Source organism: Anopheles gambiae, chromosome 2 (assembly GCF_943734735.2).
Source record: "Anopheles gambiae chromosome 2, idAnoGambNW_F1_1, whole genome shotgun sequence".
NCBI classification, from domain to species: Eukaryota; Metazoa; Arthropoda; class Insecta; order Diptera; family Culicidae; genus Anopheles; species Anopheles gambiae.
The window spans coordinates 42611633-43616922 of NC_064601.1; the positions used below are offsets into that span (position 1 = coordinate 42611633).

At 43.9% G+C, this 1005290-nt stretch overlaps 50 protein-coding genes, 2 long non-coding RNA genes, 4 other non-coding genes and 1 pseudogene across 103 annotated transcripts; 28 read left to right on the forward strand and 29 right to left on the reverse strand.

The window, feature by feature from the left end:
- Positions 1–4109: 4109 nt before the first annotated feature.
- On the forward strand, positions 4110–26926 carry LOC1271536 (protein tipE). Of its 2 annotated transcripts, XR_009764761.1 has the most exons (4): positions 4110–4414; positions 12644–14806; positions 23958–24462; positions 25732–26926. XR_009764761.1 is itself a non-coding variant. In XM_061643845.1 (3 exons), exons 2-3 carry the CDS (start codon positions 14031–14033, stop codon positions 24025–24027), a joined length of 846 nt encoding a protein of 281 aa, XP_061499829.1. In that variant the 5' UTR covers positions 4110–4414; positions 12644–14030; the 3' UTR covers positions 24028–26926. The 2 variants fall into 2 exon arrangements, 1 of the variants encoding a protein (XP_061499829.1); XM_061643845.1 differs by having other exon boundaries at positions 23958–26926.
- A 29482-nt stretch (positions 26927–56408) lies between these two features.
- LOC1271537 (growth hormone-regulated TBC protein 1-A) lies at positions 56409–59463 on the reverse strand. The gene is made up of 5 exons (XM_310355.7): positions 59170–59463; positions 58138–58433; positions 57920–58066; positions 57662–57844; positions 56409–57591 (listed from the first exon to the last, which is right to left on the reverse strand). Exons 1-5 carry the CDS (start codon positions 59187–59189, stop codon positions 57236–57238), a joined length of 1002 nt encoding a protein of 333 aa, XP_310355.7. The 5' UTR covers positions 59190–59463; the 3' UTR covers positions 56409–57235.
- Trnav-cac (transfer RNA valine (anticodon CAC)) lies at positions 58578–58650 on the reverse strand. The gene has a single exon. It is a non-coding gene; the product is annotated as a tRNA-Val (tRNA).
- A 417-nt stretch (positions 59464–59880) lies between the features above and the next one.
- On the forward strand, positions 59881–60636 carry LOC1271538 (probable Golgi SNAP receptor complex member 2). The gene is made up of 2 exons (XM_310356.4): positions 59881–60017; positions 60091–60636. The coding sequence occupies exons 1-2, from the start codon at positions 59884–59886 to the stop codon at positions 60590–60592; spliced, it is 636 nt and encodes a 211-aa protein (XP_310356.3). The 5' UTR covers positions 59881–59883; the 3' UTR covers positions 60593–60636.
- LOC1271539 (uncharacterized) lies at positions 60530–61886 on the reverse strand. Its single transcript, XM_310357.7, has 2 exons — positions 61758–61886; positions 60530–61695 (listed from the first exon to the last, which is right to left on the reverse strand). Exons 1-2 carry the CDS (start codon positions 61806–61808, stop codon positions 60676–60678), a joined length of 1071 nt encoding a protein of 356 aa, XP_310357.4. The 5' UTR covers positions 61809–61886; the 3' UTR covers positions 60530–60675.
- A 2044-nt stretch (positions 61887–63930) lies between these two features.
- Positions 63931–80874, forward strand: LOC1271540 (enolase-phosphatase E1). Its single transcript, XM_061643391.1, has 8 exons — positions 63931–65238; positions 68248–68430; positions 70139–70557; positions 77502–77994; positions 78112–79240; positions 79319–79508; positions 79595–79831; positions 79906–80874. Exons 3-8 carry the CDS (start codon positions 70395–70397, stop codon positions 79953–79955), a joined length of 2262 nt encoding a protein of 753 aa, XP_061499375.1. The 5' UTR covers positions 63931–65238; positions 68248–68430; positions 70139–70394; the 3' UTR covers positions 79956–80874.
- Positions 80875–81173: 299 nt separating this feature from the next.
- Positions 81174–88102, forward strand: LOC3290908 (uncharacterized). The gene is made up of 4 exons (XM_559587.7): positions 81174–81870; positions 82142–83376; positions 83447–83573; positions 83644–88102. Exons 1-4 carry the CDS (start codon positions 81745–81747, stop codon positions 87733–87735), a joined length of 5580 nt encoding a protein of 1859 aa, XP_559587.7. The 5' UTR covers positions 81174–81744; the 3' UTR covers positions 87736–88102.
- Positions 88103–88142: 40 nt separating this feature from the next.
- LOC1271541 (uncharacterized) lies at positions 88143–90286 on the reverse strand. Its single transcript, XM_310359.8, has 4 exons — positions 89862–90286; positions 88698–89768; positions 88417–88619; positions 88143–88347 (listed from the first exon to the last, which is right to left on the reverse strand). The coding sequence occupies exons 1-4, from the start codon at positions 90117–90119 to the stop codon at positions 88281–88283; spliced, it is 1599 nt and encodes a 532-aa protein (XP_310359.8). The 5' UTR covers positions 90120–90286; the 3' UTR covers positions 88143–88280.
- A 3307-nt stretch (positions 90287–93593) lies between these two features.
- LOC1271542 (EF-hand domain-containing protein 1) lies at positions 93594–96589 on the reverse strand. The gene is made up of 3 exons (XM_310360.8): positions 95586–96589; positions 95117–95301; positions 93594–95037 (listed from the first exon to the last, which is right to left on the reverse strand). Exons 1-3 carry the CDS (start codon positions 96332–96334, stop codon positions 93947–93949), a joined length of 2025 nt encoding a protein of 674 aa, XP_310360.8. The 5' UTR covers positions 96335–96589; the 3' UTR covers positions 93594–93946.
- LOC1271543 (uncharacterized) lies at positions 93614–272358 on the forward strand. The gene is made up of 11 exons (XM_061640981.1): positions 93614–93929; positions 96923–97028; positions 97187–97343; positions 98211–98576; positions 99025–99361; positions 99434–99573; positions 99814–99873; positions 261711–261836; positions 262055–262219; positions 262930–263044; positions 271223–272358. Exons 2-11 carry the CDS (start codon positions 96943–96945, stop codon positions 271834–271836), a joined length of 2166 nt encoding a protein of 721 aa, XP_061496965.1. The 5' UTR covers positions 93614–93929; positions 96923–96942; the 3' UTR covers positions 271837–272358.
- Positions 102828–232512, reverse strand: LOC11176136 (uncharacterized). 8 transcript variants are annotated; one of them, XR_009764523.1, is made up of 14 exons: positions 231058–232507; positions 202181–202278; positions 164913–165003; positions 161325–161591; positions 124489–127166; positions 123052–123194; positions 121828–122003; positions 121533–121698; positions 120432–120531; positions 117225–117743; positions 114816–115028; positions 113436–113902; positions 110618–110830; positions 102828–109861 (listed from the first exon to the last, which is right to left on the reverse strand). XR_009764523.1 is itself a non-coding variant. In XM_061640974.1 (12 exons), exons 4-12 carry the CDS (start codon positions 125428–125430, stop codon positions 109828–109830), a joined length of 2760 nt encoding a protein of 919 aa, XP_061496958.1. In that variant the 5' UTR covers positions 125431–127166; positions 161325–161591; positions 164913–165003; positions 231058–232503; the 3' UTR covers positions 102828–109827. The 8 variants fall into 8 exon arrangements, 2 of the variants coding, with proteins under 2 accessions (XP_061496958.1, XP_061496959.1); XR_009764526.1 differs by lacking the exon at positions 202181–202278 and having other exon boundaries at positions 113436–113887; positions 231058–232512; XR_009764522.1 differs by lacking the exon at positions 202181–202278 and having other exon boundaries at positions 231086–232507.
- Positions 161905–163076, reverse strand: LOC1271545 (chymotrypsin-2). Its single transcript, XM_061641002.1, has 3 exons — positions 162966–163076; positions 162487–162905; positions 161905–162292 (listed from the first exon to the last, which is right to left on the reverse strand). Exons 1-3 carry the CDS (start codon positions 163021–163023, stop codon positions 161981–161983), a joined length of 789 nt encoding a protein of 262 aa, XP_061496986.1. The 5' UTR covers positions 163024–163076; the 3' UTR covers positions 161905–161980.
- LOC11175851 (uncharacterized) lies at positions 232577–237425 on the forward strand. The gene is made up of 2 exons (XM_003436576.2): positions 232577–233708; positions 233788–237425. Exons 1-2 carry the CDS (start codon positions 233562–233564, stop codon positions 235318–235320), a joined length of 1680 nt encoding a protein of 559 aa, XP_003436624.2. The 5' UTR covers positions 232577–233561; the 3' UTR covers positions 235321–237425.
- LOC133391046 (putative cyclin-dependent serine/threonine-protein kinase DDB_G0272797/DDB_G0274007) lies at positions 259074–260368 on the reverse strand. The gene is made up of 3 exons (XM_061641001.1): positions 260275–260368; positions 259470–260114; positions 259074–259287 (listed from the first exon to the last, which is right to left on the reverse strand). The coding sequence occupies exons 1-3, from the start codon at positions 260321–260323 to the stop codon at positions 259181–259183; spliced, it is 801 nt and encodes a 266-aa protein (XP_061496985.1). The 5' UTR covers positions 260324–260368; the 3' UTR covers positions 259074–259180.
- LOC1271549 (uncharacterized) lies at positions 263308–265560 on the reverse strand. The gene is made up of 4 exons (XM_310368.8): positions 265330–265560; positions 264908–265116; positions 264597–264792; positions 263308–264516 (listed from the first exon to the last, which is right to left on the reverse strand). Exons 1-4 carry the CDS (start codon positions 265370–265372, stop codon positions 264233–264235), a joined length of 732 nt encoding a protein of 243 aa, XP_310368.7. The 5' UTR covers positions 265373–265560; the 3' UTR covers positions 263308–264232.
- On the reverse strand, positions 266153–275901 carry LOC1271550 (uncharacterized). Of its 6 annotated transcripts, none has more exons than XM_310369.8 (5): positions 275094–275470; positions 270409–270619; positions 268537–268823; positions 267604–267731; positions 266153–267527 (listed from the first exon to the last, which is right to left on the reverse strand). In XM_310369.8, exons 3-5 carry the CDS (start codon positions 268808–268810, stop codon positions 267261–267263), a joined length of 669 nt encoding a protein of 222 aa, XP_310369.6. In that variant the 5' UTR covers positions 268811–268823; positions 270409–270619; positions 275094–275470; the 3' UTR covers positions 266153–267260. The 6 variants fall into 6 exon arrangements, with proteins under 6 accessions (XP_310369.6, XP_061496989.1, XP_061496990.1 ...); XM_061641005.1 differs by having other exon boundaries at positions 270405–270619; XM_061641006.1 differs by lacking the exon at positions 275094–275470 and adding an exon at positions 274690–274705 and having other exon boundaries at positions 270405–270619.
- Positions 275902–275917: 16 nt separating this feature from the next.
- LOC1271551 (uncharacterized) lies at positions 275918–277412 on the reverse strand. Its single transcript, XM_310372.8, has 2 exons — positions 277240–277412; positions 275918–276941 (listed from the first exon to the last, which is right to left on the reverse strand). The coding sequence occupies exons 1-2, from the start codon at positions 277376–277378 to the stop codon at positions 276400–276402; spliced, it is 681 nt and encodes a 226-aa protein (XP_310372.3). The 5' UTR covers positions 277379–277412; the 3' UTR covers positions 275918–276399.
- Positions 277413–277674: 262 nt separating this feature from the next.
- On the forward strand, positions 277675–278762 carry LOC1271552 (zinc finger protein with KRAB and SCAN domains 2). Its single transcript, XM_310373.7, has 2 exons — positions 277675–278128; positions 278211–278762. The coding sequence occupies exons 1-2, from the start codon at positions 277816–277818 to the stop codon at positions 278609–278611; spliced, it is 714 nt and encodes a 237-aa protein (XP_310373.6). The 5' UTR covers positions 277675–277815; the 3' UTR covers positions 278612–278762.
- Positions 278691–280410, reverse strand: LOC3290909 (uncharacterized; annotated as a pseudogene).
- A 957-nt stretch (positions 280411–281367) lies between these two features.
- Positions 281368–282474, forward strand: LOC1271553 (uncharacterized). The gene is made up of 3 exons (XM_310374.4): positions 281368–281796; positions 281874–281906; positions 281992–282474. The coding sequence occupies exons 1-3, from the start codon at positions 281478–281480 to the stop codon at positions 282378–282380; spliced, it is 741 nt and encodes a 246-aa protein (XP_310374.4). The 5' UTR covers positions 281368–281477; the 3' UTR covers positions 282381–282474.
- A 45-nt stretch (positions 282475–282519) lies between these two features.
- Positions 282520–283926, forward strand: LOC1271554 (very-long-chain (3R)-3-hydroxyacyl-CoA dehydratase hpo-8). The gene is made up of 3 exons (XM_310375.8): positions 282520–282779; positions 282856–282976; positions 283057–283926. The coding sequence occupies exons 1-3, from the start codon at positions 282709–282711 to the stop codon at positions 283558–283560; spliced, it is 696 nt and encodes a 231-aa protein (XP_310375.5). The 5' UTR covers positions 282520–282708; the 3' UTR covers positions 283561–283926.
- LOC1271555 (very-long-chain (3R)-3-hydroxyacyl-CoA dehydratase hpo-8) lies at positions 283767–284983 on the reverse strand. Its single transcript, XM_310376.7, has 2 exons — positions 284726–284983; positions 283767–284600 (listed from the first exon to the last, which is right to left on the reverse strand). Exons 1-2 carry the CDS (start codon positions 284803–284805, stop codon positions 283973–283975), a joined length of 708 nt encoding a protein of 235 aa, XP_310376.6. The 5' UTR covers positions 284806–284983; the 3' UTR covers positions 283767–283972.
- Positions 284984–285463: 480 nt separating this feature from the next.
- On the reverse strand, positions 285464–286675 carry LOC1271556 (large ribosomal subunit protein eL30). The gene is made up of 4 exons (XM_310377.8): positions 286473–286675; positions 286338–286393; positions 286102–286247; positions 285464–285770 (listed from the first exon to the last, which is right to left on the reverse strand). The coding sequence occupies exons 2-4, from the start codon at positions 286356–286358 to the stop codon at positions 285587–285589; spliced, it is 351 nt and encodes a 116-aa protein (XP_310377.7). The 5' UTR covers positions 286359–286393; positions 286473–286675; the 3' UTR covers positions 285464–285586.
- Positions 286676–287005: 330 nt separating this feature from the next.
- On the forward strand, positions 287006–297800 carry LOC1271557 (YTH domain-containing family protein). Of its 4 annotated transcripts, none has more exons than XM_061640978.1 (8): positions 287006–287436; positions 287719–288275; positions 288360–288384; positions 291183–291310; positions 291383–292698; positions 292770–293500; positions 293599–294047; positions 294136–297800. In XM_061640978.1, the coding sequence occupies exons 2-8, from the start codon at positions 288255–288257 to the stop codon at positions 294226–294228; spliced, it is 2763 nt and encodes a 920-aa protein (XP_061496962.1). In that variant the 5' UTR covers positions 287006–287436; positions 287719–288254; the 3' UTR covers positions 294229–297800. The 4 variants fall into 4 exon arrangements, with proteins under 4 accessions (XP_061496962.1, XP_061496963.1, XP_061496960.1 ...); XM_061640979.1 differs by having other exon boundaries at positions 287014–287498; positions 287668–288275; XM_061640976.1 differs by having other exon boundaries at positions 287014–287498.
- A 1636-nt stretch (positions 297801–299436) lies between these two features.
- On the reverse strand, positions 299437–309565 carry LOC1271558 (uncharacterized). Of its 12 annotated transcripts, none has more exons than XM_061640963.1 (12): positions 309446–309565; positions 307558–308303; positions 306345–306777; positions 306136–306268; positions 305882–306027; positions 305433–305582; positions 305163–305333; positions 305018–305082; positions 304855–304937; positions 304123–304327; positions 303466–303579; positions 299437–302558 (listed from the first exon to the last, which is right to left on the reverse strand). In XM_061640963.1, exons 2-12 carry the CDS (start codon positions 307695–307697, stop codon positions 300389–300391), a joined length of 3810 nt encoding a protein of 1269 aa, XP_061496947.1. In that variant the 5' UTR covers positions 307698–308303; positions 309446–309565; the 3' UTR covers positions 299437–300388. The 12 variants fall into 12 exon arrangements, with proteins under 12 accessions (XP_061496947.1, XP_061496953.1, XP_061496952.1 ...); XM_061640969.1 differs by having other exon boundaries at positions 307558–308293; positions 309446–309541; XM_061640968.1 differs by having other exon boundaries at positions 309346–309472.
- Positions 309566–309626: 61 nt separating this feature from the next.
- Positions 309627–310806, forward strand: LOC1271559 (NADH dehydrogenase [ubiquinone] 1 alpha subcomplex assembly factor 3). The gene is made up of 2 exons (XM_310380.3): positions 309627–310025; positions 310105–310806. Exons 1-2 carry the CDS (start codon positions 309967–309969, stop codon positions 310616–310618), a joined length of 573 nt encoding a protein of 190 aa, XP_310380.3. The 5' UTR covers positions 309627–309966; the 3' UTR covers positions 310619–310806.
- LOC1271560 (PHAF1 protein CG7083) lies at positions 310786–314678 on the reverse strand. The gene is made up of 5 exons (XM_310381.4): positions 314416–314678; positions 313386–313468; positions 312716–313323; positions 312402–312635; positions 310786–312307 (listed from the first exon to the last, which is right to left on the reverse strand). Exons 1-5 carry the CDS (start codon positions 314483–314485, stop codon positions 311917–311919), a joined length of 1386 nt encoding a protein of 461 aa, XP_310381.3. The 5' UTR covers positions 314486–314678; the 3' UTR covers positions 310786–311916.
- Positions 314679–317997: 3319 nt separating this feature from the next.
- On the forward strand, positions 317998–326007 carry LOC1271561 (ubiquitin carboxyl-terminal hydrolase 20). Its single transcript, XM_310382.8, has 6 exons — positions 317998–319426; positions 320087–322320; positions 322403–322673; positions 322752–323114; positions 323181–323826; positions 323899–326007. The coding sequence occupies exons 1-6, from the start codon at positions 319361–319363 to the stop codon at positions 324606–324608; spliced, it is 4290 nt and encodes a 1429-aa protein (XP_310382.8). The 5' UTR covers positions 317998–319360; the 3' UTR covers positions 324609–326007.
- A 5049-nt stretch (positions 326008–331056) lies between these two features.
- LOC1271563 (influenza virus NS1A-binding protein) lies at positions 331057–351280 on the forward strand. Of its 2 annotated transcripts, XM_003436581.2 has the most exons (9): positions 331057–331830; positions 333092–333243; positions 346267–346385; positions 346549–346632; positions 346709–346849; positions 347410–347748; positions 347840–348128; positions 348235–348997; positions 349184–351280. In XM_003436581.2, the coding sequence occupies exons 1-9, from the start codon at positions 331820–331822 to the stop codon at positions 349860–349862; spliced, it is 2577 nt and encodes an 858-aa protein (XP_003436629.2). In that variant the 5' UTR covers positions 331057–331819; the 3' UTR covers positions 349863–351280. The 2 variants fall into 2 exon arrangements, with proteins under 2 accessions (XP_003436629.2, XP_061519500.1); XM_061663516.1 differs by lacking the exons at positions 331057–331830; positions 333092–333243 and adding an exon at positions 338192–339417.
- A 1513-nt stretch (positions 351281–352793) lies between these two features.
- LOC1271564 (conserved oligomeric Golgi complex subunit 2) lies at positions 352794–355455 on the forward strand. Its single transcript, XM_310386.8, has 3 exons — positions 352794–353093; positions 353172–354910; positions 354990–355455. Exons 1-3 carry the CDS (start codon positions 352992–352994, stop codon positions 355306–355308), a joined length of 2160 nt encoding a protein of 719 aa, XP_310386.7. The 5' UTR covers positions 352794–352991; the 3' UTR covers positions 355309–355455.
- Positions 355444–356872, reverse strand: LOC1271565 (dnaJ homolog subfamily C member 17). Its single transcript, XM_310387.6, has 2 exons — positions 356392–356872; positions 355444–356308 (listed from the first exon to the last, which is right to left on the reverse strand). Exons 1-2 carry the CDS (start codon positions 356467–356469, stop codon positions 355460–355462), a joined length of 927 nt encoding a protein of 308 aa, XP_310387.6. The 5' UTR covers positions 356470–356872; the 3' UTR covers positions 355444–355459.
- A 70-nt stretch (positions 356873–356942) lies between these two features.
- Positions 356943–357823, forward strand: LOC1271566 (proteasome assembly chaperone 2). The gene has a single exon (XM_310388.4). The coding sequence runs from the start codon at positions 356943–356945 to the stop codon at positions 357672–357674; it is 732 nt and encodes a 243-aa protein (XP_310388.4). The 3' UTR covers positions 357675–357823.
- Positions 357824–358263: 440 nt separating this feature from the next.
- Positions 358264–361348, forward strand: LOC133392060 (uncharacterized protein K02A2.6-like). The gene has a single exon (XM_061649897.1). The coding sequence runs from the start codon at positions 358694–358696 to the stop codon at positions 361346–361348; it is 2655 nt and encodes an 884-aa protein (XP_061505881.1). The 5' UTR covers positions 358264–358693.
- Positions 361349–363586: 2238 nt separating this feature from the next.
- Positions 363587–673391, reverse strand: LOC1271567 (protein winged eye). 10 transcript variants are annotated; one of them, XM_061647327.1, is made up of 17 exons: positions 672874–673383; positions 642212–642735; positions 642043–642149; positions 428368–428708; positions 394527–394657; positions 393233–393358; positions 391132–392109; positions 387552–388173; positions 386738–386890; positions 373206–373322; positions 372389–372609; positions 368673–372257; positions 368374–368596; positions 365913–366709; positions 365630–365818; positions 365398–365559; positions 363587–365304 (listed from the first exon to the last, which is right to left on the reverse strand). In XM_061647327.1, exons 3-17 carry the CDS (start codon positions 642078–642080, stop codon positions 364879–364881), a joined length of 8109 nt encoding a protein of 2702 aa, XP_061503311.1. In that variant the 5' UTR covers positions 642081–642149; positions 642212–642735; positions 672874–673383; the 3' UTR covers positions 363587–364878. The 10 variants fall into 10 exon arrangements, with proteins under 10 accessions (XP_061503311.1, XP_061503312.1, XP_061503314.1 ...); XM_061647328.1 differs by having other exon boundaries at positions 365913–366679; positions 368673–372260; XM_061647330.1 differs by having other exon boundaries at positions 368673–372260; positions 372389–372564; positions 672874–673382.
- On the forward strand, positions 530253–531825 carry LOC133391838 (leucine-rich repeat-containing protein 40-like). Its single transcript, XM_061648276.1, has one exon. It carries the CDS (start codon positions 530391–530393, stop codon positions 531642–531644), a length of 1254 nt encoding a protein of 417 aa, XP_061504260.1. The 5' UTR covers positions 530253–530390; the 3' UTR covers positions 531645–531825.
- On the forward strand, positions 559045–559116 carry Trnap-cgg (transfer RNA proline (anticodon CGG)). Its single transcript has one exon. It is a non-coding gene; the product is annotated as a tRNA-Pro (tRNA).
- On the reverse strand, positions 573156–573227 carry Trnap-cgg (transfer RNA proline (anticodon CGG)). The gene has a single exon. It is a non-coding gene; the product is annotated as a tRNA-Pro (tRNA).
- Positions 673392–681085: 7694 nt separating the features above from the next.
- Positions 681086–698325, reverse strand: LOC1271571 (uncharacterized). 5 transcript variants are annotated; one of them, XM_061645271.1, is made up of 9 exons: positions 697579–698325; positions 697184–697509; positions 686086–686538; positions 685670–686008; positions 684047–685528; positions 683671–683971; positions 682693–682962; positions 682166–682354; positions 681086–682098 (listed from the first exon to the last, which is right to left on the reverse strand). In XM_061645271.1, the coding sequence occupies exons 3-9, from the start codon at positions 686214–686216 to the stop codon at positions 681928–681930; spliced, it is 2883 nt and encodes a 960-aa protein (XP_061501255.1). In that variant the 5' UTR covers positions 686217–686538; positions 697184–697509; positions 697579–698325; the 3' UTR covers positions 681086–681927. The 5 variants fall into 5 exon arrangements, with proteins under 5 accessions (XP_061501255.1, XP_061501254.1, XP_061501256.1 ...); XM_061645270.1 differs by having other exon boundaries at positions 698240–698307; XM_061645272.1 differs by lacking the exon at positions 697184–697509.
- A 2578-nt stretch (positions 698326–700903) lies between these two features.
- LOC1271572 (uncharacterized) lies at positions 700904–703131 on the forward strand. Its single transcript, XM_310394.7, has one exon. The coding sequence runs from the start codon at positions 701067–701069 to the stop codon at positions 702801–702803; it is 1737 nt and encodes a 578-aa protein (XP_310394.6). The 5' UTR covers positions 700904–701066; the 3' UTR covers positions 702804–703131.
- Positions 703132–704698: 1567 nt separating this feature from the next.
- On the reverse strand, positions 704699–708402 carry LOC1271573 (uncharacterized). The gene is made up of 4 exons (XM_310395.8): positions 707875–708402; positions 705789–705899; positions 705261–705713; positions 704699–705189 (listed from the first exon to the last, which is right to left on the reverse strand). The coding sequence occupies exons 1-4, from the start codon at positions 708040–708042 to the stop codon at positions 705034–705036; spliced, it is 888 nt and encodes a 295-aa protein (XP_310395.7). The 5' UTR covers positions 708043–708402; the 3' UTR covers positions 704699–705033.
- Positions 708403–710296: 1894 nt separating this feature from the next.
- Trnas-gcu (transfer RNA serine (anticodon GCU)) lies at positions 710297–710378 on the forward strand. Its single transcript has one exon. It is a non-coding gene; the product is annotated as a tRNA-Ser (tRNA).
- A 598-nt stretch (positions 710379–710976) lies between these two features.
- LOC133392005 (uncharacterized) lies at positions 710977–712173 on the forward strand. Its single transcript, XR_009765419.1, has 2 exons — positions 710977–711716; positions 711787–712173. It is a non-coding gene; the product is annotated as an uncharacterized LOC133392005 (long non-coding RNA).
- Positions 712174–712898: 725 nt separating this feature from the next.
- Positions 712899–714444, reverse strand: LOC1271574 (mitochondrial potassium channel). The gene is made up of 2 exons (XM_310396.8): positions 713784–714444; positions 712899–713694 (listed from the first exon to the last, which is right to left on the reverse strand). Exons 1-2 carry the CDS (start codon positions 714267–714269, stop codon positions 713239–713241), a joined length of 942 nt encoding a protein of 313 aa, XP_310396.8. The 5' UTR covers positions 714270–714444; the 3' UTR covers positions 712899–713238.
- A 305-nt stretch (positions 714445–714749) lies between these two features.
- On the reverse strand, positions 714750–716305 carry LOC3290912 (mitochondrial potassium channel). The gene is made up of 2 exons (XM_559624.6): positions 715434–716305; positions 714750–715352 (listed from the first exon to the last, which is right to left on the reverse strand). Exons 1-2 carry the CDS (start codon positions 715902–715904, stop codon positions 714897–714899), a joined length of 927 nt encoding a protein of 308 aa, XP_559624.6. The 5' UTR covers positions 715905–716305; the 3' UTR covers positions 714750–714896.
- Positions 716306–718011: 1706 nt separating this feature from the next.
- On the reverse strand, positions 718012–762528 carry LOC1271575 (protein fem-1 homolog CG6966). 5 transcript variants are annotated; one of them, XM_061649730.1, is made up of 8 exons: positions 726200–726472; positions 723770–724301; positions 722472–722832; positions 722163–722381; positions 721894–722080; positions 721175–721811; positions 720855–721094; positions 718012–720769 (listed from the first exon to the last, which is right to left on the reverse strand). In XM_061649730.1, the coding sequence occupies exons 2-8, from the start codon at positions 724109–724111 to the stop codon at positions 720584–720586; spliced, it is 2172 nt and encodes a 723-aa protein (XP_061505714.1). In that variant the 5' UTR covers positions 724112–724301; positions 726200–726472; the 3' UTR covers positions 718012–720583. The 5 variants fall into 5 exon arrangements, with proteins under 5 accessions (XP_061505714.1, XP_310397.8, XP_061505712.1 ...); XM_310397.8 differs by having other exon boundaries at positions 723770–724388; positions 726200–726346; XM_061649728.1 differs by having other exon boundaries at positions 726133–726342.
- On the forward strand, positions 727563–728675 carry LOC133392006 (uncharacterized). Its single transcript, XR_009765420.1, has 2 exons — positions 727563–727923; positions 728025–728675. It is a non-coding gene; the product is annotated as an uncharacterized LOC133392006 (long non-coding RNA).
- On the forward strand, positions 738626–740029 carry LOC1271577 (uncharacterized). The gene is made up of 2 exons (XM_310399.7): positions 738626–738722; positions 738795–740029. The coding sequence occupies exons 1-2, from the start codon at positions 738672–738674 to the stop codon at positions 739329–739331; spliced, it is 588 nt and encodes a 195-aa protein (XP_310399.2). The 5' UTR covers positions 738626–738671; the 3' UTR covers positions 739332–740029.
- A 1467-nt stretch (positions 762529–763995) lies between the features above and the next one.
- LOC1271578 (proline-, glutamic acid- and leucine-rich protein 1) lies at positions 763996–766909 on the reverse strand. Its single transcript, XM_310400.5, has 2 exons — positions 766677–766909; positions 763996–766591 (listed from the first exon to the last, which is right to left on the reverse strand). Exons 1-2 carry the CDS (start codon positions 766779–766781, stop codon positions 764135–764137), a joined length of 2562 nt encoding a protein of 853 aa, XP_310400.4. The 5' UTR covers positions 766782–766909; the 3' UTR covers positions 763996–764134.
- A 757-nt stretch (positions 766910–767666) lies between these two features.
- LOC1271579 (holocytochrome c-type synthase) lies at positions 767667–769072 on the reverse strand. The gene is made up of 2 exons (XM_310401.8): positions 768885–769072; positions 767667–768742 (listed from the first exon to the last, which is right to left on the reverse strand). Exon 2 carries the CDS (start codon positions 768738–768740, stop codon positions 767904–767906), a length of 837 nt encoding a protein of 278 aa, XP_310401.2. The 5' UTR covers positions 768741–768742; positions 768885–769072; the 3' UTR covers positions 767667–767903.
- Positions 769073–781544: 12472 nt separating this feature from the next.
- LOC1271580 (transcription factor cwo) lies at positions 781545–809692 on the forward strand. The gene is made up of 4 exons (XM_061640759.1): positions 781545–783764; positions 804722–804845; positions 806043–806376; positions 806452–809692. Exons 1-4 carry the CDS (start codon positions 783706–783708, stop codon positions 807801–807803), a joined length of 1869 nt encoding a protein of 622 aa, XP_061496743.1. The 5' UTR covers positions 781545–783705; the 3' UTR covers positions 807804–809692.
- Positions 809693–811019: 1327 nt separating this feature from the next.
- Positions 811020–814409, forward strand: LOC1271581 (bromodomain-containing protein 8). The gene is made up of 2 exons (XM_310403.8): positions 811020–811290; positions 811362–814409. Exon 2 carries the CDS (start codon positions 811364–811366, stop codon positions 814310–814312), a length of 2949 nt encoding a protein of 982 aa, XP_310403.8. The 5' UTR covers positions 811020–811290; positions 811362–811363; the 3' UTR covers positions 814313–814409.
- A 433-nt stretch (positions 814410–814842) lies between these two features.
- Positions 814843–820312, forward strand: LOC1271582 (uncharacterized). The gene is made up of 5 exons (XM_310404.5): positions 814843–816612; positions 816904–817600; positions 817668–818009; positions 819586–819884; positions 819963–820312. Exons 1-5 carry the CDS (start codon positions 816495–816497, stop codon positions 820127–820129), a joined length of 1623 nt encoding a protein of 540 aa, XP_310404.5. The 5' UTR covers positions 814843–816494; the 3' UTR covers positions 820130–820312.
- Positions 820313–820360: 48 nt separating this feature from the next.
- LOC1271583 (RNA exonuclease 1 homolog) lies at positions 820361–824615 on the reverse strand. Its single transcript, XM_061649444.1, has 8 exons — positions 824311–824615; positions 822970–824237; positions 822648–822870; positions 822148–822577; positions 822003–822080; positions 821242–821835; positions 820897–821156; positions 820361–820816 (listed from the first exon to the last, which is right to left on the reverse strand). Exons 1-8 carry the CDS (start codon positions 824408–824410, stop codon positions 820737–820739), a joined length of 3033 nt encoding a protein of 1010 aa, XP_061505428.1. The 5' UTR covers positions 824411–824615; the 3' UTR covers positions 820361–820736.
- Positions 824616–824868: 253 nt separating this feature from the next.
- Positions 824869–827207, forward strand: LOC1271584 (acyl-coenzyme A thioesterase 9, mitochondrial). Its single transcript, XM_310406.8, has 5 exons — positions 824869–825207; positions 825292–825356; positions 825581–825826; positions 825904–826242; positions 826320–827207. The coding sequence occupies exons 1-5, from the start codon at positions 825023–825025 to the stop codon at positions 826967–826969; spliced, it is 1485 nt and encodes a 494-aa protein (XP_310406.8). The 5' UTR covers positions 824869–825022; the 3' UTR covers positions 826970–827207.
- A 534-nt stretch (positions 827208–827741) lies between these two features.
- LOC1271586 (uncharacterized) lies at positions 827742–957958 on the reverse strand. Of its 3 annotated transcripts, none has more exons than XM_061649441.1 (13): positions 957847–957958; positions 928549–929032; positions 894541–894873; positions 894040–894183; positions 891651–891845; positions 889883–890143; positions 889632–889752; positions 888123–888457; positions 887855–888028; positions 886760–886879; positions 886497–886530; positions 865483–865645; positions 827742–831187 (listed from the first exon to the last, which is right to left on the reverse strand). In XM_061649441.1, the coding sequence occupies exons 2-13, from the start codon at positions 928598–928600 to the stop codon at positions 829112–829114; spliced, it is 4008 nt and encodes a 1335-aa protein (XP_061505425.1). In that variant the 5' UTR covers positions 928601–929032; positions 957847–957958; the 3' UTR covers positions 827742–829111. The 3 variants fall into 3 exon arrangements, with proteins under 3 accessions (XP_061505425.1, XP_061505426.1, XP_061505424.1); XM_061649442.1 differs by having other exon boundaries at positions 886760–886876; positions 957580–957942; XM_061649440.1 differs by having other exon boundaries at positions 957580–957941.
- LOC11176076 (uncharacterized protein DDB_G0283357) lies at positions 842190–855077 on the reverse strand. The gene is made up of 2 exons (XM_061649445.1): positions 850622–855077; positions 842190–844674 (listed from the first exon to the last, which is right to left on the reverse strand). Exon 2 carries the CDS (start codon positions 844330–844332, stop codon positions 843445–843447), a length of 888 nt encoding a protein of 295 aa, XP_061505429.1. The 5' UTR covers positions 844333–844674; positions 850622–855077; the 3' UTR covers positions 842190–843444.
- A 5478-nt stretch (positions 957959–963436) lies between the features above and the next one.
- Positions 963437–966543, forward strand: LOC11175969 (uncharacterized). The gene is made up of 5 exons (XM_003436587.2): positions 963437–963836; positions 965380–965581; positions 965655–965801; positions 965911–966081; positions 966164–966543. Exons 2-5 carry the CDS (start codon positions 965531–965533, stop codon positions 966338–966340), a joined length of 546 nt encoding a protein of 181 aa, XP_003436635.2. The 5' UTR covers positions 963437–963836; positions 965380–965530; the 3' UTR covers positions 966341–966543.
- Positions 966544–1005290: the final 38747 nt, after the last annotated feature.

Here is a 1005290-nt window from a genome sequence, read left to right on the forward strand (position 1 = left end):
ATCGTACAGTGTTATCGTTTCATTTTATGTTTCAGACTTTTTTCAGTTTTTATTCATAAGAAATATATTATCCCGAGTACATTTAGTTTGATAAATTAAGGTTGAGTGTTGAATACATGATGAGTGTTGAAGTCATGTTTTTTTTCTATCAAAATGATTTTTGAATGCTTCTCGAAATATTTTGGATCGGTTTTTTTAAAATAAATGTAGTTTTTTTATTCGTGAGGAATGGTTCAAAAATACCGTATTGCTTGCCTTTGCCTTTGCTAGCCTTGACAAAAGTCTTATCAACGGATAAAACAAATAAATAAATAAAAAAGTGAAGCAAACAATCGACATGCAGAGCACGATAAGAACGCCAAGAAGGTCACGGAGAAGACGTCGCGCGTAGTGGCAGACGTATCGTGACTAACCACAACGGCCCCAGGACGATCAAGTCTTGACTACTGGCGAGCGAGGTAAAGTAAGTGATGCTGTACGCCACACCTATCATGCCTGGGGCAATTGAGGTCTGGGAGTGTCGGGCGTTGCTGCGCAGAGTTCAGCGAAAAGCCGTTCACAGGGTGGTACGGACGTTCCATACTGTTAGGTATGACACGGATTGCTGGACTCATCCCGATCTGCTACGTCGTCCGGAGAGGCGCCCGAGCCCATCATCCACACGCCAAACCGAGTGGGGATGCGAGATGACATCCGGGCATCGGAGAGGCAGACTATCATCAGTGGCGGATAAATGGTATCGGAGGCCCTAGGCGGTAAGACGAGTTAAGGCCCCCTGGTAAATGGTGTATGGTGTCCGTTGGGGGGGGGGGGGGGCACTAAACTGGGTGTTGTGAGATTGAACAGTAAACTTGAAATACCGTCGGGGGCCCCTTCGATCATCAGTCACAGGTCCTAAAAATTTTGCTGAGGGGGGAGGGGGGGGTGCAAATAATTCGCCAGCCTCGGGGCCCTTGTCGCTAGTACTCTGTCCATACTATAGAATGCTGATCTACGGGGCCCCTAAATCGGCGAGGCCCCAGGCGAGCGCCTAGTCCGCCTACCGTTAGATCCGCCACTGACTACCATAGATTGTTGGCAGGAGAAGTATATGAGTATCTATGTGGTAAGGGTTTCGTGTCGTCTCCGGACTCTCAGTGTCGGCGTTCCGGAGAACGCGGAACACGTGTTGTTCGCATGCCTGAGCTTCTCCGCAGTTCACCTGGAGCTTCTGAGCCGAACTTCCCTCAACTCCACCAGCATCACCGCGGATAGCTGCCCGCGGCGCTTCGGCTGCGACAGGCACTGCATAGGGCAAGGCAAAGCAATCCTCCGAGAGATGGCGAAGACAACAGTTACACTGCAAAACTTACTTAAATGTTTAAAGCCGTTGAGCTCGTGGTGTAAATTAAGGTATTATTATTTAATTACATTTATATATTTTTAACAACTTCATATAATACGATAGTCTAACAAAACTCTAAACAGAACTCTACAACCGTTTTTGTTGTGTTAACAATTATTTCAGGTACTTTGTTAAAATACTAATAACTGTACTCAATATAAATATGATACACAATATAAAACACTTACAATAGTCACGACCATGCTTTCAGCTGCTCACGGCGCTCTGGCACCAATGTATCGAACCTCGACCCTGAAAAATGTATGGAATTTGTATCGAATCTGACTAGTTTGTTCGAGCTGACTAGTGGTGTCTGTCCTCCATATAACTCTATACGTTTGTTCGAGTCTAATGTCTTATTCGATTGGTGCCAGAGCGCCGCCTTAGTGTGCGTACGACAGTGTGCGTGACTGCCACGGAAATTCCAGGGTTCGACACGACTGCACACAACAATTGTATTATCAGAAGGACTAAAACAAAGGATGTGTTGTGCATGCATACGACAGTATATGTAAAACATGTAACTTTTCGTATGAAAACGAGATCGCAGACCTAAATAATCAGATATTTATTCGTCACAGTGTAATAGCATCAATGATGATGGTTGACTAGATATAACAGAACTTTTTTAAGTGTTCGGATTATGTTCAAGAAAAAATATGCTTTTTATTTTGTACTAAGTAAAAGTAGTGAGAAGAATACGATAGTTTTCTTATTGTCTTTTTACCATTAGACATTTTTTTATCTCTAATCTACTCTTACAGGGTTTCCCACGATTTATTGGTCAGTTCCCATGATTTTTTGATGCGTTCCCACGATTTTTTGATCGTATCCCATAGATTTTTGGTTCGTTCCCATAATTGATTGGTATCGTCCGATTGGATATCAATACAAATAAACCAAGAAATTATGAGAAACGGCCAAAAAATCGTGGGAACGCACCAAAAAGATATGGATACCAACCAAAAATTTATGAGAACCAACCAATAAATCGTGGGAAACCCTGTAACTTAAATGTAACTGAAACTTATTCTACGTACTATGTAAAAAGTTTTTCTACGCAAACATTTTTCAAATAAAAAAAAAGTCTCAAGATAACAAAGATCAACGTTTACCTTAGAGATGAGATAATAATCAACTGCATACTCTGCAAAAATCATGTACGATACCATGTTGTTACTTTTGAGTATATCGCTTAACAGCGCCGGGATTGTCATCTATTCAAAAAGGACAGTGGGAAAATTATGCACGGATGAATAACGGTGGAAAATGCCACGATTAACGCACCAAATCCAAATTCCGAGCGTGCGGGTAACACGCAGCGCTTGAGGTGTGGATGCTGGTGCCCACAACAAAATGCCAACAATCGCTTGAGCTGTTTGTGCTGTTTCTCCGGCATAGAAAACGCAACGATCCGGAAAGTGTCCACTGGATGGCAAGTAGCGTTTCGTCCGTGCAGGTGCGCATGGCGAGGAGAGTTTGTGTGCTCCTTTGCAACGCTTACGGGCAACAAAACCGGGGGCCGTTACCTTACTAACTGCCACAAGTCAAACGCAAAGAACGGAACAACAAAAAAAAACATACTCTAGCCAAATCACCACCGCCAACTGTTATGAATCGGTATGCCGCCGTTGCCGACACCGTCGCAACGAGGCGCACCGAAGGAAAAATCTCTCAATGAAAAGCGAACCGTGCTGGTGGTGTGCAGTTGTATTGGACACGGCGGGTGGCCAGACGAGCCCGTGGGTCGATGTATTGGTGTGGAAAATGATGCCGATGTGCGAGGTTGTGTATTTGCAGGACATCGTGGCAAGGATATTCGTGTAAGCTTACCCATCGTTCAACCGAACACACCTGGAAGGATGAATGATAAACAGCACACATTCATACGGCCCTGTTATTGTGTGCTCTGTCTGTACACACACACATGTACATACAGTACAATGCTCTACACACCCATAAAGTAGGGGAAGGAAGCTCAAACTTCACCGATCAGCGGTAGCAAGCAAAAAAGATTAAATTTTGTCATTAAACAGTTTCATATCATAGTTCATGTATACTACTGTGTAATAGCGAATAAATTTGTTGAAAACGTAACACAATAAAGTTGGAAATAACGTACAGAAATTTAACCGAAAGAGCTTTTTGGAGCTTTTTGAGAACAATGGAGCAGCCTGGTAGTTGATTAATTTCACATGTGAGCGAACGAAAGAGAGTGAGCGCCAAGAGGGCGTGAGTGGTATTACAAAAAAAAAATGAAAGATTGCAACCAAAATTGATGAAAACTATTATTATTTCAAAGCATATTTTACTCGATATGTAGGCGTATTTCGATTTTATAAGCTTGTTTGCTTGATTTTATTTTTATACAGGAGGGACGGTATTGCCCATTTTGCTTAAGCTTGACTCTTGATAACACATACTAAAAAAGCATTTCGCTCCGGAAACATCTCTACCAGAACGAGCAATATCTCTTCTGTTCGGGGAGTTGCTCTCGCCTCTCAGTCGAGCTCTCTCATAACTGACCGACGCTAACATCACACATACACACAAAACAGGTGTATAAAGCTTGTGGTAGGATTAAAGAAAACGCGGATCGCGGGTGTGCTTGCTCGTACCGACGACATCGACAATGACTGGCATGTATGTGTGTATCCTTCCGCGCCTGTCGCGATACGTCGGCCACACATGTCGATGTCGTTTGCGCGGGTGTATCTGTGGGCCAGACTAGGACACCGTACTGGGGAGCGGTCCGTGGCCTCGAACCAAACGCTGGCGAGCGTTCAGTCTTGCGTTGCGATTCCAATCCGATGCTCGTCGGCTAGAGTACCGTGGTCGCGTGGATGTCCTTCTTTACCGTTTCGTTGTCGCCAGTGCCATTCTACTACCGTCGCCCCCGTTATCAGGACCATCGTTGCGCTGGTCCCGTAACGGTGCCACAGGCGACGCCATCGCTCGCATCGAACCAAGCTTTGAACAGGCTGTGCAGTGTCCAGTGCAAAAGGACGACGAAATAAGGGAACACTCTAGGTGCGTTTCTTTTTGCGGTAATGCTGGTGAAGCTGGGTCGATTTAATTGACCTCGGGTACGATAGTATGCTGCTTTGCTGGCAGTTTCCAACAGTGCTGTAGTCTTCTGTGCTGTAGAGCAAGTTTACTAATATGATTACATTGGAAGGGCTTTTATGTGGCGTCGCTGCTTTATCCTACATCGGTCGCGAATGCGTGTGTCTTGTGCGAATATTGTATCGCCGTATTTAGCACGGTGAAAAGGAAGCTGTTCCCAGTTTGGGTTACAAAAACATCCTCCAAGAACATCAATTGCTGGTGTTCCAAAACTGGATATGATTTGGTACCAGCTCCCATAAGCCACACGTCTTTGATCAGAGACACACGGAACGCCTTGAGGGTGGAATTTGTTCCATTCCTTCCTTAGGGATGAGACGGTGTGTAAATGTGCTCGTGTGCTCGAAAAACCCTTCTCGAACCGAAACGTTCCCAGCTTCTTCTCCGCCATCCTGCACACACCTAGATATAGGTGTGTGAGAGCAAATGGAAAACTAAATGTCGCCGTACCTTGCGTTCAAACGTTTGCCAATATTTAAAGACACTTCAAAGGTGATAAAGGGTGAGGCAGTGTTTTGCCTCTCGGTTCTAGGTTCATTATTAAATTGTGTTTCTTTTTGTATTTTTTCGTTTGAACGCACTACCAAGTGAGCAAAGTTATCTAATGTCTTCGTTAGTTTCAGCTTCTCCTCAAAGTTGTACAAATGGTTGGAGAGTGTAATTGAATTCCGGTGTCATGTGTGTCATCCGAGTCTGGATCGCCGATCCGACTCCATGCCAAGGGCGAATGCGACGATGCGATCTTTGTGTGAATATCCAACAGTGTACCTATACATAGTTGTGTGTTTGTGTGTGTGTGTATTTTATACTACAAGCGATAATAACGTGTGCATGTTTGTGTGAAGGTGCGTTAGACGTTTGGTGGGTGTGTAACATCAGTAAGGAGCGATTTCTCACCTGATGATGTGTCCACAGGACGGGAGCCGTCAGAGCAGGGATTGTAGGATTTGATTGAGCAGATTGAGCAAGCAGAGGGCTAGCTGTTATGTTAACAATTGGATTGGGAGTTTTAAAGTGATTAAAAATGCCTTTCATGTCATTGGTATGCTCGTGGGTGTGCGTTTTATTATTTTACCTTTTTTTGTAAACTGATAGTTTCATAAAAACATTTTTGTAAAGCTGTTTTTATTTTTTTTAATTAAAAAAGCACATAACTCCTCAGCATGTTTTCCAGAAAAAAAGGAATAAAAAAATGTACAAACCAAGACGAGGGCAGACAATTGGTATTTTCCCAGATAATTTCAGCCGCTTGCACCGTTACCGTTGCTCAAAAACAAAGGAAAAGGAAATGGAAAATACCAACACTTGGAAAAAAAGGCGAGTGAAGTGAAGAAGGAAAAAAATGGATTCGGTTACACAATCACTTTTTCCCACCCGCAATCGCTGCTCGAACACGGACGCACCAGATGGTGTTGGTTCGTTGCCACGCGCCGGAGAGCGCCGGGGAGAAAGCGCCCGAAAGCATCCCAGCGAAAGCTTTCGGCGTTCGGGCGTGAGTGAGCGAGACCTGCAAAACGAGTTTTACATTATTTAACCCGTCCCTTCAACTTCAACTAAACAGAAATGGTGAAACGGGCTGCAGTGCCTTTAACCGTTTCTGTTTCAAGAAGAAAGAAAAATACGATGGCTCGAAAGCAAGTGCTCGATCGTATCGGGCAGAGCGAGGGTGCATCGTTAATCGTCGTTGCCCTTTTCGGACTTTTCGCACGAACGGGGATGGGGAAGGAATGCTTCTGGCTGACAAAAATTTGATTAATTGCTGTGAGCACTTTCGGTCCAAACACGGGGGGAAGTGACTATTAATCGACTCGAACTGTAAGCAGTAATGATAAAATTCCATCGACATATCAGTGGAAATGGGGATCAGCTAAAGTACTGTTTTATGGAGCAGATATGCTGTAATCTTAAAGCGGGCTTATTGAACTCCCTCCTTCCCCAATGCTCTTGTTATAAATTGAACTTTAAGTCGCCTGTAAGTACCTTTAGACTATTTATCTGTTAGTAGCCAACGTCAGAGAAAATAAAAACATGAAATAACTTCTCTTGTAAACGATGGTGACTGCTTTTCTGCCACAAAGGACCGACGTTCCGTTTTGGACTTTCTCCTTCGGGCGTTACTAACATTAGACTGGACCGTGTGCCGACTTTTTCTTTGATCTGGTCGTTAATTCTTGGGATAAAACATGAGACTTCCTGCATTCTTAAGGGCCTTTTTCTTTTCCTTATTGTTGTACGGTATGGCTGAATTGTTATACTTGGTTTTAAATACTTTACGAGATGCTCTTTTGGAGTACGTGTCTGCGTGGATTTTAGTACCTTCTTTTTTCATGTTCATGAGTTTCGTTTGTTTGTGAGTTTTTTGATTGAGTGATTGAGGTGATAGAAAATTGAACCAAGTAATCGATATTATTAATTCATTAGATAATAAATTGACAAACAGTTAAACAGACAATTTTACCAGTTTTAATAGACAAATCTCTTTCAGTACTGCAATCCAGCTAGACCTTACCATATTTGCTGTGAAATTAAATGAAATAATTAAAAAAGTGTATTTCTTATCCATTATTATTTATCTTTCCCCCACTTTTAACACTTACGAGAGGTGTGCAGTCAGAGAGGAGCAGTGTTGCTAGCAATCCAAAAAAGGCACATCACATTGAAAGCTCAACGAAGCAGAAAAAAATCAAAACATATTTCTAAATAATTTCAATTCACCGTTTTGCACGTTTGCACAATTGCATGCTTAACAAAAAAAATCGGCATTTGATGGACGGCTAAAGGCACACAATAAAGGGAAAAATCAATACCTCACCTCGAGCCCGAACATCCTTCCGGGGCGTAAATGGAACAGTACCGAAACCGGAGAAAGCGACCAGCAATGGAAACGCGCAAACAACAACAACAAAAAATGTAGAAGGACACAGTGTAAAGCGTATGTAATGAAGGTTGGCAAAAACACGGTGCACAATGCATCGAGCGCATCGAACGAAAACACAACAAACAACGATCTGCCGTTGCAATGCCGTACGCTAAACGCACAGGAGCCGTTCATGGCGATGGGTTTGACAGGTTCGTTGATAAGGCCAGCTTCACCAGGAAGTATCAACAAACGCGTGCACGGTCGGTCGTACGCCGTCCCAGGCAGGCAGCCATTACTCGGTGGGTGTGATTGTACCAGGGCGATTATGTGCCCTTTAGCGTTAGCAAGCACATGGACTGGAAAAGCAAGTTGACTGGCAATTTCTGCGTCAAGGATTTTAACAAAAAAGTGCAATATTCGTCATCATTTGAAGGAAATTTGCATTAGCTTTCGGATCTATTTTTGCTAATGAATAAGGTTTGTTTATCTTACTCAGTTTAAAAATTAACTGAGAAAATTTGATTTACTGTAATGTTTCGAATTACGGACACTTTAGGCTTTTTTGGCATGTAATAATTTCATACTAATTCAAGTTTAATCGGTCATACTCCAGCTGCCAATAATTTTATTTGAAACATTGCAAAACTCATTAATGTTCCGAACTCATGATTTGATGTATGTTCCGGACAGCTATGAAATTTCGTCAATAATCTTCACTTTCACACACGCACTGCACATTTGTCTGTTTTTGACTTATTTTGTCAGTCATCCTCCTGGAACTACAGGACTACGGTCATATTGACAACGGGGCTTGGATGCAGATTTTCACTTGCATTCGTAGATGCATTGATGCTGAAGTACTGCTGCGCGATTCGAAGATCTTTCCCGTAGACCATCTAGGCATTGGGCAAATTTATCTTCAAATCGTTGTTTTATTGTTATCAATGCATCCCTTGTTATTATCACTGCCTAAAGCATATTTTTGTACAATTAATCACAATCATATTCAAATAAAAAATCTTGCCTCAAATACCGGACAGCATTGAAAAGGTGTTTTAATGAAACTCAGAGAATGAAATGTTGATTGCGTTGATAGCTACTTCTACAGTGGATTCCATTGTACTTCAATGCATCTGGATCAGATTTATAGGAATTATCGAAGAAATTACACTAGCGTCGGTTTTTATCAAAAATGGTATAAATGCCTCCGGTCGGTGAATTGATCGACAGAAAATATTAATCAGGTCAGACACATTTTGAATTGGTTCTAGTGCATCATGGCAATTTTGCAAAAATAAAAAGCGGTATTGCTAGGGACTAGATATCAACAAATTCAATAAAAAAACATGACGCGTGTCCGGAGTTTGAAGCTGTTCTTAATTTCAATCATTGAATAATGAAAAGCGGGCGTGTCGTGAGCAATCAGAAAAAAGTGCATTGGAAAAATTAAACTTGATATTAAGGCTGGAGTAAGGCACCCAACATTACAGCCCACGAATTACTAATCTTGCATTAGGAGCACGCATCTCGCCGTACTATGTAATGTCATTCTATTTTCGGATTCATTTCAATGCGAAATTGAGTCACATTGTGTCACGTAATGAACTGATAATTATAGCTTTAACCAGAAATAAACCATCAAAATTTGCAAAACATATGCAGCGGCCCCAGTACGAGGACCAAACCAGCACCAAACATAAATAACTCCCAACACTTATCCTGTCCCGATGCAACCTCATTCTGTCACTATTGGGGAAAAGGTGAAGCACACACAAAAACACACACAAACACACAAACAAACACACACTCAGAGCTTCTCGAAATTCAGATCAACATAATCTAATCATCGGACCGAAACTTTTGGCCTCCGGTTGGCACTTTTCTAATGCGCTTTTAATTGCAGCAGCGCTGCAGCCGCCTGGAAGCTACGATCAGTACGATCTGATTCTGTCAAATGTCGGGTTGACACAATTATGGAAAAGGCGAGGGAGTATGGGATCGGAAGTAGTACCCCGGGCGAGTTGATACGGTGCCACCAGTGCAATTATCATATGAGCAGCTGGGTCGGTGCAATGTTCTCCGCTAATTTGCGATTGATGGATATGGATGAAGCCCAGTGCAATGCTAATAAGCTTTTCATATGGATTGAAATCAGATCGATCATAGTTGGTGGCTAATTGGAAGCGAGGGTTGAATTTAGTTATTGTTTCGAATGATCCTATTGTTTGTTAAGATGTTTAAAATTTAATGTTCAAATCATTAAACAAACATAGATAACATGATATTATTAGTTTTTGCACTGTATTCTTATAAAATGATAAAATTTTGATTGTTTATATACGTAAAATTGAATGATATCAGTTGTTATTTTTTTATTAGCTTGTGTATTTGTAGTAAAGCTACGTAAAAAACATCGTAGAAATCTTCTCCTTTGTACGTAAACACATCTCAAACACAACTTTTTATAATATGTAACACTAATATGAAGGGGCGGCATCTTGGTACTGTCGTCAACTCATATAACTCAATAACATTCCCGTGATGGGTTCAAGTCGCATAATAACCGCCGCCCCGTAGCAAGGACCTGACTATCTGCGCTGCGTGGTACTGAATAAGTCTTGCAAGCTTATATAGGCCGGCATGTCCGCGTAGGAAACTGAGAACTGAAATGCAAAATCTTCCGTTATGATCATACTATTTCATTCCATACCATCAGTCAAACCCCTTAAAGGCATCACTAGTGAAGAATTTCCCAACTGGAATTGAAGGTAAATTTATTTGCCAGCAGCGACGTCTGCAGTTAAAGCACCTGAGGCTCTACAGAGATCCGTCTAATGGTAGAACGTTGATTAAAAATGTATGCCCCCTACTGCGGTCATTGTGACATATGGAACTGCCTTCAGTGCCGGAAGGAGGTGATTTCTTTTGCTGCAGCTTTGCTGACAGTACGTGAAATTTTAAATTTCTCCAACACTTTTACTTAGTAGAGAATCTATGGTGCATCCCACCGCAAAAGGATATAAACATTTTATATGAAACTTGTCACCATAGCTGTGACAACTTTGCCATAATGTGCCTTTTGCCAATGGTTTAGATCGAACAACTAGCTTCAACTGGCGTCGACTAGCTAGGCGTATGTATTATAATAACTGTTGACAGCCCGAAAGCAAAGCTCACCACAAGGAGATAATAAAACCACACAAGAGGTCGCAAAACCCTTTCCAACGCTGTCCTACTTTCCATTGTGTCTTTAAAAAAGAAATTATACTTGATAATAAGGTTGCAGTTTATACTTCCTCGCATACACGGAGGCCCACCCAGACCCAGGCAGCCCAAGCGCTCGTATAAACTCCCAAACGGGCCAACAGTTCCATCTTTTGCTGTTCCCTTCTACCACAAAATATCCTAGCAAAACAATGGATTATTCATGCAGTGTGTTGAATGTGAGTGTGTGCGTTTATCCATTGCAGTCGTCAAGACATGGCTGAAATCGCACCAGAGTTGGTGGGCGATAAATCGTACAGATGAAAGCAAATCCCACGAGCCTGCCGTTCGGAGAAAAGGATAGAACAGTTTAAAAGTGGAATCGACGGAAAAGGAAATCCAGTAACAGACTGTAAGTGGGAAACACACACACACATCAAGAAGTAAGCGAGTATGTGTGTGTGAAAGATAGAGAACCCAAGTAAAAAAAAAGAGTTAATAAAAAAGGGCCAAACGGAAGTGCCACCAATTGTGGTCCGGAAGAGCCACTATCGACGGTGTGCTTCAAGTTTGCTGTAGGTCTGTAACTTCATGGCAGAGTGCTTTCATCGCAGCGGCTTCTTGGCGCGCTCTTCCATACAGAGGTTGTGTGTGTGTGTGTGTGTGTGTGTTTTGGCGAGCGTGCGAACATGTGGGTGGATCGTTTGTGGAAGCGTGCAAACACACAGTGTCCAGCTTTACGTGTTTTGGTGCGCCTTTCGCGTTGGACCGAGGGCCGATGCCAAAACGGCCCCGTGGAAGAAACATAAAATCAATATAATAATCGTAAAAGAAACGAGGTTATACATCACGGCTTGACCACATCATATCGTTTGTTTGTAGGGGAAAAAAAGAAGGAGAAGAACAAGGGGAATTGGGTGATATTTGTGGGTTTGTTCATGTCGTTTTGTTTTGTGTTTTTAGTTTTACCCGACCGCTAAAGTGCATTCGTTGGACGTTGAAAAGTTAATGAGTTCAAGCGATTCAGGCACGGAGAGAAGAGCGCTTAAGTCAATCGATTGCTCGAAAGTTGTGCTTTGTAGGGTTTAAAGTTTGGTTTCATAATCTTACTCGATACAGCAATCCATTTATCGCAATCTCCTTTGAAACATATAACCAAATAGTTACTCATACATTAAAGGTACACCAACAACGGCAAGCTAAGCTCAAAAAAGTCTATTAGTGAACAATTACCCTACTGCGTAGGGTTGAAGGAAGAAAAAAGAAAACAACAACACACGATGCCTGCACAAAAACACGAAAGGACACCTTCCGACTCGGCGAATCCGATTACGGTGAACAAAAAGCGAGGCTTTGGTCCGCAAGTCGACGGTAGAAAATCTCCCGAGGCAACAACGGCCAACCCCAGTGCCCGCCCAGGAGCGGATCATTAATGAAATCAAACCTAAATTGTACGTTAATTAGCTGTCCGATGGGGCGACGGGCCGTTGTCGTAGTGTGTCTGTCACCGTCCAGCATCGAGGCCAATATTAGCTACCCGAGAGCGATACTCGTTCTCTTTCTCGCCCTTAGCTGCTCGGTCTTGGGGCTCCACGAGTTTGGCAAGGACGAAACGGGTGCAATTTTTGCCCCCTTCCAGCAACAAATCATCGTGAGCGACCAGGCGTCCGCTTTCGGTATGGGCGCGTTTTGTTGTTGTGGTTGTTGGTGTGTGTTCTATTCACGAAGCGCGCAGATTGCTGTGGCGTGGTAACATTGGTTGTCTAATTTCGCCCGCACCAATACACACAAATGCCGTACCATCCGTTAGGACTGGTTACTACGATCGCAACAAAAGAAGGTCTTTTAAACACCGTCGAAGTTTGAACGTCGAACTGAAAAGCTTGTTTGCTCAGAAATGCATTCTCGTATGCATATGTGTATGTGTGTGTGTATGCGTGCGTGAAAAATATTTCTATTTTACGTATTTTTGGTGCCATTTTCTAGTTAGTGCTAAGTGAATGGAAAGGATGTAAAAGCGATTACTCTAACACTGCTAACACGCCATCCTATAATCTATTCCTTTGCAGGCCGCAGCGACCACACAGCCAAGATACGAGCAGACGAGCGACCGAGCCAGAGACGCGAACCTCGGAAGCAAAAGCTTTCCCGTGCTGAGCAACCTGAGAGCGAGAGCGACGAGAAAAAGAGAGTAACAAAAGCGTACACAAAACAAGTGTGTGTGTGTGTGCGTTTGTGAGAGAGAGAGTGAGTGTGAGCGGGAGATAGAGTTTGATTGTGTTTGTGTGCAATAAATTCGCCTACGCTCCCTCGCCCTAACTGAAGAGCCTCTCCCAACAAGCTGACAGCGTGTCTGACAGGTTGTGGGTGAATAGCGGTGCTAGTGTATGTGTACGCGAGCCCAACCGTGTATACAACAGTGTGAGCCTTGATAGTTCGACTCCAAACGATCGCCCTTCGGGAAAACGCGACCGGAGTCGGAAAAGTGGTGCGTGTGCCAGTGCTAGGCGGCGAGGGCGTGCAAAACATCAGGCGCCGTCCTTCTCAACGTCGAAAGATGATGTTTTATGGCTAGAGAAGTGAAAAGAGAGAGAGGGAGAGCGAGAGAAAGAGCGTGTGAGCAACAAAAAAAAGAAATCAGTGCATTTATTTATGTTAAAGAAAAAGCTCTACATATGTATTTGTCGTGTGTTCTGGTGTGAGCGTGCTGTGTAGTGTGTGCATTCAGATCAAGCGGTTCCAACTCAGTGGGCACGCGTGCCTGTATGTGTGTGTGTGTGTTAGTTTGTGCATGTGTGTGTGTGTAAGTGTGTGTAATTAAAGCAGCGATTGATAGTTCAAAATCACTGGTCTGCAACACCGTTACATCCAGATGATGAGTTAAGCCCGGCTCAGGAAGGGAGTCGTCTAGTTGTTTTTTCTTGTTCCACTGCTTCCGTCTGCTTTTGTGCCCTTTCTGCTGGGTGCTGCCTGGTGTGAGCACGTGCCCGTTTGCTGGACCGTGTGGGGGAGGCGGCAGAAGAGTAAGCGAACGTCCGGTTCCCGGTAGAGAAAGAGCCCGCACACTCGGCACACGCGGCTAGCTGGCGGCACCGGCTGCCATCAACTCCATCCCTTCCTCGAGCACCCGGGGCCAGCACCACCAAGAGCAACACGGCTTGTCCTTGAGGGGGATGTTGTGGATCGTAGGCATACTACTTCCACTGGCAGCAGCAGCAGCAGCGGGTGTACTAGCGGATGCCGAAGCAGCAGCAGCAGCACCCTCCTCACCATCGTCCTTGAGCACCACCGAGTCATCGCCGTCGTCGTCGCTGTTGTCCAACACCGCGCCAGCGGACACCGGTGCCTGGTGTACCGTGATCCAGCAGCAGCCGCAGCCCCTGTACCTGCCCGTCCACCGACCACCGTCCGGTCAGCAAACCGCCCGCGCCACCCGTGCATGCCGGTGCGACCACCATGAGGAGCGATAGTTCGGAACTGCTGCTCGAGCAACAGGCCGAAGAGCTACGGAAGAAGAAGCTGCTCGAGCTAGCGGCGGCGAAGAAGGCGAAAAATGGGCCGCCGCCCAAGCGGTCGCTGCGCGAGAACGCCTCCTTCTACACGACGTCCGGGCTTGCCTTCCTGTCGGTGACGGCCGGCGCCTCCCTCCTCTTCCTGGTGCCGCTGTACGTCGATCCGGCCATCTCGACGCTGGTCGGCGACTTTGTCGAGCGGCCGACGATGTGCGTGACGACGCGCCGCGAGGACATGACCGGCCTGTTCAACTGCTCGTGGAGCTCGTGCCGGGAGGGCTGCACCTCGGACGTGTTCAAGTGCACGCACATCTACGTGACGTTCATAGACGATCTGAACTTTACCTTCCCGTTCAACGCGACCCCGGCGGAGCTGTTCAACCTGACCGACATCGAGCGGTCGGAGGAGGCGATCCTGCTGGTCAACATCAAGGGCTGCGGCTACCCGCCCGCGGTCAAGTGCAAAAACTTCACCGACCTGTACGGCTTCGAGGGGGCCGTCTTTCCCTGCTACTACTCGAAGCAGAACAAGACGGTCGTGATGACGGCGTACAACCGCGAGGACCAGGTCAACACGATCATCCACTTCTTCGTGGTGCCGTTCATCGTGACCGTCGTCTCGTCCGTGTTTCTCTGCATCATGCACTGTGATTGTAGGTGTAAGAAGGAGCGCCGGCGGCACCGCCACCGGCATCGTCGGCCTAGGATAGAGAATCTCAGGTAAGCAGCAAAGTATGGGAGCGGTGGGTGGTGGTGTCGGTTGGTCGTGCGAGGGTGCGGGGGGAATGAAATTTAATTAAGCCGGCCACGCAATGCTAACACCGTCGCGGCATGGGCGAAATTTTACTGTGCGTCACGCCAAGCCGGTTGAAGCCGGTTTAATGCAATTTAGAAGGCTGTGCCTGTGTTGTGGCGAAAATTATTATTTGTCGAAAGGCTCACCACAAAAAGGGGAAACGAGGGTAGTGAGTGGAGGGGGGATGGGTAAGAGGAGAAGACATTCAAATTTGTTCAACAGGCAGACGAATTAACTGCTTTGTTTGAACTTTGACGCAGCTTTAGTGTGAAAGAGAGTGCATTTACTGTGGTTTTGGAGGTATATTCGTGCTATGGAAGCTTTGGTTGTTATTTTTATACTACATCACAACCATTTTTGCATCTTTTTTTACGCTACATACTATGTGCAGGCATAATAAAAATCGTAATTATTAAAATAGAAATAAATAAATGGTATCTAAATCTTCACGCGAGAAATATAGCCAGTAGCGTGTTAACAGTCTCTGTTTACTAATGCTTTAAACTTAAAAAATGGCCTAAAATGTAGAAAATGTAATGAAAAAAATTGTTTCGTTTGTCTGATGTGTCTCATGTTCGTAACTGATTTAATTGCCGTATTAGCTCACCACTTCGGTCAACGGTAGACTGCTCGTGTTGTGGCGTTTCGCAGTATTTTTCGGCTCCCCTGTTTTGTTTCTTTTTTGGCGCACCGTGTACAATTCCCTTCCCCAGCTTGCCTTTGTTTAAAAGCGTCACGTAGCGAAAATTAAACAGGAAATAGTGTGGCTTCCTGGTGCTTTGTCACATCGCTAACGGTGCTGTAGGTTATGGGTTTTGTTTTTTTTTTGGCGTTTGGTATTCTTTTGTGTTTGTTTTTACTCGGTTTGGTTTCGCTGGTTACCACAGTTGATTTGGAAGAACCGGTGAATGTTTTATATTCGATGCGGAACTGTTGGTTTGCAATTTATAGCAGTTCGTTAGGTTCGCGGCGGGAAAAGAGAGTTTAGTGCAACTTGGAAACAAAGAACGTATTTTATTGGTCCCTACGGACCAGAGTAGAGGCTGTTGTGTTGCGGCTCTCATAAATTTAACGTTTAATATGGATCTGGCATACTTCAGCTGGACAACCAGTTGCTTCTAACTGTTATTTGTCACTGCTCACCTTACTGTTGGAAAAGGTATTCCTTCCTCTCTGTTACGAAATGACTAAGACTACGGCATGGGGACATGTATTTTAATGAATTACATCAGCTGTTAGCAATAACAGCAAAGAGGTTCATAACATGATTGCCGTGTAATATGTTTAATTTACGTAATCGTTATTTATGCGCATCATCGTGTTTTGACAAATTCAAATTAGGTGTTGATATTAGTATTTTTTCATCTTTTCGGGGATGGTTATATTTAAAGTAGTGTATATTATCTTGCTTCTCTTGTGTTAGTATTATTGTTTGTATCAGAACCTGATTATCAGTAACTGCTTTGTAATTGTAATCGTTGTTAGACCATTTTTTTAGCATATTATCAAATAAAGGTAAACTTTGTGATAGAGAGATAATGAACGTTATGGTCTGTTATATTGCTTTATTACTCTTTTTTGCATACTTTTTTATTTAAATGTAGTTTCTTACAGTTTAAAAGACAAACTGCATTCCTCTACTACTTACGCTGAAATTACACACAACACATCTTTTAATTATATTTTTGCTACTAGAAAACCTTCATACTGCGTTCAAATAGAAGTGCATGTAAAAAGATAAAAAAATGATCGGTTCTAGTGTCGAGCATATTTGAATATTAGCATGTAAAATATGTTGTACAATACGGTCTAAGTATTTCGATTTGAGTTGTTCATGCAAAATCATGCAAAAAAGTGCCCCTATTTTGTTAAAATCAAATCAACACTTCCAACATTGTCTTTGAGCTAGTTGTTAAAATATTTTCAATGAATCCAAAGGTCTTTGAAATATGCTTTATAGATGTAGTTGCAAAAAGAGTGTTTTTTTAATGAAATTATTGTTATACAATTATGTAGTTGAGTAATGGCATAAATTGATGTTTTGTAAAGCTGTACTGAACTATCTAACAGATAAACCCACAATCATGCCTTAGCATTTTCTTGTCAGCAGCAACGGTGATGTGTAAACTTTTCCATTCGTTTCTTGCACCGTAACAGACGCCTGCATATGCTAATACGATTCCTTACTCCACTTATACACCAAAAAACGTTCGAATTAACTTCAACCTTTTCTACCATACCGCCTGGGGTGCTGCTAGCTCCAATTACGAGATCAAAATCGGACCGCTTTCTATTAACTTTCGTTCGACGCATGAAGCTAGTGCTAAAAATAAAACAAAAAAGGAACCACAAAGTTAGACGCTTGTGTTACGTGTAGGATGGCGTGGCCATGTTCAATGCTGCCGGTTGGGTATGAAATATGAATCACGTTGTGGGGTATGTGCGATCAGCAACAACACACCTGCATGGGATTTGGGAACACTTTCCGATTCACCACCACACAAAGCACGCGTTAGTGTTAGTGTGTGCGGTGTGAGGATTAATTATTTTTCAACAAGTTCCTTAAATGCTTTCGAAAAGTTAACTTGTGCCCTTTGAAATTGTTTCGACCTTCGCCCAGGACCGATGGAGTGCATCTGCGAGCTGCTATGCATAGCAAACGTGATGTATTGGGGCACCACGCGTGTGAACTTACGTGTTAGTAGGTGGAACCTTCATTATTCTGAGTGCTTCCCTCGGGAAAGTGTTACAACGTCGATTTTTCATCGATTATTAGCAAACGGAAAGTCCTCTCGCAAAGGTGGGGGTTTTGCATCTTTTAGCATTTCAAAGCACCTGCAGTAAAGAAAACGAAACTGCAATCGTGAATTGCACTCCATCCGTCCAGTCCTCTGCATTGCTCTGGAGAGCTTTCACTCCACGCGGGCTGCACTTGACCCTAAATCCTAGGCGCAAACACACTCACAAACTCATACACAAATTTTAGCTTTTTACCTTGCCACCGGTCGACATGCTGGGTGATTTCCCGACTTGACAAACGTTCGATTGACTTCACTGTATACGAATACAGCGCGAAAGAAGGGTGGATGGAAATCAGAAACGAAAACTCCTTCCAAATTCGTTGACAAAGCAGCGGTAAAATGCAGGTACGAGGAGTGGATTGAACCTGGAATGTTCGCTCGCTTTTTGCTTCCGTGTTTTGCCGTGGTTTAGTTGGTGACGATTGTATGAGTGTGTGTGTGTGTGTTGGTGTGCATGCCTCACGATTCTGTCCCACCTTGTCCCATTCGCATTCGTGCCATGTGGGTCGATGCTTTTCGGGGCGGAAAGGTTAACCCTGTGCTGTGCCGGTGGCGGCTGTCGAAAAGTGGATGACAATCGCGTGACAGTGCCCTATAACCGCACCAAATGAACAGCCGGCCCATGCAATGCTGGTGGATTATTTGTTATTTCATTATGGTTAATAGGGCGGTGGCGGTAAGCACCACTCGGTCAGTGCGGTTTACCGCTCTCAGCTGGAAGGTCGTTCGAGTTGTTGTCGGGGGGAGGGTTGTTTTTTTTTAATTTTTGACAAGGATGAGGACATTTCTGCCCACCGTGGCCTTCACATCTGCCTTCCTTTCACAACTGCATACACTCACACATACACACTACACGTCCTTAAAGCACAGTCGACCGCCAGAGTGTATGTTTTATGTTGTGCTTTTTTCACCCCAAACCCTATTGTTGGCACCGAGCCGCAGTTCCAAAATTTGATGTTGCTTAGTTGTGGCCACACACACACACACACATACACACACACACACACACACACACACACACACACACACATACACCTTTTTTGCTGCCGTGCATAATGAGGAACCTCGCTGAAGTGGTGCTTGCACGAGCACGAGACCATAATTCCCATTCCCGAACGCTACAACTGGCCTGGAGTGGTTTACTGTTTCATTGCTGGGGTTCTTGTGACCTTCGCACAAAGAGATGAAGTTGTTCATTTTGTCACCAGCTATCCTGCAGCCTGCAACGCTACAACTCCTTCCCGTTTGTTGTCTGCGGGACGGGTTTGGCGGCAAACAGAGGCAGAAAAACACGTGGGCCTGAATAATGGAGCACTCACTCACTCACTTGAGCAGGTGACGCTGCTGCATGGGTCGCCTGATGGGTTCCAGGGGGAGTACAACAAACGCTTGCGATGCGAACGTGTAACTTGTTCGGTGGCTACAAGAGAGTGCGCAATTGTGGTAGGCCTACAATGAGTACTGCGAGCGGTGGGATAGGGGTAGTAAATTATCCGATCCGTAGCTCGGAATGGTGCTTGAATTTGATTCAAAAGGTTTGGCCGACGAGTGATAAAACATATCATTAAAAGGAACCGGGCGGTTTAATGATGTTGGGTTTAGTTCGGGACTGTTGTCGTCCCTGTGGCACATATATCAAACGGGGGATAAGCAAACTACGATAAGAATAGAAAGTCATTTAAGTTGCTTTTTGAATCACAGCGAGTTTCTCCCGTGATCTGTGATAGTTGGCACCTTTTCTCAACTCTTGGTATGACACCATGATGTGTCATAAAAAAAACAAAATCAAAGTGTCCTGCAAGTCTGCCCAGAGTATTTGGTAAAGTTGTGCAACTCGTTATATTTGATGTTTTGTTTTTTAAATAAAATATGCAGTCAATTTCATGCATATCAAAACGATTAAGCTTACGAACAAACACGTCCAAACACGAAGCACAATTTCTAGAAGGCACGATTAAAACCTATAAGCAATTAAACTCACAATCATGTTTGAATCCTAAACAAATGTCACATATGCACGATTAATTCACACTTATACAATGAAGTTTACTAACCTTTTTAAAATAATATCGTTCCTTCGTGCTTCTACTAATCTGTTGAAGCTGGTTTGCGTTAAAATTTGAATTTTTATCCACCAATGAAAAGCCGCGTACGTGCTGATGTCCCTTTATTGCAAGGCAAACTCCGTACTCTCCGAACCACCGATTAGCAACGGGGAAAACATTTTGTTCACGTACGCGCGTGCTGCAAGCAACAGCCAGCAACACTTTCGGTACAAGTAATGTCCCTTAGATCAGTGCTCTCCAACCTTTTCAGGATCACGGCTTTTCATATATGTCTACGGCGGCCCACATATATTGAAACTTTGTTCAAAGCATCATAATTAAACATGTTTAATTCTTATTCTAGACATGGCTGTTGAAAATATAATCTTGATCGTGGAGAAAAAAAAGTACAATATATGGTAACAAGTTTTTCTTTCCAAAAAATCAATTCCTTCGAGGGCCACGTCTGCGGGCCACGGACCACAGGTTGGAGACCACTGCCTTTGATGAGCGAGCCAAGGCACGTACCGGATGGCGTAATGTGCAGGACAGTAGTGGACACGAAAATTACTTGAGTAATGGTCAAAATACATCAATTTGGTTGATGCTCAGCCTCTGTGCTAAATATTTACACTCACTGATGCAATGTTGCTCGAGCTGGAGCGATTGCGGACGACCAGCAGCAGAACGCAGAAATTTGCTAAACATTGAGTGTTAAATCATAAAATATTAGCTCTCATCAGTCGGATCGATGGATGTGCTTGGGTCGTTGATGTTGTTGCTTTATTCGTTGATAGGGCAAGGCTTTTTCGCTTATTGCGCGTTGTTCTTTCTTTCCTTATTCCACGTTCGGGCGTTCCACGTAAAATCTATTGCCATTCATATCGAACACTTTAACGTGGTAAAGACTTCATTAGAAATTCTCTACCAGTACGCCGGCATTGCTATTGCCCTACTTGAGGAGAAAGTATAATGTATGTGTGTATGTGTGTGTGTGTGTGTGTGTGTGTGTGTGTGTGTGTGTGTGTGTGTGTGTGTGTGTTGTGAGATACAGTGAAACGAAAATGGAGCGGAAGGAACCATCATGATGATTATGTTGGTGTTCATGTTCACGTACTGAGGTTTCGAAGGAAAATCCCTAGGAAAACCTTGGCTTCCACTGCCCCTGACGATGATGGTGATGATGATGGTGAAGATGATGCGAATGGTTCAATAACGGTGTTCGTTTTTAAGAGCCTGCGAAGAAGCCCAGGATCTCATAGTACCACAAGCAAGTAGACCGTTTTCGGATGAGAAGGTGAAAGATGAAGAAAAATGGTTGGATGCAAATAATGCGCGCTGTGGCGGAGGCGGCGGACGGTGGAAATGTGGACAGATAACGCGAGAAGGAAACCCGCTTTGGGAGAGGACCGAAAAAAAGACAACGTTAGCATTTAGGCGGCGTTTAGGTGAAAGGAGGGACGTTTGATAAGTTCCTTTTTTCGAAATTAATCTCCCGACCGTACGCTGGGAATGTGAGCGTTAACGATGGTTGATAGTAAGGGTGATAAATTCGGCCATTGCGGTTGATGTTGCTTTGGCTTCGTATTGCGCTAAATAGAATGCTATAAAAAGATGAGCTTTTTCTCCAACAAACAGAACGTGTTATACGGCAAAACTGTTTTTGATTATTTAAATAGAAAAGCAACCAATTGCATGTAAGACCTTCACTAAGTTAAGAAAAACAACATGGAACATGTGAACATGGTTCATTTGTTTGCCTTTTATACAGTGAGTCCAAAAAGTATTCGTCTTGCTTAATATTTATAAGTATACACATTTTGCTAAAATAATAAGCATGAAAATATTGCAAATGGCAATCATACATGTAAAAATCTTTTTTTTTTTTAAGTCGTTTGACGGACGCTCAAAAAGTATTTGTCTACCTATCTGGTGAATCATTTACGCTGGCCAAACACTACGTAGATGTGAATGAAATGTATGTTTATGATTCTGTTGGTGATTTCATTCAAAATTAATGAATTCCTTAATCTTCGTTGAATTAATGAAATTAATGAATAACGGTCAATCTAATGGGATAGGATAACAGGAGCGGTTTATTGGACAACATATCAAATCAAGCCCAAGAATCAGCGCATTTAGCGATGGCCAATACGTTCAGGCGAAGAGGTGGTTATCATTTTGTTGACGGGCTATTTTGCAATTCATTCTATCTGGATGGTTTGATGGTTTGAACGAATGAATTGTTACGAAAATGTATTGTTTGAATAATACCATCTGCAGATAATGGTCAAATCTGGTAAGAAGCATCACACACTACAGGAATTAATTTCAAATAAGACTCAATTAACAGATTGAAACAAGTTTAATACGTCGAGGTCGTACGGCCCTCGTTTAGTAGAGCGAAAACAACCTAGTGGGATGTCGCAGCAAAGTCACGTGTAACGGTAGCACCCTGAAGCATCATTATAATAGGGCTAAGTAAGGACAGATGTGCTAGAAAAATGATTCAAAATAATAGGAAAAGAGATTGGGAAATATATTATTACATGTTTTAAGTACTTTGAGTCCCAATTCTGCAAAATTCTATTCTGTCCCAATTCCCAATTCTGTCAAAAGACTTTAGTTACATGTCAAATGTATTGCAATATGTTAATACTTTTAGCAAAACGTGTCTATTGATGGTCTCTTTAACAAACCACATAATTACATTTCCCGACTCATGCATATAGCGGCCATAATTCGCCTTTTTCTGTAAAATATTCAACTAGACGAATACTTTTTGAACGCATTGAATAAAGTTATTTCATCAAAAACATCGATGAACAAAAGCAAATCGCTTGAAAACGCCTAGAGCAATTGCTGCTCAAACAAGGTGTCGCAAATAATGAATAATGAAGGTTAAATATCAAAGAAATTGAATGTAATGCCTGTACAGGATATCCTGGTTTAGAATCTATCCAACAAAGCAAATAAACGAAAAAAAACAACAACAGCTTGAAAACCACACAAAACCCAAATTGAGACGAAAGTGATGAATAAAATGCTGAATAAGAAATAAAGGTAGGAATCGGTAACTCCAGAAAAAAAGAAACCAATTTCAACTGATACAACGCGTAAAGAAAATGTCGGAATGCTTTCATCCCAGCAAAACGGTAAAAAAGAAGCATACCTCAAGTGTCTTTGTTTGCGGCTGAAAAACATCATAAAAACACAAACATAATTCCACTCCAGCGAAAGCACACGAACAAAGCGCATGTTTCATTTCTATCGAAAAAAAACAAGGTGAAACGCGTATTTCGCATCATTTGATGGGACAAATTTGCATTCCAAATGCAAAGCGGTAGGAGAAGAGTATTTCTCCTACCTTTCCCGCTAACCGTTTGGTGGTGTGGTTCAACGATGGACCGTATCACCGAAAAGAACTAGGAATCACTCAGCACACACACATTTACACGCAAATCGCACCCCGCCAACATACCTCGCAGGCAGGGAGCCGTAACCAACAATGACAAAGATTTTGCGACGTATTTCTTTATTAAAAACATATTTTCATTGGCACGCCCCAAATCAAGAACAACTTCATTTTTGGGTGGACATTTTCGGGGGTGAAAGATGGCAGGAAAGGAATGAAGGTTTATGATGTATCGCACGGCATCCGTGGATTATGTAGCAATCCCGAAACACACACACACACTCTCACCAAACAACACATGCAAATGGAAAGCAAGCTACCAGCGACTGAAAACAGTCCGTACCACAATACCGGAAAGCTTCGAAGTGGAAATCATAAAACACGTGCCTTTAGTACGATTTAATGGCAGATGGCATGCGAAGGGGCTATTCGGCAGATTAACATCGCCACTGATGGGGGTCGATCGTGACGAACCATTTTTGGAGGGGGGGGGGGGATGGATTGCGAACGGCGTGGTTCCACAACAGCGATGCAGTCACACCAATTTTAGGGGGGAAACTCCCATTGTTCTGCATATTGTATTGCATACAGTGGAGAGTAGGTCCTCGTCCATTTTACCGAAATTGGCCCACATCACCATGGCCATTTGTTTTCTTCTTATTTTTCTCCCATTCTCCCAAAAAGTGATGATGCTCGTGCGCTTACTGAGTTACATTTGCTTGAATCACTTCCCAGCTAGACTTGCTTGGAAGACCATTTGTACTAACCATCTGATTTACGTTTTCCCTTTTTTATCCGTTTGTGCTTTCCACAGTGATTCATCAATATCGACACGAGTGGACATGCTGACACCGGCGATCGAAGTGTACAAGCCGCCACTCTGACACAAGGACGACACCCTCGAGAGCAACCTCGGCAACCCGTCGACCAGTAGCGACCTATGACGAGGCATCCTTTCGTGTCCGCCACCATCATGCTGCGACGTTCCACACCGTTCCCTCCGATCGCGCCAACGGCCCATCCGCCTGCTGCTGGCCGTTCTCGCCCTACTCGCCGGAACTGTCGTCCCGCTCCCATCAATGCACACGCCGTGGTCGTGGCTGTTGCCGCTGGTATTGCCGCTCGCTGGCAGCAACAGCAGCAGTGGCACTGCTTCCGGCCCCCAGTCGTACGCTTCCCGCTGCTCCTCATTCGTATACGAGCCCATCGTCATCGTCAACGTCGGTCACGATCGCCAGCCGGCCGAATGGTGCGGAACCACGCCAACACACGGCACTGGTGGGCAGGTTGGATCATAGCGTTGGCTGCATGGCTGAAAGGTAGGTGTGGTCTGGCGGGAGTGATCCAATTCAACCGCAAAAGGGCAACTCGTGCGCTCGTTCGATGGATGGACAAGGAATAAGAGAAACCGCCATCGCTGGCCGATGGTAAAGGGTAGTGAGCCGAGCTCAGCTGTACATACCGTTTCGCATTGAAAAACAAAAAAAAAAAAAACAAACGCACTCACAAATAAACATTCGGCATCACCATCAGTTCACAGGCGAGTCAACTGCGGTGCGTCTTGTGTTGTTTCAGTCAGTGTACGTACGAATACCGGAGCACCAGTTTGCCAGTTTGCTCATTCTGGCGACGTCAGAAATGCTTCCCCAATGTCGGGCCCCTTGCCAACCACGTGATCGGCAGTGAAGCTGAAGGCACAGAGTAACGATAATAAATATGAGCCCGCCGCACAGCGTGGCATGGATATTTCCTAACCCACCCTGCTGCACTACGGCCGGATGGTTAGGAGTAGCGGGTTTCCTTTTACATCCTTTTTGATTTTGTTTTGTTGTTGAGCCTTTCGCTTGCTGAGCGAAAACGTGACCTTTTTTTTTGTTGTTTGCTCTCGTACCCCGTATTTTCGACGGCCGATTGACCGATCACGAACGTCTGGTCGTGTATCGGCGACTAGTGCAAAACCCTTCGCCTTACATTAGGGATCGTTTTCTTAGACAAGCACTTAGAAAATAGAATGAAAAAAATAGAAGAACAAAACGTACACATGAAAAGACCGGCTGCTGCTAGAAGCGAAGGATGTAGTTTTGCTTCTTAGACCCACTTCATCTACCCTCACAATCCTGTTGAAGCCTTTCTTCTACTGCTGTTGTGTGTTTCTTTTCTCTTTTCTTCTTTGACCTGTTCGACCCATCCTTACAGGCACGAGCTCACGTTCGTTACTCGGATAATTTGCAGTTCCAAAACCGCCGTTTTGCTGTGGGGCGTCCACGGACGTGCACCATATTGGAAGTAGCCACTTTAGATAGGCCGATAAGTATTCGCAAATGGTGCAATTCGTGAAGACCATATGGCAAATATCAACCCAAACAGATGGGTGAAGAAAATGGGTGGGAAGGTGCGAGGAAGGTACTACACAGAACGGACACCCGTTTGGTCAGTTTTTGGGTAGGAGCACTGAGAAAAGGAAGCACACACTAACGGTCGAATGCATGTGTTTAGCGCGAAAAAGGCTTGCAAACCTGTACTTGAGAGGTTTTTTTTGGTTCTTTGTTGCTTTGCTAAAGCCATGTTATTTGTCCTTTTTGTTGCAGTTAGCCTGGCGTTCGCATGCAGGAACGGGGTTGAAAAGGGTGTAAGCGTGGGAGCGATTGTTTGGAGCTGTCGGGTCGTTCGGCAAACAACCACAACGCGAGTTAAGAGCAACCATTTTCAGCTCGTTTCATAAAATCAAACGCATCAAGCAAGGGCTTCGCACGACGTGCGAAATTGACCAAGACACAAAGAAGTATCGGGCGCAGCATAGGTGGCCGTTATATAATGGATAAGCGATCAACATTTGTGCGTGATAACAACACCAGTTTACACAATAGAGACAAAAAGAGCGAGCGTACATGGCGAGCGAGCGGTGACAAATAGGAATATTACAGCAACGTAAAAGCAGCAGCAGCACACACACACATACACGCGATAAGGATTAGCGAAACAATCTCTTTAGGGTGTCAAATTATGCACGAAAAATACAAAGCAAAATGTATGTAAAATCTAATGCGAAGTAGAAATGTGAATGCTAAACAGAACGAAAAAATAGAAACGCTAAAAGATAACACAAATTACATAACAACAAAAACGATAAGCAAATACTAGAAGGCGTAACGAACGTTGTGGCGTATTTCCTTAACCATTTTGGGGCGAGAGGCGAGTAAAACAAACCAAAAGAAAACATCAAAAGAAACCCAGTCACGGAAGCGAGACGCCATAGAGCGTCATTACTATTAAGAAAGGGCGCGTAGCGTTAAAATAAGTAAGCAAACTAGCTAAGAAGTAGCTATATAGTAGCAAAAGCAACAAACCGATAATGTAAGTAGGTATGGGTGTAAGTGTTTATAACCAATGAATGCATAGTGAAGAGGAAGCAGGCAAGTAAAATGATACAGTTACAGTCCAACTCATACACGGCAGTTTATTTTATTGTTGCTTTCATAAGAGTAATGAAGGTGTGTTTAGAGTCTTGTTACAATGGAAAAGGAAAGTATAGGGCCAGATAAAAACAAAATCTGACGTTAGATAAGAAAATATACTTTTTTTATAATTTGGTCTAGTCATGTTTTTTTACGTTGCTTGAATACTTTTTTGTTAAAACGTTACGTTGTGTTACGTTTTTCGGAAAGTGTGTTATGCATTACTGTTATACTGAATATTCATAATTGTTAGTACATTTATTCCGAAGCATTGAAAATGTTGGAACGACATTGCACTTATAAGTGATAAATCTAATTATTGCTCAAATTATTTCCTTTTTTCTGGTTAAAGCCTTTCATATTTTAACGCCCTAAGCTTACAAAAAGAACTAACAAAAGAAAGAATCACACGAGCGGTGGCCACACTATTTGTTAATTACTTCAGCTGTAACTATACGATTTTGCGACCAACCTTACACAACACTGTTTCGTACGATGTTGAGCCGCATGTCAATGAGAAACAGGCACTACACTATCTTACCATCGCATGGATCGATCGATCGATCGATCGATGTAACGCTCAAGCCAGGAAAAGCGTTGTTGTTCGACGGTAAGGTCGGTGACCGAATCTTTATTAAAGATTCAACAGTGGAATACCCACGGAGCTCATATTTTATAGATCCCGATTCGGTTTGCTAATAACTGTTTTGTTGCGCTCATTTGTCATTTGTTTGTCTTTCGTCGTGCTTTTGCTTTCATTCAAGTTGCTGCTGGTCTGTTCATTCATTTGGATTTGCTTACAATAAATTCCTTTTGTTTCATATCCTATTCTCTATCAGGGCGTTATGAAAGTGTTTTGTTTCTCCTAATTGTTCTAAAGAATCCAGCTCCAGATAAAGAGCAAGCTCTTTACCCAATCATTCAGCTTCAGCCCTTCTGAATGCTTCTGTCGAAAACAATACGCCCGTACTAGGCCCGTTGAAGTTCCGGCTCGCAGTTCCGAAGTAATTAGAGCCAATTTGTCAACAGCCACTTCACCCCACCCCTTGCTTTTCACTCTCGTCGCACGCACACAGAAGGGTTCAATAGCCACCCTTCATTGCTCCGTGACAGCGTGGCTTGTTTTGCTCAAACACTGTATTGTTTTGTTGATAAACATGCTTTTACCATCAACGATGGTGCCGAATACTTTCTGATGATTTTCTAATCAGATAACCGTTGGTATGCTTCTGGCGTGCCCTGAAGCGGAACATCAATAATGATCGCTTGCGTACTGCCAGTACCACCGGCTGTGCTTGCCAAATCGCAAAGGCAACAGATTGTTACGGTGTTCTCATTCTTCATTCACAGCGATGGATGGACTGGTCCGGATGGCAACGGACGGCATGATGATTGAGTGAAACAAAGGGAACCCATCTGTAGCGCAATTCGCCCGCAGTAATGAGCTTTGCTTTCATAATTGTATTATATCGTTTGTCTTTCTTTATCGTTACGGATCTACTTGGCCACATTATTTTCCAATTTCAGGTTATTAATTGGACAACACAAAAATGCTTTACATTGTAAATTTAATAAAAATAATGAATCGTATTTTTTTTAGTTTGTCATTACATTTCTTTCCTTCTCGTAATTAAATAATGGTTTGGTTCAGATAAACTCTCATCTCACCACAAAACAAAAATCCCTTACAGCTTGCCTGTTTGCGTTACAAATACGTTAGGGTGGCAAAAAACAATACACACACACACGCCATTGTTTAATGGCTCCGCAAGGATACGATATGATTCTACATTTTATGCGTTTGCATGCTATGGGTCGTGTCGGTTCCCATCCAGGCCTTGTTCGACGGCTATACGGTCGAGTTTATTTGCCCCCCGAGAGCAAACGCACGTCGGCCTGGTCGGTCGAGCGATGTAAGTGGCGGACACAAATCGTTGTCGTTTTAAATCAGTTTAAAAATAATTTTCTACTGTCACATTGGGACGAACGATAAGCTTTGCGTAATCTGCAGCCAACGAACACGGAATGTGTTTAGAATGGATGAAGCTAACTACTATTTTTAATTGGTCTCCGGAGATGGTGTTTTTTCGTTGTTGGTTCTGATTCCAACCTACCGCAAAAGTTACAGGCTGGAAAGTGGCGAACGAACGTTGGTTAGAGTAGAGCAAGGAGCAATGAGGGGCTTTATTTGATTTCTGTTTTTTTCTTTGTTTTTTTTTTTTAAATATTACCCTTTTCTGTGACAACTAAAAACAAACAAACATAATTTGTGCATGACAATATACAAAGTAAAACAAAAGAAAATATCTAGGTGTATAAAAGTTAAGGAAAACACAAACAAATGAAGAAATAAATCCTAAACCAAATAAGGCGGTAAACAAAACGATACACACAAATCTAGTCACACTTATGGAAGAAAATCAAACCAAAGCGAAATGCCCAGATACGTGTGTGAGTTTTCGCTTTTTTGTAGGATTGTGAAAAAAAAAACGGCACAGGCTGGGGGAAAATTTTGATACGGCAACAGCAGCAATGTTAGCAGTCTGTGGGAAATGGTAAAGTTACGAGGTCATTAAAGCATCGAACACATACAACCATGTCAAAGTCATGTCCTAATTGTGCTAATTGTGCCCGGCTACCCATACATCCCGCATGCTGGTCATATTTCGGACCGAACCACGTGACCCGATGGAGGCGCCTGATGATTTGTAAGCAGTATCGATTGGTTCGTTCTATTTCGTTTCGTACTGTGCGGTTGTGTTTTTGTTTGTTATATATTTGATTTGTTTTCATTTGTTTTATACATAAAGCTACAAAAGGTTTCAGCACACAAATAATTTCATAATGCTTGAGATGCGTATTGTACGGTGAGATGCTTTTTTATGATTTTACTCTTATAAGATACAATACGCTTAGCTAACAATCATGCAGTGCAAAATATTTTGCCAACAATTAATTTACTAATATGTTTTCTGATCTAAAGCTAACTCTCTTCGCCTTGTAAATCTCTTTATAAGCATCTTCTGAGACCAACCAGTTGATGTATACTAATATGTCGATCTATGAAAACAAAACAAACTAAGAATGAAATTTAATACTACATGTGGGAAAAAGAGTTTACGTTAAATTCCCATACGTTTGCTTCCATCTTCCTTTCCCAATACCGGCAACAATGATTCACAATTGTCTCCATGCTAGTACCACCCCGTCGTCACCACTGTGTCAATCATGTTGCGTGAAGAGAACTTCCGACAGTGCATGCTAGTCTTAAGTGAAAATTGCACTAAAAAGAGCAGCATTTCAGCGTGCTTAGTAGCACGGAAACGGCATGTCTACCGTCGTCTACTGAATGCCCTCCACTATTAAGTCCATTCGAGCCGTTCGTATTAAAGACCCTTAAATCAACACACACACATATCCACACATACCAACTGTCCTGGTGTGGTTCGCCAGTTTTTCCTGCTTCGCCAACCGGAAGCTTTTTCAAAAAGCGGGAGTTGGCGGCGGGGCTGCCGCACACGGACCTGCAACGGGTCAGCTGCACGAACGAGTTGCGAATGTGAAAAGTTCGCAAGTCAATTCGTTGAAAAGAACCCATTCGGCTTGAGCTAGCGAAAGCCCCCCACACACAGACACACACAGAAGAGAAAAGATTGTGGTGACATTTCTGTGCGGACTAATGTCGACAAACGGGCGGCTTATGGGTTGCTTGCTAAAAGCCTCGTGATAGTCAGGAGTTGGCCATACCGAAAGAAAAACAACGAGCAGAAGAAGCAATGCACATTTGTAGGAATTGGACGAGCAAACAAAAACTGAAAAAGGGCTTGCAAGAAAATAAAACCACATCACCATCTACTGATTTCCTGTTTTTGCTTGCCCAGAAGAATATGGTTTGTTTATGCGAATGAGTTCCGTCCCGGAGCAGAGCTCGTCTGCGTGTCTCCGACGCATGGGACGGGCTGTGTGTGTGTGTGCCTTTCTTTATGGAAGTAGCAAAATCCATAAAGCCGGAACGGCCACACAACACCGAAAGGCGGGAGTTTCACGATCGAATTGAGATGGAATTCTGTGAAGAAAATTAGGTCACATGCCAAAAAAGCAGGACCATTTACATACATACCAACGCTGGGCTGTTTCGAATCGGGGTGCATTAAAGACACATTTGTATCAAAAACTTCGGACGCTTCTAAAAAGCCACACACTGCCAACGACTGCTCTACGGCTGGTCGTCGTGAGGTACGGTTTGGTCGGTTGCGTGTTTGGACTTTGTTTCATGGCGGACACGCTCCGAACGCTCCGAGCAGTATCCCTGTGTTTAAGTAATTTTTAACCTTGTTAAACTTTTTAAACCACAAACATCCTGCCGTAGCACTCTGGCCACACAATTTCCTCGCCTTCTCTCTCCATCTCACTCTACGACATATTTCACCTTCCTTCACCTTTCGGTCGGTTGGTTGGAATTGTTGATGATGGAAGTTTGTTGCTGTTTTGTTTTGCCTGTTTCCGATTCTCTGCTCTGCTTTTAATTTGATGACTTCTGCATTCTGGTCGAACGCTGAAACGCTGGAATAAATTATTCGACCATCATATGCTGGTCAAGTCCCAACGAACTCATGCCCCAGGAACGATTTATTGACTGTGCGCGGGCGGTGCGGTTAAGCGCTTTGGGGTTGTTTTGGGGGATGAAGTTTTTTTGAATTGTTTCTGCCACTGCGGTAAGGGATGAACGGATATGGCTGAGAGCTGTGCTAAAGTATAAAAAATGTACCAGACTGGCAATCCGCTTCTGGTGGGAATTTTCTTTAGCATTTTTAAATTGTATTTAAATGAATCGATTTAATTCGCTTTTAGTAGTATTAGAAAACTTTTTAAAAAACGTATAAAGTAGTATTGAAATTTAACTTCAATACCTACTTTTCATCGTGAAGTTTGAATCTTCAAATGTTCTTTATAATATATCCGTTCCTTCCAAACACTCGAGCAATTAGAAGGTTGGTGTCGTCTTGCGTGAATGCCATAGTCACACCGAACACTATGAAAGCCACTAATGGACCGAACCTTCCTAACGTCAGTTGTGGCATCTTCGTATCAAACTTTGTACCGAGTGTTATTGCAGGAAACGGACAACCCGCACGCCATGCTCATCCAGCCCCAAAGTGTTGCAGTGTGTATGACTGTGTGACCTGGCGTCCCTTGCGTGCCTGAATGTCAACTGTCCAAAAGTCATCTGTTGCCCTCGCCAATCGTCACATCGTCGCACCCTTCTTGCGCATCGTGCGCTGTGTTCTGTGGTCATGTTCAAGGCGTGTACACGGACAGGTCATTCATTGTTTTCAACGATTTAAAGCGTTTGCAGCACGAGCTACACTCACAACAGACGACGGAGAAAGGGAAACCCGGCAACTCGCTGGCTACCCGTTCGAGCCTTGGTGTCGCGGTATCGTACGACACCTGCTGACCTGCTGCTGGTCAACGTACGAATCGGGACGTTGTTAACCCAACAAATTAAACCATTCCACGTGATCGAACCAGCAGCCAGCGAAAGGTCATGCCGAGCTTTAGGCTTGATTGTGCACAGCGCAATCGTGCGAAGTGTGTAGGAAAGGATGCACATCGCGAAACGAAAACAAACGCGTAATCAGCAGCGATTCGAACGGTGGTGCAGCGCGGCTGTTGAGTGTTTCAAATTGGCGTGTTAATTTAATGTATGCATCGCTTTTTTAATTTTATTTACATTCTGTTGCTACTGTGCTATGCGAGAACACGTTTGACGGAGTATTTGTTCATTTACATTTCATCCCATCGACAGCAACTGCCGGAAACGTAAAGTTATTCTGCTAATTTACAAGACGTATTCTGTTCGAAATTTGCTTGAACACAAGCACCGGAGCACCGAACAAAACCAAAAACTATACAACACGTTCGTCTGGCGTACAAGGCAAGGCGCAGGATAATGAAGCAATTTCCTTTGACACTATTTTACGACATAATTGAACTTTTGGAAAGTTAATTACGTATCCATGGCCATGTCATGGCAACGGGTGGCAATTTGGCCACTGTTACCCAGACTGTCGTACCACGCTTTGACAGTGCTAGTGGAACGTGTTACGCCTTTTGGTGAGTTAATTTTGCCTTATTTTCTAAATCATCCTAACGCCAGGGAGTTAACCAGAGTTCAGTGCGTGTGACCAGCGCTCAATCCATCAAACTAATTGATGCTTCCATTTGATATTGTTAAACTATTGATGCATTCGACGGAGCTCGTTGTTCGAAAGTGGCTTTGAGGTACCGTATGTTCGCCGTACACCAACGATGGAAGATGATTGAGGTTTACGATGAAATAATCATAACCCTTCCCGCAGTGCACCGTACACTGTTTACTTTGGCTGAATTGTAGTCCATAACGGAAGGTGTAATTATACTGAAAGCACCCCAATTTTTTCCCGCGTTGTCGTGTTGCTGGGTGCTGGGGAAAGAGTTGAGCGTTTATTTGTCCAAATTATAAAACTACCCCTTAATTTGTACTAATTGGAAGTATCAACCCATCCCAATCCATAGGGTGGATCGAAATTTGTCATACGGGTGGATTAGTCTTCCACTTTCTCCCGGCAAACAACTTTGGTTACGATGAAATATTTAGTACTACGTTGGTGTAGTCTGCGAGTACTGGAACATTGCAAGCTCTGTAGTGGTGGTGCGAGACACGCCTGCTCAATTATTCAAGCTCGCGTACCCATTAGAGTTATTGAAATCGGGTCCTACGCCGTTCGTATAATCCGTTGGGGTCACAGTGAAAAAGGACCGCTAATAATAGGTCCAAAGAAAAATGTTTATCAAACAAGTTCAATTAAACGTATCTCTTGATTGAACGGTTTCTTTCGATAAAAACACTCAAATTCCATTGTGTGTTTGTTTGTGTGTGTGTGTGTGTGTGTGAGAGAGATAGAGTGTGTGAGTGTGCGTGTTTTCCATTTTTAGAAACATGTTTCTAACGCCCTACCGAGCAATCAATACAAACAGCAATGCTTTCCCTTGTTCTGAAAGCTCCCAGAAATCAATGGGATCCATCTCCTAACAAAAGCTCCCCATTGTGTGCACTGTGCAACCTTCACATCGTGGGGTTTGGTGAGCGTCTATTGTGGCATTGAAAGTTTCGTTAAAACCACTTAAACCGTGCCTTGACCATCGAGCTGCAAATCGGTAATCGATTGCTTCCTTCACTGCTCGTAAGACGCTTCGCTTCAGGGTTGCATCGGGGCGAATGCAGCCCCGAAGTGCCGGCGAGCAGACAGTAGGTCAGCATTCGATTTCACACAGGCCAACCTGCACGATGACCTGCATTGACTGATGTCGATTTTACTAAGTGTAATCGGGACCCGGTGTGGGGGGAGGTCTTACTCTGACGCGTTCAACCTTTCGACAAACACAGCCAATGCTGCAGCCATAATTCAGCTAGCGGAGCAGTTGGATACCTTCGAAGTTGGATGCTTCAGGGAGAGGAGGAAACGGCAGGAGTGGGCATCAATTGATTCGACCTTACAGTGCTGCCGACCGCAGCAACCCACGTGTACTCTATTATTTAACGATTATTTCCGTCGGAAGGATTGTCTGATTGCTTTTGTGTGATTATTTTTTCAGCAGAGATTTTCCTTCGGATTTTTGTCCGTGGTACTAGCAAGCGGGAAATACAAGACACGAAAGCCAACAAAGCCAACGCATATTCCGCTTGCCGGGTCCGGGTCTATTATTAGCTGTCGGAAGCATTTTGGAGGTGCTGTTAAAGCATGCAGATACACCGTAGCCGGATACTTGTAAAACGCTGGCTGCAATGTCTGTTTCGTTCAGGGAAAAGAAAGTAAGCTTACAAGCAGATTTCATTCCGAAATAATAAAAAAAACGGATATGATAGTAATATTTAACATCGATGGCTTAAAATATCAACACTATTGAATAATTCACCTCTCCCCCCAATATCTCTGTGACGGACGATTCCCAGCATGCAGCGTGGTTGGAGTTTTCCACACCGGTGCTGAACGGCACCACGCTCTTCAATATGTATTTTAACACAGGCAAGCGCAGGATAAAAATCGTACCAAGCACTTCCCTTCCAGAAAAAGGAGATCAAAGGGTAAAGGGTGCTCGCGTCCAATGGGTAGGAGCGTTTATTTATATTTAATAGTGGTTCTAATTTAATATTCACATTGCGTGCCCAAAGCTTCGGCATCGCTAGCGGTGGGCAGATATGGTCAGTCGTTCAGGGTAAGCTTAGGCTGGATGTGACAAAAACACCCTCAGCTCCACCCCCGTGGTTACCGTGTGGTTCTACCGAAAGCGGGAGAGATTCGATCCAGTGGTGGTGAGCATCGACATGTTTCCATTATTGATCAGTGAACCGGTTGACTCCGGTTCTACTGACGTCAGGGTGGGGAAAAATGCCTGAAAAGGTAAGCTAACAAACTGACTAAAAAAACAGTGGTAAATCTGGTCTGCGCGTTGGACATTTACAACGATTTCCTAGCCTTTTCGAGCTCAAGGAATGACTAGAAGCGGCCTAATTGTGATCTGCCTACAATTCTGATAAACACTATGTTCCTACGGGAAAAGCAACATTCTGCGCCGAATGCTTGAAACAGCCTCGATCGAACCAACTTCAAGGCAGTGCGTTTTGTAACGAACTTCAAACAAACGTATTTATTGCCATTTTACAGTACGTTGCGCGCAAAAATAAACTGTCCTCCAATCGCGCCATCCCATGCGAGCGTTTATTTTATGGGCCATTATGAGTCCTGTGGCTTTGGTTTATTTCTCCGCTTCTTCTAAACCTCCTGCCTCAGTGGCACGGGTACGGTTATTGCTATAGGTTTTTTGTTTTGTGTTTCACTGTTTTATTTATTTTTTTGTGTTCTGTTTTTTCCTCACTCCGCTTGATGAGTACCTCACACAACCTGTTAGAGCTTGACAAACATCTGCTGGGGAGAACGCTTCCGAGCAGCGTAACTTTCGTCATCATCAAAATCAACCAACTCCCCCGAGGCCAAAGCGATCTCGTTGTCTTTTTTGTTTTATTTTTTGTATGCTTCTCTTCTCTCGCTGACAACTGTTTGGATTGTGCTGGGTGGTAGAGGGAAAGATCTAAAAGGTTGCAAATTGCGTTTCGGGCTACACCAGCCTTGCACAAGCACTACGGGAATCGAATGGACGAGTGTAATTAAATTAACCCGACACAGACGCGCATTCGTCGTTCGTCTGCATTCACTTCGGACATCCGAAGCAGTCCAATCAACTGTCAAATGGTTTGAAATTTGATTAAAGATAACATCAACAGTGCACGTATGGAAGAGTACGTATGTACCCCTTTGCCTCGGAATGGTTATCACTGAGCGTTGTTTTTGCATTGGGATATAACTTATTGTTTTCTTTTTCTTTTCTCGTTTCTCCATAATATTGAAATTGAAAAAATAGCATTTAAAGCCTTTGTTGGATTATTCATCATTGGAAGAGCATCGCGTTGTATCCCTTCCTTTACTTTCGATTGTTACCAATCTTTGGTTGGTGTATCTTAAGCACTCTCGCATCGTACAATAGCTACATCTCAAGAAAGCTTTTCTTCGTTCAGGATGTTTTTATTTAAATGTTTTAGGTTTAAACAAAACTGTCTTACCAAATTAAATGATTTAATAAATGAACAACTGAAAACTCCCGCAAAATACACAAACCAAATACAACACCACAACAGGAAGAACGCTAGATACGTTAATGATAATAATGATCCCGAAGCACCTATAAAATATCGTAAAATCCCACTGAATACCCTTTTCTATCGTTTCTATACCGAGATATGTACATGATGTCTAGCGTAGTGCAAGAGTAACTATTGAACCAAGACCCGATGATAACCATTATTTGCGTTAAACTGTACGGTAGAAATTCAATAGTAAACATTGTATGGTCGATGCAGTTCACCCGTAGACGAGTTGTTTTAGAGCCATTAGTTACACCGTTTATGCTGAGTACTGTGAGAACTGGATGCAACAGTTGATCCTCATTCGTTACCATTTATGATAAACCCTTAAGGCTTCCTCTACTCTTAATGAACTACCCGAACACAAACACAGCAGGTAAACTCACAGTATCCCACTGATCATTTTACACAAAATCAACAAACAATGCTCGCTGTGGGAACAAGATGGCCCCAGTTCTATGGAATATGATTTAACATAATGTTAGTTTCATTTAGTACGTAACCGCTTTGAACGCGCACGGAAGCATTCCAACAAGATCATACAATTTATCCTTGATAGCAATCACTGAAGAGAGAGAGAGAGCGAGAGAGGGTTCAGTAAAGAGCGCGATGAAACATACAACCTACACGATTAAATCATTGAACCGTGTGTTGAACCGTGTAACTTTCGCTAGAACGTACCAAAACAACCAAGCAAAGTAAGCAACGCAAAAAGGAAAAGCGAGCGAAATTGGCCTTAAAACATAAATCGAACGAATATTGAAAAACTCGAACCATTGTGACGGTGACATTTTTTGCATGGTATATGCGTTTGTTTATGTAAAATTTAAAAAATAAAAAACTGTACTGTTCTGTAGATGGTTAGGGCAGTCATGCAGATGCAAAAGACAATTCTTCCCATAGGCACATGCGCGCGTGAGTGGACGCGACTTACTATGCACAGGTGATTTGTAGAAAAATAAACTTGTGCAGTTTGGGGTAGATGAAGTTTGCGAACCAAATAAAAAAACCATTTCTAACCCGCAAAAAAACAAAACAATTGCACTGCAACACCCTTACAGGTGTATTTTTACAGTGTTCTTCTTGTTTGTGTCGCCGTCCACGGGTGGCCACAACACACTCCACCTTCGGCAGCGGGCCGGTGGTGGCCCGTTTTGTCGGGAAGTTTATAAGCAATTGGCAACACCCACGAGGTGAAACACCCAGCGTAAGAAACAGTAACACAACCAAACAAGCGATATGAGGATAGAAATCATTACAGGGGGAAATATTTTCAAATGTTTTAAAATTGGTAAAACGAATGCGCAACGGACAGCAGGAGCGGCAACAACAATGAAACAATTTCATTATATAAACTAACAACAGTAACAGAAGAAAAAAACATACAACAATAAAATTAAAGCGATTTTGCATGGAATGTAAAAACTAAAACGCAAGAAATTATGTTAGTGATCGTGATCGAAACAAGAAAATAAATGAAATGGAGAAACAAGAAAAGGAAAAAACCGTAAAAAAAAGACTAGTAAGACGTACATGTAATTGTAGCTCTTCTGTGCTCGGTAAATCATGAAGCAAACCCCAAATAACAACGGTACCGAGTGGTACCGCAAGCACGACTGCCGATAGATGAGTGGCGCGATGGGAAAACATAGTACCCAAAGAGACACAGCAAGGAGAAAATAAAATAAAATACACCACTCCAACATTGGAAACCGTACGCAGGGGGGGAAACAATCTTCCGCAACAATAGCACCGAGGGGTGTGCGAGAAGTAACATGTAAAATGTTAGTAGCAAAACAGCAAACCAGGCAACATACGGCTGTACGCGTCATTTCTTGTTACACCTTTTCCCCTCACCACCACCACCACATTCCTCTTTCCTCCTCATCTTCCTTTTCCGCATCCTTTGCCGTCCTCTGTCACAAATGCCCGAAACGTTTCAAGAGCGAAAACAAAAACAATCTCGTATGATGAGTGGCTCAAAGCTCGTCAGTTTTTTTAGTAGATAAGCGAAGGAAGTAAACAAAAGAAAACTATGTGCAATCTACCAACATAGATGCTACCGTTGAAACAAACACATACATGATACGTGATATATGTTGTTGATCGTCAGTAGATACCAAACATAAGGAGACGGTTGAAATTGGAAGCGCACTGTTAGAGTAGCGGCAACAAAAAAGACAGGAAGAAGAAAAAAACACAAAAAAACAATAAACCAAAACTTAAGCGGTGCGCCGTCAAGAAGAGGAAACAATTTACTATAAAATAAGTGCATGTGTATAAAGGAAAATAAACACTAGAACGAACAAATCAAACGTATGTATCGGTAGTAGATGAGTAGTGCTAAACATTATCACAATTAACCCAGTCTAGGTGGAGCATTATTGTCCCGCCCCTGTCCAAAACCGAAGCCATGGGTCAAGCGGTCAGGCTAGTCAAAACCCGACGAGGCAAACCAAAACGTGAACCAAACTCGTTAGAGCTGAACAAAGCAGGCGAGTAGCGCCATCAACTACAGCAACCGTAGCCGTAATACACACGCCGACTAGAAAAAGAAAACTCGTTCCCCTACAACCATCTCCATAGCTACCATTATGCGTCAAGGTCATTCTTTGGGGAATGCATTGAACTTTATCCCCCACCCGTTCTCCTTTTCCTCCTCTTCCTCCTCCACATAACGTATTAGATAATATTCACTGTGAGCCAAGATGTACGATGAAGGTGTAGCTAAACTATATAATATACATAAATATGAAACACTCCGGAACCCATGATGCAGTGTAGGAAAAGAAAAAAAAAACACCCCAAACTCTCCCCATTCTCTCCGCGTGCATTATTGCCTAGCCCGGGAAGAGAAAGGTACAATTCGGTAAAATAGAGAAGGACGTGGGACGTTGGGTGCGATAAGCTGCCTTTCCCGGTGCAGCATTCACTGCAGTCGTTTGCGTCGGTGTATCGTTATGACCTAATAACCGTTGCAATGTGCTGCAACATACTACACTGGGGAGCATGGTGCGACAGTGTGACCATATGGTTTTTAGTCGATAAGTTAGGAAAACACATTTTTTTCGCTCTTTTGTAAAAAAAACTACAGCAACAACAACAACAACAACACAACCAAACATTAAAAAAGCCCCAAAACAACCACCATGTTGTGGAGTTAACCGAACGAACGAATTACGGGATGGGGATAGCGATAGTTAGCCAGGTGGTGGAATGTTCTCCCAACAGAAAGAAAGGATGGTCACTACAGAGTGGGGAAGAGTGTGAGAGAAGGATGTAGAAAAGGGCAGGTGTGATTGATCACAAAGTTTGGGTAGGGGCGAACAAAAATCAGAACACGTATTTATAAATCAATTGACCAGAAACCGGTGGGCGGTGAAGGTGCTGGGACAAGGAAAGGTATAGAAATGAAGCAAATAATAAAAACAAAATACCGATAAAAATGGATTTACTTGGGTGTGTGTGTGTGGCTTGAGTATAAAATACAGTTCCGTAACCGAATGTATCCGAACAATCGTAACTTGTTTTTTTGCAAACGTATAGTGACAGGTAAGTGTAATAAACATACATACACTTTTAGGTCATTGTTTCATTTACACAGCTGTGAGATTCTTTAACACAGGCAGTGGTGGTGGTTTTATTGCGGTTGATCAAAATTCCAAAGTTTAAAGTTCCTGCTTTTGTAATGTATGTCGCTAACATTGGTTTATAATTGATATTTTTCAAGAAAATCAAAAAATTATTCATAAAATTATATTATTTTACTTAATTGCAGTTATTTACATAACACGCAAACAATTCCTTTTCAGTTTTTTGGCTCCTAAACAATAAAACCCTAGAAAATACTGAGTACGCCGGATTCAAACTTGACAACGACAGTTTCATACTTTACAACATCAGAATAGAGTTGACTGCGTTCAATTGAGGGTTTACGACGCCAACACTTGACGAAAACCGATAACTAGTTTACAATATCGAATTGGCTATGAAAACCCTGTAAAGCGATTATAGGTGGTCACTATATTCCAACCCGATTGGACAGCGTAACCGTATGAATGAAATAGTCAACTCGTCGGTAACTGGTGAGCTTACATTTACTGCAATATATGGAGCTGATCGTTAAATTATTGTTTGTCGTTGCAATGGCTACCAAACTGCACTTCATCACATTAAAGCGACCTAAAATATCGCAGTTCTTCACCATCTTTCTCTACAATGTCTTCAAGGTTCAGGATTGCCTAAGATTGGAGCAGGATCCATCTAACAAGGACGATTTAAATTAACATTTAATAATTCAAGAAATAACGAATGTTGAGCAAGCCTGTAAAATGTTATGCGCGAACAAATATTGCGTGTGATTGACAGTAATCATGCAAATCGTATGCTGTTAAACTTGGCCAGAATTGAAGAGTTCCCGATCTCAAGTCCCTTGGGTCGAATAAATCTTCCACGTTTTATTTGAAACCGCAATATTGAGTATTGATATCTCCAATGATTGATTGAATTCTCATAACCATGTTATTTCATATACGTTTTATACTCATTATTTCTACCTTACATTTTAATATCTTCCGCAATACCTACTTACATTTTTTGAAGCCGAACAAGGGGACATTACGTGATGTTTTACCAGCCAAGGAAGAACATTTTCATCTGAACATCAATACACTCGCAATTTATTAATGAAAAGAAAGAATGTAAATTAGTTTCATGCATCTACTTCAGCATTCTTTCCAACCCAAAATAAAATACCCTGCATTTATCTCCCAAACTGTGCGAAACAAAAACCTACAGTAAAGACATGACGCTGCCACAAGTCAAATAACGCTGTGTGCGTACAAGCTTCTCTTCGGGCTAAAAGAAGAATTGCTATTGTAATTGTATCTGTAAGAAAGGAATGTTGGCTGCCCAATTGGAATGGCTTAACGATTGGACAGAAACTGAACTCATTATTCCCCCCCCCCCTCCCCCTCCCCCCACCCCCGTACAATGTCCGAATATCACATACGCGCAGTACACATTCAGCAGCATAATGCTGATTGATGATCTCGAAAACGGCACGAAGTCGTGTACTCGCTTTTATGTTAACTTCCCTGCCGGTGGGGATTAATATTTTGCAAGTTTCTTTTTTTTGCAACGTCCAGCTGCGTCCGGTGCCGTTCGTTAGTGTGGCAATACCGATGAAACCGTCTCCTTCGTTGCTTTAGAAACAATTGCCGCAATCAATCTTATTATGTGCCATTTAGTATATCCTTTATTTTCGGTATGTTTCGGCCCTACCGAGGAGCTGACGAAGGATATTATGAGAAGTTATTACGAAACCAACTCAGTATCAGCAGTACCGTTAACGAGCGAACAACTCACAGTCATACGGCAAGGTATGACAAATTACGGTGAACGAAAGTCACAAGTATGGAAGTAATTAAAAAGCATAAAACCATATCGTTGCATCCGTCAGGGCGATGAGTTCGTTGTGATAAAAGCTAATTACAAACGATGTATCTTATTTGGGTTATCTTTGGTGGGACGTACTATTATTAATTAATTACACAGTGGAGAGATAAGGCAATAAATGCAGCAGTGCAGAAGCTTCTGACTTTGTTTAGGTACTATATAAAATTTTTAAATGATTTTCTTCAACAGAAAAAATAGATCAAAATAGTGGCATACATATTTGCGCTACCAGCAAGACCGGTCGGCTCATATTTAAAATGCAAAAAAAGCATACACGACAGCGTAAGCGGATGACCGTGGGCGGATGCTCCCGTGATGACAATATCCCGAGAGCGATGGCATGCAAGAGCTCGGCAATGCAAAAACGCATTTGCATCTTGCTATGGGAAACCATTACCGCGCCACTAGACCCATTCACTAGCAGCAGTTACGGTGTGGGCTAAACGTTCATTTATCTGATTGCAGCAGCAGCAGCAGCAGCAGCAACGGATACATTTTGATAGCAAACCTTATCACTGTTTGTCTGCGTAACCTTTTTTGTGTGTTACACCAGTTTATTACCACGATATGGAAAGTAAGAAATACGTAAATTTCTATGGAGACTTTAATTTTTAGCTTTTATTTTTGGCTCAACAACCGTTGTCGGTCAAGGCCTGCCTGTATCACTTGTGGGGTTGGCTTTCATTGACTTGTGGATTACCCCCGTAGCAGGATAGTCAGTCCTACGTATAGCGGCACGGTCTATTTGAGGCTTGAGCCCATGGCGGGCATGTTGTTAAATCGTTTAACAATAATTATCATAAAAATATAGGAGACACGCCTGTACCTGGCCAGATGACCGATGTTTCTAGTGTGCGATGAGCTTGAATGTTAATTTATGCTCAGGAATCCATCAGGCGCCCAAGGTTTACCCGAAGCTATACAATATATATATGTGCGCAACGATGCAGTGGGTAGTTAGGAATGGTTCACATTCTGTTACTGCTACCCGATATGTCAAACGAACGCTACATACGGGCAAAGTCTCAAACGCTTCTGGCAACGGGGATAGCCGGGTGCTGAGAATTTCATAAAATGTGTAAAATTTAATAAACATACGACTGGTGGGCGACAATACCGCAACGGCCTTTGTCACTCTGCAATGGCGCAGCAATATGCATCGTTCGTGATACGCGCCACTAGGAAGGTATTTGTGCCGGCACCGGAGGGATCGCAGAGAAGGTGAAAGAGGAGCTGGAAAGGTTTGGAAAATTTTGCCCATTTTCCACGATACACGTTACACTCCTGGGCCTGGCGGAAGTTGTCTCCCTTCAAGCGAGGGGGTAAACACGGAGCATGATATGAAAAATGATACATTCCCGGAAGCTCGATAAGCTTATTTTGAAGCAGGGAGCACGGGTTCGGAATGTGTGAAATAAACATACAGGGCAATGGTGGGAAGGTGGAAAAAGATTTTCAATAACATGCAATAGCAAAGTATTGCAATCCCTTCACAAATAGCCAACATTTTGCTGCACTGTCATAGTTCAATGCTGTTATGAACGGTTCCGTATCATAATATGCGTGTGTGTGTCGTTACAGTGAATTAATTGTATGCGATTTAGCTTGCCGATAAGGGACGGATTTCAACTGCATTCAATTATGGCCTTCGATCTGGGTAATTGTTTTCGATTTTGATAAGAGCGTGTGTTGGAGTGTTTTAAAAGATGTTTTTTGTTATATTTCGTACAAAACTCAGTTTTAGGCAGGTTTATGTTTAGTATGGAATTTAAGGCATCGGAGATAGGTTATTAAACATCCTTAATAAATAAACTAGAATAGACAAATTTAGACAAATTCAATATATTTAATACATTTTATTACTTTTTTCTGATTTTCTACGATTGTTAGCGTGAATTTATCGGCAATTAACGACATTCAAAAAATATAATTTGGTAGAAAATTCTTCTTCTTCTTCTATGGCTCAACAACCGTTGTCGGTCAAGGCCTGCCTGTACCCACTTGTGGGCTTGGCTTTCAGTGACTAATTGGTTCCCCCCCATAGCAGGATAGTCAGTCCTACGTATGGCGGCACGGTCTATTTGGGGATTGAACCCATGACGGGCATGTTGTTAAGTCATACGAGTAGAAAATAGAGAAGTTTAAAAAAATCCCTAAACAGATTAAATTACCTTTTGTTTGGTAATTCAACGTGTTTAACATTTTCATTTACCCGCTACCACTTAGAGTTACTAGTAACGTACAATACAATTTTTTTTTGTCAATGCAAGGAGTTCAGAGAACAACGACATTTTTAAGGCAAATTAATAACATCTCAACATCAGCATAATGTACAACTTAGTGTTTACAATCGCATTACAGCAAACAATATCAAATTATGGAAAACAAATGAGCCCCTACGTAAGGTTTCGAGCAAATAATTATGAAAACCGTTGCAATTATTACATTAAACTGGATGCCTCGCTTGCTGTTATTGCAGCAACATATTTGACCTACTTTGAAGCCATTAGATTACGCGCTATTACCATTCACGTTTAAATATTTTAAGTGAAACATCATTTACACGCAACAACAGTGTATACAACCAACAAATTGCAACCCTTTACCCACATGTGCCTTTGCCACATCAAATGTGGAGCACATGAATAAGCGATGGGGAACCGTTTGTGTTTCACCCGGTATTCCTAATGTCCAGTGGGTGAGGTGGAGGAGGAGTGGATGCGCGATATTTGACCGACAGCTGTACCAAATGGCATCCACTAAGTTTGTGCGGGTGCATGCGGGTTGAGAAATTAGCTTCGGCTGCGTTCATTAAACATTGCTCAAAAGCCCCACACACACACCAGCAACATGCCATCCAATTGGCCAAGTTTAGCCACACTCGCGTCAAAATGTGACAAGAATTGTGGCAGCAGCATAGTTGCATTGCATTTGGAGGGCATGGTGTGGATAATTTTTCCCCCCCAAATCAAACTTGACCTGTTTTTTGTTCGTGTGCTGTGTTTTGGAAGATGTCTGTCTCAATCCGCACAGGGCTTTATGGTTGAGCCCGCAGGAGGAATTAAATCATTCGTATGAAAGCATAAAGATGCAGAAACAACACACCAAAACAAAGAAGAAACGGGAAGCTACATTCGTTTGTGCGGGTAAGCGGAACATTGAGGAACAAAAATCCTCGGTTTTGTTCGCCAGCTTCTACATCGTTTGTTTGATAACCGTTTATGGGTGCCTTGGGAGCAACATTTTAGACATTCAGAGTTGCATGCGCATGCAGCGTTTTCGTGTTTTTTTCCGATGAACTGTACCGCTGAAAAACACGCAACTGTGGGACATGGTCGCCATATGGTCAGCTTTCCGGTGACCATCATGTGTCGTTTATATTCAAACATTTAGTGGACGATGGTATATATTTTGAAACTGTAAGTCACTGATGGTACTAAATCAGAGACAAGGAATTGATTTAGAACATTATAAAAGGTATGGTGTGTTTCAGTCATAATGAACGATCTCTATTAACCCTTTTCGATTGTTTAATTATTATGGAAAAGATTTTTTAAGCGAAACATCAAAATACAATCTTTGTCAACGGTGGAAAATGTCTTATAATAAATGAAGAAGAACTGTAAAAATTTATTGAGTCAAATAAATCATGGGATAAACTGGTAATGCTTATGAAGTTTATTAGGAAATCAAATAGGTAACTGTGTTTTATCATGTGTTTTATATTGTATAGTTAGTATAATTTAACCCTGTCACTGGCAACCAAAAAAACATCATATTCCAGGCAAGCGGGCTATCCGGTTGCTTATAACTTATAAGTTATAAGTTATTACTTATACTTATAATACTTATAGCTTATAAGTTATACTTATAGTTATTAGGCTTATAACTTTTGAATGCGTAATCCAATATTGATGCAATATTCTGATAAAAAACTAAATAAACTAATGCAGTTTCTATAACTGTGCATAGGATTGGTTCAGCTCGCTACCGTTTTTTAGTTATAGCTTTTCAAAGTTGACAGGATTTTTTTGAAAATAATTACAAAATGTAAAAAATATTGTTTTCAGTACTTTACAAAATTTTCACAGCAAAATGGGTCCAGTTTGAGTTACATTTGAGTTACAGTTTGAGTTACTGTATGTTACACGTTTTGTATAAATTTTTCAGGTTTTTTCTATGAGCCATAAAAAGGATAAAGGAGTTTTGATTTTAATAAAAACCGTTACATTATGACCCTTGCTTTTAGAAAGAAACCAACATCAAATATATTTCAGACACAATGTTTGAATTCAGTCTCTTCACAATATATAATCAAAAGGTGTTAGAAAATTTAATTCTTAAAAACAGTTTAATTATACTCGAAAAAATCTACGAAAAAATCCAGAGAAAGATGGCTGTGGATTACACGCATATTCCAAATTTCAAGTTAATCGGATTCCTAGAATCAGATAAATGAGCAATCAAATTCGATTTGGCTACACGGGTAGCCGGTTGCCTGGAATAGGGTTTATATTATGACACATTCGGGTGCGTTTATAGTTCATATCGGGTATATTTGTATGAGTGTTATGATATTTAGTAGTTTTTGATGTTGTATAGTTTTCTGTATTTTTATATTATGTACATTCGTTTATTTGATGAAATTGCTAAAAATAAATGGTGCAGAGAGTTTCATACTAAAGCGCATGAAATTTTGCATGAGTTACCATTGAGAAATAATAGTGATGAAGCAGTTGTTGTACTATTAGAATAAGAAAATCAGCAGTACATAACTCAAGATAGTTCAAGATATAGAAAATGGATTTAATGTTGTTGGAATTGAAGATTCTGTCCAAGAAACAGCAAATCAAAACTCAACATTTATCTGTTCAGATACTTCAGAGACTATTTAAATTTTCCATTGGGGAAAAACGTCACACATTCAATTAAAATGAGAATGATTTTGGATGCATAAATACATTATCTGACAGTCATGGTATGTGTTGTCCATGGACATTTTCAGTTAGTGTCTTATACAAGAAAGTGTCAAATACGCCTTACAAAATAAAAGAACTTATACAGTCAGCTTTGATGAAATGAAGGCATTTCTGGGCATGCATTTTGTGATGAATTATCATATTTTACTCTAATTACATATCTGAACCATTACAGGTCCACTGATGAAGACGTGGTTGTGCCTTTCACTGCTACTATATTAACACTTTGACCGCCGGCCTGACGTCACAGTTTGCGAGTGAGCACGTAGCGCATGACAAGAGAGCGATGAGAGCGACAATTGTTCGTGCGACTATTATCACTCTTTTGTTTCATTTCGATAAGCGGCGTAGCACATGTGTTTCTCGTTCTCTCTTTCCTACCTCATTCGTTATCAAGAGAATTGGTGAGCGTCAGATATAGGCATGGGACAATTGTGCGAGACCTATGCCGCACACTCAGTTCATTATAGTGTGCGGTTGATCGCCGCACGCGAAAAAGTGAACGGGTAGGTCTTCCGCACGCATACAGAACTAACTGAAATGTGCTCTGAACAAGATGCAAGATAACTGTCGGTGTCATAGACTGAACGAAAAAAAAGCATTCGTTTTGGGTCGGCAGAATTTGTTACACACAACGACACAAGAAGATCGATCGCACTTTGCGCGAGAAAGAATGCACATATTGCTAGCGTGGTCAGATTGATCAATCGCACACAGCCGAACAAAAAGAACTCCTGCCGCACACTGACCCCTGAGTGAGTGCTGAGTGAGAAAGAACACTCATAGCCGATGGGTCATTCGCACACAGCCGCACGCATGTTTGGTTGGGTCAGTCGCACACATACCGCACGCGTGTTCAGTTGGGTCAGTCGCACACTACCGCACAAAAAGAACTCTTGTCGCACACTGCCGCACGCGCGTTCTGTTAGTTCGGTCGCTCACTGCTGCACGCGTATTCAGTGGGGTCAGTCGCACACTACCGCACCAAAAGAACTCTTGTCGCACACTGCCGCACGCGCGTTCAGTTAGTTCAGTCGCACACTGCCGCACTCGTATTCAGTGGGGTCAGTCGCACACTACCGCACCAAAAGAACTCTTGTCGCACACTGCCGCACGCGCGTTCAGTTAGTTCAGTCGCACACTGCCGCACTCGTATTCAGTGGGGTCAGTCGCACACTACCGCACCAAAAGAACTCTTGTCGCACACTGTCGCACGCGCGTTCAGTTAGTTCAGTCGCACAAAAAGAACTCGTTAAGCGCACAGCAACATAAAAGAGAAAGCTTGTAGATTTTACTCGTTTAGATCAGCTTTCGTTACTGTTACGTTCGCGATTATTCAATTCGTAACGGACGTGTCAAATTGTAAATTCGCGTGGTGCGCGATCACCTTAATCTAGAAACCGGGTACGCTACGTGTAAAAGCGGAATAAAAATGCGTCACAAAGACTAACATGCGGCACTCACGCGTACGTACACTTATGTGCTAATTATCCTCGGAAAAGATACACTAACACCCTAAAAATGTATGGGCTTCCGGGGGTATAAAAGGGACCGAACTTTTAATAAACAAACCATTCGGATTTTGCAACTCTAAGAAACCTCGTCTTTTTTAACTTTGCATATTCGGATCAAGAAAGAAATCTCTCATCCCTCTTCACCCCCTTCTGCGGCATAGGCTCCTCAAATTACTTGAGAGAGCAACTAGCGGGAAGGTTAATTATTGGTGTCGAACGGTTGAGAAGATCGCTGTTACCCGAGCGGGTTTGACTTACAAGGCTGCATCCTTCGCGTGGCCCACAGATCCGTTCGCCGTCGTAACATTTGGTGGCTCCAGAGAGGAATCTTCCTCACATTTGTATGGTAGAGAGATTTGCCCGTGGTATGAAAGCTTCCACAAATTCTCTAGCCCTCCACATTCTCACCGAAGAGAAATTTCTTCGCTCCTAGACGAACCTATCCTCGCTCCAGAGGAAGCACTCACACTAGGAGGAAGACAGCATCGCTTCCGACAGGATTGCTTCCGCTCTCCACCTACGCACTCACGCATACGGCTCCACTAACACGTGTGCAGCTCCAGCGAGCCGCGTATGCGATACGTGAGAGAGCACTACGAGAGAGCTCCAAGGGAGAGCCCTTTACGCACCGTTGAACCAGCGCGACATCGCACACCCACACCACTGATAAAAATCTGTGCACTATACACGCACACGAACTCATCGGCACATTAGCTACGTCATGACTACGAAAAGAAACCTTACCCCGTTCGTCGATAACGACAATGGTAGCTGCCGCTTATGCAGCCGGATTGATGATCCCAATATGGTCCAATGCGACGAATGCGATCGCTGGTTCCATATGGCATGTGCCAAACTGAACCGGTTGCCTAAAGCAGACGAACCATTCTTGTGCATAAAATGCACAAAAGACTATGCTAAGATTAAGGCTCCAGCGTCGACTGGCTCAGACCAAAATACGGCAATTGCAGCCCTAATCGAAGCGCTTAAAGGTAGCAGCTTAGATACAAACACATATCTCAAACGCTTGACCTTTGATCAGCTACCTGATTTCGATGGCAAGGCCAAAGAATGGTTGAAATTCAAGCGTGCGTATGAGGAAACGACTAAGCAGGCTAAATATACAAATGTTGAAAACATGACCCGGCTTCAACACGCCCTTAAGGGAGAGGCGTATAAATGCGTGCACCGTCTATTTCTCGAGCCAGATAACGTGCCGGAAATAATTACGAAGCTCGAAGAGCAATTCGGCAGAGCAGAACTCGTGTACGACGAGCTGCTTAAAGACGTGCAAAACATACGTGTTGAAAATCAGCACAAAATACCTGATTTGTCCGACGCGATTCAGGACATGATCACTAACATAAAGGCAATAAATATGCCTATGTATTTACAAGACCATCGCCTCGTAAATGAGTTGGCTTGTAAACTGCCTACTGATAGGCATCTAAAATGGATCGAATATAAATCCACCAATATCAAACCGGGTGTTCTTCCATCGCTGGAAGATTTTGGCAAATGGTTGCTGCCTCAAGCAAAGGTACTTAAAGAATTGCCAAAACGGCCAGAAAGGCCAAAACACTCGATGAACGTTCACCAGTCTTCATCGCACAACACAAAAAGACCGTTCAATCACAACCATTTTGGTAACGCACAAAACAATTCACCGGCCACTAACACATACGCAAGAAATGCAATAGATTACACCGCACAGAATTGCACAGCCGCACGAGAACGCGGCCCACATCCATGCGAAGAAACGCATCACCGTTTGCACTTCACAGCCGATGCGGAGGAGAATTGTCATCAAGAACAAAAAATACTTTACCAAATTGTTCCGGTCGTGTTACGCAACGAAGGTAAAACGCTGAAAACATTTGCATTGTTAGATTCAGGGTCATCATTTACGTTGATCGAGGAAGAAACAGCTAATCAGCTTCAGTTAGAAGGGCCGACTGAGCCGATTACGATGACGTGGACGCAGAATTTGTCCATACGAGAGAAAGAAAGTAGGAGAGTAAGTTGCCTAGTGAAAGGAGAGAAGGAGAAAAAAGAACGGGTCTTGGAAAAAATGAGAACCGTGAAGAAACTCCAGCTCCCGAGGCAATCAATCAATTGCAACGTTCTCAGAGAGAAATGTCCTCATCTGAGAGGAATTGACATCAGCGATTACGAGAGCGCAAGGCCAACCATACTAATTGGTCTCGATCATAGCCATCTACTAATACCACTAGGGCGCAAAATGGGCCGAAGCGACGAACCAATGGCAATCAAGACCAAGCTGGGTTGGACTGTCTTCGGGATGAACGTGAAAGGACACGAAGCGCCTCATAATCAGCCGATGATCCACTACGATGCAGATAGTACGATGATATCAAAAGAGATCGATCGTGGAAAGGAAATAATCCAGAAACCGTTCGTGGAAACGGTACCGAATCGAGCTTGGTCCGAGGACCAGCGTATCGCGGAACCAGATGAAGAAGATCGCGGTATATCGATCCCCGTACTTCACCATCATGAAGCTGTGGTTCCAGATTCTTCTATGGCACCCTTGCCATTGTGTGGAACACATCCCCACAACCCCTCACCACTACACACCGGTGTAGATCATCTTGAGCCCCCTGACATCACCACGCAACGATTTGTCGAGAGGGAAGTGCGACAACCCTGCCCAGGCGAATCGGCAGCGGTTCTGATGGAGATGAGGATCAACCCACAACCATATGTACATCCACCGCTTACCAACGAGGAAGACGAGATCCTGTCGAGACGAGGAATTGGCTCCCTGACTACAAAGACTCTTCGACACAGGGGGAGGCCCCACCGACGGAGGGCTTTGCTGCGGCCTGCGATTGGGCTAGCGAGCAACGCAGGCAGCCAGTGAAATAATCGCTCACTTTTTTTATTTTCGTAATTCACGAGAATGAATTACGAGGGGAAGGATGTTACGTTCGCGATTATTCAATTCGTAACGGACGTGTCAAATTGTAAATTCGCGTGGTGCGCGATCACCTTAATCTAGAAACCGGGTACGCTACGTGTAAAAGCGGAATAAAAATGCGTCACAAAGACTAACATGCGGCACTCACGCGTACGTACACTTATGTGCTAATTATCCTCGGAAAAGATACACTAACACCCTAAAAATGTATGGGCTTCCGGGGGTATAAAAGGGACCGAACTTTTAATAAACAAACCATTCGGATTTTGCAACTCTAAGAAACCTCGTCTTTTTTAACTTTGCATATTCGGATCAAGAAAGAAATCTCTCATCCCTCTTCACCCCCTTCTGCGGCATAGGCTCCTCAAATTACTTGAGAGAGCAACTAGCGGGAAGGTTAATTATTGGTGTCGAACGGTTGAGAAGATCGCTGTTACCCGAGCGGGTTTGACTTACAAGGCTGCATCCTTCGCGTGGCCCACAGATCCGTTCGCCGTCGTAACAGTTACAAATCAACTTAAGATAAATTACTGTTTTACCAAAAATTTGAGAGCCTCTTAAAAACCAGAAATTTTCAAATTTTCTGCATGAATTGTTATACATAAATGGTTTAATGTAAAAACCTAGTTACCTAGTTATGCATGAACCGCGTATCTCGGACTGACTGTATTTATAATTAAAAATGCAGCATTAAAAGCAAAATTTTCTGTTCTTGCATTGCCTATGCACTATGATCGCATCTTACCAATGCGATCGTAGTGTTGACAACAGTACATGTTCCCGCGGTGGAGGTGTGTTGATTGCGTGCTCTCAGTCTCTGACGTCACGGGAGCACACAACGGTGCATCCATCGCTTGAGCTAGTGTGCGTTGTAATACAACTAGGTAATTCCCGACTATTCATCATTGCTGCATACCTCCCGCCTAGACTTGTCGCAAATGCTGCCACGCTCCGTGAAATCGAAAATTGCATTCGCTCATTATGCTCAACTATGCATCCCGGAGACGGTTTACTCCTGTTAGGAGACTTCAACCAACCTCTCGTCTCCTGGTCAGCCGCTCAGCATGATCCGGATTTGCCATTTCTGCATTATGAGCCACGTACGCGATCGGCTCTCTCCGCTCTGTTTATGGACGAGATGCATCATAGCGGACTCTTCCAGATCAATGGTCATCTTAACACCAGCGGACGCGTCTTAGACCTGGTGTTTGCAAATAATGCTGTTGCTTCTGTTTGCCTTCCGCTTGAACTTTGCCTCACCCCGCTGTTAGCAATTGACACCTATCACCCGGCGCTTGAGTTGGCCATCCCGCTACCACGAGAGGAATCAGCCGTTCCTGCGCTAACATCACGCCTTGACTACGCGCGGACGGACTTTAACAGGCTCCTGCCGATGATCGCCTCGTTCGCGAATGTCTTCGATTGTTCCCATTACGCCACTCTTGACCTCGCTGTGAAAGATTTTGAGCGGTTCATGTTGCAAGCCCTGAATGAATGCACGCCGGTGAAACGACCTAAACGAGGCCCCCCTTGGGGTGACAGAACGCTGCGCAGGCTCAAAACGGCTAAAGCTGCCGCGTATCGCGATTATTTGTTGCGTAGGTGTCCCGCTGCATTGCGCAACTATAACACTGCGCACTCTCTCTATCGGCGCTATAACAGGTTCCGCTACCTGGGGCACGTACGGCGTACGGTTTTGCGCTGCCGTGGCAATTCACGTGTACTGTGGAACTTCGCAAACAATCGTCGGAAATCCTCTGGTTTTCCTAGCTCCGTCAGTTACAACGGGCGCAACGGCAACAATCCGTCTGCTGTATGTGATATTTTTGCCTCGCGCTTTGCCGCCACCTTCCTTCCAGCTGTAACTGATGAGAGGCAGATAGCCGACGCATTATCAAACGTACCGGTGGATGCTATGGCCCCAAACTTGCCGATCATCGATGAGTATTCAGTCTCGAAAGCGATTGACAGGCTGAAATCTTCGTTTGCTCCAGGGCCTGACGGTATCCCGGCTTCCACGCTTAAGCGTTGTGGCACCACCTTCGCGCCTATCCTGGCCTCGATTTTTCGCGACTCGCTGCGTTCGGGCATCTATCCTGCCTGCTGGAAAACTTCGTGGCTTGTTCCAGTGCACAAAAAGGGGGACAAATCAAATGCATGTAATTACCGTGGCATTACATCGCTTTGTGCCTGCGCTAAGGTCTTCGAGCTCCTAGTGTACGAACCTCTCCTCGCAGCTGCCTCGAACTACATTAGCACAGCTCAACATGGATTTGTCCCTCAGCGTTCAACCACCACCAACCTGGTTGAGTTCGTTAGCCTCTGCCACAGGACCATCGATGCCGGCTCGCAGATCGACGCAGTCTACACGGACATCAAGGCTGCCTTCGATAGCGTTCCGCACGCCTTGCTGCTCGCAAAGCTCGAAACGCTTGGTCTGCCTGTGCAGCTGCTGGCCTGGATGCGCTCCTATCTTACTGGTCGCACATACTGCGTGAAGATGGGACCCCATACGTCGCGCCGTATCGATGCTTCTTCTGGGGTGCCGCAGGGGAGTAATCTTGGACCGCTGCTGTTTGTCATTTTCCTGAATGACGTAACACGGTTGCTCCCTCCTGACGGCCACCTACTGTATGCAGACGACGCGAAGCTGTTCCTGCCTATCCGCGACCGGTCAGACCAACTCCGCCTTCAAGCCACTCTAAGTGCCTTCCAGTCATGGTGCTCTTTGAATGGTCTTGAATTGTGCGTCGAGAAGTGTGTTGTCGTTACGTTTGCGAGAAAGCGGTGCCCCTTAGTGTATGACTATGCGTTAAATGGATCTACCATTGGTCGCAAAAGCTGTGTCACGGATCTAGGAGTGCTCCTTGACGAAAAGTTGAGCTTCCACGACCAGCTAGAGCACGTTGTCACTAAGGGTAACCAATTGATCGGCTTACTAAAACAAATAGCACGAGACATCACTGACCCGATTTGCATCAAGACGCTATACTGTGCTTTGGTGCGACCAGTGTTAGAATACGCTTCTGTAGTATGGTGGCCTACAGCTGCTCGTCCCCTAGCTCGTTTAGAGTCGATCCAGCGCAAATTCACGCGGTTCGCTTTGCGCTCCTGGAGTGTCCAACTTGACTATGAGGGACGCTGTGCGTTGCTTGGCATCGAGACGCTGAAGCAGCGGAACTGCAACGCTCAGAGGCTGTTTGTCGCGGGACTTCTTGACAATCGGATCGACTCGCCCGCGCTTCTTTCGAGGCTCAACATGTATGTCCCGCCGAGATCGCTCCGAGCTAGATCGCTACTTGACGTGGAGGAACGCCGCACTCGCTTTGGCTCCTCTGATCCGTTTATTCGTATGTGCCGTGAGTTTAATGTCATTTGTGATCGTCATCAACCTGACATGTCGCGCACCGCATTGTTGAATAGTATTCGTGTCGTGCGACCTTTTACATGTTAATTATGTTACTTAAGACTAAGCGTGACAAATGAATGACCGTAATGTGACTATCTTATAATGAATGAATGTAAATGAATTCGCTTCAAGTGGGCCACTTGCGGTCCGTTGAATTTTAATAAATAAATAACAAATTACAAATAACAAATAATCTCGATAAAATGAAACATGATATTTTTAAAAATGGTACTTAGCTCCAATTGAGCGACTGACCTACCGCACGCGTTCAGTTCATCATACTGAACGAACTACATCGCACGCGTTCACTGAAAAGAATCAAATTGCCCAAGCCTAGTCAGATACAGAGCTGAGCGGTGAACAAAGCCGTCGTGCGATTTCATATGACGCGGCGCTTAAAGTGTTAAGTGTATGAATGCAGAATACCGAGTAGGAGTAGGTCCGCTTTTGAGGAGCCTCGAGTATCGCCATCATGGAGCACGATGTCTTCAAAAATATCATAAAATTAATTGTACATGTAGAATGCAATGCAACTAAAGCGATCAAGACCCTCTTTAATTTTACCTGAAAAGCTCGGTATGAGAAATCAACGCAATTTGCCAGTGCACAACATGCAAAAAACAGAAAAATAAGGCAATGGATTGACAAATTTTCAAATTATGTTATATTAAAACTGACATTAGTTGCACTATTAAAACGGTTAAAATATTATTCGTATATTAGGAACGATGCATTTTATATCGGTTATTATTAAACAACGAAATGATGACAATGAAAATGAATGAATAATTACATTAGTTAACTTTCTCTGGAGATCTGCAGTTTTGTCCGTCATGGCACTAACAACAGCTTACCATTACATCATTACTTGAAGTTCATTATCAAAAAAAAACCCCTTTTGCTGCTTTTATATTTATGTGAAAGGAGAATAAATTCTTAAGGGGTTGCTCTCACTCAAAATTACCCGTTCATATTGCAAATTTACGAACAATGAGTCAGCTGATTTTCCTACTACCTTGTAACTCCTTCCTTTGCGGTCGTTACTTGCGTCCGATGCCTTTGCACTAAATGATTCGCATTTCCCATGTGACTTCCCCATGTGGGTCTAGGTGCACCTACCGATGGGACTCAATAACAGCAAAAAGTAAAAACATGCCGTGTCAGAAAACCTGCACCCATCGTTTGCGGTGGACTATCTTGTCTACTATCTTGAAGAAGACAAAGGTGTTGGAGGAAGTTGTTGCGAATGTTTCGTGCCATATTTCGTGTCAAGCGCGGTGTGCTAATCATTGAATGCTCTAGCGGATTCATTAAATGGTGGTTAAAAGTTGGACAGCTGTAAGTTGGTTGTTTTGGCAAGCTTAGTTTATGAATGTTGCTTCCTTTTTTGATAATACTAATTATGTTTGCATGCGCTTCTTAATTCAAGAACCTAAGGGCTTTCCGCCTTAGGGCTGTTGAAACTTGTTTGCTGACTTGGTATTATGGCACACCTCCGATGTGGATTGAGAGATATGAGTATGCCAAAAATAATTGCCCACGAGAATAATCGTTAAGGCGGGTCTAGCGGTACCATTTCTTACTATATTTGCTTAATCATTTGCTTATTAACTTTCAAAACTTTTAGCGTGCTGTTAGTCGTACTGTCAAGAGACCCTTAATAATATATCTGAAAGAGCGATGTGTAGTAAAATATCTTTGTACAAACAAAAGAGACTGCAATGTCATCATGTTAAGCACTATCGCCAACCAAAGGAAACCCTGCAAATGAGTTTACGTAAAATTCAATATTTATTATCAATGTTAATGCATGTTTTTAACGCAGAAAATATGATATAAGCTGCACCATGATATTATTGTTCATTTTACTGTTTACCGCGTAAACGTTTGAGCTATTCTACTATCTGGCAGTTTTGCATATGAATGCATACGGGCGATAGCTACAATTCTTTAATAGCTTCGTGGTAGCGTATAATAAGGTACTCTTTCTTATGCCGAAATGGGTTTTTGGTAAACAACTATTCTACAGGTATTACAAGATTTGATCAAAGATTATGTAGTTTTGTTTGAGTATCGGAGTATAATTTAATGATTGCGAACCAAATGGTACATGATGTGACTAACAGAAATTCCTTTCAAGTGTAACCCAGATCATAAACAGCAACGGAAATTAAATGAAATGAAATTGGCGAATATTTGGCTTCAGCTAAATGCGTTAAATGGATCGCAAATAGTCGTTCTAACCATATTTTTATGAGAAAACATTAATGAGAATAATAAAATAAAATAATGTGTATCCCGTGTTCTGTACAAACAATAGCGCACCATGACTAATCGTGTGGATGAATTATAAAGAAAATTGTCACTTTGTTTTTAAAGCGTACGTTGGTAGTGTCTACAATAATAATAGTTTTTCGCGGGAAAAATGTTAACATGCCCCTCAACAGTTGTCCGTGTTGTAAAAATAGTATATGAGCGCTTAAACTTCGCCCCACAGCACCCTTATAAAAGTAGGTTCACGGGCCGCACGTGCCTGCACTTTGTGGTCTACACTATATTCAGTCTGTATCTCTTCTGAATATAGCTCTCCAACCCCTAGGAACCTTTGCTCTTGTTGGCCATCCGTTCGGTATAGAACCGCTGCCGTAGAGCATCCAGCTGGGAGCGGCGTAAATTACCCGGCACCTTAAAGATGCTCTTCATGAACTCATGACAGTCCATGAGTACGTACGATTTTTCCAACGAACGAAACAGCCCGATCAGCGTTGAGATGTCGTCAGTCGCCAACAGATCCTGCCGTAAGCGCACAACGATCGTTAGGCCCACGCGGAGCAATATTTTGTTGCCCTCGAGAAACAGACAGTCCCATATCCGGAGTACGGTCTCGGTCGGTACTACCTCGGCGTACAGGCAGATGAACCATTTGGTTGCTATCACTGGCCAGGGTAATCCTAAACGGTAAGGAACGGAAACGATTAGAATTTTGATTAAACTCCACGGGAACATTGCATGTACACTTACCCAAGTCAAAGATGTGCCGATGGACGTCAGGTGCCCGCAGCCGGATTAGTTCGCTCAGCACTTCAATATCGGTAATGAGGTTATCCATTGTTTTTGTATGATATAGCGGTACGATGTTCTCAACAACCACTTTTAGTAGCCAGAACGAGGATACTTCATTCTTAGTCACTAGCAACAATAAACCTAATAGCAAAAAGGGTGAAACATTTGTTAGAAGAAAACCATCGCGGTAACAGGCACATGACTAATTTTACTTACCAGCAATATAGTTTAGCCCCTGACAGTAGCCGACAGTTCGATTGTGGTGAGCAAACGCAATCAGAACGTTGTACAAGCTTACCTGATACTGCTCAAAATGGATATTGTCCGGAAACGTTCTTGGAAGATCGAGTTTAATTTGATCCGCTAGCAAACGAAGAAGAAGTTAGTGTTAGAAAATGTTAACAAATGCATTACATTCGTTCTTTTTTGCTTACATATCTCCTGATCGAATTCGTATGTAAGTAGCGTCTGGTAAAGATTTGGTTCCTTTTGCTGTAGGTCTTTTGCACCGGACGTTTTCATCCACACCTCTTCGCGGAGCGATCCCGGAACGCCCTTGCGCACGAAGCGCTTTAATTTGGACCGATTCTTTAGCATGTCCGCACTCTGGAGAAACTTTTGCCAGCGCATGCTGCGTGTTGTAAGCACGGAAAGGTAGCTGGACATGATGTTTTCATACGACTGGTAGTCGAAATCTGCCTCCCGTTTGAAGCCATATTCATCCACGTCACTGTAAATAGAATGCAAATTAAAAGATGTGATACTATTACAACCAAACAATAAAAAATAAACAAAATCAAACCATCAATATGAATTAAACTATTTGAAAAAAAAAAACACATACACGTCAATACAACAACACAAAAAGTACACATGTTTCCGCCCGGGTTCGAACCGGGGACCTTCTGCGTGTGAAGCAGACGTGATAACCACTACACTACGGAAACGCTTCTCTGCCCTCACGCTACAGCCATACAAATTCTTTCACCCGAACGCCTTCACGCGTTACCAAGCGCACGCAATTATGTGGCGCCCATTCAATTGTTCTGTGTCGTGCGGTGCGACGCGATGAACCGAGGGCTACACAAACTGTATTCAAATCTCCCCTAATTCTAAGGGAAAGTACATTGTACAGTTTGCTTATGTAACAACGCATTATTCATTGTAGTTGGAGCGCATTGTTCATGATAGGTGTGGTAGTAAACCTTAACCGGAACGAAATGTGCGAAAATTGGTTGGCAGGTTTTTATCACCCCATTATACAATTGCACCGCATGGAGAAGAGGTGGTGTTCGTTTACTCATGGCATGGGCGGCACAGCAAGAATGTACGAAAGAGCGATAAGCTATAAGCTAATTTACATTTTATATCCAATGCACACACGTACGATGCATGAAAGGTTTATAATATAGGCAGATAAAGAAGAATTCACAGCAAATGAAAAGCAAAACAGTATTCTGACTCACCTAAACTTAGACACAGCCATGTCGTTTTGGTGTCTCCTACGCACGGCACTACACTTTTCGTATGCGAAACTGCACCTACCACGAAATCAACGAGATCGTCTCCAAAACACGAACGCACTGGTTTTTTTTACACTTTTTTTACACTCATTCAAGTGCGGACAAATATGAATACTGAAAGCAATAGAACCCGACCATAGCTTTATCACCGCCCCTGTTTGCAGTTCAAATCATCACAATTCATCAGCTGATGTCTTGATAACACTTTAATCAATCAGATGCACCGAGATGGTTTCCTTAGTTTTTACATATCGTTTTAACAAGTTGATTTTCCGCTTCTTCACGCGTTACTCGTCTGCGTGGAAATCTATACGCCTCAGAAGGCCAACCATTTATCTATCACAGACCATTATTTTAACTGTACTTTTCTTGCACTGCAAAAGGGAAAATAACAGAGCCGCACGAACTTCAACAGATGCTCGGTACGCGCAAAAAAAAGGTAAACATGCATTTGACAGTTCTCGCTTGACAGTTTGACTGCGTTTTCGTTTACGTGTCACAACAGTGTGCGTGTTGATTTCGCGCAGAGTATGTTCTAGTCGTGCCGATGTTGCGGTGTAAATCGCAACAAATGTGTTAATTTATCCGAGCCGAAAAGTTATACAAGTACTGAGCATCGGACAGGTTGAACATTCCCCACACGGGAGAGCCGCCAGCATGGAAGCCCTTTACATGCAAACCAATAGCCTAATCCAGGAGACGCAGCAATGTTTCCAGCGGCTGAACGATACGCGCTTTGCGTCGAGTGAAATTGAACACGACATCGAAATGAAAATCACTACAGTAAATGGGTATGGTGCAAATGCTCAGCTAGTTACTAGCTTAGCTAGATACTAGTTTCATCTAATGCTCCTCACGTTACAGCAACTGCGATCGATTGGACGTGCTGCTGTTCAAAGTGCCCGTGGCCCAGCGTCAAAATGCGAAAATGCGTGTGGATCAGCTCAAGTACGACATACGGCATCTGCAGGCCGCGCTAAAGATGCACCAGGACAAGAAGCAGCGCCGCGAAACGGAACTGGCGGAGCGGGAAAGCTTGCTCAACAAGCGGTTCACCGCCAACTCCGAAACGTCGATCGATATCGATTACTCGCTGCAGCATCACAATTCGATGCAGAACGCCCACCGCGGGGTGGATGAAATGATCTGGACGGGCTCGAACATTCTGGACGGACTACGGACCCAGCGCGAAACCCTGAAGGGGGCACGAAAACGAATACTCGATGTTGGCAATACGCTGGGCCTGTCGAACCAAACGATGAAGATGATCGAACGAAGGCTGGTCGAGGATAAGTACGTGATGTACGGTGGAATGTTTGTGACAACCGTTATTATTTGTTTAATTGTGTACATTTGGATTCTTTAGCGAACGCAAAATAAAATAATGCTTTTTGCTTTCACGCGCATGATTAGTTTCCGTGTTTCGCCCTCCGGATGTTTGTTCGGCGTTCAAAAAATGATGAAATTGCTGTCCGTATTTTCGTTCGTTTCGTCATCTTTCGGCAAGAACTTTGCCCACTTCGAGGATACATTACCAGGTGGACTTGAATGGTGTGATCTGTTGTCCTTGCTATTGCCAGATGGAGTATTCGAGATTGTTGCTGCTGACGTACTTTCGTTGGCCGAACGCTTACCAAAATTCATGAGCGGCGCTGTGGCACTAGGTTCTGAACATTTTCTTTTACATGGCTTTTGCGATGGTTTGTAACTAGCAGACGGTGGGTCAGCATTGGCCGTTGATGGTTTTGGCACCGTTTCCGATCGATCTTTAAATGAACGATTGTTACTGCTTCCTTTACGATGAAAGTCTGGCAGTTGCATGGAGCTAGCCCCTGGAGCTTGAGTCCAGCTTTTTTGAGCACCGTAGTTGTGAAATGGTGTTGTATTACTTTGCCCTCTCTTTGCGGAACGATTTGGGTAGAATACGGGATTCTTTTGTTTAGCTTTCCAAATGTCGCTCGAAGAAAAATCACTCGGAGAAATGTCATCCATGTTTAAGGAGAACTGTGCATCAGAATCAGACGAATCATGCTGAGCACTTGGATAGTTACTCCATGCGTTGCTCTGCTTCACCGGACACCCGATACGTTCGCGGTCAAACGTGGTGCAGGACACGTTTTCCAGTGATTCAGAAGCGTCCAAAGCATCTGATGGGTCGTCGTTTTCCTCCTTTGTAAGAAATGCGGCCCACTTGCTCGGACCTTTCGATGTCGTATTGGTGCTTTCGTTTGTGCCATTTCCCAACATAGCTGGATCTAGCTGGGTCGGTTGGGGCAGTTGTATTTTATTTTGCAACACCAGTTCAGCGACCTCCGCTTCGCGTTGATCCATCTCCAGGTGTCGGACGGAGAGTTGCTGCACCATGCTTCGACAATCTTGGCCCGTTCCACGGAAGTATTCACGCGCCAGCGATTGTTTGGCGCCACACATTTTGCACGCCCATTTGTTGGCCTTTTTCACAATGTCCACCTAAGAGAAAATGAACGCAATTTTAAAACTTTCATTTGCTATTGCATTAACCTCCAGCTTGCCTGATATTTTAAGCACTGGAAGCAACGAACAACTCGCAATTCTTGAGGCATGTTATTGCCGCGTCCTGCGCTGTAGCTTTGTTGATCAAATTTGGCGGATTCATTTGATTACAGGGGTCGTAACATTATCCCACGTTTTTAACCCTGATGAAGACAAGCAAAAATATCCTCTTTCGGAAACTGGGCTACTCGTGTAATCGGCTATTTTGAGGCCGCTGCTAGACACAACAAAAAACTACCGTAACGAAAAAATTGCCAGATGAAATGTAACGCATTGTAATGCTCCTTTTTTCGGTCGACAGATTTCGGTCCTCCCGTCGGCGAGCGAAATTCTAAAGGCCGGGGGATATTGTCCGTACTCGCTAATTTAATTTCGATTTTCACTAGGCTGACTAAAGCATTTTTCCAAACAGTTTATAGCCACTTTAGAAAATATAATTTTTTTTTACATGTTTTTTTTTTTTTTACTTAAACTGGACTGTAAAAACTTTGTAATTGATATTTACCTATCAATTGTTGTGCAAGTATTTCAGCTATTTTAGCATCGAAAAATGATGAAAATAATACTTTATTTCCCAAGTGCCGCAAATCTACTAAATGACCACTAAACGGGTTCTAAACGACACAAATTTTCAACCTAATCGGACTATAAAAAGACTTCGTTTAGCAGACGACAAACGACTCATGCATTCTAAAAATAGCGAAAAAGCTGGTGGCGCTCTCTGTTGGTGGGATACCCCAACCAGTTGAGCTTCATCGGTTGGAGGAGAGCTTTCTCATTTCCTCTGTACTGTTGTATGGTTTCGCATTGAAGTTATGTATCGCTAGAACTAGAACGGCGATACGATTGTTTAAATACTAAACTCCAACGGAAACCACCAGCACTGAAGCAAGTAAGATTTGAATAATGGTCGTTGGTGTTGATACCCACGTATCTGACCACACGACTATCCATATAGATTTTTGCTCAGAAAGTTAGAAGGCTATATAGGTCATGATAAGATGAAACTTGTCGAAACACATTTCAAGAAAAGGATAGCAATATAATGATGACTTGTAATACGCCATCTATTGATCAAACCAATGAAGCTGTGGAGCTTTCATTTTTTTTCTATGGATATTCAATTTTTCAGTCGTTTACCCAAATAGCCCGTACTTTATAGCTGATTTAGGGCTGTTTAACGAAAAATCGTTCCAATGTCGTACTTTGTGGCTGATTAAGAGATAGACGGCACTTTGCGGAACTATCCCAAATAGCCAGCTCGTACTTTATAGCTGATTTAGGGCTGTTTAACGAAAAATCGTTCCGATGTCGTACTTTGTGGCTGATTAAGAGATAGACGGTACTTTGCGGAACTATGGAGCTTCTTAACAGGCACATGGTACTCTTTGGAACTTTGCGGCTGATTAGCACTATGTGTAGGGTTCACGATGGAACTTGAAGGCTTGTTAAGAAACAGTTCTGAACTTGGTGGAACTTTATAGCTTTTTAATGCATGACATCGGTTCAAGGTGGCTCTAGTCAAAGTGTCAAAGACGGACGCCGGCAATAATCTCATTGCTGCTGCACAAGTTAGATTCGTTAATTGAAGAATGAATATTGAGGGAAGTGATTGTGAATTATCAGTAAATTGTGTAAAATTTTATGTAATTCATCAATACAAAAGATTATAAAAAATACATATGTGTTTAAACGAAACAAATCTTGTTGTTTATTTCATCGATAACGCTTGCTTGAAAATAAAACACAAAGAAAAATAATCCCTGGCATCGTGGCATAAGGAAGCTGCTTAGGCGCTGTTTGAAAGACCCACATAGAACTTTGATGCTGTTTATCTACTGCAAAAGGCGAATTAGAGCAGCGATCTTTAGCGTACCAAAATGAGCTGCTTAAGCAATTCTGGCTATTTGGGTTGAAAAGTATTTTTATTAAAAAAATGAGAAATTTGACATTCGCGGATATTTGAGTTACGCGGATTTGCCGGGAACGCAGAAACCGCGTAACTCGGGAACAGACTGTATTTATTAAAGAGAATGTATTTTTAAATATCTCATAATTTCAAAATTTTTGAAACACTTCAAATGCATATGCAAATGCGAAGAATTGCTCAGTCTTGAGAAGTAGCGAAAACCCCTGTATGACACGCAAAAAAAAGGTAAACATGGGTTTGACAGTTCTCGTTTGACAGTTTGACTGTACAGTTTCAATGGTGCCTTGCAATTCGCTTATACCAAGAGCATCCGTGATATTTATTTATTTCGCTGGTGCGTTAAATTTATCTAGTAATTTATTCTAATAAAAGTACAGTATAAGCATTCGCCCGGCAAAAAATTAGTTCCAACACCATCATCGAGCGATTGTTTACACTAATCATACCCCCCGTCGAAGGGAAATTCCCCATACCGAAGTGTTGCTGTGTGTGGATAAAGTATTTTCAATGTGATGCATGCGGAAAACTAGTAACTACGGAGCGGACGTGGAAAAGCGGCGATGGTCGCGTTTTCCAACACATACACACACACTGGCTCGCAACGCATCTTTACAGCGACGGTGCCGTGCGTGCTCTTAGTTGTTTGAGTTTTTCGCTCAGAGTTTTTTTTTGTTTGAGTTGCTGCTTTCCTGTACGGCCGTGAAACGTTGAATTGGCCAGTGCGCGGGTAGGTCACGATCTCTGGTCGTCGGGCGAATTCGTTTATAGTTTGTAGCGACCGCGGCAGAAGTGGTTTATCCATCCTCTAGAACGGGTTGGCCAACGCACGTGCGGAAGAGATGTAATGTACAGCGGATTGGAAAGTGGTGTTACGGCAACAGGCAACGGACCGCCCCGTGCTTGAAGGGGGGTCTCGAGCTCCAAAGTAGGTCTTGTGTTGTGTGGTCGCTGTGAAGCGTGTGAAATTGGGTGTTGAAACGAAGTGATGCGAGTGGCGTTAGATTGTGCAGCTACCGTGTGATAAGGTGGCAGTCGAAGCAAACGAATATTGTGTTAATTTTGTATTAACCAACACCGAGAAAGCTCTCGTTCCGGGGTCCGATCGGAAGTGTAATGGATGTGTGAAAATTGATGAAAAGTGTACAGAGATAGAACAATTTCATCAGTGCGTGTGGGATTGTGCATTTGTGTGAATAATTTTGCTAACGTGGCTTCAGCGGCAGATATCCCATCTCAGTGATTCGCTTGGCTGCCTATCATTTTCATCGCCTACTGTACGGCACCAAAGGACCAGGCACCTTGAGTTGATATTGTGCTGTGTGAGCATTATCAACACCAGCTCCTCAAACACACCGATTCGCGAACGGAAAAAAAGAACGGAACAGTTGGGCTGGTACGAAATTGCCAACCCCGCGCGCTCCATTCTCAACCTCGCAAGCCAAGCTGGATAATTCAATCGTAAATCGGTACCTGAGCGCCGCGGACGACGACTTCGTGTACTGTGTGGATCTGGACATCCGGCGCTTCGTCGAACGGTCTAACCCAAAGGCGTAAGTATGCTGACCTTCTTCCTTCCCCCGCTCCCCCTTCATTTCATACTGCATGATCCACGCGGATCCGGTCGAACATGTTGCGGTTCCAGAACGCGAACGTATGGTGTGGTAGCGCGCTGCGGAAAGGCTAACGGTATTTCTTCGTTACCAGTTTTTTTTCCTCCTGGGTCTTTTTTTACGGTTGCGATGCCTGGAACTTGTTTGTAGCGAGAAGATGTATGAATGTATGTGGAAGATGTTTTCATTTCCACTTTAAATCTTTTTTATTATACAATTTAAAATCTGTTGAAGGTGATAAATGTATCAAAACCAATTTACGAACAAAAACGAACAGTGTTTTCCTGATAAAAAGTTTACTTAAACATTACTTTACTACATATAAACTACATTGTAACATTTAGATCACACTTTGCGTCTATTTTGTTATAAAGATGACTATAATTCATTGTTTTTATTACGCATCGGATGTCGAAATGTATCATTTTGGACGTGACGTAATTTATGGATGGCCGATCTCGTGGTACAGTCGTCAACTTGCACGACTTAACAACATGCCCGTCGTGGGTTTAAGCCCCTAATGGACCGTGTCCCCATACGTAGGACTGACTATACTGTTATAGGTAAATCAATAAGTCACTGAAAGCCAAGCCCACTTGTAGTGTACAGGCAGGCCTTCAACGATAACGGTTGTTGTGCCAAAGAAGAAGAAGTAATTTATGAATGGAACTATGGAACATTTAATTGTATAAAGCTTGTAAACAGTTTTATCGTTTTTTCCCCATTTAACGAAATATTCAATCATAATTCCTCAAAACATTTAATATGCATTAAATTGCTCTTACAAATGGTAAATTAAAAAAAAAAATGTGAAAGGTCATCAAGAACCTAATTTAAAAACTAAACTTAGGCTGTTTGATTTGCGATCCCGTAAAATGTCATTGTACTACGAAAACTTTGGCAAATTATCTTCTCCACATTTGATACGCAAAATAGTACATTGTTTAGTTCGTTTATTCAACCAATGATTATATTACCACATTGCTCTGCTGCAGTTGGTTGGATCGTACATATCGTACATTAGGTTATGATTCAATTTTGCATCTGCTAAAACATTTCCCGTCCTACTTGCTGGAAAGCAAACAAAAAACAAACAAAACAAACAAAGCGGCACCTCAACAAATCGCTCAACAATCAATCAGTCAAATGTACGGTTTCTGTGGCATGCTTTTTCAAATCATTATCGATTGTTGCGATTTTAGTTGTAATTGGCTGATCCGATTTTCCGCGACGCGCCCCCATTGGTTTGGGCAAACAAATAAAGGCTAAAATACCAAACACACCACCAAAATGAGGGTTAGTTGCAAGTTGCACAACTGTGTTTGGTCTTACCCGCACCGACGGGCCACTAACGAGACCGACGGCCCAGCTTGAAAACTGTCCATCATGCAAATTTGCCACAGGAAGAGATAAAGTTTAAGTCACTGTATCGCGCCTCATTTGCTTCCTCTGGTTGTGTGGAGTGGTGGTAAATTGGTGAAAAAATTTGCATAATCATTATCGCGCAAATATTTCCATTTGGCGCAATTGAAAGGGATTGACGCGCTGCTACGGTGTACGGCACCACGATTCAAGAGGCCTGTTTTTGGCCAATTTTCGTTTCGTTCAGTTTGCATTTGCGCTTGATGGTTTGTGTATGTGTGTATGGCTACTAACATAAGCCGGTCTCGTACTCGTTTCTAGTGGTATTTTAATCAGACACGTTGCTATTTATCGTTTTCAATTGCCCCCAAAACAGCAACAAGGAAGCGTATCAATTAACTTGTTTCGTTGTTTGTTTTTTGCATAATTTGGTTAACACATAGGAATATCCAAAATTGAATTCGAATCATATTCCCAACAGCCTCATAATCGGTCCGATGATTGGTGGATAAAACGTCTCAATCGCTTTGTGCGACCGTTTGCACTCTGCAGGTCTTAGTGCTTCTTTTTGCTTTACCAGTCGCATATCCGAGCCGAGGGCATTGCATTGCGAACTGATTTGGAATAAATATTTATAACGAAAACCACATGGCGTAGTGGTGGTGGGGAAAAAGCAACGTAACTGGCCCAAAAATCGCCCGTTGTTTTGCGTTTGTTTTATTTTGTTTCATTCCCGCCCCATCCTGGCCGGTGACTCGGCATGATGAGATCATTTCTTGACGCACCAGAAAGAAAGAAACGGTCGGAAAAGCCAACGATCGAATCGGCCATTCTTAATTAGGTGCTAGCAAAGTAAAAGCAATCGCGTTTCGGGTTAATTATGTGTTTGTGTTTTTGTTTCTAATCGCTATTGTTGTGTGAACCGCTGTGTTATCGCTTCTTTCACCAGGGGTTTCCACATTCGAGTGCGATTGCTTTTGCTAGAAATGCTTCTTTCCGGTGAGCGAATCTAGGGAGAAAGGTGTTAATTAGAGTAGGGCAAATGATCCCTTCGCTGTTCGTTCAGGCAGATAATTTAGATGCATCGAGCATTTTATCCTATAAACAAGGGTGAAGGGCATATCAGCGCGATGGTTGTTGTTAGACGAAATTTGTTACATTTAAATGAACATCTTCTAACGATTGGGGCGGTCCCGTGGTACATTCGTCAACTCGAACGACTCAATAACACGCCCGTAATGGCTTCAAGCCCGGAATGGACCGTCCCCCCGTAGTAAGGACTGACTATTTGGCTACGTGGCATTGAATAAAGTCTTGACAGCCTGTATAGGGGGCGGCATGTCCTCGTAGGACGTTTACGCCAAATAGAAGAAGAAGAATCTTGTAACAAATTAAACTAAACAGTTGAGTGATAAAAAAGGCATAATTTCTGTAACGGCTGCTCTTAAAGGTATAATGGAATTGATGCAGTTTTTAACGCCATTTATTGAATTTAGTTTAAATCTTACTAACTATCTAATAAGATAATAGTATCTTTAATTGTACGTTTTCATTCCTCTCTCTCTCCCTCTCATCCCGGCCATATAGTGTACTGATCTTTCCGCCGTTCAGCAGCTACCGCCGATTCCTGGTCCACAGGGTTTGCGCAAGTAAATCGTTCAGCCAGCATGACATCGTGACGTTCTCCATTGGCATCGGTACCGAGCGGCGCACGGTCGTGTGCTTTCGCCATCAGCTACTTCAGGACGTCAAATCGTCGGTTGGAAAAAGGTGAGTCTGGTCGGTTCCGACACTGCTTTCCCAGAGGATCCGCCCGATCAAGCGCAAGAGTCGTTTTCTTTCGACAGGATTAATTTGTCATCGCAAATAATGCTGAAAAAAGCAGTGTAGCACTCTGTCAAGGGTAACGACCCGCACCCACGTCTAGCCTGGCTGTTGAATTCTATTTTTACGTCTAAGCTGCATGGTTGGTTGGTATATTTGGGTGAAATAGACTTTTCGCTATAAACAAAGGTTGTACTTCATTCATCAATCTCAACCAGTCTAGCGGTCAGGACAAAGGTCGGCAAAATGAGTCATGTGAGCCGAGAGGTCAGTCTGTCTAGTCCACTATTTTCACGTGCACAATATTTGCTCTTTCAAAAGTTTTGAATGCAACCTTTGGATAGAATACACACTAATAGCAAGCAAAGTATTCCGAAGAACCAAAGGAACGTGTAAAGCGTAGAGGTGTGGGTATCCAACATTGGTCTTGAAATATAATTTTCTATTTTTAACTGCGTCGGCCTTCTTTCTTCGAGGAGGATCATTGCAAGAAATGTTGTATTTCGCAGGTGCGTTTCCTTCGATTCGCTTGAGTTTGTCCTCTACATCAGTGCTCTCCAATCTTTTTAGGATCACGGACCATATGGCTTTGAAAATACATTTGCCGCGGCCCATATATTGAGGGCATATATTTTGTGGACTTACTTCCAAGATTTTGTATCAAAAATATGTTTAAATCTAGAATAAGCCTAGCCATGCCTGTTGAAAATCTAATCTTATTTTTCAATTAGAATCACATTATTACGGCTTCGGCCGTATTTTCGAAGAAAAAAAAATCTTGACAGCGAAAACAAATGCACGATATTCTTTGTAAGAAATAAGCTTTTCTGTTTAAAAAATCAATTATTTCGCGGATCACTTCTTTTAACGCTACAGACCACAGGTTGGAGACCAATGCTCTACATTGTCGGCTGACCATCTTTGCTAAATTTTTGTAATTTCTCCTGAAATATTGCAACGTATAGCAAGAGTCGTTGCAAATCGTTTCGAGTATGGAAATAGATCTTGGCATCGATTTGATAAATAGTATTAAAAGCACTGTGATTTATTTCTATTTTATCGAAAGCGAAACTGGGTTACTTTCTGAAAATAAAGTACTTCATTTATACTCGACTATCGATCACCTGAATCCGATACACTATAGAGTAAATTATGGCTTTCTTCGACCGCTTGGTAATATCTTTGTGTCGAAGAATTCATTCCAATTCAGGTTACACTCCGACTGGCCCAGATAGTTACGCAAGGGTAGCGCGAAAAGGATCGGCTTGTGACGTGGGCTCGTCTAGCGTACGTGCTCCTCGGGTTGGCACGATGCACGGTTTGTCTGGCGTGTGCTCTGGCGGCATTGGGTGCGTGCCGTGCATTATGCCGCCTCGAAAGCAACCACCGACCTCTGTGGGTGATGCGGGGATGAGTCCGGCCGGATGGCACGGTGAAAGTGGCACCCCCCAATGTGGCCACACGCACTGAACTCGACCTTCAAGGCAACAAACAAATGCCGACGGAGATTCACTGACCTTTAGTAGGAGGAGGAGGTTTGGTTTTGGGGTTCACTTAGTAAACGCATCGGTTCGAGTGTTGTGTGTTGGCAGTCTCATTAATGGCAGTACCATGTTTTTTTTGCATTTGTTTTCCTTCCCGCACGAACGATCAGCTTCGAAGAATCAACTAGCAGCGAAGCAGCTACACCTGCGCCAAAGACCCAACATTACACCAGCTGGCGTAGTTCAACGACTCCTCCAACCGGTGGCACCAGTACCGTCACCACAGTTAGTAGCGGCTGTAGTGGTAGCAGCGCTCCCGCCACAACCACAACAACCGGCAGCATCAACAGTGCGTTGGTGAGCGGGCAAAGAACAGGAGAAAACCGAATCCACCCGCAGGAAGATCAGCCAAACGGCAACAACGGAATGGGCACTGAAACGATACTGCTGCCGAGTGGTGGAGCTGTCGGCGTTCATCATCAACAACAACGACGACAGCAACACAGCTCGACAACCACCACCACCAACCCAGCACCACCACAATCGTATCTTATCGATGAGGAGACTGCATTTGGCGACAAACTGAAGGGTAAGTTGAATTGAACTTTCTTTGCTGCATATCTGTTTGGGTTGTGATACAGTTTTACATTAGGAAAGTTTGACAAATTATGACTTTTAAAAAGAAATTCATGTGAATGTAGCTTTTATCTCAGTGGTACAGTTCTTACAATGAAAGTAATACAACAGAAATTAGTGCAGAAGCATAGATAACTTCGGAGTGAGAAAACTATTGATCTAAATGTGGTGAGAAAGATGCTGAAAATTGTAGAATAGTCATTTTTTCAATAATTTCTCTACCTTTTCTTTGTCATTTTACTACTGCTTACATGCTATATCCCTCTACTATTAGTCTAATAACGCTCTACTATACCTTTCGTTTACAATTCTATTACGTTGTGTTGGTTTTGCACTTTTCTTCTTGGTCAGTGTCGGTCTCGCCTTAATTTCCGTCTCACGCTCTGCCAAATTGCTGCTACTTTCGCTTTCGTTCGAGATTCGTTTTAGTATTGTTTTTTTTTGTGCCAGTGTGCAATTTTGGTTACTAAACTGCTGTCGATTAATCAGTCCGGTTGCGTGCTTTACGGTGGAAAACTAACGGCCTTTGCTCATTGTTATTGCGCATAGCTTTTCTTATACTTTGCTTCGGGAGGTTTTGCTCAGCAGTAGGTCCTGTTATACAACGCGAAATGGAATGTGGTGGCGATTAGCAAAAGGTGCTGTTGCTGTTCGATAGCGTGTTTTTGCAGAGATCTCGCTGAAAGATGCAACATTTTGAGGGAAATTTACTCTTATTTACTTTAGAACAATACTGAAGATTTTGGATGAAATTTAATAAACTGGATATTGGATACATATTTAATTAATTTTAATTTGTTTATTTGTATATTGGGTTATACTGATATTATCTTTAATTCCTGTCTGCAAACTGTATAAGTAGGGGTGCAAATACCCGCCAGCGGCTGTTATCTGATCAAGTAATCTTCAAGCAAACATCAACTAATCAAGATAACAAATTCGGATACATTGCGTAGCCTTTCGCTCCTACGGGAACTCGAGACGCAATGTTTTCAAACGACTGCTCCCTCCCCCTCTTCCCCTATCCATTTCAAACCTCCCCAGCATCTTACGTGCGAACGGATGGTGTTGCAGCTGGCTGCACGAAAGGTGATCACATTACTTCACGCGATCACGGCACGATCACTTTTTCCGTCGGCCGGCCGATCGGCGTCGTCATGCAAAGTGGGCCACACTTCACACATGGGTCCACAGAGCGCAGCATTGCGTTACGTGCGGCCGAGATAGTAGGGGAAGGGTTGAAACTTATTACGAAATATGGTTACCACGCTGCTGCATCGGCCGGGTGGCGCTGCGGTGGTGCTGCACGGTAAGCTGCTTATGCGCCGCGGTCTGACCCATTGGCACAGCGTAGCGTTGGGACGTCAACCGGTAGAAAGCAAAAGCGTGGCAATGCTGCAAACCGCATCGTTTGCACCCCTGCACCTTCCCTAACAATGTGGCGTAACAGTTTGAGTCCTTGTACCTAGTAGTTGCAGTTTGCAGCAAAGTCGCTTACGCTTACGCTCGATCGTAGCTCGCCGTACTCTTGTCCCGCGCACTTGTGTGTGTGTGTGTGGTGCGAAAGGTATGTTACAGTGGTTTGGATTATCAGTGGATTATTCAATCGCCTTATGAGTATTTTTTGGCTTTTTAATAGCCCCTAATGCAAACATTCCTTTCCTTTAACGTGTAAAATCTCACATAACGAGCAATATCATTGGTGTTCGGGATACATTGTTTTGGAGCACATCTAAAATAAAGATCAAGATCGGTATACATTGAGCATTTCTTTAAATTTGATTATCGCTCAGGAAAATTAGAGCTTCGATGCTAAGCATCGTGTAATGTAAAACTATTACCAGGATGTGTCGTATGATTGTGTAAGGCTAGAATGTGGGGTATATTGACGAATGTGTCTTGTGAACTCTGCTGGATCTACTTGCTGAAGAAGGCAAAAGTCTCCCCTGCCAATTGCTGTCAGTTTTCTGTCAGTTCTGTCGGTCGATTAATTCTAATACTTAAAATCTAACATTCTTCTTTGCAAGCCGTTTGTGGCTTGATTGCTGTCAGTTGGAGGAGCTTAGTACGACTACATACGAGGTGTGCAAGTGTGTTGTAGATATTATGCCAAGGAATTTATCCTTATTCATGGTGAAGAATATAAACCACGACAAATTAGCAATTAAATGCCTAACAGCACAACAACAAACTCTTATTAGACACAAACCAAAATAGATCATACCGAAACGAAAGTTTTTGGGAAATTTTGAAGAAAATATTTATCGACATTCGACTACTTTTTAAATAATTTGTAATTTTTAGCAGTATAGTGGACTAGTATCGTGAAATAGTGAACTATACATATTATTCCCCCGATACTAATAATGGTATTTTTTCCTATTTGCCTTTTTTATCAGCATATTTGCGATGCAACCAATTATTTCATTGTTCGTACAAATTATATAGGGAAAATGCTTCCCATATAGCGAATGTTTCGTATGACGACTGGAACGGATTAACCTTGTTATGAGGAGTCCTACTGAGTATTTTTTAGTTTGAGATGCTTGTTTTCTTCTTCAACTGTTTGACTATTTGGTTTTAGCACGCACGAACTCAACAACAAGCCTTCTGTTATTCTGAGATTAAAGTGTAGAAATTAAATTCGTAATCAGTGACGTGTTGATAAAAGGAATGTTGTAGAAGTTAAGATATTCTATTTCCTACTTTTTCTAAAGATGTTACATTTTAACCGATCTACTTAAAAAGCATAAATAACCGTCGACGGATGTTATGTTGCTTCCACACCTCTGCATATTGCTCTCGCACACCAACGCATCGTACAAAAATTCGTACGGACGGTAAAAACACACCAACTCACGCTTTTTGCACCCTCGTAATTACCACCCTGTATCATGCAGTGGTGTGCGTGTACAGAACGCTCTCGTTAGGAAGGGGTAGCAGCAGCAGCAGCATACCCCCTCGACCGCAGACAGGCAACGGCAGCAGCAGCAGCACAATCCATCCCACCCCTGTGTGCTGTGGTGTCCGTGAATGGAGGAGCTTCACAGGCGAAACAGTCAGTCAGTCAGTCAGTGAGTCTGTCGTCGTCGTGCAGCTTGTTTGTGCGCCCCCCGTTTGTCGTCGGTTGCTGGGAGCGCCGCACTGTACGCGTCGTGAAAAGGGAAAGGGAACACCGCTACGGCACAGAACAGCTTGGCCAATTCGTTGCGGCGGGCCAGTTCGCTTTTGCCCGTTGCTGTGTTTCGGTTGTGTGTGGTGCGTGCCGTTGTTCGCGATTCGGCTCACCTTCCTCTACCTCTGCTAGCAGTTAGGCGTAATACGAGTGCGACCTTTTCAACCTTCTCGCTCTGGGGCTCGAGGGCTGTGCAAAGCGTTTTTAATACAGTGGTAAGGATTCCTGGTGATTAGTGCAAATAAATGAGTTTTTAGAGGTTTGCTAAAGGTGAAAATAGATATCGTTGCTATGTGTATGTGCTTCCCTGAAATGGGTAGCAAAGGTGATTTTTACGTGTGTGTGAAAAAGAACAGTGGAAAAAATCTACCCCATATTGCTGCTATTGGTATTGGTGCAGCAGTAGCAGTAAGGGCGACCCAGCGTGTGTGTGTGTATGTATGTGTGGTGCATTCCGGCAGATGACAGAACGTGTGCGTACGCTTCTGCGCAGTGTGCGCACGGCTCGTGGCAGGGAGAACAAAGAAGCTCTGGCACACGGTTGTAAGAACAAGGAAACAAAAACGTTGGAATTATTGTACGCGCTATTGTGAAGTTTGATTCATTCAAGGGTCGCTGTTTGTTTACAAACAGCAGTGCAGGGTTGTGTTTGTGACTAATGGGTAGTCGCATAACGTTTCCATTTTGTGAAGTGAATATATGGAAAAAATCAAACCCATTAAATTATTCAACTCAAGAGTTGTCTGGGCATAGAAGAAGCGGATTGAAGATTTAGTAAATCAGAACTTTTAGCTCTTAAAAACCTCAACACTGAAACAAACATTTGCAAACCATTTATAAGCCACACACTTACTTATACAGTTAGATTTTCGCTCTGCTGTTCCCTGCTTCACACTGACGGCGGGTAATATTTAGCACGCCACTAAACAAAACACACCGAAAAAATAAAACAAAAGCCCTTTAATGTTAGCACACACACACACACACGCTCGCATAAGCACGCACGTCCTTTCTTCAGCATAAACCTGCCCGATGAAGGCGTCAAAATGTTGCCTCAATTAGTGTGAATCCGTGCTAATAATTATCACCCCATTCCCCTTTACTTCCCCGGAGCTCTGCTCCTTTCCGCTGCTGCTGGCTCACACCGGTGTGTGCACCACAAACGAATAAACCCCGGAACCGGCATAATAATCAACATCCCCTCAGCTTTTCCATTGTGCGCCGCTCACCGCCCCTTTTCTTTGTAGCGTGGGGAAGCAGGTGGAAGCATCAGAAACGGAAGTAAAGCCCGCCGGATCCGCTAGACCGCTCCACAAAAGGGAGGCCCCTTTAATGCCGGCTCGCCCTCATTGTAGTCACACGAATCGTCGGGCTGCGCGAATTGCCGATCTAGAAGCGAGCGGCATTTTAGATATATATCGCGTGTTACAGCGGTGCAACAACCATCCGGAAGCAGTGCAGCATCGAATGCTCGCTCTGAAAGCAGAGCGTGAACGAATCCATAATGCATGTGTTTGTGTGTGTGTGTGGGCCGGAGAAACACGTTTACCGAAAACGGCGCGATCCATGTGGTGACACTTTTGTGCACATATTATTAAAAATACATATACGTTTATCGAATAGGAATATCTAAACACTAGACAGCGAAGAACGATACGGTGCCACATTAGTGAACTATTACAAAACAAACCCAAAAAAACGTAAACAAAATGCATGCAACAGTCGCTGCAAGCTGGGCGCTAGTGATTACAGCATCGCCTACTACTAACGGCCGTCTGAAATGTGAACGAGAAACAGGTGGATGAAAAATGGACCTACTTGCTACTTGGCCATGCTTTTACGTAGAGGAGCCTGCGTGCCCATTTACCTGGCTCCATGTGTCTATGCATGTGTATGTGTGTGTATTTGTTTATGTCCATGTGACAACCGAAACCGGTGTTTGGAGGATGTGAAAATGAAAAAATGGAATCCGCGGCGTAGATTGCCTCGCTGGAATGCTGTCAATGCTGTTCCGCTGCCCACAGCTGGAATGTTAAGCATGTCGAGTAAAAGGAAAAGTTTGTCCCAAGCTTGCCTCAAAGCTTTGAAGCGTTCCATAATGTTTCTAATGTGTACCTTCAAATGATTGATGATAAAGGAAAGCTTTTTCGCTTGAACCTTGCGAAAAAAAACCAAAATCGGTTAAATTTGAAGTGACATTTATGTATTGCTTTAATTTACTGAAACAGTTGTGGTGTGCCGGTCGTGCTCTTTTCATCAACTCTCGTGATTCACCCCGCTGTGAGTGGTTTAAAATTCTCCAAGCATCGTCCCCTGCGCCATACCCTTTTTGGAATACAAAATAGTGTATGCCGTGCCACGCGGGGTAAATTTACGAGCTTGCGAAGAATCGATGGCTTTTTGCTTGCAGCAATCGGAGCCGATCTTCTCCGCAGTCCCCCCCCCCCCCCCCCTTCTCCTCGTCCGGCAGCGAAGCTACGAAAAGGAAATCGAAAGTGTTTTAAGGTCAAGCCCGCGCGGTTAGATAATGGATTTTTTGGGTTACACCGTCCATTCACATTTGCCAGCCCACAGCAAGCGTTGTTGGCCGACTTTAGCGCGTTATTTTTTTTTTTTCTTCTCTGTTCATTTACCCCTCGTTGCTGATCAACTCCCAAATGTGTGGACCTCTTTTTGGCATGGGTAAAGGTAAAGATGTAACCGGTGCGGTGGGTAGCGCCACAGAGATGAGAAGCCGTAATAGTAGCGCGGTAGAGCCAACCCAACACAACAGCAACAACAACCATAACACACACACACAAAAAATGCGCCAACATTTTGGTGTGGAACGTAATGGTTGGAAAGTTGGTGGTGTTCGGTCCCAGTGACCGCATTTCATCGGTAATTGGTCATTTTCCTTCCTTTCGCACGCCGTTCGTACGGGCTGGCACAGTAGTCGATGCAGTCCTCCTGCCCAGGAAAGTTCACTTTCGGCTGCACTACACACACACACACACACACAAACCCATAAAACACACTGGATTATGGAGGCGCCAATACGCCGCCACCCACGACTGGCGTAATGATGAAGCGGGAAAAACGGTTCGCGTTCCGATAGAGCGTTACCAACGCAACCACCGCAATTGCACAATCTGTAGCACATCGCGTAATGAATGGAACCTAACAACGGTCGGGGCCGCATGGTGGGCGCGATGGGCTTTGGGCTGCATAAGAAAAGGAGTTTTTTTTACGTTATCTTGGCCAGCGCAGCTTGCAGAGGGGAATTTAAATGCTAGCTTAGTCTTTTGCACCATTCGAAGGAAGATTGAACGATGAATGCAAAGTACGATTTGCTGCCGAACATCGCTTCCATGACAACGGTGAACGGCAAACAATGCCAGTCAAGGCCAACACTGTGAAGGAAACACGCACACGCTCTTATACGCGCAAAAACACATGGCAAGCGGTTGTCGTCAACACGTGGCAGTTGGTTGGTGGTTATGCAAACGAAACCAACCAACTTCAAGCACGTCCACTCCTCGGAAAAGGAGTGGCCTTCGGTACATGAAGGTTTTACCCGGCTAGATGTGTCATGGTCAGTGTCCCCATGACCAGCACTACATGTGGTTAATTAAAACTCCAATTGAATCTTAATTAAAGTAGACAAAACTATTAACAAAAATGCCTCAACACCGTGTGCAACGCCAATAAAACTTACATTTCTTTTTGTGCTACTCGCATAGGTTTGCCGACCCATCCAGACACGTACGGAGATACGCAGCAGCAGCAACCAGTTGGCAGCAACGGTGCCGGTGTAAAGTTCCCTCCCGTGGTCGGAATTTATCGTCCACCGGCGGCAAGGCGTGCACTGAAGCTAGCGGAAAACGTGGTCCACCAACTCGCACCGCCGGCAGCCTGCGAGCATCCGAACGATTACGGTCATTTGCGGCCTTCCGCACAGCATCATCCACAACCACCGGCTCACCATCAGCAGGCATTGCAGCTTTTGCTGCAGACCGCCACCACCGACTGCACTGTGCCGGATAGAGCATTAAGAAGCACACCAGATTCCCGAGAAGGCCATCTGCCCGAAAAGGAAACAGCGGGAGCGGACGAAAAAACTAGCACCAGCCGTGGGCAGGAATCGCAAACGCGCGTACCGGACACTGGTCGGGGGATAGGAAGTGACAGTGCCGGAAGTAGCAGCGCCATCGCAGCTACCTCGCCAACTGCAAGGTAAGTTATGGTGAGCCTTGTAGATGCAACCGGTGCGGGATGGAATTTGCTCGCAATAGCGCATTTTTTTCTTGTGTTTAGTTTTAATTGACCGAATCTTTTCATCCCCCGTTTTAGGACCAACCGTCCCCATCGTGAGCGACGCCCGGACCGTGCCGTCTACGTTCCCCGTGCGCGTCGTAGCTTAACGACACCACCGGTAGTTGCCGCAGCAGCCCATCCGCAGCCGTCCGTTCCACCAGACGCGATCGATGGCGGCAACGCTGACAAAGTGAACACATCCCCAGCCAAAGCATTGTTGCGCACACCATCCAGTCGCGCTCAGCTGCCCGAAACTGGTGCCTCGTGTGAGACGGCGAGCGCAGCCACTGCCTTGCCACTACCTGCAACAGCGTCTTCCAAGGATCCGGAAGGATTGAGAGCGGCGGACAAGGGCAGAACGAAATTGTCGGTACAGCCAAGCGGCACTACTGACGCACCACCCTACTGTGATACTGTGATAGACGTTCCGTCGGACGCTTCCGAAGCCGTAGGAGCGGTTTCATTGGAATCGTTTAAAAAACGAAGCCATAGCTTAGAAGTGCAGCAGCAGCAGCAGCAGCAAGCGGAACAAAAGCCAGCACGCCCAGTGCTACTGGAACAGAACGCCCCACCGTGCCCGGAAGAGCCGGAGTTTCGCTTGGAACGTAGCGCTACCGAAACGGCCGCAACGATGCAGCGCAACAATCAACGCAATCGTAATGTGCGCAATGGGACGATGGCACCGGCACCCTTGAACGCCAGCCTGCTGATCACCACCGATCCGAACGAGGCGACCGAAAAGATCGATCGCGATGAGAAGGAACTGCGGCGGGCGTCGCAGGAAATCAATCGTAGCAATCGGCGCATCATGAAGCAGACGTTCAATTCGGACGTGCTGGAAATCGGCGAACCCACGCCGGTACCCACGGCAGTGCAGAAGCCGGCAAAGGCGAAACGCACCGTTGCTGCTGCCGCCCCGGTGGCTGAGGGCGAAGGGCAGAAACCGACCAAGGTTGAAGTGGGAAAGCTGGCCAAGGATGCCTCGGTACCGAATGGTACGAGCGCGCCTAAGGGCGGCAGTGTAGCATCGACGGAGGAGGAAGAGGAGGACGATTGGGAATCGATGTACGACGACAATGGTGACTGTTTAAATCCGAAAATGCTCGAAGAGCTCACGACGGCTGTCGGGAAAGTGTCGATCGAAACGCCTCAGTCGGACTATAAGGTAAGCTGAGCCCGGTAAAATGCTCTACCGCACGCGTGTATTGACCATTTTTCGCTTTCATTTCTATACTTCCCACAGTCGTACGAAACCAAGCAGGCTATGCTGAACGAGGAAGAGTTTCCGCACGTGCTGGAGGTGTCCAGCTTTCCGGCCGAGTTTAAGACCCAAGATTTGATGATGATGTTCTCGCAGTACAAGGAATCGGGCTTCGACATCAAATGGGTGGACGATACGCACGCGTTGGCTGTGTTTAGCAGCTCCCGAATTGGTAAGCCTTGAGGGGAATGGTGAACGGCTACGATTGACTTTGTGTTACACGATAAAATTATGTGTTCTTGCTCTTTTTTTAAACAGCTGCCGAAGTACTCACCACTGGCCTTTCGTTTGCACGCGTGAAACCGCTGGGCGAAGCGACGGCCGAATCACGCTCGAAGGCACGCAAATGTGCCAGCTCGCTGCAACCGTACCGCCAGCGTCCGGAAACGTGTGCCGCCATGGCGCGCCGCATGGTATCGTCGGCGCTCGGCGTGAAGCTAAAAACCGCCCCGGAGGAGCGTGAAAACGAACGACGTGTCCTGCGTGAAGCCAAAGGTAGGGAAGGAAGGCGCACCATACGCTCCGTGTGTTTTACACTTTCTTTCTTTATTTCTCCCTTTTCGGCACAGAACGGAAAAGACTTGCGGCAAAGCAACGGGATGAAATTTGGGACAGCTAGTGGTCGCAATGTAGCGAGCTAGTCTTCACCCCTGCCGGACCTTCGCCAACGGGTTGAACCTGTCATTTGTCACGTCTGTGCTGCCACGGTTTGCCATACCTTGATATGGAAAGCAGAATTGTGTAGTTTTGTTGCCGCGAAATGAGAATCGCGATCTCATTTGGACTGTTTCTTATTTTAGTGTACTTGGAACGAGATTTGCACACTGTGGGACTGTGTTACCGATTACTGTAACATTTAAAAGTGGCCAACTGTACGGGTAGAACATGTTTCCCCGGGTGTACTAGTGTGTGTGTGTAGCGGTGCGTATATGGCGAGCGACAGTAATGGCATGATTGTGTATGCATTTTTTTATTTTATTTTATTCGATTACATATGATATGAGTGATACATAGTGGTGGACTAGTGGGAAGGGTACAATCATGGTAATAGGACCACAGCAAAATGATACCGTAGTACAAGTGATGATAACTCCAACGGGATGCAAGTGGGAGATTGCAGCATGTATGCATGTAGGCAATTCGTTTGCAGAAGTATTACAGTGTTTGGTTCACCGGCCGGTACAGCAATTATGCATTAGAAGAGGGAATGAGAGAGTTTAATTTGTACAGTCGTATATATTGCGAGGGAGGGCAAATCAAGTTCACAAGTCACGTTTGGAGCGGGTTGATTGAGACAAGATTGCAAAAGATATATTATGAACTACTGTCTACAATAGCAGTAGCAGCTAGCTGAACACGTATGTTTGCGATCGTGCACACATAAAACAAACTCCGTATATACAAGCTGTGTAATGTGTGCGGCGTGGCAAATTTTACCAGCTCGCTCATAATGAACGTTTATATCTCTTATTTACAAAGCATCTATAATCTAGAGAAATGATCCTAATAAAGAATCTATTTGAGATGTTTAAATGTAACTTGCGATCGTGGTCTTTTATTTTCTTCTTAAACGGATTCGTCTTTCACTACACCAATCGAATGTGTATAGAAATAGTTGAAGGAGACACATAGTATAACTTCAAACATGTTAACAACTTTGGACATTATCCATTATTTTCCAAAAAAGCAATCATCCCAATTTAGGTAAAAAATCAAATTTTGAATTTTGAAAAAGTTGAAAAACATCGTCGTTACAAACGTGTAAACACACATTAATCTCGCAAATGTCAGTTGGTCTGAATGGAACATAGCGCCTCTAGCGGCAAACACAGAAACTATGGCAAGCTGCCAAACACGAGCAGGACGCCAAAAGTTTCATAGCCAACAAACTGAAACATTCCGTAGCTGTGCGAGACAAAATATTATTTCCATTTATTTTAAAACATATTTTCTTATTGAACTCTCAGTAAACGCTTAAAAATTCACACAAAAAAGGATTTTTCAGAGCAGCTATCAAAACAACATCCGAGCAAAAGAAAGTGAGTTGTGAGAAGTGTTTACCAGCGAACGAACGAGGTGCATAGTGTGGTCAACGTCAGGCGTGTGTACCTTCAAACAGCGTGCCGTTGCGTTCCAAACTGCGGTACGAAAGCGGAGACAGAAAAAACCCAAAATATGGACACAAGGAACGCGTAAACATCAATCGAGAGCCGCTGCTACCACGAATCAACGCAAATAACGACACGCAAAGCAACCCCCGGTAGAATGTGTGGTGTGTTTTCCCGGTGAAGAACGGTGAAGCATCGCGTTTGACCGTTGCCACATGCTTATCGCATTCGACCGATCGCAGGACGCGCAATTAGACGGGAACAGCTGCGTGCGTGCGTGAATGCATTCGCGAAAGCGTCATGTCCGTTGGCGTAACCGTGCACGATGTGGATCCGCTGTCGTCGGCAGGGGCCAACCCGCTGGCCGATCTCGAATCCGTGCGTAAGATCGCGAACGAGAAGCTGCGCATCCGTCGGCTAGTGCAGGTACGTGGGGCGGCGACGGTGTCGAAGGGAGAGGGGACGCCGTTTCCATTTGGTGCAGGCAAAGTGGCGCAATCGTTGACCTCGTTTTTAATGTTTGGGCACTATTTGGCTGGTGACGTAATTGCTGCGTGCGCTGGTCTGGTGTGAATTGTTGTGGTCACTTGTCTGGCGTTTAGGTCGGGTGGTAGTATTTCTCACATTTATCACGAATTAACGTGGAGTTTTTTCTTTCTTCCCTGATCACTGCTGTTCGTCGCTGTGCCTTGTGCAGGTTCGCGAGCAATCCAAACAGCTGGCCGCAAAAGTGCGCCAAAACTATCAGCTGGCAAAGGAGAAAGAGCTGGCCAAAATTGAGCAAACGAAGCGGGACGAGGTAAATGCGTGGAAGCGGCAGCAAATACGCCACCTGCAGGATGAGTACGCGCGCAGCGTCTGTGAGGTTGGCGAGGCACACCGGGCAGCCGAAGCCGCGGAAGAGTGTGCGGTGTGGTTCGAGGAGAAGCGGGCTACCCAGCAGGCGGTTGCACTGCAGCGGGGCAAAGTGGCCGAAGCGAACGCTGCCCGGGAGCGGGAGCGCAAGGAGGCGGAGAAAACGGCAAAACAGCGAAAAAAGCATTACGTGCCGACGAAATCCATTGCCGTGCAGGCATCGATACCGGTCGGTGCACCGGAAGTGATGCAACCGAAACATGCCCCCCTGCCAGAGGACTGTGATACATCCAGCGAACCAACGCCCAGCCCGTACGAACAGTTTCGGGCACGAAGGAACCCTTCCACGATGCAGGGGAAACCGCCGCCACCAACGAGCCTGTCCGAATCAGAGGACGAGTCCGCTTTCTTTGCAGGCACAGGTACGGGCACACGGCAACTCGACAAAGAGAACATCCCGCGAGCGGGGCACGAGTACAGTGCCACCGCGTTTACCTCACCGAGTGACTTACGATCGCACCAGGAACAACCCACCCGACGACTGCTGCAACCGTTCACACAGATAACGGAGCTGATCCAGCAAAGACGGCAGCGCCAGCACACGCCAGCGCTGGACGTTACACGACAGCCGGTCGACGGTGGTGCATCCGGCTACGGCACTCAGAAAACGGTCCAGTTTGACGATCTGAGCGATAATACTCTTTCCTTTCCCACAAGCACAGTGCTCACCCATGATAACGATGCCGGTGGACCGTGCGAATCGCCGCGAAAAATGCCTCCCCGGAAGACGGTGACCGCGGCAAAGGGAGTGCAGCAATTAGCCACTACCGTTGGAAGCAAGCGTGGCAAAGCGGTGCTACCGGCAATGTCGGGGAGTAGCAGCAGCACCACCACCGCCTCATCGAACGCTGCGTGTGCGAAGGTGCAATACTACGATTGTAATACAATGTACCGCCGGGAGTACGATCAGCCGGTGGGTTACGTGCAGCGCGAGGAACGCCGGCAGGACGATCCGACCGGGATGGAGGAAGCGAATCGTTACGAACTGCTGCAGCAAGAGCTTGCCAAAGCGCGAAGGTGAGTAAAGTGAGCGGATTGTTCGAACTGTCTACGGAGTGCGACTACAAATGTGCGTTACCCTTTCCAGCAAACCGACGGTGGATCGTACCAAACCGGCCCTGGAAAAGCAGCAAACGCGCAAGGATTACGAGAAGCTGTCCAAAGAGTTGGACAATCTAACGCGCACGGAAAACCGGCTCAAAAGCCAAGCAGTTGTGAGTGTTGGCGTGTGCACGGATGGAAGTTTCCGGGTCGAATTTACTAAAATTTCCATCTTTATTTCAGCCCACTAAAAGCAACATACCGTCGGAAGCGACGCTCAAGCAAAGGGCCGAATCGCGCCAGCGCAAAGCGAACGAAGCGATTGAGCAGTTGCTGCAGCAGCGTGCCCTCGTAACGTGCCCGATCGTGCAGAGCCAGCCGGACGACGCTGCCCGCCGGCCAACCGTGCGGCCGTCCGTGGTGAACGTGGCAGAAACGAGGTACGGCAGCAGCGGGACGAACCGCCCAGAACGGAAGGACATTTCCACCGACAGCTGTGCCTCGATCGTGCTGGACACGTTCGACCGCCCCGGCATACCGCTGCCCTCGGAAGCTGTCGGCGGCAGTGGGGTGGACAAAATAGCGAAGCTAAAGGAGCTGCTGGAGCAAATCAACGAGCAGCGCCGATTGCTGACGGAGGATATTGCACGCGAAAAGGCGAACGAAGCGATGAAATTGGCGAAGGATGGCGCAGCCGATTCGGAACCGGCCACAAAGCAGGAAATTGATCGGCTGGAGCGCATGAAACGGCGGCAGGAGGAATTGCTCGAACAGCAGCAGTTGCTGCATAAGCGGGAGCGCGAAGTGGAGGAGCTGGGCCGCCAGCTGGAAGAGAAAATGGCCCTGCTGCAGCGGAACAGGCAGAAGCAGAAAGGGGAGCAAACGTGTAAGAAGGAGGCAAAGAACAACAAGCCGAAGGCGAAGCAGCCGAAGACGGTGCACGTAGAAACGAAGGGTGAAAAGGGAGCGATCGATGTGGAGGTCGTTGAACCGTCGTCTATCGCGAGCAGCAGCATCAGCAGCGAGGTGAGCAAGGACTCGTGTGAATCGGTCCAGGAGCGGAGAGCGGGTGATGCACCGGTCAAGATCATCATCACGGTGAACGAGAAAGCGACAGCAACGAAGCGGAAGAAAAAGGCTGCAACTGTGCAACAGAAAACATCACCGGCAAAGGTAACACGGGAAGCTAAGGAAGTGGAGAAAGTGCATCAACCCGCAGCAGCACCGGAAGCGAGTCAACCGATTATGAAGCCCTTGCCAACACGAAAAGACTCGTTGCTGCAAAAGGTAGCCAACAGGGGTGGACCATCGACGCAAGTGGTCGACCTGTCGCCGGGCAGTTCCTCGACGACGTCTACAGTGTACAGGCCACTGCCACCCAAGATCGGTAGTTTGAAGATCTTGCAGAAGCACGGGCCGCCGGGTGAGAGCGAACCGGTCAAAGCAAACGTGCCAGTTGCCTCGAGCGGTACGGCCGGACCAAAGTATCAGCTGCAGAAGGGCGACGATCAACGCAGGCAAAACCTGCCAAGTGGGGCGAAAGCAGCGCAGCCAGCGGTCGGAGAAGCGAATCTAAATCCACACCTTATGAAGTACATTGTCCGCTTGCTCGGTATGTCGCGGCAATCGATCGACCAGCTAGGAGTTAGCACGACGAGCGTTTCCACGCCAAACGAGTCGGTCGTGAACGTAACCAGCAATGTTGGTGGTGGAAAGCAGGTGGCCACCCATCCCGCTTCGCCTATCGCCCCGAACGAGCAGGAAGTTGAGCGGATGCATCGGTTGAAGAAATTTATCGATGAAAACTACAACTTCCTGCAGGAGATCGATGAAACGCTGCGCCGATCGGATCAGTCCACGCTGGGCAGTAGTAGAGGGACGGTGGTGGATGGTGATTGTATGATTAATGACCAGCAGTCTTCGGCAGAGGCCGATATCAGTCGGGTGGAAGGGATCTGGATGGAGACGCTGCGACGCCGAGAGCGGCGGATGCACAAGCAGCAAAAGAAGGTCAGCGAGGTACCGTTGTCGAAGGCAAAGGCGAGTAGAAAGCAGCCAGAAGCTAGTCAGCACATTTCCATTTCCGATACAGTAAATGCGGCAAACAGGGAGACGTTGCAATCCGCTTCCCAAACGGCCGTCGCACCTGCACCACCAGCAGCAATGGCACCACCGGCAGCGCTACCACCATCTTCAGCACCAACGGTAAAGGAAGGCTCTTTGAAATCCATTCTGAAATCGCCCAAACGGGACACTCCACCAGCCAAGGTGGCAAAAATCATTACGCCCCAGGGCCACGTGGAGGTGATCAATCTGAGCGACCGGGAGGAGCAGGAAATTCTCGAACGATACTCCCAGCTGACGGAACGTTGCAGCCAACGCATCACCGAGCTATCGCAAATGATCAACCAGGTGCGGGAGGAGAAGCGGCGCCTGATCGAGGACAGTTTGTCGTCCCTGGAGCAGCAGGAATCGACCAAGTACATGGATTTACCGGCCGCGATCGGTGCTAGTGCTGCTGGGCAACCGTCGTTACCATTGCAGACGGAAAAGAGTACACCCCCGGCCGTTGCATTGTCACCACCCGGTGCTCCGGCTGGTTCCAGCGCGGCACCGCTCGGCGGAACGGATGATCCGGTCAGCGAGGAGATTGATAACATAATCTCCTCCAAGCAGATTGGGCTCAGCAAGGATAGTGGTATTGCGATGTCGCGCCCCCTAACAGCCTCGGACATACGGGAAAGTCCTTCCGAAGAGGGCAGCCAGGGCAAGGAGCCGCTTCCGTTCGAACCATTCCTGAAAGACATTCCAAAACCGACGGTAGTGGAGATGAGTGCACCACCACCGAAGGGGGGACAGTTGTCAGTCGGTGTTGGGGCGCTGCGTCGTAACACGCCGCCCGTTGCGATAGCACGATTCAGCCCCCAGCTACCGGATGAACTGCCGATGCATGAACTGTCCACGATCCCGGAAGTCGACACGCCGGCAGTCGCCACGACGTCACGGGTAAACGATCTTTCAACGTTATCGGCTACGACGGCCGCCGAGCATCCAGACGCTGCCGAACAGGTGCTGATAGAAGCGCGCAATCGGCTGCTGTTTAACGAGGCGGCCACGGCCCCGGACATTGGGTACGATCGGTTCCCGAACTACGAGGAGTACGTGCGGAGCGCAACATCCGGCACGGGCACGGCATCGTTCGTACGCGTGGAGCTGGAGCAAACGACCGACACTAACGAGCGGTCCGAGCTGCGGCTTGACACGACGGAGGACCGGGTAAACGATCGGCTAGCGTACAGGAAGTTCCCCGGCACTGCACCGGCCTTTGACCTAACGGAGGATGGGGAAGCGACGCTACAGCCGGCATCAGGGGAGAGCACACACAAATCTGCTTCCGACACATCGCTGCCCGATGTGGTGGCCGAGTTGAGGAAGTGGAACATCATCGTAAAACCGTTTAACAATTCGCTCGACAACTCGAATCGATCGACACCGCTGTCGGAAGCGCAAGAACCAGCTAAAGCGATGGAGCAACGACAGCAGCAGCAACAACCTGCAGATAAAGAACTTCCCGGGCCGCGTCCCAAAACAGGACAGTCGCGCAGTGTTCCGCAAAAGGAAACAAGTTCGTTCCCGCTGCAGCAGTTGTCCGACTCGTTCCAACGAGATCTAGAGAACGTGGCCGGCCTACGGTGGGGCTCGTCGATGCTGAAGCGCACCCAGCAGGACCAACAGTCGAGCGACTCATCGCCACTATCCTCGCTATCCGATGGGAAGAAGGTGATCATCGGCCCCAATGATGATACCGTCGCGAACGATGCCGACGGCGCTGCCCTGGGCAAACCACTCAATCTGGCGGAATTTGTAATGCGCGAGCTGATGGTGCGCTCCCAGTCCGAGCTACAGTCGCTCTCGTCCGTATCGTCCAGCTCTCAGGGTGGTTCGCACAGTACGCTGTTACGGTCGCTGCTGAATCTGAGCCGGCTGAACGAAAGCAATTCCCGCTCGAGCCCGATCCGGGAGGAGCTGCTGATGCATACGCCTACGGAGGGCAAAAGCATACAGCGCACGTCCACCCCGGTTGCCAGCAAATCGACCGCTAGTGGAAGTAGCCTCCGGATGGGAGGCGATGCCGGTAACACGGACCCGCTGGCTACGAACCGTACCGAGACGGGGCTGTTTTCGGGCGAATCGCGACTATCGTCCGTACACTGGAGCTCGTCGTCCGGCAACTCATCGGACAGGCAGGAACCGTCACCGCAACAAGGGCGGCTCACTGTACCAGCCGTTCGGCTGGAAAGGCAACCGTCCACGTCGAGGGGGGAGAGCGCATAGGAACTCGAATGTTGTGCCGAGTGCAGGAGCGGATGTGCCTTTCTTGACATGTTTTTAAAATTGATGCAGTAGTTTAAATTGTTTAATTGGTGTAACTATTTTTTTTTTATCTAAAGTGCTGTTATATGAAAGCGCCAAGCAGAACTGTTACTGATTGATGTACACTAGCGTAGCTCAATGTTTTTAATTATTTATAGTACTACGACTCAATTTGTTATTGTTAATAAGCTCTTTCTTTACTTTTTTCTACATATTATTACACTTGACGCATGATTTAGAAAGATAAGAATTGTACGAAAGACGTTGAGAGAAAATGAGATGATTTGTAGAATAAACAATAGGACGTACACTAATAGCGCAATGCATATTTCAAATCTATGTTTGACTAAATATTGAATTGAGCATTTTTATTGTTATTTATTAATGGACCGTTTTGCTTATATTTTTCGTTTCGAAGCCATATTTCAAAAATTACGTACTTCAGGACAAGGGGAACAAGGAATGCGTTGCAGTAAACCGCCTCTTATCACTGAAGGGGTGCACCTTCAGAATTCCATCGCTACCGAGTAGATGATGAATGTTCCACCATAAGTCCCGGTGATCAGCCATTTTCTGTTGGAATAATCACAGTAATTATTATCTTGCAGTAAGATGATGCCAAGTAACACAAGCCTCTCTTACCCATTGGCGGACATTTTGATAAGATTTGGGGAGCCTTTCAACGGTACGGATGGTTCCACCGTGTCCACCTTGCCACTGCCGATACGGTACAGCTCTAGCAGCCCGTTTCCGGTTGGAGAAAAGATGTACTCCGTATCACTCGTGCAGACAATGCGCGTTTTGAAGGGGAGTGGCATTTTTATGATGAGTGTTGGAGTGGAGTTCTGAAAACAGAAGCTTGGTAACAATTCTTACACCCTCAGAAATGCTCCCCGATTCCCCGCACCCCATTCAACACTTACGATACTATCGGTGATATCATGGAACAACACCTCGCCGGTCAGATCGCAGCTAATGAGCAGCTCCTGGCGACGATTTTCAATCTTCTGCAAACTAGTTACGCTAAACGAGTGACACTTCAGCTCAATCGTGCCTGGCGAGAAGAAGTTTCCCTTGCCAGCCAAAGTGCTCGAAACAGCGGGCGAGGAATTGACCACAGTGCGCTCGGCGGAAGTAGCTGTACCACCCAGCGGAATTAACTGCGTGGTAGAGCAGAGCAGCAACGATCCATCATCACATCCCACCACGAACTCGGTGTTGGAGGTGGCCAGTATCTGCGTCAAAATGAGTGCCCGCCCGTTAGCGGACGGCACACTGAGCTTGAAGACTTTATCCTTCACGATCGTTTTTCCAACGCGCCACAGTATCACGGTACCGTCCGTGTGGGCCGTAAGCAGCGCGTAGTCCGATTTGGACATCACGTTGTAGCGTGCCCATGCCATATCCACCACCTTACCGCAGTCGGTCGTTTCCGAGTGTAGCTCGGCGAAGGAGTTCCGCTCCACCTTCAGGTTCAGCTCGTAGTGCCAGATGTACACGTCCCCGGACACGGTCCCACCCGCAAACATGTCCCGATTGAAGGGGTTCGTTTCGAGCGACTCGATGCACGCTTTCACCGGACTGCTGCTCAGCTCGACCCACTGTACGGAAGCACCGTAGTGGTCCCGCTTCGGGCAGAACACGGTAACGGTCGAGCTGACATGGTCACACCATGCTGCGTGGTTTGGGCTGCCGGCGACCACCAACAGTGGAGCGTCCCGCGTCAGTATGGACAGCCATGCAGCAGCACCGACGTAGAATGGTCGCTCGACCGCGTGGTCCGGATTTAGGCTGCGAAGGGTCAGCTCCTGATGGCGACACACCCGGTAGCGCTCGGAAGCATCGTACAGATTATCATTGCAATCAAACATCGGGGTCATACCGTGGGACAGCTCCTCCTCCACGATGGGCTGTACCTTGCGGATGAAGGAGACCAGCTTGGAGTCATCGTAGGTTGCAAACTTTTTGCTCCGCGGGGCACTGACCGTTTGAGTCTGCAGAAGGAGATATGGAAGAATGGGAAGGTGTAAGCAATCGGACACGGCATTGCAATTCATTTACACGTATTTTGCACGGTCGATACTTACAGCAATTTCTTTCCGTTCCTTCGGTTCCGTAGTACCATCGGTGGAGGTTGGAAATGGCCGAGGATCTACCCCGATGTCATGTTTGGGAAGAACTTGGGGCGTATCTTCACTGCGTGTGGATTCAAATCCAACTGGTGCATTGGATTTTAGTGTAAATTGAGTGTGCTCCATACCGACTGAAAGCTGCGAAGAATGGCTTGTGTTTTGATAATAACAATTTTGTAGGTCAAACTCTCGACACCGGTTTGTTGTGACCATGCTTTCCTATTGCTATGGCAACGGCAAGCGGCGCCATAACCGTTGCAATAAGCGACCACTGTTGTATTGAATAAAGTGCTGATTTTGTTCACGAAGTAAACGCATCCAACCGAATGCTGTAAAATTTTATTTCATAATTCTCTGGACAAGAAAGCAAAACCATCCAAACACACTACAGGCCACATCGTGCAAAACGTTTGTTGCCATTCAAATAAAACCGCCACTAAATGGTCACCCTGTGCGATTCGAATGACATTTCGGCGACACAGTGGCTGTGCTCAGAGTGACCAGAAATACCGATTTATCTATATTCCTACCGATTTTTAATATGCCTACCGATTCACAGATGACCGCCCTAAAACCACCGACAAACCGACGTGACACTTCGAACAAAATGAGCTTCAAAAGTTGTCTCCTTATTTCAAATGAAAATACGTTAAACACTAGCGCCATCTCTATAATGATTCGCTTACTACACTGACACAGAGAAGAAACTGCTAAATGCCCCAAGCGCCACAGATTAGGCTTAAACGACTGGAAAATTGAATATCCATAGAAAAAAAATGAAAGTTCCACAGCTTCATTGGTTTCATCAATAGATGGCGTATTACAACTCATCATTATATTGCTATCCTTTTCTTGCAATGTGTTTCGACAAGTTTCATCTAATCATGACCTATATAGCCTTCTCACTTTCTGAGCAAAAACCCATATGAATGGTCGTGTGGTCAGATACGTGGGTATCAACACTAACGACCATTACTCAAATCTCACTTGCTTCAGTGCTGGTGGTTTCTGTTGGAGTTTAGTATTTAAACAATCGTATCGCCGTTCTAGTTCTAGCGATGCATAACTTCAATGCGAAACCATACAACAGTACAGCGGAAATGAGAAATCTCTCCTCCAAGCGATGAAGCTCAACTGGTTGGGGTATCCCACCAACAGATAGCGCCACCAGCTTTTTTGCTATTTTTAGAATGCATGAGTCGTTTGCCGTCTGCTAAACGAAGTCTTTCTATATTCCGTTTAGGGAGAGAACTTGAGTCGTTTAGAAGCCGTTTAGTGGTCGTTTAGTGGATTTGTGGCACTTGGGGCCCTTTTTGTTTTTCTTCGCAAATTCCAATGCGTATTGTTTTATGTACTTCTCATATCTTTTGAATTGATTTGGAAACTTATAAAATGATTTTCCTGGGTGTTTTGTCCAATAATTCTCACAAAATCGGGCCTCACACTTCCTTCGCAATTTGTATTTAGAAAAGTTGTTTACATCGTAGCAGCAGTGAACAGGGCTTACTTTGACAGAAGTGATCGCCTCACTGGTAAATGACAGTAGTTTCGTGAGGGACACTTTTGTAACGCCAGTGTCACGTCGGTTTGTCGGTGCTAAAACTACCGATTTTCCATTTATCCTACCGAAAATCACAAATATTTGATTTTTCAGTCGTTTAAGCTTAATCTGTGGTGCTTGGAATACTGTTTCAAGGAACGCTATCCTCCCCTACCAGCATTAAACGGCTTAGAAGGCATTCAGAATGCATTTAAGGCGTTAGTCGCCTTAGAAGGGGAATAAAGATTTCAACCGAAACTTTCACGGCTGTAACGGGTTCTCTTCGAAATCTTTCAACTTTTTGATTCAACGAGAACAGATAGCTTGCCACCATCTTAGCTTGTTTATATACTGGTTTTGCACCCTCACTGATGTAACTGCCAAATAGAGCAGTGACAACGCTTTTGGTTCCGAACCGAGAAAGCGTGTGTTCAAATCCAGATTTTTATGATCTTTTTTCTGCGTTTATTTCTGTTTAAATTAATTTTTTCTTGCTATGATTAATACAAACAAAATTTTTGTGAAGCAAAATAAAAACAATACCTTATGAAAACACATAATAATTACACTATGTTTACCTTTCATTATTAGGATGGGAGAAATATGTATCTCATTTCTCCTTATTTAATAAAAGTTATCAAAATGAGTTTGATATATTAACACCTTTCAACGGGTTGGTCTTTAACAACCGAATAATGCAGACCATATTTAATAAAGTGAAATAGCTCAGAGCTTAACGCAAGAGAACATAACGGCTGGTATTATTGAATCCGTTCGTAGCGGGAACGTACGGCGCTCACATGAAATTCTAGGGATGGCAACACATTTCTTGAGCCCGCTCTTACAACGCCGCGATGAATAACTGTAGCAACCATCTAGTACGTTAGGAAAATGAGTGTCGGGACGTACGCCGCCGCTACGAACGGATTCAATAATACCAGCCAACACGTAAATCGTGCTATCGAATCTCACGCACATATCTGGGAACACTACAACAGCGCAGTGCTGAAGACGCTTGTAAGGTTTTCTTTTGACAATTGCAATTTCAAATTTCAAATTAAAAGCGAAATTTTTCAATGACATATTTCAAAGGCATTTAATTACTGCTAAATGCACTGCTGATCGCCTTCAATTCGCCGGCGATTACAAGGCGATTAGAAGGCATTTAACGGAAATTTGCGGGTAGGGATATATATATCTAAGGTATAAAGAACTTGCCACCACTAAGAAGAAAATGTGCATCTTAGTCCTTCTTTGGCTTTGAATTCCTAGTACAATGTTCCTAGTGAAAGGATGTGTAGCGACCAGAGCGCCATCTGGTGCGCACACCTAGAACTACAGACAGAAAATGTTTAACGGGCTAGTTAGGCAGGGACTGCGCATAAAGCTAGAGCAGGACAAACAGTGATAGCATGCTGCACCGCTGCTATAAAAACGGTGGCTTGCTCCATACACGCTCTCTCTCGTCCTAAACGTTTCCACATCGACACGCGCATATCCGTCCGGCTTACCCAACACTTCTTCTCCGGCAACTCTCGAACGAACAACACTAATTTTTGCGTCTCTCCCGAACTCACCGTTCCGCGGCTTAAAAGAAAAAATAAATCGAATTCTACCAAAAACGTAGTTCGCAAAGCGTGTTGCGTGTCTCTTTAAAAAATTAGGGACCACTTTTGTGGCGCCCCTAAAACTGGTGACCCCGACGTGATTCGCAACCCGCCGCGGATCACGTCGGGGTCACCAGTTTTAGGGGCGCCACAAAAGTGGTCCCTAATTTTTTAAAGAGACACGCAACACGCTTTGCGAACTACGTTTTTGGTAGAATTCGATTTATTTTTTTCTTTTAAGCCGCGGAACGGTGAGTTCGGGAGAGACGCGAAAATTAGTGTTGTTCGTTCGAGAGTTGCCGGAGAAGAAGTGTTGGGTAAGCCGGACGGATATGCGCGTGTCGATGTGGAAACGTTTAGGACGAGAGAGAGCGTGTATGGAGCAAGCCACCGTTTTTATAGCTGCGGTGCAGCATGCTACCACTGTTTGTCCTGCTCTAGCTTTGTGTGCAGTCCCTGCCTAACTAGCCCGTTAAACATTTTCTGCCGGTAGTTCTAGGTGTGCGCACCAGATGGCGCTCTGGTCGCTACAGATGCATATTCTCGTGAGATGGAACTTTTATTTTACGCATTAGCACTCTCTCCCCTCTGAGTTTCGAATTTTAACCTACCGAAAACTACAGATAAAATATTGTGCTCCTACCGAAATCCGCCAAAATAATCTGGCCACATTGGCTGTGCCCGATGCCGGCTCAGAAGGTAAACAAAAAGTGTACGTGAACAGCTGACGAGCAGCCGCGTATGCGCGTTTCCGAGTGTGTTTTTGTGTACGTGCGTGCGTGTGTCTTTTATGTGTGTGTAGTGCAGTGTTGTGTATGTGTGTTTAGAATCCTTTTGAAAATCCTTCACGTGCACGGCCAGTTCAAACGACGAAAGGTAATCGTCTCTCCGTCTCAACAGTCGTCTTGAAAATGGACCGACTTTGAGCCCTTCTTGGGCGAGCCTTGTCGTGAGGATGTCGGATCTTCCGGCACGTTGTACGCCTGTATGGCAAGCTCGTCCGGTTCGTTGGTGTGGTACGCTTTCCGCAGCTCTTCGTCGGGAATGATCGGATGGGGGCAGGGATGTTCCGGCGGTTCGGCAAAGGGAGCTGCTTGCGCATCTCCGTACGGTACCGGTGAAGCGCGCGGTGAAGCGATCGGCGCAGGCGAAGCACCGTTCGAGTCACCGATCTGAAATCCGGCCAGCCGTTTCTGCACTTCGCCCTGCTCCGATGGGCCGTCACTTTGCTCCAGCTTCTGGTACTCCTCTTCGGTCGCCCGTCGCAGATCGTCCTTGAGATGGCCTTCGGCCAGCAGAAAGTTACGCACACTGTCGATAGCGATCGGGGAGAATATTTCCGGGTACGCCTGCATGTACCGATACACGTACAGGTCGGCACTGACGATTTTAAAGCGATGTGCAAATACCACCACCGTCGCGCCGATGTGCAGGTCCTTGGCCGTGTAGTACTCCGGCTCGTCAGGATTGCACCCGGGAAGCCACACTTTGCGAGGGGACAGAAACCGTCCCCCCCGAATGCCTGAATTATCGACGGACGATTCCATGATGGTAATCGTCCCGTCCGCAAGCGACAGGCTGAGGACGAACCTGCGTATCTTATCCTCCGGGTGGGCAGTATCCAGCACACAGCCGTACCGGAGGAATTTGTTCACATTCACCAGGTACGTGATGACGTCCTTCTTCGGACTTTTCGGCACGAGGCTGTGGTAGGAGGCTAGCGAATCCTCGGGCGTACCGAGCCCAAGATAGCTCGGCACCTCCAGCCGTGGCGCACGCTTGGGCGAGCTGTCCAGCCGTACCCGGTCCGGCTGGGTTAGCTTGAGAGCTGTTTCGTAGTAGCAGCGCGTGAAACCGTCACAGTCGAGTAGTAGAAATTTGCGGCCGTAGACGAAAATGGTTGAGCCGACGATTAAATCCTTCGGCGAATAGTACTCTGATACTTCGGCATCACTTTTCTCCAAGAAAATGGAAGGGTGAGAAACTGTGGAGTTGGAGCAGGAGCGACAAAGGCGTAAGGACAAAATGGGGTCAAATGTTGCTCGATACATTGTGTACAATACCTGGATTTTCTTTCCAATTTTTCGGGAGCTTTTGCTTGCGCAGCAACATTGGGAAGTAATCGCGCCCTTCTTGGTTCTCCTTCAGCTCTTTGATGGAGACAGTATCATCTTCTAGGTAGTAGAACAGCTTGTACGTCATCAGTTCGCCTCCTTCACGGTCCCGCTCATCCAATACACAATCGAAGCTGTGAAGAAGTGGTTAATTTAATTGTGAATATTGAACATATGGTAATATTGCAACAAGTAGGACAAACATTGGATTGGCGAATTTCAGAATTTTGTCGTAGAAATTCATTCGATTGTAGAAAAAAAAATGCATCGACCGTATCATAACGATACGATGGAATACAAAATCCGATAATACATCTTGCAAACACATTGCAATCATTCGAAGTGCGAACATCCCATCGTACATCAGTACTACTGCTGATAAGATAACCCACGTGTAACGACCCACACGAGTACTTACTGCAAAACCTTTCCCTGATATTCAAGATACTTTCGCAACTTATCGTCCGGCACGGGGTACATTTTGTGATGCCGGAACGTTTGCCGCTGGCTGATGGAGCGTTCGTTCATGGCCGGATCCGGTGGCAGCAGCTCGATCTCGTTCAGCTCGATACCGTTGCTCAGCAGAAATTCCTTCGTGTACGCATCGCAATCGGTGATGTGGAACACGTACCCATGCATCTCCACGTCGATGCCAATGTTCAAATCCTTCCAGTGGTAAAACTCTTCCCGGTCGGCATTTTTCAGCTTGCGGCCCCGCCGTACCAGCCGGCCCTGGGGATAGCCACAGTTTTCGATCGTCGGCTCCAGCACGGTCATCGTGTCGTCCTCGAGAAAGTAGAGTATGTGCACGTACCGGATGCGGAATGTTTCGGTGGCCGACTCCGGCACTGCCTGGCGGAAGAACGCATTGAACTTGAGCGTCTTCTGATCGTACAGCACAAAGTGGGGCCGGTACGGTTTCACCGGCAGATGGCGAACCCGACCGTACGTCAGGATCGGATCGTACAGCACCGTATCGTTGCCGCCGCCGTTCGGCTCCGGACAGAACTGGATCGAATCTTCGTTCAGCCGCTCGCCCCCGAGACCACACTCCGGACGGACCGGAATCGGGTAGCCATTGACGTACTTGAAGCTCTGCGGTACGTGATGCTTTTGGCGCAAACGGTTGGCAAAATCGTTCCCCGGCAACTTTGGCAAACCCTCCATTACGGTGCCCTTACTTTGGAATTGTTTGAGCCGAACGGATTTTTTCTTGTAACGAGTATATAATTAAAAAAAATAAAATGCGTAATTCTAAAAAAATCCAACTGATCTACCGACTGCGACCCTGCGAACTGAGTGTATTTTGTAGAGGGTTGCTTTTTTCCATCGGAAAACAAATAACAACGAACGGCCGTTTCCATGCGAAGCTGCTGCCATCGTTACGATCGAAGAAATCCGTGCCATTGGTAGGAAGGGCGCATGCTCATATTGCCACACCTGTTGCGCTTTTATTTGCGGGTGAAAAAAGGTACCGACTGTTATGGAACTGAAGTAGACAGAGTGTTTATCGTTAGAAAGTAGAAATGGTATAAATTTGTTGTTTTTTTTAACAATTATTCCAACTACACGAAGAAATGTGACATTTTTCTTTTAAATTTTTAATATCTCCGTTTTTTATAGATGGAAATTTGTAGTACGTTGTATTTTTTTCATTTTTTATAATATTTATTTTTAAAAATTATACAAGTTTGTAATTCTTACTTTTAGAATAATCCTACCTTTACTTACTTCGTTGGTTTACAAATTCTGTAGCTTAATTATCAGCCGGCGAAATGTTACGCGTAGCAGCAGCTGCTTTGTTTCGTTCATCCCGAGGGTACTGTACAAGCAAACACGGTACAACCCAGGGCCGTATTAGGTAAAATACAAGTAAAAATAGCACCACCAAATAAATATACTAAACGCCGTCCCCTTTTTCTTTCTCTCTCCCTCTCTCTCTCTCTCTCTCTCTCTCTCTCTCTCTCTCTCTCTCATTCTTCCAATTCGGACGACCGGAAATGGTGCAAACGAAAACAGTCCGTCCCTGATCGACATCGCACCGGAAGTACGTGATGCCCTCCGGCACACGCCACAGTCGGTAGTGGCATTAGAATCAACCATCATTACCCACGGAATGCCGTATCCGCACAATCTCGACACGGCACTAGAGGTGGAGCAAATCGTGAGACAGCAGGTGGGTGACAACACTTTAGAGGTGGAGGAGAAAGGGGTGGGCAAGCGGAGCGGTAATACATAAACTGTGGCCTTGCGTTGGAACTGCAGCAATTAGCACATCTCCCTGGTGGGCTAGCGTCCTTTCAACCGCAAGCGTACGCTACTGTTGTTAGCGTATTATGTTTTTTTTAACATTAAAGCCAGCAAAAGATGGTATCAGTAGCGTTGCTTTCAGGCAGCTCGTTCTCATTCTCGTTCGGAGGACAATTTAGGTAGTCTGTGGTGCTTGGAACCCGATGGGGACCTGTTTAAACGGAGGATGGCGTTCGACTGCAATTTCGGTTACTAACTGAGTTTTAACTACTAACAAAACCGCAAACCGCACCGACCCCATCACCACCACCACTATCCGCAATGCACCGGAGTGTGAGGGGGATGGCAGTATTGTAGCGGTGGCCGCACTCGGGGAATTCACAGCTGGTGGATGAAAAGGTTCCCGTGCACTAAGAACCGACCTCAATGTCAAGCACAGCAGGAAGGACAGGGATTTTGGGCAGTCGGTGCATTTGCTGCTTCCAAACCGCAGGATTCAATTAAAAGCAAATTTCAGCTACACGGGATGCACCGGTTTCGTCGGGTCGGGTTAGTTCACCACCGGAAGGAAGGTGAATTGCAGCGTATAAAAAATGAAGAAAAGGAAAAAACGCAAAATGTCTGAGTTACGTGTGCTGGCTAAGATTTTAGTACACCATAGCAGCAGCCACTGCAAGCTTCAGGATTAACTTTGACCGACTTTAACAACCTTCCACATAATGCTTGGCCTTAGTTCCATTGCCCGTTACGTGGCAGCGTCAGCTTTGCTAAATGTATCGTTCACTATTCGCAGGGTGCAGTTCCCGCCACGATAGCGATTGTGGGCGGACGTATAAAGGTGGGCCTGGCGGAGGAGCAGCTGCGGTTGCTGGCTCGAGCCGATAGTGGCACACCAGCGGTGAAAACGTCCCGCCGGGATATGGCGTTTGTGATGGCGACCGGGCGCAACGGTGGCACGACGGTGGCGGGCACACTGCTCGTTGCCGATGCCGTCGGCATACGGATCTTTGCGACCGGTGGCATCGGCGGTGTGCATCGCGAAGGTGAGCGCACGATGGACGTGTCGGCGGACCTGATCGAGCTGGGCCGCTGCCCGGTGGTGGTCGTATCGAGCGGCGTTAAGTCAATCCTGGACATACCGAGAACGCTGGAATATCTGGTGAGTAGCTGGGCCTCCGGTTATAATACGGTGGTCTACGGGAAGATTCAGGCTAAGCAGTGCAGTGCAAATGATTTATCGCTACGGTTTGCTGCCGTGCACTCAGCACCAAAGCTATCCCCGGGGACTATTTAACGTCATTTTACTCGTGAAGCGCTGGTAGGATGTGGTCCGCCCGGGATGGGATGCAGAATTATAAATCTTCTTCAGAGCGGTTTCGATGAGCAGACTATTATAGTAATTGATAATTCGAGATTTATTACACTACCCAGCTCCCGTAGCAATGGGCTGCATGGTTGCGATATTTAGAGTGCCGATTCATTAAAATCATATCATTCTATGCTTTTCCTTCGTGCAGCTTTAGCGGGGAATGAAATAACATTCTTTCATACGGCGTTATACTTTTCCTTGGATTTTAATTCGTCCATCCACCATTATCCTATTCTAGGAAACTCAAGGCGTATGCGTTGCCACCTACGGCAGCGAGGACTGTGAATTTCCTGCCTTCTACACACGCTCCAGTGGTTCGAAGGCGGCCTACAATCTAACGAGCGCAACTGACGCTGCCAAGATGGTGCACATGAACCGGGCGCTTGGGCTGCGGTCGGGAATTGTCATCGGTGTACCGATACCGGAACGGTACGCGATGGATGCCACCGAGATGAATGCTGTGATCGCGCAAGCCCTCGGCGATGCGGAACGTAAAGGGATATACGGCAAGGAAGTAACACCGTTCATACTTTCCGCCGTTTCGCAATTAACGCGTGGGAAAAGTCTCGAGTCTAGTAAGATTATACCATGCGGTACCATTAGGTGGGTTTATGCGAAATTGTTTGTTCTTGTTTTCTTGCTTTCAGATATGGCTTTGATAAAAAATAATGCCCGTGTTGCTGCGGAGATTGCGGTGGAGCTAGCACGCATTGAAAATGGTTCTTCAACTCCGGCCAAGCAAACCAACAATGCTAAAGTGGATACGACTAACGGCGTTGGCGCTCCGGTTAGTTAAGCTATGCGTTTTAAGACTCATATTCCACAAAAAAAGCAAAACAAATTAAAATAAAGCAAGAGCTATGGAGGGTTCGTTCATGATGATATTGCTTGTTGCATTCTAGATGCACGTTACATTACTGGAAAGAACTTACCTATAGTTGCTGCAGTAAGATAGACAAGAAACAGCAAAGAATGTGGTTAAATTAATGAACGGAATTTTAATAATTATTTATTCTCTTCTTTTAAGCTTATCATCGGCGGTTCCGTAATTGACATTTGTATCAGCGTTCTGGAGGACGACATAAAGGTATGTAGTTGGGTGTATGTTTTTTTTTATTTCATTGAGAATTGCAGTTGTACAATTTTCTTTTGATTTAATTCGGTTCCAGCGCAAGAAAAAACAGCATAAGGTTTTAAATATTTCAATCGTCTTTATTTCAAATTGTTCATTTCATCTGGTTGTTTATTTTTGTTGTATTGGTTTTTTCTTAACCTTTCTCTCGTTCTATTTCATTTCTTTCTATCTTGGTTACCTTCTCTTGTTTTGTTACGCTTTGTTTCTGTGCATTGTTCGTAGGGTTATGTACAAGACATCATCATCGTTATCATCAGTTTGAATATAACAGAATTAATTAGTTTCTTCACTATGCATTGCTACGCTCTGCGCACTTACTGTTTCCCTTTCTCTAGAATCGATTTGTTTCCTTTTACCCTCCATATGTTTACACGCGCCGAGACGTTTCGTTACTATCGCCGGAACGATAAAAGCTATTATGGCGGATGGCCCAGATCCATTCCTCACTAGCTGTGGTGCTCGCTTATCGCTATCGGTTTATGCAAGGTTTACAATAATTACAACAGAGTTTTACTGTTTACGGTTTAGCGGAAGGAGTTGTGTATCCCCTTTTGTCTGTTTAGTTTAAATTGATAATATCAGTTTATACTAGATGTTTATACTTTTTTGAATGAACGAGCAGTAGTTAGCGGGTTTTAAATTGTATTTGTTTTAAAGTTTGTATGCTCCTTACCCTCTTCGATTTTATATTAGATTTATTACTGGACTAAAGTCGATGTATTTCGCATATACATTACTCTACATGTACCACACTCACATACACACTCTGGGCTTACATTTGTAACACATCCCACCCAGCGGATTCTTCTCTAAGTTTAATCTTCTCTAACTTTATTTAATTCCTTCCGGTTTTAATTCGTACACGGGCTTTAGCGTGTTTGTTTAGTTTTGATTTGGTCGTAAACATTAAACGTTTATTTTAGAAACATGCTAATTTGTTTTTTTGTTTTAATATGAATTCCTTCCAAGGGCGTTCCGTTTTTACTGTTTTGTTTCGATTTTTCAACAATTTGATTTATTTTATGTTCCGATTTTCCCCACTCTATAAGGTTATTTTAAGCCGATAAATAGTATATTGATATAAAAGTGGCGTCCCTTTTTCTGTGGAAAGCATGTTTCCATTCCCGTACACTCATTGTACGGTTCGGGTCTGTGTTCCTGGTAGTGGGACGAGCATGGACAATGAAAATAGCAAAATTAATCAATTTACCCAATTACTCAGTGATTCGCTTGTTCTACTGTTTATTCGGGCGCATGGGTTCCCGATACCTTTTTTTATTGCACATTCAAACTTATCATTTGCGTACATTGTAAATTAAATGCTTCCACCTGCCACCACTTGCACTTGCCTGTCTCTGCACATTTAGTAGATTTTTGTTTTGTTTTGTGCCAGCTCGTTTTTTAATCGACTTCACCGTACAAGTGGAGCGTTAAATTAAATTTTCAATTTACAGAATGTTTATCAGCCACGCGCTGTCCCCGTCCAGGGTTCCCGCGTGTCTCATGAACGAGCAACGGAAGTGTAGCAACAAAAAAGGGCCATCGTAGCATTGAAGATAAATTCCGCCGTCGTCGTCCGTTGGTGCAGTGTCAAAAGCGCGCTAATGAGCCGAGGAATAATGCATTTAATTCGCTGTCCATTTTGATTTCATTTCACGGCCCATGCCGTCCCATCAAATCTTGCCGCGTATGAGGAGGGGTGGATGGACGGGTGGGGGGGGGGGGTGTGGGGGGGGTGTGGGGGAGGTCTTGTAATCGCGAGCAGGTCGGCTCATGTTCGGTACATGTTTTATAGCATGTTTTATCTTGCTGTTTATCTCTCTTTTTTTTAATCGATTTGGAGCATTCCTACCGATTAGCTGTTTGTTATGCAGCGATGTAATTAAACGATTATGTTTTTATGGTAGCAGATGAGAGCAGGCTAGTAAAAAAAGTAAACAAAAATATATGTATATTTTTTCATCAATGTAATCTACATAGCTGCAATCTTTATTCCGGCACTCTGCTGTTCCATGACTGCATGGAAATGTCCCAATCAGATTAATTTGGCAACCTATCGCTGCGAAAGAATGCTCTTTTATTTGTCGATTGCATCTTCCGTTACATGTTATACATTATCTCGTCTGTAGGACACTTTTGATTATATGTTCTCCCTACCGGCTGAATCGTTTGCGGGTTTGGATGGTGTTTTTTTTTTTAATTTTGTTCGGTGTCCTATCTCCTACATATCCGTTGGGGTCCTGTTTAGTTATGCGAGCGTATGTCTATGCTTCATAAGTCTCATACAAACGGTTCTTATCATATTATTACGCCAACCCGCACATACAAACACGCACGTACTGTTACAGGCAAATCGTGCAATATACAGAGAAACGAGTTAACAGTTCATTATAGACTCTGGAGTAGTGTGTAATCTATCATTCAAGGAATTTTGTTGAAATCGCGTAACCCTACCACGGAAATACGGGTTGCACCTTCCCCCCCGTGCATGCCTGTAGTTTGTTCTGAATTGTTAGCCCTAATCCATTATGCCTTGTACCTTATCTGGCTACCGCATTTAAACATCTACTCTTTGCATGTTTCTTTCCTTACATACTCACACACGCACAGACACGGATGGAAATAAGCTTTCCAGACGTGTTCCTTTTCTAGGGCCTCTAATTAGTGCCTAATTGTAGCTTACCTTTCAATTGGAATATCTTAAAAATCGAGTCAACAAATTATTAAAGCCGCTATCTAAATATCAGAACGAATATAGTGTACGTGTGTATGATAGGTTTCTGGGTATTCGACGAGAAGCCACGGCGAAGGAGATTACTACCGGAGTGTGTGTACCGTACAGGCATCCTGCCGAGTCTCGAGAGTATGCTTGTAGCGTTGTAGATGCCTCCACGAGCCTCCCTCCCCCCCCCCCCCCCACTGTCCCTTACAAGTACATTCCTGTGCGTCTTGTTCACCTGCTACTTCGTGGTCTGAAGTACGTCCCTTTTGAATTTCAGAATCTTGTTTTGTGTTGTGTAGTAGTTGTGTGTCGATGTGGTTGTGTGCTGGCGATGGCTAAGTTTATTCGTTAAATCCGCTTAGTTTTCCACCTACATTGGACCTTCTTTGCACTTCCACCTTAGTATATTTGGTATATTTGTGCACACACATACACACATACATAACACACATTGGAGAAAGGAAATCTTGACTATGCAGGATTTATATGTCTTTGTGGTCGGTTTGTTTTTGGGAGATTGTTGGTGGATGTTATCTGCGCCTACATATTTACAAAGCATTCCTCTCTAAACAAATATTTACAAACCGACGGTCGTATGATCTCCGGGGGACAACACACTTATATGGAAGCCTTTTAGGTAATACGTGGTGTATTGTTTAGTTTCGTTATTCTAGCGTTTTTTCATATCTTTCTGTCGTTTCTGTGGTAATGAACCATGATGGAGGATAAACGGTTGTGTTTGGAACAGAAGCGAGTAAAGAGGTGGATTTCTAAAGCAAAGGTATAAGAGATTTTGGGTTTTCAATTGAAAGTTTTGTGTAAAACCAGATAGCAAAGCATTAAACATTAAACGCAGCTGTGCAATTTGTGAAATGGATTAACAGATACATAAAACTGTGTTGTAACACAGCACGCTTTCTAAACATTCAACACCCCCAGGAGCATGCATTGAGTTGTTTGTGAGCATTATTTGGTACATCCTTCCGACGGTTGGCTCAAGCCGTACAGGAAGATCCTTACGGCTAGCTTTTTTATGCCGGCCATATGAAACACATAACCATGAGTAGTAGGTTTCTTGTTAATGATTCCGTGCTTTGTTGTCGCCTTTTTCATTCGCTTTCCACACTTACTGGGATGCTTAATATCCATACAAAACCCACATGAGCCCGCAGGCTCACCCTGCATACCACCGTACCACGGTCGTAATGGTATACCTCAATTGTTGCAGGGATTTGCTCTGCTCTTTTTATGCTTTTAGTTATCAAAAATAGATTTCCCCACTATTTGCACCACTCCCTACACTTGCACCCGATGGAGCGAGCGACAACAAAAACACAAAATATATCTTAAGGCACGTTGTCAATATTTCTAATGCGTTAATTTCTATGTTAATGCTCGGGTTTGTGTGCTGTGTATAGCTTCATTTTCTATTCTTACTTTTTGCGAAGGATATTGTGTGGTAGGAGGATTTTTGTTTGCTAGCAGAATCTGTAACGATGTTAAATGTATAGGAACAACAGTATGGTATGGGTGTATGTGTGTTTGGTTGGTTATATTAAAGCCCGCAGGCAAACTGTCTGTCCGAGCTTTCATCGTACCGTCGCACGTATCTAAGTGACACGGTAGCAATTTAGCACACCAGATAATGTGGGGGGTAATATGGAGCTAAGTTCGTAAATTCTCAGCGAGCAAATGGCAGGATGGGGAAGGTCCCATATGTTAATACACTTTACAAGTGTTAAGAAGAAATCTGATAACAGACAAAACAACCCAGCGTGTAAAAAATCCCTTCCCGACAGGAAGCTTGCTTTTTGATGGTTATGTTACACAAAGCGGGGTTTCCCGTTTCCCGAGATAGGGTGTTAAATGATAGGAGGTTGAAACTTTTCACCGGGTAACCGGGATGGAAAAGGGTGAAATTGAAAAGCATCGCACACATACGCTGCAAACAGGGTTGATATTGTTTTTACGTCGATTTTGCCCCGCATTGCAGTGAAAAGCGGAGGCGGTAAAGTATGTTATCTTTTACAGTTAAAAACCACCACCCTGCCCGTATCGTAACGGAGCTTTCCTTCTGACGCACAGTTTTCTTGGCAGAGACTGTGCTCCGTTGCCGTGCCGTTACGCTTCTTGCATTCAATCTCCTATTTTTATGTTTGAATTCGAGCCACACCCCATTCGCAATCAACACGCTACGGTCGTGCCGTGATCTACCTTAGTTGTGTTATTGTATTTAGTTTGTTACTCTGTTGATCGATTTTCGTTCGTTTTGTTTGAATTGTTTCAAAATTATGTACAATTGTTTAAAGCAATCTTCCAAAGCAATTTTATGTTTGTCTTTTTTCATGTTTGCTTCAATAGGTCATTGAAGCAAACGTGTGTCACGATTGCACGGTGTGAGTTGTTAGCTGGTTTTCTTCGTTCATGCTCAAGCTTATTCGACGACTTTGGTTAATATTACCTGAATTAGAAAAGAGTGTATTAAATTATGTTAAAGCTGTTTAAAGCTCCGTTTATTTATGTAGTTCTATTTGTAGTTATGCTATGTAGTTCTGTAGCTCTGTTCAATCAATCTAAAGCAATCGAAAAACGAAGTTCTTCCATACCTATAATTATTTGTACGATATATTAATTAAAAACAATGCACATAAAACAACTGTTAAACCAACACATTCGTCTAACTGTTACACAAGTAAGCTCTGTATAGCAGAAGAAGTACCGAGCTAGCAACTGCATATCGTCAACGTGACTACCATCTTCTTCCCATACTCAGTTCACATTTGGTTCGCTATATATTGATATACATACTAACTTCTTAGTCTCTTAATGCGTATATTTCTATGTGCTATCGGTATAATTATCTTATCACTGTATGACTATTGTACCACGATGGTACGATATGAAAGGGAGCAACATTATATCAGTACGTCAACAGTGGAAACCAAACAATTGCGTAGCGTAGTAGCGCTCGCTGAGTTGATGCAGTTTTGATTCGGATAATTACATATGTCGAACGATACACCAACCAGCGAGCTGGTATGGTACCGGTTCGGGTTTGGAAATCTTTACGTTAGGTCCGTTACCGTCGCGTTTAGATGAAGCAGCTTCGCGTCCATTCTGTTTAAACACATCAGGTTGCGAATTTTATGTATAAAAATGAAAACCATTTCAAAAGGGAAGCTTTGTTTTTTAATCATTCTTTAGTTGTGGTAGGTAGTATGATCTACAAAGTGCTGATGTTTGAATGGGTTTAGCATGGTTTTAATTGCATTATGTAACACATACATTTGAAAACGATAGCGCAATCTAAAACGCAAAAAGTATGTAAAGCAGAACTTTATTTGTTTGTTTTTCTAAAGCGTTATATGTTTCGAATACAAAGCATAACGCTAACCCTTTTAAAATAGTGCAACAAGAGTAGTAGCAAAAAATATGAACGACAAAGGCTCCATGTTTCATGGGATTGAAAAAAGTAACAATCTCAGAAACGCTGAAAAATATAGTTTCCGACAGCGACAAATGCCCCTGAAACATAGCAATCTTATTAAATGTGCGCCTTCTATTCAGTAAACATTAAACAAGCGCCTTCCATTCAGTGGTGGTACATAATAGAAAATTAAATCCATGCTAGTGTTACGTCTGTGGTAGGTTGTAATGTTTTGTTTAATTTAAACTGAAAGTATGTACTCCACGTAAATGTACTTCCCGAACCAAAATAATGCAGATTGTGTTAAAATTAATTCAGTAAGAATTGAATCTCAAACGCAAAGTTCGATAAATATTTAGAAGATAAATAAATGTGTATTTGCTTTACTCATTGGAATAAATTTGGATGAAAATAACAAAAACACATTGCAATAACAATAACTAATATGTGCAACACATTGTTTATGTCTGGATCTAATGCTCAAAACAATATATAAGCAAAGAATTCCATTATTTTATCGAACATTCGATTCGAATCCGTGTTTTAAACGTAGTGCATGTCGCATTGACTTTGAATTTATCATTGTCATTGTATTGACAGACGTATCAAACGGGCATAGAGTGTTTGCTATGTTAAATTTTCGACGAAATGATAGAACAACAATAGTTAAATAAATAGATAGTTGCTTGTTTTGAATATCTGCAAGGTGAAGAATCATGCATACTATGAAAGCAGACAGCAGAGAGAAGTTATCTTTCCTGCTTCCTATCGCTTAGCCGCTAGAACCACCTCCTACATCCTTACCACCAATATCTATGACGATGAGCTTCTTACCATATATTGTTCTGTATTTCTATCGTTATATTTTAAAGCGCATAATATCACCGTGTTTAATGTGCCAAGTATACTGTACACAACGGTCGATTACAGATCTATTATGTATCAATAATCAGAAATCACCAACCACGAGCTCCGAGCACGATTTCTTGCTCCTTGTTGGCCGAATGCCCGCAGTGGCAACGCCATGCAGTTACTGCTTTTCTTGTACTATTCTAATTTATAGTTATCTACAACCAAAAGGGGGCCAATACTTCCGTTCGGTAAAAGGTGCATCTCACCGAATTGCTTCGAATCGATAACGCGAATGAGCTCAGATTAGAGGAAAGGAAATACTACATTGTTTTCATCGTATACCATATAACGAGGTTGGCAGCAGCAATGTGTTTGATGTCACGGAGCCCGTGTGAGAAAATATCCCACAAAGGATTTTTACACAGCGCCTTCAGCTACAGTACCATCGGACACAGACACACAAACACACTCACATATACACACATACACATATGCCTAATTATATGATAAAGGGCTCAATGAACAATTATCCTTTTCTGCATCTTGCACATTCGTTTTATCGCTCAGAAGCATTTAAGTGCCTGGGGCTAGCAGTACCATCCAGCCTGGAACTGGAATACCGACCGGAAGGTTACTGTTCCGTAGTTGGTCTTCGTTATGTGTGTCTCACTTCGCAAACATCCCCAGCAAAAGGAACAAAAAAAAAAAGAATCAAATCCTTCCGGCAAATGCTGTTTTTTTACATTTTGCTTTAAAACCACAACTGATGCGTGTGTGTGTGTGTGTAAGTGAGGGAGAAAGAGCGAGAAGAAGTAGGTGAGAGACGGAGGGACAGTGAGTGCACTTTTTTCGTGTGCAACATTCTGCGGCCATTCGGTCCAGCATATCGCTGTGAGGATTAGATTATTTCAATTTGTATTCCGCCCACGTCGAACGGGCACAGGACGAGCCGGGAACCCGTGGCGCCTGCAGCCACGAGTGTAGCGAATGGTCAGTTCGCCACCGGAAGTGAGGCAACTGACTAAAAAGAGGCCGGAAAAGATGGCAAAGTTGCTAATGTCTGCTCGTCCGCTGGTACACCGTGCCGGTGCCGTGCTTCCCAGAAGATGCTGACCTGAATTATTCTCTCATTTTATCGTGGTGACGTAAATTGTTTTCGTATCTGGCGCAAAGTTGCCTTTATTATATTTTTTTTGTTAGCTATTCAAACCATTTGTTTAAGTGGTGGAAAGCACATTATTATTAGCTTAGCTTGCCTGAACAGTTAAAGAAAGCTACCGAAGTAGTAGTACATTCTTTAAAAAAAGAGGCCAGACCACACGCCGTCGAGCGAAGTATTTTATGTGTACGTTCGGCAAAAGTGTAGAGAAACTTTAGAGAGGACTGCCGTTTTGATTTTTTTACCATAGTTGCTCTAAGAAATATCTCTTTATTTACCAACCCAAGGTGGAAGTGCATGGAAGGCGTGTCCTGTCGTCAAACGTCATTGGTCAAACCATCTTTAGTGTTACTGTCGGGAGGGCGTTTTGTGTTGTTTAAAGTCATTTCCACGGACAATTCGTTCACGATCAAGCCATAGTTTAGAAACATTTATGGGTACTAGTAAAGTACCGTGCGTCTCCATCGCTTCAGTGCCAGTTTCTCTGGCAAACTGGCAGCTTACAAGCATCCAGATGGAACAGTTGAAACAAGCTAATGCTTGCTCTAGCTTCTACCAGCATCTAAAGGGTAAGGTGTATGAGAATGATAACAATGGCTCAGTATGTTTCGGCATGCCCCAAAACCCTTAGTGTACACACACTCATACATACCCCTCAATGGCACGTGTTTGTTACCGTCTGTTGTTGTTGTTTTCTTTTAACATGACTAACTTAGCTTACCTTACCACACTACTTTACGCAAAATGGGTTTAATTTCCTATTTTAAAAAGGGGATAACACTCATCACTTCTACTATTCGCACAGCTGATACTACCGCACCGTTTCGCACTGTTGGTTTGTTCTGGGGTTTGAATATAATGTTTGCCTGATATTAGCCTATCGCATCATCACCTGGAATCACAAAGGAACGTACGCCAAGGCAGACATACACACACACACATACATCGCTCATGCACAATCATTTTCACCATGTTCTGCTGTGTCCGGTTTCATCTTTTGCAACATCACACTTATAACCACGTGCACGCTGGCAGATTGGTTAGACTTACCCCGTAAGCATGCGTTGCTGTCCGGCATTACGCAGGTTGCCGGGTGTGCATGTGTACTATTGGTCCTGTCTAGGGTGAGGGGGTGATGGGGGAGTTTGTAGCTACCTACTGCTTCTAGCTGTGTACGAACAGGGAGTGGGGGGGGGGGGGGGGGAGCTGGGGATCGGAAGGAGGGGCGCGACTTATCTAAATATCTTCACAATCACAATCGTTGCTATCGGTTGTTTCCGTGCCGCGGTAAAACCGAACGCCCTGCTCCCGATCGTACGTGATGCGGGAGCGTTGCTGCTGTCGCTTTTTGGAGCTGCTGCCCGTGCTGCCGGCGGGCCCTTCCTGGTCGGCGGCACGCGACGCACCGCTCCCACCCACCGAGGTGATGCTGTGCAGCCGGTTAACGACCGTACACTTGACCGACGATGATGAACCGCCGGTGGACGACGGGCCACCGCCCCCGGGACCCGGTCCGCTAACCGACGAGCCGGACGTGGCCACCGTGCTGCCCAGTATGGTGGTCGCGGTGCTGCCGGTCGTGTTGCTGGTGACCAGGCGCGAGCTGGCACTGCCCGGGCGGGCGCCCGGTTGGCTTCCCCCGGTGTCGTCGAACTCGTTGGCCGTGGGCTGCTGTCCCGGGCGGGTGGCGTTCGGGCGCGATTTGCGCCACCGATCGCCGAACAGCTGCTCCAGGTAATACCGTAGTCAGATTTTAGTAACCGTCGGTGCATTCAGAAGTCTGTTGCAGGGTCGGCAGGAGGCAGAAGGAGAAAGAACGGGCAGGTGAAGGGATAAAAAGAAGAATTTATAATCGATTAGTCGGGTGCGTATGCTTTGCAGCAGGGCGAAGAAACAAAACCGTAAAGATCGTTAAACTAGTAGATTGGTAACATGTAACACAACTAGTCAGCATTACAGCACAGTATGCACATTGCAAAGCGTAATTGATGAAGCGTACTGAGATGTGTTTGAGGGTACGTAGTGCGTAGTGTGTGGTAATGTTTGCGAACAAATTGCGCGGCTTCAAGCAGAACTCTAAAATACGTACTATTATGTGTATGGAGCATAGCACAATGAGCGTCGTTCTGGCAGATCCTACTTTACATACCGAGTGCGTGGTTTGCTTTGTGAGTAAAAGCATCTACAAAAGCGTTCAAATGCGTTGCATTATGAGTTATTGTATAAAAAGGAACGTGTTTTTTTTTTGTTTTGCTTCACCACACTATTTACTAGACCGTGCCGGCTCGGTAGTAGTGCAGTATGAAGGTTGTTTGAAATGTTAGTCTTGTTACGCGATTGCTATTGTTACAGCAGCGTTAGCCTGCGTTAGTTATACTGCGGAACTATGCCCCATGTATGACCAGCGCAGCTCACAACAGTGAACGCGAGTGCACCAAACGCTTAGAATGTTTTCGAACGTAAGCAGCTCCTCCCCAAGCTCTCTACTACCTTCGAAGCTTTCGAAAATTGGCACGTTGCAAACGGGTGCTACTACCTCTTGCCGGCTTGGACGGTGCTGGTGGCGATAGGGTTTATCGTGCGGGAACGCTTCCCGAGCGTGCGGAGAATGCGGCGACCCAGTGAACGGGTGCGGCCAGTAGTGCGTCACAAGCGTAACGCCAGGGATCACGCTTCCTGATAGAGTCGCGGCGGGGCCTGCTGGGCCGGCTGGTGCTGGACGAACTTGTTCGAGCGGGTGCATTTGTATCTCGAAAAAGAAGGAGGAAATGAAGACAGGAAGACAGGAATGGTAAATGTGTGGAGTTTTGGGGGTGGCTGGCGTGAGCTTGCTTGGTTGCTGGACAGATTTTAGTACGCACAGATAAAATGGCACCGTGTTCGTGATGAATGGATGTGGAATGGGTGTTTTGGAAGTGATTTTACAGGGGTATGAACTCGCATTGTCCACTGGTACTCTTTGCATTGGGAAAAAATATTCAATTATTGCAAAAATACTTTCTGCATGAACTGGGGCAAAACCTGTACTGCAAAAAGTGTCAATGTCTTACAACTTATTTTTTGGAACACGATAGATTCAAATGAAAAATGTAAATTACCACATCACTCGATACAACTTCACATGTCTGTAGCATTTTATTACACCCCTTTTTATTCAAACCACTATTTTTACCATATGAACCGAAAAAAATTGTTACTACCGAAAAAAGAGTGGTTTTTAATAGCAAAGTTCGTATATCTTATAGAATCAATGTTCCGGTTTTAGCGGCTAAGCAAAGTAATAGAGCGTAAACCCGATTCGTGAAGCTGTGTCTCGAAATTCAGTATAGAAATACTAGTCTGACACATTAAAGAAAAAATGTGTGTTGACATAAAACTTTACTTAGGCTTTATCCATCAATTACGTACCACTAAAAGGGCCATTATGTGATTCGAGCGTTAGAGAAAAGTGTCAAAATGCTGATTTTGTATTATGATGCGTGTTTGTCAACTCGATTTGTTTCTTTTACGACATCTCTAACTGATGGAAGGATATGGTTAATTTATACTACACTAATTGCCAGTAATTTAACAACATGCCCGTGTCATGGGTTCAAGCCCCGAATTGACCGTTCCCCCATACGTAGGACTATATTGCTATGATAATCAATAAGTCACTGAAATCCAAGCCCACAGGTGGTACAGACAGGCTGGCCTTGATCGATAACGGTTGTTGTGCTAAAGAAGAAGAAGAGTTGCCAGTAATTACATTCACAAAAGAAATGATTATTATTTACATTAAAAATACATTAAAAATAAGTGTGTGAATAATACAATGAACAATGAGGGGATTATGTGAAAATTGTAGCACCGTTTCACTTCAGGACAGATTTGAAAAACAAAACTGATAGAAAAGGCTCCAAAAAAAAAGAATTATCTTCTTCTTCTTTTGGCTCAACAACCGTTGTCGGTCAAGGCCTGACTGTAACACTTGTGGGCTTGGATTTCAGTGACTAATTGATTTCCTCCTATAGAAGGATAGTCCGTCCTACGTATGGCGGCACGGTCCATTTGGGGCTTGAACCCATGACGGGCATGTTGTTAAGTCGTACGAGTTGACGACTGTACCACGAGACCGGCTTTATACCAAACTTAAAGAATTATATCAAACTTAAAAACGGGTTAAACTATAAAAAAACATTTTTATAATGATTCTTGTGCTTCACGTTAACGTTTGTTTTGCAAAATAAGAACATTGACAGTGCAATTTGGTAGCATTGTCTCGGGTCATTGAATGAAATGTGCAACGGATCTTGAGACTTCTATAATACGGATAAAATTTCCGTTCGTTTAAAGTGGGTTTGGTTTACATTTTTCCGTTTGACTCAGATGATTGCCCGGAATGAGTACTGATGTTGTACAATTGTTAAACATACTGCGTATTGGGAGCATTTTCAATACCGCATTGAATAATATGAAAAAGTTCTTCTATGCCGTAGAGTTGACCAAACAATATTATCCTTGCATTAGAATAGAGATGAAGCAGTTTTTAATGATCGGTATAAAAAAAATCCACACAGTCTGCTAACCTGACTAATTTTAAAGCCAATCTATTTGGAAGCACATTCAAGAGGGAAAACTATAATTGCTTTAAGATAAATTTGAAATCGATCTAAATGTTTCTGCGTGTCTAGTGGTTTGGCTCGATTTTTGTTTCTACACATTTCAACATCTTGCCGCTGCTCAGCCACAGTGGCTGACTACACAACCGACGCGTCATAGCATTCTAATGCGAACCGATACTGTTTGCTTTATCGTTTGTTGCCTCATGCATTCTTAATAGCAAAACTCTGGCACTGTTAAATTGTTTACTGTTTGGATCAAGTTCTACCGGGACGAATGCATCTATCACAGGTGTGGGAAAGGACGCCTACAAATACTCTTGCACTTTAGCTAGTCGCACATCATTGTCGGAAGTGTTCATGCCTAAAGGATAATGGTGTCTTGATCGCGCAATGGTAATAAATAGTGTGTGTGTGTGAGGGTGTTGTTGTGTATGTCTGCCAAACTATACTTTTGAGTTCGGTGCGGAAAAGGAACGCTCAGTCTAAACACACTACCAGAAAGGGTAAATCGGGGGGTGTACACATTGGTGCTTGATGCTTTCACTTCGAACTGGGTGTAGAGTGTAAACGCGCACACATACACGAACGCCATCGCGCTCATTGCGACAGTGGTGGTTGTGTGGAACGCAGTGTGTGCAGTTGAAGGTGTACGTCAGGATGAAGAGTGAGGTGTAGAGGGGTTTAGGGAGAGGGGTCAGAAGAAGGTTAGGTGGGCTAGACAGGTCATGCAAAGCAGGCAATTCCGCTTACCTGTAGGTGGGCACCTTGGCGTCGAATTCGCACAGCTCGTAGTTGTTATTACCGTTTATTGTCTTGGTCGTGCCGGTTGCGGTGGACAGCAACGATGGACCGTTGTTGTCCTCCACCAGCAGGGCACAGTTGGAGTTAGTATCCGACTCACAGCCACCGGCACCCCCGGCCGGGCCTCCGCCTGCACCCGTCGTGGCACCACTGCTGCCCGCCAACGAGGACTGGCCACAGATGTGTTGCGGCTGTTGTTGCTGCTGCTGCTGCTGCTGCTGCTGTTCGTTAATGCACGTGTAGAGCTGCTTGTGCTTGAGCAGCTGTTTGGGAGTGTTTTCTTGCGTCAACAGTGATTCCCGCTCGCTTTCCGCCGACCCGACACGTGTCCTTTCGCGGTCCCGATTGCCTACCTTCGGTTCCGCATGGATGCCACCATTGACCGATGTGCTCGTCACTTGCTGCAATAAGGTAAACTGTAGCACACGATATACGCACACAAACACACATCACCCCCAAATGAAGATGCGGATTTGGAACGACATTTGTTTTTTTTTAGTGGCATCCGGAATTTTCGATCGTAAAGGTGATGTGTGCCGGGTATTTTCAATCAATTTATCAACCCGATAGAGGGTGCAATCAAACGTTTTAGGTTAAATATTTGGGTTCGGTGCAGGGTAGCGGAATTTTGTGAGAATGTGGATTGGTGTGGATCGGCAGGTATCATCATATCGCATTGGTGAATCAGGAATCGATCCCGGTTGCACGGTGTTTAGTGGATAGTGTTAGTAGTACGGTAATCGATTTTATTGTTTTTACGTGGCATTGTTGGTTTTAATTGCGAGTGCGTGCAGACGGTGTTGCGTGCGGGTGTTGTAGGCGCATTCGGCGGATATTCCACACCAAGATCGTGCCAGGTTGCGTGCGAATGGCGTCGGTTCAAGAGAGAGAGAAAAGTTTTAAAATTGAAATCAATGAATTATACATTTCTTATATCATTGTGGAAAATAAATATTGGCCGGTGGCTGTAAAATTTGGCAATTTCTGTCAAATGTTTATTTATTGATGAAAGTAGGAATGAACAAATGAATTGAAAACTTATGTGATGTTTTCCTTTTTGAAATCGCAATGAAATATTTTATTCAAGTTTCCAATGTATTTTGAAGTCTGTACTGCAATCAATTAAAGTATTGTTCTAAGGTGTAATTGATTTGGTAATTTAGATTTTTTAATGAATTTTTATCCGGTTTACGTTTTTGAATATTGATTTTCTTTCTGGTAAAAGAGAGCCTGTGCTGTGATTTTTCTTGAACGGAAAAGCTATAGTTGTTAAATGTTTGCTTGGTAGCAAATGCTTCTCACAATAACAAACCGTTAAGCGTAACCTACCTGCTGTATCTGTTGCTGATCGCAGTCGACACCGTTGAGGATCGCGCCGGACATTTCCGTTTGCAGCAACTTGATCTTCTGTATCATTTCCTTGATCTCATACCGCAAGATGCCAAGGAAGCATAGCTTCAGGAACGCTATCACGCAGTAACCGAGAACAAACAGTATATCAGCTGTATGTCGCAGCCAGGACACGATTCGTTCAGCGCAACCCTGTCAAGTAGAAGGTGGAAAGTGTAAATCAACAAGGAAAGGCTTGAAGCATTGAAGTGAAAAAAAACATCAATAATACTTAAATCCAATTAACCCTAACTTGTCACTAAAGCGCGTAATACAACTATGGACTCTGTGGAATTAATTTTGGTCATTTTTCAAGTAGATCTGGTGCTCTGGCACATGTATTTCCGCAGCTGTCAATCGTGGCATCACGTGCGTTCATGCACGTGAGAGCCCAGTGCATACGCTTGTTTTGGTAGCAAGAAAAACATTCGACCATTGCAATGAAACGTAAACCATTCGCAACCGTTGTTGGTTTTTTGAGGACATGCCATTTTCTGGGAATTTGAATACGTCCCCAATGAACACGTCCAGTGCACGTGCGCCCCATGGTTGATTATAATGTATCGAAGTGTGCTGCACCTCGCGCACCGAGGAAATATATATGGCTGGTGGTGTATTGTTGTCGATAGCGCTCAGCCCAGCTGAATAATCGATTGTGCAAGACGGAACGTTCGCCGCACGATGGAGTGTGCGAAATGAAGTGATGAATACTATTTCTGGCCACTTGCTGGTTTACCATGGTGCGTGTGTATATGTGTTAGCCATTGTGCAAAAGGGAAAGCAACATGGCGAGTGTTAGTGCTGTCCCGGGGTTCAGCAAGGAACGATTTAATTAAAAGCAAACATGGCACACTGCAAAAGTGATCGCGAACAAAAGCTCACACTGTTGGGAATGAAAATATGTCTGGGTGGAAAAACAAACTCCACTGCAACAACAATATACCAATAAACGAAATAAATCGAAAGCTGCAAGTGCGAAGCTCTGTACTACGTGGTACAGGGGTGAGTGGGGCTGCTAAAGTCGTAAAAGAAAATCGAACTGCCGCTGTTGACGGCGCGATGTTGGAAGGCAACCATCATCCGTCATGGATCGAATAAATGGGGTGAAGAATTCGTTTGTTTGTTTTTTTGTTCTCGCATGGTTCGCTTTTTCTAGCACGGTGCAAGCAAAAGCAGCAGCATCACCGGAAAGTGCAATAAATTGCATCTGACGTTTCTTGTCGTCCGTGCCCCTCGGTACGGTTTTCATCGATCTGTGATTTCCTTTTCCAGCGATGGAGCTGCTTCGTTTGAGTTTTGCGGTGCACAATTTTCTCCCGTCGGAACGGTACCGTATTCGTGTATATGCGAATGCATTTTCACTGGCCTTATTTTATGTTCCATTTGTTGCAGCTTAATACTATTCTTTGTGCTTCGGCCCGCCACATCCTCTGAAAGGCCATTCATTTTGTGACGTTGGCCGTCTGTCAGACTTTTGTTTTACGCTTTTGTACTGAACTGGGTTTTTGTGTATGTGTGTGTGTGTGTGTGTGTGCAGAACTAGGTCTCCGTGCCTGATCGTAAACTTTTTCAATGCAGAGATGTCAAAGTCGTGATATCGATGTGACATTAAAAAAATTGAATTGAAGAATGATCGATCAAACAATCTCACGAGTCTATCTGTTACGTCTAATAAGAGTGATTGTTAAATCTTCATCTTCTATGGCACAACAACCGTTATCGGTCAAGGCCTGCCTGTACCACTAGTGGCTTTGGCTTTTAATGACTTATTAATCTACAGTCCGTAGCAGACCCCCGTACAGACCCCCATAGCAGGATATGGGGCTTAAACCCATGACGGGCATGTTGTTAAGTCGTACGAGTTTACGACGGTACCACGAGATCAGCCATTTGTTAAATAATAAGAATAATGTTATTGTGGTATACATGTGTACATAAATCGACAAATTTGTGATTGTACAATATGGTTGCAGAAAATAATTGTATATTTATGTAGAGAATTGAATTAGAATAACTAGTCATCATGTCTTGTTATCAATCATGTTGAATTATGAACACTTGTGTGTGTTTGACAGTCCTGGCCGAAGGGAGGCTGTTTTTATAGCGCCAAGTTATTCATGGTAGTCTTGAAAAAGTCCAATACGTGACCAATTGAAGGACGTTTTCAATTATGACGTTTTTTTTATTTGACGGCGAAGCTTGGAGCTAGAAGAGGAACACAATTTGTATTCTTGATGTTGACAGCCTTAATTTAGAAAGGAAACGAAGACCCGCCCTTTCTACACCAATAGCTTGTTTCGCTGGAACAGATTTAATACAAGACCGTAGATCCTAATTATCATTTCTTACCTGGGGATATACAGCTCGGCATGTGACGATCGTTTTGATTTCTTCCGTTTCGCCCCCGGAAACTGAACTGGCACCGGCAGAACTACCGGAACTGCTACCGGTCGTAGAGCCGTAGCTGGTGCCGTGATTAGTACTGGAACTGAAGGTACTGCTACTATCACTGGCGCTGGTGCTACTGACTGCAGACTGGCCGGTCCCAGGCGCGCCCTCCTCGATGATGACACCATTTTGCTGCTGCAGTGGTTCGGTGCTTGCTCCGCTTGCACTGCTGCCACTGCTGGGAGCCGTTATTAGGCTCCAGGAGTCACTGAGCTCGCTAAAGTTCCGGTTCATCAGCAGTGTGTCCTTTATCGTACTAGCCGCCAGCTCGGTAGCGGCAGCGACGGCCGCCGTTGGGTCCTCGCCGCCCCGAAATACGATGGCGGAAGCGAGCGGACGCCGTCCTATGCTGATCTGCTCCGTGATGTCGGATGTGCAGCAGGACGTCGGGTATGTACGGTTTGCGTTGAGTGCAAAATCCTTGAAAAAATAAAATAAACTCAGCTTTAGTAAAAGATAACCAAGCAATACAAATGTTAACCTAGCATTCATCATTATATAAGGAGAAGTGTTTTACAACTTGTTTGTAAACCTTTTGAAGGTATCTATAAACACTCAAATTGCTGTATTGCTGTATGGTACCAATAGTTTAATTATTTTATGTTTGTACTTTGTATCGTTCATACACTAATTGGTTTCGAACTGTTGTTTTCCTGTTCGAACAGTTTCTTCTTTTCCCTTTCAAGCGTCAAATGCTTTTGCTTTGGCTTCCTCGGCCCGCGAATATAATTATTAAGGATTATTTTCCTATCCAAACGTTTAATCCACTCGGGTTGGATCGTTTGAAAAATCGTAGAAAACAGCTCGGTTCGACCCTCATCGTCAGCTTTAGCTGTGTTTGAATTAGTTAGAATCGCCGTGGGAACCAAATCCAAGGGTGTATGGTGCAAGCCTTTGCAGTGCGTGGGGGAAAAGAATCCCTGGTAGCACAGGGAAGGAGGAAGATAATCTGAAGGTATGAAGTAATTAGCGTACCATTGAGGTCACGTTTTTGCTTGAACAGGAGAACTGCATGGTTGAAAGGAAGTGAAATAAATTATTCAAAACAGTTTATACTCTGTGAGGCAATTGGAACACTTATAGAGTACATAACTTTTGTGAAGTTAAATACAATTGATCACAAACTTCCGGAAAAACTGCTTAAATACATCTTGCATCATCCTGTGCTAAGCCCTTTAGTGGTATCCGAGAGATTAAAATGTAGATTAAAAATAACGCTTATGGTAACGGATTACATGTTCAACCGTTACACACATTAGTCCATTTAGGTATCAATGTATAATAAAAAACACACACACACACAGTCATCTGCATATGCTTCTTTCAGCGAGCAAAAACTCGTTTCCAATTATGCTCTTTCAATCTCTCCTGTTTACACACAGTAATCGGTTTGAATGAGGAGGAACATGCAAAGGATTAAACACGGTGGTAGGTAAATCCATTTTAACACATCCTTCCGGCTGGCTCACATTTTACATACAATTGCGACTGAAGCAGAGTGGCCTGTTTTTCTATCTCTCTTTTTCTCTCTCTCTTTTTTTCTCTCTCTCTCTCTTTCTCAATCAACCACAGCTCTACCATCTTCCGATCGGCAAACGATTGGTATTTGTACAATGACAGGAAAAAGGTACTGCTTTTTGGTCTTGCTGTTAAGTTCGAACCGGAAAAGAGCACATTTTGTGAACGTATAGGGTGGATTGTTTGTTGGGCCATTGGAAAGGAGTGTCGAATGTCGCGGTGCAGGGGACTGTTGTGTATAGTTTGTTCAGCTTGCGGTCGTAGTCAAATAAAACGTTTAACCAGTGCCATGTAAAACAGAGGGCCCTCTAAAATTGAACTTTTAAGTGGGAAGAGCGTGATCATAGAATGTACAAATGGAGTGGTTTATCCTGATGACCCAAAACCGAGTGCACTACGCTGTGCTATGCATAGTACCCATCGGACTGCCGGTAGTGCTTTAATTCATTGATTGAATGAGAATGGTTATCGTTCTTTAACAAAACAGAGGTTGGCGTAACACATTGTATTTGCTCCTAGTAGTGTCGAACAGTACATATGGTTTGAATCATTCGAGTTACCGACAACGAAGTGCAATGCTTAGACATCGAGTTGCATGAGCAGAACTAGAATAGCTAATGAAATTTACTGTTGGCATGGTGCATGATGCAATGCAGCGAATGTTTTGCCAATATTGGAGTAAAGGGTCGGTAAATTGAATGTTTGGTTGTGTTGTTTGAACTGAGCGATAAAGGCTCAGAACATTAGTAATAGGCGCTAATTTCAACTTTATTTCGATTACTCTATTGAATTGAAAGATACTTTTAACATTGGACGCTTTTCATAAACTAGAAACTAAATTGTCAACAAACTAGGCTTTTTCATTTAATTGATTGTAAGTCACAAAAATATTTTGGAATTTGAATGCCATGCTCCTAGGTTCTGTGGTTAATAATTAATAATCTGTTTTACTAATGCATTATAGTTGCATTAAACTAAAGTTGTTGAATTTACAAAATTTGAAACTTCAAAATTTGAATTCCAGAAAAGCAATGATGCCAAAAGAGATGTGCCCATGATATAGAATATCATATGTTATTCCATGTTCTTTTGGCGCATTGAAGGTGACAACTTCTTTGTACGAATTGTAATGCTATGTAAATTGATTTACGAAAAACTTTCATCAGCCTGCTTCGGTTGCTGGGTTCTAAATATAAGCTTTAATTGCAGTTAATAACAAATCGCAGCCCGACCCCAACTTCACCCTTTGAACTTCACCCGTGCTCCGGGCAAGTGTATGTGTTTGTGTGGTTGAATATATCTGCATCTAGATTAAGAGCTTACAAGCATTCCAACAAATCCAAGAAACTAAAATAACTCACAACCACCACCAACATTGACTACCCCTTTTTCACGTTCGTAGACACCCCCTCTACCCTTCTGCTTCAATTCATACATGCTTTACGTAATACACGGCTGTCGGTGTCCGGAAGACCCAGCACCGAACAGCCAGCACCGAAAATAATACGATCCCAATCTTAATACCGCACTCGCACTGCCGCTTAACACGCGCGCAGGCTTGGTCCGACACGAGCCTCCAGCCATACTTACTTGCGGTCCAGTGACTCCGCAGCATCGGCCCTCGTTCTGTAACCGGTCCCATAGCTCCGTCAGCTCGGGCGAATTTCCATATTCATGCGCTAGCCGGTATCTGGAATGATAAAAACGGGAGTGCATCAAGTACGGAACGTAAACACAGCCGAAAGTTACAGCTAACTCTTATGGCCGCGGGCTCTGGAGGAAGCTTGTGGCAAGACCGCGTGCGGCAAGTGTTGGGTGAATTTTGGGTAGGAAGTAGGTGGATCGGTACGACAAGCGGTACGAAACGTGAGTTGCGATGAGCAATATGTTGAACGAATTTCCTGGTACTAAAATTAATGCAACTCAAACGCTCCCAAAGTCTATGGCGCCTTCCATTTGATACTTTTGTGCGCATAGGAAGAAACAATATTCTCGCTTGTACAGTGTACCCCGATCGTGAGATTACAGACGTTTTTACAGGGGAGGGGATGGCGTAAAGTGAATCCGTTCTTTGGTCCCGGATGTGGTGACGGGTTTTATTCGAGCAGCGAAAGTTTTTGCTGTTCGTAATCGGTTTTGCGTATTTTTAGACATAAAGCAGTTGCCATTTGGAGAGGCGGCTTCACCACAACGGTACGGATCGGCAAACCGGTGTCGTGTTACCTAGGCCACATAAATTCGGGAATAAATGTCCTATTTTGAAGGGATCTTGGGTTTCGAGGCTTTTGGAAAGAATAAACAAACAATCTCGAGCGGTGGAGGGGGATGAAATATGATTGCTGATGTTATTGTGGGAGTACAAAAATGATGTAAAAATGAGACTATACTCTATAATGGTATATGTTAACAACGGTATTTTGTTGAATGCATTTTTGGCAGTTTGAATAATTCATTAGTTTAATTTGTAATTCATGGCACAGCCAATAGACATATTTAAAACTAATTTTGAAAATAAGTTCTAACATGTTTCGGAATTTATTCACGTTCATATGTCTGCTCCATAATCGTCCTCAACGAAAAGCTAACTGTGTGAAGTTTATATTGTTTTGGACTATCATAATAATACAGTGACACGTTGCATTTCGATAATATAAATATTTAAAACATTTAGTGCACAAAGCACCCACTTACTTTAGCATCGGTTGCAGATCGTGCATGACTCGATCGAATTTGAACATCCAAAAAATGCCTAACATTGCGTCCCCTATCAACAACACGAGTAAAAGTAACCAGTAAGCGTTTAACAATTTCTCCGACAGTCTTAAGGCACCGAGACACCCTATCAGTTGTAGGAAACCTGAAAAGAAAACAAAAACGAGTAAACAGATAAAACGAATATTCGTTATTTTGTTATGCTCATCATGTTACATATATATATCGCTACATTGATAGTAATTGGCGCCATCCTTCGTTTTACCATGCGTACCTGATTGCACCAGCAGAGCTAAGTAAGCATAAATGAAACTGGGCTGCGTCAGACTTAATCCGTTCACCAGCAGGCGCTTGTAGTCGGAGAGTAGAATCTTACCAGCAACGCCACAGAATACGATGACTGCCATCAGGAGCACAGCGTTGCATGTATATATCCACAATCTGTAGTACCTGTGGTCGAAGGAAGGCAACAGACAAGTTTAGAACATTTATCATTAATTACTTAGTGCTTTGTTTCATCTACGATTAGAATAATATGTGGAAAGACGAGATTTAGTTTTTGTTGAAAAATTATCAGAGAAAACTATTTGACTATGAGCTTCAGACAGATCTCAGTTGAAGTTGTTTGAATACGATCTAAAGTTAATTCACAAAATGGTTCCTAAAAATTCTAATTTGAATATATTGTAGGTACGTCAATAAACCATTTCGTGTTTGTCAGATTCTCAAGAACGCGAAGCCGAGAATTCTATTATGGCATCACCTGCAAAACATTAGTTTATAATACGATACACCATTTTTCGGTGCTATTAAAATGAAACATGGCCGCATTGGCAATTTGAATTGAGTGTTTGTTTTTTTCGGAAAAAATACAACCACCCACGCAAATCGAATTCTGAAATGCTATTTGTCGACAGACAGGCGAGACACACAATAATCATCCATTATTGCTGGTACTACAACACGTGTTTAATGCTCACACACATTTGTGAAGTAAACAAAACGCGAAACGAATGTGCTTTGCACACAGAAAAGATGGAGCCGAGTGAAATAGCACGCTTGGGTACAGAATGAGGTATGATAGTATTTTTGTGAGCTAACTCGTTTTTAATTGGAATATTCTTTGCTACGGGTGCGCGTTTCGTAGTGCTCGATGCATGTTTACGATGTTTATGTTTTATTTTTATGTTAATTAAATTAAATTTGTAGCAATCATAACCATGCTGTTCATTGCTTGTGACAGCTGACAAATGGTTCTGTTTGTGAACAGGAAAGGTGGATTAGCATCAACATTGTTTGCCGCTTAAACTTAAACAGTGTCAATGTAATTTATCAATACATTTAAATCTACACACAACATTTGGTTATACAACACAAAAATAAAACTTAAAGAGGAAAAGTCAATGCAAGCAACTGAGCAATGCAAGTGAGATTGTAATAGAAATTAAAAAATCGAATCAATGTTCATGTTCAGGGTCTGTTTCGTCTGACTACTTACCGCATGGCCTTAACGTCCGGCGAGTTACTCTGTAGCCCGGCGGGGGTCATAGGACTCATAGGGTTCGAGTTGGTAATTTTATTGGTAACTTTAACTGGTGCAGGCACTGGGCTAAGGTCGTTCAATATTGTTGCCACAGGTACCTGGAAAGAAGAAATTTGCAAAGAAATGATTGTTTACAAGTTGTTCAACTGTATTTCTCATAAGCTACAATCATTCAGACTTCTTTTTTAAATAATTCCGTTCTTCTTCTTCTATTTGGCGTAACGACCTACGCGGACATGCTGGCCTATACAGACTTTCGAGACTTAATTCAATACCACGCAGCCATGCAGTCAATCCTTGCTACGGGGAGACGGTCCATTCTATGCTTGAACCTATGACGGGCATGTTATTGAGTCGTTCGTGTTGTACGACTGTACCACGGGACCGCCCCCTCCGAAATTGGGGTTATTTACGATATCAATGTTTATGGAATTTGACGTTTAGAAGTTGTATTTTAAGTTTGCATTTGTGCTCAAAGTTATTATTCTGATAAAATAAGGCTTGTTTATAAATTACACCGTTTCTATTGTTCAAAGGCTCCTGGCACTGGGCGGCTCTATTTTATATTATTTTTGTGTACAGCCTTTCCCCTAGTCACGCGAAAATAGCCAAAATATACTTGATTAATAATGTTTTTTTTTATTGAATTTAGTTCATTTATGTAATTTTTTACTTATTTAATGCAATTCGTGAAGAAAATTCGGTTATTAATGTATTTTTTGTGACTTAAAACTTTTGGAAAAATTTTAAGTTATTTTTTATTTCACAATTGATGGAGAAAATTGTACTGATTTGACATATGAACTGTCAAGAATAAAAAATCGCGTAACTCAAATTCGCGTAACTCTAAATTTGCGTATTTACTCTAAACTGTTCTTATACGATATTTCTGAATGGTCTTACAAGCACAATGTATACTAGAATAATTTTACGAGAATGATTTGTGGGTTATTATTTATGAATAAAATCGGTCGTACGTTGATAAATAACTTTAATGAAATACAATCGAAATGTTGCCATTATTTTCCATTGTAAGTTTAAATCAGATTGAAATAAACTTGCGCCTGTTTGCGTTTAATATAGTTATATTCCGTTTCTTCTTTGGTGCAACAACCATTGTTGGTCAATACTTGCCTACCATATTATTGGGTTTGGTTGTCAGTGAATTATGAATTACCCATAACAGGATAATCAGTCCTACGTAGGGGTCCATACGGGGCTAGAACCCATGACGGGCATGTTCTTAAGTCGTACGAGTTGACGACAGTACCACGGTACAATTGCAATAGACTATCGCAAAATATAGTTAACATAACCACAAAATTTAGTAAAATGTGTTTAACTACACTCCTCAGAAATACGCCAACAATAGGGTGATATAGAGATTTTTACCTGAACAGTTGGCGGTTTCCGAAAGTTGTTCAGCTCGGGTAGCAGAAACTTGGATTTGTCCTTATCGTTGGCGTCGGTCTGTTGGTTAACGTTGAGATTGGTAGCGTTGTTGCGTTGCTGCTGTTGATGTTCGGGCGGGGCAATCGAGCACGTGGTTCTCGTTGGTGTCGTGATCGTTGCTGTCGTCGTCCTTGTTGTCGTCGTTACGGCTGCAGTCGTCAGCGTCCTGATCGTGGGCCGAACGGACGCGGTAAGGACCAGCTCAGTGTTAATTTTATTCACCGGTTCAATTGGTGGCTTTGTGAACTCGACCGACAGTTTCCGTATGTCCGCTGGCAGACGGTACTCGTTCGGCTGGGAGATGGTGCAGAGCGATATCGGTGTTATCGTTGACGGAATGCTTCTCGCGTTCTGGTCGATAATGACTGCGGCTGTTGGGACAACGGTTCCAATAAGCGGTGGTACGGTCTTGTCGATCTTTTCCTTTGCTCGATTCCGAATATTGTTACAGTTCCGATCGACGTTGACGTTTTTCGATCGATGGCGCTGTCTACTGGAGATCTGATTCTGTTGTTCCGAAGCGTCGATTAGAAGGCAGTTCTTGGACTTAGCGTTGTTGTAGTCGTTTTTAGCGCTGTCCCTACTGTTGCGTCGGTTATTTTGTTGTTTGTTTATACTGCTGTTGCTGGTGATGCTGCTGCTGCTGCTGCTGCTATGACTCTTGTTGCTGGCAGTAATCGTCCCGTGTTGAGGAAACTGCCCTAAATGTTGCTGCTCTGTCTGTTCTAGCTGATGCTTTTCGGTTTCAGTAGTCCGAGGTTTACGGTGCTTTCGGTTGCTGATGTTGCGTATGAGTTGATTGATGTTGATTGCCTTCTGGACCGTTTCGGCGTGCCGTTCACGAACGGAAGTTGTTGTGCGAACTGACAGCATCACAAACATAGCCCGTCGGTTTACAATTCCAACACGTTAGCATAATATGCTAAAGGTGAGATTGATTTGTGGCAAAGTGTTTTTGTGTGTGTTTTTATATTTTTATGATTTGATGAAAACTTTCACTTTACGACTTTTTACTTTCTATCGTACACACAAACACACTCACACACACATTTTAGAACACGGATGTTATATTCCGTAACTGCCAATAATAACACCTTAGTATATTTTCACACCTAACTATTTGTCTCACGCACTGTGTTGGTTTGTCTTCTACACTAGCAGTAACTCAGTGCTAATTGGCTTATTTTGTCTTCTTTCATATTCCGTTTGCACTTCATTCAATGTACATAACCGTTACCAGTATTACACTCTACAGTTCGATATAACGCTGCTTGAACTGAATATACACTTTTCTATTATACGTTTTTCTATGCACGTAACGAACTGTTCGTTTCTTGGTTCACGCTATCTCATACAGATGCCAATGATTTGTGCCGACCAACATCAACATTGAGTTACCTTTTTCTTTATGTCTCTTGTTCAAACTCTCGTTTCCACTTTGAGACACTTACTTATGGCAATGACAATTGGTTGGCTCTCTTTGGCTCGATGTGAAGTTTTCGTTAGGATAGCTTTCCCTTCCCAAGAATGGTGTTGAATGCAGTAGAAGTAGTAGTAGTAGCTTGTAGTGTTGTATACTTTACTTATGTGCGTCAGGAGATCGAGAGAAAAGTGAAGCTGCCCTGTAGAGCGCACAAAATAGCAGCGACAGGCGTTGTCCGAATTCAAAATGTAGTTTGCACTGATTGTAGCTTGCACCCCCGTATTAGCTTCGTGGGTACTGCATTAGTTAGACGCCTTAGAGCTGCTGCTGATCAGTGTGTCAAAAATGTGACTGTTCTTCAGCTCATCAACTCAACTAGCACTGTCACTTTGCAGAATGTTTGAAAAGGCAAAGACGATGTATACGTGTGCGTTTGTGGTTCGTGCTGAAAAACTGTCCTTAGCCGTTGAAACTGACCACGTATTTTGGCGTGCTTTACTAAATTGCTCTTTCGGTAAGCCTGCAAAACCGAGAGGAATGTCGATAGTGTATGTGACTGTGAGCTAGAGAGAGAGATAGATAGACAGAGGTATAGACTGAAGAACCAAACTCGGGAAGGGATCACAATCCGCCGTGTTGATATATTCCTTTCATACACTTCACCGGTTCCTGCCACCGTGTGATGTTGCCGGAATTCTATGTAGTTTTAAATTGGATCGTATATGTTGCTGTCTGTACGGCTGTGTGTTCTGATGGTGTGTAGTCGCACCTTTCGAAGAGTTAATGGTTCACCTAGCCACCCAGTTCACCTTTGCCACGCCAATGCTGCTCTTGACGGAGTGATATTCTCTTGTTTGCCACTAGCACGAAAGCATCTGTACCAAGTGAAACCGTGTGTGAAGATTTTTATCATTGGCTCGCTTTCCAGTGTTATGTCACTTCTTTTCGTTCGCCAAAGTGTAGACAATTAAACGACAGTCGCGACACGATGGTATTTAATTATTTTCACACCCGAAAGCAGAACCCTTGGTTCGCCGAATATCGGACGAGTCGTGTCGAGGATCGTGTAAGATGATTTCTTTTATTTTTTAGTATTTTCATAGCTTTTGTCACATATTATGGGCGTACTGGTGACAAACTGCACTCGTTGATTATGGAGAACAGTGGTATTAAACGGTTCGTGCTGAAGGTTTGACTGTAATCAGAAAAGAAATAAAAAACTAGAGTTAATTTTGTGATACATATACACCTATATACTCAGGTACACGCTAATTATTGTTATAAATTGTTTTGCAATAAACTAAAATTCATACATCTATTTTAGTCATTTTTAAGCATCTTATACATTAAGCAAAGAGAGTCATGGGAATAAATTATTAAAACATTTGTACATTCGTTCGGTTGTCAGTAAATAAAAATCATCGAACACCTTAGTAGATAGAAGTACTTAGACCATTAGGCCGATCTGGTGGTACAGTCGTCAACTCGTGAGACTCAACAACATGCCCATCATGAGGTCAAGCCTAAAACGGACTGTGCCTCCATAAGTAGGACAGACTATCCTGCTATGCGTAATCAGTAAGTCACTGTAAGCCAAGCCCACAAGTGGTACAGGCATGCCTTGAGGGACAACGATTGTTGTGCCAAAGAAGAAGAAGAAGATTACCATTGAAAACCAAAATAGATTACAAAAGGTGCGAGGGTAAAACAGGTAAAACACGTGAAACAATATCATCGGAAATACCAGCTATTGCGCAATTTTAATGTGCTACTACAAATGATGCAGAGATTGCTTCCATGCCACTTATTCAATGACATTCAATGTAGGTTTAAATTCATTTTGTTTTTGAACGAGTTTTTTTTTTATTCTGCAAAAGGTTAAATTGTTGAGTTTGCTATTATGCTGCAATGAATAACGAATTAACTCATCTGCGTTTTCTGCGCCAACGGTGGATAATGAATAATTGTTGATGGGCGGAGAGGGGATGTTGAAAATTCGAGCGTATGATTTTAATTTGCCATGCTAGGGATCGTTTCAATTAATTGTATAAACATAGCGAAAGGTTGAACAACAATATTTTTCAAACCGTTGACAATAAAATTATGATTTACGGCTTTTACGTAAGCGCTCAGTAGAGGCAAAAAACATGAGCCACTAACGTTAGGTAATGAAAGGTGGGCATGCCACTGCAATAACAATGCAGTGTGTAAATAAAGTTTGGAAAAACGGAAAGGTAGTGTCGATAATTTTCCACAACTTCCGTACAGCGAGGGAAAAATATGCTGCCAATTGCTAGCTGCACTTGTATATTCACACTAACAGGTTATGGGGCTTGTTTATACTCCGTCAGCTGCTTAATTAGCAGTGTAAACTAGAATGAGGTGAAAAGTTTGGTGGTACAATGAAAATGTTTTTCCTTTCATCGGTTTCGTTGCTGTATATTTGTTTTGTTTTGCGAATGTATTGACTGATGGAATAGCGGTGGGATTGCTCGTGTAGCAATCGTTGCAGTATTGTGTTTATTTCCCTGTTTCATTTTGATAATGCTAGTAAGATAATTATGCTTCATAGGGTTGAAAATGTATCGTACCTTGTCAGTGTGCAATAATTTGTATCAGAAAATGTTATTTCCTAAACAACTAAATAACTAAAACCTGGTTCAACGTTTACTTGCGTCTCCCACTGAATTGGTATGCGAGAAAACCATATCTATTCATAAAACCATACGATATTCAAATCAATTTATTTACTTACTTATCCGGCGCTACAACCGCTTTGCGGTCTTGGCCTGCCTCAAGAGTGTCCGAAACCGGTTACGGTCTCGCGCCTTCGTCTGCCAGTCCGTTATCCCGGCCTTAATGGCTGACGCCTCCACGTCATCTTGCCACCTCAGTTTGGGCCTACCACGCCTCCTCTGTCCTTGTGGACGGCCTAAAAAAACTTCACTCGTCCGTTTCCATGCGTACAACATGGCCAGCCCACCGGAGTCTGGCGAACTTGATACGCTACACGACAGTGAGGTCGCCGTACATCTCGTATAGCTCGTCATTATAGCGGCTCCTCCATTGTCCTTCCACACATACGGGGCCAAATATCCTTCTGAGCATCTTCCCCTCGAACGCGGCTAAGAAGGTTTCGTCAGATTTGGACAGTGTCCATGTCTCAGAGGAGTATGTGAGTACCGTTACTATATATGTACTATATAGTCCCAGCTTCATCCGACGCGACAGGTTCTTTGAGGTGAACCGTTATTTCAGACTGTAGAATGACCGGTTGGTAGCCAGCATCCTTGAGCGCAACTCTGCTTCCATGCTATTGTTGTTGCTGACCTTTGACCCAAGATAGGTGAATTGTGGGACAATTTTCACCTATCTGTACGTCACGCCTACGTAGATTTGGATTATTTATTGGTAGAGCCACTGATGCCACCATCAGTTTGGTCTTTGCCTCGTTAATCTCCAATCCGAGGTTCTCTGCCGCCTGCTCGATCCTTTGGTAGGTTTCTGATACATAGAGCCGCAGACCAATGATGTCTATATCATCAGCGTATGCCAGGATCTGGGTTGACTTATGACTCATGGAAGATGGTTCCCGTAGTCTCCACCCTCGAGTTGTGGATGGTTCTCTCTAGCGCCAGGTTAAATAGGAGACAGGCAAGCCCGTCTCCCTGGCGCAGACCCTTGGTGACAGCAAAAGGTTCTGTGAGTTTTCCATCCACCCTCACCTGGCAAGTGACGTTCGTCATAGTAATTCTCACTAGCCTTATCAGTTTGGCCGGGACTCCAAAAGAGCTCATAGCATCATACAGTTCAATCAAGCAGATCAATGATTTATGTTTAACTTTAAATTTAGCGTAATAGATTAATCTTCTTTAACATGAGAAGCTATGAAAAAATGACGAACAAAATTGATTTGACAATAATGTTTCAGAGTAGGATGGATTGTAATGAATGCTTAAGAGATTTTAAGACAATTATGTCTCATATTGCCATACAGTTTTTTGTTTCATGGATCGTAATATGATCAGATTGCGCAACGCTTGTGTGTAGTATAGTAAGTGTTCAGTTCAGGTTTATAATAAATTATAATGGATACGTAGGACTGACTATCCTGATATGGGTAATCAATAAGCCACTGACACCCAAGAAGCTCACTTCACTAATGGGTACAGGCAGGCCTTGACCGACAACGGTTGTTGTGCCAAAAAAAGAAGATAATGGATTCAAGTCGTGAACAAGTAAACATTTTGTAATTGCAAGGTATGACAATCATTCAGTTTAGGCAGAAACTTTTTCATCTCAATTTACCGGGCTTTCGATGATATTATTGACATATTCAGTTTTTGATTTGTTCAAGCATGTTATTGACCCTTTCAGTGAGATATTGAAATGTTCGGGAGCAGGTGTTGACATATTGATGTCTATTGTATATCAATCACAGATCGATAATCAAAGAGGTAAAACACGTGCCGGAAGAAATTGTGCGTGCGGGCTGCAACGATTTCAAATGGTGTCTACGGGCCGTTATCAAATGCAATCGTGAAATATTTGAAACAAAAAAGTGAAATGAAAGTTTAGTACTAATAGATGTCCTTTAAATCAATTCCGAAGATAAATCAATTTGGTTTTAATTGTATTACAAGAACAAAGTGTATCACTTCCCCGATGCCACCATGTATATGAAGTCAATGAATGATATGCAGAAGTCGGTTGGAGGGTGAAACGATGATTATTCCTTCAATCAGTTGGATGACATGAGTTGTTTTCATACCGCTGTTAGATTTAAGAGAGCGATATATCTTCATGTAATTGATTACGTCTTGATACGATGCGGTCGTTAGTGTTAGTTGATGGCATCAATGAGTCGCATTTAGTCCATGTGGATCATGCAATTGTGTTTCAAGTTTTCTCGTCCTTAAGTCCTTCTAAAGAAAAGTTTACAATCCAGTATTTTACACTCGGAAGTGGAAACTCGTTACGCAATGGAAACGCTCTAAAAATGTATTGAAATGTGATTCTCACGTAGAACGAAGAACAGTAAATGATCTGATTCTCAAACATGTAGTACGGCAAGACACGCTTCTTCATCGTGTGCTAAATAATCACAGTAGCTATCGATCATGTGTTTTTTTCATTCAAACATCAAATCGTTCATTTTTCGGTAAAACCAATATGGTTTCTTCTTTTGGAATGTCATATTTTATGGTATTGTGGGTGGAGTACAGTTTTCGTATTGTTAACGCACATAGGTAACCCCACAACTAAGTTGAAATGTTCATTTAAAACAGCCATCATCATCATCATCGACAACAGCATCAACGTCGTTATCCATTGTAATGGATAACATCTAGAGTTCACGAGGGACTTTTACTTCACTCTTTCCTTTACCCGTTTGCAGGCTTCAAAAACGTATGCAAAATTTAGCAATTATTCAGCTGACGATCAAATGTCATTTCCTGCGCTGCTACAATATCCTTCCGATCCAATCCATTGCCGTGTTGTATCGAACCAAGACAGAACATCCTGAACCCAAAACGGGCAACTTTCTTCCATCAATTGTCGATAGAAAGTGTATTTACGTACCTATTGAATGAGATTGAGTGAAATCCCGTCGGAATTAGATCGATTACGTTTAAAAGCGAGTTTAAATGTATGTGCTGTTATCAATTTTCCTCCTCTCCCACAATCGCTTCAATGGTTGCGTGTGATATAGTGGTGGCGGATTGTTGGCGCCGTTTGCAGCTGATATTAATTATGCCGCAAATTTTGGCTGGCAGCGGTTTCGATGGATCTGAGTCCCGTGCCGTGGCAGTTCAGCAAATATGTGGCAGATTTATGGACTAAACGTGTGTCCTGGTTTGTCCCATTCAGGCGGCAGGATGTAGCGGGAATGGGAAGGAAGAAATGAGAAGAAGCGTCAGGAAGGCACTAAATTTGGCTGAATGAAATTTAAATGTTGAATAAATCGACCGTAAGGAATCATTGCCAGATTTGGAATTGTGGTTGGGTTGGAGGGTACTGGTCGTAGCGTGAGTGATGTACAATCGCTTTGACATAAATAAAAGGTGCACCGAATGGTACACGCTCAATGGAACTCATATTTCAGTCTGCATGTGTGTTACCGTAGAGTCAAAAAGTGGTTCTGAACGAAGATACTCATCTGTCGGTATTCGTAAAAGGGCTCACTGATTTGAATTTCCACTCTTAATGGCAAATCTTTCACTGGTGGTCTTTTTATGGGCTTTCGCCATGGACTGATTTATTGCACGATTGTCGTACTTTCCATTCATTCGATATTTTCTTTGCTCGGTTTAATTTTGGTCGGATCGCCGTTTCTCGTGTTTTTTTGTTTGAGTTTCTTTTGCTAGAGTGACTACCATTAGAGAATAGCTAATATATATTTAATATTAAAATTAATTTAAAATGACTGGTGGATTGTATTACTGAAGATTGTCATATAATTTTGCTGTATACTATATACTGCACGTAATAAACGATTGTGCAAGACAGTTTTCTAATTAATATACGTCTAAGTTAGTTCAATCATTGCCTGAATAGGCCTTGGGCCTTGGGCTTGTGAAATCGATTCTCACTGGCACATGCTCACTAGCTTCTCCATCTAGGTGAAAGGAAGATGCTTTGACATTTCATTGATTGCTACAACGTTTGTTCGCTCTTGACAGTTTCCCAGAATTATAACATCTTCTCACAGCCACTGTGCTGTGTACATACGGCGCAAAGCTGTCTGTCTGATCCAGACAGAGAACGAGAGAATCCCGTTTTACTTGCGCCGTCCGTGTTGGGATAGGAAATGGTACCCTTAATTTCCGGAACCGTGCGGAAAATGGATCCCAGATACACATACACACTCACGTGAAGGCAGCCAAACTCGTGTGATTGTTGTTGATATTGTGGAACATGTTGGTAAGAAAATGGCCCATCCTTCTGCCATGTGGTGTTTCTATTTGCGTCTGGGATGTGAGCAAGCGGTAGAGACAAGAAAGACGCAAAGATTCCTGTTCTTTAAGCAAGAAAAAAAAGTTTTCTTGTAAACCACACTTCATTTTCAGAAACCGAATGGATGGCTTGTCTCGGTGGACTTGCCTCGCAGTGGCTTTTGATTGAAAACGATTTTCCCCCTAGGTGACAGCATTTCAGCATTGGGTTTTTCTGGACAGTTCATCACTATTTCATTCGATCCACTTTGCGCAAGCATGTTTTTGGTGCAGGTCACTGTTTAAAGCTTCCCATTCTTGGCATAACCATGTTCTGTATCAATTGGGATTTATGTGCGGAGATTGTTTTCGTTCAGCTGCATGGGATTGAGGCTAGATCTGAAGCTAGTGCTGGAAAGCCAGTAGTATTTCACCGGCCTTGTTCCTTTGCGAGTTGGTGATGCAGTGTTTTAGGTTATTTGTGACGGATTTCAATGACATTGATACCAAAAGTAGTTACAGTAGTTTTTAGAAATTGCTTGAATGGTGTGCAAATCTCCCTTCAGGGGAGAGTGATTGGCTCGATGCAATAGTAAATGAAAACAATAAAAAATAGTACTACATTTAAAAGCTGATTCATTTTATCATTCATAATTTGCGTGTTTTTTTTACTTATTTGAATGTTCTCTTCGTATTTCCGCTGTATGCTGTACGAAGACAACATTCAATCTTTGAATATTTTAAACTACATTTAAGAGTTTATCGGATTGAAATGTTTAGCAACTAAAGCTAATAAGGACGTTTTCATTGCCATTCGATTCATGAATAGTTTATTTGAATTTGAAAGAAAAAGACTGTTTCTATTATTTCAATGCAACAAAATCTTATCGACAAGAGGTATAATGTGCAGTGCATTGTTTTTCGTGTCAGTGTTTACGTTCACATGCTCATTTCAGCCATCAGTTGTAGATGTCAATGACGTAGAAAGAACAACACATATCGTACTCCTTGTACGATACATATCATATGCCTCCGTAAAGAAGATTGCACCATCATCCTCCATAGTCTAAAGCTATACAACACAACGGTGGTGTGAAACAAATGGTGTTTGTGCGGCTTTAAAATGTTGCCTGAGCTAAAGCGAAAGATGTTTTGTCGTTTCAGCAGCAATACGCGTTAGTTGACGTACCTTCGGAACAAGTGACCATTTCTCAAGAGAGGAGAAAAATGAGACACAGCACATAGAGACAGAGAAAGAGAGAGAGAGTATAATGACAGGCTGCCATAGCTGCATTGAGGCCGTTGTGTTGTGATGAAGCTGTTTATAGTCGGGGGAGTTGGTGGTAGGATATGCCCACACATGAATGGTGTCGTTGCAGATGAAAGATGCTTTTCATTATTCCATGCATGCATGCTTTCTCCATTTGTAAGCAGTGTGTTGTTGGTTTTGAAGATACAGACACCAGCCGCATCCCCGCCCGGGTGACAGCCGGGTTGTTGCCGCTACCACTACTGTTTTTGAAACTTTTCGCAACAGAAAGGCCTTTGTATAATTTCTTAGCATATGTTAGGATTGGCTTGGAAATTGAGATGTATGTGTCGTTACTCTAACAAGACCCACAGAACAAGATCGCTAGCAGTTGTAAAGAGCGACCGGCTTCCGGCGTTCGGCAAACGCACCCGACGTCTTCATTATGCTGTGATTGTTGTGGTTTTGTTTCCCATCCTGGGGATAGTTTTTCTTACTGCTCAATGATGCGGAAAGCTTTTGACCTGGTACAACACAGACAAAGGGAATGTGAGCCGAGAAGGAATTCTGGTAAAAGTAATTTTCATTAATTTGCATTCCTCCTTTCTATGGTGGGCGTGTGTGTTTTCTAATTATCTCACATTTTAGCATTACTGCATATTGATTTTTCTAAGAAATTGTGCGAAGAGTTTCAAAAAATGGTAACTGGCATGGTTTTTTCATGTGATTTACTAAAACAGTACAATGATTATTGAAGTATAGTAATTAGTATTACTTTATAAATTGTATTTTTTCTATATATTTATTTGTTATTGTAACATATAAGACTATTACATGACCTATACTATTTGCTCGGTGTAAAGACGTTCGGAACATGATTTGATTTTTTAAATTTCCAAATTCAACTAGTGATTTGACTGAGGAGCTATCTAAACAATGTTAAAAACCTCCGTTGGGTTATTACGATATGATTGTTTAAAGAAATCAAAGTACAACCAGAATTCAATAATTGAACGCGTTTTAGTCAAAGTGAGTTGATATATCTAGGTGGGTTGATATATCAGTGCAATTTGATGTCTGAAAAAGAAAATAGGAAGAAAACCTGGTTTGACAGTTAGATCCATTACAAACTGAGTGCTTTGATGATTGTTCTATATTCTTTTTTCTAAGTCAATCCTAAATTTTCACAACTTAACACGATATTTGAGAACAATCGGAGGACTGTTGAATGAAACAAATGGATATATGTGCAGGCACTCTGATAAGTTCCTCACTTTAAGTATGATACCGTATTTGGTTCGGTTGGTACACTGTTCATTGCTTGCTGGCTGAACAGATTCAATAATTGATGCCTATATATCAGATTTTGCGAAGGAAATGTTTTGTTGGAATCCAATAATCTTAGATCATCGTTTTAATCCAAGAACTGGTCGTCACGTGAGTTTTCTGGTTTTTTTCATCGTGCTACATCTGAGTAAAACCACATACCATTTCTGCGAGTTACCGTATTAGTGAGGAAGAACACCATAAGCTCACCTGATATATACACTCACTTTGGTTTTAGTTGAACGCTCGATAGTTGGCTGACAGTCTGATAAATGATACATTTAAAAGGATGCGTTTGTATGGGAAACCCGGTTTTTGAAAATTTCCGTGCAGGTCGGTCCGTCCAGTGTACTTTGAAAATTTTTCATTTGACAGCTAGGGAATCCAAAGTTACTTAATAACTCATACAAAGTCCTTAACAACCCTTACCGCGCGGCTATATGAGGTGAAATATACAGCGAAATGGACAATTTGACAGGTGAAATATCTGACAGGTACAGCTAAAGGGTTGGGGAAGACACAAAATCCGCTTTCGAAATTCTATTAAAAATAATATCTTCTTAAGCAGAACATTCCCTAATTCGAAGAAAATATGAACTGTTGACTGAAAATTGACGAAGTACTCGATATTGAAGTTATTTAATGGATTCAATTACGATTTTGTGTACGTTCTTGTGTTTACATTACACATCAGCTGGTTGCTGTGATGCTTTATCCGTCAGATATTTCGCCTGTCAAATGGTTCATTTTGCTGTATATTTCACTTCATGTGGCCTCGCGGCTACTCCCTATCTGCCAATCTCCATAGAAATCTCCATCCATCGTGGCTACCAAAATCAGAGTTAAGAACACACCTGTAGTCTATCTAGACAGGATGAAAATGTCACAAAAATCTCATGGCTTGTCGAGAAAAATTTCGTTTTTCTTCGTATGGAAAAACGTACCTACTTAAAAGCTCATATTCAATAGATGGCAGGGAATCGAAGTTCAATCAACGATTTCAGACTGTAGTTGTGCAATGAAAAATGATAAATAATCTAGAAGCAAATCAAGTAGAAACAACGCGATAATTTTTAATACTTCAATAGTCTGACTTACTGAACTGTACGGAAAAGATAACAATATAAAAAACAATATAAACTGTTGATAATGACGTACAATGCTGTACACGAAGGCAAGAGTACGAAGATGAACTCGTTTTATGATCATTTGTTAAATATTTTTAATGGTTTTTTAACCGTGTTACCATCGATAGCTAAAAATATCCGGCCTTAAGCTAAACTATACAAAAACGAACAAATGACTATACAGAACTTAAATCGTATGACTTTTTGAGCAAAGAAGCTCATAGAAAAAATGCAAAAGATAAAAAATTGAAAAAGATAAAAACATAATTAACTCACTTTAATTGTATTTATATATGAAAAATGATACACAATTGTTCAATGATGATGATGATGATAGTAATGATAATAATGAGATTACATTTTCTGCTTTTTCTGATTTCTGTTCCAATTGTAATTATGGGTTGCTTTTACGTTTGAACCTACGCATGAGGAAAAATCTTACGAATTATTCTAAGTTACTTTTTGAAAGAAGGATAAATTTTATTCAAATGTGTTATAGTAGTGATAGCTAGTTTATCTACCGCCTTGGTAATACTAATCGTAAATTCACTGCGCAGATTTTATGTCCCTCATTTGTCCTCCGCATGAAGGAAAACGATACGCATACAGCAAGGTGATTCTTTTATTGTTTACAGAGTGGAAGAGATAATAAATTGAAAATAACTTTGTCTGGGTACATCTGGAGAACAGGCTTAAAATATTTATTGTAGTATTTTATAGTATTTCATGGCCTGTGTATAGTATATGGAACACTGAATGAATGTTTTAACTATGTTTCGATTATCAGCTTGGCTTTCATACCACATATTGCTATTTCAATACAGGTTTTGATGGCTACTGGAATTCGGGTACGCAATATATGCAGTCCCACCCCTTTGGCTCATTACAACCAACTCGTGCTTCATTGGATGAGTTAAGTTTGAAATTCATCCGCCGAAAAGGATGATAACATAGGAAGCACAGCATTGCCCGGAGCGGCATACTTTACAGCAAAGTACATCGTAACTTGGTAAACCGTACTTCGCTCCCAGGACAGGCAAAACCAGAACAGGGAGAGTAACTCCGTAGCTATTGTCGACTTCTCCATCGACGAGCTGTGGCAATAAAATTGTCGTAAAGTGAACTTGGCTCCGTTCGCCTTTTATTATCCAAGCAATTCCTTGAGGAAATCGATAAGAGACGGAAGCTCTGGACTCGTAAGTAGACAGCGGGCTGGAGTGACAGCTAACATTACTACCACTGCGATTTTTGAGCTGCACATCACAGCTTGTTTCGTTCGTCGCGTGCTTTGTACAGATGATGCTGATGTTGATGGCAATGATGTGGACGATGATGATGCTGTTGCTGACGGTATGGAATCAGTTTTGTAACGTGTAGGTGAAAATATGAAAAGATTCTGGAAAGAGATAAGCTACTTCGTGAATTGCGACCGGACAGATGCGAGAAGCACGGAAACATTAAACTTTTGTTAGCGTATGATGTGTATAGTTGAAGTAACGATACAATGTAGGCTATAATTTTTGGGCTCATGATAAACGCTTTGGCGAAAAGGAACATAATTAAAAGCTTTAAGTAGTTGTTTTTAAAGAGGATCAATACAAAAAAAGCCGTGTTGCTTAACTACTTGAAGTAGTTGTTTGTAGACTGTAAGACCTGTAAACCCTTGGAAGTAGTATATCTAACCATATTATATTCCAATCATATTTGGGATTCGTAGGAACATTGTAGGAAGAATTTGATAAGTTTTTTTTTTTTTATTTGCTTGTCAAAAACCTTATCATGCTATTTTACGTAAACTTTGGGACTACAATAGTACCTACATCGAAATCATACGGCCCTGCAGTAAAAGGTATATTTTTAGAGTAGAAGCCGTCTTTTAAAGTGCAATGTAGTCCAAAGGTAATGAAATAGCGATATTGACCGGTGAGGATTAAATGGTGATAAAACATTGCAGCACCAAAGGCAGAGAAATTAAATTCTCACTCTGAGGCAGGCAGACTGGCTACTGTAGCCGAAAAGCAAGTTCTTAATTAAGTATATACAGTGAGTTTGAAATAAATTTCTTCTTGCTGGCTACAGATCAGTTTCATGATTCTTATGAGTTTACTGCATAGTAAGTCTCTACCCGGCGGCGTAGCAAATAGGGTCCCACACCAACAAAGACAATATCTCCTTCCTCTCACCCGGAAGCGGAAAACAGTTTTTTGTTCAGTTTGCTCAAAGGTTTCCGGTATCAGGATATCGTGTTTAGGTGTTTGTTGTTTGCGGATCCACCGGTTAGTGCGTAAACTTTGTCTGACAGGCGGTTTTCGTGGTCGATTGGCCATCTTCCGAGTGGTGGTTTGTGAGCAATATTTGCGCAAGTTATCACCGTCAACCATTGAGGGGTAGGGAATTAAAGCAGCAGTACCTACGCAAACCATACCGGAAAAGGGAACAACAAAGCAACAAAATCTAGACGAAAATCTCGATACGTAGCAGCAGGTCCCATTCACGCCACCATTTACCATCGTCATCATCGTCATGGTCGACGATTTAATGTTCCAACGATTTATTTTTCCGATGCGAGAGAGGTAAGACCGGTAAGGTGTGGAAAAAGGTTGTCCCCAAAAATGGAAAGGTAAATTTCCGCTCAAGATGTTTGCCGAAAAGATTCACGGCGCTAACCGCTATGGCATCCTTGGTTGACATTGCAAATTCGCTCTTTCCCCCTTTTTGTTTTTTGTCGTTTACGCGATCATTTCATGAAACGTGAGACACATTTTTCGCTGGACTCGTATTGCCCCTACTGCACACGATGAGATGGCGATCTCGGGATTGAAAACTTACGAAAGCTTTAGGTTTTTAGGTAGACCCATTCTCGGCTGAACACCAACTTATGGGTTGGTTAGAGCATTCGTACCATTGAAGTTCGTATAACTTTGTGATTGATGATTGTCGTAAATTTTTTGAAAGCATTTTTTTAAATTTTTTTATCGATACAGGAAAGGTGAAAAATTATAATAGGCAGCAATTGTGAGATTAAAAAAAATATTTGTTTTTTTTTTTTCTTTTTACAGGTATGTTTACAGGTTTTACAGGATTGTCCGGTTGATCAGTTATATGAAATGGCAGTGAGTATATAACTTTTGTTTTATTTAATTTACTGTTTGGTATTGACTTTGACTTGTTGACTAGGCTGTATTAATTGAAACATAAACTTTATGTTCTTAGTACAGAATTAGGTTCAAAATAAGTTGCATCGAGCTTTTATTCAACAACTATTATTCGATTTACTATAATTATTGGAATGGTACATAGTTAAGGAAGGAATTGAAAATCTTTCACAATAAATACAATGCTCAAACAAGTACTGAACTATAACAAAACTTTTTTTTTTAAATTTCCAAATAAGTTTCCGTAAAAGTTTAAAAACATCATTTTTGTTAAGTAACTTAAGAATAAAGTTGAATTAAAACATATACGAATCATTCCAATCCTGGGGAAAACAACCTTAAGGTATCTGTCTGCGGTGGTAATAGCGAAGACGATATGGGATGTTTATAGTTACATCACTCACATTCGTCACTAGGACTAATTTGAAAATTATCGAGACAGTTACGGAAGACGTCTACTGCTACTGGCCTAATTCAATAATATGATAACTACTACTAACTAACTAATAACAACTACTTTTTATTGAATCATAACTACTAATGACTAACTAATAACAACTACTTTTTATTGAGTCATTATCAACATCTTTTCATTATTCAATTGAAAACAAATGTATACACACTACAATATGAATGATAAATCTGATAGCTCTGACAAAAATCATGATGAGAAAGTTGGTATGGTATCATTTCCTTACAGATTTCCTAATAGTTACTTTTAACCATACTTTTTTTCAATCCAAACTGTTCAATCGAAAGCTTACAAAACTGTAATAATTCGTAGAAATAAATTAATATTTATGTCTGGAAAGATGCGTTATTTTCAACAAACGTAATAAAAATATATTCGTGCGTAGTCTGGAGCCCAACTACCGCTTCTTCAATTGCTCGACTTGAGGCGATTCAACGTAAGCTCACGAGATATGCTCTACGCCTACTTCCCTGGCAGGATCGCAATAATCTTCCTCCGTATGCTGCGCGGTGCCGTCTTTTAGGCCTTGAACCTCTTTCGGTTAGAAGACGCAATGCACAGTGTTCTTTCATCGCTGGATTGCTAAATGGCTCTATCGACTCATCGCCTTTGTTGCATCGAGTCGATATCTATGCACCATCCCGAACACTTAGGTCTAGAGAAACTCTACGGCTCGCTCAACCCCGTTCCAGTGCTGGTCGGTCAGACCCTATGTTCCGCATGTCGGCTGTCTTCAACACTGTCTCGGATTGCTTCGACTTCGACATCTCAACTCAGTGCTTCAAGGAACGTCTCCGGCTTTTGCCGTGGCCGCAGTGAATTGCGATGCAAATCTTGTTTTTGCTATGTATTTTTTTTTATTGGACTGTTACATCTTAATTAGGCCATACGGCCCGTTGAAGATTAATAAATAATAATAATAATAATAAAAACAAGCTCTTATCGGAAGGTCGAATACAAAAATTTTGACAAGTAAAGGATAGTACTCTAAAAACATCACACCTCTGGCAAGTTCTAATTACAAGTACAGTCAGATGCCATAATTTGCATTTAGCGATGCATTTTGCGGCCGGTCTCGTGGTACAGTCGTTAACTCGTACGACTTAACAACATGTTGAACATGGGTTCAAGCCCCGAATGGACTGTGTCCCCATACGTAGTACTGACTATCCTACTGCAGGTAATCAATAAGTCACTGAACGCCATGCTCAGTAGTAGTACAGACAGGACTTGACCGTCATCGGGGTTGTTGTGTCATAGAAGAAGAATAGAAGATACAGTTGAGCGAGCGGGGCCATCCCAACATGTATGTTGCATGCGCGTTTGAAACGTCACTGATGTGCAACCAAAATGCGATTAATTTTCTGCCAGTTTGCTGCTTTCCAGGTGTTTTCTGTACCAATGGGACTAAAACTAAACGAGATACTCTCTCGGAACGGGTAAAGTGTTGCAATCGATATCGTGCTTCCTTTGTGATAGTCGATAGTGTGGATAACAAGCTCGTATGGTAAACTCTTTCCAGGCGGGATTGACCTTGCACGAGTCAAATCAGTGCGAACGCGTCCTGTTCGCTATTTGCAAAGGGTACTAGTTCAGATTCGCATGTCGAGACCTACATCACGTTTCGGTGTCATCACTTGCAATAGTGGAATGGAATGGGTTTGAACCGAGACAGCCATAGAATCGATCGGAAGTAGCTTTCCGTTTTGCAGGGCATCATTTTTCGGGTGACGCGCCGCTGCTGGCGTCGCAATGTGCCACGTGTGTTTTATACGCCAAATTTAAGCTCACCCACGTGAACGCATCCTTTGACGGCTTTCTGCCGTAACGGGGACCATGGTACACGTTCGAAATCAGTGCCTTCGTATAAAATGATGAGTGAACTAGGATGAGCAATGCCGGATGTCGCACGAAGCGCGGGCAGTGTGCAAAGTTTAACATTGTTGTAGCACATAGCGTGCCGTGGCCGGGAGCAAACGGGAGAAACTGGTTGGAAAATGAAACCATGTGCCAAATCAAAAACCGACATTGTGGAAAATTGGCCCAGCTCTTGTTTGTCGGCAGTTTGCACTCACGCGGAATATTCTCTCGCACACCCACCCACACACACACACACAGCAAACGGATCAGCGTTATTTGTTCGCCTGCTTACTCACACAAGCGGTTTGCAACGTTGGGATGGATCAATTCGGTCGGTAGCTTTTAATAGTGTTTTAGTTTTAAAAAGAGCATTGCAGAAGAAATGGTACAAGTGGCATCGCTCCACAGGATAGTGGCGAGGCATGGCAAAAAATCCCTTGGCGAGCGACTTTAAGGCAACCATGTGAACGATGCAAATTTCGATGGAACCAATCCACTCGCTCTCCGTAAAGTATTCGCTGTGTACCGTGCCATGTGATAGGGGTTTTAATTTAACTTTTTTTCTCTTGTTACTCGTAGGTTTGCGTTTCCAATTGGTGGATATTAAGATGGATAAAGTTAGGCAAATAGAAGCGAAATGTGCGCATCCCCTGGGTATTAGCAAAGCGTCACAAATTCCTTAGATTTTAAAGGAATTCCAACTGGGTAGTTTTTGAATGCATTTGGAAAGTTGATTGATCATAAATGATGAATATGTTGGCATTATTAGCTAATATGTTGTCACTTACTTAAAACCTGTGTTTAACCAAATTATATCTTAAATAATCATTTCGGTTTGTGTGGATGCATTTCGTTCATAAAGAAACGAAAATGGAATCTTCAATTTTTAAATCTCTTATATGGTGTTTTCATCGTTTAACAAAACACACACCAAAAAAATACACATTTCAATCGTTGGACTTAGAGAGCATTTTTGTGGTAATGCTTTGAGAAATAAAACACTTTTCTTGCCTCCGGGTGACTGAGCAATTATTCTGGAGAACTGCTGCAGATCGGCTGGATTACTCTAGGTTGCACACAATCCTCTCGGTGTATCATAATGAGTTTTTAATTTCACCATCACTTTACCGCGCGATAATGATGATGGTCGCTGATGCTTTTGCGAGTGCTCATAGCATCAAGAAAGCCGATAGATCATGCAACGAAGACTGCTTGAGCTGTGTAGCCCTTCTTGAGCAAGTTATCCTTCATGTTACAGATGCTACAGGGCAGTGGTTTTTGAGCAAAGATTCGTGCTGCATAAGATGCACAACTTGATCCCACTGCCGTGCACACCTACCAGTGGAAGAGTGGCTCCCAATTTTATGATGTTGTAAGCTTTGTTTTTATCGCACAATGCAACGCAATTAAGAATTCTGCTGAAGTTACGAGGCTGCAGTAAACGGAGATTATTTTTAACAAGGTTTGGCAGGAACGGCATAGACTGCTGCAATGAGCAGCTTGAATGTGAATGGTTTCTAGTGGTGTAGAGTGGCACTTTTTAATTAGAGTATTAAAAAAATGCAAATTATACTTTTTTTATTTCCATCCTACTCCTCTTCCACATTTCTACTATTTGTCATCAATTTATCAGTGCATGTCAGGGCAACTCTTATTCTCATGTTAACATCCTGAAGTCGTAGAGTGGCTTTCAAGTATTAAACTTGTAACAAACTGAGCTGAAAGCGGGTTGTCTGACTTCCTTATATACCAAATATATGGTATAGATCGTAGTAGTCAATATACAGTGAGTCCAAAAAGTATTCGTCTAGCTGATTATCTTGCAGAAAAAGATGATTGCTGAGGTAAAAGTAATGATGAGGTTTGAGAAACAAACATTCATTTCTGAATATTTATTTTGCTTAAAACTCAGTATTAAAATAGTGCAACAGCAATTAAAACACGTAAACTAAAACTAAAACTAATCTAAAATAGTCGTCTGATGGGCACGCAAAAAGTAATCGTCCACCTAACGTTTGACTCATCTACGCTAGCCAAACATTACGTAGGCACAAATATAAATGTATTATTATCAATTTGTTAGTGATTCGATTCAAAAGTAATGCATTTCTGTTGTTTTAATTGCACTTCGAGTGGTCAAAGACGCACTAAAGGTGGGAAAGGAATGGAGCATGATGTCAAAAATCGTATTCTAATCCTAACCTATCCTAATCATTTTAGAAGGTTGTGAGAAACCCCAAGCCTTCGTTTGATCAGCGTTTGCCCATTTTTCTGGCACCAATTGTGTGTCAAACTGTTGACTAAGCTGCCAGGAAAGTAGAGCTAGAAAAATGATTCAAATTGATAGAATAATAGATTGGGAAATATAATCTTACATGTGTTAGGTATTTTAAGTCGCAGTTTTGAGAAATTATACTTAAAAAGTACCACGTGTTTTATTACCAGTTGATCGGGAGAATATACAGAAGATTGTCATTTGCACATAAAACTAAACCAGCAGAAACCAAGCTGATAAAAACGGCTAAGTATGAGAGTCTACTTATGATGAGTCTACTATGAGTATATGATGTCAGTTGCCAATGGTGATGATGATGATGATGATGATGGTCCCACCTTTTCCCCGTCATAGGGGAATCCATTTGAGATGGACAAAATTGTCTTAAGATATTTTTATATAAATTACTTTAGAAAAATATACTTATTATAAATATAAAATAAAATATACTTATATATACTTAATATTTAATATCGAGTGGAAATTAAACGAACTCTTTTTGGACTCACTCACGAATACTTTGGATTCCATGAATATTGTATTGTATTGTATAACGACTTGTTTCATGTAATCCATAAAATCGCTTGAATTATTTGGAAATGTCTGTGTACCGAACTGAAACGAGCTGAAGTGTAAATCGAACTGAAACATCATACCAAAAGTGCAAATCTCTGGCATTCTGCAGCACGTGTTCGTGTGCGCTGCAGAATGTTTCGAATTTTTGGTTCAACGTGGCCATATCAACGTAACAATAGCAACGCAGCCGTAGTTTCCCGCCCATATCCTTTCGAGGCGCAGCTTACCCGTGCATTGGGATCATTGAATTTGACGATTTAATCCGTGTGCTTACGGGAGTTGGCTCGTTTGCGAAATGTAGCTGAATTCGGGCGCAATACCACCTTTTATAACCAACTGCAACGGGTAGTGCTGCATTCAATCGCACTTCGTTCCGATAGTCACCGATCATATCTTGCGTAGTGTGGGAAAAGGATCGGAAATATTCATGTATTCAGTGGTGAAAGATAAATTGGATAAATTGCATCGTTAGCAGATAATTTAATTTCCCGGCATTACCACATCGATATGAAAGGCTTCTGTATTTTTTAAACATAAGACTCGATGCTTTGTGCGACACGCTGACATCTCTGAGATAACAGTTGATGCATTGATGATTTGAATTACGCGTTGAAACTTTCGTCTGATTTCGTGTACAATATTGCAAACGCTTTAGTGCTCAAGAAATACTGAGCTTTTTTTTGTTCATGGTCATTTTTTTCATTTTAATTCACGTCGTTTTTTCACACTATCTTATCCTTAAATGTTTGCAGGGGTTGCTGCAGAATTACTCGCTAAATTTCATACATACGTAGTGGGAAACTGTAAACAAGTTCCTTAATTAAATCATAAAACTTTTACCACCTACTGTTGGTAACGGTGCGACAAGCGTAACTAAACTGGCTGAAGAGTGAAAACACTGAACGAAGCGGATGGTCAGCAAATGGTCATCGTTTGACCAGTCAGGCTGGCAAGTTTGTTAATGAATTAGGCTGTAAAGCTTTGTACAGTGCATAACACCATCATAAAAGTTGGGATCGCTCTTTTCTGTGATGCAGTGCGCTCATGAAACACGGACCGTCCGCTGTGTACCAAGATAATCAGGAGTAGTATGCTCAGAGCCAACCATAAGAGCAGCTGTAATTAAGTTATAGCTATGGGTTAAAATACTTTACCAACATTAAAATGTAACATTACTGTTTCCTTCAAATTTATTTCCATTTATTCATGTTTAAGGTAAATACTGAAAAACATGACGCATATGGTCTTTTCTTTAATTTATTATGCATGTAAAATATGAACAAAGACATATGAATCAAGTAGTTGAATGATACAAGCTTGAACTTTACTCGCTTTTGAGAAGCATAGACTTCTGATGAAAATATTATTAAACAATAAACTATGTTCAGCTAAAATTAATTATACAATAGTTGTTCTGCGTTTACATTGTATGCTTCATGTATCTTCAATCTTTAGTCTTGGTGCTGTCTGAAGTATATTTTCAACATTACAACGAAAATAAAACAATATTGATGTTGCAGTAAAACCGGCTACACGCACCATATTCCAACACGTAACCAAAGTAACAAAAAATCGGATCACATTACTAAGCGAATGTTTGATCAAACTGCAGCAAAACAGTGCTACCAAGAAAATACAAATAATCAAAACAAGAGCAGGTGCTGTCACAAAACGGAGTGAGAATAGAACGGGCACGAAACTGCACCTTGTTTTGTGGCAGAACTATGCACAGAGTGGCACAAATATTGGAAAGAATGAGATTGAGGTCTATACGGCAGGCAGGGTAATTTTAAAATGTATGGCTTGGAAAGATGGTTCAGTTTGTAGTTCGTTCTCTGTTTCTAGGAAACCAAGCAATCGCTGTTGTAATGTTATTTGGTCACGCGAGAGACAAAGCGCTTAGCGAGGCGTAAAGTTTGCAGGCTCTAATGGAACTAGCATAATGTGTTTCCTAATGCAAACTGTTGTGTGTTGTTTTTGCAAAATGGGGAAAAAACAGAATTCAACGGCAGCACTTTTCCACTGTTTGTTGCTCTGTTATAATATAGCAACTTACGCTCTCTTTTACTCTCGCCTGCCCTACTTAAGGTAGTACCTTTCATCAAGCGGTCGGAATTTGAGGTATGAAATTTTAATATTTCTTGCAAAGGGCAAGAAGCAGCACGCGGCAAGTATTTCAATGGGTAGGAAGAATATGACTAGAGTGATTTACATTATGTAACGAAAGTGAACCGTCGGAAGGGTAGGAATTTGCATGTACTGTGCAGCTGGTCTGAAAATAGGTTTAGCGTTTCGTGTATTTGGTTTGATTATCGTCAAGAAATCAACCGGGCACCGACTGACTTGGATAGTTGCTTGCTGGGCAAAATGTAATTAACAAAATGGTTAAGTCAATGCTATTTGAAGAGAATTTGTCAGATGATGGAACCATCCGGAATGGTGGAATGCAATTGAAGTTAGTAACATTGTAGGGTTTGTACATTATGAAAGGAGGATTGGATTGTCAGAGCGGAATCATGGACAAACATCACGAAGTATAAAGTTTAACGTTCTTAGCAGAAACTGGGTTGTCAGAATTAACATATTTTCAATGTATAACGTAAGGATTGCTTTGGAAGCATAGAACCATGCTACGCATCATACAATATTGTCTTGTTTGATAGCTATATAAGGTATGTTAATACGGGTTAAGTTATTGCATTAAAACCAATCGTTAAGAAATGGCGATTCTGCTACAGATTGATTTAGAAGATAATTTATCTTTTCAATTTTAAAGAGATCTTGCTTGCTCTGTCGTGGTTTCTTCATATCAGCAGAGTCCTGAATTATGAGCTTTCCATTTTCAACAGGTTGTGTTGGCCAATTGGTTGTAGTTCACGGTTATGAATATGTAAAATTGTCTGCTGCTGCTTCCTTCGTTTCATGATGCGCGCACGTAACGGATGGATACCGTTATTGCATGCATAATTTACGCATGGCGCATCGTACACAAAAAGGCAGCTTTTATTCAGTTTATGCATGCAAAATCATATCTTGGACTGTTAGCAAAAAGGGCTACTAAATTGGGCGCAGCATGATGAGCCGTGGCTCAGCGTGGAGAATGCTTGTGGAAAGAACCATCTCAGTTATTCCCGAGGGATTTGAGCTGGGAATGCGGGAAACTGTTGAAAAACTAACAATTTCAAAGTGTTCAGCAATAGATATTTATGTTCAGCATAAGATCTTTCTGTATGCCTTGTTTGTGTAAAATTTTGGATATGCGGTGGCACATTTTACCACTCCATACGACGAGGACGTGTCGGAATAGGAGTTGAATCCCATCCCATTGCAGAGCAAGTAAGTAGAGTTTTAATGGTTATTATTTTTGTACTGCAATAAAATATGTTTCATAAAATCTACGGAACTGACAAACTGTTAGATATAATTGTATAGTGCATATAGTGCAGTAGGTTAAAAAGGAAATTTTTTAAACTATACCGGGTCTCATTTCATCGAGAGTCTACATCAACTTAACTTCTCGCCAAACTAACTGCTCAGCAAAACGTTGGTCGAATATTGATTAAGCCATTTAAGGTGAACAAAACACACGCTAACTTTCTTTTAACTGTTCGCAGTGTACCAAGCTTAAGAAAGAGCCACACGTGAAGGAAACAAAAGGTGGCACCTTTTCGCGATGTCATAAAAACGTGTGTGGCTGTAAAAAGAATTAATACCAGCGCAAAAAGTGTGCGTTTGTATATCGTGTGCTGGCTTTATCGTGTGTTTGTAGAAGGAGTAGCTTAACACCAAACAGTTTCACCATTGTTCTATGGTTCCAGTATGGCAGGGAAAGAAGCAAATGCTGACCGAAGTATTTAGCATGCTACCTACTTTCATCTAACTAGGCCATCGGTAGACGAGAACCAACCTTCGATGCGTAAACCCAGCCGTAACTTGCAATCCATTTGTTAGAGCACATACGCCGTACCTAGCGAACGGTTTCAATGTGCTGCTGCTTCGACTGTACAAGTGACAGATTTAGCTGTCAGATAAGTGTGTCGCACCCCATACCAACCGGTTCTGATTGCTGTGAAATGCTGTAAATTAATGTGTAGCAGTTAGTGTGCGTCTCTGGGGCCACCAGCCATGCAGTGCACGTAAAGTGCTGGAAAGCAGCGTACGGTCAGCTGCTAGAAAAGTCATGTGGGGCTGAACATTAGAGTGCAGTTTCATTCCCATGCCTCCAGTTGACCACGAAAGTTCAGTTGGTGTGGGTCAAGAGAGGAACATGTGTGTGTGTATTTTTTTCTATACCTCCCACCACACAAAAGCTTCATTATTGCGGACGCTTTGTTGCAGCCGAGGTTAGCTGTTGTAAAGTTCTGCACACCGCTTAATTTTCGCACCGGGAAAAGGGGTAGAAATTTCATGGACCGTAACTTATTGTTCGATTGCCGTGCACATAACTTACGCCAGATTTACGGAGGAGCATTTGCCAGGAACTGAAAAGCATAAAACTTTCCAATCAGTCTTCCGATGAAAACGGCAGAAAAGCAGATGAAAACCGACTCGATCGTTAAATGGAGAACCAGAAAGAGAGAGAGAGAGAAAAAAACATGCTTTATTACAAACCAGTGCTCTTGTGACCATTCGCATACGGTGTGAAATCGTTGATGGCAGCAAGATGGAAGGTGTTTCTTCTGTGTTGAATGAAACACTTTGCAATTAAACTTTTATGCTTTTCCGGTTCTGGGCAAAGTTTACAGCACAGATGAAATAGTCCGTACGGTGTTCGATTTTGCAGCGGTCTGAGATAACCTGAAACAATTTTAAACCTTAGCTTCCAAATAGTTTCATTTGTAGAAACGTTGCAGAAAAATCTATCAAGATGAAAAATGCAATTGAAAACCTTTTGTTATTCACAATTCATTTGGAAACAATTTTTACAAGTACTACTAATGTGGAAAGGCTGTATTCTTTTACTGTTGAATGAAACACTTTGCCATTAAACTTCAACTTAAAACGTTCCCATAATTCTGAGCAAAGAGAAATAAACAGTAAATATGCTTTAAAACATCTGCTATAAACAGTCCATTCTAAAATAAAGCATGATATAATATTTCTCGCTGTTATCGCGGCATATACAGGTTTGTTATTCCATCATTGATCTCCCCTTGAGAACTGATCTTCCTATTCGACCGGTCTGGACGACTAAAATAAAAAATGAGCAAAATGATCAGTAAGAATATAATACACATTGAACCAATAGGTTGCTAGGTAGACTGTCAGTCATTTATTCTAAAAACCTGGAGCTTTGATGCAGATTGTGATGCAGTACACCCTATAATAAAAACCATGAGCAGGGCTATTGCTTTCTAATATGGTTTCGTTGCTGATGCACACCGATGCTGCTGAGAGTATGTTCACTATTGTAGTCTCCCATTGTAACCGGTGCGAGTCTAGTAAAATCTCATTGGTACTTTGTGCCAGATTGCAGAAAACTTCCTGTACGCGATGTCGTCGTAAAAGCGAATCATAGTGTATCCAAAGATGCATTGCCGGAAGAACCTGCAGAAAAGTTTCACCGTCTGGCGACCATCCCGGGGGCTAACTATTCTGCTGATGCCAGGAAGCTTTCTGTGGGAAGATTGTTTGTGCTACACAGCACGCATACCATCACTCCGGGAAAGGAACGAAGCTTACGGGATGGAACTGTCCCGACCGCAAGATGATGGGCGTACGTGGTCCTAAGAGGTGTGAGTGAAGTGTATCATAAAGTATACAATATCATACCGTCATTAGCCGTTCCGCTGGTTGATAGTCTGGTTGGGCTAACGAACGATATAGAAACAACTAGTTTCAAAACTTCTGAAAAGTGGGTGGTAAGCTCTTAGGCATCATCCATCAACTACGTAACGCTAAACTTGCACATTTTCGACCCCCTTTCCTCACTCTGCAACAACATGCAAAGTTGGAAGAAACCCTTCCTCTAAAATTGAGTAACAGATTGTGACTACACCCACCTATCCCACAGTTTATATTATTGAATAATATCGGATGTTTTGTGCATTCTCAATCAACATGTCTTCATAACTGCAAGTCTTCATAACCTTGATAACATGACATTGACTTACGAACAAAATCAGTACTGTTTGCAGGAATTTTGGCTGTATTTTTTATATATCCATCAAACTACGACCAATATCAGCTGTGCCGAAAAAGGGCTAACTGGTTTAAGTCCATCCTCTGTTTGTTTGAAACGAATAGGGTTTGAAAGGAATTGGATTGGTATTCCACCCGTTTCCAGCGTTATAGTGGAATTTTGAGCCACTTGTTTCGAGTCGCGTGCCGGTACCTGCGAATCGCATGTCACTATCAACAAATGCGTGCCTTTAAAACAAAATACGTTGTCTCAGTGACGGAATGCAACGTTACTGCGACGATCTTTTGGTAAATTTTTCTTTCCATTCGTCCGTGGTAACCAAATTTAATCGTGGGTTCTATGTTCGTGTGAACCGGCCACCTTGCAATGACGGACTGTTCGGCTAGGTGGTGCTCAATAAGTCGCGAAATCCTGTTTAGACCGACATAATCGCATAAGTTGTTAAATCAAGAAGAAGGGTCATCTTTTTGTAATAATTTTTTATTCGCAAAATGTTTTGGGAACATTTTGTTTTGCGTTACGTAACAAAAGTTTAACTTCTCTCCTTTACCCGTGTAACAAATCATAACGTTTGACGACACTCCCTCTCCCGCCCATCAGTGTTACGTAATTAATGGAAGACGCCTTAGGCCGGCGTGTTGTTGATCTTTTAATACTACAGTCTTTCCCCGAGATACGCGTTCCAGTGACATTCGCGTTACTCGGATTTTCGCGTAAGACGAATATCACGTTTTTCAGCCAAAATATGAATGATTAAAAACTATTAATGATTGAATTCAATAATGTAATTACTTATTTCATACAATTCGTGTAGAATAGCAATTTCTGTGTATTTAGCGATTTAAACTTAGATTGAACTTAGATCTCAATATTGTATAAATTCGATGTATGAACTGTCAACACTCATAATTCGCGTAACTGGAATTCGTGTACCTCGAGTGTCGCGTAACTTGGGGAAAGACTGTACTTGGAAGCGCGCAATGGAGCGCTCTGTATTGTACACAGTTGCAATGGACGGTGGGTTTTCCCCAAGGTAGGTCTACTTGTTTAAATGCAGCTGTCCAAGAATACGACATTGCTAGGACCATTTTAAATTACAATACTTTCAATTTAAGCAATGTTTGGTTTCCTACCGTTATGATGTACATAACCATTGGCGATAAATTGCAATGCAATGAACGCTGGATGTGTCAAATTAACCCTGTTGGTGCACAAACATATCGGCAGATCACGACGAGATACGAAGATGCAGTGTAACCTTTTTATGTCGTAGTCTAAAGTGGGCAGCAGGAAGCTAAAGTCTTGTTTGTTTGACTGCCAGCTGATGAACATGGCCATCAGTTCACACATGTCCGTGCCTGCCCGCAGTCATGGAGACCGGAACAGGTGCTATGCTAAATTGGCAGATCCGGCAGGAGTTTTCAGCCGATTGCTTTCGTCTTGCTGTAGCATCACGTCAAGCCTCGGGCAACGGATGTAACCAGTCTGTCAGAGGTCGGAAAACCTCTTTACGCTTCGACAGACGTCCGTCGAGGTTGATTGATTGGGTTTTGCGTTGGTTCTAGCCCGCCGGTTCATATTTCAACCCCGGGAAAATCCCTCAACAACTGGGCCTTAGCCACACACTTCGGGTGTAAGGGTGATAGCATGCAGACAGAGAATCGCAATGAAAGAGAAGGATTCCTTTCACCGACATGCTTAAACTCAAGGGTTTGCTGTTGAAATGGGGGTAAAAAAGGGTCGAAGGTGAACTATCCTAGATAAATCTTTCTTCCATTGACGATTCGTTGCTTCGGTTTGAAAAATGGTTGTGCCTGTGTAAGAACGAGCTTGCGCATCTCTCACATTGCCATTCGTTGCAAATCGTGCAACGATGCATTTGACTGGTCCGGTTGGAAAGCATTGAACTATGGGCCAGTTTAAGCGGTCGATCTAAGAGAATAGGTATTTCATAAGACTAGTTTTTGTTCTTTCCCTTCATTCTCCTAAACCACACCAATCTATTCATGTTTCTGCTGAGTCGTCAATTTTATTCCTTTTTTTATTTAATTTTATACTGCTCGAGTGACGTATAAAGATGAAAGAAACATTCTCTCAAAATAGTTATGAAAGTTAAAATATGGGAGTTGAGCAATGAGCATCAACATTGGCAATTCATCGTTTCGTTCGAAAACTATTTTTCATGTGTAAACATTTTTTTAACGTTCGAACGAAGGAACAGATCGGTGCTTTTTTGCATGATGCATGATGGCTGAACATTGACTTCAGCTGGAAAGCTGGAATGTATTTCCAGTTACGTACGGGTATCTTTCAATATCTTCAATATCTTATATACTCTTATATACTTATAATATATAATAAGTTATATACTTATATACTTATACTTATTTACTTATATACTTATAATAAGAACTTTCAATATCTTATATACTCCTTTTATGGATAATCCTTTTCACAATAAAAAAATCTAGGATAGATAAAGTGGAAGATGCCAATCGTTTTAAGTGTTATAAAACTGATTATTCTGTCTTACCATTATTACATCAATATGTTGCATCTTTTCTTTCTCGGCGATTGTACGATGTGCAGATACACTTTGTGTATAAATTTTATCGTGCAAGCTTTCATTACATTCAATAACACAATATAAAATTCATCAGAACATAAACGTTGCAACTTGCAAGCATCCTGAAAAGCAATCGCAATAAAATAACAAGTCCATAATTTAATTCCATATTCCATCGTTATACTCTCGGCACGTATCTAACAACGCTTCTTCCGTGCCTGCTTGCTATCGTTCCCATTTGCAAAAGTGTCCGAGATTGGCAGCGTACTTGTGCTTCAATTTACTGTCTAATGACTATACATGGCTTCCGGCACAATGCTTCCTTTCACATGGCGCAGTTCGTCATATGCCAGAAGATATTTCAAATCACCTCTCTAGTCCGTATTTGGCGCTGCATGTCGGTGGACATGGGAGGAACGCAAAAATGATTCGCCGTCTGATACCATCATTCTGGGTCGTAGCAGCTGTTATCGTGTCTGTTTGTTGTGTTATAGCTCTAGGTAACTTTTTTGTTAACTCATAAAACAGAGAGAAAAAAAGACCATAAACCACGGATATTGCAAACTTTTAATAATAAATGATGAAATTATTTACTCGCGCAACGAGTATCAATAGAGTCGTGCCAGTGCAAGCGCCCATCAATATTTGATTGGTGTTCGCTGTTCGATTTATTGACGACATAGGTACATCCCCAAAATTTTGGTGTCTTCTTCTGGTGTTAATTGAACGTGTTGAATGCTGAAGCGCAAAGATGACCACGAATGAAGCTGTGGAAGCTAGGGCTAGAATGGATGCGAGAAGATTATGATTTAACGGGTATTTGTTTTTTCTTCTCTGTGTCTTATTCGTATTCATAAAATTATACTCCGGATAATTCAAATAACCAAACATACACAGCACACACAGAGACGCACAGCAAAGGGGCACTAAGTTGTTTGCTTGTTTTTATTGAAATTGGTGCCAAGCTTTGGTTGAATGAATTGACGAAAAGCTTATTTTTGTTTTAGCTGAGAATGCAGAGAATGTTTTCATTTTAACGTTTTAAAGCAATTTCATAATATATTGAAGACAATCATAGTAAGTAATATCATATTAGCAGTAAAATCATTCTTTTAAACAACTATAAAATTGAATATGAAACAATTTCCAAAAGATTTCATGTATTTCAGAGTGGAGCAAATGTACAATTGTAATTAAATAATTATTTTAAATTAGCAATTGTGATTGTGATCAGCAGGATTGTGGTCCGGAATATTGAAATTCAAATTGCTACAATCAGCACTTAATTAATGTAAGTGGTATCATGCAACCTCCGATACGGCTTGTTAAGATATTCCATACGACGATATGTACGTGAACAGTTAAGAACAGTGTATCTGCCTCGTACTGGCAGAATAAGGTACTTTGCACAACTTTCAACTGCCAAGATTGGACGAGCGTTGAAGCAAGCATTGCGTTCTGGGCAAGAGTGAGCATACCCATACACCATGCCTGTAGTTTAGTGGCTTTAGAGCCACACGTGTAGCTGCAACAGTATGCCGAAAAGTTTGCTCTATCTTTTACGATGCCTTGATTTTGCATGCTTCTTGTTAGTGTGAAGGAATCACGTTGTGCAATCACGTGTCGGCAAAAGTTTTCAAGCTCATCTAAGTTTGCACAATGTACAGTATTAAGTTTTGTGATGACATGATTAGACGGGCTATTGAATGACCTTAAAGAATGAGTCATGGTTTACAATTTACACTATTTACTTAGCAATTGGAGTAATTACATTTCCTTTTATCTAATGTGATTACTTTGCTATTATCTATTATTTAATGAAGATTAGATCCTATAGAAATGTTTAAAACTGTATTGATCTTATTGTTGGCGCTCTCTTTTGTAGGGAAATTATATCACTATGTAGCAAATTCAATAGAAATAGAACTATTTTATGTTAGTACTTGTATGAAATTGCGTTTTAAATTGTCCATTTGCTACATTTCTTTGACTCGGATGATCGAACATAACGTTAAGCTAAGCATCCCATCAACACTTAGCAAAGCAATCAACATAAAAGCACCACTATCACGCTCCATATTGTCCATAATTTACTAAAACTGTAGTGTGTTTGACAGGCGTATCAGTACCCCATTACGGTACCACTACGCATCTGGCGTACCACCATGTCTATCTCACTGTGAAAGGATGTTTAGAATGCAACGATTTTACAGCGTTTGCTGCTGCTACTGCTGGTTTGGTAAAATAACATGTTTAACTTGTCGATGCTATCGTGGATGGCCTGGGACGGATTACTGTAGGGTCGTAAAATGCCAGCTTGTGAGGTAACTTTAGTTGTATCTGCGATATATCTTGCGCGATAACAAGAGCCGCATTGCTATCGTGTTGGGACAGCTTTTCAATCCAACCGCAATCCATTTGTGCTCAGTTTATTGGAACTGCTGGGTGCAGATTGGTAGCAGGATGCAATCCAACCACTACAATGGCAAATTTGTAGAAACCAAACGCTTAAAAACAAATGCATTTTTGTTGGTGTTGAGCTTTACATTGTGGTGTGATAAAATTGTAAAGTTATAGATCGATTCGTTCTCGACTACATACTTTGCTCGAAATATTAACGTAGTTAGAGTTAGAGTTAGAGTCAAAGTCAAATATGTTTGATTTCGGATTATGCAAATTTTATTTTCAGTCGAACGCATAATATGGTGTCAAACTCTCAGAATAATCAAGTAAAGTTAATCGTAGAAGGGACTTTTGGAAAGTTTAATACATAATATTTTAAAATAAATCAGCCTGCTAAATGCTTGATGTTTATGGTATACTTTAATGGATCTCCTTCAAATCTTTAAACACAATCATATTGCATATTGTTGTCGTCACGTTATTAAAGGGTAATCCCACGTAGCGGAACTTGGGGCAAGTGTGCCACCTTAAGCATTTCAAGTTATAACTCACTAAAACGTGTTTTTCAAAAGCCGATTTATATCTCATAACCATTTTACATCTATTTCCTCACTTATAAATGAGTTTCGCTTGAAAAAAGTGCAAATAAAACAGTTTTTGAAGCGTTTTAAAAAGGGTCCAAAAAGACGTTGTTTTTTGGGCTATGGGGCAAGAGTGCCACTCGTATGGGGTAAGACGGCCACCTGGTTAAAATAGCCGTATTTCTTAGATAATAGGAAATAATTACGTTTGTACCACTAGTGTATGTATTCCTACATGTATTTAGTCACCAATGAACCCTTTTTGACCACCAACTGTACCACAATATGGTTTGTTACTGTTCTGTTTTTCTGGCGTGGAATCCGCTCACAATAGCGCACCATTCCGCAGCATGCTACAACAATGTTTACATTTTTGACAGCTCGCGCCTATGAAAGATGGTGGCACACTTGCCCCAAACAGAGATGGCACACTTGCCCCAAAAGTTGTAACTTTTTTGAAATTGAATTTTTCAGTGACAAAAAGAAAGTTTTTTTCAACTAACCCCACAAAAAATTTCACGTTTTCTCAGCTATACGGTGGTGTAAATATTTTCTCGGTTGATTGTTCGCATGATTTTTGAGGGCTTATTTGATTGGATTCAAAAATTATAATATTTTGCTCAATTTTGAAACTCAATATAAATCACAAAGTCCATATAATACAGAGGTCGATGCATAGCTCGATTTTGGTCCACCATTTTGAAAGCTTATTTTTGACAGTTAGATGAAAAAGCGTTCACAAACGATTCCAAACAACCATACACTTTTTAGGGCTAATTGTGCATTTTGTACTCAAAACTTAGTTTAACTATACATTTCTTTCTCATGAACGTGGCATGGAGTAGTTTTTTCAGTAATTCATCACTTAAAAATGACCACAATCAGAAATCTGGCCTCTTAGCTTTGACCCTCTTGAGCTGCACAAGATTTCGTCGTAATTTCGGGCGCTGATCTTGTTGTAATTGATAATTTCACTATACTTATATCTTTTCTTGATATTCGTCAACTTTTTAAAGTACAATATTACAAACAAACGATGTAAAAATGGCCGAAAATGCTTTCAGACCACTGCATGCACAACAACTAAAACCTCAATGTATGCTACGATGAAACTATTGAAGCTTTTTCATCCAGCTGTCAAAACTTTCCCACGCTTTTTGATCAAATGTTCTGGACGACTCGACCGCTGTATTATATAGACTTTGATAAATCAGTTCAAAACAATGGGGAATATCGATTGGTCTATATGAAATTCGGCTCAGTATACCTGGTCATTGGAAAGGAACCAACTGTATACACAATTGATCATTAAACTAAAGTTTTTAAGGAAAAATGCTTGGTGGCACTCTTGCCCCGTATGGCACACTTGCCCCAAATTCCGCTACACATGTTTTGATGAAACGAGTAATCAGGTGTTTTTAATAAAAAACAAAACAAAACCGAAATAATAGTTTTTGGATATGTTGACATTGGGCCCCTTTCCGTTTTTAGATCGTAAGCTGAATTTTCCGCCTGTCAGCTGTTTGCATTGTATAGCAGTTTTCGAGTAGCTATCAAAGTGGGTATAGTATTCAGGTGGGCTTATCCCAAGGTGTATGAATTTAGAAGGCTGATTTTAGCACTTCTGCTACTGTATGAAGATTTTAAGAATGTTTTGTGTATTCGTCAAGCTACCAAAAAGCCTGCTTGAGAAAAAGTTTTCAGCCGTCCTGTCAAAAAGTGACTGCCCTGTCCTGTCCTGTCAATGAGACTTCAAATTTGGTTATGAAAAATATGCAATGATTCCATCTAGGATTTTGAATTTATTTGAGCAGGTACTCGAATCTAATTCTAACTTTGAGGCTATAATAATCTAGGCTGAAAATCGCAGGCTAGTTTTGTGTGTGGTTTTGTATGGAGTGTTGATATGATTTCAGCCTCCAACTGTCAAACTCCATATAGAAAAGCTGACTAGAATCGTGTAGGGCCCCATTGTTGTAAAAAAAACTTTTTTGTTAGTAAAATACAGTATCCTCATAATCTCGCTGGCGAGGTGTCAAATTTTCAACTTCCTCTACAACCATGTGCAAACCGCTTAACATACTTCCGGTTTCCGGTTGCTCATGTAAGGCCAAGACCATTGCTTAAGTTTCATGTTAATAGTCAAACGATCTAGTCTGCATTTTAGGATTTTGGTTATAGCACTCACAAACCCGTTCATATGCTTAGGTAGAGCTAGCATAGCTTTTTTTTTTAGCTACACTATTAATGTGAGGAATGTTATGGAACGAAGACGAAATTGTAACATCGTATATTTGTGCACGAGCTGTAAACGATTTCCGTTGATAATTTTCCACACATCCGATCAGCAGCAAGAGCTTTGTCGAGCAGAGCTTGTCGCTTGCTGGCCGGTTGTTTTTACGGTGGTAGTGGACCTTTCGCGAACAAACGGTCCCCAAAATCGATTCGTCGATAAGAAGCTTTTTCACAGGAAAACTTAGTAAGGCAAACTATCATTCGACTTTTTTCCTGTCGAATTCATGTAATCATACCGACCCGTACTGCTACAGAATGGTACAATGACACAGTTCTATATAGCAAAAAAAGGATAAAGATTTTCCTCGAACATATTCCGCCTGCAGTTGATAGTTTTCTCAACGTTCTATGCTTCATCATTCGCATCCGGGAGTCGTGCAAAAGGAACTAAGGACAGTGAAACCCTGCAATGGTCCGCCGTTTCCGCACACGTTTTGTTCCATTGTTGGAAGAAAATCTCTTCTTTGTCGAAATTGGTGCCGCTTCTTCTCCTTGCACTTTGCTGCTTCCTCCTCCTCCAATGTTGTTCAGGAAGAATTTATGGTTTTACACCACCATCCGATAGAGCTGTTTTTGAAGTGGTCAAAGTGAAGAGATTTTCTCTTCCAACCCTTAGCACACTCCCACGATGCATTTCCACTTTACGCTTGACAAAAGCTTTCACCATGTGCTTGAACCGAGCCTTAGAGTATGCATGCAAGAAGGAAAAATAAAGTTTCTACTATAAAGCCATTAGTGATTCATTTCAACTTTTTCGATTCGATTCACCCCTTTCGCTATCAGTGTGCCCTTGTCTTTCATGCGATTGCCCTATCGGTTTATTTTCTTTCTTCTTCTTGCTGTCCTGCCAGTCAGTGTGCTGTCGATTATCGTCGAAGCGCCGACAGTTGTCCCTTATTCTTTCGGGAGAGGATATCAATCAATCGCAGGCCCATAAAGGAAGGCATTGCACTCCAGGATGGGCGAAAAATGATATGAAGAAGATTTATGAGATCTAAGTGTATATTTCTCGACTTGTGGCTATCTCTTCTCTATAATTTCTTTTAAGCGCTACGTCCAAAAGAGCTTGTTTAATTGTGGAAAAAATAATGCATCTTTATTTTTAAATCTACATTGAATGTTGTATAAAAAAGTACAGCAAGAACATGAATAAAATATATTGAAACACTCCGAATTCTTACAATTTACAACTGTATCTCGTGACCTTGTTCTTTCCCATGGTGTGTTCATAAACTTTTGCAAGGATGCATTCATCGCTACACACAGTGAAGTGAACGAACTAGTGTAAATCGTTAGTAATGACTGGAAACGAACCGAACAATCGCTCAATAGCCGCGATTGCGTTCTGGACGCTCAATGATCGGATTCGTTTTATGGCCGAGTGATTGGGTGGCACGAACAGACGCAAACTTAAGGATCCGTAATCGTTCTGCTTTCAGTGCAACCACATTAATCATTCGTTCGGTGGGAAGGTATTTGCACCATGAATGACACGAACGCTTCACCCGAGACTGTGAAAGGTCAAGTTGAGTGCGATGAAGTGAGAGAGTTTTTATTGCAAACTTCCTTTTTCGTGATTAGTTTTATCTTCGGGACGTTATGTTCAGGAAGTTCAATCATTCAGCACAAAAAACCCTAAACTGTATGCGAATACTTTCAGTCAAAGTTTAGCAATCTAGTTGGAAGTGATTAAAATAAATCGTTAGTAAACTTTTCTTTTTTACAGGGCACTAAGTCATCATTCATAATAAATTTCCTTGGTTATCATCGACGTGTAAAAGATGATGAGATAATTGAAGTTTGAATGTACTCTTCACACCATGAATGAGATTTAGCTAGGTCGTAAGGCTAGAATCTAGCCCTCGGTAATTACAATGATGATTATTGTTATGGCTGTCATTACGAACCTGATGGCAACAGGTGCCTCGTTTGCGGTACTGTTAGAAATTGGAATATTTTGATAACGACTCGGTACGGATATCTGCAGACAATTGCCTCCACACTGTGGACTGGGAGCACCATACCTTATGTCACATGGAAATGTCTTGTATCTTTGTGAATAATATTACCTTAAAGGCCCTTTTTATATTTCTACATCTTTTCAAATTGTATTGTATTTACAAATTGTTTTTATTTCCTTGTAAAAATATCCATGTCTCGAAAAAAATGAAAGATTCTCTCAAATATTGTTTTTTGTTTTCATCAATTTGTTTGTGCTCAACGACTGTAAAGAATCGCATTTGTAAAAAATGGAGCTTTGAAGCTGCACATGACGGTACGGACTCCATGCGCCATGTGTCCTTTCTAGTATCAGTCACTTTATTTATAGATTGATGTAGGCGGATTGCCCTCCATCATTGCGTACCTGGCGAGAGAAAATAGCTGTCTTACCTTCTTTTTTTGTTAATGTTGTTGTAGTTATTGTTGTTTGTTGGTTTTATTCCAGGTTCGCTTAGCGATCCTTGCCGTAGTCTCGTATTCCTTTGTCAATTACGAAAAGGGCTGATTTGTATTGGATCCGGCTCGAGGACCTAACCTCCGTCCACTGGAATGTCCCTCGGCTTGGCCCCTTACCGCTCTGATACGTTGGGTATTCACTTCTGAACCATGAACTGGTCCTTCGGCCAGGACTTGGGGGCATTTTGAGGACGAACGTCACTGCAACGAGGGGAGAAACGCCGAAACAGGAATGTTTAAAAAAATTCAATCAATACCGAGCGCTCCGCTGTCATAGAATGTAGGAAAAGGAATGTAATAAAATAGGCAGGCAATAACGCTTAAGCAATAACGATAAGTATGTTTTAAAACGTAGTGTGAAGCATGTTAAGCTTAGTTGGAAGAATGTTTAATAGCAACCTCATGTTTAAAGCTTCACATTCAATTTCCGGAGAGTTTGGTGTTTGGAAACTGTTCGGAAAAAATCGAATCTGTGTCAAGGCTTTGAATGGACCTGAATCCGCCTTGTTGTGAGTACGTTTAGGTAAAGTTATTTATTAACCACGGAATATCTTCTTCCTAACTACACGTTTGAAGTACTTCATTTGCTTCTATCTCAACCACAGCGTGACCGATGCAATCCACGATAAATGTGAATAGACTCGTTCGTAAACATCCGAAACTTCGGTAGCGCAGGGTACGCGAACAAAGGATGCGATGCCGTGCAACATTCCGTCGTAAATCAATGGTCCACCCGAGTCACCGGAACATGCTCCTTGGCCGAATGGACTGGAGACACAGATCACGCTGTCAAAGATGTTACCCGAGCCAGGACGTTCAGCTCGACATTCTTCCATTGTGAGTATGTTTACGTTCATGTACTGCAAATTGTCCAGAACTTCAGCTGCGCCACTGTCCATGGTCTAGAATTGAAGAGATTTTCGATGGAAAGCATATTTTTAATCGAAAATGAAGTGCATTCGGAACCCGCTAGATAATCGGTATTGGATGAAAATCAGTTTGAAACTAATTTAAAATGTGTGATTCAGGAACGGTGTTCTTAAATATCAGCGCACATTCGCACCGTTCTGTACCACTGGTACCCACGAATACTTACATTCGATCTACCCCAACCAGAAATGGAGGCTCCCGTTGCGGAAATCAAATTCGTTGATGCTAAACCGATCGGTTGCGTGTGCTCATTGAACACAATCGGCTGTACAGTCTGTATCAAACTGATGTCATTCTCAATCGTATTTGGGTCGTAGAGCGGATGGTTTACAATTCGCATCGTACGGTAATATACTCCGCCCGACGCAAGCTTGACACTGCCTACGTACACGTTCAGATTGGCCGGTTCCATTCCAATAGTACAGTGTGTTGCTGAGATAATCCATCGTGGTCCAATGATGGAACCACCACAGAAGTGGAAGTTTGGTGGGCGTCTCAGAGACACCTGGTGCGGAAACTGTCCCTCGGTAGCATCATATCCTCCAACGATTCGACCACCTTTGGAACCACTGGCCGGTAAGACAGCTGCAGTCGAGAAAATTGATTGAGCGAAACGTTCAAATTTCATAGTCGCGGTATACTTACGACTTGCGGCCACCAGCCCAATGAGCAGCGCAAATGTGAATGCTGTCACTCCAATCATCCCTAACCGAATGCTTTATGGCGTTACGTACGGGTGGAAAATCCACCAGACAGGTGTCACAAATATATACCAGCACGTATATAGAGTTCGATAGATAGGGCCGCGAACAGATAGCGATAATCTCAATACGTTTATTGCACGCACAATTGCAGCAATTGCGATGCGAAAATGAAATGAGAAAACAAACTCGTGCTCATGCTCAACGTCACTCACAGGCCCTAGCTTATGCGTTTCATAGCCACCGGAAATGGAATCGTCGGCACCGTAAGGCTCTTGCTTTGATCTGGTCGAATTATCGTAACGACAAAATTTTACGATGTCATCCAAATCTACCTATCTGCTATCAATTGTCGTTACTTGCTGATAAGTGACCTAGCAGTAGCTTCAGACAGTAGGCGAATGATTAACCTATATGCCAGTGTTTTTTTAGGTTGTATTTGGCAATGTTAGGTGTTTTATGAGCCTTCAGTATTATCATTTAGGAAAATGCGAGAAATTATAGACACCCCAATCAAACGGTGATAAGGTTAGTTAGAATGAACTAATAAGGCTAGTTAGAATGATTATGACCAACGTCATTTATCAGAGGAAGGTGGATGAAAAACTCATTTTGCTACCACCAAAGGTCTGCGCCAGGGGACAGGCAAGTCCGTCTCATATTCAACATGGCGCTAGAAAGAGCCATCCGGGACTTGAGGGTGGAGACTTTGGAAACCATATTAGTGATTCCAGATTCTGGCATACGCTGATTATATAGACAACACTGGCACATCTCCTATGTAGCCGAATCCTACCGAGGGATCAAGCAGGCGGCAGAGAACCTTGGATCGCAGGTAAACGAGGCAAAGACAAAACTGATGTTGGTAACACCAGCCAACCTACAAATTCAAACATACATAGGGTTTACATACAAATAGGTGAAAGCATCGACCAAGATTTCACCTATCTTGCGTCAAATATCAGCACCAACTTCTTTCTTGGGTTATGTTTCAGAGTATTGAACATAACTGATATGGTATATGAACGTTTTGGTAAACGTCTAAAATTCATTTTTTTATCATTAATTCGATTCAAATGATATGTTCATGGTATTGTTAACAAAAATAACACAACTGATAAAATAACATCAAATATTAAGATGTGTTGGTTTTTGTACGGTATCATATTTTTAAGATTTTCAAGAGTTTCAGACTGTATTTACTGCAACCAAATTCTTTGTCCCGCAAATTTCGTAACACAACATGTGCTAAATATCAAACAATAGCCTTCTTGGTGATAGTAGATGTAGAATTGATCTTAAATCCACCTCGACGTAGATTTGTTCCTAGATTATCTTTACCAAGAATTACACATACACGGCGAAGTAAAATGTAGACAAAATGATTCGTATAATATGCTATTTACAGCACTTTCGATATTACTGTTGCAATAATCATGAAAGGATTACCTTAACTATCCATTCTTCAATTAAAAAAACACTTCTTGTTTCAGGTCTGATCACAAAGAGAATGAAATTAAAAGTTATAACAAGGAAAATAAATCACTTCAAACAAATAAAACATTAAGCGAAGACGAGAAAATTTTAGTAAAATGTGTTCTAAAGATAAGTCTTATGATAATTTCTGCTTATACACTGTTTTCGGAACAGGCCGTATTACTTGATGATATTTTTGAATAGTGAAAGAATATTGACATAGTAACACAAATGTGTGAAATATTAAACATTTCTTGTTCATACATATATCTTTGAAAACAATTATGTTTGGTATCTTCAGCATTATTGTTTGTAGTTAATGTTATGTATTGGTTTCAATGTTATTGAGTTTTAAAAATTTGAAACTGCTGGCTCCAATAAATGAAACAACTAAATCATTAAAATGTTTACTTACTTTCACGAAAACGTTCCGTCCTTGCTGGCGGTCCGTATCGTGCGCCATTCGGGGGATTTCAAATCGTGGTTTTGGTGAGCTTGCAATGATTCTGAAATTTATAAAGAATGATATATTTTTAAATAGTATTTTTGGTAAACATGAATCGCCTAAATTGATTGTTAGAACTTTGCTGAATATCACAACTATCTTTTTGATAAATATCAATACTGATATATTGCATCGCGTCGCTACTCAATGAATTCGCATGACTTTTAGATCAAGCCAAAGGCATGTACTTGAGTGTATGATACATATTTATGAACATTTTATGGCGGGTACACCAATAAGAGGAGGAATTAAAATTTTATGCCTGAGACTCGTTGCTCGCTCCCATTATGTAGCAATTGGTAGTGGCGATTTTGCCAGTTTCCCTGCCTTATGCGATCGTCCGGTCGGGCGGAACGACCTATCTGCTCGTTTGCTGGGCCGAAAAAAGACGTAACACAGCGTAATTATCACCACATTTATCGTCCCAACCGGAGCCCCTTGAGCTTGCTGATGGATGTTTGGGTCTTTTATTTCCCGTTGGTCCTGCTTTGATTCACGTTCTTTTTTGTTCATTTTTGGAAGCTTTGGATCGTTATTCGCGAGTGATTGAAGATTGTGTATTTTCGGTGTTATGGATCCATCGTGGTGTTCGGTATACACCCGCTTGTCTCGTATCTGGACCACTGACTGATTTCCCTAAAGGATGTGCTGGAAATTTAACGAGAGTGGATTACTGTAAACATGCGTCCCATTCCATGGGTCGCCTTATTCCTTATTCGCCAAGTCTTTGGGGAGTGAGAAAATGGATCAAGAATATTTGTTGTTCAATTCGTTATTTGGGTGCAAGGAATGGTTGGTGCGATTTTTAGTACGGTTTTGTGGATCAAATTTATGTGCCTGCAGTTTTCCATCTTCGAGCTTCCTACTCTTTGGACGATGAGTGTTGTTCGTGATGATTATCATCAATTCCCAACCAAGCTAAACCGAAATGGTACGGGATACATATATACCGGATAACCACCACATGGAATTACTCTTTCATGCTATTAGTTGGCCATGGCGAGTGCTTCACTCAGCATACTAAAGCCCGCAACAAATAGGCCAGACAGAAAAGTACAATTTTATGGATTCTTCGAAACGACACAGAAAATATAAGCCCAGGCTGTGAAAGTATCGTAAATACTGTAAAAAGAGAAGGGAATCGATGTTACGATGTTGCCTCAAGCGCCATCAATATACACCCTGCCAGAATAGCGCTTTGATGTTCCACCTCCAGGAAGATACATTCGTGGTCGACTAAAAGTCGAAATAATTTTGACTTTGACTGTTTTTATGGCATTTCGTGTAAAAGCGAAAGATATGTGTTAGTTCTGGTTCAAACGAGTAAATTGCCAAGAAAAAAATTGACTGATAGGCATATTATAAGCGTACACATGTTTTGGCTGTTGGATATTTGGATAACATTTTTCAAAACCAACCGCGTTGAGTTTCTAAACCTACTGGAAACGAAATTACAATCAATTTACTTTAACACATAGCAATGATGTTCAACACTATTATTTACACGCGAGTCAGGCTAAAACCATTCAATACTCTTTACGATCTAAAGATGGCATCTCGCCAGCGGGACTTTATTTGATTTCATGATTTTGAACCCTGCCACCAAGCTTGGCTTTGCCAAATATTAGCTGACCCTTGCGCTTCCACCAGCACGCTGTCTTCTTTAATTCCACTTGGCACTTGGCGGGTAAAGATGATCACCTTGACCTTTTATTACTTTTGTTTCGGGGGACTGGATTACTGGAGGAACAATCGATTCGTGCGCTGAGTCAAAGTTCTTGAAGTATCATTAATTTTTCCCATTTCAGCTATCCCACCCCAGGGCATGGAATGTGCTTTTGTTGAAATATCTCATCTCACTGGGTGGCAGGGCGTGTCCTACAGGCGAGAATGGCTGAGATAAAGAATCCGTTCCACAACTCTGTCCAGCGACGGTAAGAGATAAGTCCCCGATGGTGTGGGGTTAAGTCGAACTTTAAAATTATTGGCCACAAATCATGCAGCTTACGATGGTGGTTAACTTTAAGCCCTAACCATAAGATTCAATTAACGGGACTGAGAAGAAGTAACTGGGGAGTGGCGGGCGGAGAATATGGGCGTTTTAGAAACTCGATGAATTTTATAACAGTTTTTAGATCTTCCAAGCTAACGTCTAACGTAACGCTCAGACACCAAATGGAAGTGCGTTATATGTTTCATTACCCACATAAAACGCGTGAAATCATTTGAAATCTACAAAAACATATTTCCCATCCCCCATAGATGGTAGTATAATCGGTGCTTAAATGAGATGGATAGCAGGGCCGTTCGTCCACATCGTTCGGGGTGGTGTGAGATTTTCATAATTTTTTGCTAATGGTTGGTCAGGTAGGCTCTAAGCGTGTTTGAGTAAGATAAGATGCTGTGTCTTATGTTATTCAAGTCTGCATCCACACAGCAATATTTTTGTAGACGTTCCAATCTTCCTTTGTTAAGTGTTGCATTTGAATGAACAAATACACTACCGTTTGGAGTATCTAAAACAGTGAAGAGTTAATATTGTGTAGGAAATCTAAATAATACCTTCGTAGTTTGCCTTTCCAACCTGTTGAAATCAGAGAAGTAGAATAGTCGAAAGTGTACCCTTTTTTAGATTTCTATTTACTCAAGCATTAGACATTAAAGAGTAAAACCTGTACATTTCCCTCGAAACACTATGCCAGATGATATGATAGGCGGAAAGAGCAAGAGAGGGCTTGAAATTAAATTATTTAAAACGATCCACATTGCTGTACACTGACTTTCCAACAACAACAACAACAACAACGTGTCCCGTATGTGACCGGTAACAGGCATTGCTGCTGAAGGTTCTCGAATCTCGGGTCGGGTATTTTTAATGTGTTATCCTTCCGTTCACATCACACCTTCGTTATCACTCACGCGGTGAGGTGAATTTAGGCGGCACAGAACTTGAAGCTTCTCTAATGAACCGAAAGGATCATGCTCCGGAGCTGGGCAGCACGGATATGTGCGGCGAATGTAATGAAGTTAGGGTTTGGTCAACCATGAATAATATATTCATTTTAAGCAGGGTGATGCTTTACCCGGAAGCGGTTATAGTTGGTAGTACAGTTGGAACGAGATTGCTTTTTAAAATAAAACTATGCGAAATGTGCTATCTAAACCTCAATCTGTGCTTGCCGTTTCAATTTCGTGAGTTGGAATGAAATGTTTTAATTTGAACATAGTTCCATGCGCTTAAGTTTATTATACACATAGGCAGACACTACCTTACCAACCTATACGTCTAAATATATGCCTAAATTTGTCTAAAACTTTTCAAATGAATCATATATGAAACCCTTTTCTACATCAGTTAGTCCTTTGGGGATAATAAATGTGGTCAAATATAGTACGAATGTTGAGGTTGTGGTGCCTGCGAATTGAATTATTCAGTGCCTTGAGTCAGCGCAATTAGATTTAATATAAATAATTCAATCGGCCGTTTGTCATCCCCGGGGCTCTATTTCTCCCACTAATGCTAAATTTGATAGGTTTTTTGTGCATCACCAAAGCTCCACTAAAGGACACCGGTAGGTTAAATTGAATTGTTCAATCCACGTAGCCATACTAATTTGCTTAACGCGCTGCTGCTGACGCACTTCTCACCTTGCTCACTTTACGTAACTCAACATAACTATTACACAATAGCATATTAAAGTATGATCAAAATATCCTAACTACGAACGGCCCATTATGTGTGTTTCCACGTCGTTATTATTTGGCATAAATTAACCTCTTTATTGATAGCGAATGAAAGAGCAACTTTGAAATGGCTCCCACTTCCGAAGGGTTCGCACAATTGATTCTTATCGCACCAAGCAACGCGGCCGATTAAACGCTTCGAATTTATGGTTACTCAATCAAGTCACACGAACGCGAAGCCACCGGGAAAGAGGAACGGACCAATATCCCTCCCCTGGACCAGTTATATGAAACTTCCCATTAAAGTGGCTGTGGTGTGGGATCCTGGTTTCCGTCAGCGCGTGCTTGGCTGCAATTTGAGCGCAAGCCTACAATCAATTTCTCAGAGCGCTAGCGCGCTGTTCCTCGCGACCCGTTTTGCGCCCGTTCCCAAGACCCTATTACAGTCACTGGGTAGAATAGTATCCTTGGCAGCGTTTGATGTTTAGCTGCACGCGTTTAAGAGCTTTCTGTCCCTTTGTTAGAGCTTTGTTGTAATGTTCATACACTTCAAACAGCAGTGCGCGTAGTAATTGGCTCAAGGATGCACGAATGGTACACGTGGTTTTGTTCTGGGGCATATGATCCACATACACGATACTGTTGATTGAGTTTAAATATATCTTCGGGTTTTTTACTTGGCTGCAAGGATTTGGTAATGAAAAACTTGCAAAAAGTTTACTTCTAACAAAGGCGCATGGTAGTTGGTAGTAGCTTTGTTTTAGGCTCGTTAGGCATCTGAAAATAAGATTTAGAGGCATTGTAATTTGTAATTTGACCAACGTCTGCATTTTTCTTTCGTTGATGTGTTTCGTGATTTGAAACCATTCTCGGTACTTTTCACTCGTTTATTCCATCCTGTTTGGACACCGTCGTTATGTTGAAAAGTTGCGACCGACCTTACAATGTGCGATCGGTAACGAGGTTTTATTAGTTTTTTTCTTTTTTGTCCGTTCATTTCCGAGAAGTATACCTCGGCGATGCAATACGCAGAAGTATATTTTGGTGATTCGTAGACGAAGTAAGAATACTGTAACGTTTTTTTCTCTAATTAAATATTTTAGTATTAATATATATTTTAATGTTGTGTACGTTATATCAGAAGATAACCCAGTAATTACTGATACAACTTATAATAATTTATGCCATACAACTTTAAATCTCACCCACACTGTGTCAATCCTGGAGTAAGCCACTGGTAATGTGTCGATTATAAAAGTCTGTTTATCTTTTTTTGGACGCATTTTGCATGACACGATTTTGTGACGCATTCTATCTGCATCGTTATTACCGATGTTTATGATTTTTCTCCTTTTTGCGTAACGATCCACGCGATCATGCTTTGGAGATTTATTAGGTACCACGTAGCCGTATAGTTAGTCCTTACTACGGTCCATCCGAGGCTTGAACCGACAACGGGCATGTTATTGAGCCGTGCGAGTATAAGACTGCATCGGAATCGTCCCGATGATTATCAATATATCATTAATAATTCATGGCCACCCGTAGATACGATCAATTTCACATCAATTTTGTGCGACATTGTAGAAAACGATCTTACTTTGAGGAGTTCTGATTTCCATTTGATATGCAACCCCTCTTCAAACACCTCTAACAAAACCTTCACTCCGGCTGGTGGCACTGGGAACAAAATGTAACGCAGACACTTTAGATGTCACATTGACAGTCTAATCAATACGATTTATACATGTTGCTACCGTCGTGACACCAACCGCTGGGACCTTTTTAACTAACGATGATTTTGGATGATTTTATGCCTGAACATAAACGCAATCCTAATCACGGGTACGCGAGCTCCGGTCCCGGTACCGACATTTCTATTTCTGAATTCCGAACAACCAACAACACCATCAAACACAGACAAAGGACCAATGCTCCAATGGGGCATGTAAATGCACGCACATCCTCGCACTTCCAATGCGCACCCCGGCGCCGGCAGATTCCGATGGACAAGCAATCGGGTTTTATGGGCCACCATTAACGTTCGTTGTGTGGGGTAAAGGCTATCTTCATACCGTCGGAATCGTTGATTGAGTAGAGCATACAAGCGGATGCCGTGCATGGGGGTAAAAAAGGACTTGATTGACATTTACTTTTCCCCAGAACGTGTGATACCGGCTGAGCGTGGAGCTTTGTTTAGCTGAGCGAGCGATGATAGTGGTGGAAGGGGGCGAGGGGTATATGTGTTGATAATGCGTCGCGATTGGTTGGCAGGTGGGGGAGTCGATTAACGTTTGTAATGGTGACTGTCGACGATCTGAATGATTGGAAAGGATTTTTTTCGTCTCCCGTCCCTTGTACACAGCCCATCAGTGTGCGTGTGTATGTGTGTGTGCCTTGTGCCGTAAGCACCTACGCAAACACATGGGCTCGTCAATTAGAGTGGGCTTTATTTTCCAAGCTCAGCATATATTGTACCGGATTAACATTGTAGCCGAAACGATATCGGTAAGTACGGCGGTTTACCATTTGCCAGTATCGTCGAGTGGGCTGATTTGGATATTGTGTTCTGTCATTATCGGAAACGGGTTGGACGCATACTGCTAGAGCTCTCTTCCGCCCAGAAACATCATAAACCAGCTAGCAGAATCAGAGTTTGTAGACTAACTTGGAGCAAGCTGCTACACATACGCACCATATCCGCTACTGCTGTGACGAGGCAGAAATGATAAACGCTTCATTAGCAAACCGCAGTCCGGATGAATCGCAGTGTACAAGCGTGCATTTGCATTTAGTAATGGAGTGCTGGAGCTAGGACAAATATATAGTCGTCCTCCCACGCACGGTTGCGGAATGCGGCAACATAATCGATGGCCACACATCATCAAACGAGCAGCGGCACGTGTGGAGAATAGAGGATTGGACCATTCCGCTCCCTGTCAATGGAAAGCAATTAATATCCCATAATTGGCGACCATTCAAGGTTAGGTCATTCTAGCGACGTGCGCCCGTTTAACCATTTCAAGTGCAGCATTCCAAGTGTTAGATCAATGCATAATTATGCATCCACATAATGTACTACAAGCTCTCCGTGGAGTTTTTTTTATCGTCTACTTCGCCTACCAACTTTAAGTGATTGAATGAGGGGCATTTTTCGATTTTCGAGCTGAATGAATGTTATGTGTGAGCACTATTTTAGGCTGTACAAACCCATCTAGTTTGATTTCTTCTTCCTGATTTTTGGTGTAACGACCTGCGAGGTCATGCCGGACTATACAGGCTTCCGAGACTTATTAGTATCACGCAGTCGGATAAAAGGTATTTGTTACGAGGGAATAGTCTGGTAGCGAGTAGTTTGTGGTTTGTGGTAGTTTGTGGCCGGTCTCGTAGTACAGTCGTCAACTCGTACGACTTAACAACATGCCCGTCATGGGTTCAATCCCCAAACAGACCGTGCCGCCATACGTAGGATTGACTATCCTGCTATGGTGGGGAATCAATTAGTCACTGAAAGCCAAGCCCACAAGTGGGTACAGGCAGGCCTTGACCGACATCGGTTGTTGAGCCAGAGAAGAAGAAGAAGAAGTCTGGTAGCGAATCGATTCTGTCCGGCCTTATAGGTGCCGACGAATCTATTGAATATTGAAATTGTTATCACCGGGCCACGTCCCTATTTACCTTGCATTAACGAGATTTACAAAAAATATATAGGCTCCTAGTATATTTTAAGCCAGAATGCTGACATTTTCAGCCTGTCGATGGAACAGTATTCACCATCCGGGTTGTATCCATATGACAGTTGCGGTCCACCATATTGAATGTCGGCGATTATTTACAAACAAAGATCCAATTTAAAATTGTTTCTTGTTTCTGTTTGAAAAACGTCAAAACATTTTTTTAAACCTAAAAAATCCATCCAAACCATTTGTAACCTTTCTTGATGCAATATTTATCCTTCAACAAAACAAATTCATTCCTTTACGAACGAAGCCGATCGTGCCTGCAACGAATACACATTTAGATTATTATTTGTTTACACATTTTCAGGCTAAAATAATCTAGGCTTAACATCTTTGGCTAGTTTTGTGTTTAGTTTGTGCCTGATTTCAGCCGCCAGGTGTCAAACTTCATATAAAACAACTGGCTGATATCGTAAAAGCCCCCACAATAGGGAATGTTTATTTATGCATCTCTCTTGTTTTGTGGTAATTCATATGAATTTCTTATGTTTATTAATGGGAGGCCCATTTTCTGAATTATATAATTTGTTTGTGTAAATATTTAAAGCTTAACAGAATGGCTTATTCGGGCTGTTTCACCTGAAAAGAAAATATAATGCTTGGTATGGATTTTAAATCATAACATAGTTTGTTAAATCGTGCTAATTATTTCGTGTAATTATTTACGTGTCATTCGGAATATGTGTGTTTATTACATCGTAAATTATCGTTTAAGAAAGAGAAATTGCTTTTTTTGCACAATTTCTCATTACTCTCCACTCTTACACACAGAGTTTACACTGCCCAATACAGTGTTTAAAGTTGTGTTTGATTTTTCGCTTTACTGTACTGCAAACGAATTTGAGGAAGTATGCTCGATGGTGTAAATATATTCCCTCCTTTTCAGGGCACGGTTGCACAATTTTAATCATGGTCGGTACTTGAATCGAGTTGCTTGTTTTGGCGCTTAATAAATCATTTTAAGCACTTTTCGCAACCACATTCTTGGGCTTTCTAACTAAAGCATCTACTAGCTTTGATAACGTGCCACCATTATTTTCGTATGAAGAGGAATGGTTTTGCTTATCCCATCAGTACGGGAAAATATTATTAACAATCGTTGTACGGATGCTCCAAACAGTGTGCTGGCCTTTCTTTTCAATTAAAGTCCATGTTCGAAACTGAGGAGCATAAGAAATCTGGTTGCTAACAACATTTTGGAAGGTTAAGGAGATGTTCCCTTTACAGCTTCCAGGAAGCAACAAATAAGAGCATTCCGGCCATGCTCGACTACGGTATCTTGCCAACAGGCTTTACTTTCCTCTTTACAAAGAATAACGTATGGCAACCCCATCCATCTGCCAGGATTCCAGCGTTCAAGAGGATGCGCAAATGGGATAGCTTTCTACAGTACGGGAAGAGTGGGGATGAAATTTCACAAGAGAAAAATAGACCTGTCATTTATAATCGCTTCCATTGGATCACAAGACTTGTTCAGTGTGTTGCGTTTTGAGTCTTTTTGGTCCAGCGAAGCTTAAGGTGTTTTATGGTTTCTTCTTCCATAAACAGGTGTCTCTCTACGCTTGACTGAATCGAGCTGACCTTGTTTATCATTTCGTGGTGCGTTGCAACACGCGCTGCCAAGGAAACGGATTCACCTCTTGTTAACGCATCAGCTTATTGAGTATTTGTTGCACTGTTGTCGACCCGTCGGTTGTTGAGCAAATTGAACTTTGCTCGAGTTCCCAACCCCCCCCACCCCACCCACCCCCCCCTTGGACAATCTTGTTTTGTGCTCGCACAAAGCCTTCCAATTTTTCGGGAAAGCAATAGAGTTCGTTAACGTCTCATACAGCGCCGTGCGCTTCGTCAAAGTGAAATTTGCTTGTTTACCGTGCTGAAAATGGTATTACTTTGACACGGAATGTAATGCCATTTCGTCGTTCAGCAAAGCGAATTTGTCAAATAGACGAGCACAACATATTGGAAGGAGATTGTTAGGGAGAATCATAAAAAATGTACCTATATGTTAAAGGATACGGTTAAGGTCTCTTCTGTGGTAGCTTACGTTTTGAATGTGATTGTGATACTTTTTATGAAATTGCAATACAGCTGTTTCGGGTGCTGTTTGACATCGAATGAGTATTGGTGAGTAACAGTGAAAAGAGTCTCTTTTCTTTCTCCAGGCAGAAATACATAAACATTGTGATATACACACTGTAATGTGTGGCCACAAACATCACAAACAAAGAAAACACAATTTTGTCAGAGTGCTTTTGACCAATTTTGGAAAAACATTTTTCATAATGCAGACATTTTTGTCGTCTTTTCATAAGCATATAACAAAAAAACAGTTTCAAAAACTGTAAATTCTTTGTAAAATTGTATAATTGTATAATTGTATAACTGTAAGTAGTGGACACTTTGTTTTGTCGTTCTCTGTATGAAGATTTAGTTGAACAGAATAGTGATGACCTTTAAGGATGAAGCGTATATGTTAGGATGTCATATTATAACTAGCTTTATTGAAAGGATTTTGCACAGATGAATTTCAATTACTTGTATTTAAGCTTAAACCCCAATCTCTCCAATATTTTTTGCAATATTTTATTACTTTATGTGTTTAGTTAACTTAAGCAATTAGTTTCACTAGTTTAATTAGTTTAACAATTTGCATATCCTCTACCATACGATGCTATGATAAACTTTCAATTTCATTTAACTGTCACTCTGGCTAGACATTCCATGTATCAGTTTACATGCACCATTAAGCATGTCTAGTTATCTCTTTGTGCAACTAAGTTGCTTTCAACTAAGTCAACGATTGTTTTGTATTTTTTGTTCATGTAACGAACATTGACCTTTAACATTTGCATGTACACTTAGATCCTTTTTTTGCTGTTGAAAGTCGCAGATGGGAACTACAAGGAAAAAATAGGAGTACTGACTGCGAGGGAAGAATTTGAGTGCTGTATTCTAATTTTTCGTCCAAATGATTACTCCGAGACACTCCGATTTCGTTTCAGCGCATCTTCAGAGATACCGAGTTCGACTTTAGACGGTGGCTGTTTTGTTCCATCCCATGAATCAGCACATTCGTGCTAAGTGTTGGCAAGAATCGATTCGACAATTCATTCGTCGGACGAAAACAGTAAAAATGCCTCTATTTGTCGATCGTGTTGTGTGCGGAATTGTTTGCAATTTGGTTTATTCATTCCTTTTGCTTTCCTTTTCTTGTATTGTTTTGCTTGCTCATAATATCACCTGGAAGCGTTTTAGTATTTGAATCTGCGTCACCGACACACTGCTTGGAAAAAGAGAGTTGACCTCGAGTACATTCTGCCGTAAACCATCGGTCAGATGAGAGGAAAGGTACTGAAATTTTGATTTTTCTTTTGCGATAAAAACGCACATCAGAAGTATCTCAGTAGAAGGCAAACGGTGGGGTGTGGCATGCAAACAGTACTACGCAAAAAAGTAGCGAGATTTGGGCCATATTTTTGATGGAAGAAAAGCGAAATGGAATAACCGGGTAAGAAAACTCCTCACGCAGGAAACACTTATCCACGCAGGTACATATACACACAGTGTACAGCGTCGTCGACTATTTCATGCTGGGAACGGCAGAAAAGTTACCGCTCCCGAGAGGGCTGTAAAGTGGATTAAGGGCCCGGTCCGTTTATGCGGGTTGGCATTTCTAAGCAGTTACGGTGTAGCAGCAGTACAGCTACCAAACGGATGCGGATTTTTCCTTTACGCTCACATGTTCTCACGGGTACTGCCTGGGTTTAAAGCACAGACGTGCTGAGCCCGCAAATCGAATTCTACTGTAGCGAGCTCGGTGTTTTGATCTTTAAGACGACCTGTTCGATCGCGCCTGTGCCAAGCATAGATGGGAATGAAGTGATACTATCTGTACGATGCGATTTGCACACAACGACAGATGTGATGATAAATTTTAAAACGTTTTACAGCATATTATTCGGCTTTATTATGTCAACCGGTTTGATATGTGTTGAATGCCGGAATACGAGAATTAAGATGGAATTTATTGCTATTGAGTCCCAAATTGCATGATTGGATTTGAGTGCATAAATAAGTTTGTTTATAGTTTTAGTTATTGCATGTTCATAAATGCATTGAGGTAAGGGAATACACCGGGTGTATGTGGTGTGTTTGGGAATTTAACTGGAATTAAAATTGTAACCGAATTTTGCTTTAAATCGATTGTTGAATCTACCCAATAAACTATTAGCTTCCTGCAGTTTTTTGAGAAGTCTTTGTCACTAGGAAGTTGGTCCGGATGGGAATCAACTAAATCGATTCTACATATACGGGAAATGGGACATCTAACAGTTGACTAAATAATTGATTAGATTTACTTAAATTAGGTTTTTATAGTTTATGGCTCATTTTAACAAAAAATGATTGTCATAAAAGTTTTACAATATCTCTTTCTGCAGAATTTAAAAAACTGTTCGAGTTAAAGATTTTTTTTTTATAAAACTGTGTATTTTGCTAAAAACGAGCATTCAATTCCATTGTTTTTGTTTAGTAAGATGGTTACAAAATCAGTAAAAAATTAGTAAAGTAAAGGCGTTCTTTACTTAATTTCTTCTAAATTTATTTCTGTTCAACGCTTTATATCTAATAGAACAATAACTGACCAATAACAAATTGTGGTTGGGAGCGAAAGTGTGTTTCTATTTCTTTGTACGCGCTCTGGAGCGTATACCTGTTCAGTAAATATGGTGCATCAATTTCATTCTTTAACACTTTGACCGCTGGCCTGACGACACAGTTTTTCGAGTGAGCACGTAGCGCATGGCAAGAGAGCGATGAGAGTGACAATTTTTCGGGCGATTGTTATCACTCTTTTGTTTCATTGCGATAAGCGACGTAGCGCATGTCGTTCTCGTGCTCTCTTTCCTACCTCATTCGTTCTGAAGAGAATCACTGAGCGTCTGATATTAAGTTTAGTGGTGAGCAAAGCGGTGGTCAAAGCGGTGGTCAAAGCGGTGGTCAAAGCGGTGGTGGATAGAAAAGAATATTTGTTGAACTTTTTTTTAAAGAATCATCCGGTGTCTTAGCTTCAAATTAATGCAAAATCGTAATCGTCCGAAATTAAGTTAACTATACTGTATGTGGTTTTTACACATTACTCTTGTTTAATTTTTAAGGAATCATTCAAGACACTTGGTGCCCAAAAGGCAAAAAGTAAGAAAAAGACTACGAAAAAAATAACAAAATCGCTCTACCAACAGGCATCAAAAAGCAAGTTCATGCCAGTTCTGACACTTTTTTGGCATATTGTTTTGGGAAAGTATCAGGTCGAGCCACTCTTTAGGTTGTAGCTTAAAACATCCAACTTCAGCAAACCGTTCAAAATCATCTGAAATCAGATATCAGCATAACTACGTGTTACTTTTGATAGGGTGTTGCAAACGATTCCAAGCTTCCAAGTACCAAGCTGACAAGATAGACTACAGGTTGACCTATGGCTCTCATTTAGGTCGCTATAATAAATGGAGATTTCTATGGGAATTGCCAGGAAGGGACTAACATTTACTAAGGAAATGTATAACACCTTGCACTTCCCGACAAACCATTTATGGTCATTGGTTAATCCATTTATTGCCATTATTTTTGCGCACTAAATCCCGTTAGTTGATACAAAACTATGTCAATTTTGAAAATATCGGAGCCCATGGTCAATTGAAATTAATCTGCTGAAAACGTTCTGTAGGATTGCACGCATACATGTACGCCATCCTCACAGTCACAGTTACCATCCTCGTCGAGCGACACGTTAGGATTGTGATAGTGGATGTGAACATCATTAGATGCGTGCGCGGCTGATGCTAATACACTGGCGGCAGGTCAGTTGCAAATCAGAGGTGTGTTCGGATCATTCCATCAATAAAAATTGATATCGCTTTATCCATAACTATATATCATTGTTTGGTTTTTCTGGAATATTTAATAATATGTAATGAAATTATATGTTATTTATTATTCTTCAAATCACATTTATTTGTTACCTTCTTCTTCTTCTTCTTTGGCTCAACAACCGTTGTCGGTCAAGGCCTGCCCGTACCCACTAATTAAGTGAGCTTGGCTTTCAGTGATTTTTTGTTACCGTAGCAGGATAGTCAGTCCTACGTATGGGGCACGGTCTATTCGGGGCTTGAACCTATGACGGGCGTGTTGTAACGTCGTACGAGTTGACGACTGTACTACGAGACCGGCCTAAATATGTTACCATTGATGGTAAAATGTCGGCTATGGTCTATTAAATGTATGAACTGTTTTTGTGAATCCTCAAGCCATTTTTATTCGAGCATTATCTCTTTGTTCAGGTGTGATCGTTTAACACATTCACTCATTAATTTGCATTCCCGGAGGGAATGAATATATGTTGTGCATATCATTGCACCACACCAAATACGCAGTTATTTCCTCATCATCCAACGACCCTTTCGAAAGGGTGTGATTCACACTGTCCCAAACAGGGCAACAGCGCATCGGAAGGATACAATTACAGCGACACTGTGGGCCGGCATGGATGCGCTTCTATCGTGGCTGTACCGAGGAAGCCTTAATAAACAAAGGCGTCTGTTTAATTCATATACACCTGGAAAGCACACGACCCACCCATGGCGACTCTCTACCACGACACCACTAAACCGACCAACACTCTCCTTGGCAGCGATCTTATCAACGCGGATCGGATTATAGTTTCACGTAACCTTGCCACCCGTCTGCAAGTGATTATTATTGCTAGAGCTTAGATTATAGTGTGGTGTTAGGCATAGCAGCGTGTTCCGGTTCACACGCATACGCTACCAGCCGCACAATAATACACCCAGGTAGGCCTGGATGGATAAGTAGGAAGTTTACGCCCGTTATGGTTAATCATAAAATATGCTCCGCTACGCTTGGTGTCTAGTGGTTGCGAAAGGTGACCACATGTACGCACGTATAATTAAGCTAACACCCACATTCTTACCCCCATCGCACTCATTGGCTGTGTATCGGTTTTCCATTCATATTTACTCACACTAAGCCAAGGTGGGGAGAATGGTTGCACAAAGTTCATGTTCTGATTAACCTGACCAGCCGTTGCCTGTCGTCATTATAATATCCAGCTAAAGAAAATGAATGGCTTTCGATTATAATTAGATCGCTTGGTCATGGGTAGGTTGCTGCTGTGGCTGTAAACGAAAGTGGAATGAAGTGCGTGCGTTTTGGGAGCCCGCATTGCCATAGCCCCTTCGTGGGATCTACTACGATGGCTTGCTATGTATAGCAAGAGGTAAGGTGGGTTTCACAGGTTTTAGCTTTCAGACCTTTTTGCACCTTTTTTGCACGTCGTTAATAAACTCTCGGGCATCCTACATCAATCCCCACTGGAAATGAAACTAACTACACTGGGCACAAAGTTTACACAACGGTGGGTGGAGTACCATTTAGCTGAAATATATATTTTTAACCATGAAACTTGATATGATGATTATAAGCTGATGGTTAGTGTTGACTGTGTTTACCTTTTGCTCTTTATTCCGCGAATACATATCTCAAGAAATAATAAAAATAATTATAATAGTAATAATAATTAAAACTAGAAACTAGTACTTCGCCGATGACCGTTTTTGACAACATTCCTTGTTTTAACTAAGCTGTTTTAACAAGCTGATAACTTATTTTTTAAACCATTTAATGTTGCTAAACTGAACGTTTGTTTCCCTAACATTGTTAAAATTTTGATAAAATATAGCTTTATTCTCAATACTAAAACCTCGCGTAAAAGAATAATACACTAAAAAGCAAAATGAAGTACTACAAGCTATAGTGAAGTTGTTACATTGCACAATTTGGTGATGATGAAATTCTGATGAAACTACTTGATATTCTTCATAAAATCTCAATCCTCTTTTCGCTACGAGCACTCGATACAAACAAAAAAAGACACACTGACGTAACAGAGAAAAAACCCTACAAAGTTTCACCCTTATTGATATTACATCTTTGCCAAGCTCTCGAAAAAATGTTCTGCACTGAACCGAAAAGAAAAAAGAAACATGTCAGAGAAGATACGCAAACGATAGTAAGCTGAACTCAACAATGACTTTTTTGCTGTAGTTTTCGCTACTTTCGTCACTTCATTTCCGGAAAATGTACAACATCATCAGTAAGCATAGGATAAACCCCGCTCTACTGTTGAACGATATTGGTCCGGCGTTATTCTACGCTATTTATGAAGCTACATGGAGGCGCCTGGTTCGTTGTACGATGTCGTCAGTGCTGCTCGGTCGATACAATATTTGCTATTGAACATCCAACCATCTCAATCACTGTTTGCAGATATCTTATTAGTCTACGTAACGTATATTTTGTGTGGTTAAAAATAGAGGCGAATGATCTTCCATAAGCTATTATAAATTTTCTTTTAATGAAAAGACTAGGCTGTGTCTGTTGTTTTACGGGGTTTTTTGTAATCATTTTGTATGTTTATTTGGTTTCAATTTTAGTGCCATTTAAAGGGAAATTACTTCTTACCTACTACTCTCTCATTTACCATTTTGCCAACAAGAAACCCCCGCTCGCAGAAACTTTGGGAGGCGTGGGAAAATAATATTCATCGAATTGTACCATTTTAACGAGCTCAGGTGCAATAGAAAAAGGTTCTAATGTTAATTAATTTATGCGCGAACCTTTTTTTCTGTTTTTCCAAGGAAACGGTAGAAAACGGTTTTGGTTTCCACCTTTTTTGACATTTAGTATAAACTTAACAAACATGATTATGTCGTTTACAGTGCAAACCTCGACTGCTACAGGTTTTGTTGGTTTTTGCAGGGCCTACCGAAAGGTTCTGTTTAGCATAAATTGGATGTGAATTAAGAACAAAAAACCGTTGAGACAGAAACGATTTGCGCTTAAATTCTATTCACAGTACATTATAATTTTTAATTGAAATCGCTTCGGTTCTCTTACCTTACGGTTCGTTTCTCCGTTTAGCTGAGATTTGCTTGCTGAGATGATTATTTAAGAAAATCAATGATTGCTTATTCAGTCATTTACAGTGCCTTAAGTTTTAAGCTTCTTAAGGTTGTTCATTAATTTAGTTGTAGTATATCGCTATTATATTTTTATGACACATACTATAATTATAGGACTTCTGGCTCAACTGGGCATGTTTTAAAGTAATCTTGTGTTCCTATTTGCTATTTCTATACTTGAATGTATTAGTAAGATATAATATAGCAGAACATACATTTAAAACAGTTTCGAAAAACACCGTCTATTAGCCAATAAGCCATCAGTACACATTGTGAAAAACAATTTGCAAAATGTTATATTTTATTTTTACGAGTGTAACTTATAAAGTTCGAGAAAAGATTTGAAACAAATCAGCAACAGAAACTGGCTTAAAATTTGACATTTAAGTATCGCACGTATGAAATGCACCCCAGAATTTCATACAGCTGCTAGTATTTTGTATTATTCTGTTTCAGTTTTAACGTTTTGCTACATGGAATAGGGACGAACTTTCGCCTTAATTCTTGGTGTTCGCTCACCCTCATAAGAAACAGCAACTTTCAGGAAAAGTTTTCGGATTGAGGAAATAGTATTCCTGCACGTTGTTATGTGATCTCATTTCTGATTGACTGCCAACATGTTGGAACGGCATATTTGATTGGCAGTGTACACGCCAGTGTCGTTACACTTTTTCTTCCCTGCAAGTTGTTCAATAGCACCCTTGTAAAGTTGGTTGCAAAATGAATCTACCCAACACGTTAGTCGGGGTATTCATTCGTGTCTCGGCAAGGTACAGTTTTGGACTGGAAACGTGTGATTTCCTCGCCACTGTAATCGTAACAATACGTACGTTTGATCCACTTTTTTTTGCTCGATTCTTCCAATACAACTTTACAACCGTTCTCTGGAGGCGTACATTGAATGCGCAACGGCGCACAATTTTCACTCTGTACGTTCACATTCGCATGGCTAAAAATTGCTGCAGGGCAAAAGTTTCGCTCGTTTTTTGCATTCGTTGGCCGTGTGTACCAACCTCGAACGCTCACGGCACGTCCATTCGTTTTCAGGGGTGCTTAGTTACGCTTAGGACTTTTAGACAAGCTTTCGACATCGGCTCGAAAGTTGTACCGTACATACATCACCAATGAGCGTTACGTTTTTGCACCGGTTCAGGTCACATCGGGTGAGTTGCAAATTTTTGTCAAGTTGTTGGGTGTGTCATCCACGCAAAAGTTTTTGCAGAGTGTTATGAAAATCATATCACAAGTAGCGTTAAGTGCGATGAAAAAAGAAAATGAAACCAAATGCACCTAGATCACGTGTGCTGTAAACATTCGGCGAGGATTCTTGTTACATTGCTCTTTAATTTAATTTATTTAAACTCATGTTTCATTTCATATTGTGTTGCTCTGTCTTTTATGTTGTTTTTCCTAAAAGAAGCAATAAACTCAAGCAGACTAGCCAAGTTTTTACACTTCTACAAAGCTGCCGTTTAGCCAACTTAAGCAATTGACGCTGCATCAACATGTTCCGTGAAATGTAAAAAAAAAAAACAAATTCTTCTACCCAAATATTGCTCGTTTTGCACAAACACTGAAGATATTTCTTTAGCTCACATAGTACAGGCACATTTTTAACTAGTGTGAAGCAATCTCCGACAATCGCTAGAAGGATCAAGTTTGCTAGAAAAGAGCTTTTGTTGAAAGATTACGGTAATGCAGGGGCAGCAGCAGGACTTTTTCAGTCGTATATGGTGTGTGAATTGAGAAAATTTACCATACTGCATAGTGGATGGAACGTCGGTGCAAGGTTATCATATATAACACAAAAACTACCTGTTTTGGAAAAACTTTTTTTGTTTTTATCAAATGCATGTAGACTCATTTTATCGTAGAATAATATGAAATTGGGTTTAAAGTACTATTGTATTCTACAATTAATCCAATTATTAAAAGTTAAGTTTCCAAATAGTTGAGCTTTTTTGTTTTACAAATTTATTGACACAATTATTTTTAAATGATTAAACACTTGTATCACTTTTCATAAAACGATGTTAAGGAATAATCTTAGTGTGCTATAAACATAAATTGTCCCAATAAACTTCCGTTCCTTGATAACGGGTAAAAGGTGTTATAAAAATAATAAACAAAAATGATAGTTTCTGCGAGAGAAAAGTAAACCTGTGCGTTCAATCATAGCGGAAAAGAACAGACAAGGACAGGGAAGTTCTTTTTCCTCAAGATGAGAAAAAGTTTCTTTGAAATTTACGATGCTATATGCCGAAAAACTAAGCCCCTTCATCTCTAAGAAGAGGCTGAGAACTTTTTGTGGTTTTGATAGAACCACTGCTTTTTCGTCTTGTTTTTCTCTACAAGCAAGAACGAAAACACTTCCCTTTACTTTTCGTACGTTTCCAGTTTTTTTTTGCTTTGGGCCGCACACAAACATACAACAAACCAAGGCTAAAGCTCCTAGTACAAGGTAGCAGGAAGTGAACCATCGAGCATTCTTAAGCACTTTTCTTATCTACCAGCACGAAAACATCTAAGTGGCCTTTGTTTTGGTCTGGGTTTTTGGTGTTGCTTAAAGCTAGTGACACGCTGCGACCATGATACAAGTGCTCTGTTCGTAACATCGATAACTAGATGTTCGACTGGTTGCAGGGGAAGAAAATGTGCTGAAGAACAAAATATTCACCGAACCGTGTTGGACAATGTACAAACAAAAGGGGAAGTTGAAGGCGAAGCTATAGTTCACTCCAACCATTCCACTCTGCACAAACAGAGCAACGATTTGTATTTCCTTTCGCTTGAATCCTTATACTTTTTCCCCTCCGCTACAAATACCTTTCCCAGCTCCCCAAAACGATTGCCTTTTCGTTTGTAAACAAACCAATTCGTCCATTGGCCTTCAGTTGCGAGGCAGGGGAACGCAGTCGGAGAATTGTGCGGAAGATTGGAATCAAATATCGAGCAGAGTAATGGGAAAAATCACGTTTGCCCAGCTGTGAGTGAAGCTGAACGAAGGATTTTCGGCTTACTGGTTAATGATTGCCGACCAGGTGAGGGTACTGTTGTGAAGGTAAAGTTGTAACGCTTTGGCTATGTATTTAGACATTTGAAGAACAGTTGTGCTTCATAGAAGGGTATGTGATCGTGTGGGTAAAATTTATACAAACCAAAAGCAAAATAGTTGTTCTGGATGGGAGACGTAAGGAAAACATCAACGCCACAGTACAGTGAAATAGTGATGGTACGCTTCGATATGTTTGTTTACACAGGCAATGAATTGATGTAGAAATGAAGCTAATGTGTTTGTTTCATCTTCTTCACAAATATTATGATAACTGTGAGCAAAATTCTACAGCGCAAAATAAAGTACATATATTCAGAGGATATCACTTTGATCGATTTTGTCTTTTGTTTTACGTGCCAATCTCAACTTTCTGGATATAATGATATTAACATCAGCCAGCAAGCATGAACACGGAGAAAAAAAAGATGTATTTTTATATACATACTCAACATGTAAATTGTTTGATCTTTGATAAGTAAGGGTAAATAATTAGAAATGATGTTGCGGACACGCTTTGATGTTCTCAATCAACTGTCAGCAGCCATGTCACCATACACTCTCACTGTAATAGCTTTGAAATGTAAATATGCTAAACGATTCATCTCCACAAGTCTTGGAACCACTCTCACACAGGCTCGTTGTGTCGTTTAGCATGTTTTTTTTTACTTTCGTTTCCCATTTGCGACGATGGCATGATGATTGAATGTCATGGCACATCGGGAAAGGTTTCTATTTTATCAGATTTTGTAAGCTTTATGCTACCACACCCTCTTTCTGCAAAATTCCATCGAGGGTTGAGAAATAGAACAGCAAAGTTCTCGGTTGTAAGAAACTTTGCCTAAAATCTATTTGCTTGCAATGAAACGAAAGATCAACAATCTTTTCGCAGCGTAACGAAAGCATTTATTTTACTTTTCTATACCGCCACAATCTGCTTGTGTCAACGTGTTGTCTATCTACAGCAAACTTTCAGAAAGCTTCCAAACTACCCAGTTGCAAAGGATGAGTAATACTCATACGATGTTGTCGTTCTTGTTAATTTGTAAAAGAGAACATCGTACATTCTAGGAAGTATTTCAGTCAAACCAAATGAGTCAAGAAACATGTTTTTGATTTAATGAAACGTGTTATTTGACAAAGTATTTTGAAATTTTTTATTTAATAAAATATCCCTGTGCAGAAGTTTTTGTTTTGCCTTACATTTTTTCCACTTAATTCGTATGAATGATTGTATGTATGAAAACAAACATGCATGAAACTTCCAGTGTAGTTTTTGAAAAGAAAAACGGATAGTTATTTATACAATAATCTAAAATTCCCCATTTTACCACATTTTACCACGATTTTGTTTGAAATGTATAAACAATGAATATTGTTTTTTTTATTATTATTTTGCTTTTATCACTGTCATAACTTGGTAATTTTATGCTGCAAAAACCCAGTAGGTTCGTTAATATTGTTCGTTTCATGTACAAATTCCACGCCACAAACGAATTACGCTTCCCCTACCTTCATAAAACGTATCGTAAACCAATCAACCGTCCGCTCTGGAATATACCTGAAATGGAAACAACATTGGATCATTAGTAAAATCGCCTAGAAAAACATACACACCACGATCGACCTGTTGAAAAATAGAATCCGCAAAACAAACCTAAACAATCTCAGTGCGTAAATCAAGCTTTAATTAGTGTGGTATAAAAAAAAACCCCGACAGGGTTCCGATATTTGTGTGTATGTGTGTGTGTCTGTAAATATATCAGCAAAAATTGATTCACCTTTCGCCACTCGGTCTAATAAAACTGACTCTCTGAATTAGGTGTGCGAAGAAATAGATGGCGGTGGGTTTCCCGAAAGAAGGGGAAAACACTTCCCCGGGTGGCCAACAAATTGGACGCTGGTGTTGGAAGATGTGATCATATTTCTTTACGCTAGCCACATTTGCACCTTCATCCACCCCACAGATTATCCCCAGGCACGGATGGTACTTAAAGTTTCAACCACCCAATTCCCGAGCGCCACCGCACACCCCATCCACACCACAGCAACATGATCGTAAATTGTGCGGATCGGTGATTATTTATTTGCTTTAACGAACGTCTGCCCAACTCATTTGACCGTGCAACGATGTTCGGAGTCGGACGTTGCTCACTGTGGCCGGGCTAACACGATTCGGTTGTTCGATTGGAGGGAGCGGCTCATTGGCAGCTCATTGGGTGGTAAGTAATTTTCCCTAATTTATTCGTTCGATTTTGTTTTCATCCGCCCAATCCGTGTAAGATGAGGATGCTCGCGCACGGGTGTCTGTGTAGTTCGGAAAGGCAAAGTCTGATTTTAATTCATTAAGATACATCAAAGAAATCGCCTCGCCAAGGAAGAGTCAACGAAGAAGAGAGTGAAGTGAGCAATACCGGATTGCCTGTTTGTTAAAATGGATGGGAATGTGATATTCAACATCTTCAAAGTGATTTTCTATTACAGATGTGTTGTACCGCTGATGAAGCTGATGATTGCGATCAGAAAGCGTTCCACAGACTATGCTGTTAAGATAATTTTATCTAAACAGTTACTATATCTTTTTTTAAATTTTGTGTCAATAATTTGTTATCTACTGTTCTCGGTAATTATATATGTTTTTTGTTAAAAAAGCATAGTTTTTAGGTAATTAATTATTCATCCATTCTTCTGACTAACTATATCCATCACAAGAAAATAACATTTGAATTCATTTTTTGAGCACACAATTATCGAACATTTTCCATTTACTACCACGTTATTCCTTCCCAACATAATTGCCCTTTGTTTCATTCGTAGCATCATATTTGCATTTTGTTCGATGTTAAACATTTTTCCACGTAAAACACAACCGTGAACGAGTAACATTTTCACTTTGATGAGCTCGCCGAAGGCGTTGTCTGAAAACACAGTTGCTTAAGGTACTTCAGTCGCATCGTGGCACCGGTACATGCTAGAAGCATGCAAAGCTCTATGACATTGCTTTGAAATGAGCTCACTTACTGTGTCCTTCGCACAGCTAAAACGCTCAAGCACAGACTGTGTAGGTGCCTGTGCTCGAGTGATACCATTCTCGAATCTCCTGTGTGCATATGTGGTGTGTTTTTTTAAGTGTGCATACTTAATGGCCGGTAAGTAATGTCAGAGTTATACGTCAACACAAACGACCGCTGCTGTAGTACTGTCCTGTTGGAGGTTTTTAAAAAGAGACGAGCACAATAACTCCACTGCTCATGAATTATCACCGAGCAGAAGTGAATGCGCTTGTATTCTGCTATGCATTTACGTCTCGTCTTCGTTACATCGCTAGCAGTTGAACATTTCTATGAAGTGGATTTCGTCGTACCATGATCAATAAGTTGGTTGACGCAAGCTTTGATTTGGTCGTGCTCTACGACTCCAAGTTCCAATATTGATTATAAAACGATCGCCGAATTCTATCCCCTCAACTAATTTAAGTTATAAGAATAAAACTAAAAGAACATTAAAAAATTTATCTCTACACTACGGCACAGTACACCAGTCGTATGCATTATATTGCGTTGTTACATTGGCTTGCTCGTCGTGGAGAATGTTTACTAAATCATTACCAATACTGGCAGTTAATTTTCAACATTTTAAGCTCATATTCTAAATGAAATAGCAGTCAATGTGTAGTATTACTATTATGTGTAAGTATAAATAAGGCATATGCAAGGAAATTCTACCTCGTTATAAAGATACACGATGCAGATTCCTAGGGAATGAATGCCACATTAAAGCAACCTAAATCTGTCACCTTTCATTTTTTGCTCTTTCACGTAATTCAGCAACAAGAGACAGCAGACAGAAAGTGTGTGCACATAAATTGTCAGACTACCAAGAAAGATATTCCATAAGCCTATGCAATGTGCTACCACTTTGGGACCGAATGAGCCATTCGCGAAAGTAGAAAAACCACACTTTTTGTGACGTAAACCATGAACATGTTCACCGTGTACAGTCACATTTACAACGAAATGAAGATCTCGTTGCCAAAGTGTCCAAGGAGATGGTAAAAGAAGACTGTATGAGAAAGAAATATTACACAAGCCATAGCATGGAGGAACGTATACCTTCTACACACGCAAAGCACAGCAGCATCGCCGTAGTTCCTCACGATTTGCGATGTTGTTACAGTGCTCTTTTCGATGGGTGGAAAAGATTGTACCCATTCCTCTGGGAAAGTTTGCCTAACTACCTGGGTAAATTCTCGACAGTTCTTCCCGGGGATAGCTGGAAAACTAGGACTTCCTTTCGCGACAGAAAACTCTAAATTCTCTTGCTTGTTGTTTGTTTGCGAAAGTTGCTATTTAGTTACGTAATTTTAATCACAACGCGCTGCAAAACTTTTGGCTGGCGTTACATGATCGAAAAACTCTTTATTTAACGTGAATGAAGTGGATAAACTGTGCATTAAATGTGGTTAATAATGTGGTTAAAAGTGAAATTTACTTCGAAGTCAAGTGACCAAGTAGTATAATAATAAACCAAAAAGATGGGTACAAGATAACTTTAGGTGAAACGATTAGGTACATATTTAGGTGTCGTGTTTATGTTTATGCAGACAGGTGTCGTGCTTATGCGAAACCATTGCATTAAGTAAATATTTCCATGTAAACCAAATATGTTCCATATGTAATTTTGTGTTATAAAATTATGAGTTGTTTTTATTGTATGCCTTATAACAATATAAAACCATTTAAAAATTCCAAAAATAAATTTTAAAAAATTCAAATTCCAAGGAGCAGAAACTTAGATCAAAATCATAAAAAAGCAGAAGGTTTGTAACTGATGTACAAATTATTCTCGTAACGTTATAGATGTTTTCCTTGATTTCCGTTTGTATCAGTCAAATTGTACAATCGTGCACAATCGAACAATTTAGAACTGACAACCTCTAGAGTGCTAGCTGTTTAGTTGTCGTTCAAGAAACACGCCATTTTGTGTGCGCAGTTTATGTTCAATGACCTCGAATATTTAAAATGTAAAGTTGCGTGTACTGTTACACCTGACATTGCATTATCAGACAGCTATTATCTGCTGCATGTCCATAGCTACTGACATCGGCTTAACGTTGCCCTTTGCGCTACGAAAAACTGACCCTGGAAGGGGGATTAAATGGCATGCTCTAAGTTTACTCACGACATCAACTATTACCTTATCCAATTACCTCGCTTCTCACTCGTTTTAATGCACTAATCCTTTAAGCAACACTTCCTGTTTGCCTACCAATACACCAAGTACATTCAGCGCGTTATTCGGTACCTCATAAATGTGTACCGCAATCGGTGAATTCCATTCCGAAAGGTAATATCATTACAAAATTGCATTCTTTCCTTGCTTCCCGCTACAAGATGCATCCATCATCAACAGCACGCTTGGAATTCATTTGCTCGTTAAAGTGCACTGCTTTGCCTGCGCACGTGAAAAACTCACCCACTCCCTCTATCTCAGACCGTGCGAAATAGCTTCAGCCCGGAACAACGTTTCGGTGCAATAATTTATCACCCAGCTGCTGCTGCTGCTGCTGCTTGCTTCGTAGTAGCATTTCTGGCAATGGTGCCACACCGTGAAAGAAACGATGGCAGCGAAAACTGTCAGCTGGAAAGATTCTTTCGCGAAACACAATTTCACACCACACAGCGCACAGGAAGCAAAGAGTGCCGGGAATGGGACGGGAAGGAAGGAGACAAAACAGATGTGTTTGTATTTCTACACTCGAGGAGCAGAGGAGCTTGGATGGAAGCAGAACGTTTGCTGCCATCTTTAGGTTCATCGCGTACTGCACTACCTTTTCTCTTGCACGCTAAGCACCTTCGCGTTCTGTTCTCTCCGGCTGCGTCAGATGCAGAACGAGAAAGCTAAGCTGTTTACACCTAGGACCTTTGTATGCCCATTTTCTGCCGTCTGCATTCGAAGTGGTTGTGGAACTATTTCCTCATTTCGCTCATTCTCGAGTACGCGCACTGATAGGTGTCGACTGTCAGGTTTGAGAGTGTTTCTCTATGGAGACAAGGAAACAAGCTTCGGAAAAAATCGCCACGACAATTGGGATGATGTAATTGTGACAGGTCAAGTCTTTTTAAATGGCAGCCAGCTGTTTTTGTTTCAAATCAACCTTTTTCCCTTGAATGTGTGCTCCCTGGATGTGAGCAAACTTTAACCAAAATATCACTTTTGCATTTATTGAAATTTTACGTGAGCTATAATATATATAATGAGTTTGAAATTATTATTCCAGTTCTCTCGTTTAATGTCCAGCGTTTCGATAATATTATGTAGTTCTTGCTGACAAGTCAAATCCCCCAATCATCTTATTTGGCATAACAACTATTGTCGATCTAGACCTACCGTAACTTCAATTGGACTTGGCAAAATATGAGTCAATTGGTTGACTCAAAGCAAAGAAATCAATCCACGGAACAGACTCCAAAACTCTAATTACAGTTAGAACTTTCTCACGTTAGTTATACTGCTATGTTTTCTATCAAATAATGCATTAACAAATGTTTAGACAAGTTGTTGTGTTAAATTTAGTACAAAGTTTAACTATAATATCTATAAGTTTAACATTCTGCATCAACTAGTAAACCTAGCGTAAGCAGGTTAATCACTACAAAAAGAGAGCTTTTCAAAGAATCACACCAACGCTAGCTGCCATGAAGCTATAGCGCGCCAAGTTCATTAAAATAATGTACTATTTGTACATGTTATGACCGCGTCGATTATGCAACGTACATGATAAAGGTCAACCATTCATCACAACGCCAACGTCCCTAGCGTCGGCTCGGTTTATCAGTGCGGTGGGACTGCTTCCACCACGATGTTGCTCTTTGTTGACCCATTTGGCTAATAAACGATTTAACAATCCAAACAGGGCCGCCCGGTAAAGATAAATGCGCCATGATTAAAGTTACACAAAGCGAACTCAAAATTACATTTGGGCATTATCTGACCCGCAATCCGACTGCTTTCTTGGCGCTAGCGCTGCCGTCTAGTCGCAAAAAGCAGCCGAGGCTTGCTTCTTCGGAGGTAGCAAGTTTCCTTGGGCGGCTTTTTAGGCGCTTGATTAATGGGTCCTAGACACGGCAGCGGGAAGTAGGCGCAGGCTCTCGATCCTTTGTGCGAACGGTATTATCACGTACGGCACATTTGTCACTGTGGCGATTCTGTGGCTTCTTATTTGTCGGCAACGTGCATGGAGAGAGAAAGAGAGAGATAGAGAGAAAATAAGAAATGTTGCTGTGATTCTTTTTCCAGTGCTCTGTGTAGTTGTCCCAGACGAGTTGTATTGTTCTATAATTTGTTAATTTGTCGTAAATTTTGGTATAATTTCAATCATTTATTAGATAATTTAGCTGTAAACCATTTTCAAAGCTCAACTATCGCTATTCTAGTATAATTTCTTGCAACTTCGTACGATTCATATGACCCACAATACCTACTAAAATACAAAAACCTAAAGATTAAGCGATGACTTAAACAGGTTCACACTGCACACACACACGCTGGCGAAGTGATTACGCTCATTAAATCACTTTAATGCGTTGAGAATTTAAACTCCAATTACTTATACTCCCAGCCAAGAGAGTTGAAGCGCTGATCCCTGCCGGACTATCCAGGCGCTAATAAACTGTAAATCACACAATTAGACGTCACTTTGGTCCCGTGCGAATAATTGAAAATCTGTCACTTAACTCTTGCACTACACATACGCCCCTTCGTTGCGAGTCCTCTCCGCTGAGGGTTCCTGTCTGATCGCCAAGATTCTCATTTAATCGGTCAACTGAAGGTGCAACTAATACCCGATCCCACGGCTGTGGCTGTCACATGGAAGGTAGGTGGGCCCGCATTAGCTCCCCAGATTCACTGGCAAATGTCATTTGCCTGCTTCCTTTGCTGGTAACACACGGACCTGCCGTACGTACAAACACGGCCGTACGGTGCATAAGTGTCATTATTAAGTTATTTGGACCTTGGTCACCTTGGGCGCAGTGCTTGGCCCATAAATAATTCAGTTATTTCCACTGGCACTACTTGCGTTCAGCCATCTCCATATGCAAGCAGAGCAGGGCGTGGCGGAATGGAGTACGGGAGTAAAGTGTGGAAAGTAAACGGTCAACGGTGCAGTATTTAAATGGTACCGTTTATGAAGGACTGCTTCAGCATTATGTAAACGAGCCCTTCAGTTGGATGGGTCGAGTACGTTTGCTTATGGATAAGGAAACATTCAAAATTATCTAGACGGTCTGACCTTTACATAACATATTGTTTCCTGCACTGTTTGCATAATGTTAAAGTGAACAAAATAACGCATTCAAACGTAGTTACTTTAAAGCTGTCACAACTATCTCCTACTAACTAGAACATTTGTAAATAGCTTTGTTCATTATTTACTATGCTAAAATTTAACTGTTTCTTTTACCTAACAATAATATCTCATCTTTCAATATATCCTCGGGCACGCTTCAACAACAGTACAACACATTTATGAACTGCAATTCCTTCCCGCAGGGTAAACTCTTTATATGCAGAAGTCAGTGTTGGGAAGCTATCACAAGCTGTCCGTTCTGCATGAAGTCTCGCATTCGCCTTCAAGCGCAACCCGGCATCTGAAGCTGTTTCTTCCTTACCCACAACAAAGCGAACCAAGCCCTCAGCTCTTCAACAGTCAATTAGCGTTGAAGTAGCGCCGGATATTTCCATTACCGGGTCACCGGTACCGTCCGGCAGGTAGTTAGAATTTTCACGGTCGATAGTCTCGCTGCAATGTCTACCGCCAACGCTGTCCATGTCAGGGGGATATTTGCCCCATTCGAGCAGTCCCGCAGCCCCAAGTCAGTCCAACTGAGATAGTAAATGTTGGCGCCCCCCGCTTGAGCTGTAGTAGTACGAATTTTGCTCTGATCACTACGGTCGCAGCTCTTTTTCAACGGCGTTTCAAGCAATCGTTCCACGATTCCGGGTGAGTGGACTGGCTGGCTACGTGTTCAGCGTAGGCCTGAACGGTACTTGCCATCGGATAGATACTACAGGCTGATGCTTCACAACCGATTAACATTATAATACGCTCAATTATCATACAAATTCGAGATATGCTACCGGTACTTCACGGTTCCGTTAGCACGCGTTAGTTCCGGTCGGGCGGTCGTGCTTAAGGCGATTGCCTACCGGCAAGGCTGGCATGGCTGTTCCTTGCGGGCAAGTGTGAATTGTTTCGTGTCGGAGGGCTTCTTGAAACACGGGCTTGGGTACAAAAAAGGCCAACACAAGAAGAAGCGTCAACACCGTCGATCGGAACAGGAGCAAAAGCAAGAGCAGCGTTTCTCACCGTATCGCGCAAAAAGAAGTGCAAAAGAAGTAGACACATTTGGTAGATTATGCATGGTCGTGTACATTGAGCCCTTTTTTGGGGCTTTTATACATGTGTTAGAGGATGTTAAAGGATAAAGCTTCAACCAATGTATTCCTCGTTAAATATTCTATTTGCAAGAACGTAGCAGCAAACAAGAACATGGAACATTTTAGAAATAGAAGACATAAATGTGATGCAAAGAGATCAACCATGCCATACGAACCATGATGATTTAATGTCGGTCGATTATTTATTATTTATTTATTTATTTCTTTATGTATTATTTATTCCTGTTAAGATCAACGGACTTATAACTAATTGAACAACAACATGAACTAATTGGCCCTATTAACCCACCCTAACAACATCCTATTTTTAAATGACGGTCCTGATAATTGGGCATTGTATATATGTTAAGCCAAGGTAGAGTTTTTAACTGCTAGCCTAATAAACCTACGCCGGATCAATTCAATTCCATTCAGTGCAAGGGACTCAACTTACTAAGTTGAACTCAAGAATACAGTGAAATCTCTCTAAGATGTAGTCTCTTCAAAATAATTTTTTTCTTTAAGATGAATATTTTGACGGTCCCGTCTTATTCCATACATTTTATGTCTCTTAAAGATGAAGAACTTCCAAAGGTGAACATGCTGTAAGATGCATATACGATTTGGCAGCCGATATTCTCTAAGATAAATTTTTGAACGACAGTTCACAAAAATGTTGGTCAAAGCATGCCATGTTTTTCCCGCGGTTTCTGGGAGACTTCATAGCAACATCTTAATTAGTTTTCCTCAACATGAATATCTCTCTAAGTTGACGGTCCCTTGAAGATTCACCTTAAAGAGATTTCACTGTATAGCGAACCGAGGATGTGAAGATTGCTCTTAAGCATTCCCAATAATGGGTCACTTAAGTCTTTAGCATTCCTGATGATGAATCGTAACATACGATTGGCCTCGTCAATAAGTGACTGATAGTGACCAGTAGCGTTCCAAGGTCCTGGATGACACAAGTACGAGCTTGATAATGGTTGTCAAAGTAAATGTAAAATCAACCTATAAAACGATATAACAATTCCTTTGTATATTTTATTAGCAATACTTCTTATGGGCTGTTTCAATGCAATACTTATAAACTGCAAAGATTGTAAAGATATATGATACGATCAGACCGCTAAACATACAAAAAATTGGGCACTAAATGCTTCTATCAAACCAGACGTTTCTACCGTGTGCTGTTTATTGTACCCGTAATACTCTCGCTATCATTATTACTTATCCTACGAAATAATTGCTCGTGTTTGATTACTGTAAAGCTCTTAATGGGTTCCTAGAATGCGCGCTGCCTACAGATTTTACCCTTTTGGTCTCTCCTATTGAGACGAAAATGGCCATAAATTTGAATTCGTTCATTATAGCGTTCAATTGAGCTTTGATGTTGAAATACCCTGTCGATGGTTTCAAGGGCGTTTCTACTGCCCGCTTCCCTACGGACACCGATGATGTTTTACTAGCACGGTAAGCAAGTTTTCTATCGATTTAGCATAGGCTGCAAACAACGACGTTGAAACTATCCAAACACTCCCACACTCTCGCGTTTTAACAGCTAGACCCGTGTTCGTGGTATGTGCCAAGGGATATATTTTGTGTCAGAAATTGTTGCCCCGAACTACGATCCCTCGCGCTCTATCTCTGTGGGAGCAGTTTGCTGAGGGGTCGACCTGTTAGGTAAACTTCATTAATAATGCAACAGCCAATCTGTACGGAATTTATGCCACCCGCTGTGAACCCGGGATCGTCTTTGGACCCAAAGGACTTGGCGCGGTGTGGGCAATGCTCTATGATTGGGGCTCACTTTCACGAAAGTGTGCTTGCAAAGGAATTTTAATTAGCGCCACGACCGTTGCAACTTTTCGCTATTTGAGATGATCACCGGACACCCCGCACACTCGTTTGCTGCGTCGCTATTTCCTGATACTTTTTCTCCGTGGGGTGGAAAATCGATCGCCTAATGAAACTGGCAAGATTCCTGCCGAGACTCGGCCACTCACTATAATTGAGTTTGTGTAAGAACTATCCGCTGGCCCAGGAACAATAAAGTATTGTATAAAAAAAAGTTGGTCAATGCTGTACGACAGGGTAGTGCACGTGACCACATTCGGTGCACTTTTTATGACTTGTTGGAAGAAAATCATTGATGACATTGGGTAAGTCAGCGTGGCTCAGTACTTCGCGATGGAATTGTGTTACCTGTGATGTGTTGATCGCTTTGACAGGGGTCTAACAGCACACCTGCAGTTAGGCAAAGCAGAAAGCAATGAAAATCCAACATCGACAAATTAGAAACCGAGTGTGATAGAGACGCAAGATGGAAAAAGAAAGTTTTAATTAGATTTAGCAAATTTATTTCATTCAATTTTTGAAACCCACCACCACGTGGAGTGAAAAAACTGCGATAAACTGGCGAACAAAATGAGCTACATGGCGAGCGTATCCCGTAATGGACAGCCGTCGAAACTGTTTCTGTTTTTTTTTATTATTACATTTTTGCTGATGTTGTTGTTGTTGCTATTCAGGAGGGAAATAACTCTCGCTACGCGGCAACATCATTTCCCATTAGCCTTCTTTCACACTTTTCCAAAGTTTTCGGCTCTCTAAACCATGTTCAATCCTCCGCTCATCTTACTCTTCATAGCGATAGGTAGGTAAATCTGCTGCTAACGCCATACCTGTGTTTGGCTTACGCAGCTTATACTTTCTACTAGTTTACTCTGATGTTTTCGACGAAAGCTTATGGACAGATTTTTTTGGAAAATTAAAGCATCGGTCAATGAAGTCATGAGTTGGCGTGTGATTTGCCACACGTGCCACTCGTATCGTGCCATCAACAGAAAATCTAATTTGGAGCAAACAGTTTGCGCCAACGCCAGCGCAGCTTTTCGATTCATCATTTATGTTGTTACCTGTGCTATGAACATATAAATATGTATCTCATATGTATTTTTACATCGTGACATACAAATGATGATACGTCACACTAAAATCGAAATCTTTTCGAAATGAAAAAGCGTTTTATTCACACAGTATTAGTCGTCTTAATTTTCATAAATAAATTTATGTTAATAAATTATAAAAATAAATAAATAAATAAATAAATAAATAAATAAATAAATAAAATTCAATACGATGGACGATTTTAGCAATACTTTAATGATAAAAAATATCACTATTAAAAATGTTGTACGTTTATCAGTTTCAATCGTGATATGTTACATAGTTTAGTACTGTAGTACATGATTTCACATATTTTTGAAATTTGAATTCAGTTATGGATTTTTAACAGTTTAGAAGCAAAGAACTAACTCTAGAAATGTCCTCCATTTATCTTTCCAGGTAAGCTGCACACCAGTCATGCACGCAAAGATTACATGTCACACGTGAGTAGCAACGCTTTGCATTCCAGTTCGCTGAAATTGGCTTGGCCGTTTCTTTTCTGCCATTATCATGGAAAACGTGCAAAAGCTTTTAATTAAATTGTTCCTCAGATAGTTCCAGAAGTGTGTGCGAGAAAAAAAATACTCCTAGTAATCATTTTATGCCTCCCGTAGAAGAAAACCATTCCATAACGGTTGGGACGGTGGACGCACTAAAGCTATGCTAAAAATGTCTCCATTAAGTGAAGCCAGCAGCACTAGCGCTAACCTCAAACGGTTTCAAACCTGGCAGGAAGAGCAGAAAGCTTGGGCTGGTGTGGGCTGAAGTGCTGAATTCAAACGAAAGTGTCCACCAGTCACTCCAACGCACGAGAGTGTCGTGCTGCGCCGGTGGGCATCGTAATAGCAGCCTGCCTGAGAGACCAAACGAATGCCCCTAGCCCACGGAAGCCATAGCTTACGATCATAAATCAGCAAGACAGAGAATTAATTTTACGCCAGCATTTTCCGTCCCGGGCCCTGCGGTCGTTCGTCCACGTCGATATCCGGACCGGATGTATCCGATTCCAAGCCGCTTGTCCGGGCAGGGCCTAGGGAAACTATTTGGAACCGAATCTTGGAGAGTGGGGGACAGGGGGAGCGACTTTCGGAGTTCTCGTTGGACGCTTTACGAGGTGTTGGTTTAGTTTTCCCTTCTCGGAATCAATACTGCCTATCCGGACAGAATGGTAGGTCGAGAATATCATCGTGAACATGTGTGTGTGTGTGTCTTGCATAGAAATAGAGCGTCTTAGTAATTTTACCACAACCGTGACGATGTAATTTGTCAGCTTAGCATAAATCTATCTGTTGCCGTCAGCCAAGCGCGTTGGTGTTTAACCGTGGCCCTGGAAAAGTGTAGAACAAGGCATGTATATCATCGTGTTTAACATGTTGACATTTTTTGGAATAGAATTCTCCCTTTACCAGTAGTTATTTAGAATGGAAAAGTAAGAATACTTAAAATGATCTCATCACAAATGTAAAAAGTATGGGTTTGATGTACAGGTGTGAAAATTGCATCCCAAAATGTCACCTCACACTTTGGTTAATTAACCTTCGCAATGCGTCCCTCAAAGCAATTCGATGCTTTTTTTGTTGGATCAATTAATCATGTTGACAGATTCTCAGCAAAACAACTATTCGTGATATGATGCACGCTTGTCCCTCCCTCCTGTTGTCATGGTTCACTTTTAAGCTTAATGAACCATTGAAATAGACCAGTTTTTTTCTACCACACTTTGCCACACGAGCTATTATTGGTGCGAGATTGCTGGTGCTAGTAATTTTTTCTCCAGAAACCCAATCCAGGGTGAAGGTCGTAGCCGAGGGTCATTAATCAATATTTAGTTTTCGTCCACACCCGGTTCAGCTAGCCACGCGTGTGAGGCAGGTCAGCAAATGGAGGCAATATATCACGTTAGCTAACTTGATGACTTCCACTTTACGATCAGATTAGATTTCCGACAGTGAGGAACGTTCCGGTGGTGGTTTACTTTTTGTGGATGAATTTATATATTTATAATTTTTGAGAGCGGCATAAAAATGAGCTTAATTAATTGGGCAATCCGAGGTGTGGCTCTCGAAATAGATAGCTAATATGTTTCAAAAATGTGCTCGGTAAACAATGTCGTACATGTACAAGGAGATTATATTTTGTTGAGTTTTCTTCCTTAATTTACATTGCAATCTATTCTAAGAGCATAACAATGGTCTCATTTTTGCTTTTTCGTTTTTGTATTTTAAATCGTTTTCTATTTTAAACTTTTTTTGCGTAACGAACTTCGCGGTCATGCCGACCATGTTCAGATAGTAACCAGATGATAGTCAGTCCTGGCTGCGGGCGAAATTAAATTAATTCAGTTTCGTCGGATCTTTGCTGACAGATGTTTGTTCTCGGTGCATTTCCTCCCTGTGTCTTATGCCGGTAATACTCGGATAATTATTAAAGAGATTCATACTAGCTGTTCGTTTTATTACAACTGACTATTGCTTCATGCTATTACTGTGATCTGTCTTTACATGTTGTCAATTACACGCGTTTGCTAGATCTACATTAATTATACTCACTAGATGGTTGTTGAACTAAAACTTTGTCCGGTTCTTCAGGTGAGATATATTCATTTGTTTAAGGTATAATTTGAACGCACCACTATACCGCTGTATTGCATGTCTTCAAGATGACCACAAGCTGATAATCAAGGCTTGAAGCCTTGAAATGAGTTGATGCTTTTAATCCTTTCGCAACCAAAACCTTGCATTATCAACATGCCCATGCTACATTAACTGCACCTGCCTCACGTTACTAATTGCACAACTTTTATTCAATAGCCACTCCGCTTTTGCTTCACGAAAACGAAACGAAAACGAGTGTCATCAGTTTCAATTACCTGGCTAAATTTATTCACTGCAACGAATTTCTTCCTTCTCCGTAATCGCATCGCCGTCCAGATAGGTATCACGTTGTTTAAGGATGAAGGACGCAAAAAAGCAGCGAATCAAAGTCTGTTTGACCACTTAAGCAAATTATGCCTCCCACGAACAGCAGCTGCGGGTTTGCCTCTGACCACGACGATGGCACATTGATATTCATTTTTATTCTCTACCTTTCTTCACTACCAGTACCTTCGCTACCGGTCGACACTAACCGCAGACAATCCTTACACCATCTGTACAAATACGGCAAGACACGAGAAAGGATATTGCAATTAAGTTTTAATCAAGAAACATTACTCCAACTGTTGGCCGAACGTGCTCGAACGTAATTTTATCGGTTTTGTCATTGCAACCGTCAGGGGCTAGTCATCACACGTTCAGCTTGATGGACGAGGAAACGTGGTTAGAGGCTTTTGACTTCCACGCGGATGTTACCACCGGGGTGGAAAAGTGATAAACGAGCTATCAACGTTCTACGCACACAGGCATTTCCGCAACATCCGCTGACAATGTGTCATTTTGGCAGATTGCAATAGAATTGGGGTGAAAACAAACGACATGAAGCATCATTTGAAGCCGAAATGTGAGAAGACCCACACCAACCCACCGAAAACGAGACAAATTTCTTAACATTAACACAGAAGAAGAAAAAAAACAGAACAAAGTAGACAGAAATGGCTAAACACGGGATGGTTTTTGCCTTGTTTAATCTACACTCAATTTACTTTTCGCTGTATTGCTCCCCTATCTGTTCGCCTCATTCTTTCTATTTCTCCGCTTGTCAAGGGGACATTCCTCGAAATTTGTCGATGGTCGAATTTCAATTATCATTTCCGACTAATTTATTACTTCCAACCGTCGACGGTTAGAAACTCCACCCTGTCCACCCATACCGAGAATGGTCATGTTGGCACCGTGGAGCCATAACGTTTAGGTTTTTCAACGCATTTTTTTTTTTTGCACTGTCCTTGGGGTTGGGGTGAGAATGGTTAAAATATCTCCACGTCAAAGAACAGCCGCTCCCGGGAGCCCGTGGACATTTGGGTACGGCCATCGTCATCTCCCTTCCCGCAGCTAATTTTCTCATCAGTATTCACGCGTAAAAGCTGGCTTTTCATTTTATGCCTATCGGGGTTTTGGCCTCTGTTTTTTTTTTCTTTGCCCATGCCGCCGAAAGGACTGCGTGAACATTATGTCCATTATTGTGGCGCTTGGCTAGCGATCTTCCATCACCCAGACGCGCCCTGGTCAGCGCATCATTTGCCTAACGGACGTGAGTGAAAAGGCAGCAAAAACCCCGAAAGTCTCGTTGACGGTGGCCATGGAGCATTGTACTCACGGAGAGACCGTTCGTCCTACGTAAGACGAAAACAAAAACCTTCCCTCGGCGATCCAAAAGATGAATGTGTCCGAATGTGACAGTCCTAAAGAAAATTGTTTCTTTTTCTGGTAAATGGTAGCATAGGCAAGGATCTCTGTACCGCCCTTTTTGGTATATGTGTATGTGTGTTTGTGTGTGCTTTTTGTTCCATCGAGCCCAACTAGGAGTTTTTCCCTTCTCCGCATGGTTCTAACGCCCAATTGGAACACATTTTGCCGTAAAGGGAAAAATACGAAAGACGAAAATTAAGTCAAAAGTCAGTTTTAGCCAAAAGGAAAACTGCAAGAATAACACGGCGCTTGTATAGCTATGTGTTTGTGTCTGTGTGTGTGTGTATGAATATCCTTTCTGCTATTCTCTTGGGACGGTGTTGTAGCGCTGTTTATTCGTTTCATTCGTAAACGTCACTAAGCGGCGTACCATCGCTTTTGTGTATAAATTGGCAAAAGTTTGCGCGGGGACTGTTTGGAGCAAAGTGGGAAGAAATGCAAAAGGAAACCCATTTTTCGTTTACTTTTGAAAGCAATTTGTTTGCTGTATGTGTGGGTGTATGTGTGCGGCTCTATTCAATGGCATTGTTTCTAGAATCTGTCCTGGTGGAGTAATTGCACATTTTCTTTCTTATATTGTTGTGCCTGTGTGAAGAGTGGTGTCTTTGTTCGTATCATCCAAGTATTGCGAACAATCTCGTTGCCTTTAACGAACTAAACAAGAGGTAGATAAATTAAATTACCAAAATTGGTTTTAAATTGGACGCTGAAAGCTTAATTGTTCCGGATCATTAGTTGTTTGGACAACGGAAAGCTATACAAAGCAGAGAAAACAAGGGAAATAATTATGCTTTGCAAACATTCATTATCAAATCAATGTTTGACGCACACACTCATAGAAACTCAAGAAACTGCTAAATACAAACCATTCCGCACAAAATAATTAAAAATACATAAACCTAATTGCTTTTCTGCGAGTGAATAATACCTTTGCCAAAACTATGTGCGAATACGGTTAACTTTTCCTATCGAACCAACGCTGCAAACATGATGTAATTGGCATGCAATACAATTGCATGAAGGTACCTGAAAACAAAAATAGAAAGAAGAAAAAGAACCATGATTAGACTCATTAAAGAAACATAAACTTTGGCAAGATTTTTGATCGATTTTTCCGTACGTCCTGTTTTGTCAGGATGTTCCCAGTTTCCGGCATACCGAAACCGGAACTCAAAAATATGATAAAAAATTCACTCATGACGCGACACAACCACATTTTCATTGTTTGCATGCCATTTCCATGTGAAAGCAGCACCATTGTGAACGTTGTAAGTTGGCTCGGCTTTTGCGTCACGACCGTCCCTGTCCTACGGGTAGCTGGATGCTTTCTTCCCAAGCGACACCCTTTCCTGCCCGCTAAGCATGACATGCTTCTACTTCCGTATGCGCAGGGTGGCACGACTGCAGTGCGAGGGACGTAAGCTACTGGAGATTTGCCGAATGGTATTCAAATTCAATTTCCCGCTTACATGCACATCAGCCCGTAACATTGACTGGTTTCGATGGAACCATCGATGGAACCGACAACCTGATTCCACTACGGACGGACGGAGATGAAAAATCACTAATCGAAACACGAGCCATGTGTGTTGCTGTGGATATGTGTGTGTTTTGTTTTGATTTTACTTTCTTTCCCACCCGCGTACACTTATTCACATTGATTGGAAATTTTGAAATCAGAAAATAGATATAAAACCACACACGCCTACCACGTTGGTATGAGATCCGGTGTCATTTGCAGTCAAACAATGTGAACTGTTTTTATTTTACGCCCACACTCATTTACTAGGAGTACAGCACGGAGGAAACCTGTTTATGTAATACTATAATGCCTGTGTTTTTTATCATAGGGAGACGGGGGAAATCAAACATTTGATACAGAGACGTGAAAAATTGGCAGAAAATATGATTGAAATTTGACGCGATTTTAATGAAGCTTCCAACCAATCAACAGTGCATTACTCGGTAGAGAGTAATTATCGTTTATATTTGAAATTTATTTAAAAAAAAAGGGCTACACCTGAGCGCAATTCATGTTATGCAGCACAAATTGGTTGCACAAAATATAAATTCAACTACCTATGCTCTTTACAATACACGGAACAATTATCACATGCAAGAACTCAAATAACATATCTTTTTATCAACGTGAAGCATCATTTGCTATACATTTCGTCTGACGTCAATCGTAAAAGTTTAACCAGTTATCAAATTACTTGCGCCGTCTAACGTAGCTACTGCTGTTTTGCACAACAAACTAAAAATAGCTTGTGATAGTCTCTTTTTTGCTTTTATTTTACATTATTCTCGGAACCAACGTTAGATATTTGGACCATCTTTTATGATAGAAACCCCTCCGGCTGCTGAATCTGAATATGAATTTTTCGCCAATCCCTTCACGTGAAAGGATGTTGGTTTGGTTTTGTTTTTTCTTCTTTTTACAGCAGCCAAAGCGTATTCGACAATGTTACAGGTATCGTAGGGAGGAAATAATTTAATGATGATTAAATCTTGCACAAGTCGTCTTACACCACCATAAAAACAACATCCAAAAATTAAGCCAATATGCTTTTGCTGCAAATCAACACATCGCACCCGACAGAAAATTTAAACCAAGGAAGACAGAGGGGCGTCGGACAGGGCGGAAGATTACATTATTATCAGTTCAGGGAAAATACGTTCACTACAGCATCGGCAGAAGCATGGCACAGCTTATAATCTTTATAGCTCGCTTTGCCTCATTCCGGTGTAAATCGGTGAATCACATCTCGAACATTTCGTTACGAAACTATGCTCGACTCATGACGCGAGATGAAAAGATCCGTTGTTGCCACGCCAGCGAACCCACGGCGAGAACGCGGAACCCGGATAGAGCGTATTTTCCAACCCCTTACTCCGGTAACTGGAAACCAGCTGGCAGCATCAATTAGGTTCATTCGGCCAGTTCATTATTTTGTGCTCAATAATCCTTTTGCAGGCGCATCTGTGGGCGGTTGAATTGAGGAGCATGATGAGCGAGATCTAGCTTGTGGGACTGTCCCCCGATCGACCGAACTGTTCAACTCGTTCGTACCGAGTGTCTTGTCTCTCGCTTCCTCTGAAATGTTGATTTGTCATGCTGCTTTGGCAGGAGCTCCTTGCTGCCGACACAGCACCGCTTGGCGTGATATTTATCTCACGTTGCGATGGTGTTGCATTCTGAGAAATATTCAATCAAAATGCGCACGTGTTGTGCGCCCGCTGTTCGGACGGGGTTTTCTTTTGTTCGGTAGAAAATGTCGCTACTTTGCTGTGCAGAGCATGGACGTCGTCATGTAGGTTGTTCCCACGAGAGGGAAAAATACTAGGCACCAGGGATAAAAGTCAACCGAGAGCAGTGAAGGAGTGAACGGGCAGTGCTCAAAGGGAAGCGGCAAATGGGGCTCCGAGAACGGAGCACCGAGTCACAAGGTCGTCGTTTTTGTGTACACCATTCGAGTCGATGGTAAATTGATTCGTGAATAATGAATGTGGAAACGAACACGGGCAAGAAAATGGGCAAAGCATAAACTCTAACGAGGGTCACACTGCGGCACACTGAGTCAGATGTGTAGGACGGCTCCGGACGCACCGAAATTGATTTGATTGGCCATGTTGTTCGTTGGTTTTTCCTACTATTGCCTATTACCTACAAGCTAATTTCACATTCAATTCTAAAATTTTGCAAAACTAACGAAAAATATAAGCTATTAGTTTTACTTCAAATTAATGCTAAATATTTGTTTAATATTCAAAACACAAAATACTGTATGCAAGTTTCTATTACATTTTGTTACTGCACTTCAATAATTTCGTGTCTTGTAATTTCACCGTATTGTGCGTCTTTTGATTTTTCCTACACAAATACCAAATACTAATCAAGTCGAATATCCTTCTGCTAATACTTATGAACCATTTTGCTTTAAAACCCACCGACTAAAGATAAAGACATTTTTCAACAAAACAACTCCAATTGTAATCTCTAGATTGCTCATCTAAATGCCAGCTCATTTAAAGAGACCAGAAGCCGCAAACTAACCAGCATTAAATCGCCAACCATTGAGCTTTATCGAAAGCTTCTCATCAGCTATGCTGTGTGCCCCTTTTTAAGACGTTCAGCCAAATAGAACCGCACACTCGGAAATCTTTGATCGTGTTGAATCAATGCCAAAAAAAAGAGAAAGGAAAACGTGAAAACACTTCAAATCTTCTCTTTCCGCTGTAAATCCACTAGCCAAAGCACACGGGCACCGAGAACCTTAAGCCGATCGAAACGGACACACGCTCGTTTTTGACTGCTGCTGGAATGAAAAATCGATTTCAATTAATTCCGCGCCGCAAACGTCATTAGGCCAGCGAGCAGCACCGCGTGTTTTGTGACTGCTGCCTGTTCTGGCAAGGACGCAAGCGAGCACACACCGTCAACTTAACGGACGATGCTGATTCTGGTATTGATTTTGCTTCTCGTTCGCCTTTTGGCTTCAGTTAACTTGGCCGTGGCTTCTCCGGCCTCCGGTTAATCGGCGCTAGTTTACCGTTTGAGTGAATCGGCTCATATAATTTTCTTATTTCATCAGCAGGACATCGAAGAATGAAACCAACCATCGTTTCACGATTTTAGATCAGTTTGATTATTGATGGAATTGGAAGCTCTGTAATTTGCTACATCTGAAAAGTGATGAGGCGTATGCACGTAGATTTTCGATGGTTAATGTAATGTGTCCGATAAATGGGATAAAATTATTGTTCATTTGGCAGCACTAGGATGATCGATCAGTGATTTTGTAAGCAACGATTATGGGCATGGTAATGAAAGGGAATCAAAAAGAGCTTATTTTATTTCAAAAGACAACATATGAAAAGCTAAAAAAATTACATCTTCTGTATGATCTATAAAAACACACCCTTTTGAAACGAACATAAATAGCAAGATTTGCCACGAAATCCAAATTGTATTAAAAATTTATCACTTTCAAATTCTGCTTTCTAGAAAGTTTTGTATCCGGCTGTACACAAAAAACTTTGTGCCTTAAAATCCTATTTTAGTTTGAAATATTAAGCAGCAATTGATTATAAACATCAGCACAAGCATGAACATCGAATGTAAACAGAGTGCAGTTGAGTGCTTTATAAATTATGCCAAATGAAAATGGATCATTATATTCTAGCATCCTTCACAACTTTTAAGGGCCACAATCTAGAGGCACTTACAAGGACTTTTTAAAGAGCAAATAAATATTGATCATCTGGCCACACTGCCCAACTTCCGCAAAGCGAAATGACCTAATTACATCAGGCCCTGTTAATGAATTCTTACGATAAAACTTGTTTTGTTTTTCATTGAGTTCTTAAACCATGCTGTCAATTTTCGAAAAAAAGGAACATGTTATAATTATTGTTATTTATTTTTTGATTGGGTGTGCTTATTTATAAATTTATTTCAAATATATTTTCACTCGGTTTTTGCAAACTAAACTTTCATTCCTTTAAATTGAACTAAAACCGGATACAAACTCCACGAGGAAAATGTTTCACTTTCGTGATACAAAATGCATTCCCAACATATTCATCGTCATATACTTCCACCAACATTTTCCCTCGCCTGCAACAACTCTTACAGCAGATTGTACTTATCCCAACACCCGTTGCTCACAGTTGGACGCGACAAACCAACACCCAACAGGAAGTTCGGTCAACTTATTCTCAAACCGCTGCCAGCTTCATCATCATCATCATCAATATTGACGGTTCCGGGACCGTTCTCTGTGTGCTATTGGATTTTTTTACCGTGCCGCACGCGCATACCACGCTTTTCCGTTCCCTCCCTACCCATATATTTCACTATCGTACAAACTCGCTTCAACAATGGAGACGCCTGGTGTCCAACGGATAGTTGGTGGAGGCGCCTGGTAGTGTGTAACTTTACCACAACATTTCAATCACGCCTGCTCTGAATATGATTTCCGCTCTCGTTGATTGTTCGTAGTGATAGAATCGTTTTTGGTGCTCTAGCGTATTGTATTAAAGTGTTTGTGATTTTGTTTTTTTATGTTTACCGCTAAATGATGACATAATTTTTCAACAACCGCACTCGAGAACAAGCACTCTTGAGTGAAACTATTTTTGTATGGATTTTTTTTTTATTTTACCCACTTTGTGGATGAATTTTACTGCTATGTGTTGTTTTTTTCTTTTGCTACAGGCGGTTGACCCGTACACTAGAGGCTACAGATTTTTTACTTCGATTAAAACCGATCACGTAAGTGATGCTAACGGCGCATTTCGATTATGGCATAAATCTTCTGCCTCATTGAATAGCACTGGTCGAGACCAGAGATGTATGTTTCGGCACCGCGTGACGCTTCTGGTGAGCTGAAGTCTGAGATGCCCCAAGGCTGCTTCGCCTTCAAGACACGGCTGCTAATGAAACGTGTCACACCAAGGAGTCGATATAATAAATCAAACGAAAACGTGTCACCCCAAAATGTAAACGCACTCACGTATCGGAAACACGTAGGCCATCGCTGGTACGATACAAATAAACAACGGGCGGCGTTTCCTTTCTTTTTTGGGATATTTTTTTGGGTCTGTGTGCTTCCCGCCAGGAATCTTTACTTACCGCATTACCATTAGACCCTTTATTTTATTTTCATTCATATTTTTCCCCAAAAAGCTGCCTGCTGACCAGCTGCCATCGTAAAATAGGCAACTCGATCTTTCTGGATGCTGGTAACACAGGCAGGCGCTCAGAAAAAAAACAAGTAAAATAAGTCTCATCGCATTTTGGTGTCGCTACTTGTGCTTGGCGACAAACAGCCAGCATTGAGCGGTGCCTGTAAGCCTGCTGTGGAGCCAGTACTTCAACAAATCATACTGCGACACAATGATGTAACCAAATATCAAACAAGATTTTCTCTTTTTTTATTCCTCGCCGTCGCTCTCTTCTTTGGTTCTGTTAGCAAAAGCTCCCCAGGCGGTTTTTCTGTTCGATTTTGTTATTTATTTATGTGAAGGATGTGAAGAGTTTTTTTGTTGATGTCCACAACAGAGACTGCTTTTCCAGTGTAATGGTTTGACATTCGAGTAGAAAATTTGGTTTTGAACTTTAGGCTACGGTTTTTGTTCCTTGTTTCTCGAAATTTTTCTTTTCGCTGAATTTATAAACCGAAAAAAGTGAAGCATGAATAGAAAAGATTTTATTTTTCAGGGCTTCGGTATATACTTGTTGAGACCTTGTCAGACAAATGTTGAGCCCAGACAGCATATCAGATGAATAAGTCAGTTCAAATTATTTTTTTAATCTTATTTATCGATGCATACCGTTTGTTTAGATCATTCCAGCTATGGTCGTTTATCAGAGCATTTCGACTGATACACGATTTGCGTTAATCTTCCTTGATCAAAATTGTTATTTATGCTGCTCTATTGTTATGCTCGATATATTACTCACGCTGACAATTCGACATTCCACGATGCTAAAATGTTTGATTTCAATCGACAAATTGAATAGAATGAAAATGGGACTCCTTCCGGCTTTCACATTCGGTACTGTATGCAGCATGTCGTCATCCTCACTATATACAGTGTGTCAATATATTTTTTGTTAATATAAAAGGATCTGAATTCAGTCAGAATTTTGGCAAGAACGGCCAAAATGATCGTTATTCTAAATTTATTTATTTTTTTTTAACAAAACATAATTTTCAACGCACATATTTTTAAACATGCATTAAACAAACTAAAGTGATATTTCAATTTAAGGATTTTTAATTCTTTTTGAAGAGGTCCAATTGAATCGCATAGACAATTAACAGCTTCTATCTAACTACCGGCTGATAAAACTTCAAAGAGATGCCAAAGTATCAGCAAAACTGTTCCTCGCTTCGTGTGTCGAAATACTTCAAAGCAAAAAGTGATTGATAAGATATTTCCCAGCAGAGCACTGCTGCCAAAGTTGGATGCCCTGGAACAGTTTAGACCACAGGCATTTGCTACCGGCCATCTGTTACTACCGTCGCTTGCTCGTTGCTCCTGAACGGCAAAGGTAGCACCAAATCTTCCACGCGCAAAGGTAACCTGGTGTTAGCGAGAGTGAGAGCTTTGCGTAGACAATAATTAATCGTCAACCGAGATTGGAAGTAATTTATAATCACCCCGTGCTACGGCCCTAGTGAGGCGTCCCGGAGGAACCAGAAACAGCACGCTCGACGGTTCTCGATGGCTCGATGGAGCGCTACACACAGCACTGCTGGTGCCGTATTTGTCTTCATTAGCTCAGTTCTGGGTATGGCGCAATCAGAACAGCGTCTTATCATGCGACTTAATGAAGCTAAAAATATTACCATATTTCGTGTGCTGCGTTAAGTAGGACGCTTGCTTTCTTTGATTAGGGTTAAATGGAGATTGCGCCGCATGATGAAACGCATTTTGTAAGGTTAATGTTGTGGAAATTTTCAATACACACAGCACTTTTGAGATTCAATTAGTATGAACGCACTATTCAATGTTAAACATCTAGGATTTGACTTGTTTTTATTTTAAACAAAATCTTTAAATATTTGTACAATTTGACAATAGTAGAAATATGAATTGAAATATGTTTCAAAAGAATGCTTTAAAAATACAAGTAAAACGGTAGCTTACTTGTAGGCACCTTCATATCTGCGCATATTGATACCTACATAACAACTACCTAGTTTTTTTTTTACAAACACACATTGGTATTATTTGTTTTTCGCAGTAACTAGTTCTTTTCGTGTGGATTGTCCAGTTGAGTACTGTTATTTTCTTTAACGAAATCTTGAAATACACAACCAAAGACGTTTTACGAACATATACAAATACACACACACATACGAACGTTTCTCGTTTATAGGTTCCACGTGCAAACGATAAAAACCATGTTGTCAGCTACTAATACTGCTAAAACCTTTCTAACTCATCGCCACCCATCCGTGAGCAGCAGAGGGCTTCCCGATATATTGTCTTCCTTGTTCCATCCCGCGCCAGTCAAGCCGCCGTCACTGTGTCTGTTTTTGCAGAGTGCGGCGCAAAACTATAAATGTATTGTTATTTCGCAAATAAAATTTCCCGATCTGCTGGTGGTGGTAGCACGGCCGATGAATATCTTAGTCGCGGTCTCCATGGAGCATAATAAATTTATCCCTGGCGCTATGCCAACGCGTGCACACCCGTGCACAGCCCAGCAGCCCGGCAGCTCGGTGACGTGGGCATAGAGGCGTGAGATCGACCTCATATCGGCATTTTGTTGATTTTGTTGAACATTCCCGGCGTTTATTTACCCGCAGCTACCGGTTTTTTTTTCGGATGGACATTGTATTTTGATTGAGGTCGGTTTGTAGAGTTGGTGAGATGGAAATGCTATTTCAATGGCGATTTCATTGCCGTGGGTAACAATAAAATATAGCAGTTTCATTTGACTTTTGAATGTTTGGTAACGTTAGGAAATAAAATTATTTTACTTTGATGCCTCACCCTGTCTTGGATTTTAACAGTAAGATTATTTAAATCACATAAAAGTAGAATATATAAGAATTATGGTAAAAAATTATGTCGATATCCCTAAGGTGACGAGCACAACTAAGGAACCAAAACACCTAACCCACATCAAACCATTTAAATCTTTCGCACAATCTATCAGATAATGCAGATGTTCGTTCTCCCAGTGTGTAATTGTGTCATCAAGACTCACAGAAGATATAGACTGCCAAAAAGTAACTTTCACTCTGAAACATTATGACATTGATGGGATATTGTGCTATCGACAACATCGCGCTCAAAGAAAAGAAGAAAAAAAACTGGCCACGAAGCAGAAATAATTTTCGATCAACTCACACAACGTAAAGAAGCACAAAATGTGGCTTCATTAGGTAAAGAAGAAAAAAAATCCGGAAAAACTCGATTCGATTGTGTTTGATATTATGTATTCAGCACTTCGCCGCTCTTCACCAAACGCAGAAGAGGGGAGCAGCTCTCCGGCTTCAACTTGCACTTCAACTTTTTCCGATTTTCAATCGCCTGAGTCGTGTAGGGAGGACATTTTCTTCGGCCTGCTGGTAGGACCATACAACAGCCCATTGTTCGGCTGCGGGCGGTAATAAAATGCTGGCCACAAAACTGTCTCCTTTTTCACCCAAACCCACTACAATATCTTTAGCCGGCCGCCCCAACACGGAACTGAACTGAATGAAATCTAATCTCAATCATCATTTCGAAAAAAAGCCATCAAAAAGTCCGGCGAGCTGGGCGACTTTTTTGCCCCACCTTTTTCTTTACAACTGCTCCCCAGCTTCCACATTCCCGTCTCCCTGCCAGTGGTGCAAGAGTATGAAAACTGCCGGGCGAAAAATTGACGACTTCGGGATGTTGGAGGCCAAGTGAAACGTAAAGCTTGGGTCCCATTCTTGCAATGCTTCCGACAACTCGACGTTCGCTTCGCCGGTTGGCCACAGCGCGACACCTAGAGCCAACCGTTTCCGAGCGCAAAGTTGGCGAACGTGAACCATCTCAACAGTCTGTCAATTTCTTGGCCGAATGAACCAACGCGGCACGGATGATGCGGGCCACGATCGGAAACCGACTGGAAGGAAGATATTGATGGGTATTCCGCTTGTGCATTGCTTTCTGAAAACGGTTCTTCCCTCGCCCCTCCTTCCCTCCCACCCCTCAATCAACAGCAACACAGCATCAACAGCAGCGGCAAATCATCATTTCGATGACACGGGACACATAGACATAAAAACGTCAATGAGCAAAACGCCCGATAACGTCGGGCGGAAAACGAACGGAAACAGGGCATCGCGGCACTGGGCAGACATCGTGCCTCCTCACCGTCACCGTCTTTATGTGCTTTTGCGTGAGTGTTGAATATTAACGCTCATAACATTACCTTCCTTACTGTCTGCTTTCGAAACGTGTGGTACCAGCTTTCAGTACCAGATGAAGCTATTTTTGCCTTTGTTTGCTACTCTGTACATTACATTTTTAGGGCTCTAGGACCAACCCGACGGTCACACCCAGCGTGTTACAGTTGACGAAGGACAGAATGTTACTTTTTTTACCACCCCAGTTTAAGCATTTCTCCGGGAAAAGCATTTCAGTTCCCTCTCTCCATCTTATGTACCGTCATCTGATGCTGCGTGAAATTCCTCAAAACTAACCAAACAACGCAGAGTCAACCGACCAGTACTGACGGTGTATACGCACGTGGCCACTTTACCACCGTCGCGCAGTGGCAGTATGTGTAGCAGCAAAGTACTTTCGTGCTGTTAGCAAGCTTTGTGTGTATGTGCGGTCTTGCACTGGTAATAGAGAGTGGCCACCGTGCGAAAACTCATCAAAACTCGCCGAAAATCGCACAGAATTTGTTGAACGCGCTACACCATGGAGATAAGCGGTATGGACACTTCAAAACGCAGCCCCCTTGGTTGGTGTTTTTTTGTTGTACTGTGGGTAAAACATTTTCTGACTTCAAAAGGAAGATGAAGACTACAACAATAAAAACAAACACACACAATGCTCAGAAGAAGCACAACCAAACTCGCCTACGCGTTTGATAAAGCTTACCTGAATGCTTCCTTCCTGGGTTTATGGTGTGCCATTCGGTGTGTGTGTGTGTGTGTGTGTGTGTTTTTATGTTTAAGGTGTGCTATATGCGTTTGTGAGTGTTCTGGCGTGCATGACAAGTTCAAAGGGCACGCGAGCGTTCTTGGCATTTCGTTTCGCTCGTTCGCTGCTCCGCCGGTTCAGGTGTACAAACTTTTATTCATAATTTAGTACCGGTCGGATGTTGTTTGAACGTTCTTACTTCACTAACTGGGGCGGTAGAGCAAACAGAATGCGTTTGCCACTTTACGCGGTGGCTTTGAATGTGCGGTAGTAAAAAAAAAAGAGGGCATACGTACTTACGTGCACATCTGCAAAACCATACGGTGGCTGAGTGAACCACTTAAAAAAAAAGAATCTGCGAAAGGGGTTAGCCGAGGGGGTGACTGTAATGTTGCGCGCTTCATAAACTAGTTTGCGGAACATCAAAACACTGATAAAATCTTACCCTTCCTTTACTTTCCTGCTGCTTGAGAACCGGGCAGCGAGACAAGGGCAAACCATTCGTGGAGAAGGCAAATTGATTTTCCCCTTAGCGTGCAACATCGTAAGCAACACATTCAAACGTACACACATAACATAATTTCTCTGAACAAAAAACCAAAAAAAAACACATGCATGATATTGCGAAACTTTTTGCCCCCGTCGGGGTATGCTCGTCTGTTTTTGCAAGTCTTCATTCACCCTCACCCGGCTCTAAACAAGGAGAGGAAACACAAAATTTTAAAAATTGATAAGACGCTTTCTGATTGCTGCTTGCTGTTAGCATCTCGCTCGTATGATCTGTCGGATGTAAGCGCTGAAAAGCGTAAGCAACGTGTGTAGAATATTACTATAGTACAGTTGCGGCGCTCTCTGTTGCCACGCTTTTGCTCAATCAACTTACGACCGTTGGAATCACTAAACGAGAAGCGACAGTCAACGAACCGACCAACACAGTAGCAGGAAAAAAAGTTTAAACAAGAACCACCATACAATCAAACTTCCACACGCACAACAAAGTGGGGCTTGTTAGGGCTTACACTTTCACTCGTGCTCTCCTCCACCTCATCTCCCCTCTCCTTCACCTTCTTCCTCGGGCCACTTAAAGCTGCTCAGGTGTACGGGAACGTTCGAATGCCCTTGACGCACGCTCACCCTGTCCGAGTGTACGCCTGCAAATGGCACTGGTATTTGTGTGCACAAAACAACGTAACGACTCTGCTGTATCATGCGAAATGGAAATCGCTAGTTTTTTTTATTTGCCCGACCGTTTTTTTTTTTTTTTGCTGGTGTAAAATTACGTGCCAAATTGAGTGACTTTACGGATTGCGACTGTTGTCTTTCGGTCCGCTAGCCGTTTCTTTTCACTTTGCTAAATATTCGAGCGAGCAAGCGAATTTCATGTTTGCTTTCGTTTGCTTTGATCAAAAGTTTGAGATGCGGGAACGGTTCTACGTTACCACCCACCCACCCACCCATCCACCAGTGCACCCGTTGTGCACAAGAAGACAAAGAAAGTTCAACGGGGTAGCACGGGGAATCATCGCGAATGATGCGCGAGAAATGATAGCGAAAGTTGTGCCCGACATGGGGTCGGTGTATTATTATTAACTTTTGCGCTTTTTCGGGGGTGATGAAGCTTTACGATTGAATCTTGAATGGGTTGGGCGTTGATGCTGTGATGTCGTGCTGCATATACATGTTTAGTAGGGTAATTTAGGGATGTTTTTTTTTTATCTTACATTTATTTTGGCAATAATATGCCACTCTTATGTACGAGTATTGTGCGACACCTTTATACCGCACTGCTCTTTTAGTACCTTCCAACGGAGTAAACATGTTTGGTACCAGCAGCCTGTACAGCACGTGCACGATATTTATTTATAAATTGTCGATTTGGTACACAATCGAGCTCCTGTTGTGTTGCTTGTTGAATTAGAATATTTAATTCATTTAACAAGCATATCTCCACTACGCGACCATACTCAAACTGATCGAAAATAAATGTATATAGAACCAATGGTGGAAGTGCTCCGTAAGAGTTTAAAATAATTGTTTTCTTGTTTTACTCATTTTCTTATATAAAACATCCTCATTCAAATTGAAAAAGATTAAAAAATCGCATAAAAAACACAACCCATATACACTAATAGAATAAATAAAACGATTGCGCAAATAAAACTGATGCGTCTAATCCAGCTTTAATGAGACTAAGTACTGACTAAACTACAAAAACCTACCAACTTACGAATAAAGCTAACTTAACTCTTTTACATTCATGATGATCCTGGTGAACTAGAAAGAACTTTACGTAAACGATCAAAATTTCATTATCTCAAATCGTACAACGTCAAATAATTCACCTTCAACCAACCACCATCAAGATAAACCAGCTGTCCTCGAGGGATGACGGTCAGAATAATGCGATCAACTTCCGAGCGTTTCTCCCCTGACCACAAACATCGTGAGCCATTTATTTCGTCCGTGATTGACTGTTCATCAAACATCGGACAAACAAACAAATCGTTTCAATTTGTTTAGACGTCCGGTGCGGTGTGGGGCGAAAAGTTGAGCGTGGAAAAGAAGGACAACGAAAAAACAGCGTAATGTTGCGGCTTTCGCTCATCTGATCAACTTTGTTCCGAAACATCTGTCCGGTATTATTTGTAGTCATTCAATCAGCTGTGAATGTTTGAATACTTTTACTTTTAATATTGTGTTTTGTTTTTTTTTCTTGTTTTTTTCTTCTTATATTGTCAATTCTATTGTGGGACACGCTGTGTTTTGAAATGTGATTTAGCCTGTCCATTTGCATTCCAATACGTTGCCTGTCTTCATTCCCATCACACCCGTTACGTGCGAGGAGAAACCTTAATCGGAAGCTCAACTTACCGGTGGCACATCGAGTTGATTGTATATGATTCGATTAAATTTATACACAAACAAAAAATGACACAAACACAGGTTATACAAATGCAAACAATCACACGAACGACCATCCCCTGGGAAGGGACGCTGCCACTTCACCGATTGTGACAAACGAGGGAAAAAGGTGAAATTCAGCAACATTGACATGCATTCGCACATTGCTGGAGTTTGTTTCAGTTTTTCTCTCTTCGTGTTTTGTGATGCATATTTTATTGCTCTAGTTTTTACTTTGTTTGACAAAAACAAATCGCAACAAAAACCGGAAACTACGAAAATAGTACCGTGTCCACTTCATGATACGTACGTTTGTTCAATGTATTGTGCACAATCAGAACGATCGTCGTGTTTATCATACTGTTTGCCTTTCGTTATGCTTTTTTTTTCTAAACATCACTCTCAACGCTGTCACTAGCGGGAGCAAATCAGCAGCAAGATTTGGAATATGGTCATTTTTTTAATGTTAGATTTATGATGGAGAAAACGTGTGCTGGATACTGTCAGAGCCACTTGAATATGTAGGACATATGTCGTGATTGTGTATTTGTGACAAGATAAAAATAATTATTTTTAGCTTTATCGCTCATTCCAAATGGACAGACTAAGCCCTGTACCAAAATCTGCCCATCATTCTGTTGACTCTACTCTAGCAATTGGGTAAATTACACTCCACCAAACATCATCGGTTCTGTGACATCCAATGTCAACTTTCGGTCTGCTTTTTTTTTTGCTCTCTCGAATGTACTTTTCACCAGCACTGGATCAGAACCAAGGCTTTGATTATCTAGAACACTATTTGTGCTACCATCCACCCTTGATAGCCACCACAGCGCAAGAGGAAAGGAGAGAGAGGGAGAAAACGACTACCCATTCACGATTTCATACGTCGAGTGTTAGCAGTTTTTCCTATTGTTTACCCAAAAGTCCCAGAGGAGGCTGCAAACGTCAAACATGTGAAGCATAAATTAAATCAACCCAACACCATCACCGTTCAACAGAGAAGTGAAAGCACGAGTGAGAGAGTACGAAGGCGGTAAGTGCTGAAGCTAGTCAGAGAACTGAGCGAAACAACGTGTATAGTAGACAAAAGGCACAGATGACAGACAATGGTGACGATGATCGAGCGAAATACAAATGCGTCAGTCCTGTACCGCTCCTGTATAATCCTTTCGCCGGCGGTCTAGCAGCTTAGGAATGCTGTCGTGTTGTGCGGAGGGTCAGGCAAAAGGTAGGAAAGAGAATGGGAGAGGAGGGTGGGATTAGTGACGGGTAACGTTGTGAAAGAGGATAACGCTGACGACGGTGATGAAGATTGCGATAATGATGATGTCACAAACCGTCGGTCCCGAGGAAGCCGACGTCTGGTGGCGCGGAGATCAAGTTTCATCAAATGATGGATAAGTTTCGAGCCCCGTAGCCGTACAAGCAAATGCATACGTAAGCACGACTGCTACATCAAGTAACGCCACTGGAGATGCGCAATTATTGAGCCTTAAGCTCAACGAAAAAAAAGAGTTAATCTTTTTCGGGTTTCGGTCCTTGTGAAACGTATGTAATGAAATTATGTGTGCATTGTGCGACAGTGGAAAATTGAAACTAATGACTAATTGTGAGTCATGCTCTGATTTCTCTGAGATTTGTTTTTATCTTTGTATGCAGGAAAACTAAAAAGTAGAACATTTGTGAATTAATCTCTTCTTCATCTCGTATCGTCGTTATGACTCTATGTACGGTTACGATTAGCGGATAGAGCTGTACACCGTGGGTGTGGAAAAGTCTATAACAACAGGAAATCATTCTCATAAACAAATATCAAATTCTTAGTTATTCGGAACGACTAGTTGGGGTGGTCCCGTAGTAGAGTCGTCAACTAGAACGACTTTATAACATGCCCGTCACGGGTTCTTGTCTCATATGGATCGTTCCCTTGTAGCAAGAACGGACTATCCGGCAGCGGAGTACTGAATAAGTCTCGAAAGCCTTATAAGCCGGCATGTTCGCGTTGGAAGTTACGCCTAGTAGAATAATAAATTGAGGGACCCTAAAATATATTTTGAAAACGTACTGTTTTCATAAAGTGTATTGGGACATTGTGTAAAGTATACTTGGATGACACCGTTTCTTGAGTTATTATTTAAATAAAAATTGAAGACATTTCTCAAAATCGGGGAAAGATAGAAATGAGAAGTTGAAGAAATTATCAATTGGATTTTTTCAACATCATCAAAATTTTATTGTAAAGAAATACAACGAAACGCTATCCAACGAAACGATCGTGATCATAATATTTTCCGAGAGTAATTAATAGAAAAAATACAACACTTGTTTTTCACCACAAACATTTTTTCTTTAATCCCAATTGGCCATGATCCAACAGTTTTGGCAACTCAACCCACCCATCATCAAAACCAGCCCACAGTGCTATGGCGGCATAGCTCGCGCAAAACCCAGGCTTGAGCTAAAAATAGGCGCCCTACATTCTTCCCTCTGCCCAAGAACCTCTTATCAAACAAATAAAAACGAACCGAGAAGATACTTTCCGCCGGTTACAAAGGCATATTCAGCGATCCTTCGAGATGATTCCGTATCATTACCATGCGGCTCAACGCCTCCCGATGGCTCGTACGACACTACCGTTCCTGTAATCCGTGTACCATCCGAACCGACAACTCTAGTGCCTGCTTGCTTCGGACTCTCATTGCCATCAAACTTTTCGCAACGAGCGCTTTGCGCTCTGACCTTTTGCTGCTGCCTTTGTCGAGCCTTTTCAATGTAGTTGCTGCACCTAACCTCGTTACGTCGAGAGATGAAGCTATCGATCCGGCCAGCAAGCTCCTGCCAACCGAAGAATCCTTTGTACGTGTCTTCGTCCCCTTTGCCCCATACTTTCTGATTCAATGCTCTACGTAGTACAAACGTTCACTGCCACCGGCACACAGGCACAGAGGGGCAGAGCTCCTTAAAGACTTGGTGGGTTTGCTCTTGAACAAGGTTTTCCAAAAACCGTGTCTAATCTACACCGAACCTATGGCAATCGAGGGAATGGTCATATTCGTCTTTATGCTTCGCATTCTTTTTCAATCCTTCATGCGAAAGGCCGGCTGACCTTCTGGTCGATAGCCCTTGCATCAATGCTTCATTTGCTTCTTTTTCGGATCAGATACGACCGCTTCTTCAAATTCTATTCATCCACTGCATCGGTACTGTTTGACTGCAGGAAGCAAAACGACATCAATAATGAAGGTACTTTCTCCTTCCGGATAATCCGAAGGAATGGACTAGGAAAATAGCAAATACATGAAAATGGTCCCTATTTGAATCAGACTAGGTTCGTTGATCTTCCGACAAACGGTTTCTTTGTCAAACGCCCGAATGCCTTGGTGGCGATATTGAACATTCTACTCCATAGTGATACCGAATGTGTCTTTGTTGCGAATTTTCGATTTCGAACGTCTGGTTTACTCCGCTCGTGTTTTGTGGACTTTTACACACGGACAACCTTCGCCTTTCGGTATGTATTATTCATACCAAACGTTGTAGTGTAGTGTTGTGAGCTTGGATATCTGCTTCTAATAAAGACGTTGGTGAAATGGACAAAGTGCCCCTCACAATACTACACCGTGTCGTGTATTTTTTGTTTTTTTGTTTTTACTTTTACACACACAATATCACAACCGTTTCAAAGTAATCAAACACGTCTATAACCACCCACAACGTCCACAACATTTTAGAAATGAAAACAGTGCTGTCATTCCCATTGGAACGTATTTCTCACCAATGTGAGTAAAAATTAGGGACCTAAGGAACAGAAAACTAAACAATGTTGTCCCATGCTGATAAATAAATAACTTTTCGCAAACACAATTCTTTCCCCTGCGCGAATGGTGCGGTTGCTGGGCATGAAAAACAGTTACAATTTTCTCGCGTATCTCCCTCGGGCAGAAGTTTTATTACACTTTTTTTTTGTTACGCCACTCATTCCGCCCGGAAGAAGGAAGGAAAAGTGCCACCTCATTAGCTGAGCAAAATTGGAAGAAAGCAAGCAGCAGCAACAAAATAAAAAAAACACAACTACTGTGCAGAAAAGGATCACGATTTTGCAGCCTTCCCGAAAAGGTGGCATCTCGGTAATTGGAATGGTAATAAAATATCCATCCATGGCGGGACATGCCGGGATTGGACGGCAGTTGGTCGGTTGTCTCGTAACAAAACGTGGCATAAATTTGGATCGGTTAGTGGGACTGCATGGGGGGGGGGAGGGTGGGAGGAGTAGCGGTTTACTTTATTTCGATAGGACTGTTTCGCTGGTTAGTTGTTCTTATTCGTACCGCATCGTCCGGGTCGTAACTAGCCGGGATGTTTGTAGCAAAAACAATTTATGCCAAGGACATACGGCAGCGAGATGAGATTGTTTTTCCATACCGTGGTCCCGCCGTGCGCAAGAATAGTCGGTAGGATGCTACTATTTATGGGGTCTATTTAATATGTTTAATTAGCAATCATAAAGCGCTTGGAATGCGGTAATTATATAAGAACGGAAACTATTTTTAGCTCTCGCGTATAATGCGTTGTTTGGATGCTGCTACGATTCGAGAAGAGCAGTAGTAGAAGCTGGCGTAGTGTACGCTTCGAAATGGACGACTTTAAGATGTTCAAAATGTTATTTTCAAAATAGTCAAATATTTTTATGTTCATTTACTGGCTCTTAGTTATATCTTCCCCGCTTGTTCATACCTTGAATATTTTGGATGTAACTCCCATTCGTTAATAAAAGTAAAGAAACGTACAATAAACCTGCACAACAGCAAACGTAATAAAACTTAATGCAAAACCATACTTGTAAAGAGAAAAAGTACATCAGGAAAACAATTACATTATACAAGGTAACGAATTCCTAAATATTGTGCAACGAAATACTACATTGCTCCTATCTATTGTTATCGAGTTCAAGGTAACTTTAGGCAAACCTCCTCCATTACTTCATTTTTTCTTTTCATTTGGCAACTACCTTTCCCATCATTTGCATCACATCGCAGAAGCATTCCCTTTTGTGTATCGAATCCTCTAATAATGGAAAGGTTTCCCCCCCCCCCCCCCCCTTGCTGCTGCACCACAGTGAACTTTTGTATATGAAGTTGGTGCGGCATCCGGTTGCTGAATATATGTCTTACTCTCTCATAGCTGTTCGTAAACTTTCACCAAGTGCAGCAGAGCGGAGGCTGATGCTCTTTCGCCGTAAGGCGCGTATTTAGGATGTGTCTGTATCAAAATGTTGAAACCATCTTCTAACATAACATAACTGCTGCGTTATATGTTTTGGCTTACGCTCGTGTAAGCCCTTGCACGACTGGGTGCACCCATGTATGCTCCTGGTTCTCGTACAACATGTCAGCAAACTGTGCGCGTTCATTGTCCTCTACCCAAAACAAAAGATTCGTTTCAGATCAAAATAAAACATGTAATGGATGCAAAACATCGGCTGTAAATTACCAAAGTAAGACTAACAAAATGCTAATGTTTAGCTTAGTGCATACTGTAGAACATCTTTAAAGACAGCAGATGGTCTTGCTTATTGCGATGCTTCAAAGTATGTTACGACTAAGCTTTCAGCTCATTAAATCGCTCATTTCAGTCAGGTAGAAAGAGGGCAAACAAAAACTTTCCCAATAAATCAAACAAAGCTTCTGGCAGGTTCTTCAAATACTCGGGAATTGCAATTTTAAGGCACCTCCCTACCTCTCGTCCCTACGGTCGCACTATCTCTTTCTTACCACCCTCAACAACATTGTGTCCGAAAAATCCATTTTCCTGGGATTATCTGCTCATCCTCGTGACATTAAGGGATTTTCCACGTACATGGTACTGCCGATCCATCCGCCCGTCCATTCGATCCCTGCCCGCACCGTACCGTTTCAAATCCGAAAACAATTTCCCAACAATGTCTCTCCGAAACGCCAGGTAGCTATTAAAAAATATCCTACAGCATCTTCATCCCATCCCATCGGCTCGTGTTTCGTACGAGAAATATCTATTACGCGCGCTGCAATTACCGTCGCGCAAAATACCCCACAACGGTGGCCACTGTCTCCACCAAACCTGCCCCACCCTGTAATGGCCTGCAAAACAGTTCAATTCCAAAATGATCCCCCATACTCTTGCAACAACCGTAACTCTCGTTGGCTGTAACAGTTCTGCTTATCTGCTCACCCACTTGGCAGTTGGATTTGTCTTTCTCTGTTTCTCTCTATCACGCTCTATCTTTCTCTCTATCTATATATCACTATATATCTCTCTTTCTCTCTATCTCGCTCTCCCTCTCTTCCTCAACTGTAACTGTAACTGTAACCGTGCAAACGGTTCACGGCAACTAGATTGATATCGGGATGGAATGGGGTTGTTGTATCGATTGCAAAAAATAGACACGAAGCCGCGTGTGTAGCGTCTGCCACAACACACCACGTGTTCACAAATTTCCTGTCACCGGTTCAGTTTGACAACATACTCACAGTGCACCAGACGGCCACACATACATATTTGCGAGAAGAAGGTGCATAGTAAGATGGGACGAAAATCTCATTTCATCACCCGGATCACATCAACCGTAGAAAGGTGTGCAGGGACGTTCTTGGGCGAGGAAAACGAGGTGGGGTGCGAACCAAGCACAGGCAGAAGTTGTGTGTATGTACACCTGTTTTTCTTTGGGGTGTGGAATTTTCCGAATTTCTTCCCTTCGAAAACGATCGAATGGACGACAACCCGACAGCGCCGTTCCCGGTATCGGTGAAACCCGACCGGTAGCATGGTATAAACCCTTCCCGTTGTCCACCGTTTCGTAACTACCGCCAGCCGTTCGCCATTGCCTGGAGCTCCACTTCCTCCTAACGGTATCATCGGACGTAAAATACCGCGGGTCTATCAGTTGATGAGTGGATTATTTTTAACCAGCTTCACGCAACGGCTCGACACACACACTTGGGATGGGAGAAATGAGACGGACAGAAAGAAAGTGGCAGGTTGGATCGAGAGGGGAAGGTGTACAGGAAAGTCACCCATGCATGCTAGTGGTGCGGCTAGAGGCGGCTATGGAAAGAGTTTTATTTAGTGCTAAAAATAAAGGCTAATGGGGGTTTGATCTTTTTATAGGCAGTTCTCTTCTGTACTGCAGTGCGTTCGCGTGCTCGGTGTACCGTGTGCGCTCTGTACCTTTCTATTTGTTTGGTCTAATCCAAGACAATAACATCTCCCGTCCATTCACAACATCACCAAACAATAGACTGCTTTCGGTGTGTGAAATACTCGATCGAAATAATATAGTTCAGTAATAAGGTTTTTTTACTATTTTGATCATTTATTAATGAATACTAATACCTTTCACGGCATTCCTCGTCGGCACGAACCGTAAAATGACACAATGCATGCACGTCATTGACCTCGCGTGCATGTTAGTAGCCAACGTTCGATCGATATTTCGATCGATAACGAAACCATCTGTTATATTACTAAGCCTAGCGAGGGAATCCCTTTCGCAGGCTTAGCACTTTTAAGCTTCTTCTCGAAAAGTTCACTCGTTTAAGCCCTATCCCTACCATCAAATTGAGGGCACAGAAGGTTAAATTACCAACGATTTTGTCGCTACTTGCCTGAACCGCACACAATCCCCGCTTTGTGCCATCGCTTCGTTAGGGACGCAACTACAGATTGCGGTCAAGATGAGCTATCAAGATTTGAGGAATTGGAAACGACGGTGGAGGATTGTGACGGAGGGAAAAGGATAACAAGAGCGGATGATGTTTGATGCTCGTGGTGCCTGTTTTACCAGCAGGCGATCCGCTTCAATCCGCTCAAGCACCACGCGCATGGAAAAGCTGTCGCTCATTTGCATGGGATCCCGCTGGTCCTTACGTTGCCTTGCCTCGGTAAGATAAGACATTGACTTTCATTGATTTATGCCACCCGCGCGGACCATTGTGGCATTGTGCGGCACGGACGGCCACTACCCCGTAGGGTGTAGAGATGATCGAAGCGATAAATATGCTAATATCACTACTTTCCGACACTTACTTATCACTGGATGTGTCGATTTTTTATTTTATTTATGGTTGTGCTTGCTGTTTGAGAAGCGAAATACTGAAAGCGCGTTGGATTGAGACTTGGTTTAAATTTGCGGTAAAAGGGTAGTTACTATGCTTGCACTGGTACCGTGAATGGATGATGTAATATATCATTTCCGAATTCAAATGACTTTGTTGGAGAAGAACGTTTATTTTCTATACAATATTTATCGTACCTCGGTGATTTACTTTCCTTTTACCAAAAAAGTACATATTAACAGAGTTCCCATGGTACCTCGCACGACTTGACAACATGCCCGTCGTGAGTTCAAGTCTAGAATGGACCGTTCCATCGTAGCAAGGACCGCCAAGGTCGTTACACTAAAAAAAAGAACAAGATTAACCAGTAAACTATAGTCGATAAGTATTAAAAATTATCAACTAGCGGTTCCGTCGGTCTTCTTCTTCTTCTTTGGCTCAACAACCGATGTCGGTCAAGGCCTGCCTGTATCCACTTGTGGGCTTGGCTTTCAGTGACTAATTGATTCCCCCCCCCCATAGCAGGATAGTCAGTCCTACGTATGGCGGCGCGGTCTATTTGGGGATTGAACCCATGACGGGCATGTTGTTAAGTCGGTGCTATCACTAAAAATACAACATTAAAATAAAAGAAATTTCGACGAAATTAAATTGAGTAAAGATGCAAAATAGTTAATCACACGTGGGATTTGTATGATCTGCTGGTGCTTTCAGTGGAATCGGTAAAAAGGATTTCTTTTGAAGATGATGAAACATCTTGAAAATCACCCCTCCCATTCTGACATGAAGATAAATTGTCCCTTTCTCTGTCCGACGTCCCTAGTAGAGTGACAGATGGCAACAGGGAAAAAAACCTCTCGATCTAAAACGTAGACCAACCGGTTCCAATGCCGACGGAAAACCGACTTTTGATGAGGGACAACACTACGCAAAAGGTCGTCCTGGTGTCATTTAACGTCTCCCTTCATTCTCTGTCTCCCTCAGCCGCACCGAGTGGGAAGCAAAACTAGTGAATGCTTTCTGATGGATTTTTTGTCCCCTGGGAAACAAAAGATCCTCAACCTAACAGCAAACTAATTTGCTTCGGAATCTTGCTCTTGTCGCTGTTTCAGTTCCGTCCCAGTATTGGGCCCTCTCACCCTTATCCCTCCCGTTTGCCGGGCTTCTTCAAGGGACAGCACAGATTATCATAATAATGATGGGTGGTTTTCTCGGAATGGATTTGCGGGCATTGGGCAAAGCGAAAATCAAATGCGACCATCCCATATACTTCCGACGAGCGCTCTAACGATGACACCCTTGACGGGGCGGATTTTCGCAGAGACATCGGTGCTGATGGACGGGCCGTGGTCCGAAGAGTCTCGCTGGAAGTGAACTAACGAAGATGTTGTTGACAAACTCGTTCAGATTGTCCCCATCATACCGGCTGAGGAATGACAGTGGTGGTGATGGGGGGTGGGGGGGGGGTCCAATAGATTTTCGTAATGATTTTCGGCCCACCGAAGAAAGTGTTACGTATCAAAGGCAAAAGACGGTGTGTTATGAACTATTCATCCACAAGAGCTTAGTAAGAGCCTTAAGCCAAAACGGAAATGTTTCTATTTGCCTTGGGCACGATATTCAATCGGACGAAGGGAAGGAAAACAGATAAAACAAAAAAAGAAGTTTTTTTATGTTTACGGAACGACCAGAATCAGTTACGGTGATATAGTTGTGAACGACCTTTCATAGCATCGCTCAGGAAACGTATCCTGTTCTGTGAAAAGCTGTAAATTGGAATATCCGATGGATGTTGTAGGCTTTCGTGGAAACCACAGATAAATAGACAGAACGCTTTCCAATCGATCAATGGTGAATGAAGCGAATGCCCTTATTGGTGTAATTCAATCTCATTTGTATCCCGGGAAATGTTTGGGTATAATTATTCGTCATAGATTATTATAGAACTGCAATTATGACTTGCTCGTAATTCGTTCGTTGATTTCACAAGCCGCACATGTTTACTACTGTGGCGATTTGAACGTTTACGTTGACCTCGTTTTGAACTGACCAGTACCAGCACGGTATAGTAATAATCATAATCATGATCGTCATTATTGTTCGCTTCCAGCACACAGCCAGTGGATCGACCATTTACTCAGCTTGCATATCGGACAAATCGAATATATTTCCATCTCTGTCGGCAGTTGCGCCATAAACGTCTGTAATGATATTTACGATTGCAGCAAACTTTTATGCACCTTTCGATGCAGCTGGAGATGTGTGTTCAGTATCATTGACCGGGTGCCAAAAGTCATTACTTGTTATCGCAATCAAATGGAACTCCCGTGAGCGTAAGTTACTATTCGAGCGTTGGACTCATTCGATCGATCGTACAATTCATGTTCGGAAAGTATTAGCATTAGTTAAAGTCGCTGATCAAACATGATGAGTTAGAATATCTTAAAATGTCATTGGGCGAATTGTTTTGCTATAAATCAAAACTCTCTAATTTTTAAAATCCTGCCTGCTGTATTTTGAATGACGATTACTTTAATAATTGAATTAATTGAAAATGTTTGAACTGATAGTGGTTGAAAATACTTTCTTTTCTTTTCTTTTGTATAAACAGTTTTTTTACGCAAAACTTATGATGTAATACATTTAAAGATGTATATGGCCCGCAAACTTACAGTAATCTTGAGACAAGTTAATACCATTGATAAAATAATCAATCAAACATTGTATCTGGCAATACTTATAACTATCATTTCCGTCAGTTTAAAAATATTAAGTTTAATTTAGTTTAATTTATTTTGTTTTGGCAATATAAACACAAAAACACGCCTTGATTTGGAAAGTGTTCTACAATATTTCTCATTTTAAACTGACATTTTAAAATGCACTTCTACGTTGAAGCCCATTTCAAAGCATGCTGTCAAAACAATCAATAAATCAATCATGACCACACCCCACCGTCTACTGGAGCTTTAAACAAATGGCATGTGTAGATTGGACGCAAGCGGCCCGCAGCTCGTTCAAGTCGCTTTGCGTCAGTGCCAATGCACGGCGTTTGCCCTTTGCCTCGCAGTCCCGCAGATTGTCATAATCCATCATCGTAAAAATATTGTGTAATAAACATAACCTGCTGCCACTTAATGGCCTACCGTTTCTTGGTATCTTTGTTTTGTTTTTCGCTTTTGGCTTGGTCAGGCACGAAAACACTCCGGCACAGTGCAAACGTACTAACAAAACGGTCAATCGTTTCCAGCTACTGGTCCCGTGTCCTGTTCAATTTGACGTTCGCAATCATCGATGGATAGATGTTCGCGTCTCGGACTACCACGACCACTACCGGACCGGGCAGGGACACACCGGTCACGACATCTTTGCCAGACAGCAGTGTTGGTTTTGCCTTTTGCTTCTCCACTTCTACAAATTGTGCCCTGACTAAATCTAGACCGCGTAGTTTTTATAACCTGTGGTCGCTACGTTCGCCCCATCATCGAAACGACTTGTTTAACGAAGGGGAAAAAGCTGTTCGATCAACTGATAAGCGATAGTGCCGTTTGTTTGACAAGAAAAAACTACTGTCGTCAGTTTTTGCTACCAGTTCACGTTCTTTTTTTTAAGGTATTCTTATGGTGACCTAACGAGCTTCAGTTAGCCAGTAAACGTGTGCGTTTCGTGTCTACCTTGTCTTTGATAGAGAGAATAGTTTATCATAATTTTCCAATATTTCTTATGGCTGATTCTTTTCCTTTTTCGCTCTAATTACGTCACTATAAATGAGATGATAATGGGGAGGTGTATGTTTTGTTGAAGCTTTAACATTGGATTATGTAATATTTTGTGTATCAGGAGGACAACAACTACAACCAGCTCATTGGAAGGATATACTGAATACATTCATTCAATACATGTATATACATACACTTATTTAATTATTAATTTGGAAAATTATGCCATGGAAATTATTATTATATACCTACAAATATTGTTTATTTATTTATTTATTTTAATATCCAGGCGATTAATATCCAGGCGTCTCCATCACCAGGCGTCTCCACCATAAGGCAATACCGCTATTAATATTATAGATTTATTCGACAATACGGCCGAAGCCGTAATAATGTCAATTTAAATAAAAATAAGATCTTTATTCTACTAGGAATTATCTTTATATTGGCAGCTTCGATGTTTTGTTATCATTCAAACACAGCACTTTCAACATAATTAATCCTCCTGCCATTGAAATAAATTGCGTGATAAGACTAACTCTCAACCGAAACTGTATTAACTAACACTAACTAAGGGTCACACCGCTGTGCCACTCATAAAGTATCTCATTCACTTAATCAATAACTTTGTGACATTGCAGCAAACCATCTGCTCCAGTCACACGGAGCCATTTTCCCATATTGTTTCCCCTTCGTCCCAGCACTGAGTAAAACTTTTTCCCGTGCAACGAAAAATTCTTTGAAAGTAAAACATTGCAGGAGCCTCACAGAGTCCACAGTTGAAGTGCAACGCGCTTGCACCGGTAAAAAAGTAGAATGAAACTGTTTGCTTCTTGCGCTGTGCCGCAATCGTTGTTTGGTGCAAAAGTTTCGTTTTGTTTTGTATCTTTTTTTATTTGTGCCTCACTCTTTCGGTGTCATGATCTTCCCCACAGTGGATGCAATAAACTTTATATTAATACCATTAGCGAAGGTCAGTTCCGAGGAAAAAGTTTGACGGAGATAATAGGCAAGGGACGAACTAAGGAATAGGTCATACCCGCTGCGCAAGAAGAAAATAAGATAAACTTTAAATACTACAAGTGCCCAGCATGGTGATAGTTGGTTAGTTTTGTAGAGTTCTTACGCTGATTGTAAAATACAAGGATTACTAGTAGGCGATTTTTGTAACGATATTACCTGGTTAACACATGTGTAGCTAATAACACTATTGCGCTATGATACGATTATTTTAATCGACTATCAAACAGCGCAAATTGGCTTTTGTATAGCTTGCCATGTTCGTGAATAGATGGACAAAATTGAAAACTGCCCCATTATGTGAAGTAATTAAACGTTTCATCAGCCGATCTAAATTACGATCTGTGATGTTGGGCCAATTTACACCCACGAATGAAAACTTTATGACCAACGATGGATGAACCTTTCCGATAAACGGTTTTGATAAAAACTGTAACAAAAAGCTTTCATTCTAACGACCCGCTTCTCATAGATGGTTAATTAAATTTAAGCTTTCGCCCTTACAACATTCACTGTAATAGCGTGTACGGCAAAATGAGCATTGGATTTATGTCACGCTTGATCGAATCAAATTTTATGATAAAGCCTTTTTAATCGCACTCAATTGTATTTTCAGCATGGAAATAGGTTTGTTGAATTTAAATACTTGACTATATACACATCAAATGCATTTGATGGAATGGAGGAGTTGTGTGTTTTCTTTTCGGAACAGATTTATTTTTATTTTTAAAAGCCTTGTTTCATACAATAAGCATAGAAAGATACAATCAGTAGAAAAGAACGCTGCTAAAACACTCGAAATCTATTATCTATAATATAACACAAAACAAGATGTATAGAGAAAAACCATTACCGAAAACAAACGTAAATTTGTTAGTCTGTGAGCCACACTGTGCATTAACATTCAAGCTGTGTACGAGTAGAGATTTGCCTCGAAAAATACAAATCACCTTATTACAGCACAAAAGTGCACACAAAGGCACTGTCCAGACGATCCGGCCAAATCACTACAACAAACCATCGAGACCGAGTTCGTTACAATGGGTCCCGAGGCAGCGGCCCCAGTTTGACCTTGTTTTAACCATCCTAGTCCTACCATACCACCACCCCGGAGAAGGCAGCAAAGGCGAAAGCGCACAACCGTCCTCATTCTCATTATCAATGTCTTTATCGTCCAACGCTGGGGAAAGTGCTTCATTTGCGCGGCACTGCTCGACCCCATCGGGGTGCACCATGCTCGAGGGGCGTTGGTTAACCATCCCACAACATTTCCCCCGGACGGCAACCGAAATGGTACCCAACCACACCCCTTTCGGCTGTGTGGCAGATAATGACCGAACCGATTTAACCTCCAGCATCTTGCGACTGTCGAAGTTGCTTTCACTTGTCCTCGTTGTGATGCGCTTTTTGCGCTACCGTTTGCTCCTATCAGCTGATGTATTTGCCTTGATGAATCGGATGGGATGGTACGAACGAAAATGGCTAGATTTAGATGTGCGTTTCGTTTGCTTCTTGAACACTTGCGTCGAAATGAAAGTGGCGTGGGCAATATTCAAACCAAACCAAGCGTTATGAAGCGTTATACCTTTCGATTCAGCGCGCTTCTGGATTGTGTTGCTTTTTTTGTCTTTTGACAGAGAACAGACCCCAAACCAAACCAACAGACACACACTGCAGTCTCAGCTCATGAAGGCTCAAAATCACTTCCACCCCACTTTTGCGTACCGACAAGACACTTACGAACATTAGCAAGATCATGAAAATGTGGAAATGTGAAAAGTTGTTCAATATGGCAAAGCGCACCAACAATCCGGCAACACATCGCCGATTGCAGATCCGTCTGCTAATTGTTACACGAAACTTAAGCTTCCTCGCCGCGATTCCGACCCTTGCTTTCCACCCCCTCGGTCGCATCCGGGCGACCGTCCGATGTGAGATAAAGACGTCCGGCATTAAGGCGATGCCACACAGTGCTTTGATATTCTACCCCGACCACCATTGCCTGCGCCAGTGTACGCGGGCACGTGAAAAGGGTTTGTGGTTTTACTCTTCCTGAGACAGAGGGGCAAGCGCTCTGTGGAAGAGGGTCTCAGCAGCAGTTGCAGGGGAAGATGAAATATCCTTTTAAAGTCCGCCACCGTTATCTCTCGCACGGATGCGATTAGTATCCCATTTCCGTTTCAACGAGTGTGGCACGATCTCGTTTTTGGACCCTTTTTCGCTCGGTGCAAAAATACCTGCCATTTTGAAGGAGCCAAAATCTACACCATCCAGGGAAAGAACGAGACGAGAAGGGAAAAGTGTAGGAAACTCCGAATATAGAGTCCTGCACGTTTCTGGAATCTGTAAAAGGTGCGCAAAGCTTCTGTGTGTGTATGTATGTGTCTAGGGGTTTTTTTTCTCCATCCTGTTGTTTTTGGGTGTACCTTGTTAGAAGAGGTCGAAGGAAATCACCTTGTTGTTTTGTTTTATTTCTCTGCTTGAAGGTTGAGGAAAATCCTTTTCGTTGCGGTGTTGTAGAAATAAACGGCTGCACAGTCGTGTACTGTTTGTACGTTGTGTGTTTCTTTTTTTACATTTACAACCTTAGCTCGTTCATCTCTTACGCACGCACATCGCCAACAAACAGCGGAAGCACACAGATACACACACCCACAAACAAACGCACTCAAACACACGCACTCGCCAGTTGTCTTGGAGTCGGGTCTGGCGGCCCTTTTTTGGTCGATAATTGTTGAATATTTGATTAGATTATTTTATTCACCTTCACACTATCCTTCGCACAATGGCGCCCCTGCCCGGACTCTACAGCGGGTAACAGGGTGTGGCAGGTCGTTCACACACTCCAGTTACCTTCACCGCACCAGATCGTTACACTAATTACACTGCTGGAGAAACATCACAAATGAAACAATTTCTTCTCTTCCCCAAACTCTTCTACCGCACAGAGATCAACGGTTGATCAGCAGTGAGTAATCTTCACTCGGAACAGCGAACACGATACACGATTTTTATGCACGTCGTGCAACAACACACTGCTGTGCTAAACTCACATAAGCTCTCACATGGCGTCGCACAGTGTTGCCGATTCACCGTGCGCACGTAAATGGAAATTCCAAACCAACCATCCAATCAACCCCCTTTTATCGTTTCGTCGCCCAGTTGATCTCGCTGGATTGTTTCACAAACACCTCACCGACCTTTCCACTGGAATTTTCTATTTCGTAATACACACAAACACACACCCACACTCGCGCGATACTTGTTTTGGATTATCCGCTGTATTTCACTTTACTCTCATAATTAAAGGATGCAGCCATTTTTGCGTGAACGCGATCGATCCTCGTTTCATCTCAATGTGCGTATCTATGTGACAGCGCAATCAGCGTATCAGCTGGTAGCAACACATTTCACTCCCGCACATACACACACACAATACACACAAACACTTTATCACATACCCACGCAGGCTGTTTTCATTCGCATTCACTTCACACCTTTTCTCCGCTTGTACTGCGTTCTTTTGCTTTGCGAAACACAGGCTTCCAGAATTACAACGTTTACACCTCAATCACTTGGCCGCGGTCCGAGAGTTGTCCGCCGACGTTATGTATGAACCTATGCATGCGCCGTGTTGTGTTTGCATGTGTGCGTGCGTGTGTAGATTTTCTTTTTGTCAGTATCTCGTCCTTTTTCACGTCCGCTCGACCGCTCGACGACGAACCGCAGCTGAACGTCACTGAAATCGAACTGAAGACGGTATGCGCCCGAAACGCGTTTGGTTCGCGTGCCACGCCGTACGGCGCGGCGCCAGTTCGTTTGCAGAGCGAAATTCGGACCGATTGGGCCGTTTGCTCCCGAGCGGCGTTTGTTTCTCCCGCGCTTACACTCTGGCAAACGATGGCGTGTGTGTGTGTGTGTGTGCACACGAGAGTAAATAGTGTGAACCGCAGCAAAGGCATGCCAATGTTCAGTGCCGTATGAGATGCTGAGAGCATGGGAGGGAATAATCGATCTGCTCACCGTTTCTGCGCTCACCAGTACTCTTGCTTGCGTTCCGACGAACTGCTCGAAAGAGTTTCATCACACACCATAAGGAACTGCTCGAAACGCAAGGATATACCGGTATTTGCTTTGGTCGGACGTGGACGGATTTCACAACTACACCCAAATCCAAACAGATGGACGGACAGTTGGTATGTGAATATGAGAGTTCTATTCTCACCACCTCAAATCCCCCTTCCTCTTCTACCTCCTATGTTCTTGTCGTTCTGCTGAGAAACGGACGAAGCTTGAGACGCTGTCCCCTTCGCACCCCCGACGTCCCCGTCTCGGTTGACTCTAAAGGACTGCTGCCGAATTTTACACGCGTTTGTTTCTCCGCCCGCTGAAGTGGGTTGGCCACTTGAGGTTAAGTGCCGTTGTCAGATTGCTTTCAAAACAATTGTTTGGAAAGTGCTGGGAGGAAAATTGTCCATGCGTACCCTCGCGCTCTCCCGCCCACATTATACCCGTCTGCGCTCTTTCGCAGATACGTAGCGCAATTTTTCTCTCCTTACCTCGGCACAAGAAAGGGCACCACCACTTGTTTAAAGCACAATGGCAGGCATTCTTTCCGGCAGAATAACTCAAACAGACGAAATTGTTTTTTAGGTATGGTAGAATACACGAGCCAACACACAAAACACACACACACGCAGACACTTACAGAGCCAAACGTTTTAAATTCAGAAGCTCAAGAAAACATTTTTGCCCCAAAGCACACTTAGCGAACGGTTTGTTACCTTCGTTGTTTTGGAAGCTGAACCCTCAGATAAGTAGGCTATATTTAGATGCTTGTCTCGGGCAGACAAACAAACACAGAAACACACGCGTACTTTGCAGCGTACACACGTGTGCGAAATGCATCTGGTATCGGTGTTGGTCGAGGATGGGAAGACTTTCGGCATTGTTTTCGCGGAAAAAGTTAACCTCCGCCAAAACGCGCCTACTCGTGGATCAGCTTAAAACGTCCTGTGGAGTATTTTTGGACCCAACGATCCGCTCGCCCAACATCCAAGAAGCGAGAGCGTTGAAGGTAGGGCGACAGAAGACCAGAAAGCAGCCGCTTTTTTATTTCGTCATGCACCCTCTTGCACCTCTTTCTCCAACGGCAGATTCTACGGCAAATCGTCACCCGGTCTCAGCGCCACATCGTCCAGTACATACCAGAACGGGATGCCATTCTCGAGTGCTCGCTGATTTTGGTGCAGAACTATGTGGCCCATCTGCGGTTACGACCGAGCCCGTTGAAACGGTTCCGCCAGGAGCCATTTGCTGACGCGAAGGTGCTCTTCCAGGCGGCCATCGATCTGCTCGTGCCGGAGATGCTGGACGAGGTGATCGACACGACGCTGAAGTTTCTGCAGACGGAAAACCTCTGGCAGGTGGAGTTTATCTGCGTAGAGATATTGATGTTCGTGCTCGAGTGTCGTTCGCCATCGGCCCCGCTGCTGTCGAAGCTGATCGATCGGATCGAACGCTTCCTGGCGCTCTCGGACATCGGCCAGGTACGACACATGCTGTCCGTGCTGCAGATCGTGATCGTGTCGCAACGCTGGGATCTGATGGAATACTCCGAGCTGTCCAAGCTGGTGCGCTTCTACCACAGCAGCGTCATGATCGGTACCAGCCGCAACCAGATCTACGAGCTACGGCGTGGTTTCGAGAAGTGTTTGAAGAACCTCATACCCCGCCTCTCCATTGGCGATCTGTACTCATTCTTCGTCATGATGCTGCCGCTCGTCTTCGACACCGACATGTCGGACGAGGCTCGGATCGAGTTCGGTTCCACGGTGGAGCATGCCGCCTCCACAATGACTGTGTACGACCCGCGCAATCGAATGCATACGGCCCAGGTGAGCACGTTCATCGTGGAGTACCTGCTACGATGCATCGCTTCCGAAGACCCGACACGCTCCATTCTGGCCTGCAAGGTGCTGACGAAGCTGCTCGAACGGGGACAGCACAACCCGAACCAGTTTCAGTCGCCCACCATCTTCCACATGGACACGTACTACGAAATTGTGCTGGCGACCGATTTCGCCCCGCTGCAGGAGCTGCTCGTCGAGCAACGCGTTCATCTGGAGCAAGCCCTGCTGCAGGCGATAGAGCGCCACAGCCAACGGAAGATGAACGTGGAGGTGTTCTACCAGCTGCTCTGCACGCTGCTCGTCGAGGCACCGAGTGGATTCACTGCGTCCGCTGTCAGCTGTTTGCTGCTGAAGGTTCAGAAAATGTTTCTCAACTATCCTACCGATCCTGATTCGTCGATGCTCGCTGATCAGCAGCAGCAACAGCACAACAATCGAATTCACGCCACGATAATGGCGGTGATGACACTGATCAATTGGATCCATCGGTCGGGATCGATGAACGCGTACATTACGCAGGTGCTACACAATCGTTTCGACCACGCTCCGAGTCTTAATCCGCCGCTGCGGGAGCGCTATCGATACGCGCCGCACCACGTGTCCTGGTACGAGCGTAGGCTCTTCTTTGACTCGCTCGAGATTCGGTACTGTCTGTGGAAGTGTTTCCGCATCTCGGAGGAGAAAATACCGAAACCGGCTCGGATGCGCACTCGGTCGTACAATGATCCACGACGACGGCTGGACGGGGGAACGTTGAATGTGTTTGCTGGCATGTGAAGAATGTGATGTTTGTGACAAAATCATATACAAAAAATGGCAAATTCACTGTTACAAATTCCTATACAAATATGTTTGCATACCGTACCTTAATACACATTTATCTATGAAACAGAGTAAAATAGCGAATGATAAACCAAAAGCTCATAATGCCTCTAGTACACGATGCAGGCCACAATGTGGTACACACTGCACAGCCCCATTGTTGGTAGTGCACAACATGTGCCGTAAAGTAACCGCACAGGAATCGGCAAAAAGCGGTATCGATCCAATAGACAACAACCACCAACAGAGCACCATCGTTAAGCCGGTTGTGTTATGTTGCGGCAAGTGCAACCCTTGCCACATCGGACAAATGAAGCGAAGCTTGTGAAGAGATTAAAAATCCCATCAATTCCAGCCAGCTCTGGGCACGAAAATTGTAAAGCCCCGCGGAACTTCAACCGACTGGGACGCACGAAACAGCACAAAACAATGCGCCCGAAACGACGACATGGAAAATGGGCCCACCCGATGATTCCAGTGATCCAGATCAAACCCGAAGCGTTTGTACATCCCGAATGGTGCAGTGCCAATAATTGAATCAAACGAACTCGACCAAATCCCAGCTGCACGTTACACGATGCGCTGCTTTAAAGGTGTAGTTTCAGTTTTAATAATTTAAAGTAATATCTCGGTAGTGGCGGCCGCCGGTTCTGCCCGTTTCCTGCTCGCTGCAAGCAATCGACACATCGGTCGGGGTGTGTTAATAATTCACAGTAATGCGATCTGATATGATGTTACGGCCGAACCGGTCTCCCGCTCGAACCGTTGATCGATGATTGATTGTCGAAGGAAGGAGAAGCATTTTCACCCCACCAAAGGAAAACTATCCGGCGATACTGGCTGCACTGCGATCTGATTGCTCGCCGTTGGAACGTAACGAATTACAAAAGTTTTCCCCGGCTGGGAATGCAACCGTCTTCGAACCGTCACGCCGTTCCATATCATCTCATACAGCAAAACAGTAATGCTTCATGGGAGCAAAAGAAGCGACCCGGACAGGGAAAGAGCGGAGCGAACAGAGTGAGCATAAGATGCTACGAAGAATAAATGTGAAAGCTGGTGGCTAGTAACCGTCTGCAAGCGGGAATCGTCTTCCCGGCACTCAAAACGTTGCCAACGGTAAAGACGCACATGGGTTGGCAATGGAAACCTCCGAATGCGACCGGTCGGTGCGCACTGCAATGAGCATAAATCAATCAGTGTATGAATATTTTAGTACAAATTCATCGGCCCGGGCGGTGTGCGGTTGTCGTGCCGTGCAAGGCCCAGGTGCTCGGCACTGTTGTACTGTTTGTTCTGCCTTTCGTTAGGATGCCCCGGCACTCATTGCCAATGGCCTCGTTCCGCGTGGAAAGCGAACCAGTTGCCGGCGTTCAATGGTGGCGTTCGTTTCTAGCGGTCCTGTGTTAGTGAAACGATATTGTTATTGAAGCGTTATTAAGAACAAATTGGCAGTTACTAACTCACTGTACTGCATTGCTGATGAGATTGGCTGTAGTTGAAGGAAAGCATCTTAAAGGTTTTGCAGCATTGCTATTGAAGGTGAAATGCTTCGATTTATTCTTCTTGTGAATTGTTAACCTATGATTATGTGATGGAAAAGTAAAACCAACGCCGCAGCAAGGCTTAAAAGAGCAGGACGTTACAACCATTAAAATTTGTAGTGCACAGTTTTGCTTTACAGCTCGTTAAAACTATCCCCTTGGTACTGACGGAGCCTTCGGCGGTGAAATAGCATCCCGTCCAATAGACGACTAATGGGAGTCGTGGAATCGACGTTTCGGTATTGATTTTCCAATCAGCCAGCCGGTGCGGAGCACTCATTCAAGCATAGTTTGCACTCACCATACGCAACTCGATCACATTTCCCATGCCTTCGCTAACAACGTACCTACGTGGGAGGAGCGGCAACGATTGATAGCAATCGACCATCAACTGACTTTTCAAAGCGGTGATCAATTGAAAGTCAACTATCATGCGTGAATGTGCGTGTGTGTTGCTATTGAGTTACAGCCCTTTACGAGTGTGTGTTACATAATGCCCGTCCCGGCATTGTTAACATTGAGAAGGATTTTAAGTATGGGCTACCACTTTTACAACGCTTTTTGCTCACTGTTTCAAGAAATTATATTGCAAAAATATAATAAAAACATTCGCCAATCGCCATTTGATTATTAATAGGAAAAAAAACAACCAAATTATTTTATTATAACTAGATTATTCTCTTTTTTCTACTTTAAAAAATACAATTAATAATATATATCTATCCATACATACATAGAAAAAATGTGTTCATACCCATTTATATTTCAAGTTCACATTTCTGGCCAGATTTTAATCTATGACCACATAAAGCAGTTGTCATTCAGTAGTCAAACAATACCCTTTTGCTGGTCGTTTTCAGCATCATCTGTCATCATATTATTTCTTTCCTATCTGCATTATGTTACCTATTATTGTTAGGGATTGGGTATTTTCGACGTATTTTGTACCATCATTAATCATAGCGTCAACACATGATTCACGCTAACGCAGCCAAAAAACTGCACTGCGATGTATGTACCTGCATTCCTGCTGGTAGTGATCTGCTAGACGGGTGGCGTGTAAGGGTGGCGAAAACAAGTATTAATAAAATCACGACGATGCTAATTAAATCGTTAGCTCCGTCAAACACAAAGCAGACGATCGTCTGATTCGCCGTCACGAAGCCATCGTAGGTCGGCGTTGGTTCACTGACGCATTACCCACCCGGTCCAATCCCTACCCGACTACCGTACCGTTGCATCAGTGAGGTTGTGTTTTCCCACTTCGAGCAATCTCACAGCTAATCGGTAGCATTGTGTTAGCAATGGCAGGATTAAGGGACTTTCGAAATTTTAGGTTATAAATAAGAACTCGTAAATGAGCGAATGAGTCTGACGCGTTGATAAAAAGGGGATGCCACTTATATAGGGTACGGGGTAGGGTACGCGTATGTGAAGTGACCAGATTATTGGTGACTGTGCTTGCTGTGTTTGCTGTGAAGATAACAATACATATTTTAGGAAACGTAATTTTTATACTCAGGCGCAATCGAATGTTAGGAAAACAGAATTTTAATTGATGAAAATCTAAGAAATTAAATTGTAAATGAACTCAAATGTAATTTGTACATAAATGTGTCGTTTTATAGCACTGAGTGGACAAAATACACGTTACTTTATACTGATTTGTATATTACATTTTATTATTATTGTTTTATTTGGCCAAACAAAATGAACTTGCCTTTTGAACTGGCCAATAACAGACGCGATTAATTTAATATATCGATCAATGAAATAATAATACATATCATTACTCTAATTATTGTGATTGTCTACCCCAGTCAGTTAATAAATAGAAATTGAAAGGATACACCTTAATTGAAACATTAAACCAACGAAATCAAAAACCGCGTCAAAGGCACCACCTCTAAACATTTCTATCTCTAAACGATTCAAGTTTCAATTTCAACCGCAAGCAACAGTTCGCTTGGTTTGCACACTGCCCCTCTGGGACACGCACCAGTTAACCCCCTGTTTTTTTTTTACACTCCCAAACGCATTTGAAGGGAAACCCGTATACACACACGCACACGACCCAGCCACATGGCAAAGGCATGCCCTCCCGTTGTGATCGTAATTAAGCTTGGTGTAAATATTTACCGGTTCAAGATTTTAGTGGCTTTTCCCGAGGGATTGCGTTTTGGATTTACGTTTCTTTCTTTACGTGACTTGGTACACACACCTTGGCCCACCCGGTCCCAACGTCCGCCACTCCGCGCCGTACAGCTGCTGATTGCCGAGTCTTTGTACGGCCCCGTTCTCCCTTGTTGGTTTAGAACTCACGCTGTGCAGCTGGGCAGATTGCAGGTACCGCCGTTACGATGATCCGTTACGAGCCGTCAATACAGGGCACCTCGTGCGAACAAGCGGTACACAACTAAACACACCACGTGGTGGGAAAAGAGAGGATTGAGGAGTGGGTGAACCTTCACCAATCTTCATCACAGTGGAGAGTGTTTTTTTACATGATTGCATACGAAAGATGTGCCAGTGTGTGTGGCTGTGTGTCTTCTATCCAAGCAGGTTATACAGGGATAGTATTGCCATACCAACGATTTGCCCATCGACGACGTGGTTTGGCCATCAAGGGAGACGAAGAAATGTGTACCGAAGATCGTTTCGGACAGCCAACAACGGCAAGAGGCGAATGACGCCGTTCGGTTCGCTCGGTTCGCTGGCGCCCTTTTTCCACCAATTTACACTTCGGTTGGTCAACCTGAACGCTGCGTTCGGAAAACGTTTGCTCTCATTTTCTTTCCGTTTGGTTTAATTTCTTCTGTACACAAGCGCGTCCATCTACCGACTGTCCACACCGGTCCACACTGCTTTCCGCTTTCCACGTGGCGAGCTAATTTGTGTGCGGTTTCAATGGGTGTCATCGTCGTTTCATTTTGTCCAATTGGAGACAGCACCAGCTCTAGCAAACGGTCCTGAAACGCTAATTACGCCGCGTGCCGTGGACGCGGAGACCTCACCGTTTCGTTTTTTTAATACTGTCATAACAACAAATTGTAAATTAATTCAACACACCCAATCCTCCAACCGCACCACTTCCGGGCGTCCAGCTGTTTCCTTTTTCCTCTGCACCTTTATCGTGCTGTTGATGAACGGTTCTCCTGCCAAAAGCCGTTTTTCCTGCTACTTTCTGCCCAGCGACTGGAGGAAAAATTGGACATGACAAACTTTTCCACCGTCGATCGTTTCCGCATCATTCACTTCTGGTTACGAGGAGTGGTTGGTTTCACTGTTCCGTTCCTTTCCGCTTCGCCCGCATTTTTGTATCGCATGTTGGATTCGTCAGATGAAGTTGGAAAGGTTTTTTATGAATGTTTTCCTACCATCGCTGTCATGCTCCCATCGGCTAGGTGGAGACGCCTGGTGGCGTGTTTATGTTGTAGTTGGATTTTTTGTTTCTTCTTCTTGCGCTTTTCCCATCATTTACTCTACAGAGCGAGGCGAGTCAATCGATGATGGCCATCAAACAGCCTGCTGTACTTGTTTCTGTTGTTACTGGTTTTGGGATAGCAAAAAAATACACTGATACTCACACACGCTCTCGCTCTGTGCAACAAGGAAAAATCGTGCGGGAACCACTCGCACATGGGCCTTTGCATGCGCATCGCAGCGTACGTGTCAATAAATCAATCGAAGCGAAACGAAAATTACCGACCGCGGATGTGCGCTCGCTTGGGAACCGTGCTGCACCTGGGCTACTGTTTAGGGGTTGGTTGCCTTCCGTTCCAATGGCAAACCACTGTCGATCGGTTTTGGTGGTAAAGTTTATCGATTCGGTGCTAATGAGAACGCCGCCGTTTGACTTTCTAGTACACGCTGGTAGTTTGTGTAATGCGTTTGGGTGTTTTTGTACTAACATCGCTTCGATGCATCGGAAGTTGTTTTTAATCATTACAAGCAGGTTTGCAAGTAATTTATGGTACGGTTGGAGGTGAGCTGAATGAGTAGACGTTTATTCAAGCACTCAGTAGTAGAAGGACTAGTTTTGTTGCAATTTCATCGACATTATTTTGAACGTTAAAATATCATTTAAACTTAAAATAAAATACTTATGAATTAATACACGATTTGGAGCCTTTGATGCTTTGAAAACCATGGAGACAATAATGCTTCTATAATCGTTTTGATAAATAAAAATCTTCGTCTTATCTGGAACAAATAAAACGAGTATTACTTAAAAAAACAGGAAAAATCATTAAAAGTAGTAGTAGTGTTTGGATATAAAGAATCAAACGCACCAAAAGGCACACGCCTATATAAAACTATAAAAACAATTAAATGTAGCAGTAAAAAAACAAACGTTAAAAAAATAATCCAAACGAACCACAACATTTTCCTTTCAAACCCTCACTCAAATTAATTATACCTGTAAAACATTTGAAAAACAGTGGTAAACTTCATACACTGCTGGAGTATAAACTTCCATGTGCACAGGTTAATTTACCACACGTTCGTTCCAGTAACCCCCACATTTGAAAAAGGTCACAGTTGGATATCGCATCAAAATAAGTATGGGAAAAAAACTTCTTCATATACCAAAATAGAATTAAAATAGCTACCACCTCCGTTCGCCATAAGACCACGCATTCGAGCCCTTTGCTACCGTTTGGTTTCACTTCGCTTGCGTTCGTTTACACTCGAACGGTTCAATAACAATTTTTTTTCACTTCTACCTCTCCCACATGGACGGTCCATAAAAACACGTGGTTCAGCTATCATGTCATATCGTGCTAGAGAGAGAGGGGGGGGGGGGGGAAATTGGGGTACACTTTCCCCGTAAGACACGATCTTACCCTGACCGTAGCCAAATCTACTTTACGAAACAAATCTGGCAAACCAGCCCTTCCTAAAGGACGGAAAACACGCAGGCAGGCGGGTGTAAAACAACGTAACAAAATGACCCACCTCCAAGAGCCGTCGTTGTTTGTGCCAGACGCGCTGTTCTGGTGGCGCGTATTGCTGTTCTTGATTTGATTTGACAGTAACTCGGTACCTCGCCGCACCCGGGCTTGCGGAGCTTCCGGTGCAGAGCGAAACCTTGATAAAATGACAAGTGTTTTGGTTTATGTATTTGTTTGTATGTTTCTTTTCGTGCTGTTTCTGCTGCACTTTGTTTTATTGGTTGCGATGGGAAGAAACTTTAACGAGGGAGCCAAAGAATCATTCGTTGCTAGAAAAATAAGTCCTTCGTGAATGCAACGAAACGTGAAATTGAAACCAGATTGAGTTGATGCAAGTTTTTTTCTTCTTTTTATCCTTCCATTTCGTTTGCTTGCTCTATACTTTTGAAGCTTTTTTCATTTATTATAAACTTAATGGAATATAACTTGTGAGAGATCCTATTCATATTGAATTTCATTATCTGTAAAATCCTATACAACCCTAATCTACGTGAAACTTTAGTATTTTAATAATGCAAACATAAAACAAATGTTACATTACCAATGTCAAGAAGCAATTATGGTACGATGGATTGCGAAACCAGTTTTACTTTTTGCTTCAAATTTGCAAATAAATAGAGAGAGCAGCGTGCAACATGAGAGAGCAAAAGCTGCGTGAATGTCGCCGCTAGCGAATGACGCTAGAGAATCAAAGAGGGAACCATTTGCAGCAACATATTCTGCCGTGAGTAATAAGAGTGCTTTTCCCAAAAACAGCTGTTCAGCTTAAAACCGGTCTCTTTCATTTTTCGTATTATCTCTGCGGGTAGTTTTTTTTCCCTCGCGTACGTAAAATTGGGAAGTAATCACGACGACACTTTCCATCACGGCTTGAGAGCACATTGAGAGCGACTTGTTCTATTTATGAGCGCACATTTACAAGTGGATGGAGAGAGGGAGAGAGAGAGAGCGAGCGAGCTACAGAGAGAGAGAGCGAGAGAGGGAGAGAAGCAGAGAGCACAAATCGTCTTCCTTCACCAATACATGGAAACAGCGTTGATGATGGATGGAAAGTTTGAATTTCATGGCCAAGGGCTTAGCAAGCGATGGCACCCGTGTGGCTATTATTGATTGGGCTAGCGACGGTATCGTACCGTGGTAGATCGAATGAAAACTCGCTTTTGCTATTGTCTTGCGTGCAGATTTCGAGAAAATTCGATTTTGGGTGTAGTGTCCACCAATACCCAACACAAACACAGAGGCATTGCGGGAGAAACAAGAAAATAAGGTAACCTTACAAATACTGAAGCAACAAGTGGTTTTTCACACTGTTTCGTGAGTGAAAGTTGCACATGATGCTGCCATCCTAATTCGCAGTAAACGCACATCTTACCAACAAAATGGTTCGTTTAAAGCTATTGCAATCATAATTCATCCACATTTTCATGCACAAATGGCAAAAAAAAAGATTCAATTACACCAGCCGGAATGATTATCATTTGTTTATGACATTCTTATACTGCTCCCTTGTTTGCCAGGAACCGGTCATAATAATAAATTGTTTTATGTACTGCTCCTTCCCTTCGCCTTCACTCTCACTTCACTCTGTTAGTGGCCAATAAAATGTTTGACCATATTCGGTAGCAAAACGGCTAGGCTCATCAGCGCAGACTGAAATTCTAACAAAGTTACCCCACATATTCATCACAAGCGGTTGGCGAAGAAGGGGGCAGAAAATCGACATTAAACGAAACATTGCCAAACTCATCAATAGCACCTGTCACCGTTGGCTAAACCGGGAATTTCGCTTGTGGCTGTAGCCCTTTTCCGGGTGCATTCACCACTCAATCATAGCAACTGCCGCTCCCATGTTCGGGGTACGGGAGTACAAATATATGGCTCGTAAAAGTGATGTAGGTCAAACGCAGGCTGATCCAATTACTTTAATGAGCCATAAAAGCTGCGCTGTTCCCTGCCAACTGCCCCTTTGGTGTCGACCATTCAACAACGCGCAACGGGGATGTGTTGTGTGCAGTCGGGATAAAACTGTTTCCCCCAAAGCGGTTCCTGCTTGCTTGGACCAATAGTCCTTGATGTGCCCCGAATACTGCCCAAGATCGGGACCCGCGTGAGGTCAGATGCTAATTTGAACATTGAAACGCGAGTCCAGTGAAATTTTATCCCGTCCCAACAAGATGAGGAAAGATATGCGAAGGAAACGAATCAGAATGTTTACCCCAGTGGGCATGGTGCTGTGTACTAGTTGCTGTGGACTTGTTCCAGCCAATCGGTTTGCCATTAGCGACTGGGTGGGAGACTGTTTTGTAATTTTTATTCACCCTTTTGTTTGTAATAGTGCCAGAAAGTGGAAAATAATTGTTCCCCAAAGCTGAAATCTTTCCATCGCTATCGTGTTATTGCATTGACCGTCGCCCGAATAGAAAATGTGAGACAGAAATTCCCTGAAAGCTTTCCTACTTTCTTTCATCCGCTTTCCACTATTCCTTCTCGGGAGAAAACAAAGAGAGAAAGAGAGAGAGAGAACCAACTGGAGGAAAACAGTAGAAACGTAGAGGACTATAATTCACAACCTCATTTTTTGTCCTAGCCGGTGGTGGAACCCGTAAGGAGGCGGAGTATTCTTGAAGGACGTGTCCTTATTTTATTTATGGCACTAATTCATCGCATCGTTCAGCTGATTTGAGCCGTTCGCTTTCCCAGCCCAGCAATGGTTGGCTACCCACATTCCCCCATCCTCTCCTTCCCAAACCAAATCAAACAAAAAATTCCCGTTCCCACGCAGTCGGTCACACATACACATGAGCGCGCTCGAACGAAATATCGGATTTAATCCTTCTGGCCCCACGGCTGGAGAACTGGAGCCCACTTCCGCCCCAACCACCCCGCTTGCTCCCGTAACTGGACAATAATGGGAGGTTTATTTATAGGAGCAGCTTGCTTTCCCGTCTTTCCTATCCTAGCGAACTGGAGGCTCGAGTCGATTGTACACACATACATACGCACACGCTGATACACCCATGTTCAAACCCATTAAATAATCGGATTGAATAAGAAAACGAAAACAAGGAAGAAGGACGGGAATGAGGGATATCGTTGAACCTGATACAGTAATGGGGGATTGATTACTTTGAGTCAATTTTCTTCGATCATGCTATTTGTAGAATGTGGGATGGGAATAGGGACTTTTCCTCTACGTGATTCATTTGTCCTGTTTTGTGGTCAGTTCTTGCAGGCCATGAATACGTTTTGTACTGTTTGTGCTAGTAATTTGTGAAGCGGAAAGAGAAAAACGCGAGCGAGGGGATAAAAGCATGCACTCGTACTGAAGAATATGTTTCTTTCCTTTTCCCCAGAAAGTTCCACGGAATTTTAGGGGAGCTTTTCATGGAAGGGAATTGTGTGTTGTTGGCTGTAGCAGCTCGCTTTAAAATAGTAACACAAAACAATTTAAATTTTTAATGAATGGTTCACTTGTGGGTTATAAATAATGGTGTACCAAGAAACCAACACGTAAGCAGTGGAATAGACAGATCGGTACAACGGAAAAAAAACTAATACCTTTTTTGTAAATTATCTGTCTTTTCCTCATTATTTTTTAATTTGTATTAATTGGAAGTAATTGCATTTGTCGACATGCCATTAGCAAATCGTATCCGCAACGAAATTCTTTTGATCTAGAAGTTGCATATTTTCACCCGTAACCGCACAAATGTGTGCACTTAAAATCTCGCTTTCCAATAATTATAAGGCACGATATGGGCGATGGCGCAGATCCATACAGTACGAACAGGGATTTAAATTGGATTTTGCTTTTTACATCTCTGCCCAGAGGGTGCAAAGTGTTCGTGCAAAGCAAAACAATTACGTTTGGCACTGAGAAACACTGATAGAAGTGTAGAAGCTTTTGGTTTGATGGTACGGTTGCTGCTGTTGCTTCTGTAGTCACTTCCCCGCGAGACTGCCACACCATCCTTGAATCAGCAGAAGCGCTGCATCCTTGAACTTGCGTTGCGGTCCATATTGGCCCCCAGCCAAACGAGCTAGCTCTAGCCAGTAGGGCGCACAGCTGAAGGGAAACTACTGCTCAACTGCGTTTGCAACCAGTGCGATCCACTGTGAGGCAATGTCGGTATGTCGGTGCGAAGGGAATTATATGTATATTTTTGTGCACACTGCACTTATTTCTGCGTCGTGAGGGGTGCACCGGTAACCGATGGTAAAAGCGATAAAAGTATGCAAATTAATTTTGCTGGAACATTTTGTGAAACCCTTTTCTGGTGCCGGCAAATAGTTCATATGTGGTCGTGGTAGTGCTGATGGAATGAGTGCAAAAGTTATGAGAAATCAATATTAATCATATGTTGTTGAGAGAATCAGCAACAGAGATCAATATGGCATAAGATTTGAAATTTTCTAGTTTATGTTCCTTTATGCTGCATATTACCATTGAAAGTATGTCTGGATATTGCCAATCAAACGAACTATCTTATATTAATCTTATATTAAGTAGTGTGTGAGTGACTTATGACACATACAATTACACCAGAAATCAATTACAAATCAATTCTACCTCAATATCGAACAATAACAATCAAGTGTCTATGTGTCCAAATCAAAAACAATACATATTTTAAACCGAGCATGATGTGCGAAGATCCATATCCTGTTGTCTATAAAAATATCATGTTGTTCATTTGTTCATGTTGTAAAATTTCTATATCCAAGCGCAAGCGGGTAAATGTTTGCACATTCTCTCGCACTATCATATGGATTTGTAAAATGGCGAAGACAACGTAAAGTAACTTACAAATAACTTGTATAAAAAAGCTTCTTTCGTATCTTAACTGCTTATTACGTATCGGCCTTCTACGATCGTAGAATTGTCAAAATGCTTGAACATTCCAGTGAAACCTTTCCCTTTCAGTGAAAGAAAAAAATAGTTTAGTTTTTGCAAGGACTACAAGGTGCAAGGTTTTGGAAAGGACTTAAATACGATACAAATGGAAAGATGAGTAAACAAGTTTAATGTGTAAGATAGTTAACAGGTTAAGGTAAAAAGAGTGCAACATATAACAAAAATAAAACCTTGAATGGATTTTCACGATGTATAACACGATCCATACCTCCTTTACATTCGTTAAATCAGTTGAAATGACCGTCATGAAATAGATTTAACAATGCTCGAATACATTGGTGACAGTTTCAAGTAACTTTCACATCTTCAGTATGATATACGTATAAAGGACATTGGCAGAGAACGACGTCATACTATTGACCATTTCCTACAATTCCTTGAATAAGCTATATGATCCTTGCAAAGCTCCTTGCGCGTCATTACAACAAATTTAACTTAATACTGTGCTTAACTATTATTAGGACATACCTATAAACATACCTATTAGGACATACCAGAACTAAAAAGAATGATTTACCTGTACTGATTCTTATGGCTTATCATCGATTAGCTTTAGCCCTCTATAAATTGGTACGCTGTTCCTACAAGCTGTCACACACTTTATCGTTGTATTTAAAAAGATTAATTTAAACATACCGCACGTAAAGCTCCCCCATGATTCACGTGCACTCATTCACCTCCGAACGCTCTGAACCTACCACGCTCGAATAAACTTGTCCAAAAGCAGCCTGGCCAAACGCATCTCCCTGTTAGCATTATCTATTATCGTTAATGAGAAAACTTGTCTCCCATTGGAACGTGCTCATATTGGTACAAAACACAGAAACATAAACTAGTAAAATATACCGATCTACGATGTACACACACCCACATACACACAACCACGCTGGACCGAACAGGCCAAGGTCGGTTATCCACGTTCCAGTCCGGCATCGGAGCGACATCTCTCGTCCGTGCATTTCACCATAAAATACTTTACAGACTATTTCGAAGCGACCATCCACACCACCCCATAACCTCCCGCTTATGGGGTCAATGTGTTCGTGCATGTATGTGTGTGTGTGTTTGTGTCCGTAAAATGGTACTCATTTTACGGGAACTGCAACATGCAATGGGAAAACTAGCATGGAAAAACAAAAATGGTGTCCTCCGACAGGATCATCCTGTGACGCAACCTCGCCAGCCTTGTCCGTTATACGGCTCGTGGAAAACCCGTTGACATTATACCTCAATCCTTGCCCTTCCTTTCCTTCTCCCGTTGTCTCTACCTTAAATAATACCAGCCAGTGTGTATTGGACGGTGTGTGTGCTAGCTCTAGTCAGGATCGAAAGGAAAAATGTCTCCCAGTGCCTGCTCATCATGCATCGATCCGTTTTTGAAGTCACCGTCGATATCGGGGCTCAAGCAGGTACCACACTTTGTGGTTCGCTGTGGCACAGTGCCAAACCGACTTGCACCACGGGGTCTTGGAAGTTCCTACCTCGGTTCACGTAAACGATTCGCAGGATAACAATAATAGTGACGTTGCATTGGTCACGCAAACGTTCCACGATCACGCAGAAATGTACAACATTCTTGACAAAGTTCGATCCAATTTCCGGGCCAGCGATTTCCGTCCATCGCTTGGCTCGAGCAAATTCACCCCTCCCAAAGCTTCTGTAGCTGCGGCATCTCGTCTCGTCGTTGAGTATTATATAGTGATTGATACTGTTTTTCTTCATTTTTATACCCTATCCCCCAGCACGTACGGTACGCTTTCGATGTTGCGGCCTTTGCTGTGCGGGCCTGCCTACACACCTGTCCATCTCTCGGGGGATTATTAGCGAAATAGATGCCATCAGACAGTGACGAGAGCAAAGAGAACAAAAACGGGTCCGCGCAAGGTGACTCAACGAACTGCGGAGAAAAAATAGACAACAAATAGATACTCCAGCCATACTGTGAGCTCGGGAGATGAACTCTTCTTTTTGTGCAACCGGTCGCTGTCTCACGTCTCACGGATGTGTACACATGGTCAGGCCGATATGCGATTTGCGAAACAACCCGGTAATAGTTTGACAGTTTGATAAATGACCAATCCGAGTAGCTTTCTTTCCGAGTACAGGCGACGACACCGAAACAATCGGGGGAAAACACCTTTCCTCGCATAACAGTACGCCCGATTACGTACCTTGAGTGAGGTGCATCATGTGATAAAGCAACAAGTCTTTTTTTTATATGGCTATTTTATAGCAAAGAAAAGCAAACATCTTTTTTCTGTCTATTGGAATCGAGCAGTAAGGAGTATCTTTATTCTATTCTATTGTTTCAATACAGGGGTTTCCAAGTTATTTTCGAATGTAAACATTGTTTTTCGCCACGTGCAAGAATTTACGGAATTTTCCAAGTCACTATCGAATGTGCACATAATTGTTCACCGCCTCCAAGATATTTTTCAACAACTGTCAAATGGTGTATTTGCTTCATAATAAAAAATCAATTCTTCCACATGATTTTCAACACATCACATAGAACTTTCAAACTTAATCCAGCTTGTGAATGTGTTGAAAATCATGCAATAGAACTGAAAAATGTTTGTGATGCAAATCCAACATTTGACAGCTGTTGAAAAACATCTCGCAAGCAATGAACAAAGTTGTTGGCATTGGAAATTGATTCGGATATTTACATTCAAAACTTACTTGAAAAACCCTGTATCCCATATCACTCTGACATTTCAATTTCATCATTCATTTCATCATAATAATTTTTAATTTCTTCACCATAATTTTCAACCCTTCAACGGTCAACCGGTGATGACATTCGGCTTTAAACCCCGGTGAAAAAACGATGGCAACAGACCGTTGAAGTGGTGAAAATTATACTGAAGAAATTAAAAAAATATCACGATGGAAATTAAATATCAGAGTGATGTGGAATAACATTTTGCATGCGGTGAAAAACTATGTTTAATACGAAAGTGACTTGGAAAACCCGATAATATCACTCAACATCTCATTACCTATAATTAACATTATCCAAATATTAACGATCGTTTACTATTGCATTGCATTTCATTTTCCTCGGAGCAAATTGCGTGCAAAGGCTTAACGGAACAAATATTATTCTCATATCCTTTCCAACAGTTTGCCTCGGAAACAACATCAAATCATCCGTAATTTTCCCATATCAGTCCTATCATTTCGAATTGTATACTGACCGGATATCGCATCCGGAGGAGCGTAAGAACTGAAACCGATCAAATTGCAGCATAAATTACTTCCGCTTGTGGACAATTTGTACCGCATGCGGTTGAAGTGAGCGTTTGGCATTATTTATTCTAACCAGGATGAGCCAAATTTTAGGATAAAGTTAAGTACGCTTGCAGACGACAATACACAGAATTGAAGCGAGAAAATGTGAAGCATTAACATTTAGTAAGCAGCAGACTGACCACACTTTGACGATTGGTCTGATTTGGACTGGTGCCAGCAGAGCGACGTATGTCCTTTTGTTTATGAAAACTTCTACAACGAGTTTCGCACACTTTCATTAAAATATAAACAACCGAGCAGCGAACCGACGAGCGCGTTAGGGTGCACAAAAGTTTTGCAGGTCCTTCCAGGATTTCCCATCGGTACAAAAAGGAACGGACGAAGTGTACAGCAACAACACCGAGTGGAGCCGTAGCTTGGCCTACAGTTCAACCTTCTCGCTATGGTCGACGGTCAGCTCACGGGACTGGACATTATTGTTGCCTTATGAGTTTGCGAATGAGTTTGCACAGGCCGTCTATCATCCACTAACCGGCCGGTATGGATGGAGGATGTGACTGTGCAATTATTTTTAACGGCTTCCTAGATTAATTTCCACCCGATAGGCCACCCGTTAACGAGCAGTCGACACTTTGGCTGGCCGTAGGGGGGATTCTTTCACTTGCTTTAGGTTGCTCTGTGATAGGCTGTTTTAGGATTGTAAAAAGTTTCGTGACTCGGAAGCTCTCGCCCATTGAGAGTTTCAACAAAAAGCTCTTCGCGGTACATTTACATCGCTAGCAAATAGTTGCTAGTATATCTGTTGATTCATTGTTAAATATAAAACTTAAAAATGATTAAGTAATGAAACTATTAAATTACAATTTGATCATTTAGAAATATCTAGGTTAACAAAAATACTCCGAATTTAAATATGCTAACGACAACCAATACTCATTTAAATGGAGTTAAATTGTGTCGAATATGTCGTTCTTATTACAATTTAAAAAAAAGCACACCAGAGTAAAATACAGACGCTGGTTTATATACATCAACTTTGCTGTGCGCTATAAACAAATAAGCTTTCCTAGGCGCTATAACCAAATGGTCCAGAATTTTTAGCAAATGGACATTCAACAAATATCGATCAAGCAAATAAATATCGATCAAGTGTATTAGTATATTTTATTGTATAAATAAAATAATTGCTTCATTAAGTTTATGATGCAAGCGGCAATAACTTGTTGTAAAATAAAACAATCAACAATGACGCAGGACATGATCCACAACCAATTCAAAACGATATGATAACAATTTAAAAAAGAAATAGCCATAACATTGCACTCAAAAAACATTATTTTAGAACGCGATTTTAACTACATCATATAATTATCATTGAATTGCTTTGTTATAATACTAGTTTATTATGTGGTATTGCGTTTTCTTCATCGTTTTTTATGGATTTGTTACACATATACATTTGATATTTGGAAGAAACGGATCATATTGATAAATAGGAAGCTCTAAATCCTTCCCATCAGGTTCTGTGAAGTTTACAGCAGGTTTTCTCGTAAAACACAACATAACAATACTTTCAATATTAAAAGACTTACAGTCTCGCCTTACACGAACCAGCTGAATCAAAGCATATTTAATAAGAAACCCCAACCCTCAAATTCCCCGTTCCCCCAATACAAAATTAAAATCCCTTCTGCTTCTCAAGAAAAAGGTTCAAAAAGCAATAAAAGCCCTGCATCAAAAAGCTGTAACCAGAAATCGTAGAGCATGTTCGACTCTTCACGTTAATGGAAAGCGGTTTTTTTGCGATACTCTTGCCCCCTTTGTTCCCCAGAATGGCTGCTGGTCTTTGCAGCAGCTGAATGCCGGACGATCGTAAAAACATAATATTAAAATCCCAACCAAACAGCACGATGCATGTCTGCATCATTAAAAGCAGTTTGCCAGCTCGTTAGAGTATTGAGGCGAACCCAACACAAAAAATGTACCGCGGTCACATATAAATGTTCGATATTCACTACCACTATCCGTACCTCTTTCACCCGTCTAGTTTGTTGCCCAAGTGTTGCTAGCAGTTTTTCCTCCGATCGTGTTCTATCGTCTTCGACCCTTTCGAGCTAGTGGATGTATGCAATTTTCCTCCTACTACTGGCATGAGTTTTCTTTCTCCCAGCTAACTTTCACCAATGGAAAACTATTACATAAAAAATATCAATTTTTCATTTCATCATCCTGGGACGAAGCCAGGATGATTCGTTTCCCTCTGCAGCTCCTCTACTCATCCAATTTTACAGGCATGTTTTTTGTTGTGCTGTTTTCTCCGTACGACATTTCCGTTTATCTTACACCACGCAAGCAGCAGCCAAATCTGTTCAACTGAGAGCTTTTCTTCCACCCTGGTGTCTCACTGAACGAAAGTTTTTAGCTTCCTGCACACACTGAAGAATGGATGATTCATCGGTTTTCTCTCACTCTCCCAGGTTGCAGCCGTTTTGAGCCGTCCGCCGTGCACCCGCCTCCAAAACACTCACAGTCAAGTTTTATGTTCAGCACAAACGGTTCCCATAGTAATCAATATTAATGCCAACGTATGTTTTATACATCATCGTATGCTTTTTATGTCCTCAGTGCCCATTTCCCTCCCATGGTGCGGCACACGGTGTAAAGCCTAGACACGAACAACCCAAGTACGAGGAGCGTGGACACGTGCAGCCGTGCGGCTTGATCAGAACGCCAAACGCTCCCAAGAACCGTGAGCAAAAAAAAACCGTCACCTCCAAGCGGCCGACTGTGCAAGGAAATGAAGAAAGTGATACTTATAAATCGTTTCCATCCTTTACCGAGCGTGCTTTAGTGCCGAGTGGATGGATTTGCTTCCTTCGACGGGTGGCTCTGGCGCACAGTTTTGCATGCTCAAGCACGCCCATCCAGTACAGTTGCATCTGGTTTTTTTTCTCTTAACCATTCTCCATTCATCACTCCCTTCGTTGTCTACTTGTATGGCAAATTCGGAAACACGGTACGGTACACTTTACCGACGCACCAACGTTTACTGGACAGAAACGTAGAGAACTGCACCAAATTACAATTACTGAAATTAGCACTATCGATGTTAACGAAGATAATGATGTCGGACGAGGATAAAGAGATGTGGAAGATAATGACAATGATGCACAATTTGCACTCTTTCGACGGTGGGTATTGGGTATTGAGTCAGTTTGCAGAGAAGCGTATCCGTTTGCACTACACGCGCCATACAAGAAAGTGGGCATAGAAAGAAGCGTTGCGTCTGTGTTGGCAAATAAGTGCAACGAAACGCGCTATAAATGATGTTCTCATCTTACCAAGTGTGTCAGTAAAACGGAAGGGAAGCAAAGAAGGAAAACTTTAAAAGTGATAATGGTGAGACTCCTTAGGAAATGCTTATCCCGGTACGTAGGCAACGACCCGAGCGCAGCTCATCATTGTGGATGACGCTTTGCTCTACATTAGCTATGAGTCCCTGTTATTTGATTCCAATTAAAATACACGATCAATCGTTCATCTAACTCGACGTCTATTCTCCAGCAATATTGAACTATGTTTAAAAAAAATATATAAAAAAATGAATGCTGATTAATTTAACGGATTAGACTACATAACAGTTGTTAAATATGAAGCCATTCTTAGTATATATTAGTTTTATTTGATTAAGTATGTAATATTTGGATGATGTTTAATGTTCATCGTACAGCTGTTTTAGATGATCGTAATTATGTAGTTAGTCACCCATAAATATACTTACTTACTTACCCGGCGCTACAACCGCTTTGCGGTCTTGGCCTGCCTCAGGAGTGTCCGAAACCGCTCACGGTCTCGCGCCTTCATCTGCCAGTCCGTTATCCCGGCCTTAATGGCGGACACCTCCACGCCATCTTGCAACCTCAATTTGGGCCTACCACGCCTCCTCTGTCCTTGCGGACGGCCTAAAAAGACTTTACGGGCTGGGTCGTCCGTTTCCATGCGTACAACATGGCCAGCCCACCGGAGCCTGGCGAGCTTGATACGCTGCACGACAGTGAGGTCGCCGTACTTCTCGTATAACTCGTTATTATATCGGCTCCTCCATTATCCTTCCACACATACGGGGCCAAGTATCCTTCTGAGCATCTTCCTCTCGAACGCGGCTAAGAGGGTTTCGTCAGATTTGGACAGTGTCCATGTCTCAGAGGCGTATGTGAGTACCGGAACTATATAGGTACTATATAGTCCCAGCTTCGTCCATCGCGACAGGTTCTTTGAGGTGAACTGATTTTTTAGGCTGTAGAATGACCGGTTGGCAGCCAGCATCCTTGCGCGCAACTCAGCTTCCATGCTATTGTCGTTGCTGACCTTTGACCCAAGATAGGTGAATTGTGGGACGACTTCACCTATAAATATAGCTAAAAAATACTTACTTTCAGTATAACTCCTTATCAAACATCAAACATTATTCTATGCAAACTGATTCCATATTTCAAAGCCCTGATTTAATCATCCTAATCCCTTCACAAGCTCTCAGGAGTGCAAAGTACATGCAATAGGGAGCAAGTAGCGAAACTCGAGAAAAGTTGACCGAAAAGGAAACAAAGATAAATTAAAAAAACGGACCACCGCAGAAAAGCCTGAGATAGGCAGAATCCCCAAAAATTGCTGCCGAACCATCACAATGGTAACGTATTTTTTAAGCTTTCCACTGGAAGTGTTGTTAAATGTTAACGCTGTGTATCATGAACGCGAACAGTGTCGCAGCCATACCGCGAAGATCTACGCTTTAAATGCGTGCTGTTGCTGGAATTTGTCGAAGCGCATGATGTGTGACATTTTTTTTCGTTGTCCCTCACTCTCTCTCCCGTTTTTCTATTTTTTTCAAACTCTTTATCGTATGGATTTAGACGATGAGTAGGTACTGCACTTTAATTTATGCATAATATTCATCCCCGTTCGCGTGGTTCAACTGTGAAAACTTCATACAGTACCGTAACCGGCGTTATTAATGTTCGTAAAAACCGTCGTTTAAAGATACCGAGCTTAAATTCACACATGGTAGCTAGTAGCTACATATTTTTCAATTTTGTAGCTTGGGATATGTTGTTTGCTTGCTCGTGTATGACATTTACATCTGATCCACGAGGTCAACCGGTAAGGTGTTTTGATGAGCAATGTTTAAGAAAAATCATTACCAGAATCATCGTGTCCTTTAAATCTCTCAAAGATAAAATATACCAATTTTTAAACAATCTTACAACAATCAAATTCTTTGTAAGAAATATTGTATAATACACGAAATACTGACGAATAAACAATTCCACGGAAATAATATTGAATTAAAAATAAACCCACATATACATCTACTCTCAGTTAGTACATTAGCATCTCACTAACAAAACATACAACCCTATGCGCCCACTGTCCCGGGATGCTTTCATAGTTGCCTCGTCCCCAGTCGTGCGAAAAAAAGGAATACACGTAGCATGTATGTTGTGCGCTAACCTGCTCAGGTTTTCATAGCAACTTATCACCTGGCAACCAGAACATTGCGTTCAACATACCCCTACGACTAGCAAAAGTCGCGTTGGTGCATTGTGGATAGGATTTCCTTTTGTTTGCGAATGCTTTGCCTGGAGATATGTTTTTTAAAGCACCACACACAAGCAATATCATGTGTCTATTGGATGATTTGGCTAATATGTGGTATGTACAATCGAGCTGAATCGTGTTTTAGGATTTCACAATATTTTTCGATGACGTTTTTTTTAAACTTTTGTCGTTTAACGTGTAAGGAATATATAAACTCTTCTTATAAACTTCAAATGGAGCAAGCAAATGATCTATTCAATAGGCGTCATCCATCAATTACGTAACGCTGATAGTGGTAGCGAGGGGGTATCAAACGTTACGATATGTTACATGGGGAAGAGGGAGAGTTGAACTTTTGTTATGGAATACAAAATAAAATGTTTGAATGTTTTTTTTTAATAACAAATGAGTAATAAACGATGATTCTTCTTCTTGACTTTATAACCTTCACGATTATGACGGTCTGAAAATGATTTCGCTACTTTTTATATACGACGCTGCCGAAGAGTCCGTCATTGCTAGGGGGGGAGGGATTGATTCGAGGATTGAACCCACGACGGAATTTGGTTACCCCGGACGAACGGACGGAAAAACTTACCAAACGAGAGTCGCAATAACGCGACCGCAGGAGTATGCATTTAACTATAAAGGCACCCATTTGATAATAATAGCACGCGATTTGAAGCAATCGACTTCCTTTACAATTTCTACGTTACGTAATTGATGGATGACGCCATATACACGCCGGCTTCTACAAGGTTCGAGTACGAGTTCAATTCCTATACGGACCGTACTCCCACAGCAAGCTTTGACTAGCCAGTTGCGAAGTATTTATAACGGCCGGAAAAATGGTCCGCTTGATAATGGAGGTCGTTTCGCGAAAGCAGAAAAAGATACGAATGTGCGTGGCTTTACATAGGAATCAGTACAATACATATCGATGTAATAATAATAATTACCTGGTGAATTATCTATACCAAGTTATCAACAATTATTGATGATGCGTTTATGAGCTTAACTCATTTCAAAATGCTTTGCCAAGCATATATAAAACAAAATAAAACAAAAATCGTATCTGTATAAGCCACAACACAACGATGGTTGGCAATTAATTATAATATCAGCTCCCGAAACATAAACACTACACATATCGCAATAGACAGCGTCAATATAGATGCGCATTGCACAGCACAAATGATGAAGCCGAGCTAGTACCCAGCATCCGATTAGACTCATTAAAACCCCGTAACAGTGCGCCCACATCTTCAAGAAGCCCGCCGCATTTGCCAACTCGGAACACTAAGCCCTTCCATCAGGCACCGGGCAGAGAAACAACAATTAAAGCCTACACACTTGTGCACTTGGAGGAAGGTTGGTAAAACGCGAAAACAAACAAAGCATCCGGAAACAAGTATTTATGTACAATTTACTGGAGAGGATGTGCTCTCTCGCGTGCTGGCAGACTTACGGCTGCACTTTACAGCATTTTTACCGGTTTTGCTCGGGCAGCACCAACGTACACTCGTCACACGGTCGTTCTGCCTCGGCATCGCCGGCTCTGGTTGTTGCCTTCAGTCCATTATGTGTACCATTTTGTTTAGCCTTTGTTTCGTCCTTTCGTCCTGTTCGCACTGCTGTTGCTATTGCCTCAAAACAAACCCCATTTCGTCAACATTCTTTCCTTTTTCTTTGCGGTGCACTCTTGGTGCTCACCCGGGACAAATCCATTTAAGGCATTCTTTATGTTTCTTGTTTGTGTATCCTCTTGTTTGGTTATTAATTTTGCTAATTTAATAATACTATCCGTTAGCTTTGAATTTTCACAATGAAATCATCCGTAACAAATGGAAAAGTGGTGAAGGAGTATAATCCATTCATTCATTTAAATTTCATTCTAGTATTTCAACTGAACAGTTTCTGACGGCATTTTGCTTTGAAACAAATTGCAAAAAAGGACAACATTTTGCCATGTGAGATAATAAAAGATACTGAATGCATGTACGTAATCCAGCTTTTATTATTTCTAACTTTTAAAAGCTTTTCACATCATTCAAAGGATTAGCTGCCCAATTTTAAAGTTCAACATACGACAGACAATCGCTAGTGTTTGTTTTTTAAGTTGAAGCATGCGGTTCGCTGGACTACTTGCACACGAAAGTGAAGCAAAAACTTTAGCCAAAGGCAAAAGAGCATTCCCATGATTTCCAATTTAACTGCACGAATGCGAACCAGCAATCGGTTTGCTTGTGTAAAGCATTATGCAGGAACCACAATAAAACTCAGCTGCTAGAATATGCAATTTTCAGTTTTGGAATATTTTCAACATGTTAATTATGCATGTTTGCATGGATGGACTGATGCTATTGCGTGCGCTAGGTTGTAACATAGTAGATCGACGAACGGTTAAAAAGACAGAATCAAAAGCAGCTTGTTTTTTGCATTTTTTTATGAATCATCTTAAAGTTGATAGCTGTGTTTAACGGTATATCACATTCATCATTACTAGGTTACTGCAAGTTGTTCAATATGATTTTTTTGCCAATTTTTAATATCGAAATTTGGGTAAAATTTGCGATTTGTGTTTATTAAGGACCCATCCATGCGCATGTTTTATGTCTAATAATTGTTGGAGCAACTTAATATAATTTGGTTATATTTTGTATGCATATATATTTGTTATTTGTGTTATGTATGTGAACAATTTGCTTTTTTCTATAATGTTAAATGCATATATCTGAACCACTTAACTACGACGTATCGATTAACGTCTTCAAAAAGCAGCCCTGTTATTGAATCGAAGGAAGCAACACCCACTGTCGTTCCCGGTAGCGCACTCAAATCAATCACTGTGTCCTCCGAAAACATTGTCCACTAACCATCTTCTTGTCATCTGTAAAAAAACAATCGATTGGTTGTTTTTTCCAACATGTTTCAACACGTCAACCATGCCCTCCCAAACACTCTTAGGTTTCCAAGACCCCATAAGGGGTTGATTGATTGTTCCGTGGTAGGCCCTAAACACGGTGAACCATAAAGCTTGTCTTTTTCCACCCGTCTGAAGTTGTTCCCTTTCGTAGCACGAGACAAAGGAAGACGCCATGAATAAGCGAGACGCCGACCAAAAGCGTCCGACGGAAATCAAGCGTCAACAGCCTTACTTACCCCTTCATCGTGAAATGCAACTCACCGCGGGGGTCAGTTGACATTGTTCCGGTTCTTTTAAAATTTACATAAGAATGACATCGGATCGACACTTCCGGGTCGTTGAACTCCCATTAGTGCCATTTCTTGAAGCATCCGACAATGTTACATGTGTAACGGCCTAACTTAAACAAACAACGGTGTGTATGCAGTGTGTTGGACACAGCGTAGAAGCTTGCGAAAAATACACAGCTTAAAATAGCATAACCAGGACACAGACGCTACTACAGCACGCTAATATGCTTTCAGTAAAAGAATATACACATTTATTCGATGCCCATTTTCCTGCTCAACCGGTCAGCAGGCACTTGTTGTGTTGTGGCGGGGTCTTTTTGATCAACCTCGGCCTGTTAGTTGTGTCGAAAGGATTTACAGCCAGTACACTTCGGGTTTCTGCATCCGGTCACCGTTGACGGGGCTTGCTGTTGTTGTACGACCGGCATCGTGCAGTTCGCATCTTTGGTAATAAAATTACCCGTCCAGCGCAATGGGCAGTTGGGTTCCGGCGTTCAAGAAACAACCGTATGTGGTAGAGTGTGGGAAGAAATGGAAACGAATAAATCACGGTCAGTAACGTGATTGGCGCGTGGGTCGGTGAGTGGTTGGTGAAACCAGTGGACAAAGTTTAATTTCGCTTACCGAAGAAATAATGAGCTTCCGTCGTTGAGCCTTCCGGATGATGTGTCGACGGCATATGGATCGGGTACGAGGAAGTTGGAGCTTCTTGAAAGGATTGCATTGACTGCGACTGCTGATGTTGCTGTTTGTACGGTTGATGTGTACCAGGGTAGCCGGCAGCGACAGCATTACCTGCCACAAAGTCTGCCACGGTTGGCTGGTAGTTAGGTCGTTGCTGTACCTGCTGTGCTGCCATCGATGGCTGGTGCTGGGTGGTTTGCAGATATCCTACCGGTGGTTGGGCCGATGTCGAAAAGCCGGCCGGTCCGGCTTGGGGAGATGTTTGCTGGACCATAGCCGAACCGACATACATGGGACCGGCGGAATTACCCGCGTTTGGCTGCAGCCCGGGCTGTTGGGTCATGTACGTGGTGTGCTGCGGTTGTTGGTGCATCGTGCCTGACGGCAACACTATGCACCCCATCGGCTGTTGCTGCATGTGGGGAAGGTGAAGATGTTGTGGTGCTTGCTGATACGAGGCTTGCTGCTGGAACGTTACTGCAGCCGGTTGCATCTGCTGCTGGTGAAAAGCCATCTGCTGCTGCTGCTGCTGCTGCCCCTGCTGATGATTATGGTGTCCACGTTGCATCGAAGCACGGCTTCCCGCTAAGAACATAAAGATCAGATATCAACGTACACACTAGCCCCAGTCATGTTTCTTTTTGGGGGGACGCCCGAAATCACGTCGCAGTTGGTTTGCACCATCGCAAAGTATTCTAAGAGCATGCCTACGGGTTCAAATTAATTAACTCATCGGTTTACTTACCCTTCGATGGCGGAACTGTCGTCGTGGGTTTTGAGGAATTTTGTTTCATGTTTCACGTAAAAAATTTGACAAAAAGGTTTGTGTGTGTGTGCTTTGTGGACCAAAAAAATTAGGCAAAAACGCTAATGGACCGACGGTGTTCTGGATTTGAAAAGGTTTCGCGAATGCTGGACCGAACGGTTCGAACTTTGAAATGGAAATGTTCCGAGCCAGTCGACACTAAGCCTACTATGAATTGATTTCAGCTGTGTCGTAGTACGTTGCTGAGCGGATCTACAGTGCACTGTGTGAAAATGGTTTGCAATGCATGTAGCGAAATAGTTTTTCGTAATGGAAAATAATGGTTTACATTCAGTAGAAGTCATGCGTACGACCCGTTTTATCTGAAAAATAAAGTTAAAAGTTACATTACACGAAACTAATGGAAGTGGTGGAAAGATGATTAAATAGCATAGAATTGAAATCGATGGTTTTTGAGCAAGGTCAGATCAGATTTTCAATCACTTCAGCAGATCACTCGGTACATGGCTGGCAGATAAGACATCCAAATCGCATTTCCGGATTCTGTAAGTGTTGTAACCAGTCAATGGCATTTTTCTAACTGCCACTAAATACGCTAGCATCGTACAAAACGGTCCACTTATTCAAGATATGGCCCAATACATGTTCTGGTTCCATTCCACTGGATTGTTACGTTGCCCTGTCATTCCAATCGGGTCAAGAAATAGTGGATTAGTACTGTTGTTGTACTATAATAAGAATAACATTTATTTTTCCAGGTCCTCAGGACCTCATGATACTCAAATTAGTTCAGTATTATGAAATCAAATGGCAACGGGGAAAAGATTTAACGCTTTTGAATAGTTTAATAAAAATTCCTTCAACACCTACAGCAATAATCAGTTGAACTGGTCAAGCCAATTGTCCCAAGAAACTTATCCTATACCGAACGTTGATAGTCTTTTTTGGCTGAAGTCTGAAGTTGGCAGATAAGACATTTCATACGACATAACAAATCACTAGAAGCATAACTACTTTTCTCCTCCTTTCTGCACAATGGAACAATTTATTCAACCAACATACTAAAATTCGGTTCCAAGCACACATCATATTCATCTTGTTCCATTTCTCTCGTGCCAGATACGGCCGCAATCCATGACAGAGTTGTAATTATTAAGACATTTATTTATACGATTTATTTCCGTGACCTAGAGATACAACACACACACAGCGCTGCATTACTGCTGGCTCGGTTTTCTTCCTTCATACCCTATTCAGCTTGTGTCTTCTGTGTGCTTAACATGCACCACTCATGTGCAGCAGTATCGCTCGGACGGGTCGTAGTGTCCCTCCAGCAACGGAAATGATACAACCATTCCCATTGTTTCGTTCGTCAAAACCCTGTATACCAACGCTTGCTTTTCCTACCATTCCAGCTCGATGGGGCCACGTACCATGCCAAGCAGGACACATCGGCGGGAGGAGTGGCCCGGAACATCGCCGAAGGGATTTACAAAATTTATGGTAACGTTAATCTGATTTCGGCGGTTGGCAACGATCAAGTGAGTAGTGTAAGCGGAGGCAACCACTGGCTAAGCGACGCATCCTTTCACACATCCGGCAACAGCGTGTCATCCAAAGACATCATGCTAAAATAATAAAACTAATTGCTCTTGCCACCCGGGCTGTGCTGAAATGGCGTCGCAAGGGGTCACGGGTTTTGTTTTCCCCACTTTCCTTCGACTGTCGTCTTGAAATCGTTGCTTTTCCAACTTCACAGAATGGGACCTACATTCGTAAGCTGCTGCCAGAACATTGCGCATCATCGATTATCACGCTTGGCAACTGCCCAACGGCCAGCTTTTCGGTGCTGCTCGATCGGAAGGGAGACTGTCGACTAGTGGTTGGCGATATGCAGGCACACCAAGCGATTACAACGGACTGGGTAAGTACTTTTCAGGGTCACCCAGTCAGTCAAAACAACAATTTCAACAAATGCACTTCATTCCGACTGGAAATCACTGTTTGCAGAAAAATGCATAATTTTGCATTCATCATCATCTTAGGTCAATTAATCTATGCAAAATGTTGACCTATATTGCAAAACATCATTAATCAATCAACCTCGATTGCTTCCTCTTCAGTTTAATGCATACTTCCAGCGAATCTATTTCATAAATCAATCAAATTGATTTACACATAACTGCACAGTAGTGAGAGATACAACAAAAGAAACAATAATATAGAAACAAAATCCATCACATTTGTGTGCAGGCCAGGTTCGTGCATCAAACCCCAAACGCCTGATGACACTGAACTGTAACTCCCTCAGACGTATGCATAAAATATGTAGGTTATGTAGGAATTAATACCTCGTTTCAATATTTACTGGATTTTTTCGCGTTTTTTAGCAGCGTGCTAAAGCTTTAGCTTATGTTTAAGACGAGAAGAAAAAATAATCTGAAGTAGATTAATTCTACCGTGTTTTTAAATGGTAGTTAGAAATTAGATTATTACATAGAATATCCGGACCTAATTCTACTAAAAATTAGAATAATACATTATCATATACTAGTGTACAACACATCTAACTTCTAGCTCCTCTCATTTGGCTATTCTTTTCCTTTTTATACTTATTGGATTGGGCAAATCAAGATCAAATCACACAGCCAGTTGATCCAACAGTCACCAATGACTGTCATCGATGCTAATGTTAGCGAATCTGCAATGGAAACCATCTTCGAAGAATGTCTACGATTCAACAAACCTGGTGAGTATCATTGTTCTACCTGTGTAAATCATTTGAAAAAGATAGAAACAATACATTTGAATATATTTCATGTTGCACAAAGCAATTACAATAGAATCCTTAAAGCAAGCCCTCCTCTAAAAACCATTTGTGAAATTCATTTCATGAGCAATCTTGTACTACTTATAAATCGAATGCGTGATGGGTAGTAAAGGTAGAAATGTGTGATAATGCTTCATTTTTTCTCATATCTTCACCGCAAAACAAGCAAAACCACCAACTGGTTTACATTTATTTATCAAAGTTTTATTTCGATTACAACAATCACTACTACCCTGCTCTACCGGTCCGGTCCTTTGATATGCTGTTTAGTTTTACATCGAGCATTTAGTGCACTCTACGTGCGAACAAAAATCTCAAACTAAACATGCCGTGGCAGAAATGTTCATACGCTGCCAACTGAGGATGGAATGTGGGCGAATTGTTTTTGTCTTGCTAATCTTAAAGAATTACAGAATTATACAATTAAATATGGACGTCAAAAAGTATGTATACTTGAGAATGTTTGCTTTCGCTGGACCAAAGATGTGTTTGTTAAAATATAACAAATACAAGGGCATATTCGCTTAGAGTTGTGCCCATCTCGTGTGGTAAACACATCTTACTTACGAGTCTTTATGATTTGGGACGGAAAATGTTAATAAACGAGTTAAGAGTAATTCAAAATTCCTAAACGCTACGTACAGATAGATCTGCGGACGGACGGATGTACCGAATAGCTACGCATAAAAGCATACAAATAGTTACGATTACAGCTATAAGAGGGTGCGCATTTTTTGCTTCCGCGTTGCATTGCTCCAGGCACTTGTTCAATGGCAGTGCCTTTCAGTTATGCTACGAAAAAAGACAATTATTTTAAGGCCACGCGTGTTCGATGATGCTTTGAAGTATTCCAATTATTCGGGCACTTGTTAAGGGAGGTGAGATTACTACGTTGAATACGATTGGTAAAATACATGTGTGCATACGGAAGTGTCACGTTCTGCTCTGCGTACGCTTCCACATTTAAAGACATACACTGTACGAACGTTGATATGACGGTGAAGGGTATAGTCCCTTTTGCTGTGCGGTTACCAGAGAGGTAGCATACATATTGGATATGAATGGGATGGGTAGCGTTCGAGCTGCAGGAACCTTTCGCTAGCTCACTTAGATATAGCCACCACTGTGCAGACTTCGGCTAGTGTGGTGCGATGGATGGTATCCCGGTTCGTGCATCTGCATCTGCATGACCAAATTCTTCGCCTCACGTCGCATTTCGTATGACTTGCGTGATTCCTTGTACAGTAGCAGTGCAGCGAGCCCGAGAATCATAAACGATACTACGGCCAGTTCGTACGACCACGACAGGACATTAAACTTGGGGTACATCAACCAATCGCGCCGGTAAGCGTTTCCACCGAAAATGGCCACGGCTAAGAACATAAAGAATGCTGCAAATGGGAAAAAGAATGTGCTGATTACATCGAACCTTTGTCGTACGGAATACATAGCCAGGTAGAAGCTCACTTACAGGAAGATGCTATTCCGGCAAATGAAATGCTGCTTAGCAACCATTCGTAGCGCAGTACAAACTTAAGCGGCCACCTGACAATCTCGCAGGCCATAATGATGAGCGAACCGAACGTAAACAGAAAGGAAATCGTTACGAATCCCTGCACCACCATCAACCATCCCGGCAGCAGGTATTCCCTGATGACGTAGTACTCCTAGACGAAAGTCGAACCGACAAGAGCATAAGCAGATTGTTAATTAACAGCGCGAGACGAGACACGCGTCATTAGCTTGCTGCTGGATCGCTTGTAGCGTTCTCATTAGACGTACCTCGCTGAAGATGTGATGGCACCCGTTGAACTGTTTGGGAAACTGGTAGTACGGATAGGTGAAATCACGGAAACAGTACTCCCACAGGCCCATATTTTTGAAGCTGCTGAAAGATTCCGGATACGACACGATCCAGTACGGGGAGCAAAAGCTCATCAACAGAAATACGGCCGCGACGTATGACAACACCGCACCAATCACCAAAGCATCTGTAGGAGAGCAGAGAACATTGCTCAATATTAGGCGCTGTCCAATAATTCATAAACAACATGTTTTGAAAATGTTTGGTAACGTTTTATCAGGTGCACTTCATTTGTTTACACTAGCATCGGGGGCTGTGCACGGATGCAATAAGGGCGAGCCCCGGAGGCCCCCTTAGAATTCCTTTGCATAGGAAATGCCAATGAAATTAGCACACTTACTAGATGCTTTCGGGTATTCATTCTTTTCCACCGTCGACGACATCGCAGCAGAAGGCACTAGGATGATAGTGAAACGAAATTTGATGCAAAAAAGGTGACAAAATTAACTATAATAAAGACTGCACAACAAAACACCATGCAAATACCACGGAACCGCGACCAAGCAGTGTACAGCAGTCAACAGTGAGCAGCTCCTCCCTTTTTGCGTGAGAAGATTTGCTCACTATCGATCCGACAACTGTCAGGGGATGAAATGTCACAACAGTAATTGCCATGGCTGCCAACTTGACGGCTGGTGGGGGTGTAAAATTCAAATACAACGTTGTTAAACAGGCGTGGTCCTCTAGAGCAGTGCTCTCCAACCTTTTTAGGATGGCGGACCACTTGGCTTTGAAAATACATTTGCCGCGGCCCACATCTATTGAGGGCAATCATTTTGTAGGCTTAGTTCAGTAAAGTTTTTCTTTAATGAAAATTATGTTTATGTTCAAAATTATGTTTAGTTATGATATTGCCTGTTGAAAATTTAATATTGATTGTGGAAAAACAAATGCACGATATGTATCGTAATAAGCTTTTCTTTTTGCAAAATCTTTTTTTTCACGGACCACTTCTGTTAACGTCACGAACCACAGGTTGGAGACCACCACTAAAGAGGTATCTTTTGCAAACACGTGCTTCTAATTTGTGCATTTTAAATTGCATAAAACTCCCGGGATAGTTTCATGAAACTCCGGCTCAACATAATAACATTTTAGTTAAATAATTTTATGTATTTTGCTGTATTTTTCAATCTTCTTTCAATTGACAGAAAAGAACTGCATTTGGTATTTCTTATAAATTTTATTATTCCGTCTTGAATTATTTTATTCGCAGTAAATTTGATTGTTACTTAAAAACCTTTCTCTCTACCTTGAACACATTACATTTTTTGCTACTTTTTCGCACGCTACCGATCATATTTGATTGTAAAAACATTTACCAAGCTTTGTATATTGCTCATTCTTCTCATCGTACCCAATATTCTCGTCGTTTTGGAGTGATTCGTTGTTATTCTACAAAATTTGTATTCGTTTATCGAGATTCCAAAGTTTCGCAATGGAATGTTAGGATCATTGTTAAGCTCTTGAATTTCTTTTCCTGTACGTGTGAACGTAGGAATGTGGTGTGTTTGCTTTCAATCAAAAGATTTGCTTGTTTATCTTATTTAAGGCAACTTTTACAAGCAACTTCTGCTGCTGCATTGCTTATGGTGGTGCGGTTCTTTTTTATCTACGAATATGGGGTACAGTAAAATCTTTCAAATGCAATTCCGCTACAAACCTGAAGGCAATTAAAGCACACGCCTTTCGGTTGTAGATTAGTACGTTTATACATTACATAATCATATTCTGTTTCGTATTGGCAACATCTTTCGAGCATGGAAATAGTCGAACCGCTAAAACGGAAGTGCAAGTAATACTAAAAATGGACGGATGCTGTTCCGTGGAAACGTAAAATTAAGACATACACTACAAAAATATAGCTTTTTAAAAACAGTAGAAGACACTTGAATAGCTTCAGCTTGGACGGTACGCTGATTGAGATTGCCTTGCACAACAGACTAATCTTTCCTATAAACTAGGTACGCCGCTTTTCCCTATAGCTGCTCCTTTTCGCTCACTGCGGACCTACTGAAACGCCATTCGCCCCTTCGTCACGACTCTGGCCGCAGTTCGGCACGATTCAGAGCTTCCCCGTTGTTAACTGTTGTACTTTGCGATGATGAAGTCGAACTCGATCGATGGGATTATGGGATTATGATTGGTACGCATAGTTTGTGCGTCATACAATGTGTTGTGCGCTGGTCGAACGTTTTGCTGCGGTCATAGCGAGATGGGGACACGCGGTTAGTGCGTGTTTGCGTGTGTGTGTGTGGGGTGTAAGGCGACTTATGCTTTCGATTCACTGTCCATCTGGAACTGGGTCTGTGATTCCTTCAGCTGTCGCCGCTTGCGTGCCTGCACGTGTGCCTCGGTGAAGAACAGTGAGGATGCGACGGCACACGCCACCACACCGATGCACGCCAGGATGAATGACCAGCCGAACCAATTGTTCGCATGTTCCGGCATCCACTTGTCCTTGTTGCCGAAGCAGGCGAACACGATCACCCCGATGCTGCCGCAGATCGATGCCGCCAGTGTAATGAAGCTGATTGCCTGATTAAGCAAAGTAAAGTCGAACAATATATTAGCATGGGAAGCAATATCATTCAAGTCGTAATCATTTCTCTACCTTGATAAGCTTGACAAAGAACTTTTGGTCCGGTCCGGCACACAGGAAGTACAGGAGCACCAAAACCATCGCCAATATTACACCGATGGCGCAGAGCGTGTAGAAGAATTGGGTGGCCACCATGAACGCTGTAATAGAGTAAATCATACATCATTACTTTTGAGATTTTGTTTGTTTTTCGTGTTGGCATGAATTGGACAAGTAAATCTTTTGCTGTAAATCAAGGATGAAAAAACTTGTTTTAGCTGAAAATTTATTGACGAGAAACACGTACAGTGAATCCCTGAAGAAAACGCAATAAATCAATTGAAAAAAAAATAGTTTTTTTCCAGTAATACAAGCAATTGTTAATTCATTGTTTGTAAAAATAATTGAAATATGAAACAAACAAAAAACACCATTTATCAATGTGAATTGAATTATTAAACGTAGGACATCGCGTGTTTCATACGAAAACCTAACGGTTGCATGCAGTTACCACCTACTCACAAAAGGCAACCAACCAAAAAAAAAACCATAACAGAACAATTTTTCTGTGGTTAACCATTTCCAGCTGAATTTCCTCCAATTCGTAACACGCGCGCATTAGTTTCGTGACCGGAGTTGTTCAATTTTACATTCTAACACCCTCGCCACATAGAAGAATAGATGCTCGGCTCGGTGGGTCCATAGCACGTGATTACCCCTCCGCCCCGCTGCAATGCGAATTGTTAAATCGCTCCAACATGACTCACTGGATGCACAGTTCTGCCGAGCATCGACTGCCCGCCAATGTCAACAATTGATCGGTCTATCCACGCGGAACCGCTACTATTAATTAGTTCAATTAAAGCATCTCCGCTTTCCGCAAACGTCTATCGGGCCGGGGTTTTCCTTGTCCTGTTCGTGGTTAAATGGTGACCTTACTTGCCGTCAGTACACAACTATACTTACGTGGAATAAGAAAGCCGCGTATCTCGTCGTATCCGGTCGTGAACGGATCGTACACCCAACGGCAGCCGACGAAAAAGCGACGCTGGTAGTCATCGTTCACGTCTGGCAGCGACCGGAAGCAGTGCGTCCACAGGCCCAACCGGTCCAGCTTGGCGCCGGTAATGCGATAGTCGCTTACCAGCCAGCTCGGCGTGGCAAACGCAACCAGCACCGTCACCAGCGCGATCACGAACACGCCAACGCCACAGTTGCCCGACAGCGAACGACGCTTCATCGTAGCTAAATCACTGAATTGTCACGAAAAAGAAGAGCAAAAAAACGATGATTAATTTTTCGATCGTAGGAAAATCGTACAAGGAAAAATGGAGCCAATAAAAATGAATGAAAAGCAGAGTTTTAGGCGACGGATGGGTTTTGCAGAAGCAAAGCGAGAGATATTTTTAAATGTTTGACCTCTGTAAGGTGCACAGGTGTAGTTGCACCCTTGCGCATTTCTCAGTCAAGCGTGTCGGCAAAAACAAGTACATAACGCAGAAGAGGAAGTGCATTCTTAATCAAGCCCCCGCTATAAGACGCCCCTCTTTCTATTAGCATGCATTTAAAGTGCTTCAGACACGAGTTCTTTCTCTTTGCTTTGCCAACCGAGTGTTCCGTGCAAAAATGTCACCCTTCTGCCATTATTGGAAACGGTCGTACCCCTAACTTAAACGAAACTACCCGACCATTACCGTACAGCGGCAGCAGCAGTAATCCAACCTGTTGCCCTGCCGATCGACGACACGCTAAAGAACTTCTTGCTGTGCCCCTGAGTTCTCACGAACGTTCCGCTAGCAATGGACGGAGGGTTGAGCCATTAGGTGAAAGTTTTGCAACAATTGCATTACACTAGGGTGAAGGTAAAGGGTTGATAAGTGAGCAGTGCCAAGCAGTACTAACAAATGGTATGCAGTTTAATGGTAATCATACGAATCCATCTGAAAGACGAAACCGATGTGCGGACAGGGTGATAGAACAGTTGTGCCCGATCGCTACAACATCACAGGTTGTTTCATGATTGGTATGTGAAACATTAAAACTATTTGCATTTATAAGTATATGCATTTTAAGGTCGGTAAAGTTGTGTGATTGAAAATGTGACACACACATGGTGGTTTTTACCTCCAGCTAAAAAGATTCACTGTACTATCGATAGCCGTTACGATTATATTGGCTGCTAGTTAACTAGTTGATCATAGTGTCGGTGTGTGAAGGATTTGCTTTGCGCTTTGTTTCAAATGAACAAACAACTTCGGTTTCCTCTCCAAAGACAAGTGCTGAAAATTTCACCTTCGAGAAAAACGTCCCTTTCCTCCGCTACCTCAACGCGTATTATGATTATTAGCAGTAAAAAAATGATCGTTCGTCACGAACATCGATGCGGTGTTGTAACGTAACTTCCGCTCCTTTTGAGTTAGAACGTTGTGGCAAAAGCAACCCGCAAGAGAAACGCAAAACGAACCCTACACTGGTCGCTAAGCACTGTTTCGCCAGTGTTTGTCGCACGATAAATAAGCACAATTATCTACCCAGGGTAATACCTTTGGAAAGGGAAATTAGCTTCATAACAGGCGTCATTACGCTGTGGCATTATTTTGAAGTGGCGCAAATCGTAGATGAAAGCTTTAGGTGCAAACATGCGCAGGGAAGCTAAGAAAGGGGGAAGCTAAGGTTTATAAAAGCAAGCCGGGAAGCATACTACGGGCGGGAGAGGATGAAAAGCTTTTGTATGAGGGGCATACATTTTGACCTCTGCTACTGTTTGTAGAAATGTAAAGAAATGCAACAGGGAAATGCACAATTGTCTTTGCCAGGGTGGCACCTGACACTACTCACAGCTGGCGGGTTTGAGACGGCAAATAGTGGTCCGTTTGTCAATAGGTCTTTTTACACCTTCACCGGGTGTTCCGATTCGGGCGAGCGCACACACTATTAGTTAGCGCTCCGCTGGCAACTACTACCGCTATCCTTGGGACGACTGAATGCGTTTCTTTGGTGAAACAGTCAATCAAGCTCAGCCCCTTACTTGCTTACATGCGGGCGGCACCTGGTGTAGACGAGAAGAGGAAGTCAGAGTAATGCACCGGGGGATACACACGCGGGGACATCGGAGGAGATTAAACGTATGGATAAGCCAAGGATGTCCTTGTGAGCAAACGGCAAAACCCAAAAAAAAACCTTCCCCATTGTCTTCTAATCACACCTGGCAATTAGCGTGACAATAGAACACACAGACACACATACGCTGTTTAACGGTCGGTGCATATCGGTGCGCGAACGTGTGACCCACTCCGAGGGCCGAGGAGCCAAATTGTCCCGCGGCTTATGACAACGATAGCATTGTTTCTCCCCAGTCTCTGTTTGGCTGCGCAAGCAACGGTGCTGACGGTGTGACAAAAGATTGTACCGCACATACCCAACCACAAATTGTTGACCGCCTGCGCTCCCGGGTCGGCTCGCGTCACCACACCATTGTTCCTCGGGCTCACTGCAACCGTCCGTGACACAGGCGAAAACCGCATGAGTCACGCACGCAAAGCTCTTTCCCGAATGTATTATGTTGAGTGTGATCGAAAACACCTTTTTAAAGCGTAAAATAATAGACCTTACTAACCATGCTTTCCCCTTCTCCGTTTCCTCTACGTTGCAGTGTTCTTCGAACCCACGGACATGCGGATTGCGGCAAGACCATTCGCCGCCAGGAATGCCAAACTGGCGGACCTCGCCAAACGTGCCGTCAAGTTCATCTCGCCCAACATTCACGAGCTGGCCGAAATTGCGCAGGCCCTACACTATGCCGGTCCAGTTCCGCGCAAGCTAATGGACGAGTACGCGACGCTCGACGAGCTGCTGGCAGACGTTAAACCGCTCGGCCTGTTTGTGAATGAAGCCATCGATCACGTGCTGGTAACACTGGGCCATCATGGCGTTGCCGTGTTTCGTCGCACCGCGGCCACGGTGCCCTTTTTCAACCCGTCCCACCAATACGCCCCAGTGCCGGAAGGTGGTGGCGGTTCCGGGCGTTTCTATGCCGCTCCGAAGCTAGCCCGCATCGTGAACGTTTCCGGTGCGGGCGATAGCTTCACGAGCGGATTCATTGTGGCCGCCCTCGCCGGTCGCACGGAGCCGGTGTGCGTGAATGTGGCCCTGGAGGCGGCCGGCTGCGCTTTGCAGGCGCGCAGTGCCGTCGCGGACCAATACTTCGACCGCACGCATCCTTGCTGGGCAAATGAGGCGGGAGCTCCATATCGTTCGCTTGACTAATACTTTGATGGGTGGGAGATGTGGCTTGGCTTTTTTTGTGCCGTGCGTTACGAGCCATGCCGACAAAAGTAGGTTAACATTTTAACGACATGAAAACGACCACCAGTAAAAGAGTGGGATAGTATGAAGACTATGGACATATTACACTAAAGGTAGGTGTAGGAAATTACCACATGGTAGCGACTGTATTTTTCGGCCGCTGTGAGCTACGGCAAGGCCAAATACAGTACTGAACCAATCTGGAACCCTCTACAAGCTTTCAAGATTCCGATCAAAGGACGAGATTTATATTAAGTCCTATCGTTTCTAGCAATGTGCTTGTACAATTTAGATGAAATGGAGAGAAAAAAAAACGCGTACAAAGCATTTTAAAATCACAAAGCAAGTGGCATTTTCACACGTCGTTGCATTCTTATACGCTGGGAACTGATCGCGGGAATGATCAACTGATCATTGGCGGAATGAAAATGCACACCACTGCCGCCCCTATGGCGATAAAAAAAAATCGTGTAACACACACTACCTTCCCGCGACATTCAGACAATGTTTATCTTAGAATGTTAGATTTTAAATAGCAAGCGGGTAAGAAAAGCGTTTAACAATTCCAGTCGTATGCATTGCACTGCCACATTCAACCTGTTCAGCAAACAGTAACAACCCTTCGCTGTCTACCTCCGATTGCCGGACGGGCGCGTATTTTATAAGTAGATTCAAAAGGAAGTATGCTAATTTACTCTTAAATAAAATGCTTGTTAAATGCTTTCGAGCTGCAACTGTTCGAGTAAAGTGCTAAAAAACGGCAAAGAATGTTGCACCCAATTAGCTTAGCAGCGGGCTTAAGCGCTCTTTACAACGATTGTGTTGTACTTTTAACAACGAAACATCTTTCTCGTGGCCAAACACATACAGGTGGGCATACTGTGGTCCCGCAATTGGGGAGGCAAAACAAAAAAGCTTTCATATTAAACATCATGGGAAGCGGTGGTCCACAGTAGTGATGGGGAAAGTTGGCGACTCCGATGCGACTCCAATCATTTCGGAATCGACTCCGGAAGGTAGGTCCGTCTAGCATTATCCGGAGTCATTCGAAATCGTCCGGAGTCGTCCAGAGTCGCCCGGAGCCGGCCGGAGTCGTAGAGAGCCGTAGTCCTCCGTAATAAGTTGGAGTCGAAGTCGTCCGGAGTCAACCGGAGTCGGCCGGAGTTCGAAACAAAGGCCTACTATGAAGTGCACGCGCAAAGTGAAAGACAAAGAAATGCCTGATCACAAGTATATTGCATCGGACGGCTTCTGTTGACTCCGGTCGACTCTGGACGAGTCCGAATGAATCCGACTCCGGTCGACTCCAGCGGCCTCCGGACGACTACTACTCCGAACGACTCCGAACGACTCCGAACAACTCCGGACGACTCCGGACTACTCCGACTCCGGGCAAAATTAGTGGTTCGGCTTTTGCCGGAGTCGTATACGGACTAACAATTGCCCGTGTCGGATCGGAGTCATGAGTGCGCTCCACAGAACACATCACCAGTCCACAGCTTAACCACCGGAAGCAACTGTTTGCTGTGGCGCTCTCGGTGAGCTGTGTGGCACACTTCTAGGCTGTGTGACGGCTTAACAATGTTTCGTTCCGCGTGCTGCAGATCGAATTTGGCATATTAGTCACTCACAAACACTGAAGTAAGATGTAATGTCCCACTTTTTTCCGTTATCCCCTGGAAGCGTTGGTGCCCCGGCATCCTGAGGAGTGGTGCTGTATTTGCATGCCACCGGGATGGGAATGGCCAAACAACAACTTCTGTTTTTCCGCTACACCACCATTCCTGGAGTGTGCAAACAACGCGGTACGAACGGTCGAGCCTCCATCGCAGTTTTGGGCCGTGGGGTTTTTCCCACTTTAAAAACCTGCCGGTGTGCCGATGAGCGTTTATTGTTGTTGAACGGTTTCGGCTCGTTTCGAGGATCATCGCTCGAACGACCCAAGTATTTGCTTGTGGCAAATATAAACCGCCCCATTTAGGCTGGAGCACGGGGCCCGGGAAAGCATGCTTGCAGGTGGCAATCGCACAGCACTTCAGCAGGCTCATCATCATCAACGGACGGCCAACCACCGAACGCGGTTGTGTTGTTGTTTGCTGCGATTGCCAACTGTTGCGCTTCGGGCAGGACCATGGGGCTCGCTGGTGGCGCTTCGCCCTAATGACGATTGGGCCAATAATTTTTCACACACCGATCAATCGAAGCAACCGCGTATTAAAAGTACATTTGAAAGGAAATTCCGCCAGTAGTGGCGCGATTGGATTTGTCCGTTCGTGGAAGGGTGTTATGAAGTACCGGCATTCTAGTTTTTTTTTCTTCACCCCGTCTTTGCGGTATCTTCGTCGGTACGGTTGGGAACGGAAGTTTTTTGAAATAGCGCGAGCCCCTCCCTAGACGGCGATGGTGATGATCACATTACGCGATGGTGTGTTTGGCGTTTGTCTCTGTTAAATGCCACCGTCGACCATTGCCTTGAATGGACGTAGTGTTTGATATCGTAAAACTGTTTGTTCATCACGATCGTTGTTATTCACGGAGCAGAGACAATTTGCGATCGCACTCTCGATGACACAGAACGGGGTAGAGTTCTTCCTAATTAACTCGCAATGAGTCACACACGGGCGACAGAGGAAGCCAACTAAAAGGCACTTTGGCATGTATAAGCACACAAACACACGCACACAAACTGCTCTGGGTAGGCAAATTCCTTGAGAAATGTTCTGGTTTTAGCACGCACGATAAATCTCCGCCCAAGGGACAAGAGGCGTCGTAACACAACCCACTGCTACTACAGTAGATCCCAACCGCACTCACACAACCCACAGCGCACTAACGCCGATGATGTAGCCCGATGCACCGCGGACCGCGAAAGCACAGAGGACAGCGCCTACTCTTCGTCGTCACCTAGCCACACACAGAGCAACACCGTTCGATTGTGATTTCCACTGCACCAATATCGTGTCACCGTCACCGTGCACCGTACACTGTCGTTGGGGTGTTGGTTACGAGCGACGGCAGCATCTAATGGCACCGATGGTTGGAGGCACCGAGGAACAATCGGAAACACGCACGACGCTGGCTCACACACGGGCACCACACCTAGGAACAGCACCAAACTCTCCCACACACACACACACCCCACCCCACCCAAACCGAGGTTCCGGAACACAGAGGCTCGCAATGTGCGTTTCTTATCAAACACCTTTCGGAACACTTACACTGTTGTTGTGGTGGTCTTGGCACGCCCAGATAGAAGCTCCGAATTTTGTTGCATTACTTCGCCACACTGCGCGTGAGAATGAGAAGAAGTTGCCGTCTTGGCCGTCGTCGTCGTCGTCGTCGTTGTCCAAAACGTGAGACGAATACGCGCGTCGTTGTGAGATGAAACTGGCTGGCTGGCTGACTGCTTGGCGAGTAAAACCTGTCCGCGCCCGTACCCCGCACGTAATGACCGTACGTGTGTGCGTGCGTCTGTAAAGCGAACAGTGTGAAGGGGGTTGAAAAGCGGCCAACAGAAACACCCGAACGCGCCCTGTCGGACCAGTGAGGGTGGGAAGGCAAGGGATTAGGGTTGTTAAGTTATGTTGCAACGTTGCCACACACAACCATGGCCGTTCGCTTTGTTCCACCTTCTCCGTGGTGAGTTTAGTCGTAATGAAGTGGTGGTGGTGCTACACGGCTTGACAAGTGGGAAAGAAAACACACTACCACTACCACCGAAGGTTCTGTTTTGAATCAACATTCGTTATGAGGCTACGCGGAGGGAAAGGAATACGGAAGATTTTTCTTCTAACTTCACTAAAACACAGACAATTTCATCTTTAGAACACTAAATTCAGATTTTATTACAATTAAGATTATAAACTTTAATCGTTCATAAGCTAATCCATGGCTTAGTAAAGCTACGGATTAAACTAATGGTTGAGAAACGCTGTCTTTGCCAGAGAAATACACCACGCCACGTTAGGCAGTGGTCTATGTGGTTCATATGACTCAGTGTTGACGGAAAATCATAAAAAAGGAAGTTGTACAGCTTAACAAGTTTATTATTATACATTTTTTTTATTAAAACGTTGCATGGTTACAATTTAAAAGAAGCTTCTATTTATGATGTTAGCCTTTGAGCGGCGAAAAAATTGACCAGACGTCAATTACCAAACGTTTTCCACTCTAGCGCGACACACTAATGAACATTTAATGAGCCAAGCACGATTTGGGCTGCAAACGTGTATTGCATTTTATTCCTACTGTTGGACGGATTCTTTTTCTTCACGAGATTACTGATCTAACCTACAATTCAGCACGATTTACGCGCACTTCCATATGCTATTAAAACGGTTCGTTTTCCTCCAGAATGGCGAAAAAAAACGGCTGTCAATTGTTGTGGGTGTAAAAAAACGTTCTTAAATCTACTCTAGCAAGGCATTGTTATACGTTCACGGGGGGGAAAGAGCATCTTCTTGAACTGAGGACTCTCTCCGACCGGTCGTGGAACGTGGAATGTTTGGCCTGGTTGCGAACGCCCTAAATATCGGTATGTCCACCGCGATACTTCCGCTCGTCCATCGTGTACGCAGCGGCCATCTCCGTGTTGGCAATGTTGTTCAGCCTCCGGTACGTGGCCCGGCGCGCTTCGACAATGAACAGGACGCCTGCCGGGAACAGGGCGAACGTGCCGACGACGCCCAGCGCGAACGACCAGCCCATATCGTTGTGCTCCCAGTTCGGCATCCAGTCGCGGCTATCGCCGTAGCAGCCGAACGTGGCCACCGCTATCAGCCCGCACAGGGCAGCGAGCAGCAGCACCGTCCCGTTCGTCAGCAGCAGCATAATGTAGCGATCGTTGTCCCGGGAGCAGCTCAAAAACATCAGCGTCATGATCACGCCCATCAGGAGCAGCGTGAAGCAGAGCGTGAAAAAGAACTGCACGGCGATGAAGAACCCGGGCAGTATGTAGTCGTGGATGATGTAGTACTCCTCCTCGAATATCCACATGCAGCCATTGAACGGATAGTCGTACCATCGGTGAATGTCCTGGAAGTTGCGCAAGCACAGCTCCCAAAGTCCTGCAAAATGGGACAAAAGGAGAGAAAGAAGGAAACACTTACTCATTTTGTTCGTTCGCATCACAACTGCCTTTCCCAAACAACACCACGACAGCTGCTGTGCCAATGTTTGTTTACACAGTCCCCCATTTGGCTTTGGCACTAAACCACGTTCCTCGCCCCCCGCCCCCACACACCCAGCAGCGTCCTTCGAACTCAATCATCAATGAACAAGCGTTGCGATTGATGACACACCCCAACTGCACGTCTTGGGTTGCGTTCCGGTCACGGACGCACGGCGCACAGCTCCCGTACGTACCTAAATTGGTAAACTTTGGATGCTCCAGTTCGCCATCGGTTTGTAGCCAGTAGGGAGAGCAGAAAGCGATCAAAATAAACAAAAAGGCGAACGCCGTAAATCCGACCGCAAACTTTCCCGTTCTTGTGCTTGCGCCCATTTTGACGTTTGTATGAAGACTGAATCAAGCTGCAGGAATGAAAGTGATGGAATGCAGCGGCGTACTCGAACGACCACTCGATGACCGATGTACGGTAGGTTCAAAATGTGTCTTACAATCAATCACGAAAAGTGTGATGTTTTTGAAACAACTTAATAACTTTTTCAATCGATCTGCCGTACAGGGGGTTAATTTTGGTTCGTTTCATTTTAATTCGTTTCTCATTTCTCTGCTCGAATTGTCCACACCACTTCTATGTACACCTTGGACGATAACTGCTCGAACAAATAGCAACCAAGAACAACATGCAAAATAACCAACAACAACACAACGACGACGACGACGGCCAATAATTGACGCGCCTTTCATGTAAACAAACGGAGAGGCTCGACGCGTAGCGCTTGTTTTGGTGCATTTTTTGTTCAGACCCGCTTGAAATGGCCCGCCGGAATGTGTGGACGCCGGAGGAAACCCGGGAACTGCTGACGATCATCAAGGAGCTGGATTTGATGAAGCTGTTCGGCGAGGAGCGCAACACCAAGCTGTACCAAATCACGGAGAACGAGATGAAACAGCGCGGGTACTTCGACAAGGACGCTTTTCAGATCGAACACAAGTGGAAAAATCTAAAGCGTTCGTACTACAAAACAAAGCGCGAAAACTACCTGGCAGAGTCGTGCGAATATTTCGAGGAACTGGACGAGCTGATGGCCATGAAGCCACCGGCACCGTCGAGCTCCAAAGGCAAAGGTATGATGATATTGTTCAGCAAGAAGGATACTGTGCCTGTAGTCCTAACGAGATCTCCTCTACCTCCCTTTTCCGCTTCCAGAATCGGCCAGCCAACCGAAGCGACCGAGAGCGGTGCTGGAAAACTTTGACGTGCTGCTAACCAAGCTGGCCAAGGTGGATCGGGAAAATAACGAAGAGTTTTTCAAAAAACAGAAAGACCTAGTAGACTACGAGTTTGACCTGTTCACGCATGACGAGCGCCAGTACACGACGAAGGTGTCACAGATGCTGAACCGCAACATGAACGATTTCTGCGTGAAAGCGCAGCAGATTTTGTTGCAGGAAGGGGTGGTGATACGGATAATCGATGAAACGCCCACCATGGAAGATAGTACGGAGGAGCTCGAGCTGCAATGCAGCGACCAGCTGGCGCACCCGGTTGTGAAGAAGGAAATTGTGAAGGAGTTTTACCAAACGTGGCGAGAGGAGGAACCATTCTAAAGTGGGGGGGTGGTGCTGACGTCCACCGTTTCCCCGGCACACACATGCTGATTGATAAATATTGAAAACGAAAATTCAATTATGCTAAGTAAATTGTAATCATATTTAGTTTATTCGTCTCAATAATCATAGCCTAACAAATTGCATAATATGTTTTTGGATTGTTCCTTTAGTTTCATTCAGTTATTTCCCTCGCCGATAAAATACACCTGGTTGTATTCGATCGTCCGGAACAGCACATACTTCGAGTGTAGATGCTCCTTGAGTACGTCCCGAATGGATTCGCCTTCGACCGTGGTCGTGTAGTTCAAACTGGCCGATCCGTCCGGCTGCGGATACTTTTGGTTCGATTCTTGCAGCGCCTCCGACCACGTCTCCAGGAACGGGGTCTTGTTCTTCTCGAGAAAATTGTGCAGAATGCAGCACGTCAGCAGGATCTGCGGCACGAAGTTAATGTCTATATCGATCTTCCGCTGTAGTATTCGGAATCGCGCGCGCAACCGATCAAACGCTTCGTCAACGGCGACGCGTGCCTTGTTCAGATGCTCGTTAAAGGTTTCCTCCTCCGTCGTCGTCGGGGTCATGTAGCCGTGCTGTAGCCAGGGCAGCAGCGGGTAAACCGTATCCGACACGATAAAGGATTTCACCGTGTTTCCGTTGATGTTCTGGGAAGGCTGTTGGGAGAAGAGACACGAGCCACGTTAGTATGATGGAAGGTGCATTCCGCGCGCTCTCGAGCAGCTCTTACCAAGTCTGCGCCGTCGAAATGTTGGTACAATCCAGAATCACCCAGCACCACACTGTCCTCGGTTGCACCGACGTGTCCGCACGTGATGTGTCTGAAACTAGCGATAGGGGAAGAGCAAACCAATGGCATATTCAGTTTGTACATCACACCGTTCCGCACAATACTTACCAATGATTGTTGTCGACCACAGCCTGCAGGATCAACGAGGGCCATTTTCTCCCGTTGATGTAATTTTTCGAATCAGCCAACGACGGTGTGATAGGAACGTGCAAACGACCCATCGCCCCAATCACCAGCGGAATGTCGCTCTTGTCCTCGAAGCTCTTGCTTATCTCCGCCATTTCCTCCTGGTCAGGCAGATAGATCTCCGAATCCATGTAGTTTTTCACCAACGATTTGCAAAACTGATGCACACAGTTCTTGACCGTCGCCTTGTGCACGCCAAACATATTGCCGATCGTGGTGTAGTCGGCCCCGGTCGTTAGCTTGTACAGCCCGATGCCGACCTTCTTCTCCGCGCTGCAGGACTGGGCCGCCAGCAGCGGATGAGGGGCGAGATCCTGCCGCAGCATCGCCACCAGCGTGTCGTACATGGCCCGACCCATCCGGAAGTAGCGCAGCAGATCATCCTCGTTGTCCTCCTGCTCGAACAGCTCCCGGAACCACTTGTCGTTGCGGCTCAGCTTCCAGATCTTGCGCGTCGGAATGCTTTCCAGCAGCTCGGCCTCCAGTTTGGAGCTCCATTCCTTGCGATGGTTTTCCCCGTTTCGTTTCAGCTGGTAGCGCAGTCGCTGAAGGAAAATTTTCGACCGTTTTTTCCGGTTCGCATCGTACTGCTTGAACAGTTCCGCCTGCTTGGTCGCGAACGTTAGGAAGAGGTTCTCCACCACTTGGCGTTTATGAGCATTGTCCATAGTTTTCCAAGCCAAAATTACCGCGTATAAACGAGAGCCAATTTTGCTTCGCGCTGTTCCGCGAAAGGGACGCGCACTTCAAGCAGGGTTCTTAACTTCTGGCGAAGCGGCCCGTTCAACATGGTGCGGGTTTTTGACGTTCAAAAATCGCTGTATCTCGCTCATTCTCTCTAGGGTAACTGTACCCGGTTTCGGCAGTGTACCTATTTTCGGCAGTGTAACTAAAAACGTTCAATTCTGCACAAATCCGATAAAAATGTCTTAAATGACACAATTTTGCAATGAAAGTATAGGTAGTTCCCGAGATACGCGGTATTTCATTTCATTTCATTTCATTTTATTTATCTGGTATCTGTTAAGGACCTATTAAATTACAGGAATAATTCTGGAATTTATCTGTATTTTTTATTTGACAGAAAAATCCGCTTCCCTAATGTAATAACAAGCTGGGAATTACGGAACGGTTTTTTATGTAAGATTTATCTTTTTATTTACAATAATATTTAAATACCTCGGAAACCATAATAATGTGAATCTAAATAAATATTTAAAATATTTTTTTGCTGAAGGAATTGTTTTACGATAGCACTTTCAGATCTCCTTTAAGATTTTCGTTTAAAAAAAAACCGTTTTACACCTTGACAGTGGAAAATTCTCCTTCGTGACAGAATATCATTTTCCTTGGGAAATAAAATTTATCAAACATCGTTTGAAGTACCAATTCCATTCCAAATTTCCTAATGGGCCTTCAAAAAAGTTCGTCAGCGAGGGAAAATCCGATTGGAGCACCGATTTGGAGCGTTGGCGAGCTTATGAAACCCGGTTTTTGCCTAGCGGGTGACTGCGCAGAGACGTCACAACCAGATCAAACTCACCACTGGCTACGAATTCGCAATATTTTTGCAATGTTTTCGTTTTATAGTGGCTTAAATATAATCGAATGAATATAGATAATCTTACCAAATTTGCCACTTAGCAACGTGAGCAAATATAAAACAAATTAATAGGAAGTAAATTTTGCACAAAATCCTAACTGCTCAAAGTTTCTAGTCATGCTCCACGAGTGGTGAATATGAAAGACAACTTTTTGACAGCAGCCAGCAGAAAAAAACAAAACACAACAAACCACAACAATCCAACGGCGAATGGCGTCGGGATTGTACAGTAAACAAGCAAGGTTGGTGCCGACGAAAACGGACGAAAAATGGCTCGGCGTAATGTGTGGAGCGGTGAGGAGACGATGGAGCTGCTCGAGATTATCAAGGAGCATAACTTTATGCAGCTGTTCGCATCCGTCAGCCGTGGCCAGAAGGATTACCATGTGTACCGACTGATAGAGGAAGAAATGCAGAAGAATGGCTTCGGTGGCAAAGACGCAGGACAGATTTATCACAAGTGGAAAAACCTGAAGCGAGCATTCTATCAGTCGAAAAAGTTGAACAAGGGGCGTGCCATCTGTGAGTTCGCCGAAGAGCTGGCCGATATACTGGAGAAACCGTGCGCCATGAAGCGCCGCGAGCCAGGTAAGCAACGGTGCTGTGTACGCCCGTGCCCGTGCGAACCGAACCATACTGATGTTATTTGTTACTTATTCTTGCAGATCCACCAGCTGAACCGGTGGAGGGTGAACCAGGTAAGAGGGACAGACAACAAACTGTTTGGCCAACCGTGATAGCTCGTGTGTCTAATTCCGTTCTCGATCCTGTCTATTCTTGCAGCTCCGGTAAAGAAGCGAAGCAACACTCAGATCAAAACGATCCGCAGTCAAATTGTGACGAAACTTGCCAAAGCGCAAAACGATAACTGTGAAGAGTTCGCCAAAAAGTGGAACGATCTCAACGATTACGAGTTCAAGCTGTACAAACGGAAGGAAAAGGAACAGACCGCCATCGTGAACCGTTTGCTGGAGGACAGCCGTACGACGCTGATGAGTCGCTGCAGGGATATACTGGCCGGGCGGGAGATAAAGATAAACGAAATCGGCGAAGGCGAGGAGGAGGAGGACGACCCCTTAAACATAATTGAAATAGAGACTACGGACGTGGAGGTTGCACCTGGGGAGGAGGGTACGGTTAAGGATTTTTTAAATTCGGTCAAGTTCGAATAAGCCGACGGGACGTGTTTAGACAATAAGTTTTGTGACCGCAATTCGGTAATAAATGCAAACGGCCCGAAAAAAGAAAGATGGCCAAAGGTTCAAATGTTTACGTTTGTTCAAGTCACGCACCTTTTTCCTTACACACCTTGGGAGCTACCAGCGCCACTGTCAAAGGTGAATCGAATTGGAATGCGTAGGGTGGGGGAATATATTATTTACCTTTACACTTTGGACGAGGATCGCCGTTTCGTGTCGCCACTTTTTGTCGATCAGCGCAGAGACGCAGCTGCTTAACATTAACTGCACAAACGCTGGTTACGTAAGCACGTCGGAAACTATGGCTGCCAAGGAACCGTCCCCGATCGTCAAATCCTACCTGATTCTGTACAACGCAGCCCAAGTCGTCGGGTAAGTACCGCTAATGGGTTGCCAGCGCACCACAGCTTTCTCTTTTCTAATCGCACCTTTGTCTTGCCTCGCACAGCTGGTGTTACATGCTATATCAGCTGATAGCTTACTACACCATCGACAAGGGCACGGAAAAAACGCTCTGGGACTATCTTGGATTCACCGTCGTCCTATTCCAAAATGCAGCCCTACTCGAGGTAAGAAATCTACAACATTGCACTGGTCTGTTTCGTGACACATACTTGCAACTCACACCTGCCTTGCGGAACCATTACAGATTGTACACGCTTTCACGCGGATCGTGCCGAGCAATCCGGTCATCACAACGTTCCAGGTACTGTCCCGGGTGATGGTCGTCTGCGGTGTTGTGATGGCTACACCGACTGGCAAAGTTTCACCGGGTCTTCCGCTTGCCATACTGGCCTGGTCGGTGACGGAGATCATTCGATACGCGTACTACGCCCTCAACCTGATCGACGCCGTCCCGCAGCTGCTCATCTTTCTGCGCTACACCACCTTCATAGTGCTGTACCCGACCGGCGTGACCGGTGAGCTGCTGTGCTTCTTCTGGGCCCAGTCGCACGTGGCCAACACGAAACAGTGGAGCATCGAAATGCCCAACACCTACAACTTTACCTTCTCGTACCTGTACTTCCTGTGGGCGGTGATGCTGCTCTATATTCCACTGTTCCCTCAGCTGTACCTGCACATGTTTGCCCAGCGCAAGAAGATTCTAGGCTCCGGCTCGAGCAGTGGCGCGACCAAGCAGAAGCACAATTGACTGCAAGCGTTTGGCTTTCCGGCTTGACCGTACCCAAGCTCCTAAGGGAAAAGCCTTCCCAAATGTATGCTACAGTTAAATTTTTGTATTGCTCTCCATTTTTATTATGTATTTCTTTTCTTTTTTTCAAAAAGCAAATAATGGGTTGGACTTCCTAAGGTTCTTTGTCGCCGTATCAGCAGGGAATTCAGACTGATAAGTTAAAGTTAGTTTGATTAAAACGGTGCATTCGTTTATTGTTTAAGGTTTAGTTTTACACATTCATTCCATTGTGGTGATAGCTTAATCGACTTTAAGTGGGTGTGCAATGTTGGGCGCGGGTCGGGTTGAACGAACAAAAATAAAACTAAAATGTTTTAAAGGAAATGCTACTCAAATGGCTATGTTTAATCGAGAACGTGACCGTCATGGATTAGATGGCTTTTGTCAGCTTCTGCTGGGTCTGCGTTCCTCGCCCGAAAACCTTGCGCCGCTGGGCAAACATGTGCAGGTACATCTGCGGAAAGAGGGGCATATAGCAGATGGCCATAATCCAGATGAAGTAGTAAAAGGAGAAGCTAAAATTGAACCGATTCGGCAATTCCACACTCCATTTGCCCGTATCGCGGATGTAGCTTTGGGCCCAGTAGCTGCACAGCAGCTCTCCCAGAAAGCCACACGGATACATCGGGATGAAGATCGTGTACCGCAGCCAAACGAGCAGCGACGGTACGGCTGGAAGCAGCAAGTGAGCCACATAGTAGCTGTACCGAATGATTTCGGTCAAACTCCAGCAGAACAGCGCTAGTGGAAGCCCTGGGGATTTCTGGCCGGTCGGTGTGCCTTCGATAGCCCCCGCAACGATCATGCAGCGTCCGAACACCTGCAGGAACGTCATCGCTACGTTGCTTGGGACGATACCGACCATGGCATGGACCACCTCAAGTATTGCTAGCATTTGAAAGAAGAATGTCGCTTGCCCCACGCGGCTCCACAGCGTGTCCAGGGATTGGCCGTGTACGGCGAAGTGCTGAATAAATTGCACGAAAATGTACGTCCAGCTACGGGTGAGGGCAAAGGGCGAAATCCAACCAAAAAAAAAAATAGATTAGCGTTTGATGAATGCGAGAGGGGGCTAATCTCTTGGCCGCAACAAGACATTCCACCGGTACAATAGATAACTTACCCTGCAAATTGAGCCGTATTGTACAGTGCAAGGTATCCTTTAACTAGGACGGATTGGTTTTCCTTCTTTTCCTGTGCCATTGCTCGGCTGGGTCGGTAAATTGTTTAAGCAAGTAAGCGTAGCTGCTTTTTCGTAGGTAAAGCAGGTCCAACTGTCCGGACAGCAAGTTAGCAAGTACACGACAGAACTCCCGTTATGTGCGCATACCCAGACGGCAGTGCAATACCCATATGATGTTTCTTATCGCTGTGTTTACGTTTCATGAAGGGATGAATTTATCGGATGAACTGCAGTGAACCCATTGATATTCCCTCGTAATGCGGATAGGGCCGTAGCGATTTTTTCCAATGGGGTCTATTTTGTACTTTAACTAATAGCGAAAGAATGGGATTTTCTAAATCTCTTTGCATGTTTTTTTTTTCTTTATTTTTATAGAGACTTTGAGGCAATTGGCCTCATTGAATCGGTCGATTAATTATATATTTAAAATCTAACATTCTTCTTTGCAAGCCAATTGTGGCTTGCAGTTACCTTATACCGGGTAGTCTCGATTTACTTAAAGCTATCCGTTTCGTTCCTAAAATACTCGGTCTTTGTTCCGTAATTTTCCTATTTGCAGTAATCAAAGAAAAGTCAAAACGAATAGAAACGTAATCATACTTGCCAGGAGGCTGAATCCCATACAAACGAACGTTTTGTTTTAGTCATCATGAATTAACGTTATGTTAAACGGTAAACTATTGTTTCGTCGGGTTCTGTGTGCCTACAGACACCGCTTTTTTTATTTTAATAACTGCCTCGCCGGCATTTCCCATACAATGGAAAAGCCCGACAGGCGGAATATATACAGCACGTCACCATTTACTGTCCACCGGCCTGTGCTTCCGGCAGGCTGCGAATGATATCGGAGTCTCCGGCGTCGGTGATCGAGAGGGTGCACACGCGGAAGTATTTACCGCAGGCGGTACCCAGCTCAATGTTGTTGCCGTTGTAATGGTGCACACCGGTCTTGGCCAGCATAGCATAGTACTCGATCTCCGATTTACTACAGTAACGAAAGAGCAATTGTTAATACCTTCCACGTCTTACCTGCGAGACCGAGAGTTTACCCCTGTTGGGCCGTTCCATTTCGTTGAACCATGTGGATTCACTGGACGTGTACACGGTACGTACTTCCGAGTGAGCACCTCCCCCACAATGATCACTCCATAGGTTTTCCAATGGGTCACCACATTCGGGCAGCTGAGTGAGTCAGCTCGGGAAAACATACTTCTCAGTCACAATCGACTCCATATGATTCCACAAAACGTAGCATCCACAAAAGGAAAACTCTACTTCTCGGTAATCGGTCGCCCGCGCGCGGACATGCTACTTACCGGAGGTGCGGCGTGTTGTTGGCAATGATGACCAGCTTGGCCTTTCCCTGGCGGAGGGTACGCAGAGTCTGCTTGTAGCCCAGGCAGGACTTGCCAGATTTCATCACCAGCGCCAGGCGAGAGTTGATGCTCTCCAAAGCCTTTTTCTGTAACATGAATGGAAAAAGTAGGGTTATGGAGAATGTCAATAGGACAACCTCGTTTTACGATGGCGATTCTCAGTAATTAACACATACCTGCTTCTTGGCGGTCACCATTTTGCACAGTTAACAACGTTAGACGGATCTAGAACCTAGAATTAGGAACAATAACTTTAATATCTCCTGTTTTCCGACACGTGGAAATGAGCGCTCTCCGGCCACACGTCCTACCTGAACGAATGCTACAGCGAAAAGAACTTTTGACAGAACTCCCTTGTTGCCAAATGCCTGGGATTTTGAACCGCACAATGGTAGCGTTGAAATAATCTTACAATTTATCAATTTTTGTTCAACTAATTTAGAAACAATTTTGTAAAAAATATTTGAAATACGATACGAACAAATTTAAACAAAATTTGACTCAATTTGTGTGGAATTTAATCAAATTTTGGATATTAAACTGCTCGAATAAACTGTCAAAATTGTGTGCCCATGCAGCAAAATGCATATTACAAAAATATTTAATTAATTGCCATTAAAAACTGTTCTGATTTTTGAGAGAGATTGTGAAATAAATGTAATTAAAAATAAATAACTTCCAAACTAGCAAACACATATCCTTCGAGTGGATGTTGCGAAAAAAAAGTAAAATAAAACCATCTGTGCAGCATAAGCTGATCGACTTTCAACTCCACACGTTTAGCTCGAATTTTGCCATGTCCGGTTGGCTCTTTCTCTCGCAGATTTTGAAAGCTAGCTATCTCTCGCATCGGCTACCAATCAGCCGCCATATTGTGAAACGTCGTCGCCGGAAAAAAGAAACGCATCGGACAGTGGCAGTGCCGTGAAGAAAGAGATCATTTTCAGCGAATCATTGCGCGTTTGCAAAAAGACACTGCCCCAATCACTATTTCTGGACGCTTAAAGATCCCCGCTTGTTTGAAGCCCGATCGGGAAGAGAACGGGGTGAAAGTGAATACCTAGCTGGTGCCTCTTGTGTGCGTACGTGAAAAGTGTTTTCTCTGCCGCCCTCACTTTCGTGGTTCCAATTCTAGTTCCCCGTGTCCAATTTCTCTCGTGTGTCTAGTGTGCGGAGTTTGGGAAAAAACCGGGGGAAAGTGTAGAAGTGCAGCGGCAGACTTTGCAGTTGTGTTGGCAGTGCATCGGAAATTCGCCCGCACCCCCCTTGTACCGTGTAAGGAGACGGTCTGTGAGGCTTTTACTGGATAGGCGAAAGGTGCAGAGGGAGTTTAAAGTGTTCGTACAGTGCAGAATCGAAAAATTGTCATCTACCACCATTATTACACACCTACACACCCACACAAAATTCTCATACTCATACATACACACACACCTACGCTTTGCGGAAGTAATTTGTATCATTTGCTTACCGTCGCGGTTTGTCGCGTTCTGTTCTCGAACACAGATCCCGTCCGTTTCCGGTTTAGTTGGTTCTTTACAAAATTTTCTGTTCTAGTGACCATTCCCTGCTAGTGCGAGGGTGTCGGAAAATTCGCATTAAAATTTAAGAGCCATCCTTTCAACTGTAGGTGAAAAAGTGTGTTAGCGGAACCTTAAAGCTGTGTGGTCCGGTCTCCGAACCGACGGAACATTTCCTTCCCTCCTGCTTTGGGAGTAAGTTTTGCCCCCACACACGCTTTGTCAACGCCTTGCCTTACCTATCTATAGCCTGGTATAGCGAAAAAAGCTATCTTCTGCGCCTGCAAGCATTTCCTTGCCGTGGGATAAACCCATACCGGTTCGGGAAGAGTGCGCGTCGTGAGGGAGCAGACGCGAAGCAGCGAAAGAGTGCGGCTTGACGCGCCTAGTGTTGTGTGCCTAGTGTACACGCGTGTGTGAGAGCGTGCGGGCGTGTGTGTGCGTGCGTTTTGCGGAGGAGGACTAGCAAGCGGACCAAGTGCGCGCAGTGCATTTGCAACAACTGCTTTGTCGTCGGTATACAGCTTATTGGAACTTTCAGCAACAGCAGCGCAGCAGTAACAACAACCACCAATGTCAACCGTGTCAGATCAGGTAGGCCGTTGTTGAGGAAGCAAACAAGTTTGCCAGCCCGATCTTATCTAATGAATGTTTTAATTTTTTTTATAATCGTTACAGCGGATGAAAGGACAAGGAAATCATGGTAAATCTTAGCATATTCTCCCATCATACTTGCATGGCATCACAACAAGGATGTACTGAATGGATGCAGTCTTTCTGAGAAGACGTTTCCAAGGGCTGCCTAATATCACATCCCTGGCTTGTAGTTTGTTAGTCGAAATTAGTACTGGGGAGTGCGGAATAAAAGTGTAATCTCTTTGCAACAGTTGACACAGTTCGAATACAGCGCAGAAGCGCAATTCGTCAGTGACCCAAAAACCGGCATGGAACGATAACAATTGGTCCTGGCTGTTGCTACTCTTGCTCTAGCAGAAAGCTTCATGCGCGGGTTCTGCTTATTGAAGGCCACAGAACGTGTTGTGTTTTGTGAAACGTTATCTCAAGCCCAGCCAGTCTGATAGATATGCCGTGGGGGAACGGCATAAGCAAATGACGCGCTATGTATAAAGAAAATACGGCGTCGATGCGGGCGCTAGCGCCATATTTCACTGTCTTTGTTGTTGTTCGTATACTGGCAGTGTATGGATGATTTCACATTCTCTATGGACTACGCAGCAGGTTCGCTCCGGTTAATTGAACTTTGGGCGTAGGGAATGTGATCAACATACACCACCGGGTAGTGCGATAGTATCCAATGTTTGAGTCCCTATACAAGGTGTACCATTCCGTAACGATGGCCATAGCAGACGGGCGTAGAGCGAAACCCTTTTTCGAGTCGCGCGATGCCTCATAGGGGAAGATGGGCTGAAGCAGAAGGGACGGAATGTGAGGGTTTCATTGCAGCAGCTCTATTTGTTTGGTTGGCTTACCGCGAATAGCTATCTCGTTTTCTTATCTCTCTCATTCTTCGTAGTTGTCTCTCTTTCACTCTCCTGTTCTGTTCTATCTATTTTGCGCGAGCCATCGGTCTGCGTTGTTTGTAGATCGATTTCGCTTTGTGTTGCTTAATATAACGTAGTGTGTCGTTTGTTATTGGTAGACCGACGAATAAACCAGCGAGTTGCGTTGGCAGGTGCTGAAGGAAGTGTGGGTTACGATTGCAAGGGGGTGAGTTCGTCCCCCTCCCCTAGTTTACCGGTACGAGACAACGAAGAGAGAGAATGGTCCACATTATTGACAGTGGGGAATGGGGTATACGATCTTCTTTTGCATCGTACATATTCTGTTGAATTGGCAGCACTAGAGAGTGTGCTTGTTTGTTTGGGTTTTAGTTCAGTACCAAGCATAAAACCGAATGTCCAAAATCATAAAACTTGAACTACCCTACACTTAACGAAAAAACGAACTAAACTAACGAGAACTATAAGAATTGCTTATCCAAGACCATTGGACAAACGGTGAGACGACGATGAGTGAAACTAATGGAAACCCGCTGTAAGGGATGATCCATTTGATCTGAGGGAAGGAACGTCTATCTGGTTTGTGTATGTGTGTGTGCGGGCGTGAATCTATGCGCCAAAGTAACCAGCTTACTCTCCGATCTCGGCGTTCTCCTGGTGGATGAATGTCGTCACGTCATCTTCCCAAATCATCATCAACCCTCCTTTCCTTTGCACGCGCTCCAGTGTAAGAGCGCCGCAATAGTTTATACACACCCCCCGGATATGTGGTGTGTATGTATTGGTAGCGTGATGCGTCGATTGGTTGTTTATGTGTAGAGAGGCGCACGCAGCTTGCGGCGAGGTGCGGCAGTAGTCGGTGCGCTTAAGCGATGTGGTGCGCCTGAACGATGCTGCAGCGTCTGATCAGCAGAGCGAGCGATGCCGGGTGGGCGGGCGCGAAGGGAACCATGGAATAATGGCAGGGAAAATGAAAAAGTACAATGAACTTGGATGTGTGAACCAGTTCTTTGAGACCTTGGCATAGAGTGAATGTGACGCTCGCATGATTTTTTGTTCAGCATACGAGATTTAATACAAAGCAATGGGGTTTGAGTAGGACTATTTTTACATTTTCAACTTCTGGATCGAAGTTCAATAATTTTATATGGTAGTATAAGTTTCAGTAAAAATAATTCTACCATACAATGATTAATTAATTTTATCTTATCACTAGTATTGTAATTGGGCCTGGCTGGTGGTACAGTCGTCAACTCGTACGACGTAACAACATGCCCGTCATGGGTTCAAGTCCCGAATAGACCGTGCCCTTATACGTAGGACTGACTATCCTGCTATGGTAACAATAAGTCACTGAAAGCCAAACTCACTTCACTAAGTGGGGATACAGGCAGGCCTTGACCGACAGCGGTTGTTGTGCCAAAGAAGAAGAAGAAGAAGAAGAAGAAGATGTATTGTAATGCAAGGTCCTAATTTATGTATGTCCCGGTAAAATATAACAATGTTAATTTTTTGTTTATTAAACAACAACGACGTGGTGGATTTTTTTGTCTGCTTGTTTTTTAGACTAACATTACAATGAAAAAGAAAAGATAGGATATGTTGGACAGTCATGCAAGTTAGAGCTTTTAGGCAAATTAGCAATACATCAACGCCTTTTTTGTTTGAGCCATGCAAGGGTTTTCCAAGTGTCCTCATAGTTGTGGGACACTTCCTTGACTTTTTCTTATGGGAAGTGAACTTCATATGATCGAAATTGGACTCTATGGCACCCTTTTGGACAGGCACCTTCGAAATTCCTATTGGATTTGTCCAACAAGAGTCCAATTCCCATTATATTAAATTCATTTCACCTAAGAAAGAGTCAATAAAGTGTCTCACTGCTATGAGAACTGCTGGAAAACCCTCTAAGAGGATCTTACTAATCTTTATTCGATATAACTAACATATTTAACGCACCGTGATTATTTTCACTCGACAGGAAATGGCGATTATAATTCTTGGAGTGCGCAAGTGAATCACGGCCCAGGTGGTGTAGGACATCAGAAAAAATCGGATGATGGCTACTACCGTAATCATGGAGCTTACCAGAGTCATGATAGTGTCAGGGTAAGAAATTTGCTTTTTTTGCGTTCGAAGACAAAAATGAAATAATACTTTCATGTTCGTTGTTTATTATAGAATGTCGAAAGAGGTATGCAAGGACTTGGGCTTGGATCCGCGTCGCGCAGCGGTAACAGCGATGGCAACTCTGGCGTATCGAAATACTATCAGCAACAGCAGCAGCAAAAGGAAGCTCCCAAAAAGATGACCTGGGCCACGATCGCTTCGCAGCCGGCGAAACCGCAAGTGAACACCACCAGTACGACGGTGAAGAAGAAGGGTCCGGGCATGCCGCCACCACCGATGATTCCTGGCAAGCATAACATGGACATCGGTACCTGGGATTCGCCGTCCAAGAACGGACCTAGCGTCATCGTACCCACTCCGCCGCCGATTATTCCACCGCCGGTTATCGAACCGTCACCGCTGGCCGATCCCGTGCCGTCCAAGTCGGGCGGGGGTCGCGAATCTGTTGGTGGTGCTTCATCGCAACACCATGGTAGCAACAGTCAGGGTATGGGACCAGCGGGCATTCAAAGCTCCAGATGGCCCACACCGGGCCAGGCGCAGATTCAGCAGCAACAGCCGAGCGGTCCGCCGACGAGCAGCGACAGGAACAATGGTCCCTCCGCAGGAGCCAACTCCGGTTCGGGAGGCAGCGGAAGCAATGCTGCATCTGGCGGTTCCATGCCGTCCGGATCACAGCATCACAACCAGCACCACCAGCATCAGCAGGGTTCGCATACGCGCAACCACTCGTCGCCGTATCAGCCGCCGCAACAGCAGCAGCCTCACCATGCGGATCGGCCAGGATCGAATTACGATCGAGCACCGCATCATCAGCATCAGCAGGGCGGTTCGCAGCACGGAAACAGCTACAACCAGTCTCGCAACCAGAACGCTGCCTACTCTCCGTCAGGACCTGGCGGTTTGGCTGCAACTGGACCATCATCTGCGATGGCAGATCGTCAGAATAGCGGCGGTTCGGGTGGCGACAACTACCGCCCGCCACACGATGGCCGAAGTGGCCCACAGCAGCATAATAGCATGCACCACCATCAACAGACGGAAAGGGCTTCATTCCATCATCAGCAGCGTCCATCGAATCATCACGGCGATCGTGGATCGGGCGGTAGCAGCTACCAGCCTGCTGATCGTGGCCATTATGGACCGAACAGTAGTTCTGACGCTGTGTCGCATAACAGCAGCTCGACCGTGCCGCCAGTTACGACCGCCCCAGCAGCAGTAAAGGCACGATCGCCATCACCTACCATTTCAGAGAGTGAAATGGCTCTGAAACTCGCCGAATCACAAAAAATTCTTGACCAATTGAAAACCAAAAACAATTATAACCCTGCCTCGTTGGATCTACTGAAAACAGTCGATTTAGCAAGGTAAACGTTGCGCAGTGCATCTTCCGTTGTGTGGAATATTGACTTACTATTGTTTCATGTTTATGTTTTAGATTCTTCGTGATCAAATCGTATTCGGAAGACGATATTCATCGTAGTATTAAGTACGAGATATGGTGCTCGACCGAGCATGGCAACCAGCGCCTGGACCAAGCATTCCGAGAGCGTGAGGAAAAGGGCGGCACGGTGTATCTGTTCTTCTCCGTGAACGGTTCGGGCCATTTCTGCGGCGTGGCGCAAATGATGACCGCTGTCGATTACAACTCCAACTCGAGTGTCTGGTCGCAGGATAAATGGAAGGGTACGTTCAAGGTGCGTTGGATCTACGTGAAGGACGTACCGAACTCGCACCTGCGCCACATTCGGCTGGAGAACAACGAAAACAAATCGATGACAAACTCGCGCGACACACAGGAAGTGCCAAATGCGAAGGGCATTCAGGTGCTGCAGATCATTCACAGTTTCGAGCACCAGTCGTCGATATTCGATGATTTTCAGCACTACGAAAAACGCCAGATGGAGGAGGACACGCGTAAGCACGAAGCACCTCCGCCATCGAACCATTCGTACCACAACCAGCGAGACCGGCGCGAGAATCAGGGCGGTGGAAACTACTATGACGGCCCTGGCAAGTATCACGGTGGGGGTGGTGGCGGCGGCGGCTATAACAACAAATACAATGACCGTGGTGGAGATGACGGCTATGATGGTGGATACGGCAGTCGAGGTGGTGGTGGTGGCTATCATGGAGGATACAACAAAGGCGGAAGCAGCGGTGGTTACGGTAAGGAGGGATAGTTTTATTTTTCTAAACGCTTCAATTGCCTCATCTTTGGGAAGTATCCTTTGGTGCTAACTAAGTGTGATGCGTTCGCTTTTCAGGAGGTTATAACAATCGTAACAGCTACAACAATCGTGACGATCCGGGACGTGGTTATCCGAGCTTTGACCGGCGTAATAATAATGGCAACAGTGGCGGAAGCAACAACAATGGCGATGATCAACATGATGCTGCCGCACCAGGCGGAGGTGGATATAATTCGCGCGGTGGTTATAACAATCGCTCACGAGATTATTATCGCGATGAGCGCCGAGGACCGAATGACTACGGTCGAGCTCGAGGCAGCGACTTCGATAACGGGCGAGACAGTGATGGTGGAGGTATCTACCGAAGCGGAGACCGTGGAGACCGTGGAGACCGCGGCGATCGCGGAGATCGTGGTGAACGTGGTGATCGCGGAGATCGCGGAGATCGTGGAGATCGTGGAGATCGCGGCGATCGCGGTGATCGCGGTGATCGTGACCGAGGCTCTTCTCGAGACCACTTCCGGGTGAGTGGAATTAAGTTATGCAGTGCTTTGTAAACTTTTTATAATTTATTGTAACGGTTTATATTGACAAATATTGAAATGCTTCCAGGATCGGAACGATCGGATGATGGGTCCTGGCAACAATCGTGGAGGATCTGGTAGTAACGGCAGCGGCTCTAACATCTTCAGAAATCCAAATTAGGCAACTGACGAATAACTGATTAAACTATCCGAATACACGAAGGACTTATCACTACTGCCATGGTGGTAGGAGAAAAACTCAACTGCAGACTGAAGATGCGGAACGCATCCTTCAGACAGACCGATGGTTCCTTTTCTTATTAATCTGATGGTTCATGAATGGAGGATATCGGTACAGATACAGATGATAACCCATATTAAAACGAAGGTAAATGTGAGTATGAGGGGTAACAGAAGCTAACAGGTAACAGAAACACAACCGCGACTTGGCTATGCTCGGAATATTTATCCAAAAGTGCTTAAGAGATGCCAACGTATTTCGTTGATGTACTAGAATGATACGACTTTGAGGCAGATGTAACAATAGCGTAGAAAAATAACAAGGATAGCAGGAGATACAATTGGATAATCTGCATGGCATTATCTCTTGTGCATCTTAAATTACGCTAGCCATGTACTACTCAAAATCCCGCGCCCTCAAATCCACAAGACTGTCTACTCTTCATTCTCCCTTACCCCACATAAAAAACTAGGTACATTGCAGTCTAAACAAGATAAAAGTACAGTACTATAGTGCAAAGGAAAGTAAATTGTTATCAATGTTGTCTTAAACCGCCTGATTAAGTATCCACAAACAAACAGCACTTGAAGAAAACGTGTACAGACGAAGGGAGCGGATGTAGTTCAAAAAGTTCTTACAAACAATATGTTTTATCGATGAAGTATGTTTTTAAACTGTAGGAAATTGTAACGTATAACAAAGTAAACTCAATTAAACGGAAAGAGAACACATAAACAAAACAGAAGAAAAGAAAGAAAACAAACAAGATACGAAATATAACAACGTTACAAGCAAACCCGTATGAATACATACCGTAAGAAGAGAACAAGTAAAACACTGCTCTGTCAACGTATATTCTTTAAATACTGTTAAGTTGTAACTTAAATTATATAAGCTAAGCTGTGTGTTTGTGTGTCTCAGTCAAAGAAACAAGCAACGCTGGGAAGCAATGAAACACCCAGCATAATAATGAGAATTAGGAATGATGACAAGAGCTGTGGCAAGGCACAAACAAGAAAAGGTCGAGGAAACGCGTCACACACATAGCATTGCCACGATGATGCAAAAGGACTGAAACTACTGAGGACATTGTGACAACCTCCCCCTCCCGATGCTCTAACAGATATGATGAAGTATGATTTTAAATGGGGTGAGCAAGCAGTGCCGCGTAGCCAAGCTCAACAACACGTAGTCGTGTTACGGGCATTCAACATTCAAGTATATTTTGTTGACGAACGATGGCAAAAATGTGTCCTGTGCGTGTATTTTGAACTCTCATTGCTAGAAGAAAAATGTCAGTATACACACAAGTAACACATGCGTGATTATCCCTGAACCACAAGTCTTATAGTAAACCAGTATATGCCACTGATGCCGTATACTACAAATCTACATATTTCATCACCGTGTAGAACACGACGGTGGTATGCACTATTTATGGTTTCGATTGTGCTTTACGGTAGAAAAGGTATCACTCGGTACCATTTTTTGATTTGGGAGTACTTCTTAGATACCGTAATAACAGAAGGGGGAGCATTGGGAATAGCTGCATGAGTTTTGCACCGTTTGGCGGTAGTATAATAAGAATCCCACTGATCCAAGAAGCGCTTCTATGTGGAAGGTAGATAACTAAATTATACGACGAACCGAACAAAAACAAATTTTGGGATTACATTTGGTGCAGCAAGAAACTGTAATTATATTCCAACAGTACTTTTTTTTACTTAAGTTAAACAAAAAATAAAGCGACAAAAAAGGAAAGATGTATTAAGGATATACCTGAGCGAGCACAGGTTCCATTCATTGCTGCACACCACACCGTCTCAGTGGTTAACGTGTTCGGACGGTTGTTAATCATCATGAGTCTTGTGCTTAGGAGGCAATACAAATAATAAATCATCCCAAATGCCACGAATATTACAAAACAACAAACACTTTTACACATCCACACATACACCAATCTCTAACTGTAACAGTCTCTTATCCTCCCGCCACTAAATCGAAACATTTTGAACTGAAGCAAAAAGAATTATATAAGTGTAACGAAACGATAAGGGAAATGAAAAAAAAACTTTCTAGATTAATACGGACACATACACACGTACGTGTTTTCTTTTTCTGTGTATTTGTGCGTTTTCGTCTATTTGTATCGTGGCGTGAACTTCATCTTTAAAAACAAATGGTAAAACTTGGTACGAAAGTAGTACGCGCTCTCGATCGAAAACAAGGAAAAAGACACACCACGATACACGGCACGACTACTATAGTCCTTTAGGATTGCAAAAGGAAAAGAATGTGTATGGGTGCATGATTGCAAGTGTGTACATGTACATGTGTGTCGTGTGCATAGTGAGTTCGCAGTATACCGTAGAAGTTATCCGATTGGGATTTTGTAGGATTGAACACAATGTAACCGTGGGGAAGGACATACAATTTGTAGTTGCGTACACAACACAAACAGCATCGTAAGAACTAGCATAATGGTTCCTTCGTTTGTAAGACTATACGACTAGCGGAACGCATTATCTAGGACAGGTGAAGAGATAAACAAATCAAACGTAGCCACACATAACATGATAGTAACAAAGTAGTTAAAGAGATACTTGTATAAGAAAATGAACTTTTTTTTATTAACTTGTTTCTTTTCACTCCATGTATAACCAACCAGGCTTGAATATTATAATAATTATTTATGTTATTTCAATTTCGAAATCACGATCCAGGAAAAACAAATTCCTTACATTGGAGGAGCTGTACGTTAGACAGATCCCGATAATAAAATTCACACCCCTAAACGAGCACAAGTGTGTTGAATAAAAAATAAATAATTTAAAATGATAAAGCATATTAAAATGACGCTAATAAAACAAACAAACGAACACAATTTGACACTGTCCCATTTGTATCGGTTGCCCAAGGCTGCTAGGAATGAAAACACGATACATGATACTGATGTAGCAAGTCCTTGTTGGTGAACTTTATGCAATACGTGCACTCGCCGCAAGTAGGAGAATACAAACACACTACCATCGGTGCGTAATTTGCTGCACAAGCTACACGTTAACATGAAACGAACTGTCGCGGCAGACTACAATTGAGAATTGTTCCGGTAGTTTATGGAAGTTGATGATTATCGCAAAGTACGAAGTATTGGGGAAACGAAAATTGAAGATGTATGATGCTTCCTTAAGCAGGGCATTGGCGTGTAAATTGATGAGGAGAGATGTTGATGGGAGTGGGAGAGCACAAGATACACATATAGCTGGGGATGCTAGGCAAGCTTGAAAACAAATTGAAAAGAAAGCACATGGAAAGGGCAAACAAGAGAACGAGAAATAACCAAAAGTTAATTATCTTGCAGTATCATGTGCTGACGTAATCCCATTTGTTCTATGGCATATAATTACAGAGCAAATTGAAATGTCAGAAAAGTGGGATAAGGTGAAAAGATAATATACTGAAAATAAAAAAAAGAACCACACTAAACTATCCCTACTTAGTAGGGGGAAAAAGGAAAACATTAAAACAAGTTGAAACAATTAGGAAACTCCCGAAGAGTAGCGATTCGTATGAATTGTTCATGACTAATACATAATATGGTACTACAAACGACTACCATGCAAGTTTACCAGCAAGCAAGCAAGCAACACACAGCGCCAAACGTGTGTATCGCTGGTGTATATACAAAAAAGGAAACACGTTCAAGGTAGTGTAGACCCTTACGTGTACCTATATGTATGTTGTATTGCATGTCAAACAGCCACAGGACATAGGCAACGCTCCTGGTGGAAAAGTGATCGAATTGGAAAAAGAGAGGAAACACATCAGATAAAAACAAACAACAAAAACTAGCACCAATTGCGTCTTGTTGGAGCTGCCGGCGATAGTTTGAAACACACATGGTGGCGAGCACGGGCTACAGGCATTATATTGCCGTTACTCTACGGCTACTACTTTGAACTATGCACAGGAAGAGAAAGAAAAGCAAAATAACAAAAGAAAGAACGAACAAACAAACAAACAAACAAACAAAACGTAATAAACATTATTAATAATAAAATTTACTCTGATTTGGGGTCACAATTCTTTGTACGTAATTCTTTGAGAAGAAGTGAGTTTTCGGTTTATATACAGCCTATATATCTTATATGCGGTCTTCGTCAATGCAGTAACTTGTTTTGTATTTTGTTTTTTTTTTTATTTTAAAAAAATGCGCTTCAGCGTAAACACTAGTACACACATTCAGTGGAAATTCTTTGAATTGTTTTGCATCGTTCGGGGATGCGGTTTTTGTTTTTGGTGAAGTGAGAAAAGAAAAATTAAACCCGTTTCTGTTAGTGTATGTGTGTATGAGTGATGATCAGGGGTAAAATAAATATCTTTCTTTAAATCAATTACTAACTTTTCCAAACTTGTGAAAAACCATGAAACTTGAACCGCGTTCCCACGTACTCTCTTCTGTCTTCGTATTCATACGGTTGGCAATTTACATTTGTTTAGTACCATTGTTGCTATTGGAATTGCACATTCCTACGTTTAGTGCAACATTTTATAGTAGATGGGTCTGTAATTTAACGGTTAATGGAATAATGTTTTGGCGTTATTTCGGTCCTACAAACTGGATTGAGTTGTAGCTATCAAACAAACCAATGCAGGGTACTACATACTGTTTTAAGACGCATCTATGCTTCTGTCCTTTGCATAGCTCTGTGGAAAATATATTCATATATTGAATAGCATCTGTCTTCTTTTTAGCGCATTGTTTTCTCCACCCCGCCTAAGGCAAAAAGCAGGACACGGAACCATCGGTGGCTGTTTGCCATCGAAACTTATGTTATACACACACACATGCACTGCATCACGTCGATTTTATAATCTCGCTACGAGTAGGGGCAGATTGATAACGAAACTTTTCGAGTGTAACAAGACGAAATGCATTTTATCTGCTTCGAATTTCATTCGATGCTAACATCATACGAGTAGTTTGGAACGGTTTGATTTATGCCCCTAGAATTAACAGTTTCTTGCGCTATACGTACATGGTCATGTTCGATTTGAATCGTATATATATAAGCAAGCAAGGACAAACTTAATCAAACATTGTGGAACAGGCAAAGGCTTTGCAAAGTAGCGATAATTTACATTCTGTTTTCCTAACTTCCCTCTTCGGGCTACGGGTTACGCGGAACTGTCACGTTAATGCAGACGATATTCGATATTGTCGACAGTGTTATTGTACCATTGTCGCACGATAAATGCGGATCGAAGTTTAGGTTCTTCGCTCATAAAAAAAAAACATTTAGAGTTCCTATTGACGACCACAAAATGTTTTGAAAGAGAACCGCGGACCCATGCGAACAAAACGTGCGGTTTATAAAATACTTTTCTTTTGAAGCTAGCGGATTAAAACCTATAGACAAATATCAGTCACTTTTGTTATTGCTTTGCAGGAAGAGAAATGTAATATCCACTGAACAGTACTACTCTCTTTCGCTTACCTTAGGGTATGACCGGACGGGAAGGAAATTCTTTTTGCTTGCTAGTAGCATTTTTACAGATTGGTTCAGGAATGCAGTCCGTACCGCTCGGAAAACGGAAACAAGCAAACGAGCAAAGGGTTTCTAATGTTTCGAATTTGTAACTTTAATAATATCGAAATGTAAATAATCAGCTAGAGAGCTCCTTCTGCAGGCTAAGAAAACAAATTGAGTAACGAACTTACATCATATATTTGGGTTGCATTATGCGTTATAGAAAATGGAATGCATTTGAGGGGCAGAGAAAGCAGATTCGAGCGAAGCTAGACATCTTAGCTTAGCATCCACATTCGATAGCGAATAATATTTAAAAAAATATATACTAAAATTCTAACCAAGGAATTGGTATGGGCTACATTTCTTATCTCTGTTGTTTGTGTAAGTAGCATCTATTGAGAATCCCATCAGATCAACAAACTTCTTTTTCAAATGGTCTTATACACACCATTTGGACTCGTGGTTTAAATACTCGATAAACCTCTACTCATTACCATCTCTATTGCTCTAGAGTTCTAAAAAGGAAACGTAAATAATGCTGGTTGTTACGGGCAGTAAGCTCAAATTTATCCTCCCGTCGTGCTGCTGTTGCTGTACGACTGTGAAGGATTAATCTGAATGCGAATCTTATTCGAGTCTGATTGAATCTGATGAGCCGAACGGGACGATCCTAGTCTGGTGGTAGAATATTCGCCTCCTTGGCCGCTTCCTGCTCTTTGAAGCGACGATGCCGGTGGTGAGAGAGCTAACGATGCCGGCCCTGAAGCCGTACCGTACTGATACTGAGGCAAACGTTCGCCAACATCGGTTGGTTTGGAAGTGGGCAATCTGGAGGATTTTTGTGTCGGAATGCCGGAGCGAAAAGAGCCTTGTAGCGATCCCGTTGGTGATGTGGGTGATTTCAACCCAACGGGAATACGCGAGTGGCTACCGGCCGGTGGAGACTGGATTCCGTTGGCTGAAGCGTTCGAGTCGCGACGTCGCGTGCCGGTTGGTGTGCTGGTGGTCGACGAACTCGCCGGACAATATGAGGATTCGGACGAAATCTTACGCTTAATACTACTGACGGGAATGGCCGATGATGGGAGAGGGCTGGCGGTACCGTCAGAACGGACCAGCGGAATGAAGTGTGATGCCTTTTTGCCAGATAGATTGCTGCTGCTTGTTGGAGACACGGGTAAAAGCGGTACCGTTTCATTTGTTGGCGTCGTACCATTCTGAGGCTGGGAGTGCGACACGATTGGTGGTTGTCTTTGGCGAGGTCGCTGACGTTGGTGACTACCCGTACCGGACCCAGCACTTGATCGCTGATAGTGGGGCAACTGTGAAGGGCGACTTACTGGAGGAGGGCTGGTGGATGAATCATCGGACGATTTAGTCAGTAACTTGTCTTCATCTTCCCGATGTCGGTGAGTGGCCACTGTGGTTCCGCCATTCGTCGTCTCATCTTCTTCATACTCATCCTCCTCCTCGTCGTTGTTGAAGAACCGATTGTAGCGTTTCTTGGCGACAATCGCTGCACCGTCCGTGGGTAATGGATCGTAATCAAACGGCGAACTATCATTGCCACTGTTTTGCCTGGAGGATGCTTTCATCTGTCGATATTCCACCCAATCGCCTCCACCGTCACTCATCGGTGACATTGGTGCGCCAGCACTGGCGCCCTGCGGTGAAAGATTTCGATACTGAATGTTGTAATCGCTTTTGTGACCTCGGGAAGTTTTTTGACTATGCATCGGACTACCGGCGCCTTCGTACAAATCAGACGGCGTATTATCTGGTTGCCGTTGGCGGCGAGGACTGTCATAGTGCGATTCTTCTCTGCTTTCAATCGACTCATAGATTTCGCTTCTCGCCATTCGGCTGATAGATCCGGACGTTTTCGTTACCGATACCGTTTGTCGCACAACATAGGCGTCTTCCGTGGTAGTTTTCAACAAGCTACTGCTACTGCCCGCGATTGCCCCACTACCACTGCTGCCGGATAGGTGCTGCTGTAGTTTCGCCTTAGCCAGCTCCTCGAACGATGTCATGCGATGTATGTTAGATTCTGAACCGTTGCGGCTACCGTACATTGGTAAACCACCGCCAACGCTCAGCACCAGGCTGTTGTGGCTGCTGTGATGATCCGGTGGCACATATTTGCGGTTTTTCAGGTGGCTACACTCGATGATGAATTCACTGTCCAGCGTCGGTGCTGGAGATTTCCTTGACATACTGCCACGCCGGGACGACGACGTGGAACGTCCATTCGAAGCGTAATTCTGGGACGCGGACGGAGACAATGGTGCAGCAGGGTATGCAGACGGTTGCTGCTGACCCTGAAAATCGCCACTAGCGTAGTTCGAAAATCTGCCACTTCCATAACCGGCCGTTACATTACCGTTGGCCGTTGTGGCTCCGGGCATTTTTGAACTAATCGATTGCTGTAGATACAGATCAATCTCACTGTTACGACGCGTTTTTGATTCTTCGTCTTCGTCCTCGTCGTTGTAACTGGCACGCGAAGAACGATTACGGCGCAGTTCCGTCCCATTTGCGCTGGATACCGTTGGCCGATCGTGATTATTGACGCTGGAGGACGTCTCAAAGCCTAATGCCCCGTGATGTAGCTCTTCTGGCGGTGCTGGTGGTACGTAAATGCGCACTACATCGTGTGGAGACATTGCTCGAGGAGTCATTAGCTGGAGGGCTGAAGGACTACGCTCTACCACACTCGTTGCACCGATGGCGGATCTTTGAAATAGAACAAGGAAAACATATCAGTAATAAACATAATGAATAGAATGCATCTTGCAGGTTAGCGTGTGCTATAATGGTGCACTTTAATGTCATTGAAAACCACTTCCATTACAAGAAGTTTTTACGAAGTGTAAACTCTTATTTACTATTAACAACGTGCATAGTAAAACCATAATACATACAGTGTCAATTGATCACAATCTCGAGCTCTTAAATAAATCGAATGTGACCATTATTTTTCTAATGTACAATAACATTACAATATATACGAGAAACCCTTCGTTTCTTCATCACCTCGGGGTTTCACACAGCCGATTAATTTACGTAGTGCTTAATCCGCCCCTAAACATCGTGATAAAAGACGTAGAGCATTTTCATTTTAGCTATCTTACATATGGATTATGGAAGATCATTGAATGGTTTAATAGTTTCATTGAACGGTTCATTGAACGACCGAACTTGATTTTTATTCATTCTCCTGCCTAACAAATGCTGACTGATAAATGCTGGAGAAGGAGTATGGAAACCAACAATCCCGTAATTACATCCAACTAGCTCAATCCAACCAAACCCCAAATAGACTAAAATTAGCAAAACGTACTATCTTAACATGTAAAATAAACGTGCTACTCAATAGAAATAAACAGGAACAATCAACAATAAATAAATATGTACACCATTTAGAATATATACAAAACAAAAGTAATTTTGCAATAGAAAAAAACAGAGGTTATTAAGCGTTTTATACATGGCAGGAACATTATCCATCATTTGAAGGATAGTCACACTCCGAACCTTGGCAATTAACTCAGTCTATACTCTCCACCTAGTGCGTCTAGAGAACAATTAGCTCACATGCACAGCGGCACGCTTGCGCATACTAGCATCACACTGGACTTACGTTGCACTTCTAAGCCTGACCGTCCTCGTCGTGGAGGTGGAGGCGGTGGCGTTCGCGGCACCACTACTGGTACCATGCGACGCCGATGGCACCGACGATTGTTTTCGCCTTGATCTGAAACAAAACCACGTCTTAGGAAGAGGAAAAACGGTACAAAGAATACGCATATTATTACACTCCTTAGGCGACCTTTTGTTTCGGCGCGGAAGGCTGCCAAATGCGCTCTAGCCAACTATGAGACGCTATTCTACAATAACGGCTAACATTGCAGCAATCAAATGCTGATATACACAATAAAAATGCACCAGCATGACAAGCGCGCACAGACACATACACGTACACACTACGATGATGTGGAAACAGAAAATCATAATCGTCTAAGGAATGAATAATGTCTAACATTCTACACGATGTGATAACAATCCTGATTTAGCATTGATGGAACTGGAGTCAGCAATGCGCAGCATATGAGGGATGGTATGTTCCAAACATATGATGATTACATAGGGTTATGAGGGAAGGTATCCTTAAACATAGGGATGGTATCCTCCAAACATAGGGAAGATATAGGGTTTCCCATTTAGTCTTGTTTTTTTACCACTAAACACACAAACAATTGCACATCCAACTGATTGCAAATGGAAAAGAACTACTTACACTGGACTGCTTTCTCCATCGCCCTCGTCCTCACTTGGTATGATATTCTGTTCGTCGACGCAGAAATCGAAAGCTTGGTGTGACCGCTGGCTTTGCCCACCGGAGAGCACGCTCAAATCTGCGGTGGATGTAACGGAGGTATCGGCCAGCGATTTACGTGAGCTTCCTAGAAGCGATCCACCATCTTCCGACTCCGGAATGTGTACTGCAATTAAAAAAAGAAACACATGAACATGGGTTTAATTTGCTACATTGTCTAAGAACGGGATAGTTGCTGTTTGTGTTTCAAAATGTGCATAGTCCGGTAAACGATGGCCTCGTTAAGCAGCTCGTAGTGCAAACGAATAGAAAGAGTTCGTTATAATTTTTGTTTTGGCTTTGTGCAGAGCGGTTGTACAGTGCTTTATCCAGTAAGCAGATATTACATAAGAATTTTACAGACAACTGAGTCGAACAACATCATAACTACACACCTTGCCTCTTTACAATGTCACCGACAAGCATTAGGGTGGAGCAAGAAACACAAGCAGAAATTGAAATATACGCCTCAAATGCAAACCCGGGGCAATACTGCGTGTTAGAAGAAAACATACGAAAATGTGAGAACGAATGAGAACATTTACTGATGCACTAAACATCACCCGGTATTCGTGAGTAGCATCATGAATGGCGTTATTTCGTTTCGTTTTTCAAACTTTTTGCTGTTGCTTAATAAGACACAAAGGTGCTTACCTGTATTTAGCTGTTGTGTTGAACCTCCTGGAGCGGTAGCGATTCGGTTGAGATTCGCAATTTCCTGTTCGGTTATTTCACGCCTAAAGGAAAGGGAGAAGATTATAACCATAATCATCATACATTCATTTTTTGTAGCTTTCGTAAAGATATGAACACTTACTTGAGCTTTACTGTTTCTGTGACTTCTTTTTCTGTTTCGCTAAATTCCTGCTTTCGTCGTCCAATCTGAAACAGGTAGCAGTAGTTTATGAAAGAAATGACACAGGGAGAAGAAAGTTTTTTATTCCGGGATCGAACGCTGTTACCTGTGCGGCCGCAGTGGGCTCCACGAATACGCCGAATTCTTTTTTCGGAAGTTCGATTTCACTCGGTGGCGGTGGCAGCTCTAAACCTGCCTTACGCAGTTCTTCCATGCATTGCTCTAGATTCTTAATTACCGTATCGTCGTCGTAGCCAAAGTCTTCACATAGCCGTGTCTGTAGAAACAAATAAAGATGTCAGAATGCCATGCGGTAGTAACGATCGGGATGAATAACAAAAAATATCAGCAATGCATTATCGAAACTATAGTTTACCTGTATATACTGCACAATTTGATCCATATCCCGTAGCTTCAGTATATATTGCTTGTGCATACGCAGTATGTTATAAGCCATTGCTGTGACCACCTTTTCTCCATCGAGCAGATAAATGTCCCAAACGCGCAGACACAAACTGAACGGAATCTGCACGTCGTTTGTGAACAGCAAAGGGACAAAACACGCATGCATAAAACACACACACACACACATACACAGAGACAAACATATGGACAAACGCATTGTATTGTTATCGTGTATATGGGTACAAAATAAACCATCCATCGTGATAGTGTTCGTTTGCGAGCGATGTTGTGCGTGTATCACAGCATTGAGCAACCCACCGCCAGAAAAGCAGAAAACAGACAAGAAACATAAAAATGGTTAGATGTTGAAGCACATTGGAAGATAATCTGCATCCACATAACAAAGAACAGAAAACGTACCCTTTCGATAAACACAACAAAGAACCATTTTAACGAGTACAGGATCGAGTCGAGATTGCACTGATCAAAGTGTTTCTTAAGCTTTGGTATGAATTTGGTTATGATTTTGTCGTGATGTGCTAGAAAACGGGTCAGCTTCGGGAAGCCTGCAAAGAAGGATGTCGTGCAATGTTCAAAAAAACACACAGAATAAAACCTCGCAGAACCCGCCACCGACTATGTTCAAGATCGACAACGGTTGTCACACGATTTACCTTCGATGAATAGACCGTGCATTGCGAACTTTGCATCCGCCAGCAGGACGCTTAGTGCCCAGAATGCCTCCTCTTCTTTCAAGTACATCAGCAGCACTCCTGCTAGTCCGGACATTCCCTGGCAGTAGCCAACCTAGCGGCGGAGACAAAGATACTTAGCAATCGGGTAAAGATGGCCCTTCAGACAAACGATATGATGCGCCACGTACCTCCGAATTGTACATACTGTATGCTACCAGTACATTAAACAAACTCTTCTGCATGTCACTGTAACGCTCGCGGTAGAAAATGTGATCGCGAAACTGTCGATTCACGTCTTTATCGATCTGACGCGCTTCCGTGCTCCAGTTGCGAGCCAGCTCCAGCATCTTTTTGTACTTGCCCTCTTCGGCCTTCATCACCTGCTCGAGATTGAGCAGCTTACACCAGACCTGTCCACGAATCTTCTCCGGTATTCCTTTGAAGACGCGTTTGCGTACCTTCGCCTGAACTACTTTATCTTCCCATGGTCGCTTTGCTGGCTGCGAAGAATGTCCGAGCAGTTTGAGCCATTTCTTCACCCGTCCCATTTCGATTTCCAATGCTTTGGCTTCGTGCGGTTCGCGTTTACGCGGTAACCTTTGATCGTGTATGAATCCATACCTGGAATGAAAAATCATATGATATCAGTGATGTTGAATGAGTCTTTTACACATGTAACAGTTTAACCCGTTCGATATCTTTATAAACGTATCTCTCTGACTATCTTTCTATAGATGTGCTTCAGGTACTATTTTGTATGCTCGATGAACCTACCAAGCATACCAATTAAATAAACGCTTGAAATTGAATCTGTTCCATACACAAGTTAGCCGCCCAAGAAGGCGGATATTTCCGGCTCCACTACTAGAATAATAACCTTGTTGTCTACGTACATTTCGGACAGTTTAATAATTTACATGTATTATTATTTTCCTTCGTAAAGTGCACATTATTTGTAATTTATGATTACTAATCAGCCATTTGATTATACAAAAAACATTATAGATTTTAGAAATAAACTAAAATTAGGAAACAAATCAGTTGCGGGCACAACACAACATAAAGCACACCTATAGCCCTCCTCCATTCGGCTATTTACGGTGCAGTCAGTGCTATAGGAACTGCCCACGCAAAGTGCGCTCTACCACGCACTTTTGTATCCACCCGTGGGAGTCATGTATGCATGTGGAATACAGCTTCCAAATACAGGCCCAGCAAAAAACGTAAACGCCTCCATGTGCTTTAGATGGTTTTGCATGGGAGGAATGTCTTTCGAAACTAGCCAATCATATGTTGTGGCAACTGTGTTATTGCATTCATTAATTATTCAAACTAACTAAAATTAGTGTTACTGATATTGATCATTTCCATGATCCATGGCAAAATTAATGTTTAATTTACCTATCCGTCTGGTGGTACACTTCAAATTGTGGATCCTCCCACGGATCGATCTCGGCTCCCGGTTCCCGGCCCTTGTCGTAGCGCTGGAATATTTTTTCCCGTTCCTCCTTTGCTCGTGCTATCAGTGCCTCTTCGTCCATCTTTTGCTACTGTGCGTTGCTTGCTTGAGAAAACGCGATAGTGTTTTGTCTACCTTCAAATACCGAAACGATGCGTTTTTTTAGCGTATCCGTAGAAAACAGAATCCCTTTTCCACTGACCAGCAATCTTGACCGCTCGCGCTTTGCTCACTGCTGTTTTCTATATTTGGTGATGTTGTTAAGATCGCAAAATGATGTTGCCATCATTTGCACATTGCCGAGCAATCACGTTCGATCAATGGCCAGCATCAACGGGGCGTACGCCAGAGTTGATTCAAACGATAATTTCCGTTCAGTATTTTATTATGCGCCGTGCGCTGTTTCCTCCCGGACGTCGTTCCGAACGGCTTCCGCAGACGCCTCCTTAGATTCGACGTAAAAGGAAAGCATAGTCGACGCTTTTGTTTAATCACTGTTCACTGACGCTGTAGCTATTGCTGCTCACACTCGACAAACGCGTATGATTGTGCCACTTAACATTTTGACCAGCGGGACACAACATCACATTCGGCATATGCACATGTGAACATGAATTCAACGTTTTTTCTATCCACTGCTTACGGTTTGTTGCTGCTATTTTGCACTATCACTGTTTGCTGCAATAAACTGTATCAAATGATTCACTATTATGCACACATCTTACAATATTTCCTTCCCCCAGCTGATTTACGTTGAAAGATGATAAAAGTTTCTCTAGCATTACCCCACCGTTCGCTCCATTCATCGGAGATAGTGAAAGGCTGACTTCAAAAGGTCGTCGTTGAGTAATTAGCCGAGGAGCGGGTTTGTACCGATTAATTTCATCCAACGAGCAGGGCTTGTTTGAGAAGTTAATTAATACAACGCTGTGCTACTTCGTTCGTTGTGAGGAGAACAGGACGCGTGCCCCTAGCAGCGCTGATATTAGTAGTAGGCGTCGTCAACGCTGACGTTGGCCACGGAGCTAACGAAACTACCAGCTTCCACTATCAAGCAAATAACTCTCACCAATCGTAAATACTAGCAAAACAAGGGCTCTTATCTTGCCTTTGCTGAGCGTCGAATGTGTTGTTGGTCAACCTTTTTTTTCGTGTTTTGTCGACCGTGTTGCTCTGTATTGCCACTGTATTGTGTTTCCAGCTCATGCACCTGTCATCTTTTTTACAACAAACCTCCAGCAATAGCCAAGCGCACCACGTCCGGTCCACGTTTCCCACTAGTTTGCCACTGAGTGCGTTCGTTCTTCTCTTTGCTTCGGTTCCTACATTTACAACTCATCTGACCCACTTCTCCTCTTGCCGAGAGCCCGGAAGCGTCCCACATTCATTAACCATCTTCCAGCGCATGGGGAGGGGTTCCGGCCGAGAACGGGAAACTCGGCACCATCGGAAAACACCGTTTGGGGGGTTTTTGGAGCAGCAGTCTTCCAGATACCACGACACCTCACACAGTCATCTCACTGTGCCCTTTTCTCCGACGATGTTCACATCCTTTCACTGCTTTCGACCCGACAATTGTGCAACGCAATCAATGTTTATTGAACTTTTCACGATGAAGTGCACCTGTTTTTCAATGCCTGTACAGGACGGGTTTCCAATTGGCAAAGTGAAGAACAGTAACCTGATTCTAGTTATCCGCACTAGAGTACAGTGGAGGAAATAACTTAGACCCGTTTGTGGTATGCAGATTCGTGTTAATCTATTCTAGCACACGCGCTAGCAATCGATTTGACATTTTTGGTCGGTCTACGACGACGGCAGCAAACTCACTAGACGAACTACAATGCTTAGTTTCACTAACACGGATGCTTTTTCTTTTTGGATCACGGGCCAGCAAGGGCGATACCTGGCGGAAGGAGCGGTATTTGCCAAGAAAGTTGTCGGAGCAACAGAAAAAAAAACTTACGTTCGGCCTATGCTCGTTGCACAAATACATGCGCATGCAGCGCTTGCGATGACGGAAGACCTGTCAAGCAGAACTGTCCAAATTCGAATGGAGCGATAACCAACATTATAATTTCCTTCGAAATGATGTGTTTCATCGAATATTTGTTTAACTAAATTACTATAACAGTAAATTTTGATTTCGTATTATTTTTACCGCGTTTCTCCGATGCATGAATAAGATCATCCTCATTTGGAATTTGGAAAATAGACGTCGAACGGGGAACAAAATCTTCTGTGGGCTTTTGGTTTGACAGCTGCAAGTTATTTGTAAACATTTCCCAAGTCCACGCAATCGTGTCCGCTTTGCGTTCAGAAATTGGCCTGCAGTTTATTCGTCCCTCGCCATGAACGTTCTCCAGGGTCTGAGCCGTATCGCGCATCAATCGCTGCGTCGAAACTTCTGGTAAATTCTGAGTATTTGGTAGAACATAATGTTTTATGTAATGACCAATCTCTCTTGTTGCAATGTATCTTTCCGATAGCTCATCGCTGGTTCGCCGGTCCTCCACCTACGAAAGTGATGGTAAAACTTCAGTCACGATTCTGAACAAGGAGGCCGATGCTGGATTGATGATCAACTCGTACAGCCAGTTTGGATTCCGGCTCAATAACGATATGGTCGTCATCGGACCGATGGCCATCTTCTCCCGCACCGTGCTGTCGTGGAACGTCGAAAGCCACGAGGACATCAACGACGAGTCGTTGAGCTTGTTCTGCGCTATTGAGCCGAAAATTGATGTGCTCGTGGTGGGAATCGGCGACCACACCATAACGCCTACCTTCTCCAAAAAGATTATCGACTTTATGAAGCGCTACAAGATCAACGTGGAAGTGCTCGGAACGGAGCAAGCTTGTTCGACGTTTAATTTTTTAAATGCGGAAAATCGGGTCGTTGCCGCAGCCCTGATTCCTCCCATGACAATGCGAGTAAACGAGGACGATCTTATGCAGAAGCAAATATCGATTAGTAAATCGTTTGAGGTCTCTGACAAGTAATCCCGCCGGTTAAACCAAAAGTAGACAGGGTATGTCGAGGTTCTGTATATAATAAAAAAAATATAGTACTACTGCTAGTGTAGACCGCATGATTCATGATCGCCAGGGAGCTATTTGCTAGAATTGTGTTTTTCCTTCAAATATCACAGCCAAATAAAACCACTGCGTTTAAGAGTCTTAACTTACAATATTTCTGTTTTTTATTTTCTTTCTTTTTCGTATTTTTATGGTACCTTTTTACAGAACATAAAAAGATATTTTAAATCACAATGGTCGCTCTTTTGCGGTTCCGCGTTTTTTTCGTTTCTAAAGTCCGTACTGCCATAAGGTGGTGGACAGTGCGAGTGTGGGTTGACCACAGTCTACGTTGCCGATGGGATTTATGAGAAGCTATTCACAAGCCAGCTCTGGTGAACTTCAGGGTTTCCCACAAACGGTGTCCATCTACGCCATTATGTAAGTCTGCACTAGAAACATATTTTACATTGCTTACGTACAGTTTTTGGTAGCTTAGTTAATGATCTGTGTTCATTCTTATTCTTTTTTTTTGCGTTATCTCTTTCGTTTTATCACCCTTACCTTATATGCTTTCCGTTTTTTTTTGTAGTTCCAAAGTTGTTGTTGTGTTAAGCAGCAACGCGTCTTAAAGCTATTCGATAAATTGGAATTAGTAATCAACTAGATCCGCTTGCCTATCGTAAGTGTTCTTGTCAATGCCACAAACGCATATATCGCGACTATACATCCCAAAGAATAGCAGCAACGAAAAATGTCAAAGTTGCAGTCGGCTTAACATTAACCATTCGAAACTTATAATTAGATTGCTATTATCCTAACCATCATATATATATATATATGTCTATCGGTTTTTGTAAGAAAATAAAAGAGAGAGATGTAACCAATAACTATCGAAAAATAAACATAGTAAAACAATTGAAACAGTTCGACACTACCTTCCTTCACCCGAGGGCAACGAAAAACAACCCCAAAGGAAGAGGAGCATGGCTTGCGTAATGTGCAATGCAATTTAAAGGGATTTAAATACAAGTTTTTAATAATATGCCCTTGTTGTTGATTTCGATTGAATTCGCCTTTTTTAAGTTTTACCGTAGGGATGATGTTTATAGATGATTTACTAATTGGCGGTGATGCTTAGCATGGAGCGGAGCGGATGCATGAACAACGATGTACAACTTACAGCAACAGGTTGATGTTGTTTCGAGGCTCATTCCCTACAACAAGGAATTTCGCTTATTGTCGCCGGTCGTTTCTCTGCTCCGACCGGCAGTAGTCGTGCGTCATGCAGTGACTCGAATCTTGGACTGCGATGGTTTTGCGTCTTGCAGCGCTGCTTTTAGATCGCTGCTACTGCTCGGCGCCGTGCTGGCAGTGCTACTAGTGCTACCGGTGCTACTTTTACCAGTGGTTGCGTTCCAATCGGCCACGTGAAATGGTGTCGCTGATTGGTAGAGTGTTATTGAGGCAATATAGTTGTTCGGCATCACCTCGAAGATGATATCCTGATACCCGTAGCAGAACGTAGACCCAAATACATTTGCCGTGTTGGTCGAACCGGCTCTATGAAGCACCACGGGTCGTTCTGACGGGGTCAACCGAGTCGCCACTTCGTCCCATTTGGAGTAGGCCGTTATCATAACCGGTGCATCAAGTGGTACGTCTTCGATGACTCTACAATAAAAAACGGAATAGCTCAGTTGTTAACTATCACTTTAAGGTACTGTTATTTTTCATCTGTTTTTGTATAAAAAAAGCTTCCACTTACTTATCCGCTGCTAATTCTAGGTGAAACTCACACCGATGATACGTGTTAAAGTTGTAATGGCCAGGGTAGTTTGTGTGCATTATGATCTTCTTCGTTTTGTGCGTGCGCGCATCGAACAGTACGTCGATGCCGAGGGTAAAGTAGTTGTAGAAGAAGTCACTCCGCTTAGTCTGAACACGTCGGTGGGCGCTCGGGGAATGAATTTTCATCTTATCTTCACTTTTAAAAAATACCCTACAAGTAATAAACAGCTAACGTCAGCAAGTGTAGAAGGCACATAATTTCCTAAGCGAATATTCTTTTCCGATGCGTACCTGGACGGTGCACCAAGATTGGTGGCTACATCCTGACAGCTATCGCCAAATATTATTTCTCGCGTTAGGCACTGCTTCCTCGGTTCTAGGGACCGGATCGACCCTTCACTATACAGCTGCAACCGCAGCCCCCGTGTACCATGCGCACTGCGCAACACGGTGGCTGCCCCTAGATACAGCTGCTGCTGGTAACAGGACAGTGGCAGCGGAGGTGGTCGGCTGTCAAGCACGTTCACGCCCGTGTAGATAACCATTTTCGAGACGACCGGGGAAGCACCACTGGGAAAGTGCAACGAGCCGAGCCCATGTGCGTAACCGGGCTGCAGCTTACTGTCCACCGGGAAGTAGAAGCTTAACCCTCGGAAATGTAGCGTAAATAGCTGCTTGGCCGCATCGTACACGCCCGGATGGGTCGCACCGAACGAATGTTCGATTTCCTCGATCGATGGCACAACCTCGGGCGAGTTGAACGGCATAGAGCAGTACTTTAGCTTGACTAGCTTCATGTTGAACACCTCGATCGTCTTTAGCCGCTGCTGAATCGGGTCGAATATGAGACGGATACCGTCTTGGGGCATATTTATAATAATGTCTACGTTAAGCGGATCCTGAAAAGTGTTAAACAAATGTAGTAAGTGACGACGCTGCGCATGGTTGATTATGTGCTTACCGTGTCAGAATAAAGCACCTGCACCCCCTTAATAATTCCTACTTGCGACTGTATGATGGCAACGGCTTGAGAAAAATGCATTCCTAAAAGTAGGTAAAAGGCAGGTTAGACTTTCACGAGATAAGATGCACTGGGGGCGTAGAATTTTAGAATCACTTTAAAAAGCAGATAATACATAATTTTTAACCTGGAACTCTTATAGAAACAAAATGCACTGTAGCCGAGGCCAGAAAAACGTATCGTTAAACTGTGTTGTTTATTTTCCTTCATGTGTGCATCACGCAATCTCAAACAGGCTGTCAGCTGATTCCACACCATAGTATTAGTGTGAAGCGAGCTATCTAGCATACACATTTTACCACTACACAGGCACGGTCCCATCTGGTGTATGCGTATGACGCGCTTTTACACCGTGTAGGAGGGAGCTTTTTTCATCATTCACTCGTACTCACATACACACACTCACAGGCTGCTTATAAACACATACAAAACGTACCAACCCAACAGCAGCCCTTGTCCAACTGCTGGCAAGGGAAAGAAGAAACGACAAACAACAAAAGGAATCGAATTTGCACGATCAAACGCATACGGATACTGCCAAATGGAAAATGCATACGGTGAAGCAAATGTCCCATTCGCGAATGTACTAGTAGGTCGTTTTGGGTTGCATTTTGGTTTTGCTGATACCTTTCCTTTTCCAAGGTCACTCCCCCGTGGATCGAGAGTGGATTGCAAAATGCCTAGAATACGCTTTTGGTGTCAACAAAAGCTGTGCATGATTTTCGTCATTTTCATTTTTCATACTATATTGAACGGCATTCTATCTAGCGCTGCAAAGTGGCAAGATCCCGGGACGGGGTAAAATTAAATTAATCATCCATTGGTCAAAAACGGCTGAACAAATAACGCAAGCATCGTTTGGTGGCAATCAGCAAAGCGAATCCAACTCTCTAGATGCACACATACACACACTCGATGTTTCATCATTCGTGAATGCTGAAGGGAGGTTCTGTTGCTTTGCAAAGCTTACCGAGAACAAATTCCCAATTCTCGGTGGTCGAACCGAGCGAACGCTCTGGAGTAACTTCGAGATCGAGCATCGTGCGCGTGTACTGTTTTTAATGCAAACTACGGGTTAAAGTTGAAGCAAACACTCTTTTGTTAACGACTGGCACGAAGAAAACACAGCAAAACGAATTTTTTCACACTTCGTAACTCTTTTACGCAGTTTTCTTTGTTTTTAATGCTACACTCAAACAAGGTGTCTGCTCAGGTCGGATGATGTTGGACGGTTTGACAAGCAATGAGAAAAATAGTCGATGACATTTAGGATGCGTATTGCCGTATAATTTGCGCAAGTACAGGGGTACCAGCATTACTGTTCAAAAACAGTAGAACGTCGATAATACGGGGATGGATTAACCGGCGGGTGGCTTAACCGTGTGCATGAATTTGACAGTTGGTCTATCGTGGCGAACATTTTCTGCCATGATCGGGTTAGCAAAAACATTTGCAGTGCAGCTATCTAGTGGCTAGTGATATTTTTTTACTTCATTTGTGATAAAAGACAATTGTTAAATCCATTGTTGTTCATAGTTGTTCATTGATTCAAAAATTATACTACTAGTATTAATCGATTGGTGTAATGAGAATTCTTAATAAAACCAGTGAATTTTATAATTTTTATATGAGTTTGACATTTCTTGGACCATTATCCGTGAAAATCGATTTACCGGAATCCGCCCGGTCCCGAGTTGCCCGTATAATGGACGTTCTACTGTAGACATAGAGCGACAACGTCGCGCACGGCGACGTCTCGCGCGATAAAAAGTGGCTCAATTTTGCAGACAGAACTACCGCAAATAATAAAGTAACCGAAAACGCCACCAATTTCTCGTACTAAAATAATTCAAGCTGGTTTCAAACTTAAATGCAGGATTGAGTGTTTGTGCTTGGGTCAATTCGTATTGTGAAGTCAAGAATTGAACTCGATCGAAAAAACTATTGCAAAAAAGCTTTGGTCTAACACTGCTTCTAGACGACCCAAAAAGTCTTCCGCGACAATTTTTTGCGACACTATCTGTCAAACCATCCTTGTTTTAGCACGAATGTATGGCTTACTTTGATCATAAAGTCGCGAAACGCAAGCGTTGCCTTTCTGTGAAAATTTCACAAACCCGCAACAATCACGGTTGCCTCTGATTTTGTTAAAAAACTGAAATGTTGTTTTAGAATAAAGAGCTGGCAGAAAATTTGTCGCGTCACAAAAGTTGGTCGTCTAGAAGTAGTGTAACACTACTTCTAGACGACCCAAAAAATCTTCCGCGACAATTTTTGGCGACACTTTCTATCTGTCAAACCATCCTTGTGTTAGCACGAATGTGAGCGTTGCTTTTCTGTGAAAAACTCACAAACCCGCAACAATCACGGTTGCTCTTGATTTTGTTCTACAGGGTTTACCAAGTCACTTTGCGATGTGAGCTGCACAATTCATCTCACTTGATACGTATTTCTATTCTGACGTGCTACTTCATTTGGCCCGAAATAATTTTCTATTCCGCCGCATTCATTTTCATCCATTATATGAAGTCTTTTCACAGGGGATGTTAGCTGGAGCCGTCCGCGATGTTAACATTTTTTTCAAAAATAAATTTTTGGGCTTTTAGTGCTGATTTGTGATACAACTATGTTGTTTAACAAAGAATAGAAGTTTATCTTTGCTCCGCTGTAGCATTCTAGCCGAAAAATGGATTATTCTTTGAGATATTAGCATTTGAACCTGCTCAGTCAAATCTGCTTATAACTCAATGAATAACCCATGTTTCGGCTAGAATGCTACAGCGGAGCAAAGATAAACTTCTATTCTTTGTTAAACAACATAGTTGTATCACAAATGAGCACTAAAAGCCCAAAAATTTATTTTTGAAAAAAATGTAAACATTGCGGACGGCTCCAGCTAACATCCCCTGTGAAAAGACTTCATATAATGGATGAAAATGAATGCGGCGGAATAGAAAATTATTTCGGTCCAAATGAAGTAGCACGTCAGAATAGAAATACGTATCAAGTGAGATGAATTGTGCAGCTCACATCGCAAAGTGACTTGGTAAACCCTGTAAAACTCAGACGTTTTTTAGAATTTAGAGCTCGCATAAAATGTATTGCGGTACAAAAGCTGGTCGTCTAGAAGCAGTGTAACAATCCAGGCATAGAAATGAAATGTAATTTGAACGCGCTACCGCGGAAACGTAGAGATGTTCATGCTGGATATGCGTTCGAACGCGCCCGCAGAAACGCGCGCCGTGTATTTGCGGCCTAACCCTGCTTCTAGGTGATCAACTTTTGAACCGTGACAAATTTTCTGCGAGCTCCTTGTTCTGAACAAACGTCTCAGTTTTAGAACAAAACCAAGAGCAACCGTGATTGTCGCGGGTTTGTGAGTTTTTCACAGAAAGGCAACACTCGCGTTTCGCGGTGAAATAATCGAAGCTAGCCATTACACTGCTTCTAGACGGCCTAAAAAATCTTCCGCGACAACTTTTGGCGATTTTTTCCATATGTCAAACCGTCCTTGTTTTAGCACGAAAGTATGGCTAACTTCGATCGTAATGTCGCGAAACGCGAGCGTTGCCTTTCTGTGAAAAAATCACAAACCCGCGACAATCACGGTTGCCTTTCATTTTGTTCTAAAACTAAGATGTTTTATTAGCACAAAGAGCTCGCAGAAAATTTATCGCCGTATCAAAGATGGTCGTCTAGAAGCGGTGTTACACGGACCGGAATTTTATGGCCGCGGAATTCCACCTGCTGAAAAATGTATGGATATAACAGTTCCGAAAAGTTGCCGTTGACAGTTTGTTTATGGGTTTGACAGCAGGCGGAATTCCGTGGTCGCGAAATTCCGGTCCGTGCACAGTCGAGCGCTGATTATCCGGGCTCTTCGGGACTCAACCTTGCACGGATAATCGAAAAACACGGATAATGAGTCAAAGTATTTACGATGATAATATTGTTAACCTCTCTGATAACCTTTTTTTTTTCAAATATCCTATTCAGCACGCAATGTCATCTTTGTATTGAACTGTCATTTTTCAACAACACGGATAAACGGACAACCGGATAAAAGGTACCCGGATAAACGGCGCTCCACTTTATTTCCGGCCTAAGGCCCGTGTCTGTGCTCCATCGCATGCGATTTTATCGCACGTGCTGTCAAACGCTTTTTCGTATAATATTGCTATTATTTGGATGATTTTAATAATATAACGATTGTGAAAAATTAAGTTGAGATTGTTTCTACAAAACACCACACATTTAGTTTGACAGATAAAATCGGATGCGGCGTCCGATGAAATCAAAAATTTTTGATTCCGTCGTACGACGAAATCGCACGTCCGACGTTATCTGTCAAATCCCATATAAAATTTTGACAGGCCTTCCGATAAAATCGCATCCGATGGAGCACAGACACGGGCCTAAGAGCTTTGTATGAGTTAGCCCGGTTGCCTGGAATATGATGTTTTTTTGGCTGCCAGTGACAGGGTTAATCGGTCGATTGTGTTATGGTGACAGATGCTTTACACAAAATACATCCTCCAACTGTCACTATTGCTCGGTGGGCCGTTCTGTGGAGCTGTCAATGGTCAAACTTGTCAAGGAAAAAATGGTGCAGAAAGCAGCGATGAAAATTCGTATCTCATCATAATTTAACCAATTTCGCACGGTCAGCTTGCGAGATGCTTCTGTCTGTGCGGTAATTGTGAGTGTTCTAGTGTTCTGTTTGTTTCCGCACAAATTCGTATTGTAAAAGTGGTAAAAAGGGTCCGGGTGCTGCAACCACTCAGGCCAATTTCCAGGAAGATTAGCAGCACCAGCAGAGTATGTTTGCGCAATAAATTTCAAGCATTTTGCTGCAAAAAGTGCATGAAGCCCCCTCATCGATGTTCGATCGATGATGGTGCATGTCGTTAGGACTTGGCAGCAAGTGCTCGTTTGGATTGCTTAGGTTTTGTTCGTGGTTTGTACCGATTACAGCGGATCAAACGTTGTACTTACACGGGGGCGACAGACGATCGTGTATTGTCGACAACGTAAACATCGCCGCGAGCTGGTCCACTGACCGTATACGTCACATTCCGAAGCAAACATCTTTGGCAAAAGAAGAGGCACACGGTTGCTTCGAAAACAAAAACTTCCGCTGCTTTTATGAATTTGTAATGCCCAGTGTGTAAATGATTCGAAAATTGTTTCTGGATTGGATGTCTCTTCAACGCGTTTGACATAATCGTGCAATATCCTTAATCTCGCAACCAATCCGAACCGACCGATAAATCTACCTAGACATAGAGATAAAAGTCGGTCAAATTAGATGTGATCGATCGGATAACATAGGATGTTTGCAAAGTTATTCTAATTGTGTTACACGTGTCGGTGGGATTAGCGAGCGACAAGAGACAGAATGCCATCAAGTGCAACTCGTGCTGCTGCTGTGTGTGCTGCGTGAATAAACGTTCTACTATCATCTGGGCTAGAGTATCGTCAGGCCGTGTTATGTATGATCCGTAACTCCCGCTCTGCAGCGTTCAACATCGCATAAGCCGATTGTAGCGCCCGTACGGGTCAAACGGAGCTGAAGAAAGTAATAGCCGTGCATTACATAAGCCATTCGCTGAACCGAGTCGGTTGGAGCACGCTGACATAGCCGTTCGCAAGCGACTAAGCTGAATCGTCCAGAGGACTCGGTAGAAGTGACCAACGTGACGGTATATTCATTAGTCGTTGCAGCAGCACTGAACTGTTACTCCACTCTGATCGAGGGAAAGAATCATTCATCTACCTTCGCCTGCTACGTCTGTATGCGTATGGTGTGAGTGTGCTGAGGCCTTCGAGACGGACGGGACGGTGCGGTAGTTCTGCTCCTTCGGTACTGCAATAGCTCGGGAAGGGCCCACCAGCGTGGCCCCGAAACTGCTGCGATGAAATGCGCTCACCTGCACAACGTCGTGCAGCTCTCGCTGGTAGAGTTGTGCAAGCTGAAAAAGGTATGTTTAGCTCCCACTCTTATGCACTTGTTCACTTGGCCGGAGAGGGATTTCTTTGTCGGAGATATAAACAAAGGTCTACATGGACAGATGTTGTTGGCCAGAATAAGCATTTATTGAGTAATTATAGAAACAAAAATCTACTATCAGATAGGTTATGAAGCAAACCACCGGGGGAAGTGAATGGTTTATTCCCATAATCGGCTGAAATCGGTGTCACGCCTGATGCGCAGGATAAGCTCAATTGGCGTTGAAGGGTCATGTTGAGGAGCTTCACTCTTAGATATAGCCATTAGCGCAAAAAATATGTAAAACAGCTTCGATTCTTGTGCTGTTTTGTGCATTACTAATTTGACGACTCACTGTCTTACCTTACGCTGGTGGTGGTGGTGGTGGTTGTATCTTATTTGTGCTTGTCACAGTTGTCTGATGTGTTATATTTTTTACTTGTTTGTGTTCTACAGTTTGTGAGGCAAATGTTTCGCAGTTTTCCGGTTTCTTTGTATAAATATAACATGTACTACCCAATATATTTATTTGTTTTGCAATTTTAGTTCCTGACGGCTGCCTTACAAAAAGGCTTACGTTTTACACATGTTAATAGTAGTTCCTTTAAAAACTATTTTTTCTGATTTTTTTTCATTTTTTTGTGATTTTCAGGATGAATCATGTACGGATTGCGAAACCAATGGGCCGAATCTGTGGATATGTCTGCAAAAGAATTGTCTTCATATTGGGTGTTCGGAGCAGTACAAGGATCACAGCACCATTCATTTCCAAACGAATCGAACGCATTGCATCCACATGAATCTATCCTCACAACGTGTTTGGTGTTATCTGTGCGAATCCGAATTATTCCTTACAAAACAACCGAATTCGCACCAGCACCAGCAGCAGCAACACCATCATCATCATTACCATAACCGGCGGTCGTCGGTTGTGAGCAATGATTCGAGCGATAACAGCCGCTACTCGTCGATGAACAACGACAAGCTGATTGTACATGCGGACAAACTGGTGTCGAGTGCATCCACGGCATCTGGTTACGGTGGCACAACGACAGGTGATTCTTGTGATAGCAGCGGCGAAGAGGAAGATTTCGAGCGACATGGCAAATGGAACGGTTTGGTCGGATTGCAGAACCTGGCCAACACGTGCTATATGAACGCGGCCCTGCAAGCACTAAGCAACAGCCCGCCACTTACCGGGTATTTTCTGGACTGTGGAGCCATACTCGAGACCGATCTGTTGGGCGGTACAAACCCGGCGGTTACCAAGCCGGGTCTGTCGAAGCACTACTACAAGCTGATTCGAGAGATGTGGTGTAAGAACCGCCGGTACGTCGTACCCAGTGGCATATTGTGTGGAATCCGCATCGTACATCCTATGTTTCGCGGATATCAGCAGCACGACACGCAGGAGTTCTTGCGATGCTTCATGGACCAGTTGCACGAGGAGCTGAAAGAAGTTACCGCCCCTCCTCCGCCAGATGTACTCTCAAGGGATGCGATCGATGAGCTTGATGATCATTCCGACGGACATCCTTCACCCTGTTCATCACCGTCGCCATCGCAGTCGGAGGGAGAGTACGAAACGTGTGACAGCGGGGTGTCGGAACGTTCCAGCCTGTCCGATGACCAGCTGTCTCCGACCAAGCTGTTGGCAAGCAAGCGTTTCCGCACATTATCATCCCGTTCGCCGAGCCCACCCGGTTCCGGTGGAGACAGCATTGCAAACCAAAGAATACTACCAACGACACGAACACGCACCTGTTCCATCCGGCAGCATTCACCCGTGGGAAGCAACCGATCGAACGCCAGTATCGCTTCGTCCGCCAGTGTGAACATGGCCGCTTCAAGCAGTCCAGGAACTAGTGGTGGTGGCGGTGGAGGAGGTGGAGGTGCTGGTGATCCGTCCGACGGTGCCACCGCAAAAGAAAAGCTGCCTCAGCGCTCGATAATAAGTGATATTTTCGATGGCAAGCTGCTCTCATCAGTTCAGTGTCTCACGTGCGATCGAGTGTCAACGCGCGAGGAAACGTTCCAGGATCTTTCGTTGCCCATCCCCGGCAAGGATCATCTAGCCGTGCTGCATCAAACACAGGGCATGGGTTCGTCGGGGTCAGTATCCAGCCTTTCTCCGGGTACGGTTGGAAGTGGAAGTGGTGGCACGTCGAGCGGTAGCGGCCTTGGAGCGAGCTCGAGCGGTGGATCCAGTGGTAGTGCAAGCAGTGGCATTACCTGCTCGGACGCTGTATATCCAGTAAACGGTGACAGCTGGCTGTGGTGGTTCTGGAACTTACCGTTTTGGAGCTGGGTACGGTCGTGGTTCTGGGGCCCGGCCGTGACACTGCACGACTGTATGGCGGCTTTCTTCAGCGCAGACGAGCTGAAAGGTGACAACATGTACAGCTGTGAGCGGTGCAACAAGCTGCGCAATGGTGTGAAATATTCGCGCGTGCTTGCCTTGCCGGAGATGCTGTGTGTACATTTGAAGCGTTTTCGCCACGACCTTTCGTACAGTTCCAAAATTTCCAGCCCAGTCCATTTCCCGCTGTACGGGCTGGACATGAGGCCGTACCTGCACAAGGACTGTAGGTCGGAAGTAACTTCTTACGATCTGTGCGCTGTCATTTGCCATCACGGTACGGTTGGCGGTGGGCACTACACGTCTTTTGCAAAGCACGACCCAACCGGCAAGTGGTTCGAGTTCGATGATCAGCTGGTCACGCAGGTTACGCCAGAACACGTCCAAAGCTGCGAGGCGTACGTTCTATTCTACCGAAAAAACAACGCAAAGATGGCCACGGTACGAGCGCAGGCAAGCAATCTGCTAGCGATGCAGGAACACGCGTCTGACATTCGCTTTTACGTGTCACGTAATTGGCTTCATCGGTATGTGCCATACAGCTGAGCAAAGCGAACTGTTTGCGCATACGAACGACTTAACCGAGTTTCGCTTTGGAATGTTTTACAGCTTCAACACATTTGCCGAACCGGGACCTATCGACAACTGGACGTTGCTCTGCCCGCACGGTGCATTCCCACCAAACAAGGCGTCCCACTTCTCCAAGTTGGTCGTGCCATTTCCACAGGCCCTGTGGGACTTTTTGTACAAAAAATTCGGCGGTGGGCCGGTGTGCAACCACCTGTCAACGTGTAATATCTGCAAAAAGGCTGCCGAAACGCTGTCTCGGCGGCAGCACTACGAGCTGGAAACGTTTACCGCGTTCAATGATGATTTTCAGGTACAGTGAGGACTAGAAGAAACCGATGTGGGACTGCCAGTTGGGGCTTTTGTTAATCTTGTTTTGTTTCCTCTACAGTTCAACGATACACCAACCACAATTTATGCGATCTCGATGGCCTGGTTCAGACAGTGGCAGCTGTTCGCTCGCGGTCTTACAACTGACGACCCGGGACCAATTCAAAACAAATCAATCGCCATACAGGGTGACACCAGCGTGCCACTTCGAAATGTACGCCCGTTCTCTGACTATGCACAGATCAACGCGAACCTGTGGCACTTTTTCCACGGCATATACGGCGGTGGTCCTGAAATTGTTTTACAGGGTAATCCTGTTCCACCACCAGTTGCTGTAACGAAAATGCATCAATCGCAGGAGGAACATCCAGCAAAACCGCATCAACAGCAGCAACAGCATCATTCGCAACAGCAACAACACAAGGTACAAGTCATACAGAAGTTTTGTTTGGAGAAATTATGTATTATCGTGTAATTTCCTTACTTCTAGGAGCAATCTACTGAATCCATGGATGTTTCGGACGAAGGATCGATAACCAACGCTAAGCAAACGGACCAAGATTCTGCAATCGAGGTAACCATAACTGAACCGTTGCCGACACCACAACAGCAACATCACCCTGCTTCGTCGAGCGCCGGCAACATGAATGTCTCCTTGACCAGCGTTGGAACGACAAATGCGCGGCCACAGAAAAGTGTTTCGTTTGAGGATAAAGATGCCTACCACGATGAAGACAGTAGTGGTGACGAACTGCCGGAGGATGATGTACCCAGTTCCACAAAGCAGCAAATATTCGTTTCATCTGCTGGAGCGAGTAAGCGAAAATCACAACCTAAGTCCGGCATGGGATCATCATCATCTCGACGTAATGAATCGGGGGGAAAAACAGCTGGTGGTTCTGACACTGGTCCGGCAACAACGAAACGCAAGCAACATGTAACAAGTAGCAAGCATCACCATCAGCATGAAGCAACGCCTCCAGTTGCTATGAATGGGGGAGATTGTGTAGGCAATGCAGCATCGGTGGCGGTTACCGCCGCCGCACAAGGGGTCGAGCATTTGGAAATAGGCACCAAGAAGGATCGACGGTTTAAGGCAAGCCTCATGAAAGCATATGGTTTCTTTGGCCCCGAAGGTAAGAAAAGCATTTTCATGTTCCGTTCGTTACGAGGCAACATATACAAGAATCCATTTTCTTTTTTTTTAGGAACATATCAAACCTCTTCTATTGATCATTCTAATGGAAGCGATAGCTTCGGGAACGCCAGTTCGACGCTTCCGCGTGCAGAATCCTTATCCTTTCATACGGCCACGAGTTCCGCTACCGGCATAAATGGACGAACCGTCGCGAGCTCATCTTCAGTTCCCGCGTTCGTTGGGCAATCGGTGGAAACGTCTGCAATGTCGGGCACTCCAAACAAAATGACCATCCAGGATGTGACCATGGTGCTCGCACCGTTGCCACAACCGATCGCCAACGATTCGTCGAGTTCTACTCCTAGCGTTGCAAACATGCACGAGTCAACCAACGAATTGCTTGAGGATAACAACGACAGTAAAACTGGCAGCAGTTCGTTAGCCTCGACCACTTCCAGTGCCAAAATGTATCAGCCGCATACATCATCATCCCGCAAGGGACACCACCGCTATGCCGACAGTGGTGCCTCAGACGCACAGTCGGATTCTGTAACGGAGAAGATTACTGGGGGAATGCCTTTCGGTCGACGGAAGCTTAAGATGAAGTACATGAAAAAGCTAACCGGCAGAAAGGCGGGCAGCAGCGGAGGCCGTGGACGGAACGGCGCAGTAGTTGACGGTGATATCGGCACTGATGACGGTGACGGCTCGGTAGTGCCGTTAGTGCTTAACGGCCTTGGTGACGGATATGCAGCTGGCGAAGGAGAAAGTGTGAAATGAGACAGGCTGCGTCGTTTCCGCTTTCCATCGCTACGATGAAGAACATGTGCGTGTATGTCGTACTGCGAGGGAAGGTGGAACTAACAACAGATGCGCATTATTTTTCCGTTTTATAATTCGTTCCGATTTTCGTTTATATTGGACCTGGTGGAAGCAGAATATTCATGGTGTGTGTTTGTGTCGAATAAGAATTCCATTTTATTCATTTGTTCGTTACTGCCCGCTGTGTTTCCAAGATTGGTATATTAGCCTGTTTACTTTTTAAATATGGGTGGGTTAAAGATACGCTCGGTGCTTACGTAAGCAGCAAGGATTTGTTTCGATATTTATATTTATTTAAGCAACGGTTTATGTTATCGGACGATATTCTGGAGACGCATGATTAAGTATAAAAGAAAGCCTTAACATTAGCATGGGTTTCGTAAGGCTACGTATCAGTACTATAGGTACGCAATTTTAAGTTCTGCTGGCTTATTGCTATTGCTCACCAGGTTCTTATTACATCCATGGTTCAGTTTCGTTCGTTCTGTTATGGGTTTATGTCCTAATGTTGGAGAATGTGAAAGGTTATAAACCGTAGCAAAGCATCGAGCCAAACACCGAAAATAGTGGGAAAGGACTCGACATGGCGAAGTTTGATTGTGCATATAGTTGTGAAGCCAAAACTAGGAAGAAATCGGTTGAAGCAAAGAAGATTAACTCATTCAAAAAGCAATTAGTGATTCATATAGACTAAACTAGTTTACACGCGCCCAATACACCATTATAGCACTTGGTGTGGTGGTGTTAGGCGAAACAGAAAAAAGCAAATTACACCCTAGTATAAACCATAGTTCAGACTTCCTTACCTTTGACATCTGGAATTCACGTATGCACTTAGTGTACGAAACTTCGGAAAGAAAGCCAAACTGTTTGGAAGAAGTATGTCGTAAGCAAATCGAATTGTAACTGCTGCAAAATTGGGAAATTGGCGTGAGATACGATACTATTTAAGTGTTATATAAGTTTCGTTTTGTGATTAAAATTTATTCTTTATAGAATTACGATTCGAATGTTCTACTTCACCACCATTGGGCGGCTTTGACAGCACGTTCCGATAGTTTCTTATTCGGGTGATTCGGCTCTACGCGAGTGATTGCATTTCTGGGGTGGTATTTCTTGAAGGTTTAAGGTTGAGGTTAACATAGTGAATAGACCGTAGAGTTTATGCATAGAACCAGCAGGATAAGTGACCCTAGTGACAAATTCGTGCCCGGGTTTAATGGGTTAGAGGCAATTTTGGGCCAGCTGCAAGAGCTGTGTTTATAAACTCTGAAGCGTTTTGCGTTCCAGTTGCTTGCACTTATTGACATGAATAAAACAGGCTACAAACTACAAAGTTTACCAATTCCAAAGAAAATACTCACGTGCAATGATTGGATGCTACCGTATTTCCGAATTCGTTACAATAATGCCTATCAAAATACTTCTTGTATTATACATCGTGTAGAGGTTGTTCGAGAAATTGTTTCTTTTTTGAAAAGCTTAATTTTATTCCCGGTACAGTCGTCAACTCGTAGGACTTAACAACATGCCCGTCATGTGTTCAAACCCCGAATGAACCGTGCCTCCATACGTAGGACTGACTATTCTGCTATGTGTAATCAGTAGTAAGTCACTGAAAGCCAAACCCACTAAGTGGTACAGTGGTTGTTGTGCTAAAGAATAAAAATAGAGCTTTTCCCTTGAACCAATAACCTTATTGGGCCACAGGAATATTTGTAACACGTTTCCAACATGCTGCAGGTGCAACAATTGCTGCGGCTTGGGAACAAAGGTGATTACAATTGGATGGCGATTTAGTTTTGAAGGTCTAGCTCGAAAAGGTGATACAACTGTGGTTAACGGTGGAATCGTTTTAAAACTCTTCCCTAAGTGAGTTGTTCTATGTTATCGAGATGATAATTTTGAGTCAGTTGTAGTTAAATGATCGAGGTTCTATAAAACGTTAATTATCGGCATGGTTTGAATTTAAACGGATGTTTTATACCCTCATTACAAAACGTTCCTATTTCAGCTGTTCCTTCAAACATTGTAAAACATCGCAAAGATAAAACATCGTACAGTCCGTACACGAGATTAGCGGTTTATGCGTTCCCGAGGCAGCTTTGCGCATCTCGAAAATCCGCGTAAGATAAATATCACGTTTGCTAGCCAAAATACAGCTAATAAAGTTGATTTTTTTTTTTGGTTTAATTTAGTATTTTTTCACATTTAACCACTTGTTTAATGCGATTCGTGCAGTAAATTGAGAAATTTCTGGCTTTTTGGTGGTTTGAAAATTTGGAAAACGCAGTTTAGCATGTGACAATTCTTGCAGCAAATTTTGCTTATAAGACACATGAACTGTAAAATTAAAAAAACCGCATATTTACGAAACAGTGTAAATTGAGATCCACGTATCTCGTGAACAGACTGTATATCATAACCAAGCGATGAAATAGAAAATCTCATATCGACGTTTACACGATGGTTAGTAATACAGAAGCGTGTACACGTAGAACTTCAAACGTGTTTTGCTACTGGTTTGAATGAGCCAGGAAATCTTCTAAGACTCACAATAAGTTAGTTTTAAAATTCTTTAAAATTTTTAATAACTTGCTTCAATTTAATTGACATCAAAAAGTGCGTTCAAACAAACACACATTTTATCCATTATTTTCACTGCGTCTTTAAGATTCCCCGTGTAAACGGTGAACCAATCGTGACGACGACCATTGGCAGTAGTGTGAAACGTACGATATGCTTTCTCCCTTTTCTGTACGTATTGTCTAGCACGGAGGGCCTACTTCTGTCTGGCACGTAGCCGCATGTATGCTCTCGTAAAACAAGTCGAACACATACCGTGTGTACGTGCAAGCTGGAAAGAACGTCCGAGCATAGGCCTGGTCTAACAAAATCATTACCAGTGCTCATCATTGCAGGAGGGCTCCAGCAGGGAAGTCTTGAGGGAATTTGCATATCGTTGCACAGTACCTCGCTGCAGTTTGGTTTGTAAATTGTGAAGTGCACCATTTCGAGTTGAGTTTCTGTGGAGGCTGTGCAATTTTCCTGTACAGCAGAATTGTGCAAGTGTAGTACGTAGTTGCAAAATCACCGGCACCGTGTTTCGCGAGTTCCTGTGGCTGGCGGTCTTACTGACACCGCAAATTGGAGTATTTTTTTGCAACAGAATGGTGCTCATTTTGTGACGTCGCTAGAACCCATCATCCTTCCATGCGTTTGGCCGGATTATAAGGTGCCGCAGAGGATTAGAAACGTCCGTATCTTATCATCTTTGGCAACCAACAGGTAGGTTAAGTACCGGCTTGATTGTACCGATGCACTCTGTACGCAGGAAGTGGTAATGACCACGAAGTGGTTTTTGATAGGCTGACGAGGCAACGTGCAAGATGAAGCACATGCGTGTCATTATTGCGATCCAGCCATTTCTTCTACATCTTTCTGGACGGTGCTCGAGGTCGTTGGAGGCCGTTCGCGAGAGGAGGCGGTTTGCTTGCATGTCAATTTACCGTTTCCGTATAAATGGTGGCTGCATGTGTGTTTGTGCTGGAATATGAAGCGTCTATGTGTGAGTGGGCAAAGATATTCAACCATCCAGCGTATTGCACGCAGCGCGTATCAAACACGCATCGCGTTTTGCACATTTTTCAGCCAATCAGCCAATGCTCGTTGTTGTTCGCGTTGTGAACGGGCATGGACACTACATCATATATCTAACAAAGCTGATTGTATGTGTGTGTGAGTGTGAATGTGATGTAGAGCTGAAGGTAATTCGTCAACCTAGCTGGAACCGGCTGTATTAAACACGCGCACAGTGAAAGAAACTTCCGCGACCATACGAGGTCGGACAAGTTGCAACAAGAAATAATGGAGGCGAATCACACACCAAAGCAGATGAAACTGAACTCACCCTTTCCCTGGGAAGAACACGGACAAAGGTCTATATCGTTTCTATACACGCGCCTGATCATTCATTGGTCGAGAAGGTTCATCATCCGAATGAAAGAAGAAGAGTTGTCTAACTGCTCGCGTTGTGCGGTTGTTTGGATGGATCAACTCTCACAACTTTCACTTTATTGCTAGCGTGATACAGATAGAGATATAGAGGACTTGAAAATTGTCCGTCTATTTTGGTGCCACATCGGAGCTAACATTTCGCTGACATCGGTAGCTGGCAAACCGCGTTGGTACCTTGATACCGTGCTAATATGGGCACTTAGAGGTTCTGCAATGCACATAAATGCAATTTTGCAGATTCATCCAAAATACGTAAAAGAGGATCTATTATTTCTCTCACTATTGTAAAGTCGATGAGCGATTTGATGAGTAATTAATTTTAACAATCTCCGTGCTCATTGCTAGCAATCTGTCAACCTATCATCAGTCAAGCTTGTGCCAAGTTTTAAAACCCTCTGAAGCTTCTTACCATTAGAAAATGCGTTTCCGCTGGCAAGCCGGGAAGTATGTCAGCGACTGACCTTTCTGTCAACCTGGTCCGTCCGGTCCGTCCGGTCCGTCGCCGTCTGTCATGATTTGTCCACACATTCCCCCTCTGCGGGCCAGACAGTGGCGTTCAATGACCTAATACAAGTATGCTTGGTCTCATTGATCGGTTCTTAATTTTGGCAAATCTAGTTCTGGATATGAAGGATTCAAAATATTGTTTTAAAATTTCACCCACACAAACAGACACACACACACACACACACACACACACACACACACACACACACACACACACACACACACACACACACACACACACACACACACACACACACACACACACACACACACACACACACACACACACACACACACACACACACACACACACACACACACACACACACACACACACACACACACACACACACACACACACTACCTTTTATTTATGTATTTCCACATATCTGCTGATTTCTTAGATACTCTATACAAATATATATTGTTTTAATTTATAATAATCTATTATATAACATCCATTATTTATGGCAAATAAGAAAAATCTCCGTATATCATTCCCCCTTAATAACTTTTTCGAAACAAATTAAAAATGGCAAATCTGAAAAATATACTATCAATGATAGTAAACCTTCTACTTTTAAATAGCTATTTTTAGCACCAAAAACTATCGGTAGTACACTCAATGTGATACGCGTCATTTCGCTAAGAAAAAAGGTATAAAACGTTATTTTGAGTAGCTTTTGAATTTGCCATCATTGTTAATCAGCGTTTCGTTACCATTAAATTTTGATAAAATGCCGCTGTAATAATCACCTGTTGACGCGTTGAATGGTCCTCATCAGAAGATGCTCCAGCGTAACGGATGTCATTCACAGCCTGTCAATTATGATGAAAAAATATATCACTCTTCACAGAACTAACAACACAGCAATATAAAACTCTCCCGTGCTGAATTTGGCTCTGAGCTCATACTCTCTTTTTTCCTCGCCTACGCAGTGTAAACGACTAAAATTCATCAAAAAAATATTCTTTTTTATTTGGTACCAATAAGGTGTATAAAAAACAAACGCCGATTTTCACTCAATAGTAGTGTGGGTGGAGATTTTATTTGTTATCTATAAAAATGTATGCTCAATCGAGTTTGTTCATAGTGTGGGTTGCGAGACTAGGATTGGGAGAACCACGTTCATGAGAATTATTTCTCGCATACGTCTCTCATTGCAACGGCAATGTTTTTTATTCATTCATCTCGTTGAGGCTGGCTCTTTGTTTGGTCTGGATAAAGTGGCTGACAATTCGATTCAATAAAATAACAGTGAGGGAAATAGTTATTTTGTGTTCAATCAGAATAATCTATTACAATTAGATGCAATTGCAAATTGTGTGTTTGTTTTCAAATCTGCTGTTATGGAACTAAATTAAGAGCGTTATTATTAAAGCTGAGCAATATTATTTTATTAATGCCTTTTCATTGCTTATTTTAAAGGATAAATGTGTAATGTTTCTCAAACAAAGCCTGGATATATTATTTAGTAAATTTTTGCAAACTTATATCGAATTATCGATTATCTGGCTTAGTATTTCGATTTGTATTGTATTTTTCACGTTTGCAGTAAATTCAGTAAATAATAAAATGTTCGTTAAATAAATACCCACCACCGTTAGAAATGTTCAAATTTGCTCGGCTGCTCTATCGTCGACTTCAGTTACACAACACTCTTCGCTCGGTTTTGAGTTGACCGTCCACGTGAGAGCACGATTGCAGATTAGAAAGAGAAAGTCCGATCAAGCGCAAAACAGCAGCGAGAATGAAAGCAAACGATAAACATTGAGACGGATGAGGCGAACACAGCTTAGGAAAAACTCTCTACTGCTCTTTCGACACCGCCATAGAGCAGAAAAGTTACTCTCGCAAGGTACGACGGGGGAGTCACATAATTTTTCTGCATCTTCCGGTGCTGTTGCCTCCGGTTTTTTTTCGAATAAAGTTGATCGCATCGCGAGTGAAGACGTTCAATTTCATCTTCCCCGTGTGTAAATCCACTTTTGACGATAGTCAGTTTTGTACAGCTGTGTGCAACGTCAAAGCCACTCTCGCTACCCTGTACAGAGTGATTGTTGTTCGTCACTATCGATTGACGCCAAAAGAAGTGAAAATAAGGGAAGGTACATCGCGGCGGGTGTGCTTGCATGGTGGAGTCGCCTGGTAGTTTTCGGCCTGCTGCGACGTGCAAATAGTGATGGCGGCGCATGAATGAACACAAAGCGTACGTAGCACAAGTGAGAAACAAAACATAGGACCCAAGGAGAGTCGAGCCTCCGTACGCCATGATTCAGAAAATTGTACTCCATTGTGCCGAGTGCGTCGATGGAAAACACCCCCCTCGTACAGTGCTAAACAGTGAGCTAATTCAAACAGTAAACACTACTACTACACCACTCACTCGCCACTGCTGCTGATGGTGATGAGCAAGAGCGCTTTGCGAGACTTTCAATATCACAGGAATTGCCTTCCTGAGGAGGTGTGGAGTGTTGAATTTCTTTCTCTTTACCTCATGAAACTGAACAAAATCGAACAAGTTCTTTGCGGTTAGTGGCGTTGTACAGTGTTTATCCTATTTGCTGCTGAATGCATTGCACGGTCGAGAAACAATTCTATTCAGCAGATTCTACATTCATCCATCATCTTTAAACTGTGCACCATGGATCCAAGGCAAGCCATAGTATAACGTCTTACTAAATCGCTATAATGTGTATTTGTGCGTGAATGTGATCGAACGTAAACCCGTACTGCAGAACGTTATTCTGCATAGTAGAAACTTACATCGATACCGATTCCGAACAATGGCGAGCACTGTCTGACCTGGTATTTCCCTTTTTGTGTCGAATGGTTGAAACACTGCACATCGGATGGAATTGATATGTCTATTGTGCACCAAATAATGATGCTCTGATCTATTTTTAGAGGGATTTTGCCGAGTGGAAAGTAGAAAATACGGCCAAAGTTGTAATACTGTAAGATAATTAAGAAAATAATTTAAAAAAATGAATAACAAAAAACTGAACTAAATGCACTAAAACAACAACAAAAAACCTTAAAAACGTGATGTTTACTATGCGAGGACTTCAATAAAATTTGTGTAGTAAAAATAATTGAAATTTGCATCTTTTGTTATAGAAAAGTATTTTCACTGTTATTTTCTTCTATGACTTGAGTTGCGTTTGTGTGGCCTCTGCAGTTACCACACTCATGTTCAAGACGTTTTCCCGTAATGATGGTGACCCATATTTTTGTCCTTCGCTTGAAAAGAAACAACGCAAGCCTTACATTTGCATTGTAACGGCAATGCGTTTTTCCATAGAAAAGCAACAACTTCGAGTTGTTTTAGTTTTATATTCAATGGAAATGATGTACATATTTTTAGAAAAAGTCTGTAATGTACTTTCCGGAATGACGAATGGCATATTTGCCCTTTTCCAACACGGAAGGGAATAATTATAGAAGTAAATGCGATTTTAAAAATAGATTACTTTTTATTGCAGTTCATCGTACAAGTTTACGTGACCCTGTGTTTAATTCAGACGAAACTGACAAACTGGGGAATACATGTGGGGGAGTGCAAAAAATCCTTCTAACTTATATTTCCTCTAGGATATTTTGTTTGTGATTTGTAAAAGAAACTGCGTCGTAACGTTGTTTGACAGTAGCCACGTCATTAACACCGAGTGGAGTATTATACAATACGAAATCGTTTCAATCGAATCAGATGATCTATAGCTACCCAGGTACGTTTCGCTTCGTACGGGAATCGAAACGAGTTGAAAAAAACAACAACATACCAAGCGTTGTCTCGCTAAACAGTTCGTTATACATTATAGACTTCCTCGTTCCCTCCCGCACTCGTATGTGTTATGAATATCATTTGATTTATTTGTCCTATTTTTTCTTTCGCTCTTCCAATGTGCTCTTCCAGGGGTCAAGCTTTTAGCGCTTTCGAGCACTACAACCTGCTGACGCCATCAGTTCCATCGTCCGGTGCGGTACATTCGAGCAAACCAACGTCAATAAACGGAGTATCACCAATTTCCCGAAGGATGAGGCCACGCATTGAAAATTCCATCGGCGGTAAGTTATTTCAAGTTATATTTCTCAGTTGTACCGTATCTGTGTGGGATATCTATACATTTCTCAAAAATTGTGGTGATCATTCCTTTCATCTTGATCTTGCAGATTAAGTTGAATACAAACAACCTTCTAAAAGTTTGGAAACTTCCGTTTCCATTGCTTGAATGAATCGGAACCAAAAACCCATTCTATGTATGGATCTTTTACCTAAGAATAAACCGCATCACGTAATACTGAATTAATCAATGTGTTGTAAAAAAATACATTGTAATAACTGTAGCAACCCATCAATGAAAGTACAAGTTCCTTTTGGAGGTGTGTCAAGATCGTAACAATCTCTGACGTAATGTGTTCCTGGGGTACCACTTCCCTTTACTGACCGAAGCTGAATAAACTTATGCTGAGCAGATTTCGCTCTTGTTTCGTCAGCGGTGCTCTAGTGCATTACAACCGCTTCGGAAGAACGTAAAACCATTCCTCGCGTGAAATCTCGGAACAAATCGCGTGCCTTCCTGGTGTTCTATTTGAAGCACTTGCATCCATCGAACGGCCACCCGTCGCACAGAACGCCACGCACACGCTCGCTAGCAGCTACAGTTGATCGTCTGATCGTACGTTCTTCGGACGTCGGAACGAATTACAATGCGGAGTAAAATAGTAAATTTAGAATGGTGTATTGTCTCGAAAACCACGCGTCGAACGTGACTTAACGAGCAATAGTATTGTGGTATTTTTAGCAACACCACAAGTCCCTGTTCCCTTTCTTGGTGGTAACAATCGTTGTAGTATATTTTTGGTAGCACCGCCATACGGGTACTACCTTTCTTGTGCATCATTTTGCGTTCGCTATTTTTTTCTATGTACCACCAAAGAATGACATACAAGTCATTGAATAGGTCGGGTAAAGCTGAAAAAGAAGCATGAATCTTCTTCGCATTTGTAATTTCGTCGTAGTCAGCAAGGGCCAGATAGTGTAGAAGCGATGTGAGGAGCGGTGTCGCTGTCCTTGGTCGGTCAATCAAGCAGTTTGGAGATGTTTATTTACAGTTCCAATTGTCTTTGTGGATCGATAGTATGCGTCGAGTGGATGTTTTGTAGATGCGTGAATATTTCCATTAAAAAAAGCAAGATTGTTTGGAAAAATGACCTTCTACAACAAAACCGTATGTTGATCGATTTTCAAGGTTGCAATAAAACGATCGTCGATAACAATGGTTTTGATCACACCTTAACTTTAAAAAACGTGTGTGCAAGATGTTGTTATATTTTATCCTTAGTAATTTTAAGCCGATCATTTGGCAGAGCCAGATCGTCATTGACAAAGGTCAAGTAGTTGAGAAGAGCATTTTTTGTCGGGGCATTGTAGCAATGATCATGATATAAAACATTGCTTAATATCATTTACCCTCCGCGCGACGGCAACCTAACAATCGTTGCCAGTTTTATCAATATGACACAGTTACCATGCACGGATGCTGAGTCGGTCTTTTCGGTAGAATTTACACGATCTGCGTACAGCGTGCTTAGTAGCAAAGATGAACGATCGTTGCCGTCGCACAGAGTCTACCAATTGCTCGTCCATTCATCATTTGGTTTTTTCCTCTCCTTTTTTCGTGCTGCGAGAGAAGAAGAGAAAAAATAAGTGACAGGAAAAGCAATAAAAGTTAAACAAATTAAGCATTCTGCTGAGGGGCTCTAGATTGCGATGTGTTTCGAGAGCGGGGGACTTAACGCCAACGGTCAACAATGGGGTGACAACCGTCTCACCATTACGCGCACGATTTAACACGTTTACGTTAAAAGAATTTCACAGAGGAAACTAGGCAATGGAAGAAAACGACACAGCTGACCTAAGGAAAATACTTTGCCGATGATCTAGAATGGTCGATCGTGTGGCGTAAGTGATGTCGGGGCCACCACGTGGCTCTCCCGGTACGTAGAGAGTTCTGCGATTTTCCCCTTCAAGCCAGCCAATGTTTCCTCTGGTTTCGTGTCGCATGATCATCAACAAGCGATGAAGCGTGCAAATTTCCCGCTCAAGCCGCATGTGACTTCCCTGCCTACACACTAGTGACAACGTGATTTGGGACGAGAGGGACACCACACCCCCTGTTTCCATGAGCAATGGGTGCGTGTAGCTTTCGTCCGTCGTGAAATTGCGATCGACTGTGCATTCATTATGAAACCGGGAAGGGATTTCGAAGGATTGCAATCCAATTACTACTGCTTGCCTGCAGGCATCGTAACGTTATCAGGTGATTTTTACCTTCTACCGGTGACTCATCATCACTGTACCACGTGTACTACAGCACTCTAATATGGCTGCTCAGCTGTGCTCAGCTTTATGTGAACAGAAAAAAAAAGACTAATATAGTTATTTTCTTCATATTTTCTTTCTGGTTTGAATGAAACTCTGATTTGTCAGGCATGCATATTATCGGTATTTTCAGTATCAGAAACCCGTAACATCTCTATGATTAGTCTGCAATGCTCTGTGACCTATTTATTATTCATGGAATTCGTATTTTTGCTATCTATTCCATAGCTTATGTTTCTTGTGATGAAAATGGAGGTCAATCATTCTCCCCATTTCACGTTATATTTATAGTCCTCAGGAAAGAAATAAACATAATTTGGCCTTCACTAGTTTCGAATGGTATAATAATTGTTATTAACGTTTCAGGTCAATGGATTTGATTAGTTCGATAATTTGTAGCTACATGATATGGGAAAAAGTATATGAACGAACTGCATTGTAGTGTAGGTGTAACAGTGGGTTTGGTTTACTTTGCAATCAAATCATATCTTCCAGACGAAAGCATCTTTTTGAAGTCTTGGACGATTGTTTAGCATTGCATCCCAATCTTTCTATGCATTCACAATAACATTTTTGCGTGAGGGCCGCGTAATTTGCGTCATGATTACAGCAATCAGCAGCGTCGCCCTCGGATTGTTGACGGGTATAACAGGACAGTTTCGCATTAGGTGATGGATGTCAAGAAAATGGCTGTTAGAAGATAGTATAAGGAAGGAGAATCGCGATGTGTTGAATGTCTGATCTGTGTGTAAGTAAAGCGCGACTTACTAAGGAAATGTCGGGGTGGGGGTAGGTTGAAACTTTTAAAATGAATGTTCATTTGGTTTATTTTTATTACACACTTTTAGCATTGAAATTTGTGACGCTAGTTTTACGTTTATTTCTGTCGAAATGCGCGACACTCTGGTGTAGAATGTTTTTCATTGCAATTGAAATTTTAATTTTCATTATATGAGAAAAGCGAATTTTGAAATATAAAAAATATGTAATTTTAGGTAGACATCGGTATAATTTTTCGACATATATTCTTAAAAACATATAAACTAGCAAACAAAAGCGTTCGACATACCTGATTCACAATACAGTTTTATCCAGTTTATTCCACATTGGGTTATGCGATGTGTAGTGCGAATCAACGCCACACGCAACGTTCAATAAACAAACGGTGAGTGCTGATTTGCGTAAACTCGTAAATTGTATTAATTCACTGCGTGTTCCCAAATGTGTGATGCTTTTGAGGCAGGCATGCTAAATACGATATCTGCCATAGGTATCACACAGATAAGGCGTGTTCTTCCTAAGATCCCAAGGCACAGTTATGGCTTTTGTACTTCCTTCAAGCAAACAGGTGGTTCATTTTTATGCATTGTTTGATTCATCGTATAGGATATCACGAAAACTTCAAATGTTATGTTTAATATTTTTTTCTTTTCTCACAAACTAACTAAATAATGTAAATTGCGTGTTACATGATATGAAAGCTTGCGACGCTGATCCATATACCAGTCTGTTTAGCTACTGTTGAGTTTGCCTTAATTAAGTTAGTCTTAAACAGTTTCGGTGGTTAACGAAATCTGATTGCAGTATTCACATGATTCTAACCGGTGTTCTAAACCACGCTGAACACAGCTCAGCGCATGGAAAGTTGTGTTTGGAAAAGCGTTTAATAATTATAACACGAACATCATTGATGAACAACTTGAACAAGGAAACGCCAATGCCCATATACCTAAATGAGGTTGCAAAAGCTGTTTGGTTAGTTTAATAACAAGTTTGAGCAACATATTGCAGTATATTGATGAATGATCAATGATGACGTTGATGATGATGGATATGCAACACAGTAACGTGGTTGCATTTAATTAAACAGCCAGCCGCGCTCGATTGCATACATTTCTGGCGGGAACAGAAGAGAAACTCTTTTAGGAACTAGTAGTATCAACATCACGACGCAATTCAACAAACTTTAGAGGTTAACAGCTTGACAACCTTTCCTTCGGTTCTAAGGATGTTGGAAACCTTGGAGCTGAAGCGGCGGGGCGCTGTTGATGCTATTTGTAGGTCTAGTTGACGTTCGCATGTTCTTGACCTCCCTCAAGCACTCACGGCAAGTGTGGGTGGGATTAGGGACAATGCCACTGGTGCTATGTGGGAGGACAAGCATTATCGATAGTGTCCGCGTACCCGGTCACTAGAATTGCTTTCGCTTACGGAAAGGGTGTGCACTACACTCGAAAAAGTGTACTACGTAGTCGTCTATTTGGTCGTGACGGAAGACATTTCCCCGGCCTGAATACGCCATTTGTAAACGGCATGTAAGCAACAGCTGTTGTATGGGTGTAGGTAGTGCAAAAGGATGATAAACACACATACAGCAGATAGCAGTGAGCGGACTACTACCCCAATACCACCGTATCGACACGCTATCGATGGCGCTCAGGAGAGGGAAAGCGGCAGCACGTGCCCTCCAAAATGGCAGTAAATACATGCAACAGAAAACACAGACAGCCGCGCGCTCGTTGTGAGTGTGGGGGAGTTTTTTTTTCATTTTTGCAAGATAACCAGTACCAGAGACGTTGGTCCGTCCCTTGCGCATAGGTCGATGGACAGGTTTCCCGCTGCGTCAGCAAGGTGGCCTCCACAACGATCGAAACCTGAACCAGAAGAGTGTTGTTGTCAGTCGATTGGTAGTAGTCGGCGGGACAGCACTTGTCTCTCACGTTGGTTCGGTCTGTGCGAGACTAGTAGGTCCTCTAAGCCAAGCTGCCCAGTTCTTCGCCTTCGTTGGCATTGGAGGTCCTTAGGGAGATTTGCAAAGAGCACCACCACCTGGCTCCGGCCTGGTGTGTGCCCGAGCGGCTAGAAGCCGTAGTAACGATACTGGGCGGTGGACAGTTATCTTTGGTTCGAAACTTCCGGAAGCTTCTTGCAGAGCTCGCAAAGGTATATTTTGAGTGTGCTGCCGTTGTATGTGATGTGTCTGCGCCAGTGAATCTTTTTCCATTGCGAAACTGTGTCAAAAATAGGTGAGCCTGAAGGCAATGTAGACAGACTTACACACGAAAACGATCGAACAGTGTACAAAAAGAAGACAAAATTCGTACTGCTTTGGTGTAACTGTTTTCACCAGCTTTCTGGTGCACATGAACGAAGCAGACCGGTGTTTAAAAAGATGTACCATTTGGTTCGAATTTGCTAAAACGGCCATTCTGCTTGGCGGTAGTCTACGTCGTCGGTGATCCTGAAAGTGGAACGTAGTGCTGAAATTCGGCACACGGCCATCAGCAGGAGCGGTGATGGATGTTCGTTCTTTGCCTGCGAATAGCTGCATCGCAAACGGTACTAAACCATTTTTCGCGAAAAAGTTGTAGCAGCAGTCGCCGGCTGCCATGAATATGCTAGCTCCAATTTCACGGTGAGCTTCCGTTTGGCCGATTGCCGAGCAAACCGGGGTAGCCCAACGTGGATCCGTATTGGCTGGACACGCGGGCGTAAAGTGGATGCTGCACCGCGCCTTGTAAATGTGTGCTTTAAAATAAAAAAGGCCGTGCCTTATCTGTGATCTGTGATAGTGCAAAACGGGGACTGGAAAAGATTGCCCTGGGTAAACCATCGAACCGTTTGGTACCTAGTGAGTGAGTGTATGTGTGATATTAGTGTTTACTTCCGTCCTTGTCTCCACTCGGCGACCATCACGACTATCCCGAACCCGGTAAAACCGGCTGACGTGTGCAGAGCGTGACCTGACGAACACAGCAATTAAAAATAAGTTCCTCAACCTTTGTCTCGTCGATACGATATTGCGGTGCTAACGAAAATGACGAGAAAAAATATTATAAAGTTTTCATACGACAGTGGTAAGTAACCAATGTTTTATGAGAGGCTACATGCTGTAGGGCAAGCAAGTAATTTGTATTTGTGTGGTTAGTTGTAAGAATGAGTCGCAAGAAGTCAATCAGTCTTTGTGTATTACTCTTTGGCTGCGAACTCTAGTCCAAGTAACACTTTTGTCAGTGATCTTGCATTTGTTTTTTTGTTTTTTTGTAAATGTTAAGTGATTGGCCATAATTGGCCTTATCACTGATCTTATAAACTAAACTTATAATAACATAAAGCATCACGGTACAATGTAACATCAGCACAAAATAAATAACACAGAGTATCACAGCAAGAAAAACAGGTTAAATTAGGGAATTCCAGTCAAAAGAGTCATAATGTGCATTAAATCTGATAGCCATCGCAGTCAAAGGTTCATTATCGCTATATGCACGTCTAGTTTGGTCAACTCTTAGTAGCCTAAAGTTTCTTAAAATACGAGCAGGTACGTGGAAATTAACTCTAGCTAAAAGGTTAGCATCAGATAGTATTTTGAGTGACGTGCAAAGAGGGCTATTAAAATAACCGAAGGGCGAGAGAAACTATCTTCATCACGAAGGACGAACAATTAGCCCTAATTGCATTAAGGGACGATGGTATGTGTGTATTATTTTTTCCATTCTGGAATTACTTACCATTCGTCTAGTCTACCGATTGACGTCAGGACACATCGACGACCTATGGGAGATCGTCTATAGAGAACTAGTTGAAGAGAAAATTTTCAACACGTTCAAAATAAAATGCAAATACCCCAACAACACTAACACACATGATCGTTTCAGTCCGAGCCAAGATGCAAATTCTTGCTCGAGGGCCAGCTCAAAATTGGAAGAATTTCAGCCAACCATGGTGGGTTTATTTGTAAACAATTTCAAGATCTTCGGCGCCCGCAGCAGTGCTGAGAGGGGCAAAAGAAACCGTTCCAAAAATCCAGACCATCTTTGCCGTCAGATGATAGGGAAATTGCGTTGTTTTCTGTCAGCTCATTAGCAGCAAGTTCAGCAAACCGTGCAATTCGTACGAACTTCCAACTTCAAACTCTAATTTCTCATATTTGTAAATGGCATCTTTTCAGCGACGCGTGTACGCTCAACAAGCGACAATAGGTATTATTATTTCATTATCCCGGATCGCCCCGCGGTCGCATGTAAGACGCGTTGGCACCAAAACGCCTATTCCTTTCCTTATTGGATCTCACGGACAAGTGTTTGCGCGAAGTGACTGGTAATTGTGCATATTTATGACTGCCTGCACTGATTACGTCGCATCCGTAAGACAAGCAATTCTTATTAGGAGCAGGAGGCGGGAGTTTCTGTACACATATATGCATTTTTTACGACCACTAATGGCCACTCTGGGGAACGGCCGTTTATAACTAATAGCAGGTGAAAGATGATTGCTGAGAAAGCAAAGCGAAAAACTGCACTCCTATCTTGGCATAATGCATTGCACAATGGTTTGTCATCGCTTTTGCCACACGGATGAAATGAAATATCCCATCCGTGTGCTGTAGCGTGTTTTGTTTATTTTTCTGATCCCCCTTTTTCGGTCTCTGTCTTGAGACCGTTGATCATGTATCGGGCATGAACGAAGTCTCATTTCGCTAAACACAGCCACGTGCCAAAGAAGCCAATGTTTATAATTAACGTATCGGATTTTATTTTTAGTTTACTATCATCGTTCTGCTATCGTATACAAACAATTGACCACACCGAACGGTTTAATTACATTCCATATAAGTGCTGACTGAGGGGGACTGTTTTGTTTGCCTGTTGCAGAATATTTTTATTGAACCACATCCGTTGATTCAATTTTGTATTAACCATATTGTTATGTTTGAAGTGTTTTATCGTTAGATTTTTCAGTTGAGGTGATTTTTTAAATATTCATTGTACGTAAAAAAGCTATTAAAAAAAGTGCTTAGTGGTATACATTCGCCTCTTATTTGCTAAATAATGTTAATAATGATAATTTCCAATTCCCTTGTTGCTGTTTAATTGTAGTTCTTTTTTAATGAGACTACTATCCCTTTGCCTATTTTTCCTCTATTTTGCTATTTAATTATGCATTTCTCGGCAATCGGCAAATCAGCTTGTTTAGAATGTTCTAAATTTGATGTGAATTGTGTGTGGTATGGCGAATGAGCTGTGTTCTTGAGTGCTGTGTTATTTATTTATTTATTGATATATCGAGTGCTATTTGTTGTAGGTGTATGTATGAGTATATTGAGTGTTTCTATTTGAATGTTTATGTCTTTTAATTAAAAAAGATTTTACCATTGCTTCTGTAATCAGAACATTCAGAACCCCTTTTTTCTAAGTTTCTGCCTGCCTGAACCACTAGTGGGCTTGGCTTTCGGTGACGTATTGATTTCCCATAGCGGGATAGTCAATTCCACGTATGAGGGTACGGTCGATTCGGAACTATAACGCATGACGGGCATGCTGTGAAGTCGTACGAGTTGCCGACTGTACCAAGAGATCGATCAAATAGTAAGTTTCTCTAAGAATTCAGTGCTTGTTTATTAAACTAGTCCAACAATTAAACTTTTTTTTATTGATAGACTAGTTGATTAAAACGCTTTGAGGTTGCACACTTATCAGAAAACTGTAGATATTTAGCTGTGTAATGCCAAGTTTCTCTGCGCAACTGGTCAGTCCTTGCTAAACAAAACGATCTATGTGAGGTTTGAACCCACAACGGGCATGTTGTTAAGTCGAGCGCGTTGATGATTGCACCACGTGACCGCGCAACTAATTGAAATACTTTTTACTGTAACTGCACAAAGAGGCAGCTGGCAATTTGTTTCTTAAATGAGATTGAATTTGTGTGGAATTGCACAAACAATTTGGCATGTTTCCTAAATGTTTTCGTATTGATAATGTGAAGTTTTGAGTTTTCTGTGGGGCAGGAGTTTTATTGCTGTGATATGCACCGAAAATAATACAATACAAAATATACAATAACAATATTAATGAAAAGCGTTACGGCCAATAAATATTCATGCTGTGCAAATGGGCCAGCATCGCTTCAACTGGGGACAGCGTTGATTTGAAATTTAAGTGTGGGACCTTCTTTGCACATAATTAAAGGAAAGGAAAAACACATCATACGCAAGCAACCGCAGACATACAAAACGCCGACGTGAATCTTATGTCATTAGGCAATCTTCCAAATGCTCGATCGGAGATCATATGGACACATACCAATGTTTTTTTTTGACACGATTTGGATGCAAAGAGCCGAGAAAAAGCATGTCAAAACACGAATGAATATTAAATAAAAATATCATACATCTCTGCAGCGGGAAACACCCGACAGACTTTGTACCGTTGGCACAAGTGTCACTACCACTATTCAGTGTCCGTTTTTTTTGCACCCGACAGCAGCTGCCGTGGGGTGCAGTACGCCGCGGAGTGCATGTTTTCCGGCTCGATTGATGCAGTTGGTGGCATGCAGCGGCATGCAGTTTCTCGCAGTCATTTTACCGCACGACCCGCTGATTCAGATCGCAGATCGCCACATGCGGGTCAACGACCGTGTGTAAACACGTGTGCCAACGTAAATTCGAAGAAAAAAAATCGAAGGAGATTACCAAATGCAAATCTCATTTCACGGTTGCCGAATGCAAGGAAAAGAAATGTCTTGTAATTAACGCAGTTGCTGAATTGCTGAAGAATTGGATCTGCTGCATTTGGCATCAGACTCGGTGATATTAGTGGGACGCGACGTCACCTAACATGTTGAGCAGAGTTAATTTTAGCATCGTTAACTATGCAGTGCTTCACCAGGATGAAGTGAAAGTAATAGCCGTCGCCATCCGACGGTTTGGTTTTTTTGGCGTGGAATTGCGGAAGTGTTTTATTTGCCAACCGGCCAACAAGGCTGTCTGTAAATGGAGCGTGCGAGGCACAACCCCTTTGGCGTAAACAATGTTCTAAATTGCTATCATATCAAATTTAGCTGATAGGACGCGTAGAGTAGTGCTGGTAGAAGGAGCAGGCTGGGCGGGATACTACAGCTTTTTGATAAGCATTTAACGATGTAGTATAACATGTATTTATTGCCTTCGCGAATCACACCACTGTTTGATGATGGTTATGGACAATGAAATAGGCTGCTCACTGTCTAATGGCGTCAAATTACGCTGACCTTCTTTTCAATCAGCAATGATCAGCGACAAAGTGGGAACGTGACTTTCTTGTGGCTCTTGCTGTCGCGAAATGGAATTCTTCACATGCTAGCCAACGCTGCGATCTCAATAATTGGCGCTATCTCTTATTGCTCTGTATCAGGGTGTTTGTTGGATGGGAAGGAGGGAGGTGTTGTATTACGATGACGTTTGGCAAAAGCTTCCTGATAGTGTCTGGTATCTTTCAATTGTCATCATAAACACCCAGCGTTTTAATAAACTGCTTAAATATGTATGGCTAATTTCTATTGTTCGATGCTGGTCGATGCTGTGCGATCGTTAAGATTATGAATAATGGTGACGGCAATTTTATTATACAACAAAATTGATTGCAGGTTTACGATGGAGACATTGCGAAGCGATTTTTTATATCGAGAACTTATATTGATTAGTTTCGTGATTTATGTTTGGCATTCTCACTTTTGGTTTGGCTTCCATTTCAAATTCGCTTAGTAAGCGTTTATTGATTTTAGCATAAATGAAAAATCGTAATGAAATTAGCAAAACATGTGGGACTTTGAAGTCGGAGAGAAAGTGACATCTTTACGTAAAATACATTGTCAATAGGCATATCCAACAAGGTTTTTTTTTTAAATTATATGCACCGTTATCACGCGAGCACCGGGTACCGGGGCGTGTATCAAAGTACAATCCACTTAATGTCGTTTATACAGTGAAAATCCCGTGCAACGGTACGGAAATTGTTTGATGCGCAAAAAGCACGCCTGGAAGATTCGCAACTTTTGTTTTGTTGTTGTTTTTGTTGCCAATTTCCTCCCCTTTGGGGCACTGCAGCCGGTTTCCTCCGGTTAAAATACTGTTTAATCGATAGGCTTCCCTCGGCGAGGTTTCCTGTTGCAGCACACACACAGGCCCTTCGTAAATAAGGGCCGTGGTGTGCTTTTTATCAATAGCGTTCCAATTTCATACCTCACGCCCTTCCTCTTCATCAGCGTTCTCGATCGCCTGATCAACAACCTGGGAGCGAAGAAGTTATCTAATCGAGGTTTTTGGACCAAAATAAACTTCCGTTCAGGGCCACTGCAATATCTCAGATACTGGCGGTAAGCTTCCAGTGCACTTGTCACCACATCACTGTATAAACAAAAATGCAAACTTAATCATCATAATGTCGGCCTAATTGGCCTAAGTTTTCAATGACTTCAAAAATGATGGTAAAGACTAAACTTGTTCAAGCTACACAAAGACCCGCATCCAGTTGAATCTAAGCGTACGTACTACGCAGTTGTTTTGTGCAGATGGTAGTAGCATCAACGATTTTTAGCCTTAACTCACCTGTCGTCTTAGTTACCACTCTGTTTATGTTACCGGTTGTTCCTCCGAATCCCCTGCCGTCGCCGTTCGTTTGCTTCGTTGCAAAAACTACGTACTGTAAACAAACAATGTAAGGTTGTTGTTGTTTTTTTAATACGAGTTCCGTGCGTTTGGTTTTACCTTGGAACTCTATTCGTCTTTGCCTCCTCCGGTACTACAGATTTTTGTTTTGGCACACAAATTTACCGTGCTGATGCTTGTACATTTTGCTGACGTCGTGTTGCCGGTCTTTTAACCCGTTCCTATCCGCCCACCGTTGCTGTTGCTTCATGACAATTCATGATTTTGTCGATGATGGTAAAAACACCGATATTCGAGGTCAACTGTCATGCCGCGTGACAGCCACCGTTGTCGCTAGGCCAGAGTAGTATTTGCGTTCTTCTGCGTATTAGTCGTCTACAACTATTTAACTTTTGCTACCAATCAACCACCAGATATTTGGCGGAATTGAATAGTTGAATGAAACCCATCCAAAAATAAATCGTAAAACGGGTTTGTTTAGATAAAACAATTAAAAAGCATTATAATTGTAAACACGTGCCAGTACTACTGTTAGGCTTAGCCACGTGCTTGTCCATGTGGACATAAGTGTGGTGACATACCGTCACCGCGGGACAGTACAGCAAAAGTAAGCATGTGTAATTGCACGAGTCAGCAACCGATGCACACACATGTTCGCGAAACAGGGAGGTGCATTTGACCAGTGCATGGTTTAAAGAGGCAATAACAAAAAATCCCCTATGATATGTGCATCGCGTGATTCGTATAAATCTTTAGGCTGCTTGCCGCGTGGTTATTGTGCGTCTGTTTGGGTATGAACGGGCGAGGGACCAACCACATTACTCATATAACAGATAAAGCACGTTATCTTTTCACTGACGTACGTTTCTATTTGACCGGCATGGGATGTTTTTGTTCAGTGTTGTGGTATCGCCCCGTCGGCGTGCTAAATTATCCGCAATGATAACGAAACAACAAACAGTGTTAACGGAGATAACGGGGAATAGACTGTCTTAGGTCTTCCTGGTCTGTGTTAAGCGTGGATTTACATATGAGGGATTTTAAAGGCTGGACCTGTCTCCAAAGTCCACAGCTGCTGTATCTTGCCAAGATTTAACACTGGGATATGTTGTTGAAGGATATTGCGTAAGCGTGAGTCAACAAGTGTTCGCCATTGTTAATGCAACAGGAAGGAATTAATGTAGAATAGATGTAAACGCATTTAAGCTTTCGCCTGTGTCATACTTTTGAAATGTCAAGAAACTCGGCACTGAAACATTCAACTTCTATTTTCCATTTCCAGACGATGCCATGGAGAGCTGCGGCTATCTGAAGTTCACGGACGACAACATGAAGTCAAGCTTCTTGCAGAGTCTCAGTACGATGCGGAAAAACCGGCTCTTCTGCGACGTGGTATTACTGGTAACTATTCTTTTGTACATGCTATGATTTATAGCGGTCAAAGACGATGGGAGTATTACTCCCCTCAACCGATCGGTCCATAGATCTGTAGCTCGGGCCAAGCTTCGGGTTGTTTTCGGATAAGCTAAAGCGTTAATACCACTCATTTCGGTCGTCATTTCAGGTGGAAAATACGGAAATCCATGCGCATCGGAATGTGCTTGCTTGTGTTTCGCCGCAGCTGATGGAACTGTTCAGCACGGATGCGGTAATGCCCTCGGCGACTCGGCTGAAGAAGTACGCACATCATGAACTAATTGGTTATCCGTTCGTCTTTTCCGCAGGGCACACTGAACGGTGGGCCTACCGCAGCCAGTGACGCTAAGCTGCCCTGCTATCGGCTGAACGGGCAGATCACGAAGCACGGCCTGATGTATCTGGTCGAGTATGCCTACACCGGATCATTGGAAGTGCCCGATGAGATGGTGAGTGCTAGTATGCGTTCGCATCTAAGACAGGCCCGCAGATTGTTTCCGTACCCAAGCGGCTAGAGCTCGATTTAGTAAAGCATATACCGTACCGAAGTACGAACAGAGCAGTAAAAAGCACACGCCCTTCTATGCGTGTTTTCTTGTGTGGTTATGGCAATGTAGCACCAAAGCCTAGAATAGTTTGCCGTTCAATGGGAATCTGTCACTGATAGTGGCCACCATCGGCAGGTTCGCGTTGTGCCGCTGGAACTGAAACAGCCGCAACGGGTAGAATGAGCCGATGGTGGTGACACTGCACAGCTCGACGACTCGCCATTGCTCCACACGCCCGCGGCTTCTCTGGTCGGGTTTGGAGAGACGGCAAACGGAAACAACGGCACGTGCCCGCACACACACATACTCTTCCCATCCCAATTTTCCCGCCTTCCTTCGGCGGTCCTCAAAAAACATACACGCACACAGACGCGTGCCGCGTGGGGCGCACGATAGAGCCTGCTAGGAAGGCGAAAACCCGTGAAAGACACATGGCACTGTTACGACAAAACATTTTCTAGATCCGCGATGTCTATCTCGCTGCCTGGCAGCTGAAGATCGATAGTGTGGTGAAGGAGTGCGCCCGCCATCTTGTGAGCGAGCTGGAGCCGGACATTTGCATCGAGACGCGTTCGCTGCCCGGTATCGAGCGGAACCGACGCTTCGTGCAGGAGGTGGACGCGTACATCGCGAAAAACTTCCATCTCGTCTCGGAGACGGCCGGGTTTCTGCAGCTGCCTTGCGTGCTGATCGAGGTGCTGTATCAAACGCGCCAAGAGATGTCGCTGGTGGCGGAATGCTCTTTGGGACGGCTCGTTATCGACTGGATTCGGCGCCAGATGACGAACGAGGATGTATCGGTGAGTAAGGACCGGAAGCTTATCGGCAAAGAGAGGACGTTTGGTACAGGGATGTAATGGCATGTTTGGATGTATGCTGCTCTCCTTACAGGTTTCCTCGCTGCTAGAACGCTCGCACATGCTCTACTTGGCACTGGATAATTCACTGCAAGACTGTGCAGATCTGCCACCGGGACAAGAATCGGAGAGCGATTTGGTGCAGGACTACAAGCGGCTAGTGCTGAAATGCCCGAGCAATAAGAAGCATCGCAAAGCGTTGAAAACACCTGGCAGGCCACGCATGATACTGTACAGCCGTGACATCGGTGACCGTAGTGATGCCGCGGATGCTGCCACCACGGAGATGGATTGGAGTTTGGTTGGCTGCAGCAAGCTTTCCGGTAAGTTTGGCTTGTCCCATATCGTCTGCACCATAGATGTGGTTCATATCAAAGACACATTGTAGTTGTACTGATTGCTATTATCCTTTTTATCCATTCACTGCAGACCATTCGTACGTTGCGCTCGTTACGCTGAACGGCAACCTGGCGCGTTTATCCATTCAGCTGCGCCTGAACATCCCTACGACACCGTCCCCGATCAACACGCCGGATGTGATGAGCACCAGCGTCAGCAGGGATGAAGATCTGGACGAATGCCAGCAGCCGGAACTGTTTTGCGAGGTTGCTACCATGTCCGGCGCCAAGTGCGGTCTCGGTGTAGCCGAGCTTGAGGGCAAGCTGCTCGTCTGCGGCGGCTACGATCGGGCCGAGTGTCTCCGTTCGGTAGAATCCTACTGTCCCGAGACGAACAGCTGGACACAGCAGTCGAATATGGGTGAGGCACGCGGACGCGTCCAGATAGCGGTTATCGAGGGAACGGTTTACGCCGTCGGTGGCTGTAATGGCACGACCGAGCTGGATTCCGTCGAGTATCTCTCCAAGGCGGATCGAAAGTGGAAGAAGATGTGCAAACTACCTCTCGCTCGAAGCAATGCAGGCGTGTGTGCGTTGAATGGCAAGATCTACTGCATCGGTGGATGGAATGGACAGAGCGGCATCAAACAGTGTGACGTGCTGAAGCCGGAAGAGAATCGCTGGTTCTCGATTGCGCCACTCAACACTGGCCGCTATCAGGCTGGGGTGACGGCATACGGCGGCAAGCTGTGGGTCGTTGGCGGAAGCGATGCGTGGAACTGTATCGGCTCGGTGGAGGTGTACGATGTGGAAGCAAACCAGTGGACTCTTGGACCATCGCTCTTGACGCCGAGGTATGACAAGTGGAATGTTTTGATGTGCGCTGAGCTTGCATTACTAATCTTTACCCTTTTCTATTCTCTCTCTCTCTCTCTCTCTCTCTCTCTCTCTCTCTCTCTCTCTCTTTCTTTCTCTCTCTCTCTCTTTCTTTCTCTCTCTCTCACTCTCTCTCTTTCGCTCCCGCAATTGCCGTATTCCAGGCGCGGTTGTGGCCTGGCCGAGTACAACGGGAAACTGTACGCCGTTGGAGGTAGTGATGGTTCACACTCACTGAACACGACCGAGTGTTACGATGAGGAAAGCAAGTGTTGGATTGCCGGACCGAACCTTACATCGCCCCGCTCGAACGTTTCGGTAGCGGTGGTTCAGAATCGTCTGTACGCGATCGGTGGCTTCTCGGGTAAGACGTTCCTCAGCACGGTCGAATATCTTGACGCTGCGACGAACGAGTGGACCACATTCGTGCCACAAACGAGCGCCAACATTGATTCGCTGCTCGAGAACTCGCTACGGGCGGCTCTGCAGAACGTGCGATCCTCTTCGTCCACCTCGTCGTCGCCGGACCATCTGAGCGGCAATGGAGGTGCAAACGAGAACACTTTCAAACCGATCCACACCGCGCTCAATAACGAGTACAACCGACAGCAGCATTCGCCAAAGGCAACGGCTGCCGGAAAGCAGGACATTCTCTTCACTTCGGCACAGAACAGTGCCAAAACGGCACTGCTGGAAGACGAGCAGGACGACCATGACACCGGGGACCTGAGTAAAACTACGAACGCGACCAAGACAGCGCAGGAGAACAGTATTAGCCTGCTGCAGCAGCTGGCGGCCAACAAGTGTACGGAAATTGCGACCGCCGGCAATCATTCCAGCTAACTGACGCTGGCAACCGCCGGTGGTTTGGCTGCGATTCCGATTGACACGGCCAATGCCGCCACAGCACACCCATCCGTTATCGAATGCGATGACGGCGAGGAGGTGGACTAAGCAGGGAAAGCTGTCTGCACCCATACATTTCCAGATTAATGTTTTGCACACTCGGCAACGGTCCTTTCTTATTGGCTATTTTTCTACACGATAATGTGGCGATGTTTGTAAAGAAAATCTGATTGGAAATATCCAACTGGAAATCTACTACTTGAGGCTGCTATGAGCCCACGCTAGACGAAAAGGTGACGTAAGAGGCAAAGTAAGTGATGATGACTTTTTTTTAAATGGCGACAAAAAGAACTAACAGGCGATGATTACAAGCTAAATATTAAATCTACTAGCCAGTAAGTGATTGTCGTTGAAATTTTGCTCCTCAATGGCATACTTTCCAAATGGCGCAGTCCTGTCAGCGGAATGGAAAGTCGGACGGACGCCCATACTAAATAGCTTATAAGCAAGGATAGATCAAGAACAAGTACGATCAATAACTGATTTGCTGCTTGTTGACAGGCACGAACATTCATGTTGTCATGGTTTTCGCGTCTGCTTCGTGTGCTATAACGTGCTTGTTTTTGGTTTGTTTCGTAATGTAAACGATCGTGGATGAAATTTTAAGAATCTGTCCTAACGGTAGTAATGTAAAGGTGATTCAATTTGCCTACCTTGCCTTCGCACCAATCCCGTTTAAAAAAAGATGAACCCAAGATGCAATGCAATGTGTCATGATTTCGCAAGTTGTGAGCCATTCGTTTGCCGCTTTACACCCTACAGAAGAACACTAGCCGGTAGATTAGTCTTTCGATGCACGATGCGATTATTTGCCACGATTGGTGTTTTGCCACATGCATGCAGACATGCAGACATCGTGTTAGGGTTAAACACAGATTGAGCTATATCGCGATGAACGCAATAACCGTGCACCGAACTTGCGTTTTGAACTTTGCACAGCCCCCTAAATGCGCATTCCTCTGGTGTATTGACTAACATTCATCGAACCGCATTACTGTCGAATGTGACGGGAGACACAATGCGTCAGCATAGGGCCATTCTAACCTATCGGTATAACTGCGTGACGCAACATGTAGGCTCACAATCATCACTGGTTAGGGTGAAAGGGAATAGCGCAGGTCCATTTTGTATAACGGATAGAAGCACAGGAGTTGTATGATCACATCAATCCATTACACTATGACAGATGCGTATAGACTGGGTATTGTTTCAGACAAAAAGTGGCACTATTGAACAGAAGGCATGGTCTGTCCACAGTTGATGGTGTTAAGTTTCACGCAACTCTATACCTTAAATAATGTAGCTACATAAAAACTGAAAAAAATCTTTAGATACTGTAAGTTCTACAACAAAAATATGACTTTTTTTCTAAAGCAATTATTGAATGCACGGAATATTATTCGTATATCACTTTTTATCGGTACGCCGTTAAAATTATTATTAACGGTTATTTCGTATTGAGAAAATGCTCCCGCTAATGGAGACTTTTTGTGCACGTAAGTATGCAAAGTGTAGTATGTAGTGTACCCAAGTGCCACAAATCCACTAAACGACCACTAAACGGCTTCTAACCGACTCAAGTTCTCTACCTAAACGGAATATAGAAAGACTTCGTTTAGCAGACGGCAAACGACTCATGCATTCTAAAAACAGCGAAAAAACTGGTGGCGCTCTCTGTTGGTGGGATACCCCAACCAGTTGAGCTTCATCGCTTGGAGGAGAGCTTTCTCATTTCCTCTGTACTATTGTATGGTTTCGCATTGAAGTTATGCATCGCTAGAACTAGAACGGCGATACAATTGTTTAAATACTAAACTCCAATGGAAACCACCAGCACTGAAGCAAGTGAGATTTGAGTAATGGTCGTTGGTGTTGATACCCACGTATCTGACCACACGACCATTCATATAGATTTTTGCTCGGAAAGTTAGAAGGCTATATAGGTCATGATAAGATGAAACTTGCCGAAACACATTGCAAGAAAAGGATAGCAATATAATAATCAGTTTTAATACGCCATCTATTGATCAAACCAATGAAGCTGTAGAGCTTTCATTTTTTTCTATGGATATTCAATTTTCCAGACGTTTAAGCTTAATCTGTGGCGCTTGGGGACTTTTATCGAAAAAGCGAGTATTTGAATTAAAAAAAAGAAAGCTAGACTTTACAATAATATTCTTTACTAAAGTAAATAAAAGTCTTGTCCGTACTTTTGTACTAAATTTGAAATTTTAATTTTCAATGCAACAAAAGTTTTTGAAGTTTTAAACCTAAAAAGTATAAGTTACCATACACAATGAATGGAATACCCGAGTATAACGGTCGTAGTGACGAGGGTGTAAATTTGATCATTGAGACAACGGTTCATTGAGATCAATTTAACCACCTTATTAATTTTGATATTGACGACGACGACGACTGCCAGAGCAAGGTGTATGGATATTAGGAGGTGAAGTGCTTAAGAGCAAATTGACATTTCACGACTTGACATAACAATACTGGGGGCTCCGGTATTAAAATCGGGGAGGGCTGGAGGGGGGTATAGAAAATTGTATGTGATTTGACATAACAATACTCAATGATGGCGCCCGGAAAACGCGCTAACAATTCACCTCCTTAATAAACACACCTTGTGCCAGAGCGCGGCCCGAAGATAAAATGTCAGCTGGGCTGCGAAATCGAACTGGAAAAGACGCACAGTGGGAATGGCTCATGCTGATCGAACCGACATTTTATGATGTTCGTATAAAAAAAATATCTGGCAATTTTCTTAACCTTTGCATTGCTGTTCTCCATATTTTTTGTTGTTAACAATCGTGATAAATAACATGGAACATAAATTTTAGATAATAATACGACACAAAAACATGAACTGCGATAGCGCTCTCCCGGTGTGCGGTTCTTGTTGATGATGTGTCAAAGGCAGGAAAGAAATTAACAAAATTATGGCATAAATTGGCGAGTGTTATTGTTCTGTTTTGTGTTGGGCTTTCTGCGTCCTTCGGTCGTTGTTTCGTCCTAGATGTTTCACACCTTTCCATCCTGGGCTGAAAGCTGTTGCTAGCGATGGATGGAAAGCCAGCTCCACCGGCCGGCAGTGGTGGCGAGCTGTTCAGCTTGCCGGCTGGTCCGGCATCTTTGTGTTTCGACAAGAACGAATTCATGAAGGTATCTGCTGCGCCTGCCAAGGTTTCCCCCAGTCTGTGTTCCTGACCGTAGCTCAACTACGTTTGATACCTTCCCTAGAAAACATTCTCCGTCGATGAGTTCCTGCACGAGAACCGAAATGCCGGCAGTCTGGAGATCATTCGCGATGACCTGGGCCTCTACCTGAAGGTACTACGGTCGGCGATGATTGAGCTGATCAATCAGGATTACGCCGATTTCGTAGACCTGTCCGCGAATCTTATCGGGCTGGACCAGCAGATCGAGGCCATCGAGGGGCCGCTGCAGAAGCTGCGCACCGAAGTCGACCAGGTGAAAGGTGCCCTCGAGGCGAGCATGAGCGAAATTGCCAGCTGTCTCGAGCAGAAGAAGCTGCTGCGTTCGTACAAAAAATCGCTCCAGAGCTTGGCCAGAGCGCAAGCTTCGCTGCACAAGCTCGAGGACATGCTGCTCGGCGACAGGAAGGACCAGATCGATGCCACCCTGCTGGAGCGAGCGGCACTGGAATCGATTCAGCTACAGTTTAACATCAAGTTCTGTCGCGACTTTCTGGACGACGGCAAGCAGCGTCTCGCGCAGGACCTCTGGAGCGAGCTGCTGGCCCGGCTGAAGGGTTACTTTCTGCGTGCGCTGGGCGAGCCGGAACCGAAGGAGCTGGAACGGTGTCTGCGCATCTACTGCACGCTGGACGAGTGCCGCACGGCGGAGGAAGTGTTTCGGGGCGAAATTGTCGCCCCGTTCATGAACCGCGCCATCTCGGAAAGCAGCCTGCAAAACTCGCCCCAGGGGCTGACCGGGATCTACAATCAGATTCTGGACTTTGTCTCGATGCGCATGAAGCAGCTGTGCCAGCTGACGAAGCGCAACGGCAAAGTGAAGGGCTACAACTTTATTGTGAACAGCTTCTGGGCCGAGGTCGAGCGACGCATGGAGACGAACATGTCGTCGATCTTTGCGCCCGGCAATCCGGATGCCTTCTATCAGAAGTACAAGTGTACGCTCGAGTTCCTGGAGCGCATCGAGCTGATCATCGACGATGCGGACGACGTGGCGCAGTTCAAGGCGCACGCGCAGTACCGCAGCTTTCAGCTGCGCTGGAACCTGCCGGTGTACTTCCAGATCCGATTCCAGGAGATCGGTGCCGAGCTGGAGGCGTGCTGCAGCGAATCCGCTTCACGCCAGGTGGCCTCCAGCATATCCGCATCCCAGTTTAATGTAGTGCAATTTTCCGCCGCCCTGACGGCCATTTCCCGCTGCTGGCAGGATGGTGTGTTTCTGCCGCAGCTGTTCCATCGGTTCCTTAAGCTCACGCTGCAGATTCTCGCGCGGCTAAGCGTGTGGTGTGGAGAAGCCTTCCGACCGGACGGGGCAAGTCAAGAGGCGGCGAACGGCGCTCCGGAGGGGCAGACGGAGCGCATCCGCTTTCTGGTGGCGCTGTACTCTGATCTGCGAAATATCGAGCTGAAAATTCCGTCAATAGTGAACTTGATCGTCGAGAAAAGCCCACCGTCTGGGGTGGCTCGCGGCGAGCTGGAAGCGATAGTGGGCGAGAGCGGGACTGCATTCGGCGAGAGACGCTCGCAGTTGCAGCAGCTGATTGTGCGAGAATTGATCGGCGCCAGCATACCGCAGCTGCGGCAGGTAAGCGATATACCGCGCCTGTACCGGAAGACGAATCGTGACGTGCCGAGCCGTTGCTGTGCGTACGTGGAGCAGCTGCTTGCACCGGTGGATTCGTTTCGCAAGGGCTACATCTCGATGATAGGGGTCGAAGCGATGCGTGATTTTCAAATCGGCGTCTTCAACCACGTGACAGTGCAGTAAGTGCCGATGGGACGGCGGAAACGCATTAGGCGGGACTATTTATGAACATGTTTTTTTTTATTTTCTTCCCCAAAGATTCTACCAAGTAATCGACGAAGTGTTAACATCCGTCCAAAAGACGGAGGAATCGTTGCGACGGTTGAAAAATCTTCGCGACCGTTCGGGAACGAGCGCATCGTCGGCAGCGGTTGCGCCCAGCACGGATCGCACGGCACCTTCGGATGATGACAAAATTCGTCTGCAACTGCAGGCAGACGTGATGCACTTTGCTCGGTATGTGGAAGACAAGGCACAGATCGGCCGCCAGAACGTGGACAAACTGCCCCAACTGGTTCAGCTGGTGGAGGACGCCATTAAGGGACGGCCATTTGCCATCGAGCAGACGCAGCCGTAGTTGCCTTGTTACGTCCTTTCGCTATATCGACACACTCCTTTCCTATCCACCCGTTAACCCAAAGAGAGTGCATCGTTGGGTCGTCAAAAATGTTTCGGCTCATAGTCAAATGAATAAAACAACCACCACGCAATATAAACAACAAAATCCGCTACTGTGCCGTTGTTTCGCCTTCCGCTTCGGCCTCTTCCTTCATCATCTGTTCGATCAGTCGCTTCCGTTCTTCGGCTTGCCGCAGCTGCCTTAGCACCAGACTTTCGTAATCCCGCTCCGTGATGGTACTGCCACCGGATGCCGTCGCTTTAGCTTTTCCCTTCGTCGGCGCCTCTCCAACCCATTCGAGCGTGCACGGATTGTCCAGCCGGCCCTTCTCGAACGTTACCGCCATTTCGGCGGCATCTTTCGCTCGGAACTCTACCAGCGCGCTGCCGTTCTTGCGCGGGCTCATAACGAGCGCATTCAAATCGCCATATTTGCTAAGAAACTTGCGCAGAACGTCCTCCGTGTAGCCTCCATTCGCTGCATCGCCCCGGTCCGCCTTCCAGCGTATTTTTATCCTATGCTGCGCTGGGTCCCAGCTCGGTGCGGTCGCCGTTTGCATCATGCGCAGCTCCTCCTGCAGCTGGCGGCGCATTAGCTCCTGCTCTTCCTGGATCAGCTTGGAGCCCTCCTTGCGCAGCCGCTCGAATTCCTCCTGGAACAGCTCCTCGGGGGTTTTGTTGCTGGCCGTCTTGTAGCCCCCGGAGGCCGCTTCCTTTGCTTGCCTTTCGCGCTCTTCGAGATCCGCTTTCAGCTTCTGTCGCTTGCTGTCCAGCTGCTTTGTCCGCAGCTGTGCGGCCTTCTTGGCGTTTAGCAACCGATCGTACGCCGCACGGGCCGAAACGTCCATCAGTATTTCCAGCGCCTTCGAAAGCTCCTGGAACAGCTGGGCCGCCTTCGGGTTGTCGGGATTTTTGTCCGGATGGCATTGTAGGGCTTTTTTGCGGTACGCTTTGCGGATCTGTTTGCGAAAAAGAACGATAATGGTGCGATTAGTAGAATGGAGTGATGCCGGCATCACGGCGGTTTGCGCGCTTTCGGTACCTCTTGCTCTGTTGCCGCGATGTCCACCTCCAGCAGGCCATAGATGTCGATATCGCTGAACTTTTTCACGTCCACCATGGTTAGTGATTAGAAATACGCTCTTTGCAGGACTATATCGTGTTTTATTACACGGAATACGAGCAACGTTTTCGTCTGCAAATAGAAAACTCCCAAGCCGTCCGACGAAAAACAAAAATGTAAATAAATCTGCTTTGTGCCATAAAAATGTGTATAGACTCTAGTTCAAGGTTTCAACTTTAATTCATTTCACGTTGTCGTTGAACTGAATCCAAACAAATGTATGGACAGTTTATGGCAAGTACAAAACTCAAGCCAGCTTCACTTGATGGTTGATTCGAAAAAGTGCTTCGTTTTTTTGTTTTCCACTGTGAAGCGTTTGGCTGTCAGTTTGTGTGTTCCCCAGCCGGTGCAGAAAGCAATAGCAAAACAAAACAGTCGACTCATCGCCTTGTCTTATTCAAATTGTCCCGGGCCAAAAGTGAAGTTAGTGTGCGGTTTTTTCCCCCGTTTTCCACAACCAAACCAGCGTCATGTTTTCCTTCAAGCGAGAGATCGACTTCACCGGTTACAGCTTTATTGTGCCCTCGGTCAGCGTGGGCAACGTGCCGCAGCTCGCAGCCGATGCCGTGATCGAGACGCTCCAGCTAGAACCGATCGGTCTGCTTTGGTCCCCGGCCCTGGTCCCGATCGTCGGTGCGCCAGCGTTTGAGCACACGGGCGGTAGCGATGCGATAACCACCACGGCCGAGCTGTACGTTTCGCAGGAGAAGAAACTGCTGGTGCTGCAGCTCCGGGCGCCGCTGGTCGGCCCGCTCCGACAAACCTTCCTGGATGAGCTGGGCGATTTCGTGCGCGATCGGAAATTCTCGCACGCCATCCTGCTGTCCAGCTGCTTCTCGCACGAAAAGTTCGACATCCGCACCGGACCGTTCCGGTACGTCGCGAACGAGCAGTACGAAGCGCAGTCGCCGGATGCGGCCCACCTGAAGGACGACCGCTGGACAAAGCATAGCGGCGGCGTCATCCACGGGGGAGGCTTCGCCTCGAAGCTGCTGGACGGGCTTACCGCGCGCCAGGTGCCGGCAGTCGTTTTCTTCATGTACGTTTCCGAGGGTGACAACACGGCGGAAGGATTGATGCTGGCCCGCATGTTGAATGCGATCAGCGGCGAGCGTTTGCTGGCGTCCGAGCGGACCGACTTCCGATGGCCGAGCTCGTGGAAGCATCTGTTCGGCACAGCCCATCCGAGAACGTTGTATTGAGGTAGCGGTGGCCCGATCGGTTCACGATGTATCTAAAGCATTCGTTTTAAACTTACTGTACAATATGGGTGTGGCGTACTGGGGCGGGAATACAACACTGTGGTGAACAAATAAAGAAGCATCGATGTATGTATATCTCTAAAAGAGAGAAAATGGAGCTAAAATCGTTCGTAGCAGGTTTTCGGATACTCAAGCCAAAAGCAGTCACACACACACACACACAGCCTTTCCTTTCATTTTTGTAGAATAAAAAATCTTATTGCATGTTTCGCGAAAGACGTTACATCTAATCGAACGTTGATCAGACACGACACGACACGTCGCCTTGTTGCTTTTCCTCTCATGGTAGCTAGCTTCCCAAATAACTGTTACTTTTGCTCGTTTGTTTGTTTGTTTGTTTGCTTGCTTGTTCTTCACAACTAATATGTTACAGAAAACAGAAGACCACCCCTATCACCCTACACCCCAGTGGTGGTGGCGGTGGTGGTTGCACTAAACAGGGAGCTGCTGCCGGTTTGGCGCATACTGAATAGAGCCGCATTTTGAATCAACTTCTTATACTCGAAAGGAAAGCTCGTGATCGGTGTTATGGGCCAACCTGATGATCCCGTAGATCGCTACCGAGGACACTCATCGGGCGTAGATCGAAGTGTGTGTGCGATCTATCGGGAGGTCAGCGAACGCGCGCTCGGCACGATGCGTGAGTGCCGATCGAGGAGAAAGATATGGCGCGCGCTTGAGAAAGGTCGTGGAACAAAGTGGTAGCAAAATTGTTTACGAGTTATTAATAATAAACAAAGACTTTCCAATCCCATCGTTTTGAAGGAAGTAACGCGTTAACGTTTCTTAGCGTTCTTCGAAAGAAAACGAAAATATAACAGTGGCGACGAGTTGAAAAAAAAACAAATAAGACTTTCACAGTGCAGTGCAATTAGTACGAAAGGCATTGTTAAAGTGTTCGCGTGTGAAGTGCATCCTTTACCGGAAAAGAGAGGCAATTCCATCGAAGCGGCATTAAAATGTTTAATCCCGAAGGCGATGCCGAGATGGAAGAGCAGCGACGTTTGTCTCTAAACGGTGCAAGGGCTCTGAACCCGGGCTTTGTTCAGCCAACGCAAAGTGCACCGATGCAACCAGCACAACCGCCATCGCAAAATCCCGTTGCTTCATCGGCACAAGCAGGACTAGTCATGACAGGTTCTGAAACGGGAATGTTTTTGCAAATGCTGAATCTTATGCAGCAGCAAATGCAGCAGCAGCAGCAACAGCTATCTCAGCAGCAACAAATGATGGCACACATGATGCAACAAACACCACACACGACAGCGCAGCCCCAACAACAAGCCCAGCAGGCTCAACAGTACGCACAGCAGCCCGCAGCACCAAGGAATCCAGAGTTGATTATGGATGCTTTGGCAGGAAGCATCAACGAGTTTCGGTTCGAGGCAGAATCCGGCGTGACGTTCCCTGCATGGTATGCACGTTACGAGGATTTGTTCGTGCAAGACGCCTCCCGACTAGAGGATTCAGCGAAAGTGCGGCTGCTCATTCGCAAATTGGGCACAGCGGAACACGCGCGGTACTGCAACTTCATCCTTCCCCGTGTTCCCCGCGACCTCACGTTCGACGATACAGTTAGCAAACTGAAGGCCCTATTTGGAAGCGCGGAGTCCCTACTTAGCAAGCGATACAAGTGTTTGCAAATTGTGAAAGCTCATAACGAAGACCTGATGACATTCGCATGTCGGGTTAATCGCGCTTGTGTTGATTTCCAATTCAGCGCTATGACCGAGGAGCAGTTCAAATGCTTAATGCTTGTTTGTGGGTTGAGAGAGGAAGGCGATGCTGAAATCCGCACACGGCTTCTTGCTCGCATCGAGGACAAGGCAGACCTCACGCTGGAGCAGCTTTCTGCCGAAGCTCAGCGCATCACAAGCTTGAAGGTGGACAGCGCGATGATAGCCACCGAGGGAAACGAGCGAGTTTTCGCTATGCGCGGTGACTACAAGCAGCGGTACGCGCAGCAGACACAACGCAGCTTCAGCAAACAGCAGCATCCTCAGCAAGCAGACAGAAGCGCACCAGCAGCGAAACCACCGGGTCCATGCTGGTTATGCGGCGATCATCATTGGATACGAGATTGTTCGTACCGGTCGCATAAGTGCGAGGATTGTGGCAAGTATGGGCACCGCGAAGGGCATTGTAACACTGCAGGGCGAAAGAAAAGAAAAAATAATTTCTACAAGCGCTCTTCAGTAGCGACAAGGGTAGTTTCCGTTAATATTTTTAGCGTACAACAAAACCGGAAATATGTGACTATCCACATTGGGCAGAAATCGGCCAGGTTACAGCTCGACACTGGCTCGGACATTACGATCATAGGACGAAAGACCTGGAAACAGCTCGGCATGCCAACTCTATCTCCAGCGCAAGTGCACGCGAAAACGGCAACTGGTGCACACATTCAGCTGGATGGCGAATTTGAAGCGGATATCACGATTAACGGAAGGACTGAAACGGCGATAATAAGAGTCATTCCGTCAGATTTGCAGCTATTAGGAGCCGATCTAATTGATATCTTTTCGCTTGCAGCCATGCCGATGAACCAGTTTTGCAACAGAATAGAGAGCGATTCTGCAAAATGGGAGAAGCGATTTCCAGCTGTTTTCCACGGTACAGGTTTATGCACAAAGGCCAACATAAAGCTGCAATTGAAGGAAAATGTCCGTCCTATTTTCTGTCCGAAGCGTCCCGTAGCTTACGCTATGCAGGCAACAGTCGAGAAAGAGCTAGACAGGCTACAAGCACTCAAAGTCATTACGCCAGTTGACTATTCCGAGTGGGCCGCACCGATTGTCGTCGTTAGAAAGGGGAACGGTAGTATTCGCATTTGTGGGGATTACTCCACCGGACTAAATTCAGCTCTTCGGTCATACGAATACCCATTACCGCTTCCAGACGATATTTTCGCTAAGCTAGCCCAAAGCAGATTCTTTAGCAAAATCGACCTTTCAGACGCCTTTTTACAGGTCGAAATTGATGCCAAATACCGACCCTTGCTAACCATAAATACACATCGCGGCTTATATTATTACAATCGCCTGCCGCCCGGCATCAAAATAGCTCCTGCAGCATTCCAGCAGCTAATAGACACCATGCTTGCTGGACTAAAAGGAACATCCGGATATATGGATGACGTAATCGTTGGAGGCAAAACGGAACGCGAGCACGATGAAAATCTGCTGAATCTATTCCGCCGAATACAGGAATTCGGATTCACTATCCGTGCAGACAAATGTGCGTTCAAAATGCAGCAGATAGAGTATCTGGGTTTCATCGTCGATAGTCGTGGCCTTAGACCAAACCCAGCAAAAATCGACATAATTCAGAAGCTGCCAACACCAACAAATATCAGCGAGGTACGTTCATTCCTAGGCGCGATCAACTACTATGGAAAGTTCGTTTCGAAAATGCGCGACCTACGATACCCGCTAGATATGCTATTGAAAGACGAGAGCAAATTTTTATGGACTCGGGAATGTGATCGAGCCTTCAGCAAATTTAAGGAAATTCTCTCGTCCGATTTACTGCTGACACATTATGACCCGAACGCCGAAATTGTGGTATCTGCAGATGCATCAGCAGTTGGACTTGGTGCAACAATTAGCCACTAAACAGCCTTGGGAAAGAATTCACATCGATTATGCAGGGCCCATTAACGGCGAGTTTTATTTGGTGATAGTCGACGCAAATACTAAATGGCCAGAGGTTATAAAGGCAAATTCAACATCGACCGCTGGAACAATTGCTATATTAAGAGGCGTATTTGCTCGTTTTGGTTTCCCCATTACACTTGTGAGCGATAACGGGCCGCAGTTTTCGAGTACTGCATTTACCGATTACTGTTGTAGCAAAGGCATACAACATGTTACAAGCCCACCGTTTCATCCACAGTCGAATGGGCAAGCAGAACGTTTCGTCGACACCTTTAAACGGTCGGTCAAAAAGATAGAAGAAGGTGGAGCGTCCCACGGAGAAGCTCTCGATATTTTCCTCCAAGCGTACCGATCAACGCCCAACGCCGCTCTCGAAAACCATCGCTCGCCTGCAGAGGCAATGTTTAATCGAAAAATAAGAACAGCGATGGAACTGCTAAAGCCTCCGCCGACCACTGAAACGCTGCCTGAGGAACATGATCGGGGCTTCAAGAGTGGTGATTGCGTTTACGCGAAGTGGTATTCGCGCAACTCTTGGAAATGGGTTCCCGCGCAGGTTGTTCGCATTATAGGGAATGTGATATATGAGGTTAAGACGGATGACGGCCGTATGCATCGCCGTCACGTAAACCAGCTGCGGAAACGGGACATCGGCAGTTCAGAGCAATCAACTAATCTCGCGGCTCGTACGCAATTGCCGCTAGATCTGCTCATCGAAGGACCAAGAGATGTCGTGCCAGTTGAGCACCCTACAGTGATATCCTCACCGCTCCTACCATCATCATCCGACGGGGTCCGTGGTATGACCTCCTCACCGCCGTTACCATCTCCACGACCAGTACCTGTCCAACGAAGAAGACGTCAGCAGCCGGTACAATCGCCACGCCGGTCCAACAGGTCCAGACGATTCCCGCGTAGGCTTGATGGGTACCTGCTGCAATAAAAAGGGGGAGATGTTATGGGCCAACCTGATGATCCCGTAGATCGCTACCGAGGACACTCATCGGGCGTAGATCGAAGTGTGTGTGCGATCTATCGGGAGGTCAGCGAACGCGCGCTCGGCACGATGCGTGAGTGCCGATCGAGGAGAAAGATATGGCGCGCGCTTGAGAAAGGTCGTGGAACAAAGTGGTAGCAAAATTGTTTACGAGTTATTAATAATAAACAAAGACTTTCCAATCCCATCGTTTTGAAGGAAGTAACGCGTTAACGTTTCTTAGCGTTCTTCGAAAGAAAACGAAAATATAACAATCGGTGTTTTAAACGATATGCACTGTGCACCTGTTTGGGCATCAGTGGGGGTGTTTACACATGACACAGATGGCTGCAACTGTGCATCTTCGTAGGGAATTAGTCCCGATGCCCTCCCTTGTGGGCGTGACGTTCGGGTTGGTGAAATATTTACACTTACTAGATAATGCACAGAGTAGCGAAAGGTAAGAAAGGGTTAGAAAAAAAACAGTGGCTAATGTACAGAAACTTATATACAAATTCAACATATTCAACAGCGCCGCGCTTCTTGGCTCGTGCCGTTGAACAATGCTTACGTACATCTCCTGCGGAAACTCCTTACAGAGACAGTGTCTGCCTTTTTAGGAACCGATTTGTTACGAATAAGGATTTGCTTGAGTGTTTTCTTCTTCTTCTTCTTATTCTGTTTGCTTGCTTGTTATCTATAGTTGTGATTAATGATAGAGCGTCGCTAAACTATTGTAGAGAATGGTGGAATTATTTGCTGTGTCTATTTTATGCTATGGGGCGTCACACGCGTGATCTCTCGGGAGGAAAATGAAAATGGTGCTTCGTACTGTAGTTTCTCTTTTTTCCAATTTGTTGACGATTTTGCATCTCTATTGGGCTTGTTAACGATGTCACAATTTTGACTGATTGGTATACTTCTTCATCTCGATTCCATTGCTACACATGGGCCTCTCCTTACTTTTATTGCACTTTGCATTTGCAGCAAACAACAGCCATGGTGCGACAAACAAATTTATTTCATCTCTTCACTCTATACTGCTGCTTCCGAACTGGTTTTTGGTGGTATCAATTTTGCTTGTTACTTTCTTTTTTCCTTGTCGTTTATATTAATCTGTTCAACGAGTTTTAAACATTCTTTAAGGTTATTGTTTGTTCTTTTTTGTTGTAGTAGTTTTTGTTTCTCTTCTAAAAGTTTGTCATGTCTTTTTTCTTAACTTTTTGTTTCTTTTTTTGGTATAAACTTGTATAGCAGAGGTAATTGTCAATTTCTCCAAAAAAGCTCTTCCGAAAACTTGTGTTACTTTTTTTTTTTATAATTTCATGATAGTTTTATCTTTTTCCTTTATTTGTCTTTCATCCAAAAATACGTCGAAGCCGAAAAGGTGTGTCTGTGTGTGGGGTGTGTGGTATGTCCGGACACGAAGAACACAAAATCACATCCATTGCTTCTCCATTCTTCCGCCCTTCTTTCGCCGTATCACACAAAACACAAAACGTACATATCACCCGATAAATCTCCCATCACGAGAGAGGCGCCGTGTCACCGTAAAATGTTAAGCTGTGTATAAATATGCTGCTTGCAATGTGTAGAAAAATATACCCATCTTTGCTGGACACACACACACACTGTCTCTCTCTCTATCTCTTCTACACTGTAGTCCACCTTCAATCGCGACCTAATGCGCCCCGATTGTGTATGCATATGTGTGTTGTTTGGGTGTGTGGGTTTTAGTTTTTTTTTTTAATTTCTATTTCCAACGGATACTGCGTCATGTGATTCAGTCGTTGCCATCGTATCGCTTCTGCACCGGTTAACCCGTTTCTTGGGGACGATTACTAAATAGACACTCAAACGCTACCTTCATTGATATATATGTGTGTGTGTGTATGCTGTAAAGAAGATCTCCCAGAGTGGGATGTATGCTGTTTCTCTCTCCGTGTTAACTCTATTTACATCCTTCTAACGATCACAACACAAGCACACCGGACGTGGTGGCACGCCGGACAGGAAGTTTTGTTAATGAATAAATAATTGCCACAAAAATACGCGGCCAACGACGACCGAGTCCTCCTCCCCAGTCCGTCATCGCATCCCGCGGCCCAACCTAATGCCCTATGGCCTAGACTTACTTAGCCTATACGGCTTAAAACTACGCGAAATATTGTACATACATCGATATACAGGGTGCACGCTTCTCGGAGCGATATGCCACGAGTTGGTGCGATGATCTAACTCTACCTCTAACCTCTAACACCTCTTAAGCTACACGCGGACTTATGGACACTTTTGTAAAGTGACTGGCTCTAGGATTGATTTGTATGGTTTAGCGTTTGTTGCATTTCCGTAACAGTTTTGCATTTTCTCTGTTGCTGCCTGCTCTTGTAGAGCATTAATGTACATGTTTTCACTCTCTCTTTTTCTCTCTTTTACTCCCTCTCGCTCTCTCTCGCTCAGTGTGTTAGCACTGATTTACACACCGCCGGATGTGCGCGGGGATGAGCTCTGTTCAAGCAGAAACAACACTGTGGCCAACGTGATTGCTTGCTTTGGTGTTGTTGCCGTTGCTGCCGCTGCTGTTGCTGCTGCTGCTGCTGCTGCTGCCGTTGTTATTAGGCGGGGACTTGGATGTTGCTAGCCCTGCAGTTGATGCGGCCGGCGTCATGGAAGCAGTCGCCGCCGTCGCCGTCGCCATCGTTACCCACCTTTCGTTTGGCGGCAACACTTCGATTTCGGGCTGCATTTTGATCGTCCTCACCGTCGGATCGTAATAGCCGGCCAGATAGTACGTGTCGTTGTTGTCGTAGATCGCGGTGTACTGCTTCGGATCGGCCCCGAACTTGGCGGTGTACTCCCGCAGGCCCAGCACCTCACACTTGTGCGAGATCGTCTGCACGTCGTTTTCGTCCTCGTGTGGCGACTGAAACAGAGCGCCCTGTCACGGAGCGGCCGCGAAAAAAAGGGGAAACGAACATCAAAGGTTAGAGACGCTGCGGAACAGTTTTGCTGTGGCAACGCGGGGACTTACCGGGTACTTCAGGTTGGGGCAGTCCTGCGTCTCCTCGGGATGGTAGAACCACTTGACGCGCACCACCATGTTGTTGGTGGACGTTTCCCACATCGATTCGATGTGCCCGATGTAGGGCCGGTCGGGCCGCCCCGTCGAGAGGAATACGGCCGAGTCGCCCACCTGGAAGAGAACGGCGGAAAGGCGGTCAGTGCCCAACTCCGCAAAGGCAGAAGCATGGGGGACGGCTTACCGAAATCGTTTCCTTGCCCCGCTGGATGGATTTATAGAACTGCTTCTTGACGCGCCCGGTCGACCGCCGGTAGCCCTTGCCGCACCAGGCCCACAGCTGGCGGGCGGGCAGGAAGGCAGCGATTTTGCTGCCATTTTGTTCGGTGCACGGTTTCCGCTCCGTCGCCGAGCCTTTCTTCTGCTGCGGTTGCTGTGGGGAGGTGGAGAGGAAGGACAGGACACACAAAAAGGGAACGGATGAGTTGCAGGTGTCGGCACAAACGAATCTGAATCCCCAAACTTACATAATACGATCCGGAGCTTTCGGTGACGGACGAGCTGACCTCCTCCTCCGTCAGCGTGCCGTCCTTCTCCGCCGCCGGCGTGCGGGCGACGACACCGCCCTCGGCCCGCTGCACTGCCGGCCGCGGGCTAAACTGGCCGGCCGTCTGGGACGCACTGTCGCCCTGCGAGATGTCGTCGTCCATCGAGCCGGACCCGGCCTCGACGGTGGCACCCTCCTCGGGCGAGGACGGCGCCACCAGCACCGCGTCCCGGTGGTGCTTCTTGTGCTTTCGTCGCTTTTTGTGCTTCCGATGCTTGCAGAACTCGTCGTAGCACTTCGATTTGGACTTTTTGTGCTTGTGCACGGTGGTGGTGGTGGTGGTGGTAGTTCCACCGGCCGCCGCCAGTTCCGCATTGTTCGCCGCCAGACGGCGCAGCTTGTCCTTGCGTATCTTCTTCAGCCGGCGGCGCTCTTCCCGGTACGCCTCGCCGTGCAGCCGCTTTTCGGCCCGCTCCGTCGTCAGCGCGAAGCTGTTGATGGACGAGCCGCCGGTACCGAGCGGTGAGGAGATCATCGGTGTAACGGTGGCCGTCAGCGGCGTGCCGGACGACGGCTGGATATGTGGCACTGGTGGATGACCGACGATGGTCTGTTGCTGTGGCTGGTGCTGTTGTTGCTGCTGTTGTTGCTGTTGTTGCTGTTGCTGTTGCGGCACCATCGAGGCTGGCCCGAGCGTTCCGAGCTGGGGGCACGGTTCGGAATGGCTCGGTTGGCGCTTACGCTTGCCTAGCGATAAAAGAGGATTGGGATCGTATTCTGGAGTGTTGTTCGTATTGATCGGTTCGTTTTTTTTTGGTTTTTGGTTTTTGATTTTTTGTTGTGTGTGTGTTGGCGATTTTTATGCAACAAAAAAACGAGGTGGGGGAAAATACGTTGTTGTTGTTGTTGTTGTTGTGGGCGTCGATGTTGTCGCGTTATTGTTGGGTTGTTGGTTCACACATACACAAACACACACGCACGCAACAAACGGGCACAACGGGGACACACGCACACACAAACACGATTTGTCATGGCGGTGGTGGTAGTAGTTGTCGAGGAGGTGGTGGTGGTGGTTGTGGTATGGCACGCAGAGGTGGTTGCAGGTTGTTTGGTTGGTTGGTTGGTTGGTTGGTTGAAAACGCAAAAAACCCGAGAAAAAGAAAAAAGGAAACAATGTAAAACATAAAACTTAAAAACATAACCAAACGCATATTTCTCCGCTCAACACTCCGCAACATAGAAACGGTCTTTAAACGGGGGGAGGGCGCGCAAGGGGGAAATTGGGAATGTGGGTACGGGATGCAGGAAGAGAAAGAAATAGAGAGAGAGAAATAGAGAGACACGGTGAGATGACACAAGAGAGTGATGGAGAGGACTGCAGGGGTTGTGCAGCTTCAAACTGAAGAATGTTCTCTTTTTTTAAGGAAACGAAATACAACGTCCGATCTCACATCACACACCACGAGTCTCAGAGGAGTAGTAGTAGTAGTGGTAGGCCGGGCAGTAGAACCTTCTAGTGATGGGAAAAATTAAGTTTTCGTCAGAATCGATTCCAGCTAGCTCCGAAGTTTTCTGGAATCGATTCCGGATCGGTAGGTCCGGATCAGTTTCTGAAATCGATTATGGAATCGGCTCCGGAATCAGCTCTGGAATCGGCTTCGAAATCGGAACCAGAATCGGTTTCGGAATCGGAACCGGAATCGGAAATCAAAATCGGCTTCGAGATCGGAGTCGGTTTCGGTATCTCCATTAGAATAGGCGTTTTGGTCCAATGATACAACGTATTGGTTGTTGCAAAGAATCCAAACTTACTTGTAAACGATCCATTCTCATGGAGATTCCCGGGCTGATTTCGCATCTGAAACATATTATTTCAATTCAAGAACTGAATCTCATTCCAGAGCTAAATCCAATTCTGGAGTCAATTCTGATTCCGTTTCCGGAGCAAATTACGATTCTCAGGTCGATTGCGATTTCGGAGCCGCTTCCGCAGCCAACTCCAGAATTAGCTCCGGAGTCGACTCCGGAATCAGCTCCAGATTCGGAATCGATTTCAGCATCGGAATCGGCTCCGGAGTTGATTCCGAACACGGAATCGGGTAAGTCCGATTCCGAGCTCCCATCACTAGAACCTTCCCTTTGGCAACCACAGAAGTACAGTCTCCATAAGACCGTAGAGCGGCGGTAAGATTCGGCACAAACTTAGGACTAACTTGTCACACACTCCAGCACTCACGCACGTGCACACTCATACAGATGAAAACGGATTAAAGTTGTTACAGGGAGTCGCACTATCACTCACAGGGAAAGGAAAGTTCTACTGTACAGGGGGGGTAGGAGGATCAAGCGGATCATGCTACTGGGAGGAGGACCATCTCTCGTAGGACGTGGAGGAACACGGGGGCAGCAACACGACAACGCAAAGGGCTATCAACACTTACCGACTATCGGGTAGTCGCTCATCAGGAAGCGAATGTCCTCGAGTGCGATCTTGCCATTGTCCCCGTCGTCGAACTCGACGTTGACGAAGCGTTTCTCCGGATCGGGCGAGGCAGGTTCGGCTGCCACGCCCGGGTACAGGCAGCGATACTGCTGGCTCCAGTAGGCGCAGAGCCGCGTTCCGGGAATGATGTCGTCCACCGACTTGGGCGCTACTTCCAGGATCTGCAAGAAAAGACCGGATTAGAGACATTGCAGAGCTTCCGCCGTCCAGAAGAGTTGTCACCATTCCTGTACTTACCGCATCACGCAGCACCTCCTCCCGGGACATGATGTGCGGCCGATTGCCACGCTCGCCGTCCAGCGTCACTGCGTAAATGTCGGGCGGCTGCACCGCACTCAAACACCCGGCATAGAACAGCCCTCCCATCGCGGTCAGCACGCGCGTTTTGTCCTTGCCCAGGTGCTCGCTCGTCAGCAGACAGCGCTGATCGATGCGCTTCTTCTCCGAGCTGCGCCGTTTGCGGTCCTTGCTGCGCGACTTTTTGCGCTTCACGATCGGTGGTGGCCCACCGACCAGCGTGCCGTTGGTGGCGCCGTTGGCAGCAATCAGATGCGGCTGCGGTTTCATTAGCGGCGTCACGACGGCCGCCTTCACCGGGGACACCTTCAGGCCGACGAGCGGGTTCACCTGCGCACTGACGGTGCCGCCGGCCGCACCCGTCTTCACCTTGTCGAAGATGGACGGCTTGCCGCCGAAGATGGAGAACGCCGCATCGGACGGTTTGCTGTTTTCGTCCTCGAACGCAAACACACCGCCGGCGGGCGAGCGGATCTTCACCTGCGGCTTCAGCGAGCTGTCCGACAGGTTGCTGGTGTCGTCGCTGGTCGTGGCGCTCTCGAACTTGGACGAGTGGATGGGCGACTTTTTGAACTTGGACTCACTGATGTGATGGTGGTGAGGGGGGTTGGGCTGCTGCTGCTGCTGTTTCGCGTGTCCCAGCCCAATGGTTCCCCCGTTCGGGCCACTGTGATGCAACACGTGGCTCCAGTGGTTGTGATGCTGCTTCTCCGGCTTTTGATGCGTCGCCGCCGCATCCTTCACGCCACTATCGCGCGTGTTCTTCGACGCAAGAATGTAGCCCACCAGGCTCTTCGGTTTCTTCGCCACGATCGTCTCGGTCAGCGTCAGCTCGTCGTGCTTCTTCGGGATGCCGCCCTTGCGCTTCGAGTAGGACAGCCGCTCCATCGAGCAGGCGTCGTCGTCCTCCCGCTTGCCGCTCGAGTCCGTGTCCGAGCTGAGCTTCGGCAGCTCCACGAACGTGGTCGAGTTGGACGAGGAGGAAAAGTTGGGCGACAGTGCCGGGATGGTGCTGAACTTGGGCCCGCCCAGCCCGTGACCGAGCACGGAGCCGGGCACGCCGCCGCCCGCACCCGACGACGTGCTGCCAGACCCGAACGTGTTCAGCATGGCGCCGCCGGCCGCCGCCATTGCGCCGAACCCGCCAAAGTACGCCTTGCCCATGTCGGGGATGCGCACCATGCCGCTGTTGGCCAGCGGCTTCACCTTCGCCACCGCCGCCGTGCTCATCTGCTCGAGCTCGCGCTTCTTCTCCTCGCACTGGCGCGTGATCCGCTCCAGCCGCTCCTTCATGTCCGACTCGATCACGCTGAACAGCTCGTTCGCGGTCGGCCACTGGGACCGGCAGCAGCGATGGTCCTTCTCGTCCGCGTCCTTGCAGCTGCACCGGTTCATCTTCGCCTTGATGCGCGTGAGGCTTTCCTTCAGCTCCGCGTCCAGGTCAGCACCGTCGGCGTCGGGCGACGTGCCGTCCGAGCTGTGCTTGCGACGCTTCTCCGCCCGCCGCAGCTCCTTCTCGAGTTTCGATTTTTTGCTCGATTTCTTCCCACTGCCGTCCTTGGAATGTTTGTGGTGTTTGCGCTTGCGCGAGCCATGCTCGACGCCGCCAGCCGACGCGGCCAGCAGGGCCAGGGCGTGGTGCGCCGGTGCGGCTCCGATGCTCGGGTACTCCTGCTGGTGCTGCTGCTGCTGGCTTCCCACTGCTTGTTTAGCACCGCCTGCCGCATTCGGCGGAGATGCTGGCGGGGACGCTGTGCTGCTGCTGGAGCTGCTTGGCGATATGTTGCTGCTGTAGCTGCTGCCGCCGCTGCTGCTGCTGCTGCCCGAGCTGCTGGATGTGGCGGGTGAGTCTTTCTTGAACATTCCCTCCTCCTGGAAGCGCTGCTCGGCGAGGGCACAGAGCAGGTTCAGCCCTCCCATGGGCTCGTCCGTGCGCAGGAACGCTTCCGGCACGGCTGGTGGCGCCGCAGCGACCGGTGGCGCCGTCAGCTGGCAGGAGGCTGCTGCCACTTGCCCTAGCTCCGGCGGGGCTGAGGCGGCGGCGGGTAACGATGGCACTGGGTGGGAGGAAGCCGGCTCTGGTGGCAGCTGCGGTGAGATCGGTTCCTTCTTGATGAGGGAGGACTTCTTCTGGAACACCTCGATACTGTGGGACAGAAGCTCCAGCCCGCTCAGATCCACTGGATGGTCCTGCTGCGTGTGGGGCGCTCCTCCTCCTCCTCCAGTCGACCGGCCTGCTAGCTCCTTTTCACTTCTCGCTGGCGCGGGCCCGGTCGGCGAGTGGAGCTCCAGCTTCGTCAGTCTTCGCTGCGGGCCGCCGGCGACGCTGGCCGCTGGAGCGACGGAAAGGTTTTCCGGCTCGTGCTGGATGGGTGCCAGCGGCTGGGGAAGGGGCGTCGCCGGCGGTGCTGCTACACCCGTCCGACCAACCGGCTCCAGCTCCATCTCGACCTGATCACAGTTGGAGGTGCACGTGGCGTTCAACAGGCCCGACGTGGACAGGTCCGGCTCGATCGCCGAATCGCCACTGCTGTTGATGAGCGTGCTATGGCACAGGGATTGTTCGCTTGCAAGCGCGTGGTAAGCGGCCGCCAGGGTCGCATCCGTCGACATGATGGTGGCCGGCTCGGGGCCGCCCGTCGTTTCCGACTCGGTACCACCAGCACCAGCACCACCGGTTGGCGGTTGCGTCGTCTCGTCCTCGCTCATGATCGGCGTGTCCGTCTGTATGTTGGCGTCCTGCACTTCGGGCGCTTCCGTTACCTCCGCCGCACCACCGTCCGTCGCGTTGGTTTGCGCGTGCAGCGTGCCGGTGGTATTGGTGGCATTGGTCGTGGTGGTGGTGTCGGGCGGAGGCGTCAGACAGGTGGTGGTAGCCGGCACCTCGGACAGCACCAGCGGCGGAGGATGGCTGCTAGTGGCGATATGGTGCGCCGAGTGGCTAAAGCCGGCCAGCAGCGTCGTGGACAGAGCGGAAGGCGGCGGCGTGTGGTTGGTGATGCCCGCACTGAGCGTCCCGCCGGCCGCCGGCGCTGCTTCCAGCAGTGCGGGCGGCTTGGAGGGATGGTGCGGCGCGATGTGTATTAAGCTGCCCGGTTGAAAGAGCAGCTGTGACGTCAGATCGCTGGTCGCCGTCAGGGCAAGGTGCGAATGGGAGGCTGCCCCGTTCGTGAGCGCACTCGCTGCCGTCGAACCGGCCGACGTGCTCGATTTGTCCAGCTCGCTCAGCGTGCCGAAAAGGGAGGTGGCCAGATGGGACGTGGACGCAGCAGACGTGGCGCCACCGATCGTACCCGCGATACCGGCACTGGTGGAGCAGTCTTCGAGCTTGATAAATGCGTGCGGTGCCGGTATGGGCAGGGGAATCGTGGGCTGGCCGCAGGTGCTGCCCGATCCGGCACTCGATCCGACCGCGCTGCCCGTCGTTTGCGATTGTTTGCCGCCGGCACTGGAGGACGTTCGCTTGCCACTCGATTCTGCGGACGTCAGCGCAAGGTACCGGGTGCTGTGGTGCGATTGTGTGTGCTGCTGCAGTGGTGGGGGAGGGAGAAACAAACGGGTAAAAGGGACATTAGAGCGCTGCTGCTGCTGCTAAACCCAAATCGAGAGAAATCGATAAAGACGTCAAAGCCGGAGGACGTGGACACGTGACATACCTGATGGAGCGTTGTGCTGGCCGTGCTCATGTAGTCCGAGCTTAGCATCTGCAGCGGAGCCAACGGTGGTGGCTGGAGCTGCGGCTGCGGCGGCGGCGGAAGCTGCGGCAGGAGCAGATGCTGCGAGGCGGTCGATTGCGGGTACGAGGGCCACACGACCGCTTGTTGGAATGGTTCTATACAAGAAATATAGATTTTATCTAGAAAGTTTGACGGATTGGCTGTGAAGATGGCATTTTCGTATTATGTTTGGCATTGGAAATCGATCGAAGTTTTGTGTGTATGTGTGTGTGTGTGTTTGTGTGCGTTTCAATTGGTTATTCGGGTCAGCGAACGAACGTAAATTTCGTCGAAATGAAGGTAGAAAAGAAATAAAGAAAGAAAAAAGAGAGAAAAAATACAATACTGGTAAGTAGAAGCGATACTAAGCAGAGAGAATTAAATGATAAAGTATGAATAAAAAAAAACACAAAAAACCAATTCTGTGTTGAGCTGCTCAACCGTACTACACCAACTAGATTAATGTGACTGTAACCAAACATGTGTAACTCTAGTGTGCTATCCCACAGATGCTATGGCGTTTAGAGTGCTGCCTGCTATTCCAAGACCCAAAAGCTCACGTAGAAAAATAATGTACTTTACTTATTGCATGTTTTGCTTTAAAATATGTTGAAATAGTTCTAGCAACAAATAATTCAAATTATAACGTTTTCTAGCTATACTCGGCCTTATTTCTACACCCAACTAACGCTGTCACTTTAACATACCCCGAAAAAAAATGGTTAGGCTATATACTATCGAACAAAGACAAGCTTACCGATTGTCGCTGCAGCGGGAAGGAACAGAATCTGGCCGGTGCTGGGATCCCGCACCAGCTGCAAGCCGACGGGCGGTATCGGCGGCAAGGGCAGCATCGATTCCATGGGGACGGGAGCTGAAAAGATTGAGAAAACGGGTCGAAATTATTGACCAATAATGTCATAAATATTCCTCCACCATCATCATATCACAAGGCGCGTGTGTGCGGTGATACGCGGGGCGTTCGCGTCCCATCGGTTGAATTTTAAAATAATTCCTCATAATCCTCATCTTCGGACAGCACCGAAGGGTAGGGCACGAACCGGAGGAGAGGGAGGCAGGAGACACGGTCCACCCTCTTCCTCCCCCCTGGTGTAAGTTGTAATAAAAATGAGTGCCATAAATTCTGCACCGCACCAGCGGGTGTTCCGAGTTGCTGGTGTAATATAATTTTTGGTGCTTCGTTGCCTCTCAACTTGCTGGACAATCGCTCGAGGACACATTGGAAGGTTTATTGTACGAGATGGATGATGGCACTTGTCTGAACATTTCATGGCCCGCTAACAAGAAAGGAATTTCAAAGTCGAAAGCATTCGAAGCGTTTACAGCTTTATTTGGTTGGTTTCTTTGTGCTGTACAATCGTTTGCTGGCATAATTTAGAGCTAGTTTAAATATTTTATATTATGCGCGTTTTAAAATGCAAACTAAAACACACACTCTCACGGGCTTCCATGATTCTGTGCACAGATTTTTGTGCAATAGAAACAAACAAAATCGATCAAAATATTGGACTATCGGTAATTTAATCGAGAATGCACGAGACAAGCTATCGCTAAAAATGAATACGTTGTCAGTAAGAATGTTTCAGATATTAGGGCATTAAGGCTTGAAAATAATTTAAAGCAGTGCAGTCAAGTGAACCTAACCAACATCTATAAAAATAAATAAACAACAATACCATCCAAAAGTGAGAGTCAACCCGCAGTCGGCTGCTACAAACGTGGACAGAAGTGTTGCATGGCGCTTGGATTACAAGTGGCCGAAACCGAACCGAAAGCCGGCCGACCGGATTGGACGAACCGAGCTTCGGCAGTGCACGCACGCTCTCCGATTGGTCGACGGCGCATCTAGGGGCGGAGCTAAACCGCGCCTGCTCGGGCTGGCGAACACAAACGATACCTGCAGCAGCAGCAGCACGGCGAGATGCGCACACTGCACACGCTTGTGAGAAGGGAAAATTATTGGTTTTCGTGTATTTCAAGATTTTCGTTGCACACACCGGGGTTTTGGTAAAGTGCAATGTTGGTCGCGTGTTGCACTTTCTAAGCCGAGTGCAGAGTCTTTCTGCAAACAAAAAACCCTTTTAACTAACGAATGATTTTATGCGGAAAGTGTGCGTGTATGCGCTGCCGTTGTTTGATTAGGAGCTGTTTTGAGGCGAAAAATAGAATGAAGGCACGCACTGCCGGAACAGCTAGCCCCAAAACACACACAGGAAGAGAGAGAAAAAAAAATGCTTGCCTCATTATTATGAAACGAACCCCCCTCAATATCTACTGATGCGAACAGCTAATGCAAATGCAGAAAAAAAACCCCGGAATAGAAACTAACTCTTCCCCGCTTCTCTCTCTCTCTCTCTCCGTTCCTTCCTTGCCGTTTGCGTGGTTTGCGTGAATATTGGCGTTTTATGCAAAATTAGCTTCTACCACGGACACCACACACCACGGCTTCTGAATATGTTTTGCCGAAACGAAACATGATTAGGGAGGAGTGCCTCCATAATTACATACTCAATCACACACACACACACACGCAGACCGCGCGCGCACATATGCACTCCGCGGTGTGGCGTACGTTATGCACTTTCACGCTCGCGTATTCATTCCGGGGCGTTTTGGGGCCGCCGTCCCAATCGCTCTCGAGTCCGTGGGGCAGCAGCAAATCGGACTCTGGAGAAGAAGTGCGAGCTACTAACCGCAGCAACCGATTTTTAATTAGCGCGCCCGTCGTTCGACCAGTGCCCGCCACCGACCGCCGGCGCTAATAGGGAGCCCACCACATCACCACCCCCTAGTTAAGCCCTACGTGTGTGTGTGTGTGCATGCTTTTTTTGCTGTTGCTGATTTGATCCCCTTTTTCCTGCAGTCGTTTCAGTATCCGGAGAACGGGCGACTTGAACGTGTTAATGAGTCGTCTGTCTTTATGGGTGTAGAGTGGCATCGGAGTGTGTGGGGCATCGTGTGTTCTCTGTGTACGCGCTCTCGTGCAATGTACTATGCAACACCGTCCACTCCCCCTTGGGCGATGCAGTAGCAGCAGCAATAGCAGCAAGTGGTTCCCCATATCCACACACACTCACCCAGTAATCGGGTGGCTATCGTGCGAGATGCACGTGCATGTATGTGTGTGTTGCTACACCGCCTATCAACCCTGGCCACAGCGTTCAGCGTTCGCAGTGGAACCGAGAGTGGGACACAACAAAAAAAAAAAAAGGGAAAGGCTGTGCAAATTCGATCCCGCCACTGAAGGTACTACTTTTCTGCCGCGAAAATTAGCATATTCATTAGCTATCGCGAAGGCAGCACCCTTCTCCGGGGCCGGTCGGTCCACCGGTCCCGGTTTGGTGAGATGAAGAAAAACTAGCCGCCTAAACGGGGCCACCACTCCACGCGCCGCCCCGGCCAGTCCGATCGTCAACTGACCGGTGTTTGTGTTGTTTCTGCTTCTGTTGCAGATGATGATGATGATGATGATGATGGTGATGATGATGCATTCCAGTATATAGGTGTGCGTGCATAATAATGTTCGCTTGTAGTAGCAGATAAAATAAAGAGAGAAAAAAAAAAAAACAACTACCCACCACTATCTCGTCCTTGTTCGCTTTAATGCCATGTTTTTGTGCCGCTTTCGATTGTATCGCTTCCTCTGAGCCTTGTGCTGGGCGATCTTTTAAGCTGCTTTGCAAAACTAAGTCTATTACAGGTTGCTTTGCTACACAAAGTTGTCTTTTTTTGCTCTATGCTCGAGCACTTCTCCATTGAAGCCAGCAAAACAAGCTGTTTCAGGTGCATCGTCACAATAAACGTCACTTTAAACGGCCATAATTTCAACCTTAATAAGACGGGATGGTGTATCTGTAGATGCTTTCTAGCGATGTTTCAATTCTGCTTCAATCATAATCAGTAAATGTGATCTTCTTTTTTATGTGAGAAAAAGAAAAAAAGCCGAGCCTATTCATGTGTACTATACTTAGCGAGTTACAGGCCTGACAAGAAGACGACGGTGCAATAATAGAGGCTAGATGACGGCTTTGTACGTTTTTTTTTTAACGCAAAAACACACACACACACACACGCACCTACAATTAGGTCATAAATATACAGTCGCTTGGTAAAAAAGCAACTGAGGCAATCCGTATGTTGCAAAAAAAAACCAAACAAAATAAAATAAACCCGATCTCGGAAACATATGAAAAAACCATTCACACACATCCACACATGATTGTTTGTGCTGGAGGAAAAGGTTTCTCGTTTCTTGCTTTTCTTTTAAAATTTGGTTTCGTTTTTTTTTTTCATTCAATTTGTGAATGCATTTTAAGGCCCTGCGCTGTTGTATAGCGCTTGTTGCACAACCAGAGGAGCGATTGGGACGGGTGGGGAAGGCGCACGGGACGCTTTGGAATAAATTATTTACAGAGCGATAAAAGCAAAAAAGTCAGTTCATATTTATCGTAATACAACGCATTGTACAGACGTCCTTGTATAGTTTTTGGGCAAATATGCCTCAAATGTTGCCATACCAATGTTCCATAATGTTGCGTGTGCCCTGCCAAATATATTATCTACACGTATATGTATACAATTTGAATGTGCTCTCTTGGCCCGTTCTGACGAATGACTCGTTTATGTAGGGTTGAAATTTTTGCTATAACGTACATAGAACAGTAATCATTCACATTAAACATTTCAATTTAATTTAATTTGAGTTTATGTACCAAAAATACCGTTTTTTCATAACTGTACATTTAATTGCAAAACAAGCAAGCAGCGTTTGTGCCCAATAAAAAAACGTCACGGAATATTCATAGTCGATTGAATTTTAAAGTAAGTAATACGCTTCCACAAATTCCTACAAAAAGGAGGCAAAATACAAAACAATAAAAAGGCAAATCGCCACGAACATGATAGTGCACTCCATGCATGATGCATGGATAATTGAATCTGTCTGTTGAATGCATTTGATTGATTCACATTCACGTTCACGGGCCTTTCTCGATTGCAATAGGCTATACAAAAATGACCAATTTCTGTACCTCCCCAACCGTGCGACGGATGAATGAACTATACTTTTTTATCGTGTTGTTTTTGTTTTTATCAGTTGCATCATTTTCAACGCACGACTAGTGTCGATAGTGGTGGTTTTTTTTGGGTTCGACACTGCAATCGCTTGCACACGTTTGGGCTTTTGAGCTTTTTTTCCAACACGCGCACATCTCGCACCAAAGCAGCGCCCGATTCCATGGCTAATAAGACGCTATTCAGCTAAAGTGCATGTATAGTGGGGGCGGCGTGCGTTGCGTTTTTTTGGTTTTGTTTGTTGCGTTATACCGTGCAATAAAATTAGTATGCGTGGAATTTTACGATTTTTGCTCTTGTCTTTTGCTACGTTTTTTGCCTCTTATCTTTAGCACGATGCAAGAAATAAAAAAAAAACACACTCACACTCACACACGATGGCGTGCCAATTTATGACAATATCAAAGGTTCCCTACCATAAAAAACCTGTGAGCGTGCGAATGAGAGGCTGATGGGTTTTTTTCTTCCTACTGTTCGTTCGTTCGTTCGTTCGTTCGGTTCGTTTGCCTATTCTGTACAGCACGGCACAAATGAACGGCTTGTGGATTCATTAGAATTCAATTCATAAATTTAAAACCTTATCGCGGCGCTGGTGGCCCTTTCACGACGACGACGACGACGACGACGGGTGTCACGCACACGACCCGACGTTAAGTCGGACGGTTGATCCCGGCACCGAAAGCCGGTCGCTTTATCTTTGCAGTAGCAAATGTCCTTCACTGGCTTGCCCCGGCACGGAGGTCCCTTCTTAACCGATGCAGAGACGCCAGTCAGTTGCCTTCCGTTTCGCGGTGTGTGCATGTGTCGGTCTAGCCGCGCGCGGAAAAAGGCAAGGAAACCGAATCTAATGGGATTTTTAATCGGAGCTTAGAACGCACACGCTTTGCAAGTTGGGGTTGGGCTCGCTTCACTCCACACTGCACACGGTGAACAGAGCCCAAAAACCGAGGCAGGACAAAAAATTAACCTCTAAAGTACCGCAATGTATAAAAACCCATCTCACCACAAGGAGTGTGTTGTGTGTGAGGAGCAAATTACCTTACCGAAATAGCATAGCACACACGCGGAACATGGGGGAGCGCTCAAGCTAGAGGAATCAGCATCCAGAGCCACACACTCAACGTTGCCGCTTAGGACAAAGTTTTGCATTTAGCACCACGTGCCCGGGGAGGGAGTCGGTGATTTTTCCAACAAAGTCTAATATGAATATTTCATTGGATAAATCACTAAATTATGCTGACTGCTGTGACTGACTGTCTGGCTGTGTGTGTGTGGTATCTAGTACAGGATCCACTTCTTCCAGCGTGTAACTGAAAGTTGCACATTAGAGCTGTAAACTAGTCACACACATCGAGAGTAATGAAATGGGAACCCATTACTGCCGGATTGCAGTTGATATCGCCTCCGTATTTATAGCCGTATGGATTAAGCACACATACACCAGAGCCAGCCGGAGGAGGTGGTGGACACCGAATGCAACAGAGTACCGTGTACCGAGAGCGTCCCAACGAGAGCCTCAAGAGAGCCGGCTGGTATCGCTCAATCAGTACCACGGACCAAGTGCCGCTTTAAAACTGGAAAACTTTAATTACTATAAATCCTAATGTGGTCAAGGGGAAAATAATTGCTTTCTGGCATCGTGACAAAATGCTTCCAAAAAGCGGCGATGTATGAAAAGGTATAATGCAATCGCGTCGTAAAAATCTGAAGGAAAAAAAGCGCTTCCAACCTTACACTTTCAAAAGCCAACCGACTTCAGAAACGAAAAAAATGCCAGCACACTCACACGGTCGCGGTCAGAGAGTGGCCTTTGCCGGTTTCGAACGAAATCGAAACGGACGAGATAGCATCATAAAAATTAGTGGCAGCACTCGTCTTCAAAAGAGGCCTTCGAAGTACCGGATGATGGGGTGGTGGTGGTGCGGCCTGGGCAAAGTGCGCTTTTATGCGCTCTCGTTCAAAACTATCGTTTAACGGCCGAACGCGCGGGCATACAAATAGAATGAGGACGCGATGATTTTAGAACGGCTTCAAGGGGAGAAAACGGTGGTGGAGAGGAGCTATAACTTTTCCAGACAATTGTGCACCCGAATCAGATAAAGTTAGTGCTGCTCGGAAGGAAGGAGGAGAAAATTGGAAAAGAAGAGCCAAGCGAAGAGGCTCGGTCGGTCGCCGGTACACAGTTGGGCGCGCTCGCCCTGATGGGCTTGTCCTTTCGCTCTGCTACGACAATCATTAGCCATTCGAACGAACCTCCGCCCTACGGTGGGGCGAGAATCGATCGACATTTATGATCGGGGTGCACTTGGAATGGTTCCAATTTTTCCGACCCACAGCGCGCAGTAACGAAAAGGGAACAGGCAGGAACAGAGAGAGCATTAGCAAAACTGCTAGGACCCCGGTAGAGGACGGGCCGCCCTGATGCGCCGGCAGAAGCGTCACACTTCACGGAAATAGGCTTCAAGCCATTTGCTGCGCTGGCAGGCACACGGGCAGGCTCTGTCCACCATTGCTCTCTGTCCGTTGCAGGCTCGATTCTTTTCCTTTATCGCGTGGTGTACTACAATCCCAATAAATGTCATCCGGGCACTTTTCTTTGTTCGGCACCAGCCGATGATGTAACTATTTTCGGCTTTCACTTACACCCTCCTCCGGCACTCTTTTTTTGTGCCAAGACAATTCTGTTTTATCTTTTAATCACGCAACGGTCCATCATCCATTTTATGAAGCCGTCCCGTCGAAGGGAAAGTCAGACTTGGATGCATCGCGCTCGCGAGTGTGTGTGTGGGTTGATGTTCATATGCCAGCAAAAAAAAGGAGTCGCGAGCTGAGTGCCCACTTTTGGCGATGTGTAAAATTGCATCGTCAAGCTGCAGAGGAACGGGTTTTAATTTCCCAAAGAAGCGCACTTTGCTTTCGAGCAAACGGCGCTGGCAAATAATTTGCATGCTTGATAAAAAAACACAGATGCACGCACACAAACACCTCGGCGTTCAGCATTGAACCGCGTGAAAGCATACGCGTGTACATCCAAGTAGGGTTTGCAATCCTTGTGCTGATCCACCAAATGGAGAAAGAGAGAGAGAGAGAAAGAGAGACAGCATAATCAAAAAGCACATGTACTCTCGGCCCATACGAGGGATTGCAATTAAACCGCGCTAGGCTGGCTGGAAGGCGTTCGTAAGCGCCAGCCCTATATACGCTGGCCAGTGTGTAACTGCCTCCAATTACACTTAATTGGTTATTCTACGCCGAGCCAGCCAGCCAGCCTGCCTCCTGCTCCCGCACCCACACGCGTGCCGTTGCGTGTGCCGTACAGAATCTGCATCACGGCCACACGGCAGCATCAGAAATCCGCGCCCCGATTAAAGACGGCGGCGGACGATTGTTTGATGTTCTTTCCGATGGCAGGCAGGCAGGCAGGCAGGCACAGCTTCCTGCTTTTCACCGATGGATTGGTTATCGCCGGCCGGATCTCACCGGTACACACCACGGGGGCACGTGCACTGATAGGTGTGTTGTGCAGTGGGGGGAGCCCACTTTATTGCACAAGCCGCCCGTTCGCATTGCTGCTTAACACGCGTCAATTTACCTCACACACCCGCTGTAAAAGTGTGCACCTGTGCACGTGAGAAAGAGCTCCGGTGTGCACTTGGGAAGTACCTTTTTATTGCCTGGCGGATGGGCCATTTGCAGGACGTTAACTGGATGGATATGATTGCGTGTGTGTGTGTGTGTGTATTTTTTTTAATGGTGATACATTGGACGAACTGTATTTGAATTGGTGAAAGTTGTTTTTTATAGTTAATCATTTTAAGGCTAGATGGATCAATGTGTATTCTGCAATAACTTGAGATGAAGTGTTTTTATTACGGAACTAGGAAATTGGATTTCTGTTTCGATTTGGAAAACACATTTCTTCGTCGGTCTATGGTCGCGTTTGTATCTGTTGGTAACTATTAATTTTGCAATAAAAATGACATCCACTGTAGTGTCATCCCACCGTTGATGTTCAGAATTTCGTAATATAGAAAATGCAATAAAAGCAAAGAGTCCAAAAACACTGGAGGCAAACCTTCTTCAACGTCGTGCTCCATACACAAGAACGTGCTCTTTCAAAATTGCTCTTACTGTGTGTCGTAGCGGAATGCGAACAACAGAGCACCGAGTACAACACACCATCGTTTTAATTGGCAAAACCATTGACAACAATATTTCGGCAGCTCGCTCGGTTTTTTTTTGTTCCTCCCTCATAGCGACATTGCTTCGGAAGCTTTGAAGTGACAGACTTTCGCTGCTAGAAGACGTGACAGTAAAGGCCAGTGAAGCCAGCCCCGGTGTGCCCTTTCCCGTCAACACTGTGCGCAGTAGCTTCTAGAGTTTCACAGAGGATTCATTTTTTTCCTGCCTGTTTCGTCTCGAGAATAACACAAAAAAACCGGAATACCCAGTGCCGATTACACCACAAAACCCAAACTCCTGGCGTAAGGCGGGACGGTTTTTAATACAGTCTTCCTGCGGCCATCTCACTGTTGTCCACGTGCTGACGTCTCGCCCCAGCCGGTCGGATGACAAACTCTCCCGGACGGCCCCAGACCGATCCAATCCAATAAAGGATTAATTTGCCATCGTTTCGAAACTTGTCGACGCGCGACTCATTCGCTTTACCGTCGTCAACTAAATGAACCGTCGCCCGGGCGGATCCAAAAGGTCTTTTGGCTATTCACCACCGCTGTGAGTATTTTTTTTACTATGCACAATGAACCATTACGCAATTGGACCTACGCCGCACAGGGAAAGTGTGTGTTTGCCCTTGTCCACGGTGGAATTTCGTCCAGTGGCGAGGAAAAATCTAATTTAAAAACAAACTCACCAAACAACACCATGCTGCCCAAAGCACGCAGATTCACTAATCAATGTTTTATGGCATATTGATGAAACTTTATTTCGTGCCGCCCCCTGGGTGGGGGGAAACGATGCGAATATTATGATAGATGGTAAATTTGCTCGGAACTCGTTTGAGGGCAGAAAGGAACGTGGAAAAATTACGAAACCACATGCACGAAGGTATTTCTGGTGCTGTTTTATTTGTTATGGAGAATTCCTTTATTCGTTATACATCACTGAGCATGGACCACGCTGGAGCATCGAGCTAGGTATCGAATCGAAGAAGAGCCGTACAACAACAATGTATTCGTCGAGAGCTGCGCCGCGCTACAATTACACTTCACAGGGATTAATGAAGAAGCGAAAATTTATAACCCGGTCAGCGCAATTAAAAAGGCTTACATTTCAGTGAATTATGGCTCTGGGAGGAGGAGGTGGTGGATTTTTGTTTCTTCAATTCGACACATTCTTCTCCGACAACCATTATTTGATTGGTATTTATCGCTCACGTACAGTGCATTCCACGCAAATTGATGTCTTGCGCGAACGCTGCAGCGCATAAGAAAGTTCACAGCACACACACACACACAGAATGTCAGACCAATCGATCGAGCTCGGGGGGGTTGAATCGTTTGCCGACATAAACTATCGTCGAAAGGTGTCGTTAAACACATTGACGTGACATTACAGGTGTCCAGAGCTCACGACTCACGATTAATGAAGTAATGCCAACTGTGGTGCAGTTTTCGCTCAATCACTTCCATTTTTGCACGGGCCACGGTCAGCCCCGAACGCACTGTTGAGCGTAATGCCACACCCTCTCCCCGCGACCCGCGATACAGCATCGAGACAAATCAATGTGACATTTATGATGTGGATAATTGTCTTTGATACGCACGCGGGCTCTTCCCATCGCCAGTTTACGCTTCACGTGGCCCCCTCCCCCCACGGCCGGAAGCTGAAACCGGCTGTCGTGTCTGTCGGCCGGTCCCCGGGGCCGGCGACTCGCACCCATTCATGCCATCAAACAGCATTCGATATGCTTGTGGAAACGGAACCGCGCAACTCCCGTGTCCCCTTTTTGCGTAAGCAATCGTGGTGGCATTACACGCTGGCGGCGTAAGGGCGATTGCAAAGGGGTTTTTTTTTGGGTTTTGTTTCTGCTCACCCTTCTCTCCCCACTCGCCAGCAAACCTTTAGAGGAGAGTGTCAGACAACCCTCGCGATTCGGCTCGAGAGCGGAGAAAATTGAATCAAAAACACACACACACACACAGAGTACAAGTCCCTCGGATGCACAGATTGTCGTCCCCGTGTTGGACAGTGATTTGGTGAAACGAGCATATCTCGCGCGCCAGCCTTTAGCCGGCTTCTTTAATCGAACATAAAAAGGGGCTTTTCGGCGCGCGCGCTTGTGTGTGTGTGTGTGTGTGTGTGTGCTTGCACGCGCACACGACCGAGTGTGTACACGGTAAATGGGTGAAAATTAATGAAACATATCTCGGCTGACTGACAGCTTTGCACCGGATCGATGGATGCATATTGTTTTTTTTTTGTGTGTTGTAGCTTCTCTCCTCTCCTGTTTTGCTCCCTGGTTTCTTTTCATTCGTTCTTGAAGTGTGTGTGTGTGTGCGGACCGACCGAGGGGACCGCAAAATTGGACGGACGGGACACGCCGAGGCAAGTGAAATCTTATCAGCGTCAATCGATACACGAGACCCCTCCGTCGCGTCGAAAGGATAATCATTCTGCGGTTTCCAGACAGGGTCCTTGGTGCTACCGTGTCCGCGCCAGTGGTAAATAACGAGCGGTGCACGCCGCGTGTCACTGCCGTCTCCGGTTGAGTTGGGTTCGGTGTGAGAGCCGCCAGTTGCTGCTGCATCTCCCCGCGTGCTGTGGTTACAATTGTTCTTTTCTCAACCAGCGTGGAGAGTTTTGAGACATTCCAATTATAAGTTCCCCTTGTGTCCAAACAAATAACACACACACACGTTTCGGGAGAGCATTTAGTTTGTCACTCTTCGGGTGTAGGGCTTCTCGTAATTACAGCGCCCGTTGAGAATAGCAGCCGGGCGATGTTGTATCCATAACGAACGGGACACGGCACATAATTCCAATTTCAGCAAATTGAAACGTCGGATAATGGAACGGTCGGAAAGGCTTCTTTCCTTTTCCACTGTCGGTGCTCTCGATTGCAAAATGTAAGCGATCCGTTGTGCGAGTGTGATGCTTTTGTAGCGTTTGTGGAAGCCTTTTGAGAGGCTGTCTTACGTTTTGGGTACAGAAAAGCCCCGCATCCCGGAAGAAACGTTTCTGTTGAAGCGAATGTTAAAGTCCACGCTACAACAAACTGTGCTCGCTATTTATTGCTTTCGTTAATTTTAATATCATATTTTAAATCAAGCAAATGTGTTCCCTTCATCTGGTGAGTGGCTTTTTAATTAACGTTAGATTAGCTCAACGCCCCGTGTTCCACCCATCATTTTGAACGGCGTGCTTCAGAGTGAGGTGAATAAGAAAAAAAACTTATGCTGGTCCCCCCCTCCCAAATGGTCGAAAACAGGGCTCTCGACAAACTACGCCCCAGCACGAACCGGAACGCTGACGAGCGCGAGAGGGATGAGGGGGGCTTTGTTGATAATTTTTCCTAATGAAATAATGATACCGGCAGGTTTCTGTGTTTCTGTGCTGAAGCTGACACGTTAGTGCCGTGTAAATGTTATCTGTATGTTTCCCATACGGCAGCTGTTGTTTTTTTTTGTTCTGTTTTTCCCATTTGCTCTCTTCGCCTTTGATGTGGCGGTTTCGCATTCCGTCACGATCGACTTCCGAGTTGACGAATGTGGAATGGTGGCGTCATTGAATTCATTCACCCGACGATCAACGGGTCCGATGCTGCGTCGCGTCCGCGTTTCGGGGGGGTTTGCTGATCCCGCGCATCATCCCACGAGTGACAAGTTAAAGTGGCCGCGAGTGCGGGATAGCAAAAAAAAAAGAAGGTGGGGGAGTCGGGGCCAGGCAGCTCGATGATGTAATTAATAGCCCGCCTTGAGATTAAATGTTGTGTTAAATATATGTTAATGTCATGTAGATTGGCAGCGGCGAAACTGGAAACTTGTGCCGAAAGATCGTGCTGCTGCCGAAGATCAACCAGAATCAAGCCAAGGGGGAGTTGCAGGGTAGAGTGCAATAAATTTCTGCACGATGGAAACTCAAATGGGACGTCGAACGGTTTTGGCCGGCTTTTTTTTGCGATCGCTCTAACGTTCTTTCACGTACACCGGGGTAAAAATAAAACCGAATCCCGCCAAACAAACATGCTAATGGAATAATCGAGTGAGATTACTGCAACTACCACTCGCAGGTACATACAAACATACCGGACGGTGCATTTAGTATGGTAATGCAATCTTGGGTTTGCGTACGAAGAGTTAATGCGATGAGATCTATTACCTACATTCAGGGAGTACCTACCCCCCTCCCACACCAAACTGTCCATCAAATGCTCGATCATACATATTCATGAAACAGGCCGCTTTCCGCTGCACAAGCTGCTCTTAAGTGCATGCGGTCGGGAATCGAGAATTTAATTACAATTTTATTGTCCGCACGCTGGGCTGCATTTTTATTGCACTCAGTTGCTAATCGCGTGACCAAATGCATGCATGCAAACACACCCACAGCCACAAAAAAGCACACAAGAGCAGATTGTTGAGATGCAAATAGGAAACACAAAGCACAAGGTGTGAATAATTCGTTTCCGTACGGTGAGCAAGCAAAAAAAAACCGCAAAGATTTGCTTTAGCACTTTTTGGTTACGCGTGAAATGCTTTACGAATGATGCAATAACACACATTTGGCAGTGATGCATTCGCTATGTAAACACAATAACATTTGACAGTCAGACTTGGTGAACTCTTGGCTTTCGACATTGATATAGCTTGCTATCGTTTGATTTTCATTGAGCGGTGACTTTTTAAACAATGTATCTGTTGCAATTAAAATGATAGACTAATTAATCATCGCTGCAATGCTTGCGAAACGTGGCCCGTGTTCGTTATCAAGTGTGAAAATAGGTGGAGACGCTTGGTTGTTCACTCGATCGTGCGCGATCGCTGATTGGCGCTCGCAACGATGGGAGGAGCAATGACGGCCCCAACTCGGAACGCAAAAAAAAACATCCCCCCCCTTCGATTAGAGCCATTTCCGCCACGAAGGATGCAAGAAGGCGAAATCTTCGCGGACAGTACGAGCGATGCAGGAAAAAAAAGATGAAAAAATAAAATGAGTGCATGTGCATCTACTTACCAGGATACTGCCAGAGGGCGGGTGGTGTGCGGACGGCGTTCTGCACCGCCGCATTGGTCACGCCCATCGCGACCGTGTCCGGCGCGAGGGGGATCATGGTGGAGTTGGTGCCGGTGAAAAACATGTTTTGGCTCAGTCCGGGCGTTGCGCAGCCTGTAAAGCGCAGCGCAGAGAGCGAGCCAAACGCGTTGATCGCGTGTCACACATTGCGTCGGTGTGCCGGAGTGGTGGCGGTGGTGGTGGTGCGATGCAGTTGGGGAGGGCAGAGCATGGTGCACACGCGGTGCAAGCGTGAGATTATCGGACCGGAACGGAAGGTGAAGGGATGCCGCCCGTTCAGTTGCGTACGGGGAGGAGAAGAAGTTGATGAATCGTTGCCGTGCGGCGGTGCATATGAATGGAACAAGAGCGAGCGCGCGCGCGCCAATGCATCATCGTCGTCATGTCGGTCCGGCGGCCGGCAGAAGCATAGAGCGAGGGGTGGAGGCGCACCGAGCGGAGAGGTGTGGAAGAGAAAACAAAACAATTCGATGAATGATTGATCGGTAATGAGGATTATGGTTTGGGGCGGAGTAGGGCTAAAGAACATGTGTGTGCGCCGCTCGTTTTGGGGCGATATATGTTGTTTTGCTTTGGTGTTTTGGGGGCTTTTTGAGTCATGGCGTTAAATGGCAAAAAAAAAACAGAAAACATGGGAAAAGACGCTGTTCGCTTTGGTTGCAGGATTTTGTTTGCGAAACAGTTCTGGATTCAAAACTAATACAAAAAAAAGGGACCGTGTTTGCCCTCTCCATCCGTCACTTGGCACACTTACCCAGATCGGCCGTTGTACCGACAGTGCCGTTCAGCGAGCCACCATTGGTAGCCGCAGCGGCAGCGGCCGCCGCCAGCCCTACGCTGTACCGATTCAGCTCTTTCGTGGGGTGCAGCTGGGACGCCGGGGTGGTCGCACTTTCCTGGAGCCGTTGGCGGGCGACCGCGATGCCCACCGGGATGGAGGCGACGGATGAGGCGGTGGTGCTGGTGGTCGTGCCGGGTGGTTGGGTAGTTGAATGCTGCTGCGTGTTGCTGGTGGTGCCCGACGCTAGCCCGAGTTGTTCCATCGTGGCGGCGACGGCGCTCGAGCTGGCGTTGGCACCTCCGCCGGTGCCGAGTGTCGCGCTACCGGAGGTACCAGTGCTGCCACCCACGGTAACGTTGCTAATGATTGCGCTGGCACTGTGGCTGAGATGGTGGTGGTGGGCCCGGGCAACCGGTGCCGGGTTGCTGCTGGCACTACTGCCACTACTACTACTACTACTACCGCCAGCCGCCGTTAGTGCCTTCGGGGAGGATGCTTCGAGCTTTATGATGGCATTCAGGGCCGTCGCGTTGCTGGACGCTTCGAAGCTGTTCGATGTGGTGACTTCCGACACCTGACACGGTTCACGCTTGATCTGCAAAAAGGGAAGAGAAGAAAGTGGCGTTCAACAGCTGTGGCCCATTGACATTTTACTGTGCAACCTTCGCTTGTGGTTTCCATTTTCGAAAAGTTTACAGTTTTTGTTTTGGCGAATGGTTTCCCACTAAAAAGTACATTGGGACAAATTTAATTTATTCACCTCGCAAAACAGCACACTATTGCTGTTACCGAAAAAGCTTTCCGCGTCTGCATTGTTTTGATGACCATAAATAAAATCGTTCAGTAAATCTTACATATTTAATGAGAAACCAACGGTACAAAGTGTGGCTTTCGAGTGCGGCTTGCCTGCTTGCATGTGCGCCATGAACAATGGCGATGGATAACTTTCTTTCCACGATCAGCCCACCGCAACAACATTGTGCCACTGATGGAGGGGGAATTTTTTTATGCATCGTTCAGCACAGGCTTATAAATAATTAATATAAATCTTCATGCGCTGGTGGCATGATGTTGCGCCCTTGCCTGCGGTCAAATGTCAAATTGAAAAGGGAAAAAAGGGGACGTCGTAAAGTGATAGTGAAAGCGTAACTGTTATCAATAGATAATCTAAAGAAAATGCGCGGGGATTTTATTTTGACTGCGGAGAGCAGAAAAATCAGCGGAATCATACAGAATTTGGGAGTGAAATGCTTTTTTACTGTAAAAAAGGTGAGATGTACCTTTCCGCTTTACGATTGTGATAGCAAAAGAAACAAACAAAAAATCATTGATTTTCGCCACATCCCCTTGAGTTGTCTTGAACACGGATCGTGCAGTGCATTCCGAATAGCTCAAAAAAACGCGAATCTCCATGGAAGAGCATTACTTTCAAGATTGAATTAATCCGTCATGCTTTTAAAGTGCACTATCACCATTGGTTTTACGGTTCGTGTTTAATGTTCGTGAGATTCAGCTTATGGCAACCATTATGGCAACCTCATCCAGCAAGCAACAGCTACAACGAAAGCTGCCAAGAGATTTGAGATTACAGGTAATTTTGTAACTTGGGAAAAAAGTGCAATTGCAGGAAAACTTACAAAAAAAAAACAGCTTACTGCTAGTTCAAGGATTCAATGTCAATGGAGAGAGGGAGAGAGAGGGACAGAAATGCTTTCATAATTTTGCACGCCCCAACTAACCGAAGAGGACGGAATAGTCAATGAGGCTTGAAAAACTTCAGAGACCATAAAAAGTCGGTGCTTGTCTCGCTCTTTCTCTTCGTCCCCGGGACATGTGATGAGCTATTTGAGGAACGCAATTAAAAAATTAACAGCCAACCCCCATCGGTCAACACGTTTCGCGGTGGATGGATTTCGCGAACTCTGCACCACCAGAAGATGTTGGGCGCGCTGCTGCGCTGTACCTTTTGTACGCAAGTGCCTCGAGAGCCGAGGCAATAAAAAGTTACAGAGAATAGCACAATAAAACTGTGCACCACCGATGGATGGAATACAAAATTGTACAGCAAAATTGTGTGTGTGTGTGTGTGTTGGGGAAGAGAGAAGGTAATGTAGAGCTGGTTTTTTTGTAGTACACGAGAAACTGTACAGAGAACTACATGAAATTGAATAAAATGTCACAAGTCGAAAGAAGCTACAGGCGACGATCGGGCCTACAGCAGAGGAGGTCTTTGGAGGTGGTGTGTTGGAGGTCTTGGAGTTTCTCCTCCTCCCTACCTCTCCACCAAGTACCGAGTACAGACCCAAGGGATGCGCGCGCGTGTAATGGAATCGATGGTGGAATTAATTTGCGATTCCCAGGAACCGCGCGATGTGCCTTCTACATGCGGGTTGTTTTTTATGCACTTACAATAGCTTACTGCAGCTTGCAACATGCAATGACATGCATGTTTTTCCCGGTTGCAACATTTTGGTATTCAGCAGCATTTGGAATCACTCTCGAGGGACAGAGAGAGAGAGAGAGAAAGAGAGAGCGAGAGAAAGAGCGGGGTGGGTCTAAGATTTCACCTCCGTTGTGAATTTATAATTGTACCAAGACGGAAAAGGGGAGGTTCGGGAAAAATGCACTTTGCAACTCCAGGATTGGTATGCCGAGGAGCCCTAATGGGAGCGACAAAACGATGCACTAATAAATAAAACAACACACACAAACACAGTCACACATATAGACAGACACACATGACGGCATACAGCATAAAAAAACAACCACAATTCCTCAGCGGACACAATAACGGAGCAATGCCTTAACGAGAAGGGCACTGAGAATGGTAATGGTGTGGCTTGGGCAGGAATATTTTCCAACCTCCGCTCGCTATGGCGACATTTTCGTTGCTCTGAGCTCAAGCAAAGGGTCTGCACAATAATGGTACCCACCAACATAGGGAGGAACCCTACCAGGCATGATAAATGTGTGAGAAGCACGGGCCGAAGGGTTTGACGGCGGTTTGTGGTACCGCGCAACAACACGTAAAAACAACAACAAAAAGTTAAAACAGACACATGAAACATACACAGAGACGGGCAAGCACACGGTGGATCAGTGTGCGAACATTAATTACACCCATAAGGCAGCATTCCTCGATTGGCGATTTGCATTAGGTTTTGTGGTTAGTTCGAAATGTTATTCTTGTTGTGAATAGTGCTTCCTTTAGTTGCTCTGTCTTTTTCAACATTGATGCTGACCGAAATGTTTGTAGTCCAATACAGCTTCTATATAGAAAAAATGGAATTTCACGGACTAAAGATGCTATTATATTATTACTATATAAGGTCGTGAAAAGGAGATTCGACCAAATTTTGAATTATTTTGGTGCAATGCATGAGAGTTTTCGAATTGGTGGTTTCAAGGTTTCAGCTCTCTTTAGAGCCTTCTTTCTTCCTGTCTCCCTCTCTCTCTCTCTCTCTCTCTCTCTCTCTTCATCCCTCTATCACTCTAGCAACTTCAAATCGACATCAACAGACGAGCTCATCGGTGTAAAGCATTTTAAACTTACGTGAACAACGGTCTTGCTGTCCGTGTCACGGCTAACGGTAGAAGATTCCTCCGTCCGTTCGAATACGATCGAGCGTCGCTTCTTCGGAAGCCGCTGTGCCGCCCGAAGCGCTTCGGACTGCTGTCCTGGTGACTTGGGTCTGCAAGAGGCACCGGACCTAGCGTTAGAAGTCGTCGCTGCTGACTCCCCACCGACGGCTGTACGGTCGGAGGTTAGCGTCGGTGGTACGCACTCGCTCCCGTTCGCTTTGCTGGCGTGCGCCGAATGCAGAGCTGCCCAACGGCGCCGTGGTCTATGATTGACAGCTTCACTAGATGGCGCCGATTCGTGCGTCTGTTGTGACGACGGTGGCGTTACTGTGGCCGGTTTGATTGATGCTTCGCTCTGCTGCTCCTGATGCTGCTGCTGCTGCTGCCGATCAGCGGTTGCAGGTTGCTGGGCACTGCCGGACAGTTCCGGCGGTGCTGGCGCAGCTTCGAGGTGCCGCTGCTGCGGCCGGGAAGTAGGCTGCCGGGGAGTGTGTGACGTATGGAGGAGCGGCAGCGATCGAGCATCGATATCGTTCGTCGCCGACCGCACGACCTCCGACGACCGTTCGAGCGAGATCGAGTGTTGCCTGCGCTTGCCGTACTCGCAGTACGGTGACTTGGTGGTAGGAGGCGAGGTCGGACTCAGCAGAGCCGTCGAGTCGTAGCGATCGAACGTCTCGCCGTGACGAGTACGAGCTGGCAGATGAGGAGGGTTCGATGGTCTATCGTCCCTCGTCGCGAGCGTCGCTAGCAATCGTTCGTGGTACTCACGCTCGATGCAGTAGCTGCGAAGGTACGGATCGTCGGCATGGAACGCCCCACCGTACGACGGCTGAAGCTTGTCACGGGCGCGGGCCAGAAAAGGGTCCCCGCCGGAACTGGCGCTCTCTGGTGAGTTGAGTGCGAAGCTGCCAGTGGCTGCCGGTGGCAAAAATGAGTTCGATGGTACCTGCATTGAGAACAAGTGCGAACGGACATGACACACAACGGATCGGTCATTTTTTTTGGGTTGGCTATACTCGAGTTCCGTGTACAGTGAACTCGTAACGCAACGTGAACTCACACAAACACACAAACAGGCGAACAAAAGCAGGTTCAGATAGAAACGTACAACAACAAAACAAGTCAAAGCATTAGGAATAACCAATAAACATAACGTTCGTGAAATGGAATCGTTTTGTACAAATGAAAACCAATGAGAGAGAGAGAGAGAGAGGGCGTGAGGGAGGGAAATGAGAGTTCGTGGCAAATGAAGCATAACATAATGATAATTGTATTCAAGGTTTGCAGGAATAAATTCATTCAGAGATAACGATAATGATCCCGAGGGAGTAATATGCTGGTAAACGCGACCAGGTCAATGATGTGCATGTGGGTGGAATCCTTTGCTTTGTACCGTCCCCGGCACTGTTTTGCGAATCCAATCGCCTTGTGTCCTCAATCATTAGCAATGAGCAATACAATCAATGATATGTTTTTTTTACAATAATTTTACCAGCATATTTTTGGAATTTTATCCATTAGTGAGGTTTGGCCTGGGTGGAAATTTTGATATAGACAGACCAATCAATGTTCAAACGTACAATATGTTTACTGCTTTGTTCCAATCGGAGAGTGAAGAAAGGGCATTAAACACAAAGATTAGACAACAAAACACACACATCAAACACACGCTTTCTAACTAACATGAAATGATCAATATAGAAGAATAAAATGAAATGTGTTTTTGCTGCTTATTAATCACACAAGAGGTAAAGCAGTTCATGATGAGCGGTTTGGATGCGATTGGTTGGGTATTTTGAATCGTAAATTTTGGGACAAAACATGATGATGTGGCCAAATGACGTAATCAATTTTTTAATGAGGTGTCGAATGAAAAGTGACATCCACACCTGTATATTTATGTGTGCGTGTGTAGCAGCAGAAACTGGGCAAACCCTCCCCTTCACAAGCGTAAATCATGCGCGCGTATATATATATGTATATATGTTGAACATAATTCACATCGAACTAAACGTGAATGCTGCAATGTTTGACAATTGAAAACACGAACGAAACACCCGTACGCATACCTGTATCTGCAGCGGTTCTATGGTGCCATGCTCCCACCGTCCGATGCAGGTTTCGGTTTTCTTCGCGACCGACGTGATGCCATTGATGAAATCGGTCTGCGACTGCACGAAGATGCTGCTGTTTGCCTGCGAAAGAAAGCACATTGGATTGTTAGTGTTTGCTTCTTTTGGGTCTGGTGAGGCTCTTTCCACGCCGCGCCACGACTCATTTAAATTCAGTGTTGAGCTGTGGAGACGGGTTGATGGTTTTAACACCATGTCGCACAATCATTCACGTGTGTTGGGGCTGTGTTACTTCACGCCACGGACTCGCTGCTGCTACGCAGTAAATATTTTGTCAGTAGGCATACAGCTGTAGATAGGCAAATGGTTGATCGTTCAAACAGACGTAAACGCGCTCGTTGGGAGCTTTTTCCGGGGAAAGAACAAGAACGGTTCTTCGGGCCTTCGCTCTGAACAGCACCTCAAATAGCCCGTTACGAGTATGGCACTTTCTTCGCTCCGCGCGCATACCCGCGGCCAACGGAGAGAAGTCGTTTCCACAGCTCATCAATAATCATGCTGCCGCTGGTACGCGAACGCACAACCCGCAAACACACGCGTACGAGACGCGGAAGCATCGCACACAGTTTGTGTATGGGTGTGCGTTCCGCTTCGACACCACGTCTAGCGTCTGTCCAAACGTGATCGAAACCGTGGCAAGCCCCGGGGCTTTGATTAATGACACTTTTCCTTTTTCCTCGCGGGTGTTTTCCTCCCCCCTGCTGTATTGTTTGCTGTGTTGGAGGTGTTCTGTTGGTTTCCGGGGCTTGGGCGATACTGGCTGGCACGGAGTTTGAAAGCGAGGGTTGGGGGGTGCGCGTCTGGAAGAACCCAAAACAGTTCAAAGGGAAAGGAAGAAAAAAACAACAAAATCGTCACGCCAGCGGGGTTCTTAAGCCATCATCGATCTTCGCGTGGACGGGCTTGACCAAGTAAGGAGCACGGACGTCGATCCTGTGCCAGAGAAAGAGCGCGCGTGCGAATGGAAACGCCATGATTGACGTGCGAAACTCGACGGGATGCCGTAAATTCTTTCCTTCCAAACCCGGAGCACTTCCTCCCAGCTTCGGGCCAGCCAGGCAAGACAAATCGAACTCCAAAGACGAACAAACAAGATCAACGGGTCTGGGTTGTTTCCCCTCCCGCTTGTTTCGGCTTTGAGTAGAATAATGTGCACCTAATTAAATTTGTTTATACCATAGGCCCGGGGTCCTGAAAAGAAAACAAAAACCAACACCTCGGTCACACTTACCTGACTGAAGGAGAGGGCAGCTCCGGCACTGTGAAAGTTTTTGGCCACAAGCTCTAACGGAGAGCAGGGCAGAAATGGGGAGCTGGCAGGAGGTGTGTTGTATCCTCCAGCGGCAAAAAGTGATTCGGTCACTGTAAATAGAAAAAAGAAGACGAAAATGTTGGATATTAAAACATTGAGCTAGAATACATATGGTCACTATTAAATCTGGAGTAAGGTTATGAAATTCAAATAAAAAGTTGACTTGGATATCTTTGTCAATGTTCTGATAGAACATACCCAACAAAACATTTCGTCCACAGCGAATTCTGTTGAGCAAGCAACACAGCACTCTACCGTCCAAGCGCAAATAGGTCCGACGAAAAGCTACCTAGACCAGCTAAGCGCTGAGAAATTGAAAACCAACCCCACTGAGGGACCTATTTTTGCAACCAAGCAGATGCGAAGTGGAGAAAAGAAAATCCCAATTCCAAAGCGATTCGAGAGGAGGGTTCTGCTATGCTGACGCAGGGCGGCAATGGTCTCATGGTCATAGCTGAGAGGCTGAGCAAAGGTCGGCCGGTTTGCGAAAGGGATTTTGCTGGAAGCCCGATGGGTCGGGCAGCACCAGCAATCACCAGGCTCGGGCCCGGCTGGTCCGGCTATGAATGCATGTCACGGACTACGGCATGCCGATACGTGTGTATGTGTGTGCTAGTGTGCAGGAGGCGCGTTTTAGCAAACATTTGCGGGTTTTGTGGAATGAGCCCGACTAACGATGGATGGCGTACGAAAGGCTACACGATTCTGCCTGATGTACCCATAAAATAAATGAACGAAAGCCTCGCAAAGAAGCGAGAATCGGTTTGGGGCGCGCACAAAAAATAAATAAACCCCCACTGAAACGACCGCCTGAACCACACAGCCCGAAACGGCCGGAATGAGATGGAGATAAGACGAACCAGCTCTCCTCTTTTCCGGGGACTACGTTTGTGGTAAAGCGTGCCTGGGTCTAAGGCTGGGCTTTTGGAGGTTTAGGTCGCGCGCAAGAGTTAGAATTCGTTAGGGATATGGGTTTTATTTTCGTTCGAGCAGCAAGAGCCGTGCACGACTATGAGCTTTTAAAAGGACACTTACGTAAGCGAACGAGTGAGCGTTGGTTCGTTTGGATTCCATGCTGTTTGGTGTGCAGTAAAGCAAAGTGCTCGTGGGCAGAGGGCACATTGGGCCTATTTATTCGGGTTGGAAATGAAAAAAAAAAACAAGAAACCCTCTCAGCCACAACTAGCATGACTCGTTTTTTTATTAGATTCTTGGAGGAAACTAAACATGGAACGATTTACATTGAAACTACATATACACACTCGTTAGATGAGTTTTCTGCTTCCTTCATTGTGGGTGAGAGCTTTCGTTCTCCCGGTCTGCCTACACTTAGTAATGTTATTTACCATATAAGACGCAAAGCAAGTATGGTGCTGCATATGAAATGTTAGACAGCCAGCTTTGTGAGCATTCCCAGCATTTCGGTTTAAAATAAGCGCGTTGCAGCCACACTGCTCGGAACGCATCGTAAATAAGCTGCTAAATGCTTGCCACAACCGAAAGGAGAAGGCTCTTTCGATATGCTGCAGTAGACGGCCGCGAATCCCACTCGCGAAATTGCCGAGTAACGAGCCGCATGTTGTTGCGCGGTGTCGATGTGTACTGATAATTTATAACGAACTGCAAACAGCAGTTGGACACCAGAACCTCCGCCAGCTGCAGAAGTTACGCGAGCCGATAGCGTGTGAGGCGTGAGATATGGGGTGCAAAAGGGCGGGAGGGAGGGCATAGATTAAAGCATCGCCAAGCGGAGATCTGGTGGTAGTGCTCGGAGGTGACGCGTATGCTAGTCAGTGGAGTCTCAGTCAAGGAGCAGTTGAAGTTTGTGCCACTATTGGATCGGAGGTGATTTACGGCCCCAGTGTAGCTCCGAGTTCCGACACATGATCCGGCTGCTCAGGGGAAAAGAACGAGAATGAGGGCAAAGTATGCAAACGAGTCGCCGCCACATAGAGCAAGGCTGGGGTGCCTCTGCGTGTGTGTATGTGAGTGTTTACTCCCGCATTACACCCCGTTGGAAGTTTGCGTCTAAGTTCCACAACGCACTGCCCATGGGCAGCCAAAGGAACCTGGGAGTTCGGTTCGAGGAGGAATGGTCAAAAATTTCGATTAGCATTCTGCTGCTGCTGCTGCTGCTGCCGGTACACCTTTTTTCTCAAAACCAGCTTCCCTGGTGCAAGCAATGTCACAAAGTTTGTCCAGGGGCTTAGGTGCGAGGTCCCCCGCGGAAGTTCGTTTGCTGGGCGCAAACTTGAAATCGGACATCGGGAGCACACCGGTGCCGAATGGGGAAAGTTTTACCGCTCGACCGGTTGTTTCTGGCTTTCATTAATCTTCGGTCGGGGAGGCTGTACGGTGCGGTTGTGCGTGCATTTTACAGTGCCAGTGCCGAAGGGCGAGCCGGCTGGCGGGGGTTCGCTTGTCGACCAAAGTAAACCAATAAATCCCCGGTTGCGTTTGACAGGAAACCAGAGCCACCGGGCACTGGCTGGTGGTTTTTATCGCTGGGGCTAAAAACCGGAACTAAGAAAATCTCATTTACGACAAACGAGCTCGACAGAACAGTCACGGTGTGTTGATGGTATTTTTGCTTCCAAGAATGGGGCCACAGTACCGCGACCACGCAATGGGTGGGTGTAGGTTTTGATTGGAATTGCAAGGCAGAGCTCTAATTCTTCGTTTCGACGGTTATTACATTACGATGCTATCCCACCTGAAACAGGTTTGACAGCATAGTCTAGCGAAGGTTGCACAACCTAACTAGCTGGGTATAGACTTTGGCTGGTCTTCTAGCTGAAAACTAGTAAGAGGAATCGAAAAAAAACACACTTCTGCGCTATCTGAGGGCAAAAATGGCGGTTCAGTTTTTGCTTGTTTAAAAACACTCTTAAACCACACCGATAATGTCTAAACGACAATTTCCAGTACGCTTAGTGTGAGACTGTATTCTCTGTCACCTTCGTGCGAACGTAAAACAGTAAACATGAAGCAGGCCGACACTACTGTTTGCCAACGAAATGTTATGCTACGAAACATGACAGAATATTCCAAGAACGTGTAGTCTTTTATACTGTCTGTACCTTCCTTGAGCTGTCGCTTTAAGCACGTTGCTAACTAGCGGAAGAAATGACAAAGAAATCGGTGGTTATGCTGCTGCCATGCGACGGAGGGCTGGAATCCTTTCGAACAAAAAAGATGTTTTGAGTCTTCCTGTTTTGAGTCGTTACGTACCTTTTCGTACCTGCCTCCAACTCCAATTCTTGTGTTCCAGACTCCAAACATTTTTGCTTTTCTTACTGCGTGTGGCAACATTAGTTGTTCTATCGTTGGGCACACAGAAGCCCTGTACTCTGGCTCATAATAGCACACGGTACGAGTCGAACATGAAAAGGATTTTGACATGACACAGCAAGGTGGACAAATTCCCGTTTGCTAACATTAGGCCGTAGGCTTGACTTGCATGTTCCACCACGCCATGTCTGCCTTCCACGTTTCGATCATGTGGTTTGGCCAGCACATTCCCGGTGGGGGAACAAAATTGAAAATGATACTGTTTAGAACGTTCGGAAATAAACGAGCGAAGATGAAGACGAAATTGCCGGTACGAATTGAACGACTCACACTCGCGCTCCATCACACACAACCCCATACGCACGACGATGGTGGTTCGAAATTTACGACACCTTCTCGAGACGATCACGGCTTTTCTAAGAACTTCTTGCACGACGTTCTCTTTCTCCCTGTGTCGTTACCATTTATCTTAGCTCCCGGAAGTTTTGTTTATCTTGTGAAGCTGTCGGCCCGGAACGCACTACAGCTCGACACGAAAAGCAGCCTCTCTGTCCGGTCAGTTGATCCGATGGTGGAAGTTGAACCAGGTTGAGCCTATCAGTTACCGTCGAGAGCGTCTCACAATACCGGTTAGTCGGACGAGTAAGAACAATAAAATTTTTAGTTTCCAGATAAAGAAACAAGCTTCTGCTTGTTTGATCGAGCACTATATTGCCCAAGAAGCCATGTGACACAACATTTCCCAAGGTTCGTGTCTTTCTTCTTGGCAGACAGCGATGTCCAGACACACAGCGGTGTGTGGCTGGTTGTTCCGGGAGGATACCCTTATCAACCGAGCATGGTTTCTGACCGATAGAGCTCAATGCAAATTCAACTCACATCCTCTTTCCTGCCTTTCCGGCGCATTTAACTCTGTTATTCAACCGATCGGACGGGCGTCAGCCAAGTAGACTATCTCCAAGAAGGCCGAAACCAGCGGACTTGTGGGAAGTTTGTTTATTTTCGTAAACGTCTACGTCGTCCTACTTGTAATAAATCTTGCTTCTTACGTACTGAAGAAAATGGGCGTTTTGGAGAGTGAAAATTATTCTGTCTGCAGGATTCTGACTAGGAAAACGGTCAAAGGTTTGTTTTTGTCAGCTCGGTTTTGTAGATAATAATTTTAAGCTCCATTCAAAACCGCAAGATTAGGTCGCATGTACAAGAGAGATGTTTTCGGGGTAGGAATGACTTTACCGTTACCACACCGAGGTCTTTTGGAATAAATCCATTTTGCAGAGTAAGATTTCATCAGCGTTACGAAACATGTGGGAGTGTGATTGAAAGATAACAACTATGATTATGCTTAGAAGTCTTCTAGGGGTAAAGACTCAACGAAGAAGTGCATGTGCGAAGTTTCCCAAGCACATAGAGGAAGGATAAATATATGCAATCCCAAAAGAAAAAACAACCGATTTTTTAATTGATACATCGATGGTAAGTGTTAAGGGAAATTCAAGATGGAATATTTTCACTACGTATAAAAAAATATCTATTTGTAAATAGAGAACTATATAAAGGCCCTCCAAAACTTATTCACCAATGGCCAGTTTATTAAAGACCAAACTTTAATGCAAAAATTTAGGCGTGTTACCAAACTTGAGATCAAAGAAAAAAAAGTAAATTTGAACAGAAAATCTGACAAAAGCAAACTGAAAAGCCCCAAACAAAAAAAAGTGTATAACAAAGATGCCTTCAAAAGGAAGAAAACGGGCGGTTTCAAGATTGACGGTATGCGATAAGAGGATAAAAGATTGCCCCTTTTGGAAGATAGATGCCAGGTTGATAGATTCTGTCCCCTGCTTCTAAGCTCTGTCCCTCTACCCTCGCTCCATCGTAGAGTTATCGCTCGCGCTTTCAACGGAAACCGTCGTTCTATCAATTTCTTCCCTCTCCATTCGTTTGCTACGCTCGTGATGGAGGAAAAATAGACATTAAAACTTTGCACGTACTGCCATTTATCGATGAAAGAACCTTTCATCCATCAAGCAGCGGGACTGTTTCGTAAATTAAGGAAGAGTTACGAAAGATGTGAACCATCGCCTGTTGCCTGGGCCTAAAGTTGGTTATAGCTCCAAAAGCCATAAATTACCATCGATTGCAGCGCGCAGTATTGAAGGGGGTGTGAGGGGCGGATTGGTTACGATGGATAATACCAGGGACATCAAGTGTGCACATCAGGAAAAAAGGGAGTCACTTTAGAGTGGCTACCAAAACTAACTGGTGGCTGGGTTTTCCTTCCAACTCAGCGCGCATGTACATAATCTAGCGCTGGTGCAAAAGTTAGCAAGATAGGGCGTTGTAACGATTGGCGCTGCTGGGTGGTTTCTGGAGGAACCTCTAGCCAACAGGGTGGGGGTTATGATACGACGACTAGTCGCGGCAAAAGGAAAGCCTACCATCTAGCCCGTCAACCAGCAGCACCACCGCCGTAAGTCTCAGTTCCGCTAATGGCTTTCGTAATTACCGTACAACTCAATTTGGTTCGGAAAATTTATTGGAAACTCTAGAATTTGTGATCGTGCTTCGTGTGTTCGTTCCCCGGCGGCACCCGCGTGCTGCAATGGGATGCATCGTGTTTCTATCACGCCCGCTGCTGTCGGTACACGTGTGGTTTGGCGGTACATACGTGTGTGCCCCTTCGTTTTCCCCCACGGCATGTGTAGTAGTTCCGGTTGTTGATTCTGTTGACTTCGTTCCGTTATAATTAAGGAGTCTGGACCCAGGCGGTACCTGCATTTGGATCAGCGGTGCGTAGCGAGACGAACAGCGGGCATTGGGTGCTTGTGTGGCCACTGGTAATCAAGAAAGTTCTACCGGAATTGGACGCTATTTCTTCTTTAGGATATTTTTTCTTTCACTAGTACGGGTGTGGATAGCTGGCTGTACATCGGGTAAAGCGGGAGAGGTAATTTATGGCCGAGTGAAAAAAGGAGACAGCATTTGGTTTATGGGGGTGTTGTTTTTTAGACACTGCAAGACACATTGTACAGGTAGGCGGATATTTACCTTGGAACACACATCAGCAAACTGTCAAGCCGACAGGTTTACGATGCTCTAATTTAATAAATTATTCAAGGATTTTACGTCACTTTAGCGTGCAGCTTTTTTATCACTGTGCCACATTGCCTTATGTACTCGAAGCATGTTCTAGAATTGGTGACGCGTTGGCTCTTTGTCAGAGGCACGAAAGAGTGAAAACGAAACAACGACGAATCGATCATGAGCTAATTGCTTATCTTGAGTTATGGGCACTGCTCATCGTAAAGTACAAATTAGAAGAAGAGACATCATCCGAGTTGTCTTCCAAGGGCCCAACTATTTTATGGTGACGTTGATCAAGTTGCTGCTCAATTCATTAATCGAACTAACGATTCATCCAACGAACCGATCGTTTAGCTGCCATCAAAACTGCATAGACATCAAGCAAGACATGCGAGCAGTATTTGGGGAGTTGGTCAATTTCGGCAGCACGCATGGACGGAATGGAGCGTAGTAAAATCTTGTGACCACCACCGCGGCTTTTGTGGTTATGAATAATGCCACAGGAAATTCCATTCGTCTACAGCCCGTCCATTCTTGGCGGCTTATCGGCTGATTTATTAATCGTAAAACGGAGAAACTTCTCTCTTAAACCCGCGCTAGACTAACGCACGCCACAGTGCATGTCAATTAGAGACGCGCAAGTAGTATCCGAACTTTAGGGAACTCTTTTCGTTGTTGCCTTTACTTGTCCTCAGCTCTGTCTCTCTCTCTATCTCTCTCTGGCCCGCCTGGTCCGTCAGCTAGTCGTAAACACCTTCACCACCGCAGGAAAGGAGATGTGTATGCGCATTGCGCCCGAATGCATGGGAGGTGCGCTGTTTAATGTCTCACAGCGTACCGTTTGTCCAGTTTGGTTGCGTTGTTTGTGGTGAAGGTTTTACAGCGGGGTTACGAACTCGCTCCGACGGCCTCTAAACATTACACAAACTTTCCCGGGGCATGGCCGGGTTTACGAGCGCCGAAACACTCGGTTGCCTGACTTGCGTCAGAGCAAAGTGCTGCGATACACGGGTGCGGATAACACGCGTAAACATAACCCGTGCCTGGTTGGAGCACGCTTTTTTTTTGGTTGGTCTGCCGGTAGAGCACTGTACCGGCTTTAAAGATTGGACGCGCGGTCGCTTACGATCGCTCACAACGAACCCCCAACCCAGTACACATTAGCTAACTGCCACGTTCATGGGGATGATGATGGTGATAGAGACATTTAAGGTTGAGCTTAAGAGAGAAGGAAGAAAACATGTGAATCACCGGATATAATTGAATGGCCGGTACGTGGTGATGGTTGGCGGTGGAGGAGGCACCCGAGAACAAAAAAGCCCAATCCCAACCCAAGAAAGAATCTTCGGCAAAGCTGCCTTGGAGCAAGATAAGCCAAAACACGGCCCAACACAAATGCTTACGACGGATCGTTATTGTTCTACGAAATGAGTCACAATTAATCTTATCACCGACTTATAAGGCAACGAAAACAATACAAACAACAGCAAGTACAAATGGACACAACACGCAAATCAATACTCACTTTGCTGATGGGAAAAAAGGAAAACAAAACCGCCCCAAACAAAGCTCCGCATCGAAGAAAACAGCGTGCGAAAGCCAAACGGAACGCCGGAAGAGCTGGGACGTGAAAAATGTCACCGGTACGTAATGCCACGAAACAAATGAATCCATCTCCACTCGGCGTAATTCGATTGCAGCTTGTTGTCCTTGTTGCCCTTGGGCGAGAAAATTGATCCACCCCCATGCGCTGGGAAATGGCAGAGATGGCGGTGGCAAGATACTAATAGCATCATAATGCCTAAACGTTGCAGCTTAAACGTTTCAGATTAGTGTCGTGGGCATGATGTGCGCGCCCGTGCTCGATTTCCCGCTTCTGCTTTCCACTTTCGCACTCATCAAACGTGGAGAAGAAGCAGCTCAAGATGATGGAAAACAATCAATATCACTTTCGAAATGATTCGGGGTTCGATTTGTATCGGTGTATTATGCGTTTACCATGCGAGGGGGCGTTATTTAACGAAGACGTGCTGTGGAATAGCAATGTGTGAGTAGAATTAATGCACAGGACGACACAGGACGGTGTTGTTGCCCGTGCATCAACAATAAGCACATAAAAATCATTCCATAAATCACAAAAGCGAACACGAACGAAACACACACGCATAAACATACGGCACTCACACAGTGGTACGCGTTTGTGAGGCGTCTTCCGACGATAATCAATGCCCGGCATTCAATTTGATTAATGAAGTCATAGCTTAATCCCTCATTAATTTTATTTTCAGAGACCAAATATATGCGCCCCGAACCGGCAGCGACGACGTTAGCGGGTCGATCGCGGCGCGAGAGCACTCCGCGGGGACATCCGAAACACCCGAACCGATGATGAAGAGATTGAATGCAGAAGCGATAAAAAGACAGCAACAAACGATTCAGTATGGGCCAAGGGGAAAGGGAACAATAGGAAGTGATGTATGGAAGTGAAAGCTAGAGGGAGAGAGAGAGAGAGAGAGAGAGAGAGAGAGAGAGAGAGAGGGAAAGATAAGAATAATAGAAAACCTCGTAACGAATTGAGGAAAAATTATCCATCCATAACGGCCAGCCGGGAACTCAACTCGAGCGGCGCGTCCCACCGCAGGGCGAGGTTCATCGACAGTCGCCATACATCGGCAGCGCCGTTGTTGACTTTCAATATTCGATTTCTACTAGCTTTTCGAGGTAGGTGTACGTTTCCTTTTCAGACAAGGGCCGCCAGTTCTTGCCGGCCTAAAGTCCCGGTGGCACGAGGGAAACGATTTGCGAACGATAAAAGTGCTTCGCCGCGGCAATGCGCCCCAACTACTAGCGCGCCCGATGCCATCATCATTATTCATAATTATTTCCTTCGTGCGCTAGAGGCTCGCCGCTCTTCTGTTGCCCCGGACAGTGTGTGGCGTTGTATTTTATCAGAATATATGGATATTTTTTGCTGTGTGCTACTAGGCATTCCCCTCTAGCGTCCTAACGCGGAGCAAGTTTACTCTCTGTACTCGTGTGGAAGGCTAGAGGGCGAGCAGGAAAAAAAACGTACCTAAATGGATCCAACGCACGCCGCCCTCGCAGGAACACTGACAATGAGTCGATTGAATCGAGGTCTTCCCGCTATAGTGGCAACTGCCGGGTTGAAGAGCATCCGTGAGCGTTGGGTAATGCACAGACCGAACAAAAAAAAACACTAAAGCCCTAATGCGCACCTCCTGCTCAACAACTCGCCAGCAATTCCCTTTCGTCGGTGTTCCATCGATCGGAAGTGGTTGAAGCGCGGAAACGATTCATTAGGCACACACACGCAAAAGGGCAAGGCAAAAGGCTCATGAGGGGAGGTGGTGTGGTGCGAAGCGAGAATTGCACAAACTGTTTTGCAAAATCGATTGAATCGTTTCTGGCTGATTGGAAGCTGGTTTAATGGCGCTCCCGAGGGGCAGCGGAGGTGGGTGCTCAGGTGGCTTATCCCGCCACAGCAAGATCCTGGGCGTGTGCTGTAATCAACACGGACGTGAGCGGGGAAGATTAGCCATTAGACTGGAGAATCCGATCCTGCAGGAACAATACGCTTACGTAAGGACGCGATGGGTACGTGCACGGTGGACACACCAAGTGCTACGCCAGGATGAAAGGGGTGGGGGGGAGGCGCCAAGCCCATCATCAGCAGCAGCCAATCACCGCGCGCCCACTCACTCACCCGCGCGCCCGCACGGGAAGCACAGCATCGCAATGCGGAACGGCGAACGGTGGTGTGCCCAGTCCCGCATAACAATAGCATTAATAATTAGAGACTATATAAATAATTAGCCCAATCCCCCACGGGAAGCAAACGAAGTAAGCGCGAACCTTGTCAAGCCGAGTCTCTCAACCGTTCAGTTCTCTTGCTCTTTCGCTCTTTCGCTCTCCCTTTCAACCTCCTTTCTCGGTTCGAACCAGATTGCAGCCTTGCTTTCGATTCATCGCCTAACGACCGGTTCGAAAAGGGAACGGGGCCGCGGTGCAGCGTCCACTGGCGAGGGGAAGAGTAATAATTATGATTATTTTGCTACATTATCTAAGGTTCCGCGCGTATCGGAACCGCTCAACATACGGCCCCCCCAGCACTGGAACATCTTCGAGGGCGCGCGGGCTGCACGGGGTTGGAAGGAAAACCACAGAAACAACACCCCCTCCTCTCTCTCACCTCTGTTTGCTTGTTCGGCGCTCCGGAAAGCTCATGTTTTTTGGATGATCTACTACGTTGGAAGCCGTTCGGTGCCTGCAAACCCTTTCGCGGGTTCGCGGGTTGCAGTTTATGAATAAATGAAACACTTTGAAACACTCCTATTCGTTCTCACGGTAAGGGGGCGTTGGTGAGGGAGGGTTGGAAGGGAGGGTATAACCATCGCCCGGTGGAGGGATGCATTTTCCGTTTCAAACCGATGCTTGTCTCCCTGTGACCGTACGACAAAGCCAAAGTTCGAATGAAAGGAAGTGAATCGAACCGATGCCGCCGGAGTCAATGCTGGTGAGATGCATCGGCAATTTGCTGCCGTTCCTCACTCTGCCACAGCTGTAACACATCGGGAAGATATTTGGCCGTCCGGTGAAAGCATAATTCAAGCTCAATTTGCATACAATTAAATAGCTTAACGCGTAAACAATGTTCTTGCGCGGGTAGAATGGGGACAGACAAGCGATGGTATCTGTGACCCGCTGCGAAACGTTTGCAATGACCGTGCAATGGATAATTGGAAGAAATTGGAGGGCTTCTTTTTTTCAAATTTAAAATTAGGACATACCAAACACAGTAACAGTGATTGATTTTTGCAAACACAATATGGCAGAAGAAGATTACCAAAAAAAACCTTCCATTTGTCTCCATAGTCACCCATTTCAACTAATTGCCCCCGAAACTGCTCTGCAGCAAGCAGCACACGCAGTTAATTAGTGCTCGTAAAGTTACGAACTGTTTTGGATACCGGAATTGAGCAGCTCGTATAGCTTCCGTAAACAAACCGGGTAGCGGCTCATGCAGAAGTTCCAACCGATTGGCAAAGACCGTGCTCTATTAGAGCGACGTCGCCGCCGTCGTCATGCCCAACTACTACCGGCTTCTTTTGTCGACAATTTGTGTGCCAAAGTAAAGTGCGCGCTGGTCGTTTGGCAGGCTCGCACTGGCACGCTAGCTGGCAAGTGATCAGCGGCATAAACAAGACGTGCAAGACACAAGCAATAACCCTTCCCATCAGGCGTGTAATTAAATCTTGACTTCCTTCGCAACGCCCGAACGGCCGGATGAAAGTGAAACCGAGAGAGAGAGAGCGCGCGCGCGCGTGGGTGCCGCCGGTGGGAGTCTAGAGCTCCGGGACGGTCGACGGATTCTCCGGCCCACGGTGACTGCTCACAGAGGCCCGGGAAGTTCATTGCCGAAAATTAAGAATTCCCCTGCTAAACCCCCCCTGGAACGATTACCAGTGGGCCAAAAGAAGTGCCGTCTCATCGTCCCACAGTCGATGCTGCGGGGAATGCGCGGTGTAGCGGGTGTGTCGCGCTGGTCGAAACACGGAAGAACACGAAAGGCAACAGACCGAAACGGGGGTGCGCGCGCGCGCACGTGCGGGGAAACACGCATATTTTTTTTCATCGCTGCTCCCTTTCCGCTTTGTTTCAGATGAGTCACTTTTAAAGACGCGAACGAACTTTAAGCAATTCTGGGCGGTATGTGTGTGTGTATCTGATTTTCCCATCGGGGGTCGGGCCTTGTATTTCACACCTTTCCGGAAAGCGGCCGGTTCCCAAGGCGTTGGTGCCGCCGATGGAATCGAAGGAGGCAGGAGATGGCAAAATTAAAGTTTAAATAAATTAAATGTCATATCAGAAAACACGATTTTAACTTGCTCTGATGCGTATTAAAGTGATGCGTTCCAACTATTTCATCGGCAAAGCTCTAGCTATGCAGAATAGAATCGCTGCAAGTGTCGCATGGTAATGTCCAGGCCAGACTTTAATACGGTTAGATTCAATGTAAGCGTCATCTGCTGATTGTTTTGCGAAGGGTTCAAGACTCTCGCCCGGCGGCTTAAGAACCACGTTAAAGGCAAACACATATATTATTTATTGTTCATTTGCATATTCATATTTTCATAACTCCTTGCCGGTGTATGCTTATTGGAGCCGAAGTGCACAGTTGCAAACAGGAAGAATGCAGTTCCGGGCAGCAGGATACAACCGAGCAACGAGCTGTACCGAGCGGCGTACTTCGAAGAATTATGAAGCGATATGATAAACTAAGCGCATCGGATAAGGGCAGCAGAGCAACGGTGCGTCAAGAATACCATTACCAATACCATCCAGCGACCGGATGGGCGGAAGACTCCGAAGCACCGTCTCTGCCAGCCTCTGCCAGCGAGAAGCCCCACCGGGGAGATCGGGCCTATGCTGTAGTGCAATAGTGTGTAAATACAAACGGAACGGATGCGGCCATCCACATGAGTAACTGCAAATTGAGGAACAACTTTACGTTTCACGGGGGAGTTGTTGCTGTTGATGTTGTTGAAGCCTTCGCATACAGATGCATGCCGAACTCCTGGGGAAGCGTACAATCGCCTTTGGCTGTCCCTCGCAAGTAAGTGATTTCTAATATGCAAACAGAGTGGAGAAGTCCGACGTACGTCTCCGGTGCGGATGCATTTGAATCCTCCGAACGGGAAGCATCCATAACACAAACACACGTATATGGAGCCCACATCGTATATCGTTTGTGTACGGATTAAATATTCCATTTTAAATGCTGTTGAATCCGTAATAAAAAGGTTCTGGGCACTACTATCGGGCCCCTCCCTGCATGGTCTCCTCTACCGTCTCCCAAGGGAATGCTTCATTTGCCGAGAACAACATTGAGGACTTTTTTGTTGCTACATATACGCAGCAAACAAACCCGCCATTCGGACGGGGCGCTGCTGGCGAGAGGTCGTGTTTATTAGACCCAAGCCTCCCAGAGTGTATTGAAGCTTTCGGTGTCATTCAAGCACAACGAACGAACGGTCCAGGCTGCGATGTGATGTTACTGTTTCCAAGGGATCAAGCCTTCCATTCCGTGCAATGGACGTTTCCCGTTCAATGTTGCGTACATGTGGCCGTGTGCGTGTAATTTGATGCACTGAGTATCGTGGGAAGCCGACACTATCTTCCGCTATCTTCCCCGATGGCAACGGCTAAAAAACACATGTGCATCAACAACAACAAAAAAAATCCTTGTTTCGAAGTGCGGGACCGAAATCACACCGAGGGTGATGTGCTGCTTGTTGATTTTTCATTTGTTTTTCATTATGGCGATGCATTTTGCATACAGAAACGTGTCGCTTGTAGGCAGTCGGCTTCTCACCCCCGTTCGTCCACTGTTTGTAGGATATCGCAGTGCCAAAGGACGCCGCAGATGCAATATGCTGTTGTACCGTCACCGGCGTGTCTACTATTAGCGCGAAACATGCAGTTTCCGATGCACAAACACACACACACAAACACTGTGTTTGCGCTAGCGGCCGAGCATAATGTGTAGGAAATAAAAACAGAGCGAAAAAGTGTCACACGAACTGTTTGCCGTGACGGAGGGGAACCGGTTCGGGTCTGTATCCTTGCTTGCTGGTTTTAGGCATGGGAGTTTCATTTTTTCTTCTTCAAATTGCCACTGGAGAGAGTACCCAAATGTGCTCAGAAGCCTCTATACTGGTAAACGCGTGAGGAAGGGGACAGCAGCAGCAATGTCCAACCGCTCCAACCGACACTCATAAACGCAAGCACACGTAATCGTGATCATGCCGGCCGCCCTTCCGTTTCGAGCTGCTTCTGCATTCTGTGCTGCATCCGGGCCACTAACGGGCCAGTTGCTGCATGCTTAAACAATTCCAATGCATATCCAAGCCGGGCTAGCCTTATCGGAGACGATGCAGCCCTCGGCACCCGCAGGATAGTTAGACAACCAAAACTCGCTAATGTTTGTCACCCGTTTGCCAGGAGCTCCAGGAGAAACGACAGGGCGATTCGATGACTGTTCAACCGGAGAGCATCAGCAACACCCATCGGGTGCAGTAGCCGTCGACCAGGGAGCGAACGAATGCATTTCTATTGCATTAGAAACATTAAGAGGCGGCAGTGTCGTTCTTCGGGATCTCGATATTGTCTGCCAGCGGTCTCTGGCCCGAGCCGTTCGTGTACGTGTGGTCTCTGGCCGGTCTTTTAGCCTACGTGGGTACAAATTAAATGGCAAAACTCGAACCAAAGCTCGCCAGTGTCACGACTGCTACCGTACACCGCCGACAGCAAACCGTCCGCTAGCGCTGCCGTGCCGAGTGCCAGGTGTACACATCAGAAGGTGTGTTTTGATGATTGCAATTGTGGCGCGCGAACCGAAACAGGAGATCAAGAAGCACCAGTGACCACTGGCAGAAGTGTAGGCTGGCCGGATGTCGCAAACGGGGGTAGAGGCTTTTCGGTAAATTAAATATATTTCGCACGAAATTACCGATGCCCCTTGCACTATATCCCCCTTCATGGTATATATCGCTCTCTCGATACCGGTATGAGCACACAGGATTCTGTCGGAATACGGGGCGCAAAAAGGTCCCATTCCAATACGCTTCGTCCTACGCACGGGTGGCTAAATATTAAATGACATCCAAACGAAAACGACAGGGAAACGACCTCCGCCGTAGGATATGACGCTCTTGTATCCCAGACGGCTTCGATATGCGCCGTTCGGCAAAACACACGATGGAAACGCGCCGTATCGTGCATCAAGTGCATCCGCACAAGCCGCCACCAGATGCGGCAGCAGCCTGATGCGTTCGTGTGGCGCAGCAGTAAGAAGGACACGACATTAATCGGGGCAGGAAATGTGTGTGTGCGTGTGTGTGAGTCGTACGACGGGTTGTTGTTGAGAAATGTGCGGAAAACAACCGAACCCAGCTTTGCACTCTGTCTATCTACGCGTGTACGCGTGTGTGTGTGTGTGTGGTGGGAGGACCATCAATGTCGACTGTGCGTCATCGCCATGGGAAAACACGAGCGGCAGTGGCTGAAAGGGCGACGTGTCACAGAGATGCATTCTTCTTCTAATTTACATTTATAATCTACTCTCGATGTTTGCATAGGGCTTGCCTTCCCGCCACAACCACCACCTGCCTACCAGATCCTGGATCCAGTTGGTGCAGCAGTCCTTTTTACACGGCGGTGCACAAGGCCGGTTTGCGTAAGCCCTCCAAATGCAAACTGCGCGTGGGGACTCCCACCCCCCCCCAAAAGGGAGGGCCAGAAAATTTACAACTCGGTCAGTTTTGGTTTTGTTAAATACAGTTTGTCGTTGCGTTGCGGCGTAATGACGATAGCATCATCCCGCATCTCCCCTAGCGGCAACGATGGTCTGGTTACTGTGTGTGTGCGTTGATATGAAATGAATTCCACAACGCTGGGTGAAGCACGGGCGGGAAAGTGGAAGTGGTTGTGCGGAGTCTTGGGATGTTTTGGAAAGTTTCATATTTCATTTCGGTAAATGGGCCAACCAGGGGTGAGGTAGATGGAGGAGCACCAGGGCGCAGTGCAAGTGCAGCAGTGGCAGCAGCAGGATGCACTGGATGTAGGGATTAATCAAGGGAAGTAGTAGTAGCAGTAGTAGCAGTAGTAACGGCAAATGCAAGTGCGTCAGCCTTTTCGGCATCAAAGCGGGTGTGCACACCAGAAGGAGGAATCGTCGGCAATGCTGCTAGAGCCGAACTCCCTCGGCAATGCACAATTCGGACGGCCTTATTTATGGCAAAACCACAGCATAACATCGGCAGCAAATGCAGACAGGACAGTGTGTGTACGGCAAAATTTCCCATTTGGTTTGCTCAAAACCCAAACCCGCCCCTCCCCGGGGGGGTGTGCACAACGCAACTTCTATAAACATAAACACACACGCGCACACGTCGACGTTGCATTGGCATGGCAAGTACGAATGGGCTCGAGCGGTAGAGTAGATTGGTTGTTTGAGTGTGGAGTTGAGGGAAACGGGGCATATACCTGTAGGCTGTAAGCAAGAAGCACAACCTCTAGTGAAAATTTACGTGCAAACAAACCAAGAGTGATTGCACTAATGGCCCCACGGGCGAAAATCGAGAGACAGTGCGAAACACAGCGGAGAGGGGGACCGTTTGATTGTTGTTTAATTTATTCCAACGATGCACAAAACTCCTGGATCGTTTGGGATGTCCGGACGCGGCATGCATCGGTAATCGGAGCTCATAACAGCCAGCTAATCAGGTTTGGCTTTTCATAACCTGCCCCCCCACCCAGCTCTCCACGCCAACTACCCTTTTTCTAGGCAGAGTTTTGCACCGGTCCACTTCCAGGGGCATGTCTTTGATGCCACACCACTTGTTATCACCCATATCCTGGCAGCACTGGTTGGTGCACGCTCTCTGTGATGCCTTCGGTTGTGTGAATTCTGTTGTTTCGTAATCGGTTCGACACCAGCTGGAGGCGCCAGGTGACTAACGAGCTGCACACACATTACACCATCGATTGCCACCTATCCTGGGTGGAAGGATCAAGCGCGCATCGGGAACCTGCATATTGTTGCCAACAAATGGCCCGGCAAATGGCCCGGCCTGGGCTGCAAAAAGGCCGTCTGTTGCTGGTGGGTGGTGGTTGCTGATGAATGGATGTAACTATTTGTAGAAATTGTACACCTTTTGGCCCAGGCACGCGTCGTACACCTTTTGCCGGGGCCGTTTTGGCGCGTGCTGCAATTAGACGCAATGGACGCCTCTGTGCACCTCATAGTGGCTGGCTTAGTGCTGAGTGCTGCAGGCAGGGCTTGTGTCTGTCAACCTTGTGTGCAGAAGATGCTGCACGGAAGGAGATACGTGGGTAAAACAAACATCCGCTACTCTCGACGTCACAGAATACGAGTGTGACAGCCAGGCGGGCTGCTGGCCGTTGGGCTTACTCTAGACATTCATTTACTATGATTACTATGAACTGCCTAAATTTGTACAATATCTATGTACACAAAACCGGAACGCAAATACAGATCCGAATTGGTTGCGTTGCCACCAAGCGCCATCCGCAGCTCCACCAGCCGATAGGCAACACCGGATCATGTTTACAATGGAGCGCGAGATGGTCGAGCAGATTATGATGGAGATGTAGTTGAAATAATTATCGCACTACAGGTTACAGTACCGGGTTGGGTACCGGGGAAAGCAGGGAAGAGCAAACGACCCCTCCGCTACCAGTGGGTTCACCATGGAGCGAATGAAAACGAGGTAAACATTTACATGCCGTGGATGTGCATTAAGTTGTGCTGTTATTGCTACATTTGGGAGCCGGAGTATGTTAAGATCGTTAGAAGTATGTGTTAAAACGATTAGCACTTTGTTATCCGGCAAAGGGTGTCTTTTTGCAACATGTTAACGCGTGTCGGCCGGGGAAAGAATGTGAGAAAAAGCAACAATGTAAAGCATGATGTGATGTAGGAACGTTTTACATTTAGATAGCGCATTGACCGGGCGGGCTCATGTTTCATATGTTTATCGAATGATGGTGAAAGATGTTTCGATTCAGAATGGTTTTCACCCGCTCGATTCAACTCAAGAGCAGCCACCAACGAGATTGATTGAACTTGATGTCGCAAAGCCCCCAGGGCTGGTGTGGAAGCAAAATTAATTGAGTTTTCCCGTGCGGGAAAGCATTTCGTTTCGTTTTTTTTCTGCTCCCCCCACCTAACAGCTGACATCGAGTGTACTAACAAAAGGACGTAGAGCCCGGGAGAAAGCAGGGCGAACTAGCGAGCCTGCATAACTGCCTTGACAGTTGACTGATGGTAGAGCCGGTACGACAAAATGGATTCAAGATGGGAAAAAAGGATTTATTTCCCATCGAAGGCGTCTGCGTAGCATTGCGTGCCGGACGCTCGTGTTTCGCCGCTTTTCCTTCAGCGACGGCAAGCGGCATCGATGGAGGTGGTGGAAATGAAAAACGCTTCCTGCCCTCACACTCTGCGCAGTAATGGTAGGGAAAATCATTTTTCATACGGCAAACAATGCCCGCCGAGGGGAGTGCGAGATAGGCTGCCGCGGTGGTGTCCGATTGATCGTTATCTTAGGTTTTCCCCCTCAATGTTTAGACGATTTCTAGCGTTCCTTAAAAGCTTCCGTCATGGGTCCTATGATGGGGTTCTCGTCTCCTTTTACCATACTAATGGTGCAAAGTTTCTGTGTGCCTGCGTGTGTGTGTGTATAACGAAAAATTTCGAAATAAATTGTTGATTATGACACTTTTACAAGTGCACCGATAAATATTAATATGCACCACCGGCATCAAGCAGTGGGGATGAAAAATGAAAAGTAAAAACGGAAACAACCACCATCCGTCCGCCTGGTTTGCGTTTACGAATCCGGAGCGTTGCTGCAACAATATCCTTAATGACGGGCATTGATGATCGGTGATGATGTTGCTGATGATGAGTTGTTGATTGCAGCACGCACACTGGCTACTGATGAGTAATGGACAGACAGTGAGGAGCGTGCAGCAGCAGTGTAAGGCAAACACATTACGCTAACACAATTCTAAGGGCTCTCTGTGCCCGTGGTAGACATTTACTATACTACCGAGATGATTTTGACACACGTTTGGGGTAGTGTGTTTGCCAGAAGCCTATTCCCATCCAATGTAGTCGGACAGCAAACGAGGCGTTTATTTTTTACCATGTCAAGAGACCCGCAGGAGGATCGTGTCGTGCTGTTAGGATCAACCGAAATCAATAATCAAGCGCGCACACACATACTATCACTCCAAGGTCCTCCCGTTTTATAGAGGTTGATTTATCTCTTTCTCTGCTCAAAACTTCCTGCGTCGATGCAGAGGAAGTGCATCGGACAAGAGATGGAAGGCATTATTAATGTCCTTTTAAGGCACGACGACGATGCATCAACTTCCTCTCGCACGACTAGGCCTCTCCCCCCCGTACTGAATTGACTGGCAGAAGAAAGGCATAGAGCTGGCGTGATTGAAAGAGGACAAGGATTACCTCCTAGTGCGACAGATCCATACATTACATTCGTCTCAACGCTCGGCCAAGCCACTGCTATCCATTACGAAATGAACCCCGGGGTACAACATGCACTATTTCTAACGAACACTTTCGGGTCTCTCGTCCCCGACACGCCGGAGACGCTGCTGCTCCTCCCATTGAGGGTTAATTTTATGTTTTGCTCCTCCACCGCGTCGTCATACTACGGTGCATCTCCTTGCACCCGAGCGAGGGAGACCCAATGTCTCGTCCATTCCTGTCCGGGACAATAAGGGTGACATACACGCACGCACTACGCACGCCAGCAGTCCGGACGGCGTGAAGTACCCCTTTGCGGAGCGACCGACCATCGACGATGGACACACTCACTACCGTCAACAATGGACGTGCATTGGTCGTGAATAATGTATTATGCTGGATTATGCTCAGCGGAAGAGAGAGAGAGAGAGAGAGGGGGAAAGAGAACGTCTATTGGAATGACGAACGCCGATTGTTTGGGTGATTATTCAACATCGGTCGGTCGGTGCGGGTGACGTTGCGGGCGAGACCGTATGCTACCGGGGTTTTCGACAGTTTTTGAGGCCCGGGTTGGTAGCTACAACGCGACATCTTCCACGCACAACGTTTCGAGCGCTGCCGAGGAGAGTGGCCGTGGGCTCTGGGTTTCTGTTTGGCGTTCATCAAACTCCCTGCATCGCGCACCACAGCAATGCAGAAAGGCCAAAGAAAGATGGAAAATTAGTTTATTTCTTGTTTGCGTGCGTCTCGCCCAACAAATTCATGCATTATTCATAGCGTGCAATCGATGAAGATGATGATGATGATGATGGGGATGAGCCTGATGACGCTGGTCTTTGTTGAGGCCTTGCGAGAAAGTGCGGCATGGAGGCATGTACAAGACTTTTGAATTAACCAATTCATCATCAATCGATTCTAATCAATATCGACGGGCCCATGATGAAAAGCATTCCTGCTGGATGAAGTCGGATAATCCAATGTGATTCTCTTTGGAATTGTATGCGACTTGTTTGCCTTTGGTATGGCCGAGCATTAGAGACCAACACAATGGATTGTTAAATAAAAGAAGCAAACTTTGTTCAACAAAATTTTTGCTTCACACCATGCGCACATTTCGCACCACCACCCGTTGTTGGCATCAAAGTTGGCTGTAATTAAACGCTGCAGAACAATAAAGCATTAAACTGCGGTTAATCAGTGAAAAAACAAAAGCCCTCCCCCAACCAAGGGGCCCGGGCACGGGGCAGCTCTCGTTCGTTAATAAATTATTATCACACTCCTGGCGGCATGGTGTTGTGTGCCATTTTCCCGGCGTATATCGGATTGCTGGCGATTTATGTTTATGATTACTGTTGCCAGTCGCCGTGTAAGTTCCCGAAGCAGCAGCAGCAGCAGCAAGGGAGGCACATGATAAAGCATTTAAAACGCAATGAAATTGAAATCGTAGCCCATCGGTCGGCAGCAGCACAAACGAACCAAATGCGAAAATCGGGATGAAACTGTGGCACCGAAAAAGTGTCATCCCGATGCCGTCCATCTCTACCCACCTGCGGCACAGTGTGGCGTGTGCCCGGGAGTGGATTATTCGGTTTCACGAATCCGACGCGCACCAACGAATCGCCTATCTGGCCGACGTGTGCATTGCGTGGGTCGTGGCCGGTAAGGAGGGATTTTGTAATTAATTGAAATTGAGGCACCCATAAAAACGGGTGCCCACCCGTTCCGATTGGTGAGCGAAAGTGGAATAAAATTATCATAACTCAAAAATTCAAAGGCAAGCAGCAAAAAAAAAAACACCTGTACACGCACAACATCCACCCCAATTTGCATTCGTGCCGCGGAAAATATGCAAGCAAAAATCATTATCCTTAACCGCATTTCAATATACGTCCGGGACACGTTTGGCTGGAATCCGCAGCTGACAGACGCTGCAACGGTGACAAGCGATAGGGGAGGAAATGATTTTCCATTCCATTCCCACTCTGTATAGTAGCTCAACACTGTCGGACAGAATTCGCTTTTCCGGCAGCTGGTTGCTTGGGGGCCTGCTTTTTTTTTGTAACACAATTGGCCAATTGTTGGCTGGTTTGATTGGTGTGTGTCACACAGCGAGAAGTGTGGTGGGGAAAAGGTAAAGATTTATTTTTAATACCGCTCTTTCCATCAGCTTTTCACGCACGATTGTGTGCCCGTTTCTGATTTTGGTCAAATAATGATTTTTCCGTGGATTAAGATTAACCCAAGATTATAGATTCTTGACATCTCTACCTACCTAATGGTGGAAGTGTGATCTGTGTTCTGTAGATTTCTTCTCGTTACTATAGCTAAAAATAAGTTTCTATCGTTGGATAATTTAAATATTAAATTGTATACAATAATTCAGTGCAGCACAGACATTGAGCTCATTTTTCATGGCTTTTTTTTGGATTGCTTGCTGCTGTTTGGTTGCTATGGCAAGTCGCAAAAATGAAACTGCCTGCGATTATGCCTTGTTGGAGGGGTTGTTGTTTGCAGTTCATTACTGAAACCTCAAAAGCCGCCGACACTGATTGTGGCGTTATCATTTATTATTATTATTCATCACCCCCAACCAAAGTTGCCGCCGCGCTAACTCATTTGCATACATTTTTATCAACCTCGGGTTTAAGCTGCAACAACGTCCTGGCATGGGGCCTGGACGAAATATGAGGGGCGACAGTGTGCAACATTGTTACCGGTGAAGCCCGCATTAATGAAAGCTTATTTACTTTGCAACAGTAAAATTACCAGCTGCACTCTGCTGGCTCGCATGCTTGAAGAGTCCATGATTGATATGAAAAGGGTGGCGTAGAAACGTTTTTTTTGTCGAAACACAAGAGTTGATAACTCGAAAATTTAACACTGTTTTAGCCGTAATGTTGTCCTACTTTACAAAAGATTCAACATTTGCAGCAAACTAAAAGCGTCGATAAAATCATCAGCAAACTGTAAGTACAGTTTGGGAATGGTTCCACAATAAAATTGCAAACGAAATTGATTGAATAAAATGTAAAGCTTTTCAATTTTCTTCTCGTGCTGAAGAAAAATCGCTCCCTCTCGCCGCTAACAACGTTCGTCCATAAAACTGTACTGGGAATCGTTTTATTTACCCTCGAAACATATGCGCGCGCGCGCGTGCTCGCTCGCCAAGCAAACGAAACGAGTCTTCGACAACAGAAAACTTTCAGTGAAATGGAAAACTGTTTGCTCAACTCTACTTTGGTCTGGAGAAGTTTTTCTGCACTCGCACTATGATGGCTTTTCGCCACGGCAATAGCAATCAATGACCAGCGGGAAAGTCTTATCGTGCCGAAAATGAGCCTCGCCTATTTCACTATTAGTTTTGCAGTTGAGTTCGAGCCGGAAATTCGAATTGGGGAGAGACTTAGTGCAGAGGAATCGTACCGAAAGAAACAACAATCACCGAAGACGATGACCAATCGAAGGCCGAAGATGACTGGGCAGAGTAGCGTGGTAGGATGTTTTTGCAATTCGCTGGATAAAGGCCGGAAGTGGCAGGAAAATTCACACCATGATTAAAAAGCATTCTCTCCCTAACGACCATGCAAACCGTGTGCACCGAGTGTTTTCTTTTGCTTCGGGCACTCACAAAACAGACACACACATAGCCCGAAAACCTGGGAGTGGTAGTATTTGCGCGTAGTATCACGCTAAGCGTCGAAAGGAAATCGAGGAAAAAATATCCACAAACACATCTGTTTGTTTTCCACCTAGCACACGATTTCTGCCAACTGCCATCGAGGCTTGGTAATGGCACAAGGAAACGAGGGAATGAGGGAATCGGTGAAAAAAGAACGCCTCCTTACCTTCACTCTATTCGATGGAATTAATGCTCCCCAGAAGTCCGTGCCACTACTACTTGCGTCGAAGCGATGGGGAGTTGGATCGATGGAAAAGTTGGCCGTTGGGATAGAAGAATTATGGTACGATGATAGACGAAATTGCTCACATCCCTTGCAGCTACTACGCTTTGCACTCATCAATGCGCCCGAAGGGACCGGGCACTGACCACCATCGCATCATCTCCCACTACTGGCGATTGATTTTTCCGCCCACACAGAGTGCAACGAAATAAAACTCATTCGAAAAGCGATGCAGAACGAACAGTCAAGAAACACGACAAATAAAAAAACTTCTGTGGTTTTTTTCTTGCTACATGTTGGTGTGGGTGTTGAGCTAACACACGATAACAAATAGAGTTTATTGACCATTTTTATCGAACACTCGCGCTACCGTCCCATTCTGTGAGCAGCAGTTGCAGAAGAAAAACGATATTTTTTTTCTCGATTGCGACATCGTTGAAAATAAATAAAAATTATCCCTGCCGGTGTCACGGAAGTGGTCATTTCCTGTTTTTTTCCTCTGCCACTGGCTTACGCAAGCAACAATCTACAGGGAAGCAAGAGCATGGAAAAGGCATAACCTTCGGACCGTTTTCTCAAGCACGGAGAGCAGCACGCTGGCAAATCTCTGCATTAAAGGCAACTTGGCAGTCTTTTTTTCTTCCACCAACTGGTTTTTTTTGTGATAAACAGCACGAAGCATCATCATTATGCTGCTACGTGACCGAGGCGCTATTGGTGGCGATTATCGAGGTGCCGGGTGCATATCGCGTCTGTGCAAGTCCCGGCCCGGTGTAGGTAAGGATTAGAAAAAGATTTGCTGAACCACTCAATCACTTCGAAACGTTGTTTGCCAACATTTCGTTCTGTGCATCATTAATGGCACTCGAATGCTCAAACACTGCCCATTTAAATGGGCAAATACGCTTTCGTAACGCAAAACTATTGTTAGCGCCCAATTACCAGCACGGGAAGTCGGCGGTAGGTACCAATCAGCAGCATATTATTCGACCGCTTCAAACCGCTCTGTAATCGTTCGAATTGTTTCGATGCGATTAAGATTCGGCCAAACATTTGATGCATCGCGATCAAAATCCACCGGGCCAGCCGATCGGCTGTGGTTAAACTCTCTTATTACGTGCGCGACAAATGACCGAATTCGATTACGGGTTTGTTATTTTAGAACCACTTCAGCCTAAAGCTGCACACAAAACAAATCGGTTCGATTTTCGGCTTGCTGAGCACTGCGCTCCCCAGTAAAGTTTGCGGGCAGCGATTAGGCTTTGCGTTCCAACCCTCGAGAAAGATGAGAGGAAGGTGGAGGGAGGGGGGGGACTAATGTCGAACCCTTGCCGGAAGTGCGCTTAGCCAAGTTAACCGCCAAAGCCGACGATACCATCGAGCGATAATAGTTGAAACCGATATATGCAAATTGGGTTCTCCGTTGTATCGAAACGAATCTCTCGGCATCGCTCCTGCTCTTTCCTTTGCCTTCAAACGGTACGAGTGCCACGTGCTTGGCTAACGGAGACCCGCTGCCCCATGTTCGTGCGGTCCGCGTGAGTGTGTGTCTGTGTTTGTTATCGTTATCACCAATTGACTACGAGGTGCCACGCCAACAAGTCTCACGCCCAGCCTAGCCACCCGGACGTCCGGGCGAGCCGGGCAGGAATCATCTCATTAAATCAAATGAAATGCACCATCTTCACCCCCATCACCACCACCACCATTCGTCGGGTTGAAATGCAGTAGCTCTCCACACGATAAAACGGGGCAATTGGGCGCGTTAGCGCACCGTTTGAAATTTATTTTATTCACATTACCCCTTCTCCCCAGAGCAGTCTCCATGCTACCGGACCCTCTAGCTTGACCCCAGTTGGGCAGTTTAGCATTCACCTGGAAAGGACGGGGTAACGCCGGGTTTTACCGCCGTCAACATCAAAAAGCCCTCCAAATGGAAAACAAAGGCAAAACAGACAGGAAAGGTAAAAAAAAGTAAACGGAGCCTCACAACTACCTCATCTAAAACAGTGAAAATTTGTTTTGCGGTTCTATTTTGGAGAATGCTCAAATTTGAATAGTGACCCTGTGAGTGAGCGTGTGCGTGTGGGTGTGTGAGTGTGTGTACTTCTGTTCATTCACTTTGATTGCGCTAAATGAGTGTTTTAAATGACTCTCGAAAATGTGAAGCTCTTTCATTAAGCCTTTGAATGAAGCATTAATAAACAGAATAATTATGCAGTTATTTGCAGTAGAAGATAGTATTAAGAGTATTAAAAATGGTAATCAGTTTGGAATGATCTGGAGGCAAATAGTACGCAAAGAACACAATTCCTACTTCAATGCAAACATCTCTTTCCTGTTTTATTTACATTTTATTACAAAGAATAGCTTAACTGAAATAATCTTACGAGTTTAACGATGGAAACATAACTGCTAGAATTAAAGATTAATTAAGTAAGTTTTTAATGTAAACTGAAACATGAATTGTATCGAATCAAGTATTAAAAGCATAGTGAACGGTGCAATAAGCATAGAAATTTCACTTTTTTATCATGAATATTGAATAATCTATACCAACAACAAGTAGGATGATTTTTTATACAACTACCATGCCAGGAAATGCCAAACGATTCCAAAAGATGAAAATGCTATAAATATTCATTACATTCTATTAAGAATGTACATTCACTACAGCCGGTAGTTTACCATACCCGTAACACTATTTGACCCCCTTCCTTACATCGACTTTAAGACCTTGTTGTTTCACCGTTCTTTCCTAAACCCTAATGCTACCCCATAATCATAGTACATTACTGACTTTTGGAACGTACAATTTTGGTACTTCTGATTGAAAGCGTCTATTTCTTACTTGGCACGTTCGTTTTATAGTTAGCCATTACTTCGAAGAATTTTCGGTAATACATCTGCAGCCCCTTGTGGCGGTGAAGCTCTATTCAATGCCTCTCGCCACTCGCCTCATCGGACGATGGACGGGGATTTTCCAATTTCCAAACTGTCAGCCTGCGTACACGACGTGAAATGCCAAACTTGGTGTCGAACTTTTGGCTTTTTACGTCCTTCACGAGCTACACTCTGAGAGTCACCGCCGTAGTAAGGCAGGAACGCTCCCTACTAGTTGTAACGAACCTCCGAAACACTCTTCCACTAATAAATCGTACAATTTCGCAGCGGAGGCTTCGGTTGATCAGCATCGACGATCATAACATGACAGGTAGGACACGAAAAATTGGTGCGAAAAATTAAAGCCATTATGAGAAGGAAAACGACATAAACGTTGTTCTCGAGTCGAACTTCCCCTGTTCAACACAGACCAGCACAACAGAAGGAGCCGCAGTACGGCCCAAAGGTGCAAGTAGCCGATATTCCAATACAACACCTACCCTCATCGACTGAAGTGGATCCGTTACATAAATCAATCCTCTTCCTCTGCTCACACCTGCACAGTGGAGCGCAGACACGGGGTGAGTTGATTTAAAATCTCACCGTATAATAAAACCTTTTCGCCCTTTCTGGCGAGAAGTAGCGCAGGCAAGGCAGTAATTTTTACAACCTTTCTGTACCTCTTGAGACAGCTCCAAAACCGGGCAAAGAAAAGACGCCCCACAGCAGTGTTCCGTTTGGCGCTCTGGCGCTCCGAGAAAATCATTTCCATTGAAGTGACTTTCATCGACGCCGAAAAATCTATCATCAAACGCCAACCGACGCCAACAGCGACGAAAGAGAAAACTTTTTCGCCGCCTGACGCCGTTCGAGACGAGTTTGTGAATAAATTTAAATTTTCATCCACCCTGGGTGCGTCGTGCGTCAACTCTCAGGAGGAATGCGGGCCCGCGTAAGGAAAAGCAGCTTTTTTATGTGGAATTATATGTTAGGAGAGAGGTATTTTGGCAGCCATGTCTGCTTCCTACTTCACAAAACACGCGATATTGAACGGAAAGAACAACATTAACCAGTGAATTCTCTGCCACGCGAAGGAGGAAAAATAATCATACTTTAAGGAATAAAAATGAGCTTGCAGCCTTGAGACATATTCCTGGAGTCGTACATTCGTTTCTTCATTACACCAACTGCACGTCTTTTCTCGCTGTCGTCAACTGTGAAGGAGGATTTGGCAGGATAATCCCCGCATGTAATATATTCACACCGAGGAATCGTAATGAAAAAAGTTTTGTGATTATTGAACCGAGCACCAAGGAAGTATAGTATCGATGCCATAAATAACGTTTCGAAAATCCTCCCCAGGACCCAGAAAAGGTGCAGATTGAATCATTGCAAAAAATGAACTAATCCTCCCAAAGACCTCGACAGTTGCCCTTCCAAAAATATCAACAGGCCCATTGCAAATCTTGCAAAATGGCCATTGCTTTCGCCGTGGTAGGAATCATAGGGTAGGCTCACACTGCTCAAACGGTACGCGGAAAATTCGCAATATCAATAAAATAATTTCCTTCAGCGGCTCACAGTCCTTGCACCCCTCTGTCCCTAGCACTCGATCTGATTGATTGTTTTAAACTGTCCCGATAAAATTAGAATAACCATTACTTGGCGATGCATCCGCGTCGATGCGATGGGGAATGTTTGCTGTGAATGCATTGCCGACCGATTGCAGCTGCCGTTTACCGAAAACTGACCACCATCGGCACTGGCAAAACCGATGCAACACATTGCAACAGCAGCATCCTAAAGCTTCCGTGCATCTTTTCAACGCACTTTAGCAGGGATCCACAAAAGAGGGCAGTGGACAAGTGTTTATTATTTAGTTTACGATAATCGTTCGTATTTTGCCAACACCGCCTGCGAGACACGCTGCGCCGTTGCGTAAATTTACTTTGCCAGCTGGCTGGAATGCATTTCGGATGCATTTTGCGGTGGTGCTGATGCTGCTGTTGCTGCTACAGCCTTTGAGCCGTCGTACTTGCAATAAATCGATGGCGACGTGTGAGTGCTATAGCTAGCTGACTTTTCAACGGCCGGAATGCACTTCAACGAAATTCATTTGACTGCGGATGATCGCGGGAAAAGGGAGTACATTGGCAGGAAGGTTACCATCGTTTCGAACGGTTATTGTTATTTGTTTGCAGATTTCATCGGTCAGGAAGTGCATCCGTATATAGGTTGATGCAATTGAATGGATGTTTCGCTGCAGCTGCAGCCGCAAATGGTTGCAACAGTTGACCGTTCACGTGCATGATGGTTGATCAACTTTTTTTTTTATTTTCTGATAGAATTTCTGATAGAATCAAAACATAAAATTTCAATTTTATCGCCATGAAACTGTTGGTTCTTTTTTATGAACAGTTTGGTGTAAACCAATACAAAACTCCATCAACATGTTCAGCATGATTGATAATTGTTACTAGTTGTACCAACAACTACAAAATATTCTATGAAATACACATAGAACAATCACTGTTTTATGTTAAACTAAACTACTAACTAAAGCCAACGCCAATGTTTGTTAAAACAGTTCCATGCATAGCAAATTTGATTCTCTTTCTAAATCCGGAAATACTAATTGTATGTGTCCGTCCTTCCATCGCACTTAAAGGATTAATTTTTAATTGGCTCCTGTGCTCGAAGAGCATATCCAGACGACGGCTTAACGCTAGTGAAAAAGAAGATCTCATCTAACGCCAGCACGCTAGAGCTGCGGCGATATTCCAATGCCATCCGGTATTAATGTTAAATCATCACGAAAACTGTCATCAGATGGCTGCCGCCGCACGGCCGAACTACAGTGAACCCTCGAAGCCAATCAATTCTCATTCACTAATCCCTACCCCATGTGCGCTGTGGTATGACAGGCTGGACAATAGGTTAGACAAAAATCTCCAGATAATCCACTCAAGCCCGAAACGTATCAGCCGAGTCCCAATTTTCTCTACTGCCACCAATTTTCCCGGGTGGTCTCGTCATTTCCGTGCGGTTGCTCCAGCTGCTGCTGATGCACGCTGGCGCTTACCGCGTATCAAACAAGCGTAGCGAGCAGTGCAGCTCCAATAGCCTTCATACAACCTGTCGGATGATGGGAAAGCTCAAAACAAATTTTACCCTACGAAATATCGTATTTTAATTAATACACTGCGCTATGGCGGTGAAACATTCTACCGGCAATGAGATTAAGACTGTGTAAAATATTGCATTAAGTAAGCAAAACTAAGCTAGACGTATTAAAGGAGGGATCAATAGCTGTTCTCTTTTTTGTAATATATTACATATCGTTTGATTGTAAGCTGGAAACACACCACACTACCATATATATTCATACATCCCTTTCGTCGCGGTGTCAGTTATGGTAAACAAGCGAAACCGATAGCATCCCATACATGCGTCAAAGAACGACAAGCGGCGTCACGTCACTCAAACCTAAAATGGTAAATCTAAAATGTACAATATTACAATTTTACAACTATACTACACACAGTACAATCGCCCCAAACTTTTCTGGTCTGTCAGAGGCGGCAGGTAACGTTTTTTTCGCTCTGCTCGGGCACGAGATGCATCGCAACCAGCAAGTCATCGAGTCGTGAAAGAATCTTGGCCCTCCCTTTCGTCACGACATCGGTCAGGGACTGGGTGCGGACACACAATTAATCGTAAATTGCCATGAAGCAGAACCGGTGGTTTCGTCATAGTTTTGGTTGCCTCACACACACTCACACATCCACGCTTCGCCGTCGCCCGTCTTGGTGGCTTTTAGTCCATTGATTGGAAACGCTTTTTCGAGCGATTGACGGGCAGGTATTGCCAAGGATTAAGGTACACTTCCGGTGATGGGTTAATTAAGAATGGGCCTCGAAGGTTAGCCTCCAACGAGAAACACTACGGAAGACAATCCCATATTTAAACGCGCTTTCTTATTTATCGAGGTAGCACGTCGCTTTTTCCCATCAGAGAAAATTCTTCACGACTTCTAGGTGGTACGGATGGCCCACGGAGCAAGCTTAGCAGTAGACATTTACTTTCCATTCACACGTTACTTTAAATTGCTTTAAGATCTCTAAAGCAGATACGGCCCGGCAAAGAGCACAGCGTGAACGTATCGACGCATAAACAAAACCACAAAATTACATCCTTCTGGTCAGCAAACGACCATTTCACACTATTCCAACTAACAGCTGGGCACACAACCGGAATGGCTCGGAAAAACCACCGGAATCGTATTAAAATCAATGAACAAAAATGATTTACTCATAAAAGTTCGACTTCAATAATGTCTCAGTGCTGTGTATTTTTTGCAGCTCTGTGTGTTGTTACCTAGTACAGTTTACCTTCTCGCTTGCCAACCGAGTTCTATGGAGTTCACTGTACACACCTGGCAAGAGCAGCAGTGTATGGTTGGCGGTTGTTCTTGATTATTGCTTCCCCAGTGGAGAAAGAGAGTATGGTAAAAAACTGGCCTTTGGTATCTGGATGCTTCAACCACAGAAGTAGAGCCATCGAACACAGGACACGCTTCGATTGGATTCGGTCGACCGCCGTCCGGAATTCGATTCCCACTGTGCCTGTATCCATGCCACACTGTACACAGCCGACTGAACCTTGGAGGCTGGGGCTCACGGGTCGTCTGTTCAAAGACCGTATAAAACCGTACGCAAGCGTCGCAACGGTTGTGGTTTTCCATCGAACTTGTGGTTAGATCTTCATCATCATCATCGTCGTCGTCATCATCAGTGGGTGCGCGGTCTGTGGTGGTCCAGAGCAACCAGAAAATATATCCCTTTTCCTAGCCCACGGATACTTACCGTGTACGTTATTTATGTTCATCTCACACTTATTTCCCTCCGTGAGGGTGGGAAATAAAATACTACCTCTGGGGCCCGAGCAAAGCACTTCATATATTGTACAATCGAAAAAAAATGGGAACTGCATAAAAATACGAACAAAGTGGACATTGGTCTCAAAGTAGACATCCTCCCGATGTCGGTGGTGTAAAACGCTACCGGGGAGACACTTTTTTGTTTAAATTAAAATATGTGGTTGTTTCAACCATGCCTGGAGGTGCTTTGGAGTAGAATTTAAAAACAACAACGCAAACGGGCATGCAAATTTCGCTTCCCCGAAGTGCTACAGATCATTCAATTTAATCCTAGGAGTAATCGATGGCTCTTGAGGGACGTCTGCAATTTAGGCTTGCAGAGAGGTGCCGGCTCTTGGAATATGGACGGTGGTGCTGATCAATATTAAGCACACACAGTCAGCGGGACGACGATGCGGCGATCCGTGACTACCATGCACTGCCGTGGAAGCAAGGGAGAACCAGAGTGTGCTTCCGAGCGTCCTGCATCATCAATATTCATTTTGGCAAAGCCTCTGACGGAGCCGTGGCAGAATTTCTCTTCCTCATACTGTTAGCATTTGTTAAAAGAAAATTGACAACATTGCCCCTTGCTAAAGTGGATTCTAAGCCATTGGGGACGCATACTGTACATCCATCCTACCACTTCTAGGCTCAACTAAGCCGGACGAGTTTGATTTATGAACTCACACGGTAGGTATCGTCTACATTTACGCCAATTGGATGTAGCCTCATCTACGAAGAAAAAACTTCTCTCGAAAGACATTTGGTCGTTTTCGTGATGTATCGTTCAAGTAACAACGGAAGGATTTCCCACAGCAGCAGTAAAAGTAGAAGATAGAGGAACCTGCCGAAGAAAGCGTAGTCATCGACCGAGGCGGCTGTTTCCGGGATCACACTCGACACTCTAGATTAATGGAAGTGGCATGCAAAACGAAAAAGAAAACCTCACCGTCATTCTAATCACTTTAATCGTAAGCCCCTTTTTTCGTTTCCTTCCATTTCCATCTGATGGGTTTTCTCGTGTAACAATTCCGCTCAATCGATGTGACGCATTAACTTCACCCACTAAAGGATGATGCGTTACATCGACGGAGGAAAAAAAGGCTCGTACTCCAATGCACCGGGGCGTTTGTGAGCTCGTGTGCAGACAGATTGGAAGCCGTTAGTATCATCCATCAATCGTGAGTCGACACATGCTTTATTGTTTTTAATTTGAAATTGTCATATCGTTGCCAAGCGGCTTGCAAAGCGTCAGGTGATATACAGTGGAGTGGCAATATTGCAGATCGAATTAAAAGACAAAAAAGCCTAACAATAGTTACCTACACATCAGAGAAATGAATGCGAGAATTGTTGTTGATCGACAATTAAAGCATAAATGATTTTGTTATTATATAAAACTATGCTACAAACGGTTGTTTTATTAGCAGTCATTGTAAAGCAAAGAACTATTAAATCGTTCTACAGTAACGTTTACAGCAAAAGCATAAAGGAGATAGCGAGAAATAAAATAAAAACATTAGCTCCAACAAAAACATTGCTATCCAACATCGAACAAAAACGAACTATTCCTAGCACAAAAAGACCATCGAGCGGACCATGATAAATGTTCCAATCTGTCTACAGCCTTGCCTCAGCTCTTTCTCCCATCAATGAACATGCAGCGAACCGTGAATGTCCTGCTGCATCGTCACTCGGCACCCCTACGAAAACTGAATGCTTTGGGGACTGTGTACACCCCCTTTCCATCTCATCATAAGGAAAATAAAACGAACTATTACAGCAAGTCCTCGGCGGATCGATAGCGGGACCCCTAGCCGAACAAAAAAAAAACTATTAATAGGGAAAGGCGAAGGGTATATAAGCGTGTTCATTCTTTATAGTCGTGTACGGAACAGGAATGCAATTCTTGTTGGCACAGTGATGCCACCGATGCAAAAGGATTCAGCGTCTGGCCAGGAGAGGCAACTGGCAGGGCAGGTCGAGCAGGCATTTAGCTTAACCCCCATACATTTTCCATCCGTCCAGTGCCACCCATGGCAATGGAAAGAGGCCAAGAAAAAAAAAGGAAATAGCCACCATTTCGATACGGACAACGGTCGAAATCTAGCGGAATGGCGTGAAAGTTAGCACCTGGCGTGGCCATAAGCGGTACAATTATTCAAATTTCTATCCATCCACTCCGGATGCATCAACGTGACGGTCGCTCGAACACCGGGTAAGGGGAATGTCCGATGGTTCAATATGTTCTGCCATTGGGAAGCAAATAACTTCCAATGGGTTGTAACCACCGGCGGAGGAGTATCGAAAGCGCTTGCTGTAGCGCTAGGTCCCAATTCGTTTGCATCAAAATGATTGAATGACCCCCTCTCATCGAGTGACTTTAACAAAATGCAAATGTCGCTTTACCGAATCGCTAAAGTTCTTACAGTGTCAGCTACTTACATTAAACGATCTTTTAACTATTCAGAGTTTTTTTCTAGCTTAACGATACCCAAATAAATACAAAAAAGCCCCGTAATGGTAGCACCATAGAGTGAGGTTTAAATTTGCATTCAAAAAATCCCCGAAACCTCCACCTACCTTCGCCATTGGTTGCGGTCTGTAGCTCGTATGCAGTTCGGCCAGTTGCTGCACCTAACGATGGCCAAATGCTTCGATGATGATGATGATGATGATGGTGATGGGACGAAAGGGCAGGATGTTGCGGCTGCAACGGATGATGGTGGTGTGCCGGAAGGCCCGCAAACGGGTGATGGCCGAGCTGGTGTTGCGGATGCGACGTGTGCGACGACTGCTGCTGTTGCAGTGCAGCAGCGGCAGATAGGGACGACGACGACGACGACGATGACGTTGATGAACCAACACCAGGGCCCATTAAACGACCATTAGCAGTAGAGCCCAACATGCCTCTGCAAGGCACACTGTAAAGAAATCAACAAAACTTTGTTAAAACTCGGTGATAGCAAAAACAAGTATTAAAACGCTAAATATAACACATCCACCTCCCCAAAGATCCACAAAAAAAGCGCGAAAATATCCGAAACCCACCCAAAATGTTAGTACAAAGAGAGCTACAGCAGCTACTAACCCTGCTTCCCAAACCTTTCAACGCTCTACGGTTTATTACTGCCTGTTTTGTATCGGTAAAGTCACATCATTTCAGGCGCTGTACATTCGCCCCAAAAATATTGCTTCTACACGCGAACAGTGCGCAAAAGTACATCGTTTTTTTGCTAAAAAACGACATCTTCTCGACTGTTTCTAGCACTGCGAGCAAATATTTGACGTTATACTTAAGCTGTTTGTCTGCACTCTCGGGCCTCAAGATAGGCGACCGAGAGCGACGCTTTCTTGACAATGAATTTATGTCTTCTAAAGTACAAACAGCAGCCTCCGACGTTGCATTCCGCACGAAAACTGGGTTGACCCGGGAGGGAGGTTGAAATGAAGTTTTTCTTTCACGCGTGAACGTGAGTTTTTCACAATTTTTCCTTGTTTGCCCAGCATTTCAGGCAAGGGGATTTAAGGGACACACCGGCACTCGTCTCTCTTTACCCTCCTTTTTGTAGTTAGTTTTGTTTTCGGGAAGCTTTAAAGGGTTAAGCACGTTTTAGGCGAAAGGTATCGCTTCCATGTCTGGCGAAGACGAACGACAATTGAACTTGGGTATAGAAGCTGGGGGCGATGGAGGCGATTCATTACGTTTTAGTATGATGAATATTGCACATGATAACGATCGTTTAAGAAAATGTATTCAAACACTTTCGCTCTACCCGGACATTCTTCGGGAGTATGAGGGACTGGTCCGTTGCCGTCGAGGCTTTTCTTGGGCATTTTGATTCATTTTATCCATCAACCTAACCATTGCATGAAGGGGATTCCCCATCAGACGGCCCCCTCTATGTTTGCGTTCGGCACAAATTTACCTTTAAGTGAAAAAAGACACGAATTTTATTTTTAAGGTTCGCTGCTGGGCAACATTCTTATACTCTGCCGTGTACTGCTACTGCTGCTGCTGCTGCTGCTGCCGTAGGCCTGAGGGCAGTTTTAACGTTTAATTAAAGTAATGGATCGCTTAACGAGCGGAACCAACGGACGACAATGGAAACAAAGAGAGCCGGCCAATGGTCAAGAGAGACGAGGCGAACGAGGGCAACACACACAAAGACGATATGATTCTGAGGACTTTTTTCGGGCTGCGCATACATTTGCGCGATGACTGTGAGGGGCCCGTAGCTACCGAAAGCTATTCTGCTAAGCAACAACCACTTAAAGTAATGTGGAAAGCAATCGAAGGAACGAGCTGATAAGTGTCACATCGCATGGCGTACGAAGGGCGCACGGAAAGCAAAGGGAGGGGAAGTATATTCACATAAAAATTACATCGCAGATGGACGAGAAAAATAACATTTACTAAATTAAATGTGAACTGTATGGTGTGTCGATGGTGGAGAGTACGGTTTAACAATCACGCGAGCCATCAAAATCATTATTTTGATTATTTACACAAGTTTTGTACATGATTGTATATGCTTCTGATTGAATCGATTTCAAGCTGAGTCGAGTTCGCTTTTCAATAAAACCAAATGAAATAAGGATAATGGAAAGCGACGCACAAGCAGTCTTCCCTACTTGTCTGCCGTAGACGCTTGTAAAGGAAAAGTGTTTCTCCAACGGGAAGCTCATACGCAGCAGTTCCTTCTTTTCTGGTGATATTTTCTCCCTCCTTACATATGCACCCCCCTGTGGCGATGCTGCATCTGACACATGCTTCTTTGGTCGAATGCTCAAAAAATATTAATGAAACCTTCGTCCATAATCAATCGATAAAGAAGACGTTCCCGGGGCAAATCACAGGCAATGAGAAACGGAGGCAAAAAAGCAAGGACCTGCTGCCAACCGCAACCGACAGCACAATTATAGAAACAATTGAAATGAAAGAAAGTGAACAATAAGGCATATTACTCAAAAAAAAAGTCGCAAGAAACAAAACCACCATCATTATCTTGAACCTTCGTCCGCAAAATGTATGCTCAAGCTGAAACGTTGGTTTTGTCGGTTAACCAACCTATTCTGACGCTCGTTATCCACCTTCTCACGCAGAGCTGTGCACTTCCTTGGTACGCTTTCGAGCCAAAGACCAAAGAAATCTTTGCGATAGGCTGGGAAAGGGAAGCAAATTGATTGCAAAACAGCTGGATGCGACAACGACAATTGTGTCCCATGACTGCCCCCTACCCTCGACCACCATCACCACCAGCCAATGAAAATGACATAATTCGATCATTAACGTACAAGCCAGAAGTTCCAGCTGTCGGAAGAAAGCTGGATGCCTGAGGAACGAGTTGATAGAAAAGTGAGTCATAATTCAAAATCAGATTCATATTTTCTTTGGATAGGACGGGATAGAATTAGACTGACAGTCGATCGATCAATATTGGTTCTAATTTTCACCAAAGTTTACACAACTTTACATGGTACACAGAAACAGAAACAGCTTGTTAGAAACAGCAATAGATAAGCGCGTATGCAGCAATTCCCACGATCAATCATTATTTGTTTTAGTCCTACAGCGTCTGTGTCTGTGTGTGTAGGCCTGTCTCCGGCATTTCCATTCTCGCTACCGGCAAAGGGTTCGAGCCCAAGTCCACTGAACAAGCAGAGTTTCTTTCTTATTAAAGGCCTCCTGTTTTTAATCACCGACCGCAAAGAAACACAGGCAGAAAGTCAAACAAACTGTTGCGAGCAATTTCCTGCCCAGTAACCGGCAGTTCGCACCGAAGGGTGAAGAAGCACGATGGGAGGTTTCCTCGGCTTACGTTTGCAACGTTTGCTCTTCTTCCCAAGCACAACAAAGGGGGTTGCCACCATTCGGGGTCTGTTGTGGCGAACGGAGGTCACCCCGTATAGGCGGCACCACAACCCTTTTTCTGCTGCATTTCTGAGGTTAGGGATTATAGTGGAAATTCAAAGAAAAGTGCCACCCACTCACGCATGCCTGCTGACAGGAAAAGCCCCGTCTCGGTACCGTCACACACACACACACACACACACACACACACACACACGCCCACATTTAAGTAACGCGACAGGGCACGAGGACAAGACACAGGTTTAATTGGAGCTCGAGTAGGAGAAAAAAAACAGAACAGAAACTCGTTCTTTTCCCCGCGTTCGTCAGTCAGCCAAGTGGAAATTGTTTAGCCCCGAGCGAAACATGCCCCCTTGCGCCTCCGCCGTGTTCGCTTTCGCTCGCTCAGCCGACCACGGTCAAGTAGAAAGGTAAGATAAGCTCATCAACGTCGTGGGTGTGCGGCGAGCCTGTCTGTTGCAATGTTTGCGAATTATCTGCAATCATCATCTACGGTACGGTGCAGCACCACCGAGCGAAAGCAATAGCAACAAAAGCACACACACACATACATAGGTACAAAACACAAACACACTAAAACAAAGCATCGCCCCGGGATGCGCACGGTGCGCGATGCAATCTGTGGTTTCGCTTCACTTTTGAAGCCAAAGAACCGGGGGGGGGCAGCGGACGGAGATTTCAGCCTCTGCCTTATGCTGCCATCTCGCCAAGCGCACTAAAGCTTCCAAACAATGGATGCATTTTTTATTGTTTGCCCTATGCGACACGACAGGAGATTAAAAGGTATCAACGCAAAGTTGGGGTAGTGTTTGGAGCTGCTGAATAATGCTGGACACTTGGAGGTTGATTTTTGATAACCTCATCTCGCGGGGGCGAAACAAAGGGAACAGCAGCAGCACTGTTAATTGTTCCATGGTTCAGCCGATATACTTTGGTGCTATTATAGTAGTATTAAACTCAACATGGCCGGGGTGCAGCTACACTTTACACAGCATTGAACGGTCCGTGGATGAAGCAGAAGTTCCACATAAATTAAGAAACTTCAGCTGGAACTCGTGTACCATCGGGGGCAGAGGCCCGATGTGCCAGCTAATTTAATTAGTAAATTACAGCTCCATGTTCATGCTACATGTACTCACACATGTATAGATATAGACCAGCAGTGCAACTAGTCGTCATTGCTATCTCGGCGAACCTCAAGTCTAATTTCAAGACCGACGGTGATATTTGCGGTTTGGGACCAATATGCTACCCGTGTACGCCCAGTAGCGAAGCTAATGTCTTTCCGTCGGCATAGTGTACTATAAAAAAAAAAACAAAAATCTTACCTAAAGCATGCCCCGTTGCCTCGGTACGGGAGGACACAGCCATTGACTGCAGAAAATCGTGACTAACCCTCATTTCCCAGTTTTCCACTCCCTAGAACGAATCATCCACCCTTCTCCTTCCACCGGACAGCTGATGGTTTTGCGGCGGAAGGTGGGCGAGAGTAGGGACCATTAAACTCGTTCTCCTATCCGAGGGCCGCCGCCGCCGTTATCTGTTTTCTTTTTGTTTTTTTTTTTGCATAATGGTTAGCACTGAAATTTATGTTTGCTTTCTTTTCCAGTGGGTGCACAATTTTTGTACGCTGTAGTAGTAGTGTAGGAACGGGTTTAGCTGAAAGTAGCATAGAACGAGCGAGGGAGAAGGAAAGATACACGGCGAGCGAAAAACAAAACCAGCACACACACCATGCGCCGCTTGTATTTCAAACCCGAACGGACAATGCGAACCGTTGTGCCGAAGCGCTGCGGTGCCCTTTCTCTGCTCTTACTCATTGTTGTTATATGCTGAGCCACACAGCACTCCACTACCGGGCCGCACCTCCGTGACCGCAGCGGATGAAATGCAAATTCCAAATCCCACCTTCACTGGGAGGGACGGCGCACAGATCTCTACAGATGGTAATTTCCCGACCAAAGGTACCGATGGCCCGATGCTGAGGGGTGTGGCAAATGGTCGAAGCTTCTAAAAGTTCAGCTTCAACTTTGACCACAAAAACCCATGGCCCTTGGGGGCTTTGCAGTAAAAAAACACACTCACACACACTTTGAAAAAAAAAAAAGAGCAGAAAATTCCAGTTAGGGAAATTTGCCAAGGTGCAGCACTAGCTAGGCAGTTTGCCAATAGCATGGTTGAAACGTGTTGAGCGTTTTGGCACGGGTATGTTTTATCTCTTTAGTTTTCACCGTCCCGAGATAAGTCATTATTCAGATCATAATCATACGGCCATTAGTGTAGATAGCATAATTGAACCTTGACATTTCAATAAATCAAACGATAACGATAAAACACGTCCAATAAAGCCCGATTGCAACGGCATTACAAAACCAGGCTAATTGGTTGAGTTTTCGCTGTAACTGTCCATGAATACATAGCACATTTTTGTTTCAAAATAAGCTGCTAAATACATTCACAATCGTACCTTACAGCGGCAGTAAAAGGGTATAACAATCATCATCAGCAGCAGCAACATGCACTTCCAACATAGTTGCGCTTCCATACGTAGCAGGCAACGGCAATATCGAACGTTTTCCAATAGAACATGCAATGTGCAAAGCACAGCTCGAGTGCGCTTGACGTGCTTCTCCGGCATATTTATTCATTAGTTAGTTTGCTGATTCGATCGCGTAAAAAATGTGCATTTCTAAGGACGGACGGGGGGGAATTAATTAGCATCAAAGTAGTGCACGTTTACTGCGCATTTGGATGTAAGGGAGTCGTGGGGCAATGTGATGACGATACAGATTTTTGCGCTTTTACGCAAGTAAGCTACGAAGCCACGGAGCTTTCCATAAAATGTCACACACTGTTTTCGAATGCATTCACTGTTTGCTCCGTTTTCCCATTTGTAAATTTCGCTACATTTGCTTCTGGGAACAGTAATACTGATGTCAAAACAATCAATTAGCATCAGCGTAATGAATAAAGCACTCACTGTCAGAAAGCATAATGCATGTGTGTTACGGGAGAATAAAAGCTTTCCATTGGTATGTAAAACTCTAATTCAAAACATACCTTTTTTCTCTTTACATCAATCTACGTGAAGGCAATATTACCAACACATGTGTCGACAAAGAGTGTGCTTTAACTATAGCGCATGTTTTGTCCTTCACTAGCAGTTTAAACATTTAATGCCTTAATTCCATACAGAAAAGGAACAACAGTGGCGGTAAACAATCACATTTACTAATATGCTGCATCAAACAAACAAGAAAAAGGACATCCCTTGGTTAGGCCCTTTACATGTTACGGTGGCAATTACGATGCCTCAGAAGCGCCAACTGTACGGCACATAAGATGAGTTTCAATGCTGTTCGGTAAAGAGAGCACACATTGTCAAAAACTCATCGAACACATATACACACACACCCTCTGTCCTATTCCCTGCGCATCAAAAAGCAATAACATCGTAAGAGCGCGCCCGCATATGGCTGTGCCCCATCAGCGGATGCCTCTATCTTCACTTTCATGCGAGGAAATTGCTTCTTTTGCCACCGTACGAGATCCGTGCCCCACTTCCCGGCCAATAATCGAACCCACCGAAAGATCAATGCAGTGGCAATTGTGCGTCAGCAGAAAATTGAACGCCACCGCAAAACATGCACAGGGCGAACATGTCCGACGGGTGCTTGTCATGCTGCGGCCATAACCGTCGGCAGCGTTCTATTCACCCAAAAACTACTTCCGCACCATTCCGGCTACGAGAGCGTTCTGCACACTGGGTGCTGAATGAATGGGTTTGAAGCACAGTGTCGTCTTTGCCTGGAGAGGGGAAAACACGCTCAAGTGCGAGAGTCCTTGCAAATGTCCTTAGTTTTTCCGAACACACCATCGTTTTGTCTCCTCAAGCCTGTCACCCGCTTTGCTAATGCTAAACAGTTTCGCTCCCTTTATCACCCGGCGGGTAGCATAATGTGCCAACATAATGGCATGCTGATGATGACGGGCTATCGCTCGACGCTTCCTGTCTGTCGAGTTTTTTTTTGTTCGTTGCTTTACTGCTCGTGCTTGGTGCCTTACAAGTGCCCTCCACGGAGTAATCAGTCCCCTGCGCGTTACGGCTTCCGTCCTCTAAGTAAACCACCAAGAAGACGGCTGGTGCCGAATGCTCACTGGCCTGCAAAACTCTACAAGAATGTATACACGCGTTGTCGACGTCATATTTAGCAAACCCATGCAGTGCAAGCAGCAGCATCAGCAGCTTGTGCTTACCACTTGTTATGCTTTCGCTGCCATTTAAAGCATCACTTTTTTGGGGTTTTCATCGACCCAACCGAAAACCAGCTCACACACACAACACATTACCAGCATTTTGATGCTGTTATGGTGCGGATCGCTTATAAATGCATCTTTCCTAAATTGCATCTGCTGCTGTTGCTGCTGCTAAACGGGAACAGAAGCGTCCGTCTTGGCAGGAGCGTTATGATAGAGCATGCTGTAGAAAGCTTCCACGCACGCTATACTCAAATCATGGCCACAGCAACAAGAAAAAAAAATAACAACGTCCACATACAGCCTTTTGAGCTCAAAAACAACGCTACGTTCATGCGAACCAACAAGTTTAAAGCTGTTTGTCAGAGGAAAGAAAGCACGCTACTGGATGCTCTTGCGACATGTCAGTCGAATCGGCAAACATATCCGTAGCGTTGACGAAACAAATCGGGTTGGTAAACAACATGATTCTTGTGCAGAAAACGGTATTTTTGAAAAAAAAATGTGTCATCTATGTCAAGTGAAAACAAACATTGAATTTGTTTATAACGGAACTATCAAAGCAGACAGATATAATTCCCATATCATTTTTTTGAAGTCAAACTACCGAAAAGTTCTGAATTTACTAGTTATTCATATCAAAAATAAGGATTTATGATATTGAAAGTGCAATGGCTTCAATACATAATGTTTTTGGAAGAATCTAAAAGTTGCACAAATTTCCATCATATGTCTCTGCTATTGAGTCAGTAAAATAACAGGCCTGAAAGGCTTAAGGCAAAAATCAAACGTAAACACATAAATAGACCAACCGGTTTTGACAGTCGCCCGGACCATTCACCCGTGTGGGGTTTTTTTTGTTTGTTTGCATTGTTTTGTTTCCACATTTCGTTATCTTTTTCCACCCATCGTTCGTCACTGTCTTTCATGTTTGTTCCCCATTTTCATCATTTGCAGTGCACGTGGCCAACAGCTCTGACCGGTTGGATGGAATTGAAATATGAATTATTTATTTACGCCTGGCAAAAAGCCAGCCGTCGTTCACCAACTGGTAGCAAGCAGCAACCATTCGCGCAAAATGCAGCAGCCCCAACATAGACGAACGCGTGCCTGTGCTGTGCCCAATCTGCTGCGAGCAAATACACACGCGTATGGCTTCTGAAGACTTGTTTTTGTATCCTCGGCAAAATGGAAACTTGCGCATGTGTTGGGCAACATACAAAAAAAAAAAAAAAACATAAATAAAAGGGCCGAGCTGTATCTCGGTGCAATTGGTTTCTACCCATATGGTTTAAAGCTTTCACGCCAAATCAAGTAAATCTATCGATTCGGGTGTTCACTTTAGTGTTCCCAAGCTCAGCCACATATATCGAGAGCGTTTTATGTATGCATATGTTTTTTTCCACCTCCTGAGGATTCTGATTTGCAGTGCGCGTCTCGCATTTGCCACGTGACGCATTGTCAATTGTTGCTGTTGCGTGCTGATGCTTCCAATTGCACGGCAAATGTATTTCCCCGGTGACTAAATAATCCTTGTTTTCCTGGACAGAGCAATCGTGAACGTATTGTATTCGTATTGACTATTGCAGAATGGCAGGGGAAGTGCTGCTTTGGTAGAAACTATGGACAAACAAAAGGTGCTGTTAAATATGTTTTAAAGCATTTCTCGTTTCAATTACAAGTCACCTTTCACACAATAGTTTGAAAAAGGCATCCAGAATACAGAGTAGGTAATTATTTTTCTTTATCGATGGAACACTGTAACAAAAAGGTTAAAATTACCCCTTAGCACTGAAACAAAAAGGTTATAATTACACATTTAGTTGCTAAAAATGTTGTTCTTAATTGTAAAACAAGAGAAAATATAACTATCATGAGTGCATGAGTTAACTGCTGCAGAACAGCCTGTAAATAAAGTTGTGTTTTATAAATGGCATTAAAGTGGCCTTAACTTAGTGTAACCAAACTACGTATTAATATAAAGTGTTGGGAAAGAAAATTAGTTCACAACCTTTTACGACAGAGTGCCACCATCCTTAACACGACAGAAAAAAAACCAACCAAAAACTACCGAATCCGATCGAAAGACCCCAAGAAGCAAGGAGGAAAGGAGCGAAACGTAAAATAAAATGCTTACCAGCATTTACATAGCTAGAACACAAGGATTGATCCGCGAACGCGCGAAAGATCTGTGGAAAACATGTGGAAAAAATTAAGGGAAGTTAAAACAAAACACAAAACGGACACGGAAAGCATACAAACGGGTGAGGAGCTTTCAATCGAGAAACAAACAGAAACCCATGAAATTATCAAACAACAGAAACAAAAATTGCAAAATCATCAACCTTTTTCGGAGAAACTTCTGATCTGGCATACACGCTTACTTTATGTAGTGAAAAACTATACAATTTACAGGCACACACACACACACACACACACACACACACACATACATACATGCCCTTATCAACGATTTACACGCCATGAAACCCTGTAATTTGTATCCACTTGTCATCGTCAAAGGTGAATTTGTCCCCAAATTATATCCCTTATTTATACTGCCCTCTTTGTTTCTTCACTGAACGGCCCGAGCAAGTGTGGAAAAAAGTGAAAAAGCATTGTGTCATCTACCAGCAGGTACACACACATACACATTCTGAAAATTGTTCATTCATGCAAAGGGTACAAAATGCTTCCAGACCAATTTTGATGTCTCATCAGACGCCGAAAGCAAGAACGTCACCAGTTTGCTACATGCCAACCAACAAGACACAGGGCGTCGAAGAAAATGTGGTTGCTTTTTTCATCAATTTGCTGTTCGGCTTGACTACCACCAGGCAATAAGCCTTTCTCCCATGAATTGACTGCGAGAAAACAACGGCAAGCTGACGGTGGCTGACGAGCACACTTGATAATGGTGTTGGAAGTTTTAATAGACCGAGCAGAATAGCGGAACGCCAAACTTATTTGATGGTTCATCATTAGGCGATTTATCATCGGCATATCATGCGAATTACGAAACACACCCTTCACCCTTCTTCCCTTGGGTTAGAGAGATCCAGACATTCTGATAGAAGGTACCAACGAAAAGGCTAAAGCAAAAAAAAGGATACAACACACCACCGCTACTCTTTTGAATACACACCTCCCCCAACCCCCAATCCACTTAATCCATATATTTACCGTGCTGCCAATTGCAAGACAAACACGACGCGGCGGCTCTGGTCGAGATAAGTCCCAGCTCGACAGCGAGAAAGAGAGAGAGAGAGAGTGAATGTGCTACAAAAAACGATGTGTAAATGGGAATGGAAATTATTTTCCCGACCCTTACCCGACTGTTCCTTTGCACTTTCGATATTTCCTGCGGATGCGGAGCGCGCGCGCGAGCGCCACATTTGCAGTGGAGCATGGCGAGTGTGATAACACTTTACAACCCGACCCGGCAGCATCAACACAATTCGCTCGCAATCAACACAATCGACATCAAAAACAAATAAAATTGAGATCGAAAAAGTTTCCGGTCCACAACGGATGACAGTGCTAGGTATGGGTGTGTTTGTATGTGTGTATGTGTGTGTGTGTGGCGGGTGGTTCCGATTGAACCAGTGCAACCCATTCCCACTGTAAAACAGTGAAATGTAAGAAGAAGACTTGCAACAACAAAAAAACCCGTTCCGTTTGGCTGTTTTCCGATTTTTCGCTTCTTCTTCCGTTATCATCGAGCCCGGATATCCTGACGAGTGTCCTGCTGTTGGCGGTACGGTTTCGATTGCTGTCACAAATCGGACGACCCTGCTGTTGCTACTACTGGATGGTGTGTGTGCGTGTGTTTGAGAGCGTGATCAAACAACAGGTGTCATCGTGGAAGAGTTCGGCAAATAATACAACAATACGCAGGGGTTGGCGACGGCTGATGAAAAATTCAACCGATGAACCATTCTCGCCGGATATGGAGACCGGAACGAACAACCGTCCGAATAAAAGGGGGAACAACTTCAAACGGTTTGATGTGTTTGTGATAATTTTCCTATGCATCTCGTCTGACGACTTCCTGGACTGCTCTTGCAGGAGCGAGCAAGGTTCATCAATCAATTTATAACAAAAATTTGTATTTTTGTCCTTCGTCACATGCGAAACTACTGCTATGCCAGAGAAGACGAACCAGAATGAACAAAATTGGTCCCAGGAAATAGAGAGCATGACATGACATAAATGAGGACAGAATCACTGTATCCCTATGTACGTTTGTGTGAGTGTGTGTGTGTGTGTGCCTGTGTGTCCCAGTCACGAGGGTAAGGGGGATTTTGTTCCTGTTGTTTTATTGCTTACGACAGAAGTTGAATCCACCGTATGATAAGATCGACCCTTCAGCATTTTCCATATGGCCAGGCGCTTATAACGAGTGCCAGACCGCTTGCCTGTGGATGAACCGGAGGATGCACCAAGCAAAGGAAGCAAACAAACAAAAGCACAAAAAAGACTACCCAAGAAAACAAACAAGCGAAAAGGGATAAAACCAACCACATATCGTTGGTTCATATTTGTGAAAATATTTGTACGAACTCGTGGAATATAATGATCTGAAAAGTATCACAAATTAATGGCTGTCAGTGCCAGCAGTGGCTAAAACATACACACACACATACACAACCATGGGCAGTGTTATCCTCAGCCCAGCAGGATCGGGGAGCAATAGGACGAACATACGAGGGCGTGTTGTTCTAGGTTTCTGCAGAAAGCGTTTGCGAATGGGGAGGACGCGAGAGGATGGATGCGGATGGATGTACAAACATTTGCCCATATTTATGGTGCCCTGGCACGCTCGACTTGCTCGCCTAATAAGGGAACGGAGCCATAATGCTCTGGAAAAAGCAAAAACCTTGATCAGGACATGGACGGTTGAAAAAAAAAAAAGCATTCTACCCGTCACGTTGCGTTGGGATTACTGAGTAGGCGACCAGTATGGTTCATGTTATCTTCTCCCGATACTGCTTTGCCTACCGGTACTGAAGGCCCGGGTAGGATGTAAGGTTCAATCTCACCGCCCGAGATGGCACACTACTATCCATAAAGAACGAGATTATGTTCGCCATGATCGTGTGCCTCGCTAGCCGGGATGAGCAGGCCGACCTCGTTCGGTAATGATGGCAGGACAGACCACGGTAACTGCTACAAATGGCCTATTACTGCGGGGGCTTGCGACTTTATCCGATGCTCTGGCTTACCCGGCTGAATCGTTCTAAGTGCATCCCCAGCAGCCAACCGACGGCTAGTTTTCCACGTGAGGAAAAAAAAACAAAGAGAAGCCGACGTACGGTACACGGTAGTGGGACAAATTGATTCCGTAACAGTTTGGCTGCTTTTTTGTTTGCTCTATCCACGTGAAATCAAACGGAAAATACCGAGCGTAATTTGAGCCAAGCTTCTGTGCCAAAGTGCAACAGCCAAATAAACGAAAAAAACGCTCGGGTAGTTACGGTCAAAATTAGACCGATTGGTCTGGATTGATCGCGGGATCACAAGGAAGTAAAAACGGAGCAAACTTGCTTCCGAACTCCTCCAGTTCCGGGCCCAAGATAAGTCTGCCTCGCGCGAAACGATAGACCGGGAGTTTGGAGCCAGCCAGAAGCTAAGCGTAGCGCGCTAACCTTTTGGAGAACGATGATGCCCCTGCCTTTTGGCACGGTTGTAGTGGTTGTTTTTTGTTTGTTTGTGATATTTTCCCTAAAGCTCGAATCACGATAGAGCTGTCGAGGGGAATGAGATAATTCATCCACGTCACGGCCAGCTTCCGAGACGGCGAGTTGACGTTAGAGTTTTTCTACCACGCTTGCGACCATACCCCCAAAAAGTTCCCATCCATCCATGGTACTACAGCAGGGGATGGCTAGCGCGATTGCTCATACCCACCGCCGCCACCCCATGGCTCCAGGTTCTGCTTGTGTCGCACACAGTTTTGCAGCATACCTTCAACGAATCGACGCCCCGATGCGGATGAAATCAATTTTCCACGACATTCGACGCCCTTCCTTCTCTAATGAAAGCGAACGCTCGCAGCGAGTGCTGCAGGAAGAAAGGTCATATCGTACGCCCTTTTCCACGATGTTTGACTTTTATGACAAATTCGCCAACTCCCACTGGGATGAATAATTGGATAAAGGGAAGAAAAAAGTTACACCCCGGAAGAAGGATGATGGGCAAGACTTTGGCTGCATATCTTTTCCAAATTTGGCGCTCTCACAGATAGAGAGAAACGGCTGGCATTTGAACTTTTATGGCCAAAACGAAAGCTTAAAGAAAAGGTTCAGGAGAAAAATGTAAAGCAAGCAGTTGTGGTTCATTAGTTACAGCATAAGTGTTTTTAATTAGAAAAATTCATACCCATCATACACGATGACATATTTATTCTATTTGATTTAATTATAATTGTTGTTTCACACCATCGTAAGAATCGTCACATTTAATTGATAAATTTAATAACCTTTTCTCAACTGTCGATCGTTTGCTCGCTAACGAATCTGCTCCAGAAACGTTCTTTCGCCAAAATATATGTTTTATGCCTGTTACGAAAAGTTCCTTTGCGGATGATTTTATACACCACGCAGAGAAAGAACGATGATATAAATCAAGCCAGCAGCATTCTTTAAAGTATTTAAATTGAACCACATTCTCCGTTTGCAATTTTATGTACAGTATAACGAAAGGACAACAACAAGCTGTTCTCGACAGCGCTTAAAATGATAAAACGAACGAACTAGCAAAAGCAGTGAGTGATGAAAATTGGCAAAAAGAACGAAACGCCAAAGTATACTGGCAAACTACTTCAATGGGGAAGCTGCTGCTGTGTTCTCCAAAGATAGAATAACAAAAAATTGTAACACACTGCACAGGCACGAGTGGACACGAGCTAAAGAAAGATAAAAAAAAACCTGCACCGATGGTCATCAGCGAATGGCTTCTGTCGCAGCCAAGCAGTAACCAGCTTTTTTCCAATTATCAAAATTGTACCAATAGTCTCCCCCCCTGCGTATCCTTTCGGCTGCCTCTTCCCCAGCATTACACTGCTGTCTCTTTTGGGTGCGTTATTTTATCGGATCCTTTTTTATTCTGTATTTTGTATTACCCATGGGACCAGCGAGCGAGAGAGGGGTAGCGGGAGGGCCCATGTGGGCACGTGCGAGTCCCCCGGAGTGGAATGGGAGGTTCGCGGATCACGATTCCAATCGACATCCTCACCCGGTGCAATACCGGGGCAAACAGCAACGCGGTGTTTATCCATTTCAACATAATGGAAATGGAGGGAAAAAAGGAGCACAAAAAAGCATAAATCCAATAATATTTGTGAGAACCTCGCACAGCGCACTGCGCGGGATTGAATGAAAAGGAATTACGATAAAAGTCAACTGCAGTTTTCGGGGCAATAGCATCACGATGGGGCACACACCATGGAAACACACAAATAGTTTTACTTTGCTTATCCATTTCCAATTTTCCAAAGGTTAATTATCAAAAGTACAGAAACATGCCTTCATCCTTAGTTTTGTACCTTCGAGTTGCACGAATGACAATGAAAGAGACAGAAACAATTGCCACCGTGGCACGGGGGCAGGCCAAGCAGAGGAGAGGAGGAATGATATTATTTTCCAATTACTAGAGCTCTGAGCCGCGAGCGCTTGTTTTGTCGCAACCGCGTCATACTGCGTCACAGCAATTAAAGCTCGCCGTCCTAAACGAAGTGGAGTTACGCAGCGAGCTGGAATCGTCCCGGATGGTCCGGAGGCAAACGACGACGGCAAAGGCAAAAAGGCAGTGAGATTAAAGGATTTATCCGTAAGGATGAGGGGCCATAGTTTCGCGATATAGACAAACGGAACTGTGTCGCCGTCGAAGCTTCCGAGCTCCCAAAAATGGCTTCCATCAGTAGCGCGAGGAGGGCGCGTCGCGTTCGAAATTAATGGTCCGGAAAAGAAATTTAATCGCACAACTTTCTGATTTAATTATACACACACACACACACAACCCTTCGTGTCTCATTCCGATGCTCTGCCGTGTGTGCGCCGTTAGGCCGGAATCGTACAACACCGATGCTGGAAATCCGACGGCCATATGTCCTGGGTGTTTGTACACTGGATGCCAATTGCTCTCCGGCGGGAGGACGCACGTATGTACGTACGAGTGTGTATGTGTGAAACATAAATCCACACCAGTCACAGGCCATCATGCCATCGTCACCGACAACCGACAGGGCTGCTGTCCGCTTCCGGTGACGTTTTGTTATGCATTTCTAGTTCCTTCCGACGCATCCTTTCGCCCAATGGCGTCGAACATGCATTGAAATCCGGAACCTGGCTCGGCCCGGAAGCTCTGGGCGGGTGGGAATTCGAAGGGTGGAAGGATTAAGTGCCTACGCCTTTAAAAGGGCTCTCCATCTTCCCATCTACTTGCTGCTGGTTCTTCTCCTGACGACTAAACATTAAAGATCTCTACGCTGTGCGCATGTGCGTCATCAAGCGGCACCTTACAAAAAAAAGCAATGCAGATACCAAAAAAATATCATCGCATGATCAGCAGGGCACGATGAAACGGCGTAAAAGTTTACGAAACTCAAATTAACTGTAAATCATCGGACAAAACGGCAGTGGAAGCTGGGCACACCTACACATTCACAAGCACACACACACTCATAAAATCATGCTAACTTCATGATTGGGTGAATAATTTTTCACTCGTCTGTCGTCTCGTTGATAAGAAATGTTCGCTATTCTTGTCCCACCCCTTCGCTTCCCATTCCTAAGCGTGGAGAAAATTTCAGTCCAGCAAAATGAAAAAATATATAGCAAAATGCGTCTCACAACTGAAAACAAAGAAAAAAACGCAACTTCCACCCAACATGACAGCACACACAGTAAAAAGAAAAGCAAGCCAACTGGTCCGCACACATACCAAGAAACGATAAAATACGGTGCAAACTTTTTCAAGTGCGTAATTCGAGCATAGTTAGGTACGTTAGGAAATTGCATTGGCCGCATGAAATATGGTTCGCGTGAAAAAACTGCTAAGAACCTGCCCGCCTTTTCCTCCGGCTTCCGACTTGACCGTCCAGCTTTTCAATCACGCACATAAGTATGAGTGGGTATGGTGGAACGAGAGCCATCAGGACGACGTCGACGACAGGCGCATTCGAGCAACATTGCTCGCCCGTTCTTCGTTCTTTGCTCGTTCACTGTTTGGCTTCATACGCTAACGTCTTGGTAACACTTTTCACTAATTACATCTTTAGAGAGCATGGGGCTCCCCCTTGCTTGATGCATATGGTTTAGCGGGATGCTTTTATGCTATTCGAAAGCCGAAAAAGGGCAGACGGCATACTGAAGGCATAATCGTTCCCAGCACTCTCTTTCCGCACCATATGGAGCGCATTAAAAGGAACAGATGAGGGGTTGAAAGGGCGTATGATGTGGCATGCTGTTATGATGATATGCACACTTGTTTGAACACTGTCGTTGATGCCTTGCATAGTTAGGCAGATGTAAAAGGTTCTACGAAAGAAATCGGATTGTAAACACACCATTTTGAGTGTATCACACGCCTCAAACACACGGACACGATTTTACAGCAAAACTCTGTTAATTTTAAACTCAAACTTTTGTCGCTAGACGCTACCCAAAACACTCTAATTAAATAGAAATATCGCCGAAAAACAAGAAAAGAACAAACAAACATTCAAACAACACTATTCTACAGTGAAAAAAAAAAGGTACACACAAATATAACCCAACTTTGCCATAATATGCAAACAGTGAACCGTTCCGGGGGCTTTCCTCACGCTTCGGGTCATTATAACAACATCGTGCTTGGCAAATAAACAAGATACAGCAGCTCCAGGGAAAGCAACAAGTTCACGTGTTGGCTGCTGCTGCCGTTGCAGCAACTGGTCCGCAGCGAGCGCGATTCTCCTCGGTCAGCATAATAACTGCCGAAGACAAACGTCATCAGCCGGAGAGAAGCCGGAGAGGCACGCCCCACACCCCACACCACCATCATTCGTGCTCGGCAGGGTGGAAGCTGACTCCAATAAAAAAAGGAACGGAATAAGTAAAACACAGTGTCAGAAAACAATCGTCCAACACACAGAGTTTCACTACAAATTCGACCCACACTGCCAACACCCGTCCGCACCCTCCCGGATACAGGGGGGGAGTAACAAAGACATGTTGAAACTAACACCTGTCAAAACGGATCTGTTTTTCTCGGAAAACACATTTGAAAAACGACCTAAACAAGCAAAATGACACACGTTCCACTCCGGGTAGATGTCTATAACTGTACAAATTCGTCCACACACCAATTGTAAGGACCAACTTAATGATAGACAACACCAAAAAAACAAAAACTAACCATAGAATGAAACGAGAGCTTGAGTTTGCTATTCACGGGACCAGTGGATGTACTCTATCCCCCTCTCCCATCGTACTGCTCCTTTCATATGGAAACTAATTGAAGCATAATGTCGATCAGAGCGCGCCCGCCTTTGCATGCTGTGCTCGCAGAGATATGAGAGATAGAATTGAGACATTCCAAGACATTGATGAGGTGTGTGTGTGAGCGAGTGTGTGCTTCGAACTGGAACGATCTCAGTTGTCAAAGTTTTGGCCCAATGACTTGGCAGCATCGTGCAGCAGCATACGATATGACTTTTTAGACTCGGACGTCTATCAAACGTGGCGGCGGACAAGCGTGCTGATGGAATCAGATTTCAAATTTAGTGCACAGCGCGTTCTATGCGTAATGGCGTACGCTTTCTTGCCAGGCTCGATGGCAGGCAGGCACAGTGGTTGTGGCACCGAGTCTCGGATGATCTTGGAAGCCTTTGCCGACAGTAACCGTTGAGGGGTGCCCCCGTTTCTTGGGCCTGTTGAGCGATGGGTTATTTTTTGAAGCCATAAAATCTATGCCCATCCACGCCGGTCCTTCCGCCGCTGAGTACTTGGCCCCCAGTGTCTGCAATCGGCTTGATATCTAATCAACATGATTAATGCCCGTCACTCGATCCGTGCGGCGGGGAGCGGTTGGGGTCAAGCCGGTAGAGATAGTGGCGCTGTAAATATTGTTGCTGTCTGACGCCATAAATATGCTACAATGGTTCCTTGGCCGTTGGCACGGTAACGGGCGTGGGACAGCGCGTGGCGAAGAACCCTTACCGATGAGCATCAAATAAATACATCCGAGTTTTAAAAGTACTTAAGTAACACAGTTACCACCTCAACACAGCCCCGCAATTCGGATGGATTCTGCAGCACAGAACGAAGACTCTGAGCAGCAAAAATGCGCTATTCTCTAGGACCATTCCTCGACTCGACCTAGCAGACGGACACACACACTCGCACCACTATTCTAAGGGAAGCAACGCGCCGGCGGTGGCGCCAACCTTCAACTCGGGCAGCGGAGCGGCGCTACGGACCTGTCCCGAATGCAGGCCCGTCCGCGAGTGCGAAAATAGCCAAAGGTCTTCACTCACCCGTGTTGTGCCCGGCAACAAAGCCCCGGCGCTTTGCCCGGGCCATTCCATTTGGTGCGCACTTGCTGGCTGAGTGAATTATGATGATGGGGCCGGCCGTGGCGGCAGTTTTATACGGCCCGGGGGGAGCTATCTGCACTGTACGTGCTCTCGAGCATTGCGTTTCGTGCTGCGTGTACTTGGGTGGGAGCAGAACTTGGGAAAGGTCTTCCCAGCGTTCCATTGTTGCGTCTTCGTCGCGCCCCAACCGGACGCGAAGGGTGCAGCAGTGAAGATTGCAGATTTTTTTTTGGTAATTTATATTCCGGGCTTTGAGATGTTTAGACATTGCCAGACGAAAAGGGAGGCTCTGTGGAGTGCATTCCTCTCTCTCTCTCTCTCCCTTATAATGGAACGGGATAATGATGATGAGAAGGGCGACAATGATGGCGTCAATTCATCGTTACACCTCATTGGACGGGGAAGCGCCTGACGGGGAAGTAGTACCGGGCAGTGTCAACGAGCGCTACGGCGTTAGACTGGACGGTGAATTTAGTTTTAATGCTTTGCGTACTTTGATCGTAAATTTTCGCTTGCTTTACATGCCTCCGCCTCTGGAGCACTGACTGGACCAAGGTCCCCCGACGGGAACTAGAAAACTAGCACGGCGTAAACGGTGGCAGGATGGAAGACAACCAGCTAGAAACCGAGAGAGCTAGATTTATGAGAATCAAATGTGGTAATAAATTGTTCTAACCCATTATAATTCAATGCAATTGCCGCCAACCGGTGAGAGTGACTGTATGGCAAATAATGCACATTTATCGCAGGAAAATTGATCTCGACTGCTCTATCTATTAACATAGGGGGAGTATTCATTTTCCTACACACTGATGCTGCCTTTTGAGCCCGCATTGAGGTTTTGCCTGTGCTAATCTCTAGAGGCGCAAATGGAGTTGAATTAATAGTGCAGCAGAACGATTTCAATCGCCCCCAGGACACATGCCAACGCGGCGCAAATGATGTGTTTCGAAAAACGATTGAGCAGCAAAATGGACTCATGCGTCATCCTTACATCAATTTATAGATGTACTGCAATTGTTATCAAACAGAAACATATTGCTTTGTGTGCACACAGAGCTTCTCACTCGAGCTCTAATCACCCTCAGCGGCACACAGCCGCTCACAACAGTTCATCTCGGGCATGGTCTGCGAAGAAAATCTTCACCCCTGACACAACCGCACCGCATACAACAACGCAAGAAGCACACAAGCACGAAATCGAAACTGTCAAATTTCGGTGATTTATTGCAATTCGCCTGTTGAATTCGGACGCTCGCTGACCATTGCTCTGACCCGATCGGATGATGCTCACCCCATCCATGGCTCCTACCACTGCTCTCTCGCTTGCAGTGCGCTCCACCACCACCACCGTTTTAGAGCCGTGATAAAAAAGTATACGACTTTCATTAAATTGATGACCGAACAAACATGCAAGCAACAGAGCAGACCATCGGTGGACCGGAGCCGGTGATACCCCCGACGGGAAAAGATACTGAACGCCGATAATGCCTTCCAGTATCAGGAGGCAGGCAAACGGTAGAACGGCATCGAGCAACACACGCCCCGTGGCCATCTCGCAGACGGATGAAACGGTTCGGGGCCAAGAGTGACAAAACAAAAACCGGATTTCCAAATCGACGTTCGATGGAATGCGTGTTTTATGCCGGGTCATCTAGCAGGGCCGGGCAAAAGAGCAAACACGCTAGAAGGCTTGCCTTCGGGAGGTTAAGATTCCTGCTTAGGCGGGTATGGTACTTCGCTGAACCTTTTGGGAGTCTTTTCTTTCGGTATTTTCAAGTAGCAGTAGACCAAACGAGTCGAATTCACTGGCACGATTCGATTGTTTTCTAAAATTATCTCTTTTAAAATCCTTCAAAAAATCTGACGTACGTTACTTATCTTGCAAGCACACAGACGCTCTAAATTCACTGATTTTCGGTCTGCAAAAAAACCCCAAAAAATCCTTAAAGCTAACACAGCCGACTTTGCGTAATAGCTTTAAACCGCACCAAGCGCTGGAAGCATTTTTCTGATGTTATTTTTTGATAGGAGCTCACGTCAAAAAAAAGGTTCAAAGCATAGTTGCCATTTCCCCCTAAACCCCCACCTCCAAACCTATCACGGCTAATCGCATACAAAAATCCCACCGGATGCGAGACGCTCCAAGGCTCATTTCCTTTCCGGCCAGCTGAATCTCCTGCCCTGCCCGCGGCACGCACCCTAATGATGTACGCGTGCACCTCCCCTCCCCGCAACGAGCACGGCGCGGCGATAACGAGCGGTCGGGTTTTTAAGCGACCAACGCATTTCCAAAGTGATTGATTAGCCCGATAGTGGCGCGACCCAAATGACGGGTACGCACGCGAGACAGAGAGAGAGAGAGAGGACGATGGGCGCGCGTACAGGAACTCGGCGGTTTGGGGGCTTAAAAGGCTCGTTGACTAAATAATTTCATTACACACCCGCGCGATCCGGGGGCAAATTGCCCGTCGTCCCACAATCCGAGCAACATAATATACACATTTTCCGTTGGGTTCCGCCGGGCGTATGCAAACACACGCACGCAGCGCTGCTGTGTTTTCACATCGCCGAAAAATCAATCACCATCATTCGATGGCAAACTGTCACTACGGGGATGTGCTGTCAGTTTGCTTAACTGACAGAAAGGCAGCCGCCCCTTCCTTACGCCCCGTCACTTCCGTTCGGTCGGCCAGCATTGCATTTCCGCTGCGGTGTGCGGTACGTCATTATCGTCCACTTTGCCGCAAAGGCGTTGCGGGCGTTGTGGGGGGGAGGGGGCGAGGGTGGCAGCAAAAGCACATCCCGGCTGGAGTCTAAAACTTCCACTTCCCCTCCTTTGGCACCCACTTTCCGGAAGAATCCCAAGCAATGAATAAAATTTAGCCGAAGAGCCTCAGCATCACGACGCAACGCACAGCTTTGCGCACCATAAAATGATAATGATAAATCAATTAATATAAATTGTTCGCACCCCTTCCCTGGTAGCGCCAGCGCATCATCCTCAGCAGCACCGGCAGCAGCAGCCCCCTGCAATTGGATGCTGTATGGTGTGTCCCGAGCGAGAAAGGGACAATATATCGCACGGTACTGTTCTTGCGCCATATCACACATAACCCCTTTTCGAGTGGTTGGCAAACCAAAACACCGACAAATATATCTGCACAATCCAGCACACACACACACATACACACACGGGCACTTTACACTCCATAAACATCATTGTTCCCGGGCGCCTCGCACGCAACATGATGATGGGATGCTGGTGTGGCGTATTTTTCACGCATCTAATAACATTTGCGAAAAATAGCACGTGTTATAAACATGGTTAAGCTTTCAGCGGCAGTCGCCACGATTCATCGCAATTCGATTGATCTCAAGCGCGGCGGGCAAGCTATATCTTGGCCGCGTCTGGTTTGCGCCTACGGAAGCCCGCCCGACGGTTGTTGCGCGTTGTGTAAAAAAATATAGATTTATTTCGTGCCATCTTGAAGCTGTGCTGGGGGGACCTACGATATCCTTTTTCCTTCCACTTTACAATGGGTGCACACACATACACAGCGCCAGCCCAGTACATGCGATACGACGGATGCTCCATCCCACTTGATATGCGTTTCCCATCGTTCGGCTTCTAACGACGTCTAATGGAAAACCGGCGGCAAGCGCCTGCCGATAATACAGCGTCATCAATTTTCCTTTGTTTTATTCTTCGCGCGTCTCGCGTCTATCTCGCCCAGCTCCGGCCACACCATAGGCCACCACACCACCAGCAGCGTAAGGGGGGTGTGGTGCCCAGTAGTGAGCTTGGGGACGAAGAATTATCGTCATTATGAGGCAGCAAAGATTTATTCGGCTATCTCGTGAGCAGTTTCGGGGATGATAAAAGCCGGAAATTTATGCACTCCCCGTAATCGTCAGTGCAACATAAACGGACCCCACCCCAAACCTAGAGCTTATACCCAGTCCTCGCGCCACACAGCCAGACAATTCCAGTGGGTAAGTGAATGGGTGAGAGTTTTTTTTATTATTATTTTCTTCGGGCGCGTAACTGGTGGAGAAGGAACAGTAAGTCAGACACACTCACACGCACACCGAAAGAGGACATCAAACCTTAAAACAAACGATCGAAAAACATTCAACGCAAGACGTGCGCCACCCGAAAAGAGGTGATGGTGTTGTTTCCCTAGTTATAGGAGACACCCTAGCTGCTCGGTTGCCTCGGTGAAGACAGCATGCATCACGTTCTGGAACTGAATATTCATCTCACGAATTTGCCTCCACCCGCAAAAAAAATTGAAACCAGGCGAGTGAGTAAGACGATATTTTGATATATAAAAAAGACGATGACGACGACGGGTTGCTGCTTTCTTTTACGAATTAAAGAACAATTCAAGCACCTACGACGAGTGAGTGGCCAGGATCAGATAACATGGGGAGCCACATGGGGAGTGTGAGAAATGCTTGAGCGCATTTTTCGAATAGAGCGTGGTTTTGAATGGAGTAAGCCCAAGGAGGGCGAGGGAAAACACGATTAATGTAGTCGACGAGTAGAGATAAACCAGGGCGCATAGGTAAAAGCAGCAGCACGGCGCAAAGCACAACTCTTGTGACTGATGGATGATGTCTAGGCTAGAGCCTTACTTAATAGCTAATCAATATGTAAAACAATATACATATGGAGTCGAGCGAGCGTGCGTGTGGAACGTGTTTTCGGTGTCGATAGGACGCTATCAACATATGGCTTATTTACATGGGATACACATTAACAAGCTTTACCTAGAAGAAAGGGCATTCCCAAAAACTCATCAATAAATGACAATCGATGTTTCTATTTCTACATTCTATTCTATCTTTCGTTTCGGTTGCATCTCGCGGTGATCGTGACATTTTCCCAGGCCCATAACTGTACGCTTAATGCAACGCAATTTTCAGCAAATTCAGCAACATCACACTCCATATCTTATTGCCATCACAAACGGAACTCGGGACTCCCTGTTTCTCTCTACCATACAGCGTTACGGAAAAGACCCTCGCGTTTACTTCCCCCCCGGGCTTGTCACGCTGATCACATTTTACCCGTCCACCGCGACGGGTACCGGCAATTTCACCCTACCGAAACGAGGGCGCACGCTCAGTGCGCTAGGGCCTGAATGATTTATAGCGTGCAATTAATCATATTTATTTTATCTTTATCTGCTTAAATAGATCGATCCTGTGCGATCCACGATATGCGCCGTCCGGGGGCCAGTGTGCGTTACACTTCTCCACCAATGGCAAAAATGGTTGAACCCATCGGCGACGGAAACGAAAAATTGTGCTATTTGTTGCATAAATCCCTGGCGGGGCAGTTGTTTTCTGTTCTTCTTTTTTTGAGAAACACATAAAATGCTCATTAGAATTTAAACAGACAGATTAAGCATACTCCAGTAAAGTCAGCCGCTAGCGTCCGGTTCTCCAAAATATACCATCGGAAAGAGTCCAGCGTTCAATTTAAAACTGGCAAAGCCATACAGCCGTGTGTACGAAAAGCCATTATGAAGCGAGCCTTATAAGTATTAATCAATAATATCGACAAGCTAGGCAGTGCTTCCCTGGGGTTCAAGGACGGCAGCGGCAGCAGAGCAGTTGGCGAGAGTTGGCGTTGGCGATTCTGGATGAGATGGGCTTTTATGTTCTCAATACATCACGGAGCATGATTGATGTATGGGGCCTTATAACTCGCGCGGAAGAGCCGTGAGCGTGACAAGGACAGGCGTACGGAAGAACTTCGAACCTGATCGGGCTGCTCAGATAACCATACGCAAATCATTAAGACCCACTGCCCAAAACCTGAAGAGCGTCTATCATAAATCTTGCACAAGTATGCAGCCAAGATGAATTTGAATACGGTTACCATGAGGGTAAGAGTGAGATAAACTTATAATATTTCATATTAGAACCTTTTTTTTTAATGAGCTCAATAAGTTGCGCCAGTTTTCCAGCCTTTAGCCAGTTCTTAATATTCGGATAGGCTTGTATTTTGAAAAGAATAAAATACGTTACATGCACCATATGCCGTTTCACTTTTCAAGGCCAAATAGTCTGAATAGAGATGTTATAAATTTGTTGAAACCCAGCAAACAACTTGGAAGAAGCAGGGGTCCTGAACTTTAAAAATATCCTCGCTCATCCTAAAGCTTTGCTTGTTCCTCACACAGCCGTCGAGACATGAGATGCGTGTATTTGCTCTACTTTTTTTTACCTTGGTGCAATAAAATACACGGACCCGGCTATGAAATTTATCTCGAACCTTGGGTATATATATATTGACTCGGCACGATTGCGTTCCATCTTAAGGCATACCGGAGGCTTAAAACGCCATTGCACGAGCTCTGCGATACACCACAACCACATCTTCTTCAACCTTCTTTTGCTCGTGGGTTCGTTACTTTGGGGTCCTAAATTTTTCGCTTTTATGGTCCTTAATCAGCACCTAGCTGAAATGAGCCGAGTGTGTACGAAAGCCCAAGACCTAATGACTTGTGTCCGTCCTATCTCGCTGTGTTCGAGTTTTACGACGCTTTAAATCGAAGGCAAACCTAGCGAGAGGACGAACACAGCGCGTTCACTATGTTCCTTCGAACTCGTGGTTCACACACAAACAACGACCACGGGGGTATAGTAGCGCTGTGTGAGAGATAGCGCGCGAAGAAGAAAGTTTCTGCCGTCTATAACACGGCCAGCAAGATGAAGCATCTCAAATCCTGATTCCGGGCCAGAAAGCCGAGAGTAGGGTCGCAGACCGGTTCAATAGGAAAACCACTCGCCGCTCTAGCTGCCAGCGTGCGCGTCGCACTCAGAGGACGGCTTAATTAATTCATCAAAACAACAACTTGATTTTATGCAACTAACCTCGGGGCACGCTGCTCCGAACGAAAAACGACAAAGCCGACCTTGTCCCGAGTCAACCCCGGGTTGCGAGCATTTTCAACACACGGATGATAGTGATAATCACCGCACCGCACGGTGGCTAAAAGATGACGGACTTACTCATGCAAGTTTTGAGAAGAAAAAAAAAACAAAGATAGAAAACTTTTGAAAAGCTGGCCCCACATCAACCTACCCACCCCTACCGATGGTGAAACTTGAGCGAGGCTACAGACCATAGCTGTCACGAGCTGTCCTCCAGTGCTTCAAAAGATGAGTGACCATAATGCAAGGGATAGAGCGCCAGGCTCTCGTTGCCCACTCTCAAACCTTTCTGGATAGGTAATACGGGTATTAGTTGAGGTTTGCTGACAATCTTCGTTCTGGTAGTGACAGCCACCGTGACATGTCGTGTAGCAGCACCAGCAGCAGCAACGACAGGATGAAAACATTATTATTAACGTCCAGTGGAAGGGGGGGGGGGGGATGGAAAAGAGACCTGGTGTCCTTGCTTCACTCCCTTTGCCCTGGGTGGCCGGCCAAAACCAACTGCGGTAACTCTTTCCTAAGCCGATTAAGCGTTGGGAAATAAATTCGTCAAGAATGGCATTAGCTCTGGTGCTGGTGCTGCAACGTGCACCCGGTTAGGCTCTCGGTCAAGTGCTCGAAAACTTTCCATGTCCAAGTGCCGGTGCTCCTGCAGAGCCAACAATCCGACCAACCGTCACCAACTCCTCTCGCTGACCATAAATCCCTTTCTTACAAAGTGTTTTAAATGTAACTACGAATCGGACCCCGAAAGCCACCGAAGGCCAAAACGGGCACAAGAGCACACTCTGTTTGGTGGAAAATAAGTTTTGCGCTGGTAATTTCTCCAGGAATTGTGTGGCGATGCTTACGTTCAATGATTTCTTTTACTCTTTATGGGATGGATTTCTTTTATAACTTTTGGACTAAAAAAAGGGGAGCAAAATTAAAAATGTTTCTGCGATCTTTCGCCGACATCTTTGTGACTAAATAGCGTCAAACAGACATACAAAATGGCATTTACTAACCGCATACCTATGCCCCCTTCTCCATTGTGGAGCGCTGTCTCTAGCTACATCATCATTCAAACACGCTGGGGGGGAATGGTTCGCGACCAAAAGTAGAAGACACCCAGCAGCATCAGCAGCAGCAGCAACAACTCGATCCGCTACTAGCATCGTTCCAAGGCAGCACGCGGGCTTTCGTGGAAGTAAAGGAGGAGAAGACAACAAGAAAAAAAAACAGCAAACCTTCATCTCCCCATTTCCACCCTTTGGCCATGTGCTCGCGATGCTGTGTCTCAGGCAAACACGCGCCCCGGGAAAGAGTTTAAGCGCCCCGGCAAGAGACGGAACGCATCGGTCTTCGCGTGGATCGAGAGCGAGCGAGAAATGGAGAAGAAAACCAAGACGGGAGAAGGTTGAAGAAGAAAAAAAATCATCCAAATAAGAAGAGAACGAAATCAACATTACGACGATGGATGCACAGCATAAGCAACCCTCTCCTCCCTCCGTTCTACATCCCTATAAAAAAACAACAGTACCAGCAGCAGAAAACAGGTTCCGAAAGGGGTTACCCTTCTTGTCGAGCGAGCAAAGAAGCGACGCGAAAGGAACGGGCGGCCAACGGTGGACCGTGGGTGGGGAGGGTAGTACACGGGTTACCCCCAACCGGTGGTGCCGGGTATCCCATGCGGGAGGCAATAAAAAGTTAACCTCTCGAAATTCGAGCCACGGTTGCCTAGCAATTTTATTTTGTTATGTTTTTTTTATGTATACGCATTTCGTCGTCCACTCTCGCGCTGGTCCTGCTAGCTGCTGCTGCCTTCTCGCGTGTGCTGAGTCGGGTGGTTTCCGCGCGGCCGAACCAACAACAGCAGCGTAGCGCTGCCTCGGTGTGAATTCCGAAGGAACGAATGACTCGACATAGTTTTTTTTGTTGTTGCTGCTGCTTGCCCTAACGCTGCTGCTTCTCATTTTCCCTTCCCTTTGGAGTAGAGCCCGGCTTCCCATACAGCCGGGGCCAGCCAGCAAGATAAGTTGATTTTGTAATACTGATTATGGTTTTATGGCGGAGAGTGATGCTTAAATCGCTATTAGATTGCATTGAAGTGATCGAACCTCCCGGGACGCGGGGGGATTTGATGGTGACTTAGCAAGCGAGGCAAGGCGTGTGTGTGTGTGTGTGTGGGGGGGTAGTGACGGACAGCAAGGGAAGTGATTGAAGCGAAAAGCAGGCACATCAATTACGGTTGTGGTGACACAACGTGTAACCGCTCCTTAAGACGCGTTACGCATAGAACACATACAGAACGCATCGTGCGTTACGTGCAACACTCTTTCACTCACTAACACCACCAATAGCAACGACTGCACTAATACCATAGGATATAGGATTAGCATTATATTTTACGTTAGAAATAAAATTTCTTCTACGAGTGACCACCAAGCAAGTTACAAGCAAATTCAATACGTGCACCCGAACATAGTAAAACGTAGCTAGAACATCCCCATAACTGGTGACCCCGACTGAACAAGTATCAAAATACGTTTGTCCGAAACGTAACGTAGCAATCGCGAGTGATCATTTCACAGTGACCGATTTTCATTTGCATTTCGCTCGCCGCGTTTTTAAGTTCAATAATCGAACATTGACCATCAAGTGTCGACCGCGTGCGAAACAAAATGACAACCAACAACGAAGTTGAACAAAATGGTGCGCTGATTGTGAAAAGTGAGGCAAGTGAAGCTACAGTGATTGCCAAAATAAATTTCCCAGACTTCGACCAAGAGGATATTGAAACCTGGTTCATATGCCTTGAAGCCTCTTTTCACGTCAACGGCATTAAACTGGACAAGTTTAAGTTCAACACAGTGATCGTTGCTCTTGGTTCACGAGCAAAATACGTGCATTCAGTTATAAAGCAGTGCCAAAACGAAAATAACAGCAACAAGTACGAAACCCTAAAGGAAGCTGTTATCGCTCATTTCCAACCATCGGAAACACAGCGACTGAGCAGTTTGCTGTCCGGCATGTCCCTTGGAGACCAGAAACCCAGCGTCTTGCTGTCCGAGATGCGCCGCTTAGGAGGAGCAGGTTGTACCGACAACATCCTGACCAACTTATGGTTGCGAGCCCTGCCCAACACAACTCGTGCCATCATCGCTGCCATGCCAACCGCAACACTGGACGATCAGGCAAAAGTTGCTGACAAGATTCTGGAGGCACCCCGCGAGCAGATTTCCGCTATTCAACATCGAGGAGATGGAGCTACGATAATTTCGCTGGAACAACGTATCGAAGCCCTTACGCAACGCTTAGATGAAGCACTAACAGGTAACCCCCACAGACGGAACCGTTTTACTAATACACGTTCTCGTTCTTGCAGCCGACGGGATGGAACGCCAGCCAGAAATAAACGTGGCTGGATCTGCTGGTTTCATTTCCGGCACGGTTCTCAAGCTCGCAAGTGTGAAAAACAGAAGGCTGACAACCCGAACGTACCGTGTATTTTTTTCGACGGGAAGATCGAGGTGTACTCTCGACCGCGACCGATGTAAGCGCTAACCCGCAAACCGCCCACGCCGCTGCTGCATCTGCCAGCAATCCTGCGTCCGCCACGGACAATGACAGCAGCGACAACAATCGTTTACAACGCATACACATACACGACCCGAAAACATCGAATCGATTCCTTATCGACACCGGAGCGGACGTTTCTGTTGTCCCACCAACCTTAAGAGAACGTAACTCACCAAAACACTCACAACAGCTGTTTGCCGCGAACGGTACCCCAATACACACGTACGGTACCAAGCGTATCACTGTCGATCTCGGCCTACGACGATCCTTTGTGTGGGTGTTTGTCATCGCAGATGTAAAGTCGCCAATCATAGGTGCCGATTTCTTAAAACATTACGATCTCCTTGTCGATCTCCGACGATGCAAACTGATCGATAACACGACCCGTTTTGAAATCGAAAACATTAACGCAGTGACCGAACCTGCTATTACCACGTTCGACATGAATTCACCGTTTTCTGACATTCTTACCGAATATAAGGACATAACTGTTCTAAACATGAAGCACAAACCAACCGAGGCGAACACCGTTCATCAGATAATCACCAACGGACCACCCGTTTTTTGTCGACCACGACGATTGCCCATCGACAAATTAAAAGAAGCCAAGGCTGAATTCCAATTTTTAATGGAACAGGGGATTTGTCAAGCCTCTAAAAGCAACTGGGCAAGCGCTTTACACCTTGTAAAAAAATCGAACGGCAAGTGGCGACCATGCGGAGATTATCGGAATCTTAACGCGATCACCATACCAGACCGATACCCAGTACCGCATATTCAGGATTTTTCGAATATCCTGCACGGCAAAACAATATTTTCATGTATAGATTTACAAAGGGCATATCATCAGATTCCCGTAGCCCCAGAAGATGTCCCAAAGACGGCCATAACGACCCCTTTCGGACTTTTCGAATTTAAATACATGACCTTTGGCTTAAGAAACGCAGGACAGACTCTACAAAGGCATTTGCACGCTATCTTAGGCGACCTCGATTATGTTTTTCCTTACGTAGATGATCTATGCATAGCTTCAGAGAACATAGAGCTGCATAAAAGGCACCTTCGTGAAGTTTTTGAACGCTTGAAACAGAATGGTCTCGTCATAAACGCAGCTAAATGTCAAATAGGCCAACAAGCTGTGGATTTTCTCGGACACAGAGTCACAGCCGAGGGTATACAACCGAAACTCGCCAAAGTTCAAGCCATTATTGATATACCTAGACCCATTAACGCCAAGGAACTGAAAAGATTTCTAGGTGCCATAAACTTTTATCGCCGATTCATACCACGCGCAGCTGAAAACCAACGCATCCTACAGGCAATGATATCAGGCAACATAAAAAACGACACGACTAGCCTCGAATGGAATGACACTACCAACGACGCATTCCTAAAGTGCAAACAGGAACTATCAAATGCTACTCTGCTTGCACACCCTTCACCTGAAGGAACACTAGCCCTTGATGTGGATGCTTCGAATACGTGCATCGGTGCCGTTCTTCATCAGATCACCGAAAAGGGACTACAACCACTTGCATTCTTTTCACGCAAGCTGAGTGAGAGCCAACAAAAGCTAAGCACGTATGATCGCGAGCTAATCGCGATGTACGAAGCAGTAAAGCACTTTAAAGATACCGTACAAGCCCGAGAGTTCTGTATTTATACAGATCATAAACCGCTCGTCACCGCTTTTCAGCAGCGTCCAGAAAAGGCTACACCTACACAGCAACGCAGACTTAGCTACATAAGCGAATTTACAACCGATATTCGGCATGTAGCGGGCGATGCTAATAAAGTTGCCGACATGCTGAGCCGCATTAACACCATCACTGCAATAGAAACAATAGATTACAATCGCATGGCTCAGGAGCAGAAAACCGATCCAGATCTAAAACATTTCCTAGAAAACCCACCAACAAATACTTGCGTTCATCTTAAACAATTAAAATCTCCTCTAGCCGATACGCCCATATATTGCGATATATCTACAAAAGCGATTCGCCCTTTTGTACCAAAGCAATTTAGAAAGCAGATTTTAGAAAAAATGCACAGCACATCACACCCTGGTATACGTGCTACCACTCGTTTGGTATCTGACCGCTTCATTTGGCCTTCTCTCCGTCGAGATTGCAAAGCATTTGTAACGAATTGTATGCCATGCCAGAAGTCAAAAATACAACGCCATAACAAATCGCCAATTGACCAAATCAAAACGCCTGATCGCCGATTTGCACACATCCATATGGATCTCATAGGACCCTTACCGCCATCTGAAGGCAATTTATATTGTCTTACCATCATCGATAAATTTACCAGGTGGCCCGAGGTTTACCCTATACCTAACATGACCGCACACACCGTAGCGCGTGCTTTCATCAATGGTTGGATTTCGCGATTTGGTGTACCGACGAATATTACAACCGACTGTGGCAGGCAATTCGAATCAGAGCTGTTCCGTACCCTTACAAGTATGCTCGGCATAACACACTTGCGCACTACCCCATACCATCCGCAAGCAAATGGACAAATCGAGCGTGCACATCGACAGCTCAAGGCAGCTATAATGTGCCACCAAAACTCGAGATGGACTGAAGTCCTACCTATCGTCCTCTTAGGCATGCGATCTTCTCTGAAAGCAGATTTAAATGCAACGGTTGCTGAGCTTATTTACGGCGTACCACTACGACTACCTGGTGAATTTTTCGTGCCAAGCGAAGATAAGAGAGCAACACCTGAGTTTGTAACACAGCTGAAGCAGCAAATGTCGAAAATAGCACCAAAACCAACCAGCAACCACAACACACGAGAAGCTCCATTCATCCAAAAGGAGATAGCAACATGCACACACGTTTTCATCCGAGTAGGTGCAATCAAACCGCCTCTAACGCAGCCGTATGATGGACCATACCGAGTGGTTCGACGGAAGAAAAAGGTTTTTATCGTCGAAGTAAACGGAAAGAACGTCCCAGTTTCCATCGACCGCCTTAAAGCAGCATTTACCCAGACAGAAGATGAAGATTCACCCGCGAAAAGTGATCAGCATTCCGAATCACCACCAATTGTAAACCCTCCGTACAAAACACGCTCAGGACGTCGTGTTGTGATTCCTATCCGCTATTAAAATCTAAGGGGGAAGTAGTGTGGTGACACAACGTGTAACCGCTCCTTAAGACGCGTTACGCATAGAACACATACAGAACGCATCGTGCGTTACGTGCAACACTCTTTCACTCACTAACACCACCAATAGCAACGACTGCACTAATACCATAGGATATAGGATTAGCATTATATTTTACGTTAGAAATAAAATTTCTTCTACGAGTGACCACCAAGCAAGTTACAAGCAAATTCAATACGTGCACCCGAACATAGTAAAACGTAGCTAGAACATCCCCATACGGTCGTAGAATATTCAATGCGTCCAAAGAACAGAAATAAACATAAATTCTTCCAACCCATTATCAGTAGGCACTCACACAAACATGTGAATAGTTGGGCTTGCGGGGGGGGGGGGGGGGGGGAGGAAAATTCAAGCAGTTGCATTATTCATTCGAAGGCCCGAGAGCTCGGCAATAGATTCTTATCCGCTTCGGACAGCCGACACGATGACACGGGGAGCCGCGCGTACTGTTTCGCTTCATAAAACAGTTCTTTCGACTTTCGACGACGAGTCGTCAAAATACAAAAGCTTCAATCTCTAGCCTTCCTCTTGAACTCTCTCAAACACACACACACACTCCACTAATGAAAAATCTTGATTTGCGGAAACCCGGTAGACTAAACAAAAGCTTCTTAAGTTTATAGCGGGTCATTATTTTATTTTGTCTTTTCTATCCTTGCCAAGGCGAAAACCGCACACACCATCGCGCGCCATATTTTAACGCTAAATGTCAAAAACAAAACAAGTTTCTCTAATGTCTATAAAAATTCCAACACGCAACGCAACACTCAGTGCTTCCACGAAATCCAACACACATGCACGCAGTGTAAAACGAACATTTTACATTTGACGCTGTTGTTGTGTGTGTGTTTCGGCTTTGGGGACGTGTTTCGGTGGTTAGAGAAACGCGAGAAGCAAACAATTTGCGCGCATCAGCAGCGATAGTGGAAGTTCAATTTGCTTGCGTACACTCACACACACATACATATACACTCTTTTATCGATTATCAATGATTACACGATTCCACAGTGTCCATTCCATAACGAGACAATATCCCTGGGTTTGAAGTATGTAAATTCAAATGCCCCAGAGTGCCCGGCGCAGTAATCATGCACCCGTCTTCTAAATATCGAAGTCGAAATCATAATGTGATGAAACTCTTTTTCTCTCCCAATCTTCTGGTGTAATGGGTCCCGCGCGCGCTTGCCACCGTTTGGCTTGCTGGCAAAAACTTTGCCAAAGTGAACATCTGTCCAATTTTCTGCAACTGTCTACGGACAGAGAGATAATGAAACGGAACGAGTTTCAAATTAACGGGCAAAAGTCCAAAATTGACTCGCCGACGAAACGTAGTCGACATGGCCGCCTGTTGGGCACTATTATTCGGCCAGATGGACGACTTCTGGAAGCCCCCATCTGGAAGATCTGGGGGCTCTCCTAAATGGTGGTTTTCACGAAAACCTAAGCGAACCTCCTACCCACCCGGAGAGCGGGAATCAACGCGCGAGCTGTGTGTTTAATTTTTGGTACAGGGCTGCTAAAAATGACATCCACGTTTCGCTTTCTGGTGGCAAAAAGCATAATTTGTGGTCTAGCATCAGAAGCTGATAATCACAGACAGTGCGGAGTAAAATTGATCAATTATAGACCTGGCTAAAATCCTATTAAGCAAACGAGCAGCATTTGAAACGGCAAGGGCAGGAAGGGGGAAGTAGGAGAGGTGGGATCTCCCATCCCGACCATAAACATTAGCAGACGGCGAGCGAGGGTGCCGATCGACATGGGTCACAAAATTCAATAGTCCACATCAACGGCAAACGGATTATTCGACCCGGTGGTGATGCTGTCAGGGGATTCGTTCAGGTAATCGGTGTTGTTATATATTTGCGGTTTGTTTTGCTCTCCGTAAAAGCGACCGATCGGTGGGAAGCTGTTGCCCTCACACAATCGCACACAGCATCGGTAGAATAGTCCTAATGCCGGACTAAAAACTCTAAGCCCGGACGCGCACAGCACAGGGCAATCTCCGAGAATCTCTCCGGAAGAGAAGCTTTCCACGCTGTGCTGATTCTCTTCTACCTCGGAAGGTTTCTTGGAAAAAGATTGCTCAATTGTCACGTCGTTCAAAAGGGCGCCTCCTCCTCGGGACCGTCATCTTTTCCAACCAGCCAGGCCTGCAGATGGGGAGGACCATCTGGACAACAAAAGCGTAACGACTCCCTTTTTCTTTATTGCAAAAAGGGAAGAAGGTGTTTTATTTGCCTCGGGACACCGAAGGTTGAATGAAGATGATCGAAGAATTGAAGCTCCTTTGTACCGTGTGTGTGTGTGTCTGTGTGTGCACGCGGGGGAGCAGGACTGTGGGGAAAGGAATGAAGGTCCTGTTTTTCACTGTCTTCCTGCAGAGCATGGCATCCATGCAAATAGCCGGAACCGGTCATACGCCAGGCTGGAGAGAGCACACTCAGGAAAAGGATTATGTCGTCCCGTCAATTGATTGCAAATGATGCTCCTCTCTCCTTTGTCTGGGGTGGAAAATGGTATTTCAGTAGCTCAAGGTGAAATAAAACCCAAACAACCGGTAGGACCGTTGCGGCAGTAAAAAAAAGGGACCATCATACAGTGCATAAGAAATACAGATAGAAAGAGACAAAGAGAGACAGAGAGAGAGAGAGAGAGAGTGTGTGTTGAAAATATCGCAACCGTTCCAGGGAAGGCTCCACGAAAAGTCAAGCCATTGGGAGAAAGGAAATTGAATTCAAACCTGGGAATGGAGTATTCGTGCGGAAATCGAAAAACATCTTTCTTCAGTTGGCTTGGAAGTCCGATATGTGTTTCGTACGATTCGTGTGGCTTTCCATCGCTGGAAAGCCACTCTAGTATCCAAGAAGCACAGAGATTTTGTTGCCGATTGGTAGATGCATCTAAGTTCCTGTACCCGATTCCGCTCCAGCAGCAGTCTGTGGAGGAGTCCGTGAAGTTTGTTTGCTGCCGCCGGTGCACCGTGATAACCGGTCAGCAGGCAGCGGAAAGAAAAACAATTCCACCCAAAAGTCGAAAGCAACTTAGCCGGCGCAGAGAAATCGATAGGATTGAAAGTTGATTGCAAAGTTCAGGAAAGATCACGGGAATCGACAAGGGTGAGAGAGACACGGCTCGGGCAAACGCCGACTTGGTGAAATCTAATAAAATATTGCAAACTTCCCCAAAGAACAAAGTGGAAACGCCAGAACCCTGTAGCAGCAACGATTCTTACCGGTTGCGAAAGAAAGATGCTTAAAGGACGCCTCCTGGCCTCGAATGTATCCGTTCATGCTGAGAGCGAAACTGTCTTGTCTTGGTATCGGAGTCAGGCAGGAAAATCTGTGTGTGTTCCGGTGCACGGAACGATTTCGATCGTTCGAAAGCTGGTGCTTTCTCCGGTCGAAGCGGAATTTACGACGCAAAAGTCGCACCGAGGTAACACACTCCGGGCGCTATATATCGATTGCCGCCCGGGCGTACAGCTGGCGGAAGTGACTGCAGCAAATCACTCTCTTCCACACGAACGGTTCTCGCTCGGCTCGCTCCTCGGTTTTGGGAGGATCAATTTTTTAAATTTGATTTTTCCGCCCTTTCCACCGGGGTGTGACGTTACGGACAAATCACTGTCCTGGCTGTTTTTTTCTCTTCTTCTACACCTTTTCGATTCCACACTCTGCCTTTGACTCACACCAGCACCCGCGTACGCTTGACCGGTTTCACAAAACGAACCAACGCACACACACGCACACCGATATGCACACGTCTGCAAACAATTTTCACACACCGGTATTTTCACTTTTCGCTCTCCGGCAGCTGGGGCCAGCGCATCCGACTGTACGTGCTGCTGCTGCTGCTGCTCTGTACCATTTATCAATATGCACCACCGAAGCCTTTTTGCACTTTAATCATCGCACACTTTGCTAGATTCTAATCACAATTAAATCACTTAAAAGATGCAATCATCCATCGACCCGGAGAGAGGACGGCTTCGCTCTGGTGGTGCTTGGGAAAGCCCGCGTTCTCACAATGCAATTTCCGCTTGTCGAATGCGAATTGGCCAATAAATAATCTCGCCCGGGTTCACAGCATTTCGCACCGTGTTTGACTGTAACTAATTCTTCGATTCAATTTCACTGTCACGGAGGAAAAAACGGTTGTATGTGTGAGTGTGTGTCTGTGTGCTGATTTATGCTTCGAGCACGATGACCATATTCCGTCGGACCCTTTTGTGGCGATGTTCAAGTTTGCAGCACGTTCTTTTTCTGCTTCTCAGGTCACCTGGAGATGTCTGCGTTCGGTGCACGGGAGCACAATTCGAAGAGAGATAGAAAGATAGCATACAATAAATCAATAATGCTTAAAGTGAGCTGGAGCTATACTTCGCACCTCCGGAAGGGAAGGACTGCTCTGAGCAAACGGCGGCAGCAATGACACACATCGGTAGAAAATTGAGGTTTTTGTATTGTAGATTTCTGTAGGTCGTTGTTTTAGTTCCAGGCTGTAATGTTCGACCCAAACCCACCACACATCAAAGCGCATGCTACGCCAACTCTGCTTTACAATGATTAATTATTACGTTACGAAAGCGTGCAAATATTCCGTTCATTAAAAAAAACCAGTCCCCCATGAATCCCGCCAATACTGGACATGCAAATACTGGGAATTGCAAACAGCCCGGCTCGTTTAAACACTCATTTCCAATTGAATGCAAATATTTATACTCTTTGTATGATGCATCGGGGGGAGGCTTATGGGCGGTTCTTCCAAACAAGGTGACCTAATGCGTCGGTGCACTCCTCCTTCGCCAGCCCCTTCCAATCACTGCCCCGTGTATAACACGACTCACGGTAATGAGCAAAGACAATAAAACGACGCTTTAACTTCATTGAACGAATAAATTCTGCAAGTGCAGCCGCTCAAAAGACAATCCGTTTGGCCAAGGAGAAAGGGTGAAAATGGGGGAGGTGAGGTCAACTGGTTGATTGTCAGCTGCTGGCATGTTACATAAATCAAAACCCCTCGGGGCCCGGGTCGACGACAAGCCCAGCAGGGCCAGCGAAAGTGTGACACTGGGCAAGTCGATGTCATTTTTGACACATTCCCCCCCCCCTGCCTGACTGGTGGGGACCTTGATGCTGTGCTGCTGTTGCCGCTGCCACTGCTGATCTGACGACCCGCGGCAATGCAATCCCAGTTAACGACAATGGAGTGGATTTGAGCTTGGCTTAAGCGCAGCACACAGCCACAAGAAAGTCACATTCCCGTGACGGCGGTTGCGCGAGGCCAGCCGCCACCATGCTCTGTGGAGGACGCGTGAATTAACGATGCAAATTGTTTCTATTATTCATCGCGCAATGCACATGCGCGCGCACATTTGCGCTTACAGTGACACACACACAAACACGCCGTGCGTGTGAATTTGCAACTGCAGCTCAGTGACGCACACACACAACCACAGGCGATGCGCAAAAAGGGCTAGTAGGAAATAGCGCCGAGCGCGTTAAGTACAATTTACCCACGCATCCTTCTGCACAATCGTTTACGGGGCACAAGTGTGCGCAGAGGGGGAGGGCTCTCCGGCTCACACATTTGTCTCGCGTCACCCCCACGGACGATCTAATTCCACCGTGCGGATGACACACGGCCTGGTGGGTCTGGACCAGGCGCGGCACACAAAAAGCAAGATAAATGGCTGCAATTCACGCCTTCCAACACCATTGCAACCCAGAGCCCAGCCGTCGCCGGCCCCCGCGTTTGCAGACTGCAAAATTTTGAAACCCTGAAAGCGTCATCCAAGCATCGCCGGGTCGCCGACAGTTTTTCTGACTCACTCATTTCATCGTCACAAGAGTTCCTTTAAGCCTGGGCGGCGGCGGCGGCGTCGGCGGCAGAGTTCTGCAAATGTTTGGAAAAGCTTGGCCCCCATTGGGCCCGGGGACGACGAGTAATGGGATTAGAGCGTAATATTGCGCGAGAAGAGCTACTCCACCGGCCGAGAAAAGTCCCGGAAAAATACTTCCACCCCCGCCCCCGCCCCGGAGAATGCAGGCGCCTGGGAGCAAACATGGTTCCATTAAAGTTGCTGCTGGTGCTGCTGGTGCTGCACGGTGGTGGACGTAATTCCTTGTGCCAGCTTTAATGTACCAGCAGCATTGCGACCAGGCGAGCGCGCTGCATGTTGAATTTGTGTGTACACTTGCGCTGCTGCTGGGGGGTGTGTGGCGCGGGTTGGCTGCGCGTTGGAAGCGCGGGACACGACAAAAGCACCCCCCCCCCTAGGGGAGGAGATAATAGAAAATTCGATCGAAAGGAAAATTTCGCCTCTTTCGCCCTCCGGGCCGGAGGAAGCAAAAGCACGGCAGAGAGAGAGAGAGAGAGCCACTCTCTAATGACTGCTATATATTTCGTCCCGCTTTATGTGCCCGGAATGATGGGAACGAGGGATGATGGAAATAGCGGAATGGTATGTTTGGTGGAGGGGGAGGGGAGGCAAAAACCTTCAAGAGCCTTGCAGTGTGCGCACCGATACACACATACACACGCACACACTGAACACTTGTGAAGCTGAAGTCGAAGTGCCCTCTTGCTGTCACGTCCGGTGGATAAGATTCCAAACTTGGAGGATGCCTTTTTTTTGTGTTTTTGGTTGGTGTGCGCTTTTGCTCTTTGATGAAAATGGCGTGTTTTAGAAGGGATCAATGGCATCTATTTCTTCTCCATCTCCTGCTTCATTGACATGTATCGATCGATTCCTGGCTGGGAGAACGCGCACACCGACCCGGGCCGTTGGAAGTTGTGTTTGCGGAAATTGCTGGCGACGAGTGAGGCAGGCTCTAACTAAACCAAGAACAGAGCAAAACAAAACAGAGAAAAAAAAACGCTCAGCCTGTCTGAAGCAAACGCAATTTTCAAACATGGACGCGCGACTGTTCTACTACGGATGAATACAGCTGGAATGGCAGGCTCTAGTGGTTAGCATCACCTGGCAGTACACCTCAATTTCGAGCCGATTGTGCACCGAGCGGGGTACAACAAACTCCCACACACCACGGATGTGCACACTGTGTGTGTACGACGAGTTCCAAAATAACATTAAAAAAAAAAATCATCACCAAGTGTGAAGAGAGCGAGCTGTGATTATACGTACAACATCCCGAGAATCCGAAAGTGTGTGAATGTGGGCGGCGGGCGTGTAGTAAAAAGTGTAAAATTAGAAAAAAATACCAGCCACTAAAACGGGCTCTGGTGTGGAAAACGGGAATCGGATGTTTACGATTTAAAGCACATGCGTACGAAAACTGTGAAGCGCATTAACGGCTCGGAGGAAGTGTTTCCTGCGCTGCGTATACATGAGAGTGTACATAAGCTACACGAGCGATGGTTCACGCTACAGTCGCAGCCGAACCAACGGTAGCACCGAACCAATTCCAATATCGTTTCGCTTATTAAGCCGAACACACCAATTTCGATCTCATTTCTGTTATCACTCATTATCTCGCTTTTTCCTTGCTGCTGCCGCCGCCGTCGGTTTCCCACGCTCGTCAGCAGCGGCGGACGGCCCAAGCCCCGAACGCCAACTACTCTCGACTCGAAGCGCGCAACATTATTGACCTTCTAGTGCTGCCGCGGCCGTGCCATGTGGTCGTGTAAAAATAAATGCACACACCACAGAGGACGAGAACACAATCGAAGCGCGCCAAAGTACCGCGATCAAACCCATTCCCCCTTGTGGGAGGGGGCGGTGGCAGGGTTGTGGCAGGGAATAGGGGTACATTCTGCCCGCTTTTACAATCGCACCGGATCGTTGCTGAAGATCACGAGTGGATTGTGGAGAATGAAAATAAAAAAAATCTGCTGGCGAAACCTGAATCGATGGCAGTCCTTCGATAAGCATTGAGCTCCCCTGCTGCGGAGCGGCGCGCAACGTGATCCGCGCCAAACACGAAAGAATAAAAATGTAGTTTACCCTGCCTCCCGCTCTCTCCTGCTCTTTCCCTACCGGCTTTTGCCCTTCTAAGGTAAGACGGATGCATCCTTGCACGCGGCAAGCACAGTTTCTCAGCGGAGGAAGGAAACGTTCGCAACCCGAAAGCATGTTTACGACGCGACATTGCCATTCTATTATAGTTGCGAACGCACACACACGCTCACAGCACACGGGATGGACGGGTCTTTTCTTTTCCTGGTATGTGCGTGTCTGTGTCTGTGTGTGTGTGTGTGGAAGGATTTGTTCCGACGATGCACAGAGAACGACGCCCTTCACCCGCTGTTTGCATGTGTGTTTGGACCCGTATGCTGCGCGCTTAATGCTCTTCCCTTGTCCCTGTGTCCCGCACATACACCACCGTCGTACCAATCGAAGACACACACACACATGCACGTACACACACACAAAACATCATACACATGGAGGCTGGTTGAATTCTCTCATCTTACTAAGCACCTCTTTTTAAAATGCGGGCACTCCGACGGCTATTATTATCATTATTAACGTGACTCTTATTATTGTTATTAGCATTATTTGCATTAAATTTTACGTTCCAATAATAATACAGTGCAATCTGCACCAGAGAAACAAAGAGCTCACAAAGCAACACTCGCCAAAGCCAGACTAATCTCGCCCAGATTGCGGCAGCAAGATTGGGCTTGCCAAGATTGGGCGTAAGATACTGCTGGCGATTCTTCCCCACAGTGCGATTCGTTTCACTTTCTTCCCGGAGCAATGGCGACAGAGCATTTTCGTACGGCCGTTCTATAGCTGTAAGTGTACATCAGCGCACAGAGCGCGTTGTTAAACGTTAAACAGACGCTAAACAGCCCTTAGCTCCTGGGAACTCCAATATCCTTTTCCACATGTTGCCGTTCCGTTGCAAAATTTTCTCATCGCCTCGCTCAATGATCCGGAACAAGTTCAGTTGGTGGCGCACCTACTAGTTTTCCATTAAAAAAAGCCACCGAAAGGCGCAACGGGCACACAGATGCAAACGATGTGTGTGTGGTGTACATACGCTGCGGTGTGCGGCGCCTTTACTGCATCACACCGTCGCTACCGGTCCGATGAGTCACCGATCGGAGGGGGAGAGGGCGTTGGGAAAAGCATATGGCTTCGCCGGGAAACGGGTTTCCGCTGAGGGCTAAACAAACCCTAAACACATCATGCAGCCTTCGAAACCCATTCTGTATATTTGATGTTTGTGTGAGTGTGTGTATTCCACAGGCAGGCAGGCAGGCAGGCGCGCGCTGCTGCCCAGTCTAGTTGTCTAGCCCGAAAGGAAGACTTGAACGCTACCCCCGCCGATCCCGGGCCAATTTTGCTGCCCCGTTTTTTGCAGGGCAGTAAATTAATATCCCTTTGGAACATTATTATGCTGCTGCTGGTACACGCTTTGGCTCTTCCTGGGCGGATGATGCATCGATTCGCCCGCTCTCTTTCTCTCGCTCGAGCTCGAGGGTGCTCTCTGCATGTGGCGCGAAGGTCATTTTTCAGCTAGCAGCCCATTAATTGCTTTTACCACCCGCAACATCGACGGCGCTGGCCGGGCAGGCAAGAAAGATCTTGTCCAGAAAGGTGCCGGTCGGGTTTGGTCAGAGAGAAGACGTGGAACGTCGTGGTCAAAGTTCGCCTCCTGGTCCGGTGGTTTTGTTTTCTTCGTGGTTTTTGCACCCCGATCTTGTACCCGATCACTCCCCATTACCAGGAGAGTACATGCTCCTCTTCCCTCAAGGAGTGTTGGAGTTTAAGCTAATGGTTTAATGAATGGCTTTTAAAGTGGCACGGTACCGCGTGGTGTGAATTGCGCCAACACGACACACACACACTCTGCGGGGAGGACGTCTCTTGAATGCTCCAATAACTGTCATGGATAATTTGGAACGGTCCGATGTCAAATAAATGTTTTCACAGTTTTGTGCTCCACCGTGTTCTGGAAAGGCGCTCGGAAAAGCTACAAGTATGCACGGTTTAGAGAATATAACGAACACCGAGGTTGTGAGACGGATAGTCTAAACTCACATGTATAGTTTGAACAAAGAAAGGAACAAGAGTTTGCCTCGCTGCTGAGTCCCAGCAACCTTAGGCCCTAATCTTATCAGCTTGACGCAGAAGCAGCAGCTGAACAGCAACAGTGCCGCAGATGTTTATCGGGAATTGTTTAAAAAAAGATGATAAGTATTTGTTTTGAGCTTTCGCAGCGCGTCCGATAACGAACCGGCAACGAAGACGGGGCAGAGAGGCTCACCATACAAAAAAAGCAAATAGGAAAAGAAATTTGTCTTCTGATACGCACACACAAATCATCTTTCTCCTCCATTGCTGGAATGTTGCATCCTTATCACGTTTGCAGGGGCCAGGCATTGTTACATCGCATTGTTACATTAGTCGTTAGAACGTTAGTACAACCTGTGCCTGTGCTGTAACGCTTATCCGACAAATGCCTCGGACAAAGATGGCAATCAATAAGGATTTTCACCGTTTGCGTCAACAAACAAACAAACAAAAAAAGGTAGAACCTCAAAACTAGGGAGGCACACTCTCCCACACAACACACAAGGGTGTGTGTGTGTTTGTGTGTGCAAGACAAATTTTTATCCCACAAGGAATCGCATAATCGCATCCTCCGCGGCGACGAGCTTTCCATAATTTACCCTTGCCGGTGGCTGGTCCTGTAGACGCACCAGGCGAGTGAAATTGGCCCCATTCGAGGGAACTCGAATCTGTGTGTGCATCAACTTCAGAGGTTCTGCCCCACAGGCTCTCACAGGCGAATGGTTACAGCAGCGATGGGATTACGGGTGTCATTGTGCAGGTGATGGATTGGAGTTTCGGAGTTTTATTTTTTCTTGCACACACACCCTTATCCCGCCATATTTCTTTGCGTAGCCGGGGCTCGCACCATGAAGCATACCGATTGAATGGAATCAATTGAATCCACCAAAGGGGGAAACACAAGCCAGAGAGCAAACGCACAGGGAAGGATTTCAATCGCTTTACAAGGACTTTGGCTGTGTTGATTGTGTTTACCGTGTTATCAGCTACACACACGTGTACGTAAATAGTACTACAAAATTCATAAACACAATACTCCCCACAAACTCCAAGACACACGTGAGTTTTTGTTGATGCGCAACAAACCCGCGCTCGATGCACAAAATGCTCGCAAGCTGATAGAAAACAAATGCCGACGGCAAATCTTCCACCGAAAGACAGCATAACAAACGCATGTTTGTGAGTGAGTCGGCGACGCGTTCCCTTGCCTTTGTTTGTAGCATGCTTTTCTATCACAGGGCAGAGCGTACTTATTAATGTTTCGCATTGGAAATGAGTGTTACTGCTGACTTACACACGAAGCAAATACTTTGCTCGGCGGAGGAACGTCTCGTGTCTTGCATGTGTCTATTTCGGACCAACAATTCCCAAGAGAAGCAGCAAACTTTAACCACAAATGTGGCAACCATCGGGTACTACTATTCCCAGTGTTTTGCAGCACTCAGAGAGCACCACTTTGATCCTTCGGGCAGCACCACCACACACCATCCGTTTGAACTTCTTCCCAAAACCTGAATGCGTTACGTTAGGTCACAAACGTTTCTGTGGGACGGGGGAGTTTTTGGCGCAGAAATTCGGTCAAGGGATACTGCCACTGAACACTGACCCCGCGGGGAGGGTGTTGCTGCCTGAGAGTCAGTTCTTTTCCAGCGTCCAAATTCGCCACACTTTGCTCTCGCCACACAGCACAGACACTCCGAACACGCCGGAACAGTTTGGCAGTGTGGAACAGGTTTGCGTCCAACAACGACGACAACGACGACGACGACGATGATGACGGGCTAACACTTCTCGCTTCTTCCACCCCTGGCAGGGTGGCGCATACAATGAGGCCAGATGGGTGGTGGTGGTGGTGTTGGGTGGGTGTTTGTCAAGTTTTTGAAAGTCAAATAAGGCCCCCGACAAGAACGGCAGATAGGGGAGAAAGAGAGTGAGTATGTATGCAACGACGAGCAGTTTCTGCGTGCGTGTGTGTGTGTGTGTGCATCTATTTGGCTTACTGATTACACACACCCAGCGCGGCGCGGCATTCCACGCAATCAGCCTTGCCGCTCGCGCGCCCGCGCCCCCCGGTCCCAGGTCCGCGCGGTTGTTGTGGCCGTCGGGCCTCCTGCTGACTGACAGCGCACCACTTCGGGAGAGCCCCGCTCCATGGAACAAACGAAAAAAAAAACCCCGTGTACTCGACGTCCTCCCTTTTGGGTCGACCCTCATTATTTCTCTCTTTCATTCTACCCTCGGTGCGACACAGGTTCGGGTCAGGGTGCGAGAGAGAAAGAGAGAGCGAGACAGGGTACGTTATCGATCAACGGACGGAACCCTCCGGGTCGTGGTCGGGGATGGAGGGCGAGGGTTGGGATGGGTTGCGTGAACGCAAACAGCGACAGAGACCTAGACTACACACATCACATACGCGCGCGGCGCTCGCGTTGTATGTTGCAATGGTGAGTCGCATTGGTGCGATGTACAGCTACAGCTAAGGCGTGCCGTACCATCGGCTATACGTTTGAGTGCGCATAATAATCGATTAAAATGTCGTTTGTGTCGTTCGCTCGGTGCGCGAGACATATCTAGCTTCAGATGACCAATTAAAGCATCTTTATAGACGCACCGGGGCTTTACACAACAATGCGGCGGTAATGTTGTGTAAATGACTTTGGGGGAGGGAGGAGGCGGGTCGTGGAGGTGCAGATGTGTTTGCCTGGAGGCACACACGACCCAAGACGCAACACACTAGCGCCCGCCTAATGACGGTTATTCTCATCATTTGGCTCACCGCTTGTGATTAATGGAATGCCTTCGCCGGAACATTATTTAATGCGTATGTTTAAGCCCAAACGGATTACACCCCAAAATGCGTTCTGGGCCCACGTACCCACACACACACACGCGGGCACATACAAATGTGTTCTATCTTCAATAAAGAGCTAATCATTTATTGATGGAACTATTCACAAATCCCATTTATCCAAAATTACACAATTCACAGAGCGCGCGCGCGCGAGCCAACTCTTCTCTGAAGCTGCTATTATTTGAATGTGTTTTTTTCTTTCTGCACAAATAGCACTGCTTAACAACACTCACATACACACACAGCACACAATGCATTATTGTAAGGCCAGCACAACACAACACTTTACCCATTTCAAACGAATCAATGAGAGTTGTTAGGAAAATTGCTTTCCCTTCATCACTGTTTGTTGCCTGCCTGCATTTGCGATGCGTGTGGAAACAAAAGGGAAAATAAAGCCCGAAATAAAAAAAAGAATCCACAGCTGTGCTTGAGAAAATCCATTTCCTTGGGTTGCAGAATGGAAGAAACAAAAAAAAACACAAACACAGGCAAATGTAGAGTATGGAAATCAATTCCCCAGAAACAGAATGTAAATTGCTACGCGCAGCTCAAACGATGACAGTTGAGAAGCGTCGTAGAGGCAGAGAGGAACGAAGAAAGTGTGTAATATTCCAGCTTATCTAAAGCTGACCCTTTCGCTTGTGCTCGGTCGTCCTGAAGCGTGAAGAAAATGGGAAAGACGACGAATGCCGTCATGCTGTCACGCTGGGTGATAAGCGACAGACAGAAGGTGTTGAATTTTGGGGAACGTACACCGAGAGAGAGGGTGAACATTTTTCATTAAAACTTTGATTTCAATATTCAGCCACGGTTGGTGAATCATTGCTTAGATATTTTTGTCTTTTTTCTGTTTCTGCCAAAGCTACAACGTAACGCTTCGTATTGAAGACATTTATTTATAGATTATTTTCACACCAAAAAAAAGCAAAAAGCACAAGGGCGGACATTCTTTCTATAATTCTACTGTTTTAATTCCCGCGCTCGAGCACGACCGACCCTGCCAGCTGCCATACATCTTCTTTGATTTATAATTAACACTTAAAACTATACCATAGGACTGCGTTTAATTCGTGCTTCTCCCGAAAGCAAAATAATAATAAAAAAACGAACGGACAGACTGACTGTGTGGCTAATGTTCACTAACTAGTGCCATCAAGGAGACGGCGAGTTTTTACCTCCGCCGACATTATAGCGATTGCAATAATTTCTTTTTTTCGGGGAGTGCATTTTTCACACCAAAAACCCGCGCAATCTCCCTTGCAGCAGCACGGACACACACACACACCCCGCAAAGTTATCCAATTAGTTAACCAACTTGCCAGGGCCAGCCAGCCAGGGCCCGGTTGTACACACACACACACCCGCAACACGGTGACGGTGCAACATTTCGGTGTTGTAATTTTGTCCGCACACACCACACTACAAACCATCTTTACCAAAGACCAAACGATCTTTTGCTCTCCCGCCATCGGGCGCTCCTTTCAGACACGGTGGCCACGACGATCATCTCTCGCTTTTCACCCGGGAACTCCCCGGGGGCGCAGGATGACGCGGCGCTGCAAAACCCATAAGAAACCGTACCTTACAATCCACAAATCCGCCGCGGAGTTCCCGGAGTTCTCGGGGGTGAGGGTTAAAAAGATTGGAAAGGTGCTGGTTGAACGAAGAGGAAAGAAAAAGCTTATAATGAAATGAAATTAAACAAAAAAAAACGCACAGAACTACGATGAGAAGCTTAGAGTGCAAAAGCACGGTTTGCGCCGTTGTGTTCGCCCGGGGGGTGAATTATTGCAAGTCATCGAAAGTAAATAAGCCAAACTGCGGGGTCAGAAGGAAAAAAAAGGGAAAATCGCCATCATTTCATTTTAGCCACCACCACCAGCCAGCCAGCCAGCCATCCGGCACCACCTTCATCACACCACGCGACCTGGAGGCACGCTCTGGATGAGTCTTGAAACAACACAAGTGCGACGTTTTCGGAAATGTGTATAGATGTGAGTGTTTCTAACATTTTTTTCCATCCTTGTTTTGTCCGCGCTTTCTTTTACTTTTTCGCCCTCTCCCTTTCCCGTGTTTCTAGCGCGCTCTCTCTCTCTCTTCTGTCGTTCCATCCTCCCCGGGCGCGTCGTTTGTTTAGTTCTCATTTCTTTAGCCTTCTTTTTGGCATTCTTCTTTTCCCTCCGCACACAAACATAGGCATTTGAGGGTTGCGAGGGAAAAAAAAGGTGAACGGCAGTTCCTCCCCGGTTGCAGATGGTTGCAGCGCAGGCAAAGCGCGCGCGAGCGAGAGACCCGATGTTGATGGGTGGCTGTGTGTGATGGGATGCGCGCCGCTCGGCCCCCTCTTCTCTCGCTAGGCCAACAACACACACACGTAAGCAAAACATAAGAAGAGATTTTAATCACATTTCTTCTTGCCAGCCTACTCTCTACTACTACTGCCACGGTTTTCTGAGAAAAGTTGCTGATTCCTTGAAACCGGTTTCTTTTACGAGCGTAGCTTCTTCTTGATGTTGCGTTTCCTTCGCTCAACTTCTTAGAGCATAGTTCCCAATATGCCCGGTGTACCTTCGCCGGCCGCGCGGCTTCACATCATTCCCATCGGGCACCACACACCACAGCACCCCGGGACCACGGAGAGCGGCCGTGTGATGAGTTTGTTTTGCTTTGCTTTGCACATTTCCACCATCGAAGCGTTTCGCTGGACCGGGAGAGGAACCGTTTTTACCTGTGTGCCCATCGTCCTAGTACGCGCGAGTAGGGGGAATTCTCCTCAAGTGCAAAGAAGAACACACAAACCTACCAGCGAAAGGACACCGTACGAAGGAGGTGGAAGACGCCCGGAACCCAGAAAGGATAGCCCAAGGATGATGATGGCCCAAACAGCAAAAAACCAACCCTCGGGTTCATCTCTTACTCTCTCTCTCTCTCTGTCTTTCAAAGGACGGACGCACAACACAAATATAGACTAATCGATAAACAACCATCCGATTTTCCGGATCCGTACCACCCCTGCTGCGACGGCACAGTCGAGGTAGTTTACAAATATTGTACAAATTGCTATAGATATACACATACTTCACATTCAGGCGCACTTTGAAGTTGGAAGTGTGCAAACGATGTTTCGCTTACGCTTATTGCTGCAAACCAGTTTCGCAAACCAGCCGTGAGCCGCTGCAGCAACCTCGCAAGCGCAAATGCTATGCAACACAGCCGGGACGACGGAAAGGGAGGAGAGGAACCATTTTAGTGACAAATTCGGAAACTTGAGCCATTTCTTTGCGAAATGTTGGACACGAACGCCAAAGCGAAGAAGAAAAACGCATTAAAAGGCGCGACCGACGAATTCCCGGCACCGGGCGAGACGCAGGGTGGCAAGGGATGGTCCGGGCGCGCGCCCAATCGCATTAACCTATCGGAGAAATCTTGGAACTCGAAGACACAAGTGGACAGTGCGTGTTTGTGTGAGCGCGTCTGCATAAAACTTGGCTGGCCGCCTTCAGCGCGCCCCACTCGGGCCACTTTGTCCACAGGCGGGACCCGAAAGTTCCGGCCACTCTCGGGAAGACACGCGAAAAATTACTTCCATGGACTCGGGAGAGAGAGCGCGAGCGCATGCACGGGGCACGGGGACAGGATCAGCTTCCCGAAATCTAATAAAGATACATCACTCAAACCATCGCAACAGCACACCACCACGGCAACACAGACACCAGAAGACGACGGCACTATTCCTTATGTTGCTTCGTTTTTGTTTTTCCTTCCTCCTTTTTTCTTTTTGGTGTTGTTTGGCTTTGCTGCTCTGTGCGCTCTAGGGGTACTTCTTGCCTCAAGGAAAAGAAATTTAATTTATCTTCACTTTTGTCATAAATCTTGTCCCTTCCCCAAATAAAACAATGGCAAGGAAGCGTTTAAAAGTAATCAAACTTATTTTGGGACACAAAGTACCCCGCCGGTCGGCCAAACCATCGGAGAGAAACTATGGCGTTAAGCCGTGGTGGTAGCTTTACATGTACATAACACATAATCATATGCACAGCATGACCGACGACCCGTGTGTGCCGACGACCGAAGGGATATTGTTTAAATTTTAAAACAGCACCTCTAACCGTGGCAGGAAATGTGTGAGAGATTGTTTGCTCAGCATGTATGCTTTTAAGCAGAGCAACCAAAAAAAAAGAAAGCAACTGTTCTGCACCCCAAGCTTTAAACGGGGCATTTGAAGCATTGAAAATCGCGTCGCTATCCCATAATCATAGACACCAGAAGTTTACAATCTTGAAACAGCTTTCGTTATCTTCACTTGGTAGCAAATCTCGTGGCTTTAATATGCATATTTACGACCTCAGCCCGGTTAGAACACGAACTCCAAGCGAGTTGGGAGAGTCACGTCTATGGGAAGTGAAGACGAAAACAAAAAAAAACAAGAAGACATTGCACATTTCCATACAAATTTCCCCATCAATCACCGGTGTTCCCCCTCAGCTTGGGGCGGCAGCCGCCGCTTCTTCAGCAACCTCTTAGGACCCACAAGCGGACCACAACCAGCAGAGCTGATCGATAAAATCTTTAAAGCTGACAACACACACTAACACAGCATCGGTATTTATACGGCCCTTCTTTCTCGCACCCTCAAGCTCTCTCTCTCACTCTCTCTCTCTGCTCTCAACACCACCATTTAACTTTTCCGAAATGTATACAAACCTATAAAAAAGAATCTCATTTGCCTCCGAATGCAATTTCTCTAAGGCTTTCCCCCACCGCTGCTTCCTGCCCGCTCCACACACACACACACACACACACGGGAGGGAGGAGTGCGCTACTGGGTTGCTTCACCTCAGCGCAGTTCCTTGACCTCCTTTTGCCTTTCCCGGGGGGAGAGGTTGGGAGAGCGGGCAAAGGAGTTGTTTTTCTTTCTTGGTTCTTGTGCCCCGGCTGTTGGGATTTACGTACGAAATCAGCTGAAACTGATCCTGCACCATCACCACCTCCACACCACGGTGTACGGCACACACACACACACACACCCAATCTTCCGGAGCGCACAAACCTGCCATTTGCTCGAATATTCATGAGCTCCGGGGGGAGGCGGCCTCAACACATCGGGACCGATCGCAGCAGCAGGCCGGACAGCTTCCAGCTCCTGCCTTCCTCTTCGTCGCCAGTCCCGCCAAATAGTGCTAGGATAGCTTTCGCGCCGACCCTTTCGCACACCCTCTCCCCTCCGTTTCACCACGGGTTCCTGCAGCTGCCAGCCACACCGACACAACCGAGCTTAACGGAGCGTAATTTCGGACGGGACGGATGGAATCGAGATGAGATCAGCTAGCCAAAAACCCAAAGGCCTACACACACACACACACCCGGGAAGCTGCACGCTGTCTCGCTCTCGCGGCTGGTGACCGAAAATATCGACGGAAAGGCATAAATTCTGCATCACGGGCCAGTTGCGTCGTCTGTTCGGCTAACACCTACATTTGGCGCAAATGGATTCCGGTATTTGGATTCGATTTGGCGATAAATTTTCCTCCAAAATGAAGTAAACACTGCGCCGCCACCAGTGTGGATTGTGTGTGTGTGTGTGTATACACATGCACACACCTCTCGCTTTGGCCACGGACGGATTGCAACAGACACGGATACGGCGTGTGAGCGAATGGCCGCCTGCTGGCGGGTGGAAAAATAGTTTCTCCAGTGAAGTGGCCCATACGGGGGCAAACGGGAATCTTTCATGTTTGGTTTAGCTCCCCCCAGCCAGCCACAGCGACGGTTCAGAGTGTTCAGGACGGTGCAGGAAATGGGATCAATTTTGTATGAAGTCTCTTGGACCGGGTTGGTGTGGGTTGGGTGTGGATATTTTCATCGTGCGCGTCTCTCCCGTACCGGTTCCGGGGGGCTTTGCAGGTGCTTGGGATAGAAACGAGCTGTTTTCCATCATCCAAAATTGGGGACCCTTTTTTCCCGCCGAGCATTTGCTCGTTGGCGAGAAATTGTCGAGAAGAAAAAAGGAAGTTTGCTCCAGCACACTGCTTCCTTCTCTGCTCATCACGGGCATATTAAAGTGACAGGCGCCGGTAGATCTGTGCCTCTCTCTGGGTCGATGGGAACACAGCCTTTCCCCCGCGGGCCGGCACAGACAAACTGTCTAGCAGAAGGGGATTTGAGACGGAAGGAAGCAAAAAATCACAGCATCATTGATTTGGGTTCAACGGTGAGAGGTAGGAGGAGCCCAAGAATTCGTTTGCCGAAAACCGAACGGCGAGGAAAAAACCGCTAGGGTGAGTTTTCGGACCCGAAAGCGTAATGAACATTGATTGAAAGGAAGAAGAATAAGAAGAAGAAGCAGAGCCGCACTGTGGTGGAGGTAGATTTTCGACAACCTCGTTACCGGTTGCGCTCTCCTCCTTGGCCTCACAGTGTGTGTGTGTGCGTATGTGTGTGTGTGTGTGTGTATGTGCGTGTGTGTGTGTGTGTGTGTGTGTGTGTGTGTGTGTGTGTGTGTGTGTGTGTGTGTGTGTGTGTGTGTGTGTGTGTGTGTGTGTGTGTGTGTGTGTGTGTGTGTGTGTGTGAGTGTGTGTGTGTGTGAGTGTGTGTGTGTGTGTGTGTGTGTGTGTGTGTGTGTGTGTGTGTGTGTGTGTGTGTGTGTGTGTGTGTGTGTGTGTGTGTGTGTGTGTGTGTGTGTGTGTGTGTGTGTGTGTGTGTGTGTGTGTGTGTGTGTGTGTGTGTGTGTGTGTGTGTGTATGTGTGTGAATCAACTAATGGTCGGGCGGCGGCGATCGACATTTCAAGCGCGAAGTTATGTTAAGCTGTCAATTAGAGATTTTTGGATGCAAAGATACGTTGGGATCACCGTAGGCAAGGGTTTTTTGCCTGAGGGATGTAGTAGTTGGCACAAGTCCAAGTGAAAATTAGGGCTCGGAGTGCGAACTCATCTTTGCGGCACTCTAGGACCCAAATTGCATTTCATAGAGTCGTTCAAGTCATGTGGATTTGAAAGACATGCTTTGCTAAATTTATGCTCAACAGAAGATACAAACAATATTCCAACAATTCCGTATTGCTTGCCTTCGGATGACTTCAATTAAACAACCAACAAAACGTCCCATCGGTAAATCCCGTCCGAAACTTCCAATCCTATTAATATGATACCACCACACATTCCCGAGCCACACTGGGAGGTATAATATTTCCCCTTAATGAATTTCATCCCATGCACAATTCAAATTTCAAAGCATAACTATCTGATCTCATCCTGCCACAGCCATGCCGACGACGACGGCGACGCATATCTCGACCATATGCGTGTGTGTGCAATCGGCGAACGATGCATCGATAAAGCGTCCCAAAGCCGGAACGCGTATCTGCTTCCAAGATCAAAAGAACAGGGTGTGAGAGGCGAAGCGCTGCAGTCGGAAAGCTAAAATTATACATCTTTTTCTCCCAGGTGAAGGGCGATGCGTGCAGCAAAAACTTACCGGGAAGGGGACATGCACGCATACACACGCATACACAAATCGGCAAGTGTTGTCAACACAACGAGAGAGATAACGTCGCCGGAATGTAATTGCAGCGTGGTGTACAATTACAGCAGCGAAAGACCCGATTGGAAAGAGAAAAAAGGGGTCGCAAAATCAAACGCAGATCACCGTATCTTTCAGCGTGTGCTGAATACAAGACGAGACATCGAGGCGGTAAAGAAAAGCGGTACAGAAACAATTCCGATAACCGTTCGGCTGCTCTGTTGCTGTTGCACGTCTAAGTCAATCAGAGCAGAGCCTAAAACGAGGGACATTGGCGGTGAAAAGCATCCAAAACCGCACCCAAATGTTGCCTTCATTGGAAGAGAAGTTCAGCAGCAAATGCTGGAGTGCGTCATCCCGTCACCATCATTTGACTTTCTTTTTGCAGTCAGATAGACAGCAGGGGTCAGAGCACCTTCAAAGGCAGTCAGCAAAAATTAGGCTTTTCGGGTGGTGGAAAAAGTGGACATAAAATATAACACAATTTTGCCCCACTTAAACCGCGTGCTGCTCGTGGCACGGGGAAAAATACAAAAAAGCTAAGATTTTTTGATGCTCACAGCATCATCAGCATCATCAAGAGACGGCGAGCTCGCACACCTACGGAGCGCGTCCGACGCGAAGAGATAGAAAAACAAACAGGTGGTTTTTAATTCCCTGTCCCTAACCTACAACGCGCTCCACTGCTCCCCACAGCAGGGTGGTAGGTATAGCGCGAAATCATTGTTATTATTTGTGCCGCACTCCCCCCCTTAAGGGGAGCGCGCACGAAAACCGTTTAAGATGAGCATCGGGCCTCGGGTTTTTCGTTTGTTTTGATACACACACACACACACAGGTGCCGAATCTCGACCGCAAATCTCTCGACGAGAGTGCACCGCGAGCCGTGACGTCACACCATGTACCCGGTAGCGCGAATCACACACAACGCGCGTTGCCGACGGAAGTCTTCCGCCTGTGGCCGATGAGACAACACACAGGTGCGATTATTGCTCTCATTTGTGGCGGAAAATCTCAGGTGAACGCGCGAGAGAGGACAACGCATACACACACACCATGTGATTCGTTTGGTGTCGTACATGCAGCCGCTCGTAGTACGGGATGATGTTTGGATGTCAAAGATGAGAGTCGTCCCAGGTGAGATCACTGTGATCATGATCATCCCATAAAGGCATAGGCTGCCGTTTCACCACAACAATGCGAAACCCTGCAGCGAATTCGCCCTGAAGCGGTGGTATAAAACTGTGAGGTTTTTTTTTCAAATTGAAATTCAAGCTGGCTCTAACGTAATATAACCCATGAAGATGACCTCGCTGTGCTGAGGTCTCAGATTGTGTGTCTGTGTGGCTGTGTGTGTGACTGTGTTATTTTTTGTGTTTCTCCAATAACCGAAACCATGGCCTCCGAATGTCCATCTGTCGTCGTCGGTGGATCGCAAAAACAAGCATGAACAAACTAAAAAAAACCTCAAACCATACACCACCCCGTGTACCCCCACCCAGCAGCAACACCCGCTTCCGTTCCGGCAGGGCTGCTGCTGCTGCTGCTGATACACATTGTTTTGTTTTCGGTTCGATGATTTTTGTTTCTTTTGGCTACGCATTCTGAAACATGCCGCCCGCCCTGCCACACGGAACGCACGCTGCCAAACCACGGCGGTATTGAAGAAAACCGACCTTTCGATGAGATAACAGCGTTGGTGGCCGCCGCAACACGATGACGAGCGCGATATACCGTCCGCGGCGCGGAAACTTTGATCAAGGCCCCCAACCACCACCACCACCACCGCCCCACATTCACAATCGCGCCCACAAGTTCCGTGGGAGCCAGCGTCTAAACGGGAGGCGTTGCAGTGTTGTTGTTGCTGTTGTTGGGAGGCATGCCTATCGAAACCACACACTTTGATGTTGGTCGCAGCGGGCGAGCGTAGGGAAAATGTTCAGCAACAACCAGCAACACACAAGCGCACACGTACACATAACATACATTTCACCAAGCCCACTCTTCCCTTCCTCGTTACGTCACAAATAACTTTCGTTGTACGAAGCGCTGCTTTCGTCCCATCATATCGCGCTCCCGGCCTCACAGAAACCCCGTCCGGAGAGAAAAATCAATTTATCAATCATTTCTCTTCAACTTATCGAAAGAACATGAAAATGTCGTGTAAGGAAGGAAATGGTCGGAGCCGATGTGATTTGCTGCCGCTCTTAGGGGGCGCGGCTGCCGTTTGCCTGTTGTCAGAGCCCTTTCTTCGCGCGAGGCGGTTGGAGAGAAGTGTAGAAGAAGAATATTACCTTTTGCAGTGGAAATGTGTTCACTTGCACTCATTGCTTGGCTGCGTGAAAATTCGGCAAACACTTCACAAGAGACGCAGGCCTCCTCCGCCCGTTTGACACTGGAGGCTTTAAAGGTGAGCGCCTAACGCAGAGTAAAGCGTCACTCTTTTCAAGCCCACCACACACCTTTAATGCGTCACTTACACACACACACTCTTCACTTGCAATTTCGGTGATCTTGTCGCACACGGAAGCAGTAGTAGCTGGCAATCCGGAAAGAATCAAAACTCAGTGTACGCGCCTTGGGCGATCCCGGGCAGCGGAAAGATTTATGTGTCGATTTTCTAGGTAGGATTTTCACTCTGGCCACTATACGCCACGGACGAGAAAACCCCGAACTGCTGCGAGGGTGGGCTGACTTTTCACTTGCACAAAATACAGCCCAGCGAAAAGATGGTCGCCGCTTTTATATTTTCACAGCACACAATTTTCGTACCACGCGTGAAATTCTGTGAAGGTTTATTACACAAACACACACATATATGTATATATACATGCACACACTTCCCTTCCAGATTTGGTGGCACGGCGGTTTAGATTTCTGTTGCACACACTCTTAACGCACTCTTGTTGTGCAGGCAGCACAGAAAAGCCGAAGACAACAACACACGCCAGCCAGCCAGCCTTGTTTCGAAGGGGGAATGGATTTATTTTAATCCGATTTTTCTTCCTCTCGAAACGGAGCTGCTGTTGATGTTTACTGGTTTTTAGAGCTGGTAATATTGTGCTGCTTCTAGAAACGCACGATTACACACGCCGTCAGTAGGGGGGGTTTGCTGCTTTTCCCGATTTATTGGTCACGGCCAAACACTACAAACCACAAAATTCTCTATGCACCACTATTTACAGCGCGCTGCTTGCGGAACGATATGATGGTGTTGTTTTGTCTCACAATAATTACGCATCAAGCAGCGCCACGAAGAAGTGATTACAGATGGAACGATTCTCTTACTTTAGCTTTGACTGCTTTGTTTCGACTAGGTTATTCTAGTGTTGGCTGAGTTTTGGAAATATTTACTTTTCTGTTTGCTCTTTGTTTCGAAACTCAACACTTGCTTTCACCAGTTCGTTTTGCACGCTCAAGGTTTAACTTTACGATTGCGACCTAGCAGCTTCCGCGTAACGTCGCTCACTGCTTCACGACAAAAACTCACTACACGCACTTCTGCACGTTTACAGAGATCAGTGAGAACTGAGCAGGGGCCCGAAACGCACTGCCAAGCGGACCCGTACGTACGAGCGAGCGATTGTACGAAAAAAGCGCGAGAGAACGTGAGAGAGAAAGAATGAGCGTGAGAGCGAGAGAGCGAGTGACAACGAAGCGAGTTTTTGTTCCTGGTTTAGCTATCTTTCTGCGGCGGTGGACTATTCAAATGGCGTTTTCTGTCTAGTTTTAGTTTTAGAAAGACATATTTTTAACGTGTACTTAATTTTACAACAAAATAACCAATATTTTTACGACATTCTGTAATCTCTCAACAACGACATTCGTTCGGAAATTGTGTTCGGGTATCTCGAAGCGTTGAGAGGGAGAAGAGCACAATCAAATCTCGGAGAAGATGGTTTACGCCAGAGCGCTTCTATTGCGAGAGAACGTCCCCATTTGCGGTCACTGTGGAGTGACCGAAAGCGCAACATTCACATCGTGGCGTAACAGAGATAGAGTAGCGCAGTCAAAGCAGTAGAGAAAAAAAAAACATCATCGAGATCAGCACTCATGCGCTTCGCTTCGTGCTCAAAACAGCTGATGATGGATGTGTGCGCGGGTTTCAAGCAATCGCCCTATCCCACTCACTCTCATGGTACTTGGCAGTGTTGCTACTCCCTCATTCCTATGGTACTATAAAAAAGACGATGGGAAATGAGAAAACATGGTACGCCAGAGCGAGAAGGAACAGCGCACTTCTTGAAATTGCAAAGAAGAGGAGAAAGAAACAAAAAATAAGCGCACTCATCCGTTAGTGGGTGGAAAGTGGGCTGGAGGGGAATTTCCATTTTTTGTCGTTCGTGTTTTTGTTGCTGTTGTTGCTGTTGCTGCTTCCTTTCCGTACGAAGCAGGGTGGTGGATTAGTGAACGGGATGGAGAGGGGCGAATGGTGATGACGATAACGCGGTGTGTGCCGGCGACGAAAATGAACGGCCGAAGGACGCGCAATGGCGAAAATCGCGGAAAATGCCTTGCCCGTGTCTTGCTGTATTACCCTTTGCACCCGCAACTCCCGCCTCAAACGCTGGCGGATATCGTCCGGGCCCCATGCAGGCACGCACACCCGCAAGCCCGCCATATAATCCCGCTCAAAAACACTTCACACATTCGCACACACATTCGCGCGTTATGCTACGGAAGCGAGTGATGTTTTTCCCATCCTCTGGACTGCGTGTGTGAGGTTTCTTTTTTGTTATTGCCTGGACCGCCCAAGACACATTTCGGATACTGTACGGTGGGTAGGGGAGTTGATTTAAGCCAGGAGGCAAAAAAACGTTCCGTGTTCCAATACCGACGGCTTTAAACGTGTGTGCAGCATATGGACAAGCTTTTTGCTCAACTTAACCGTAGTTTTAATTGATTTTACACAACACCAATACAGGGTGTCTCTGAGATATGCGAGATACCTCTTATACGAGGATTTGAAGAGACGCTGTTTTCTAAATTTGGGCAACTTTCCGTTTTTAGATCGTAGACTGAAATTTCAGCCTGTCAGCTGTTTGCATTGTATACCAGTTTTCGTGCAGCTATCAAAGTGGGTATAGTATACAGGTCAGCTTATCCCAAGGTGTATGTATTTAGAAGGCTGATGTTTCCCTTCTGCTTATGATTGAAGATTTTGAAATTGTTTTGTGTATTCGTCAAGTCAACCAGAAAGCCTGTTTGAGCAAAAATCTACAACCGTCCTGTCAAAAAGTGTCGTTCAAATTTTATTTAAAAAAACAGTTTGTGTGACCGCCTGGTCTACACACACTTTGATTCTAGATACCACCACCTCTTTAATGCACCTTGGGATAAATGAAAACACCAACTTGTTTTGCCATTTTTCGAGCAGGTACTCGAATCTAATTCTAGCTTTGAGGCTGATATAATCTAGGCTGAAAATCGCAGGCTAGTTTTGTGTGTGGATTTGTCTTGAGTGTACACATGATTTCAGCCTCCAACTATCAAACTCCATATAAAAAGCTGACTAGAATCGTGAAGCGCCCCTTTGACGGTTTTCTGATCAAGTTGTACTGGTTTGACATATAAAACGTCAAATGGAAAAAAATTCCTTTGTTCGAATTATTTTATAAATCATTCAAAATAAGGTTCAAAATGTCTTTCTTCGGTCAGAATTAATGATGGGTAAAGTTGGCAAAAATCCGGAGTCAGCTCCGATTCGACTACGGAAGATAAATCCGACCAGCATCATCGGCAGACTTATCCACAGTCATCCGGAGTCGGAGTCGGCCTGTGTTGGGGTCGGAAACGGCCGGTGCAAGAAAACTGTCACAAGACATTGCTGTCGTCGCTAAGTAGTTCTAAGAAACAAAGCCTGTTTGCGAAATGCACGCCCAAAGTAAAAGACGAAATGCGAAACTAAATGAAATGAAACACTGACCGACTCCAGGTGACTCCAACTCCAGTTTGATTCTGATTCCAGTCGACCTCGGACGACTCTGGACGACTCCGACTTCGTAAGACTTCAGGTGGAACTAGTTGTTCCGGTTTTATAGTAGTCGGAATCGGACTAACAATAACCGGAGTCGCATCGGAGTTCTGGGTGCACTCCAGAGAGCACAACACAGGTTTAATATCTACTATTTAAAGCAAATAAAAGCGAGCCGGTCTCGTAGTACAGTCGTCAACTCGTACGACTTATAACAACATGCCCGTCATGGGTTCAATCCCCAAATAGACCGTGCCGCCATACGTAGGACTGACTATCCTGCTATGGGGGGAAATCAATTAGTCACTGAAAGCCAAGCCCACAAGTGGGTACAGGCAGGCCTTGACCGACAACGGTTGTTGAGCCAAAGAAGAAGAAGATTTAAAGCAAATTTACACGACAATTGGCTATATGTTCGTTAAAACTGAGGATCTCAACACACGCCAAAATTTAGCATCAATCAGCGCAGCGTATCTCGGGGACAATAACCTGCACTTATTTCGATGTATTGAAAGTATTGGAACATATGTATTTTGTTTGCCAAAGCCCAGCTAATCCCGTCAACAATGAGTTTGATAGTTGGTGGATTAAATAAAAATGAAACATCAAGCTGTCAAACGGATTCCGCCGTTCTACGTGATTGAAACTCGGATCATGCGTGTCATCTCTGCAATACATACCTCCGAGAGCACATACACAAACCCTATCACCCTCTGCGGGGCCGTTAATGCTGTGTGTATCGGCTGCAGCGACAAAACAAACCCTTCACCCCTGTGTTCCGCACAACATCCCGGATAACGGGATAACGTGCAGCATCAAACCCGCCTAACATTACACATGCCAACATCTGAGGTGTTGCGGAGCGAAACGACACCCATTTGCTAGCAGATTAAAAACATTAAAAATCCTTCAACGATCCTGTAACTGTGTTGCCATTACCAGTACCAAAACACACTTGGCTTGTAGGGTAGCAGCACACACACACACTCACACACACAAACATATACTATGTTCACTGCACCGAAACGAACGGGTTGAACAGCGCGGGCCGTAATCTTTTCCACCGGAGTCATCACACCGCCACCGACAAAGGAAGGAAAAGAAAACGGGATGGGGGTATTAAAAATTGTCAAGAAGCGGTTCCAAAGTTTCATTGCGACGACGGCGCGTGTGTGTGAGTGTGATGATGTGGTAAAGAAAATATATATTAACTACCGGCAGGGACCCAGTGAACGGTGAAGGTCCTCGCAAAAGCGTCGTAAAATTTGGCCCATGTCCTGACTTTGAAAGAATGAAAAAAAGGGCGAGACACGGGAAAACAACACCATGCATAGCTAAAATTCATTGTTTCATAAAACGCAATCGTGTGCATCGAGGCAAGCGAATGGGATTCCGGATCCCTGGCTTACTTGGCCGTGTGTTGCCCGATGTCGCCATTGAGTTGTAGTTGGCGGTGGTGGTGACAAGGCGTAGGACGAAACTTTATTGAAAAATCCTTCCCCGTGTGTATGCGAGATGCTTTAATAAAGTTGGATTTTCCAAGTTCCAGGTTCTAGTGCCCAGGGTTTGGGCTGCGCGTGTGTGTGTGTTTGTAGAAAGTTGGCGCTCTATCTTGTCCCGCTTTTGTAGAACCTCTCAATTCGCTCGGCAGCACATCCGGCTCACGGGCAAACTGGCATGAAAAGAATCGTAGCGAAAACTTTACCATAGAACCGTTCTTTCTGTTCCGTTTGCCACTTTGAGCGTCATTCAACCTTCCAATCTGCTTTTTTTGCTTCTCTATCCCACCACCCCGAACTCCAGCAGCAGTACACGGTGTGATGTAAAAACTAGTTCCCTTTTGTTGGTCGAGATCTCTCCAACTGCGCTCCAACTTGGCGCTTCGGAGTTGGAGTTCTCTACACGATAAAACCTTGTCCATCTTCATCTCCTTGTTTTTGGTTCACTTTGAGCGATCTTTCCGAGTTATCCACTTTTGTGTACGTGTGTGTGCGCGTGTCTGTGTGCTACTGCAACGGGTGCTCCATCTTGGGTTGTAATCTGGCTGCTTCCCTTCGAAACAAACCCACCCAACATCTTGTCTTGTCAGCTGACTTTCTGATAACTATCGTTGCGTCCTGCTCCACACAGCCATCCTTCTTGGCCAGCCTGCTGGAGGGCACGGCAGCAGCCCTGCTAGAACTTTCACTTTCGACGAGCAAAAGATAAACTTTTCGGCGATGGATTCCCACTCCCTGGCGGGCGCGTAGCATAAATGAGAGATAATGTTTGAGAAGGATACATGCAGAGTGGATTGCCATGGAGCTTCCACGCTGGGCGTGAGGTTTGTTTGGGCAAAGTTTTGCTCGCTGGGCAATCCTCGTTCAACCGGGTAATGGGGGTGCTGTAGTTGTAGCAGGATGGTTGGGCTAGTCAAGAAATATTACATTTTATTCTTTCGTTTACTCATAGTTTTGACGGCACCGTAAATAGTTCGTTGGATTGTTGCGGCGGCAGCAATGTTAGTTTTGCTTACGCACTTACGCCGTTTCACACCGGCATTGTGAAGTGACCATCGAAAAGGCGTAAATGGGAACGTAAGGGAGGCGCCCAGGCTCGTTTGAAATCATCTTGTATGAAGCGTGTGCGTTTTCTGTGAGGCTAAGTAGACGCAGGCTCAAGAAGTGCTGGGCCGCTCTGTACCTTGCCTTTTAGCCGAGAAGATGTCCATCGTCATCCAGTCTCATTGAAATTCCAATGGCTTCATGAGGCTGACGTTGGAATTATTTTAATGAAATTCTATCCAACGTGCACCGTAAAACCGTAGTAAGACGAGATAAAATGATTAAATTCAGATGATTTTAGACGTTAAATCGTACAGCCTGTGCGGGGCGACGTGCGACGTACGCCTCCAACACACTGCGCCGCAATAAAAGTGGCCGTAGTTCCGGGGGAGAGTGCAACACAAGGGTCGTGTGTGTGCGTGGAAAGCTTGCGTGAAGCAGTGAAATCAATCATGAGCAGCACTCAAGAAACGCGAAAGACTCCGACCACGGGTTTCGGTCCGAAAAAGTAGCCGTAGTTGATTGATCCGCGGGGCTAAGAAACCTCGACGAACGGTGCTGCTGCTGCTGCTGCTGCTCCTAGACGTAGGACGACGGGCTTGAATCTCATTACCCTTACTCGAGAGACAAACCAAGACACCAAGACCAAGACACCAGCGGCGTGTGCGATTTGTGCGATTGGACGATGGCAGGCATGGGGAAGCGAAGGGCTGGCAGGCACTGCCGAGAGACTGCTTAACGAGCGTTTCGCCTGTCGTCGATCCCATCTTCGGCGGGGGCCACAGAACAAGCGTAAGAAATCATCATTAATAGGCGGAGAGGCCACGGCAACACAATGGGCCGTCCCTGATGGATGGTGTTTGGCCTGTCCAACCCACCAGCGGGCTGGGCTGGTGGTGCTATGGGTTGGATCTTTTTTTGGTGTTGCGCTCCTTCTCTTCGTACCCACACTACTGCTCAGTGTTTTGGTGATCTCGGTGAAAAGATAGAATTAGTTTTCGTCTTGCATCTCTGTAAAATGAACGATAATTTCCTACGTGATAGAATAACACACCACGAGCAAAACCCAATCCCGGGGCATGTTAATGTGCCGTTGGGTAGCAGAAATGAGCCTCTTTTCTTGGAATGAATGGTGTAATTTTCATAAATTTCTTTTCTCCTCGGTAAACTTCCACTACTCTTTCTCGCGATTAAAGATAGCGTTGCATGTTGCCTAATGATGAGACAGTGAAAGAAGCTGTCCACAATTCGGGCTTCGGTTGAAATGAAATGGCTTCGGCTGTGATGGTCAAATCTTCATCACAACAATATCTCCCTACGACAATGACAGAAACATACATTTTGTTGTGACAACCCTTCTTCCTAATAAGATTAATTAGAGCATCGGCAAGCTCGGGTGTATGCCGCAAACAGTACCATCGCATTGTCTACCATGTTCATCTGGGTTGATCAACAGAACAACAGGACAAAAAAACATATGTTAAATCATGATCCGAGGAATCAATGTAGCTGAAAACAGAAGAAGTAGAGAAAAAAAATTGACCAAAGGTACAAATTGATAAACCTCCGAAACATGTTCAGGTGTAGCTTGTGTGGTTCAGTTTGGCCGGTGATATGATTTCAGTTCTTGCTTCCTTCCTTCCTCTCTTCCTTCTTTCCCGGCAGACGGTGCGACGAGGGTCCAGACAAGTGGTCGTGCATGTGTCAAGAGCATCGATCATCGTCATCATAACCGTCCCATCGGTCGAGACTATCAGGCGCACTTTGCCAAAGGATCTGCGCCCAAAGCGCACACCATACGCGCTGTTGGTCCAAAAAAAAGAAACGCACACACTCACACAAAAATGTGGTCACTTGCCCACCGTTCGACCAGATTTCGTGTATCTGATTTAAGTTTGCCTTCGCTTGCTCGATCTTTTCCCACTCTTTCTACAGGTTCGAGCCCATTATACACACACATATACACACACACACACACATCCCGTTTGGATCAGTTGGATCGCCACTCGAAGTCGCTCAAAAATCCATCAATCAACGTTATGAGCCTTCGAGTGGTTTTCTGGGCGTACTTCCTTCTTCCCCATCACAAGCTGGTCAGCGCCAGCGGCGCCAACTGATGTAAGCAGCACCCTGTAGCATGCTCTATTCTTTCCCTTCCCTTTCTCCCCGCAAAGGCCCCGGGAGTGTACCTAATGCTTTGAAGATTCGAAGAACTTTAATCCGCGGACTGCCAAGGGGGAGCAAAAGCTGTGCGCCGGTGTCGACTTCATAAAATCTAATCGAAAGTAACAAGTGCGTGACTCGTTAAATATTTACCGAGATCTTCCGTGCGGTGCGAATCCGTACCGCCCCATTCCGTCACCTTGTTTGGAGGGGAAGCCGGCAGCTTCTCACATTTTAGGCAGCTTCCCACATCTTAGGCAGCTTCCGGGGACGGGGCGCTAGTAGCGCTAGTAGTGACGGTTCCGGTTGTCTGAATGTGTTTCATTCATTTTGTACCGTCCCGAGATCCCGAGGAAGCGCAGGATACTCGTCCATCTCCGGTAGGAAAAAGTAATCGCATGTTGACAATGCGTGTGCGGGGGAAGGTGGGAATTTGGTAGCTTCCCAGCCCAACTCCTTTTCTGGCTGGCTCAGTGTTGCCAAACCCGAAGCATTTGTTTAGCGAGAAGAAAATTTGTCATCCGGCAAAGGTTGTGCGCGTCCGGGCCCGAGCAAGACGAGCGAGAAGTGAAATATAAATACCAGAAGGAAAATAAAAACGCATGTCCTTTATCCGACTGTGCGCCGGGGAGCAGTCGGTCGCCCTGCCCATTCTCCTAGCTCGTGATGGATGGCAAGATGGAAAGGAAATGTCACTCTTAATCGAACTGAAATCTATTCGGGAGTATGAATCACGGGAGCTTGGGTCGTCGCTGCCTAGAGTCAAGGTTTCGGCATCTGGACTGGGGAGAAGGAGGAGGTAGTTGTTTGACAGCGAAGAATAAAAGTATAGTTTTTGCACAACCGTCTCGCATCCGACAGCTTGTTTGCTTTTCCCCCGCCAACCTGAGACTCCCATCCGTCCCGGCGTCCGTCTCGAGATTGCCGTTGTGTTCTTGTGAGGGCTACGGCGGGTTTTTCAACCCCGCAGATCAAACGTTTCATCATCGACTCGTTAAGGACTTGTTGGCAGTGATGGCTGGTTGGCATCCTTTCGATTCCTCCCTCATCGATTGCAGCAACGAAACAGCGACGATGTCCATGCAGGGGATGGGGAGAGAGGGCGAATCGTTTCCGTTCCGGGAGCGGGAAAGAAAGTCGAACAATGTCGCTGGAATGCTATTGGGTATTTTTCATTTCTTTTAGCGAATGATAAAAATCTAACGCGAACACGCAGAGGGAAGCTCAGGGGTGGAAACACTAGCAGCTAGAGGTTCCCTTCTCGAGCAAAAGATGGCGGCGATAATTGAAATTGCACGGAAGTCAAACGCTTGTGCCAAGGTATGGGGCGAATGTTTGACATTCTGTCGATGGCGCAACGGAATCTGGCTCTGTTCGAATCCTTTATTTAAAGTGTGCGCACTTGTTTTTTTTGTCTATTTACATTTCCGATTTGATGGTTTACGATAGAGAGAGCGAAAAAAGGTAGGATAGGAGAAAAAAACTGTCACTTTCATTGCAGAGTGACAAGATCTTCATTAGTCTTCTGGGCGATCTTGCAGAGATAATGGAGGCATTAGTCGTGTTAATTTGATTTGTAAATTTGCCTTCTGATTTATTTGGAAATTAATTACCGCTTTCGAATGGAACGACAAGAGAGTGGAATGTAACAGTCAGCAACAAAAACAAGAATGGGTGCCTTTTTATACCTTTAGTAGACTGTAGCAAAGGAAAATTGATGTTTATAAGCTTTAAAAAGGAAAATAATATTATGAAGAGTAGATATTTATCTTATTAAATCGTGTTTACCTAAAAATGAGATTACTTTTTTCGTACATTAGATCGACTCTGGAACGGACGGCTCGCTATTGCTTTGATTCAATTTCACTGTCTCTTCTAATTATTCTCCCATCGATCTATGAATATTCATTCCCGTCGATGTACAGCAGCTGCACTTGAAACGACATTCCAAATCTTTTCGCTTCAATTCGTACCGCAAACGACGCGTGCATCTACGCGACTCGGAACAATTAGCTCTCTCTCTTCTGATGCCTTTCGAATTCCCCACATTCGCGCTAGATTTCTTTAGCATTAATTAGCCTTTTTAATGAGTTTGTTTTACATCTTTTGGTGAATAAAATCGTGGAAAAATAGATTGCCACGGAGCAAATACACTTAACCGAGAACGTTCCCGGCCGCACGGATATATCCTTCGCACTCACTGAAAGCCAAAGTTTCGATTCTACTAACAACGGCGTAGTTGGGATGGAGGGTCGGAGTACGCGATTACAAGGTTTATGCGAAAAAGATCTCCGTGCTGATGCAGCATAAGTTCAAGGTAAGCTGTGCCATGGTGCGTTGTTTTTTATTGCATTTTTTATGATCCATATCGTAAAAAAAGTGTGGTTGAGGTAGTTTGAGGTGGTAGCATAGAAATTGACTTTAAATTATTATCAAACTTTGCCGAAACGGGCAGTGACTTTGTAATGCAGCAGCATGTTTGCAAAGCCTTAGAAATTTCTTTTTAGTAGTGGTTCGTTTGCCAGGACCGAACGATAAAACGATATAGACGTTGGTGGATTAATTAACAACTGCCGGATGGAGAAGTTTGGAAGTTCGCAAAGGTTCAACCGTACCGAGAGTGTATTTGTTGGCTTCCAGCTAAACTAGCAGACTGTTTCAGCATGAACGGCTAATGCATTTTGCGTAAGTCTACGTGCAGGAATACTTTAAAACAATACTAAACAGAGGATGGGGCCAAGCAGCGTTACATAAAACCTTAATTAAAAATACAAATTTTGCGGGCACGCCTCTCTTTTCGATCGGGCAGGAACATCGCCACCAGAGCGCTCGAGTGGGGTCTTCTATGGCATGGGTTAGTAAATAGTGTCCAAAAACTTCAACACTCTAGTGTCCCGGGATAAGCTCTCGTACCGTCGGGGAAGTACGTAACTCAAGCAACGGTCTATTCAACATCGGTACGGTATGATAAAAATTTATTGCGTTTAATAACGCTTGGTCAATGGCGGTAGGAGATGCACTGGACATGGAAAACTGTTAGTTTGCGCACTACGGCCGATGTAAAAACCATAGGAATGTAACCGAGATCCCGCAGACATGGTGAGGTTTCTGGGATCGGTGCAAACCGATCGAAGGTTTCAAAAGCGAAACGAATCATTTATGTATGCCTTTAATATTAAAAATTATTTTTCAGGTTCAGTGAAGGGAAACTTTCACTAGTATTACTATCGATGTGAGCGCACGGTAGAATAACGCTTGAAACAAAACGATTCGAACCCGTTTCTAAACCATTCTTTCATCGAAGGGGGAATGTTCCGCAATGTAATATGGTTCAGGGTGTGACCCTTTCGATTGCATCCCAAAATTCAAAATATCAAAACGAGCGGAAGCGGTGAGAGCGTTGCATCGAATTTTAATTAAATTATTCCAACAACCGTCGTTTACGTAGCCCGGTTTTCAAACGGAATCAAACACATGGGTCTGGGCGCTATCGAAGAGAACCAACATGCATATTAAAGTGCGCGTTTGTACATCATAACAATTTCAGCGCAAACAAACAATCGCTTAAAAGTACCACCAGGTGTAGTCTGCCGATGCCGTACCGTGCTACCTTCGTACTAAGGCCGTGAGAAAATTGTGAGAAAAAAAAAAGACAGAACGCAAAGTTGTGTGCGAAGTGTTTCCGGCACCAAATACTAGGTGAAAATTCTTGCTTTTTCTGTGTATCTCGCACCCATCCGCAGTGAGGATACGGTTGTGAATCCGAAGAATCTGTCGTATGCGTTCGACCCGTTTACCGTTCCCATTAGGTATGCTAATTAATCTCGCAGGTCCTTAATGTCAAGGGCAAGCAATGGGTTGGTGTTACGCAGGGAAGGTGGAGAGGGGGGTGGGGTTGGTTTCGGTCGGAATGCTACATAGAATGATCACTTGTGTGCTCGTGTGTTTGCTAAAGTACCGCATGTGTCGTGAAGGTTTCGATGAGATTCCGATAAGTGGTGCATGTTTTTGTGTGGGATCGTACGGTTTAATGAGTTTTTCTCCTGCCGGGAGTTTTTGTTGACACTGGGTAAAGGGTCTATTTTCATTACCCATTTGCGGGCAGAAGCGATGGGGGCCCGCTTCAAAGATTACATCTTTGGCCGGGAGAGTACTACTGTGTCTAATAAAGTACGTTGTGCTGTTGAAATAAATTATTGAAATTCTGTGATTAACGGGTTTGAATGTTAGTGTCCTGGTGATATATCGTAAAATTAGGATAAAAAACCCTTAGTAATTAGAGACGCTAAAGCTGTTGCTTTTGGCTATGTTAAAAAAAATGTACCGTTTTAATTAATATTGCGAGCCGCTTCGTACTCCGGACATTCATCATGTTTCTATTTAATTTCTTCGAATCCAGTTCCTGGCTAATTTTACATGATTTTCACAAAAATACCAAATTTAAAATGTTTCATATCCCTAGTAGGGTCTAAAGTCACGATAAATAGCTATTTGTTTGCCAATTTACCGTTCTTAGCCGTTTTGTTTGAAACCGACTCCAAAGAAATGTCTTCAAAGAAATGACTCCAAAGAAATTGTCCGAAATAAATCGGAATCCATCATAAGGTGGTTATCAAAATGGGGTTTAATCATATTGTGCTCTGATTATCACGAAAAAATATGTAATTCTGTCCGGAGTTTGATGCCAGTTTTTTTCTATTTTAAATTCCGCACAGCCTAAGCGAATTGTGGTAAATTGCTTTAAAATATTTGTTTAGACAGTAATAACAACATTACTATTGAAAGATATATGTGGATCGTGGAAGTGGACAGAGAGGATTATCAATCCGCGTAGCAGTACTTCGGATCAATGCATCTACGAGGACAACAGAAAAACAGCACCGAAATATCTTTGTCAGCAAGACCGTCATCCTGTCGTTCTAGGACGACATTGACCCTTAGACCCCTTTGGTGGCCAAAACATAACGAAATTTACGAAAATTTGGGGTTGTGTGCAAATCGAGCCAAAACATCTGTAATTAGAAACATGAGCACGAAACTATCCGGACTATGAATTAAAACATCGTTGCAATTTCATGATTTTTTGCAATGTTGCGAGTAAAATTGTATTGTAAATCTTTATTTGTATCTCATTTATGACTAAGGTTTACTTCAGAAAAGTGAATTATGCAAAGGTTATAATCAAATCGATTCGAACCGATAAAATTTAAATTAGTAGGATAATATTAAATGACAAAAATGTCTGAAGCGTTTCGAAGCTATGCGTTATTTAAATCTGCGCGACAGATTCCACACGACAGTTCAAGGTTGAGGGGGGATTAGGACATGTTGTCAACAAAAAAAAAAAATCGTCAACAAAATTGTGTTTTGAAGAACATTTACACAAATTAGGTAGCACCAATGTGACACAAGGAAAAGTTTAAGTTTTCCTCAAAAATATAATTATACCCTTAATTCCATCCGAAGCAAGCGTTTGTGAAAATAGTTCAAATCATATTGTAACGCACATTTCATAATGACTTGTTTTTAAATAATCTGGGCGTAAATAATTTAAAAAAATATTAAAGGTAATTTTTGTATGGGTATAGCGATAAAAATTCAATAACTACTCCAATTATTTTTGTCCCGCGTGATTGGAACGTGGTTGGTCAAATGTTAAAGTAATTTTGTTTACCAGCTCTCTCACGTGTTACCGTTTCAAGCAGTAATTAAACGTGTTGTGATAATTACAGGTGCGATACAACCCCACTGCATTGCTTGTCATAAGCGATGATGATAGCGTGTCCCTTGGCGCCTCTGTTCAAGTGTCCTTTTGGAAGCTGCACGGCAATCTGTGGGATTGCCATATCAGACCACTGGTCACCGGTTAAATTATTTATCATTGTACCCAACCGTTTCAATTGGGTGCCGATGGAACGGAAGGGCTGGGTACCGTTTACCCAGGCAGAGGGAAAGGTATATGCAAAATGTTACGCTAGTGGAAATCCGGCATCCGCTATCGAGAGAGCACAGGAAAGCGGGGGGGGAGACAGTAATCATGCCATCAGAACAAACGAAATGAGCTGATACTTCCTTCGAGCGCTGGGCGTCGACTTCCCCCCTCCGCTCGTCTCTATCAGAATTGGGATCAATTTAATTTTCCTAGAGATTTATGGTTCCCGTTGAGTGTTCGGGAGTTTTTGTGTTTATATATGCGTGGGGGTTAATGAGAAAGCCCATTTGGCATATGCTTTATGAATATTACACCAGAATGGTTCACAGGGAGCATCATCCGAGGGTGTAGCCGGAATGTGCATATCCCATTCGGCTGCATTGCATTGAAAATTTAATATTTTTTTCTTTCCAGCTTACCCCTGTTGGACGTGCCGAATAAAGCGATAGTGGATCTAAACATATTGGGGCAAGCGAGAGTGTTTCGTTTCATTGGATCGGATGGACTTTTTTTAACACATACACATTTTCCATTCGAAGCTAAATGAATGTGGAATGGTGCGGGGGGTTAAGTGTTTATTAAAACGTTGATTAACGAATGCAAAACTCGCGGTTGGTAATAGTGAAAATTAATTAGAAATCTCTATGAATTATGCCTGTTTCCGCAGTTAGCGAGAGATACTGGGAGTAATATGAGTGTGAAATGGAATAAATTGCATAAAGAGTCAAACAAACGATTAATTTATCGCGCAATGTCGAAGGAATGGACAGCCATTAGTGTGTGCATCGTGATAGAAAGGTGAAAGGGGAATGTTTTACATTATGTTGTACTTTAATTCGAATGTAGACATGATTTTGAATAAAAGCAACTCTTTTGATATCGTCAATAAAGGATTTTTGATAAATCTGTCTCATCATATGCTAGGAATGGATAAATACATGAAATGTACATTTCATACACAATATACCATTAAAACATTGATGCAGTTTTCTGTTAACACTGTGCTGTGCTTTTTTTAGAGATTGACTAATAATTGACGGTATGGTGGTACGGTACCTTCGCAATGCAAATCCACTTTATCCAATTCGAGTAATGGGGTTTTTATTCAATTCCCAACATGTTGTTGCTGGTTCCCGTTAAACTTTGGGGTTTAACATCTTCAAGCAATCGCGCGAGCACTCACCAGGCGAGCCGGCGTATACAAAACTACGCCTCGCGCCCATTGCCGCCAACCGTCTTGGGCAAAACTCTCCCCCTTCGCCCCGCACGCAGTATGGAGCTTCTATTTTGCAACATTCCAAGGCACGTGGAAAGAACAAAAGCGAGCCTGTCATTGAAAATGAAAATTTATCTCAATTTAAGCTCCAACACAGCGCAAACAGCGAAGACGGCAGCAGGGGCTATCCGCCGCTTGCTGCGTTTAGCAAGTGTACAAAAGATTGGACGCAAACTCCCAGCCAAACACATCCGAAATCCGCACACCGCTTCTTCGATAACCTTATCCCACCGGTCCACCACCACCGGTGGTATTTCACGAAAAGAAACTCACCATGCTGCTGCTGCGATAGCCTCCGGCACCAAGTGAGCGCGCTCTCTAGCCGGTGTGAAGAATTTCGAAAAATGGTATGAAAATTTGATGCTTCGGTCGCGCACACTTGCGCTTCGCTTCTTTTGCCATTTTGCTATGGGGTTTATAGCGACTGAGCTGGATTTCCTCCTTCCATTCCTTCCGAGGAGGTTGAAAACATTTGCCAGATGGTAGTGTGCTCTACCAAGTGGCTTCAAGGAAAGTGGTATGACCAAAAAACCCCAGGCAACGCATCGGGCTTCGATGAAAGATGAGTGCTGTAAAGTGCCTGAAAAACTCGCAACACTTTGTGGGAAGGGGAGGGGGGATATTTATTCTCCTCAACAGTGTGTTTGGTCTTTTTAACTTTTCTTTTCTCTTGTCCGGCAAGTGCCAAGTAACGTTGCCAAGTAATATGGCTGTTGGAAAGATTTGTTTTTTTTTTTTGTGGTAGTTGTTGAGCAAATTTTCTACATTGCCCGTCCAAACATTGGCATCGGCATCGTGGTGCATTGTTAGGTAAATTGCATTTCCTTCCCATTCGCATATGCAATGGTTGTTTCAAATTATCAAATAAAGCATCGTCACCGACATAAACTAGCGGAAACTTGCTCGCCCCAGGAGGTGCTAGGAATGGGAGGGTCAAAATTGGCATACGCTTGCGTTTGTGCTTTGCCCCGGGCTGAGTGGCGTTGTGGAAAATCATAGAAAGGAAATTTAACCGCACCACTAACAAATTGTGCAAAATGGCGTCAAAATTGAGTTTACTTTTTTGCTTGCATTTTCTTAGCCAGCACTATTTGATAGTCCATATTCCGATGGAGTTACTGTAGTGCGGGACTGTTGCCCAACGCCAAGTGCCAAGAAAGTTCTTCATTTTATGATGATGGTTTCAAATTAATTTCTACTTGCTTCATTTCCGAGCACAGCAAGATGGTTGGCTCGGTGGTTGCTCATGACTATTCTTACTCTGCACGATGAATAGTTTCGTCTTTGTACCTTCCCTCTTCCCTGTCCCCTCTGGTCCAGTGGCGAATTATGAACACCGGGGAGAGAAATAGGCCAACTTTTACTTCCACCGCCTACCGATATCGTTTTATTTATTGAGTTGACTGTTTAAAAAGTTTTGTAATTTTAATTAAAAGTGGAGAGAAAACGGGCGGAGAGTGCATGACAGTGGGGTAGCAAAATATTTAATGCACCGAGCACAATTGCAGCTAACAACAGCTTGGTTGCCGCATTTTGCCTTCCTTCATTCATGCTCGTCGCTGGACAGGCTGGGGATTGCTGGGGAAAGATAAACTCATGAATGAACAGTGCAGTCGTGTCGCGAATCCGGAAGTGCAAAGTAACCCAATGCAAGGCAAATGCAAGCGCATTCGTTAAGTTCTTCCTTTTAATTGCTTGTTCTGTTTTCATCTTCCCATTTCGCACACTCTTTCTCTCTCCTACTCTCTGGGGAAGGTTATTTCGCTTGCTTCTTTTACGAAATTTTCAGAACTGTCCTTTCCTGGCCCTACGAGCTGCCGGTTCGCCACCGAATCAAGAAACCACCAATTTTGCGATGCACGAACCAGCCGTGCTCCTCCGCCATCGTTTGAAGAACCTGCCCTCCCACGATGGCACTGTAGTACTCGCAATAGCAGTAGTAGTAGTAGTAGTATTAGTGGTGGTGCAAGGTTTCTTTTTATCGTTTCCAATTCTACGTAGAGCCGTTTCCATCCCCCAGAAAGATATCCGGGAGCAAAGATGCGGTAGGTTTATGCAAATATTTGAATGACTCTCGACAGCGAGCTGTAGGTGTGTGTGTGTGTGAGGGCGACAAGTTTCCCAGTTTGTCGTCCCTTGGTCCAATTTGCTGCCGCCACTGCTGGTGCTGCTAATGAATGTCGATTCCGCTTTTCGCGTATTCCTTGCGCGGCTTGTTTACACCCGTTTTTCACCGGAATTGGCAAAGGATCGTATCGCGCAAGGTTCGCTGCTACTCCTTCAGGGTTTGCTTCCTGCGTTTGTGCACGTTTGCGTCTGTTCCTGCGTTGTCTCCCCCAGGTTTCCCAGTATCGCAAGTGAAAGAATTCGACTTAATTCGTGCAACATTTTACAATTGCATTTTGCCTCGTTTCATCACTCTTGCCGTTCACGTTGGGTCCAAGGTTTTTTCCTACCTTTTTGTTATTCACTCTCGGGCATAATTAATTGACGGCTTAAAGAGTTGAGACTCATTGTCAGGCTGAAGGGCGTCGGGCGGCCACCAAAGGGGATCCATGGACCCCTCGCAGCGCCCAGAGGCAACGCGTTCATGCCGCGGGGGTCGTCTCGCTAGGGCAGAGGATAGCGTAAAGATAGGAAATTTATTACAATTGGATATTAAATTATCATTCGGAATTATGAATGAAACGAAGAGTGGAACGGTGCGTTATTCCGGACCGACAATGTGCCGAACCAACGCGCTGCTGCGCGCTTCAATGTGTTTAATTAAGAAATGAAATACTTTCTTTCCGACTTCTCGACACCGTGATGGTGGATGGAGATTGGAAGGTTTGAGCTTTGTGCGCCTGCCTGGCTGGCAATGATGTGTAAATCCTGCGGTATCGTCGTGAGTTGTTGAAAGGATGGAAATTACAACCATGTTAAGAGCACGATTGAGCATTGAGCTCGTTGATGATTTAATGCGATATAAATGTTCGAATAAATAACTGCTAATTAGATTACAATGTGAGTTTACAGGTATGCAAATGACAAGCACCAGCTATTTATAAAGAACGGTAGCTGTATATGTCAAGAGTCGGAGCGAAAGTGTTCTAATTTTTTATGGATTATTAAAACAACAAACTTTTTCAATGCTTAGCTTAGTTTTACATTTTGAAACGCTCAAGACAACAGTCTTGCACGGTGCAGTCTCGCGTATGATACGGCAAAATTGATGATTAAAATATTCATACCCTATACACCATCTATCAGGACCGTACGAAGTTTGTGGCTGATACCAATATGCTTGAGAAATTTAAATTACCAACCATTACAATAAGAACAATCTCGCCCGGGCAGCTGGAGGAATGGACGGCGCAAATTCTAATTTTGTACATTCCTTCGTCTCGCCGGGATGAATTCTAGCGGAACTAAGTCCATCCATCGAAACCATTTGGGCTTAGATTGAAAACTTAATGAGCCGTTAAATGAAGCAGCATCGCGTTTGGCAAAGCAAAAATGCGGAACCCCAACCTTTTAGCAGGTATATGAATGACTTGAATGTTTTTAGCCGAATGACTGCTACCCTCGAATTGACCGGTTTTGCTGCGTTAGATAAACCCGCCACTCACTCTTCAAGCTTTTGTCTATCTGAGCATCGATCAGGTCGATGATAGGCTTGCTGTGCTCGCGACCTAGGCGCTGGAAAACCAGCTTAAGAAGAATTCTAGTTTACAAAGCTCATAAATTATTTTTCCGCGATAGTGTTGCCGTTGATACTTTAAAACAACTGTAAAGATTTGGTCGGCAAAGTCGGTACGAAACGCTCAGTGCCGGTGGGTAGGGCTCAGGACGGATTATGAATCAATTGTTTGCAAGCACTTTTGTCAGTTTTTGGAAAAGTTTTCCCATTTCGTGGAGGATTTGTGTTCAATACGAGTAATGGAATTTCCACCGCTGCCGTGGCCGTGTCTTGCAAATGTTTGGGCCGAGTTTTCATCACAGATTTTCAACAAAGTTTCTGACTTGTTCAGATGAATTTCCACGTTAATGGAAAATGGGAGAAGTTCGTATGGAGTGGGGTATAACACTTTTGTTTGACTACAGTGTTTCACTTTCCATTTCGTAATAAATGAAAAGAAAACCTTCGGCTCTTTTCGAAACAAGCTGGCGAATCATCAGTAACTCTTGCTTTCGGTGTACAGATTTTAGCAAAGCATTGTTTAAACAGATGCTACAGCGAAGCTAACGTGTTTAATTCGTTAACGTCTTTAGATATGCGAAACTACGAACAGTTAAGGGGAGTAAAATCGAAATTAGATCGACTCGGAATTTGTGCAGTGATTACAGAAATCGAGCATGGAACTAAGTCTAAACCCGTGGAGAAAGGCGTTTCTCGATTCCGTTTCGATATCAGAAGTGAACAAAAAACTCCACGTGGGAAATGGATCAGTTTCAATAATATTGTACGAATTTTCAATACAGCAGAATCCGTCGCTTCGAACGAAAAGGAGCGCTGCACTCTAAAGGAGTTTTGTGATGAAAATATAAGTTTATCATGATTCTACTTTTTGTCATATTGTGCGCTTCTCTTTGAAACAGTAGTTACTTGTACACATTAATGTATCCATATGAATCTAAATTTAATTTTTTTACCAAGAATAATCAAGTGTTTGGAACTATCACACATAATGTTTCGGTTTACTATGAGGAAAATGACCTTTTGTCTTTATCAGAATTTTTATGGAAAAGTCATTCAATTTAGTTTAGTGTTTCAATTTAGGTAGATTAATGTAGCTGACAGACAAGATATTGTGTTACTACGATCATCAATAAGTCAAAAGAAGCAGGAAAATCTATCCAAATCTGGAAGTGTGCAATATCCCTTTCTTTCGTTGGAATTTAATTGCTATTAGCAATTAGGCTAACATAAAAACCATGGAACTCAAATAAATTAGAACCGAAATAAAAAGAACACGGACTATAATATCTGTACGCGTGATATCATAGGCGAAAAAAACTAAAGCTGAGAAGATTCAAATTTTTATATGAGTTTTTAAAATGTACATCCTGGCTATAACTTTCCATTAATTATTTTCAGCTTTATTCTGCAACAACATTTCTTACATAAATTAATCCTGACAACGACTTATGTTTAAGCAATATGACCGTTTATCTCGATGCAAAAAATCAGTTCTTTTCTATTTTTTCATTAGTCTAACGATAGCAAAACTATCGACAAAAATATCATAAGAACGAAAAACAGCCCATCAACACCTATCCATCAACTGTGTTGCGTTCAGCGTTTGCTGAGTATCCTAATAAACTCGTCTATCTCCCTAATGATTTCTTTTTTCTGTGTCAAATTTTACTAATTTTTCTGCTCGAAAACTCATCCAATTTAAAAGGAATGAATACCTCATGCTTATCACTTTTTTATCGTAAATGTTTAAATCGCTGTGTCAGTCCAAGCGACAGGGAAAATACCGCGCTTCAGCGTGCCCCAAAGCAAACAGGAGGACTAAATATACTCCAACCGATGGCAGAAGGTAAAAGATACGCTGGCCTAATAAAGACTGACATGGAAATAGCGATTATTAAATAAAAACCGAGACCTTCTGTATCACGCCGGGTCAGTAGAGCAGCATCGTAGCCGCTACCCGTAGCATATCGCAGGGCCAAAACACATCTCCGGCGTGTTTTGACGTTAAATGATGAGAGTCGTTTGATTCGAGCAGATAAAAAAAGCAGGCGAGACAAGCTACAAACCACTAAACACACACATACGCACGCCCCAATTCCCGATAAGAACGAGATCAACGGAGGCAGCGACATATTAGAATTGCCGTCGATGCAAGTGGGAAGCAAGGCATTTGAATAATTTTGAAACATAATCGCTAACGCAACGTCGGGCAGACTGTGGTGTGGTGAGGGGCTGCGAGACTGAAACGAAGTGACTAAACGTTGGACAAAGCACACCGCCCGACGACACGCAGGAACGGAACGCGCGCTGTCATTACTTTTATTTTGCGACAAAATTTATCACACTTTTAAGGGATGCGAACGAGGCGGCAGCCGACAGCGATTCCCTTGAGCGTGATGGTCTCGAGCTACGGTCGCGATAGGCACGCCAGTTGCTGCTGCTTCATTTGTTCTTGGAGTACAAATTTTCGTGATCCGGCGAGGAGATGTTTGCAGGATTTGCAGCACTCACACTCAAACGAGTGACGTTTGCGGCGTAAGGCAGCGTGCAACGACGAGGTTAAAGATTGTTGTCACCGTCGGGAGATTGCTGAGCGTGATAAAACGACTGTGGAGCGATCTTCCTTTCGGTATATTTCGCTTTTAAAGATATTTTCCCAAGTCGCACACACACACAAAAAAACCGTGCGAGGTAAAAGCAAATACGTTGATTCTACCGTGGAACAGTATCACAATGGAGGACGAGACAGGATGGCTGTCCTGTGCCATTCCGTACGCTCGCTCGTACGCTGGCTTTGAATGAAGACTAATGACCGTCACCGCAGAGCGTGATTTGTAGAAGCTTCCGTGCTTGCCGTTGTCAAGTTAAACATGCAAAAAAGGAAGCCTTCTTGCACACCATTACAGGGGTTTTCAGAGTGTCATAATTTAGGGACACTTTTTTGACTATGGTACGCTTTATGTAAAGGCTTATTCGGAATCTAATTGGAATTTCCAAGGTGTCTGTAGACAAATTGTGTCGTCAAGTTCTCGTCTCATCACATAATGTAAACTTCCCGTAAGTGACTCTTTCTGCGAAAGTGCCCCAAAATCATCAAAACTCCTAAAACCCTGTATATCGGTGTGCTCTCCTGCCCGCGACGTCCCAGGTTGCTCCAGGATATGCGTGCCGGTACGACATAAATCCTTCACGCTCGCGTTCGGAGTTCCGATTTGAATAGCTACATGACCGCGTAACGATGATGCACTCCAGGGAACTTATCTAATATCGGAACCGTCCAACGCCCTCCGGGTGGGTATGACACCCAGTCTGCGGAAGGTGTAGTGAGCAGCGTTGGGTAACTTTGTAGAGCACACAAATTGTTCACGTCCAATAGCAATGCCGCATGGAATCGCAAGCACACGAGAAACTTTGTGACCGCAAGGAAGTAGTTATTACTCCGCAAGATCCTACCGGGCAAATGTTGTGACTTGGGTGCGACCAGATTAGAAAATGAAGACGGTTCGGCGGTTCGGTGTAGCGTTAAGGAATTTCCATGTCCGGAAGGAATTTTGTAACGGAATAAATCTTAGGCAAGAACTCTTCACCGTTTGACCACAAGCAGTCAGCGTGTTTAAGTACAGCTGTCCCGGGGCGGAAAGGCGGCGGTCTTAGAATTATCCGGAGATCTAAAACGCTTAAGACGTTCATTTTGGTTGAAACTACACGTTTACACGACTGTAGAGCACGTCACAAGGGGACGGCAAAATATGAAGAGTCGAGAACATTGGCACCATACACGAAACAATGAAAAGAAGAAGCACCTTTAATCGGCCCCGTCCCGGTGTAGCGTTTGCAAATTGTACCCGTTTGTCGCACCAGGCTGTTGCATTGCTCGGGCAGGCTCAATGTAGCACATAAATGTCCACTTCTGTGCTAAAACAAGCATGTTCTTACAATGGCTTTTGGCACTTTACACCAAACCCGAGATCTCCTTGCCAACCGGATTCTCTCTCTTGGTCTGGTGATCGGCGGCAGCTCATTTAAGGCAAATTTAATTTTACGCCCACTGGGAATGAAAGTAGCCGGAAGCGAGTGGTCGTCGGGCGGTGCGGGCCACACAGGCACGGAAATGGGCTGGTAAAACTAGATATCCAACGGAAAAGAGATTGTAATGTGCACCTTCCGTGCAGAACAATGGGTTCTGGCTGGTGCAGCCATGGACTGTAGCAGAAATGTCCTGTAAGTTCACCTCCCAAAGGGTGTGTCTTTGGGGGCCGTTTGCCGAAAGGGGTTTGGAAATGACTGTGGAATATGTTCGCTGTGAGCGCTTTGTTTCCGCTTCCCTGCTACCTGGTGGGGAATAGGGAAGCCCTACACACACACAAAAAAGGCATGGAGCGAGGGTAGTAAAAATATTGCTCCTCTCGAAATAGCTTCTCGTTTCGTGCAGCCGGCTGCTCTCCAATTGCATTCCATCGCTGAGTACCTTAACAGAAACTGACGATGGAAGCACTCCAACCGGTAGTGCTTCTCCACTTCATCATCATATCGTTGGCAGTAAAGACTCTTCATCTTTCCAAAGACGACCTTTTCTGTCGTAGGTGTGGTGGTGGTGGAGGTGGGGACAAGCCAACAACACCGGTGCTTGTGAAAAATGAATATTTCATACTCGAGTGTAGGTGAGTGTCGGAGGCAGGCGAAGTTATCGTACAAGCAGTCGAAGGGAAGGAGCCGTTCCTGCGTTACATGGTACCATGGGAACGTCCTGTGTGCATACATACGCAGGTTAAAATGTGGGACAGTGCCGGTTTTTTATGTCATAGCTGGGATCAATGGAAAAACAACGAAAAGATTTTTCCCATCTTTTTTGCACATAAGCAGCCATGGAAGAAAAGCTAAAGGGCAGGATCTCAATGGGAAATAATTGTCCAAATAGTTTTGGAGCTACCATCAGGATCTCGTAAAGTGCATTCATTTTATGTTTGACATGCAGTAAACTTGACGGAAATCTCGGCCTCACTCCTCCGGTACGATGTTGTCGTCATGGCAATTTGGCTGTCTTCATATCGTATAATTTGTTTCCTTCTTCAAACGCCACGCTACGGAGCACTGTGGGGAGGATGAGCTTTACATATTTTATAGACCTTTGGGAACGCAATAACCCGTCGGTCCACCGTGGAGCATCTTAAGGCAAGCGAATACCAGGGTTAAACGCCCTAAAGCAATGTTATTGTGGGTATAAATTTTAATTCTTCATTAACCTCACTTTAACTGCCGAGCGGAAACGAAGGGTAGTTGGAACGGCTTCATTTGCTCTCTACCTGTGCCTGGAATGGATGGAAAAATTTCCAAGTTTTTCTCTCGGGACATCCACCGGAGTCCCGTAAGGAACCAGGCTAACTGCGGTCTTTGCGGTGACGCAGAAGAACACACGCATCTCGCGAAGGATAATCATGATAAAAGCAGCACACTAAAGCTCCGTACGAACCATTTCATGGCTTTTAGTTTGGAACTTAGTCGTTTGGGAATGTGTAGAGATGGTGGCGGGGGATATTTCGCTCATAATTATTATGGCTGTGGGCTGCGGTTTGAGCAGGTGAGCGAGTGGCGGTGGCTGTCTTTAACTAATGAATAAAGGGCGAATGCAGATACACAAATTATCAATTAGTCTGAAAGCCGTGGAAACCCGACAACATAATTCTTTGTCGAGTTAAGGAAACAACTGGTTTATTTTTTCAAATGTTACAATTTAAGCGAGGGTGCTGTGAAGGAATTTGATTTCAATGGTTGTTCTTATGTGTTATTATCTTAATTTTGTAAATTGCAATGCTAACTAAGCCAACACTAATCAGCGCGCAGTACAATGAGATCTTAAAGCAACTATTCATGGCACTTATTAATTTTGTTTCACTTATGTATCTGTTTTTTTTTAATAAAACCTAAAAATCGATCAAAATTGATTTTTTGCTGATAATTCGGACAAAAGATTTATCTTATCTCCTATCAAATCATGTTTTTGTGGTAATCATTAATATCACGGATAAACAACACCCGAGTGAAAAGTATTCGAATAATCGTATTCCATCTGCATTGAATAACGGTAACAAAAAAACAGTGGTTTTTTTCTAGATATTTTCTTTTAAAATTACGAAACATAAAAATTATGTACGTTTTATGACGCTATACGATTCTTCGGAAATTATTAAGGTATAGATATTTTACAAGTAATGCTAACGTAAAGGGTCAACCCTTAAATGTGAAAGAGGACATGTGTACTTTGACAACTCTTACGAAGCTCACGTGTAAACGTCGTCTACATGTATGTGGTGTGAGCTATATTCAAAACGTGTAAAGAGTGTTTCTTTTTACCGTTTGGGGAATTGCTTCTACATCATATCAGCACATCTTTTCAGGTGTAACGATTGGGTATTTTTTTACGATTTTGGTTGATTTCTTGATGCTGTTGCGATGTGAGGCAATGTTCAAAGTTTTGCGAAATGTTTGGTTTACGTGATTTTGAAATAACATAATGCACGGAAGGATCATAAATCGGTGCTGCTAGGGATACGCGGGCTTCTTTCTTTCAATCCGCAAGGACCATTAATAATGATCGCTGCAGTAAAACAACCCTTGAAACTGTTTCTAGTACTGGACGAGGAGTTTTATTTACTATTTATCTACAAGGGTCCAATCGTTACCGATGCTTTGTGCCGACGATAACAATTGCCGGGAGCTGCTAGGAATTGTAACGCCGCGCGAAAGAACGGTAAGGCCAATCGAACGCCTGCCGCGCGAACCGTAGGAAATCTTCGTACAGACGGCCATCGAAGTCGTACATTGGATTTAGAGATGTAAGTCTTGCCTCACTGTCCTTCGTCTTCAAAAGAGGAAGTTCGTTTGCGGACTATGCGACGCTACGTCTCGTTTAGTTAATCCCTGTAATGGTTGCCAGTGTCACGTCCTAGCGTAAGAAGCACGCGCTGGGACGTTATGCTGATGTGATCGTTCGCCGACTGCTTGGCTCCCGTGGCGAAAATGGGATTACGATGAGTTCTGTCCGAGGTAATGCAACTTTATTTGTCCGCTCTTTCGTGCTGTTTAGCGCGTGAAGATGTGCCTTAAAAGTTTTACAGGTCTGGGAGAACGATTGTAACGTTAACTTCAATTCAAAGCGAAATAAAAAATAAGATTTGTTTTATGTATTTCTTAGACGATACCTTAGATACGTTGAAGTGCATAGAGCTAGTAAGTTGTTTATTCTTATCATATTTAAATTTCCCTTTTTTGGAAATTTTTATTACTCTATAAGTTTTAGGTAGCTTCTAACTTTTTTGCACGAGATCGGTGGAAAACTAATCCATAAATTCAATCAAATCGTGGAATTTTATTTTTCCTGCTCGTGGTACGCTATGTAGCTTGGGGATTTTAATACGCGTGTCTTAGGACGTCAGACCGAGCTAGAGCTGATTTTATCGTCGATGCGGTAAAAAATCCACCCATCTGTCAACTAGCTAATTTATAACCTTAAACATCTTAAATTATCAGATATATAGTCGCCGTTACATTTAACATGCAGGGAGCGCAAAGCAAGAACGAGTGACCAACAGTTGGACCCCGATCTGTCCCTTTGTGCGGTGGTTTAAATCGGTCGCGCAACGAACACGGCGTAAAATGGCTGTAGCCTGTTGATGGTTGGGAGGAATAGGAGGATACGATTGTGCCAACTTTATGGCTATTTTTTGTTCCATCATCAGCTAAGCAGATGCTGATGCAGCGCTCATAGTAAGTTATTAAAAAGTTACTGGCTAGAGCGTTTTCGTTTTGTGGGGAAATGGGATGGAAATGTTGCAATTTCACATGGGCCGTGTCTTTGGCGGCAACGTTTGCAAAAAATGTACGATTGGGCGGGATACTATGTTTCAACATAATCTCCAAACGAGAAAGTTTCTAGATCTAGAATGATCTAGATATATGAACAGTGACAATTTCCACCAAAAGCTGTGTCCATAGTAATAATTATTATCATTAGTTTGTAAACTTGTGGTGTAACTTCTTTATTTGGTTTTAATTAGTAGTTTGACATACTTTTCCGGTATTTCATGAGATTATTGTTGTCAATTTTTGTGTTATTAGGTATATTATTGGTGTAGGCAATGGTGATAAAATCAATATTAAATGACGCATTGTACCAGAAATTGATTGCGTACTCATAAAAATCACAGATATAGCAAAGATGTGATTCATGTTGAGAAATTAAGTTGACATTCCAGATAATTCATTTAAGACATATGTTGTACAGCTGAAATGTTTTTAGCAAATTTATGATGATTTATTTCGTAGACATCATGTCCATTTCTTTTCAGCTCCATCTCAGAAGCAAAATAACACATATAGCTTGAAATTGATTATATATAATCGTCTGTTTCGCACAGCAACGAACAGCAAGTTCTAAACCCGACGCTGATCTATCACATTATATTTAGATTGGATTTCTGAGATTTTTTTGCGGACTATTATCAAAGGATTGCGAATCAAGCTAACTCGAAGGATCGCACTTAGGATGGTATGCGGTGATAAAGTGCACACGCATAATGATACGCTTCTACACGCGCAACGACCATCATGGCATCATGGCAGAGCGAAACTATTTCTCCATTTCCAATTACGAAGCAATTGAATTCAATTTTCCTCAACATCAAACAGAATCGATATCGCTGACCGAGCCGTATGAAAAGATGTTTTGCGCGCGTGTGTGTGGTTGGGTATGAAGTCTATTGGTTCGGTTGTATTGCACTGTTATGCATTATTATTTGCAATCATAGTGTAATTGTAAATTGATAGATATTAGCTTTTACGAGCCTTCAGCGTTGTATTCATTAAAAGGGATGTCACCGTTTTTGATCGGTGGTTCGGTGGTGCTGTGCCGCAGATCTTTTGTTGAGAAATTAATTGCGTAGCATGGGACTTTATAATTAGTAGACGGGTGAAGCAAACAACCGTTTCATTTGGCTTTTGGGCTCGTTTGTTATCACCACAAAACATGCAGTGTTGTATGCGGTACGTCAATTGTATATGATAGTAGTTTGTTGATCGCGATATATCACGGTTTAGCGATTGAGGCAGTGTAATTAATATTTTGCCAAACAATAAATCAAACATCTGGCGAGAGAAAAACGATGTTCAAATGGTTTATTATTCCACAAATGACGAAACACACATCCATTTCACAAACAAAATCGATCCCACTTTGTGTATCGATTTGCGCAGAATGTCATAAAGTAATTTTATGAAAAATGCATTTTATTAAATTTAAATTTTCCATGTGTAAAACTAAAGAAGAATGTAATAGTTAGAATAATCCGGTTGACGTCCGTTCATATTTTATATGCTTGTATAAATAAAGTATAATCGTTTGATGATGTTTTATGTTTAACCTTTCATGATCTTCTTATATTTGGCGTAACGTCCTACGCGGACATGCCGGCCTATACAGGCTTTCGAGACTTAATTCATTACCACGCAGCCGGATAGTCAATCCTTGCAACGGGGGGACGGTCCATTTCTGGCTTGAACCCATGACGGGCATGTTATTGAGTCGTTCCAGTTGACGACTGTACCGCGGGATCGCCCCTTCGATGAACCTTTGATGATCACTCATAAATGTTTTTTATAATTTGTTATGATGAAAAATTACATTACAGTTATAAATCATCATATTGCAAACCTTAACCTTAAGGTATTTATTAACAAAATTCATGGATAAATTTGCGTTAAGTTTATCATTTAGTCGCATAGAAGCAAACACATAAAAAGTATCATTTTTATTAGAAAAAAAGGAAAGAAAATAATAAGGATAAAACGTATCTAATAACATAAGGGTGGCATTTATGTGTCGAATACAACAATGGAGCCCTTTTTGTTTTTGGATTGCAGGCTGAAATTTCAGCCTGTCAGCTGTTTGCATTGTATGGCAGTTTTAGAGCAGCTATCAAAGTGGGTATAGTTTACACGCAGGCTTATCTCAAGGTGTATGTGTTTAGAAGGCTGATTTTTATCGCTTCTGCTTATGAATGAAGGTTTAAAGATTGTTTTGTGTATTCGTCAAGTTATCAGAAAGCCTGTTGGAGCAAAAGTTTTCACTCGTTCTGTCAAAAAGTGATGTTCAAAATTGGTTATAAAAAATGCTATGAGACTACCTGGACTACATACACTTTGATTCCAGATTCCACCACCTGGTACTCGAATCTAATTCTAGCTTTGAGGCTAGAATAATCTAGACTGAAAATTCCAGGTTAGTTTTATGTGTGGTTTTGTGTGGAGTGTGATTTCATGATTTCAGGCTCCAACTGTCAAACTCCATACAAAAAACTGACTAGAATCGTGAAGGGCCCCAATAGTGAGGTTTTAGAGGTAATTTCAACCATGCTCAAACTGTTCAACATATGTTTTCGGGTTGTTTGCTCACTTTTCCGAAATAAGTGTTGCTAACCTAATGATGTTTTTAATTGAACGGCAATATATTGACCGAAACCATAAACGATTTTTTAGCATAGCAAAACATGTGTAAAAAATATGCAACGCTTAGTTTTGCTTCGATGGACATGTTTTGTCTTGCTTACGAATCATTCTGAAATGTCCGTCCGTGTCTTATGAGGGTGAATTTAGTGACAAAAAAACTCGGTTCCACTTTATGCTCGGAGGAAGCTTTCCCCTTTAAGAACGAGCGTAAGTCTGCGAGGTCGTTTGTGGATATTTTCTACTGTGAAGGTCCAATCAACACTTTACCCCGTTAGTTTCAACCCCTTTTTTTGCAGACATACAAAAGTCAATTCCAAGATGCCAGTTTCTTCTGGAAAGACCGGAAAGTAGGCGCTGACAAACAACAACGAAAAAAACACCTCCCCGAAAATCATAGCCAAAGAAGGCAGCGGACAACAACAACACCAACAAAAAAAAAACTCCTTACCATAAACATTCCTTCCTAACCCGGACGTCCGGAAGATGATACTGGGGATTACCGTGGGAGAAATACGGCTGACACGGGGTGGTAATATATTTCTTCCTTCTTTTTGGAATGATTTTATTTATGCACCCTTGCCGATTTCGTGTGCCGGTCATTTCAAGTGGCCCCTTTTTTTTGCACGTCCGCAACGGACACCGGCTTGGACCTGTGAACAGGGCCAGGAATGGCTTCCGGGCTGATAGTTGTAAGGATCCGCTGCCACTTCAGGGGCCGAAATTAAGTAGCAGTCGATTTTGGGAATAGAGGAAGCCCGTTCAAGTACAGCCACTTGCCACTGTATGGTGTGTGTGTGTGTTGTGTGCACGTGTAGCAGTGTTGAAAGAAGCGGAGCTCATGTCAATTTATTGCTTTCATCACATTTCCCACCGATATATGCTTCACGACTTAGCAAAAATGTAGATAAAATTATTTTAAACTATAATAAACGAGCAAAATCGGATAGTATAAGAATCCTGACTAGATTTAACGTACTACATAAGCTAACAACGTTGAACAAATACAGGATATTGATGAATAAATAAAACTTAAATGAATACTACAATTATAATGTTTCCGTCTAAGCTATTGTACAACAAAGATTTTAATGTGTAATAAAAGTCTGTCAAATACTAAGGGCATGCCAGATGAACTGTTACTACTGTTGTGCTTCACCGTGCCATCACAAAGAAGTGAATTAAGCTTGTAGCAACTACTTCAAATCTGCACGATAACGGTACTGGCTTTGGAATAATACGTTTTCCCTATTTCCCCCAAGTAGCTACTGTAGCTGTTGTTTCTAAATTATAATGTTTTTCAATTAACCTAGAGCGGGTGCAGTTTATCCGCTACGTCCTTCCCCGTTCAACGGGAGCTTGCCATTTTGGCTCTCGCAACTGCACTGGAAAAGTAATCACGAAATCATTTGTTTAATTTATTATTAACGTACCGTGAAGGGCCGGGGCTTATGGTTGCGTGCTTTCTTCACGCACCTTATACAGCAGCTTCTATTTGACTGCTGGCCCCAAGCCAACATAACCCGTTTGGCACGCTGGGCGGCCGGTCTTTTGTTTCGCAACAGAATTGTTTTCTTGCGAATAATTAAAGTTCTCCCGGGCTTTCTCGACCGCGTGCCATTAGGGCGTCCCTCACTTTCTAGTGCAGGAATAGCACGATCTCTCAATCGGCTCATAGCGATAGTGCTGCTGCTTGGAGCTGGGCAGTTTTGAAGCAATTTTCAATCAGGTTTTGTGCTCAGTAGGAGGCCCAAGAGTTGCATTCCACTACGTCTCATGGAGTTTGCGTCTTTCAGACAAACACACATACACACGTTCCTGCTGTGGAGTACGGTATGATGAACCGGCTTCCTACCAGTTGCCCATCGGAGGAATGGGTTTAATGAAATTTAACCAAACACATTCGAGGTTCCGGATGCAAACATTACGATGCCTACGGTCCACTGTTTCCCCATGCAATCCCTTCCAGTGGGCAAGTACTGGAATACTGGTAGTGCTATTGCTTTCCATAGTCCATTGTTTGCAAAGGTCGTGACTCCTGAAATTGCCTCAGAAAATTCGCCTCCCCAACACAACAACACTACAGCAGAGAGCTCGCACAAAAATTGGGAAAGTAACCAGTGCGTACGGTTTGGGCATCGACCAGGGGGCATAACCGAACAACCGCAGACTCACCAACCCACACATGGGCGCGCAACGTCCCCGTACACACGCACATCATGTTTCTTGCACGTGCGTGCGGGTTGCTGCTCTCGAAGAGGAAATCTGTTGCACTAATGGGCATCTTCTCCATGCTCACCCGCCATTTCTCTGAAAGAACATACCGCCGCTTCCAGAATTTTCAGCTGAGGACAGTCATCCATCTTGCTAGTGGCCGTGAGCGGTGAAAAATTCGATGTACTCGTGTGGCGTTGGGATGAAAGCGGTATTAAAAATCCCTTTAAAAGGTATCCAAACACATTAGCTGGGTTGTAGAACGACGGCAAGCGACCCACCAATCCCTTCCAATCCCCACTCTTAAAAAAGCATAAGCTAAAACGAAAAAAAAACAACACAATCAACGGAACCCTTGCTTGAGAGCCGCATCGCCAGAGGACAATCCGTTCATTCGGCGTATCCGTCCTCCAGGCGGTGGTGCGGCGGTTCGGCACATGGTAGTGAAGATTAATTTGGGAAACGTTCCCTAAATTTTTGGCCAACCCTTAAAGCTGACCGATACAGGACATGAGTGGCGGGTTATGTTTTTACTTGCGCGTCGAATCATCCTATCCCCGTGACTTTGGCGTTGTTGACTGGAAAACCCTTTTTTGACGCTTTGAACGTTCGAAGGGACACTCAAGGGAGACAAAAAACCTGAGACCCCAAACCCCATTTTGGCTACACGATTATCTTACCGCAAGCAGTGAGAGATGATAAAAGAATGGAAAACGTGTGTGTTATGTTTTGCTGTCGGTGTTATTTTTTCCACCCCACGATGTCCGCATAACACATACACTTTTAGTATCTTCGAAATACACTTCGCTGTTTTTACACACTCGCGTGGGAGTGGATGCATGTTTTTTCGAGCAATACACTGCCACCAATCGAAGGTACGGAATTCGGCACACACCTCTAATCCGCAGAAAGAATTAATTCCGCTTCACTTCTATCCATCGTCCATCGTCCCCGGGCACACAGTCGCCAAGAACAAGCGTTGAAGCTGTTAGTTCGGAGTCTCGGGATTTTCTGGTCAACCCTATATATCCTCCCCTTTAGCTGTGTTCCCGAGATACCGCCAGAGAAGCGTTATCATCTAGGGGAGCCATTTTGAAATATGCTAATGGTTAAAAATATGTCATGCTAATGCTGACGAAGGGTACCGGACCGGTGCCGGTTCCTGATGAGGATTCCCGTGGGATACTACTGCTACTATACTACTATTCAATGTTCTGGTCAGCCAGACGTCTGGTGGTTATGCGTAGTATGTAATTTTTCCTTTCCCGTCGTGTTTCCTTCTTTTTTTTGTCCAAAGTCTTCTGCATTGCGGAAGGCTTAAGGCGCTTTCCGCACACAACAAAATGTCACCGCGTGATGAGTTATTGTTTCCCTTTAATGGAGATTCCTCCCGACAATAGACTGCCCTCGTAGGATTATGTGGTTACGTTTCCCCTTAACCGTCAGCCATGAAATTAGAATGATATAATTAAGATTCTTTTTTTATTTAGATGCTCATATAAAAGCTTTGTACATTTAAGCTACGCGGTTTACTTCTGCGTGATTTCTATGACTTACCATATAGCTTGGTTTTTTCTATTCTAGACACTCTCAGCAGCACTTACCTGTAAATAAACAAAATACAAATCCTGTTTATCGATACCGTAAACGGATACAACAAAAGCAAACGTTTTTTTTTAAGAAATGCCAAGAAAACAGGCGGGTTGTTTTTAAGAAATGATTACAAAACGTTCAAACAGTGATGTACGCCGGGAAATCGTATCGAAAAGAAAAGTAGTGCCGAATGAAAATTCTTCGCATTCTCCGGCCGCTTCTTGTAACATAATTGAGATTTTACGAGATCCTTTGAAGTTGGCCTCTTCTACCGACTGCCGGGATTGCAAAATTCTACCGAAAAGTATGTACCTGTGTGCAAACGTCCGGTAGAAAGTAATTTATTTTTATTAGCCGTTTTTCTTAATTGGTATTACCTACACCTGCAGTAGCGGCTAGAGCTAGAGGGGTTTTCGCTTTTTTGCTGCTGTTTAAAGCACCGTCGTTTAGAAATGATTTTTCACAGGGATAAAAATTCCTAACGGAAATTAAATTTCAACTTCATCCAGTGTTGCTGCGAATGCGCTACCGAGAGATTGAAGGGATGCTGAAAAGGCACCATTTCGCCACACAGCAGCCGAGGACCGTTTCTCTATCCACATTCGCAGAAAAGTTCGCTGGCCAAACGTGGATTTAGTCACATACTTTCGAGACCACTCGAACATAAGCGATTAGTGCACGTTGCCCCGAAGGAGAGACCACTCGTTCGATGATGGACTTTCGCCGGACAGCGCACTTCAAAAATGTTGGCGCGCGTTTGTTTGGGTGCTCTTTTCCAAAACTGGACGAAAAGTCCTGTGTGTGTCTGCACCGACCTCGGCACTGGTATAACGCTTGAAGTGAGCGTGAATTAAAACATACCCATGCACGAGGACGCGTTGGCATTCCAATCACGGTGACACACGGGACCATACCCGCGCCAGGGCGCTCCACATCCGCCCAGATGACACTTAACGGTTGGAAAATTTAAATGAATCCAGGCAGGTCTGCATTAATTATGCACGGGAAGACTTTATCCTAAGTGAATTGAAGCATGTTCACCTTCACACAATCGCAATTCTAATGCTTCTGTTTAATTATTCACACGAGACGATTGTTCCGGGCGTCCGCCTTCCGTAGGCGAGTTCCTCCTGATTCACCCTGCGTGTTGGAGTTCTCCTCCCTCCAGACGGTTTCGGTAGCTTCCCGCTGTGCGGAGTAATTAATTTGTCTTTGATTGAAAGATTTCGTGCCGCTGCCGCTCGTCGGTGCGGCAACGGCTTGTGTTTTTGTTATTTCGGCACCGGGTTTGTTGACAAGCGGCAAATACAACACACCGATCGGGCGCTGTTGCAGCCTTTGAAACTGATAGCGAACGAGTTAATAAGCTTCGGCATCGGGTACGGGCACGAAATCCCGGGGCCTAACGCAAAAGGAAACACTTCGAACGAGCAGATCCGGCCGATACAGGCACCGATGGAGCTGAAGAAAATAGTAGCGAAGCTATTCATTTTTTAATTTAAGCACACAAACATAAAGCGTGTATCGGATGAGTTTTCCCTGATTTTACAACCAATTTTCGGTACCGCTTTAATGCTTTGTTTTCTTTAGCGCTGAGGGGGGAACAAAGCGAATCTTGCATGCGCGGGGTTTTAAAGCCTATCGCGTTTTTTCCAGTGATGATGGCACGGACTGAAGGGTTGAAGACGACGACCGGCTTCCATCGTAAATAACTTTTTGCCTGGATCCTCCCTTGCATTCCCAAACAAATATTCTTTTCTTTCGCTTCAAAGCGGATTGTGGTTAGGCATTAAAAAGCGAACACTTCGCTCGTCTTACTTGCAAAAAGAATTGTATACGACTGTCTGACAAAAGGGAACAAAAATCAAATTTGCAGCTGAGCCTGTCGCGGAGCCTATAAAACTCACGCTTTATTTCGAGACAACCTTCAGCGACAGTAAACGGGGGTAGATATGATGCGCAAACTGTTATTGCTTTTCTTCCGACTGTACGATACCGAACCCTTTACTGTAAAAATTTATAAACTCATTTTGCACCATCGTCCCAGTGAAAAACGATACCAGTTGTGTGCTCGAGTGTCCCACCTTTAAAGCCTACCAGAGCAAATAACCCGAGCGAGCATAACATTGTTTATTGAGATTGAATCGAATCAAAACTGCAACGTGCTATGAAAGGCTAAGGAGGTAAAGAAACAGACTGGTGTTTATTTATTTATTTAAGTATTGTAAAGAGCGTTTTGAAGAAATATTTTTGGGCGATTTGCGTTGATTTTTTTTTTTTTGTGTTTACACTCTCATTTTATTCACAACAAATTATTCACAACATTTTATTTAATACTTTATATGAATATCATTAGGGTTACTATCGGTTCCTGGTTTGTTTGAACATGTGCAGCTCTCTAAGTTTTTCAAAGATTTTGATGCTCTGAGCAAAAAATGTAACCATGAGATACTTCTTTTCAAGCAGATAGCTTGATAAAAGCAATCTTCATATAAGAATATTGTACAAATTTGATCTCTTCTCGTGCTTGCTCCACGTTCAGCTCAAATCGATCGAAATTGAATTCATTGAAAAGATTCACCCATCCATAATTCACACACTATTTGCAGCACATGCTGCCCAAACCAACCAGGCTGTCCGTCTTTTTTCGATTAAATTTTGCATCAGTTAATAAAAGCTTTCGGTGTAGGCTTGAGTCAAGAGTTTTTTGCGTTCTCGTACTGTCCATCGTTTTAGGCGACTTTGTTTTTGTCCAACGTAGTAACAATTCAATTAGTTTGCCTCCTAGAAAGTGCATCACTATCAATCGCTAAAAGGGGAATGCAAGCGGGGAGTAGTAGTTGATGCACTTTGCACACACCGTTTTAGACAGGGAAGTACGCTTCAGTTAGCTTACTGGTGAGCGACATCACAAACGGCATCCGTTCATATGGTGTTCACTTCCGTGCTGCACCTGGTGTTGCATTGCGTTCTAATCCTCGGTGGTCTCTTCGACTCTCCCCGCCAGCTCTGAGAAGGATGCCGCAGTTGGGCCGGGGCCCATGTTCATAAAGTATGCCTTGGCAAGCGATTGGATCGTTGAAACATCAACGTTAGTTCTGACAGGTTTCGCAGTTAGATTCTACATGCAATGTGAAACCCATTCGCCATTGCTCCCTTAAAAAAAAGCTCAGCCTCGATTCCAAGGCAGAACAATATCCAAAAGAGTGACTATATTCATATCGAAACGGTCGACCGATGGTCACCGCAAAAGGTAGCTGACTGCGGTCTGTAGAGACTACGGTTTTTGTTTTGCTTTTCGCTGCACTTCGATGCGAACACAAAGGATTTTCAAATTAAGAAAAAAGGGTTACCCCCGTGTGCTTTTGAAACCAATTCAATTGCACTGACAATAGACGCATACCGGACAAATTGGTTGCATGGCGTTCGGTGCATCGCATAAGTTGCATCATATGTGCTGGACTGCAGCCGCAACCATAGAGTCGTACACGTCGGTGGATGACAAGCAAAGCAAACTTCAAATCTCGGTAAAGAACGTTCCCCAAGTCTGTTGGCGCACTTGTGGCCACTGTTGAATCGATAGCACTCTTTGTAAATAGTGTATCTGTTCGTATGATAGCGAGACACCGGCGGTATCGATGGTGCCCGAATTCCTTGCAAAAGGATTAGTCGTCAGTCGTATGAGACAGGAATTGGAATCCAATAGGGAATATAAACATTAGAGCGTAAAAAAAACACACGCTCTTGCTCATGTTCCCGGTAACAGTGCGCGAAATGGTAAGGATTGTGGGAAAATTCTGGTTCGAAAGTACGGACGAACAACACACTACTACCATGATTGCAAACGCTGAAGCGCTGTTGATTAATTGGATTGCTTTCAAGTTTTGCCGGCATGCGCTTCTCTTTCATGTAACGTAATTGAAACATCAATAGTGAAGCGATCCACATTCGTCCTCACGGCAGCATGTGCTTTTGGGGCTGAGTGCGAAGTGCGGGGAGTTTTTTCTCCCCCTAACTCTTTATTTCCGGTGCGTTTCAAAAAATAAATGGAAGGCGAAAGTGATCGCTATTTTTTATTATACTTTACCCATACTTCATCACACATGATGGATGTGTATTTTTGAAACCACGCCACGTGAACCGATCCGTCAACAGAGCGATGACAGGTGAGTGGGGGGCTTAGTAGTGTAGTGCATAAAAAGACATCTAAAGAAATCACATTGATCAAATATAGACTTTAAACATTTCTGTTCTAGTGGCGTGCATGGTAAAAGTAATCGATTTTCCAAACCACTAGAACTTTATGGCTTTGTATGGCGCAAGATGTACTTTAAGCGCATGTTTATTTTTGTTTGTAAAAAATGATTTCTAACATGCAGAAAAACTATATCGAAACTTTTTTACACATGTTTCCCAATATGTTATCCAGTTTTATTATGTATGGGCAAAGATATGATTCAAAATTAAATTTTCCCTAACGATACCGTTTAAAAGCATCAAAGAATTGCATCAACGGCCAACCGTAGCTGAAAACACACGCACGGCTGGACGATTTGCGTCCAATGTGTCAAATAGTCAAACACCTTGCAACAAGCACAACGTCCCGCACAAACGACGCTGCAAGTGGATCGTTCAGTGCGAATTTAATTATTAATATTCATCAACCCGTACACGCACGTACACACACGCACGCACGTACACGAGGGATAGGCTTGGGGTTTACGGCTCGTGGCAGCAAAGAAGTCACTATCGGCTAATCAACCGAAAACGTCGCTTCGTTGGGATTCGCTCGAAACATCATTCTAATTATGTCCGGTTGGGACGCGCACCTGCTCCCGCTGTCCATGCGCGAGCTACTCCTCCCCGCTCTCCCTCCCAGCGCTCCGTGAGCCAAGGTTTCGAAAAATCAATTAAATTTTCATTTATTTATTGATTATGAATTATGGCCCCGATGCCCCGGTTCCCGGGCAGTCGGCATGCATGAGTGCACACGTGAACTGTGTGTGCCTGGTCGCCGCGAACGGCCATGCAGCTGGATAAACCGGGATGAAGTGGTGCATTGTGGGAGGGCAAAAGATGGAAGCGATGCATAAATTTAAGCCACCGGCAGTGCGAGCGTGAGTAGGATGCGGACCATCTATTGAAGTGTTTATCCTACACCCAAGCCTCCCCCCCCCCCTCCCCCTCTGTTATGTTGTGGTTCGCCGGCCACAACCCACAAACTCGACCGATGCACCGCTGCAACGCTGCTGCGCTAAAATTGGATCGAGAGTCAAAGTCACTCGCCGAGCTACGTGGAATCCATTAATATTTAGATGCATTCGTATCGCTCGATCTCTCGCACGCGCTCGCTCGCTCCAGTGTGCCGGTTCGGGTGCGGAAAGTGAGAAGTCATATTTTTCATTAGATATGCTGCAGTGACCATGTAGCTGCCTAGGCACGACGAGCGTTACGTTGTGCCTGCTGCTGACGCTGTAGTTGCACCGATGCAACCGGAGAAGTTTGAGGAGGCTGTTTTTTTATCCCAAACGAAAGGGATGCAGGGTTCCCCCCCACGGCTACTTGCATGGTGGTAACCGATGATCGATGAAACGATACATCACCCCAGAATCTGCCAGCTCGTTCCTTGCGTTCAGATGGATTTTCAGCAACTTTAAATCTTTTCCAGCCTCCAAAAGTCCTGTTGCATTTTGCCTAAAGAGCTGATGCATCCGACAATCATGTGCGCTATGGCTGCACAGGCAGGCCAGACCGTCTTCAACCGTACAGCCTAGTACAACGACCTAGCGAATCGTGACGATGCATGTAAACCTGAGGGGATGTACTCCTCTCTTCACTCTTCAAGAAGCCCACTGCCATCCGAACAGTATCGGGACCAGCCCATCGCCATCTGCATCACTTGCTGAGTGATGCTTACAATCACACCCTTTAGCATCATGTCCATCTGCTCACCGATCTAGTGACGCGACGTGCTTCAACAAGGACGTTATTAGCATCGTAAACTAGCACCATCGGTGCACGTCCGAACGGAGCCAGACAATTTCTTCCGTTGGGAAGAAGGTAGTCGTATTGATGGCCCGTATGCAATTGATTGCCGTACACGTTTCGCTTAAGTTGTTAATTGTGTAAACAAACACAAAGGACAACGGTTGGGAAACGTTCCGGACAGGTCTTTCTAAAGAAGCATATCGGCTCTTGCTCGGCTGTTACAATTGCAAGTGGTGCCGAATCTGTTGCATCGATAATCACTTCCAAGGGAGGCCTGCAGGGGCCTGCTGTTCGATCGTCTAACGTTCGGTTTGCTGGCCGGGAGGGAGATTAATTGAGCAGCCGTTGCACCGTACGTTAGTGTCGGGTTGCATTATACGGAATCTTGGGGGGTTGCTACACACGAGAGCTTGATACAGTGTGTACAACCATCCACTGTGTGGGTGGGACTTTTCTCATTAGACAGTGGGCTAGTAAATTGTGAGTATGCTTGTTCAACGCCTGGATGCAACTTGAATTGATTTTTTGTGTGTGTGGCTGAAGTAACGTTTAAAACAATAACACAATTAAAGTAAGAATTTGAGTGTTTAAAGGAATAACTAGGAGCGTTTCGCTTCTTCATCTGTGATTCAGCAAAATGGTATGTTTAGCAAAATTGTGATCGTGACAGACCGCACCTAAACAATGCACGATCTAAATAGGCCACCAGTGCCATTGACAGGTTGTTCGACGTTGAGGCTTACTGTTGTCAGCATGGTTCACGATTTATTGTGTACTGCATCGTGCACTGCAAAACTACACAACAACACGAGCCAACCTTTCGGCACACCTTGTACCCGTTGTACATATTCACTGGAATCACTGAATTCCAATGTCCGACGCTCGGCTTGGCTTAGTACGTTATGCAAGGTATGGGAATAGTCTTCAAAGAAGGGAGGAAAAGTAAACGCGCTAGTTTTAAATGTTGCAGCTGTTGTTGGTTACCCTTTTAGTGGTTTGTTTAAAGTAACACACACTGAAGGAAATTCGTTTCATTCGCTAGAAATGATTGATATTAATCGAGGGAATAAATATATTATTATTTTTTGCTCGCAGAAGAGTTCTTTCCATTCTCAACAGTTTCCCGAGTATTGTTGGATCCCCCGTGCATGACGGAGGTCGATTTTCGCTTCTGTAAAATCGAATCGACACCTCATTCAATTGCTTTAAACTCCCACGGTAACCATCAAACGACCATTGCCTGCGTTGCCAACAGTCGCGGTACTGCTTTGCCGGTTGACGGAACATTTTTTTTTGCAATACACGACTGAGACAAGTAGATCCTTCCAGCACCGAGCGGTCACCGAATCGTGCGTGATGGGCAAAAAAGAGAAAGCACGTGCACATGAATGAAAAATAAACTAATAACAATAAAAAATTACCACCCGGGCAGGCAGGCAGAAGCCAGCCAGGAACCAATTACGACCAAATCCCCCAAGGGAGATTTTCCAATGCGCACCGGAAAAGCGGTAGCCGACGGACTTGAACGCGAACCAACGACCAAGTAGAAGCAAAAAAAAAAAAAAAAAGAATCAAAATTCACTGTTTTTGGAGGAAAAATTTAATAAAAATAAAATTTATTACCAACCACTCACAAACGTCAGGGGCTCATCGGTACGGGATGCTCGACGTGGGGTGGTGCAGGCTCGAGCACCATTTCATCATCCCAGAAGTAATGTTCCGAATGAGCGCCGATTTATTTCAACGTTCTTCCAGCACGGGGAGCAATTTCAAACGGTCTCAGCGACCGAAGAAAGTGTACGGGCTGGGGGCCAACCCAATACATGCGAGGGTGTTAATGCTGGTGAGGGATGGGTGATCGGTATTGATGGGAAAATAAATTTCCTGCTCACCGTAACTCGCACCGGGTGGTGTGCCGTGAGTGCTCGCGATTCGAAATGGTTTAATGAAAATTATGAGTAAATTTATCGATTAAGAGGTTATTAATAGGGAAATTTGAATGAGAAAGTGTAATTGTAATAATGCGCATTCAAGCTAAAAGTATTCAGAGCAGCAGTAGTTGGTTTTGGGAAAATTATCGGTTGTGATTACGCGTTGGCTTTTTAAGCTTGATATGAAAATGGTTTTCTTCAATAAAATTGTATCATATACTTCGGAATAGCGATTCTTAGAGTAGAGGTAGTTTCACCTTGTTTGCGATGTGTGTTTTTCTCGCAACTCCATAGACGCAAGACAAACACAAAGGTTCCAGTTGAGCAAATGGAAAGGCACAGGACAAATGGCAGGAAGCAACAGTCTACGTAGAAGCAAAACAAGCTAATACACTCTTGCGAGCACTTAATGCATCGGTACAATGCGTAACGTGGAGCAGTGTCGTCGGTGACATTGATGCTTCTATTTTTATCAATATACATCACAGAAGGCAAATATGAAACCGTGAAGAAAAGCAAACTGTGTGGAATGAAGAGTCGAACAAGACACAGCACGGGAACGGAAATACAGCTGATAGGGTCAAGAGCTAGCGAGCCATGTACACGATGATGTTTACACAATTTGACTGATCGCGAGTCGTCCGAAGGCGCTGGTTAATGCAGGAGCCAATGATAGAGCCAACGCAAAACAGGCGTTCCGTTTGGGTGTTTTGATTGCAATGGAAATAGAATGAAAGCCACAGTGTATTAGTGCATCCATCGCTAGCTTTACTCGTGCCATCAGTTAAATAAGTTTTACTAACGCTACTTTACTTCGAACAGCTGGAAACCCAACTAAAACATGTTTGATGATTTTTTGAGGTTATTTTTGTTGCCGACACATACACTAGCAGCGGAAGCACATATGAGATAATATTTCAATCTCCAATTAAGCTGATGTGCTGCACGAGACGGCAGCAATGCCATAGGATTGCATCGAATTAAGCATAAGTGCTGTCAAAAGTTTGCTGATTCGATGAAAAGACGCTCTTACGAAAAGGGTTATTTTGATCGAACCTCGACTGTGACGATGTGAAGAAAATGCGTCTAAAAATAAAAAATAAAAAAAAAAACAGCTTATCCGTTTGCAGCATCGCACCGTAGAAGCCAGCGGACCAGCATAACAAGTGCACATACCCGTTGCGTCGAGTCCCAACAGATACGGCTTTTCGATAGTGGTGTCCTGCGAAGCATTAAGTCTGTCGTACTTCCGCAGCAGCCTGAATATTGGGTACAGGGCACAAGAAGTGCGTATTACTGGATCCGTGCATGAGTTTGATTGTCAATCGCCAAAAACCGTTCATACCGGATGGTGACAGGTTTCCAGTGCAGTTTTGGAGTCGATAACAAAATAACGGAATGAAGAAGGAAAGACAAAAAATCACTCTTGCATTCCGACGACCGAAACGCAATGGAAAGTTTGCTTAACGAAATCCCATTACGGTTGCTAGATTGAATGTACGCGATTAGTGCCAAGCTTCCAAGGATGGCCACCGTTCAGTCAAATCCACAATTCCATTCAGGAAGATGCTTTTGTCAGTTCTGCCAGAGTTTGATACCATTAGCAATCAATAACGCTTTAGTACTGTACGATGTTGAAGTGAAAAATTCATAAATAAACATATTAAAGCAACGATCACACACACTTTCAGTAGACAACAAAATTTGTTGAAAAAAAAAAATGGTCTGTGCGGTTAGACGAAACACCAACAACTGGATGGCATGTGAATCCTGTGTTTAGGGTAACTATGGAATTGATAACTATAAAATTGAGCATTCTGTGATCATTAGTGATCATTAGACATCAATTTTCCTGCACGATGGAATTGCTAACTGCGGTTTGATAATGAATGCGTGAGCCTAAATTACAATTTGATTATAATTCGAAACACAATATGCTACGAGAATCTTTTGATTTAATAGAACAGCACACATAAAGTAATATCATGATATTAATAAATATGCTAACATGTCAAACGCATGATCGAATCAGTTCAAGGCACATTATTATTTTTACTTGAACTTTATATTGAGGTGTAATTGAATAAAACAAAAACAACGAATGAAGGGTTTGTTGGAGACACACTGAAAGCGCAAGCATAGGTTGCATTACCAATTGACTAACAATTTCATTGCAAAACACGTTACAAATAATGAAAACCAAACTCAAGCAGTCTTCCGAACATATTTTGAACATACGTTTACAACCAACTTTTATAAATAATTTTTGGCGTAGCTTATGCAGACATACGAGGCTTATGCAGTAGTTAAAGTTCAAGAACGAACTAAAACATGGTTGTTCTGAGAGTTATACACTTCTACATGTACATAAACACAAAATATTCACTAAACAAAAACTTCATTGGTTCGGGCATGTTTTGATGTGCTGCTTCGCTAAAGAAACAATGGTAAAAATTCGTTGTTTTTTATGCGTGAAATACATAGTTCTGTTAATAAAAATCAGAACTTTAAAATGCACGTAAGGTTGGTTGCTAAGAATGCAGATCGCGGCAAAATGCTACAGTAGGCACAGTACAAACAGGAATGAGTTTTGTTATAGGGTAATTTGCCAATCGTTTTACACCACCCAATTATAGCACACTAAGTATAAATTGTTTTTTTTTCAAATGTTTATTATAAAACGTTAATGAAAACTAGCACTTTTCCTTAAATATTGAGCATTTCTGCCACATATTCCGTTATTTTATTTTTCGAAACGAGCACTTTTTCGATTTTTAAAACACAATTGAAAATATTTCGCTATGAATTGCACCTCCCAAAATAAGGTTTATTTCACCCTATGTACCACTTAAAATGTATATTTTGATTGAATTCCAACAAACATAGTAAATTCTCAAGACTCGCTAAGCTCTCGAATTTAAGACTTGTTGTAAATAAAAATACTTATTTTAATCCACTGTTAAAGAATTAGAACAAAAGAAGTGTGTTGATCCTAATTATTGCACAGCAAAAAGCCTCCTTTCTTTCATCGTGTCATTATTTTGACGTTGTTTATTGCCATTGACGTGCCGCAGCACTATTCGATACAAAAAAAAAACATCATGTTTAGGGCTCTTTTTCGTTGGTTTCTATCTATGAGAAACTGTGAAGTAATTTGGTTTTAAGTGTGCAATAATAGAACTTTAAGTTTTTCTAAATGTGCAATAATTGGATTTTTGAAAAAGTTTAAATTTATCAGTTTATATAGACTTTATTCTTATTTGTTATGCCTTAAGCAAAATATGCACACAATTTTTTGAAACAGTAATAATGTATACTAAACATACAAAAGATTAATATTCTTGTTTTATGCATCTCAAACATATGAAATTCGTTGAATGTTTCCTTAAGTGTGCAAAAATTTGCAAATCAATTTGACATTTATTTCAATAGCTTTGTCCCGATTTTGTGATGCATTTTGCCCGTTGCTATGGTGAATTTTATCCCAGCTCAGGTGAATTTTTCAGGATCTTCTCAACATGCGCTCACTATATTTATGTTCAACACACATTGTTAAATTTTATTTTTTTGATGAAAGACAATCTGAACTATTGAACATCGATGACATCAACAAAGCAACAAGTGTGATGCGTTTGTTCTACTCCAAATGTGTTAGAAACAATAAATTTCAAAAAGAAACAATAAAACATTTACCATTCATATATTCCATAGAGTTAATGATATTCCTATTTTAACTTTGTATTGTTTTGAGGAGAATCGCGTAAGTCATCTGAAATTCTTATAATAAATAAAAAAACTTGTTAAATGTTTTTATCAATGTTTCACAAATTTACTAACTCAGTCAGGAATGAAACGATACAGTAAAAGGCAGAAAGTTTAAATTCTATGCTAGTTTTATAAATGAATGGAAAAATAGCTAACTCTATAAATCAGTTTAGCTGAAATATGTATACTGTACTTTTGCGAGTACAATATACCGTTTGTATTAAATCATCTAGCATTTCTACCATAAATCAGTATAACAAGTTAAACGTTACAACAATAATTATTTCCTTATTAACCTACAAGCGCAACTAAACAACATTCCCATTTACAATTCACCTACAATATTGCAATAAACTGGAAATATTGGATCTATCTTATTTGTTAATCGCCGTCAACCGAGCATGCCCTGTATAAAACACGACGCAAGGAGGAAATACCTTGTAGTAGATAAAAGTAAACCAGTATTATTGGGCTGAAAATACGGCTTTATACGTGCCGTAATAATGGAATAAATAAATAAATAGTAAATTATTCCCCTATCTCAAATATAAACGTTACCCAGTAGTGACAACTATTGAAATAAGCAATATTCTGGTTAGTATTGACTCCCACGTTTTCCTTTAAAAACAGAACACGAGAAATTTGTTACTTCCAAGATGTAGATGTAAAATTTAGAAACTATTTTATATTTTTTTAATGGTTCATGTGTACTTTTTTGTTTAACAATCAAAAGATTTGCTAAAATAGATTACGAAATATATGACAAATAGTAAAAGAAAATATACAAAGAATCAGTCAAATATCAGGCTTGTAAATCGCACTATTTGTGCAGTGAAACTGGGGCGACACATAAACAACAGCAGGATGCTTATTTTTGAATCTTTACAATTATAAATAGCTTTATATCTCATCTAGCCTGCAGACAATGATTCAATTTTGTTGACAAGATTTCAAAGAGTTTTACATGTGACAGATAATGGAATGATTATAATGGGTAATTTGTAACACATCCAAAAACGTTGCTATAAAAATAAAATAGCAGACTCACTACCATTCCGAATATTTGAAGTAGTTTGGTCTGTGTGCACGGTTGAGTGCTATTAAGTTATTTTTTCCGTGTCATCTATTTGCGGGAATATTTCAACACATATAACGACAATGAGCTTAGTTACAAAACGTTTGAAACGGTGAAATATTAAATACTTATTTGTGTCATATGTTTCGATCTCAGCATTTACACATCCTCATCCTTTGCAGATTGCTTGTTGTTTTTGCTGTTCTGGAATCAGTCAACTTGGTGCATTTGGGTTGTGAAAAAAATGGTTTCTGTGAAATTAGTGCTTTAAAATCTAAGGAAGAGCTGTTTGTTCACCAATATATATTAAATGATACGGAAAAAGTGAACTATCGCTATGTAGATTTGGAAACACTCGATAGTACTTTTTTTCAGGCTGTTCCTAAACATGTTACAAGTATAAATATTTATAAGTCGAAGAAATTAAAATCTATCTTAACACCTCAACAATCTAGTGTTTCCCTTTTATATTTACTGGAAACAGGATTGAGGAGAATCGAATTTAATATACACAATTCAATCATCGAATTGTTCGTAGGTCAAAGTGATATAGTGAAAATACCGGAAACGATTAGATTATTATCCGAATCTGTTAAGATTGAAATGACACAATGTTTCATTCAGGTACTTGACATAAGGCATTTTTGCGATCTTTCAAAACTGCGAACGTTAAATTTCTTCACCAATCGGATAAATCAAGTTATAAACAGCGCAAAAAAGAATTGTACTCTTTACGGTTCCCTGGAAACATTGATATTATCACACAATTTATTAAAAACTATCAATATGGAATTGTTGAGTCCTTTTCAAAACCTGTTCGAAGTGACGTTTCATGAAAGTGTATTAGAAACCGTGATCGGACATTTTAAAACTAACGCATCTTTGTCTCTAATGTTATCGAAAAATAAGATAAAAGTAATAGATTTTTGCAAATGGAATGTTCCTCATTTGATATTCTTGCATTTGCACCAAAATGAACTGATCACAGTCCCATCTTGTTTGGAAAGATTAGACAACCTAGAAGCATTTAGTCTTGAAAGCAATCGACTGCAAAATGTGTCTATTGAAAGCTTTGCCATGATGCATACGATGAAAAAACTTGATTTGCATAACAACAGTATTACATCAATAGTGCTGCATAGCCATCGATATCCAAACAATTTAGAATACCTGGGAATATCTGAAAACAATCTCACTTATCTTGATCTATCGTTAGTTTCCGTTCCGTCGCTGGAAATTGATGTGAGTAAAAATCTTATTTCAAGTATTGACGTTGCCACCATATCGAAAAATGTAACAAAACTAATCATGACATCGAATCCTATCGACTGCTCGTGGGAAACTCCAGAACAAAGAATCAATGTACAATGCACTCAGAATAACGAAACAGAATAAATCCATAAAGGTTAACCACATGAATGGACGGTTTAGGTTTGCAATGGACATTTTGATGGTTTATAATATTTTCATATGTATAACAACAATAAAACTTAAGAGTGTACTAATTGAAATTATTGCTAAATTTGTTATAAGGATGATGAGGATTTACTGACTGTATGATGAGAAACTATATTTTTCACAATGTATAAAATCTCTATCGATAGGTGGATTAGAAAACTATCCCATTAAAAACACCAATCTACACGTTTTAGTTCATCAATTACTGGACAAACGTATCATTTTCAATTCAACTGTTCTGTCACATCAATTGCTTTCTCTATGCTAATGAAGTTACGACAGGATGTATCGCACACCAAAGTGTTTGATTTGTACTTCGGCGAAAGCAAAAGGCGTCAACCTGACACGTTAAATTATTCTGCTTCTAGCAATTGTTTACAGTCTGGTAAGAGTTTGCCGTACTTACAATGTGCATTTGGATATTGATTACTGCTATTGCTGCTGGTGAGGAAAACTTCCGGGTTTTGTAGGTTTCCAAAAAAGGGAACCCGTTACTTGAAAGGTCTGAACGCGCTGGTGGTGGCTTATTTAATGTCAAAAACCCATCTGTGATTTCGAGAGAACCCGAGAGAGAATTCGGCAGTAGAATAGTTGATTGGAGACACGTATTGCGCCGGCCAAAACACAACATTTCAACAGTTCCAAAGGTTTATTGGCTGTTGTACGACGCTCGAAAAAGTCGGAGGAAACACTTTGGGTCTCGACGTATTGGTCGATATTGGGAATGATTGGGCCAATGAAACTCAAATAGACTCCACAAAATGCTAATTGAGTCACAATTTAGAGCTTATCTTTCCGACTTTAGCAATAATGTTCCACCGCGTAAACCCACCCGGGTTATTTTGCTAGTTCATTCGCACAGCGTGCATGGATTCGAGTCGAGCGAACTTGGTAATCGCATGTCGTTCGTTTCATTAATGAGCACATCCAACAGTTGACGTAACCTTGTTGTGCTTCCGGATGCTGGTTAGCTACGGGAGCGGCCAAAGGATTAAGGACAGGAATGAAAACTGAGGCGATTGCGCCGAATAAGAATAACCGTGCAGTCGCAACCCTTTCGACTGGCGAGGGAGTGGAAAACAGACGGGTTGACTAAAAGGTTAGCTGTTGCAAACAAAGTGATAGCTATTAAAACTGATGAGCCCCTGGCGAGAAAGCTGGCAGAAAGTGAGAGTACGAATGGACGTGTGCCGTATCCGGCGGGTAAAGGAAATGTCCGTCTGCTATAAAGACGGGAACGCACTGACCAAAACCGACACAGCGCATCCAACGGACACGAGGGGAAAAGGCAAACAAATGATGATAATGATATTAAACTTTACACACAAAAACCGCAGCGCAGGGATACTTTCCGGTTTGCGATACAGCTTGAAAACAGAACCAAATTTCTGTTTCAAAGAGAACGCAAAACGTCCAAAAGGACATCGTCGGTGAGATTGTGCCTAGCGTAAACCGGGTGGTGACATTCAGCACGACGCTGTACCTTTTAAGTAGCATGCGAATAAACATAATTCTTCCGGTACGTAGGCATGTCCTTTTGCCAGTTTGCTCCCGTTGCGTACACGAACTTTCGAGCGTGTGACAGACCGCAGGCTCAAATTTGCCGCTGCAATGTCGTCATCATTAAGCGCCATCGAGGTCGCCATTGCGACTACTGCTACCTAGATCGTACTCCTAGCGATGTGCAAATGATGACGACTTTTCACCGTATTACGCGATGCTCGTTAAGGTGTACCTAGGGCACATTCTCTTGTTTTCTCGTGTTTTCGGGAAGAATTCAGAACTTTTAGGTGATTTTATTGTTAATAAAAGATATTTAATTTAAAAAAATGCGAAACATGAGTTCCAAACCGCAGAAAGCATCGCGTTTACTTGATTTACAGTGACAATTCATTTTTATCGTAGCGCATAAAAAGAATGACAAAACGTGGTGAAATAACGATGCATAATACTTTAATGTAAGTGAACAATTTTTAATCTTGCAGAGTGGCGATTTGTTTTTTATAGAACCTTTACAATGGCAATATCTGTTCCGTCGCATTTTGCTGCTACAAGAAAGAATGAATCAAATGTAAACTGATTTTTAGAAAGTGTTAAAAGTGAGAGTAGGAGAGTTGAAAGTTTTGAACACTTCACAAGTACTAGACCGTTTCCAATAAACAACCTTGGAGGCAGGACAGGGATCTGTTCATCTTATAGCGACAAGTATGGAATAGAACTGTGCGAAAATAAACGCTTTCCTGGAAGGCGAGAAACAGTTGCGCGTCTCCAGATATGCGAAAAGCTAGAAACGGTGCTATGTTAGAGCGGCAGGCCGGAATGGAACGTCTATTTATTAGCTTTGCTCGATTATGCTTCGCTATGCTCTTGGACTTGGATGGAAAATTATGATAACAGATTGAAGCATGATTAATTGTAAATATTATTGTTACAGTTCCCGGAGATACAAAATGTGGGAGAGATTCTTGTTTTTGGTGAAGGGAAGATATGGGAAGTAATGAACTAGTGTTGGGTAAAATAGCACAATTAAGTGTGCTGTGCGTACACGCACGCACATCTCAGTGTGCGGTGCACATTTCGCACTGTGCGCACTCTTCGCACTGTGTGCGCACTCCGCACTGTGCGCGCACTTCGCACAGTGCGCGCATTTCGCACTTTTCGCACAGTGCGAGCACACTCCGCACGGTGCGCGCACTTTTCGCGCACTTTTCGCGCACTCCGCACTTTACGCACACTTCGCACAGTGCGGGCACTTTTCGCACACTTCGCACAGTGCGCGCACTTTTCGCACAGTGCGAGCACACTCCGCACAGTGCGCGCACTTTACGCACAGTGCAAGCACAGTCCGAACGTTTCGCACACTTTGCACAGTGCGAGCACACTTCGCACAGTGCAAACATATTTTGCAAATTTCGTGCAGTGCTTCACTTTGTACTGTGCGAGCACACTTCGTACCATGTTATAGGAAGTCAGATTGTGTAGTACTGAGCATATTTAGACAAACCGCCTTTTAGCATTAGCATCAGTTAGCATTAGCGACTCCGATCCGTTGGTGCAACGAGTTCAAGTCGGGGCGAATCAAAGGTCCATAAATCGCTTGCACACATTCATACCACACACATGCCCATCGCCCCCCCCCTCCCCCCCCCCCCTCTCGCCCTGTCCCATGTCCCCTTCTCTTTAGTTAATTACAAAATTTGACTAGGGCTCCGAGTGAAAATTGTAATTTTTGCATTAAAACATGCCACACTGAATTATGTTTCTCACTCTACCCAATGGCTTGGGCCAACGATGATTAAATTGTATTGCTGCGCTGAACGCTGAAACACTCGCGCACAGCTGAAATCAATACAATTTAATCATCGTTGGCCCAAGGCATTGGGTAGAGCGAGAAACATAATTATGTGGTTGGCCAGTGCACGAGCACACCGAAACTGCGCGGAGACATTTTCTGCGAGAATCGAATGCACAGAACGCTGCGCTTGACCACCATCGAAAACCCGTTACACAACCACAAGCATACAACACATCCAGACAAAAATTTAAAGGCCCGGAAACACAATATCAACACAGCGGTCCGTCGGCGGAGAAATTATCAGGAAAAATCGGCTGACACCAAGCACGCGTCTCTTTAAAACAACTATGAACTGTGAAGGTCGTAGGTAAACGACGCTCCAGTGGGTTGAGGTTTCTCTTGAATTTGGCTGAGATGAATCGTGTCTGTGCTTGTACTCGGAGCCACCGCTTTGCGATTGTGCAATAAAACAGACAGCTGGTATCACGCGAAAACTGTCGCGTCGCAGGCTTGCCCTAGTCAAATTTTGTAATTAACCAAAGAGAAGGGGACATGGGACAGGGCGAGAAGAGACGGAAAGGGGGGGGGGGGGCGATGGGCATGTGTGTGGTATGAATGTGTGCAAGCGATTTATGGACCTTTGATTCGCCCCGACTTGAACTCGTAGCACCAACGGATCGGAGTCGCTAATGCTAACTGATGCTAATGCTAAAAGGCGGTTTGTCTAAATATGCTCAGTACTACACCATCTGACTTCCTATAACATAGTACGAAGTGTGCTCGCACAGTACAAAGTGAAGCAATGCACGAAATTTGCAAAATATGTTTGCACTGTGCGAAGTGTGCTCACACTGTGCGAAGTGTGCGAAACGTCCGGACTGTGCTTGCACTGTGCGTAAAGTGCGCGCACTGTGCGGAGTGTGCGAAAAGTGCCCGCACTGTGCGAAGTGTGCGTAAAGTGCGGAGTGCGCACGCACTGTGCGAAAAGTGCGAAGTGCTCGCACTGTGCAAAGTGTGCTCGCACAGTACAAAGTGTGCTGTGTAGTGCGCACAATGAGGTGTGCTGTGCGCACAGTGCGCACTCGCGCACAATGCCCAACACTATAATGAACGTTTTCAAACCATACAAGCTTGGCATTTGCGATTCATTAGTGTTAAAACCTAGCTATCCACTGTCGCATTCTTAGTAAGAAATTCAAACAAGTTTTTCAGAAGTAATTTTTATATTATGTTATGAAATTTTATTCAATTATTGGTTGCTGTAAAAATACGCTTTAAAATATTTTAAGCAATACACGACAAGATCAGTTTAGGTTAAGTTTTGGGTTAAAAATGTGTTTTTAATATTCGTTTTTATTTAGAAAGAGTCAACAGTATTAAGCAGAATATTATTTTAGTTGTTTTTATTTTCTACACACCACAAGTTTTAGAAACAAGGTATGGAAATCAAATCTTAGCCAGTATGGCAGCATCGTAGCACACATGGTTAATCTTAATTAAAGTTATGACGCTGGTTATTGTGAAGCGTGACCTTAGCGTCCATAGCGCATATAGACAGGGAACACGGGAAAACAGACGTAAATTAACGGAAGCTGGAGAGTTTGTCGATGGCATGTCGGTCGTTTAATAGGAAGAAGAAAAGGATACAAATGACAGCACTATGCGTTACTCGGTAGACGCTCCCTTTGGAGTACCGGATGGCTTCAGGCCATGAGATTGCCCCCTCGTCGGAGCGACCAAAACGCCACTCATCAATCGACGAGCAGCATAGTTGCCTCGCGAACACATCCTCCCGCTTCGCTAGTGATGCTACGCCGACCACAGGGACCGATTGCAACACATTCGCGATTCGCTGACCGCTACCTCATGCGTACTTGGTCCCATCTTCTACTGCATTGCAATTATTTCAGCTCATTTATTTACAATTAGCTTATCTCCTGTTCGGTCCCTTCTTCGTGAGTCAATCCCAGAGTCCCGGTTTGGCTCATACCACGCATCCAGCACCAAGGGGAAGAGAAATGTATGAGCGTGTGAGTGTTTGTCAGAGTTTGAGTGCAAGAGTCGCATAAACATTATCAACCGCTCCATGCTGACCAAGCGTACGTCGAAAGCCAACAACAAACGTGCAAGGGGAAAGGAGCCGATGTTAAAGGTTTATAAATCAGTGCTACTGGAATGGATGGATTGGTTCGTGGGATAGGCTCAGCTGGTGGCACAGTTGTGTTTGCCGAGCGTTGCACCTGACGCCCTCGCTCGGCGCATGGAGTAATGTCCTGACGGAAATCAACACCTCAAGCCCCTTTCCTGCCCACAATCTCCATATGTCACTGTGTGAGCGTCACAAAAAAGCACACAGTGACAAACAGGAGTCACATTCGAAAGCTGCACCCTATGCAACTCTGGGTTTGCAGTTGTTGCATAGTTCCGGTTTCGATTCGGTTCACTGGCACCGTGTCTGTGTTCCGATTGTTCTGCCATAAACTCAACGGGCTGTCGTCTATGATTGAGAATTCAAATCGTTGTCAGTGCAGGGCGTAGTCCCGTCGTCGTTGTCATCGGTCAGGCATTTAAAATGGCAGAAATGAGATGCATGGAGACCGGATACCATTGAAATCGTAGCTCTCGTAGCATCTACTCATTAATGCTTGGACGCGCCCGCGTTCCTGCAAAAGGATAATGGGACGCATGGGTGCTGTGCAAGAGAATTGGTTGGGAACCGCAACATGCAACAACACCAGCCCTATTGACGATCGAGTGTACATGTTACGGGTGCAAAATGCAACCTCTACGCTTGTGAAACTGCGAATGCACACCATACTGCCTTGGATTCTGTACGGTGTATTGTTACATTAATCTTTTGCTGCTGGTAGAGGAGCAACAAAACACCCGTGTCCTGCAAAGTGTTGGAGCAAAGTGTTTTACAGAAACATAAAGGGAAGAATATGTACCCACGTATCGATTATCCGATGCTGTGTGGACAAGGGTTGTCCAGCGCTATTCGACATTAGGATGCTCCATTAGCGATCAATGAAGCGGTTCCAATTTACGCACGAAGCAAAGATGCCGGGTGAATTGAATAAATTATGGTATGAGTACTAAAGCGTCCTAAAACAAAGCAAATTCACCTCCTTTTATGCACAAATTTATGCAAAGATTAGTCAAAACTGATGAGAGTGTCATCTAAAACTAACATGATTTATGTAAGTTTAAACTTTCTGTTAAACATTGACTGTTCACAAAGGTTACACTTAACCTTTAGATGGAGAATATTGCAAATTAAATCTATCGCAAGTAATTTTCACAATTGCACACATGCATACATTGTTACACCTGCACCTGCAGCCAGCAATAGGTTTCAGTTTCACTGGTAAACAAAACTTCTGCTAACTGTTGGCGCACACGAAACCATCAACAGCATCAGGGTAAAATGGTTCTACTCTTCGTCGGGCGCGTCAGTATCTACGGCACGTCGGTTGTCACAGTATCAATGGCTTCCGTTCAACGCCTCTACCGACGCACACTGTACCGTACTTCGACGGCCAACCTGCCAAAGAGCCACTTTTTTGCTGTTCGCGAATGCCGGTCGCCGTAGCAAGAAGCTCAACTCGCTAATTAAATGAACTGTCAGTATAAGATCCATCCACCCCGGGACGCTCAGGTCACCGTCACCTGTTTTGTCCTTCCTAAGTGACCTAAATGGCTTGGCATCATCCATCGTGCTTGGGGTTTCACGACTGCGGATGCAACGACTTGCGCGTCCCATATACACCCACACACGTAACACTGTTTGCTGGCGAAGACAGTGATCCATAATATGGTGCACTAACAAACGCGAGAGATTCAAGCGCCGTCATTAATCCAATTTCTTCAACGGATGACGAACGAACGAGGCACGCTTGGGTGGCGTCGGTGCCAGGTACTAGCCAAACTCGTCGTTAGCATCATCATCCTCAGGTAATTCGATTTATGAAACTGCATCGTGTTAGATTGGAAGCAGGCAACATTCACGCAACAAGAGCGTGAGACGAGCGTTTTTGGAAGGACGGTAGATGAGTAATTTGAAGCGGCTAAAAATTCGATGCTACTACTTTCTCGCTCACAAATTTGGCACGAATTTAAGGAACACTGTGGTTAAATCATTAACATCTGTAAACATCTGTATGACGTAAGTGTCAGAATATTTCAAAGCTACAATAAGTAAAATGTATTTAAATATTATATTCAATTCACACCGTACCTGTAATCCAGGTTGGTTGCACATAAAACATTTGTGCTATTATTTATTATTATAAGCACAGATAATTGAATTTTATATGACTCTCTACTATCAATATTGTACAATTTCATACCTCGTATAAGCTATTAATGCAGCAAAGCGTCACCAAATTGTGTTTCTTCAGTTTGTGCTTAAATTTAGCTCATGTACGTTCGCTTTCACAATTATTGTACACTAGAGTTGGAAAAGCCGGCTCCAAAGTAGGAGCCGGCTCCGAACTGCTCCAGTCATTTTCGGAGCCGAATCCGCATCATCGGCTCCGAAGCTCGTTTCGAACCAACGGCTCAGCACCAATGGACTCCGGAGTCGGCTATAACACAGTGCACCAAAAAAAATATCTTTCCAATTGTGTTTCAAACGGGAAAATCCGTTGGAAAATGCTGAAGTTACTTAAGTTTCAGTCGTTAAACTCGGTATAATATCTCGGCCGGTAGCGCCTGAAACCGTTCAGGTACTAACATATAGTGTCGGCACGTTTCATTTGAGGAATTGAACGTACAAATGAGCCGGTAAATTGTCGAGTAAATCAACTCTATCAACTCTATTTGCAAATCAACATCATCAACAAACTTTAGATTTGCAATTCTTGAGAACAGATCATACGAGACCGAAATTTTACAGTGAGTCGGAACCAACGAATGATACACTATGCATAACGTACCGTCAATACTGCAATCACTGGAACTGGATCATTGGAAGATCGGGAACTGGATCATTGGAAGATCATAGAGAGATCGGGATCATTGGTTAAAATCGGAACCGATTTTAGACCCGTGGATGAGGAGCCGGCTCCTGGCAAAAGTCGGAGTTGATTCCATAGCTGTTGATGCGCTCCGAAACGCCCATCATTAATTTACACATACGACGGTAAAATTCAACAATACAAGCAAATGTTTTTTGTACCCGTATTTATTTAATAATTCCAATAAACGAAGCGTAGCGAAAAATTAATAACCGAATTTTTAAGCCCATATTTCGATTTTATCACGGATTGTGTACGCACAGGCACCGCAACAAAAAACTCATCATATTAGTCAGCTTCGGGGATCGTAGCCCGCTTCTTGCCGCATGCCACCCGAATCATAAAAGCTGTTTAAACTATATCCATAAATGAAAAAAACCGGCTCATTGCAAAATAACTATCATAGTTTTCGTTTTTTATTCGGTGTGTTGTACATTGGATCATCGCCTACAAAACGCACCAGCACCATAGAGAAAAGGCGGTAGGCACAATACGCACCACAACAACATCACGATGCTCTTGGGATGGGTATATGGAATATGCATTCATGAACATAATATGAACATACTCTCTGAGCTCCCATCCGTGTACCAGATCGAGTCCAGTACCGTCCCTCTGTAAAACGCACTTCGGCCCCATTGAACTCAGATCCATGAGAGCATAATGCATTCCAAAAATGATTTAAAAATGCAGCCTTTTTTTGTCCGGCTAGCAGAGCCAGCGCCACATTTTGGAATTTCATGCGAAATATTGTAAACTAACATGGCTCACCTCATATAGCCTCGAGCACGTTGAGCCCTGAAAATTGGCGGAACAAATGTTGTCTGATATTTCTCCATCCCCAATTCTCGGGGATGCCTCCCATGGTACCTTCCTTGCAACGTGATCCTTCATCCCGAAACATTTCCAAACTATTTTGCCCGTCTGGTATGAGGCACGGCGTGGCGTTTGTTGCTAGGTTCTCTGCTGTTTGTGTTTGCATTGTGCAATGGCCAGTTTATTCAAACTAGCCGTTAATAGCCACATGAAAAAAACATATTGATCGTGCGGAAACGTATGCGTAGGCTCCCACGCACCGATAGACCAGCGACAGTCTGGCGTATCCTCCATTGGTCGGTGTTCCCAACGCAAGAGGATTTTATTTTTGCAAGTGAACCAGTCGACTACGTGCTGTGGATGAGTGTTAATTTGAAAGAAATAACTTTATAAAAACGCGCGGCATAAAGCAGACAATACAACAAGAGTTTGGAAAATGCACCTAAAAAGGGCAACGCAAAAGAAATCGCATTTTTTGCGATTATGAAGCCTGGACCATGATGTGAATCCGGACTCTTCTTGTTGTCTGAAAATGCATTGTTTGTTATTTATTTAAATTTAAACAATCAGTTTTGCCCAGCTTACAGAAAATAGCTGATATCATCGCTTTGAAAATTATTGAATCGACCCGAAAAATAGTATCGCAGAAGGTGTTCCTGTTAAAAAAAATTATAGGTACTTAAACACGGCAGTAACTATTGTTTGCTGCCTACTGCTCGTGGTAAACTCGTGGTCATAGGGTGGTTGAAAAATTGTACGAATGATTGACTTTTTATGAAAGACAAAAACTCATAAAAGTTTAGCCAACTTTGGGTCCAAACGAAAGAAAAATCTTTGTCCAACGCCATGGATTTAACGACAATGGAGCAAAATTTTGCAGGATTTGCAGGAAAGTAAAATTGGTTTGTTAACTTTTGCTACACAAAAGTATGTTTTCGCCTTTGCTATACAGAAGTCGTGGGCTAGGCGACGTTGTAAATATATATTTGAGTTAAAAACTTTTATTTCATATCAAGTCTTTTTATACGCAATAGAGCAAAGCCGTCCCTCCTAAATAAAAAATAAAAATAAGCCCTTTAAGCCTTTTCTTGTTGATGTTTTAACTGTCTGTTAGGTGCGCAAAAACCGAGAATATCATGAAAGTATCATAAAACATTCCGTTTGACATCCCTTCATTGTGTTACTTTTTTGCTATTTTTTTATATTTCACCATGCTAATTTTGAATTTACTTGTATTTTTACCTAGCAAAATAACGTATTTTTTATTAATGTAAATGTGGCAAAAATGAACTCATTTTTATATAAAAATGCAAGTGTTTCAGTTAGCAAATCGACCACCGTCTAACGAGTTACTACAAAATAATGCCGGGTCAAACAAATGCCCTGACAGTAAAACTTCGTACTACCATAATCACCAGGAAAGCAGCAACGGGCGGTGTCAGTAAATCCCATTACTGAAGCAGACAATCGAATCCCTGGGACATTCCCGCGCAACATTTAGAAAGGCTTTGTGGGAAGGTACCCGCTCCGCCAGGCACACGATGCGCACATCATTCATCATTTTCCTTTTTCCGGCTTCGAAAACCTCACGAAATTACTTTACGCTCCAATGGGAGCCAAGCTGCTCCCGACGCCTTCCCTTACTTTCTCACCTCGAAACCATCAATGGCTATCGTCGCATGGTGCAGGATGATTGTGAGGATGCTTTCGTAATATACGAACACGTCTCGCACGCACCCAAATATCCATTTGCCAGTCTACGTTATCCCCCACCCACCCAGCCAACGATGCTCGTGACCACTTGCTGGAACGAGGAGCAAATCTTAAAAATGGTCGCAAAGATTCCAGCAGCAGCTTCCTACGCTGGCCGGCGACTTTCCCGCGTGCTGGCTTGGTTCGCATTCGCTTTTAAAGGGATCTTTTCTCCATTTTAATGGGATTTTCTTTCTTCGCGCTTTTGACGTGTGTTCTCGTATCCTTTCCCCCCGGCCATGTAAGTTCTTCCGGTTCTTCTGCCTCCAATCTTGCAGTTTCAAATTTTTTCCGATTAACGCAAACGAAAAAGAAAATTTTACGGACCCTTTTTTGCGCTAACCGCTTTGTAGAATAAGTTGTCTACGGGCGGTAATGTAAGGGGCAGGGCTACCAAAACATCTTAAATGTCTTGCTTGTTCGCAATATCAACAAAAAGTGAGTGCTAGGGAGCGAAAAAAAACACACACACACACACAACCATGCAACGTTTTTGAAGGGGTCTGGTGTAAGAGTACCGTAATTTGAGGAAGAATTTCCTTCTCTGGTTTTGGGGCGGGAGGCATCTCCCACTCTAGCCCGTTTATAATTTCCTTCTTCCTTGCGCTCCACGCTTATAACATAGTTTATCCCGACCGCAAGACGCAAGCGACAACATACATAGGGGGTGTCCAAAAAAGTTCAATTCAAACGTGAAATAAAATGAACCAGCTCATGTTGTACACCACCATTCAACGACCAGCAGCAACCGAAAGAGTTTGCCCGCTGCTAAGGCTAACGATTGTGTCGAACCGTTATGTGCTTGCTCCAACTCCCCCACTGTGCGGGACGTTCACTTTTGTTTGTCCACGAATGGCTCATAATTTACTTACAGACTTTGGCGCTGATTCGGCTAAAAGTTTGATCCCAGCACGATTTCGGGAAGGAACGAGTTCTCATCCTTCTCCTCCACGCAGCACAACTCTCCGTGTGTCACCACGTTGCGAGACAAACCTTGTTTTTGTATGCCTTCTTTCCCCATTCTTTTTTTTGCGGCAGGACTATTGGGGAAGAAAAATTGGTTGCCAAGTTCCTGCAAAGTGGAAGCGAGTGGCAAAGGATTAAAGATTCCTTTCTCGGTGTCGTACCCAAGTCCAGGACGATTCGTTTTCTCGCTTCGCTGTCTGTCGCCTGCGATACGAGAAGCAACACTAGAGCATACCATCATTTGCACTGCAGAATTCCCGCCTGCAAATGGTGACTTACGAAAAGTTTTCTTTCAAAGGGAAGACACTTTCTTCCTACACATGGCTGCGGGTTTGGACGATCATGCCACTTCGCGTTTCGGTACAGAAAGGCTGAACAGAAAAATCCTTAGATCCCCGGGAAACGTCTGGCAGGCACGTTCCAGTACTCTGGCGTATCTTTAGTGCTACTATTTATATGTGCTGCCGGAGCGATACAAGTAAAGTTACTTGATCTTGCATTTGGTACGCCACGCTAGTAACATACACACATTGTGTTTACCCAGAACCACTATCTCGAGCTAGACCCGCTACGGTCCGGCTAGTTTTGTGTTTGTGTTTTATTTCGGTACTGCAAAGTTTCACCTCGAACAGGATCGTGCATCGCAGAGTTTGGATTGGGACATTATTTTTAAGACGTTTCACTGCAAAGTTTGTGGCGTACACTCGTACAAAGTTGACACGGAATGGAATTGAGTTACAGTTGGAAGGAGAAATATTTATAAATGTGGTAAATTTATCTTTTCCAGTGTTATATGTTGGAAGAAGTTTTGAACGGAATACAGCAACAAGAAAGATGCATAGTCTTCATCGTTCCATCTCTGTGGCGTTGCCAAGTCAATTTGTTAACATGATAAAATAACTTCAAAACTGGAAATGGTTGGCAAAGAAGAATGTTGGATTTTAATATTAGATCTAAATTGTGATTTAAAGAGGTGAATAATACAAAAAGAAAAACTAAATATTGGAAAAAGGTTACTTTAACTTTTGATTCCTTTAAACCTATTTTGTAACTGTGATTCTTTTATATACCATATTAGGAGTATACATAAAACTATGTGTTGTATTACGTATTTATCCTTATTAATTCACAAGGAATATGGGATGAGTTTTATCCAACCCCTGCATCCGGATTATCTTCCGTCTACGTCATTCCTTAACATTTAACCAATCTATTGCTTTACAGTACTTTTCTTCCTTTACAGTTACTTATTTGCTGTTTGTCTACTTTTGCTAGCACCAAATTGAGTCTATTTGTCAATTTACCGAATTAAATAACAGCAAACAGGATCGTCATCGGTAATTTAAGTAATTTCCCCATGAATAACCGGTACGTTTCAACAAGTGCTGATTACGAAATGTACTTTGCCTAACACGGAATGACTGCTAGATGCGTGGAGGGTAACGAGTTTTCCACCACAAGTTAATTCCTCAAAGTGCCACAGCGCCTTCATGTGAGTAGAAAAACTTATGTGGGGTGGTTTAATGCGTTCTTTACGTACCTCCAACAGGTTTAATTGTGAAAAGATACGCGAAACTCACGTGCATTCTGTAACGATAGTAATTTTCTATTCATTGGTGTACGACTTACCAACGAACCTGGTCGACGTCACCGGTGTTGAAACGCGTCAAGACCTTTGACTTCGGTGACAACGCGCAGCGGTAACCGGATGTAAGAGAAGGAAGACGGGATGTGTAATTTTTCACTACAATACAACCGTCCCGAAGGTGTCACAGGCAAACAAGTTCCGTGGAATGAATGACGAATCCGTTTTTTCGAACATTTCGAACACACTGCACACGTATGTTAGCAACGGGGACGTTCCGTACCATTGCGATGCCGCGAATGACACAACGCGCTGTCGTGTATGATTTAATCTGTTAATTTGATAATTGCGTCTGTGCTGCTTCACGAGCTCAAACAGCCACGGCGGGGCGTCAAGTTGAACAAACATTCGTGTAAGTTTTCCTGCATCTTTCCGAACGTTTCAGGAACGCAAGTAAGCGAGGCAACAGTACAAAGAAGAGCCTACAAATGAAAATGTGTATCCAACGGAACCGAATGATAGCTGCCATGAAGTGATGTGATGGATGCCCAGCCTAGGCTTTGCAAGGTCTTGGGCAACAATAATCAAAACGCTTGTGGCTAGGTGTTTATCGATTATCATAATATACACACAACACAACAGGTAGTGTGATGGACGTGCTACCAGAGATTGAGTCGTCTGAAAATAGTGTCGATGGGTAGGCAAGAGCAGCTGTAATGCAAATGCAACTTCCGGCCGTTCGTTTCAAAACATGACATTCAGACAGGATACGCACCTAATGCATTTGCCAGTGTGGCAATTTGCAAGTATCTTCGTTGACTATTTGGGTGCAGAGAGCACACATACCGTTCTGTGACATTTGGTAGGGCGCTCGTCGCCCTCCTGTGACCCAATGTTACGAGATAATGGATTTACGGAAATGAATTTACTGCAAAGTTTAGACAGGGTGCTATGCATCAGCTCGGATAAACCTAGAAGGTAGTCTCTGCATGAGTATATTTGATTTTGCAGAGACGTGAAGCGATTAGACGTGTGGAAAATAGTGATGTAAAGGATTTCAACTATGTTGAACTATTGCAAGAATATATCGTTTTAGATTATTCTGTTAGGATTCGTTGAAAGTATTTAATGCAAAAGCGACACTAAACGTTATCATTTCCGAGATAAGGGATAGCATTTAGGTAATAGTTTTCGACAATCAAGAATAATTAGCACTTATCTAACATTATTATTTAATCAAATCTCTTTCTCCTGCACTGCCCATTTGGAAAAAAATCGTTCAATACAATACGCTGAAACTTCACGTCACCCAACATTCAACGCCTCTGTGTGTGCTCAACGATTGGTCAACAGGTGGAAAATCCCTTACCTGCGTCCAAAGCGATGAATGCAAAATCGTTGCGCTTGACGACATCGATCGAATGAGCCTGTCCGTGCTGCATTAATGATTCCTGATCGTGCATGATTCATGGTCATCGTTCCCGGTGGACGTGGGGCGATATGTCCACCGAGTGTGTTCATGGATACGAAAAGCTTTCCCACAACGGCAACCGCTACTGTTGATAATAAGTGACCGAAACGGTAAACGATAGCAAACCGACAGGCCGACGTTACAGCGCGGACAGCAGCCCCAACCGAACCATCCGAACAAATGCGACAGGTAATTATGTTTGCCCACATATCACGCGATAATTAGTATGTAAATGCATTCGCATATACGCGAACATTTGCACGCAAATTTGCCAGTGATTCCTCCCACCTTGCCAAGCGTTCAGTGCTATCAAAGCGGCCGTATATCTGATGGTCTCTTTCCACCGTGTAACCATCAACTTCCCGCTCAGGTATACCGATGCTGCCAAACAGACGCGTAACTGTCCCTCCGTGCGGAAAGTGCCCGTGACAGATTTCAACAGCGTGGTGTACGCTGCTTGTCATAAATACATATCAATGGAAAACAATAAACAGTGTAATAATGGTAATCGTTTTGCAGGGTGACCGAATCCCCAGTTCGTCGTTTCATCTGTTTTTGCAGACACATCGTCTAGCATTATTGGCAAATGTGTGGCAAGACTTTCGCAATGTTAATGCCACAGCGAAACGAGGACAGATGAGATGTGGGACAATAAGCAAAAATACATAACAGAAAATGGATTATTTTCAATATTGGCTATTGGTATGTTTTTCTTTACGCAATTACCCAATAATTGTGGTGAAATTATGCATAATGGAGACGCCCAGTGCAATTGAATACAATTTTCTTATCTTTTAAGGGATTAGAACTATTGCTCTAGAGTTTTTTTTCAATGCAGTTTCGTTAAGCATGTTAGCTCATCTTACAAAAAATCTTTGTAATTAATAGTCTTTGATCTATTCAATCAAGCACCAAAACGATTGACCTACGTGTATCTTTTTACTATACTGGTGATGTTTTCCCTTGCTTCATAAAAAAAAAATTAAATTGAAAAATGTCATTCTTTGAAATACCTTCTGAAGTGCACAACGTGACCAAACGGTAAAAACACAGTTCGCATCGAAAATGTAATGCGAAGGGGATCGGTGATAGCAATGGAAATCGAATAAAGTATCGTTAAAGCGGAAAACTTGATTACGAACGTCAAGACGGCAGCAGAATATCCTCCGGTTCACGGTTCGTTGCACACAATGCAGAGGGGGATGTAGCAATGCAACAGGCAACAAATCAGATTTGCTGAGGTTCCCTGCACTGGGTACTATTCAAACACCTTCTGCGTGGAAGAGGTAATACAATACTGCAACATTACTCTTGCTAGGTGCCGGTGGTGGTTTTATTTCGAGAGTGCCCAAACCTTTTAGTGTTTAACGCAAGGGACAGATTGTACATAGTAAAAGCAAGATGCAGGTATCTTTAGATGGCATTCGGAATCGTCCAACTATTTCCGGATGCTTTTTATGCATATTGAGTAAATATAGTGGCGTTTATACAATTGTCTTTGAAAAAATGACCGATTTATTCTACTGCATGTTAAAGAGACAATAGATTACAGAAACAGAAATTAAACAACGGTTTGATTTTCATATTATCAGAGAAATTATAGTGTTGTAAGTAAAAGCCAAATAATCAGAAAAATAATGCATCAAACAGGGAGAAAAGCCATAAATCATTAGCCATATTATCAAGAGGAATAATAAATTATCAACAGCCACTAAACAACTAATTTGGTACTAGCTTTTTTCATCAAACTTGTTAACGGTGTCGAATGTTGAAAAACACATGCTAATAATAGATTACAATTGAGTTCAACAGTGCTCAATTTTACGAAAGCCGACTTGAACAGTCGCGCCGCACATTTATACATTTATCAAATCGTATGCATCAAATCGTACATGTATATATCTGCTATGAAGTCCTAATGCTATTGTCGTAGGAGGTTTGAATGGTTTGTCTACCTAAGTTTTGTATTGAAATGGTGTGCCTATTAAAAATCTGCCGACGGAATCTTAAAAACCCCTGACGCCTAAATTTAGAGCACACTTTGCTGTTTGTCAATGTTGTGTTAACATTGCAACCTTGAATAACTGCCGCATGTCTGAATGCGATAGATGTTATTGGATCAGTAAAATTCCTCTATCAAATTTCCTATAATAATGTATACAAAATGGTCAAAGGTTATCTAAATAATCATAGTTATTTTATGCAATGGTATATGAGAAAATACTAATACATCTCTGCCAACAAAATATTTCAATATACCTAACCTATAAGAGCAATATTATCGTAAAGATACTTCTGTCCTTCTCAAACCTGTGTTCGGGTAAGCGGTGGGACTTATAACCATCATCATCATCATCATCATCATCATCATCATCATCATCATCATCATCATCATCATCATCATCAAAATCTTTCGGTTAATTTGCTACCATTCGAAATACCTCATAAGTATAAATAATATTTATCAAAGTCGGTGGTTTCAGCAGCAAAATTATAAATTTATGCGATAAGATACATGCGATATATTATTACAGTGAACTCTCTCTAATCCGAGATACCTCCAATTTGAAATCCCCTTTTATTAGGTAACTTTCCATGGAACGATAGTTTGATGGCAAATATTTCCCCTTCAATGTTAAAAAAAGATTCGCGAACTATTTTGCGTTTTCAGGACACGATTCTTCTGTGGATTTGAAAATGATAATTGTAACTACGTATACACATTAACACTTGTTTGCATCGTATGTAAATCACTAAAAACCTTTAAACGAAGGTTCTCTCATGCAAAAGGATCCCCAAAATAAGTTCAAATACCAAAATACACAATTTAATTTGCGCAATTTCAAAAGATTACAAGGAAGGATTCGTGCCATCCAGCCAACAGCGGATTGCAAATATTATACGAAAAAACTTCGCCAAAATCTGCTTGATTTTCCGTTCCCATTAGAAACGATGATTTTGAGCATCAGAAAGCAGCAATTATTCTGTGGAAACAAGGCTAAATAAACATTTTTGACAGTACTTTCATTTTAAGAGCATTTTTGTTCCACTTATTTGGTAAACCTTTGAAATCTCTTAATTGTGTAATACCTTAATCAATTTCAGTACTATAAATACAATTTGATCAATTAAAATGTTTTTATCATTTTACAATTTCTTTTATAGAACTCTCTCTACTTTGGCACAACAACCGTTGTCGATCAAGACCTGCCTGTACGACTAATGGGCTAGGCTTTCAGTGCCTTACTGATTACACATAGCAGAATTGTCAAGTCATACGTATGGGGACATGGTGCACTCGGGTCTTGAACTCAATACTAAGTTTACAAAATTATGCTGTTTGAATCATCGCATTCTAGGTTAATCGCTTTAATTCGACAGTCACGGAAAAAAATCATTTGACTCGATGATATTTTTCTGGTGCATTCATTTGACTTTCATATTGCCGTTCTTTAAGTGAACAAGAAACACATCGAAAATGGATCCTTTTTGGTGTGTGTGCTATACACCTGTGTAAGTGGACACAATTTTGCTAGTTGATCGAATGAAATATCAAGTGATTCAATAGCAAAACATTGGGAAATGCACGATGCAGTTCTGACGTCACATGAAAAATGTCAAATGACATTAATAATACTTTTTTGCAATCATGTCATCGCAAAAGCACTGGCTGTTATTACACAAATAATAACCGCTCTTCGAAAGTGGTGTCATGGTAACTGTGAATATCAGAATGAAAAATGATTTCGACTAGCCGCTTACTGCGAATGTCATAAAAAAATGGTGACAATTAACAACACTGGTGGTGGAAAACACAGTTCGTACAGGAATTTTGGAATCAAATCGAATCAATGGACAGTTAATTATAAGTTTTCTGCTAGGATTATTTCAAGAACTGCACTCTAGTCATGCGTTTTTTTTTTCAGATTGACGGATACGACTAACGCTGCAAGTCGGTTCCATTCTTATACCGAGCATGAAAAGCGTACTCAAACAAAAAAGAAAAAAAATCAAAATAAGAACGTTAAGCACTTTCACTAGCAACGATAGGAAGCTTAAGAGATTAGAATCCGGTAGCATTTGTTAGAAATAATCTTCCATCGGTACCATCATGGTTCTTTTGAGTCTTGACCTCATCGTTATACGTACGTCACGTGCCATGGAATATCGATGTGTGTCAAACATGTCAGCAACGAAACTGTGCGAGCTGTTTACGCTTGACGCAGCAGGAAACGATTTTCAATTTTGAAAAGATCAAAGTAAACCACGAGGCCAAAAAAGTTACGTTGTAAAAATTGAATTTATGCCACGCTTCTTCCTCAATCCAATTTTCGTTTTTTCGAGAGATTGCAGTATAACCACTACGCTCTTTACAACCAACTTACTTGTACACGAAAAATCATAAGTTGAAACACTTATTACATTACAGTTTTCTTAACAAAAAATACGCCAATAAGCATTTTCCCAAGTTAAAAAAGGCACAGTGAGCTGAATTGAGTAAAGTTTTGTTTTTATCTAATCACCATAGTTAAATATAATTCAATAAAAGAACTTTAATGGCATGATGCGCAATTTCACCAAATTAATAGCTTAACTTACCAACAGCGATTGGACTGAGAATGTACTGCCAAGGTACGATCTTAATCAGCATAGGGAGATTAAAGTCTGCCATTAATTTTTCATCGCTACGAAGAAAAAGCGCAAACACTGAGGAATTTCCATCGAACTTCCGCCTGAAGAGCAGGCGCCCAAGAATGATAAATCTTTCAAGTATTTCATCAACAAAAGGGCCTACAATTGGAATTTCATTTCGCAACCCGCACAGCTTGCTCTCACTATTCGAGGGCAAGAATTTCCCGAGAATACAGAACCACCCATAAATTATCGCTCTAAAGGTTGTTCACGTTCGTACCACCATCAACCGTAATCACAAAACCAATAAGGATGGCTCGCAGGTTGGTGCATCATTTCCGGGTGCATACTAGAGAGGTGCAACGAACGTAGGCGAGATGCATCTTTTGAATGAGTTGGTTATTATAGAAGTCCTTTGGAAGGATTTAGGCAAGCTATAAACGACGGAAATATTTCGTCTCTATCCATGGAATTTTAAATAATATTTACAGACTTCTGGAATGTAACAATCTCTTCGTAACGCTTTTGGATTCAAAAATGTTTTAAATAAAATCAAAATTCACAATGTTATATGTATATATGTTCAAAAAATTCTGCATTACAACATTTATAAACATAAAAATCATACACTTACACAATAAGACTTGAACAGTAAAACAAATGTGAACCAGAAAATTTTGCGAGCAACAAATGCATCAAAAGCAATTGAGTTGAATCATGCTGATGTAATGCGTTGGAATATTACTAGGCACAACTTTTTTGTGTTACAACAATTAAACAACCCACTTTCACACTGGAACATTAATGTTTCATTATCAAAAGTTGATTGCAAAAGTTCAACCCCGCTGTAAAAAATAATGATGAACGTCGACTGCACTATCATCACATAATCGTTACCACTACTTCTGCCCGTGCACCTAGGAGGAAATGCCCGTTTTGTTAGACACACTGGATGAAACTTTTACATTATCCTTCTTTTGCGGTGTAATAGTTATTTTTTGCTCTCACAATTTTGTCGTCTGCCAACACGGTACGGTTTTGGTAAGTGACGTATGTGCAAACCAGGATGAAAACCAGCCAACAGTGACGTAACTGGACAAAATTGAAACCCTGATTGAGGTATGGACAGATTCCAGCAGGCAGGCGGGTAGTCTCCGACGTGAAGAAAAACTTTATCCGAGAAGAGTGATGAACGATTTAAAGTCAGAGAATTTCCAAAGAAACAAATCAAGCCAAAGCGCGTCACGCAGCAAGAAGAATGAAACTTTTTTCAATGGTGAACCATGAGCGTGGATTGTGATAAGAATAAAATGATATCGACCAAGGCAAAAGATGGTGGTGGACGTGAGTAGGAGGAATGAAAACAGGAAGGGAGTTTTTTTTTGTACTTTGAACAAGAAGGCAAAGGCCTGTAGTATTGCAAACCGAGGAAAAAAGTTCAAGAGAAAACAGAAACGCGGAATCATCTCCGTGTTTCAATGAAAAAGACAACTGGATATTAAAAGGGTAAGGTACAGTACGGCACAGATTGGTGCTCTTAGGGCATTGTCGAAGATTTTCCTTTACCAATTGTATAAGATACTTTACTATTTTGTATATTTTAATTAATAGCAGGACCTATCACGATATCATCATGTAAGAGATCACATTTGTTTTGTTTTTATTATTTGAATCATGAATTCTATCGAAGGAACGAAAAGTCAGTCTTGCAAGAATCAGTTCAATTGTTAACATTTTAAAAGGTATCAGGCACGTAATTTATGTTTACATTGAGCTCAATTTTTCAGCCATCTTAACACATAATTTTAAAGGCGTTGAATTTGAGCTTTACATGTACTGGCAGGATAAGATAGAAATCATCCAGTACCGTAAAATGTCCTAATATTAGTGTTGGGAACGGATCGCGGACCCTCAGGGATTTCTTTCCAGCCAAGGAGAGCTCTGAGCTTCCTCTGTGAATTCTTGCTCTATGATCTGATGTCATGTTGTCATGCAGTTCATTTGTTACTATCGATAGGACGCATATTGGGTAAGTATTAAGTTGCGCAAAACTACATTGAGCTGACTGAAGTTCATTTGAGCGTTGTGGATGTACAGTGAGTTTACAGTGCTACATTGAGCGTAGGGAGGGCGCAGTAAAATTAATAGCACTCCTTACCCTTAAGTACAGCTGAGCTGTAACGTTTACTGTGACACTCACTGTACAGGTGAATGGAAAACCGATCGCATCGCGATCTGAGCTGTGGGCAGAGTTTCTTCCTATCTTCATTCATGTGCGCAACGGAGCGGTGCCGAGTTCCGTGGCGTCTTGGCGACTCTCCCGGCCCTTTGACGGGAGAGCGGGTGGAAACGAACGCGTACACGTCTAGCGAAGGTACAAAGGTGTACAGAAACCATCACCACAACGCAATACGTGCGAAGCAGAATAGACGCAATCAAACACACCGAGAGAGCGCGCGATTCACAAGCTCAGCACAAACGCAAACCAATGGGGACCCGTGGAGCGAAACACATGCACACACACCGGGTTTTCGGAAACCGGTTTCGCACCGATTGTTGCCAGGGGAATCTCGCACACAACCGAGACCCAACTCCACGTGGAGTATCGCGCAACATCGAACTGGGTATGCTTGAGCAGCGATGCTGCCGCTGCTGCTGCTGCTGCTGCCCGCAGCGGAAATCTGAGCCGTTTATTTTGCTCAGACTGAAGTGATCTTTACCTGTACTTTTTTTTTCTTTTCTTTCGCTCGTTCACTGTTCACAACATCGGGCCAGCGAAGAAGGCTGCTATTTCACTTCTCTCGCATGCTCTCACCACCCCGCTGGCCGGACCTCACCCCGCCTGCCCGCCCTCGTCTGCCCTTCCACAACTTTCATTTATTTCGTTCCCTCCACAACGTTGCCCGGCTGCCAGAGAGACTCGTGACTTGAGCCTCATTTTACCGCGAACAATCTTCCTATTACCCAGAACGGGGTTGAGAGTGATCGAGTCCACATTACGAGGGTGTTGGAAATGGGAACACACAGTGCTGGAAAATTGGATGGTGATTGCTGAAGGGAGGAGAGAAAGAGATAAAGGGAACGGCTGCACTGCTGCAAGCCTGATCGTAATGGAACGGAAGTGGATCTGTTTTTTTTCGGCCCAGTCCATGCCAATCTAAGGAGCGCGCGCGCGCGCCCACATTTTCGCGCTCATCAGTTGCCCGGTCCACTCACCCCCATCCCATGCTCACTCACATTGGTCCCACGGCAATTCCGACAATAATGATGATTTTGATGATGATGATGATAGTGATGATAAAGGTGAAGGTGGAGATGCGTTCGTTAACTTCTGGGAGATAACGAAACAAACCAAAACCAGTTAATCGCAGTTGCTCAAGGACCGAGTTGAAACTGCTGAAATGACTGAAATAGTCAAATAATTCGTTTTCGTTTCGTCCACTCAACCAACTTTAATGGTCGCGTTTAGCACACTGAACAAGAGACCGCACACCGATCAAAGAACGATCAGTGCCGCAACATAAAATGTAACCTCGGCAGCTGCAAAGTTCTTAAAACATAACAACCTTGGCGTTGTATAACGAGATAAGATGTTGCGTGTATGTATCATAAATCCTTTTAAATAAATTTTCATCATCGCACAAATGTACGATGCACGCGTACGACGCTCTGTGCTGGGATTGCACAATCGTAAACACTCCATTTCGCCCAAGCGTTACAGCGTTTACTTTCGGCTGCATCGATTGTACGTGGTGCACCCTCCTGCTTACCAAGGTAAACAACAGTTCCAGCGGAAAAGGATGTTGCTGCCGAACTGCGTGGAAGTGGGTGTGTGTATGTGTGTGGGTGGAAGTGTAAATTATGCAAATGACATATCGTAAATCTACAAGCTCAAAAGCCCTCCGCAAATCGTGTACCGGAACGGTCGGAGTTCGCAAATGCATCGGGGACGCACTGTCGAACTTCGAAATGGATACCAACGGCTTGGCGACTTGGTTGCAGTTGTGCTGCCCACCCACAGCGCCGCTAGGTCGGGACGAAATGTCGGGTCGTATGTGTGGGTTGTTCCGCGAGCGATGGGGACCACCGTTTGTAAGATAAGCCGACGATCGTGAATCGCCTATTCCACGGACCAGACACGGGATACTCTGTCAGGACGTTTTTGGTACAGAATGAAGTAAGACCCAATGACCAACTACCACCATTGAAATCTCTGAACTATTTTAACTTTACAGTAACAGGTATGCAATACTGTATATTAATCTACAAATTAAAAATCACTTCATACATAAAGAGTTTTCTTGGAAAAGTTAATCGGACGATAGCAACGTAGTATCCCCTCCATTCTTGTATGAAGCAAAACACAAGCCGTCCCCTCAACAGTATTTTGTTTGTTTTATGCTTCCCACACCATCAATACGTCAACCGCTGGCAGACCTAATCGAATTGAACCTCGCGATACGATTTCTGTAATTAGCTGCGATAAATCATTATTCATTCCTAGATTCTGGCAAGCTGGCGAGTGATCAGGTCATGGTTTTGGGACGATTTTGAATAAATTATTTTGATTTATACATTGGCCCCGCATCTGAAACCGATTCCACGCGGGCCTTGGTCGCCATTTTGAATTGACTCAGGGTGTGTGCAAAGAAAGTGAAACATATCCCAGAGGACGGTGGGGTCAAGTAAAACATAAATCTTTCACCAAGAAAACGAGGGGGATCTGATCTGCGCCGGTCAACCAGTGGGGATTTGGTTCGTCGATACTTCGGTTGAGAGGTTGTTCAAATCAAGCAACGGAGCGTCCTAAAGTCAAAATGAAACAGACGTATAAAAAAAAGTCCGAATATCGAAGGGTTCTGACATTTCTTTTGCTCTCTATAATCAAGATACTGACTTATCACGCTACCGTATTTCGAGCGAACCTTACCTAATTATTGGACTAAAATCGATTCATCTAAAGGTTAAAAAAAAAAATATGAGAAAAAACGTTGCTTCGTTCACGAAATTCCTACATTCTCCAACCTCCTTACTCTCCCCCTTTGACTAATCCTCCAAACACGTACTCAGTGTATCTTGTTTGGTTCGGTTCGCATCAAAATCGAATCTCATTTCCCGAGAGCTGGCCTATTATGGGGTGCTCTCCCTATCATCAACGCGCACGGGGATTTAGGCATCAATTCTTTCGCGGGCATAGTTTCTAAACTCGCAGACACGCTCGGTTGATTCACCAGCGCAGTGATAATTTTCCACGGTTACGACGGTATGCTACTGCCCGCAGGGTTACACAGGCTCGTCTCGTGCTTTCGAGTACAGCTCGAACCGATTTTTCGATCGCCGAATCACACACGTGAATGGCGCTTTGGGTTGCAATTTCGGGATCCCTATCATTAACCTGTCACACCGGTTTCTTCTTCAACCGGTGAGTGTGTGTTTATGTGTATGTGTATGTGTTGTTCCTAACGATTAGAACGAAGATGAAGAAGCGGCAAGGGAAAGAGTACGGATTATTCTTCTCGTTCCTGGGCGGATAGTCTCGTTTCGTTCTGAATTGGTAAAGTTCTTCCGTGCTTTGTTTACCACCGGCCCATACCTATTCCGATCGTAAACATACTGCAGGGGTAATTTCCCTAAAATCTCATTTCGAACGTGATTCTGGTGATATTCTTCAACCGTCCGTGCTTCTAATAGTTTCACTTCGCGTCCTCGCACTCCGTTTGGCTGCCATCGTTCGCTCAGAGTTAGCGCTAGGTGATGATCTTCGATCCCGACAGAGAAACTACATCGTAATAATCGTCCTCTCTTTCCGGGCGAAGCAGTATTCGAAGGTGCGGCTGGTAATTTTAGCTTTCCTCGAACTCCTCCACCTACGGCAAGTGATTCTGGGGGCAGTAGGGAGGAACTCACACTCCCACCATTACGGAACCACCGGGTAGGTGTCCGAGAAGGCCAGTCCCCACCACTGTTCGGAATGAGGAGTTGTTTTGATTGATACGAAAATTGCTACATTCCCTGGTGTGGCGTCAACGAATCTCCCCTCCCTCCCGCGCATGGCGTAGCGCCGTGTCAAGCATTATCTCCATGGAAATTATCTCCCCGCCGTCGGCGTGCCCCAGCAGAGATGTGACGGCATCATCATCTTCCGAACGGTTGTGAGAATTTGGCAAATGATTGTGATTTGCTTCCCGATAACTCGATTGTGGCTGACCTTCCACGCCCATTTTCCTCCCAAGGGTGCAATTGAAAAAGAATTCGTTGAAGACAGAGGGGAACGCTTCCTGGACAGGGCAGTCTATGTGTGGCCAAGCGTTTAATTACAGCTACCAACTTTAGCTGCCTGGCAGTGTATCCTGTGGGAAACGTTCGTCAATGTTTCGTTGCCGATGTCACAATGCGTTTGATGGAGGTCCTTCCCATCGGACAATGGCTGCACCGGCGGTACCGGCGAACTCGATAACTTCATCGATCGTCTCTGGTCTGGAAAAAGGTTTCTTGTACAGTTCCCGACGGTACAAGAAGGGCAGCTCAAAAGGAAGCTCCACAGCAAACCGCGGCAACCATGGCGCACTTGCAATGACATTGATTTATGGTTCCATTGAAGAACCTCCAACCCAACATGAAAAGCGCATGCCAGCTCGAAGGGTTTAAGGAAACAGAGGGAATGGGAGACCCATACACACAGGTTGGCGGGGCTGTTTTTGCACAGCAATAGAAGGCACCCAAAAAAGCGGGGCACATTTTTTCGTGGTAAGCAAAAGGCAAACCTTGTGTTCCACTCAAAATCGCATCACATTTTTTACTTCAGTTTTTGAGTGGTCATTCATTTCCCTCTCTTATTCACTCTCTTATGAACCCATTGTTCGCACCGGCAGATGGTTATTATTTTTGTTAGCAAATATTTGCCTACATTTATTAGAGTGTAAAACAAATACAAAATAAGCGCACAGCTATTTATCTTGAATGAATACAACTTTCAAAAAACAGTATACCAACAGAAAAGAATCGCACTACGTAATGTTTAATAATATCGTATTGATGGTTATTTTTGCTGTTGTATTTTTTGAAGAGCAAATTATTGTCGCTGTATCGCATCAGAATAAACTAACTTAGTTTTGGCCGAGATAACATCATATCAAAGGTAAGGAGGTGCAACATCGATGCACAGCACTTTGGATCGGTTTAGATCCAGTGCAGCTGCCCGATGCTCGACATCTACCGACATAATCGTAACAACACTGACCATGAATATAAAAAATGAGATACGTTTATATCCGTTGATCCACCGATGAGTGTTAATCTTTGATAAGAAGGTCTTCGTTCGAGCAAACTTTTGAGAACACGGACAGTGATGGGTTTGCAGTGAATCGACATTTCGCGACGCATTTTGATTAATCACCATGTGCTCGCATCGCAGGGCCGATCTATCAATGTCGCGCACACAGCTAAAGGCCTTGCTATGAAAAGAAAATAATAAAAGGTAAAACGTACTATCAACAGTTTCTCGCCATTGGGAGAGTTACGCTCTCTCGATTCCTTTCTCGCCTCAAAGTGCTCTCACTATGCTCGTTCAATGCGCAAACCAGTGTGGCCAATCATAGCGTTGTAACAGATTACGAGGCGCCACCGTTTCTCCGCACCACCTCGCTGATGGTGCCAAAAATAGGCCTTCGCATGGTCAGCGTGGCGTTCGTGTGGGGACTCACAGCGCGCTTGAACCCGCGTTAGGGTGTAGGGGAAGGCGCGGAGTTTAATGTGCGTTGGTTCGTAATCTGATTTGAAACGAGAGTCGGACTCTCAACCGCGGCTCGTTGGTCTAGGGGTATGATTTTCGCTTCGGGTGCGAGAGGTCCCGGGTTCAATTCCCGGACGAGCCCGAGATGGACTGAAAACGTCTTTTTTGGCACAGATGATATTGCTCAATTTCGCATATTTGTTCAGGCATCGACGAAGCTGTACCACTTCATACGCTATTTTAAACAGCAATTTATTATTCGCATTGTTAAATCAAAGTTTCCATTCGATAACATTGGCACGAATTATTAAGTAAATGCTTCTTTAACCCGAAAGAAATATTGCATGCCAACGGCCAAACAACTTAAATAAAGCATGTGAAAACAAATGAAGGTTTCGCCACAAATTGCACGTGCACAGGGGAGTGTCTTTGCTTTCTAATTCCATACGTCCTCCAAAACACCAAACACCTTGAACATCTTCTTGCAAAAGAAAGATCAACAATCATCACGATCTACAGAAGGCGTGGTTTGTTAAGAGGAGCCCGTTCTGCGATGGTTGCAGAAATGATAAAAACGCGAATGAACCAATGGGAAGAGTTGTTCCTTGGCTGCTGAATCCTACTATTCTTCTCTTATCCTTGCAGCTGGTTTTTTGTTTTTGCTGCTTTACGTTATGCTACACACACGAAGTGTGTTGTTTTGCATCAAACACTCAGTTATGTACACGAGTTTTCTTTTTATGTATTTTTTTAGATTCGTTACATTTTCTACTGCTTTGAATAACACTTATTCAGCTTTGAATAACACTTATCCATTATATGCTTTATAACTTCGTTCATGGCCCTTCATCCAGCAAATAATGTTTTTGCAAAGATTTAGGAGTGCTCCTGCGGGGCTACTTCATTGATAACGCTATCGATTCTTAAGACATATTTCTTTTCAATCCAAATCGAATGGCTTGCCTGCACGCTAAACATATTGTGAGCAGAAGGCTTCAATCTTAGCCAACTATAAAAAAGTAGTATCCAACAAAGGTAATTTCCAAAATTTCAAACACTTCAAGTGTCTAAGTTCCCCTTATCTTCATCTTCACGGATCGCACAGGAAACGGAATAAAAACAACTCACAAAATAACAATAAATTAGTATCGTAAATAAAGTTTTATGGACAAATTTGAATGCAAACAGCATTTACGTTTGCCAGGCACGCCCGGTATGCCTCTAATCGCCCTGGGGAGAGGTTTCCCCGTTCAAGAGGTGCACACGGGTTCGCGCAATATTCGTCCTGTGGTCCACACCCCGTTCATATTCCTATCTAGCCTCTACCCCCTAACCCACAACCGATAGCGCACTCGTAAATGTCCGAAAAATGTATGCAAAGTATCTTCGGCAAAAGGAGGGATATCGAGACGGAATGGAATTGGAAAATGTTTGCGCTTTTGTAATGGTTTCGCATTGAAAAGCTTCAACTTGAACCAACTTTTAACTTCCATGAGCGCGTTTTCAACCTTGAACGGTTTTACTGCACCGCTTTTGAGGTAGGAAGGATGGGTGTATGCTTTACCAGCACTTTGAAAATGCTCACGGCGACGGAAGGTAAGGAATGATTTTATTTTCGACTTCTGCATGCCATCCTCGTAGAGCAAAAATCATCAGCACGGACAGTACCTTTGTGTTGCGAGCAGCATAGCAGGAAATGGCTATGTTTTTGGAAAATTTCTTGCCAAAGGCGAATCGCACTGCAGTTCTTTAAGCTTCCAAAGCGAAGGGTTTCTTGAAAGAATAATTTTTGTAATCTTCATAGATAAAAATCTAATGGAAATGAAATCTAAAGTTGTTATATTTAAAAAGAATAATAAATCGATAAACGACGCCAAAGGGGAGTAACAAAAAAAGCATGGGAAATTTATTTTTAAACGAACAAGCAATTTGAATAAATTTTAAAACACATCTATATTTAATCTTTGATGTGACACTTCATTTTTATTTCATTTCAAAGTTAAGCAAAGATTTTGCACTCAAAGAATCATTTTTGGAAAAGCTTAAAGATAATTTTAAAGCCTTGTAACTATGGTTGAGAATGCCAGATAAAATTAAGTGCTTAAACGAATATCAAATTGAGTTTATGCATGTTTTTTTTCTGTCCATTGAACAATTCGTTGATGGTCTATCGCCTTCTAGCAACAAAACTAGCTTTATGCCATGATTTTATCTTAAAGATCAAACACAAACTAACCAACCAACGGAACACGGGTTAAGAAAGGGCGCAGCATAGCAAAAGAGACTGTTCAGAAATACCAACGGCAGTAGTAATAAACCGGAGCTCTGGTACTAAATCCAATCGCAACCCCCACCCAACCAATCGAATCTTTCAATCAACTCCTCTCCTGGATGCATTAGCTGGGGCTAAGACCGCGAGGCATCAAACGACGGTGAAATTGAGTTGAAGACGTCCTGTCTCCCCCGGGCGCTGCTCATCAAATATTCAATCTATGCTCGGGGAACGCACGCCCTCCTGTCCTTCTCCTCCCACTCCTTGATTGCACGCTATCAAAGTAAATGCGAAAAGCATAAAAGCATAACCCTGCGCACATAGAACCCGTTCCACCCCTTCGGTAACGCCCGTAATAAGCCTTTAAATTGGTCTTCGGCCGCAGCTCAAAACGAGAGTGCCGTTCAAAGAACACCCGGCCCCACCCGGCCCGTCTGTCTGTCAAGCATCCTGGGAGGAAATGTCGTCTTTCGTCTTCCGTTGGGATTCATTTCCGCTAGCAAGGCTGGGCCGAATGCAGATGAATGTGCGTACAAGATGCCCGCGAATGTTCCGACTGATTGCTCCGGGTTGCACGTTGCGTACGCCACACGAGTCGCTAAATTCTATTGCAAACCGATCAAAATTCCAACCCAATTCCGGTCCTGTGCAGCAACGGGAAAGGGATTGAAAACACACGGGCGACTTCTATTCGAATTGCGGTTTATGTATCGCGCAACATATTGACGAGCAGCAATGCGTCTGGTAAATGCGGTGAAGCACAAACTACTCCGGAAACCGGATAGGCACAGGGTTCCGGCTGAGTGAAGCTGCACATTTGTGTAGGGTGAACTGGGGGAAAGAAGATGTTGGCTGCAAGCGCCAGGACAATCATCGTGTGACAAACGCTCACACGCAGATTGTTCGCGGTTCCGGGGACGCATCAAGCGGCCGATAATATGGCCAATATGTGGCGGAACAGTTTCCGCGCCCTGATTGGGGGCGATTTCATGACCGTTTCTTTGCAACACAGACACATTCTCGCCCCTTTGTGCACATATTCCTAGCGACCCGATGATCGGGGAAGATGCAATGAGAAAAAAGCGAGGCGAAATGTCCTTCCGTAGTGACGAAGCGCGCCCGCCCAAAGGTAGTACCTATTTGCCGTGAAAATAACAATTTACTGAAAATGGTTTTATTATGCTAATCAATTAGTGCCAAATGCTCTCCCGCACGCTCGCTTCCTGCAGTCGTCGAGAAGGCGCCAAATAAACGCGTTTTGCTCTAGTGTTAGAGCTGAGAGGGCTGGCAAATGGTGCAATTGGTTGCAAAAAGCTTTCAGCCCACCAGCCAATTGTAGAACAGAAATAAACAAAACTTCCCGACGAAGATGGGCGTGGGATGAGGAGAAGGGGGAGGCAGGCAAATTGTTAATCAAATCAACCCAAAACTGTGGAGCAGGAATGGAACGACAACCGGGGGATTGCTTTTCCTCGTAAAGCGCTGTCTCGACGGTGGCGCACAGAAGACACCCACTAGTCTAGGCACCAGCTTGAAAATTATTTCAGCAAAGTACTTCGAAACGAGCATCTAAGCTGCTTTATTTGCATGCCGTTGGGAAAGCATCCGGGAAATATGAGATAGAAGAAGAATAAAAACACCTACACCGGGGTGCAGCCAAACGACTTGAATGTAATGGATTGAGCGACGCTGACTGTGTGGAACCACCGTTGCCTTTATAGATAAACAAAATATTCACACATCAATTTAGTTCTTCGAAAAGGGTAGGGTGTTAAAAAATCTTCTAAATTGCAAAAGCAAATTGATAGGGTCGTGCATTTGCGCCTGCTAGACGTGTACGAAGGGCATGAGTGTTTAGCTTTTCCCTGCTAGCCTAAAATCATCAGCAATCATGATAAGGCCATACACATTTGCAATTTGTAGATATTTGCTAGCATTGGAGTTAATTTGTTCCATATAGATGATTTCGATAAGCTATTTATTGACAGCACGACTTAACGTGAATATCTCAAGCGAGGAAAGTGTCCCTATATGTGGGATAAAGCAACAAAAATGTATCAGTTTAAAATGGGGTTCTGTGCCTAGCATGGCACTGAAAATATAACAAAGATGTGACAATTTATCGGGCGGAGTGTTCACAATGCGTGTATGCTTCGGGAGCTGTTAATGGATGTGTCATGCTGTGCCTCCTGACGCGTACCGTCGCACAGTGCCATCAATCCACTTGACAACACGCAAAGGAACAATCATCCTGCGGGGGAAGATTTCCTGCACGATTTCAATAAGGAATATATTGACGTTTTGTCGGAAGTTTACTTCATCTACGCGATGATGGACGGCTACCGAGTCCTCGGTGCAAACACGCGGTTAAAATGCTTTCAATCGTTGCTATCAAAAACGCGAAAATTGGGAGCCTCACATCTACTAGTGAGGCGCATGTTATGGGAATTGTGATTTGTACATCTCCTGTCTGTCTGGAGAACTTTCATGCAAAGTGTATAAGCATTTGAATTATTTCACACTCTCACAATAACGACAAAAAGAAGAAAGTAAAACATCGAACACCTTTTGAAAATGCGTTCACAAGTTGAACGCATTATCAGACTACACGAGAATGAGGTTTTTTGTATGTGATGCTTTCTCCGGTATATCTGCCAACACGTTTGATGTTATTATTTTCATTATCTTTTTTACCGACGCATCTTTCCGTAAACGTATTCCGCACGCATGCTGTTTACCGGCGACGGTTCCTTCACGAATGATCGGTCAATGTCAATTTCCGTTCCATTTTCCGTCCCCAGGTTGGATGCTTGCGGTCGGATGCTGGAATATATTGCCGCTCTACCGTGAAGCGAATGCACCGACATAAACGAATGGCCCCGAATGCATTTCGCGCTCCGCTCTCCACCCTCTGCTGTCTTCTCATTATTTCCCCACTTCAATTTTGCCAATCGATGTGAACTGGCTCCAAATTGAATTTTTAATATTTCGCATCAAATGTGCATGAATATTTCAACCATTCGGCAGCAAATTGGCACCCGTTGGAGCAGGTCCGTGCGCTACCGACTGTCCGGGACACGCGCGCACTTCTCTGCAGCCCGGAGAAAGCCCCCGCCCTACACTACTGATGGCACACAGCGCCAGTAGTTGGGCTGGTAAATGTTTCATTCGTCCTGCCACCGCAGACAACTTAATTGAACGTTTTGCGGTTTTTTATGCCTTCCAATTGGGTCGCCAGATGAATGCATAATGCGAATATGGATCGTCGGATTTTTATCATTTTTGGTTTTTCCTTTGTCACTCGTACATTAAAAAACTTTTATATGAATTACAAACATTCTGCTCCTATAGCACACATACATCAACCTACCAACCTCAAATCAACCTACAGCAGGATTAAATAGCTTTTAGAGATTTAGAATTTTTTTTCGATACAATTGTACTGTAAGTTCTGCAAGCAGCTAACAATTTGGCCTAGAACATAGGGTAATTTGCCTTTACCTAATTTGTATTTGATATGTTTGAGATGGATGAAATTCCAATATTCTTGTTATGTGAGTCTTTTATACATCATTATTTTTTAAGCAATAGTTTGTGTACATTATTTAAGGCAGAAAAATTATGAATAATGCCTAGAAACACTGATTTTTAAAACTATTCAAATATCTAATTGTTGCACACTTACAAAAATTCAAAATTCTAATATTGCACACATTCTAATATCCTATACATTGAAATCTACGAAAAGATCCATAAACTGGATGTTTTTTTTTTATCGAAAAGCGTTTAAGACAATACGCAATGCTTTTAAATTACTTGTTTGTCCTTGGTTCAAGCCAAACTTCCGCAAAAATAAGTAGCCAACTTGCAACTGCAACCGCATGCCAATTGTTAACAAAACACTGTCAAAATGATAGCACGGTGAAAAAAGGAGGTTTGTTAAAAAATGTAATTAAATAACAGCAATTAACAGCAATTGTTAAACAGTGTATAAAAATAAGTTTTTGCAAATGCAATGTATAAAAACAAAAATATTGCAAAAAATCATTTTATTAAAAATAAAATAGTGGGATATGCGTCAGAAATGCTAAATATTCAAGGAAAATGCTTCTTATCAAAGTTTTATAAATATTTGATCAACAACAACTAATTGTAAATAGTGTGGGGGTGTAATAATTGGGTGGTGTGCAACAATTGGAAAATTACACTACATATTTCCTAATAAAACTCAATTGTTGAGATATTTCTGTATACCAGACTATTCCAATTGATAAGCGTTCACTTATTTGCATCGTTTAGCTCGCGTGACAAAATCTGTAATATGTTGTATTAGATTTGATAAATACGTTTAGTATTTTTAATAAAAAATCTTATTATATTTTGTTTGTTGTTTTTTAAATTATAATTTGTTGATTGAAATTGCATAATCTTTTATATCGAACTAACTATACGCGCTGGGAAATGTCAAATCAACCTTTTCATATTAAAGTATTGTTCTAATTTTGTTGAGCTATTTCAATGCTTTAAGCACATTGTACTAGCATAGTCTCATTTGTCGAACACAAGTTACACGATCACACGACACAATGGGCAACCGTACTTGTTGTCCACATCGGCACGCCACCATCGTTCATGGTGGAAACAGTTCGTCTAGGACATTTGAAGTTCGGAACACTAATTTGATGTTCTCGGAAAAAATATAGTTCGCGCTACATACAAGAAGTACCATTCATTATTAGGTCGAGAAGGGATAAAAATAAATAAAAAACAACTACCCCCAATGAAGCATCGTGCATCGTGAATTCGCTGCCAACGTTTGAAACAGATGTGTCACCGATCACAAAAAACCCACTCCCCATTGCGTGTTGGAGACGACACGTGAGGTCGGGATATTTGAAACAAATAAGGCACACACACACACTAGTGGCACAAAAAAGCTGGTGTCAAAAATAAACGATACAAAAAAAGACCCACGTGCAGTACACATCCTTTGTGAACAAAGCGAGCCAATCAAGCTGGCTTGCAGCATATCAAGGCAAAAATGTGCACGAAGAGGCAAAAACGCAATCATTGCATTAAAAAAAACGATGAGAATAAGTGATCGATGGATGCGAGCATCACGCCAAACAGGACACACTTGCTTTTTTCGCTCGTTTTTTTCCATGCCTATGATTAAGTTTCAGAGCTCGATCTTACACTATCATATTTCATTGTGGCTTTAATTAAACCGATCAATTTCAGTTTCACTTGTTCGTACGGGTGAGGCGTTTGGAAGTACGTCAAGTACTTGGGCCATTAATATTTTCCGTAATCTGTCATCAAATATGAATCAGCAACGTTGTTGGATTGCCTTTATCATTTGTATATTACACTTTGAAATTTTTTAATTTTTTATTTTGTAGAACCCACGCCGGAGGCTGGCCCATTTCTAACAAGGATCGAACCACGCGTACCATCGGACCGGAGGCTAATTAAGCAACGTCGATCAAATTTCCCACAACTGCCAATAGTACGTGTGTGCATTAAAATCCCTTTTCCCGAGCCCGCAACGAGAAGTGGCGCATTTCATTACTTTGCAAAATGCATTTCGAACCCCGGTCACGGTCCCGGTTTGACCGGGCCGGCGCGCGTTTCAATTTCAGCCGTCAGTTGTCCAACAATGGCGCGTACCGACCGAGGCCTGGCAAACTTTTATCAACACATAGTTGCGCCGGCATGTTGTGCATGGCAAAAGATGCTAAACCAACCTCGAAACCCTGGGAAGGAATTATGCAAACCTGAGTGCCCGCGCGACGGCTGCAGAAAGCCGAGATGCGAAGCGTACGAAAGTGACGGGCACTCCAGTGCAGCGGGAAAACGTCAAATTCAATCAATCGTTCCAGCCAGACAGGAGAGACTGGCCACGTCCGGGTATGGGAGGGGGTGGGAAAGGGTCGAATGGAGTTTGAGAATTGGCACCGATGCGTTAAGTCCGATCCGCGCGCGTGTGTGTGTGTGTTCAGCCGAGGGCGAAGAATTGTTCCGAGATCGGAGGGCAGGATTTGGCCCGAGCGTATTTTTTTGCTGCTGCTGTTGTTGTTGATGTTGTTGAAGCGGCGGAAAGAAAACCGCTCAACCCCACGCAAACCGTTCGCTCGGGCCACATGCTGTCCAGATTGCTAAACAACATTTGCAGCCGAGAACCGTCACTTGGTTTCGTTCCCGGGCGCAGGACCGGGAAATGCAAATGCGGCTAATCGAACTGGCTAGATGCAGCTCACCGAACCGACGATCGGTCAGCGATGCATACGGAAGTAACTGTTAATTTGCCACCATCGCCGACGGCCAATGGAAAGAAGCCATGCCTGTCGGTTGGCCACCGGTCAAGCCGGTGCCGACTGAAGCAGCGGTTCCCGGGCCGGATTAAACAATTTCCCTTTGATACTGCTCTTTAAATAATATCCAATCCAGCGGTGCAGACACAACCATCGGCAGAACTGGCGAAACAACACACGTCGATACTAGCGGGTGTACGGTTGGAAGGATCAGTATTGGGGTTGGATAAAAAAGTATTCTACAAGTTCGTTTTCCGTTTCTTGCTTTAAATTTGAATTGCTTTTATATTGCAGAGCTTAAAAAAAAACCAACCATCGAGCCAATACATGCCCACACCGCGTCGGTGTCGGGGTACAAATGTATTGCAAATAATATGCCTTGACTTCATTACTTTCGGCGAAATGTATTCGCACTTCATTGGCACGCTGCCGCTGTTTGTGCAAAACATTTGCCTCGCGTGTCACGCACGGATGCAGTCGGTAAAGAGAGCGCACTGGTGCTGGATTAAATATTTGACGTTCGTTTGCTGTATTTTCCTTTCCGGTGCCCGTTGCCGATGCGCTACGTGCCGCTCCCCGCTCGAACGGGGGGACGGGGGCACTTTGACTTTGCAAAATTAATGACTATTTTGTCTATCGATTATTGATTGATTGATTCACTGTTGCGTTCAGCATATTGATTACATTTCGAGAAATGGCGATTCGTGCGCCAGTCAATCCCGCTTTAGGGAAGGTTTTTGTTAATGCAACGGGTGCTTATTGGTTGTCTGCTTTCAGGCGCTGGTTAGAGAGCGCGATACGCAAACGAGAACACTTTTTCCCTTAAATTATAACACAAAGGTAATATCCCAAAGATGCTTTAAACGTTCAGCTGAAATACAACATTTCAGCACATTTTTCGTAGGGATGGTAGTGTATCGTCCCAGCAAAAGCAAAATAAAAACATTACGGCGCATTTACACAGCGCGCGCGTCTTGTCGTTTTCGGTGGTGCGGATTTGCATTTCTGTTAGCATGTGCTTCTGTACCTTCCTCATTGCTTCGTACTTTCATTCAATATCGTTATCGGCTCGTGAATATTTCACACCCATCCACACCCAACTCCAATAAATAATCCAAATCTACGTAGGCGTGATGTACAGATAGGTGAACGCACTTTTGAAGTCGTCCCAGAATTCACCTATCTTGGGTCAAAGGTCAGCAACGACAACAGTATGGAAGTTGAGTTGCGCGCAAGGATGCTGGCTGCCAACCGGTCATTCTACAGCCTGAAAAAGCAGTTCACCTCAAAGAACCTGTCGCGACGGACGAAGCTGGGACTATATAGTACCTATATAGTACCAGTACTCACATACGCCTCTGAGACATGGACACTGTCCAAATCTGACGAAGCCCTCTTAGCCGCGTTCGAGAGGAAGATGCTCAGAAGGATACTTGGCCCCGTATGTGTGGAAGGACAATGGAGGAGCCGCTATAATGACGAGCTATACGAGATGTACGGCGACCTCACTGTCGTACAGCGTATTAAGCTCGCCAGGCTCCGGTGGGCTGGCCATGTTGTACGCATGGAAACGGACGACCCAGCCCGTAAAGTCTTTTTAGGCCGTCCACAAGGACAGAGGAGGCGTGGTAGGCCCAAATTGAGGTGGCAAGATGGCGTGGAGGCGTCCGCCATTAAGGCCGGGATAACGGACTGGCAGACGAAGGCGCGAGACCGTGAGCGGTTTCGGACACTCCTGAGGCAGGCCAAGACCGCAAAGCGGTTGTAGCGCCGGATAAGTCACCACACCCAACTCCAACCCACGGCAGCACCACCGGCAACTAGCACCGGAAACGCTCGGTGCGCACAAGCCGATACCGACAGGCACGTAAACGGCTTGACGGACCAAACAATCGGTACGCATGGGAATCAATTTCCGTACATATTTCGCGATCTTTGACAGCTGTACTCCTTCCCTCCCTCTCCCCCATAGTACTCGGCGTGAGTACGTGTGTGCAAGCTATCACAGAAGCCGGAACCCCGCAGGTCATGGGAGAGTCTCAGCGAAGCCCTCTCGAAACGAAGAGTGAAGACTACCAACGACATAACAAAAAAAGTTCTGTGCGTATGTCTCATGTGCGAGGTTGCAAGGTTTCCAATTCGATAGTCGATAATTTCTCCAACATTGGACCGATGCTTGCAATGCAGCGCACGTGTCACGTTTCACATTCGATGAGGCAGGAGGCAACACACCGTTAACAAAAGGGACGGTGGTAGTAATGGTGGGCGGTCAGGCCAGCTAGAGAGAGAGGTTAACACATTCGGCCAAGGCACGATCGTTCTTTTGCCCTTGTGCCCAAAATGAATGTTAATCAGATACGCAACGCAGAACTACAACAAGCGTTCCGAAAAGTGCGATAGAGTTTGGGGCTCGTTGTCTGGCGCGGGGGATAGTTCTGCCTGCGAGTGGACCACGGAGTAGGCCCCGATGAACGATCGAACAAGGTGCATTAATCAAACTTTTATCGACAGCATGCGAACGAAAGTATCAACGTAGAGTTTGGGGCGAGATGAGCAGTTAGCTCTGGATAGTTAGCTCGTTTGCTCGGGGTAGCTGTAGCGGCGGAAGGGTGCAAAAAGCACATAAAAAGTCACGGTTTTAAAGTGCGTACGAACTGTTGGGTGGTGCCTTCACAACTGTACGTCCTACTCGCACATCGCATACAATGAGTGACGTGCGAGGGAGTCGGTCGCTCACAAGTGGACTCGAATTGCTCATGGCGCGAACGCATTCAAAATCCCGGAGTTCTCCACTCGAAAGAGAGAAAGAGAGAGAGAGGGAGGAAGAGAGAGAGGAAGAGAAAGAGAGAGAGAGAGAGAGAGAGAGAGAGGGAGGGAGAGAGAGAGGAAGAGAGAGAGAGAGAAAGAATCAGTTGTGATGCTGCGAGCGTCCGCCGAACACGGTCAATGTGTTCCAAAATTCATCCTTTTAATTAAACTTCTCACAGGACGCCAGGTCACGTTGCATTGCACTGCGCTGATGCAACACCGACGAGAACATGGAAGGTAACAGATGAGCCGGCAAACTGAAACTTGTGTTGTTGTGCTGGTGTTCTCGTGAGTGCATGATGCACGTTACGGAATGGAGAAGAACAAAATGAAACATTTTCTTATCTTGTCGTTGGCATGTTTTTAGGAGGCTATCCCCAACACTTCCCCATCGCAGTGCTTTCCCTGTTTGCGTTAAGCTTTACGCATTTGTTTCTACCGAACCGGATGTAAAAAGAGACCATCACAAAAGAAAACGAGTCCCAACTTTGAGGACCACACACATAACTCGAACGGTAACTTGTTTAACGACATGTCTCATCTCATCTCTCCCAGGATGACCACGGCTCAGTGTGGGAAGAGTTTATTTATTTGTGCATTTTTCACACCATACCCTTTTTTGTTAAATTGCAACGTTGTATGTGTGTGTAACATGCGTTTTCCAAGCAAGCGTCCGTCTGGTTGACGCAGAACATTGCACCAGATGCACGCTTTACTAAAAAAATACATCTTGTTCTGTAGTGACGCTTTGTGAAAGGTGTAGGATAGGACATTTTCAACCGATAAGGTTCAGGGAGGAGGCATTCTGCCGTCAGAGTACGACATCTGTCAGTCGACAACGATGAAAGTATGAGAGTTATGACCATTTCCTAGTGGGAATACTCTCGACTGTCGTCAGTGTTTTAAACCAGTGTATCATAGTAAAAACATTTGTTTTGAAAAAATACTGTCCAAACTACCCATTTTCAAAGTTGTTATCTTTGCCCAGTTATTGTTTTATCTGCTTGCTCTATAATATAACCACATGCGGGAATTGAAATTTAAAACAAGTTTTACGTCTATTAAACTTTGTTTAACACTGGAAAAATGGTGGATGCATATATCAATGTTTCTGATTGCAAAATAATCTATTTTTTAATATCATAATAAAACACCTGCTAATTCTGAATTGGTGAGATGAACAATCGTTCAAAACACTTCATTCCTGATTTTCATTAAAAATTATCATGTAAAATTCATATCTTTTACCACGGCCAGATTACTGTTTACATGCAAATTCCATCAAACAAGCACATCAAATATTCGAAGCATTATTCGTCGCCTTCGTAGCTCAAAGCTTCCGGGATGGAACACTGTCGGGCCTCGATAGTAGGAAGTTTCCAATCGGGCATTAATAAAATCATGCGGCCACGCGTATGGAAATGATGATTGATTGCATTTGATTTCATCCATCAGTCTCGGGAACAGCGTACTGCACTATTCATTTATTGTGCCTCATCGTCTATCATCGAAAGTCAGTCTAGCCGGACTGTTCGTTCGGACATTTTCCAACGGTCTAGCGGGTCCGTGACATCTACAGCGGTGTCGCTAATGTGCTGCTCGTGCTCAGAATTGAGCAGCGCAATCGAAATGCTTAATTAGTTCGTACCCGGTTTAGTTCGCATTAAAATACGTTTCAATGCTAATAAACTTTGAACGGACTGTACCGTCTAATATTTCCCAATTTTTAAACCATTGAAAAGGCGTTTCCCCGCTTTTGATCAACCTCATACAGTACGGGCTTTGGTACGTTTGGTTTGGTGCGAGAAATCCGTCACTTCCGGCAACGGAAATGAGACTTCTTCACCGTAGACGCGTTTGCTAGCGTTCCTATTTGGCGAATCCTGTTCCGGTACAAGGAGGCAAGCCGAAGATGCCGATGTCAGCGTCGCAGTCGGATGCAGCGCACACGTACCGCTCATTAGGCCGTGGCAGTAGGAAGGGTCACACAATATATCGAACACAATGGGCGTTTCGGAGGTGGGAGCTGTGTTCGAAATACGATGTATTCATTGCAAACGCTCATTTTGTAGGATGAATTTACGCGCTACATAAAGATTTGTCTACTCTAGCTAGCATCGGTTGCAAGCGTTGGGACACTCGTGATACGCAGATACGGCAAGCTAAACGCCGGCCCCTGCCGCAGTGTGAGTCTATGCCAAATGAGCATTGAGTACCGTGAATTATCTCATTGCAAACAGGGAAAAGAACCGACTCCGGTCAAAGGTACATCATATCACTCAGGGTGGCGTTGGCCGTTGGATGGTGACACATGATGCGTTCCGTGGGTTCCGGTAATCGGCATGATTGGTTCACCGCGGTACCCCGTACTCACGGCGCACAGATAGGCGAAGCAAGGCCACTCGGTCGGCGAGTATCCATCGGGGGTAACCGACTGTTCCGAGCACACCGAGTTCCGTCCGAGGCAGCGAGTGTGATGAGATCGAGTGCTCAAGGGGGGTGGGTGCTCGCGTGTTCCGGATGTTTGGACTACGGATTGTCCTACAATTTTTGCTGATCGCCTGGTAGTTTACGCACTCAGCAAAATGTATCTCGGCACTCTTTTGTTCTCACCCCGTGTCTCCCTACTTTATTTAATTGGAGTACCCACGGTAAGATGATAGCAGCTAAATAAAAAAAAGTTGAAAATTTTGCACAAAAAGGCAGCACACGCCCCCATTAAGGCTTTATGAGAGTACGATAGTATTAAAATGTATATAAAATAGCTACCCGCACAACATCGGATTGGGGCTCGTCCGGGATTTGAACCCGGGACCTCTCGCACCCGAAGCGAAAATCATACCCCTAGACCAACGAGCCACAGTTACTTGGACACTTCCACTAAAAACAGCATTGCAAAACCGTAGTTTGGTTTGTTATCAACTTAGCCAACGAAAAATAGTAGATAACAGAGGTGAAAGTACACTTTCGACTATCGGCACAAATTCTAACACTTTATAGCTTATGTAGTGTTGGAAATGTTCCAGCAAGCTGCTTTTTTGCTCATTTCGTTTGATGCTACTACAGCACTCGCCACGCGTTTCATTTATCATGTCGATTTATTGCTAAACAAGTTGTTACCGAAGTGAGAAACAACAACACCCTCACGTCACATATGCACATTGAGCACAAGACCTGCAAGTACACCGAGGCGAACGGTGAGAGCACACAGCCGAGGTGGCAACATTAAACAGAGCCGACATAATAAAATATGTCTTAACATCATTATCGATCACTTAAAACCGATTGCTTCGCTTTTCCGGTACAGCGTCTGGCCACCACAGGTGTAACCATTCTAACGCTATGATTGTACACCGCACCACAAAGCGCATGCCGGCGGCAGCGGTACATTCGTGTCCGACAGCTCGAATCGGCATAATATTGTCCATACCTTCTCTGTCCGCCTTTGGGAGGCAAGGAACAAGGCAAAAGAAAATCTCTGCCACTACTCTTAACTACTCACAGCGAACCCGCTGTACCACCACCAACCACCACCCGTGTTAATAGTGGAGGAAAATTTATGAAACTGTTTGCATGCTGGCCTGTTTTTGAACTCCCGCCCGGAATGGAACTCCCTGCCTTTCAAGACGGCCCCCAGGGCACGGGACGGCGTGTCAAGATTGCTCCCCGACAAAATGTAGGCTGAGAAGAGAAGAGAAGAGAAGAGAGAAGGGGAAACGTACGTAGCTCACAGAAGAAGGCAGAAGGCCCAGCAATAGCGAGCTGCAATTTGCTCCGAATTTATCGTCCAAATTGTCTCTCACTCTCTACCGAGCGCGTGGCCCTTTTCTTTTCCTCGAAAAACGGTAGATGAACAACTTTCGTTCAAATTATTTCCCTCCTCCTCTCTACGCCTTCTTCCCGTGCTCGTTTTACCATTCGCCATGGTTGTGCATAAATTTTCCGACTATTTTTACTGCCCATTTGAAGGCCAATAATGCAACAGCTTGGCGTTACTGAAAGGCGACTAGCGATTGCGGTAGTGATGTTGGTACGCTCCCGTCCCGAGGCTAGTTTTATTTCCCTCGCACAATTATCCTCCAAAAGTTGGCAGAAAAAAGCAGGGAAAATCGTGTTTTGGTGAAGACAGGAACGTGCAACTTTAACACCTCCCGGTAAGGGCACACAGCGCGCGCCTAGTGGTGTGCTGCTATCTCAAGACGCCGACAAGACCACAGCGAGACCAACCAAAACGGCGAAAGTTTTTCCGCCAGTCTCGCTGTCATTGTCCTTCCGCTGCCTCGTTTGCATGCAGCACGAGCGGTAGTCTAATTAAATTTCGACCTGATGGAAAAACGATTTCCCTTTCGTTGCTTGCTGGAGCTATGAGTTGGACTTGCAGTTGATGAAAGTGAATGCGAGGACATGAAGGAAGGCGGAGCTAACGAGTTGAGTAATTTTGTATTTCGTTTGTTTCGTTACTTGCACAAAGTTATTTGCTTGACCTTTACAAAAAGGATTTTTTTTTCTGTGGAAGTAAGCATGCGTTGGAAACATCCACCTAAGGATGAGGTAAAACGATGCATTTGGTGAATCTTAAAAAACAATAAATTGTTCAATGTAGACATGTTTCATGATTAAGTACTTCAATCAGTCTCCGCTACGAAGGACTAGAAAGTCACTAAAAGTCGTACCATAGGACCCGGGTACCCACCGACCTTGCTTACCACCATCCTCCTCCGAAACCGATGAAGCTATCCACTTCCGGATTGTGCAAACATCGAATCAATCTGGATCCCTCTAGCCACCGTTTCATGCGTGACCACGAAAGCATGACGGATAATAAACGAATGATTGTGTATTTCATCATCGCTCACGGATGTCTCCTTTCGCCAAGCTATCGTGTGCCGGAAGAATCGCTATTCGGAATCGTTTGTTATTGCTCCCATTTGGCCTCGCCTATGTGTTATCGGAATTGATTAATGAACCAAGCTGAACCACTCATAAATCATCCACCATTCGTCGCCCCCTCGCGGTCCCTCTATTGTTTTGGCACTGTTTTGTTTGGCGCTGTAAGACGAAGGGAATTTTCTCCAGCTAAATATCCCTTGCACGAAGGGAAGTGGAAACGACCCCGGGGATGGCAAGGTGGAGGCAAGTCATATTCAAATTCAGCGCCGTCAATATAAATGTTAACGAAACGTGTTTCCTTCACGTGTCGTCAAATGATGTATGAATATGGGCAGGAGTGGAACAGTTCACATTTAATGGAAGCACTCTGGCTGAATATGAGCTCATACATTTTCGGTACTTTACGAGACACGGTTCAGTGACAATGACGTGATAACCGCACAACCGTTATCTTGAAACAAGCAGTCAAAGTATGTGGAACATGTTTTTCTACTGAGTCAATTGAGGAAGACAAACAAAACGGTTAGTTATTGTTACAAGCGTATTTACCTTACAATTGAAGTCAACATTGTCTATAAAAGACATATTTTGTGGATCCGTTCAGGTGAAACTTTTCAAATTAGTATAATAATTTGGTTATTTGACCTGAGCTTGTCGCACACACTAGGTTTCACATTCGTTTCCATTATAATAGAGCTGATAATGTTTTATTGCTGAATAAGAAGGTTGTAGAATAATTATGAAACGTAATTTAGCTGTTTCTTCTTCAGTTGTTAATTTAATGTAACTGTTAACGCTACAATTTAAAGAAAAACCGACAACAGAACCCAAACAAATCTAAAGTAACGTTGCAATTCTACTCTCTGCTTTGCTTTCTGAAACCATAAATTTGATGAGCTTTATTTTACGCCTAATGCATTTTGAAGCAGTTTTTAATGGTGCAAAAATTTATCTCAAAATGATCCCTGCGTGGAGCATAAATTTCGCGGCTAAGAACTGCACCATCCTTCAATACCAAAGGTATGGCCTCTTCCAAAGCATAAACGTACACGTACGAAAACGCGCGCTTGCTGGCAAATTTACCAGCGTTAGAGCGCCTGAGGATGGTGTCGAGGCACTGTGTCACTGGCGGTGGATGAGAAAATCCTTTCAGGGCAATTATGTTCTTTCTGACATCGATGGCGTATGCAAAACGCAGAAGATGTAACCAGGCGAGCAAGAAACAACAAAAAAAAACAGAGACAAAGTTCCGAACGCCAGTATGCCGCGGGGAACTGAAGTTTTGTGAATGCTTTGCAAACTATCATTTCCGCCAGTCGTGCCGGCGAGGCGTACCGAATGCACATAACATGCGAACATTGCAGAATGGTGATTTATCGAGGGATTAAGTGTGACATTCCGTCCGTTTACGACGTTCCGTAGATATGGAACTTGGAAATGGCTTCTAACTGGCTTTCGGCTGACCAACGATGGTGGTGGCAAACGGGACGATCCCGCGTTCGCACGATGCCTTGCCGATGGGCTTGCAAATTGATGGGAATTGATTTTTTGTTTGTCTGCTATACTGCAACGGTGCTATGGTAGTAGTCGTTTTCAGCTTTGGAACAACGCTAGATCCCGGATGATGCGCGCACCTCACCACTGAATAAAAGCTTCCACAATCGCCATCAATATTCGAGATGTGACATTTTATGTTGTACACATAAAGCTTTACAATGTCTTTTTTGCGAGATCAAGCATTGTTTTACTTCACAAAAGATACTGATTTTGTAGCAGTTAGTTTACGTGTTGGAATACTGATAATAGATGTTAATTCTAAGGATGAATGTGACCAGGGCACTGTGACTGACTATGCTGAACTATTAACTTCTCATGATGTGTAAATAATTTAGGCATCCCAGCTACGTACGTGTCCACTCGTCGGGTTCTCTCCCGCATCACATTCGACGCATTACGCTTCGTCGGCCAAGAACAATGGCAAGAAACAGATCCTTCCGGCAAGACCGACATTACCGTTACAAGAACGTCATTCGAAGCAGCTCATTCTGGTCCGTCCACAGAGCTATGCCCGAGATATCAATGCTGACAGCTGTTCAACCATTCAAATAAAGGATAAGCTGATGTATGGCACTCGGAGCTGTCTTACACGGAACGTGCTAAATACCGCACCGAATTACTCCACGGTTCACAAAGATAAGGTCCACCGAGCGAGCGAAGCCGGGGAGAGGCATCCTAAGCAAAGCAGCAGGAACCAAACGGTACGGACACTTTCTCCAAACTTGCACGACGATGATCGGGCCGAACCACTGGTGAAGTTCTCGAGCGCGTGTGGAGAAGCCAATGAGTGACTGAAGAAGAAAATAAATTTACTTTCCATTGTTCGGCGATGTCATCTTTATCTATGGCGCAAGACAGGCCCTGACAGGGCATGGTTGAGCAAAGCAGGAAGAAATGGTATTTTCAGCCTTCCTCCTCGTGCCGAGGTTCACGGCGAGCCAAGAAGTTTTCCTTTTGTTATCGAACGGACAAGGAACAAGGCGAAACGACGAGTGACACAAGTGTATCCTTTCCCTGTTGGCGGACCCATCTCTTTCATGCAATCTTTTTTTTTTTTTAACACGTTATCCTTTTCTCTTTCTTTCCTTGGTATCTCCTATTGCCCATTTTCATCGTCTTGCTCTACTCAATAGCGTTATTGATAAAGCCTCTCATCTTCGAACGTCGCACCCGTTCTTTCTAACATTAACGCCGTCTATTGCACGTAAGAAGAGGTACGAAAAAGCACATGGAAACGAAACAACTCGGCATTTTCCGAAGGCACTCAGTCTGAACCAACTGAGGAAGAAGTATTGTTCTCTGGAGCATCACATCCCCGACGCATTTTATACCTCTACATTTTCCCGCTCAACACACACACAGACACAAACACGCTCTGTTGTGAATGCGGAGTTGTTGCTTCGCTGCGACGTTGCTTCATCTTTCAGAAAATCCGCTGGGTGTAAGAATAATTTGACAGATTAATAGGAGCATCTCCGTCCCATCCCCAGGGGGCTTCCGGGCTGCCGACACGGTCCGTTTGTGAGTGCCTGAAGCATGGAGCTAACAAAATGGAAATCGTACCAACTGTAGTATGTTTTTTACCATATTTTGACACGTAACCGTACGTCCGTGAAGATTAGGAACGGTGAATGTATTAGTATGTTTAAGAAGACTGTGTTCAAGACAAAATTTGATGAATATCTGCAAGGCATCTAAGCTTTATGAGCAATATCGAACGTATTTCCTTTGTATTTATTATATAACAAACAACTGAATGTATTGCTAAGTTCAAAATTTATAAAACTAGAAAATGTAAAGTTCTAATATTTCTAAAACAGAATACAAACTAAGAAACTAACATTACGAACAATTTTGTATGATCTACCAGTTGCTTGCAACTTTCACAAACATGGAGTTAGACGACTTAACAATTTAATAAAAGTTGTAGACTAGTTTCCAAAATCAGATAACGTATGATACCCGTAGCCAATTGAGTGTTTGAAAGTTCCGTATTTGGTGAAGCTCAGTCGCTCAGGTAACCAAGATCTTGTCTGAAGATACGTCATTTCATACCATAGCTGAGAGTTGAGCAATTAATCAGATGAGAACCTCAAACACCCATTGCACGGAAGAATCGATGTAAACCTACTTTAAAGTAAATCGGATGGAAAAATGACATTTGTGTCTGATTCGTATCTTCGTTGAAATAAATACTGAACAATTTATCACAAATGTTAGTTATATAATTAGCCTAGCATTGAGCCCAGTAGTAGCCACTGTGATGATGTGACAAGTCTCCTTTTTCCTTTGGAATGTTTTTCATGACGCACATTAAACAGTGATTCCCAAAATATGTAATACTGTAATACTTAAAAACTCATTAATACGAATGAGAACAATTATTATTGCATATCGAATTTAAATAACAAAAAAAGAATAAGAAAACCAAGCAAAACTCTCAGGATAAACCCTGTTTGATGTCTGCTGTGTATACCTGCTGACTTCTAAACCTTGTTTTATCATACGAAAAAGGTTTGCTGACACCTGCTTAACCGCTACGGTCCATCTTACTGCTAAATGTGGTTTAATTGAGTGCATATTACTTTCACCTTCACGAGTTTTTTTTGCTCTCCTATCTTGGACAGCAATCAACTCGGGTCTTTAAAGGTTGAGCAGAGCGAAGTAAAAAATAAACAGAATCCTATTTCTGTTAGAACCTGCACTTTTATAATCTCTGTCTGTGTACGTTTCACAGTTCTGTCGACGTGCAAAACGAGTAGCGAATAGTCCGAACAGCTGCTAATCCTTTTCCTTCCCTCATTTCATTTGTTATTCCTTTGGCTCGAGGATATTTTGCGCGCATTGCTATCCTACCACCTTCTGGTATATAGCATGTTTTCACCTGAGCACGTCCTCGCGTTCGCTTAAGGCAAAGAGATATGCTTAAAAAGCTGTTACAGTAGCTGCTTGAAAAAAAAAATCGTCCATTTATACGGCTACCCACAAAAGGAGTGTGAAAACTGGTGATGGATAGGATATTTTTTTTTAATTATTTAGCTTGAATTCCCCTAATTAAAGTGGTTTTGTGTCGAAGGATTCCATGATTTGAGCCACAATGCCTTCTACGTACCTAGACCGTTTACTGCGGCCTGTTGCTACGATTCAATTCGTGTGTGAAATGGGAGTGTTAATACCAATCCAGGATACCATAGAATGTGCTGAGATCATTGAAAGGGTGGGCTGACAAATCAGATTTATTGCTAGGGAAGTGGTCGCAGGCAACTTTGCTCGGTTGCCAAGAGAGCAACCTCCGGCATCGAATTGGAGCCGGCCCTTTCTCTGACACGTTGTCGGTATCGTAATGCTTCTGGCTATGTAGCAATCGAATATTGGAAGACAGATACTAACCTTCTTCTTCGTTGCATAAAGTAATGTCCTTCGGGCGCGAAATAGATTCATCACAAGATTCATTAATTATAAGCTACAATAGGGTCTTTTGCGTAGGAGAAACAACACAGTAAGTACTAGAAGCGAGGGAATGCCAAACTTCAAACATCCACTTCTGAAGTCGCTGTTTGTTTTATTTCGAGACTAGTTACTATAGATGCAGACAGTCTCGTGGTCCTCTTTGTTGAACAGGGAATAACGTTTGTGTATTAACACTAAACTACTTCACAACTGGTGCAATTCAAACAATATTTTGTAAATATGATTTGATTTCTTTAGTAACCCACAAACACTATACTTTTCTATTTTTTACTTGGAATGAATTAAAAAATTACACAAAAAATTCATCCTCTTAAATTAGTATTAGCAGCTCACTCTGAATGAAAAGAAGCTCTAATGTTTCCAATAAATCATATTTTATCCAGAAGAGAAGTCCTAACATCGTTGTTCAATCATGCAAATCTCATGCTTTTTAAAGCTGTAACGAATGACACATCCACACAATACATTATACTCTAGACTACCACCGCCTTCTTGTTTCATTAACCAATTAATCCTAGCCTTATGTCGACGATAAATCTCTTGCAGTAAAAGTTGGCAAATCGACGAGTGACCACCATACTACATAGGTGCATAGTATAACTTCAATCGTAGGATACATGATTCTGTTCATCTCTTGAGGAGAACAGAAATTGGATTGCACTTTTCCTTGGAACGAAGTACTAATTATTGAAGGCTTTAAATTAAATCCATCAGACAACACAATCTGCACTTGTGCTTACGGTCCCCGACGAAGACTGGTTTAAGTAAACGCAGACGAAGTAGACGTTGTTTCTCTTCGAGTTGGAACCAACACCGAAAAATGAAATGAAATATCAACAATGGAATCCTTGGGTATGAAAACTCCTGCAGAAACGTTAGACTTGAAACCGAGAAATCTATCATAAATTCATATGTAAGAGCTCGTATTCACCACTCAACAGATCGTATTCTTGTGCATAACTCGAAGCATTGCTGACCGGACATGTTGGGTTTGCATTCGCTTATCTTTCGCATAAACTGTCAACCATCAGCAAGAACGACAGACGTAGTACCGTCGACAGAACAGTAAAGTTTGTTTGCGTTTTTATTTTGATTACTACCGTAAACATTGCATGCCATTGGCGGTGGCATCCACTCAAATGGTGGCAATCTTGCTAGAAAGGAGCTTTATTTTTCAATCTCAGTTCAGATCACGGCCTCGCTCTATGAAACTTTCCCAGTACCATGCTACAGGGGCAGATTAGCCTACCATTTGAGGAAACTAACGAAAGCCATTCGAATTCCAGCTCCGTTGCCAATGGTGTCAGATGGGCTCCTCGGTTGGGAAATGAAACTAATACCTATGGCAAACAGAAATAATTCTACCAAACTGCACCCCGAACGAACGAGCAGTAACAGTTTAACCTACTGAAAGAGCCCTCCAGCCCACCTCCCACCAACCAGAACACCTCGCAAGGGAAGGCAAATGTTAGTGACACAAATGTCACAATGGAATCAGCTCGTTACCTCCTCTCCTGGGGTGAAATATTTTTCCAGACCATCTACAGCCCCACGTTCCCGCGTTACCGTTACAGCTAGTTCATACTATCACGCCAATGCTTTACCTGTTGGAAAAGCCATTTCTCCGCTGGGAGGGGCGCATGAGCATGTTTTTGTGTGGCTAACGCGACTGCCAGAAGCGAGGGGTTCTGAATAAATGTTTTGGGCACAAATATTGATATTTTTCATTCTTGTGCCGCAAGTTGATAAATAAAGTAGAAGCAGTAGCAGATAGTATGGCAACTTCCAATGACTCGCGGAGCTCCCAGGAAAATGGTACTGTTGACATTGCAACATTCGTGTTGGTAATCGTAGCATTAGGAAGCAGCGTTGTAGCGATGTGCAAGTCAATGGGTACACATACACACGCGCCCAGCAATGGTAACGCGTATAATAGTTCAAATAAAACTGTACCAAACAGGGAGAATGATAAATTGAAGTACAGTTTAAACAACAATTTCAACCAATTTGCAATCAAATGAAGAAACGTTAGCTAAATACAATTATTTTTCCCTCGTGAAATATTTATTGGTTAGCATATTAGTCCCTCTTACTATGATGGGTCTAGTCTATAAATTTAGAGTAAAGGTAGAAGATAAACCAAACAACTTGTTAAACTGTTAAGATAATCGATAACGATAACAATAAATTACCAATTATTAATATTATTTTTAGTTGAGTTCCGCATGGCAAAAAACATATTGCAGTTATTTTGTTTGTAAAAATACAATGTAATATAAACAACACGAATGACATTTCAAGTCATTTATGTCAAGGAGTCAAGGAGTCAAGCAGGCTTGTTATCCACAATAGTTGACCGAAGATGAGTCAATTATTTTTCCATTATTTTGTACCAGCTCGACAACAAAAGACACGTATGTGAAGTCAAGAATGAAACACGAATAAAAACTAGTTTTTACCGATTTGTAACCTATTTATGTCCGTCTTAAGCCGTATCAATCTACTTTATGGGGACAAACAAGTCTCAAAACGATCCCCATATCCTGCATAAAAAATAAGAAATGGATATTATTTTTCTCTGTTTCATGTTTCGTTCCAAATAAACATGTTGCGACTTAAGCCTCACACCTCACTATATGGAATTTTCCATTGATAATCTACAGCTACCGAACTTTACTTGAATAATTTGATTCGCTAAGAGAACAGGAAAATATAGAGAAAATACTGCACGTGAGAAGATTGCAGATGAATCAGATATCTGTAATTTGAATTTGATTGATGACTGCTTGTAAAAAAGTATGTGTTTGTTTTTACTTAAACTTAAACATAAACTTAACCATACAAGGTTAAGCTAAGCCTTAAAAATGTTTTAATTGCATCATGTGGATTGAATATTTTAGCCGACATGCAACGCCTAACCACGCGGCTACATGAGGTGAAATATACAGAGAAATGAACTATTTGACAGGTGAAATATCTGACGGATAAAGTATCACAGCAACCAGCTGATGTGCAATGTAAATAAATAACGTGTACACAATCGCAATTAAATCCTTAAAATAACTTTAATATCAAGCATTTCGTCAATTTTCAGTCAACAATTAATCATTTCTTGCAACTAGGGAATGTTCCGCTTAGAAAGATATTCTTTTTAAGGGAATTTCGAAAGCGGATATTGTATCTCTCCCAACTCTTTATCTGTATCTGTCAGATATTTCACCTGTCAAATAGTTCATTTCGCTGTATATTTCACCTCGTGTAGCCGCACGGTAACGTTTGAAGCAAAGTAGTTCTCAATTTTACCGCATTGCAAACCATCTCTTGTGTTCACTGCTTCTGCAAAGAGTAGCTGTCAGCATTGCTGAACGACTACAGCATTTATTCGACTAACTTTGCTCGCTGCGCAACACCGAGTCAAACCCCGCCGACCTCCGTGACGTGATGGTTTCACTGTTGTGTGAAACTTGCTACAAAGTGATCGCGACCGAAGATTCACACCAGACGAGCAAGAGTACCACCCGCACAAAAAGCACCAGGTCACTCCATGGGAAATGTACGCTAACCACATGCTGGCAAACTGCTGCGTTGTCGAGGAACCGAGCTGGAAAAATGAGTGTAATGTCGCTGATGGCCAGCGGTGAAAAGCACTTGCTAGGTCGGTCACACAGTACGAACAAAACAGACAACAATTTAGCCACAGGAATTAGGATTTGCGATGAACCTGTGCAAGAAGTGCGGTAAACACGGCAAGACAACCGTGTACGTGAGCATTAGCAAGGCTAAAGTGCGTCAGCGTTAATTGCGGAAAACGGTGTGCAGTAGAGAATGAAACCCGCTAAACGGATGTACATCGACGAGTGGTTGGTTCTGAGTGGTGTAAAAAAGTCCTCGAATATTTTATATTTTTCTTGCACGTTTAGCGTACTGGCTTGGGTATCTTGTTGCTAAGTCGTTAGCTATGAAAGCGCAGTTTAGAGAGCTTGCCTGTTTTGCACAGCAAATGAGGTACTTAGCAATAACGACCTATCAGTAATTAGCGGTGTCGAATATGTGCTATAGTAACACTATTGATTACCTGATTAAAAACGGCCAATTTATTAATCATTCGCCAATTTAATGTTTTAAGCATAATTATTAAATAAAGATAACTGCTTCTCCAAATTACGTTTTAAAATAAAAAATAAAAATGAAACCGTTATAATATTATCATATTCTTCTGTTATCATATTCAAACTAATGTTATGTTATCGCCGCATGATAAATTTTATACATTTTAAGGATATATCGAGACTTACAATGTATTCAAGCGCCTTCGTGTGATGTGAATCAATCCTGCCTTTCGGCCATACGCACAATGTTACAGCGCTTTCGACGAGTGTGATCACCAATATCGCCGACGCAGACAAATCAAATTTCATTTCACATCCGCACAGTTCAACTCCTGCCGTAGCACAGAGAGAAGCGATGGCCTCCCGATGTGGTCCCAAAAACACACGCTGATCCTGGTAACGATGGACATCGATTGGCATGATGGAATAATCTCTCCTCTCTCGGCCCCCACCCCTAGTTTCCTAGTTTCGTTGCGTAACACATTCAGCCCGTCGTGCAGAGAACATGTACGGATAATGTTGTTCTTTAATTTCACGCTCCGACCCTAAGCAACCGTGTCGGTCGTTATAGACCAGAGCCAAAGCGCACCACATCCAACCCAAGCGCCAACAATGTCCTGGAGCAAAATGTCCACAAATCGAACCAGTCGGCTTTGCTGGTACATACGCTGGTAGGATAATCTATTCCCGTCTGCAGGGCTACCTTGATCGTTGCGATGGTGAACAGAGCTCATGTCTCTCTTTGATGATGTTTTTGATGCTGGTAGTGTACCTTACCTTATTATTCGATGCAACGATATACGATGAAACGGTAGTGTACTCGAGATGGCTAGGTACACTGGAGATGTGGTCCACTGGCTGGGCTCTATGGAAAAAGTGCTTAATTTTTTCACGATTTAGCCAGTCCGAGGAACATGTCTGTTATGAACGAGTTAAAGAGCGATGTAATAGTGCGAGATGAACTTGTGCAAAAAATACAATCAAACTGCACGTATGAATAAAAACTAAGTGAACTAAAAAATAATCGAATTTACCAACAGTACGAAGCTTGCTTTAGAAAGTCTGAGATCGAAACATAACCGCATCTTGATTGTCGTTTGTTTTTTCTACCTGGCCTGCCGTAAAGGGAAACAATTCTTTTGTAGTAACATTACGTTTTGGGACATTGCGAGGGGTTTCACCCTCTCCATGGACCCACCCTTATTATAATAAAAAAATGGTTTATAGTTGCTTAGCAAAAATGAAATGCTTTACGAGTAGTTGTTTTCATTTGTGCATTTAAAGAAGAGACAGAATAAGATAGAAACATACAACATTCCTCTGGCGAAACATCTAAAGCAAAGATAATCAAGAGTACCATTAAGATCAGATTGAAAAAGACTGATTGCATCACCTAAAATTAAGAAGAAATAAGAACCTTACATTTTCGCAAAGATGGAAAACAAAATGTCCTTCGTTTTATGGGAGGTTCCACTATTACGACGTAATATTACCGTTTTGATTGAAACACATTTCACAATACCATCGTAAGATTCCTTCATGGAATAATGCTTCCCAATAATGCAAGAACAAATATTATTGTGCTTTTGCACCATATCCATTTGTTCTATGAATGCCTCTGTCAAGCGTAAACACCACTAAGAATCACTCTCGACGATAATATGAAATCGTTTTGTTCTGCTGGCTGTCAATTAAAAGCTTACTACGAACGTGATGCTCTTGATGTCGATAAAAGCCAATTATTACCATGAAGCAATTCCAGCACAGTATTTTTTCTAAACAATTTTGGGAAATGATTTATGAACTCGCACTAATTTCATTTCACCGATTCGGCAAAAGCAACAAGAGAACGTAAATGAATATTTCTCGGCGTATGATTGCTACGTTGTTAGCCATATGAGCGTCGGATGTGAAGATGCTATCCAAACAAAATATGTTTTATTACTATCGAGTTATTTATTGCTGTCCAGCGCCTGTGGCACGTGCATATCATGATGGCAAAAATATGAAGAGAACTTACGACATCTATCGAGTTTGATCTATTCGATACACACTTTTCAATTTTTGTTGTCTCAAGCGATTACAAGATTTTTAAATTAAAAAAAAAAATTTAACTGTCTTATATTTTAAATTTGAAATACGCCCTAACGATAATACGGATTACAACAATGAAAGTGACATATAATACAGATATTTATGGATTTCAAGAAAATGTAAATGTTAATTCGATATCCTGTACTACAGTGGCCAACTCGGACGACTCTGTAACATGCCCGCCGTGGGTTCAAATTTAGAATAGACCATCGCCCGTATCATGATCTGACCATCCGTTTGCGTGATACTGTATAAGACTCGAAAGCCTGTATGAACGGCATGTCCGCGTAGGACGTTATGCCAAGTAGAACGAAAAATAAGTAAATGCTCAATCGAGTGGGATAGTCCGGTGAGCAGCAACGAGATGTCAAAACTAAAGACTAAATGCCAATGATTGGACAAGACATTAACTATGGTGTAAATTATAAATAAGCAAACTTAGTAAGATAATGGTTCTGAGCACGTTGGGACGAACGACGAAAATCCATTCGCCGCCCACATATGTTACATTGCCAAAGTTGAAAAAAAAAACGGTATAACATATGTTTTCTTACAACAATGAATGGTGTTTTTTCTAACCTACAGTACAGTATTCTAAGAACAGTTTGTGCATCACTTCACACAGCCATGCCCATGCTCGAAATAAATCAAAAAGCTGCAGCTCCAACACCTTTTTATCACGCGCATATGTTATTTTCTCCTGCCAAAAATTAAGTAGGATAAACATATTGCCAACTATGATAAGAGGACATGAGTGTCTCGTCGAACGGATTTCCGTCGTTCGCCACAACGGGCTGATGACCAGTACCTCTTGTAAATAAACTTGTATAAACAGAACGCAATGTAACTTAACTTTGGGTTGTATTATACACTGAAAGAAAATCGAATACGCTGGAGTCGTACGTACAGATAAATCACATTTCTCACGCAGGGAACAACTTATGTAACTAAATTTTAGACAAAAAATATAGGGTTCTTCCCATTTCCACCAGTTTTGCTTCCTTCGCAATCTCGACGTCTTAATTTTGATGGTTAACAACCCACATGTATATATTCCTATTATGTACAATAACATATTTATTCAAGCCATCTTTTACGATCATAATTGTACAAAAGCATGCAAAACTTCACCCTTCTGGGTGTTAAGCATCACTATAGAACCTTAGTTGTACGCCTCACGACTTGCCATTTACTAAGGATACATAATATAATAGATTCATTTCCTACATCAAGGGAACCAAAGCAGCTGGCCGAAGGCAAATGCTTAGAACCACCGCCACGGTCAGCGATGCGAGGAGAATTTTGTTTTTGTTCTCATCCCGCAGTAAAAATATTTTCCACCTTTCACCCCAATCTGTCGCCAAGTGCTGCTACTTTCTCCGTGTTTGTTTTCATTAATTCCACTTTGATTTATTTCAGCATTCACTCTTATGAAAACATGGCTATTTTGTAATTCAACGAAAACAAAGATCTTTATTAAAACAACCGCCTACCTTTCGCTGTTCCCAGCGGTTCAACAGTCCACCGTAAGGACTCGCCTGTCCTTTCACAGTTTTGATTCAAAGGGAAGTTTCTTATTAGCTTTATTAAACGGGAAAATCAGACTACATCTGCACAAAAGACCAATGAACGACTACGGGGTACATATTGAAGCACACCACTACGCCAGACGCTTTGAGCGCACTTTCAAAAGGACAGAGTAGGCTTTGTCCTGAACGTTGTGCAGCTATGGCCGATATGCCGTCCATCATGTCCCGAATCTAACCGACCACGTTTAGGATATCACGTTTCTTTGCCGTGTACGCTGCAGCAGCCCAGAGAATATCCAAACGTTTACATGTTACCCAGGTGGAGACAAAACGGGCTGCCCCCGAACGGATCATGGTTCCGGATCTTCTCATCAAAATAACCATCACCCATCACCCCCTGCCTGTTGGTGGTCGTCGAATAGCGTTGCTACTTTGTTGACCGAGTGCTGGCTTTAAAAGCACGTCCGCAACGATCCTTCATACAGTGCCTGGTAAGACATCATGTAAGGGCCACCCGCCCGCATTACAAGGACGTGTTCAAACTTTAATAACCCGAGCGATTGCGATACGACGACGAGAGGCACGGGAACTTTTCAAGGTTGTCAACGCTTCTTCGCAGTTCACCGATTTTCTATCCCCGGTGCGCAAGATGAATGTTTGGCAAGGAAATATGTGCACAAACGGGTACGTGAACAGTGTCGTCCTACCGATCCGACAACGTATGATACAATGTATGGTAAAGTTGTCAACTGCGCTCCACCCGGTGCACTGGATGACTTGCTATTCTAGCGACGTTAAATGGCCCGTAAAACTATGAACCAACGTTCCATGTACCCAGGGGCAAGAGATTCTTGAAAGTGATGAAGTATTTTAGGGAAATTTGAGATGCCAAGCGTGCGGTTTGTTACGCCACATTTATTAAACATTTATTTGTCGAAAATCTATCCAATCGAACGTCTAAACTTTATGCGAAAATTTAGTAATTTTACGCTTTTCACATCGTTCGAAGGTGCTAATGTCTAAAATTCAAGCCAGATAGATATCGCTCCTCTCACTAAACTCCCAACAGAATTGACAATCCTTAAGTAATGGCCGTCGCCGGTTGATTACAAAGCTAAAATCACTCGCAAATTACACAGCGGACCGTCGGCCACTAATTCGTTTTGAGTTTTAAGCAATTGGCTATGATTGCTGCGATAGAAACGGGGGCTAGCTTGTGGCAGCTTAGTGTATGTTCATTCTGCCAAGACCTGCAGGGACAAATCCCGGGTCAACCTTCAAACAGGAGCCACATTAGCACCGGCAGCAAATGAAAAGGCTAACGATGTGATTGAAGTCTCCTGTAAACTCTCGCAATGCACCACTGTCCTCTGTCCTTCGCTGAAAATCCTTACAGAACCGTGCCTTCGTTCTGTTGACCATAGTGCCGGTTTCTGTTGTATCAATTTTGCAAATGAATCCTGGAGCAACATTGAACCCGGGCCCAGAAACTTGACAGAACCGCAGACAGGCGCTTGTACCACGTCACGTACAATTTGATCCGCTTTTGTAACGACTCTTACGTATTCGATGCGCTTCCTTTCTCCAGCCCGGATCATGGACTGCATTCTTGAGCTACGAAAGCAAGCCTACCCCCGTCAGCTATGGACGAGATTTTCTTGTTGTGCTGCTGTTGTTGGCTCTGCTCCTAAACCAAGCGCAGCACAGGCACAGAAAGGATTCCTATTACTATTAAGCCTTACAGCAGAGTGGCTGACCGGGAGTTTGTGATGAAGGTATGTGTGTGTATGTGTGTGTGTTCCAAATCTCTACTGGATGGAATTGGAAATCCGAATGAAAACGGCATTTTCATCGGATCGTCCATTATTATTTTGTCTCATTTTAGCCTTGTAACCTACCATTATCGCTTCGAGCTCGCAGAATACCCGTGAGGCCAGTCATCGTAACCAAAAGCGGGACGACGAGAATAATTCGCCAGTAAAATGAACCACAATCGTGGGTCTCAAATTTCCAATTCATAAACGTTGGTTTTATGAAACGGCTCGTTCGAGCTCGATGCTGGCCAAACATTAAGTTTCGGTCACCTTACCCTTTGATTATCCTTCATGATCTACCTTTGTTGTAGGTTTGCTCATTGTTCTTTCGTAGTGTATGATAACAGTGGAAAAAGATTAAGCTGCTGGGATCAAATGGCACAAAACGAGGTACTGACCTAGGGTTCTCTGGTACTGACGATTCTAAGGTTTGTTTTTCATTTCCAAATCTACCTAAGAATATTTTAGTAAATGTTCCTATGTATTTAAATTACCTATTAATACATGCAGAATAAATTCTTGTCTACATATTTTTCAATAATTTAAGTATTCAAATGTATGATGTAAAAGGGGCAACACAATTTTTTTAGATGTATATCATGCAAAATTAACGCGATTACATAATCCCTGCGGAGGATTGGACATTTGCCTAGCTTTTTTTCCAAAGGTTTTATTTATCTAGGGTTGTATACTATTTTGTTGGGCATCCCTCACACAAATCTAATTTGTTTTTTCATTAGTTCGCTAACCGCAAACCGGCAATGGGTTTCAATCACTACTGTTCCCTCTGAATTGCCACACTCATCCCTCCCGCCCCGGTAGGGAAATATTTTACTATTTCAATCCTTGGTCATTCAAGCCAAGATGGAAAATTTTGAGTGGAAACGAACCATGACGGCAACATGCCTTTGGCATCGTTCAGCAATAACTCCCTAACATGTTTCCAAATTCATACACCCTCTTTGGAAATGAACTGAAAAATGGGTCAATTAACATTCGGACCAAGGAAAAAGGGATCAGAACTAGCCAACTAGTTGCAAAAAAGGGAGGGCTATGCTGTGCGCTATCCATGAGGCGTTACTGTACTTTCAAATGGCGGAAACGAACATTGACAGCAATTGACAGTTGATTAATTCGAAATTGATTTAAATCGCATCGATTCCAAACCGTTGCGATGGGGGCAGCTAAATAACATAAAAATCATGCCCTCGCGCCAGTTTGGGATACATAAATGAGATGTCGGAAACGGACGTCAACACTATCCAATTCTGCGAATGTACACGATTGAAGTTAATTTAATTTGAAGCACATTAACAGACTGCAATCGTAACTGCAGTCATGTTAACGTCGACATTTCACTAGTCACCAGATGAGTTAAACTTCAGTGCTGCTCTTGAAATCGATTCATGTTGACGGCACTGGCGTACATTGTTGCTGAAATGTGGAATGCAGTGGCCAGTGGAGGTTGGGGCGTAATCCGATGGATAATGATGATAGTCAATAAAGGATACACTGTTTTTAAATAAATACGTATTAACTCTACGAAACCGCAAGCATGTGAAGTGCAAACGAATTTACAACGAGTGTCCATTTAGCTTGTAATCCTTCCGTAGTACGGATGGAAACAAAATCGAACGCGTTGTAAAGGTGTTAAACATTGTTGATGTTGTTTTTTTTTTAAATAAAAGCAGAAACTCTAACGTGATTACGCGTTTTTTCAGTATTTTTGAGGTAAAAATTTATTACATATAACTGCAATTAAACCTTATAAATACGGCCGAATTGCACGATAAATAAATAAAATTTAAAATCTGCATATGAACGAACGTTTCAGCGCTTGGAAATAAACCAACGAGGAAAATGTTCATACCATCAGAACTTAGTACACAGTGAATCGATGTTGTGAAACATACATATTGCAAAGTATTACTAATAGACATGGCAAAGTTTTTCATCAAAGGAACATTATTTTTACGAGACTATTCTTGCCACAAAGGTTGCGTGGTTGCACGCGACATCCAAAGCAATTTTGAATTGAAAATATTTCGCGATAGCAACGAAACTTCAAAGCAAACGTACGCGATATCAGCAATGGCAACGTATCGAAAGTAGGAGAGAAGATTCCGTTTGGATTACAAATTGGATTAAAATTTCGCATGCATATAATGCAACAGATAATCAACAGAGTAAAGCTTTGAAGCTCAGACCGTTTGAGTCCTTGAGTTTGAGAATTTTTATTAATAAAAACTGAAATTATTTGAAATTTGCATAATAATAAACGCCAAGTCGCACAGGCAACATTAATAGCAAATATATTAAACAATGAGATTGACGCACCAGAGATATTAGTTGACTTGAACATACCTAAACGTAATCTTAGAGCGAGGGACACCCTACGGCCTCTTAATTCATTGTATGCGAATATCCTATATCAGCTATGAGCAAGACTTTCAACAAATAGAGCTCTATTTTTTCAAAGCGTTCAAAAACAACATATTAGTGTCGATTATCTGATTCAAACGGAAATGTGTCAAACAAAATCGCGCTACACGAACTGAAACGAAATCGGTATTATACAAGCTTGTTAGAGACTTCTTTCGTTGACTCGAGACATTGCTACCAAATTGATCTGAAATGGATTTGTTTGTCAAAACAAATTGCAACGCGTAACGCAGGAAGTATCGTACCAATTTATAATTATTTCTACGTGTGGCATATTATTGTTCTTTAAATGTGTTTGGCAATCTCATGAAAAGTAGCGCTTGTGGTATGATTTTCTAATTTCTGTGTATTTCGTAATTCCCACCCTTTTTGTAGTGAATAATTACAAAAAATCCCTTTTGAATTTAATTACATGCAATTCATGTGGTTTAAATATATGTATTTAGTAGTTAAACCGTAAAACAAACCGCTTTCCGTAGCTTTAACCTGACGGAAAGCTGTTTGACAAAAAACGGTCTCCGTTTGAGTCAGGTAATGCAAATGACCTTCGTTCAGTTCGATATATCAAACCAGAGACAAATCGAGTCCTCTAACACGAATCATAATAGAAAATGAGCATTTTTGATACTTTTTCTCAAGCAGTTGAGTCACATAATCGGCACTATTATTAGGATCGAAGAAGACAAGAATATGTAGGTTAGGATAGCTTAAATTATGTTATGTTCATTTAGACGTTTGTCCGTTGAACTGAAATAAATAAATAAAAAATTAATTTGAAGTAATTTGAAAAAATAACATGATTTTATTCTCCAAATAAAAAGTGGAAAAGAGAGTAGCGAGAGTTGCTATGTTGCGTGAGAAGAATTTTGAATGTAAAATAGTCCGTATCACTTTCTAAAATACCTTTCTACAATATCTTTTGACAACATATCTTCCAAAATTTCGACAGCTACTACGACTAAACTTATAAAATATGATCAGACCGGTCTCGTGCTATATTCGTCAACTTGTACGACTTAACAACATGCCCGTCAAGAATGTCAAGCCCCGAAAGGACCGTGCCACCATACGTAGTGCTGACTATCCTGCTACAAGTAATCCATAAGTCACTGAAAGCCAAGCCCACTAGTGCAACAGGCAGGCCTTCACCAACAACGGTTGTTGAAACAAAGTAGAAGAAGAAGAAATAATAATATCGATAAAAAACATTTTTTCGAAACTTTACTATTTACGTAAGACCCTACTATTAGGCATCTTTTTTAAATGACATACACACGACAATTACCGTGTTACAATTACCGAATCAATACCCGTAAGTGTTTATTCCACTATTACAGATGTACAAAAGAACCTCATTACATTACTTATAGTGTCCTTCATTCCTGGCCGATGGCATAGTATTTACACAAAAAACAACAAATCCTTTTACTATACATAGTGACTTATTCATGGACCTTTTTTTCATTTCGTCGCTAAAGCTTGGCAAAAGTTACAAAAACCCGATGAAATAACATTAAGAACGTGCAATGACTTACTTACTTGTCTTTGCTCAGTATTACTCCACGGTTTACATTGCCAAAAACATCGTATATACATCCAGCGCACGTGCCACAGTGCTAATACAAATCAACCTGTTCTTTTCTCAGATTCCTTGATTTTTGTTCTTGTGCGATATTTTCTCAATAACAATAATCGTAAAATTTTATGGACGTACAAACACCGAACCAAACCTCAACTGATTCCTAGAAAACAAAGCCATTCAGCACGTAGTCAGTGCAATGTTTGCTGCAAGATGCTTTCCAAAGCTAGATGTCCCACTGTCTCAGTTTATCTGCCACGCATTGCTCTATAAACACTATGAGCATCAAATCCAACATCCTTGTGAGCTTATATGCAAAGCAAACGTGTTCACTTTACGCAAAAAGAAAATCGAATGTTTCCCCTGACCAGTGCCGCTGGATTTCACTCTTTTACGAAAAAGGACTTTGATCGGTTGCCACGAGAGGATAAAGTTAGCAACAATATTACTTGGGCGAAGGCTCATGTTTTCGCCTTTACAGAATAGAGAATTCTGTCCTTTACAGGTTTGATAGAGAATGTATCAGGGAGAAGGGTGGTTTTTTTATATCTCCTAAATCTCCTACCAATGCTGCGGTTTCCAGTTTGCAGACACTATAGAGCATAAATAAGTTAAACCGGTGACGGTGAGAGTGCTACAGATGTCTCGATTTTCGTTGTTTTTTTTACATATATGTCGCTAACGCTGTACTGCCCTCCAATAGAACAAACCTCTTAACATGGCTTACACAGCAGTCGGGTTTCATTTCATGGTATTGGTAAATATTGCACCAAAGTTTTGCAATAAAAATCATGATGCCGATGGTGTTTTGGCCGTTTGATTTCGTCCTAGCCTTCGATTGAGCACGTCCTGTCGATCTATGGCAGCCGAATTGAGGGATAATAGTGTAATCGTATAGCATTTTGACCATCATGTGAGCATATAACGCATTGTAAAAGAGCACCTGATATCTTCTTTTTAAGCACAACAACCGTTGTCGGTCAAGGCATGCTTGTACCAGTAGTGGGCTTGACTTTCAGTGACTCATTGATTACCCATAGCATGATAGTCAAGTCCTACGTATGGAGGCACGGTCCATTTGGGGCTTGAACCCATGACGGACCGATTGTTAAAGTCGTACCAATCGAAGACTGTTCCACGAGATCGGCGCAAACTGGTATATCGGTGTATCGGTGTAAAGACAACAATATAGGTATTCAAGCAATACGTTTGATTAGTCGTATAGGCGTGCTGTGTCTCTATGCGTTTCAAATAATATTCGTCTACTTCTATTTGGCGTAACGTCCTACGCCGACATGACAGCCTATACAGGCTTTTGATACTTATTCAGTACCCCGCTGCCGGATAGTCAGTTCTTGCCATGGGACGGTCCATATGACATTTGAACTCATGACGGGCATGTTATAAAGTCGTCCGAATTGACGGCACAACAATAAATTTTGTCTGGTAGACTGTCTAGTAGTGATCCAGTTTTTGAAGTATTTTTAATCTTGTTTTAAGATATACTGTATGGTATTCAAACTTTTTTTTTGTTAACATACAATTTAAAAATGGTTTGAAAAAAATAACATTGTTTTGTATTGTCGCAAGACTTATTAAGGCCGGGGGACACTGTCCGTACTCGCTAGTGTAATTTTTATTTTCACTAGCGCATCTGGCGGCGGCTGGTGGAAGTTTTTTTTGTCATCGAGGGAATGGTCATGCCGAATCTCAAAATTAAGTAGTTTTTAAATAGCTTTTTGTCATAAAAATGGAAGCAATGTGTGCAAAACATGTGCATCTACCTTTTACAAAACTTTTCTCCTCCGATTTAAGTAAAAAAACATGTTAAAATAACATATTTTCTGAAGCGGCTTCAAATTGTTTACCAAGTCCGACAGCCGCCGCCAGATGTGCTAGTGAAAATGAAATTACGCTTCGGAGTACGATCAATGTAGCCCGGCCTTTACACACACAACAAAGCGAAAACATCATAGACTCGCAATTCCGGAAGCACCCAACTAGCCAACTAGAGGCAATTTGATTCTTTTCAGTGAACGTGCGGTGTTGTTCGTTCAGTACGATGAACTGTACGCGTGCGAAAGGTCAGTCGCACAATTGGAGCTAACTACATTTTTTTAAATATCATATTTATTTTTATCTGGATTTTAATGCAAAAACTGAACTGAACTGCTTTTAAGGCTGCATTTTTATTTACCTATGCGTTCACGTTTTCGCGTGCGACGGTCAACCGCACATTTTAGTGAACTGGGTATGCGGCATAGGTCTCGCACAATTGTCCCATGCCTACACCCAACCAGCCACAACAGAGTATAGAAACCATTTATACCTTATCGCTATAAATTAATCAACCGTCTGCTCATCGCAGCGCGTTCCTGTCCAGTTCGTGTTTCATTTGCGCTTTATTTTCGACTACTTAAACGGAAATGAATGAAATTTTGGCTGGCAGACGGACGAACGTCGACCGGAAGCGGAACCATCGAGACAATAAGCAATCGTGTTGTATTTATGAAAGCTGTTCTTTTTTACTGCTCGACCCACCTAGAGAGACCGTCGATTTTCTGTCGTCATCGGTCGTGTCGGGTGCTGTATATTGTATGGGCACGCTTGGTCGTTCGGGTTATCGAAAATCACCAAAAACCACGCGATATGTTTATTGGCAGCTAAATTAGATCTTTATCAGCTCATTCCCATCGTACAAAAGAGTCCATCGCCTAGAACTGGCGAACGATGGAACGAAACACGACGCGTCAATGCTAAATAAAATTCAAGAGAATCTAATTTTGAATGCACCCTCAACTAGCTATGGAGTTGAACATGTTGAAAAAAAAACAACAGAAATACATAAAAAAACAACTCATTGGTTGGTTCTAAAAGTCATCACCAGTCATCCGTAAACAGCAAACATCGAAACATATCGGACGTTCAGGGGCGAGTTGTGGTTGACAAAAGTATAACGACAAATGAACGACCAAAAGGTCGTGGTTTCATTTGCGCCAGAATGAACTCAACCACACCAGGCAATAGAAAAGGTTGGAAGAGCTGGACTCTAAATAGGCAGCTCATTAATGTCAGAAAATAAGGGACGATGGCTTTGTTCATTGCATTCTTATTACAGTAAATAATTTAAGGAAAGATGGTGTGATTTCTTTTGCGCCGTTCACATTGCTCACCATCCGAATGTGTTTTGTGCAACCTTTTGTCTTTTGTTTGAGATCAGTTTACCGCTAATGCAGGTTTAAAGTGGCGTAAATTATTACAAGCACCAGTAGAACCAAATCTGGTGTTCTAGGCACATCTGGTTGATTAAATTTTTTAGAGTTGTCATGAACAGAGGACTACCACAAATTGCCATAATCTGTATTTTCTTGCTTTACACCAACCATTTATTGTTTGTGTAAGTTTACCATTCACCCTAAAACTGTTTAGTACAAAATATATACATGTTTCTCATATATCCTAAATGAAACTACTTGAAAAATGCAAAACTCTAGAACCACCCGATTGAAAAACTCGGTAGTTTGCTTTTGAAAATTAATCGTATGGGGGTTGCTTTACGTTAAGAATGCCGAGTTTCTTCCGAGTTTCGAGTTTATTTAGACTGAGCTTCTCACAACTCATCTAAAACGTTTGATATGAACGAAATTTCGCCGAAGGTCATGTGTCGCCGAAGGAGTTAAAGCATCAGGTTTATCTCCAATTGTGTCATCCCTCAGTCACAAATTCTACAATAAAGTATGCTAGAGGGTTTGTATACTTCTACAATATTATTATTATCGAGACTCTGGAAGACAAAATCTGTTTCATAAATCTGTTATTGACAGTTTAACAAGGCAACTCGAATATTCGAGATGGGACCGTGTCATGTCTGTGACATAAACAGATAAAAGAAATTTATTAAATGGTTACACGTATGATGCGGGGAATGAACAAGCGACAGGAAAATTAGGTTCAGTATGATTAAGCTTATCCCCCCTTTATATTTACTCATACTAAACATACCATGCTCGTATATATTGAATAGTATATGATTAGTACCTTCAACTGACAAACTAGGTTGATGTTGTGGAATTTGCACATACTTTTTTCTAGAGCTTTCCAACAAATCTGAAATACAAAAGTAATCTACTACATCTACAATTTACACAGTGCATTAATGCTGCAGTGAACCGTTCTATGTTTTGAGTGTAGTTCATGCGTGTTTATTGTAGATTTTTAGCCTTTATTTTCCTTCCATTACCTGTCGCAAAGAAGAAAATGAGTACAGAGTAAACGCTCTTTGCCTACAAAATGTAGAATTTCTACAAACCTAACGACCAGTCCAACAAAGCAGTTATTCAACATAATCGCTTTGTGGTCGGGAAAATTTTGCTCAAGTGATGCTTGAGAAATCATCTGTCAAAAACCGCTAGTCGCGTGAATTCGCGAATGTACAACAGAGCAAGGCTAATTAATTTTGAAGAAGGATTTTATATGGATGGCAACTGCAGCAGCGCTGGTACAAAACAGTTCATAAGCTGCTTTTCTAAAGTATTTGCCACAACAACAAATCCATTACCAATCGTTGCACTTGTGCGCTTTCCTTTACCTTCATAGGTTTTGGTAAGGAAACGTTCTGGGTAAGGTAGTTTAAGCAAACTATTGTGAAATTATGAACAAACATCTTTTCATACATCTTTTCACTTCGAGCTGAGCCATCTGAGATCCTTTTAGAAACCTGTTATATATGGCAAATTATTCAATTTAAATTACAATGACGAGATGATGAGCCATGTATGACACAGTCTATACCAGGTTCATCCGTAACAACCAGTAAACAAAACAAAAGCGTCTCCCAAACGCAAGTAACCGATTGATTTAGAACGGCAAAGAAGCTCCGGAATCTTTATTTAAAATCATTGCATGTTCGACGCACGTCATCCATTACGAAGGAGTATTAAATTCTATTATACGTAATATTATTTTTCATTATCCTGATTTTCATCCACAACCCATCAGTTCACATGGGTTCTCGTTAAAGAGTCTTATCGTTTATGTCTATCTCATCAGTATTACTAAGCATGCCTTACCGAATGCGAGTGTATTCCTCTTCACTCTGCGAGCTATGGCTACATAGTACTCCCATACCCTGCTTTCATACAAGGATTCTACCTTTGTCTTTTGGTTTGTGAAAGTCGTGCAAAAGAAATATCCTATTAATACAGATGTCTCTGTGAGGAACATAGAATGGAAAGAGAGAGTATTTCATCTTCTTCGTCAAACACCGAGTGATGAATTTCTCAACACCAAAGGTTTATCTGTAAGACGTCTTCGGCAAGAAACGCTTCAAGAGCTTCAAGTAATTCTGAACTGGTCTTGCTTGTTAAGCACAGAGTAGTGTGTAGGTTTCCCTGTACGTAATCCAAAAAGAAAAACTGTCTTTCGATTTGGTGCGATACCTCTGAGTCGGAATCAGTAATACAATACCGTTTTTGAAAACGTACATCGGATTACCTCTAGCTGTACACACTAATGCTCTAACAATCTTGTTCGTTGCATTTGGAATACGGCTCTAGAACCACTTTAAAAAAAATCAGCATGATAAACCAACATCGAGCGCACGGATGTTCGATATTTTAACTTTTTTCTAATACTTCTTCCATTTACATTCCAAACACACGATTCACATACGACACCATAGGCACGATCTGCTTATAGAACACCCTCTAAAAAAATCTTCGCTACTGGCGAAAAAGTGCATGGCAGATATACGGAAACAAATTTTTCGATCTAGTCAGCCGTAAACATGCCTACGGCTGGGAACTTTTTTTTCGTTTTTGGTCCACGGTCTCAATTTTCCTGCACAGAAAATGAGACTGCAAAGAAAAGCAAGTCAACCTATACCTTCCCTCACCAGAACGCAAGCCTGTGATTGAGTGCAAAAATCATCCATCCCGGTCGAACACGCGTCAGTTGGCTTTCGGCACAATAAAGCCGATTGTAGCAAGCGCGCAGGCATGGGACTGCCGAAAGATCCAACAAATGTCCAAAAAGAAGAGAAAAAGACAGAAAAAATGTCAGCACAAAACGGCTACCAGAGGTTTGGCGCATCTCGCGGCATAAAAACCATACATATTCATTGTCAATCATCGTTCAAATCGGCGATGGTGGTGGCAGCAACCTTATCAAGGGACAGATAGCCGACTGCGGGGATAGCTGGTGGCAAGATTCTTGCTGATTGGATCATACCACCCCTTAAACTCCCTTTTCTCACACACAAACCAGATGAAGAAGCCAAGAATTTCGGTTCAGAGGGTTTAACATGTGCTTGCCGGTTGTCCCTCGTATTTGTAAACAGGAGTATTTTTTTACCGTGTTCTGGTACACGAACCAAATTGAAAATCTGACAATCCGGGCAAGTTGTTCAGTAGATAACAAGCTCACCTTTGAGAAATAGCCAATATTCCTAACCAAAAAGAATAATTGAAACGTCACATGTACTGCGAACTCTGCATATCATAATTATAACTAAATCTATTATATTTAAAGAGGCTATTTTCCAATCCAGATATAGATTTGCTTGGTAGCAATGGTAGCGACCAAGAGGCAGCTGCGAACAGACTACCTTATTTCGTGGCATACTCGGATCAGGTTATATGTTTGTATACATGTTTAGGCTGTATACTACATTCATTAAAAATCTCCTGACAAAATAGAAACAAACTTGGATCCATTGGCTTATATCACATGTTGTAATACATTTCACTAACACATTATGGTAGATAAAAGTACGTCTGAACAAAACACATATAAATGCCTCACCATCATATATCAACGAATCTGCTAACACGCGTGCAAGGGTAAGGAAAAAACAAGCGCAGAGCTATTCATACCCGGGCATGCTAATAGCTTCCGTCGTCGTCATCAACAATGCTCCTCTCAAACGGGTAACATTCCAACCCAACAGATGCTGTGGGTAAATTACGAATTTCGGTACCATCTGACCCGTCACTACAACCGATTACAGTGGAACTTACAAGCTGCTTGCTCGCTACTTATTCGCCAGCCGGCCTAAGGGGAGGTTTGCGTGGAGGCATCTTAATTGCAAACCGAAGAAACCACAACATGAATCCCATAAATCGGTACCGGAACCGAAAGTCACCCCGGTGTTCTCCGGATGGATGTCGACGGGTATATCAACCGTACGTGTATATGTATGTGTGTTTGTGTGAAAACGACAGCTTTTCCCGTCGTCCTCACCAAGATGGTACGAAAGAGTTTTAATGGATACGGACCAGCAGCTTCACTGGTGGAGACCTGTGCAGCCATCGTCGTCTTCTGGTCCTTTTCATCGCTTTACCCGAATCGATCTTTGCCTAATGATGTCCCCACACGTGTCGAACGTGTGCCAAAAAGTGCACTTACACGTCTTCAATCCCGTCGCCACAACTATAGAAAGGGTATCACACGTAAAAGGATACCCCCATGGTCGATTGATCCAGAGAGCATGGTTCGCAAACTTAACAAACACGCTGCTAGTAGCGTCAACACATCAGGCAACCCTTTTCAATCGCTACTGTTGTATCTTAAAAGAACTCACGAACCTTTTACTCCTTCTTTCCACTGGACGGCATCCGTCGGTCTGACGACCCAGTCCGATTTCATTGGTCTAATTGATAAATTGTGTTTTGAGCAATAAAATTTGATTGCTGTTTTGCTGTGGACAATTTGCCGGCACCAAGATTCCGTATACATATTGGACGAGGAAGGGAAGGACGAGGAGTGAGCGAATAACGTTGTGATCGGTACGGTTTCTGTTTAAATACACTCCGAAAAGTTGGAATCAACGTCCGCAATCGATGTGTCTGAGGACGGTGGTTGTTAAAGTGGCATGACGGAGAAAAGAAAACTTGTGGTTGATTTGATGAGACTTCGTTTTTACAAGGACACGCTTGGGTTCAATCCTCATCAGCAGCTTGGCATGGTTTGCAAAACAGAACGAGAAGTTCCTGCTACCAGCTTAAGCTATTAGAAAACATGAATTACAACTTAGGAGTTCACGACAGTTGTATACAGCTGAATTATGGGGACTGTTTTCTAAATGCCGCAGAGAGGGGGAAGACTTATTATACGCTGTCTCTTTAATCATTCAAAGGGGTCCATTTTTAGATGATTATCACAACGATGTTTCCGTAGACCACTTTGTACATTTACGAAACCGGTTTACGATTGGCTGATTACTTCATATATAGATATAGCTATCGATTCTCAAAAGATATTAGAATCAATTATATTCAAAGGTATTCAAAAGATGTTTGATCTTCACAACAGAGCCTGGAGGAACCAAACAAGCTGAATAATCTCTTATTAAATATCAGATCAGTATAACGTAGCTTGTCTGCAACATAAAAGATTGATGATTGAATGAAAAAAGGCAAAACTGTAATATGGTTATGATTTTTAGTTCACTTAACCATTTTGTTACTACAATTCTCGATAAACTGTATCGAAAAAGGAAAAGCACTGTTGTTTACTACATCAACCTTGTTCACTACGATGTGACAACGCTCACCTTTTCAAAGCCCGAATCCTTCGCATAATGTAATAAAATTCACCGCTCTAAATGAATCCAGTTTAGATGAAAATTGAGCGTTCAAATTTGGTTTTCTTCACGGTTGAATTAGGAAGACCTTTTCCACCATGTGCAACCCCTTTCACTTTTAAAGGAATGGAAGCATGTTCCGCACACACCGACAGCGGCCATATATGTGTAGAACACGCAGTCACACAAGACAAAAAAGCCTACACAACATTTACATCTCCCGGTCGCGTTTCTCCCTCCACGCTCGTACGCGATAAACGTGTGTAGGTTTAATATTTTCCCAAACGACACTCAAACTCCAGACCTCGCCCAGCCATTCCGGATTCCTGTGTAGCTGATGCCCTGCGGTGGTTTTGATAGAACCTCGGAACACGTGCAGTAGAACTGATAAAGTTCCAAACAACCTCATTCCCCACTCACGTGTGCGTCCTGTACACCTTTGTCCCTTTCTCCTTTGCCCTCTTCCGTAAAACGATGGTAAAGGATTCGGTCCACGGTTGGCAAAACGCCGTGTTTACAAACGTAGTCACCGCGAAAGCGATTACGACTGCCGGTAAATCGGCAACACTCGATGGAATGAGCGCACCCGGCTAAGCTATTGGGGACGGTGATGATGAGTTGGTTGAAGATGGATGATGAGCTTCGCGTGGGTTTTCACGGTTGCAACGCCTTTAAACGCACGCTTCGGGGGATTTCCCTTTGATGTTTAAATCCTACATCACATAGTTCAGCGCGCGTCGGTTCTACCTCCTAAGCTTTCCCCGTTTCCGCCATTTTAAAAGCTGTTCACCAAGCGCCGACAATCAGACAGATAACGCATTAGCAACCATTTGAAAAGCCCTACATTAAAAGAGACGACAAACAGGAGAACTTGCAAAAACTGCCAGCACCCACTTGAAGAGGTGCAAAGAGGAAATAAGTATACAGCAGCCTTGTACACTCGTGGTAAGCAATTTTACAAAGATTATTCAAATGCAATGCTACGATTTAATGATGGCGCCGCAGAATAGTATCTGTGAGGTGCGAAACATTTAACCGGTGGATTATGGTGAAAACATCATTTGAACTACACGTACAAGCTTGAATAAAATAATACGGCACATGATCGCTTGGTTGTTTGTGGGGGAACCTTCAAATTATTTCATATTATTCTTATATCATTTTCGCCTACCCAAGTATTTTTTCACGCTCCCAAAATATAAACGCTTTAGACCTTGTGTAAAAAATAACATAATTTTTATTTTTTGCTATATTCAATTTCCCAACTATCAGACCATTTTTTTTAATAATTAGATTAAATGCATTTATTCAATTCACGGTGAAAAAATATTGGTCAGCGGGGAATCACAAGAAAATGTATTTAATTATTTTAACATGTTTTACAGATTAAATAGTTCGGGAATTGAATATCCTTTCTTTTGGTGTACGATAAGCCAAATTATGATATACATTTATTGAAACATAGCCGAAATTACCAAAATTTCAATTTCATTTCACTAGGGCTCTAACGCGGGTTTAACGCGGGCCTTACATGAAAATATTCGCCGTGAAATGGATTGTTTTTTCTATGGACTCCTAACCAAATATCATCGCATTTCATCGATTTTGGCTTCAGTCGAAATCAGTCGAAATATTTTAATTTGTATTTTAAAAAAATCGAAATAGTGCTCGTTTAAAAATAATAAAATGGTACAATATGCGGATGACATGCTTAATATAAAAGGAAAAAAATGCTAGCTTTCATTAATGTTTCATAAATATTTGGATAAAGAACAATATATACGCAGTGTGCAATAATTGTGTGGTGTGCAACAATTGGCAAATTACCCTAATCAAACCTAAATCAATTTTCCAACCAAACACATTATCTCTAAACGAATATAAACGATTTAAATCGCCGATTGGTAATATTTATCTCTTACACTTAAAACATGTCCTAAATAAAGAATTCTGTATTGAAGTTATCCAATCGGAATTTATATTTAATGGAACGTTAAATTCAAAATTGTTAAAGAGTTAATAATTAGTGAAAAACAACAAAACTCAAGTAAGACATTTGATTGGTATAACTACTATTATATGAAAAAAACAGAAACAAACATCAATACTTCAAAAAAACAAGAATGGTGGCCTTTTTTAATAACATAATTAACTCATTGTACTTAAAACTCCTATTCATGTTTTATTCACGGTATGGCATACAGACTAAAATAGAAAAAAATAATGAATAACTAAGAGTTCATTAGTTATCAACTGTAAGAAAATTAAGTTTTTCAAATATTTCTGTTAATTGTCAATAGACCGTTATCAACGTAGCCTGTTGCAAAATAACGACAAAATCTTTTCTGTCTTGCCACTTGTTGACTAGCGGGTGTTGTCTACTCCGGGTTTTCATCAATGGAAAACTGCACTTTAAGGCCAACCGGAAGTAACGACTCGTAAGAAGATTGTGGTTTGGAACCATCTATTCAGGCGCAATGTCACTCATTCTGTCAACTACCACCCTCCATACCAGCAGCTGCACAATCGCGCCGTCGTTCACAAGACACAATTGAAGCTAGCTTTTAAGAACGCAAAACTTTAGTCGACAGAAACACCAAACACGAAAAAAAAACCCTGCCAAAAAAGTGGTAAGACTTCATCGAGCGTTCGCTGATAGACTGCGCATAACGTTTGCCAGTGACAGGTCCGGATCCGAACGGCATTAAATGATAATTTCATTCGCCAGCTGAACGGAACGTCCTTGTACGCTCGGTACGCGCGATACGGCTCTGCCCAACTGTCAGTCAATCTGAGCAGACAATCATTTAGTCGGTGTGACTGCCAACCTGACAGAGCGGGATTGCGCCATCACGCGGCGGAAAAGAGTTCCGCGCGAATCAACACGGTGTGAATTTGTACCCGTGGTACATAAGTCATTGTCACCCGCAGGATGGTCCCGGTAAAGTTTTTCTTTGCAATTTTTCGTCGGAGCTTAGTTGGCACAAATCGCACAAGAATGAGTAACTGTTCAACTGCAATTTATTCAAGGGGAAAAATATTCATAACTTCATCTTTATGTGCATTACTGCAAGTTGAACAAATGAAATGATAAAAAAAAACTATCTAAATCACACTTTTATAGCACAGGTTTTTGTTTGCAACTACCTAGACAATGGGCAATATGTTCCAAATCTTTGCGTCCATTCAAAGCATCCGGGAACTGGAACAATTTAATATTTGGTAAGTTATTGCTAGAATTACATTTTTTTGTCGTGGCTGAAGCGAACATAATGGTTCGGAAGAAAGAACTATTCCTGCTCCGAGCAACAGCAACTTTTTAGTTCCAACTAAATATTTCTCCCGTCCTCGAACACTCGCAGGAGTTTCGCACACTTTTGCTCAGGGAGAGTTTTTCTAACGTGTTTTGCTGTCTTGTGTGCGAATTGGTGGATTGAAGTTTAAATCCCATTTCACATTTTTACCCTGTCCCAAAGATTATCATCGGTTGGGCAAAATGTCATTTACTTGGGAATTTAAACAAAGCCCCCACACCCCATACAAAGGGGAGGGCATGAAGAAGAGTGAAATGAAAAATGCTCCAAGGACGATGCGATGTCATTGCTTCCCATAATTTTGTAAAATATGGTAGTTTACTTTTCTTGTTTCCTTAAACCCATCTACCCGCCAACACTTCCAATCCACCGGAGACCTCGCCTATTCCCTCCCTTGACCGAAATCGCCATTCTCGTAGCATGACATTTTGAGCAATCCGTGCCGTACTGCTTGGCTGATGATGTATAGCAAATCGTTTCTAGAATATTGCCCTCGTCTTCCAAGACATTGTTTTTTTCTCTTTAACATGTTTTCGTCTTCCCCATGGCGCGATGTTTGCAAACGCGTGCAGCACACACGGTAAGTCGACTCGTGAATGAAAATGTCCCTTTGCCACGCCTTAGCGAATGGGCAAAGGTACAAATCCTGGGGACGCACGTCTAATGCGCTCCGCGTGCTACTCATGCAGGAATGAAATATGATGCCTCCGCTCCGAGCAGGCTTTATGCGAATGTTGTTTGGCACCAACACCCCGCACTACACCCCCCTCCCCACCTATTTACATCGTGAGCACCGAGATAGGTCTAGGCCTGTTACCGCGCTCCAATCGCACTTGCATGCGGCCACCGCCGATGGTAATTAAGGTTATTTATGGCGGTAATCGAGAATTTTTGCGAGAAACGATCTCGACGAGTACAGAGTTTGGTAGCGTGCTTTTCGAGTGGCGACCTCATGCACCGACCATGGCAGTGTCGGCATTTGAGTAGTAACGTCTTCAGGAGCGTTAGTCACGTCACACAAAGGCAACGCAACGGCAACGGAGAATCAACTATATTAAAGACAACGACGACAATAAAACCCTCAGCATGCAGAGAAGGTATAGCATATTCGCGAGAATGACCGAGTTTGAAGTAATAAAAATAGATCATAGGCTATAGGAGTAAGCTGCAATCTACAAAAATTTAAATAATTACTAATTATACTAGCTATATTTGAGCATTTGACTCAAAAATGAAACATAACAATATGGCCACTGTGGGCCCAATGGTGTATGAACGCTGCAAAATAAAACCCGGATAAATAATTTTCCTTAGAAATGCAGAAATTTCGGCCTTATAACTTGTATCATTTCCATTTTTAGAAACAATATGTCAAGGAAACAGTTCCAGACCAGCTTAAGAAGTTTGAAGCTACTTTTGTAATACTTTAGAACCAAAATTTAAACCAGATTTGTTTTTTCATTCATAGGAATCATTAGATTTAACTGTTATATTTGACGAAAGGAACTCTTTGCTCTTGAATTGAGAATTAAAAGAATTTGTTTTTTTCATTCATAGGATTTGTTTTTTCATTCATAGGAATCATTAGATTTAACTGTTATATTTGACGAAAGGAACTCTTTGCTCTTGAATTGAGAATTAAAAGAATAATAAGGCATAATCGTAAAAAAACCATGCATCATAGATGCAGGAATTTTTACCATAGGAGTTATTTTGGCCGCATGATTGCTAATAAAGTAGATGTCACGACATTCCAGGCGGACCCGAAACCAATGCGTAGCTTCACAGTGCACACCGGGAATTAGGATGAAGGCGTTTTAGGGAAGCCATAAGGATAGGCAGAGCAGAGAGCATCTAATAACGCCTGTCAAAGTACGCGCATACATGGACCACGCCAGGTCACTATTGCACGACCGTACATGTCGTAAAAGGATCAAATTTCCTTTTTGGGCTCCTATTACACTTGGGGCTTACCTTACACAAGCCCCATGATAGGCCCAATGACTGTATCGCTGCAAATCACGTACAAAACCTGATGCCAGTGGCTGATAATGAAAAACACCACCGCCTCGGGAAAACAATGCCCCTTTATACACGAGTTGCTGCTGCTCCGAAAACGTGGTGTACCGGGGTGTACGAGAGCCTTTGGGGATAAGGCGAAACGACCTGTTGCCCGGTGTTACTTCCGGCAGTCGCCACGAGGGACCGAAGGGTATACGGCGCGCACGAGGGAGAAGGCAGTCATTCCTAATTAGACTTTAACGCTACTGGCTCAGGGCGAACTGCACAAGTTGCACTTCTTCCGCAGAAAGTAAGGGCCTCCGGTGGTGGCGGCGATGGTGGAAGTCGTTTCCTGATGTACGGTTTCATTACGTACCTTCGGAAAAGATTCACTCGCAACACGCACACACGCACACAGTCTGGGTGTGTTGGAAGAAATAATTTATTCCCTCGATGTGAGCCAAACTTTGCTTCCCTTCTTGGACTCGCACACTCTATAAGAGTGTCGGTCGGGACGACAGGGACCGGAAGACTTCCGGCCTATGCCGTGTAGGGGTAGTATAGGTAGTAACCGGGTACTATCGGCCGACCGAGCACCGTGCTCATTATAATGAAGTCTCGAACGCAACGAGGAATAATTGCTGTAACATAAAACTCACCACCATCAATCCTAGGAGGCCCCCTTTGGCTGAAAGGACTAAACCCCGAGCGCAATCGTTTGATCTACGCTTTACGATATTTATGAGAAGGATGATGACGATGATGATAAGAAACTAAACGAGTCCGAGGGTGGTTTCGATTTGCATGTGCTAGACATATACCACAGTTTGCTGCAGTCTCTGCCCGCAAGGAGCACGCTCCGGCCAGATCAAAAAGGTTAACTTTCTGGTCGGGACTCATTGCTGCTGCAAACGGGCCGCTTTTGATGGGGGTGGAGTGGTTTTGGGGGCCAAATTCAATTATAAGCTGATTGTAAGTCACAGTGTGTATAGACCTATGTGTGTGTGGTAGACCTATCAGCAATGCAGTAAATCCTGTCGGTTTCTTTTGAAAATTGAAAAAGCTAATCTGCTCGTAGAAAAGACGCACCGCCACAAAAATGAATCCAATATGTTTCTTGTTCAGCCATTAAACAAACCTCAAAAAAACTAATTTTTTTTTCAAACTGCTGTTGAATACACCTTACCAATCCGCTTCGCCGTTATTCCTTTTTTGATCGAAAAATAAGAACCATAGAATGGACTCCACTATTTACCCTAAAGCTGAATTGCAGTTTCACATACGATTCTTGCATTCAATTTTATGTGCTTATGCAAAGGATTTCTCATTTCAATCCACTTATCCACTTGGCTTCAGAAAATTGACGAATGTCTCCCTTTCCACTCACGTTCAATTAAACCTACCTAAAATGTGAGCTCAGAAGACTGACAGCATTTGCTAAATTTGCCAACTCTGCGAACGTCCACACCACTGCTTAACATGTGCGGGAGGCGTTGTATTGTGACAACATACCCAACCGTCCAGCCAACCCATCGAACCTCAGTGCCAATTGCAGGCAATCGGAAACACCGGACCAAGCAAAAATGTTTCCCCATTCGAGTGCGAAAGCAGCTCCGGAAAAGTGCCGTTTTTCCGGTGCGTTGAAACTGAACCGACCACTCTAGCGTGTGCCCTAACGAGCAAGAGCAAACCGACACACGATGAGTCACATTATTTCGATACCGTTTTTCCGGTTAAATGTTCAATCCTGCACCTCACACTACCACCACCACACGCTCTCACATCCTTAGAGCCGTACAGCGTGTAGTGTTTTGCAAGTTGATGACAGATTTGTCGAAAATAACAGGTGGAAAAGGGCTACAGCGGGAATCGAGAAAGAGCAATGAGTTGAATTTCCAAATAAACCTCATCTAAAGGACAGCATCGGTACGATGATGACCGACACAATAAGCTCTTGGTAGCTACCTCGCATTTGGGAAAAGGCAGAACAATCGAGGGAAAAAAACACATCGGGCCCATTCTTAAACACTATTAAATCAATCGGAATGCTTCTTCGATATCACTCGATCGTTTGGCGCTAGAGGGTAATCATTCTGGTTAAGTGAATGAAGAGAGAAGAAAACAGGGGAGTGTGAGTGGGGTTGCTTTTCATGCGAACTCAATTGAACCGGGTTGCTAAAGGGGAATATAGGTTCCTCCAAAACTCTGGTCACTCTCTATCCGTACGTAGTCGACGACCATCAACAACTACCGGTTTGAGAATTTGAAATTTTACGACTATTGTCTTTCACGTAGAGCAGTGATGAGGCTACCGTCGGAAACAATACCCAGTGAACAAACATTTTGGAAAATTTAGTTTCCAATCATAGCGAGTACGTGTAGAATGCATGACATGGAAAAACTCATCCCCACCAACGACAGTGCCATCGACCCGTCCTGCTGCTACACGATGTGTTCGTAGTAAGCATCTCGGCCCGTGTTTCGAATCGAAGCGAAATAAGGGATGGTGAATCCAAAATCTCGACATTATCGAATTTGTTAAATTTCATAGACTGACACGCTCGGTGGTCTATACCGCCTATAGCTCTGGGTGTAGGAAAAAAAGTAAAATCCTTCAATAAGGAACAGAAACGTTGGACTACGAACAGGCAAACAGTTACTAGACACAACGGCTGCCAGCTACAACATGGCCAATCGGTACAACGGCGATGGCTATCAATCATGCTGTAAAAACGGAATCTCCGGAAGGGTTCCGCTACTCACTTGTTAGATTTTAGCAGATGGCCTGCGCGTGTGTGTTTCAATGTTTTCTCTCATCCGAGAGGCTTACATAAATAGCTGAATCGATGTTTTCCACACACGCACACGCTGAGGATGCTAATGTTCAGAAGGCTTAAAATCACCATCACCAGCACCCTTCACACTCTCTCGCCAACAACACGTTGGCGTGAACCGAACCTGCTGGTTGACAATGGCTAACGCTAATCAGTCCGTTGTTTAGAAAGTTCAACCGCAAAAGCTAATGGATCGTTCTTGTGTGAGCGTAGTTTAACTGTGTGCCACTACCGATGGTATCCGAATGTGAAGGGGCTTTGCAACCATTTGAAACAGATTCTAAACCATTAATCTTCAGATAAACCCATACATCAAGGGGGAAAGCATCAGGGGAAGCTGCTACGAGAGATAGGTGATTACGGCCTCGAATCATTTGACTTTTACTAAAACATTAATTACTACTATACACGGGTTTGTTCTTCAATTCCCTCGCTACACGCTCGTTACTGTTTAAAGCCTTCAATAAAACAATCGAATTAAACGTTATTAATGATCTAGATCAGCTAAACGTGATAATGATGAGGTTCAGCGCGTGGGATGCAATCGTATCGGATGTGGCGTGACTGACTGGGGACAAAACATAACATAATAGTTCATATTCAGAGAGATAGAGTATAAAAAATGCAATATCGTATCGCATTAGCATGTTTTAATTTCATTTGTATATTATAATTTTTATTCTCGAACCTTATTCCAATCAGAGAATCAACAAATTGGATGTGTGATGCGAATTGGTGCTTTGAACAATGATGGAACGGGGTTTGATAAAAAAAACCTAATTAGCTAGATCAATTGTAATTTCCCGTTCTATCTCTATTAGCATGGCATGAATTATGGTTACAGATATTGTTGTACACATTTTTATTATTTACCAAACAGCTCCGATAACTACACTAGGCTGCAAAACAAAAACTCCCCTCTACTAGCAAAACTCCAAAACAAACTCCACTGCCAATCATCAAACTAAACACATTTCCATAATCGATCGATTCTGTTGCCCATCCCACGTTTGGCTGCGCATGAACTTTTCAACCACAAATTAAATTATCTTCATCCTGCGAACCAAGCACGTGAGCCCACCACAAACAAAACGGCAAGCACAGGTCCCGCCGAGCGGTGTGGCACAGATGGTCTTAATAAAGCATGAAATTTCGATCCCCCTAGCCTTTACGGAACACGATAACCGTTTGCTACGGCACGGAGGTGGAAAAATAGAACAGTTCCCACAAATCTAAAAGTCGCTAAAGAAATCAAATCAAAGGCTTACACACCCAACGGAGGTGTCGTCCGTTCGCTCGAAAACCACACATTCGAGGACCTAAGACAGCAGAGCACTTTGTTTCGCTTCAATCTCACCCAGGCATGAGAATTCGTTGCTTTTTGTTACGCAAAAGAACTCTTCTCTATCCAGCAATCTTGAAGAAGGTATTCACCCCGTTGATTTCCGCAAACCATCGCAAACCCTTGCACAGACGTCGCTACTGCCTCCGTTTAAACGGTACACAAACGCACTCAGGCACCATATAATGTACCACTCCGTGTATGAAAGTAAAGATTTCCTCACAAAAGGCAAAGGAATTTATAACTTTGCTCCGCGTTAAACCAATCTTTAGCTCACAAATCACAATCCTCACACCCGTTGCGTTGCCAATAAATCTAACCACGTCGGATCGCAGGGTGCCCAGCGTCCCGGAGGCGCCCAAAGAACCGTCACTTTCCAGCGTAGGTGTTATCTGTGTCACTAAGCGAGAAAACGCCACGGCACGCTCCTAACAACTAACCCACAAGAAGAACAACAACCCCGTACAGGGATCAATCCACTTGACCATGGAACTACACCGCAATGCGGGACACAAAACACATGCCCGCAAGGAACGGGCGTCTTCACCGGCTCACAGAACCCAGTCTCTGTTTGTTGGGTTTTGGAACCGTTCCTAAACCGCAGTGTAGCAACAAACCGATCGAAGAAAGTGTAAATTTGAAAATAGTTTAGAAACAAACGCACACACCCGCCACACTACGCATACCCCATGTGCCGAGGGTTTGGAGCTACGGCGTCCTTCCCAGTGTTGTCGCTCCAACATGTTTCGAGCGACCGGAAGAGCAACCGGAGCATTCGAAGTTCTTCAAGCATGTCGAAGAAGCTACTGAATTTCTCACACCTAACGAGTGTCCTTGCCGTACAGTCGTCGTTTGCCTACCCCGGACGGTATGCTGAGACATCTTAAGCACATTCCCAAAACCTGCCCCAGCCGGTACGCTTCCTTCTCCCTTCCCACACGCTGAGTGAACAAACATCATCACCGAGACTACGGGGCCAACCGCGACGCAAACCTGAAGAAGGGCACTCCTACGAAGAGCATTAAAATCTTAAATTGAACCAATTAATATTCATTTCAGAAGTGGGATCGTTCCTGCCTGCGGTGTGCTTTTGCATATACGGGTGATGGAAAATTTATAGGATTGTTATCCGCCACGCTCTCGTTTCCGGCATGTTCCGTCGGGATGGTCGCTAGTGCGTCCCGCTGTTCCGAAGCCGGAAAATAGGGAGCGCTAGTAAGTGAAAGGATCTTACCATTTGCAAGACAATTTCGCAAATTCGCCTGTCGCCAGCAACGGAATCGACTTCGCAGCTGTCATAAAAACTGATACCTACAACACTCACATTTTGTGGAACGCCGTTTTTCCTATTCATTTCTTTCTTTGCATATTAAGATAAGGACGTTGAGTACGATATTTATTTTTCTAGATATTCCTTGAATCTTCAGGCTCATTGTATTCCTTCTTTACCATTTCACCGCCGTTGCTTAATGATCGGAAGATGGTGAACGAGAAATAATTATACCATTCTTTAAATTCAGAAAAAAAAACACCAGCAAAACAAAATCTACCATCAGGTCGTTTTTCGCCATCTTAGGTCGTTCACAGTTAAAGCGATTAATTTGCAGGAACATCTTTCAGGGACGCAAGGATTGTGTGTGGCTTGTGCCTAGCGAACCGGGTGGTAGTGATAGCATAAAACTCTCCATGACTTCTTCACACACTCCTTCCGACCAGGATGAACGGATCTCCAGGATCCTCTCCTAGGCGGACGGAGATATCGTCCACCGTCCGGCAAAGCGTCGTTCATTTGATGATGATGAGGTTCTGGGATTTTTTTTATGTTTATGCAATTTACAAATTAACAGGATTATCATTACAGGCTCGGGAACTGTGAGCTCAACCGTCATTAAGCTTGGATTCCCGTGCGAAGAACGCATACGAAGCTACGCGTAGAATAAAACATCCAGCAACAATAGAATGATACTTTATGCACGAAATGATGTGTTAAGAAGCAGACAAGTTATATTGTGGGCGCTCCGGTTTTAATTATCTCTTAATTACATCCATATCGCAGATGGATTGGAAGGAATCCTGAGATTTGGGAACTAGCTCGATTTCACACTGTTTATAGGAATCAACAATATCAATTGTGCATAGCGTTCAAGATTCGCGTTTACACAGAAAAACATTTAATATTTCTAATCACAAAAATTTCTTTACTTTATTGATGCTGAAAGCATACGCACATTCTTTACAAATTCCTCTTGCAGCATTCCTTTCGTAGGCGTTCCCTTGTGTACGAGGAGCCCAATTTTCATCTTTTGTTGTTGCCCACCTTTCCTCTCAGTCAGTACAAACACTGCACTTAGGTACTGTAAACCTCGACCCAAGTCAAATTTGTCTTGAACGGACCACTTCACATTACACCGAGTTAGTGGATTGGAATTCCTATCACCCACGCATACCCTTCATACTGCCTTGAACGCATACACGCATACTCCTACTATACTTTCCCTACCCCGGCTACTAACGCGGAATGCTCCTGGCGGCAGTAACGACACTCGGAAGACATTTATCATACGCAGTGCCAATAACTCTTAACCTCCTCGCCCTTCCTCTTCAACACATACGAGGATTGTTGTCGTAAGCAAAAGACGCATCTTGGACGTGCGCTATTCTTTTTCGTACGCTTGGCCGCATTGTGTAAGGCAGCAAGATAGGGCGAAGGACACACAACATGGCTGAAAAGTATTATTGCGAAATTGCGAATCTTCGCCAAAAACCTTATCCAATCCCACCCCCGCCGCCCGACATTCTTACGGAATATGGGTGGAATCCGATACGAGAAGAAGTATTTTGTTGGCACGTAATTTATTTCGAAAGCCTTTCTATCTATCTCCCTATGCATTCCAGTCCACCCACAGGAAAACATTGCGAAGAAAGTTTAGTCTCTCCTCGAGCCGCCATCTTAAACCCTTGCGCTAACGCATCTCACCACCAGTGTGGGTATCCTCTCTCGCGTATGGAGTCGATTGGAAAGGTTCGGCGTGGAAATAGATAAGAAAAATAAATTCTAAAACCCCAACGTTAAACCAATCACATTCGTTCTGTCTCTATGCTTGGTGCGACAATACTGTCATAGCGTTTGTTCTTTTTAAAATTGCATTCTTCTTCTTCTTTTTGGCTCAACAACCGTTGTTGGTCAAGGCCTGCCTGTACCACTACTTGTGGGCTTGGCTTTCAGTGACTAATTGATTTCCCCCCATAGCAGGATAGTCAGTCCTACGTACGGCGGCACGGTCCATTTGGGGCTTGAACCCATGACGGACATGTTGTTAAGTCGTACGAGTTGCCGAATGTAGCACGAGACCGGCTCGACCGATTGCATTATGCAGTCTTAAATCACTGGACCTTATGGTAAAAATATAATATTACTTTGGCGGGTGTGCGTTTGAAAAAAATGAACCATATTCTTGCTCATAACGGAGTTAAAACATTCAAAACCAACTCAATGGCTCTTAATTAGCCATCCCTAAACATATCACGATTGGAAAACGTGCCTCGACTACTGTTACTTGCCTAAAAAGCAAAGAAAACTTTCATGTCAGGTATACCGTAAATGTCGGTGCTGGAAAAATATTCATCAAAGTTCAATTACCTTAGACGTTGATCCCAAATTGGATTTAATATGTTCGTAAAATGTGGTAGTGATTTTTCTGGAACACAATCCCTAGACAACAGATTGTAAACGATGAAAACGTGCCACAATGCTGGGTAATTTTCTTCCCCCAAAATGTTATTGATTTTTCGTGAAGAATAAATCGAGAAACGGACGGATGGAATAAATTATACGAAACAATACGGTGCTATAGAATATAAAAATACGTAAATGGTTAACATATTCAATTCACTAGCCCTTCATATTATCACACACATGATATACATAAGCACAGTTTTACAACATATTTAAACACTAAAAAACAGTTCCATATAAAACATCCCTCGAGACGACTTAATGGTCAGTAAAGAAACGTTATTGATTTACGTCAAACAATCCTCCAGACTATCATTAATTTTTCCATCCTTTGCGATGAATGGCACAATCCTTTGCGGAAGATAACGACAAACAAACGAAACAAGCCTTTTCTTGCTCTTGTCAAACCGTTGTTATTCTTCCATCCGTGCCTATCCTTTCACCAGCTTGGCCCGACACCAGCGATACCCAATTTAGCTAACTAACTAGCTATACCCTTGATATCCCTTTTCCTATACACCGCCCCCGCTAGCCTTACTTACACACGAGAGAAATGTACGCCCCCCATGGCCAGTTGTATCTCCCGTTCACTAATCTGTCGATTCTCAATGTACATGTGCTTCCTGTGTGATGTTTCCAAAAAGTGGCATTATTCAAAAAACAGTCCCACGATGACGAGGGTGAAAAATATATCCAAAAACCGTGTACCCCTATAGTGCGGGCGGAGGAAAAGTAAGCGAACCACCACCGGAACAGTCCGGGAGCCTCTCTCACCTGAAACAACAACGTAACGCGTGCTTATCGAGCGAAACAAATTTTCTCATATAAATTTCGGCATTAACCTTCTGCTTGCCCACACTTTGCCCAACATTGGGCCTGGCGGTCGTACAAGCTGGGCCGTGAAAAGAAATAAACGGGATCCTCCTGCCCCAGCAGCTCAAACTCAACCAGTTCGGGCCACGGAATCCCACGGGATAGCTGCCCGGGACGTCCGGATAGGCTTTTGTTTAACGAACGAGAAATGGATGATTTTTCCAGCGAATTTCCCTTAAAATCCTCCATCCCATCACCGACGCGCCTATTCCGAGGGCAGGTTCGGGGATAAAAAAAGGATTTTCGGTACCGTGTTTTCATTGAACACGCTTTGTTTCACTAACGAGATGCTTTGTGCAGGAGCGCTGATGTCCGAAATAATAACGTGGAGACGGGAGAGAGAGCAAAAAAAAAGATGATAACGAAACACCTTTCCTCTCCTGGACGACCTATAATTTTGACAAACCCACACACATACACACTATACAATACCCCCAAACAGGCTAGAGATACGCAGACCATCACAGGCACACTCAATGAAAGTTTCCCTCACCAATGGTCCCAAAGGAGTTTTTCCTCCCATTAGCGTGCACATCCGTTTTTCGTGCCGGCGAGCCCATCGCTGGAGCTCAGGCGACTGGACATCATCTATCCTGTTTATATTACTCAGTTCTATTTTTTTTATTAAACCTTCCCTCTCTTTTGTAGCACATCTCTCTTGGCAGGCCAGTGTGCAGGCCATGTAAATGCTCGTCTGTCCACACTATCACACCGGTCCCCATCGCTGTGGCCAATTTTGCGAAACAAGCCGTACCAGAGTTGGCCCCCATATTTACATCCTTATCAACCCTGAACGGATGGTGGCCGAAAAGGGAAATAAAAAGAATCCTTCTCGCGAACAGCGTTCCTGCCCGGTGACAGGATTGGTGCCAATGGCGCGAATTGATGGAGCGCGCCCGGCTCGGTTGATACCGATGCGTACCATTATTTTGCTTTTAGGTGATGAAGTTTATACTTTTTTATGGTTCTGCTCTTTCGCAGGGGCGGCACATAGTCGATTTGCGCTGAATAATACAATGTTTAGCTGAACATAACACACTGAGCGCGCATTGATTCCTTTTTGTCGTTGCTGTTTAAAAATGAAGCAAGTGTCCTTGTAAATTTCGGGTTGTCTACTCGTGTTGATTAAAGCTTAGCAACGGATTACGTGCTTCAATGAGCAAACATTGTTCAGCTGATGGATTCTGTTTTTCGAATGTTCTTAGTGTACTCGGTTATTTTTAAAGTTTAGGATAGTTATTGAAAGAAAAATGGTAGCAATAATAAATTAAGTTTAATAACATAGAGTGATTTTCCTGGTTCCTGGCATTTTCAAGTTTTCCGAATATTATGATTTTTAAAATCATTAAATGCCCCGGCAACCGTTTTTTATTTAAAAAACCAACGATGATGTACGATTTCAAGTTCTGGAAAATATAAAAAAAATGTTAGCACACGTGATCAATTTCCGTACGTACGCTTTACAACCCAGCACCGTCATATGTATTCGAGGTTTCAGAGCCGAGATTTTTTGTGTGACAGGAATTTCATATCCTGTGCGTCAAAAAGGAGGACCACATTCGAATTCGTGTTCCTTTTGTTAAAAAAAATGAAACGCACTCTCTCGTTATCATTATACCTTTTCGGTGGCCACGTTTGGCTGGTATGTATGGAGCAAAAAATGGATCACTTTCGCCGGATCTCTTAATCTCATTATCCTTCTGAGTTCTGTTTTTCAAATAGACGATGTTGCGTACGCAATTCTTTTTACCCATTTATTTCGTCACACCAACCCAATGCAATTAGCAAAAAGGCAATGACACCGTTCAATCATTTAACGCATAACGTAATCGTAATCGTTTTTGGTGCACTTTGCAATATGTCAGTTGTTACAGCTCAACAACACGTACATTGAACGATGTCAAGAATATATATTACATGCCCAATAAAAAGTGAATAGCTTACAACGAATAAGCAAACCCAATAGTACAGTTCAACATTTCTTATTTTAAGCCACAGGTAAACATTGTAATCAACAAAATGTAGGTTATAATAATGCCGTTCAGAGAGCATATTTTCATTACTGCCAATTTTACCGTCAGGATGTTCCATACAAAATCATACCGTCGTGGTCTGAGTGTTGGCTAGTCAAAACACAAAAACAAACCCAACAAAAATGAGCATATTGTTCGATGCATTCATTTCCCTCGCCTTACCATGTCTTATCGAAGGAAGTACTATTTGCGAGACAAACGCTTCCGGTGCTGTCAGTAAAATGGGCTGTGGCGCTGTAGTTGACCCGTGATAAAAGTTTTCAATTCAATTTCCACTCACGCTGCCTGAAGCTGCCCACCCACACGGGCGCCACAGGATGCACACATTCTCGGGCCAATTTATCTCTTCCTTTCCGTTTCCTCCATCACCCTGTACCCATTTGAAACGGAGAGTATTACCAGCAGTGAACGCAGACAAAAACGGCACGCAGAACAAATGTGAATACTCTGAGAGCTGCCATTCGCAGCCATTCGGAGGAAGCGCACTCAACTTCAAACACTCGCACATGTGGTTATTTCTATCCTTTATTGGTTTCATATCCTACCCTTCGTTGCCAGCTGAGCACACAGCGTACCGTATATCACACGGTTAGTCAGTGTACATGGTATTAAAGGGTTCAATTAAGATATGAAATCCCGATAAGCTAAATTACGTTGATTGCTTTTTCGCAGACAATATATTCGAAACATTAAGCGTTACCTGGCTACCCGAGCTCATCGACAAGCAATGAGCCGAATAACCTTCGACGAATGATCATCAAACGTTTCAATGGAGCCAGAATTGTTGACATTTTGTTCTTTAACCGTTTCCCTACTTCTAGCTTTACTATTAATTCACGCAACAACTTTTACACAACAAAAACCAAGCTTTATCAAACATAGTGTTCAACCGTGACACTACGTTTAATCGGTATAACCAACACTGATACAAATTTAAACTTTAAAGTTTCACAATGGTTCTCCCCTAACCGCTGTTCAAAATCATCGATCAAGCTCGCTGTCCATGAAATTGCCATTTTCCACAAGAGTGCCTTCAAAATTGTCTTCAAAAACTAAATTCATCTAAAAAAACCAACGAAGTAAAAATGCCACACGTTTCTCTGGGGAAAAATTGAGAAAAACGGTTGGCGTTATTGCGCTACCAAACGATGATACTATATTATCCCTCTCTAAGGTGCAGCCCTTTGATAAAAATTCAGAGCACAAGTGGCTAGCAGGAACCCTTTGGCTTCGGTTGCAAAAAAAAAAAACAAACGTGGCTTCCCATACAGATATCTGGGTAAGAGGGAGTGTGTGTGCATGGGCGAGGGTTATTTATTTTTGCACATATGCTGCGGAATAATTTGAAGCATAAAACAAAATCCTTTTTTGTTCTGTCAACTCATCCCCGTCACATACACCTAGAACCCCGGCGGCAAGAAATTCTTTTACTTTCCATTTCTCAATGGATTTCGCACCAATCCTGTGACCGTGTCCAAATGTTGCCCCGAGCTTAGTCCGCTGGAGAATTCGTTCATTCTAACATTCAACAAACAACACCATCAAGATCCGTCGGAAGCAGCAGGACTACATTTTAAAAATATGGAATTAATCAACAAGCAAACATTCGGGACTACTCCGTTCCAGCTCTTTGCCGTAAGTGAAAGCTTCTACTAGGAAATATTTGCACTAGGCACTGGTCATAAGGTTCAACACGTCGCTCGCTGAGCTGGATGACCAGTCGCGGGTTGGTGGAAATCATTTCGAACCGACCGTGCCGTGGGGCACGGCAGAAAAGGTCAAAAACAGGCGTTTTGGTAACATTACGAAACGCCGCTAAGGAGGGTTTTTAATTTGAGCAGTTAGCTGTTTATGTTATGCTCATGCATGTTTAATTGAGCTATCCGCTAGCATGTTGCGCGCCCATTTTGCTCAGCAGGCGATGAACCAGAATGTATTTTCCATCCTTTAGTCGGGGGGTTCGTTTGGAAACTCGTTGTATTATGCCTGGGAAAGGGGCTATCCCCAGTCAAATCCAATTCGTGGGTAGTATTGTGAGTGGTCGTTCTGTGCATCGGGCAAATGAAATGAGCTGATTGGCACGCGTCCCGAAGGAACCCGAAGGCGGGTTAAATCAATTTGAGCAAACATTTAGAAATTAATGATCCATTAACAAAATCCATTCACACATGCGGATCGTTTAGCATAACGTACAAGTGACTCTGAGGATAAGTTCCAGCACAGTAAACGAATGGAATATTGCATGTTACACGTAGTATGATGAAATATGTCATCATTTACAACATTTTCATTTTAGATTATTTATTCAAGCATCTTGAACATATGCAACGAACAAAGGTTCATATTAACGTACGTAATACGCTTGGTTTATTCGAAAAGTTGTTAATTTGCACTGGGACTATTATCAGCAACTATCTTGATTACTTTCTCCTAATAAGCAATCCCTGTAGTAATACAGTATTTTCCCCGGCATGACGATTCACCATTGGATAACTTTAAATTAGAACAGAAAAAATGATTCATTATTAGGACGCTCTTTCCCAGATTCCTTTTACCCATTTTCAGTATTATTCGATGAACCTTTAAAATATTCACTTTGATCTGAAAAAGTTTTCTAGCTCAGCAAGGAAAACCAGTAACCCCAAGGAATCGGTATGAATTTCTCATTGGTATTAAAACTTATTTCTCTTCGAAACTACAATTATCTTCTGCCTTGCAAGAGAAAGGTACAGTTCATCGAAAGCATAAAAGGCCATAATGACCATGCCAACCCATGGGAAGTCTCACAGGTGGTCCTAATGCCCTCGTCTGCCACATCGTAGACGCTCGTAATATGAATGCATGGCAAAACATTATTAACTTCATAATTCTAATCTTTATCCTTTTGATGTTCCACTACCGCAACATGTTACTGTGCGAAGCAATCACCTCTTCCCCCAAAACAGGGCAAGTGCTGCAAGCGCGACGAAGGATAATGCTACACCCAAACACGCATGTCGGATGCAGGATAATCTGTTTTATACATACCTACAACCACACAAGAACTTTCAAATCTTTCGATTGTCACAAAAGGCATAACCGTAAGAAAGTGTAAGTAAACATGTTTGGCAATAATATTGTATATAAAAATTAGCACTTTTGCGTGTTTTATGTAAAAAGCCCATGCAGATTATTTTAACATCTATATTAGATGCCTAAAATGGTATACAGGAGTTTTGGATAACGGAAAGGCAATTATGAAGGTTATAATTGATTATGTAACTTTCATTCTGATTCATTGAGTTTGTTGTAAACGTATATGCCAACTGCTAGAAAACAAAACGAAGAAAATACTATCCTTGCTCTCGGCAACGCTCTGTTATTTTTATGGGGTAGGTATCTTAGGAACAGAGTTCACATACAAGTTCAAGTTATAAGATAAAAAATACCGAAAAAGCAACCGAAACGATAGCAAGCTAACCTATAACCTGCAAAACTTCCCCCCATAAACAAAACTGCAACATATGGAACGTTTCAGCAATGCCCGCACCGTACACTACACCGTAACACAAAAGGGGAGAGAGTAAGCGGGGAGGGAATTATTTTTCCGTAATAAACTATTTACGATGGGATATTAAATAGCATACGAGACCCCTCGATGAATGCCTACTGCTGGTGACGTCTTGCCAACAATCTCCCCATCACTGTCGCTGCCTATTCAACGCAAACAACAACAACAAAATCATCTCTCCCAACCAAAACAATCTCTATCCACGCACATCCTCCCACCAGCATCATCACGATGGATCGTAACTGCAAACATGATTTGACCACAGTTCATACGAGCACCTAATATTTATGTTTTACTTATCGCTTGTCGCGTCCAAACGAAGTAACAAATTGCGAAAGAAACAGATGTGAGATTTTTTTTATCGATTTTCTTTCTCTGAGTTACAAATATTCCTCAAGCTTATTTTTATTGGATTTAGGTGTTTCAATATTCTATTTATAAGTCTTTTTTACCAATTTTTCAGTACTCAATTCAACAAAACATTAAATTATCTCCAGGTTGTTGCAAGATTAATTAAAAGCTGCGGTTATATTCAAATATCTGTAACCCTCCTTCGTTTTCATCTGATGGAACATGATGGACGTCTTTGGGTATTGCAGTCGGTCCCCTTTCCGAAATGATAATCTCATTTACCTTCCAATTGGCTAATGCAATAAAGGGTTAACAATGCAAAATCAAACAGAGCAAACGTTTCACTAGCAACAAAAGTCCACCTTAAACAGGCTGGTGATTTTAAATCTTTGTTCTCCAAATTAGATAAATAACGCGATAAATGCAATTTGCAACCGCTCTTCGATGGTTACTGTTCCCGGGTAAAGAGCATCCCCTCGGGTGAACCGTTCTAGACCGAGGGGAAAAAAGCACCATGCTTCATACTTCAAACAAACATTCAATTTTCTTTTCATTGTTTGTCGAAACATGTTTTACTTTTACCAATTTTCGTTTGCTTCGTCTGGTCTGTTTGTTACTACACACCGACAGCAGGGGTTGTTTTCCCACTCTTCTGTCTTCTCCGAATCCGTCTACCGAGCATGTTGAGATAAAGGTACGATTGGACATTGTTTGTCATCAACATCATCATCGTGGCTCTCCCGACAACAATGAACTCTCTCCCTGCCAGTTTCGCCGGTTGAGACTATTTTTTGTTCGCCACACATCCTTTGAGGTGGCAACAACCCTCCCACACGCGAAGGACAAACTTCACATTGTCCAACATACTCGATATTCATGCAAGCTTCAGACGACAGCCACTGGCCCTCGCATGTGCAGAAAGGATGCTTTAAAAATACACCTTTAAAAATTCCATTTTTCAGTACCAATAGAATAATACCAATCTGTTTTTTTACTGTCTCTCTCTCTATTACTGTGGACGTGTGTACTCACATTATTCTCGTCTTCTATTTTTTTTTTAAATGGTTCTCGGTAAAGAAAAATGACCCACACGAATAAAAACAGGCCCGCCCTAGCACGCGAAGGAAAATCGATTTCAATAAACATTCGATAAACTGTCGCTTCCTTCCTTCCCTCTCCCATCCCACACTTAGTCGATCAGCTCTTCGAAGCGATTGCTTTCTCCACACTCCTTTATCTATCTTTGATGATTCCTTTTCACTGCCGGATCCAATTGCGAATCCGCCCCAGAGAGCACAGGAAAACCGGAAAATTCAATCATTCCCATCCGTAAGCGTCACTCCAGTCCAGTTCAACTCCTACTCCATCACCCAAACGAGAGACACAGAGTGTGCTTGTCTACCACCTACCCGCATCACCTCCGGCGGAGGGCACCGAGTGACACACGCGACGGCCAGTGACGGGACGCGTTCTATGTGTTGCCACGTTGCTACGAAGGGACAGTAGTCGCAAGGCTTGGACAACGCAAAGCGGCCCGCGAGACACACATCACACAACATCGTTCATAGTTATTTCATTTTCTTTCTCGTTTTTCTCTGTCTCCTCTCGTTATCGTTTCTCCCCTTCCCTTACACCAGACGCGCTATCACGAAACGCTCGGTCGTAAGGCTACCACCACCACATGCGAAATAATGCTGTCACATTGTACACCCTCAGGCGTCCTCTTACGTTGTTGCACGAGCTAGCTGCTGGGAGGACTATCCAAAAATGCAGCAAAAAAGAATCCCTCGCACATTCGCAGCCGCCCAAGCTGCGCGGTACGCGGGCATGAAATAGTGAGAGCTGCCACAGTTCTCGCTGGGCATGGGGAGGTAATTTGAATCGAGTGGAAAAACAAATAGGTAAGAACCTGTTTCCAAACAGCATCGTCCGCAGCCGGAAAACAGCAGAAGGTGCACACAGCGGGGAATATATATAAAAAAAAACGATCTAGTAACGGCAACACACGATTTTCGCGCACGGTGAAGCATTTTTCCGTCACAAACGTGCTGGAAGGAAAGCCGTGTGTGAGAGCTTGATGTCTCGGTTGTGGTAAAATACATATCTCCAAACAGTCACAAAAAAAACCAGCACGACAAAAGCTCGCCTGGCCGGTCAGTGTCATATCACGTTGTAGAAATTGTACACCATCAGTCCTGCACTGCAGCAGCAGCAGCAGCAGCATCGATCGCTGACGGAGCACGTCAGGCGACAATTCTCCAGAGGCCCCTCGGGAAGTGACAAAAACTGAGAAACACTATCATCGATGGGACAAAAAATGCCATTCTTAAGCAGCACGTAGTTCTCGGCACTTCCGGCAAACTCTCTTTGCGCTCATAAGCATAAAGTTTGCAGCCATGATCGCGCAGCGTGACCGGGATAACTGCCATTGCAACACTTTATGTCGAACAAAAAAAATGGGATGGTTGCAAAAGACAACATCATTTGTTCAAGAAACTGTGAAAAGTACAGTATGTAACAACCGTATTTTCGTCCTGCAAGTTGTTAACGATTTTACGAAGGCAAAATATAGTTGAATGTGTGAACCTCGTACACATTTGCATGGTTTAATGGTGGCGGTAGATTTAAGGAACAAATATGTCTGGCTCATCAGAATGAACGATTGGTTATGGCATGGGGTAAAAAATCCAAAAAAAAGTCGTTGTTTTTTTTTAACATAATAAATTAGTTTTTACTTTTTTAGCTTAACAATGTATTATTTTCGTTATCAGAAATTTCAGCTTCAAATAATAAGCTATTGAATGAAAGCAGTGCTCTCCAATTTTTTTAGGATCACGAACCATTTGCCTTGGAACATACAATTGCCGCAGCCCATATGCATTGAGGGCCTCAGTATTTTTTGTAGTATTAGTTGAAAGCTTTTTGATAAACATATATTTAATTCTAAACATGCCTGTTGAAATTCAATAAAATTTAACGATATGTATTGTAATAAGCTTTTCTATTTCTATACCATCTAAATCCTACATCTAAAGCCTAAATGTACACCTTGAGAAACACCATCACGAACTGAGCACATAGAATGAGGGAAAACTGTATAACTTGTTTGTCTAATGCTTTTGCTGTATATCTGAAGCATTAAGTATGGACAAGATTGGATACTCTAAGTTAATTGACTTGTGCAATTACTTCAAAAATAATTACCATAATACATACATGCTTCGTTTATTTAAAGGATAATTCATTAAGTTGGAAAACAATTTTAATACTGACAGACAATGAGCATGAAGCAATTTCGCTGCGCAGAACATGATTTAAGATCCTTTATGACTCTGATGACAAACCAACATTAAACAAATGAGAAAGTAGCTTGGTGCGTTGTAAATTACATCCGAAGTTAAAACTACTTCTAATTCATGCGGTAAGAAAATCGCATTCGAAAAGCCATCAATATGCTGTCCAATTAAAACGTCTTCAGCAAACACAACACGAACACATTTAAAACAAAAATACATACATGGCACATGCACAACGCAACTCGCTTTTACTGCGCGTACGACCGCATGTGCTGGCATAGAACATTTGAGCAGATTTTCTCATTCTGTCGAAAGCGTAATTAAGGTACTATTTTTATTTCACAACAAACCACATGACGGTTTATACCGGCGTACTGCATATTGCTCGGTGGGCAAACACGTACACCGCACCAAAACGGCCGCGCGTTGCATTGCGCGCTTCAGCGTTGCGTGGCCCCACAGCAAAACCTGAACTGATTCAATTAGAACGACTCCTATAATTAATGTCTTTCCCGACGCCCGAAACGCACGCACGAGGCCAGGACAGGCCAGTGGACCGGGAAACGCCGGTAATCATTACTATGTAGAGCATTTGAAGAGCTACATAAAGTAAAATTACATCTTGCTACGAACTAAAAAAACAGGCTATCTGTCTGTATTAATGAGCATTATGTGGGGTGGCGCATCAAGACTCGACGAAATTCTTTCCACATGGTCATCGAAACAGACCTTGTGTCCTATTTCTTCCTCTGCTGGTGCGTCGCGTACCGTGGCATGATTAATTCTGGTCATCAGCAAAAGACCGGGGAGAATTACAGTTAATGGCCACTATGTGCCCCACCATAGCTCGAACAGCAACCATCGGTCATCACCAACACCATGATCATCAACATCCTCCTCATCACTACTATACCCATGATTGAAACGGTGCGCAGAGCAACGATCAGAGCTGCGTTGCACGCAACCAATGCAGATTTAATACTGTCATTAGAAATTAGGAACAACCAGGCTAGGATAAAATAAAACATATCTTTCAAATCCTCCGGTTCCTTACCCAACCCCATTCTCCTATCATCCCGGACGTTGCAGTGCCATCACGGTGCATTTTGCAATAAATTTCACTTTCGCAAAATATACTACTGCTCCAATCTCCCTCCCCTCCCCCCTTTTCCATCACACTTTTCACTCCACCAGCGACTGTTGCGCTACGGGAATGAAAACAGATGAGACAGTTTTATGACCTCCGCCGGAACCGTTGCGTGACGAGCGTGGAATAAGAAGTTTTGCTCCCGAAGACTTCTCCACTTCCTTCACAGGCGGCCACGCTCACCCCATCCTGGATGATGATGATGATGATGACTGCTGTTGAAAGGAAGGAAAGTTTTATTAGTTGCAATAAAACCGTCAACTACGCGCGGCTGTTATTCTCAGCGCAATCGGGCACAGGGATACGCTAAGAGGAAACCGTTCAGTGCCGCGAAGCAGGTTAATGAATTTGGATTTTTGTCGGACTTTCACTGTCCCTTAAACATAGTCACACGGGACAACACACACGCGCCCATTGGCTGACCAGTGGTAAAACATGCTCCGCACACAAATCGTAAATTTCTACACGCGCTACGATAATGGGTAGGGGTGTACGACTCCCTAGCGAGCGTTTCGTCATCCACGACAAAACAAGGAATTGTATTCTATCCTTACGCTTAATGTTGCTGTGTAGTTGAATCTTATCATTTACCTGTACTGAGCCACACACACACACATCCAACCAGTACATGCATTTCGTTCCACGAGAAACGAAAATTGTCAAATCGTAACCGCACTGTGCTCTCCTCACATTAATCGTCAATGTGTTTGAATAATTTATGAGAAACGCCATAAACGGAGGTCTTTATGATTATAGCTTCGGTGGAAATTGTTTAACAGCCAACGGTTGAGGAAACCAGGAAATAATGTTATGACAATATTACGACACGGCGCTATTATACCACAGTTGCGATATAATGAGCGGTCTTTCAGCGCGTTTATATACAAGCTACTGTAGTGCTGCAGTGAAATGTATTACTTGTAGCTTACTATAACACATTTTTGTAATCCCTTGTCACGCCAAGTAAAGAAAGGTTTTTACGTTTTCAGCTTGTATAATAATCCCGTCTTATGAGATTGTACCAAATTCCCTCCTCTTCACTGCTATTCGACATTTTGCAGAAACTTACTACAATGTGGAAAATTTTAGCCAAGACTGCAGAAATGTCACGCCCTCCGGATGTTCGCCGCACCAACTTCCCGAATGTCACGTCAATCACGTTCCAAGTTTGGGGAGAGATTCTTGAACTTGATTCTTTTTGCTTTTGCGGATGATACTCTCAACTAGAATTATACTGCGTATACATGCGCAACTGGTCTCAGATCTTCATGCACAATCGAACAACCTGAACACACGTGTCACCAGAGAAAGGGTAAACTGGAAACAACAACAGAACGTTCCCAAAAACACCAACCATCAACAACAAAAAAACGACCTATCAATTGATCATACCGATGCTCAACCAGCACACCCAAAGCAACGTATAAAACACTCACTCGCATATAATTTATTTTCCCATAACGAAACCTGTCACGGACAATGTGTTTCATGGCAAACACTTTTTCCTCCCGAATGTTTATGCCACAACAAAAAAAAAACGAACTCATCTCACCATCAAAGCACAGGCCAAATCAAAGAAATGACAAACAAACAAACAAAATCCGTCAAAAGAAAGTACGTAAAAAAAAGTATATTGCGCTCCGTGAGCCCAAAACTCCAAATCAAAGAGCATCAAACACGAGTCGGAAAACTGTGGACAGTAAATTGACAAAACATGCAACCAACCGGAACCTAAATGGTACGGACCATTTTTTAAAGCCACCACCAGATCCAGTTCGCTTTTGATCGATTGAGGCACACGGTGGAGGGACTTTCTTTTCTTTAAACTCAATCTACTTAAAAATGGTGCAAGCTTCGGGGCAGGGAAAAAGGTGTTAATAATGATGACGTTAGACAAAAAAACTGCTTGGGTATGGAAATTTATAACACTTGCTGTTTAAAGAAGGGCCTGTCTTTGAGTGGGGCACGCTTCCATTACTCGGTTTTCGTTGATTGATTTTTTGTCATCAACATTTTTCTTTGGTGATGATATTATTACTTTTTGTTGTTGTTTGTCCATCAAGTGTTCTTGAACAGCATCATAATTATTTCAAAATAAAGCGAGAAATTAATTCTTGGACACGAACCTATGCTGCGTTTTTTTTTTTCGTAATCGCTCAGACAAAAACAAATGCTAATTTGGGCAAGATGTTTTTACTACTCCCTCAATTTAAACATTCAACATTCGAGAGTTGCATTATTGAATGTATGATTTAGCCAACGGTTTTTATTGAAATTAATACAAAAAAGTAAATATACTATGCACATTTATCATCGAAAAAATAACGAGGGATTGTTTACATAACTTTGCAAACATTTATTGCTAGATTTTACAACCCACAATATATCGCCATAGATTTCATTAGAATAATTAAATAAGCGAAACGACGAAAAAGTTATTCTTCCAACTATCCATGAAATAACGTTGACACAACTCTCCGCTGTCACCACAATGAAGTCCTACGCCCGAAATTATGACCACAGCTACAGCATTAAACAGCTCTAATAATTACTTTGCAAATTAAGTTTTTACTTGCGCTAAAAAACGCTGGACACGCGATGATACTAGCGAAAGCAACCATGAGCTTCAGGATGATCCATGCCTTGTAGTGCAACCGAAAGTTGGAAAGCAGCACTTTTGGTTTCATTACCCCCTACAGTTCAAAGGTCACTCCGGCTATTCCCGTTCTCCTTCCGTACATTTTTATACATTCACCGGAAAATTGCACGAAACAAAAACAAAATCACAGCCCATTTTAAAATGTCTACAAATACACTGCCAAACAACAATGGTCAATCCCGCCAACTGTGAACTCCGACTTGGTGGAGCTGATTTCCACACTGAGGGACATAATTATTTAATTATTTCCATCCGAAACCGAAACCGAGTTGAAAACTGGCCGGACTTGCCAACTTGCTGACTGGTCGCGGCATGTCGCGAAGGATTTGTCCCCCGGTTTGACCACCCCGAAGGACTTACGACGACATTGTGCTGCCACAGGTTTAGCGTGGCGGAACGCTCGGCATAGAGAAACTTTCGGCCTGATTTTTTTTTATTGCGTTATTTAACTGCATTACAATCCTTCCTCCGAGTATTCTCCCGCGAGACCGAAACAGGATTGTTGGATACGGACCGATGCGTCCAACCGGTTATGCTACCGGAGCCAGCCACCCGTGTGGTTAGTGCTAATTTCGTAAAAATTGATTTAAAATTCATTAAAAACAAATTTTACTTAATGTGCCATCAGTACTCCTCTTCCATCCGTGGACACGAGAGCCTGACGCTCAAATATGTGTGTTGGATTCTTTTGGGAGGGATATCTGTGCAAGTGTATTTTGCGCAACCATTATTCATTCTCTTTGCGATGATGTTTAAAAATAAATGGATTGTTTTCTTTAATTTGGTACCATGCCACGGTGCTTTCACTGCATACGCGTGTGCAAATGCATAAAGCAGGTCAAAATTTTTTTTGATGATATCATCTGCTTTTTTTATTTTATTATGTATCCCTTTTGCGCCTATTGCTACCACGATGGCGGAATGTATCGTTAAGTAATGCATTGAGAATCCGCAATGGCTGGGACAACGATATTATAATGAATCATAAGTGCAAAAACCACACCTAAGAGTAATGAAATTCTATCAATAAGAGAATCGCTTCTATCCATTTACAGACTACGAGTTTCTACAGTGTTTTTATAATTAAAATACCATATCTAACGTACCTACCTACACCAAAAAATAGTTGACTAAAAATAATAGAAACAATGCTCCAACGATATGGAATTCTCAGGAAAACCTCGGGAATGAAATCCTAAAACCCTTCAAAACAACAATGTTTTACTTGCTTCATGCTTTGTTTTCGTTTTAACAAGCTTGTCCTACTACTACTACTAATTATCCAATCCATCTTTGACTAATCGCTATGCGTTAGTTTCGTTCATCCTTTGAGGATGAATCATCATTCTAGATCTAAAACATAAAGAAACAAGGCAATAGGCAATTTATCTACATCCTTTGATGGAATAAAATCAAATAGTTCATCAAAACACTGTGTGGATATTCAATCGTATCAGTACACAAGTTGCAAATAAACAACCAACCATCAAATTGATTCATTCCGGTTTCACTTTGTTTCACCTTGCATGTAACGCAAATTCCAACATGCTACCATCCTTTTGCGTGCCAAATGAGAAAATAGATTCTGAATGGTAACGTTTGACTGCAAGAACCATCCAAACGGAGACTCACTATAGCCCTGTGGTACGACTTCGAAACAGAAAGCATTTTCAATACACTCTTCGTTTTTCATTCTGCACCTCCCATTCACATAGGTCTAGCCACAATTCAAATCACACGATCTCTTAATCATACACGACCTTTCCGTCGCCTTCTTCTCACCGATTAATGCTATCTATCATTCCACTGAACAGTAATAGAAGGTGAAGACAGCAGGAAAGGATCGTACCGAGCGGGCACATGCGACGCAACAAAAAAAAAAACAGAATCCTTTTTGCTGTTTTATTTCAACAGAACGCGCGTCAAATGGAATTTTCGCGGATTTTCCATTTTCTCATCAGACAAACGTAAACATCGGCTCTGTCTATCGGCGATAATCTACCGGTGCTCCTATTCTTTCGACTTTCGGTGCAAATTGGCCGGGAAAATCGTCCTCCAGCACATGACAGACGACTCATTCAATAACAAAAATCATCACATTTCCTTTTTTACTTTAATCTATCATCAGCGACGGCGGTAGTACACACACAGTGGGAAGCTCTAATCACATTTTTTGACCATAAGTGTTTGGTAGGTTTCTTTTTTTTAACTAATCTTATACACAAATTATATATAAAAAAACGATGAGATAAAAGAATAGAGCAACACATTCCTTACTAAAACGGGAAATTATAAAAGATTCTCATTTCTGCCGTTTTGCTACAATATTTCGATATATTTTTACGCTTCTTTGCTAAAAGTTCCAGCATTCCACCACCAGCGGATGAAAAATGTAATCTATTTCTGATTTGCACAATTTTCCAAAGGTGTCTGCGTAACAAACATAATTCGCTAGCCACACATTTCCTCTTACATTACCGGTTGGATCATTGAACCAATCTAAAATCCTACCCATTATCTTTGAGGAGCACAGACTCTGTCCTGCGGACAAATCCAAGCCGAATCAACTCGTTCGATGATGGCCACAGCGGTTAACTCTTTCCGGTGCCGATTTGTTGAATTTTTAATCGTTTGAATTAACTTTTTTTGCTTGCAAAAAACAACCAGCAGTTTTAATTCAAAGCAGAGCGGAAACAAAACGCTACTCTACCCACCAAATGATATTATTCATTGCATTTTACGTAACAAAAACGACACAATCCACCCATAGAGCATCCTTTCGATGGCGCCAGAGCAAATATTTCGCGATCGAGAGATAGTATTCGCGCCGCGTGTTAGGTTGGTGTTGCCAAGAAAATATTTAACCAAAAACACGCTCTTCGCACAAATACAATTTAACCAGTTTCGAGCAGGCGACGAAATTCGATTCATATCTTTGGCGCGCTATTTTGTCCTGCTTTATCTCCAATCTGCAATACAGTAATCTTAAGTAAAAGCCTTCTCAGCCGGTCGACCGCTGAAAAGATTGCTACAGCATCATCGGTAGCTACATTACCATCACCCACCCACTGTACGAGAAGGAGAAAAGCTTTTTTTTTATGCCCTAAAATAAAGATTAGGCAAGATGCGTGCAAACAAACCAAAACGCAAACAAAGCACACGAAAAAGGGACTGCATTACGATAATTACTTGCTAGGAACACATTCTCCATAGCAGCGACGTAATACTTTCAATAGACAAAATACACCACGGCTACCGGTCTCTCTTGACAAACCGTTCCGCCTCACGACGACGGTATTACGATACAAAATTTTGAAGAAATTAAAAAAAATACGCTGTAAACCAGCAAGGCGTTCCCATCTATCATGCCACCCCCAGGGCTGGCATGCCTATAGGGGGAAAGCAACTGGTCGGGTAAATTTCTATCTTACAGGACCTGCTTTTAGCAACCAAAAAAAAAAACACACACACACACACACACAAATACATCCCCCAACATAGATCGGCATCTGAAGGGTATTACTAGTAGGCTTTTATGAAAATTCTTTCAATTTCTCTCCAGCAGCGGTGGCGAAAAAAAACGATGCACATCTAGTTGAGATGGGATGTGTTCACGAAATAAAAACGCCGTTAAAAACCTTCACAAACTGCTCCGAAACGCGCCTGGGACATCTTCTTTTCGCCCGGCAAATATTGACGAATGTTCGCGCGAGCGATGGTTTTTGTGTTTCGGAGCAAATATTTACTGACCCGTAATCCTCGTACTTGGGATATTCTTTCATATTTTTGCGACATTTTTCAGTGCAATGGGGGGGGGGGGCGGGGAGGTTTTTTTGGGTTGCATAAACTTTGTACATTGGCTCATCCTAACATATGAGTGTGGAGGCCGACCCTCTACACAGTATACGATGTAATTTCGATGTTTCAGTATATTGTTGGGGCTGCGCTGTAGATTGGCTCGAGAAAAGGTTGAACAAGAGAGTTTGGGTTTCATCAGAAAATTGGAAAGCAGACATCATTTTGCTTCAAAAATCAACATAATGTGGCGGGTAAAAGCAACCATATTTGCAAGCACTTAGTGCTCACGATGCTCATTCTATCTGCAAAATATTACTAACTTTAAGGATTTGGCGTTAAAGAATTTGGCAAGGCAACCACGTTCGAAGATATTCTTACACCCCTAGATCCCCCAGCGGTGTGTTGAAGAATCGCACCCCCTTTTCCAAAGATCGTCGGTAGTGGTGGTGCTGCTGCTACTGCTTTCAAACACAAAATAAGCTGACTCGCCCGAAAACGTCGCTGACAAACGATGCCAATGTTTGTTCATTAGATAGAGTTGGAGCATTTTCTTTTAAAGAGGCATTGATGAGAAAATATTATTTGCTGACACAGGGCCTGCTGCCTGCATCGACCGGCCCCTGCCAACACACTGGGGGCGGATGATGATGGCGGGTGTCTTCATTATACTCCGAGATACGCTGCGTCGATCCGAAGGGAGCGCTCGGTCGGGCGCTACATGGCGGAAGAGTTTCGTCGTTAGAGCAAATATTTTGCCTTTTCCCACCGGGGAGTAATGAAACCCGCAATGTACCGGGACAAGCTAGCCGGGGCTGGCCAGAAACCACTCCACAGAACTTGTTTTCTCTCGGTGTCTGTCTTTTCTTCGGCCGACCGAAACGAAATTGCTGTTTGCCAATGCCGAACGGTACGAATACGTTGCGAGATTTGAAACTGAGAGGGTGAAAAGCATTTGCGTTGCAGCCGGGCAGGAAGGAGGGCTGAAGATTTTTGCAGCCACCATCAATCAGCGAAAGCGCTTGTGCGATGGCAGTTAAGCGTATTGGTGTACGGCGCGCGCACGCGGCAAAACGGAGACGTGCCGAAGCACCGAAAAGTTTGGCACTGCGAAATGGCGATAGGCAAACATACTTGTTGGCAGCAAGACATACAACCCATTCGGACGCTCCGGCCCAACGTGGCTCGGGGGGGTTGTTTACGAAAAAGGAAGACTGAACCTTTTGACAAAACATACAAATAACGTGAAAAGATCGGCTCGCAGGCTTTTTGTTTTATGAGCAATTAAGAAACTTCATCAGAGGGAGAACCAGTTTCAGACTACAAACACCTGCAAAAGGCTCGCACAGTTCATTGCTCGAGAAAGCAGGATGCATTGTATCACATTTTTAATTTCCAAAACCATCGAGATCGTAAACGCATTTAATATCCAGCGAGCACTGCCAAAGAAACGAACCACGGATTATGCTTCGCAAAACCATTACAAGCCAAAAACAAAGCCTTGGTAATGGTTTGCATTCCAGCTGAAGCGAAATTCCGCAGCAAAACTCAAACTCCGACCAAACTGTACCGGACACGGCCGTATCAGTCTCAGACAAGGACGAGCCACCAGTGCCGACCTGCTGCAACCACATCCAGTGTGGCATGCACTGCAAACAATACAACAGGCCAACCCTCATAATTCGACTACTTTATCATTCCACCCGCACCGTGCTCATTACACAGTCCTTCAATTAAACTTGCGGTCTACCACATAAATAAATCCTTTATGGAGCAATTATTTCCGCCATGTCGCTCTCCCGGACACGGCAACCCTCATCAACATCATCATCGTCGAGAGAGCGTCAGGTTGAAAAATAAAATTCCTACCCCGTACAGCACGTTGGTGCCGGCGCCACAGTACTTACCACCGGTGGAAAAACAAACATTCGCACAAACACCGGCCCCCCCACACACGCAGAATGGCGATACGAGAATGGACTTTACATTATCGCAATCGCAAACAAGCAAATGGGAAGCATTTTTTTTTTTCAACTGCGCTCATCTCCATACCGTAATCCACCAACATCTGCACTTTCCCGGTAACGATTCAACTTCGACAACGGCCAACTGCGGAGATTGTACGGAACCGTCGCTCTGTGCTGGCCGGCCTTGCAAAGCTCATTACATAATCGTGCCGTTTCATTACGATCCGGGGTACGGTCAATGGCATGAGGCGAATATGTATGAAAAGTGTGCTCAGCAGCACAACATCGGTGGTAGTTTGGTAGAATTTTGCGATAGAAGTTATGTTAATTATGGAAATATTTCTTCCCGCAGCATACCGAATAGCATTGCAGCAAGCGGGAAAAAATGCGAAAGGATGTCCCGAATGTACGCTTTACCGCTTCAAATATGATTAACGTATTTCAATAATAAGTGAAATGCCGCTCGAAATTGTTTAGTTTTGTTTGTGTTTGGCTGTTTCTTGCCGCTTTGGTTCTCGACACGGTGTTATGGTTAAAGTAGCGAATCATTTATCCGAAAATTCATCAACTTGTCATTGCAGAAAACTTTCTGAAATGTTTAGCTTTCACTGCGTACCGTCCGATGGCCAGTCTTCGATTTAATCAAAAAGTTTGAATTTACTTATGGTAGAGTTCCGAACAAATTCCGAACAAATCATAATTATGATGAACGCGTTGTTCCTAGACTTCTGAAGAAAACATGAAAAGTAGTTCGCATAATATTCCAACAAACGAAACGGAAGAATCGTCAAGAGCAAATCTTTAACGCTTCTTTAGATTCTGAATTATGAATAAGATATCAAGAAGATTCATTTTTAAAAACAAATACTTAATCAAGAATATAACAGTAGGTCGTATATGTAAACGTAAGAAAGGATGACCAAAACAAAAGCACCTATGTAATATCCATTCAAACTCAACTACTAACGGACAGGAAAACTCTTATATCCTTACTTTAACGCATCACCCTGGGCAATCCTGACGACTCATCATCCCACCCGAAGCCTACCATTCTCTGGGGAAATTCAAGCAAAAGCGTTTGCACAATCTTACAACGGGTCCGCTAAAAACGAAAACCTCTTCCCCCACCGGCCTAACCACTGTTCTGAGTAAACAACAACAAACTATTTGCCCTGCTAGGCTCAAGTGTTTTGAACCGCAATACGTTGGACTGACATAAAATCGATTCGTCAGTCAAATTACAACAACGGCTACACGATTGTACTAAAAGAATTGTAACCCCCAAAACGAGGGCCATCGAGGGCTAGTGTACCGACCGGTTGGCCAGTCCTGATGCTCCAGGGGCAACAATGATGCCTGTCAAACTTCTCGTGCGTGTAGTGGGGCAAAGAAAGATAGAACCGTCAGCGGCAGAACGTAATCCAATTTCGGTGTGCCTATGTGCAGGATAAAATATTCATAACTAATTCATTTTACGGACGTCTGCATGAACGGATGACTTGCAGACCTTCACTAGGCCTTTAATGTTTCATAGTTTGGATAGAAAACTTACTTTTTCTGGAAGGAAACCCCTACCGTGGTAGAAGGAGACACTCGATAACGGAGATAATCGATTGCAGTAAATGTAGCATTTTTTTTTGAAGACAGATACAGCGATTTTTTCAAAAAATCTACGCAAAGCATTCAACAACCCGCTTCCCTACAAACATGTCTCATAAACATGAAATATTATGCACAGCACTTTGAACATGAGACATCGGGATTTCACGGCGATGAGCTCGAGTTCCGCATTTTGTTTTATTCCTTCCTTGCTTATGAATCGCAGGGCTTCATAACTTAGTCATTCATCCGCAGACAGGTCGTGTCTGTTAGCCTTCTGGCATAATCCGTTCCGGGGCTGAACATTTCCACTAACATTGTGGTAACTTTTGCGCTCACTCCACTGTCGCCACAGTTTGACCTATACTCCGGATCAAGAAACTAGCACACCAACTCATAATATTCAGGGCTTTCCGTAGCCAAAACAGCAGCGCACGTTTACCATGCGAAAGAACGGCCGCACGCGACAAAACCGAAAAAAAGACCTCACACCAACGGACGTGCTCCATTTCGTTACAATCTAGCACACAGCAGCGTGTTGCACCGAAGTGGGATGCAACAGCTGTGCAATGGTCACGTAGCCCGGCTGCCTGGCTTGCCCTCTCTTACGCAATCACCCGGTCAACGAGCCCGACCGGGCGACGGCTGTCGGCCATTCGCTTTAAAAGCCCCCACCGCGTACAGCCACGCGACAGTTCAACGAATAATGGCTACCAACGGTACCGTCTTGCGGTTCCGTGCACTCTACGCACCGGCCATGCTGTGGCTGCTAGGGATAAGCTTTCTGATCCACCTGCCCGGCTCATCATCCGTCGCAAGCTCGACCAAGCCTAGCAAATCGGGCAGGGATTCGTCCGCCTACCGCTCCTATCATTTCGTATTGCTGGTCAAATCCAAAGGCTCCAATAAAGCAGACGTCACGGCAGGCAATGTAAGCGAGGAGCTGGTGATAATGCCCGCCGATGCAGGGTTGCTCGAACAGTCGAACGCGAGTGGCGGGATCGAACTGAAACCGCAGCCCTTGCCGGGGCACATCACATCGACGCTGGTGAAAAAGTACCACTCAAACAGGATCGCCAGAAAGCAGGCCCAACTCGTGGCTGCTACCGCTCTCTCGAAACGCTCCAAAAATTCCAACACGGTCGCTTCCACGACCGCATCTTCGAATCTGCTGCACGGCACTTCCCCTGGGACCAGCAAAAAGCAACGCTACCCCAAGAAGGCAACGCCAGCAATGGTCAAAACAAAGCTACCCAAGGACAAAGTGACCATCCACCGATTGAATTCCAAACTGGCAGCAAACCTTCGCCAGCTGTCGCTCCCCGATGCGGATCTGGCACCGTACGAGCTGGTGGCCACCTCGAAAAATCTGCACGGACAGCCGCGAACAGTGCGCAAAACGTCCCAGAAACCTACGGCGGACAACAAGCAGCAGCCGAAACCGCGGTACGAAGTGATTGGAACGTTCCGGGATGCGCACGTGCCGCAAGTGAGGACACGGCGACAGTCGACCACGATGCCGAAGCACAACAGCGGCTCGTCGTCCTAGCACGGCATGGTAACTTGAAGTAATAGTTGTATTAATTAGATGTACACATTGAACGGAATAGCTAATCTGGCAACCGGACAAACCCGGCCAGAATGTCGGGCCCCCCACGGCCTAATGGATTCATTTTACCGGCTAATTGTAATGCAGGTTCGACATTTGCTAACTAGCGGTTGTCTGACGGCGGTTTCCGGAAAATTGAAAGTTATGTAAAAGAGCTACAAAAAGGCGGTCACAGCTATAATTTTCGGTTGTTTAGGCTTGATCATTTAATTTATATCATGTTTCATACAATGGAAGTCAGCAAAGACACAAATAAAGTCTAAAGGATGCACTGCTTCCAAGCACTCCACTACCACACCACATCGGTTCGATTCAATTGTTTCATTTTCTTTCTAATTTATTTTCCTAATCTTTACCTAGCACTACATCCAAAGTGAAATGAATAGCTTACCACTCGTTATTAATCTAGAAAAATACACTTAAATTCAATCACATCAAACACGTCTTGCTGCATGAGATGAAGTCAGCCCTGATTTCATTTGTAATTTCCAAGTCCATGGTGATCTGCTAGTTCAGTTGGAAAAGCAATCCCTTACAGCAATGTTCACACCCTTCACCCAACTCCTCATATGATTGCAAACAGTGTTGCTGGTTTTCTGGCATTAAATTTATGAGAGCCCAACAATTCTACAATTGCTACTACTTCTAACGAGCGAAGAGATGTGCACATACTATGAACAAGACTGAGAGCGAGCTAAAAGCGAAAAAGGTAAGCTAACATTATACTACAATATTTTGCCTGGAACAGTAACACACCGGGAGCAATTGGATAGGGTGTGATTCGAATGGATTGCCCGGGCACACTCCAAACTTCAATCAGGCCCTTGAGCAAACAAGTCAAAAATAATATAATTCCCCCATGCAGATGGACAACCGATGAGTATCGGACATGCCGGGCATGTGTGCGGGATCTGCATGCAACGCCACGTTCACGCTACAAAAACGAACGACGCAAAAATCCGATTATGGGCAACAGATTAATCATGTAATAATCAGCACCCAGCATGCTCAAAACGAGACACCCCCAGTATGCAGCCAACAAACGGTGGAAACGGTTGATTTGATTCGACATCAAATACACCACCCACCACCACTCGTGGACAACATTCCTCTGCTTCTGAGCTTACCACCATTGCGTCAGCATCGTTAAACCTGCCACCGAACTCCCGTGGGTTGGGATAAAGACCAAAATTAGTACTGCTCATCGGACGGCTCCTAGTTGCAACAATGCATCGTACCATTTTGAGCTCACAAATGCGCTAGCGCCATTACCCATTACCCTGATAATGCTTTGCTACAGCCCTTTTTCATTATATACTGTCCCCGCCTAACACCGCTCTACTGCAATTCTTCACATTCCCCCAATTTGCCTGTGATGATTATGACGATAGCAGGGTGGCCTAACAAGGTGCAACGAGAGCGCTCGTTTCAAACGGGAACGGATATCATAGTAGGTTTTTTGCATTGGCACACTGCAGCGATGCGTAAATGCTAATATTCGAAAACACGTCGACCTGTCAAAAAGTTTAAGAATTTGGAATTTTAATATTCAGAGAAAATTATCAGATTTAATTAAATATTCACTTTTTTATGAATTTCGGGTTACGGGTTACAAAACAATCATTAAGCTAGAAAAAAAGAAAGAAATAACACTTTATAACACATTAAAGTTTACAGCGTTTAGCATTACAACTGTATAGCCGCATTACATAATTTTACATTTTGTTAAGGAAAAAATGGTTTAGTTTTCAATCCAGGTACCTTCCTTTCTAAAAGTATTTTCGCTGTTTCCATAGAAACGTGTCGAGTAGTAGATATTTAGACATGAACTTATGTGCATGTGTTTGTGTTATGTCCATTAGGGAATCGATTGAAGCTACTCGACAACCCCTAACGGGAAATGGACAAGGATGGATGTTTCAAAAATCTCAAAGTATTTTTTTTTTTTCAATTTACAACAATGAACATTTGTTTTCTAATACGCTCTAAGTTAATTAAACAAAATCATGAAAAAGTGATGAAAGTCATTTTAACTGACTAACATACATTTAAAAGAATGGTCTGACGCCAACTGCGGTTTGCTATGGATTTTCTCTACTACAATTTAAAGACAAAATACAACTTACAAAGAGCAATCGAGTCGAATCTCTCGACTCGAATATGATAAGCCTGATGGTTTCCTAGCTATAATTCAAAAAGCATCTTAGCATCACACATATCATGCTTAGAATAGTTGTTCCAAGGTTTGACATGTTTAAAATGATGCTTCCTATGCAATCATTGCCTTGCCCGATGATCTCAAAATCCCTAAGATGAACGATAGGGCTACCATATTTATAACCTTAAATAAAACGTTTCATTTCCACGACCAGTGATAGCGACGCAGCGTGTGTTTCATTCATTCTGGTAAAAGTCCCAAAGATGGTTAGCTTCTTCGTCTCATAAATAAATAAACAATCGAGAGCAGAAGGTGCCTCGGGCTAAAATATGACAATCTGTTTCCATTTCGGGCCGTTACGATCCACAGTTTATGGGAAACTCTACGAAAGGACGAACTCGACGGACGTTATGGCTCTTTAACCTGTTGAGCGTAGGCAAGGGGGTTTCCGTTGGTGTGAGGTTTTCGCACGCCCGAAAAGAAACTGGACCGCAAAACGTTACCTGCCCGATCCTGAAACTCATTCGCAACATCCGTCGCAGCTTTAACCCACCCGCTCAATCCAGTGAAACAGCGCGCCATAGCAGCCAATGATCCTAATCAATCACTGAACCCCGGTTCCCCCACCTGGAATGTAGACGAGTGCCAGGCGGAAGGTTAAACGGTACGAGACACCGGATTCGACCATAACCAAAAACACACAAAAAACCCGCATACACACACACAATTACAGACACAGATAAAAGCAGCAGCCGCTGGCTGGTTCGACCCACTGGAGACCAGCAATGGGAGGGATTGAATGTTCGCGAATTGCCACACTAACATTCCCATGGAATGCGCCATAAATTGTCTGCGATGCTGACAGTTGTGTCCGCTAGCGTGACGATTGTTCCCTGCAAGTCAAGAGCATATCACGCGGGGTCCAGAATGCTCATTGCCACAGCGAAGGGGAAACAGGACAAAGCAGCAGGCTGTGAAGAATGGCGTTGGTGGGTGCTTGACAGTGCAAAACGGTCTAGCGGAAGAAAGTGATGATGGAACGATCCGACGACGTCCGTCCTTCGCTCCTGTCTTCCACAAAACTGTGTCCAGATTTCGTATGTACCACCTCCTGCCATCTTCTTTTCCCTTGCGATTTACACTATGTACCGTCGGTAGCTTACACAAGGGAACCCTGTGCAAGAGATAGTCCACTTGCCACTAATTTGCTTTGACTTGGAATAGCCCAACGACCACAAATATTTGACAGACTACACGGTCGTCAGAAGAGAAAAGTTATTTTAAATGAACAGATCTCGTTGAATATTACGAATAATTTTACAAACGGTGAAAAAAGCCACTTACCTTCTACCGCACTCCGGAGTACATGGTTTCCCGTACATTCTAGTTCAACACTTCAGGCTTACTGCGCAATTGTTCCATTCATTGTGCGTGCAGCCGTATATCGATCACTTTAAATGTTAGGAAAATTAAGTTGGAGAATTTGTTCACTTCTGCATATTAATAAACTTACCAACTTACGTGTTACTTTGAATGTTGTAACTGCCTTCGGTTCGATTCAATTTACACACACTGTACTTCTGTGATTCGATGTTTCGTTCGCTTTTTCCACGGCGCCATTACACAAAGTAACTGATTCGAAAGTTTTTCAAGGATTTCAGATATTCCGTCCAGCTTCGGTGGTGGTTGTTGCACAAATGACTAAATTTTCACAGCACCTGTTGCAGTTCTCAATTGCCAATGGTTGCTGTGATCGTGTGGAAGGACAAGCACGAGAATTCTTGATCGTGGCACACTCTAGAGAAGGAGACCATTGGATGATGGCCTATTCAAGTTCTTCTGCTCTTTCTTCAATGTATTTTCACTTGTACTTATATTTTATACCTTTTTGAAGTCGATCAATTCCTACTCCGGGTCACGGCATGAGTAATTTGCAGTAGATGACACAATCGCGGCTAATTTTACGTTTAGCTTGGGTATCCATTGGTAAACAATCACAGGGTGTAGCTGTCAAAGCTTAATTATCGGATAATCCGTCTAGTTACCCGGATAATCGAATCGATCGCGAATTAAAAGAGAGAAAAAGAAAGAAAATAAGAATGATTCAATGTCGGTGCCAGCTCGCGCAAGCCCAAGAAAACAATAAATGTAAAAGCATGAACATGTGACTTATATTGTAATGTTTATATCAGCTTTTTTTCAATGGACTGTGATGCTGCCCCTTATCTTCGGCACAGCAACCGTCGTCGCATGAGCAGCATAGTCAATCAGCATACCATAGCAAGATAGTCAATCCCACGTATTGGAGACACGCTCCATACGGGACTTGAACCCATGATGGGCATGTTTGTAAAGTAAAGTTCATCCCCTACAAAAAGGAGGATATAGTATGAGATATAGTATGAGATTCGTATAATAAGACGATTTATTTTATGTTACATCATTTCAATTGTTCGAATATGATTTGCTCTTTTTGAAAATCCTATCCATATATGTATTTCATGAATAAGATACACATAAGCTCAGATCAGATAACACAGCTTTCAAATATACAAATGACGGCCAATGTACTTAAATTTGATTTATTTCAGTGAAAGTCTACCGCTTTTATTTTCCAATTGCTTTAGGAAGAAAAGCAAGAGTAATTCGAACTGTAGTATTGAGATCGTATTGTGATTTCTAATATTTACTTCACTTCACAGTCGAAAGCATTTCCTTGCCGATACCGATTTCACTGCCCGTGATAAAGGACTGCAACTTCAACAAGAAAAGTTTAACCAAACTCGCAAAGGTACAAAAGCAAGTAAATATTTAGATTTATCGAAACCACTCCAGCTGCAATGGAAATTGCATTTCGATATATCCTTTGCTGCACACTTATCGCAACGCTTTATCGAACAGCAAACCTGAAACCATTGCTCCTAGAACTCTCCTGGGTCCTGCGTAAACAGAATCGTTCAAACGTACAATCCGAATCGATAGATACGTTTTTATACGATCGCTTCCCCTTGGCGCTCGTCCACCGTTGATGTTTGTTTAATTTCACATCCCATCGGTTCCACATTGAAGCTGGTCGATTTTTCTGTGTACTGTATGTAGTTTGGGAACGCTTCATTCACGTGATTCCTTTTTGAAACCCCGCAAAACAGCACACTGAAGCCGGTACGATTTCACTTTTTTATATTTCAGAACATGCTTTCCAACATCAAACAGGGATCTATGCCAGAAGGAACCTGAACTCAGCATTGCTTCTACAGGAAACAATGCATTTTCCTGTCATTTCAATTAAACAATCGTTTGTTCTAACTGTTGGAAGATATTAAGAACGGTTGGCATAAGGCCCGAAGACAAATAATCGGTCAATAAACAATTTATGGTTTTTATGACAACATTAGATTAGTCGTAAAATGGTTTTTAATTAAAACAACGTCTCTTACCAACAAAATTCGAATCTATATCAAACACTAAAAAAACTATCAACTATTTTTAAACAACGGTCATTATCATGTAGAATAGCAAACGGTTATTAATTCCCAACTGATGGCATGCATTGCTTGTCACGATTGGTTCGTCTTCGAGATTGATGAAATTATGAAATCAAAACTAATCGACAAACTCAAACAACGCTTTGTTGCAAACCAGTTTATACAAACCTTGTGCAATGATTCAAGGTACCCCAACGCCAGCAGCGAAAATAACCGCCTCTCTATCATCCTGTTTATTGATCTCAAACAACCGTTTTAATTTCACTCCTACCGTCCTTGTGTGGTTTTTCTACGAAATGCCACCACTGCAAAACCTGCACAAAGTAGCTGTAGTAGTTTTTCACCGCCCCAGGACAACTCACATGCAACATGCAGCATCCGATAGCAATTTCCTTTCCGTTTTTTTTTTTTTGTTTTTGTAATTGCATCCAAACGCAGGCCGGATTAGCTGCCATCGCCAACGGAACATTCACTCCGGGTCGGTAATTTAAAAGCTGCCCGTCTGATGAAGGACTGGCAACTGTGGCCGAAACCATCCAGCAGAAATGCTTTCCAAAAGATTCCTGCCAAAACCAGCCGGTGCCTTTCTTCCGATGAAACGATCATCCGAAACCGAAACATGGGCGCAAAACAGGCTGCAGCATAATATATTCAAGTCCGGTAGCACTTCGAATGATGCCCCGAAGTGCATTTCTTCTTTCGCAGCCCGTTCGCTCCCCAAGTCTGCGGATCGAGCTAACGGTATCGATTTGGTTGCCAATTGGTCAGGAATTTACTGAATCAACGTAGGGACGTATGAACGGCAGCTCTCGTCAAGAATGTTTCTTCTCTAACCTTGAAAGTGCATCAGTGGTCTGCCCGAAGTCATCGTCTAACATTCAACGGCGTCGGTCCACATTCAAACCGTCCCATCTGCCCAAAAACGAAAACCGCAGCCCTGGCATACGTGGTGTAGCAGGCTATCCAGCATGTTTCCTTATTCTATTCCATTGAATTCATCGGTTCAGCGTGCCTTTCGTTCGCAGCTACTGTCCTCGTTCAAAACAATTTTTTTCGAACAGGACAGAGCAGCTCTTTATTTTGGTGCTTTTTGTTGGTAAAATTGCAAAGTTAGTTTTAGAGGTTGGAAATGGACTAACTTTTTAGTCAAAAATGAAAACAATATCATTTTTATGAGTATGTTGCAGCTAATTTTCGCAAGATGCAATAACTCAGCTATTATTATTAATTCTTCTTCTTTGGCACAACAACCGTTGCGGTCAAGGCCTGCCTGGCCTGTACCCACTAGTGAAGTTTGCTTGACTTTTTGTTACCATAGCAGTATATTGAGTCCTACGTATGGGGACCTGGTCCATGCGGGGCTTGAACCCATGACGTTGTTAAGTAGTTCCAGTTGACGACTGTACCACCAGACCGGCATTATTATAATTAAATGATTAACAAAATAAGTACAATTACAAAAAATACAATTTTTATAAGGAATGAAAGCAATGCTGGTATGGCTGTCAAAATGTATGCATGAACACGTTTTTACGCCCGAGCATGTGCTTCACTGGTACTGTGGTATGGAAGGGAAAGCAATGAATTAACCAAATTATTACAACTAAATTGCATATCTCTTGTGTAGATTGCAAAAAAATCTGATTTGGTTGTCAGAATCTATCCCTAGATGTATTTAGTCGCGAATGCATGTATTTCGCTGGCAGCATCGTAACAGCTTTGTAATATCAAGTGATACAATTGTGCTATCATCTGCGACGATTGTCATATACATGAAAATTTTGTCTTTTCATCTGAAGCATCTGAAGCAACGCTTGTCATAATAGTTGATACTTTTGTTCTATCAAATGAAAAACACTGTAATTAGCTTTTATTTATTATTCACTTAAACCAATGATCTGTACCTGTAAAATTATTATTTATCTAACCGTCTTACATCAGTCCAGAATGAACTATACCTGATGAAAATCGACAGTATGACATTGTACACGGTGCCTAATTTCGTAATTGTAACCTTTTCTTCTTCTATTTACCGTTACGTCCTACGCGGAAATGCCGCCTACAAAGGGTTTCGAGCCTTTTCAGTACCACGCGGCTGGATATTTAGTCCTTGCTAGGGGGGGGGGGACTCCATATGAGACTTGAACACACGTCTGGCATGATGTTAGGTCGTCCGAGTTGACGACTGTATCACGGGACCGGTCCAATCGTATCATCATAAACACTATCTGTCACATGTGAATGTGTGTAGGAGTGTTCCACAATCGATGTTTTATGTTAATGAAATTTTGTTTACTCTACAGATGCCGGAAAGCATTCAAGTTGTACGTTGAACTGAAATCAGCTTGTTGATGGATTTACCCTCTGACCAAAACTGTACCCAACCACACTGATGATACATTGCTTTGCCAATCAGTAAAAGCAATCAGCAGGGATTGCTTCATGTATACATTTTTAATGACCATTTATTGTTCAATCCATCCCATTTCCTGTCCAACATTTCGATGCCCCTTCGTACAGAGTTAAGCAATGGAGTACGTTACAATGGTTCGAAATGTGCATGAGCACGTTTTGTCAATCTGTAGTAATAGCTAGAATGTACAGATAATGAGAACGGATAAATGTATTTCAATTATCATTACTATCTTTAAAACCACGAAGTTAGAAGAATTTGCCTTAGCTTGTTTTTAAAGCACAATGTACTGGGTTCATTTTATTGTGAACCATCGTGCAGCCATGATGCTAATTTGCAGTCCTTCCACTTCCCTCCTGATTTTCTATTTAATTTACTGCGACGCTTTATAAACACGTTAAAAGTTTGTCTTTCAAGATTGTAAATATTTCTACATCACTGTAACGCCATTAACCCGTCAAAGAAGTGTATCTGCGAATAGCCTCAATAAAGCAAAACAATTTTTACCGTTTGTCCTTTTCGGTTTTCTTCGATACTGCTTGTGGCTTAGAAATGGCCCCATGAAACATCCGATCAAGAGTCACTGTTGGCGACGCCAAAAGACGGTCAATATTTGCAGAGGATTAATTAGCCCTTAAGGCAAGCTGGGTCCTCTTTCAAAAGTGTGTGAGTGCCAAGCTAAAGTTTGCGTCGTGATGTGACACATTGTCCACGGTCAGCAATCCTCCCAGTCTCCTACCGAACGCCATTTACGCCAAAAGATGTGCGAGTGGAACGTTCGGAGGATAATTTTAATTACGCCCCAGGAGGGAAATGTCCCGGTGGCCCTAATCTACTAATTTAAATGTTAGCAACGGCCTCAAATGCAGTAAAACCGTGCATGCTTCAGAGCGAAGGGAGTCTGCTCCATGGGTATCCCGACAGAAAGGCCGTGCAGCAACATCTTTGCTTCCCATTTCCTTTCGTACTGCTGACCTCCAGGCGGGGTGAAGAAACTGTCGTCTTAAAGACTAAAGATTACCGGAAGAAACCTTTTCAAAACTCTACTCATCTTCGAGCATCATTGTCCGCATCCTTTCCAGGCGCCGTACCCTTCGTACCTAGCCTGCGCCCAAACATAACCCCCCGTTCCTCGGCTACGATGGGCTCGTTTCGGCGGAGAGTTTTAAGAACAATAATTAAAATGAGACCAAATTGCAATCTGATTCAATTACCAGATCTGAAGATGTCCCGTATCCCTGCACGCAGACGAACGCATTGGCCGCCCTACCGCATTGTCCGCTTGAATGCTTTCGGGGACGAAATGGGCTAAAGTTTCATCTTCAAGTTGCTTTGGCATTTTAATTGATTTATGAATTCCTTCCCAGCTTTATCACTCACGTCGACGTCCCGCCAGTGACGCAATGTCCCAAGAATGGCCATTAAGCTTTTAATCTAGCTTCAACTTGGCCGAGCGATCGATCTCTGGAATGCTTCTGGGGTTAGACATGGTCCATGCTTCAGTGAGCGTACATCACAGTGAGGTGACATCAACGGTAACCGCAGTAAGGCAACACATAAATGACATTGGCAATTTGTCCGATAAGCATCGCGATTCTATCGCAGTTTTAGTGATGGAAAAATGCAACAACAAACTCTACGTAGGTGGTATTGGGGTTCATTTTTAGCACAACTATAATGTTGCTAAAAACCCTTTACCCCGATTCCAAATATACGTTTCCTGCATACATGTTTTGTTATCTTTCTGTTTCGTCTCGTGTCCTTTACCGCCTACATTTCACGTCGCTTTTGGCTTGTACTCCTACGTACGCATATTTTACATGTTCTTTTTTCGATGTTTTACATTTTTAACTTCCCACCACATCATGCAAAAAAATACCCACAATTTTCACTCTGCTACCCGTACCATTATTAAAGTTAATGGAACATGTGTTTTTAACGATTGTTTGCCCATCCATCGCTCACGAAGCTCGTGCTCGAGCTGGACTGCATTTGATTCGGTTTGAATTATTATCACACAAGGCTCCATCGTTTGACACACTGCATCGGAGCAAACAGTAAAAAGTGAAGCGCGGGACCACCTACGTGTAATCTTCTCCACGCTGGCCGTTAATCAAGTGAAGCCCAGTGATACGGACAGGGACATGATTTTAACCGCCAGTCAAATCAGTTCCACTGTCAATCGCCAAGAAGTCAGCTGTGAATGACAACGTTTAAGTGGTGTTACCTTTTTTTCGTCTGAACTGCCGAAAGCTTTATCTGCAATTTTATCCTTTTTGTTCATGCTGCACCATATTTCACTATAATCAAGGGGCAAGGTAGCTGGGTAAAAAGGGGAATGCACTTCAAAAACACTGATAACGTTCAAACACAAACTGGAATATTCAAACAAAACCCATTCCCGCCGTTTTTCCTTCTGTCCCGTCACAAACACCAAAAATTTCAGCAATGGCACTCCCGGCGGCACCTCATTGGCTGCAGCGAATTATTTAAAAACTCATAAATTTTGCACTCATCCGTTGGCATTATCTTTTTGACAGTTTCTCGCCCTCGCCGGAAGCCTGGTGGGCCCGCTGGTGTATTGATGAAATTGGGTGTCCCCTTTTTGCCTGCCGTCGGATTCCACTGCGCAGTGCCCGGTCTATGGCCGAATCTGTACGCACCTGTTTAAATTAATTAAACCTCCAACAGGCTACTGCCTCTCAATCACTTTCTCGTTAAAATCCATTGATGCGTGTGTTTGCGTTTGTGCGTGTGAGGGCCTGAGGGTGGAATTTGCTCTTTTTTGTTTTCTACTCCTACGGACATCATTTTTATTCCATTTTTGTTTTTGGATACCGAAACCACCGATTCACAGTTGAAAAACAGTTGATAATATATTGCAAAAATATTGACACCCCCCACCCAGTATACTGCCCAAAATGCATTTCATTGTTGTTCTTATCGAAGCGTTTAATAAAATGCATTACCTGGAGTCCTTCACCCTGTACCGCCCGGGATAAGCCGTTCCTCACAGTTGTCGATTGATTTATGGCTATAAAACGGTCATATTCAAGTGTAGCTGCGCGTGATATTGATATTTCGATTGCAACAAAAAAGGTGGGCTTTACTGTAACACAACAACACTCTTGCGGTTTCTTAACACCGTATTGCTTTATTAATATTCATTGGCGTTTTCTGTTGCTAAAGCGTAAATTATATTTCCCTACAATTTTGCGACCGGTCTGACGAACAATCTGCATGATACGTATTCGAATCGCTTCAGAGCAATTATGACGATTCACCGCATAATATATAATTTCAACATTATCACGGAACTATCCACCTCACCAAAACGACCATCATCACATTCAAATCATGAATTTACAACTATTAGCTTTGAAACAAAACGCCTGCAATTGGAACTAAACTTGCTATCACCACAAAATGAATGCGCAAAGCCCGTTAGCTCAATGACAGTTTAGGGCTGTTTTCCGGCGTGAAAACTAATTCCAGCCGCATCCACACCTGCCAGTGGATTATAAACCACTTAATGAGATCATTCACACCCCTAACTGCACTTATTGTTGGAATTCGGAGAATTTCCGATTAGAGTCCCTTTCGAAAGTATCCCTTGCGACGGTTGCCACAAGTGGCTAGGATTTTGGAGAACATTTCGATACCTGTTTGCGCAGTACCCTCCACACAGATTTAAACACAGAATTACAAGTGCCATTAGGCACTGTAGTTTTGTGAGCAGCCAAGGTTCATTGTGCGTTTGTTTGGAGGAGTTTGCAGTCTAATTATAAAATCTTGAAATGTTAGAAACAAGGAAAATATGAAATTAAAAAAAAAAACATAAATCATTATCACAATCAAAAACTACAAAATCTTAGTTTACCTTTTCCTTGTTTTTTCTTCTAGAATTCCAGTTACTAGTATTATTTACTCAATCTTTAGTAAACAATCAGTTCATCATTCAAATCACGTCCAAAACTAAAAAGGTGAGAAACCTTCGTAACTCGTCCTATCAGAACGAAGGTTTGATCAACCGACCTAACAAACAACAACACACCGTGATTAATTTAAACTGACTAGCGAAACCCTCGTAAACAATTTGTGTGAAGGCTTTTTAAATAGAGTAGTGTCATTTTAAAACGCTCATGCATGTACTTCAAACAAAAAACGTAATTTTTACAAAAAATCCTTTTAAAATTGAATGCGGTAATGTATAAAGGGGCGATCCCGTGGTACAGTCGTCAACTCGTACTGAACAGAACTGAACTCGGAACTATACGAAACTGAAGTAAGTCTATATAGGCCCGGCATGCCAGCGTAGGACGTTACGCCAAATAAAAGAAAAATGTATAAAATATATAAATTTCCAGCAATATACTAAATAACGAACAACATTGCATCCTGTAAAGTATTCTATGTTGTTTATTTTGTTCAGTTTAATCAATTTGTTGGCACGATATCGACCTCGTGCGAGATCTGTGCGGCGAAAACCTTATACGCGAGAGCCAGTTGCAAGAAAGTCTACAAAGCTACAAAAATAAACGGATTGTTACCAGGCGTAACTACATTCAAAAAATACGTGCGAATATTTCTTTCGAAAACTACAATTCGTGCAAATAGTTATCGCGATGAATCAACGCGAGTTTAATTGTGGTGGCTGCGAGCGGCATATTACTGTGAATGATATGGTGCTGTGCAATAAGTGCAAAATGAGGTACAACCACGGATGTGTCGGCGTCACCACAGTGACAAAATACCGGGCGTTGTGTTGCGATTCGTGTATGATAAAGGTGTCAAAGTGCAAAGCTAAGGAGACGGGTTACACAATGACCTCCGAGGAAGCCAACGCGAAGACGAGGAAGCCTGCAGATAGTTGCGACGGTGATAATAAGGCCAAAGAAGCAGTATCTAGCGAGGGCGAAACCTCGGCGAACAAGCTGTCCACAGGAGAAGAAGTGCCCATGATGATCCACGCTGCAAGGATGACATCTACCACGAACGCATCAAAAAGGGCGTCAACTAAAAGCATAATACAAGCTGCACTTACACGACTTGTAAAAGTGCAGCATCTAGAACGAGAAATGGCCTTGAAGAAGTTCGAACTCAAAATGGCCAATCTGAAGTTCGAGCAAGAAAAGATTCGGCTTCAATTCGAGTACGAACGAGAATCGATTCGATCTTCCGTGAAGAAAACATTCACAAAACAGACGAATTGCAAGCAGCTGCAGCAGCAGCAACAGCAACATCAACCGCAGCAGGCGTAACCAACACAATTATTTCTGATAAATAAGCTATCCTATCCTTTTGATAAAAAAGAGCTTAGAGTTTTCAACAAAGATAAACAAATCGGATAGGGCGTTTTTGCTGACTTAGAAGTGAAGACAAGTTTCTTTTTTTTAATTTTATTTAGAATTCTACATTACAAAACAATTAGAACAAAAAATACTTGAACTGCGATCAAAATACGAACCACTTACAACCAATTTTAAAATACTTTGAGAACAGTCTTTCCTCGAGTTACGCGAGTTCCAGTTACGCAAATTTTTAATTTTGCAAATGTCAAATGCAAACTAAACTGAATTATTGCGTAAAAGTTTCAAATTGTTAAAAAGGCTGGAAAAATATAATTTTCTTTACGAATCTATTACATAAGTAATTAAGTGAATAAAAGTGAATAAAATATGAAGATATAAAATTTTATCAAAAATAACCAATCATCAACTATATTTTGGCTGAAAAACGCAATGTTCGATTTTGCGTAATGCATTTTTGCGTAACTCGGAGAAAGAGTGTATGCTTTGTTATTACACCAAAAGATCAAAGAACTTTAAAATTGTACAGCTTTAACATTTTTACATATGTTAGTTGTACCAGTGACTGACTTTGTGTCAAACCTGGCCAAAATTTCAGTTTCAATTTAGTTTTGTTTTTGTTTCAGTTGCTCCTGTCAACTTTTATTGTTTTTTTTTTTGACAGGTTAATGTTTTTTTATTTCTTATTTTGCTCATATTTCCTAATAAATGCACCACACCATTAGACAGTACACCTTCTAAAGGAGGATAAAAAGGTATTATTTACGATAAGGATGTAACCAATAAAAACACAGTAACTAAACCACAAAACAGACCCAAACAAGAAGTAATACACTTTGTCAATTGCCAGGAATAAATAAAGCCATATCGAAAGGATATGAGCCTGCTGCTGCTCGCTGGAGGACCAACGTCCTGTGGTTAATTAGCTTACTATAGCATCAGACCGGAAGGACACATCTATTCCGAAAAAGAAACGCCTTTCAACGAGTGGCCACTGATTTAAGGCCGTACTGGCATGTTGCAGTTCAACAAAATATAAATCTATACGTACTCCCTCCCATTACTCCTACGGTTTAGGTTGCTTTTTAAAAGACAATAAAGAAACGACAGAATTACCCACCAAGTGCTGTAAGTGCACCTTCCGGGCGTGCACGAAGACGCAAACCGTTGCAAAAATTAGCTGTCGTTCTTTGAAAGGAAACACATAAATTATTACGCGACCACAGCAAGGCCATCGTTACTGCTTGGCCGAAAGCACCTTGGTGAAGAAAAATGGCAAACAGGCACTCCCGCCCCGATAGCCCGAACCCTTCGAGCGCAAATATTTTGGCCATCTTTAGCTCACGCTGCACCTCGCCAAAGTATGACCAAACAAGAGAAACAAAAACACGGCCTGGTGAAAAGTCTGCTGGTGAGTCTGCAAACTACCTTTTGCTTCCTTTTTTGCGTTACTGTTCTTTCCTTCTCTCTTGTTCGCGCTTGTTCTCGCTCCTCGCTGCTGTTGCCATCGCGATTCGCTGTTTACCGCAACCTTCTCAAGCTGACTTTCTCCCCGGTTCCTTCCGAGGTTCCACCAACGGTACCATCGTTGGGTCTTCAAGTCGCCTCCGATGGCAGGTTGAAATGAAATATGAGATCGGAAAGACACTCCAACGGGAGCCAGCGCCGCTTTCAGACACTTTCCACCCATCAAGCGCCTGTCGTTCGGGATTTCTTACATGTCGCCACCGTTCAGTGTCAGGCCACTGCCGCCGTACGTTCGAGAGCCACATTCTTCCTGCTTGCCGTTCCGCCAGATTCTTCTCACAAACCGACCCCGCCGCGGGTCCACGATCCGCTGGCGTGATGGAGTTTTGATGTGTTTCCCGCGGTCTTATCGTAATTAAAAATCTGGTTTTTAATTTCGTTTAGCGTGCACTGCTTCCTTGCGGGCTGAAAGACATGTTTGGTCGATAAATTGACTAATAAAAAAATATATTCCCCCATCAAACCATCCCGCTGCTTTGGCAAGGAAAAGGATTGGCACCGACACATTGTACCTTGCCGCTAGAGAGGGGTGGTAGTGTAGTGGTAGCATAGCAACAGAAAATTCCAGCCCATCGTTTGCTTAGATCTGGGAAATATGAAGGTACCGGGCAATGGGCTAAAGCCAATGATCGGCACCACGAGCGAAGCAAAGGGTGGGAGAAGTGTCATGGTGAAAAACACCTACATTCAGCCGGGCGTATTTAAACTATTCGATGTCATTTATTAAAGGAGAATGTTTGATAAAATTAAACAATATTCCATCGGTTAGCGCAAAACATATTAATAGTCATTTTGATGTGAGGCCAAACTTGTTTGATGTTTGTTGTGGAATTTTCAATCCTCACTTCGTGCCAATCATCTATCAAATCGTTCGCATACCAAAAAACCAAAACATAACGGACCGAGCACATATGAAGTAACCGCTGCAGAACGCCCCTGCACTGACGATTGATGTGTGCGACAAGTGTTTGGGCAAGTGATCGGCACAAATAGGCATGCCGGGCTGAAGAACAATAAATCAAGCGGAGCCACATTTCGAAAGTAACAATTAAGAAAAAATGCCCACAAATTATAGGCTCTTGGAGCCGGCCGAACCTCGCAATTGGGCTGCGATCGTAACCAAGCCAACGAACGGTTTGGGCCACTGTTTCATCCAAGCTGACTGCCATTCGCAAAGGATGGACTGCTCGTAAATTACCCTTCACACGTCAAATAGATTCGTTACTCGTTTGAAAGAAAATTGATTAAAATAATGCCAAGCTCCATTAAAGTACAATGTTATGGCAATTTCCATCAACATCGTTAAGCATTCTAACATTTTCTTTTAATCATTCACATGGCGTCTATCCTATTCTGCTACAGTGTTCATCTAAGCGCTTTAGCTAATGCAATTTAAAGGAAAATTCAGCGATACCAACGTTTGTTTTTCCTACTCACTGTCACCGTTTTTTTCAGCTATATTCATTTGACTATGCCACTGAAAAATCAAACTAGATTCTAACGTTCTACAACGGTTTTTTTTTATCTCTCACTCTCTCTCTCTCTCTCTCTCTCTCTCTCTCTCTCTCTCTCTCTGTCTATCTCTCTCTGCATACACTTTTTTAGCACACAGCTATATGCTGGCTGACTGTGAACGAGCTGCAGCTCACGTGGAAAGCAAAACAAGAAATCGTCTGTATAAAATAGGAAAACAGAAAGCGCTTCGAAAGCAAAGCAGTGCTCAAACCCATCGGCAAATGGAACGATCGGACGCGGTAATGCAATTCGGATTCGACCATACGATAAACAACAAAACAAACAGACAACATATATAAAAAAATACAATTCCCCTTCAGCATACAGCAAAGCATGTTTGAAAGAAAACTATTTCCAATAAGACCATTTTGTGAGCGGACGAGCGTTAGGAAAAACGAACAACAACAACAATATTACCAGCTTTACGGCAAAATAACACTACCATTCCGCATGTGCGCGTGGTAGATTGCGTTTTTTGCCCATGTACATGGCGCTCGCACTATCATAGCGAGAAAATTTTAAATTAAATTGCACGATTGAAATCCACGCTGGATATCGGAGCGATTGCTTTTAGATTTTTATTAAATGCAATTTAGCGCGTGCTAATCGGCTTAGTGTAGATCGACATGAAATATTGATTCTTTTTAAAATTAACTTCAAAAAACGAATTTTTCTACCCTTCACATTTTTCTCAAGTATTTGTTGTTGCTTGAATGGTACACTCACGCCGGCTTTGAGCGTAGTTTGCACAACAACATTAAGCTAACCAAAACAAAACATGCAATACCGTTCAGGCCCTGCAGGCCTTACTGTTGTGTTGGCTCGCCAAAAAAAAAAACACACACACATTCCCAGGCCGGTCACTTCCGCGTGTTGATATGGTTTCTGATTTGTTGACCCACCGAGCAAAGGAGTCAAACGCTTCAACTTTCCTCGTTGCGGTCGCCCAAACTAACCCAAAAGGGAAACCCATACAAAATATAGCAAGCGATAGAACGAAAAAATAAACACTGATCGAACAACAATAACAAAACGCAAAAAAAACGAAACGCAGAACCCTCGCCAGTACCAATCATGCCGACATCAAAAACTAACTAATCCAACAGCGACCCTCAGATGTCACCCTAAGGGCACACTACCGGTTGCAGAGCCCAGTTGGCCGTACAATGGGCACCGCCACCGGCGCACCGGTAAGTTGTATGTGGGGTACGGCGGAACTCACAATGACAATAATGGTAAGAAGGAGCGGCAAACACACACAAAAAAATCAGAGTTCAACCTTTGCCGGGGCAGGTTCATAAAAGGCAGGATCATATGCACCCTGCGGTTAGATGCCCGGGATGTCTGCCCCCGCAACTGGCCTGGCTGGCGAGGGACAAGTTCATCAAGCCGTCCATTCTAGCGCAATTAGTATCGAATGTTGATGTTGTTGTATGTGTGTGTTTGTATGTGTGTGTTTGCGTTCCGATTGTTGGCAGGCCTAACCAGATCACACCCGATTGTGTAGATACCATTCCCTTCGGCTTTGTGATTGCGAATTGTTGGTACAGTTCGTGGTGGCTGCATTTTCCTGTCTGATGAATATGATTTGATGAGAAATTCGATACCAATTTTCTACATTTCGTGTTTCATAAATCGGCCCACCCACCGCCCTAGTCGGAGTTTTTTACGCCCATGTGGGCGAACAATCACAGATGAATTTTGCAGTAAAGTAAGATGAAAAGGTTTGTGCTGTTGATTATTTAATGCTGGAAGAACTTTAAAGTTGTGCACTACGAAAGGTAAAGTTTTCCCTAACGCGCGATTCAACAAATCCTGCCCGTACGCTCCGGAGGAAGAGCCTCCAAAGACAAAGACAACACCCGAAACGCAAACGCAAATGTATTGTTTGCCGCAGAACAATAGACAAACGAGCGAAACTCCATCTTGAGGTACCATGTTTTGCTGCTTCCCGGAATGCAACGAATGCAGGCAAATTTGCGTCCCACACGGGAGGTGCGATTGAATCAGGCGAATCGCTGCCAACTCTACCAAACCGACGGTTCCATCTCTTCCACCGTTTGCTGTAGCTACACACAAACACCGAGATATGTGGCACGGTTTATCTCTTCTGCATACAGCGAACGCGCCGAACGAGTCTGCATGCTCTGTCGCTTAAAGAATGTTCTGATATTCTTCCACGAGCGGCAGCAGCAGCAGCACGAGGGCCAAGTTTAAAAACCACGTACCACGGGTTAAGTTGATCGGCGTTCCAGCTTCCATCCAACGGCGACGACCCAAGCAAGTACAACAGGTTCCGCCGCGTTCCATCCTGCGAACCCGAGGGGGAGCGTGGGTAGCGACCGCGGGGCGGCAGCTTATCGATGCATGGTTGCCTTGACTGCCATGGAAACGGATCGGCGAAACGCGAAACTCACAGCAGGGCTGCGGAAGATAAAACGATAAGCAGGCTTGCGATACGATCCCCGTCCACCGAATGTAGGAGATTGGCCCAGTTGGATGGTTGGATGGGCGAGTGGCGGTGGTTGGTGCGAGGAAATGTGACGCTGAGCAAGGGGAAGGTCATACCGCAAACCCTTCGGAGGGAAAAGATTTCACTAGGAACAAAAGACATCTCGGTAGAGGGGCAAAACACGGGACAACGTGAAGCTGGGCAGCATGAATAATATATGGACGTTGTTTGCTTAAAATGTCACCCTCGTCAAGTTGTTTTTATTTTGTGCTGGTTTATTAAAGAAAATGTATGCCGGCAGAAAATCTTTCCTTTTCTGCAACCTTTCGGTAATAATCATGCTTTAAAATAATGTACGAGGCGCTGGAAACGAGCATCTCACTGCGAGTCGTGCGAAGACGGAATGTGAGACACCAGTGAGGATCGCTGGTGGACATTGTTCGCTGGTTGAAGGTAAGTAGACATTTTTACCACACTTTAACTAGCTTCGATTCGATTACATCAATCATTATAGCTGCCTTTTAATAAACACTGCTTTCTGTAGCACCAAATAAACTCATCTGTACCTCACAGTCTCGTTTACTCATCGTGTTACCTTCTGGAATCCATCGTCCCAGTCAGTCCAGGAGTTGCAACCTGTTATTCTGACCCCCGGCCCATTCCTAACCAATATTAATTCATTTGTGCCGGGCTACCGAACATCCCTCTGGGTCCGAAAATACTTTTGCGCCATAAAATCTGATTTATTTCGCTTTTTATTTAATGTCCCGGATCCCGAAACAAGCACCATGGGACGAAACCATCCCAGTGGGAAGATGAATGGCGACAAATCTAAGGTGCCTTCTTGTTAAGATTGTTTGGTTGCTTGATTCATCCAGCTCGCCCGCTCTTCCCCGCACGGGTAAGTTTTTTTTTTCTTTTCCCATCTATTCTCTATTCCCAGCCTGATGCGCGGCCTTACGGAACAGGTCGTGATTGCCGAAATAAAGCCATAAAACCATATCCATTCGTTAGCACGCAGTCGAATAGCGATCGAAATTCATTATTTTCCCAAATGCCCGCAAGACGCGCCCGGTAACGTTCGCGTCATAAATCTAGCCAGCCCAGCAAAAACAGCCATTGAAGTAGTTGCCATAAACCATTTCCCTTGCATCCCCTGCCTAGCCTCTGCCGATAAGCTACGGACAGCTTTTATCATGTAATCTGATCTAAATTTTCCCGAGCTCTCCCGGTCTTTTCATTTTCTTCCTGCATTCGACGACGAGCTTAGGTAGTCTGTACTGATGTGCTGGCAATCGCACCGAGAGGCCTTTTTCTTCTTCGATGAATTTTTCCCAACGAACAAGAAATTTATGAGAAAAACAATCAAACTCGCTGTCTCGCTGAGTGAGTGCGGATAAGTGCAAATGAAATCCGAGAACCATCTTTCCGAGGGCTGTCGTGAAGTAATGATCGAATAGTTGCTTGTTACCATACGACGCGCATGTCTACCAGCAAAGGAACACCTCAACAAATGGGAAAACGAATTGCTTTACATTTTTCGGAAATAATCATCAATCATGCATCCATGCCATTGCATCGTTGATGGATGTTTGGAGGTGTCTAGCGCTTTTTTTCTCTCTCTGTGCAACAAACACCAATCGTTACATTCAGTGGATCGTATGCATAGTTGTTCCTTCCGCCAGTAAACGCCGGGTGGCGACCAATTTATCATACATTCCTTGCTTACCGGTAGCTTCAGATGGAGAGCAGACAACAGCTCACTTACAGTAATTGCATCAATAAAAATACATCAGATCTTCAGCATTTTGGAAGCCCCATTGCTAAATCCTTCAAAGAGAACGCTTTAACTTGTTTAAATGCATCATTTTTCGTTCGGGCTTATCAGAGCGCTGGTCGTGCCACAATGCTACGCCCCTCGGAGCAGTAATTTGGAAAACCCCAACCGCTTGTACTAACCGCACATTAGTGCTTCCCTTTCCACTTCGAACCCACACCATCCTAGCGTCCTCCATGATATGTATAAATATGTATATGGAAAACGCAGATCGACCCCACCAAGCAACAAAAAAAAGAATATCATCAACATTCCCGAGAACCTGCAGCAGCCGCATAATAACCGCGGTAATAAAATTCAATTACGACCCGATCGGTTTACGGGCGTGAGGCCCGAAAATAACAACAACGACAAGGGGAAGGCATGCAGGCATGGACGAAGCGAAATACAGGTGGCGGGGGGAGGGTTTTTTTCTGCCATTCCAATCCACCAGGCTGATGTGTCCTACGGATTGCGAGGTACCATTCGATCCCGCGACCAGCGTGAGGTCCAGAGCTGCCGGGAAAGGAAATCCATAACCGTTTTCAAGCACCAAGAAGCTTGTTAGTGGAGGGTAAAAATTTCCATTTCTTCAAGCACACTCTCGCAAGCGTAAGCCTGTGAGTCGGGGCAGGGGGTGGCATTGCCCCGTTCCTCGCTGTGTGTTCTTCTACCGTAGAATTCAAATTTTCAAACGCGCAACAAGAACGCTGCGGCACCACCGGTAGGGCGGCTTTGCTAGGTTTTCTGTTTTTGAAAGTAAAAATAAAAAAGACTCCCCCTCTATCCATCTTCATGCCGTGCCGGTGTATCGGGTGCAGCGTGGAGGGAGAAAAAACAATCCCACCATTGGAAAAAAGCCTGTTTTCCCGTAAACATATTGAATTCGAAGCGCAACCGGCAAGCGTTTCATCCATATTCTAATGTGCAACCCCCCCCGATTATCATATATGCTTGCCTGCCTAGCTCTGCTCCAGGCACCAGAGGTGACTGACTGCCCCCCGTACTGTACGTTTTTTTCTCGGTTCGGTAGATTTTGGGCTACGAAAAAAAACAGCACGTGCCACACGTTCCCGCACGGGTATACGCGACACGTAGAAATTGAATATTGTGCCAGCTTTAAGTAGAAAAACAAAACCAGATGAAACAATCCCGAATCTTCCCTCCAGGCTCGCGGAAAACAGTTACGGAGGAATTGAAGCAGCGCGCGTTTGGGAGTAAAAGACACCCTGTCTGTCATGAATTGCATTATGGTGACGTTAAAGCCTGCCCATGTGGATGATGGAATAGCGAGTTCCAATAACTGGCTGGATGTAGCTGTACATCACATTTTCTTATCTCACCGTATCGCTTTCCCACCATAGCTGACCTACAGAGTTCTGCCAACCTACAGGGACTTATCGGTCATCATCGCCGTCGGTACAGCCGTCAAAACCCATCAAAGCAAAACCTCGGCACCAACACGGATGACTGCAAGGGCGAAAGCGGCTGTGAACCAACGCGATTGCCATTAATCAAACAATTGTTAACCCCCGAGCACGACATTTACAACTGGTATCCTTTTGGCACACAGTCACACACACAGAGGACGCAACATCAAGGAGGGGGAAGTTGCACCGAGATGACTCGTCTTTCCTATCCCTGCCTATCTGCAATGACTTGCCGATGGTTAAATGGATTTATTTTTTATTCAAAAATTCCCAACGGACACACGACTAGCGCATTCCGTTTTGGCGCACGTTACCCGGATCTTTCGGGAAAAATCGGGACTCACGAAAGATCTCGCGGTCCCGATATCCTATTAGCGATCCTCTTGACAGCCAGCTCTAATAAGCAATTAGCCATTAGGGCGACCATTTATGGACGCCTCAGCCGAACAATTCCGTATTCCGGCTCATAATTGAGACATTCGGTCGCTTTCTTTTTCACTTTATTGAAATCTACCCCGTGGCACTGGAGGGAGGGAGCGAATCGCCCCGGCATTCCCTTTCCTTTCCAGGCACGTGTCGGACACGTTTGAGCAAATATCAACCAGCAGCGGGTGTACCGGTTCGCTTCCATTCCCTTGGGGGAGAGACTAGCGGTGGGGTAGGAAGGGAAGGGGACAGGAGAGGGAAGAAAGGGGGAACCGACCGGTAACCGCACCAGACGGCTTAATTTTATCGCCCAAAACTGCACGAAACCACGCACATTCTGTGCCGGCACAGAATGCCCGGGTTAAATACTCATTAGCAGTGCGCTGCCTGGTGCTACGAAACCGTGCCCAACTTTTCCCACCACATGCACCAGCGGCAGTGAAATGCTAAAACGTTTCAAGAAAATGCTTTTACTTTTAATGAACGAAATGTGTGACCATAATTCTAGCCGACACCAAGGGCTACGCAGGAAGTGTCGCTCATCACAAAATGCAACATGCTGGAAGATGTACGTCCGAGCCATAAAATCCTACTGCCCTGTCCTACCGCTCACCAACATCAGCAAACGGTGTTGTTGTTTTTGTTTTTTATTGTGACGTTCTCCAACAAGGACACTTTTTCGCCCATTAGTTGGTCGTTTGGGCGAACACATTTAGAACTCATAAATGCCGTCATGGCTCCGTCAGCCGTCGCCCCTTTCTGCGAAGATAAATGACACTTTCGGTGTAGCGTGTTTTTTGCCCAGCGAAGAAGAGCGCTTCCCTGTCATTGATCATATTTTGCTGCCGCGCGGCGACTAGCGAGAGTGATGGTGTTAACAAAACACAGCGAAAAAGAAAACAAACTTACGCCAAACTTTTCCTTTTCCCTTTGCAATTGTTAAATCGTTTGGAATTGATTCGGCAAATCTCACACTCGAACCATTAAATGCGGACTCTTCAAATTAATGACAGTTAAAAGTTCCCCCCCAGCGATGCGCGAAACATGCGTTCGGACAGGCTTAAGCGAACTTTTCGAAGCCCAAGAAAGCTGGCCAGTAAGTGTAGAGTGCGATTTATAATTTTTGCTTTTTGGAGCAGTTACTCGGAAGGCTCGGAACATGTTTGAGTTTTGGGGTGGGAATACAGGAGAGGAGAAAAATTACAATTCGTTCACAACTTTCCTGCTAATGTGAAACATTGTACCAGCTGGTTCGTCACACCGCTCGAGTGATTGTGCTCCACGTTGTATCACTTGCTACAAGCCATCGCTCTACGTTGATTAAGGTGTAGCCATAGGCTTCTCGAGAGCACAAAATTACATAATTGTAGAGCTACTTGCGCATGAAACCCCTTTTCTGTTGGCATGTTCTATCGTTGTTCGCTACTCTCTTCCTACCGCTAGCATAAAGATTGATGAAATCTTAAACATTCCACAAAGTTGCGTAGAGCGACAACACGCACGAGCACGATCCATAGGAAGGCGCACCGCGAGATGAGGGCATAAATCAACGGCAAAGATAAATGTGATCTACTTACATCTGCACCGCCGCTACCCCACGCGCCTGAAACGCGCTCCGGAACGAGTTGCTTGTCCCGGCGAAACCCCACCACATCCCCACCCCGACCGGTCCCCGTCCTAGATTCGGAAAGATTGTCGTGTTTTTAATTTTATTCACATTTAATTGCTCACCATGCCGTACCATGCCCACCTGCACGGGTGCCCGCGTACCAGCCCGCAATGTGCGATCGGCCGCAGCGAATGCTGCTGCTGCTGCGATGAGCTAATAAATGTTTAATTACTTTCGCAAGCGAGCGAGGAAAAACTTTCCACCACCAGCCGGCATGCAGCTGGATGAAATATCGTCTGGCAAAAACCTGGCAAAGAGCGATGCTTCCGCTGCTCGGTAATGGCGGCAGTGCTAACGACAAAGCTCTTAAACAAAACACTCATAAAAATTGGCAAACTTTTAACCGTATTTGCGTATGAAAATAAACAGCCAGTTAATTACCCCCGCGCCAATGCGCGAGCGGATAGCGAAGAGTAATGTGATAGATGAGTTCAATCTATTTGCTCACAGCGGCAAGAAAAGCTAATCTTCTCCATGCGGATGCCGCCGCAGCCGCCACTGCCACCGCTGCTGCCGAAGCAGAACAAACCTTAAAGTACATAAATTATTCATACCAATTCCATCGGCGGGAACCTATCCAAGCTCAAAAGTGAAATCGAATCCGAATTAAAGTCACCGATAGACATTAATCTCCAGCAGAACCTCGAAAGCCACTTGCCGAAGCATCTCGGATTCCGGAAGGCTGGTACACGATGTCACGCTAGAAAAAACGCGTTGAGCGGGCCGGTGTGCCGAGCCTCCCGCGCCTTATCATTCTTACTCGCCGGGCCGACTCGCCGAAGCTAATTGAGACCGTGCGCCCAACCCTTGGCAACCCGAATGCCCAGCCCAGTGTGCTGCACGGTCATGGGAATTGTTCCACTGGTGGTGGACTTCCTTTACGGGCTTTTTTTTTTGCCAACCAATTCAGTAACTAACGCTCTTTGATTTATTTACTTTTTTTGCCAACTTGTTTTGTATGTGCTTTTTTCTGCTCCTTGCCCACCACCAACGTTTGTGTATCGGTGTGTGTTCCACCGCTACCTTTGTCCGCTTATCGCTTGCGCCTTTGTTGTTGCGGTACTTTCGTTTGACAAGCGTTTAATTTATGGATTCATTCCAAAGCCAATATGTTCGCGGTCGGTGTACCGGGGCCTTGATTTTGGGATGTTTTAGCAGGCACAACTGCGCGCTGCTTCCCGGTGCGTGAGTGTTTGTGTGTGTACGTGTTTGTGTGTGTGTGCCCCGGGGAGGGGGTAGGTTTGTTTTGCGTGGTCCCACGCGCAGACTTTAATGTCCTTCTCATCCCCACAGAATGCTGGATCCCCACTTTAAGGCACCACGCGGCAAGCAGAGGCGGCCAATTTTGCACACTGACGTTCGCTCCAACGTCCCCCTCCCCTAAATGGCCCACACAAACAGACAAATGAGCTCCTTCAATTGCAATAACCATGACATTCGTGCTGCGATTTTGCAATGTGCATGACAGGTTCGGAATATGTTTTTGGTGGGCCCCTGTGTGCTCGGCGTTGAGAGCGAAGTTTACTTTTTCCAGCAAACCTATACGTTCGCTTTTGTTCGTTGCGTTCCCAGCTAGGCTAGAAGGAATTTGCTTGATTGACTCTCGGCTAATCCACCGGCCCTCCCCAAACCCTCGCTAGGCATTCTGGCGCGGTTCAACTATCGTTGGAGCTCGCCGCACTGTAGCGTCCGGGAGGGCTCTGCAGGGGTGGAGTTGACATCCCTGGTATGCCGTGCTGTTGCTGTGTTGTGTTTCGGATTTTGACCGGTGCATTGCTTTGAAGAAAGGATCAAAGGACAGTTGAATCACCATCGCCAGGAACGACAATGCGCACTTGGAAACGGGAACGACACGCACGCCGGTCGAGTGGTGGAAAATTTCAATCGAATGCTCCGGCTCCAGCATGATTGCACTAAACTTTTTCGCAAAAATCTCACTCACAGGCGTATGCTAACCATGTGAGAGATGTTTAAAACACCATTCAAAGTCAATTAAGCAAAGTTGGAGGTTATGCTTTCGCCGCTGGAACAGGATGATAATAATAATAATGTAGCAGTTTGTACGGCGCCGCAAAGCACACAAATCAAATGTTAAAAAAGTTACAGAATAAATGTAGCAATAGTTCACTTGTGAGGAATTTAACTTTGTTTCCTTCTCGGGACGCTACAAAAAAAAGAATCCCCGAACCCACCGGGAGAAAAATGTCTCATAAAGTTTTCCCCGTTTTTCTTGCCGTCGGTTGCTTCAGTTGCTAAAACTTGGTCTGCCGTGTGCCGGATCTCGAATTTCCTTTTCTGCAGGGTTCTTGGGTACGGATGGGATGCTTTTTTTCCTTATTTCTTGCTTATCCTAGTTTTCCTTGCAAAACCTTTCGTTCGGTACAGTTACGTAACATACATTCGCGTGGGCGCATTCAAAGCACTCATACACACACACACATACATAGGCCGTACGCTAGGCCCACGGACGGACGGGTGGTATGAAAAATTAATCCAATCAAAATTGCTTCATCCCTGCATCGGAAAAAGGTCCGTTCGGTAAGCGTGGTCGGTCCGTGGATCGTCCCTAGCCCGGGATGGACGACATTTTCGCATCGCAACAACACTTGCATGAGAGTGTACATAAGCGGAAGGATAGCCAAAACCGCAAGGCAAATGACGGCAGGCGGGGAAATCACCTCCCCTACACCGCTCCTCTCTTGGCGGGTTGTGCGAGAAGCAACATCAAACGGGCGGGCGAGAGTGAGATGCTCTGCAGAAAAATAAAGCAAGAAAATCCAACGTCAAAACGAAAGGCAGCTAGGTCGATGGAAGTAGCATCGACAGCAGCATAATTCCATGATCCCAACAGCTCGGGCACACACACAAACACGCACACAAAAACACCCCACTGCACGTAAACACCGTGGCACGCTAGGTTCCGAAGGGAAACCGAAAAATGTGAACCAGGGGCGCTGAGGCAGCCCGAACCGCCGACCTCTGGCAGTCGGCCGGCCGCCTCGACAGCTCACGACAGTGCGAGCGAGAGAGGGTGTGCGTGTGTGTGTGTGTGCCGGCGCATTCGTGCTTGCAAGTACGGGGAAAAGGAGCGTTACCCCTCGGCAAAAGGATCCGGTTCACCTCGGCGGGCCGGGGCACTATATGCGACCGGGAGGGTGCAAAATGGGGTGGCTTTCTAGTGACGGAGGGTTTGAAATCGGCCGAGGCCAAGGGTTATGCGCGCGACAGGCGAGCGAGTGAGTGAGAGAACTGAGTCACTGGCAGAGGGTGCGAAAGCGAGAGAAAATACATGCTTGCACGGTTATTACCAAGAATCTCATCAATAAAAAATGCCAGCGGCAATTATAAACACAATCAACGGGTGCGGGCGACGGGCTGCGCGGGGTGCGGTGGATGGCACTAGGGTGCGCCCGTCAGGGTGCCATCCGTCCGAGCCGCGCGCGTCCATCCTCCCCCTGCTTACCCCTTACGGCCACGACCGTTCTGCACGAACGGGCGCGTACGTCCACTTCGGAAACGAACGACACGACGCGCGAACGGAACCGACAGGTTGGATCGATGAAATTGTGAACCAAAGCGACACTAACGACCCGACATGCTGGGTTGTGGATTTTAGTGTACATGAACGTCGGTTTTAGTAGGTTGCCGCAGGCGATACTAGGTAGATTAAGTAAATAGCTAAGTTTGAACTGACAGTTTGTGCAAATTTATATTGTCTCTCTCATTTTTCAGTATGTTTGAGTTTTGTGAACATTATTTTGAGTCAATTTATGATTTATTTATATAATTTTCTGCACTTAAACTAATGTAATATTTACTCGTGGAACAGCCTCAGTGTTCAAATAAAAGTTGCTGTAACGTATACATGGCTTGTTTCTCATATGGAAATATCGACTAACTTTATCCGGTTGCGTGGTAAAATAAGTCCTGAATAATACCGACATGACCGCAAGACTCATGTCCACAAACACACCACAAACAGAAAATATTCACTCCTGGTTTGCATTGTACTAAGACTCTTCATAGAAACATAACCATACAACTCAAGTGAAGAAATGTGTACAATACAAATGAGAAAATAAAAACAAACCGCATCAAACAAATACAATTACGACGGCAAATAAGCAACAGAGTGGCGAGGCGAATGCTTTTGAAATAAGGTTTACACTTCTGATCCGGTTTATGATTACTTCAACAAATTTGTTTTGCCTTTTGTGAGTTTGTTCGCTGCTTTTTGCTTGTGTAACGCTGAAAAGTTGCATATTTTCTCGATTAATTTTAAACTCTTTTCATTCCGATTATTTAATTTGACTTTCTTTTTTAGTAAGTAGTATATAGTACGTTATTTCGTTACGTTTGTGTTGCATTATTTTCCCATTTCAGCTCATGCTCTCATAGAGCAAGCTCATTTCAGCTCAGCAATGTTTAGAATCATTTGTGAATGTGTACATATAGATATGGTGCGGATATGCTAGTGAAAATATAAAATACCAAAATGTATGATAAAATAATCCTGCTACGGTAAGTTTTAAAGATTCTGTATTTCATTGCTTCGGTTTTTGTTTTTATATTTTGACGATCAAGTTAAATGACACGTTGCATCCCACAACCTTTCTAATTTTTCAAAATGCTGTAAAGCAAAATGATAGAATATTCTTAAATTTAAGTATTTTGGAGGAATTAATTTCGTTACAAATTATACGTTTGTACTAACATTTCAATAAGCATTCAGTATCTTCACCCACTTTCCTTGTGCGTTAATTCTTTGTGATTTTTTTTTCTCTCTCTTCAGTTCTTTGTAGTTTTTTACCTGAAGATTTCGCAAAACTTATCAAGATTAGAGTTAGAAAGTTAAAATTTCAGCTTGCCTGTAGTACAGTATGCATTATCCAGCTTGTATTTTTCATACCCAATAGACATGCATTTCATAATATTGGATTTTAACTATTATGTACAAACACAAATACATATCAAAATCGTATTGTTTTCCATTTGAATGATAATCCATAATTAATAACACTATTAGCATATTTTTCATTTCAAACTGATGCAAACCTTATTTGATAACATATTTTTGCTTCATTAAAAAATATAAATCACTAATTCTGAGACGAATCGACGTTTGTTGACATTTATGTGTGGCTGAAATAATTTAGGCCGAAAATCTAATCAGCTAAAACTATGTCTGATAATCTGAGATAATTTTACATAATTTTAGCTGCCAACTGTAAAACTTCAGATAAAACAAAAACTGGTTAGTTTCATGAAAGCTGCCACTACTATTTGGCTTCTCTTTATTTATCAGTAAAATCTAGAGTTTCGTATGTTAGAATCCGATTAATGTTTTAGTTTTATTGAACAAAGTATCGAGACTAAAGTAAGTTCACTGGATTATGCGAATTAAACGAAATATATAATCAATATGAGATACATAAACATAAACGACATTAATATTTAACAGTTACAAAACTAGAGCAACAATAACGATGATAAAACGTCAATGAACATGAATTTAAAACAAACTAATTATATAAACATTACTAGTTCTAATAACAATTCTACCTAATTTTGTTCCAACATCAGGGAACACAGCAATACTACACACCTAATCGCTAGACATTGTGCACCACTAAACAACTCCAATAACATGTCTTTGCACGCACGCATTTTAGCTCAGCTGTTACGTGTGGACGCTTTGTTCACCGATGTTTTACAACATGTGTCATCCCACGCTTTATCCCCAGGCCACCCTGGCATCTGCCTTCACTCTTCCAGCCCAACCCTACCGTACCGCAATGAATTCTAATGCCGCATGTTATGCGTCTAAAAACAGCAAAGTTTTAGAATTATTGTGTACTTCAAAACGGCGACGCTTTTAGGTCGCACCGTTTTACCGGATAACTTTCGCTTCCCGAGGACCCCATCAGCTCCACGCCGGGCATGCACTTGAGAGATTTGACGATTTCTGGAGACGGTTTAATGAAGATGGGCGCGCATCTGTGAGTGGAAAACATAGTAATGCGCACTCAAAACACCAAAAAAAAAAAGCAAACAAACAAACTCTTGAAACTCTGCCATCCACGAACGAGAGCGGCTTTTTGAGTGAGCGAAAAGTTTTCCGTTTTTCAACTCCGCTCCCTCCCCGCAACCCTTCGCCACTAAAGGTATGCCAATTTCCCTGCTGGCCTCCTATTTGTAGGCCTGTTGGCAAAAGCAACAACGACTGCGATTGATGCACTGGCAGAGGCGGAATCACGCACCGTATGTACGTTGTCGCACGGATATGGTCGGGTTGGAAAACTCCTCCGTTCGGCCTTCCTGCCCCGGAAAACCCGCACACCCGTTGCGGAACAGTCGCCTGTCAGGAGATACGGATTTAGGATCGCGCTAACCACCGTCCCCTCGCATTCTCACACTACCTCGCACGGCCTATCGTAAACCGCATCGATCCGTGGATAATTTTGAAACAAATTCACCCATACACCGGATTGACGCTCCTTTAATTCCATCCGCCTTTCGTCTTTGCACAAGTGCCTCTGTTGATGTTGGTGGTTGGCGCTAAAGTTAATATGCTGCTGCCTCTACCACACCCTTGCACGCTCCGTCTTGTGATTTTATCCTCATCTCCCTTCCCGGCCCTTTCCTTCATCGCCCTCCATCGAAAGACAACGGCGGCCGAGCGCGACAACGATGGAAAAGCCAACCCGATACACACCCGCCCGTACGCCTGGTACCGCAGTCACGTTGCGTAATACACGGCCACAAGGCAAACCCTTTTTGCACTTTTGCCACTTTTCACTGCGAAACCAACGGGAAGCGGCGAAACGCCTAATGCGGAAGGACCGACGGGGAAATGGGGAGCGATGTTTAAGGTGCTGTTTAATGAGGTTGAATTTATGAGCAAACTTTCTGCGCGTGTCGCTGTCTTGGCGTCGGCGGTCGGTTCAATCGATGCCCCGACCGTCAGCCCTGGGAGGACGGAGATAAACGGAAGCCTCCCAGTCGGTCCGATTGGTGGCCTACTGGCAGGCTGCAGAGCTGCACGGCTCCCGACAGGAGTAATGTACATTTTACGGCACTCTAATGAAACCCTTTTTTTGCAACGTGGGGGTCTTGCTGGAAGTTCAAATTGCTATCATACTGCACGTATGAAAATGAGGGGCAAAAACACAGTTTTTAAAAGTAGCTTTTAAACAGATATACTTCTGCGAAAGTGTAAACATGAATATGCATAATGTACATTTAGAGCTATAATCCGTACAAATATGGGATAAAGTGCAATAACGATTTGAACAATATTTTTATTTCCATGTTTATATCAACAGGAGTAATGTTTGAGCAATTAAACTGTATTTAAATATAAAACTAGAACTAAGTATATTACTCAACTAGCTGAATTTAATTTCTTTGAAACTTCACAACCTTTGCACGATTGAACTACGATTTCTGTCAAACATCTGAACTGTGCTAAAAGAAGTGTTTTCGATTTATCGCTCATCCTACTAAAGCAACAGAAAATCACGTTTACCTCGCAATGGTGCATGAATTTTCAATCGCTTTCCAAAAGCTGCAGCTCTTCAACAAACTCATAAAGCGGTATAAAAAAAAATCAATAGCCTCAGTATACAATGCTCCATTTAAGCTTCGGCCGGGATGGTCCAACAGTGAAAAGTTGTGAAATACGGGTTGGCCAATAAAAAACGGCACGAGGACAAGCGAAAAGAAGGGATAAAACCGGGAAGCGGTCAAATGTTTCGTATCGGATGTTCGATTGACCCACTTACAGGGGGGGGGGGGGGGGGGGGGGGCGAGGCCCACAAGCCGGATTATTTTGTTGCGATTCGATTTATTTTACAGCCTTCCGCTGGTCCGCTCCAGCCCGCGGTCCTGCTTTCCACATTCGTGCCACGTCCACAGTCGCCATGGTTGCGAATGCTGCAGCCATCGAAGCGATTCGAAAAAGGACACTGCAGCGCACCGAGTGCACCAAAAAGCAATTTTGTTTGCCAATTGGTTTAAGCGGCACAGCTGAAACCGAGGGTGGAAATGTGTGTTGAATGGAAAACGGGTTACGTGCTTCTTTTTTTTTTTGTTGCTGCAATTGAATTACATTTTAAAGATCTGCATGGACGCTGAAACCTGCAGATGTTACAGTTTTGATGAGAATATTTTATATCACATGCAATATCGCGCTTTCGCTGCATGGTTCAGCATTAATTTGAACCACTGTAAAGAAAATCAATTCAACGCAAACCAATCGACCCTCCGACACTAATCGGCTAACCTTTGGCTGAATTAATTACGGATGAAAACCGTGCTCAGAATTATCGTTAATTTAATACACAATTAAAGAGGATAATCGGCGCTGTTTCGCATTCAAATAAACATGCACAAATTATTTCTCTCCCACTGCGCCCACAAAACCACCCCCCTCCGGTGGAGCTTTTCCGGGCCGACCTGAAGCGCATCGGTCGTTTCCGGACAGTGTCATCAGCAGGGCTATTTTGCGCAAACAGTCGCACACCGCACGCTCACCGGACCACCGCACACGCATCGGGGCGCACTTTATGGCTCATCATGCAATCAATATCTCAAAACGGTCACCTGCTGCCATTGCCATCCCCTGCATCGCCCTACGCATGACAACGACGCAACAAAAGCCATCCGACATCCGACTGGTGGTGTGAGCAAGACAGCACCATATTAACACCTTCCCGTACAGGGATGAACGTTGGGGGAATACGGCACGGAATTACACGCATAAACCCCACATCCTCCATTCCTGCATCCTTCACACGCCGAATCAAACGACCGTCTTGGAGACACTCAGCAAGACAGACAGTCAGACAGACCGACAGACAGTCAGAGCCCGGGAAAATCCCGCTCGCGTGGCACAACGATTCCGACCGAGCGTAATCTTCGCTTGAGACATTTTCACCGCATCCCCCCCTCCCTTTCCACCCAATCGATCGGACGGCACACCTGCCAGGCCCTCAACAGGTGAGGCAAATGGTGCCGGGCAAAGGCGTTCACCTGTCCGTCGGCAGTCGATTACCTCACAAGAAAGCAAAACGCCAAACGCGCTCCCTCCGCACAAGCAATCGCTCTATCTTGCTCGCACTCTCCACACTTAAAGCTACATTTTGCTCAAAAACACTCGCACCTACGCACCAGCAAGCCAAGGCACGCTTCCAGTCCGGTCCTAAATCGGTGGTGCGGCTTTAATGTGAATTTTCCCGCCCTTGGGGTGACATCGTCGTTTCGGGGCGCAACGCTGGCAGGGTTGTTCACTCGAGCTGTTCGTTCATTTTGCTTGCGTTCGCCTCAGCCGCGGGAGCGTGAAAAGGTCGGAAAACGACCGCTCGAAACGTGGACAGGACGAACTCGGGACGGGTCGATGAACGCGCTTCCTCGCTGTGGCAAGAGCATTCATCCTGCATCGTTCGGGGCGTGAGAAAGCGAACGGGGCTTGCACTGAACTTTCTCACCAACGAGCAGCTTGCGTACAAGTTCTTGCGTTCCGCTGTGCAGCTTGTGTACAAAATGCGCAAGAAATCGAATTCAATACGGCGTCATCTTCGCCGTGAGAAAGTAAAGTTCAAGGTCATTGGTAAGGAAAACCCCTACCACTGCCGGCTTTCAACGTGTCTTACACCCACCGGACCTGTTGTACATGAACATCAACACTGCTTGCGAACGTTGTGAAAAGCCTGCAATCTTGGGGCGAAAGCTTATGCATAGTAGACGCAATTTTCTCTGATTTTTTCCATCGGGCTATTTTTATGTACAGTTATCGCGGGCAGAAATCAAATTACATCAACGCGTTCTATTTCCAGCCACACGCACGTTTCACCCAAAAGATAAACATACTCTCGTGGTTTTGGTTCAATCTCTCGCTCTCTCCCTCTCTCGTACAGCTTCATTCTCACAGAATTGCTCAAAGTTTTCCAGCTCAAAGGACACAGGTATTGCGTTCCATTCAGGAAAAACGAACGAAAACGACAAAGCACGTGAATTCCCGGAGAACGCGTTTGCTGTACCAGGGTTGAACGGGCTTCGAGAAAGTTCCATTGAACTGCTGGCTGATGGCCATTTATTTTACGGCTGACGAAAAGCGCAATTCTTGGGCTTACCTATTTGGCGACCGTTTCTGTTACACCTTCGTCACTTTCAGTTAGTCACACACATTCATTCAGTTTACCTTTCGCCACTTGCCATTAAAATACTGTACTGCGCACAAGTTTTATGTTTTTCAAAGCTTTATTTGTAACCTGTAAATGGATTCGATGAAGCTTTCACAATGCAACAATGAATTCAATAATATGTAATGACTGCAGGTCACACACTCTACAGATGAATGCCCACATGTATCACTGTTTGCAGCACAATTGCTCGCAGTTAATTCCACTGAAATCGTTTACAAACATAAGCCCAAACACACAGTCGCGCGTAAAATAGACAAATCGTTCGCAAAATAGTCTCTCCATCGTACTGGTGCGTCCTTGCACGTCCGAAACAAAACGCTGGCCACAACATTCGCTCGGTTGCTTTGCCCGCTCCACGAAGCTCCTCACAAAGGATGCACGGTCACGGATGGTTGTAGTTGTACTATTGAATAGCGTGCTTGTAGTAGAGTGAAAGGATGTTCCCACCAAAACGCACCCAGCAGCCAACAGGACCAAGCGAATGAACGAGTGAAATGGTTCCAACGACCACCAAGCGTGCGCTTGGCAGGATGCGCGAACACACACAGCACCGATGGCTCTCGGTGGCACCGGAGTTCAGAGGTCGGTGCATCAGGTGCAATTGTGCGGGGTTGCATCATCAACGGCATGGTTGCACGCACGCACCTACGTCATCGCCAGTCAAAACAACGACGATTTCCCTGCAACACAGCCGGTTTTCGGAGAGAGAGAAAGAGAAATGGAGAGAGAGACAGCGCAGCACACAGCGTGAGCGTGAGAAATTGTTCTATCTCACGCATCGCACTTTGTTTCGCGAAAGGCATGTGATTGAACGAGATTCCTCGATGGTGGTTAGGCAAAGAGGGTCATTTTCCTCCACCCGAGTGAATCTTGCTCGCAGAGAGCACAATTTTCCTGCATGCAATGAAACATTTGCCTGCTCAGTCAGCTTGCATGGTTTTCCTTTTGGTACGCAAATTTTAGGGACAAACTTTGGCAAGGTGCCTTTCAACAAAACGTTGAACTCGTAGTAGAATCAGTAAAAAAAACAATCAACATTGTCGTTCTAAGTTTTCTTTTTATTTTCGCAATCTGATTGACATTACTTATGGTCGGAATGAGCTTCATATTGAAAATTAGTATAATTTAAAGTAATGTAATAAATATAACAAATTGATAGTTTTCAACTTCCATCTACCCATGGTTTGATTTTATTTCCTAGAACTTCATTGTTCTGTTTAAAGCTTTAACAGGAAAAACAATGCAAACATCATGCTGCTGTTAATTCGCCATTGTTTCCGTCATCTCCAATATCCTGAAAAGAGAAAATTGCACCACTGTCGTCAACAACAGGTACGTGACGGAAGGTAAAAACGCAACCATTTCTGCCCGATAACATAAAGCATGATTTAAGGATCCTGGCAGCTACGTGTGCGTAGCCGCCCCGCGCCTACAGCATGTCAACTGCCGAGCGTGCTTATGGCGATGAAATGATCAATGAAAAGTCAGCGAATAACACCGGAAGAGATTTCAATGCTACTTCCCGTTGTAGTACGTTGTACGACAAATCACTGCATTCGTTAAGGTGATTCGCGTATTATTCGCCATCATTGCTGTCGCGTTCATACGCGTAGGCTCTTTCGGTATGCAACGCACGTAGCAATGATTGCTTTTGCCGGCGCAACGAACGACGAGCGAGCATAAAATGATACGGGCGAGAATGTTCGGTACAGCTTTTTTGTCCTAAAAGGACGAATGGTTGTACCACATATATAAAATTATGTTTCAAAACACAGGCATTAGCCTGCAGGTGCATGTTTACCTTTACGTTTCGTACTATCATTAAATATAGCAACTTTTAATTTTTTGCATATAGGCATAACTGTTTCATCTCATAAATGGAAATATTTGCATGTACATTTTTGGTTCTAACTGGTTTTTCTTTACACAGTTGCGGGTGCCTATTAAATACATTTCCGATAATTAAATTAAGTTCATTTATTTAGTCAAATTGGTAACATTCTGTTCTATTGGATAAATTTCTGGCTTTTGTATTACAATGCTTCTGCACCGTCACCCTGGTACATAGTAGTGATGGGTAAATTCAACAAAAATCCGGAATCGCTTCCGGATGACTCCGCCAAAATTGGAAGCGATTCCGGAAGGTAGGTGCGAAACTCCGACCTCGGAGCCGTCCGGAGCCGTTCGGAGCCGTCCGGAGCCGCTAGTCGGCAGCCGGAGCCGGTCGGAGCCGTCGGAGCCGTCGGAGCCGTCGGAGCCGTCCGGAGCCGTCGGAGCCGTCCGGAGCCGTCGGAGCCGTCCGGAGCCGTCGGAGCCGTCCGGAGCCGTCCGGAGCCGTCCGGAGCCGCTAGTCGGCAGCCGGAGCCGTCGGAGCCGTCCGGAGCCGTCGGAACCGTTGGAGCCGTTGGAGCCGTTGGAGCCGTTGGAGCCGTCGGAGCCGTCCGGAGCCAGCCGGAGCCGTCCGGAACCGGCGGAGCCGTCGGAGCCGTTGGAGCCGTTGTAGCCGTCCGGAGCCGTCGGAGCCGTCGGAGTAGTTGTAATAGTCGGAAGCATTCTGAAGCGCATTAATTTCCCGATATTAGTGATAATTTTATTGTAAAAAACAGCTAACGAGTAAAAAAAGAGTCTTCTTCATTTATTGATATGAAGTTTTTTTGTGTGTTTTTTTTTCAAAAATAAAGCCAAAAATAATTGTTTGCTCCGTATATATACATAGGAAAAAAAAAATGAATCAAATTAGGAGGTCAAGGAGCAATAGAACTATGACGGGAGGTGGGTTTGATAAAATACGAACGAGGCAGACGAGTGTAATTATGGCAGTTTTGCACGGTTGTTTACATCGACTAACGTGTATGGTTTAGGCCGCACTTGTTTTTTTACCGAATAACATGATGGCACATGGACAAGACAAAGAATATAACTATCAATCATCCGTCCATCTTTTATGAAAATAAAGATCAATAATAGTTTGATTCATAGTTTTTCCCTATATATACGGAGCAAACAATTGTTTTTGACTTTATTGTTTAAAAAAAATCCAAAAAAAACTTCAGAGCAATAAATGAAGAAGACTATTTTTTTACTCGTAAGCTGTTTTTTAAAATGAAATCATCGCTGATATCGGGAAATTAATGCGCTTCAGAAGACTTCCGACTATTACAACGACTCCGACGGCTCGAACTGGCTCTGTCGGCTTCGACGGCCCCGACGGTCCCAACGTCTCCAACCGGTTCCGTTGGCTCCAACGACTACGACGGCTCCGACGGCTCCAACGATTCCGGACAGCTCCAACGGCTCCAACGGCTCCAACGGCCCCGAGGGCTCCGGACGGCTCCGACGGCTCCAGCTGCCGACTAGCGGCTCCGGACGGCTCCGACGGCTCCGGACGGCTCCGGACGGCTCCGACGGCTCCGACGGCTCCGACGGCTCCGGCTGCCGACTAGCGGCTCCGGACGGCTCCGGACGGCTCCGGACGGCTCCGACGGCTCCGGACGGCTCCGGACGGCTCCGACGGCTCCGGACGGCTCCGACGGCTCCAACGATTCCGGACAGCTCCAACGGCTCCAACGGCTCCAACGGCTCCAACGGCCCCGACGGCTCCGGACGGCTCCGACGGCTCCGACGGCTCCAGCTGCCGACTAGCGGCTCCGGACGGCTCCGACGGCTCCGGACGGCTCCGGACGGCTCCGACGGCTCCGGACGGCTCCGACGGCTCCGGACGGCTCCGACGGCTCCGGCTGCCGACTAGCGGCTCCGGACGGCTCCGGACGGCTCCGGACGGCTCCGACGGCTCCGGACGGCTCCGGACGGCTCCGACGGCTCCGGACGGCTCCGACGGCTCCGGACGGCTCCGACGGCTCCGGGCGGAATCGACGGTTTGAATTTTTCGGAATCGGAGCCGGAGTAGCAATGCTCGGAAGCGATTCCGAGCCGTGGGTGCGATTCCGGCTACACATCACTAGTACATAGTACACGAACGACTTGAGAAATGACTCGAGAAATTTATTTTTGTCAAGCTACCATTATTAAAGTTGATAGTATACTCTTGTAATTTGCTATAACAGTCAATAATTATAACAGTCAATAAAGCTCTACTCGATGAACTAAGCTTTGAAGGTCTTCGCCAACTTAACACTGTTCTAAACCACAATAACAATATGTTAGATCTAGTGTTTGCGAACGACAAAGTTACTGATTACATGAAGCCAATCGAATTATGCATCGAAAGTATTGTTGAACCTGATGGACATCATCCAGCTTTACTTACATACTTCACGCTCCTGCAATACAGTGTACCGTCATCTCAACCCCCACGTCAAGCAGAATTCAATTTCAGACGAACTAATTTCACTGATCTCGTTTCTGCACTTAACCAAATCAACTGGGACTCTATCGCTGATTATGACGATTTCAACGACAGTGTGGCTGAATTTTCTTCTCAAATGAATGAACTGTTTGAACAATTCATCCCACGGTTTAATGTTCGTGCTCATCCACCATGGACCAATTCTGCACTACGTTTGGCTAAAAGTCGAAGATCACGGGCTCTTAAAAAACTGCATCGACTAAAAAACAGCACTAATCAAATAAATTTTGCTCGCGCCTCAAAAATATATAAGCAGCTGAACCGAACCGCCTACGCCAACTACGTCAGGAAAATTGAAATCAATATCAAAAGACATCCCACATCATTCTGGAAATTTGCTAAAGATAAGGAATCCTGTGGACGACTTCCTTCCTCGATGCAGTTTGAGGGAAACACCATTACCGGAGATGAAGAGTTTTGCAATGCATTTGCCTCATATTTCTCTTCTGTGTACACCAACAATTCCTCGGTACCGTCTAACTCAACATCGGCTTTATCCTTCATTAATGACGAGGTTAATTTATGCACACCACTAATCAACGATGATGAGGTGGAATCTGCTATTTCGTTGTTGAAGCTTTCCTACGCACCTGGGCCTGACAATATTCCCAGCGCAATTCTCATTAACTCCAAGGCTGCTCTCATTCCCATACTGACCAAACTATTCAACAAATCCTTGCAATCGAAATGCTTCCCGCGTCTTTGGAAATCATCATGGATGTTTCCTGTTTATAAAAAATCTGATAAAAGTAATGTGTGCAATTATAGAGGAATTTCAATGTTATGTGCGTGCAGTAAACTGTTTGAAAAGATAATGTCTCGTCATATGCTCCAAGCCTTTTCACCATTAATTTCTAATGTTCAACATGGCTTTATGCCGAAACGATCGATTGAGACCAATCTAATATACTTACTTAACTTTTGCCACTCCTATATTGACAAGGGCTTACAGGTTGACGTCATTTATACTGACTTCTGCGCTGCTTTTGACAAGGTCAACCACTTTCTATTGCTATCTAAATTATCAAAGTATGGTGTTCACACAAATGTTGTTGAGTGGTTAAGAAGTTATTTAACTGATCGTTGCATTAACGTTAAGATAGGAACTAGTTTATCTGCCACATTCCATAATTTATCTGGTGTTCCTCAATGGAGTATATTAGGACCTTTACTATTTATTATATTTATTAACAATGTCGTGTTTGCTATTCCTCATGTTAAATTGTTATTATATGCTGACGATCTAAAAATGTTCCTACCTGTTAAATATTCTGACGACTGTGAAATGTTACAAGACTCGTTAAACTATTTTTCTGCATGGTGTTTTAATAATGAAATGTTACTTAATGTTAGCAAATGTAGTTGTATAACATTCTCAAAGAAAAAAATCCTTTTATTTATAACTACAAAATCAATGAAGACAGCGTTCCACGGTTTTCTCAGGTTCGGGACTTAGGAGTTATTTTAGACAGTAAGCTTAGTTTATCTAGCCATTATCAAACTATCGTCACTAAAGCTTTTAAACTGTTAAGGCCGGGCTACATTGATCGTACTCGCAAGCGTAATTTTGATTTTCACTAGCGCATCTGGCGGCGGCTGGTGGAAGCTTTTTTGGTCATCGAGGGAATGGACCTGCCGGATCTCAAAATTAAATAGTTTTTCCATCGTTTTCCATTGCAAAAATGGATGCAATGCGTGCAAGATATGTGTATCTACGTTTTACAAAACTTTTCTCCTCCGATTTAAGTAAAAAACATGGAAAATTAACGTATTTTCTGGAGCGGCTCCAAATTGTTTGGCAAAATGCTTCGGTCAGCCGCCGCCAGATGCGCTAGTGAAAATCAAAATTATGCGTGCGAGTACGATCAATGTAGCCCGGCCTTTAGGATTTGTCTTACGTGTCTCGGCAGACTTTAAAGATCCTTTCAGTTTAAAGGCCGGGCTACATTGATCGTACTCCTGAGTGTAATTTTTGTGAACGCGTACGCCATCTAGCGGCGGCGGGTCGAAGCTAGAGGCTGGTATAATTTATCTGTCAAAAAGTGTTTTGGGTCCAGAAGGCTATAATTTTACCCAATGATGGAAAGATGTTGGAAGATGGGGAAAAATGTTGCCTAGCGCTTTGTATGAATGACGATTTATCCACCAACAACAATTAACGGCCTATTTTGTTGCAATTTATGGACGTTTATCAACATTTCATACGGCACACAAGTAGCCTGCTCGAAACTTGATGAGACACCAAGTATGAATAATTTTGACACATAAATTATGCCGACATCTAGCTTGCGCTGGTCGTCGCCAGATGCGCTAGTGAAAATAAAAATTACACTACGGAGTACGATCAATGTAGCCCGGCCTTTAACTGTTCTTTAGTCCGTCCCATCCTGGAATTTGCCAATGTAGTTTTGTGTCCCCATCAAATCACATACATAGATAAAATTGAAAAAAATCGGAAAAAAATCACACGTGTTATGTTTCATCGTCTTCCCTAGTCAAACCAAATTCCACGTCCTTCGTATAATGTTCGGTGTTTACTGTTTGGCTTAGAGACTTTACAGCATAGGAGAACTACGGCTCAGATAACTTTTATGCATAAATTATTAATTGGAGATTTTGATGCACCTGACATTTTAAATTTTATTTGCTTTTCTACTCCCTCTAGAGGTCTTAGAAGTAGAGAGCTACTAAGAAGCCCTTTTAGATCGACTGGTTTTGGTGCCAATGATCCACTGCTCAAAATGATTGATGTGTATAATAGGTTAGGGTTATCAGCAGATTTCAATCAATCCGTCAGTCAGCTGCGTCAGCATATTCAAGTTAGTTCTAGGGCCATACTTTAAACTTGTACTCTGTAAGCATTAAGATATTTAGGCATACTACCCGATAACTTTGATTCAAATAAATAAATAAATAAATAAATAAATAAATAAATAAATAAATTTTAATTGAACCGCATTAATCAACAAGAAGTTCTATATAACAATATTTGTATAAAAAAAACATTGCCAATATCTATATTTCTATTACGGTCACCTCCTACTTATGAGCATTAGAAGATTTATAGTTTTGTCTGAACTTTTTAAACGAAGGAGTGTGCATTAAAGTGCGTGCATCAGACTAAAATGTCAAGCAGCAAGAATTAGAATTATGATCATTGCGAAATAAGTGAATCTTTTAACAATAAGAATTTTATTATTATCTTTGACAGCAAAAACCTCGAGGTGGTAGATGAGGTATGCTGTTTTGAACATTTTTAACTTCGGACAACGTATTCATAAGAGGAAATTAGGGTATCATATGAACATGTGGGGATCGTTTTCCAATTGGGAGGTGTTCCAACGCGACCCTCAGTTGCAACAGAACTCAGCGAAACAGTAACGCAGCTTCCGCAGTCGGGTCGGCCTTTCAAGACTTCTTAGCTACCACCCAGCAGGATAGTCTATCCTTCCTATGATGGCCGAAGGCTACATACGACGCATGAGCACACGATGGATATGTTGTGAAGACGTGACGAGTGGACCACTGTGTGACTGTATTAATTTGAGAAGAACCGAGGAATCATGTTCGTTTAAAAACTTATCAACGTAATCAACATGAAATATTTCAAACTCACTTGAAATATATCAAACATCTTTCTAACGTAGCTACTAGCCGCTAGAGGACGCTCACATCATTTCAAAATGTCTGTTACTGTAACTTCCACGAAACGCTCTGCGCAATTCGTACGTTGGGAATGTCATCGATATTTCAATACGAAGTCAAACGTTAACATATTCTAAAAGTAATAATGTTTATTGTTCTAGCCTAGGTCTTAAAGACAACCGAATACCTCCCTTTCACAATTATTACTTTGGCAAATGTGTTTGTTGAACGTCCAAACTATCTTTCCATTCTGAGTCGGTTACTTCCCATCTCTTTTTGTAGTTTTTTAACCTTTTAATGGCAAACACCCGATTCGTTCAACTATGCTTGAGTTTAACAAAAAACAAGCAGCTTGCCATTTCGTATGGACAGTTTTGCCAATCATACAATTTTTCCCACTTCCTATGGCCAACAACAATCTACCAAAACTTGTTTTCATATTTTTTGTTAAATAATTTGACAAAGTAAGCGTCTTTTGTTGTGCTCTGTGAGAACAAACTAGCTAAATGATTTTCTACATTAATGTAAAGTTTCTGTCACGGAGCATTTGTTCATATAATTTATCGACCATCCTACTCCCCGTTAGCGATCTTCTTTGACCCAGGCAGTCAGCTACAAGGCAAAGGAGACGGTATATGCACTGTTACTCGATTCCCTACACACTTCGAGGAAGACATTTGACTTAAAGTTTTGTGTTCGTTTTTTCGCCTTCGTTCGTCTTAATTGAGTTTTCAAGCAGCTGCGGCAGGGTGGCGTGCTCTAATTGAAACTAGGGTCAACGTATCGTCTTTTGAAAAGTTTTCCTTTTCCTCGATGGTTCCGTTATCTGTACACGTGTACAAAATGTTCCATTGTATTGCTTTTGATATTTCTCTTCTCACCTACGCCACCGTTTCGATCGTTGGGAGAAATCTTAGCTTAGTTGTCTTTTTTTACAATTGTTGAAGTTACTTCCGGTGCAAGGGTGGAGCTCAATGTACTTTCTCTAGTCCGATCAACTTCTCGAAAAACATGCAGTAATTGCGATCATTGTTGTAGTAGAACGGATCCTCCAAGATATCCCGAGCATGGCTCAGTGTTGCAGCAGCCAGTTCACCCACGGTCCACTTGCGGTCCTTCAGCACCCGGCAAATCGTATCGAGCTGCAATCGTTCAAGAATCCCATTAGTTTTATTACCGCACTGTTAAGCACCTGCTAATCGAGCAAACCTTCGACAGTTTCTCGTTGCCCGCAGTGTAATAGCTAAGGTAAGGCAAACCAGCGACACTAGCGGCCATCCACTGGATCACCATTTTGAGCTGCACGTCTCCCCTTTTGCTTGCGCCACAGCCCCAGTTCCCGGTGGCAACAGGTCGTAAGTTCACATTTAGCGTGCGTTTTTGAGCAAGTTGTGATATCTGTTGTGTATGACAAAGGATAAATAGAAAAAAAGAACAATGGTTCAGTGACTTCTTTGCAATCGGTTTCTGTGCCACTGTAAGCATACCCAGCGGGACACGGATATCGAGAAAATGAAGAAGAAGTAAATAGAAAGAAAGTGAGGAGAAGAGATAGCACACGTAGATACGAGAAGTGAGCACATTAGAGATAAAATATTATCTTTGCTAGTGCACGATTCGCACAAGTAGCACAACGAGCACACAGATCCTAGTAAAACTCTCGCATGCGAAACGTAAAACAAACACACACACAAAACAGACGAACAAGCTCCACATACAAACGCTGTCATAGCTACCTTCAGCACCACATCATCACACTTGATATCCTGCGTGTAGGAAACGGACCAGTTCGGTTTGTACTGCAGCAGTTTCGTTTTCAGCGACGACTGCCGCTCTAGCTTGGGCGGTGGAACCTTGGCCGGCACGGTCACCTCCGTTACCGAGCAGCCAGAGCCGCTCTGGGTCGAGCGCAACTTGTGCAGGAGCTTCCGGTGGTCGGTTCGGGTGAGCTGTATGTTGGGACACTTGAATAGCTTTGCCGGTTCCAGTGCAAGATAATCATGACACTGCATCACCCAATCAATCCGCTCGATCGATGGGATGACCCAGCAAGGAAGGGTGGTGGGGCATTTAGTGTGATCGTTTCATTTGTGATGTAAGATGTACGCATTTGTCAGATGACGGGATAGGCAACGCAAAACACAAACGCACAACGCATCCAAAAGCATATGTGACCGAATGGAAGGGTATGTGGATGAGAAGAAACGGGCACGGGCGACCCCAGGGGCAACAGGACCCAGCAGGGTGGGAAGGTAAACAAAATCGGTGTGATGGAAAAAAGAGAAAACAAAACGATTTAGATGGATGGTAGAACATAAGCGGATGATAGTTTTAAGCAAAATAAAGTGTCGTTGTGCGTCTAACTAATAAAGGAAATCATGGAAATCATCCACAGCCATGGCATTCAACACGGCGTATGTACAAAAGAAACGGGCAGATACCTTCGAAGCAATCAAACAAAATGCGCAAAACGCTACTGCTATGATAAGAAATCATTGAGTCCTCGATGCTCCAAATGCTTACACGCCTCAACTAAGCCTTACGCACTACACTATAGACTCACTACAAAGCGCATCAAATCATCAATCATTGAAGAAGAAAAACTTTTTCCATAAATACAATACTAACTCTAGTGTCTCACTAAAAACGCTAAGCTAGGTTCTTCTCAACTGGCAAATGAAAACATTGTCCTCTATACCAACCGACCAACTTACCAGCTGTGCTGCCAGTTTGTGCTTGTGCTTGGCCAGTTCCAGCGAAAGTGATCGCACGTGCAACAGAATCTTTTCCTTCTGGCCCAGCGATCCGGTCCCTCCACTTCCGGCAGCGTTGTGTGAACCGGTCGAATTGGTACCTGATGCGTTCCCGCTCGACAGGCACTCCTCGGTGAACGGAATGCCCACGAAGCTCTCGCTGAGCGTGCGCTTGAGCAATGAGTTGGCAAACTTCAGCACAGCCTCGTCCCGGGCATCCAGCTTTTTTGGCTTATCGGTACTGATTGGTTCTTCAAGCCATCTGAAAGGGAGAAGTGCATGCGACAGATTAGGACGCAATTTCGGAAACATCATTTGACACAGCGTCCAAACGTACTTGGCAAACTTTTCATACACCTCCTCCAGCTCCGAGCCGAGATCCGAATCAAAGCTGTACTTGGACGACTCATTGGTTCCCTTCCGTTCCAGCGTCCCGTTCTGCTGTGGTCCACCAGCTGTCTTTTCCTGTGACTGCCCATTCCATTCCAGCTCATCGTAGTTGCTATCCATCGAGCCGTCCAGCACGAAGCCGCAGGATCCGCCGCGCCTGACGCGGATGTCCAGATCACGGATCTGCGATCCCGCCACGCTGATCCCGACCGCATAGCTGCTATCGTCCGTGCTCCCCGACAGTCCGTTCGATCGGTCATGCTCTAAAGCCGCCCGCAGCTTCTGTGCAAACTCGTACCGTCGCTCGGGCGTATCCAGCTCTGACGTGTACGCGTGCGCCCGCAGTCCATCCTCGTCGTCCTCGTCGAAGCTGTCCTTCGCACTGTGGAACTCGTCCTGGCTCGAACCACAGCTCGATAGTGTGTCGGGCCGCGTCAACCCCTGCTGCTGCTGATAGCTGTCCGGGATGCGTAGCGGATGTCGGTTCACTGGCAGACACTCGCCGGACGAACCGAGAATGATAAACTTCCCCCGACGGTTCGAACCAGTGCCGGAGCATACGGACGGTGCGTTTGGTCGTTCCGGCGATAGCCACGATCGCCGCTTGTTTATGTCCTTCTCTAGTTTGTTCGAGTCACTGCTCGAGCGCTTCGAGTTCGGTGTTGCCTGCCGAATGAAGATCGTCGTATAAACGTCTGGCGAGCCCGGCGTCGACCCTTCCCGATCCCGCTCTCCGATCGGTGACAGACGCCCTTTGCTAGACACTGTTTCTAGCTGATCAAGCTTCAGCCCTGCCCCAGTCCGCTTGTCTCCCGCTTTTGCCGCTGGAACCGTCGGCGGCTCACCCAGCGCCACTGGGCAGGATGTGTTCTGGCGGAACGCCAACAGGCACTTGTTCAACTCCCGCAGTATGTCGTCCTCCTCGAACTGCTGCGACGGCAACGCCCGGTAGTTCTCTGCGTCGATACAGCACAGGCTCGTCGCTTTCGGTTCCGCGATTCGCTCCAACAGTGGTCCCTTCTGCCGGGGATCGACGATCCGCGCCACGTGATGCACGTTCTCGATCTGGAGCGATTCATTGTCCTCGAGCGACTCCACGTACAGAAGTACCGCGAGTAGCTCGGGAAAGGTACAGAACTGGATCGACTCTTGCGTGTCGCCGTCGGCCAGCACATCGCCACCAAGCCGCGCACTAGCGAACACCGTTTGCAGCATTTCCGGATCGGCTTTGTCCAGCTTGCCCTCGTGGCGTATCTCGACGTCGCACAGGGGCAGCTCGCACTCCAGCCAATCCTCGATCGTGAGCCACTGCTTGCCCGTCATCACCTTGCGGGACACTCGCAGCGAACCGTCCAGTGACGTCCCGCTGCGCTCCAGCCAATCGAAGTAGTACAGGAAGCTGCGGAACTTTGCCCTCTGCACGGCATTGCTGTCGAATGGGGTAGGGACATGCATCGCGAAGTGCCCGTTGAAAGGAAAGGTGCAAAAAACAAACAAACAAAACAACAATACCATTAGTCCTACACCAGATCCAACCTCGTCCAGTAGCGAATGCGGTGGATCAACCTACTCTACTAAACCTCTAAAAAAGTGTGTAAAGTTAAAGTCTTGTAACGTGGGGTGTGTTTTTTCAGTACGTTTTGGAAATGTCGAAAAGAACGCGTTGGCCAGCAGGGACGCGACCAGCCGATAGCTCAGCTCGTAACTGTCCGCCTGCTGCTGCAAACTGAAGCTGAGACCCCGCGGCGGCCGATACTGCTTAAGGTTGCGGGCATGCCGTGCCAGCGCTTTGATCGTGTGCCCGAGGAAGTGGTCCCGCTCCGAGGCGTCCATCGTGCGCTCGACAAAGTGGCGCAATCCATCGAACACCGACGTATCCTTGCCATCCTCGTCCGGGTCCAGGCTGACACTGTAATGAGGTGGTAAATGCATAACAGGACATGAGGCTCGTTTTAACAGAGGTGCAGCTTCAACGGAACTACCCACTTGCATAGTTCATGCAGCTTCTGCATCACATCTATCACCACGTCCAGGCAGCTGGATTCTTCGATTTGGGCCAGCTTCTTCTGCACGTTGGACCACCAGGGCAGATCGCACGGAAGCATAACGAGCGCCATGTTGACATTGATTGTTCCGGACACGTAACAGACGCTAGGTGCGATGCTGCGAACGATTCCACTATTTGTACTCACTAGCTGGCACCGTTACCCGCGATATTGAGGTAGTGGTTACAAGCGAAAGTGAAATCGCACTGCTGATTTTAGTTGAATGTAAGCAACGCAATTACTGGTAGTTTTTTTCCGGGCACAAATCCAACAACTACTACAGCAAATTTATATCCATTCACCGTTTCTTTTTCTTATTCCGTACGATATTTGCCGACTAGTAATGCTTCTCCTTTTTTATGTCTGGTGGCGTTGTCTTTGTGCGTTAAGAATTCTGAAAAGATGGAGAGAATAATGGAGAGCTTAATGATGTGTTTCTCGGTAAGATAAGGCAAATGTTTGATCGGCTAAATATGTATTAGCTCTAACCACAAGGGAGGTCCCTTGTGGTTTGGTTTGAGATTGCTACTGTACGAAGCAAGAATAACAAAGGATCAGTTTAGTGAAAAGATTAAGTATGAGAAGTGTGAATACTGAATTTATGTTTTTATCTTCAATAACTCATCTATTGTAATAATGTATTCTGGATAATTCATTTAAATCAGAGTATAGGTATAATATAATAAACTATTTTTATTATTATATGTGTTCATATTGAATTTATTTCTACTGTTTAAATCAATTTTGAAACTAATAAGTATATGATTTATTTATCAAAATTAGACTACTGGTGTTAGAATGTATGTCATTATATAGTTTATGTTTTTTTAAAAACTAGAATAAACATAATTATTCTACTTTTTATTGAAATCATCCTGCTAAAAGTTATTTTTTAACTTCGCTTCAAGGTTCAATGCACCATAGAAACTTCTTTAAGAAGAAGTTTTTCAGTTTGAGCGGATAGTTGCAATTTTTTTCATATTATTTCTGTATAACATGCTCAGTTCTTGTACATGATGCCGTGTATCATTAAAACATATTCAACGAGCGAAATATCTAACTAGTTCGATCTAGAGAAAAAATATTTATTTTGAAAAATATTTCAATACTTTCAATTGAACGTTTCAATTGAACTTTAACATGCAAAGGAGTATTTTGCACAATCAGTGGATAGAAAACTATGAAAAAACATGTATTTATAAGTCATCCCAAAAAGCTACGTTTGAGAAACTTTTTAAACACTATTCGATTAGTGTGCTTAATTTTTCCATGCCCACTTGTGTTCGTTTCATCCTAGCTCGTCTCTGTGCCAGTAAGCGAAAGGAACGATCCAACAAGTTGCTACGAAAACAACCGAGGTTTCGCCGTGGTGCTACATAAACCGAAGTAAGTGAAAACAAGTTGCGCCCCGGTGCTGCGGCGTGAGAACATTTCACCGTGGTCCTAATTTTATCCCAGGAAAATCCCAAACCCCTGCGCCAGCCAGCGCGAACCACTTATCACTGTCGCGGCTGCATCCTGCATCAAAATATTCACCAGGGCACACACCGCTATATTTAAAACGACCTCCCCCCTGCAGTAAACCCAAATTCTCACGTTCTCGTGCTGTATGTTCGAGCACGAGTGTGTGTGAGTGTGTGTGATTTCGTCGCCGTTTCTGCTGCTATTAGTGCTGCATGGCCGGCCGGTCCTATCGACAATCTAATCAAATTTACGCTCTACCAGACACCTTGTGCCGCGTACGCGCAAAGGAATCACGGTCGGGTAAACGGTACGGTAAACGCCCCTCCAACCTCCTTCGCCCCCCCCCCACTCTCTCTCTCTCTTTCTCTCTCTCCCTCTCTCTCTCTCTCTCTCTCTCTCTCGCTCTCTTCCATACGCTATCTCAATGGCACCGTCTTCGTAGTGGCGTCGTAAGCGACTACTAATGAAGTAATTCACCTCCGCACGCTTCTGCACTCAGTGGAAAATGTAAACATCCCCCGGTAGTGGCGCCCGGCTCGGTACGAACCCACTCGTCGCAGTACGGGACGGCGTATTTTGGGTGGGAAAAATACGCGCTAATGGAAAGCTGACAGCCAAACAACGGACCTGGCGGAACCAACAACCACACCACACGGCAGCAGCAGGAGCGCTGGTGCCACTATCGCGTCCCATCGTCAGCGTGACAGTTGGAAAAGCGCAAACACCGATCTGCGATGCCCGTCCCGCCCCCAATGTGCTCTTCTGTTCACCGTCGCGCAAACGACTGTTGTGCTTGACGTCATCGGCAGACGATAAATGCAACACTGTTTACTCATTCGTTGATCGTTGAGGAAGGTTGGGCTGATCGTGTTGAGCATTACATCTGATTAGAACAATGAACAAGCGATTTAGCATGCATACTACACACTTTTCTGATTGTTTAATAACATTTGTTAACGCACTCCTTTTTTATATCTTATTTTAGCCAGTATCGTATCGCACATCACGAATCATGTATTCGTGACATAAAGTATTCACACAGAGAGAAGTAAAGGTGCACAAAGGACATACTGGTATAGATTAAAACTGTGCTGTAGTTTTTCAATACGGCTTTGTAAATTTGGATCTAATCTTTGCATTCTCTAATATCCTATCATACGCTAATTTGATGATTAAATTGAAGCAATTGACTACGCATTTCAGAGCGAAAAGGTAAGGTCATAATCATATTTGCAATTTTCCACCCTGTCATACTTTTCCCATCTGCCATGTTTGCTTTATTTTAAGCGTACTCTTCAATCTCGCAGCACAACCACACAACCGTATGGCGTCCATTCGATGATTAATGGTTGTCCCCTTCACCGCAAGCAGCTGACGTGAGCGGTGAACGCCAACACCATGGGTAATGAGGCGTAACGTAAAGGGAATTCAAGTGTTGCACCATTGCACAGGGACCGAATGTAACGCAATTTTACGCATTAAAGAGCCGACGCTTTGCCCTAAAGTGTGGAATATGATTCCACTCCGATCAAATATTCTTGTAGTATTTTTTTATGAAGAAACTCATGCCAATATCGTAATCGTACCTTATGTTTAAAGTCTTTGCATTTTGTTCAATCAGCGTAGACTTTAAGGACATCCTGCCAAAAGAGCTCAATGATAATTATGGACCTAACCACGCTCAAACCGAAAACGCTCAATGGAGACGCCTGGTACGTTTCAGATATGGGAAACAACATCCAATCATTCGGAAATACACTGTTTCCCTCGATTCTATCTCCTCCGCAATCCCTATGTATAATAGATTGAGTTTCTGGTAGCTCTAATTAATTAATCTGCTTCCTTTTATTTGTATGCTAGCTCGTGTATTGATCGGTCTCAGCTTGCCATTTTCTTCAAGATAAATCCATTCCGAAACGCAGACATCGAATAGCAAATGCTTGCCAAAGCGCACCCTTTCGGTCTGTTCAGCGCGTAACGTTGGTTTTATTGTCATTTTGACATTTAACTTTGCAATCATTTTCGACCACGAAAACAAAACTACACACACACACACCCTGCACCACCATTCCAAAAACATCCTTTGGTTAAGGGATTTATTGTTGTCTGCTGATGTCGGCTACATCGCTCGACGAAGCTCCGAAGCTTGCGTGTGCCAGAATCGGAAACATTTATTTTTATTGAATATGTAGTTTATGTTCTTCGCACAACCTTTGCCATTAATTTTGCCGGACGGCTCTCCCATGTTTTGCATCGCATTTGCACTGCCCAAACTAATGGGTTGGGCTCTGCTTAGGTCGGAGGATGGGAGCACCCTGTCTGGCATGAGACTCGTCCTTGCTTGGCGAGCGGGTGACTGCGTGATTGTTCGCGAATAGCACATGCAACACACACACACGCACACGATCAATATCATTAAAATTGCGGCCTTACAGATCGTGAGCGAATTTGCGTGTCACGATTTGCTAGCTTGCACACAATCATGGGAAAAAATAGGTGCAACACAGCGCAGAGACTGAGTACACACCGAACCCCTTTCGCATACAGCTATCCACCCAATCATGGATGAGCTAACAAGCAAAAGCCGCTTTGGACAACAACGACGGCTGCACTAACATTGCACCACCATCCTGGAGAGCCTTGTTTTCCCGCGACCATGCAGATTTATGGTATCGAGTGCTATGGGAGATGTATGGCAAAGGGCATGTTGCTGCTGGTATTTTGCTTTTATCCGCTACAATACAGCTTTGCCCTACAACAGAACGTGCGGGCGAGTTCGATCAATAATCAAGTGAGATAAATATCTCAAGGACAATCGCGATCAATGGTGGAAAGAGGATGCAATATTATTTCATATTAAAAAACTGTATATTTTTAATAACATTTATGAGTTGGTTTGCTTCAACATTAATTTAAATAAACTGACAACTTTATTTAAAGTTACAACTCAGTTTATCGACTTATAAATAAGTTAAAATAAGACTAATAAAGTTTTTTTAAATAACAACTCAGTTTATTGACTGAGGCAAAAACTGTCAACAGGTGCAAAATATTCTAGATACAATCAAAAAGATAAAATAACTTAAAATAAAATAAAATAACGGTCAAAACTAACACAAAATGGTTGTGTGCTTTGTTGTTTGATGAACATTTTGCCATATTTTACGATTTACTGAGCAGAACACTGATTTGTATCTTTGTAATTAAAGCAATTGTGTTGTATCTAAACAACTGCAGCTACCGTCCCTCTTCGATTACGTTTGGAAAAGTGATTGATTTTTTTTTCGACAATGAAAATTATTCGATAGGTACAAATTATCATTACTTCAGCCAGTGTTGTAACAAGTTTATTTCGTCTGCTCAACTACTGCCCGTCCATCAATATTTGAGTGGTCGACTACTTTATTTGTAAAAAGTACATCAAACTGACCGCAGAGCTTCAAAACCAACCATATAAATCCACCTGCCATGATCTCTTACTTCACATCACACAGCACCACACTTCGCAACACGAATGGCATACAAATGGCGATAAAATACTACCCACAAAAACATGTACGTCCAGCATGAAGGAGAAAGCTTCACCCATGGCTCGATAGAACAGCGAACCCATTCTATCTACCATTGGCGTTCGCTTCCGGCACGGAGCGTGATAGTTAGTCGTTTAAGCGTCCGAAAAAGACCGACCTTTTGCTGCCAGCTGGTGCACTTGAAACCAGCAGCCGGAAGAGATACCGACCCACTTGGTGGTAAAAAGATAGCCACCAAAGACCCACTTTAGCTCGTCGCTTTTATGCCAGCACAAAAAAAAAAAACACCAAGCCTGAACGAGAAGGAAAATGAAAACAAAGCCAAATATCTTACATTTTTCTCTACGGAATGTATTTTGTCTTCCCCATGTTCACATCCACCAATACTATGAGTTTTTTTCCACTGGACAAACTTTCCCAAAAACCACTCGAAAGCTTTGAACACACACACGCACGGAGAATAGCCGTAGCGAGCGGGCGTTCTTTGGGTGCGTTTCGCACCACGTTTTCACGCGTAAACTGCCACATGTAATAGATTGGGAAAGTTGGTGGATTTTTTCTGTTTGAATTTATTTAAGAATGTCCTCCACAGCTTCGGAGTCTTTTACTGCGTCGGTTGACTTGAGTCAGGTCAACTAAGCCGCACCTTTATCAAGAAAGTTGTTTTTTTATATGTTTCCATCTCCTTCTCTCTTTACTCCAAATATTGATGGAAGCTGCCCACTTCCGTTTTCGATTTGCACCCACTTATGGAGCGAGCTACGACGCGAAGTCAGGACCGGACGCACTCCTACATCCGCGTCATCGATCGATCCCTTTTCTGCAACAGCGATGATTCTGAAAAATGGGGAAAAGATTTCGTTCAAGCAAGAGGAAGAAGAAAAACAATTAACATACGGCAAATGTTGGTTCAACTTTCTGGCTTGTGTAAGTTTGTCGACCAACGTGCTAGAAGCCAACACAGTAGCTATCGCAACGGAAAAGTTCACGGAAGGCGGGAAGTTATTAGCTTGCGCTTTCTATTCGAAGAAAGCTCTCGCACCACTGTACCACGCTGTTGCGTTGACTGTGTATCACGCGGAAAACTCCCGGAAGTGGCTTGCCATCTTTACAGTTGCCCTATCTTCCCTCCCCTTTTTACCTCTCATATGTTGTCGAAGTTTTCGTAACTTCCGCTGAAAACAGGCAACCGACACTGAATGTCATGATGCAAGCAACCTTAATTGACGTCAGCCGAAAGGACTTTGTCGACTTTTAAGCACAACAAGATTACGTGCTCCTCGTGCCTGGAAACCGTGTAACTGTTTTCATCTCGAAAACAAATATCATAAAGCCTTTGCAAATCCAGCTGCAATGTTATTTGCGTGCGAAAGGTTACAGACCTAGCTGGGTACGGGAAGGCTGGGCGTGTTGATTTTGCCTACGAAACGCCTATGGTATGCGATAGGCAAGTACGTCTGGGAACTACCACGCAAATACAGCCCGTGGGTGTACTTTCAAATAAATGAACTCTTGCATAAACATTGTTGCATAAATCAAACGTTAATGGTCGGAGTTCTTCAATCACTTTTAATTAATGATTTTGATTGATGAATGTCAAACAAAAATACGGATTGGCAACGCGCATTTCCAGATCCTTGATTGTCTGTTTGTCTGCATTAAATCATAGCTTAAAAAATAGATTTTACAATAGACTAATTAATGATGGTTTATTAAAGCACTGAAAGGTTCCCTATGTACATTAAATTGTATCAAATTACGAGCAACGGTTAGCAATTATTGATATGAACACTTTCATACTGTATTACTTCATTACCGTCAGTTAATTTTAGAGAGTCACATTTCATCTCAGAGAGTCACATCAGAAACTCTAAATGAAAAATCTTGCACAGCAAACTTATTTTGTTCTTTGGCGCAACTTACCTTGCAGTCTAATATTCAAAGTACTTAGGCGCAAGCAAGCTAGACGATCTCAACCTCTTACAACGGCGTGTGCACATTGACATGATCGAAGCCTTTGCGTTCGAACATTTTGAACGTACTCTTGTTTTATACTTGTTCTCTTTTTTGTTTTATATCAAAATGAGCTACGCGCTCAGACTGGACTGAACAAAAATCACTGGACTTAACTTTAGGTGAGCTGAAATTAATATCAAAATTAACAAGACATGCCAATGACATGTTGATGGACTGCTTGCATCGATTATGTCCATATAAGACTTTGTTTTGTATTTGTAACTCAGAGAGTTGTTTTGAGTTGTTTAGAATCGAATAAGTTGAAAGACATAAAAACATTCTCTCATAGATAAATGTAAATTTTAAGAACCCATCCACACTGATAGTTCTCACAATCTCGGAAGCGTGGGGATCAGGTTGTGCCTACGGTAAAACTGATTACCGCTGCGCCATCAGGACATTAATGTATATGTAGACTCAAGTATAAATAATATGTAAAATATTCATTTAATAAAAGAAACAGTGTGCATAAGTTGCAACGCTAGCGCAGATAGTAATATAAATAAAAAGGCCTATCTTTACAGAATCCATCGATACATCTTACATCATTTATTTCATCCATCTTCATGCTTCAAGCATTGATGAATCCTGTTATCTACGTCATCGTCGTCATGCTCATTAGCCTCGCTTATCGCCAGCAATTGCTAGCAAGTAATCCGGCACCTAACAGCGTGTTCGCATGCTTAATCTATAGCTTACAATGCGCTACTCGGAAATCCCTACCGCGCAACGTCACATGCCGCACCAGCGAACCCTTTCCCTCGTCACAGCAGATCAATGTTGCTTTCCTTACCAATCTGTTTCTGTAAATTTGGCCCGACACATTCGCATAGCGACGCTATCTAAACCTCCCAAGAAACCAATCTCCAGTGTCAGATTTGATTCATTCTAGCAGCGTTGAAGAAGGCTCAACGAGCGAATGGTTAAAAAAAGGCGCACGGTATGGAAACAATTTCCAGCCAAATCCATTCTCTCTTTACGGTTCCCTCCCACGCAATCAAGTCTTCTTGAGTCGAGTGTCTGGAGCGGGTAGTGGAAAAAGACTTCCTTTTTATTGCAGACTTTCCGCTCCCTTTGTGCGATGCCGGCAAGTCTAGAAAGCTTTTTGGGTTTCACTAAACCAAAATAATAAAAAAAAAACCAAACCATCCCCAAAAGGATTGCCACAAATGGTTTCCAAAGGCCATTGGCCGACTATCACCACCAGCAAGTGCTGGTCTTTCGTCCTGATGAATGAGCGTTTTTCGTTCTAACTTTCATCAACCGCTTGTTTTCCCTTCCACATCCTCATCTCTCGCGTGTTCGCTTTCTCCTAAACATGCTATTTTCTCACTAACGCTCTAACCCGTCAGCGCTCGGTACGGCTGCAAAGTTCGGTCGACGATTGCTATTTTTAACTTCCCCATCCGGTGCGATTACACCACACACCTTCCAATGTTGCCCTTCGCGGGTGTTTCTTTTCGCACCCCTGAACCAAACCGGGCGTTCAAAGAATTTGGAGCTCATCTTCCCTTGCCGCCAGATTCGCGACATCTTCTGGATGGTGAGATTAGATTCCTTTTTCACGCCTTGATCCACTCGGGCACCAGGCTCAGTCAGTTTGTGGACCAATATCAAGCAGTTGGAGAACTGAAGCAAGACAATGCGAAAAAAAAACCCCACTAATGCAACAAAAGGATAATCCACTCGAAACACCTGACGCTTCAGGTTAGGCTCAAGCACGCCAGATAAGCACGCCGGTTGGCCTTCGCCTTTTTCTGCGAAAGATGTCACCACCCAACCGACGCGCCTAGGATAACATCGATTGAGCACGTCAGTCCCTCGACGCTGGCCAATGTCTTTGAACGAGCAAAGGGCAACAGAACCATTTTGTTTTTCTTTCCTTTTTTTTATTTGTGTTAGCTTTTGTTTCTCTCTTCGTATCAAGTTTCCATCACACGTTCTAGCAATATTGAACAAAAGCTCCCCAAAGACACCTGCCATTTATGTAGGTCTAAATTTTGGGGACACATTCTCATCCACCTCATCGCTCTATCGCTCTATCTCACGGCAAGGTGGAGCGGCGTGTTTGCTTCACGGTACGATGTCACTGCTGCTCGAACCGAACGCCCGATACCAACCGCTGGCGAAGGGTGTATATTTGCTTAAGGTAATAAATTTGTGTCCCATTAGTAAATATCTCATTTTTCATCTCTTCATCAAATGGTCGATAGGACGGTTTCGGGCTGCGATGAGAATTTTATTACGTGAGCTTCTGGGTTGTAGTGCCATACTGTTTATTGCCACTCGGCACTGCCGGAAAACAGGACAAAAAACACCAATCTTCTAATGGGAACCAGGCGCAGGATATATTACAGTTCATCCGTTCGGCGCGGATGCCGTGCGGAAGCTTCCCGAACAAACAGCATTATGCGTGTTTGCTTTGAGTCTCGTCTACGTGGAACGATTTATTTCCGACGGACAGCTATTTACTTTGCCGCTTTCATCGACAACGAAGCTTACATTAAATGGAAGGATCATTTCACAATGTGTTCGCTACTGGGAGGCATTTCAAATAAACTGAAAATTGTGTCAGCCCTGACCGAGAAGGCCTAAAATCTATTCCATGCCGATTGTACCTAAACGACTATTTAAACAGAAACTCCAGTACTGTAGCTTCATGCACACATCATGTATTTGATATTTTTCATTCCTAATCACGAATGAAAATGGCGTTCCAATAATAAAACAACAAACTCTACAGTCACCGCACGTGTAAAAGACCATCAAAAATGTCACCGAAATAAGGGAAGGAAGAGGTAGCGGACCTCTTCCTCTTCTCTTCCCACCTGCACATGCAATTTGATATTAAACCTCCGCTCGTGCATATGCGCGGCTATTAATCATGTTTCTTTTTTTCATATGCCTTGGTGTGCTCCCAGACTTCAGTCCTGCTCTTCGGATGACTCAAGCCTGCACCAATCCAATTCTAGAGGCAATAAGCAGCGAAATCATAACCACATCAAAGGGCGAACTCGTAAATATTCTTCCCACTGGGCGTCAAGCGCGGGGATTTGCACCGCGCAGAACCTTTCGGTCGATCTTTCAACCAGTTCATCAGTGAGTAACTGCCTTCGATTTATGCGGCCCCCGTCCACTAACCCATGGTAAGCGGGATGGGGAGGGGGTAAAACCACTCCCTCGCGGGCCATCTTGTGGGCCAGATGAGATGCAGCGCGTCTGCCGGATCGCAAGAAACGGAATGTTTTCAACCCACACGACAGACACGACAACGTTTCCCATCCGAAAGGGCGCATAAGACGTGTTTCCCACAGCTGCACCCGAATAGCATCCCGATGATGCATCATCATACCGCTCGTGCATCACGAAAATGAGAGAAGCACGAACACTGCACTGCGGTGGAAACGCTGTGGAAACCATCTCGACGTGCAACGATGCAATGAAAGGAGTGGGGGAGGGAGCTGACGGAGGGGATAGAAAAGCCGACTACCGTGCTCTGAACCAGGAAGAGGAAAATAGCTGGCCACACACCCACTCACATACACACACACAGAGACGTTCACGCTGAACGTCATCGTTGAGCTGCGCGGGATGCAGCGGGATTGCGGCAGTGAAAGGGGATGCTGGGACCAGTACGCCCGCAGCAGCATTCGCTTGCTACGTTGGTGGTAGTAGTGTAAGGGCGACGATTTTCCTGCCACACTGGCATCGTCCGATGTGTCAGGTTGCATTCTAAAATTGAAATCGAACGTATGGCTTGCGGAGTTGAGAATAAGTTTACGATCACAAAGTATGAAACGCCGCTAAAAGATTGCTTTTTGGAAATTGCTTAAAATTAAATCTTGACTGATGGAATACAGCAAAAAATATTTAAAATTAAAATTATAAAACAATTTATTTTTTTAAAGAATCATAAATGCACAAAACAATTCACAGCATCTTGAATAACACAAACAACATGGCCCACAACTAACCAGTCGCCTTCTGCTTCAAGTGTTGATGAAATATGACCATTTTTTCTCATCATACCTTGTGCCTTGTTGAACGTCTCCACTGTATTGGTGGAACCGGTCAGAGCCAATCCTTCGACTGCTTCACCCCTGTCACTGTCTCTCCACGTCGCACATCTGTAGACGATTTTTCTTCGATTTTCCCTCCCGCTACTGTGGGTGTGGGTGCTGCTTAAAAATCAATTTGCTTCCGCAACGTAGTTTTCGCACATGATTTCCATTTCCATGATTTATGCTTTCACTGCTGCTCGGTTTTGCCGGCACCCGGCACGAATTGCTTCTCAAACCGACAAGCTGCTTAGCATTTTTTTAGCGAAGAATACACTATCTCTCTTCGTACGTCCACTTCACGTAGATAAGACTGAAGAATCAAACACTGAAGATATATTTTTTTTCTTTCGCTCGGCAACTTACCACAAAATATATACAGACACGCGCAAACACGCACACACACCAGCATATACGTACGGCAACCACTCGCTAGGAGATGTTGCAGGAAATGCCGACTTTAAACTTAGCTCGAGCGGCTCGTTTTAGAACGTTCAGCGCAAATGGCACGATTATCGGTACACTCGCAAACCTAGCACAAACCAAGCGACACTCGAACGATTTCACCAAGAGCGGGCGAAATCGACAAAGAACGAACGGCACAGCATATTATTCATCTCTTTGCCTCCGCGGGCAACATCTTGGGGCAGTTGGGCGCGCCAAAGCATACCGCCGGAATTAACTCGGCCCGTTGCCGGTCCGTAGATAATAATGCCACTCGTTTGCGGCTACCCCGAGCACTGCTCCCGTACCACGCACACACACACACGCTCCCTCACACAACAACAGTGGTACAGCGATTGGTTAAGAACGGTTCACAGCTAGACACGGAAAAATCAACGTTTCCTCCGGCGTTTCGAATGAGATCAGACAGCTCGAATCATCAACATACACACAGGCACACACACACACACAGCTACAACATTCTCCACCAGTTGGTTAAATTTACTGACAGCGGTAGAGATAGGATGGAAGAAAGTGTATCGGTAGAAGAGGAAGAAGAACCAAAAGAAAAACACACACTCACACACGGGCCCTCGAGCGAGGCGAATAAGCGAAGAAAAATCCAATCCGTACCGTACCGTGGTCGAGGTGAAACTGAGGAGGAAAACTCTCGCCGGCTTTGAACGTACGTTCGCGGTTTACGGATGATACTGCGCATAACCGCCCTTCCTACTACCCTTTGCACCCATCCACGAGAGCAGTTTTCCGACTACACCGAACAACAGAAACAGTGCTAGTGTGAGAGAGCGAGAGAGAGAGAGAGGTTTTCCTTCAAGCGTTACAGGCGTTACCGACACTGAATGCCAATGGTTACTATGGTTGCCTCGAAGAGAGTGACCGAGTCTGACCGGTGACGTCACGGTTACAGATGCGCAACCCTGCCTGGCCATGGCGGTGCTAGTGGATGACGATTTACCAGTTTTCACCGTTCTTGTTCTATTTTGACGATGAGAGAAAAACAACCCCATGATAAACACACCCGTTTGTCGTACCCGTATGTGTGTGTGTGTGCTGCTCGTGTCGCAACCGTGTGCGTGTTTTGCTACCGACGAATCTCGCCGACGGTTGAGCAGATTTTCCTCACCTCCCCCCACAGAACGGCGTGCGAGTGTGATCGATGCAAGCGAAAGTGAAACCCCTCGCTTACCTCTTCCTGTCTTGGCGAGAATTTCCACACCAGCCCGCAAAGAACGGTTTGCTATTTTTGCTCTGACGTCATCGGGAAAATGATACGTCTTCGCGTGCTCAGGCTAGCGGACGTTGCCATTTCTGCACTGCCGAGTGTCGAGCATATTCTTTGCTGGCAGGGGCCCGAAGTAAAGAGAGCGGACTGGTGTAGGGTGGAGCGGTTGAAAGCGTGTTTAATTTCGCGTTGTTGATGCGCTGTTTCATTTTTGCGTGTTATTGGCAAACGGTAAGCAAAATCTATGCGACACACACGGTACTGTGACGTTATTGTTTTGACTTCACTCTCTATCGTGACGTGTCATTGCTTTGAACAGCACCTTTCCTTGTAACGTCAAGGACAGCATGACAACGGCGCACGTTTTTTGGGGCGTAAATTTCACTCAGCTTAGCCAGGTGTAAGCCGTATATAAAATCATCTAGATGAACATGGGCGCATTATTGCCGTAAGGGAAGGTATACATTCAACATCCCTATGTTTATGCTTATGAAAAAATGTATTGTTCTGTTTATTATTACAAGGTTGTTTGCTTTACCTTAATGTAGCTGGCTTCCTCGAGTCTTTATAAAATAGATCTTAAAGCTGTTTTTTTATGCCATTTTACGATTACACGCTACAACAATTCGAGACAGGATGTCTTTGTTGCGGAAATAATATGGGAAACCCTACAAGACAAGTTGGGGAAAAGCACCGTGCTAGAAGAAAAACAGCTAGTCAGTTGATGTTATAATATATAATGTTACAGTTGTATGCATTGCTCATGTTCTTTATGATGGTACCTAAACCTTATATGAGTAGCCCTGGGATAAGTTTGGCTATTGGAGACTAGTTTTATTTACCTATGACATGATAGTAAGTTGAGCGCTTGTGCCTATAAGGAGCTAAAACTTATGATGGGTTTCTTATTAAGTTGAACTACTTGATGACTGCACCACGAGTATAGCCAAATAATAATTTAATTAGTTTCTCAATATTCAATTCTATTTATCCTCATGTTTTTCTCATATCTAAATATTTGATAGGGATAATCATCTTACCTCTTTTTTATTTGAAAACAGTTATGTTCGTTCCGTACGTACATTCTGAATAAAAAAGCTTGTTTCAAGCCTTACCTATTTAAACGTCATTTAAATATTAATTACTGTCTAGCATAAGATTTGTTTTGAATTATTTTGTTGTAGTACACAATACTTCTTCTATTGGGTGTAATGCCTTACGTGGACATGCCGGCCTATACAGGCTTTCCCGCCCTGGCAGTAAACAATACTGCTTTACTTTTAAATAACAACATTTTACAACACTTCAGATTGATATTTGTAACCGTTCATGTCGAATTTTCTTCATCCACAAACGTAATGGATTTTCAGTCGCAACGTTGGTGGTCTCATTGGTTGATTGGTTCGAAAACGAATGGTACAGGAAGAATAGTTCAAACACGATGATGCAAGAAGAACAACCTCTTCTTCAACGTATCCCAGCTGGCACGAGGCCAGCCTTGATTGTGACAATAGTATCCGCTTTTGAAGGACAGCTATTTTAAGCGATGCTCCTATGGTCGATACAATTTCTCTAACAGAAACGGTGACGTCGATAGTGTGTCCAGGCGGAGATTGAAATTGCATTCGTAGGGATGACTGCAAAGGTTGCCCTCTCGTAAACAGTCAATATCAGCATGCTGATGCGAATGCATTCAGCTAGATAAATTTGTTCTATTGTAGTCACATTACCATTGCCTTTATTTACGATTTGCTTGTCCATCAAACAAAATCAACTGTACCACTTGGGTAGATGCATTTTGCCTGATATCTTATTGCTACTGCAGCTAACCCTTTAAGAGCGAGCGGTTTATGTATTCTGTGAGATAAAATAACATTCATAAAATTTACATAAATTTTAAACACATCTGTTATGTCATCTCTGCTCGGTCCTGAGAAAACAATTTTTCAGTACTCTTACCGAAGAGCACTCCCAGAATGATCTATGCATAGATCCGTAACGCATTTGATGCGCTTCAACTGAATGATAATGTTTGTCTATTGGTTGAGTCGCCTTTCTCGAATGCATAAAAGAGAGTTGAAGCAGCTTCTCATTCACAAATTGCTATTGCAGCTGCATAGTTGTGGTTCTATCGTGCATTGTAGACCTCGTCATCCGTGCTAAAAGCATGTGTGGTATTCTTTGTATATTTACGCAATATACATCAACAGACACAAGCCCACAAAATCGCACAAGTTGCAATGGAGAGTCCTCACAGTGTGGTGATCTTTCGTGTGATTCCTTACGGGAAATGGCCTTTCGGCAATCGAGTAAACAGCGGCACCGAGGTCCCGATCAAACTGGCCTGTGCGTTAATGACGAGTATGGATTCGTGCTGGTACAGGAGCGCCTTTCGATTGTTGGAGTGAAAACAGGACGGCAACCCCTAACCTCAACCAACGGCATGACGCATCTGGTAGCGAACGGAGAGATTTACAACTTTCTTCATATGGCGTCGCTTATTAACGATGCGCTGAAATTTGAATACTACACACCGCGCAGTGATTGTGACGTTCTGGTAGCTTTCTACGAGCTGTTTGGAGCAGATCGATTATTGCAAATTGTTCGCGGCATGTTCGCCTTCGTGATGTACGACTGCAGCACCCATCGGTTGCTGGTAGCTCGTGATCCGGTCGGCATAGTGCCACTTTACTATGGTTGGGATGACGCAGGGAGTTTGTGGTTTGCCAGTGAGTTAAAGTGTCTAGTGGGTTGCTGTCCCGAAGTAAATGTGTTCCCTCCCGGCCATTCATACTATGGGCTAAGGGAGAGTTTTGTCCCGAAACCTTACTTTCAAGCACTATGGATGACGGAAATTTCTACCGCTAGAGTCGACCTGGAACTGTTGAAACACCACCTGGAAAGCGCCGTTGAGTCACATTTGCAGAGTGAGGTGCCGTTCGGTGCTCTGCTTAGTGGTGGACTCGACTCTAGCCTGATCGCCTCCATCGCCACACGCATACTTCGCGCACGCACAGATAATTCAACCTTTCGACTAAAGACATACAGCATTGGGCTGGAGGGAGAAAGTCCTGATCTAACGTATGCACGCATGGTGGCTGACCACATCGGCAGTGATCACACCGAGGTCCGTTTTACCATCCCGGAGGGCATAGACCTCGTACGGGACGCTGTGTACTATGCCGAGACTTACGACGTCACTACGATCCGCTGCATCGTAGCGGTAATGCTGCTGGCAAGGGCCATCCGCAGCGAAGGCATTAAGGTGGTGCTCTCGGGCGAGGGGGCCGATGAGCTATTCGGCGGCTATCTTTATTTTCATCGTGCCCCGAGTGCGGCCGAGTTTCATCGTGAAACGGTGCGCCGCGTACGAGGACTTCATCTGTCCGATTGTTTGCGTGCGAACAAAGGCTGTGCGGCCTGGGGACTGGAGTTAAGGGTTCCGTTTCTCGATACCGATTTCTTGCAGCACGTAATGTCGATCAGGCCGGAGGATAGGGCGCCCGGCATACCGTCGCACGATGATCACAGTACGCTGGAAAAACGTATTCTTCGACAAGCGTTCGCTGGTGGTAATTACCTTCCGCCGGAAGTGCTCTGGAGACAGAAGGAGCAGTTTTCCGATGGAGTTGGATATGCCTGGATCGATGCCATTACCCAGTGGGCTTCGAAGCGTGTCACTCAGACGGAGTATGCAGCTGCCGCCGATAGATTTCCCTTCAACACGCCGACAACGAAAGAAGCGTTCTACTATCGGAAGCTATTCGAGCAAATGTTCCCGGGGGAAAGCTTTGCACGTACGGTGCAACGGTGGATTCCACGCACGGATTGGGGTTGCTCGGAAGATCCGTCCGGTAGAAAGCAAGACGTTCATCGAGGTCATAATAGGCGAGAACAGGAATAGAATAAGAAAGATACAGTAAGATAGCATTTTACTCCATTTCTGTTTTTAAGGAGAATGGTTGTAGGGGCTTCTTTTGTTTTTTATAGTTAATGTGCATTTATGCTTTTCATATTCTATGTGCATTCTTGTAATCGGTGTGTTGATAGTAAAAAGTGATAGTTGTACCAAAAATTAAATTGAAAATAAATCATGACACTGTTCAATGAGCGCACTATTTAAATTCACTCATTACTGGTACCTATTTCATGGACGGCACTGCAGTTATTCGACAAAATCATGCCAAAGACCAAGGCGTTCTTTTTGATTCAAGTTTGAACTTTAAACAGCATATCGATGACGTTGTAGCCTGAGGAAACCAACTACTTGGCGTGGTTACTAATGAACACAACTAATGAATTTCCCAACCTCATGTGCATCAATGTTGTCTACAATAGTATCGTTTGTTCGGTTCTGGAAAATTCGTGCGTAGTCTGGAGCCCAAGTACTGCTTCTTCGATAGCTCGACTTGAGGTGATTCAACGTAAGGTCACGCGATATGCCCTACGCCTAGTTCCCTGGCAGGATCGCTGTAATCTTCTTCCGTATGCTGCGCGGTCTTCTAAACCTTGAACCTCTTTCGGTTAGAAGACGCAATGCTCTTATATCTGATATCGACACAGTGCTCTTTCATCGCTGGTTTGCTAAATGGCTCTATCGAATCATCCCCTTTGTTGCATCGAGTCGATATCTATGCACCATCACTTAGGTCTAGAGAGACTCTACGGCTCGATCAAACTCGTTCCAGCGCTGGTCGGTCTGACCCTATGTTCCGCATGTCGGCTATTTTCAACACTGTTTCGGATTGCTTCAGCTTCAACATCTCAAGTGCTTCAAGGAACGTCTCCGGCTTCTGCCGTGGCCGCAGTGAATTGCGATACCAATCTTGATTTTGATATGTTTTTTGTGTACTGTTACTCATCTTAATTAGGCCATACGGCCCGTTGAAGATTAAACAATAAATAATAATAATAATAATAATAATAATAATAATAATCAATTGCCCAATCTATGAAATCATTATTTTAATGTTTGATTCGAAGACCATGGGGATTGATCTTGGAACACTGATCTTTTTCAACATGATATCACTTTTCCTATGTGTTTGGTTTATGAATTAACGCTCGTTTAACAACACTCACCCAGCAATTTAAAGATCTCCGGTTGGTCTTCGTTTCTTTCAAGGGTCATTTTGGTCATACAAAATGAAATGTCAGACAATTATTGTGTTCATTACATCACTTTTAACGCCTCCAACAATCAACACCCCTTTTGTAAACTCTCCTTCGAATGGAGTACAGTCCTTTCTTTAGTTTCTCTCACCAAATTACCCGTATCGCGTTCAATTAAAAAAGTACATGCTTATACCATCACCTCATCTATCAAATCAAACATCGAAAGTTTCAAAGAAACATGTTTTTCTTATACCCTTCCCCTCGTTGGGTGGGTGGTTGACGCACCCGGGTCATCACCTTTCCGACCTAGCCAGCCTGTGTTAACAAGAACATCAAACACTTGTCCTGGCCGGCATGCACCATTAACCACGTTACAAGCCGGGCAGCAAGCAAGCTGGGCCCAATTAGAGGAGGCGGCCCGCGGGAGCTAATTTGATTACAAATTTGTTAATTAAACTATCGCAACATTCACCCACTGTGAGTAACATTGTCCAGTCGGTGGCTTGATTGGTTGGATCGAGCTCCGGGTTAGTTTGGGGTTCGCTCGGAAGATGACACAATCATCAAGACAGTGCGGCGACAACGAGTAATGAACGCTTCTCCGGAGCAAACAGCGCATCGAGAAGCAGCGATGGAGCTGATTGAGCATAATTAATTACACCCACTGTGTGTGCATAGAGTCTTAAAAGGTTGTCGTTTGTAGTTTTTTTTTCTCTCCTTTTAGTACGTATCCTGTTAGAGTCCAGAGCAACTAATACAATTGATTATTATCTTTCATTTTTTTAAATCCACAAGTTTTTTTCCTTTTCGTTACTCGTTATGCAAACGGTATATTTTATTTCTTTTTGTAAGGCTTGCGAAGGCAATCGTTGAATTCCACACACACGAGACTTAAATGAAAGATGAACTTTGGAATGGAATAAAGACACGTGAGCACAAAACAAACATCTCGATCGTAGATGAAGGAAGATGGCACTGACAAAAACTGCTGCTGCTATTAAGATGGCAATTTAAAACGTTCAGTGCAACCGTTTGACTAGGGCAGTTACGACGGCCAGAGCCGCGATGGCGAACATCGAAAAGTCACCGCGTGAAGCACCACTCTGGCAGACCTTGCGCACCGAAGTTGTCGACAGACCGCGACGCCGCAACAGATTGCGGATGCTTTGAATATCCTGCGATAAGGACATTACACATTATTACCGACGTTCACCAGTTTCAGCAGTTTCCCACTTTGTCAACTCACCTCCGGTCCCAAGCTCATCGGCACACGCGACAGCACGATCGTGAACAGCTGACCCCCCGGCAGACTCTGGCAGAAGTTGAGCACGAGCTGATTGTTGACCGCCTTCAGCACCTGCACCGTGCCGGTAAACTGAACGTACTGCAGCTGTATCATCGAGCCGGACTGCGGAGAGGCCGAGATCCAGAACCCGGGCATCGATGTGTTGTAACGCAGCGTGTACTCCAGCGTGTGCTCGGCCTCGTCCCAAATCAGGCGTAGGTTGCGCATCGTACGCGGTTCATGCTGCAAATACTGATGGTTGCCCTGCTGACGGCGCTGCTGATTTTGCTGCTCGTACGAGCTGCTCGGGCTCCGACCGCCGTAGCCGTACGACGTCGCAAAACGGTCATAGTTCGTACCAGACGGGTTAGTGCGGCCACCGTATCCCGTCGATTGATCGTATACGGAGGTTGTCTGGGTGGTGGAAGAATCGATTAGCATTTAATGCCGACGGTACGACGATTATCCGTGGCTTATTGTAACACCTACCGCGTTCGTCACGTCTGCCAGGTGGATTACAACGCAGGTTTTGTAGACCGATTCGCCCTCCTCGCGACTGTCGTGCGTGATCACTTCGCTCCCATACCAGATGCCCATAATCTGTAGGGATAGGAGAAAGGGTTGTGAAGTCCGATAACAGTAATATTTAGCTAGACACTAAGGACGGACAACGCATGTAGATGTGAGCGTTACTGATACTGAAATGTTTCTTTTTTCTATTCACTTTAGAGTAATTAAAAATTAAAGTTGCGAGGAGGGCAAAATTAAAGTAATGCAACGAGTTCAGATATCGAATAATTAATAAGTAAATTGAATATTGTAAAATTGAATAATATAAAAATATTCAAAGAAATGTATGCATTTTTTTTTATTTCTGAGCTCATAACCGTTACAAATACATTTCCACAGATTGCACAACTTCCTGGTCTTGAATATCTATATCGTTTAAACGGCTTCTGGAGGAAAATTAATACATTACCATATAATATTTTAAATTAAATACACGATTTCATAGATTTCGACTCTTCAATTTCGGTTATAGACTTTATATTCACAGATATTCGACATACGACTATTTCGACTTACGCCTTGCTTTAGGGCATTTTTTCGATCCTAAATGCCGTCGTATAAGATAATGCATGCCACGAACATATTTTTTTAAACAAAATTAAACAATTTAACCAAAGCCGATTGATGTTAATACAAACAACCTTCACTTGACCACTAAATGGACCTAAATTGTTAAATAGGCACAGATCAATAAATTATTAATCTACGTTTGGCTAATGTGTGTTTTAAATAGGATTTTAACGTTTTCATATTGATGAAGTAGTTTTTCACTTGGAGTTGATTTTATCAAATTATTATTATTTATTATCCGGTGCTACAGCCGTTTTGCGGTCTTGGCCTGCGTCAGGAATGATCGAAAATTCAATCGAATAATTTATTTTAATACAGGAGCCAAACATTCGCTCATCTGCTCATTTTCTTGCTCATTTACTTTGCTTCACGTTAATTTCCTATACGTTTTTAAATATCTTTATTTCAACAAATTTTCGTTCAAACCATGTTAAAATAACTTTGTTATACATTAGTTAAAACGGACCAATAAAATGTAAAATGTATAAGTCTGTGTGCTCGATTCAATGAGCTATGTGGAAAAAAAGTGTTCCAAACACATCCCAGACAAACAATATCTGCTAAACGCCGCACTGTAAGCTACCTTCTCCCCAATCAATGAATGTTCTCAGCCAGCGATCGTTTTCTGCCATAAGGTTAATTGAATCGACCAAAAGGGCCAGCCGGGCACGGATGAAGCATGAGTGTCATAGACGACTACGGGTGTTGACGGTTATGATGCAGCGATAATCGTGTACGGAACGCCCATCGTGTCATAATTGCTGTCACTGGTTTACAAAAAAAAAGACGATGACTCTATTATTACGATCGTTCTAAAACACTTGAAATGAAAGCATTATCGCTGCGCTTTACAATGATCTTACGTGATAAGACCGACTAAATACAAAAACACACTCGTTAGTTTGTATTTAACACACTCACACCTTTACACAAACCTGCGAACAACAACTATTGGTATTGCATTACATTACTGCACCATGAGATCATCCGAAACATACATTCACATACACAACGGTACTTTATGAATCTGCATTGATCATTTGCATTAACGCAAGGCTGACGCGTTCACACTTTTTTTGCATCCATTCAATGTTCATGAGCCGACAAAACCGAACGCCTTCATTAAAGCATGCACTATTCGCTGGGAAATGCAACCAAAACCACCAACATGCTCCATGAAAGCGAAACCAAATGCAAACCGCACCATCAAACGGCAAGGGCGATCAACTGCAGTGCGTGTGATGCTCCCCCGATGCACCCCAGCGAGAGAGTACGGGGTGAAAAAACGTCAAAACCGTTCGCCCAGTGTAGCTGTACTGGACGACGATTGGGTTAATTTAACGTCCGCATGAAGTCATGTGTGAACATTGTCAGCTATTGTCAAACGATCGTCGAAACACGGCATAGAGAAGCAGCAACTTCCACCCAGACCTACCTGGTCAATGTCGAGGCCATGCTGGGGATTGAAATCCGTACAGTGCTGCGAGGGAGCAGTGCCACGGTTTTCTGCCGAGCTGGATCCGTACCCTTGCGGGATACTTCCGGCAGATGCGTGCTCCAGCACAAAACCACAAAAGACAGCCAACAGCGAATGGAGGATCATTTTTGTTGCTGTGCACTTTCGTCACTTGTTGTTGTTTAATTTATTCTCGTTTTAGTCGATACACTTATTCGTTGCTTATTCCTACGCGAACGTTCACAATCTGATCACGGGGAAGGCCTTGAAACTGTTAATCACTTTGCTCGCTACTACTTCCCAACATAACGCAGCTTAACCCACACACTTCTCTATGGTTGGCAGAAGCTTCAACACATCAACGATCGAAACACAGGCGAGAACCGAAACCGAACCGACGCCGCAAGAGATGACATCTGACTGAACGCGCGGCCCGCTGAAAACGCCGTTTTTGTACCGTGCGCGGTACCACCGTCCTGCTGCTAGCTAATCGCAATCGAAAGGGAGCACACAATGGGTGCGCTGGAACAAGCGTGAGCAAAAGCATGTTAGAGAGAGAGCGGGTGAGAGAGAGAGAGAGAGAGAGAAAGTAATGTTTGTACTCACACCCAATGTTCCCTTTTTAAAACGATTCTCCCCTTTGCTATCCCCTTGGACACGATGGTGCTCTGGTGCAGCGGCCAAAGAAGCGGCCGGCTGTATGAGTGTGTGTGTGTATGTTTACGGCCAGGAATCGCACCCGAATTAGTCAAGGTTTAGGTTTGGGGTCAATGAGGGAAGCCAACCGAACAAAACAACGTTTAGCCCGCCGATACAGAAAGTGAAACCATTTCCCTCCCTATAGGGCGTCCTTTTTGGTTCAGAAGTGGTCCCATGGGAGGAGGAGCATGGGGCGCAATGTGTGCAATGGGGCGTCAATGACGCCCGAAGGGACGGAGGCGCTCGTGTCGCCCGTTTGGCGGGAAAAGTTCTACGCACGGCGTAGTAGTTATTGTTTCTGCGATGCAGACGAGGAGGGCCCGATTTTCCCGCGAAGCACAAGCTGTGGAGATGTTTGCAAAGGAGAGAGCTGGTGGAAGATGAATCGGTTCCGGACAGTGCAAATAGGGCCTGTTTTACTTTTATGGTGGTATGATTTTGGCAATTGGCTTCAGACACGTCGCGCAAATGGCGAAAAGGGACAGCCGTGTGCTGAATTTTGGCTTGCTGCTTTCGGTGATTTGGGTGAATTTGCTCACGCTGCGAGATGTTTTCTATGGCTAGTAACTTGATGCGCATGCTGGAGGTAAGGACGGTAACCTAGTTTTTCTCTTCAACATTATCAGACAGATTTTAGATAAGAATAGAGTTAATTCTCATTTTTATTCGTTGAACAAAATCTTTTTTATTGGTGAAGTTTCATTTCGTTTTCAGCAAATGTTGATAAACTTCATTCCATTTTAAATATGATTTTAGTACTCTGTTCGTTTAGGGAGTATGTTTGCCCTTGTTGTCTTGGTCATTAGAACCCTTAGAATCCTTTCAATGACACAATAACTATCACGCAAACACGCAAGGGATGGATTCTTGGACATAAGACCTTATTATTGGTTCACACACTCATAGTGCGAAGATAGTTGAGTTGTATCATTGATACTCGTAAACCAAAGTCGTTGATTGATGTAAGCATTTCAAATGTCTATCCCAGAAACACGCAAACCACACCACGCAGCAAGTAAAGCTCATCGAAAATAATGTATTCACTCGATCAAACGATCTAACGTGCATACGCAAATTAGATTACTTCTGACCGGCCAACCTCCCGACTGCTGGAAAGCCGATGCAGTTGCTCTACCAGGCAGTTGCTGGAAGTTATCGTCTTGGTTACCTCACGCTCGCAACACGCGTGACTCACTGTCATCGCTCCAGCGCTCGTTGCGCTATCAGCCACTTGCGGGGAATAGCGTTCTAATCTCATCAAGAACATCTTCTCCTCCACCCGCTCGTCGTTTAAATGATGAACACGTTGATGTGTTTTGGTCGGCCACCGCAGTCACAGTCGCCACCGCCATTGTATGCCTTGTATGGGTGAAATTTAATTTAATAAACTGGACAATTAAACAACTCTCCAACCCGTTGGCCCCCTATTAGCTGCGGAGTTTGTTCGGAAACCGAAACGATTATCACACTGTGGATGTCTGGAAGGAATGTGTCTCAAAGGAGATGTTTAACTACCCTGTGAGAGAAACACAGGAGGATAGGCCTTTTTGCAAACTATCTTCTCATTTTATTCTTTGTGTTGTAACTTCAAGATTTCAAAGGCTCGCAGTAAAAATTATGGCCATTAGGGTGCGAAGGCGTGCGAGAGAGAATCCAGAAAAATAGGCTACTAGTAGGTAATAAGCTTTCCCCGTCCAACTGCGACGAGGTGGCCGAGTGGTTAAGGCGTTGGACTGCTAATCCAATGTGCTCTGCACGCGTGGGTTCGAATCCCATCCTCGTCGGGCATTACGAAACATTTTTATAGTGTAATATGAATTAATGCAACGTTAATATTTAATCGGTCGTATCTGTAACGGACGGGACTGGTAAAGTTGATGAAAAATAGTGCTTTTAAATTAAATTAAAAAAAAATACGTTTAACCGTTGTTTGTTTGTGATCTGCCCCCGTAAAGATGCAGGAATAAGACTGAGGGAAAACTTTACTTTACCCCTTTTACCCCTACCCCTACTACCGTAATTGTGTAATCTTCTTGTAGTCTAAGACATTTAGCACATCATGAGTTTCGCACTTTCTCCTGTGCTTTGTGAGAATGCTTCAAAGCCTTCAAATAACTCATCCCACTATTGGATGGATGGTTTCTCCACATCGTCAAGGTTCTTTGGCACTTCCCCCTGTCCTTCCGTTACTGTTGATTAATGTGTCAGTCAAATTCTCATTGTTTGGAAGGAAAAACAAATTTTCCTTCCAAGTTTTTGAAGTTCAATATTTGATCTGTGCGCAAAATACATTCAATGCCTTCTAATAGCAAATAGTTGCTATATAGATAGGAGTTGGTTTGGGCTAGTTGTTTGTACGAAGCAATGTTTACGTGTTTTTCGTTTACTCACGATGAAGTGGAAATTCGGTACATATACCTTCGCAACTAGTGGGGCATTTTTGTTCGTTATTTGGTGTGTTACTCTTGGCTGCAAATAATGACGAAAGAACGGGTATCGTTGTCTAAGCTGTCAAGAACGGCGTTCCTTTTCTTGAGCGTATTGACCTGTTGTTTAATTGTTTTAGGCTCCACCAGACATTTGTTGATCAGTTACCATGACAAACGCGAGTTACTCAATGTAAATTTAATATTATTGATAAATAGTTTTGCTATCGATAATAACAACGATACAATTGTTCCTTACTAATGTTTTATTGCACCTTTACGCGATGCATTCCGTTTCTACCGCTGTTCCACTCTCGTCTGTCCCATACGTGCATCGAAACGTGCGCCTATTGCCCAAAACCCTCTTATCATGTTTGGCGTGACGAGTTCCGCCGCGGCTGGATGCACGCGGCTAGGGCCAAGTAGGAGCTTTATCAGGTACCGAATGAGGAAGGAGAGTGAGACAGAGAGCAAAAAACCAAATACTTTACACATTAATCGGCGTGCTTAACACGAGAGAGAGAAAGAGAGTAATCACATTATACGCGGCTCCGTGTTCTAATCTAATCATGTCCGACGGGGGAATGCTATATTTGTTTACACCGTACTGTACCTTTGTTCGATTCGCCAGTTCTGTTCTCTCGCAGGCGCCAGACGCTACCGAACTGGCTGGCATCCGGAATCGCCCGCAATCAGGTCCGCGGTATTGATCAAAGTGCAAATACGGTGGGCATGTAATTGGCGTTGGTTCCTATTGCCGTTTTAGAAAGCCGTTCCTCAAACCCCAACCCACTCCGACGACACATTGCACGCGAGCAAGGATACGATGGAACGTCACACACTGTACCCTGAGGGCAGCTCGCTTGTGGCCACTGCCAAGCAGCGTGCCGAATCGTTCGATTTGCTCGACGAGCTGGAACTGTTGCTGCACCGGAAAGGACATTGGCCGGTGTTCCTCGTGACCTTGATTGCGCTGGCATTGTGTTTCCTCGTGGTCGGTTTACTGATGGCCACCGGGATCATGTTGGTGACGTTCCTGCTGTTCATCTTCAACCACGAACCGCCAAACGAGACAACCAGTTCCCTAAATTGGCGGGGGGATTTTTAAAATGTACCGCTCATTGTTGCAATACAATAAATCTGCTAAAACCTATACCGATGTGCTGGTTTACTACGGGACGATCCTTGCCATTTCTCGAGCGACGCTCTACTAAGTGGACTTGTGTCAATCATCAACTGCGGTCGAGTGCTTAGCGTGAGGAAATTAGATCCAATTGTATTTTCGTGATGCAACGGCGGAAATTGAATTTAATCGACCGGTTCCCATTGCCGGCTCTTTATGGGACGGTTTTAATCGTCCCGGGCGACCAGACGCGGCCAGATACCACCTACGCGTCTACGGAAATCGGGTCAAAAAAAGCGCAAACCAAAACTTCACCAAGCCAAACCGGGCCACCGAGTGATGGGCACACTTTGATGGGGGGGGGGGGGGACACTATCTACCCGACAGCACGAGCGCGACACAACGGTTCAGTGAGTATTAATTAAAGTAAGCGTGGGCACTGACTAGCCCTTCCAGCGGCTGATGATGAATCGAGGATGTCGTGTTTTGTAATCCGAAAATTCCAATAGAAGAGCTGGACGATGAAACAAACCATAGCGCTTGGTTGTCCGTACGGTAAGGTTGAACCCTTGAAAACTCTTTGACCTGCAGCAGAAGGAGTCTCGTTAATAGTTAGATCAAATACAATAAAAACATTCTCTCTGTTAGTGAAATACAACCCAAACTAAATAGAAAAAAGAAAGAAAATTAAATTCAATCATGCCCAATTTAATAACGCAACCCAAACCATCACCATAAAACACATGAAACTGTGATACTTTTGCTTGAACTGTACAACGTTCAATGAAAGTAATTATTATATTTGCATCCATTCCATATCGCGTGTATCGATCATATGGTTCCTATCCTACCGTACCAACTATGCAATCACGCCCTGTACCAGTCAACAAATGCAACAATCCTGTAAGTTGTTCTAAACATCTTAAATGCTCTTAGTCGATAGGTTTTAATTGTTCAGGTTACCCGATACTATAACACAGACCTAAGCGTTTGGTAATCAATTAAATTCTCTCCAGCTGAGTTTCGAAGCCGGGGCAAATCTTCCACTACAAAAAGGCTCCAGATCGGTATACCGATAAAGTAACTCCCCCTTCGCTAAGCTTTTGGTATGAAAACACGAGCGAATCGCGACAAATGCCGTCGGAAGTACCCGCCCCAGGACTCGGGCGAGCTGCGTGCCACTCGGCGCTGCTCAGCTACCCGTTTCTCGCTCAAATAACGGTTCCACTCAACGTTCATTCGCCCGATGGACGTCTCTAAGTTCACCAGCTGCTTCTCCATGCCGGCCAGCTTCCGATTGTTTTCCTCCGCCGCTTTCCGTATCGTTTCGAACTGGGTGTTGCGGAAGTAATAGTTTATCGAGGTGGCCACAATGCCCAACAGTGCCCCTACGCCGGACGCAATGATGGACCAGTACTTTACGTTGTTCGCCTGCGTGCGTTCCTTCTCGTGGGACGTCTTGACCGCTGCCGTCAGGTGCGAGAACAGTTCCCGCTCCTCCTGGTCGATGATTTGAAAGATTTGGTTCTTCTCCTTCTCCCGTGCGAGCACCTGGAAGCGATTACGAAACCGAACGGATATGTTGAGAATGCATGGAATGGCCGTGTATGAAGTATCAAATGGTAAAGCATTTCACCTACATCAAACTCCTGCTTGATCAGCTCCACGTAACGATGCTCCCCCCGCGTTGCCTTCTGCAGCTCGATGTGAATGTCCTGCAGCTGTTTGCGCACCAACGTCAGCTCCAGCAGGATGTGCCGTCGACGTTCCTGGACGAGCTGCAGCTGGTCCTGAATTTCGATCACCTTGTTCTGCGCTACTTTCACCTCGTTCATACCGCTAAACTCGTCGTAGAATGATTGTGCCTCGTACAGCTTGCTTTTGGCCAGATCGACCAAGCTGATACGGCGCAGGGCCACATCCGTGCCATGCTTTGGACTTGGCCCTTTTGTCACCTGCTCCGATGCGATGGTGTAGTACTGGAAGGACTCTTTTTCCTGCGCACCCGAATCGACTGCCTTGGCCCGGTCCGCTAAACAACGGAATGAAATTATGTAATTTGTACGAAAGCATGACTGGTTTAGTCCATGCATGCTGCAGCAGACAGTAACTCGTGACGTGAGCATCGTTTCAGCAGTCTTTTACACTTAATTCCGACACAAAATGCACCCTTTTTTCGTCGATGAAGAATGTAGTTTTACATTGTATGTTGTTTTGAAATACGTTTGCCACAGCGCTGTCAAATGCCGGTACATTCGACAGGGATCGTACACCATAGTTCGACTCTACATTTACTTTTTTAATTTGTGATTTCACAAACTATCAACGATAATATTATGCAAAATCAGAAACTACCATGCAACAAATAATGTTTGAAGAATGTATCGTATAAATGTCTGATTAAAATTAATATTCCTGTTTCGTACATTCTATCTAACGGTTTAAAACCCCTGCAATAACAAACCCTTGCCCAGAGAAAAAGATGATACAATTCATTGTTACCTCCCGTCGTTTGCAAAAATGATCGTTTAAACAAATGTTAGGAGGTTTTGGGTTAACTTTGTATTACATTGTAATACAATTCTAATACAATAAAATCCTTGATGTATAAACAGAAATATCATTATGATTATATTCTTCCAAAATACATGGTAAATCCTCCTTTACAAAATGTACTTCGAAAATAACCTCTGCCGTTGTAAAACTATGAAATGAAATGTCGCCAATGAATTGTATACACCTAATCCGAACTGTTATGGATTTTTAGGAAACATGTACCGATAAAGCCGAACAGGTTGACGATATAGGCTGCTTCCCCATGACTCTGTGGACTGTTTCGGCAGCAGGTATCCGTACAGCCGGCCCGGCTGGCGATACAAATAGCTTCCCCAGGATTCAGTCGAAGCTGTCGCTTTGCGTGATTTCTCCTCCTCCACATACTCCAACACCGTCTGAAGCATCGTGCTTTGCTGCATCATGTGGTTCTGCACCTTGGCGTCCTTGTAGTGATTGTACCCGGCGTTTCCTGCGAATCCAATCACGGCCACCAGTGTGGTGAGGAATACCTTCACCAATCGAAGCGTGTTTGCTTCATGGCGCTCCTTCGCATGGACCTCATTGAGGGCGTGTGTTAGCTGCATCAGCAGCAGTTGGTGTTCGTAGTTCAGTAGCCCTATCAGTCCATTCAGGCGCTGCTTCTCGGATAAAAGCTGCAATAGAGGAGGCGAGGAATATGTAATTATTCCAGAATGTAAAACGATATCCCTGCTGCGTGGGTGACAAGTACGTACCTTGAATTCTTTTTTCAAATAGTCTAAGTATTCGATGTCCTGATGCGTTACATTTTGCTGTGAGCTGTTCAGTTCCGCAAGTTGCTTCTTGACCTCTATGAGCTCCAGCTCGCTAGTGTTCCGTTTGTCCATTACGATGTCCAGCTTGTGCTGCAAATCGTTCACTTTGCTTTGTGCCTCCCTCACCTCACTGTTGCCCGTAAAGTCCTCGTAAAAATGCTTAATGTTGTAAATCATAAGCCTTCCTTGCTCGGTGAAACGTAGCTTGAGGGAACTCTGACCGTGCGTTACAAAAGGATGAGCAAATCCTTCAGGGAGGCTATCGTATGATGATGATTGACCACTGCCCTTTGAAAGATTTCCTTGCTGTGTAGCAATGAATCGGTTGGAGTTCACTGGCAGTGGATTGATTATTAACAGTTGGGAGTACATACGAACAGCATCTTTGCATATCATTTCTCGCAAAGCCATGATGCGTTTCGTGTTGTGCTAATGGAAAGTTCTCTAAGCAAGCAAAACTTTGCAGAAAGGAAAGCCGGCTATCGATATTTGCCCTACATGTTATTTAAAAACTGATAAACAATGCAATGACGTTTCCATCGAATCCGGCAACAACCAACCCGATGAAAAACTTATTGGTTAAGATCAGGAACAACTCTTTGTTAGGGTCAATCTACACGAATGCGTTTTGAATGTTCAGTTGAATTACAGGCTGTCACCGAGGTACACGATTAATGGGGACCAAAAACGGCTCCAAAATACCGCGTAACCGTGCAACTAGACATATAGACAATTTCACGCCATGATGCATACAAAATAGCCAAAATCAACATGGCTGAAACAATTCACGCCTAAATACAAAGTCGGTATGATGTACACAGATTAAGTTTAAACGACTGAAAAATCTAATATCCATAGAAACAAACGGAAGCTCCAAGCTTAACTGATTTGCTCTATAGATGGCGTATTGCAACTCATCATTATATTGTTGTCCTTTTCTTGCAATGTGTTGCACCTAGCTTCATCTAATCATGGCCTTCATTCCCTTCTGACAATTGCAGCAATTCGCGCGTTCGACGAAATTAACTCATTTCCAAATTTATGAATAAAAATCAGGCAGTTCGAGGTGCTCGCGCACGCTGCATGTGTGAACGCAACACGAATTTTCTCGGTTACGCGTTAAAAAAAATAAAAAAATTTGGAAAAAAGGTATTTTTCAACAGTTTTGGTTAATGAAAATGTTTTCAACACTAGTAAACAATTGTATCTACAACCGGACTGAGCGACGTTCGTTGAGGTAGTGGTAATCGCTACTGCGGGCGTGCGGGCGTGCGTGCGGAAAAATCAAAATTATTTGATTCCAAATTCCATAAATTTTTAGAAAACGTACGCACGCCCGCATCAGCGTATTGTCACATACCTCTCGCGTGAAAGAGCTCTGACCGTGTGTTTACATTAGCCCTCTCGAACCTTTCGAAACTGAGCTAATGGATACCCGCAAGTGATGGAAAACCCATCCATCGAACCCATCGTACCCTCAACTCTATATAATTTTGACAGGAGTTCGATGGGTTCGCTACTGGCGATTGGCATGTGTAAACAGGGGGTTTGAATATGTGCTTGAAGATTATTGAGCACCCTGCATTTGCGTCGATTTGTGTAATCGTAAACTACTGAATATCGTGTTCTATAAGGCCCGGATTAGGCGCCACAGATTACGCTTAAACTACTGGAAAATCAAATATCCATAGAAAAAAAACGAAAGCTTTACTGGTTTGCTAAATAGATGGCGTTTAATAAGACATTATTATATTGCTATTCTTATCTTGCAATGTATTTTCCCCAGCTTTATCTAATCATGGCCTACATACCCTTCTAATTTTCCGAGCAAAAATCAATAAGAATGGTCGGTCGTGTGGTCGTTTAGTTGATTTGTGGCACTTGGGTAGTTTGCATAGTTACATTTTACGGACGTGTTTGCATGAGAAAACGGACAAAACATAATATCAATTGAATTATGAAATGTTTTTGTGAGCAAACGTGCACAGTTTTGAAAATAAATAGAATAGAATCCATAGTTTCATGTTGATAGACCCAGGCCTAACTGTCCTGAACTGATTTTGATGCTAGAAGAAGGTAAAAAATTGATTTCAATCGTCGCTCGCAGATGCCGTGTTGTTGTGTTGGTGAAACGATTCAAATAAACGTATAGCTGGTTTTCAATGCGTTGTGTTTATAAATTTTACACCTCATAGATCATAGTAGCTCATTTGACCCAATCAACCTACTTGTTTTTTGTTTAAAAACATAAAAAATCATTTAAAATGTGTTCAAATTTTATTTTTTGTAGTTTGGCATTAATCTGGCTCGTAAATAAACTGGGCATTTTGACTGTTTCTGATGAAATATCACGCGAGACTAGTAGCTCTGTGTGTAAAATTGAGCTACTTTTTGTCGCGCGAGACGTTGCCGCTCTATGTCTATTTGAACGGTTAGATTTGCTATTGTACTTAGTAAAAATAAATGCATGAAGTGCATACCTATGTTCGGAATGATAATAATGTATATAAACCGATACTTGTGATGACTTTTTTTATTTTTTGTATGACATATTGTTCTGTGTTTTGTATGATACTAAAATATTTTTCACATTTCCAGTCACCATTTCTTGCTTGACCGAGAATTAGAATCATTTCACCTGATAAAGCAATATACTACCAATGGGAAGTTTCTTTTAATGACTGGTGGTTTATAGTCTTCTACGCGTGATGTATAAATTGAATAATCCTTTTCGCTATATTTTGATTCACTTATGTAACATTTATACTCTATTTGACCATGTATGGGCGTTTTCAATCACGTCATTGTAAACATTCTCTATTCCTCAACAACGCCACCAGTTCCGTTATCACTTTGTTTCGTTACACCTTTTTCGCTAGATCTTGTTTATTTATGTTAGGTCATCCCGTATCTCGTACTTCTAACGATATAGCTGCTTGTTATGTAATGAAGTTCTCATTATTGTTTCTCCACAAAATGTACATAAAAACACGGTGCCAATATAAACTACAGCAAGCGCGCAGCAGCATGTCGCGCAACCGAACACAGCACACGTGGTCGAGGGTTTTAGCTGATGAACGAATGACCACACGGCAACATTCACCATTCAGCAGTTAGCAATATTTAGATTCGTCCTACGATACTCGTTATCTAAAAAGCCTGCTTCTGTAGTTGCACCAACTAAGGCAGTCGTGTGGTTGGTGATCGTCAAAAACGTAAACCAAAACTATGTCCACCTCATGTTAGCACCGACCGTCACACCTTTATCCGGAGCTGGAGAAACAGCGGCAACATGTGTGTCGGGTTCAAACACTCCTGGCAGTACTGAAACTCTCTAATATCTCTTTTATGCTAGTCTAGTATGTGATACGGGTAAGGGGCCGGGCTAGCCCACTGCTTGTATGTGTTACTCACTGAACCATTCACAGGTTCGTCTAACTCATGTGCTTAGCTCGCTTCCTATTTTCTTGACGCGTACAACCAACCAACCATCTCAGCATATGTCCTTGGCGGGAAGCATGATGCACTGTATATGGCATTACTATTATGTGAGGTTTCGTTTATTGAGGAATTTGCTTAAAACACGAGATCTATTATGAACTAAAAGCAGACAAAAAAGCAGAACCAAAGATAATATGTTTGCTCTCTCGCCAAAACGCATCTCTCACGAACCGTTTTTACGATTTTGCACTTCAATACCTCTCTGGCCGTCCTTCTCTCGTCGCTATCACACGGTTTTGAATCATTATTAATAGAAAGCTTCTAGCAGTGGGGTGAGGGGATCTACGGCAACCACTGTCCGTTCGCTGGCACCCTTGCTTGTACTCTATGAACGCTCCATCATAAAGCCTTCCCACCGCACGAATTCTCTTTACTCTCCTACCCACTATCTACTCATCGTTTTCTTAAACATTAAAACCACCTCTTCTGGCAAATCTCACATAATTCAACTTTTCATGTACCTTTCTTGCATATTCTATGTTTGCCTTTTTTCATCGGACAGAGTGTGCACCGTAAATACTAAACTTGAAATTTCATAATTGATCTAACATAACGATAGCGCTTTGACAAGTTAATGAAAGTATCTTTTTCTGGACGAATTTCTGCAACATTTTCGGGGAAGAATTTAAAAAAAATTGGTTGAGTCCTAACAACGCTTTGAATCAATCAGTAAAGAAGTAAAAAAATACCCAAAAAAGCCAAAACAAATCCACAAAAAGCTGTCGTTGCCAAACATTTACCTCAATTTGGTGTTACGTTTGTTTGCCGAATTTCTTGTTCAAATAAAACTGCTCCAACACCAATCTACCAACGGGAAAAAACGTATTACGAAACAAACATATCGATCTGCATACGATGGTCACTGTGCTCGAAAGCGTTACATTTCAACATTGTGCAGCACACATGATCACCGTTAGCGGGACGATCTTCGAGGAAAACGGTTCAACTTTCTGCCCACCTTAGCGCAGCAGCTGCACCGAAATGATACATGAAAGGAAAGCCCTGTTGCATCGTCGATGTCACCAGATCACTCCAAAGCCGTTTTGATGCATGCTCAAATCGTTGGCTGATCATCGGACTGCCGAAACTCATCTCACATCGTAGAGTCGTTGCGCAGACTGGACCGTACTGCTATTTGCTTCGGATGTGTCCGTTCAAATGAATTTTTTGGCCGCGGCCGTTAGCTCGGACAGCCAACCTCACGTAACGCTTCTGCACTCTCTATCCCTCTCTCTCTCCCGTACGCGATCCCTACAATCGCTTTTGATCACACTAATGGCAGCGAATGATGATTTGCACCGAAACGTCTCGCTCCTCATGGGCATTCTCGTATTACCCCCTCCCGTTTGCTGCAGTATCATCCCAAACGTCCCAAAACCACCTTGGGGATTGTGGTAGCGACGGTTCCAACCCTTTCTAGCGAATGGTTGTAGCTTTGAAATTCACTTTGCATAGCCTATCTATTTCTACTCGCCACTGCACGCCACTGCTCAGTCGATCATGCGGCTGTAAAGCTATGACCCCCCTCCCGCCGACCCGACGCGTCAGGGGTCGAGCCTGTGGTAACCCGGAACGGCATGAACGAAGCGTTAGTGCGAGTCAACGAACGCGTGCAAGCACTTGGGAATCTCTTCCTGACAGTTGATTGCGTAACGCCTAATAGCACGGGCCGCCAGGCAGGATAGCCGGGTGTACTTGATTGGGTTGACCAGCTCGTGCAGCTGCTGGTTTTGCAACAGTGACTCGAAACAATCGCCGTCCACATTTCGCGTATCCTGCGATGAGGGAGAAAACGAAACCGTACGATTAGCGACGAACTTCTTCATACTGCATGTGTGCGGGTTTCACACAAACACCTACCAAATGGGCACCATGCTCTAGCAAAATTTGTGCCAGCTCTGGCGGACAGGGTCGGCTCAGGGCAGCCAGATGCAGCGGCGTGTTACCGTCATCGTCCTGTGCGTTCGGATCGGCTCCTACCTGCAGCAGAGCCTTGGCGAGTCGGGCCGACGGTAGCTGACACACGGGATATCGTCCGACCAGGGCCGCATCCTTGTAGCAGGCCAGATGCAAAGCTGTTCTACCCGTTTGCGATACAAACTGTGGGGAAGGAAAGCGAAACCGGTCAGAACATGCTGTTCCTAGCAGCAGCTTGCCGATGGTCCTGCTTTTTTACATACCTTTAAGCTCACCAAATCGTACAGTGCCTGTAGGATCTGATGCTTCATCTCTGCGCTGCACAGCTCCTCCTCCTCGTCCAGCAACCGCACCAGCAGACAGGCCAGATGCAGCGCAATCACCAGCGCCCGGCTGAGCGCACCATGGTCCCGCTCGTGGTATGCCAGCTTTTCGAACATCTGCTGGCCGAGCTGCACCTCCCGGACCGACTTCTTGAACACGACCAGCATGTCGGAGGTTTCGATCGGCGGTACAATGCGGCCGCGCGTAATCGGCCGACCGACCTCGCCCAGCATGTAGCTAAACAGCTCGGCAAACGACAGCAGGGACGACTGGGTCATCGGGTTGAGCGGTTCCAGGATGCTCTGCTGCATCGACAGTGCGTACGTCCACAGCTCGATGCACCGGTCGAACCGGCCCGAATCGGCGTACACGGCACCGCGGAACCGTATGTAGTAGCTTGTGTCCGGATGCACCGGGCCCAGTATTCGCTCGCGGATCAGCAGCGCCTGCATGCGCATCTCGTCCGGGTCCATCACCAGCTCCTCGAGCATGCTGAGATTGTTCACCTCCTGCACGTAATCGTACGGGGACAGTGGTTCGCGCGTCGGTTTCGGCAGCACGGGACTGTTGTTGTAGCTGCAGTGGAAAGCAAACATGTGTGTTTTGTGTTAATCCGCGCTTTTGGGCAGGCTGGCGAGTGTGCGTTCCGCCCGCTTACCGATCCTCCATAGCACGCTTCCAGAACGATAGTGCTCCAAGCATATCGCGCTTCTTGTCGACATACGTAGCACCGAGCAGTTCCAGGGCGGCGATCCTATCCTCGCGCGACACGAACGGTAGCTTGATCAAGTGTTCCACGATCGGCAGATGTCCGGTAACGCTCGCTGCCAGCAGGGGGGTCATTCCTGAATGCGATACATGGGAGGACGGATCATAATTAGCAAACATGTTCGCTATTGGCAAAGAGTGTGGTGAATATACGCTTACCGTAAGAATCGACATCCATCGTAGCACCGTGCTGCAGCAGCAGCTGCAAGATCTCCAGCGAACCTGACTCGGCGCAATCGTGCAGGGCCGTGTTGCCTTTCACGCTACGCCGGTTCACATCCGTTTTGAGCGAGAGCAAGTATTGTGCGATTTTGAAGTGTCCCTTGTAGCAGGCGATCATCAGACAGGTGTGTCCGTGCCGATTTGCGACCTCAATGTCTGCCAAAAAGAAAAAAAAAGAAAACATAACAAACAAACAAACATTACATTAGAATACGTTCGCCGAACTGAAGGTCGCCGATAACCTACCTGCACCTTGCGATACGAGATACTTCACGATTTCGTAGTGCCCGTCAAAACAGGCCGCCCGGAGCGGGGTACTGTTCGTTTTGGTCGTACTGTTCACTTTGGCACCGTTTTGGACTAACAGCTTCACGATGTTCGTGTGACCGGCGGCCGACGCGCACCACAGCGGCGGTGCGCCCTCGATCTTTTCCCCGTCGAATATGACGGAACCGGCCTGCTCGACGTCGGCGTGGCAGCGCTTGATCAGGTACTGCACCACGTCAAAGTGGCCATTGCGGCACGCAATTAGCAGCGGTGTGACGCCGTTTGTCTTCATCGTCACCAGCGTCTTGAGGTCGTTCGGCATCAACCTGGAGGTCCATTTCTGCAACGAAGATTCGAAAAGAGGCGACCCGTTTAGTAACTGTGCGCTCATGTGATAATTTAATTTGCTCTAAGCCTAAAACAGTGAATACAGAACCAATGAGCCTGAAGTGACTGCTTGTTTGCATTTGCGAGAACCGGAAGAGGCAACGGCCACGGTACCGTGAAGGACTTTAGCACCACAAAATCAACACTATTAACCCTCACATGCCCAAGTTCTCCAGTCTTGCTCTTCGCTCTTCGGGCAAACAGCAGCACACACGCGCGTACACGAGCGCTTCAGATCAGATCACCGTCACGCTGTCCGAAAGGACCCAACACACAACCGGTCAGTCGATTCAAGCGCAGCAATCGTTTGAGTAAATATTGTGAACCCACCATCCGGGGGAAAAGTTATCAGCAGGGCGGCGCGGTTGCACATTCTATCTGCTGATACAACCTTTACCGAAGGGCCGACTTCGCCTGGGGAGCTGCTTACTGATGATGTACGGGCGCACTGGCCGCCTTAATCATTCAGCAGCTATCGCCCCCTGTGCTCCCGCAGTGCAGTTGGTGCATCATCGTAGTAGAAATATTTAGTTTTTGTTTTCATGCAAATATAAACACAACAGAAGCCGTCCGAAGTAAAAAAAAAATGCTTCGATTTGCAACGTGTTGGGACGTTCCAATCGTTGTTAGATTATCCGTTACTGCCGCATTGTGCGCGAAATGTTAAAGATTGATCTATTCGTTGATTTTTCTTTGTGTTTTAACAGCTCCCACACACACACATTGCGTCTGAGACTCTCGCGTTGCGCAAAACACCGATCACGCTCAGAAGCACGGGAATGAATTTTCCACGTGTTTTTGTTTTTTGTTTTTCTCTCACACGCAAGCAAAGCAAAGGTGCCCTTGTGCCCTCCTCCGCACCAGCACGCAACGCATGTGCTGTCCCTTACCATAATGTCTTCTTCCTGCTGCAGGAACTCTTCTTCGCCCACGATTCGGAACCGATGCTGCATTTGTCGCCGACGCCTGTTAGCGCCCTGCTCCGGTGGGACATTTGCAGGTATGGCGGCTACGGCCGCTGGTGGCGCCGCCGCCGCCTCCACCGGTGGAATGACCCTCGGCGCTGGTCCATCGACCTCGCGCACCGGATACGCCAGGTAGCGCTGATAGTGGCCGAATCGGCGGAAGTTCACCATTCTGAGGAACGCTCGCAGCAGCGTACATTTGGTGCGTCGTCGTCGGCGTTTCAGCGTGTGCACGATAAATGCCCTCAGTATCGCATTGATTAGCATAATGCACTGTACACTTTATGAACGATGGGGGGAGGGCACGATATAGCAGAAGGTAATGTTTTGCGCTTGTCACGATTTTCACAACTGCCCTACGGCTGCTGTCCTAGGCACATACGGGCGCACGGCAAATACCTTCATTTCACACAGGTTTCAACCTAATCCAAAAAGCTCATCGCGACACTATCACACACTGCAAGGAACAGCAAAGGTGTTAATAGCTTGGCCACAGAATAACACAACGAAAAAAAAAACTGGATAAACATGCGCAGTTCTCGAACTGGAATGAAAAGCAAAAACGTTCGTCACGACCAATTTCAAAGAAGCTGCGCGCTGCTGGAATTTCTCTCTCGGCACTGGAATGACGCATTCACACTGATCTCACACTGCCCTATTCTCGCGATGAAGTGGGGTTTTACCGCGATGAGTCCTTCCGTCGCATATCAAAATGCGAGGTGGATCTATTACTCATGTATTCCAAAATGGAGCGACTTTCTATCCATCTGAAAATAGCGACTTTCATGCGTGTTGCGCGCAACTACTAAACGGCCACGCTGGGACGCCTGTAGAAGCTTCACATCCAAAAGCAGCGGATGTTGTGGTGCAAGGTCACTCCCTCCGATCACTCTCTTGTTACTGCTTGCGGGGACCGACCAGCTAGCTGTGTGGGACAGGTTTTGTATTGTCCACCAACACCAACCCTCCTAAAAGGTGCAAGGTCATCGCATGAATGCGACTGCAACCTTCGAAATTAGGAACTTCTTAAAACTGTAAACTGCCACATTTGAGAGTTCGCTTTTACGAGAGAATATTCGGTTGCTCCGGAGCGTTATTCCAGCCAGTAAAGGCGGAAAGATTTCATATCGATCCCTGGGCTCAACTTGTCAGAGCGTGTTTTCAAACGAACCGGTTCTCTTTGGGACAATCTTCAATCGTGCGACAGGAACAAAGAGAACCAGCCAAACCTGATGTTTTAGGTTCTGCTTTGGTATGATCTTTCACACACCATTTCCGGAACATTGATAACAAACACAACGGGGCAACACAAATGTGACGAGCCAGGCACAAAGAATATCAGTTCTTCAAACATTTGCGCAGACGACTCAGAAATCGAAAAAAGGTCGTGAAACACAAAACTAGTTCCAGGTTAGGCAAATGAAGCAAAACACAAACACAACTTCTCCTATTAGCACTTCCCGCACAGGCCTGAGTGTTTTCTGTATGAGGATATTACGACCGTCAACAACATGTGACACACATGAGAGGTTCGTCTTTTACACCTCTGCTAAGTCGTTTCCTTTTATCGCAACATACACTGTTCGCCTTCACCTTGGCTAACAGTCATGATAAATGTACAACCATCCATATCGCCTAAACTGGCGATGACGGGGATGGATATCGCCGTGGATGCCACTAATAATCTATTGCCTATCTATCCACTCATTAATGGTTAACGAAAATCCACACGTCATAGCGCTAATTAGCAGAAGCTACACACTGTCTATTGCCGCGAAACCCCAGGATGGTAATTTTCCAACCTCGTCTACCGGCTCGTCATACACACAGACACTGCTATTTTATAACTCCTCTGCACACTCTACATGTCCACTTTGACGATCTAATGCAAGCATGGTTTGATGCACTCGAGTGCGTTTAAATTTCATTAGATGACAATGTGATTTGTTTTGTATCTCTTTCGCTCTCTATCTCGATGCAGTACGGATTAGCCAGGCTAAAACCCCTCGAGAAATATCTCAATTTCCAATTTTTTGTCACGAGTCAAACAAAAGCACTGTTCGTACACTGTTTTTCACTGTTTGCGCGAAAACATCCTGAAACGGGGACCTACTTCTATCTTGAACAATTCCCTACTCCAACCGAATTGTGTTTGTTTGATATTTGTTCACAGTGGCACTTCTCTTCGGGCTCTCCAGATTACCGGGAGAGACGAACCATTCACTTCGTCCAGCGCAAACAGAAACGAACGAATGCTGTTGCTGTCACAGTAGACACGCAAAACCAACCCGCAACACACCACTCGCGAACAAGATCAACATTGCGCAGCAACCGAAAACTTTTACTAAAACCCACCACACCACGCGGCTGTTGAGTATCGTCGTAACCGGGTATAATAGATCGAAGTGAACGGAAACAGAAGGTCAGTTGGCTTGTCCCGCGAGGAAGGAACGCGATGATCAGCTCTCGCCCGTGCGGCAGCTAACGCAAGACTGGCGCGTTCGTAACTGGGCAGCGCTGGACGCTTCGAAGCTGCCTCCGCTACGTACGTGCACCCGGGAAAAATCAACAACCGATCGTTCGACTTGTTGCCTCTCTCGCATGCCACCCCCCCAAACGCGTGCATTCTCTCTGCCGCGCGTAAACACTGCTGAGATAGGCGACCGCCGAGGGGACCAGAGAAGTTATCGGTCATGTTTAGCGGAAGTTGGGGCAAGTGTGCCATACGGGGCAAGAGTGCCACCAAGCATTTTTCCTTAACAACTTTAGTTTAATGATCAATTGTGTATACAGTTGGTTGCTTTCCAATGACTAGTTATACTGAGCCGAATTTCATATAGATCAATCGATATTTCTCATTGTTTTGAACTGATTTATGTTGAGTTTCAAAATTGAGCAGAATATTATAATTTTTTAATCCAAACAAATAAGCTCTCAAAAATTATGTGAACAATTAACCGAGAAAATTTTTACACCACCGTTTAGCTGAGAAAACGTGAAATTTTTTGTGGGGTTAGTTGAAAAAAACTTTCTTTTAGTCACTGAAAAAATCAATTTCAAAAAAGTTACAACTTTTGGGGCAAAAGAGCCATCTCTATTTGGGGCAAGTGTGCCACCATCTTTCATAGGCGCGAGCTGTCAAAAATGTAAACATTGTTGTAGCGTGCTGCGGAATGGTGCGCTATTGTGAGCGGATTCCACGCCAGAAAAATAGAACAGTAACAAACCATATTGTGGTACAGTTGGTGGTCAAAAAGGGTTCATTGGTGACTAAATACATGTAGGAATACATACACTAGTGGTACAAACGTAATAATTTCCAATTATCTAAGAAATACGGTTATTTTAACCAGGTGGCCGTCTTGCCCCATACGACTGGCACTCTTGCCCCATAGCCCAAAAAACAACGCCTTTTTGGACCCTTTTTAAAACGCTTCAAAAACTGTTTTGTTTGCACTTTTTTCAAGCGAAACTCATTTATAAGTGAGGAAATAGATGTAAAATAGTTATGAGATTTAAATCGGCTTTTTAAAAACACGTTTTAGTGAGTTATAACTTGAAATGCTTAAGGTGGCACACTTGCCCCAAGTTCCGCTACTACGATCAGTGATCATGAATGCTTCTCCCGCGCAACGGCAGCAGTGCAGCACACACTGATGATGCCACTGAGAAGTGGTGCGATCATCGATCTTGGTACTGGAACGGAAATTCACCAGTTGATCAATCGTAATCGAGCCGCATCGCGCGTCTAACGCGAGGCACAGAGTTCAGCCGCAAGGTGACAGTAGCTATTGCTGCCCATCTAGGCAACCGGCCGTTTAACCGAGTGCACGTATTTACATCCGGTCCGGCAGGAGGTACACACTCGTGAGCGCAGGTTAACTAACACCACACGAGTGATCGAGAGAACACAGCGAACTTACCGAAAAGGGAAGGTATAAAAGCGCGTTGATAACGAGGTGACCAATCGCTGCACGAAAGCAGCTGATACAGCGAGCACTTGGGCCAGCAGCATCGGAAAAACACGCAAACGTTCACGAACTTCTTCGAAATACTGTTTGCAATATTTTGATAGAAGAGTAAATATTTTTTGTCACGGTTGTGGAACCTTTACATGTTCACTTCACTAGGACTAAAATCGTAAATATTTCTACGATTCTTTTTCGGCCAATTATTGCAGCACACACTATCGCACACGAATGATGTAAACTTCTTGCCACACTCATATTACAACTCTGCGCCAAAGAACGACGATGACGGAAATGTTCGGCTCGACTGGTTCCGTCCTGTTGACAAACTGTTTGCTTACCACTGCCTCCCTTGGCCAGAACTTCTCATTTCCATACCCGTTCATCCATATGCATCCGAGCATCGGCGCTGCCGGCCATGCGTTCATGCGTTTCCAGCTGTGGAGGCTTCCAGTGATCGAACAAAAAACAAATCAACAACAACGTTCGTATGCAGAAATAGGAAGTAGGAAGAGATTTACTGGCAACATTTTTACCAGCGTCGACAAATCGTCCACATCCATTTACAGATCAGACGACAGTTTTTAAAAGCTTCCGTTATATGCACGTGTGCGATGTGTGTGTAAATTGTTATTCTGTTGATGATATCACATCAACCCGAGATAATTGCAAATGACGAAAGGTCAATTGTCAAAAGCACAATTAAGAAATGCATTTCGACGAGTGCAAGTGTTTCGGGTGAGTTCCATTACACAAACGTTGTGCGTTATGTGACATTCGTACCCGAGCTTGGTACATTGTTTGTGCATTTATGGGAAACAATAAATGTAGCTAAAGAAGGCAGCAAATATATTTAATTTCTTTTAAAAGGAATCATAAAAGTACCAGTTCATTGTCTACTATTAATAGCTACCACAAATACTCAGCCCGTTGCTAATGTTGAGTTCAGTTCGAAGCATGCGTAATGCTACAGTCCTGGTGTCACTATGAACGAGGCCATGAACATCCATGCTGATTGTTGTTAGGAGGTGAACCGGATGAAAGCGAAGATCGTTTACAACGGACCAAATCAAAATCTAAAGTTTCATTCACGACTTTACGCCGTCGGTTTCACATTTTTGATAGCATTCGTTTCAAGCGGTTATGTCGAAATTCGAAGGTGGAAGCTGTGTGGTAAATGCAAAGCCTTGAACGAAGTTCACCTTACGAAAAGCTGTTTCTCAAGCGTCTTTTTTTCTTTTTAAAAATTCAATCAACGCATTAATATGTCTTCTGAAACGTTTCCCATTGATGGGCCATGATATACAACACTGCCGACCACCGTAGATCATAATACGTTTAGCGAACCATTGTTATGAAAACACATTTCTTCTTGTTCGGTCGTTACTAGAGGATTGGTATACAAAATTTCTTTCTATATATAAAGCGGCACGAGTGAAAAAACGGCGATACATCATGATATACGCCCCACACACATAAACTTGAATTGTGTATTATAAAATAATAAAACATGTCTCAATACACCATTAACTACTAAAAACTATTAGCAATTGAAGCGTGACGGCTCCTACTCACATAGCATGATTCATCGATCGTCAACTCAAGTCGATTATACTACTGTGTAGTATGCTTGTTTCATTCCTGCATGTATGAATAGGAAGATTCATTAGGACGTGACTGAAATCACGAAATATTCCCGGAAATATTATCTCACCCCAGCACCTACACTTCGCCCCAGAACGGCTGAAACAATAATGTACCTTCTATCAAATACAAACGCATTAAACGTTGTTGCATGCTCTGCCATGTTTATTCACTCCCACACAATCTTCTATTTGACCAACATCAATCTGTGACAATACATCATGTTTCCAACATCAAAACATCAGAAGACCTAACTTGTAGCTCTCGGAACAGCATCATTCCATCGAATCGGTTACTATCATTCCGGCGTTAACAGGTGATTCAGTTTAACTCCTAAATGTAGGCAATCGTGCGACATACAGTCAGGTGTAAGAGCACAGACTCACGCGCAGCATCGTATAACACCTGCCGTAACACGCTTTCGAACATGATTTTTTTGTACTCGAGGGTCATATTCGCACTGGCCAATATGAATCTCAACTGCAATCGTTACATCGCTTCATTGTTTCCCCTCCCTGATCCATTTTAATTGATCAAAGGTGAGCACACACAAAAAAGAACATGTTCGGAAAGCTTCAGTTACCCATGCACAGGCCGGTCGGTCGCGTGTCGAAAGACTCAAGCTCACATTTTTACTCGCCAAGCGGCACAGGCCATCCCGAACTATCCGCAATTTAATACCCTTAGGCCCGCTCTAAGTAAACCGTCATGCGAGCGCACGACAGTGTTGAGACGGCGGTGAATGAAGTAATAGAAACACCTGGAACTAGCCGCCTTTCTAGCAACCGGTCGTAGCCGTCGTAGGATATCGAGCACGTGTTACATTCCGTAGTAATTTTCACTTCCCGTCCGCTGTATCCAGCCAACACGCCAGGGAGAAGGGGAAGGAATCTATTAGACAGTGACATTTTGCTTTAAAAAACAAAACTTCCGCGAGCCACACCTCCTGTCGATTTTACTTTGCTGTACGTGCTTTACATAAGCCGTATTCCAATACCTGTTCGTTGTATAGTTTCATACGACATGCTCATAGTTGAAACGAAGCTTACCGATAAAAAACCAAAAACTATTTCAAAACAGCTGTAAGCATACAATATTATACTCAGAACAGAGTTACATCGCACCAGACGCCTAATTTTATTTGACATCTTGATATAAAACTTGTATAGACATTGCTACAAAAATACAGCTATCAAAGCAGCAACATTTAGGGAATTTGACAGAGACAGGTATTTCAATCAGGGAAACAAACTTGTTCAGGCACTATTGAAGCTCGTCGAGTTTATTTCGTTATTTCTTCAGCGACACCAAAGGCATCGTGTGTAAATGGCATCACATCACGCACATGTTGCATATCCACCCCCCCAACGCTAAGTGAAAATTTCAAGTTTAAATGGCGTGAAATTAGTTACTCGACACAATCAGCATGAGCTATCAATGAAGTAACAATGGCATGATAAGCAATAGCAAAGAGAACGAAAAAACGATTTGTTCAACGATTATGCGCCTAAGTGCATATGACATACTGAAAGAGTTGGATACGTTTTGTTTTACACAATAGTTGGTATCTTTTTTCCAAGTGGTCTATACACATAAACAACACCTCTTATTAAAAAACAATCACTTCTTTAGAAACCATTTAAAAAAATCCTTAACTAAAGCTAATCAGTTGCATCATTTTTTGCGACGCACGAATCAAAAACAAGAGCTGATAAGTCAAGTGAACAATCAAGAATATTTTATATGCTGTTCAGAGGTCAACTACGTCTATTTGTCGCGAATAGCAGCGTTAATCATACGCCCAAAAGTGAAAAAACCTCTTATCTCCAAGAGAAGGAAAAAAAAAGTTAAAGGTATTATACAAAACACAGACATATGCTTCTTACAACAGTGTTACAACTAAATTTATTCAAACTATTATTAGATTCTTCACATTCCAGCGCTATGAAGATTTTCTTAGTTACGCACTCGCAATCACAAACTGTCAAAAGTTGTACTTGTCACCTTCACCCTAGCACACCAAAGAGTTAGATCATACAGCCATGGTGCATTCTTTGTGTTCCTGTTTATTTCCATCGTTTCGCTCACTCGGTTGTGCTTGGTTACGATTGTTTTGTTGTTGTTTTTTCGTCTACCCAACAACAACGATTCGCGTAATCTTACGACTGATGATTGCCTGCACTTTAGCAGCAGCAGCAGCAGCAGAGCTTGTTTGCACCACACTGAAGGGCTTCAGCAGTTCAAGTGGAGCAATTTACGACCGTTGCGACGGTGAAGATGAACTACCCTCGCAGTGCAGCGCAGTGCAAACAAAGCCATGAGCCAACCAGGCTTCGCCACCAGTAAGGAAGATGTCAATGCAATTAACTGCATTGAAATGAAGCATTGCTGCCATCGCCTACTACTTCGTTTGTCATAACTGGTTGCACATGCATCTATGCATACACGCACAGACACTCACTCGATGTGCAACGGATGGAACGGACAACTTCAACAACGCACAAATCTTCGTCTGAGAGCCTCCACATCTTTGTGCAGCAACGTACCTCTGGTCCGATAGCTTGCCAATTTGCTACACAGCTATTACCTGGGATGAATCATACTGGTTCTGCACAATTTGAAGAAAAAAGGTAAAACATGAAATACAAAAAAACAAGAATTTTGCGTGGTTCTGAATTTCCTTTGTCCCAGCACACATCGTATGTGTTTACGTCCTCCACTGCTGTACGATGACATTTCCATGAGTGTAAATACCAGCGCGCAAAATGCGGTACTCTTGGGAGGGTTGTTGTTGTGTTCCACGCGACCAGCGAGAGAATTCATTGAACTCAACAGTCTGTCCCCCTCCTATCAGGGTGTCGCTCTTCCAGACGGAAATTCTTGCAGCGTCACAGTTGATGACGTTCTTTACACCACGATTGCAACACAAAGCGGAAAGTCCTCTTACTGCGCTTTCAGCATGGGTAAGTAAGTCTGCCTGTGAGACAGCCATGAGACCGTAGGGAATATTCAATTGCGCCTTAAGATAGGCAAGGATAACATATACTACAAAACCAGGATATTATCGGCACTGAAAATATTTCATGAACCGCTTCAATTTATGTAGAATGAAATTAAATAATATATAATGCCTATGCGTCTTGTTTACACATCATATGATTTGCGTTAAATTACAGTTCTTTGTTTTCAAATATGCTCTTTCAATTTATTCCTGCATACAAGTACTAGAACAAATCCCAGCCCTTATTATCCAGTAAAGTTCAACAACCCTTGGCATCCTTCTACGGAACACAGAAACACACTCGTAGCAATCAGCAACCCACTGCAACGGGGAGCCTGCCAGCCCGTATTTCTCTGTAAAAGGCAACCTGATTTTTACTCCTTGAACTTCAGCATTCTGCGCAGTACTACCAAGAGCCCAACGGCGTCCTCCCTCGTGCGCTTAACCGCTGCCAACTCGACAAAACATAAACAGAACTCGCTACACATCAATGTCACTGAGAGCTATGCGCACGTCACATTTGGCAAAAAAGGGAAAACCCGTTACTTGGCGGTTGGTTTGCCGGTTACCAAAAACGGCGCGTCTCTTGTGCTGCACGTGTTTCTGTGCGCGCTGAGAGTGTGCAACAACGGGGGAAAGATGAGGTGCCTTACCGGGCGGGAAATTGTTTATAAACAACGGTCCAAGACACCCTGTTTCAAGGCCAGCGAATTGGACAAATAGATAAAGGGATAGCAAACTTAATGGACTTGGTGCGGTGGAGAAGAGCCAAAAAGGATACCGAGAATGTGTGATCGATCAAAACGTTTGTAGCTTGTTAATAATGAATGATAGTACCTAAAAAGCATTAAGTCCACAATGTAAGGATATATAAGGCTTAGCACTTCATACACTAAACATTTACGCTCTGTTGGCATATGTAAACATGCTGTCAGCTGTCGGACTAAAATACTATCAAAATAAAAATGGGTAGCACATGCAATGAACAAAACCTCACACTAACTGAATGTATAAATCAAACGAGCTAGCACGATCAAAATAGAATTCAGTGAGCATTCATGGGGAGGAGAAGGGTCCCTTAAATGGAATTCCTTGGTATTGGTGTCGAGGGCTGATCGAATGCTCATTAACAAAGAAAGCGGAAGAAGGTTGCTACGTTCTGATTCTATATTTGCGTCTTACATTTTGCTCCATTTTACAAACAGAGAAGGCTTGAGTAATGCGAAATAACCTGGCGCACAGTTGGTATTGCAATTCAGCGCAATTCGAATGGGATCAAGATCATCAAGCTCTTCCTGAAACAAAGTTTCCTGCAGATGATTTAAACATCATTCCAACATAAATGAATAGAATTCTGCAAAACTAATTCTCTGCAGCTGAAATTTATTGAGCAATGGATTATATGTTATGGCCGATAGAAGTATGCGCTATATATTGTGTCGTCATTTTCAATTACAATAATCAATATAATAACACGCAGCCGAGAAGTGGCCAAAGGAAGAGAGGATTAGGAAAATCATGGTCCATGTAGCTTCCATCCATCGCATGCTATGTATTCAGGTCATGAATGCAGGTTCGCTACATTTCAATCGATAGGATTGGCCATTGAATCAAACAATCGGCAGAACGAGAGTCGGGGAAGAAGTCACTTTGAGTGACAAAAATATCAGCAATATCCCATTGCTCGCTCCGTGCATCTCCGAGCCGCGTCATTGTTGGCAAACATCCGAGTCGTCGAAAGAGAACTGGGTCGCCAAACAGACGGACGATAAGCAACGTACAATTGCACTACCTACCCGGATTATATCACACCACTGAAAGATAGTTTCTCACTCACATGAACAGCTTATCTTTATCAACCCCAAAGCACCACTATTTGCATACGCTTCTATGCTTGCGAAAAGTCATATGAGTAGCTACGAAGAGATTCTTGCTCCAGATTTCGAGATAGCGAATGATGCCACGGTTTATGTTTATCAGAGAAGTGTCTGTAATCTGACTTAGTCATGTACAAGATAAGACTGCTTGTTATCAGTCACTGGACATCGATCGTGCAAGTAGACAAAAACATTAACGTTTGCACAGGACGGACCCAAAGAGACCTTGATTTAATGCAGTTCGGCGTCAAACGTCATCGATTCCTGTTGACATTGCTGTGCCGCAGGGACATAACAAAATTCTGCTATCGCTAGCAGTCTGCATAAAGCAAGAGATTAGAATGTGTATACGGCGAACGCTCCGATTATCGGACCTACAGCGCGCAGTTCCAAGTTCGTCGTCCTACGGTTGGACGAACCGGTATAGCACCAGCTCATTCCAACTCCTTCAAACTGATTAAACCGCCACCGATGTAGACAAAAGGGGCATAACCCTGCGCATTGCAGTACACACCGCTGTGACTGTGAGTGCGGCTGACGCTGGAACGGTGCAATGTTACATCAGCTGATGTACACACCCGACAGCATCCCAACTCATCTCCAAGCGCCATTTGCAAACGTACATTCTTTGTCGTCTTTGATGACCATCATCGAACTAGAACACACGCGTCACGGCGCTGACTTAAGTAGGACGCCGTGACACGAAGCAAAACAACCAAGCCAGCACTGGGAGCACTGGGAAGCAACCAACTACCCTTCGTGTGGAATATTGCGCTTTCTAGCAGCCGCGTAAAGAGTGTTCTCCACGCTATTAGAAATGGGGTCAAGGTGTGTATTGTATGTTATCAACACGAAACTCCGATTATTTTCACACGTTCACGGCTTAGCTTTTTTGGCGCTAATGATAAAGCCTGGAAAGTATTTTTACCGACACTCCGAATTGGTCATAGAAAACTAGAGAAATATTCTGCCAAGAAAAATGTGTATGAATGCTACTATATACACTACACTACCCACCTATGTGAAAGTTACGTGGTTCTCTCTCATTTACATACTTTAACCCGATTTTACTGCCCCGTCAAATTTCACGTACCAACTTATGCACGCCAGCGTAAACACAGCAAAGGGTTCAGAGTTTTAGGTTAATAAGATGTTAATGCCTTCTTACACCGCCCAAGCCGTACCTCTAATTCAGGGTCAACACCGGAAGTAGAGTAGCAGTAGTCTAGCAGTAGAAATTGTGTGACCTTCCAATTTAATGTATTTCTTACAGTAAATAATGTGTTAACCATTAAAAGGAACCAACTTCTCAAACTAAACTGACCCATTAAACAACGGTTCCACTACAGTTGAAGTTAGTATACATTTTACCCTTCATTCATCGTGCTAGTTGGAAAACACCTTCTCTGGGCGAAATATCGAAAGCGTACATTGAGCGATACAAGTGCATAATGTCCAATGTTTCACCATAAATATTAGTGACATGAAATGTTTACCTACTGGGCAAATTCCAAGCAATCACTCCATGCAAATTATGTTAGCGTGTACAGTGGCGTAGTTCGCTTCCCTCCAACTCCATCAAATCCCGTGTTCCGTGGCCTTGACACCGTCTCATAATGATGTCGCTCCACTTTTCGGCACATTTTGAACAAATGAATTCTACGATGGATTGTTTCAAACAACAAACAGTGGAATATGCTATTTTTCTCACTCCAACTTTACTGTTTCAAGTAACCAACCCTAAGTGAAGCGTCGTCTTGTAGCACTAGTTAATTCTTGCGCTACTAACACAAAAATATCATGATTAGGATTATTCAATCTCAATTGGTTCTTCGTCAACCGTGAAGAAGTATTAGTCTGAAATATAAATGGGTAATTTTTTACAGTCATATTTTTTTAATTTCCAACAGAATTGTACGACAAAAGAAATAATACTGCTGCAAGCACAACACTGACTATAATTTATGGAATGTGTTTTGCAGCCCATTACGATTACAGCAAGTAAACGATGCTCAAAAATGCTCCTCACGATCGATTATCGATAGCGGGGTACAACCGTCGATCGACGTTCACTTGCAGTGTTAGTGCAGTATTATAAACCGATACACATATACATAGACATGCTAACAAAAATCAACCGTAGTGAGCAATGTTCGCGAATGCAAATTTAAGTTACTGTACTTAGTTCTCCGTGATATCAATACGAGTGAGACGTACACCTCTAAATTCCCTCTAACACCACCAGTACAGCGCTATAATCTACGAAGCTACGTACTGGTGAGGCATTATGGAAATACGCTCCAATGACACCGAAGGCAGCACACAATAACAACGCGCCAGTCAATGCGCCCAGCAAGATCATCCGCTTGGCCCGATCGGACCTGGCAAACCGGGAAGTCGTGCTTGGGCCCAATATGGAAACACAATCGGCTAGATTATAAACGCCACCGTGTTCGCCTGTGACTGAAAGCCCTCGACTGGATGCAATAAAGTAGTGTGCAGAACGTTGCCATCCAGCACTGTGGTGTTGTTCCGCTAGACGAGGTTTAAGTGAAACGACTTCTAGAAATGAAATATACAATCGTTATTTCTTTGTGGCAACGTAGAGAGCACCAAACAAAGAGTTAGCAACCATAAGAATCTCGGTGCGGAAATGTCCAAATACAGGAATATATGTATATACATAGCTATCTTTCCGCCTTGCACAAAATTTACAACACACCAGATTAACCGTACACTTCTGTCCAGCACGGTAAATTTACTTGTTGAGAGGCAAACCTGATCCTGAACAAAGAGCACTCATTGCGGCTTCTAAAGCTGAGATGAGGGATCGTAATTCAATTCGATCCACTACGACGGTAAGGTTTGCTGCGCGACGAATTGCAATTCTGCAATGCGTTGCTTCAAGTTCATGATGCTTCTCCACTGGCCGTCCGCACTGGCTATGACATTTATTGAATAATCTGTCTGCTATTAGGGCCAACCGACGTCACACCTCGACCGGAACGGTTGAGCGCGCACTTAAAATTGCAGCAGCCCTCTCCTCCTGCTGCCTGCGACTTGTCTAGAGAAGCCCCCGATCGGCAATCCAAGATCAAGCACGATCGTAGCGAACGGTTCCATAATCAACCTCTCGCCGTGGGTAATAGCCAGTGATGAAGCCTACCGGCGGCTGCTGGGGAGCAAAGCGCAGTCGGATTTAGTGTTGCATCGGTTGCATCGAAGCTTTCCTCGCCACGGTCCCTCTGCCACCCAATCGTCGTCGACACCGAGAGCTCGGCAGTGGAACACAGCAACCATTCGATATTACCGCACACGCTCGTAAATGGACGCGTAACTAACAGTCAGTCGCTTTCTCTTGTGATTGGCGAAAAAAATAACCTCCCGCTCCTCTCAGCGAATCACTATGAAGGGCAGGAAAGTGCTGAAATGGAGTGAGAAGGGGAAGGGGAGTAATTGCAAAACGGGCGTTTGCTCCGATTCAAAATTGCATCCAAGGGTAGGAGGCCAGCCAACCTGGCTGGCTGTTACAGTGCCACGTAACGCGAACCGGTCAACTGTACAACGAAAGCTTCTGAGCGATGCGAAAAAAACTGTAGTCAGGCAACCCGCTACTTGCAGCAAAACCCATTCCTCCCCTGCAAAAGACGTGGTGCGCTCCAGTGGCCTGCTAACCGTGGCATACTGGGTTGTCTCGATGTAAATGTCGACATCGTGGGAGGTTTATGTTGCGGACTGGTGGTGGTGGTGATGGTGGTGATGTTTGTTGTTTCCACCTCCACGTACCACGCAGTTCACACTCTCCACAGCGCGCCTCAGTTGCGGCATTTACTTTGCGAACATGATCACACGATCGAATTATGTCATCGCTGCCTAGACGTTGAGGCAGCGAATAACTGGAAATGCTTTACGCTATGCAAAAAAGCTCATTAAATGGCTAATCCTATGACACAGCAGGTGCATCTTAGCTGGGCATCGTTGCAATACAGACATAACCTAATATTGCAGAGGATATGATTATTTTACTGAAAATCCCAAACAAGAATTCTGAATACGGTACACTAGTATGTCTACAGCACAAAATGTTGTTAAATTCTCAGCTTCTTCACTAAAAACACAAGACCATGATATCCAGTCTGTTCACACAAACGGTGCAATTTAATTTGCAATTCAGCCATGAAACGTTGTTTGCATACATCTCATTGTGGAGTTATCGTCAAAGTGAAATTGACGTTAGACAGCACCAACATTTCCCATGTTCTTGACGAGAATCCGGGACCGTATCTACTATAAAACTAGACCAGCCAAATGCCATTTGTATCCATTCTCTTACTGCCATGCTACAGATGCGGATCATCTCTGTTCCACTACTTTCAGCGGCGGTTCTGGTAAGGCTTTTGTTTTCTGCGGTAAAGTAAAACTATTTCTACTTCTATTTCCTGTCCTACTTTACGTCCCAGCTGCAACCGCTGCTGGCAGCTCCGATATTTTGGTTTCTGCCGTGGAGTTTCCCTGCACTGTCTCCAACCACCACTACCTTGGCGACCACTTCCGGGACGGCGGCATCGAGTGGCGCTTCCAATTCTTCGAACGTGTCGGTCGCAATCGGAAACCGCGTCAACACGTCGACCGGTCTCGATGACTACGGCACGAACATAACGAACGTGCAGATAAACGTCAACCGTATGCGAAGAGCTGTCACCGATGCGGATTTGGCCAAGCTTGAACGAAAACTGCGTCAAACGGCCGATGAAGGGTCGACCAATGGAACGGTTATAACCATTGGCGAGCATACGATTCGGCTGCCGCACAACATATCCAACCTCACCGTCAATACGTACCTCATCAACGGAATTCCTGAGAATTATATGATGCTGGCGGACACTGGTAGCGCGACCATAAATGCCAACGAAATGTACACTCCGCTACTATCCGCTATTAGACTTTTTAAGAACTTTTTCTCTTCTCTCTTCAGTAAACAAGGCTCACAAACTTAGCGTTCGGTGATGTTCGCTGTGAAAGTCACCATGAAACTAAAAGTGTACTCCCTGAGTTTTGTTCGTAAAGTTAAATGCAATTCACAGAGCGCACCTTTTAGCAACTAGTACTAACTGTTAGCATACATTATAATTCAAAGAAAACGAAAAAAATGCGGTAGCGACACTTGCCACACCGCTGTGTTCCAACTTTAGTTCTGATCTATTTCCAATCCTCGCATACGGTCGTACGGCACACGAGCAAAGCTGATACAAAACAAGCGCAACAGCAATAAAGTAGAAGCACACTTAAAAGCCGGCTCACAGCAGAGTACAACGGTTTGGTGGAAATGCAGTGTGGAGTGCGATGTGTGCAAGATGTTGTTTGCAAACATCAACCCCAAAGGGGGAGGAGAAATACAAACGTGTTGACGTACACAGCCGCGCGTCGTTACAGAAACAGCGAAAGCATTAGAAGATCGCACGATCAGATGCGTTGCTATTTTTAAGTGACACGTTGCTTCTTGCGAAAATAAGGAAGCGAAATTGCTTACTTGAACGATCGCAAGGGTTTCGTACCAACAAAAAGAAAACGTGAAGTGGATGTGGGTACATGCCAGTCTATTCAATACGTTAAGCGAAATCGACTCTGTTTTCTGACAGAATTTTGCACTGCTCAACAATTTGTACATTGCAAGCTATTAAAAATAGAAAAACCAGTATAGAAAATTATTAATTTTTGTATATCCGTAAGTATTCGCAGAGCCGTACATGCTGAAACATAGAATGAATTTATGCAAAACCGAACAAGAAACGAATGGTACCTCCAGAGGGCAAGCGAGTGTTAACAATCATTAAACCACCATTCCTTATTCGGTAACCGTATCTCTGCAGTACGAGGTGCGTCTCATAACTAACCAAGCGGAACTGGCCCGACAACCATCAATCAATCGCTTACATCCCGCGGATGATGACCTCTGAAAGCCAAATCAACGAACAAACCAGCGCGACAGCGAACGAAACAACCCGTTTGCTCCAGGCGGTTCGACATAACCACACTAGCGTTAAGTGATGCCAATTAAATTCGTTCTCTTTCTGCCCGCCTGACCACTACTTCACGAGCCTGACGACGAGCAGGAATCGTGTACAGAACAACATCTCTACAACTGCAGGCTCTGGTAGATATAGTGCTGTGCTATGGCTACGATTTGGAATAAGCTGCCATTAAATTGAACAAAGTTACGAAAGTAACTTTTGGTTAAGTTAGACTAGCTATTCAATCGGCAGAAGTTAAGTTAAACTGCAAGACATCAAATTAACAAATCAATTTAAATTAGACCATTAGATCATAGCTCACGCTTAGGTTCAGCTACATATAACCTCAGACTAAATAATGTTTAGAAATGCATGTCAACTATAAGGACTGTTTGTTTGAATGTGGCTTACGTTCTTTTAAAAAATGTATCTATCAAAGTTCAAAATCGTCTATCTCATATCTCAAATAGTCTTATACTCATATCCCTCCGTTCATCTCCGTTGACAAGGTCACACAAACAATTCACCAACTTCACCGATGGTCGAACTGGAGGAGGAAGTTTACTTAATTTGATCATTTTCACACATTTTCAAGAGTGCTGTGTGGGCAGCTGCGAAAGCACAGGGTTAAGTAACACTTGTTTTCCATATCTGTCAAATTGTGGGATGGACTCAGCACCGCACAATGAGACGCTCACTTGTGATCGCAAGAGTAGCCGATGGTTAACATACCGAATTGGTCATAGCGCCATTGTCGCCGATACTCAGCAACTGTACAAGTCGGACCAGTCTATTACGCACCACTGACAGAGCAGTAACTGATTTTCCCACCGTTTGAAAGGCCCCAAACGAGATGTCGCTTATGACGCACGAGGCCTAAGAGCGAAGGATTGTGTTTGCATTTCAACATACCACGATAAATTGACGCTTCATGATCTAAGCACAAGTCTGATATACGTTATACGACACAATATATAATTACTAGCAAATATTAAGATGAGAGTATAATAAAGTATTCATTTTATGCCCGGCAGAATATCCTTATTTGAACCACATTTTAGCAATTAATTTGAGACTTCTTCAGAACACTCAGCGTCATCCAAACCTATTCAAAGTACCACATCTTGCACATTCTGGCACGAGCAACCTGAAACGCTAGGTACAATGCTGAGCTTAGGCCATACTTTGGTACTAAATTATCGCTAACTAGCAACACGTGCGTCCATGCCATTAGCCATCATTAATACTGCTGGAGAATTACGCGAGAATGGGTGACGGTGCACTGTATTGAATGAGTTTGAGAAATTGAACTACAGTCTAAAAATCAACAAAGTCAGTTCATTGAAAATGTTGTAAATTTCCAATTACACTCAGGTGTACGCAAATGAAGATTTTTCCAGTAAAAACTTGAACATAGACGTTTTAAATTAAGAGCATAAACACATTATACTACAACACACAGCTAAGTTAAAGTAATTTTCTTAAACTGCACAAACATAAAAATTTGCAAAGCAATGGAGCAAAATCAAAGTTTTCTGATTTAAATGTAATGTAAGTACGATCAACAGGCCTGCCAATCGTAAGGATGCGAAACTACACGCGCCTAGGCAATATTCAAATATTTATCTTACGACCCATCCTATCCTTCCCAAGTATATGCAGCTGGGAATTAGTTAACGCAATGTGTACAGAGAGTACAGCGCATGCTAAGGTAACCGAGCAAAGTTACGGAGAAGTTGCAGTTGCATATACGAGTAGTTGATGCTTTCACTTTCGGCAAACACAGACATCTGCTACGAATTGAACCGGTGGAAGTGAGAAGATGTCACTTCATATCCATGACTCACCTGTAGAAGAGAAAGAAGAGATATTTATTAGTAAACTAGGAAAACGTTGATATACTCTTGACAAGAAAAAAGTATACTACATAAAGTAAAAACAAGCGTCGTTTTTTAGATGATCGAGCAAAGATTCTTGTTATAAAAAAAAACTACGGTTTGTTTTTTACGCTATCTTGACTCTTGCCGCAGAAATGTGAGTAACAGCAAATATCTTATTTCGTTTTTACTTTTCCGTACCACGACAAAACAGTACCTAGTTGCAAAAACAGAGCACCACAGAGAGCTGGAAGAAAATCTCAACTCAGGGAAGTTGAAACGACCGGACGGAACAGAGTGCTTCCATCATTGCTTATCAAGCAGTTCGTATCGTTTGCTTGAGTGCAAACTTATGCCACACCATTACACCGCGATTATCGCTCATGGAAATTGAAGTTTCTAGTATCTGAGGTATTTTTTTGAACATCCGTGTTTCCACCTGACACCAGCAAGCGGTCGGAAGTATGCTTCCTTTTCTTTTAGTCTTTTTTACAAAAAATAATACACATCACCCCAATAAAACTCAATAATAAGAAGGCCAACTCAAACCTACATGATCTATTAAACTTTACTATAATCATTTCAATTACATGAATACGTTGTACCATACCATAGTTGCTTTTTCCACACAAAAAAATCCATCCTACAACATCAAACAAACAAACAAATTGATTTTACAAACGAAAGAGAAACACATGCCATCTGTTTTGCATCGAGTTTTATTTTCTTGAACCATTCAAATTATTGATTCTAAAAGTAAAAATAAAACGTCTCGTTCGTTTTTTTAAATCCTCTACAAAAAAAATATAAAAAAAATCTATGCAACGAGTTTGCCGGAAATGTGAACCAGGTCGTTTAGGGCATGACGGTTTACTTTCAATGCGGCCAAAACAAACAAATCGAAGCTAACGATCGTTCTGGAGTGGTGTTTTGTCGACTAGACGATTTGTACCCGTTGTTGTTCCATCCACGGAGGCATGATTGCAATAACAAGCAGCCCGGTAATCGATCGATATCTGCTTGCGGCCCCGGTGATAGAATGACATTTGTGGAGCGTAGCATAGAAACTGGAACAATCAACAACAAACAAGCTTGGTTCATTCTTGTTGTACACTTTCGATTGCATTCGATTATAGTTTGGCAATAATTTTACTTCTAACGGAAGGATTCCTCCGATGGGCACAGTTTGGTTTTAATGTCGATGCCAGTAAGTAGGTAAGTATCTGACCTATCTTATCAAGTATTTTTAATCGATAAAAGACAGAATGATAAAACCGAACCGTTTGTAAAGGCATTATCACAAGGAGTGCACGGCGGAATGAACACTCCGTGGGCTGTAACCTTAACTGCTTTCGATACAAATGTTTGCAAGTTTGAAAAACAGCACACCGTCACCGCCATAAGTGACGCATCTGAGCTGTTTGGAATAGATTCCACCACCCAAAAGCAGCTAACTGTCACGTGGAGAGAGATCCACAACAACGCGAAGGTCACGAGAAGGAAAACCCATTAAATTTTCTTACCTCCTTCGTCCCGTGGTCGATAGGATAGCGAACCAATAATTTCGAAAGGAGACTGATAGCAAACTATACTCGTCAATAACATCGGTTGAAAGTGGATGCTTCCATCGAACGTAACATCAGCCGTGATTACACAATCTGAGATTAAAATCAATCAATCCTACTTGTTGGCTTGGTTATAGAGCGAGAGATGTAAACTATAGACCTGTTTTTTGCAAAACATGCTGCGAAACCGAAAGATTGTGTTAGGTTGGCAATGGTTCAACTGTTAGGAATGCGCAAACATTCCATGATCGAAATTTGAGTTCATTCTCGGATATGTGCGTCAGGCAGGTTGATAACTGCTCCGTCAGACACTTTCGCTTAGGCATCATATCAATCATAGCCCAGACACATTCAGATGTCGGAAAGCTTCCGCCGGAAAAATGCAACTCAACCGCAGGTCGTACAAATGAGAACGTATGGAAAATAATCACACCCTACATTAGCGGACGACTGCAGATGATGTGAAACTTCAAAAAGAAGCAAAACATTACACACACACTGTACACCATATCGTGAAATTGATAAGCATAATGGAGCCGAAAAAAAACAAACGCGTGAAAAGTGAAAGGTTGCCCATCTTGTTGGCTCGATTTCACTCATTATAAGTAATGATAAGCCTTTTTTTTGCTTTGACTTGAATTATAAAAGGAAACATTAGCAATGGCACATGCGAGCGGATACTGGAAAGCTGCAAAGAGATAATAATTTCGACAAAGGCTCGCGAACCTATTACCGCTGCCGCACCTCAAACGCTTCAACTTCGACCGCTTCACAATAGGACGGCGAGAAGAGAGCGAAAAAGTTAGAGCACGATAGCGACGGAGCGTTTACGAAAAATCAAGAATTTCATCATTGGACTAGCAGAAAGCAGAAAGGAGACACAAAAAAAACCCGAAACAAGAAAACAATCATGACCTTGGCCTGCATTTCTTTTCGAACCACTTTGGGATTTGTTGTCGATGCTTGGTTAGCCTCAAGTAACCGGTGGACACTATGGGCCATTTACCATTTCTCCACACCCCGTGCGTTAATCTGCTTCGTTTTCATCTTTTGTCGCTTTTCGGTTGACCTTCGCCCAAGAAATGAGCGCTGTTCATGCCTCCAAAACATGAAACACAGTGTCAAAACCAAGCCTCTTTCGTACAAAGCCAAGCGTCTTCAGATGAGCCCACTGCTGCCTCTCCCCAGGGGGATGCAAATTAGCTGACCTTTGCATGTCTTGTCTCACGGGAAGGGTCCGATGAACCGTTAACGACAGAGCCATACGCAAAGCATCTCTCGCTCTACCACCGATTAGTAGAAGGATTCCACCAAAATATATTTTAAAAAAACTCCATCGGACGCCGATGATGTAGCCGCCGCTCCGCGGTCCAATGCGTACACACATGAGCGAGCAAAAGAAAGGAAAAGTGCAACCAACATTTACGCTTGAAGGTCTTCCAACCGTAGATGAACGCGTGGAGAGCCTCCTCTCATTGATTACGACATCGCTAACCGGACGGTCCGGGCAATATACGAAGGTGTGTGTGTGTCTGTGTTTGTGACGGCTGCAGACACCACACGTGAGACACGTGAATGATTTTTCGGTCTTTTTTCTTTCATGCATTTAATTTATTCATTTGACTCTCGAGAGCGAGAAGCAGAGCCACCCCAATTCCAATTCAATGTCAACCATGGCCTACCGTTTATCTTCAGCATCGCCACACGGACACATTTCCGATATCGATAATTTACCGAACTATTACATACAGGTTTTGTTTAATATCGGAGAGGCTTTTGTACATTTTAAAACAGATTATTTTATTTTTAAAACATAAAACAATATCTATTTCACAGGTATCCTATGAAATGAAGTTTTCTTGCAAGAAAACAATTAAGTGGAAGAATCATCTATTTTTGTGCCAATACGAACGGTGTGTGGTTGAACCATTTGCTAGGAATTTTCTTCCACAAACAAACCTTTATTTTTTTTTTTGTAAAGACCGTCATGTTAAATAATTGTTTAACTAAAGGATCTTTTTCATATCTTAGATTAAAACCATACTAAATAATTTGCGAAATAAGTGAAATTCCCAGAAAAAAAACATAATACATATACCGTCCACACGCTGAGCATAACACATGCCTCGCATGTCTAATTTACAAAACATGTTCAGAAAAATATGACCTCATTTCTTAGAGAAATAAGCCCAATGAATCCAATCCAATTAATTGATTGTTTGATTATGTTTTCTATCCACATTTCTGATGATATAGCTAACTAAACGAAAAATATATTCCGCGAAAAATGGAACTTCACTCGCAGTGTAAAATCAATAATGTATTTTAAAAGAAATAGCGTTTGTAATGCTTCTTGACCTTGGCTTAAAAAAAGAAGCGTTTACCGCCCGGGTTTCAAGTGAAACGCATCCATTTCCCGACGATGTAGTAGGATGCGGAGCGTAAACAATTGAAAACCACGCTTTGCACATCCCGTAACAACGTGCGCGCTCGTGCGCACACTAACCGAACACGCGTGTAATGGTCAAACAAGAGAAAAGAAAATCTCTGAACTAGAATCGACATACAGCGGGGATACAGCGCGAACGGATCCTTCCGACATCGTTGGATGTAGGTCACTTCCGGGCAATGTTTGTGGAGGCGGTTGCAAGAAAAGACTGTTCTGCTTTTCCCCAACGATCGCACTTTTCCACCTACTGGGAAGCGGGGGAAGAAAATTGCACTTTTACCTCCTGCAGCTATTCTTCCCCCTTGTTCTGATAGTGTGTTTTTTTATAGCTTTTTATATCCACACTCCCGCTAAGAGCCAATCACCCGTGTCGGGCTAGCCAAAACGAGGGCGCATCATGTGACAGTAACTCGACCTATGTTTAGGAGTTGGTGCAAGCTTCTCACTCATCACGGCGATGTTCATTTATTACAACTAAGGCACTGTAATGCAATCAATGTAACAAGCTGCCCATTGGAAGTGGAATGAACATTATCTTCGCTATAGGGAAAATAATGTTCTGACTGATTGAAAGCAGGCCGTTTGGTTCGAAAGATACTGTTGAGCAAACGAGCAGCCCAAAGATTTTAAATTATTCGGTTTGAATAAATTGAAATTGTTTTTCTGTAAAAAAAATGGTACATGCGTTTCTGAAAATAAATGTTAATAAGATTCCAGCAATGTAAGTAATTGAACTTCCTTCACTCTTACACTTTTGAAATTTCTCGTTTATTTGAGCGTCGCTTATCCAGATTTACATAGATTGAATCCCTTTGTTGACAAAAAAAATTATCTTACAAATAGCGCGAACATTACGAACCAACCAATGCAACAGGCCACTTTAACCAAATGCCTTTCCAATATGCTCCAAGTCAGCGTAGGCTGCTCATACATTCGTGGGCTCCATTCTTAGCTCGTTCAATACGACCACTGCGGAGTCGTGTCTAAGGCGAACGGTTCGAAACAACCCGGCGATGACTGGCAATCGACCACACACACGTGCAACGAAAATCGGTACTTCTAACCAGACAAAATACAGCAAAACCCCCACCTTAAACCCAATGAAAGCGCTGGAAGTGTATTAGTAAAGGCTTCATGTTGATGGTACCCTACGTAAACTAGCAGACCGCTCGGCGCAACCAATTCTACTAGTGGGGCCCTTTCCGTTTTAGGTTCGTAGGCTGAAATTTCAGCCTGTCAGCTGTTTGCATTGTATAACAATTTTCGAGCAGCTATCTAAGTGGGTATAATATACAGGTGTGCTTATCCCAAGGTGAATGAATTTAGAAGGCTGATTTTTATCGCTTCTGTTTCTGAATGAAGATTTTAAGAGTGTTTTGAGTATTCATTAAGCCTCCAGAAAGCTTGTTTGAACAAAAGTTTTAACCCATCCTGTCAAAAAGTGATAATCAATTTTGGTTATAAAAACATGCTATGATACCACATACACTGGACTACATACACTTTGATTCTGGATTTTATCACCAGATCTCTTTAATGAACCTTGCGATAAATGTAAACACCGCCTTGTTTTGTCATTTTTCGATCAGGTACTCGAATCTAATTCTAGCTTTGAGGCTAGAATAATCTAGACTGAAAATTGCAGGTTAGTTTTGTATGAAGTGTTTACATGATTTCGGCCTCCAACTGTCAAACTGCATACAAAAAGCTGACTAGAATCGTGAAGGGCCCCAGTGATGGAAACTGGTAGATATAGAGCTTCTATTAGAACAACTATTATGTGGAGTTGTCATCCATAATTCTGTGTCTATTGTCCACAGTAACTTTTCCTTTCGTATAATAAACATCCAACTCAAACATAACACAGCATAACCCAAAAACTGACCAGTGACGTCATTTAATGACATTTGATTTTGACTTACATTTGGGATAACATTGGCGATGGAACTCAGTGAAAATAAGACAACCATTTGTCCAGAGCTCGCGCCTAATTGGACGGTGCAATATTTAATTAATCTACTCCCCACAGATAAACAATGCCATGCTGTGGCCTAAAACGACTCAAGGGTAATTTAAAGTTGCAACATGCCCGTTGCTGCTGCTGCTGCTGCTGCAACGCTTGGTCCCCCAAAAACTAGTGGTAAAGAAAAGCGCTCCCTCGCCCCAGCGGTCGCACAAAGCGCACACGGCCGGCGAAGTGGAAAAGTTTTGCAATCATCCGGCGAAGGCGTAACATCTTTCAACCGTGACAGAGGTGACGTTAATGCTGTCGTGAAAGGGGAAATATAAAAGGAAAACCGAGGGAAAACAAACAAACGGAGCGGAGATCCCCACGAATGCGTTACGGCATGTTGTTGGAAAGTCAACGTTGCTAGCGAGTGCACGTAACCTTTTGGCCCGTAGACCTTTCGGTTGCTCCGTAGAGGAAAGACTACGTGCAAGTCAAAATCGGTTAGAATGCTTCGTGCAGCTCGGTGTTCTGGAAAACTCTCAGCCAAATGTTAGGTGAAACGATTGGAACATCGGAAGTGTTGCCTATCATTCACGGACGACAATAACTTTCCAATTCGTTTGCTTAGCGATTAGGATGCTTGTACAATGGGAAAAAAATGAAAACATGCGACCTCCAGGATTGCATTGCAGCGTTTTCACATTTTCACTATTGCTCAAACAAAACAGAAACAAAAATCAAACAGAGAAGCAGCCCATCGCTTAACTGGACGTAGCGTGTTACTTCACTACTTAAACCGCGACCGGTGGGCAATAAATGCCGGCTGGTTTCGCGGAATGTGTGTGCGGGTGCTGCCTGGGCACCTTCTTTTGGCAGACCATGGCAGTCTATTACTACTCCCTTCACCATTGCTTCACCGCCGGCGAAGTGCCAGAAGACGAGAGACGACGGCTGTCGGTCGGACGGAACATTATGTAAGCCAAGCTAAGAAGCTAAACAAAGTCTCTCTCTCTCTCTCTGTCACTTTTCATTTCTGACAGCTGGTTGATATTACGGTGCAAAAAGCAAGGGAAGGCAACCGCAACGTTTGGCATAATAACTATGCTGAGAAAACATTCCCCAACTAAACCCTGGCTAGAAATGACACCTCTCTCCCGAGCTGTGCTGTCTCCAATTCAATGGTCTTGTGGTTTTAAACAAGCACACGTACATACATGCAATCGCAAAAAAAAGGTCAACGATGCTAACAATCCGTATTACGAACCATGCACAGAGCCCCATGCCCATGCAACCAAGCGCTTAATGACTCATGCTAACATTATGCACATTGTTGTGTTTTATGCTTGTGCCGCTGCTGCTATGGTCCCGGCCAGTACCACTACCAACACAAGAATGTACAGCAAAAATGTTGTTGTGTGTGTGTGTGTGTGTGTGTGGATGCTTTAAAGTACCTACTAAGTGAATGGCAAATCGTTTACGTTTAGTTTAGTTTTTTAATATGCACGTTTGTAGCTTATTTTAAGCAGCACAAGCGCATTTAAACATTAATTTAGTCATTTGGGTCATTTTATACACTTTTATACAGAACAACTTGTTTGCTCTGCTCTGCCGCTGTCCTAGCGGCACTACCAACATCTTAGACAACTACCAACAGTGACTCTAAAAAGTTTGGGATCTCGAGATCAGGCACGAACGCGGAAGCACGTTCCCGAGCGATTCGTCACGCGACTCAACACGCAGGCAAAGGGTAAATGGTGTCTGTAAAAACGCAACCAAAAGGGGAGAAAGGGTTGCCACAACGCGTTTGCTCGCAAACTCCCCAAAGCATTGAGAAACGGGCACACGCTGAAAACAGCTTGTGGAAGAGGTTCAAACCACACGCACACACTCTCACCCGCGAAATCAAAGGCACGGGAGATACGACGAGCAAGCGAGAACGAGAACATCCAAACCCAAACATGCTCCACCGTAATGATCGTGATGATGATGATGATGATGATGATGATGTGATGGTTGAACCATACACGCATGCGCACGTTAGTACCTGTGTATGCTCGGGAGAGTATGTTGCTCGCAGCAGTTCGTTCCTGTGCCGTCCAGAAAGTTGCGCCAAGCCACAGCAGCGCAAACACACAAAGCTGTGCAAAAGCAAACGGGCTCAACGCAACCGCCGAGTTCAAGGAAAAACGTTGAACCGAGCGCGCGCGGCCGCCCATCCGAATGTTTATTTGTGGCTGCTGCGTGTACATCTGGATGTTTTAGTGTGGTTTTTTCTTTAAGCCTTTCTATTGGACCCCCCCCCCTCTATTGGAAGGTAGGCAATAAGAAACTTCTGGTCTGGTTTTTTCACTGTTTTAAGATAGTTTCCATATTTTAGGTTTCCAGGCTGACGTACGAAGTAGGATTAGGAGAGTAGAAAATTTGAATTAAATTGTGTATATGTTCAACAGTTGATTTTTTTAAAATAATTTTAAGCTTCTTCTTCTTCTTCTTTTGTGGAGCAGGATGTAGTCTTCTATGTTTTATAAAGCCTATGCTTAATAAAGCCACATTCAAAGACGTACCGCTCTTAGGTTTTCGACTGCCTGAGTCATATACCTAGTTTTAAGCTTTGTTGTAAAGAATAATTAAGTTATTGGTGAAGCTTACTAAATGTTTATTTGTAGTTCATACAAGATGACCCTAGCACCATCAAAGCAGTAAAAACGTGGCAGCAAACAGTACAACTGAGACATTGCTTTGGGCTGCCGCACTTTGCAGTGACCTAAATCACGTTTAACGCAGTGTTGACAAAAAAAAAACGAACTGTATGAATGTTAATGTCTTATTTTCTATCTTTAACTTCATTCGAAACGGCTGCAACGTGCCAGATTTCTTTAAAATAGGCCTAATTTATTCATTTCTCAAATGTTTAACGAACTGCTATGTCTCATTTGGTACACTTAACGCAAATGTCAAATGAAATGCATGGTCTTCCCAACTGATGTGTTTTTTAATGCAAAAAATAATGAGCAAATGCTGTGGGCCATATAAAAATCAGTTTTTCACGTAGCGAGGAAACAGAAATGCCCTTTGATTGCCCTTAAAAGATCTTTAATGAAGTAAAAATATAGTGTTGATCCATGCGTTACGTTAATTCAAACAAAGTTATAGTATTTTTAAAGATCAAATTTGTCAAAAAAGACGAAACATGTATATTCAATGCGAAAACAGAAATGTAGCTCCGTTAACGATTCCATACTTTCCCAGCGACACATTCACGACTACACGACAACGACTACATACTAAACCCACCCGGCATGAAGATACGTGCTAACAACTGGTGATTTTTATCAACCCACAGATGAATCGAAATGGTTAACAGAAAAAGCCCGAAGTGTTTATACACCACTTGCGCAAAGCAACCACGACGACCTCAACCACACCTGCCGACCCGTTCGGCAAAGTCTTCAAGAATGAGCATAAAACCACGCCTTGCCTCTTATCACATGATTTGAAAATGTTTATTTTTATCATTTCCCACAACGTTTTGGTAAGCCAATCGCGAAATACGTCTCCGCTCCCCATCACCCCACTAGCACCCGTCGTCAAATGGCCATTTTCCTATGTTTCTGTGTGAGGTTTTCTTAATATTTTTTTTTTTTTAGAATTTTCATCTTACCGGCACAAATCATGTTTTCATTTCATCCACTGGTGCCAAGAATAGCAAGCAAAAAAAAGAAAAAACTCAAACTGTTGACGTCTAGCACCAAACGCGTTAACAATTTACGACCATCCACAACAACGCGACACACCCGGACACAAACGCGTGTAAGAGGCCGATCGGACTGGGTGTACGTGTGCTTCTCACCTTTTCCGTGTGCGTATTTCGCACGGGATTTTCCACGGAGAGTATTACGCACCGCGATTAACTGAGGAAATTGGAAAAGCGAGAACAATTTGTTTCATAAAAAAAACAAGAAACAAACAGCAAAAATAAAAGTCCCCAGACGGACGCTTCTTCTCGTTAGGGGCTAACTAAGGTTAAGGTTAAGGTGGGCGAAAAAAAAGAGATAATTCGATCCCGTTGGCAGATTCGTCAGTGCCCTTGAACGTTTTTGTCGCGATGAAGTATGACACCCTAGGCAAAAGGTGAATGTACGCTTAACAACCGGAACGCACAAACCGTATGCTATGTGTGGGAAACAGCAGTACAGTGCTAGGAATTAGAACTTCCGTCGAAAAAGGTAACGAATGAGTTCGGTAATATTGCACATCTTATCTTTTCAAGCTGGTCGTATAGGGACATTGATCTAACCAGTTTTATTAACAGCCTAATAGTGATTTCATTCATGCTTAATGTTGAACAAAACAAGCAATTAAGATATGCCACTTTCAGTCCATCTACAGCCACCTACACATCAAAAGCAATCCTTATATCTGCGGCATTCGTTTAAAGATTAAGAGCTTTAATATCCAATGGCTTCGAAACCTGTCCCATAGATCGGAGGAATCCATTGGAGCTGGTAGGTGATGTTTAGTTTTGACAGATTGATATTATTTCGTTTAAAACGAAACCAATCTAAACATGGTCCATTAAGATGTAGGTGATGCACTGTGAGAACAAAATTCGTCCTATCATTGTGTTCGTAATACACACATTAACATACAAAACGTCAGTTTACTAAAAAAGAGACAGCTATATAATTCGAGTGTTAAAGAATATCTCACCAGGCTCTAATAGCACCCGGAAACAGGAAACAACTTTATATGACATAGAAGAAAAGTGCTTCATCGACGACCACGACGTCAACCGGGACAAGCAGGCCGGCTGAACAATCAACACGAGTGCTAGAGCTTGAACGCACAGTGTGGTCAAAGGTCAAGGCAAACACACACAGTCCAGTGAACAGCTTGATTGAATGGTTGCGTTTGTTTGTTGTCGAAAGCGGGTGTACTAACACTCGAACATGACAGCACCGTAGAACTGTGTTGCACCCTACATTTACAGATATCCCGGAACAACAGCTCGTTTTGTGTACCATTAGTATCACACATATTGTCTAACTAGTAGCTATAGCAGTATCATCATTCTAAACGCCAAAATAATGCAAATTACTCATTCAATATTTTGTCAATTACAATGTCTTTTGACTTTTGACACTAAACCAACGTGGTATCTGCTGTAACTCGCCACGAAAATTTACTTCGCGTGTGAAACATTCTTTTTTGTATTGTTTTACACTACTTTAAATATCATTTACCTAAATCCTAAATGTATCATCTAATAGCAAATGATTCACAAAACGCTGAGTTATTTTTAGAACACCCCAAGGAACTACACGGCGAAACGGTCCATGGTAAGGTGACGCATTTTGGTGACGTTCCTAGTAGCTCAAATCAATACTAATGATAGGACACCAAATTGAACCCCACGCAACCATGTACAAAATTAAGTGGTCCGTTTGATTCTATTTGTATCACACACAAACAGACCATTTCCTAGGCATTATTCGACGAATCACAAAACTACTATAATTAGTTTGGAAAATGGTTAAACAAGCGTCACATTTCGATCGCTTTGCAGTAAATGATTTGTGATCGAATTCAGTCAAAGTTGTTTGAATTTGGGTAACGAAGTTTGAGCATTATGCCAGGAATAACATCCGCCATGTACCAGGTCGTACGATGTAGCAGCTACTGCAAGCCATAGCTTTACTTTAGAGATCTCCAAAGTGCAAATCATATCATGTGCCCCAACAAGTTCCCAATTTCAGAATGTGATGAAATCAAAACCAGTTTACCTGCTCTTTGGTTTATGTGCAGGAATTTTAGCACCAAATCAAAACGATAAAAAATTAAGACTCTAAACAGGATATCCCCGGCAGTAACACTCTAGCCCGAAGAGTCCAAGAACAACGCAAGCAAACGTAAAGCCCCGTCTCATCTTTCTAACACATTCCCAACGGCACTTTTGCTAGGCTTGGCGTTAAAAAATCATACCACTTCTGTAAAAGGAATGAAATTCTCTTCGTGCCTGCAGCACGGATGGCAGTGAAAAACTAGCATTAACCCGTCCCGGAAGAAGCGAGGATCGTTCGCTCCTAATATGGCGCATCTGCTACCACCGCCGAAGTGGAATCGTGAGCAAGCACAATGGCCCCACTCAAGGATAATCTCGGTGTCCGTTAGCAATGGAACAGAGTGGCCGGACAAAGCAAAACGGTCCACACGACAACACCGCCAATGCTGTCGGACAAGAATAGTTCTTTGTGAAGAGCAGGGAAGAACCCATTACAGATGTGTTTTGTTTTAAATTACGTCTAATAAGCAGTGAAGTCGTTGCACGTAAGTATGGAAAAGCAAATTTAGTCACAGGTTTGTTGAAAACAATCACGGGGATTCTTTTCGCAACTAATGCAACTCTTGCAGTATGATTTGCAAGAACACTGACATGCCTGCGGGTCAATGTTCGTAATTGCTCTTTGTACATTCTTGGCAGAACAACAAACTCCAGCGTCTAGAAGAAAAGTGCTTTCGACACGCACAAAGGGGTTCGCCTCTACAAAGTGGCCCCTCCACCCCACCAGCCAAGGATCACCACACTCAAGGGACACAGTCCGTTGGCGGGTAAGAAAAGCAAAATAAAACCTGATCAATATCCGGAAGCAACGACGCGCTGACGACGATAGCGACGATGGATCGATGGCAATAACCGTACATACGCACCACCGTAAAGAAAAGTAAAAAAACACACGCCAGACGGATGGACAACAACACTGAACACCGTTACAACCGAGGAACAGAGATAGACACGTGGCACACAATGTGTGAACGAGCGGGACGGAGCGATATTATTAATTCGTGTAGCGTGGTGGGACATCGAGAATGTTATTTTTACTGTACCGCGAAGGTCGACCGGTTTCTCTGTAGACACTTCTGTGTTCACGACTGACAGTGTATGCCGAGACGCTGGAGACGCTACTTTGATCGGTGAAGAAACTGGCAGCGTTTACAGAGCGCCACGTTGGTCACACATTTGAAGCGGCAGCCGATGGACTAGGACCAGATTTAAGGAGAATATTTTTAACGACCTTTACCCGCTGATACTGTAAAAAAAATCGTTCGGTTTGTTGATTTTTGATCGCTTATGACCTTTCCCATGCTGCAGAAATAAAAAAGGACCAATTCTTTGATAAAATATTAAGTTATCTCATGTGTTTGAAAGGGTTTACTATTTTAGCTAACGATTTTATTGTATCGACGTATTCTTTTTGGAATACGTATGATACAGGGCTTTTCACTTGATTTCGCAAGCGTGGCCACGGTGAACGCAACTGCAGCATTTGACAGGAGAAGCGAATCAGTTGTTTTCAGAACGTCATCATGCTTAAGACAACCTTTGCACTTGATTGCACAAGAGCGGTACACAATATCACAATTCCAGTGCTGCGGATTCAAGCAAGTATTCAACTACATGTGTTTGAACGGATTCAGGTCAATTGGCAGCTTGAAAAATATTGTTTACAAGTTTTAGAGACAAATTGCACAATACTTATTCACGTAAATTAACAATTATAAAGGACGAATACTTTACCTCACTCTGTACCTTCAATTTTTGGGTGTGTGCATTACATTGAAAAAGGTTTTTAGGCGCTGGTTAAATGATTGCCACAAGCCGCAAAACCCTTTGTGATATTGTGTACCGCGCTTGCGATATTAAGTGCGAAGGTTGTCTTAAGCGTGATGACGTTCTGAAAACAACTGATGCGTTTGTTCTGTCAAATGCTGCAGTTGCGTTCAACGTTGCTACGCTTGCGAAATCAACTGACTGACGTGCCTAGTTTTTGAGACATCTTACTACAAAAAAAAAATCACACAGATTCGGATAATAGTGAAAATAACACAAGCCATGTCATAACGGCAAAGCGAATCATAGAATGAGGTCGCACAATTTCAACTTAAACCCAACTCCGACAGCGTGCTTTTCGGTAACATCATGCTCAGTTCTGCGGTTTTTTTTTTTTTCTTTTTTTGCGAGCCATTTTCGCGGCATAATTGTCTTCGTGGCCCACATTCGATAATCGCGCACTGCACGGCTGCATGACCACCAGACGATACATTACATACTACCAGCCCACCACCCGCTTCACTAAGCAGTGACACCACCACCCTCCATCACGGGTGTGAAAGACACCCGCCGGACACTCCCCCCTATACTAGATGCATTTTTTTTTAAACAGTCTGCTGCTGGCAGTAAATCGGGCAGATGCAAGCAACCGCGTAAAAGCGAAAGTAAGAGCAGGACAGATCCAAACAATTGCACCCAATAGACGAAGAAAGAAAAAAAATCACAACGAGTCCACTGAAAGGGAACGAACTCGAATTACTAATGCAAGCAGCACCCCCGTCCCCTGGCCGTCCCAAATGGCCCCAGTGTTTATCCAGTCGTGCCACCACCGATGCCACCACCGCTACACCGCCACCGGATTGGTAGCGCAGTGACCATCGAAGCAAAGGCAGAGAGACACCGCCATTACGCCCATCAAAGCCACACGAAAATTCGAAACGATCACGGGTGACGACCATACACACACCCCGGTGGGCACGGTGAGAAGCAGTAGAAGCAGCAGTAGCAGCACCAGCAGTTGCCCCTGCCACTGGTGGTACCAAATGTAGGTTTTCCATTTCGCGTCCATTCGGATTGCCGCCGCTTGATGTAACGGACAATAGATGATGTACACTGTCCACGCCTCCCCGCACCATTCCAACACTAACGGCGTAATCGATCGTGCAGCGAGAAACTGTGGCGTTTTCGAGCCGAAGCAAAAGTGTAACGCCATTGCCAGAGCCCGCTGTAGTCGCTCATTAGACCAAATGGAATGGCACGGGGGGGCACGACGTAACACAGGTCCGTGAATATTTTACCCATAACGCTTTTAACAATAAAGCAGTGACGTTTAATCGATCTCACGAAAACTCTCTCTCCTGCGCTGAGTCCTCCTCCTAAGTGAGCTTACGCAGACAGTTCTAAATGTACCACACACTTAACCACTTTTTTCCATTCGGACGTAGTTTTGGTGGAAAATGATTGACATCTGTCAAAAAAAAACGTGTAGAATAAATTTTTGGCAATGCTTTTTTCATTTCAAATACCATTAGCCACCGTCGCTTCGATCGATCGAAGACGCGGTTGTTTATTGCAAACAAAAAAAAAACCCAACGTTTTGCTCTCGCTTTCAGTGCACCTTCGTTGGTGCGATAGTTTATCGAAGGAAATAAACCTCGTTGCTGACAGCTAGCGCATACACTCGAAAAAAGCAGAAGGAGATTGTTGCGTTGTTGCATCGATAATTCGCGCCCCACTGCAAAGGACGCTTTCGTTTGGGGACGACCTTGAAGAGGCACGCAACATGAAGCGTTCATAACGCACTTTATCACAGTATTTACATTATATCTAAATTTTGTGGCTTAATATTTACTGTGGAAGTACATCGCACCCAGTGGTCGCCAAGTTTTACGATCGAAAGCGCTCAATTCTTTAAAATAAAAGTTTATAGCGTCCTACGGGCAGAGACAGATTTATAAATCATGCACAAAGGACGTGTGAGAGTTCCATGGAATATATGAAGAGAAAGAATATATGAAGTGGTAATATCAACTGAGAGTATCATGCGATTTGAATATCTTTGAAATATCCAAAGACACATTTATTATTTTATGAAATCTTTACAATATCCGGAAAAAACCTGTTTTCGAATTTCTCATTGGTAAATATTATTTGTACAGCAATAAAAACTCCAAGTGTCGCCTACCACTCCCAGGACACGTGGTTGGAAACAAAAGGTTATTGAAGAATGAAATTATTCATACAGCAAAAAGAACGTTCCCATGACGGCGGGGAACCCCGAAACGATCGAAGGAAAACACCATAAATCACTATACTCTCCGCCGCTGCAGCTGACCCGACCAATTTCCCAGCACGAATTTCCCTCCTTTCCGGTAACAACGTTCTGTCGTGGACCACGTGAGTGGCAAAGGTTCACGTTACCTGTGCCTTCTTCCGTGGGTGAGGTTGCAACGAGAAAAAAAGGGAAACAAACCGCCAGGATTACAATTGTCTCGGACAATGTGCCGTCCACATGTCTTCCCTGGGACACTAGTGACATGTGACGACAACAGCACTGGTTTGCCCTTGCACCGGAGTACCAAGCGTGCACCTATAGCCGAAGGAAATTTGCCAACGAAAGCAACCACGGATAGAACGTGAGGGATTAGGCCCGGTCTGCCGGAGGTCAACGGACACACGTGGGCTAGGCGTAAGTTTGTCACACGGAGAAAAGAGAGATAGAAGAGGGAAAATACACGTATAAAAAATAGAAAGAAAATACACGTGGTACAGGCACGTTTTGCTTACCCGCCATACAATTAGCCTCTCTCTCCCAAAAACGTTGCTTTCCACGAGAGCATGTGTGTTTCTTCGCCTTTGCATTAGGGCGGGAACCGGGTATGCAAATATTGTCCACCAAGAAAGCTGCTCCATTCTTCTTCTACTGCATTATTGCTTTCCCGCACCATTCTGCATGCTTTCCAAACGTGCCAAAACACTCCAGCAGCTCGGAAATCGTTCGTATTGCAGGCGACGTCGCGTTTGCGGTTCGCTCCAATTGGTGCTCCATTTATCGACCAAATATTGACGCGACATTTGTCCCAGAGGATCGGGCCACGTGGTGCTTTGGCCGGAATCGGAGCCGTAAATCATTGGCCAAAGCGCTATAAAACTTTGCAACCCATCTCTTTCAAGCGATACCGTGTGACGAACGGTTGGCTGTTTTGTTACTCCATCTGGCATCACAAAAATAACTTCACATGACCCGTAAATTGTACCATATGGATGCTACGGCAGAAAAAAAACCCTATGGTTGCATTGAACCAGAATAAAACTCATCTCTGACGGAGATGCAAAGAAAAACAAAGATTTGCTCGATGATGACCCTGACCGTGCGCGATAGAAGGAGTTGCTGTAATGAGATTAAACCGAAAAGGAACGAAGAAATAAAACCTAATCCAAAGCAGACACACGCGACGTTCTGGCGTTTTTTGCGTGTTTGCATGATACTAGCTTTTTGCTTTGAAAATCGAGTGGCAGCGACTCTAAAACGTGCTTTTTCGAATACAAGAATCTACTTGTTAAGAAAAAAAAATAAGTAGAAACTTGTTTGATTGAAGTAGTAAATGACTCTTGGAGAAGGAATATGTAACAAATACAACAAAAAACAAAACAAGTAAAATTAATACATTAACAATTCAACTTTTTGATTGTTTAATAAAAGAGAAATTTACAAAAATAAAAGAAACAAATTATAAAAATGGTAAAAAATTGAAATCTCAATTAAACATATAAAATCGAATGACAAAGACGAGGGAATGGAATGAACCAGAACCTTCTCAACATGCGATGCAGTTCGCCAGCCCGGATGACGGCTCGCGGGAAATCAATACGAAGGCCACGCCGTACGGAAACTGTGCCAAGCGAAGTCGTCTTCGGGGCGGGCGCGGAATGTGTTTCTCACCCTCACCTGCACAACATTACCCATACAGCGAACAGGGTGAGAAGAGGGGAGAGGGTGGAAGGGTGATACTTTCACGGTAGAGTTCTGCTGTCCAACAAATCGAAATGGAGCTAGGGTGGATTAAATCAAATATGCTCTCGCTCTCTCTCTCTCTTTTTTTGTGTTTTATAGCGCAAGAGCGATTACGGGCCGAATGAATCTGTGTGTGCGTCTGTGTGCGTGTTTTTTGTGGAGCATTTCAAGCAGCTGGGCAGGCCCGAGCGAGAATAATGTTGCGAAATAAAAAAAAATTCAAAAGTAAACAAACGAACCTGCTCCGCACAGAGGGAAGCTGTGAGCGGAGAGCATTTTTTTGTGGTGCAACAATCAGGCCAGCCCCAATACGAGCGCACAGTCCAACAGAAGTGTTCGTTATCTAAACTGTGTATGTGTTTCTATGTGGATGTGAGACTACTACTCTCCAATACCACCGAATTGTGTCGTTTATTTTAAGAAGTTCTACCAAGCAAAGCGGTGAGAAAATCATGCCATCAGATGGGAAATCGGTCTCTCGAGTCGGGAAATTAAGCACGGCAACGAAAGTACGGGATTGCGGTAAAATGGCACCCAGAGCTCACAGCGTGTACAGTGAGCCCGCCCGTGTGCCCGTGTGGCGTTATGTAACTTTCTTTCTACTCTCTGTAACCATTTTTTTCTATCTTTGCTTCTGGCACCCGTCTGGTCGACCCGACCACCCTGATAAGTGGTGTCTCGTACGCGGTACCGTACGGCTAGATAAACCAAAACAGACACATGCATGAACTAGCGAACAGGACGAGACAGCAGGGAGGGCCCCTTCATGCGTAACTATGGCCGTTGCTAGGCCGCACATCGCACAACATGCGCTGCACACTATCGCCTTCGTTTTCGTTTCCTTCCGAACTGATAAACCCCCGTCTGTAGGTGAGTGTGTATGCATACAACGGAATCGTCGTTTGCGCTTATCAAGTGCGCTTATCCGCCCTTTCAACCGTCGTTGCCGTCGGTCACACGATACGCTCGTGCAAGCTCGTGTCGTAAAGGGAGTGTTTGTAGCACAGCAAAACAAAGAATACAGAAAAGAAAGCACCCTAAAAAGCAGCATCCGCAGCGTGGGACAGCGACTTACCTTCAGTGCAGCAAGATTTCCGGTGCGGGCTGCGTTAAACACGCTCTCCACCACTGTCGGTAGCATCGTACCGCTGTCGGCTATCGTTTGCTGACCGTCGGACGATTGTGACGGTTGGGACGAAGTCATGGGGGCGGCCCGTTACTTAGATGCACCTGTGTTTTCGAGACACACACACACACACACGCAGATCTTTCCAGTCGATTCTCAGAAGATACACACACTCACACACTCCCGGGCAACGTTGTTAGACGACCCTTTCCTTTCTTTGCTTTAGCCTGCTCTTCTTCTATTTTCCACCTCTATTGTGAATCTCAACGGATCTCACCGACTCACACATGCACAGAACAGAACTGGCACCAAACAACGCCCAAACACACAGAGACCAGGAACCACACGACAAACAACAAATCGACATACAGCAGACACACACACACCCACTACACCCGAATCCGCGCCTTTTCCAAACAGGCTTCACGTCACCTTTCTCGCTCTTGCTCACTCGCTCTGCTGCTTGATGCACTTCTCTGCTGCTTCACCACCAAGCTTCGTTAGCTTATCCTTTCTTCTGCCGTTGGGAATCCGTTTGGGCTCGCTAAAGCCAACTTAGCGTTATCCTTGCGTTCCTCCTCGCAGACCGTCTCGAACCGCTCTCCTTCAACTCTTATCCTCACTGATCGGTGGAACAGTGGAAGGCGTAACGGCAAAGCAGGACCCAATCGCTGGAGAACTCTCGTACGAACCAGGCTTCTAGTGCGCGCACACAATTACTGGAGCTGCGGGAAGGCGTAGCGACGGACGAGCCCCCTTATTATTGCGGCGCAAAATACAAACGAAGCCTTTGCCGCGGGTTTGCGACCACACACCAGCAACGCGCAAACACACACACACACGAAGTGTCCCTTCTCGGACGCTGTGACGCTCTGCAGGTGTGTCTCTCGTCTTACTACCGTTACTAACACTGTGCACACACAGACACACGTCGCGTGCGCGCGCTTATACACGAATGTCCCTAGGGAAGCTGCGAAAGGACTATGGCGTAGTAGCAGCCAAACACTACCACACGGCCGTTCTGGACCCGAGGTGGAGAGCCTGTTACTTCCGTTGCTCTGACTGCTCCTTTCCTTGCTTCCTGCGAAACACTTTTGTTCTGATGATGCGTCTTTTCGGTACCTTGGTACGGTTCGTTACGGTGGGTATCTTTTCTTTATTCCACTTGCCCACACTGAAGACACACAAGCACACACACACGCGCGCAGTTAGGGGCGAACACTCACACACCGCTAGATGTGTTCTTCGATTGCCCAAGATACGACGACAGCAGCAGCAAGTAGCAAACTCGTTTCACCCGACACCGAAAGATCCTTTTTGCTCGGACACCTCGTGATGTAGACACTTTTCTACTTACTGCTGAATTTTATCATGCCGTGCTGCGTATTTTTTCCCTCTTCGTATGGTGCGCGTTTCAAAAAGGTTTCAGCACAAATTTGTGTTAGCTTATTTTTTGCTGAATTACCTCTATGTACTTCTTTTCTTGTCTTGACGAGCGCAAATGGCTGGTGTGATCGCGTACGAGAGCCTCCGCTTTTTTCAGCTTCGACTAAGATCTCTCACAACGTAATGCGCGCCGTGTGCAGGTGATGGCAGTACCGAACCGTTCAAACCAATCACGATGGTGGGGAAATTGGCCAGGGCTGCTCAACGCCACGCTCTCTACGGTGCGCGGGTTGAGGGTCGTAAAATTGACGCTAGTTTGAGTGTATATAGCATGCAAGGAGTTTTTCCAGTATCCACAAAGCAGGTGGGATTCATTGAGCTTAATTTCTTTGTGTTTTGTTCTGTTTAAACGTGAAAGTAAGCTTTCCCATGGTTCTTTATCATCTGTCGTTATGAAGTTCAGTACCACTGGTAGAGAGAAACGAGGCAAAAGCGGAGCAAGCGGCTCTCTCTCAGAAAAATCCCTTTGTTCGGAGAGCTGGTTCTGAATGGCCACGCATGACATCCGCCGTAATTTTACAACCTCTATAGTGGTGTGCGATCAAAATAAACGATTTCTTTCAAGAGAGCACGCTTTTTGCTCTCTCTATCAGCTGTTCAGTTGGATTTTACTCCAGCTCATGGTGGCTCCTGGTGATATAAAATATGAAAATTATGCTAACAGTAATTGAACTGAACAATTTATTGCAACATTTATCGAACATTTAAATAGAGAAAACAGAAAATCGTGCTATATAAAATGACAAATTACAAACCACTCAAGGTCACGATTTCCATGCTCTCTTCAAACGTCAATCCGTTAAACGGAAACGTCAGTGCCCAAGCAGCAAATTGGGTTAGTTCAAACAGTTTGACAGCGCAAAACGGTTGATGCTAGTTTAAATTCTGAAATGGTAAAATGAACGCTACACTGTTTAATATTTTTGAATATCTCTTATATCATAGTTGGGAGGTGGTAAATTATTACGTAATTTACACGGCCTTACTTTAACTCTCTCTCACTTGTTGACCTGCTCACGACACAGCACGTGGACGTGGCATGGCCCGTTCAACAATCATTTTCCAGGATGCTCGGTCCCTAGCTGCAGCCTCCCATCTATGTAGACACCCGATCTTCGACACCCGATCTCGCCTCACCTGATCCAGCCATCGACTTCGCTGTACTCCCCTGTGCCTCATGTCGAACTGGAGGTCGATGTCGAACACCTTCTAGGTGGGGCATGAGTCCAGCATCCTCATAACATGCCCCGGCCATCGCATCCTGCCAGCTTTTGCCAGCGTTCGGTTCGCCGTACAGCTCAGCAAGCTCGTAGTTCATCCTTCTCCTCCACGCTCCATGCTCGAACACACCGCCAAATATGGTCCGGAGGATGCGTCGCTCAAACGGAGATACATTAAGTAGTATTTATGGAGTGTAACAGCTTTTTAGTGCAGCTGCATGAAGACCACTTAACACAACCACACGTTCCCATATCGATCGTTACTAATACCTGATGATTTCATGCCTACGACTATTTAACGAATTAGGTTACGAAATATTGAGGATATTAGGTCGTTATTTCATTTTCATTTCATTAACTTCATGTTATCAATCTCAATAAACAAAGGTAAATTGTATAGTTGCTAGAGCAGTATTTTTTATTCAGGATGTGCTTATTTCAAGATACACAAACAAACACTATGATTTTAACGTATCCCAAACTTCATAATTCATTCGATCCTACTAAAGCTTAGCGGAATTAATAAGCAACTTATGGTTCGTCAACGAACTCGGCTACCATTTCCTCAACGATTTCGTCGATGTTCTTTGTTTTACCGGTGTTTCCGTTACAGCTGTCCAACATTTTGGCCTTCTTCGCCGACACGCTGCTGTTATCATCGTCAATTATTTCGATTGAATGTTTCAAATTATTCTTTTCGCTGTTGGATTTAGGTGCAGATAGCTCTACGTCAATTGGCACTTCCATCACATCATCATCCTCCTGTTCCACATTCTGTGCTTGTCCCTGTTCCTCATCACTGTCCAGCACCGCCACCACGGCGGATTCACTCGTTTTCCCATCATCATTGTCATCATCATCGATTGGATGAATAGTTCCAGCATCATAACATTCTGTATCGTCGGGGATGTTGGCGATTGCGTTTGTCTTTTCCTTTGCTGTATCATCTAGTGAGGACTCGCTTACATGTTCTACCCATCCAACAGGTTCGTCCGTCGTTTGCTGTTCTTCTGCGTCAATAAATGACTCGTCGCTCGCTTCTGTTACGGCTAGTGATTCGTTAATTTCACCTTCACTTTCGTATGCTGGTTCAACGGCCGGCTCGCTAGGAGCACTGGCAGCTTTTACCGGCGAAGTACCAGATGCCGGTTCTGCGACTGATGGAATCATCACATCAGGGGAATCGTGCACTCCGTTGGTACCGTTCGTTACAACCACCTGCTTCACGGTGAACATCGCCAGCGGGTGATTGTCCTTGTTCGCTAATGCATCCTTAATGGCGGACTTGTCCGCGGGGAAGTACAGTGTTTCCTTCCAAGGATGTACCACCAGTTCCATCGTGCGCGCCAGTTCTGCAGCCACCGACCGAACGGTCGCACTGGAGTCCGTTGTTTGCAGCGTGTTGAAAATATAGCTAGCATACTGCAGCGGCGGTGGACAGTGGTGGTGTGGATTCACTATCAAAGCGGCAAAGGCACGGAGTAGAGCTACACGCACCTGGGCATCGCCGTACAGCCCGGTTAGCTGGTGGTTGGTTACCAGCGTAAAACACAGCGGAACGATTTTCTCCTGCAATAGTTTATGAGTGACGGGTTTGATGAAACATCCGGCGGACTGCAGCAGAGCGGTCAAACAGGCCAAAGCAGCACGGCACAGTGGCTCGTTGCCATGGTCAATGAACAGCTCCTTGTTTTCTGCCGTTGCACTACCACTAGAGTGGTTCTGGTTAAGTGCGGTTGCAGCATTTTGCTCCTTCTGCAGCTTCCTCTTTGCTCTGGCCGACAATCGCTTGTTGCTGGTGGCACCCATCTTGAGCGTTACCTCGCTCTCGTACGGCGTAATGTCGCGCATTATCTGTTCCAGCAGGGCTTCGTTTACCATCTCGATGTTACTGCCGTACCGCATCTTTTCACACCACAGCTGTACGCTGTCGTAGATTTTCGTTCGCAAGCGGATGAATGATTTTTTCGCACCTTCCGAGTCGTGGCTGTTGCTCTGGGTCGCTCGGAGACACTTGGAGAACATCTCGCAAATCGTGTCACCAAACATCAGCATATTGGTGCCGAGGGCCAGCACTAGCCCGTCCAACACCTCCAACAGCCCGCAGTGCATGGACGGTAAAAACGCACCGAATGCAATGTTTTCCGCAATCGGATTTTTGCCCATCGCTTCACAGGATACGGACAGCCCACGAAGTACGAGATTTAACGCTTTAAACGGGGTGATTGGCTTCCCCACCGGGTACGCACCTACAATGGCTTGATCAAGAAAGGTAATTAGATTGCAAGCGCGTATCGCGATCAAGTGCGCTTTACGGATAGGATTTCCGGTGGTTCTAATGTCAGGCAGCTTCAAACACTCAAGGTTTTCCTCCTCGTCAAACGTTTCCGGCGTGTGGGCAAAGATTTGATTCAACAGATCGTGTATCGTGTCAATCAGCTTCAGATAGTACTCTTCCCATGTTTTCTTATGCAGCGAACCGTGCTGTCCTCCGCCTCGGATTTGCTGCAGCAGCAGCAAACAGTTGGCCGTACGGTTGACCACGAACCGATCGGTAGAATCGACCAGCGAGTAAAGGAACGTCTCGATGCGACTTTTCAACGGCCCACAAGCACCAGCATAATGCTGCATGGCCAGCTCGAGGAAGCTCAAAGCCGATGGGACCGCCGACGGTTCTAGCTTAGGCCCGACGGATTCGAGGATTTTGGCCAGATTGCTGACAAACAGTTTGTGCAGCTCGGTCGAGCCCAGGGAGCGATGTAACAGCTGCTGAAGAAGTTTGTACACCAGTGGCAATGTTTGCGTTGGCCCACGCTGGTCGCATACTTTTGTGCAAGTGTTCAGATAGAACTGAGCCTTTTCCTCGATCAGATCCAGCGGGCAGTCGGGCAGCAGGTGGATGAGAATTCTTAAACCACGATCGCGCGTTCTGGCACTGGCTAGCAAGGTGCCTAGTTTGGTGAATATTGTGTCTAGATCATTTTCAGGCTGCAAAGCACGAAAAAAACGTGGTTGTGGTTAAGATTTTGCAATCTCTTCGCAATGCGGCTAGCGAATCGAGGTTTCAACTTACGTCTGACCAAAACGATTGATGTTCATCTATATTGTTAAGAAATGCGGTTAGTAAACCATCGTCACTGTCGAAATGGGTCCCAAATAGTTGCCCGACACCTTCCATCGTTTAAGGGAACGTATTACGAGACACGAAATACAGTAAAGCAATCACTTTTATTAATTTGTATAGAATACACGTGCACCGGCCTGAACGTAAACAATGAAGGCGTTGACAGTAACGTTCAGGGTTGCGTAAAAAGTTGATCTAATGTCATACTCAAATATCTGCATTGCACAGTGGGCTTATAATATTTTTCATCGTTTTTTTATAAAACACAAAAAATCTTTTTTATCACTTTACAAATTTTACTAATATTTCCACACCATTTTCTACACTAATCCTACGCTGCACATTCACTTCCAGGTATGGTTTGTTGACTGGAACTGACTGAATCGGTACTAGACCCGGACCCGGTACAAGTATCGTTCCAAATCCGCAACAGTTCCAGGTACTGTTTTAAGAAAATGTGTTAAATCGGGAGTTATTTCTGGATCAGTATGGGTTCATCATCAGATCCAGGACTGGTGTAGGTTCGTGATAGGTTCCAGGACCGGTATAAGATCATGATAGCTTCTAGGAAAGAAATGGGTTCATGATCGGTTCCAGGACCGGGATGGGTTCATGATCGATTCTTGGACCGGTATGGGTTCGGTATGGGTTCAGTTTATGCAGTTCTTGAAGAAGAATAGGTAATTTATTGGTATCAGGACCACTATGGGTTTGGTTTTGGTTTTAGGTTTTAGGTTTGTTCTTATGGGGTCGTTATAAGTACCTCATTTTAATTGCGTTTCGTGGTCATCAATTTCGGAGTACTCTTTAGAGGAGATTTTTCAAATTTAGTTGTGTAGCCTTGTAACCTGGCCAAATTAACTAGTTACTATAAATTTAGCCATCAGCAAACAGGTCACCAAATTCATAATTCGATTATTTTGATGTAACAAAGCAATCTTTAAGGTGGGTAGAACACGAGGCCTAGAATTTATTCCGAGAACTTTTTACATTCTCTACGCAAGTTTTGCAAACATAGGGTACTTTTTCGTTATTGTTGAGTGCAGTAAGTCTAGATAATTTAATTGTACTCCTTCGTCAACCGTGGTACTTTCTGATCCTAAGTCGCGCGAAACGTATCTCAAGAAGCTGTCGTACACTCTAAACAATTCTTATGGCGCCAGCGATCCAGTTCGCTTAGTTTGTCAGCTCCTTCAGTTTGTCCTCCAGCTCGAACTTCCACCGCATGTATGCCACCTTCATGCGATCCCACACGTTGTCGAACGAATCCATCGCGGGCCTCACATCCAGCAGGGCAAATTTGTACTTCTCGTCCACCATGCCACCGTCGTAGTAGTCAATGACGTAGCGCACATCCTTGCCACAGCGATCGATGATCCAGTCGTGTCGGTCGAACGGCAGCTCGTACCCCATCATGTTGCGAATCTTAGCCCGCGGGCTGTAATCGGTTGCCTTGCCGCCGAAGCTCTTCAGCCGTGGATTGCCACATTCGCGGGCGTGCAGCGCTTCCCACTTAAGTACCTCCTGCCAGGCCTGCTCATTGTTGGCGTTGTGTATCTTTATAATGTCGTCCATGTCTTTCTGAGCTATATCGTCCTTTTCCCAGCGCCAGCCCTTGCGCAGCATCGCATTCCAGAACATCTGCTGACTTGGGTACACCCAAAACTCCTGCTTACCGTCGGTGGTCGCTTTCGGAATCGACGACACCTGGCGCTCGGTAGGCAGTGGGAACGGTTGGCCCGGGGCGGGATTTTGATTTGCCGGTGGCATCATGTTCAGCGGGTTCACTTCCGCTCCATCGTGCTTAATCGGGCACTCGGATACGAGCACTGGTTGTTCTTTGGGTTGCTGTTTTTGGTGCATCGGACATTCGGGCGGAGGATTACCGGACATGGCTGCTTTATCGCCAAGCGGTGGATGTCCCTTCGGTAGTGCTGCATCTTCGCCCTTCGTCAATGTGCTGGGCACTATGTTCGAGGCAACCTTTTCAGCGGCAGACACCGTGTTTCCCATGGCTGGAAGGAAACAGTACCATAATGTAACTTTATGTAAATCTGGGCGCAAATTGCGCAGGTGACCGAATGGTAACACCGGTAGGGTTACATAATTCACTACGCATCAATCGAAGAATGGATATCTCTTCATTGTAATGTTTACCTGTGGGATAGACTCACTGGACGATTTGCTGATCAAACTCGGTTTAGTTTTGTGGTAAGTTTGCTAAAATTTCTCAAGTTTTCGTAACTTTGCTTTTCAATGTGATTTGTGTTGTGACAGCTGAACGAGGAGCTGCCATCCCCGTACAACATGGCGAGGGGTATTGACGTTCGGATATCGCTGCATCTCGCTCATTTTCTCTACCCGTCCTTTACATGCCGACAGTGCTCGTTTCAAATTGTTCTTACGCCAGGACTCCACAGAGCATAACACGGAGCGCAACATAACAACTGACAGTTGCCAAACGCTTGAGAAAACGCTTGGGAAAGGAGGTTAAGCGTTTCATTAACTATCGGTCATCGCAGTAGGTTGGTAGCTTTTCAACGAAAAATGAGCGGCCTACTAAGGATATTCAAAACATGCCCAAATAGCCAGAATTGCTTAAGCAGCTCATTTTGGCACGCTAAAGATCGCTGCTCTAATTCGCCTTTTGCAGTAGATAAACAGCATCAAAGTTCTATGTGGGTCTTTCAAACAGCGCCTAAGCAGCTTCCTTATGCCACGATGCCAGGGATTATTTTTCTTTGTGTTTTATTTTCAAGCAAGCGTCATAGATGAAATAAACAACAAAATTTGTTTGGTTTAAACACATATGTATTTTTTTAAATCTTTTGTATTGATAAATTACACAAATTTTTACACAATTTACTGATAATTCACAATCGCTTCACTCAATATTCATTCTTCAAGTAACGAATCTAACTTGTGCAGCAGCAATGAGATTATTGCCGGCGTCCGTCTTTGACACTTTGACAAGAGCCACCTTGAACCGATGTCATGCATTAAAAAGCTATAAAGTTCCACCAAGTTCAGTACCCTTTCTTAACAAGCCTTCAAGTTCCATCATGAACCCTACACATAGTGCTAATCAGCCGCAAAGTTCCAAAGAGTACCATGTGCCTGTTAAAAAGCTCCATAGTTCCGCAAAGTACCGTCTATCTCTTAATCAGCCACAAAGTACGACATCGGAACGATTTTTCGTTAAACAGCCCTAAATCAGCTATAAAGTACGAGCTGGCTATTTGGGATGGTACCGGCAATAAAGCGTTTTATGAAGCGTTTAGCAGCTGTCAGTTGTTATGTTGCGCTCCGTGATATGCTGTGTGGAGTCCTGGCGTTATGTGCCCTCCTCGCCCTCCCCGCCCTACTTCACGTCGAACGCTTCTTCCACATTTGTCCATACGTCTTTCGTTGTGTTGGTGACAATTTACGCGCATCACATATTGAGATGTGTGTGTTCTCGCTCATGCTGACATGCCATCTCTTTCGCGCATATGCACGCGAGAAAAAAACGTAAACAAACTTGGTGGTTGACTAAATTTAATGTGCGCAATTTTGTTGAATTATTTGCATCGGAGTCGATTTCAGTTAAGTATTAATGTAATTTAATTGATGGGTTAGGGCCGTAGGACACCTGCGCAGCGCATAGGACTTCAATTCAAAGAGATACACGCAACAATCAGCGCGAGGAAAGACCTGGATAAAACCGGATAACACATCTGGCGGCTAGTAAATTTGATATAAAATGCTTGATCTTAAGCCATATATTAACAAGACATGGTATTTCCCAAGTGCCACAAATCCATTAAACGACCACTAAACGGCTTCTAAACGACTCAAGCTTTCTACCTAAACGGAATACAGAAAGACTTCGTTTAGCAGGCGGCAAACGACTCATGCATTCTAAAAATAGCAAAAAAGCTGGCGTTATCTGTTTGTGGGATACCCCAACCAGTTGAGCCTTCATCGCTTGGAGGAGAGCTTTCTCATTTCCTTTGTACTGTTGTATGGTTTCGCATTGAAGTTATGCATCGCTAGAACTAGAACGGCGATACGATTGTTTAAATACTTAACTCCAATGGAAACCACCAGCACTGAAGCAAGTGAGATTTGAGGAATGGTTGTTGGTGTTGATATCCACGTATCTGACAACACGACCATTCATAGAGATTTTTGCTCGGAAAGTTAAAAGGCTATATAGGTCATGATTAGATTTTGGCTACCTCGTGGGTAGACCACTTTTTTATTTGGATTCCCAAGATGTCACAAAATACAATTTTTTACAATGTTTTTTATCACGGGTTACGCAGTTACGGTAGTACGTCCACTAGCGGATGAGAACGAAAAGAGAAGAGAACGCGTGGTGGGAACGACGGCTTTTATAATCTTTTTAACGGGAAATAGTTTAGTCTGGCTAAGTTGGTAACTATTGCTCGAATTAGGGTGCTCGAATAAGGTTGCTCGAATTAGGGTGCTTGAATTAGGGTGTTCGAATTAGAGTGCCCGATATTTTGAATTGACGGTTGACGTCAGCTCCGGACTGTGGTGAGGCTATAACGTGGTCGCCACAAGATGAAACTTGTCGAAACACATTATGTACAAGAAAAGGACAGCAATACAATGATGAGTTGTAATACGCCATCTATTGAGCAAACCAATGAAGCTATGGAGCTTTCATTTTTTTTTCTATTGATATTCAATTTTCCAGTCGTTTGAGCTTAATATGTGGCGCTTGGGTTTGCATCTTGCAGATCATCATTTTAAACCCCATGGTGTCAATGAGGGGGAGAGGTGATGGAGTGTATTTATTATTTGGCCTTTTAATTTTGCCCACCAACACAATCGCCAACCAGAGCGAGCTTTTTGGCGGCTATTTTGAACCCTCAAAAACCCTCTCTCGAAACGTCAAAAACCGTCACAACGACTTACAAAAAGCTTCGCCAGCGAGGGAAAATCGCACCGATTAGGAGCGTTGGCGAGCTCACAGAAACCGGTTTTCCAGTTCTTGTTTTGAGTTTCGAGTCCAGTTGTCACATGTTTTGCTACACGTCTGTCTTCGCACAGTTGCCGGGTTAGGGAAATAGATTTTATCATTTTTGCACATTACCAACGTTTTAAAATAAAAAAAAAAAAAAGATTCAGGATGCAGACAGTGAATTTCAATTCGATATCAGCAATTGCTTTGGTGCATACTTTTATCAAAATGTTGCAAATAATGATTGATACTGGAAATTATATAAACGTGAACAACATCCTTTTTCGCGGGTATATTCCAAAAATATAACAAGGTTATTACGATATTCAATTCAAGGCAAGAGACTCTGTATTAGAATTAGATGAACCAATAATAACGACTACCAATGCACAACAGGTAATCTGGAGACTTCATTGCCTGCGCTTGTTGATGTTGCATTTACCATAATCTCATTTGATGAACCACGTTTTCCTGGGATGCTTTCTCATGCCGGTGCTTATCGGTCGCTTGCACAGTAATGTAAGCGAGCGGAGAACGAAGCGCTGATACGCGTTATCGCCAGGCCAAACATCACTTCGATTGCAGTGATCTTGCCAACGCGTCTCGCACTCTATTTCATCTGTACACTGTACCGGTGTGCCTACAGTCACGCTCCTCACAAGCCAGTCGTCCTAAAGCGAGGAGCTATTTTAAGCACCAGTACCGGCCATTTCGTTTGTCAGCCGATAGCAGTCAGCCCTCAGGATGTGTAACAGCCTGTTGTTCGCCAGATCCATCGATAAGGCTCGCGTCGCAATCAATCCGTTGGCCATTGTGTGGTGTTTACTTCGTCGAACGAACTAACCGATGGACTGCACTTGATTGTTGGCCGCGTATAGGCGCAACGGACGATGCATATACGCTGCGTGAGATTGTGATCGCTGGGCGGAGTCTACAATGCAAATCCTCTTTCGAAATTAGTGAGCTTTACGATGAGTGGGATTAGGAATTTCCCAGCTGTGTGACTGCAGTTGCCATCCGTCATAGGAAACTTTTTTTTATACGTGTTAGTATTAGCATCATTACTTTGCGTGATGATTTGAGAATATCATACGTTAGGTCATGTACAGTTTTGTCTTCTTGGTAACTGTAACGTTTCATGGAGATACAGGGAGACATAAATGAGGTTTAACACAGGTGGTGTAACATAATTTTCTTCACTTCCTTTTGCTCACTAAAAATGCCTCCCACAAGTACAAAAATGTTCATAATCGCTCGTGTTTCCTTTTTTTTTGTTTACAACCGGCTAATACCCACGTGCAGGGCTCAGCTCCAAACCTATCTACGGTGCAAAGAACAGCCGTATTTGAAAACGCACACCATTCGACACGCTGTCATCGTGAATGATGCTACCCCCACGGTGCCATCACGTTGATCGGCACATGGAAATCGGAGCATTTTCCACAAAACTACACCTGGGTGCTGGGTGTGGTTACGTCTGAACCTAATGCACACCACCACCATCACCACCAGTCGGTGCGACTGAATCAGACCAACGGTAGGCCAGGGCGGCAGTTTGAGTCATTTTGCACATTCTAACGCACGCCGTACACGTGACCGAGAGTGTATACAAAATAAGCTGCATGGCGGTCAGTGTCTTCCCCGGGTGAAGGTTTTGGCGTGCGAAAGGGGGCTTCTTCACTAGTAGTGGCACTGATACAAAGAACAAAGAAAATGCCCTCTGCTATTTACCGTAGCAATGGTTGAAAACGTAAACACTTCCTTACGAAACCGTGACAAAAGCCAGATTAACGCGACATAACCACACGGCAGAGGGATTTCACTATTGCTCTTTGAGGGCGTACCAATTTATGATGTATGTGTTCGTTTACTTATGCTCATATTACCCGAATAGAAAGAAAGCCATGCTTATCTGAACGCTCACTTGAGAAATAAATACCTGTATTTGCATCTCTGTTTGCTGGCAGCATTTTATAAACCAGCTATACATGATTGCCCAATAAACTCATTGGTAGAAACGAACAAAACCATTGCGTAACCGGTCCATAAACTGGACCGGACTTGAGACGCTCACAATCGCAGCGCTGGGATGCCCGGCCAAACCTACCATGGGGTACGTGGCTGATAAGGGATGGTAACGTGTGCACACGCAAGCTATTGATATGAGCCAGTACAAGCATATGTATGTTTGCCCGAGTTTCCCTATGCCATGGCCAATGGATTAGGTTAGTGGCGACAATATAAACCATTTGAACGGCATGTTTTATCAAATTTCTTCTAGCAATTAGGTCTTGAACATGCGCAATTTTCTACCTTGGTGGGTTGATAAAATAACTTTTCATAATGGAGCTAGCACAGAGAAGTGTGGAAAAGATAATGCGGGTTTGTGTATATCTATTTTTTGCAGCATAATTCCAAATCAGGTTATGTTTATGGCATGGCAGTTGTATCTTTTGCGATCCCACGTCCACGAAAACATGCAAATGAACTGAAACTATCGAATAGGTTAGAAAACTAAACTAAATGTCTACACTTACGTTGCATTTGAGTGTATTGGTTACGGGCTTCATTATGGAGACGCATGGTACCGCGAAGAGGCCAAACGTGACGTGGGAAGAAGAACTGAACCTCAAATCGATAAGCACACCGCACGACACAATGATCGTGTGTTGTGCGTCATGTCGCCCAAAGCTTAAAGGGCTTGTGCTGTGTTTTGCAAACTGGGCACCGTATCTCGTGACCAGCCGGGAGCAGCTCCTAGGCTCGTGAACAGAAATCAGCTTTAACGGTGGCGATAAGACACCGGTGCCAGGTAACATCGCACGCCCACAAACCCACCCCAGCGGAGACCTTCACGAAGGTCACGTTTGGTGGGTAGAAACTTTAAAATTCGCGTGAATACTGATATCACCCTGCCTCGAGTCGAAGCTTAACAGGTTGACAGATAATGAATAAAAAAAAAAGAAAATAAGGGGTGAGCAATCGGGTTGCATGGTGGAAATCTAACGGAAGCGACTGATAAGGAGCACAAACATATAAATGATTGTGGAATTGGTAGGTTAGAAAAAAATAAGCCACCCACAATATTTTTTGCAATTGAAAGGACCTCAAAATAGGGAGAGAGAAAACGAGAGCTCAACATGATTGTACTATGATAGTGATCAAATAATTTGAGTTGGCACAACAGTCAAAAACTTAAGTGATATTGTTCTGCCATAACTTACTATATATCAAAGACGACCCAAGGCACTGTTATCGCTGTTAAGTACGTTGGTGGTAGAGATATTGGATGAATCCAATCCAATCCTGTTCAAAGAGGGAAACTCTGGTGTTACGGCAGCATTGCAAGAGGCAAGGCAAAAAATAGTATCCAACTTCAAGCTGACTAACCAGCACCCGTTGTCGTGCAGTGTCGTCTACCCGAGCGTTGTCAGTGTTGACGTCACGTGCACGTGGCAGCGCACAAGGTACCGGTCGGTTGGGCAGCGTGTAATGCCACGCAATAGCTACCACACTGTAGGACGCCATCCACTTCCTTCAGGTTGACATTTGGCATTTGGCAAAATCGCTAGACACAAAGGCACACATTTGCTGCAGCGTGACCAGCCGTGCTTCTGAAGCTTAAGCAAAAGGGACTCTGACTGTTTGTTGCTTCTTGCTGGCTACAGGCTTTGCGCTAAAACCGAATATTTTAATCCACTAAATGAAAACGTTACCGATGGCCCGGTTCGATGAATTCCAGCCACCAACGTATACTCAACGACATAGACATCGGCCGTGGCGAACAAAGTACTGAAACGTGGAGTTGCACGTGGAGTGTGTCTCATAACACCGGTAACATTAGACGGGCACCTTTGCCTCTGTCCCTAGCTCTCTCTCTCTCTCTCTCTCTCTCTCTCTCTCTCTCTCTCTCGCTATGTGGGTCCACAGAATATGTTAGTTTTTGTCCTCGTGTGCACTTAGAATCCCGCCCGCCATCGATGCGCTGGGCTGGGCACACTAAGCTGCTAAGCCATCGCCAACCGGCCGTCCGTACGTAGGATACGTTACGTAAAGCTGAACCTCTCTGATCGCTATCGAACTGTTGGCACAGCTGCTGGGACGATGGACCTAGGAGGGAACGAGAATATACGAGAAATCGAACTAGCATATGAGAGTGTATGGTTTAATCACGATACATTTTTCTCCCACTTACCCTCCCTGTGTTTGGGGTGCGAACATTAGCGTGACGGATAATTAGTGTAATGTTATTCACCTTCCCTGCCAGTACCTAGCCAACCCTCTCGCAGTGTACATTGTTAAACCTTGGGAAGGGATGGGAGGTTGCTTTTATCGATCATATCGTCCCAGTGATGACCAAAGTACCAGTACCTGTGTTTGAAACAATTTTCTAGAACTGTCTGTGTACAGTGGATGCCAAGGGGATCGTGCGATCGTGTGATTGAAAGCGATGACGCGTACTCACAGGCCCACTTCTGAGACATCTTGTCCACGCCACGCCAGGGGCAGAGATTGCGGTCGCACTAGAACTAATCAGGGACCCCCTTCGGGTTCGAGCTGCTGATAGCCTTTGCAAAATGGCCGCTGCGCGCCACTTTAGCCGAATTTGTGTGAGGTTATCTCGCCGGTTGTGTGTCGAGCAGCAAAATAAAACGATACGCGCACTTGAAGATAGTCGCTCGCTGCGTGCGTCCATTCCTGCGGGTGAAGTTGGCAACGGTGCTGCTGCTTGCGGCATTTGTGGCGATTAATAGTCGGCTGCGCATTTGTTTGCTCGCGCGTTGGGTACGCCTTGCTACACATGGAGTTGAAGTTTTATTCAGTTTTGTGGTTAACGGTTTCCTTTGCGTGTGCTTCTGAAGGGAATTGTTTAATTGTATTGTTTTGTAGCAAATAATTTGGCCTCATAGTGATTAGGCATTGCATTACCGCTAGCTTCAATTATCAGAAACTTGGCATTTGTCGCAAACTCTTTGCCGCCGGAAAACCGTTGATCTACGGCTGTTTGATTTTGTTAGCCGCTCGAGGGACATTGGCATTTTGCACGAGCTCCTTCCAACCGAAGACACCCTCAACGTTACAGCTCGTTCAGGCGATCGCGGTACCGGTAGGAAACCACTTTTTAACACAACCGGGAAGGTAAATGACATTCCGTGACATTGAAAGAAACGTGTTTGGCGAACGGCACCGCGATTGCTGTAGCTGTTTTGTTTCTCCTGCTTTTTTTTCGCTTCGTTTCGGTTTATAACCCCCTCCCCCATGGGGTAGGATCGGCTGAAACTCACCCAACAGCACAACAATGAAGCCGAACGCACGATCAGCTCGCGTCGCGTACACGTGCTTGGCTGGGACTACGTAGTGTCTGGTTTGTTGCTGTTGTTTTTCTGTTTTTTTTTTCTTACTGCCCCATGTCTTCCATGCTTCCTACCCATCATGCTTCGCTTTGTTGTAAAGTGCGGGCCACAGTTTCCTTGTTTTTCGCCCCTTCACGTTCACCGGTCGGCAACAGACAACCGTCCGCAGGGAACGCGCCTCCATCGCGATCCTGGTAGCAGAAAACAGGGCGAGCACAACATCGCTTCGCTTCAAATATCCAATCCGTTTCTGTTAACAGGTAGAAACTATTTAAAGCGTTATTAACAAGTAGAAACTATTAAAAGTTACCTAAATCGATCAAATCCATTCCTATCCGAGATGTCAAACCCAAAATGTCTCAAGTGTAACACAAACGAGCTGCTCGAGTAGTTACTTCATGGCTGGTGCACCTGTCGGCACCACGATGGAGGAGCACGTTTTCCGGTCACGCTGCCGGTGCGCAATTTCAAATGTCAAACGTGCGCCACATCCTCTTCCCCGTCTACGGTTAGTGCAAGGTGGAAGATGGTTTTGCGGGCAACATCTTCGTTGGTAAAATTGACGGTGTGCCGACTGGGTGCAGTCCCGGACAGCTCCCTCACTCTCTTATCATCCACCCGCGGTCGCGTAATCCATCGACGAGCCAGAGAGCCTGAGAACCCGTCGGGCCAATCACGCGGGCACGTGATAGGGCCGGCCACAGGGGTTGGGAAACGTTACACTCCACAAGAGACACGAACGTGATATTCGATCCGGTTGAGGAAGGTTCTTCTGTTTACCCTTCACGTTCAACCCTAACCCATCGACACGGCATCGCTAACGGTGCGCGTTATCGGTCGTTCAATCGGTCGTTTTGCTGATGCTCTGCCGTGTTCTAGTGCTTGTGTGCTGCACCCGCAACCACATTTTGACGAAACACGAAAGTGAAATACATCTCATCTAGTGTTAGGGGGGGAAAACGCATCACTAAAACAAACACCAAGCTGGCTGGGTGCACGATTGACGCGGTCAGATCCGAACGAAATCCGCACAAAGCGTCGATAAGATTGCGCTTGGCCGGGGGCTTTTCAGGTGCGCTGCGTGATTGAGCGGCGATTAAAGCAAGTGGTAGATGAAACATATCACATCAAAATAAGTAAATCAAAAATCGTCAGGAGAAACCCAGAAATACAAACCAGCCAGAGCGCCATTAGCATACTGCGTGCGGAACAAAGGCTCATCAATCACATTACCGCGTTTGATCAGGTGATATCAACCGGGCTGGACAGACAGTGGAATGCATCCAACGCTAACGGGGCGCGGAATTAATTCGCTGACTCACCGGACACCAGACTGCGACCGACGATAGCGATGGACGGTGTGTTAGAGAGTGTTTGTCTATTTCTTTGTGTGCTGCAAAAATCCCGTGACACACCACGAGGAAACTGTGTGCAGTATTGCCACGTGCAAGCACGTGGTTCGCTCACCTCATTGGATACGAAAGAAAAAAAAGTTCAACCCGCAATTCGGTATCTGGTGGAATTTCATTCAAGATTATGATTAAATATCCACATTTAGACGGTGTAGGGTTTGCAACAGTGAGGCACATTGAGGCTTCAACCATACGCCCTATAATCAAGCTCCCACGCACAGTATACCCAGAACCATGTAACGTTACCGTTGACCTTTTACCGCGGTACTTCGCTACCACATAACCAAGCGGCGCAGGTGGCCTCGGAAGCGTGTCCACGTGATCGCGTGTGAACGGTGGCGAGACGCGGGGCAAGCGCAGCAAAAGCATTCCGCTTTGCCGCATTTCGTTTCCGCCTGCCAGAAACGTACGGAGCGAAACATATGGAGCGCGACGAAACACCCTTTTTGTTTCCGTTGGCTAGACAGGCCGAGGACGAGTGAGTGCATTCCGGGGCGAGATTCGGTGTTCCTGCAGTTCTCGTTCTTCGCCGCCAGCCAAACCATCCCTCTACTCTGACCGCCAAGTGGAGCGGCCGCCATGGCGTGACACGCGGTCACACGCGAGGAATGAATGATTTCGCACTACCCAGTTGGTATGCCTACCCTACCCAGTAGCAGTGAACGATCGGCTGCGACCATAGTGTGGGTTGTTGGGTGAAACGTGATCGTGTGTGTGTGTGTGTATATGTGTGGAAGGAGCAGAGCTGGGAACGGAGGAAACGGATGTCGGATGGGTGCAAAGTCACGTTATTTTCCACACGGTGCCACAGCAAATAGGTACCCCCTCCCTAGCACGTTTTTGCTGCCATTGGGAAAAGGCTAGTGGGTGGGAGATAGAGGAGGGGGGAAGGGTTCGCACTACCACATTTGCGGATCTTTATCAGCCTCTCTCATGCCGGTAAGCCGCGTTAATGTGCGGGGCTGAGAGACTGCGAAGAGAGGCAATAGACAAGACGAGCTAGGGCAGGGTTTTAACGAAACTGTTTCAATTGTTAGAATCAACGGTTGGAAGAAATAGAAAAACCATGTACTCTGAAGAAGAAAAAAAACGGTTAGACTGGAGATTTTTAGACTATTAGGAAATGCTTGTTTATGTCAGCAGTTTATGTGTCATACTGTAGTACCGAAGGGTAAGGTACAATCTCAAAGGGTTATTATATACATGGTAAGGGTAGAGACCGCGGTTTTAGAACCTCATTAATTCAATAAAGATACATTAGATCAGCTGAACAACATATCTTTTTTTTTTGAAAATGTTTTCTTTGTACATGTACAATCTCAAAGGGTTATTATATACATGGTAATGGTAGAGACCGCGGTTGGAGGATCTCATCAATTCAATAAAGAAAAATTAGATCAGCTGAACAACACATCTTTTTTTTGGAAAATGTTTTCTTTTAAATAACGACGCATTATACAGGCGTATCGGTAAATGTGGTGGTAATCATATATTGCAATTACAAACAATATTTTTAGTATCAATTATTTTACTTGTACAAAACAGAAAATTGGCTGAAAGCAACAATTACAAAATCATGATTTTCTCACACGGTAAAATGTATTTAGTTTTTACTGTTAAACTCAATGATGAAACTTTGCATTGAACTAATACGTAAAAACTACCAATACAATTTCATGTAAAAATGAATACAGGTAGTATTGTCTTCTATTAGAAAATGAGATAATTGAAAAACGATATACTAAAAGAATTAAAATTCAAACAGGGGTTTCAATAATTAACAAAGATAATTATAATTGTGTAATTGTAGTAATTGCCTTTCGTCGTTTGTTCGGTGCTGCCTCACTACCTCCCTATGAAACGCGATTGCAGTTATTCAATCTTCACTCCTTAAGCTTCCGCCGCCAAGTGTTTCAGGCTTGTTTTATTGGTGGCTTATTACTTTCTGCTACTGATGCTCCTGATTTACTCTCGTCCATCTCGCTGTATGTTCCCTCTCGTTCTCTTCGTCCACGTGATCCTCTGTCAATTGAAACACGTCATACTCTTTATACTTTCAATGACCCTCTTCTGTCCTGTTTCAGGTTGTTTAACCACTTTTACTATCTCTTTGATTTCGACTCCTCTCTTAACTCTTTCCGTAACCGTATTTTTTCTTCTAATTCCCTTTAATTATTCTCCTTAGTTTTCTATTACTCTCTTTTTTTTTGTTTTTGTTAAGTTTATGATAGTCTCTACGCTCTAATTTTTTTTTTCTTTTCTTTTTTGCTAGGTCAAGACTAGGTTAGTTAGGCTTAGTTTTTCATGAATTATTTTGTTTATTTGTTAGTATTAAATTAGTTTTAAGTCTATTATATTTAGCCTTGATGGCGGATATTGTATGAAATAAATGAAATGAAATGAAATGAAATAAAATAATAAATAAAAATAAAGTTGATTTATTATTCTTGGCATGAAGATAAAGGTAGGTATGAGTTTAACAGAGGGCGAACTGAACGGCTGACATGGGCCCTGTTGATTTGGGAGGGATTTGGAGGATCGTCTCAATACCCTCCACCCCGCTCACCATGTACAGCGGGGCTTCAACTCTTCTTACCACTCAGGGCCTCCGACACTCATCACTGGAAAAATTGCTTATAGCATAACTAAAACCTCTAAATAAACGGCAATAAATTCATAGTATTGTATTTATAATATATTCATTGAATCCCATGGGAAATGCACCAAATTAAGCTGTTGTAAACATTTTTTTTTTCATTTTAATGTAGAGAATAAAATAACATGATGTTTAACATATTCTAAAAATATGTATGTCTCGTTTATCAAACGGAAATAATCATAAATCAAAATTTACAGAAAACTTATGTTGTGTTGCATTGTCAATCGAGATAATAAAAAGTTGTACGTTAAAAATTAAATGTTCAGCTCAAAGTTCTAATAAAAACAAGTACATAAATAAATTAATTAAATTTAAATTGGTCATTACAAACTATCATACATTCGATCTACTAACCCTGCAACCGAGCGGGAGCGAGAGTGAGAGCGGAATTCCTTCTCGCATTCTTTACATCGCTGTATACGCATCACAGCCGTGTGTCGGAAATAGCGAATGAGCGAGCGAGAGAGCGATGGAGCAAACGTGTACTCACGCTGGGCTGTGTAAGCGCTTGCGTATTTACGTGTGTGTGTGTGCGGGTGGAGAGTATTTTAAAAATGACAGTGGCGAGCGCCCGCCTCTTTTCGACATTCATCCGCAGCTTCTGGCGTAGTACACGTGGTGTGCGCAGCAAAACTTCCACTGACCAGTCCGCGACCGCTAGTAGCGTTTCTGTCTTTGCCGTTCCCTGTGCCTTTACCGCAGATAGTTGGCCGGATGTCCGATGTGTGTAATGTGCGCTGAGTGAAGAGGAAAAATACCCCGCAACCGTTTCGCTTACAGGCCGCTTTGCCGGTGTGTTTTTGTGCTGCAGATGCACCATCAGTGCAAGTCTGTCTAATGAGCAAATCAGTGTACTGAAAGTAAGGCGTGTGGGTGTTTTGTTGAAAATAAAAATAAAAAAAATAGCAGTGAGAGTATGTGTTGAAGACCAGCCGTATCTAAATGTGTGCAGTGTGCGTCTAAGTGAGTGTGGTGTGTAGGCATTTGGTGCAAGCTACAATTCCGGTATCGCAGATCTCGACGAAAGTGCATTTGGAGGTTTTTTCGGAGGCAGCAATTGAGTTCTAAAACTTGCACAGTAGCGCACCACGAGTACGGGAGAGCTGGAGGGGAGCTAAAAGTGTACCATTCCATGTGGATGTGATTATTGATTTAAAGCAAAAAAAGGGAAGCAATCACACGTGTCGGCAAGTGAGAGTCTATTTTCGTCCGATCAGCAAGAAGCCAGACGATTCTGTGGTAGTGTATGTGTGTCTGTGTTTGTGTGTGCAAGTTTGTTCATTTGTGTGGTTGCCGTACAGTGCCAGGAAGCGTTGTTCGCGGGAGAGTAAATAGCAGAAAATCAATCAAAAAGAGCCGCCAGTTTAGAGCGAGGAACATAGCCAGTGTCGCCATAGTTGGTGAAAAATCAGTGAAATTCCGGACCCACCTGTGAAGTCCTGTGCTGGACAGGAAGTTCCGGTTGGGTAGGCGTGAGCGAAAGTGAGAGAGTCACTCAAAAGGCAAAAGGGAAGGCAACGCTGACCCAATCCTTTTTAGCGAACGACTCAACGTCCCCGAAAACCGTCTTCATGTATAAGTTCTTCGTGAATTCCAGTGTTAAGTACATAATCAAGTAGAAGCGACTGTTCAATTGCGCGAGAGGCTGTGTGTGTGTGAGAGAGAGTGTGTGCAACAGGAAGTGGAGTAAAGGTCAAATCAAAGGAAAAGCTCACCCTTGTGTGTACAGCAGAAAAGGCTCGTGCGAGACGCACGTGCTAGTTTTCCCTAGAGAGAAAGAGAGAACACTCTCCCACCCCAACTGGACACAGCTGCGTGTACCGCCACGCAACACTTTCCATTTTTCTTCCATTTTCCATTCCGACCGTACCCTCCACAACGGATTTCATGTGTAAAGCGGCAGCGACCGGGAAGAATACGCTCCTGCTCGATAACAACAAACGTGTCCGTTCGTTTTTCCGCAAACCGCGCTACACGCACTTCTGCTCCGTCTGGTACATCATAGAGGGACGGTCCGGCACGAGGAAAACACCGCACGACCCGTTTGTCTGTATCGCTCGCACTACCACCCGGTCCAGCAGCATCCGTGAAAGCCCGTAGAAGCTGACTCCGGCCACCACCGCCCTGTTTAGAACCTAAAGCAATTGCCTCACAGCCCTCGTTCAGCACTCGTTCAGTGTAGTTCAGGATACTGCCTGTACGCGCCTGTACCGACCCGACGAGTGACTTCGAGTCGCAATACGCCTAGAGACGGTCTCTGGTTTTGAGGTAGCGGGCAATACGCGCAGTAGAAGCAAGTGTCCCAAGCTGTTCTGAAGTTTTCGTGAAAACAACAAACAAACAAACGGACGTCTCAGGTGGTGTTGGCCAACAGCTGTGCCAGCGGACCTTTCCAGTAAAGCGTGAACTTTACATAAACAGAACAGAAATCTAGCCAAAAAAAGAAAAAGCAACATAGTACCAGGGCGTGCGATCAAGGTGCGAAAAGTGCAGTGCTAAGTTGGTGGCAGCAAGTGCGATCACTTTTCCCGTACTCGTAACGTTCGAGAAGTTGCAGCGCAAAGCGGAACCCAAGAGCACCATGGAAGCGTACTGGGAAGCAGCGAATGGTCATGCACCGCATTCTTTGAAATACGAGAGGTAAGTCACACACACACACTCGCCGGGGGCTGCTGCTGCGGATGATCTGTGCGGGATAGACCAAGACAAGAAGTCGCAGCGCGATGCTGCGAGGTCCGACTGGCGCCTCGGCCGTGTCTAGCGAGCGCTGCGGAGCAATGTGCGTGAAGTGCGGTTCGTGTACTAAATAAATAGCGCGCAGCATATCGAAGAAGCTCGCCCGTCCGGTCCGGGGGTCCGTTGCATGATAAATTCTTGACCTCTGTCAAGGTTGCTCCCTTACCATAAGAGGGAGGCGGGACGGGACCGGACGCGAGTATGGTTTGCTGGCCCGTTTGAACATTGGACCGGTTTTGTGCCGCGAGGATCGAATGTGCTGACACAGAGCCGACGCACCGCACCTCAACAAGCGTCCCGTGGCGTGTCGCGCGTCCCATGTGTTCCGTTGGTGTGCTTACGGTGTGCGTTGTATTTTTATCGATTTGATACTCGATTTTAAACTGCGCGAACCAGCTAACCGAAGACGTTTTATCGCGAACCGTGCATTAGTTCTACATTGCTAATGGAGAACTGGGAAAGTTCGATACTTGTGCGCACCCAGCCACACATAGATACGCCAGAAAAAAGCAAGAATTTAAACAAGCATTGGTTTTTTTTATTCAGAACGAACGACTTGGGCCGTAGTGCTTAATCATTGGTTGCTTAATTTGCATGAAATTTAGAACAAACTCAGTGGCCTACCTGTACCTTCATATACAGGACATTAAAACGTTTCGCGTTTAGCAAGTACATCAGTTGTTGACGACGTTATTGATGACTTATTTGTGGTGCAGCAGGCAACAATCCCTATACCCTTCCCGAACGCGCGACAAGTGGTCACGTGTGAGTGGAGAAGGGGTTTAATAGTACCGACGACCACCGACGACACACCGATGGCCTCGTCCACTTCCCTGTTTGCAAAATCAACAGCAAAAAGCACCACCCTGCTAGGTGCTAATCGTGTACCGTGAACCGATGAGCAAAAGCCCTCTTGACTCGCCTGACGTCAGGTTGTTCGCCGGGTGGTTTTTCTTCCTCTTTGGTGTTTAAGCCAGCGCTCGCCCCCAGGCCCAGGCTTCAAGTGGCCCCGGAGGAATGTGGTCCTAATGCAAACAAATAGAGAGATGCCCGTCGATAACAAAATGAGGCTCTTTGTTGTGCCTTTTCGCCCTCCCTGTGCTGATGTGTCTAGCTGATGATGTCTTGCAGGGCTTGGAGTGGCAAACTCTGGCAAACTGCATCAAAGAGCTTACTCAAAACGTACCTCGTCCACCAGTTCGCTATAGTACCGGGTGCTCGCCATCGGTACTCGCGGCTAGTTACCGCGGCTGGCTTATCAACAATGGGACGGAGCTGTCTGTGTCGTTGTTCGGTTTCGGTGTATGTTGTGGTAGATAACAGTCCGGGGTCTCGGTGTGCGTGCGACCGACGAGCGAACGCACACAAAGCCAGAGTGGGCCGTCGGAAACGTGGCCAACGCTAACCGCGATCCGCTGACCCCTGTGCAGGTGTCGCCCTGGTACAGTATCGGACATTAAGATAGGACCCTTTTTTTCAATGCACCGTGCACTTGTTTTGCCACGTTACTCGTGTTTGTGTGTGTGTATGTGTGTGTGTATGTGTGTGAGTGTGTGAGTGTGTGTGTGTGTGTTTGTGTGTGTGTGTGTTTGTGTGTGTGTGTGTGCATGTGTGTGTGTGTAGTAGTAGAAAGTGAGTGTGCTTTTTAATGTGTATTTGCAAGTGCGCGGGTTTGTGTCTGAAAAACATAGCTTGCCATGATGTCATATTGCGTTGAAATTATTCTTATTATGTGTGTTATCATGTGAAACATTGTGCGTTTACACTTGGATAAAAACTAAAGTTTGCATCGACAGCAGCCCTTGTTCCTCGGACGAAAACGCAGGTGTGCTGTTTCATGAATGTGAATGCGACACCGGTGCGAAATGGACACACGCACAATAGCAATGAACTCGGCATTCTCTCACAGGTGTTTCTCCAGTGCACGCCATTGAAAGGCCTTCGTGCATCTCTGCGTTGCACGTTGTGTGCGAATGGTAAACTTTGTGCGTGCATTGAGCTGGCGCGCAGTTGTTCTTTTCAATGGGCGTTTTGTTTCATGAGCGCGGCAGTATTCTGTTCTCGATTTTGAAGGGAAGACGCTTACTCGCGTACTCGTTGATAGTTTTTATCCATGCGATGTTTTCGCTGCTCGACAACGATGTAATTCATCGCGTATAGAAGTAGAACGCAGGCAGAGCACGGGATCAGCCGTGTCCAAGTTTTTAACCAGCGCGTTCTTGACGGTCCAAGCAAGCAATGTTAGTAACAATGGGTCGAGGTAAACGTTGTACCGATTATCAGCGCCATATGTAAAAGCGAATGGCTGCTGCTGGCATTAAGCGCAAAAGGATCGAGTTCGTAATGGAACGATCGCGCACTTTTGTGGCAAACGCGCTTCGGACAACCGAAACGTGCTTAGACAACTGAAACGCGCTTGGACAACCGAAACGCGTAAGTCCACCGGTCGTCCTCAGAAGACCACGGCGAAAGAAGACCGTAACATTGTTAATATATCGAAAACACACTGATCGTGAGGGCGGTGGTCCTGCTTATCACACCAAAAACCTAACCCAAAACACAAAAAAGCTACTTACAAATCTATCCGAAACGACCTACTTGTGAAACAAACACACACATCAATACACATTCAAACATACATCCACACACACACACACATGCACACACACATACACACACACACATACACACACATACACACACACACACACAAACACAAACACATACAAACCACACATAAACTTGGCCCAACGGGTGCACGGTGCGTTAAAAACCCAATGCCCTATCTTTCTGTCCGATACTGTACACCCGAACTCCATTTCCGCTCGCGATAGTGGTCCAGTTCGGTCACGTAGGCTTTCACAAGTGGAAGGCCAGAAATTCAGCTGGATTTGGGTTCAGGACTTTGCTTGGCAAAATGAACGATTTTAGTTGTTGGGGTTGTTAATACATGCGGTTTGATCTGTGGTTTGAAGCTACGAGACGTATGCGGTGTGTTGTGGAAGGAAGAAAAGAAGAAATTACAATGTTTACAATGGTATGCAACAACTTGGCAAACGCAAAACCTCAATCCCCGAGCCAAGTTTATCGGCTGTCCAGTGATGGGGATGGAAAGACCTAGAGCTTGGCCCACAAGTTGTTGGCTGCTGCTGGTTGTTGTTGACACGATGCTATTTCTGGCACTGATAAGAGTTCATTCGCTAACCGTCTGGGCGGGTGAAAAAGGTTGCGAAGAAAGAGAGCCAAGAAACAACAACAATGCATGCCTTTCTCGCCTCAATCATCATAATAGCATACAAACACACACACACACACATGGACACCAACAAATTGTGATAGAAATTGTTATCACGTGTGGCACACGGGTACGAAGCAGCACACATACAAATACAAGATGGCCCACCATCGAGGGGGTGCGATGTCTGTCTGGTGTGTGTTAACTGGTCCGGGCAAAAGGGCGTATGTGCCGCTGCCACCCAGTGCATCGGCCGGGCCCCAAGTCCCGTGCCAGACAAGTGGCGCTGTGTGCGTGTGCGCTGGAAGAGAGGAGCGCCTGTCTGGCGTCCGCGCTGTGTCAGGTGATCCAGACCCGGCCCGAGTCGAGTGCCTGCTGTGTGATGGGTCCAATCATGGAGCAATGAGTAGCACTTGTTTACGGGTCCGCTCATCCTCTAGCTGTTGTGGAGTGCATAAAGCTGCTGACGTCCAACAGCGAGAGATTGTGTGAGGCTGTCGCTGCGAAGCGTAATTTCTAAGAGCTCTAGAGCCTCTAGAGTGACGCGGCTTGACCGTATTACAAAGATCTTTGAGGTGTTTAACCTCACGAGGAAGAAGCATTGAAATAAAATCGACACAATCGTCACCGATAAACGTGATCCTTAATGCGCCAAACATTGGAAACGGAGCAACCTCTGGAAACTAATTCCTGAAGGGTAAACCGAAATTGAAACGCTGCTCCAGAATCACCTGGCTAACATCTTCAAGCCCAATCGAAGGATACAGTTGTTCCGTTCACGAGTGCGGCGACTACTGTGTGCGTGGCACACATCGCAATTCCGCTGATTACGGCACACGCAAACTGGCAAGTAAAGGCCAGTGGCGAACGGCAAACAACGCCTACCCCCCTCCCCTCTCCGTCATAATCAGACAGAGCGAGATCTTCCTCGAGAGCAAATTGGCTTGTTGCTGTTGCCTGCTGCCATCGTCGCGTTAACACCCCGCGCACGATCACGTGATCAACGCGCATGAGTCAGCCCGCCCGTTGATATGGCCGTGGTAGGACGCGCGGCAACACGTTGCAAACTGGGGGGTGCAGCGTCCCGTTAGCTCTCTGCTGGGACAGGAAAATCCTACGTCGCAAAATACCCTTTCCAACGCCCTGGCCCGATGTGCTAATGTAGTTGCAGGAAATTTCGCATTTACGCATCAAACATTTATTTGGGAGGGGGAACGACATCGGAGTGAGGCAACGTCGCGCTTACGGGTGCTTATCATGGTGAAAAAGGGGAAGCACTTGCTAGCGAGCAAGAAAGAATGGCGGATAGGCTTTGGCGATAAAGCATGCAAACCCCTGACTGGTTCGCCGCCCCGTCTCACGTGTTCCAGTTGCTAGATAATGCCGCGAATCGCGTCAATCAATCGATAAACGCGGGGCGAGTTATATGTCTGGGGCGGGTTTTACAAAAAAAAAAGAAAAAAGAAAACTAGACTGATGAACTGTTTTGATGCAATGCTTTTGATACGCTGATAAGAACCAACCGGAAATGTACGGAGCTGACTGTGTTTTAGTATGTCTGTGTGTGTGATTTGCTTATATCTTGATCGCTTATCTGGTTCACCGCACCGATCCCTGGTGGAATGTTGTGGTTCAGTTGCAAAATCGTTCCTTTTGGGTTCATGTTTCAAAATCCGTGCTAATTGCAGACGACGCTGACCTTACCGACTTACCAATGTATTTGCAAGTGCTTCCGAAACGCCTCAGATGTAACGAAATATCGCATCATTTAAATTAATTTCGCTCGGCTCTAAAGTGGCAGCAATGATCCGGCTCGGCAAGCTACAGCTGACTTGAGCCGTGCGAAGCACAAGTAGCTGATCTTGATCAACACATGATGTGCTATATTTAAAAGCAGGATGCTATTTTTGCACGCATTTGCGCCCGATCGAGCATAAAGTGCGTGGGCGGGGCAGGGTGAACATTGTGGGATGTGTATATTTGTGTTTTCCCTTCACCGTAAAAACCCAAATTCCTCGTCCCGCGCCAGCCAGACCAACACACACACACACACACTCGATTCGGGCAGAGTGAGCGCCAGTTGGACAGATGGGTTGGGTGCTCGGATGGCGTGAGATTTATTCATCTGTTTTCGTCGAATGCTCTCGACGTTTTGCTGCCGCTGCTGCCCGGTTTCGACATGGCGTAAACGTAGAATGTCCTACCAACGGAAAACCACTGCCCGAATGACCACTTGGTAAACGCATTGCGCACGGTGGTGTATCGTAAATACAGCGGGAATCGATTTTTGCACAAGATAGTGCTTTCTGCTCCGATTAGTTCGTCACCGCGGAGGTGAACCGTACCGTTTTGTCCTTCGTGCAGCTTTAATTTGACAGTCAGTAGCAAAAAAAAAGAAGCTCCTAAAATTATTGGTCACTCGACGGGATGCGGAGATGCAACCGAAATGCTTCGAGCTGCGTTGTTGCCGACGATGCTTAGCAACAGCATTACGATGCGAAACTTATCGCACAACGCGCAGCCACAAACAGCCACCCGAAATCAAACAAAACAAAACAAATGTGCGCGTGTTGTCCACTGTGTGATTGTCGTGTACCAAATTCTACTTGCCTCCTACTCCTCTCCTGCACCCCCCCAAATCACATGAGTAAGCATAAAAAAAGGTAGACAAGCATTATCACGAACTGCTTCTTAGCGCTTGCGTGTATTCCTATTTTGGACGCCGAATCCGAGCCGATGGGGTTCTGGATCGCCGAGAACTGGACTGGATGGAAGATGACATTACGACCCAGCTACGCCTGTGAAAGGGACGCGATCTTTACGTCATGCACGGCAAAGGTCACCGAGGTCTGCACCGGTGGGGGTCCCGGTCGTCGTCGTACGATGATGGAATTTGCGAACCGAAACCAAACTCGCGCACCAGTTGAATCTCCTAGAACTCTCGCATTTCCAGCTGGTACGGAAAGTCCGTTTCCTTTCCGCCTGCCAACAGAGGTCAACGCTGATAGTGCAATGCTGACGAAGATGACGAGCATGTTTTGTTTTTCCTTCTACCGTAGTGTGACATACGCCATTGCTTTGGCCATTGCAAGTGTGGCGAAGAAGTTACATTTGTTTGTTTGACCATCATTCGATTCAGGTGGTTGGCTGCATCGGCGTTACGATCGGCTTGGCACTCCAAGCGCAACGACACTTTATTTATAGTCATGTTTTACGCAACTCATTTTTAGCAAGTTGTTTTTTTTATTTTATCATGATCATGTATAATTTTGCGTGCGTTTATTTTTAGCAATGCGCTTGTAGTGACTTTGTCCCGCAACAAACAAAAACAAGCGCTTCAAGAAATTTTGATAACGTATATTTGAAACGATGACGGATTTGTCTTGTTTTTTGCGCCCGGGTGTAAATTAGCTAACTATCAAATTGTCAGACTTATATTAAAAACGGGTCAGGGTGGACCCGTTTAGCAATGCAGCTGGAACCATTTTTGCTTCACAAAATGGAGGAAGAAAATGGGTTTTTCCCCCCGAGTGCCGGTCAGCTTACCACGGCTGCGCCGCACAGCATAAAACACATCCGGCACGGCATGATGCTAGGGCCGCGTGCCGTTCGTGTGCACACTATTTGCGTCACGTTTCCGTCACGCGATGTGCTGCGCGTCAAGGTGTGGTGGGTGGTTTATTTTCCACCGCTTTTAAAAATACAACCATCCAACCCGATGCCGTAGGGGGTTTCGCTGGAATCCTTGGGGCAGGAAGGAAAGCTGCCGCTATCTTTATCCTTGTTCGCTGGTCAGTGCGGCACGCTGTGTTAGGCTGTAAACGATAACATGCCAACGCGGTGACGCTATTCCCGATGGGTTATAAATACTTTTGTTCAACACATCGCTATTAATGTTTTATTACTTGGTAAACCATACTAAGCGTTTGATTGCTGGCAAATGGCTAGGTTGCAGGAATAATACTTGAAGTATCGTGTTTTCTTTTCCTGCTACTATGCAAGACATAGCAGCGTTGTCTTTAGTGTGCTTGAGCAGCTGATAGAGCGCATCATTGAAGGGAATATTCCCAAATATCGTCGTTCTTCGTCCAGACATTTTTCCGAAAGACTGCGTCTATGGTGCTTAGCATCATTGACTACTTTCAATAATTAAAGAAAATGTCCTCCTTTGAGGAGTCTAACTCAATTTAGTCTATTAAAGTTCTAAAATGAATAATGCTTTTGTAGACTGCCACTATTAGCGTCCGACACGAACTTTTCAATCCAGCACCAATTTAGTGCCTCTATCTAACCGATCGCACTCAACCCCCATCCGCTCGCTAGAGCCTCCAACTAGACCGGTTGTTGTCGTTGCCGCTGCCAGTTGCCAAGTGAACCGATCGCGCCCCAACCCTTCGTGCACGGTGGACGCAGGCTTTGGGGAGGCGGGAGGTGTTTGGTGAAAAAAATTCCGTCACGTGTACCGGCATGTGTGTGTGAGCGAGCGGCTCGCTGCGTCCGCTCAGTGTGGTGGGTTTGTGCCGCCGCTTTCCCGACAGCAAATTATAGTCTGGGTCATACGTTTTTCCAGCCTTCAACTCCGTAACCTCGTAACCGTTACTGGCACGCCGCACAACAACAAACAGCAAAAACCTATCGCTGTTCAACAGCAACACACACACAAGCCAAATCGTTCGCCGGAAAAGCCGATTATGCTTCCGCAGTTGCGATGGAGACTGCTATTAGGTTGCTGCGGCAGCAGACTTGAAGCGTTTGCTCTTTTTTTTTTGGTGTTGTTGTTCAAGCAATTTGAACTTCGTTCTTTTTGAGAAGGATTTTTGTAAAGTTCTGTAACTCTCTTTGCGGTGGTTATTTCTGAGTCACAAAGTACGTTCAATGTTTATAATACGGTGGAAAATTGGTATGAGATCACCGCAGTGCATAGCAGCTGTTAAAACTCCTAACGGTGGAGGCACATGCCCGACGAAACACGTGTGCTAGAGAAACCACCCATTGGAGGCGATTAAACAAATAGTTCAAAATTTCTATCGTCTGATATTGCTCCATTGAACGCTGTTAACACGAAGAAGATAAGTTAACCCAAACCTCCACGGTACATGTGTGTCGCATCGCAAAAACAATCTAACGTACGAGTGAATGGTGGATAAAATAACTCTTCGCAACTCATCTTGCCATTTAACTACGGACCAGTGATCACGTTTTGTAAAGCTTTTTTTGCAGCGTGTTGTGCAAACGGTCGTTGCTGGATTTTTAAACACTTTTTACTCATACCACGTTAAAAAGAAAAGATAAAGAAGATCTAGCGGAGGAGCAACAAAAAACACACCCATCAAACACACACACACATATTCTTTATGTGCGTACAGACTGGTCGATTAATATGTTTGCGTTGAATCCGCACATGTTTCGCGTGGTCACCGCCCCGACGATGCTGGTCATGCGTGCCGTGGCTATTTTTAGCGCGACTCACGAGCCGCTCAACAACACTTTCGGCAGGAAGTATGGGGTGCGAAGTGCGAGGAAGTTCAAGACAAGAGGAAGACGCAAGAGCAACATCTACCAACCAACTAAAAAAAAATCCCCAAAATACCACATGATCGCTGTGTGGCGCACTGGCAACACTGTTGCTGCCGTCTTGCCTCTCGCGCGATGGAGCCGCGCAAGTGTGTCGCACGAACACACACACAGCACACGGGATGGTTTCTTCGGTTGGCTTAATTCGTCTCGCCTATCATTTTTTGTATTCTTTTTTTCTTGCTGCTTGCTCTTATCATATCTTTCGGCTACTATTTGTTTAGGTTTTTACGTGCCAACGGCTGGTACCATCCCGTCCACGCAAGCTCCGATCCGATCTTGCGGTCGGAATTTTAATTTCGCATACCACCTCTATGGAAATGAGTTGAGCGTTCGCGTTCTCGCCGCAAACCATCGTATGCTGGTCAACGCGCGTTTGGCCGCCCTCAAAGCACCGGGTGGGGGAGCGCTGTGTTTATGCTGTTTTGCTCCGTGGGAGAACAAAGAATGTGCATGCATGCGATGACGGCGGCAAAAAAGGCAACCCCGCGCTGTCACACGTTGACGCAGAGTGCGACAAATACCACGGCCCATACCATGAATAACACCAGTTGGCGAACCGGTATAGTAAGGTTTTGATGCGGTGTGTGTGCGTGTATTATTATTTTTTTTGTTTGCTCCGCTGGTCTGTCGACCGCGGGCACGACGACAACAACGGTACGACCGATTGGTGATCAATTTCCGCGTTCGCATTCGTTTGGCGCTCGCACGATCGCACGCTTGACGAGTGAGTTGCGTTAGCGGATGGACAAAGGCACTGATTGATAAGTGTCTAGTGTTCACAGGACCCGGGGGGGGGGGGGAATTTTGGGTGATTTATAATAAATCTGATATGATGGCCCATGTGTGAAGGTTTGAGATTTTTTTTTATAAAAAATTCTCTATATTTTGTTTAAAAAAACACCCCAATTATATACAATCTAGTAGGATTTGAACTTCTCATGACACCTCCACCGGGAGAGAAGTGAAGGGACAGCTTTAAGCAGCTCTTTTGTAAGCTAATACACGCCCGGAACGTTAGTCTCAGGTCGCCCCGACCTGGCGTGGGGAGAGTGGGGCCGTGGGACCACTCGAACGAGACGCAACCTGCGCACACGGCAACGGTGGCTGATCGCAAACAGGCACGGGCGCACGTTTTTGCCATTTAAAATCAATCCAACGGCGTCATCGCGCGATCGCAAACGTTGACCGGCGAAGCTTGGGGTCGGGGGTTTCTTCGCGCGGGTTGGGACGGGTGCTGTAAGAGGGTAAGTTGTTTCTTGATTCCGTGCTCCGGCAAATACCGGAGACGGGTCGGTGCGTACTGGCTAGATCTTGAACTTCATTTTGAAGCACAGTTACTGGGCACGGTAAGGTTGGCAGTTGATGATTCAACCCGTTAAATTTAGTTGTCAGTTAGTTGTTGTTTTTTTTTTGCACGATCCGTTTTAATGCTGATCAATCCGGTTCAACGAAAGGATGTAGATCAGTCAGATCATCTTCAATGGGCTGAAGAATATGAATAACGTTTTGGATGTGTTTGATTGTAACATTGGGCAAGAATGTAGTGAAACAGAAGATACAAATTCCCTCGAAGGCAAGTATACAACCCAATGTCTTAGCGTCAGTTCCCAAAACAAGCACCAGTAAGACAACCTTCAGCCAAGAGTACAAGTTTGTATGAAAAACCTTCCACCGTTGAGGCATTGAGGGCCAGCGTTTCGAGTTAAAGTAAACACACGGTAACCTCCACCTGGCAGCCATCCTCCAGGAAAATTATTTCCGTCCTCCAACCAGAACCTTCCGACCGACTGAAAAAGTCAAAAGAAAATGACCCAAGAATGTACCATGTGGCTGTTGCATGGCACCTCGGGGTGCGCTAAAATGTTTACATCGCACACTGGCCAGAAAGGACAAACACTGCCGCCTCCCTGCCACCCGTTCCGTGCCGATGGGCGGATACTTGCTAAAGATATTTTCGCTCGCCATAATTACCATCCCTCGGGCCTGGGGTGGCCAATGTTGGGGCGTGTGGTCAGCTCACCCGCCAAATGTAACATCACGTGAGCATTCTTTTTCCCTTTGGATCATTGTCGTCGGCTGCTTTCCTCGCAATGTAACGCGGCGAGAGTCACGCACAATGACGGTGCTGGTATTTCCATCGCTCGCCACTTTTATTTAGCAACACTCGAACGAGGCCAGCCGAGCATTGGAGATTGATTAGCGTTGGGATGAGTTTTATTTTCTTCAAACCCGTGCTATATTTACTACCTCCATTCCACCACTCCCTGTGTAATCGTCTCTAGTGCCAAAAAAAAAGCAGATACACTACCAGACTGCTGCACATGTGCGTTAGTCTCCTTCTCGCGCTCCAAGGTTGTGGCCGGTACGAATGTTTGGAAACTCGCCCGGGGCTGCGGAGTGCTGCTAAATGGTTGTGTCCACAAGTGGACGTAGCTTCATAAGCCCGTCACGATCAGCTAGACACGTGCATCGATGCTCTCTTCTAGAAGATCGACAAATTGATTTAGCTCATTCGAAAGCACTTCGGGATGGCAGGTGTGAGATGATTTGTAAACAAATACACCACACCGAGCTGCCTAGTGTTTGGGAGGAATTGAAAGTAAGCTGGTTGGAAACGTCACTGCTGTATCTTTCCAGTGCCTGCTACCAATCAAAGATAGAGTGCTGGCGTATAATTGAACCATGTGGTGTGGTATGGCGATGGTTTCAATTTTCCCGATCTCGGCAGAACCGGTACCGGCAGCGCAAGTGTCGGAAGGAAGTCGAAGGCTAACTACTTCCCTGCACGTACTGCATGTACACATTCCAACCTGTCAAAACGACGAGGGCCGTTCGACTTTGGACAAGCATGTGCTCAGCTGTGGCTTGAATGCCGCAAGTGTAGTACTGATATGATCATCAAAGTCCATGCGCCCGCATGTGCGTTCTCTCTGTGTGGCTATAAATAATACTCGTTCTTGTAGTGGACCTGCCCTAGGGCGAAGAATTTTTCGAGCCTTGCTTGTCCTAAAAACCTACACAAACAAGCTAGAGTCGTTGGTAATACATGATCTGGAAGTGCACATATTCAAACAAGAACATCGCATTTTTGGTTCCAGTTTCGTCTACACACCTGTTGTTATACTCTGGAAAATGTCCTAAGCATGAACTTCTGAGGCCACATCAATGCAGCTGGTCAACGGCAATCGATCGTCGTAATGCTTTGGTTTCCAGCAACAAAAAATGGTTTGTTTGTACATTACAGCTCGGTTGTTACATTCTTTAAGGATCGATGGTTGAAAAAAGCAAAAACAAACCGGTTCACAACATTGCCGTGTAGGAATAAAAAAGAAACAGAAACTCCCAACCGTTCGTTCGGGATCTTGTTCGATCAGTTAGTATTCTTTGCCCGGTTCGAAAAAGTGCTCAAATTCCCCCCTCTCATTCTGCATCTCACGGAAAAGCGCTCGTGACGGAATGCAATCGTGCAATAGGGACGGTTGGCAATTGCAGCCCGCTTGGCACGTAAGTTTGAACGGGGTTGGAATCGGTTGCAATTTTTTTCTTCTTCAACTTTTGCCCGCAACGAGGGTGGGAGAGATTAATTTATGTCGATAAAGGAGAGCTGCGGGCGTGCAAATAGCAAATCCAAAGCAAAGCGCGAAGGGATTACCGGCCCGAACAAACATTGTCGCCAAGCGGGGGAGGGCCGGGGTTGCTTGCACAAACAGGAAATCCATCAGCGATCTGTGGGCTCGTAGCGCTCGGTAGAATGTAAATAAATAAATAAATTAATATGATATCTTGTTTGCCTGCACTGCGCACAGCCAAGTGCAAGGGGGGGGGGCTTGCGGTTGGAGCGTCTAAGTGAGCGGAAATGGTGGCCACGCTTAGGATGCACAGGCAGGCTAACTTTGTGTCGGTTCGGTGGTGAGAACTTTGCTAGAAATGGTGCGCTCGCTCGTACGTTGAGTGTTATTGAAGTTTTTTCGCTTCGTTTCAGCTGCATCAAACATAACGGAGACAGTGGTTTTGCATTGGGATTAGTGATGGGTAAAGTTGGCAAAAATCCAGAGTCGACTCCGATCCGACTCCGATAAATTCGGAATCGACTCCGGAAGGTAGGTCCGCGCTGCAATATCCGGAGTCCGGAGTTCGGAATCGTCCGAAAAGGCTCGGAGTCGTCCGGAGTCGTCCGGAATCATCCGGAGTCGCCCGGGGTCGTCCGGAGTCGCCCGGAGTCGTCCGGAGTCGTTCAGAGTCGTTCGGAGTCGTCGGAATCATTCATAGTCGTTCGACTCCAAACGACTCCGGACGACTCCAGACGACTCCGTTAGACTCCGGGCGACTCCGAACGACTCCGACTCCGGGCGGATCTAGTAGTTCCATTTTGCCGGAGGTGGAATCGAACTAACTATAGTCGGAGTCGGATTGGAGTCGTGGGTGCGCTCCATACAGCACATCCCAATTTGGGATTGAAATTGAACTCAGAGCGCGTTTGCAACTTTCTTCAAGATTGGTTTGTTTTGCGACCAAACAATGCTCACGCGAATCACTTGAAGATTGTGTCTGTTTTTCTATTGTTGAAATTCAATTCCTGCAAAACTCATTAGTTGTAAAAAGAAAGATTTTTAAATTGATTTCGTTATAATTTTTTAATGCTGGATTAAACCGACGCAGAAATAGGGTGTTAAGGTGTTATGCTGTAACGAATGATTAAAAATAATGTTTATATAAAGAAAATGCTGTCTAATAGTTTTTTGGATAAATTAAAATTTTAGAACATTCATTCAAGTACACAAATCAAACATTTGTAAAGTAAAAGTTGCTCTCACAAAATGTCCTATAAAGAACGGTAACCGGCACCATTCGTGCGCCAACAGTGCTGCCATGTCAGTCAAGTGGTGACTGCTGTTTCGTCGGCATGCAACGCCACCGATCTGCGTTAATCGTGATCCATCATCGTCCCAGCTCTAGCGGATGAGGGGCGGGGGTGAGGGCCCACTCGCGCGAGCTTAGCTCTCCTCGCGGACGGCTTATTGGCCGCATGGTGTATGTAATTTAACGGCGCATGACGTCGGTAGATCCGACGCGACACATTCAAACGAGAACGGGGCGAGCAAAACTGAGAAGCTATACGGAAAAAAGTTTAAGGGGGAGGGGGGGGGGGGGTGGACGGGAGAGAAACACCAACAGACACACCACGCCGCTATCACGTGCAGGAATGGGTTGGCGTGCCAGCAGCAACGTTTGTGCCTGACGGATATTTATTTTCCGTGCTGTTGTGTGTGTGTGTGTGTGTGTGTGTGTGTGTGCATGGTTAGGGGGTGTTTTTTTGTGTGTACACCAATCCCTCGAACATTCGAACGCCTGCCAGAAGAGAGCAGAAACGCAGCACGCACCAACACAAACACACACACCCGTCTAATGGGGTGGTACCGCCTTAGCGAACACTTGTTGCCCGACAGCGAAACGCCGCCATGGCACACATTAGGGGAGCCACTATGCGCCGTTTCGGAGGGTGGTGGCCGCACGGACGGTTCCATGCGGTAGGCCCACCCCGGTCTGTGTGTGTATGTGTTTGTTTGTGCGAACGTGGGTGTGTTGACGAACGAATCGAAAGAATTCTACACCAGCAAACAGCGCAAACAGCACAAAGGCGCGCTGCTGCGCTGCTGGCGTGCTCGTAAATGCGGAAAAAGAAAGAACGCGCGCAGAACGGTGGAGACGGCCGGTGGACCTGCCCGCCGACCATGGATGGCTTGTGGTGCGTGGCGCGCGGCGGGTGTTTTGGGTGGTTTTGTTTTGCTCATTCGCTCCCCCGGGCCTGCACGACTCATTGCACACGCTTGGGTGCGATGCAGCCGACACGTGAGTGCGCACTTGCGGTGGTGATGGTGTAGCGCGCGGCCACCGTGCGGATTGCTGTTCGCTTCCGCGTAGGAACACGCCAATTGGGGTGGGGCAGTGTTGGATTTGTACTATCCGTCTGCACCGTGTTGGCATATAAAATGTGTAGGAAAAAAGCATTTGGAACACATCAAAACCAGCTTAAACATGATTAGGAAGCATAAATGGATTATTATCCACTGCTTAACAGTCTTACTTTTGAGTAGTGGCATACTTTAAACAAATAATGAATTTGACAATGCCTCGGAGGAAATGCATTACACTCGAAGACGTGCACCAGACCGATCATCCACGCTCAACGCAAATAAAGCAAGTTGCATAAAGTGCACACAAACGCAAACCTGTACACACACACACCGTCGTTGTGTGTACGCGTGACAAACGCAACCGGCGACACTTGCCGTGATGCACTTCGCTGGCGGCGGTAACCTTCGACGAGTTTATTGACGTGCACACGTCCCGTGTCGCATCGCTGTCATCCCACCATTGGTTTCCCCTCTTTCCCTTTTCGCATTCAGACAAACGCACGTACAACTCGCGAGAAAATTCACACGATCTCTCCCTCTCTGTCTGTGGGCCAGGTTGTACGTAGCCCGGAGCTGGCGGATGCAAGTGCAAGAAGTGCAACTAGCAGGAGTCACGTTACGAGAGCCAGCGCGTTACCATCCCGTGTGTGTCGTGCAAAACTTCCCTTGGGCAATACAGTGCAGTGGGTAAAGGTAAAGGGCACTAAGAAAGACGACGATCGGCCATTGTGCCGAGACGTTCTGCAGCACATGGCGGGATGGCAGATTTATTCTCGCGAGACCACTTCCGGATCCGTCCCCATGGGCCGGTGAACAAGCGGACGGTGACGTTAACAAAACTGTATTTACAGCTGTGTGCGAGCAACACGTAGCAGCAGCAGCAGCGGCTGAAGAGTCTTAATTCAATGAGGAAAATTAAAGCAAAAACAAACGAAAACGAACTGCCCGCCTTAGGCGGAAGACTGCGGAAGAAATAGTTTCCTACTGTGCTTTTTTCTTACGCTTGAAAGCAACAGGTTGTTTTTGAGACAGCGTTTGGACTTGCGTTTTACCGTTCGTTCGGATCGTCGAACACAACCATCCACGGACATTTTTGGTGCGATCACGTGCCCAGGCCACACACACTCACACAAAACAGGACGTTCGATTCCTACGTACGTCATGGGCAAACATAATGAATGAATCAGTCATCAGTCGACGCACAATCTAGCAATGTCGTTTGTCGATTGTTGTTGCGATCGTTCTAGACGCTTCGGCCGCGCCCTTTCTATTTCCGAAACCGTGTCGTTTGTTTTTCTCTTATTTTTTTATATTTTTAATTTTAACAACCGTACCGTGACGCGCCTTTTTCGTTTGCTCTGTATCCTCGCGCATGGGACGTTGCGTGAGGTGGACCCATATTGTAAGGCAACTAAGGTGACCCGCTGGGAAGAAGAGTGTGTGATATTTTTGTGCAAATAAATGTATTGGATTTCATAGATATTGCAATATTAGAATGTTGGCTAATTAAAATAGTCACAACTGAGCAGTTGAGCAACGGACAGCTAGCAGAGAAAATAGCTTCCGGTATGTGGCCATAAACACACACACACATACTTTAAAATAATTCACGCACACACACATATATACACACACAAGACGTGACGGGTGCGCCAAGTGTCGGTTCCATTTTTAGATCATGGCCGCGCCTCATCAAACATCTTCCCATCGCTACCGACCGGCGCTGCAATGGAATCTTGAATCGGCATTAAACGTAGCTGTTACTGGGGACGTCGCCTCACGTTTGAAGAATGCTAGGCGTTATCCATCCTTGGGTAAAGGACAGTAGCTCTGTATTTCAAAAAATAGCCAAAGTTAGTGAACATATGTGCGCTAATGTTGACATAATAGCATAAATCTATTTCAGCTTTTTAGTCGTTTGTTCTAGTGAAACCGTAGATAAGCGTATACGAGGACATAAAATCTGAAGCTCTGTTCCTCTCCCCATTGGGGAAACAGCCCGGCTCCTCGTCTACATGTGATGAAGCGCCAGCTTTTGGTGGATGCCAACGGCCGCATTGGCTTTCGTGTAAGAAATGCCAACATTCAGAGCAACGCAAGGGGCTTCGCGGGTAGGGATCTGTCGCTACAGTTTTGCCAGCGCCTCTCTCGCACACGTTCGGTATGGCCCAGGAATGGCGGCGGCAGGCAGGGTCCGCTGACGAGTGTCTCTCGTTGGTCACGTTTGTTGGCATTTGCTCAAATAGTTCGTTTTCATTTGCCTTTTTTTTCCTCAACACTTTACAACTCTTGTGTTGTCTGCAGTGTGTTCGTTCGGGTGGCATCACCCCTAACCGCGTCGACTCTTTCACTCGCTCTCTCTCTCTCACAATCTCTATGTGTGCATAATTTTGAATGATTAAAAATAGCACACACGAGGCAGAACACCCCCAATGTGCACCATCATCTCTCTTTCTCTCTTTCTCTTGTCCTTATACTTCCCTATTTTCCTATCCCCTACGTGATGATATCCCATCGAACAGGACAACGTAAACGATCTGTATCCGTTCGCCACCGCCGGATGGTATACAACACCCGATACAACGTTTCTGAGCCTCGGCTCGCTAAGATGCGTGCCATAGGAAGCGAGATGAGAAAAGTAGTGAGTATACATATGTGCAACAGCACATTCTGTGGGGATTTTTTTTTGGCAACGGCGTCATTAGGCCGATGCTCTCCCGTGCAAAAGGTAACAGCACTGGCGGACTGGCGGCGTGTTTTGCCAAATCCGAAGCGCCCTCCCCCAACGCGCAAACTGCCCCAATCGAAACGTGGGGCAGTATGCAGCCTGCGAAGAAACACGTTCACGATTCTATTTTTCGTTGTCAGCTTGGGGATGGCATCAACAGCCGCGCAAAAAAAGGGAAACGAGTGCATGCTGACACGAGCGAATCTAGAGGGATGTTTGTGTTAAATTTTTTACAGGCGGCACGAATTGCGTTTGCCACGATGCCATTGATGGCTGACTAATGAATTTAGCAAATACAGAAGAAGGTCCAAAGGGTGGTACAAGCTGCGATTTTTCACTCTCTATATAAACAAAGCACAGATGCGGTAGATGCAGTAAAACGATGGGTAATCTCAATATTGATTGAAATGGAGCGTTGGAGGCTCTGTACAGTTCTAAGAGATGAAGAGTTTAGGCATTACAAGTCGGTTATTTAAAACACTTCCTTTACAAAACTTACAATTGCGTGCCTTAAAGTGTTCTTTGTTGTGTTTCTTGTTTAAAATTCAATAATTAAGCAAGCCGATGTCCGTACCGATACTAGCGCTGTTGTTTGTTCCCGTCCATTTCAAATGTTGGAATAATACAGCGAGACGATCTGATGCGACGGCGCTGGGTGTAATTTATTTCGACGCACAGTTAAGTGGGAAATTTATTCCATAGCGCCGTGCGGTGGGCCAGAACATCTAAAAAAATGGGCTACACAGCAAAAAAAACATAAATGTACAAAAGCAAGGGAACAAAACATGTGATGTGGAACCCCGTTAAACTGTTTACAAGTTAAATTGTATGAAATCTTTCTATGCTCTGGAATGACTTTAAAAGTGAGATCCTGGACGGTCCTGGTCGACAGCGGCAGCCAGTGTACTTTGACCACATTCTAGACCACCCGAGCCTGGGCTGTTTTGCTCACACACACTCTTAGCCAAATGCCCGTGCTCGGTCACGTTGTGTCCTTTGGCACGTTGCGCAATGCAAACGAGAACCGTTTCCCCAAAATTCCTGATCTACCACTCCCGATTGCTCCATCCATTGCCGCACAGAGGACACGTAACCGGGACATGTGTGTGTGTGTGTGCAGCATTTCTCCGCCGGTCCGTGCGTGGCGCACGGAAACATGTGACAATTTGTGTATGTAAATGGGTGCCTTAGAACCCAATGGGTGTACGGTTGAGGGTTAGCATTAGCCCGAGGGACACCCCAGTGTCGCACGCGGAAGCATGGCCTTTATCGTGGCTCGCAGACGACGGCACAAACAGAAGCAAAGCTTGGCGCGTTTAACGGGCAGAGCATATATTTAAATCGCAACTAGATAGCGCACCAGAGTGTGTGCGCGCGCGTTCGGTCCGAGCACGTGGGCTGTGTGCCGTCTTGGAAGTTTGTATAATTTATTTCTCCCTCCTCCTGTTTTCTCCCTGTTTTCGCGCCGTTTCTTAGCCGGTCGTATTACAATTGGAAATGGTTCACGTTTTTCAGTGCGCGAGAGCAAAACAAATCGTAACAAACAAAGTTGAAGTCAATCAACATACGCGTTGTGCCCGGGGACGAGCCGGGAGCGCTTCGATGCTCCGCCAGCCCAGCACACAAAAGGATGCCGGGGAACGCATTCGCATTAACTGGAGCACGCGCGTGTTCACGTGTTCCGGCTCGCCGGGCCAGCCAGCTGTCCTTGTGACCTATTGTTTTGGTTCGGTGGGATGCTGCCCGCGCACGCGGGTTGGGAAGAGGAAGCGACGGTCGTTTTCAATCTCATGCTGTCGAAAGTGTGACTTCGTGCATGAGTCACCGATTGACTGCATGATGGCTGCCCGCGTTGTTGATAATGTGATGGCCCGGTGGCACGTCTGCTGCTTTAGAAGTCTCACGCTCGCAAGGCGCGCTCACGCGGCAGTATCACGCGTGGATCGATGACGGTCGTGGGACGGCATAGGGTGGGGCTGGCGGTTGGCGATGCAAGTCGTTGTGGCAGGACAACGCGACAACTGCTGGAAATTTACACTTTTCTAATGCGTTTGCGAGCAAAGAGTGCAGCGCCAGGGTGTGGAGCCAAAGATTACCTGCTTCGATGGGCAAGTATCACCACACTCACACATTAATCACATCGCGCTCAAAACATTGGCAGCGATACAGGAGAACCCACTTGACACGGTTGCCCATGATCCAACAGCCTGGAGCACACCACGTCCAGAAGAAGTTATCGGTGGCACGATACGGCTTGTCGGTAAAACGTGCGCTAATTAGTGTGGGTTTTATTAGCGACAGCGAGCGCTCAACAGCACTGCTGACTAGTTGCTGCCGTAATGGACACATTGTTGCAGTGCTTGTGCGCTGCTGCCTATCCGATGGGTCATCAACCGCTAGGGCAACCGATGCTCCAACGCTTGCAAACATGGGTACGATACCGAGGTGGGTGGTGTGTCGTAGCGCTGCAACCTGCTGCATTACTCATCCTTACACAGGGCAAGAAGCGAAGGGAGGAAAGTATTGAAGCCACCCGTGCTCTTCGTCACGCTCTTTGTCTTTCCTATGATCTCATCTTAGCATCATCATAAACCTACCCGACCTGACCTCTGATAAACCCCTGCCGATTATAAGCCTTTCCGGTTCCACTGCTTCCCCAGACTCGGCAAGGACTGGTTTGCGCATGGTCGTAGCGTAATGTAAATCACCTCGATTTCCGTTAAACTACAAAACCATCTAAAGGTAGCAACCAGTAGTTCTCCTGCTGGTTGAATAAAAAAGAATGAATAATGAGTGAACCTCTGCATTTCTATAAGGACCGATAAAACGTATAAAATATTTTCCAACCTTTACGTCTTCCTAAACGTTTGGCTAAGCAGCAACGTTTTGAATAGGAGGCTAGCAGACAGGATAATGGTAATGATTTTTGTACTATATGTGGGACGGTATGGAAAATTATGAGATGACTTCGTTTCGACGCGCTATACCTTTACAATTTCAACGTTGACCTTCAAAGGGTGTTCCTCAGCGCAACAATGTACTTTAATGTATGGTCAACAGAGCAATGATGGAGAACATCCAATACGTAGGAAGTGGTGCTGGGTGGCGATGTTCTACACTTTAACCTTTGAGAGAGGCAATATAATAAGTTGCTTTAGCCATACGAAAGCAGTAAAAACCAATAGAGCAATAAAGTTATGACTTTTTCATACGAAGAAGAATAAAACAAGCAAAACGAATTATTTTGTATTGAAAATAAGATAATTGATTCTATATAAAATAGTTGTAAAGTCACACGATTCATGGTATAAATCCATAAAACCTACCTTCAGTTTATTCTTTTTTATATTTGAATAGTTTTTTTCTGCCTTTGCTAACCATAAATTACTCTGTTTGCTCGTTGCAGTGAGGCTGGTGTGCCCGGATACACGTATTGCGGTGAGCCGGGGCTCAACTTTTCCGCCAACAATACCACCTACAGCGAAGATGATGCCGATTTTCCACCAGGACGACGGGGCAAAACATCACGGGTAGGCGAGACTAGACAGATTTATGTTCCATTTTCCGCTCATCATATTACGATCAGGGTGATTAGTATGGCGCGCTTCAATTCCAACTTGGATTACCAACCAGTATTTTTTTTAAATCTTTTATAGCATATTTTATTTCCCTTTTATACCGCAATGTCTTGGGTGTAGCATCTTCAACACAGTGCAAAGAAAGCGAATTTAAATACAGAGTTTAGAGAGTTTTATAGTGCACTCTATCTAGTTCCAAAATTAGTCAAAAAACTAAATATAGTTTACTACCAAGATTCGTAGTCCATATCCATATCTTGTCCAGGTTCGTATCGAATTCCCCGAGCTCATCTTGTCAAGGCTTCACTTAGCTACTCAATAGGAAGGACACTGCTAATCCCCTCCCCCCTCTGCATCAATCTTAAAATAGATGTTGCTGTTGAACCTCCTTGATCTAGAAACGTGAGAAGCGTGCACGAAATAATAGAAACGACACGTGATTATCTGCTGTTGCCATCCTGCCCTTAGTATCGGTAGAGTAGCTCCCGCGGCTCGGCACGAGATTCCAGTCGAGGTCTTTTGGAGCATTGATTACCGGGCGCTATCGCCTGTATCGATGGTAATGGGGGCACGCGGAGCAGTACAGCTCGGCTATCAGTCAGCCAGCGTTCATGCTAGCGGTACATCACCGGATCCGACACCGTTGTCTTATCAATTGAAACAAGTCAAACCTTAATCGATGTCACCGCGTCACACCTCGTTGCGGTCGGACAGTCGGCACTAATTACTGCATCCGCGTTCCGTTCGCTCACGTTCCCTGCCTGTTGGTAAAACAACAAACTACTGCTTCGTACCGTGGCACGAAATCAAGCATTTCATTTCACGTGACATGACATGAGGAATCAATCGAATTAATGAATAACGATTCGGTGGCGAACATGCACATGCATTCAGACACCGTTTGGGATTGAACGAGCGCATAAAACAACAGTTCTGATCCGTTTGTCTTGCTAGTGCCCGTGAATTGAATTGCATGAACTGATTGGCAAACACATACATTTTAGAATCGCTAGAATCGTTGCATTCAATTTATGTATGGAATTCTCATGCAAACAACAACAAAAAACATCCATCCAAAATCATGTCAAACCAAATCAAAACAACCACATTAACCATGCTGTCTATCGTGTTCCATTTCTCCATCCGCAGCAAGATCCACTGTCGCACCGGATCATTGAGAAACGGCGCCGAGATCGGATGAACTCCTGCCTGGCCGACCTTTCGCGACTCATTCCGCAGCAGTACATGCGCAAAGGTCGGGGACGGGTGGAAAAGACGGAAATCATCGAGATGGCCATACGCCACCTGAAGAACCTGCAGAGCCAGGAGTGCGGCCGGGAGTCGTCCTGCGCCGAGCAGTATCGCCACGGGTACAACGAGTGTCTGGCCGAGGCGGCCAAGTTTATGATGCGCGAGCGGGGCGAGGAGATGTGCTTTCGCATGGTCGCCCACCTAAAGGAGCACTGCAATGAGATTATGAAGGGTAGGTGTTTAAGCGTGTGTAAGTGTTTTGATATAGTCCGTTGGTTGTGACCCGTTTTTTTTGTTCGCTCCGCAGGTGAATTGAGCAAGACACGGTGCGGCACGGAGCTGGCAAACGGTGGTAGCCCCATCTATCTTGCCGGCGGGCAGCTGGGCCACCTGCGGGAAATACTCACCTGCCCGTCGGATCTCGAGCACAGCAGCAACGACCATCACGACGTGAAGGATCTGAGCTTCCGCAGTGCGACGAGCACGAGTAGCAGCACGCACAGCAACAACAATCCGCCGCAGGCCGCCGTCATTACCTCGACTGCGCCGAGCATCGTGCAGCACCATCTGGACACGTCCAGCAACCACTCAACGCAGGACTACGACGCACCGTCCCCGCCGGCTCGGCTGTGCCCGAACGGTACCGGCGCCAGCCTGCAGCAAGACACGAACAACAACATCAACCAGCACGAGAGCGTCCTGCGCACGATCCGCATGCGCAAGTTCTCGGAGCACGCTTCGCCGGAGCACGAGCACAGCCACAACAGCTACAAGTTCAAGAACTACATCCAGCAGCGGTTTTCGCAGGACACGCACGAAAATGGGCACGGGACCGATTGCGATCGCAGCCCGGTGTCGCTGCACGAGGATCAGCATATGCATCAGCAGCCGCACTCGCTGCGCGCCTCGCCACTGACCAACGGTAGCAGTGGCAGCATGTCCGGGGCAGATTCCAAGTCCTCCAGCACGAGCACACTGACCGGGAAGTCGTCGACCGTGGCATCGTCCACGGACGAGCCACTGTCACTGAAGCGAAAGCTGCCCAGCACTCCTGTCAGAAATGGGGCCGAATCACCGGCCGCAGGTCCGATGGAGAATGGAGCGCACCACCACAACCACCATCACCAGCAGCAAGGGGCGGCGGAGCAGTGCGTGCCGCTGGAGAAAAAGCTGGCGCTCGCTAGGAATGGCCACCCGTTGGCAGCGTCATCGTCGTCGTCCTCCTCTTCGGTGACGCCACTGCCGGCGTCCGAGATCAAGCACGAGCTGCTATCGTCGATCGGAAGTGCGGTGGTAGCGCTGGGACCAACGGCGACTCCCGCCTTTGCACATCACCATCACCAGCAGCAACAGCAGCAACATCACCACCATCCCAGTTCCTACCATCCGGTGCCGATTTTTGCCTGCCACACGCAGGGTTTCTACATCCCGCTGAACGTGGACTACGAAACTCTGCTGCCCTACCTAAACGGGATCGATCTGCTGAGCAAAAACTTCCTCCAGATGCCGCCGCTGCACCCGATCAGCATTAGCGTTAACTACACGCCCGGATCGCTGGGCGGCAGTGGGGGCAGCTTGCTGCTGAAGGCATCGGCCGTGAACGGGCTCAACTCGCAGACGAAGGCAAAACTGGTGGAAGGTATCATCAATGGATGTTAGGACAGACACACCCCCACCCCACACATGCGCATGAAAGCACACCGACTTAGAAAGTTGCATTTTCTCGTGCCGTTCTCCATGGGTCGATGTTGATCGTAGAGGATGTATGTATGTTTGTGTGTGCGTGTATTCTACTAGCTGTACTAGGATAATAACTTTTCTAGGATCGTGCACAGCACGGTCGTGAGTCGCTTAGGATGGCAGATTTAAGGAAGAGGATGGCAGATTTAAAGCCGTACCAGATCTTCAACGATACTATCAATCCAGAGAAATCCTAGAAGGATAGCATTGCGATGCGAATGTAGTAGGGTGCTGCACGAGCGGCATGAGTTAAAAACTGTAAAACAAATGTAATCAATAACGTAGCTGTGGCAGATATCCAGTTCCGCATAGGACACACATATTTAAACTCAGGTAACACAGTCTCCATCTCTATTTGTGTGCTGGACTGTGTACGTACAATTTGCTGTTAGTCGACGACGAATACACGCGTCCAAAGGTACAGATACAACCCAATAAAGTGAATACAGTTCGTGAAACTGCAAAATGCTGAACCAAGTACGGAAAGCAAGGACAATTTGATTAATCTTGACAGGTCTGGGTTTTCCCTCAGTGAGGAAGAAGAGATTACACAAACTGCATACAATTCTTATACGATCGTAGATTATTCCAAAACTGTAACTACGACCATGATTTGTTCGTACGTTTACTTAAGACGTAGAGACACCGAATGACCTCAACCATCATAACGATCATCGTTCATATTGGTAACAGACAGGAGGATGAAGAAGATCATTCGATAGGGAATTTTTTGTTGTGTTCGAACACCACCACCACCACCAGCACCACCTCCGCCACCAACCTTAACCACCAGCACCACCTAGTCCTTTACATTTTTAAAGCGCTCCAGTTAGATCAAACATGATTTTTTTATTAACGTCTAATGCACACTCTTCAATTATATTTTCTCTATTGTTTAAAGGCTCCGAGAACTTTCTTAACCGAGGACAATTAATCTGTGATACTGTGGAAAATAGTAGGAAATGTCGGGCTGGGTGAAAATTACCACTCCCAAAAATATGAAGAAACACGGAAAACATGTGCCGTTGCGTGAGAGAAAGAGAGAGTGTATGAGAGAGAGAGAGCGAGAGAAAGAGACAGAGAGAGAGAGGGAGAGAGAGAGAGAGAGAGAAACAAATTTGAAAGGAACCATTTTAAATAGTGTGGTTTGTAAATAGGAACAACAACAGGAATAGAGATATAATCGGAAGGTATATTCACTAACACAGAGTGAAGCATTTGGTGGAGAACTTACAGAAAAGACCATATGTGTAAAACAAGTGATAGAAATCGAACGAGAAAAGAAACAAGCAGACCACCAGCAAACAGGGTAATTGTGCTGTGTGCGTTGTGTGCATATTCCTACACCGTTTGCGAGGACAATGCGCGACAAGAAGGGAAAACGGTAGGAAACGAAAAATATTGGTAGCAATGGATTACTCCTTCCCACCCACCAACTCTGCCATAGGTTGGGAAGCAACCAGCACCTCTACCAAAATGTCGTTTAACGGTATACATTTGTACGTAATGCAGCCCGAACGTTTTTTTTGTATAAATCGCATACAGTTAGCTCTGAGGTGTCTTTTTTACTTTTTAGCCTTTTTTATACATTATACTGAACCAACGCAAGTATCTGAGTAAACAAAAAACCCAACAAATCTACCAACCCACATGCATATGAGAGAAATGTGCGTAACCAACGTGAAACGGCCAGGATGCATATGGGGGGCAATTTAGAACAACGCCGCTTAAAAAGTGGTATTGAACCATTATATCCATATACATTTGCGCTACAGCCAGCGAAAAATATAAGTCTATATAAAATTGAACCGAATGTTGCTTTCTATTTTTATTTTGTGTGGCTTGTAGCATAAATCCGAACAATATTAAATTATGCAAACGTAAACCACATTTACAGAGTGTCTCCGAAATACACTAGAACTTATGTTCGCAAAATCTTTGCTCGCAAAATACTGGGTAGAAAAACCCTTGGTCCCAAACCAGGAATTTTGTGACTAAAAAGTTTGCGACCAAGGACTATGAGACCAAGGATTTTGCGACCATTGAATTGGCGACAAAGAAGATTACGATCAAGGAGTTTGCGTTGAAGGATTTTGCAATTAAGGATTTTTTGATCAAGGATTTGCGACCAAGAAGTTTACGATCAAGAGTTCTGCGACCAAGAAGTCTGCGACGAAGATATTTGCGAACAAGAAGTTTGCCATCAAGATATTTGCGATCAAGAAGTTTGCGACCAATAAGTTTGCGACCAAGAAATTTGCAGCCAAGAAATTTGCGGCCAAAAATTCTGCGACCAAAGATCTGCGAAGCAACAAAGATTTTTAGGAAAATTTTGCGATCAAAGATTTTGTGATGTAAGAACCGCGTATGTCGGGGTTTCTTCTTCTTTGGCTCAACAACCATTGCCGGTCAAGGCCTGCCTGTACCTCTTGTGGGCTTGGCTTTCAGTGACTAATTGATTTCCCCCCATAGCAGGATAGTCAGTCCTACGTATGGCGGCACGGTCTATTTGGGGATTAAACCCATGACGGGCATGTTGTTAAGTCGTACGAGTTGACGACTGTACTACGAGACCAAATGTCGGGGTTTACCTGTACATAATTTTGCTCGTAGCGTCCTCTATTGGACGGTTCTGTTCGAATGACGGAATTGTCGAGCAGCTATCTGATGCCAGTGTGGCCAGATTTTTTTGACGGTTTTCGGTAGGAGTGTCAACATTTTATCAGTAGTTTTCGGTAGGAGTTTCAATTTGTATTACCAGCACGTCCAATTTTATCGCATCTCATGAAGTACAGACACGGGCCTTAGTTGTCAGTGTTGAACTTCTGGCCCTGATCGCTGATGATTTCCATATTTTATATGGAGTTTAATGCATTAAATCATTAGGGAAATGGTTTTATGACCTTTCGGTCAGTATTATGAGAAAATTTGTGAATTTCAGTAGCATAAATGAAAAATCGGTAGTTTTAGGGTGGTTATCTGTGAATAGGTAGGCATATCAAAAATCGGTAGGAATACAGATAAATAGGTATTTCTGGTCACTCTGCCAACACATCTAAACCTTGGTCAGCGCGCTCTTGGGAGGGGTAGGAAGCGGAGCCAGGGATGGGTAGCTCTTGACGAGCTGCTTGACAGATTTGCTGTAGGGCGAAGGGAGAAGGCATGAGAAGTGAGCGAAAGGCAACAATTTCTTCCGTCGCTTTGCCCAGCGCGTTTTCTTGTTTACGTTTTGCGGCGTCGGGCTACAGAAATAGTTTTTGTTTTGCTATTTACCTTATTTTTGGGTGAAATTAGCATTCAAGGGCCATTATTTCGTATTCGATAGTGCGTGGAAAATGTTAGAATAGTGCAGATACTACGGTGGAAGAACGAACTTGCCTGTGCCAGAGCGAAATAGCGGACGGAAGTGAGTGGAATGCAGCAGTGCGGATGGCCGCAGGTATCCGCAAAGCTTACAACAATCGCTTTTCTTTGCAGCCATGAGTTCGATACAGGAGCGGCTGCAGATGAAGCGGGTGCCGCTGGATAAGTGGTCGACCAGGGAGAAACTCTGCCTCGCCTCGTCGGTTGCGTGCAGCGGCGACCAGAACTGGATGTCGGTGAGCCGGTCGCTGAAGATGCTGTGCGGTGCGAACCGACCGAACGATTGGTTTGCGCAGAAGTCCTGTGCCGCCCAGTACGGCAAGCTGCTGGAGAATGTCGAAACGCCGAAGCGTAAGAAACGGACCGCTTCCGAGCGGGACGGCGTTGCGGCGGTCGAAACGCCGGGCGAATCCATCCTCCGGAAGTTAACGCAGGAGCGCATAATCGAGCTGAAGAAAACGATCCAGGAGGAAACGCAGCAGTACATCAAGGTGAAGGAGGACATCATACTGATACAAAGCGGTGTTACGGATGAGAAAAAGTTGCGCGAAATGTGGAAACAGATCGAGCAGGAAAAGGCACAGAAGGAGAAGGAACAGATACAGCACGCCCAATGGCTGAAGGAGCGGGAGGAGAAGAAGCTCGAGCTCGAGCGTCAGTGGCGTCCGATGTACCCAAACTCGCCGACGGCTACTAAAGCACCCACGCCACCGATAAAAATTAAGGACGAAACCGACGAGGACAGTCAAGGGTCATGCAAGTCCGGTACTTCTCCTCTGTTAACGTCTCTGCTGAAAACTTCCGGCGAGGCAAGGGGTTCCGGTGTTTCGGCAAACTCGCCATCCACAGGACAACGGACGGTAGCATCGCCAACCATCACAAATCTGCTTACAGGTGGTACGGGAAGCTCCGTCAAAGCGACTTCCTCAACGGCAGCCAGTGCTGCTGGATCACTTAGCGGGAATGAGCTGGATGCGCAGCTTGGTGTTACCATCAAGCAGGAAGCTATCGCCGCATCCACAAACATGTTCGATGGAAAAGAACCGCAGACCATAAAATTGGAAAATAAGGAAGATGGCAGCAATATGGAAGGTGCCACAGCAACTAAAACGGACGAGTCAAGCGGGCCAAAGTCCGAAGCGCTCTTCACAGAGATGGACAGCGAAGACAACGCAGATCCCGCGAAGGATCTGATGGACGTGTTGGAAGATCTGATTCCGGACGATTTGGATGAGATTTTAAATGAAGAGAGTGGCATGATACTGGAGGACGTCGATCTGAAGAATGTAGTCGATTCAATCATGGAGGAAGACAACTTGAAGGATAAGGACATCGGACTGATGGCGGACACGGAAGACGTGTCGATGGCGGAAATGGTGGAGGAAAATGTTGCTGAAACGGCTTCAAAAAACGAGGCACCCTCGGTGGAACGTCCTAAATCTCCACCAACAATCGCTTCATCCGCCACTCCTGTGGTAGCAGTGCCAGTAGCAACAGCGGCAGCAGCAGCAGCGGCAGCAGCAGCACCACCACCACCAGTGCCGGAGGCCAGTAAAAGTTCGACTACGCTAAAGGAGGAATGCATGAATGGGGATGTGAAAGATACAGTTTCGAGCGAAAAGTTAACTGTCGATCAGCAGTCGACTGTTGCACAGCCCGCGAATGAGCAAGTGAGTCAAGAGTCGAGCGACGCTAAGGTGGAAATAATTCCCATCGAGGACAGTACCAGTAATTCTCCTGCTACGAATGATCCGTGCAGTGACGACAACAAAGACACCGGCGAAGAGTCGAGTGGACAAGAGCAGCCGGAAAGTGTGATTGTCGTGTCAGATTCAGCCAAGGAAGAGGAAGAGTTTGAGGAGCGGGACGGTAGGGTAAGCCCGAACGATGGACCCACAGCGATGGAGGAGGATGAAGATTCCGACGACAAACCGCTAGCATCGCTGGAGGTTACGTCGGAAAGTGCGCCCGCGAGTCATGATAAAGCAGCTCCGAAAGAGGACATCGAACCGGTGGCTAGTAAACCGTTGCCAGCTGCTCCGGAGCCAGAAAAGCGCACACCTCCGGACACGAATGCTTTGCCGAAGGATGTGAAATCGGAAGCAGTGAAAGTTGAACCCAGCTCCCCATGCACCGATGAGGCGAAGGCAAAGAAGGAAGCGATGGAAAAGCTTGCCGCCGAGTACGACTTTAAGGACGACGAGGAACCGATCGTCCAGCTGTCGACCAGGAAGGCCAAAGAGGAGAAGCACGTATCGGAGGATGAGGTGTTTGTCGATGCGCAGGAAACGATCGAGGAACCGGAGGAGGTGAAAGAAGTGGAGCCCCCGGTGAAAAAACCGCCCGCTGATGATCCCGTGCTGACGGTGACGGATACCGATGACGATTCACTGATCGAGATGAAGATCGGCAAGGCGAAGCGCGACTATTCGCGGCGCCGGCTGGCCGACGAGGCACAGAAGCTGCGCGACGACCTGGCGGGACATTCGCGAAGCGAGGAAACAGAGGGCCGTTCGCTGCGGAAGCTGCGCGATCGCGATCGCTCGGAAAGTCCGTTCGTGGTGCAGGACGATGAGCCGAGCGAGAAAATGAAACGAAGCTACTCGTCCACGCCGGTGATGGACTCGATACCGGGTTCGCCCGCCTCGAGCGAGGATCGGGACTACCGGGTGTGGAAGAAGTCAATACTGGCGGTTTACTCGAAGATCGCGTCGTCGAAGAACGCGGCTGCGTTCCAGAAACCACTGCCAGAGGATCAAACGGCGCACCTGATCTACCGGCCGATGGATTTGCCGCAGATCAAGCGCAACATCGAGAACGGGAACATTCGGACGACGGCCGAGTTTCAGCGCGACTTACTGCTCATGTGCACCAATGCGATCATGCTGAATCGGAATGATCTCTGTTCGCCGGCTGCGGCCAGCCTGCTGATGCGGGAAAGCAGTTCCATCATCGAGACGGGGATGGACCCGAAAGCGATGAAGGACCGGGACAGCGACCGAAGCACGCACAAGCGTAGCTCGCGAAAGAACACGACGCGAAACTCGTCCGCCGGAAGAAGCTAATCAACGAGGGAAGCGGGAACGGGGGGTGTGCTGTGTCTCATGTCATGTGTCGACATGACTTACAATATTCTTATCAATAAAATACTTTAAATTTAAATGACTGGTTTTTGGAAGTTTGCTGCATTAGAGATGCTTATTGATTGGTCGTTAGGAATTTTATGTATTTTTGGGTAGCATTTGCGACATGCTTTCTAAGTCAACCAGATCCTCAGTCGTCTTAAAACACGCTCGCTTGCTTGTTGTGATAATGTGTCAATTTCAATTAACCGACAAGATTAGCTCGCCCCGTGCGCAGCCATTCAAACAGCTATTAGACGGACAATTTATTAAATGGAGCCCGCGAACTGAAACTTGTACATTTCGCACTATCAACCTATATTTGCACAGCCTCACGCTAACCTCTCGCAGATACAAAAAAGTAAACCAGTTCCCGTACACTCACAGCAACAGTATATTTCCTGGCCCCTCGCCGCTGTCGTGCAGCTGCACCCCATTCATCCCCAAACCGTGAAGTACACTCACAAACGTTCAGGCAACGTTCAGTGGGGCAACTTTTCCCTCCATGCGAATATGATAGCCGTGAATGAAGGGGAGAAAAAAAGCAGCAAGCACACCCGAAAGGGAACGCAAAACGCATGGAAACTGGTTGGCGCACGCCGGTTTAATTCGAATTAAGCCCATTACGCAACAGCAGTGCGCGACCAGGAGTGGGCCAAATCAAGACAAACAAAGACGAGACGGTTGCTGGTGTATGGGCACGACCCGGCCCGAGAGATGCTGCCGGAACAACGGCGACAGCAGGACGGTACGCAAAACAAAACGCGAGCGGGGGGCCGGGTGCGCGTCCAACTCCCCACCATCGTGCAGCGAAGATGAACGAGTTTTCCGCGAAACGCTGCTGGCGACCCAAGAAAATGCCGCAGCACTCGTTGGCGCTCTTTCCGCAATCACGGTTTGGTAGATGGAGACTGGGTACCCCGTGTCTCGAGCGTATGATCTAGGAGGCGAGCCAGCGTTGACTTCAAACTCCACAAATACACACACGCACGGGCGCTACACACCCGTGAAGTTCCAGGTGAAGCGGAACTAGCGCCATTATGAGCATTATGAGGAGGGCGGTTTGATGTTTGATTTGGAGACGGGCGGGTAATTGGATAACTTACGATTTTCATGTGCACGTTTCCTCTCGCGAGCGATGGCGATTATAATTTTGTAACAAGAGCACGCGCCTGGCGAGTTACGGCAGCCCGGCTGCCACGTGCCCTGGGCACCTGCCGGTGCGAATTTCTTTGGCGCCGGGACACACCAGCTGGACAGATTTATTGCTGCTAACGTTGAATGAATTAGAATTGGTTCAGGAAATGTCTTCCGAACCATACGGCGGGCGCCTACGTGGATCGGCGGGACTTCCGGGCTTTTTGGTACCAACCATTTGCTGGGATCGCAAGGAAGGCCTTTCTAGCGGGAATTTAAAATTCAATAATACCCATAACGGTTAATGGCGAAGGTCAAACGTGAGTGAACTTGGCGAAATCGTAGCAGCGCCCTCTAACGGAAGTTAGCGTGCCGCCTATTAGTATTCAGGGTGGCATCCTGATGGCAAGTGTTGGAAAAGGTAAAAGATAAAAAAAACCCAAAAAGCATGTTTACACGGAAAGCGCATGAAAGTGCATGAGTGTAGACATCAAGTGCATCTCAAAGGCAGCTTGGGGTAGGGCACGGGGTAGTTTTTATTTGCTCCTCTTAATCCGCCCGGGTGGGGAAACCGTCTCCGATCACCTCAGCAGGGAAATGGAAACCGTGCGCACGTCCGTCGTTCAAGAGCAGCGTGCGCATGAGGCCTTGGCTCGGAGCAGCATTACCAGCGCCTTGCTCAGTACCGTGCGGCAGGTTGGTGGCAACGGTTCACTTCTTTGCAAGCGCCGTGCAGACTGCGGCCAGACTGGAAACGTATCGTATCGCGACGGCGCATCCGATAAGAGGCTCGATAGACATGATCGCAAACGTGTAGAGAGTGCACACCTGACAACGGATCGTACGCATTCCGGACGGGTTCCGAATAGTCTGTGACGGTAACGCGGCCAACACAAGTGCAGTGCGGTGAAGGAAAGGCTTACCCTTATGCAATAGCGAACCCTTCCGAGCTCGGTCATTCGTAGAGTAATTGTTGATCGGCAACATTATGACGAATTGTGTGAATTTAATAACGCGCCATGGCTCATTACGGGCGTGGATGGTGCCTTTAGTGCTGGGGTGTCTGATTGCCGGTGGTCATTACACTGTTGGTGCCGTTACCGTAGGTAAGTGTATTGGTGTGTGTGTGTAGATCTTATTGGGTGGAGGAAATGAGGAAAATGTTACCGATTTGTCCTGCCACCAGCATTAGTGAAAGGTTTTGTAATTTTAATGCAGTGCAGGTTGTAGACCAAACTTCTCGGGAAATTGATGTGAAATTAGTTCGTATTAGGACAATTCGGTGAAGTATACGTTGCTGTATACGATATGTCGCTGCATCTGCATACATTGAATTTATGTTAAACTTAAATAGCCGCGAATTCAAAAGAAATGATAAGATCTTCCCCAACATACAGATATCTTCCCGCTGCCACCCTCGACGGAATCAATGTACGCGCATCACCACGCGCACCGGTACCATGCAGGACCGTTCGGGCCGACCAAGATGAAAAGCCACATCAAGCGCATACTAAACATTCGAGAAGAAAATAGCACCCTGGACAGCTATCTACTGTCGCTGTTCAACGTGGACAACCTAAACCCCACGTACGTCTTCCTGCTCCCGATGGAAGGCAAGAACCACGTGCGCAAGCTCATCTACCAGCGCAGTGACTTCGAGGAGGCCGAATTCCCGAACGTAACCACCATCAACAAGTTCAGCGGGAGGCCGAACCGGACGGGGGCCAGCATTGTCGCCGGTCCCGGCAGCGACATGCAGCTGGAGAAGAAAATTTTCGACCACCTGGACAAGGACACCATGGACGATGGCACGCGCAAGGTGGTCGAGGAGAATGTGCGCACGGAGCGGAACTTTATCAAGTTTATGGACGAGCTGAACCGGGACCTGGAGGAGGAGGAAAATCGACGCATGCTGAAGGAAAGCATGCGCAAGTCCGCTTCGTCGGCTGGGCGAACATCGTCCACCGCTCTGTTTACGCCCTACGCGTACAAACACACGCCCACCATCGGGTGGGATGATCTTGGGCTCGAGGGATGGGCTGGCGGGTTGCGTGAAAACCATGGCCACCGTTTCGACCATCCCGTGCTGGAAAAGTGAGTTCCCACGTGCCCGGCTGCGTGTAGTGTGATCGTCACTTCAAACTCTTCTCTTTTTGTCCAGACCGAAAACAACGTTCGCCCCGCAGACGACGCAACTGCAGGCTAGTTTCAATGCAGCTCAGCAGCTACCGTCCGGTCGGCCGACGGCTGCCCTCGGACCGGCGTCGAAGGCGACCGTTAACCAGACGGTAGTTGCCAGTGCCGCCGCCCGCTACAAACAGACCGGCGTTCTGCTGAGCGAGGACGTTGGCGTGAAGCTGCAGGAAATCTACAAGCGCACCAACGGGAGCAACGCACGCATCAAGTGGCCCATCACGAATAGTCGCGATGCGCACCGGGACGAGGATGTGTTCATTGCGCGGGCCAACAATCCCTTCGGACACTCGACCAAGTGGCGCTGGAGGTAAGTGCGGAGTGCGATGTTGTACGAGACGTTATGGTTGGGGCGCTCGGGCATTGTTTTGCTCCCAAGCTGGGTCTGCCAGCGTGATGACCATTGTCGGTACTTTTTGTCGGGCAATTAACCCGCACTCTGAAGACTCTGAGGGATTGCGTAAGGTGCGCACCGCCAAACCGCACCGCCCGGTGGAAAGTGAAACGAAGATGAAAATGAAAGAGCCCACAACTGGGTCTTCTGATAAAGAGTGCACTCCCGTAAGTAAGTCAGTGTGATGCAGTAACACACGCTCAGTCGGTCGGTCAGTCATGGTCGGCTTTCGCCAATGTAGGGCAGAAGGTGTAAGGGGTACCGGGCCGCTTGTGTCGCGCGTTTTTCTCGCGTGCGTAGTGTGCGGAACCCATTTCCTCACGGCACGAACTTGTTTACAGTCCGTTGGCGCGCAGCCCGCTCAAAGATGCGGAAAGAAATCCCACGCGTATGAAAGATACCCAGACGTACGAGTCGAGGCGCACATTCCGCCACAAAAAAAGCAGAAGCTGTTTGTTTAACGCTCATTTGGATTATTTCTCCTCGCATATGATGAGTGACTCTCGGGCTCGGTTCTCACTGTTTCACTTTCATTTACACGAATTAACGGCATGGACGACTAACACAACCGCCATATGTTGCGCTTTCTTTTCCATCTTACGCATGTTCAGACACTTGTTCACGCACTTGTTCCACCGATGTTGCTTTTGACTATTTTCGCGGATTGGCACGGGCAACCATTGTCTATGTTGATCATCAGCTCACCGGCGCACCCGTCCGATGGGCCGGGACGGTGTAATGATGGCGGGAGAGGGCACTGGCAGTTTGTAGTCGTTTTGTAGCGATTCTATATAGCGAGGCAGCATCAACATCGTGATGACTTACGCAATGCGGGTTGTTGTTTGGTAGGAGCAGCAACATAATCGCCACACACTGGTGCCTCTCAAGTGGTCCACGGATATCCGCGCATTGCGGGTTTGGTCAAGGAATGTTCCATGCTAACCGAGTGGTTCGCGTTAATGCTGGAACATGATATAAGTCGCTAGCTATATTTTGTAAAGTTCATTGTAACCAACAATCTAAAATACCAATTTTGCAAGCATTGAGGTCCGAGGAGCATGTATTACTCTATCTAATGCGTTCAACTATCTGCTCGTCTTGGCGTCGTCTATTCGGCTGTGGATTGTGATGTATTACTCATCTTCATGGTACACCACAGTGCGTTGGCTAATCGCCCTATATGACTGATATAAATATGCATCGGTTGGTTAAATTCGCTCAACTGTAACCGAGCTTATCTACACAGTGGCCTTGAAATTGCCACACATCGTCATGCCTTTGTAGTCAGGGACACAAGGATTTTGGTTCCAAAGATTTCGCTTCTAATTTTGATACACTGCATCCGGTTGCGCGTCTTCTTCTAATTTGGTCGTTAAAGAAAACCTCACCGATCGCGGAAATTTCAACTTCTAGCGACTTCTTTCAAACTGCATACATTATTGTCCAAACCATACCATCTCATATTTTAAACAACTCTTTATTGTCTTACTAGCAATGAAACGGCACAAGAGGATCCGCTCAAGGTGGAAGTCCAATCGTCTCGCGATGGCCGCGCAAAGCGTGGCGTGTACAATCTCTACTCGATGATCAAATGTGCCACCGGGTGTGATCCCCTCATCTACAAGGGCTACGGATGCTACTGTGGCTTTTTGGGATCCGGCCAAGCGCTCGATGGGATTGATCGCTGCTGCAAGATGCATGACTACTGCTACAGCACCGCCAGCTGTCCGATGTTTTTGGAGTACTTCGTGCCGTACCTTTGGAAGTGCTACCGGGGCCGCCCGTTGTGTGGTATGTATAGATAACGCAAAAAAAAACTGACGCCTTATTAACTATTAGCTGACTGGTTATTTGTGTTCTATTTTCCAGCAATCGATCACGGCGAATGGGGTGGTCCAGGTTCGTGTGCATCCCGGCTGTGCCATTGCGATCTGTCGCTGTCAAAGTGTCTTCGTCGGTACTACTGTCCGCGGAAGCGTAACGTCTGCACTACTTCCCCGCTGCGATTGCTACAGAATCTAGTGATGGTGTTCTGAGCGGATGGTCGGCTTGTGCTGTTCTACATCAGACCGGTTGACTGCTCCTTCTGTGTACATTCCTGTTTCCAGTATGAATGCTAGCATTTCCAAAGTACAAATAAGCGTAGCGTAGCAGCAAGCAGATAGCTTACAAGCGTTGTAGATTAAACCAAAAATAAAATAAAAAATTGTCGAAAATAAGCATCATTGGTAATTCCATTAGTGGGGTCCGAAGAAAGGCTAAGATGCTTGTTATTTGCTCCACATAGTACTGTGTGTGTTTTTTATTGCTGATTTTTGGTCAAAGATTCATATGATGCGGCGTACTGTGCAGCCACATTACCATGCATTCTATTCTTACGTAAGGCAGTAGAGGGTTGACAATAATTTATTGATAGTTCAATTACGTTCAACGAACTAACACGTTGTACATTATCAAAACGTTGAGCATGTACAAATAAATATCGATGTTCAGGATTGGTAGCCGCGGGCATACTACCTTAATTTGTTTGTGAGAATCGCGAGTGGCGCCACAATTTGTTGCCGATGCCGTGCGAGCGCACACGCATGAAAACGCATGCACCATGCGTGCTGTTTTGCGCATTTCAATTTGGGAACGCATCGATCATAGAATGCGATTACGCAGGTAGTGTTTGATCAGTTGGATGCAGACAACAGAATCTTCCGCACTGTCGTGCCCAGCATCTGGTGGAAAGAAACGCAACATAAAAAGAAATTTTAACTCAGATACTCAAAGCGATTATAGTCAGTCTCGAAATGATTACCATTTTCTTGAATAATTTTCTTCAGATTCTCTATGCACAGTGTTTTCAGCGCACGCTTCTTCGGTGGACCCATCTTGTGGGGGTACAGCACGGACGTATCGACCACCACGTCGTGTATCAACTTGAGCGCTTTAAAGTCACTTTCCAGGCTGTGTCCGATGAGAATGGTTTCCGCATTAAACATGGACAGTAGCACGGCTTGCACGTTGTACAGCGTTGTGGTAGTTTTACGCAACATTTCCTCTGTGATGCCCGAAAATCTGTAACGAAAAGCCAAAATAAGGTTGTTGATCACAGAATGTAAGTATAATGCCATGGATTACGGCAGCTTGTCCTCACTGTTACCTTGTGTTGTAATCAACTACTCGATTCAACGGCTTCACGAGCGTATCGTAGACAGTCTTTTCGTTAATATCGACCACGGTAACGCGTGTCAATTCTAGCCCGGCCGTGGTGTAGCACATTTCACAGTCGAGCGCGAATATATCCTTCTTCGACGGTTCGTAGTCTTCGGCCGGTGCGATCGTTTTCACGAACCCGGTTAGATTGTCATAGTCCATGAAGCTGGACACGTGATAGTTTGCATACATGCAGCCGGGCGTACCGGACGGTTGCTGGCAGCAGTTGTGCAGATTGTCCGCAAAGCCGCGCCGATAGCAGGTGCTCTTCGGATGATAGTTACACGCGTCCACCTGTGGCTCATCGTACGTTTCCAGGTTGTACACTTTGGAGCAGCGGGAACAGTAGCGTTCGTTTTCGTTCGGTGGCCGCGATGGTTTCGGGGTGAATATTTTAGCCTTTCCGGCAACCTCGGTGGCACGAGGGAAGCCATTCGCACGCATTTGCTCCTCTGTCAGCTTGCACTCGTGGATCATTTTGTACGCCACGGTGCTGGGTGCATTGTCGATTGTGTATGCGGATGTTTTAACTTCCGTTTTCCTAAAAATATAAATGATTGCGATTAGGGAAGTTTTTTTTTTGTTGTTGTGGAACGAAGAATTTGCGGAATATTCTGAAAGTGATTTTTTAAACGGAAAACACCGTTACGAGAATGTGCCAAAAGATGCCGCAATTTTAAATTAGCGAAATAATGCTAAATATCGTACAATTTCTTGTTGACACTCCAGGATATGTTGTGTACCATTTTCCCAGCCAATATGACATCGTGAGATACGGTTTTGTTCCTACAAGTACATAAAACAAAATGCGATACTCAAATATCAACAATAAACTAGATTCATTGGAACATACTTGTCTGCTGCTTCATTCCCTGTTTCGAGCGCCTCTTTGCGCAGCTTGTTGATGGTTAGTAGCGCACTGCTTTTGTAAATCATGGCGGTGCTGCATTTCTTCATCACCGCCAATTCTTCCGTTTGTGCGCGTTCCCAGGCATCCTCATTGGTGGGGTAAATGTTCAAACAGTGCTTCACCATTAGCCCGTAATACTGCATCCGAATGTTGTACGATATTTTGCTCGACGCCGGTTCCAGTATCGGCGGTGCTTGTGCCGCCGGCGCAGCAGCCGCCTTTGACGCCAGCACCGATCCGGCATGGGCTACGCGTGCTCCCGTCTTGGGAGCTGTTTGGGCGGGCGTGTACGGCGACTGATTCTTTTTCAGCTGCTCAATCTTTTCCTTCGCCCTCTGGAAGGCGAGCACATTAACGGCGGGTGTAAACCGACCTGGAAAAAAGAACACTTTCCTGTACTGAACTGTGTTGTGCGGGCGTGATAGTGCAAGTAAAGCGCTTACTTTTGGGCGTGGTGACACTCGTTTCGGGAGATTTGTTGTAGAACACGTTAGTGCTGACCGGTAAAATGGACGTTCCATTGCTGGGAGGCGGGATAACGGCGGGTTTTGACATCGCTTTACGGGTTTCCTCCTCGACTTGCCGTTTCAATTCCTCCTCAGCTCGCTTTCTCGCCGCCAGCTCCTCCTGTTGCTTTCGTACGATCTCCTGTCGCAGATAGACCGACTGCAAAGTAAAGAAAAAAGAGGTTAACATGCGGTGCAGCATACTAGATGCATTGACCTGTCTTTTGGAACGGGTTCGATGCTCCGAAAGGATACCTACTTTGATTGCATTTTGCATGTGGTTTGTTTTCTTCTCTACCACCGGCGTTAGCTTCGATGTGGTAGCGTTATCGTATGCAACGCGCTTCTTCCGATTGTCATCGTAGTACTTATCCGCGAACATGTCTATCAGATCAACCTGTCCGTTCGATTTGGTTTCCTCCTGCTGTGCTTTCGGTTCGTCCGCTTCGTACTCTTCAAAGATCATTTTACACTGCTGCATCACGTCGTCCTCGTCGCTGTCGATATCGATGTCGCTCGGCGGATTGTTTATCAGCTCTTGGTAGATTTCTTCCTCGAGCGCCGGCGTACGTTTGGGTTCCGGTGCAGCAGTTTTCTCCGTTGCGCCAGATTTGCTGGAAGATTTGGCCGACGAAGAGGAGGACGATGTGCTGCTGTGGTGTTCCTTTTTCCTGCTGCTACTGCTATTATTACTATTACTGGTGCTGCTTTTACTCTTGCTGCTGCTGCTCTTGGAAGAGCTGCTTTTACTGTGCGATCGCTCCTTTTCCGATGAGCTTCGATGCCGATCCCGGTCCGAGGAATGTTTCGACGAGTGGCTTCTGGAACTTTCCTTTTCTTTATCTCGATGTTTGTTTTTACTGCTACTGCTACTGCTACTGCTAGTGGTGGTGGCGGTGCTGCTGCTGCTGGATTTCTCTTTGCTAGATGATTCGGATGATCGATGCTTTTTGTCGTGCGATGAGGATGAAGATTTCGACCGGGAACTAGAGCTGTGACTACGGTGGCTGGAGTCTTTTTTCCGATCGGCATCACTGGTCGACGAGTGATGGTGCTTCGAAGAGCTGCTGTGATGTTTCGTTTCCTCTGATGATTTCTTCTCAACGGGGGATTTTGCCACACCATTCTCGCCCTTTTCTTGCTTCTTTCCTGTCTCCACAACTTCCTTCTTTTCTGTGCCTGCTGGTTTACTGACAGAAACGTCATCCGTCTCCACCTGTGGTGCCTCCTTGACCGTATCATCTTGCGGTTGTTTTGGCTTATCTGGTACTGCTGCGGTCGATTGATCGTTGCTCTCGGTCGAATCAGTTTCTGGTACTTTTTCGCCATTCGTATTGTTTGGCTGCAGTGGCGGTTTTGCAGCGCTGGACGGAATATACTTCGGAGCAACGGTGGACACGGGGATGTATTCCAGCTTGGGCTTCTTTCGTACGATCGGGTCAGCTCCTCCATCGGTTTGGTCCGTCACTCCCGGTTGGCTGAGCAGGCTTTTCGGAGTGGCACTGTATTTCACAACCGGAGGTGGAACTGCAATTACGAATGAAATTATGGTGACGAGCTGGAGGACATGGTGTAACGCGCGCCGGCAGCCGTTAATTACCTGTTTTTGCGTGCTTGAAGTGGCAGAACGGCCTGGTGCAGAGATCTTTCTCGTAGAAGGGACAATTAATGGTCCGAAACAATCCCGTGGCCGGAAGCATCTTTCCCGGGCCACTGCTGCACTAGCAGGTCTGGCCAGCAGGCAGATGTTTACAAAACCAGTCTATCTACGATGCGACGATGCACAACATTCAAGAGATGTGAATAAATATAATAAACAGGTGTAGTTTGTTCCGAAAATATAGGGAACACAGATTTTGTGTGTATTTTTTCTTTCGTCGAGTATCGCTTCGAATCATCCGCAGGAAGACAGCTGTCAGAAGAATGTCACCGGTAGACTTAACGAAAGAATATACAAAAGGGTCGGTGTTTCGTTCAGTGAATTAAAATCGCGTTTTCCGGGTGATTTGATTTTTATTCTGTTTCCATAACACAATACAGAGCATTTAATGAAAATCTAAGAACATCTCATCAATAAGAGTCTAAAAAAATAGATAAAAAATATTGCCAACAAAATGAATTTCTCAAACTCATAGGTGGATAGAGCGGCTGTCAGTGCTGCTGAAAAAAAAGGAAAAAAATCGTAAACAAACCCCACTGGTGGGAGAAAACAGTGCGCGTCTCATTAGAAAAGCTCTGCTTACTCATCAGTAACCTCGTGAATTGGAGATACATAGCAAGTTGTTCGTCGCTGCGGAAGATTGGTCAGCAAGATGATTGCAACCAGAGTTCGATTTGGTGGTTTGCAGAATATTGTGCAGCGACAATTTTGTGGCAGTCTGCAGCCGAAACGATATACAACCGTCCAGTATCAACGCATCGCAAATGTCGCCACGGCCAACGCGCTGATAAGTGATACGAAAACAAGGGCCTCTCCAGTGACGTTAGGCGGTCATAGGTAATTAAAACGTGCACTGAAGCGAACGTGCGTAAAACTCGCTCGACGTTACATAGTAAGACGTTTGCTTTCTTCTTCCTCCAGGATGTATTCCAGCATTAACTATTTGCGTGGCGATTTGGAGTGTACAGCCGGGACGATGAACGATGGTACGTAGATGGTGGGAAGGGATGGAATCCGGTGATGTCATAAGATATGTTTACGCCTTCGGAGGAAACGGTGCGCTTCTGATTCCGAAATGCTAGACTTTGACCCTGAACCCGAACGATGACTGGCCGGTTTTGTGCCGTTTACTATCGGACTAAAATAATCCCGGTTTGCTGTGGTCACTTTCTGTGTGGTGTAAAATTGTCTCTTTCTCTTTTTCTTTTAGTAAAACAAACGATAATACAAAAGCTTGGAATCGAAGTCGGGTACACGCCGTTCGTGAGCACCCGCGAACATTTGGTAAAGTACGTGCCGCAATCGGTCAGTGCCCTGCCGCCCCGCAGTATGCAGGATTCATTTACATCGGCCATAATTCCGCTGACAACAGATAAAATTCTCAAGGACAAGTACGTCGGTTTCATGGGAAACGTTCGCGTTGGTCGGTTGATGGAAGATATGGACATGTTTGCCGGTAAGCTGATGCGATATTGATATGCTTTTATTGTTTGTGCAAATCGTGTAATGGTATGTATTGTTTTCGTTTTCCAGTTTGGGTCGTTCATAAGCATGTACTCGTGCCGGATCTACCGGAAGGAGTTTCATTGCCGTACACGTTTGTAACCGTTTTGGTTGACAAAATAGACTTTACCGATCTAGTGCCAACGCATGATGCTGACATTCGGCTTTCCGGCCATGTGAGCTGGGTAGGCCGTACGTCGGTGGAGGTAGTGGTCTGGATGGAACAGAAGCTGCATGGCAAGTGGCGCAAGCTTACCCGTGCACTGTTTCTGATGGCCGCTAGGGACGCTACCAACACCAAGGCAGCCTTCATAAATCCCCTAGTGCCTGCTAACGAAGAGGAGAAAGCAATCTTTGACGGAGGAGAATGTAAGAATGCTCTTGTGAACATTCAGTGAATGTAGGAGATATTCTAAAATACTGTTAATTTTGTCTCACTTGTGCAGCACGCAAAAAACGACGCATACAGATGCAGCAGGAAGATTTGCTTAAGACGGAACCGAACGACTTCGAACAGCGCATGGTGCACGAGCTGTTCGTGAAATCGATCGATACGAAAAGCAAAGCGTTCAACAAACGTATCCTGCCGCCCGGTTACGTATGGATGGAGGATGCCACCATGGCGAACATCGTGTTTTCCCATCCCGAAGATCGTAACGCGCACAACAAAGTGTTTGGCGGCTTTCTGATGCGCAATGCGCTAGAGTTGAGCTGGGCGTTGGCGTACAACTTTGCCAAGCGACGTCCTAAGCTGGAACACATTTCGGACATTAGCTTCCATCATCCGGTAGACGTCTCGTCGATGCTGAACATGCAGGCCCATGTCATCTTTACCGATCTTCACTATATGGAAATTGTCGTTCTGGCGGATGTGTACGATGCCGTCACTGGACAGCAAACGACGACCAACAGTTTCTACTACACGTACTCGGTCGCTGAACGATTGCCGAAGATAATGCCCAAGACGTACCACGAGGCGATGTATTATTTAGACGGACGGCGAAAGTTCCGCTACGCGATGGGTATAGATACGGCAACGGCATCGAGTCCGCCACCGGCTACCGGAACAACGGATACCACCAAAAGTAAATTGTAAACTAGATAGATGGAGCAGAAGTTGTGGTTGAAGCTGAGCGTTTGGGTTTGTTGGTGAGATTCTTTTTTATTATTATTTATTTGCCTTATTTTGCTTTGAAAGCACTTCAACGTCTGACGTTCTCCAAGCAGCTTACAGTGACTTAATTCTGTTACACATATTAATAATTACACTACATGAAGACGTTGGCTCTAATTCGACAATAAACGAAGCAATTTTTATTTAGTAACAAGAGAAACCTATTTTTTTTAATGTGGAACGAATAAACTCAAAAGGAGTAGGTCATCATAAGTTTTTTCTTCTCATCTTCTACTGGTAGAAATAAGTATCGAGGCGTAAAATAACTGCCTGAGATAACGGCTCGTTATCACATTCAATTTCAAACGGAGAGTGTTACACATTAACGACATCTGTTGGCCATTCCTGTGAACTGGCGCCATTTGTTCTGTGTTCTGAACTTGTTTGCTATTTTTGTTGTGGACAAATGTGATGTTATTTTAGCCATTATGTATTAAAATCCATAGTTTTTTTTATAACAAAAAAATTCATGCATTTACAAAACTTAATTAAAAACTTACCCATTTGAATACCAATCAAAATTATGTGATATTTGCTTTCATTTTTACGACAGTAATGATTGGCGATGGCTCGGTTGGACGAAAACTCCATGAAACATCCTCGAAACATTGGATATTTTATTAGCTCAAAGGAAATATTTTTTAAATTAAGAAATCGATTCACTCAAACTAGAAAAATAAAATCCAGTGTAAAGTTTGATTTTCTGCTTCACATTTATTAGGGATTTATTAGTAAAAATCGCAATATTCGTAAACGAATTGATTACCTGCTCAGTATCGCGCAGCAATGATGGTTGTTTAATATGTTCTTTTTTTATGTGTCTGGGAAAGTGAGTGTTGTTTCAATAACATTTCGTACCACTAAGATGATTGGATACGCTGTGTTTGTGTACAGTGTAATTTGCATGCATGGTTGTTTTTTGTTGTTGTTTAGTTGTGATTAATATCGTTTTGCTTTTATGCCATTATTATGTCGATTAGTCCAACACGTTTCCCATATAGCGTCGTGAAGTGACTCGTTTCTTACCTAAGGTATATAGCACATGGTTTAACGTTTCGTGACAAATGTATCGTAATCATTCCACACACACACTCGTCTTTTGACTGTTCTTCTCTCAAAGTCCTACACCTTCAGTGGTTGTTCCGATCTGTATCATACTCTGATTGTTTGTTATAAATATAGTTATGCTACATCCGCTTCCACCGTTAAACGTTCCTTTGGCGGAAGAAGACGTTTAAAACACGCTTTATGCAACAAATCATTCACCTGCCTGTTGGCCAGTGTCTCTCTCCCATAGTCACGGCTATATCGTACTAGGGTTAATTCCAGCTGCAACAAACAGTTTTGGAGTGTAGGAGCTTTTGGGGGAAGATCACCAAACACCCTGCTCATCCATCCTAAACGATCGCAATTACAAACTATCATGTAATATTTAAGAAATATGTCTCATTATGCTACGCGCAAACGTCACGACAGTGTCGCACTGTATTCTTCCTCTTCAATTTATCCCATATCAATCATTGGATCGAACGGGTCGAACGTAATCGATGCACTATTTTACAAAAACAAGAAAAAACATCTGTAAGAAACACACGTTGGTATTTCAAAGGTGATGTATAACGCGGGCGTTTAAATTCACTTGCAAAGGTCCTATTGTTTGTTGAGTTGTTGTGCTACGTGTATGACACAGATTTTCTACAGTTGGTGATATTGTATTTTCGTAATATAATGTAAATCGCTCTGTTTGCTACGTACTATACTAATCGAAAGCCTTACTCAAATAAACTATAGACAGGTTGTGTTCAAAACTGGGATTTCTAGCTAGGCTATGTTGGACAACAGAAGATCCAGACAACAGAAGTTAGGATCGAATTTTGTATACATTCGACTATAAACAGTTTGCTAAACTCGTATTGTAATAATCTTTCGTCGTACTTCGAGCACAGCAACAGAGCACTGTTCCCGTACAGTCGCTTTCAAACTATGCTCACAACGTTTGCCCGCCCATTGTAACTACACTAATTCCTCTAGCCCCCTGAACATGCGTCACATTTCGCGATGGCATCAGATTTCAGCGCGATCAATCGTGCGCGGTTGAAAAAGTAGCAGCCGTTTGTTAGCTGTACCGGAAGGCGCGCGTGCCTTCACCGCCGGCGGACCGTCGGTTCTTTTCGTCGATCCGGTCTCGTTAGGGGTGATGTTGTTGATGGCGGCGTCTTCGGGTGGCTTAGGCCGCAGCGTACCGGTTAATTCGTCAGTGTCAGCGGGTGCAACGGTTGCACTGCCCGCCGCCACCGGTTGCGGTGCGCGGTTGCGCTTGGTGAAGTGTTTGGCCGCGGCCGCCACCATTAGCGAGCCGCGATGCTTGAACCCGTTGGAGGAGCTGGACGTGCCGGCACCGTCACCCAGGACGGCGGCACTGGCTCGTCGCGAACTGGACCGGCCTTGCGGGTCGTCCCGCTGCTTGCCGTCCTTGCGCAGTCCCGCACTGCCGTTGTTGGCGTGGCTGGCACCGCTCACATCGTACGAGGACGATTTCTTCCCTATAATCCGCACGTTCTTGATGAAGGACTGGCTGACGGTGCTGCCACGTAGGAATTTATCGCCGCTAACGTGATTATCGGTGGCTTCGTTATCGCCTTCGTTTGCAATACCGGTGTCACCTTCGTTACGGCGGTAAGCTGTACCGCCGGTGCTACGATGGTCGTCCTGGCCGTCCCCATCCTGCCCGCCCCGTGCGGCACCATCGGCTAGTCCGTCTCGAGCGTCGTAGTGCGATGGGACGCTGCGACGATTGGCACTATTAGCGTTGTTATCGTGGTTGTAATAGCGCATTGTGCCGGTGGAATTGGACGCGGTCGCTGTTGACATTGGTACCGGTGCAATCGAAGCAACCGTTGCCGGCGTCGCTGATGACGCTTCCGCTGCCGTGCGCTCGGGCGGCGAGGTGGAAGAGTTGGCATTAAAAAACACGTTCGGATTGTTTCTGCTGCTGCTGTACCCTGCCGCTGCCGTGTTGACATGGTCGTGGGTAGATGGCTTGGAAGGGTTGTGGTGGCTGGCACCGCCACCGAACAAGCTCCACAATCCTCGTCCGGTGCGATTGCCAGCGGAACCGCCGGGTTGTTGAGTGTGTGCCAAGAGCAGTGTATTGATATTTGATGGGGGATTTCGACGTTGGAAAAGCTGTTGGTGTTGATGGTGGTGGTGCTGCTGCTGCTGGAGCAAGTTTGACTGTTTGCCAAAAGAGCTTTTACGGTAATCATCGTCTAGATTCAACGAATCGAAATTACTTGATTCATTCTCGTTATTTAGCTGGAAGTGCGGTAGCTCGGTGGATTCGCCGGCTGCGGTTGGGCCGCCGGCAGTGATGGTATTCGTGCCGGACACACTCAACGATGCGGGAAACATCGTTCTCGGCAGGGTCTGACTGTGATTGTTATGATCGTCCACAAAATGGGGTAAGTTTTGCTCAAAGTTATTGTTATTAATATGTATGGCTTCCTCAGCGGGATCTGCACCACCACCACTGCCACCGCCGCCACCCATGTGCCTGCGGACTGCGGGTGGGACACCGTGAGGATCGGTATAGGAAAAGGAAGTTGGTGGAAGATGATGATGATGATGCTGATGCTGATGATGCTGGTGGTCGGTGTGGTGGGATTGTCGAAACGACGACGACATCGAATGCGGATAGTGGGAAGGGTTCTGGGACGCCGCCGGTTGGTGCGCGATTTGCTGACCATGGTAAAGCAGGCCCGTGTCCGCCGAGGACGATGGCGAAACGTTGGGCGAAGGTAGTATGATCTTGTGCCGGTTCGCGTCCCCAATGCGCTTCACGTTCGAGCGGTGGGATCGATACTTGGACGATCCAGCACCGGTGGCCATCGTGTCGTACGGCTTGTCCGCCCGGTAGGACTCACGCCCACCGAGCGTTTGCCGCTGACGGGCCATCGTCTCGAACGCATGTATAACGCTACCGACCCGCGTCGTCACGTCTGGTATGCCGAGCGGGCCGCTGAACAGGTCTCGCTGGTGGCGCAGCGTGCTCAGCACCAGGTCGGCGTCCTGCGGGTCGATACCGTTCACATGCCGCTGGACGGGCTGGCTGTTTTGCGCTGTGTCCGTAACGGTGGTCGACTGCGTATATTTTGCACAATATTGTTGTAGCCCGTTTACCGCAAACATAAGGAAAACAAAATGAAACGAAACAAAAGCGGATAATAAAAAAAAGGTGGCACAAAACATAGGTTAAACTAATGAGGTGGGTAAGCAGTTTGTTGTGCAAAAATTACGAACGCAATAGAAACAAAATGACAAGATCGTTCATCGTCGGGCTCCTTATATGTATTACAAAAAGCTTCGCTTAATTGTGCGTGTTCCTTTTTCTAATGTATGCTGAAAAAACAACTTTATTTCAAAGACGATGATAAAAAAACAGAGAGTAATTCAATAGATTTCCTTGAATCCTATTTCAACTAGGTTTTCTTCAAAACTGTCACTTTAGCCATGAAGGATTCATTTTTTCCTAGTTGTTAAATGGCTTTGTTGATCAGTTCTGCTAATTGCTTATACAGAAAAAAGAGTAATACCAGCACACGGTCCCTTAGCCAGTTGATGCCATCCTCTCTAAGGCGTTTAAACTCTATGCATAGCCCTACGTCGAAAATGGGTTTGTTTTACGCAGAACATTTTAACTAATTTTCTGCGTAATTGTTTGGACCTCAGACATAGTCGATCTAAAAAAACAAACTCTTTTGGGTAGTAACGTTTATCTCATTCAAGTTCTTTTTTTTTACTTGGCTACTCCAGTTCATGGCCACATCATGATGACAAATGAACCAAATTTTCAATTTGATGCTTTAGCCTTATTATGTTTATCAAAGGATGTTAGAAGCATCAGATTGCCCATATAAAGCTGACATTGTGCGGGTTGAAGATGGTATTTTTTAAAAAGGTTTCTCGATGTTGTTTTGAGTAGTGGCTTTAATCTGCTAGTCGAGGACATTGCAAATTAATTAGTACACAATTAAAAAGATACATTTGAAAACGCTGCAGAGAATCGCAAAAATAGGTGATATGCTTTCAAAATCGCTCACGTGTTACATTACATCCGCTGTAAAAGAGAAAAAAATCATTCCATCACCCTTCAACCCACGATAAATCTGACTATTTTGAAGTGTTTTTCGTAATGCAGCATGACAATACTTATGGTCCATTGGCTTCGAAGCAATCAACGATTCGAACAAGTACGAAAAGGACAATGAACCACGTTACAATCCGCAGGATGGAAAAGCACAAAGTCGTTTTCCATTTATCTTCATTTGCTTACACCAATCCGCCCAAACAAGCTTTCACTTCGCTGGAGAGCCGGTTGGCAGGCGATTTTTTTCCACGCCCAAGCCAACCTTACGCTTCGCAGGGTTGGCCAGCATTTCTGCTCAGTTTTCACGCGGGGGAAAAGAAAGAGAGAGAGAGAGCGCTTCCATGGAAAGGTTTTTTCCATCTTTCGTACTCTGCCCACTTATTTCATCACTTTTCAATCTGCATGGGTGGGTGTTTATGTTGGTCCTTCCCGACGTATCCTTCCGGCTCGCTGAGAAGTCGGAATCTGTCCTCGAGGATGTTGGATTTTGGTAAATCCGATATTGTGGATTTAGCGTCCGTGAGTTGTATCCGTTTCGCTCCCGGTTTTCCGTTCCACCGTTGTGGATTTTTATTGCAGCCTGCTACCTCACAGCTCGGCAGCAACCCGCAGTTGTGCAGAAGTGCTCTTGTTGCTTTACCTAATCTTCATATTTTTATGCCTTTTGCGGGCGGTCTGGGTTTTGCGCTCATACCCAGAACCGGGACGACCCCGAGGGCCGTCGGGTTGGATCGAGATCGAAATGGAAAGTGATCACAGTCTTGAGCACAAATTTAAAACGCTCTCAGCCATTGTGCCGACGCACACCCACGGCGGCTGGCATTGGGCTGGCCGTAGTTTATTCGCTTCGACCCTTAACCGTGCGGGGTGCATTAGCATCGGAAAGGGGGAGTAATCGACCGAAATCACTGAAGTGTACGGGCGCAATAAAAATATGTATACACATAGACATGCAGACAGGCACACACAAATATACAGATACAAACTGATTGTAATATTACGAAAACAGCCCGATGAGGTTGCGCATATGCTCGGAACGATTGGAACACTCCCACACCACTCCGGGCGTACCTTGAAGGCAATTCCATTTTGGAAAAGCGTAAACATTCGATCAAATTCCATATAGTGGTTTTCGATCGAATTCGACTACTATTTGCGTATCCTTTGCCGAAACACAAACAAAAAGAGAACGAGAAGGGGGGTGTTTGAGAGCGACGAGAGCAATCGAATAGAATCATGCTTGAATTTGCTGTGTCTGCCGTATCTTCAGGCCGTTGGTATGAAATTGGCTTCTTGTAGCAATTTCCAAACATGGAAACTATAATGTTGATCGACTTGGCACAAGATTTAATTTGCTCGGCATCTCCTTTTACTATTTGCAAACAACGGTATGCTGGCGAAACATTAGGGCACACAATCTGCATATTACTGGTACCGGTGTACGCTTGAAAAACTGTAATCTAATTTCATTTGAAATATACGTTTCCAAATTTATACAAACCAGGTGCTCCACACAGGCGCCAAACCAGTTGCGGAAAAAGGATTACCATTTTTAGGAAACGTCTCCCACTAGAACGAGGGACAGCCTCTTATGTTATTATGATATTGAATCATTTCTTGTAATAGCAAGACTATTTATACAAACATGTGTTATTATTCCATGTTGTTGATGCCTCCGAATGGTACCGAATGGTACCGAACGGTATTGGGCCTTTGATTTCGAACAACGGTATACAATTTTGTGGAACAAGTGGCCCGGTATTCTATCACTCGGGTTTTATTAGAAGTTCTTAGAATGAAGGCTTATTGCTAGGCATTGTGTCCACAGTTGCACATACCAGCAGCATTGGGGTCGCATTAATTTTACCAAAATTCCACCAATCACACGAGCTCATTTTCCGGGCACTTTCATTTTAGTCAACCCGAACAAGGTAGCACCTGTACCGTTGAAATGCTTCATTCGTTCCAATTTTCTCGATCAAGATTGGTTCAAAGGTGCATTTGCTGGCGCACGCTGTTCCACATACGGTCGCATCTACCCATGGCCAAAGGATTACGGGAATTATTTATGGTTGTTTGTCGCGGGAGGAGGAGGGGGGGATCACGTATTAGGTACAATCCTGTAGCCCAGGCTGCACAATGCTCCTAGCACCGTTCCATCGCCTAACCCGATAGCGACGGGGCCATAAACATGAGTCAAAACCACCGGAACAATAAAGTTAGGCTATCTTATTTGATGACACGATAGCAAAAGACGCTTTATTGCCGCTACTCGTTCGGAAAGCGATCGAAATTCGGGCGAGCCGCGGCGAGAAAACCATCCGGGAGGAGTCCACAGCAAACCTCCCGTTTGCAATTTACACCTTGCCGGGCAGGATTCGCCATCGATACGGTGACACACTCCCGGCTGTGCCGTATGGCGTCATTTGACGGTGCTCATGATTATCGGCTTTAGTGTTGGGTCTGGGGGGGGAAAAAATAAAGAAAAATCAGACCCCCGGTACAAGCCGTATGCTTTGGTGGTGGAGGTGGTGCCCATATTTTATAGCTTTCTCGAAGCGCTTCTACGTAAATAAAATCAAAAGTTTTACGAGTACGGTACCGGCCGCTTTCTTCCTCTCCGTTCGCTCCGATTGTCTTACCGCGCTTCCCGAGCAAGTTGCAACAGCGGCTTATTGCAATCGCAACCCAGGTGGAACGCAGGGAGAAAAACTCTGATCCTTTCGGGCAGCATCCGGCGAAGTGTGCTTTCGTGTGGAGCTTGTTCGATGTTCGATCCCGTTAAAAAAAAGGTGCCGCTCCCTTCCAAGCTAAAACAAAGACACAATCCCAGCAGGATCTTACCACCGCCTACGGTATCGCGTTACCTGCGGGGTTGCGTTGTTCGATGCTCGCCATTACCCGGTCGTGTGCACGGTGCGGGCTAACATTCGCAACCAAGTCATCCGGAAAAAAAAACGGAAACGTTGTGTAGCAAGAAATGAACGAAGCAAAACAACAACGAAAAAAAATCTCAATTTACCTTGGATTGTTTGTTTAAGGCGCTCTCCCCGCATCGCCCCCGCCTGTCCCGCTTCACCTCCTTTAACGGAAGTGGCATTTCAGGCGGGCGTTCGAAATGAGACGCCAGCCTTAAAATCCTTATTTGTGCTGCAAATGTGCGAAGGGATGTGTATATGTGGCGGCTGCTACAGACAGTTTGCGCTTTGTTTTAAGAAGCAAACAGGAGGAAGACAAAAAAAAACAACAAGACACTGAAACACTCGAGAAAAGGAAAGCTCGGTTTTCATTTCACCATACTTCGATGCTTCTACCGAGCGTGTGGCACGATTTCCTACCAATGTAGCGTGTGTATGTGCTCGTGAGTGTGCGTTTGGTAGGTGGCTGCTGGTTAAAAATTTGTGCAGGCGTGAAAATGTGCCATTTGCGAGGGCTATATGGTCGGGCCGTCGGGCTGTTTGTGGAAGGGCCCGAAAGTGAGGTGAAGTGTGGGAGAAAACTTGAAAGCAAGGAAAAATACGCCACCGGATAGGAAAACGGAAAGGCGCAGCGAAACGTGCCGTAAGGATGTGATCACGCAACCGAGCAGAGCCGAACCGATTCTCAATCCGTTTCCGGTTGTGCGTCTCTATGGCTTCGCATCATCCTCGATGCGGGTACCCCCATTGCGAAAAAAGATTTTCCACGCACATCGCATGTATGTTTGTGTGTTTGTGTGTGTTAGTATGGTAGGTCTATCCCGATGCTTTCTCCGTAACATCCTCCGGATGGGACCGATCCGATAGGTGAGTTCGGTGTGAGTTTACAAAATGCAAAAGTTAGGTTAAAATTTATCGATTCAGTTAAGGCACGGGCAAAAGTTTCCCTTCCCCTAGACTCGGCCCCGCGCGTTAAGTGGAAACTGTGGCTGGATGTGCCGAGGTACGCCCATCGTTTGGTGAGGCGGTAGTGACGGTGCGGGTTTATTCGTGTTGAAATGGGTTCATTAACTTTGCAAATCATCATGACACGCTCCCGTTCAAAAGAGTGTCAGCGTGTATAGATTCGTGGAGCGGGGGCTTGCAACGTGTGAATATTGTTGTTGTTGTTGTTGTGGCCTCAATGGAGATGGTGTAATGCGATAAACGCACACACTACACAATGGAAGGTGATGAAGAGGCTTGCGACGGGAAACATGACCCTTAGCAGCATCAATTCATGCTGATTTCTTCTCTGCCGGGGCCCATGTCAAAAAGCTGAGAGGCTAGCTGCGGAGTTAGTTGATTGAAACATTTCGTAACCTCGTGGCTTGAAACGTAATATTTTCATGCTCTACCCTGTCACGTGCGCATCGAGCAGTTTAGGAGTCAGATTTCGACCGTCCCAATGCAAGAGTAAGTGAGCTTCTTAGGGGCAGCGGATTAAACGATGGTCCCACGCTTGCTTCGTCATGATGCGACGCCCATTTCCACATGATTAGAGCAGCGGCTGGTGACGCGCAATGCACCGGTGCGGTGTGGGAGGAGCAGTAACACGCTGCTCTGTGCAAAATAGTACGGAAAAGAATTGAAATGCAAATTGCGTCCGAGATCGATCGCACATAAATGTACTCATTAAAGCTCATTTGAATTACTAATGTGTCCGATTTACATGTCAATCGGGAAATGATTAGCAAATGGAGAGCGAACGCGAAAAAAAAACAGGTGATGTACCATAAATCTGCCCACAACGAAAGGATGATGGTGTAGGTTAAACGGGGGTAGCTTTGCAAAACAAACAGATAAAACAATTTAATTGTTTGTTGAGTACCGTTGATGGTTGATGGGTTTGTAATGGCAATCGGCAACTAGATCCGTGTTTGTCTGATCCTTGGAGAGGTGTTTGTAGTAAAAGATGAAAGGAGGAAAGTAAATAGGGCATCTTTTTTGCAATATTTAATTAAAATGCATCATCAAGATGTTTCATGTTGTGATTGATTTTTGTTCACATAAAACCAAGTTATGTAAGCAGAAGCGTACCGATTATCTAACGAAATCGGGTTGAGAAATCCAAAAAGAATGGAGTCAGCTCTCCCAATCTGTTTTTCATTTGTCATTTTAGCTCACCCTGAGTGATGAACTACCGGAGAGATAAGATGCTCTCCATAATGCAGAAAGCTTCGTCTTTTCGATGCACCTAGGAGAGTGGCAGTGGAAAGCGGTGTGTTGGCATTAGTTAAGGATCATCGGGCTCATACGCTAGCGTTCCATTTCCATTCCATGCTCGAAAAAATCGGAGATCGGTGACGGTCTTAGGTAACAGGATCCAGGATCCAACACCCAACACGTCTCTGGGCCGGTACACACACACACACCCGTGTTCCGAGCAGTGTTCGGTATCGGTGGCAAATGTACAACGAAATCGATCATGAATGTGCAAACTCCCCCCTCGGGAGAGTTTTTTTTGCCGATGGCAGCGTACCGGTTTGGTGGCAAGCAGCGTGAGTGCATGGTTTCGGGAGGGATAGAATAAAAAGGAGGTCAACACCACGGCAGGTACGGTGCGGTAACCGTTTGCTAAACTATGACCATCCCTGGGCACGGTGGGAGGACACAGTGGCGGTACGGTTGTTTCCCCTCTGGCGAGCAAAGGCAAAGGTATTCCCAGCACTGTGAGGCGTCCCGTTTTGGGGCAGGCTATTGGAAACTTCGAACCCGAGCAATGACAAAGGTGCAAAGAGTGTGCAGTCTCACAGTCCCACAGTCCCACCTCGTATCGAGCAATGTTGACTCACGAGCGTGCGGGAAAACACCGGTCACCTTGCCGAACAAGGGTTCGAGTGCTTGAAGCATGAATCCGATATACGGGGAGCGTGGGCACAAGTACCCGAGGCAAAGGTTCCAGCGTATGCCCTGCTGCAATGTGTCCCGGGCTTCTGGTTTCGAGTGGAATGGACCCATTCCCCGGGGGCGATCGGCCGTGACTCAGCTCTGTTGGCCAGGTGCTACATCAACCGTGCCGAAGAAATGATACCATTAAACTGTATTTTGCTGCACCCGTGCACCCCTCGTTCGCTTCGTCGATTCCGGCAGGGTATTTCTTACCCACTTACGCTCTGCCTGTTCCTGTTCACTATTTCTTATGCGAGTGACTGTTAGATTTTAGAAGAACGTCTGGCACACGTGCATTATGTGCGTATGGTCGTCTGTGTCTCTCAGCCCTCTGGGTGTTTCGATGAAATTGAATTGTCTAGTCTATCTATAATATCGAAATCAATTTCCGTCTTGAGAATGATGGCGTAGGGCAACGGCGGTAACAATCGATTCGTCGGCGGTGGGAGAATTTCGCCTTCCCTTGCCTCTCTTGCTTATCCTTGCGGCCCTGGTTGTGTTTGGTGGAGTTTCGTGTCAGCTCCCTGTCACCCTGTCCACTGGAAGAAATATGCTTCCCTGCCCACGACCAAGTGTGTACGTGTGTCCGTAGGAAGAAAATAAGAAAATAAACTGATTCTGATTCTCATCGCCACCAGCGGCCCCGGTGGCACGGTGATGACGTATCGCGACCCATCTGTTTGCACTTTGCGCCTGCAAAGCACGCTTGGGACGATAGAGTCAAGGGAATTGAGACTCACTTTGCGCCCCATGACAGATGTAGTGTGCGGGAACGGACCGGTGCGTTCGATATATAGTTTCTTTTTTCGTAAAGCTTGTGGAATGAAGTCAGTTCCGAGTCGAGTGCACGGTAGAGATAATTTATTTTCGGTGCTGCTATTTACATGCCTGTGGACTGGATTGGTAGAAATAGAAAATCAATCTATTGCTTACGACCTGGTGTACGGATCAGTTGTGTACTGCATTGCTACAAATGCGTTGAGAAATTTGATGAATAAGAGGTAAATTTTGATTTCTGATTAGTTTTTGATCATTTTTTTCACTAGATCATGTTACAAATGCGCTTTATCATTGCGAGTGATTCCTTCGTACGCTTCGCCTCCAATTATATGAGTTATTGTTTCCCAAGCACAATCGGTTTGTTTGATTGCTTTCTCTTTGCCATCGATTGTTGGGTGAAGCATCATAATGAAGAAACCGTAATTGTTCAGAAAGTGTTGAATTAAAAATACTGCAATCGCGAAGAATTGCTTCGAAAGATAACCATTCATGGGTTATTGTTTCGTTCGTTATTTCTTCACTTCAAAATCTCTGACGTATGAATATAACTCATGTAAGAAGGAAGTAAAAAAATCCCTAGCGCAATGGATAATAGCGAACACAATTTTCGCACAATCTCACTGATAAGTGAAACGATGAAAATGATTCACCTTGATGGAAAGTTGCTTCGCCAAAGGACGAGACAGTTGGCGCAGAAAATTCGCTTCTCATTATGGAGGATGGTTGTGGTGGCTGATGTTTCACTGAAAGAGTACCAGCAACTGCACCCCAAATACAACTTGCAGTGTCAGCAAATTGACAGACGACCACATTTTCCCCCTAAGTTTTCGCCTCGATTTTTACGCTGTTTGACAAAAACATTTTTTGTGAGCTCCCGCGATAAGTGCTGTTTAAAGCGACGCTCCGTGGCAACGAAACGGTTGCCGTCTGTTTTGAGTGTCGAATTTGACGGCTGGCTGCGGTTTTCCGAATGGTGTCACTTGCTCGTTGTTTTCCCTATCCGTACCGTTTATTACTGGGCTTGCGAGAACGGGTGCGTTTATGCTTTCACTCGTTTTCCAAGTTTAAGCTGCAGCAGACTGGCACACTGCCTTGCTTTATGAAGTAATACTTTATCGTTTATTTTGACTAATTTCTTCCTAATTGCTTCATCGTGAGGAGGGTAAATAATTGAAAATTATCCCCCCCGACTGCGCGTGGCAACTCAGTTTATTGGTTGATGAAGCTGCAGAACATGGCAGAGGAGGGTGTGGCAGAGAACAGAACAGAAAATGGGGCGCGTGAATTTGATGGGTGGCAATCATCTCGCTCTCACGTTTAGTAAAGCTGGCATCTGCCAAGGGGAAGGGAAAGGGTACTTGCCACCCGCCGATTGCTGGATGGTGACGACAAAGTTTGTATGAAAATAGGTGGGCTGGGAATATACTTAATTTCATTGAGCGCTGCTAGTGTTTTTGCCAGCTTTCAATTTTCCAAGCTTTTCAATGCCGTTGAAAACATTGGAAGGATATTTGAATTTTTAAAGTTTAGTACGTTTCGCGGCGCCATTTTGGTACGCGGTAGGTGTGGTAAGAAACCGCGAGGACAGATGGTTTTCCATCTCTTCACTATGTTGCACTGTCTGGGATGGTAAATGTGTGGTGAAGCACGAAAAAACAACTACACTGCCGAGTTCCTAAACACGGTGGCCACTTGAGCGAAGGCCAGGATTATTAGGGTATCGGTCGGTAGAGGGTTACGAACAGATTTTATCTTTTAATTAGATTCATCTAAAATTTATCTGCACTCGCCCTGGGTTAGGTTCGCGTCCTGCTACCAGCGTCAGTTTCGGGGTGTTTGTTCGCTTCAACTAATTCGATTTCAATTACACTTCTAGTGACCGGTGCGCTTTCCAGTGCCGATAGCAAAAGCGTTGGCTCTGTCGGTTTGCGCCTGGCAGGACTACGCGCCTGGTACCACCGTAATGTTGTGGCGCTCCCATTTGACCCCCTTCACATCGTTTATGGAGCAAATTAATTGGATTTGTAAGATGGCGAGAGCTGAGTGTGGCCTGCGCCCGTTCGATGTGGATTGCGGGCCGGTAGATTTTTAATTGGAAATACGTAGACTTTGGCCGTCGAAATGTATTTTTGGGCCATAATTGGAACATATTTGGCTGGTGCTAGGAATGATTTTCGGCCCGGTAAAGCTAGACTGTGCGCAGGGCGGCTGGATTGAAGGCGTTTGGTTGCCGAAATAGTGTTATAAGTAGTGTTGGTATTAGCAAAGATACTCAATAATCACTTTTAGTTACTGTTTGCAGCAAATTATTGCTACAATACATCGTAACTTCGAGACACAATAAAAGCTCATTTTAATGGAGACGCCTGGTACTTCATAATTTCGTGCCCGCATGTCCCATACGTTGAAACCATTAACAATGATTTTCAAGGGAAACAATATCTATTGATAGATTCACAGGAACGGCAAAGACGAGCGAAAGAGAATAGAGAGGGATAAAGTATTTCATATTCATAACGCAATCATGTCGGCTTTCTGTACTCGAACATTTGTGCCGATTCACAACTTTGGTGGTATGAGGGCCAGCAGATGTATTTGATTTTTGTTCTGCGTTATCTAGTTGCGAACAATGATGGAAAGTTATTTCCAGGTGAATCAGCACAATAATGTCAACGGTGTAATACACGTAGCTGTGCCGGTGTGCATTACAAGCCGGTACACCACGCTCGGTATTTAACAATTCCGCCACGATATGTTCTGTTCACGTGCAAAGGTTTTGTGGAAGCGTTATCAATTGCTGAATAGGTTCGGTGTATCAAGAGCGTACAATTAACTGGCATTCGTACAAAGCATTTCCAACGAAACAAATTTGTTGAAAGAGCCACGATAATACGATTAGCTTGCATGGGAAGTGAAAATATAATAGCTGACGTTGATGACACGCATCATATGCGGGTATTCATTTAATTTGAAGAAACCTAATATGTTTATTTCGAAACATTTCTTGAATTTTGATTGTGGTGCTTATGCCATCTTTTGGAGTGTTTTGATCAAAGTTTTGATATTTGCAGTATAAGAGAACATTGTCGTGCAACGCGTTAATAAATTAAATAATACCGTTTTTAAATAAATAGAAACATTGTATGTAAAAATATCTAATTAATTATTCAATGAAGTAAATGTTGCATGTTAATTTCTATTATCAAAGGTTAAATTTCATTTCATGGAATGTTTGGAAGCGTTGACACAGGAAAACAAATCAAAATACAATATATTAATATATATTATTTAAAAAACTTAAGATACATGTCGGATCCAGGTCGAAAAATGTAAAAAAAGAACTAAATGAGTGAGCTATGATAAGATGATGATGAAATCAGTGAGCATGGTATGGGGCAGCATCGGTAGCATATAGCTCTGCCATCACGCATGAAGCATTTGTGCAAGTATTAACCGTACAGTGCATTGGATCCGCGTGAGGAGCGTAAGTGTGCACCGGTATACGGTTACGGACACGCTGGTGAGTAACGCTACAGTTTAGACCATTTATTTTCTACCATTCGCCGTTGACGCGCGTTGATGATTTTTAAAACTAGGGAAAAGGCTGCGCTTAAGAAACCCCTGCGGGTGGAATAGGAAAGAGGAAGAAGCACGGAGGAATTGGCGAGGAAGGGAACCACTTCAACCACGTACAGCAGCAACAGCAATAACCACCAACACTCGTTCAACTTTGTTTTCGTCCGTCCGGTTGGTGCGGTGTTCCCACGTATCCCATGACCCGCTTTTCAGCTGAACCGATTATCTACACATTCTTAATGTACTCATAAATCATGTTTCCTTTGGTGGGAAGGTCTGGTTTTTATAGCTCCCTCTCCGAAGTGTATGTAAATATTACATCGCATCCACAGGGGGGGGAAGGAGGCGTGAAGCTTCGTTTCGCTTGAATCTCTATTTTGTTCTGTGTTTTGTTACTGAACTGTTTTTCTCGTTTTTGTGTGTGAGCGTTTTCCTCTATTCTTCAGATTATCCTGGAAACTTGTACCACTAGTCTGTCTGTGTCCACTTGCACACAAAAGTGGTGTCTATATGTACAGCCGTTGTGTTCAGCTCTGCTCTGGACTGTTTGTGCTCGGACTGCACACACTGCGCAAGGAACCGGCTTAGCAGCTACCGTGATGGGAGGAAGAAGGTAGGAACAACTCCCCCATGGAGATGGGAATGAATCGTGCCACGGTGTGATCCCGAGGACTTATCCAGAAGCGACCACTTGTGTGTACACACTCTCGCAAACGGGCGTGTTTTTGCGTCGCACATTTTTTTGTGTTTGCATTTGTGTGCGTCAACATTTGAGGCACAATTGTTGCACCGACTGCACCGAGGAGAAATTGACCACACGCAGCTCACCCCAACCCCCATACACCCCCACACGCCGAGTCGTTCCGGTAATATTGTGATTTGCTAGTAAACAGAGATGCTGTTTGATCGTGTCCGGCACCGTTCTGAGCGTATAATGTATTCGTTCCACGTCTTTCGAGTGTTTTCTTCCCTAGCATTCAGCCTCAGTCGACCCGATCGGCCACCCGCCCACCCACGGTGCGATCTGTCACTTCCCGTCGCTGCAACTAACTGGCCCGGCTGCTGCCGTGCCCATTGGCACTATTATTTACCGGCGACTGTTGCTGATGTTTCTGAGTGTGTTTTTTAGTGTAGTGTTGTTGCGGTTGTTGCTGTTGCTGCTGCTGTGTTGCTGGTGGCGTTAGGGGCAGCGCTTGCTGCTGGTGATGGTGGTAGTGTGATTTATTTGCATTATTGCTCGCCTGATAGCGTCGGGCGATCGTCGGTGACGATGCTGGCGATGTTTGTTGTTTGCCATTTTGCACACTTTGCTGCTGCTGTTTGGCAGTATTGCCGCCAGCGGCATGGCCACCGAGCGGCAGCGGTGGAAGCGGCGGTGGCGAAGGAGAGGTGGGAGACGTTTCGCGTGAATCGGACAGGGAGGCGCGATGGAAGGAGGAGCAGGAGGAGGAGGAAGGATGCGTCGGTGCACCGGCGGACGTGAGCATGTGGGCGGGCAGTGTGGCGGTGTTGGTGGCGGTCGGTGCTGGCAGCAGCAGCATTTGCGATTGTGATTTGCTCTTGGTGTGGTGCTTGCCGTGGTGCTTCGGCTCACCGTAGCCGGGCGGATCGAACAGCTCGCAGCTTAGCTGCCGACTTTTGGCCGAGGACTTGCCCCCGTGGTCGACGGTGCCGGCCGGGCTGCTGCCGCCGGCACCGTACTGACCGGCCGCACCGGCGGCCGCAGTGGGATTAGTGCCGCCCGGGGACGGACCACCGGGGCGCTCGTACTCGTTGCGCTTGGCTTTCGCGCGACCTTTCGACTGATTGTTGCCGCCGCCGTTACCGCCACTGCCGCCATTGCCATTACTGCCCGGCCCGTTCGGTTGGTTGTGGTGGTTAGTGTTGCTGGTGTTATTGTTGTTGCTGCTATTGCTGTTGTTACTGGTGTACATGTACTGGTGATGATGGTGAGGTGGATGATGGTGGCCAGACTTGCCGGTGTAGTGATAGGTGGCATAGTGATTGTTGTGCTGTTGTTTGTGTGCTTTTTTGTGTTCGCTCTCGTAGTTGTGCTCGAGGCTGTGGCTTTGGCAGTCGTGCCGCGGATGATAGTAGTAAATGTCGTGATGGGTGTCACCGTCACCAATACCACCACCGCCACTAGTGACGCGACTGCCGGCGGCACCGCCAGCTGCCGCACTGACGGCCACGGGGGACACCACCGGGGACACGGGCGGCAGGTCGCGCTCCCGCTAGGCTACGTGATTGCCGAATGTCCGCAGAACGGGCATCGTCTATAATTAGGGAACGATACATAGAAACAGATAGAGAGAGAGAGAGAGAGAGAAAGAGAGAGAGAGAGAAAGGGACAGAGAAGGGCAAAGAGAAGGAAGAGAATGCGGAAGAATGTGGGACAGGTCGTGGAACGTGAAAGAAGGGGCAGAAGTCAGGGCACCATGAACACCAAGAAGCGTAAAAGAAAAGAGAAAAGAGAGAGAGAGAGAGAAAAAGAGAAAGAGAAAAGAGATTTTCGTGTATTAAAAATACGGCACTGGGTGTGTGTGTGTGTGTGAGTGTGATTGTAGACGGTAGCATTGACACACAGTGAAACAATAGAAAAATTAATGGTTTTGCTAGTTTGAGTGTCTGTGAAGGTGTTGAAAGTTGACTGTTTTCGGCATGAAGCTTTCAGTCGCGAAATTTAAACTAAAACTATCCCGCCACAAAACGGAACGTGATAGCAAATGAAGAATTGAATGGGTATGTGTTGAAAGCGAAACTAAGCTAGGAGCACAACGCTGCAAACCAATGCTGAGCGGGTCACATTGGTAGACATAATTGCAACAGTTTATGTTTCTGTGCCGATTTGTCGCAGTTGCTTTTCGCGTTGCAGTGCAGTTGTTCGCAAAATCGTGCTACCAGCTTTAAGCAGATAGTGGCGAAAACCTTTTTTTTTTCTGGTGGAAATGCAAGTGTTGTTTCGAGTGTTGTACACAGAAGCGTAAAATTTGGAATATAAGAAAGTACAAATACACTAACAACACACTCACTACGAACGAAGAATGAACTAGATGTGGTTACAAATGTGTCGACAGGAAATTGTTAGTACAGTGTGTGTTTGTGTGTAGTCCCTTGTCTGCGAATGTCCTTTTTCTCGGTGAGGTTTGCGTGGTATGTTTAACTTCCATGCTATTGACAGAAGAGTTTGCATCTGATTTATAAATAATTTCAGCCCTTGTTAATTAACTCTGTTGAATACTAGACGCAGAATATGTTGCAGTATCATGCTGACGTACACGCACGATATTTTATTTTACTGGAGCGTATGATCAACTTAAAATTCTCGTAACGTATGCATGCGGGAAGTTGCATACACACTAGGAGCAAATTTGTGTTTTCTTTTGCGATGCTCGTATGTTTTTCTTCTATAAATTTGTGCTGTTTAATATTGCCACTGACATGAGCTAGTTAGACCGAAATCGAAAGTTGTCTAGTGGAACGTGTTACATAGTAGTAAATAAGTAAGATGGAATAAAAGCAAGCATAGTTAGCATTTGTGTGAATGCAAGACGTTTACAGGTATATACAAACTTTCTAGTGCATTAGCTTGTGGGTAGCGAAGAAACGGTGCAAACAAAATGTAACAGAATTATGATGTACTATTAACAAAGAAAGCAAAGATGGAACTATATTAGCCAAGCGATACATTCTACAGACACGTTACAGGAAACACAAACACAAGCTTTGCAACCAAGTAACGATAACGATTATTTACAATCCATCTAAACACACAGTTGGCGAATGTTTGCCGCATATTAATAGGGGATACGCATGTTATTCTGCTTTGAAGTACGCTACTGCTGCACGCATCGTTATCAAATTTCTGCCGATTCTCTCAACGCTTCTTACACCACACACGCAGGGGAAGGAGGGGCATGCCTAACGGCAATTTCAAAGCGTCTGAGCGAAAGCAAAGGAACGGAAACGAGAGAAGGTTTCGTCGAATGTACAGACCCAAACCAGCCTGATGTTGTGTTCTATTCTTCACTTGGCGAATAAATTCTGCAGCATACGTATGTCGTGCTAAGGGGGGCAGGGGAGGACATAGAAAGAGAGAGTATTTGCTGCTTGGACGCGGATCGATCGTTTGTTGATCGATTTTGGAACGTTTTACGGTTATTGGTGTCAGTCAATATTCTGTCTATTTTTTTCTCGATAACACATGGACAGTACATTCCTATGCGTGCACTAGAGGGTCTTGTGAATCGTGCTACATCGTTGGATGATGCGAACTGAACAGCGAGGTTACAAAAATCATACCATTTCTTTGGCAGATACATATGTTGCGATGAGTTTTGCCCCATGTCCGCAGTATTCTACTCCATATAAACATAAGGCATGACATCGTCATTATTATCGCCATCGCCATCATCACAATTGTCCGCTAGGACATCGTCATCTTCAGTTCAAGACACACAGTTTGTGATGCTTATGGTGGGTTGCTTTTGGCAAACACAGTCCGCACGGAGCTTGTACGTGCATAAGAATTACGTTCAATTGAGGTTAGTTGGGAGTGGTACAGCCGATAAGATCGCACGTATGAGTGTATAGAGGGAAATGTTTTTTTCCCTCATTCAAAGAAGCGACATTTCCTGCTACACACAGCTCAATGGGAAACGTACGATGATTTCTTTTCGCTTATACGAAAACGATTTCAACGGGTCTCGTTGTGTGTCGTGTGACGACTCAATACTTCGATCCGCATGAAACCGGAGGTACCCGGAATGCTTTTGCTGGAGCTATGTTGCTATTTGCAGATGCAACAAGAAGAAGAAAAAAACCCTCTCTGATAAGTAGGAAACAATATGCTTCTGTATGTGAACGTACGGCTCGTAGAGCAGCAGATAGACACGCACGTCGACAGAAAAGCGCAACATCTGGTAACTTGCTTAGCAATTTCGCTTTCCGAACTAGGTTCCATGTTTCGTGGCAGGATGCTTTTAAGAATATTGACTTCCGCTTGGAATGTCTGCACGGCACTCCATCGTACCGAGCTAGTGTGCGTACTCGGTGGAACGGTAGAGGACGTGAAAGAAAACTTGAGATTTATCGGAAAGTTGCTGTTCCTTTCGGTTTCTGATCACCCGGGCACCCGTCCACCTACCGAAACGCACAACTCAATTTGCAGAGAAGCACGGTGTACATATTTTTCAATTGCCATTTTGATCGTTTACGGTTAAGTTTCCGTCGCTTTTCACCGATACATTGACGAGTTTGTGTGAGAGCTTGTTGTGTGTATGGTCTCGAATATTATTGCATTTTTAACGTCTCACTTTGGGAAACACTTTTCTTGCTTTCTTCGCTAAGAATGTTCGCTTTTCCTAAATTCCAAAAACGTATTGTAAAAACTAGACCAAAAAGGCGAATAAAGTTTCCTCGTAGAAGAAAATTTTATTGCTCACCTTATTTTTTTTGGTGCGCTTTTTGTGTTCGTTTTACGGGAACTTTTCCAAACAGGCAGTAATGTGCTTCACGCACCCACGATAATGTGTCGGTGAAAAAGTGAATTAAATCTGATGTCGAAAGTTTGCACGCCAAATGCGCCGGAGTGGGGTGGGGGGGGGGGGGGGAGAAGGATCGATAGATGTTTATGATTATTGGGACGGAAATTATGTTTCACTCTCATTTTCCGAGCCTGCCTTTCCATCCATCGAGCGGCAGAGTACAGTTGGCTTTTGAACACCTGCCTGCTCATAACAGAATATTACTGTGGTGTGGTGGAAGAGCGGGGGAGTACGTGTTTTTTTGTATTGAACGCAGGCAAACCAGCAAGCAATCGGTACTGTTATTAAACTACATCAATTTTATTGCCGTGAGTTACAGTCCGCTACATCCGGGTCAGTAAATGGAATTGTGATGGTCGATTTAGTATAACAACTTTCCCGTTACTGTGAACTGGACACGGTGTGGACAGTTTTCTCTATCATTGGGGCCCTTTCCGTTTTAAGTTCGAAGGCTGAAATTTCAGTCTGTCACCTGTTTGCATTGTATAGTAGTTTGTATAGCAGCTATCCCAGTGGGTATATTATACAGATGGGCTTATCCCAAGGTGTATGAATTTGTCAAGTTTGGAGGTGTTTTTTACTCATTTCATAAACTCTTTCATTTCATTTTTACTTCAGTTCATAAGAGGGGCTGAGAGTGGCAGAGAGAAAATTTTTCTAAAAATGCGATTTTTAATTTTTATCCTACTGTTTCTAATCAAGATGGATTAGATGAAACGATTTATGAAAAACAAAACAGATTTCTCTGATTAATCTTGTTTGTGCTAAACTTAAACTGCGCATCGGGATGTACGGTAGCATAATTGAAAATGAGGGTTTTATTTGTACTCGCCTATAATCTTAAGATCATATTCTGTTAAAATCATCTATAACAATCCGTACCAAATGAATTATCCGTTAGAGCTTTCAGAAAGAACGCTGTAAGCGAGCAGGAATATGAACAACGTCAACAAAGTCTGTGTCTGCCGCCTACATCTCCCGTACCTTAGCGAATTAAGACAATCTCTTAGACCAATTCGTCAAAAGGTTAATGCGCACATAATTACTTAATTTGAAACAGCTTCAACGAATGCTTATAATTTTAGGCGCTCCGTGGAACACAAAAAAAAACGGCAGTTCAGCGGCAAAGCTTACAGCAAATAAGATTATGGTTTATCTGGGGTACGCTCTTTAATGCCTGCTGCAAATATTTACTTCTGTTTGCCGTGGAAACCAAAGCGACGGGGAAAAAATACAGTGAAAACCGCGCCACAGACAGTAAAAACCGAATGAGAAACAGGCCCACATTGAAATCGAGGGGTTCTTTTCGCGAGAAAATTACACGGACTTGGGTGTAGCATAATATTGCTCGAGTGGCGTGAAACATGATTATAAATGTACTGTATGTACGTAAGTACCGTAACCCGACCGCACGGGGCTTCCCGGCTCGCCAGTTAAGCTTTATTTGGAAGGTCTGTCGTTTTCAGCTTTTGAGCAGAAGAAAACGCCCCACCGCACGATGGCGCTCGTTGAATGTTGTTTGTGTAAATTGTTTCTTTGCTCACAAGACCGGAATGTGAGTTTACTTGTACCGTAATGTGGCACGAAACACGCCATAAGATATGTACGTATGTGCTGCAAGAGGTTAGGGTGAAGAGAGCAGCTATAGAACCAGTGGCTCAAGAGGAAAAATAAACCTTCCCAGAGCCTAAGGTTTCGTCCAATTGTGACAATAATCGTAAACTGAAAGCCTTTTGTAAACCCTCGGCGTAATGTGTTTTTAAAAGGCAATTCATCTTGCGCACCGAGAATTGCAAAGCCCATCGTAACCGTTTCCTTTGCTTTTGTATTGCATCAGACAGTGAGCGGTGTGTGGTTATGTGCTGTATGGTGTTTCTATCCATATGAAAATTATTTGTCGCCTGGCTAATAAGCCACCGCAGTTATCGTAGCTGAAATTATATACATTTTCTAGACTGTATGTTTTTTTTTTAAACGAAACCTATACTGCTAACATGTAGATTGTATGTATATTACAAATATAATTTCATTATATAAAAAAGTTTATAAAAGTGAAAAGATAGTGCATAATAAAACAGGTGCAGCATATATAGTGCATGTGAGCGTAATCAAACACGAGATATTACAGAGGTGTAGAGGATATGGAGGTAGAAATGCATTAAAGGGAAGAGGAAAATGTTCAGTTTCTTAAGAAGTCTACAATCATCAGCGTCAACGGCATTCATAACTTTGTTATTCTTAACTTGACAAAAAAAGATATTATGTCTATTCAGGCGTTTGAACACTTCTAGCGTAGCATTCCGTTGAAAGATGCGTGTGGGTATAAATGTTGCACAATATTCATTCCATTTTAAATATTTTTTATTGATTTATGTATTGGTTTTGCATTAAATCATTTGATGTGACAATTTCCTTGCTAAATAAATTGCAAGTACTACGATGAACAATCGTGATCGTGATGGATGTGATGAAAAATCGTAATGAAAAGTGATAGAACTCATACAAAGATGTCTAGGTTAAAAAGAAACAGTACAAACAAAAAGTTGGTATACAACAACAAGATGCAAAGTGATATGAATAAATATATGTAGCAAGTTCGGACAAATGCTGTAACAAACAAAACCCAAAGCCAAAATGCGCACACTCTATTGGTTAGATAAAACATAGTAAACAATACCTTCAGCATCACTCATCAAGACCGTTAGCCACAAAGGGTAGGAATAGAAAAAGGAGAACTGATCAAAACAACATAAAGGGATAACGCCAACAAAATTGTGAAATCAATTGTTTTTCGTTCTAATGCACAATATATTGAAAAAAGATGTAGGACTATATTTGCGTGAGCAAAGCTAGATATGACATTCAGTAGTTCTTCACAATCTGTTTTCAAAATGTCACAGAGAACAAACCAATCATTGTCGAATTTTGAGTAACTTTAAAAAAATAGATTTGATTAAAACAAAAGGAGAACAAAATGCATTGATTTGCAATCTTAATCGTAAAACATACATGAAATTTTGCACACAGCAAAATGATGGGGCTTAAAAGAAACTAAAAAATATACATACCCGTCCAAAACACAAACCAAAAAACCAACAAACAAACCAAACTGATGCTGAAAGATGGTGCAAAATAGTGCAGTCAACCATATACAGACACAAAACAAGTCGATCCATATCCGTTCATTCACGCGTTCCGCAACAGGTGAGTAGAGGAAGAGAAAGGATTCGGTATTTGGCGCGCATCACCAGTTGTATTGCTGGATAAATCATACCTATGCAACACCATAACGCATTCGTTGCAAAGTAAGTGTGGTGAGAAACGAAAGATGAACGCAAGACACGATTTTGCATACACACGTGAACAAAATAACAGGAGCAAGACAGAACTCATCAACCGAGCAGCGGTATTACCATTATCCATCACCAGCAATAATTATGTATGTGTACGATCAATCATTCCATCAAACCAAATAGCAACAAGTGTGAGTATCATCGACATCATATTGGTCCCAATCCATCACTGTTCAGGTGGAGCTTTGATATAAATCGAAACACAACGGCTATGAAATTAACGACAATGAGTGTAATATGCCATTCGCACTAACAATGTATAATGTAAGAAAACGGTAGAGTCTGAAATAATATTTCATTCGATAGAATTACCAAACGCATAATCTGTTAATGTAACATTAGAAAATGAACAGAAACCATTTTCATCAAAAACCAAGGACGGATGTAGAGAGAAAGAGATGCAATAAAGAAAAGGCAACAAAACACATTCGATGGAACTTTCTCTGTATTCTAGATTGTAAATAGCAGCCCATATAAAACATAATGAAAATAAACGCAATCTCAAGAATAGCATGAGAATAGGAGTTTGAGAGCTCAACTTAAAACACGAGAGGAATGGACCACATTCTAAAACAAAGGGATGTAACAGCAGGAAGTAATATTTATTGGGAAGTGGATCTTCAACCTGCAGCAAGATAAAAAAAACAGCAAACAATCTATGAACAGATGTAGGAAATAACATACAAGTAGTGAGAGCTATCGATAGGAAGAGACAGAGATCGAGAGAAATAAAACAGAAAGAAACAGAGCTCCACATGATGAGTGAAAAGGAAGTGTGTGATAATACAGGGAACAAAACAGAACTAAATTGCTATCAGTAAATCAATCAATCAATCAATCAATCAGTCAGATAATATCAGAACAAACGGATGCTCGGCAGCTGGATGCGTTTTTTTTGTTCAAACCATATATATATATAGAGAGAGAATCAAACCCAGAACAATCCATTCACAAGAACAAATATGTATATATGTATATAAAATTGTATAGAAGGTTTTTATAGAGTCACAACGGCAGACGAAAGAAAAAAAAATCATGAATCAAAAGGCCATTCTAATACAGTTCGCACTCATTCTGTCGCAGTCTTTAATTATCCAACTATATAATATAGATGTATATATATTTATACGTGCGTGTATATATAGATGTATAAATTGTTTCATACTTTTATACTCAAGTAAATTCTTTTGTTTTTTTTAGTTCGTTTGTTTGGTAGTAGTAGTAGTAGTAGTTGTAGTTAATTGTAGTTGTTATTCGTTTCTTTTTCGTACATTCATTGTCTGTCATCGGCTAGCAATGTTCATTTGTTACGGTGTTTGGTATTTGTCAGTTGTAACATTTTCATCTTTCTTGCTTTGTGATAGGGCAGGAGTGTGTGTGCTTGTTGCGTGGATATGTTTTCTGTTGATAAAGTTTTTGAGCAAAAATCAATAACAAAAGAGAAAAATTAATAAAACGCAGACTTAAAAAGCTTTGATGAAATAAGTGGAAAATGAGATTCTAAATTAATATTTGTAATAGAATATAATGAGCTTAAATTTGACTGAGAAAGACATGGCAACGGGATGAAGTTTCTAGTAGAAGTTTCTGGGATGAAGGCAGACAGGAAATTGGTAATGTTATTTACCATCAAAAATGCTAAGAAAAAGACACTAATCACTGCAATACAGTTTTGTAATGAAAGATGCCATTCACGTGTATACATTCTGTCGATCGAACAAGAACATAAGAAAGATAACAACGATATAGTATGCCAAACCAACTTGTACACAAACCGCATCATACACATTTCGACACATCGTTTTCATAGAGTCATCTGCACGCTGTTGAATTCAGCAACTTGATTTTATTAAAAAAAAAGTTACCCTGTATCGTATTCACTTTTGATGTATCTTTTAACCATCATATTTCATCGTACAATCATCACCTCTCTTCATAATTAATTTATAGAGACCTATAATTGTTCCAACACAAAGGTGAGGGAAGATAAAAAATAGTGAATTTTGAAGAGCACTTCTTATATATTTGTTTTAGAACAATAGCGAACATGAGCAAGTTAATAAACTTTTGAGACCTACGTTCCCGTCCAAAAGGCAAGTTCATGGGGAAAAATCTCAAAGGAAATTAAAACGATTACATATAGGGTATCTGAAAGCAGTCGTTCGCTAACGTTTTTCTTTTGCATGTCACGTAAAACACGACACGACTGAAAACTTCATTTCCTGCAGTGCGTTAGGTTATAGGAGTCGTGTTCCATTGATATTAGCTGCGCAAAAAGCAAGCATCGGTTCAAAAAGGATAATCTACATGGACAGTGCTAGAGCGTTTTCATCTAACCGTACGTTCGAACGGGGCCTTTAAATCACTACTCGTCCCGTATACAGAGCGACGTTCTCGCGTTACGTTAGGGCAGGAGTGTTGTCATGTGATAGAATACATCCATGTGGGAGCATGGAGCGAGTCAAAGCACAAGCACGGATTAGCGAAGTGGAAATGTACGCGCGTTATAATCTCTCTTTATTTATGCTGACACTCGATGTCATAAATTTGAGTCTTAGCTCGCGAAAGCCCATACCAACGGTGTTTCACTGTATTCAGCTATGGAGGTGATGAGTTTGTCTTCTCTAACGGGTCTCTAACGAGAGCATCAGCTTGCAATATTCAAAGATGACAAGGAAAAGTGTGTTTGTGTATGGGGATTGGTCGAGTTGGTGTGATTTTATTGTTACTAAGCTTCTGATGCGTCACAGTCAAAGCAGTTTTTTTACTATTCACGCGGTGTGTTGCATAAAACAAACATGATGCAAAAGTAAGCAAGACTCTGGCAGATGCGTGCCTTAAACATTATGCATATGTTTACACGAGTGAAAGTTTTTATTAGCACATTCGACTCACCACCGACCGCAATATTTTCGTACACATTTGCCTGGCTTCTTGTTCATTCATATATCATAAAGAAGTAAAAGAAAAAAAGAAGGACAGAAATAAAAAAAAATCAAAACTCCAGAGAACGTTTAAGTTGAAGATAAGATGGTTCCATGGATGTACTTGCATGTTTTCATCGGCTTACAGATAACATACGTCATGTGAAGCAATAAAAAAAATGAAATCGGTTGAAGCTGTTACCGATTATGATGTTTTTTTTTCTTTTAGCTTTTCATTTCTTTGAATAATTCAAACATCCTTCAAAGAAAATCGAATTGAAATTTATATTCACAGTCACATGTGTCGGAACTTGTGTCGAGATGGAAATATAGATGGAGACGCCTAGCATCTTTTGTGCAGATGGAGACGCGTGGTGTCTTGTGGTGCTAGTGCACACATAAACACCGAGCTCTATCTAAATATGCTGCTCTATGAAGGTAGCGGAATTTGAGATAAGATCTCCAAAGGAGCTAGAGTGCCACCAAGCATTTTTTGAAGCTAATTTTTAGTTCAATGACCAAATGAGTTGTCATTAAAAATAATTAAAACAATTAAAAAAAATAAAACAAAAATAATTGAACGTATGTAGTTAACTAGGTCGTCACAGTCATCCGCTCGCTCCAACGATCGAAACAGTTTGGCTGTGATGACAAACAATTAACACCAAATGAACCAAAAAATTTATCATTTTTTTCTATGATGTGCAGCAAAATTAACACTTTGACTGCCGGCCTGACGTCACAGTTTTTCGATTGAGCACTTAGCGCTTAGCGGCGTAGCACATGTCGTTCTCGTTCTCTCTTTCGTACCTCATTCGTTCTCAAGAGATTCACTAAGCGTCAAATACAAAGCTGAGCGGTGGACATACGAATTTATATGTCGCGACGCTTAAAATATTAAGCATAATATTGTTACCAAATAATGTGAGCTGCCAAACCATATAGGATAACAAAATTGAAAACATGTGGCACACCGCAAAACCACGGAAATCGGAAAAGTTTTTCATAATGTTATCGTTTTTTTTTTCTATTTGTTTGTTAAAGGAAAAATTTGAAAAATTTATCAATAGAGAACCAAATTACAATAAGAAATTAACTATTGGAACAAAAGTTTCCCCTCTATTGATGTAAGTGTACCATTAAAATGTTTAGGAGTGGAGCTGCCAAAAACCTAAATATTGTTGCCGTAAACAAGATGCTGACGTGTAGCCATGATATTGCGATACAATCCACGGCAAAAACGGACACATAAGTGACACGTAAAAAACAGGCGTTATTGCTACGCATAGTAAAAATTCCATTTTTTAATTTTATGTAGGTGGCCGTATTGCCTCATATAAATAGCAATGTTGCCCCTTGGCATAAAATATCACATATTTTTAAAACAATTTTAAAGTCGTTTTTACATTTATTCTTTCTGAGACTCAAACTGCTAAAAACTCAATAAGATAAAGATTAAGTGTAGAATGGCGAAGAAAGAATAATCTTATGGAAAACAATTGTTAGTAAGTTACAGGTAGATTTGCTTAACGTGATACACTAGCCCCAAATTCTGCTAATCATGATGTCAGTGTTGCGCTGACCAATAGGTCGGCACAACTAGGATTCACTTTTAAGGTTCAAGTTTTTTCAATTCATACAGCTTGCGCAAAACAGTGGTAGCAGAAGTGAAATGTACATTTCCGTAAAAGCAAATACAGTTTGCTAGAGCCATGCTTGTGCAGAAATAAATTTGCATAATCTGGATGGCGGATAAAATACTTCATGTATTCGGTGAGTATGTTTCCTCTCAGGCTAGGCGTGTGCTTCGTGATCGTGATGCATTTTTAACAAAACATGAGCATTTCCGTGGTGGTACAGCACCTTGTAGTTGTTATTGCGCAGCAATTATGTAGTAGCTGCGGTGTATTCATGCTTTCCATCTGCATGTTGGCACAGCAAAGCGTGAAAATGAATTATTTAGCCCTCGTGTTGAGCTTCAAGGTGAAATCCATTTATATCGTATCAATAATGAAATATTTTGGAATTGATCTCTAATGTAAAAAACGTAGTTTGTAAAAAAAAATCGAAAGTTTCTCTTTAAAAAGAAATACAATTAAAAAAAAAAAGTTTACAGTTGACTCTTTGGACGATGGTGCATATGGTAGGTGTACAGGTGATTTGAAACAAACACTAAATGTAAAAAAAACGCTACACAAAAGGAGACATTCGTGAAATCAAACACAGACAGATGATGAAATCGCAAACATAGCACAAAGAAACGCCATTCCAACAAACAGTAGAACCGAACAGAAACCGGGAAACAAGATAGATACCGTGTGATGGGGAGTAGTGAGCAGTGTTGATTGTTGGCGAAAGGATGGTTCGATGAATGTGACGAAGGGCTATGACGTCAGTCGTCGATGGCAACAATGCATCAGAAAGTGATGCATCTCTACAAACACACACGATCCATGGGGAGCGTTTGTAATGAGTGTGATCGGGATGTGGGTCGATGGATGATTGCGCAAGTGCCGAGACTGCTTATCGGTGCTATAAGTCGAAAATGCACAAAAGTTTTGTTTTCGATTTACAACAAAAACGATGGTATAAAACGATTGTGATAGAAAGGAAAGACAGAGTCGTGTTGTCCATGTGGTGGATGCATTGATCGATTGCCGGTACAGCGACGAGGTGGTTAAAATAAATAGAAAGAAAACATGACATGGGTTCGTTATAGATAAACTAGGTGATGGGTAAAGGTCTTTATAGTAATAAAGTTAAAGTGAACGTGAAATAGTGAAACATTATTATTTCACAAAATATCAAATGAAAGGTATTGTACATCTTTACTGCTAATACTATCATAATCTGAACACCAGCTTATGATAATAAATAGAACTTATTTTTTGTCATTCATACCTCGCAGACATCTTAATTTTAATACAATGTGAAATTGGTTTTGAGGCAGAATAAATGTAAGATATTTCGAATTTTAATACATCTATTTTAGAGTGAACAGCTTAAAAAGTAATATTAATTTATATGGTAAATAATAAACCATAATTTGATTAATATTCTGAATAATATAGACACACATGTAAAACTTCACGTTCTCTTACACTTGATCACTAAAAATACCTTAATATGGTAAAAGGTAATCAGGGATAAAAGAAAAGAAGAATTCGGAAATCGTTTTCTATTCTCTGGTATATAAAGTGGAACCCCTCATAACGAGAAACCGTTGTATCGATTTTTTCGCATAACGATATTTTTAAATGCTTTACAAATACCGCTTTTATACAGTAAAATCTCGCATAACGATCAAAAGACTAAACAATCGATTAGTTTTTCAAGAAAATGAATCAATAATAATTACAACGAAATAGTGAAAATAGATCAATAATAAACAGTGAGAAAAGTAAAACATAAAGAAATAAATAAATAAATAAATAAATCAAATAAATAGTGAACCAAACATATTTTCCAATTACTAGTATTATCGAGAAATTATTCATATTTTCAGATGCGTTTATGCATTTAAAACCAGCATATTTTTGGTTCTAAAACGAACTATTTCATTTTTATATAAAAAAATTATGGAAAAAAGCCTCTCGCAAAACGAGCTTTTTATGCAACGAGGTAGTCACTGGAGCATATTAAACTCTTTATGCGAGGTTCCACTGTACATTGAAAAGCAGAGAAAGCACAATTCCATCCATAAGGAACCAAAGCCTTAAAAGGAGATCTGCCGAGCGAACCAATCGTAGGAGATTAGAATGAAATAACGGGAGTGTCAGATCAGTAGTCTCCTTTCGGTTGTCACAATGCGGATAAGGGAAAAAGTAATGAGATTATAGGGGGAATGAAATGAGCAACGGGTGTGTTGCAGAATCGGAGCGTTGAAACAGCAAAAAGCAGCACACAACAGACAATCTCGGTAATTTTCACTCTTTTCTGGTAATCGAAATTTTCGTTCGCTCTTTTTTTTCCTTCTCTGGGATGCTTTTGTGAAAGTTGCTTTGTGACCGTTTTTGCTGGCTTTGTTTTCCCGATTCACATTCAACATGAGTCATGAGATAATTTTTAAGCTTTTTCTTTGCTTTCTTTATCGGTGGGCCGCCATTTTATTGGCTCTGATTGCAATCTGATTGGCAAGGGTGTGGGTCAACAGGAATTTGGATCGATTTTCATTTCTAGCAATTTATTTGTCCGTTCCCGTTTAACGGTTCAGGCTTGATAAAAAGTGTGTTTAATCGGGATTGTTGTCTTTCTTGTTAAAGAAAGAGCTGGAAAGAGTGTCACTCTTCTATAGAATATAAGATTCCTCCATCATCCATTCACTAGTACCTTACAGCGTACAGGTTGTTGGAAGAATGAAATTATTATGATGTTGATTATGAGGGAGTGTTGCAAAACAAAGAACACCTTATTGAAAAAGATTAAAACGAACTTAAAAGTGGTTGTGGAAGAGCTTTTTCAATGCTGGGGATGAGCAAGGAGAGGAAGTTTTAGCTCAAATGTTTGTGGTGTTGCTGTTAGTGTAAATATAGAATGTGAAGCTGCTGGGTGTGCTATATTTTCGAATGCTTTGAAAGTGTGTCTTGAGCTATTTAAAACATAGGTGTGGCTGGTTGCATTTGGATGGTGTAATTGGTGTGATTGTGTGTGATTGGTGTGATAAAATGAAAATCATTAATGTTTGCTTATTTTTTATAAATGTATTTGTTGATCGATTAAAATCACCACCTTGCTCACATCAAACGGTTCAGCCTTTTAATGATAAATTAAATTAAAACCGTACACGCAGAAACGCAATCTTATTAAACTAAATATTAATCTACCAAACCAAAACACATCAGTGATATTAGATTTAAAACAAAACTTAACTATTCTAGAGCTAAGATTAAAACAAGTTTAAGAAAAAAAGTGCCTACTAAACTAAACTTAGCACATACAATGAGAAAATAAATAAAATGATGATAAATGATAAATAAAACTGTAGTATAAAAAGTCAACAACCAAAACAACCAAAAGCGAACAGTTAAACGAAACGTATGTAATGTGTCTTGAGTGTCAACAGTAACAGATTGTGTGAGAGGGAATAAATGAATTGACTTTGTAACTAAAAAATAAACTCGTGCCATCATAGGCTAAGTGTTGAGGAAATGAGGATGATTTAGGCGTTTGACTGTTCGTGTAATGGTTAGTTGGGTGGGTTGCATGGTTGACAGTGTTTTGCATGTATAGAATCTTTAGGTGTAGGTATAGGTTTGTCCGTAAGTGGTATGTTGATTCAATCACTAGCTGAAGGATTTACTTATCGTACTAGAAAACGTGTGAAATCTGTTGTTTCGTCATGTTACATTCGTTGTGGTGAAGCAAATGCGACACGAAGATTGATGCACTGGCTTCAACGAGTCATTTTGTTGGTTGGAAATCTTTCGTGAATAACAGAACAAAATGTTTTACCGGTATCGATAACCAGCACCGCTTGCTGGCGCCTAAGTAACGGTAGCATTATTTTACGCCGATTGCTTACGTTTACGTATCTAACCTGTTAGCACGTTCGTTTGCCGTGGCCGTTGCGAGTGATTATGATTGGACAATTGGAGCATCGTTAGAAGGGGGAAGTAGGGAAATAGGTGAGAACATTGTTCTGCGCAGTAGTTTGCTACAGTTGGTTGCTTTTATACATTATAATTGTTGTTTTTTTACATTTTCTTTACATAGCCTAACATTTTTGTATAAGTTTAACAGAGCTGTGCCAAAACGTTGATGTTATTGTACATGTAATCAAAGTGGATGATGTGTTAAGGATAGTTCGTACTTTTTAAAAAGTATTTGAACGATTTTCTTTTATAACGCACAACAGCATGCTGAAACAAGAAAAATGTTACGAAATGTAGAAAAACAAACGTTATTGTAACTGTTGTGTTATTTTCTTAACAAGCAATAGATGGTTTTGGATGAAGTTTTGTGGACATAATCAATAACAACATGTTGAACATTACATTGACCAATCAAGAGCTGTATTCTTAACGTCATTGTCCTTTATGTTTTTTTTTCTGTTACATTTCTTTTATTCTTTTTCACTCCTAGTTTGATTGGATTTCTACCCCTTTCGCTATCAAACATCCTATCTTTACCTTTGGTCATTTTAACAATTCAATTGACTCATATCGTTTCACAACGTTAATAGGAGATACCTGCACCCGGCAGCAATGTGCACTTGCTACCATCCACCATTTCCGACCGGGGACGTCAATAACGATTATTATAGCTTTTCTTATCGTAACAATTTAGTTTCTTGATTTTTCCTTCGTAATGAATCTATCTACACGTATAGATGTGACTTGAGAACGACCATGAGCTACCCTTACTGACAGAGATAACGCATGATTTGCTCGAAAGTAAGAAGGACATTGTGGCTAAAGGAGAACGCGAGCCCTTCCGTCAGAGGGAAGTTTCTTTGCACTTGCTTTTGTCTTTGTGACGGCTGGGAGAGAACAACAGAGAAAAGTGGATAGTTGAGAGAGTTTAGTTCGTTTGTTTGCGAGGAATTCGGTACGGTACGCGCGACTGGTTGCGATCAGCGCACCGTTTGCGGAATGGTTGCTTACAATGCTAGTTATTGTCGTCATCACGAAACATTTACATTTACGTACAACCGGGAGCTAGAGCCGTTAAAGAGCACGAGCCTGGCCGGCAGCGGGTGGCAGATAGCGGACGCTCCTCCTCACCTCCTGCTAACATTCGTATTCGAGCACCACCTCACCACGCTCCTTGCGCGACTGTGACACAATCACCCGATGGGGCCCGTAGCCCAGGTAGCTGTTGGTCGGGCCCGGCGACTTTACTGAAGATGCTGCTGACGCTCCGTTCGGTGGATTGTTTAAGCCTGCAAACGATCGCCTGGTACCGCCGACCGTACCTGGCGTGCTTGGTTCCGCGGGTACGGTGGTTCCCGCCGCCGTCACCGACCGAAAGTGGTGGTCACCGGCGAGCAGCTGATTGCTGCTCAGCTCGTACGGCAGCTGTGCGTGCGGGCGGTAAGCAAGCAGTGCCTTGTGCTCATTGGCCGCCGCACCCTCACTGTCGGATAATGGTTCGTTAGCTGCCCGCCGGTGAGCATCGGGCTGTGTGCGCTGCAGCGGCAGGCCCTTTCGGGCGTGCTTTTTTCGCCCGCTGCTGCCCAGCAACAGTGGCTGCTCGACGGCGTGGCTTCGCCGAATGTCGATGGCAGCATTAACCAGCAGCAGCAGCTCATCGGTGGTAACAACATCGTCTACAAAGCACCCATCACCGCCCACCTTCGTCAGGGTGCGCTTCCCTTCGCCCTGCTCGTCGCTGTCGTTATCGGAATGCTCGTTAGCGAGTGCATTGTTTTGTAAGTCTTCTCCATCGCTTCCGCCCGCCGGCAGTACGTTCCGGTGGCCCGGGTAGAGCCCGCGGTGCAGCAGGCGCATCGTGCGGTCGGTATCGCTGTCCGCCCCCATCAAGGAGCGGGCCCTGGCCGCGTTCTGATAGTGCTCGAGATAATCCTCCTGGTACGTCAAATCAGTGTCAAGCACGGTCGGTACCATCTGGCGGAAGTGCGACCGACTGTTCGATGGTTTCGGCTGCACGCGATAATCGTACCGATCCGTGGCCCGCGGGGAGACGGGCCCGACGGTGGCCGAGCCGGGATGCGGTTTGCGCAGCCGGTGGTTCTTTTCGACGTGCTGAGCTGCCGGCGAGCCGGGCCCGGAGCCAAGGGCGGCCTGGTGGCGCGGGCTGCCGTCGAGGAAATTGTTATAGATTCGATGGCTCGAAGATCCCGCGGGCCCTTCACCGGCACTTAGCGTCACGAACGGATTGGTCGTATTGTTGCTTTGCATCCGGTGCATCCTTGGCTGGTGAAGGGTCTGGGCGGCTGGGCGGTGCTGTTTGGGCGAGCTCTGGTGCTGCTGGCTCTGGGATGCATAGTCTATCCGTGCTGCTACCTCGCCGCCGGATGCCGTCTCTTCGGGCGTGGCAAGCAGCTTGAACTGAGTGCCGTGCAGCGAAGCTTTCCCGGACGTGGAAGCAGCAGCGGGTGCGCCGTTGCCTCCACTCGAGGTTGCACTGTAGACGGAAGCGTAATCGCTACTGCTCAGCGAGCTAGAGGTCGCATTGTTCTTGCCGTAATGCTCCACCATCGCTCCTTCGAGCGTTCGCGCGGAAACGGACCCAACCGGCGCGACACCCGTCCCAGGCCCGCCCGAGAACGACGCAAGCGAATCGAACAGTAGCATTCGAGCATCATCGTCATCATCATCATCTTCATCGTCTTCGTCGTCATCGTCGTCGTCTTCTGGGTGCTGCGTTTCCTCCCCATCGTACGGTTGCTCTTCCTCCCCACCATTTACGCTCCCTCCGTAGCGAGCATCCTCTGCACTGCCAGTGGCGCCATCGAGGCGGAAAAAGTCTCTCATCTTGTTCGCCTTCACGTTCGGTTTGGTCGAGGTACGCGTGGAGGAAAGATTATTGCGCAGGTACTCACTCGAGCTGGAGCTGGTGTTGGTCGCAACCCAGTGCCCGTGGCCCCTTGCCCCTGCCCCGTCCCACACGTCCTCGAGCTGTATCAGATTGGAGGTGGTGCGGCCACGCGGCACCGTCCCAGCCGCCGCCTCCAGCGTACTGTCCGTCGCTTCGGGGTCTTCATCGCCGGTCGCCAGTGCCAGCGCGTCACTATTCGCGCCCAGTCGACCCGCAGCCTGTGCGGCCACTCGCAGCGACGGATCGAGCGTTTTCGAGCAGGACTTTGCGCGCTTGTGGCGCGTGTAGCGTCCCGGCGCCGGTCGCGGCCGGTCCCCGTCCCGGTCGAAGTGCTCGTTCAGGAAGCTGTCCAGGTAGGCGAGATTCTTCGTGAGGTCCAGCTCGGATTTGTAGCTCTTGTAGACGATCTTTTGGCTGAGGTTGGCCGCTTCGTTTTCCTGCCCGTACCGGTGGGTGGCCTTAATTAAATCATCCAGATTGTAGGAGCTGACGAGCTGCTGCGCACCGGGACGGTGGGTGGTGGTGGTAGTATCCCGCGGCTTGCCGCCACTCGCCGAGAGGAGGCGCCATTTTTGGCCGAGCTTGAGGAAATGAGATTTCGCTTTGTTCAAGTACTTACGTTCGCCCCGGGCCGATGCTCCGGGGCGGTGGTGGGATGGGGCCACTGGCTGTGCTGGTAGCGCTAGCTGCCGGTAGCCCGTGGGCTGATGAAAAAGCGCACCCGGTGGGTTGTTGGCCGTGCCTGGCGCCCTGCTGCTTCTAAGCTCGTGTTGTGGCTGCTCGACGCCATACCCACGCTGCTGCTGGTGGTGTTGGTGGCTGGTTTTGTTGGGGAAATGAAGATTTATATTTTTCAGCTGTGGCCCCCGCTCGGGACGCTTGCGACGCGGGGTCCCGATGGTGTGACTGCTGCCCGTGAACAGCGTCGTCAGCTGGAACGGCAATTCGGCGGAATCTTTATTACCCGTCCCGTGGTCCGGCAAGCTGGCGAGTGGCTTGCTTTTACTACCTTTACTGCCGCCGAGCCAACGCTTTTTGCCCAGCGTTCGTTTGCTGGCTCTTTCGCCGGTCGGGTCTCCTTCCAGGGAGGCTGTGTTCGATCGGTCCGGTGGGAAATCAAGCGCACCGGTATCGGACGCTGCTGGCTGGGCGTAGTCTTGCCGTTGGAAGAAGCGCGTCGGCACGGCACACTCGCCCGACTGCCAGTAGTGCTCGCTGGCCGCGTGAGGAAAGCTCGAGCTTAGCTGGTGCTGTTCGTCCGTGAGGCCACTGGCCACTTCCTCTTCGCCCGGTGCCCAGCCGTCCTCGTCCCACTCGCTGCCCGTGGAGGCTGCGTTCGATCGCTTCCGACCGGTCGGTTTCCGGCTGGCCGAACCGAGCGTACGGCTTGCACTGTCCAGGCTGGCCAAACGCTGCCGGTTTGCCGACGGGCGGATGTTTTCGTAATTGTTGCGGCCCGGCTCGCCCAGTGCCGGCTGTTTTCGCGGGCTGGCGTGCTGGGCGGGGGACCGATTGGTGAGCAGTTGCTCGTCCACCCGCCCGCCGGAACCGGAACCGGAATCGTTATCGTACACTTCCGACCGGCATAACTCGTCACTTTCGTGCGGCTCGTTCGCTTCCTCGCCGGCAGGCGTGGCCGGCTCACCATCGGGCGTTAAACTGTTGCTATTGTAATTATGCCCGCTGGGTGGCGGGGTGGCAGCATTCTTGGGTGCCGTTTCCGTTGGATCCGGAACCGGAACCGGTTGCCCCTGTCCGGATGCACGCTGCTGCTGCTGCTGCTCGGTGGGTGATCGGTGGGCTGTTGCATTATCTGCCCGGTCCTCCGTTACCGACCCGGCCCGGCCCGTTCCGGCGAGCTCGTAGATGCCCGTGCTGGAATTTGCTTTAATTAAAATACCCCTCGTGCGCGGGTACCATCCGCGCAGCGATCCGCCCATCGCCGCCCCTTTGCCGGACTGCTGCTGGTGGTGAAGCCGTTTGAAGGGCGCCCCCGGGCCGGTCGTTCCGCTCGGTGGGCCTGCTCCCGTGCTGCTGGTGCTGCTGTTACTAATGCTACTGCTGTTACAACCCACGCCAGCCGCTCCCGACCCGTCCGTCTTGCTATCTACGGTGCCGGTGTTTGTGCTAGCGGTACTATCGTTGCCGCTACTCTCAACCCCGCACGCAGCACCACCACCGCGTTCGCCGGCCGCAATCGAACCGCGGGTCGACATCAGGATCAGTGAGTACGATTTCTTAAAGCTAGTTTTGATTAAAAAGTTACCCCTGTCCAACCGATCCAGCAACCGGTTGAACCGCTCCAAACCATAATCACTCGCTTTGGCCGGCAGACGCGCCCTCGTCTGGTCGGGCCTGCCGTCCGATGCACCGGCACCGGCACCATCAGCAGGCCCGTCTATCACTAACCTAGTGCCGGCGGGCCGCGGCGCACACTGACCTTGGACGCGGTCGTGCGACCGGCCGGCGAGACCAGCGGACGACGGCGACCGCCGACCGGGCGACGAACCCTCCCAGACGCAACGATCGTCCTCCTCGACCGTGGTACCGGTGCGGCTGGCTGCGAAGGCGGCCGGTTCGGACTGGCCCGCGGCCAACGGTTCGGCCCCTTCGCAGCCAGCGCCGTCCTGCAGCGGGCTGCTAGTGCCCCCGGTCGAGGCATCGTCCGTGAGGGATTCCTTCACCGTGCCGCAGTCGGTCTCACTGTTTGGCGTCTGCTAAACTCTTGTCGGTGGCTGCAATATCATCGCAGCCATGCGTACCTTCATTGCTTCCGGCGAGCCGGGCGTTCCGTTCTGGTGCGGATGGTGCGCGGCATGGTGCGGATGGTGATGGTGATGGTGAAAGCCGGTGGGCGTCGTGTAGATCGAGTCGAGCGGCGGTACGCTCGTGCTGTCCGAGCGTGACTTTAGGTCGGCCTTTTCGCTGGAAGTAGAAGAATTGGGAAATAGAAAACTGTCAGAAACATGGCTGGGGCGCGTATACTTGATGTTCAAATCGTATGATGAGATGGTTTTGACTGCACAATGTGCGTCATCCAATCAATTTGGATTAAACATTTAAGTTTTTATCTTAATAAGTTTTATATTTTAGCATTTCTGATGTACTTGTTCCGACTTGGATGAATGGTTTTAAAACACCATACAAATACACTTTCAATGAACTCTTGAACAAAAAAAAAATAATTAATCCTTACGGTCTCTTCACACCCAAACCGAGTCAATTAGCACCGGAATGGACACAGTTAGTGGAAGCATTCAAAACACGTGCCTAGATTGCTCTGTATTTCACTAGGCATCCTACATCATATCAATCCAATATCTCTGTACCGTTCTCTTTCTGTAAATCAGTTTTGCCATTTTTAGTATCCCTCGCCGAGCTATGCTGCCGCACTAAAGTGTGCATCCGGAATCGTCAATCCGCTTTGGGATAAAATTTCATTCAACAAAAAGCAGAGTTTACTTTCTAGAGCCACTCCGACATGGCACTCTCCATGCGGGTATTTATGATGCTAGGCATAGCACCGATGAAATGGATCGTTCACTCTTGGCTGTGTGATCCATAACAGTTCCCTTTCTATCGTTGAGGCATGCCGGACAGGAGAGGTCCTCATTCCACCTACTGATTGCTATGCCTTACCAGCCCCATCAGCAGTTGGGCTCTCACTGTTGGGCTGCTCTTACTTAGCAACACCCTTGCCCGACGGGCATTGTTGCCACTTTCGGGTTCACCGAGATGTCACACAGTGCACGAAACCCATTAAGAGATAAAGTTGTAATCCGAGCGAGAATCTTGATGCAAAAGCAGGGCCGATTGAACGGAATGGGGAGAATGGCAGAAGTTTGCGTTCGGTCGGTTAAGGCTACTAGGTGGCATCTGTGCCGTGCTGTGCCGGGGTTGGGTAAATAGTACCATTCGTCCGTGTCGGGGCGTGATGGTAGCCTACCATACGGTATCACTCGAAGTGAACTACCCCCTTAACGGGACCCTGGTGGAAGATAACGCATCGGGAGTAGAGTAATGCCAGTATCGATGCCTTGTTGTAATTAATTAGAAATTCAAATTACTCTCAATCGAGGAAGTCCACAACCGCACCCCATTGCGTGCCCGTGTAAACTCTGTCAGACTTGTTATTGATATTTCTACTGCCTGCTTTTGCAAATAGTCACAAGGCCCCCCAGCACATCTAACTCTGTGTGGTTTGAGGGAAAATAAAGTTCAGCATTGCAAACAGAGGGAGGAAAAGGGCAAGACAGAGAGACTAAAGGGAGAGCTATAGCTACGGCTTATTGATAAAAGGGCTCAAAGAACTGAAAAACAGCATGAGGGTATGGGTTATACCGGTAGTTTCAAGGATTGTAGCACGTTTTAGTTGAGTGTTAGGGATTAGGGGCACTAATACTGTTAATCCATTGAACGAGCTTCCAAAAACTTTCGATTTGTCACTGTGGGGACTAGTGTTTTTTTAGGCAGAGGACCTTTCGATCGTTACTAATGCGATCTGCCATATTTGTTCGTAGTGTTCGATTGCCGATGTGAACAAATTGCAGCTTGCTGAAAGATGTATTACCCCCGGGATGTTTGTTTGCATGCCTGATGAAACAGACTGGGGTTTAGTAACTTGTTCGAATGCGATTGCTGGCAATTTGTACTTCTATCCAGAGTTTCAATTACAAGTCTAATTTTGATGAATTTGCATTTAAGATACAAATTCACCTCTTCTTTCGTTTTCAGCTTTGATCTTGACAATCTTGATGACGCTTTGCAGTAAATGAGTGTTCTGTTTGATCATTCGGCTCGGTAGTGCGTCAGGCACTGATGGCTGCGATTACATCCCACCATCATCATTATCATAATAATCTCCTACTACGGTTGGTCGTAATCTTACTAAGAGCAAGTCTTTTTTTCCAAAGAATTCCTTTTTATATCTCTTATGATACGTAAGGCATGTGCTTTTATCATATCAATCAACACATTGTACAGCATCTTTGTATCCGGGTTCGGAGCGCCAAAACCCGAATGAAAATATCAGCAGTAGGCAGTACACCGGCTGCCCGGGAGAGAAATGATTGCCAGGCCGTTAAAATCACTCCAAAGGTGCCGGTGGCATCATCATATGCGTCGCTGTTGGTGAGCTGAGTGCCGCTTGTTTATGTATGCGCTATACCTTGCTGCATAGCACTCCAACTCGACGAGGCTACATTTATCGCGCGTTAGGCTTGTAAAAGTTTCTGCTCCACACACACACACACTAAACGCGAGCGCGCGCACGAACGAGAACGAGTGAGTCCGTTAATGTGCGGCAAGTACTCGGGCGAGCACTTGTGAATGCGGCTACATTTTGCCGGTTGATGAAGCCCTTCGTTGTGGATGTGCATGATGCTGCTGATGCTGATGATACTTATGATAAAAATCCTTTCCAGGCACAAGCACACAAATAATGATCGGTGGGGAGTTTTTGCTTCTTCGCATCACGGCTCATCCTTCCGCTTACGCCAGGATGCCGTCAAACGATGCCAATAAAGTGGGGTGTAGTTGCAATGGTGTAAGCATGTTTGTATGGATGCGTACGTACGTGTGATGATCCTTCTCTACCCTTAGACCAGTCCTGAATGTGGTCCCATTTACGCCGTCATAATGCTGCGATTGCATCGAGTAAGTTGCTCATCGTCAGCTCCAACACCCTGGCGCGCTCGTGTGCGGAGATTGACTGTACCACCTCACGCCGGTACTGCTCGCACAGCAGGCAGCGGATGGGGGGAGAGTTTTAGCATTTCGTATCTCATTTCCTTTAGCGTGCCAACTGGCGGTCCGTGCCTCGTATAAACAGCATACTCTGCACGTTGGACGAGCTTTTCCACCGTTGAACCTTTTACCACTCAGATGAAGGTTTTGCATTCATACCTTTTAGCCTGGCTCCTACCCGTGCTACCGCATCCGGTAGTTCTCCGAGCCACATGCAGATCGTCCATCGCAATAGGAAATGGTTTTCCATGACGTGTATGTGTTTGTGTAGGTGTGTTTATTTTTTTTCTTGCTCTTTATTTTAGTTCGTATTCTCTCGAGCCGTTCTTGGTACGGTCTGTTTTTACTTCTTTCCCTTGGGAAAGGATCCCCAAACCGCAGGTTCTCAGCATCGCCGCATCGCCTGCTGGTTGTGATTTGTGCGCTCGAAATGAAAACTTTCATTTTGACACATGACAAACATAAATGCCACATAAAGGGGAAATAAAATCCTTCACCGTCTGCCTGGAATCGCCCCTTTCTCCAAACGTACCGAAGTGTGTGTAAAAAGATTGTTCGGTGTGGTATCCAGCTTCACCGTTGTAGATGTATATTTGTTATGGTTTTTTTTTTGTTATCTACAAACCGACCGACAAGGTGAAGCTGGTTTCTGACTGGTGACACGATTGTACCGATGAGTGTTATGAAGCGATTGTAATTTGCATTTTGGTTATGTGTATGTGGTTGAAATATACACAACACGTCTCCAACGCTAGCACACTGCAATTGTGAGTTGTGCACTATGGCGGTACATAAAATAAAGATATGAGCATGTAGTGTATAGCTACAAAAGCTTTCGTCTATGGTGTTGGATTGGGCGGTTAGATTGTTGTTGCAAGCGTCTGTCGTATCTTGCTTGCATACTGATGATCCGTTTGATCGGAAGATAGATCAATTCAGGTCGTCGTGTTAAATTGATAGAAAGACACCTAGCAATATCTAGCACACGTGCGCCGGTACGGTATGTGATGGTGAAACCTAAATCGGTGTTAACCAGACGCATACACGAAAGCACTGCACAAAGGATCAAAGAGTTTTCTTTATCTGAGTCGGTATTCAGTTGCTGCTAAGGATATATTGTTATCGGCTCAACGGTGAGTTGGAGGTGGATTGTTTAAGAGAAAGATAAAATATCTGAGCATCAAAGCATTTGATCAAAGCTTCACGTGTGTGTGCGAGGATGCTTGCAAACTTTAGAGATTTTTTTCTTTGCAATTATTCTCACGAAACCAATGTACACCACTGTCTATGAAATGATGCGACATTTAGGGTACTTGTAATAAACTCTTACTTCAAACCGTGCGCTTCCCTATTTTCAGTGAAACTGGTTACCGTTCGACTTCAGCGCTGCTAGTCCTGTTGAATTCCGTTTTGTGGGATGATTAATCACTTTCTTGTTTTACGACCCACTCACAGACCGAATGAAACGGTGGGTAGATGGATAGCGCAAGGGAATGATATTTTCTTCCCTTATTTTGCCGGACGTCACGTTTTGGCTTGCCTGGTTCTTGATGCCGGCCGGTATCGAAAATAATTTGTAACCGGACACAACGTAATTAATTTTCGCAAATTAGAGGGATGGTGCGTGTCTTGCCGGCATACGATTGCATCCTGAAAATGGTTGATTGACTCGTTGCTATTACGGTTGCTATATTTACGACAAGCTCTGAAACGGCTACATGAACGCCCAAAAACCATTTTTGTTTGTTGAGACATTGCTTTTATGTTGAGGTTAGATGTTGCAAATGGGAAGCGTTTTGAATGTTTTATTTTTTATTTTTAGTAAAAATGTAAATAGAAGTATTCGTAAAATAGTAAAATGGTTTTCTTAACCACGAGAAAAAACTATTGTCTATCAGCAAAACGACAGAAAAAAAGAACTTCTTATGTGAACAAAAAACGAAGTATTTTTTTTCTAAATTGTGTGTTGAGTAATTTTATTTCGAATTTTGAAATAATTTTACTTATTTGCTTACATTGCCGAAAAAAAGTAGACTGCCCAAAACTGGTACAGTTAACTTCGTTGTATTTTTTTTTTTTTTTTATTCAGGAGTAACGGTCCAAAAAGGCCGTATTGCTTAAGAGTAGAAAATACAAATGTAATTCATGGCGCTACAATCCATATTGGCAGGGAGACATTTCCTTCTCTGAGCCATGGAAGGGCACCTTATCCCGGGTGTACTCGGACGGTTTGGTTTTAATTAATCCAGTCCATGATTTTGCGGTCCTATAAGCGTGGCGAAGGTCTACATCATTCGGGTTTCGAGGTTGTCTATTCCAGTTCAGTGTTCCAAATGGCATTGCGGGGGTCTGTATCGTGTGGATTCCAAGCATTTCGTCGGATCCATCCATCAGAAGCGGTCCGAGTATATTTCCATTTAGTGGCTCAAATGACATTGCGAGGGTCTGTATCGTTGTAGTCCTTTCCTTCAGTGGTCCGAGTGACATGGCGGGGGTCTGTATCGTTCCAGTTATCTAGTAAATCCTTGCAAGAACATCGTTCGAGCAAGGATCTTCTGTCTGCCGTCAATGCCGATTACTCAGCCATACGCATTGCACTCATTCATTCTTACATTCATGCATACATTCATCCATCACAAACATACAAGCGATGTACAACATGTAACACATAGACAAACAAGAGGAAATAACGTAGGATGCAAGATTGCTGTTGCCAACAATGTTGGTTGGTTCACAGACATTTTGCTTAAGGAAAGTCACACAGTTAAGCCGTTCTCTCTACAGAAATCGAATATGGCCTTCAGGTATTCCCAGTCCGATGCCGCTAATATATCCCGAATCAGAATATCAGTACATTTTCCTAGTCTTTCGACCGCGTCCAGCAAAGCAGGTCGAGCAGACTCGTATTCCACGCAGGACCACAAAAGATGATCCATGTCGTGGAATCCAAGCCCGCAGCCACATACCTTGGAGTCGACCAGTCCTATACGCTGGAGATGTGCGCCTAATGCGAAATGATTAGACCTAAGTCTAGACATCATTCGAATGAACGCACGATCGCCAGGGGTGTTATGGAACCAAGGCTTCAAGCTTACACGAGGAGTGATTGTATACAGAAACCTTCCGAGTTCATCCGAGTCCCACAGATTTTGCCAACGTGCCATGCAAAACGCCTGTGGGGCCTGCAAGAACTCATGAGGAAGGATAGGCCTATCAAAGAAAGACCCTTCTGCAGCTCCCCTTTTGGCCAAATGGTCTGCCTGTTCATTTCCTGGTATACCACAATGAGCAGGTAACCATACTAACGATATGCGAAACGACTTTTCAAACAGTGAGCTTAAAACCTTTACAATTTCTTTCACAAAATGGTCTGGGCTCTTAACAGCCTTTACGGATTTTAATGCTTCAATAGCGCTTAAGCTGTCTGAAAAAATTACATATTGATCCGCTGGGCATGCACTTATCAATAATAAGGCATAAAAGATTGCGGCGAGCTCCGCTACATATACTGAGCATGGTTGGCGTAATTTAAAGAATGCTTCGGAGCACGTGTTGTATACACCAAATCCAATGCCCTGCTCTGATGAGGATCCGTCAGTATAAAAATGGTTACTGTTAGCATGGCCATGTTTCTCCACAAATTTGCTGGGAATTGTCATCCAGCGAAGGTTATCGGGGATACCTTTAATTTCCTCCTTCAATGAGGTATCTACACTTAAAATGGAACTGCAGGACTCTGGTAAGCTGGCACTAGTTATACTTTGAGAAGTACTAGGGTGCACCTGTAAGGAAACAAAATCATGATAGACCTTCATGATTTTGCATTTAGAACCTATCTCTTGCAGTGTTTCAAAGTTCTCGATTATCAAGGGATTTGATACTGTAGAGCGGACGAAAAGGCGAAGCGATAGTAGCTCAAAACGTAGCTTTAGCGGCATCACTCCGGACATCACTTCGAGTGACATGTTATGAGTCGACTTCATGCTACCTAGCGCGATTCTAAGACAGCGATACTGAATCCTCTCAAGTCGGATTAAATGCGACTTGGCTGCCCAGTGGAAGCATATGCAACCATACTCCAAGACGGACAGTATCGTAGTCTTATATAGGTTAAGGACGTCTTTGGGGTGTGCACCCCACCAGAGTCCGGTAATCGTTCTGAGAAAATTGATTCTTCTTGTACATTTCTGTACCAGATAGTCAATATGTGTCCTCCATACATTTTTGCTATCAAACCAAACCCCTAAGTATCGAAAAGATCTGGCAATGGATATCTTTTTACCATATAAAAAGATATCGACCTTTGGGTCAACCAAATTCAAGCGTCTATTACTCTCAGTGTTGTAAAAGAAAGAGAATATCAGCATTTCCGTTTTCTCTGGAGAAAACTCGATACCTAGGTTTGTGGCCCACACTTCTAAATTGTTGAGTGTGGTTTGCAAAGGACTTTGAAGGTCGGCGATGTTGTTGCTGGCGACTGATACAACACCGTCGTCCGCCAATTGCCTAAGGCTACAGCCAGGTGCAAGGCAAGTATCTATATCGTTGACATAAAAATTGTACAACAAGGGGCTCAAACAGGACCCTTGTGGTAGTCCATAAAAGCTGACTCTCCGAATTTTCATGAAGCCATTGTCGAAATTCATTGCCTTTTCCGAAAGGAGGTTGAATAAGACGTTATTCAGTCTTGGGGTTAAGCCCGCAGATTCTAACTTTTGACACAGAACATTGACTGATACTGAGTCAAAAGCCCCCTTGATGTCAAGAAATGCAGATGCCATCATTTCTTTACGAGAATGAGCCATCTCGATTTCGGACACAAGCAGCGCCAAGCAATCGTTGGTACCCTTGCCTTTGCGAAAGCCAAATTGGGTACTTGACAAGAGGTCTTTGGATTCAAGCCAATTGTCTAGTCTAAAAAGAATCATTTTCTCAAATAATTTTCGCAGACAAGATAACATTGCTATCGGTCGATATGAGTTATATTCTGATGCCGGTTTACCAGGTTTCAAAAGGGTGACTACTTTCACTTCTCTCCACTCCAACGGGACGGTGTTAAGCTCCAACATAATGTTGAATAATCTCAACAGCCGTTTCCTCGCCAGATCTGGCAGATTATGGAGCAATTTGTTCCGAATCTGATCCAGTCCTGGAGACGAATTGTTGCTGGAGTACAGAGCAAGCGATAGCTCAACCATTGAGAACGGTGAATCCATTTGCGGATCACTCCCATGAGCACTCTGTTGATATGGTGGTGCTTGAGCGAAATCAGGGCAGACTTTTTGTGCAAATGGCTCTAGCCATGCCCCAGAAACCCTTTCGCTCTCGTTTGTTGCTTTGCTGTTGCGCATCCTTTTCGCCATGCTCTGAAGCTCCGTTAGCGAAGTGGAAGGCTTGAGGTTTTTGACATACCTCGGCCAGTATGACCTTTTTTTTTGCTTTAAGCAAGTTTTTGCACCTACGCTCCAGGCCTCTATAATGAACGTATAGATCCATGGAACCGGTGTCTCTATACCTGGCAAAAGCCTTCCGCTTCGCTGAGAATGCCGCTTTACAATCCGCGTCCCACCAAGGAGTGGGTGGTCTTTTAAAAATCCTTGCCTGGGGGGGCGGCCTCGTTTGGGCACCGAGGGCGCACTCGTTTATCGCCATAACGAGATTTGCATACTCCTCATTTACGGAGAAACTGGGTTCTACGCGGATTAGCAAAGCGGTCATTTGGTCGCCGTATTTCGTCCAGTCGATGTTCCTCGTTAAGTCACAATTAGCGGGGACTTGATCGACTGTGCGACTCCTCTTGATAATCGAGATCTTTATTGGCAGATGGTCGCTACCAAGCGGGTCTTGGATTACCTTCCACATAGAATCCAGCCCTAAAGACGACGAACAAAGAGAAAGGTCTATTGCGCTGGGTCGTGCCATAGGTGAGGGCACCCTAGTTGCTTCACCAGAGTTTAGAATTGTCAAACTGTGTGTGTCGCAAATATCCCTAATGATTGGTGCACGATTATCGTCATGCGTGCAACCCCAATCTGATCCATGGGCGTTAAAGTCGCCCAGGATGAAAAATGGTTTTGGTAGTACCGTTACTACTGTCTCAAGATCCTTGTTGATCTTCTTTGGATCCAGATTGGCTCCCGGTGGGATATAAATTGAGGCAATAGAAACGTCAAGATCCCCTAGCTTTGCCTGGATCGCGACGTATTCGATTACCTCGGGTGTGGGGAGGGGTATTCTGCTGAAGCTGTGACTGCTACGAATACCAATTAACACTCCCCCACCACGCCTATCGCTAGTTGGGTCATGTCGATCTTGACGAATAATATTATATCCCGGGAAGGTAATATTTTTATCGGGTGAGAGCCAAGTTTCACTTAGGGCAAATGCATTACAATTATATTGCCCTAGTAATACCTTAAAAGAATCTATTTTTCCCAAAAAACTTCTGCAGTTCCATTGTAGTATAGTAGTCATTGGAGGCATTAATCATCCAAGCGGACCATCATACTTAGACATGGCCATTTTGATAACCATTGCCTGACCATTCCTCTTAGGAAAGGAAATGCCAGGGGAATCAATCCGGTAAGGGGTTCCGGGAGGTGGAGGGAGTCAAGGAGAGAGTGTAAAATCTCTGTCAGGCTTGGGAGGGATGGCCTGGAAAAAGATCTGGGTTCGCTAGGGAACGCCAGATTGCTGGGATTGGAAGGGTTACGGGAACGTGGATGGGTGCGAGCGTCACGGGAGGGTTTGGAGCCCTGGGGTTGGCGTGGGGTCGCGTTGTCGTGACGTCGAGGTGCCTTTTTGGGTGAAGCTTTAATAATTTTTTTTATTGTCTTTTTGTTCGGTACCCGTGTTGTATGCAATCTTTTAACTCCATTTAATGGTGCCAGATTGGGCAACGGTTCATTACCCTCCAATAGGGAAAGGTTATCGAACGGATTCACACTTGAGGTCGACTTCAAAACATCGGCGTACGATCCTCTTGTATTCTGCAAGACGGCCCGTTTGTGTTCTGATTGTTTTTTTCGGTACACAGCACACAACGACATTTCGTGCCATTCCTGCTTGCAGTGAATGCATTTCTGGGTTTCGGCCTTGCATTCGGATGTTGAATGCGATCCCTTGCATTTGCCACACTTCACGGAGTTTGTGCAGTAAGGCTCTGAATGTCCAATCTGGCTACATTTTGTGCAGCATGCTATTTTTTGCACAAATGGTCGACGGATGGGCACTCTGAGTCCTTCAATGTACAGCGTGTTTGGCAGGACTGTACCCTCGAAGGTGATCCGGAGTGAGGAAGTCTCACGGAACACCTTCTTTCCATCGACCGCACTTGAAGCGTAAAGTTTTTTAACTTCAAGGACCTTTACCCGAGGGGAAGATTGGTGCAGAAAAGCCCCTTGTCCGTACTTTAGGATGTCCTCTAAGGGGTAATCTAAGTCATCAATGACACCGATGACTTCCACCAATCCACCGGGAATATATACCCGGTAATCCTCCGTATAGGACGGATCGGCCGCAATAGCATTGGCTTGCATCCGGTCTTTTGCGGTGACCCGCAGCTTGTTTGGACGCGGGCGAATAATGTCTAAGACACCAGGATATTTTTTATAAACAGATGCCGTAATTGCTCTTACATCGAGCTGTTTATTTTTCGGCATGAAAAATACATCATGTATCCCGTTATAAGATGCGGGATACGCTCGGAATCTGGGATTCCCCTTCAACGATTGACCCATCAATTGATCACGGGACGTTGAAGGTAAGGGCTCGTTACTAGCCTTTTTTTTCGCATTCTGTCCTGGATCAGAACTTTTTCGCTTCACTGTAGTAAAGCCCTCCTCCGATTCATCCATCGGCTCCGCCTCCATGAGAGAGTCGGAGCGAGAGAAAGAAACCCAACTGTGTGACGAGAAAGGATAGGTAAACAAGAGAGGATCACTTACCACAAATAGACACACGAGAGCGAGAGTACACGACGAACGAGCGCTACGCACCTGTCCGACGAATGCGCTCTACACTCACAAACCTACACAACAGTACACACGCAGCGCGTATACACGCGCTGCACACAACTCTACGCACTACACACTGTACGCACTATACACTAAGCACAGATCGCTTTCCGATCGTTCTCGCACGTATTCCCTTGCAGTGCGTATGGTCGAGGTCAGTGGCTTGTTGTCCGGCAAAAAATCCATCCACTTGGAGCGCGTATCGATCACGTCTGATTCGCTTCGTGGTTGGGGACAGAATGGACTTCGTTGTATTGTTTAATATAAATATTACTGATTATAAATTCCGATAAATAATAATCAGTAGCTAAAACAAGAAACTTTCGGAACTAATATAAAGGATACATACAGGGTTTCTCACGATTTATTTTTCGGTTCCGATAATTTGTTGTGCTCGTCTCACGATTTATAAATCGTGTTTCATAGAATTTTTTTCGGTCATAATTTATTGGCGTCGTTGGATTGGATTTTTATACACTAACACCAACAAGTTCTAGTAACACACAAAAATCGTGGGAGCATATCAAAAACATATGGGAAACAATCAAAACAATTGAGCCAACCAATGAATTGTGGAAACCCCTGTAATATTTCTAATTAGGTCTATATTTCTGAACCGTGAGTTGTTGAATTATATTGAATAATATATTAAAAACGGGGCGCTTACGTAGTACAGTCGTCAATTTGTACGATTCAATGATATTTCCATCATGGGTTCAAGCCACATATGAACCGGCCCATCGTAGCTAGGACTGATTATCCGACTTCTAGATAGGTAATAGATAAGTCTCGAAAACCTTTATAGACCGGCATGACCACATTACGTCAAGATATAAGATGATGAAGAAGAAAATAAACAAATAGTAAATCTGTAATTAATTTCTATACATAAGTTTACATTTTTTTGTCTTCCTGGCAATGCAAAATTTGACAGTTAAGGCTAGAGTTTGTCGCTCAATCGATTGAGTAACCCATACAAGATTTAAATTCATAATTTAGCATATTGTCACATCTTAAGTCCTGACCACTGCACCACGAGGCCGATCAGGACCTAATGTTCTCCGTGCTCTTTATTAATAAAAAATAACAATCGATAAGTCTAACATTTAATAACATATCTAAACCTATCGAGTTTGAACTATAAATTCAAACCTAGAGTATATGAATTTTCGATTTTTTTAAAGAGTTCTCATTACAAGCAGCTATTTCTTAGTTTTTGGACAACGTTAAAAATATAAATATAAAGCCACGTAAAGCTGAGCCCACTATTGGTACAGGCAAGCCCTGACCAACAGCAGTCGATGTGCCAAAAAAGAAGAAAAACAAAAGAGCAAAATTGTTATTCGTGCTGTGGTTTATACGGAAGCTCTCATGTACAATAATAATGGATACAGTTTAGAAACATAAATTGATGTGAGATATTTCATCATTATGCTCCAAATTGTCAGCATATTCTCAATTGAAGCTGTTTGTGCGAAACATTTTGAAAATGTGCCTCGAATGTATTTCGTCTGCGCTTGACCGTGCTATCCTTACACACTGACCTGCTTAATGGCCTTACCGGTCGTAAAACTGCTTATCGTTCATTTTTTGGGTTTCTGCAAAACCAGGAAGCTCGTACCTGGGGCTTGGAGCAAATTAAGGCTAATGCTTGTAAATGACAGCTATATTTGCCAATTACTCGGTCCGCAGCATGACCCACTTCTTCCACCGGTTTCAGGTGCGGCCTGATCATAGCATTTGTCGCTCAATAAAAACGTCAGCTCAGCAGTAGTAGTATCCTGCTAGCGTGTACCATATGTTTCGAAGCGATGTTGAAGGTGCAATGGCAAACGCAGAGGCTGCTACCCTCGTACTTGCGGTAAGGATTGTGCCGTGGCTTTTCGTGGGCTGCTGCTAATGTGGTGTGCCACAAATGTCGTTGCCATTGTTGTGGCAAAACCTTAAGAGCCTGCAAGAGTCGGGACAATGGGGGCGAAGGGCATAAGGCTGGAGAGATATTTCCTTCCCTTTGCCAATCCCGAGCATATCCGGAATCGCTTGGTAACGATGCGAGAAGTTTATATGTATATAAATATGAACGTATCCCGACATAAAGCAATACGTACGTTGTGCAACGGAACAAATATGTTACCTTCCAGTGGAGGTCGACAAAAATTCGCAAATATCACACGCGACTCTTGCAGCTCGCCATAGCGTTTTTGCATTGTAGCGAAACAGTCGAAATGGACCGACGGCACCACCACAATGATGCTATTATTTATGATAACGATTAAGGAAACATTTCATTCCACTTAAACCGCATTCACTTTATTTTCACCACAAGCTTCTATTGCGGGCACGGGCGTTCCTTCCCGTTAGCGGCAAGAGACGAGACGAGTTCGTAACGCTCGGAGAGGAAAAGAAAAAGAGCAAGACGTTTCAAGATGTATACGTATCCTTCGGAGTAGTCACAACTGCGTAGTGAATGCGAACTGTACGTATCAAACGGTCTGGAGCGTTAAAAACAGGAAAAAAAACATCTAAAGCAACTATCACTCTTGCAGCGTCTTTTGGGTCCGAGAATACACAAAGAAGCGGGTTCGTTTGCCCAAAGGAAAGCACGCACCATCAGCGGCGTACATCAGCCGTGCAATGTTTGACGAGCTTTGGTGAACAGTTTCTGCTCCAGAGCGGACTACAAAAAAGCCACACATCGGCGTAAAAAATAGCAAGGAAATGAAAGAACCGGCCAATCGGCTATACTAAGGCTATACATCGTCAGTAAAAACTTGTGGTTTGCAAACCTTCCCGCAACCCGCCCGGGTCCAGTCCCTGTTTGGAAAGAAATAGTATGGTGGAAAGTAAAATATAGCTTCAAATTTGTTTAGATTTCTTGGGCAGCTATCTGTAATTCGCAACATTCATCAAACCGAAGCGAAAGCGTCAAAGCAAACGGTTGGCCGTCCCGAAAAGTCGATTCATATTTGGCGATGCGAAACGGATGTGATGGGATAGGAGAAGGCAGACCTTTAGTACGGGACAACGGAGGTGAAAAATGACCGTATTCTTGAATGAATTTGAACAGAAATTCCATTTCCACTGCGGCAACGAGCCACCGTGAAGATGTCGGAAGAGAGGAAGCGGATTAGGCACTCCCAGTGGTTGAGATACAGTCTCATGGTCTCACCAAAGCCCGATTGATTCAAATGTTCTTGCTTGGTTCGGGCGTCAATCAATAACGCAACAAAAAAAAAACTGCAGGCAACTGTGTTTTATCGCAAGGGAAATATTCGTAGAGCATACCTGGAGCATTTTCCTTTGCCAAAGCTAGTTGCTCTGGTAACAATCAAACTGTGGCACCACATTCCATTGCTTGCTTTTGATCATGGCGGATAATCGGGAGCGAAACAAGACGCCATTCAGTTGTTGTTTGTTGTCAGTCATCTCCTCCTCTTGATCGCACCAGAATGGTGACATTAATGGGCCGCAAAATGAATACTGTTTGTGATGCATGGTGAAGCCTGGTGTACCGTAAAGGCCAAACCCCTTTTACCCTAACAAATCCAGACCGATCGGTTTTAGTTTCCCTTGCCATGAATATCCTTCCAGGAAAATATATTGCGTTGCTATTCAATGCATTGTTGGTGCGTAGTGTATGTTGTAGGACATAGTTGCCTTGGCAATGTGGTGGTGTCATTTCCGTAGGATAGTCTTCGGAGACTCAACGTTCACTTGAACGAGTTTTCAGCTTGTCAGCCCCTTCATCTTTCGCATTTCGGCAAACGTGGTGTGGATGAGTTGCAGTTTGATAAGAGCAGCGAGACAAGTTCTCCATCGTGGATGATCGGTGAAGAGGCTTTGTGGTTTTTAATTGGATTATCCCTTTGAGATTTGGAACTCGAGTGAACCTTCTACGGTTCTGCGGTATTATTGTGCAGGAAGTTTGCTCACAGACACCGGGGTCAAGCGATATCTGGACTTCTTGGGCAGGAGTGAAAAGTTTGCCCGTCTTGGATGATGCCTTTGTTTGTGCTACACCCGGTGAACGCTCGTGCAACTTTGAATATTTGTAGATATTCTGAGGCCAGCTGAACTGGCAGGACGACTTTATGGTCAACCAATAGTCGACAATATGAGTCTTCTTTTAAGATGGTAGCTTTGAGGATGGTTGCATTCAGTTTTCTGAATTTATGAAACGAAGGCTTAAGTTTGTGATCGGAAGCCTTTTTATTGTGGGCACAAATTCATTTCGGCTTTTATAGATTCTTGGAAATTAGGAAATTTCGTCTTCCAACACGTAAATATGTTTTTCACGGAAGTTGATTGATTCGTTTTGTGGTTGAATCGTATACAGGGTTTCGAATCATATTCGAATTTTGTAAGCATACTGTGGAGCTGTCATCAAACTGTGTTTTTTTAGAAAACATCATCGGTATCAAGTTGAAGCTTTTTACACCGGTACCCACAGTCTGAAGACAGCTTGACAGTATGCTTGCAAAATTTCCCTAGTCGATTCCCTAAGTGATTGAACTATTCCATTATATGATTCGAAACCCTGTAAAAGAAGATTCGTATAAAGTTGTACTTAGATTATTTGATGTTTAGTTCCAGTTAGAACAGGTTTTGCTGTGCTGTAATGTTGAGTTTCTATCCTTTATATTATTTTATACAATATACATTTTATATTTAAAGTTCAGTAGTAAGACAGCATCTTTTTCTGAAGAATTTTTAAATGTTCATATATCCGTATATCCATATATGTATGTCAAACACTCAACAAGATAGAATTACAGTCCGACTTCATCATTTGAACACTTTTTTGTTGACATACTTTTTAGTTGAATGCTCGATAGTTGACGGACAGTTCATTTAAAATTGTGTTTTTATCAAGGTCCATAAATTACTACAGGTCGGTCTATCCAACGTACTTTGACAAATCTTCATCAGCTAGGGAGACCAAAGTTACTTAGCTTTCCTGCAAAGTTCTTAGCAACCATAACTTCCTACCTGTCGATCTCTATAGACATCTCCATCCATCATGGCTACCAAAATCAGCGCTAAGAACCCACTATCTATCTAGACACCTTGGTTTGTATTAAAATTGGCGCTAGCTGTTTTACCTGTGCATGCAGTGTTGTGGATGCATTTTTCCAAAGTCTATATAATACAGAGGTCGAGTCATCCAGAACATTTGATCAAGGTGTATGGATATTAGGAGGTGAAGTGCTTCAGAGCAAATTGACATAACAATACTGGGGGCTCCGGTATTAAAATCGGGAAGGGCTGGAGGGGGGTATAAAAAATTGTATGCGATTTGACATAACAATACTCAATGATGGCGCCCGGCAAACGCGCTAATAATCCACCTCCTCAATAAATACACCTTGCATTTGATCTAAAGCCGTGGGAAAGTTTTGACAGTTGAAAGAAAAAAAATCCAAACGGACTAGAACAAATTCTGCAACCATATGATCTTTCATAAAATTCACACTTTCATTGTTTTGCTGCTTTGATTATCTTGATAACAAAACCTGCCGAATATGCAAGGTTTTTGTTTTTTTTTTATATTTTGAAATTTTGATTTTTTTTTTGGTTTTGTGTAGTAAAAGTATCATAGTTGTAAAAAGTGTTTGGTTGTGAGGAAATGTTTGTGACCACTTCCTAACACTTTTCACCTAACTCCATCTTTGAAAATGGGAGACCAAAATCGAACTATGCTTCGTCCTCTATATTATATTGATTGGGTCAGTGCTCACAAGCCTGTTAAGGATCTCGGATCACTTGGCTTTGAAAATACATTTGCTGCGGCCCACATGCATTGAGAATATGTTTAAATCTTATTCTAGAGATGCCTGTTGAAAATGTTATATTGATTGTGAGGGAAATAATGCACGATATGCATTGTAATAAACTTTTCTATAAAAAAAAACAAATCCCTTCCCGGACCACGTCTGTTAACGCCGCGGACCACAAGTGATCCAAGGACCACAAGTGGGCCACATGTGTTCCACGGACCGCAGGTTGGTGACCACTGCATTAGGTAACTCTTCAGAGAATTGTTTGAGGGCGAATCTTTCCCCTTCCACCTCCAAAAAAGATTCGTGACACAATTCTTCAGTGAATTTGAAAATGGAAATTTTATGAAAAAGCGTTGAAAAACCATTCAACCAATGAGTTCAGACTATAATTACTTTCGCTATTCCCTATGGTGTGTTCATTTGAATTGTTTCTTTGTAGTTCCCGTGCCAAGTTCTCAGTATCCTCGTAATAGTACACGAATGCAGTTTCCTGGTGAGTCAAATTCATCCTGACTATGCCACCATATTATTTGTTCAACAGTTTCCATTGATTGGGGTTGAGCAGATGAAATGTTTCAGAGTATATTCAATACACAGTCTATTTTTGACCATTTGTTGTGAAACGTCAGAAAAGCTTAAAATGCAGTTAATCTTACCAATATATATTGAAAAACATTGCAAAAAACAGACGGTACAAGTTGGTTTAGGGTCTAATTGAATCTGGTTTTAACAAAAAGATAGAGCAGTTTCTGTATCCTACTTATTGTCCCGGTACGCCAGTGCGCTTATTGAATTTTTATTATTTATGCCGTAAAAATGCAAAATGGCCCGAGCTTTGCCCACTGAAGCTTTGCCCCAGGCCAAAGCAACTGCAGCCGTTAAGACAAAATGGCGTACGGAAGCATGAACCGTGAGCCTCAATTTTGGGTGCGGTGGTTGTTTTTATTTTTATTTTCTGTGTGCTGCTTCTTCGATCGGCTACCGACATTTTGCGGTTATTTTGCTTATGATCTTTCTACCCGCAGTTGGGTTGCCCGCAACCATCGAACCCATAGTATATTGTCATTGGAAACTGTTATTACAGGGATCGGCAAGCAGAGCAAACAAAGTAAACCTCTGGCAAAATGTTTTCATACAGAAATGCTGCAGCAATGGTGTGAGAGAAAAAAGCATAAAAAATGTCGTCGTTCGGAAAGCTGGTGGAATTTTAATAGGATTTAATAAGAGATTCGCGTTTCCGTACTGTACTGCATGTGAGCATGTGGAGGTGGCTTGAACGCGTGTCTCTATAGAATTGTTTTCCTATTGGTTGTGGTTGCGGAGGGTGCGACCAGAAGATGTTTGTTGACTTTTGTACTTTTTCCGTTCAGAACGCTCATTTTTTTGCTTTTTTTTGCAAAATTGCTAAGCTTTGGCACTAAAGGTCCCTTTCTTCGACTCTAGACCCGGGTTTGGTTGTCTCTTTGTTGTGGGTGAGCTTACGGTGCTGAAAGTTTTATGTCCTTCCTGGAGAGCGGTTTGGGAAGGCGTTTGTGTTTCTTTTTAATATGTTTTTTTTTGTTCTATCGTTGGTATGCTTCTTGAACAAATCGGATTCAGTTGCGAGCGAGTAACGAGTCTGCTTGTCTTCGCTGAAAGCAATCGGAGAGCTTGTGTTTTCTTTTTTAGCAGAATGTTAATGGCATTGTTTGGGTAGATCGTAAAAGGCTCGTGAAATTTTGATGAAATGTAAAGCAGGGCGAGAGAAAATTGAATCATTGTTCGGTTGTCGCGTTTCGTTGTAAATCTATGCCTTAAATAGAACCTCCAGAGCGAAAGCATTGAACGAAGTAAGATAGAAAATTTTGTTTAGCCGATGGTTTTGAAACATATTTATTATAATTGAAAAACAAATATTGTTAAACTCATTCCACGCTGAGTTTATTGATTTATTGAATCAATAAATCTGATTCCCGGTGTAATCTGATTAGTCACTGGTAATAACTGCTTACAGTGTATCCCAGTCATTCTTTGATTTCTAACAGATTGTATTAGTTTCCCACTTCTGCTCTAATCCAGCAAAATCGAAGTGACTGGGATGAAAAGTTCCTTTATCTTGGGGCTGATGTTCAAGCTAGATGGTCAAAATCCAATTTTCCCGAAATCTTCGAAACACACACACTCTCTCACACCTTCGTCTGTCGCAGTGCAGTACGCCGTAGAGATGTGCGCTGTGATGATTCTTTCCCCGCTCAGGAACATTCGTGTGAACATGAAAAATGGTCCATCGTGGAACGCTATTTGTCATGTGATATTTTCAATTTCCATTGTCAAATGTGCAAGATTTATTGCCTCTAGGAGGATGTTAAGCAAGGAAAAGGGTACACTAACGTACTCATACATGTTGTCGAAGGATATCAGTGTAAAGAAGAGAGTGAAACAGAGAGAGAGGGAGACAGAGTGCACACTCACAGCGCCCTTTGTCGCTTGTGTGACATACTCTGATATTAAAACCGAGACTATTGGAAAAATAGTTTAATTTGATCGAACAGGTATTCTTTCACATTTGTTCCGACATTGAAATGAAACGTTCTCCTTTACGGTGATCGACGATGCAATTTCGACAAAGAGCAATCGAAATCCATTTATGGCGGAAATTGATCGTTTTACCATGATTTGTTCACTATTAGAAAGAAAGTTTATGAGAACCACCGGAAGTGGAAACACTGGAACATGTTGCTTTCAGTGTAGAAAAGTAATTAGTTTACTATATTCAGGGAAATTTTGAAAACCTTTTTTTAGCAGGCAGGAACAAAGCATAAAATTACAGCCCCGGATTTAGCATCGGCATGAGAGTGTGAGCAGTTTCCTCTGCTGCAAAGTGTCCCTTTTTTGAGCCTTTGGTTACCTTTTCGTTTGTTGTTTCAGGACGGATCGCTCAAACCATTCTGTGCAAGAAGCGTGTAAAAGCTAAGGTGACAAACAGAGTGTACCAACCCCTGAGGGGTCTGTGTTGGATTTTAATTTCTGAAAAAGGTACGGCAAATGAATAAAAGCTTTAGATCTTTCGCAACATCTTCTTCCTGTTGCTTTTGCGAAGCGTACAAAAGACACACTACGCGCTGGGAGAGTGAGGCACGTTCGTCAATCTTCGAGCATGTTTGTTTGCATGCAAAGCTTGTTGACCTTTCTTTTTTGGTCTGTGTTTGCGGTCAACAGAAACCCACTCGGTATGGAGAGCTTTTTCCTTTAATGCCTCTCGGGCACTTCCGTTTCACGCGTGTGAGCGAAGTGAAGCAGCAGAGCAGTTAAAAAATCATGCTTCCCCTGAGGCCTCAGACAGGGGTGTTACCGTTGTACTTGATTTACACGAAACAATGCACGAGGGTTTGAGTGAGTTTTTGTTCCGTTTCATTTCTCACAAGCGGATTCGTGGTTAGTGTAAAAGTTCTTGTTTTGCTACAGTAGAAACACGGATTACAGTGTGTTCCTGCTAGGTAAAGCTAAACTATTCTGCAAACGTTTTTATGCTTCTAGGCCAAGCCTATTGAGGTTTATGTTACGTAGGTTAAAATAATGTTTTCAATGGTGTTGGTTTTTGTTTATACAAACAAAGAAAGCAAGACTTCGAGCATGTTCAAGAACACATGAAAAAAAGCAGCAACCAAAGCTTCCTTCTGTCGTTCAACTCTAATGTACATAAACTGTGTAACGTTCGATAGAGGTGGTTTTCCCATTGTATCGGAGGGAAGCAGAAAATAGGAATAAGATGGTGGATACGAGCTGCATGCATAAAATCTGTATCATTTCGGAGCGCCAAATCAAATCGGTACTTGTTTTGTGTTCCCACTGCGTCATACATATTCACAACGGTCGCAAAAACACGACGTCTCAAGATGGTACAATCCTCCCCGGTTAGCGTGGTGAGGAAAACTTGATCGTTGTAACGACGTTTGACAGAATTTTAAGTTTTTGTCCCACCCTATCCGGCACCCTTCTTTCCGTGAGCGCGGTGCTCAATCGGTGGGTACTGCTGGAAAGTATAATTAGATTTCCGTTCCCGTGCCGAACCCCACAAGCAGTGCTTCCCCGTTCGCTTGTTCACATTATTGTGCAGGAAACGATAACCATTCCCGAGCTCATCGAAACACGTCGCTCCGACATCCGGCACTTGAGCGGAACGAGCTATCGAACGCTAAACTTGCTGGTACAGCATAACCAGCCCGCAACAGTGCTTTTGCATCGCTTCCCACTTACCTATCCTTTTCCGATGTCTTGTAGTTGTTACGATCTGCGGGAAGGTAGAGCACGTGGTGAAAAAAAAAGAAAAAGATAACAGCGCGTAAGATGAGATGTGAATAAATGCATAGAAATTAAGAAACATTAACACAGACACAATTCCGCGCACAGCCCTGCAGCTACACTCGATACACACCCTCGTTTTTGATATGATGCTGTGTGTTGATCGATGCATCTGCTAGCTTCGCGTGTGGCATAGCTATCGGTTTTGTAATACTTACTTCGGAAGCAACATTTTCGCGCCCGCACTGCGTAGATGCAGAGACAGATGAGTATGAGAAAGGCTGCCAGGCATCCGCCCGCAATCCCGAGCAGATAGCTTAGCTCGAGCGGTTCCACTACTTTTAAGATTCCCCGCAACAGTACAGCACACATCAGGTTGGGCACACGAGGGCGACGCGGTTGACGCAAGGTCCCGGTGGAGTTAGTATGTAATTGGAAAATTAATTAAAGCTCAGTTGTTTGAATGACGTACGTGTGTGAGTGCGTGTATAAGGTGTGTGGTGAATGGAGCAGTAGCAACGCTGAAAGCAAGGAATGTTGTGTTCCGTTGGGAGTTGGACAATGTTTCCAGCAACAAACAGACATCAGAAAAGACACAAACCACTCGTCCTTGTGTATATGTGTGTGGTGAAGAGGGGAGACAGAGCGACGGTTTTGTGAAATAGGAAGCAGAAGAAAAGTTTGCAGTGCACAACATTCTCCAGTTTGTACTCATTTTTGTATGGTAGTTAGGCAAGTCCTGCGGGAAAGTTTGGAGACGTTTCGTCTTTGCGTACGTGTAATGGCTTAATTATGATCATTTGCAATGATCGTAATAAGCGACAAAGTTTTTTCCCAGCACGCGCTTTTACCAGGAATGTTGTAACCTTAAAGCAAACAGCCGAGCTGAAGAACATTACGCTATGAAGGGTATACCAGGCATGCGACGGTGTTTCCTGAACATTGTCATTTAAGATGTGGTATGCAAAGTTTTCGCGTTTGTATGGTACGTGATATCACGTCAGGATCGTTCAATTATGCTCAGTTTTTAAACGTGGGGACGTCATGTTTTATATGAAAAAAGACACTACACTACAATTTTACAGGAAGATATTACATCTCCGGAGAGTAACTCTTACGCAATATTTAGCAATAGTAATCGGTTTTACTTTGAGTTTTAACATCGAATTTACAGTTCAGGGAGTAAAGAGAACAGAGTGTTAAAATATCTAGAACGTGTGTGTTTTAAAGGGCTTTAAAATATCATTCCAACAACTGCAAGAATTGCTTTCGAAGATCAGCTCATATTTTCTTACTAGCAGGAGTTTACTAACCTGAAAACATTCCTTCGACCCTTAGACTGATGGCATGGCGATCGGTGCCTCTTTCGTTTTCAACCACCAGATAGTAAGGACGCTGATCCTGGAGATCGGCATCGTCGATGTGTAACGTTGCCAGATAGCAATCTTCCCGACTGTCCTGTGTCACATCGTCCACCCGATAGCGACCTGTGAGGTTCGGGAAATGGTAAACAAATCAAGCGTTATTCAAAATCATTCCCTACAATCATTTCAGCCAGGTTTCAGGCCCACCATTACTTACCTATACCGGAACCAGCTTCGAGCCGTAGTGATCCCCACTCCCAGGCTACATGGCGCGGTCGTGGATCTGCACACACGATCAACGACAGCGTTGCGGAGTCACCTCTTTTAACCGAAACCGAATGGCCAGCAACGCCACCGGAAGTGGTGCGCAGGACCTGCGGTGCTCCGACCACTTGCAATGCAATCGGATCGGATGTAGCTGTCCGTTCCTGGCCGTTGATGAAGTTCGTCGCCCGACACTCGTACTCTCCCTGGTAGTCGTATGTGACGTTATCTATCACCAGTCTAGATTCTCGGCCCCGGTCGAGGAAGGGCTTTCCTTGAGTAGAAATTCTGCAAAATGGGGGATGCAAACGAATGATAATCAGTAGAAAAAATGCAGTGACTCAGTAATGGTGTAAAGAATGTTAAGGATTAAAGCAAAAAGGAGCAATGGAATGGTACATTGAGCACGGACGGGTGAACATGAACATCAAAACAAAACAAGATTTATGAAAAGATGTTGAATGAATTACGGGAAAAAAGTAAGCGCTCCGATGGGCGAATAATAGGCAGCAAAACGAAAAAACTTTTTGCTGATGCCAGCTCGACAAGATTTTCACAGTGGAAGGTAAAACGCGCGCGGTTGGCAGAAAAGGGAGCAATCCTTTTCATTTCGTTTCCGTACGCTGCATTTCCCGGCACACCAGTACGAACGGAAAAGCGTTAATGAATTTTAATTAAAAGAATAGCATCCTCGAACCGGACGAACGAGCCTTCGTCAGCAGCAGCCTCGGACAGGGACCGCTTGCTGCATGTAGTCATAAATAAATAATTACATGCCGACTGAATGGCCGGCTTTTCACGCGTCCGCCAGTTGGTTGCTGATGGAGCGCTGCACAATCTTAAACGGGAATTAAAGAAGTTTCTCGTTTTTATTTGTAGGAGCTCATACGATGAGTTTTTTTCTGTCTTTCAAAGTAAGGGAAAATACTAAAGCTGCGATAGTGTTTAGCTGAAGCATCTAGGTGGGATTCCACATTTTTTATGTTTTCTTTTGAATAAACTGTGTATGTTTTATGGCTTAGCATAGCGTACGGTTCGGTGTTTTTCATTGAATTTCATCATCAAAAGTGTGCTTTAATTTAATACAGCATGAGATGTGATGTAACGTAGCAATGCATCCTTTTCCAAGAAGTGCATCCTTTTCCTTTCCATATGCTGGAAATGAATGTTTTAATAAAAGGCCTGAGTAAAAAGCGACGAATTCACCGTATGTACTTCGATGCAGGCAGATAATTGAAACTGATTTGTATAAAAGTTGTAACGAATGACGTAAACGATATGAAATGAAAAATATTTAAAGGAATTATCATCCAACAGCAAAGCTTTGCAATTTGAATTGGGTTTCTTTAGCTTTGAAATGATTGTGCTAATTTCAAAATAAATTATATGATCATTTTATAGCTTTAATAAACCAGTGCTATAATTTCCTCTCCGTGTTTTTAAAAAATTATATAAATTGTACCTTTGAACCCATTTGTAGGTTGGTGTAGGGTTGCCCTCGGCCACACATTCAAATGCAGCTGGACTAAATAGTGGAGCTGTGGTGAGACGGTCCGGCCCGGCTGATAATATTTTCGGCGCATCTACGCAAAGAAAAAAGATTTTAAAAACAGTCCGTGTTGAATATCCGTTCTGGTGACACAGAGGCTACGTGTGCGTTGTATCAGGTTTCGTTGCCATTTGCAGCTTTACTTCGATGATTATTTCACTCACATTTGACATCCAGCTGGACAGACATCGTGTCTGAGGTGCCGACGGAGTTCTGCGCCTGGCACGTGTACAGTCCGGCGTCACGTCGCCCGACCGGCCGCAGCTGCAGGGACTCCTGCAGGCTTGCAATCTCGGACCGGCCGGCTCTGCGCCACACGATACTGGCCGGCGGGTTTGCATCTGCTACACACCGTAGGATCAACGAGTCTTTACCCTCCTCTAGGTCGATTTGCGGGGCACCGAGCATTCGCACGGTGGGTGCATCTAGACATGGGGTCAAAGTAAAAACAAAGCAGTAGTAAGTAAAAGTATTTAGCAAAGGGAAATAAATAAAAAAGGAAAACGCGTTACGCAATATCGAGGATACAACCATAAAGCACAGGAGCCGGCAAGAACATCGCGTTTATTGATTTCAATTCCACTGGCTACAATCCGTTGAACCGTTGCTTCGCGGGGTTTTTTACTGTTTCGAAATGCGAACGTGATCGCTCTTATTTCCCCTCTGTGTGAGCCTTTTCTTTGACAACCCCCCACCACTCATTTATTTTAAACAACCGCCATTGCGTTTGGGGCATTCCACATTATGTCTGCGATAAATATATTATAACTTCATCGATCGCAAATAGCGCCCGAAAAAGGATTGACAAATAAATATCACACAACCAAACTGACACGTTTGACCTTTTGTCCGTGTTGATGTTCGTTGATTCTATGACCTCGATTCGCAATCTGGATAGGAAGCCAACTGCAACATCAACTGCACTTTTATCGTGTGGGATATGTGACAAGTAGAAAAAAAGAGGGAATCCTCCGCATCTTAACACTCCTACTGCCCCGCCTGTCAATCGAGTGCCGAGTTGGGTTTCTTTGCGTATCATAAACCAACGGATTGAGCAATAACAAAAAACAAATTGGAAAAAAGTAGAACCTGACGGTTGAATAAAAACACCACCAGTAATGTATTCAGTAGCAGTAAAAAAAAAAGTTCGCCACAAAAGAGCATGCAACGGTGCTGTTATAAATATTTATTGTTGCTGATAAAACAATATTAATTGAGGTCACCAGAGAAACTCTGCTAGTAAAAGGTGGAGGAAAGAAGGAATGGGTAAAAGCAATGAGTACCAAAACAGCAAATTGAACACAGAAAGGTGGCTGAAAGCGTACGGATTGTTTTTTGATTGGAATGAACAGAGAAAAAAGTAAAATTGTTTGGTAACCCAAAACATAAAGACCGAAAGGTATGTGTGCAGAGATGGAGTTTTAAGTGACAATTTCCGGATGATGGAAGAAATGTCTGAAATTGTAAAAATAATGAAGATCCTTTCTGTCGAAGTGAATAAAAAAAAGTAAAATCAAAGAAAAAAGCTTTGAGTGTTTTCTTCTTTGGTACAATAACTGTTGTCGGTCAAGACCTGCCTGTACCTACTAGTGAACTAAGCTTGGCTTTCAGTGACTTATTGATTATCCATAGCAGCATAGTCTGTCCTACGTATGGGGGAACGGTCCGTTCGAAGCTTGAACCTTTGAGGACATGTTTTTTTGTCGTAGGAGTTGGCGACTGTTCTATGAGACCGGTCAGTTTGTTTATTAAAATAAAAGTTTAACTGAAAAATTGCGGAATTATAAACCATGAACGGTTTAATAATTGTTAATAATAATACTTAATAATTGTTTATTACCTTATATAGTTAGTTATACAACCTAACCAATCAATAGCTAATGACTGAAGAACAATAACCATGCAAAACTTTAAACGTTCCATCGTACTCACATTTTACATCGAGACGCGCCTCAACTGCAACTGACCGCGCGGAATAAGACTCGTGCAATGCAAGACACTTTAACACTGTACCGTGACGCTCCTTGTTAGCCGGAATTTGCACCACCGAGGCAGCGGACCAAGTTCTAGGATTATCCGGTTCCGTCGAATTTGTTTGCGGATGTATAGGAGATATCTCTTGCTCACCTGTGGAAAGAAAGTGTATTAATATTGCTGATTTATTAGAATTATTGTGAACATTTGTTGTTAAAATCATTTGTGGAAAAGAGTAAGCTTCTCCGTTTTATTTTAGCTCAAATGCTATAAATTATGGCTGAAATTTAATGTTTTTATGCGTTTCTTATGCCTTACGAAACGGCTAGCTTTTGCCTGTTGGTTTCCTGGAAAATGAACGCTCGGCACGTGCATTTTCATTTTCTAGCGAGGATATAGCGTGTGCCTCGTAGAAGGCTCATTTTATTACACTGCAAAAGCGGCTTTTTGCTACGATTACTTTTTTCAGCGACTATTTGGTTCTGCAATGCTTTTGGTGGTACTTTGAAGTGAAGCTTATCTTTTTGCAAAGCTCAGGATTTCAGGCTTGTGATCATCGGTAAGGGTAAACTAATTGCATACAGAGAAATGCACTTTTAGCCAACCATGGCATCGTGTTAAATTGAGCTACACAGGCGTTAACCCGGGATTGAGATACTTGTTCGTACCAGGCACCCGTATGCATGCGCTGCTTACCAGAGGGTAGAGATTTTCATTTTAAAATTCCATAAAATTGCTTTTTACATTCACTGAACAACTAATACTTTGGTGCACTGGACGCTGAGAACGAGCAAGATGTAAATAGTGAATAACGTATCCATGTTTTTGTGCATCAGGTACATAGTGCTGCATGAAGGATATTCATATTACGAGACTGGTTTAGATTGTTTACGTCAGCCTTTTTATATTTTACAGAAAAAAATATTTTAACAATATTTTTATTGTGTTCAAAGCTTCATCATTGCTGAGATGCGATGTGGATGAAAATAAAATTTTGTTTAGCGATAATCCACAAATGAAGGAGTCTTTTAAAATAACGTTAAATGAATTGGTTTCAGTTGTCACTATGTAGCTTCTCAATATTATAATGTGTAGTTGATTTGAATGATTTAACACTTAAACACTTGTGGTAACGGCTAGTCAAAACATGTCACGACTTATAAAATTTTGCAGGAATGCGAACGGTAAAATAAGCGAATATACTACACGAAACGAATGATACTGCAACTGCGGAAAAATAAGTACTATCTAACCATGCCACATTTTTGCCAGCTGTGATTGGCGATTTGCGAAAAATATTTAAAACTCCGCGAACAAATCCATTTTATACCTTCATTCTTGCTACGTTGATTTTCGAAGAGTGTTCATAAAAGCCAAAAGCGGAAAAATAAACCCACCACTTATTCATCTTCCCCGTGCCACTTCCGTGTCTGCTTGATGAGTTAAAGTTTGGCAAGCGCAAAATTTGCATATCACTTCAACGATGGGATGCGAATCAAGAACCATCCCAAATAATATGGTCCAACGGCTCGCCCAAGTCCACTTTATGTGCTGTTTTACGGAGTGACAAAGAGCAGCGAAAAATGAACGGAAACAACGGGAAACGGGTCGATTTGCAGAGTGCCGGCAGAAGTGGGATAGCAGGTATAACCGCAAGGCGGATTTAAAATTTAAGCTTATTTAGGGATCCCGCGCTCTGTTTGAAAGCTCTTTTTTTTGCAGCACCGGTCGGAAAAAGCAACACGCCAACAGCTTTTGGAGTTTTGGTTATTATTTCCCGTTGTTGTGTTTGGTGCGGTGGAGTGCTTTTAATTTTCTTTATTATGTGTTGTCTCCATTCGTTTTATTTTAATGTTTGGCGCAATGTTGTGTGTTATTTTTTTGTGTTGGTGTGAGGATGAACAAGGTTTTCCATACGATAAAAAGTGCATAAATGTATTGAGCTTCTGGTAATCCTGTAGGATTTCATACAGTTTTGATCAACGTCTGTAATCGCTGTCAAAGTTTTTTATTATTATGTAACGGCAAAGGTTAGGAAGTCCACGTTAACGGTGAGAGAGAGTTTCATTTTTATCTTCAATAGCTTGCAGCTTCATCCCAAACCGAATTGTGTTGAAACATCCATTTGAAATGCACAGGAAAAGAAGTACGAACCCGATATCGCTTCAAAAACTCTAACCATTGTGATGTTGTTTTTTTTTTACTATTATCATCGCAAATGCTTTGATTCCTTCCTGCAGCAGTTTCCGCGCTTCTTTTTCCTTTCCAAAATGAAATACAATATCTGATTCGCCTTCGGCTAACAAAGAGATAAAAAAATGATGTTGGTGTTATGATTGGCACTTACCTAGGTACCACTTTAGTTGCGCTGGCGGGTTTCCGTAATGGGAGACACATTTTACCGTAGCCACCGCACCGGAGTCAACCGTGACGTTGTGACCGGGAGGAACATGAACTCCTTCATGCTCTAATCTAGGTCGCTGTGGTGGTACTGTGGAATGTAGAGAATTCAATGCAATCACTGTGTTATTGAAACTGAATGATGAAATTTGAGGTATAGATGTTGTCAGTTAAGTTAATTCAGGTAATTTCATACGGCCATCACATTCAATGCTTAATTAGGCTATGCATAACAAAAATGAAAAATGTATTTTTCCAATTTGAATTGGTTTATAATAATAATTGGAAGGTTTTTTTTCAAAGTTATGTAATATTCATAGTAGTGTAGCTGGTATACAACGTCTAATAACTTTTCTTATGTATTGTATCCTTAGTAAATGCGTAAAAACATTTTACTACTACAAACTTTTCCTTTATCTTACTCCCATTACTTCCCCAAAGCTCTTACCTCTGACAACTAATCGCACCGGCTGGCTGGTAAGTGCGTCCTGCGTCGTAAAGTCGCTAGCCGTCACCTGGCACTCCCACAGCCCATCGTCGAACTCGAGCTGAGCCGCTCGCACCCACAGCGAACAGTCGCCTCCGACGTGCGCGGTTTGGCCGATGCCGTACTGGCTGGCCCATTCGTACTTTTTCGGATAGATACCGACCGGCTTGTTGTCCTTCTGCCAGGAGCAGACGCCACGCTTGTCAATTACTTTGCACACCAGCAGCGCATCCTGACCCGGATTCACCTCCGTGTACTTGGGCTGTTCGGCAAATCGCTGTAGTCCTATGGTCACTGGAGGAGAGCGAGAGAGCAAACAGAATGAGAAGAAAAATTAGAAAGAAAGAAAGCCATACCATAGTATGCAGAAGGGTCATCGAATGCAAAGTCTAACTAGCTGGAAAAGAAAACCGAAGCCTTTGCAAATCAACTCAGGACGAGTGGGGTGGATTATGGGGACGAAAGAGCAAACAACGCTATTAGCATCGCAATTAGTTAGGTATGGGGAGGTATACTGTGTTTAGTATGTTTGTTGGAGCTCGGCGCTGAACGTAGACCACCATATGTCTAGCACTCTGCTAGCGTCTGACAGGTTGTGGTTCTGTGAAATATGACTTATCTTGCCAATGGCAAAAGCCAAGGCAAAGTTTCAAATTAAAAAAAAACTGTGCAAAGATCTGCTGGCCAACTGCCAGACTGCAGCATAGCCGACACGACACAGCCCTGGCCGCACTTAGGTTACGATAACCGTTGGGAGGGTTCGTTAGTAGCCCGACGGCATCTGGCCTGGCAAGCGACAAAGAATGTAATCCCTGTGTATATCCTGATCGAAATCGGGAGCCCCGGACGATGCACACGGGACAATAGGGGCTTTATGTAAATTTATTTTATTCAATTAACTTTACGTTGGGCCAGAATGTTGTGATGGATTTAAGGATAATATAAATGCATCTAGGATAGAGAATTATATCATGCTTGCCGACAAGCTGTACCAAACTTAGATAGCTCACTGTTTTGTTCAGGTTTAATTCATAATGCTTGAGAATCAAACCATTTGTTTTTGTTTTCCAAGCTTTGTTTAATTGTTTATTACTCGTTCAATGGATAACAATAAATTCGTGTGAATGTTCTTCAGTCTAATATTAGTTTTATTGAATCTTTAAAAATTTATTTCATTCGAATGTATTCATCTATTTGAAATCGTTTTCTTTGAATCGGATCCAATTTTTAAAGGGTTCATTTTAATAAATCCATGTCTCAAATTACAAATGTTGCTGCTAATTGCTAAAATAAATAACGCTACACAAATACTGGGATCTGGCTGTATTATACCTTAACTGCTACTGAAATCAATCAGTTTCATAATCAGCTCCACACAGAACTCTCTGAATCCCCAACTTAGTTTAGTTATACCGGTATTGAAGCACGAAGTGTGACTCTAATCATCCATTCAAATTAAAACAACTCATCAAATATTAGAAATTATATCTGAACTGAGGAATCGTTGTAACAAATTAAATGGATCTGTTGACAACTTCTATAATGCTTCGCTCGCTACAATAGACATCCGCTCGTTTGCCGAACGTAGTACTCATTTTGCCACGTACTGGTACAACTGTTCATTATGAAGTAAATTAATCATTAGTCAACAGATTTGATCCACTTCACCCAAAATTTTGCCGATGATGCCCAACGCAAACGTGAGATACTCTTGATTAGCTTTAATTTACGGTGAGCGTATTTATAATCCACACCAAAGTTTCCGGTCACTAAATCAGCCAGAATTACAGTATCTTGCGTCTATGGCCGTCATTATTCAAACGGTGGTTCTATCCGCACCCCGGTGCAGCACCCATCGAGAATGGGTGGTAAATATTTTGAAAAAGTACCCAACAACTCTTCAGCAAATGTGCGGGGCTACATTGGGGCCCATTCGGTTCCAACTGTGTTTGCGCCTTCTCTAGGTCGAATTATAGCCCAATCGAATCGAATTGATGCGGTAAAAGGGGAAGGATGTAAGTGAAACAGCGGGAGAGACTCTTTGAGAGAGAACAATGGGAGAAAAAGAGAGCGTAGCCACTAACAACGCTAGTGGAAAACGGATGGAGTAGGATAAGCTTTTATGGTGGAATCGCCTTCGCCTCCGGCTCCCTTCGAATTCGGTACGGGTAATGAGTTTCTCAAGAATTAATTAATCATTGATACACCCTGACATGAACGATTTATTTAAACGTCGCACGGTCCAACGTTTCCTTTTCGCATTGCTTTTGGAAACAAAAGTACCGTCCTGGAGCTGGGCTGCAGTATGGATTGTACAAAGGAAGCGAACTAATTTGTGCCACCGGCGCAAAAGAAAGCGACGGAGGCGAAACTCCATTTCGAGCTTTATTCATTTGCTACGGCTTGCATGGACGCGCGATGATTGCAATTGTGGTGTCGTTTGTGTGTGCGCGAAATGGGGCACACGCTAAATGGATCATAGAAAGCTGATCCATAAATTGGGAAATTGGTCCAGGATACGACAGTCTATCTACAGCTGGCATTGAAGATTGCGCATTGAAAATCCAATCCGCCATTCTTGCGCTGCACCTCACGGCTCGCGAAAAACGAGGAAGCTTAATGATGGTCGAAATTAAAATTAGGTTCTGGTGTACCTTAATGTTGCAATACTCGGAGTGCTTCCAGTTCGATTCCGTACTAGACTCACCGGTTCACTATACGGCACAAAGAGCCTTACCCGTCCGGTCCATTCGCTTCACTTTATTCAAATCGTTATCGTTACGAGGCGATCGTAGTTTGGATCATTTGATTTTTTTAGAATGTAGAAAGATTACACCTTCATTCGGTCTCTTACTACACCAAGACTTGTCATTGCAGAGTAGAGAGTGAGAAAACACAAGAATAAGAAAACAGGCGGGGAAAAATTACAACCATGCTAGAAAGGACGTGCCAAAGGACGTGTATTCAAGCGCACCGCATTGGGGCATAACGGGAGAAAGCCACGACGAACGTTCCTTTGCAGACGAGCGGCTACTATATTTCCAATTTCATTCGCAGCTTATGCGCCATTTTGGAACGGAGGGCTAAAGGCGTGGAATACGCGCAGTAAGAAAGCTAGAAAAACACTTTTCATCGTACCGTTCGTTTTGGTTGGCCCATTGGTGGTTTTTTGTTCGGCCTGAAGCGTAATTATCTTACCAATTCTACGGAACTGACAAACTGTGGCTAGTCAGCTGCGAGCTGTTCAAGCACAGTGAAGTAATATATTGAACGGGGAATAAAGTATGTTTACATATCACTCCTTTGGAAGGGTTAATACAATGATGCACGATGATGGAGAGGATCGATTATTTCTCTAAAGAAGTACATTAAGAGTGTGCGTTTGAAACGTTCTGTAAATTGTTATGCTTTGGTAATGTTGCGTTAATGTAAAGTTTTTCATAGCTACAAATTGGAGCATGCTTCAATGTTGGTAATGATTTTTTAAAGTTACTAAAGCGTTTGAAATTCAAGCAAACAATCGTTCCAAATAAACGACGATGTCCAACATTTCCTCGAAATCGACTGCAAAAGTAAGCTTTTGATAGGGTTGTAGTCGATGAAAAACTCTTTGCACAACCCAACAGCTGTAGCAACCACGCTTGCCAACTTTTCACCTTCGCATACAAAGTTCTGAAAGGAAATCGTTTATTATTATTGCTTGTTACAGCAAATGTATTTGCTTTAACGGTATGCCAAACGATCGATCAGTGCTTGTTTAATGTTAGGTACGTGCCACGGACTTCGAAGGTGGTAAATTTGAAGCGCACTCAAAGAGAAAACAGGCTCCACAGCTATTAAACATGGTTACGGGTTGGATTAATCAACTTGAGAATCCCACATGGTGTTGATAATTGTTCCATTTTGTCTGGTTTAAATTTGGAGTAAAACTCATCGAATACACTCCTTACTCAGCTCAACAACTGCGATGAAATGCTAGCCGCTCCGACCATAAAGTACAGTCATACAGTCTGCTAATAACTCACGCTGCCAGAGCGAGCCAAAAAGCTGGAATGTGGTGTCCGGTACACAATATGCAATCTCAACCAGCAACTGCTGCAGCTGGGAAGCGAGGCGAATGTCAATTGCATTTCATGCAATCGCCATTTTTATCCACTTGTAGCGGACCTTTTCCGGACCCGGCGTAGCTTGTGTGGGGTTTTTTGTTAGCAAATTAGTGGGGTTTTTTGTTAGCAAATTTTGTACATAAACTGCGCGTCCGCCGGATAGATTTTTGAGCTGTGTTTCTACACTCTCGGTTTTTGCACCAACATTTCCTGCCAGCCACAATTGTGCTCGCATTCGTGTGTGGCAGAGCCTCTCGTGCGAAAGGAAAAAAAAACCACGCTTACGATAAAAAATAATCGAAACACTCTTTCCCCGCATACTTTTATAGGACTTTGGGAACGCGGCTTTGTATGTACGACGCAAAAAAAAAGAAACGTAAACAAGCACACGCAGTTGCCCAAAATCAACTCCTCCAAAATCATCGACTCAGCAGATTGGTTAGAAGCTAGAGATAGTGGGACAACGGCGAATCTCGATCAACATCATCACCGAGGACATCATCCAGTTTGATGAACCATTTTCCCACGGTTATCTCCTCCCCATGGCGGAAGGATAGATCCACAGGGGTAAACGGTGGCGTTCAAACAACAGATCCCTTTTTGGCTCGGAGGGTGTCCAGTGCAGGATAGCTGCTCGCGGAACTTGCGTTTCATCAAATCGCTCTTACGATTGAAACAGTTGCCTGTAGGGCGTTCCGGTAGGCTGTTGTTTTATTTCGAATGTTCAATGATTTTGGGCGAATGTTCAGCGTCCGATGTTCAGCGAGTTTGATCCAAGAAACCCAATACAGTGAAAAAACGAGCGCTGATAGGACCCGGATGCGGTTAGCGACACGGCAGGACCAGGTTCCGGTTGCTACCGGCAAACGACACAGACTGTCCATCAAATGACAGGGCAGCAGTTTATTTGACGCCCAATTTTAATTCTGTGGTCGCCCGAAAACAGCGTCCAGGTAAACGATCTGCAGGCGAGGTTGCAGATTTCGATTATTTTCGCTGTAGCCCGGCAAGCCTACAGCGATTTGGATTTACCCTTTTTTGCAAAAGAACGTTCGCCTAACCCACCAAACCACAGGTTGATTTTAGGGCGATTTTGTCCGTTTGTTTGCTTCACGATTGTGCCAAACCGTACGTTGTTTCGCGAGGAGCTCTATAAATTCGAAGGATTGTCCCTTTTTTTTTATTGCAGGCTCACTCTTGTCCGAAGTCTTTGTGGCTTTATCTGTATTGCACGTATGTTTAAGCTGCAGAAAATGGATTTTCGCGCGGTGTTGATTTGTGAGGACCCGGAAGTCGATATGGATCGAAAACGCGATATCGACTGGTTAATGGATAGAGTCTCGGAAATGGTAACACTTGCCAGTAAGAGGTTCCAGCAGTGCCATCCTGCACGTTGTCGTCAGGTTTTTCCACCGCTCAGAAGTAGATGTTTGTGGGGAAAGTTATTTAACGCTCTAGCATGCGCTACCGGAAGGGTGTTTCCGTTGCCTGAGAGCAGTGCAAAGCAAATTCGGTTCTGTGATGTACCGACTGCACAGGATCGTTTGCAAAAAGTGTTGGAAAATCGGTTTGATTCAATTACAGTCAACCCCGGGGGTTTCGCTTGCTATGAGTTTTTGTGAGTAATTTTTTATCGTTGTTTCCAAGCTTCTTTTTCGACCAACTTTTCTCGCGGTGTTTGAAGCATAATAAAATCATTGGTTTTGTGGGTGATGTCCGAACGCATGGGATGTGTGTGGAAGCGTGACGAAGGGTGGTACAGGTAGCGATGCTAGATGCAAGGATTTAGCATTCGTAAATTTGATTGGAAAAGTTTGCACCTGGTTCGTGCACCAGCGACATCGCAATTGCATTTGTAGTGGAGTTTTCCGCTGCTGTTTGTGTGCATAGGGGTGGCGTGAAAACTGGGGCAAATGCAAATAGAGCGAGAGTGCCGCAACTGCTTTTCAAGAGTTCTCTTGCTAGCGTTTTTGTTGATTTTATTTTGCATCACACGGCAAGAGAGTAAATGTAATAATCGTTGCTACTGTAAGCATCATTACTGTATGTTACTCAATTAGTTTTATGTTTACTAGAAATGGAACAAATTATTTTAGTATGGCACATAATACTTATATCCCTTAAATTTTAATACTTTTGATTAAAAACTCGTTTCTAATTGGAAAAGTTAACAATAAGTAGCTGTTGTGATATACACCACCTACGGTAACTATATGGACGTTTTTCTCCATTTGCGGAAATTTCGGAAGAGATACATAAAAACAGTAAATGTTTGGAAATGTAGTACCAAACCATTGATCCATGCATTATTTAGATTTCTAAACTATCTTATGAATATACAACCAAACTTCAAGACTGGGTGGCTACGGGCACCTTTGTACCGGTCTAAGAGAACATCGTTGGTGAAGTGGGTGATGGGAGGAAAAAAAAGGTTATGATTACATTCCCTTACTATGCATGTAATAATAGCGAACATTTGGGTTTTTGTGTCGCTTTTGTCTGATCGAACCTTTGAATTGTTGGTCACTAAATCGATTAAATTAATTAATGTTAAAAAAATATTAAATTGATTATTTATTTAAAAAAAAGCGTTTGAAAACGTCCTGTACAGCCTGTACAGGTCGATAATCCTAATACAATCTTTGAAAAAGTAAATTTAGTTTATAAAAATCGTTAATAAATATTATAAAATCATCTTTAAATATGTTATTTTAAACTTTTGGACGATTTTATAATGCATTAATTAAAATAAAAGAAACTTTATTTCGAAGTGTCATACCCTTAATCCCTTTTCTGTGTGAAGTCATGTAATAACTATAAATTTCCTATAAATCATACATTTACTGTTTTTTTTTATGCATCCCATCCGGATTTTCCGCAAATCTTTCATATAGTCGCAATAGGCGGTATAGATAACAACAGGTTTTGATAGATTAAATTAGTCATAAGATATCTTATTATGCCTAACCGAAGTATTAAAAGTTTTCAGGAAATATACTTAAATATTGTTACAGACTTATTTGTTCTGCATTTTCTCTAGTGTGTGAAAGCGATCAAGCTCATACTAAACACCACATCGTGGCCACTTAAAAAAGTAATATACTCATAAGATATATACATTTTTCTCTTGACAAATTTCGTTGACACCATCATCTGCTAGGTACGAACATTTCAGAAACACAGATCACGTACTCTTGCTTACCAGCATCTCTATTCATCTTCTAGTATAATCTTCTCCCGCTCCATAATACATGAAAGATCACCTTACCTACCTGGCGAAAACAGTTTCACCCATCACAACTTCCGCCAAACAGGAAGTAAGATAACCCAAAAGGTGTCGTTGTGCATTAAGCAGGAATTAAGTCACAACCGTGTAGCCCACCCGGTGGAGCAGCCCGTGCTTTGGATCTTAAGCGAACCAAAAACTTTAACCTCGCCCAAGCCATCCAGCATTGACATCGGTCGTATCGAAGGCAGGAGAGAAAGAGCGTTCTCACTACAATGGATGGATACACTAGAAAGCTTAGGCTGCTTCAACAACATGAAGCGCCTTATCTCCCGGCATTGCCGGCGGTCGATAGCTAAATGAGTGAAGCTGGTAAGTTTTTATTCTCTTGCAATAGGTGTCAAAATACGGCCTGCCCGTTGCACGGACCATGGATGTCTAAAAGTGAGACTGGTGATGGGCTTCGTGTGTTCACCCATCGTAAAACCCCGTCAACCATCAACGTCGGTGGTACCTAATATCATGATGAACTTCATTATGACATTGCTTACGTTTGCGAAACGTTGCCATTCCTTTTTTTCTGTTCCTGAGGAGTCACTGGGTTTTGCTCACTTGATGGATGGTCGTAAAATTTAAGGAAAACAAACGAGCCCATAAAACATACGGCCGTTTCTTTCTTCCGCACGACAGAACCTTCTAGACATATCGATGGAAGAGAGTAACGCAAGGTACATCTCTTAAAGGAGAAGAAAATGCTTAAGGCTTGCGATCACATCCAGGCATCTTTTCGAGTTCCCCTACATGAGTGCTCTAATACGTAATCCGCCGTAAAACACACAGCATGAAACTAACCAAAAAAAGAACCATCGAACCAAACGCTAATAATGCTTTCAATACAACACACTACTGTACCAGAACGAACAGAAAATCAACAAACCTTGATTTAAAGGATGACTTTGTGCACCGAATGTTCTTGTGGGAGAGACTAGGCAAGCGGAAGGCAATGGTTATGATGATTATGATGGGATTTTTTCGCACCCGTAAACTGCCCGAAGCGGATACATAAATTCCGGTTCAACACCATCGAGAGAGTTGCGAGTGCGTAAGTCAAAAGGTGAATGTGGGCCCTTTCGATTGGGTGATTCGAATATGAAGCATGTGAGAGTATGAGCAGATGAAAAGTGATTTCAAGTTTTTTTTGTACATATTATAGAATACAGACATGATGGGTTATAAAATTGAAAGGGAGAGTTTGGGTTAGTGAAAAGTGAAATTCATCCTTTTTATTGATCCTTGACTTAATGTCGTTAGCTTTTAGCCCTTTTTGCGGTAAGTATAGATGACCTGCCAACCGATTAAGTATGAATGTTAAAGTTGAAGCGATTCCTATGTGTGTTATCTATCTGTATAAACTATTGAAGAAAGTGTAATATTTTGGAATGTGGTTCTGTACTTAGTAGCTCCATTTTGGTTTTTTGAGTTACGTGGAAAATAGAATAAATAGTCCATGTTTGTATTCTTCTTCTCACCTACATTACATTCGTTCTGTGATTGGGTTCTTCTGGTTCAAACACGATTGTGATGACCTTTTTATTGTAGCACAGTGTTTACAAATTCTGTTGTGTCAATCGTTTTGCCTTTCATCTCTTTTCTCCGTACGAACGTCATCGGCATTTATGCTATACTGGCGATTTTTTAACATCATTCAAGTATTTTCCACCGAAGCATTCTGGGTCCCGGAGAAGTTATAATATGTGCTCGACTTTTTATGTGCCTCCGGTAGCGCTCTCCCGGGAGGAAATTTTCATTTCGGCGGAGTCGATGATAATGCAGCATTTACGAACTACGATTGAAATGTAGAGGGGAACCTACCGGCATCCCAAGCACAAGCAGTCGCAGCGAGGATATTAATGATAACGTTTATGGGAAAAGTTTACCATTTAGATGGACGGAAACGAAGTTGGGATGAGTTTTGGGAGAGTTTTTTACGTCGTTGTTACTGCTGCTGTTGAACTGTACGCTGTGTCGATTGGAAGGAAACTGGACAATGGTTCTCAAATGGTCCATCGGTGTGTTTGGAGTGGGATAATCCTCACGCATGTGTTACATACAGTATGTTCCAATCCGTAACACATCGCATGTGAGGAATGACATATTTCCATTTTGCCGTTTGATTAAGTATTTGGAATTCTTCAAATTAATTTTGCAACTGTGCTTGTATACGATGATTTAAATTTGATGAGTTTATTGCTATGATAATTTCTCATAGAAACAAATTTTAATTTCTTCCGATTAGAAAAACGCACACGTTTTTTACTGCTGATGCAGTATAAATGCTTGAAAAATTGAATTAGTGATTTTTACGTAGCCCTAAGTATCCCATGCGCTTTGAACAACATCAATCAAAAACACGCAATCGCTTGCTGATAATGCTACTTAAAAATCAGAACCTCAAGGAACAATGCTTCTCTTTAACTGTATACATTCCCTCCTCCATATTCACCGCTACAACGAATGAGAGAGAGAGCGAAAGCGAGAGAGAGAGAGAGATAGAGAGAGATAGAGAGAGGGAGAGAGAGAGAGAGAGAGAGCGAGAGAAAAGCATGAGTACTGGTCGATGTTTGCCGTAATCAATCAGTATTTGCAAATTCAATATTACCGTACGAAAATAAAGCTTCCCCTCTTGCCATGGACTGTGTATGCATGCGTTAGTAAGAAGAACCTGCCATCCCGCAACTGCTACTCTCCATCCACGGCGTTTCCCGTTCACTCGGTATCGGATAAGGGTTTCAACATGAGTTAGTGTGGATGTGTGAGCTTTTTCTCCTCTTTTCAAATTTAAATCCTAATGTGAATGCGTTCATCGTTCATGTCGAAGCAGAGTGAGGCCCGGAGAGTGAAGGGAATTGAGCAGAAAATCCTGGTATGTGATCGTCGTGCAAATACACACTCATGACTATGTGTGTTTGTGTATGTGGGTCTACGCGTATGAGCGCTGGTAATGATCCATGCATGAAGAACAAAAACGAGCAGCGGCAAGGGCCATGCTGGCTTGTAGCAGGGAGTGGCAGCAAATAAGATTTACTTTGCAGATCCAATTTACCATCCCCGCGTTTGATGATCGACGTTCGCCTTAAACTAATTGCTGACGCTGCCGGCGTGGAAAATTCGTGACTTAGATTTCGTTTTCTGGCAGAGGGAGAAATTGGCTTATTTTATGGCTCGTTTGTGCTGCACTGGGTGGGCTCCGTTGATGCTGATTGCTAATTTACTTTGGCAAGATAAACAAAACGGTGTTTTCTCTGTTCCAAAAATTTACGTTCATTGAAGGAAAGGGCGGGGAAAACAGAAAGGGCTTCAGTACCGAAAATTGTTTAAAATGTACGATTCGTGAAACGATGTAACTTTTAAATGCTGGAAGTCGTTTTGAGAAGAAAAATAATAGGAACAATGTTGGGAAATTGTTATGGTAATCATAAGTGACAAATTATTTTTAAATTATTTATCTATTGTACACCTACTGAAAATGAATGAACTTTGTTTCATTAACGTCTAGCAAAATATTTGTATTCAACTCATTAGACCCAAACAATCTAATTTTTAAGTGCTACGAGTTGGGTTAAGCTCTTAACTTAGTCTGCTAAGCTCTTAAATAAAGCGGTCAGGGTGTAAAATTTTACAGCTGATTTTAATAAGTGCTAAACCAAGGCGTATAGAAGGATTCGGACAGTGAAGGAAAAAACATAAAAAAATATATTAACTGTTGGGATGCGTTTCATTCACTTTAATGATTTCTTAACAGTGGTGAAGAAAGTGATAAAACGGAATTCTATGTTTGCGGTTTTTATTATATGAGGTCTGATGTTAAGCGAAGCATGAGAATGGCAATAAATATTGCTGCCTCTTTGGTCTTGAGCCTTTCTGGTAATCTATAAAGGTGTTAAAAATCGAATGATCGTTACCGTAGCCATGAGTTGCGTTAATGCTTTAAGACTGCTTTTATTATTTTAAGGTAGACTATGAACACAAAAAAAAATTGGTGTCATAAGTTAAACGTAGCAAAGCTTGGAGCAAAGAATTGGTTCCAAATGCTTGTTCCAAGGAATGGGGATTTTGTGCAGATATTAACAAGCACAGATTCAACATAGAATAACTGGTGACAAATAAAATTGTAGGTGAAACTCTGCCCCAAGATAAATCCTCGGTTCCAGAACCAATGACAGGGGACAGATAAAGTTACAGCGAGCAATTTTATCGTTACAGTGCCTAAAACAGTAAAGACAGCGTAAAAAAGCCTCTCAGCGTTCCACAGCGGGAACTTATTTTGTCGGCATTTCCTCGGGCATTGCCGTTAACGATGACGCCTGGTGAATGAGTGGAGGAGTTATTATCATAATTTATCTGCCAAGGTAAATTTAAACCTTCCACAAAGCGAGCAGTTACCGACTGCTCCCCTACAGTGCCATTGCCCATTCTGGCTCAGTCCATGAAAGGTGCGCTAAAAAGATTATGTTAAAGATTTGGGTTGATTGAATATTCGCAACTTTTTCCATCTCGAAGGCTAATCGGCTTTCTGTCGTTTGGCGTAAGTTGCTGGCGCAGATTTTGGTTGCGTTTCCTTACCTGACCCCTCGAAATTCACCTTACGCAATAGCAACCTGTGCTCGCTAGCACGCGACGGTACAAATGGTGAAGCGAGCACAGATAAAGACAAAGAATGATCAAAGATGAAATGCGGACGGTTCCGACAGATTCCATCCGTTTGTAAGGATTGCCCTTGGTTGCTGCAAGCGTACTAGTTCCTTATTCCTTCAAGGTAATCTTACGCCATTTCTTTGCTTGCTGCTGGTAAATACCCATCATCATCGCCTCTACCCCATCGCCTTAATGCTTTCATTCGCGATGAGAAGTTAATTTTGACTTTCAGCTAATTTTCGCGACTAACGAGATGCTTTTGTTGTAGATTGAACTTGGAGTAAGACGGGGAGAAAAAAGTTTAGCCCTGTGTTATTTAAGCAAGCGCCTCGACAGCAACTTACTGTGCGCACAGGACGAAGCTGGCATGTCGTAGCGTCCCACGGTGAAAACTGCATCCCTGGTCGGGTGGGAGATAATTCGCTGAACAAACTATTTCGTGCGATGAAAGCTTGTGAAGCGCCGAAGTTGGTAACCGATTTTCGAAAACCAAGCTCCGAAAGTCAACTCCAACAATAAAGCAATCCATTCAGAGTACCGTAACGTTGTCGGATGGTTTAACTTGTAAAGGGTATCTAAATGATTTGCGGCATTTGCGAACGTACCTTCAGTTGTGATACATCAAAAGTTATGCTCCTGTTGAAGCATACTCAACTTTGTATCTATTTTCGATGAAAAGCTTGAGAAAATTGTGCCTATAGAAAATTGTGTGGTGTGGGAGAGACAACGTGCCTGTGTGGCTCCATAATTGCACGTTAATTATGTCTCAAGGGAACCATTCATGAGTGTATAGCGCGGAATGGAGCTTTAAATATGCATGCAATTATTTGAGATTGTTGTCGGATTGATTCCTCTACATTATGCTACCGTTTTTTCGTGTAGATAGGCACGGTTCAATCAAGAAAATGTGCTCTTTAATTTTGATGTATTCATACATAAAAGGCAATTCCAAATTCAATTGACAGTGTGAACATGTTTCAATATAGGTGTCTTGATATTATCACACATAATTTAAATTAGAAAATAATAAATGCACATGTAACACATACTTGTTACATGTTACATATGAACAACGAAATATGTTGAGCATGAGAATTCAACATTCATCATTTACGTGCTCAAACACGTATTTCATACATTATAATATATGAATATGAATCATATGAAATAAGTGACCAATCTCATAAATGAGGAAAAATAGCAATTTTGTCAAGTTTCGAAAAAAATACAGTGCAATTTTTTTTTGTTAGTCCACAACCCTACCCATATTTGATACAGGTCCCGGATTCAATATAAAGTTCCTAAACTTATTCCAAAACCAGTACTATGGTGGTTCGAAAACTTTTCAATACAAACTACGTCATACGTGAGAGAAATGAATATATTAGCATATTATATTAACACATATAAACAAAAGCATCGTCGTTTAGCGTGCGTTCTCTCGCACCCTATGTTTTGCGATACATACTGTCCATGCCCAACGTGTCTGCCTTTGAGGAGATCAGGCATTATAGTCGCCGATGCGTGTAGCGGTTGGCCGGCAGAGGTTAATGCACTTGGTGGCTGGTGAAGCTTTCGAATCGGTTTCGCTCTGAATATCAGCATGTGGATTTTGGTTGGGGCAAGCTAGTAAACAGAATTCTGTAAATACATAAATACTCTAAAAGATGGAGAAGACCTCTTCATTGTCATCACGCACACTGTGCGTTTTGGAACATTTTGGAACTAAACCGAGTTTGTTTAATCTTACGCCTTCTAATGGTGTCTGTATGGGTTGATAAAAATATTAATGGGTCCTAGTTCAGGTTGACTTAGATGTTGTGTGTAATTCACTTATAAATTGTGCGGTATGCCATTAGTATACGTTTTTCATGTAACCGATGCGACAGAGACATTACCGTCATTGGCACTCTTTCAATATTTGTGGTCTTCGAATTATATGATACGGTTCGTTGCAAGTCAATAATTGAAAACTTTGCAAACAGAATTATTAAATACATCAAAAGATGATTTCAATGTTGTTGTATTATGTTTAAAAAATGTAACTACACACTAGGGTAGGTAGGAATATTTTTCTACGATGAGCTATGTGTACTAATACACTTAGCTATTCCCATTATGTCGGCACACTCTTCCAGCGTGCTGGTAGCAAATGCCTTAATGCGGAATAATTTATTACATTTGAAGACAGTGAACTTCTGATGTGACAGACAGCCGACACCTTAATCCATCCTACGAAGTGTCAACTAACATAACGTGTACACAGACAACCTCACAGTTTTCCTTCAAGCCCCATCACACAGCGGGGAAGATTAGCGCTGACAAGTATCGCTACGATTCTGGCCACATACATCACACACCGTATGTAGCCAAAAATCCGCCACGTGTATAGGGAAGCATTAGTTTTACAATTACACCCAAATGTCTTCATTTCCTTTCCTGAACGCGCCCGAAAACCGTCCGCAATCCGCATCAACATCATGACAGTTTGTGGGATAAAGCATTCGTTGGGATGTGTGAATCGCAAATGCTGCCGTGAAGAGATGCTGTCTCTTTTCCGCCTGGGTGCCATTTTTATCGCACCAGCGTCGAAGGGCACAACATTTCCCGCTCACAACGCTCGCACCCGCTCGATACGCACCAGTGAAGAAGAAAATCAAAGTGAAAATCTTCGTCGGAATGTGTGCTCGAGTCTGTTGCGTGAGTATGTGTGAGTGTTGGGAATGGAAGAAAATTAAATTAGGCCGGTTTCATTTGTTTATGATTTTGGGCATATATTTTCATTCAATTTCCTGTCGCTTACGTGCTTTCCGGACGCGTGCTTGTTTGTCGCCTTTGCGGGCGTGCCGCGAAGCGTCATTCCGGACACTGTGATTTGCATGCGCGTGTTGCCATGTGTGTACATACTCGTGTCTCTGTGTGAACCGCGGCGTATTGGCGCGAGGAAAAAAGAGTGGGGCGGATGTTTTCGCCAAGCAGGATTAAAGCTTCTTCTCGGCGCGCTATACGATCCCCAAGAATGGTTCTTCCATATCTTAAGCCCATTTCAGTTGCTTGCCTGGGGCTGATTTGATTGTATATGCATGTGTGTGTCAGTAAAGGACTGTATTCGGGAACCATATGCTTTCAAATCACCCGCGTATGATTGGGGATACATCTTGAGGCATCTTCATTCGATCGTGGTCTTCAAACGTTGGACGCAGCTACACACCCACAAACATCTACAGAGTGATTCGAGCGAGTCGAAGGATGGGATCTAATTTTAATCAAGATTTTAAGCTGAATAATAAATATCTGTCGGCCCGGCCGTGTGGGAGCCGTGTAGTAGCGGCTGCGTGTGATGTGTTCGTGTCTCATCATCTGCCCCAGTTACGTCCAGTTACCGCAAAAACTAATCCCTGCATCGTTTCCTGTTTTCTCCCAAAGCAACATCCTCGCAATCGGGAGTCTCTTCGTAGAAAAAGCTTCGCCATGTCTCTCTCTTTCTCTTTCTCTTTCCCCGTCTGTCCACCTAAGAAAGGAGTTTGCTCACAGGCATAACAGATTCACATAGCTCTGCGTAGTTTGTTGGTGAGCCAGACCGCAGAAACAGATCTCCCAGGTCAAATGTTTCCGAAAGGATTTGCTAGCAATCGTTCGCAACCACGACGATCCCGGCGGGTCGATGGAAAGATATCATCACGTCCACGCAGAAAACCGTCCGAGCGGGCGAGATTTCCAGTTTGTGGATAGATTTGACCGAAAATACGGCAGCAGTTAGATCGAAAGAGTTCGACCGACAAAACCAGCACCGCAGCCTTTGGTTGGTTGGTTGGTTGTTGTATGTTTTTGTTTGCCTTAACCCCTTTTGAAAACCGCCGGGATGCTTTCGCACATCCGGGTCTGTATAATTCGGATGTGTTTCTCAATGCCAAACGGACGTGTGTGTGAATGTGGTGTATTTTTCTTCTTTAAATTTTGTCCTCTTTTTCTGCGATACTACCGCCCTTCTTGTCATTTTATTTTTCACATTGGTTCACGCATAGGGAGCTTTTGTTGTCGTTTTTTGCAATGTTTTATGTGTTCAGCTGTGCAGTGTATTTATGTGGATTTTTCACTACAAAACTGGTACCACTAAAAAGAGGTACCATTCTTGCTGGACGTGTATGTGTGTCTTGAATGTTAAAACATTTATAAAAAAAAAACACGTTACGTGAGGTCACGCATGGCTTCCCGAATCGGAAACCCGACGTAGTTCCGGCCACTCGATTACACCCTTGCGTGTGAGAGGCAGTGTTTGAGAACCGAAACAAAAGCAAAATCGCTTGATAGATTCATGCGTTCACCCTTCATCCATGAAAGCTTAAAACCGCTGTGTCAATCAACGGATGTCCCAGGAAAGTTGAAGTCATATGTTGAAGCGTGACATCACTTGACAGCATTTCTTATGTTTCACATGTGCTACTTCCAGCGTCCCCAACCTCTGTGTTGATGGATATAGGTGGAGTCCCACTTAGCGATAAATAGAGCAAATAAGGGCCAAAAATGAAATAGTAGGTTTTGTTTCCGTATCATTTTTCGGGAGCGTCTTTGGCGTACTCTTGCGTATACTTTTGTCGCGATATGAAGCGTGATAATTTGTACAAATCACTATTCAACTCTTGCTCCTCTGAACGGCAACGAAAAGCAATATTATAAAGGAGGGGCTCCAAGTTTTCGGGTCAAATTCAATCCATATCTTGCACCACTGTTCCAGACTGTAAGAAATGTTTAGCGCATTCATCTGTAACGAATGCTACTTATGTTAGCTTCCGATTTTTCTTCCATGTGTACCCTGCGTCTGCGTCGTTGACCGTCATCAGACCGTTTTGCGAGATGGCATTTGTGATGCATTCGTCCGTAAACATATTATTTCATACCATTGGGAAACATCGTTTGTTCCATATTTTTTCATTACATATTTATTCATTCAACCACAACTCATTCATACTAGGCCAAAAGAGCTCACGATAAAATAAAGCATGCATTATTGTGTTTGATGATGGGGAATGATGAGTATTTTTTAAGATGTATCTGTTTTTTTTTATATAATTCTACCAGTTCACTCCTTAACCGTGGTGGATGAAAACAAAGATGACAATCACATGATGCGTATCATAGTCCCATCATTTGCAATGAACCAGAAGAAATGGCCACAGCAATGAGAACAATAGCATATCATGGCTAATGGATGTTCTTCCAATACGATTGGTTCTATTTACCAAACCACATTACCGTTTAGACGGTGTGTGTTTAAACGGGAACATTACGTTTAATTTTAATTCAAGACAAAAAATGCATGAGCAACTTGTATAGCTAAAACCTACAGGCTAAAACTTCATATCCTTATTTTGGTAATTAACAGTTTTCGTAGAGTTCAAAAAAATAACTGAAAATTACTAATTAACCAGTGCATGTTAATTTAGTGTGTTTAAACAATAAGACAATTGCAATTGGGGGGCGGTATGAGAAGATTAACTTGTTTCAACTCAAAGCTTACAGGTTTAGAATTTCACGTAGGTAAGTTGTAGTAAAAATCTACTTCTAATAAAAAAGCCAACAAACTTTGTAAACAACTCATCCAATTCACTTATTCAGTCAGCACATCGATGCAGCACTGATTTGTTTACCTAAATTCGTAAAGTTTACCTTACCCATGCAGACGATCTAATTTTATGGTTGAATGAAGCATTTCGCAAAGCTAACCCCACGATCGCTTCCAGCGTTCAACATTTCATCTGAATCGACAAAACCACATTAGAGTTGGCTGAGCAATAGTAGGGATTGATCGTGTTTGAAGCGGAAGAGATCCCGTTTTGGCTATGCAACTGTCGAATGTCAATGCATCGATGCAATCAGTTGCGGACGAGATGCTACCAGCACAGCTACCTTTCGGGAGTAAATATTTTACAAGCCTTACATCATGGCGGTCACACGTATGCAAGTATTACCGTGTACAGCAATGTGCATTCATTCCTCGGTACGCTGGGGCCGGTTTGCGACATCAAGGGTACGGTTTTCTGTTCTGCCAGTCGGAGCAGTTACGGCATTACCGTTCGATCAACCGTGAGCTCGTTCGCCGGTGTGTGCGTGTGCCATTGCATTCACAGCTATCCGGTGGTAAACTTTAAATAAACAATCTTTCTGCCTCGCAGATTAATTACACCAGGCGCAATCGATCAGCCAAAATGCAAACAGCGTTTCAACAGTGTTGGTAAATAGAGGGAAAAGCTCTCGAATGTTAGTTTTGTGACTGGGAAGCCGTTAAATATTTGGTACTTGGAATGGCTGGTAATGCATTTACAACGAAAACAAACAAAAAATGAAACCATTGCATAACTTAGTTTTGGTTTCACGCCGGAATACAGCGTGGGGGATTTTGTAGCGTAAGCTGTATCATTGGTGAATTTTATGTTGCATGTTTTCCGCTAGCTGATAATGAACCACCTGGTTGCGCCTCAGTTGAATACAATTTATGCAAAACAAGAAGAAAAAAGCATTGCAGAAAGGTTGCGTATGTATTTGAGACAACAAAAAACAAACAAACAAACAAACATATCGAGAAACACGAACATGTTCGTGCGTGCAGAGAATAAATTCCCCTTCTATTCGTTGCATTTAGAAACCATTGCAGTGACCCTCTTTTTTTAAGAATTGATATTACGTGAGCGAGCAAAACTATCTTTTGTTAGCGATTGCTACTAGCTGTGCGAAAGAAAATTGTCGCATTGCCCGGGAGCTTGCAAATTAAGAGGCTCATTACTCATTATGCTCCAGATTTTTATGCTATTCTTTTCAATTAATGTTTATAGCCTTAAACACTCCATTTCCACTCCTCCTTAAACAGGGACGGCTTTACCGTATTGCTTACAAACGTACATTTAGTAACTATCAAAATGCTTTTCCAACAAGTAATGGCATTTCAGGCAAATTTCACACAAGAAAAGAGCAGTTATGGTATGACGGCTCCAAAACGAAAACTTTAAATGTAAGATTTTTTCTTTGCAGGGTTAGCTCAATACAGCAGTTTCTTATTCTTCGTTTTGCCGCTGTAGTGTACTGGCAGTCCTTCGGTCTCGCAGAAATTCATTTCTGTGCACACGGGTTACTAGTAAAAAAGTTTAATTAATTGTGACTTGCTAGGGTGTGCGTGAGTGCAAGCACCAGACCGAGCTCTTGGCAGCGTGCAAAGAAAATGATGTGTAATTTTTATATTCTTATCGTGTCAAACGGGACCGTTCTGGAATTGCATCGTTGCGGAACTCTGCTGACGATGTCCATGAAGTCCCAGTTTTGACACCGTGACGGGAAGTATGTTCTTCATCACCGGATGTGTTGGTGTGTGTGTGTGTGTAGAGTGAGGGGATGACCGAGGGGACGGCTTTGGATAATGGAACTTTATGAGCTTTTGCCAGTGCTTAACAGGTTCACGCTCGTAACACGTACATACGTGTGAAAAAGCAGTGAAAAATGATGATTACCGCTGGTGGCACGGTTCTGTAACTCGACCATTTTAAGCGCCAAGTGTAATGGGTAGCGCGTGGTAGGCGAGTTGTTCTTTTATTGCAATGTGCATACGACATGCAACGGTTGGTATTTGGTTGCAAAGAAAGATTACAGTTACTGTGAAAAAAAGAGAACAACTTGGGAGCAGTAGGCAGGAAGCAAGAAACTGAATATTGATGGAGTGTGTTTAGTCAACGTTTGAGTTTGGAAGGCGCATTAATAACCAAGGAAACGTTAAACTCAGTTGCTTTTCGTATGTTTTTGCGATTTTATCACGACTTTAAATGCAATTTCAATTGTAAAAGCGTATGAAGACGGTATCAAACATTCCTGTCTCATAATACAAATAAACATGTCAACCTTGATGAAGCCCTGAGAGTAAGAAGATAGTTAGGAAATGAGCGTGGAAAGTGAACGTCATCCCAGCATCAGTAGACACAGAAACACTACGCGCACGTGATGAGGATCACGAACGAAATCCACTCCGAATATAACAATTGGAAAGGGTAGCTCTCTTTCACACACTCACACACATGCTCTCGTGAGGCCTTCGAGTCGTCATCGAATGAAAATGGACCATAAAACCGAGAAATCTGCTGACCGGCGCAATAATTTGCTGATATTCTGCGTCGAACCGAAACCTCACCCCCTCACACACGTATTGCACACCCACGAAAAATGGCAAAGCAAAAGGGAACGAATTTTGCGAGAAGCTTCAAGCATGGTTATGTGGCCAAACGGGACGAATAAATGGCTATGGTCCATCAATGCCGGCTCCTCGACTCGCTCGGAACGCGCGAAAAGCCAACGCAACACATATCGAAGCAACATTATGCTTCCGCCAATGGGCAGACCACTGCCCACGGTCCGGTTACCTCCATAATGGTTGAATATGCACACCACCAAAGGATCCTGGGAGGCCTGGAGGCACTTTCACACGATCGAGACGTGCAGATAAGAGTGAAAAGGGAAAGTGACCGTGTGTGTCCTTATCATAGCTTTCATAGCTCATAAAATTTTATTTCTTATCATCACACATTTGCTGCGCTGCCGGCGTACAGTTTCCTTTCGCATTCTGAACCGAGCATGGTTGTTCGAACGTTTCATCGTCTGCCCACTGCGTTTTTGCTGCGTTATAGGACGCTGGAAGGACTGTTGATGGCAAGCACAGAGAAGAAGTCAGTTTTGCTGACCATTACTGACGCGTTTGCGTTACGCGTTGTAGGGCAAGCAGCAGCACTACGGCGTATGTGTTTGTGAGGGGTCAGCACAAAATGACCGCCGTGGACAGGCCCAGAACGAGAAATTTGCAATGGTCACAGAGAAATGAAACGGCCTCATGCTAGAAGCAATCATTGACTTCTAAGAGCGTTTCTAGTATGGGAGATGGGTAACGCTTGCAGCTTGTTTTATGCAAGATTAAGGAATCATCGAATTCAATTAGGTAATCGATTTGTAATTCTGGTAGGTTATAGAGCAATAGAGACGAGTAAATTTTCGTATGAACAAAGCTTTTAACAATACGTTACAATGATTTTGGAAAATGTCTTACATTATATTGATAACCGTTAGTTATTTCAAACATTTATTATTCGCAAACAAGTCAGCTACCTGATATTGTACTGTACCGTTCGTCTGAAAACTGTGATATCTGTTTCACTAGTATATTTCCATTTGAGTATTCAAAACTAATGACACGTTGATGTTCTGTTACCAAAAGCTTACTGAAACACGGAACGCATGTATTAATAAAAAAATACAAAAAATCAATTCCATTCCCTGCGCTGTGCATTCTTCAGCATGGTCTCGCTTCAGCAATCATTCGCTAGTAGCAGACAATAGGAAATAAACCTCCTGCTCAAACAATGCTTCATTTATTGTGTGCATTTTATGTCTGTACAGAATTGTTTTTTTCCTCAACATTCTTAGCGACCTTCTTGCCAGCTAGACTTCTTCGAGTTCTCAAAGGGCAACATTCATTCACAGTAAAAGCTGTCACTAGAGCAAATATTGAATGATAATAATAAAAAAATAACTTTCCCAAATCAAACTCCAATCAATTTGGAGCCGTAGTTTTTGCACCGTTTACATCGCTGCCTGCCAATTTAAAACGGCTTTTGACCTGTTCGTCATTAAGGAGCAGAAGAAAAAAAGTCATCCATAATTCGCCTCAACCCCTGCCTTTTGCTGTGTCTATTATTTGTGGATGATTCAGACAAATTGAAAAATGTCTTCGTTTGTGCTGCCGCACACTTTGAAGTGTGGCATAACGATTTTCAAATAATAATCAGGCTCTGTGCAGGGTGGCCATGGATTTAAGATTCAAGTACCGAATCTCCATTGCATCGAATGGAAGGAATACGGATGAATCAAACTTTGTCGCTGTAGGGTGAAGCTTAAGGGCGGTTGTGACAGGCCACAAGCAATGAAATGTGACGCTACTGCCAGACGGGTGGAATCTGGCACAGCTAATCTTGCCATTCCCATTCGCTGCACGCGCGCGTCGTTCGGCTGCTACGAGCGCTTCATAATTAAATATTCATTTTTTTCTTTCTTCTTCTATCGGCGCAATCCCATTGTCTGTGAGTGCGCATACTTGGTACGCATACATTCTTATTCTTACGGTTTGCCGATCTGCATACTGCTGGGTGTGTAGCGTTGCTGGCTGTTTTTTGCTTGATGCTCAACTTCCGTTCGTTTCTGAACGACCGAAAAGAAAAACGCGATTGTTTGAACATTCTCTTAACGAAGTTGAGCGTAGAGTTTGTGACTTTACTCCGCGTGCGATATTGCCCATGTTATTTTTTGTGTGTTTCCATCGAAATAATGCCCTAATACCAACGTCGTAGTAGTTGTGCATTTCATACAGGGAAATGAATTAGCTCCTAATGGAGAGGAATGTACTCAAACTGCTAAAACAAAATTATTTTCAATGAAAAGTCAGTATAGTTCAATTTATAAATTAAACAAAAAAAGAAATGTCACAAAAAGGTGTTTTAAAATGTTCCGTTTCCTTTACTTTTGTGACCCCTAAAAAGCTAAAACCATGTATCACAATTTTCTCCATTTTAAGTAAAAACAAAAACAAATACGTCCTCTCTTTCTGCCCTGCTGTCGACGGAATGGTCCAAAATCGCGATAGTATTCTGCGCACATAGAAAATTGCTTAAAACGGGCTGTTTCTCGCATGCTCTATGCGCGGGGGGAGGGAAATCGACCGACAGCTGAAAGCGGTACGTTATGAGACTGCTGGGACGTGTATGAAACGCACTTGGAACGCATAAAACTTGCCAACTGCTAGCGAAGAAAGAGAGGAGACCGATGTGTAAGGGAGTCACGGTTCTTTTGCGTACAGGCTCAGCTGTACCGTAGCGACTTTGGCTTACGACCGGACGAATGGACAGCACACGCCGAGTGACGGGATGCATGAATGAATGAGCGTGATTGAATGGCGGTTCTAGGCTGAAAAGACAGATTGCTTATTCAAATGAGACGGCTAATTGAATTTTTATGATCATGCCGTCCGCATCGCTTTCCTTACTTTCTCGAACCATCGAAACTTTACCGTTCCACATTGTTTCCACTTCAATTTGTGCCTTTCACGCCCAACACTCTTTCTCTCCCTATCACGTCGGTGCTGGGCGTCAGTTGGCGAATGGTTTTTGTTTTGTGCGTTTTGAGTTTGGAAACTAGCTTATGCACCAACATCTCCAACCAACATCAAACATCTCTACACTGCCACCACACCCACGCGTATAACGCGGGAGTTGGTTTGCGTTTCGAATGGGCTCGGTACGCACCGCCGCTTAAGGTTAACGCGTTCGGGTGCGGCGTTTTCGAATGATATTCAGCGATGCGCTTGACGATGTGTAAATGCGTTCCGGCGATGGTAAGTGATTTTACGAGCGACACCGTGGCCTAGAAACGTAACTGACGCGCTCTGGTGGGCTGGTTGGGCAGTGGTGTGGGTGAATTGTACGCCGTAGGTTAGATGTGTGGCCATTAGCACCTTTTCCCAATGGCTCAAACCCGAACTAACACGAAACACGGTACGTCATTGTGTGAATGCTTGTGCTTCGTTTCGTGCGAATGGGAGCTGAGATAATCTGAGATAAGAAGAAATATGATGCTTTTGCAGGTAATTTTCATTTTACCTTTATATTTTCTATAGCTTCATGCAAATTCAAAAGTATGGATTATTTTTGCAAAGTGGTTGGTTATCTCAAGTTAGTTTTAACAGTGAAAGATACATAAAGTAAATATGAATAGTGAAATTAATATGAAATAGGGCTGTTTGACTCGTTACTCTTTATACGTTTAGATTTGATGCCACATACAAGTTGAATTCGTTGCACAACACCATCATCACCAGCCAATGATAAACTTATTTAATAAAATACACAATAAAAAGTGGAAACGAAATCGATCCATCCGTTCTACTTAGCAAAATAAACGAACGTGGTAACCATTTTTGCACTTAAAAATTACTCCTTTGCCACAGGAAGCGGATAAGGAAGCAACACCGCCGCCAAGTTGCCCGTTAAAAGGTCAACCGGCTCGATGCCAACGGAAACTTTTCGCACAAAATTCCACCCGAACACGTCCCGGGGGCATCGAGACCGATCGGCAGGCCGCGTTCCGGTAATTGCAAGGTAAGCATTTTTGCACTGCTGCTTCCAACTTGTTTTTCATCTTCCGCTCTTTATGCTTGCTTGGGCGGTTGATGCTCCATTTATATCTCTCTACCCGGTGACTGTTTCTCCAAGATATTGCTCCTTGTTTGTATCGCCCGGGAGTAACGGGCAGAGAACAAAGGGACAGTGTTGTGTCCTGTTCTGTCTATCCGTAGAGAGCACGAAGCGGAAAGGCGAAAAAAGTATGATAAAATGTCCTGCCGATGCAGGGGTTGATCCGCAGGATGAATCGTGCCTCCTCCCGCCGTCGGTGGGGGTTTGTCGTGCCGTAGAGCAGAGCAACATGGAGCAGGAAATAAGCAAGCACATGATTGAAGGCATTATCTTCATCGTTGTGTCCTTTGACTTAAGCCGCTCCAGCCTCCACACTATCCCCGTTCATCGCGAGATTCATCTTCCCTCTCCCGAAACCTAGCCTTGGTTTGGTCTAGGTATTTCATTCTTCTGCGAAAGAAAGCGCCGCAACCGTAACCTTGCAATACCGATGACAAATGAATCGGGAAATGGAAAACCAACGAGCAACGAGCCAAACGGGAAAGATGTGAGGGAAAAGGAAGGCATAAAACTCGTTCAGATAATACAAATCGGTAGGAGGACAGCAATGTTGAGGTTGGATAGGGAAAGAAAAACAACCAAACAAAACGCTCGACTTCGAACAATTCCGGGAACGAAGAACTTTCACCAGAAGCTGGATCATTTTTATACGCTTCACCCTGAAGAAGCCTGTTTGAGAACCAGAGACGTTGTGTTTGAATGTGTGTGTGTGTTGGTATGGAAAAAAGATTGCCGGTTCTTTTTACCGGCGAAAGGCGGAAGAAAAAGCAGAATGTTCTTCGTTCGTCTAGCCGTGCTTTTTTTTCGTCATTTGGTCTTTTATCCTGGCATTCATCGTTCCGGTGTGCTACTGAACCGTGGCGACGTTGCTGTATGCTGTATTTTCTGTCTTGTGCCAACGCCTCTGCCCTTTATTTTGTTTTCGTCATCACTAGATGACGTTCTAGCGGAGCTGTGAATGATTTTATGAATAAATACATTATTAAATCATTTGGCCTATTCGCACGGGCACGGTTGGGTGATACTTCTTCGATTCCGTTTTAGCTGGGGCAACGTTTAGCGATTACCCCGAGGGTGTGTAGGTGCGGGAAACCAATGCTTCATTCCTTTGCCGTGTACGGTTGGCTTTTGGTTGATGAATAGCTGACATTTCTTTCCCTAATCCTCACCTATTAAGACGAGGATTTGGTAAAACACGTAGCCAGCAAATGGTTCAATTATGGTGTAAGAATATTAGATTCCCCTTCCTTATGTGTCGTTAATCTATTACAATTTATCTTTGTAACATTGTTTTTTTTTTTAATGTGGGAAATGATGACAATATTTTTTTATCATAAAAAAGGTCATCCGACAATCCGACAATCATGTTACCAAGGCAATAAATCATAACGATGATTGTTATGATTATTGAAATGATACACTAAATAGTGTACATAATGTATGAAAATCATAAATTAAATAAACCTTTTGACATGCACAGGATACAGTTCACAGTCGCATTCGTTTTATCTAAACAAGGTAGAAGAATGCCGATGTTCACTGTACTTTAATAGCCACCTATGCAAAATATAGGAAACTCTAAGATAACAATTATTATTAACCAAAACAAAAATGCACTTGTAGTACCTAATGGAAATTAGTTCGTCCAAGTTTCATCAAGCGTATACTATGCATGCGTCTCGGCGGTGCTGAGTTAGTCAATTATTGTAACATAGTTTTAACCTTCGGCTACCAACCCTACAAACCCATCATTAACTACGTAATTGGCTAACATGGCGGCATCTCCATCCTTCCAACGTCGGTACGGCATATTGCCACACTACGTCCAAACATCCGGCCGCCAATCTTAGCCAGGATACGCCTGTCGTCGTTTCCGAAACCTGTTATTTGTTTTAACGATTTCCTTGCCCCACGCTCCGCTTCGATCTATCTGTGCCGCGTAGGGCCACTCCGATGGGTGCTTATTGAATTCAATATTCTAATTAACTTCGCACAACAAGCGCTAACTAGTGTTTACCTGATCGTGTTCGGGCAGAGGAAGAAACATACGGGCCACTTCCGGGCGCTTTCCTAGCAACGCATACTTCGAGGAAACTTCGACGGATTTTCAAGCAGTTCGGTGAAGTGCATGTAGTACTTGTTAGAAACTGAATGAAGCATCACATCGAGCTGCATTCTGTGCACTGAGTACTGAATACTAAACGAAACACTAAGATACAGGGTGGGAAGTAATATTCATATTACTTGTGTAGATTAGATGTTAGTAAACTGTTAAACAACACTTGTGGTGTAAACAATCACCCCGAAAAAAATGTGATTTTTTTACGAAAAATAAATTGAAGCTTGTCCAATTTTAATCAGGATAGTAGTTATCATAGAACTGTACATTTTGTACATATTGTTCACTTAATTATTTAATTAGTAGATCTCAAATCACAGCTTTGTGTCTGTTGACTATTAATGCTTCAAAGCTGGCATTGATGTTGAATAAAATAGTTACGAATGTTTTAAATTTTATTTTCGACATTCGCTTCAACATATCCACCACCCACTGTATAAATGCGTGCATAAACATGCTACCGAAATCTGCTGCACCGCTCCACCACCAGCGTTACTATTAATCAACGTAATGAACTAGCGATCAAGCGGGTTTGCGTTTTTCCTCCCTCTTTCCTACCCAAAAGTCACCCACACCCATGGGCCCACAACGGAACGAATTTCCGTTGGCAATGGTACATCGAAGCGTGCCAACACTTTGGGTGAAACTATAGTAAAATAAAGTAGAATCAGCGCACACCCGTAACATGAACCCATAGTAGAAAGCTTCCTGTAGCCGACCGCTTCATGTGGTACTTTTTTTCTTATTCACCTCTGTTCAAGGTACAGAGAACGACGAGGATTGAACGAACCTGTTGCGAACTTAACGCGCTCACCCGCTGAATCGGTATAGTTTTTTGGAGGAGCTGGACGTAAATTACGTTCCCATCAGCTCGTACGTCAGGCGTTTGGTTAGGTTTTTGGCACCCTTCCGAGGGGGGAAAGAGTGCACCAAACTGCACCGGAAGTAGCTCCACTTAGCGTAACTGAGCGGACACTCTTTCCAGGGCCGGGTATTGGTCGGACGGGTTGGAAGACGCAGGTAAGTCATGCGAGGGTAACCTTAAGTATTGTGCGGTAGTAGCAGCTTTCAGGAAAGGAAATTGTACTTTGCACGAATCTTTCCTATCCTTGTCTGTCGTTTTCAACCACTGCCCTATGTAGCATATTGCACATGCACTTTCCAGTATGCGCAGTTTACGGAGTTGGTACGGCTCGGTCGTGGTACGACACACTACGGCTCCTGGTTTCCGTTTTCGTTCCGCAGCCGTGTCGATTATCGTGCCTAGAACCCTTTGTTTATGCAAATGAGGCTCCCCTGCCCGCTCTGAGCAGTTTGTTGCCAAGTTGGTGCCTTTAAATGCCTTGCTTTTCCCTGGTGGCAAGTATCAGTCACCCGCCGATTGGATCAAAACGAGGCAGCTTGCATGCGAGAAGTTTTGGGAGTATGTATTTGTAATTTAGTATGAGCGTGCAAGGTAGCACCGTTTCATGCCAGTAAACTACATGCTGATGGCATTTTGTCAGCAGAATGGCGATCTTACCTTCAATCTAGCAACATGAAATGCTTAGGAATGTTAACAGGCGCTCCACTTGTAGTACCAGACCACCATATCCGTTGTCGGTAGTTTTTTGACAGTGCTTACAGTACTCGATCAATCGTAGAAATGTTTGTTTTGTACGTTAAATTTCCACACAGCCTATGGTACGATGATACGCAATACGTTTTCCGTCCAAATGTTGCTCATATTTACAGAATATTATCCTCCAGGTAACCAGCAACTTTTATCTGGGACCAAAGGGTGCGACAATGTCAGCACATTAAACTCCCATAATTCGCCTAACATGCATAAACTTTGCGATTTGTTATCTGGATAAAAAAGATTACTCGTACGTAGTCAGAAGGTGTGAGATTTGAGAATTTCCCAAGAGAAAAGACAAATATGTTGCGTGCCTTTTTGGCGGACGACGGTGATGGTGGTTTTGTGTCGCACGCGTGGAAAGGTGAGAACATGTTCGCTCGTTCGTTGCGACGAAAAGAGCACCGAACAAGCACCGGCAGCATCGCGCGTCTTCACTCACGTTAGCTCATGACAGCCCTAACTGTCCAAACTTATTCGCCTTCCTGTCGTCCGTGGTTCTGCGAAAATCAAAATGAACATTATCTCTAACTTTTTCCAACCGTCGGCGTCTTGGGATACTTTTGTCGGACGTTTTTGTATGGCGTTCGTATTTCCCTGTTAGCCAAGATGTTGGACGACGTTCGCTTCCAATGTTCAAAAGTTGATTTCATACCACCCATCATGAGAGGGAGTGTGTGAGAGTGTGTGTTTGTGTGGCATTAAGCTGTCGAAAAGAAGCTGAGCACGTAGCACGCGTGCAATACCGGGCGGAAGGTACGGGGTTAAACTTGCCCCAGAACTTTGGTCGTGTGTTCACACTTGGGAGATGCGTAAACTTCTTCGTCGGCTGGGCACATTCAAAAGCCACTATCTTCATGAAGATTCACCAGGTTCCCTGTTGGATATGCGGGAGAGTTATCACTTCCAAAGAATCGCTTGTGTCTTGGCCTCGGCAATCCTCGGTGTCTAGCAATGCTGCAAAACACGTTCCACCCATCCACGTGTGCCTGTTTCCGCAAATTTTATCACACGAAAATAAAAAGGTTTGAAACCCAAGTACATATGCAGGATAACCGTAAGGAACCTACTCTACGCTCTGTCTTTCATTCTCTCTTTTTCACTGCCCGTTTCTGCATTAGCACTTAACTTTGGCAGCACGCTCCGACAAGTTGGCATGAAAAATGGAAGCCTGAATCCAAAATCCGATACATTTAAGTTGATTTCGTGCAAGCGTACGTGGTAGAAAAACTAGGTCGGAATGTGCTGGTGCGGTGATGTTGCTGCGGATGTACTGCAATGGTAAAGATGGTCCGTCTCTGCTCCAGCAATAAAAAAATTGAGAGGGAGCGACGAAAACCACAAGAGAGAGAATAGGGCAAAAGTTGAATTCTGCTCGGTGTATGATAATTAGAAAACTTGCCGCAGTTATCTGCCGGGTGACTGCTTAAAGTTTTCAGTTTTCGGCTCACCACCACATCATAGCCGATTGGAGTTATCCGGTTTCGTTTATTTCTGGATAGTATCCACGACTGGTCGTTTGCTTCTGCCGTGTGCCGTTTAAGGCAGGTCGGGCTGCAATGGAGGAAATGGGTTCTTACTTCTGCCAACCATTCAACGCAATAGTGTACCGAATGTACAGATGCACTAAGTTATGCAAACGAGCTAATTCAAGTCCGTGATTGCCCGCACACAAACCTTTCGGCGCAGCACCCGGTGGTCTATGGCGAAAGACACAAAACTTGTCTGGAATTGTGTCAGTTTGTCGCCTGACACTGAGGTTGTGGGTTGTGGTTAGTAATACAAAAAAAACCAAGACGAACAGATATAAAGAAAAAGGGTCGAGTAAAGGGCAAAGGGATGCCCAAAGAAATGCGTTTAGGTAAGTTCCTAGCAGGAATAAGTTTAGTGCTGTTGCTTTATTTTCTTCGACTTTGCTTTACCTTTCTTATGGAAAGCAGTACCGTGCCAGGGACTGTAAAACATTCACAATCTGGAAGTGACATCATCATCATCGTAAAATAAACCGTATATACACGCACACGAACTCCGGTGGTAGTGATTACCCACATTACGAAGGGTATGGTTGAGGAACACGGTGAAGACATCTCGACGCAGACATGCAGATCCTGCCCAACTCATCTCTGTCATTTACAATCACGTCCTCGGAAAGTTTTCCCTCGGCAAAATTATGCTAATCCTGTAAATTGATGTACTATGCCTGTGTGGGTTTGTTTCTTCTATACCATCCTGTTCCAATTTTGATTTTTTTAGTGAACATATTTTCTTATGCTGATGGAACGTGTTGCTCGTTACCATGATCAAGCATGTTTGTTCATCGATGAATTGTTAATTTAACATTAGCTTCTAAAACAAACGCTATACTCAGATTTTTTTGGAGTGTACCAATTGCACTAGTCTTTCGAGTCCTTTTTAATCGATGTAGAAGTTGTTTTGGTAAAATATGTATTGAATAAAAATTAAATTGGTTTCTTTCTTTTTTTAAGTTGTTAAAGTAACGATAAGAAATTACTAACATACACACTACTCTCCTATATGATACGAAAATACTTCACATAATTACTTCAAGCTGCAATGTCCATGAATATTGCTTTGCATCGGGTCTTGCTAACGGCAATTGTTTTAATTGTACCTTACAAACCTGTTGATTATATATAATACATTTTTTGAATATGAAAACTTATAGTAGTATGGAAATGAGTGTAAAAATTGTAAATTTGTTGTGTTTTGTATAGTGTTTTCAACTAATTTTTAAACTTGTACAATTTCAACATATGCTGATGCTCATGAGTCGAATGTTATCTGCAAGTTCGTTAGAAACAACCTATCCTTTTTATACGAAATAAAATCAGTAACCAAACGCTAGACACATGATCACAGACTAAACACTCGTTCTAGAACAAGTTGTCGATAAATCACAACCAACCTTCAGGTGAGGTTACTTTCTGTTATACAAGTACCGTTTCGGTAAACATCGAAAGAGAATCGCCTTCAACGTGTGTCGACGCCTCATGACAAAGCTCGGCCGTAGGTCGTCTGCCAACCCAAACGGAAAGGACGAAAAGCAGACATGGGTTGAACAAATAAAAGCAGCTCTTCACAGCTTACACTCCGTATAAGAAGCCTTTCGCCTGTAGCTTTTATGCGAAACCCCCACCAGCTACGTTCGGGTTGATGCGCTTGCCACAAGTAGATAATAAATAGTATATTTCGCTTCAGCATCTTCTGTCCTCTGCCATACACGCCTAGCCGTGCCTACGAGCTCTGACGGTTGCAAAGTGTCCACCCAGCATGACCACATGCTTGACGTTTAAGCTGCCGGATGTTGGAGTGACATCAAATTTTCAATTGTCTGCGATTAACCTTAGGCGTCGGTCAAAAGGCTCAACACTGTTGGCAAGCTGCTAAACTACCAAGCAAAAAGGTCTCAAATATTGGCCAGGGGTTACTTTTTTTTACTGTTCATATGTTGTGATAGTGTGTTGCGGTCGTCCCAGTAGACCCCAAAATGGTCGATAAAACTTTAAACAGAGCCATATTACTGTCTATAATGTGGCATGTTGCTGCATGTGGATAGTGGTTTCATCCAGCACGACGTTGGTGTGTGGTTGAAAGCATCTGATTAAATTATGTTATCGTTCATGGAATGAACAAAACATGACACTTATCATCTTATCGGAATTTGTTTGGGATTGTGCACTTCTTGTAATTGTTTTCAATTAAGGATGAGTTGACACTTTTAACATTGTTCATAATATGAAGCTGAAAATTTGTTATACTTAATTATACCACAGCAAATCTCACGATTTGCTCATAATCATATAGTTAGCAAAATACTATATAATTTTTACATAATACATCTATTAGCTAAGCTCCAATAAATTCAAATAACATAGTTTCTCCCAGGACGTTGAACGCATAATGTTTACGACGTCACTCGAAAAGGTGGGAACGATCCATCCCATCGCCTCGAAACGTCCGTTAAAGTCACGTTAAACGTATTAAGGTTCGATAACCCACCCCAAAACGAACTCCCGGAGGCTAAGTTTAGTTGGGAGGAAAGTTTTGCGCAAGTATGAGGCACATTTTGCTAGTGCTGTTAGGCTTCTTTATCCTGAATGTATTTATTAAAGAAGCACCACTCGAGCTTGACCATTCCCGTGTGGCTGTTTGACGGTGTATGGAGCTATATCCTCTTAGCCGTTGTCGTACAGATACGATCGCCCGGGGACTGGCTAGCACTCTCCCTGAAGTGGCCACAGCGTCGTCCGATGCAAGGAGCCGTATCTAATCCGTTTTCCAGACGGCGAGCGGGACAGACGGTCGCCGGAACAAATCCTCTCGAGAGGAGGAAGCCCTCGAGCCGTTATCTGGCGACCCATAAAAATGGTATTCGAGGCGAATAATTACCGCCCATGGCAGAAGGTGGGCAGCAGAAACGCTTTTGATCGCAGTTTCACGTGTGCTTCTCTCGAACAGGATGAGGATGTGTAGTGTTTTTTTTCTTCTTATTCGTTTCGTTGCTGTCCCTCCTATTTTAACGATATTGCACCGGCACGATAACGTCTTCTACCGTCACATTACATTTATGGCAAAACCGACCTGCGGATGCCGATCGCCCACGGTACGTAATGGAGCATCCGTTGCCATGGCTGCCAGCAATGGACAGACTCAATTTCGTGTAAAAATTACATATTCTCCTTTCGTTTCGAGCACCTAAATCCGCGTGTTCATCCATCGGTTAAAGCTCCTACCGAGAAGCGATAATAATCATCAAAGAAAAGGATCTGCTTCCGAATAAAGCTAGTGGAAGGGATCGGTGCTATCCAGTGCACCAAGGGTACATTCCTTTGACATTCCGTTCCCTCGTGTTTTGGTACTCTATGGCAAAGGAAGGCATAACTATTCTCATGCCTCTCCGTCTATCTGTAACGCTTCTGAGAATGTTCGCTTGAGTGGAAAACACCGCCCGTGCTCGGGCGTGGGAAATGAAATGGTCGAGTTAATTTAAGTGTAATATTTACGAGCGTGAATATCCTAAACAGTGTGAACGACATTCATATGGGAAGAGTATACGGATTATAGTTTCAAGTGGAAAACAAAAGGATTCATTGAGCAATGATAATGTTGTATGAAAGATATTGAACGTATGTATCGATATGAATAATGAATAATTAGTAATAAATATGTTAGAATAAAGTATCAGATACCACCTCCATTAATTAATTTTCAAACGGAATGAGATGTATTGTGTTCTTAGGGATTGCAAACATTTGTTATGTATTTTCATCCAATATACCGATTATGAACATAACAAAAATAAATCAAGAATTAGTTGATGGAATACGCCTAATGAATGGCAAATTAATTCTTGGAGCATCTTCATCATTTCGATAACACCTACCCCCGTTTTATGAGATTGTATCAACAACGGATTAAATACCGGAAGTTTTATGCATCTTCCACATAATTGCATGCATTCGCATTATGTTGCATCTTTCAAAACGATATGAAGTTCCATCTTTGACTTCCGAGTGTACCGGCTAATGTAATCAAAAGGGTTTAATTTAATAAAGATTCATGTTGTTCAAGAATACATGTTACTGCTCATCCTTTGATGAGAAACATTAACGATCAAGCTGTATTGGTTTAGCAACGATTCTTGAACCCTTTAGAATGAATCCTTCCTACATTACATTTCTCCTCAATCCAGAAATGGTTCTGCAGCACGGTTTTAAATGTAGCCTGTCATCTAGGGCGATGGATGGTCGTTACTGTAGCTGTTGGGCAAAAATATTTTACATGTAAACCTCACCCCATCAACCTCATTGGAGATGTGTTTCAACCGTAACAATCCCGGAACATTGTCGTCACAATGCCCACCCAAAGGTGCAGGGTGAATGAGCAAATTAATGTGATTTTATGTTGCTTACCTTTCACGTAGATGGCTGATATAATTAGAACAATTAATTTCCAATAATCCATTTTACGGGCTGTGTCTCGTACGTTACGCCAACTGCTGCTGCCTACACACTGCACGATAGAAGGGCTGCTGAAAGCTTCGTCGATCGCGCGCGTTTGTGTGTGTGTCTGCTGCCGTTTGACCGGGTGCACTGGTCGATGTGGCAGGATCGGTCAACCTAGCCTGCCACTTTCCTGTCTCCGCTTCCGACGCTTTCCCTACGGTAGGTCGATGTTTATACAAGGTACGGTGGGAGTATTCCGGGCCCTTTTGCTGCCACCAGCCCTCATGCACTATTTGTATAGGATCTTCTATACGACATTACACGACACAAACACACTCACGCACATACACACTGTACAACTGGAACTGCTTGCACTGCCCCGTTACACCACTATCCTGTTAAATGCATGTCACCTGTTTTCTGTGTACGTATGTTTATCTGGCTCAGCTAGCTATGGGGAAAAGGGCAGCGTTGTTGGGAAATGAAAAACAGGGGTCAGATTGAACGTGTCCGTGGGACGTTCCGCAACACCTCTGCAGCGCGCGAGGTGGAACTATCGCAGCTTCCGCTACTTTGTACACCAAAAATGTTTCATTTTGTATTGTGGCAAACGCATACAACGTGCACAAAACATCACGCGCATGCTTTCGATGCTACGGAACGTTGCAAACGCGTTCGAAGTGGCAGCCAATCAGGGGCAGCACGTGTGGCCGGTTTCTGTGAAAATATCGACACACTTTCCTACCCCGTGCAACACTCACTGATTGGGCTAGTTTGTGTCGAACGTCGGGGTTTTCGGTTCAAATTAAATTTTGTAATTTCAATTAGCATCACAATTCAGTTGCACTTTATTGGATAAACGATAGCGCAAATTCTCCTTCAAGGGAAACTGTTAATGAGGTGCTGATAATGGGCCGTTTGAAGAGCTGAACAGAATGTATGAAAATTAAGGAATGTGTGTATGTGTTTGAGTGTGCTTTAAAGAATACATAGTTATAACTTAAAACGTCAAAACGGGACTAACAATAGTTACTTGGTAGAACACTTTAAAAACGAAAATTTACATAATCGGGTGCGATGTAACAATTTATCCCCCCAAACTACTTGCTATTACATGGTACTGTTGCAATCCTTTTCACCAGCAAACATTTCACCTGATCACACATACAAACACACATAACTACACAGCATTCGGAAAAATCCAAATAGCGCTTGTTATTTCAGCAGCACGAGATCGTTCATTGTGGGCCTGCTACGAAGGCGCGCACGGTTTTGCAGCCCTTCGAGCCGTGTTTATGCAAAACACATTTATTTATTATCGTAATGGCGTTGCCTGGTGGTACTAGCTGGCTGTGCTATGCTGTTGTTGTCCATGTTTGCACCTCGTCCGCGTACTTAATTTCACCGCCAGTACAGTTGGATTGAGCTGGCGTGTGGAAAAAAAAAGCAGAACTCACACACAAACACACATTGAAACCGAACGCTCGTGCACTAGCAACCGTTTGGATGACGGCGTGTTTATTTTAGCATTAAGCGGCACATAATTACTCAATTCCGATGAAAATGGTAGCTGGCGGGTGGGCCAACTGAATGAAAGAGTGTGGGGGAGGGAGATGTAGCAACCCACCCCGGTGGTATGCCTTTTCATGTCCGTTGGACCGCAGCAAATGTGTATCTACCGGTTTGGCCAGTCGGTACAATTCTGCGGAGCAAAGTCACTCAGTCAGTTAGCGAGTCGTCAACGAGTTGGGTGGCTCGGGTGCGGAATTTGTTTTGCACTGTTTCCCTGTGTGCCTTTTTTCACCCGCTTATTTGTGTGCCTTTCGCAGTGAAGCTGGCCGCAAGAATCGGTCGGTCGAATCGCCCTTTTGCTGCAGCAGGGTGGTTGCTTTTCTTCCGCACTTTGTGCTATAAATTATGGCGCACATACACACACACACAAACCATTTGCTGCACAGATCTGAAACGAAACCAAGAAAGAGAAATCCATAATTAGTCGTTTGCTCCCCACACTACGCCAAACGATTTAAATGCGGCAAAGTTTATTCAAGCTAATTAGGGAATTATCAATTCGCGCGCGCCGGAAGCCACAGAAAAGCGTTTGGAAATGGATAGATGACGGTTTTGGCTTATCGCAGGATGAGTTCGGAAAAAAACACGGCCAAAAGTAAGCTTCAAAACTGCACAAGAAGGACCATGAACATCCACCAGCACTCACGAGCTTATGATTTTAATGACTTCGTCTGCTTCTTCGGCTCGCTTCGCTGGATGGTTTGATCTGATTTAACCGTCATTTTTGGGATAAGATTAAGTCCCTCTTGACCATTCGAATTAAATTCGCCATTTGCCTCCTTGCCGTACCCCATCGCAATAAAAGGATAAATTAAATGGATATTTGTTCTCTTTTTTTATTCTCCCTTCCGCATCCATGGCCAATCATTCGCTGTTCAGGAAAGGAATGGTGTCTTAAAATATTCGTTTCGCCATTTACGTACGGAATGGTTTTGGCGGCTGGAAACATTAAATTTTTGTATTTTTTTCTATCGCACTGGGGGGTGATCGAAAAAGTGAAAGCCCTTTGTGAGTTTAATTAAATGGAGAATTCAATAGCAGTACAATACAAACAAAATGCTGAGCTTCGTGCTGCCGTACCGAACACAGTACCACATCTTGTGGCTGTGTATTTGTTGGAGTAGTTTTAATTACCACTGCTCGGCCGCTGCTTGTTCGTACAGTCCTAGGTGGGCGTTCGGTAGCAAATTAGCACTCGTAACGTGTAAATGAAACGTTGAAGTATGTCCATTTTCCTTGGTTCGTGGGAATAAAGGATAGTGTTTATAAAGTTTGTATAATTCTAAAAGCAGCATATGATTTGAATTGGCTAGAGTCATTATCGTGTGGTATAAATTTGGTTTTATTTTTTAAACAAATTTTACTTGTTTGTGAACATTTATTTGACGATAGTTTAATTGTATTTCTTGATCAACATTGGAATGCCCACATGATACAATTCCTATCATCTGTTTTTAATATTAAAAAAAACAACAACCGTAAGCTATTTGTATGTGTTAACTATGCTAACTTTTGAACATCTTCATCCGTAAATAAAACATGAAAAGAAACTCCTAATCGCATGTTCATGGGTGCGCACAAATTCGCAATAACTATTCATACATATGCTCGGATTATGGTTTCTCGATGTGCCACTCGTTTCAAGCGATCCAGTTTCAGAAACAACATTTCCCATGTACCTTTCGCAAATGGTGGAGAAATATTGTGAGAATCGCGCAAGAGCGAACGCGTGAGAAATGCGCTCCGTGATGGGTGTGAAAAATTACTTTTCCTGGGCGCATGGAATCCTGCTACGGGTATGAATTTTCCCGGAACGATTTCGGCACCATCAACGCCAATAAAGCCGTCAATTGTGCAGGTGATAAAAGCATTACACGCTGACTCAATCGCTTTAGCCCGTTCGATGTTCCAAAGCGGAACATGCACGTGTACGTGAATATTCTTCGTAAGTGTTCGAAGAAGCACGACCAATGTGTTCTCACGGGGCCAAAAAAAAAAACAGCACAATGCAAACCTGGGTGTAGCACATTTCAAAATCTGAAATGTTCCCAAAATGTTAAAGCAATTTGACGGCACGAGATGAAGCATCTCGCACATCTCGGCTCGCATCGACAGGTAGGGTGAAATATCATTGTCGGATCAAGCCGCTGCCACCCAGTAGCTGATCCTACTTTCCAGGCCCTTCCGCCTAATTTGATCATCTCCTCCAGCAGCACGTAGATAATGTTTCTATTATATTTTTCATTTGCTTTCGTGCTTCCTCAACTCCACCTTTCTTTAACTTCATCATCCTCAGGTCGTGAGAAGGATATGAGCAAAATACCCAATTTCCCTCACCTGCTATCAGAGGCTGCCCTGGCGAAGGCGAAATTTACCCCATTTATGCTCGGAGGAAGCTTTAGGTTCCGGACTTCGTCGGTCGTGATTTTGTCTGTTAATCTTCTCGTTATGTATTCTTTTCATTCGCTCTCGCTTTTTCTTTCTCTTACATGTCTTACATACTTCCCTCACTGAGCGCCTATAGTGTAAGCTTACCCTGTTGTTTCTCGAGCATGACGCATTTAACATGACCACATTTTGTGAAATATCCCCCGGAACAAGATCCGTAGCTCATCCGTCTGCCAAACGTACCAAAACAAATCTATGAAACCACGGTAAGATCTTCAAATAACTGCAAGATCCTTTTCTATTTTTTGGTTTTTGTGCGCTATTGTTATTCTTCTTCCAACAAACCATCAAAAGAAAGCTATTCTCAGGAGAATAAAATAAACCAACAGCAAAAAATGGCAACATTTGCAACGGCAAAAAACCCTACCTCGGTCGTAATATGAATGGCAGCACTAGACGACCCATTGCATGGTACCAGGGTCTCGTGGCCAGTGTTTGCTGATTTGTAAAACAAGTCTCATCTCGTGCTAATATAATTTAGCCCGGGCCTCTTCGAGCGGAAATTCGATTTTCTCTTGCTCACCGTGGACGATGTAGGATTCATCGTCCCATTCCGGTTGAGTTGTAAGCCAGTCCGGTTTTGGGTTATTATATTTCTTCCGCTCGACCCACTAAATGACCAGGTGTGTGTGTATGAGTGAGAGAGAGAGAGTGTGTGTAGGATAGAGATAGTAGAGGTACCGGGTATTACGTACTTCCTGGCATTATCTTTCTCCGTCACGTTGCGCCAAGTGCAAGAAAGTTTTTTTTTCTACTATAACTCCGCACGTCGCTTTCCGTTCGCAGATGAACCGTGTCCGCCGTAATCTGCTTTGCCCCATCCGGAACACCCGCTAAGGGTCCAGCAAAATCGACCAACTAATCAATCATACACTTGTTTCAAGCATGCCAATCAACCTTCAACTTCTTATCATTGAGAGCTGAAATTGAAAGGCACTCCAGCGGAATCAATGGAGGAAACAGAGAAAAAAATGAAGAGCAAAGCCGTTGAAAAGAAAAACATAGTAAATGTTCAAGAGGGTCTTATGAAGGAGCGATCGAAAGGAACAAAAAATACTCAAACCTCACCCCGTAAAAGCGGAAGTAAAAAACACATTCTACGAAAAAAATGATAAAATGTGGCAGTTTCCATTTCTTTCACAACGAAGCAATGATGTATTTGGTTTCTTGGCGGAAGAGATCTGTAACGTTTGCATTCCTGGTAGTGGTGATGACACATTTGCAGGTTTTTTTTTTTGAAAATTAACTTGTCTTTCCGATCTAATGACATATGGGGTGCTGTTTTGACATCTGAACTTAATGTTGCCGACGAAAAGCAATCGTGCTGACTTAGACGTCATTATCGTGAGCTAGTGGAAAACTTTGTATTTTCGGTAGCATGATTCGTATCGTATCGTTATTTATAAAAGGGCATATTTATTAATATTTTATTTTATGGTAAGAAAGTGTTGAAACATTTTGCAGGTTCATCTAGGTTGTTTTCTAAAAAGTATTTCGCACTTCAGTTTAAGAAAATAAGTATGTTTTGATATATACGCAAAAGCTTCCATCCTCTGGTTAAACAAACAGTTAATTTGACAAATTGAGATTATGAATATCGATTCAGAGGAATACAGCATTGATAAAAATTTCTTCCCGGACATCCTTTTAGCTTTTTCCACCTACATAACATTCGTAGAGGTACGCAGGTAATGCAGAATTCATTTGTGAAATTTGGAATCTATATTCCATGGATGGATTCGATAAATACAAACATATTTTGTTTATCAAGGTACGCAGTTCGGATTCATCTTGAATGATGAAAACATATGGTATTAAATAAGTGTCTCAAATATTCAATATCAAAATAAATAAAATGTCTACTAGAAGTACATTCAATATCATTTAATCACATACACTGTACCTTTTACGTGGCGACTTACATTCGAACTCAAAGCTTAAAGCCCTCCAGTGGGCCAAACTGATGTGTTCGAGCAAACAAGGTACCGGTTACAAGCTACTCTAGACCGTGCGCTCGAAAGCTTCCTGAGTGTGATACAAAAATATCGAAAACCAAGGATGGCTGAGATGACGACCACAAACGACGGTGGCGTTCAACGTATCGGGCAAAGTAAACGGGAAGATTTACTTTTTCCGTATTATCTTTCTTCCCTTCCCGTTTTGATGAGTGCTTTAGCCGGAAAAAGGGATGGTGGCAGTCGAGGGAGCCTTGGGTGTTTGTGCAATGTGCTTCCTCCATTGTGCTTTCTTTGCACAATTCCACCCCCACTAACGCGGTAAAAGCGTGCTCCACATTGCCGGCTTTCCCGGGGCGTGAGCGCTACAAATGTGCGAGTCTTGCGCGAGAAGAGACGCAAGGAGTGTACGCGCGCTCGCCCCCTAAGCTTGCAATGATGAACGACGACATCGAGGACGACAGGCACGATGAAGACGACATCTTTTTTCCTCCAGCGAGGACAAAGTACTTAGGAGCGATACGGTGGAGTGGAGGGGCAAAATCAGGAAAATCTGAGTCGTATCTCATTTCAGTCTGCCACGGCTGCTAGCTTCAGTTTTCCCTTCGCACCTAGTTATGGACCGTTCCGCTGCGGTAACCGAAACGGGCGACAACGAGCACAGGAAGGCGGGCTATTCGATGGCTTAGTGCAATGGCATCGTGTGACGAGCTGAACAAGCGGAACGGAATAACAAACCATCAATGGGAAAATTGGCAGTGCAGCGTTCGGGGGAAAGGTGTGGTGCCGGTGAGCGAAAATTGATTTTTCCGTTTTGTTTGCCTCTATCATCGTGAATTATTTTCAAAGGAAAATTCAATAAGTGAGGCGGACGCATTTCTACGTTGTGTTTGGCTGATGATGGGGAGCTTTTTTGTGTGGCATCTTTGTCATGTTTCGGGCATTAGTGCTGGCCGCGCAGGATTTTGGTTGTAGTTTTTGGCTTCCGTGTGCTATTCGGTAACGTTACACTCTTCAAATATTGAGCTGGAGGGCTGGGGCGGTTAGCGTACAAAAATGTTACCTTCTCGATGTTGTTCGACGTGAAATTGAATGTGCCACACCGGGAGCGTGATGTGATCTTCGTCGAAGAGATTTTTTTTGTGTAGTGACACATTCTGCTCAGATTTCTTGTTCAATTCGTGATGTTTCACATTTTTCTGAAATTTCTGCACCGTTAGCTTTTCGTTAAAACGGATAAGCTCTGCAACTTTTAAGCTTCCGATGGGGATTTTAATGCGTTTTTAGATTTATTTTCTATTCGTTAAGCATGTGTTCATCATTGTTTCTACCTCCACAAAGTACTTTGCTTCTGGCATGGGAATAATCGTTCCTAATTCTCATTTCGCCCTGGGATGCCCAACATGCCTCAAGTGATGATGCCAAAATGGTTCGACCAGTCGGAAATCCGTTTTATGCCCGTATCCCCATTTATCACCGCGGTATGAATTGGGATAAGCGAATGGTAGTGCACGACTCGGAAGCAGTATTTCTTCGGCACGGTTTGGGTAACATTTAATGAGACTGTTGTTGATATTGGAAAATTTATGTTTTTTTGCCACTGCTCCCACCAACCGTCTCTTTCCAAGGTTTTATTTTTCTACAGACTTTTGGTTGTAAAATATTACCACAGCACGGGTCGGATTTCATTATTAGAACAATAAATTCTGTTCGGTTCTAAATATTCGCTAATGACGGAAAAAATATTTGTTTTTACATTCGAAATACATATTTGTTTTAATTTATACATTATAAAGATTTGCTTCATCTAGCTCAGCTTTTTATAGTTATGGCTATTTCTGTATAGTTATTTTGTCTTCAATTCTTCGTCACAGTATTAGCAAAATCATTTAAAGTTTATTTAAAATAAACAGAGTAAACGTAAATATCGACCTAGCGTACAGTTTCAGTATCATCTATCGACACTTTTATGTTTGCGAGTCATCACATTCATATCACGATTGTTCTATTTGATATTAACCACTGTAGATGCGCGTAAAGTAACCAAGAAGAATTCAATTGACGTCGGTTTTTTTTTTTCACCGCACTAGTCATAAGACGCTTTGATTTATGATGACGTCCAACCCAATGCATCGAATTACTTCGGGCAATTACTGTGCGGTTTTGAACAGTACGAAACAAAATCAATCACACAATGCGCACCCCATCTGCGGTAAGGTGCAAAAGTAAATGCAATTGAGAAGAAAGCCTCTTCCAAGACCTGAACCTTAACGGTCAGTTTACCGTACTAATAAAATGCCACAAAACCGCACACACTGTGGTCAAGCAGGGAGCTGTCAGATAAAACGTTCGCCCACTGGACTAAATGTTGCGTTCGACCTTTTCAATATTGGTTGTGCCTACGATGTTATACGGCCAGTTCTTTACCTTCACATGATATAAAGTTGTGCTCTACGCAAGGCGAAAGTAACCTTAAATCAATCAACGTGTCGAGTTTTAAGTTCACGGTATCATGCAACCATACGGAGACGATAAAAGTGTAATAACATCTTCAGCAGAAAAGCCTTTCCCCTCTTTAAGCGTTTTTGCTTCCTTTCGGATACGCACGAAAATCAAAGTGAAAACCACCTTCATCGTCAAGGAGCGCTTTCCATAACTGTTTTGCGCCTTCACTTTATCTTTTCAGCTCAGATTTTTTTACGTGAGGAAAAGTTTTTCGTTTCAACAAAAATTATGAAAGAGCAAAAAGAAGTGGCTTAACTCGGCAAGAGAAAACGCGATACACCAACGTAAAGCGAAAAAAAGCCGTCACATGCTGCCTTGTTTGCGACGCTTAAGACAACCCGTGTGGCATTCACGCATGGTATTTGGGCATGTCAACCACTCAATCATGCCGCACGCTTGTAACACACTCACTCCTTCAGCTTTCCAAACGGGGTCTCAGACACCGTTTTATGAGACAGGCGTTGGATCATAAAAATAATAATAATATTTTTCCTTCCCTTTACTTGTGCCAGCCACTTAATGCTTGCCCTCCCGAGCCATTGTAATGCTTTCATGTTTTCATGAATAATTAATGGCTTAATTTGAATTTTTATTAAATCATTATTAGTATGGCTCATGACGTGTGTGTATGTGTGCATGAGTAGATGCGAATAGGGTGTGGCCGTATCGTACTCCTATCTTCAATCACACCTGACACAATCTCCTAAGGATACAGCGTCGGGAATGTTCTGAGTTTGTTTTTTCGTCTCATTCAGTAGCAGGGTCGTGGCTGACATTTATTGAAATATGTAGCATAGTGCTCATTAGTTGCGACCCCAGTCGAAAGGGGTGCCAGGTATCCAATACAGCAGACTTTTTGGGTCGCTTCGTCGTTAGGCACACTTATTAGCTCTCCAACACCCGGTGGTGCACGATCTGTTTAACATGACAGTTTATGCAAACTCGGCCACGAAAGGGTCAGTACCGGATGTGGACCGATTCCCTTTAGCACTCACCTGCGGGAGTTCCGCCTTGCCACTCTGCTACTGCACCAATTGAGCAAGGAAGCTAAAGGATTCCTTCAAAAGCATACTGAGGAGCCGATGTGTATCTCGACAGGTTCCTGGTTTCGGGCGCCAACCTGGGCACGGTACAGCAAAAGGATCCTTTTGCATTCTTCCAAACCCAAAGGGGACTAGTTTTGGGCCATTGGACTGTTCACCGTTTGCTCACAGGCATGAATAAAAGAAGCTAATTTGGGCACTCTCATTTTCTCGGAAATCGATCGCCCGCCCCACCACCAAATAGTTCCACTGTAAACAGAATCGGCAGCAAAATGGTTCATGGAGGGTTTGATTTTTGCGTTTACCTTTTTCTTTCACTCAAGCAATATCCATTTGGAGCCATGCCGGTTATCGAACGGACCTCGGTAAGGTTACAATGGTCGATAAATATTATTTCCTATCTCATCCCGCTTGTTTCCTGGAGTGCTAGTGGGTGCTTCTCAAAAAACACCTTCGTACGTCTTTCACAAAATGTCTTGCCTTATAGGGGAGCTGCTGCCGGGAACAGCGGGATCCGATAAATTGACAAAAGCCATCTAATGCCTCAACCGTAACCGGAAGTACTTCTGAGCGCCTTGACTCGACCCGGGATATGAATGTATAATATAACGAACCCGGTGCAGGAGCCCGGGATCTGCTTTCTTTTGCCATTCCTTTCCAGAGAGCGAACCCTTGCACGAACGCACGTTAGCCTGGCAGATAAAGAATTTTTTGGTGCACTCCGTGTCCCGAGCATGTTCGTAATCTGCTCAGATCGGATATGCATGGGCATCGCGTCGTTCCGAGCGTACCGAGCACGTGTAGCAGGATTTGTTTGGCGAAATTCCAACCCAGTGTGGTACTGCGCTGATACTGCCGTACCGTATGGCCCGTGCCCGCTGGGAAGACGGGAAGATTTTTCTTGTCACATCGCCCCGATGCGATCTGATATATGCATATATATATTTTGTGGTGCTTTGTTCGTCGTGGCCGTTGCTGGGGCAGCATACGGGCTGTCCCGTTTAAGCCATCGATTCGCATATGCTTGCCCGCTTTGTCGGAGTCATTTATTCTGGTCCTGCTGCTGGAGGTTGACGCTGCCGGTGAATGAAGATAGCTTGTGAAGGGGAGGGGTGAAAAAATCGCCCTGCTCAAACGACCGGTCCATTGCGTCCAAAAGTTTGGCTTATCGGGAAAGTAACCTCGATGCATCATACGGCAGCCAGTCAATTGGACCCGATCCCCTCCTATCGAGTGACCGTTAGTCTTCACCAAAGCTCCACGAGATTAGCTTCATCAGATGATTCTTTATTGCTCTCTTCATTTTCGTACGCTTTTGAGAAAAGCAGTCGAAAAGAAATTCCTCAACAAACAGTGCGCTTTGGGGTAATCATCGTAAATTTTCCGAATACCTACAGTCGGTCCAGTGGAAGATGGTAGGCGGGTAGCCGGGAATACCATGAAAGATAACATGATAGGAGCACTGGAATCTTATCGGGATGGATACGTCCGTTTTCTTGCGTACCACTTGCTGGAATGTTGCAGGAATGTGGGCAGAAATAAAACAAATTAAAATGTATTTTGCTATGGCACGTTATTGAACGTAAAGTAACCGCGATCAGAGAACATACAACTTTAATGTGTAAAATTATCAACAACCACGCTTTTCGTTTATGATTTGTTTTTTTATGATAAACGCTCTTTATAGAAAATAGAAATATGAAATAAAATTGATTTCATTGATAGAACGCTGGAACACTTCAAAACTGAAATATTTAATTAAGAGATAACAAATCGTCATTTACATCATTTTTAGGTTGAAAGTCCTGTGATATATTCGTAAACTTGCAGACTTAACCACATGTCTGTCATGGGTTCAAGTCTCACATGGACTGTCTCCCCGTAGCAAGGGTTGAAGACTCTCTGGGTGCGTGGTACTAAATTAGTATCGAAAGCTTTATAAACCGGCTCTATACGTTTACACAAAAATTTATTAAATATAATCTTTCTGTTCAATTCTGTTACCATTTTTTATGGGAAACGTATGAATACAATTTCTGTGATTGCTATTCAAAACAAAAACAAACAAATACTTCGAATAGTCTATCTGATCCAGAAGGATGGGCTAAAAACAAACAAAGAAATCATTCCATCAAAAGTCCTCCACAAACGGCAATTCATATATATGTTGATTCTTCAGTACTATTCTTCTAAAATCCAGAAAAACTTATCCGTATACGACTGCAGTCCCAATGCTTTGCAAACGGTTCGGTGTTGTGAATAGTACAACCCAAACAAGCACACAAAAAACATACTACTGGTGAACCGGCTACTGAAGGTTCTATCCGACCCTAGTTTCGGTCGTATAGCACCGAAAGAGCACTATGGTGGCTGAGGCATCATCCGTACCATATCAATTAGGAGAAGGAGCATCCATTGTTGCTGGGTTGGTTTCGTTTGTGTAATACTTACAGCTTTGCTCGAAAAGTGGACAGGCAAATAGACTTTGCGCTTTAAATCCGTTTGTTTTTGCTGGCTGCTTAATTTTGCTCTTCTCCGTATTGTTGTTTTGGGGTTTTGCAACAGCCTCCTTCAGAGCCGGACCCGAGTTAGCATTAGTAGCGTAGTGACTGCTCTGCCCGTTCGAAGGTATTTTGCTTCTGCTCATTTGGTTTACACAATGCTTCCAATTCGTCGACCCTGGGATGGGCATTTGTTTGCATTATTTTGTACTACTTTTCCCAACTGAAAAAAAACCCGCCTTTAGAAGCAGAAGTAAAACCATTGTTTTCTTCTTTTTGTAGTTGATTCCCAGCTCTGGAAAAAAAGAAACTCTACAAAGACGGTGCTGAGATGGTGGCGCGTGCAACATCATCCTCAACATCGACTTATTCGTTCGAGCGAATGTCCTTGCAAGAACCTGCCGGCCTGGCAGAAAGGATGGATGGGCAAATGGGGGCGATGGGTCCTTAAAAGCCCTTAAGCTTGTCCAGCAAGGCAGAAGCAGCCGGGGTAGCCCGCATCAACGTTATTATGTACTGCTCGAACGACCATTGTTTTATGTTGCCATGTCCGCTTCATGGGCTACAGGTCGTCCCACACTCAAGACACTTCACTTGGGTCAACATGGACGATGACTGCCACAGGCCACACGTGCATTGCCGAGTGCAATATCTATTTGCACTGCTGCCTGAGTTGCATGGAGCTGGCAGCGAGTGAACGAGACAGATTGACCGTGTAACAACATGAAGCCCGTTAAAGAGAGGAAGTCCTCCTAAGCCGGACGCTGGTTGTGCGGAACTTTTCTTGTGCGGTAAGGTGGATTGTTTTTTGCCACGATGAAAAGAATTTAATTATATCTCTAGAGCTTTTTCATCGTCCTGTTTGTTTGTTGAAAGTGTAGCAACTTCAACTGAAGCGGATTCATTACATCGGACCGATTCCAGAGCCACCAGCGATGGAAGGACTCTGTTCGCTAGCTTTTAATGTCACGTTTTTTGTATGCATTTCGCTTGAACTGCATTACTGTACAGTGTGTTCTTAGAATACAATGGTATTATTTTTAAGACACATCACTTCGAAAGAACCTTAAATAATGGCACACCGTAAGGACATTTGTACCATTTGCTTTGGTGCGTTGCAAGGTGAGAGAGCGTTCGAGTTTCCTGTTTACAGATTTGTTTTAATTATTGCCGCTTTGTGTTGAAATACATTTACATTTAAGAACAGAAAACAAATAAAAGCGTAGTTTATTTTTTAACATGTTTAGTCTATAACAAGCTATAATGTTAGAAGCAAGGTTTTGAGTGTTTGGCTAGCAAAAGACATGAAAAGTGCTCTATTTTTCCATCATGGCTTTAATTCTTCTTGGTACGCATCAAGATTGAAGGGACGAATTTAAGCGTAGCTTTATTGTTCCTTTTGAAGTTCGGATAACTGACCCGCCCTTTAAATTGCATACACAGTGGAATGCCACCCAAACACTGTTCAATCGGTAACGACTAGACCAAGCTTATTGAGCGGTAAAGAAGCAACCCGGCACGTGACCGTACTGTGGAATGTGTTGATTGATTGAATCGGTATTTGAGCTTCGAAAACATAGAATAGTGATGGAGGCACGATGCTGGAGAAGTGTAATTTAATTTATCCTCTTCTTAGAGGGATTTTCTAATAAATTTGAGGGTACAATGAGCTCGAACTTAAGATTTAGGGACTAAGAGCAATAAACAAACAAATAATAAAAAAACAACAATCATATATTTATGATGGGTCGAACATTTTCTTCAAAACTGGTGGTTGCAACAACTACATAAATAAAAAAACTGTACGCTATGGAGACAAAGCGTACACCGAATACACCATCAAAGCTATTATTTGAATAAACGTACAGGGTTAAGTTATTTGAATATTTGAGTTTGAATAAGAAATGCCTAACTCACTCACATATAATCCGTTTTTGCTACCAAATGTGTTTGTTGGATGATAACACGTAGGCACCAAATGATCATTAACAGAGTAAAAATAGGTTAAGCAAGCTCTACCTAATCTTTTTTATTATTCTCATTACGGTGTTTTGTCAATATTTTTTCCAATTGTAAGATTCATACCCAGAATGTTTGCTCCCAGCTGGAACTAAAATGTGTACAAGTGATTCTTAAGTGACCTGACATGGAAACCCCGTAATTGTGTGTCCTATCCAAACCCAACATTCGTCTAATGAGATTTTAGTATACATCCTTGTACATGCTCTTCCCAAAATACTTAATATCAGCATACCACGGAAGAAGTGTAATAAGGATAAGATTTAAAAAATCAGAAACAATCATCTAAAATTCGCTACAACTAACCTCACATCTGGAGCAAACCATTCTCTGCTAAACCAGATCAAACTCAGCTCTTAGAGCGCTTCATTGTCTTGATAATCTACAGTTCATCACAGGTAGTTACTAGTTCACTTCTCTAAAAATTACATGTTGCCTCCTGATAGCTCATGTGAAGCTACACGATCCAACGATGACAGGATCGTAATTTTCCGTACATTTCTTTACAAAGAGCTACACTAGATCTTCCTGTGGTGCATTTCACCTAAACGACTGCATTGCCACTGGAACCGAACCACGCAAAACTAGAAAGTGTAGCCGAGCCCCATGAAAACGTTCAAATAGATGGATTGAGTCTGGTTGTATGGACCTGATGCTGGTTTTGGTTAGCAATTTTCGGTGAACCATGCTTCTTTTCTAGTTAGTGCGGTTTAAAAACCAAAAGCATGGAAAGCTTACACAGTGCTGAAGCGTGCGGTATTATAGACAAGCACATCTCACCCAGATTGAACTTACAAATAGAATAAAGTGTACCCGCCGGTACTGGTACACGCGAGCTCAAGATAAGGCAATCCGGGTACATTAGGGGTACCGGGAAAACCGCAACGACTGCTCGAAAACGACTAGATACTGCTGCTGCAAACGGTACGATCCGTATCCATTGCGTGTGTGCACGATAGCCAACAATAGTTCACCGAAAAGCTCAAACTATGGTGCAAGCGGTTCCCTATCGCGCAAAGGTTCAGTGCCCAGTATTCCAGCTACGGGTGCCCATCTCTCGCGCAAGCATCCTCTTATTGCAGTGAATCACCCAGCTTTCCTGCACTTTACATTAGAACCATAGCATACCGTCGCCAACATTATGGAACATATTTCATCTCTGGATGCTTCGGTTAGCTTTTCGAAAAAAAACGTTATCCAATGTATTGAATTGCTCGCTCCCTAAAATACCAGGCTTTCCCCCATCTCGCTAGCTAGTTAAATACGTTCGTTTGGCCATCTAACCACCAAAAATTATACCGTTCGTTGCATTGTTTGAACAAGCATTTGCCGTACAAGCGATAGCGTGCTAGTGTTTATTTTCCTCCGCTGTATTTGGGAACCGCCTTGCTTTTGCAGTGTGCGGCTCCATCGTCATGATCAACGTTGCGAATCGGTGACATTCTGTTGCATTTTCATGTTCTCCATGTTCTCCCTTTCTACCTTTCTCGCTCAAATTTCCGTTTACGTTCCACTTCGGATAGGGGTGGCGGTTAAATGTGCATACATTAAATCAAACAAATGTTTATAGGAAATGAATGAAACACGGGCAGGAAATAAGGCTGAGAGATTTTCCATTCCGTTTTCCATCTCGTGATGGTTGGCGCTTAACAGAGCGTTCCCCAACAAATAGGGGGAAAGAACAGAACCTTGCAAGGGCGATTCGACTAGCGTGCTGAGGTAAGCGCATCGCGAAAGGACGGTTGTGTGGCTGACAAAGTACACCCGGCTGTGGAAAAGTAACCAGTTTGTTTTGCTTGCCATGCTCATCGTTCGTGGTGTTGGTAAGCAATTTGAAGGGTCATTTGAAGGAACTTATGTTTAGATGCCGCTGTCTATTGACATATTACACTAAATGCAAAAACTATTTTATCGTTTGAATGATCTTCATCTGTATTTATCATTTTATGTGTTGTGCTTATCCGCTAAAAGAAATTCTATTTCTCACTAAAAGAATCTCTATTCACAAATTATAACGCACCCGTCCTTCTTTCCTTGGAAATGAAATTGCAAACCATTGCAAGAACTAGCGCCAGACCTTCCTAATGCTTTGTTTGCTAACCGGGATTGTATTTCCCCGTCCTTTACTCGACCCGAGTTCAGACGATGCACTATTTTCTTTTTCCGCTTATACTCTGTTTCCGTTTTGCGTTTTACGTTTAGGGAAGGGTGCTCAGTTTTTTTTGCTTCCTTTCCACCTCGTGAAGCTAAATTTCCATCTCAGTTTATTCCCCCACCTACTGCACTGCCGAATCTTGCACAAAGACACACAGTCAAACACACCGTCACACACACACACACACACGCGCGCGCGTTTTTACATCCATTTCACCACTGACCACTGGCCGTGTTTCCATGTCAGCAGGGCAATTCTTTCCATCGTCAGCTTCACGCTCCCGGAAACCGGAAGTGGAACATTTTTCTACACTCTTTTCCCGCTTCGGTCGTTCGCTTCGGTGCAGTGTGCCACCCCCGTACCTACTGCCTTGCATCGGTGTCGGTATCGGTGACCATCTATCACCAGAATCCTGTCAGCTTCGCCAGCAGTTCGCCATGCAGCGAGGCAACGAGCTGCGGGTGAGGCGAGCGGTGAACCAGCAGCAAACCCGTCGGTTGCGGTTTCGTTTCTCTCCCGTTCCAACGGTGCAGGGTTTTCCGGCAACCGGAAAAGCAACTATTCATTTTTGGATGTTTTTTTGTTTTGTTTGCTACCTTCTTGTGTCGGGAGGGCCTTTGCTTTCGGGCTTCCTTCTTTCTGCTGTGCATTTTCACTCGCGTTCGGAGTTTCGTGCGCGTCACCAGGGAAAAGCGTTTCTGCAAAGCTTATTTTTCTGGCCATTGAACAAGCGTCCCATTGCTCGGGTGCAAACAATAACACAGAAAAAGGTACCGATGGAGCAAACATTTTTTCCTCTCGGTATGTTATCGTTTAAATTGGAGAGATTTTATCGCGTACTCAATTTGCTTTCCCGGCACCACTGCGCGCGCCCTCTGGCAGTATAGATTGCGCAAAAAAAAAACGTCAGAGCGGATGCGGTAGCGAAAGAAACCGTTCGGTGACCGAAAACAAAAGCCACTGTCGGTCGTTTGGCTAGCCACAGAATTGAATACAGCAAAACAAAGGTCTATAATCAGCTACATCATCATCATAAAATTCAATTATGCTTCCATAATTTTCGATGGTGTTCTACCAGCTCGGCTAATGTATCTACTGCCGGGATCTGGGCTTTAGACTGACACCGACTATGCGCAGTTTATTTGTATCAGCGTCAATTACACGCCTGGATAACAACGCACTAAAGACAGCAAGATTCGATGTCTCTTGTGGTGGTGTAGAGTTATCAAGTGGCTTCTATTTCGACAAAATGTTATATCCAATATTAAACACTGTAGCATTGGATTACCTATCTCTTCGGCATTGAAACAAAGCCTTTGTCTGCCATGCGCCGTCTACGAATATATGTGTTGGTTTTGTAAGTTGTATTCATAACTGATAAGCGAATTCGCAGTTGTGTATCTAAACTTAACGTAATCTAGCATCTAATTAATGCTTCCGTTTTTCATTGACAGTGTTACGACACTGGATTATCAATAATCCCACGATGAATGACAAGATTGCGTTCGTCTACAGAACGCTCCTATCATTCGTCCACAATCCGAATGATCCGGCGCTCGAGGAAGTTTAATGCGGATGAAGGTCAAGCAGAAAAACCTCAACATTGTCAAAACTAAGCCCAACCTGAAAGGACTCTCTGCATTGGCAGTAGGAGCTGGTGTGCCAGCCAGTGAAGTTGTTCTGCTTAATTAAGCTCGATAATGTTTATATTCAATTAAGCTAATGATATGACGAGCCGTCGTCTGCTGTGGGTATTTGGCGTCAGCAATAGTAGACACGTGTCTTTGTATGTGAGTGTATATGTGTGGTTGTCAGAATGACGGAATAGATTGAAATAGATGACAATGGTAATAAATGTGCAATAAAATGATCGAATATTAAGACAGATTGACACGAAGCCGTGCTCTGGCACATACACACTCAGCAAAACATTCTGTGGTATATTGCTGAACGGGGGATACTAGCTACTAGTGCCACTTATTCGAGTCTAACTTTTTTATTGCCAGAAATAATACTGACAGTCCGGTCACGATGATTCTTCATTAGCGGGTATATCCACAATACTAGGTCCTTCTGCTACAGCTAAGTGCTTCAGCTTTTACTCGTGCGTGGGTTTTTGTAAGTATCGGTACATTTGTTTTTGGAGCAGCTTAGCTACCGGTTGGGTATGGTTTTATAATGCACAGAACGTTTCCGTGGGCGGTAGCTTACCGAACATTGAGGCTGAAAGAAGCGCCAGGTGACTTTTACGCTTTGATAAACATCGTACTCGTTCCGATCGTAAGTCATTCGTCTTCCGGCTTTGTGTGTATGTGTGTTGCGTGCTTTTCCGTACTTTAGGGTTGGCATCAACAAAACAGCACAAACTATGTGCCTTCAAGTCAACAAACTATTTCCGTGGCCTTGAAAAGCACTCAGAACAACAAGCATCGTTCGTTTTTATTAAAGTCCGGGTTTATGAAAATCGTATGGACGAGCTGTCAATCTTATGTAGCGGGAACATTTTTGTTGCAAGAGAAACAAATCGATTTGATTAACGTTTATTAGTTGCTGGATCATTTTCGAGCGTTTGAATAGCAAAACGGATACAAAATAATTTAAACTCAATTTTAAAACATTTTTATTTACAAAAACATGCACAGCTTTTGTCATAAATAGGAAAATCCAAAAAGTTGCCATTGAACAAATGTTCCCGCAACATGTTCATAGACCCGAGCCTAAGTGTTTATGTGTGGAATTATTTTGATGTTCGATCGTCCGTCGTATGTTTCGTGTTATTTTGAATTGTGATACGCCGTACGTTTCGTGTTATAGGTACAGTTTTAAGTCAACCATAAATACCACAGAAAGAATTTGCTAACTAGAGATTGTTTACTTTCAGTTTCAGTTAACGGGACATTTTTGTTAACAGGGATACATTTTCAACTGTCAAACGCATACAAATACAAACCGAAGATGATTCTGGTGTATTGTTTCCATGTTTCTATGTTTCATTGCTGCAGAATTATAGTTGAGTTTATCAATGATCCAAGAATGACCATTTGAAAACTAATCTTGTATTTCAGTACTATACCTCATCTCCTCGATATGCTTTTTCTTTTCGCATAGATGTATCCCTCATTTTTTCCGGAAGTTTTACATTTGACGGTTTAAGTGATTTTTACCTGGGATCCATTCCAGTTAGCGAATATCCCGTTAAAACGTATTTCAGCTAAAACACATCTACAGTGACATCTCTATAACATGAATTTCCAAGGGACCGTCAGCTTAGTCCCGACCTTAATGAAAGTGTTGCTATGTAGTATACAAGAAACCAAGGGAAAACCTGGCATCCTTGTACCAACATTTTTGAGAACTATCATCTAAATATTCATCTTGGAGAACTTAGGCTGCCAAATTGCATATGCAGCTTAGAGAATATACGCCTTAGGAAAATATTTATCTTGAAGAGGCATAAAATGTATGAAATACCATGGGTCAAAATATTCATTAATTCATCAAAAGAAACAATTCATCTTGATGAAACTACATCTTAGAGAGAATTCACTGTAGTTAACGAATACTTACTGTACTTATATCAATATCAATATCGTAAAAGTCAACATAATTTATTTTTAATGCGATTAAATTCTACTCCTTCTACGAATAAAGCTAATGCAATCTCGTGTTTCAAGTTTCAGCAAATAATATAACATACATACTGTCCTGTTTTACAAACCGTGGAGTACATACGCCACTGATCAAAAACCGCAAAAATCAATCCAATTAAATGACGTAAAAAAACTGATCAACGAAACCAATTCTCTGCGTTACTATTTCCATTGATGCTGCTTTCACATAGTGGTGGTGAGTTGCCATTAAATGTTTGCCAACGCGCAAGGGGACACACCACTTCGATTCGCCAACCGGAAAAATCGATTAGTGCAATAGATCGATAAACCTGGTAGCGAAAGTAAAGGAAAGCTCCTGTGAAAAAAAAAACAAACAAACTCTATCATCTTGTGCGTATCCAAGTTCCGCTTGGAATGCTGTCACTGTTGGAGCTCTCGAAAAGCAGTTCAACGTAACGCAGTCGTTCCGGTGGTTGCATTGTGCTTTTAACTTAAAACTACCCCACAGCAAGCTGCTTTGACCGCAACTGCAATCGTCTCAACGTTTCTCGCAATGGAAAATTATCCCATACTTTTCTTTGCTTCCATGTTTTTTTTTCTTTATGGAAACTCTCTTATTTTCTATTAAAACTTTTTCCACACAAAGATATGCTTGCGTGGCTATTGTGGTTTGTCATATATTTATTGCTTTCACCAAACCACCGGGATAAGTTTTGTTTTTGATTCCATGTTCCATCTTAGAAATACGGTACTTACACTTCAGTACACTTCAGCGTGAACAAATCGTCATCAAATAGTATGTTTTGGCATATGTACAAAAGTATCATCGGTACCAAATACTACAAAAAAATTTTATCGGGTTAATGAGTATCTTTAAATTGAACTGTTTTATTGCGATAAAGTATCATCATTAAAGTGCTTATGAGTTTTCATCCAAACATACCTTATTAAATATTATTTTTAAATTTAGTTAAGATTAATATAAGAGGAATACAAAGCTAATATATTAAAACACAAATTGTTTCACTTCACTGCAGGCCAAACCGATTCAAACGTTCACAAGGAAGACGGTAATGATGGTGATGATGATAAATGATGGTTTGAACCCATTTCGATTCGATGTTTACTTTTTCTTTGACGATTGCCGTTCAATCGGAAAAAGCAACAACATTTATTGAACCTGGACAAACTCCGCTACCATTGTTGTAACCCTGAACACAAAGTATCGGTCCTACAGTTGGTGTTGAAAACAACTTTGGAAACACTTGCCAACTTCTCACATGCCCAACCTCACACGGTCGGTGGTGTACAGGAAAACTTGTACACTGTTTTCGATTGCTTTCAAGCTATGTGTGGAAATGTTTCGATGTTTAGTTTAGGGGTTGTGGCCTTTTTTGTTTTAAGTTTTTCTTCCGTATCACGCCTCACATTCTGGTTATACGTAGGAAAGCCGCTTTTGGTATGTCGGTCCTCGCACAATACACGCCTGACAGGCCTGGCACTAGCAATGTACCCGAAAAATATAGACATCAACGGTACAGCGTAATTGACATTCGTATTGAAAACCAATAAGCAAACCAGTTTTTCAAATAAATTGCACACTTTGTGTTTGCGTATAAACTGTGCATGAAGCAAAAATAGAAAACATTAAACTGTGGTGGTAAATTTAAAGCAAATGGAAAATGTGTTTGTAGATAGAAGCTTTTTCTGTGTCCAAACGAATCCCGCTTTTCATTCGGTAGAAAATGTAATTATGAACCGCTAACATATTATATTGTAGACTCTTCCTCATAGTTCCCTGTTCGATGTCGTTTTTTGTCATTTTTTACCACAATGTAGTGAAACGATCAAACCACAAGGCTTGTAATGAGGTGTGACTTGTTATTCTTTAATCATCAACCACAAACTCGACCCCAATAGCACGAGACAGCGAGACATTTTCTTTTTGTTGCAGAGCTGGTGTTGCAAAACATGTTGAAACATATTTGGCAACAACAATTTTGGAAATGAGAATTGTGGTAATGTTTGTAGTGTGTATGTATGCAAACTTAAACTGTAATAAAATATGCTTGGGTAAAGCAATATAAAAGCTTTATGTTAAATGTATGCATATTATATTCACTACACATCGTTTTGTCAAAATGCCGACCAATATATAGAAAAGTACTGAGATAATAAGCTACTTTGAGATCCATAAAACCCCAAGACAAACACAAAAAAGGATAATAAATCGAGACAATCAATTGCTAAACAATTTGTCTCGCAAAGCATGAATCACTGTATAAGCCATGGTTGGATTCATCCCATTCGAATCAATTCTCTCGCTACTTGTGCATTTGCCAGAAAAGAGAATATCAACCGATGTGCCTACAACTGTCTACCCATAATTTATCCATTAATGGCTACTGTATCCAATTCAAATCCATCCGAAGGCCAATTCTTGAACCAATGCTATATGTTACATTGGTTGCAAATTGTACCGCAAAATTCTTGGAACGTACTCGTTGGAACTTTTCCATCGTGTTACAAAAACAAAATACATTAAATAGCAATGGTACAACCCGCACACACCACCAGCGTTGGCCGGGAGCAGCGAATCTGAAGGACAACATTGTAAACGATGCGCAATGGTTTCAGCGAAACCAATCGCGTATCGCAGACTAACCCCACCGATCGGACTGTAGGTGCTGTGTGAAATATTTAACCACTCTTGGAGACTTGCTGGCGGCACTGTCAGATAACCACCATTATGTGCCATCATCGATGGTCGATGGAAATGTCCTGCAGTACGTGCGGCGAGGTCTCGTAAACCGGCTTGTAATCGTTACTGTTGACTAACAGCTCCGTGCCGTCCAATCGATCACCGTGGGCGCTATGACTTCTTCGACACGATACGGTATCGCTAGAGTATCTCCTCGGATCCTCCCACAGCACCTCCACATGTTTGTAGTCGTTCGGTTTGGGGGGGGGGGGGGTGGTTTTCCGCGGAAAATGGTGACATTTATTACGAACGTAATCGTTAAGCCTGCTGCTGGTCAGAGTGTGCGAAAACGGGGAGCTGGATAAGCATGGCTGGAAGAAAATGAGGTTGAAGTAGGAAGTTTTCCTAGAAAAGACTTGGAATTCTTCCACCGACCGTTATTTGTCAATCCCCACCGCTTCCGCTATGCTGCCACAACACATCAATTTAGCTTCGCCCACAATCATCAATGGAAAGTAATTAAATTGCTCGACTCACCGAAGTCGATTCGTTTACTCGTTTCAGGCAGCAATTCTGCACTTGAGGGACTCGCTTAAACGCCAAGCAGGGAAAGGCTAAGGAAGGAAGGAAAGATGCTTTCCCAGGAGCGACTCCAACGGTTGACAAACTTAGCTTCAGGCGTCACGTCGCTAACTCGTACGACAACCACACAGACGCACACACAACGCAACCACCTTCCATCGGGCGAGATCGGGCTAAAGAAAAGGAAATCAATTTCCACGAGGGCGACCAAAATTCAATCAAATTTTTGCTATACTTCTTCCATCGCGCGGAAGTATTGGGCGGCATTTTCGATGACGGATGAATGTGTACCAACAGCAGACAGGTTACCACTGCCTTCCACCCTTGCCACCGGAACCATCAGTATAAAGGGGCGCCCAGCGTGCAAACAAACGAACGAAACAATCATCCGATGACAAGGCAAATGTTATTTTATGCCGCATTTGAATGCTGGCCGAATAGAGGGAAAGGAGGTAAAAATGGCAAAACGGGTGGGGAAAATACGAGTTCCGCCGCTCGGGGGAAAACAAGATGGGAGAAACATCCGTAGAGAAGCCAGGGACTCTTGCGCGCATTCCGCCGGGGTGGACGGAATTCATCAACAACGCACGAAAAGCCATCCCTTTTCATCATTCGTGGTGCTGTGTGCCGATGGGTTGCTTACAAAATTTCGAGCCAACGATCGAAGGCAAACTTTTCGCATCACCGCTTGGTAGTGTATGCATTTGCCTTAAGCGACTAAGCTCGCAAAAACATAACCGGCAAATGGTCGCTTTTCTTCGTCTTCGCTTCCAGAAGAATAACTTCCCACCCACCAAATGGCGAGAGAAAGAGTGAGAAAACGGATGGAACAAAGTTTTCATCAATATGAGCATCGATTTTCGCCGAACGATACTGCTGTTTTCCCAACGGTTCGAGGGAAGCCCCTAAATATATTAAACGGTAATTAGATTAAAGGTCTTTCGCTTAAAGCGTCTTCAGATAAAGCCATTGGATGGATTCCAAGCATTGGTAATAATTTTCTTTGGGGTCTCCACCAAATTTCGAGTGTGAAATTTTAATGGGGAAACAATGCTTCTGAAATGAACATGGCTTGACAATTTGCTTATTCATGGAATTCAACAGTAAAGCATGTTCCACTTAGGAACCAAATTTTGGGGAAATTGAAGTACTTAAGTACTCACACACACATTTACAACAAAGTTATCACTTGTTCCAATCATTTCGCATTGTTTTTCAAACGTATTTCCAGCGTATTTCAAAATTATGTTCTTTTTTTTCTTTTATTGAATAAATAATGACCCATCGCATAACACTGGGCTGCCCTCTGATGACAGCCAAAAGTCATGGTCAACTTATTGCGTTGGAAAAGAAGCCACAGAACAAAATAAAACAGCAACACACGACTGTTATGCTACTTCGCCAGTGTGCAATTGAGTATGGAAGAAGCATTAAGCACCCGGCGAGGGACGACTTTCCCAGCCACCCGGCCGGAGATTAATGCGCGAACGTAACGAGCTCGGGGGAACCATCTCGGGGCGAAAAACCAGAAGCGAAAAATTACACCCAGACCAAACCATCGGCCTTGCTAAGATGCTGACCATGGCAAGGAAGCCACACAGCGGAAGCGGAAAGAAAACCAGCATTCGCGGTGACTGAGAAGATGGTGAACGCGTGAAGGAAGCGCGGAATCTAATTGCGCTTGGAGCAAAAACATAAAACTTCACTTTCGTCCAGTTTGGGTACATAGGATACCCCCTCCCCCTGAAGAAAAAAAAGATGGCACTCGGTGGTTGAGGTTTATAAAGCTTCCCCAGCAAGTCCGAGAAGTTTTGGGTGCTCCATGCTGCTGAAGAAATCGCCCCAATATGGAGAGTCGCCCCTACCGAGAGTTAACTTCATCGCGCGCACAGCCAAAGTGTTTCTAATTTCGCGCAAATGCGCCAAAAGTTTTCGCCGTACGGTGGGATCTGATGGCGAAGCTTCTGCTTACTCGGAAAAGTCTTGCCCAAGGTTAAGCCACTGTCCAAGATGATTAGCTATGGGTATGGTACACTGGCGAACGCTCTTTGCGTAACGAAACTGAAACAGACAAGATATTGCTGGTGTCTGGAAATTGTTCCCCCTCAAGGGACATCTAGCGCGTCTGTGTTGTTGTAGTGGATGCTCCTTGCAGCTTGGGTGAGGAGATATGGTGTCTTGGTTTCGTTTCCACTCATAGCACGTCACCAATTACCGGTAATCCGGACAACGCTAGGCTCTTGAAGCCATTAATCAAAATAGCTCTCCTGAGCCGCGGAAGAATGTTCAGGCTCGTGCTGCAACCGTGCGCCTAATTGCAATAACGCGCTGGAGATGCATAAATTTATGCTCGTTAGCGAGAGCTTTCCCTAGCAGGTGCTCACCCTGTTGGGGCGCGGAAGCCTGATAAATGAACTTCCCTGGAAGCTGGTGCCATTCTGCGAAGCCTTTGTGTATATTTTCGTGTATTCTATGCACAATTTCACATTCCATTTCTATAGAATTTATGATCAAAGAATGAATTTGTGGGTTGTCGTCCATTGAAGTTGCATAGCCGAAATATCGCTCAAATATTAAGTGCTCGAGGTGATTTTTTCCAGAGAACCGGTATTTTTCAGTAAACGTGTTCCAAAGTCCTGAAGTAACACAAGAAGGTTTTCACGTGAAGAAGTAGAAAAAGCACGACAAAACCTTTAAAAATATGAAATCCCCAACAACCATCGCATGAGACGTCCGTACCATAAATCTCATCTTAAATTACACGTTACCCGGCCCGAATATCACCAAGCACTCTTTGGATGGTGCGCTTTGTAGCTCTTCGCCCGAACAATTTCAAACATTTTCCGTTTCATGCCAAATTCGTCTATTTAAATCTCGTTGCCGAATGCCCACATTGTATGGGTGCGCCACATGAAACGCGGCGATAGAAACTTGCCCGATTCGGAATTCGTCAAAGTCACGCCGCGCGTATGGCTACTTGCTCCTCGCTCACCGTCGCTGCCCCGATAAAAGCTACCAATGTGCCCGAAATCGATATCACATTTGCAATTGCTCAACCGATAAATTCGATACGGCTTTGCGGTAGGGTGCCTCTGGCTCGCTCTGGCACAGTCAGCCTCCGCCAACGTGGTGCTGCGTGCAATCGTCTCGATGCGCGGCAAGGATCGGGAGCTGTTTAAATATCAATTTATTTTGCTTCCATCACCGTGTGCTCTTGTCGCTCCCGGCACAACCCGGTTTCCCGGGAAGTTGCCGAACGGTTGTGTGATGCAGCGCGCACAATTGCCGAGCCCGGAAGTGGTTTCAGCTGTCAAACAGCATGCTCTAACAATGTTTGAAGCGGTTGTATTATTTTTTTGTTGTCAAATTTGTTCTACCAAAGCGGAGACATGCTTGGAAATGATTTTCCCGGCACTGAGGGCATTCAAAGCGGCGTGGGTCGCGTTCCGAAGCGGTATTGTCGATGGTAGATAAGAGTTTTCCACAAACTGTATCGTTCGAGAACGTCGTAAAGCGAGTTATTTAACGGATCCTATTATGTATTTTATTTTGAACATTGTTTTAAAAGCAAAATAATAATTATTTCCACTTTAAAATGGCAAATTTAACCAGTGTCACTAAACAAGTGTACCAAAGACATGCTAAGAGCATGAAACGCTAAAAAGCATTCTATTGCTGTGCCATAATTTAACTCTACTTTATGAATGGAAACTTCCCAACAAAGCAGCACCGTTGATATAAATCACTACCTGTCGCCAACTCACCATGCCATCCCCAGCTCTTCGCAAAATGCATACAAAACTACATCCACTACGCTTGAGACGATGATACAGCCCTGGTTCATAAATAATAAAACTTTAACTACCATAGCTAGAACAACTGGCAACCTGTTTCCACTTGTTGTCAACTGGCCACGCACACGATAAGGTGTTCTAGCGAGCGAGATCCACTTGCCAACCAACAATGCAAGGGCTAAGAAAGTCGACCGAAACTTTACACTCTAATCTCGAAAGGAAATCTCCACCCTGGACTTCCCAGCCGAAAAGGCGTCGCCCCTAAAAGAGATGTCAGCAGCGGAAGGTTCCTCGACATTAGTCGTCACACTGATGATATTGCAAAAGTGAGCTACCGGTGCTTGTGCGGGATGAAATATTTATTGAGCACAATAAAACCGGTCGACAGCTTCACTCACACGCACCGCCCAGTCCACGAATTGGCTACATCCGGTGCAGAAGAGCTCTCGCTTCGGTATTGCCGTTGCGTTTAAGGGGACAAACTTGACACGATTACCAAGCAGTATCCTTCCGGGGTTTGTACACCATCCGGAACGGGGAAAAGGACACTCGCACAGGCAAAAGTTCACCACCGACCGGATGGAAAGTTTGTAATTCTGGTCGGACCGGCTTAAAGTCCCGTCCGCGCCGTTCGCAAGGTGTGTCGGGTGTTTGTGGTCGAGCGGTTTTGGCATCCCTGGGCTGGGAAGGCTTAAGCTGTTTACGGCAAGGGACGTAGAGCATGGGACGGTGTCTAGATTGTATGCGTTGGGCAAATATTTTGTCACTTACATCCTTGGCGGCAGCCGATCGGACGGCCTATTGTTTGCCGTTTTCGCCTCACCGTCTCAGAGGGGGCGGATTGCGCTCGGGAAACTTTTCCAACCCGTTCCAGGACAGAGCAATCGCAGGCAGGACGTTCTCGTTCACCTCATTTGCTTCACTTAATATTCTCAACGATCGTTATTTTCGCTCCACCACCGCTCAAGTGGTGCACCCAGCCTCACGCCAGATGACACCGATGCAAACACAATCACACGAGCACAAACACAAAAAGGCCTGAGCATCCTTAATTTGCACAGCGCATATTATCGAATCACGAGAAACGGTTATCGGCAAAGGAAATTTTGCTTTCACTTCCAAACCTGGAATGAAGGTACCGTTTCCCCCCGATGTTTCCTTCACTTTTCTGCCAACTCTTCACTGCTGCACCATTGTCGTCAGTACCGAAAAAGCACCTCATACACACATACACACTCTCATACACACTCTACCCTGCACCACACCAGCACACACTAATGGTACAATTAATTATCCCGCTTCTCGCTTACTGCTGACGATGCTGCTTGTCGATGCTGTCTCAGCGTGCCTTCGCTTCTTTAATCCGCGCCATACTCGCAGCGGGGAATATGTTGGTAGCAGCCAAAGTGCCTATCCACCGTACGGAGAGCAGGGTACCGATTCGTCCGGAAGGGATGGATATATTCACGGGATAAATTTGGTGACTTTACCGGTGCTCGTTAAGAAGCTTTCCCGGTTGAACACGCGTGTGCACACAGAGGCGTGCAAAACGGAGAAGGAAGTGAGCAAATGACGACAACAACAACAACAAAAGCAGAAAAAAGCATAAGCACAACAAATTAACGACCACTCATAACGATCAGGGGAACTTTGCACCATAATGCGGTTTGGCTAATGGGGGAAATTGATACTGATTTTCACCCTACCGGAACGCGCACCACAGATTACCGCAAGCGCCAAACACAGGCTGGGACCACACTCTGCATTATCGTGAGCAGTATTTTGCCATCGATCATAATTTTAAAGTGCACAATTTGAACAACCTTTGGCTAATTGCAGTGAAGCGTGATTTTGTTTTGATTTGGAGAAGATTGTAATTCTATTTATCTTTCTATTACACGTTAACATTTGAAAAACAGCAGATTTTTGTCACTCTTACATCCAAATGATTGTTTTGTTATGGTGGGATCGTTTACAGCACGTACATTGGTATAATCAAGCATTAAACCCGGTAAAATGCCATTTACTAACTCGTCACCCACCGCACAAAACACTCTCTGATAATGCTATCGCCTCAGATGATTTTTTTTCACTATAAATCACATATTTTACCTTGAGCACACGTCAACAGACCGATCGCATAATGAGTTGACGGACAAACATGGATCGCCCAGAACGTTTCAGAACAATTCGCACAACCGAACCGATGGCACGGGCGTTAATGTGTGCCGACACAAACGGACCAAACGAAAACAGACACCGGAACGGGAACACGGTTTTCTTTCACTCGTCACTAGTCACACACGTCAATGTGTGTGAGTGTGTGTGCCTATCGCTCACAATCATCACTCCGAGATGTGGGTGTGCTTTTTTTCTTACTGTCGACAGACACACTCCTCTGCGTTATGTTATTCCGCATGCGACCAACGCGACAACCAGACTGAAGCGAACGGCTCGTACCGTGGCCCTCGAGAGCGCCCGCTACGATATCGATATGCTTCGTGTGCCCGTGTGCTGTTCGTGAGGGTGAGTTGTGCTTTTCGGGGTGTGTGCCGTGTTTGCCTGTCTCTGCTCTCACCGATCTACACTGTTTATCTTGGGACGTTTCGGTTCATTCCCGTGCCAGTTCTGCTGTGAATTGAGAATAATGCCATCCCATCGGTAGTGAAAACATCGATGCGGGAAGCGGGAGAGAACGTTACGCATTAGAATGCACCGAATCGCAGCATACGCTTACGGTGGTGAGTTTGTGAGAGTATAGAATTGGGGAACTTTTGCCGTGAAACAAATGCTCAGGCAAAAGCGTACCGAAATGTCGAAGGGGAAGGAAACATATCGCACCCGAGCTCAAGCATGTGCAACGAATCATAACGGCACGGAAACCGTCCTCCGCCCAACCGTGACCGAAGATGAAAGGGTGATTTAGGGGTTTGAAGATTGTTTCCAAACACCCACACAGTAGTGGTGGCGTTATAGTTAGTAAGCATCATCATCACATCGCAGCTACAAACACACTCCCACACAGACACACACCCACACACGCAATGAAAGAAAAAACCGCCAAAAACGGTAAACAATTGGTTCATTTTCCAGCTGTGAGTGAGTAGGGACCGAACATTGAAGGGATGAAATGAACCTGAAATGAAGGTGAATGAATTTTCATCACTCGACTCTCTTCTCACGGCTCACTCCTGGTTGAGCGAGTGCGCTCGATTCATCTCACCATCCTCGACGGGTGTTGTTTTCGTCTGTTTTGTTCGCTCTGAAATTCACTTTCGTTACGGTTGCTCGCCCATGTGCCCGTTTTTCGGTGACGGAACGCAGATTCGCTACACTATTGCGCTCTCGCTTGGGGAGGGAAAGGGTAATGCTGCTGCAAAGGGGTATTTTGGAACGTTTCGTCCACGATCGAACGAACGAACGAACGTGTCGGTGGGGGCGGGCGGTGTCCATACGGGAACGAAACCCTCTGCCCTGGCCGGGAGGCTTTTTATTCAACCGCGTGTTTTACCGCTCACCGAAGCGTCGTGCCCCATTGTTCGATCTGTACAATGTGCCAGCCGCTTGCCAGTGTGTGACACGGTCGGCTACGGAGAGTGGTGCGACCGAGGGAGGCATAAAGACACAGCATGGCACCGTTCGAAAGGCGTAACTAAACCGTGCACTGCCACACCGTTCCGTGACGTTACGTTTTACAGTCAATGGCCGCTCGTTGCCCGGCACTGCTTGACCGTTGTTGTGGCTCCGTGGGGACCCCTGCCCGGGTCCAAACGTTTACTTTTGCGAAAGAGGAACGCATGAACCAGAAAAAATGCCAGCCAGCAGCGTCCGAGCCAGAAGCCTTCGCGACTTCGTGGCGATCAGTAAAATGGAATGTCCATTGTGTGGTTAAGCTGAGCAATCGCTGCAAATACCCTCGCTCCAGCGTTTGACCATAGGCCACCCGATCAACAGAGTGATGTGTGTGTATGCGCACGAGTTCGTTTGGTTTTTTGCTTCATTCTTTCTTTCCAAAAACATTGAGTCTCCTTTCCCAACAGCTAGACGAAAGACAAATTTGTACCATAAACTGTATTGAACGGTGTGTGCAGTTTACAGCACACCACGCACAAGAAGATAACAACGACATTTACTTCCACCTTCCGGAAATGGGGCGCCTGACCGGAACAGCGCTTGATGACGCATCGCAGCGTTAGCGGTGCAATGCATCGCGTCACCAACATTGGATTGCAGACCCTCGAACAATGGGCCACCGGTTTTGGAGTGCTTTCCCTTCCGCTTCGTTACTTCCCCCGCTTTTGTTTTCCCTGAACTTATGTTTATGTATATGAGGGGAGATGAGTGTTGCTAGTGCTGGCAAGGGAAAGAGCGATGCGTATGCTAAGTGCTACATGGAGCGTTCAGTTGAGTGTAACCGAAAAAAGGTTAGTTACATTTATTCCTCCATTTCGGTGACTAGTACGGAGCAGTGGTGGTGGATGAACTTTACATCGGGAATTGTTTTGTTTCAAAAACGCTCAACGTGATAACTACCAACTCAGGCCGTTGTGCTCTTCTTTGATTCTTTATTTAATAGCTTTCACTATGACTGATGTTGAAAAATTCTGGTAGCTGTTAAGAATCTATGGTATCTGTATAAAAGTAATATATCATATTTTTGTGTCTACAATTATCGTTTGAAGTTGGTTAATTCTTCAAACATTTAAAACCATCTTGCTTCTCTCTATTTTGTTTTCGTGCAACATATCCACACCATCTGGGGGCGGTCCCGTGGTACAGTCGTCAACTCGATCGACTCAATAACATGGGAACCATCATGGGTTCAAGCCTAGAATGGACCGTCCCAAAGATTGACTATCCCGGCTGTGCGTGGTAATGAATTAAGTCTCGAAAGCCTTTAATATAGGCCGGCATGACCGCGTAGGACGTTACGCCAAATTGAAGAAGATCCATACCATCGAGATCTCAAGAGTTTTCGAGATCTCTTTCCTCTGTTGAATGATTTTTTCCGGGAATCCAATAAAGTGCTTATCCAGTTTGTCGCTCATACGATCACCGTTCATCGGCATCCGTTTCGCATGACCGGAAGATAGCACAAAATATGTTTGCTTTTCGATGTGATCATTATACTTGCGTATTATTTATGTTTTACACACTTTGAATTGCAACGACGTTTTTACATTTGAATAGAAAAACTTCACGCAACGCATTGCATCATTTATTGTACCTGCTTTAATGCAAATCATGCGATGTAGTTATGCGCTAATTAAGTTATAAGAAGATCATTGTGATTCAATTAGCTACAAAAATACTGCTGTTAACAAATTAATGCAGACAAACACTATCTAAGTTTCTACTGTAAAGTTGCTGTGACTGTGAGATCAAGGTTTCGGTGCTGTTTTATGAACTTCTCCCAACAACCATTGCGGCTGGTCAGGTTTGTTGGTATGTCGTCCGAACCTTCAAACCACCGCTGTATCTCACAGCATTGAGACTTAATGCGATAATGCAAATGAAATATCTCACCTCGGACCTACTCAAATGACCTGTGATGCAATAATAAGGTAATATCAAACAGCGAGGCTTTGAGAAAACCGGCAGCTCCCGCAGCATTAGCGCACAGCAGCAGCTCTAAGGTTAGGCCCAGATTTTGCGGCCATATTTCGGATGGCAATTAGCAGTAATTCATCGTTGTCGCCTTCGTCTTCAACGCTATCTTGCCCTGTGTTTGCCGACGGTTTGCAAAGTCCGGCCGCACGCAACGACGCACATTGATCATGACCGTGGCCGTAAATCATCCGCGAGTGAATCATGCTCGAAAGTGCGCTCCGGATCTGTGCCGGTGTCAGATTTCATGGGATAATCTTTGCGCCCGGGTCTCGCATTCCGGTCCAGCACAATCGTTGAACCGATGCACGACAACAATACTGAGCAACGGAGACGCTTTGCTAAAGCCGCGAAGGTGTTCCGATGGTCGATGAAAGATTTTATTCACTGGCCGAGCGGATGAACAGCGGCGGTAGAAGATGTGGTTTGATCTCTTTGTAGAAAGATGGCATGAAATGAGGGCGACGCAGGGTGGTATATAATCGGTGTATGTGACCTACGCGACGGCAATCGACCTTCCCACGACGTAATCTGAACCCAACAATGTATACGGTGTCGCGATTACAATGGTGTGCCCTCACAACAAAGCCAAACAGGCTGCGCTGGCATGGTAAGCTTCGGTGCGGTGCGTCTGCAAGTAATGCACCTCCAGAACCGGTCTTGAAGGACAAAGCGACCGAGGAAGTTTGAAAATATGTCATAATATAGAGGAAATCAGCGTTAAGAACTAGATGAATGATAATGAAAAACAGAAAATAAGGAAAACAAATGTTATAAAGAATGTACCAAATAAACAAAATATGCCCAATAGTAAAATAGAAACAATCTTTCAAAAATTTATGGAATTTAATAGTTCGAACACTATCAATATTCTATAACAGAATAGTTTTAAAAATTTAGAAAACTGATTTTGATCTTTTTCTCGTTACTTTGTGGTGTGAAATTTAAAATGTAAAACCAAATTCTGTATTGAAGCACTATCATATATATGCTTTACATTGCGTTAAAGCAAAGCATTGCCCTTTTACTTGATGAAAGGTAACTAAATGTTATAGCGGTTATAGGAATTAAATTGAATAACAATTGTTCCTTTTACTAGATGTTCATTTAATAAGTTAAGTTACTTTAAATTAAGATAGAACGTTTTTATGCTATATTATGCTTAGCGAACGTATGAACGTATATTAACAAAACAATATTTTGTTTGGTACAATATTTATGAATCATTATATTGATTGCGGTATAGATTACACTTAAACTCCAAAGCCTGTTTTACATTAGACGTCATAGTAGCTTTGCCCAAATGAATAAAGGCGTCGTTTGGTCCTTTTTTAAAAACAGCTATGCATATCATACGGCAAAACTATGCTGCTTGACAACAGCAATGTAAATCTCGCTCTTTAACACACCCAAAGTGTAAAGAATTGACATGTAATGTATTACCAGCGACACATCAGCACGGCATGCCGAAAGCCGAGGGTCGGTATTGCTGCATTCGTATCATTCGTCGCCCGGAAGTTATCGCTATTTCGTACGTGTCAGTTTCACTGCCATCTTCATCCGGGCTGCGAAATCGTGATGGTAAAAACAAAACAGTACGCCCATCGCTTTTGCTGCCCGGTCGGGCATTGTCTGAAGATTTCCTGTCTTCATTCGCTAGATCCCAAATCCTTCACTTATCTGCGCACGACAAAGCTAGTCGACGTCTCGACCACAGCAAGGAAACGATACATTCTTTTTGCCTTCGGAAAACAAAACACATTCGCACACAAAACAATCCTTCTCCCTTTCCGCTCTTCCATCATCCGGTCACACTCAGGGTATGGCGCTTCCGCGTCTTGAACGGCAATACACCGACTACGCAAAGTCGTTTCGGTTGAGATGCATGGGGCTCCTGATACGGTTTACATTTCCGGAACAGTCAAAGCGAGTGTTTTACATAAAACCTAGGCTACGTTTTACAGTGAAACCTTTTTTTACTATTGTTTTGCCAGATAAAGTCCGCCATCGAGCTTATGTCCCTTACGCTCGTTCATTAGACGTCCTGTTCGTTCACTCCTACCTTTAAGCCAAAGCGTTCCGTAGGTTGAAGGTTATCAATAAGTGCTGACGTCGTTGTGGGTAAAACGTTTGTATTTGTGAGTATAGCTAGGGAAGAAAGAAAACAAACATTATTGCTGCGATTGTGCGACAGGCACTTACCGTACTTTGATATTCTATCTTCCGATTACCGTGATTGATTTAGTTGGAAATGCTCAATAATTAACCATTGTTTCACTGCGTATCGAATGTTCCAATGACCTTATTTAGAAGTTGCCTTTACACTGTCGCTTTGTCTCTCACCGACTCTCGCTCATTCTTTCGCCTCGTTCGTCATCATGATCGATGTCAACCCAATATTGACGCCAACTGTTTATCTTCCATGCCAGGACTCTCACATTCTACTAGCATCCTTGATGGTATTTATCCACTCTCCAAAAAATTGTGCTTTCCGGCTGCGAGCGAAAATCGGATCCGACAGCATTTTGGGCTTCGTTAGCGGTGTTGTTTGCGGTACGGCGCCTCATTATAACCCACCAATGCCACAGTAAAACCCACAATGCCAGCACGCGTCGCCGCGGGGTCGTGCAAGAGCTTTACCTATTTCCCTTTCCAATTCGTCTACCTGTATCTGACGGTCCTGCTGGTTGACAGCGAACCACACAACCCAGCACACACCGTTATCCTGCGGTGTAATCTTTTCCAATATTTGTCCCAAAAGCGTAAGTATGTTTGTGTCTGGCGACCTAAACGTCAACAACCATAAACATAAACAACCTGCCGTCACCTTCCCGCCGTACCGTGGCTACACGAAAGTGTGTATGTGTGTGGTTGAGGGCTGTATGATGCGACTGGAAGGCAATTCCTGGGACCAACGGAATAGACATACCGCTTACTAGGGCGACAACAAAGTTCGATCCCACCTACCTGTGTCATCGGCGGGCTGCGTACCTTTGCGACATTGCTCTAAAGATCTAATCTTCCGTATGTTGTCTCCTGCGTCAGGTAGAATCAGTAGCTAATTACTCGACGGATGGTTCACGAGCTTGGTGGCGTCGTCACCTGTAGTCTGCGATGAGAATGTTGTCACAGAAACGCACTTGCCGGAGCCACCATGGAATGCGGAACTTCGGGCCACGAAAGTCAATCGATGTAGTTTTTTCTTCGTTTGTTTTGGGCTGTGTTGTTTAAGTTGAAAAATGAAATAAGCACAAGAAAATTATTACTGAAATAGATATTTCACAAAAACTATATGAACATTAAATGGCACACTGTTTTACAAGCAAAACTATCACGACTACGATGTGTGGCCATGTTCAAACGGAAGGGTTTCATACTACGCAAAATGCAGTATTGCATTGAGGGGCTCGCATTGAAACAAACAAACTTCAAATCTTGAGAAAGCTTCTTACGAATTGTGGTAAATGATTAAGTCTATATGAAACAACAGAAAGGTGTGAGCAGTCTAAATCTTACTTTTATCATTTTGTATTGCGCTTGGCTTTAAAACGAAATTGTTATCCATTTAAAATGCTTTATAAAACGACTAATAAAATAAAGAAGCTTTCGTTCTTTCCGTGCTACAGACACAGGCTGTTTGAGTGCCACGATTTCTATTGCTGCAGTAACACGCAATATGACAGCTGGTTACCACAATTAAATGGTGGATGTATTCCAATGTATACTGAACGTTTCAAATTCCATAATCTCTGTAACAATTTGCTCTTCAAAAACAATAATTACAGTAATTTGCCCTACCATACTCGGGGATGTTTGAGCGTCAATCAGCCATTTACAATCTCCCTCACCATCCTATTTTTTGTGTTATTTTTACATTTACATACATTGAAACAATAGATAATAATAGACTTGACTTCGATACCGAATCAGTAGATCGATTGAATATTGTAAATAAATGTCAGTTTAGGTTCAGATATTCTCAACTGAAAAAGAGCATAACATATTTATTTGTTATTTACTTTATTGATGTCTATTTTAAATGAAATCATCATGGTAAACACTATCATACATGATTTTTGTCATTTGTCCGAAGAGTTCCACTCAATGCAGAATACGAAGTAATAGTTTAACATCCATATTTTGTTCTTATGCCTAGCTGATTTTTTAATACAGTTTCACAAAAGAACGGTCAGCGAATCATTAAACTAAAATCAGCCCTCTTACAAAAATTGCAATTTAATTGTTATTCTAGAACATTTTACGCTAATTATATTCCAAAATTGGGGACCATTACTATCTCCATAGGTTGGAACAATATTCGAAGCATTCGAATTATACTCTTATCAACCTACAAAGATCACACAGCCAAAACCATATAAATTCACCCGCTTGCTTGCTTAGTGGCAGTTGTGAAAAGTTGTCGTCGCGTGCTTTTCGCTACACAATCGGCCTGAAAATGTTAAAACGGTGCGTTTTGTTTGTGCTGTTAGTTCAGCTGATAGATAAGGTAAGTCCAGTTAGATGATTTACAATCCTCTGTACAGTACAAGACAAATCGATCTTCTTTCTTCATTTTCCAGTCCGTAGCCGTAGTACGGTTCGAGAATCTCAAGTACGAGCTGAACAAGGACTACATGCATGGTAACATATTCATCAAAAGCCAGAACGACAAGTACTCGTTCGGAGCAGACGTCGAACTGGCCAAGAAGGTTGAAGGCAGCGTAATCGTAAGTGTTTTTGTTTGGATTTATTTTACTTTTTTTATTTTGGTCAAAATCCCAATACTCTCTATGGACTTTATGATTGATGATTTGTTTCGATATGCCTCCACTACAGATTACGCCGCACGTGCAGCATCTGGTGAAGGGCGAGTACCACACGATGGTGAACATCGATCTTGACACCTGCAAAGTCGATCCAGTGATGTCGGAAAATGCGATCGTACGCACGATCGCCAAAGAATCGACCAAGTTTATTAATTTTTCGCTCATGTGCCCGTACAACCCGGTAAGCGACCCTTTGAAAAAATGCATTTATTCTGCCACCATAAAAACCATTAATTTTCACTCCGTTACATGCCACTTCCCAGGGACGCTATTTGTTAAACGACTTTACGCTCGATTCGGAAAGCCCGCTGCTGAAGCTGATTCCGAACGGCAAGTACAAGATGGAGCTGAAGGCTCACCACTATCCAACGCCAGGCTCGGCCCCGGTAATGTTGTTCATGTACTCGGTGGATTTCGAACTGTATGCTGCCGCCAGTTAAGCGAGTTTGTACGTAGGGCCGTCTCTTAACGTTGTACCCATCATGCACTCTAGAAAAATCCTTTTGTTTGCGATGCATGGGTGCAATGTTTTGCTGCTTCTTTAAAAACAAGCCAAGTAGCTTCATCACCGGAATGATGTCTATGTTTTGTTTCTCCTTTGAATGTTCTTTTCCAATAAAGCCTTGCAAAATGTGTAACAGAATTGTTGGAATGTTTATTCAACCAATCAACATATATTTGTTGGTATAACAACAAAATGAGGTGTAATGCGAAACTGTTTTCAACTGGAAATTTAAAAGCAATTGAAACAAAAATGTTTAAAAATATTTTTTTAACTCTAAAAAGAAGTCAATAAACTGTTGAAATCAATGACGAACTTAAAAGTTTTACATTCAACAGCTCACACCAGAATATAAATTAATAATCTAATAAAACCTCAATACCGACTCATTAGCATCTCCCTGATGATGTATGAACAGTTTACATAAACTTATCCTGAATTATTTTATTAAACTAACAAATGCAATTTAATAATCAGACAGAAACTTTCAACCACCATAAGACCGGTCAACATAATTTATTACCTTGTTGCGAGTGCGGGCGTGAAAAGCTTAAACTTTAATTGAAATTCGGTTCAACCTGTAGCGTTTTCTTAAAACCCATTTATCCCAAGATTCAATTTAGTTCTGCGGATGGTAAAAATTATTAATGGAAAAAACTTTCATACCGTCGCTGCTACACAGTAAAGTACAACCAGTAAAGTAGCTTCTTTAGTAAAAGCTTACAGCGAATCCGAAAGGAAAAACGGTTCGCCTTATCATCATCGCCGATTATCGTTTCATCAGTGGTAGATATGCCCGGAATGCCGCCAACCCACTAATTTCCTCCGCGTTTCAGTTCTGCAAATCCATGATTGAAACGCTAGAAAATTCGATCTATATTTACAATGAAGGTGGTTGGGGGGAGAGGGTGGAGAGATTACGGGAGCACCCTGCAATGACTGGGGGCATTCCACAAACCCGTCGCCTTGTGATACCGCACCACCCACCCCTAAAAAGCGTTCCGACTGACTGCTCTTTAATCAGCAGTCAAACGAACTTTTTCCGTCCCCTGGTGCCGTTAATTACCCTGCTAAAAACCATCAATCATAAAGTGTAGCACTATGGCGTTGGTTAGTGGGATTCGAAAACATTCCCGACACTCTGCCAAGGACGGATGAAGGAGAGAAAGGGAGAAATGCTCGACGAAGGATGGATGTTGTAAAGTTATGATAAATAATCCATGGGTTTGAATAATTGATTACATCATAAGAACCCGGGACAGATAGCATTCAGCGAAGGCAAAAATTTAATGCATGATACACGATCAGCTGCTAGACACGGGAACTAGGTGCGATGGTTCTGCAGCACATCAACACGTATGGCCATCGGTTGTAGTCTTTACAGTCCTACTTGTGTTGTTTGTTTACTTTTTTCTCTTTTCACTGTCCATTTAATGTTTCATCCTAGCAGATGGCATTTACAGCAGTAACAATCATTTTAAAAAAGTGTTCGATTACGAAATCGACTGCTATCCGTCGTGGTGTTCTCGCTAAATCAAAGCTATCGTAGAATTACAACAAACATATTTCACTACTTTGACATTATTGGCATTCCATGAAATGAGACAAATAAATCAATCCCATTCCACTCTTTCCAAATAACATTTCTTGACAAAGCAAAACGCTTTGAAAATTCCCGAAACAAAAACTCATCTTGTATCAAATTTTTCTCACGATAGGGTTGTTCAATTCAAAGAAATAATAAATCAATCGAAACTCGGTCGCCATCTTGGTAAATCCTCAACCCAGTCCCTGAAGGATCGGGCAATGATGGTCATTAACTTTACGGATGTATTATTTTTCTCCAACCGCATCTTTTCACTGTGTTCAAGGTATTGAAGAAACACGAAAAAGTTTTGTGTACTTCTCCCTATCGAACGAGTTACACTTCGATGCGTCCATTCTGTTCTCTTTTCAGTTGATTTGAACAACCGGAAATTATCCGGCGTCCCCGTTCGATTACACGTAGAGCAACAAATTACTGTCGCAAAAGCGACACTTGAATTGTTGGTGGTATACACGTCGCAACACACACACAGTCGCGCACAAACAAACGCAAACCGTGAGGTACAAGATTTAATGAAAATAAATTTACACCAAACCATGGAACCGCATGCCCGAACGCAACCAATATGAGTGTGCTATTTTCTGTGTTGAACGAACCCGGAACTGGAATAACCGTACGAGGTAAAGAGGTAGCCATCGTGGGAACGAGGGGAGTCGAGCATGGGGCAATCATTATGGTTTTGTAAATTTATTACATCATCCATCCGAAAAGGCACCGCAGCAGCAGCAACCGAAGTGAACGTCGTCGGTTTCACTGGAAAAGGATAATAAATAAGGATAATTTCTTTCATAAATAATTGAAATCCAAGTACATGGCCAAACGCAACCAGCTGGACCAAACCGTATGGTGAAAGCACCGGGAAGCTACTGAACGCTGGCAGATGAACCGCTGGGGAAAAGTTTCGACTACAGTGTCCGGAACCGTGTCAACGCATCACTGAAAGCGCGTTACCAAAGTTAAGCTATTGCTACATTTTGCCGCTGTTGTGTCAGGAAAGTGATGGGCATTAGGAAAACATCCTCCCTAAGGATTAAAACAGTCAGCATCACTATGGGTTTAGCACCAGGGTAATAACGTTCACATTAATAAAATGGACAAAAATTGTCGATTTTCCATAATTTTATCTTCACCCGCACTAACTAAACGTTAATTGAAACTTCAATAATAGTATCCCATGAGTCAGCACACACAATTTGACTCCTATATCCTATATCCTATATCAGGGGCATCCAAAATTTTCAGCTCGCGGGCCGCATTGCTTCAAAAATAACTATGTTGAGGGCCATTTGACGCTACCTTTAAATGATGAGTGAACGTTTAAATCTCGTTTTTACAACAAAATACTAACGATACTTGTACAGTTTCGTGTTACTAAAGCTTGATTTTTGTCTACAAAAAGTAAAAAATACATTTTTATTTGAATAAGTCATAATAACGTAATATTTATATTAACTCTGGCAAAGCTATTGTGGGCCGCATTATAAGCTCTTGAAGGCCGCATGCGGCCCGCGGGCCGTAGTTTGGAGACCCTTGTCCTATATCAATCCATCTCTAACCGTGATGGCTAAAAAAAGCACCACGCCACGACGAAAACCGACATCGTGCGGCTGTTTTTGGACGTCGGATAAGTCCGTTTCGGCATTTACAACATCATCGAAAGATCGTCCGGTTCCGAATGATCCTGAGTGACAAGAAGCTCCAAAGGAAACTGAAAATGAAGCCCCATGAAAAAATCGCGCAACTGGTCAAATAGTGTAAAAGTACCGGGAAAACATGAAAAAACTCGTTTGGAAGCGTACATTGCGTACCAAAGCGACAACACAGCTAAAAGCGATCATCGGACCAATACCTCCCAGATGAGTTCCATCGAAAATTTCTGGACCAATATGATGCAAAAGCTCTTACTTACTTACTTATCCGGCGCTACAATCGCTTTGCGGTCTTGGCCTGCCTCAGTAGTGTCCGAAACCGCTCACGGTCTCGCGCCTTCGTCTGCCAGTCCGTTATCCTGGCCTTAATAGCGGACACCTCCACGCCATCTCGCCACCTCAATTTGGGCCTACCACGCCTCCTCTGTCCTTGTGGACGGCCTAAAAAGACTTTACGGGCTGGGTCGTCCGCTTCCATGCGTACATCATGGCCAGCCCACCGGAACCTGGCGAGCTTGATACGCTGTACGACAGTGAGGTCGCCGTACATCTCGTATAGCTCATCATTATAGCGGATCCTCCATTGTCCTTCCACACATACATACAGAGTACAGAGAGATAGCGTTATACAATTATCTGTGTATGACGAATATCGTGATTTTCGGTGAAAACACTTATATTATACGCATTTGTGGTTAAAGTTAAGCATATTTTGGCAAATGGAGAATGAGAGTGTTGAAGGTCCCAAGTAATACAAATATTGTTACGCCCAACGGCTCACTCCACGACCGCTTAGTCTGCTTACCAATGAACCCACTACAGATTGCATCGATCGATTGGCATTGGCAATTATATTTTATATGATAGGTATTTGTTTGCCTTTTATTACATTTTGTTATATGAATCAAACTGTCATCAAACTTCTGCGTAAGTATATGTAATCGAGCACAACAATTCTAACTCTAATTTAATTAATAAAAAAAATTTTTTCTGTTTTTATTTATAAAGTGTTTTGAAAAATTAGGATTTCAAATTTCAAAAGTTCTTCAAATTGCTTTAAGCTCTCATAAGTACAACAAAAAAATTAAACTTGCTATCCTAAACATACAAATTCATGATAAAATGAATTTTAAAAACAAAATGTGTAAGGCGATACTAATATTTTTTTTTATAAACTTCGTTAATTTACCTGCACATCAAACAATCAATGAATTATATTTAAAAAAAACTCGTTTGTAAAGTGGACAGACAAAAGCTTTCGAAACAATATAACTTCCTAACAGACTCACCGTGCACTAACAATGAGCCTCAATTAAACGTCGTATTGTGAGCTTGTCGTTCACCAAGATTTAGTTGACACTCTCCAGAAAGAGAAAGAGAAACAGAGGTGTTAAGCCATACGGGTATTGCCATTACTCCAATCGGTCTCACCGGTAGCAATGGATCATGCTTAGCCTAACTTCCGGCTCATCGCGACCAGCCAGGGCAGACGGAATCTTTCCGTCCTTGCTCCAGCGCCTGATTGTCCTCTGTTCGTTGGCTCACACAAAAACGCTCTCCCGTTTATCGAGGCGAGCAAACCAACGGCCGTGGTAAAGAGGCATTGTATGATTTATTTATGACACAGTCCCCTTATTCACAATATTTTCCACCCACTGTGTCACCTTGGTCTTTCTGTGTTGAGAATGGAGTCGAACAGCACTCCAAAGAGGAGCCCACTGTTCTCGTCCGATCAAAACTGGAACAGAGTCGGAGGACAAGTGAGGGAAAAGTGGCAGATTCAGCAAAGATAGAGAGTGAAAGAGATAGAGATAGGGGGTGGGGACGAAGAGAGTGTTAAACATTCCGAAGATTTTATGATGATTGATGAGCCAATTCCGCATAATTGAATTGAAGGAAAAACTTTCTGCCGAAGTAAGTGCGCTTGGAGTATAGAAGCATGCCCTTCTCACTCTTGATTTCTAAGGTCCTCCCACTCGATGTGAGTGTGTGTGTGTCCAAATCCCTTCATCCACTCGACCGAAGAAGTGGCAACGCACGATGAAGCGAACGCCCTGTCTTGGTGGTCACACGATGGAAGAAAGTTTTATTGCGACACTGTCTACCACTGGCCGTTGACGCTCTGCCCGTCTAAAAGAGCTGGACGGTCGGTCGAATGGTCCGTCCCGGCACTGGGCAAGGACTGCGCACCGCCAGGATCCCCATGCAAGACGAAACAATAAAAACAGCGCACTCGGAGGCGATGGGCAATCCGGAACGAATGAATCGGAAAGTAGGCAGTATATCAGGGAAAATGACAAATTGCTTAGATGACCGGAAGGAAAGAAACCTTTTCTCTCTTGCCGCAATGGTACGGCCGTGCCAACCATGGGGATAGTATTACCTATTTCCTTTTTTATTTCTATTTGTAGCTTTTCTCTTGCAAATATTCCATCCCATTCCGTGTGTGCAGAGGGCTTGTAGTAGCTTCGAGTCACTTCAACCTTTCTCGAGTTGTAGCTCGCACTTGACTGATGGATGGGAATATTACACTTACACACTCACAACACACACACGCACTATGGAAAACAGGATGCGGTACGTGCGCGGGGACAGGAACAAATCCCTCACCGAATGGGAAATTACAGTCCTTTGGTAGTACAGGGTGCAGGAAATGGGTACGGGAAGGGCGGTGTGAAATTAGCTCGCTTTGCAAACATAGTGCCGTTTTGATTTGTCGTCGTACATGTCAGCTTCATGTTTTGCCGTCAGTAAGTCGGGCATACCGATGCCGGTTGATCGTGGAACCGGAGCAGAGGACGGTGGGCTGTCGTTTGTCGTGCAGCTAACTAACGCGATCGGTGCATAATTAATTGTCGCATGTGTAATTGAAGTACGTGCGCGTATGTATGTGTGTCTGTGTGTGAATGTTCGAGCAGTATGTCTACATTTGCGAAACGATTTGTTGTAATTCCTTGTCGTAGCAGCTACAGGCCAGTTAGCTAGTTGCGCCACGCGGTTAAAGGCTCCACTAATGTTTGAGAGGCTTGTGGCACAGGCTTACGAATGCCGAGCATATTGGGGCAGGGCATTTTATTACAGTCGCCATTATGCGTCGCGTGCTGCTAATGGCGTGCTTAACAACATTATCAGCTGGAGGAATATTTTCAAGGCAATAATCAAGCAATAAAATGTTTTATAAAAGGAAGCAATCTTATCAATCGGTGTGCTAATGTTGAAACATGATGGAGTGATTTGCGCTAAATTACAATTAAATTAAACGCCCCTTATTGCGATTGCGATTTTTCAAGCGAGTATTTATACAATTATAGACGCAGCATTGGAAGCTTAATTAAATAAATGGAAGATTATGTTCATCACAGACTACAGATTGCAAACGTGAAACCAAAAACCGATGATTGCTAAATATTTAATTCATTACTTTGTGTAACCTAGATCGGCAAAAAATAATAAAGAAAGAATCGAGTTATTATAATAAAATAGTTGTGAAAGAAAATTTGCCAACTTTCTTTATCTATGACATAATATATGGCACAAAACATAAGTTGTTTCAAACAACTGTAACGCATGAATGTTTGCAGCAAAATTTTCAAAACTACTGATGGGCGATCGATCTGAATGAAAAACAACTACAGTGAAATCTCTCTGAGATGCAGTCTCTTCAAGCTGAATTGTTTCTTTAAGATGAACATTTTGCATCCGCTTTCAAAATTCACTTGAAAAGAATATCTTCTTAAGCAAAACAATCCCTAATTGGAAAGAAATTAATTATTGACTGAAAATTGACGAAATACTTGATGTTGAAACTATCATTTTGAATCATTTTTCTAGCTCACCTTACCTCACTGAGCCCTAGTATCATGACTTCATGATGCTACCGTTACACGAGATTTTGTTGCAGCATCTTAGAGGACTGTTTTCGCTACAGTAGACGTCGGTCGTATGACCTTGGCGATTTAAACATGTTTTAATATGTTAGTAGAGCCTAATTTGAAATAAATTCCTGAATTATTTGATGCACCTTAACAGATTTGGTCACTTTTGTGTATGGTATTATTCAAACAAAACATGATTGTAACAACTCACTCATTCAAGCTATTACATGACCAGCTACGATGAAATGCAGCATGACCCATCAACTAAATGTGACCCATCTCTTTTCCTGATCTTATTGGCCATCACAAAATGCACCTATTCCTTGGTAAAGTTTGATTTTTTGGACATTAAACCGCTTCTATCGTTAGATTAACCGCCAAATATGGCTGCTTACATGGCAGTTTGTCACACAATTAGTATCAGAAAAATGGCCAAACTCTGATCAAATGAAGGAACGAGGCCTACTACACATTTTGTAATCTCCAAAAATGGGTAGGATAGGTTATGCATAAGTTAAAGATACGATTTGCGCCTTCATGCTCCAATCATTTAACTCCCCCGCCTTTAGTGCCTCTCTGACCGCTTGAAGTGCAATTGAAACAACAGAAATGCATTAATTTAGAAGAAAGTCACCAGCAGGTTGATAATAATAAATTTAATTCACGTCTACGTAGTGTTTGTCCGGTGTAGATAATTAAAAAGCTGGATGGACGAATACTTTTTGCGCACCCATCAAACGACTTTTTTTAGTTTTTTATGTACTTTGGTTGCTATTGCACTATTTAAATGCTTATTTTTTAGCAAAACGTGTGTATTGATAATCCCTTTATCAAACCCCATGATTACTTTTACCACCCCTTGCCTATTGCGACCATAATTCGCCTTTTTCTGTAAAATATTCAGCTAAACGAATACTTTTTGGACTGACTGTATTTCACCTTCAATCCAATAATAATCCAATAATTCATTTTGCTGTACAGTCAACTCCATACAAACAATAAAGAGACAGAACATTTATTATGCAGCCTTGATTGTTGCTATAGGAAACTACGAACATGATTGCACATTGGAGCATGTATCATGCAATATCCATGGAAACACCATACACAATTAAGAGGGGTTAGATTTCAGAGGTTTTCCAAATTAGAGAGACAAACATCTATTGAAAATAAAGGAACTGCAAAAACAATTCAACTAAGAGGAGTTTTGCAAATTGGAATGGTCTCAAATAAGAGAGGGTTCATTGTATATTCCTCCTCGTGCGTAGCCGTGCGGTAAGATGAATGTTTGGATGACAGTTCACAAAAATATTGATCAAAGGATGGCGTGTTTTTCCCGTGGATTCTAGGATACTTCATAACAACACCTTAATTAGTTTTCCTCAACATGAATATCTCCCTAAGCGGTTCCTTGAAGATTCACCTCAAAGAGATTTCACTGTATTCTATACTTCCAACTATTATATACTCCACAAATTCTACCTCACAAAGGCAACCATAAAAGCATAGTTGAGTTGATTGCCTTAATTTTTAAACTATTTACAGCTAGTGAACGACTTCGTAATCCAGTGTCTAGTCTCTCACGCTGTTCACAAAGCTGTCCGGCAAATATGCAAACAATTCGCTTGTTACATTCGATCTGCTTTCCGAGACTCACTTGACCTACATTCTTGCCTCCTCATTCGGCGGCTCTCCTTCCGTCTAGATCAAACCGAAACCCACTACCTAATTACTTTTGTTTGTTTCTACTTTCGCTTCAACGCATTACGATGCACACCCACCAATGATCGACAGTTTGGTATCGTGCTTACTTTTTCAATTGGAATACTTTATTGACACCCGTCCCTGCCGAACGGCCGACGCGTCTCCCCCGGGAGGGTGCATTTCCGGATTTGACCGATTGAGTTTGCACGCTCATCCTCCCCCCCCCCCCCCCTTACCCCACTAAATAGATGATGGAAACGGTCAAAGGAAAAGGCCTCCAAGGGATGGATAGTCCACCCAGCATTACGACTCAAAGTGGATGTAGCGACCATTTTACTGAGTTACTGTTGTGTCGCCTTCGTCTACAAACTTCAGCGCAATTGTGTGAAAAGGGAAAATCGAGAAAGTGGTTGGGGGGGAAAAGTTTGTTCATTTGAATATTTCCACCCAAATGGCAACAATTTGACGCCCGAACGACGAGAAGGCCGCTCCGACCAGCACCAAAGGGCCAAGGCTTCGGTGTGTAAGCAAACTGTCACTCCCACCCCCAGCATTCGTTCCAGCCGGCTCGCCGCATGATGGAGGCCCGAAATTGCTGGCGAAATGATTCTTGTCGAAATTGAAATTGTTTGGCTGTGTGTTGGAAACAATTTTTGCAAGAATTTTAATTTAATACTTATACCCTCCGTTAAGAGATGTTGCAATTTTGGAGCGCATGAATGCTTCAGGGATACCCTCACCAAGACCTGGTCAAACTGTGTTATTGTGATATTGTGTAAAAGAACCCGCACCTTTCTTAGTGGGACCGTAGCTTTAAGCAAATAGCTGGTCGAAGTTTTCTATTTGTTACATACCCTCATGCCCTTGAATAGCTGTATTATACGGCAGCACGAGCGTACGCAAAGTGCACAACGCCTTGTTAAAATATGTCTATTTATTCCCGCGCATGTGAACGAAAGTAAAATCGTACGTGAAGATTCAATCTGAAATTCCGCACACCGCACTGCGACCCATTAACTGAGTGCCGGTAATAATGACGTGCGGTCTCGAGTGCGGTTGCTTCTTAAACCACTTCCCTCATTTGCTTCCATCGCACGCGCAGACAGCACGCGTAACATGCGGTAGAATAGAAGATGTTCATTATGCTAATCTTACGCACTCATGCAGCGTCGCAGCTCATCACGAAAAGACGAAAGAATGCACAACCATCCATACTGCCGAAATCCTCGACCTATGGAAAAGTACGAATACCGGACGCCTGTTACACCGTGCACAGGGGAAATGAAAAATGCTCCTTCCGCAAAGAGACAGAGATTAAGGAACGAAAACAAATCACCTTTCAACACATTCTTTGCCCCATAGCCACCATGCATGCATAGGCTACCATTTCACGAAGAATGAAGGGAATCGGAACGACGAGTAAATAGTTCATACCTGCATGCCCACGCAGGGAAACCCCCGACGAAGGATCAAAGGTGGTCTTTCTCCACTGCTATGTGTTTTTTCATTCAGCTTGATACGTCTATGAAAACCCCGTGAGTGGCGAAGCATGTGCCCGGGCATGAGCAAGAGGATGTTTGCGAGGTTTTACTTGCAGCAAAAAGGACGTGAAAAAAAACGGTTCGCCTTACATCGTGTAGGTAACTTCCGCTGCGCAGCCGGTGGGCGCTGAGCGGCCGCGAGTGGTGTCGAATTTTTGCGGCGCATTTCGATAATGTTTGTTATGCCAAGTGTAGCGGAAGGTGAAGTATCTGCATTCCGCGAACATCTCGGGGCGTCACTGAGGGTCGTTGAGTCGAGTGGATGTAAAGTCGGTCGCATAATGAAGTACAGCATATCTGGCGATGTCTATTACAGGCACGAGGGGCAGCTTGGGATGAAGATAGAGGCGAGAGATTGTATGTGTTTTGAAGGATCATGGTTCTAGTCGTTGCTCTTTGACATGTTCGTACTCCTTATCGAGAAGCAGTATCATTGCCAAGTTCATTTTTATATACAAAAAGCTTTAGTCTGCTGCAATTCGATGTTTCATGAAATTTAATCCCTTCACAGTTCTGTTCGAGCAGTGCTCAGGCTGTACCTGTAGCATTCTTATAAAAAATCGGCTAATTTTGTTGTTGTTTTGAATTGTAATCAGAGCCAACAACCCGCAGAAAACTTCGGACTCAAAAAACAGCATAGATGAATATAAAATTACTTAGATTGTTTCGGAAACTACACAAAATAGCATATATGATACACAGGAATGTTACAAAAAATGCAATTGAAGCAGAACACTAACATACAACTACTAATTTTAAAGATCATCTTCTGCCCATTTGTGAAAATATCATTGTACCTGTTGATACTGTTACAGATTGTTTCTAAATGTTGTGCTAACATTTGAAGACACTTCTGAAACAAAAATGTTCCAAACAAATATGGTTTAAAGGGTGCATTTCTTCTATACTGCAAAATAACGTTTGTTATAGACAAGACAACCTTCTTCGTCTGGATGGAAGAAAAAACAAATTATGCTGAAATTAGCAATAAAATTACTGAGCTTATTTCACGCTTTTGCAATTCCATTTGCTGCGATTCCACCATCCCCCTGGAAAAGTATTTGAAATCGACGAACCAAACATTTTTCCTCATGCTAAGGAGTCCCAGTAAAATATAATCAGCTTTACGTCGTTTATTATCACTCCAGAAGCCAAACATAATTTCCAATATGGCTTCAGAAGCGATGACATGTTTCCAACCTTAATCCGACACAGATGATGATGGCGATGATGCTGCTGATACTGTTCGCTAGAGTAATCCGCGATCGTAGCTTAAACTTGACTGGGCTGGTAGGAACTTTAAAGCAAACCAATCAAGCAGATTAAAATGTTCGTTTGTGCCGCTTCTCACTCTCGAAGTCACGAATTTCCCTGAACGCTGAACATACTCGCGCTCGTTTATAATTTTTCAAAGCTTTTCTTTTTTTACACCCTACCCACAAGTCCACGTTGTCTCAGTAGTTCGTGCACACTCGTCGCTTGTTTTTCTGTTTCACTTTCTCTTTTCCTCTCAATCTCTCTCTCTCTCTCTCTCTCTCTCTCTCTCTCTCTTTCTCGCTCTCTCTCTCGCTCTCTTCCACTATTGCATAAAACAACACAACGCAATTGCTCTTGCGGCGGCGAAAGTGTGTTGGGCGGTCTTTGTTAGTTTTGCGAAATGAAATGCTTGTGAATCCACCTGAAACGGATTGGTCCCGAAACCGAAATCCCTCCGAAGGGATTCACGTGTGCTTGTGTTGGCACAAATCCACGCTCTTTAGTACGCTCCACTGTGACCATCCCTTGCGCCTACTCCAACCCGTCTATGGTACCATTCCAACGAGCCCTCGTTTCGTGAATCCTTCCAGTTTGTCAATCTTCATCGGAGCTCTTGCTAGAAGGTAGAAGGTCACCGGCGAACAGAACCCCCGAGGTAGTATGAGCCGTTGAAATGGAGCATTCTTTGTCTTTCTCAGCGCGGTGAAAGTTTGTTCAAAAGCCAAGCCCAAACCTAACTAACCTTAGATTGACTTGCTTCGATTTGGTTCCGATGGGGTTGAAAACGGTGTTTCCGGCCACTTGACCCATCGACAGTGGTACCATATGGGGCTTACAGCGTGGCGTGGGATGTGTGCTGGTGCCGGGTGGAAAAATGTTAATTTATGAGCTTTTCTCCCCTAATTTACAACCTTCTCCGAAAACTACGCCGAGCCCCAGCTGGGGTAGGCTTCAGTAGGGCAAACAGGCATCACGCAACGCGTGTGTGTGTGTGTGAGTGAGTATATGCGTGGGCAAACAAGCGTACAAATGCCGGAGTATAGTGTGGCACCTTACCACTGAGGAGTTAATCCCCATAAATAGGACATTCATTGCGCATCATGCAATCATTCTACCCCGATCCTCCACTCAGCCAGTAGACGGAGTAGTTTATTCATCGCCCCCTCGAGCTCCCTCTTTCTCTCTCTTTCTTTCTATCGCTCCTTCTCTCTCACACTTTTTGCATTTCTCTCTCTCTCTTTCTCTCTCTCTCTCTCTCTCTCTCTCTTATTCTCTCTCTTTTTCTATCTCTGTCCTACATTATGTAGGTATAACCGGTAAGCAAACCGGACTCCTACCCTAACCTCAAATGAAGTGGACCGCTGGACTGGCCGCCCAAGCGATTATCCTGTGTGCTCACTCGAGACCTTTATCAGAAGTGCCGTATCGTACTGCTAGGGCCATGATTTATGCTATCTTTTCCTTGAATAAATATGTAAACAACGTTCACCGGAACTGTGCCCCTTTGCCTTCGCCTTCAAACCACGCTGCCAAGCTCGCTCACTTCGTTCTAATGAAGTTAATGCAAACCCTACCGCGATCACCTATACCGTCGGAGTACCCATTTTGGATTTGCCATGTCTTGGGAATGGGTCTATCTTACGTTGTCCCACTCTCCTCCGTTCGCTTGTTCGTTCACACTGGTCCACCCTTTCGTTTCTTCCGCTTCCGGTGATTGGATCAGCTTAGTGATTATGTTGGGTAGAAAATATCCATACACCTATGGCTCCAGCCAGTTGTACCTTTTGCCTTTCCAGCAAAAGATGCTTCCTTGCGCTGAGTTTGAAAGCTACCAATATGAACACGGTTGCTGTTAGTTTTTATGATGATTCAAAGTGGACTGAGCAGAATGTGCTTGTCGCATGAATTTTATCCATCAGATTACGAAATATCAATAAGCTTTGTACTGCAATAATGACTTTATTTTTGCTGGTTCAATCGAGAGTCAAACTAAAAAGGTTTGCTAGGTTAAGATGCTTCAAAAGGCAATATTTTATTATATCAAACAATCAATGTACTCTTCTTGGACCTTCCCTAATTACTACAACTGGCCCATAACACAACATTTAATTCAAATTATCTTCCGACCATCCCCTTGTTTACATCAAACTTTTATCTGTTGTGCTAAACAATTGCACTTCATTGTCTTGTAAATAGTCGTACCCTTACTCTTCCTAGCTTTGCACGTCTTTTAAACTCGGTCGGTTGATGAAAGTACATAATTTGCCGTAATTTCTTTACATCGAAACAATACGGCAGATGTATACCGTACTCAAGCTCGAGCATGAACCCAGCCGAGGTCAGCATTAGATTTGAGCAAACTCATTTCTGCCTCAGCTATCGGGGCACAGCACACCTAAAAACAACACTGCTAGTAAATCCTGGCTGCGGGCGATTTAAACAAACCTTCAGCTAGTTGACGGTGTTAGTGCTTGGTCAACTCCCAAGGTGCTCGGCAGCTAATCTGAACCTAGCTGGTTTCAGAGCCATCAAACTTACCGCCCACCCCTGCCGTTTTGCATCCGGGATTTCCAAAAATTCCATTCCCTGTAGTTTGCGTGCCAGTGCTCCATAATGGATGGAAAGTAATTAACATGTTTTTACCAAAACTGACAAGTAAACTGGGCCGGCACCATTGAGCTGGATGCAGATATTTTGGAAGACCTTTTGCCTCAGCATATTGCAGCATGTTCGTTTCCCACAGTCGTTTGTGCCTGATGGTCGCCGGAGATAGGCAACGGGAAAGTCATATACCGAGAGCAGGGTGTGAAGGAAAGACGTATGAATTATTAATAATATTCAGTGATTTTTATTCGCCTTTAGACAGCTTACAGTCTCCGAGAATCGTGTTATTAGTAGTTCTTTTTTTGCTGGTATCGGTAGAGGAATTTGTGTTGCCTCGCTTTTCAAAATCGGCTTTAGTTCTTTAGCATGTATTTATGTAAACACTCTCACACCCTCCTCTGAGCTGCGTTAATTAAAGACATGCCAATTTAAATTTACACAATCTGCTCAGCCGATATAGAGCCGGAATCGTGTTAAAGGACGACTCTATCAGAGCTCAGGTAAACCCTTATTTGCGTAGTTACTTGTGGTATTATGTATAACAAAAATAGACGTAAAAGGTGGAAATTACCGGTTTTTGTTAATCTCTATATCTCTTTGTTTACTTATCGTATGGTACGTCTGAATTCAAATTTGAAACTGAAGATTTTTTTCTAAGGACGGCACAAATAATTGATTGACGTAGCACATTCTTTTCTAGATTGTCTCAGTTTATTCGGATGCCCTTTTATATTTGAAACATATAGTCCAAACTCTTTGGTTGAACTTCAATTCCTTGCTAACTGTTAAAAATTATCACGTTAGTTGGCACGTTTTTCCATATACAAAATTTCTGAAATTTTACTCAATAGCTTATGAGATTTTTGTGAATTTCTCAGAAAACGATTTTCCCATACAAACGTATGCTTTTTAATTAAACTGTTCAACTATCGAGCGTTCAACAATTGAATTCTGACTGTAACTTATAAATTTCTGTTTTGAGAGTCTTGTGATTTGTTGGCCATGCGATTATGTTAAAAAAGAAAAGAAAATTATAATATCAGATTTAAAAAAACAGTATGACATCACAAGCCAAAGTACACAAACTTCTTCTTCTTCTTTGGCACAACAACCATTGTCGGTAAAGGCCTGCCTGTACCTACTAGTGAAGTGAGCTTGGCTTTCAGTGACTTATTGATTACCTATAGCAGGATAGTCAATCCTACGTCTGACGGGCGTATTGTTAAGTCGTACGAGTTGACGACTATACCTCCAGACACACAATCTGTCGTTCCATAGAATTGAAACAATTGATCGTGCTTCAAACGAGTAGAACATACACCGTACTAGGTGCGATCCAAACCCTTCTCCCCGTCAACTTAAACAATAGCACACTTAATGGTGACTTCTGACGATAATTTCTGATCTCTTGATGACGCACATTCACTTCAAAGTCAATGGCGCTTTACGATGATAGCTGGAAACACGATCCCCGACATTGATGACAACGAACGTCAAGTTCCTTAAAAGAGGCTTCTCGATTGATTGCTTTCGCTGCGTCGCGTGCTATGTCCCACCGTGCTTCAAATATGCCTTGAGTAAACCGAGAGTGACGTCGAGTGTGTTGTTAATGCAATGCAACCAGTTGTAGATGCAACCCTGTCTCAAAGCTCAAAGACATAAAGCGTTTGACGTTTGCGGTTGGTAAACAGAGTCGCATCGACAGACCACTTGTGCCGGTTTTCCAGGTAAGGAAGGAGATTTCGAGTGTCGGCATATCGTAGAACAACTGGCAAACAATGTGCACACAAGCAACTCTTCCATACCATTCCAGCCCGTGACCTTTCGCGGTGACCTCACGTTAGAACGTATCGCACCGTTTAACGTTAGTGCAACGCACTTGCTCCCAGTGTCTACAGAGCGTGAAAGGCAACTATCAAAGGTGGTAAACACACATACACACAAACACACATCCCTAGACTGACATGCTAACATTCCATAGGAACGTGCGGTAAGGGAACAAGGGTTCACACGCAGATTGTCGCGACATCAGGCCGTCATGGGAGGGCGCGTAATGCGCCGTTCTGCAAGAGATTGACACATAATTTGCATATTTTAATGAGTTCTCATTAATTTCAATCGAATGTGAATCGACGCTTGGCACCCTTGACAGGGCGGACGGTGGCGCTAATGCTGGAATGTTCCGGTCCATTCGCAGGTTGTGCGTGTTCGCGTTCGCGCGTCTGTCTGGCTGGCTTGTCTGGTTTGACACTTGTCACAAGTGCCACATTGTGGTTTCCTCCCTCGAGTACGTCTTTCGTGCACCGTGGTGGGAGTAACGTGTCTAACATGTAAATGGAAAGTAGGTGAGGTCGGGATAGGAACGAAGGTTTCGATTTCGAAACGTTTGATATATTTACAAAACATTAAATTCATTTGTCAGATCGTACTCTCGTCTTCTTCGTCTAACCGGGTGTCAAATTTGGGAGGAGAAATTTTAATTTCAATTGTTTCCCTCACGTACCACACATTTGCAGTCGTGCAAGACGTGAAAAGTACGTGCGCGTGTGGTGAGATATGTGCACCAGCTTATCTTATTACCGCTTAATTAAGACTTCAATTAGACTTTTCCTATTTCCCTTTCAGGGAATCATTGCCCTGGTATTTGATTAAATGAGTTGCGTGTTTTGCAGTGCAGGATCTTAGCTAACCCGCGAGTAAATGTAGCCGTACAACTGTAAAAAAAGTTATAGAAAGCAATAGTTTTTAATGGAGACGCCTGGTGCCACACGTTTCAAGATGACAAATTAATTTAACTCACTATAAAAAATAAAACAGAAAACATTGTTTTTTAGTTATATCAATATCACGATCACTTATAACGCTTGAAATATTAATTGATCGGAAATTACATCCTATTGCATAGATAAGGTTCTTAAAGTTAAAAGAAAATAACAACTGAAATGTGTTCACACATCAAGTTATGTCACGTGCAATGTGCAAATAGATGATTCCACGAAATAGGAACGTTGAATTAAATTCATAAAGTACAAAAAAACGGTCATACTGACATGGTTCATATTTTATGCTAGAAAATATGGCATGTTCGTACATTCCACATAGTTTTAGTCTACCTCTTTTTTACTCTTTTTACCAGTTCTCCATTTGTCATGTGTCCGGTGAATAATAGAAGACACATAGGCACCGGATCAAATCGAAGCACAATGAAATAGTTTGCAATCAAATCAGCAGTATAGCTGCAGAATAGTCTTTGATCGCATAGAAACGCATGCCCGGAATGCAATGACAAATTTCATACACTTTTCACCACTGGCAACAAAAGGATAGAAACAAACCAATTCACAACTACATGCAACATAGTATGGAACTGGGCAACAGGAAGATTTTCACCGGTAAAATAAAACGCAACAATAATATTGACGCTTTCAAATTCCCCAGAACCTCGGAGTAGTTCCTTTCATTGTATGCTTTCACTTTTCTACTACTTCCACTACCGGCAGGAAGGGTCGTTTGTGACCCATCGAACAGTGCCAGATGGAATGGGTCTGTCGAGGAGAATAAAATATGAACCTTCAGCGGAAACTTTTACACAAACCAGAAGACTCCCGCCCTGAAAGAGGGTAGCAAAGTAATATTGAAAATTGAAATTTATTGATTCCACAAGATCAAATTATTAAACTTACAGTTGCTCGCTATTCTGGGCTGCTCTGTTGGGTGAAAGAATTTATAGTGCACTTTTGTCTACCCACCCAACAGTCAACCCTCTTTGCAGCTGTTTAGTGTGCATCATAGGGTTGAATTATTTTTCCATTTCTGAAAGAACGCATCACCGCTTAAGGCAAATGCTGAGAAGGGGTTGGGTAAGGTTGAAAATAAATAAATCTAATTACGTGTCTAAACAACTGATGCAACCCAATCACCAGCTGGCATAATCTACATCAATGATTCAAAATGAACCATTGGCCGACTGTTGCAAGATGCGTCCTGTTTCGAGTAGCGGATGGTGTATAACTTGGCATGCCTTTTCAAATGATAATAAAATTCCAGGCACGATAACGGCAGTGCACACAAGTTTTCTAATCCACTCTATCGGTCATGATTGATCGATAACGAACGGAAAATCTCTAAAAGCAAGAATACAACTGGACATCCGATAATATGATTGATTAATTTTTGAACATTGTACGCACGTAAGCACAAACACATACACTCTCACCGTTGATATCAGTCATAAACAGGGGTGTACCAAATCGGGTATTTTTAAATTTGGGACAAAATCCACGGGTAAAAACGGTATTTTCCCGGGTAGATTGGGGGTTTTCAATCGCGCAACAGCTAAAGAGAGTTTTTGGATATTGGATGTAATTGATATCTATGACATGGCTACCATGGAACGGAATCAAAAGGAAATTGGAAGCAAGAGTGGACATGGTGACAAGCATGGATGCACGTAGTTTAAGTGATTCCAGTAGAACATATCTTAAATGAAAAACATAGAAATCATCAGTGCTACTACTTCTAACTGAAAACGCTTAAGCACTTGTATGAGTAAACTAGCCGGAGCCATACGGGTCGACCCAAAAGGTGCAAGTAGGTTCAGTTGAAGCAACGATTGCGGTAGGTACAATACACCATAAACCATGTGTAACGAGTTCGGGTTGCGTCGGGTCAAAGTAGGTTCAATACCCGAACTGAACTCGCACCATCGGGTACGATTTCTACGAATGCTCGTGGATAGCGTCAGTTTATATGTATAATTCATCTGCTGAAAGATCATCACTACATCGCGTCGAACAGTATATTCATGTGACATTTCAAGATGATTTTGCTACAAATGAAGCCCGCAGATCTAAAAAGTTTGTTCTACTTATGCGAAAGGTGTTGCCAAAGGCATCCTTGTTTTACATTAGCAATACAGCTTGGCTATTGTAAAGCAAACCAGTATAAACATATGTTTAGTATGCATTTAGTACTTCAGAATTTGTTAGTTTTATTTAATCAGAATATATGCAAACATTATTCACCTAATATGTCCTTGCTTAAACCGTATTTATTCGACAAATAAGTAAATGTTTCAGCCCGATTGGTGGATCATCTGTTTCGCGTTTTGTTGTGCTTCCACTCAAACTTGCTAAAAGATCTTTCAATAGTTGTGAATTCCTTTTTAAAGCCATGTTAAGTATAGACTAGATCTTGTCCATTTTTTGTCAGTTCTCATTTGCATACGTTATATTAGATCTAATTTGGAGGATGCCAAATGTACCGGATATAACGCTTTGATCAATCGCGTTTTTAGGCTCAGTTTTCGATGTGAACAGCATTATTTCAAACATGTAAGATGTTTTTCAACAGCTATCATTATTTGTGGCAGCTGGGCTGTTAAAAAATGAATCCCGCGATTGTTGAATAATGCCGTTCACATTAGAAACTGACTCAGAAAACAGAGTATTGATAAGACATGCTTCCTTAGATTCATAAAATCTCAGAGTTCTTAATTTGAGGAAAAAAGTATTTGCTTTTCACGACTGAGGATGTTGAAAACTTTGTGGATAATCAGTTCGTATTTTTGAAAACATTGAACCAATCATTCACAAACCAAGAAGTAAGAAGACATCTTCAATGGATTAAAATTTATAAAATATATTAGTATGAAGAGCATTTATTTGCGTAAACTGCGTATAAGTACATGAAAATGTCTGCTATATATACACATTCGAGAAATGGGTAAAAAGCTATTTACCCCGCAGTATAACACTGGTCATAAATCACTGGAAAAAATGGAGAATGTAATTAAGCAAGTGACTATTGTTTGATCAATTTGCAACAAGCAGAATGTACTATATGCATTCAATTTCATGTTTATTGTAATACTTAAGACCAGAGGAATTCTCCCACAGTTAAGAAATGATACGTAGAATTGAATAAAAACGTTTTACTTTTTACCCTCAAAGCGCTTGGCTTAGCTAAATAGCTTCTTATTAATAATTAATCATAAAATCATTAGGAGTAATACAAAACAAAGTAAAAATTACGAATTATCATTTAATTAGAAACTCATTACTGCGTTAAAAAATGGCTCTAACCAACTACTTTCTTCTTCTGTCTTATCTAGTGCGGTTAGGGGTTGTGCGGTAAACTACTCTGTGAACATAATGTAACTACATACTCCAACATGTGAACATAATTTATATACCTGTTATAGATGGTGCATAGAACAATAATAATATTGAGAAAATCCCGGACATCTCGATCATACATTTGGTAAAGTTAACGTAATTTGATATCACTCGTAACCATTTGCAATCTAGAGCAAAACAATAGTTGGGCTACTGAACTGTACCGATCTTCAAAAGCATGTGGAAAATTATACAGCAAACGCCTTATTTAACAACTTCTTTATGGTATGATTGTCATACATGAATATAAAAAAGAGCATAAAATAAACTACAGTTCTAACATTCACTACAGCCAAACCGCAATCCCAATATCTCAATGCGCAGACTAGGACACATCACATTTTACGGAAGCTATGCAATCCTTAAATGCATTCCACCGTGCACCAAGAGACGAGCGCGATGGCGCGGTTCTGAGCCGGTCCGCAGAATTGTTTATGTCGCTTTTAAATGACGATGATTTAATAATAAGATTCCATTCATTATGCATTCAAACGAAAATTATCAACTAGAGCGATAACGCCACCGATTTGGTTGAGGTTTATTATGCAGCGACACTACTACCACCACGGGGCCAATCGTAGGAACGGAGGCTTGCAGGAAGTCGGTGTGTGCGGTGCCATCAAACCGCCGGCGAAAGACATCCAGAGCAACTGTGCGTTTCAAATGAAATGCTTCTCGACGTGGATGGGCGCGTCTAACGATGAGTGCTAGTTTATCATGTTTATGGTTTACGATGAAAGCTATAAAAGAAAGGCCCGTAAAACGTTACTCCACTTTAAGTACTCGCGAGCTTCTTCACTGACAGGCGTGTCTGTGAGTCTCGCATCTGGGGCACAAAAAGGGGTTTTGCCAAAATTCAGTTTTACCGGTGCCAGCTCCGGTACCGGGTTTTGCAGATTGAGAAAATCACAAATCGCTTTACGCTTTACGGTCGTAAGAGAGCGCTTGTGGCTTAAATTTTGTTTCGCTAGACGTTTCAACAATCTTCCTCAAATTACTCGAAAGCTGCCACCGAATGGGCACTGTGGGAAGCTAATTTTGTCCCGAAATGAAACTGCTGGATATTTTACGATCATTTTTCCTGTGGTATTCCAGTTTCAAATGCTGTTGTTTTTTTTCCAGTCCCAACCAACGGGCTGAATCACAATTTCCTGCGAATCTCGAAAGCTTCTTGGAAAGTCTCTTGTCAAATCTTGAAAAAAAAATCATATTTTTGAAAAAGAGGAAGAAATACATCAAATATCAAACCAGGAAAACATCAATACAGGCATGCATATTTTGTGTTTTCATTTCCTATCTCACACACTTCCACATCCCTCCACACGCTCATTGTCGATGGGGTGTCCTTCCGCGAAATAAAAAGCCAACACTGATTGCCAAGCAAAATGTGGCTCAAATTAGCATACCAGTAAGAAAAACATTCCATCCCACCACTTCGGAATTCATTTCAATTTGTATGTGCCGGCGAAGGAGAGAGCGAGTCCCTTCGCTCCCAAAGCACCTCCCGCTGCCAAAAAGTGTCACTAAACAACTCTCATCGCAACATAAAAAGGTTTGGGTGGGGGTTGAGTTGCGTAAAATGATTGTTTTACGACACCGTGAGACGACGCTGCCCAATGCATTGCGTGGGATGAGCGGCCGGGGCGTAAAAGCAGTCACACAACGAAACAAGAAAAAAAACAACATTGTAACTGGTATTACGACCACATGATGGCCGGGACATCGTCAAGCTGGCTCAAAGAAAGCACTCTCACACATCGTGAACGACGTCATTAGGGCGAATTAGTGTCGAAAGCCTTGAATGGCTGTTTGGCTGTGCAGCATCGGAAATTTAGCAGGTGTGTAAATGTGCTCGAAGATGTACATAAACACACAAACACGCAAACAAACAATGCATGTACAGAATGCATAAATGTACGAAAATGGCCGACAGATAGGTTCTGTCCTCGCGCCAGACCCAAGTGGTTTGTCGCCCTGTTGCTATAGCAAAATCCTTGAGGCATAAATGGAAACGCGCAAACACACACACATATATTGTGCCAGACAGACCGTTACGTCCCCATCGAACTGCACGTTTATGCTAAGCCCTGTATCGTAAAGCGTGAAGACATAAAAATAAATGAGTTTTCAGATGCACATACGTTTTGGAAATAAAATTTATTTTACCTTTTTTCGCATTCGTAGAAATGCTATCCCTGAGAACACACTTGAGAAAACATCCCACCCAAAACCGTTACCCACTCTGCCCCAGCGCTCACAAAGTGAATGTTTCGCTCTTGTTCTTATTCTGGTGCTTCTTGAATATCCTTTTTAATCCCCTTGCCACCATACTCCGGATTGCTTCCAACGCTCGACTCCAAAATCGTTCAAACTGTCTGCAGCAGCGTGTCGTAAAGAACGCTCCGACTGTGGGCTAGCTTTTGAAACTGCGCTTGCAAATGCGGCAACGCAGGCACAACCGAGTGGCTCCCATAGTCCGATGTCCATATTTACCGCTCCCACTGCCTTTCGTCAGCGTCCTGCCACCCTAAATTCAACCAACATTCCAGCCCCAGTTCCCCAGCGTTTAATGTTTAAAGTTCGTTCACAGGAAAGTACTTCGCCCTGGCTAACGCTGCCCATTATTGTCGAGCGAATATAAAACAGCGATTTAGCATCACGACAAATGTAAACTTCCGGCATTAAGCTGTAAACGTGTAATTATGATACAATGAAAGCGTTCCTTGGGCTGGGTGTAAACAGGAGCATCAACTGTGTTCCGTGTACAACTTTTTTATCGAGCTCTTAAAAAAGGCGCAGAAGCAATGGGTGGAGCGGTAGAAAACCAGAAACGGGTGACAATGGGTGGATTGAATTTAATTCCCCACCACAACCGTACAGTCACCGATGCTGGGTTGGGTTTGATTGTTTGCTTTCTAAAAATAATTTCGCAATGAAATGTCTTAATCGAAAATGGTAAGCTCTGGTGATTGTTACAATTATGCTTGTTTTTCATAGTTGGTACATAAATTTGGTTTGTAGATTTGTCAAAGTTGTATAAACATAACGGTCATAACGAGAGCCATTCTTTTCGCTATCTCGATTAACATCACAATTTCGAAAACACATTAAAACTCTAGCCATCTCATGGAAAAGTTTAAATCGTAACCAATTAAAACATTCGTTACGAAATAAAACTAAGTATTTTATAGAAGTGAGTCTGCTTCTACAACACGGTGGTATGATTTATTCCACCTCATTTAAGCTACAACTCCGTAGATTTACCACGAAAGTTTCCGTTTCATCATCGTTTATTGTGCACTGGATTTTTTTATGAATGACAACCTCCTCCCACATGGATAAAAATGGGTTAAACTAATCTGCAAACACTCTAAATGCAAAGGAACGCATACATATGCATGCTAGTTTCCCTCTTATACGCTTACGATTATCATACGCCACTGCTTTACCCCCTACACTGCGACACCGACTCACAAAGCGAATACACCAAACAAAGCAAAAATACCAACACACCCACACACACAACCACGAATCCCTACCACCTTGCGGGAGGCGACATCCTTACGTTGGAGGCAATGATGAGAGACCACATTGCCTGTGCAAAACAGTAACATAAACAAAGCACAATGGTCCATGAAGTTTAACTAAACATTCATACCCCATGCTACCCTATTCGGGCTGCGAATTAAAGTCAATGCCCTTGGCCAACATTACTCTGGCTTTGGTGTGAGGGGAAGGTAGGAGACGTTGTACTTTAAGCGGCACTTCACCCGATTCTCCGTCCTGTCGATGGATATACAGCCACAAAACCCCTTTTACGCATAGTATTGCGGTGGTTTTGCCTTTTTCCAGGACCACTATGAAAGGGTATGGTGACAGAGAGGGAGTGCTCAGTGATTCCTGCTGTTGGAATGTGAATTCATTTTCCAAACCTCCTGTCTCACTTGCCGCACGCTCCCTTGATGCACCAAAGCACTACGGCTGGATGTTTTGAACGTTGGTACTGGGAGGACAGAGAGTGTGTGGGCCAGTGTTCACCAGCACCGACCGATGGAAGGTTTACGCGCGTGGTTTTCCACCGAAAACGTACTCGATGAACTTAGTTTATGTATTGTGGGGAGATTTGGGATTATAATATTTACGAAAACATGGCTGTTAACCAGTGAGAGGTACACACAGAACCACATTCGAACCCATCGAATACAGGTCGATAGACGGAACCCGACCGCTGTGAAGAAGAGAGCAAATACATACACAAACCTCGGTCCTGTTGTCCGATACGGGTGCACGGTATCTGTTTTCAGCATACGGTCGGTTTCGTTTTGCCTTATCCTCTATTTTAGAGTATAATACATAGAATTACTCTGGCCAACCACCGTTTGGATACAGTACCACAAAGAGATGCTTTTCCTAATCTTGATCTTCCGTCAAATCATTGATTCACCCAACAGAAAGACTCGCTTTGAATTTCGATGCTTGATCCCCGCGCTTATAATGCACAGAATAATCAAGATCTCTACATCAGCACAGGGAGCATTAAATTACAACAGTTTGTACGATGAGATTAACCAGCTCGATGAAGATAACCAGACTACCTTGGAGAGTGTGAATGCAGTTGCATCAGTGAGACGATTGCCAAGGGTATAACAGCGTGGTGTGCAGTGTGAATAAATTTGCATCAAATTAATGAGTCAGACCATTGGATGGATTTTGTTAAGTAAAGCGGTTTGTTGGGGATAAACAATCACAAAGATTACAGAGATTAGCCAAGTAATGAATATACATATGGCAACAAAATAAGATTCGAATATTGAGTCCTGCAATGTTTTGTACACTTCAAGCAGTGATTGATATGATTGAACAGCTTATTATTGAGACTCACAGGTCTTTATGCAAAATGATAAAATGTAGATACTCTCCTCTTCATGCTATCATCATCTCACGAATGAACGTAGTAATCAATTAAGCATGAATTTATTCACAACTGATCATGCGCAAACGGTATATTTTCCCCTAGTAAATATTTCTCACCAAAGCATTGAAGTAATATAAATGAACTGCGTGGAGATTAAAATGGTTGTTAAATATTAGTTAAATAAAAACAAATAAAAACTACATGTCTTAATATATATTTTTTTTATGTATGCGCTACGTCAATAGCAGGGAATTCTAAAAAATATGTCTCAATTTGATCGAAGTACAGGTCGTGAAGGAAGAATGCTATTGTATTGGATGAACAATACATAAAACATCTTTTTAAAATGGAAGTAAACCTTATTCCAGTTACGATCTGATGATACGTTTAGAAAAAAGCGAATTGATGATGCGCATAAATTAAACATCCGAAAAATGTACAGTGAAATTACTCTAAGATTTAGCCTCTTCAAGATGAATGGCTCTCTCTCAGGTGAATATTCTCCATGCTGCATATACGGTTTGGCCACCTATATTCTCTAAGATTAGTTTTTAGATGACTGTTCACAAAAATTTGGGTCAAAAGATGCCAGATTTTTCCTGTGGTTTGTTAGATACTTCATACCAACACTTGTTTCAATTGATTAGTCACTTTTCAAATGTTTTTGTTTCATTTTGTTCGATTGCATGTAGCTTCCATAATTTGTTGAATTTCATGTATCTTCCACAGCCCTTTTATCTTCTGTATCAAACGATCTTTTAGCATTTGATACATATCACTTATGAACGAGAATGAAGGTCAACAGTAAAAAGTGTCGTGGTCAGTAGAAAGCTATGCTAAGAACATAGATGATTAAACTCAACAACTAAGAAAAAACACCAGCATTTTCGGTTGTGTTGTACACCCTAACAACATTCCCGTAATGGGTTCAAATCTTGCATGGATAGCAGTGGCGGATCTAACGGTAGGCGGACTAGGCGGTCGCCTGGAGCCCCGCCGATTAAGGGGCCCCGTAGATCGCCATTCTATAGTTTGCCGTATGGACAGAGTAGTAGCAACAAGGGCCCCTGGAAGGATGGACGTTGGGGCCTCGAGGCTGGCGAATTAATTGGACCCCCCCGTCCCCGTGTGCAAAAATGTTTGAGCCTGTGACTGATGATCGTAGGGCCCAGTTTGTGATAAATACCGTGTGATAAATAAAATAAACTACGTAATTCGCATCCAACAACTTGAGGGGGAACGTTTACCCACTGAATACTAGCAGTTATCAAGTTTAATCAGTTGAACAGGCTTCAATTGAAAAAAGAGAGTACTCAGAACATCACACATCAAAACGAAGTCAAACTGATTATTTTTATGTACCACGCTGGGCGTCAGCATCGTGACAACACGTTCGATTGCAGCATACGTTAAAAGTCAGCCAAGACTCCTAGCATTCGTGATAATCTACAGTTTACACCATGTAAATATTTTCCATTTTCGATGGTTTGATTCCTTCGACTTCCCATAAAATATTCTGCATGTAATGTAGCAAATATTCGCAAAACGAAAGCCATGCGCAATTATCCACACAAGCCAATCTGTATTGTTTTTTTTTGCGAGATTTTCCATTCTATCAACAACATGATTAAGCATCTTTATCATGTAGGATAACCGCCAGTCAAACAGGGAAATGTCTTTACATTTTCACACGAAAATGGAAAAGGCTATAGCATTCTTCCGCATTTTGACTTCTCGTTTTAGCTTTAGGGCGGAGGGGGAGTAATAGACAGGAGTAGGGGCTGAACATTTAAATCCGTTGCGTGTTCGAAGGTGAAATACGCCTGATTGATTTGATACGTAAATAGCGTAAAAAGTACTCTCATCCGTAACATCTCCCAACCTGTTTGTGCCTTACCCTCCAGCAGCCGAAGGCCCGTTTGCCTAATGTATGGAGTAAATTAGGGTTCTTGATCGCACATTTTCACGCAATCAAACCAACCAACAAGTCATTCACAACGTTTCACCCGCAACGACCTGTCCGCGAATTGCGGAATAGCCAAAACCCAACGATGGCAGAAAATTCGCTTCTCCATACCCAACCCTGCCCCATACAATCCTCCCCGTAAAAAAAACTGCAAGACGTGAGCGTACGAAATCCGTTCGACGTGATTTTGTAACAAAATCAGCACCCAAATATCGACGGTTTTGCTGCCGAGTTTAACCATTCCGAAGCCAACCTCTTCCCCTCTGGCGTATTTTTCCATCCCAATTTCAGATTAGCTTACCATTGGTATGCCCCACTCTTGCCGTTCTCCAGCGCACTCTGGATTTTTTTTCTCCTTTGCAGGGCTTCAAAATCCGATTGCTGGCGAAGCGTGAAAAATTGACGAAATCAAAAACGGAGGTTTTCCTCCGCATGCGTCCCGGAAGCAATCCACCGAAACAGCCAAAACGGAAGGGAAATTTCCCAAAGCCAAAACCTTTTATCCAGCTTCCCGTCTATCCCGACCTAGCTGACAGTTAGGACTGGGACACCAATCGGAATGGGAAAGTTGATATTTGTGAAATAAATTAGCCTCCTCTCGGTGTTATTGCTCTGGTGGGTAGGTAGCTACAAACGGATCCAACAACAACAGCAAAACTCTCTTACACCAAACGTTCCAAACCTAGCTCGGATCGTGAAGCATCAGAGATAGTTCACCTTTCAGCTTCGTCCGCAAAGTGGCCCTGGAATGTTGTTCTTTTTTTATGCTCTTGCTGTAGGATGGAACCAATTGCAGGACACCGTGAACGACGGACCGACGGATTTGAATATTTACAGTGCGTTGCGAACGTTTAAAGGTCGGTCAGGTGGAAAACGGGAACGTTTTGTGTGGCTACTAACGAAGGTAGCGCTAATTCGATTCGAGACACTGTGACGAAATTGATAGCTTCTTAGAAGACGGAATACTCTTTTTTTGTTATTTGGGACAATCGTTTCAAACAATGTTTTGCTGAACGTTTGTTTACCGGAACGATACGGCAGTAAATATCGTGTTTTGTCCCTTTTTGATTATGCTTGAACGAACAGCGCATACCATTCGTCTGCAAACGACTTTTGGAAAGCTATTCCTGATTAGAATCCCTGCTCAATGTATTTTAGGAGTATTTTTGTCGATGGCATTGTTTGATGGAATAATAATGTTATTAATGTTAACAGTGTGCAAGATATTCTCAAAATACGCGAAAAAATATTAAAATTTAGTAATAACAAGAATACTTATAATACTAATAATAAACATAATATAACAATTGTATAAATAATTTAGATTTTAGTAGCATCTATTTGTTTCGAGTTGGATTGATTATATTATTTTAAAATCCTATTTCTTTACTTTAAACATATTTCTGAAAAGTGATTCAAGCTTTATTAATGTTTTTTGAGTTTAATGTTTATGAGTCTATAGCAATGCAGGATTAAGGTTGTTACAGTTTCTATGGGCATTCAGCTAAGTAAACATACATTACAAGCATTCCAATGTTATCCAATTATTATTCTTACACGATTTAAATTATGATGTGTTTACTCTAAATACAATTATCAAAAAGATAGTTGTGAAGCTAAACCTTTCAAACCAATCTAACAACTCACTGATGACTGATTTACACCTGTTCTCTCTTTCCTCTGAATCGTTATCCGGTTGCTATGGATCGCAATCCATGAGAATGGATCGCAATCAACTACGTCTGAATCGTTGTCAGCTACGTTTGGATCGTTTTCAGCTACGTTTGGATCGCTCTCAGCTACCTTTGGATTTTACGGTAGCTCGCGCAAATTTCGTTGCGGCGCAAAGTTTATTTAGTGACCGCTTGGCGCACCTCACGATTCACATCATAACAGACTATATGAAAAGCAACAATTTCATATTGTTCTATGTTTGAACCCAATTGAGGACTTGTGTTGAAAAACCATTTTTAGGCAATGAATAACATTTCACAGATTTGTCGGCTTCTACGCATCAGAATAGATTCCCATCCAGACCGCCCCTCCATAGCAAAGCAGGAATATCCGACTAAATCTCGAAAACATGACAGGATAGCCTAAACAGGATGACCACGTAGGTCGTTACGTCAAAAAGAAGAAGATTGTTCAGGTTTTTTTGGAAAACTTGGTCAAATAATCAATGAAGTATGAATGGTGATGTAAGCCTCTAATAAAAAAGACGATTAGATTTTACAATTGAATGCATTAATTATTTAATTCTTTTCTTGGCATGCAAATGTGTCCCGCGGTCACTGAATAAACGGTTGCGCTGCAATGAAATTTGCGCGAGCTACTGCAAAATCCAAAGGGAGCTGAGAGCGATCCAAACGTAGCTGAAAACGATCCAAACGTAGCTGACAACGATTCAGACGTAGTTGATTGCGATCCATTCTCATGGATTGCGATCCATAGCAACCGGATAACGATTCAGAGGAAAGTGAGAACAGGTGTATATCATTGCACCGTTTACGAATCTTTAAAATTATTAAATTATCTTTTTTTCTGTCACTCACTGTAATCACACATCAGCTTTTCCAACGGCGTCATCATTTCTTTGCTCTGCGTGGTTTAAATTAGTTAGCAGCTAGTGGGCTGTAGCAAACCCATTACGAAAAGTTTGCCACACAGTTTGTCGCTTCCATTTTGGAAAAGGAAGGAACACTCAAACCCCCTCAAACAGTGATGATCGCAGGTACGGTTCATTCCCACTTCATATCTCTTTCGTTTCCGTTCGTCTAACTATGCTATACTTCCCATTCGCTGTCTGTTAATTTCAATCGTAGAAAACAGCTTATCCTACACTTTTGCGAGCCCTCGAGAATGAACATGGCCGCATAAAATCTACGAAGCAGAAGACAGTTAAGTAAAACATTTCTCCTCCACTCTGTTGGCAAGTTGAGAATTTTTCGTCGAATCCGTATCGGTCGGCAGTGGTGGAAAAAGGTGCTACGTAAAAAGAATGTCGGAAGGAAACGTTCGTCCTGGTCGGAAGAACATTATCATTTTCGGTGGATCATAAGCCATCGTTGATGTGGTTTAAGTCATCGCAAAAAAAACTCCACCCGCTTCGGGTCTTGGTAACTCCAACAGGAAGCACCGGCACCTTCAGCCCTAATGGGTGATTAAGTGGCCGTGTTTGACCAAATTTCAATCCAACTTTTTTCTTTATTTTTGACAGCAAAAAATGGAAAAAAACAAAACCCTCGAAAGCCATCCTAAAATTGTTTGGAGTTTTTGGCGCCTTTTTTTGTTTCCCTGCAACTTCACTTGTCGGCATCAAGTAGAGGTGTATGTGAGTTTTTTTTTTTCAACAACGGCTGATAATTTTCACAGGATTATTTCGCCGTATTGCATTAGTGGCACCATGTGGTTTGTGGAGTTCAATTCCATCCTCTTGACACTTTTCCGGCTTATTTGTCAGATTTTCAATTAAAAATTTATTTTGCACACCATACACACACACGGCCACTCACCGGACGGCTCGTATCACCAGCCAAACTACCGAACCGGTCATCGTACCAGAGTGGCTTTTAATATGGTCTAGTGGGAGTATCGTATGGCTAATTTTGGTTTTCACTTTCGCTGCCATTCCGTTGCATACTATTGACACGTGAAACGACGACAGGCAAAAGTTTTTTTTTGTTATTTCATTTACGTTCTACTGTGCGGTGCGGTCTAATTAAGCGTTTTTATCCATCGCATTCAATTTTTGTCGATGATTTTTTTCAGTTGTGGCGTCAGCAATTTAATTAAAAATAAATTCATATGAAGCAACACAACATTGTTTTTTTTTAATAAACCAATGCACTCATTTATAGGATATTCAAAATAATATACAATATAATAGTATAACAAATATGCAATGTATTTAAACTAATTTTTTTATATTATTTTACTTACAGTCTAAAATGTTTCCTCATCAATATTCAATTTAATTATCTGACGTAAATAAAACATATGTTCACAACGTGGTCAAACGCACAAATGAAATACGGATCAAAACATGAAACATATATCAAAAAATAATATCCAGCCTTCAAATAAGCATCGCCTGAAACAGAATCCACTATTTGCGCAGAACTTTGCTTTTTACTTGCAAATCGCAAACATGGCAAAGAGGCAAATAAACATAAAAAAAGCATCATCCTCAACTGGAGTGTACGAACTAAATTAAGTTACATACAGCACACGGAATGACCGTTCCGGGCGATTGCTTTCCATTCGCTCGTTTCATTAACTTTGGTCAAACTTTCAAAGAGCGTCATCGAGCCCAGCCCCCAGGCCCAGGCCCCCACCCATCATAACCGTTGGTCCGTTGGTATTTACACAGCTTCAGTGCAAAGATGAATCTCAACTACCACCGGCACTGTACGTCCATTGCTCGGGATGGGAAAGAATTATTGAAGAAACAAGACCGCCAACATCCTGAGGCTGTACGACGATCACTATCTCTTTCATTTTATTATGACTCTCCTGCTTTATCTACCTCAACTGCCCTGTTTGTATTATTTTACATTTCTCAGTTACTGTTTAGTGTTGCATCACAACCACCGAGCATCAGATTTTTTATTGTTATATGCCGTAGCCTTCCAGCGCATGGTCATAACGTTTCGACCAAATCCTTAGGCAAATTCTTCCGCGTAACATTTGTTGAGCACGTGCACGTGGCCGAAGCGCAAAACACAGCACACAAAATAAATAATAATTCTCTTCCGAGTCACGCATCCTTTGTCGACTGACGGACGGACTAGCTGGTGCCAGGGTTGTCGCGATTCGTCCACCATCTTCAGCTAACGGAAACTGACCATCCCCGGTATCGCATCATATCAAGCCCCGTGGCAGCATCTATCTACAGAGCCGCCTCGCTTTATCATACTCGTTGGTCAGCCATCAAATGCACTCGTGATTTACGATGCAACGCAACGCAGTCTATGCTATATGTAGTGCGTGCATGACACTGGAAGAACTATCCTTCTCGCTCCTTTTTTCATGCACAAAATGTAACACATATCCTTCCAACGGCAAATAAAGCTTTAATCAGTCATGCAATAAGTGTTATGATAAATGTTATGGTTCAAACGGAAATGGCAAAAGGTATGCTTTCAATAAAAATATGAATTAGAGTGAGAAATTCCGCAGCCGCATAGTGAAGCGACTTTATCCTTCGATTTTCCTTCCGTTCGTTAACCGCAAGTGCCGCAAGTCGAACGAGGCACACTCTCATACACACAACCGTATCTATTACTGTTACCTCTTTTCGCTACATTTTCATGCAATATGTATAACGATCATCATTACACGTCGTAATGAGATGTCAGTGCTGTTTGCTTCGGATGTTCCCATTCACCCGTTCAAGTGGAGTGTGAGTGCGATATCGTTATTAAACACCGAGACAGTCGTGTGCTTCAAAGTTTGCTTCACACTTGTCAAGGGAAACCGACACCAAACGGGTGATATGGTAGGGATCATTTGCCACCGAGATGGTTACACCTAATTGATCAAGATGTCGTTCAAGAGAAGAGTGTAGAAAAACATTGGCGCGAATGATGACGGGTAAGCTACCAGGTTCGTTTACGGCATTGGTTAGCGTTTAGATTGATTAAGACATGATAAGAGAAATGAGTATGTATGTTCATCCCTTTCGAGTAATGTCGGGCGAGTGAATTTCAAATTTGATATGCCACCCATCGAAAGATGAAGGAGCATATTTGCCATCTTGATGCGAAGCTTTGATGAAAAACCTCAATATGATGAGAAAATTTACAGGACCAGATGAGTATGTTTATGATTACTACCATTTAATTTTTCTAATCATCCATGAATTGTCTGCTATTATCTAGAAATATTCAAAGTTTTATAACTTCATTTTAAAATTTTAATTATTTATTCATTCATGATTCAATCATTGAAGAAGATTCATTCTTTCTTTTTTCATTATTTTATCAAATCATTTTTATTATGCCACAAATTTTGTCGTGTCTTGTTTTGCAAGGGTGTAAATTAATAACATGAAATCATATTTATGAATGTATAAATGTGCAACTTTCTGCAATGGGTGCAGTTTGAACATGAAATAATAGATAAAAATAAATTCCTTCAGGAATTTTATCACATCTAGCACCGTCCTCGTTCGACCCGTCCTCGTTCGACCCGTCCTCGTTGCTTATTGTGCACCAAACACCCCACGCTTGAACTCGTTTTTTGGCTTCAAATAGCAAAATCGTGCTGCAAATACGTGCATGCACTTGTTTTCTCGGGATTTTTCGTTTCACAATCCATTTCGAAGAAACTCGCACGTAATACTGTGACGCCATATTTTTACTTCACCTTCGTACCAGTACGTAGAAACATGATACTCTATTGCCTTTCAAGAATCAGGGATTTGATTTACATGGATTGTTATTCAACTTCATCCCGTGCGCTCGTACGCTTGTGATACTGACACTTCTGCTGCTACTGCAACTAAGACTCCAAAGGACAATCTCAAACATACCCTTTTCAGTGCGCAAAGAAGCGCCACCATCTTACCGGTCGTGTACTACACGTGCCAGCTTCATCAATATGTAAGCTCTTTTATCATGATGATCTGCGCGCCTCGGACATGCTTCACAGGCCATCATTCGTACTCGAATCGGGCACGATGGTGTGACACCGATAGCCCGTCTCAATTGCAATGGTACCCACCGGCTTACGATAATATCATGCCCGGCGGGGTGGCGAGCGAGTAAAACAGCCCGAGCCTGATTATTTACCGACCGAGCGGGAGGTTTTTAAGCAGTAATTATTTTTCCATTTCATTTATACACATCCCGCACAGATCAAATATTTACTCAAACGACCGTGACCGAGGCGGCAAGAAAGCGAACGATGGAGTGGAGCGTTGATGGGACGGCTAGGTGCACCGGCAACCATCTGATAAGTACGGTAAAGATTGAAATTGAAATCTACCGTCTGTGGACGGGGAAGATTGGTGTGTTCTTTTCTCTTACGCTTTCCCACGATTCATGGTACCGGTTGTAGGTGCTTCGGCATGCGAGAAAATTAGAAAGAGATTGCGTAGTATCTTTGGTGTGGGGATATGCATGATGTAGGCCACCCAGCCAAACCCATCATGTCAGTGGTGATCGTTCTGCTTCAAATGTGCAGGACGATGCAAAGCCAGAGTGTGCCGGCGACCAGACACCACTAACTGCCGCCATACAACAAGCGTTTCCACAGCGATAAGTGAACGCTCGCTCGCTTTAAAGTGCTTTGATATGTTTCTGATGATGTTGGCCACTGGAATGGCGATGTCTCCAATGGCTGACAACACTCTCACACACATATATATATATATATATATATACACAAAGTTGTGTTGCTCTGGAAGGACCCGACCAGTTAAGAACATCTAACAGCGTGCACACCCCTAACCAGTGCCGATTGTTGCTCCGTGTCAATGACAAGTGCATAAATATGGCACTTGGTGGCGGATAGCAATGGTGGTGGTTGTGTGGGTTTGTGGCTTTCATCTCAACCGATATGCTCCACTCTGTGCTGGGAAGCGATGGCAAAAGACGCAAGACCTCCGACGTAAACAAACACTACGTAGGAAATTAGATGACAAAGGCAAAACAACGGCAATGCTCCCACCTCGGGCCATTTGTTTGTGCCGAGTGGTTAAAAACGATTGAAATCCACCGGTAGACAAACTGAAGTTGTCACAGCATTGCTGTGATCATAACATTGCTCCCCAGTACAGTAAAGGTCCATGTCGGTTCTGTCGTACTTCGTTACAGACTGGACAATAAACCAAACAGCCCGTTCACTGGTCCTGTTTTCTTAGTGTTCTTTGCAGTAATTTGTTACCGATAAACGCACATACTAAATGCATGCGATCCTACCAGCATCATCATTGATTAAACGGTTGTAACCCGCAGGTTCTGGGGATGTGCATATGTTCTGGGGATCGACGCACAAGCACTGTGCATGCTAAATTTTACTGCAGGGCAATTATCATATCTCCACTATCGAAAAAGATATCCAAGCTATTGTCAACGATCCTTTGATGTGTTGCTTTGTAGCAGGTACAGAATCCATGGAAATTCTTGCGAAATATGTGCTCTATTGTGCATACCAAATTTTACATTAGCTAGATTATCATATCTGTTCAATCAACATGGATATGCAACACACCTTCATCTATCTTTTGATGTTGTGCAATGTTACAATTGCAAAGCTGATAGACGTCCGTACTAAACCGAATATCCTGTTGGGGGACACATGGTAATTAGGAATTTTGGAAACGTGTAAATATACGTTCGTCATATTATTTGTGTGTGCTGGTGTGTAATATGAAGATACAAAACGTATTGTGTTTGGTGAGATTGTTTTTGAGATGCCACTCTATCTCTCTCTACTTATCTCACGAGGCTTGTGGAAAAAATAACCCTTCACTAAAACTTCAAATTAACACGTAATATTCAATAAGATTGCGTTTCCATAACACGATTCTGTTGTGGTTTCTAAAATGGCTCTTTTAAACATTAGTTTTTGATTGCTTTCAACTCCTAAATGTTCTAACGATTGTATATTGTGCATTTCTTACAACAAGAACTCGTCTTTTACGAATTATTTTGTTAAATTACGATTGCTAAATGGCTCTATCGACTCATCACCTTTGTTGCATCGAGTCGATATCTATGCACCATCCCGAACACTTAGGTCTAGAGAAACTCTATGGCTCGCTCAACCCCGTTCCAGCGCTGGTCGGTCTGACCCTATGTTCCGCATGTCGGCTGTCTTCAATACTGTCTCGGATTGCTTCGACTTCGACATCTCGACTCAGTGCTTCAAGGAACGTCTCCGGCTTTTGCCGTGGCCGCAGTGAATTGCGATGCGAATTGTGTTTTTGTTATGTATTTTTTTTAAATGAACTGTTACATCTTAATTAGGCCATACGGCCCGTTGAAGATTAATAGATAAATAAATAATAATAATAATAATAATAAATTACGTGAATTGTATCCTGCTAAGATTCGTGGTGTTTGAATGCAGAAATCTTGGCAAATTTTTTTTGGACACTTGCTCTGGTGGAAGGGGAAAAATTCGCGAAGAAAGATATGTCATGTCTGAACGTACCTAAAGAATGTTCTCCCATGCGCAGAGATCAGAAAAATATGTTGAAATACCAAAATACACAGTTTTCTTTGTACCTGTTAAAAGATTACTAGCAAAGATTCGTGCCATTCAGCCTGCGATGGATGGCAAAAATTGTACATATAAGATACGCCGAACTCTGCTCGATTTTCCGTTGCCATGGGAAACGGTGATTTGGACAGGAGTTTTCAAGCAGAAATCGTTTCGTCCAAACGCGACTAATTAGCATTATAGGAATGAAAACATATGCCATTCATACCAATTGCTTCAATGAATCGCTAATTCATCGGCAAAACTTTAACTTATTTCAAGTATTTTGGTTAATTTTCTGACGTTTAATGCTTTAATATCCACTCCAATGGCATTTTTGCCAAATGACAAATTCAAATTCCAAATAATATGTGCATCGCCATGAATAGTACGTAGAAGCTTTAACTTTAACTTTAACTTAAAAACTGTGGTTTGCGTTTATCGCATCAGTAGTGTTGCCACACATCGTAACCATCGTGTTTGAGCTTAATTTCTACCCAGCAAGAGAACATTTTTGCAGTCTTTCTTGTGAGAAAAATACTTTCCAAAACATAACACATTTTAACACCTCATCTGTACTCATAAAAATTCGTTTTTATGATATTGAATTGTATGTTTAACAGAATTAGATACACGACTATTTTTAATTCCGGCAATGGTAATTATGCACGATTTTGATAGGCTATTGTTAACTGGCACAGATCTTTTGTATTGATTATTCACTTCAAATCCTTGTTTTTGCTCAGAGTTTTGTCTGGGAGGCAGCCGTTTTTGACACTTTTCATTACCCTTATAACCATAATCGATACGGTTATTCCAGAATTATTGCAAAAACATGGTGGTGCTATTTCAATTTCTCACAGTGTATATTGAACAAGCACCATCTGCATTCTTGACCACTCATCATCTCCATCACATACATTTCTTTAGACACATTTCTAAAAGCATTTTTTGTGAAGTGTCGCAAAAGTATGTGTAATTACATGATCAACTTTAAAATGGTTTTTTTTTTATTTCTACAGTAAATCGCCAGCAATCAAATTAATCACCAGCAGTATCATTACATTGAGCGGACATGATTTGTGACCCAATAGATGCGCAAATTGCAAGAATTTTAAATTTAATTCATGTTTTCCATTTCTTCGATAAATTTAAAACTCTAGGATGTAAAACAGATTTCCATGATTTGTTGGCCTACGATTGAAACTTTTGTTGATATTTATTTATTGATATTAAAAAGAACTACGATACAGTTAAAAAACGAATTAAACCATAATTTAAAATAATTCTATTTCTTCAAAGAAAACAATACATTTTTTTGGTGGCTTCCTTATTTACTTTATTTCGTAAAAAAAATAATCACCTTTGTCATTTAAGATCACATAATAAAAGCCTGTGGCATGACCATTTAAAAAAAAACGTTTGGTCAAACCCGATGTCTTCTATCCGCAGCCAGCGCGACGGAAGGCATAATCCAATCCATCTTCTCATGTCGGGGTGGGGTGATTTGATTTTCCGATTCTTCTTCTATGCCTCATTTTTTTTTGGAACCGCCATAGCGTTGCAGCAATCATATATCCCATCGCGCATACATTGCTCCTTCCTCTATATGTATCTCCTTTCCACACATGCACAGACCTAATCCCTCCATTACCACTGCCACTTTTAAATGGGATTAAAAACGTAAAGTTCGCTCTTATCACGTGAAGTGCACCGTGTGCATGTGTTGGTGTCTATAGAGGGTACGCGAGGGATTCCAATTAATAAGATTTATTTGACCACACTAACGGCACTCCGGTAGCCTTGTACGATTTTTGTTTTGCCTCTCTCTCTCTCTCTCTCTCTCTCTCTCTCTCTCTCTCTCTCTCTTTCTCTCTCTATCTCTCTCTATCTATTTTTCTCTCTCTTCCTCGATGTGTGTATCCCTTGCTGTTGCTTTCTTCTCGTTTCATCCTCCGCTGATTTATTTAGTAGCTACTTTTATCCCCGTTGGCTGGAATCGTCCAAACATCCATAGGGATAGGAGAAAAATCAAATGGAATGGATGGTTCGGTCGTGTGTCTGGTTGGGCCCACGAGCAATGGGCAGCTGTACGCGCGAATGTGATCCCTTTTAGCTTAATTGGAATAGGTTGTTGTTTTTTTTTGTGTTTTAAGCACATGCTCCACGGATTTTTAGAATTTTGCAGGATACCTTTTAAAAGATTCCTGAAATTTGTACGAATCAATCAGAACACTTTAACAACATCCAGCTTGCTAAAAAATAAGGAATTAGAAAATTAAAGGTTTTAATGTTGTTAGTATGTAGTACTTTTACAACACAATTCTAAATCTAGTTTTTATATTTTAAATTACCCAATTGGTACGCGAAACGACAAATAAAGTATAA

What these genes read in the sequence shown, in the direction of transcription:
- LOC1271543 (XM_061640981.1), top strand. Translation starts at nt 96,943, where the DNA reads ATGTTACGCGTAGCAGCAGCTGCTTTGTTTCGTTCATCCCGAGGGTAC. An exon ending in AGCAAATCGTGAGACAGCAG is followed by an intron (nt 97,344 to 98,210) that starts GTGGGTGACAAC and finishes CACTATTCGCAG; the next exon opens with GGTGCAGTTCCCGCCACGAT. An exon ending in TCTACGATTCAACAAACCTG is followed by an intron (nt 263,045 to 271,222) that starts GTGAGTATCATT and finishes TCTACGTTGCAG; the next exon opens with TGTTCTTCGAACCCACGGAC.
- LOC1271567 (XM_061647326.1), bottom strand. Translation starts at nt 642,080, where the DNA reads ATGTACGGGAAACCATGTACTCCGGAGTGCGGTAGAAG. An exon ending in AAAGCTCCGGATCGTATTAT is followed by an intron (nt 365,819 to 365,912) that starts GTAAGTTTGGGG and finishes ACCTCCCCACAG; the next exon opens with CAACCGCAGCAGAAGAAAGG. An exon ending in GGGGCAAGGAAACGATTTCG is followed by an intron (nt 365,560 to 365,629) that starts GTAAGCCGTCCC and finishes GTTCTCTTCCAG; the next exon opens with GTGGGCGACTCGGCCGTATT.
- LOC1271553 (XM_310374.4), top strand. Translation starts at nt 281,478, where the DNA reads ATGGCTCGGCGTAATGTGTGGAGCGGTGAGGAGACGATGGAGCTGCTC. An exon ending in CATGAAGCGCCGCGAGCCAG is followed by an intron (nt 281,797 to 281,873) that starts GTAAGCAACGGT and finishes TTATTCTTGCAG; the next exon opens with ATCCACCAGCTGAACCGGTG. An exon ending in ACCGGTGGAGGGTGAACCAG is followed by an intron (nt 281,907 to 281,991) that starts GTAAGAGGGACA and finishes CTATTCTTGCAG; the next exon opens with CTCCGGTAAAGAAGCGAAGC.
- LOC1271557 (XM_061640978.1), top strand. Translation starts at nt 288,255, where the DNA reads ATGTCAACCGTGTCAGATCAG. An exon ending in AGAGTCATGATAGTGTCAGG is followed by an intron (nt 291,311 to 291,382) that starts GTAAGAAATTTG and finishes TGTTTATTATAG; the next exon opens with AATGTCGAAAGAGGTATGCA. An exon ending in CTTCTCGAGACCACTTCCGG is followed by an intron (nt 294,048 to 294,135) that starts GTGAGTGGAATT and finishes AAATGCTTCCAG; the next exon opens with GATCGGAACGATCGGATGAT.
- LOC1271564 (XM_310386.8), top strand. Translation starts at nt 352,992, where the DNA reads ATGGATGGAAAGCCAGCTCCACCGGCCGGCAGTGGTGGCGAGCTGTTC. An exon ending in ACAAGAACGAATTCATGAAG is followed by an intron (nt 353,094 to 353,171) that starts GTATCTGCTGCG and finishes TACCTTCCCTAG; the next exon opens with AAAACATTCTCCGTCGATGA. An exon ending in TTCAACCACGTGACAGTGCA is followed by an intron (nt 354,911 to 354,989) that starts GTAAGTGCCGAT and finishes TCTTCCCCAAAG; the next exon opens with ATTCTACCAAGTAATCGACG.
- LOC1271539 (XM_310357.7), bottom strand. Translation starts at nt 61,808, where the DNA reads ATGCCTCAAGAATTGCGAGTTGTTCGTTGCTTCCAGTGCTTAAAATAT. An exon ending in TCCAGTGCTTAAAATATCAG is followed by an intron (nt 61,696 to 61,757) that starts GCAAGCTGGAGG and finishes ATTTTCTCTTAG; the next exon opens with GTGGACATTGTGAAAAAGGC.
- LOC1271571 (XM_061645272.1), bottom strand. Translation starts at nt 686,216, where the DNA reads ATGGCGCTCGTTATGCTTCCGTGCGATCTGCCCTGGTGGTCCAACGTG. An exon ending in TTTTTTAGAGGTTTAGTAGA is followed by an intron (nt 685,529 to 685,669) that starts GTAGGTTGATCC and finishes CCCATTCGACAG; the next exon opens with CAATGCCGTGCAGAGGGCAA. An exon ending in GCAACGAGAAACTGTCGAAG is followed by an intron (nt 682,099 to 682,165) that starts GTTTGCTCGATT and finishes GAACGATTGCAG; the next exon opens with CTCGATACGATTTGCCGGGT.
- LOC1271556 (XM_310377.8), bottom strand. Translation starts at nt 286,358, where the DNA reads ATGGTGACCGCCAAGAAGCAG. An exon ending in TGGTGACCGCCAAGAAGCAG is followed by an intron (nt 286,248 to 286,337) that starts GTATGTGTTAAT and finishes TTCATGTTACAG; the next exon opens with AAAAAGGCTTTGGAGAGCAT. An exon ending in AACAACACGCCGCACCTCCG is followed by an intron (nt 285,771 to 286,101) that starts GTAAGTAGCATG and finishes TCGTTACTGTAG; the next exon opens with TAAATCGGAGATCGAGTACT.
- LOC1271541 (XM_310359.8), bottom strand. Translation starts at nt 90,119, where the DNA reads ATGGTCACAACAAACCGGTGTCGAGAGTTTGACCTACAAAATTGTTAT. An exon ending in AGGAACGGAAAGAAATTGCT is followed by an intron (nt 89,769 to 89,861) that starts GTAAGTATCGAC and finishes CTCCTTCTGCAG; the next exon opens with ACTCAAACGGTCAGTGCCCC. An exon ending in ATGATATCACCGATAGTATC is followed by an intron (nt 88,620 to 88,697) that starts GTAAGTGTTGAA and finishes TTCTGTTTTCAG; the next exon opens with AACTCCACTCCAACACTCAT.
- LOC1271559 (XM_310380.3), top strand. Translation starts at nt 309,967, where the DNA reads ATGAACGTTCTCCAGGGTCTGAGCCGTATCGCGCATCAATCGCTGCGT. An exon ending in TCGCTGCGTCGAAACTTCTG is followed by an intron (nt 310,026 to 310,104) that starts GTAAATTCTGAG and finishes TCTTTCCGATAG; the next exon opens with CTCATCGCTGGTTCGCCGGT.
- LOC1271577 (XM_310399.7), top strand. Translation starts at nt 738,672, where the DNA reads ATGCTACAGATGCGGATCATCTCTGTTCCACTACTTTCAGCGGCGGTT. An exon ending in TACTTTCAGCGGCGGTTCTG is followed by an intron (nt 738,723 to 738,794) that starts GTAAGGCTTTTG and finishes TTTACGTCCCAG; the next exon opens with CTGCAACCGCTGCTGGCAGC.
- LOC1271582 (XM_310404.5), top strand. Translation starts at nt 816,495, where the DNA reads ATGACGAATTGTGTGAATTTAATAACGCGCCATGGCTCATTACGGGCG. An exon ending in TGTTGGTGCCGTTACCGTAG is followed by an intron (nt 816,613 to 816,903) that starts GTAAGTGTATTG and finishes CCCAACATACAG; the next exon opens with ATATCTTCCCGCTGCCACCC. An exon ending in TCGACCAAGTGGCGCTGGAG is followed by an intron (nt 818,010 to 819,585) that starts GTAAGTGCGGAG and finishes TTGTCTTACTAG; the next exon opens with CAATGAAACGGCACAAGAGG.
- LOC1271549 (XM_310368.8), bottom strand. Translation starts at nt 265,372, where the DNA reads ATGTCGTCGACGGTGGAAAAGAATGAATACCCGAAAGCATCTA. An exon ending in TGAATACCCGAAAGCATCTA is followed by an intron (nt 265,117 to 265,329) that starts GTAAGTGTGCTA and finishes GCTCTCCTACAG; the next exon opens with ATGCTTTGGTGATTGGTGCG. An exon ending in GCCATCACATCTTCAGCGAG is followed by an intron (nt 264,793 to 264,907) that starts GTACGTCTAATG and finishes ACTTTCGTCTAG; the next exon opens with GAGTACTACGTCATCAGGGA.
- LOC1271586 (XM_061649441.1), bottom strand. Translation starts at nt 928,600, where the DNA reads ATGGATTATTGGAAATTAATTGTTCTAATTATATCAGCCATCTACGTG. An exon ending in GGCGCGTCTCGATGTAAAAT is followed by an intron (nt 890,144 to 891,650) that starts GTGAGTACGATG and finishes CCCCATGTCTAG; the next exon opens with ATGCACCCACCGTGCGAATG. An exon ending in GCGAAAATGTTGCTTCCGAA is followed by an intron (nt 886,531 to 886,759) that starts GTAAGTATTACA and finishes ACCTTCCCGCAG; the next exon opens with ATCGTAACAACTACAAGACA.
- LOC1271555 (XM_310376.7), bottom strand. Translation starts at nt 284,805, where the DNA reads ATGGCACAGGAAAAGAAGGAAAACCAATCCGTCCTAGTTAAAGGATAC. An exon ending in AATACGGCTCAATTTGCAGG is followed by an intron (nt 284,601 to 284,725) that starts GTAAGTTATCTA and finishes CCTCACCCGTAG; the next exon opens with CTGGACGTACATTTTCGTGC.
- LOC11175851 (XM_003436576.2), top strand. Translation starts at nt 233,562, where the DNA reads ATGGGAAGACTTTCGGCATTGTTTTCGCGGAAAAAGTTAACCTCCGCC. An exon ending in AAGAAGCGAGAGCGTTGAAG is followed by an intron (nt 233,709 to 233,787) that starts GTAGGGCGACAG and finishes CTCCAACGGCAG; the next exon opens with ATTCTACGGCAAATCGTCAC.
- LOC1271560 (XM_310381.4), bottom strand. Translation starts at nt 314,485, where the DNA reads ATGCTCGATCTCGAAGTTACTCCAGAGCGTTCGCTCGGTTCGACCACC. An exon ending in GAATTGGGAATTTGTTCTCG is followed by an intron (nt 313,469 to 314,415) that starts GTAAGCTTTGCA and finishes ACCTACTTTTAG; the next exon opens with GAATGCATTTTTCTCAAGCC. An exon ending in AATCTTGGTGCACCGTCCAG is followed by an intron (nt 312,636 to 312,715) that starts GTACGCATCGGA and finishes TATTACTTGTAG; the next exon opens with GGTATTTTTTAAAAGTGAAG.
- LOC1271540 (XM_061643391.1), top strand. Translation starts at nt 70,395, where the DNA reads ATGGGCACTGAAACGATACTGCTGCCGAGTGGTGGAGCTGTCGGCGTT. An exon ending in ATTTGGCGACAAACTGAAGG is followed by an intron (nt 70,558 to 77,501) that starts GTAAGTTGAATT and finishes CTACTCGCATAG; the next exon opens with GTTTGCCGACCCATCCAGAC. An exon ending in GCTACCTCGCCAACTGCAAG is followed by an intron (nt 77,995 to 78,111) that starts GTAAGTTATGGT and finishes CCCCCGTTTTAG; the next exon opens with GACCAACCGTCCCCATCGTG.
- LOC1271573 (XM_310395.8), bottom strand. Translation starts at nt 708,042, where the DNA reads ATGATCCTCCATTCGCTGTTGGCTGTCTTTTGTGGTTTTGTGCTGGAG. An exon ending in ATGGCCTCGACATTGACCAG is followed by an intron (nt 705,900 to 707,874) that starts GTAGGTCTGGGT and finishes CTATCCCTACAG; the next exon opens with ATTATGGGCATCTGGTATGG. An exon ending in TGGCAGACGTGACGAACGCG is followed by an intron (nt 705,714 to 705,788) that starts GTAGGTGTTACA and finishes TCCACCACCCAG; the next exon opens with ACAACCTCCGTATACGATCA.
- LOC1271537 (XM_310355.7), bottom strand. Translation starts at nt 59,189, where the DNA reads ATGGCTGTGTCTAAGTTTAG. An exon ending in ATGGCTGTGTCTAAGTTTAG is followed by an intron (nt 58,434 to 59,169) that starts GTGAGTCAGAAT and finishes TTCTATTTACAG; the next exon opens with TGACGTGGATGAATATGGCT. An exon ending in TCGGCACATCTTTGACTTGG is followed by an intron (nt 57,592 to 57,661) that starts GTAAGTGTACAT and finishes CTTACCGTTTAG; the next exon opens with GATTACCCTGGCCAGTGATA.
- LOC133392060 (XM_061649897.1), top strand. Translation starts at nt 358,694, where the DNA reads ATGTTTAATCCCGAAGGCGATGCCGAGATGGAAGAGCAGCGACGTTTG.
- LOC1271566 (XM_310388.4), top strand. Translation starts at nt 356,943, where the DNA reads ATGTTTTCCTTCAAGCGAGAGATCGACTTCACCGGTTACAGCTTTATT.
- LOC1271558 (XM_061640963.1), bottom strand. Translation starts at nt 307,697, where the DNA reads ATGGACGAAGAGGCACTGATAGCACGAGCAAAGGAGGAACGGGAAAAA. An exon ending in GCACGGTCTATTCATCGAAG is followed by an intron (nt 306,028 to 306,135) that starts GTAAATCGTGTG and finishes CCTTCTTTGCAG; the next exon opens with GCTTCCCGAAGCTGACCCGT. An exon ending in TTGTTGTGTTTATCGAAAGG is followed by an intron (nt 305,583 to 305,881) that starts GTACGTTTTCTG and finishes AACGACGTGCAG; the next exon opens with ATTCCGTTCAGTTTGTGTCT.
- LOC11175969 (XM_003436587.2), top strand. Translation starts at nt 965,531, where the DNA reads ATGTTAAAACGGTGCGTTTTGTTTGTGCTGTTAGTTCAGCTGATAGAT. An exon ending in AGGTTGAAGGCAGCGTAATC is followed by an intron (nt 965,802 to 965,910) that starts GTAAGTGTTTTT and finishes CCTCCACTACAG; the next exon opens with ATTACGCCGCACGTGCAGCA. An exon ending in TCATGTGCCCGTACAACCCG is followed by an intron (nt 966,082 to 966,163) that starts GTAAGCGACCCT and finishes GCCACTTCCCAG; the next exon opens with GGACGCTATTTGTTAAACGA.
- LOC1271542 (XM_310360.8), bottom strand. Translation starts at nt 96,334, where the DNA reads ATGGAGGGTTTGCCAAAGTTGCCGGGGAACGATTTTGCCAACCGTTTG. An exon ending in TATCAGGGAAAGGTTTTGCA is followed by an intron (nt 95,302 to 95,585) that starts GTAAGTACTCGT and finishes ACTTCTTCACAG; the next exon opens with CTTCGATTGTGTATTGGATG. An exon ending in AAATTGGAAAGAAAATCCAG is followed by an intron (nt 95,038 to 95,116) that starts GTATTGTACACA and finishes CCAACTCCACAG; the next exon opens with TTTCTCACCCTTCCATTTTC.
- LOC1271579 (XM_310401.8), bottom strand. Translation starts at nt 768,740, where the DNA reads ATGGGAAACACGGTGTCTGCCGCTGAAAAGGTTGCCTCGAACATAGTG.
- LOC1271550 (XM_003436578.2), bottom strand. Translation starts at nt 275,149, where the DNA reads ATGCAACAAAATTCGGAGCTTCTATCTGGGCGTGCCAAGACCACCACA. An exon ending in AAGACCACCACAACAACAGT is followed by an intron (nt 268,824 to 275,093) that starts GTAAGTGTTCCG and finishes GTGACAATTCAG; the next exon opens with TGATTTAGCTACGATGAAGC. An exon ending in ACGCGGCTTTCTTATTCCAC is followed by an intron (nt 267,732 to 268,536) that starts GTAAGTATAGTT and finishes ACTCTATTACAG; the next exon opens with CGTTCATGGTGGCCACCCAA.
- LOC1271580 (XM_061640759.1), top strand. Translation starts at nt 783,706, where the DNA reads ATGGAAGCGTACTGGGAAGCAGCGAATGGTCATGCACCGCATTCTTTG. An exon ending in CATTCTTTGAAATACGAGAG is followed by an intron (nt 783,765 to 804,721) that starts GTAAGTCACACA and finishes TGCTCGTTGCAG; the next exon opens with TGAGGCTGGTGTGCCCGGAT. An exon ending in CTGCAATGAGATTATGAAGG is followed by an intron (nt 806,377 to 806,451) that starts GTAGGTGTTTAA and finishes TTCGCTCCGCAG; the next exon opens with GTGAATTGAGCAAGACACGG.
- LOC3290908 (XM_559587.7), top strand. Translation starts at nt 81,745, where the DNA reads ATGTCCGTTGGCGTAACCGTGCACGATGTGGATCCGCTGTCGTCGGCA. An exon ending in GCATCCGTCGGCTAGTGCAG is followed by an intron (nt 81,871 to 82,141) that starts GTACGTGGGGCG and finishes TGCCTTGTGCAG; the next exon opens with GTTCGCGAGCAATCCAAACA. An exon ending in GGCTCAAAAGCCAAGCAGTT is followed by an intron (nt 83,574 to 83,643) that starts GTGAGTGTTGGC and finishes TCTTTATTTCAG; the next exon opens with CCCACTAAAAGCAACATACC.
- LOC11176136 (XM_061640974.1), bottom strand. Translation starts at nt 125,430, where the DNA reads ATGTTTGTGATGCTGTCAGTTCGCACAACAACTTCCGTTCGTGAACGG. An exon ending in AGCTCTGCTGGTGCAATCAG is followed by an intron (nt 121,699 to 121,827) that starts GTACGCATGGTA and finishes TTTTCTTTTCAG; the next exon opens with GTTTCCTACAACTGATAGGG. An exon ending in GCCGAGCTGTATATCCCCAG is followed by an intron (nt 115,029 to 117,224) that starts GTAAGAAATGAT and finishes TCTACTTGACAG; the next exon opens with GGTTGCGCTGAACGAATCGT.
- LOC1271572 (XM_310394.7), top strand. Translation starts at nt 701,067, where the DNA reads ATGTGTGGTATTCTTTGTATATTTACGCAATATACATCAACAGACACA.
- LOC3290912 (XM_559624.6), bottom strand. Translation starts at nt 715,904, where the DNA reads ATGGCTTTGCGAGAAATGATATGCAAAGATGCTGTTCGTATGTACTCC. An exon ending in ATTTGAAAAAAGAATTCAAG is followed by an intron (nt 715,353 to 715,433) that starts GTACGTACTTGT and finishes CCTCTATTGCAG; the next exon opens with CTTTTATCCGAGAAGCAGCG.
- LOC133391838 (XM_061648276.1), top strand. Translation starts at nt 530,391, where the DNA reads ATGTTTCGATCTCAGCATTTACACATCCTCATCCTTTGCAGATTGCTT.
- LOC1271574 (XM_310396.8), bottom strand. Translation starts at nt 714,269, where the DNA reads ATGCTCACGTCACGAGTTACTGTCTGCTGCAGCATGCATGGACTAAAC. An exon ending in TGATCAAGCAGGAGTTTGAT is followed by an intron (nt 713,695 to 713,783) that starts GTAGGTGAAATG and finishes AATCGCTTCCAG; the next exon opens with GTGCTCGCACGGGAGAAGGA.
- LOC1271584 (XM_310406.8), top strand. Translation starts at nt 825,023, where the DNA reads ATGATTGCAACCAGAGTTCGATTTGGTGGTTTGCAGAATATTGTGCAG. An exon ending in GTGACGTTAGGCGGTCATAG is followed by an intron (nt 825,208 to 825,291) that starts GTAATTAAAACG and finishes TTCTTCCTCCAG; the next exon opens with GATGTATTCCAGCATTAACT. An exon ending in AGCCGGGACGATGAACGATG is followed by an intron (nt 825,357 to 825,580) that starts GTACGTAGATGG and finishes TTTTTCTTTTAG; the next exon opens with TAAAACAAACGATAATACAA.
- LOC1271565 (XM_310387.6), bottom strand. Translation starts at nt 356,469, where the DNA reads ATGGTGGACGTGAAAAAGTTCAGCGATATCGACATCTATGGCCTGCTG. An exon ending in TCGCGGCAACAGAGCAAGAG is followed by an intron (nt 356,309 to 356,391) that starts GTACCGAAAGCG and finishes TTTCGCAAACAG; the next exon opens with ATCCGCAAAGCGTACCGCAA.
- LOC1271538 (XM_310356.4), top strand. Translation starts at nt 59,884, where the DNA reads ATGGAAGCCCTTTACATGCAAACCAATAGCCTAATCCAGGAGACGCAG. An exon ending in AAAATCACTACAGTAAATGG is followed by an intron (nt 60,018 to 60,090) that starts GTATGGTGCAAA and finishes CTCACGTTACAG; the next exon opens with CAACTGCGATCGATTGGACG.
- LOC1271563 (XM_003436581.2), top strand. An exon ending in TCTGCGACGTGGTATTACTG is followed by an intron (nt 346,386 to 346,548) that starts GTAACTATTCTT and finishes TCGTCATTTCAG; the next exon opens with GTGGAAAATACGGAAATCCA. An exon ending in TGACGAACGAGGATGTATCG is followed by an intron (nt 347,749 to 347,839) that starts GTGAGTAAGGAC and finishes CTCTCCTTACAG; the next exon opens with GTTTCCTCGCTGCTAGAACG.
- LOC1271551 (XM_310372.8), bottom strand. Translation starts at nt 277,378, where the DNA reads ATGGGCGCAAGCACAAGAACGGGAAAGTTTGCGGTCGGATTTACGGCG. An exon ending in TCCAAAGTTTACCAATTTAG is followed by an intron (nt 276,942 to 277,239) that starts GTACGTACGGGA and finishes CCCATTTTGCAG; the next exon opens with GACTTTGGGAGCTGTGCTTG.
- LOC1271561 (XM_310382.8), top strand. Translation starts at nt 319,361, where the DNA reads ATGAAATGCGCTCACCTGCACAACGTCGTGCAGCTCTCGCTGGTAGAG. An exon ending in TCACGTAATTGGCTTCATCG is followed by an intron (nt 322,321 to 322,402) that starts GTATGTGCCATA and finishes AATGTTTTACAG; the next exon opens with CTTCAACACATTTGCCGAAC. An exon ending in CGCAACAGCAACAACACAAG is followed by an intron (nt 323,115 to 323,180) that starts GTACAAGTCATA and finishes CCTTACTTCTAG; the next exon opens with GAGCAATCTACTGAATCCAT.
- LOC11176076 (XM_061649445.1), bottom strand. Translation starts at nt 844,332, where the DNA reads ATGTACACCAGTAACAACAGCAATAGCAGCAACAACAATAACACCAGC.
- LOC1271583 (XM_061649444.1), bottom strand. Translation starts at nt 824,410, where the DNA reads ATGCTTCCGGCCACGGGATTGTTTCGGACCATTAATTGTCCCTTCTAC. An exon ending in CTTCAAGCACGCAAAAACAG is followed by an intron (nt 824,238 to 824,310) that starts GTAATTAACGGC and finishes TCGTAATTGCAG; the next exon opens with TTCCACCTCCGGTTGTGAAA. An exon ending in GTAGTTGATTACAACACAAG is followed by an intron (nt 821,157 to 821,241) that starts GTAACAGTGAGG and finishes TTTTCGTTACAG; the next exon opens with ATTTTCGGGCATCACAGAGG.
- LOC1271545 (XM_061641002.1), bottom strand. Translation starts at nt 163,023, where the DNA reads ATGATTGGAGTGACAGCATTCACATTTGCGCTGCTCATTGGGCTGGTG. An exon ending in TGGGCTGGTGGCCGCAAGTC is followed by an intron (nt 162,906 to 162,965) that starts GTAAGTATACCG and finishes TCTCGACTGCAG; the next exon opens with CTGTCTTACCGGCCAGTGGT. An exon ending in CTGGTTGGGGTAGATCGAAT is followed by an intron (nt 162,293 to 162,486) that starts GTAAGTATTCGT and finishes CTTCAATTCTAG; the next exon opens with ACCATGGACAGTGGCGCAGC.
- LOC1271578 (XM_310400.5), bottom strand. Translation starts at nt 766,781, where the DNA reads ATGGAAGGTGTCGGGCAACTATTTGGGACCCATTTCGACAGTGACGAT. An exon ending in ATCAATCGTTTTGGTCAGAC is followed by an intron (nt 766,592 to 766,676) that starts GTAAGTTGAAAC and finishes CGTGCTTTGCAG; the next exon opens with CCTGAAAATGATCTAGACAC.
- LOC1271554 (XM_310375.8), top strand. Translation starts at nt 282,709, where the DNA reads ATGGCTGCCAAGGAACCGTCCCCGATCGTCAAATCCTACCTGATTCTG. An exon ending in AACGCAGCCCAAGTCGTCGG is followed by an intron (nt 282,780 to 282,855) that starts GTAAGTACCGCT and finishes TGCCTCGCACAG; the next exon opens with CTGGTGTTACATGCTATATC. An exon ending in AAAATGCAGCCCTACTCGAG is followed by an intron (nt 282,977 to 283,056) that starts GTAAGAAATCTA and finishes GAACCATTACAG; the next exon opens with ATTGTACACGCTTTCACGCG.
- LOC1271536 (XM_061643845.1), top strand. Translation starts at nt 14,031, where the DNA reads ATGAGGAGCGATAGTTCGGAACTGCTGCTCGAGCAACAGGCCGAAGAG. An exon ending in CCTAGGATAGAGAATCTCAG is followed by an intron (nt 14,807 to 23,957) that starts GTAAGCAGCAAA and finishes TGCTTTCCACAG; the next exon opens with TGATTCATCAATATCGACAC.
- LOC1271581 (XM_310403.8), top strand. Translation starts at nt 811,364, where the DNA reads ATGAGTTCGATACAGGAGCGGCTGCAGATGAAGCGGGTGCCGCTGGAT.
- LOC1271552 (XM_310373.7), top strand. Translation starts at nt 277,816, where the DNA reads ATGGCCCGCCGGAATGTGTGGACGCCGGAGGAAACCCGGGAACTGCTG. An exon ending in GTCGAGCTCCAAAGGCAAAG is followed by an intron (nt 278,129 to 278,210) that starts GTATGATGATAT and finishes TTCCGCTTCCAG; the next exon opens with AATCGGCCAGCCAACCGAAG.
- LOC1271575 (XM_061649730.1), bottom strand. Translation starts at nt 724,111, where the DNA reads ATGCTAATCAATGCGATACTGAGGGCATTTATCGTGCACACGCTGAAA. An exon ending in AAGCGTGCTATGGAGGATCG is followed by an intron (nt 721,812 to 721,893) that starts GTAAGCGGGCGG and finishes TTTCCACTGCAG; the next exon opens with CTACAACAACAGTCCCGTGC. An exon ending in ACGATTTGGTGAGCTTAAAG is followed by an intron (nt 721,095 to 721,174) that starts GTATGTAAAAAA and finishes CCTTCCCCACAG; the next exon opens with TTTGTATCGCAAACGGGTAG.
- LOC133391046 (XM_061641001.1), bottom strand. Translation starts at nt 260,323, where the DNA reads ATGAAACAAAATTCCTCAAAACCCACGACGACAGTTCCGCCATCGAAG. An exon ending in GACAGTTCCGCCATCGAAGG is followed by an intron (nt 260,115 to 260,274) that starts GTAAGTAAACCG and finishes TTATGTTCTTAG; the next exon opens with CGGGAAGCCGTGCTTCGATG. An exon ending in GGAAGCTCATTATTTCTTCG is followed by an intron (nt 259,288 to 259,469) that starts GTAAGCGAAATT and finishes TTATTACCAAAG; the next exon opens with ATGCGAACTGCACGATGCCG.